The sequence below is a fragment of the Plectropomus leopardus genome, chromosome 3 (genome assembly GCF_026936395.1).
Source record: "Plectropomus leopardus strain MGB_pleo_1.0 chromosome 3, ASM2693639v1, whole genome shotgun sequence".
Lineage (NCBI taxonomy): Eukaryota > Metazoa > Chordata > Actinopteri > Perciformes > Serranidae > Plectropomus > Plectropomus leopardus.
Window position 1 is genome coordinate 13,027,686 of NC_142178.1, and position 1,153,433 is coordinate 14,181,118.

Consider the following 1,153,433-nt stretch of genomic DNA (forward strand, 5'->3'; position numbering starts at 1 on the left):
TTAATCTGGTAAGGTCTTTTGCAACGATGCCATTCTGTGAAAGAAGGTAGAGAAGAGTCTTCATTACAACAGCATGCTGCTATCAGTGCTTTCAGTGCATCTTCATGACAACTAGAAAACCCACTGCTTTGGAAAAAGCTGGCAGATGTTTGCTTGGTGTGATCTTATTTATCATGTCACTTCCAAATATCTCTAGGCAAGATCTAAATCCATTACCATCCTGATATTTAAAGCTGCACTAAACAAGTGTGAATATCTAAAACAAGTTGAATTATCTAGATGATGTCCTTACAGTTTCTATGTTGCTCTTATAATGTCATTTCTGTGGGTGGATCTGCTGCCTGATACTGCACGTGACAGCAGAATCTGGTAAAATATGGTGAATCTTCAGGGTCTTTGTGGTGACTAGTGAGGCATTGTCTATTGCAGACACATTTTATGATTCAAAACTGACAGTGGTGGATATTTCCTTAAAAGATGAAGGCTTCACTTAACAAAAGGCCATAATATAGATTCTTGTTTTTTTTCTCACCCTTCTGAGGAGCAGATATGGATGTTCTTTCGATAAAGCATTAAAATATATCGTGCAGTCAAGTCAATAAAAACTTTTCAGTTCCAGCTGAATGACCGCTGTGCCTTTTTTATTTTTATCCTTCAGGGTATTATTCCCTTAAGCAACATAAAAATATGCAGTAGGGCCAATTTTTCATTTATTATTTCCCCTACTCTATATGAGCACATCTACGTGAAAAACAGCAGAGTATCTCTAGTTTGGTTTTTAGATCCATATACAGGTCTGATTTGAGTCACCTGATAAGTTTATAACAAGCTCAAAAAAAAAAAAGAAAAATACATTCAACTTTAAATTAACTGTCACTCGTTGACCGTTTAGATCTACAGAACACAGTTGGCAGTTGGCTAGATCCTAATAGATGTGTATGAAATGACAACACACTTTCATGACGCTCCACAGGATAGCTCAGCTCCACAGCGTGGAGCGCCAGCACCACACAGGGCCAAGATGAAGAGGCAACCAAATAAGAAAAGAAGAGCTTTCTGCCTCTTCTAGTGTTCCCAATCTGATTCTCAAATATCTGTATTTGTATAATACATACTGTGCTGTGTACGGTGCAAGAGGGAAAAAAAACAGTTTAGCAGAACACTTTTATCCATACTTTTTCCCCCCACAAAATGGATGGTATAACTTTACAAAACCTGGGTTAAAGTTAAAATGCAAATAAGAGGGGAGGAGTTAAGGGAACACTAAGAATGGAAGGCTTCAAATGATAGGGAATAAAAAAGGACAGAAGTCAAAGGAGGAAAGATAATCAGCCCAAGCTGTGTCAGAATAATGTTTGTTTTTGTGTGACTAAAAAAAAAAACAGATAGAGACCTGCATAGCAAACAGGATTGTCCCCAATTGCATAAAATGTTGGATGACCTTGGGGCCAAACTCAACCTTTGAATACGTGTGTAGCGTGTGTGTGTAGTGTGCGTGTAGTGTGTGTGTTGCAGTGGGCAGGAAGTGGTTGCAGGCAGGAGAGGAGCAGAGCTGGGGGAGGCACCTTGGCAGCAAAATGCATGTTGATGTATGAAGACAGCGGTTAGGATAAGCAAAGGCAGGGAGAAGTCAAACGGGAGGAAAAAGTGGGAAAGTGACCCTCTGCCTGTCTGCTACATCCACAAAGTAACACTGTAATATGCATAGCATGTTTTTCAATCCAGAATAAGCCTTGCAGAACACTGACTGTTTATCAATACTAATTCAATCCACTGCTGAAAATAAACTTTTCGGATTAATCTGAAAACAGCTTTGAATCTGTTTTTTTTTTTTACACGTCATGTGTCTCGTCTATTTCACAAAACCACAATGACTATCATAATCATTAAGCACACTATATCTGATGCCATCCATGCCCCGAAAACATCCAGGACAATATGACCTAAACAGGCACAATATTTAAGCCTATTATAATCTAATTACATTCATATTTAGGTTGACTGTGTCTATGCATGCACACACTGGGTCTGTGAATGAAAACAATGTTTTGTTTTGTTGGGATTTCCTTGTTGCAACAGTAGGTGTTGTATGAACTATGGTGTGTGGGGGAAGTAGTAGTCACTCTGCAGGTGTGCTGCTTACCGGGGGGAAGCACACAGTTTTTTGACCGTTGTCGTGTAGTGGCCGAACTTTGAGCATTTTTGTTTGTTTTGCATGCAAGTTATTAATGGAAGTAAGTGTGTGTAGAGTATGACTGCATGGACGTTTGTGAAATCTAAGCTATTTATTGGATCTACACGGAAGATGACGCGTCAATTAGGCAAGTACCAGTATAGCAGCCCCTCAGTGGCTTGTAGGTTTTTTGTTTTGGTGAAATCAAGTCACTATACATTGTATACATTGTCAATTAATCATACCATTGGCTCTCCATACAAGGCTTTAGAGAGGATGCTGGCCACCTCCTGCAGGCTGCCATCCAACAGCATGGAGCGCAAGCTGGCCTGAAGCGAACCATCTCCCCTGGCAATCTCTTCTGCCAGTACTAGGACAGGATGAAGAATACACAGGGAACAGGTAGGCAGAGAAAAAAATTCAGTACATTCAGTTAGGTTTTCCTCCATTACACTGCAGTAATGAAGCAATGATATCAATGCAAGACAATAAAACAAGTAAATAGCTTGTATTCTGCAAAGAAATGAGCCTAAATTCAAGATTTCTTCAGCTACACTGAGACCAATGCATGTTGAACTTGGTGCTTCCCTGACACTTGCAGACACGCACACATTTTGTCTGCCACTAGGTGAAAAAACAACTACTGTATACACTATCAGCAGATGGTTTCAATTTAAATTGCAACTCACCATGTTTACAGTCTTCATCTGCTTCATCATAGTTTTTCTGTCAGAAGAAGGAGAGAGGAAAAAAAAAGTGGTCACCATAACAAATGGGAATACTTTGTGTTTGAGGGTCAGAGCTTCACATAAGCTCCAAGAATGGCTATCTTTGCCTCACAGCGGAGTCCCTCACACTATCATTATAGACTTAAGACGTTTCCATAATCTTAGGGCTTAAGTAACTGGTGTAATTTTAGTGCTCCAGGGTGATAACATAACAGTACCGTGGAGGAAGAAAGTAGGGTTTATTGTTCTCATTTCTAACATTCTCTTCATGGTAATTTACCAAGTGATTACAGCGGATTTAAAAGCACAATGATAGGCCTACGTCATTTTTTGTAATGCCTTAATTCAGGGATAGGAGAAAATTCTATCTGGTGAGGTGACCGCTCAAGTTCTGTCTCAAAGTCATTGGGTTTGGGTGTCCGCCCCTTTGTGGAGAGGGGAAGCAACAGGGGAGGAGGGGAAAGAGTGATTGTCTTAAGACTATAGGTTGTATACTGTAGCAACAATGCTTGAACAGTTGCTTTCCTCACCAGCTGCAAGAAGGCAGCAATTCGGTAGAGCAGGGCACGGCTTCGGAGGGGTCCGGCGGCAGCAACAAGGGCTGGTGGGCTCGGCGGGACAGGGGCACCGGATGATGGGGCTTGGGGTGCAAGGACCACCAGGGCGTCCGTGCTGTGGCTGACAGCCGCCTCGTACTCCCGCCTGGCTAACGATCTGCTGGCTTCTTCACATGACTTCTCCGCTCTCCTGTCCGCCATGACTCAGGGACAAAACGTCTGGAATCAGAAAATGAGGGAAGACATATTATAAGGAGGAGGGACCAGCATTTATTTTTATTTATTTACAAATCTCTTCTTCAAAAAACTCCCTTCCTACCTCTCAACCATGCTATCATACTGAACATGTATCATTGTACTTGTTCTCAATCATTGCTCACCCTGCAGGTGCCAAAAATTCGCACTGAGCTAGGAAGATAAGCCTTTTCCTACTATGCCCAACATACTTGGAATGTGCTTCAGCTAAAATTTAAGCTGTCCTCATTTATAACACTGAGAGAATTCAAAAGGTTTAATTTGTGATTTGATCTCATTAATTGTGACTGTCATTGTTTTCCAGATTTGTTTGTTTATTTTTTATTTTTTTATATATTGTAAAAGCCTTTTTCTGTTTTGATAACTGTTGTATGTACCTCAGCAACATTGAAAGTAAGGTTTCACTCTCAGTGTGTTTAAATAAAATAAATGATGATGATGAACATCTTTTCTGAAGCAGAAATGGGCAATAAGACACAAAAATCCTCTATTTTTTTCTATCAGCCACTCTCACCCTGATTTAGGTGACCAAGTCTGGCTATAGCTTATGTATTGGGTAAAGAAAGGGGGACTTGTCATATCTCCAAAGTTACAGTATAACAATGAAATAGAAATGCTGAAATGAATTTTGTAACAGACAGGAAATGTACATCCATTTGTCAACACTGCTTGATTTGACTGTAATAAACATATATACAAATATACAAAGTTTAATGAAATGTGAACTAGTTGACTAAATTGTTAATAAGTCTGATATAGACATGCTTTGTGTTGAAAAATCTGTCCTTTTACTTCCAGTTCAGCACCATTTTGCAGGTGCTCCTCGGCTTAAAAGTCCTGTCACTGGTTATAAACAGAAAACGTTTTATATATACTGAAAACAAAGAGAGGCTTTCCACACTCCCTGCAACAGTTGACTGACACTCCTCTCACCAGGGATTGTGCACAAAATTTGAGGACTCTGCACAACAGAAAACATAACACAAGCCTAAGGACTGAAATAACCATCAACAACCATCAACCTAAGCACAGATAAAGTGTTAACATGTGATATATGAATCTAAAACTGAGATGTTGTTGTCTCATTTTCAAAAAAAACCTTTTCTTGATCTTTAGGGCATTGGGCAGTGAGCGTTTTACATCAATCAGAGACAGAATCTGGTTTATCCAAGTAAGTTTTCACATACAAGGATATTGGTTTGCTGCACTGATAAGCATATAAGCATGTTCAGTGGCTGTATGTTAGGCACTACTGTAAGCACGGACATACAAATAGGTCAGACCATCACACTGACTATTTCTCAGTGCATATCAGGTTATACAATCTGAGAAAATAAAACCTACAGTACTCCCACACTCACCTATTGGTGAAACAAATGCCATTTGTTTTCTTCACTTTCCAACTCAAACTTGACACATATAGACCAAGGTTGACTGTTCAGAAAATTGTAAATACTTTAATGCTTTGAGTCTAATTTTTTTTTCACGCCTCTTAGCACAAGGACATTCAGTACAAATCATTCTATGAATTCCCCAAGGAGGAATTTACAGGAAATTAACTTATAATAACTTATAATTTCCACATTTTCCCCCAGCGGGAAGAGAGAGAAGGGGAAACGTTAAGAGAAGAGGAAATCAGACAAATCAAGAGAGGAATCCACTCTTTTTCTCTTGGGAGTGGTGGATCATTTATTGACGCTTGCTCTCCCCATTTTAAACATCAAAGTTGTACAGCTTCCAGCAAAACCCAATTCATCTACTCTATAATAATAATAATTTAAATTTACAGATGGACAAAAGTAAATGAATATGAATGGAATATGTCACAGCATGGATATAAAGCTACACATTTTTCCATCCTTGCAAGGGCAAGAATTTACTAAAGCCCTTCTTACACAGAGATCCAGCGATAGGGCCACAATGAAGACCCTTAATTATGCCAGCTTTGCTTTTTTTATACAGAAATACTTCTTGTTAACTTGTCAATACTTCTTGAGAGAGTCCCTTGATACTCTTTAGGAACACAATCAGCAGAATCTGCCACATGAACAGTGACTGTCAACATGATCAACTGCTGATTAAATCTTTATTTAAAAAGGGATTTTACTCCCTGCTGGCGGTAACTTACGAGCTATCACATGAGACTCTCTGCGACATATTTCAAAGAATTTTAAAAAATGTGATGTTACTGATTTTTCCTCTGTACCTTTCTATAAAATGTGGCATTTTAAAACTTTAATAGGTATACAATAAAATACTCAACACTATACAAAATTTTGCAATTAGTAATTATTTATCTAAAACTAAGCAAGCAGCATTATATTGTACATGAGATATGCAATGAAGAAAACTATAGAAATAAGAACATTTGATTATTCAAGCACAATGTGACCATTTGCAGCATGTAACTGTCTGCGTTTTTAACTATTGGTGGAACAGAATAAGCAATCTGCAGACGTCATCTTGAGATCTGAGAGAGAGAGAGCCCTTATTTCTAGGAAATTGTGTTTAGCACGCAGTGTGGATGTCTGCTCACCGAGGGTCATGTCCTCATGTGGTTCATCTGCGTTATTAATCAACAGGAAGAGAAGATCTCTCCTACATACCATTTATTTTGGGCTTCTGATCACACAGTGTATATTCAGATACATTTGCTGTGAATTGGCTGGGAAAGCAGTGATCACATGAGAAGCCTGAAGCATTATGTGAGACATATTTTTTTCATATCATTTCAAGCTCCAAAGCTGGCAACAATAGAGTCAACTGTCTGGCGTCATATGACTGCTTAGACTAAGGGCATTATCATAATTGATAATGCAGAATGTGAAGCCTTTATTGAGACTAGACAGTATGATGTGCGTGCTGGACAGTATGCAGAAGAAAATGGGTGGGTTGTGATACTTCATAGCTACAGAGCCAAACGGTCAACACCAAGTATGTACAACACCAAATACAATGAGAATACGCAGAGTGAATCTCTACAGTAAACTGTAAATCAAGGAATCTCCTTTAGGCTCTGTAGTTTAGAGCAGTGGTTCCCAATCTTTTTCCTGAAGGGACCCCTTTCTTATCATTAAGTAAACTGACGACCCCTGGCTAAGTGACACATTCTTAAAATATTTCTTAGTATATCAATGACTATCAATAATAAGCGCACACAACACATATGCAATTACTGCAGGAAGTTAGTGTAAAATGAGCAATTTGGATTATTGCATCCCAGATTAGTTTGCCTGGTATTTGTAGTAACTTTTTACAAGATTCTCTGTATGTATGTGGGGTTTTTTAACAATCATACATATTTAGTAGACTTTGTTTTTGACAAATTTGATGTTTTCTTTTCCCTGACACTTGGCCATTGTTCCATTATCACTTGGGTTGTTTTAATTGTGTACTTTTCTAATTCACAAAGTAATTTAGCACAGCAAGAGCTTTGTGAATATAGCTTATGTTCATGCGTGTAGCGTGCCATTATCCCAAGATTTTCTTTTTAAAGTCTAATCTGAACTTTATAAACATTTTAATTTCATTTTATTCACAGAAATGAATGAAAAGCTGAGATATAAGCCTTGTGTAAGGTTTCTCACACATCTTAAAATCAAGCAGGCCTCACAACCCCCTGTGAAGCTTTAGAGACTTCAAATAAGGGTCAGGACCCCCAGTTTGAGAATCAGTGGTTTAAAAAATGTATTATGCTCACTGGCTGAAATTCTTCCATTTTTTCTATCCACACAGTGGTGTGTATTACCGCCTTAAATAGCAAGATTATTCTCATGCTTTCTTCTTAAAATGTCCACTTAATTCAGTGCATTCTGCACAATACACAGATTCTAAATGGGTACACTTAGTCAAGTAATGACATTTACAGTCAATTACTGTCAAAAAATAGAGCAAAGGCAGAACTTCTAACAGCTTGGCTAAAGACAAACAGCACAAATCATTCTCAGTTTAGTGGGTGGTCAATCACAACATGTTTTGACAATCAATGTTTTCAAAGCCAACAACAGGCTATATTGAACCAGCAGCATACTCTGTTGTGCACTTGCTCTCATCTTCTTTTAATTGCAGGAGCATGTGTGTCACTAATAAGTTTATATCTAAACATACACTCATACTGAAGTGTAGGAAGGCTTACTCTTTGAATCTGTGCGGACAAGGCTGTGTGTGGTTGTAGGTGGCTACAGCTACTTTTCTGCACATTAGGCTAACACAAGTACAAAGAACTAAAATGAATTCCTAGAAACCAATGTGATTGATATTTAACATGTAAAAATAGTTTTTGCAGCTTTTCACCAACACGAAGTCAACAGAGAGAAAGCTCCACTGAAACTCTTGGGAAGTTGAGAATTAGCATCCAATAAGCACAATTACTTCTAAGCTCTGACAGGACCACAAACGCCATGGAAGAATCTAATTAACCTTACCACAGCAATCAAATAAATTGCAATGAAAAGCAAAGTATGCCCTAATAGGTACAGAGAAATCCAGCAAACTAAGCATTACATTGTATGTTTAGTTCAGTAGTTACTGCAGACACCTGCATTCACCCTTACATACCAAAGCCAAGTAGGTGTCTGATTCACATTAAAACTTGTTTGGAAGAATAATCATGAGTAGTTATCATTTGTTAACCAAAAAGTCTGACAGGGGATGCTTTCCCGTTTCTTTAACCAACCTATAGCTAATACAAGAGAACTACAATAGCAACATCCTGTACAATGCTCGAGTCTCTGTGGAACCAGCAACATTTCTTTAATGCCTAGCCAAGCAACAAAAAAAGCAGCAGGGCTACAGCATGAGAATCTAAACCCCAGTCTGAGATTACAAGAAGCGATGTGCCCTCCTCCACACCAGTCAGCACAGATCTGGATAGGGATGGTACACCATGACCTGCTGGGAACACCAGGGCAACAAATGCTCAACCTTGGCCAAAAGCCTAGTAACTTTTGGTACCATTTCCACCTTACTGGTTTCACCATTGGCATTGCAGCTTATCTCAGGCTGGCAGAAAAAAAACACTTTTTATCACAAAATGCTGCCCCAAAAGCTTCATTATAGTAATTATGTGCAAAGATGGCTGGCAAAACAAACTTTTGGTCGCTAATTAAAATTCCAAAACAATTAGCTGATGCTGGATTTCCATCCTGGCCCTCACCACAGCCTGGAATTCAGCTTTTGATTATGACTGGCTCAAAAGGAGCCGTGAATTTGTGGCCTGTGGCCCAGTAATTTTGGGCATGTTTGTGACAGCTAGTCCTTGAAAGTGAGACAGCTACTGTATGTCAAAGCTGCATTAGCAGTATGAAGAAAACATCAGATAACAGATAATATCACATCCTGGTCGGCAATATCACATCCTGGCTTTTCGTGAAAGAACATTGATTGGGCATTTCATGTGCCGCAAGGGGAGGGGGGTGAGTACATCTAGCTTTTTGGCGTAATTTTGAAATTAAGAGCATATTAACCCTGCAGTAAGTATTTCAGATAGTTACTTCTTAAATACCCAGCAACAGGCAACTATGCTTGTAGCAGCTGCTGTAATTCAACTGGCAGTGCCTTTGAGTCAGTCTGTTTTTGTCTCTTGGGACCATGGACAGATTCTCAAGCTGATGTACAGTACATTTTGGGTTCACACATGACACACGCTAAATCTGACGTTAGTGTTAATGTGTTGCATTTATTATAGCTTTTAACTGCTCTTCTTCCACACAGGATTAACACTGAAGTCAACAAAGGGAAAATGCAATACGTGCACCACATGCAATATTTTCCCCCCGAAACCAATGTTGCTGAAGACAGCACACCCGTCTCTCAGACAGACACTACATAAGTTTGTGCAGACTAAGCATGAACAAATGCATGCCCTAAAAAGTTAACATGTCAGTCTTCTATGTCTAGTATCTGACAAAATATAACAGCTCTCTCCACAATCCCTTTTTTTAACCACAAAAAAAAAGTGAACTGCTGCTGAGTTCACTTCCTCTAAAAAAATTCAAACATTTAGATGAGGAACAATATTATAACTCATGACAAGGCTGTAAGACAATGTATGCTTGGATAATATGCACATAATGGCAACTGGCCAATTATGACGAATATTTAGTACACATACTGAAACAACATAAACATCCTCTCTGGAACATCTTAAACAAGAAACACTGGCCCAGCCTCCATTCCCACAAGACAGGTGCATTAAGGGACGTGTACATAGATTGTACTTGAAACTTAAAACCATAGTTAAAACATATGCACCACGTCAAGAGGCACTCATGTTATGCATTATTGTCATAGTTGCATACTCTAAGGTTTCTATTACAACACTGAGGGACAACATATAATAGGGCTGGGGGATATGGAAAAAAATATATAATATCACAATAATTTTGACCAAATACCTCAATATCAATATTGCAGCCTTATTGTGGAGTTGACTATTGGTGCTTTGACAAAATGTTTTCACAGGGTGTCCAGTAGCTCACCTGGTAGAGCGGGCGCACCATGTACAAAGGCCCTTTGCTGCATGTCATCCCCTCTCTCTCTCCCTTTCACACTATAAGTTATTCTATCAAAATTACATATGTTTTCACAGTGATATTTTTGACAAATAACCTTAAGGTGAATATAATGACTAAGGGAGTAAAGGTAAATTATAGAACAGCTAGAACAGTCTGCTAAGTTCAGAAAGGTCATTGGGGCTAATTGCCGATGCCAGTACCGATATATGCACAAATGTTTTTTCACTTAATTGCTGATAACATCAGGTCTCTCCTGTAGTGAATTAACATATTGCACCTAAGAACGAAAGATGCAGAAATAAAATACAATGCTTTCCAAAATATACACATTGCAAAACAAGAATGCTACTTTAATTTTTGTTACATGTTAAAACATGCCATAATTATTCTTATGTGATAAGTTTTCAACAAAACTATGAAATTCATCCCGCTTCAATAGGCTTGGATGTTGCTCTCCCTGAGAAAATCCTGCAATAGCCAAAACCAGGGCAAATTTGTCCTATTTAAGCTAATTAAAGCAGCATAATTTAAAGTGTCCCCATATCGGCCTGTCATATCATCAGAAATTATTTCAGTCCGTGCCGATATTTCATTTTAAAGCCGTTATCTGTCGATCCCAATGACATGTCGATATTATCGTGCATCCCCCATTTAAAACCTTTATAACCATCAGAATCTAGTAAGAAAAAGCTGTACAGTATGAGGCATGCAAATAAGGATTGAAAGTTGCCTGGGCTAGCAGACAAGATCTGTTACTGGCAAATATAAAAGAGGGTCAGAGATGAAACATAGGACGGGTCTTAACGCAGCACCTTCTCCAATCATGAGAGGTTATTTTGAAACCTATGCAGCGTTTTACACTTCTATGTGTAACAGTATGAATAGCTGTTGCCTAATGTTGCAAGCCAGCCACTTCACAGGGGGAACAACAAATAGTTTGGCGGGATACAGTGGGTGGACGCCTGCCTTGTTTTTAGTGTCCAGTCGTGGGATCCTGCTATCGAGACTACATCTTCGTCTGCAGTACAGCGGAGGACAAAGTTGATTTTACAGCTGGTGATAGTTGTAAAAGAACATCGTCTTGTTTCATTCTGAAATAACGTTATTTGGACTGACAGTATCGTTAGCAATACGTAGAAAACACGGCAATAAACCTTGCAAAAATATCAAAGTCGGATTAACGAGGTGGATATCAAGAGAGCATGCAGTAATGAACACAAACACTGTGAATGATTTGTTTCGTCTTTTAGGGGATAGAGTTATAGCTGTTGTTTGTCTTGTGAACTTGTCATGACTGTTACAAGTCAGAGCGATGACGGCAGCGTTACAAAGCCCCGAAAAATGTCCCCATAAATGTTCGTTAACTTGCCATTTACGTTTGCAAAGGGTAAATAGTGTTGCCACTAACCAGAGTATTTGTAGCTCACCGTTAGCTTGCTAGCCCAAACACGGCCTTTCTTGGCACCAAACTGGCAAGCTCACAACAAGAATAGCTGGCTGGTTTGTTAATGTTAGCAGGCTAGCTAGCTAGCTTTGCTAGGTTCGCCGAAACAAAACGGGCTCGGGCCTGTAATTTTGCCACGGCGTTTAGGCGCATATAATTGATGTGACACCGTGTTGTTATCCTTGCGTGAACTCAAAGCATTCGTCAGTGTCTTAATTGCTAAAGGTGGGGATTCACGGCAGTGCCTTTGCGATGAAAAAGACTACTGGAAGGGCTGAAAATGGGAAGTCAACACTTACCTAGCTTTACTTTCTACGCCATCTTGGATCCACTTGTCAGACCATCGCAAAGCATAGTGGGATGTACTGATCTGAAGGTTGAGAGGACTGATGTGTGTGTGTGCGCGTGAGTGTGTGTGTACGTGTAGTGTGGCCTCTGATGGCAGGGGTCTTCCTTGTCTAATGCGTTTGTCTTCAGATGCCTTCAATTTAATTCCTTTCAAACCTATACATTGAAGTTGCTAGTTACTGTTCATTCCTATAAAAAATAACAATAAATTAGAAGTTAAAAGGTGAAATGTAAGTATTGCCTATACTCTGTACAACTGGGACACAAAAAACATTTGACTTGTACTTATTATGTCTATTTTGCATAACAGACATAAAAAGCAAAACAAACAAAAAAAAGTACAAATATGACATTTTGCTCTAAACACACATTGGCACCAATGCAACCAAGAACTAAAACAAAAATTAAAAAATTTAAAAAGGAGTGAGAGAGAGAGAGAATATATCCAGGGACCAAACCTTGTTTATGTGTCTGATTCAAAACATGCCGAGCAACTAAGGGAATGATACTGTTGACTGTCTTTGCTGTTTATTATCAGGGGAATCTAATCTATCCAGTTATTATCACAATTATTAACTCTATATGGGATGTCATCAGTAGAAAAAGTTTGTATTTTAGCCCAACTGGGAGGTCTCTGGTAGAGCCACTCAAATGCTGACACTAATAATGCTCCACGTTATTGAAAAAGTACGAAAATATACTAATAACAAACAACTTGTGAAGAACAAATGTCAGAGCAAAGAGGGAGGAGAATCAGTAAGGTTGAAACAAAAGTTAAGCAAAGTACAGTCAATTAAACCATAAAAACTCAATAAGAATGAACTTTAGTAACTGTAGTATGTGTATGAAGGGTTAAAGCACGTAAGGGATTAAAAATTAAAAACAATGAAGACTCAAGCTGCATGTTAGATTTACACATTCATGGAAAAATTTGGGGGAAAAAAGGAATGCCTGTAAAATATATACACCATTTAAAACTTTGACGGTCAGATCACATCAGTGAAGCATGAGACTCTCATATTGATGTAGTCGAGACTGACCAGTTACAGACACTGTGAAACAATTGGTTTCCAAATGAAAAAAAAATTGCAAGGTTCTGTCAAGTAGTTTTCACATGGAAATAAAATTGTTTGATTTTGTGTGTCTTTTGTTTCAGTTTATATTGTGTATTAATGAAGCAAAATGCAGTAAATCACCACTGTATCTAGTTTGTAGTTTCAACCTTGTGTTATCCATTCTACATAACAGCATGTTATCACTGATTACAGGCGGTGCATCACCTTGGGGAGTGAGTCATTCTGCCCTCAAACTGTGAGAGGACACATCAGTCAGGCGTGAGGTTAAGCATCGTGTAGAGCTGTACCAGCGTAAATGTGCAGCTGGGTGCCGAATGAAAGGAAAAACCAACACCTACAGTAAGGTGATGGACCAGCCTCAGTGCACCTTGAAATTAACTTAACACGCGAAAGCATCTGCATTTCCTCACAGTCCCACAAAGTCCACGTTAAATTTCACCACCATGAAAATTTTACTACCATGGCTGAGCTAGAGTCTACTTTAAAATTACAAGACAATATATAGTCTGACATTTTAGAATAGCTGGCATACACAATCAGTGGTAGTGTCAGTTTTGTTGCTGTGAACTTGCAGTACTTGTATTGTTGCTCCGGTGTTTTAACCTTTGTAAAGGCATTATGATAGCAGGGGCATTTCTATGCTGGATTAGGGAATATTTATTAGTTTATAAAGGTAAGTAGTATATAAGTGGTCCCATGAAGAGGTAAGTTTTAGAAGTATGGTTATTAATGTAAGTTAAGTTTTTCTTCATTTTTCCACAAGGTACGAGCAAAGTAAAAGCAAAGCTTTAGATTCAGTGGTAGGTTAAAAAAATGACTAAAAAAAACATCCAAATTGTGGACTTTCACACAAAAGAGCATGACTCATTTTGAGAAAAAGAAAAGATGGATGCGTTCAGTTGGATCAGGTGTTTGTGGCAAGTTAGGCCTCACAAATTCAAACTGAAGACTAATGACTTTTCAGGCATACTATTTATAAAATTTAATTTAGGACATTTTAAGACCTGCAGACACCCTGGTTACTTGACCAAAAAAAAAATAAAAATAAAAAAACATTTCTAAAAAGACAGATGGGAGTTTACTTTCCATAGTATGAAAATGACCACAGTAACAAGATGGGCTATATTGGTCAAGATTAGTCAGAGCATTCATGTAGAAATCGGATTATAAATATTCTTGAACTAGACTGTACTATATTAAAACTTTTGCATGGACCTGACCTCTTGTTTCACTAGGACAGGTGATTCTTGATTAAAGCAGTTGAAATATAGCATTTTTTCCCAATTTCTTTTTGCCAGATCTATTATACATGATTTAAGATATACCAAGTTACATCACAGAAGTGCAATTTTGAAACCGCTCTTAAATGTATCATAGTAGGGTCACATTAAATACTGTGTAATACAACTGTTCACTAAATAAGGAACAATTGTTTGCATTGCTAAAGATAAATCAAATTCTCAGTCTTCTTTAATTCAGCAAAAAAAATTATGAAATATTGTATATAATTAGATGGCAATGGGGAGCATATGTGGAGATCCACTTAGTGACAGAGAGAAGCAATGATGGGAGGTGCTCATGTGTTTATTGTTGAGGTTTTTACTGGATAGTAAAAAAAAATGAACAAAGTTGAAGTTCTGTGCATGTGCTGCAGATTTATCTCCAATTGTATGACATTGTAATAACGCTGCATTCACAGTCCGCCAATATACTGTATATTCAAAAACATTTTTTTTCAACAGAGGGAAAAACAAACAAATATGAACCAAGACGTAAAATAAAGCACTGCGTTCTTGTCTCACTGCAGGTTGTGGATCATCTCCTCCTTGGCGATGAGATGCGTGGTCTTGTTGACCAGAGACATGAGAGAGTTGAGTTTGTGTGACCAGTCGTTGAGCAGGTCGTTGGGGTCTTTTGGCCTCTGAAAGTTGATGATGCCGGCCAGCCGGTCGACCTTGGCGTAGATGGTCTTGTTTACAACTAGGCTGGAGAGGAACTCCTCGGATTCCTGGAGAAATGTTTGAGTAGATATGTTAGTCTTTCAAAATTATTTTCCAGCGGGACCAAATCCTGATACGTAGTTTCCTTAGTATCCCAAAGCAGCTTCGAACTAGAGGTCATATTGACTGAATTAAAAAAAGATAATTAGTAAAACTGCTGCTTACGTCAATAGAGAGGTCAAGGAGTCCAGCCATCCTCTTCATTGTGATTCTGGTGTAATATTTGGCCATTATTCTGATGTTCTGGGTGGAAAAGGGAGAATATCATTATTTTACATATCTGCAGCAGAAGATATGATAGGATAATATTTCAGGTTAGAACAGGGGTCCTTTCTGGTCACATTAACAGTCATAGCTGAAAAAAATATATTAATGAGCAATATCCAACCAATCTAATTTGAGTGTGCTTTAATATTGCACATAACAGTCTAACATTTTACCTGCTGGATCTGCACAGCTTCAATAACACATCCATCACATCAGTTGTTCCTATGTTTGTCTGCGTTGCACTTTTACTGCTTTCTGGTATTTTTACCCCAATGTCTCCACTTTGATTCATTTTCCACTTAAATAAATCAAACATTCCTACTTTGACGGTCATTGAATATTATTACATGCATAAAATATTCAGTTTTTTTTGTCCTAATTCTGAAAAACACAATACTCCTGCTAAGCTGTTTACATGGCTAATGAAAATGAAAGTTAATATACCAATTTACATGCAACCACGCATACTCACTCGAATAATGTGTCCTAAAATGTTGCTTATTACGTTAAAATACACTAAAATACACTGTCTGGGCCACTTGTGCTGTTTTGCTTCTTAACATTAAATGGGATCTTTTCAGAGTTTATCCACTGACTTGTTCAACTTTGCAAGCACAACAATATTTGAGTGTATCAAAAAACCCTGTTGATACAAGTCCTTTATAATGTTTAAAAGTAGGTGTGTTTGTAGGTGTTGTTTAAAATGTAGGCTTTTCTTTTGGGCATGCATCTCTACCCTAACTCTGTCGGCTGGCTGATGCGTGTACAAAGTATCCATGCCAACGCACAGAGCAGCCCGTTAACAGACAAGAGGCTGTGTGTCCCAAATTGCGTTAAAATCCCTGATCAAGATGCATATTCTGGATGCGCTGTATAGGTGTCCAAAGAATGCTTCTGAAACACTAATAATACCTGCATATCCCACATATCTTAAGCCAGGCTCAGACTACAGGATTTTCGAGCTGATTTATCCCCAGTTTATCCCCCTGGATTTTCTGGATTTCTGCATCAGAGCAGAAATCCAGTTTGGGACCACGGTCAGTGTTGATTATATGGTAATGTGATAGTTTTACAGATCCAGTGTTTAACAGCTCAGACTCATCAGGGCCCTCCTGAAAATGATAGACTTGTTTGATATTTAAGATTAAAAATATGGATGATTACAGTTATCAAGCAACAGTAAACACTCCAGCCCTTAAAGCTACAGCTATTTTACATGCTACTGTCGTCAGATATTAAAACTGACAGTTGAAATCTCACCTCCAGTTCTCACTGAGGAATAGACAACCTGAGTTGATAATGTTCTCATGCAGACTCCATTAGCCTTCTGCTTTGGGTTATCTCAGTGCAAAACATTGCTCACATGACACTTCATTGCACAACATCAGTTTCTGTGGGTATTACAACTGCGTCCCCATGACATCACATGAAGTGGTGCATTCCTGCTACCGTTAACACGATAATTTTGAGAATATCCTGTAATGTGTGCACGAGGTTGAGATTTAAGAGAAGAACATCTGTGATGTTTTCCCTTATTTGCATTGTGCGACCCAAATTCATCTGTATTTTAAAACTCCTGTGGTTGAGCTCAGCTTGAATCGGAAAATGCTACGTAAAGAATGAGGCTTTATTCAGAATATCCAAACAGAACATGCTATTTACATGAAATTTAAGCGTGCATGTAAATGCAGTCTCAAGATTTTTATGTGACATACGGCTTCACTTTTCACTAGAAATGCTAATTAGTCTAATCCGCAACATCCACACCTTTTTGTCCAGCTAAATTAAAAAAAAAAAAAAAAGAATGATTCACAGCAGCTAGTGCAACGTCTATGGACAATATTTATCACCATAAGATACTTATTTAATATTAATTAACGGTTTGAATACGCCAGCCAAGTTTGGGACAGCTAAAATGCCGTTAAAAGCTCTTAGAAAATGTATTTGATTAGATATCTCTCTGCTGCCAAGAGTCAACAACTTCTCACCAAACTAATCTGAATATGTACGCATCAGTTACACATGAGGAGAGCTTGTGGGACTTACATGCTCCACCACCCTGTTCTTCAGGTCCTTCCACCTCTTCTCCCCTTCTTCTGTATACGAGAAGACGTCTGTGGCAGGGCTGTCAGTTGAGCCCTCTCTCAGCTCCTTCCCATAATCCTCCACCAGGGAGGCCCAGCGCATCAGCTCCATAGTGGTGAACTGTTTCAGGAGGTCCCTAGAAATGGAGGAAGAATGGAGTGAAAATTACCCTGTGTTCATACCTTCCTGTAGAATGTAAGCACATTTTAGAAGTACGCAGTGCTATGATCATTCCCCCGAGTAGGAAACACACAACAACCTCGGGCATCTTGCATTCCCATGGTAAAAAAAAAACAAACAAACAAGTTAGTTCAGTTTGTCTGACGGTGCTGTATGTGTCAAGACGTTCCTTTTCTGACCACAATTCAGCAACAGCACACACTAACTGGTATATTGCACGGTTAATTAAAATAGCCCATACTTTTAAAGACTTTTTTTCCTGGTATCACACCTCTGCCCATTAAAAGTAAAAAAATGCTACATCATTTACAAATATGCCGTGAATGCATAAGAAGAAACTGGACCCACATCACATTAAGTCTGGGGACTGTTTTTTGTATTTATGGTGAAGCCAGCAGGCAGAGGAGCACAAACTATGTCTTACTTGTATTTAGGGATTTCTTCCAGTTTCTTGTCCGCACTGATTCTGTGCACGAGGTCCGACTGCTCGTTGTCGTAAGGGGCAAGAATCACATACAGCACGACACTCTTCAGGGCCTGAAATACAAATACATTCATGGCTTCTCAAGCGACGTTTAAAGGACAAGAAGCAAAATAAAGTCATGGAACAGATACACAGTGTTGTTTTGTTGTCTGTATTGTAAACTGTGCTGTGATTGTCACTATTCATTGAGAAGAAGAGCATTGATCAAAAGGATGTTCACATCCTGGATATGTGCCCAGGAGTGACACACGGATCAGCTCTGACGTCATCCGAAACCACATACACGCATGAATTATCCAACTGTCACACAACCGAATATGTTTTCTCTGATTTAGAGACACGCACCCACAGGCTATGTTGACTTTAAATCCAGTATTGTATTGATGTATGAGTATTTTCTTTAACAATTTACTTTGATGATAAGTAAAGCTGCTTTGAGTGACGGTAAACATTTCAATGCGTGCATATACAGTACAGTTCCAATTATCCTGAGACATTTAAGCAGCAAAACAAATAAACTGTAGTTAGAAACTTGACAGAACTAAACTTAAATTTGACAGAGGAAATAGGGCTTAACTCAAACTTTAAACAGTAGCAGAATTTTGGTTCATATTTGATCAGCACTGCTTAGTTTTAAATGTTTGAAATCAATATTTTTAGCCTCCTATTTTACAATATAGCAAACAGTATATCGCCCACTTCCTGTTCACAAACTTGTATTACAGCCAGGCAGTGCACTACAATGCGTTTCTGAAGACACTTTCAGCGAGACAATACACAATACAGTCACAAAATCTTGGTTTATATTTGATCAGCAGTGCCTAGTTTTACCGTTTGGTCTGACTATGGTTCGAGTTTGAGAGACAATTAGTGTGTGAGAGAGAGTAGGAAAGAGAAAGAGACGGGTCTCTCTCCTGATCTGCTCCTATACTCTTTGTGTCCGTGGTGGCGGCAGGCGTACAAATATGTGGAAGTACAATCCGTAGTTTTAGCAACAGTCCAAAAGAAAAAAATCAGGAATGTATCTCTGTAATTAAGTCAATATCATTACTAAATGTGATGATATGGTAACAGATTACATGTTGGTAAAATAAAAATGGCAGCAAGAATTTATCATTCTACCCGCCCGCTATTATTCAATATGTTAATGTTTATGACCTGACCTACCCAATCTGCAGATTAACTGACAATGCTCTTGGATATATCTGCAATGTGTGCAAAACTAGTGTTTGTGCTCATTAAGTCAGGGTTGGTACAGTAATTTATTGTGTTTACAAACATATTGTTCTTCTGTAACCATGATACTGTGCACCAGCACTAAGGCAGAAAAACAGACAGCAGTAGCACAGCAGTGAATTGGAAACACCAGTAGAAGAATCATACATTCTCATTGATTATGGGAAAAAAATACAAATGCATATGTTTAATATTACATCATGATATAATTTGGCTTTGAGAAGAAGTCCACCTACCTGTTGCCACTTGCTGCTGTCCTCCAAGATGCAGGGTGTGTCATAAATGGCCCGGTAGTGTTTGCAGATAGACAGGTAGGAGCCCTCGTGCTGGTCTACCTGAATCATCAGGTTGTAGTACTTCAGCTTCGACTCCTGAGTTGTTCAATAGACAACAGGAAAAAATTAGTGTTCCGGTACATCGACCTGCTCGGTTCAGATCCACTAAAAATACATACCAGCTTTCAAAGAGAACAAAGAGTGTCAGGGAGTGTTTGTCAAGCCAACAACACATTGCTGTATTTTGTTAGCGCTCATTTCCTGGCTTCTTTCTCTTACCTCAGTGCCCTCCTCTTGGAAGAACTTGGTGTTTATCTTCTTGCTGATGATCTGGGTGCGAATGTAATCCTTGACAGCGATGCAAAGCCTCATCTGTTCCAAGATGAACTCCACCTTCTCTTTTTTCTCCATGGAGCCATAGGTCTCCACCTGTGCCAGAAAAAGTATTTTAGGGACTTCTAACAAAACTCTAACACTCCAATTTTTTTCATACCTCTTAAAGCATTAGCCACCACAACTACTGGGAAGATTTTTCTCCACCCTAAAAGGAAGAAAATAAAGAACATTAGCCTCTTACCTGCAGCTCCTGAAGAATTGAAGCTGCCTCTTTGACCTCTCCACTCTGCTCCTTGATATTGGCCAAAGTCTTTGTCAGCCTGGCACGCTCAATCTCTACATAGATCTATGAGGAGGACATGTTTAGTGTATTAGCGAGGAGAAGCAGGGTTATGTCTTTAGTGGAATGGTAATCCATTCATCCCCACAACCAACCAACCTATTATATAACTAAACACATTTTAATGCAATTCTCAGAGGAAGAGAATTTTTCATGAAAATAAGACCCTCAAAAATTGCATAAAACCTTAGTAAATGTCATTGTTTCCCCACTCAGAAGATATAAACAAACAATACATTTACATTGGTATGCCTGTTGATACACAAATCTCTGGGTGCTTCCAACATAGTTACCATGTCATTCTCAGGTTCCCTCCACAGAGTGGCCTGCAGGTACTTAATGTAGCTTTCATGTTGTCTATAGCTACATCTCTATTTTAATACACATAAAAACATTCCAGACCTTGCCAGCAGTCACGGTGCGAAGTGTGTCGATGAGCCTCAGCTTGATGGGCAGATCAGTCACATTATCAACATACTTGTAACATTCTTGCACCATCTTGGCAACAGCCTGATAAGACAGAGAGCAAAACAAAAAATGATACATACCTCATTAGAGCTTGACAAACAATGACTGCAAGGTATTAATTAAATCAAGTTTGTTATAAGTCCTGCAAATGTAGTTACATGTCTAATTTCAGCTCAATAGGACTTTCCAAAAAGATTATAATAAACAGGAATCCAAGTCTTTAAAATATATGTTGGTGTGAATATTGCAGAGTTCACAAAATATGCTCGATGTCTCTCTGAACTGCAATGCTCATTGTTGGGTAATTTGATTGGTCAGTGGTGCTGTTCACAAGATTTCTTGTTAGGGTACAAGAAAAATGTTGAATTCAAAAGAATATGTTCTGGACATAACAGACCATCAGGGAGGAAGAAATATCCCACCTGTTTGAGCTGACTCCTCCTTTTGGAGAGCAACATGATGTTTTCATTCAGGGCATCCCAGTCCTTGGCTTCATAACACATCTGGACCACGGCCACAAGGATTCTGGAAGTGGACACCATGTCTGATGCCTGAGGGGTTAGAGGCAGATCAGTAAAACAAGGACTAAAGCATACACACACAGCTACTTAGGAAATTTTCCTGTACTTGTAAATGTTTGATGCTGAGGACACAACCACCCAAATATATATAATAGGGTTCAAAGAAACTTGTTTTCCGGGACATTTTGGTTAATTTGGTGATTTCTTTTTTTTTTCTTTGGCATGAAAGCAGAAAGCTGTTACTGTTCTGGGTGACATTACAAGCTTGTTTTTCTAACTGAAGACTATATCCACTGCTTAAATCAGGTCCAAAAGAAAGCACAGTTAAGTATCTTCTGTGATTTGGACATTTTAATTAAGATATATAGCCTGACAATGAGGAAGGTCCAGCAAATCACTATGTTTTGGGGTGGGCTGAGAAATAATGTTCAGCCTTATCATAAACAGTCAGTGTATTTATGGCATCACATTCGGGGATTGACCTCCCAGAGGTTGAACCTTTCATAGCTTAATGAATAGGAAAGTAAACAAGTTGCAGTTGTAAAGATCCACTAACCGTTCTTGTTTGCTTCTCCAATGACAACAAGTTCTCAATGGCCTCCTGCAGCTTGCCCTCCTGCAATAAAAAAAATACAAAACTCGTATTAACACTTACTACATTCGACATATGTTAAAAGTTTCTGTGGACATAACGTATACAAAATAAAAGTCTTCCGCCTAGCAAGCAGGTTAGCTTATAATATTTTTCCAACGACTAGACCGCTAAAATTACTAGCTTGCTAGCGAGCCTAAAAACAAAAGCATATATGTCTCTCTGCGACAACAAAAGGGCAACTTTAATGTGAGAAGGTTATAACACACATCAACATTCATGTTTAATTTACGCTCAATACATGGGTTGTATGAGGTTCTCGGGTGCTGCTAAAACGCCGATGTTAGCTTGGATGCTAACACACTGATGCCGTCGCACCATGACTCAGCCGGCGCTGGCCTCTTTCACACTTACTTTGGCCATTTTCTCGCACTCCGGGAGTCGCTGGTCTACAGTTGAACTGTAGTCGATCTCCATCTTCACAATCTTCCCATCGGATCTTTCAGACCGTTCCTCAGACATCTTTGCGGTGTTCAAGTAGAGATAATATACGGCGCTTTTCTTCACTTGCCACCAAACTCAGCCTGGCTATATTTTGCTTGTCAGAAGAACGAAGCGGGAGGCGACCAATCAGAGGACAGAACAAAACAGCAGCTCGATGCGCCTGAAGGACCCAGCGTGGACCCTTCAAAATATTCCAGGCAGGCGTTATAAAGCCCACTTTTTTATTGAACGTTGATTTGCTGTGACTGCTGGTGAGACTTTGAAACATTAGCACTACGACAGTGTCTCATAATCGTATGTCTCTGAGCAGGTATACGACAAAACACGGAAAAACCCATGGATCTATTATAAATCCACACGGCTAGTATATTTCATACGTAGTGCGGTCTCTATATTTAATATTATACAACAAATTAATGATTTTACCATTATTAGGGACTGTCCGTAGTTGTTGTTAATGGAAAGGGGTGCAAAGTGGAGGCACGTCAAATATTTTTTTTAAGCATAAGGGGTTATTTTTTTTATTTGTCTTAGGGGAGGGACACTCAACTTTAAATGGCTGTATATTGTATTTATTGTCCTGTATCCTGCGACATCGTTGGAGTTGAACGATGAGTTGATTAAAATAAACAGCAGCAGTGAAATATGGTTATTTATGGTGGAGGAAGGGTCATGTATAAAATATCTGTAGCTCAGGGGAGGGAAATGACAATCAAAGACAAAAAAAAAAAACATGCACTAGGCACCCTCTACTCTGATATCTGATAAATAAAGAACAGTTCCTTCTGAGGTTATTTTATATGTAGGTTACACAATGAATGCCACGTAATGATGATAAGTGTATTAAAAATAACTGATTTAAGATGCTGTGCAGTTTGAATTTGTTTGAATGAATAGTTTTGCATTTTTGGTTATCCTGTTTCATGTTATCTCTAAGCTGTCACAACTGGTCTTAGTAACATTTGGCACCCCTCCCTGAGGAGACACTTTAATCCGTCTATTAAGGAAATTGTTTTAATTTGGGGAGGTGCTATTTTAAATTAAGGTTTTTTTTCAGTTTTGTATCAAACCAAATGAGTCTATTTTTAGCTGAATGTGACAAGAGGTACCTTTTTATTCTTAAAGAGGGACACACAATACTATTTGACATAATGTTTTTTATGCAAGTATATAAATGACAGGAAAATATAAAAGAAGTCAAAATATCATGAGATTTAAGAGGATCATGCGCTCCTTATAGCATCAAAAACTAAATCTGATTGAGGTGATTATGATGACGAGGTGGAGGATGATGTTCATTGTGTCATTTGGTGAATGCTTTTTTGTCAAATTGAGTTTACGACTCCACTGAAGTCAAAACCCAAATTTTAGTCATGTTGGCAATGTTGATAGTGATGATGAGAGAGGAGGACAATGATAATAGAAATAGAATGGTGACAATAATAACACAAACTTATTTTGAAAGTTTAATGCCTGTCCTCATCTATCAAATGTTCAGAGTGAATGAAGAACTTTGTGAATGGACTTGATTATACTGTATGAATGGACACAAGGTGCAATGGCCACAGTCCACCAGTAGGTGTCCCTTTAATAACTACATTGTGCATTCCTGTCCTCACTCAGTTCACCACTTTGAAGGCTCCAATGCCCCCATAAATGAAGCTAATGTGGGTCAGTGATTTTCCTGCACGTGGCAGAGAAAGCCCGTAAGACCTGAGCTAAAATCAGTTTGATCCCAGTGTAGGCTCAGCACAGACCTCTGAGGCCTAATAACTGAGCATGACTCAGATCCACTGAGGGGAAGAGCCAATATGGAACAAGGACTCTGATTGCAAAAACATCAGAAAGAGCTCAGCTTAAGGGGACTGACTGAAGCATCAAATGACCACCATGATCATCAGTATCATCCTTACTATGACATGACAATAACAGGCATATATATATACATATAGTATACACATATACACATACAAAGTATATTTGAGATTCTTATCTCAAATAACTAAGATAACTTATTATTTTTAGCTCAGTTTATGCATGCAAACCATCACTCCTAACACAGCTCACACTTCCTATTTTAATGCAGCATTCTTTGCAAAAAGTGGGACATTTGGCTATTTCAAAGCTTACAGATTTGCTTGGTATTATTGATGTGACACAGCAGCTCAGATGACATCATACTCTAATCTCCTTTCTAATCAACACAGGCCTTATTGAAATAGTTAGGTCATCATAAGGTCATAGTTAGTTGGTTCAGACATTCCACTCACATGAAGGCCCATCACTGTCCCATGACGTCTAAGCTCCAGGGTTTAATGTTAATATAAACTCAGACTGTCAGAAATTAAATATGGGTCTGGTATTTTTTAAAAAGCTCTTTCTTGTGTTATGCGGCAGATCAAACAAAGACTTTGATTGTACTCCTAGCTGTCATTTCTTGAGATATCTCAGGACATCTTGAGGAACGTCTCATACTATGACATGTCAATAAAACTAATAGACTGCTGTTAGTTATAGGATGTCTTTGTAATACTGATGATGTCAAATGACCTCACAGCTGCCTGGGTTTTCACCTTTATGTCTCTACCTTGACTGTTTACTTGAAGAATCTGCAGCGCTCAGCTTTTTATAAGGTCACACAAACGTCACACAAATGCAGCACCGGACTTTCAGCGCCTGGCAAACTCACCCCCCCCACCACCACCCCCACCCCATCCTCAAAACAAACTTTATTGTAATTGCTTTTAATCTCTTACATTTATTGGATTTGTTATTAACAATAACACAAGTAAACAACTTAGCAATCAAAAAATACTAATAAATAACAATCAGTAAGAGAACATGGTATGTTCAAATGAACAAATTTCACATTCTTCCTGTTTTTGTGCAGTGCCCCAGATGACTTTTGCCATTTCATTTTCTCTTATTCTAATGTTCTCCATGTGCTCTATTTTTCTGAAAGGCTAAATAAAAATAAAATAAAATAAATATAATTGTTGCCTCTGGCTGGCACCCTAGATGGCTGCCCACATCACCTTTAGGAAGATCCATCACTGCTTATGTGTGCTGTGTTTTTTGCAGAATACCTTCACTATACAATAACCAGAGGTGTGGATTTGAGTCACATGACTTGGGCTCAAGTCATAACTCGACCAACAAATTCAAAAATACTTGCAATTCATCAAAGACACCAATGACACTTGACTTCACTTGGATTCCAGCCTTTACTTAATAAGGTCACCCAAGTCAATTTGGGAAGATAATGTTAAAGACATTTTTTCCAATATGAGATGAGTTAAAAACAAGACAGGACAGAAACATACAAAATTCATTCTATTGTGGTATTGGTTAACAGTGCTATGAAATTACAATACTGGCAGTACTTTTTTTATAATTAGGTTTAGTCACACTTGTTCTAAGAAATTAATACATTTTTAAAGAGCATTCATAATTTGTTATAAATTTAATGCATTATTATTATGTTGTTAAAATAGCTTTACATTGGCTGAAAAAGACTTAATTAGAACTCAAAATGCAATGTTAAGGACTTGGGACTTGACTTGGGATTGGTCAGCCTTGACTTGTGTCGAGACTTGCCTTTGTTGACATCGGTCTTGGCTGTCTTGACCTAGGACTTGCCTGTCTTGACTTAATTGGGACTTGCTTGTCTGGCCCTGGATCTCGACTCTGGATTTGCCTGTCATGGCTCGGGACTTGAAATGGAACTTGAGTGCAAAGACTTGAGACTTACACATGACTTGAAAAACAATAACTTGGTCCCACCTCTGACAATGACTGAAGTAAATCTGATGTAGTCTAGAACACCGTATGCTGGCCTATCTACACACATATGTAGTGCGGTCGCTATATGTAATATGACAGCATAACTCAATAATACATTTGTATTGAGCTTGTTGGCTCATACACTAACAAGCACGTACAGCTATATTAGTCAGAGGTTTTTATTGTTTCTATTTTAAAGCACGCTAATTGATTGGAAGCCAAATGAGTGAATATATTTAAAGAGGATAATAATATGTTTTAGGTGCATTTATCTTCAGTGAGCTCTGGTGAAACGTAGCAGCAATATGTGGCACTTGCTTTATTACTGTGGCAGTGGAGCGCTATTATGTAAATTCTCTCATTGTGAATATGACTCATTTAATTCATAATGCCCATTTAATGTGCTACTACACATTGTTAGATCATTTACAAGAACACAAATGAGAAAGCCTTAATAAAAGACTGATGTGCAGTTAACACAACTAAGGAAGCAGTTTGCCTGAAGACATACAAGAAGTAAATGTATTTTTGTTTAAGACACACAGTCTTTTATCAGTCTTGTGGTTCACCACAAGTGATACGAATACAATAAATTATCTTTAGACATATTTCCATTGCATCCATTATACTGTAAATAATTTCTACATGTAAAGGCTGTATATACCCCATAGTTTCAGTAAAGCATGTTGGTGACATTGCTTTAAGGTGCTGTCCACACATTAGTTCTGGGATTAAGCATAAGGGCTTAAATTCAAATGCTGTTTCAGATGGTTCACAACCCTGCACAAATATATTTCTGGAGAAAACGCTGAATGTGTGCTGACAGCGCAAAACGCTGTTTGTCAGCATCTTCAATACAGAATTACGAGCATGAATTTTGCTGAGTATATACCAAAATGAATCACAGGTGTCAATGAAGCCAGCAACACAACTCCTCCCTTGATTAAAAGTGACGGTTTATTAATGTGTTTACCTTGTTTGTTTCTGCTTTCCTTTAGACAAGCATGGCTCGAAAGGGGCAAGTGTGACTCATTTTATTCACAAGAGTGCTGCCATCAGAGAGTCAGAGCTGGCTCATTTGTTACTTTGGCCTGGCAGGCAAGTATTTTTTTTATGCTTGGACAGGATCATCATTGTCACTTACTTACCCTTGTTTAACTGGGGAAATCCCAAACTACAGAAAACAAACTGCTGAAGAGCAGACCTGAGAACAACAGGTGAAAAAAAAGGCATGGGTGAATTATAAGACAATGGGCCCTTGGGCACAGATATGAAAAGAGCCAAACCACCTCCCCTTACTAAGTAGCAAGGCACAGAGACTTTATGGTGGTTTTGCATCTCTTGCATGTTTTTGAGGATTTACGTCTCTTTATGGCATTTTCTCTCGTTTCTCGGTTGTTTTGTGTAAAGCTCCGATACCGTAAAAAAAAAAAAAAAATCATGTCCGATCCTAAATGAACCTGCACAGTTTCTGTCCAAGCCTGAACCATGGCAACAGTTTTGGGCCTGAGACCAATTAAAAAACACAGGGCATCTAATCAGAGCTCTTTTGTGTCACTTTAAAATAATTGTGTGTCCTTTTTGTCATTTTGTGTATACTTGTGGTCATTTTCAGTCTGTTCTTTTTTGGTACTATTAATTTGACATTTGACATTTTGCAAGTGAAAGTTAGGGGCGCCCCTAAAACTCTGGGCCCCTGGGCCTGCCCATTCAGTAACACATCCATGGAAATTATTAGGGACATTTGCAAAAAAAATATGCAGACATTATGATCATTTGTTTATAACTGCATAATATCTACATATGGTGGTGCATTAGCATGCAGTAATACACGTGTTACTGTTGTACTGCATGCTCCACATGTCATGGCCCACTAGACTTGAAATGAAACATATGACATGAAAGAGCATCTTAAGACTCAGTGATGGCTAATAGGCTGACATCTAACAAACCATGAATTTTCACCCTGCAACATTGCCGATATATTTCAAATGAGCGATAATAAACCAAATGTGATTATCAAAATTTGTTTGCAGAGCTTTCCCGTTCAATAAAACTAGACATTTACAGGCTTGCCATTCATCATCTTGCTAGTTTTGCTTCTTTCCTTCTCTCTGATCTTCAGTATGGCCTAAGGTCAGCTCAGGTGACTGAGTGAGATAGTGAGAAACATTTCACGATCTAGCCATAAAAACAACAAAGCGGGATTAACAAAAGCCTCCTTGTTTCCATGTTACATGCATGTTTGGGATACTGCATTCACCTAACACTGACTACTGTGTGTTTGAAAAGGTCACTATACTGCATGTCAAACCGGTTGTCAGGAAAGCATTCTGCTTTACTTTTACAGCCAGCGCCCTGACTGTGAAGGCTACATGTGCATGTGAGAAAGCAGGGTGAGACAGATGCAGTGTGAAGCAGTGGGCTGATGTTTCCTGAGCTGTGGTTGAGTCGACCGATGTTTCCATTAAGCACCGCGTCGTATTTCAGCGAGGGGGGCTGGGGCTGCTGTGAACCGCTTTATTTTCCGATGCCTCTGCAAGCTGCTTTTACAAGTAAAGACAGGACCGGATAAGGCAGAGAACCTCCTTTTCCGCCGACTCAAGACTTTGCTCACCATTTTAACTTTGAAGACAAGAATCGTAAATTGTGTAAAAATGGAGTGTGGTTTTTGAGGAGGTTTTGAAAAGCACATATTTTCTTTATTACCAATTTGGGCATTTACTTCTAGCGGTCTCCAGAATGAACCCGTGTGCAGCTAGCCGGCACAAGGCAATGTCACATCCGGTCAGACATTTTTCAAAATATTGGTCTCATTGGACTAAGATACTGGAAATGTACTTAATGGTAAACTTAAAAGTAAAAATGCAAGGGGTTGTGGGGGGTGGTATATACCTGTATATGTAGCTACAAATATTTCCCCTTGAGCCTCCTTGAGTGACTGGGGGGAAATGCATGACCCTTCCCTTTCCATAAATAATTAACCATATTTTAAGGTTTTTCAAGAAAAACCCACTTGCAGGTATTGGGGTTCTGAGGGTATTTAAAATAAATACAAATTACAACCATTTAAAGTTGAATGCCCCTCCCCTAAGTTAAATTCAAAACATAACCCTCTCTCTAGTGCTTAAAAATGATTTGAAATGCCCCAGCACTACCTCCTATGACTTTTTTCTTCACTCATCTGTTACTTTGCACCCAGAGTTTGGCTCTTAATTAATTTTGTTCTCTCTGAATTTTTCTATGTTTTGTTTTATTATAAAGCACTTTGCTACTGTGTTATAAAGGTGCTATATGAATAACGTTTATTATTAATATCATTATCATAAAAACAAAAGACAACTGAGATCAACCAATCAATCAGACTTTATTTGTATAGCAGTTTTCATACAAATAAAACACAAAGTGCTTTATACAATAAAACAAGAATCCCCTCCAACACACACACACACACACACACACACACACACACACACACACACACACACACACACAGAGGCACATGGGTAAAAAAGTAAGACTTTGATGAGTTCTTATTAATAACAGAAACTGAGGAAACGCTACCAAAAGTGAGAAAAGACCAGAGGCAGGATAAAACCTATAAATAAAAGATAAACATAAATAAATAAATATAATATGGATAATAAATAAAATAAATAAATAAATAAAATGTAACGAATAGCTGATAAAAAGTAAATAAGAGGATAACAGAACAAATAATAATAGACAAAGAATATAAAAATAATACACCATCTAGTAAAACAGTTAAACAGACTAAAATGTATAAAGTCAATTAAAAGCCGAACTAAAAAATGTAGGTCTTAAGTTTGCTCTTACAAGCTAAAAATGATATCTGCAGTTGTTTATTCTTACTTTTATTCATTTATTTACTTTTATCAACGTAACAAATGTCACAGTCTTATTTTGAAGGCTCGATTCTTACGTTTTCCGGTCGCGCTCTGCAGTGTTTTCTCAAAACTTGACTCGTCAGCGTGATAGGAGGGGACGATCCTGAAGCGAGCTCGTTTCTGTCCTGACGTTCCCCGCCGGAGAAAGTCCTCTGGTTCCGATGAAAGAACTCAGCCGTAACTCGGGGTGTATTTCATAACCCGGGCCAACCATCCTCCCACATGCGCTGACACGTCTCCAGATATTACACACATCCCGTCGGGTGACGGAGGGAGCGTTTACTCGGCTGGTTTGACATATTGTGAATACATACAAGAGACGCGCGGAAGGGGGAAGATGTTGCTGAAGGAGTACAGGATATGCATGCCCCTCACAGTCGAAGAGGTGAGTTTTTTTTACTCCAATTTTAACTTATATGAGACATTTTCCACCACGACTGAGGTTCACTGTTGTTCAGACAACTCTCACAGTTAAAGCGTTGGCTTTGCTGTCCCAGACATGTGGCAGGAGGCTACACGGAGTGTGTGAGAAACATTTAAGCGATTCACATGAACTTTAAGCATGGACCATACTTTCGTGTTTTGCCTTCCTCTTCCTCTGTCAATTGTAAACAATCCCGCTGTTACACCAGATTGTGTGATCCGTGAACCAGACCCTAACCCCCCCCCAGCGACTTAGAAAAATCAACCATTTTTTTAAGCGTGTCTGGTACTGAGCCGATATGAACATGTAATTACCTTTTTTTGTTTGCTCACAAGCGCAACGCTGGACTTCAAGAATCCTACTTATGACTTTTTTAGGATTTAGATTGGTACACTTTACACTCCACCCTACGAATCATTGTAGTCAGTTAAAATCGATTACAAATTGATTAGTTTCTATTATCTGCTGCCAGAGTGATAAAATAAAGTGGTATCACCAATACCTCACTGATAAGCACCCTAGAAGTCACACTTTATGGCCATATGCTGTGGTTCCAACACTGCTCCTCTTTCACCTAAATTGCATTCCATTAAATTCATTGGTTGCACATGATGGCACCAACACACTGCAGAGCAGGGGTCTCTGCACTTAATGGTGTTTTGTACGACTGACAGTTGCAATCATGCTGCGCTGATTGATATCAGAAAGAAAGGACCATTGTCTGTATTCAGCCAATTTGGTGTCACGACCCAGTCTAAAATTAGAAGGTGAAGATGATTGCTTCCTCGCCCTGACATGCATGCTATATGCAGTATGACAGCACCTTTTTCAATTATCACCCAGGTCATTGTTGTCTTACTCATGGTTTGTTGTGTTGTTGGGATGTGTGTGTGTTTTGTGTTTTTGTGGCTGAGAGTTGGTAGTCAGGTGGAATAATGATCTGGCTGCAGCGCACTGTCTCCACTGATGTCTTGTCAATTCAGATGCTAAGATGAAAACCCAGGAGTGATTTACTGTTGTCTGGAGAAACATCACAAATAAAGCCTAACAAGCAGGGCCTTGGCCAAATAATCAAGGCATTTTTATATTCACACAAAGTTATTTTTTAGGAAGGGAAAAGAGAGAGCAGATAAAAGACAGCAAGACTTCAATTGCTCGGTCTTACAACTGTCTCCACCAATATGTATCCTGCAGCTAACTGCATCGGATTTATGCTCATTTTCCCTGCTTTGTGACGGAGTAGCGCCACATTTAATGAAACTCTTGCCAAGTGGAGATTGAAAGAACAAAAAGTTTATTTATGCCTTTTGGGCACCAGTGCTACAAGCAGTGAAAAGGCGTTCCACCACTGACTCATGCAAAAACCTGTGGTCAAAGGGAAACTTCATCTTCTAATACATGGGTGTCTAGCTCGTCTTCTTAAATACCTTTGCAGTGTGTGTGTGTGTGTGTGTGAGAGAGAGAGAGACACACACCATGTGTGTGTGAGACGTGTGTGTTATGTGGGTATTTGCATTCACACATGCATTTTCTGTTAAGTAAATCAACCTCGAACATTCACCATGTGTGTGTGTTTCAAGTCCAGAGGAGTAGTGAGGAGCTTTCTCGTCACGTCCGTTGAACTTGTGAACAGATGGTTGTCATGAGAGGCAAGAACAGTGAGATTAAAGGCTCAGTCTGAAATCAGATTTGGACAAAAGAATTATCCCACCACCAAAATTCAAAATACAGGATTAAATTCCACAATGAATTACTTTCCACAGATGTTGCATGTTGGTTCGTACTTGGACTTAGTTTGTTTCATTATTTGTTTTTTAGTTTATTTTCTTCACCATCTGATATATGTATGTGTGCAACTTCCTGTTACTATGGATTGCTACAGAGAAAAAAACACTTCCTTCACAATACAGGCCAAACCTGTGTGATGTGCTTGTCCAACTTCTAATTAACCCAAAGAACCAGATCAAGCTGCATTCAATTATCTGTTTATCAGCTGATGTAGGTAGTTTTACTGGTTGTGTCTGTGTGTGTGTGTGTGTGTGTGTGTCCCTTTTTTTATCATTCACTTTGTCTTTAACTGAGCCGAGCATTCTGCTGCTCCGTCAGTGCCCAGAGTACACCCTGCGCTCCTAGAGTGTGGTGCAATTATTAAGTGAACACTCTATATACATTCATACATATATAAACAAGTTTTTATATGTATGTATGTATATATACCATTTGCTTATTATAATCTTGGCGTGCTGCCACTTATAATGAATTTGTGGGAAACCCTTGCATTACATTTGGGGAATAGCGCACTATGACTTGTTCAAGACTCAAAACTTACCTCTGCTGGTTATTTCCAAGCTGTAAGCCATGATGACGGTTCATAAGAACACATATAATAAAGCAAAACAGGATGCTCCTTTGAATTCTTTTGAAATACAATATAATTAGAAGTGAGTTGCGACAAGCTTTTACACGGTACTTTTATCATCCAAAAAGGGGAAGGATGCATTGGTCTCACATTTTAGCAAACGAAGCAGAATGGCCATCTGCTCAGATAAACACTGCACTTTGCTTCCATTTATTTATTTATTATTTTTTAACATTGATAAAGCCCTGTTTGTATCAGTCCCAGGAAGCAGGGCGTCCATTGTTTGTTGACAGTCCCAACTTAGAAAAGAAGCGTCCTTAATGGTCTGGAGGGGTAAACATAGAGGAGGTTCCATTTTTTCTTATCATGGCTGCACACATTGAGCCGAATGTCATCCCTAATCTCCTAAAAGTGGAGTCAAAGTTTCCTGTCTGTCCAATGGGAGAGGAAGGAGGGAATGAAAGGAAGAGTTGATGGATGGAGAGTAAGGATAAGCTACTTGGTGCCAACTGCTGAGGGGTTCAGGGGACAGGGGCAGAGAGGACGGAAAGAGAGGAGGGCAGGAGTGCGGCAGCAGCGGGGAGTTCTGGGAGATTTCTTTTCTGTGAAACTCTCCAGGGTTCATGCGCCAATAGTCTCTGTATGTGTGTGCGCGCTTAGATTTGAAGTCAGGGGGACATGCAAGGTCACGTCTGTCTGTGTATTGTCTTTGAGAAGAGATTGCTGTCTGCTGCTCGGCTGTGCTGCGTCATCACAGACTTACTACCGCAGTTGTTGGCTTGGCTATCCAGGCAGTGTTTATACAAGTTTAACAAACACTACACACACTGAAGAAATCATTTAGTAATACCAGAGAGTATGAGCTGTTCTCTGAGCCGCGATTTTCTGTCCTGTTAAACATTTCTTGCCTGTTTGGGTGTGTGCCTGGCATATTACTGCTGCCTTTTCTCCTCCTGGTTTATCCCCCATTTATACTGCCAACAAATAATTAGAAGTGATTACTTTCGGATGAAACCTTATAAAGGAACAGCCATCAATGGTTTCTGTTTGTGACTGAACAAAAAACAAACAAGTTGTGGTTCTATGCCGTTTACTGTCATTTGGAGTCTTGTTACTGTGAGGTTTCAGTCAGCAGCGGAGACACCGGGAAGTCTCTGCTCGGGGCCAGGAAGTTGTCTTGGATATTACCAGGCTTGCCATTTCCCTGTTGTCAGTCTTTGTGCTATGATAAACTAACTGCTGGCTTCTGGTTGTAGTTTTATATTTAATGGACACATATGAGAATGGTATCAATCTTGGCACCCAACTCTCCGCAAGAAAACAAATAAATGTTTTTCCCAAAGAGCGAAATTATAAGCTTAATTAGTTAACAATGTGAAAGCTAAGAAAATTCAAAGCCAGGTGTGGAAATTATAGTTTTCAAGCCACAGCACAAGACTTTACATGGCTGATTGTTTCTGTCAGCATTACTGACTTGGTCATTCATTTTGTGGTACTTTTCATTTAAATTTGTCCACCCTGGAACACCTGAAATGTAGAAAAATAGGCATCCTCTGATGGGGAGTCCTGCATGAGTTCAGTTTTTCAAACCCACACCTGCAAAGGTCACTGCCAGAACCGATCCCAGGTTTCCTCACGAATATTTGTTATTGTTATTTGTTATTGTTATATCATTATGTTATTTGTTGTGGCCCATCGTGATTAAAACATCTGCCGTCACTTATTGATTTTACATTTTTTTGGAGCTGGACCATTCATCAGGAGCACTGTTTTGGAATACACATTACTGTTATGTTATTGAATGCACCACACTTTCAAAGCACAGCGTGCACTCTGGGCACAGAGGGAGCAGCAGAAAGGCAGGAGCAGTGAAAGTGAAATTTAACCATTCATGTGGTTGGTCTTATGTCTGCATCAGCTGCTCCTCTCATCCATCGATCTGATCAGCTCTGACTGGATTGGCAGCTCAATTAGCCACCATGCGCCTCAAACTGCTGCAGAGGGAAAAAACAGTTTGTCTGCACTGCGTTCACAGACCTTCAAAAATGAATTTAGAGAGCGGCACAGAGACACAGCTGCTGCTACACACATATTCTTATTCTGTGGGAAACACTGGCCCCCTTACATGCAGTTATATCCAGGTCAAATCCAGACCCACCCTGACAACTTGATATAAGTCCCACATCCTGATCTGTGATTCAACACACACGCTACACACTTTTCACTCACTTTAAATATTTTGTTTTTACTATATTAACTGCGAGATTGGAACATGCAACATAAATTTAAATCACAGTTATTCTGTAGCCGTTTTGGCAGTATCAATCACCATCTCTGTTGCTTTTCACTATGCTCAGGTTGCTTTGCAGAAAAAGAATGTCATCCATAGTCCCTGGTTTAGGATGAAATAACAAATGCAGCTGAGGAAAAGGTTTTTTACTGACTGCAACTTGATGCCAGGATGGCGAACACAGGCTGTGTCATAGCACTTAACAAATAAATTAAGTCTTGGCAGCTGACTAGGCTAATTGATATAAGCTGATTTTGATGTTGGAAATACTTCGCAATTATTTTCATTTCTGATTTCTCTTGAAAAAAAAAACAAATAATATTTTTGTTCTGGCCTGCTGCCTGCCCTTTTTACCTGTTCTGCAACTTTTTTTGCCGGCACCCCGAAGTGACCAGGTGCAGGACTATGTGGTGAATAGGTTTTGAAATTGCAAAAACAATTAAAAACATTACAGATGAAATCACATGCTGCTATTAAGTTAAATGGTCGTTGTGTAATAAGAAAGGCCAGGATGAGTCAGAATAACCAAATCAAGAAATTCAGGTCTGGATAAAGTCTGTAACTTTGAAGCAGTTCAGTCGCAGTGTAGCTTCTGTGTTTGAGTATTAGTTTAAAGCTCCATCTCAGACAAGATTTACTTGTAACTCCATCCAGAACCACTTAGCTAAGAAATAATCATTTTCCCTTTGCAGTCCCTTGGGTATAACGCTGTTCTGTTCTCCTCCTGTGAGCGGGGCCATTCATCAGCCACCGTGCCCATTTTTTTTCCTGGAGAGGATAGAGAGGTGATGCATCACAGGAGACACAGATAGATGTGTTCCTTGTCTTGCTTGCTGTATCTGTTATGTCTTTCACTGCTGCAGTAGCTCTAACATGCACCTCCCTGTCTCTGGCTGGTGTGCCCTTTTTTCAAGCTCACAGGAAAAACGCTGACATCAGCCAACCTTTGGCTGACCTGAGTCACTGTGCATCTCCAGCAGCACAACCTGTTTTCAGAACCGGTATTCATCCTTAACATGGTCTTGGTTCATGAATCAAGTTTTCTTCACTTCAACTTCACACTCAAATAGCCTCATCTATGAGGAGAAAAAAGCACCGGAGACCACTATAGACTGTGCTCAGACTCACAAAAACCCAGAGGGTATCAACTGAATAAGGTTTTCACAGGGAAAAACAAAACTGACGCAGGTCTTCACTGCAGAAGGCCACACTTTTTCTCTCCCATTAACGGCAGTGACTTGGAGCATAATGACATTCAGGGAAGGCCAGTGAAAAGACACCCATTGAAAGCTGAATAGACTGAACATCCATGTGTTTTGAGTCTGTCAGATGCAGTCAATAGACGGTCTTTCCCATCGGCTGAGGGTCCTGTTAATGGGGTGTCAGCTGGGGCAATAACTGAAGGATTATGGCACCATCTGATTATGAGAGACTCTTACCTGTTCTGCTCTTGTTGGGAACATAGGCTGTCTTGTGCATGGAAAACGTTGTACACTTTTGTGTACTTTTGCAGACCTCAGAACAGTTGGTTCAACCCCAGAATTAAAGTTAGCTCCTCTATTCCCACATTGCGTATTTATGAGCATGTGTGTAGTTTTTGAATGAATGCTAAAAAGGTAGCATGTGTTAAATCGCCTTTGAGATCCTTAAATGACTCTTGCAAAAGGGAAGTTGCTCACATGGTGCTGTTGACAGGCTGAAAGGATAGATGGTCTGAGATGGGGATGGATGACTGTACAAATGGGAGGATGTGGAGATGGTTGCCTGATTGAATGGCTGGATGGGTGGCTAGAAGGACACTTGAGTTGCTGGCTCACGCCAGCATCTTTTAAGGTATAAGCATCTCTGTGAGTGACAGTCCCGCCAGAATTCATTATAGAGAATGGATTACCTTATGATGTATTGTTTCCCACATTTGCCAAAAATGACATATAGAATTCATGCACATTAGCAAAACCTCATGTGGGCTCACATGGTGGTTTGATGCACACCTGCAGAGTTTCCCACAGAGGGTGGTGCAATTAATAACTGAATGGTATATATATATTAATAGCGCTCTCAATGAACAACCCAGCTCCAAAAATATAAAATGAATACATGGCGGCACATGTTTTAATCCTGGCAGGCTGCCACTAATAAATAAAACCGTGAGAAACCCTGCACCTGCATCTGCACAGGTCGAATGACACAGTGCACCATTTGTCGAAAAGCAGCTGGCAGAAGCTCAGTCAGCCTGATGTAGTGGTATTGTATTGTAGTGGACCCATGAAGTAGTGTAATAGGATTAGAACTGCTGTGTCATATTATGCTTTAGCCCACAAGAGATTATGTAGGAAAGATGTACGCAGAAGTGTTCATGTTGTACAGACTTTGTCTCAGTCCTCAAGCATGACATTGACAATATGATCCATTTCACGCAACATTACCTTCGCACTATTGGGGCATAAAAACAGTTCGTTATTTGAGTGAAATTTGCACAAAAGGCAGTAGAAGGTTTCATTAGTGTTTACAGTATGGTCTTACATGTATGGTTAATTTATTCATGTAAGAGAGAGAGAGAGAATTTTTTTTTTTTTTCGGAATGACTGCTTTGAATACGGGCTATTTAACAAGATTGGTTTCCTTTGTTCAATCCTGGAGCATGTTTCCATGACACCAGCACTTCATTTTATGTATCCACAGGATGGTGGAGCTGAAAAGCAGTGAGAACAAACGTGCTGTAACTCAGCGAGGACAGCAAGGTTTCTCTCCGGACAAATCAAACTGGGTTTTTTTAGGCAATGTAATTAAAGAAGACAGTCCTAGGAGGACTTGGTGTTCCTGCATTTACAAGGTGTGATGTAATGAAATGTTACACAAAGTTGTGTAAAGTGAGACTTAACTGACCCCAAGGGGAAATTCTTCTCTCTTGTCGGTGTCCACAGTGGGAGGTTGGGGATTTCGGTCAATTAGGTGGATGTTTGCCAACACTGGGAATTCACCCTTGGATTTCGAGTCTAACTCTAAGCACATTGATGGCTTATTATACTGTCGTGTTGCCCTCTATAGGGCAAAAAGATATGCCTTAATATGACAAATCAAATCTCTAGAGTATCCAAGCTGGTACCATGACTTTCATTACAATTGGGAAAAAACAAACAAACTGATTCTTAGACTACATTCACACAAATACATTTTCATTTGAAAACATATAACTAGAGACCTTTTGAAAATGCAGCTGACCCTGTTTTAGTTTGGAAACCCCAGGGTTTCATTTTAGTCTGGATGGGTGAAAACTGAATTTTTTTTTAAACAATGCCGTAGACACCCACATTTGTTTGAAATTGGGGTTGTATCAGTTTAACAGCTCCCAATCTTGTTTTCTGCTGCTTTGACCATCATTCTCATGTTAATTTCATTAACAGATCTACCTAGTCTTGGTTTAAGCAAAGAAATATCTGGTCTTACTTTTGTGCTCTCCATAGTATTTTCTGTGGACAGTCGGCATCCTTTTTACACAAACATGCGCATGCCCAGTTTATGGGGATATGGGATATGTATATTTTTGCAGGTCCAGGTATGCGGTGCTGGAGGAACTCTTCATGAGTTCTTTTATCTCTAAGCAGAAGTTTGTAGAGTTTGAGTTCCAGGGTGGATAATTCCTCTATAGTTCCAGTCAGAGGTGAGCACATCAGATTGATTGCTGAGAGCAGCGGCTGCGACAGAGGCGGTGAATGCTAACTTCTAGACCCAGCGTGAAAAACCAAAACAAAAAAAATGGATAAGTTTCACTTTCACAGCCTGCTGCTCCGTCTGTGCCCAGAGTATGCTCTACGCCCTGCCAGTGTGGTGCAATGCATAACTGAACAGTATATATTCCAATAACATTAATAATTAACGGTCTAGCTTACAAAAATAGAAAATCAATTGGTGGCGGCAGATGTTTTGATTGTGGCGAGCTGCCACAAATAAATAAATATGTGGGAAACCCTGATCAAGATGCATGGATAATTGCTTTATAATGGCATTGTAGCCCTCTGAATGGGAATCAGATTGAATCATGAGGTGCTCACGGATTCCCATCCCTAACGTCCATATCATTTATCCCAAGCGCTGCTACCCATTCATTCAGAATATTGTTTTCTCTCTTCATGTTTACACCCCTCCCATCCACTCCAGGGTTTGTTGGGAATCAGGAACTGTTAGATGCTGTTTATTTTTATTTTGTGGCATGGGAAGGTGCAAGGACCTTTTTGCCATCTGGTACACATGACAATGCTGTGATTCAATCAACATCCCATTTACTGCCATTTACTCTTCTAGAGGAAACCATCATGGGCTGTGATGGACCATTATCCACGGATGAGGCCCATTCTCATTTCCTAGATGGCTGTGTGTGTGTGCGTTTATGTGTTCGTGCACTTGTGTGTGTACTATCGCATCCCCAGAAAGGCTGTTTCATAACACGAGAGCTACATGAGATCGTCACACTGTTTGTGACAATCGTACTGGAACAAATTTCTGTTTGTTTCTCTCTCTCTCTCTCTCTCGTACACACTCACACTTTGAGTTGAAGTGTGCTTGTTTGTATTATTTAACAGGGTCACATCATTATTGTCTCTATCCTGTAATCTGTTAAGCGAACTGAACCTCAATAGCAGCATCCAACACTCCAGTACTGAGCTGCTCAGATGAGGCTGATGGATGAGCCCAGTGTGCTGGTGAAGTGCGACAATGTTTCAAAGAGAGAAAGAGAGAGTAAGAGCCTGATGATTGCTTTTTTTCTTCTTTTTAAATAACCAGTCACTTTCATTGGAAGTGTTGCCGGGTCGTTGTGCTCTATTGCATGTTTTCTCATAAAACATTGATTCTGTACAACTGCTTGTCTTGTCACATTTAGCCTATTCATTTTGAAATAATACATCCGTTCTGACAGCTACAGCAAGCGTGACGTTATTTGCATTATTAATTGTTCATTGGCCGTCTTGACGAGCAAATTACCCAGGTTTTTCCAATGTGGATTATAGCACAGATTTTCCAAAGTTAATTATCATTTTATTATTTTAATTTCAACTTGTTCTGGTGGGAAACTGTCTGGTGTCACCATGGAGAGAAAATTTCTCCCACCATCCCTCCACTGCACCAGCAAATCACAGGAGGGATCAGAGCCGCTTTCTACCAGCAACCACAGTCTGAAGGCGGCTGCTAAATCCGTAACATGTGGCTGAAAATAGAAACAAAGAAGCTGATTCTTTAGACCAAAGCCACGTCTTGTCTTGCTGTGTTTAATGCGGGCATCTTCACTGAAACTGCTTACTATTGCTGCTGTGGGTTCATGTGCTTACACTGTCTTAGGAATGGCTGCAACAGCATGCTGAGATTAGAGTAAAACCTCTCTCTTTCATTTGTTGCACATCATCATTGGAAGAATTCATCTCATATTCAGTCTAATTTCTGAATAGACTTTTTTTTTTTGAAAAATAGGGAATGTCACCCAAATTATGTGCAAATATGGTAAAACGCTGAGAGGCTGGATAGAGATGAGGGCTGTTAATGGAATTATGTGAGAGATGAAGCTTCACAGCCTCTTTTACAGCACTTGACATTACAGACATTCATTTGCTGCACTCAGCCAAGCACCTACAAGTGGACTCACACATTTCTTTGTTGTTTATCAGAGGAGATTTCACAGGCTGTGGTTGAGCAACTCTGACATGAAAGATGACAGGAATTACATGAAATAGTTTGTCCTTCAGTTTATTTTTTTTTCTTTAGTAGTGACGCATGGATTGGAATGAGGAGTCAGTGCCAACGGCAACAACGTTGTTCCTGAGCTTCCAGGGAAGTAATACAACGTCATAAGTGTAATTATACTCACGTTCTGTATTAATCATCACTTGGTAGGAGAAAACACTACTCGTAATGTGGTATATAATATATTATGAATGTTCACTGTTACTGTTTAGTTTAATTTATATAAAACAAAACAAAAAACTTGTGTGTTCTGTTCTGCTGCATGCCAGCTAAGTCACATGTTTAATATTAGCATTTTTATAACAGGTTTATCGTTGGTTTACATGCTAACATCCAACTGTCAGCAAAGCTTCAACTGATAAATTGATCTAATTTTGACAATGTAGAGCTTAGTCCACAAAATGGGAAATACTGCTAAATCTTCTATCTCGGTATATGCAATATAATATCGAGGTAACTGTGTCATGACACACAGATAAAAGACTTAAAGCTAAAATTTCTCAGAACAATTATTTCAAATATTACAGGTTTCTGCATTTACACCTTAACTTTCTTCCTCCATGTCTGCTCAAATCATGTTCATTTACAAGGCAGCTGGAGTTGTGAGATCATGTGAAAATCAAGGGAGAGTCCAGCCCTGAATTGCAACATACGATGCCCCAAATAGGTCCTGTGGTAGAAACACTATTACCAAATCTGGACACATTTCTACCATCTCATTGAATATACATTAATTACTGGGGCCAACCTCAGGCCAGACTTGACATTTTACCGTACTTGGTAAAGATACTGAGTTATCTTCATTTTTCATCCATCCATCTTCATCCCTGTAGCCTGCTGGGGCACCATGCTGAGTAACGTATTCCAGTCGTCCCTCTCCTCAGCAGCAATTTCCAGCTTTTGGGGATTCCGTAGCATTCCCAGGCCAGATGAAATATGTAGTCCCCCCAGCTTGTTCTGGGTTTCCCCTGATGCAGAGAAATGGTTGAGAAAGATATGAAAGTGGAATTGTACAAGTTCCTTATTGTTTTATGTAACAATAAACATTTGGCCAAAATTGTCCTTAATCATAAGTGAAAAAAATGTTTTTTTTTTTTTTAAATTTGTAGATTGGTCTTAAATGTCATCCTGGGTGGTTTTAAAAAGGTTGAAGTATTAGGTCAAACTTGCCGTAAGTTGTGGTAACCCTGGGAGAACAGCGCACTTACTGTCTTCTACTTATGTTGTAATGGTGACTACAATGCAGCCAGATCCACACACCTCACACCTGACATGCTCCAATTTTGATTTATTAATTATTATAATATTGTTCCCTCTTTGTTTTGTCTTCCAACCTTTTTACACTTTTTGTCCTCAAGCTGTTTACTTTTCTATTTGCAAAGGTGAACCAGGACTATTGGCCTTTAATGGCTTTTAATTTGTTCAAGGTCGTCTGAATATAAAAACACACCACCAATTTAAATGTAGACATTGTAATTCTACAGCGACCTTGTGAATAAAAACCTATATTTACATTTAACAGTCTTGGTGTTGCTTTAAGCATTTAGGTGACCAAACAGTGCAAACTCTGGCATTGGACAGCAAATAAATGCAGCACACCACGAAAATAATGCACCAAGACACAATGAAGTGTGTGAATTTTATTTTTGTTTTAAATCATCAAGCTTCTCCTATTTCACTGTAATCCATCAGTCAGCCCACAATGTGACCCTCTTGTGAAGAGGCTTAACATTATCACAAGATACACATAAACACGTTGTAGTGCTCAGGGCATGATTTAGACGTACAATATCTCTATTACTTCAGCAAATGTTGCATCGATAATGCTATGACTTGAGCGTGAAAATGGCTTTAAAGTTGGCCTTGTGTTTATTTGGCTAAACTATCAGCAGCCAGCCATGTCGAGTGTGTGCTCTGACATCATTAGGGCTGTATTGTTCACTGTTTGCATTTATTTCGGACTATAGCTTTTAGCAGTGGAGGCTATGAATTCGTCATCTCATCAAATGTAATTTTATGTTATGGTGGTCCTTTCTCACTGTCTGTAGTTTCACTTGTGTGTATTTTTGTATGCGTACGTGTTCGCAGGCACAGAGCTGAGGTTTTTTTACAACCTGTCCTCTACACAAGCTGCTAGTCCCCGCATTACCTCCACAGTGAGACTCAGAGGGTACGTGCAGCAGAAGGGGAGGCCGAGGAGGAAATTGGAGGCTTTTTCTCCCTACTTTCCCTGCTTCATTTTTTTGTGATTAGTCTGTAGAGAGATGAGAAGGAAAGATTTACTAGAGATTTACCAAGAGAGGACGAGGGCAGATGGAGATGGAGATGAAGAGAAGAGGTTCGGCAGATGCTTTCATGGGAGTTACTTGCTGTAAATTACATGCAAATGGAAAGAGGAAGAGTTGAAAAGAGGTAGACAGAGGTGGAGAGAAGCCTGAGTAGTCGCATGAAATATGAAAAAGGTGGGGAGAGCTTCATCTTTGGTTTAATGCAGCTACTGGCTTCTGAGCAACTCTTGAGTATTGTATCAGGGAGATTGTGGCTTCCTTACACATTAAAGTGATGTTACCAGTTGCTAAACTGCTATACAAGAGAATAAATGTATAACTGTAGGTTTTTTTTAGATTTCCAAAGCTCTTTGGATTATTTGGGCTTTTCAATTGGGCATAACCTGTAGGATTTGAGCACATTTTAGAAATGCTGTTGTGTAATTCCAACTCACACTGATGAGTAAATCATCTGCGATATAAAGCCAAAGCTCAAGATTTATGCACTCACACTGTGCGTTCCAATTGTCAGCCCACGACGTGAGTGCTCACACTGTACCTGTAAAATAGACAATAAAAGGGTCCAAGGACTGGTAAAGAGAACTGGAGACAACGTTGGAGGTGGTACCCCATTCATTCCTATGAAAGTTGCTCAGTGGTGCATGAGGCCAAAAGTGTTGAACTGGTGCGTATAAAATTACCCAGGTGATCGACTCTGCTTCTGCATCATTGGTACTCAAAGAGCGAGCACATCAGAGACTGCAGAAACTTCTGGTTTAGTGCTCTGCTACACTAAAATGATTGAATCTCAAGGTTCCAAATGTTATTGTATCGAATGGATCAAATTCTGATAGTGAAACAAATTATTTTGCAGGGGTTTGGTGCCCCAAAAATGTATCCACTTCTTTTTAAAGATGTCTTTTTCATAATGGAAGTTTATGGGAAGAAGTGTTTTGGGAAAAATGTCATCAAGTGATAGACTTGGAAGTTGTAATTTCACTGTATGGCCACCACAAAAATTGTTTTCATGTCCTGACACACTTCCTGGGGGCCTCCTGTGGACTGTTCTGGCCATTGAAAGTTGTCAGTAAATATTCATTTGAAAGCTCTATGGCTGCAGGCACGTAGAGGTTTGCTTGCTCGTCGAGATTCAGTTCACAATAATGTAAAGACAGAAGTCCCAAAAAAAGCTTAAAAGTCAATTTCTACAAGAACAGGTCAGTCCACGTTTTGATTTTGTCTCTTGGTTTCCCTCTCTGTCACACTTGTTAGCAAGTTGGCAGCACCAATAAACTTGCCAGGTATGCACTGTACAATTGAATGAGTGAGAAAAAAAGAAAGGACTGATTTCTGGGAATTGAGTTGTAATTGTGCTTCAACTGTGTGAGAGTCTGACAACAGCTGAACAGAAATTCATCAAAACATCTGATGGGCGGTCGTAAGCAGCTGAACAGAAATTCATCAAAACATCTGATGGGCGGTCGTAAGCAGCTGATCAGGCCATGGTCAGTTCTGGCTCCCAACTGATCGCTGCTTGGCAAATGACGCCTGAGGGGGCTGAAATTCAGTCCAACTTCAAAATGAGCTTTGATGTGTTGTTACTTAAACACATATGTGTAGATTTAGGGATGCAGGGGACATATCCCAATTGTACATGGACACATGTCCCACCCAATAAAAACATGAAAGAAGCAGAGAATTTATATTTTGACAAAATAAAAGAGATTTACACCATAAATTAACACAAAAATGCCCTAATTTGTGTGTAAAAATTCCTCAGAATGCAGGAAATATTTTTGCAGAGAACTCCTAAACCCACAGTTTCATATGTGTTAAAACAAAACCTATCCCCTTGCTTATCCAAGTGCACAAAATGCAGCCCGCTCTATAATCTATTATATAATCTATTTTGTACTGGCTGTCAAAGTTTTCGAAAGCTTTGCTTTCACTGTGCGTTCTGGAGGATACTTTTACACTCGGGATAAGAATACACCCGGCACACTGGTCATCATGCTGTTCTGCTATGCCTTCAGCCCACACACAGGTGCAACGCATCTTTGGAGGAACTATCAGTTCAGCCCACACATGCACACACTTGCATGCACCCACACACACATGTACACACAAATTAGACAGGCTATAGATAGCTATATGCTGACACACTTCATTATCATTGCTCGTTTCTATGGTAACCAGTGCCATCCATCCCTACCATTACCCCCATAGCGGAGTGGATTATAGTGATTATAGTGTAAGACCATCCCTAGGATAACTGTCAAATAATGAGGCAGATGATGGAGTCTTACCTTCCCTCAAGCCTCGGCTTTAACACCAAGCGCTTCCTTCCTTGCCGTATGTTTTCAGCTTAGACATAATGATGTGAGGGGCTATGTCGGTATTCAAGGTAAACAAAAAATTACTAATCTGTTGCTTTCAGGTGGTCGGATGTTGCTCGGAGCGTTTATTTGCAAGAGTTTACTTTCAGGAGGCTGTTTATGCCTGTAAGACATTAGGTTTAAATACTGAGGAATTGCAGCACATATGACCAAATGCGGCAAATTAGAATGACCTGTGCTTATCAAATGCCACAGAGGATGGTTTGTTTCTTTTCTCACACCAGCAATATAGGATTATGTTTTGTGCTCTTTAACAAGACTGAAGCTCACTCACACAAGACTAGTATTACCAGGGGACCCTATGTGATTCCTAATTAGCAGTAAACATAAAGTACAACTGAGGTTAATGGAAAAGACCAGTGTTATTTAAATTTGAGGGAACATGGATGTCTGCACCGGATGTCATGGCAATCAATCCAATAGTTATTGAATAGTTATTGTGGCACCAGAGGAAAAGTAAGGCATCACCTTAAACAAGAGGAGGTATCCTCTGGTAACCATCAATGCGTGCAGCAAATTTTAGGTTGATCCATCTGGTGGATGTTGAGATATTTGACAGGATAAATTGAAAAGTTTGACCTGCTGGTGACGCTAGAGGAAAAGTCTGTGCATCACCAAAGCCAGTATGATAAATCCTCTAGGAATCATGAATAGCTGAGCAAAATTGCATGCCATTGCATCTAATAGATGTTGAGTTATGGACCAAAGCTGCCAAAACAGACAGACCATCATTACCAGCTCTGCAGGTTTGCTACTACCACGGCAAAAAAAATGTTCTTCCCGATGTGAAACATTTTGAAAACACAATAGAAATAATCTTCTAGCATAAAAAGGTGCATAAGGAAGTCCAGTGTGTTTCTTACCACTGAGAAACAAGGAATAGTCATTCTTTTTTCAATCCCTTGATGGCTCTCCTCCCGCTGTGTAGCAATAAGCCTCCCACCAGCAGCAAATGTATTTAAGTCAGAAGAACAAAGATGCCAAGGAGCCGTGCTACACACATCGTTGATCATTTCATCATTTGAACAAGGTTGTTTTAACTTGAAGTATTCTAGCTGACAGATCCTGTATTCTGACCCCAGGAGATCTTGATAAATGTATTTGTTGCTCCTGGAAAGGATTCCATCACAAAAGCTGAATTAAATGCTTCCTTCGGTCAGTCCTTTACTGCCGTCACTCAGGTGTTTCTTAGCTTTCACCTGCATTTGACATGACGTCACATTCCAGTGACTTTGATGACAGGTTTGATATTTTTACCTCGCATCCTGTATTTGCTAAAGGAATCTGCTCAAGTGCAGTTTTTTTCTCAGGTAGAAGTATCCGCCACACAAATACAGAATAACTCCCATGACAGCAATTCAAGGGCAATTGCACAGATTCAGAACTGCACTGGTGTCAGCTGGAAAATGAGCCAGTTTATCTCAGTTCCCATTGGGCTGAATTCTTAGTAGGAACAAGGTTTTCAAGGGACAGCGGGGCTCTACGAGCCTGGGGAAAGATGCGAGGTCAATATTTCCTCTGTCACTTTCACACGAGGGAATTGTTACGAAGGAACACCGAGATCATCAACTGAATGCCGGCTGAAATGAACCTAATAAACCCTGCGTCTTATCTTAATGGCTTCACAGTGAAGGCTGATGTTCTGGGAGTCTCGGCCACTGGCAGTCGACAGATAGGACGTGTGTGTGTGTGTGTGTGTGTGTGTGTGTGTGCGTGTGTGTGTGTGTGTGTGTGTTAGAGAGTGTGTGTTTTACTTTCCCTCACATGAATTTAAACTAAAGATAGGTCACCTTCTCATGACTCTTCTTTGAAAAATAAGAGTGACGATTGATTTTCTTCGTCTTAGGCGCATGTGTGTATTAGCCTGGATGTGTGTGTGTTGTGTGTAAGTGTATTTTCCCTTATTTTAGTGTCCTCTTCAACTGAGTCAGCCCTGACCACGGCTGATTTGTAGTGTGATTTAGAGGATTAGGGAGCGAAAATGCCGGCTAAGATGTATTGACTGGCGGAAGTGTGTATCTATGTGTGTGTGTGTGTGTGTGTGTGTGTGTGTGTGTGTGTGTGTGTGGGTGTACAGGCCAGCAGAGGGGAGGAGACGAATAATGTTTGGAGGAGCAAGAAGAAAGATGTTCTTATCTATTCATTTAGATAACACGGGCGTTAATCATGTTGAAGGTTCCAGGCACTCAGTTTATGTGAGAGGATTAAAAGAAAAATCCATGTTGTATTAATGAGACAACAATGACTTTTGTATTTTGTGTGTTTTTAGCTGTGTCTACATAAGTCACACTTAATAATTTGAAGCATGTGCTTTTATGAAGCAGGCCATTTCCAGTAAGCGGTAAAATGTTTTTTTCTACTATTACTTTTGTGTTCCTCTTATTGTGAGGTTTTTTTTTTTTGTTTTTTTTTACAGTTTATAAAACTTTTTCCTGCCTTGTGACTGTGATTGTGTTCACTGCGAATAAAGAGAGGTGGCTAAAGCTATGAAAGCTTATTTTCCATGGTATAAAATGAACCTGATATTCGGCACTGTTTAGGCCATAGAGCGAGCCACTAGAGACTTTAACCCTCCGCTAACTTCAACGGGGATCAAATGATTTAATCACACTGCTCTTTTAGACTTTAGAAATGTTAACGGTCCTATTGAATCGAATTCTGATAGTGAAATGAGTCATTTTGCAGGGGTTTTGAGGCTCAAAAAATGTCGACATCTCTTGCGCAATGTAAGATAAAGTCTTTTTTGGCCCCAGGACATCCCTTGATGGACCTGGAAGTTGTAACTCTACTTTTGGCCTGTATGTAAAATTGGCTTTAAAACCTGGCGCTCTTCCATGGGAGTTAGCGTTCACAAGCAGCGGTCCCCCAATATGGATTGTTTTTTAAAGGGCCAGTGGCTTTCAAAGAAGACATGGCAGATTTAGGACAGACTTGTGATGTGCTGTAATGGTAAAATAACCTGACTATACAACAAGGAATGCACATCACATAGCTGTAGCAGGCTTACTATAAGGGACCCCCTCCTCAGCCTCTCAACCCCCAGTGATTTTAGTTAAACACATAATTATTATTGGATTTTTTTTGTCATGAGGTAAAGAGGTCAATTTGGCCCACTTGCTATTTTAGATACCTTTATTTTTTTCAGGGTACATTCTTTTAGGTCCTTATTCTCATAATCTCACTACTACTTTGGAAACGGATCAGCTGTTCTCATTTAGAATCGCTTGTGAACAGACAGAAGTTCATTCTCTGACAGAAGCCTTTGAGTCGATCTGTCTCAGCAGTCTCATGAGTGCAGCCTCTGTGGTCCCCTTTCCGTCTGCCACTCCAGCGCGACTTAGCCAGATAGCACAATGGTGAGAGTTTAACTCTTGACTTCTGTGCCCTCCTTGACATCTGGTGGGCGGAGGACAGTCGGCATTTGAGCTATGATTATCAAAGCTGTGAGTTTGATGCCAAAGTTTTCAAAGTTAACACAGAGAGGAACCAGAGGAAATTCTAAGCAGACACTTAGATGTGTGACATGAGGAAACAAGAATTTTACTTGGCGATGGCAGACTTCCAACTACAGAGCGATTTTAGTTATATGCGATGTGGTGGTTTCCTCTTGCGTCATTAAAAGCCCAGAAATGGAGACAATTCAGCATGTGAATGCCGTAAGGATTTTTTTAACTTTTAACCAGAAAGAATCACAGTGCCTAAGGGCGTTTTCATATTAGGTATGATTAATTTGTACTGTGCCCCTCTCTGTGTAGCCTTTTGTCATCATTTTCTCGACATTTTTTTGTGCTACAGTGTGGAAAAGGGTGCTGAACACGGACAATGCTACCCAGGGAACCGTTATCAGTGATGCTCTGCTCCTGTTCAGAAGAACCACGACTGTTGGGCGCGGAGCTCTATGCCAGAGTTCTAGGTCTGTCCATAGTAGGCTGCACTGCTGTCTGATAAAGAGGCATCAGTTAAAAACTCCTTGTTGTCACCTTAAATAGCAGCCCACCTCCATGTTTTGGTACAACTGGTGTTTAGACCTGATGCGTAACACACTGGAGTACACATGAACTGTACTCAGGGCCACAGTTTCAAGTGGACTCAAGTATGTCTTGGCATACCATGCCCAGGTAGGATACACAGTGTTCACACGAATAAAAAAAAAAAAAAACTAAACTTGACTTGGGGATTAAGTGCACCCAGATCTGGGCCCAGGTCCCTGATGTGAAACCCCACTGAAATAATATACCAAGCTTTAGAACAACCATTAGATAAGAAGCTGAACTAAGTCTGACACAGAAAGTATTAATACGTAACATATTGTACATTAGTAGGGGAGGTTTCAGTTCAGCATTTTCATTTCACTTTGGAGATCAAATATTGTGATCATAGGAACTCATGTCATATATATAAAAACATATTTCATCCACCTCTTTAAATTTAACATCAGGTTTACTGCAAGGTAGATACTTCAATTTTTTGTGGTTTTTTTTTTTTTTTTTAGTTTGTCTTCATAAACTTTTCTCTTTTTTGGTATCCTCCATACCAGTAAGTATACCATAAGCACCAGTGTGGTTGTTGAAGACGAGTGTGCAGTCGCCTCATGTTGTGCTATAGAAGATTTCTGGGTATCAAAGTCCTCAAATTTCAAACTGTTGCTATTTGGAGCCCCCAGATATGTGAAAATTGCATAATACATCTTTAAGATGCTTACAGTGTGTGCCTCACTTTCGTAGGGTTTCCATAACAGCAGTGTAATGTTTCTTGACAGCCATCTTAAGTGTACCGGCTATGGAAAGAATAAAAAAAAAAAAGCACTTGAGAGGGTTGATTTGTATACACAAGTCCCATTCTGTTCATTTAAAGTCTGTGGTGCAAACAGTCTAAGTGTGTGTCTCATAAAGACTATCTCCCCTCTCTTTTATCACAGTTCACTGTCCTTTCACTTTCCAGGTTTTACAGCCCTGGAAAGGCAAACAGGGGGCAGATGTGCCGGCTCTTTAAATAGACCTAAAGAGGTCTTAACAAGCAGCCGACTCAGCTCTAGTTAAAGTCCGGCTGCCCATCATAGCCCCTCAGAAATTCCAGAAATCACATACAATTACTGAAATATATCTGTGTTTATTTTATTTTCCCTTTTTATGTGAGGTTTTCTCTGTTACACCTGTTGTTCATAAGCTGTAGAACTTTTGCTGCCATTGCTAAGGAAACATTTGTACTATAGGACATTTTTTTCACGTGAGGGGTGCAGGGTCTGAAAGATGTTTGGCTTGTACGCACAAATGAGCACAGGTTTGGACTTGAGTCACATGACTTGGACGTGAGTCAGGCTCATAAATTTAATTACTTTTGATTTGGTTTGACAAAAAAAAAGAGGTGGAACTTGATTTGAACTCTAGTACCATTGACTCATGACTTCACTTGAACTTGAGCCTTTTGATTTGATAAAACTTGATACCCTACGTCAGCCCCATGATCAATTCAATTCTCCACATACCCTGAGTCAAGTCATGCTAAGGATTTTCATTCCTAGCAGGTTAAGAGAGAACTCGTGTTACCAAAAGTTTTTATTTTTCACAAACAAAAACTATGCGTTGGTCATGAAAAATGAATGAATTGCAGTATGCAAGCTATTCGTGTTGAAAATTACATACAAAAACACAACTAACTTCGTTAGACATTTGCAAGTTGCATAAAGAACAGTAAGTCAAGGTTAATATTAACGTAATCAGCTACTGCTGAGCAGACGTTAGCTTAACAGCTAAGTTACTTCTTGACAAACTTGTTTTAGGACTTTAGGACTGCAAACAAACATATATGTAATGCTTACATGTACATGTCAAACAGTGGTTTGGGGAAAAAATTGATACAGCATAGTATTGCAATATTTTTGCATGGCAATATTGTATCAATGCACTGACGGCATTATTGATTTCTGTTGTGTTATAAAAATTATTCAAATCAAATTTATCAAATCAAATTAAACATTTCATAGCCTATTAATATAATAAAATCAGTTGCTTTTTAAGTCCAAACTTATTGGATAAAAAAGATGTTGAAAAGGTGGCCTTTTGTGGAAATACTTAACAATTGAAAAAAGGTAATAAAACACAATTTATCACAACATATGTTATCACAACATTTAAAATCCGAATAATATAGTATTGTTACTCAAGTATTGTTATGATATTGACTTGCGGAGCTTCTGGTGCTTCCTACCTCTACCAAACAGCTGTGTACTCTAAACATTAATTGAAGTCAGGTGCAGCATGAAAAGGCTCAAGATTCTGACAAAATTAGTACTGAAGCAGAATCTGGATTATATGTTAGGCTTTGTATCTTGTGGCATAAGCTATAGCACCTGTTTGTTTTTGCACAGCCAGCCTGTTGTTGATGATTGAAGTCCCTGTGATTTAGGTAGAGTATTTTTCCGTAGCATCTACACGCCGCGTGGAGTCGCTGACATGATTCATCCCATATTGATCACCCTGTGCTTATTTTCTTACTCTCACTCACTTGTTCTGGCCCAAAATGTTCTGTTTGTTTGGTGCTCACACACTGCCGATCACTTCCTACACATTTCTTTTCTCGGTATGCAGGCTTGAATGTTTTTTGTGAGCGTATGAATCACTTTCATCCCACATCCTTCTCTCCTGAGGATGACCCTTTTCAGAGCCCTGTGCCACAATCCCAGAATTCAGCTGGGGGGAGGCAGGGAAGGGGTGTTGAATCCTTCTCTTGTATGTATAATGCCTTTTGTGAGAAGTATTGCATAAAACTAGTCAATACTGTGTGGAGACCCACACACTGTTGTGTAAACACGAGCAAATGCAGACATGTACAAGATCCATTTACAGTAACACGTACGCACAGTAAAGTGCAGAATATACATCCTCTCCTTGACTAATAATTATCTTTTCCTCTCATCTTGACCTCTCGGTGCATAGGCCCTGCTCTGCGTGTTTGTGTGGGCATGTGTTTGAACGTGCTTTGCAATTGAGAAAGTTCGATGTTACAGAAGAGAACACAAGATGCAACAGTGAGAGATAAGTCAGAAAACTCAAAAACAAACCTCATGATGGTTGCTGGGTCTTACTAGTGCAGCCAGTTTTGATAATTTTCCTCCTTTGTGTCTTCTTCAGAGATCATCGCCAGCATCTGTTCAGTTTTTTGTTCAGCTAAGACCCTCAAAAGACCTGCAAACTGCTCATGCGTTTTTTTGCTCTTCTGTTTTTGCAGTCGCTTCACACTGAAGATTTTGACTCCCTATTTGTAATTCAAAAAGGCTCATTAACAACCAAGATGCAGCAAACTTAATGTTGGGTAACTGACAGAAAGGACGCAGCAGTGTCGCAATACAACTGGGAGAATGAAACAGATGAAAATTGTTAAGCTTGAGTGTTGTGGTGAGATGGACAAATGGAAATGTTGATGGTTTTCTTGGCAAAGCCCATTAAAAAACATGGATCAATATTTATTACAAAATAACTAGTTAATGCAACTGTTGTTTGGTTACTTAATAGAGAACTCCAGGAATGATTCCTAAACCACATCCATAAACATTTCAGCAGTTTCAATTTCCTTGTCTAAAAGTCGATTATTTTGATATAATCGAAAATTTTCGGTTAGAAGCCTTTAAGAAGGTCTGCCGTTAACACAAGTCAAAGAGACATTTATGTTTTGTTTTACAACATAAAATATGTCAGTAAGTACTCCACTCGCAAAAGTTGAAGCTTTTGTGTGTCTTAAAAAGAACGGTTGCTAAATGAGACTACAGAACGTCAACGTTAACCTGGACCGTGCCGAACATGACTTTACAGCCTCCGAGCTGTGGCAACTCCACTTTTGTGTAGTTTGTGTTAGCCTAGCAATAGCTTTTTACTTCTGGCGATTACATTTAGGCTTCAAAAATCCTGAAAGTGGTGTTCATTTGTGAAGATTATCTTGCTGAACAAAAAAAAAGTATCATGAACCTTTGTTTACCACAGAGCTTTTTTTCTGCAGTATCCAATAGAAAAATCCCATAGGCTTGTTGACAAGGGAACCAGCGTGCATTAGCTTCTGGGCTAGCCTATAGAAAAACATCATCCCTGGACACTCTGTTGGTCACAGCTGAAACAAAAACTAATGCTGCACACATGTAGATGTTATAAAGGTGAGGCAATGTTACTTTTGAATGAAGTAATAACAGATTCTGACTTAGACACTTTAGAGCCATATTGCTGTGTAACTGACATTACTCAGTTTTCTGACCTAATGACTGTTCTTTTGTTGCACTGTTTTACTGTTTAACATTATCCTGTTATTAGTACCACAGTGGTTCTTGTTCAGGAAACGTTACAAAGTCTTATAGCTCCTGTACCAGAAACTAGCACGCTATCCTGTTAGCTAGCACTACATCACTCCCTATTAAGCTAGTTTGCCCACAGAGTAAAAAACACTGATGTAAACAGAACTGGATACAGCGTTGAAGACGGGGGCTTCATTTCTAGGAAGCCAAAAACATTTGACCTCCCAGGTATAAAATTGAAACACATACATCTACTTCTCATTGAGCAAGCACAGTAGAGGCTTCGCCGGCCGAGCACCTATCATCATGTTTAGCTCTCTGCTAACCTGAATGGGGAAAAAAAAAGATTTAATTGTAATACTCTGCAAGACTCGTCCACTTGACTGGAATGTTATCGAACCCGAATGGATCAATTCCCGATAATGAAATGAGTCATTTTTGCATAGGTTATGACGCTGAAAACTCAGAAAATATACTGATTTATTTATTTATTTATGGTTGATTTATTTATGCAAGTCTGTATGGAAAAACGAGTGTTTTTGGGCCCAATGGCATCACATGAAGAACCCAAAAGTTGTAGTCACACGGTAACGTCAAAACTGGCTTCACATGCTGGCCCACTTCTGGGGCCTTGGTGAAAAACTGTAATTAAAAACTGTCTTTTGCATGACAATTTTAACTCAAAGAAGAAATGCCACAGGCTAAAAGTACAGCTTCTGGTATGTCCGTGGCCAACCATTCTGTCATATTATAATTCAAAAGACTCTTTTTATTTTAATTTGAAAGCCACATTTGTTTTTTGTTTACAAAAGTTGAACCGGATCCTAATACATTTCACTACTACGAGCAAATTCACTGGTTGTGACAACTTCAAACACATGCAACAATTCAGTGTGAAGTCAGCTGTCATGAATGCATCCGGGTCCTTATTACTGTAACAGAAGTTGGTGATACACGCCCTGCTTTGAACTCTGTGGTCCTGAATGGAATGAACAAGTTGAAAGTCATTTTTTCCAGGGCCTTTCCCTTGCTCTGTCATCTCTTAATGTTACAAACTTGTTTTTGCTGAAGTCAGAGGAACAGCTGCCTTTTCCTGTTTTTGTTTTATGTTTTTTGTCGTCTTGTCATAAAACAGTTTTACTTGTGCTTTGTTGATAGCAGTTCAGCCAATTTCCTGCTGATTCTGACCTCCTGGACTGCAATGTGAAAAATAACGTACTTTACTTTTTAGGTTGATGGCTTTTTAATTTTTAAAAAAAATTTCATCTGGTTATGTTGAGATTGAAACATTACACATATGTCGTGCCTCTGTCCGTTTGACACAGGAATGGAAAAAGCGAGACGGTAGTAAAACTGAGCCAAGCCAGCATTTAACCTTTCTCCAAGGCTGGAATGTTTTTGCAGGGTAATTAATAAGATATGGCTCTGTCTTGTCTTTGTCTAACTCCAAACATGTTCTCCTTCCAACTTCCTTCCCCTCTGCACCCCTAGTGATGTCATCACACACAGCTACACACTCGCACACATACACACACGCACACGCACACACACAGACATCCCGATCCACGCTCACTCAAGCTGGCCAAGAATCAACAGAGCAGATATTTTGGAAAAAGCTGGGTGATTTCCTTGAAATAAAAGGGGCAAGAGAGGCATTGCTGCTGGGCTGATTTGGCCTTAATAGGGCTTTGACGTCAGTGGGAGGCAAAATTGGACCGTGGCGCATATTTCCGAAAGCTCCACTAGAGAGAGGCCTTAACAGAGGACCTTTTGCATTCTGTTACTATGAAGTCGACCACACTTGGCACTTTATCTGGGGCTCTTATAGGTTGGGAGAATTTCAGACCTTTTCCCCTAATTTAAAAAATCCTTTGTGTGTCCCTTTTTTTAAATTAATTTTGTGCCCGCTCTCTAAATTTGGACATTTTTGTGCAAAAGGGACTTTTCTGAGTTTTTTTCCCCCTCTGCAGCAGTTAGAGTCTCGGCTGGATAATTGATCAGTTGATCCGGAGAGAGCTGATCATATTGATGTATGAGAGAAGCAGCTCATGAAAAAGCAAACTTTTAAATCTAGTGAACTGCTAGGTTTCAGTTTTACTGTGCCTGGCGTTCTGCTTCTCCGTCTGTGCCCAGAGCATACTGTGTGGTCCGAGAGTGTGGTGTGTATGATGCGCGCCCAATACGAGGTGGCAGATGTTTAAATCATGACGGGCTGCCACGAATTGTTGAATATTTGGGGAAACCCTTAATTCCTTTTTTTCTTTTTTAGGAAACATTAAAAAAATGTGTTCAAAAATTGTTTACTGTTATGTCAGTCAGTCACTTTGCATTGATGTGATTGATTTATATATATATATATATATATATAAAAGGGTTTCCAAAGGGTTTCCTTTGCTTTGTGCCCTCACTGAGACTTTTGGATTCTTTTCTGACCAATTTACATAATAACGTGTGTTAACGTTATTAACGTTGTTTGTATTAACCTTGTTGCTGTCAGTATGCATTAACTTACTATATCTGTCTCTTGGATTGACCCTGTTCATGGGTGTGTGTATGTGAAAAGCACATATGCAGATGGATGACGCAAGCAGCCTGTCAGGGGAGTGGGACTCAGTCCAGAGGGTTGGACTGTGTGCTCAGGCTTAACATCAAGTTCCCTTTTCTGTATGTTTACCTTCCCTCCCCTTTCGTTACTGGGTGGTTTCACAGCTCCCAGTGAAGACATGTGGAGAAGGAAAGTAAAGGAGGAGAAGAGGAGGAAGAAAGATGTGGGTGTGGGGGGATAAGAGAAATGGGAGTAAAAAAAAGAGTTACAGTCGCTCTGACAATGTTGACAGCTGGGAGGAAGTAATTTGCAGAAAGCAGAGGTGGTGCCAAAAAGAAAGTTGGCCTCAATTACAGTATATAGCACAGTACACATGGAGTATGTTTCTACTTAAGAATGTTGGTATGTCCAGCTGACATGAAACAATCTTGTGTTTGTGGGTAGAGGGTTTTGAGAAAGGGAAGTTCAGCACAATAATGTTAATCAGTTGGCTTATAGTCTGCTGAAACACTCAAGAGATTTTATGCACCACATCAGTAGCTCCTTTCATTACACAAAAAACAAATGAAGATTGAATAAGTGGCTCTTAGCAATTCATTTGTGTGGCTTGTTTTAGGCTTGCAGTCATGCAGCGTAAAAGTAAGGAGTTTTAGAGGCAGGCTGATCGGTCAGTCCGATCACAGCTGATCAGATCGATGGATGAGAGGAGCAGCTCCCGCAAAAGCAAACTTTTAGACCCAGCACAATGAACAGTTCACTGCAGCTGGCATTCTGCTGCTCTGTCTGTGCCCAGAGTACACTTTGTGCTACGAGAATGTGGTGCAGTCAACAATATAACTGTACTACAGATATGAATATATATATATATATATATATATATATATATATATATATATATATATATATATATATATATATATATATATATATATATATATATATATATATATAAAGCACTGTATATAATAGTGCTTCTAGTGAATGGTCCTGCTCCAAAAATCTAAAATCAATACGTGGCGGCATTTTTTTAATCATGGCGGGCTGCCACAAATATATGCATGTGTTGTAAACTGCGGCGTGTGAGAGAGAGAGCGAGAGGGGCCATTGTTTTATTCATTCACTTATTTTAACATGATCAGCTGTTATTTGGAACTAAAGTAGTTACTTGCAATTAATAATTATGAGTAATAATCTGATCTTGTTTAATAAAGAAAAAGATGCGTTTATATACCATATGAATGATTTGCAAAATGATTACAGCAGAACAAAGATACATCATTAGCAGCACAGTCTTTGATTATAGACTGCACGATGACATCATTAAATATTGTGGCCTGCACTGCTATATTTGTGCTTGAACCAGTCTTGTTCAAAAAAAACTCATGCAACACCATTCATGCATATCCTGCGACAAACCTTTTCATCAAACCACGGGAAATCACACTGTCAAACATTCATGTATACGCAGTGGAGTCTTGGTGTCTGTTGTTTACTGTCCGGAAAAGTTGAGGCGAAATGAGGGACATTGCACTCTGTGTCTGTGGAAAAAACTGATTGTCTTTCACATCACTGTCTTTTGTTTTAGCCCAAATGGAGATGGCATGACATGCCCATATTTTTCAGGGTGTTTGTGGATAAACAGCAGTGCGTGCGAGTGGCCTTTGTAGGTCAGTGTTCATAGTGTGTTGAAGACTGTGAGCTTGCTGTGTTGCATTGAGTGAAAACCATCACGAGGTAATCTGAACACTAGGCTTTGTGACACAAAGTCCATATTCCACCTGCTTAGTCTGTTCCATCTCCTTTTTATATTGTTTTGACTACTGACCCGATGGGCCTCCTTTCTGCTATGTGTCTGGCCTTGGATCGATGGTCCCTGTTAGCAACACTGTTATGGAAACATGTTCTCTTCAGCTACAGAAACACAGACAGAAGGTCAAGGACATTCAAGCAGAAGCCTCTTTTAGTCAATCGGCATATTGTACCATCGGATGTTGGTTTAACATTTTGGCTGCTGAAGAGTCACCTTCTTAATGCTTGTTGAGAAAACAAAAGAGAGACAGCTGGCTGATATAGGTGTATTCTTTGGGTATTTACCACTTTCTGTGAACATAGACTAGAAAGACATTGTTTTTTTTTGTCTTTTATTGTCTCGTTGTTGTGACGGAAAAAAATCTTTACTTCTTCAACATTCGATCACCGGCTGCACAAACTGTGAGTCAAAGTCTGGCGAAGCATCTGGGCTAGCTGCTAGTTAAGCAATAGTAATGCAATATCACAATAAGTTTCTTACACGTATGCACATATACACACACAATATATCATAATAACTCTTTAACTCTGTATTTAATCTTCTTTTTTTTGTTTTGGAGTTGCATATTTTGATTTTGTATTTTTTTTTTTGTTCAGTCTCTGAAACTTATATTGCTGCCTGTCTTGGCTAGGGCACGCTTGAAAAATAATTTTTTAATCTGAAGAGGTTTTTTATGGTTAAATTAAGGTTTAACCTCACCGTCAGCTACTGCCACACTGCAGTCTTATCTAATCGCTTGCTTCTCAGCTAGCTTCAGTCTGTCAATGATGTTAAATCTGTTAGTCTTGGACCCTTGGTAAGTTTGGCAAATGTTTCTAAATGTAGATTTCTAAATACCAATTTACTGTATCTACAGATAAGTCTGGAAAGTGAGTAATTTGCTTCTTCTTGACATTTGTTTGGAATGAGAATTTCTTACTCCTGTTATGATATAATCTTAAAGTTCCTGTTTGTCACTGTCTTCATGTTAATCAATATTGTATCTCGATTCTCACTCAACATGCAGCTATTCTTTGTAAGTAATGTCATTGTTTCCAAATTCCTCCAAGACCTAAGCAATTGACTGCAATGCAGCATGAATAAAATTACATTCATGGGTAAATATTTTTACTGTGAATTGCTGAATCCCACCAGTAGGAACTACCAGCTGAACAGGCTGGCTTTTACTGGGCTCGTATTGTACATACTTGTTTGAAAGGGTCATAAAAAAGCCCCACATCTCCAGAGATATATTTTCTTTAAAATGTCAAAGCCTTTTTTTCCACTTGGGACTGACCAAGCCAATGTTTCCCTTATGTAGACGTGATCCTAGGCTACCGCTGGCTTTGAACGGAGAGCCAGCCATTAAGTAATAAATGTCTCTCAAGTGATTTACAAGGACAGAACTGTCTTGTCTTGGCTGCCTTGCTGGCCTGACCACCTCATGCCTCCATCTCTCTCTGCTGCTTTCTCTAGACCTCTCTTCTTTCTGACACACACAAATGGTTCGCATGTACTGACTTACCCTCCTTCAGAAAAAAACACACTTCTGCGAAACTGTAATGCAGTTCTCTTTAGCTGTGGAAGTCCATTGCAGTCCATTTTAATCCATTTATTCCAGTAGCTGTCTGCTCTGTGGCCTTTCTCTGTCTGTCTGTCTGCCAGGGTATATACGGGCCATATCACAGCGGGACTGTTAGCTCTTCATACCTGTAGTTGATGAAATGTCTTTCTCTGTGGTCACTCTCTGTGGTGGGTAACACTGCAGCAGATGTCTGCCCTTAGAGAACAAAGTTGATGCATTAGTTGAGTTTTGGCTGATAGGGCAGCAAAACATCAGCACAAGATGATGCTGCTACCATCCTACCGCCATAGAAAGTTTATATTGCAAGTGCAAATTTCCTAATTTTACATCTTGCAGATATAGAACAAAATTAGCATTTTTGTGTTTCAGGCCATATTGGTAATATAAGTCCATTATTCATGATCTTAATGGCACAGTTTGGCATTAGCCTAACTTTGCAGTTCTTTTGTGTTAGCTTAACTTTGGTGTTGTTTTGCATTCATTTCTTTTTTTTTGGTGTTTCGTGAACTTTGTCATTATTTGGCATTATTTTATCTTTATCATTGTTTGGCATTAGCTTAGCTTTGTTGTTGTTTGGCTTAAGCTTAATTTTGTTTGGCATAAACTCACTGTTGTTGTTAATTGATTGTTGGCATTATTTTGCATTGTTTGTTGTTAGCTTAGCTTTGTCAGTGTTTTGACTCTGCTTAACTTTGTTGTTGTTTGGCATTAGCTTAATTTTGTGGGTGCTTGGTCAACTTTGTTGTTGTTTGTTAGCTTGACTTTGTTGTTATTTTGTGTTAGCTTAATGTGTTGTTGTTTGGCATATACATTGTCTTTGTCATTGTTTGTTTTTTTCTTGACTCTGTCGTACTTTACCGTTAACTTAATGACATTATCCTATCTTTGTCTTCATTTGGTATTAGCTCTTGCCTTTACTTCACTTTTGTTTCACGTTAGCTTGATTTTGTCTGTCTGTTGTTCCATTCAGGGAGTTAGCTTACAGTTGGTGTGTCAAGCTTTTTTTGCTCGGTTTATGGATTAATGATAGTGATGCAACTTAAAGATAAATTAAATACAAACAATTAATGTAAAGGCTAAAATATGTTAAAAAAAATGAATAAATTCACATAAATCAGAGTTGATGTTAGTGTTGATTAATGTAAAGGTTTAAGGAGTTTGTCTATTGGTACATACTGATATTTGAAAGCTACCTTGTGTTTGGAGAAGTTTGGACATGGTCTTTATGTAGTTTCAGTGGGTAACTGAAAATCCACTGTATCACTAGCCTATTTATTATCTATTCAGCAGTATGTCAGAGGGGCTCTATACTCAGCAATGTCCCGCTGTGCCTTGACGGAAATGTCTTACATTCTTGACACATCAGTTTTCACTCCAAGACAGCTGAGAGAAACGTGTACTAAACATCTGAATCGCACACACGAAACACTCAAAAAAGTCTCTCATTCTCAGTCACACACGTTCGCAGTCATCTCCCCTCAGGGAGCCACTGCAATGGACACTCAATAAAGAGAGCTCTATTGATCTACCCGCGGGTGGCGAGGTAAAGGGGAGCCCATTACTGCTTTAATAACACACTTTGCTGTGTGTCTGCCTGCCATACGGCCTCTACGGCTCTCAGCCCGTCCCGTCAAACAGCCTGTGGGGTGCACACACACTGCATGTGACTGACACTGAAACTGTGTTCATGACACAGTGGCTTACTCCTTCAGCTCACAGTTATATGCACATCTGCTGGTACTGTAGATCAACATCCTATTAAATTCCAAGTTGGCCTCAAGCCAGTTGTAGCACTTTTTTTCCCCACTTTTTTTCCCATGTAGTTCTTAAACTTCAAACATTTCAGTTGTCTTGGCTATCAGAGAATATTTTGGCAATTTTCTGCATAATGTCAATGTGACCAAAGGTTGGAATGACATTTTTTTTTAATATAAAACTCATTTTCTGTGTTATTGTTGAGGTGTGAAACATTAAAATGGCTACAGTGAACTGCCATGAAAGAGATCAATATATGTTTGCTAAACTTGCCAAATACTGAAAGCTTTTCTGCTTAATCTTGATTTGGACATTCAGTATAACTTTTTGCCAGCGACATTTCAAATGTCAGTTGTTAAATGGAAAAAAGGTTTTGTGTGACTAACTGTGAATGGAAGCCAACAAGCTGCTCTGATCCATTAAAGGTTTCTCGAATGCTAATCGATGATGAGAAAGAAAGCGTAAAGAAATTAGTACGGTCATTCATTTATCAAACTGAATGAATACACCTGGGAGCCATGATCGCTGCTCTGTGATGGAAATGGCTATGGAAATATCTGGTTAAAACACAGAGACCAGAGTATTTTCACATAAAACGGATCATGGGATTAATGTAGTTTAACTCAAAACATAGAAACAAACACTTATGTATAAGTGGCCTATAATAGTCAAGGCCAGTAACAATAAACCTAGTCAGAACTGTGGAATCTAGAAAACAGGGAAAGAAGTGAAGAATTGTGTTAACTTGACAAAATGACCGTGTTTCTCAGCATTCCTAACATACTGTAGCCCTTCTGACTGACAATAATATTGTTGGCCTTTGTGTGTGTGCTTACAGTATTGTGCATATGTTTAGGTGTCATTGTTGTTTTTATTTCTGATTTTAACTGTTCAAGGTAATGATCTTGGAAAGATTTAAAAAGTCCATTGTCACATTTTTCTGCATCCTCATTGTTTAGTACAGACATGCTTTGCCTCTCCTCACCTCTGAACTTCATCCATCACCATCACCATGGCAGCTGCCATCAACCTCCAATTATCCAGTTCCTGGAAACTCAAGGCCATTCTTTGCTTTCTGGAAAGCTCTGTGGTGTTCCGAAAGAAAGAAAGGAAGAAAGAAAGGGGCGATTTGGAAAAGCTTTGGTTCCCATGTTGAAACATTGCCAGCTGAGCTCATTTCTATGCTTCCACTGTTGGTCGGACTTCAGCCCTTTTTTTGTGTTATTTCCTCTTTGGTTGTTTTGTTTGTGCTGTCTAATGTGTTTGTGGCTCCGTTACCCAGGCAGTGGGTCAAAGGGTCTGTAGCTTAAAAGTTTTGTAATGGATCTGGTTGGTTGTCTGTGGAAGTGTAGGCGTTGGAGAAGAACAACTAATCCAAAAAGTACCCTCGAGTTGGATCATTCTCTGCTCCTTTTTTCTCTGTTTCTTTCTGTGTGGTTCCCTCCATAGGGAAAGAATGGGCAGTAGTTAAAAAACAGAAATGAACAGGGGGCTCAAGAGAAATTCTGAAGTCAAGCAATTGTTAATATGCATGAATAGAAATTTCTAACAATAAACAGAGCAGTCCTGTTTCAGTCTTGGATGGGCAGCTAATGCTATTTTGTCATGATGTAATAATATTAGATTATTAATGTCTGAGTTCTCTGGGTTCTTTCAGTTCTCTGATTTTAGCAGCAGTGTGTTTGGTTGAAGATTTATGAATGGATAGAAAAGTTGATTTTGGTTTTTCACAAATTTATATATTTATGGAGGCCCGCCATGATTAAAACATCTGTTACCGCGTATTGATTTTATGTTTTTGGAGCTGGACCATTAATTGATTGATTTGATTTATTTACTCATAACAATACAGTATTTTATTTAACTTTATTATATGGCAGTAGGTACTTAATTTAACTTTATTGTAACTCAAATGAATTTAATAATTTTGTATTGTAGTAGTCTACAGCAGTTTACAGAGATGGCAAAAATCCCGAAGTATACAGTACGTATTGCTACATAGCCCAAAAGTATTGCAGGATTGTTTTCAAATCCATTTCGCCTAGCCCTACTCTGGGTAAACACTGAGCAGCAGAATGTCAGGCGCAGTAAAAAATGAAACTTAACCATTCATTGTGCTGAGTCTAAAAGTTTGCTTTCACTCCCCTCTGCAGCAGCTGCTCCTCTTTACCACTGATCTGATCATCTGTGAATGGAAATAAAGGAACTAATTACAAGTTCCACCTGCATTGTGTTCACGGACCCGCAAAAACATCCACATTTAGAGGAAAGAAAGGGACACACACACACACACACACATACAGATAGAAGAAACATGAAGGGTTCCTGACACCCCCTTGTCATCAGCTAACACCACATATAGACTGGCATTGGTTTTTACTCGTAGATTAATTTAGAGCTGAAACAGCTCTATTTTTATTTGCGATTTTATTTCATTTAATGAACTGTTTCCCCTGGCAAATATAATAACCTTGGTTTCAGCATTTTAATAGTTCAGTGCTGGGATGAGACTGTCTGCCAGGTTTTTATTGTTCCTGTTAATCCGTCAGAAAGTTCTCACAGATAAGTGTGGATTAGGGAAGACACGGGCCTAATTAGAACACCTTTAGTGGTTTAACAAAATGTATGAGCCTGAGTCTGTACTGTGCTGTTCTTTGCCCTTCTGTGCGTCCTTCAGTCTGTTTTTGCCTATGTGAACTTTACCTTCATATTGGTCCAGCTGCCTCCCTGAGTCCCCACCTGTCCCATATTTTTCAGACTCTCTTTTTCCTCTCTCAACGCCGACGGCTGCTGACATTTCCTCACTAAATTCCGCAGCGAACTTCTAAGTGTAAGAACGTGTAGCTAAAGAAAGACGTACTGTGTTGTCATGTGGACCTATTTTTAAACACCCTCCTGCTCTTTACACACAACTCAGACTCTGTGCCCACGCTGACAAAGATGCTCTCGATGGAAGCTTAATATCTCAGATGTGTGTGAGATCACACAGAGAAACTGGCATTTGATTTCGTTTTCTCACAGATACTCATACATTTTAAGAGACCTTCCATCTGCTTGTGTCTATTCAGTGTATTTTGGGACTTAGTTTAATGGTAAAGGGTTTAATATTCTTTATGTTGTAAAGGGGTTAATGTTCTTTATGTTGTAGAGTGCTGCAATGCTCGTTTGCACTGAGGAATAATCCAATTATTTTTTAATTAAGTAAGAAGTCGCTTAGTTTGTAAAATGACAATAAATTGTCTTCAAATTGCCTGGTTTGTGCAACCAACACATTTTCCGTCAATTATTATTTTTACATTTTCCCATAATGATTTTCCATCACCGTGTTCTCATGTGTGCATTCAGCAGTGGTTAATATATGTAAATGAAAGGAGAAATAACAGCAGCATATCAAACTAGGAAGGGCTTTTTACAAGTAAAGTGAGAGCACCATTAGTCTTATGGCTGCAGTGCATTCTGCTCCCATGAGGATACTGAAAATCGATACATTTAATGGGGAATCCACAACATCCGTTTATGCATTCTCATATTCTAGTTTACAATCCATTTACTCATTTAATCCGTTATTCAAACTGCATAGCTGCGCTTTGCCCAGCATATGTGCAACCATTCTGCAAGCCTGAGGATTCATGTGTCCACTTTTTTTTTTTTGCCAGCAGCTGTTTCGCTGCTCTGCGCCCATCAGGAGACCGTCAGGCTTGAGTCCAATTTAAACAGGATTAAACTCACAGTGGCGGGCTCTGTAATTCTAATTATTATCAATCCATCCTCAACTGTAATCCACTGTGCATCTGTCCTGTCAACTGTAGAGCAAATTACCTGCTGGTTTTGTAGTGAACTCAGAGGTCCACAGGTATTAACAGTGCAATCAAACTGACCTCTCTCTAATGCAAAAATGTGTTGGATTTATGGTACAACATATTGTGCCATCAGTATGTGTGTATACATAAAAGTGTAGGGTTCATATTAGAATATTGTAGATTTACCTCTTATAAGTAATGCCTGGTGATGCAGGTTTGTTTGAAGAATGCTTCTTTATATCTCTTTATATGCAGGTAAGAAGAAGTTAATATAATGTCAACTCAGGTTATAAGTAAGCGACTGCACCTACTTTCCCTGTGTGAGGAAACTGTAGCTGTCCAAGGTACTGAAGTGTGTTTACAGCCCAAGTGGTTAGCCTTGGCATGCTGCAAACACATACACACACACACACACACACACACACACACACACACACACACACACACACACACACACTACTTGCTTCCTAGGAAATGCTGACATCTACATTCCAGTGAGCCTCCAGCTAAACAACTGTGTCTTATGAGGTGCGTCATTCCTTTTTTTTTATATCTTTTTTTTCATCAATTACTGCAGCCAGAGGTTAATGATGTGTGTGTGTGTGTGTGTGTGTGTGTGTGTGTGTGTGTGTTTAAGAGTGCTTGGGTGCAGTTTTCTTGTGCCTGCACATGTGTGTATAGGATTGGTTTTGCTAGTTTGCTTTCAGTATCTTAAACCAGCAATATCAATAAGTCTTACCTCAATAATACATTGTCAATGTCTTGTATAGATTTTGTAAAGAATTCACCATTTGTATATCAGTTACTCAGCCTGTGTTACCTTGAATTCATGAGGGAAACTTAATTCTTCTTCACATGCCTGTGAACAAAGAATCCCAAAATGGCAAACCTTCTTGATGAATTATAGTAAAGAGGGGCCCCTTTTAACAACAGCAGCTCTATATCAAAACCTTCATCTACAAACTGAGACACGAGTCATGCAGTATAATTCAAGGCTCATGTATCCAGTCATATGATATGATCAGTCCTTCCGAAAGGCATGCATTTTCACTAAAACCTTACCATTTGAAACATTTCCACATGGAAAGGTTCACGCACACAGTACACACTTGCATGCTCCTCATATGTGAAAGGTAACACAAGGTAAGTAGTTGATTCACAAATAGTGATTTTGTGGGTGAAGTATTGCTTTAAACTGTGTCTGTCTATGATGTTAATGTGCATGGTGTTTTGAGATGCTGGAGATGAGAATCAGTTTGGCAGCGCTACCTTTCTGCTTTTCTTCGCCTGCAGTGGATTTATAGATGCTAGAAACTGTTCCAAGGTAGATAACTTATCAAGATGAGTGACAAGTGCTGTGTTGCATACCTGACCAACTGAGGCAGAGGAGTACAAACAGTGTATGTCCTGGCTCAAGGCAAAACGTTTCAAATTGTGTTTTTTTAATTTCAAGGGGAATATTTTATAGCACATATTGCTGCTAAGACTTTAAAGGTGAAAAAAGATAGAATTTTCTAAAGTGGGTAGAGATTAATAAGAAGTTACACAGAGGTACATAGAAAAGGTCAATCCATTGATTTAGATTTGTCGAGATGTGAATATGGAAGGCAGGGAGAAAAAGAGTTTATTTATAGATTTGTGTCTGCCAATGTTTATCTTTTAAAAGCTAGATTATCTATAGTGAGGCAGAGTGCAGGAATTTGCAGCTGATAAGACATGCAAGAGTGTTTCCTTTTTGCAACAGAATAGCTAATTATATATTTAATCTTTGCTTTCAGCTTCTTTTCCGTCCTTTCTTCTCTGCGGCGGGCTTCAGACCACAAACCACTGAGCAGCATGATTGTTGGCGCAACACCCAAGGGAATACTCGTGTGAATTCAGCAGCAGAAGCCTGATTATTGAAATCTTTTACAGAGAGTGCTGTTTGTTCAGTCAGTTGGGCGGTTTAATGTGCGCTCTATATCCTCCAGCATATTTTGAAACATCGGCTTCCTCACACACTGATATCTGCAGAAAGCCTCGACATATGTTTACATTATTCCTCTTTTAATAGAGGAGGGGCAGCCGCGATATTTTTTTTTTTTGTGGTGGTATTGTGAGAAAATAGGTTACACACCCTGATTCCCCAGCAGTAACAGGAACTTGTTTATTTAAATAATAATAATTTGACTGTTCACTGAAATAAAATGGCATTGGCATCGTCCTCCAGGGCAGGCTTCGTTCGACAATTCTAGTGAATATTTCGAAGTAGCAGAGTGTTGGGGAATGTTTTCTATTGGATCACAAACAAGAGCAAAAATGGAGATGACATTTTGAAGAAGTATGATTACACTTCTATTTATAGGAACCCACCGCAAGCAGTAAAAGTTTGAGCTTCTTATTCTTGTTCTGTGTCTCAATATTGACAACAGTGAAAAACTTCACTTTACTTCTTTGCTTCCAGTTTGTAGCTGGGCTTCTGCGGTGTGAGATGACAGGTGGCACTAACAATAAATATGTTTTTTTTCTAGAAGTTTTATGACAAAACACTTTAGTATGACAACCCACGTATAAGTTTTCTAATAGGTCCAACAACATCCCTGCATTACAAAAATGTATTGGTTGGCTTGTTGTGCCAGGTCATGATAAGCCATGAAGCACAATCCATGATGGACAGTTTGAGTCACACATCTATGGGTTTGAAGGTTTATGCCAAAACACTGTACAGCACTTTATAACATAATGGGGAGGCGTTACATTTCGAGAAAGTTATTAGATTATAGCAATTATTTAATCTTTTGTCAAGATAACTGTGAGACAATCTGTTTATCTGGCTATCTGTCTGGTGACGATAAGCCTCTGGGGCCGAGGGCCAACAGTTCTGGCTGACCCAGTGAAGCTGGCAGACGCTCAAGCCAACTTTATTTACACTAATATCTATAAAGAAATTTTTGACCCAATGCCTATATAGTGACGGTTTAGTAGGATTGACGATTGGTGCTTTAAAAAAAATTTTTACTCACTGACATTTTTGATAAATAATCATCAGTACTGTGGATGGCTATAATGATTAAGTGGGTAAAGGCAAATAATAGATCATCTAGAGCAGTCTGGTAAGTTAAGAAAATTACAAAATTTTACTTTAATGGAGCCTTTAAAACCAGGAAAAAGACAACACTTACGATGTTATGATATCCAAAATCTAAGAAGATATCTAGTCTCATATCACGATATTGATGTTATACCGAAATATAGCCAGCCTTAAAACAGATATCTGCGTATGAATGCAGATACATTAAAAAAATTGTCAATTTAATGCTTGAGACGACAGCCGATGGCTTCTGAGATTGCAGACATCGTATGCATTGCGTTCCGCTTCTCCACATGGACTGTTCACCTGCTGTTTTAACGTGATTGGTCAATATTACACAGAATACAAACAGAAACCAAAACATTTATGAAATCTTGTCCGGTCACTTACAGATTCTGTTTACATGTGCAGAATGTGTTTATAGAGATGAACTTTGACACAAACAGTAGAAACAGTGGCCTTCTCGTTACAAAGTAATCAGCTACGAATGTGCGCTTGCATGTATTTGATTTGTTTACACAGCTGGCGACAATCGTATCATTGGACTTGCTTTGTTCTGCTTTTGGGGGCTGCATTTTTTTCCTGACTTTTAGTGACCCATTTCTGGAAAAAAATGCTTACATTTGATTATTTTGTATTATTAAGAAAGAAACACAACTTTTAACATATTTTCACTGTATAATTTTGGTCACAGACTACATGTAAATAGCAGACGTCCCCACAGATAGTTATAACTTGAGCTCAGTCTTACTTCATTTCGGCACAATTTCTTTTCATTCATTGCAAGGGCTCTTATTGAATTTTGTGAATATATAACATACTTTATTGGAATAGTGAAAACAATGTTTTATTTTCTCTTTGCACCAGAAGCATGATGCTCAGGGAGGACCTGAAGTTCTGGTTGAGTGACTAGTTTCAAATGATATCTAAAAATTGAAACTATCAGCACCTGTTCCAGCTGTATGTGTTACATGACGGAGACAGATGTGGGCAAATGTGTACGGAAAGAAAAACATATGGGGAGGCATACTTTTACTCCTTCATACATACAATCATTAAAATGGCCCCCAACACAAACACACACGCATGCACACACGTCGACATAGCATCAGATTGAGCAGGTGGGTTAATTTTTTACCTAAGCATCATGTCCGTTGAGACAGAACCCATGAGGATGTGGATTCATTGACAGTTCATTGAAAATAAATTACCCTGCTGCTCTGTGTGTTTGCCCATGTGAGTGTGCCGGAGTATGAGATTGTGTCCCAGAGTCTACAGCTATAACTATAATTAGCTCTTGTGTTTTCGTTGCCTTGGTAGCGCCACAAAGTCCTCGTGACTGTGGCTGTGTGTGTGTGTATGTGTGAATGTGTAAGTGAATTTGACTTAACAAGTGCACAGTGGCATTTTTCCCTTATCGGTCAACTGCATAGTCACATAGATGTAGCATCAGGGGACACATTTAGGCAAAGTTACACAAGCTTAAAATGCACAGAGGGCTGCTGTCAGAGCAGCACATGTCGCTTGTTCCAACAAGGAAGCACAAAATTAAGACTGAATAGGTCCGAAGAGAATTGTTTTCAGGCGCTAAATCAGCAATAGTAAAACTGACAGCGCGTTCACATCAGTGATTTTTGCAGCAGCTTATTTGAACTTTGGAGCAGTTAGTGCTTTATTTCAGTGGGAGCTGTGCCATTTAAACTCAGGTGGCATTTCATAGCAACAAAGCGCATCAAAATGTACTCCCGAGTTCTCATCCAAGAGAACCATATTTGCATTCATCACGATTTAAACCTGCAGCCAGCAGTTCCTCAACACAATAAAAATGAGGGTAAATGGCACTCTGGTCTGATGCTTCGTTATTTATTTGCATTCCTGCCTGGTATGAACACCAAAATGATATAAATAAGAGCACAGACAAAATAGAACATTGTGTTTAGTTAAAGTTAGAAAATTGGAGGCAGATTTGTTTCAATGCCATGGCAGGGTGACAGGTTTGGTGCTCCTTAAAATGCCTCATTTGACATTGCACCACATGTTATATTATAAGGAAGTCTGTTTCCAAGATTTCAGTTCAATGTGCAGTTATAGGTGGCTTAGTAGTTGTGTAAGCTATTGTTAGCTGATAACAGCAAATATTTTAATTAAAAAAAAATCTATTTGGGGAAATGGGAAGTTTCCACATTTCTTTAAAGGGTTTCAGCTCTTCAGAATCTGTTTGTTTTGGTCTCATGCACACATACTTGCAGAGCTCTGGAAAAATAACCAGGTCAGGTGTGAAAGGTCAGTGCAAGTGTAAGCATACCTCCTATTTTCATTTATAGAAGTGCAGCACTGTATGCATCAAGGGTCAGTTGTGTACTTTGTGCTGGGTACAGAAATATCAAAAGTCACTGTGCATTTCAAAGTCAGGAAAATACCCACATCTCGGTTGCTTTTTCGGTAGTCTTTGTTCATCGTTTTATTCGTGGCAGAATAGCCTCACTGGAGCATTTGAGGATTAGATCCCCATATTTCAAGAACACTTGGACGTTAGGATGCATTTCAATCATCTCCATGTGTTCACACAGCTTAGCATTTGTGATACAGCTTCAGTACACCTGCGGCCACCAAACGCTGCCTGTTTCACAGAACTCTGGGAAAACTGACTATGATGGGGAACAGATGAATTAATTTAAGCGTAGCTGCAACTGCCGCTTGCTGTGATGAGGATGCATAATCAGCTGAATGTTGCTTTTCTCCATAGAGATTAGTTGTTGTGACTCCTTAGTGTTTTTTTCTGTATATGTGTTATCATCCTCAGCTTTTACCTTTGGTTTTGGGGTGAAATAAGACAGATTCAGTCTCAGGTTTCTTGGGCAAAAAGTCATAAAATTTAAATCTTACAGTTTTTTTTTTGTTTCTTTTTATCTCTTTGAGGGACTTTGTCTAAGTGGGATGTGTTGTGGTCATAATTGTGAAAATTTCAATATGGTGTCAGCCTGATTGACATGGAGTAGATAATGATTAAATTACAGTGTAATTATTAATCTATTCAAATAAAGTAGTTTTAGTGAATCAATAATTAACCTCAGCTACATAGTAGAATTTGTATTGATTTTCTTTAAGGCATACCCCCCCCATGCCAGCACTGGCGATCCTTGTGGGGGTTTATACAGTGTGAATATATATTGCATTATATGTTGCCCGAGCTTAGTATCCATTAGGCTTCTGCTGTCCCAATAATACAATATTGATTTCTCTCAGCTTATCAATTAGACAACCTTTTGTTGTAAACAAGCCAGTTTCTCACCAGGGTTCATTAAGTTCAAAACCTCAAACAAATCCCTTTTGTATTATTGGATATCAATGAAGTGCTATGTCACTGCTTTTCTGCATTAAACCATGTAGACAAAGTGCTTATATCTAGGGTTTTACATAGTCGTTCTTAAGACCTTCATCAGCTTTGCTGAAATAATGTGCTTGATGCCAGAGGAGTGATCGTGAGCACGGCTGGCGAGAAGGCGTCCTCAGCTGACCGGACGGTGCTGTCGCGTTACATCGAGAATCATTAGTGCGTGTAGAATTACACCACCGTGGACAGTAACGCTATCTGAACAGTCATTATGCAATAGCCCAGCGTGCCACCCACAAAGTGCATTGCATCAGTAATGCACAGGTTGTGAGAGGGTGATATAGACGGCAAGGAGTGAAGCGTGACAGAGATGGGGAGGGGACGGGAGAAAAATGGAAATTTGTAAAAGGAGGAGAAAAGTATATGTATGGTCATTACAGCGGTGTTTATTTTTGAGAAAGGCACGTGGGTTGGAGGAGGGTTAAAGTATGGGTCAGAAATGGTGGAGGGGAAGCTATTTTTTCATGATTCTCCATAGCTTATGCTGTGCTCACATCTGATGGTGACCTGTTTATGACCTATAAATACTTGTCATCCAGGTAATACTAACAAATACTAATCATAGGTTGTTTTTTGATTTGCTGCAAACTTTTATTTATCTGTCCTAGACTTAAATTATTTCCAGTTTGGAGCTGTCAGAAGGCATGGACATTGCTACCCTCTGTCCAACAAGATGTAAATGCAATAGTTTGTTTCCAAAGGGATGGACCTTCTTTTTTTTCATTTCACCGGGGCTGAAAGTGGTTAGACGCTACAGTGGTTTCCTACTAAGTCCAAAAATAACCCTGTCCTCCTGCAGGTGTTTGCACAGCTGGTCCAATTAGATACTGCACTGGGTGCGTCTCTGACTGCTCCTTAGTCAGTGTAGTCAGGAGTTAATGGCTATACTCTGCTAATTAACATCGGGACACTTATGAGACCTGTGGCATGATCCAAGGTGTGACATCTAATGAAAATCTCATTAAAAGTGGATGAACTGTTCTGTAAAGCAAAAGAAAAGGCTGAACTGACCTTTTCACAGAGGTGCCGTCGTATGGAAGACGAATTTAATAAAATTGATCTGGGGCCAGATAATCAGAAGTTTTGTGATTTACTAACTGACACACCCTAATCAAACTTGCCGAGCACTACAAATACATTTCAGCTGTGTTCATCTGGCTGTTACATCTTAGTATAAAGAGCATGTACATCAGGGCTGCAGCTAACAAATATTTTTATTGTCGAATAATCTACTGATTATCAAAACAAATTATTGACGAAACAGAAACACTAGAATTGTATTTATTATGATTTTATATACTTTTATATGTATTGTATTGTTTACTTCACTTCGGTAAGCAGCATCACAATTCTTATCAGGTCCCTACCTACATTGAAGCTGATGACTATTAAATTTGTTGGCAACTAATTTGTTCATCAATATATATTTTTTACTACATCAGTTATTCCTTGCTGTCCTTGTGTAACTACCCCGAAATGCAAGGTAATTGCTGAGCGCAGAAACAGCACAGGTGTATTAAACAACATTAATGATGGCTGTGGTATTGTGTATGCTGCCTCACTGACATGGCTGACTGGGACAGATCCATCAATAATGTTAATAATTACCTCTTCCTTGCTGCAATACATGACACTCTCTGCTCTTACAAAGGCCTGTTATGATTATTAGTGGATTTAAAAAGCCCCATTCAAGTACAGCTATCAATTGACGTAATATAATTTATAAATATCAAACAAGTAGTCTTATCAGGTTCAGTTTGTAATGACTCGTTTGGAGAGTGAAATCCTTGAACTTCTTAAGATGTGGTTTCCTGACTGTCAACAGCAACTGGTAACAGAGGAAACAGGCAGACATTGTTTAAAGAACACAAGGACATGAGGACACAAAGAGAGCAGAGGAAGACAGAAAGACAGGAAAGAGGAGGAGGCAGGGAAATTGACTGTCCTTAGTCCCTGATGATGAAGTCAAACTTCAACCAGCACAGCTAAAAATAGCACAGTAGTGGCCCTGCTGCTACCACACACACACACACACACACACACACACACACACACACACACACAAACACAAACACAAACACACACACACACACACACACACACACACACACACACAAACACAAACACAAACACACACACTCCCAGTAGGGATTCCCATCAAAGCTGTCATCACCCAGCCTGACCTTTTCATTTAAGTTATGCTCACTCACTCTCTCACTCCACCATTCACAAGCTCCCTGTGCGGTATAAACCATTCACCTGCACTCCTCCGCTGAGCACTCACATTCATAAACACTAACACACAGGTGCACACGCGCACACTCAGACACTTAGTATATATTAAACTCCCATTCTCACACACTCATTTCAGCACAGATCACACACAACCTGTCTTTGTAGTCTGATTTACTCCGTGTCAAGCTGCTTTGATTTTTCTTCACATTTAACATGAGTTCCTTAACATGCATTATAAAGCTACAACAACTGGGCAATTAGGGGAAGGAAAAGCACAGCAGTAAAGAACACATACTTTGCATTGTGTGAGCACACAGCAGACTGAGTGATGTGCTGCCAAGGAAAAAACACAGAAGAAACAGGCGGGCATAAAGCGGGTCATTGACATTTAAAAGCTTGTCAGTTATTTATCTTAAACTGAATAACGGCCTTTTGCAAAAACATAATCCGCAGCATAAAGTTATGTGTTGTAGTGGGAATTAAAGGAGCCTTATACGTTCAGAGCATATCTGTGATTCAGGGGTTAAACAGGTGTGTTTAAGACCAAATACTAGCACAACTGACTAAAGGTAACGTTGGCAATGACCTTTATTGCGTCGTTTGGGCAGGTGAAAATCAGCAAAGTTCAAAATGTTCTGGGGTTTGGGGCACTGCAGGAATACAGTTAATCACAGGGGAATCTTCACACTCTTTAAGTCCAACCTACAAGAAAACAGGGAAACCCAGACAGAGGATCAGTGCAGGTGAAAACACGGCAGTCTTTCACAAGAGGGATGAAACAAGTGAACTCGCGCAGAAACATCGAGGTAGGATAATGCCAAACAGCCACAGAAGCAGGCAACGAGAAACCACAAGGGACAAAGACAGAACTCGCCGTCAGGGACGGAAGGCTGTGGCATTTACTGGGTATCTGACGAGAGAAGTGAGTTGAAGGCAGGCGGGGTCAGCAATAGGTGAAAGAAGGTGCTGGAAAGTCTTGCATGAAGGCAGAGGTACAATGTGGCAGTGAATGAGCGGAGAGCAGAGGCTTAAGTAGTAGTGAGACCAGGTGTGAGCCTATTGACCTAATTACTGAGGCGCTGAGCAGTGCAGCAGGTGTGTGTGATTGTCTCAAGGAGAGTGAGGCTGAGTGAGAGCTGCGTTCAGGAATGCAAACTGTTACACAGGGTTTAATTCAGGTTCGACTGAACAGTTCTCAACACAGAGGCGGCTGAGCTGGCGGCCAACTGCCTGGGGTGGGAATCAGCAGAGGCCCCAAGATGTGATAATATCACAATACTGTTGTCACAATACAGTATTATTGCAATTTGAAATGTTTTATCTCTGCAATTTCTTACCTGTTTTTTTCACTTCAGATTATTTCCCCCAAAGGAAAAAAATTGCAAACAACTGTTTTATCTAATAAGATAAAGTTTTAAAGAGGCAGTTTATCACTGAAGTTATTTTTGTTGCAGTTGAATGAAAAAGCAATTGATTTTGTTATTTTAGTAAGCTTACGAAGGTTTAATTTGTATTTGAGCATTGAAAAGGGCAAAAATGGCTCAATTTGAACCATTTAAGGAGAGATTAGCAGTAAAAAGATATGCTCAGTGTGTTGCTACTTGACGGGTGGACGTGGTGTACAGAGCCAGTGGCCCGCCGTGTGCTGGGACAAGTGGCTGGATGTGGACATATATAATGTGTCTCTGTCCCATTTACGAAAAGGGCAGAGTAGCAATGAGCGACTCTGTAGAGGTGAATGTATTCAGAGCACTTGCATTAACACTGTCCTTGGTGTGTGTGTGTGTGCGTGTGTGTGTGTGTGTGTGTGTGCGCTTTCTCTTGGGGGGCATGCACACTGGTTTACATGTGTGTACCACCAAGGTGAGCATGTCTGCACGTTCACACCTGTTTGCATGTGTGCCAGGGCACAATGCTCCTGTGTGTGTGTGTGTGTAGGATGGTTTTCCCTGCGGTAGAACAGGGCTAATGGTTTGTTTACGTGCTCTCAAGTTTCGTGGGGATTTACAGTCCCTGTGTTGGCCAGCAAGGACAAGGAGGCAGGCTCTACTGAGTCAGGAGCCATCCCCCTTTCCTTCTCCTTGGTTCAGTTCTCTTGTCACATCCCCCTTCATGCTTTATTCAGTCTGCCTCTTGCTCTGTCCCACTCCTTGTCTTGACTCTCCATCATTTTCTGCCTTTCCCCCTTTTTATTGTCTCATTCTCTTCCCACAAAGTAGTTACCTTTCTCAACCTGTTTGCCACATTAATGTAGTATGCTTCTCTTGATCATTCTCTCCACCTTTATTTTTTTTCCTTTTAGTGTGTCTTTCAAATTGCTTTTTGCTCCATCACTCCTGTCATCTGTGGTGATGCAGGCTTTTTCTCTCACTTATTCTCCCCTCCATTGTCTCCCTCTCTTCTTCTCCTGTCTCTGTTTTGGCTGCTTCTTCCTCTTCATATTACCACCTGTCTCCCTCTCTCCTCCTATTCATTTTTCTTTTTAATGTGCTCAGGGCTGTGCTTCCCCTTTGTTCTCTCTCTCTCTCTCTTTTTTCTTTTTTTTTTTGCTTTATGTCTCCCTACAATATTAAAAATCAAGCCCTGTAACAAATTTGTTATACCAAAGCCCTGCTTTAAAGTTTTTAGCCTATTACCCATTCTCATATTCCTCTTGAATCATATTGAATCATAATTCAGAGGCTGTACCCGAGCCTAAATTATAACCAGGCGTTCTCGTTATCGCTCTTCCACTAAGATTTCAATTCAAAATGTTTTCATGAAATGTAGATGAGCCCGTTTGAGAGCTTTCATCATGAGATGATTTTCAGGAATAAGCTCTGAGTTTGATGGCTGCAGTGATGACTGTACTTTGTAGGGCAGATTGTAATATTATAAAATATTGTTGTCTATTGTTTGTTTAACCAATAATGTGTTCAGAATTTTTTTTTTCCACAATGTGTTACTGTCTGAATATGTAGGTTTGTACTACACTGCGATGCAGTATATATTAAGGCTTGCGGGATGGTATGGATTTTCATTAACACAGTGCAAAAACCAATGTATAACTGCAGTACATTATCAGTTAACCTGGCATGCTACTGCTATGTATGTGTTAGTATGCTCTGTGAGTGTGGTGAATTAATAATCAAACACTATACAGCATATTCCAATAGCACTCCTAATGAATGGTTTAGCTCCAAAAATGTAAAATCAGTACGTGGTGGCAGACTTTTAATCATGGCAGGCCGCCACAAATAAATGGATGCGTGGGAAACCCTGAGCTAATATTTTAAACCTGTTAATAACGGATAGTTAATGTTAGCCATGTGATGCTAACAGTTAGCCTCATCACTGAGTGTGTGTATGTGTGTGTGCAGGCGGGCTGTCAGACTCCTGCAGCAGTAACAGATGCAGCAGGGCACACAGCTCTACAATGAAATAGAATTTTAACCATTTAAAATGGTGAATTATATGGCTAGGACTAGGCAGCCTTCAGTGTTGTCCTTGTGACATGTAACCTGCACACAGAGGTGCTATAATACAATATAATAATTTGTTGTGGTACCCAAACTTTTTTTGGATTCTGGACAGTGGAATAGAGGCAGTCTTTTCATATAACCCCTTGTCTTTCTTTTGACCAGTTCAAATATAAACTGATTCCCCGGAAAGTTTGTACAGTCCTGAAGATATAAAATTATCCAGTAATCTGTAAGACAAACCCTTATGTTGCAAAGTACTGATGTATAGATTATTTCACATCTAAAAGGGCAGTAGTTTTGAAAGACAGAAGTACAGTACTCCTCTATATTTTTCCACTGTGACATTGTTCCATAGTAATTAAAAAGGCATTAATTGACCTACACTGTCTACACTGTTTACACTGTTTACACTGTTTATATTCCATTTTTCCCAAATTACTGTTTTGTTTTTTTTTACCTTTCCTCCCATCACTAATAATAATCTGTGTTTAACTGGAGCTCCTGATAATAAAACATGGTGACACTGTTGATTAGGAAAAAACTAGTGTTATGAATAAACAGTAAAAATTTAGATGTCATGTAAAAGCAAACCCTCTCAGCTTGATGTCATTTTTTCATCACCAGGCTCAGACTGACTGATTTTCTGAATTTAAAACATCAAAACTGTAAGAAATGTAATTACGCCACGACAACTCTATAATATTCATTTCATTTCAGCACTAAAATGGAAACCCACATGAAATTTGATAGCAGTAGGCTATTAATTACACCGCTCTGACCTACCGCTTACCTCCATTCATGTTTCTCCCAATGGCTTGCCACATCCATCTCTTTTTTTCAGCAAATGTGGGTTGGCATTAATTAATTGTTCTGAACGCAGACTTGGCGATCGGTTAATGAATTCAGTCAATTAGATAATCACTCAAACTGTGAAAATGACAGTGCTGAATTCTGTGGCACTGAGCGCTGCTAGAGAAAAAGTGTAGCGAAAGCTGAGGATAAGTGATTATTTTAGTGCTACTGCCGTTTGGAGGTGGATAAAGAAAAAGGTGTTGAGTGTTTCAAGTGTGTGTGTTTGAGGGCATGCAGTGTGTAGAATAACCTCATCCCCTTTATCCACCCACCCACACACACACACACACACAAATATACATGTATGTTCACGACATCATCTTCACACTTTGAAAAGACAGAGCCGATGACACACAGAGCGCTGAACATATGTTCTGCCCCCGTTCACCCTGCTCCAAACACCACACACACTCACACAATCACACACACACAACATGGTGGCATGTTGCAGAGTGCTCTTCACACCACTCTCTTGTGACACACACACATGGGCTGCAGCAGCTGTGGGCGCCGCTCTGCAATTCATAGCACACTACCATGACCTTCACCTCAATGCCAACAGCTAACTGGGTTTTAGCCCAGCTCTGCACAGGCCGGGAGGATTTGACTCGATTTGTTTCGAGCATTTTTCAGTCCAGACAGGTGTAACATTATCCTGACAAGCCTGGCATTTAAATAGGCTGTTGAGGAAAATTTTAATGTGGAAATATTAGCCAAATTGTTTGGCGTGTCTTTAATGCTTCAACTTGTGCTCCTGGGACAGTAAGTTTCCAGTAATAGATTACCTTTTGTACTCCATGTAGATCTGCCAATCTGCCTGTGCAATAATTAAGAGTGATGATCTGGATGCTGCGTCAGAGCAGTGCAGTTATCTAAAATCTTGTGGCCGGTCGGAACCATGTATTTTCTATGGTTATGGTTAAAAGAAAAAAATGCTTCCTTTCCAGTATTTTTATTTATTTGATTCAACATCAGGATGATTTTTTTAAATAATTGTAAAGATTGTTCTTTATTTGTAAGTATTACAGTTTTTCAGACCTGGTAAAATCTTTGATAAAACACTCACCTATCTAAGTCAGTTAAAACATTGCTCTTTCCAGTACCTTCTTTACCTCACCTCTCCTGACCAACATCTTAGTGACAGGAAAGCATCCATTGAACTGTCTCTGGCATTGGATTTGTACATATAAATGTGTAGTGTGCATCATCTGTGTGCGCACAGGCCTGTCTGCATTTGTGATGAAATGATGAATAATAATCATTGTGTCCGAGGGGAGGCGTGTGTGGCGGGCGTATGCCTCAGCTGGCTGGCACTTTGTCCCATGTAAGCAGCAACTTGAAGCTGACAGGTATCAGGTTGAGTCACAGGTGGACACCTCAGCGCAGTTTGTTTCACTTAAAGGTCAAGGGAGCAGCCGTCAAAATCAATACACAACAGTTGAAACAGGTTTTTAGAAATCTGTTTCCGTTTAAATGTATTTCACTGTTTGCTTGGCCTTAAAATATTGTCATGCATGTATACTGACATTGACAAGGGGTCAATAATTGGTGGGATTAAACAGAATTCATTCAGTTTTTATGTCACTCACCTGTTTGCATTTTATTAAAGCTTAAAATTGTCTGAGTATGGTTGCCTCTGGCTCCAAAAAAACCCCAAAACCCAACAACATAGAAACAAAATTACATAGCTACGTCCATTATCTCATACAGTCTGTGATGCTAACACACCAAACTAAGGCAGTCACCATGGTAAGATTTTGTTGCTAAACTTTAGCATGTTAATTCATTTTATGCTGAGCATTCTGATGTAAGTGTTAAGCTCAAAGTGCCCCTTTGCAAAAGTACAGCCTCACAGGGCAGCAAGCAAGGCTGTCTTCACATGTAGAGGAATGTTATTCCCCACTAATGGAATAAGAAGTTCATTCTGTCAGATACAAATGTCTATCAGAACAGACTACTACCTTTATAGTCATAGTTAAATGAGAAATTCTGTCAGGAAAAAACATCTATCAGACTGGACTACTTCCTGTATACATCTGGAGAAGGTCATTCTGTCAGGTACAAATAAGTATCAGAATAGACATCTGCCTGTGTAAATGTAGTAAAATGTTCATCGTCGGTTATTCTTTCAGGTAAAACTATATCAGAATGAACTACTACTTGTAAAGATGCTTGCTGTTGTTGATTTAGTGAAGCAAAAAGATCTGAACGGGATGTTTTATTTTGAAAATTGATCGGATTTGCTGCCGTTGTGTCTTCCTGCATGACTTGCTTTGCAGCTTGAAGCAGCGAGCCTTTCCGTCGTTGCGGCTTCAATCTATAATCGCTGTGCTAAAACGGTGGATTAATGGTTTTGAGTGTCACACAACCGACGCGAAATGACTCACTCACTCAATGAGTTCACTATCGGTGTTTAATCCATGCACTTCTTAAGTCTAGAGAAGCCTCATGATTAAATTACTTTATCCACAGTTAAGTTAGCAGAGCGCTAACCAGGAAGTACATGAGCTCTACTTAGTCTTGAGAAGCAGCAGCATTTATTTACTGAAAACTGTGACTTACACTGCACATTTACTGCTGAGCTGACCACTTTCACTGACAGGCGAAGACCCGTTCCTCTGCTCTGCTCAGTGTGCTATGATGCATTCACTGACGCGCGTATGCTCACACATACACACACTGCCTTGTCTCTAAAGGAGCCACACCACTTACAACGCAATCTTACCAACAGATGCACAGAGTACTAGCCAGTCAGAGGCAGAGTAGGGCAGGTCATGACTTTTACCTCCTAAGGGGGAAAAATACAGTGTACTTTACCATCCTACACAAAGGCCTGGTGGGAGATCTCATTGGCCTGGAGGTACTCCGGGCCTGTAACACTGTAGGAGAAACAGTGGTAGTGTGAAAATGTACAGTCCTGCGGATTAAATTAGTCACCACAATAAAAGCACCAAAGTTTTGACATGCATATACAGAGCACGTTCCTTGTAACAGGTTGACTTTCCGTTCAGGAAAGGCATGAACGAAGGTGGAATAGATGTGAAGTTTGTTGAGGCGGATAGGACAGAAACGTACTACAGATGTTTCCCTGTCCTGCGTGTTGCTTTCTTGTGTTTCTGTTGCTCAGATTGTACATGCTGGGCAACACAAACAACTTGTCTCTGTCTTTTTCTATCTCACTAACTCAACCACTATCTTAACCATCTTTTTTATGTCTCGTTCATTTGCCCTTTTTGTCTCCTCCCTCTTGCCCTCATAGACACACACACACACACACACACACACACACACACACACACACACACACACACACACACACACACACACACACTAATTACACTCCTGGTCCACCTATTGACTGTCAGGCCTACAGCTGAATGATAATCTTATCTGGAGAGAGCAGCCCAGCGTGCTGCACACTGCCGCACAGTTGATTAAATGTGCAAAGAACACAGTTAGAAGATGGATGTGTGTGTGTGTGTGTGTGTGTGTGTGTGTCTTTGCCATCATAGGTAATGAAACTGCAAAGTAATGGGCCCATAGCTGTGCCAGCAGTATGGGATTGTGTATGTATGCATCTACATGTGTTTGATAGATGGATTCAGGACCGTCTGTGAGCCAGTGCAGTCCCACATGCTTTATAGAGCAGAGGTTAGATTGAATTTTTTTTTTCTTCAAATATGCATTTCATGGTGTTTATGGCCTGTATCCAATGAAATCTCCAAATTTAGTGAAATTTTCAGAAAAACTGAAGAATTAAGTTACTTTTATGGGTTGTGAGAATTCTTATACTTATAGTACTTTGGGCGATTCAGAGGTACAGATCTTAACCTCAAGGCTATCTCAATGCTCCATTTGATGTATTAATGACCATGGAAACATAGTTAATTGTAATTGAACAGCAAATTGATACTTTAGCCCACCCCACCCCCAATCCCCATATTGGGATAAGAATTGTTTTTTTTTAGCAGCAGTCCAAAAACGAAGGATGAATAAAACAAAATTGATCTATATATCTTTGTTTTTGCTTGATAAATGACAATTTATGGTAATTCTCCAGTGAATTAACTAATTTGAGTGATAAATGCAAAACTTATTGTGACAGGAAAAATATTCTCAATTATGCGTGGCAAGGTAGGGTACAACAACGATACAATTCAAAAGGCTTTTACAAAAGACATTTAGATATGAGGATATGATATGATATTAGATATAAAGGAAACTATACAATATAAAGAGACACATAAATAGTATTTAAAAAGAGCAAAGTTAAGTAGAAAATACAAATGAGACGACATGAAATAAGACATTTTAAGCAGGATAAAAAAGACTAGAGTCACTCAAAGACACTCATTTATTGGTAACTAAATAGTTAAGTTTACAGAAAAAAAAAACATGAAATACAAAACAGCCTTGACCTGTTTTTATTACGAAAGATGAAGCAACACATATTTTCTTACTAAAGACAAAAGTAGTGAGAGAAATACTAGATGTGTTAAGTGTAGGTGTGTTGTGAATATTGGTAGAAAAAGCATGTGTTGGACTACAGGCTGATTTTTAGGTAAGATATTCCTCCAGCTTGTCGCCTTTAAATAGATCACATAGTTTTCAGCCACACTTCGGGGATAGATATCAACAACATTCTCAGGTAAAGCATGAAATGGGTGGAATGGTTGAACAAACGACTGCTTTGTGTAGCCTGCAACGTTACGCACTCTCCGGGTTTACTCATGGATCACCTGTTCGTGCCACTGAGGTCACAAGGGAAAAATCAGCTGGTAAATAAAGCATGCTGTTTTCTGTTTTGAGTCATTTCTCTGGTCATTTACAGGCAGCAGAAGTAAACAGCCAACAAACTGCAAAAAAACATTTAAAAATCAATCATTTTAGTCTGCGTGAAAAGCAGTGTTTAAATGCCAGAAATAATCATAAAGAGATGTTGGTGTGTTTCATCAGGGAACATCTTAATTCATCTCACGTCCCTTGTTGTTCCCTGATATTGGTCAACTGAGTCTGGTCCAATTTTGCACCTCTGTCCACACTCCCTCCACCGTCGTTCATTTCTCAAGCCACTATTGCCTTGCTAATGCAGCCATCCATCAGTGTTAAAGGCTGAGTGTTTCTGGGGGTGAGAGGGGGCAAAAGCTGATTAGGTGAGAGCAGTAATAAAGCACCGGGGTTTTTTTCCTATTTGATGTACAAGATTTCCCTGAAATTTTGCTTGCTCATTTGTTTTCGTTAATGGTTACCACGACCTGCGCATGCACCATGACATCTATGGGAGATGGATCTCATCTTACTACTGTGATGCACCTTTAGGACGAGGAGGTTCTGTTCTTTTAGGTGACACTTCCCATTGTTACAATTTTATTCATACCAGTACTGCTTATCTGGGCTTATAGGCAGTCATTTAGACGTATAACTAGTTGTTAAAGGAGATATTGCAGCTACAGTTATTATTGCTATTGCAGTAATACCTTTTCCATTGCTGTAGACTGTGGCTTTTTTATTTGCATTTTGCATCATTTTTATGCCTCCGCGCCAGCGACAGCCATAGCTGGACGTATTATGTTCTGCTATTCTAATGGACTCAATAACACAGGATTTCCTTTAGAAATTTCCCCAAATTTGGCACAAATGTCCACTTGGACTCGAATGAACTGAAAGATTTTATGTCACCGTGATCTTGAGTCTATCTTATTCTTGTGAACGCGATATCTCAAGAAGGCCTTTGAGGGAATTTCCTCAAATGTGGCACAAACGTCCTCTTGGATTTAAGGATGAACTGATTAGAGTTTAATGGTCCAAGGTCAAAATCACGATGACACTATGTCCGTTTCATTTTCAACCCAGTATATCAGGAACATCTTGAGGGGCTTTCATTACATCTGGCACAAACATCTACTTGGACTCATGGATAAGCTGTTTTTAATTTTCATGGTCAAAGGTCACTGTGACCTCAAAACCACATTTTTGGCTGAAATTCAAGAATTCAGATGCTATTTATGACGGCTAAATCCCACCTGATACGTTAATGCGTTACACCACGGCACGACCTCTGGAGATGATCGCAAATGTTCTAGACAATGCTCATTATTCCAAAAATAGTACCAAAGTAGTACCAAAGTACCAGTTTATTTGACCCCCCTTCCTAATACCTTATATAAATAAATAAATACATAAATAAATAAATACTGATTATAAAAAGTAAAGAATATCTTCAAAGCAGAATAGAAGGGAGTCCTCTGGTGTTTTTATCAATGGTCTACAATATTCCTGGGCTGTCTTCCAGATAAAACATCTCCGCAGGTAATTCTTATAAAATTGCTATTAATAAAAACCATAGACCACCTTTCTGCCTGCGTTACCACAGGTCCTCAGCGTGTGATCGTGATAGCACTTGGTACATACGCGCTGCCCACACAGACTTATTCACAGGGTAAAGCAAGGAAAGCACTCTGAGCTCATTTATAGAAGCTGTGAGTCGAGGATTATTTTGATTCTTTTACCGTCATCTCCATAGCTGTTTCACTCTTTCAGGTGGAAAATAAGCAAGTAAAATCACATGAGCCCTTGGGCAAGAAAGGTCTCTTTTTTTCCCTCCAAAGTTGCTCTAATACGTTGTCCGTGTTTTAGTACCTGCCAAGCACAAAATGGTCTCTGTGTAGGGCTGCCATGGTGCTCCCGCAGGGCATTAGTGTGGCCCTTCTACAAGTGGAACACAGTGATTAGAAGAGCTATTAGTGTAGCTATTACTTCACAGTGACATTCAAACAGTGAGGTGTGCTGACCTGGGTGCTGAGGAGCAGTGCTGTTTGACTGTCGGCTAATCATGTCCTCACCGACTTTTGTTGCTCCTAAGAGTTTTCATGCAGAAGGTCATTTATTTTGCCAAAGTTACATTTAAAACAAAATATAAAATAGATTACTGGAATATAAAATGTAGCTAGTTTCTTGGCGCATCACTGCCTCCCTCTGGTGTGAACATCTATTTTGCATTAACTTGTCTAATTCATGTCTTACTCATCCCATGATGAATTGCAGTATGGGTCATTTGTGAATGCAGATTTCATTCCAACCCATGAAACATAATTTGCACACAGTCAAATGAGCCAATTAGCTTAGTTTGTGAAATAAATGTGTATAATGAGCTATTAAACGTGTGGCTTAATTTAATAATGGCTTTCATATGAATAACTTTTTACTTTAAAATGTGCATGAGATTTCATCTTGTTTTTACTGTCTTATTTGTCAGATGCTAACATCCACTTAAAGATTATGTGCAAAACCAGCATAGATTGGTTTTTCAGACTCTAGAAAATCAGTTTAACAAGTCACCTTGCTAAATGAAAATTAGATCTGAGTGGCTAAACCTGTTGATATCAGTTTTTTATTTTAACTGGTCACCAGTATAGTCAGAGTTGTTATCTGGTGGAGCGGCAAACAAAGAACAACTTGACTTGTAAATGTCACATATTGTAAAGGCAGTTTTGGGTGAACCTACAGTTTTGATTACTGTTAAAAATAAAATGAGGAGAAAGAACAATGAAGTGTTACCGGTGGTCATTTGACCAGTACATAAGGTAATGGCGATTTTTGTTGCCAGGAACTTTTGGCCCATCATTGTCCTTATTTTTCTAGTTAAACAAAGGTTTAAATCGTACACCATCTCTTCTCTGGACTAAGACAAACGTTTGCTTACTTACTTGCATGTTGACTCATAATAAAACACACCTAATTCAAATTGACTTAAACAAAAAATTAAACTCACCAAAACCGTCTTAGTTAGTCTCATTACAGGGATATTTTATAAGGAACTAATTACTTATTTGGAAACATAATGCAACATCATTAGTGATTTTGCAACAACTTTTGCTTATACGGAAGTTAGCTCACGAAACGGTTGCAGTGGTAATTGTATAATAAAAATGGCTGCCACTCTGATCATCCCGTTATGTTGATCACCATGGGGATTTCAGTCCTATTCTCATTTTATTTCTATGGTTTGCCACCTTCATAGAAACTCAAATGGAAACAGAGCAGGGATTCTTGATATGAAATACTTGGATGCTGAATAGAAACATTCATTTGTGATGGCACCATTGATCAAAGTTGAACAGTATCATACTATCCACTAATGCCTTGCAGATGTCTGAAACCAAACTGGCATAATGCTGGTTTGTGCTGGAGGGGTGTGGTTTTCTCTTCATTTCAACATTTGACAGTGTTTTACTATCATGTGTTCATGCCTGTTTCCAGTTCATCTTATTGGAACTCTTCCTCAACAACGATGAACTGAACTCAGACTTCTCTTGCTTAAACTGTTCCAGTGGTTGCAAACTGGGAAAAGCATTTGGCTCCTGTCCAACTTCCACCTCCACTTATGTTTAGAAGCCAAATTGAAATGCTTCCATCACCGTGTTTGTCCTACTGTACCAGTGAAGACAGAGTACTTTTAGGACTCCATATCTTTGACGAGTGATGTTGTCCCACAGAATAACGAGAGAGATTATCTCTCAATGGAGGGAAAATTATTCTACTCTTCACTCCATCCATCCTCGCCTGTCTGGGTTTATTGCTCTCATTCATTTGAGTTCCTGCTCCCCGTCCTTTGTGCACTGAGGCCGGAGGATGTAGTGATATATGGCCGTGTTCAGTCTGCTAATCGGTTCTCCTCCTCTCGCCGTCCTCTGTTTCATTTATTCCTCCATTCTTCCCCTATCCTTTCTTCTCTCTCTGCTGATTTACCAGTTCTGTGTCATCTGCTTATTGTGTTTTGGTCTCTTACCTCATTTTCTTCCTTTTTTTCTCCAGTCTCATCCCCCTCAACAACAACTACTGCAGCTTTACTGACAATAAAATGATGCCAGCTCTCCTCTTTCTTCGCCCTCTACTCCACTTTCTTGATGATGGTGCTGTAGAAATATCGACAGCACAGAAATGCTGAGGGAGTCCAGATGGACCACATATTGATTGATACAGCTTAACGCTGCAATATTGTTTATTCATATTGTGTTTCTCCAGTCCAGCAGTACGTCTGGATGTCTAACAGTCAGTCTAGACCTCTTTAAGTACTTAGAAATGTGAACAACACTTTTCTTTTCCCTCTTTTTTTAGTTCATGAATGGAACTACTTGTGCTTAAGGGCTTGTTAAGATTGCATTGAATTAACCACTTTTTCCCAGATGGGCTAGGCCTATGCTATTTAATAGAAACACTTCAGGGGTGCAGAAATAAATGAAATTAAATTGAACTGGATTGAAAAATTGATGTGTGAATAATTTATATTACGTCAGACGCAACTGATTTAAAGTATCGTTGCCAGACATGTTGAATGCAAATAAATAATTGTATTAATTTACTTAATTGAAAACTATCCAGATATATTATGGATTGGAGGTCATAAAGTAGGAGTTATGCGACAGTTTTTCCGATCCTGGCAGTTTTTGCTGTCATGTTTTACTGAGCGGTGTATTTGAAATCTGAAACATAACTTTATTCAGTGATCTGGAGACATAAGAATATTGTGCTTCATGCAAAGGTATCTTTGTCTTTACTGGACGGATTGCAGGGAAGAGATTGACAAGGAATGGGAGAGAGGTTAAAGTTTGCATGGAAAGAAGAAATATTCCAACTATTTTCTGCAAAAAGCTTTTTTATGAGGACAAACTGTAACATCTAGGACAACTTGGAAACCCTGTAGCATATAGAATGAACCAAAGCCATTTTTTTTTTTATTAACGTGTACTTAATGTGTAATTTAATGTGTAACTTTCCCATGTTTTGTGTTCAAGGACCTTTTGGCAACACCAATTTTTGAAACTGGTCCAGCCTTGAGCTAGAGGGCTGCATCCGGCTGCAATGTAACCACTCTGGGCACATGCAGTGTCAATGTACGTTGAGTCTGGTGTAGCAGTGGGGACTTTGGGGCTGCTTCTGTTTAAACTAAAGGGGTTTTTTTAAGAAAAATGTCTATCTCAGTTGGGATCTTTTCCATAATGTTATCAAACACTCTCAATAATCTGAGCAAGTGGACATAAATAGTAAGTTTAAGAAACTGAAATTCAGATTGTTTTGACTGTGCAGATAAAAATCTCTAACCTGGCGGGATAACACGCTGTCAAAACAGCAACTAGAGAGTCTGTGTCCCTTCTGTTTATATGTCCTCAGTTGTATTTGTGCATGAGAATACACTAAGGGAAAAGATACAGAAAATTAATATTTTCCGCAGTGGGCCCAATTAAAAAAATGTGTTTGTGATCAAACACTGAGATCAGTCAAATCAGTGGCTCACACTATATTATATATTATAGTTTTAAGTTTGGAAATGATAAGTAGTTCAGATGCTGTATGCAGACACTCAAGCAGGACACGGTTGTAGGTTGTGATTTCACACCCGTCAGACCACCAGTGGATTTTGGGGATGAACGACCTACACCAGAACCCTGTAATAGGGGTTGATGATGACAACACACTCTAGTTTATTGGCACTGATTAATGAGCAACAACAAACCAGAGTGGCTCGTCATTAGACAAATCGAATAAGGACGAGGCAAGTACTGGCCTCTTTGTGCCGGCTACATCATGTAGCTAAATGATTGATCATGCTGTGAGGATTTCAGAAAAGAGACAGAGTGAGTAGTGCTTCAGCGCTGCGGTGTTCTCAGAAGTGATTGCCTGTTTTGCTTCAAGGGTGTCGGGGGGGGGGGGCAGGCTTTTATTTGTTGTTGTGAAAATCTTCACTATTGTGCCGCAGCCTGGTTTGACTTGTTCATGGTCGAGTGCATTTATCATAGTATCCTCAAATGTTTCAAATAATTGCACCGGCCCCTCAGGCCGAGATAACGTATGCACGTCGTCGATATTTTAAGAAGTTGATGACCGAGGCTCGATAACGGAGTAAACAGAAAAGGCCCTTTCTTGTCTAAATGGACGTTAAATCAGACTGATGTCAGACTTAACTACCACAGTAACCCTGTCCAACTGTACCTGTGTCGTTTTATGTACAAGTTTGTCCTCATTCATCAGCCAAAAAACCCTCTCGTCCTCTTTTCAGTCCCCTTCCTCAGCTTGTCCTCTGTCTCAGTGTCTGTAAATTCACCCCATTGACCTCCCTCATTTTGTATGTGGCATGAAGAAGAGTGAGAGTGCCTGCATTATTTACAGTAGCTCTTAAACCAGCAAGCTCACCACAGCCTCGAGCTGTTTATAGAAACGCCGCCTTTTCTTTCGAGACTTCAGTGATATGGTGAACTTTTTATTAATGGAGCTGATGTGCACACGATTGAGGGGAGAAGAGACTGAATCTACAGAAGGTAATGCAAAAAGAACATATTATGCAATTTGTTCTGGCTGTTAGGGTACACGCAGTGAGGGATAAGAGTGCTAATGTAATAACTTCAGCTCATATATGCTGCATTATTAAATGAACACACAAGTGGGCAGAGGGCTTTTTTCCATTTTAAACAGTGAATTACATAACACAGCTCTACCAGGATTTGTATTTGAAAACATGCTCATTTTAAGTGCTGATCTTTTTGACATTCTCTATGATTAATTTATTTCGACTGACTGAAGTGTCTCAAGAGCAAGCACATTAATGACAGACAGTATTATACTACAAAGCCGCCCAAATGGGATCATTAAAACGAACCAACTACCAGTATCAGTATCAGTATTAGGTAACAAATGGAAGCTGGTCATTAATTTCAGAACTGCGGTACAGGGTGTAGTGGGAATTCGAATTTGAACGTACATAGGCACATAAGATGTCATACAAACAAGTAGATAATAACAAACATAGCTAGATTTGTGCAGGAGAGGTAAAAAACCCGAAGGGGCTCATAGTGATAACCCCCCCTCTAAAATGTACAATTTCTCTCTCTAATATGACAATATAACAGAAAAACAAGTAGTTATAATAATCATAAATGGAACAAACACTTTATACACACAACACATCAACACAGTTAATACATTGCCGACAGCATAGGTGTTTTTTTCATGTTAGACCTAAATGAGAAAAATGATGGATACGTTTAAATGAAGTGAGCAGTGTGCAGAGCCTTCACACTGTGTACGGGTCAATTCAGGGCTGATCTTACTGACACTTAAAATGTCCTTTAGGTGTGCCGTGACTGCTAAAAATGTCCTTTTGCTTGATGCATTTCATAATCTTTCAACATGACAGCCCTCCACCACACCGCACTTACTGAACTGAACTTTTAGTGGCTGCTTGATTCTGCGTCACTGCTGTTCAAGTTGGTTTAGGACATTTTAAGCACAAGTTATATAATATAAAGAACCATAATTAATAGTTTTATATTAACAATGGATGACATGACTACTTGAATGTGAAAGGGATTGCTTTTAGTAATGAATGAACCCTCAGGGAATTAATGCTTGACTCTCTGGTTCCGCTACGAAGCTTTACAGAGTCTCTTTAAGCTCATAGTTTTGGTTTTTTGTATACTGTTTTCAGGGGAAAAAGTGGTGAAAACCTTCTGTGCACTTTTTGCCTGGCTCCAATCTGTGCACTTTTTTTCCTGGCAACAAATGAACACACTTATCAATTGGCTGTATGAACATTTTGGAAATTTTAGCATCTAAAGAGACATATTTATCTCAGGAGTTGGTGGAGACAAAAAGCTGAAAGAAGAGTAAATATTGGACCTATAATCATCAGGTGAGCAGAAAATAACTCCAAATTGTAGACTGTTAAAATAATGGTGATGGGCTGCAGTTTTTTTGCACCTCAGTATTGGCTGTCATTTTTAAAAATGAAAGCTGTCCGCTGAATTTCAAAATATGCAAATGTTTGCTAACAAGTCGTCAATATCAATTTAATTGATGGAGTAATAATAATATATCAGTGGTGTATTTACAGCTTGTTCCTCGTGTCCCAAGTAGTCAACAAAGGAAGGAATAGTTTGACATTTTGGAAATTCACTTGTTCTGTGTCTCTCCAGGTAGTTGGATAAGAAGATTGATGAGTGGTAGGTATGGAACTGAAACCAAAGATTTAGTCTAGTTTAGCAGAAAGACTTCAGGCAAGAGGAAACCGCTACAGTAGTTACATCCAGAGATCAAAAATAGGCATACCAGCACATGTAAACTCTGAGATAAAAAGTATATTTCCTAAATATTGGCCCCTGCCTTTAATAAATGATGAATTGGAATTTTAGAAGTCTTAACCCAGACAGGATGTTTTCAGTTGAGGTCAGCTAAATCTAGGACGTATACTTTTGATATGTTAGGGTTATTTGCTTGAAAAACTGAAAAATGACAATTAATCATAATCATTATAGTATAGTAGCAGATTTACTGTTGATTTTATGAATCAGTCAATCAATTCAGGTGAAAGCCAAATCAAACTTTAAAATTTCTCTTACTGTACTGTGGCTCTTCATTGCTGTCACCGTGTAAACAGTGTACAACAGTAGACACACAAAAATGCCCAATAACACGTTTCTGGCTGCGGCAGAGGTCAGCCAAACGCTGTATGTCTTAATGTTCGTGTCTGATCTTAACCTGCTGCCGTGTCTGGCTTTCCAGTCGGGGAATGTTGTGCTCAGACAAACTACTCCAGGTCTTTCATTCTTTGTATGTATCTTTTCTTAATATCTGTGTCCTTTTTGGACACCACTATCTTACACGTATACCGTTGTTTAGAGTAGATAGAGAGAAAGTGGAAGTGAGTCATTGCGTCGTTGCCCTTTTAAAGTTTCATAGTCAAATTATTCTGCAGCACCACAGAGGACACAGAACCAAGGTGCTGCAGCTACGTTTTTGACCTTTAACGCATAGATTGTGTGCATAATGTGGAAGGAGTTTGGTGTCCAAAGGCATTGCATTCATCACTGGTTCCTTTGTGTGTGAGAGAGTTAATGTACATAATAGTGTGTTTGTGTGCACACCTGTGTGTCTTTGTACTGCAGATTTAATGTGTTTATCTTGCTGCTGTACTTAAATTAAATTACTGCAAACTTTGAAATCTTTTTTTTCGTTAAATGGAAGGATTAAACCCACAGGAAAGGGTTGTGTGAAATGCAATAAAGGGTGATTTTTCTGCACCACACCTGAATTAATCAGAATTAATCAAATCTATTCTAATTCATCACCCTTGTCCTACAGCAGGTTAAAGCCTCTTTCCTCTGGTGGGTGTGTCTATTTTTCAGATGATTACACTCTTGTCTCTGGGGCAGAATTGTCCATTGAAAGCTCTGCTGAGCATAAAAATGACCGCCTCAGTGAAACACTGAGACTTATTTGATACAGAGGGTAGAGTTAAGTCTAACCCTAGCTATTAGCTTAGTTAGCACAGTAAATTTACAGCAATGGTTAGCTGTGATAATGTTATTGCTAATTCCCTCTAGTGAAAATAAAAGGCTTTAAAAAAAATAACTTAAGTGGTCTTTAAATATAACCAAATGCTGTGCAAAACTTTTTTTAGGCAGTCAGATTGTTTTCGGTAACTTTGATCAACTAAAAAGACAAAGGAATAGCGACAGCTATGGCTACTATATCCTGAGAATCTTTAGTAACGTCATGGCTGTGTTACCTCACCAGTATTTTTGTGTGGAAGTGACTTGTTAATGGATTACATCCACCTGTCACTCAAAACGGCCACACCCTTAATTATGTGTAACTTAATGACTTAATAACATCTAAAACTGCATGTTAAATAAAAATCCACCCACGTATAGTTTTCATGAATGGTAAAATTAGCTATAGAGTTCGAAACCAGGCTTGAAGCATGTAAACACATTGGGCATTTTAACATTGGGGTCTATGGGGATTGACGTGCTTTCGTAGCCAGCCTCTAGTGGCTATTTAAGGAACTGTGTTAATGATTGTTTTAATTTAATTTTTTTTTTTAAATTGTATTTCTAATAAATTTCATGAAGCATCACACATTATCATGCAAGTGTTAAAATCTGGAAGCCACAGATGCCCTCACTATGCAAATCTCCAATGAGGCAGTTTTCCACCCTTCCACTAGGCCCGCTGTAATGACTTGCACGGCTTTACATAATTGTTTCATTTATTTAAGCACACATCTGTAAAATCTGCATATCCATCAGAGGTTTTCACCAGCAGCTTACACCATTTTTAGCCCCTTCCCCTCCTGGGAATTATTTTGGGTGAGCACCTTACATTTTCTCCCCTGACAGCATTTCACAGTTCAGCCAACAGCCGTGACAGGTGAAGGTCGGGGAGAGAGGGAATGTGGAATCCAGGGGAATAAGGTTGATGTAGCGCTCCTTCATTACCAGTGCCTTATACTTTCACTTGTGAGATTTCTTTTTAAACTGAAGCACATGTGTGTAGCAGAGGGAAGAGAGGACATATGGTTCGTGAGCAGCAGTGCAGCTTTACTTGTTCACAGCCTGTAACAAATAAAAGGATTATCATCACTGGCCATCATCAAACCCTCTTTTTCTTGCCATTTGTGCCTGATTTTTTTCTTATATTTCCTTCTGTCTTACTTACAATCTGTCAAATATTCAGTTGTATCTCTTTTCTCTGCCTTTGATTGAATTTCAGCTCCGCCTTCTCATTAAAAATCCTCAAGTTTCCCTCCTTTGATGCTCCTCAGTCTCTCTCTCAGCTCCTTTTCTCCCTCTTTGAAATCCTTCATTTATTTCCATATCGCTCCCACTTCTTTCCCGGGTCTTTTGTCACCAACAGAAGCTTTGGATCGAGAACGTGAAGATTGCAGATCAAAAGCAGACAGACATGCTGTCTTCAAATCAGTCAATCCACAGTTTATTGCTTGAATAAAGTGAACATGCTTCAGGGCATCTAATACTAAAAGTTGTTATTGCATGGCCGGAGTATTTAATTAGCTGAATGTAGTCCAATGTGTACAAATGCCACAGAGTCACAGCCATTAAGAAAAAAAGTAGCTTAGCCAGAAACCAGCTCTAAGCCTGGCCTTTCATTGAAGAAGCGTTGCTGCTACAGAGGCTGACGTGACTTTGCTTTGTTATACTGAGCTCTTTCTCCACTATGTCTTGAAAATAAGGTAATGAATAAACAATGAGTGTTGACTCAGGGCCAAGTGGACAGATGATTCATGGCCAAACACATCCAAACATCTGCTTTTCACCTTGTCGAGGAGTACAGTTTCTCACTTTCTGTCAGCGTCAGGGAAGAAATAAAGAACAGTGGAAGTAGTTTATTATTTCAAGGTAATACTGAACCCTGAAGTTCAATTTATTGTTTAAATACTGCAACATTTCTACTTTCCAATAGTTTTGATTTAATTTCCAAGATGATTTCATACACAATAGTGGCACCGCAATATTTTCTGATTATGAGTCCTTTATCATTATCAGTGTTTGTATTGTTGTTCCTGTCCCGGCTTCCTGTTCCTGTCATCATTTTGCTTGATGACAAATTAGCGAATGTTGGTATAATGAAAAATGAAAAGATCCAGGTGGGATATGTTTTATGATTGATAGACAATGGCTGTGTTTCACTGCATCAGCCGTGTGTGTGACTCATGTATTGTATCTATTTTAGAACACAGTGGTGCAGGAATTAATCCTAAAACCTGCAAATGAGTTACTATTTTTGCACTCGCAGTTCCCTTGTCTCAAAGTCAATGGGTTTTTTGAATGGGTTTTTGGTTGGCTGAAATAAGGTCTGTTGTTAACACAAGCTTACATGATTTTTACTTCTTTTTTTTTTACCAAGACATAAAATATGTCACGTAAATACCCCACTCCTAAACACTGAAGCTTTTATGTGTCTTAAAAAGGACCGTTGCTTACAGCTGAATAAATTACATGATGGGACGTTATCACACAGAACACAGCTTTACAGCCTTGTCATGGTGGCGACGTTTAAGTCACATGACCTTGGTGTAGTTTGTTTATAGTCTAATGTTGGCATTTTACTTTTGGCAATTGCATTTATGTGTCAGAAATTTTAAAAGTAGTGTTCATTTGTTAAGATTATCTTGATGACCAAAATGTGATAGAATGAAATGTTTCTTTGCTACAAAGCTTAGTTTTCGGCAATAATCCAAAATGCAATGGAGAAAAAAATGGGATACAAACAAAGTGGCTTGGACTGAGCCAAACAGTACTGTTCCAGCCAATCATCAGCTTTTATATCAAGAACATGTGTTATGATCAAGAGCTCCAGAACAGCTACTAAGTGGATGTTATGGTGATTTGACCTATAAGCATTTTGGCTGTCAAAATATTTGTAAATCTTTGACTGCAGTCCCAACGTACTAATGTTTCCAAGCTAGATTCCCAAAGCAGTTGTTGTCAGACAATAGTATGTAAACTTATCCTGTTTGTGTGTTTTTGTCTTCCAGTACCGGATTGGGCAGCTGTACATGATCAGTAAACACAGCCATGAGCAGAGTGATAGAGGAGAGGGAGTGGAGGTAGTCCAGAATGAACCGTTTGAAGACCCGGCACACGGCCAAGGACAGTTCACAGAGAAACGAGTCTACCTCAACAGGTCAGTGGAGCCCATCTTTTTCAGTTTATGGTCAAACTTTATTAATTTATGTGTATGGACTACTCTTAAACTCTGGCTGTTCACACATTGTTGCTTGAAGTGGAAACAGATACCCTTCACACACAATGTTTCCAAGTGGTTATTATTATTTAACGCTTTCTGCTCTCAGCCATTTCGGCTACTAGGGAAAGTAACTGCAATAACTTACACTGATACTCTTAAGTAACTAGCTATGGATATCTACCAGAGAAAACTAAATCTTGTCCAATCCTCATCCTGTTTTGGTTGCACAATAGTTGACACACTTTCCTTGTGATATAAATTCAGCCAATTGAGGTTGTACTTGGTGGCAGACAGACCTGTACAGTAAAAGCGAAGCTTATAGGGGACCAGTCTAAATGCTGATGGTGTCATTATTCTAAAGCTATTACATCGTGCAGTCAGCATTTAGTAAGCCTGGGAAGGTTTTCAAACACACATATACACGTGTTGGTCACTGCAAGTTGTTACTGGCAGGGTGTCCCAAGATACTTATCCATCACTGATATATATCACCCCACAGTGATGCATTTCACTGCATCTCATGTGGACTGATAGGTGTGTTTGGGCATGAAGATGCACATTGATCCTTACACACACACACACACATACACAAACACACACACACACACACACACACACGCACACATTAGACCCACGTGAATCAATGAGAGATGACAGAGAAAAGGATGGAAAATGTATGAGTAAAAGAAAATGACAGAGAAAGAAAGAGAAGAATAAGGGCCAGAGAGGGAGAATAGAGAGGTGGGGACAGAGATGCTGTAGGCCATTTATTTAAGCACAAATACCCGAGTCAGCGTTCGCTATGCCGGGGAGGTAATTATGCTGAGTCAGCACAGCTCTGCTCTTCAGAGGAAAGGAGAGGGAGAAGGCAGCGATAATTTGGGCCTCCATTCAAGTATTTGCATGCCATGCGCGGCGTATTTAATGAAAGAACTAAGAATAAAAATAAAACATTATAGACACAATTTCACCAGTTTTACAGTGGCCAAAGGTTTTGTTTGGTTCGTAAGGGAATCCTGGTTTGGACAGCAAACGAAGGGAAGTTGTTGCATTAATAACCCCCGGGACATTATCAAGCCATTGCACCTTTTATTTTTAAACTCCATTGTGTTTTACAGTGCTTCAAGCCAGTTTATTTGTCAATACAATTGATTTTTTAATGTTTCATAATAAGACTTTGACCCATGGAAGGAATTTTAATCGAGATTTTATCAAGAAAGAATCAAGCTTAGATGGAGAAAGACAAAACACTGACCTTTTCGGTGGAGCTGACATTTTGTTAAGGTAAAATGTTCATTTCCGGGGGTGAGCAGGAGATGAGAATCCCATGGAAAGCTGTGGCTCCCTCTTTCACACATGCATTCACAGTAACGCTTCAGTCCTGTCATGAAAGGAGAAGAGGTGATTTGTTAAAGAGAAGATTTTTTCGTATTCTGTCATGGAAGCAAACTAATCATGTTAATGCTGATGACCACATCACAGACAATCTCATAATCTGTGTATATCCATGTGTGCTATGAATGAAAAGTGCTCACTAATGAAATGAATGAAAAAGGAAGAAACGCTCAAAAGGACAGAGGAAGTCTGCAGTGTAAGATCCAAAAATAACCAAACCACAAGATGAATTTCAGTGAATTAAACTAATTCCTGTGACATTACTTATTAAGTTATGTAAAATCAAGTCAATGTTTTATTAAATGAATATGATTTTCCCACAACCGACCACTGTTTTATCTCATTTCCTGTTTATTTGTATAGGGACAAGTATAAAGCATAAAACTGATGCCATATACTACAACATTTATAGCCTAAGCTAATTTGCAATGCCTGTCCCTAGATGGGCCTTTAAAAACCCCATTCAACTGGCCATCCATCCGGCTCTGCAGAAACTAAACATTTAGCTCTGGTGCACCAGCAGGGAAGTCAATCTGGACTTGTTCTGTCACGCTTCAGCCACCCCATTAGCCCCCGCAATCTGCCTCGCACCCTGCTTCACTATTTGGCCTCATCCCAATCCGGCCTGAACATCAATTCCATGCTTGTTCTGTCAATAAAATCATTAAGACCAAAAAGGGGATGGTTGATGCTATGATTGAATAAAGTATTGCCGTTCCTTGAATGTGTTCAACTAAACTGGGGCGTTTTTTATTTTTTAAATTTTTTTTCTAAATACAAACGCCGGCTTTGGCACGTAAAAACTCCGAGCAGCCATCCACCATGCTTGCACGCTTGGCAAACATGGGCCCCCGTCGCAGCAGCTATTGGCATAGATCTTTAAAAGAACAAGCAGGGAATGGGAGAAATCAACAGATGGAGGTGTAGGAGGAGTGTCAGTCTCTTTTGTTGAGGGAGAGAGGGAGTGAGGGAGTGAGCAAGCCTGCCAACATTCACACAATGTCATCGTCGATGGCTGTTTTTATTCACGGCCATCACGATGCGGTGGGCGCCATTTTTGTCCTCCTTGAGAAACAGTTTTTCATGTCAATCAAAGGGAGCAGGGATGAAGGCAGGCTACATGAAAGCCTGTGCACTTCTGCATTTGACACGTGTCATGAAGAAGTTCTCAATGCAACCTTCAATTACAGTCTCACCAGAGTTCAGAGTTCAAGAGCAGAGAATGTCAAGCAACACGCGCAAAGTCACCTGAGTGCACATGTTGCCAGTCTACTGTAACTCTATGAACACATGGTCGATGATACTGAGAGGTTTAGGGTGCCAAAAGGGGCTGAGATAGAGCTGAGAGAACTCTGAAATTTATGACTGCAACTAAAAGAATAGTTAAGCACTTGGGGAAATTTGCTGATGTGCTTTCCTGCCAAAAGTATAAGAAAACTGGGAATGAGTCACACAAACTAAGGACTTTCACCCAGGAGACCTCTGTTCATGAAGATAAGATAAGATAAGATATATGTGACAAATGTTGCGTGCCATTAAGTAACTTTGTAACAAGGGGACTTATTTTGAGCTGAACATGATGTTTTTTTTTTTTTTTCTAACCCTCGACGTGCTTTTGTTGCCTAAACCTATGGGAGTAAACCCCAAAACAATTTTTATTTATTTATTTTTTTTACCAGCATTCTAAATTTATTATGAAATGACACTGCATGCATTTAGCAAGCATAATATGAACTGTGAAAATGGAAGTTTTTTTTGAAAAGACACAATGCATGTAACAAGCGAAAGGCAGGGCGACAGTGCAAGCGTCGGTACTTTTGAAGAGTTTAGAGTGAGAATATGTTGGTTTAAAACTGCAGCAGTTAATGCATACGCCTGTAGCTGGCTCTCTTCAGTGGTCATATGTTATTTTGGGATGGTCAGAAATGTTCTCAGGGTCATTGGAAAACACCTATTCGGTCTTTTAGGTAGGAGGATGTGTTACTAAAGTTCACTGATGAACACACTACATCTTGTTTGGCAAGGCGCAGCCTGGAGTCTCATCCAGCATAGATTCCAGTAAGTTACTGCATCCAGCCAAGAAATGCTCCAGCACATAATACCACCCCACCAACCACCCTTGTGTTGGGTTTTTGACCTTTTAGTTGAAGTAGATTCAAAAAGCTTTTAAAAGTCTTCATGTGCCATGAAGATAACCTGGTATGCAGAGAAATATGTGTGGCCTCCTGCTGCATCTCCTCTGATTTAATGTGTTTTGAAGTGTTCTTTTCACACCATCATCAGTTTCAGTATCCTTATACTGTGAACAGATTTCCCTTTCACATGTCGAACAAGTTTTTTATGATTGCTGCGATAACGGAAGCAATTTCATTCCCGTCCCTGCTCCGCTGCAACATGCTCACGGTCTCCTCATCTGTCTCTGTCCGTCTCAATGTCTCTCCGCAGTAAATTACCCAGCTGGGCTCGAGCAGTGGTTCCTAAAATCTTCTATGTGACAGAGAAAGCATGGAACTACTATCCTTACACCATAACAGGTGAGTGTACAGAGTCAGTGTCTTTGTTGGATTGTCTTTTTTAGATGGCCAATTCTACACAAGACAAAACTCGCAAAAAATCAATTCCAGTTATCTGCTGTAACAATAAGGGAATAAGGGAACAATAAGGCTCATCTTCATTATAACACTCTACCACTCTAATTTGTGTCGTGTGTAGAAATAGAGCCTTAAATATCTCAGGCTTGAATAGTTTAATACTGCAGTCATATGAACCATTATGTAAAGGTCAGCTTTCTTAACTGGTTTTCAGTGGGCTTGTAGTTCTTTTTTTTCAGTGAAAGCAATTTACTCAGCACTCATCACTTGGTACAAGCACTGTACTGGATGTTTTTGTAGAGTTGGAATAGTGTGCACAAAGAAATTATGACCTTTCAAAATGCATTTCTAGCACATGGTCAAAGATCACTAATCTGCATTGCATTTGTTATCACATATTTTGAAAAGAAAGGAAAGAGCTTTTCTACTTTAAGTCCCTGTGCAACCTCAAACACGTACTTTATGATTAAGGATACTCACTTTTCACCTTCTCCATACGTCATGTTTGAAGGACATGTGAGGGTTGTATCACATGCTTCCTGAGCTGGATAAAGCTGGAGCATTCTAAGCAAAATGTAAATGAAATGTGACCTCTGAAGACAAAAGAAAGAGGATTTTGCAACATGGATCAATAAAGTTTAACCTTAATCTCTAAGAGGTGATAGTATTGACAAGGAGCATCTGCTCTAGACAGAAAAAAAACAACCCACTCTGTAAGATTCATGTTTCAGATAAATGCTGATGCACGGATTCATCATTTGCACCATTGCAGCTTTCTGTTTGTCACTTTCAGTTTACCAGGAGTACATGGTGTGAGAAAGCACGGACATGTTGACATAACGTGTTAAAACTGACATGTATTTACATGTATTTACAAGTTTGCAGTTTTGCAGTGAAGAGAATGCTTTTTATCCACACTGACTTAAAATGAGTGCAGCACTGGAACACGCTTTGCTTCGTGAATCAGCGACTTTACAAGCAGCCATTAGTCAGGAGAAAGATCAGAGCTGTGGTGTGAAAAACATATTTCTGTGATGCTTTAATGATGCTGATCTGAGGGAGAAGCGTTACAAGCTGAGGAGTACGGATAAAAGGGGATTTCTTTTGGATGAGAGCAAATATGAGAAAGTAGCTAAGGAGGGAATGATATGAGGTATCAGATATGTTGACAACCATGATGCAGTTCCTGTATGTCTCACACATTTTTTGGTACATTCTGGCCTTCTAATTTTCTTTCATGCTGTGGGAAATTTCACACGGCTATGTAACTAACTGTGTGTCTCCTGTATTCTGTCTCTGCACTGACCTGATGTCTGTGTCACCCTGCGCCACGGTCTGTAGAATACACAGTAAGTATCCCCTGTGTGACATTCCATGTTTTATGATTGCACTATGGTACACCAGTGGCAATATTATGTGCAAAACACCAAAGGAAACCAAATTGCTGCTCATCAGATGTGTCCATAAAATTAAGTCTTGCACCTTAACTTCTGACTCAGTGTACATAAACAAAAACTGGTCCAAAATCTCTCTTTTCTTCACCATTTCCTCCTTACAGTAACAGAACCTTAATATTTTACTCTAAGTGGAGATTTCATACTTCACACTTATGTATCATCATGATAGCTCTTTGGACTGGAGGCTATGGACAAAACTTTTTCTCTATCATTGTGGATTTTTTTATATTTACATTTACTTAAAATCAGACAAAATAAGTCTGAATAAAGGAAGTAAATCTTGTGTAAAAGTGTCAAATTAATTTATGAGTGCTGAATTGAAATAATTTATTTTTGGCTACTTGATGACAAAATTGGCAATTATTGACTTTAATGTTGTTATGGCAAATGCACCAGCAAACAGTTGCCTTTTTACACATCCAGAAGACACAGTGCTACATTAGCATTCTGTGGTCACCTGCCAAATGTATGTCACACGTTTATACTCTTTTTAGCTCTATTTTGATCTCAGACAACTTCTGAGAGAAATATCTGCTTCTTTAGCTGCTAAATTCTTCACTGTCTTAAGTTAGGTGCTAACTTGCCATTAGGTTTGGGTTTATCTGGGGTTTTTTGTTGAAAACAGCTGGTTGTTGCAACTCAAAATAAGGTGGGAGTAAGCAGAACAGTAAAGTTGTGGTCAGTAAAATCAAAACAACCAAGATGCTAGATTTTAAAATATGATTGCTGATTTAAAAATAATGAGAAGTGGAATTTTAAAGGAGCGTAGGGTCGAATGGCATCTAGAGGTGAGGTTGCAGATTGCGACCCAATATATAACTCTACCCTCATAGGAGAACCAGCGGTGGCCTTCACTTTAACTTTAAAACATTAGTGGCTCTGTATAGAGCCAGGGTTTGCTTTGTCCATTCAGGGCTACTGTATATTTATGGCAGTGCAACATGGTGGACTCTGTGAATGAGGACCCACTCCCTATGAAGATATAAACAGCTAATTCAAAGCAAACAAAAAGCAGGTGTTTATACAACATGAATTTATACCCTTGCTGCCTATAGATCCCCGTGAAATCATACACACTACTCCTTTAATAACCAAATTGTCATCCCAATTAGCTTATTGATTGGATTAAGCTATATTTCGTATATTTTATATATATATATGTATTATAAATTATATATTTAATTTAACGTTGGGGATTTAGGATTTTAATAAACGTGTCTTTAGTTGGGAGCTTTATGGGAGTGATACAAAAATACAAACATTTCATATTAAAGCATTTGTGCTATACCCATTTAAGAGGCCATAATGACTGTTTACAGAAGTGAATGAATTCCCAGTAGCCCCAGTATCTTGCTGTTTCAAAAGTTTTGTTTGGTTTGTTCGTTAAAATCTTCATCTTCCATGTCTGCAGTGATCAAAACAACTCAGTCACACACCAGTGGGTGCATCTTTGCTAACAAGCAGAACCGCATATGTGACCCATGATTAACCCTTGAAAACATGTGAAGCGTTGGCAGAATAGGAGGACACATTTTTAAGACACACATGCACACGATTACGCTGTAGCTATAGGGCTCCTGTTGTACGGCGCGAGAAATGTCAGCAGCGTGATTCATGCCACATCAGAGCGGGGGGGGGAAGAGGGGAAAGAAAACAATGTTTCAGCGACAGAATGCTTGATATGATGTGGGTGCGTCATGTATGAGTCAGTTTAGATACACCCATGCCAATGTTAATTTTTAGGCAAAAGACAAAAGTCTTAAGAATTTTCTTGGCTTTTGTGATTTTGACAAGTACATAAAAATTGACATTGTGTAGAATCACACAGCCTGGATTTTGGTTTTACACTATACAATGAGAAAGGACAGAAAGAGCGAGACAGAGAGAAGCTTTGGCAGTCAGTGTTAACATATTAGAAGTACTCTGAAAATCTACTTTTGCCACTGAAAGGAGTTAAAGCCAGGCGTACTTCTGTACTTAGTGGCCACTTTTAAACAGCTGTTTGCCATAAACTAGAATTAGGACATAAATCCAAACTTAGCGGTTTCACATCTTTCTTTCTTTATCCCCAGTGCTCATTCCTGCCCAAGTTCTCCATTCACATAGAGACAAAATATGAGGACAACAAAGGATGCAATGACAATGTGAGTATACTAGACGTGTATGTGTGATGGAATTTTAAACAGTGATTTGGAGTGGGACTGGTACACACTGACTAGGAGTGTAGTATGAGTGCTCTGTTAGTTCGACTGCATCACAGGCGTAATTCATGTGGACATAGGTCCCTATCACTTTTCTGCATACCCACAATTGTCCCCACCACTGAGTTGATATTGATTGCATATGCATTTGAATCAAACAGAATTTCCATCAGCTTAATGAAGGGTCAACCAACTCTTCTGTCCACTACATAAGAAATAGTTTTTATTGGTGTTTGTTTGTTTTGTTCCCGCCTCCTTTACATCCAGCAATATGATTGCTGAATTGCATTTTGGATGTAACAGAGACAGTGCTGTGTGCTCAGACAGAGGAGAGAATAATACAATATTAATGCCGAACCTAGCTGAAACTCAGAATGAATTATGGCCCAGAATCGGGCCAAATAAACTTGCCTGGTTCTGGCTGACGACACTGTAATCACTGGGCCTTTATAAAAAATGACCTGTCCCAGCAGTGGCCCAAACTCGGCATGCTGGGAGAAATCATTTGGGCTATGTCTTTCTCATCTTACAGATAAAAAGCACACCAAAACATGTTTCTGAAAACATTTGAGGCAAAAAATAGGCAAAGTGGTAGAGTTTTGATTCACAATTGACTGGCCTAGTCAGTAGACCACAGTTCGCAAGCAGTGATTGACATGATTTACACGTTAGAGACGTCTCAGCTCTGGTTAGTTGTTTTCATTCACGTGTGGGGAGGTCATTAGAAGATGCAACAGAGAAGGAAGAGGAGTATGTTTTGGTTTTTTTTTAACAGATTATCTGTCTCATTTAATGTGTGAATATGGTGACATTTCCAGCGAATCTGACATTTAGTTATTTTTTTTTTAAAGTTACCATTTACAGATTTAAAGTTAAATGATCATTCATGTCACTGTGTGTGTCAAAGGGGCAGCAGCAATATCGCAAATACTTAACATGATGTTTGTCAGCTACAAAAAAAAAAAGAGTTTCTGAATGGCTAAACTGAAAAATACCTACCTGATTAACGAATACCCGAATAGCCGAATATTTGGGTACAGCCCTGAAAATATTCAATCCGTAAAAAATAATTTCATCGCATCCATTCATCATTTAATTTGTTCAAATGTTTAATGCACACTTACTTCTGACCGAGGCTGCAGGGTTTGTGGAGCCAGCTTAGTTGAAGAGAGCTTCAACTGAGCAGCACACCTGGGCAGAGCTGCAGGAGCGAAAAGGGACAACAGCAAATAAAACACAGCCGTAACACATCTTTCTCTTGTTTGGAAGCAGAAGGAAGTGACAAAGAACAAAAAATACACAAAACACCTAATTGTGCTCTGTCTCTATAAGCTTATATCATCCCATAGGATCAGTTAATTAATCAGTCAAGCTCTAACTCCCATATAAATCTCTCAGCTTAATATACATCTGCTGCCTGTAAATAGGCAGATTTAAAAGGCAAAATATTTCATAGCAGACATATGGTCGAAAACAAGACCTCTGCAAAGAATACATGAGAAAAAAAACCATGCAGGCAGATTTGGCAACTCTCAAACCCCCCTTTGCAATCCTGTTGTATCATAATGGCAACTATACTATGCACCTTGAGAGCCTGCCAAAAACCACCTCGCTTGTTGGACGGCTAATTTCATTTGGGCTGTTGGCGTCCTCACCTCTTTCTCTTTATATTTTAACTCCACTCTCCAGTTTATAGGAGCGTTAGTCATCAAATGAAAGGCTGCCACTGCTTGGACAGTGAGCAAGAGGAATGGTAGGGTAGTGTGCCACGGACAAATTGCTTGAAATAAATCACAGTGGGTGGCAAGCAGGTTAATGTTTCTGTGTCTTCATATTTGGCTTCTAAATTTGAAAAGGGATTTGGTGATTGTGTAAGGCAGGAATGGCTCCCGACTTCACTCACGTGACTCGATGTTAGTTTAGGCTGTCAGTGTGCATTAAACATGGAGGGGTTTTCAGAGTGATGCTTGTTTGGTTTGACATGACAAGGCAACATATCAGTGACTTTATTTATTAAATATTAAATGTAACAGAAATTATGTACATCAATGCACTCACTGAATAAAAAAACCCAAAGATAATCACAACCCTGTTGCATAAATGTGTGTGTGCGCACGCGTGTGTGTCAGTGTTTAGACATTTCGAGTGTGCACATGAGCTGAGATATAAGAGCAGCACAAAGATTAGATAGTCAACACACACACTCAAGTCAATGATTCGATGATACAGCTGCTCGGCTCTGTCTCACATCTTCAGGGCAAACAAACAAGGAGCTTTGCATGTTTTATGACATTGTATAACCACTTCATGGTTATGTGAGGTGTATTTGCTATGAAGGATGTTGCGAATATGAATGCAGCTGTGCTTTGCATAACAACAGCCTCTCTGAACAAGTGTCATGTTTTCCCATGTGTGGATTCTGATGGCATAACATACATCTGTCCTCTCAGGGTGTCTTGACACTGTGTGTAAAAGACAGAACAACCGGAAAAACAAGGAGTGGAAATTATTTAAAGAAGTAGTAACAAAAACGGTGCAAGTGAGGGAGGATGTGTGCACAGGAAATGAGTGGGTGTGTGAGTAGACATCATGCATCGTTTGAATGGAGGCTGCAGTAACAGTGGCCGACATGCAAAATTCCACAGTACTATCCAGTGTTAGAGACACACATACGCACACTCACACACTCACACACTCACACATTAAGCTTTAACATGTGTCCTCCGGCACATGTTTCTCTTGTAATTTCTCCAAAGACTCCTGAACGACACAGCGGGCAGAATGAGAAAACACATGCTTCATTCTTTCTCTCTTTTGCCATGTTCTACTTTTCTGACCTTTCTGTATCATTTACTTTTTCATTGTTCCTTCTTTTTTTTTTTTGGTCACATGAGAAAACAAATGGCTGGTCAGTAGAGGAGTCATGAACATTCAGAGTCACGCCCAAATTAGACAGTTATGAGCTGTTAATTACAAAAGACTGCCATGTCCAAGCCTTGCACCTGCACAAAGTACACTTAAATCCAATATTACTGTCCTTGGAATTACCTGCAAAGGAAACATATTCTTCATTATAAGAATATGCTACATTCCTCTAGTTAGGCAGAATCTGGATCTATCCCTTCAATTACTTCCAAATCCACAGTGAAAATATTTTCAACCTCATTTTATTCAGTTAATGAATATGTCTTATGCATGCCTTTGATTATACTGTTGTGTTTTGTGTGTCTATTCCCTTTTGAGGATAATGAGTTGTGGTCCAATCCGTTTTTTTGTTTAGACAGTGATTGCTATGACTCCTGGGAGACAAGCTGCAGGAGAAATGTCCTGCTGTGAACTGAAATGACCATCTACTGTCTGCCCCGTGCTTTGACTTTGTAGTGTATTCATATTGGAAAACATGATGAAATGAAGCGTATCAACAAATGCTGCCAAACACTGTGAAATGAGCATAGTAGGGGAGGTTCTTTGGACAAAAATACAATATTTACTGATAACACAAAGTCTGCCAAAATATGATTTTTATTCAATTCAATTCAGGGGCCTTGCAATTGGTATGAGACAATATCAGTAAATATGCTCATAATCCTTTTTTATACCTCGACGCTGGCATTAGACATGGCAGGAGGCATTATGTTTCCGGGTCGTACGTACATAAATATGTCTGCTTGTTTTTTTTTTTTTTGTTAGCACCATTTCTCAAAAAAACTTTGACAACTTTGTCTGCCTGGCAGTAGGCTACTAGCACTGTTTTAATAAGGAAGGAGGTGTGCTTGAACGGAAATTGTGACACAGACGTGCCATGGGAGTTTTTTTTTTTTTAAAAAGGTGTATCTTTTAGTTGACAGTATCTATCAATGTTTTTATTCTACATCGACAAAATGGATCTTTGATCAACAGATCTATGTACTATTACACCCCGAGTGCATAGTGTTAGCTTATAGCATCATATTGGGCGGCAGGTCAGGGTATTTTGATTTTAGGACTGCTCAGATTAATATTTTAGCAGTGACACTAAGAGTTTTTTTTTAATATAGGAGAAGCAGGAACAGAACTATGGTTAGTTTGAGGGTAAATGAGGACTTTTTTTGGGTCGTGTGATTCTGGCATTTTCACTATGACCCTGAAAGGCCTCGAGGGGGGCTACATTTACAGGTCAAAACAAGGTTGCATGTTACTAATTGGCGCTGGGAAAAAGGGAACACTTTTCCTTCTCTTTTTTTCTCATTATCTCTTTTTAACTCTATCACTCTGCCAGCCACTTTCTCTCGATGTCTTTCTCTCTCGCTCTGTCTTCAAACAATTTGGCATCACATTGGTGTGCCTAAAAAAATCATTGGAAACAGTATTGTATTTTTTTTTTCTGAATACAAACATAACTTGCTTCTATTTAAGTGTATTTCGATTGTAAGTTCATTTTTATTGAAGATTTTTTCAGTTGTTGTGAAGTATGATCTTCTGATTAAATCTTTGATTTACATCAAATTCGGTTTAACTGTAAAAATGCCTCAGTAAACCAAAGACTGTTCCAAATAATTAGTAAAAACATGTGTATTTAGATATTTTTAGATATTTTTTCTTTCCTTTTCATCTCTCGTTAAAGAATCCCATGATTCCTCTCTCATTTGATAAACGTTCCTCCTTGTTGTTCCCTCCCTCCTCCTTCCTTCTCCTTGCCACTCTCTGCATACATTCCTTCTGCTTCTCCACTCCCTCTCCCTCCCTGTGACTGCATCCTTCTCCTCTTATTACACACTACCTTGCTCCTGCCCTCCCCCTCTACCATTGCCGCATCTCTTTTTCATTGTTTACCTCCTCTGTTTCTCCTCTCATTCACCTCTGCCTCTCTCCCTCTCTCTCTTCATCCCAGTTCTCCATCCCTGTCGCTTGGCTGCACTCACGCATGCTGACATATCACCCTTATTGTGCCAGCAGCGCTCATCCACGCTGGAAATGACAGAATGCACCCTTGGAGAGGAGGAGGAGGAGGAGGAGGAGGAAAGAAAGGGAAAAGAGAGAGAGAAACAGAGTTAGAATGGGGGAGTGGGGGCTGGAGTTCACATTCAGCCGAGAAACAAAGTTCACAAAAAAAAGTAAAAAAACAATGCGTCATTATCCAAGATGTTTATGTGGTAAAATCTATACATTTAAAATGAAGTACACTTATAAACCCTATATTGCAATAATTAATTTCCACTCAAACTTTTAGGGGCCAGTGTGAGAGGTTATTGTGTATATACACTAATCAGCTAAAGCATTTAAACCAACCAACCAATGCGGGACTCAGACCCCCCCCAAAAAAATCTGCCGACAAATGCAAGATATTTCCCCCAAAATGTTTTTTGTTACAATAAACTTCTGGGCAAAATTATCCATAACCCTAAATAACTGATTTTAGTTTTTCTCTATGGTTCAAGTTATTGTTAAATAAGTCTTGAATTTTTGCATTTCATCAACAAAGTCCTTAAAAGCCCCTAAATCTAACTTGCCTTAAACTGTAGAAACCCTGTTCCAGCGTTCTGGCCATTCTTAAATTAAAAATAAATCCCTTAAATGACGTCTGCAGCCCCTACCCTCGCTTTAAAGACACACACACACACACACACACACACACACACACACACACACACACACACACACACAGACTTTCCCTTGTAGCTAAATGGCACTCTAGTGAGAGCTCTGATCGAGGATGCTCGTGTGTGTGTGTGTGTGTGTGTGTGTTAGTATATAAATAGACTGCATGTCCAGACAGAATTTATGAATTCAGAAACATCATCTCTATCAATCATAAATACTAAGACGGAAATAAGAAGCTTGCTCACTTCTCTGTAAAACATATGACACAGTAATTGCTTTCAGCACTGTGTCATTTGGCACAGAACAAATGTAAGACATGCGAACAGAGCACCACCTGATGGATGTGCGAGCAAGTACAACGTGAGTTGCGAGCATGCGGCTGAGCGATGAGGGGACACAGAGTGACAAGAAGCACAGCTGAGTGTTCGTAACAGCATGAATAATTTCCTACTTTTGAGTTGAGCAGGAAGGCAGCCACATGTGCGGTGATGTAACCTGTGAAGACACATTTTCTTATTTGTGAGGAGGAGGCCTCTCTGATTGGCAGGCTGCAGCGAGAGTTGGCAAACCAATGTGTTCTGCTTTCAGATCTTTGACACCGAGCTGAAGGAGCAGGAGAGGGAGGTGTGTTTCATCGACATCGCCTACGATGAGATCCCTGAGCGCTACTATAAAGAGTCGGAGGTGAGCTTGTGGAGGTGTGAGTGTGTAGATGCTCACCGCTAATCGGAGTTAACACTATTGGAGAGGCGTAAGTGCAGTGTTACATCTAGTAAAACAATGTGATATAAAAGATAGCATCATCTCATTTTCTGTCATGTTGTGATCTTCACTCAAATGGTTTTCTCTATCTAAATTGTTTTATATCCAGTCATTTCCAGTGAGGAAGTTCTGCCATCTCCACGAGGATCTTCACAAGGAAATTTGTAGTATACTTTATATAATAACTATAATTTTTGTCATTGAATATTGAGGTCCAAACAGTCGCTCTGATACAAACTTAATGGACTTTAGACCACCACGTACTTGCCCAGCAGCTGCATTTACTGCTTTTTATGCCTCTCCCATCTCACACACCATTCATCAGGAGTCTCAAAGCCTTTCATTCTTCAGAGTCTGTGAAGTGTGAGAGCTTGTAATTGTCTCCATAGCCATTTGATAATAGATTGCCTCAGCTCAAATGAGCCTAGATAGAGATCCTCTGAGGACCAGAGGGGTTAATGTGAATGGTATTTAATACTTGCATTTAGTCATGCAACTTATTTTGGGCTCTCCCTTTCGTCTCCGCCGGCGTGCAGGAAACAACGATGCCTGAAGGTTCAGTTTAATCATTGTGATATTAAATACGTGTGTGTTCACTTTTTCCCCATCACAGGACTTGCGATATTTCAAGTCGGATAAGACGTCGCGGGGGATTCTTCAGGAGGGCTGGAGGGACACCCAGGATCCCATCATGTGCTCGTACAAGCTGGTCACTGTCAAGTTTGAGGTGTGGGGTCTGCAGACACGTGTGGAGCAGTTTGTACACAAGGTGAGGGGTTAGATTTTTAATGGTAGTCATAGTGAAATCTTGGCTTTAATTTGCAGAAATAAAACTTTGCATCTACCTAGCCCAAACCATTTGGTGCTTATTATTATTAAAGCAATTGTCTGTTGTTGTTCTGAGGAAGCAGGTTAAAGTACTTGTACCACTGAACTAAATTCTAATTTAAAAGTCAAAAGACTAGGAAGTCAGGTACCTTTGTCTATCTGGCCATATTTCTACAGCCTTGAATTTTTTGCATAAACATAATAACGTTGATCACTAAAAACGTAAAAAGATGTTGCATGAATAACTAATTTCTGTCATTTTGTTGTGTTGTAGGTGGTTCGGGACGTGCTGCTGCTGGGACATAGACAGGCGTTTGCCTGGGTGGATGAGTGGATTGGTAGGTCTATCAGCCCTTTCCTACCCTCCAGTTAATTTCCAGTACATTCGCACATTTCAGCCTTTCGGTCATTTCAGTCCACTATTTATTTCCATTTCATTTTTAAGTTTTCATAAATGCATATCCTTAACAATAGAATTTAGATTTCTTATACAGTGGAAACCGCTCATACTGATCATGTTTTTCCCAATCAAATTAATCACTCAAATGATTAGTATAACTGATTTTTTGTCTGTTTTCCTTATTTTTTATGCAGATTGCCATTTAATTAACATTTGTATATTTATTACATGAATATAAAGAATGAAATGGCTTTACTTTTCATAGAATTTTATTAACCTTTTCAAAGTAGAACTGTTTCATTATGTGGGCATTACATGACTGGGCATTATCACTCCACGTGGTAAGGGTGACTTCAATCACAGGTGCTTTCTCCATGCACATTTGCTGTCTGTCTCCTTCACTGGCAGCAATAAGCTTTGACGAAAATGAAATTAAAAGAAAATGACTTATTTTTTCTATCATGATTTCAGCGTGCGCACAGCACCAGCCTCAGGTAGCCAGCTGGAAGCAGACGGGTTACCGCAAGGCAAAGTAAAATTAGAATGAACGTAGTTTTCTTTTCTTTTTTTTTTTTCATTTGGTGTCATGTATGAAAAAAACACTGTTATGTAAATTATTTAATCAGTGTTGGAATGATTCTGCCCAAAGCTTTATGATCCATATGAGGAGCTGATCACTGTAAGGGCTCATTTGTACTCCCCTTATGTACAGAAATAGGTCTGTCAGTTTCCAACGTTGATAACAACAAATGAGGCAATAGTGCAGGAGGTCATAATAATGTATCTTTTAATGGAGGCAGCGTTGTAGACGGCGGTGATCTGTGAGGCCATTTAGTAAATCACGCCACATGGACAGTAAATTCTTCTCACTATATTACCAATTTGTTTCGTATCACTACTTTAGAAATGTCCTTGTTGTCTCCTGTGGTTGTGTCTCGCCCACAATCTCCGGTGGCATTGCTCTGTTTCATCTATGTCCAAAAGCTCCATAAAAACGTGTGTATGGATGAAATGAAAGCTGAGTACAGACGGAAGGCACCATCGGTGTTTGCCGTGGTTTCCATTGTATAAATAATATATACAGCTCAATTTGAATTCATAGATACAACTTTTCAGTGTTGTATATTGTGACTGCTTACGTTAACCTTTAAAGAATACATAAATAGTTTAGAAGACCTTAACATTTTCCATATTATATTTGTATGTGCTTAGATTTGTAACCCTTCTTGAAGTTTTATAATAGCACTTTCATAGTTAAATGACATAAATCACTGTTGTATAATATGTTGTTTATTTACCAGTGTGCATGATAAATCACTTCACCTGCATCTAACCTTGTCACTGCCAGACCCACTCATTCTCCCACAGCATGGATCCTCCTCTTGGTATCACCACTAACCCACTAATGACAAACACTGTACTGTTGTGTCCAGGCACGGTCAGTGTTTGTTTCAAATGAAACCTGCACGATAAAAATTACTCTTCTTGAACCGCACTTTCATGTTTCATTGTTGGAGAAATTTCTAAATATCAGTTTATTTAGAAACAAGAGTAGAAATGATACTGGTATAGGCCGAAAACCTGTGTTCAGCACAATATTTTATATTAAATCAAAAGATTGATTAGCATGAAAAATGCCTACCAAAACTATGTGTATGGGTGGAAACCTTGCCACCAAATTGGCTGCAGTTTTCTGAAGGCATAGTTGAAAATTTGCATCAGTAAAGAATGATGCGTTTACTGAAACATGAAAGCTACCTCTGTATGTTTCTCTGAGAGTCTGGTTGCACAAGAGCAGCCCTGGTTGCTGCCATAAGTGGCTGCAACACATGCACTCACTCTCAGCTGTTGAGCTTTTTCCATAGCTGCAGGGTACAAAGATAACAAGCTCATTATCTTTGCCATGAAACATACTGATCTCCTCTCCTTTCTATGACCACTAACCTTTAGACCACAACTCCCTACAACCTGGATGCTTGAAATACTCCCTAAATCTTTTCACATGGTAAATGATTTTGCCTGGGGAATAAGGTGTTGCTTTCTTTTGCTTCTAATGACCCAACCTTCTCTTGGGTGTGGATTGTTCATGCTTTTTCATAATCTTGAAACATCCTTGACATTCCCTTTTCCCTCCTACCTGGTGCAGCTTGGATTGACTAGACATCTTCTGTAAACTCTCTGAGTAATGGGAAGCTCGCACTTTCACCTCTAACTCTAAAAAGCGCTAATCACTGGTTAAAAATGCTAAACCCACCCATGGAATGCACCTTTGCCACCTAACCTAATCCCTTCCCCCACCTGCTCGTCAAGTAGAGTGCCATTACAGAGGTGTAAACAACATTTCGACCCTGGTTCCACCCTTCCCCCCCTTCTTCCAGATATGACTTTGGATGACGTGCGGAATTACGAGAGACAAATGCATGAGAAAACCAACATTAAAGTTTGCCATGAGCAGCAAGAGCATTCCACAACAAACCCATCTTCACTGGATGACATAGAGATCCATGACAAAGCAAGCGTATGTGTTTTTTTCATTGCCTCTTTACACCATTGTCCCAGCTGTCATACTTGAAGTCTGTGAATGAAGTTGTCACAGTTCCATTTAACTGTCCACATACATCTACTCATTCCGTCCTACCTTGAGTCAAACAACGCTTACATGAACTATTGAGTATGTAAAAAACATGATTAAAGTCTGCCAAGCTTTTCTATAGGTTTGAAAAAGGTATGAAGGAAATATAAGGCAACATAACTGAACCCTGAAAACATATTGGTGATTAAAATAACACAATTTTAGCTGACAAAAAGTGCTACTTTCTTGGTTTGAATCCGTTTTTTGTTTTTCAGCATTGTACTGACTTTGATGAGTTTGAGTTTGAGTTTGAGTTTGATGACTTAATGCTACAGTTCCAGCCTTTTTGGTCATACTTGATCTTTTCCCAATCCAGACATGACGATGGATGAGGTGAGAGAGTTTGAGCGCACCATCCAGGAGGCCACCAACCAGAAGATCGGGATGTTTCCGCCATCGATTTCCATCAGCGAGACGCCCCTGTCCTCCTGTTCCCTCACCGGCCCTGCCAGCGCCCCCTCCACCCCCATGTGCACTGATGCGCCCGAGTCCCTCTCTGTCCCCAAGGACAGACCCCGCAAAAAGTCTGCTCCAGAAACCCTCACTCTTCCTGACCCTGCCCCAAGTGGCACCCCCCAGGGCTCTACCCAAAGCCCAGTTTCAAACCACCTCCAGTCATCTACACCACCCTCCTCCAACTCTGATCTTGCTGAGATGGACGAGCAGTAAATAGACCTTGGGATGTCTTCCCGCACCCGTGCTTTACTTAATTCTCCCAAACCCATTGTCTTAGTAGCCCACGAGACTAGCCTAACCTCCAAACACCAGTTGCCACAAGTTTGTTAGCCATATTCAATGATTTGCCATAATCCTGGACTCACAACAGTCACAGTCACAATAGAAATCTCCATCAGTGTCACTGATACCATCCAGGCAGCTGTAGGCCTAGCCACCCTGACAGACTTCCTCTTCCTGTGAGTCTAGCCAGCAACACGTCTCATCTATTATAACAACCACATGATGTCTAATCAAAACAAAGAGCAACCCTAATTATTTTTGTTGAGCGGCAGTTCCTTATGTTATATGAATAAATTATTCTTAGTGTTTCCTTAGTTTTGTTGTCTTCAATCAGACAAGCTGATTGCTTTCAAGCTGTTGAATTATGAAGTAGTTGCCTTAGCACCGCAGAGCCAGTGGTGTATATTAGTTTTGACAATGTGCGCAAATGAATGCCTGATATTTATCATCCTTTTTCAGTCTGTGACATGGCTGTATGTTACAAATTAGAAATTAAATCAATGACACAAACTAGAGTAGCACAGTGGACCTAGTATGTTAGGATAACATTCACCAGAAACACAGCAGAGCACCCTCATTACAAAACCACTTAGCTGTTTTCCTGAGCCGTTCCAAACTGGCCTTACTGATCAGATTGCATCCATCCCTCCCATCCCAAACTGCAGTTATACAACAGATGCAAGAACAGTACAATCATAGAGTTTACACCTCAGGTCTCCCCGACTTTAACTGGCTCACACTCCAAAGGCAGGGATATTACTGTACCTTTCTCTCCCTGCTTATTGCCAAACAGCCACATTTTATACCTCCACAGAAAATACAATACAGCAACTATTGTATGTACTATACTTGTCTACTTAACCCTTGGAATGTTTACACGTCAGAAACGTTGAAGCATTTGCATATTAGCAGTAAGCTGATGTTTTATCTACATTTGCAGTTCTAGCATGACAGTTGACTCTGAAATTGAATTTGTAAGTTTATTGCTGCGTATGTCATACTCAAGTTGACCGAGAGGTCAGTACAACAAACAAAAAAAGTTAAATGTTGCTTGAAACTAATGCTGGACATCTCATGTGACACTAACGTGATCCAATTTTATCAAATCAGCAAATCACTTTATTGTCATATGTAGGAACAAGGCCATTTTAGGGGAGTTTTTAAGCATCGACTGATCTTTGTGCGCAGTGGAGGTAACAACAACTTAAAGCTTGATTTGAGGAGAGGGGCACATGCATCAAGCTGACTTGAGTATGTGCCTCATTAGCTTATTAGCACCTGGGAAGTGCTGGCTTTTTCCTTCGCCAGTGCTGGTTGGATAATATTGAGCAAGTGCTTTGGTGGGCACGGAAAATGATTTTTAAAACAGAAACATCCTTTGTAGTGCCCCCTATTTCATGCTGGGCTTTAACTGCTCCAGTAGTTACCATCTTAAACAAAACTAATACCGAAAGACAGCAAGTTATTCTTTGAACCCCATTTTCCTACACAATATTACTCAAAGAAAGGGTTTTTATATGCTGCATGGAATGTTCACAACATATATACGTATTATATGAAGTATATATGTATATACTGTAAAGGAATGGACTGGCACAGTATATTTGGTGATGCAACTGTATAGGGAAAAAAGTGAATGCCAACTTTGGAAGCTAATTGTGTATAATATAAAAAGCAGATGATTTTGAGTGAAGCATGCCCAGAGAATATAGGCCTACAAACTCTTTCAACTCAGTGCCTCTGCATGCAACTATTGTATCATCACCTACATGTGAGTAAACCAAAATCTCTTATATGTCACTGGTAGAAACACAACATTTTATTGCATTTGTTTGCCTTTTTAAAAAAAAAAAAAAAAATCTCAAATGTTGCATTTAACCAGTGATAGCAAATGGGCTACAGCCCCCACAATACAGTAGCTGAACTTCAAGATAAACAGATCATTTTTAAACTACATTGTCAAACCATCAAGTTACAGGGCTAACTTGTTATATTTTAGGAAATAAGTAATTTTTTGTTCCCCTAGTCATACCAGTTACTTATAACTTTAAAGCGCAAATGCATTTTGCACTTTACAGTCTTTGACACCTTATTTGACAATGAAAAAATGTGCTACATGACAGTCTTATTTGGGTTCGTCGGACCAAAGTCCTAGACTACAGCATAGGGACTTTGAAGAAAGCAGTTTCGAGGAAAGAGTCCTCGTTGGTCTTGCCATAAAATATTGTTAATATTATGTACAGTTTCTCACTTGCTTTTGTTAAAAAACAAAACAACTGTAGCTATTTATCTGTAACTGTAGCTTTTGTCTTTGCCTTTTAAGGATAAAAAAATGTTATATACCAGTTACTGGCCCACTGTATTGATCTATTATGTATAGATTATACATACTTACAACTCTGGTATTGACCATCTCTCTTGTCAGGAACACAGAGATCCAGGGATGTGTTTGATCTACCACGGGCTATTAAAAATAATGCAAAGTACTATTCAGTTGTGTAACATTAAGCTCTGCTCTGTTTAAAAGAGTAACATAGTAGGTATTGTAAATACTGTTGTTAATGACTGATATAGTAGGTTTCTTACATTGAATCTGTTGCAAGTTGCATTTCTGATGTGACATGAATGTGCTCAAGGATTTCAAATAGACAAGAGAAGGATATTCTTTAGTATTTGTGCGATGAGGATGACATCTGCACAGACATGAGTTCAAAATTTGCTTTAATCTAGGAGTAATATGTGTCTTTATCTATGAAGTCATTGTCATCTATTGAGGATGCTGAATTCCATTAAGTTTACTCTTCTCGGTCGAGTATCAAGATTCCTCATTGTAGTGGTGCACTTTTGACTCTCCAGTTGCTTTTGGGTGAAATTTCTGTGTACGAGTTGTAAAACAAAATGAAGCTTTTCTTTTTTTGTGGGTTGGCTGCTTTGACGTTTATGGTAATTGAGAGGTGATTGGCTTTTCTGTTGTTTCTTTTTTTGATAGTAAACCTGCTGTACTTTGAATTTGTGGTTGCTGTATTGTTTGAAGGAAAAATCTAAATTAGTTTCTCATTATTATTATTTTTTTTGATTAAAGGACCAAGCTTTTCACTCCTGCTCCCCTCATCCTGATGCAGTTTGCATTTGGCCAGGCTGTTGTGCTGTCTCCTAATGAACTGGGGCCTGTCTCACCAACCAGGATCAGTGAGTTAGCTGTACTGTCCTGCATCAGGGACAGCATAGTGTACTTCACAGGTGTGGTTCTGGCCTCTCCAGCTGTTGACATTATTCCTGCTTTGTGAAACAGGTCCCAAAAGTGCCATTCGTGTTCGGCTGCTGGAAGTCGCTCTTAGTTCTTCCACTTTAACTATTATTGTATTTGTTATATTTTTACTTACCTTTGAGGTTCATTCGGTTCTTTGTTGTAATTATTGTTTTACTTTTTTCTGAAATAGACAAATAAACTTTACAAGCTATTGCAACAATGTTATTATCCTTTCTGTTCACTGTGCATGTTTCACTTGACCTCACCCTTATGTATGGATCATCAATGATAACTGTACTGTGTAGCTTGCAAGTTGTCAGTATCTTACAATTGTATTGGCCCTGGTGAAAACCTAGATCAGCTGATGGTGATCCTCACTCAGCATACATTTGGTTCAACCATTTAAAGAAAAAAAAAATTTAAAAACACTTGCTCTAGATAGAACTTTTCATGTTTTTGCGCCTGCCACCTTCGTTCTGTTATGCTCTAGCAGTTCTTAGGACCTACAATGCAGATGCAGGACAAAGGTGGAGATACAATAATATAATATGATATAATGGGTAGCCACAGGATCGACAAGGTTGGACAGGGTTGGACAAAGAAAAATCAGGTTTAGCAGGTTTTCAAGATATAAGGCAAAAATCTCTACAATCTTCACAGAGAATGGACTGATCAGAGGCCAAGGTGTTACTACAGAGAGGTTTCACAACAAACGAAAATTGTAGAGGAGAGCCGGGTTTATATCAGATTGCTTGCAATCAGAGTGGATGACTAGCAGGTGTGTGATGAGCTGCAGGTGAGTGAAGAGTTCAGCTTTAGCAGAATGTAGGTCCGCCACGCCCAGCCTAAGACATACAGACAGGGGAAACAAACTGGGGACAAAAATTCAACAAGGAGGGGAAACACTGGAGAAACAAGGGGAAACAAGACAAGAGCTGCAAATCCCAACAAGTTCTCCTTTATGCTCGATACATTGGAGGAGTTTCAGTTATGCACCGTCAATGCTAGATGCCCCTAAATCTTACACACTATGACTGAAACTTTAAGAGTTAAATGCATAAAAACATAGTTGCTTGATCAGGACTGTGTGGCTGTGGATTGATCAGCTTTGACTGACAGTGGTATGGCAACATTAGCAAATAATGCCACAACTGCCATCAGGTTATAACTGAAATGTTGCAAAACTTTTGAAAGTGCATGAGTACACACCACCTCACCTTTTCACAATACAGCCACACCTAATTCAAATCAGTGCTGTAAGTGTACAGATAAAAAACACGAAATACTGAAATCTCACATAAGAAATAACCAAAACTGAACATTTCACTCTTATATAACTCATCTCTTATGAGAAGAAGCAGAGAAAACAGATTTTCAGGGTCTTTAATTGACAGAAAACTGAAATTCCACCATATCATCACAAAATATTTCCTTCAATACTGTGGACTTCACAGAACCATAAATGACAACAGAGTTAAGGTATCGCTGTAACTGTCAATTGCAACTGCAAATATATGTGGTAAATATTCATTATGATTTGTAAGAGAGCCGTTGGAGGATCCATTGAGTTTAGTCTGGCTTCTTGCAGTCATTGCAGTAAAAGCAGCTTCAGGCACTTGTACATTGACATCACCACTGCAGCAAATCTACACACCACCAGGAATGTAAATAAATCATTCAAAGTAACTCTTCAAATTTTTTTTTATATATGAAGAAAACAAAGCAAAACAAAATAAATTTTAAAAAACTGCATTAGTTATAGAAATTCATATTATTTAGAGAGAGAGATTATTTAAGAGAATTAGATTGAAAGGAAAAAAACATCTATTTCCTTCAAGCAGTGGTAATTTAATGTAAACGCACATAATATTTATATAAAAGGCTCACTGAGGGACTATTTGATTCATGCTTCCATCCTTACAGGGTGATTTCAATGTACCCCTTTTATTTCCAAAGAAGAGAAACTGCAACACTGACCCAGAGACAGTATGACATGCTCAAAGTGTGTCCTCCAGTGGATGTTGTGTTAACTGCACTTGTAGTCACAGGGGCAGCTGTGGTGAGTGCTCGAGCCTGCCCCACACATGTCCCCACATTTCCTACTTTGTCCACAGCAGCCAGCTCTACACTCTGGGAACAGCAGGAGGCGCTGTAGGTTGCCACGGTGATGTTCTCCCCCCCTGCTCCAGCCTCTGTGCTGATATTTAGGGTACCGTTCCCTTGGCGGATGGAAACGCTGTCAATGCCAGTTCCATTGATGCCATCAGTGAGATTAGCGATGAATACCCACTGAGAGGCAGCACAGAGCGATGAAGAGGACGGACAGCTGGTTGATGAACTGACTACCTGGCACACTGGACGTGTAATATCTGTCACCTAGAGACACAAGAAGCAGAACAGGAATGAGGCATGTAAATCATCAGAAAAAAGGTAAAAAACATTTTAACTTCAGTAATTGTAATGACAGTCTTTGACACAGCCCCACTAACACTGTTAAAACAAAGAGTTAAATGACCAAAGAAAGGAAAGACATCAAACATGAGCTAAAACTATCACCTAGCAGTTCTATGCCTATGTGATCCAGTCACGTGGCACTTATAGTTTACATTATGATGTCACAATGAAGTTGACATTTGTGTGAAATTTTGTCGGCCAAAAACAAGTTTTGTGAGGTCAAAGTGACCTTAACCTCTGACTACCAAATTCTAATCAGGTCACTCTTGAGTCCTGTTTGAGGAAATTCCCCTACAATATTCTTGAGATATCACATTCACAAGATTGCGATGTACAAGGTCTCAGTGACCTTTGACCACTAAAATCTAATCCGTTCCTCTTTCAGTCCAAGTGGATGTTTGTGCCAAATTTGAGGAAACTCCCTTGAGGTGTTCTTGAGATATCGCATTTCCAAGAATGAGAAAGACAAGGTTACAGTTTACTTGAACTTTGACCTACGACCGCCAAATTCTAATCACTACCTTGTTGAGTCCAAGATGTTTGTGCCAAATTTCAAAGTAATTTCCTAAAGGTATTCTTGTGAATGGTATGCACGGACAATCCAAAAACATCATGCCTCCAGCCACTGCTCTGGCTAGCAGGCAACTCTACTTGATTGCAGTTGGCGTATATTATGTGTTGGACGATTTTTCATTGTAAGTGATTTAACAGTGGTTTATTTATCATGAAAAATGTTGCACATACAGTACTGCTTGTGACCAAACTCTTCACTGACTCCACTTTAGCCTACAGGTCATGTGTTTTTCCTCTCACCTTGGCAGTCACAGACAACCTGAGTACAACGTAGTTGATGTCGTCGGCAGCTGCATTTTCTGCCTCAATGGTGAGGGTCACGTCTGTTCCTGATACAGCACTGGCTGGTACTGTTAAGGTCACGGTGCCGTTGGCTTTGCCTCCACTGTCCGCCTCTACTGTGACAGTGCTGGGTGAAGTCAAAGTATAGCTGCGGTCGTTGTTGGCTCTCACTGTGAACGTTCCAGTTGCAGAATCGTTAATAACTCCATTGGTGGTTGTGGCGACTGTGAAAGGGATGGAAATGGTGGAGCCTGGTTCGATATTGGTGTTGTTGGATTGAGCCTGAACAAGTGAGGGTAAAGTGAAGAAAGAAACGTAGTCAAACATTTATGCATAGTGAGGATAGAGAAACAATAGCACTGCAGAACAATTATGAATCATGATTAGGTTAATGCACTTCTGTGTGTGGTCAAGTTTGGCTTCAATTTCAACAAACAATAATCTGAAAATATCATATTATAAGATGCACTTGCCAACAAATAGAGATGGAATAAGAACTGTGTCACTGAGAGAGAAAACCGAAGGTGATTGTGCTCACTGTCACAGAGATGCTGGATGTCTTCATCTGTGTGGAGGCTTGTCTCTGGAAGCTGCTTGATGATGTTGACCTGGAAGCAGAACTGCTGTCCTCTCCTTTTAGGCGAACGACAAAGTTACCTGCTGGGACTCCAGTGAATGTCACCAGAAAGTTACCACCTCCCATCATCTGTGGAGGACAGGAAGAGAAAGAGTAAGTGTATGGCTTTGTTCACATTTGGCATTAACATGCATCTTGGACGATCTGTTTCCAAGGGGACAGTTCTAAGCATGTCAGTTCACACGTAGCATTGGAATGCATCTCCACACGCATCTTGAGTGACCACTTGTGATTGGATCGCTGTTGCCCACTCTATATGTTTCTAAACACATAGATCATTTTCGTTTGCAAAGACGAAATGTAATGCTGCTTTTAAATAGGGGCAGCATTGCACTTCTTGTACCTTGTCTGCCATATTTTAAAGAAAGAAGAAATCAAAACATTACAGACTGAAACTGTTCCTTGGCATCTTTCGGGCAAATCAAATCAACCGAGTTACGCACTTGTAATATTGTCTTGGATGCACCGACTACTAGCTAATTTTTTTAGTACTGTTTGCCAGCAATCAGGCTGCTTTGCATTCGTTTTTGATACCAGCTACAACTTATGACTTCTCTGCATGTAGAAAATAGTCTTTTAAAAGGAAAGTTGTGACGTGCCTGCAGTGATCCGTTGACCTCTGTTGGCCCTGAGCTGTCAAACAGAGTGACCTCTGTGACCTTTACTGTGTCACTTCCTGTCACAGTGACCATGAGACTGGCATTACCACCTAAAAGTCAGGACAAGAGAGAAAGAGAAACTAGATTGTTGTGACAGCTATTGAGACGTGAACAGTAGGTACATAACTGAAAACAGTTGAGAGGCTCTGGAAGAGAGAGAATAGTTTAAGGGTTGATGGGTTGGACTACTAACATTTTTGGGAGACTATAAAAGAGGATATTTAAGGCAGATGAGAATTCTTCAAAGATGTTGTTGAGGACAATAAGAACAAAACGACTGTAAAAATGAAGACGACAATAATTATAGTGAAGTGAACCGACCTGAAAGTGGACGTCCCTCCTTTAGACTGAAGTCCCCGTGCGCTCCCTCATGAGCTTCCACAAGGTTATAGATAAAGTTCACTGAACTTTGACCTGATGTAACAACACAAAACAGATTGGTAGGGCTAAGGCAAACTCAACTGGAAACCAAGACCTGCTAAATAAAATCCGTAACTCACCGGCTGTGGGTGATCTCTAACATATGACTGACCTGTGACCTTAACGGAGTAAGCGCTAGTAGAGTTAACACTGATTTTCCATGATCCCGTTTGATTGTCGGTGTTGAGGCTTAAACGTCGTAGGTTTCCTGCTGTGGTGAAGGATGCCAGAGGGCCACTGGACTGACTGGAACTCTGAGATACACCTGGAGAGAGAAACATGCTGTCTAGCACAAACAGAGCTAAATATTCAAATGGCAGCAGATGGAAGGAGTGAAAGGCAAATGGAACAGCCAAAGCTAGACTTAATATGAAGGACATTAGCAACCTGTGGGGCTGGTGAGATCAAAGGTGAGAGATGAGGCTCCGGTAATGTAGGCAGTCATGTTTATGAGTGATCCATCAACTGTAAATGTAAAATTATCAGGCTTCCCAGGATTCCTCATTCCCTGAAAAACTGTCACCTGACAGAAGAAGAAAAAGATAAAGCATATTTATACTGTACAGTACCATCTTTAGTCAGATAAGATGTTCTTGTTCGACGTCTCACCACAGCAATGGCTGATGAATCCTCTATTATACTTGTTGCCAGAGAGAGGTCATCCTTGGTGACCTCAATGGCTTGACCTCCAGAAGCTTGGGCGAGGTCACGGTAAAACTGTGCATCTGATTGGCTCATTGAGCGATGACCCGACTTGCCCTGAAAGCTGCTGCGGCGCCGTCGACTGACCAGAGTATCCGTCAGCATGAAAGTTACCTAAAGTATAAGGATAGAAATAAAAATAGTATAATCAAAGGTTATATTTGATTTGGATTCCACAGTTGTTTAAATACCATTATATCATTTCTTTATTGAATGTATTGACCTTTAAAGTGAAAGAAAAAAGAGAAAAAAAAGCTGTATCTTACCACAGACTTGGTGCTCTCTATGAGCGCAATGATGGTGCTTTTCAGATGAGCATCTTTAGCAGGTGCATCAGTGAAGACAAAGATCTCAGATGAGGGCGGAGCAGCAGTCAGGGCAAGCTGTCAGTTATAAATTGGACAGAAAAAGATATTGTTTATAAAAATTGGTCGAGAGTAGAAAACATTGGTTTAAATGAAAAGATTATTGTTGTTATTATTAATATTATTAAGATAAGAGATAAGATACAATAATTCTTTATTAGTCCCACAGTGGGTAAATTCAATATTATTAAGGAGAGACACCAAAGCTTAAGTGTTTTAGGCTGTTTGCTTTCATAACAAGCCTTCTTTAGACTAATGGAAGGAAAGCATCCGAGTAAAATTTAGTTCAGATTCTGTTCTGGAAATGTATGTAATGAGTTCTTTATATATTTCAAGATATCATTTAAGAAAATGTAAAATATAAAAAATTAATCTTTTTTTTTCTCATACTTTGAGCCAAAAATCTCCACTGCAGTAGCACTTACAGAAACAACACCTTCCAGTTTTATTCCTATTGATATTCTCAAGGTTTTTACGGTGGGTTTTATTCATATATCATTCATATCCTGATTAATGTAATGCTGTATTCCTAAGATAGCCCAAAACAGATGCTTTTTATGGCTGCTGGCAGTATGATCTGATTCACGGAGCGGTGAAGAATCATCTCATGAAATGGTGACTTCATTTTCTTGCTTTACAAAACTTTACTGTCTAAATTACAACAAAAGTGTTGTTATTGCATAACAGTGAGAAACACCTGCAGTCCAGACAAGCACAACTCTGGGATGTCTCCTCCTCCACTTGCCGACAACTTGTTGATGTGGTCTTTGAAGACGTCTGCATTGGTTGTCATAAACAGTGGGCCATAATCTGGATGCAGAATAGTTGTTATACATGTCACTTAATATACTGGAGCCAACACATGCAAAGTTTAAAAAGGAAGAAAAACAGTTTTACATTACTTTTTCCTAATGGTTACACTAGAATGACACCTGCTTTATTTAGAAGCTGTCAGAAGCACATGCCATTAAATTCTGCTTAAAAAATATTTACTCATGAATTAAATATAATAAAAAACTTTACCTGGGTCATTGAATGGTACCAATATGTAGGCGGAGGGCTCCTGCTGGGTTCCCCTTTTACTGTCTATGATGTCAAAGGAAACTCTCTTAGCCTCAGCTATGTCTTTGCTCATACTGCCTGTGGTGTCAATGACAAAACACAGCACAGACGACTGCGAGAGGCCCATCAATCTGTGGGAACATGAGAGAGATAAAACATAAGTATCTTACACAGCTGATCATGGGTAATCCATCTGTTAGTGATCAGTGATTATCATTTGACCTTGTGCACAGCAACTGTGGCTTTAGAGGTGGCCCAGTTAACTTTTTTTTATTTGCATCTAGTGATCCTGGTTAAAGCTGAGCTATTTTTGAAAAGTGCAAACTTTTCATAAAGGTCAAGGATACTTGTAACGCTATATCAGTGACTTGATTTGAATGTGAAGCATTATCTTTGTTTTTATTTGGTGTTAAAGCCTCATCTACCCTTCATTTATCCTACAATTGCCATGTTTTTATTTCTCTTGTGTCATAAAATGACTCTGGTGAAGGCGACCCATACCGCAGGAAGTTCTTGTCCCCAACAGCTACTCTGATGTCCTCCAGTAGCTCCATAGTGGCATTCACAGCCAAATCGGCTGCTTTGTGGTGAAATGAGCCATGACTGGACCCAGTGTCATCCTTACTAATCCCCCCCACTGGGTCCCGCCTGCTTGTCCGATCAAATGATCCCCCATGGCTGCATTTACCTTGGAGCAGACAGAATAACTTTGTTGTTTTACATACACAAAATATGAATTGTGAAACACAACAACAATAAAGATGATTTCTTTAGTCACCTGCAGGTTTTGCAGAGGAGAAGACGTTGAAGTAGCCTGAAGTGAGAAGCCCCTGCTGCAGCAGGTCAGGCAGAAGGTTGTTCTCACAGTTCCCTCCCGTGCAGTTTCTACATGTTGGAGTATTTACGTCTGCAATAAATTAAAAAAACTGAATAAAAATACTGAGAAATGGCCATTGACCTTTTGGATATAAGATATCATTACTTCATTAATTTATATTGTTAGGAACTAGTGTGAATTTTGATAAAACATAATTAGCATATGAATTCTTGAGTGTTAGTCAGAAACATGTTTGTGACCTTTGTTTGCCAAGATTTAATCAGTCTGCCAATATGCCAACATGCAGGCATAAACTAAGCTCGGTGGCAGATATTCCCACCAAGCAGCTGCCAAGGGTACCATCCTGGGGGTTAAAAAAAAAATATTTTTTTGTCTTTTGAACAAAAGGGAAAAAGTGACCCAAAGATCTTATGCCTATGGGTATCACCTCTGGGGTAAGCAGGATAAGCTTGCTAAGTTTGGGACTGACTAAGCTGGAGGATTGTGTTTGTTGAGTGAAACACTGAGTAACAATTTATTCATTTCCATATGTGGATTTTAGTGCACGTGCATGCCATGGCAGGGTGGGTATTCGTTAACAGGTGACAGATTGACAAAATTGCCTTGTGTGATTTGATAACAATGTCCTACCTGCCAGGTTCTCAAGAGGTTGGTCTGGTCTGATCAGAGTACTATAAGGGGCAGTGTTCCCCAGCTCCACCCAGTTACTGTGACTGTAGAAGTCCTTAAAATACAGAATATAAAAACAGCATGTCACAACACCACTGAGGCTTGTTGTTCTGATCGGGCCTCCATCACCAAAATGACACCACCACCCCCTCAACAACCTGTAAAAACCTCACCTGTATGGTGTGACAGACTCGTCCGAGCATCCACCTCCCTGCAACAAATTCCTCCAGCTTCACACTGGCCTTCACAGCAGACACACCTCAGCAGCAGAATAGAAAACACAGAGTTAGGTGTAACATGTGAAATTATACTTATATAATCATGCCTTTAGGGGGCTCTAAAAATCTCATTTTAAAATTCTAAATGTTGGCTTCAATAGACCACAAGCTCACATATCTGCAGTAACAGAACATTACATCTGAAGCTCTGTACACTACCATTTCTGAGATGTATGATTAAATGTGTTTGTTTTTACACATATGTCTTGGCTAGGACAGCAGCGTTTGATGTGTACCTGCTGTGATGACATCCCGTCCTCCCTGGAAGGTCTCATCATCAAAATGGTGCTTCTCACTCAGCGCATAAATCACATCCACCTTTGCGTTGCTGAAGTACATATTTGCAATGGACGTGTGGAACATGACAGTTGAGAGGAGAGAGGTGGAGGTACCTATAGAGGAACAGGCTCTCTGCACCCTGTCAGCTGACAGGCTGTCATCAATCTGGAGACAAAGAAATGATAAATAATTAACTGCGTGTTTGAAAAACTATAGTTAAATCACTATTCTCTTGTGTTCATGCTTCATGGAGTTTTACAGTGAGCACTGACTTCCTAGAGGAAGATCTCCATTAATTATTAACAATCATATATTTCTTTGAAACAATGTTTTTGTTTCAAAATTCATAGAACATATATAACATCTGGATATTTGAATGCATCACAGATTCTTTGTTTCTCTTTTCCAACTCACAGTCAGGTGGAATTCTTGTCCCTCAGAGGCAGCAATGTCTCTGCAGACCTCAGCTGTCTTTCTGAGGACCGCCCTTTGTGTGATGTCACGGTGAGTGGTGGAATTCCCAAATGAGACGAGGGGCTGGAAGCTGTGAATGAGGCCTGACAGGGAGAGGACCAACGCCAACAGGAACATGACTCTCTGTCTGGCAGGCATGATGAAGCACGAGCAGGAGGAGGATGAAAATTGAGGAAGAAATTTGGATGGATTCTGTCTCTAAACCTGTCTCAACTCGACCAACTCCTTCTTTTGTGTTGGTGTTGCTATTGGCCACACCAAAAATCAACTGAGGTGAATCAGGGGAATTTTGGTAATCTTTCTCCCCCACTGTGTGCAGTATTTCCACAATGGGTCGCCACACACAGAAACAGAATGCACAGAGAGATTACTGGCAGTGAACCAGGTGTGATGAAGCAAGTGAAAACACCTGAGGAAGAAAGGGACGACAAAGTCAGCACAGAGCAGAAAGGAGGGGAAGTAAAACTGGCTAAAGTTTAAAATTTAACAACTTATAACAAATAAGTCATTATAAGACTCGTGTTTTTCTGCAAAAATGGAAAAAAAATGAGTTTGAATCTTTGGGACTTAAATATAATCCATACAGATAAAATCTGTGAACAAATATTAACATATTTTAAGTGTACAAATATTAACATATTTTTACACTTAACATATTTTGTCATGATTTGTACGCTTACTTCTTGAAGAAAATAGAAATTAACAACAAATAATTATATAGCATTAGTGCTTCATGGTATTATGAGATTACAGTTTTTTTAAGAGAATAGTATTATGTTATAGGAATTTTAAATTCTTGTACTTTTACTTGTGCAATTTCAGTATGAAGAATTTTGTCCAGTCAAATATGATACTATATACTTCTAAAGTTCCACATAATTCCCAAGAAAAAAAGAAAAGAAAACATTTTATGTGCTATTTTAACATTTTTGAATCATAGTTTGACCTTATGTTAGAAACTATAACTCTTACTAAAATTTTTTTAAAAAAAGATAAAATTACTGTAAACATTTATAATGGCTATTTTCATCCTAAAATAATATTTATACAATTAAAAGTAACTACACAAAGGTAATGATTTACAAAAGGCACCCATTAATTAGACACACTCTTACCTGTGTGCACTCTCTTTGGCAGTCCAGCCTTATTCAGATGTTGCTTCAGTCGTCCTGTGTCAGCATTCCATATTTACACTCATGAAGACTCTATTGTGCGTGGACCCTATGTGTTTGCTGCGTTATCTGAAAACTTTGAGAGTATGTGAGTGTGTGTGCTGAGGGAGTGAGTATGGGTGTGTGTCCTCATTCCTTCCTCTTATAGCTTTGTCTGTCTTGGGTGACTGAGCTGATGACATGATTTCCATAGATGGAGAACTCCCACACACCTTGCTTGTTTTTGCATGTCTTCATGCATTTGAGTGACAACATAGGTGTGATTCACATGTGTCCAACTAATTTATCCAACTGTTCCTATCAGAGCAACATACCTTGAACAGGTTTCCAGTTTATCAGTCTATGATCAAGTTGTTGAATCTTATTGATTTACACCATACAAAAAAAAAAAAAAAAGAAGAAGAAAAATTACAAATTGTAGTATGAATGGGATTTGAGGTTAGCACTGTTGCCTCACAGTGACAGGGTTACAGGTTTGTGTCCAAAGACATGCAAATTAGATTAACTGGTGACCCTAAATTGCCCTAAGCAGTGAATGTGATGGTGAATGATTGTCTGTCACTATGTGTCAGCCCTGTGATAGTCTGGTGACCTGTGTAACCCACCTTTCACTTAATGTCAGGTGGGATAGACTCCAGCTCCCCCATGCCCCCTAACAGGATAAGCAATAATGGATAATGAATGAAAAGACATGGGACTTAAAGCTGGAGTATGGAATTTTTGTCTCCCCTTTTTGATGGAAAGATGGAAGATACACATGCTCACAAAGACTGTATCAAGTGCAAATGAATTGAATGGAAATAGAAACGGTGTTGTGTTACACAACACAAACGCTAAAGAAAACACTAATTGAAGTAGAAATACATGCAAAGCAGCAGAATGTGCCAAAATGTGCTTATGAGAGTGTGTGGATTCTGTTCTTATCTAAGAACAAATTCCAAATGAGAAATGAATGTCAGAATCTTTGTGAAAACTGCCTGAGTGGATTTTTAGAGAAAAGTTCTTAAAATCGCAGGTTGTATTAGGATGACTGGTAGTGTTGCGCCTGTGGAATACCTTCATAATAGTTCAGCAGGCCACAGGAATTGACCTCTTATAAGAACCCAAAAGGGATAAAGCCTTCATAAAATAAGATATCTATGTTAATTTATATAGAAATTTCACAACAAATGCTAGGCGTGCTGACCTTTTACTTCCCTCTTTTTTTGTTCTTCCATTGAAGTGCACCCACATGCTGTGCTCCTATGTTGCTTTGTATGAATTGTTGTGACAAGTCTGATACTCTCAATGCTATGATATTTTGATGAAAACACATTTGTCATGATTAGGAAATCAGTCCATTTTTTTTCATTTGATTTGTCAACTTCAAAGAATATTTCACAAGATCCTTGTCAGGGTAATCCCCTCTCTCAGTGGAAAAAGGTCACTGAATTATGAAGCAATCACAGCCACTGTTGGGCAAGAAACTGATCCTTATTAAGACAGACAGAACTAACACAAAGTGAGTTTCCTCCACAAACCCTAACCCTAACCTGTCTGTAATCTGCTTTGGTTATTTTTTAACAGCTGTAGTTTAGCTAGATATATCTTCCAAAAGCAACTGGAGCAGAAGAAAATTGATGACAACATGAGCTTGAGTGATATACAATAAAATTTTGTTGTCATTCCTGTGTTCATCGTATAAGTGCACCTTAACATGCTGGTGGATTGCAGCTAAGGACCTTGTCCTTATTGTGTCAGAAAATCTTGCTTAACAACATAGTTTGAGCTGAACGCTTGTTTGATATATACAGTGAGTGTGAGTCACTGTTCACAAACTGTAACAACAAAGTTAAGAGGATAAATGTTCCTCTGTTCATTGCAGACACTGAAGTAGCTAACATACTTTCACCTCCCTCCTTCAACAAGTGATGGTAAAATAATGGAGAAGAATGTGTGTTTACTTTTGGGACAAAGACTAGCTTGTCAAATAACATTCCTCAGTCATCTATACACAGTAAAATATGGGAAAACATTCTCGGGGATGCCTGGTATACATGTTGCATGATGTGTTATGGGACATCAGGCTGTGCCATCAAAAATAAGTACTCCAATCACTTGCCATTCAGATATGGATGATCTGGAGGCACAGGATAACACAGGTGGGTAACACAAAAAATACAAGTACTATTGCCACAAGGGAAAAAAAGTCAGCCTTGATGTGTAGCTGCTGTAGAGGTTGGCTACTGCTTTTTTTTTTTTTAGAGTGAAGCACAAAGACAGCTGATATTAGAATCTTGGTGAAGCAGAGTTTTGTGAATGAAAAGAAAGTGTAAAGAGTCTTTATGAAATGATGTCATAGTATAGTTGTCTATGTCTTTAAAAAATCATTAAAAAAAATCATAGTATAGTATGTTATCCAAAGGAGCATACAAATGGCATAGTATAGCATGGTGTCTGTCTGCAAAAAAGTCAAATTAGAGAATGTTGTCCAAAATAACATAAAAAATGTCAAAGTATATTGTCCAAAATACCATAAAAAGGGCATAAAACAGAATGCCATCCAAAACAGCATAAAAAAAATCATAGATCCATGTGCCATCCACAATAGCATAAAAAGTCATATTACAGTATGTCGTCCAAAATAACATAACAAAATCAGAGTAAAGTATGTCATTAAAAATATTTTAAAAACCTGTCACAGTATAGTATGGCAAAAAAATATAATGTAAAAAAGACACAGAATAGTATGTTGTGAAAAATATGGTAAAAAAAGAAGTCATAATATAGTATGTCATCTAAAATATAACAGTGTCTAAAAGTCTTCAGTCTAAAAAACAGTTGAAAACCACATAGTATAGCATGTCGAAAAAACCTCCAAAAACATCATAATATAGTATGTTGTGCGCCGGAAAACGCATATTATAGCAGGGCAAAACAAGTATGGTAATAGTATGGTGAGAAATGTCAAAATATGGCATGCACGAAAAACAACTGAATAACACATAAAATAGCATGTTGAGACACGTCATAGTATAGAATCGTGAAAAAATGACCGAAAACTATGTATGTCATCAAAGGCATCATGAAAATATCATGGTAAAATATGTCATCCAAAATATCATTAAAATAGCAAAGTATACTATTTCATCAACAATATCTTCAAAATTTCACAGTATATTATGATGTCAAAAACATCATTCAGAGTATAGTATTTTGGCTAAAGTATCATCAATATGTCATAGTATAGTATGCTATCCACAATATCATCAAAAATATAGTAACGTATGTCGTCCAAAATATCATCAAAATGTTATAGTATGGTATGTTGTCCTGAAGTATCATTAAAATGTAATAGCATAATGTCATCCAAAGTATTATGAAATGTCACAGAATAGTTTGTTGTCCAAAATACCATGAAAAATTCACAGGATAGTATGTCCTCCAAAATAGTATGAAAAATTCATAGTTTAGTATGTTGTCAAAAAAACAACACAAAAAAAAAACCATGAAATAGTCATACAATAGTGTATTGTCCAAAATAGTATAAAAAAAATAATGGAATAGAATGTTATTCAGAAATGTGTAAAAAGAGCAAAAACAAAATAAAAACAACAAAAACAAAACGACATAAAACACTTAGAGTATGGCATTTTGTCCAAAGTACCATGAAAAAGTTATGAAAACATAAATATGACAATTTCCATCATTCATCAGTTGTTTTTTTTTTTTTTTTAACAAAGAATGATTGATCCATTAGTCATAAAACCATGCTTGAATGTGTTATTTGCTCTTGGCTACAGTAGAATTCAAAGTGCTGTGAAAAATTCAAATTTGGCATACAATTCTGAAATCAAACACACTTTTCTACCCTTACACCAAAATTATTTATTGTAACTTTTTCATGAACATGTGCACTTTATTTAGTGAATCTAGTAATTTAGTGAATTAGTATTTAGAAAAAAATGCGGGAGGGATAGGTTTAATATGTTTTTACAGTTTTTGACAAAAACAGGGTAATGGACTTCATAAATTGCACTTGGTTGTAATTTACAACTTAGTCTTCATAATTGGGCCTAGTTCAGTGAAATTTGCGAAACTGTAGGTCCTGCAGGTGAACTTTGAACTTTGCTGTTGTATTTGTTAGACTGAATGGGTTACAACAGGCTTGAAATACTCAATAGTTATGAACTAAATAACAGAGAACTTTATTGCAACATGGGAAGTAAGTCTCAAATGACAATCATCAATAGTTATGAACTAAATAGCAGAGAACTTTATTGCAACATGGGAAGTAAGTCTCAAATGACAATCATTTAGAAATATCCTATCATGAAATAATGAAAATTGTGCATGTAATATTATGTGCAACAAACGCTGTAACCACATTTTCCTCTTTTTCTACGCATGAAGTTTTAAAACAGTCTACTCCTGGCTACAATGTGATTGCTACCAGTTATAAAGTTCAGACGACCACCTTTACTTCAGATTAAACCCTGCCCTTTAAATGACAACACTATCAGTGTTGTAGGTGCTGTTAGACAATCATAAGAAAACTAATATTTATAGTGTCCCATCTTTGGGTAACACCTTCATAATGGCAAAGGGTAGCAAAAGAGACACGATAATTATACAAGTGATGGCAAAAATGAGCCAAAATCCATCCACCGGTAATGCAGATATTGGGTGCAACATATTGCTCTTTCTATCATAAACACAGTTCAGGTTGCTCTTCAATGTGTAGACAACTTTACACTTTTGTGTGTCTGTCTCTGTGTCTGTGACTTTAAAAACCTCGTAAGGAGGAATCAGCACCTGGCTGTTTAGTTTCAAGGCTGAGTAATGCGTTATATCAGCACCGAAACATGTGTATACTTCAAAACATGAAGTGTCCCTTGTAAAGTTCCTCCTATCAGAACCTAATATAAAGGTGCTGAACCGAACCAGCTTGTCAGAGATGTTCAGATGTAAAAGTGCTTCCGTTCTGTAATTTGTGCTGAGACATGTTACCTGACTGTGCTTCAGAATCTGAATGGCTTCACTCAGAGAGAAATAAAGGGAGGGGGACTCAAATGTCTCCTCTGGTGGTTTTCCACCTCTTCCTGCAGTCATGACAGGATGCAGCATATTTGTGTACATGTATATGGCCATGGAATGATGTTTCTCCATATACTGGTGTACAGGCTTTTTAGCTTTTTGCCCTGCGTTGCTCCAGGCTTGACTGAAGTTTTTACTGGTGTACCAGCTCTGCGTTATGGCTGCATCAGTCACAAGTGTAGCTTTGGATCTGCAGTCATCATTCAGGTCAGAGGTCAGATCCTGAAGAGAGTGCTGAAATGAAGAGAAACATGTTGTTCAGTATTTAACCAGTAGATGGCAATACACAATAAATAAACAGAAACCTTAGTACAGTATGAGGATGATGTTTTCAAAGACTAGTTTTTATTAGAGAAACTAATGTAATTATATGTTGTCTAAAATGATTTTGTTTTATGTTCAATATATAGTGTGAAATAATACTGTATGTGTGAAATACCTCTTCAGTGATATCCTGCCAGCTGAGTGTCACATATACAACAACAAACAGCAGCAGTCCCACCAGAAGAACAAGAGAAGCAGTGGCACATGCAGATAAAGCCTTTCTCTGACATACTTGCTTCTCCCAGGAAGGCATCGTGTATCTGGAAAAGAGAAAAATCTGAGGAACTGAAGTCACAGTAAATGTGATTCCATGTAAAGTGTTTTTCATTTTGTCTTTTGATGGAATTAAATAAAATGCCCTCATCCAACAATACCTGGATGAGGGCATTAATATATCCATATTATGAGGCTCCATAGGTCAGACACCACAGGTGTGCAATGGAAAGGAAACCTGTAAACTGATGCATACATAAAGAATTAAAACTTTGTCAGTTTTTATACCTTAATTGTCTATTCATTTACAGTGGGCCTCACTTCTTGCAAGCTCCACATTTCATCACCAGGAGGCTCCCAAACAAAAAGGACTCAATGAAATGAATACAAATATATGAAGCACCGTAAGATGCTGGAATTTTTCATTCTGTATCCATCTACCTGAGCAGGTGTGTTCCTTTGATACTGAAACTAAGCACTATTCTGTTATTTAGCATTTTATCAAAATATTTAATCAAAGCTGAATTTACTTACTTAAAAGAGTATTTCACTGCTGAAAAGATGGTCTTTTCATAAAACTGTGTTCTAAATGTGTAGAAAACACAAATACATTTGAAATTGGTGCTATATCACCAGAGAAAACAGAAACAAGATGGAGAGAGACTGCTCTCTCTCTCAATCCACTTCTCTTTATGTCGATAGTGGCTGGCATTCAAGAATTTAGAAGTGCAAACTGTAGTTTGGATTGCAGCCCTGGACTCAGTGAAAATCTGCATCAGATTTAGCTAGGAGATGAGCGAGGAGGTCTGAGCGCTAGTACGTTGCAAGGAAGTTTACCAAAGTTCACTTACATACACTACGCACATTGTTTTGGTACATAGTTGGTTGAAAATTGGCAAAGTATCTCTTTATAAGGATTGTGTCTGTCCCCTGTAAAATCCATCTGCATATCAAACTCTATTGTACATCCAGTGAATTACAAATATTGTACAGTTATGGCACTACATATACTGCATATTCTGCATAAGTTATTTGGTGCTTAGCTATTGACTCTTCACAAACACTCATTCTGCCAAATGTAAGAAGTTGAAATGTATAGGTGTGCATTAGCAAGAAAGCAAATTACACTTTGGAAAAAAAAAAAGTTTAAAAACATCACTGTTTTTATTACTTACCACATCCTAAGCAGCACTATGGTGACATTTTTGTCTTTTATGTAATAAGATGAGCTGTGACCAACCTTTTTCAGGTGTTAACATGTCTTCTGTGTGTGCTTTTCAGCGTTTTGTAGCACGTCGACACACCTTTGTTTTAACTTGAGCAAGCTACCAAACAGGTTTTACTTGTGTTGCCACACACAGAACCTCCCTCCACCAGTGTGAGTAGTGAAATGACAGAGCCAGTGGAGAGCAAAGGTTTCATTTACACTCTGCAAATACAAAAGTACACATGACATGAGAATATGCTGCAAACTAGGGAAGAGATAAGAAAAAAAAACAGCAGTAAAAAAAAGGGAAAACAGTTTCTTTTGTTAAGTGGTTTGTCATTAAACGCCAAAAATGATTTGAACGCCACATGCATAGATAAATATTTGCTGTGTTGCCTGTGAGCAAAGGCGCAAAAGAATGTCCGTGCTGGTTGTACCTGTAAATCCCGTGAGCCGGAACTTCTTTGCTGGCAAACAACAATGCACCCACACTGTCTCAGAGGAATAACATGCTGCTGCTGAAAACTATTGGTGCTGAAAAGGTAAGCCAATCAGATGTCATATATTTTGGTGGAGAATATGAGGATGTTTACTGATGGAACAAGCAGTCAGGAAATGTGTGGGTCCTGATTATGGTTCATCTCTTATATGTCAGCCATATGGGCTGGTACTTTTACTTGCAGATTTGAGAATACAAACTGAGTCAATGTGCCTGCAAATACAATATTAATACAAAGTCTGATGCACAGGGGTGGACAGATGGGACTACTGGAAATCTTGGGGTGGCACACCAAAACCAAAAGCCATACTCGAATTCCAGGAAATTCATTATCATGAATTGTATAGGCTAGTTGAAAAAAAAAGTCAATATGGAAAGTTAAGAAATCACATACTGATATACTTTGGTTTCCCATTTTGTGGTAATAATTATCTGATCTAAATAGACTTAACATCAGTTAACATGTTAGGTGAGTAATTTTTCTTTCAATAGGTTGGTTGTCTTTTTCCTTAAAAAGACACATATACAGCTTTATTTGAAGGATTACATTGATTGTAAGGAAAAAAAACATAGAACCCATTTTCATTCAGATATCTTGAGGTGAGAGTTCAAGGGACCCCTTTGAAAATGCCAGTTGCCATGAACAATGCCAATTGTTCCCATGCCTAAATTTAGCCTAAATTTAGCCTAAATTTGGGGTATTATTTAGCCTCCTTCCTGACAAGCTTTGCCAATGTCGTTGGTACCTATGGATCCCATAGGTTGTCTAGTTAGAAACTGCTACCTTCGCACTACCTAAAAAAGAAAAGAAAAAAAAGATGCACTATAGCATCTACAAGACATTAAAGTTTCCTTCAACTACTTTCACCCAGGGGAGCCAGTCGGGGGCCAGCAATTACATTAGGGTAGTCGTGGCCCCCTCGTCTCTACCAACCAACCTCATCCCCACCTTACAACCCAGTATTTTCATCTGTTTTAAGAACCATTTAATGAGTAAGATTTATTTTTCATTCAGATATGATGTTCTGCAAAGGAGCAGTGTGTGAGCTAAAGTCACTGAGAAACTGTGCAAGCCTTTGTGTGCTTTTGGCCGTGGCACTTCTATTGTATCATGACCCATACCTACTTCTGTGGTGGCCTCAAAAATCTGTTGAGGTGGGTTGAAAACTCCTTCTTTCGCATGCATCAACAACATGCGCAGTTTACCCATTACTTGTGTCGGCAAATTTACACTGAACATTCCAAATCTTATGTAATTTTGCTCACTGTAGCTGTTTCTTCTCCGTCACTGCAGAAAACTGAGACTGGTGGTTTACCTCTGGACATGGCGACAGCTTCCATTGATGACATGTATGACGGTTGCCGGTCTGAAACAGCCTATGTGATCGACCTGTTTGGCGTGTTTGAGTGGCACTACAACAGGAACTTCAGTATTGCCTGGGCTTTGGCTGAAAGCAGTGCAAGGACACCTGTGCACAGGAACCTGACAGAAGAACATGCCACAGTTATTTACATGTACACCAAAGTAAAAGACATCCAACAAGTTTTCAACCATGCTGTAAAAACAGGGAAACACAAGTACAGCACATATGGATTTATGTTCCACTATTTCTACTTCTACCTGACTGATGCCATTCAAGTTCTGCGTCACAATCAGACATCATGCAGAACTACCTATCACAGGACGCCAAAGCACTTTGACCAAAATGTTGTCAACACAAACATGCGTTTTGGTGCTTTTACGTGGTCAGCTTCAAGCAGGCAGTCATTTGCATTTAATGGCAATGTGTCTTGTTTTGAGATATATTCATGCTTTGGTGCTGATATAACTTATTACTCTGCCACAAACCAAAAGGGGCAGGTGCTGATTCCTCCCTATGAAGTCTTTAAAGTAACTGATGTCCTGAGAAATGACCCATGGTGCAGTGTGGTCTACAAGCTACAGAGTACAAAAGTACCAAGAGGAGATTTAAATTGCAAATTGCATCAAAGGCAAATAAAATCATATTTTGAAGCTGTTTTAACACACTGGCACATGAACAGTGTTAGGGCGATGTCAGCATGTATAGTGCTGTTGATTTTGATTTCATTTGTCCTAATAAAACGCAGGCAGAGGCGTTTTGTGGCTAAAGTGCTGGGTGCTCTGCTGATGCTGACGATCTTTCTGGTGATACTGAGAGTTAGCCAGTGATCACAGAGAGGTGATGTCCAGACACCTATGTGTTTGTCATAGGTAAATTGTCATCGTAAATTATGTTCTTCAAAGTTATTAGGGAATAAAAATGCTCCTTTTTTTGCTAAGTTTTTCAGATGCCACTCTCTTGCCAAGGGAAGCTGTGATAGGGCTAAAAGTGCAACTGAATACCCAGGTCCACAATTTGAAGGGTAGCCCATGAAAAGCCTGGAGTCTGGTTTTGTTTGCAATTTTTCATTTCTTAGTAATGAGTGCACTGACTAAATTAAAAGTGACTGAACTTTGTAAAAAAAAAAAAAAATAGTGGGTGCTCTCTAAGGGCCTTCTCACACTAGAAAGATGCAAAACAGTCTAGTCCTCCCCTGCACTAAGATTCATCTCTAAATGCAGCTAGATCCAAGTGAGTGACTGCCCATGCAGCTAGAGCACCCACTTACACTTTTATGTCTTTATCAAGAGAGGGAAACTGGGATTCAAAAATAAAAATAGAAAAAAGATTTGTTTTATTGTATTTACTTTTATGTATTTTTTAAAATGTTTTTATTTTCTATTTCTCATTATTATTTGTTTTCTCTCTGTACTCGCATGGTTTTGCATTGTCTCTCTTGTCTATATTTTACCTAAAGTTTGTCTTGCTTTGGTTCAGAATTACTGTTTGGATTTCTACTGCCTCTGGGGTATCTCATTTCTGCTTTGCTTTGTTTGTCAAAGCACTCTGTAAACTTCTTTATGCTGCTATATAAATAAAGTAATTGTTATAATTGTGCTGTGCATAATAAATTCCAAACAACTCACACATTCTTGTTGCTTATTGACATACATATATCTAGTACATTTTTTTCCTGTCATTTATCCTATGTCTCTGTATTGCACAGTATGTGAAGTCTGTTGTTACTGGACTATGAAAAAAAATCATGCTTGTGATGACATAAAAATTACCCTCACTGTCAACCTTTGAAACATATCTAACAGCGATAAAGAAACTGATACAGGTAAATTTAAACATTTCATTCCATATAAACTGATTATTTCCTTGCAGCTTGAATGTTTGTGAGCCATACATTTTCTAAAAACATCTTTGGCTAGAATGGAAATTTATGAGTTACTTACACAGCACTGAAACACTATTAAAGTATTCTTGTCTTAGGTGGGCCACAACAGCATGGTTCCCAGATGCACAGATCCATCTCAGTCATTACAAAGAAGAAGGAGTTGTCTGTAGTCCTCACAGGTCCCGCCCCCCTGATTGGAATAGCCTGCAGCTGGTTAAGGACCAACAAGAGCTCCAGCTAACAACCCACTAGTCACCAAAGAAGTAAAACACTATGTGAGAAACTGAGGTAAGTGAAAAAAAAAGTTTTATTTTTTTCCCCCACAAATACTTCCAGATTTAAATAAGACAACTGAACATTTAACAATATACACAGAAAATGCCCCCAAATAGTGTTTACTAAAAGAAATATTTTTTGTGTGCAGGTTTATATGCTGGTGGAAGAAGGCAATGAGGATGGTTTGGGCAACAGTGGTAATGATGTATGGAGTCTCCATAGGAATTGCAAAGGTAGTGTATGAGCTGGGTGGTGGCTTGTTTAAGTGTGACAGCTGGCATCTGTAGGAAAGATGATCTTACTTTTAATATCTCTGATTTTTCAGATTGCTGCAGAACCTGGCTTAAAAGGTCGAATTCCACTGGATTTGGCTCTAAATGCTGTTGATGATATGTACACTGGATGCAAAGACAAGATGGAGTACAGAGTGAGGAAGGAGTACCTGGAGAATGAGAAAAACAAAGACAAGAATTTGACTTTGGCCTGGGGTGAAGCAGAAAAATACTACAACAAAAAATGGAAGCCTAAAAAGGGAAAGCGACCTTCCACCTCCCTGGGAAAGGAACAGATCATGACTATTTATATTTATACCCTTGACAAGCCACAGGTCTATCTTGATTTCAATGATGCGGTTCGAACCCAGAAATCTAAGTACAGGTCCTCATTCAGATATCACACCCTTCACTTTTTCCTGACTGACGCCCTCCAAACTCTCAACGCTCGCAAACCTGAACAGGAAAGATGTCTCACCGGCTTCCGCAGAGTCAACAGCTACTTTAGCCAAGATGTTCTCAACAAAGTGATTCGCTTTGGCTCTTTTACCTCCAGCTCAATGGGTTGGTACCCCAGTGCGGGAAGATTTGGGGACAAGTCATGCTTTGAAATTGTCACATGCTTCGGAGCAGACATCTCTCTGTACTCTAAGCTCGGGGAGTCAGAGAGAGAAGCCCTCATTCCTCCGTATGAGGTCTTTAAAGTCACAAAGATTGAGAGGAGATCTGACAAGAAGAGTCTTCCATGTGAGGTGGTCTATAGAGTGAGAAGCACAGGAACAAGTCTTTCCAATTTAAATTGTGCTCTTCTCAAGCAGACTCATGCATTTAACATATAATATTCAATGTTCACAAAACATGCAAAATAATATACTGGGCTGCATTGAGTTAGCAATTTCACATTCTCAAAATGCATTTGGATATTACTGAAATAAAGGCATGATGTCATTTTTACTAGTCTCTTAGTCACGCAGGAAAGGATAAAAAAGGAATAGTTTGGATTTTTTGAAGTGGGGTTTATGGGGTACATATCCATAGTCAGTGTATTACATACAGTAGATGTCAGTCAGCATGCCTTCAGTTTAGAGAAACAAGGTGAAGTCTGACACAGAAGGCAAGAAATGCATTGCTTTGGATGGGGGTCTGCAACTAAATGTATTTTAGCCACCTAAAAAAATGCCCATATATATATATATATATATATATATATATATATATATATATACATATATATAATATAAAAATCACTCAGTTTAAGTGTTTGCCAATAATAACAATTAACAATAATTTTATCCTGCTAAACACAGGAGCTGCTGGTCCACTGCTGCGTAGATGAGTTTGTGTTATTGAATGACTTAGGTAAATCTGAACAAACCTTTTTTATGCATCAAAGTCACACAATAACACAAACGAAATAACTGTTGAAACCAGTGTTAGACTAGCAGCTCCTGTGTTCAGCCAAGGTAAATCACTTTTTCTCAGTGGAGTCTAGCTTTTAAAACAGTGACATATCTGCTTCATTTTTTCTGTGGGAAATCACTGTCTGACATTAAGGTAAATCAGTGAAAAGACTCTATAGCGATCACTTAAACTGACTTTTTTTAGTTGGCTAAGATACATTTTGTTGCTGACCCCCATTCACAGCAGTACATTGCTTAGCTTTTACTCCAGCCTGCCTTCCAAACAGGGGGCGTGCTGTCTGACATCTACTGTAAGTAACACACTGAGTGTGGACAAGTACCCCATAGAACCCAGTTTCAAAACATCTGAATGATCCCTTTAACATTTGAATGAGAATTTAAAAAAAACAAATGTAAGGAGGGAAAACTTTTTGATGTCTGTAACTATTGAAATGCATTTTTTTCCCTGTTGTGCATGAAAGGAGAAACAAGTAAACTCTTGTCAAACTTTAAAATGGAATAAAATAACCTTGTGTTTCAGAAAATATGCCTGTTTGTCAAAACATTTTTTGCATACATAATTGTAATTCATGGACATATGCTGTAATAATTAATGACAAAGAAAATTGACATTAATGCGTAGAGCGCTCAGCTGTAATAAGAAAGGCCTGCAGCTGTTGATCAGACATGAGCCAACCCTGGGGATGAATGAGCTCATGTAAATAACTTATCACACAAGTCACCAGTATTAGCCTGTAAGATGTAGATTTTATTCATTAATTTTTTAACTTAACTGTGTTAAGTTTTTAAACCTGATCAAAGAAAGTATTCGAGATATTATGATGTTATGGGTCTATTCTGATCTGCTATATGTTTTATTAAGCAATGCTGGAGGAAGACAACAGAGTCAAACATCTTTATCGAAATTCTAATGATTCATAAAGAAAATTGCAATTTTTTGTAATGGAAGAATAACTTTATAGAAAAATGTGTTAACTGTGTCCCCAGACTTTATAACTCACCCTCTTTACATATACCATTTATATAACTGAAAGCAAAGTTAATATCAGTTAACTTTTTATTTTATAGAATATTAAAGCACCAAATTCCAAAGTCACTGCATTAGGGAACACGCATAACTCAAAAATATTCAAATTGCTTAGATTTGTGAAATTAGTCTATCAACAACAATGAAGAAAACATTCTATGGTTCTTTTAGATGTCTGGAACAAGGCAGACACTTCCCCAAAATCAGCTAAAACAGAGAAAGGATGAGGTTCTCTCAGAAAATACCACAGTATGCTCTTTCTGCATACTTCTACACTTTTCTATGGTTGATGCGTGCAGCTCTGTATTTTAATCTCCACTTACCAAAAAAGCTGATAAACACCAGACTCTCTTTAGTCAAATTAATAGCACAGATCTACGGGCTTTGCATGCCAGCAGATTACTTATGGACATTATTTGGTTACTGATCATCAGAGAAATACAGGTGTTTTCTGGATGATGTGTTCAAAACTGGAGTTCCTGTTGTTCACTTGGGAACGTTAACAAACTCAGAGAAAGACGAGGTTAGTGCTTTCAGATTTCTAGACTCTTGCTACCTCTCGAGTCATGATGTGAAATGGTAAATAAATGAAATAAATCATTTTCTCCAGTTATATTTTGTCACCGAAGTAGTCAGTTAATGTACATCTCTGTTCGTGGCTCTTTTCACTGCTGCTTTTTTTCATATTCATATTTTGTGAATTATAGATTTAGTAATAATCATTCTTAACTGTTTCAGAGCTTTTTTTTTCATTTTTATGCCTTGTACTAATTTCAAGGAAACATGCAAAACCTCACTTCAAGAGAATCAAACGACACGCGGGGAGTGTGGTCTCTGTGTGGACTCTCCCATCATTCTTCCCACAGTTCTGCCTTATATCCTGATGTCTCTGCCTGCTAATGCCTGGGTGCTGTGGCTCATGATATCATCTCCCATCTTCTGGACAGACAGGATGGAAGTGTCCGAGTTCCACTTGTTCCTCACAGAGCTACTTTTCGGATTCCTGGGGCCGCCTTTACTGACCATATCACATTTTTCCAGCATTAAAATAGCAGACAAATTGTTTAAATTCATCGACATAATGTTCGCAGCCAGGATTCAGTTCCAGAGCTCTGTGTGTGTCGAACGCTACCTTGCGGTTGTACACCCAGTGCTGTTTCTCAGGTTTAAACCCCTGCGATACAGGATGACCCTTTGTTGTGTCATCTGGATGCATACCGTCCTCTTTGCTATAGCCCACATATTCTTTTGCCGTGAAGATCCAGAATCAGTGGGCATGTCCACAGCCCCTGTTTTTTGTGTCTTCGTTGTCAACTCTTTTTGTTGCTTATCAGTTCTCCGGGCACTGAAACAGCCCTCGCCAGGGGAAGGAGAGAGAGGGGTATCCAACTTGATCAAGAAAAGGGCTTTTAACATGGTCCTGATCTTCCAGGTGACTACATTTTTCAGTTATGTACCCCTGGTCACGATATCCGTCATGTTTAGGAAAATAAAGCAGGAAACATTTTGTATCTTGCAACCATTAGCTTACAGCATGATGATTTGGCTTGGAGCTATCTATCCTCTTCTATACCTGCGCAGGGCTGTGAAACGCCAAATAAGAAATGATTTATGTGTACACTGTTTTCAGAAGTAACTGTACGTAAAGTTTGTTATTTACGCTGTTATGTTGTACAGAATAATGTAACACAGTTAATATATCTGTTCTTCAGTTTGCTAAGAAGCCCTCCCTAAGAAGCTTTGAGCAGTTCAAGATCGCATGATAATGTGCTCATACAATAACATAATGTCTGAGACATAGTTGCTAGGCATGCAGTTTCACTTATTTATGATATTTATGTAACCATTTAGTATCAGATAAGCAAATGGATGGGCAATGTATTTTGTTCTTAAATCAAGCAATATTATTTGTCTTTAGTAGTCTTTTTTCTATTGCGTTCCCATAAGCCACCTTCTTAACTCAAGACATAAATGAATTCTTAACTCAAAGTTTCTTATTTTAAGTTTACTCCATTGAAAGTTTAAGTTTTCTCAGATTTTTCTGTCTCTCTTTTGTACTTTTGTTTGTTTGTTTTTTTAATTTTACGGTGTAACTGGCAATTTTGGACAGTATGGGTAATTTTAGTCAATTTTAATCTTACTGCGTAACCATCTGAGTGTATTCTGAGCCTTCTGTGAGACAGTGACAGGACATCACTCATCAATTGTACAAACAAACAGCAATGGCAATGGGTAATTATGTTATTTGAGCAAAATCGCTTTAAATAAACTTTCACGCTCAGGATGTTTTACATGACTCATGTGTCTGTTGGACTAGAGATACAACAATTTACCATATATGTAAATACATTCCAAAATGTAATACAGTAAAGACTCAGGATTTATAATTTAAATGAAGATGATAGGAAGTCTGACCCCTTGGTCTGCTTTTCTTCTTTTTAAGACAATGGTCTAATTTGCTTTATTTATTAGTAATTTTGCTATATATCACTCAATGGGAGACATCTTCAGTATTCTGTTTATGCTATCATGAATTTACCCCTGTTGAAAAATGAAGACCTTTGAGTAACAGTATTGTTCCCAGTGGTCAGAAATGAACATCCATACATAGGCTAAGAAAGCTCACCCTATGCACATCCTCACATAGCTTTACTGCAAGGCAATTTTCCAGTCTTTTGTAGGTAAAGGAGCGACTGAACAAATCCATTGATACAAGTAATGGAAGTGCAAGTTCTTACTATCATTCTCCTACCATATGTATACCAAGTTCTTAGATTAGCGAGAATAGCAACACACCAAGGAGATATGTTCTCACAAATGACACAATGATCAGTAAGATGGTGAAAGAAGCTCTTCTCTTCATATTGTTGTGTCTGTCCCTTTGCCCTCCCCTGGCCGAGGTCTCTTTGGAGCCACCGGGACTGCAAAGTAGCAGAACAGCATCACCAACATTAAGATTACACATTAACTTACAAAAACAACAATCTTCACCGTGGGAAAGATTGTGTAAAATAAAGATAAGCCCATGATAATTGCCCAAGCCACCACAGAGGGGGGCATCTTGTACCTCAGTGGTTTGAGGCACAGCACAGGGTGAACCACAGCTAGAAACTGCTCTACACAGATACAGCACCGCAGAGTTGTATTATCAAAACCAAGAATACAACTGAGCTGAATATAGTTATAAACTTTGTATGATATAATTCTATCAATAATAATATTAACAATGTAGGATAAATCAGTTATTTAACAGAAATTGACACAAACCACATTTTTTTCTGACCTGTCTGGGCAGGATTACGAATGCTCCCCTCAGATGTGAAGTCCTGGTGTTTGTAATGCATCACCTGCTCAACCTCAGTTCTCTCAGTGAATATGGAAATTATAAGCAAATGCAAAGTTAGTTCAAAACCTAAATTTACAGGTAGTAATTGATGTGTTAAATTCTTTCAGGTACAATGAGTATCCATGAGTCAAAAGAAGTTTTCTTCCAAGTTTCTAAAGTCAACAGATACACTAGTGTAATGTTTTGTTCACTTTTTAACTTTTTAGAATGAAAACCTCCTCTTTCCCTCCCGAAACAGGAACAACATGGTTTTAGTTTAATCACATACCATCATAGAATGTATAAATAATGGATGCAGCAACCGTGATGTCACCCACTGGCATGTGGGCTGCTCCTTACAAGCCTGAGTTCGGCGTGTTGGCTGTCGTCATCTTTTCTTTTGTTTTGAGCCAGAAGTGGCGATTTTTGGACAAGAGGTTGGTGCTGTGGAAGAGCGGATCAGACTGGAAGCTGAAGACACTCTAAGCAAACCCAACTCTTAAATTCTGAGTCTTAATAAAATGTATACAGGTGAGTTAGCCTTCACAAAATATGTGTTGTATAGGTTGTTCTTCATGCATGTAAATATACAGACCAAAGTTTCTCAACTAAAATTAATGGCTACAGCAAGTGTCTAATGTTTAAAAATTTTCATTTCTTATTTACATTCCTCCTCAAAATGATCAGCCTTGACTCACTGCTTTACAGCAGCTATAATAATGGTTGTGTTGCAGAATCTCAAATTCATCATCCCTAACAAATTTTTTATCAAATATAAAAAAATCAATAAATGAGCCACATAAATCTGAATGAAGTAATGTACAATGCACATTTATTGTACAGTTTATGTGTCAAAACCAACGAAAAATTACATAATTGAGGTAAAGGATGTCACCGTGAGAGCAAGCAGAATCAAGTTAGGAAGAATACCAGCGGTTTTTGAGCACAGACTGGCATTACAGCAATTTCATTAATATATTACATTTTAATAATAGTCTTGCAAATGTGTGCTTTGTCAAGCAAATGTTATAATTGTTATGATATAAACCAAATGCACCAGGAACTAGTAAACACTGCAAAACATATGTTACAGAAGTATATTGACAGTGATAATTAGAGCCTCTTGAAGCAGAGAAGTTTTTCAGTCCTGTGGAGGTAAAGGACAGGCTGTAGAAACCCAGTTATTAAAACAACAGATGTGCAAATAGTTAAGGCTTTGCTATACTCCAGCCATGTCAAGCAATATTGGAAAGGGATAAGAGCCATGTACAAAAGGAAATTAACGACCAAGGAAATCACAATAAGCAAAATGATGTTATAGGCCCTTCTCTTCATTGCATTGCTCTTCTTCTTCTCTGTTATTTTTTCTCCTGGCCCAGGGCGTTTCAGAACCCTCAGAGCTGAGAAGCAACAGAAGAGCATTACTGAGAGGTATAGAATATTCTGGACTAAAAACCCATACAGAAACTGTAAATGTAAATAGGTGCACCAAGAGTAGATGCAGGAAACCAAGGTAGTCAACCACACAGCACGACAACAGGCCACCCTGTACCTCATTGGTTTAAATCGGAGAAATAACACAGGGTGGACGATCCCAAGATAGTAATCGCCACAGATGCAACACAGAAAAAGAGGACGGGCTGTAAAGAGAAGGCCACGTGAGAAAATGAAGACTTTAAACCCAAGGAGTGATCCAAACTGTACATGTGCTATGAGGCACACACAGGATAAAGAGAAAAGGATCTCAGACATAGCCAGGTTGAGGGAGAAGATTTCTGAGGCCAAAGTCTCTCTGGGCCCTGTCAATATCAGCCACATGACATAAATATTCAAAGGGAGACCCACGATGTCATTGAATGCAGCTGAAGCCATGGTCAAAGCTTTAAAATGAAGGTGAAAACCATATGAGGTGCTGTTCATGTCGTCTCTGTGAAGGAGAAAAAGAGACATATTTAGAGGTTCTGAAATTGAACATCTACGGCTTGTGAATATGAGGTAAAAAATTCACAACAAATCTTCATTCAGCAAACCTTTACAACAAATTTCAAGGCACACCGATAGCATACTATTCCAACAAATTTGCCTCCAAAATCTAAAGCTTCTGGACCTTGATACAAACCTGGTATAGAGTTGAGCAGAGTCTGGACTTCTGGTCAGGCAGCAGGGAGGTTAATATTAGCACTGACAGACAAATAGCCTTGCAGGCTGTTACTACTTGGTTCAGGGCTGGCATAATCAAATACAATACAAAAACAACAATGAGTCAACAGGCTGCAAAATGAAAATTTTATTTAAAACAAGATAAGATAGGGAACGGTGTCCTGTCACACCTTTTGCCATATGTCTATTAGGATATATAGTTGTCACTGTGATCCTATACAGGTATAAAAAATGAATGTGATGAATGTTTGATAATTATTTGACAGCAAGTTACTGTAGTATATGCACCTGGGTTACAGAACATGTCAATGATTTTACATGTCATCAAATGCTCATATAACAGCTTGATGATACCTTGTAATTTGCACCCCGTGAATGACGTTTTGTACTTAGTGTAAAATTACGTAACCAATGCACTAACATCTTTACGTCTTAATGTCTAAAGTACAGATGTAAAGACTGATGATATAGGTGCAGATGCTTCCAGTTGCCTCTTTGTCAGCTCTAGCAAATTTGTGCTAAATTTAGGCACTTGTGTCTATCCTGGAGTCATTGTGGTTGACTTTGGACGGTAGTGGTATGTGGCTTAGAATCAGTCATTTGGCTTATGGTCACATGGAATATATAAAGATTTTGGTGAATTGCTTTTTGTAGAAAAATGTATGAAATGTATGAGAACAGACTGGATACTATTCCTCTGGTGTACAGATGGCTGTAACAATGCAGAGAAAACTATTGCTAGATAGTAGAAATGGATGTAAACAATGCAAGATTCAGAATATTTTAAAACATCAGTTTCATGTTTTATGTGGAAGGAAATGCATACAACACATTTCTCAGAGCTCAAGGATACACACTTTGAGTTCTGGTGCAGGTGAATGTAAGTATATAAGTATATAGTGTTTGTATGTTTACAAGAAAACTTCATGTTCACCTTAAAGTTTTGGTTTACAAACACAACAGTACTGCTGCTTTAATATTTTTCATTCTGTATGCTAACTTTTACACACACTGTAGAGGGTAGAATAGAATAGCACATGCAATGAAAACATTACTATACAATAATAAATAGCTCCATGCATATTTAGAATGTTACCTCCACCCTATAACATATATTCTTAGGTATATATGCCACATAAATAAATGTAAACTGGCTCTTGTGTATTTACTTTTAGCAACAACGAGAGATGTCGTAATACATACTAGTACTATTGCACTGTGAGCAGTATTGCATTTCTGAATTTCTGTAGCAGTTTGCTGCTTGACTGCTTCCTTCACCTGTGAGTTTGCATAGGGCCACGCTTGGTGTCTGTTACATGGCAAACATGTAAAGCAGTGTTGTACAAACCTTTAGATAATTTCTTTTTCAAATCATGTGAGCTAAAAGAAGATACCAAAGCAAATTCCTTGTATGTGAAAGCCTACTTTACAATCCAAATTCTGATTCTTCAGTCAATGACATTTTATAAATTTGAAGATATTGATACTGCTTTACACTTGTTCAGTAGGCATTTTTTTGGTGCAGCCTGTTGAAGGTCATGTTGAGTGTTTAGGGTTCAGCAGTGTACATGTTTAAGTTTACATTCAGTGTGTTTATGTAAAGTGTTTGAACATGTACAGCATATGCATCCACCCTGATGCTGAAGTATCAAAAGTGGTTGAGAACTTACAACCTGCAGGAAGGATAGATGTTATTTTACAATGTTAAAATGTAACATCATACAAACAATTTCTAATAGAAGAGAAAGTTTATTAAACATCACTCTAAACTCATTACGATAAGGTCTATTACATAGGATGTGAGAAAATTAAAAGAAGAAAAGAAGCCACATCAAGAAAAAGCCTATGGTATTTTATTTCACACTTTTAAAATCAGAAAATACATAATGCATGGTGCAGAATAAATGCTTTTCTACAAATGATCAAATTGGGCTTCTTTTAATGTCATGTAAAGGAAGTAAAGAATTACTGATTATTTTTTTTGTGTGTGTTTTGAAGTACATAGTTATTGTGTCCACTTTTGCTTATGTTATTTATTGACAAATTATGACATCAACAGTCTGTACATTACCATTATATACATCCACAACAATAATACATGTAGCGCCTAGTGCTGATTACTGTGTTTATTATCAGGATAAAAATGTTTGCATTTGCATTGCGTTTCAGTGTTTGCATTATCAACAATAAATGATATACATGACTAACTAAACACATTTCAGTTATTTACAATCATTAAATCAATTGCAATCATTAAATCAATAACATCTTATCACTTCTTTTTTTTAAAAGAATATTTTGTTATAGATATCTTTTTATCTACTGTTTTTGTTCTATTTTACATGTTCAAAATAAATACATTGATGAATCAATCAATTATATAAATATTAATCAATATATTATATTATAAAACATTTAAAGGTCCAGTGTATTGGATATACTGCCATCTAGTGGTGAGGTTGCAGATGTGAAACCAGACATTTAAGAGAATTATGGTGGCCAACACAAAAGCTTGAATGGTCCATTGTAGAGCCAGTTTTTGATATGTCCATACTATGCTACTACAGAACAACATAGCGAATGTCTTGTTATCAAGGCATTTTCAGTGTTTAATATAATTGCTTTACACCTTAACCGTGAAAGTTACTTGCTGTAATTCAAAGCATCTAAATTTCTGTTTTTACTGTATACAAAAACAATATTTTTGTTGTCTGTCTGCAAATGAATTTAGCCACAGCATGCCAATGCTTCTAGGAACAGCACTATTGAATTTAAGCTTTCTGTTATTTGCATTAGAGGATTCATTACTTGCAGTGTTTCTATTAAATCACAATGTACTTCTACAAAGAGAAATTTGCCTTGGAATTACATTCACTGAGGCATTATCATTAGTAAGGATTGTGATTCTGCTTCAGCTGGCAGAGGGTAACAGAGGAGCCCACACCAAAACCAGCATACAAGGGCTCACTGAACTGAGCTTTAAATCTGTGGATAAGCTCCATATTCTCTGATATTGAGTAAAAGGCCACAGTGTTTCCTGCATAATCCAGGTAGACCCCAATTCGTGTGGCCCGGCGGGCTTCAGGAAGGTCTCTGTCTACTTTGTTGTGCCAGGCAGAGTAGCCTGAGTCTGAGCAGAGGAGACTCCAAGACTTGTCGTTGTAGCCAAGCAGGCTGTGCGAATTCTTTCCCTTGCGACTGATGCTCTTGTAGGCCACCCCAATGGAAAACTCCCCGTTCCACTCAGCCTCCCAATAAAATCTGAAACCAGTCATAGGCTCTTTGCACAGCACCTGGGAGAAGCCATCGAAGCGCTCTGGATGATCTGGGTAAAACTGAACTGTTTTCTTCCGTGTGACTCTCTGGTTTCCATCTGATAGGACCAACTCTTTATAGACTGTGTTTGGATCGAAGGACATCTTGCAGAGGTCTGAGCAAAGACAGCATTATGCAAATGTATTTATTATTTATGATTCGATGTGGAGCATCACATTGATCAAGAAAGGAGCAGTCATTCATTCATTCATTCCTTTTCCCTCACTCTGATTATCACTCACAACAACTTAATATCTAAAAGTACTACATAATCAAATATAAATGCTTATTCCTGTTGTCAGCTAAGTTAAATCAGTCACAGCTTTGATTCTGACAACAGTGATAGGCTCTGTATGAAATGAACAATGGTTACAATACTGTAACCCTAGTGTAGTTCTAATAGCACAGTCTCCACTCTACTGGACTCTTTTGTTATTACTATACTTCCTATCACCAGCATTAATTTACACACTGAGATCTGAATAAAAGTAGCCGGCCAATCAGGACGTGCGTACCTGAATGCCTGAACTAATGACGTGGCTTGCACGCTGTCAGACATCCACCGTCTTCAGAAAGCAGCACTGAAGCAACAGGGCCCCCAGGTAGAGGGCTGTGCTAATAGAACAGTGGATGGAGCCTGTTGAATGAGCACCTGTCGTGACATGACATTGACCAAGCCACACTATTCCTGACTAGTCCAATGTTAGTTCCATTGCCTGCCCAACCCAACATCTGAACTGGGAGGAGCTTTGGCCTAACCCTGCAGGGGTCAAAAGACAAGCAGTGTACAAATCGCAGTTGCTAAACAGAACAGGTGAAATGCAGGTAAGCTGCCACCTTATATACTGTGGGGTCTGCACATAATCAGGTAAGCACGTTCCAATTGGCTGGGTTTATTCAGATCTCAGTGTGTGAACACATGCTAGTGATTAAAGTACTAATATTACCAAAAGAGTTCAGTAGCGGGTGGAGCCTGTGTAAGAAAGAACTGTAAATCATTTACTCACATCTTAAGAAGTCTGTCCTCGTTTTTGGCTCCTGGAAATCAACCCTGGAAGGAACTATTTGGATATGGACACACATTATTTTGTGACACATTTTATCTTATTGTTTATGTTTTAGTAAATCTGAGTTGAACTACATAATTACATAAATCCAGTTCCTTGTTCTCTAAACCAAAATAAAAAAAATATATTTAATCTATTATACATATTTCAGTAAACACACACTTACCTTTCAGCCGTTTGTCTCCATTTCTTGGCAAAAGTATGTACACAGGGGTTTCACTAACTGTTAAGATAATACAGCAGAATGTTCACCTGTTAGTGACACACTTTAAAGTTTTCACAGTATGAAGATATTTTGTAAATGTCATTAACTAGGCTCAAACCTGTCTTGGAGATTTTGCTCAGTTCCTTCTTACATATGTCATCCAGATGTTCCTTCATCTCTGTGGCCGTCTTGCTCATCTCTCCAAAGGAGAACTGAGGGTTGATGAGCACTTTGGGCACCATGGCTTCAGGAGGAACGCACAGGGTCGGAAAATTCTATTCAACCAGTATTTATATGTTAGATACAATGAAACTCTTCTCTGTCTAACAAAAGATAACTCTGAGAGTTCACACAACACACAGATTCAAGTGTTGAATGTGTAAACATCTCTGCCCACAGTGTACTATCGAGTCAAAGTTCACTGTCTCTAATAGCAGTGAGTGTACAACCTTCATCCAAAAAATGGAGCATTCCATCAATATTACATTACACAATAAGGATGAAGACATGTTAGTATTTCTTGCAGCCCTTATATGACCTTTCAGCACCTGCAGAAAGTGAATGTTGTCCTCTGTTTCCAGGATCTGCCGTAGCTCTGCATCTCTGCGCTGTAGCTCCAGTATCTCCTGCTCCAGACGTTCCACATAACCCTCAGCCTGCGACATTGCTGCCTGCATGTTGGCCGTTATCATCTGATGGATTTCAGCTTTCCAGCGTTCTACTGCTTGCAGCATTTCATGGAAGGTCTTGTCACTTTCTGCCTGTGCTCGCTGGGCATTACTCTAAAAGGGAAAACCAGTTTGTTGTGAGGTCTTAGGAGAGTTTGGGATGTGATATTTGATAACACAATCAGATAATGCCTTAAAAAAATAAGATTGGCTATATTATCCATAGTTAGTGTTTTGCCTTCAGTGGTGAAAATATTTACTAATGGTTTAAGGAGGCTAAAATACTTTTTGGTGCTGACCCCATAGACAGCAGAATACTGTGACAACTTCAATGGCAGTACTCCTGTCTGCATCTCCAACGTGGCTGACCGCCATTTACTGTGGGTAATACACTGACTATGGAAAAGTACCTCATACAACCCCAATGCAATAAATACAATTTTTATCTCAGGTCATATTATATTTTCCCTGATATACTTAATGTCAGTTTAAATATTAACATTCATTTTTTCAATGTTTTTTGCATAGGCAATGCAAGCATAGCATAGCAATCTTACTTTGAGAACATCAACATTATGCTTAAGCTCCTGCAGCTCCTTCATCCTTTCTTGAATGATGTGCTGGACTTCAGACTGGGTGACCACCAGGACTTTCTGTTGGAGGAACATGACAATAAGAGGGCAGGTTTCTGTCAATCACAGTCACAAAAGAGAACAAAACATAAACAAGGTCATATGTCAGGCAAGTCATACATGTTCACTCAAAATCCATTCAAACTCACTTGTTTTTCGATGCGCTCTTCTTCTGCTGAGGCAATGTTGTGACCGCGGTGTTCTCTTACAGTACAGAGCACACAGATACACATCTGATCAGAACGACAGAACAGCTCTAAGCCTTTCTCATGCTGAGGGCAGATCTTCCTGTCCAGATGGCCTGTCTCATCCACCAGCTTGTGTCTCTTGAAGGTGGAAGACTCATAATGTGGCTTGACATGCGTCTCGCAGTAGTAGGCCAGGCACATCAGGCACGACTTCACTGCCTTGTTACGACGACCAACGCAGAAATCGCAGAAGGATTCTCTGTGCATGTAGGGGAATGGAGTGAGCTCCAGAGGCTGGCGCCGTGGCTCATGGTGCACGTCCGGCAGATTACGTCTCAGCACGGGTCGTGGTGTGAAGGTTGCGCGGCACTGCGGGCAGCTGTACACGCCCATGTGGTCAAACTGGTCCCAGTAGATTTTGATGCACTCCAGGCAGTAGGTGTCACCACAGGGGATGGTTACTGGGTCTCTCAGTGCGTCCACACACAGTTGACAATAATCATCTGGTGGTAAAGGGAAACCAGACTCCGCCATGATGATGCTGGTTCAGACAAATATGTTACGAAATCAGAATCAGAATAGTTAATTTGTGACCTGTCTGAATCTCTGAACTGTTAAAAGTAAGTCTTCAAGTAAGTCTTCAAAGTTCTGTTTCAGTCAAGAGAGAGGCGAAACATACACTCCTGTGATCCTACAACTCCTTGTCAAACCAGAGTCAAAGCTGATCTCTATTGATATTTAAAGGGAATGCTTTGTTTCTATTGTAAACACATGGTGAAGTCCTCCCACAGAATCTCTTTCCCAGCATGTCAGTGAAAGTACCGAGGCATGCAACCGTGACGGATTCTGCTTAACAAGCTGGAATATCAAGTGAACTCACACAGTGAGGTCAAGTTGTCAGCAAAATTAAAACCAATATAGGCAGGAGTGCACCCCAAAAAATTGGAAAAAGGGACCTTCGATGGTCACTCATATCTGCATACCTTACAATGAAGACTAAACCCTCTTAATATACTATTAAGATATACTATATATATACTGGATATCCTTAATTAGGACAGAGCCACAATGGGCTTCTTTACCTGGAGCCCCTGGAGTCTAGGACTGCAGCTGAATATATAGGCGACTAAGAGCATGAATGATTAAATCTCATTCAGATAAATACATACTAGCATTGGTATTGGTAATTAAGTGATAATGAGTTGATATCTTGACACTGTGGTTTGCTTAAGTATTAACATTTTTTATATTTACAAAACAAGGTTCATCATTACACACGATGTCAGCACATTGTGCAAGTGATGAAAAATAGACACCGCTCAGAAACCAGTCAATTATTCCATTACAGATTAGTTTAACTGTCTACTATTGTTTTACTTCAATTTCCCCCAAAATACAACATTACTGGGTGGGGTATTACTATGTTTTTTTTCAATGAGGAGACACTTGGTCCCACACCCCTAAGCTCTCCATGAATGACTGGGCCGTGAGTTTCATGATGGTGCATGATGTCAAAACAACTTGTTCTGTTTGTCCTGTGAACAAAACAGAGAGCATCAGTATCATTATGTGGGTACCCATAGGAGTACATCCTGAAAAACAACTCAAGGTAAAAACACTGCAGTACCAGTGGCAAGACATAATCTGTTATTTGAAAGTGGGTAATAAGATATTAAAAACTGACTGACAGCTGATTACGCAGACTAAAACTGCACAACATAAACTCAGTTATTATATGTTTCCTGTTTTTCAGTTACTGTAAACTACTTATCAATAATAATTTGGTAAATGCTAGATTGAAAATGCTTTAAAGCTTGAGATGGGTTAGGGTTAGAACAGATCTTAAAATCACTGATTATATTTTTTGATTATGCATATACTTTTAGTACTGTCTGTTTTTGCATCCAGCAAAGAGTTTCCTCCATAGGGTGTGATTGATAGAGTTTACCCCAACAGTGATTTCCTTTGATTTTTATTAGCTCAACAAACGGTCCGTTTAATACTGAAGTGTAAAAGTGCTGTATTGACCCACTCAGAGAAAATGAAATTACAGATAATACTACCATAAGATATTCAATTATTTCTTTACTTATTTTTGATCTGCTAAATGAAGAGAAAACAAAAGTTTAAGGCAGTATTGTTTATCAACTGCTAAAGGACATGCTTATTCCTGTGAACCAAACATTTTAAATCAACTCAGCTCTCAAATTGCTTTATTCTCCTCATATACTACTATTTGTGAATAATTCTTGTGTCGAAAACTAGTTCACCGTCAGTGACAACCATATTTATTTGTACATAGCCATTCATTTCTAAAAGAACTGCACAAAAGAACAGTGACTGCTCCATCACTGGTGGTTGAGCCTGAGCATGATAACAAATACATACTGATGCTGAGACAGGGGAAATACTGATTATGTTTTGATATTTAATCTATAATTGCTGCATTTTTTGGTGTCATTTTACCTTCAAGTACTAGTTCCAGGCTTCCCCTTCTTGCAAATCTCAGTTTAATGCCTGTTTGCAAACTAACTATCTCCATAGACAGAACAATGTGATGGAAAGTAATATCTCTTTTAGAGATGCATGTTCAAAATTGTTCAATGTTACCTACTGTACTACTACTACTACTATACAAGTATATATACTGGTAATATATTGAATATACTGTAGATGGAAACAATGGCTAAATGGCGTTCAGCAAAACAGTTGCAGTAGAGTATTGCAGTTTTACAGTTTACATGATACATGACCACAAAAGTGATCCCACTGTTATCAGTGTGAAAAGAGGCCCGCTGTGTTTTGCTGGTCTGATATTTAGTTGGCTTGATATGAAGCTGTGAGATGGGATAATCTTTCCTGTAATGTGTCAGCTGTCAGTACTCTTTGTCCTTTGAAGGGCAGCTCTTATCTTTGTCCAGACAAAAGGGCTCTTGTGACAATGACAGTGAAAGAGAAAAAAAGAGAGAGAGAAAGCAAGTGGCTGGGCGAGCAACAGAGAGCAGCATGGAAGATAGCTGTGAGTTGAGCTAACTGTTATAAAGGGGGGACACTAATTTTTAGTGATGTTGCTCCAAAACATGTATTACAGAAGAAATATCAGAAGAAATATAACGCAAAATTAATATACTAATGAAGTGAAATGAACACAAAGTGACAAATCCTTTCACAAAAGGAGCTATGTCTGTGTATAGAGGCAGGGAGCTAATGAGAGTGAATAGACACAAGAGAGGCTGAGTGCCTATGATGTCACTGACTGTGCTGGTCGGTACTCTCTCCCTCCTCCCTTCTTTCTTCCTCTCTCTCTGTATCTCTCCATCTCTGTCGTCATTGTGAGACGGGAGTGGCAGGAAGGAGGAGAGGCAGAGGAGACAGAAGACGAAAAAAGGAGGAGGAAGACAAAGAAGTCGGGCAGCTGTACACAAATCAGGATTTCAACAGCATCCTTTTATTTACGGCAGCAGGTACACTTTACTCTCTTTCTCAGCACCACCATGTCATGCACTAGCACCTACTACAACATAGAGGGCAAAGCAAAGCAGCAGCAGAGAACGAGGACTAGCTATTTGACGGTTACTATATATAGATGTCTTTCATCGACAACAATCAACAATTTCTAATATTATTGTGGACATTTTTAGATGCAACAATATTTTGGTATCAGATTTCTCAAAACTACTTAACCTCATTTCCCAAAGTTTATGTAGCCACACAGAACTGCATAATTGGATCTATAATGTTAATAATGCATTTGATTTATGTTTTGGTTAAATGCCTTCAACAATTATCAGCTGTTTTGTTTTCTAGATACCCACTTATAAATTGTCCTACCAAAAAAAAATCCATGAAAAGTGTATACGTGCTTTTTTATGCTATGTAAAAGGAAATAAATAAAAGAGTAATTTTCTTTAATATATATATATATATATATATATATATATATATATAAATATATATATATAAAAGATTGAGTAGAGGAGAAAAAGAGAAAGAGAAAGGACATGTTTGTCCACTCACTGCAGATTGGAAAGCAGAGCAGCCGTTTGGAAATTGAGCTGATTGAATTAAATTGGCCTGAGAGCGGCTTGAGTAACACAAACATAATGATGGATGTCAAAGTGTGTATATGCGTGAGTGTGTGTGGACTGGCCATAATGGCAGCCATTTCTTGGCAAGCCCAACTCAATCAGCTAATAGAGTCATTATGAATTTGAGCTGTTGAATTTCACAAAATATCCTCGCAAGGGTAGAAAGTAAATGAACATCAACCAAAGTGAACCCATTCTGTCATCACTTTTTGAAGGGATTCTGGGAAATTGCAGCCATATGTGACTATTAAGCTGATATGTTGAACATAATCAGTTTAATACTGTGTTCATGTGTTTCCTTCAGTATGGCTGAAGGCTCAGTGTCTCTAGCAGAGGTGGAGACCTCCTTCCAGAAGTTTGCAGTCCATGGAGACACTAAAGCCAGCGGAAAGGAGCTGAATGGCAAGAACTTTGCTAAGCTCTGCAAGGACTGCAACATCATTGACGGCAAGAACGTCACAACTACAGATGTTGACATAGTTTTCAGCAAGGTCAAGTAAGATTTTACCAAGGCTCATCTTTCCATAGCAAACAGCCAAGAGAAGTGGATGCAAATATCAACTAAAAATACATGGGACAGTGCCAGAACTAGCATATTCAGTGTCCTTTTTACCAATGTTTATTAAGACTGTTATACCCGTTGTACACCCTCCTTTTGCTAACATCACAGCATCATTTTAATATAAAAATAGGTGCAAGGCATTATTTGGATAATATTTTACTTTCCTCAGAAAACATGCGCCAATACTGTTTGTTTCCTTAGGGCAAAGTCGGCTCGTGTAATCACATTTGAGCAGTTCAACCAGGCCTTGACAGAACTGGCTCCCAAACGCTTTAAAGGCAAAAGCAAAGAAGAGTCCCTTCAGCAGCTTTATGGTCTCATTGTTGGTAAGGAGCCTGCCAACATCGGAGTCACTGTGAGTATTTCATCAGTTATAAACGTACTCACTTTTTACTACTCAAAGACATGCAATGTTCTCTGACTACACTTAGTGCTGACAGTGACTGACCAGCAGAAAATACTCTTAAGATTTTGATAAGTGTCAGGGTTTCCCATAAGAAATGTAATAGAAATCTACTAAACAAAAAACTGGAATCAGGGTTTGGGTTAGTTTTTAAGTTTGGGGCAATAAGCCAGAGGGACTTCTGATCAAGATTTATAACAATTTATTTGCATATCTTAGTGTTATGAATAAATGTGGTTCATGTGCCATGGCCAAATTATTAAAAAGCATTATTTTCTGTATGCGTTGTTCTTGTACCACCGGATGGTGCTATTTTTTTTTTTTATTTTACATTTTTTATTTATCTGTTTTTACAATAGAAATCAGTTCATTTACTGGGATAACTTATATAAGTGCTGGAAAGCTAAAGAGCTGAGAGCTGAAGAAAAATTAATGATAGAAGACAGGATGAAATTTGCATGTTTGTGTGCGTGTTTATAAAAATGCACATTTACAGTAATATTGTGAAAGAAGACCTACATATTCAATGCTATTTCTGTTTGAAAATGACCACAAACAGACGTCTACACTTTAGATAAGGTAGCACGACAGTCCCCTGTTGGTAATATTGGAGTGTATATGTATATGTGTGTGTGTGTGTGTGTGTGTGTGTGTGTATTCTTACCTGAGGGATTGAAATGACTGCTTTTGTAAATGTATTGTTTTTAGAAAGTGGCAAAGGCTGCAGCAGTGGACAGACTAACCGATGCTACCAAGTACACTGGAGCGCACAAGGAGCGGTTCGACGAGTCAGGCAAAGGAAAAGGAAGGGCCGGGCGCGAGGACATTCCTGACAACAGTGGCTATGTGGGAGCTTACAAGGGCAGTGGCACTTATGATCAAAAAGTGAAAGAAGCATAATTCTATCAGAGGGTGAAACTTTGTTTCAATAACTTAAAAAAGGAGTGTTAAAAAAACAACACGATTAACTGGCTACTCAAGACAATTTTTTATTTTTCAAGACAAAACCAATACTCTGTATAGGTATGTCTTGTGGGCCTTGTTTTCATAACACTTGTTGGATCCATGAGAAAAAATGAAATAAAGGAAAAATATATATAATTGGACTTTTAAGTATTCCAACCAGAATGAACATTTAAAAGAAACCTATTCTTGAAAATATTCCAAAGATAATGCAAATGCTCAGCTGCACTGAGTGCAGAGAATTATGGGTCATAGCATGAACAACTGATTGTGCTCTGTATGTTTTCTGTGATTTTAAACAGACAAAAAGATAAAACTATGCTTGTGGCCATGGTAGCTTATAAACACTAACTCTGCTTGTACTACAGCTTGACACTGTGCCTTAGTATACTATATAGCCACTAGCATGAATGCTGTACATCATTGTGCTTTTATTCTCACTAATCTTCATGCAATGGATGACACTTTAGGTGATTTTAAGAACTAACACTCCTCCTCCCTTGCTAAGCTTTAGAGTTCAGTGCCTTTTGCTACATGACCAATCAGTGGCCATTATTATTCTCATGGAATTCATTCATATCAGTAAATTGCATTTATATTTTCAAGAGAAAAACATAACAAGCCGTGAAGAACACAAACATATATTGCAATGATGAAGCTACAGTGCAAGATCTAGTCTTTTCCACTTTTTTTTAAACTTACTGTCATTATGCTGCTATTCCTTATGCTCATAAAATGCATCTTTTTGCTGTTTTAGTTCTGAGGGTAAATCAGTTAAGAATGTATCATCAATATGATGGTTTCATGTGGTTACATATTATTATATTATACTATTTTATATTTCAGTGACCCACATGGGATGCTGCAATGTATGACAGTATACATTATAATCCCCTCAAGACCAAATTCTAGTCCCTGACACTAACTTTAACAAATACAGTGCTGGGTTGTAGCTAAGATATTGTACAATTTAACCACCATGTGCTATGATACATATTGTGCATACTTTTCTGTTGCAGCCTTGCTACCCATATCTTGAGATGAGATGTTCAAAACTGAATTGTATTTTATTTTTTTTGTTTTTTATTCTCACAACAATCTGCATTGACTTTATGTAACAGGTTACATGAAAACATGGTCACATTTTAATTAGCAGAAAATAAAAGGAAATAATTTCTTAAGCATGTGTTATGAATAATAGTTTAAAACACTGAAGATTAAAGCCAATAACCCTCACCTGAGATCTGCTGATTTCCAGAAATAGCTAGGATACAGTTTCCAACATAAAGGGCCCTGGTAGAACAATAAACAATCTGTATACACTCATCCTTCTTCCTGGACCCTCCTTGTAATATGACACTGATGGCATTTATGGGGGATTCATAGGACCAGTTTTAACAATGCTCATTGTATGGTGCACATGTCTAAAGATAGCTTACCTCCTCTATATCTCACACTATAGGCCTGAGCTGATAAGAATCACCTGGGTTTTGTGTGGATAGTGCCATTGAATTTCATAATAGCCTGTATTCTCTGCATTGCTCAACTCATGATTCACTATAATCACTGAGATCGCAAAACATATCACAAAACATAAAGAAGTAATCCAATAAATTAATTCAATAAAACCGAACCTTTGTGGAGTAATCTTTTTTTTTCTCACCTCGAAAAAACAAAAAGCACCAGTCATCCGAAAAAAAAAAATAGACCATGAAATAATTATTCTGTAAAGAGTAATCATCAGAATACTTTGAGAACAAATGCATTTATTTTGTCTGGTGAGGGTCTGAATCACAATTCAAACCCTGTTAAGGGAAGACACTACAGGTGGGCGAGGCTGGACATGGCTGCACAGGGCTGGACAGGGCTGGTGAGTTTGGCATATCTGAAGCATAGAGAAGAAGAGATGTGTTACCACAGAAAGGTTCACAACAAAGTGACACAAACAGGCAAGGAAAGCTGGGCTCAAATCAGGTAGCTTGCAATCAGAGTAAATGATCAGCAGGTGTGTGAGGAGTTCAGCTGGAGAGCAGAGTGTATGTAAGCCACGCCCCGCCCCGCCTAAGGGACACACATACAGGGGAAACAAACTGGGGACAAACATTTAACAAGAGGGGATGGGAGAACACTGGAGAAACAAGGGGAAAAAGACAAAGTACTGCAGATCCCAACAATCATAACCTGATTTATCATTTTATTTCTAATAACATGAAAAAATATGTTTTTAATGACTTTAATGTTCTCTGATTGAAGTAGGGATAAAGGGGGATATCCAAAATTCCCTCTTGCAAAAACCCCTTACTCTTTTATGCCAACAAAATGAATGCAGAAAAAACAGAACCTGGCTGTATCCAATGCTCAGAATTATTATTTTGTTAAAGTTATGCAAATTACCATATATTTGATTAGGTAAGGCATTTTTTTCATGTTTAGACACAATTTAAGACAATTTGTAATACAGAAATAATACAATGTAAGTTACCAAATATGGAAGTTTCAAAGTGACCAGCTGAAGTGTGAAACAAGTGAGGCCAAGGTCCACAGCTCTCACACTAAATAGTGCAGTATTACATAAGTGTGTGTGTAGTATGTAATGTGGTAATTTTAGGTAAGAAAGTATGTTAAAGGTCATTTAGCTACAATGAACTATAAGTGAAGTAAAACTTAAATAATACTTATGTCAACATTTAACTCAATTCCCTCCATTTCAAACTTCCTCCAGTCCAACTGATTAACAGAAAGACCCACACAATATAAGGAAAGCCCAGCCTGAGGTGCAGAGGGATAATGCAGCGAGTTCATCATAGACAACAAACTGAGCCAACCTGAAACCTCTGACCTCATAACCTCATAACTAACCTCAACCTATACACACAGGCTCTGTGAGATACAATCTTTGGCAGATTTCAATATACACTGGGGAGCTTATCGGGATGATCCCTGCTGAAAGCTGCCCTCACAGGTCACACCTATAGCCTGTGGAGCACAGGGATAAAAGTGTGTATGGGAGGGAAATGAATTAGGAAAATAGACCAGTGGGCTGCCAGTTGCCTTAACAGTGGACACAGAGATCTCTCCACCCACTTGAAAATAAAACTGATGTAAAAAGGAGCTTCACTGACAAGCTGGCATTGTGCATACTACCACAAGACCCGCAGCTCCTCAGTATTGAATTTTTACTTTTTACTGTTTATCAGGATTACTGGTGCTGTAAACACTGGAAGTTAAGATTTTACCTGGATACAGTTTGAAGAGGACATTCTCTGTTGGACTGCAGTGAGTCAACACATTAGTTTGTAAAATGAGACAGATACAAAACTACATCTTTTTTGATACAAGCTATCAGTGTGTTAGTTTATACAAACAGCACTTTTAACATTAAAACATTTTTGTTTTGGTGCTTCCAAAAATTTTTTACAAAGCTGAATACAATTCATCCTGAAAACATTTATTTTAAATTTTCTGGTATTTGCTGAATTAAAATCCCAGCAGTGTAATTAAAGCTATAATCTTAAAGCTAAATCTCATTAAAGAGTAGAGGCATATCTGCTAAAGGAAAAATTTTACCTGACAATTAGGCTAATGGACCAAATGTTTTTTAAGTACCTGTGAAATGACTTTGTCAGATAACCCAATTTTGTTCAAAGACAAAAACAATAATAAAAATAAAAATGACAGCTCATACTTATTACTTGATAAAACATTGTTTTCTTTTATTGTGTTTTCATTTACTTACATTGTCTTAGGTGTTACATCATCTAATCCAGCGTGAGCAAATACTTTCAGTGATGTTCATTCTCTCAAACATCTCTGTCTACAGAAGTTCTTGCGTTGTGAAATGAGAGCTATAACATGCACTCTGCTCATCCTGAGCCTGCTGTGTGACAGTGTGAACACTGAAGTCACTATCAACAGCCTACGAGCGGCCGCAGGTAAACTAAACTGTTATTCAGCTATTGTTTTGACAACAACTTTACATGGTAACAAACATTTGAGAGGAACATGTTCGTTAGGAGGGATTTTGCTACATGTTGTGAGTAGGTGATGAAGATGATTAATCAGAGGTGAGCCGGACTGTCATTGTGGAAAAAATAGTGAAGGATCATCATACTAGCTGTTTTTACAAAGAGATCTGATCACTGAGCTGCTTTCTAGTCCCTTCTTTACACCTCCTTTGCATTTTTACATCAATCCAAACAACGGTGGGATTATGCTTCTCCAGTATAATTTTAGAAAGCATGTCAGCATTGCTAAAACAAAAGAGGTGTGATGGGTGTGACGTTTAACACAACAGCCTCTGCCTCTAATGTGATGGATAACATACTTGTTGGCAGCCATGTGTACACAATTATTTACAATCATCGTCCTCTACTCGGAGGGTAAGGAGCTCCCGAATGTCTTAGCTGCTAACTGCTGCTAGTGTTAGCTAAACAGCTTAGCTGACAAACATGGTATGGGGGAATTTACAAATTTTGTCTTCCTCTTGTACGTACAAATAGCTTTTGCTTTTTGAGTAGTGCCCTTGCCCATGTCCCCTATAGAAAGTTGGTATATCATTATTTGCCCATCACTCTCTTTAAACACACCCATTAATCTTCTTCTGTGTCAATGGATTAAATGTGTTGATGTGTAAATTTTAATGAAATGTGTCTTGCTCTGAAGAGACCAAGTATTGACATATTTCAGCACTTCAGTGTTTGGTGTTTGGTGTTTGTCTTGAAATGTCATGGCAAGAGTCTGACCGTACTACATATGTGCATCGCATGTCAGTGGAATGTGAGGTGTCAATGTTGATTCTAACTGCAAAGAAAACAGCAGCTGATTCCAAGATTGATAAGACTCTTTTCGTTTCATTCCTCCACATCTGCAGAAGCGTGGGAGGGGGAGCTGCCGTGTGGCAAGTGGGACTGTGAGTGTGCAGTCAAGCACCTGCGAGGTTGCTGCTGTGTTGCCCGTGAGCTGCAAGAAGTGGAGGATCAAATCTTTGTTAGAGTGATGGACCTGTTGACGAGGGTGTCTCAACTAGGTCACAGCCTTATTGATGTCATAGGTACCTTGAAAAACAATCCACACTTTTAATTTTGGAGGTAGTTTTCTCACATTGATGACAGAAATACGTCAATTTAAAAGATGTTATCTCTAAAGGAAAACTTCAACGGCAAAATAACTATGTATATATCAATAACTCAACAGCTGTTAATTCACGAAGACAACTTTGTTTTACTCGTATGCTTCTGAAGAACATGGAGAATCTAAAAACAGGCAAACTTTCAGCATGAATAAAAGAAAACAGGGACCTCATTTAACAACAGTAAAAACTAAATGAAACATCCTTTTTAAAAATGTGTACACCTGCAATGATTTCATATACAGTTGTTGCCATTTTTCTGACTAAAAATGTAGCTATGTTCATGTAATAGGGAGATGATGCCCCCATTCTTAATCCTATCTACTAAAATCTGATTGGTCAACAGTTTCTCTAAATAATCAATTATGGGCACAACACCAGATCTATTTGTATCGGTCAACAGATCTGAGATACAAGCGTGTGTTTGGTGGTTCACAGGTCTGGAACCAGGGTTGAGCAGATCTTAGCATACTCAGATAAAACGATTTATGTTGATGTTGTCACATAACATGTTTTTCCTTCCCTTTTGGCTTGTCTCTGACTTAGGGAGGATGAGGGTTGCATTCACAGCCTCCCTAAACGCTAGAACAAACTGCTTTGGACCGTTCACCAGAAATAGCCCAATCCCTTATGATGTTGTCACCCTCAACCATGGACATGGATATAATCCCACCCTGGGTAAGTGCATGCAGGAGAGTATAGTATATTCATTCTTAGTTTTTGATTATAAGAAACCTTTAACACAGATAAGTTGTAAACTTAGCTGCTCTACTGTTTGGCCAGATTCAAGGAAAATATGAACTCATCATCATAACTTTTCTTTCCACAACTGGCATTTGTATCATCATCATCATCACTTTTTTTTAATAAAAATGTTATTTGTTCCAGGTATATTTACGGCTCCTTGTTCCGGACTGTACTCCTTCTCCTTCTCGGTCTATTCCAAGGTGGGCCTGGAAGGCGAGAGGATTTACCACAAGGTAAATCTCATGAGAAACGGTGTGGTGGAGGCATCCACTTGGGAGGACAACAGAGAAGACTCAGAAGACAGCAGCTCTCAGACAGTACTGCTGCAACTGCAACAGGGAGGCCAGGTCTACATAGAGCTGCTGAGCGGCAGGAAGCTATGTGGGAATGTCATGGGCCTAAACACCTTCTCTGGCTCCTTGGTCTACCCCATGCTGGCCTAACACTGATATATTTTACTGTGATCCCACATGGCCCCCTAATCTGAAGCTTAAATGCTTTCCCCATTTTGTTTGTTGAAAATGTAAAGCTGTAATTATCACATGCTAATGCCTTATTTGTAAATGCACTGAGTGGGCTTTTTAAAGAACTTTAATAAAAATATAATCTGCCTGTCAGCTGTTTTACTCTACTGCTACTGTCTGAAGATAGCTGGGAGGGTTGTCTACTCTGCGTAGGATCTCAAATGTCTCTCTTTTGGTACCATCTGATGGTCATGTCAAGAATTACACTGTAGTACACATCAGCTGGAAAAGGGTTTTTTCCTTTATAATACCTTATCTATATAAAGGTTGGCAAAAATGTTGCTCTTTGTTCATTCCTAGCCCCTATTTATCTTTCTTAAGGGATTAAGGGAGGAGGATCAAATCTTATGTATCATTTTATCAATCTATCTATCTGTTTAAGCATCGGTTCAAATGAAATGTGTTAGAGTGCAGTATATACTGTGCCTTTAGTCTGCATGTTTAGGCAAGCTTGTCGGTGTGTGCTCAAGTTGGAAGATTTTGCTAAGAGTGTTCTGTGGCTGCTACAGGAAATAAGGTGGGTTTTTACCACAGAAATGACACTTACAACCATTTGGTTTCATGTGTAACTGCTGGAATGGATGCATTAACCATTGTATTAAAACTACATCTAAGCAGAACCACTTCACCCACTAGATAAAAGCAGTAACATATTAAATGCAACATGTAGAATTTCTGTACAATTGTAGGCCTCAAGCTTACAACTCTTAATGATCTCGAAACGATCAGATTTCAGGTGCAAGTATCAATAACACTCACATAATTCTTTTGATTGATATCTCAACTGCGATGCATTTTCAAGAAATACAATTGTGATTTTGTATACTGCAGGCCATGAACTTAAAATCAACCTCACTGTCATCAGATGCTTATTTTCAGGACACCTCGACACGTTCTACACTGCATCCACCACAGTGAACATCTTGTCACCTTTGAAAAAATAAATACATCAAGAAGTTATGTAATTGTAAACCAGTAAGGCTGTTTTAACATGTAATAGTTTATATAGTGACTTTGAATCAGTCTGAATGTTGGAAAATTCTGGTATTTGATGGTCACAAAATTACCGAAAGGGTGGTCCTGGATGTCCCAGGAATGTCCCAATTCACTTCAAGTAAAGCCCAATTCCTTACTCATCTCTTGACAATTCTAAATGTAACACAGTACTATGAAGTGTTAACCTAAATTTTCATTAGATCCAGAACTGTGCATATTATCTACTGCTATTCACCAAGGAAAACAAAATAAAAGTTGATGTTGAAAATGTGTTTATTTCATTCAGAAAAACAATATTTGTTTCACATAACAATGATGACAAATGCAAAAACCATCAAAATGCCTTTTTAAAAATTGTAAAAAAAAAAAATGTTGCTCATGTAGAGAAGTATGAAAACTTAAATCTGCAATAGAGAACCCCCGAGGCTGATTTAGGGGTTGAGAATGAACTGACATATTGTAATGATCTTGGAACAATTGTGGGGTGTTTGCTTAACAACACTAAACTCTCAACTTAGTTTCCACTTTGCTCCACCAGTTGAAGAAAAACAGCTTCACTTTCTTCATGACTGGTCTGTCGTTTAGTATGCAGCATGGCAGTCAAGATTGCTTTGAAGCCCTGCATTTTCTAGGTTATACACAACCTCACAGTCCATCAGATCTCTTGCAGATTTATTCTCTATTTTTTTAGTTATCCTGAACTTCTCATAGGGAGGGATGATCACCTCTTGCTCACGATCTTTAAGATGTGGGTAGTTTTTCAGGGAAGCACCTGAACAGGTTTTAATTTTAAAGCAAGTCTTCTTACCAAAACGGGTTAGGTCTGATTTGTAAGAGCTTGAGGCAAAGAAACCAACTTAGTTTTTGATTATAAGAAACCTTTAACACAGATAAGTTGTAAACTTAGCTGCTCTACTGTTTGGCCAGATTCAAGGAAAATATGAACTTTTCTTTCCACAACTGGCATTTGTATCATCATCATCATCACTTTTTTTTAATAAAAATGTTATTTGTTCCAGGTATATTTACGGCTCCTTGTTCCGGACTGTACTCCTTCTCCTTCTCGGTCTATTCCAAGGTGGGCCTGGAAGGCGAGAGGATTTACCACAAGGTAAATCTCATGAGAAACGGTGTGGTGGAGGCATCCACTTGGGAGGACAACAGAGAAGACTCAGAAGACAGCAGCTCTCAGACAGTACTGCTGCAACTGCAACAGGGAGGCCAGGTCTACATAGAGCTGCTGAGCGGCAGGAAGCTATGTGGGAATGTCATGGGCCTAAACACCTTCTCTGGCTCCTTGGTCTACCCCATGCTGGCCTAACACTGATATATTTTACTGTGATCCCACATGGCCCCCTAATCTGAAGCTTAAATGCTTTCCCCATTTTGTTTGTTGAAAATGTAAAGCTGTAATTATCACATGCTAATGCCTTATTTGTAAATGCACTGAGTGGGCTTTTTAAAGAACTTTAATAAAAATATAATCTGCCTGTCAGTTGTTTTACTCTACTGCTAGTGTCTGCAAATAGCTGGGAGGGTTGTCTACTCTGTGTAGGATCTCAAATGTCTCTCTTTTGGTACCATCTGATGGTCATGTCAAGAATTACACTGTAGTACACATCAGCTGGAAAAGGGTTTTTCCTTTATAATACCTTATCTATATAAAGGTCGGCAAAAATGTTGCTCTTTGTTCATTCCTAGCCCCTATTTATCTTTCTTAAGGGATTAAGGGAGGAGGATCAAATCTTATGTATCATTTTATCAATCTATCTATCTGTTTAAGCATCGGTTCAAATGAAATGTGTTAGAGTGCAGTATATACTGTGCCTTTAGTCTGCATGTTTAGGCAAGCTTGTCGGTGTGTGCTCAAGTTGGAAGATTTTGCTAAGAGTGTTCTGTGGCTGCTACAGGAAATAAGGTGGGTTTTTACCACAGAAATGACACTTACAACCATTTGGTTTCATGTGTAACTGCTGGAATGGATGCATTAACCATTGTATTAAAACTACATCTAAGCAGAACCACTTCACCCACTAGATAAAAGCAGTAACATATTAAATGCAACATGTAGAATTTCTGTACAATTGTAGGCCTCAAGCATACAACTCTTAATGATCTCGAAATGATCAGATTTCAGGTGCAAGTATCAATAACACTCACATAATTCTTTCAAAATATCTCAACTGGGATATATTGTGATTTTGTATACTGCAGGCCATGAACTTAAAATCAACCTCACTGTCATCAGATGCTTATTTTCAGGACACCTCGACACGTTCTACACTGCATCCACCACAGTGAACATCTTGTCACCTTTGAAAAAATGAATACATCAAGAAGTTATGTAATTGTAAACCAGTAAGGCTGCTTTAACATGTAATAGTTTATATAGTGACTTTGAATCAGTCTGAATGTTGGAAAATTCTGGTATTTGATGGTCACAAAATTACCGAAAGGGTGGTCCTGGATGTCCCAGGAATGTCCCAATTCACTTCAAGTAAAGCCCAATTCCTTACTCATCTCTTGACAATTCTAAATGTAACACAGTACTATGAAGTGTTAACCTAAATTTTCATTAGATCCAGAACTGTGCATATTATCTACTGCTATTCACCAAGGAAAACAAAATAAAAGTTGATGTTGAAAATGTGTTTATTTCATTCAGAAAAACAATATTTGTTTCACATAACAATGATGACAAATGCAAAAACCATCAAAATGCCTTTTTAAAAATTGTAAAAAAAAAAATGTTGCTCATGTAGAGAAGTATGAAAACTTAAATCTGCAATAGAGAACCCCCGAGGCTGATTTAGGGGTTGAGAATGAACTGACATATTGTAATGATCTTGGAACAATTGTGGGGTGTTTGCTTAACAACACTAAACTCTCAACTTAGTTTCCACTTTGCTCCACCAGTTGAAGAAAAACAGCTTCACTTTCTTCATGACTGGTCTGTCGTTTAGTATGCAGCATGGCAGTCAAGATTGCTTTGAAGCCCTGCATTTTCTAGGTTATACACAACCTCACAGTCCATCAGATCTCTTGCAGATTTATTCTCTATTTTTTTAGTTATCCTGAACTTCTCATAGGGAGGGATGATCACCTCTTGCTCACGATCTTTAAGATGTGGGTAGTTTTTCAGGGAAGCACCTGAACAGGTTTTAATTTTAAAGCAAGTCTTCTTACCAAAACGGGTTAGGTCTGATTTGTAAGAGCTTGAGGCAAAAGAAACCAACTTAGTTTTTGATTATAAGAAACCTTTAACACAGATAAGTTGTAAACTTAGCTGCTCTACTGTTTGGCCAGATTCAAGGAAAATATGAACTTTTCTTTCCACAACTGGCATTTGTATCATCATCATCATCACTTTTTTTTAATAAAAATGTTATTTGTTCCAGGTATATTTACGGCTCCTTGTTCCGGACTGTACTCCTTCTCCTTCTCGGTCTATTCCAAGGTGGGCCTGGAAGGCGAGAGGATTTACCACAAGGTAAATCTCATGAGAAACGGTGTGGTGGAGGCATCCACTTGGGAGGACAACAGAGAAGACTCAGAAGACAGCAGCTCTCAGACAGTACTGCTGCAACTGCAACAGGGAGGCCAGGTCTACATAGAGCTGCTGAGCGGCAGGAAGCTATGTGGGAATGTCATGGGCCTAAACACCTTCTCTGGCTCCTTGGTCTACCCCATGCTGGCCTAACACTGATATATTTTACTGTGATCCCACATGGCCCCCTAATCTGAAGCTTAAATGCTTTCCCCATTTTGTTTGTTGAAAATGTAAAGCTGTAATTATCACATGCTAATGCCTTATTTGTAAAATGCACTGAGTGGGCTTTTTAAAGAACTTTAATAAAAATATAATCTGCCTGTCAGTTGTTTTACTCTACTGCTAGTGTCTGCAAATAGCTGGGAGGGTTGTCTACTCTGTGTAGGATCTCAAATGTCTCTCTTTTGGTACCATCTGATGGTCATGTCAAGAATTACACTGTAGTACACATCAGCTGGAAAAGGGTTTTTCCTTTATAATACCTTATCTATATAAAGGTCGGCAAAAATGTTGCTCTTTGTTCATTCCTAGCCCCTATTTATCTTTCTTAAGGGATTAAGGGAGGAGGATCAAATCTTATGTATCATTTTATCAATCTATCTATCTGTTTAAGCATCGGTTCAAATGAAATGTGTTAGAGTGCAGTATATACTGTGCCTTTAGTCTGCATGTTTAGGCAAGCTTGTCGGTGTGTGCTCAAGTTGGAAGATTTTGCTAAGAGTGTTCTGTGGCTGCTACAGGAAATAAGGTGGGTTTTTACCACAGAAATGACACTTACAACCATTTGGTTTCATGTGTAACTGCTGGAATGGATGCATTAACCATTGTATTAAAACTACATCTAAGCAGAACCACTTCACCCACTAGATAAAAGCAGTAACATATTAAATGCCACATGTAGAATTTCTGTACAATTGTAGGCCTCAAGCATACAACTCTTAATGATCTCGAAATGATCAGATTTCAGGTGCAAGTATCAATAACACTCACATAATTCTTTCAAAATATCTCAACTGGGATATATTGTGATTTTGTATACTGCAGGCCATGAACTTAAAATCAACCTCACTGTCATCAGATGCTTATTTTCAGGACACCTCGACACGTTCTACACTGCATCCACCACAGTGAACATCTTGTCACCTTTGAAAAAATGAATACATCAAGAAGTTATGTAATTGTAAACCAGTAAGGCTGCTTTAACATGTAATAGTTTATATAGTGACTTTGAATCAGTCTGAATGTTGGAAAATTCTGGTATTTGATGGTCACAAAATTACCGAAAGGGTGGTCCTGGATGTCCCAGGAATGTCCCAATTCACTTCAAGTAAAGCCCAATTCCTTACTCATCTCTTGACAATTCTAAATGTAACACAGTACTATGAAGTGTTAACCTAAATTTTCATTAGATCCAGAACTGTGCATATTATCTACTGCTATTCACCAAGGAAAACAAAATAAAAGTTGATGTTGAAAATGTGTTTATTTCATTCAGAAAAACAATATTTGTTTCACATAACAATGATGACAAATGCAAAACCATCAAAATGCCTTTTTAAAATTGTAAAAAAAAATGTTGCTCATGTAGAGAAGTATGAAAACTTAAATCTGCAATAGAGAACCCCCGAGGCTGATTTAGGGGTTGAGAATGAACTGACATATTGTAATGATCTTGGAACAATTGTGGGGTGTTTGCTTAACAACACTAAACTCTCAACTTAGTTTCCACTTTGCTCCACCAGTTGAAGAAAAACAGCTTCACTTTCTTCATGACTGGTCTGTCGTTTAGTATGCAGCATGGCAGTCAAGATTGCTTTGAAGCCCTGCATTTTCTAGGTTATACACAACCTCACAGTCCATCAGATCTCTTGCAGATTTATTCTCTATTTTTTTAGTTATCCTGAACTTCTCATAGGGAGGGATGATCACCTCTTGCTCACGATCTTTAAGATGTGGGTAGTTTTTCAGGGAAGCACCTGAACAGGTTTTAATTTTAAAGCAAGTCTTCTTACCAAAACGGGTTAGGTCTGATTTGTAAGAGCTTGAGGCAAAGAAACCAACTTAGTTTTTGATTATAAGAAACCTTTAACACAGATAAGTTGTAAACTTAGCTGCTCTACTGTTTGGCCAGATTCAAGGAAAATATGAACTTTTCTTTCCACAACTGGCATTTGTATCATCATCATCATCACTTTTTTTTAATAAAAATGTTATTTGTTCCAGGTATATTCTACGGCTCCTTGTTCCGGACTGTACTCCTTCTCCTTCTCGGTCTATTCCAAGGTGGGCCTGAAGGCGAGAGGATTTACCACAAGGTAAATCTCATGAGAAACGGTGTGGTGGAGGCATCCACTTGGGAGGACAACAGAGAAGACTCAGAAGACAGCAGCTCTCAGACAGTACTGCTGCAACTGCAACAGGGAGGCCAGGTCTACATAGAGCTGCTGAGCGGCAGGAAGCTATGTGGGAATGTCATGGGCCTAAACACCTTCTCTGGCTCCTTGGTCTACCCCATGCTGGCCTAACACTGATATATTTTACTGTGATCCCACATGGCCCCCTAATCTGAAGCTTAAATGCTTTCCCCATTTTGTTTGTTGAAAATGTAAAGCTGTAATTATCACATGCTAATGCCTTATTTGTAAATGCACTGAGTGGGCTTTTAAAGAACTTTAATAAAAATATAATCTGCCTGTCAGTTGTTTTACTCTACTGCTAGTGTCTGCAAATAGCTGGGAGGGTTGTCTACTCTGTGTAGGATCTCAAATGTCTCTCTTTTGGTACCATCTGATGGTCATGTCAAGAATTACACTGTAGTACACATCAGCTGGAAAAGGGTTTTCCTTTATAATACCTTATCTATATAAAGGTCGGCAAAATGTTGCTCTTTGTTCATTCCTAGCCCTATTTATCTTTCTTAAGGGATTAAGGGAGGAGGATCAAATCTTATGTATCATTTTATCAATCTATCTATCTGTTTAAGCATCGGTTCAAATGAAATGTGTTAGAGTGCAGTATATACTGTGCCTTTAGTCTGCATGTTTAGGCAAGCTTGTCGGTGTGTGCTCAAGTTGGAAGATTTTGCTAAGAGTGTTCTGTGGCTGCTACAGGAAATAAGGTGGGTTTTTACCACAGAAATGACACTTACAACCATTTGGTTTCATGTGTAACTGCTGGAATGGATGCATTAACCATTGTATTAAAACTACATCTAAGCAGAACCACTTCACCCACTAGATAAAAGCAGTAACATATTAAATGCAACATGTAGAATTTCTGTACAATTGTAGGCCTCAAGCATACAACTCTTAATGATCTCGAAATGATCAGATTTCAGGTGCAAGTATCAATAACACTCACATAATTCTTTCAAAATATCTCAACTGGGATATATTGTGATTTTGTATACTGCAGGCCATGAACTTAAAATCAACCTCACTGTCATCAGATGCTTATTTTCAGGACACCTCGACACGTTCTACACTGCATCCACCACAGTGAACATCTTGTCACCTTTGAAAAAATAAATACATCAAGAAGTTATGTAATTGTAAACCAGTAAGGCTGCTTTAACATGTAATAGTTTATATAGTGACTTTGAATCAGTCTGAATGTTGGAAAATTCTGGTATTTGATGGTCACAAAATTACCGAAAGGGTGGTCCTGGATGTCCCAGGAATGTCCCAATTCACTTCAAGTAAAGCCCAATTCCTTACTCATCTCTTGACAATTCTAAATGTAACACAGTACTATGAAGTGTTAACCTAAATTTTCATTAGATCCAGAACTGTGCATATTATCTACTGCTATTCACCAAGGAAAACAAAATAAAAGTTGATGTTGAAAATGTGTTTATTTCATTCAGAAAAACAATATTTGTTTCACATAACAATGATGACAAATGCAAAAACCATCAAAATGCCTTTTTAAAAATTGTAAAAAAAAAAAATGTTGCTCATGTAGAGAAGTATGAAAACTTAAATCTGCAATAGAGAACCCCCGAGGCTGATTTAGGGGTTGAGAATGAACTGACATATTGTAATGATCTTGGAACAATTGTGGGGTGTTTGCTTAACAACACTAAACTCTCAACTTAGTTTCCACTTTGCTCCACCAGTTGAAGAAAAACAGCTTCACTTTCTTCATGACTGGTCTGTCGTTTAGTATGCAGCATGGCAGTCGAGATTGCTTTGAAGCCCTGCATTTTCTAGGTTATACACAACCTCACAGTCCATCAGATCTCTTGCAGATTTATTCTCTATTTTTTTAGTTATCCTGAACTTCTCATAGGGAGGGATGATCACCTCTTGCTCATGATCTTTAAGATGTGGGTAGTTTTTCAGGGAAGCACCTGAACAGGTTTTAATTTTAAAGCAAGTCTTCTTACCAAAATGGGTTAGGTCTGATTTGTAAGAGCTTGAGGCAAAGAAACCAAATCGAATTATTTGGTTGACATAGCCAGCATAAACAGCATTTGTTCTGCGGTATGTAATGTGACAGTCTTTATTTTTACTGAGGATCTTTATAGCAGATGTCAGCCAGAACTGTAGGGAGTGAAAGGGAAAGGAGGTGCCATAGTTTGTTCTGTTAGTCTGAACTGCATCATTGAACATTGCATGAAACCTTAGATAACTAGATGTATAAGCACAGATTGCTTGCATGTGATCCTTAGTTAAACCCTCATCCCCTTTGTTTCTATGTTGGAGATTATGGTATGCACATTTTTCTGAAGCTTTCCAGACTTTTTCAAATATTCCTTTGCTCTCGTCTTTGAAGTAGTTGTCCTTGACCTTTTGCGCCATCCTTTTGCTGCAGCCAAAGTACATGTCATCAACAGCATCTTCAGCCATGCTCATTTGGATGTCCGAGTTTCTCTTTGGTAGATTGATGATAAAACTGATCTACAGGGGAGGGTATAAAAAGATGGGAGGAAAGGTCATGAATTTGATGCAGGCTAAGTTAACTTTAAATAGATTGATTTGCATTGTTTCCAAAGGGAAAACTTGTTTCTACAGAGCCTATGATTTACATACCACAACATTCAGTATAGAAAATATGCATGGGACAAAGTTTAGCTTACTTAATGATGACTGATGTTTCTGCTGCATAGACATTGAGTTCTACTGAAAACCAATAGCTCCCATATATAAAAAATCATTGTCCTCAACACTACCTGTATGTACCATACTGCTACCCATAGATACTAAAGATGCTGCTTTAGGGCCTTGAAGCACGCCGTGTATTCTTTATGTACTTGATCGAAAAAAAATTAGAACATTTCATGTTGAACCTTCTACTGATTTTAAGTTTTCAAACCAGCATCCTGGGTGAGAGACATGTTCAAAGTATGTTTTGACACTGTGTTAATATTTTTCTGTAGTCTTCTATTATTATAATTATTTATTACTATTATTATTTTCTATAGTTTTTCACATGGTTTAAATCCAGCTGCGTGGAATGTACCACTCACCTTCTTGGAGCCTACAGGCAGCATCCAGCAAAGGAGCAAACACAGTGGAGCACAGATCAGCACGATACCCCTCATCACTGCAGGTTGGCAAGTAGCTTCTGAGTTAACACACACAGCACTTATATATATATATATAAAAGAAACCAAATGATAAATTCTATTTCAAATCTTGTTTTTTTCATACTGAAAATGTGTGGTTTTAACTCACCAGTCTTTCAGAGAAGAATGTGTTGACCACCCCTTAGATTAAAAGCTCTGACCATACAATCACTCAACAGCAAATTTCCAAGACTTATATATAGCCTTATATATATAGCCTTGTGTCATGCACATCACTAAATGCTTGCACGCACGCAAACACACATACACATGCATGCACTAACACACCCACACACACACACGCACGCGTGCGCACACACACACACACACACACACACACACACACACGTGGTTTGCTCTTTTACTAGACAAAGGAATGACATGTTCAGGGTGTCATTGCCGGCTCAAATGCACTCAGTAACCACACAATACACAATAAATTAGTCAAGCCAGTGCACTCAGACAAGCATACTGTTATGTTAATAACAATGCCAAGTAGCAGTATCTGTCACCATCTAAGAGAGTAGTATATTCTCATATTTTCAAAGCAAGCAACAGTCTGAGCCTGAAATAGAGATGCATCTGGCAAAAGTAAACAATCTTATCATAGCCAAGCGAAACTCTAATTCTAAATATATCAAGATTCTTAAACAATATCTGCTAGAAGATTGGGAATTCGAGATATCAATGTTGAAACACAACATAAGCAAAAATAATACATAATCACAAAGCTTGTATAGAGTGTGTTAAAGTCATTCAGAACCCACTTGTACCAACTGTCAAAACATCAGCTACTTTGCAACTGAGCTATAAATTACAGTCTAAACGATATATTACAATCTACAGAAATTTTACCTGCACTGGATTTCAACAACTTCATACTTTTTTAAGAGTTAACTGCAATAATGATATAATGTAATCCTTCAACAGTACTCTTTCCAATTTCTTCAAAACAATTTATTTTATGTAATAAACAAATGAAACATGGAGGCACAGAAGAGGGATCAGAAAGTTATTCTGCACTGGTAAAACTTCTTAAGTAAGGATAACAGAAAGTGTTTGTCCTTTTGATGATGGGCTACCTAAATTTGATTAGGACAGTCCTTCAAGTTTGTGATAAGAGATGCAACCTCTTATATGTGAAATGTTCTGAACAGATATGTGAACAAATCTCTTACAAAAAGAACCACAATGGTTGTGCCCTCAGCCAACTCATGTGTAATGGATTATTTGGTGAGTAGTTATCATCAAAGATCGGCCAGTTTTACATTTCATGGGGCTCCACAATAAAATGTATGTTGCAGCAATAGTTGAACCTGAGTGACAGACATCAAGATTTGCAACTACCACAAAGTTTGCATCATTTGTCCTCATCATTTCCTCTTAAAGGCCACAAGCAGCAAAACCTACATGTGAAATGTGTGAACTCACAATAGTGCTTGTGAAATGAGCTACATGAAGACCCTGTCTTGAAGAAAAGCTACAGTATCTGCTTTCTGCAATTAAAGTATGATTACTGTTATGGTTTTAAGGCATGACAGGGGATCTTTTGACAGTGCAGCACAGTGGCACATGTGAAGTAACTAGGGTACACTAGTTATGCCCATACAGCTTCTTCTGATTACACTTTATTAGATACATATGGAAAAAAGGTGGTATGAATACATAATGTGTGCCTCTGACCATTGGGATAAACCAACTTAGTCATTTTCTTACAGTTTTATTCTTCTATGAATGGTTGAAAGTAAGGAAAACAGAGCTGCCAGGAGGTATTAATGAGAATTCTATTCCTGAAGGCACAGTCAGCTACAGTCAGACACAGTGAGGAATTAGATGGTGAAGAAAGTGAAGCATTTAACAGACAAACAGATATTTTCCCCGGCAGTTAGCTGAGATTAAAGCAGAGCTACAAGAGAGTGACTAAAAGCGAAGTTCATCAAATGAGCACAAACATCAATCCAAAGTTGTCTGTATTTGCTTAATGTTATTTATTTAATTACTTGTATAAGGCAACTGTTAACAAACAAATGCTAACTAACGGAACTATGCCTTCAACTTAAAAAGTTACAATATGATGACGTTACTGCCCCCAAGTGTCCAAAAAAAAATTAATACAGGTCTAAGTTTAGCCTACATAATAAGTCTACTCAATAATGAAACCACAGTTTTTTTGTTCATTGCTTACACATGTATGTGGATGAAAACATACAGATATAGAGCTGGGAGGCATCACAGTGCTCAGAGTACAGATTGTCATGAATATCCTGTCAAAAAGGTTAATAGAGGCTTTTTGCATGCCCTCTCCATTATTGTGTATATGGTGTGTGGTGGTGCTAATATGTCTTAGTGCAGATATCAGCAGTGTCAACAGAGTCAAAAGATCAAATATGTAGAGCACTGACCAATGTGGACAAAAAACTAAACTTTAACTATGAGGACATCCACTCAGTAAAAATATCAGCATGCAGCAGCTAGTTTGTTACAGAAAGAATTTGAGTCTCTGAGACTATGCAATATTAACATTATTGCTCAGTTTGCGTGAGGGGGTCCGAAGAGGTAAATACTGCACCAACCGATGCACAGTGCAAGATTCCTGAAACAAACTGTAGCCTACTGTGAAGACACCCTATGTCTGTAATCTGATGGTATACAAGTAGGCACAGATTATAACAGAATGTTCCTTTGCTGTATTTCACTTACATCCATCAAATCATGTGGCCATTTTGAAACAAACACCATTCTTCAGTAGAATGCTACAGCAATTTTCTTATATCTACTGTGGTGAGAGTGGCACCACTATTTACAGACATTACATTGAATTCTTTCTACCTGTGCTTCTCCTACTGGGACATTTCAAAAAATTTCTGTGAAAAAAAGGCCTATTGACAGGTATGCTGTCAATACATATCCAGCAGATGGCAGCATTGTCCAATTATTTGACCCACCCATCATTAACTTGACCGAGGTTTTCTCAACACCATGCGCCCTGTTTCTGAGTGCATGTGTTTGTGTGTTTTCATGCATGAGCAAATCATGTGTTGGTATGCCCTACCCCTTGGGCATTTTGATTATTTTTTAATTCAATCCTCAGTAGACGTAAAGCAGTAAGAAGGGGTTCCAAATGCGGGTGAGGCAGGTCATGTTAGAGAGATCCGGAGAGGAGAGCAGGGAGGACTGAATGGGAGGGAGACAAGATACAACATGCTCAGAGAACTGATAAAAAGAAAAGATGGGGGCAAAGGTTGGTTGGTTTTTCAGGAGGAGAAGATAAAAAGCAGGCTTGGCAGAGAGACAGGAGAAAGACAGGAAAAGTCAGGTATGAAAAATTGTGAGAAGACGGGAGCAAAGAGTGAAGTAAAAGTGCAAGTAAACAGGGAACGTCAAGCCAGCAAGAGTATCAGAGGGATTGGTGGAGAGCAGATATTTGGTTTACTTGTGCCATACCTGGAAGAGCAAGAGAGGAACACAGTGATACAGCAAAGACAGAGAGGTAGAATAAGAATAGACCCAGCAGAGAATGAGCCCTCTACAAAGCATACACAGCAAGGTAAGAGTGTGTACATGTTTATGTGTATGGGTAGGGAGGGTGTATTGTGAATTATCTCAAGCATTCCCAGCATAGAAGAAAGAAATGAATGTGGTTAAAAATACAGAAGGAAAGGTTAGAATGGATGGAGAGGAAGGGACTGGAAAGTCAGAATGAAGGGTACTGCATTTCTGATACAGCTCAAGAAGAAAGAGAGAAAGAGATGGTTAGGAAAGGCAACGGTAGCAAGAGAGAGATTGAAAGAGTTGGAAACCCAAATATGTGAAAAAGTGAATTAATAAGTGAAAAAAGGAAGAGGGATGCAAGGAAAGAAAAAACTAGTAAGGGAGGGATAGTGCGGAATGGATGTGAAGGGATTACAGACAGGTGAAGTGATTTAGGAAAGTGGGGTTTGAAAGAAATTATGAAAGTAAGAGTGTAGGAAGAGAGGAGTGAGACTGTAGAGGAAAGAGAAAGTAAGTCAAGGAATAAGGACAGGTATGGAACAAGGGTAAGAATTAAAAATTAAAGTGGGAAGAAAAGAAAGAAGACTTTAGGAATAATAACCCCAAAAGAACTATAGGGAAATGTAGGAATGCCTACGAAAAGAAGCAGGGTGGGACAAGGGACCAGAAGGTAAGGAATGGGGCTTGAGGACAGGGTACAAGGATAAAGAAGGAAACAAGGAGGAAATGTGAAAAGAAGCATGGGGAAATAAATCACTAGGGCAGACTTTTGTGAGTCCTAGCAGGGAGAGAAGGAAATATATCAGATTCTTGGTAAGTAAAAGAATACTAAAGATCTAAAGAGTAGACAGGTCAGAAAAAGGGGAAGGTGTCGAAATATATGGATGGTGACAGGGAGCAGAGACGCATTCCCTCCTGCTTGATGTGTATGATGAGAGGGTTGAAGGAAAGAATGAAGTGGAGGCTAAGTTGAGAGTAAAATATTTAACTTTTCTACAGGTTACTGAGGCAAGTATCAGAGGATACATTACAAAAAGGGAAAATGCTACAGTGTATGGAAATTTACACTAAATGATTGGAGGAACTTGAGGCAGGTTTACTATATTGTCGCTTATGACAGACAAGCAACCTGCCCAGGGTGTAGCAGGCCTCAATGTGAGCTGGGATAGGCTCTAAGTTAGGTGTCTAAAATAATTTATGGGTTATGGACAGATCACAGTTACAGTAAAAAAAAAAAAAAAAAAAAGCTGGAAGTTTATTAAGAATCTGTGATGCAATGCAAGATTCTGTCTCCAGTATGAAAGTGAGACATGTTAAACCTTTACTTTCTGCCTCACTAGATAAGGCCCTGCTACCTGCATTGGCAGTGAACTAGACGAAATTGTGAGATGTGGCTGAAGTCCATGCAGGACTGTAAAAGTCTTCAAATTCTCTAAATTGATTTTTTCCAAGGAAGATATTTCGTTGAATTAGCTCTGGTGGATGAAGTAGGAATGAGAAAAAAATATTCTGTCCTAGAAAGTTATACTCAAAGTCAAGACCAGTCATACACAAGAGAGTTGTGGACAGTAGTGATATAAGCAATCATCATCATGACTGAAAGTCCTGATAGTATACTGATTGAGAGAGATGGATGGAGAGGCACATGGGAGGGGAAGAGGTGATTTAAGGAAGGATTTTAGTTTTAGTGAAGGGATGCAAAGAGGAGGATGTAGATAAGGTGGAGGGACACAGTGCTGGACGGATAAGAATGAGTGAAAGCAAGCCAACAAGTTACAGAGCAGAGGTGTATATAAAAGATGAATCAACGAATTGTCATCATGCTGAGGATTGATATCGATAAAGATGAAAGGAAGACATGACAGGAAGAGAGAGACTGGAAATACGAGACAGGCGTATGTGGAAGTGAAAAGGCAAAATGGTTCAGTTTATAGATACACTAAAATGGCTTCTCTTTAGGGAAAATATGTTTTGCTATAAGGCCATTGTTGTGTTGGGGTTTCAGTGTGTTGAAACTAACTTAGAAGTAACTGTAGAAGGAATAGTTTAAATTTTCCCAACTTTCTACAAGCTAACTTGGCAAGGTATCTTTGTATAACTATTTGTATATCTTACAAAAATGCCCACTCAACGGTTGTATCGTATCTAATAAATATACCACTGTCACGTAACATACATAATGCAAAGTTATGTACTTAACATGTACTTACAGAGGTTAGGTTTAAGAACAGAAACAGGGTTGGGCATTATCACACAGTGTACCGTGAAATAACATACATAATGTAAAATTATGTAGGTTAGCTTTAGGCAAGTAAAGTTAAATATGTTAGGTTTAGGCAAGAGAAGTTACAAATAAGTTTAAAGTTATGTATGATTGGTTCAGGAATGGAAACATGGTTGGGTGTTATAATGCTGCACACTTGATATAAAGTTATAGAGGTTAACTATAAATAGAAACATGTTTAGGCAATGTCATGTTCTTTATGTATTGTTAGGAAAAGAAACATGGTTGGACGTCATCCCATTACGTAATTAACATAAAGGTCTGTATTTAGCATGAAGTTATTTAGGTTTGGTTTAGGCAAGTAACATTAAGAAGGTTAAGTTTAAGAAAAGAAACATGATGATGACATACTTTAAAATAACTCAAAGTTTCACATGGGAGACAAACACTGGTGTCCTGGGGGCAAGTCCTGTGTTTGTTTGACTCTTCCACCACCCCAACCCAACTTGTCATGCAGACTTAAGCTCTTAATACTACTTACTTCTTTACTCCCGTCGCACATTGTTTACGTGATCACAGCTTCCCTGATTACATGGGTTATATACAAATGCACCATTTATGGCTCATGATAACATGGGTTATACAAAAATTCTGGTGCAGTACTTTGAGAATAGCCCAAACTCAGTAACAATGCAATAACAGACATGAAGATAAAGGGTTGAAGCAAGAAGAAAAAAAGATAAGGATTGATGTTCTGAGGACTGATGACGGAGGGAGAAAAACTGTCAAAACAAAGTTAAAGGGGGTATGTTACTTTCAGTAAATCAGATCCGGCAGATACCTGGAGAAGAGCGGGATGAGTAGGGGGAGAGAAAGAGAAGTGGAGAAAAGAGGCAACAAAAGAGGAGGGAAAGGAGATGTATAGGTAATATGTTTCACTGAGTGAGTGCCAGTAGACGCAGTAGAAGGGATCCTGTTCAAGTAGGTCATTGAGGCTGCAAAAACAGACATTCATCATACATGACAGCACAGTGTCGAGTATATGTGTGCTGGTGTGTGTAGATCTCTCCATTGTTTCACTTGCTTTTACATACAGTTTTGAAAGGGGTGTGTATGTGTGTGCATGCATATTATAGTAAGTCAAGCAGCTCTGACAGGGCACAGATGCTGCAGCAGGTGAGGAGAGACTGTTCTTCTCTCATGCTTCTCGCTCCTCTATTTCTCTTTTTTTTCTATTCATCAGTTTTACCATCTCCATCTTTCTCCTCTCCTAATTTTACCACTTTACTTCATCTCCCTCTTTTGATTTTTTTTCCCAAATGTTCTTTCTTCCTACCCACCCACCCTCTTGTAGTCTCTATTTGAATATGACCTCGACTATAAATTGGATTAACCCCACATAAAAAAACAACAAAAAAAACTGCACTCCACTGTATTCACTGTCAAGGTGCAACTTTATTGGCCAAGTTCTTACTTGCCTCCTGTTAAAGATAAAGATTTGTGTATCATAAATAGAAAATGAGAGATAGCACTGGTAAATGTAATAGAAACCACAAAAACTAACCAAAAGTTATCACTTTTCAGCATTTTAGGAAATTATCAATGTCAGCAGTAGATCATATTGGCCAAATTGCTACAAAGTTTAATAGTACTATATGTAGCCCTATCTGGATTTAGATGTTGTCCTTCAGCAATATTGAGTTTTTTGTCTTCTCTTTTTTTGACTTTGACTTGTCTTTCCACAAAGTTCTATTTATCTTTTTCTTTGGGGATATCTTTCAAGAGGACAAACAAACAAACCAAGTAGGGCAGATCCATAATCTCAAACCAGGAGCAGAGGCTACTATAAGAAATATGGTAGGCACTGGATACTGGATTTTTTTTCTTTTCTTGAAAGGATTACTTAAAGTATTGTAATCTCTAATCCCTATAACAATTACAAAGCATAGAAAATATGCAGGCCATACTTCTCCTATTTGAACATGAATTTTGTAGAGCAGGAAACTGATTTTTTCTCTTTCATGTTCTCTCCTCCATATATTTCTCTTAAAGTTTATTCAAATAAGGCACTCAGTTGAGCATTCTTGTGTAATGAATAACCCTCCAAATGACCCTCCGATATTTCTGCTTCTTGAAATCTATAAAGGATTCTGAAACATGCTGTCACATTTGTTGAGAGCAGTGTGTTACATCTTGACTGAGTACAGAAAACTTGAAATCGGCAGCAAAATATTCAAATATAAAAGAATTATGTTTTGTTTCTTGACTGGAGAGGGGATGGTAAAGAAAATAATATAGTTAAAATAAACTGGTGGTTTTGGTTGTTGGATTTGTATTGTGTATGCCATCACTAACTACCTTTATCTTCTGCGTATTTGTTGTCTCGCTTACTCATCCTTTCACATTATCTTTCTTTCTTTGGATCCCCATAAGCACCAGCAAAGCACTGTGCAAAGCATATTTCTAGGTACATCTCACGTGCATATGCTGGGGGCAGCCTTTTAAGTTGTATCTTGATGCAGAAGGCACAACAAAACTACTTGGTTATGATTAGGAAAAGATTGTGATGTCGCTAAAAAGCAGCTGCCTTACTGTGGCACAACGCTGCAGCAGAAGTTGTTTGTTGGTCTTGAACACCACTGTCCTGGGTAAACGTTTAGTGTTTGTTGGACCTATCCATCTCTCCTTCACCATCCTTAAGAGTACATTCGTGCTCTTTAAACTACATCTGTTGCTCTGACTGTGAAACTGTGACTGTTAACACTGTTTGGTTAACACTGAAGTTTGCCTTTCACACAGATGCTAAATGGTGCCAAATTGTGCTTGAATGGTCCCCATCACTATAATGACGCTAGGGATGCTGCCCAAGTGATATATTTTGACAATCTTGGAGACTGGGTTAAGGCACTGGTTAGACATGAAATACAATCCAGGAAGTCCTGTTTGAGTAATAGATCCATCAGCTTTAAGACTTTTGAGACTTTGAATCACTGCACAGTGGTTTATAGAAAGGGTTTCATAAGAATTTTCATCAAAGTGGGCCTGCATGTATTTCATTAGCAACTGCATCACCTTAACTTAATAACCTTGCAGTCAGATGGTTGCAGTTAAACCAGGCTCAACTTTTTTGCTTGATGACCCTGACTTTTTTTTTTCCCAGAGCTCTCTGTATTGGCACCTCTGCAAACAAACTGCTTTAAAGTTAGAAGTAGAGTTTTTAAAAGTCAAAGTAGCTGACTTTGAAATCCCACTCCCTAAGACACACACCATGCCATCCAAGCACCTTGCAGACTTGTTACAAATCAGTGGATGTCCCAAGGTAATGCTAATCCCAAGGGACTGGGACTTTTGTGTAACACTAATGCTCACCCTCTATCTTCCTTTTTCTCCTCTTCTTCATGACTTCTTTCCCTCTGTCTCTCCGCCCTTCTTTTTTCTTCTCTCTAGTTGACTATCAGGTAACATACAGTGTCAGCAGCAGCGGCAGTAGTCCCCAGTGCCGTGCTATCACTCTCACTTCCTGCTGTACTTCAAATGAACTGCTCTGAAGGTAACGGTGGTCGGGAGTCAGGAGTCACGCTGAAGTTTCCAGAAAAAATAATGAAGACACTGTGCGCGCAAGTGTGTGTGTGTACCTGTGCACTTGTGTATTTGCTTGTGTTTATTTTTCCAAACAGACTGGTATAGACTGATAGAGCTGCAAGTGGAAACAGAAGCATACAGGCTTTGCAACTGATGAAAAGGGACATGAGGACACGCCACAGTCAGGTGGAGAAAACACGGATGGCGACTGACAGACAGAACGAATGGATGGGACATGCTGACAATCACTTTCAAAACAGATGGCTTCTGAATGCAATGTCTAGCTCCAAAATATACAAGCTTTAGATGTTGAAAAATGAAATATGACATAAGGTGTAGTTAGAGCTGCAGTAGGCAAGAGTTTTATGTGAAAGTAGCTCCCATCCTATAATCTAAAGGGTGAGATTCAGCAGACAACAGCATCTCATCCCCACTAATGGAGACCCAGTAGATTTGCCCTATTTACCCAAATTAAATTCCATAGGCTACTCTGTTGGGAAATGTTCTGAGCCAGCAGGAAGTGACAAATCGAAACTTAACAGGCCTGACTCCTAGCGGTGAGTGAGCAATCTGTCCCAAGAAAGCTGAACTGAATATCTCTCCTCCCTGTGGTATCTTTTGGTATTCAGTAAATCATCACTGACCAGCTGGGCTGATGTGGCTGAGTGCCATTATAGTATGAGTTTACATGGACATCACCTCACCTCACCGGGTTTTTGGAGTCATCAACTTTCAAATTGCCTGGTGTCCCTTAAAAACATACACACGTTTACGAATATAGACTGTGTCTATTGCACTGACTGTGTTCAACTGCTGCCCAGTAGTATAACATGAAAACACTAAATGGTAATAGGAAAATGTTACAGATCGGGCCTAGATGTAGTCTTAGTTCTGGTTTCATGAGTTGTTTGCAAAAACAAAGACTAAAGTAAATAGACTGTGAGGGCGACTGGCAGAATGTTATTTTGGACTAACCTCAAAGTAGCATCAGCAGTTAGCTCAAGTGGATGCAAACCCAAATGGTATTTGTGCTTGATCCAAAAAGGGAAACAAATCTGGAAATGGTTGGCTTAATAGTTCTCAGTAAAATACAAGAAGGCAAACAATGTGAATGTGCTAACTAAACTATCCTGTAGATCTTCTGGTTTCCCTTTTTGCAAGAGGTATACAGACTACTGCCCTCTCTCTTCTCCTGGTATGTAATTTCCTCTCATGGAGACCCAGAGCAAACATACCAACTGGCTTTAGTCTTTGGGATGCATTCAAGTGCGACTTTTGGCCGAGACACAGAGGATGTGAGGCAACATTTGTCTTTCGTTACTGTATCAATTTTGGGACTTTTTTGTTGATTGTGATTCTAAAAATTGTATAGTGCAATGCTAAATAGATGGAGTCTTCTTTTAGATAAATGATTCTAACTGATACTTAACCTAACAGTCACCCAGTCCAGGTTTGAATTAAAACCAAATTTTGTGCTTGATTTGGAACCAGTTGGCTAGGTACATGAGTCTGCCCAAGGTATCAACAATGGTTCAAACACATGCATTATTTTATTTACATTTGAGTACTTCAGAGTTCTTACAATAGATGTGTTTAAGGGCAACTCAGAGAACTTGCAGTTTTAAGTTTGTTCAACATTTCCACCATTAGCAAATCAGCTAAACCCATTTAAGCATCATGGCCCTTTTATAGTACATTACCACCTTACTCTTTCTGTTTGTTTATAGCTCCAGAAATGTTATCTGCCATGCTCCATCAAAAACAGCTTGGTTTAATCAGCTTCTCCTCTTTACTTTGGTTTATAAATAGCACTAAGCTCAAATTTTATTTTAAAATGTGACTTTCTGAAACGAGCACTTACCCTGATATAACACTTTGTCTGCATGTTTACATGTATGCAGACGTAATATATGTGCATCTGTGTGTTAATGTACTGTACCTATGACACCCTTTGGTTTTTACTTGTACTGAACTGGAAGCTGTCCTAACACATTATCACCCTCTCAGAGGAGTGTCTTGCAGGCTTGTGGCCAGCAGGAAGTAGATTCTGACCACGTACAACAACAGCAGAGCCAAAATATTTATGCTCTTCTTATTGACGTCTGTTTAAATCTTTTAAGTTTTACTACTAAATTAGTTTTTGGTTGTGCCTAGAGCAATATGCTTTTGTTAATAGATAGATTGCACTAAGAGCTTTAAGCAGATGTACTATATAAAAGCTGATTTTGATTGATAGAACTAAAAATTCTCCTCACAGCCTCTTGGCTCCAAGCCTGTGGGTTTTGGTTTAGTCTAGAGCCAAGCTGAGTAACATGATGAGTGGGGTAGTTTCTTTTCAGTTAGTTAGGTGGTTACCTCAATTGTATACATTTAGTACTACTAGGATTGCCTGTTTTGATTTTCAATGAATGAATGCATATATCTGTCTATCTATCAATTATTTATTCGTCACATGGAATTATACAAGGTACAGCTTAATTAAAATGTGAACCCATAAGCTCCTTTAACTTGTACACTGCAATTCTGTCCTTTTTTACGTCTTTTTACATAACGGGCTGCTGCTTTATAATTGTACATGTTTCCAGATGGTTCTGGTTATCCTCAGTTTCTGGTTGTGGAATGATTTAACTGTTTACATATCCTCGACAGCCATATGGTTGCTTCACCTAAACAAGGACATTGACTCCCTATGGCACTGCAGCCATCTCTGCACAGCATACAGCAGTGATCCACAGCAGGAACAGGACAGCACTTCACATTCTGACAGTCATATCAGTCCCTATTCACTGTATAGCACATGCCTCCTCTCCTTCTCTCAGAGCTCTCCTTCAGAGTCCTCTGCTCTGATGAATTGGCCAAAAGAAAAAGAGCCTCCTGGTTAAATGGCGCTGCCCACAATTTGGTTAGGTTTCTGATATTACAATTCCTGATATCCTTTTGGAAACTGATGTGGCACTGAGGTCATCCAGTCTATTATCAAACGCTTGTACAATGCTAGCAGGATGCTGGTTTGGTGGTGCCCAATTCTTCTCCATCTGTTACTTGATATTAACTGATGTTTGCATTTGATAATCTTGACCTGGCTAGCTAGTAGCTAGCTAGCTAGAAGTCTGCAGAGGGTGAGTTTACAGACTGGTGATCTGATTTTCTCATCCTGATTAGTGGACACACTGCTAAAAGCAAACCACAAAAAGCACCACCAAGACTTGCAACACACATATGAGCCTAACTTTGCACAAATTTAGCAGAGCCGTGAGAGAGGCGACCGGAAGGGTCTGCGCCTATGCCACAAAAAAGTTTTGATTTTGCAAGGTCTGCCATTTGTATTGTGCCAGAATGTTATTTTATTGCCATCAGGATAAATGTGGCAAGTGATCTGGATGGCACTCATAGATTAAAGAAATAAGTTGGTCAAAAATGAAAAACTTTCATTATTTACTGACAGGCATGTCAGTTGATTGTACCACATTGTTGCTTGTCTTGTGACTGCTTAGAAAAAAAGTGGCACAGAGCTTTTTTTTTTTTTAAATGACAAGGACGTTTTGAGAGTGATATTTAAATAAGCTAATTAAATATGCATGGTTAAGTTAAACAGAGAGCGAGACAAACATCCTGAAATGTAAAATCTGCCTGCCTCATGTGTATTTAGCACCATGGCTTTTGAAGCATGCTCTACCTGTAATTAGGATGTTTTGAAAACCACTTGAAGGCAGCACATTATGCTAATACTGTAATGACTGGTAGCGCAGTTAACAATAGCTGAAAAGGCCAAAATAACAAGGTAAACACTGGTTTTATTGTCAGTGATTTCATTATGTGATTGGGATATATTTGGAGGATTGTGATTAAATTCAAAACCTCAAAATATCTGCCCAAGTTGTCATTGAGCAGTGAAAGCAAATTAAAAGCATATTATGTCATCATACAAATTGATAGTTTGACTGAGGGTGAGCATGTCATGACATAGCTTAAGCTTTTCTGTGCAATGTTCCTTTAAATCATCACTGAACTGGACAGGACCCTTGTTGACAGGATATTTTTCTAGTCTTTAAGTAAGAGATGAATCCTAACCAGTTCAAGTGACCCTGAACTCTGGCCACCTTGAGAGTGACCATAGTTTTTATAATAGTTTAACCGAACTTGTTTAGTTGGTTTGGCTTGTAAATTCCCATGGATTGTTAGGAGTTTGCAGTGCATCATAGTGGAGGAAACAGGGTATGCTGTTGGTGTGGCTGGAGCTTTGTAAAGAATTCTACTTTCAAGAGGCAAAGTGTTTTTTGTTGGGCTGTATTGACTCGTTTTTAATTTGAAATGTGTCTCACAGTCAGCACACTTTTCTCGACGGTGACTTCCACTGGGATTTGCAGTTTCATTTCAAGAGTCCAGGGGATTTATTTGGGGTTTCTGTTTAGTTTGAAGTGTGTTCCACAGCCCATATTCTCCACTGGACTGATCCAGTTCTGCAGGGAATACTGCTTTTGATTTGTTGTTTGGCATGCATCTGCCACACCCCACTGAGAGAAAGAGGGGGATTAATTAAGTTCCTTCACAGGAACAAGTACAAAAAGAGTTGTCTTGATAAGCAGAGATATGTATGGTGAAAATCAATGTTTTCTTTTTGGTTCTTTTTTGAGATGTCCATATTGCAAACTAGTGGTGTCACAATGCCAAAAGTTTGACTTTGACACCAATAACAAGTTTATTATCACAATACTTGATACTGACACAATAATTAAAACTGAGGCAATACTGATTTGATAGCGCGGTAGATCAGACTCAGAATGTCCACAACGGTTGATCACATTTTGTTTTTAATGGTGGTTTTTAATAGCTGTGGTGTCCTCCCTTGAGAGAGTGTGATGCTAGGTTTGGAACGTGTCCCATTGTGTTTAAAAAATGCTGACTGACATCCTGTACAGTGCCAAGGATTCGTGCAAAGCCTCTAATATCAACTCTCATCTCTTCCACCCTGTTCCTTTCTCTTTTACTGCATCTCCTTTTTCCAAACATCTATTTTTTCTCTTTTCTACACACAGTCTCTCTTTCTGCCACACAAATACAAATGTATATACTGCGCATATAGACTACAAAAATGTGTCATATTGCAGACAAACTGTCTTTCTGATGCTGAAGTTTTCATGGCAGAGACAATACCTACATTTAAAATCCAAGTGATGATCCTCTGTCTAGCCACAGTAAGGCAGGGGTGAGCAATGCAGTGGTGTGAAAGAAAAACGATGACAACCAAACTGTGAGGCATCTGATCAAAAACAGAGTGCTGATAATCGAACACCCATATACCTCAGTATCTACATACTGATCTTTTTTTCTAAGCAGGAAAAATCTAAGTACTAATAATAACATTACAAAAGAATTGCTGAACTGCTGCTATTCTCCCTATACAATGAAAAAAAAAAACATATTCAAAAGGGAAATAGCTATTCAATCAGCTATCAATGTCTCATAAGCCAGCCTGATTCTCGCTCACTCATTGTCAAAGTTCTTTCAAGCACTACTGCCACTTTGTCATATCACTTGGCATGTGATAGATGCCAAAGGCAGCATTTAATGTCTTTATGAGACCCACCGGACTTTCAGCGCACTCCACTGTAAATCATAAATGCAAATACTTGATGCTTAGAGCAACTGACGTATAAAGAGCAAAAAAAGTCCAGGGTGGGTTGGAGGGGAGGTCGATGTGTTAAAACAAACCTGGACTTTCATCAAGGAGTCCAGAGTTCATGTCCTGTGTGAAACCCAAAGTCAGAATTGTTTTAATGTGATGACTGCAAAATCCATTTTGTTGTTGCACACTGATGTCACTCAAATGATATATATACTCCAAATTATGTATTGTATCTTCTTCTGAAGATGGTTGTTACCTAGCACCTGCAAAGATCTTATGCATGTTTGTGTGTGAGTGTTTTTGTGAGTGTGTGCGCATCGTGATTATTACAAATAAACCCTGGCTAAGAACACTGGCACATGCCTTAGGGAGTGCTACTGGCAGCCTCAGTGTTGATCAGCTCCATGGATACCGTCCATGAGGAGGTTTGTGTGTGTGCTTTTGCCAAATAAAGCCACAAAAAAATGCAGGCTTGCATTTGTGACAAGTGGTTGTCAACGTCAGACTAAAATCAATAGCAAAAAAGCACTAAAGCGGTGAGATTGCAGGTGTAGTCACAGTCATTACCTCCTGCACTTTTTCAGTGTGTTAAAGGGTGTGCGTCTGTGTTCTTAGCACATGCAGTTGTGAAAAGTAGATGCCAATGTCATACTAAAATCTGCCCCATCTGAGCTTCATAAACTCAATGTCAGGTGAGCCACTCCATCTACATTGGTGCAAGGGGGTTTCTTTGGTGCCAGGAAGTTACCAAACAAGCACAAGAACAAATCATGACAAAAAACATTTTGTCTTAAATAAGTAGAATTACCGTTCTGTAAACCAGTCATGTAGCAAATACAGTTTACACTAATGTCTGCAAAAACATACACCCTGGAATCAACATCCGTCTCTACCACGGAAGATTTCAAAGTCATATGAGCATTACTTTTGCTCATGTCATGTCCACTTCTCCTATGTTTTCACTTATGTCCTTTCTACTTTACTTTCCATTCTATTGCCTTGCACCATCCTTTAAATGAATTGTTCAACATATTGCTACTACCCTTGGGGGAAAAAAAGGTCACTCATAGGGCAGAAGTAATTTTTATTATTCCGGCAACTAGCTAAACATTAGAAAAAGCACCAAGGATCAATGCTGCATCTGTGCTCACCTCCTACGTACATGTTAGACAGGTAATAAACCTCTTACCTTGATTTGCACGTGCGCCCACACATGCAGCATGGAAAAGTGAAAGGAATAGTATTACACATTAACATATTGCCCAATATGGGTGGGGACTATCCGACATCACACATCTGATCTTTAATAACTTTAATCAGATGTAATGTGATATGATGGCAACATCCAGAGGGAAAGATCATATACAGTATTCTCTGTGCGTATGTGTGGGACTGCCTTCAAGGCCCTATAAAGTGGTGTGATTGCAGGTGTAGTCATAGCAATCATCTCCTACACTTTGTGTGTGTGTGTGTGTGTGTGTGTGTGAGTGTGTGCACGCGTGTCTTCTGCCCCTAGATTATTACACTTTGTGGACTGTGAAATGGCAGGTTAATGGGAGGCGTTGTGCCCACCTCATCTATTCACATAAAGAAAAGCACACACATAGACACATATGCACATGTGCACGCACGCACACAACCGCACAAAATCACACATGCAGACACATAATCTCTAGTTGGGTAGAGATAGACAAGGTAAATAAGGATCAGGATAAAATAAAGACATTTTAATGATGCAGGGAAGAAAAGGAAATCGTACCACTACTACTACTACTATTACTACTACTGCACGCACACATGCACACACACACACACACACACACACACACACACACACACACACACACACACACACACACACACACACACACACACACACACACACACACACACACACACACACACACACACACACACACACACACACACACACAACCAGGAAGACCTCAGGTAAGTGTTTATAATGCTGGATTTCTATATTGCACAATTCCATGATTTTTATACTAATACGATAATTCTAAGGCTATGTTTACATTACAGGGCTTAGTGCTCAATTTCAATCTTATCCCCAGATCCAGACTTTCTGCCAAGACTGTTCATAATCATGGCTAGGAAGGTCCTGTGATGTCATTCTGCATAGTATAATAAACCACGTGTTTCTGTTTGGGAGAGTGTGTTGTGAATGTTTGAAGAAACTGCCCTTCAGAGTAATACGCATTTGTTTTTAGGATAATTGAATAACCTTAAGATGTCCACAGCTACATTCAAATATCTCTTTCTGTGCCTCAAGACAATGCTGACATGACAAACTGTCCCTATCATAAAGTATTTGGAAGTTGGGACCTTTTGGCTAGCAACTGGGACAGCCTGCCTGATACAGAACATCTTTATAAGTAAGTATTTAAGGAGCTACATCTGCATATAAATCTAGTATTATAGGATGGTGACTTGTGGTTGACTGTAAATTCTGGTGGATTCTTAAGCAATATTGAAACTAATCATATATGCAGATGATTTGGTTAGTGTTGCTTGTAGATTTGGCACTAGTTGTTTGGTATTAGATTTAAGGCCAAAAAATAATCACATAGAGAAAAACATAGAGTTGTGATGTTTTGTCAAGTTTCTGTTCATATGTTTGTGTCCACTTCCTGTTGTATTTATGAAATGTGTTCTCATTGTGTTAAGTACTTTTACTTCCTGCATTTTCCAGCCTTTTTTGATTACCTCATGTGTTTCACCAGTGTCTTGTTTCACTCACGTGTGTGTAGTTAGTAATCAGCTGTTGTGTATTTAAAGCCCACCCAGTGTTTCCTCTATTCAGTTGCCAGATTGTCATTGTTGCGCTAGTGTGTTCATGCTTTCCAGCCTTTTCCTTGTGTTTGCTTACCTGGATTTTGACTCTGCTTGGAACTGGACTTTGTTACTGTGAGTTTCCTGGGTGAATTTTTCTGCCTTTGCTGATTGCTTACATGTGTATGACTCATGATCATTTAAGTAAAGATTTAAATTTGACAAACTGTTTTTGGTGTTTGTTGCTTTTCTCTGCTCCCTGTTCTGTACTAAATTGTTACGACAGTAGAAAGGGCACAATTGCAGACATATGTAAAAAAAAAAACATATAAACTCTAAAAATCAGTATTTTCTTTACCAATCGATGATGGATGATTAGCGATATCAATAATAAAAATGATATGTATTTAGGTATGTGCTTGTGTTTGTGTGTGACTAGCCATGTGCAGTATGTATAACTTTTTCATTCTGCTATGCTTGGGTCTCTCTCACATAAGAGCTCTTGATCTCACTGACATTCTGCAGCTAAGTAAAGGTTAGAAAATATGCTCTGGGCACTGGGCACTATGTAAATTTCATGTGTCCGAGATGTCACGGTCTCTCTTTTGGAGACCTACCATATGCCCATCTACTGCTTATTTATGGTGTAGGTATTAATAAAGCAGAAGAGACTTGCAGATGCCATGAAAATGTTACCATGTATGCAATGATTTAAAAATGCAGGAGCTTCAAAGTCTGTTTGTGCCTTTGATGCTGATGATGTGATAGGATTTGATTGACAGTTTTTTTTCATATTTTAATTGTCTTTTTTTTAATGGTTTTATATTTTTCTTTCGTGCATTACAGTGTTGGTATGGAAATTAGAGTCCTTGTTATTATCGGTTATCTGAATAGGCTGTGACAGGACCATGCAGTGGGAAAACAATTATTTCTCAAATTCTGATGCTATTAGTTTCTGTTTAAATAAATCTTGATAAATCTCTATTTGGTAATGTTTCTAGTGTATGATAATCCCCCTTCCTTCACCAGAGAAGCCTGGGATCCCCTCTTTTATAACACCTTATTCTTATATTGCTGGGGCTCATCATAGTCCATCAAATGCATATTCAAACTCAAATGCATTCAGCATATGTAACTTTAATTTAAAGACGAAACCTAAATCAATATTGGATAGAATAAAGGTTTTTTAATGAGACAATGTAGAAAAGAATAATAATACGACTGAGTAGGATGTCTTTTATGATCTTGAATTTTCCCAGTTGAATTATTAAGTTAAATTAAATCAAATTAAATTAAATTAATTATAAATTTAATGATTTAGCCTTGAAAGTTTAACATACAATATTACCATTACACAACTGACTGCAAAAGAGGCTATATAATAACTTTTTTTTTCTAATTTGACTAAATCAAAATTCAATGTTATTATGTAAATGGTAAAATATTAAATAAGTATGAATGTAAATAAATATAAACACATTGCAGAAAACTGCATTTCTTATGACTTTTTTTTCTTTTTAAGGTGTAGTCTCAAGATATTCACTTAATTCCTTCTCTCCTCCCTTCCTATGTCACCTGTCTTCCCCTCCATCCATCACTCCATCTCTCTGTTCTTCTTTCTTTGTCCTTCGATTGTATTGGCTCTCTCTGATTACTGTCCTTGCTCTCTCCCTTGTCCTCAGTTTGTGAGTGATCAGTTAGACAGCGGTCCTGCTGGCTGTTGGTCTTGCTATCCTTGGATCCCAGAGAGAGACATGATCAGTAGAGAGAAGTTGTCCTTTGGTGTTGTTGTGCTGTTGTGTGTGTCTTGTATACTAGTATATGCATGTGTGTGGGCAGACAGCGGCAGCATGAGGCATGCTGCTTGTAATGAAAACAGTAGGACCAGAGAAGAGGTGCAGAGGAGGTCAAGTAGACCACAGTGAAACACACACATATAGACACACAATAGCACGATAATGCATTGTGAATCTGCATAGCATAGCAAATACAACGTCTCTCTTGCATACACACACCTATCCACCCACCCTACCACACACAAATACACACCTTTTTTGCACCACCCTGCTGACTTAGAGGACAATGTAAATTCAGTCAGGGATGAGTAATAACTCTGCAGATACGCACATTCTTCTACACATGCACATGTGTGCATGGACACACACATACACACAACCACATTTTCCTCCACACATTTCCCTGGTTCTAATTTCTGACAAAGCCACACCAGCGTAGACCTCGGGCTCATAATAAGCAACATATAAAAATAGAAGCACTGGGTATGCACAAAGCCCAGATGCTTGGATTCCAGAAAATGCTAATTCTGTTATAGGGCCATGCAGTAATGCATGGGATACAGCTGTTTTCTTGAAAAGCAGAAAACTGCAAGGATATGGCTTCTATGAAATGAAAACATAAGGAATATAAATTTCAGCACTAAACAGAGGTCTCATTTGCATAAGAGTGGCATACTGTGAGTTGATTTAAAGTTATCTGAAAAAAAAAAGAACTTTTTTCCTTTTTTTAACACCAAACATTGCGTCAGATTACACAGAGAAAAATCTGAAGGTAACAAATGTAGCATGTAAAGTAATTTAAATGATCACAAAATAATTGAAAAGTAGTAAGTGCTTAAATTGTCATGTAGTCAATACCAGCAGAGTAATATGTTTGTCCTTGAGTGATTTCTTTACTGTGCTCCTATGACTTTCAAAACACTGTCACGCAGACCGACCGGATTATTCTATTGCAATGACTTAAAAGTCTTATTGAAATTAAACCCATTGACCAAGAAATTACCACAATTCCAATTCAATCCATGACAACAGAAAAAAATGTTTTTCACAGTTACTGAAAGTTCTGACTATATTTTTAGAGCATGTTAAATCCTCCTGAAATTCTTTGGAATAAGTATGCAACATTTGTTACTGAAACTATCTAACTTCTTTCTTAATTGTTTCATATCTTACGATATTTATATAATCTAAAACAGCTTCCCTTCATCTTTCATTTTCTTCACTGTTTACAAGTACCAGTACAAATTATAACAAATTAGGGTGAAGGCTGGTTGGATCTTAGGTTGGATGAGTAAGTAGCAATCATATATACATCTTAGTGTGATGGGTAGATTTGTCTGTAAAACAAATTCCCCATGACTCTCTCAATTTGTTTTGGCATTTTTATCTTTATATGACAGTGAAAGGTGAAATGAAATAATCGGAGAGAGAAGAAAATGACGTGATGTCAGCACATTTTCTCCCCAAACTGTTCCTGTGTTTGAGCAGATACTACAGTTACTAATCTTTAAATACGTGTTTTTTAAAGCAATTTAGTAATTGATTTCAACTTGTTTATCTTATCTCTTTCTCTTTTATTGTAAATCTGTATATTTTATGATGTTTTTATATTTTATTACTCTGTAAAGCACTTTGAATTGCCCTATGTATGAAATGTGATATACAAATAAACCTGCCTTGCCTTGCCTTAAAGGTACACTCTGCAGGATTGTTCGTTACCATTTGTAAACGAGTTTCTTTCGTAATTTTTTTCATTTTTCATCTCTTTAGACCTGAGACTTATGGTCTTGCACACGGTCATTACCTTATAATAAAGCCACAACCTCACCTGCTATGGGGGTACACATCCATAGAGGGCCCAAGCACAGAAAATAAAAATAAAATAAGGAAATTCAGGCAGAGGGCAGTGTCTCTGCAGATACATACACCGCCAAATTTTTAGTGGGTCATAAGTGATGATTGAGAGGGATTGCTTTTGTGTAAGTCAATACTTTTGTATGAGTCTATATTATTTTTCTTTCAAAAAGAAAAAAACAAGCATAATATATCTTTATTTGCCACCAATATACATGCTAAGCAGAGATTTGAAAAAAAAATGTATGAATAAAAATAAAATAATAATAATAATAAAAACTTTATATAGGCAAAGAGGCTTTCCCTGACTGGGGAGTCGGCGAATAGCAGTGTTTGCAGTCAACCATCAGTTGATCATGGCTTTACTTGAGGATTTACTGTTTGCAATACCATTTCCATCACATCTATGTTTACCTTTGATCTTTAAATTTAGCATTGAACTGTTGTAATTAATTAAGCAATCTATTCCATAACATGGAGCATCTTTATCTTATGTAGATATATATTATATTATGTTGAAATATTTAGCAACTGGAATTGAGTTGAAGTTGGGAGCACATGAATAAAAAATGACTTTCCAGTGGCTCGAGAAGAATTCAAAACAATATGCCTTGTTAAAGAACCCATGAAATGGAGATTGGAGCTGACTTTATGACAAGTGGACCTGATAAAAAGGAAATAGGCAGGGGTTTTGCAAGCTGATGAGCAGCGGAGCACATCGCATCAGAACTTCACAGCACATTTACCATGCGGTTGAAGAAAATGATCTGGGTCGCTTTTTTTCTTTTTTTTTTTTTGAGTGCAAATTTCTAACAGGTAAACTTTTTGTGAAACTTTCAGTCTGCATCATCTCCTTGGAGAACCTTAGGGTGAGGTGCATTGCTGAAAACCACCAGAAGTCATTTTCACTTCATGGGCTCTTTTTAAGTCAATGCTCATCACATTATAATGACATTAGAGTTGGCTGTTTTCTGTGCCCCAGATTTGCCTGTGTGGGAGTAAGGGACCTAGAGGGAATTTTGTCTGTGAGAAAAAGTGCAAACTTCTAACTAAGTTTCTCACGTACATAATGATGCACCTGTCCATTATGGCCAAATGAGAACATAAAGTCATACATAACACTCAAGCACACGTTTAAAAAAAAACCTAAAAAAACCAACCACGTACTTAGACATGCTCATTTGTAAGGTATGCTCGTTTACCCATCCCTTGTTCCTTCACCTCCCCTCAGCTCTCTCCTCGTTGACTTAATTAGTTTGTGCATTCATCACACCTGGTAGAGTGAGAAAGACAGTGAGAGAAACCCTTTGTAAATTATGAATAAATTCAGCTCAGCATGCATGTCTCTTTTGTGTAGTTCATCATTTGCAGGGTTTTTTTCCCCTTGAGGACTCAGATGTTTAATTATGTCCCCTCCCCTGCATAGATTGCAGCTTTAGATAAAAAATAAGTCAGCCAGTCATTTTAGACAGCAATTTTACATCTACATACATTCATCATCATATAATTTATGATTTATAGTTGTCAAGGCTCTGATATAGTAACATAGAGTTGATTTGTGCTTAATTAGGAAGCTACTTAAGTACTTGGAAAATTAGGCTTTAATTAAGAAACCAAAGTGTAATTACACAATAACAAAGATGTAACGACCACCGAGCATTATGGCGCTAGGTTGACAGGATGCAAGTGTGTGGGTGCCCATATGTGCCTTGTTTTCAGCCTGACTGTACTGTGAGTTAATGAGAGTGACTGCTGAGTGGCTCCAACGTTGTGGACATCTGCCCTTCCCTCTCTTTTTCTGTCTCCATCTTTCTCTCCCCCTTTTTAACTCTCAGCCACACCGAGTAATAACCTTGGAGTGCCTTTTTTATCTCAGCCGGCAAGTTCAGTGTTGGCGGACATTGGGTAATGTCTAATAAAGTACAGTAGTGTTACAGGCTTTCATTGAGGGTGAGAGATCTAAGAAAAAAAAAATGCTGACAACATCATTGCCTTGATTCTGTCCTGCAACCTTCATCCCTTCTGTCAGTTCCTGCTGGGTATCTATGGACATTAACTTTAACAAGAAGGAAGATTACAGGGTCAGAAGCATGCCACTTGCACCAGTCCGTGCCACACTACTTTGACATTGTGCTGAGGCCTGTTGTACACAGCCAGTTGAACAGATGGGAAAATTAACACCTGGGTCTCACTCTTAGTTGATCGTGCAAACAATTGGTACACAGCCTCAAACTGAAAAACCAAAAAAAAAAATCTATCTCAGTGATTGTTTTTGTGATGTGTTTGTTCTCTTTGAGACAAGTTGGGAAGATCGTTCCTTACAAGTATTGACTGGACATTCTCAGACATTCAGCTGAAGTCTTGGTTCAGGTTAGGAAGCCCAAAAAATCGGTTATTTTACCCTGCAACTTTGTCCCGCATATCCTCTAAGAGGATGAAACAAAAGGCAGTTCTTTCACATAACTGATAAAGATGTTGTCCAGCCAGGCATTTACTGCAGTTTTTACTTCAGCCTTACTCCAGCTACCTAGAGGTATCTTTTCTTTGAGTATTATTAAATTGGGAACCAGTGCTGTACGCACTGAGGGGGACCTGTTCCCTGCGCCCACCTCCAAAATCTACATCCATGTATATACACACAAAAACTATGTAAACAGCATTTCTCTGGTTCTACCATGCTTGTCATGAAGAGTGCACAGCCATGACTGACCAGCTTACATTCATTGAATTTAGTTGTAATCAAAGGTGTACTTATCTGTAACCCTGTCACGAGGCATGTTGACATGCCTGCAATTTCATGCAACACTTTGTTATAATCTCGACCTTGAAATTGGCTTTGCCCATCCATGTGGTATTTCGGCACCCAGCACAGAGTGCACAGTGCACAGGTGGGAGGAAAGGCATAAACAGGTGGGAGGTTTGTACAAATGAGGCAGAGCAAAGAGAGTTGTTGGAATTTTAGTAGAAGCTGGGTTTTAGACCATGTGCTCAGAACAGACATCTCTGCTGATATTATCAACAAGACAACATTTGCAGGAAACGCGCATAAATCATGGGATAGTGTTTAAAATTAAAAAAACACTCTCCAACCAGCAGATTTGTTTAGGAAAAACTTGATTGAATTGGACAGAAGGAAAAATACTGGTAATCTGACTGCACTGATCTCATAATTTATTTTAGGTCATTATTGCTGTTGGTCATCCATAGAGCTTCATACTGTATTACTACCTTCCTCATATCATTAAAACTTTGCAGCTTTCTGAAGAAATCAGGACAGCTATGCCAATAAATCTGCAGTATCTGATTTGATAGTAATAGCACTGTCAGAGTACAGAGCTATTACAGAGACTGTGCTTCTCCAAAATACGACCAAATAGGTTTTTGTACAAGCAGCTTATTAAGACCCATAGTAATGTTATTGTTAGGCAGCGACTCCTCGTGGCTGTAGTAATAAGTAGCAAGTCCGGTGACATAGTATAAAGAGCAACAAAGTCTGAACAGGGAGGATGTTGGGGTGGATGTGTCAAAAACACTGGACTTTCCTCCAGGAGACTACTGTTTGTGTCCCCTGTGCAACCAAAAGTCAACAGTTATTTTAACTGCGTGACAAAGTATGACATGTGACGTATATGTTGTATGTCATGTGTAATATGTCACACAATATCCCATAAGTAACTTATTTAACCCAAATCATTTTCTCTCTGAACCTAACCAAGTTGTTTTATCACAGCTGTAACTGTTTCACAACATTAAGTGCAACTGTTAACAGTCATTTAGAAAAGAAAGACTGAATATCTTTATTAGTCTCAGTTAACACAAACAGCCCCAAAATACAAACATGTGCACAAACAGGACCTATACATATGCATTACTGGAGAGATATTAGAGGGACTGGACTGCCTATGGATAGGTGCCCCAAGCAGTTTAGGGTTCAGTGCCTTGCTCAGTGACACTTCAGCATTGCCCAGGAACATGAACTGGCACTTCTCCAGCTACCAGTCCATACACCGGGTTTGGTCCATGCGAGGACTCGATCCATTTCACAAAGCAAGTCCCCATGTACCAAGCTACTGCCTCTCCAATTTACAACCTTTTCTGTTATGTAGGTATGACACTGGTAGGGGCACTATTCAGGTAGCGCTCCCATGGGTTGTGTTAGAGGACAGAACACATGACCTATGTGGTCATATGAGTTGGAATACCAGTTAGTCTTCTGCACTACCCTGCACTGATTAAATAACATGAAAAACGGCACTAGGCCAATCTATGGTAGATTTTACTGATGATGATGGTTTATGGGTACATGCGATGAATAACAATAATATTGATGCTATAAATAGCCCCGAGTCTGTAATTGTTGTAACCAAGGACAACTTCTCCAGCATTAAGACTAGGACTTTGCCAGTGTGACATGGATAATCTGTAAAATGGTCCTTCTCTCCTTTGTTGTATGTTGGAACATAACAAGGTTTTAATATGATTAAGGGTGTTTCTGCGTCCATATATAGTTTACTCTGGGAGTAGAAATCAGATTTGAGTATTCACAGCTTGATATATCTGACAAAAAATGCCATTTATTTTGAACCTGCACAAGAAATATACGTCCCAGGACAAAGAAAAAAATGCAACTGGAAACCTATTAGAAGGTTTTGTAGGTTGTATTAGAATACAATAAAATCCTAAAAGATGACTTCTTTGTGCTTGGCTAAAATGAAAAATAGTTAACTTTTTCTCTCTCATTCTTTTGTCACACATGCTGTACTCTAGCGAACACAGTGCCTGATTCCATATTGGTGAGGTGCAGCTGCTGTCAGTCAAGCTGTCCATGGCAACAGTCATCATAGAGATAGCTCTATGCCAGGCCACACGCTCATATGCAGACACCTGCATGCATCCAAGAACACATCCAAATGGCTAAATGACAAGGGCACTTGCTCAGCAGGGATGTATTCATTGGCCTGCTACCTGTCACATTATGGAGTGACTCACACGCATACACACAAAGGTTGTAGAGGACATAGTGTTCATCATAGAGAGCACTCCCTGTTTGCCATTTATATATTCATGGCAGTGGCACACATTCGACGAACAGCGAGGCTGCTCTTTTGGAACAGTGAATGGCTCACAGATGCTCAGAAGGAGATGAGGGTGAAAGATTAATTAAAAGGACATCTCTGATTTTGTTATTGTGCTCAAAGATGGCCCCAAATCCCCAACTTCTTTCCAAACAGTTGATGAGTTGAAATTATATTTTGCTTAAAATTGTTGACAAAAATGTCTGCTCTGCATAATGTGGCAAAACAGATTACGAAGAAGGGCAGTAAGTCTCACCATAACTTTGATAGGATAAGGGAGAGCTGGGAAATGATCATGAATAATTACAAATAAGGTATGCGTAGCTGGATCTGAAGAGGAAGACTCGGAATGGGCCACCAAATGAAGAAGAAACTTGATGTAAGATAGGACATGCATATCAGCCACATTGGACCGTAAAGTTGTAGCATCAGCGCCACGATTATGGAACACTTATTACGCTGGGAACCTATGAGCCCTGAGGTTTACTGCACAGAAACAGTGGAGTGAGCTGTTCTGGAAATAAATATTTTTGGTGAAATTATGAGATACATTATTTTTTCCTCACAAGCCAAGTGCGGATACTCCCTGGGCTACTACAGTCCAAGGAGTACAAAGGTCCATTTGCCGTGAAAGAAATGTGCTGAGCAGAACAGCTCTCGTAACTCTGAAGAAGAGAAGGAGAGTCTCAGCTGTGCCATACTATGTTATTAATAAAAACCCTGTGACGTCAAAGACAAGAAACAGATTCAGGCAACTAATCATTTGACCATATACAGTAGCTCTTGTTTTCATGTGTTTATTGGAGCAGGGTGGTTTGGGAATATATCGGAGTGTCAATGAAACTTGGTGCTCTGTCATCCTGAAAAGACAGTCTTTTCATAAAACTGGACTGTCTATGCAGTAAAAAGGGTCAAATACTTTTAAAATTGTTGCCACATGTCCAGAGAAAACAAAGGAAAAAACATGTGCTCATCCCAACTTTGTCATGGTTTTAGGTTTTGAGTTACATTGTGGACGTTGTTTTTGAGTATTGTTATGGTTTAATGTTACTCGTGTTCTGTTTCTTGTTTTATTTTTGTAGTATATATCCTCATGTGTCGTGTGGTTTTACTTCCTGTCTCTGTGCTTCCCTGATTTGGTTCACCTGTCTTTTGTCAGTCTTGTCTGTCTTTCTGTTGTGGTCTGAAAACCAAAGGAGGTGGATGGACCAAGAAGCAAACACACAGACAGAGGAGATGATTGAAAAAAGGTTTTAATGGCCATGGATGGGGAAGGATTGGGGAATGTGGGGAAGGGGAGTCCAAGAAGCCGAGCAGATGAAGAGAGCTGGCAGGGCTGGTGAGGCTGGTGAGGCTGGTAAGGCGGGAAGATGGTGGAGTCCAGAGTGGAGGGGGAAAACGGGTGCTGCTACACAGAGGTGAGAGGCTGGGTCATGAGGCACTGGAGCTTGCAGGTAGAGACACTGCAGAAACACACGAAAAAAAAAACCCCACGAGCACAAGAGATAGCCAAAAATTCAAAGAGCCAACACTAGTTATGATAAGGATCACAAAGAGTAAAGCGGTCGATCTAACCATGGGTAGCAGGTAACAATCTGGCCCATGAGTCGAGTGGAGCAGCAGGCTTTATGCTGGGGTTGATTACTGACGAGGTGCAGGTGAGGAAGTGCCCGTGAGCTCCTGCACCCAGAAGCCACGCCCAGCCCCTGCAACACAACCACAAAAGGGAACAAACCACCGCCGCACACACAAAAAACACAGTCCCAAGAATTCCACCCAAAAATGTAATCCACCCAAAAAACCCAAAAAACCAAAACCACCACACTTTGCCTGTTAGTCCTCCCTGCACACTTGCACTGCTTTAATGTCCTGCCACACCTTCATTTGTAAGCCTATCCCTGTGTTTCCCTCCTGTTCCCTCCCGCATGTAAGTCAGTTGTTTGTGGGACCCGTCCACCTCTCTTCCTAATATTACATCGTTACCGGCAATGTTATTACCCGACACTGTCCTTCAGCGTTTCATGCAAATGCAACCAGTTCCATCCTGTTATACTCTTTGTGTCCATGGTGGCGGGTAAATAAAAATGAGGATGTACAAACTGTAGTTGGAGTAACAGCCCCAGAGTCAGCAAAAATCTCACTGGATTTGTGCTAAGAGATGAGCAGGAAAATCTGGGTGCTGCAGAGATGGAGGGAAGTTTACCACAGTTCATTTGCACAACCTACCCACATGATGTAAAGCTGGTTGAAAACTGGCAAAGTATCCCTTTAAGTGAGAAGCTCTTAGTAATCAACCAAACTCCCCATATTAATCCTCAAGGGAGGTCAGCTATTGTTATTAGAGTGAAGATTGCAAGAATGCAGCAGAAATTCTTTTTCTGTTCAGGAGGCCTTGCTTTTTGATATCGCCAACAGTCACAAACCAAGCACAATTATGTCCCCAGTGTCAAGACTTATTCATAAAGTATAGATATTACTAAGTACCCCTCTAGTTCTTTGTCTTTAAAAAATTATAAATTATTTAGGTATTTTATGCCATTATTAGTTGGCAAAGATCACAGGAAGTGGGGAATTTTGATCATGGTTGCCATTGTGTGTAGACAAGTAAATTGATTAAATTTTAACCTGTTCTATCAAAAGCATTGTGAGACAGACGACTGAAAACATGTTCCTTGTCCATATCCTGTTAATGCATACAGCTAATATCAGGTGCATCTGGTCAGTAAGCCCTGATTGGTTTAACACGTAGCACATGCATTATTAAGGGACTTGATCCACAAAAAGAGTGGACAAGAGCCTATTATTAGGTCTAGCTTGTGTGAAATAGTACTTGGAATGACAAAGTTGAGAAAATAGAGCAGCATTGATTTTTATAGAAAGGCAGGAGCATGTTGCATGACTCTGGATCTGGAGCAAGAGCTTATGGAGAAGCCAGTCTGAAGAGATAATTTTCCTCAAAGCTGGAGATAGACGATAAGAAATTACAAAGCCTCTACCAATATGCTGGCTCATGTTGCCTTTATGGACTAAAAAATCCATTCACACACACTCAACATAGTAGCTCACACACAGTAACAGAGAGACAATAACACACAGCAGCAGACATTAATGCGCTGACTGGAGCACAGGCTCGCTCTCCCTCTAATTGTCTTTGAGATGACTCTGCCACTCTGTGCTCAAATCTCCAAGAGGATGAATGATGATGATGGGGCTGCTGAGCATCACTTTTGAAATGCAACACTCACATGAGTGCATTCATTCACACACTTTCACACGCAAATGCCCTTGTGCACCCACCTACACCCACATGCAAACCTATTTTCATAAACCTTCCAAGCCTGCTCACACAAACATTACACACAACTGCAGACAAAATGCGTTTTCATGCTATTTGCATGGGGGGCAATGCTGATTAAAATGTGTAAAGTGATATTACAGAGCAGAAAACATCTTTCCCTGGAAAGCGCAGCTTGGCAAAAAAAGAAAAAACGAAAAAGAAAACAGCAAGTCCCCTGCATACATCTTTTCTCATTACCTTTAAAGTGTGAGACTTCATTATTCCAAAAATATCAATTACCAGGTTTAAATAGTTTAATATTAATATAATAATAATAAAAAACTAGAAATATCAGCTGGATAGATACTCCAACTCCAACAGATTGAGATACAGGAAGAAATAGAGTAAAGGCAGACAGAAACCATGATGAAATGTTTTGGATGAAATGACTAAATGAAAAAAAAAAAGGTAGGGAATCAATGGTGAAAATTTCATATGGGAGAAAATGTGGGCGAGAGATAAAGAGCCAGGGACAGAGTAGCTATTCATGAGATATGTGCAATGGAGACAGCACTGAAGTAATGACCAACATCTACTATGAGTCTTGTTAACAGTCATGCTGCGTGTGTGTGTCACCGACTATAAATGTGTTTATTGTGCCTGTTCATTTCAGATAAGTATGTGCGACCAGAAGTGCGATATTACAATATTTATTCATATGACGGGCGCATAAATATGAACCAGAAGTGTTTATGTGTATGTGCTCTGATGAATGTTATTTGTAACCCAGGTTAAAACCCCAGTAGCCTCGTAGACATTCGTCGACCACTCCCATGTCATAAAAATCAAGGTGAGGCCAGATCACTTCCTCTTTTCCCTGATCTCATCTGGCTGTTTGTGTTGTGTCTGTTAGTATCCGATCTGTTCTGCCTGCCCGTTCCATTTTGCTCATAAAAGCAAACATCCCAGTGGCTAACTTGCAGATAGCCTGTTTGATATGGAGACACTGTTTAGCTAGCTATCTACATGATATTTCATACTCACTGCAGATTTCAAGGGCTGCAACAGTTTCTGTCCACCTCTGACACTGCAAGATCCCCAATCTTTGTGAAATCTAATTCTGTGGCTAAAACACATTGTCAGAATTCAGTCTTCTAAATACATTTTCAAAGTATTCTAGTGTATAGTATGCAGTAAACACATATGATGTGGCATACATTCTTAATAATGCATGAAAATAATTACACTTTACTTAATACCTACAATGAAACATTATGATGAAGCTTACATTATTATAAAAGCATCTATATGTAATGCATTATAGATGTGGTCATAGAAAGTGTTACCGAACTTTCTTTTAACATGCTCTTCAACAGTGCAAACAACCACAGTGCAAATCCGTGCAAACAATAGTATTGTCATTCTTTTGAATAAGTAAAATAAAACAAATCTTATTAAAGAACTTTCTTTTAAAGGATCAGTCATTCTGACATGTGGTTTCCAAATCATTCTTGCCTTGATACAAAAGTCACTGTCATTATTTTTCATAATCTTTCACCATGGGTGAACTATGTGTTAGTTATTCTCTGCTGAATCACCACTGCCATTGACTTCAGATATGTTTTAAAATGTGTAGAGTAACTTTTATGGGGAAAAACAAAAACTGTTTAGCAAAATAAATGCACCACAGATGTGTAAAGGTGACTTTCAAGGGTTTATGTGACACATTTTCAGATACAATGGAAGTCAATGGCAGTGATGAATTAGCAGAATATATCTATCACATTTTCCCCTAATGGTAAAAGATAATGAAAAAAGAATGACACAGTGACTTTTGTATCTAGGCAAGAATTAATTCTCCTTGATCAAAGATAAGCACATTCCAGACAGAAATAGAAAGTAAAAGTGATGTTTCAATGATAATATTGATTCGATACCATTTTTTACTGCAGTTTTAAAGTGTCTTTGTCACAGAGATGACAGAGAGAAATGTCTGCTTTACTCCAACTTCCCTGCTTCCCTTTCAAAACAAAAGACCTCTGACAATGCCTCTGTGGATAGAATCCCTTCAGTTTCTGATAGAAGACATTTCATTTTGAAACATTTACAGGAACGTGTCGTCGGCAATACAGGAGCTTGCGCGACTTCATAAATGAGTGGAATTTGTGGTTATATGAAATGGAAATAGAGGGTGCTCATAGCTGCTGGCAGCGACTTTGCAACAGCGCTGCATGTGTGAACTCCACAAGCATGAAGCAGGCTGTAGTTCGGCGAGACTGCTGACGCGTGCTGTGTGAAACGAGACAGAAAAAGAGAGAGAGACACTGTAGCAGCAGCAGCAGTCATATGCAGAGCTAATTGGTTCTGCACATTTTGATAGAAAACAAATCCATGATTTTCCAAAATACGGAACAAAGTGCGTTTCGTATCAGTTCATCACCGGACACGTCTCCGAGGTCCCAAATACGGGATGATTCCATATTTTAAGAAACAGTTGGCAACTCTAGTTGACATTGCATTGATTTGTGTGTGAGTGACTAGCCACTGTTAGCTGCACAGTAGGCCATATTTCAGTGTGGATATTAGCAATTCTATTCAACCTGTGAATGAATATATTTTGAGTTATTTCACTATAACCTGAGTAAATGCATATTTTGATGTTAATCTTAACTTAAAGGGCCCTTTGCTTTAGATGAACATGATTTTGATATTACTATTTTGATGTTGTACAACAAGAATTGAGATATTGATAGATTAATTATTCCTCATGATCTTGACTGTTGATGATGGTGAGCTACCCATCCAAAACCGGCGTCACCTCCTCCCACAAAGTGTGATAGGAACATGTACTCTGGAACCTGAATGAACAGAACCTAACTTAACTGAACTTGAATGAAACTTAAAATTGTGATAATTTATAATATATATAATTTGAACTTACCTTGCCTCCTGTCTCTGTATTCACACACCTTGGGCTCTTAGCTACATACCAGTTATCTTCTGTGTGGTCCTTGCTAGTCAACCTTGTATCATGCATGATATACAAGTTTCACACACACGCACACACACACACACACACACACACACACACACACACACAAGCATCAGTATGAAATACTGTAGTCCTTCTGCTGACGACGCACTGTTATGAAGTTTCCTCCTCTTTCTGCCCTCCCTCATTCTTTCTCACTCTTTCTTTTAGTCTGTCTTCTTCTGTTCCTACTAAGTTTAAAGCAGTTTCGCACTCTGTGAGGTTCAAAAGTGCAGGCGATTCATAATGCATTTTTATCACCTTGCTTATAAGAATTGCATTAATTTATGGGTTCAAAAACTCCAAGAAAAGAGAGAGAAATTGAGGAAGGAGAGAGGAAAAGAAAGTAAGAATTTCCAAAATACCTGGCAAAGAGGGAAACAGAGCACCCCATCAACAGCCTTTTTAAAATGGGCTGTCCATTATTTAAAGGAATAACTCTTACATTCCTGAAATTACAAATTAAGAAATAAGACCCATGGCATTTAAGTGCCATTAACTAAGTCCAATATTTTATGGGCATTTTCATATAAATTAGCAATCTGCATAAAATATGACTTGAATAAATTCTTCCTATCAAGGATAAAGTCAATGATTTTGCTTTGAATGTTCTATGGTCCTTGATCAATTCATTTCATATGCATTACATTTTCTCTGTCAAGTATTCATCAAATTGATACCAATTTGAAAAATCTCTCAAGCAGTTAGGGCTCTGAAATGAAATTGGCCTTGCATTCATACTTCAAAAGTTTAAAAAGTACACTGGAATAATGGTTGAAAGGTTTTACTGACGTGTGGTCGGGTTGAGACCAAAGGATTATCAACAAATTTTCAGAAACAGAATTCAGCTCAAAGTTAAGTTTTATTTGACACTCATTCCCTTCAAGTCTATAAGTGTGGGTCATGTCAGCTATGCACTTAATCAACTTAGAAACATCCCTTTATAAAGCATTCAATCATTATACCTCTATAGCTTCTATATTTACCGAGCCACCATTGAGAAACGTGAGAAAAAAAATAGATGGGTGAAAAAAACATACAAAAATGTTCACCTTTTTTTAATCCATCCATGTTTTTCTTCCCCTCCATTAGGGCTCCATATATAATTGGCTATAGTAGTAGATCTTGATTCTCCAGTATGTCAACCTGTTTTCATTCATAGGTTATCAAAAACTCATGTCTTGTCATGCAGAGGGGAATGTGAGTACTTGTGAGTACTGCTTGGTCTGAATTTACACTTAAAGTTATTATTTCTGCATCATTTTACAGACGAATGGATACTTTGCAAGACAAGCCAGTTTTGGAGTGACCTTCTTCGTCCTTTTATCGGGAAGAATCAGCGGTGATGAGATCTGCAGTGGGTATTTTGAATAAGGTAACATTAGCCTGTATACTTTACTACCTTTGTGAAAAGGGGAAAATGTGGGAGACAGCTAATGCCAGTGAGTTTTTGGAGTTATTTTTGCATTCTAGTGTGGACAGAGGAGATACTTGTAAAATGAGGGGTGTGAAGAAAGATGTAGAAAACATCTGTATACTGTATATGAAGGCCTAAATTTGATCATGTAAATGTAATAATGTTTTATATATATGGATGAGAGACAAACATGTTGATTGCAGATACTGAAAGAAAGGTGATTTTCATATTTTTTTGAGAAACAATTTGGGTGGCATCCTTCTGCAAGAGATCAGCTACTAGAGAGTGGACTAGTCTAGATGATGGTGAGATTTATACAATTTCGCTCATGGGATTAAAAAAGTATTTCTATTCTATTCTATTCTAGAAAATGGTGGCAGATGACCAGTGATAAATGAGACCAAACTTACCAAAAGCCAAAGGAGCTGAAGGTACTGCACTTGTATATTCTAAAAAAGATATTCATGCATTATTAAATATTACCATACACCTGTGTATGAAAACAAAACAAAGCAAAACAAAAATTACATGGCCATTTATATTGACAAACAAACAAGTGGCAATAATACAATTTACAACCTGTAGTGTATATCATAATCACCTCACGACAGATCAAAACATACTGTGAGAGTTTAAGGCACCTCTTAAATGCATCCCCTGAGCCCGAGTACATTTTCTTGTGTGGCTCCTGCAGCGGCTATCAAAGAGTACCCAAGGTGCTTTCCTTTTGAGTGCATAAGGGTGGATGTTACACAAGTGATAGTCCATCTTGTTTTAAGAGTTAGGGATAAGTACCTCTGTAAGGCTGTGCATTTATTCAGCACTTTAAATGGACAGTGAGATACAGTGGTTATGTGTTCTTATGTGAAGCCCTATAAATCCTATGTATTATGGAATTGAAAGTCTGTAATACAAACACCAGCATGCACAAGTGTGGGATGTTTTCCACAACGCACCTTCACAGGTAATTCTAAAATACTCTTACTGCAGTGGACACAACATGAATTTGTAATTCAACCATTACTTTGCCCCCTTAAAATTTGTTGGTCGATCTTTAAAGGTATATTATGCAGGTTTTTCATGAAAACCACTTATACACTCATACTAGAGTGATCTCTCTCAGTCATCACTCATGATCCACAATAAGTGTGTGGTGGTAAATTTATCTGCAGAGACATTGCCCTCTGCCTGTGTTTTCTTCTTATTTTACTATGTTTTGGACGTCCCTTGGTGTGTAGCCAAAGCCAATAACAGCCTACAGGTGGCAACCAAGTTGCAGCATCCAAAAAGAAAGCTTCAAGAATCACAGACACAGCGCCAAACCCCCATCCCCCGCAAATATGGCAAAGCATGCCAAGCCCATAAAGCTCATTCCAAAACAAGGCTGAATCCAGCCCATTATTTCAGACAAAACAAACAAACAGATAAAAACAAAAAATGACCACATAGGACGACTGTGCAACATGCTTAAGGGCCCATACCTTTAATGTTAGACAGTGCCCCCTAGATGTTGTGGTAATTTTTACAGAAACAGTGGAGGAAGTGCAAATATCAAACACTCCCTATAGGGTGGCCAGGAATGGTGGTGAATGGGTCAAAGAAACACAGGACTTTCACCTAAGTGACTGGTGTTCATGTCCCAATGTCAATGTTGACTTCTTTTATTAAACACATGGTGTAGTACTTCCTGTTCCCACTTCATCCCAAACTCACACTTTTTATATCTTTAAATGCCCCAGCATCTAAAGATCTATAGCCCTTGGTGAAAAGTACTGCAGGGGCTGCTTTATTTAGTAGGGTGCGCTACTCAAACATTTTCTCCCACCTGCGCATGAGACCATTAAAATATCACATTCTTCACCAGACCTGATAAGTCTGCAATATTGTATGAGTTTTTGAAAATGAGACAAGCTCTAAAAAAGGCAGTTCATTTGAGAAAGTAATAATAACAATAATAACAATAATAATTCCTTCAGTTCTGTGGACCTGTGGTCGGTGCTCAGGCCCTAATTATATGCTACTATAAACCAATGTCATAGAACTAGAAAATACATATATGAAAATCCATTTTCCACCACCAAAATCACATTTTCCCACATCAAATAAAGTGCAAATAACTAGCACTTCTGTTTAACATAAGGAAATATAGGAATTTTGTATTCAAGGAATGTTAAATTTTAAAATTTTAGTTAACAGGTGTTTTTAACACTTTTATATAAGTACCACATTATGAATTTTAACAGGTGTTTTTAACATATTTTTATAAATATTAATTTAAGAATTCTATCTTTAACAGCATCATTATTAACTAACTGTGTACAAGTCTCTGCATTGTCCAGATTCCTTACTCTACATATTTACAACCAACGTGAATCAAGAACATGCCTGCAGCAGCTAATGACCTCCGCTGCGCTTCAACTCACTTCAGCGATTGTTAAATAACTATTTTATAACAAACAGATGACATTAGCGGTAAACACTTCTGTAGAGTCTATGACGGGTCAGCGAGCCGTGGCATAACGCAAGCGCTCATTCAACTGGGTTGCGTCAGTAATCTTTGGAGGTGAAACAGGCGCTTTAAAACTCCAGCGGTTTTTCCGGCTGCCTCTCTGGCTCCGCAAAGTCTTATTGCAGGCCACAGCCAGTGAAAACCGTTTGGTCGCCTGGCGTGTTTGATGACAGCATTCTGCTGTTAGCTTTTACTAGCTATCTTTACGTACGTCTCCTTTATCGCTCCAGGCAGCGCTTGTAAGTCCAGGGTTCCGGTCCCCTCACTGGATCCCTTTCCTCCTTCATGAAGTTTCAGCAATATCAGTTTGACTTGACAATGTTAAGTGCTGTTTTAAGGAGATAGCACAATTATTTGGCAGCTGCTGGCTCAGCTACACTCTAAATTTTGCATAGGGCACCTTTAAGTCTTGGAAACCTGAGCAAATTTGCTTAATTTCTTTCCAAAAAAAAGTACCAAGCAGCCAAAGAAGAAATGACCCCAAAAATAAGAAAAAATATTAGCTGAAAATTAGTATATAAAAAAACTAATGATAAAGGCAAGCAAATCTTGGGAAAAGTGCTTTAAAACATTCTAATAATTTTGCAACATTATTTCAAATTATGTAATTATTATAATTATAAATACATGTTCCCTAGGTTTTTAAAATAAATAATTAAAGTAATTAATTTAAAAAGATTTTTTTAAATCCACTAATTTCTTGCAATTTGTAGGAACAAGTTAAAGTAAAGGCATCTAAAAGCATTACAAGCAAAGAAATGTCCCTCCAGGTTTCAAATGGTTAATATCTTTTTCATAAAGAATCCAAAAAGATTTTAGTTATAAACCTTGATTGAGCATTAAAGTAAATCACAAGCACAGTTGGATATGGCAGAACAGGCTCTGCCACCTAAAATTATCCAAACATGATGCGAGGGAGTGTGGTAAAGACCCCACAGGAGGATAGAGAACAGACAGAAGACACTTATTGCTGGAATATGAAAACTTCATGATGTAAAAAGCAAGAAATGCTATCAAAAATGATTCATAAGAAATTTCAATAAGAGGGAGCTGTGATGATTTGGGGAAAAGTGAAAGAGCGAGCACATCACTTTTTTTTTGGTATAATTAGTGCCAGTAAGAGTCAGCTGATACCACTCGGCTGATGGGCTTAGTTTTCTACCTTTGTAATGAGGTATTCCATTTGTGGTATTTTTGATGAAAGGAAAATACCTGTGTGATGCATGGGCAGGTACATGCAGTTTATAGTGTGTGTGTGTGTGTGTGTTTTTTAATGCAAATCAGTGCATTTATTCAGTGATTATACTCTATCTGAGAGTTCAAATATATGGAACGAAAATATGTTCACCACAGATGTTTGTGGGTATGTGTGTGCAACTAGTGTTAGCCAGTCCACTGCATATTAATTTATGCTGTGGTTATGTTTGTCAATTTTCTATTTAGCAGCACATGCATCAACAGTAAAGAATCTCTCTCTCTCTCTCTCTCTCTCTCTCCCTTTCACACCCACACACACACACACACACACACACACACACACACACTCACATCAGGAGATTTGTTGCACATTTGAATCAGACAAAGCATTTACACCCTGCAGAGTAATAGATCGGGGTGGGAAATTACGTTTGCATATTTGTGTGTGTGTGTGTGTGTGTGAGTTATCATGCATGTACAGTGCTTAGCTTCCCTCCAAAATCTGCACAGGGAAACTTTTCGTAGCAGCAGTTACTATGCCTAGAAGGCTGCTAAAGATTCATCAAAGTCCAGAGGACTCACTGGTTATGTAGAACTAGAGAGAAAAGGCAGCTGCGGAGATCAAACTGGAAAGAGAGAGAGAGCGAGAGAAAGAGAGAGAGAGGGAAAGAGAGATCCAAAGTCAGTGATAGATCTACCTGAATCAATGACAGAGATGAAATGAAACGTTTCATCTTCTTTGAATTTAAAAAAAAAGAAAAAGGGAATGAACTCATGTCTGTTTCTGTTTTGAACACCCACCAAGACCAGATAGTGCCGGTGGATTCAGGGCAGGACGGGTTGTTCTGTCTACCTGTTTGCATCATGACAGTGTTCTGCTTGGCTGCATTACATTTTTTTCTACAGTATGTTGGTTTTTGTGTGTGTGTGTGTGTGTGTGTGTGTGTGTGTGTGTGTGTGTGTGTGTGTGTGTGTGCATGTGTGTGCTGCAAGTAGAGGGGTAGGGCTGAGGGTGAGCCATATGCCAGGCCATATGGGTCTTTGGGGGTTCTGCTCTGTCTGCCTGGGGAAAAAGTAAACATGTCTGAAACACACAAACACATGAGTACACAGCGTGCCAAGATGCTGCTGTCAGTGACACCATTTGATAAATCCTCTCTACCTCTTGAGGCAGGGAGGGAAGATAAAGCCAGAAGCAACAGCAATTACAAGTATGCTGTGCCACAGTGTATAAACAATCACCCCTCTGTACACAGAAAAGCACCTTAAAACACATATTTTACATTCAAAAATGGAATCAATAGTACACAACCATCAACAGCAGGATTTCAGAAAATTAAATCATTAGGCATTACTTTGGAAGAGTTTGGAAATTCCTGATTGGGATTGACTATCAAAGAATTAATTAAGCAAAGCAGGCATAGTTTGTGCTTGTTTCTCATTTTCCCTAATAATTCAGTCATTTTTATCAACAAGCTGAAATGTAACAGAACAAATTGCAGCAATCAGTTCTGGGTAAGAATTGTTCCTCATCAAACCATGAATATTTTTCAGCAGTAATAAATTTTTTGGCCGCTTTGGGAAAGCCGAGGAAACTGTTTAATAATATTACCAACTTATAAATATGTTTTGGCAAATGTGTCAGTAAACCGTTGTCCTATCCAGCAGACACGGAGTGACATTAGCATTGATATGCAGTTTTGTTTTGTTTTATAATCTGGCTGTTATCAGACTATTAAATGGCCTTTATCGGTGGTTGTAACCATCATATATATATACATTGGAAAAGGCCAGCCACACCTGCTATTAGGTTTGGAAGGCCATTTATCAAACCATGAAATGGCCATGTACATTTATTGTTGGGTCGCAACCTCCCGTGGCCATAATAAATACGACAGGAGCAAACGAGGAAGTGTGGTGACATAGTATAAATACCAAAAAAAAAAAAAAAAGTGATTGTCAGAAAGGAGGGAGGGGCTGTGGATTGGTCAAACAAATATAGGACTTTCATTCAGGAGAGATCTTCATTAACTCAGGGAATGTCTTATTCTTTGGCTGCTTTAATTCTTTACTATCTTCACTACTTATTCTCCAACTTAATCTGCATGTCATCTGGTGCTGGGCATGTAGCACAGTATAGATTAAGTTGAGCTTTTTGGCATAAGATTGTTGACAGCATTGTTTGAAATAAGAGTGATAAGAGCAGTGACAACCAAAATGGTAAAATTGCTGGGGAACTGCAGATTTGGGGGATTGTGTGTGTTTCACGTTATAAGTTACCCCTTAAACATGACATGTAGTCATTGGATCAATTGCTAATATAAAAATATAAATTAGTGCAGCTTTCATAATCTTTGTTTCATTGTTATTTGGAAACCAAGTCTGTCATTTATACAAATGCATGAGCACCACCACATACCTATACCATACCCCCTTCATACCACAAATAAAATAGGGAAACCTTGGATAGACAATTTCACAACAGTCCTCTATTACTTGGTGTTTTACTCCTTTGCCTAGTGTAGTCCTGGGTTTCTGCTGAGTGAAGTGGAATTTCTGCAAGAATCTTGGCTGCTTACCATATTTCTGTCAGGGCACGACAAGCTGCAGATTCCTTCATGGCTGTTTTATAACCAATGTTGTGCTGGTCTGCCAGCTGACATCTGTTGCTTGGCAAAATTTGTGCCAGCTTCCTTTTGCCTCTTTCATCAGTGGGCTGTTTCCAGTCTTTGGCTTGTCAGAGTCCGTTGGGGGATGAATTATTCTTATAAAAATCATGCCGCTCTTGTGACACTCCAACCTGCTTTACCAATTTACAATAACTTGATGTCACACCCCCCATCTGTGACAATGATCTGGCAGTGCTTAAAGAGGGTGGATGTTGGCTGATACATGCAGGTCTTAAGGTCGACGGTTGGTATCTTTAAACACTGGGCCACCCTGCTCAGCCTTTAATGAGGCTTAAAATATGCTCATCAGTATCCAAATGGCTCTATCATTCATACTCAATGGGCAATTTGTTCACATGTAGCATCTGAAATGAAGTGCAGGTGATTTCTCTCAAATTTTTTCCTCTAAATTCTCTGTTACCATGGCCAGTGTATTCTCTAATTAATGTTTACTTGAGCAAATGTCAGCTCTTTCACCCCCTTAAATCACATTTTTCTGAGACGCTTCAGCATAGGCATCTTTATGTTCTCCAGTCCTGGCTTAGGGAGAAAGTGAATGACTTTGTGATAATGCAAACACTGCAAGGGCCCAAGGTCATATCTCTGCATGAAATAAATGGCACCCAGAGAAATAACACCAGTTACCAATCAGAGCCTTCCATTCAAGACCATGTGATTTGTAATATTAGTTTGCAGAGTGGTGTGCCACAATATGGTGATTGATTGCAATGTGTATGCGGCATAGTTTTCATGTTTGTGGTGTGTTTGTTTGCACATGAATGCATAGACAAATATTCACATTTGCAAGGTTTCACAACAAATCCATCTTTATTTGACTTTAGCTCAGAGACTTCTGCTGTAGCTTCTAAAGCATATGTGGGTGTGCATTCCAGCACATTCATGCATAACGTATGTATACGTGCATAACAGTAAGTGTGGCTATGTATTGGATGTACAGATAGTCATCGATTGCGTCAGGCCCATTGTTGTTAAGGTTTCATTATAATTTATCAGATTTACAGAAATGAAAATGGAATAGAAAGTGTTTCCTCTGGAATGAAAATATCATGATGGGGCTTTTGGGGCAAATTCTGCATTTGTGTCAATGTGTGAATCATGTGAATCATGTGAATTAGTGTGTGCATGCTGACAAGGCGGAGCAAGACATTGTACACATTGGGGGTGTCCAGGGGCATGTTCCCGTGGGGATATTTTTTCCCACTTGTGGCAGCTATGTGAGCTATTCTTCGAGCCATTTAAGATAATTGAATGCCTACAAACTGTATATCATTTGGGAAAATCATAACAGTTGCAAGAGAAAAAAAACAGTCTACATCCTGTTTTGTATCAAAATGTTCTTTGTATCATTCTGAAACCATTATACAACACGTTGAGGTCTAAAAAGAGGCAAAGATTGTCTGAAATTACTATTTTAAAATTACAGAACTAACCATAAAATCTACTTTTGTTCACAGAATAAAGGTTTAGATGACAAATCATTCCTTTTTTGAAAGCATTCACGGCTGGAGCACCAGAAACCAACCCCTCATTCCACCTCTGTTGTGTAGTCTTTTCCCCTACTGAACCTCTGTATCAAAACATTTGGGTGCGGCGCTCATTTTAACACATACCTCTCGAACCATTTTCTTCCTCCTGGCATGTAACATCCAATCATCTCATCATTTCTCTTCACATATCACCAACCAGACACTTCTCTGTTCCTGATTTTTTAATGCCTGCTGCATCCCTCTACTTGTCCATTCTCCTTTAGGGTTTCTCTAATATCAAACCCTCATTCACATCCCCTGACAACAATATCACATCCCCATTTTTCTCTGGTTATGGCAGATACATTCTGCTGGGGGTGCTTCAGAGCAACTTTGATTTGAGATTTAATGCTGACTCTAGTCTGCCACACAAGGGCAAAAGAAGTGTCAGTGTTCTGTTTCGCTGCCTCATATTCTTCTTTCACTTTTGGAGGCACAACTGCTTTAGAGAAAGCATTAATATCAGTCATTGGATTTAACCTCAATGGGTGGAGAAAAAGACACCTTTTTTTAATAGCACTGACATGCTGTAAATGGGAAATGGAGTTCACTGTATCATTAACCTACCTATAGAACTGGAGTATTCTGAGGTTTCAGAAGCCAGCGACATCTATTTTTCATCCACAGAAGATCAAGGGATACACAATCTCAGCGTGTCTGCAGGCTAGCTAGCTCACTGGCACATTTGTATGGTAGATGTGAACCTGTCAAGCCAGCTAGGCTAACTAGCTCTTCTGACTCAAACCAACTCCCCAAACAACACAATTTCAGCTTTCAGAGTAGCTCTCCTTCTAAAAGCAGTTTGTATAACTTGTTTCTCACATTCTCAATATTAATGGTGATCTCAACAAGTAAAAAGATATTCAGAAGACAGAACAATATTCGGGTTTCCAAGGGGGCAGAAAGGACTGGAGCACACTGATTTGCAGCCCTTAATTGTGCTAATTTTTCAACACCACTGGGCCACCTGCATCCTACAAGTACTACTCTGTTAAGATTAATAGACTCTCCGCCCCTACTGCCCCTATTACTTTTGGAGAACCTCAAGGTTCCATCTCAGGGCCAGCTTTATTTGTTATGTATATGCTAAGTTTAGGCTCTGTCTTATACAAGCACAATAGCTCATATAACATTCAAATATCATTCAGACTCCATACCATTCATTCTGCTGAATGCCAAAAACTTTGAACAATAAGAAGAAAGAAGTCATTGTCTTTGATCCCCCCAACACCACAGGGAGCATGGCCAGCCACTGACATCGAACCCTCAGGCCCATGCCAGGAATCTCAGTGTCATCTTTGACTTGGCACTGAAACTTGGCAAAAACATTAATTCTGTGGTAAAATGCTACTATCTTCAGCTAAGTAACAATGCAAAACTGAAGGCCAGCCTCTCTAGGGCATGAACAAAGCCGTATTTATCTCCTAAAAACTAGACCCCAACTCACTGTACCTAGGTGTTGGCCAGTCCTCTGTGACTTTGTTTACACTGTGAACCCAAGTGGCCTGAATCAGATTTTTTCCCCCCTATGTAACCCAGATGTGATTGTTTAATGACAGTGAGGACATCTTAGTCTGACCAATAGCCTATTGATAATAATAACCAAGAGCCTATTGATAATAATAATAATAATAATAATCAGTTACAATAACCAACTGCGGACTTACAGAGGTGAGTAAGCTTCATGTGATGCTCAATTGAGTTTCTGATTGCCAAACTTATGGTGAACTACTGTCAGTGTGGGGGAAGTATTTATTTTGTCCTATCCTGTGCTTGAATTTGAAGTGTCTGATTACGTATGAGATTTACCAACCTGACCTTGTAATGTGTGAGATTTAAAGACTTACAATATATTACTCCTCAGTTAGCCTCTTACTAGTAACTTTATATAAGGTTGGTTATGATGAGTCAAGTTAAATCCTTTGTAACTAAGGTTTTTGTTATTTCCTTAATTTTGTTTTTTGGTTTGGTTTGTTTTTTTTGTCCTTGAAACAAAAGGATTTAATTTGTTTCATCAGATTCAAAGACAATTAAGAAAAAAAAGGCAAACACATAAATCAATACACAACTGATGAGTAATTTGCATTGGATAATTGGTTGAAAAGGATTTCAAACCTATTGAATACTGGATCCAAAAGTGAGAGCTGCTGTTGTCAACATCCAAGTGCCAAACCCAATGCACAAAGATCACACCAAGAGAAAACAGAGTACAAAATACAAAAGTACTGCATCCATCAAGTTCAAGGAGGAGCTAAAAAGAGGCTAGGGTTAGGGTAGAGCATAGGACTAGGAAGTTACACACTACACACTATCTTTAATCCATTATTTATACAGAAATATGCACTGTTGCAGCTTTAACGTTACACATAAAAATTCCACAAAACCAGAACAGAGACTATAAAGTGTCAGACTGTGTCAGGTGAGCACTGCACTTCAGAGGCCAGATCCCACTTCAACCTGCTGAGGGAATTCAGCGTTGACATAAACCTGTACATGAAAACACAACCACTGCCTTTTAGAAGATATTGCATCATACTGTTTGCTTTCCAGTATTACAGTGTGTGTGTGTGGGTGTGTGTGTGTGTGTGTGTGTGTGTGTGTGTGTGTGTGTGTGTGTGTGTGTGTGTGAGAGAGACCATCTTGTCTGTCTGAGCATCCAGAAATGCAGAGAAATCAGTGATCAGGCGCAAGGTAATTCAAACCCATTTTGATCTTCTCTCCTGAAGCATAGATTAGGTCTTTGCAGCTGTTTTACACATACACACACCCACATGCACACGCACATATTCACATGCACACGCACACACAAACACACGTTTGCATTTGTCAAAAAGCTCCACATCAATGCTTGACAACATTTCACACAGTCACACACATGCTCGCATACACGTTGCTATTACAGTGATGGGATTCCAGGCTGTCAAGCAGATGAATGATGACAAATCCTTCTGGAAGACAACCCCGTTCATTGTCTACCTAAAACCTTATGCTGTGAAGGGAGAGTTCAGAGCTGGTCCGTGGCTGATGCCTGGGGTGATGGTAAGCCATGTGGATCATTTTTGCAGTATTATCTAGAGTGCTGGGACATTACACCTCCTGATTTAATAGATTTTTTTCTTGGTTAGGGTAAAAGAGGGCGCAGAGATACAGTGTGTGCAAGCAGAAAAGGCTATCCAGGGTGAACAAAAAATATCTTATGCATGTGTTCATCAGCCTTGCCCCTCATTTCAGCCCACTTTTCCCCTCAGGGTTACAGTCAGGGACAAGTCCTCTGTTCCCAAGGGTCCAGAATCCTTGCCTTGGCCATGTTTCCTGCAGTCATTAGCACTAATCATATTAACAACGGTGTTATTTAAAGACCTACACTCAGTCACACAGAACAGTTAGGGGATTCTTGATGCATTTATCCCAGACATTTTTTATCACATAAAAGAACAAGGAGGCAGTGGAAATTGGAGAGAACTAAATACAGTTGTTTATTTATGTTGGACCATCTTTTCCATGTTCGAGACACAAAACAGATGTGGCTTACCAGATTTGTTTGAGCCAGCAGGCAGATGAGTAAAGTACACCTATATGTTCATCACCATGGCTCAGTGTATATGTTTCTTTTTTTTCTGGAGATAAATGATTTGCTCACAATAAACCCAACAAAACCCTAGAAAGGAGGTGAGAATGTAAGGTTGGCCTTGATTCTATTTGATGAAAAGGTCGGTGCCTGATTTGCTTAATTTGCTCCGACCAAGTGGCTGTTCTGAAAGAATTTAATACTAGAGGGCACTATAAAACCTGGTAATAGCAGGGGATATGAGAAATGACTGAGCAACAGTGACAAAGGTAACAGGTTAATCGCAGCACTGAATTGCTTTTAAAATGCAAGCACTTTTATTCATAGATATCAGATGTCTGTCAAAAGAAAAAAAAAAAGGAATCCTACAACATTCTTTTAATGGAACACTGTGTACAATTTATTGGCGTCTAGCAATGAGAATTACAGATGGCAACCATCTGAAACTTCTCCCTATTAGAATTCCTTCAGTGTTCAATGGTATATAATTAGGGCCGGGACTCGATTCAAAAAATTAATCTAATTAATCAGAGGCTTTGTAATTAATTAATCGAAATTAATCGCATTTTAATCGCATATGTCTACGCTACCATCCGCCTGCTTTTTAAAACAAAATTTCCCATCCATGGGGCCAACCAAAGCGGTCTCATCTGCTTCTTCGTTCATTGTTGTTGTCTGTAGCATGGATGGTCTGAAGTCATGAACGGTAGGTGGTGCGCTAGTATAATCAGTCCCCCGGAAACTCATCAAGTGAGAAAGGTTCCGCGGTGCAAAAATTGGTGTGATTAAAATACGTTAATTTTTTTAACGCATTAATTTTTGTGTAATTAATTAATCGTGATTAACGCGTTAAAGTCCCGGCCCTATATATAATATTATATTATATACAGTGTCTCTGTCATTCAATCATTACAGCTTTTTTGGATGACATTAGATTGCACACTATCTTGATGTGGTGATACATTTAACAAGTATAAACCTGACTCTAGTAAGAACTCTTCTTATGGCCACATCAGAAGAAAAGTCTGGGTTGGGTGAGCTGAGCTAAGTTTTGTTTGATTTGGGTGGGGTACTCCTTGCACTTTGTTAAATATTTGTTAGATAGCCAGAGAGATGAAATTTGGGGACATGTTAAGCTATTCAGTGTATTGGATGCTGCAAGTCTCAGACTGCAATACAAACAGAGGTAAGGTCAGTCGATTTGAAACTTTCTGGTGCCTCAAGGACCTTTTCCAGAGACCTGAGGACACTAACACATATAAGACTGGCATTGCAGACTTGTGTTTACAAAGTTAGTGCCAACATGAAAAAAACAGATTTTATAAAAGGTGTGTTGGATCAGTGAACTAGAACCGGTTACAATTGCGCACTCACATTTGTAAAAGTCCTTGTGTTTGAAAAAGCAGCTTTGCTGAAAATCTCTCTGGTATGCTGTGCATGTTCTCACTGTGCCACCATTGCTACTGGAATTTAAAGTACCAAAATAGAAACAAACCTGACTTTATTAAGTTATACTTGTCAATTACACTAAAGTACCTGTGGCACCTTACTTCCCTTGCCAAAGAAGCTAATTTTTTTTGTTCGTTGTGATTCACTGAAATTAGATTTTGACGGCAATGTGAATATGAATTCGCCTGCAGACACTGTTGTTGTTCAAACAGTAGCAAATAAATTGCAATCAATGTGGAACACAACGTGCTATATTTTCACTTAACATGTTTATTGCAATAACATGAGAGCAATACAAAGTAGTAATAGTACTGTTATATTAATACTGATAGGCCAGTGAGTCAAAACAAATGAGATTATTTAAATAACTGAAAATGCTGTATAGAGAACATGCATTAATAAGTGTATGACTTAACATTGTGTGTATAAATTAATGACTGATTGGTCTTGTGGTGTGGACAGCAGGCCATCCTGGTGCTGCTGCAAGATGATTAACAGGATTGTAGCTAAAGCAATAAATAAATAATGAAAAATAGAAACAGTTATGCTGCAAGATAATGTACTATGTACTTTTTTCTTAGATGTCTACGACCTATTTTTTCACCAACATTAGCGTGGTGTACACAAGTACAACCTGCTAAAAATAGGCTATAAACACCTTTCCGGTTGCCAGCAGAAAAAGAATGCCTTTGTTTAAGAGACCAAAAAACAGGTTAGCAAACAGTAAAAACAGATTGGATAGAGGCACATGAAAACTTAAAGGTGGTTACTTTATTTTTCTTGGATAGAGACGGACAGTATTTAGTGGTGACACATGAAAAAAAAGTCAAACAAATTCACTCAGGTGTTGTGTTTGCATCAATGCTGATCAGCGCTGGAGGTGACTGATACTACTGTGGAGTCATCTGACGCGAGTGTGAATGCTGATTGTCACCTTTCCTATAACATTAAGAAAACAGATGATTGCATCTGTGTTAGCATTTTTGTTTGTTTTTGTTTCAGTGAAAAAGGGGCTTTATATGGGAATTTTTACATTACCTCCTCAAGACTTCATAGCCTATAGACATATGGAACCAAATATGATGGGTCACAACTTGATTTGCTTTATGTTAAAGAGTTACAAGCCAAAAGAGATGGAAACACAGGTATGTGCATAGTTTTGGGTTACCCAGACAGTGAGCACTCTCTGAAGCCACCCACAGGGAGTCCATAATTTTATATATGACTATATAAACAACCTGTTCATACTCAATACTAATCACTGTTGGAGCCTGACATATTTCGCAGAAGCACTGCAACTCCAGCGCTGCTTGATAGTAAATAAGACTTCCACCATTACCCACTTCATATGTGGGGGCAGCCCAAACTTGACCTCAAAACCTCATCATTAGTGCACCTATAGAGAGCAGACTACCCAGTCAACATCAGAGGAGAGCCAGCGAAACAAGCTGAGGCTTTGAAGTACCTAGGCATCACACACCAACACTACAACCATTACATTTAACATCCATTAATACATTCATGTATTTATTTCAGTGTCTTATAACAGTTTAAAGGCTGTTAGAGAAGGTTTTCCATGCTGACAAGTTAAACAGGGGCAACACTTATATTATTTGTGAAAGGTTGTGTATGCAACATTCAGAGCATTAATATAGGAGCAAACCAGTATTTTCTATGTAACAATAATGATGTAACACTGTCCTGAGCAGAGACTGAAGTCACGCTTCATCTCTGTGTGTTGTAATTGGAGCTTCTCTGTGATTTATTGTGGTGAACTGTTCTGGCCACACGTGCATGTTAGAGCATGTCTGTATCATGGCGAGCGCATCGCTGCTGTTTAGCACTGCACTCATTTGGTGGTTATGCTGATATTGGCATGGCATTGTTGTGGAAGGGTCACGCCCACCCTCCAGTACCTCAGTGGTTAATGACATAAGATCTGATGGCACTGCTGCTGTTGTTTCATGCCATTTATTGACTTGGCACTCTCCCCATATCCTATATCTGCCATTAACATCAGCATGACACATCAACTCTGTACTCTGTTTTTCAGGGCTGTGGAGGCAACTATAAATCTATTATAGAAAATGGCCAGAAAAGCCCACTTAAACAGTACTTCAAGCAATAAAAAGAACGTTGTCTTAAAACTGCTTCTGTCTATTACTGTGCAATAGAAGCTAAATTGTTTTCTTGGTTGTGAGTTGCTCATGTCCTCTTTGTCTGACCCCTTGTATAAAGAAAGGAGAGCAAAATCATACAGCGACTGATTGACTGGAACGCTCAGACAGCAACAGAGATGGAGACAGAGACGACACAGGCGGGGATCTTTTACAGCTCATTACAGACTGGAGTCCTGGAGTTTCTTATGTAACTCCCCATCCATGTTTCTGTTGCTCTGTTTATGTGTATCTTGTTTGGGAGATAGACAGAAACAGAGAGAAACAAAAAGTGAAATATCTAGCACTGAGAACAACAATGAATCATCTAGCCAATTAAGCTTGCTATTTTTTTCCCCTAAAGCTTTATTTAATCTATAATGTTTTTTTTCTTACCAACGTTTCCCCCCTTTGATTTACCTGTTTACCCTTTGAAACTCCATTAAAAGGAAAGCGGGAAAAAAAGTAACCTGTTTGTAGCTCATTGCCATGACTGCGCCTTGCAGAGAGTGGCTTAAAATCAATGCAGTCCTGTTTAGTCTCTCACCACGAAGCTTAGGAGGCTTTCTACATTCTCTCAGACATACATCTCTCTTATTCCCCCTTTTGCTGGGTAAAAGCACTGTGTTTTATTTTTTCTTGATAAAGTAAAAGGTTATGTAGTCCTCGGAGAGTGAAGTGGCGCTGGGTACGGTCTATGACCCCAGGACCCTTGTGACGCCCACAAACGATGTTAGGATTGCAAGTGCGCTCGGCTGGTTTTATTTCACTCCTGAAAAGTTTATTTCTCATTGTAGATTTAAGGTGGTCAGCTCACAGGAGTGTTCCTATCTCCCATTTACCTTTCTTGCACTTTCCTTACTTGCCTCCAAAACCTCATTACTCTGAGAAACTTCTTGCTGATAAACTAATGGGAGAAACAACAAACAGAGGAAATGAGTAAAACTTATTCTCCCTCACTTTGCATTTAAGCGGAGATTTGAATACTATTTAACCAGCAGATTTAAAGAACAACCACCTCATTTAGCATGCCTTTAGAAGACATCCATTAGGATCGCTTGAATAAGCTCCACTGATGAATGAGAGGTTTATAAACATTCAGTTATGCTCAGCTTAGGTCATTAAGCTTAAAAGGCCATTAGTAGAGCACCCTTGAGTGCACTGGCTGGGCCTTGATGCGATACACATCAGTTGGCATTAAGTTTGGGTTGCTTACTTTTTGTAAAAAAATCAACATGAATTTCCACAAAGATCACAAAAAAAACAGTTGGCATAATGTTAAGGTCAAACTAAAAATGACAAAGTGTTGTTTTCAATCTATAAATGTTAATTCAATAATCAGTTAGTCATTTCAGTGCTGTTTCATAATCAGGCCAATTATTCCGATTTGTAAGTATAGGAGAGATTTATAAAAGCACATTTGTGGGATATATAAAACTGGTGTTTTTTATATCTCTAAATGATTAGATATACAGTTAAGATATAACTGTTTGTTGGATCTGACTGCGTTTTTTATTTTCTAAAAGTTCAAATCTGTACATATCGTGACAACGCAACTTGGGTTGGCGAATTTGGGTTCAACACACATAACTGGGTCAAGATTACATAGGATATGTACACATTTTTCTGCATTACTTTTTGTGGGGAAAAATAAGAAAGGTGCATGAGAACAACCTGCCGGAGTGGACATTATATTATGTCTGCCCATGCCATCATTATAGCAATTCTGGTGACACTATCCAAGCAGTGTATTGTGACGCTCTGGCACGGAGACCTGGCTGCATCGCACCTTTTCTCTACATATTTTTCTAATGTACAACTGTTGGATCTGACAGATGTACTTTCTTGTTCTATAAGCTTAAATATGGATTTTTTTCATGGTCTGTTTTTTGTCCTTCACACACACTGGAGACATACAGTTGATTTTAAATATACATTTGTATTTAGCATAATGCTTTTATTCACTGGCTTCTGCACACTGTTCAGAGTAGCAAAACATTTTTTTGTGACTCAAAGCAATCACTGCCTCGTTAATTGAGAAAGAGTTTGCGTGATGGCAGTTATTTCAGTGCGAATGGTGTAAGCTGAGAACACAAGTTTACCTTGTTCAGGTCCAGGTGCTGCACAATACAGTGAGTGAATGAAGAACTGCACTTGGTTGACTACTTTTAAAGCATGTTTGCATGTACTAGCCTTGGGTAACACTTCTTTGCATAAGCACATAATATAATCATTTATGTGTATGGTGTCTTTAGAATGCATATAAACACTTCTGTTAGTTCATCCTGACATACTGTAAGGTTATTTTTTCACTGAGCACAATAACTAATAAATCCTTAAGTGTTAAGTGTTTGACTGTGGTGAGAATTCTGACTGGTATTATGCAGAAGCTTTTTAACTCAATCTTTTGTTTTTATGGCACACAACTTCATTGTTTTTCTTCAGTCTCAGTGCTCTCATCATTTTGAGGTGCAGCAGGCAGTGAAAAGGCTCTAATAAACCCATTGTACCATACCAGTCTAGCACCAAATGGCAGACAGACAGCCAGCAACTACATGAACAAAGTAGTGCATTTAGCAGCTATGAGGCAGATATTTTCCTCAAATGTTGGTAAAGACAAAAACAAAACTAAAAGATTGTCAGAAGAAAAGCCTACCTTTGACTCTGATGTGTCATCCACTTTTAACTGAACATAACATAAACCAAGTGTAATCACATGCTGAAGTATGAACATCACATACACAACCACACAAACTGACTCACAAAGAGCTATTATGCATCTAAGAAACATCATGAGTGTGTGATCTTAGATAAAAAGATATTGAGCTGGGATGACTCCGATCAACTGTCCAGAGGCAATTACACCTCAATAAAAGTGTTCATGTGTCTGTGTGTCTGTGTGTGTGTGTGTGTGTGTGTCCTTGGATAAGTGTGTTTGAGTATGTCTTGCCTGTGTGTGTGTGATTGCTCTCACGACGTCATGCGTGATTATGATAATTAGTAAATTACAGGATAAGATCAGGATTACTATTCCACACACAGCTGTTGAGGGAAACGATGGTAACACACACACATATACAAACAGGCCAAATGAAGGAGTAAGAGGATGTAAGTGCAATATATCAATGCAAATGCCAATGTCCATCTCCTAAATGTCCCCATGAATTTGAGGCAGTGGGTTGGAACCATCCATACACAGTGTATAAATCAGCACTTAACGAGCCCTAACAAGCCTTAACGATCCTATAAGCCCTTGATTAGAGGTTGATTATCAGGACGGCGGGCCAATGCAAATGGCTGTTTACCACTGGCCTTTGGGCTGTTTGTGTGGAACAAAAGTAGGAAGAGTGTGAGTAAAGAAGGGAGTCAAGTGAATATGTGTGTGTGCCTGTGTGTGTTTTGCTTTGTGCTCATATGTGTGGATCTCAGCCCGTGCTTGTGTGTGTGTGGGTATGTGTGAGCCTTCAGGGATGAGGTGCAGACTTTGGGTGAAAATGCGTTTCCAATCCACCAGGCTTTGAGCAGGAAACAAAAGGGGAATTGCAGTCACCCGTGAAGCAAAACAGACACTTTCTCTCTCTCTGGTTCTCCACCTTGCTGCTATTTGCTAAAAAAAACCCACAAAAAAAACAGTGATCCATTGCCTTGTCTGAGATTAGGGTGCATAGGTTCAGTAGGTGTTTATGGCACTCCCAGCAAGCAAACAAACACACACTGCATTGGTCCTTTTTTTTTTTAGTATTACTGTCATTGTTGAATTCAAATGCATCTTTTGACAGAAAATTCGACTGCCAGCTACACTGGATTAAAATTTGATGTAGCAGTTAGTGTTCTTTGGATGGGGATCATATTTGTCTGGTTTGATAGTCTCAATATGGTAATTGACATGAATTTGGTGCTTGAGACTAAAAGAAAAAATAGTAAAAAGCTGACAGGAAGGTATAATTTGGCTCCATTTTCTAGCTGCAGCTGAATTGAAAATTTGAGTGTATTATGTTAGATTCAAGGTGAGTATTGTTCATTTACATGGCATAGTGGTTGTCGAGGCAAGTCTGCAAGTCTGCAGTAAAGATCTATGGGGGACTGTTTTCTTAATCCCATTCCTGCTGTATTTCTGATCATTAACGCCTGCTCCCACAGTTTGTGTGTTTGCACGGCCCGAAGGAGGTTTGGGGTGAAGAGGTGGTTGGTGAAGACTGATTACACATGTATAACACTTTGTTACAATGTCGAACATAACCGACATAAAAAATGCAAAGTTTATTACATTTTTTGTCACATTTTAGGGTAAATAACACTCCACAAATTGTCATTGTTACTCATTGTCTTTTCTTTTATGTAAAACCTTAGCAAAGTTTACTTTACTTGCTTGTGATTGGCCAGTGAGGCTGAGTCTCATGTGTGCTCCCAATGACATGCAGACAGTCAGGGCTGGTAAACGGATAGACTTTTAATGCACTGATCAGGATAGGGCTCCTAATTTTATCATATTTATTGTATTTTATTGTGCACAGGAACCGTATTTTTTGACTACACACTCCCTCCGGCACCTATTTAAAGTTTCCTGACCTCCAGCATCGCAATGCAGTCCTCTAGTCTACAGCCATGGTAAGAGTTCTGTGAGGCACAGTGCTGCTTTGAGATAAATGCTAATGTAAGCAGGCTACTTCATGGGCAACATCAAATTGCAATATGACATAATACCAGTTTACAAACCTGCGTGCATGGCTTTTGAATCTGAATGAACAATTTACAAATCCGTTTGCACTGGTTTACCCAAGAGGGGCTCCATGCAGACCACTAGTGCAGCTTAAAACAGATACATTTATACAAGACGAATGAGTTATCAAATCCTCCATGCTTTAAATCAAACAGATGGGCTACAGGAAGGATCACTACAAGAAATGCAGATTAAAAAAATGCTCACAGTCAACACCAAATTTTTGATAGCAACATTTTAACCTCCAAAGGCTTTTGCTTGCTTGAAAGTTCAATAAAGGATTGGAAACCTGGATACTGATGTCTTAGTTTCATCCAAGCAGATTACTATGATAGAGCTATGTGGTCTAAAGGTGAAATAGTCACTGCACATAAGACAACTCAACAGAAACATATGAAATGAATCACATGGTTATACTAAGAGTTTTAAATAAGTAGCAGCAATGCCATATTGTACAGTATAAACCCAGCAAACACTGAGACATTAAATAACTATTGATTGGACATCCAATCAAGAAAATGGTCCAAAAATAGTTCCAAGTTGTGGCATCATTACAGGGCTATCAGCTGATGTCCTTCAAATACAACATCAACATTCGGACATTCAATTACATAGGAATTGAGCCTCAGTCTCCAGAGTGAAAGGCCTGGGCTGTGTCAGTTCATCCACCACAACATCTTATTGCTGTGACCTCTGTTGCTCTTTATACTTCGCCAAATGACTTTCTTACAAAAAGCCCCAAATTCTACTTTTACCCATGTGCAGTCAAAGATAGCTTGGATAATAGTATTAACACAATGAGAAATGGATATCATTTTCATCAAGAAATATACATGAATGGCATAAACATCTTTTCTATATTTTCGAAAAAGTTGGCATACTACTCGTACTTGTCTTTGGACATGTAGTAGGCTTCACACTGTGGCCATCTGATCACAACCAAGTAAAAATTTGTAAATTAGAAATAACAACAACAACAAAAACAAAAACAAAAACAAAAAACAACACAGTAATCATATGATCAATATTTCTTGGATTGTAAGATAGGGTCTGAATGGACCATTACTGAACGTAGAAACAACATCACCATCTGGCCTTCTGCCTCATAACCCTGTTTCAGTTTTTGGCATTGAACCAGGGCCATTTTTGGCCTGGGACACGACATTGGTGTTTGAACAATGTTTGATGGGAATGGATGTAACACAATTATCCTAAAAACAATCAGACATTTTAGGAAACATGACTGAATAATTGTAAAACACATAGTAGGGTAATTTCTCAGAACATTCATAGAAAACATGATCATTTTATGCCCTCATTTAGTCCATATGGCTCAGCTGTGTTCAGTGTTTAAATCCAGTAGCTTTCTCTGTGGAACAGCAACTATTTCCCTCCCCCAAGAGATGAAGAAATCTTTTCAGTTCCCCAGAATTACAGCATAGAGGCTGATCCATGATTTGCATTCACATAATGACATGCCATTGCATTCTCAAGCTTTTAAGCTTTGTGCTGTTATTTTGCTTCTTTAGCTGGGTCACAACTACAGATACCCAAACCTCGTCCAGGTTGTTTGTGCAACTAACCAACTGGCACTGCAACCTAGAAGTAATCATAAAAGCCCACATACTTATTAAAAGCTTATAGCTTCCCTGTGGTCCATAAGCTAGTTTTGCACATCATTAAATCCTGAAACAACCAAATGTTTTTTTTTTTTCTCTTTGATCATAATTGGTTCAATAAATTCATAACACAACCTTGTTTTCTCTAATTAAATATATTTTGTCAATGGATTTTCTGTAATTCTCAACAGCTCTTAAACCCGTGTTCAATCACTGAGTCAACATGGTATTTGTGATTGGAGGCACGTGGAAATGTGTGTTGGTGGAAAGAGAGCATGCAGTCCATCTGCAGAATTAATCCTGTTATCAGCAATATTCTGCAGTAGTGAACACAGCATGATGTTGCTTTTTAGAATTGAACCTCTTGCAGTTCAAACTATTCTTTAATTGATCCTAAAGTCAAATGTGGCAGCATATAGTCAGTCATGTTTTCTTCCTCATAAATATCGGTGCCTTATAGGCAAATTTATGTACAAAATAAACCAAAATTGTGCCATCATTAATGATGATTTCTATCATAAAGTCATACGGTCAAATACCATGTTTCTTTGCGTTTGTATGAAAAGAAGATATCATTTGTTTTTGTGATTGCATTGAAAGGTGCATATTTCCCCCTGACCTATTTCTAGTTGCCAGTCTAACAACATTTGTGCCTCCAGCAGCGACAAATGTATAAATCCATGATTTGCTCCACTGGGGGATATATTTACCTGCAGCATCTGGCAAAGACAATTGAGAACCACAAGTGTGTTGATGAGGTGAGACCCCGCCAGAAAGCAGACGTCCAAAAACACGTCAAACAAAAGCACTGAGCACAAACACAAAAGAGCTATTGAAGTACATCAGATCCAAATCAAACCCCTGCCCGGCCACTGTTTTGGGACTTTGTGACAGGAAGTGGCCTGCAGAGAGAGGAAAATTCATTTCTGCTAATCTTATGGGAGAAAAAAGAATTGACAGCTAATTGTGCTTCTGCAGTGTGTACATGCCACATGTCTTTGTACGTACGACAAAGAAGAGGATAAAAGTTGGAAAGAAAGAGGCAGAGAGCAATATTTTCAGAACCACACATAAAAAAATGTATGTAATTTCAGTAAAAATGGTGAGGTATTTTTTAACTATGTGTTGTGTCAGGTGTTGGTTTAGTTTGTGTCCAATACCAATTTTGGAAGATGCATCTGGTCCTTCTTGAATTCCATTTCCACCAGAGTTATGAAAAAGAGATCCTGTAAGTCATTTTAATGAGAAACTTTGAAAAACTTCTGAGGTACTAAGTAATCATTTTAAGAAAGTTTGTGCAATTACTTACAGGATCTTTTTCATCCCAACGGAGACAATAAACTTCTCTAGGCCCCTGTCCCACCCTCTTGCTGTATGCAAAAATACGTGACAATGTCATTTTTGGCTTGTGCACCCTCAAGCCGGGGACACAATGGTGAGCATAAACCTAGCATAGTAAAGAGGAGTGTTGTTGAGACATTTTCGAAAAACATCAAGATGGCTGAAGCTGATGCGGAACTTTCTGCTTAATTACTATTTTCTAATTCTGATGGCAAAAAATGCAAGAATCCAATACAGACATATTGATGTTACACCACCACAGCTCATCTCTGCAAGCTGCAGTCTGTTTATCTTTAAACATCGCTTGGCGCTACAACACATTTTGTTGCTTGGATCAGTTGTCCAATTGCCTATGGCCATTAATAATGCCAATTGGAAATCATAATAATTTGAGAGGTTCCAGACTAACTTTGAATTTTAATTTTGTCTGGCTTCTTTATTTGCACTTTAACTGAAAGAAACAACAATTCAGGAGAACACACAAAAAAAGTGCCAGAAACCTTTTTTTTCATTACACAGATTTGGACAATCTGTACTTTTGGGCATGGGGCAGTGGATGGGTTACAAAACATAGTACTTTTGTTCATGACACAGGTGTTTGGAAGTCATTTTAAGGTATCATATTACCACATTTCTTTTCCCCCAAACCTTATCTAACTTTAATTGCCTTAACCACACCTGGAACTCCAGGGCGTTAACAGGTATGATATTATACAAATTCTTCTGAGTGTAATTTTGCAGGATATCATACATACTGTTGCATGAGAAAACATTGCTCATTACTATTAGCTGCGGGACTAAATTAAAGAAGTGATCTGGCTATCTAGTTTCATATCTGGTGTTGCTCGCTGTGTATACACCTATCTGTTTTTGCAATGTTAGCATTGGAGCTGAAAGATTTGCAACGTTGTTCCCCTGTTTGTCAAAAGGTTAGGTGACAGTTATGTCCACTTAAGATTTTCTCTAAAGTTATTGTTAGGTCAAATGTTTTCCTCGATGAACACAAGTTGCAGTCTCAAAAAAAAAAAAAAAAAAAAAAAAATAAATAAATAAATAAAATCCTTAAAATAAAAAGGGTGATGATTGATATTCATGATCTTTATAGGATCACGCATGTCCAAAAGGTTTTGATGATATCTGATCTTTCCCTTAGCACCACTACAGGGCTCTACACTACCAGGCCAACATTTCCTGTTTAACATAGAAACAGAAGAAGAGAAGAAGTCGTTTTTCCACAGCCAACCCCTTTGTAAGGTGATCAAAGGATTCCAGCCTCTGTGACCAACAGCCTGGTATAGTCTGGTTTCCCCTTCCTTAATATGTCTGTCTTTGCTGGCTGCGATAAACAACCTCACTTATTATCTGTGTGTTGGCCTTTAAACTCCAACAATTTGTTGCCACATTCTCCTTACAGTCTAAGAGCCTTATCTCACAGGCCGGACAAGCTTAAATTGATGTAGTGGGCGGTCAAGCTGCCCTATTTAATTTTTCTTGGTAATGAGATGTCATATCCACACAATTTGATGTGCAATTACATTGTAAAGAGCAGTGCACGGGAAAGGTCATGGGAACACAATAAAAGGGGAGGAGAGGAAATAATATTAGTTTATTGTTTTTATCAAATTAGCCTGATATAATAGGTTTTGTTGTATGGCACACTGTGGAAGCATCTGTAGACCTATTGTGTGTCATTAAAATATTCATTACACCAGATAGGATGGATCTATAAATTCATGTTTATACCAACTGCTCATTCAGCTCAACACAAAGGAAACTTAGTCTAGGTGAGGGCGAGTATCCTTGGGAAAGATACTGGACATGTTCCACTGGTGTGTGTGTGTGTACGTGTAAATGGTTAAGCTAAGTAGCAAGTGGCACCTTTTGTGGTAGCCTTGGCTACTAATCTATAATTGTGTGTGGATAAGTGAATGTGTCATTTCAAGTAAAAGTGCTTTGAGTGAAGACTAGAAAAGCAGCATACAAATGCATGTCTATTTATTAATATATTATTTTTTATAGCTGAAAAGAACAGATCTCAGACTGCTGTTTTGCTTTCCGTTCAACACAGAGTGAGTTGTGTGCTTTGAGAAGACCTTCAGAGCATCACTTTTGTATAGAGCTGTTGTTTGAATAATTGCAGAACACTTTTTCATCAAACAAGTCTCTCCATTCTCTTCTGACCTCTGCCGGAGATGCATGTTGGTCTTCAGGGCTGCTTCTATGTCTGAATTATTCTAATTTAACCCAAGACACTGCAGAATGGTCACTTCTGCAATGCTGAAATGGATCTATGTGCCACCACTGATCTGAAAATTAACCAACCTAATGAGTGTTTACTGAGGATGACACAATTCTTTTTTTGAATATGCGGAGGGAGTGAATGCAGGTGGAGCAGCGGCAGTGACAGGTAGAAATGAGCAAATAGACTGAGATGTAGACAGATTAATGGCCCACAAAAGGCCCAACACAAAACACTGTCAGCAAAAGGAACCCAAACACCTGTGACTGACTGTGTCTGACATCATTTGACAGCCCAACAGGGGAAATCATGACAGTCACAACACAAATGACTGATCAGCTATTCCATAGAAGTGGGAGACTAATTCATGTGTGCGCACATACACACACACACACACACACACACACAAACACACAAACACAATGCAAAGCCCTGACATGGCCGTGTCATAATTGGTAATGATGCTTTGGTAATGTGACTATAATAATACTAATGCTGCCTCACCTCCTATAAACACAAACACACTCGAGAAGACATTAAAATGACATGACACTCCTGCTAACGGAGCTGGCAGCGATGTCTCTGTAGTTACGTTGCCATAGCAGTTATTGACAGATCCATGTGTATGTGCGAATGCCTGCATGTCTATCTTAGTGTGTGTGAAGCTGTGAATGTGGAGGACTGTCTGAACAATCGATCGCCTCCCAGTTCCAGAAACCAAGAGTGGAAAAGTTGCTGACAGAAAGAAAAACAAGATGTATAAAAGTTATTACACTTCAATTGGCTGTCCCTCCTCCTTTATTCCTCCACCCCTCCCTCCCTTTAGTTTTAGTTTTTAGCCGTTAGATTATTCTCACCATCTCCTCCCCCGCCATCTTCCCACTTCAGAAAATAAATGAGGGAAAACAAGCACATTTAGTGGTTATTGTCTTTCTCATTCTCCACTTCAAGCAATTCAACGGGCTAGTGGCAAGATACACACACACACACAAGCAGAGATGCTCCGTCACACTCCAGCACATACTTCTTCACATAACCGCACCCTTTCATACACATCGGCACGTGCATGCTCACACAAGACCTGCAACTGAGATGGCGCTATAAACACATTGATAAAACCATTTCTATAATAAGCTGTGTTTGTCAAAGTGTCATCCCCTGGCCCCACAGCCATTATCACTGCTGCAACGTTTATAGTGGCTCTTTAAATAAACGGCCCAGGCCTTCATGGCCTACAGTGATACCCATCTCAACGCCCACATACACACACACAGATGCACACACGCTCTCTCTACCCACTACATCTGCGAGCCTTAAACTGCAAGACTTGAAGGGTATATCCTCTTAGATGTGACTGAGGCTTTTGTGTTCTCTCTTTCCATTTTGGTTTTCTTTGTCAAAGAGTAGCTATAATTGACTGTCAGTCAGTTTCTCAGACCATGCATCATGAAAAGCGTGGAAAAAATAGCTATTTTTTAGGATTAGCACAAGATGGATGGTGTGAATTATTATGTTTTCATTTGAATGAATTTGTTATCTGGTAATCACTGGTGGCAAAAAGAAATGGTCCACTTTAAGATGCACTAATTGATATTTCTATATCAACACTGGGTCAAATAATATCTAGTGTCAAAGCTTTAAGAATTAGCGTTGTGACCAGCCAGGTGACTGCTGCACAACAGTTAACATATTGGGGCAATTCTGTACCCAACGTGAATCTGGCATTAGACTAACATTTCTCGGATGGACCAAAATACTCAATGGCTTGAAACATGACTCCAATTTGTAAGCAGTAAGTTAGCTATCATATTCATCATACACACTATATTACAAGTGGCTAAAAAGAATCATCATCTATCAGTTTACCATGAAAAATCACTCTTCCATGCAATCCACTAAAGCCCAACCAGTCATCTGTTGCATCACGTATCTTCCTTTATTCTTGTAACCATAGCAGTTAGAGCTTATCATACAGCTGCTTTTTACAAAGGATACTGACAAGATACATAAATAAAGAAGCCCTTTAAATTTGAATCATGTGGTCAATATTTTTTGGTTGTTATATCTCGGGACCCACCAGGCAGATGAGACAAGCTGATCATCTCAGCAGCTAGCAGCCAGGTTGGTCAGTATCCATTATTATCTAAATTCTAATCTCAGCAAGACCTTTGGTAATTTTCACTGGCTCTGATGACTCCATAGTGCTTGACATATGATGTAATTGATTTTTGAGATTCTTAAGTTCTTGCTGATATATTAGCTTTACGTTAATTATTTTATTTAATTCTATTTATTAGCTACAGATTTTAGTTAAAGCTACAAGTGGTAATTTTAACAATAGTAATAACTGTTTTGTTGGTGTGTTCGTGCAATGTCACTGACAGGCTGGCCAGGTAGACAATATTACTTAATTACTCATTAAGTCTCTGTCAAATTTGGTACAGACTAATATTATCCATGTTATAGCGCTGTTTATGTTATGGTCTGAAAACCCAGGGGGGTTGAAGGACCCAGGAGCGAACACGCAGACAGAGGAGATGAATGAAAAAAAGGTTTTAATGGTCGTAGATAGGGAAGGGTTGGGGAATGTGGGGAAGGGAAGTCCAAGAAGCCGAGCAGATGAAGAGAGCCGGTGGGGCTGGCGAGGCTGGTAGAGACACTAGAGAAACACACGAAAAAACCACAAGCACAAGAGATATCCAAAAATTCAAAGAACCAACACTAGTTATGATAAGGATCACAAAGAGTAAAGCGGTCGATCTAACCATGGGTAGCAGATAACAATCTGGCCCATGAGTCGAGTGGAGCAGCAGGCTTTATGCTGGGGTTGATTACTGACGAGGTGCAGGTGAGGAAGTGCCCGTGAGCTCCAGCACCCAGAAGCCACGCCCAGCCCCTGCAACACAACCACAAAAGAGAACAAACCAGCGCTGCACACACAAAAAACACAGTCCCAAGAATTCCACCCAAAAAAGTAATCCACCAAAAAACTCCAAAAGCCAAAACCACCGCAGTTTAGGAAGAGATGGGCGGTAATTAGTGATGGGACGTCATTGCACCTCGCCAGTTAAGGAGCTGAAAATACCGCGTTTATCAGTTGTGTTCACATCAATGCTGATCGGAGCCGGTGGCAATAAACACCCTTGTCTACTGCAGAGTCATTGACCCAGGTCTGAATGCCGATCACAAACATTTCCATTGCTTTCAAAAGCCAGAAATAGCAGGTGTTACCAGATTTTTTTGTGCAATGGGAATAAGGCTTTAGAGACTCCTCAGCTCTGATTGGTTGTTGCTTCCATCTGATTCTAGTGAATGCCATTTGAAGCAGTAGGAAAAGGAGGAGGGACATGATTTTCACATACTGTCTCTCTCATGTACTTCATTCAAAATATAGTGTTAGTTTTAGCAAATATAACACAGAATTATTTTCATAGAAGTTACTAACTGTAGCTGTATGTACAAAACATTCTCACTCCAAACTCGTCACATGGTGATGCTTGGACAGTGACCTTCCACATCAACCTATGACGTTTTAGGTATTCTCGCCGTGGTTGGACCCATCCAACTCCCCACCTGCCCGCCTTATATGTGCACTCGCACTTCTTTCATTACATGGTTACCCGATCTCACTCCGAACTCGGAACGTCACAGCTTGTCATGGTAAGGATACTTAGAACGTCCCAGGTTGATGTGGTGGGTCACTGCCTGACTGAGTGCAGTTCATAGAGTTTGGCCTACTCTCTATTTAAAAAGGCTAAAGATAAATGACCAAAATGCACACACATTTGATCCATCTTATTCACTACTTCACAAAATACAAAACACATTACACTAGTTTTGAAATCTTCATGAGCCATGTAAAGTTAAATTATTGTAAGTATATATATATATAGTATGATATGATAATATGGTCATGTAGATATTGATGATTGAATTATCCCTTCATGTTTAGTTTGGGAATTATGAATCCCGCAGGCTAAACTGGCTTAGTAACCTGGCAACACCACAGCCTGATAATTGAGAGCTATCAAGAAACACTGCTTTAATCTAGGCCAGTAATTTCTTGCAACAGCCTTCAACAGCAACACCTATGCTTCCTGTGTCATCGCAGAAACGTACTGACAAGCACATGCATTTTATTGATTGTAAGTGATGAACAGACTGCATTTATAAAGTGTTTTTTAATCTTAACAACCACTCAACGTGCATCATTCACCCTGTCACATTCATACACCAGTGGCAGAGGCTACCATACTGTTGATTAACTGCTCATCAAGAGCGATAACCAAGGAAACTTACACTTCACATGTTAATTCAATAGAAAAGGTGTTATATATGTATATTGTTGTTATAATTATACAATTACAATTTACACATATTGGATTTTAAACAAGTACATACTGAGAGCATAGTCAGCATACAGCGTATAGAGAGAAAACACATTTGTATGCAGGAATGGATGTCTTAAGGAGAACTGTGACGACAGAAACTCAGAGGGAAACATTCATCTTGTCTGAAGTCATTGTTTTTTATTCCTCATATAGGCCAACCCGACCCAGCAGGACAAAGTAATGGATAATAGCTTTCTTAAAAATCATCTCCTGCAATACTCCCTCTTTTATTGTTTAATAAATTCTATCAAGTGCCAGCAACCATGCATTGCATTTTCTGTAAAGAGATCAGTTTATTGCCTTTGATGTTAAAGGGATTTACCATATTCATTTACAGGCTAAGGCTCCAAGTGGTTAAAGATGATGAATATGTGTGTATGTGTTAACATGTTTGCTTGTATTTTGTTGTATGTGTATGGTGGGTGTGCCTGCAATAGTTTTTTTTTATTACCGGCCCTGCTTTACAACCTTATGAGGGCATTATTGGTACCTCCTAGTCAAAATGAGATATTTTCCGAGGCTTGCCCTGAGGTCAAACCTGACGGGATCTTCAGAATATTAACAAAGAGAGACCACAATGAGAGGCCATAGGGCTGGAGGAAAGGTGAGGAAAACCAAATGGGAGAAAAAGTGAATGTTTGAAAAAGAAATTCAAAGAGGAAAAAGTTAGAGAAAAAAAAACACTGACACTGACAAAATAGGAGGTCCATTATTATCATAGCTCAGAGGTGGTGGGAAAGGTTGGCTGTGGCATCAAATTGAACTGAGTCAAATTTAAGTCTGTCAAAGGCATAGCTTGTACTTTAGGAAGAGGGGTTGTATGAGGTACTTATCTCTATTTATTGTACATATAGTTAATGTTGACACAGACCCAACATGGAAGCTAGGTAAAATAATGCTGTGGGTTGGTGCAGCAGCACAGAGATTTTAGCCACCTAAAATAAGTTTGAACAAAAAAAACAAACAAACAGTTTCTGTGTATACTGCCGATGATTTTCATTTGCCAAACTTATTTATGGTTTGGGGCTGATATTTGTGGTTTAGATTCAGATTTACAGACTTAGTTTTTTTTTTAAATCTATGATATGTTTTTGATGGTATGGTTAGAGTCCCCATAATTAGTTCCCTCACTGTCAAAAATGTCTGCAATAAATCACTGAACTAATAGCATAACATGCTCTGGGAGGTAAGAAAAATAGTAGTTAAACTTCATAGAAATATGAATCTGTTTATGTTTTCCTTTGCCAGGTTTTTAAAAATGTTGACGTCTGCACTACATTTGGAAGGAAGTATGCCTATGGTCTTTCCTGCATCATGCCAACTTCTTGAAGGTCAGACAACGAGACAATGAGATTTCAATCAGGAGTGACTTTAAGAGCGATCAAATAAATCAATTGACAAAGTGCAAAATAAAGCTTAGGAATCTTAAGAGTCTTTGGCTATTAGACACCATCATGATATCATCATTTTAGGGGGGTTGACACGACGCAGAGACATAGGACTCAGATGCATGTCTCAGCTCAGAGCGAAGTTCCAAAAACAACAAATATTTATTATGACAGTCCAAACTCGGAGTCAGGCAGGCCAGGGTCAAAATACCAGGAAGACAGTCACAGTAGCAAAGGTGCCAGAAGGGCTTAGGCAAAGGCAAGTCAAAAATCAGGCTAGGACAAAAAAAACACTAGGACAATAACTCACAAGGGAAAAGGCTGGAACTCTTGACGTGAAGCACAAGACGAAAAGGCAAAGACTAACACTAAGCACAAGACTTAAATACACAAAGCAACAAAGAGACACAGGTGAAAACAATCAGGGCAGGGCTGCTGTAATCAGCACACAGAGGAGAACAAGAGGGCAGGAAGTCAAGACACCTAAAACGAGATGAGAAGGTAAGCACACACAAAATAAAACAGGAAGACAAAAATGTGCAGTAACAAAAACATGACCTAAACCCACATGAATCTTGACAGGGGTAGTGATACTATGAATAGTACAGGAACATATCACCTGACAGAGTCTACACCCTGGTGGTGGTTAAGAGGTGAGCTAAAAGATCTGAATGGATAGGATGTGGAGCAGAACCTCTGAAAGAAACCCTGAATCTGCTCCCATGGAGCTTTAATGTGCACAGGTGCAAGTCACCCTGTGTACAGATTAATGTCATTGGTTGTATGTTTTTATGTCATATTATTTGTGCTTTATTTGTTTTCATTATTATGCTTAATTAACACTTGCTGAAACACAAATTGCCCTTTTGGGACAAATAATACTGAATTGAATTGAATTGAATTGAATTGAATTGAATTGAATTGAACTGAATTGAATTGAATTGAACTGAGTTGAATCGAATCAAATCGAATCAAATCGAATCAAATTGAATTGAATTGAATTGAATTGAATTGAATTGAACTGAGTTGAATGTGATGTGATGTGATGTGATGTGAAGTGATGTGAACTGGAGGTTAATAAAGGAGGGTATCATTGAATGGTACCTAAATGACAACTGACAGCAGCAGAGAGGAGATTAAAATCTGACAGCAACAATATGATTGATTCAGGGCAATGTATTAAAATCTGATTGGTGTAACTGAATGAGGGAACACCCATTATCAGCTGATTGAGAGAGAGAGAATGAACAGGAGCATAAAATGTACTCCCAAATGCACTTTCACCAGGCCTTATGTGGCAGCAAGGATCTGGTTTAAACAAAGCTACTGACAAGCAAGTGAGTTTACTTTTAATCATTTAATTAAAGCACCAACTTCACAATTTTATCTTTTAATCAAATGTCACTATCAAAGATCATGGAAATGATTTCCTCCTGAGGGACATTTATTTAAACCCCCTGTGGATACCCTTTAACTAAAACACTGAAGGTGTAGCGGAAAGAGTGAGTCATTTAACAAATTTCCTCAACCTTAAAAGGTGCTATAAATGGGCTCAATGAGAACACAAAGACAAGTGTGTCATCTCTTAGATTATTTGAGGTTGGTTGCATCTAGAAGTTTCCTCCAGTTTCTTTTCCTTCTCTGGGAGGTGAAGTAATCCTTCATGAAAAGGCAGTTGCTAGGTGTAACTTTACTTTGTGTAAGGCAGAGCAAATGATGGTGTCATAACAGCAATGTGTGTAAAAACTCTTAATCTCAGTCCCAAATTAACAGTGTTATCCAAGTACACCAGAGAGAATACCTGCTAAACCTGATTATACCAGAAAATCCCATTACTCATTTAAATGCCAGGCAGTGTAGCATGCTTTAGGCTCCCAAAGAGCATTTCAAAGAAATTCACCACAGCTTCAGAAAATCTTTTTGAGGCAACAAATGCACTCAAAACAAAATACACCAATTTAGGAAAACTTAATGAGACTCCATTCCAATAATTAGGCACTTTCTGGAAAATAGGGTTTACCGCGCAGTAAACATGTCACCCCAAGGTAAAAAGTCTTTACATTTTTAGATATTGTGTAGTTGGAGCCATGTTCAAAACATGATTGCGATCTATAGTTGTACCTACTGCAGTATTTGCACTACGTAGTGTTTGCACTATACTACTTATGTTGGCTAGAGAACAGTGAATCATGTGTTGAAATGTTCAAGTTTCAATGGCTCTGCACCAACAACAAATAGGCTATCTGTTCACCAAGTTTAACATTAACATTAATTGTAAAATGAGAAACCGATGTTTGCAATTCCATAACTCTCACACTGATATAGTTTTTTCATCCTGCCTATACACTTAGGCAGCAAAAGAGGATTCCTGAAATTCAGCTATGGATTTTGGTTTTGATGTTCCATCCCAAAATTTCTGTGGTGCCACTGTTTGTTCTGCCAACAGGTCGATGGGGTTGATGCTAACCAGCTTTACTTTATCCAGCAGTTGAGACTACAAGATGCGATAACTTTACTTGGGTCTTCAAGAGCTGTAGCATTTATTCACGGACAAACTAAAACCTATATTATGCATTTACCACTTGACAACTGCACTGTTATCTTCTTTCTGACCGTCAGCACCTGTCTGCTATTAGTGCATAGCATCACTGTCTCTCTCTCTCTTGCACCCTCCCACACACTTACTATGCACACACTACACACTGAGCTCAATGAGGTGGGGGAGAGGAAAGACAACAAGAGTCTCTCTGCATGAACTACAGTGACTGTTCACTTTGCTGTCACATCTCCTGACCGCATGGCCTATTTGCAGAAACAAATAGCTGAAGTAAAGGTGCTGTCACAAAACGTTGTTGTCATTTATCCTTGAGCATTTTTAAGTGGGTGTACAGAACTCCTGAAGCTTTCCAAGAAGGTATACAGTTGTGTGTGTAACTTCCTAAGATCTATATTTTTTGCATTTATCTTGCACTGACTTCATCAATGCATGAAAGAAGTAAGTGTACGCTATAAAAGTGGATGGGTCAGTAGCTAGGTGGGCAATCTGGTAACCATCGGCTATCAATCTGACAACGATTAGGCCTCTGAGGGCGAGGGCCAATATTTTTGGCAAGACTTCTTCCTACATGTGCTGGTCATTTCAGCTTATCTCTATAAATAAAATATCTACATATGGATGCAGATACATTTTAGGAAAAGCGCCTTTAAAGCTGACACATCATCTGACAATAGCCAGTGGACTAAAAATGGAAACCAAAACATTTCTGATACCAAATCTTTTCCTTTTGTCTACAGATTCTGCAGACATATACAGATACCTGCATATAGAGAATAGTAGGTAGGTAGTTGGGTAATGGGTAGTTGTAGGTAGGTATTTGAATAGATAGACACACGGACAGACAGACTGACTGATAGATCAAAGTGTGCTTTTGTTTTTCCATTTTTTTCCACTAACATGAAATGGCAGGTTTTAGGAAACAGGCCCTCTGCTGCCTGTGGGTAATTGTGAAATTGTCCAATATTGCGTGAACTGAGTTATTAGGCATTGAGAATACACTGTAAGAAATTGCATTAAATATATCATCGAAACATTACCTATCCAGGTACGACCTGACATTTCCTCAACACAGAATCACTTGTAAGATATGAGGTCCTTGTTAATAAATACAGCACAGCACTCATGTCCACCATGTCTACATTAATTGAAGTTTTTGTGAGGACATCCAATTAATTGGCTATGTTTAGCAATGCAACAAGCCCTTTCTCAGCCATCCTTGTCCAGGAATACGGCTGCCAACAGGTGTTAAATCACCAGCAGGGGCCATTTTCTTCACTTCGTCTTCCCTCTCGAGGCCCCTTCACCCTTTACCTTCCCGCTTTCCTCTCATCTGACATTCACCTCCTTGCTCGATCCTCCATTACCATTCTGTTCGCTGAACTGATATTTGAACTAATGAGAAGGATATAAAGTCAGACGATGAGACAGTATTCGCTCTGTAATGAGTCTGCATGTATATGCTTTGTGTGTGTGAAATGTGTGTGGGTTTGGACGTTTCTGAGTGTATGTATGTATCTTTATGTATTTGTGGGCCGGTGTCAAGATTATCATATCAAAAGTTTTTATTTATTTATTTAATATTTAATATATATCCTTTAGTTTGAGCTGGATGTTCTTGGCCTTTGTATATAACTGTGTATGCTTGTGTGTGGGTGGACAGTTCTTAAAGCAGCGTAAACTGAGATTGTATCCCTCAGGTTTCTTGTTGTTTCTCTTGTTTTTATGTGTAATTTTAATGTCATGGCTAGCATTCATGGCATCTGTCTTTCAAACAAACACAGACAGACAGCAGCCTGGCCATTCCTGTCTATTAATGATGCTCTCTAATCATGCATGCACTGTGTGCTGTTAATGCTCACTCAATGAGGAGTTACAATGAATCACACAAACACAAATCACCACAAGATTAAAACAAAATGTCAGATTTTCTCCACTGCAGTCTACTTTTATTTTTTTTACACTTTTTTTTTTCCTGGAATGTTAGTCATTTATTTTGAGTGACAGCTACCATGGTGAGATTGTTTGTCACTATAGAAAGCAGATAACAAGGTGGGCTGCATATGTAATCAGCTTTTAAGTAGCACAAATGGCACAAACACACTCATTCATGCTGAACACACTCATAAAACACAGTATACAAGCATCTTTCGATAAGTCTTGGGCTGGAATCCAAGCACACAGATTATACTCCAAATAGATAGTACTGCTGGGGCCGTATTCACAAAGTTTCCTATCACAAAGAATGACTCGTAGTGATGGAATTTTAAGAAAATGCTTTGAATTGTGACATTTTCTGGAAGTGCTGGAAATGCTCTTTTATGAAACACTGGAATTAAGTGCTTCCCAGTGCCCTGCCACTGTTTTTTTTTTTTGCTGAGGAAAACTGTTGGGTGGACACAGGCCCTCTTGTCTCCAGGCCCATGCAATAACGATATAAGGCCGGAAATAAAATGATCACAACACTAAAACATTTTGTAAGTGGAGAAAGGTTACAGTACAGTACAGTGTTGCAGCAGTGTGATGACACAAAAAGCGCTTTCACAAACTCGTACTGTGCTGCAGTTTATTTCATTTCCATAGCTTGCAGGCACACAAACAATCAAACACACCTGTTCAAAGAATGCATCACATGTAGCAATGGAGTAAGTCACACTTCTTTACTAAGATAAAAGTTTCTGTCCCTTCTTTGCTCAGAGTTGCTCTGAGACCTGTCCTAATTCGCCAATAAGCTAGGACTCCTTGCGAGGCTAAGTTGGGAGCCCTCTGAGAGTATTCTCAATGTTCGTGAATATGGCCCCTAGTCCACTAAAGGGTAACTATTACATTTTAGGGTAAAGACTAAAGGCTGGGTTGGGTTATAATTAGGGTAAGCATTAGGCAAGGAAAGAAACAGAGGTTGGGTTTAGGCAATGAAATTTACTATGGTTAGGTTTATTAAAAGAATCATGGTTGGGTGTCTTTAGGTTTACACTGTGTCCTGACCAGAAGAGAGCCAGCCTCTGCAGCTAAATCTGTTTGATTCCATCATTTCCTATTGGACTGTCTTAACTGCCCGCAAGTGACACAGGCAGTGCTCTGTTTTGAGCATCTCTTTTGTTGTATGCCCCATTTCTATTTCAATAAATAAACTTCTATTGACAATAAATAAATAAGTAAGATATTGAATACAACAAGCCTCATCAATTAATTTAGTTAAGTTCACTGACAAAGCTATTATTTATGTCACAGCATCTCTGCATAAATGTTAATCAGTAAAGAAAAAGTATGAACACTGAAATTTCTCAGACAGAATCACAAAATTAAGGGTCAAAAAGCATAAGAAAGACTCAGTTAAGGAGTTGAGTTTAAGCAAAGACGATTCTTTTGTAACATGAATACCTGCAGAAGTTTTTCATTTTTGAAACTGACAACTTGCACTGTTAGTTTGCGTTTTCCATCCCTACTGTGTATGGGACACTTATAATTTAAAGAATGTACAGAGGATACAGAAAGTAACCAGCTTTACTTTTCAGCTCTTCACCAAACAACATCCCAAACCTGCCAAGAAACAGCAGTCAACTTCCTCAGCAAATCAAACTTTCCTCTTGCAGAGATCTGAAGAGCTGTTGTCAATCGAGGGCTTCCACCCGATAGCACCGCAACATTGTCTCCATGGCGACAAGTATAGACGAAGTATAGATGAAGTGCACTAGATCATTGCAACAGCATGTGAGAGTAAATGTGTCTGTATCTTCTTTAAGTGATGTGAGAGACGCGGGGAAAAGTTAGATGATAAACAAGGCAGTTACACAAGCTGCCCGACCAAAACACCATTTGCATTTTCCTCTCATGTTTGCTAAATATAACTTTTACAGCTTTTAATTATGTTGTGTTTAAACAAGATTTCTCTACATGTTTTTTTTTCTTTATCTTTTTAACAGCTAATTTTTCTTTGCAGCCTCAGACTTGCAGAGGGTTAGTCAAAAATTTCTCTCTGGCGTTATGCTTCTCGCTAAGGCTTCTAATTGCACTTTGTAACGCACATGCATACAGATAGAAGCACACACACACACACACACACCTACACATTCAGTATGCTCACACACACGCTGCACCATGCAGACTGTAATTACATGCTGTTACAGTGACGGCCTTAGGACCTGTCAGGCTGCCGTTTGGTGCAATACCTCAAGTATTGCTCAGAAATACAAGTCACACAATAACACAATCACACCGCTAAACAGCTGAGGAAGAAAAGTTTGGATTCCAACTGTTGGCTCTTGAAAGACCTGATTCATTTCCAGTGAAGTATACTTGTCACATAGCAACATGTAATACACAGTAATTGTCACTCCTTACTCCTCTTCCTAACTCACTCACTGATCCATTGGCACTACACTATCACCATGTCTCAATCTTTCTCCACTTCCCCTTTGCCTCCCTCAAAAATCGCAGAAGATGACAACAATCACAACTCATCAAATCACCATCAGCTCCTAATTAACTGCATAATTGTGGCTAATTGATAAATTGATTAAAGTGTCTGGGAAGAGACCAAACAGACCCCACCCTTTGTCTCTCAGGGGGGCTGACAGCAGTGAAGCCACCCACCCTGCCCCCCCGCACACAAACAAACGCCTCTCCCCATGACTTCAAAGGGAAGAAATTAGATAAGTCAGTGGCTGTCCTGTGAGGGAGCAACGAGCTAATTTTCTCACAAACAAACTGTCAAAACACACATTTCATACGACGACCGGAGGGTTCCGAGATCATCATCAACGTTACGACTTTAAAGAGAAGTGCTTTTTTAGCCGCACAGTGGCTGGGTGCTGAGAAAAGAGCCCTTCAAAGGGTAGCCTTCAAAGGGGGTTTTAATTATTACATGGAGACTCTTAGTCTCTGTTGTCATCTCTCTTTCCCTCGCTCCTTCTCTCTATATATGCTTTGCCGTCTCTCCCTAAGCAACAACCTGCCAGATATAGATGAAATCAGGTGAAAAAGCAATAAACCTCAAAATTAGTTTTCAATTATATCAGCACTCTGTATCTCTTGTCACCCGCCACCACCTCCTTGTTCCACACTTGCCAGATTCACTAACAAGACGGAAAAAGTATAGTGGCACTTAAATATATCAAGTTGCTCACACAAGTCTCGGTCTCCATTGTTCAATCACCCTTCGTAAAAACTAGCCACATGCAACGGCTGCAATTCAGCTGATTCTGATGGGTGATGGCTGTATTTAAACTCAGTAAAAAATCAAATGCAACACTTTTGTTTTTTCCCCATTTTTTGACTTTCCATGCACTCAATAGATATATTTGTCTACGATTTTGGTAACACATTTTTAAAATGCCTGTTAGTGAGGACTCATTTTTTTCAACATAATCCATCCACCTGACAGGAGTGGCATATCAACATGCTAATTAAACAGCATTATTAGTACACAGGTGTGCCTTGGGATGATCACAATAAAAGGTTGCTCTAAAATATGCAGTTTGATCACACAACACAAAGCCACGGACATCCTAGGTTTTGAGGGAGCGTGCCACTGGCATGTTGACTGCAGAAATGTCCACCATAGTTGTTGCTTGTGAACCAAGACATCTCCAATGTTGTTTCCCTGAATTTGGCAGTGTATCCAACCAGCCTCACAACAGCACAATTCAGTTATGTTGACAAACTGCTGTCAGGTCAAAACCCTAGTGATGGCGATAAGCATACAGATAAACTTCCTTTAGAAGGTTTCTGACAGTTTGTACAGAAATTCTTCAGTTTTGCAAACCAGTTGTTGCATCATCTGTTCAGGTGGCTGGTCTCTTGCAGGAAAAGTTGGTGTGGCTACATGTGGTCTACAGTTATGAGGCTGGTTGGATGTAATGCCAAAGTAATGGAAACGCCATTGGAGACAGCTTATGGTTGTGAAATAAACGTTCAGGTCATGGGCAACAGCTCTGGTATACTTTCTCACTCCCTCAAGCTTGGGACATCTAAAGCAATGTGATGTGTGATAAAACTGCACATACTTATTGGAGTTGCTCGTAATTGTGACCATCCCAAAGCACATCCGTGTAGTAATGAGCCGCACCTGTCTACTGAAGTACTGTATATTTATTTATTCAATTAAAAATGAACATGTAAAACATAAATGTATGTAAGATCAGTTTTTCGCTGCATGGGAAAACAACTCAGAACAAGGGCTTCCTGAAAGGCAGTAGATCTTGTGATATACTTGTAAAAGTGATTAATGATCGGGACATGAAATTTGCATTTAATAGGACAAAACATACAAATGGACTTTTATGATTTTTTTAAAGGCTCTGTTTGCAACATTGAGAGCATCAATAAAGCAGCAAACAGCTAGGATATTGTGGCGTAATGGCATCCTGAGCAGAGAATGATGTCACACTACCTTTAGCTTTTCTGTGGTTTATTTTGGTAAGCTTGTCTTACAGCATGTGCATCACACTAGCTGGCTCATCATTCCATCATTCATTCATCATTGCCACTTTGCACTGTATTCATGTGACGGTTATTGCTGATATTGCCCTCCCTAGTTAAAACTGTAGACTTAGCCACCTCCATGTTGGCAGCCGTGTAGAGATTTATCATATTCCCTGAATTTTGCCTACAGCCCCTTTCATCAATTTCAGAGTTATCACAAACAATTTTCTACATTGCCAATAATAGCAGCCATACTGGTACATTAACAATGTGATTTAGTATATAAAGTGATTAATTAATTGATAGAACATAGCTGTTCCTTTAGAATAAAGACCTCTGCTTGCGGTGCTGATTTCACAGCAGATTTAACACTGATCGCTATGAAATATTTAACACATTGTCAGGATCTCCTAGACTCTTCTGTAACTATTTATAACCAACACCAAACAATGTCTCCATTCTGCCTCTCCAGTGTCTTCCTCGAGTCTTCTCCCTGTCTATTCCACTTTTAGAAAGCATCTCTGAACTCTCAGAGACCCTACCCTCCCTCCTTCCCAGCTCCTTCCTCTGGTTTCCCTGGAGACGCTTCCTTAACAACCCCCTGAGGCCCTGGTAACCAAGACAGCTGCGTTTGCAGAGACAGTGCTGGGACAGTTGCCGTGCACCTACAGCGAGATGCTGAGCAAAAATAGTCACCGTGCCAAAAAAGTCAAATCTGGTTGAGGCCTTACACCCACCCACACACTCACACACACAAATGAAGTAACACTCATGATGTGTGCCTGGTGACCAGTGCTTAAAAAAGAAAGTTGTCTCATAGGTTACCGTAGTTACAGGAACTCCTGGGTAAACCATGGGGCTTCATTTGCATATTTGTGATTTGCACATCACCTTTGTCATTTGTTTTTGATGCTGATGAGTAGGGAACTGTGCATGACTTGCTTCTGCTGCTTGACTGACACACACACACACACACACACACACACACACACACACACACACACACACACACACACACACACACACACACACACACACACACACACACACACACACACACACACACACACACACACACACTTTCTTAGAAGGACTTTGCAGTGACTTATGTGCTGGGATATAAGCCCAACCACAACCCTACCCTAACCCTCCACCTTAACCACCGTAAGTGTATGCTAATTGTGTGACTGTAATTTAAGGAGGTAACATAATCTGTGCGGCACTAATACGAATGATATCATATTTCCTGTTGTGCATGCATTTTTGAAGGATATTATGCAAACTGTTCTATGAGAATAAATTCATTATATATACACTTCAATTGTATTGTTTATTTGTATAAATCATGATATATTACAAGGTACACTGAAGTATCCAAGGTGTTGGATTATGTACCCTCCAACAATACAACAATGAAGAAAGGAAATATGCTTTTATCAGTTATTATCATAGTTATTAGATTCAATCAGTCAAGAGATTAATAAATTTGGCAGTGTATTAAAATATAACAGTTGTCGAAAAACATCAAGTGAGTATGTTGTATTTTTTGAAGTTATGGTGGGTTGTTTTTTATTTATTTTTTTTACATTATTAATTTTTTTCATCCTATATGTGTTTGATGTGTCCTGTGTATTTTGTTTGTTCTTTTTTTTAAGATATGTTTTTGGGGCATTTTCCCTTTATTTATAGGACAGTGTGAGTGAAACAGGAAAGGTGGGAGAGAGAAGGGGTAATGACACGCAGCACAGGGTCACGGGCCGTACTCAAACCCGGGCCGACGCAGAAGCCGCAGGCACATGGGGCGCACACTCGACCCCGTGAGCTAGAGGTCACCCCTTGTTTGTTCTTCTTATTCAAAGTGTATACATGCTGTATGATGGGTCAATATATATTTAGAAAATAAAAATAAAACTTTACAAAAAGGTACGTATGAACTTAACCTATGTTTCAGGAACAAAAATAAACCACTGGTGTTCTTATCTTGCTATATTGTACATTTCAGAATATAAAGGTCCCTGTTGCCTGATGACAGTGGAAATGGGTTAAAAGAACTTTCGAGAAGTACAAAGTTTTATTAAGTTTCAATGTAATATACAGATGTTGTGCAAAAAAGATAATGAAAGTTTCACAAAATTGATAACACTACATCTCCTCTTCCCTCGATTTACATCCACAACCACATGCACATTTGCAGATTCTTTCTAAAGATTTTTTCTTTGCTGTTTGTGATTATGTATTTTTCATCAGAAAAATAGATCTGAGCTGAAATCTCTCTTTAAAATGAGTTCCCCTGCAAATAGAAGTGGTAATATCATATGTGGTGGATGGTACTTCTGAAACTTGCACTTCACAAGCTGTCACCCCACAGCATTATCCATATAATCAGTAAACTCATCATTTGATTTATGCTTTTTCGTCATTTCCCTTAACAGAGCCCTCTCTCAGGTTTTGCTGCTGTGATTGCTGTAAATCTAAGTGATTATGTTTCGGGGCAAACCCTGACTTATCCAAAGGCATTATCTGTTTGCAATCGTGATGGTGGCGTCAGCGGCGGGGGTATGTTGGAGGGTGGAATCAAGAAAATACTTTGTCGAATCATCCTTTCCGCAATAAGGCACCTGAAGTACCTTTCCTCATCAGTGGTGTGATTATTGTAAGACGTTGTAGAGGGTGTTTGCATGCTCTTGAAGATGTTTCAGAGACTGGAAGTGAAAATAAATGAGTTCTCACACACACTGGGGATTGATGTTGTACAGGACATATGTTGCTGTTTTGTATTAGTTAATGCAACGCCTCACATGCATTTAAACAAAGTTGTTGGGTTTTAAGGCTCCTGAGGGCCCTGCATCACATTTATTCCATTTTAAGAGCACCCTAAGGGGCTCTTCATCATGTTTTCTTCCACAATGCGTCATCATAGATGACATCCACATATGTTTAGAAAGTAACTGCTCAACAGAGGCACCCAGGGATTACTGCATGATGTTTTCTCCACAGGAAGGGGTACCCTTGAGGGCACTTCATCATGTTTTCATTCACACTGAGCCCCTGTAGACGACATCTACATATGTTGAGAAAGGGACTGCTGAGCAGAGCAACCTATTTTCATGGAACTGGTTTTATGATATCGGACAAAAATGCACGCACAGCAGTTTATTATACAAATTAGTGCCACATAAATGACGTTTTGTCCTTAATGTGCTGTTACATAATTAATGTACAGTTATGGAGGTTAGGTTTAGGCAATAAAAGTTATTATGGTTAGGTTTAGGAAAAGAAACATGGTTGGGTGTCTTCAGGTGTAAGCAAGTACAATCACTGTGGTTAGTTTTAAGAAAAGGACTATGACAAGGATGTACCCTAAAATGACTAATTGAATGCGCTGTTCCAAACATACAGCTCCAGGAAAAGTCCCCAGGGATTTTCCAGATTTTTGTGACATATCCATCACCCCAACCTGCCTCTTTGGGACTGCTTCCTTGTTTACTCCCATCTGCACATTGGTCATGTGATTGCAGCCTTTCAAAATTTACGATATGTACGAATTTGGATGCGTTCCTTTTCATAGGAAAATGTGTGGACAGTTTGTGAGAAAAATCTGAACAGAGGCACCAAAGGATGAATGAATCATATTTTCTCCACAAGATATGTACTCTAGAGGTCACTGTATCCTGTTTTCTTCATTGGAGAGGCATCCAGGAGGGCATTTTTATCACAGCTTCTTTCTCATTTGGCCACAGTAAATGGGAAGATGGGAACCACAGATGTTGTGAAAGAAACTGCACAACATAGGCAAAAAGGGATCACTGCATCATGTTTTCTCCACTAGAAGGGTTAGGGTTAGGGGTTAGTGTTAGAGACCAGTTCAGCAAGTTTTCTCCACTGAAAGGGTACGCTCAATGGCACTTTATCACATTTTCTTCCACACTGGGCCACAACAGATGGCACCCACACATAATGGGAGAGGAACTGTTGAACAGAGGCACCCAGTGATCACTGCATTGTGTTTTCTCCACTGAAAGAGCACGCTAGAAGGCATTTTAGCATGTTTCCTCCACTGGAGGAGAACCCTAGAGGGCATTTTATCACATTTTCTCTACTGGAGGAGCACCCTAGAAGTCACTTCATCACATTCTCTTCACTAGAGAGGCGCCCTAGTGGGAAAAACAACAGTTGATGGCAACCACATATCTGAGAAAGGAACTGCTGAACAGAGGCATCAAGGGATTACTGCATTACATTTTCTCCACTGCAAGGGAGCCCTAGAAGGGGTTTAATCATGTTTTCTCCACTGGGTGGGCACCCTAGAGGGCACTTTAACACATTTTCTCCCACACTGGGTCATCATACACAGCATCCACATATGTTGAAAAAGGAACTGCTGAACAGAGGCAGCCAGGGATCATCAGAGAACGAGAAAAAAGATAAAGAGTAAGTAATCTTCATTTTAACAAGATAGGAAACAGTTGTTCAAGAAAGATGAGACAGAGAGTTGTAACCATGTTGTCTTACTCTCTTATCTAATGTGACTACAACTCTAAAATCACATGCACACGCCAACTTACACAACCAAGTCAAAACAACATGCATGTACTCAAGGACACGTGCACACACTTTGATCAGTGTACACATATACAAACACATTGAAGCCCAAATGTGCACACGCACATGCAGACACTGATGCAACAAAACAGCAACAACTGAAGCAGCACTCTGATGATAATTACTGTAGCTGTGGTGTGGATGCCTGGAGAAAGTGTTTGTGGACTGCAGATGAGAGGAGAGTTTGGTCCACAGTGAGGTGCCCTGAACAGACAGACAGCCGAAGAGTTTCTATAAGGTTTGTGGTGGCGCAGCAGGATGCTGACACATATGCGGGGTAAGACAGGAACATCTGACATTGGAGTCGAATCAGACCAGACGGCAGGTTGCAGCACCACTGCTGAGAAAGAACGCACCAGTAGCTATGATTTATCCAAGATTAACTGTAATATATCAAGTTAAAGAAGGTGGATGAAAATTGAAAAGTTCAATAAAACTGCAAGAGACATTTTAAAAGTCACTCAAAGCTTTTTTGTTTTTCCTGAAGTTACACAAGAATTGGCCCAATGATACGAACAACCTAATTGCACAGCAACTCCTGAATGGCAGTGCTTTGAGAAAGTGAAAGGCTACTGAACTTGTAAAGGTCGCAAAGTGGTGGTCAGAGCACACACCTTTATGTATAGCATGTTACAGTGAGGATATAAGAGAGTGAGGAATAAGTGTTGTGGCAGTGCAAAACAACCTCAGCTGGAGTGCCTATTCAAAGGTTACAACTAAGCTGAAAGCACAGGTGTACAGAAAAAGAAAAGCGAATAGAACATTCAAAAGAACAGTAAAAGATATAGAATTGTCAATAATCTGCAGCCAACTTTAGATCTATGAACGGATAGCAAGAAGAGTGTCTCGCCCGTCTATAAATCAGACTGTAAACAAGCAGCTCTTCAACAGTTTATCAGAAATGAGAGAGCTGCACATGAAAAAGTAGTCTGAAAAATATATATCCACCATGACTACCACAAATGTCAGTCCTGCTGTCACCATCCAAATACCAATTGCATGTCTTTGATTTTCTTTATTTAAATGGAAGCGTGGCAATAAACATTAGCGAGTACAAAGGAGCAATAACAACTTGGCATACAGTACTAATGTATTGTCGAAAGGTTCCCTTCTGAAAATGCGTTCTTTTGTTGTTCTGAAAGCCTTTTTTGTTTTTATTTTGCCCTGTTGATTTAATTTACACATACCGAGGGACAGGTAATGCTTCTAAATTGTACAGCAACAGATTTTTATCATATCTATGAATGTGCTTTTGTCTCAGCATGCAAGGGACTGAAAGCAAACTGAATAGGTTGCTACACTTAATTTAATAAATGGTGACAATAGTGTGCTCCTTTATAGAATGTGGTTTTAAACAGCCCTAATGCTTTGTTTGATACCTCATGACTTTTCTTAATTTTCTGACAAATGTAGCCTCGATAAAGACAATTTTAACTGATGACATGCTTTATAGGTCCACTGCAGAAAACGAAAAATTACTTCCGTTTGGGATTTCAGACCTTGGCTGTAAGACATAGTTAAATACTATAGATTTTCATATGTTCTACATGTGAGATTGGGTTTAGTAATAGGCTGCATTCAAGAAGTGAATAAGGCCACCATTTTGAAGCCTCAAGTTTGGCATTTTAACCACTGCCATCTTGATTTTTTTGGAGCTATATATATGAAATATATATATATCCAAAAAGAGGGTGGCGTTATGGAGGAGCGAGGGGTGGATCTGACTGAGAATCCAAGGATACCGATGGTAACGGCCTGCCAATCGCTAGGTAGCCACGCACTAAAGGACACCCTAATTTATCGTCTATTTTACTCTAAATGAGACCATGATTCACAAAATGAATGTCATGCAGTATGAGAAAAGACTTGAGACTATCAACCAATTAGGGAAATCTTTGCTGAGGTCATAAATCAAGTGAACATTAGAATCATCTTCTTACAGCTCCATACAATAACACTTTTTTTTCCCTTTTTTGCATTCAGTGGAGTGGTCCCCTATTGGTCATTAGAAAAGATGCAGGTTTAAGGAACTTCCACCTTTTTTACACAGAAATTGCACTGTAGGGCTGCTATGAACTCCTTATTTTATGCTGCCTTTGCATTTATTCTGGAGCCAAACTAGTAAAAATCACTAGGGCTAAAATAATGTATTAATATTTTTAATTGTGTTAATTGCTGGCGGACATTCCCTTCTTTAAGGGACTGTACCGTGCTTAGTATTAAAGCTAGAGTGATGATTCAATATCATGCTATCTTCTCGGTTAGGGGGCTGAATAATGCTTCAGATTTTGGTGAGCCCAAAATTCCACCCATAACTTTTTTCCTGCCCTCCGGCAACTCAAGAGGGACACACAAAATGCAATCTATGTTACACTACAATCTACGGTAATAACAATAACTACCGACCATTTACACCGACAGTTTAGGACAGCTGTAAAGCGGAGTGATACACGCATAGTTAAAAGTCGCAGTGATGTTGTACTGTATATCAGCTATAGAAATTTTGCGATTAATCATGAAAAAAAAAACAAAAACAAAAAAAAACGCCTCACGGGGTAAATTTTTAGACAGGACAAAACAACGGCGTCATCATTCTGCTCCAGTGTGTGATTTCAAACAGCAAGTCGGCACTGCAGAAGTAAAAGAGTTGGTTAACACAACCGTGTCTGCCTCTAATGTGACATACGACACAGCGTCAGCAGCATTTTCTAAACAATAAGAATGAAATGACATGGCAATAATAATCATTTGCGGTCTCTGTTATGAGGCAGCTGATCTTGTCCTCTGCTTAAAGGGTAAGGAGCTCAAGAACCTCAATGTTTCCCCAATTTGTGGACATATTCAGCGGCTGCTGAATTTCTTCTTTGAGTAGACCACTACCTGCTGCTAGCTGCTATTTAAATCTCATGCAGTAGGTTGCACGCATGAAATATCTTCAAAATGTCACAACCGTCCTGCCCATGGTCCCATCCTGTCGACTGTCCCTTTTAAACAGATGCCAAACTGCCGCTGTCACTACTTCCTTTGCTGGCTTAAAGGCCAATCCGCTCCGTTTCCCCATTCCACAATCGTACCTTTTATACAGAACAACGATGCAGCATAATGGCTTGATATTGCTGTGTTGAACAGGTAGCATTGAGGGGCTACTGGCTTCACTTTATGGACTTGGAGAAAACTGACTGGGTTTGACATTAAGTTTTAGTATAGCACCAAGTTTCCCAAATCCTAAATAAACCTATGTGGATTGGTGGTTTTCATCGGTCAAAGGGAGTTTGATCTTTCTGTGATCTGAGTCAGCACACACAAAAGAAGCACCACCCTCTTCAAATGTGCAAGTTTAGGTTGTCGCAAAGAGAAGGGCTATAATGTAAATTAGGGGATTTTTTTTCTTGTATTTTTACACAAACAACAGAGGGGTCTATGGGACCCTGAGCAATGGAAAATGTAATATCAAGGGTAAATCTAACATAAAAGTAAGTATATTTGCTGTGATTGGTGTTCATGCTACTCTCATGTATCAGCTTTCTCAGATTGCATCTGTTTAACCCTGTCATCCCATTTCATCACTTCAATAAGTAAAATATTTCCATTCATGTTACCCATTTGCTCTTTGAGTATCAATATTTTTTTCTTAACTGCAAAATTAAGCCATATCAACGCAACTGTAAATTAATCCACAATTCCAGTCTGCTCTAAGGCTCCAGACTACAAAGGCTAAAATTTGCACATTAGTGATGACAAGCAGTCTAATTCAAACCTTCAATTAACACACAGTAATTTTAAAAGATCTGTGGCTAATTTTAGCATGCGATGTGTGACTTTTTCGAAGCAGTAGAGAGATTATTCTATATGTCATTATGTATTTTGTTCTACAGCTGCCCTCTATCTAACATTCACATTGATTTCGCTCCATTTGCCAATACTTATCCCTTCCTGAAGGTGACATTTGTTCTGCTTATTTCCTCCACACCGTAAAGGCCAACAGATGGGAAATTCTGCTCCCGGTCCTGACGTCCCTCTGTTTTATTCAAATATTGATGTCACAGCTCGGTCCTTATACATTCTGGAAACAAAAAAATGATCTTACTCTGGGTCCATCAATAAGCTCACGTTGGTTATTATGATAATTACTCTACTCAGTCTAAGTAAGAAAGTTATTTACAAGCATTGCGAAGGCAGGTGTTATTTGCTATAATTACTTTCTCATTAAAGGCAGTCATTCTTATTATCTCTCTGCAGAAAATAGGAAGCTCTAAGTAACCTTTGAGTTACCTCCGTTGCCTTCATGTGGCGGCAAATTCAAACACTCTATTTAAAAAGTCAACTGAAAGTGATGGAGGCAAATTCAGTATATTGCAGTTCTCCACTAAATAAAAAAGGGAAAGAAATGATGCAAAACTGAATGTGCTATGCAATTCCAAAACAGTGACCACCTTAGTTTACAGAGTCTTCAGCTCTTTCAACAGCTTGTGTTTTGGTAGATCAGCCTGCACACACGTGCACAATGGTTCACTCTTCCAACAATCTGAAACAAAAATAGACAAGAATGGGAAGTCTGAAAGGGAATATTTTTATTACATTTTTCAAAACTGGTCCATGTGCTGCACCGTTCCTCTGTCTGCCCACGCATAGAGGGGTTACATAAATGGTTTCAATGCTCCAGCCCACTCAGTGTTTTAGTGGGCAGTCTGCAAGTGAAAAGAATTAGAAATGTATGTATTCTCTAAATGACCTATGCTTCTCACATTGAGCAAGAAAAGTTACAGCACCCGCAGCCTGCCTTCGGTAAACTAGGTTCATGTACTACTATTTTTCATTTTTATTTTTAAAATCGACTTCAGTGCGGGGAGAAGTGAATGTTCATTTAGTGCAGCAAAAAGTAAAACTGGAGTTTTTGTTTAACACTCACATCCTATCATACTGGTCAGTGTGGATTATTTATTTACTAATATGACCACAATCTTTGCATAACTGCACCCAAGTAGTTTTAGATGCCTAACAAACTATCTTTTGTTGTCGTTGTTTGAACACTGTAATTGAAAATATAATATATACATCCAGTTGAAAGATACTGGCAATGGACATTTTGCAGACACATAATTATGAACATGCTGTGAGATTACAGGGAAGGAGAGTAAAAGAATATATTGTGGTCTTCATCCAAGCAAACTGAAAGCAACCACCACTGAGTCTGGCACCAGAAGGTGTAAACATGCAGTGTAAGAGAAAAAAAGCCCTCTGACCTGTGATAAATGACTGCATTTATTCCATATGTGTTTGTGTAAATCTGCACACTATTCATTGTTTGAGCCATTCATATTTTAGCTAAGTCATTTAAAAACTGGTGGCACAATGAAACTGAGTCTGACTGAGCTCCAAATCTACATTAGAGGCTGAAGGAGCCATCTTGGGATTAACATGTTTATCTTCGACAGCTGCATGTGTTGCCACCATGAGAAAGTGAAAAAAGAGATAGACAATGTGAAAAGCACTTGGAAAGTTAGAATTTATAAAGATTTTACACCTGGCTAATATGCTTTCCTAGTAACTAATTAAGAAACGTTAGTCCTCTGGCTTTGTGTTTGACTTCTACTACTTTAACCATCTGTCTAACCTGCTGCTTCACCTCCCGTCCTCTCACATCTCTGTGACTTTCGATGTCTCTTACTCTCCTTTCACCTGCAACACAATTTTCAAAAATGAGATCCAATACATGGATTTAAAAAAAAACAACAACATAATTCCACAGTCACAGGTCTAAACATATCTAAACAGAATATTCAACCTTTAAAAGGAACCATAAAAAATGACAAAAATGCATGCTCAATACCTTTATTTCCAGTGTAAGAAGGAATAATTTATTTTCTATTCAGTTTGCAGAGTTTAAGAAGGGAGTTGATAAAAAACAACAGACACACAAAAGAAACCCCACTATGCACTCTCAACTCAATAGTGATGCTGCCTACTCCTCTTCAAGTATCTTCTTGACACCTCTTCTTCTCACCTACTGCCGCTTCGCCTTCCTCTGACCTCCTCTTCTGTCTCTTTTCACTTAATAAGGAAGCTGAGAGACGGAGGATTAAAGAGAGTAGAGAGGGAGGCAAAAAAGAGAATAGGGAAAGAGGAGAAAAGGGCTATAAATAAAGTGTTTTTTTTGGCTTGTGTTGCACAACAACACAAAACATTTATAGCAAAGGGTACATAAAAAAACAACTAAAAACCTGTGGCTACTGTTGATGATCTTGTTAGATACTGCAGATTCAAGCAGTTTCTTGAGGCATGTTAACAGGCAAAATTGCTCAAATGCTTGCTGGATATGCATCTGCCTACAGACCTGTGGGACAGTACCGACCACTTCCTTTATACACTTTGTTTTTGTCCTGAACAGACCAAATGTTTATAAGTGTAATATAAAACAGCATACAGTAAAATGACCTATAGGCTTTAGGAATTAAGACTGCAATTACTGCTTGGTTGTATACCAGTCGAGTTGCAGTCACAGTTTACATCTGTAAAAATATAAATGCTTCAAAAACATCTTTTCCTGGCAGCACAGATGATCGATACGATTTGCAAAGTTTTAATGGAGACACCAAAATTAGTGCCATTAATTCCGTATTTGACCAGTTTTTTTCAGGAAACTGGGAAATTGGGGAAATATTCTGTAATAAGAGACCTGTGAAATAAAGCATTGCCACTGCCATACCACAACTAAACTCTCCATCAAAGTCAGCAATCATTGGACTTTAAACCCCTCCACTGAGCTGGCTTTGATCCTATTTCAAATCACAGGTCACAACAGGGTCCAAGCTCCCATGATACTAAATTGTCCACCCTGGTGAAGTGCTCCCCACATCATGAATCCCTTTTAGCTCCAGAGGTGACTGCAGCTGGAGGTGTTCTAGTGTTGTGCTGTAATATCATCTGCTCCAGAGGCAATGATTGGACCCAGACTCCTAGGACTTGTGGAGTGTTTTCTGTCACACATTAAATCTTTTTTTATGTAGTGGTGACCTTTAGCTCAAAGTGGGACCAAATTGCTGCAGTTCTGGCTCACTAAGCTGAAGGGTTTTAGTGTCCAAACACATTTACCATATAATGACCTACAGACAACATCCATGATAGAGCCATGACTTCTAATATTCAGGGTAAAGAAGAAAATGTGTGTGAATATTACATATATATCAGAGTGCTCTGAACCAACAGATTACAAATCTCTGTTGAAGTTTTAGCTGTCAGATTGGCCTCTGGAGAAAGAACATTGATGCTACGGCTTGTACATTTTGGAGGGACTGTTTCCAATCGAACAGCTGTCTTAGGATCAATGAAATAATGGGAATGGATGGATCCTTTTCTGGCCTGGATTTCTGCATTGTGTCTGCAATAACTCTGCAGCGATTTTATGTCAACTTCAGTGATTTTAAGATTCATTGTATATTGTGTTTGAATAACTGTTGAGTAAGCTAGATGAAACTTGTGTGAGCATCTGAACAGAAGTATTGTGCTGTTGCTATAGTTACCTGTAGGGGTATCCATGGTACTTGGACCTGAAAATGGAGAGCAGGAAGCTGAAGAAAAACACCACCAGGCCGAGGCCAACCAGGCAGATGACTGGAAAGAAAAACACACATAGATTTGAATTTTTTACTTTTGAATTTCTGTATTTTCCACATTTCTGCAGGTCCTGCAGACACTCCGATACATGCATGATAATTATTAGACAATGGCATGTAAGAACATTTGATTCTTGGCTTAAGGAAACCATTTAATTCATTTCACGCACATTATAACCGCTGATGCAACTCTCTGTTTGATCTCCGCTCAAATTGAATGTGCTTGCAGGGTTTATGGGTTTAGGTCTTTATGTTGGTAGTTCAAACACACAACACACATATGAAAGGATCAACACAGACCTACCTAAACACAACCAAATGAAATAAATTAATATTCAACATTAGCTATATGCTGGTAGATGGGACCTCTAAAAACATCACCTGGGGCTCTTCATCATGCCGAAACCTTGAAATATTACCTTTATTTGGAAAATCCCTTAACCACATATATGGTTGCCTCTTCCTCATCATCAACTCTGCTGTGCTGCAGAAAATTGTGTCTGAATCCATTATCATCTTATTTCCTCAGTGGCTACTCTAAAGTGAAATATACATAAGCATGATCTTTAATCTGCAGGGGAATTGTGAGTGTCTGTGTGGGTGTATGAGTGTGTGCACACACACCCTCATGTAGCGGCTAATCCTTGAGAGGCACTGTGTTAAATTAAACTGTCACCACCGACTGATATTGTTAATCAGGGATTAGGATGAGGACCTCTCCAGGGGCCTCATTTAAAAAAAAACTGTGCATGGAATTCACGTCAAAGGTTGCTGGCGTACGCAACGTCAAAATTCATACGCCCCAAAATATTCAAAACGTGTATGCCAATTTTCTTTCACCTATGACAATCAACTTGAAATTTGGTGCAGGTGAGCATCTTGCCACACCCTTTTAAAACCCATACTTGCCTAGACACAGTCGGTGAAACACCTGTAATAAATAAAGATTGATACTGACCACATGCAGAAAATAATAGGGAATTCAGAGAAAAGGGCTACAATCATAAATTTCTTTTAGTGTGAGCTTGAACTACTTTTTTCGGAGGTAGAGGCAAGAAATAATATATTGTTTGGTAGACACAGTGTGCGTATTATAAATGCCAACAAGACTACAGATTTACAGCATGTGACAGAGGCAGTGGATGCTGCAAGCTCAGAAGGTCGGACCCTCTCAAAATTAAAATAGAAGTGGTTCGACAAAAAGTCCAAGCCAAAAGGCCAAAACTATTCACACACAGAGTGTAAATCACGGGCGAGGATGAAGGGACACCTGAGCTAAACCCCATCAATGAGTGACTTGCTGCAGTAATTGAAGAATCTCTCTTGAGTGGGGTAGAGACAGGATTGGAAGAAGTTATTTACACAAGAAATAAATGAGATATTTCCTTTTTTTGTAGTTGCATCCAATGAAATATTACTACTGATTAAACTGTAAAAATATTTATAAAATCTCAGAGGTAATACTTTAATTAATTTTACATAATCATTAAATTCATACAATTTTTCAAGTTTCATTCTTCTACTATCGAAGTCGCAGTTTATCATTTCTCCAGTTTATGCAGGTAAGTATGGGTCAGAATTACCCTGGAGATAAGAGCAATGTTCTGTCAAGTCTGTCTTTTATTAATCCCAAAGTTTGCTTTGAAAGCAGTGTACGCCTTCTTTTGTGCCAGCGCAAGGTTTAAAAATGAGACCCCAAGAGACTAAGTAATAAGATGTGTTTTAAGTTATGTTTCTATATGTGCGTGTGTGTGTTTGAGAGAGAGACCGTGAGTGAGAGAGAGCAACATCAGTATGGACCCCCTCTGGGGTCACATTGTGAAAAATTAAGAAAACAAAACAAAAAAACCTCATCGTGTATATCCATGCAAAACCATTCAGTGAACCTGTGAGTGTCACAGACATTTGTCCATATAAAAAAAAAAAAAAAAAAAACCACTGCAACATACATATAATAATAGGCATTGACATCTAAACCAAATTCATCCAGGGATTTTGGACCTTTTAGAAACATCAAATACACATATTTTGGTATTTCTGGGAAGGTCTTTTTTCCAACCCATTTCCCTTAGATGAACATGTGTGTCACTGGATCTCTTGGAATGGAACCTTTCCCACTCCCTCACCAAAACTATGAGTTCTGTGTTTACTGTGAGCCTAATAAAAAAAAAAAAAAAAAAAAAAAGTCCAACTGTGATGCTTTAAGCATTCTACTATCCATTAGGTAAAATAGGAGAATGTAGTAACATGCTAGAGGTGAGCTTAATTTTTTAATATGATTTTAAATCATTTTCATTTGGACCTATTTTTATGGTAAGTAATCAGAATTCAACAGACACAATGATAAAGGACACTAACTCTGCTAACATCTTGGTTATATTCCATAAAATCCACTTCTATATAGGAAACATCAATTTTTCATTATGAAATAAAATTGTATTACAAAACCATATGCACAGAATGAGAATCTAAGGGCTTGGTTTACAAATCAGTTCACCAAGATTATGAATCCAAGGGCATGGATTACCGATCTGTGCCCTCGGACTGTGAATGCCAGGGCATGGTTAACAAATCTGTAGCAATCCGGGGGATCGGTTTACAAATCCGTTAGCACAGATTTACACATCAAGATCGTTTTCTACTATGTGACCCCAGAGAGGCGCTGTACGTCAGAACAAAAGACTTGGCTTGGAAAATGTATGACAGACTCTCAGTGTAAATTTGTGTGTGCTGTCATTCATCTTCAGGGCTCCAGTGGTTTGCATGTTTTTTGTGTGTGTGTTCTCTAATCTATAGTGCTTGTGTGTGTATAACTATATTTGTTGTCATTGCTCAGTGTCAGCTCCAACATCTCCTTTCTTCTTTCACTTTGTACACAAATCCTACATTAACAATTCAACTTAGGACTCATTGAACATACATGCGCGCGCGCACACACACACACACACACACACACACACACACACACAATTTGCAGGGGCTGTATTATGCTATGTGTGTGAGAGGAAGCGATAGCTATTGATGTTATTTAGGTCCTAATGCATCTACCGCAGGCACACACACTTATATACACAAACAAACAGCACTGGGAGAGTGTATTCTTGTGAGGATCAAAGGGCATCAGTGAAAAGGGTGAATTTTTTTAAAACACTGCCATTTTTAACTGAGAAAATTTTTTTTGAGAGGTGAGAGGACAGATCTGAGGTTAAATAAAGGTTACACTGATGACAAATACTGTAATACAAACCTGTGTGTATGTGACATTGACTGAGTGACTTGACGGAGAGCACTGCATAGTTGAGCGTGTCTCCAGGAAGAGCCCCTATGGCCCGTGTCCCCTGAGTTGCTGAATTTACTTATGCGCCTGCGATTGTATGAGCGACAGAACGTCTGTGTGTCTTCATTAAGTATAGTGGGATGTATTTCCCATAGCTCATCAATTATGACTGAGAGGTATCTTAGTATGCTTCCATGGATAATGACACTCCGGTACACACACGCACTAAGCATGCTAATGAAAGTGATTTATGACCTTGGCGAAATGACAAGTTGTTTAAGCTGAATGATTTCCCTCAATGACAAAGGTGGTAATCCCTCTTTTGACTGTACGACTTGGCTCAATTTAAATCATGATATATTGGCACGGTAAAAATAAATGTACCTTTCCCCAGCATGAGGGAGCCAATAAACATATTAAGTTAAGCCTACCTCATTAGGAGGACAAATATGAATAGATATTGGGATGCTAAATGGTTCTTCACAGTTTATTCTTTGATTAGCAGCCGGCTTCAAGAGACATTAACTGACGCTGGATACAACCACCAGAACTGTTCTTTTTATGTCAAACTGTAACAGAAAAGCTTGCAGTTTTTTTATGTTTGGATTGTTAACTTTCCCACTGGCCATTTCCAAGTAAACAAGGGCCTGTAGATACGTTTAACAGAACGTTTAACAGAAAATCCTATCCTATTGCTATCACAATACATAAGTCACAAACAATATTACTGCAATTTTAGCAATGTTGCGATATGATGAGTATTGCATTAAAATACATTGTGTTATAGATGGATGTATTATCTATCTTTAACTGCCAATTTTATCCCCAAAGGAAAACTTTGTCAACATCTTTACTATCTAGTAAAATAAAGTTTTTCATCTGTTTATCTAACTTTGGTCATTTTTGCTGGAGCAAAATGTGTCTAGTGAATTGAAAAAGCAATTAGTTATATTATTCCATTGGCTCCCAGAAGTTTTATTTGTATTTGTAATATATATATATATATATATATATATATATATATATATATATATATATATATATATATATATATATAGGGCGGCACAGTGGCGTCCTGGTTAGCACTGTTGCAGGGGCCCTTTTGTCTGGAGTTTGCATTTTCTCCCTGTGTCTGCATGGGTTCTCTCCGGGGTCTCCAGCCGGGGTCTCTGGCTTCCTCCCACAGTCCAAAGACATGCAGGTCAGGTTGATTGGTGACTCTAAATTGCCCTTAGGTGTGACTGTGAGTGTGAAAGTCGGAGTGTGATAGTCTGGCGACCTGTCCAGGGTGTACCCTGCCTTCCGCCGGATGACAGCTGGGATAGGCTCCATATATATATATATATATACAAGGAGTCCATGGTACAATAAAATATTGCTACACAATAATATTGCATTACTATGCTGAGCTGATTTTTTATCCAACCCGTAGGATTTTCAAGTGAAGCATGTACATGGAAGGCTGAGAAGGGATGTCTGGATCTATTCTCAAAGATCAGTATAAGGGCCAATCAAGGTATTTTTTAACAGATTGTGAGCCCAATTTAGTCATTTGTTTTATGTCAGCTGATGTTTTTGCTCACGAGGCTTTCAGCAACGCAACAATTGTTGTCGTCAACTCTTCACTCTCCGTTTCGCCTCTGTTCAACTGAGCTCTCATTTCATGGGGAAACATTACACACCAAAAATGATAGCAAAACGCAGAATTGTTTCATTTCAGCTCAGTGCAAGAAAGCATGTTGCATTTTGCTGTCATCAATGGCACATGGTGTTTCACCACCCTGCTCAGAGCAGACAGACAGTATTGGAGAACCAATGACAATTACACTCACCATGCCAATGCAACAAGAGTGCTGTGAGCGAAAAAAAAAAAAAAAAAAGATTAATGTAGCCTTATCTTTGCAAAAGAAGTATAGATGACTAAATAAACACTCAGTGGAGCACATATTCTCTTGAAGGGACAAAGAAATCCCTCAAGACAGCATTAAGGCCAAATAGATTACAGAGAAGGTTACTTTTTTATACCTTGTTGTTAAATTAAATAAATAGATGAATAAATACAAAGGAGCAGCTGGGAAGCAGGGAACTTTCTTAAGAAAATGCACTGCAGACCTATCCAACTGTCAAGTGTGAGTGTGTACTGTACAACTGTATTATCCAGGGAAAAACAAGTATTTCATTGGGACTCGGTTTTGGCAAATACTCAACGGTAAATGACTCATTTTTAACTACTACTACTTTATTTTCACTTTTTAAAAAACATATGTCAACATCAACTTTTTATACCTTGGTTCTTCATGGAACTGCGAGAGGAATAGGGATGCTGCACTATCACAAAATAAGGAGGATAAGTCTTTGCATTTTGAGGTCATGTCCTACATTTGGCTTGATTTCAAGTTTGACTCCTGTAAGTTTCCATTGTCGTGACATCTGGTGCTGCTTTACAGCACATTGCCACTTCACCAGGGAGAGGCGTGATAATTTTTGGGTTGCAGTCCTGCTTTAAAAGTTGTCTCTACTGTATTTTGTTCCTTCACAGACCCATCTCACTTTTTCCTGACTCTTCATTTTCCTTTCTCATTCCCTCCTCCCCCTCCTTGATGTTTCACTCCCCCCTACATCCACTGATATTGCATATGTAGTGATTTTGTAACTCCATTTACTAGTTCAGTAACTCCCTTGCTGGGAAACAGTGTGTGCGCTGTGATTTCTGGTGCAGATGCCCATGGAGGCAGCAGATAACTTCCTGTAGCTGCACTCAGCAGTATGGAAGCTATATGCCAGGGATTTAACACCCTCCCATCCAGTGATTACACTACCATTCAAGCCTAATCCTCTCTCTATTACTGACAGACGACTATTCGCTATGCTGCTTTATAATGCACTTATTTAATTTGTGCGTGTGTGTGTCAACCCAATGACAGCGCTGTGTGGGATATAAAACTGTTTATTCTATGCAAGCGTGTGTGTGCTTTACGTAACAGGTTTCTGTAAGCATTAGTATGCTTGCGTTGCGGTAAAATGTAATCTGTGTGTGTTTGCTTCAGTTTATTTAAATTAGCAGGTGATGATTATACAAAGAAAGAGATTAATTTCAAGTGGCTGTTATAATAAAAGAAACTACACATTTCTGCACATGGAAGAGAAGGAAAGAAAAGGCTGGGTGAGATGAAGAATTAAGGGAGAAAAAAAGAGGGAGAAAAAAGAGACAGACTTGTTGGAAATGAAGGAGCAGAGAAAGAATTGATAAAAGAGTCATCTGCTCTGTACACGTGACATGTCAGCCTTACACAGGTGAGAGTGAGGTGAGCATGTGTGTCTACGTATGTATGCAGATGTCTTGAGAGTGTTCTTGTTCAGTCCGACACTGAGAAATGAGTCTTGAGGTAGTTAAAAAGTCATTATCATTTTAATTGCCAAGCTTTAACATCTAAAGGGGAACTCATGGGTAAAGTAGAACAAAAAGTTGATAATCTTTAGATTTTTTGTGTGTGTGCATGAGTGTATGGCCTCACAGAGGCAATTGAAAGGCTTCTTGAATTGCTTTTTCATCACACTCCCTCTAATTAAAATCCACTTGTGTGTGGCTGTGTCTCTGAGTTTGAGGTAATTATCAGTACGGGCCATCTAATATCTAACTCCCCTTCTCATAATCTAGAGATTATGCAGAAACTCTGCTTGGCCAGTAAAAGAAAAGGTTGAAAGCAAGAATGTCATTAGAATAGTTAAGTGACCGCCTCCCAATTAAAGTGATGAACTGTGCGCAACAAGCCCATACAAGACTCACGAGGAGGTGTTGTGGACCAGCTGTCATGCAATCAAAAGATGTGTCAGTTCTTTTCATTGGTGTTTCTTGTTGGAACAGAACACACTTGTATTTCCTTTTGACCAAAAAAAAGCCCATCAATGGTCCTACAGGTAGCATTGAAAAGCTGGGCTCAGTTATTTCCACTTTCTTTATTGTAATTATATATAATAAAATCCACAACATGAGGCCATTAGCAATCACACTAGGAAAACGAATGGGGGGCTCCCTCAGCTCGCCTTTTTTATAGTAACTTTAAACCTCTTTGCATTGGAGAGAGTGAATTTCACAGAAACTCCACATGACAGCTTTGACATCAATTAATCATCCCCTCTGTGCCCTCCATGCTGTATTTTACATTGTGTGCCACCTGCTCAGACTTTTGAGGAAAACTGCTTGACTGCTTTGAGCAGGAAACTCGACAAAAGTCTTCACAGCATGTTACAGTAAAGCATAACCAAGGGCTACTGTTAGGGACATGTACAAACATCTTCTTTGGTAATTGAGGTAACAGTTTCTAGAATATCTGGTTTTAATTTTGCAAAGCTACTGGGAAAAAAATATTCATACAACTCCCACAGCCAGAAATTAAACAACATCTCTGCAGTTCAGGGGCCCCTTTAATCTTGATTAACTAACTCTACTTTTTCTCTAGAAGACAGGAAAAGCGTGGGCTCTGGCATGCACGATACATTCAGATACATTCTGTACCCAGAGACACACTGGCCTTCAAGTCTGATTGTCATCTGAGATTCACCTTCATTGTAATCAGTGAAGTGCAAATCTGCCACCTGCCGTTCCTGTGGCTGATTATGCATTTTGCTGGACTGACTAAGCCTTTGGTAAAGGGTCAGGCTTGCATAGAAAATTCTTTGCCTTTTTAAGAGCAGGTGGAAATACACAGAGCTATATACTGTGAGTAGATGGGAAGGAATTTAATCAAGACTTTGACATAGAAAAAAGAGAGGTAAATTAAAAAAAGAACTGCTTCTTAAAGAAAAAAATTGCAAGAATTGTCTTTGAGTGTTTGTGAACAGTATAGACAGTATAAAGTAAGAGCCAACCCCAGATTTGCTCCCAGTCTGGAATGAGCTTTGCCAGCGTAGCCCTTCACCTCCTGGTTTCTACAAAAAAAAACAAAAAAAAAAAACATCCCTGATACACTTCTAATGGGTCATAAGCAAGCGGCAACCTCCAGGGCTTAAAGATGAAGCCAAAATGTAAGTGCAAAAAACAGTTCTTTGAATGGCCACTTGAGGCTGGCTCCAGAAGCCTGGCAATCCCCATATGTAGCCATGTTAAAATGCTCAACTTCATAGCAGAAATAAACATGTTTACAGTCTGGTACAAAAAAAACATTTCTTAAACTAATTTCCCTACTAATGACAACTGTATACCAGGGGTAGACTTTCCATATGACTCACCCTCTTACATTTAATCAAGTCATTTTACATTTTTACATTTAACTTATGCATAATTGAGGTTTGGCTGCTCTGATTAACAGGCTGTCTGCCCATAGTGCCCTCAGTTTCTCAGTCAAATCCATCTCTCGCTCCCTCACAGGGCCAGCCTCTCACTTAAATATTGTAACTTCTGGCACCGATGCCGAACTCGAGACTTCAAAACGGGAGTCCATGGGTCAATGGTTGACATCACTGTAACTAAGCTCATTATTTTTAAAGTCTATGGTCACAGGTGATGATTGAGAGGGGTCACTTTTGTATGAGTCACTACACTGTTATTTGAGAAAGTCCCACATACCTTTCAGAAAGAAATAATGAATAAGCAGAAGAATTATTTCATGACAAATGAAATAGAGAGGAGACATGGATAAATGTGTTAACAGAGCTGCAAATGCACAGGTATGGTTTAACGAGACATTTACAAATGTACACTTAATTGATGGTACTGTGGGAATCTGGGGGGGTATCAGCCATATTTATTATATCTTCCCTGAGCACTAGTATTAGTGGTATTTGAACTCAGATGAGCTGGTCTGCTGCCTCTTCTGTGGTGGTCCACCACCAGTTGAGATGATTTGTACCTTTAATTTGTTCTGAGTGTGATTTTGTGTCATTCCATTTATAAACTATTATGATTAGATTCATCTTACTGTATAATTAAAGTAGTTAATGTTTTAAATATAATGTTCCCCACAGTGGTTATTTTACCATTAATCAATTAATCTAATAATTTTGTGAGTAATAGTCACATACTTTATTTTTTAAGACTTCAGTTGATGTGCAGCCTTGGTTAATGCTTCAATGCTTCAGAATCTCTTCATTAAGAAGTAGCCTGCTGGTCTGAAATTTACTGTCCTAAAGCTCTCCACTCAAACTGTGACTAGTTGGTGACTGCATTATTAGTCGTTGCTGTAGTAAATCAGAGGCAGAAATAGAAGTGAGATAGGTGGAACACTTAAGTGAGGTCTTAAATAGACCACCAACAGCAGAGGCCGAGGTACAAGAAGCAGAGGCTGTCTTTTTTGTTAATACTGCACCACCAAATTAAGAGGAAATCATTTTGGCTATCAGATTCCTCAAGAGTAGAACAGCCCCCAAAAGAGGCTAACCTGAACACCGAGCTTATCACGGCACACTTTCAGAGCTTTCAGCCAAACTGTTCAGCCACTCCTCACAGTCATATGGGAGAGGCTGAAAAAGTATGCTTTGTGGAACAGTGGCAACTGTGGACAATGCCAAGCAAAATCTTTGCAATAGCCATTATATGCATGACACAGTAGACAAACAATTTAGGGAAAAAACGATAAGGTTTTCAGAGAAGAAGGTGTGCTGATCAATTTTTCACTGAACAACATCATAAAGCAGTTGACAGACTGGCAATGACAAATCAACATCAACTTTGTGGATTTTAGGAAGGTCTTTGACAGCATTCACAGGAACTGTTTAATGGCATATTTTATGCCTATAGGGATTTCACAACAGATCATCCTCATTGCAAGAGTTTTTACACAATGCCAAGTAGGAAACATCAACCACATTTTTTGAAGTGACAGTGAGAAAAGGATGCATGGTGTTAGCATTACTTTTTTCCATATTGTCATTGCACAGAACAACTAAAGACCAATCTAGACAGTAACAGATGGTTGCTCTTTTCCCACACCTGAAGATGTCAGCTTTGCAGATGACTTCGCAATGGTCTCCCACGACACCACCATATGCAAGAAAAACATCTTGTCTTAGCACCCTCACCAACCAAGTAAGACTGGAAATCAGCCTGAAGAAACAGGGGACATGACCCTCACTGCATCAAACCCCCAACCAAAGTGACAAAGGGAAATTGTATACCTTGGGAGTACTGTTAGATATGATTAAGAAGCAGGCAGTGACATCAAAAGCAAACCTAGCAAGGTAAGAAGGATTTTCTGAATGCCACACAAAGTGTGAAAGCACCCTTTCTGCCCAGTACAGCATCAAAACCAAGCTAAAACTGTACCATACCTGTGTTCTTTCTACCCTGCTATGTGATTTTAGAATATTAGAGAATGACAGTAAGCAACCTCTCCAACCTCCCACATAAAGAACCTCAGAAAGCTCCTTTGTGTCCTCTGGCCTCACACCTTCAACCTACAATCACTTGCTCAGTGCAATCAGAAGATCAAAGAGACCATCATCATGAGAAGGCAGTGGAAATGGATTGGACACATCATGTGGAAATTAACAGGAAGACATCACAAGATCAGCCCTCCACTGGAGTCTAGTCATTCACCCACGTTTGTGACGGTTTGCACAGACCCCTATGCGAACATCTGCAAGCAGGCTGTTCTGCCCCTTTTTTAAGGCCAAGCCATTTTTTGCGACCGCACAGACTGTACACATAGCAAGCACACTGGCTACACAAGCTCCAATCTCTTGTTCCAAACTCCAGTCCAGTCCAAAACACTGCTGTCAAGCCAGCTGCAGCTGCCTCTGCATGGTGAAGTTAGGTTTAAGTTGGATATTCAGACCAAGGACCTAGAAGTTTCAGTTCCAGTCCTCGCATTTACTGTGGGGGGCTGACAGGGGACCCTAAATTGTACCATGAATAGAACAATGTCAACATCCATGTGACCACAGACATTCAATGCAGAAATTGTGAAAAAGGAAGACCCGAGGAAACCTGAAATTGAGCAGAACTGCAAAGTCTGAGGCAGACCTGGGAAACCATCCAAAAGTTTTCCCTAAAAAGACTGAGGAGGAAATCCTTTGTTGCTGCCCTACATGCCAGCAGGCACACAGGGCAGTAAGGATAATTGTTAATAGTTAATGTTAATTTCAAGTAGATTCTGAGCACAATTTGAGTTTGACTTGCACTCACAAATATGGTTTTTGCATTTTTTGCTGTTTTTTTGATGGATCATAGACAGATCCAGCTGGACTCCCGCTGCAATTTTGTTGCATGTGGTATTTGTATAGAATAAGAATAACTTTGACTCTTACATGAATGTGGAGATAATAGCATTAGATCTATTAGTGAAAAAAGGAGAAGCTCTGCTCTAAATGCTGGTGCTGTCAGTTTGAGAGCATGCGATAACCAACTTTTAATTGTCAAAAGATTAACTTGAGTAATTACAAGCAAACTTAATCATTTTTTTGACAAGCCAAATCAGGTTCATTATGATAATGCCACATAAATCCACCTGCTACTCAAAGTGCATCAACCATCAAGCATTCATTGGGCATATCTTAATACTGGGGTTGTGTATTCAGAGGCAGGTTTGGGGCAGGTGAGGGGTCATCTCAGTGATTAACAGGAAAGTGAAACAAGTGCCTCTCATTTTTTGAGCTGCTCCAGCTAATTGACAGTTATGCATATAGACAGCACACTAATGAAAGTACTGCGATAATGGTTCATTTACACATAGAGTGTGTGAGTATGTGAGTACGTCTCAATCTTACTCACCAGAGTTGCTGTTATAAATATAGCACATGGAAAAAAATGTCATCTCTTCTTTGTCAAACAATTTCTAATTATTCTTATATTTTTGTATATACACATATAAACATTCAGTTTGTCTCTTGTAAGAATCAATTAACCACCTCAAGAACAATATGCAGTACATTGACTTGGCAGGCAATTCTTCATTAAAGCTGCTGGCCTCAAGAATTGGTCAAGATTTCACTCATGATAATTTAATATAAATATAACAATAACTCAAATAACTAATTTGAAAATAATCAACATAAATGTGTCTTTTTTTATCAGAAAGAAATATCCTTAATAGAAAGTACTCTTTATATTTACAATAGCAACCTTGTATCTGCACAGTTATATCTGCTGTTTAATATCAAATAAAAACCAAATAACATTTCACGTAGCCTGTAGAATTTTCAACAGCACTTTGGAGCAGTTTTTCTAGGAGTGGTACCGTATTGTGTCTCATGCATGAGGCTGTAAAAAAAGAAGACTGATAGCTAGAACACATGGATGTAAACAGTGCAGAAAAAAATTACCTTTCAAATGTTTTATGAGAAAGCATGCTTTCAATATGTTTGTTTAGACCTCAGGTGAGGGACAAAGTCCAGTTATCACAACTGAAGCAAAGCATGTATATTTTCTAAACAAGTTTGTGTACACACAAAGAAACTGCATATTGTAATGTTCTTAAATTTACCTGTAACAAGGTCAAGTTGTTAATTACAGAATGCTCAAGAAAAAGACCTGTATTTGAACAAAACATAAGCTAGTGAGCAAAAACCATAAGGAGGCTCAAAACTCATTTGTCCTGCTCTGTGTAGCCTTGAGTGGTTGGGAAGCCAAGTAATGAACTGTTATTTTCCAGTTATCGAGAGTAGTGTCAAGAGGCCTTGCAAATAAATAACTGATTATGAAGTTGGCAAGTTTATGTCCAATTTTAAAGAATGAGAATCCTCTCAGCACTCAGTGTAAGTCAGACAAGATTCTGAGTGGTAAAAGAATTTCCCTGATGTTAATGTTGCAGTAACGGGATGACCTTTTCTAAGAGATCAAGCAGTCCAAACTGCAAACAGCAGCCAGGATAATTTCTTGTTAATAACTGAACCTGTGGTTTGCCTTTGGCTATATGAAAGTTTAATTAGTTTACACACTTATGGCTGAACAATATCTGCGGGTGAATAGGTATGTGTAACTTATTAAAATGTTTAACTTTTTACTGTGTTGCTATGTATTTTTTCAATCAAGAACACTTAAGTATAATGTTTTGCAGGATGTGTTTCATACACAAAGCTGAACCTCTCCAGCAGTGCCACCTCTTGTAACATTGATATCAGGGCATACACATTAGATAAAGCACCTACTGGTAGTTACAAGGTGCCACTCACGCACATGTACTCTCACAAACACATACACAGACACAGACACACAACTTGCTTACATCCCTGACAATTGTTTAACTGGAAGCTTGGAGCTTGGAAAGAGAAAGAAAAAGAAAAAGAAGAATGAACAAAAAGCTGAAAATCTTCACTACTTACTTCTCCTCTTGCCAACGTCTCCCTTGGAGGTGGCAGCCTCATTTAGCAGCACCATCCCCATGGTGATTGCAGCATCTGGGAAAAGGTTGTCAAGGAAACAACACACTTGCATACAGGAGAGGGAGAGGCTGGAAGTACACACTGCCCCAGGAAGAACTGCCAGACACGCATATGCACTGACAAATATGCTCATATGTACCCAGAAGCACTCAAACAGATTGGTGAGAACATCAGTCACTGGTACTTTAACAGCACAACGTACTGTATATATCAATGACTCAATTTAAAGATGGACGGCATGACAGCTCCCCAAAAGTGAAACCAAAACATCTTGATTGCCCCCCGGTGGCTGGTTGCAGTATAGGTCATAAAACCTGCCTCCTCTATGTTAACGGATGGGACGTGGGCCAAATGAAAACCTCAAAGCACACATCAAATATATCTTTCCAAAGATGTTTTTGTCGTTTTTGGTAGTTCTTAATGTATGTTTAAGTGGTCATATTTCTGATGAGTTTGACTTTAGTCAGTTATTTAATGCTACAAAAAGGGGAGGTGGCTTCATGACCGAAAGTTGTGTGCGTCAATCAGTGTGCTTGTGATCAAAAGCACTGCTTGTAATTGGGTTGGCAATAATGCAGCTCCACTTCCAAGCTCAAAATCATGTCCCCAGCGCAACATGGCATTGCCCTATGTGGGATGTTTTGGCTTCATCTTTGAACATGGGAAGTGGCGATATATTGCTCATCTTTATATACAGTGTATATTTATAAAGGTTGTGGACAGAGTAAGATGGATAATATAAAGGGAATCAAATATAACAGCCCTACAATAAATACTATTTAATTAAGGCTCATAACCGTCATAGTTTTTTGAGACCAGTTAAGAGATGAGGTCATCAAACTGCTAATTTTGGGGACAATGGTTTATGGTGCATTGCATTTCATTTTATTCTGTAACAGAAAATTACTTTGCTGATAGGTCACTCTCTCTATTAGTAGTGTACCAAATATAGCATACTCACTCATTCACAGTTTTACTAAGTAACACTAAGTAAAGCGTTACTAAGTAATGCTGTTACTTTTGGCGGGAACGTGTAAGGTAATTTATTACTTTCTGATATTCAGTAACAGCATTACAATGACTTAAATACAAATAGGTTCGTTACTCGTTACTCCATGAAATGAGCAGACAACTAGGCCAGTTTCACACAGCTGTGCATCAGCAGCGCGTAACATGTTGTTTTGAATTTCGGTGCCCATGTTATCAAGTGAGAGCATCCAGCAGCGATAGTCAGGAACGCCTCAGCTTCGCGTCAGCTGCAGCACGTCTACAGAAATGGTGTCTTGCCGAGTTTTGAGCGTGCCGCGTGCCTTTCTCAGCAGAACCTATGACCCTCTTGCTGTGTCATTATGAATAGGAAAAAAGATGTTTTCGAATTAATCACAGACACGGTTGTGTTATTTTTGTCCAAGAGAGGTGAAGAGATCACAAAGCAACATATGGCAACATATTACTAACAAAGAGGGCTTTTTAAAACTGAATTGAATTTGTAGTGGTACAGCTTTATCCAAGGAAAGAAAAAAAAACACACTGGACTCGCAATTCAACAGATTCTTTTTTGAGTCCACACAGTATGGTGGTGATGAAGACAACTGGACAAACATAATACACTATTACAGGAGCAGAGAACACGTATTCTTAAATGGTGTGAAACTGATGCATTACAATCGCACACACTTGTAAAAAGGTCAAAGATGCCAATCAGCCAAGATTTTGTGACAGTAACTCACTTTTTGTGTTGGTGGGATCTGTTGTTTGCTGTGCAGATACTATTTACATTTTGTAATTGCTATTTCCAATCTGCAATGTCTTTTACAGATCCATCTGACCATGGCGAGGCAGAGGTCGTATTTTGAGATTCCTCTGCAACGATTTCTGGTATTTAACTCAGCCAAGGCCATCATGCATTTGGCTTGGTTTGTGACTTTGTCTGTCTGTTTGTCAGTTGGATTACAAAAAAAAACTACTGACCTTGTTTGCATGAAACTTGGTGGATGAAGGATGAAGGATGAAGACTGGGCCAGGGAAGAACCCATTAAATTTTGGAGCAATTTAAAATCATGGGGCACATACACAAATTATTTTTTTCACTTTGCAATATACAACATTCATAGTCTGGGCTGGGGCTGCACATGGCTCTCATCTCAGATGTCACAAGCCAACATGGAGGCGTTTGAGCCAAAATGGTATCTGGTAGCAGTGCACTGCCACAACTAACTTTGTTCAAAAAATGACCAATAAATCTACCTTCTATCTCTAACAACTGACACAGTGAGGACAGAGCCAACAGTAGCTGTTGTTACACAGACATTGCCCTATAGGGCCACCACAAAGTCCTCTCTTTATGCCTGCTTTGCATTTTTGGCATCATGTGGCATCATGCTGCTCAAGTGTGTGATTTGAGACAGCATGCCGGCATCCTAGAAGTGTGATGAACATGACATGTGACACAACTGCGTCTGCCTCTAGTGTGACATATACCATATATATCAGCAGGGCTTTATAAGCAGTTACAAAGGCATAACATTGCAATAAGAATCATTTATTTTTCCTGTAGTACGACGGCTGATCTTGTCCTCTGCAAGGAGGATAAGGAGCTCCCGGACCTCATTGTTTCCTCAATTTGTGGACATTTACTGGTGCTGTTCTTCTTAAGTTAGCCACTATTTGCTACCAATCGAAAGGGGGCTAGTGTTAACGGAGTCAGCTCACAGTCACAACAGAGCATCCTCGGTAGGTTTCCGAAGTTGCTGTTGTCATGCTTCCACGGTGAGGGCGCATTATCAGTGGTACTAACAGCCTAGCAACAGTACTAATAACCGCAACAGTTCTGACAGAGCTAACTGTGTGATAATATGTTGGTGCCTTGAACAACCAGCCCGGGTAGTGTGCAGTGCAGAGAGGCAGCAATTAGCTGACCATTGGAGGCATGATTAATAATAGTTTGCTGATACATTAATGTTCTGAATGTCTTATATTACACCATTTTTTCCAGACTGACTGATCTACATTGGTACTATATACGTCTACTGTAGTATTTAGCTATTGTTCAACTTATATGACCTGTTGACATAATGACCTAAACATTCAATTATGAATAGTTCATGCAATATTGTGAACATCTCTATTTTACATGCAGGGCAGGGCTCCATTAAACATTTGAGCTGTTCTGAAATCACTGCAAAGCACAGCCTCAGGTGGCTTATAATTACAGATTCTCGTCTTCAGCATGCTCCGCATACAAATCCACATATAAGACAACCTGATGGGGTGCACAAACAAAGGCTGCCACATGGGGAGATACAAAGCGGAAACTGAGGCTCCTCCTTATGATATGGTTACAGACATAATATGCTGCCGTGACACAAGATATCTCCACATACAGCCATAGAACTGAACCATGGAAGCTGGCAGTTTGGGTGGTTGTAGGAAGCTTTGCAACAGTGTGATAATGAAGTCATAATAACAAATAGATATCAATGTGTAGAATAAGACCATGCAACTGCAAACAGAGTTTTTTACCCTGGGCCTGCAGGCATCCTCACCCACATCTGTCTACAGCAGCAGAACATCAGAAATGTGTGAAGCTTAAATAGACTGCCGTGTATTGCCACCATGGCAAGAGTCCAATCTCGCCTTCCTATTGCCAGTTCTGCCATCTGCATTTATTGTATCTGTCATGGTGCACCCTAATCATTCTGGAAAATATTCAATTTACACATTCACATGCATATCATTACAATAAAAAAATGTATTATTATTATTTTATTCCTGCTTAACTGATTGATATTTAAGTCAAAACTGGAATATTTATACAACAGTTTGAAGGCCTGCAAGTTACAGATAAAAGCTTTAGGCATTCTCCAGTTGGGTCGCAGGGATTTTTACCATGGTGCAAATGAATTGCATTGCTTGATGTTTCGTTACCACAATTCATTGATGTTGCCCCATCTGATTATTGTGAAACATACAGTAGATCATTCCCACTTGGCGAGATTGTCTGAATGCATCTGTCAGTCCATATGTCAGAATGGGAGAAATGCTACATCCCTGTTTCTACGTCAACCTAAAATGGTTCATATGCAACTACATGTGGCACCTGGTTATGTGTACGGCTGTGTATGAAGAATTAAAAAAGGTTACATCCATAGGGAAACTGCATCTATGACAGTTGTGTGTGTTTACACCACCTGTACAGATAACAAGGGTAGGTGTGTTTTAGCAGTGTGTGTGTGTGTGTGTGTGTTTCATTTAGATGTAATCAGATGGGCAGAAAATAAAAAAAAATAAACTGCATTAGTGTGGACAAACAAATATTGCTCTGCAGCAGGTGCGACCTTGGACCTGCTATTTCCCAGAGGGGCAAACACAACAGCTAGGGATGAACGGTATCATTACCCACACACATACAAAAGCACCGGCGCAAGTGCACACAGGCATACAAGCAGAGAAGAAGACAAACACAAACAGAAACAGCTATCCTGCCAAAAGTACGCAAACACACACACACACACACACACACACACACACACACACACACACACACACACACACACAGGCACAGCCTATCATCAGGGGTTGAATTTGGAACAAATCAGGCAAGGAGGTGAAGTTAAAAGAGGACAATCTCTCGTCTCTGTATTGTCTGTTTGTTCAGTCCAGCAGGCAGCCTCCCTATGGAGAATGCTACAGATGACAAAGCATTCGTGTTGGGAAAATAAATGTAGCAGCAAGAGAAACTGGATGCTTTTTTTAGACATGAACGGTAGCTTCCTGGGTTGTAATCAACCAAAGAAAATCTCGGTAGACTGAAATTCTACCAACTCTTCAATCATACAATTGATGGATGGAAGGAAAAAAATCTGCATGTTATCTCCAGATTGGCTAAATTGCAGGTTAACTCTGTCTTCAGGCAAATGGAATGTCTTAAGTGAAAAATGTATGTAATATTATCTGAAAATAAACCGTATCGCTGCACTGTATCGCTTTTCCACCTGAGCTGCGTGTGCAAGTCCGCCTTACCACTGAGCATTAAACAGGACTGAAGAAAAATCTGACATACTGGACACTTTAGAAGGCAACTCTGGGGTTGACAATGTCTTATACAATGATGCTTATGTTAAATATCTCTGTAACGCTTAATGCTCGAGAGAGACTTACAATTTCTAGCCCAGAAGCTAATGTTAACTTTCCTGCTGTCCCAACAAGGGCTGCAGTGAGATCGTATTCTTCTCAGAAGCTTTGTAACCCAGCCTTGAACTTGGAGACTTAGTAGAATAAAACCATATTACTGATCTGACACTGAATGTCTTTTTTATCTAAATTCAAAATGTTTCAATTTGGGTAAAATGCTGCACTCATCGCTGTCACCAGTGGTCTAATCACAGTGGAGCAGAGGCCGGAAAAATACCACAAAGACCAACCATCACAAAGTGAAAAAATATGAGTGCTGGACAACAACAACTATTGTCTACCAATCTAACCAATTGTTGACTAACCAATCGACTGTTCGGCCACAAGTTTACAGTCTTAGCAGATTCCCATGCACTTTGTTTAAGCAAATGGAGAACTGAAGGAATTTGTCGCTGAGCAGAGCTGTTGGTCATTTCACAGAGAGCTAAACTATTATGGATGATTTGGATTTTGTAGCCCTGTGTCTTAATTTAATAAATGTATACAACACATGAAACATACAAACCCAAATGCTTTAGTGAAAGGATACTCAGTAGAAGGATGATATGAGACTCGGCCACAAACTGAGCCTGACTGCTGCCATGGATATAACTCTGTCAGGGAGAGAAACACAGAATAAAAGACGTAATTACTTTAAGATTGTTCATTACACTTGAAAAAAGGTCACACTGGATTACATCCTCAGTAAAATTTCAAATTGAAAAAATAAATAAAAATGCAGTAAATAAATAAAGGGTTAAGTTATGAATGTTGAAAAGCAGGGCTGTCCGGTAAGCAAAATCAAACGGAAAAGTTGGAAGCAATGAATAAAAGACAGTTTGGAAAATCATTCATAAAAAAGGCCATAACCTTTGTGAAAAATGTTTAAGTTACAGAGAGAGTAAAAGTCTACCATTCCGAGAGAAAAACTTCTAATTGCTTAAGAAGCTGGCTTAAAATGATGCCCAACATCTCTTTATCTTTTGAGTACTATAACTGTCCCCAATATAAGTAAAGTGGGCTTGGCTGTCGCCAAAATGGTGCCCAGTTCCAGCTCCTGTTTTGCTTCATCATGATGGACACATGGGATCTAGAACAAAGTGGCAAGTAATTTTTCCTCCCAGGGCAGGTTTTAACAGCAGCAATTTGCTTTTGTGTGTATGATGCAACCATACATGATTTTGCCAAACTTACAAACACCATTTGTGTTTCTGTTTGTGTTTGCAGAACAATTTGAAAATGCATGTGTGTTTATGTGTGTAGTGTGAGTCATAAAGAGTTCTCCCGTGTAGTGTGTAGGCGAATAGAGGTGCTACCTTTTCACTGAGTTGGCAGAGAGGTCAACCTAACCGTGCAGTAACATTTACACATACAGACACACAAAATATTGAATAAACTTGCATTCACTGCCCAAACTCTAAATGGAGAATATCAGTGTCCACTGTCATCAGTATTCTATGTCAAATTGGTGTTTGCATTAGCAGTCCTGAAACAGAATTTTTTGTTAAAACTGATTGGCCATGGTTCTGATGAAAAAAAAAACTTATCTGAACTTCTACTGTTTAGAGGCACATCCAAGTAATGGAAGACAATTCATTTCTTCTTAGGTAAAAATGAAATTCACAAGTAGCCAAGCCCTTTTGTAACACTCATGTACAGATAGGGCACAGTACTGGAACGCATTTCCTTATATGGCAATTTTAATGGTGACTGATGATTATCAAATCCCATGAACGTGCATAAGGACATTCATTTAGCCTTTGCAAAGTCTTTACATTTAGCATTGTTATTTAACTCTGACAATGCATTTGTATGTAAATGTATTCCATCTCGCCAACCACTCTGACACATCACTTCAACGTGTCATTTTTCTCTGTATAGATCACAGCCTGTTACAGTCAGCAGCCATTGTCTCAACCATTGAAAAAAGTCTCCCACACAGCACAATGCTTAAGGCTGAAACTCTGCACAAGCAAGCGTCTCTGATAAGATGTCAGAGGCCCAATTCGACTGGCATGTGTCTGTGTGTGATGGGAGCAAAGCTGAGAAACAGACAAAGGAAGACAATGTGGAAGTCGTGTGGAAATGACACAAATGGAAGAGTGATAGGAAGGAAGTCTTTCAGCGTGTTTCGCATTGTTTGAATCCCAGCAGATTATTAGCGTCTGGGTTTACGGCACATCTAGGATCTGTTTTTCCACTTGACTGCCCTGGTGTTCACTTCTTTCCCTATCAGACAGGAATAAGGATGGGAAGATGAATATAAAATGACAAAGGAGGAGGAGTAAAGGGTGGACAGCTTTTTCTTGCTTCAGTGGAGATAAATGAAGAATTTTTGCACTTGAAAGCAGACATGAAGACGACAAAGGCTCAAGGCTGAAACGGATCCTTTTGTCTTCAACACAGACCTGTTGTTCTGCATTAAGTGGGAGTTTTGAATTGTTATCAAGCTGCTTTCTTTATTGACTGACAAACCAAGGATTCTTTATTACTACCATGAAAAGAGTTTGCCTTAGTTGCGCTGCACTTTTTGGAAGTTGGTGAGAGATTGCTTTTTGCATTCCTAATCACTATGTGAGAGAATGCCAGTTCAATTCGGTCCTGCATGAGGAAATCTTTATCTTTAATTTCTTAAATTAAATCAAGAAACAAGTATAGAAAACCACAAACATCTTTTATTTTTATCTTGCTGACACAACATTCTTAGTGGCTTTTGGATTTTGGATAAGCATGTAGGAGATTGACTTGGGAGGTGATTAACCAACATTCTTGTGAAGCACTATGCTATTGTGTATGTGGTCTAGTTGTGCACTCAAATTGCCTTGTATGTTGAACATTTGAAAATGAAACATGGCAGGTGTTTTACAGGTCCTCCTTTATACTCTGGTCCAGCAATCATTTAAAATGAGAGCCTTCCCTTTCTTTATCTGGGCCTATACATTCACTCAGTTACCAGTTTATAAGGTACACCGAGCCACATCCAATACACTCAAATACAACAGCTCTGCAATAAATCCTACCTTTATGAAACTTTATAGGGGTAGACAGTCTTACAAACACTGACACTGACAACACCACAAACTACAGCTATTCATAAAGACTTAAACGCAAGAGCAACATTGAAAGAGTGTGGCAAAATAAACACAGCTGAATAAACTCTCCTCTGTGAAGCTAAATTTAATATAACATAAAGGCATTGGATTGCACCAGATTTAATTTGTGTACAGTATGTTGTAGCAAACTACTGATTTATAGCAGCAATCTCATGCACACAAATGCACTTACTTCAGAGATTTTGTACAAAACAAGTGTAAATATGATTACTTTTTAAGGATTGCTGCTAATATTATTGGAGAGCCTTTAACTTTTTTAACCTGACTTTAGAAAGTTTGGAAGACGGCACATTTTGTCCCATTTTTGAAGGGCAGAGATCTATCTAATCCTAACAACTATATTTCCATATCTAAACTTTCTGTTTTAGCTAAGGTCTTGAAAGGACTTAAATGTAATCAGTTCAAGGGATTTTTTTATTAAGACATGGAATTATCCATGACTTACAGTCTGATTTCAGGAAAAAAAAAAACACACCACAGTCACTTCCACAATGAAGGTTTTAAATAACTTCATAGATGCAATTGACACAAAAGAATACTGTGCTGCAATATAGCAGCACAAAAGCTCTTGACACAGTTGACCTCTCTGTTTTGTTACAAAGGCTTGTTTACATAGGACTCTCTTCCAAAATGGTTCAGTGGTTTGAAAACTACTTGAGTGGTAGAATGCAAAGTGTCCAAGCTGATGGTGTGTTTTCTAGCTTTTTGAATGTACAAAATGGTGTCCCACAAGAGTCCATATTGGGTCTTATTTTATCCACTATTTATATAAATAATTGTGCTGCAGTGTTAGCAATACAAAATTATGTTTTTATGCAGACGTCACTATTTTGTATAGTTATGCCTCATCTTTAGCAAGTGTGGTTAAGGAGCTGCAATCTGCTTGTTATGTAGTTCAGAGTAATATTTGTGAATTGAGACTTGAACTTAACCCTGACAAATCCAAAATGATGTGCTTTTAAAGGCGATGATGTAAAGCAGATTGTTACTTCATGTAATCAGGTGACTGAACGAGTCTCAACTTAAAAATACCTGTTTTTTTTTTTCTTTGAAGACAATCTGTCTTTTCAACATCATAACAAGTGTCTTACAAAAAAAGCCCAGGGTGAAGTTGGGTTTCTGTTACAGAAACAAATGCTGTTTCTCTTTTTGATTGATTGAAAAAATTGATCCTTGATTTTATCAGAGATTCAATGAGCAAGGGCATGAGCGAAAAGTAAAGTAAAGTAAAGTAAATATGAGGCATTGAAATAGAGGTACTTTGAGAGAATGGCACAGCTGTGCCATGTCATAAAATGCCAAGTAACTATCCCATTTGCAAACCTTAATTGAATGAGAGAAGTTCAGTCGCCTTTTTGGGAGACTGTTGAACAGTCACTCAGGGAAATGACTGCTAAATCAAGTACACCGCGAGTATATGAGAAAGATTAAAGGGAATAGGGTAGAGAACAAAATAATTACAAAAAACATCACGCAAGAACTGAAAAGCCTGGAAAAAACAAATTAATGAGACACAACTGCATCAGTATCCTGGGGTGGAAAATCTCTTCAAAACTAAACAAACATTACTTCATACTATTTTTCAAGACACCGCTCTCAGCATGTTGCCTCCTCAACATAAACAGAAACTGAAGATAGTGGCTATGAGCAAGAGCAGTGCTCGGGGGATGAAAAATTCCTCAATCCATGGCCAGGCACTTCCAATTAATCTGATGGATTAGAATGCAGGAGTTCCATTCATTAGTGTGCAGAGCCGAGAGTGTGTGTGTTTCAGTGTATGTAGCTGTGCATGTGTATACTGAAAACCAGTGAGTAAATGCAGGTTTGTGAATGACACTATTTAGGAAGAATTTGTCTGTGTGTGTGTGTGTGTGTGCGTGTGTGAGTCCCTGTGGCCGTGTGTATTAGAAATACGTAAAACAACATGGTGGTCTGGAAGAAAAAGTAGCCACAGCTCATTGTGCTAACATGGAGATGTAGAAAAGCTTACTTCAGTGTCACGCTCTCTAACTTGTTCATTCTCTCTCTTACTTAATCAGACACGTTACCAACGCAGGCCACATACTTGTTTGGAACATGGAGCCTTTGAAATGTGTTTTGGTGCTGAATATAGCCAGGTATTATTCAAAAAATGACCTGTTTTACATATATTTAAATAACAATGGACTGAGATAAATGAATCACCTACAGTATATTACATATAGATGAAGACAGCTTCAGGTGCTTCTGCCACCAGTTTACTACTACATATGTGTTGAAAGCATAAGGCAAGAGAACTTAGTCCCTTCAACAAAAGCTTATCTGGAGAATCAAAAAAGAACCTTCACCAATGTACATCAAAAAGAAACAAAAGCTTTTATGTGTTAAGTGTATAAAGCTTTAAACATACAAATCACCCCTATCTGTAAGTGATGCAACAGAATGTGTCAATGCTTGAATTTTATTAGCGCCTGTCTCACATCTAATCTGAGCCACAATGCCTGACCACCTGTCAAGGGCATGGGCAAGCACCTGATTGCAGCCATTTAAAGTTTCTCAGTACTTCACAACTTATTCATGCAGTCTTAAAAGTACATTTTCAAGATGTTTAAAAAAAGAAAGCAATTACCTAGAACAGCTGGGCACTGTTGATTTTAAGCAAATGGTTCTTAGGCAGGAGTAAATATTGTTTATGCAGTGAACTACTCTAAGCTTTGCATTTATGCACACCTGGTGCACGAATGAGTATGGCTATAATGGTTTGAACATTTGTGCCAAACCAACATGGTGAACCAAAGTTCCTCTTTTAGCTGTATGCAATTGGAAATTTGTGCTGAGGTCAGCACAATATCATGATTGGCATATGAGTCAGTAAAACTATGGCGAGCCCAGATGAAAGGAGGGAGCCGGAAGACCTGGACAGGTACAACAGTAATGGAGAGAGAATTATGTATCAGATAAGGATCATGTGTCAGCATGGGTCTACTGGTACAGGGGAATACATCAAACATGCTAAAACACATTTGACAGCATCCCCCCTGGAATGTGTCAATCAAGGAAAAGAAAACCCTATTTTAACTTTTTAATTTAAAAGTATGAAACATGCTTTTCAGTTTTATAGTCTATTTTGACTTGTTAAATTTGTGGATAAGGTTTGCTCATTGTTCGTACTGTGTAAAGCAGAAATGTTTCTTATTTCAAAAATAAAGAATAGTTTACCAAAGTTGTCAAAATGCTTCCCCAGTCAGGATTTTGTCTGTCCTTGACTCTTGTATTAATGCCTGTTCAAAACAAATTTAAAAAAAAGTGAAACTGAAAGTTGCACTGAACAGTGACTCCAAAACTGGGGTATGAACCAAATCGTGACATTTGTGTACAGTTACACTCCCACTAGTGAGTACTTATGACAGTGTATCGGGGATCTACTAAAAATAGTGATCAGGTTCAACTGAATGGAGAAACATGTCACCAAGAGATACTTTTTGGCTCACTGATATATAATAATACTTTCTGGTAAACAATAGGAGTATGAGATGGAGATTAGGATTTGCATACAGGAAATACTTGTTAGTAGGACTGATTTATTGTTTTTGGTCTTCTCATTGAGTTTGTGTGCAATAAGAAAAATATAAAATATCAGCACTAAAATCTCTCACTTAGTAGTCAGTGTTGTCCAAACCAAGCCATCTTCACATTTAGTTCTGTAACAGAACTATTACATGCTGTTACATGTCAATGTCGTTTTAACTGTTGTTTTAACACACAGCATGCTGACACATACCATTTTTTTTTAAATAGCTTCACTATGGCTCACCTTCATAAAATTAGGCAGGTTCACGCTGTGGAGCTGTCTGGTACAACTTTAATCTGCTGCTGCTCCAATTAATCTGATGGATTAGTTTCTTAAGAGACCCACTTCTGCGAATGAGCTCGAAACATCAAGTCTGTTTGTCTTTAAATAACATGGAACAATGTAGTGTAAGTGAAAGAATCAGGCTGACAAGTAAAACGAGTAAAATTGTCCTCTATAGTTTGGGATGTAATGGTCAAAGACAGTTTACTCAATTAATTGACCCATCTGTTAAAGCCAACATTAATTATTATGTTGTGAATTTTTCAGCATTAATCATTGCATAATTGCTTTGCATGCCTAGGAAAAACAATGTTTATTGTAGGTTGTCTAAGGCAAATGAGAAGACAATTAGTATTCTACCCACCTTTTTATTTACCATATCCTTTGGTATAATAAACACTTAAAATGCACTGAATAATTTGAACACAAAGAGAGGTCTATGCAAAATATAAACTCAGTGATGAGATTATTCCTCCAGAGAGTCACGAGATAATAAATGGTAAAAGGTTAGCTCAATCAAAAATCTATATCAACGTTAGAAGTCTAAAATATGTCTAGACCTTTTCAACCACCTCCCCTGAGGATAATTTACTAAAGTATGTTTTTTTTTTTTTACATTAGCATGCTCTTAGATCAAGATCTCAGGTCCATACGTGTTTACGTTCTTTCTAATACAAGCACCAAGATGTGAACAGCACTGAGTGTGTCTGTGTTCATGCACTCATTTGAATACATTGACATTAAAAAGCCTTGTTTATATAAGAACTGCATAACACAGCCCATTTGTCAGACTTCGAGGCAAATTAGGTGTCTGCACCAATGCAGGCGTATAATATGCATTTACATATACACCCGCACACACACAGAGAAAGGCCATATGCATCTCACATGTTTATTGTTGTATTAAAATAAGGTTGAGAACAGACTTTCACAAAAGGCTGTCAATAATTTTCTTAATGTGTCACATCTTAGTGTGCTTAATGTCATAGAAAATATACTTGACAGGAACCTAAGCACCAATAAAAAAATGTAATAGTTGGCATCAGTGGCAAGTTATGTCAACACTGATAACACAATGTATGAGCAATGAGTTTAACGCCTTCTCTTGACTTGACCATTCTCTCTCTAACACCAAACTGCTGTAGTGTTAGCTGTTAATAGCTGTGGGCCAGATAACCTTTACAAATAGCTATATTCATCCTTTTTCATCCCGTATCATGTATTTGTGTGTATAGTGTGTGTGAGTGTGTGTGTGTGTTTTGTTTGGTAAAGGTCAGGAGGCACTCAGACAGGAAGAGGGATAAATGAAAAGTCAACAAAGCAGAAAGAACAGAGAGGAGAAAGAGTAAGTAACAGAGAAGAAGAGAGATGGAGTGGAAATATGTGCTTCATTTATATAAACAAAAGATAGGTATGACTCTGTGCATTGTTGCGAATGGGTATAACGATAGGCAATCAAGGAAGTGAACCTTGTGAGGTACACTGAGTAAGAGTGCCGGCTAAATACGTGCAACATAAAATGAAAACCAGAGCATGAAAGAGAAACCCAATGGAATGACTGTTTGCAGGATGATAACCCTGAACTGAATCAGACCTGTAAACTAAAAAAAAAATAAAAAAGATTTTTTTTTTTCAAAAATAGAAATAAGTCCTAGAAAGTTTAACAGTTGGCAAAAAAGCAATTCAAGATTTTTGTTTGATTGTAAGAATTTAAATATTTCCTTATTAAACAAGACACAAGCTGCAGCACATCAATGATTAAATGTCTAACTAACCAGATCTGAGAGCATATGGGGGGATTTATCCAGTACAGCTGAGGGACTGTGGGCAGGTTCACTGAACACTTCATTTGAACAAATATGGTAGTCGATTTTAGGGATTCAGGTGATGCTTTAAAATCTCATTATCTACTCACTGTTTATGCAGTTCAATGTTTACACACTCCGTGGAGAGTTCAGTTTAATTACCCAAGAGTCAATTAAAGCCATTTAAAAACTGCTTTTTTATATATTTATTTTTTTAAAAACATGTCAATCAGGAAAATGAGGTGACTTCTTATTTCCTCAAAGGACTATGTTTAATTTGTGTTTCGTTTTTCAGGTATATATGGGGGGGATTTCATCTGGTGGCAATGAGCTGTAAAACAAAAAGAAAAAAAAAAAAAGGAGCACACACGCAGGCTTGCGGCTAAGTAAACTGATGGCTCAATCCACAGGCTGTCCAAATAAAGCTGAACAAGAGAAAAAAAAACTTTGCACTTTCACTTACTATTTACCACTGCTGAGTTGCCCTTGAGCAAGGCAGTTAACCCCCTACTGCTTCAATGCATTATCTTGGTGGCAAATAGCTGAAGCATCCCATGTGTGGGTGTGTTAGACAGTGAGTGTGAGTCTGATGATTTTCAATGTAATGGCTCAGTCACTCTAGCATCGAAAACAAACATCGAGGCTGAAAAATGAAGCCAACAAAAAAACGGGAGTTCCTCAATTGCCCACTTGAGAACAGAGATGAACATGTTTACAGCCTATTGAAAAAAAACGATGTTGGTCTCTATAGTTAAGGAGGGTTATTTCAATATAACTCACTCCTTTACATATAATTAAAGTGAGTGACAGGCGGTTTGCAATATGTCACTATGAGCATATGGAAAGTGTCTATGAGTCAGATCCACCCCTTGCTCATCTACAGCTATGCAATGAACGAATCACCTGCTGCTCCATTATGAATCGTCAAAGTCAACACTGAACCCCAAATTGGCATTGTTGGCAAGTTGTCTTAACAGTGCTGACCTTTAAAACCTGCTCTGTTCCAGTAAATAAATGTGCCACAAAACAGGGATGGTTTACAGGCAGTTATGACATAAGAGTCAATGATTCATGTTTTTTATTATTTAATAATAAATGTGAACTTATTACCCAATTAGCAACGGAGATATCTAGCTTGCTACCAAAAATCAGCTAACACAAAGAGCTTCTCTCTCTCTGTAGCACCTCTTTATTAAAAAAAAAACATGTACAATCCTAAACACAAAATGCCAGATTAAAAAAAGGTCCAGTACAACAAAAATAGAAGATTTGAGGATTATTGTGACTGACTGGTGCTAACCTGGCTGTCTGGTGTGATAGCTCGCCAGCAAGTCCTCTATCTTTCCTTGTACACCAATTTCCTCTCTACTTTTCTCTTTCTTTCTCTCTCTCTCACCTTCAGGACATTTGTGTTGAATAAATGGTTCTTATTTACAGTTTTCTGTGAAATACAATGGCTCCAATCATTTTGTGTGTGGCTGTGCAGGTTCTTGGGTGAAGGCGACCAAGTGTGGGGACAGAGAGAGAGATGGTCAATGTCTTCTGGTCTGAACAAATATCCAGCCTAAAGGACCATTTATTTCACTGCTTCACTACACTGTTCAATTCTCTCCATATCGGCTCAAAACACCCAGATAAACTCACAAGTATTCCCTTACTCAATCAAATGCACGCACACACGCACACGCACACACACGTGCAGGTAATAAAAAAATAAAGCAGCACTCATTCACTAACACACACTTTGATGCCCTCTGCAAGCTAAAAGTCAACTATTTGCAGAGAGCCAATAAAAGTGACGGCAGTGTTTCTTTAAAATATGAACGGTTAGCAGTAATGTAGAGAATGCTGCTGCCAACAGCCATCAACCAATCCTGTGAAATCAGCTGGAAATATGAAAATGTCATCAGCCAATAGTGTGGAAGTAATGAAGTGGTTGGTGATAGTGAAAATCAAGAAAGAAACACTGGCTTAAATGCTTCACAAATGTACCCTTTGCTTCTCTGAGATCCCCCCTCCTTCAAGGCTGAGACAGGTTACAGTTTGTTAATATTTTAACTTCGTCAAGACAATTTTCAATACAAAACTTTACAATGAAAAACTCAAATAAGGCACTTCTACCCTTTCCTTCTTTTCCTGACCTCTACTCCTTTCTCACAAGGCTCAAAAGCAGTTCAGCTGTGAGACTTTTTGATGTACATGACTGTTTGTAGTTTTTTTGAGTGGGTTGCTATACTTTGTGTGAGTTTGTGTGCATTTCTGCAGTAGTACCTGTTTGTATGTGAGCTTTGGTTATGCCCCATGTAGGTGTGTGTATACAATTGTTGAAGCCTAACTGCGTCTATGTCCTGTGTGTGTGCGTGTGTGCGTGTGTGTGTCTGTCTGAGCTAGCAGTATTTTCTTGGCTGCACAGTGAGACGCTCACTACAATTTCATCTGCTTGGTTGTGCCATTCGTCAGTTGACAAATCCTTTCAATATAGTCTACCTGGCCTTGCTCGCTCATCATTTTAAAGGAATTACACTGTCTAGGGAGGGGGTGGGGGGATGGGGAGTGGAAGATTAGAGAGGAAGGTGTGAGGAAGTAACACGAAAAGAGAAGGAAAGTAGAACAGGCACGATAAGGCAGGTATCAGTTCAATATCATCTGCCCATTTCAAGCTGTTCACTTTTGGCAGACAGGGTAAGAAGAAAAGAGGCATTTAAAGAGAGCATAGGTGGGGGGGTGAAGGTGGAAAAGGTGTGATGGGGGAGGGAATTAAAAGAGAGATAAAGGCCATTTACACAAGATCTAATGACACTATCTCTGCAGCTCTTTAGATTGGGTGGCTCCAAAATAGCAATCTGGCCTAGAAGCCAAAGAAAATGTGGTTGGGTTAAAGCAAGTCACTAGGGTTATCAATGACGCTAGAGCTGTTTAAGAAGTATGATTAAGGGTAGGCTATGAGGCTAGGCCTATGGGGGGCTTAACGAGAGGTTAGAGCACAGCAGAGCCTCCTCTCAACAGGTTCACATACTGTAATTTCACATTAAATTCAGATACACTCCATGGTCCCTTTAAAAAGTACTTGTGTGCAATATAATGCAATCCAATGTAAAAGCTCTTGACAGAGCTAACATTTTTGAAATGTGTAATATACTGTAAGCATTTGACTCCATTATACGGCACCTTATATTTTAGCAGCATTTGGGAGTTTACCTCATATAAGCATTGGTGAGAAGAATATGGAAGGATCATCTTAAAATGAGCACACACTTAACGGTCCAGTGTGTAGGATTTAGAGGTATCTCATGATGCTTGCAGAAGTGAAACTTATCACAGGTGCCAAAAATACTGTTATTCGTACAAGGCTGTAAACAAGTTTAGTTCTGCTGTAAAGTTGGGCATTTTAACATGGGAGTCTCTAGGGATTTACTCTGTTTTGGAACCAGCCTCAAGAGGCCATTCGATTAACTACAGTTTTTGGCCCTCTGTATTGGCTTCATTTTCAGGCTTGGAAGTTGACATTTGATGTAGAACAACATGGAAGAGGACCCGCTTCTTTTGCAGATATAAACTGCTCATTGTAAGGTAACTTAAGCACATAGATTGTTTTCAGGTAATTATAATCTCATGAAAACATAGTTATGAATATAATATTCAATATTTGCCCATAAATGTCCCTGTATCCTACACACTGGACCTTTGAGATGTATTATGCATCCTCCTTGGGTTAATTTAATTTACAAAAATAAACAAAAAGTTTCTTATTTTTAATATGTTTGCTAATACTGTAGAATTCATGAAACTAAATAATTCCTAAGCTTTTAAGGAGTTAAGCTTGGCTGTTCTCTCTACAAACACCAAAAGCTGAAGTGGCTATCTAACAAGCCACAGGCGGCCGTAATACAAGATTGTGAATAACATATTAAAAAGCTTCTACTACACAGTGTTGCAAAGGTGGCTCTTCATACCATCCATTTTGTTGTTTAATAACAGTATGACATATTATAATGCATTGAATGTCATGGCAGGTACTTAGCTTTTTACCTACATTCCCATTTTTATCTTGCACTTACCTAAATTGCATAGTATCAGGACAAAAAAATATTCAAATGAGCAATAACATACTGAATATATAAAAGGGGGTGCGGGTGTTAAGTGGTGTGGGTTTAAAATATACTGTATAGGCAGCTGATTAGTACTGACTGTGGTAACTCGTTATTTTGACAATGACATGTCATGTCATGTGATTCTTTGAAAGTACTTCCCTGGAAGTTAGTCTCTAAGATAGCAAACCCCTTTCATTAAGAATACAGCATGCATTGTTAGTTGCACACAGAAAAAGCAAGATTAACTTAATTATTGTTACACATTTTCATCATTCTTTGAACACTTTCATTTAACTCTTTTCAATTGTTTCAGAAGCTGCCTTTGCAGTATGCTAAAATCCCAAACCATAAAACCCTGAACTTTCTTGGTAAACTTGTAGCCCATCTCCAGCAGGGCACACAATGGGCCCTCCGCCAGCTCTTCAGCCTTTCTGCTCCTAACTGGTATAATTTGTTTTCTGCATGCTCAGTAATAAATCTTTTATGACCTGCTCACCTTTGCATTTGAATCAGGTGCCTATGGCTACTGCTTCCCACAGTTAGGGAATTAATTTCTGTCTCTATCTAAAATGCTGTTTCAACACTTCACTACGTCAAAAGCTTTAATGGCGCCCTCATCGCTCTGCTCAGCTCATACAAAGCCAAGAGAACGAGAGGACAGCAGCAGCAGCAGGCAGGTAGGACTGTTTCAAAGTAGCTGACTGCACTTCATTCTTATGAAGACTATGCCAGGGTATGAGGACATACGGAGATGTGAAAGAGAGAGGGAGAAGATTTCACTGATGAGCAGAGAGGAAAGATACAGTGAAAATAAAAGTGGAGAATGGAGAAAGAGGCAAATGGAAAAGGGAGTCATTATGAATACTGAAATTCAAGGGCATGAAGAGAGCTTAGACTTAAAAGAATAAAACAAAGGGAAAAATGTTGCACGTCTGCAGTCGCACCAGTCCTAAAGAAGATCCTCAGCTGATTGCAGAAAAAATGTACTAAATTGACACATCGATGACTAAAGGTTGTGACTGAGCTGGTCAATATAGCCAAAAATGTTACTAAATAAAGTTTATTTTTCCTTTTAATCAATATCAATCAATTATCACAATAAATGTGTCAAATTATTATTTTCTTTACGATTAAAACTGATTCTTGCTCATGAGTGAAAGCGACCAGATGGTTAACTGTTGTTTAAACTAATATTTATTCTTTAGAGCATGAAAAATATTTGCCAAGTAGCTAAAGTTTTTATTAATCTGAAGTAGATTCAAGACAATTACAATCCAAACTATGTCTGTTAATAAAACATGTAAAAGACAAATAAATCTTAATTCTAAACAAAACCAAATGGCAAGCAACGGCAGGATGTCAACAAACATGTTGTCACGAATGGTTACAAGGGCATGGGTTGTTAGGAGTAAGGAAAGGAGACATATGGTAAGGTGTAGAAAAAAACCTATCATGATCAGATGGGAAGCAAACACCGGACTCCTACATGAAAGTCTGAGGTTGTTGGACCGCCCCTCCCACTCCCACCCTCCCTGAAGGCACCCTCGCACTCCTTGCATTACGTCGTTACCAGCAGCGCTTCAACCTGATGCTATCCTGTTGTGTATCATGAGGACATGGCAGGTTTTGTCCGACTGTATTCTCAAGTGACGCTGACCTTCCATGTATCATGCGGACACAATGCCATCTGGTCGTCTGCTGCCATATAAAAACGCCAAGACCTGTACTGTCTGGCCTTGTTTTTTACCTGACACCGTCCAGAGGCGTATCAGGCGGACACATAAGTTGATTTTTGGTGTCTGGATCTTACATCCAAAGCACTGTCAAGTGTTGATATTTGCATCCCAAACACGTTTCTATCATTATCGAGACGACTGGATACCACCAGTCTTTAGCCCTGCCTTTTAACCTGCGCACAACTAATGTGCAAAACAGAAAAACATGGGCCACTGCCATACTTGAAGGTCATCTTATTTGTTGATAGAATGACCGTCAACAAGGCAAATATCAGCTGAATCTAACGTGTGGCCAATACATTGGTCCATCCTTGAACTGCAAGCCTCTTGCCATGGGTGCAATGCCAATCGTTTTTAGAATCAATTAGGATTTCAATAGTTTTACTTTCTATCTCAAATAATAGTAGCATCTTTGCCTATAGATGCTTGTCCTGGCAGAATAAAAGTGCTTCAGAGGCAAAGTAAGTGGCAAAGAGAGTGGAGTGGCGAGATAGGGAAATAACAGGGGATGAGAAAGATGGGGTGACGGCTGGGAGCTACTGTTGAGAGCTACACATAGGATGAGGGTGTAACCTATTTGTTGTCAAACAGACTGAAAAATGACACAGAGCCAACAGAGCCTGACAAATAGAGTGCCTTTTACACTGAACAAGAGAAAAGGGAGCGTACCGTATGGAATAGAAGATGGGAAGGGGCAAGAGGGAAGTTGTGATACTTTTTTTTCTTTAGTTATTTTCTTTTCTTTTGACTTTACGAGTGTGTGTTTGTGCCCTCCCCTCTGTTGTGTGTTTGTGTGTATTCTCTAGGAGTGCTTGCTGTAGGGAATACCAATCCCTTTCAGTCTCTGCATGAGCTGAATTGACTTTTTCATAAAACAACAACACTGCTTTGTATTCTTGGGTTCTGGCTTACTGTGGAAGGCTTTGTGTGCATGTGTGTGTGTATGAAGCAGACAACAAAATATTGTAAATACATAAGTATGTATTTAAAGCAAATTTACCTCATTCGTTTGCTCTGGAAAGAAAGAATGCTAGAAAGAAAAAAACGGAAAAACTTTCTATGCCCCCTCTGTCTTTCTTTCTGCTTGGTCCAAGTTGACTCTGACATGCCTCCAAGGTGATATTAACACACAATGACTGCTACCAGCTGTCCACTAAAACACACACTGTCCCAGTGCTGACCTGTTAGCAGGTGGTAATGGCACTGAGTGCGTCTTACTTGGGGCCAAAAGCCCTACAGATGTTCCTATAGTTTATCTAATACAGCCTCACTAATCACGCCATAAAACTGATTAATCTTAACCCTTACTGTACATTTTTTGCTCAAAACATGACAAAACAAAAAATGATAGCAAAAGAGAAGGAAGCATGGCAGAAAACAAGGTACAAGCAAAGAAAGGCAAGGAAGAAGGAAAACAAGAGGAGAGGCAACAAGACGATGGAATGTTAAATGAGATGGATAGAAAAAAAAATGACTCATACCACTTGTCCATTCTGGGGGTTTTTGTGGGCGTAGGGAGGACCTCTGATATGATTCCACATCTGACCAGATGTCATCGCAAAAACCACACACTAGAGAAAGAAAGAGTGAGAGAGGGACAAAGACAGACAGGAGAGAGAGTGAATGAAACATCATTAGCATGGAAATACTTGTATTATTATCATGAATTTTAAAAGAGTCTGTGTGAAATTTTCTCTTCTCAACATATGACTCTGAGACATAAAATTAAAGTGTTGTTAAAACGGGCAGAAAATTCCACTAATGAGGTGAGATTACTGCACTCAATTTATTTCCAGAGCAGTTTCACTTGACTTACAGTGTGTTCCTGGCTTATGAAGGCAGATATTTTTGGCTGAGCATATATTTAACTTCTCAGAGTGGATTAAAAGGTTCCCACCTAAAACCCAATGTGCGTATGTGTGTGTGTGTATTTGTGCGTCATACCAATGCAGCCATAGCCCATCCAGTCTTGTTGTATATGAATTCCAAGTTGTTCCTCCTCAGATACAGCAGACCTCCAACCAGCGATACCAACAGAGCCAGAGCGATAGTCCCCGAATAATTAGGAGGACGGAAGACACGAATCTGGAGAGATAGATAGATAGAGAGATAGAGAGAGAGAGAGAGAGAGAGAGAGAGAGAGAGAGAGAGAGAGAGATGAAGCATAGATTTTACATCACTGTACAGCTGTAGCTTGGAATCCAGATGAGTATACGAGCTCATGTTTCATTTGCTCTGGCAGATAAGTTTAGCCCTAATCCTTATCAAACAGACTTCCGGTCAACATGGCCAGTGTCAGGCCAATCACAACGTTTTATCTAATATGGAGCTGTTTCAGACAATGACTGACAAATTGTGGAGTCTTCACACTTTATGCAAAATATGTGATGATGCCATTTTTGGCTCCCACATCCAAGATGACTGCAGCACTTGTACATAGACACATTCAAGCTACACCATCACAGCTCGTCTCTGGACACTGTAGTCATGTAGCTCAGCACTATGTCACGTTTTGCTGCTTTGATTGGTTGTAGGTCTATCAGATTGTGTCACTGATAACAAGACGTTAGAGACTAATTTGCATTCATGATTTGGTCTGGCAATCTCAGGTTAGTGCAACTGTATAACGGTCTAATTATACTGAGATTATCTCAGTGCAGTGATACTGTTTTTTAAACATCCTTCATATTTGGCTTTAAGACAAGTGAATTAATATAATAAAATAATACACTCATCCATTCATTTTTATGTCTATAATTGCTGTTTATGGTTGCAGAGGGGTTGAACCTATGAAATACATTGTAAATGAACACACACAAGCTATTTATACGTGTTTTGTTATTGCATATTGAGTGGGTCAATGTCAATGTCAAAGTTGTTTTAAAATTCCAATTCACGTTCATCCTTCATGTTCAACAAAAGGCCTAACCTTGAATTCGTGAAATAATTTCAAATATAACTTGTAGTAGCGGAAAATATAGCAAACATTTGAGTACAGCCTCAGAGCGGAAAATTCTGTGAAAATTGTGTGTGTGAGTGTGTGGGAGAAATTTTCTAAAAAAAAAAAAGGGTGGAAAAAACATGCATCTGTGATTGAAAGTCATGGTTTAGCAATTAGGATACTATCCACACCATAAACACCCAGGTCCGTTTTCTTTTATGTCACTGTGTGCCAATTGTGAGCATAAGAGCAAATGCAGTACAATTTTATCTTTAGGCTGCCAATACAGGTGTCATTAAAGGGTTTTTTTTTCATGTTTAATTTTTTCCACACTCTTCTGGAAGGAAGATATTCAAAAGACAGTTAAAAAAAAGTATAAATCTGTTCCATTTTTAAACAATAAAAAAAAAGATTCCTTGGTTCATGTCCTTCTCCCAAAGCCTGGAAGTGGTCATTATAACTTTCAAGCAAATTGTTATTGAAAAAAAAGATACTACATGACATGATGAAAGGCATGTTTAATAGTCCTTTTTAGGAAGTTGCATACACTTCCTGTTTTCAAAAGTAGGATTTGTCAAATGTTTTCAAACTGTAAACTAGTTCCCAATTGGAATGAGTGTCATCAGCGGTAAGCTGCAGCATAATGGGTTTGCTCTCAAAAGGTAAAAAATAAAAACTCAGGAACAGCTCAGATTACACAGAATTGTGTGAACTTTAACAACCACAGTCCAGGTTAGTACATGAAGGTCAGTACTCTTCTGTTACTTCTGGATGTTTCTCACTCATTTTCTCTTTCTCTCTCTCTCTTTGTGTGTGTGTGTGTGTGTGTGTGTGTGTGTGTGTGTGTGTGTGTGTGTGTGTGGCCATAAAGCCAAAATGACAACATGCTGTGTTTGCTATTAACAGATGCAAGGGTAAAATGTTCCAATCGACAGAACGCGTACGTGTCACCAACTCTGATTATATCACCAATGAAAATGTGGGTGCCATCTGCTGCTGCTAAGTGTTATTGAATTAAAACCTTCGTGTGCATAATTCAGGGAGAACGAGAGAAAAAAAAAGAAAGATAGTTCAAGGCTCAGCTAAACTGCACGAGTCTCCAGCCAAGCCTACAACCAAGTATATGTGTGTCTGAGAGAAAAAAAATACATGATGAAACAAAGAAAAAATATGCGTGTTTTATAAATAATCAATAACAGCACTATCTACTTTTAGTTATTATTATGTTTTAAACAAGGCAGAGAAAATATTTTAAAAAACTTTAATCTTTAATGAGTGTGACAGTGTATGTAATACATATAGTCTTTCAGAGTTTTATTTCTATAAAACTGAAAACAACAGAAAAGTACAGCAAGAACTAATGTGATATGTTTGCACAACAGTATAAGCCCCTCCACATTCCCCATTCTTCTCTAACTCACTTCATTTGAGCTCCTGCATCCCACAGATGTATTGATCTCACTTTTTTTGTTTTTTTAACACAAAAACCCCCTTCCTTGCTTTTTTCCATTTCTGTTCTGTTTTAATTCATGTGAAAAAGTCACATTGAAGTGCCTGAAAGCTAGCACTTAGTGTAAGTGCTCCCCATCGCCTTCACTGAAAGGCAGCTTTTTGAATCCAGATCCATCAACAGGATGTCAGCAGTTTGCTTGGACTCTGTCTGCCGGCACTTGGCTGACAGGTTGTTCAGGGAAGAAGAAACTGTAGTCAGAGGGTCAGAGATTTGATCTCTTAGGTGCCAACAACTTAAGTGCCTCCAAGCCAAGGGCATCCAACGCCCACTGCATGTGTAACATCCGTTCCAACGACACAGTCAACACTGAACCAACTTTAGCAAAAACGAAGCATGCACAGACAGACATAACCTGTTTAGTGCAAAAAAAGCTGTTTCACTGTTCAGATCGGTTTGTTAAAAGTGAGCTCCACCTATTCAGCATTGCACATACAGCAGTGCTCTTCATGGCCTATAAACAGACTTGCGCATAATATTGGTGAAGTTCCTCTTTGAGGGTGATGAAAGCTGCCAATCAAGGCTATTATGGACTATCCAATCCTACAAGACCTCCTTAAAAAGTTGGTCTCACACCATCCAGAAAGAAAATTTGATGTGTAAAAGCAAAGCAACCTATTTCAAAAGTATTTATTTTTATGGTTATAGTATTAAAATATATTTAGCAAAAAGCTTTTTAAAACCTATTGGTAAATCCATCTACCAGAACCAGAAATGTCAGACCTCACAACAAACTATGAACAACAGAACACCACACTGAATTGTCTGCTATACCGGGGTTCTATGTACCACTTGTGCGTTTTTTGCAAATGTGCTCACACGTCTGTGTGTGTGTGTGTGTGTGTGTGTGTGTGTGTGTGTGTGTGTGTGTGTGTGTGTGTGTGTGTGTGTGTGTGTGTGTGTGTGTGTGTGTGTGTGTAGTACCTGAACATCTGTGCGGTCTGCAATCCACTTGGCCAGCTGCTCTGAAGCAAAGCCAATCCTTTGCAGGTCAAATGTATCAGCTCTCTTGGGCTTACCCTTGGCGGGGAAATGCATGAAGGTTGGAGCGCTGTTCATGTTCAACTAGAGGGTAAGAGGAAAATGAGGATGGGGGGGTGTCAAGTTAATGTCATCTGTGACTTGTCAAGCATACTAAGTAACATATCAAAAGATAAAGACACATCATCAGTCATAATGTTTTATAAGTTGATGTTGGGACTAGTATAACAGGTTCACCTCTTGACTGCTTAGCACAGGGGTCTACAACCATTACTATCAAAAGAGCTGTTTTTGGCTAAAATCTGCACAGTATTTTCTCAATAAATGGATTAACAATTTTTTTGGTAAAACAGCACAAGATGTCCCATGTAATTTTTAGGGCTGCCCCCGGAAAGATTCACATCATCAGTCAGACCCCTCAGTTGACTAAGACTGCTTCAAGTCAAGCACTTAGTGCTTTTTCAGGGTTTTTCCTGCATAGCAATTTTGGTGGTGGCTGCCATCGCCTATTTCCAGGATGCCACCAATTAAAATGGTCAATGTTGGCAAGAGCTAACGCAATATAATCATTCCACATTTTCATTGTTTTTTTTGTTTTTTTTTTTAATGCATCGACCGCAGTTGTCCATCGCGGCGCTGTCAGGGTGCCTGGCTATGTCCGCATCACAGACTGGAAGCAGGGGAACAAAGTAAACTTCACCATTTTCTACCCTCCAATAAACTTTAATTTTCCTCTGAGAAATTTCTTCAAGTCCAAAAACTGTCAGTTACAGGCATTGTCCTGATAAATAAAAATAAATTTATCAGGTCTAAAAATAATGCTGCTCAACCTCAAGAAACGGGAGGGGCTGGTGGCAGAGAGGAGCAGCAGAGCGCAGGGAGAAATGAGGAGGAGTCCAGGCGAGAAATAGATTCAGCTGCAGTGTCATTAGGCATGTATTAACTGAAAACCGACTTTTCCATGATTTTGGTCATGGCAGTCATTTCGACCGTTTTCACATTTATATGTCATATAAAGAAAGGAATAATGCCAGCCTTCATCAGAGATGGATAATCTAGATCCGCTCCGGCTTATAGTGAGATCTGCTCAGCTGCGCTGCTGTGAGGGACAAAGAGTAGGGGAGACTAGGGACAGTTGTAACACTGTGAAAATGTGTATTATAGCTATCAAATGTTTACACCAAGTGCTTTGATGGGGGCTTCCAACAATAGCAATGTTTACAACCTTTTTTCTTTTTTTCTTTATTTCTTGCAATATTAAAAAAAACAAAAAAAAAAAAAAACAAGAATGACAAAGACATGCACTGCAGGGAAAGAGAAAACCCACTAGGCTTATTCCGAGCCTCCACCTAAATAATGTAAAAAAAATAGTAGGTATGGAATTCTGGCCCCTCTAGTGTTAACATCACTTTTTATTCATCTTCCCAGATCAAATAAACACAATGGGTGGAAAAATGCTTCTGGCTCTGACACAATGAGGAGGGAATGAAGAAGAATAGATGGCTGAAATGTTCTGCCTCTGGTTGTGAATTGTGTTCACAAAAACAAACTTTAATGCAACTACCCTGTAATGGGGCCACATTTTAGTGATGTTTAAAGGCTTAATTTGTATCCTGTGAACTATTTTTTCTGTTTTTCTTTAAAAAGGGATAGTTTACTTATTTGTGTCACTTTAAGTGTCAATTAGTACATTTTTATTTCTGTTATATTTATTTAAATATCACGAGAACACACTTAAATAAAATATACTTACTGAAAGGATGCATTTCGCCATATTTTTGAGTTGTTATAAACTTAAGTGATTATCCTAAAGTATCTGAATTTGAGGTTAATTGGCATGAAATTAAAATGTTATGAAAATGACCAATCAAAAAAAATCCCCATTTGGTGCCAGGAAAACTCTGTTTTTGTTTGTTTGGTTTTGATAGTCATGCACTGTGCTGTGTACTTCTGGATATGTTTTGGTCCCCAGATTTTGCTGGGGAGTGAACACTAATGTGAACACACACAGCGGCACAGGGGAGGAGTGAAGAGAAAACATAATCTTTTCTCTTCTGCTTAGAGGTGGTGCATTTACCGCCCGCAGTAACTTTTGTTTGATTTCTAGTGTCTGCAAAATATGTTGCCCATTTCCAATCCATTGTTACTGCAGTTAGCTTGTTTACTACATTAAGTGAATGCTGCTGTCACATTGAATGAACCCACTGAGCCCATTCAAACTTTAAATCTCCATATAGAAAAAAAAAAATCATATTGTACGGCCAAATCTGATTTGCCTGGCTTAGTTCTGAGTCAGGTATGGCCCTGGTGATTTCTCAGAGCCCAAGTTGACATTTAATTTAGTTTAGTTGCATACAACAACGTCTTTAAATTGTATTTTGTATCTGATTAGCAGTCCAAAAACCAACAAGTATTCAGCTTATTGTCATGTACAACGGAGTCAATTATTTAATTTTCTGAGAAGCACAAAACCCAACTGACTGAAAAAAAAATAAGTAAAGATAAGCTGACTTGCAGGAATCTCAGCTGAATGCATGGTCTCCTACTGATGATCTGAATCATCAACTTTCAGGGGAAAGCCCTAATTTAATACAAAAAAAAAATTATTATGCAGAGTTCTGAACGTTCTGACTTGCTTTACAGTTGTGCCAAGCAGATGTATTTTGTAGGAAAATATGGTATTGGGTCCTGACTCTGTATTAGGCAGATACGCAATAACAACTGACTTGGCACAAGAGTAGTGACAAGAAATAACCCTCGAAGATCATTAGATATCAGAAACTACACCAGTGCATTGTATTTCTGTCATGTTATATGCATTTCTGTTTACTGACCTAATTGCAAGGCAGTGAGTGGGTGTGTGTTGGCTATCACAGCTAATAACTGGAAACAGAGAACATATGCAATAATTCAATATTTTCATAACTATATTTTTCTGTACACATGCATTACCCTGTTCCCTGTTTCCTGCACGCACGCACGCACGCACGCACGCACGCACAAACACACGCACGCACACGCGGCTTAATAAAGGCACACACAGCTAAATAAAGACAACTGGAAGAACTTTCTGATTCTTCCTCTCTCCCTTCCTCCATGCTCTACACCTATTTAACTCCAAATCCCAGGACTCCCTTCAATTATCAGCAACAATAAGTCAACTGATTTACTTTCTCCTGTTTTCCCCAAGACACCTGGAGAAAAATAGAGAGGAGGGGAAAAGGAAGGAAATGAGCAGAGGAAAATAGAGAAGGAAGAAGATGAAATAAACGCAGAATTGCTATGCAGGTTGTTTCTCTTTGTTAGCCTTGAGCTTTGTTATATTGCACTCACTCTTTAAGTGTTTAAGTTAAATTATGAATTAAATAAATGTCCCATATGCATACAGAGAACATACATGTACAAATGCCCATAAACACAAATAAAAAAGCATGCATTCATGCAAGGATATATACCAACAGACATCCAAAAACTTAGAAGAATAGAATAGAAAGAGCAAAAGGATGTGAATGTAATTAACTTTCAATTAAACTGCAATAGGTTTTATTTTTTATTAGAAGAACAAATGTGGATGTGGAGGGCAAAAATTCTGGAGGAAGAGTGTGAAAGAACTCGCAAGAAAGCCAGAGGACATGAATTAACAATTAAATCAAGAAGGAAAAAAGATTCACTGACTAGCAAAATAGCAAGTAGGAAGAAAAGGAAAAAAAAAAAAACATTTTAAGGACCATGTAGGAACATGTTTTAGTGCTATCTTAACTGGATGAATTGGTCTAAAATAAATCGAGATAAAGGACAAAGAAGCAAAACCAGGCTATTTCTAACTGAGCACAGCTATTTAAAGTTATAAAAGAAGAAAGTGTAGAATAAAAAAGGACAACTGGGAATTTACCTCTGTATTTTGTAGCGTTGTCTGTATTAAGGTAAAAGTGCTTGCAGACAGCAGTCATTTGCTAGTGTTGAAGACTTTTTAAATATCTGGCATTTCTGACATCACAGAAGCCACACCAGAGAAAAAAACACAGAGGAACAAAGGTTTGTTGTTACAAAAATATCTCTAAAGTGAATAATGCTTTAATACCAGAGTGCAAAGACATGAGTGTTTTTTTCTTTCTTATCAAATCCTTTATTTTTGTCTCTGGTTTGTGGGAGAGCCCAGATACTGTCTCTGTTTTTTGTTTTACTAGTACAGGGAAAATGCAAATGTATATATATCTACAACAACTGTGGCTTCTTGTCAAAACCTCCTGTAGATCCGCTACTGTCTATGTACAACAGAGCTTGTAAAAACAAATACTCTATGTACTACATGTATGTTTTGGTATATACTACATGTATGTTTGTGTTTGTACCTGACCTTTCTCTATGTGTCTTTGTTTGCCAGTTTTGACTTTGCAGTATGTTGTGTTTCACTGTATGAATCCTTGTTTGTTTCCTTCCCTTTCTCCAAGGTTTTCTTTCAATTTATTTGCTAAACTGCTGCATAGGCGACCCCATACTATCAGAAATCAGCGAGTGGGTATATGGAACGAAGGAGGGGAGCGAGGGAAAGAATGGTTGGAAAGGGAAGAGCAACAGGATTTGAGAAGATGTGAAGAGGAGGTAGGAGGTCTGTATAATGGAAACAAAAGAAGGGTCGAAGGTGTAAGGAGGCAGGGATGGAGGGAGCAGAGGTACAAAAAGCTGTGGGCCATCTGTGGCAGCAAACATTCACAAGTATTAACGTAACCCCTTTGCCCGACAATAGCACTTTCCTTTTACAATGAGTTTCATTTTTTTCCCCAGCCATAATAGAGTTTTACTACCTACTGTCTGCAGCTATTAATTTAGCAAAGCACACTACCTTCAGAATTTTGGTAAATCTTGTATTGAAAATGATCCTATGAAAACACAATTAGCCCTTGGTGTCAAAATTGTTTTTCTGGGTCTTTTAGCTTTGCCACATGAACATATAAAATGCATCTTCTCAAAGGGAGAAAGTTTTGATTTACAAAATCAGAAGCCAACAGATTTTAAACTTAAGCTACTACAGTTGCAACGTGTGGCAGTGGTCTTTTCTATGACTTTAATACTACCAGCAACATAAGAGTGGATGTCTGTAGCTTTTGCTGTTTGTTTTTTGTCTTTGGAAATGGAGGCACAGTAGTGCTCCAATCATTTAAGACTGGGATGATGCACTTTTTTACAATAGCTAAACTTAATAAAAATAATTGATATGAATATAGGCTCTATAGGCTGTTTTTTAACTGTGTGATTTTTAAAGTGTCCCTTTAAATAACTATTAATAAATATAGCAACAAGTGGCAAAAAAGGTCTTTCACAATACTGCATGTGTGTTGCATTAAAATCATGGGTTGGTTGATGATCAAGGACCTTCACTGAGGAAAAAGCGTGATGTGTGCAAGTTGACAAAAGAGGAAGAGGTGTCGGGTGAAAAAATATATAAAAGGTGAAACTTGCAGTAAGTTTGGGTGAATGCATTTTCGAATTGATAGTACTTTAAATAACCAGTTACCTGTTGGAAAACATCTGCTCCCTCGTCATAGTCCACTACTGTGAAGAACAGCTTGTTGGAAAACGCAGATGAGTAACGCCATGAGTTTGCCAGGACCTGGTACTCCTCATTTGCCTGCCTGTGAGATGGCAACAAGACAGACAGAAGGGATGAGAAACAAAACTAAGAAAAATGGCAAACCAAACACACACATTACATGTAAGCAAAATGGGACAGGCTTAACACTCTGAGACACATCATTTCGATATTTATTTTTTTAATTCACAAACGTTGTTGAATTGTCTTTTGCAAACCGAGAGGCACAGGGGGAAGTATTGCTATCAGAATGGAGGCAATATGTGGCATCAAAAAGAGAAAATGTGTACTAAAGACGTCTAGTTCACGTTGCTGTCAAAACTACCCTGCCCTAAGTATGTTTAAACAAATACCTAGTTAAACTTTGGCAATTTCAATCTTTTCCATTTCTTAACCTCCCTTTTTTAAAATCCTGTCTAAGGTCCTACTTAAATTCTGTCAAGCCATGGGTACAGACAATGCACAAGGGATAAATGAATGCATTTATCCCTTTTAAACCACATGAATGGTGGTTTAAAAAGGGGAGGGGGGGGTGGGGGGCAATATCACCAGAAAAATCACAACAAGTGACCTTAAAAACAGAAAGTGAAGACAACAATGAAGTAAGCAAGGGGGACAAAGAGGTGCTATCTTTAAAAAGATCAGACAATAGGGAGACAAAAAGAGAGGAGATGATGGGAGTAAGAAAAGGAGTGTGTCTCTCCCATCCCATAGTTGTCCTCATGTAAAGATACATTTCCATTTTTCTTCCCTCGTTTCCCATTTTATTTTTCTTTTGTTCAAATAAAGCCTAATAAAGGTGTTATTTTAGCCAGCCATGATCAGTCCAGTCTATCACCTTCCTACGTGACCATATAAACGCTGAGTCTCCTATTTCTCTTATCTCTCACTCCCTCCCCCTTGTCTCTGACATTAGCTGTATGTCTCTTTCCTTCTGCTAAACTTCACTTTGACATTGTGTCTTATGTCAACTGCCTCTTGTGTTGGCTTTAATTAGTGGGAAATTGTCTGTCAGGATGCGTTATGTGCAGTGATGTTACATTGTTATCTGTGCAGCTAATGTTAGGATGGTCGCTTTGAAGTGTCTACGGTTTGGAAAAGTCAGCAGAGATGAAGTTGAAACTCAGGCCAGCAGCCTGTCAGGGATTACAGTGGTGCTCAGCTCAGCTCTGTCTGTAAACACCACATTGCTGGAGTTGTCAAGGTGTCACTAAGATATGGTTTAACTGTCCTGTGTCCATGTTATTCATTCTTTATTTAGTATCTGACAACTGTCCGTATAATAAAAGATTATTTTTACTAAAGGGGGTTTCAGAAGTATTTTTTTCCACTCAGAAATGTCATGTTGCAAATATTAAACAATCTGATACAAAATATTGATGTGAGAATATAATATGTTAAATTAATTTTGCATCCATGTTTCAGCATGAGGCACTTTAATCATATAAATCCATGTAATCCATGGTATTATTTCTATTATTTATATTGGACATTAGCTGATAATTTCAAAGGACATAAAAGATGGGTAACTGTAAACATTGATTTATTTATTTAAATTCATACATTAAGAGTCCTGCTGCATCAATTGAGCTTAAACTGATGTCAGGCTCTTACCTTTAACTAATCTACATTTAACGAAGTATTTCACTGCTAGAAAGATCATTTCATAAAAACAGGCTGTCTATGCAGTAAAAAGACGCAAATACTTTTGAAATTAGTGCTACGTGACCAGCAAAAACAGGAAAAGGGCTGTGCCGTAAGATTTTACTCAAGAGGCAGAAGCAACCAGAATGCACTGCGCCGCACCAGACAAAGATGGCAGCTGGCTGAAACAAATGACCATGAATTAAAGAATCTCGGTTCTTATCTGATCAGCAGCTTGGTCTACGTTTGTGAGAGCAAGAGTGGAGCGTGTCTCTATCTTGAGCTGCTTCTAAACTATCTGTGCTCCTGGTGGTGAGCATGCAAAAATGCAGAAGTACTATGTGTAGTTCGAGCAACAGCCCTAGAGCTAACGAAAATCTAGAAACACATCATTCAATGGATTTGAGGTGGGAGACAGAAGCAAGATCTGGGCACTGGTAAGATGGAAGGAAGTTTACCACAGTTCATTTACACACACTATCCATCAGCAAAGTATCCCCTTAATACAGCATTTTTTTTTAGTTTTGCTTATCTCTTATCTTATATTCCTTGGTCTCAAACCATCTCTAATTTCATATATTTGAATGGATCTTCACATCCATATGGAATGGTAAAATGCTTTAAAAGAATATGTGATGTAAAAAGTCGTCAGTCTGTTAGTTCGTGTCCCATCTTATCTACAGTACATGATCATGTCAACCAACCATTTAAGTCTAATGCTAGCCTCCATATCTGTCACACCAAGGCAACATAAATTAACCAACACAACAAGCTAAGGACTTGAATTATTTAAAAATTACAAAAACTTTTTTCCATTATTTATTTTTCAAAGTCTGGTAGTGAAAACACTGTGAACTCTGTCATGAATACTTTATAGTTTGGTATGACATTTTTGTTCTACCATAAATAATATATCGACAATATGTATTGTTGCACAGAAGCTATACTGTTAGCACCGTGTTTCTTGTCTTTACTTTATTACTGATTCTTTGTATTTCTTTTCTCTGTTTGTGTAATGTATTTTTGTGCAGAGTGTATAATCATATATGTGTATATATATATATATATATATATACATATATATTTATATATTAGTATTACAGGTTTATTCATTTCATATCGTGTAACGAGGAAGCAGGATGCATCTGTGAAAATTCTTGTGTATGACTGAAGCTTGTACATGTGGGCGTGTAGTTAGGCGTATGGTCGATACTTGTTGGTTTTATCCCTAATCATGTAGCCAATATAACAAAGGCTTTTTACCTTTTGTATCTCAACAGGTGGTCTGCCTTGACTTCCTTTTTTCTCCCTTTTTGAAGACATTTTTATGCCTGTGATATGCCCACTTGACATAAAAATACAAAACTTAGATGTGAATACACAAAGTAAAATAAAAAAGAGAAATAAAAAAGAAAGTGAAAAATCAAACAAGCAAAGGGAGATGGGAAGACTACTCCCGTTCACATGCCTTTAACACATAAAATGAAAACACACCCAGGCAAAGAAACAAAACCAAGAAAATCTGAGTGAGGTCAACATTCTTCGGTGTTATCAAGGTTTCTACCCCAACTCTAGCCTTCCTTGTTAGCAGTTACTAAGCAACAATGATAGAAAATCACATTAGTCAAAACATTTTGACGCCAAAAACACCTGCTAAATGTAACCTAGAATGCAAAGGAATATGTACAGTAGCTTCCTCTGTTAAAGACAAGCTAAGTTTTCTGAGTTTCATCCAACATTGAACTCTCTCTGTTTTTGGACTGGAGTTTAGCCTAAGGTGTCTCTGAACTGTTGCATAATGTCTAACGGTGCGTACCCACCAAACGCGATTAAAAATGATCGCGCCTCAAGTTACATACAAAGTCAATGCAAAGACGCGATTTGACACCTCATTTTGCCGGGCGACGCGATGGACGCGATTGCGCGGCGCGTTGGACGCGAAATTCGTGTCGCGTCCAACGCCTCGCGTCCAACGCTCGAGTTGAAATAATTGAACTTTTGCGGCGGCGGCGCGTGAAGCCGCGACAGCCTATCAGCGTTGAGATCGTCATCGACGTGCTGACGTATGGACGTCCTGGTGTTCCCTCGCAAAATCTAATCAAACCGCCAGAAACAATGGAGGAGCAGCTTATCGTCGCCGTCACCGCTCACCCAGAGCTGTACGACAGTTCCTGTCCCTTGTTGCAGGAGACGGTGGAACTCGCCGAGCTCACGCCGCCTCCGTAGGGTAGCATGCACCCAGAACCGACGTCGGCACCTAGCCCGCAGACGACGCTGGGAACTTCTCCAGAGCAGGTGCAGTGCAGCGATCGTCAACGAGAGAATGAAATGGCGGAAGAAATGTTGTTGTTTGGGCGGGCTCGACACGATTTCGTCGCGCGTCGAGTCCCATTTTGGGGTTTTTGTACGAGCGTCAAAACTGGAGCGTCCGGCGCAACGCGATTTCATTTGAGGCGCGATGAAATAATTTTCATCGCGTTTGGTGGGTACACATGGTAAGTCTTTCTTTCTTTTTTTTTTTTTTGCAGCCCTGGGTCACTTGACGATTATGTATGGTGCATCGTGAAAGTACTGTCCATTGATGATATGCTTATAAATTGCCATGTTAGATTTGCAATGCGGTATGGGACTGGACAACCACAACAAAGCTTAAGAGTGATGTCAATTTGAGGACCTCAGTAATTAGCTGTCATTCTCACTGCATGATAGTCCTCTTAACGCAGACGCTCAGGTCACCCCCTAACATCAATCAATCCCTTACTCTAACTCTTGCTTTTTTTTCTATTAATGTGACACTGTTGTGATGTTAATAAGAGAATGCCTGGGGAGATGCAGAAAGAGAGAGAGGGAGAGGGACACGGCAAGAGAGAGAGGAAGAAAAAAACAAACAAACTGGTGGACTTAATGAGAAGTAGAAGCAGACAGATGGAATACTGTAGAAAAGGAATAAAAATAAAGGAATAAGGGTGACTGAGGGTGGGTTGACATTAATGACTGCATCTGGCAATTAAATAAAAATAAGCAGCGTAGTTTACTGTTAAGGGAGAAAAATGCTTCTCAGATAAATGGATAAACTACAAAGGGTTGTGGTAATGATTTAGAGTGTGTGCGTGTGCGTGTGCGTGTCAAGGGTTAGCTCATAGCATATGGTAAAAAGATGTAAGAATGCGTGTGTAAGTAACATTGTGAACCTGTACAACCCGCTTCGGCAGTCATGTCGGTAATTATAGTTATACCAATAAAGCAAATTTTAATTTTAATTGTAGAGCACGGCAGTGACAGAGAAACAAAAAAGAGACCACTTTTGTCTGAGTCTGATACTGTGATGATAATGTGTGTTCTTTCGGTCTTCAATAAAAAAGATATTTAATGAAGGAAAAAAAAAGAGAAAGAGGGAGGATGCTGAGTGGTGCTGACATGAATGATAAATAACATATCTAATCAAGTGGCTGATGAAGTAGAAGAATGGCTGATAAAAGGAAAAGTGGATGATAATAGGGTCAAGATGATTTCATCATCTAGCTGGACGTACACTGAGACACGAGGACATGGGTCAACTTTCTGGTTTATACAAACAAAAGGTGGCTTGATTTACCATACAACATCAAGCAGTCATTAATCTCTCAAGAGCCAACTGCAGAAAAGATATCTATGCATGTCAAACGTGATGAATGTCAATTAAGCAACATGTAAACAGTAAGTCACAAGCTTGGTTTCCAGACTATTTTTTGATACAGGAATAAACCATGGAAACCTGTGTAAGACTCTTTTGTTTGCAACTGTTATTATTCTTCCAGGGTTTCCCAAACATTCCTTTTGTGATCACCCGTGATGACTAAAAGAACTGCCTTCACATATTAATTTTATATTTTTGAAGTTAGACAACAAAAAAAAATAAATTTATCACTTTGCACAGCATCGTCCAGTCCAACAAGGAACGCCAGCATAAATCAGTTTAAGAACCAATTAAAAAGATTTAATCTTTTTAACAGGTACTTGGGACTTGGCATTTTGGTGTCTGATCTAATATGTAACCGAGTTTTAGTCTCCAATCATAAGTTAATATGACTGTAAAAAGCACATTAACATTAATAATGCATTTAAAACAACGAAAGCAGACCAGACAAATAAAACCGTAAAAGATAGTGCTGACTGCAATACACATGACCCTGAGAAAAGCATTACAAATAAAGTTTCTCTGTACAGCATACCAGCATATAGAATACAGTTTTCACCATTGTATGAGGTAGAGTTTTGTGTATAGGTACAGAACAATAAAATATAAGTACATCTAAATTACAATTTTGTATTTACACCTTTGTTTATTACATCATCATCATGCTGTCTTTTCATGCTGCCTCTTTTTGTTTTGTTTTTCCAGCGGGTTTTACAATGGTTTCATTTAGAATAGGAAGAAAACAGTGTAATAAACGTATTAATCTGGTGTTTAAGACATGATGATCCAAGAGAACCTGTATACCTGATAGTGGTTATCATGACTGCACTGCACTGACAAACGTTTAGGAGCTTTTAGGACCACGGACAGCTCTAGAGTCCTCTAGACATTAAAAACTAGTGTTGTGTGCTGAGCTGTCCATGGTGCTGAAATACTTGGGTCATCAGTAAGTTAAAAAGGTTTAATTCAAAAGGGAATTCATTTGAGCTCTAAACTAATAAATAAAATCAAACCTCTAATCTTGTATTAGCATTCAGAGGAAGTGTTTGACCCTGCCGCGTTGCATTACAATTCTGCTGCAAACATGATGCAATTCTGGTTTTGTAAATAAAAAATCCAATTTAAAGCTTGCTATTGGGATTTTTGGAAATTCTCCTCATTTATTAAATGCGTTGAGTTCGCAAGTGGGTAAGTAGGTCTTGTTGGCCTTGTTCTGAGAAATTTATTCATTCCCCTTTGGTAGTACGGCTGGCTGGGGTCCCTTTGATCCAAATGTCAACCTGACCCACAGGTTTTTGTTATATAATGCTGTTTTTTGTGTTTCCCAAGGTGTCCAAGTCTATATGTGTATCTGGAAGGAGGGTACGTGAAATATCATTTGAGTTCTAGGACATTTGTGCTGTGTGTGTGTGTGTGTGTGTGTGTGTGTGTGTGTGTGTGTGTGTGTGACTTGAGGGCTCATCGTCTCTTCCACTGTAGGTGAACTTCATTGCACAAAGTAAACTTCCAGCGGTACAGACACGTTGAGGTAGGAGCTATTGTGATTGTGGCCTACGCTGAGTGCACTGGTCTCGACTGTGTCTGTGTGTGTACGTACCTGCAAACAGAACACTGCCTTTGAGGCTGCAGGGCAGTGAACATGACGATGACAGAGTAGTTCCTGGGTGGGGCCTTGACGAAGCGACGGAACTTGTCCCCATTCATCCGGACGACCGAACGCCGAGAGGACCACTCCATCATCTGGTCAACCTTCTCTGACAGCAGATTCTGGACACACAGACAAGGAAAAGGACAATGAGGACAATGCATCCTATTAGGATTTTTCAAATTCAAACAGGAACATAAATCCTGTGAGTCTCACAAAGCAAAAGCAGATTCAGATTACAGGCATTTAAAAATGTCAAATGTTAAAACATTCCTTTTCAAAAGAAGATGTATCTAAGTACATTTATTCAGTTACTGCACTTCAGTGCAATTTGGAGGTACTTCATTGTACTTCATACATTGCTTAAGTATTCCAATTTTATGCTATTTTATACTTCAACTGCATTATTTTTTTTCTGAGGGGAAACACATTTTTTAACACATTACATTTATCTGACATGGTAATTGTAGTTACTAGTGACTTTTCAGATTGAGATTTTATTAACAAAAAATAAATAAATACAATAGTATTAAAGATAAATATAACACTCTTTATGATCCCCTTTGGCATTATGAGTACTTTTACTTTTAATACTTTAAGAAGAATTTGCTGCTAATACTTTTATTTAAATTCACCACTTTTACAGTATTTTCATACCGTCGTATTGCTGCTTTTAATTTTATTAATTTAATGAATTGTTTATTTTTACAGGGACAGTGCACAGTTATGAGTAATTGCACCAGAGTTAGCTAGCAGCTAATTTGCAACTGTTCTCCCTGGTCAGATAAACAAAAAACAACAACAACAACAAAAAAATATATCAACAACAAAAACTAAAATATAACTTTTCAACTTTTAAAAACATACTTTTACGTTATTGAAAGACTGCAGTAATTCTTCTACCACTGCTCCTTTCATAAGAGGGGGAAAAAAAACTTTGTTGCAAAGTCATTCTGGCATACTCTAACAAAATGACCCATTTGTACAATCCCCTAATATCACCCAGCTCCCCCAGAGAATACATAAAAGCCCTTGAGTTTTCTTGCCTTAAAAACAGGCAATGTCTCTTAAATTCTATGACGTTCCAACTATTCAATGGCCAGCCAGGAGCTGCTCTGTGTATGCTGGCTGCTTTGAAAGTCCAACACTGATACACAGCAAGGTGTAGCTGAATGCCAGTTACTAAATCTAAATTTTAATAGGTTTGACTCCTGGCCTGTTTTGACTAATGGTATCCACACAAAGAATATGGAATACAACAAACCTAACCATTATTTACAGAAAAGGAGCCCTGACTTGGCAGTCTAAGTGTGTGTGTGTGTGTGTGTGTGTGTGTGTGTGTGTGTGTGTGTGTGTGTGTAGAAAAGCCACAGTTCTTGGTTGTGTTTGTATGTGTTTTGTAGGAGTCTGCTGCTGATTAAATCCGGTCCGGCTTCGCTAAAAGGTCACAACAGAATCTGCGCCGGAACACAGCGCTGATGGTAAACAACACACAGCATACATGCACACACAAACACACCGGCTAGTGTCTTTGTAAGGTCTCTAAAGCTGAAAAGCCTATAATAGCAAACTCATACGGTGGGCATGGTAATGATTCTGTGTGTGTGTGTGTGTGTGTGTGTGTGTGTGTGTGTGTGTGTGTGTGTGTGTCTGTGGCTATATCTACTCAGTGTAAGTTCTCAGCAGGACACTGCTTAGTACCTACCAACATCATCTTTACCAGACTTGAGCTCTGAACTGATGAAATACTGAGACTGCTGATGAAACACTTGTTGTTTTCCAACCTCTGCTGATCAAACTATACAGCAAGAAATCTGTAAGACAGGCATATTTCAATTTATGAAATATATTTATTGTTCAATTTTTTTACTTGACTGCACTAAATCTAGGCTGTTTTTCATGATTTTTTTTTATACTAAAGTAATCTGTCCACCATCTCTTTAACAGATACAGAGACACTAATAGATTCTTTTACATCCTTTTTCTTGACCAATTTCTTCAAAACAACTACCTTACTTAAAAGAGGAATAGGTAATGTAGGGTATATCTTGGTTTGTTTGTTTTAATTGTTTTGTGCTTTTTTTTGTCTGTTTTTGACTCAAAGAATATCATTGTAGTCTGATATTCATTTAAGGGAAGACACCCTAGGTAAATGAATTTTTAACTTACAGATACCACCATGCAACTCTCCCAGTTAATTACTTACAATAAGACGTAAGTATGTGTTACATTACAAGTTTTTTTTAATATTATGTTTAAATATGCAAATGATGTATTAGGTAATATAATATGTACGTATGTATCATACATTTCCAGAGCAAGAATCCAAAGAGTTTGGTGTATGTAAGTACTACTGAAGTGGAGATTGTTAGCTCAGAGTGTGAGAAAAAAAATGATTTTGAGAAAACAGCCTTTAAAGTTATGCACTGTAAAACTCCATATATGTTTTTATAATCACATATGTGCTTTTTGCATAAAATACAGAACAGAACTCTGAACTAAATTTAACACGTAAATGTGCATTTTGGCCATTTTCCTTTCACTGGTCTGAAAGAAGATATGTTATGGAAGCAAAATCACCCAAAATTACCAGGGAATACAAATTGTGTTTTCACCTGGGGTGTTCCAGCTCAATGCTTTAGGTTGCTTTTATCAGTCTACTTATAGTTTACAAGTAATTTAGTTGACCAAGGAGCTTTCCAAACCAATCAAAAATGAAGCTCATCTTGGAAACCAAGGATTAACATCCGGAGTGAAATGATTAATGAAGCAAGCCTTCCTGCCTGTTTAACATTAGCTAATGGTGCGTGACGCTGCCTAAATGTCAAAGCATATGTATTTTCTCAATGTTTTAAAATGTGCATTTTGTGGAGTTCTTCTCTGCTAAAATACTACTTCAAATATAGAAAAGGCTTGATGCTGAGTTTGCTATAGTTTGCCCAACAAGTAACGAACTTTGCTGTTAGCCTATTTTATTGTTTACTTCTAAATGTATTATTAAAACGTATGGCTGACTAAGCAAGTCAAATGTGTTGACTTTCTCAACAAGAGTACGACACAATTTATACATCTCGCTCTCGGCAGCCAGCCAACATAATGCATGCAAGTCTCGTTCGGGCAGAGGGGCATTTGACGCAGTGCTAAAGTGCAGCAGAAGGAGAGAAGCTTATTGTGGCTGTACTCTTTCAAAAATATCTCCCCAATCTGGACTGAATTTACAGTAGTATACAGTTTACAGTGGTTATAAGGCATGACGCATGATGGTGGCAGCATCCTGGGCAACTCCATGTACAGCAACTTTCTGAATCTGCCTCTCCACCCCCCTCCAGTAGTTCGCTAGTATTGGATCAAGTAGACAGTAGCTAAATAATTTAGCACTGCGTCTCACTCCTACTCTTAATCGGGCACAAAATCTCTCTCTCTCTCTCCCTCTCTCCCTCTCTTTCTTTCTCTCTCTCTCTCTCTCTCACACAAACACTCACACACACACATCAGGTCAAATGCATGGCTTCTGACACGAAGCATAACTGTAGACTTAATCTCTCATGTAAACTAACTGCCTGGAGACAAGATCGACAAAGACAAACAAACAAACAAAAAAAAAAAAACATGTGTGAGATAAAGAAAAGAGTGAGACAGAGGTAGAAAGACACACAGTAGTATGTAACATGTTTCTGCTGTACAGCTTGCTCACTTCAGACAATATGCACTAGAGCATTAACGGGCCATGTATAATGAGACACAAGATTTGCTAAGAAAAACAGCACAAAGGAGAACAATACACAAATGCATACACATACACATAGGTGTGCATGTCCAGAGGATAAACAAAGTACTTTTTGTACACCTTTGCTTTTTTGTCTCTTTAATTTATCTGGCAGGTTTGTGCCCGTGTGCATTCAGCCCCAAAAGGAGAGCTGTCAGTCCTGGATGCCAATCATACTGGCAGTAATGATGCACTGCCTCACACACATTCTGCACACGTGCACGTGCGCGCGCACACACACACACACACACAGAGTGAAACAACAGTGCTGAAAACATACAGGAGGACAACTTGTGAGGGAATTGTAAGAGATGATAAAGGTGCTGAAAAACAATGGAGAGCAGGGCATCTGCAAAGAGAGAATACTTATTCTGTAGTGCATGTTTTAGGAGCTGTAGTTTTGTATGGGCCATGTTCTGGAAGTATATCAGGAGCAATGACATTATTAAAGAAATAAAGGGCGGGAGATTGAAAACTAGCCACTAGACATACCATTGTTTATCTCAGTTTGGGATTTTCATTTTGCATTATGCTACATCATTATATAAAATTGCATGAGAGTATGCATTTATCACCCTTTTTTTTGTAAGTGTAATAATGCTTCTACTGTTGAGTTTCATTAGTGCCGCTGTTACATTATTTAACAGAAGCTGTAATACCACCAATATCAGTAACCCATTTTTTCATCTCTCTCTGAAGAGTTGTTTAAACTAGCGCCAACACCAAAAACACTGCTCAAACTAACATTTTTGCCACAGGTATTCTTTGTTTTAAAAAACGGCACGTCCTAAACTTGTTCTGTCTCCCGATTAACAAGAATCAGCTTGTGTAGTCAAAGGAGTGAGCTCATGAGCCATATGGTTGGTGTGGCATCATATCTAGTTTTCTTTACTTTTTTTTTTATTTTGCAAATGTTTCCAAAGTACTTTTAAACTGTTTTAAGCACTTTTCTATCAAATAAAAATATGCATAATGTCCAACAAGTTGCATAAGTTAGGTTTAGGAAAATAAATAGTTGGGCATTGTCGTGTTAACCGTTCAATGTAAAAAAAAAAAGTTACATTTAGAAAGTTATGTACTTAATGTGAAGTTGAATAAATAATGTAAAGGTATGTAGGTTAAGTTTAGGGAAATGAAACTTTAAATATCTCAAAGTTCACTTGGATTTCCAAAGGACATAAACACTGGTCTCCTTAGGGGAAAGTCCTGTGATTGTTTGACCAATCCACCTTCCCAGTCTCTTCACAGTGCATTGGTCATGTGATCGTAGCCTTTCCAGTTGCTAGGGTTGTATACAAATTATGGGCTCATGATTACAGGGGTTACATACAAATTCTGGTGTATTAGTTTTAGTAGGTAAAGTATATGGACGCACAGATCTTTGTTTACTTTTTGTATTGTTATCGTCAGTGTCTTTTAAGCCCATGTGGGCTGGGCACAATTATGTGCATTACACTTAAATAAACAAATCAATAAATCATTCAATCAATGTACAAACAGCGTGTGACAACAGCGAAATGCTTTGATTTAAAATCATCTCTTATAGACTGGTACAGATGGGATTATAATGTAAAACACATTCAGAAAATATAAGTTTAATAAATAGTAGCTTCATATGGAGAGAAAGAATGGCAAAATAGAACCTATTGGGCCTGATTAGTTGATGTGAGAAACAAAGTGGTGAAAATAGCAGTATTGGAAAAAAGCTGTATCAGTTTATACATTCTGCTGAATTTACTATGAGAACAGGTAGACACGAAAACAGTGTAGACTTTGCATTACCAGCAAATTGCAATTTAACACAGCAAACAGAAACCACGAAAACAGAAAAACAAAACAAAAAAAAGAACAAAAAAAAGCCTGACCTCATCAAACAGAGGGAATTAGAAATAAAAGACCTGTCACTAAAAATAATAGACTGTCTGAAATAAAAGGTCTGGTTCACTCTTCGGGTTGAGGTAAACAGCCGCTCCTTGAGAGCTCACAGTAATAATTATTGTCTGTATTAAGACAAAATGATGCCAGTAAACTACAAAGTTGTTAAAAACACTTCTAAGGAGCAATTCATGCACAGAGCTATTTAAATACCTTATGTTAGACCTTCAGATGACTCCCACACATCAGTGTTATGGCTCCCTGCTTTACCTGAGCCACACACACAAACATGTCCACTACATAAGCACTCCAAACAGTCCAGGACCATTAAAAACATTTATTTTCTACCCCACTGAGCATAGAGGGCACTAAAATGAATCACATCTAAGGCGTGTGTGCTTGTGTGTGTGAATAAAATGCAGAAAGGGTCTGCAGATACCCTGCTTTATCCATCTGACTTTCTGTTACTCACTCAATGAATGTCATGACCTCTACTGAACTGTGGTCTAAATTTCTCTCTAGTTCCACGCTTTCTGCTTTTCCTGTTCTTGTCTCATTGTATCAATTTCTAATTACTCTTTGAAAGTCTATTTTACTTTACTCCTTCTTTCCCTATGAAATTATTTCAAGACACTCCATGTCCTTTCTGTATTTCTTGTAATGCAACATCACTAAGGCAAGCTAAGAACTGCATACCATGTCTAAATAAAGAAAAAAAGGCGAAACGGATATAAATTCCTTTAAAAAAAAAAAAAAAACAACATTATCTTTCAGAGCATCTGCAAACGGAGAGAAGATACAAAGAGAGCTAACGACTGGAGGAAAAAGTAATGCAAGGACGGGAAACGAAAAAAAAACAGAAACAGATAGGGAGGAAAATAAATGGTGAGGGGAGAGAGAAAATAGGAGACAGGAAGAGGATGACACATGAAGTGTGAGGCAGAACTGACTCATGCACTGATGACCACACAGGAAGAGGTTATGGAGGGCATGATAGACGGTTAGTTTATCAGCAAGCCCGTGCTTCAATCCAACAGTCGTGCTGCCAGCCAGAGAGCCAATCAGTCTGTTAATTTATTGAGTTAGCAAATCAGTATAAAATCAGTAAGTTAATGTCAGGCAGTCAATCAAAGAATCAGTTAATGATTTCAGCAGGCAGTCAAGTGCTTAGTTAGCCTGTCAATCAGCTGAGTTGCTCAACCAAGTAATTACTCAACTAAGTATTTTAAAAGCAGACCTGCAATGCAGCCAGAGCAGAGACGAAAGGCACTGACACATTCCAATCCTCACCATTGTTATAGCCTTTTTATTCTGCATATATATGCAGAATCTGTATGTGACAGGAAGAGATTTTTGGTATGGGAAGTGTTCCAGTGTCAGTTTTAGTCCATTTGTAGTCCGAGTACTATTGACCAATCACGTTTGAACAGCAGGTAAATGGTCCATGTGGAGAGACGGAAAGCATTGGCCAAAATGCAACCTCAGAAGCGACAAGTTAGCAACTGACGACAAGTTAACTTTACTGTGGTTAAATAGGTCATTCTGATAGGTAGAGAAGTCAGGAACAAATATCTATAAGAATGAACTACTTACTTTATAAATGTAATTGAATGTGGAATAGGTCATTCTGTCAGGTACAAATATCTATTAGAACAGACCACATCCAGATATCTGCTTCAAGAGATTAGCCTAAATGACCTTCCCACAGAAGCGGAAGTCCCGTCATGGTTATCCGCTGGCTACACCAGATCAGCACTAAAAACCGGCCCTTCACCCCAAGAGGCTTTATTGTTGTCAGACCAAAAGCCGATGGGCTCTGAGAATGACCTGGCTGCATTTGAACATCACTGAACATAAACAATTTTCAACAACAACGCATCAACTATGGCACATAAACAAATACCAATACATGTGCCCCAGTTTGGCATCCTAACACATTTACATTGACACTTTTAACACAGAAAAAAATAACCAAAAAAAACCTCATACACCACTGTGAAAGAAGTCACTTTAAAATGAAGGGATTTCTTGTAGTGGTGAGAGAGATGGTGTGATTGTGGCAGCCGGTCACCAAGACTAGGCTGGTTAAATCACTTCTGAAAATTCAAGTCACTTTGAATGGGAGTGTTTGACCTCTCAGTTCAAACTGTGTGATCTACACTTGAGAGAAACCACCACTGGTATCAAGAAAATCTCTCTTTTTCCCTCTTGTGCCATTTAAATTCCTTGCATTTTTTCTTCTGCTGACTGTATAAAGAAAATACAAAAGATGAAATGCTCTGTCATCTCCAACACACGGGAGAGGAAACTGACATTTACTATATCAACATTTCCTAGAGAGCCATCTGAAAAGTTCAGAAGATATTGTTTCATGTCATGATCATTATATGTTACACTCTCCCATGATAGGGCACAACAAGGGGAGAGGAGATTAACACTGCCCCCCCCAGATGAAGGTGTTTGTAAAAATGAACTGTGACATAACACAATAAGAACTGGAGACCTTCTTATTGTAATATGGCTGCCATTAGCGTTGAAAACCACTGCCCACGGGGTACCTTTAAGTGCCTTGTAGTTACTGGATGGGGATGGCCATGATTTCCCCAGCCAGCCAGAGGTTTGATCTGCGAACCTTCCTCATGAAAAGCTGACAGTGTTTGTTCAATCCACAATCCTTTGCTCTGAACAGCCCAAACAGAGGTCTATTGTAAGTGAATGGGTCCTGGCTTTGGCCATTACGCGCCTATACAGTTTCCTCCAATTCTCCTATTGAAAGGAGGATTACTGGAAATTGGCTTCGTATAACAAGGAACAAAGACTTATCTCTCAGCTGCTCTCTCTTTCACACACACACACACACACACACACACACACACACACACACACAGAGAGAGAAATACATTGCCCTTTGTAAAAACCAACAAAAACATATATTACATCAATTTCTGGTAATCATAGTGTCTCTATGACGACTTTCTGTGTTGAGTTAAACTAAAAACACTTTAAACACATGCACACACAGTCATATGCACATGTACAAAGGGAGCTCAGGAGGGCAGAACAAATGAGAGGGGGAAAAAAAAGCAACATTACTCAGAATCTGGATGCGTTTTGTGTTTTTTTTACAGAAATAAATGGGAAGGATTACATTTTAAGCAGAGGGGAAGAAGGTAACCCAGAGGTCAAAGGAAGAGCCATAGTGGTAGAAGAATAAACAGTTTTACATATTGTATGACAGGGATCTGAGGAATCAGAGAAGGAAAGCAAATGAAGCAGAAGAAAAGAGGAAATGAGAGATGTATGGAGACGGAAGACGTTCAAGAGCAAGAGGGGAAATGAAGATGACAGAGAGCGGTGATGAAGATGAACAAGTGAGACAAGGACCAGAATAAGCAACGTAGTTCTTTCCACACTAACAATCTCAATACAAATATGCTTTTTGCCCCAATTTGTTTGTTTGCTAGTAGACCACACACACATACACACACCCACCCACCCCCACCCACACACACACACACACACACACACACACACACACACCCACACACACACACACACACACACACACCCACACACACACACACACACACACACACACACACACACACACACACAAGAGCAGTTAATATGCTCTGATGTAAGCACATATACCATCACAAATTTGGATAGTGTGTCTGTTTGAGTCAGTTTGCCTGTCAGAGCTATTGTTTCCATCTCTCACCTCCATTGAATCAAATCAACATATTTGTCAGCCCATAATCTGCGATTCCCAGAAATATCATGACTTGTGGGTGGAGGGGTTTGGGGTGGGGATTTGTCAGCTTATCTGCCTAATAACAATTACTTGAAATAAATGCATTTTTCCTCTGCCATTGTCCATGCGTCTTCCCTTCCGTCACCCTCTACTGATTTTATTTTATTTTTTATCTTTCACCCATTAGCGCCAGCGGTTGTGTCTCCTCCCGTGATGCTTATAGAATACCTAAAGATGTGTCTGCCTTTTTTTTATGCCTTACAGATTACAGTTTCTCTCTAAACCTCCCAGGCACATGGTGTGACATTTTAAATCTTCTGTCATTTCCTTTCCCTCAGGCGCCTGTCTAAGTCTTTTGTGTTTGTTGGTTTGGGGTGTCTGCGAGTTTCATCAAGTTAACTTTTTTAGATGGTTTAAATGCCAGTTATAAGAAGATATAAGAGTTACAGTAATGCTGAGATAAAATGTGAAAATGGTATAAATGCAATATTCTTTGGGTGTGGGTTGCTAGGTTAAACTCTGACATTTATCACATTATAATACAAATCAATCAAGTCCACAAACTAAGTTTGTGGGAGGTATCCAGATTTGCATTTTAAAAATTCATCCGGAACCACAAATTCAAATTAATTGATAAAATCGATTTAAGCCCACCCCTAAAATGCAACATAACTTGGCTAGTTAATTGTATTATGCAAATGTCACTGTCACCATGAACATAATACCAAACTCGAACCTATATGGAAAAAAGGACAGAATAGTTGAATATTTGTAGTCAACAGCCAAATCTGATTGCAGATTGCTGATTTTTTCTTCACTATTGGAATCTTTTAAAGGTTTTTACTGGTTATTTCCAGTAAAGTTTCTGTAAAGTCTGAACAAGACAGTTGTTGTGGAGGAAGGGAAGGGCATTGCTCATTCACCTTTCCCAGTGAAACATATGGGAGAATATTCTGACAAACACTTCATGGAGTGACCAAACTACACCCACAGCAGTGATCCCAGTCGTTCGAATCATCAACAATCTAGTGAGCATAATATGTACTTGCATTTATCAGTCACAGAGTTCGGAGTAGAATACCATGGGTAAATGTTTATTCACTCTGCGTGACCTCTCCTTCTTTCCCCTTTATTTATCTTTTCCCTGTCTTTGCAGATATCATTTCTCTGAGGAAGCACAGTGCTCCAATTGGGTTATGGGGCATCAGTGCAGTTTGATTTTGTTATAAAGGCATCCCAATAAAAACTGGGGATGGACACACAGGGCAAGGGGGCAGTCCTGCCGTAAAAAACAATAGTGAGTCAATGCAAGCACTCAGGGAGCATGTGGTCACAATAGTATTCCCCACAATAAAGCCAAGAGATGAGGGGGATGGAGAGAGGAGAGGAAGGTAAATCAAAAACAAAATGGGAGGAAAACGGGGCTAAGAAGGAAAAGAAAGATGAAAAATTGCCTGGGCAAGTAACAAGTAGAGAAAGAGAGGGAGAAATAAAAAAAAATGCATCACAGAAAGAAACAAAGACACAAAAGGAACAGCAGTTATTTAACAAATAAAGATATGGACAAGACAGAGAAAGACAGAAATTAAAAGAGCACAATATGGTGACAGAGTACTGACATACAGCTAATATTGTTGTTACAGGTTGGAGATTTTACAATTTATGCTGGTAACACTGTGTGCGACAAAACATGATTATGCGGCAAACAGGTTTAAGAAATCATGTCAAAACTGAGTTGATGCTAGTTTTCGCCAGTGGCTCCTGGGCAAATACGATATTAATGTGTGACAGTTTAAGACTTCAACGTCTTTTCCTCGCTCCAAGCTCCAGATCAGTCCACACCATACTAGCATTTCAAACATTGTTACCAATGCACATGGTCTTCATGCTTGTTGTATTGAGGGCTGATTAACGTAATACACGGTGTGAAGTGTGTCTATAGCCTCAGTGCTGTCACATACTGAATGTTTGCTTTGGCACCAACAACTGTTTGAACCACTATGATCCCCAAACTAACTAACAAACAAAATTGTGCCTCAACTTTTCCTTTCTTAGTAGCCAAAAGCATGTAATAAAGGGAGTGCATGACTATAGTAAAATGCAGGGCAAAACTAATTTCTCTGTAATTTAGTTTCTTCAAGGATTTACATTTGTTGGGGGGATTTTATGAAAGCTTACAGCAGTCAACATCAGGTAAAAATTTAATAAAAAAAAAAGTGCATCACAGGATTTAAAAAAGTAATTCAAGTTCCTTGAGGGGCTAGGCAGAAAAATCCATGCATGGTAGGAAAGTAAGAGTGGCCTTTCTGTCTCATACAGCAAAATCCTGGATACCCTTGAGCAAGCCATGTTTCTACTGCACAAGGCTGTCGCTGTGGATACACATTTACTGGATTAGCAGACTTCAAACCCAGAGAAGGTTGTGGCATTAAATGCACCGTCTAGGGATGGATACCAAGAGTCGGTATTAGTTGGTACCGGTACGTGATTGGGTCGGTACTTAAGTACAGATAAGCTACAAATGGCGCTGCTATTGGTAACGTTCATTATATACTATAAACTTGGTAACGTTCATTAATTCTAACTTGATTCTAACATATCTGGCAACCTGCCCCTCATGATGATAAAGCTCATATTTATTGTTGTGCCGTGGCTCGCTGCTCTGCTCGTAGTAGTGTTAGTAAAGCACATAAACGAGGGAAGATGACACAAGAAAAACAGCACAATGTCAAAGGGCTGCTGCCAAGTTTGTCCTGAAAGACAGCTCTTCAGATTCAGACTTCAGTGGAGTGAAGTTAGTTTTGGTTTGCTTGATAAGTGCTGATCAGTATGCTGAGCATAAAGTTTAAGCTGCCCTAAGCTGCTTACCGATAAGCAGTACCGGTATCTGTAACGATAAAATCCAAACGATACCCATTCCTAGCTCCATCCTTCAAAATCAAAGTCCTTCAAAATAAAAGCATAATGGGTCCCACTTTGGCTTATTTAATTATAAAAATACAAAATATCATTATAAATGTACTTTAACTCCCTTATAACTGTATTCTATTAAATGTCCTTATAACGGCAGTGCATTCAACTTCATTATATGACAGTAGATACTTTAACTTTATTTTAAAAGCAGTTCACTCAATATTTTTTTATTTATTTTTTAGTTAGCATTAGTTTAAATGACATTGAAAAATATTTTGATATATAGTGTATCGCGATATAGCCTTAAAATATTGAGATAATAATTTAGAGCCATATCGCACATCCCTAATTGGTATCATAGTTTTTTAAATGATACCCAGTTCTAACACTTTTGAAAGCACCGAAAGCATAGTCAATATTCTCTGTCTGTGCCCTTAGTAAAAGGAAGGACCAATTGGAAAACTAATGTGGATCTTAAAAAAAAAAAGAGGACATATATGGAGCCCTGGAGATGTGTTGGTCGCAGCAGAGAGCTATTCTCTTGAATCTGAAAGAATACAAAGCCATTATGAGAGCTCCTTCGTCTCACCAAAACATGGCTAATTCATCACAATGTAGGGAACAAGTTACCATCAAGTCTTTCCTGCCTTAATATCTGTACTTCAGCTCACTCCTCTGCTACTCTGAATAAAGTAAAAAAACAACTTTTATCGACTTGAGTGCTTACAAAAATTCAAGGCCCTGTATGTTTCGGGTCGCACCTTCACCGTGGTTGAGTCTGCAAAGTGTTCATTTGCCTGCATTAAGTATTCAGCTTCAGACATTTATGTTTGTGTATTTATGTATGCATGTATTTATGTTATGTGAGCAAAGCATTCAGGCATAAAGAGTTTTATAGAATTTTGCATTCAGCTTGCTGATTTTGGGAGCATGGGTCAACTGTGGGTGGTCTCAGGGTTTAATTAAGCACTGCAGAGAAAAAAGGAAAAAAAGAAGCACAGCTTGATATGCAGCCACATCCTTTTTAATCCATCTTACATCAAATTAGAGAGAAAAATATACTCAAGGACTTCAGTCAAGGATGTCGGGGGGCCATGAAAGGCTGTGTGTGTGCGAGTGTGTGTGTGTATGAAAAACTGAAAGGGTGTGTTTAAAAGGTTTTTGATCAATTAAGGGATATCATTAGCATATGACCCCCTTAAAGTGTACAACAGAGAGATGGAGACAAGATAGAGAGACTAATAGGAGTTTGTTAAAACGGCACAGTTTTGACGTGAGCATTACCTCAAAGCTGCAGTAAATTGACACACAATAAGGTTTGAGTTTAATTAGAGGGCTAAACTTTGTACCCATCTAATCCTCACCATCCAGCCACTTATCTCTATGAATAACCAGATAGCAGAGTCAATTTTCACTCTTACCTTAAGTTAGGTTTTTGTTAGTAAAAATATTGTAAGTCCTGTCACTACTTTGCAAGCTTTGCACCAGCCATGGTCATTGTTAGGATTTAATCATTAGGGATCCCAAGATTCCGCCACTTAAGATTCCGCTGTTCATTATAGAAGCTCAGTTTGCTTTTACTCGCCTCTACAGCAGCTACTCCTCTCACTCATTAATCTGATCTGATCAGCTCTGCTAGGATCAACTGATGAATTTTCCACCCCGCAACTCAAATTCCATAAACCGTGCGGAGGGAAAAAGAAGTAAAGCAGAGTTTGACCTGTGCTGCATTTATGGACCCACAAAATACCAGAATTTAGAGGGGACACAGAATGATACAAGGGTACACCCTTGAGTGAGCTTGTTAGATAAAAAAGGGGACATGACAAATGTTAGGGGAAACATCAGACTTCGAAATCTGTCTCACAGATTAGGTATATCGTTTGCCCTGTCATCCCTTGCTTACAATGCCACAGGTATCCAAACGTAAGACTGTTTCACATATTAGAGGCTTACCCTGTAAAAATATATTTCATCACAAAAGCAAACACAATACTAATTCTATCACTTTTCATTTTAAACAATCATCCTTGCCTAACTGCTGGGGAGCACGGTCTAATAATAAAATAAATTTGAAAAAGTCTTTATATGGTCACATCCTTGTTTCCAGGTGCAGAGGTTGGACTGACTGCCACACTAATGTAACAACAATAAAATTGGTGTTGAAAAAAAAAACAAGGGGGGGGTTTGGGTTGAGTAAAGGTCATGAAAGTGAGAGCCTGTTTGACTACCAGGTCAGTTGCCTTCCTCTTTTCTGCTTCCCAGGTGTGCTGTGTGTGTGTGTGACCTTTAGCTCTGAACCCTCCATTTACACTCCTCGGTCTCCATGTCTTTTAGCTTTGTGCACCTGTCTGGCATAAAGACTGTGCCAATCTGCCTGCAGTAATCATTTCCAATGGTCATCGACAAGCCCACAATGCACATATAAGTATAGAAATACAAGTGCAATTGGCCTTGTATGCTACCTCATTAGCCTTTGGAAGCTAACACTAGCATTAGTGCCTAATAACTGTGAGCTTAATGCGCTCCTAATTAGGGTTATAAGCAATTCACATTTATTATTTGCTTCTGCTTAGGTGAGCATTCAGTCTCACTAGACCTATTACACACTAAAGAATTGCAGCTTTTGAATGCACTTCTGAGCAGAATCTCCAAAAATATCAGACGTATACAGTACCTTACTTTATTGTGCAAAGGAAATGCTTATTACTCACATGGGTAAACTTAAAATAGAAATTCAACCCAGATTAATATGCTGCCTACAAGTATGAGCGGAGTGCAGTTTGTGGGATAAGCCATTTCTTATGAAAAAATTATGTTACAACATTAGGTTTAAAGGGACAACTTGAGGACAGCTGCTATAAAAACTACAGAGAGTTTTGTTCATAAGTGCAAGATCAAAATGTGCTTTTTGACAAGTACCATGAATAATAGGCTAATCTTACTTAAAGTTTGGGCAGTATTTCTGTTTCACATAGTCTAGTATGTGTCTTTCTTTTTTTTGTGTGTGTCTCTGTAAAGCTTTATGTCTTAAAAATGTTCATAACATATGTGAATGCATGAATAAATTCTATTTAATATATGGTACAATTTATTCTACTCGCATGCAAACTAATATTTAGTGGCCACGTCTTTTGGTCTAACACGAAGTGCTAGATTAGTTCAATGACTCACAGAGCTAAGTTTTTCTTTCCTACACACAGAGAAAGTATTACTAATTTCAATACCAAGAAGAAACACTTATTACTCACATAGATGGAATTTTACCTTAGCTACATGCTGCTAAAAAATATAAGTGGTATGCATTTTGTGACAGTAGGCCTGTCAAGCATACATTTTCTTTGAGTAATAAATTGAACATAGAGGATATGAATGCTGCCATGTGAGGGATATCTCTATTGATTGCTTGTTAAGATTTCTGTTCAAACATTTTGTAAACCTGAGAGCTGAGAAAAGACACTAAACAACATCCTGCAAACATCTTGCATAATGACCACTAGACACTGGCATTTTATCACAACCTTAGTTTGATAAGCATTCAGACCTGAATGGGCTGGCACACTGACTAAAGAGTTCATCCCAGAATGAGCCAGCAATAAAGCGACTACAGAAAGGCTGCTGTCCAGAACCTTTCTTGCTTTATTGCCTGGAAAGAAATGCATGCATTAAAGCTCTACCTCCCTGTCCAAGCACTCTGAATGCAGGCTTACAGGCTGTGATGACAGTAATGTAACTTCTTCTAGCCCGGCAAGCTACAGCTGTCTTACTGCCAACAGCAAAGTGGTGTCAGTCTCACAAGGGAAACGGTGAGCTAGTTGCACTAATCATATCGTGCTCTGAGCTCGACTGGTGAGACTAATTGGCTGGTCAATAATCTGAACAGCTGGAAAGGGGAGTGACCACCAGTTGCTCAGTTGAAACAATGGGTGCAACAATCATCACAAATCAAGCTCCTCATTAAAGACATGATCTGTCAGCCATAGTTCAAAGAGACTTCACTTACTCTCCTTGTTTATTTCTAACCACAGGAGAATCAGGCTAGGCTTATACTGCATTCCAGCTGGAGGCTTGTCAACTAAAAATCTCAATTTAAACACATTTAGCCACGATTTTACATAACCACACTCTATATCCAAAATGTGTATTCTTTCCGGCTCTAAGACGACAGCATAGCCCAAAAGACTGCTGAGAATATGCCTGATGTAAAAGAAAGTTAAGAGAGAAATAGAAGGAAAATGCAAGAGGGCTACTTCCAGGCTAATTATGTGTGATTTTTCTTAAAACTGTCTGCATGGTGTGGGAGCCCCCTTTTTAATGACTCAATTGATGACAAATGCCAGATCATATACACTTGGATTTCACTTGTTTGATGTGAAATGACATTCCCAAAGCACAAGATTAGAAATGTCTAAAATCAGTCATCCATTTGTTTGATCAACTGTACATCAACACAGAATGATTCACTTCCTTTCATTACTTAACATCCCCCACTCCTCCGCTGGATGATGAGTGAAGTGATGATGGGCTTGTTGGAGGTGTTAAAAACAACTTTGCCTCCCCATTTGATACTTTAAGCATCCTTACTGAGGTGATGATGTGAGTATGTGCCTGACGATTATCTGTTGATTATGCTGAAGTTTGCAGTGATACCAAAGATGATTTTGGCTATTGTCAGGACTGTCTTAGGGAGAAAATCATGCACACCTGTTAAGGTAGGATAAAATGTGTCAAATAATAATGAATATGACATGTTTTACATGCAACCTAGGTTAAAAAATGTATACAAAATCAAATATGTCCTTTGCAAAATAAATACTAATGCTATACTGTCCGTTGTGGTTACTATAACGCCAGTGACACCAAGACACTTTCCAAAAGAGCCAAAACAGTAAAGACAAAACAGGCATTAAGAAAAGAGTGGGAGTGAAAGTGAGAAATTGAGAGGGAGAGAGAAAAAGACCAGGTCTGACATAAAATGGCATTTAGCATTTATCCTGACTACAGCTTTATGCTAAACTGCTTCAGTTCATCATGTTGCTCTGTGTGTGAGTGTGAGTGTGTGTGTGTGTGTGTGTGTGTGTGTGTGTGTGTGTGTGTGTGTGTGTGTGCATGTGTGTGCATGTGTGTGTGCGTGCACACATATGTGTGCTTATTAACTTATTTCTGGGCTATAAATAACTTGTCAGTTAGACAGGCAACCTTAGACAGAGTTGCAATTCCAAATACATCTCAAGGTAATCAGGCAGAGTTGGATGAGCACTTTTCTGACTTTTTTCTTCAGGACTTTCACTTTTGCAAGAATTTGTATACCTTAGTAAACAACCAAGCCTAGAGGTACAGTTGCCAGCCCTTCACAACAACCACACCATACCCTCCTCCAGCTGCATTTATAATACCGCTCTGTGGTCCAGCATCTCCCAGTTGTTACCGTGTTTGACTGAGCGAATAAGAAGCCGGTGATGAGCCAGAGAGACCACGGTGTTTACTTAACATTTTCTGGACAAATAAATGCTTTCAAAATGTTATGTTAACATAATTCAATAATTCATAACCAGTTTGAATATTTCTAGGTGCAGCTTACCTAACAAGGAATCGCTCTAGCCACTGTCCATGAGTCAAACAGGGCTATCAAAACTCTGAGTAAAGGAAATCTTCTCTCACTTTCTCTCTCCCCCTTTTCTCGTCTGTACTTACCCTCTCATGACAAGTGTTTTCAATAAGGCCATCTTAAGACAGCCTCTCTACAATGCAGGAAAACACAAAGGAACACGCAGGCATGCACGCACCCAGACACACACACACACTGACACTCACATTCACTGTCTTCAGCTCTGTGCAGAGTGTTAACAGGCTTTCTGCCAGTGAAGCAGAAAGACTAAGGGGTTTAATAAGACAGAATCATCAGATATCTGTGACAGGCAACATGTACACACAGCTCCGCTATATGACTTTCAATCTAATAAACGAGTGCAAGACTGTGTATGTATGTGCATATTAACGCGTGTGTCTGTATGCATGCGTCTCTGTGGGAAGCTGTGTGTATGTATGGGAGTTTTTGTGTGGCCTGTGAACCGTCACAGCGACACAGGTCTGTCTGGGAGGATAAGAGTGAGACGTCTTATCAGCCACAAGCCAGACAGACACACACTCTCAGACACACACACACAGTGGGATAATATGCCACCTCATATCAGCTATACAGCTAGGTCTGTCACTGTGTGTGTGTGTTGGGGGGGGGGTTAGGAGGAGAGAGAGCAGAGAGGAGTGAAGAGGGAAGGGAGTAGAGGCATGGAGGACGAAGGGGTAAAGTTGAGGGATAAAGAAAGAAAATGGAAACTGGAATGGGATAAGAAGAGAAATGACAGACAAAAGAAAGATAAACAGAAGGGGTGGCAAAGCAGAGAGAGCTTACTGTTATGACAACATTTCCTTCTGGAGATAAGGGTGATGAAATGAGGCAGGGATGAAAGATCAGACAAGAGGTATTCTAGCCATTAGCTGTTAAACAGATTGTCCAAAACCCAAAAGAAATTACTATCTCCACATTTGCTGTCCTGATACAACTGTCAGACAACACTGAGATTTTGGAATGATTTAATTCAGTCACACAGAAGTCAATGAGTGATTTAATGACTGACTGAGAGACTTATGACATGTTCATGACAAATGAGACTGTGTCGGCGAAAATGAACAAACAAATCTTTTTGAATGACTGTTGTTAGTGTCTGGTATGTTCCTGGTCAGTCTCTCGAATGTCCGTGGGCTCATGGATACTCAACTTTAATCATAAAGTTGTTGTTATTACTGTTACGCAGGGTAGCAGCACTGAATGAACAAGCAAGGACCGGTTTACATCGAACACAAGTCGACACCTCCGCGGGCCAAGGCCAATGGTGCATTGACTACAAATATGATGTGCTGTATTTTATTGAACCAATGCATTAAAATGAGTATTTTGTCTTTAATAATGCAATTTTATACATGATGATTGTTAATGCATTAAAGGGAAGTTTTTTTAAGGTGGGCTGCACTACCTTTTAATCATGCATGTACAATAATGGAAATCATATTGGTTGAACAGTCAATACATTTACACGTGTCAACTCAAAGGAACCAATACTGTGAAGAGATTCAGTCTGCCCATCACTAATATGAGATGGCTAGTAGAAATTAGAAGGATCCCCACTTTACCTGCACAGGTGAACGTGATTTGACAACTCAAGACAGTTGTGGGTCATGTGAGGGTTAAAATATTTTGCATTGATGATATTACCAAAATTTGGTTGCTTAAATAGGCTTAAATTACTATTAAGTTTATTGAAACATTTTGTTGCATCAGTTGTGCACACTGGTGGCAGCATGCAGCATATGACCATCAGAAATTGCATCGCATTTTGATAGACCCTCACTGTAGATCATAGTTACATCTTGGTACTGGTAATCAAGCTGGGTACTACAGAGGAGAGCTTAATGCTAACCAAAAAAGAGTCTGCAAGTGTGTGGTGGCACATTGCCAGAGTAGATTAACATAAAAGGAAAAATAAAGAGCATGATAGAAGTGCGATTGAATTGAAAAAATTGTGACAAAAACAGTGAGCGACCAGATTAATTACTTGTCAACAGTTGCTAACAAATATACAAATGACTAAGAAAACTGTACACTGACATTGAGGGATATTATCACAGTGATATAGAGACAGCGTCAATAGTGGTTAATCGAGTGAATGAATCATTTATTGAATAGCGTAACTGAATGGTTTATTGAGTAAGTAACTGAATATCTGAGTATGTGAAGGTCTGACTCAATGGCTAACTACGCAAAAGAGAGAAACACATTTCAGAAGAAGCAAGTGCCTACACCTCTGATGAATGGCATTTAGAGCCCAATGTTCATAACAACAGGGAAACACCCTGCACTCCTCTCAGATTTAATAGGGCTGGCCCAAAAAATAGCCTCCAAAATGTCAAGAAAATGGCTAGAGTTAGGAGAGAGGAGAAAAGGGGAGGAAATAAGAAAGAAAAGAGAACAAGGAAAGGTCCCTGATAGAGTAGGGAACTAGGTAAAAGAAAAAAGAGAAATCCTTCCATGATATGACATAATTATTGAAATGTCAAAGGAGTGCAGAGAAGGGAAAAAAATGCAGGGGAGGTGACACAGGAGGGTGGACAGGGGGACGGAAAGCGAGAGATGGAAATCCTTCTGCCACTCAGAAAATTTGTTATAAAAGTGTTGGGGGGGGTGGGGGGATAACAGAGGAGGAAAATGACTTGGGAACACAGGCCATCAGTCATTGCGAAAGCAGGCCTGACACTACTGCATCAATAATTCAGATGACTACGGCTAATGAGCGAGATCCAAACAAATCACCCCTGAATTCACTGGGAGAACACTGAAACATTTCACTGCGCAAAATATGGCACCACTATAGCGGCAGTTTGGGCTGTATTGGCAACACACAAGGGAGTGGGGGTTGGATACAATATTCATCTCTCTTGAACCCCTGAATCATTCGCATTTATTTTCATGAGGAAAAAGGGACGGTGGGAATCAACCAAGACTGAACATTGACATGCACAAAAGAGGAAAACCAAAAGGAAAAACCAATTTGGGAAAAGAAAAAACCATAACAAGAAATTTCAAATAAGACTGTGATAAAGTAGGCGGAAAAAGAAAAAACAGGAAAACAAGCAATGAAAGGGAAATTTGTCATCTCTGTGAGAACATTGACAGTGGAAACTGCTGGAGTGCAGAAGACAGAAAGACAATCCCAGATAGTGCTATTTGGTAGCACTAAGCCTAGATCAAACCCAGTATGGTGTCTGGCATCGGACAGATGACTGTAACTAACATGCACTCACACCTCAAGCAGCCACGCACTGTCAACAACTTCCTCCCTCCAAACTCCACGTCCTGACAAAAGCACCAACACAGCATGGAACAATATTGAAACTGCAATCCATGGTTCCCACACAGTATGATAACAGGCACTCATTGATAGCCTGGTTGTTTAAAATCACACTAAAGTGGAGTGTTTGGTGATCATGCAGTTAGTATAACTTAGTGCATGATCAACAGTCACACTATGTTAGCTCCAGTCTGAGAGGATTAGTCTAAATACAAACATGGCACAAACTTAAGCTTATGTGAGCTATTTGTGAATGTTAAAACTCAAAAGCTAGCCATGAGGTTACCGTACTTACCTCTGATGAAAATACATCCTATAAACAGCACTCCTATGACATCAAATAAGCATATGTTAAAATAGGCTATCCCAAGAACAAGAGACCAGGGACAAATATATGGTGTCAGTAAGAAAGGGCTTGAGTACTCGAGTACTTCATTTGGATTTCTGCATTTGTTCAACATATAGTGTAAACCAAACCCAACCTCCCACTTGTGAACATGACTTTTCTAGTTTTATTTTGGAGCAGCATATTGCTTCATTTGGTGCTACTATGACACACTATTAGAACTATAGCTGCAGGAGTGTGAGCTCTGCACTTAGGTCCAGCTGCTGAGAGTCCGCCCATTCACACAAAAACAGTGACAGAGCTAACTTTTAGGCTAACATTACCTTATGGTTATTATTTACAAGTTTAACAACAGAGTTGAGCCCTTTCAGTGTGATTGGTTGGGAACTTTAAATAGCTCTGTTTCGATTGTTAGCTGCTGCTGTATTAGCTCATGGTAAACGTGTAGTAGTTGAACTGAGTGGGAGGAGAGCAGCTCCAAACACTAAAGACGGGCCTCCAGTGCGGCATCTCACCGATGTAACAGCAACAGAAAGTTTAACAGGCTATTTGAATCTTTATTGTTTGTTTATTTGTTTGTTTATTTTTGCAAGTACTCAACTACTCTATAATAATTTAAAGGAGTTTTGAATTATGGAAGTTACTTAAAATTCTTAATAAAAAGATGTTGTGGAGAAGATAACATGGATGTGCATGTGCAAACAATATGGCACCAGTTACACCACGTATCCTAACACACATGTTTTTCTCCAAATAATTGTTTTGTCGCACAGTAAGTCATTATTTTCTACTTTGGAAAAAGATTAATCTGATAAAACAGATAATTTCAACATGTTTAAAACTTTTGAATTAATGGCAAAAAATAAGTGGGAGGACCATCTTTTCTAACACAGCACAGGTATACTACAAAATCCATGTGCAAAGGCCACGTAAATTGTCAGCTACGGTTTATTCTCTGATGAGCTGGTCAGAGAAAACCAAGAGCCAATAGTGCTTACACAGTGTTTAGCTTCACAAGCCCCAGTCTAAACTCAGCAAGTGGCTTGGGTTATGCCCTGAAGGGCCTACCCGGCAGTTTATTGCGTCTCTGTGTGCAGAGGTAGCAGGCTCTTATTATTCCGATCCACTTATTAGACTGGTCCCTGGGTGTGGTAGCAAGCCCACTACTTTAAAATCTCTATCTCTGTAGATATATAACTCTCCAGATGTATAATTCTCCTTGCCTCAGACCTGCTGCCCTGGACTTTTTCTCTCTCTTTACCTCCCCTGACTCCATAGGCCTAGGTATAGGAAGTGCTTACATTGGTCCTTTCTTTGTGCTGTAGTCAGCCTAAAGACAGAAACACAACACAAGCTAGATATAATATCTAGCAGAGCTGGGGTGATGAACGAGGGAGTATTGAAGGGATATAAATATTCTCTCTCCCTCCATGACTATTTCTTCCACTCCCTGAAGGGCATATAGCAGGATTTTTTTAAGGGCAGGGGTCCGCAATTGCACTGCCCTAACTTATTTTTTATTTAATTTTCTTAAAACTTATTTTATTTATTTTTTCCCCTATGTCTGACACAATCTCAGTCAATTCAACTTTTCCCTTAACTTCTCCTTTTTCTAACCAGACTCTGTTTTTATCTTTATCTATCCACCCACCTGTACCTTGTACCGATTAGGAAAATAAGGAAAATGTCCTGTGCTTTCTTCAACATTATGCTTTCTAGGGCATATGAAAAAAAATGTCCAAAAACTGCCGCTATCAGTGCTCAGGGGTTTGGTCCTGACAGTAATATTTTTTTCCATTGGTATGATGCACCACATCTTTGCTGCAAAGAGTTTTGCTGTACTGTCCTGATGTAAAATTTCACTGCAAAGTTATGCAGCAAGATTACCAAGCCAGCATACTGTGCCCTCTATACAGAGCTAAAGTGCACCTGTGCCCATCCTCAACTGAACCTCGCTGTCAGTCAAATGATTTGCCAAAGATGAGATTTCATGCAGACAAAGATATGCAAGTCAGATTATGCTTAATGTGCAGGGTTAAGATGAGTCTCCACATAACTACGATGCAGGTTTTGATTTACAGATTCCCCCGCTGATGTATCCATGTATGTATCCACAGCGACACTAAACAGTTATCGTACACGAATCAGACATGAGACCTTCCGTGCAGTCACCATCAAGTTGTGTCATTCATGAGCTGGCTGAGACCCAACGTGTTGTTACATTTTTGAAGTCCGTTACCTACAGTAGTGTGTAGCTTCAGAGTACGACTCAAGCTTTACGCACGTCCTGTGTAATATCTGTTGTTGAGAGTTTTCTTTCCTACATTTCTGCTCTTTAAAGATAGAAACATCAGTGCTTCTGATCCACCCCCTCCTACCATGCCTTTAGAGTTGTAATGAAGTCTATATTCCTTCTTCCCACTGTTAATGCCAAGTTGCTAAATCAATTTTTTTTTATCTCCTGTTTTTCCTGTATAAGACTAATAGTGGTGTGTTTTTACTTTTGTGTCTTTACTCTATATCTTTGTTAGACTTCACTAGATTCCCAGCAGTGGCCTGGTGCCATTTGATTTTTGGGTATGACAAAAAAATCTGAATTAACATAGTGCTGCCCCTTGAAAGCCAGAGACTCAAATCATCAGTGGGAGACCCTCAGTTGACTGAGATAGCTTCAAGTCAAGCAGTCTTTTTTCTCTGTGTAGTGCAGCTCGGATGTTTTGGTCCCCAAATTTTGCTGCAGAGTGAGTGTTTCAGGACAGCCCTAATCAATATAACATTTAGCCCTTTACCAGCCCTACAGTTTTGAGCTGAAGCTTGTGGTGGCCTCGGCGAGATGAAGTGAGGGAGACTAGAAGTTGGTAGGATGAATACAAAAAGCTGCTTCACCATTTTGTCCATTTCATGCTAAAGAAAATCTTCCTCCACCTCCTCTGCCTTGGCCCTAGGCAGGCAACTGGGAAAGAACATTTCTCACATTATAACCCCTCAATATCTCTCCTGTGGCTCATTGTAAGTTTTTCTGTCTGTGTCTGTGTCTGTGTGTGTGTGTGTGTGTGTGTGTGTGTGTGTGTGTGTGTGTGTGTGTGTGTGTCCGTGAGTACGCGTGCGCGTCAATGCGTGCTAGTGTAGCACACGTGGCTATCTACTGTCTGCTAGTCACACTCAGATCTTTCAGACGGGACGGACCAAAGGTAAATGTTTGTGGACAAAATACTGAAGTCACTGGTTTTAAGGTAGAAGCAATGTCAATGGTAAGAGAAGCAAACTAATAATATCCAGATACATTTCAGCGAGGTAAGTGATTGAGAAATGGTCTCTCTCTGTCGCTCATTAGATAATGCAGAGGTGTCCTTCAGCCGGTCAATGCCTAACAGCAGACTGTGGCTATAATGGGCAGCTCCCTGGTGTAATTTTGTGAATGTGAATCAAGGCATTTCTGAAAATAAGCACTGTCGTCAGCAGACTGTCCCTGGGTAAAATAGTTAAAAATAGGGGATATTCGTTAATAACTGTAAAAGTTTTCAACTCTTAATTGCAACTACTAAAGATATTATAATTTGGTTTTATCCATCCACACACTACTATAAGCCTTTTCCTTTGAAGCTTTGAATTTAAGACAGAATGCTGCTCAAATGAATGAGGAACTGATGATGAGTTTTTCTCCAATGTTGAAACGCAAACAAATATCGCACTAAGAATATGTCTTAAAGTACACTCTAAGGTTTGTGAAGTAATGAAACAAAGAGATTATCTTCATCTGTAAAAATAATGCATAATTTTTCCCCCAGCTTGTCAGATTAGTTACTGTATATGCAGTATAGCGGAGACCAGGTTTGGTTGGCATTCATATTTTGTCATCTTTTGAAGGTCACAGAAACAAAATGTGACATCATAATGTTTGCTTTTTAGACTTGCCCTCATCTACTGTGTTTAAACATCTGAAAGTCAAAAACTTTTTGGTGAGGGTACATTTTTTTAGTTTTATAGTATCAAAAGTAAAAATGTGTTCTGCACTAAGAGTGCTATAAACAAGACATAGGAAAAGTGCAACTTCTGGTTTATAGACAAAGGAATCAGCTACATTTTGATATAGGATTTCAAAGTCTGTGATGAGTTATGAAAGCTGGCTGGCATAATTTCACTACAAAGCTGGGTCGAAAGTAAGGCGCATTGGCTGGCACACCGATTTGGGGGTTGGTTGGCATAAAATTATGAGTTGTAACTGTAACTGCATTTTGATGGATATTTTGAAAGATTAAAATCTGTTTTTGAAATGGGCCGATATTCAATTAAATTTTTATGTTTTCCGGTTCTTATTTAAATTAAATGTCAAGATTGTTTCTATTGGTTGCTTAATTTTTTGTAACTATATCATTTTAACATTGTGCCAGCTACAGCTGGGGTGATTCATCGACGTACACAGGAGCACACCTGCTCTGCACAAAGCAAAACTATCCAGGTCCAGGTCCAGACAGAGCAGACAGCACAGTCATGTTACCTGTTTGTCCGCACCCAGGCATGATACATGAGGATTATCAACACATGGAACGTGTCTCTGTTTGTAGTAGTTACTTAAACTTTCTGCACTGCTACTAATGTGCCACTGTGTATCCAACGTTGTTATTTGGCCATTTTTTGTTTTCTGTTTAGTTTAACAGCCATGCATGAGCAATGAAACGGCTTAAATGTATGCTAAACAACGCTGTTACAGTCTGTGATGTTTGTAACAGTCTGTATAATTTCAGTACTTTTCCTAACCCCCACACTGATGCAAAAATACATTTGCCTGTTATTATCTTAACTGCACATTACTGAAGTGATGAAATATTCTCCAGTTCAGGGAAAGGGCTGCTGTAACATACAGTGATTAAATGAATGTATGTGTCACAGCAATGCTTTTGAGTTTGAGGTCCACAATTTTTCTGATCAGGCATCTGACAAATAGGGTCTATAATAATAACAAATGTTATCATTAATATGATAACACAGCAGTAATGTGGAAAAAAGACTAAATTAAATTATACTAAACTTTTACTACTCTACCTTTTAGAGAACATCATTTAAAAAAGTGTGAATATTAACAAGGCACTATTTTTGTTTAAATTAATTATAATATTAACTGATTGACAAACCTTATATTAATCAAGAAATTTGTAGTTAGATTAATCGACTGGCCCTTGGGCCAACCAATCACATAAAATGTTCCAAGCAACCTCCTGATGGGGCTTGCTGGCACAAATGCACAACATGACTTAAATCACAAATCACTTAATTTTAGAAAATAGATTTGTACATTAAAATACATTTATCTTCATTTCCTGCTGGTTAGAATATTCAAACATAAATCTGAAATAAAACAGAGAGTGAAAAGAGGGCCAACCATCCCCGGTCTCCCCTAAACATGTTGCATCTTCATAACTAAAGTGATTCAAATGAATCATGGCTCATATTATCATTCATACTGTCTCTATAGCTCACACAGTATTGACAAAATGAATAAGATGAGGTCATATTAGTCTTATGTTAACTTTACAATTAGTTGTAAATGTGTGCACAATTTGACACAGCTTCACTCCAGTGGTCGTGGCACATTCATTATACATACACCTTGCAAGACATCAACATTAGCAACAGAAAGAAATGAAGTGTTTACAGCGAACTGGAGGGCAAATATGTCAGTCTCAATTATTAATTCAATCTTTCTCTTATTCAAATGTGTTTTCAGTAGTTAATCTGTCCATTTATTCATCAGTTTATTCTTCCATTACATCAGCTCTTTCTTCAGCCATTTGTGGACATGTTCAATTCTTTATTCATTCATTCAACTATGTGTTCACTCATCATGTATTTGTCCATGCATTCCATCGTTTATTAATTCCGCTGTTTGTCCCCTCAATCAATTTTCTATTCATATGCTAAGCAATCGGCAGGGAAGGTGCAGGTGATGTGGTGCAACAGTAATACTACAACAGTGCTGTGACTTGGTTTAGTTCTGATAACTTCCCAGAGTTATAAAATTCTGCAAAATACTGTGCAATGTTTTGGAGCCTGATGAGCCTTTACGCACATTATTTTGTAACACCAACTGGACTTCCTGGGGTAATTCATTTTCTCATCGGCAACAAAACTGCATATATCATCAACACAGTCCCCTGCGTTGCTTTATCAGAGGGCTGTTTTTTGGTCTGAATCCCTAGCAATAGTGCTGGCAGGAGCCATGTGAAAGAGGTGCCCCACAGTTTGGACTTTATTCCCAATCTATAATGAGGACGAAAACTGATTTATTTTTACTTTTGACTGTGTAAAAGTCACAAATGGTGCTCATGTTAGATGCCAGCAAAGGCACAAAATGAAAGTCAAACAGATAAAACCTGTGACTTAATGTGTAAGCTGTTTAGTGTGAGAAAAGTGCCCTGCGGGTGAGCTTGACTGTGGTGAAATTGGACAGAGGCCATAAATAATATAGTCTGACAAACAAATATCACAGTCTACATGAGATGGTTGAAAACACCAGAAAAGCTAATAAGTGGAACTGAATATTTTCAGACGACAATTCCCAAGGTCAACCGATTAGTATCTATCATAACTCTAGGTGATAAAAGTGTAATGGTAATGATTTTTTTGTTTGTTTCTTTTGTTTTGTTTTTAGAAAAATATCACTAAAAGCATAAGCTTAGCACATAACTAAACAAACATAGACACTGCTTTATGTCATCCTATAAACATACACAAGGTATTACCTTGTGAAAATAGTGGGTTTGATTTCAATATAAAAGCTTGCATGACCACATGCATAAATTTGAGGAAAAATCATACAGAACCCTGCTCAACAATCATAGGTTGCACAATTGGACTTCCACTGTCAGGGTTTCATTGTCTTTTAGGCTTTAAATACAACATTTTACACTCATGTTGCTGTAAAACATCTAGAAGCCAACCTATCATCAATATGAAACATATGTGTGTGCTATACTACGGTAATATAAAAGAGCAACATACTGAGATAACCAACGCCATGTTTATAAATACATTCATCACAAAGCAGGTTAACAAACACGGTATGTTAGCTGGTCGCTCGTGCAGCACAGTGACAAATGTCAGCTCATGCAAAGCAGACACGAGCTTCCGCCTCACTTCCCCTTCAAGTGAAAGATAACGACTCTCACTTCAGAGAATTAACAACACATAGGTCTCGTCCACCAGCAGTGGTTATGTGCTGTTCCTGTGCAATACAACAGTCGAATGCAGCTAGCATAAAGCTATCTAGTGTGGTTACTGTGAGATTATTGCCAGCATCGTCTAAAAGCACGTCAAGCCCTCGAGAAGTAACATAGCACTTCCTGCACTTACGGATTTCAAAATAAAATAATTGTTGGCAACAATGCAGAAATGTATATGTATTAGCGTCAGTAAAGCGAAAATGTTATTTATATGTCAATGGAAACACGTAGGGTATTTTAGTGGTGTCCCCAAACAAAATGAACTTTATGTATGTTATTGCACACTACACATTGGCTAGCTACTTTAGCTTGCTATGACAAGCACTGCACGCTTGACGTATTATGCAGAAAGCTAACACACAAGAAAAACTCCACCCCAAAATGTAAAAAGACAACCTCTAACTAGTGTGTTTATACAATTTATATCAAAGGTGTGATGTTTATACGCTCCAAAGAGTAGATAACCAGAGCGTCGCTCCGACACAACTTCCTGTATACCCTCACTATGCTGCTAGCTTAACGTACAACTGCAAACCCAACCCGAACACTCATTTCATGAAACAGCACAACAGTACTCGCTGAAATTGTTATCTAAGCGGGTGCGGCATTACCTCCTTCTTCTTTTGTCCTCCCCCGGGTGGCAGACATAGCAGCAAGAGGCAGAAAACAGACAGGACCGGCAGGTGAACGGAGGATTTAACCCAAACAGACGCCATGACGGAAGGATGCTCTGACTGCGAGACACGTCTCCGATAAGTGATTGGATGTTGAGTCAACCAATCAACGGAAAGAGGTATAAAGCGCGGAGGCTTCTGGGTCTTGTAGTTGTTTTTTTAAACTGACAGATTTATTAACACACTACTTTAGATTTACATCACGAGATGTTTATCATTTCAACTTTCCCGGAGGTATCTATTAGTAAAATTATTTACTAATTGCATTAAGTATGGCCTGGTAATTAGACTTATTTTAATTGTAATACACTGTTTATATACCTATATAACTTAACACTTAACATGGCAGCCTGATCTGAACAGTGCATATAAATACTGATTTATGCAGTAGCAGGATGACAAGAAAAAATAAAAGACAATGGACATCTATTAAAAGAAAAAAGGGTTTTGTCATTGATGATTAATTAAACTGATTTTGATAAATAAACCATCAAATAAAATAAAATAAAATTAGGCATTGCCTCCACCAAAACAAGTAATTTCACAGATAGGTTATAGGCTGCATTAAAAGTGCTAAAATCATTCAAACTCGCATAATCAGGTTGCAGGTTGACTAAACCTATTTATCAACCAGGGTTTTATGGCTTTCCAAAGCACATCAGTTTTTGGAGAAAGAATTATATTATATATATATGTGTGTGTGTGTGTGTGTGTGTGTGTTATTATTTCAATGTACATACTGTCATCTGTAGTTTACTTCCTTCTTTAACTTTCCCCATTGGAAATTTGTGTTTCACTCCTAGAACACAAGAAATGTATCAGATGTGTGAGTGAACATCCCCCCCAATTAACTTACTGGTCTGTAGCTTGGCTTGCCATTTGTCAAAACTGTGAACGAATGTGACATCTGAACCAGGGACCGCAGAATTTCTCTCTCTGTTTCTCTTTCATATGTTCTGGGAGTGGTGAGATTGTCTCAGACACTCATAGAGTTAATTGAGGGGGACAAATGATTAATGTGAAATCATTGGGGGTGACGTGTCTCCCTGTCTCGCCATGAAATTACACCTCAGCACTTTGTGACTAATGTAATGCAGTACATTAGCCTTACAATAAACATTACTTTTACCGGTGTAAAACTTCTCATAGTCAGAGCAGTGGTGACTTTTTTGGAGGTAGAGGGTGTATGCAGATACACATTTTAATATAATGCACTAATGCAACACTACAGAAGACCAAAGATTCATTATCTTGACACATTCTCAGCAGAGATGTCTTTATGGCCTTACAAGGTTCAAGGTTCTGCTTTATTGTCATTATGCAATACAGGACTGCACAATGAAATGTAGTTGTATCCCCACTCCATGCTAAACACAGATTTTCAAATGTTTAAATTAGAATTAAACAATACAATAGTTGTTGTTTTTTGTTTTGTTTTTTGTTTAAATAAAACAACATATATAAAAGTGGTGCTGAAGAAAAAACATTAAAAGACATTTAAATGTAATGGTATGTAAAAAAAAAAAAAAAAGATATACACTTACATGGGAAAATATAAAATACAATACAAGACAAATTATATTGTACTTGGATTGCACCACACTGGACATAGGTCTGTACCTTTCCAGCCACTCGGTGTAATTACCTGGCTCTCACCCAAAGGCAAGGCAGAGGAAGTGGCTAATCTAGTTTACTTTGTTTCATTCACTCTCTGTAGTGCAAAATAGCTTTCAGTCTGTCTTTTAGATTGCATGCCTACTCAGGAGGTACAACCTCTATTGACAAAAGCCAGCTCTTAAGTAGCCACATAATTTTACTTTCAGCTGGTGAACAGTGTTGAAAATGCGCTGATAGGCCTTTTCATCTTAAATGAAAAGAAAAACATATGAACAAAAAAGGTCTTTCTTTGAAGGGTGAAGTGGAAGGTGTTAATGGCCTGATGCCTAAGTGGCTCGTACAAGGTTTATAGGAAAACAATGCTCTGGAATCTTCTGCTATATGGTAGTGAGGGCAACAATTGTGATGTGAAACTGAATGGCACATTAATAAGACAAGCACCCAATTAACAGAAAAAAATGTCAATTACCAAGGAATGAGGTAAATATTTAATGTATGAAAGTAGGAAGTCTAGTCTAGTCTCAAACTCTCTCTCTCTCTCTCTCTCTCTCTCACACACATACACACACACACACACACACACACACACTGCTGAAATGAAACGCATGTTGGAATATTAAAGCCAATGCACCGTGAAACAATCAGTACGTGTTGCAGTCTTGTTAAACCACAGTTCATTCGCTCTATAGCAGGTCAATCATGGAAACATCCAGACTGGTTGGGCTTGGTTGCAGAATTTGTCAAATGACTCCCTTGAAATTGCCACACATGGTCATTCCAAAGAACTGAAATTGCTGAACTTTTTAATGTAAAGGTCACATAAGTTAATAAACTATACAGCAGATTGCACCTGGTAAACATTTTGTTTGAGGGATGGCTATTCAGACTAGTTTCTTCCCCTTTTCTCAAGAAGAATTTGGTTTGTGAGAAAATAAAAAAAAAAAAATGCCCAGCACTAGTTAGGCATTTTAAAACGTTCCCTTTATTTTTCACTTTATTTTCTTTGGGAAATATAAATAGTTTGTTTTGCCCCAAAGCCAAAAGTATTAATTTCACAATCATAAAGGACTAAATCAAATAGTATCTGTTAACATTCAAGAGGAAATGACTGGTGAAGTTTTGAAAGTTTTGCTGAAGAAATGACTTAAATGAATCAGTCCTTAAAATTGACTTAGATTAATTGTATGTTAATCAGTCTCCGGCTTCCTCCCACGGTCCAAAAACATGCAGGTCAGGTTTATTGGTGACTCTAAATCGCCCTTAGGTGTGACTGTGAGTGTGAAAGGTTGTCTGTCTATATGTGTCGGCCCTACGATAGTCTGGCGACCTGTCCAGGGTGTTTCTCGCCTTCCACCCGATGACAGCTGGGATTGGCTCCAGCACCCCCCAAGAGGACAAGCGGTTACAGAAAATGAATGAATGAATGAATGTATGTTAATCAGCAAATCATGTAATAGAATGATTGTTTCAGAACCGTAACTGCTTTGAGAATTTTGCTGTCATGGAGAGATAACAATAAGAAGACATGCACAGATGTCACAAAGATTTGTATCACTCATCCAACCACCCTTTGATCAAATACATGTTGCACATCTGTTTTAAGATGTGACAGAGAGAAAGACAGAAGCCTGTCAGTTGCTGCTGCTGCACAGCTGCATCATGGTTCTGTAGAGTGTTAGGGCGGGTAAAATCGTAGTAGTCGGGATGGATACTTCAATATAAAGTCACTGAAAAATCAGGAGACGTACACAGAAAGGAGAGCAGCTGTGAAATGTGAAAACCACACGTGCATAAGTGAAAAATATCCCATGAGAAAGTTGGAGTTTCATGTGAGCTACATTCATGTGCCTTTTCATTCATAAGGTAAATTACATTTAGTACTTATCTTTGGTTTTGATGAGCAGTTGTGGTAATACAGTCGTAAGTGAGAGGGATTCTGTGCATTTGCATTTGAACAAGCAGCAGATATATTAAGTGGAGAGATGGGTGATGTCATATCCAGCTGGCACAGGACTGGGTGCCCGTATGTGATGTCAGCCGCTCCCTTATAAAAAATAACGAGTCCTCGGAAAAATGATTAATTGCCCGACAGCACAAAGTTTATAGAAAAGAAAGAGAGATGGTGGTGGGGAGGTGGAGGTGGTGGGGGTGGGGTGGGGGTCCCCGAGTTACAGAGGAGCAGAAAATAGCAAAACAGCTCGAGTGAGAGAGAGGTTGAAAGAGTGCAACATCAAAAGAGAAACAGAGAAAGAGAGAGAGAGAGAGAGAGAGAGAGAGAGAGAGAGAGAGAGAGAGAGATATGCTGAGGTAGAGTGGGGTTGGAGGGAGAGCTGCAACAGAGAGACAGTGAGGGGGATGAAGAGGGGAAGTGAGAGAGAGCGGAGAAAGAAAAGCAGCAAAGAAGAGAGTCAGACAAACAGAGAGGGAGGAGTGGAGAGAAGGAGTGAGGCATTCATTAATATGATGTTCGTTATCTCTGACCGACTCCCTCAACAAATGTTCCTCTGTGTTCTCTAGTGTGCTATTCAATAGGCCTATAGCTGTGTGTGTGTGTGTGTGTGTGTGTGTGTGTGTGTGTGTGTATTTCAGAAAGTGTCTGAGCTCTGTACAGCACAAATGTGTGAACGCATGCATGACCACTCTCATAGGCAAATCTATGAAATTGAAGACAAGCTTATTACACTTGGAGTCTGTAGGTTGTCCCACTAATGTAAAGTGGAAAGGACTTGAAACAGTCCTTAATACAGAGGCTTTGAAGTTGAGCAGATATCATGTGGCCAAGGATGATGCAATCTTGAAGGAGTCACTGAGGTTGTGCATCAACAACATAATGTTGAAACTAAAGAAATACTGTACAATTGTCCCTAAATGCTGATTCTGTCTATTTTACAAACACACATCCATGTGTTTTGGGTTATCCTGTTGTCCATTCACTTCACACTGAACTAAGAAACATGTGCTGACGTACTGATTATGTTCTTTTAATTATATAGTATACCAGTCCAGTTGCCAGAGCACAATGCATCAGTAGGAGGAGGGAATGGTGGATAACGTGATACCCATGTGAGACGGCTATTAAGCAACAGACAGCGGCCGACCACTGTTCAAAACCAACAGATGTACACATTTTTGACATCAGACTGGGACATTTCCAGATAGTGACCAAAGCAGGTATTCTAAAGGTCCCATATTATGCTCATTTTCAGGTTCTTATTTGTATATTTGGATTCTGGGTTTCTACTGGAACATGTTCACATATGCTTAAATCAAAGAGCACATTATTTTTCTCATACTGTCTGCCTGAATCTGGATTTACCCTCTTTCTTTTTATCTACAATGCAAAACATCCAACAGGAAATGCAAAGTAAGCCATCTTGAATGGTGTTTGTGACATCACAAATTCATAGAAATCTTGATGGCTTGTTTGTATTTCTCTGTGGATTGAGTGTTTTGACACTTTCACAGTATTTATATAGCACCTGTACCTGCTTTTCTTTATAAAAAGACATACTTTTTACAATATGTGATCATCTAGCCAAAACATGTTTTCCTAACTCTCTAACCAAGTGTTTTTGTGTCTAAACCTAATCACATGCTAACCACAGCATTATCACAACATACACTTTACAATATCTGTGTTTATACAATATCTGTTGTTTGCAGAAATGTGCAATGCCAACATTTACTCTGGGGAATGGGTTTTGGATATATATTGTTTTGGGGTAAAAATGGTTATGCAGCTAAACACACTGAGTCTAAACTTCACAGGCTTTCAGAATATTGATAAATTATAAAATAGATAATAATTGTGTGGTTTACATCCTCAGCAGAGTGATTGGGAGAAATGATAGTCATATCCGTTCTTGTTGCAGTGTGGCAAGGTGTTTTCCGCTTGGCTGGCAGAGGAGGTCTGAGTCTATGAGGGAACATTATTCAGCATATCCTACCTGTCTTGCCTTGCATGCAGTCATCATATCTAATACTATGGGTTATAGGACAGTAGTAAAACTGTATTTGAGTGAAATGTAACTGAAGTTAGCACAGTGTATGTAATGTAAATGGTAAGTTACTCAATGATTCAAGGAAATAATTTACTGCGTGTTCTTTTACACAAAATTTTACATTTTATAATTAATAGACAATTATATTGTAAATAGACATTAAGAGAACCTCTCTCCTCTCCCCTCTTCTCCTGTTTTTTTCATCCTACCATGTCTCTTTGTTTCCTCTCCTTTCCTCTGCTCTGCTCTCCTGTTTATCAGCATCTTTTCTCTCCCTTTTGTCATAACATTGGATTAATCCCCCTGCATTTTCCTTCTCTCCTTTCTCCTGCTCTCTTCCCTTTGTCTCACTTTCCTCCTTTAGGCAGCACACCTCCTCTCCTCCTTCTTCTCTTCTTTCCTTTCTTCCTTCTCTCATCTTCACCATCCTTTCACTTTTCCTTCTCTCTCATCTCCACTGCTCCCTTCTCCTACTTGTCTCCAATCCTCCTTCCAACATCACACCTTGAATTTTCTCCTCTCCACTGCTCCTCTCTCTTCATTTGTCTCATTTCCTCTCCTCTCCTCTCCTCTTTTCTCCTCTCCTCTCCTCTCCACTGCTCTGCTCTTCTCCTTATTCAGAAGGTGTATGACAGATAATAAAAAGCCCTAGTGGTCGGCAGGCGGCGACACCTTATTATGCAGGAGAGGGATGAAGACCATTTGCACCATAAGACAGAAAGAAAGAAAAAAAGAAAGAAAGAAGGAAAGAAAGAAAGTAAGAAAGAAAAAAACAAGGTTCTTTTCAGCTGACCCCAATATATATAATCTACTTATCTATTTTTTTGTACTCACAGTCACAATATGATGCTTTTTCTGCAATATTCATATACATACTGTATTCTGTGCCTCTGTTTGTACACACACACACATACACACACACACACACACACACACACACACACACTAAGGCAGCAACCAGCCAGACTTTCTGCTACAGCCTTCCAACAGCCTCTGCATTTAAATCTCTCTCTTGTCTTCAGTGGCAAAGCAGCATTTTCGATTCATCTACTTGATTAGAAGGAGCCTTTACCTCTCCCCTTGCTCCCTCCTCTCCCTCTCTGTCTCACATACACACACGCACGCACGCACGCACACACACACACACACACACACACACACCACACTGGTGCGTCAGTCATTGGAATAATATACAGCATAAACCTTCCTTCCTTCTCTCCTCTCGTCTCAACTCTCGCAGCTCTCCTCATCTCCTCTCTTCAGCATTTCTCCCACCATCTCTCTCTCTCTCTCACTCTCTCTGACCCCCCTCTCTCACCCTCTTTCCCTTTTCTTTCGGGGAGAGCTGATATCTCTGGCGGTTTGCCGCATGGAAGTCGCCCAGGCACGGCAGAATATCATCTGTCTTATCCGGACTCCTTCTCTCCAGTTGCCGACCACTGCACGAGCAGACACCAACATCACACTCACATTTCCTGGGATTCAACGGGATATAACTGCATTTATCCGCTGACCGACTGACAGGAGAGTCTAAACCCCGGCTTCATTCCTGCAGTGTGGGGGAATATTTTCTCACTCAGATGTAACAACAACAATAACAAAAAAAAGCCGTACCGGATCGTCAAGTGCGCAAAAGCCGCAGCTTGAAACATTACGCACAGACAAATATTTTCTATTTATTTATTCTCTATCCCCTGCACGGACAAATCGGGGACCGGAGGTCGGGGGGTGGGGGGGACTTCCACGGTATGGAGTCCTGATTTAACCAAGCCACCCACCGGGAGGAATGAAACTGAGAAAATCCGTCGCCGTGGTGGAATATTAATAACCTCATCCTGACAATAATTCAAGGGATGTTGCGGCAGAGTTTGGGACTCTAGAGAGCATTTCAACTTTTCTTTACAGAAAAAAACCCCTCTCATCTTCCTCGCCTGTGGGACTTCTATTTTCGTGACTGATTTGCAGCACTTCACTTCTCGATCATGGACCGGTCGACGTCTTTGGATATAGAGGCGCTCAAGGTAAGACGCCGGTGCGCCGCGCACTTATTTCCTGGGGGAGAGTTGCAGTCCCCCGTTTGGTGGTGGGTGGATGACTGGGTGGCCTGTCGGGTGACTGGGTACGATGGGTGGCTGGTCGGATGGCTGTTATCACTGGGTGGCAGGTTGGACTAATCCGCAGCAGAGTGCCTGGTGATGAAGGGTAAAACTGCTTTCCTTGGTTGGCTGGGTGGCTGGATGGGTGAACGGGTGGCTGTTTGGGCTAGTTGGGTGACCCAACAGCTATAAGATGCTATAGGAGCCGGATGTTAAACGTCTCGAGGTGCAATAACAGGTTTACCACTGTCGGCTCTGGGTTGTTGCATCACGATCCAAGATCATCTCTGGCGCTCTGTCTCTTCATCACACACACATGTACACATCCACACTATTTCTATGTCGGTTCGGGAATAAAGAGAGAGGGAGAGAGGGGCAGTGTGTATGTCAGTATTCGGAGCGTGGGGTGAATTTCAATATGCTTTGCTTGCACAGAGAGTTGTTGCAGGGAGCTGCTGTGGGCGTCGGTGGGACGCGGGGAAGGATTTTCCCGACGGGGCTGCATCTTTGTGCAGAAGGTAGAAAATTAAGAGACAGAGCAGTGGGGTGAAGGGGCACATCTGACGCTGTTTGGATATCTCCTCAATTTATTTCAATTTCAGTGTAATGTGCATTACCTGTTTAAAAGTGAAGTCTCTTTTCTAACTGTCCAGACAAAAATAAATATTGGAACTCTGTGCGCTTGTGCAGGCGGACTTGTGTGCAGGCTACGTGCCAGTGTGCCTAGTCCTGAATGTGTGTGTGGACTGTGGGGGGATCTGGGTCGCTGTTATTACAGCTCTTTCCTCTCTATCTGGGAAAGAGTTTTGTCCCAACCTCCTAATACCTCCATCATGTGGATGTCATGTCAATGGGAAGAGGTAAATTGAGCATCAATGATATAGGCAGGCAAATGATGTTCAGATAAAGATATAGCCTATACAGGTGTGTGTATAATGGAATAGGTTATCTTGCATGAACACTGAAAAATCCATTTGGGGAGCCAGGGGAGCATTCCGCACCTGTTCCCGCTCTACCAATAGTTTGGAAATGTACTCAAATCACTCATTCCTTAAACATTCATTCATCACTCAAATTTTATTTGTAGAATAAAGCTATATAAGATGTTTGAATGTTTTTGTATTTATGTGTGGTTGCATTAGTGTCCGTGCACTTCTAGTATATTGCCACATAAAGCCACGGAAAGCCTGGATAACGTTGTTTATTTCAGCACTGTAATAAAACCTGTTACCAACAGAAAAAAACATGAGTCCCTCAAAGGAATTGTTAAGAATAAAGAGCACACATTGTAGAAGTATTTTAGTGATACCATTAGCAATAATAAGCCAAAAGGTTCGTGCAGGTCACTATCAGTACAGACATTAAATGCCACATGCTGTACTGTAATAATGTCACACTTTCATCAGGGAACAGGAAATGTGGGTGGAAATGTCCGTTTCCTATGTATCGCCGCTGTAACAGATAACCAGCTATTGGATAAATCAGCAAATCGATGAGATTCCCCAGGGGTTTGACATTTCAAGTAGCATTTTATGTGATCACATTTCTGAGAGGGAGACCTCTATACTGCCCTAATGCAGCGCTCCAAATATACTTTGACTCAGCTGGCCGGTCACAGATTTCAAAGATGGAAATTGACATTCCGATTTTAAAAAATGACCTTAACTGTAAGCCAATGAACTTGACCTGCAGAGCTGTGAGTATTGGTGTTTTGTTCCATGTATGAGCTGTCTGATCTTTTCTGATGTCATGTTTGTATGTGTTTAAATTTGTGATTAAATTTATAATTGCAGCATATTATATCAAAGAGTTTAACATGCACCAAAATGAGAGTAAATAGAGTACATATCTTGCATTTAGTTTAACATAATTTATCTCGTCATTAATAATGTACTGTGAGTTTAAAATAAGGCTCTGGACCTTTTCAAAATTAGAGTTGAGTTACCCATTTGTCATCTTTAAAAGCTCTTCATGCTTGTGTCATATTTGAGTGGACTACACAAGGAAACGTTAGGAACACTAAGTTTTGCTGCAGTATCTTTTTGGCTTGTTTTTGGCAGTTTGTAATAAGCTTTAAGGAAAATGTGTTTTTCATTGACAGAAAGGGACTGTCTATTTCCTGTCATGATTTCAATGTGCATGCAACACCAGCCTCAGGTAGCCAGCTGGAAGCAGATAGGTAACTGTGGGGCACAGGAGACTATTATGGGAGCAATGTAAAAAATAAAATAAAAATAGAATTCCCGTAGTTTTAAATTATTTTTTCCATAATTTGTCACACATGAAAAGACCCAAATGAACACAGTAAGCAGACTGTTTGATAACTGTATGCAGATTATTTAAACAGTGTTTTGAATGATTCTGTCAAAGCCTTTTGCATCATATAAGCGGCTGATAACTGTAACCATGAGCACTGTGGTTTCCACTGTGTGTATAGTTTAACAGGATGCATTGCCAAACAAAACCTTACAACTCCAACATTATGATATGTTAAAGCAAAATTCCAGAAATGTTCAACCTGTGTTCGTGTTCTCATATTTTTGGCCACAATGCTAACTTTGCACTCGTCGCTTCTATTGCAGAGATTTGGGAAAGGCTCTCGAAAAAAAGTTCAGGTAAAGCAACACATGACTCTTAAAGCCTTCCAAGTATAGACACTTGCCTTTGAGTACGAATAAAAGTAAACATACAAATTAGCCCCTGGCTTAGCTATTGATGCTAACTGCAGGACTTTTCCAAAGTCTGTATTTTCTGAATCCCTACAATGAAGGCAGTGAGTGAAAACAAATGATGCCCCATAGCCATAGCAGCTATAAGTACTTAATTAACATCCAAGATGAAAAACTTTGCTTTAAAATACAATGAAAGCATGTTACGGTTTGATGAGTGATTGCACATTAAGTGTTGTTGGGTTATACCTCCAAATTTGAAGAATATTGCCATTCTACATTTTTGAACAAGTAAAAAGTCAACATTATTGTTGAAATACCCTCAGCTGTGGACCCCAATAACGGCCTTTCAACCCCAAAGTATCACTGGGTGGCCAACAGTCAGATCTCAACCTTGGCAGTATTAATCCATCACTTTGACCAACGAGTTTAAAGAATTTCCATCCACTTCCACCAGTCCATCTATCTGTCCATCTGCTGGTTGTTTTTTGCAGAGCTGCTGTCAAATCCTTGGCAAAGCTGACGATCCCAGAGTCCTAGTTCATTGGTAGTTGGCACGCAAATGTGCACACACACACACAAACACACACACACACACACACACACACACAGTCTCCTTCAGCGCTCTTCATTTGAAGTGAAGGTTGAAAATGCGTGTGTTTATTTGTGTTGGTATAGCCATGTTTATCTATGCTTGTAAGTGTCAGTCCTTCACAACCCAACATACTTTTAAGTACACTGTATGTGGGGATTAATGTAAATCAATACAGTGTCCTCTCAAGTATAGCAGAACTGTGTGTTTGTGTGTGAGAAAGCGTACAGGTTCCGGTTTGCTGGCCAGCTGGCCTCTCGAACTTTTGAAAGTAAACTGGAGACAAACAGACACACACACACACAGCAATCCAATCTAATGGAAAGCCAAGGTTTTTTTCAGTTAGTCAAGTGTATGCGTCTGAGTGTGTGTGCCTCCAAGAGCAATCACAGGAAATGAACAGCGAACAAGGACAACACTGGGACATTGGGAAGTCACTGCATTATATCAAATATACAAGTGGTATAAGTGTGTGTGTGTGTGTGTGTGTGTGTGAGTGTGAGTGTGTGTGTGTGTGTGTGTGTCTGGATTTGACCAAAGACCTATCTGCTTGTAAATCAGTGCAGGTTTCAATATCAATGGAGCAGTTTAAGTGCTATTGATCTTTAGTAATAGCTGCACCATAAATTATATGCAGTATAATAAAGGCAGTCAGATTGAATTTGACCCACTAGATCAGAGGCTCTCAACTTGTAACAGGAACGGGTACTGAAAAGCCTGGAGTAGTTCAATTTTGGGAGTGCTACATCAAAAGTATAATTTAACCCTGATGTAAACAGACAAGATCAAGCAGAAGAAATCCATACTTTATGGCATTATCGTGCCATAGCAAGACACAAGATATTGAGTTGACTGGTCACCCTGATAGGCAAAAACCTCACAACATTTAAGGCCCTTTGACAATTTTCTAGCCAAATAAAAATTAAAGACCCATAAATAGAATAAGTCCTCTAAATTGTGGTTGGCTGGCTGACAATGTGGCAGCTAGTCCAGACATATTTTTCAGATCCTTTCACTTATTCACGAGCCAACTAGATTTTCAAAATAGAGCACAACCTCCGATTGATGGTTAGTTACCTGCCAAAGTGGCTGGCAAAGTAAACCAACTTATGGTACTAGCTTCAGCCAGAATGAACCAGCATTTGCATGGTGGCTGCTTTCCCACCCTGGTTGCACTCTTTCACACAACCCCATTTGGTAACCACCCAGTGCAGCCACAGTTTTGCATTTCTGGCCACTGAGCAGCTCAATTGGAGCAATTGGGGGTTCAGTGCCTCTTCCAAGGGCACTTCAACAGTAGCTGCTGAGGGATGGGAGAACATTACTCATTCATTTAAGCCAGCCAGCCCCCAAGCCTGCCTCTCTAACCTTCAGGCAAGCACAATTCCTCATCTGTGTATTAGCAGGCACCAGTTCAGTTTAACCATCTCACGCACAAACATAAACCATGCATGAACTGATGACTTAGTGAGCTGCAGTGTTAAATACATTATATTTTGGTGACAGTTATGTTTGTTAAAGCTTCCAGTGTGGCAGCTGCACAAATTGAAAAGTGGCCGCCTCGCTCCAAGCCAAACAGACTCCATTTCTGTTACAGTGGCACCTTCCCAAACATCTGCATGTGAAAACCATAGCAGATAGGCTATGATGTATTAGGTTTACCGAGGGTGATGTCTCATTAATAACAAAGCCTTTACAGTGCCAAATGATTGCACAGCTGTCTTTTGATAGACAGCCACATGAGTTTAACTACTTGGCAGTTTCTCAGCCTTTGGGATGCGACACCATATGGGTTTACCTAATATGCAGATAAACCGTAGAAAACTTTAAGACTCATATATTTATATAATGTATATCTGTGTTGATTATTATTTAAAGTGAATAGATTGAACAGGTTGGAGACGATCTACCTTAATAAATCTTTTGGATGTCCCTCAATACTAATTGCAAAATGTTAAATAAATAATGCCATTTCAAAGTAATGGCATTTTAAGAACCAAATATGTATTGCCGTGGTCAGGACAATATTGGAACTTAATAAGCTATCTTAGACCAACATCATGCCTAATGTGGTTCATTGACATATACAGCAGTCCACAGCAATCTGAAGATCAGTGTGATACAGGCTCCTGGCCAGTGTATAAAGTTACAATATGTTTTCATTCAAGGTGACAATGCTATTGCAGTAGCAGTTGTAGCACAGGAGGAACTGTTAAGCTTAGTTCACAATGCACAACTTTCATAGTCAACAGATTGTGTTCACACAACATACTGTAATCTGTAGTCTTAAAGTCTTTGCAGGTTTCACACTACTTGACTGACCGGAGGTCTGGTCACCCACTACAACATCTTTCACTAGGAGGAATCCCGGACCAGTTTGTTATGTGATGCATGAGGAAAATCATGCATCTTGTCGAATATCAGGGCTTAAGTTGTGAGGTGTGAACTAAGCATTAGTCACCAGCATATAAGGGTGATTTAGTTTGTTATTCATCTACATACTTACAATGAAACAAACATTTCAGACTGATAAATGTTCTTCCTTTCCTTTCAACAGCTTTCAGCTGATACCCTCTTTTTCATTTATATTGATCATTCAAATTGAAAATCTTTTGGTTGCTGTTCTCCAAAGAAAAGAAAAATGAAGAGACTTAACATATTCCTTCCCAAGCAGCACTTGTTACTGCCACAACTGTATTTATCATGGGCACTAGTGGCAGGCATCTGTAACTCTGAAAGCTGGTCCTTCGATTTGTCATGCAGAAGTGCATCCTTGTCCAGATGGTGAGACTGAACAAATGTAACATTCAGGGGGTTTACTATGCTGAAGGAGCACGGCAAGACACTGAGAATGTTTGATCTTGTGTTGATCATACCCCCTTAAGAGCTGCAGAACAGCCTGAACCCAATTTTGAACAAGTTAAGGACAGTCTGTGCAGTCTTGAAACTTTGAGTTGAAGTGGTCAGACAAAATGCCCTTATAGTAAGGGCAAGGTTGAATGGGAAGCTGTCCTTTCCTCTAGGCTTTCTTACACTTTCTTTAATCGCTCAACCCTTTGATTCACTCTGTCTTATACACACACACACACACACACACACACAGGCACACAGCCTGGAGCATGTGCATATAATACTCAAGGTAAGTTGCCAAGTCCAGTAGTCAGTCACCTTCTTTGTCCACATCAGTCCATTTTTCAGGTAATTAGCTGCTCCTTGCAGAAAGGCCACCTCCATTACACAGTTAGTATATGTGTGTGTGTACGTGTGCACACACGCGCATGCATGCATGCTTGTATTAAATGAGAAAAACAAGCGTAAGTTTCCTTCTTCAAAATATATCCTGTATTTATGTGTGTGTGTTTTGTGTGTGCGTGTGTGTCAAGTAGCATTGTTGAAAGGTCTAATAGCTAGCGGGCTACTGTTGGCCTTCTAAAGGTTAACTTACAGTATTTAGACTGTGTGTGTGCATGCATAAATATGTGTGTGATAGCAATTTTGTCATGTTTGCTGAGCAACAGAATGAAGTAATTCACACTGTGGGACCCCTCACCTCCGCACTGCTTGAAAGAGTGTGTTTTCTGTCTGTGTGTGAGCTCCCTACCACTCCAAATAATGAAGTAGCTAAAGGTAAATCTAACCACAACATTTTGGGAATTAATATCATTTGCTCTCTTCGTGGAGTTAGATGGAAAGTTTGGGATCAGTTTACTCTCTGTGTGTTGGCTCTGTGAGTTTCTCTGTGACATGTTTAGCTTAGTTTAGCCTAAAGAATAGAAACAGAGGGAAAATGCCAGCCTGGCTCCATCAAAAGAGCCCGCTAACAACTTCACCATGTATGCGTTAAAACATGTGGCAATACAAATGAGACCTTTAAGTGCCTTAAAAATGAAAAATTATCATAATTTCACTTAAGTATTCACCAACAAACAACAGATTGGCCTGGTGACCTAATGCAGCATCTAAGAAGTCCTGTCCTGGTTTTGCAGTCACCAGTTTTTCCCATTTTCCCATTTTATAACTTAACCCAGGTGATTCTAAGATGTTTTTGCTGGCTTGCTGACTTACAAGCTATATCATGTAACAAGTACATTTTGGACCTGTTTGAAACCTCGTGTTTTGTGGCAGAGGCTATTATTTTTCTCCATTTCCAAACTGAAGTAAACTGAAATATGGCCTTGACCTGCTGTAAACTCTCTGTGTACTGAAAGAACAAGTCAGTCATCCAACTCAAGTCAGTCATCCAACTCTTGGTAAGGTGTATTTCCCAAAATGTTCCAAATAGCCGGTAAAGGCTTGTGACAGACAAACAGACAAACATGCACACAAGCACACATGCACACAAGCAGCTTGTTCTCATTCCCAGGGTGTCAAATACCAATGCTCTATCAGACCTCTTAATGAGACGCACTAGACTTTTAACTAACGCTGAGAGCAACTGACTTGGAATAAAGAGCGAGAAAGTCTACGGAAGTTGGAAGGGAGGAGAGGTGCATTGATTGCTCTGTGCGTCACTACAAGATGCCAAGGGGTACGACAAAGAGTCCGTATTTGATGACTCTGGAAAAACAACAGATGGCTTTTAATAATTTTTGACAAGCACACATGGCAGAACTAAAATGATAATGACAGTAAATTAGAAAACAGTTAATTGTTAGAAGGATGCATTAACATCCTTCCATATGTCAGTCATTAATTTACAAAAAAAATGTGCAATCCAACAAAGAGCATTTTCAATTATTGCTCTTTGTTTTTAGGACCTCCGCATCCATGGAATTAATTTCTTGAAACTTGCTGTAGGCTACTTACAATATTAAATGTGAGTCTAAGAGTGTGTGTGTTAGAGATGCACTGAATATTTTATATGTGGTATCCGTATTGTACAGCGTTTGTTTTTTTCCCACAACTGATAGTGGTTGTCTTTAATTGGTTTACTTTCTAATTACTTTAGAAAGGAACGTGGGTGGTGGTGATCTTGATGGACATTTCGATATAATTTGCAAAGGGTAAGTACCGTCCTGAATTTTGTTTTTATACAGACTTTTGCAAAAATAGAGATTGGCATGTTGATGCTTATCAACCCAGGTCCTTGAAGAACTAGGTGGGCAATCGTGTTATTATTGGGGGCTGGATAGCCTACAGTTAGTTTGGCTTAAGTCACCACCCACAGAACAGATGCCTAATGTGACATCAGCTGGTTTAGTCTTTAAAACAATATAACAGCATGTATCATCCATTACTAGTGGATTTACAACTCTTTAAATCCTAAAGGTCAAAATTTATTTGGTGAAATTTGATGGTGACTGGCAAAAAAATGCAGATTCCCAGCTAACTTGGTCGAATGGATTATATACCAGATGGGTGCCGTGAAAATCCTATGGGCGCAGGCAGGTGGTGCATTAAGCAGCAGGTGTGAGAGGGGGTTGTGATGTTGAGAAAACAGGCCTGTGCAGACCACTAACCTACATGCCATCTATTACCATTATTAGTATAATGTCTAAAAGACTTGGGGAGTCAAAGCGAAGGTTAATGAGCTGCGGGCTGAATAGGGCAAATTGAATTATTTTCAAGGAATACTGGCACTGCCAGGCCGATGTTTTACAGAAACCAGCAAGTGCTGCCAGTTAGGCTGTGTGCTCCGCAAGTAAATGGTGTTGGAAGATAAACACACTTTGCATGAAATTACATGGTGGACACTGGCTACATTCAAGTAGAATTTAATCATGCATCTGAGATGTTTCAGGGACAGGGGCAGAATCCTCTGAGTCACTATTACTAATATAGAGACCTTTATTATTAAATTATAGCAAGGGAAGGTGCGTGTGTGTGTGTGTGTGTGTGTGTGTGTGTGTGTGTGTGAGTGCGTGTGGGTGCACTGGTCCACAGTACCTGGGGACATGGAGGCAGAGTGGACTGTAGAGGTGTTTTGTAAGCGGAGAGAAAACAGGATGGTGTTGAACTTGGCCCTGGGGGAGCTTCAGGGTCCACATCACTGTACAGTGGTTATAGTTACATACACACACATAGTCCTGCAGACCATCACTAAATGCTAATAATACCTTGCGGGGAAAAATATGTGTGGATGCATTAACATATAACCCTCTGCGTCCACACACAGATAGAGGAAAAAGCACAAACACATGTTTGCCTCAGGCATATTTACTTTGCACCTTGGCCCCAGATTGCCACTCATGGCAGTAATCGCACACACATGCACGCGCGCACACACACACACACACACACGTTCCCGGTCTTCGCATTGACTGATGCTTCACCTCTCTACCTGCCACTCAACATTTCCTCTGTAAGCCTCAGGGTGTGTGTGACCAGTGTTCATGTGTTTTTTATGCATGTTAGCCTTTCATTTCCCATGTTAGCCAACCTTGACTCGAAGAAATGCTTTGTCCATTCTGACATACAGTTGCAGCTCCATAGTCCCTCTTGCACTGATGTCATTTTGATGCATATAGTCGGTGAGAGCAAGCAAATGTGTTTCCAGAGCTACTGTATGAGTAACTCCACTTATATATACAGTAATTCAGTAGCAAATCATATAGCACTATACTGTCTTTATGGCAAATTAGAGCCTATATAATGCATCTAGTGTTGCAGAGTATGCTCCTGCTACATTTTCACATTATGATTGTTCTACTTGTTATCCCCACAGTCTTGGTTTGAGTTTCCCTGCTGTCACTCAGTATGCTAGTTTTTCCAGTTCCGACAGTGTATGTGGGTGGGCTCAGCTCCAGCCCTTTAAGTGGCATCTCCATACTCTCTGTCCCAGCAGAAGCAAAATAGCTACAACTACAACAATAATAATAAACCACTGTACACTTTTGGAGAGGATATGAGTTTCCTTTTGTGACCTGGTTGAAATGTTTGCTGAAGTGCCGGCTGGAGGTGTGTGTATTATTGCTTTAATAAACCAGTTACCCAAATCTGTCATTTCAGCTTGGCATTTGGAGGAAATGTGGATTAAGTTGGCCTATAGTTACAGCTGCGGTAGGCAAGATTTTGATATGCAATTACAGCCACCCTGCTCGCCTAAATCACAACGTAGTGCTGCAGCGGAGAATAGCTGAATGAATAAAAACTTGAGAGTAAAATACAAGCCGTCACAGTGCTCACAGCAGTGAGCGAGCTCTCCAAACAGAGGGAGGGTGGCTTAGCAGCACTATATCTGTTTTCTCAATTATTTGGTATTCTGGGTTTGGTGAAGTTAACCTAAATCATACAGCAATCCTAGGTATAGTTAGACCGCCATTTGGAGCTTTAAGTTATCCAGTTAAAATCCAGATAGAGTATGCAGACAGTATCATTCATCTGTCACTTTTCCTGCACATCACTTTATCTTGTCACAAGAAGAAGTAATGTATGTGCTAAATCTGTTGGACTGCTTATAAAAAAATTTATCACCAGAATCATATTAAATGCCATCTTAGATGTCAGTATTTCTCTATGAGTCTACAGGGATGCTTGGCTACTAAATGCTAACATCAGCATGACAGCATGGAATGTGAATGTCATAATTTTTTCATCCTGAAGGTTGCATGAAAGTCTGTACATTTCATGGCAAGTCATCCAGTTGTTGAGGTATTTCATCCAAAACCACAACCTCATGGTGGGGCTAGAAGTAAAGTTAGGGAACCACTTAAGTCAATAGGACTCATTCCCTGGGCTTTGTGGAGATCTGGGACTCCCAAAAAAAAAAAGATTTTTCAGCTGGGAGCATTGCCTTACGTCTGGCGTTGTGTGGCCATTGTGGATCCTTATCGGCTCACACTGGGTCGTCTCATCAGTTTTTCACTAGCAAAGGTTGCTTATTTGCCTAATCTTTGCCTTAACCCCAAGATTCAACCTACCACATTCAGTTTCTGAAGAAACACTTACAAGGCATACTATCGTTATCCATGTCCTTAGGTGAGAAAATATATGAAGTATAGCACAACATCAGCAATATATTCTGTATGCCTTCACACTAGACATGCATCACATATATTGATCTGTTGTTTGTGTGCATTATTCACTCCAGTTTGCCTAATTTCCCCAACTTTAGAAGTAAAATTAGTCCATATGTTGGCACTCAGTCCAACTTCTCATTTTCCTCCAACCAAATAATTTAGGAGTTTTGTTCTGCTTTCCAAAAAAGGTGCAGAGAGGTTATGATATAAAGTATGAACATGCATTCTTGGCTGAGATAGTCACATAGCTTGCTGAAGTGTGTACTGCTGTGTCACGCAACATCCATCCAAGTGAAAGGATTACAAAAGTCAGTATCCCACTGGGAACATGGATGTCTGTGCAAACTTGTCATTGTCAATGTCAATCCATCCAATAGCTGTTGAGTCATTTCAGTCTGGACCAAAGTGGTGGACAGACCAACCCGACACTGCCAACTCTAATGACATGCCCCTAGGTTGGCTAAAAAACCTTATCTACAAGAATCGATACAGCTGTAAATGTGATCATATATGGTGATACTGATAAGGTGTAGCAACAGGTTGTCATGAACAAGTGGGTGAGATATTTCAATATTTTTGTGCCAATTCAGGACGTCTGCATTGGAATGGTGCATGAACTTGATTTCAATATTCGTGATCAAGGCTCATGGCTACAATCATCCTCGATTTTTCAAATTGGTTGATTGCTTGCATGTAACAACGGTATGATCTATTGCACCGCGTCTGACAATCAAATGCTTATATCAGCTGGCCTGCTGACATGCTGCATAAATTGTAAATATTGCAACTTCAAACTATATTTGCTAGCAGTCAGTCTATACCTTCTGTATGACAGTTCCTTGAAAGATTGCAGCTGCAACTTTTGGGTTTCATCTATATGAGCCTTTCCTTCTGCTTTTCCTCTAAGTCCCTTTGAGACAAGGTAATAATTTTGTCCCTGACCATAAGACTTCATTTCATTCGCAGCCCAAATCCATGCCCCTGCCACAAGCCTTTTCACTATATATGGAGTATTAGACTTTAATATGCGGTGTATCCCACCATGAAGGGACATTTACATTTGTCATTATGTGCACTGCCGCAGGCTATGTCCCCCTGTCCAGCAATGACAAGTTAATAGACTGCTTTGCCCCGGGGCTAAACAGGGACTTACATCCATTATTAATCTCAGTCATTTAACTCTCCTCAAATTGCCATGATCATTTGGAGATTATTGCAATATGACTCAATTTGTCAACAACATTATAGTTTGAAATTGAATTATGCTATAATGACAAGGTAATCATGATGTTGTAATTATTACCTGATCCTGCGATGACAGGTTAATGATCACCTGTGTTTTTGTCACTTACACAAATCAATGCCTCCTTATTGTGGCTATATTGCAAACAGAGGCTGATTAAGCAGGGTTATTTAAAACACGGATTATAAATGAAGCTGAATGTTTTTAGCTGCAGGGGCACATTTACCATCCTTTCCATTGATATGTACAGTCTATAAACTGAAATATATTTAATGACCGTAGTGTAATATTGAATTTGGGAAGTTTTATTATAAACCAAATTAAATTAGAATAATTTTGCGTTGTTGTAATCTGACTAAGCACACTATTTTACTTATTTCCAACCAAAGATTTTGAAGGAAAAGTCCAAAGAGTTCACCCTTAATCTATGTTAATGACATGTGATATGCACATAACTCAAGGCAGTGTCGAACCATTTTCACCCCCCTGTTTCCTCAACCTCCAACTCACACACGTGGCACTTTATTCCCCCAATAACATTTAGTTTGTCATTTCCCTGCAGCAAGCCAGCTATCATGTGCCCCCAGCCCGGCTATCAGTTACAGAGACTGTGGAAGTGACACTGGAATGACAGGCTAATATTCGTCTTTTCAGCCGCCATCTTGTCCTGTCTGTCACTATGCAAGCCGCAGCCTCTGCTGCCACTCATGACATGAAGTCAGCTCAAGATCACAGTCAAAGGAAATATTAGGTGGGAGTACATTTTTTTTGCCTTGGTGATAATTTACCATGATTCCACTGTCAACGAGGGGGAGAAGCCAATCCAATCTAGTTCAGTACAGTAGTGTTCATTTCAGAACAAAACTCTACTACAGCACATATTCAGATGGATTCACTCAGTGCTGGACCGAGCTCATTTGGCACCCTTTTGGCAAACATTCCCTTGGAGGGGGAACCGATGTAAAACACTTCCTTTTCTGGTTTACTTCCTTAAGTTTATGCAACAAAAGTCAGTGGTATAGGTTTAGAAAGAAATATCAGGACTTGGCTTTGAATTAGTATGGTCTTTAATCACATCATAACAGTAATCCAAGAATTAAGGGAATCTTAAATCTTGAATCAAGTGACATTGGTCCATTGACTTTTGGAATGAACAGAGGGCTCCTTGGTGAATGTCCAGAGTTTGTTTGACCACCATCACTTTCACCTGCTCTATATTGACTTTCTCGAAATGATAGTAGCTGGCAGTGTCACAAACTGCCGCTGGCTGGTGCATATCATACTGTCACTAAGGGTGCCTCTGTGTGTCTTTCCTGATGCTGACATCCACTGACAAATTGGCGGTAATTGAGGAGTTGGGCTGTTGCCTGCTGCGAAAGTTGCCTTTTTGTGCGGTATATCCGATGCAGAGATAACTGACACAACAGTGGTATTTTACATGATGGAAGTGAAACAGGCTGGCTTTTTCACTCACATTTCATCTAGTTTAGTTTCATTTCAAAGGAATTGTAATGAGTTCCCTTGAAAAAAAAAAAAAAGATCTGTTTTTCTGAAATAAAAATTTTCATCTCAGAATTAAGAGAAATATTTTCATGGTAAAAATTCCACTCTTGCTTTTCAAAATGACTGTAATAATAATCTCACTACAGTCCAGTCGAGGCAAGGTTAGATCAGGCCAAGCCATATAGGTCATCATAGTAGTCCATTCCAGTTTAGTTTTAATAGTGCTTCAGCTTTAGTTGACATTGTTCAATGGGTACTTTAAGCCAAGTATCATACCACATGATCGCTTGAGAAAACCTCTCCAGGGAGGAGAGTGAAATACAGTCAGAAATACCTGAGAGACAGGGGGGGTGACATGTGAGTCCTAATCAAACAAACGTGCCCGAGTTCACTCTACATCAATGGTCCGTCACGCTATACCGTATATGTCCCTGCAGTGTACCTGGCATCTTTACATTATCCAACCAGCAGTGCAGTGCATTTATCTGTACGCTGTATCTGCCTTTCTGTCCCTCAGCCCCCTGACAAGTAAATCATCTCTTCTCCTGCTGTGACAGCACAATCCTGATGTCTGTCACTTCCACCAGCCAGGCTGGGCCACACACATACTGAACATACACATATACAGCGCCGCACAGGAACAGGCAATCACTTTTACACACACGCCGGCTTTCGCATGCACACACAAACACTTTTTCGTCAGAGGGGATTCTCGCCCACTCAAGGGCAGAGCGGTGACACCTCATCATGAGCCAAATGAAGCAAGAGTGGCAAGGAGAGGAGGAGGAGAAGAGGAGAGATGGAGGGATGGATGGAGCGGAACGACGGAGCAATATGGAGGAGGGATGAGTGGAGCTATATGCCGGCGAGGCGACTGGCGCCAGGCGGCAGATTTCAGGGGCATGAAATAGGCTCTGGAAGACATGGAGGGACAGACATGAAGGAGGCAAGAGGATGTGAGGGTGGAGCGCTGGGAGGGGTGGGCGATGTATCGTGGTGAAAAGTGAAGAATGAAAACCCTTCGTAAAATGTGAATTATAGTAAACTAATTATACCTTTCCTCAAATGTAGTAGGCAATTGTTAACCTGCCATCATTTAAGTATATTCTAATAGGGTTGCAGATGCTTAAAAATACAGGCCAAAGTATCAACCCCAACCTCTTTGTTGGGTATAAATAACATGAAGCAAGATGCACTATTGTCTCTTTCACTGAAAATTAATTTATTAAGTGCTCATCTAGTGTGACATTTCTGAACCGTTCTGCTTTTATCGTGATACTGTTGCCGACTATCTAGTTTAATCATCTGTCGTTTGTTTGTTTCTTTTTTTTTTTTTTTTACAGTGATTCAAGTAGATTTCATGCTGGCAAACTATAGTTGACTTTAATCAAGAAAGAGGGTAAAAAAGAAAAAAAAGAAAAAGAAAATAGAGGATAAAATCATTTCATATGTGTGTTTGCCAGACAACCAGACTGTGAGAGGAGAAAAATATAGGCTGGTCTCTCTTCAGCTCACATTAACATACTTTCCACAGCATGCTTCTCCTTTAATTTACTTGGATTACATTCACACCTGACATTAAAATATGCTTCTTGTATACACAATGAATTGGAATTTCTATTTCCTTCACTAAAATGCAGATGTCACTTCCTTTATAGTATTCCCATTATGTAAGAGTGATTATAAGCACATCTCATTCTGTTCGTGCACGTACCAATATCCTGACAATCTATTCTGACAAGTGGGCTGCCGGACGCCTGTCTGAATTGCATTAGTGATTTGATTGAATATGTGCATAAAGATTGATATTTTTCACACACAGTCTAGACGCGGAGTGGGTTTTTAATGTGGCGAAATGGACTTGTAATTACAGCCAAATGTTTGGATCTTAAATACATTTTAGAAGCATTTATATTTGCATTTCGGGTGATGACACTTTGATTTCCCAGAGCTTATATAATGAAAAAGGGAGACACAGAGGTGTAACTGAAAATGTAAATTGTCAAAATGAAGAGCAAAAAGACAAAAATCCCTAAAAAGAGGCAAAGTAAATGTGCAAGAGAAGTGAAGCAGAATGAGACAAGGTCCTTGTCACCGCCTGTCCCCATCATTTAGAAAAAAGAGAGTGAAGGATTGAGAGAGATGGAGTGATGGAGAGGAGGACAGGGCAGTGTTGCGCCTCAGAGAGCCACAGATGGAGAGTGATGATATTGCAGCAATAGACAGAGGACAGAGAGAAGAGGAGAGAGGGGTGAGCAGAAGGGGGAAGAGGAAAAGAAAAAGGTGAGCATGCAAAGGCTTAGATCGTGCAGATAGAGACAGAGTTAAGTTCAAGGTAAGTGAAAAAGTCAAGGCCAGAATGAATAGAAAGAGCAGAAGTCCAAAACTGTGAAACAGAACAAAGACAAAAGAACCTGTAAAAGTGAAACACACACAAACATAAAAAATCACAGGTATCACAATAATCAATGAATATTTGGAAAAACTTACTGTGTTGCTTGCCAAATTTAAGCCTGACTGTATCAAATGTATCAGCAAATTGACAGAGACATTGGAGACTGACTTGCACAAGCATTTGTCTCATATCTAATTTGATATCAGATTTATTGCTCTTATGAAAATACAATCTGTTTTCACATGTTATTTGGATAATGATCAGTCCAGTCTTTACCTTTGCACTGGAAGCTGATGTTTATTTGCATTATTTCACTGTGACTGAGTGATGTGAGTTTGTGATTCTAGTCTGATACACTTAGTCAAATTCAGCAAACATCTCCTCATCGGCTGCCAGCTCTCTGTTCTGTTAGTGCACTAAAGAATAAAATGCAGTGTTCATATACAACAAACAAACTATTGTGCTGTGCTGTGCTGGTGAGCAAAACAGAGTAAAGGTCGTGGATTTATGAAGAGAAAGGCAATGGTAGTGAGAGGGACAGCAAAATGGAGCCCCTGAAGGAGCAGGAGGGGTGTGCTTGTTTGATTTGATCACAAAGGGCCCCAATGAGAGAGGGTCCCTCAAAAAGCCTGGAATACATTTAGTTTTGTGCGCTTTTTTTAGAGTGATAAGTAGAATAACTAAAACTGGCTGAATATTTTGGTTTAAAGACTGAACTAAAAAAAATGTGGATTGCTCTCTTGGCCCCTCTCACCCCTTGAAGGTGCTACACCCCTGGCTGTCTGGCTTACATCTTATGCCATCCACCATCATCTCTTCATCCTGATGAGAAACTTAGTTTATATACATTTTGTTTAAACTATTTCACTTTCAAAACTGTGATATGAAATGCACAAATGTAACAAAGTCCTTGTTTGCAGAATCATATAATGCAAACATTTTATTCTGGTGAGGAATTAGGTTGAATGAAGGCACTCTGATCAGTAATGAACACGGCTGGTGTAGGGTGCAGAGACAGCAGATTAAAGCCTGGATTAAATCTTCATTTGAAATGGTCAGAGTCATGTTTTATCACTCTTTTGAAGGAGGCAACAGAAATGATGAACACAGCTACACTTTCCCCATTGAGGATGACTGAAATGAGTAATGACTGATGGGAACAGATCGTGCAGGAGCTCTTCAGTGAGTGGCTGGCAAACTTCAGAGTGAGGCTTCTACCCAGAGGGCAGGACTCTCTCGCAAATGAGAACATCGAGTACTGAGTGCACACGCTCCTGGCTGAGATCTGACCACCCACAGAGGTGGTCTGGCATCACATCCCTTCACATGTTGATTGTGGATGGAGCTGTGTGTGTGTGTGTGTGTGTGTGTGTGTGTGTGTGTGTTCTTCTTTATCAAGTTTAGATAACCAGATACATTTGCTGCATATTTATATAGCATGTTTAGTATTGTGGATGGATTTACATGAACATATTTATTTTTTCCTAACTTTTTAATTTTTACAAATTTAAACATCTTATTTAATCCCACAACAGCCTAACAACTGCAATGATTAGCTTGTAAAAGCTAAAAAAAAGAGGTACCAAAATACCAACAAAAAAAGTCCATGACAAATAATATACCTGCATTCAAAAATTACCTAGTGTTATCACCAAATAGATGTCAAAGTAAAAGTACGTAATGCAGAAAAATGTCCCATATAAGAGTTACATTATTCATTAATATTAAAGATGCATTATATGTATGCATTATAAGTTGTAGTTGGATCCAGATGGAGTAAATTTTGTATAATTTATAAACTGATTAATCAGTAGATTATTTGTTTAATGTGTGTTTTGTTTGTAAAATCTAAAGTAACCAGTACCTGTGGTTATTACAGTCAATGAAGTGGAGTTAAATGTACAATATTTCCATCTCACATGCAGTAGAGTATAAAGTATAAATGGAATGGAATCGCCAGTGCATGAGCAAATTAATTTAACAGTTATGTTCCACCACTGTCAATAACAGCATTTTTGTTTTGGGTTGATATATGTATTTTTAATTGTTTTTCATATTTACAGTATTTTTAATTTAAAAAAAAAAAAATGAAAAGATGAAGAAGCTTAGTGCAAAGTGTGGGTCTCCAGACCCAAATGTTTTCTCAAGAGCCCTGAAAGTTTTAGGCTTTTAAAAAACCTTCAGCTTGTAATTCAGATGCCCATGTTGTTTATTCTGTCATGTAATTCCCTAAAGAAATCAAATATAATTGAGTAAATGTTCCTCTGTTGGCCTAAAATTCAATTCAGAGTATTGAGGACCACATTTACTTGGCATTGCTGATTTGCAATTAGAGCAGCCCAGATTATTATGGCATGGATTCAAATGCAGCAGATTGTCAGCTAAACATTCATTCTGTGAACTCTACGCCAGCATAGTATAACAAAAAATAGCTTTCGAGATTAGTAATGCTGTTTACTTATAATAGTACCATCAGACAATTTTTGCCACTATGTGAAAATTAGTCATCCTCAACATTTGGTGTGTTAAGGTTGTTAAAGAAAGATGGATGAAGATGAAGACAGCTGGTAAACAATTAGTTACAAAACAGAATATAGGCTCTACAGGATGATTCTGTTCTCTCAAATGGTTTGAAAAAAAGTGTATACAGTTACTGTAAATAGGGAAGAAAATCAGGGGCTTGCCCCTTGACCCCTCAGGGTTTGGGCTTGAATTTCTAAAATGTCTGACTCCACCCCAGCTACAAAATAAATGTATAGTGAGGAAAAAAGAACCCCAAGCATCTTTGTTAATAACTGGACTCTTAGCCCATAAAAGTATATGATGAAAAGACTTTTATTACTAATGATGTGATGTTCACATGAAGAAGCTCCCATGTTTGATGTCCTGCATAACCCTAAAAGCAGCAGTGCCCACCCAGCCCCAGAGATGCTTTCATGTTGCTCCCATTGTGTCACTGTGTGTACAATATCTGTGCATTTGGTGTGTGTGTTCCAAGGAGTTGGAGGATTAATCTTCCCTTTGGAGATCAATTGTGTTTCATGTAAAGAAAAAAAAAAATAACACAGCACTTACACATAAAGAACCAAGGAACCATCATTGTGATCGTGGTGTTAGATTTGAGTTTGATCCGTGTGCTGCTGCTCCATCTTATTACTTCTGCACTTGTTTGCTCTAAAATAGCTCTACATATTGTTAGTGCCACAAAAGAGGTTGGGCAGCTCATGCGCCTTTCATTCTTGAAATTGAAAAGTGCATTGTGGGAAAATAACTTATTCCCTTTTCTTCTTGACATGAAAGAGACTTATTTTGATATTGTGTTGTTGAAGTTATTTTTTTATGCTGAGATTCTCTTGATCTTGTCCTCATACCTGCTTTTGATGCTTTGTGTGCATTTGTCTGCTCAGTGTGTGTGTGTGTTTATGTATTTGCGGGTATATGCCTGTATTTGAATGGTTTGATGTCAGTTGTGTGTTCTGTTTGTATGGGTTGAGCTTTTTCTATCCCTTCAACCCTTTCCATCCCTTCCCAGCATGCTGCAAACAAATGTGAACTTGTAAAGACCGCAGGCATTCTCAAATCAAAATCTCCAATCATCTTTGAGTGTAAAGCACTGCAGCCTACCTCTCTGTCCCAAAGTCACCCCCGACTTCTCTACAAAGAAAGCTCCTTAACAAGAGGATTGTTCCCTCTCAGCGGCAAACAACCACCACTTGGAATAACAAGGCTCGATCAAGATTTACAGCTGAACAATACCTCCTCTTGCAGGTTGGGATTGTGCTGACAAACGGCACCATTGCAGAAAAAAGCATAAATATATATTTATACATATCTTTCTCCTATTTTCCTTCCAATTACAAGCCATCACATAGACATGAGTGTGGGATGGCGCTTATGGATTTCACACATTAGCCAAGTGTCAGTTTCCATCTTCCTTATAACACTGGATTCCAAATGTGGATAATAATGATTTTCTAAAAGGCTGGACTGGAAAATAAAAAAAAAAAAATCCGTACAGAATCTGTTAGTAAATGTGGGCTCAGTCTGTCTATCAAGCTGAGAGAGAAAGAAAGAAAGTGGCGACACAGACACACATAGTTTGAAAGGACAGCATCCTCTTGCTGTGTTGTCTGCTGCTTTATATTGTTCATGTTTCAGGATGGTTCTGGTAATCCATGTTTCTGTTCTGGAATTATTTAACTGTCTACTGTACATTCTGACCTCAACAAGACGACTGCGTGATTGCTCCTCACGAACACAGGCAATGCGGCTTTGCAGCTGCTTCTGAACTTTGTACTGCAGTGATCTACAGGAGGAACAGGGCAGCAACTCACATTCCCACCAACACACCAGCTCTTATTTTTGGTAATCCACATGCCTCCTTTCCTTCTCTTACCAGAGTCCTCTGCTCTGTCGGATTGGCATGTAGAGAAAAAGAATCCTGGTTGAATGGCACTGCTCAGCATTTAGCCAAGTTTCAATGAATCAAAGTATATTAAATCTCCTGATATCCCATTGGAAACTTATGCAGCAAGGAGGTTGTCCAGTTTATTTCCAATGCCTGTAGAAAGGCTAGCAGGCTGCTAGTTCAGCTGGTACCCATTTCTCTCCAGCTTTTTCTCAATGTTTACTGACATTTACATTTGAAAGCCTCCACCTGGCAACCTATCAGCTAGCTACAAGTCACCAGGAGGAGATTTTACAGACTGGTGAGCTGATGTCCTCATCCTGAAAACAGACCCACAGCCACATGCCCCAACCGTCCAACACCACCCACAAAAAGCACCAACCAGACTTGCAAAATAGACCTACACAAGAGCCTAAATTTAGCACACATTTATCGGATCTGACAGGGAGGCAACTGAATGTGTCTGCGCCTATGTCTAAATCCTTATTTAAAGTCTGCAATACGACACAGTTCCCAAGGTTTTTTCTTAAGGAAAGAGCATGTAAGGTTGATTATATTATGCTTATATGTCTGTGTTCATGCCCCCAGAGCTGCATGTGTTCAAGCCTATTTATGTCCATGCTAGACTTAACATGCCAGAGAGAGAATCCATCAGAGTTGTAAGTGCATCACTGTGTGTCTGTTCCCACCATGACTCTCCGCCCCCCCTCCTTTTATTCCTTTCATTGCCAGTTTCAAACCTATTCTCTTTATTGGAGGCAAACAGAGCAAAGAGAGAGAAAAGATGGTGAAATGGCTTTGATGTGTAATAGATACTCTACTATTCCTTTTGAGGGGCAGCTCCTTAGAAATGGGGCTTTTTTCATTCTTCCTTCCTTCCGTTCTTTCTTTCTGTCCTTCTATCCTCTTGCATACTTTTTGTCTGTATTGATTTTTCCTCAGACATGAAAGCGGTGCAGATAGCGTCTGTATTGGATGGGTTTGATGTGTGTGTGTGCCTATACGTGTGTGTGTGTTTGACTTTCACTTTACATCTGTGTGTATGTGTGTCTTGCATCCCTACACTTCTGCCAGTTTCTTTTCAAGGGCATTATGCATACAACGTTTGTAATTTTACCAAGAGGAGGCAGTCTTTACTGTCTTCCTTCCATTTGAAAGTGATGCTACAAGAAAGGAAGTGGCTTCTTTGAAAAAGCCTAAAGAGTTTTCCCTTTTTTTAACCTTTGCAGTCATGAAGGGCCATTCATTCAGCAGTACACTTTTACTCGCCTCTCTGAGGCCGAGGTTTGGGAACAAAATAGTGCTGATGACTTTAGATGTGTCTGGGTGAATAGTGGAGGGGGGCTGCCTCAGAACAAAATAAAAGCAGCATATTGGAGTGGTCTGCCCTGCTTGTATTGGTTGAAAAGGAACTTGTGATTTCTGCTGTCTATCGATCTGTCTTTGTAGAAGCAAAGCTCACACACAAAAACCACAAGCACAAACACAAAGATATGTACAAACCAGACACACCATCCTGTTCATACAGACCTATTTCTCTCAGTTGTTCAAGGATCCTAAGTAGCGTGTAAGCTATTATTTCAAAACAGGTAGCATTCATATAAATGAAAACTACACCTCACACAATCATGTATGAATATTTGGAGGTGGCATGCCATTAATCATGTGGTCCAAAATTCCAAAGCCCAATTAATCTGAAACATGTCCCAGTGGACCAAAGCCCATTTCTCCAACAGCCTGTTATTCCCAAAAGAAACCCATTGCTCTGAAAATACATACTCTCCACAGTTAGTTTCAGTCTCCTTGTGATGTTTGAGCCACCAATCCCGTGTGTTTTTACTAACCCTTTGTGGCATCTCCCAGCGGTGTTTGAAGCACTGGACCCAGGTGTTTTTCATCAACCATCCCTACTATTCTAAATGCTTTTGTTCCACCAAAAGAGGGTATTTTAAGCCAAAAAAGGGATTCTTTTCCCTAACTCTAACCATGTGGTTTTGGTGCCTAGACCTAACCACACATTAACCAAAGCTTTGCTATGAAATGTTAAATTTGAATATGTCCACTACAAAGTATTTTTTTCTGTGGTTTTCAAAAATGGTACAATGCAAAAATTTAGTCTGGGTACTGGGTTGTCTAACTGCTGAGAGTGTGTACTCTCAGAGAAACAGAACTTTGGAGTAATGGCCATTTGTTTTGGGGATAATGGGCTGTCAGAGAAATGGGCTTTTGGTGTAATTGGATATCATTTGGACTAACTGGGCTTCAGATTTTTGGGCTGTAGGAACAATGGGCAGTCTCCTATTTGTACATTACTTTGATGCAATGAGACTTCCGTATTAAGCATACACATGCAAACACATGCACAAGACGCTAAGTTTGGAGCATATTACACTGACACAGAAATTCATGCGAAAACACATAGAAACAACAATGCCAGGGAAGAAGCAAAGATGGAGAGCTAGAGGAGGGCAGGTACAGGTTAAGATGAGAAGAGAGAGGAAGAAAAAGCCCAGTATGGGAGCAAGGGAGGGGTGTATGTGAGACATGAAACAGTGACACATTTCTGTGGGATATACATAAAGTGTATATGTGTGTGTGTGTGTGTGTGTGTGTGTGTGTGTGTGTGCATGCGTGCGTGCGTGCGTGCGTGCGTGTGTGTGTGTGTGTGGAGGTGGTCAGGCAGTCATGAACAGTGTCATCCTGTTGCTATGAGACAGCTGGTCTCACCAGAGGGGGCGAGAGAGAGAGAGTGAGAGATAGCAAGAGAAACAATAGCAGGGAGAGAGAGGGAGGTTTGGCAGGACCAGCTGTACACTTTTAGAGCCCCTGAGCACGATTTTCTTTGGAGGCTAACTTTGGGTTAGAACTTAACAATTACCAAACAGTAAACATGGTGTTTAAAGCATTCTGTTTGTACAATGACAGATTTAGAGAACAAACAGGCACATTTGAAACCTGACTGTCATATTTGCTGCAGTGCTCTGACACAAATGTGTCATTTTTTTCTTTCTGTCACAGTCACTGCCAGCTTTTTTTAAAACTCCAATATATATTCTCCGTGGCATATACTGTATATGTTTCATAACTTAGTGCTATGACCCAAATACTATTTCTTCTCGTCAACGCAGCAGAAAGGATTGAGATTTCACACAACAAAGTTTTAGAAAATGAATGTTAAATTACGCGTCACAAGGTAATGTGATAAAGATGGATGCGATTTGATCATTTGCAGGCACCATGCATCAACAAAAGCATTTGGCATTAACTTATTATGATGCATTGATGGGCGACTATCTATCAAATACAATGATAATAACCTATAGTGCTGAAAAATGGAGCCAACATAGAAGTGCCAAAAACTGCAGTTCCTTGAGGCTGGCTCCTAAAGTGAGTCAGTCTCCATAGATCCCCATGTTAAAATGTCCAACTTTACAGTAGAGATAAACATGTCAGCAGATGGTGCAAAAGCAGTTTCAGTCTCTTGAATTAATTTTCCTAACAAAATTTGTTTCAATGTTTTTTATTTTATTTATTATTATTATTATTATTATTATTATTATTATTATTTTAAGTTTTAAGTTACATATAATTGAAAGTGTACTTGGGGTTTGGTTTCACAATTTGCTACCACAGTGACAGTGTTGGTTAGGTAATGCAATCATGGCATAACCCTAGATTCAGCTGTGGCACTTGCTATTTTAATTTGCTTTTATGAAAGTTAATTAAAATATGTTGGTCAGCTAAAAATGTTTTATTTAGTGTTTGGTTGTACTAAAATACTCTATAAGAATATTAGATGTTCAGTTTTTTGGGTTTTGTTTGGTTTTTGTTTTTTTATGGTTTGCATTAGCATTATCCCAGTTATCCACAGAGGTGTGCGCACCATGCAAATCAAGCTAGCAGCTAGTGTTAGGGTTAGCTCCCCTCTGTTGTCCAAATATGGTCACTTCTGCCTCCAGAAATTGAGGATGGCAACGGCTAAAATGCCAAACAGAGGGCTGTCCACAAAGTACTAGGTGACATCACAGTGGCTACGTCATTTAAAAAAAAAAAATGTATACAGTCTATGATACATAACTGATAAATTAGTGCATTTAATTGTGTACTGATCATAGTATTACAAATGAAATCAATTATGTTTTCATGATTATATTCCAGTAAAGCTCACTAAAGTCACTGTTTTTTTAATATAACCAACAAGAAATAAGACAAACATGGGAGCCAGTCCCTTGTTCTTCTCAACCATGCGCCACCCACCTCCTGCTCTGTGTCGAGCCCCGCTGTCATCAGTTGTTGATACTGTAGTTCTTGTGAATGTCTGAAGTGGGTGGGTTGAATATGAGTTCAAATTCTTGAAGGGACTGATAATAAAAGTTCAAATTTAAAGTGGGCGATAAAAAAAAAAAAGAAAGCAGAGAAAAGTTGGATGGGGAGACAAAATTATGAAAGCAGAGAAAAGACGAGATGGGAGGAGGGAGAAGGAGACGGCAAGTAAATGGGAAGTGAATTTCAGGATTTAAGGCAGAGAGAGTGTGCATGCATGCGTGCATGTGTGTGTGTGCGTGGTTGTACTTGGGGGAGAGAGAGAGGGAGAGAGAGGGAGTTAAACTGTTATGTTCATATCTCCCTCTCTCTTTCATCTCGAGCTGAAGGCAATAATATGATGATTGGGATATGATCTATATAGGTTTGGCCTTGAGCGGGGATTGCTGTCTGGTTAGACTGTACACACACACACACACACATGCACGCACACACAGAAGGTCCCGCTTTAATCTAGCATGCATTTAGACGAGACAGACGATTTTGTCTTGTCCTGTAAATATGTCAGCTGGCACTTCTCTCTCCTCCCTTTCTCTCATTTACTTTTCTGTCCATTCTTGCTCTCCACCTCACATTCCTCTCTCCCTCCATCTTTCACTGACTTTTTTTCACTTCCTCTCTTGCCTGGCTCACCCTTGTGACTCCTTTGCACCCACGCCATCTTCACCTTCTCTCCCTCCCTTCCACTTCTTCCTTTTTCCATCTAATCTTTTCTTCTCCCCTTCCACCACCTTTCTGCCACCCTGTCGTCCATCTATCTTCTTACACCTACTGTGCACCCACACATACACACACACATGGATGTGACGAGAAGGCCAAGCGTGCGTGTGTGTGTGCGTGTGTGTATAAGCGTGTGTGAGCCAAGATTCTGTCACAGCTTGAGTGGTCTGACTTTTCTTGCTGTGGATCAATGAACACAAAGAATGGTGTCCCACTGCCCCTAGGAATCTGTGTGTATGTGTGTGGGTGTGCACGCACGTTTGCTTCTTGTTTGGATTGAACTCCCCAAACAAGTATATCTAACATATTTCCTGTCAACACTGCTGTAGTTAGAATTGCCATTGTGGTTCTTTTAGTGTGTTTGTGCCCATATGTTTGTGTGTGTTTGTGTGACCAGTGACCTATGTGGTTTGAGGCCTGTAACAGTAATCCATGCCGAGGGCTGGAGGAAGAAGTGGGAGGGTGGTCACTATATGGATCGATATGTCAGCAGTGCACAGTTGTTGCCTCTCTCCTTCTTTCCGTCATGTCTGCCTCAGTACGACTTTCCCTTCTCCTTCTCTATCGCCATCGCCATCTTTTCTTTCTCCGCATCCTACCTATTCCCTCATTTAAATCCTTTCACTCTTATTTCTTTCTACTCCTCCTCCCTCCTTTCATTTTTCAAATCCTGCTGTCCGTCTGTAAATCACTCCCCTCCTTCTTTTCCCCCCCTTTTACTTATCTTTCTCTGGTGCCAGCTTCCTTCCCCACATTCCTCTCCCATGGCCACTTGCCATTCCATAAATCTATTTATCTCACTCTAAATCACTGTCTTCATCACCTCTCGCCATCCTCCATCTCTCCTTCTTTCTTCTGAGCATAGCCAGCCTCCGTCTTTCCTCCTCGCTCTCTCTCTCCTTCGAAGGCGTGAGTCTATTTCTGTGCATTACCAATCTGTCATTGCTGTCCTCCGACAAAAAGACATATCCTACTTCTCTCTCTCTCTCTCTCTCTCTCTCTCTCTCTCTTTTTCTGTCTCTTATTTCACTTTTGTAACTTCATTGGCACGACTGTTAAGCTGAGTACAAAATGCAAATCTCTGCTCATCTTCTCTCTCTCTCTCTCATCTTCATTAAACTGATTCAACAATGTCACTACAGAATTTCTAAAATGTCTCTTATGGGACTTCAGGTGTGTCTTTGGTTCTCATGGTAAGCTATGATCACTATGGCATAGTTTATCTCCTCCTAGTAAAGCACGACCTTACAAGGGCACACCTGATAAAGTACTGTTATAGCTGTTAGAAATATGACTGCTGTGTGCCAGAAGAATGTGCCATAATGGTACATTGCCCTAAAGCCAATTCAATATGTTAAAGAGGTTAACAATAAAAGCCTTTAACCTTGACACGGGGAGGTGGGGGCAGGCATGGCCACCACGATACCATCACTCTACAATCCCCACTAATCGCAAATAATTTGAGGCCTATGTGTGGTTTTTTTTAAACTTGTTTCAAGAAACCACTGTTATTTTCTTGTTATAAATAGTCAGTGTTGCTCTTGTGTTTTTTTTGCTTGTTTTTTTTTTAAGATGGCCAAATCTCAACAAAGTAGTTATTTTAACCTAACTTGATAGGAGAGGTTGAGAAGCGAATGTACAGTGGACTTTCCCAAATAAAAATAAATAAATAAATAAATACAATTTAGTGATAATAGTAATAAACTATTGGAAAAACATAATTCAATGAAAACGAAATACGTTAAATTAAGGAAGGGAAGGAGAAAGAGAAAAAAAACAAACAACCCAAAAACCAATGACTCTTTCCTTTGGCACCATGAAAACTAGGCATGTCTGACTTTAGGGGAAATAATAAGAACATGGTCACTCTAGGGAAATGAATTTGAAAATTTCTTTGATCTTGAAGAAATTACCAAAATGCAATAGAATACAAAGTGGCAGAAATATATAATTAAATATAAACACATATGTGACTGAAATGTATGTGTTGTGACATCTTGGTACATTCATAGCCTTCAACAAGACTGGCTTTGCATCGTACAAAAACCTCACATACCTCAACTAATATTCCCTCTGTTATTTTCACCTCATTCTCTCTCTCTATCCCTCCTTCACTCCTCACTCTTCCCTTTGCTGCAGTCCTTCAGTTTAAAGTGCTTTTGAGGAAAGAGTGAAAAAGAAAATATGTTTGATCAAAGGAATATTTTGGATAAGACATGACAACCCAAATCACTAATGATTGGTGCATGCACACAAGGGCCAGGTGCATATGAACAAGTGTAATGCACCCACATACACTTTCACGTTTCACATTCTCTCTTTTTTTGTTGGAAGAAGATTCAAAGATTCGCCCGAGGCACTTTCTCTCCTTCAATACCCCTAGCCTCTAGTCCTCTCTCTCTTTCTCGTCCTGTCTCACTCTCTGAGACTAAGATAGTTATTATTTAATTCCCTGCTCTGAGAATCTGACACTCACATCTGTGACTCATAAACGTGCTCACAAACGCACACACATTCCTTGAGACGCAGTGTGAGTATATATGTCATATGACACTATATGATCATGCAGTCTGAGATCTGGCATCTCTGGGGCTAGACTCATCTTTTTTTTTGGCTTCTATCTCCCTCCTTTGCTTTTTCTCCTCTCTCGCTTCTTTTGTTCCCAAAGGACGAAGCTGCTTATGCTTTTTTAATTCCAGTATGCCCCGAGCAATGTTTTCTGAATTAATTACTCTTTCTGACATGTAACACGAAGACAAGTGTCCCTTAAAGAGACATACTTTTCTTCAATATATATTTTTAGTTTGGTTTTGATTTTAAAAAATGAATTTTTATGTCATTTTTAATGTATGTATGTGTTTGCCTTTTGAAAATCACATTTCCACCATATATGAACATCTTGAGGTCTTGTGTGGATTTCTGTGCCTTTGGGCTCTATGTTAAAAAGCAACAGAAAGAAGTAATAAATCCAGGTCTATCCATCATCTTGGTCTTGTCTCCAGTCCTCCATTCCAATTACTATTCTGCTCACTTCAGCTATGAAAACACACACAGTAGCCTCCACTCACAGCATAGATGCTCCAAATACCAACAAGATCAGCTAGTTGGCTGCACAGCATACACCCCACAGAAAGATCCTGTCTGGTTTATCTGGGCTAGCTGCTAAACTACTAGCTTCTGTGAGTTTCACATTAGAATGATCTTCCTTTCTCTTTTACTTTCTGTATTCTAAAATGAATGAGCATGTGTTACAGCACATGCTAGCAAAAGATGAAATTGTAATTTTTTTCAACTTTTACTGTGCTCTATCTGTCCTGCTTTTGTTCCATCCATGACTAAACTAGCCACAGGCTGACTAAACTCCTATATATATATATATATATATATATATATATATATATATATATATATATATATATATATATATATATATGGCCTCTTTCTCATGCAGATTACCATATAATTGACATTTCTATATTTATAACATGTATATAAAATAATTATACAGCTTTGCTATTTACATAAGTTTATTAACTCTTTCAAAATACAGTACAGTTGTTTCATTATGTGACCAGCATTATCAAATCATTGACAAGTGTTTCTTGATGCATGAGTAGACTACACAAGGTAACCAGAAGTAGAGAAGAAGTTAAACTGCTCTGTCTCATTGACCCATTTTTGGCAGTTTTTCATACATTTCAAGTACAATGTGTTTTTCATTGAGAGAAAATGACTTTCCTTTTCCTGTCATGATTTGAATGTGCACACAGCACCAGCCTCAGGTAGCCAGTTGGAAGCAGATGGGTTTCCGCGAGGCAAAGTATCATGGGAGTGGAGGAAAAAAATGGAATAAAAATAGTTTTTATTTATTTTTCCATATGTTGTCATGTATAAAAGTACTGAAAATGAATGTAAATTGACAAATTGATTACTATATTTGTGATTTGTTTAAACAGAAATTGTACAGGAATGATTCTGTTCTAAGCTTTTTGATCCATATAAGCATTTGATCACTGTAACTGTAATCACTGTAAGTGGTTTCTACTATAGATATCACCATTGTCTAGACAAATTAAATGAAAGGCATGAGCGAGGCCAGTTCCATGGCAGGATGTTTAGTCATGTGTGTAATTATACATGCCACTGTGAATTTTAATGAGGTTTTCATTCTTCTGGAAGAGATCTGTATGTGGGTCTACATGGCAGGTGTTTAGGCAGCCAGTAACTCAGCAGCACAGGTAGATGTGATTGGACCATTTCTAGATTAACCTGGGCCTCATACTGAGAATCTGTGTCTCACTGCTAATTCTGAAGTAGGACATGCATGTTTAAAACAAATGCTACGAAAGATATTATTCATTTTGATATGTTGAACTACTTTGTACCAACAGCAGAATGTACTCCAACTTGATGTTCATTAGGGAGCCTAAGTTGACATGGCAGATGTTGCATCCTCTCTGGCCTTCACCCGATTAAGACAGCTGAGTCTGTGGTGTAAAAAAGGGACACGAGGGAACAGTGTAACTCAGCTGCTGACTAAGGTCTTCGGATACAAGGAGCTCTTTTAGAAGACACATTAATTCAGACTCCTTCAGCTGTAGTTCATGAGGAGGTGAGTACATTTATAATGAAATGCTTTCTTTTTAATTAGCTGTACAAACTGCGCGTCAGCATGCCTTTGTTTCCGGTTGCTATAGCTTATCAAGTGCCGCCCGAGCTTTGTCCTGTTTTGTCACAGAAAATGGAAGCCAGGCAACGACCCTGTCGCTTTTTTCTTTCTTTCTTTCTTTTTTTTGCATTGTCAAAATAATTTCAAGCATTTGATGACAAAAAGGATCAACTTGTTTGTGAGAATTGGCTCACCGCTGTCAGCAGGGTGCTTTTTTTGGGGTAATGAAGAAGGCTTCGACCTCCGATGATAAAGCGAATCGTCCTCTCGTTAAAACGGCATCTCTCTATACTGGAAGGAAGTAGTCTCTCTGCACACTTCATAGACGGTTGGGATTGGGGGAAACATGCAGTAAAGCTTGGCTGGATTAAAATCAATCACAAAACTCACACTGCTGTTCCTTAGCTCCCTTAGATTTGTTTCCCCCTATTTGTAAAGCACCCTCTGTCCCTCCATTGCTATCTCCATCTTCCATCTCTCCATCCCTCCATCCCTCCCACTCTCTGGCCTGGTTTACAGTCCCTCTCGCCATCTCCCTGTGAAAACAGTAGCAAGGCCTTCCTCCCACACACTCTTTCACTCACACATATGTTCCTTTGGAGAGAGAAGAGGAAGAGAGAAATGAAAATGAAGAAAGGGAATTGTGAAGAGGCAGCACAGCTTTATGTATCTGCGCAGGTAGATAAAGTTTTGCAGTTTCCATCACCTGTCAATCAAATCACATTTTAGTGCTGTGATGTCTTTTTATAGTGTTTATCTGTGGATGGTATCTGAGTTGCCGCAGGTGGCCCTCTTTTCTTTGTCTGTTCAGCCATGATGAGCGTCGCCGCTGAATACCCAGCTCTTCTTTTATTCATTCCAAACAAACCAAAAAATAGAAACACATCACTACCTTCATACTCGACTCCCAGACACGAGGCACTTCTCAGTAATGGAAAGGTGTTGCGTCGAGAGGACCAGTCAACTTACAGTTCTGGCTGAAACAGAAATAATGTTTTGGGTTGATTTTTGGGGATTTGAGGAAGTATTTATGCAAGCATGGTATTGTGTGTTTACAAAAAGTGAGGCAAAATGTTCACTTAGGGTTGTGAAAAGCAGTTGAATATGACATGATACATCTGCATGGTTGATATTATTGGATGGACAGTAACAAGAAATTGCAGTTCAGAAACACCAAAGACATTGTATATTTTGTGTGCCCTGGCATGTAACACACATAACACATGCAAGGTAAAATCGATAGAAAGATGTGGGTGAGAATTACAATGCTGCAACTATTGAAAAGATTTTTAATAAAAGACCATAAATACTTTCTTTGTGAAAACAAACATTAAATTTACAGTATATCAGCTGCCATCCTTTTTAACGTACCCATAAAGTTCCGCAGGTCCAGCACATTCAAGGCTAAAAATTGTGCAGCCAAAGAGCAGAGACCACCCCTTTATTTCTAGTACTGTGTACTCTAACCCTCCAAAATCGAAGCTCCAGGTACATTGCGCATTTGTCATGCCTCATAGCAAAGGAATGGCCTGACTTACTCTGCCTTACTCCACCTCTGACTAACTTGCCCTGACATTGTTACCCTAACCCTAACCCAAGTTGGGAGCTGGGCTCAAACCCAGGGCTCTCTTGCTATAACGCAGTAGTGCCACCATCGCACCACAGTGATGCCACCGACAGCATCATCTTTTCTTTTAGATCTTAAATTGGTGATATAGTAGATATTTTCCAGTATTGGTGTCATCTTTTAAAAATCCATATTGGCCAGGCCCTACAAAACAGTCATTAAAAAAAATGTATTTTAAAGCCAAATGGGTTTCAATCACCTGTAACTGTAAAGGCTGTCAAGACCTGCCAGGCTAATTCACATTTATGCACTCCCCCATTTACTAACATCTCATGCAAATAACAATATTGGACTCACAATTGACATTTAAAAAAAATCAAAATAGATACAGCTGAACCAGTGCTATCATCCTTTTTAATGCTTGTTTAATGCATTATTTGTTTTTGTCAAAACCTGGTGCCTACCCACAATGCATCGGTTTGTTTGAAGGTTTGAGTGTGCTATGGTAGTAGTAACACTAATGTAGCCTTGAGCCTCTAGCCTTAAGCAGGGATGAGGAGCGGGCTAGAGAGGACCATAAATCATGTTGTTGTCTGATGTGAGCGTTTTAGGTTTGAGATTGTTCATGTGTGCACTTGAATATTGTGTGCACAAATGTGAGTGTTACTAAAATTATGTATGTGTGCGTGTGTGTGAGTGTGGCAGATAATAGTTTTTCACCCATCTCTGAGAACACTGTACCCGTGGGCGCAGTTACTCATCCTGGTTCTTTCCCCAGTTTAGCTGGTAACGCACCACAGTTGCCAGTTCTGTCAATACTTATCTTACAGTAGCAAAACCTGCCAATCACACACACTCATTCCTATCTCTCACAAATGTTGCCACATAAATTGTTCTTTCTTTTTCATTACAACACACTCAGGATTGCATCCTATTTTGGCTGTGAGTCAGTTTCCAGTCTCAGGTGCAGAATCTACAACCCATAAGCTGAATATACAAATGTGATAGTAATCTTGTCAATTCAAAAATACATTCCTCAGACATAATGTTACCGGCTTTGTGCAGCTCTGTGACCAACAGTAGCTATTTAGGTGCATTAAAGAGCTCACAGAGGTCTGTCATGTTACAATTTAAATTGCCTGACCTGCAGAGTTTAAAACACAGGATCAAATCCTGGCATACATCTCAAGCACTAGACAACTGCCTTATTATTTGTAAAAAAAAAAAAAAAAAAAAATATTATAGTTTTGAAGCAGAACATATTTCCAGTTATAATATATGGCAAACAAAAGCTGATCGTTAATGACTCTTATGCGAATACAGCTTATAAAAACTAATATGTGTTTTAACTGTCTTTCATTTTACTGAAAAGGGCAGCATAAATGAGCTGCTGTTCAATAAATCTTTCTAGAATATATAAACTTATTAGAATACATTTTGTGTCAGACCATTTAATCTCAGTCACTTGTGTGACACAACAAGCATCAACAAAGCTGAGTTTGTGTTCTAACGTATGCTGAAATGACTTCATTACAGTAAATTATTCTCATTTCAACAAATGCCCATTAAATGTGTGAATGTAGTGCCCAAATTCATAACCTGAATCACCGGTTCACAGTACATACAGAGTAACTCATTAAGTTGCCTTTGTTGATCTAATTTAACGGGTAAACATTCTAACATTAAAGCATCTAAAACAATAACATCAAAAGGTCAGCCTTGTTTCACAGAAATACGTGAGGTGACCATGACCTCTTCACACCCCATTAGGTGGTGATGGTAGGTAATGTGTTGGAATTATGTGCTGGAACCACAGAAATAATGCCTTTGGAAAGTCAATTAGGATCCTTTGTCATGGTGGACATGTGATTTTCTAACGACGTCATGCAATGAGCAGTGGTTAATGTTAGGAGCCCTTTATAGTATAAAGGGCTCCTAAAAGGTGAGAAAGTCTGCGTAGGAAGGACCTTGAGGCAGATGGGTTAAACAAACATTGTACTTCCTCCCAGGAGACACGTGTTTGTGTCCCATGTGAAACCAAAGGTCAAAGGTGAGCTTTTTAACTTTATGTAATTATGTCCTTTACGTAGTTGAATCACATAACGTGAAAGACTTACCAAATCCAATACATGGCAAATGTTCTTTATCCGAAACCATGATTTTAACCCGAACCTAACCATGCAGTATAGTGACCTAAACCCAACCATACCACCTTCATGTAATTTAAAACATGGCATGCCAACACCATGTAATGCTTGTTAAGAGGTTGTGTTGATTTCTCATATATCTGTAAGATCAGTTTGCAAATGGTAGACTCTCCCCTCTAACAGACACATTAGGGTGATCGGCATGGTTGTCTTCACATTACATCTGGACACATTTAAAGAACAAGAGGTGGGAGGAATAAAAAAAAGGGAAAAATAAGGTTGCCAGACTAAGTCCTCCAAATAAAATGTCATAATATGTTGTCTGTCCATGCACTTCAGAACAACAAATAGGATGTTTACTGATTTAACACAACCCTATCAGTAGAATGACATAATTTGTTGTCCCTTTCAAAACTAAAAATGCTGAACATGAAAAATAAATCAGTTTGGTTGTGTTGAGGCACAAAAATGCCTTGGTTAGGTTTGTGTTAAAGTCAATAAAGCAAATAGTTGGACGAAAATGGCCAACTAAAAGGTCAATCAATGGAACAAATTAAGATTATTTGAGTTAATATCCCAATCAAACCATTTTTAAGCAGAATAAATTGGATGAAACTCCATACATAGATCATATGATAACAATGAAACTATCACCTTGATGACTGAACAACTCCATCCATTGAGGAAGGCAGTGAGATATGGCTTATTGTTTCAGAAATGACAATATGTTGTTGAGAGTTCCTTTGTCAAGCTGATGTTTCCAAGGTCAAGAATGAACATTCAAGCCTGGTGTATCCTATTTGTGTTTATTAGACTCCATATCAGGCAATTCAAAGACATCAGAGAAGGCTGTGGAGTCATTTGTTAAAAGGTCTTTGTGAGTTGAAACACACACACACACACACACACATACACATATATGCAAACATAAATAATAGGGGACTATAATTCTTTACTATCCAAGTGGGAACCTTTATTAGCAGTCATTTTAAAAATACAAAACTAGAATTGAAAATTTACTTTTGAGGTCTTCTTTCACAATATCACTGCAAATGTGATTTTTATAATTTTTTAAAGAAATTGCCAAGAGGGGACCTGAAGCCTCTCACACACACACACACACACACACACACACACACACACACACATGCACACACACACAGCATACACTAAACGAGGAGGTAGGACCAGTCTAAGGTGATGTTTAACAAAACTCAAATACATGACTTGATAAATTACAGTCATACCCAGCATAATATATTATCAAGACACATTTATTTATGAATGTAATCAGTTTCTGGTTGCACTTTAAATTGATTTTCATTTTTAAATTGATTGAATTGACCTCCAGACCTGGTGGAGACAGACACTGACTTGATGATGTAAGCAGGGGTCCAAATAGCAATCAGTCAGTGTCTATCTCAATCAGACCATATTCTGCCCTAACGCTGACTCCAGGAACTTCTCTTTTCAACTTATCTTTTCGCTTCCCCTTGTCTGCCTGCCAGACTGGAAGAAAGAGCAGTGGACTGGGCAAATGCCTCAGCTTCTAGAGGGTATTCAGAAGTACAGTACACAAACACACACACATGGGCAAACACGCACCCACACACACAGCCGTACATTTTTTGGAAACGGTTTCATCTCCAGCCTATTATTTACAGTCTGCTGGTGACAGCTCGCTACACTGTATACAGATCTAGAGTGTGTGTGTGTGTGTGTGTGTGTGATGTGGCACTCAGCATCTTGACTCTATGACTCTAGGAGTATTGATATAAGATTTCTATCTCTTTCTACACCAGAGACTGAGGAAAGTGCTCTTGGTTAAAAACTTTTCCTTACAAACACGCAGAGCTGTGTGTGTGTGTGTGTGTGTGTGTGTGTGTGTGTAAGTGTGTGCATGCACAACAGTTAATATGATATCATACAAATTAGCACGCCACAAATGATATTACTAACCCTTGTCCTTAACTTACAGTTACGGAGGTTAAGGTGGAGGGTAAGGGTAGGGTTGGGGTTGGGCTTATATCACAGTACATCAGTCACTACAATGTCCTCCTAAGTGAAAACATGTGTGTGTGTGTATGTGTGTGTGTAGAAGCTAAGCTGTTTGTCTCTACTGTATGGATTAGTTTGTTGTGAATGTGTGTGTGTGTGCGCGCGCGTGTCCCCACAAGCATATGAAACCTGTTGAACCCGCTTAGTATTTTAAAATAGATTATGACTTATGTAAGTGGATTACTGTAAAGAACACTGGAAAAATGTTGCTTGAAAAATTACAATATATATTGGAGAAAAGAAAAGAACAAAACACAAAATGGATGTTTTTCTATCGATTTCTGCACGAAGGGCTCTAATAGATATTTTTCATTTTCTTAAGCAATTTACTTCCAGTGTTCCCTTTGATTATGTTCTGCGTGGTGCCTTTTGAAGCCCTGCTTTTTCCACTGTATGTTTCATGCTTACTTTAGTGGATCAAAACAAGCTATATGCACACACATTACACAAGTGATGATAGTAGCTCCACCGGGAGATGTTCAGGGCTAGTGACTTGTTATGAAGCAATGCAGCTGTCATTATCTAAGCAAGGAGCAACTCATGTCTCTTTGAATTTAATGTAATTCCCTCAACAGAATTCAAACAGCCTTCGGCGACCTTTTTGACACAAAGTGCCATTTTTAAATGTTACTGTTAAGCAGTGTGCCATATCAATATCTTGTCAATCCTTTACTCCTCAAATCATTTCATAAAAACTATGGCTATGCCCTCATCTTTTAAGCAGCAGATCTCCTCCTTTACAGTCAAATTACAGTATCTTGCCATGACTGCTAAATGTGGTATGTCGTTCATATCCATGCTCTCATTATCTCATCTCATTACTGTCTGCTTACAGTAATAAAAAATAAGAATAGCAGCATTTGTTGTGTTTTTGTCTCTGTGGTAAGATGTACTTGTGTTAGTGCCCTTAAAAAAATCCCTGGGCTTGATTTTAAAATTTGAACTGGCCAGCATACAGTCATATCTCAATATTTTGAGGTTGCACACTTCTCTATTTTTAATAGCGTTAGCTTAAACATGGTGCCTATTTAACAGATCCAAATGTGCTTGTCTTGCCATGAAGTAGAATGTTTTGGTGTCAAGTAATGTTAATTATTGAATTAACAGGTAAATGTGTGAATGTGTTAGCTTGTTGAAGCTGGAGTCAACTATCCCAGTTGTTGGAGAGTAACTGACAGGCAGTGAAGTCAAAACCAGATTATACAAATATGGTAACTAGTGTCTAAACCCTGACTACAAGCTGCACTAGATCAGCCGTACCTAGCCAACACTTGTATGTGGGGCCCATGCGGGGAGTAAATGGGTGGAAAAATTGGCTCTTTATGGGATCATCCAGGGGTACCATAATGGCTCCATGCCAATGGTCTACATGGGTGGGCTTACCCAAGCGACCCCAGATAAAAATGTCCATTTTAGGCCCATACCCTCTTGGTACCCAGGTAGCTCCAGCATAAACCATGTGGAGTCCACTTGGGTAAACTAACCCATATGGGCAACTAGCATTGGGCCAGTATGGATCCCATGAACAATCCCATATAGGGCCCATTTTTCAGCCCATCAACTGCCCACATGGGCCCCACATACAAATGTTGGCTTGATCCCACTCTGGACCAACTGTTTTTAACTGGTGACCTAATTCAGCTCTTTCAAGTATTGCTCAAGTGCACACTTAAAACACGCCTTTGCCTTAACAAGTGTCCAGCCGATGCACCCCAATGCAGCCTCATCTGTTCATGTATTAGGCTGCCCTACAGTCAAGGGGTCATGAAACTGTTTTTTTAAGTGCAACTGTGAAAATGTAAATGTAATGTCCCTTTAAGGTTCATGCAGTCTGCCAGGATAGTGACTATAATGTAAATGGTAGACCTATCATTCTGCTTAATTAGGATTATACAACATTTCTATCCATTTGATTTCTATCACTGACTTAATGTTACTGGGCTCTTTGGCCGTCATCTTTCTACATCATCTCCATTAGTCCAGCGTCAGAGACACATGAGTGCACTATATTTGCCTCTTCTGACTCTTGCAGCCAATTAGAAACTTTCATCCTGGCCTCTGTGCAGTATCGTTTTCAGTCAATAGTGTATAAAAATGTAACTCAGGGTACTGCAGACAGTTTGTTAAGCTATTTTATTGAAACCAAGTACTGAATGTGCTGAAGTAAACATGGAGCTTGTAGAGAGAGTTTCTCTCTCTCTCTCTTCTCACTATCATTGTTTCTATTGATGAGCGAAGTGAGTCTTAGTACGTCAATAAGATCTCCAGTAAGAACTCTTCTATCGATTATACCGCCTGGATGAGAGGGTTGCTGAACAAGAGCAATGATGGAGGGAAGCGGTTAGACAGAGAAGGAAAGAGACAGGAGGGCAGTCTGAGGCTGGCAGAGCTCAAAGCTCGACTTCTCTGAAGAGAGCAGCAACCAAGTAATAACTCCACTCCCTCTAGTTGTCACTCCCTGTCCTCCCTTCCATTTTTTATTTTGAGAGGGGAAGACAGACCTGGCCAAGTACATCAAAGGCCATCCAGGATTTTGCCTTTTTCGCTGTCCTTTAATTAAAGTAAATGAGGAGAGAGGAGAACACGTGATGAAGAGACAAAAAAAATGAGATGGGAGGAGGACGTAAGATCAGAGGGAGGGGGAGAAGGAATGGGAAGAAGGGAGAGGAAGGGGTGGGCGATAAGATGACAAGAAGGGTGAGGATACAAGACTGAAGAATGACAAGGGATTTATTTTGCACCGAGACTGTATATGCATCTGTTATCAGATGTTATCAGCCCATTAAATGGCTGCTATCTGTAGTTTTTAGCCTCTTAGATTAGAGTAAAAAGGAGCTTGCCACACCTGCTGTTGGGTTTAGAGGCATAATTATTACCAGTCATAATTATTACGACTAGAAGAGGTCATCGTCTAACAATAAATGTAACTAACCATTGAATAGATCCTGATAATGGCCTTCTGAACCCAATATAAGGGTTTCCCATCTTAAACCATGTCTATGAAGCTCATAACCATTAAAAACTCCCATTTAATAGCTGGATAACAGCCGAGCCAGCTAGTAAATCTATCCACAATAAATCTTGTTTATTTATTTGCATGCTAGGTTTACACTTAAAGGTGATTCATTCCAAATAAATGTAAAGTAAAAACTTTTTTTGCAAGGCTTAGACTATAGGTTTTAACACTGTGAGACCTACCTCCTTAGGGTAGTGCAGGAGAGTTGGAAGTGAGGCACAGAGACAGAGATGCGAGACAAAGATTCTGCATGAGGTGAATTTCTCAATTTGAGTCAAAAATAGAGCTCCTCTCTGAATTATAAGTCAGTCAAATCTAAACTTACCCCAAAAATGCTCTGTATAACTTCAGAACTTGCCTGAGTATCAAAACATTTTCTTTTTTTCCAGTGTTAAAGAAATCCCGTTTTAGTTGTCTATCCCCATGGGTAAAATATGTCTAATGGTGCCAGTTTTCAAAATATTTTAACAAATATAGGCTACAAAATACAGGTCTCAAGTTAAGGCCCAAGGCTAACTATCTAAATCTATGGCAGAATTATTCTGCTTGTTTATGTCCCCCAAAGCATAATGGGAACTGTAGATCCAAAACATGATTATCTCTCAAGAACAAAGATAAAGACATATGAGGAGTAAGAAAAGTTGTCTCCCTGGCTTACACCATAACTCTTAAAAATGAAAATAATAAACTCCTACTCTCATTTTGGAAGTGTACTTTAAGGCTGACCAAGTAAAAGTTAGAAATAAAAACAGCAACAACAAATACTTGTGGGGATCACTAGCCTCTTCTCCCTCTGAGGTCTTTATACTGAAGTACATCCTCAAAGACCACTAAAACAATAGAGCTACCAGCCTATATCGTTGTATCATGTTGTTTATGTGAATACACTGTATGTATTGTGTGTGTGTGTGTGTGTGTGTGTGTGTGTGTTTGTGTGTGTGTGTGTGTGTAATCCTTGAGATACAGTATATATCTCTTATTAACTTGCTTCCACTCACTGGCCTTCATAACAGTATTATGAAATTATGATTGTGCAGTCAGAGACCTTACTCTGACTATTCGGGGTCTATTCATAATGCTGCTGCTGTCCATTATGTATCTTATTTTTTTTTGTTTATTTGGTGAATTTGCTATGTATCTCATATAATTTGCAGCTGACATCATCTGTCATGTCTGCAGAATTCTTCAGCACCCTGGGAGACCGAGACAAATCATCAGTAATGTATTGTGGATGCCAGAAATGTAGCACTGCAGGGAACATTCACCAGATTTTCTGAACATTACATTGTCTAGTTAACTGTGATACCTTGGTATAATTACTTCCAACAAATGAGACCACTGCGAAGACAATATGTAGCTTCTCTCAAAAGCATTAGCATTGCTGCAGCAGAGATAATTGACAAATTTGCAAAATTTAAATGAGCGTGCTTTGTGGTTCTCTTCCTCCTGTTCTTGCAAGTGATTAGGTTTAGAGCTCTTCAAACAACACAGTTGCCTAAGTAAATGTTGCATTGTATGTTTCTGCAAACCAGAGATATATGACATTTGTACTTTATTATGTAGTGGATTAAAATGTCTTACTTTCAACAACGCTGTGTTAATATGCGGCTTAGTGCTACTAATATGGTATGTTTAGGAAAGAGAATGTTTGATGACACATATGTCATCCGGTGTTACTGTTTGTTGGTCTTGAATAAAAATGTAAAGTATTCTGGCGCGCCTGGTGGCTCAGTGGATAGAGTGGCGCCCCATATACAGAGGTTGTATCCTCACCGCAGGTTCGATTCCGGCTTCAACCCTTTGCTGCATGTCACCCCCTCTTTCCCCCATTCACACTTAAACTGTCCTGTCCATTGAAGGCAATAAAAGCCCCAAAAAACAATCTATTAAAAAAAAAGTCTTCATGCTTAATGGAAACATACAAGGCAAACATTTCCTTGTGGTGATATTTCAAGGCTGTTTCCAATAGCAATGAAGTCATAGAGTGATGGTTGCCTGATTGTTGATTAAAAACTCAATGTCACTGTAAAACCTTTATTCACACATTAATCCATTGTAATGAAAAGCTGGAAACGCTTTGTTCATTCTCAACCAGCGGACTTATTAGTAAACAGTGTTAGGAGCTTGACCTGATCTGTAAATAAATTGCCTTTATTGATTTCATTTAAAAGGTGTATGAAAAGTTGACAAGATCAGGCAGCAGAAGTAGGGGATGGTGGCAAAATGCTCTGGTCAAGTTGGACAGTTTCCAGCAGCGTTGAGTCTGTACAAGAAGTCACAGAAACTCAAATCTTCTTAGATCTGATTGCAAGTCATTTAAATCTTATTGGACTCATATATCAGCTTTTTTGCAGTCTCCAATTGTTTTAATTATGAGAAAATAACTGATTGAAATGCTTTGCAGTTGATCTGCAATATCTGTTTATGCTTCAACCTCCTCTTTACATTAATTTTCATGTGAGCATCATATCAGTTTTCTACTGTATTTAAATCACCCGAGCAGACCTGTCACACTCTATCACAAATAAGTCTATGGGTAGACTCTCCCAGCCAGCAGAGACAAGCGAAAGTAATCAGTTTGTTTTCCTGCTACACCAGGACACATTTAAAGAACAAATAATGGGAGGAATAAGTAAGATGTAGGTTGCCTAACAAATTGAAGTGGCAAAAACGTGTTTGTCTATGCACAGCAGAACAACACATAAATGGGTTTCCTGATTTGATGCAACCTATTAGTAGAATTACATCATTTGTCTGTGCCTTTAAAAATTTCTAAACATCTGTTCAGTTGGATTAAGTCACAAAAACAACTTTGTTTGGGTTAAAATCAGTGAATCAAATGGATGGACTTAAAAACACGAGATAAATGACCAACTAAAAGGTCAATTAATGAAAAGAATTAGGATTGTATGAGCATATCAGAATCAATCACACATGATTTTTTTTTTTATTAAATGGAAGTCCATACATAGATCACGTGATAACAATGAAACCATCAACATGATAACTGAGCTACTCTATCTGCCAAGGCTGGCCGTGAGATGGCTAAATGCTTCAGAAGTTTCCCTGTCAAGCTCTTGTTTCAAGTCAAGAATGTTCATTCAAGTTTGAGGTATGATCACTCTGTTCTCTAAGAGGAAATTTCTATACAGTAAATTCCATGTAGTACTCTACAACTGGCAATTCATACGTATGAAGACATCATAGGAACACAGATATAATGTACCTTCCTTTTTTACCAACATGGAAAAGTTTCATTTAGGTTTCCAGACCTAATTTTAGTCATTTGGGGAGTTGAGAATAAAAAAGCAGTGGTGGGCACCTCATATTCTTCAGGTTGAAAACCAAGAACGGAGAAGACATTAATAGCAACATGTGGTAAGAGATCATCAGGAAAGAAAGAGCATGCTGTTTTCAGTGGTAATAGTTGGTCTATGCTTGTTTTTGAGTAATATCTTTAAATACACAACTAAAGTGTTCAGGTAATCTGTCCGATCTTGCTTGACTGTTTACTTATATCGTGGATTGTGTGATGCACTCTGTTCATGACACATCCTTGATTATAATGGCACTGCACAAAGGTAGGGGAAACAAAGGCTGGTTCACTAGATAGCACTATGTTTCCAAGATTCCTAAATGGAACCAGTTCAAGAACCAGAGCTAATATGGTGGAAAAGGGATAACACTTAACAGGTTGAGTTCTGTTCATACACAATCTGTGATGATAGTAACAAAAAACAAAGATCTACCATACAGTAATAATGGACACTTGGTTGCCAACAAAGTCCTCCAAATTAGGAGTGTTTCTAGAACTTGTCTGTCCTTGCTAAAAATGAATTATTATTATTATTTATGTATTTATTTATTTTTAACCAAAACATACTAGATGGAGCACTGCACTTCCACCATTAAAATGCTGTCAAATCATAAATGAAATGTATTGAACTGTTTCAGGAAATGTAGATTGACCAACTCCTACAAATAATAACTTTTGTTCCCCATGCTGTTTTCCAAAGTTTGAATGTTGACAAAAACCTTGCCCATGTGTTTTGGATGAAGTTGTCACAACCGCAGCTGCCTGTGTGTTTGTTTCTTTTCTCATAATTGCCACATTTGAAAGACGAAATCCCAACAAAGGCTAATCAGGCTGCAGGAGCATAAAGTAAAATAACTGACTCTTTCCTTTGCTGCGTTTCTGCTTAGTTGTGTTTTACTGTTCATCAAGCATGATAGCAATCTTGCTTTGTGTGACTAATAGATGTTTGAAACCCCGGTTAATACATCAGCTCCAAAAAACGATGACGTACAAGAAAAGAAAGCTGATTGCTTTTCATTTTTGCGTAATTGTACACTTATTGTTCAATAAGCACAGCAGCATTTTTGTTGATTTTTTTTTCTACATATGCAAATGAAGCTATTCAGCAAAGCCATCATATTTGTATTGCTGCTGTAGTTCATATAAAATAACAAATATATTTTTTTCATCTCAGCTTAATTCTACTTGATTGTTCACAAAGCGTGACAGTGCATTCACTTAAAAACAAACACAAGCCTCACTAGCTGCTGTAAAGGCGTAGTAGATATGTTGCTGTGACGTCGTCACGAGAAAGTCATATGTTTCATCTCCGCTTAATTGCTTGGTATTTATTTTTCATGATGCCTGATGGGGCTCCTACTGATCTAATAACACTTTTTTTGACACATTAATTAACACATCTGTCTTTCCAGTGTGACCACAGGGATGCTTCAGACTCAACAGTAAAGATTCTGATTTTTTTTTTGTTTTTGTTTTATGTAATTACTTGTTCTTCATGGTTCACAAAGCCTGATACACAAGCTGGCTGATTGATACCATTCATGACCTTTACTGTTCTATTACTTGAGTCTGAAGTGTGTCACATTTCTTATGAACAATTACTAGCTGTTTGTAGACAAGAAAATGGTAATGATTAATATGCAGATGTAAATTAAATACCCACGTCCTTTCTTCTGTTCCTTCAGCGTTCTTGCTGATCATCTCCTACATGGCTGTATTCATTATCCAGCAGTCACACTCATTGTGATTACTTTGTCATTATTGCACATCTGTTAGCAACAGAAGACATAATTCCATCTAATGTTTCTTGATACGTTTTAATTATTAATGCAGCTTGTTGTGGGGTGCTTCAGGTAGCATTGCACTGAACAGCAACAGCACAGATTTTTGTCACGTTTGGGACTAAGGACGCAAAATGCAGACAGACTAAAGCGTTTTATTTATTTTTCTTTATTACAATAAGTGAACTGTGCAGCAGAATGATGGGCAAGTTGATCCGCTGAGGTGAGGGGTGATTCATGTACCTGTGGCTTTTGTTGGGAGTAGGTGGGGACAAGATGACTGGCAGGGGATCCTGGCAGAGATCACAAAATAGGTCGCAGAAAAAAAAAATTCAGGCAAGTGGGCAAAACAAACCATGTTCAGCAACAGTCCAGCAGTGAATGATTGTTGAGCTAGTTCCTTTGTAGGCTTGATTGTAGGCAGGTGTGTAGACTGATGAGTGCCATCAGGTGTGTAGAGCAAAGGAGTGCAGACCAGGGGTGGGGGGAGAGCAAAGACAAACAGTCACACACCAAACACACAAAAGTGAGTGGAAAAAATAAACAAAAATCACACTCACAAAGATACACAGGAGTCACTTGGGGCCGGTTGTGACATTTTTATTACTGGGAAGACTGCAGGAACATATGTTTTCAGGGCATAAATTCCCTCTTTATGACTGACAAGCACATCGTCTAGATAAAGATTTGGGTTGATTCTCAGCACATTAGGATGCTTAAAGTCTTCAACATCAGTTACGAAGTAAATACATAGAGCTCAGGTCTTTTGACTCAGACATCAGACATTAAGTTAAAAATGCAGAAATCAAAGTCTTGAATTGTAATATTGAATGCATGACAATTAGATTGAGAACAAGAGAACAAGATGGGAAGGAATAGTCGGGTAGTGCGTCTACTGAGAATCCACTTAAAGTACTTATAAATGCAGTGAAACACATCCTTTGGGGCGCAGAACCTCAACCAATGAAACTACATAACTACCACTGAGTACCATTGAATCTGACTGCATGTCCTTTTGACCTGATTATAACAGCAATAATGATTGCTTTTAGGAAGCGAGTAGTAATAATGGAAGCTCTTGGAAGTCAAGGCACTGCATCAAACTACTAATAAGGTGGTATTCATTCTGGCAGCCATTTTTGGTTTCATTTGTCTAAAATGTTGGAAGCTTTGGGTTACATCCAGTTTCATCCACTTTAGTTTTACGATTTATGGGGATGGTCTGCAGCCTATGGACTTAAAAGTCCTCTTTTCTTGATAATAATAAATATGACTAGAGTCAAGGACAAAGTCTACCTTTAATAGATGTAGAACTTCACATGGATGCATGGGATCCATCAAAATTTAGTTTACCCTCCTCTTCATATGCAAATTAAGAGTTCCATAACCTTTCTGCCTTCATAATTCCACATTGAATAAAATATAAGTTATGTAAAAATATGGATTTTCTATGAAACAGAAACATAATGCTATGCTTTTCTGTAACTGTAATTGTCTTTTTTGTTTGCCTTGTTTACTTTAGGATTTTACTTTTTCTTTTATTCAGTGTGATGTGATTTCACAGACTTTGTCAAAGTCTTTGAAAGCATCATCATGCAGCTTTTTTAACCTTAAAATGAGGACACACAATCAGCTAGCTTTATAGAGCTAGCTCAGTTTTTTCTTTTTCATTAGACTCCCTATCATGTTTATCACTGTAGACTCCAGTTGTATGCACAAAGTGTTGTAATGTTGCTCTATAATTGTCTCAATAAAATTGATTAAAGAAGCTAATGTTAACTCAATCAGCTTGACATAAGTACGGACATCTTGGCTGAGGCAAAGAGACCAAAGAGGTCATTGATGAAAGAACCATTGCTGTGAAAATCCAAGCCTCATACACTCTCAAGAATGCATGAATTAGGCCTATACATTGTGTTAAGTAATGCAGAGTTGCAAACTGTTTGCTGTCCTGACCAAAGATGTCACTTGCCTAACAAGAAAACAACATCAAGCTGTCAACACAGTGTATGTTCATGCCAATGTTTTGTTTTTTTTTTCATGAAAGAGAGCAATGTAGGATGTAACTTTAATAGTGTCATCCCCGTCACAAGAAGTTGTGCAGTTTATCTGGATGCCAAAAGTCACATTCAAATGTGTATACGTGCTGAAAATGCTAGAAGCCTTTCAGCAAAAATAAAATAAAACTAAAATAAAATGTACTGTTATCATTATTTTTTTCCCCATTTGGAGTCAATCTCCGATGTCACAATAAATAAAACTGTGCAGTCATATATGTGCAAATCCCTGTAATATTTCTGTACTGACACAGATAAGGTTACAGCCTACATTGCAATCTTTCATGTGTAAAATTGGCAGAAATGTACACTCTGCTATGAGACTGTTATTGTTTTCCTGTTAGCTGTGAGACAGATCACCACAGCTTAAGTCAGGACAATATATCCAGACTGCAACCTGCAGGTACAATTTGTATTCACGACAGTGATGTACCACTCTGAAACTGTGGGGGTGTCGAATTGCAAAAACACCAAATCTTGCGGAATGTTTCTTTAAGAGAAACTTAAAAGCCACCACAGCAAATATTAGATTTCACTGAGGAATCAGACAGCTTTGAAGTAATACTGGACTTCACCCAAGGATTTCTGCACTTTTTCTCTTTTACTTCAGATTTGAGAGTGGATGCATGTATCACACAGACATGCTCACACTCATTCTTGCACATGCACTTAGACTAACCCTCAGGGTAGTGGAGTCCTAGAGGGTGTAGAGCGATGACAGTCAGAGGATGAATGACCCAGCGGAGTATCACTGAGCTGACACTCTGATAATTACATGCCAATCTCACACACTCTCATTTCCGCCATCGACACACACAAACATGCACAAACGCACCATGTAGGCCTGGATTCACAGATGAAGCACGTGCACATGTACGCTGATCCCAGACAGCCACGGCGGCATGTAACAAACATGCACTCAATCCACACTAACCAACAAATAGCATTCAGTGAGTTTTTTTGGTAGGAGCAAATTTTGACAGCATGGGAGACACACACACACACACACACACACACATACACACAGACTTGATGTATTTTCCGCATTGCGTCTCTCTCCAAATTCCTAACTGTGTTCATTTACTAGCAGAGGTCTCATCAAACTTTAACCAGGCAGCATAAACAGCTTCAAATGGAATAAAACACCACAGCTGGTTACACTGGGACTATGGACACGCACATTACACACAGACGCACATACTGTACAACACACAAAATTTAGAATTACACACATAAATAAAATGAAATGCACAAAAAATATGAAGCAAACACGCAAACACACACACACACACAAATATGCACAGACTTGCATAAGGAAAGGAAATGCAAGAGAATGCAGATTGTTGATATTCAGAGTAGTAACGCTTATATCAGCTGTCAGTGAGTGTGTGTGTGTGTGTGTGTGCATGCGTGTGCATTATTGAGAGATGAAGTGAAGCAGCGGAGAGGACGTCTCTCATCAGCTTGTGTGCATTTGAATTGTTTCATTTCCAGCATTTCTCGCTATTATTTGGTGCCACACTCACAGCTCAAGCTCTTATTGTTTCTGTCTCTTTCTCTTATTTTCTCCCAAAAATGCCTCAGTTTTGTTCTTCCTATCTCCCCCACTCTATCTTTCTGACTCACCCGCGTCTTATCAGGGGAGGAGTTGAGACTGAGTACCCACAATCCTGTGCTGCAATTGGTGGTTTCCTGTCTGACGCTCAGCCAATGACGTGCCGGCATAACCATTAAGGGGCTATCTCATTAATCATAGCTAAACTCATTTGCCCAGAGCCCCCCACCCCGTGACTTTATTGATGCCTGGCTCTTCAGAAGCCCATTGCCCCCCCTTTGTGACTCAGAGGAGAACATATGATTGGTTGTCCCAGAGGTGAAGGTGGACATCCATTGGCTGCCATGATCAATGCAGGGTGTCTCCAAAAATGAATGACTGCCCTCACCTGTCAAATCACTCTTGCTCACTTGTTTTGAAGCACCTGCTGAAAACGTGACATACCAGTTGGGAGTGGTTTGCAGTTATAGTAATGCTTCGGTTCACGTGGTGCAAACCACACACTGCATGATAATAATGGATGTAGCCACCGTGACGCCACCCATTGGTTTGTGGATTCATGTTTTGAAGCTTTAAGTTCGACATTTTGATGGTGACAATTTTGGATTGTTGGAGCCAAAAGTGACCATATTTGGATGAGAGTGGGGAGCTGTGTAGGAGGGAGGGGATCTGTCTAAAAGGTGAGAACTATTACTCAAAGCACTCACGCCCTAAATTATGTGTAACTTTAGGCCCTAATAAATAATTAAAATTAATGGATGGGAAAATTAGCTATAGAGACCTAAACCTTTTTGTACCAGGCTGTGAACATGTTTATTTCTGCTATAAGGTTAGACATTTTAAATTTCTCCTTAAAATATTAAAATATCTCTTTCTCTCCTGTTAGCGATCTTGTTTTACCTCTATGGTGGACAATTATGTTCAAGGTTTTAGGACAGCAATTGCCAAAATGCTCATGGGGATGTTAATCAGAAGTGTGGTGTTGCTTTTCATTCAGTGCGGTCTGGGCAATCCATTCAATCCATTTTTTAGCCGATGTTTGTTTAATGGCAATTGAAATTCCGAATTTTCTTTTTTCACTTCCTGTCTGCAGTGTATCCATGGCTGTACAAATACTTTCACTGAATAAATTTAAAAGAGAACTTTTAAACATCAGATTTTTGGGCAAAATTTGATTACAAATTTTGTATCACCGAAAACTGCTGGTCACAAGTATGATTTTTAAGGATTTTATGAACGTGTTATGACTCAGAATGTACATGTTTTGATGCAAACTGTGGCATTTGGGAGCTTAAGGAGTAAAAGTACCATAAATTCCACTATTAGTTGTGTGCCACAGTCACTGCTGCTGCTTTCACTGCTGACTGTGTTGGTAAATGAGCCAAATTAGTTGTCTAAACTACAATCACTAATGATGCATTGATTTTAAAAAACCAATGTGCCCCTGTCAGTTCAACCTCTCACAATATCTTTGCTTCTCATCTATCTCTTCCTCACCCATCAACTCTCCCACGCATCCCTGGGGATGTAGGCCTTATAGCTTAAAAACCTCTCATCTAGCAGTGGTTCTCAAATAGGGTGCTATGACACCCTCTGATGCCTTGAGGACAAGCAGAAAGTGCCGCAAGATTTGCTCTGTTCATTAATTTTACATTCCTAAAAGTGTTTCACCACTTTAAAAAACAAAGTGATATTCACATTAACTGCATACATATCCTACATATCAAAACCACTGAATTAAAAACCCTGTTAAATGTGCAGTTATACCCCAGTTACAACCTGACAGCTCACGGTTGCCAGTTGTCATAGTAACGCAACAGGCTTTGCGCTTGGATCGAATGTGAATCAGCCAAAAGAACTGAAATTAGACGGCGCAGTGAAACAAATTCCTGTGAAGGGATGCCGTGGTTTAAAATAGTTTGGGAACCACCGATCTACAGTATGTGCTGCCTCACACAGTACATAAACATAACATTATATACCACACTGATTACTGAATTCATTCTCTGCTCACTGAGTTGCTTTATTAAATGACTGTAAGCGAGTGCGTTATTATTTTAGGCTGACACGAAATTCTTTTTTACCAAACTATCTTTTTGAATGATTAAAATGGCTAATGACAACCAGCTGCTGGCAGCTCCACTTTAGTTTAGCATATTGTCTTTAATGTTATATTAATACAACTGCTTCCATTCTGATCATTTGTCATCTTTAACAGTGGCCTCATATTGCAGGTTTATTGGACTGGATTACTGCCACTGCTAGAGTCAGGCCAGTCTTGTAACAGGGGAAACTGCTCTCTTTCTTTGGTGACTTGAGGCTCTGCAGTGTGGCAGGACATGTAAAGGTTACTGGACAAATGTCTGATATTGTGCAAGGAGAAAGTGTTTTGATCTGCTGAGGTAATTTAAAATAAAAAGAAAATAGGTATCATTATGGAGCCATGCTGAGAAGGGGTATCTTCTTCTTTTGTGTCCCCAGTTTGAGTCTCAAGTTTCAAAGGACCAAATGACAATGTCAAAAAACTGCAAAACACGTTCCTGTTTTTGCCATTGTTACCTCAAATCACTATGTTCAGTACAACACTGAACATGTTTGTCTTTTTTCTTATGTAATAGGCATATGACCAAATATGACCAAGCATAGTGTGAATGTCTCCACTGCTTCTTAAATGGTGACTGTTTAATCCATTCACTTCCTGAGCTTGAAATGTGTTGTATAATTCAGTTTATCATTTGGCAGAGTACCACAGTATGAAGTCAGCGTTTGTTTTCAGTCCAGCTGGCGCACTTGGTTTGGCTTACCTGTATGATGTAACTCATTGTAACCACTGACTTCACTGTGCCACCATATGGCACTCAGGTGTGTGTGTGTGTGTGTGTGTGTGTGTGTGTGTGTGTGTGTGTGTGTGCGTGTGTGTGTGTAAGTGACGTAATGAAATTTTCACTTTTGCCAAAACTAAATGTGAGCAGCTAACTGAGTATGACTCATAACAGTAAGTAAGTAGAATTTTCTTGGTCTTTTAGCTGTTGTGACCCTGTGGCTGGCTACAAACTTACTTCCTGTGTTTGTTTGGAACAGTGCTCAGAGTGAAGTCTGGAGAAAAGGTCAGGGGAGCTGGTTTGCGTGTGAAGAAATCTGTTAAAGCAGACATGAATCCATTTCTACACTATCACTTTGGCATATGAGGTAAAGAGGCAGCCTTGCCCATAGAGAGAAGGTAAGCTGCAGTGTTTTGTCAAGCAGCAAATTTGTTGAAATCTCAGGGTTAGTGCTGTGTGACTCAGCTGGGCCCTGAGGAGGAAAGTATGAGGGCCAGTACACCCATGCAGATTTTATCTTCTGTCTCCAGCAGCTTGGAGAAAAAGAATTATTTTGAAACAAAGTAAGTACTCTTTCACTGTTGTTGTTCCTTTTATGTGTCGTCTCCTAACATAATGTTCTCCCTCCCAACTCGTCATGTACATGCAACATTGTCAGTGGCCCTACGATTATAACCATGACACTCAAGGTACCACTATAGGATCATTTTTGGAAGTATCAGTTTCCGCTCATTATATGCATACAGAATCTTTTCAAAATAAACTTCTGTGTTCATACCAAACTTAGGTTTCATCAACAAAGCCTAGCGCATCAGACAATAAAGGGTGCTTTATTTGAATGTCGAGGACAGGATGCCGCATTTAAAGACTTCGGGATGAGCGGACTGAAGCGGACCAGATGGCCGAGGATGCTTTGTTAATGTGGGTGACCCAAGGTGACACCATGCTCACTGAACGAGTGAAGTCTTTTGATGATGTACAGTTTATCCTTATTCTGAATGAGCCTATTTTCATTCATCATAATTTCTCATTCATAATGGTAAATTAAATCTCATTCACACACATGCAAGATTTTGCCAGTCAGGAGCAACCTGTTCAGTGTCTTGTCCTTGCTCAAGGATTCTTGGACAAACGGACAGCATAAGCTAAGGATTTAATGGTCGACCCTGCAATCAAGGGACAACCTCGCTCTACTTTCACGAGCCGCAGACGCTGCTGCTAATGCAACTTTGAATTTCAATGATGTCCTCCTTGGAAATGCTTTGTTTTACACATGAAAGAGTTCACCAATTCTGGGTGTATGTCGTGGAAACCAATGAACACACTCTGCATTTGCATTATTTACCAGCCCATTAGTTAGAAACCTCACATGTCTAAGCACATCACAGCCGTGGAAAGTGATGGATGAAATCGCTGCTGTCTTCAGCCACTTAATGTAATGCTTTTGTTTCTTCTTTTATAAACGTCCCAAAATAGACACTAATCTATTAAAAATCCCAGATTGTGTGGTGGTTAATTTTATGCTGCCTGTGTGGAAGAAATATTTCACTTGTAGTTTTGAGGTATTTCCATTTAGTTCTCACCTCCAGCTCAAATATCACATTTGTAAATGTGCAAATACTTGTCTGCAGTATGTGTTGCAGTAAGATTGCAAGTGTGTGTCTGTTTGCCTGCAGACACATGCACTCCCCTCGATCCCCCCTGTATCAAATGTCACATCTGCCTGTTTAAATGGCACTGACTTCACTTAACACAGAGACACTGCTGGGTCCCACTTCTACTTTAATACGATTGGTGCTGTGTGTCGGAAGGAAAGCACACACATGCTCAAATGTACTGACACGCACATATACGACAGGAGCCACTGATAGCCTCATTTTTTTTTCTTTTTCTCTCCTTTTGTCTTTTTCTTGACACACACACACACACATATGGCGAGGCTCAGCATGTCTCTCTCTGTTAAAGCTTAGGTCCACTTGGTCTAAAGTGAGTCTTTCTCAGCAGCCGCTCAGGTCTCCATCAAAATCAATACAGAGAATTGGTCTCCTGAATCCTCTGGGAAAAGTTACAATATGGGAGTATTTCTAGGTGTATGTGTGTGTGTGTGTGTGTATGTGCGTGTGTGCGTGTGTGCGTGTATCCGAAGACATGGTATTGAGTCCAGGAGGCAGGAGTAAAGAGAGTAAGCTTACTGGATGCCATAATGGATTCCTGTTCACACTCTCCCTCCCCCTTACTCTTTCTCACACACACTTTTTTTTCCATCTCCCCTCTCTCACCATGCAACTCTTGAGATGACCTCACCTCCTCAGACTCCAGTCTTAAGACCTTAAGCTGTCTAATCTCCTCCTCTCCTCACTCTCATCTTCCTCCTCTTCTCTCGTCACCATCCTCCTTGCTCTTACTCTACTCCCCGTACTCCCTCCTCTTGTACCTCTCTCCACGTCTGACCTCCTGCAGATGTCAAATGCAAAGTACCAGAGATGGCTTTATCCTGTGTTGAGAGACCTACGTCCTCCTTTGAGGCTCCTTTTGTGTCTGGATAGGCAATTCAAGTGCATCACAAGTGGTTCATTTATTAAGAACTACTATAGGTGTTCCCAGGACAAAGAGTAAAGCATGTCATTACGAGCCTCTTTTAAGAAAATAAGCCTGTAATTCATCATTCCATATGGGCCTCATTAGGTTCCCTCCTAGGACTGACACTAATCTGATGGTACTTACAGGATTCCAGTGGGAGAAGAGTGTTATTGCAGCAATGGCAAGAACATAGCATAAGAAACAAACACATGAAGAGTGTTTAAGTTTGCATTATAGGTAGTTAATTTGATGGCTAATAAGCAATAACGAAAAGCATTCTTTTTTTGACACTTGTAACTGTTAAAGGCCCTGAAAAAAAAAATCTCATTTGTTTTTGGACCTTTTCACCTTGGGCTATTTTCAAACAGAAATGTCCAGACAGAGTTCTCTCTTCAAACTACATTTGTATGCTCACAAAGGAGAGAACCTGATGTAGAAACTGCATTGGTGTCCACTTTTTGTGCCGAAACAATCAATCTATGCAGTGAGGAACAAACATTTATTACAATAGGGCATCAATACCTTGATGCAAAAAGCCCTTCACATTTCAATAAATAGATTGTGTTGTTTTTAGTGTTGAGTCAATGTTACACTGTACCACAGCAATATAGCATTAAAGGTTTAGTACGTAGGACTTAGTTGCACCTAGCGGCTGAGGTTGCAACACAAACTCCTACTGTGTACCAAGAATTTAGGAGAACTATGGTAGCTAATATAAAAACATGAATAGCCATTTCTACAGCCAGTATTTTGTTTGTCCATTCTTGGCTACTGTATGAACAACATGGTGGACGTCATGGAAGAGGACCCACTCAATATGTACATATAAATGACTCATTCTCAGACAACCAAAATAGTCCTTATTTTCTGGTGATTATACATTTAAAAAAAGAACATACTTACCAATTATCTTTTATTCAGTTTCTGCCAATATATCCCCCTACATCTTACACAGTGGACCTCTAAAAGATGAATTGCATGAAAATATGTCCAGAATATATTCCTCAGTCTAATAAGGTAATCCTTTTCAGTGTGAGCAAATGTAAGGAAAAAGCTTAACTCAAACAGACTTCAGTACACCACAATCTACAGACACACTCCAGAGCTGTCTGTTATAATCATCTACATTATGGAAAATGCTTGAAAATGTTAAAAAAATATGTTCTGATTTTTTAATTAAACGACATTTGTTTTCTCTCAGGTTCATATTGATTGTGCGAACCAATGCACTTGAGAAAAAAACAATATCAACTTAATTATTTCTACCAAAGAGGTTATGTTTTCAAATAACCTTTATTAATATTTCTGTCTGTGGGTATTAATGGATTTCCAAACCCTCTCTTGGGCAGGCCAAAACACAACTGATTACATTTTAATGCTGATATGGATTTGGGATTTTACCATCATCAACTTTTATTAGAGATTATGAATCTAATGAGATAGCAACTTTGTAGTAAATATTTGAGCTATATTGTCAGTGGAGGGAATAAAATGTGTGTTAAAATCTAGTTTTCTTGAATGCACCAACTTGGAGAACTATTTGCTGGTCTGTTTACTGAGGTTTGTGTTCTCTGAGCACTTCTAATTTCACACTAATTAAATGCACTACATGAGAAAGAGCATCTGTGTCAACCATCGGGAATTCAAACCTGGCAAAATTTGAGCTTGGACGCTTCCATCGAACACGGTGCAATGGGCAGTGCAACAGCTTTTATGGATTTCACAGTGAGCATGTCCTCAGTGGCTGTAGAGGAATTTGTGGTTAATGTTCTGACTGTCCTCCAGGTTTGCCTTCCAGAAAGTGCTCGTGCTGGTTTCAATACGTCAAGACTTACTGGAAGGGAGCTTAAGATATAGCTTCCCAGAAGCGAGTTCAGATGTCTTAATGTGGCGCCTGAAGTTTATGTGGTGAGGTGTAAATGGTGGATGGGCCATTTGTGGGCAGTAAATGTACAGTTCTTTTCTGCAGTAGGTGTCGTAAATTTGTCATTATCATTCTCTGTCTCTTCGGCTGCTCCTTCTCCCACTTGAATTTCTCTCTTTTTTTCTTTCTCCTTCTAAAATACACCCAAAGGATGCTATTTGCCCATGAAAAGGCCCAAGTACCAATTAGCATTACTCAGCTCGAGTGATGTTTTGATGAACGCACTAATGAGCATTCTCCACATGCTAGACCAAGAGCATTCACCTAATGTTGTGGTTCTGGGTATCTAGTGGTGATGAAAGAAGAGGGTGGCATCACTGCTTGTGTTGCTATCACAGCTTTACATGGACTGCCCTTCACCATCACACTGGCCGAACACATCTTCTTTCTGAGGTCTATGTTCAAGGCCATTGCCCTCGCAATCCTGACCCGTACTGCCATGTTGCCCCAGCGACCCAGCTCCAGATGTCTGTCTCTGTTGGACACCGTAGTAACCAGCCGTCATAGCTGGCAACAAACATGGCCAATGCTAATCACTGACAACATGGACGCTGTGGGGTGGCTCGACTGTCAGCAGGGTGGGCTGAAAGGTCCATGAACTATTTGACTGAGTCTTTATCTGCAGGCGCAACTTGTTGGCTAACATGGGATGAGCCATCTTTGAGCCCTGCCATCATTTAGGAATGTTGCCAGATCTTTTTTTTTTCAAATTTTCTTGCTAAAAAATCTCAAAATAATGAGTAACATCTATTAAAGATAAATAATAAATAAATACATAAATAAATAAATAAAAATAAATAGATAATGAATGCCTCTTGCAATAATGTCATGCAGATAGCCAAACCAGCAACCCTCATATTTGGTCTCCGGACGAAGGCTCAGAGCAGGGGATCCACTGTCTGCTAAATTGTCAAAGTACCTTAGACGACATTAAAAGTGCAGAAATTTGATGCAGAGAGAAAAACACAAAATCACCAAGAAACCCACCAACCGATGCCAAGTATTTCTATCTTTTGTTTTAAATATCTGCTACGAGACAAAAACATTGCTTTTTGTCATAATAAACAATGCAAGGACATACTTGTCCCTGACCCTAAGTAATTAATGCCAGCTTCTGTTTTTTTTTTCTTGAATTTTACAAGATACAGCATCGGTCTTGAATTCAATTCTAATTGGCATTAAAAGGTCCTTAAAAGTTTTAAATCAAACTTGCTTTAAACTGTAGGGACCCTGTTCTTATATGAGTCTACCATCTCACAGGGAGACACAAGTAAACTCAACTAACTGCCATTTTCCAAGGCATTTAGCATTTTAACAGTCTGACTAATGGACATTCTTATGAGGTTACTGGTCACTTCAAATGCTCCTCTTTAAAGCTTTTTGAAAGCTAATTTTCTCTTGTAGCATTTTAAGACTGTGTCTTTGGGCTTGCAATCTTCTATCATCAGATATTTTGTGACACCTTTTCTGCCACTTAGTTACATGACTCATTGATTGTGTGATCTTCAAATAACTGTCATAGCTGTCTTCAGCCGTTGATGATGCAGGTGATTGCATAATAGCTTAATTGGATCTGCAGTATTATATAATTATCTGCTTTTTGTTCTTACAACATGAAATAGTTGCACGTTTGTTATTTCTTAATTGTTTTCTATTGTATTATTATTTTCCAATAGTCATTTTTGTGTGTCCACATGTGTTTATTTTTCAAAAAAGGATAAAGTTGTTAACAAATACCATAGCTGCAGTTGTTTACATACTAAAATTGTAAGCTCAGATTTCATAATACGGTGTGTCATCACCACAAATGGAGCTTGAAAATGAAACAGAAAGGAATGTGCTGTAATTGTCAAACAAACTTGATGATTCAGTGATTTGCCATTCAGTCAACTGAATCACATCCTTCTAAATAAATTGCATGTCATGTGTTTCAGTCCTCTGATTGTTAAACTGTTCCACGTGTGTCCTTGAAAAGTTTAAAAAGACGGCAATAAAAATTAAATAAAAGTCCTCAAATGGTGCCCAAATTTATTGCTGCATACGCTGGGTGCAATAAAAAGTTGCACCCATTAAACTGCAACACCTGTGCACAGAGAGGAGAACATGTGTGTCGGTTTTATTGTTAACTAATTTGCTAATGGGGATTATAAAGATTGAAATACTTAGTGCTGACACCATTCGACATTGAGACTGCGCAATGAATTTGATTCTTTAAGATGCCCTATAAGTCATTTATTAAGCATATACTGTTTTCACTTACATTCCTCAGCAAGAAGGTCAAAGGTTGAGCTGGACTACAGAGCAGTACCCACTTGCTCAGTGTTGTACTCGATGAGTGCATGCTTGCTAAAAAATGAGATTGAATCTGGATCCTCTTGAACCTGCCTGATGCACAAACATATACAAGCACTGTGAGGTGTTTTTCAGTGGCGTCGATCCTTATGACATAGTGGGCCCCACCAAAGGCCCCACCACCTCTCCTACACACAGACTTTGTGGTGGTTTATCCACTTTTTGTTGATTTACTTTTTGTTTCATTGTAGTTATTTGGTGTCTCTTTGTGCTTGTTTTGCTGCTTTTCATGGTAGTTGTAAATCTTTTTGTCTCTTTGCAGCTTCTTTGCATCCCTTTGTAGTCATTTTGTGTCTCTGAGTTTCTTTTGCCTCTTTTCATACTCACTTTCGTGAGTTTTATTGTATCTCTTTGAGTGATGTTTTGCAGGTGAAGGCCAGGCAGGTACCAGACACATTGGGCCCCTGGGCTTGCACCCAGTCGGTTTGTCCAGTAATCCGTAAGCCACATCATGCGACAAAAGAGGAACCAATCCAAATTAACTTAATTTAGGTTTGGTGACAGAAGCCCCAGTCAGATCGGCCCCAATCTAGCATTCAGTTTAAGTGCAATTACTGCGTTTCTCACAAAGAGCACAGGTTGTACACTGAGATAGCACTGATATCTTTCGTGCTAGCCGTTAAAACAAACTCAGTAAGCAGCAAACACGCACACACATCCACACGCTACGAGGCAGCTCGAGGCCTTTCTGTGGTTTTGACATGGGCTCTTGTGATGTGTAACAGTATGCCAGCTAGCTGGGTGGGAAGATAGAGATGTGTTCTTCTACGCCTCAGTAAGGCTGTAATCCATGACTCACACTGTGTGTGTGCACGCGTGTGTCGTGAGATAAACAATAAAGCAGCAGTTTGTGTGAAGGTAAACTTATCTCTTATCACTTATGTGTGTGCCTAAATGCTCACTGGAGGGTGATAAAGTGTGGAGCAATGACAACAGTAATGAAATGGTAGCTCTGCTTTTCTACTATTGTTGATGGTGTTACGTTGTTTATAGCATTTTTCCAAACTTCCATCTTCATTTAGTGAACATGTCATTCTAGTTGGCAGAAACATATATTTAGCTCCATGTATCCATCATTTGCACATGTTCCTGCTAGCACTACTACAGTCTGTATCTGTCAGACCAAATATGTCAGTGCGGTTTGGTTTGGTAAGTGATGTAAAAACACAAGAGAGAGCAAGATAAAAATGTATTATTTTTACCATGCTTGTGTTTCTTATTATCAAGGGATAGTCAACTATGCCTGCATTTTTTTAAACAGTGCTGCTTCAAATTCAAACAACCAAACACCCACTCACCTTGAAGCCGCCCAACACAACAGCAGGTCTGTATTTGTTGGCCTCTGTTGCTGGGTGGTCTTGCTCAAGGGCACCCACGCAGTTTTTATAAGGAATAAGTGAGTTCCTTAAATTTCTCTGTTGAGAATTTGAGCTGGATATCTTCTTACACAAGCTTGCTCATCTTCTACCTTTAATTATTTGACTTAATCAACATTAAAGAGGCTCTATAATCAGACACAATAGCGTGCATAAAGTTCAATACATGTGGGCTGATGAATGTTATCATCACACATATTTGAAGGTTCAGAAATAAACTGTGATTTTATCTTGCCAGCAGAAAGAATAAAACCTGCGAACAAAGAGTCTTGACCTCCACCTCCGTATAAACAGATAAAAGAAACAGAGATGATGAAGAGAATAGAGTGGAATGGATTGAATGAGGGAAGGTGGGACAGTGGGAAACATAATGGATTAAAGCAACAAGAAATTACCAGTTGACTTCTTTAGTATCCAAAGATAAATATGCAAAGGAAGCAAACGAGCTGCAGAAAGGCAAAGAGGGTGATAGGATCAATTAAACGGAAGATGTGATGTTGGTGCGCTGTCCAGACGGAGAACATGCATCTCAGGAGCAAAGACTCGCAAAAGATTACACAAATGCCTATGATTTGCACTTATTTCAACTGTTCTAACTGATCAAATTGGAAAAAACAAGGACCACTTTAATTTCTGAAAATAGTAGGACATAAAGGAGAGAAATACATTTAAAAAACCTAACTGAAAAACAACACACAGTGTCAGTTGTGGAGGCGGATGGATCCAACAAACACCAGACTTTCACTTAAGAGCCCGTTGTCTGCCTCCTGTAAGAATAATGAGCCAAACCATGATTTTTTTTAATACCCAACTGTGTGCTTTTGTTATTTAAACCTAACCATGTCCTTTGGTCTTTTTGAAAAAGATTGCACGCATCCAATTAGCAGAAACTGTACATTTCCTGTAAAAAATAGAAGTGTATTTTGAAAAGACACAATGCATTTAAGAGATGTAAATCGAGATGGCGCACTGGAACATCAGCAACAGATGCACGCGAGGATACCTCGTAGGTCATAAATAAATGTGAAAGTCTACTGACCAAATGCCAGTATTTGACGAGTTGGGATGAGAATGTAATGCATGCGCCATGTATTTAGCCACAGCCTAGATTTTAAAAGGCATTTATTCAGACCTCTGGGAATGATTAACCCAGTAGGTAGAAATAGCTAAAATTAACTTACATTAGCTAATACTGTAACTAGTAACATCAACAGCCTAACAGCAGTGATAGATATACGAAGATGAAAGTTATACTCAAGCACATTTACTCACCCAACCAAAACAAGATGGAAGCCATTTTAGTCGTAGACCCGATCTTTCACAAATACGTTGTAGTTCAATTGAGTGTTGGACACTTCCATTAGAGGGTCTGAAAAACAAGTTCATTTGTAAGAACAATTATGTCCTTACCATGCAAATCAGTCAAGTATGGATCATATGTGTCCAGCCATGGAAAAACCAGGAACAAGTCGCCAGAGGGGCATTTTGAGTTATATATATATTCTGAAGTTGTAGCTTTTCCAACACATCCTCAAAGTTTCTGAAAGATGCTCACCTACCTAGGGAGCCAGGTAACAGTGACTGCTGATTTGCATAACATTTACATAAATCCAACCTCCTACTGGTCTAGCTATCAGTGACATCTGTTAGCCCACAGGACAGCCAATACTTTATTCATGCACCCATGGGTATGTTATTCACACAAAATTCAAGCACATTATCAGGTTGGTGTGTTTTTCAAATTAATAACAGATGCTCACAGTTTTGATGTGTGTATCATTGCATTTTAAAACGATAATACTGAGCTAGTTAACTAGATAACTTGGACATTAATGGAACTCAAAGTGAAACTGAAAAGTATTCCTGCAGACTTCATTGCCTCCAATCAGATAACAAATTCAGGGGTGCTTTCTTTTCATCACAGGCTTCTTGGTGGATGTAGTCTTCTCAGAAGTAACTGCTGTACACCTGTTTGCCTCAAAGTGTCTATTTATTCTCATGTCCTGTCACTCTCTTTCGGCCGCTAAAGAATCCATCCGTATGTTGTACATAAGCTCTGGAGAAAGTTTGCTGCTACACGACTGTATCCCGAGGAGAGAATTCTCCTTTCTTCTTCCGTAGCATTTTGCTGTTGTCGATTTCTTCAGTTTCATCTTCCAGTTTGGGTTCAGAATCAGAAGTGAGATCAGTGTCAGTATGACCAGAAGCATCTGGCTTCTTGAAGAAGTACTGCCAAAGATCTGCACTGTAACAGCCCTGATTTAGTTCTTCTGAAAAGCGTTTTTCCTGCTCCATCTTCATTCAAAGATGAAAACACACACAGCTTCCAGAACTAGCAGTAACAGTTACTAGCCTACTTTAAATGCAGGAGCGGCTGCTCAAGTAGCCATGTGGTTCCTCTTTAATGTGCAGCTGATTGGCTGAAAAAAGGAACAAAGGCACATGAATAGCCAAAGAAAACCAGTATACTAATTTACTATGGTATCACCACACCCCGAACTAGGAGCTGGCTTTTACCATAAAACAACCCAAATTCAAATACAAGTTTTATGGTTTTAAGGCCCCCAATGCTGTTATTTGAAACATGGAATGGCTTCTTTGTGATTTTAGTTCACATATTCTGCAAAAAAAAAAAAAGTTTTCTTTGTTTGCACGACTTGCTGGTTTTCTGGTGGCGGGTCACATATTCAACATGATTTGCAGTTTTCCGATGATACTTGCTGCCTGCAGGTTCATTCAACCCTATCAATCCAACACGTTCTGTCGTCTTCAATTTATGCAGTATGTGGATTTCTCACCTCAAACCTCCATCTCAATTTCACACTTACATCATGGCTGGCCCTATAGAAAAAGTTCTCACATAACTGGTGCGAGAAAGGAATAAGACAGATGGATAATGTAAAATACTGAATGTAAAAGAACCATTAAAATTTGGAGACTACTTCCAATAAAACTGCATTGCTTAATCCTACAGTATGGTTCCAGTCAGTGCTGTATAACACTAGTTATAACATTCTTATTTTATTTGCAGTTTTTGACTCACTTTTTTGGTATGTTTCATAATTTATCATGCTTATATTTTTTCCCTCTCTGCCGGTTTGTGAGTTTACAGCACAGTCAATGCATGATGACTAAATGTAGGATTTAGAGGTATTTCTTTGAACCACTTAATCAAAATGACTATGCTTTAAATGTAAGATTCATAAAACAATGCCATTAGTCCACCTGCATGTTGAAAAAACAGACGTGACAAAGGTCGAACACTGATGAGGATGGCCGATAGTGTTAAAGCTATGATTCAGAGGACCAAAAGGAAATAGAAAGTAATAAAACCAAAATAAAAAGTAGAAAAGGAATTGCTGCACAAAGATCAGAAGCACACAGAAGCTTCAGGGTGTGACTTGAATAGTAATAGTCCTTGAGGCAAAAGGCAGAGTGAGGGGACAGAGGGATGAGAATAGTTTGACGCTGGCCCTTAGTAACAGACAAAGGCAGAGAAAGGGGAGAAACAGTAACATTTGTTAAAAGACATATTATCCAATATCTGTGCTCTCTCTTCCTGCATAGTATTCATATAAGGTGTTGAATCTACTGCAGCGAACATTATCTGACTAACTTCCCCTAGCTGTTGATAATATTACAATATCACTTCAGTGTGTTAATCATACACTGTAATTGCATTTCCACTAGTTTTTAGACTAAAATTCTGTGCTGAAGTGAGCTGAAATTGCACACATTCAGAAAATGAATGAACGTACAACAACGCATATGCAACACGGGCACTGAAGCGGCTGCCATTCATTTCAAAAGAAGTATTCCCTATGGGGAGAGAGACTGACGGATGGAGAGACAGAGACACACACACACTGAAGGGAGAGAAACTCATCCGTAACTTTGCAGTATTCCCGCGCAGCTGATCTTTTTTTTCTCTCTCTCTCTCTCTCTTTTTATTGTCAATAAATTCTATTAAAATCCAGCTCAGGGTGTCTGATCTGCTGATTCCACTTCTCCAGAGACTGTTCACATTTTTTTTGTTTCCACCAAAGGCTCAAGTGATTGGACATTGATAATTAATTATAAAAGTGAGATTGGTGGCTCTCATTTAGTTATTTCATTTAACTTGTTAAAATTTCATTTAATGAACTCATAGTCAGCGGTTTCCCTCCCTGCTGATGTCGTTTTGGCAGTCCATCAGCACAGCTTCTCTTGTATGGCCACAGACATATTAGTGTTAGCACTTTTTAGGCATTTCATTTGGCTTCTTGTTGAATGAAATCTGTTAAAGGCAGGGATAGACAGGGCACACCTGTATGGAAGGCCCACAAAGATCTTAAAATCAATAGTCATGCATGCAGCAAGGGGGCCATAGAGAATGCCTGGGTACAGGGTCCAGAATGTTGTGCTACACCCCTGCAGTCTCTAAATAGCTAGGGCCCTGCCTTCTCACACACAGTGAGAAGTATAGGAAGCCCTTGGTGGAACTGTCTGGTGCGTTGAGTAATGACACTCAGCCAGTAATGTTTACTGTAGGAGGGTAATTTTTATCAGTGACATGCTGAGGTTTGACTCTGTAGCAACAACAAAATGTCTCGTTTAATCAATGTCATATCGTTTTCTATTGCATTCATTTAATGCAAACACTGTGCATACATTGTGGTGGTGCTTTTATTCAGAGTGACTGCGGAAGGAATGTGTGTGTGCGTGTGTGTGTGTGTGTGTGTGTGCTTGGTTTTTTTTTTTGTTTTCACGGCCATGCTCTCTAGTCTACCATGATGCCTCCCTGACCTCATCCATACATGTAGAAGACAAAAGTCATCTTTCTTTTATCCGTTCAGCCGGCCTGAAAAGAAAGAAAGAATCTGATTTCCATAGTCTTTACAGTCCAGTGGACAAGAGGAAAGGCATTTATATTGGAGGTGTTTTCCCATTTTCTCATGCAGATGAGGAATTTGACACACCTGAAGATTTCTGACAGGTGTGTGTATGATTGCGTGTGTTTGCGTTTGTGTGTGTATATGTGTGTGCGTCTCTGTGACGGGGCTCCATCTGTGTGCGGACACACATCATTCATCGTGCCACCAGCTGAAGCAGAACATGGAGGAAATTTTAATCAAGGCTCTCAGCGAGCCTGGTGGGCCAGTAGAGGTGAGTATGTGTGTGTGTGTGTGTGTGTGTGTGGGTGGGCGGAAGTATATTGGAAATTGTGTCTGGGGTATTGTGATGAAACATTAGGACTACTCCCACCAATGATAAAGAAGCAAATAGTCCATTGTGACCCCAGAGTGACTTCTTGTTAAAATAAAGAATAGACTCTAGCTCAGTTATAGTAGTTACAAGATATATATGCACATTGGGGGACTTCTGCCATGACCACCACAGTGGATCACATTCGAATTTTAGTTTGACAAGCTCTCTCTAACCTTGCGATAAAATCCTGTCACCTCTCCCAGGGTGCTTTTAATTCTCCTTTTCCTTTTCAAAAAACTCTCAATTTAACAGGAATCTTGTCAGGGCACACTGGCTCTGACTCTTACATTATTGATTTTTACAGGGATACTTATCTTTTACAGGATTTAGTTATTTAAAATTATAGTTTTTTTGTTTTTTTTTAACTAACTTTGCAGTCACTTCAAGAAAACATGGGGGGAAGTGTGTAAAGAAATTGGCTTTCTTGAGGTCAAACAGTCATGCAGGTTACATGAGGAGACACATTCATATTCTGTAGGCCAAAGTAATGTTAGGGTCTAGCTAGTTTTCGTAAGTTTTAGTAAGGAACTAGTAAGTTTACTAATACCAGTGCCAAACCTAGCACATTTGAGGCCCTAGGCAACCTGGCCCCCAGCCCCCACTCCCCTGAAATAAGAATAGAAATATTATTCTTATCATCATTATTATTATTAGATACAAGAGCTAACAGGAAATCAACACAAATAGGCTAACAAACAATTAGTAACATATTAAAAGCCTTTTCACTTTCTTCCTTTTCTTTTCTTTTTTCTTTTATTTGTGTATTTTTTTGTCATGTCAGTCTGTCTTACTTCAGTGCTTTCCCAATATACCATGCTAACATACCAATACATGGTTTAGCATGTATTGACTGTGATGATCTCTAACTGATGAACTATATTAACTACAGTTGGTACCAGCTACAGACTGATTGTTTGATTGATGTAAGAGATTTTTTTAATGTACAAATACTTATTATTTTTGTATTTTAAACTTTTTATATATTTTTTGAAAATTTTAATTTATATTTTTCATTATTTATGATCTGTGTTACCTATAGGAATAACCACTGGTTGCTGCTGTAGAAATCCCCACTGCACTTACGAAAAAGATGATACAGAGGCCAAAGCTTCACTCAGTATCCAGCCATGTTTAAAGATGTACTAGCCTTTACACTCCTTACGATTACTTTCATATAGATCTGAGGATACCACTTTTTTGCATTAGAATACAGAGAGCACATCCTGGTGTTTCATGTCCTTTTCCATTCAGCTCCAATAAAATGCTCTCACCTTGACTTTTGTGCTCTGTAGCATCTTTTATCTGACTCTTAGCTGATGTGGGCCAACTCACTGAAGTAGAGATGTCAGCCATCGTCATTGAAGAATGTGTCAAGGTCAACACTACTGGGAAGGGTTTTTTTCTCTACTTATCAGATTTATTTTAGTCCTTTTTAATCTCTCTCTGGGGAGTGAAGAGCACAGTGCTTTTACTCAAGGGCTTCGAGTCTTACAATGTAGTGCTCATCAAGTCAAAGTTTACATCACACCAGTGTGTCCAAAGAAAGCGGAGAGGACTGACAAAACACACAAAACCATGGTTTTAAAGAAAGAGGGTACTGATATAAGGAGTTCCTTGCTTTTCTTTATGATTTAATCATCAGTTCACAATGACGTGGCAGTTGACTTTCAAACTGTGGATGTTAGAGAGTCCTTGAAGGTCTCTACTTACTGCTGCTTTACAGCTAAACAACAATGGAGCTTGACAAAAAATATAAATAATTATATAAATGAATAAAGGATCAAAATATCTCAAATCTCTGCTTACTATTGATCAAAACTAAAATAAAATATTCTAACGGTTCTTTCAAGGTTAGAGATCAATTTAAAACGTGTGTATGTCAGTTAACAATTGGCAACAACTTAACTGCAGAATATTCCATTTGTATTCAAAAGGCTAAAAATGCAAAATCAACAGCATGGTCGGTTAAATGGCATCAAATGCCAGTTAACACAAATTACTTTTTTTTTAAATTCTCATGCACTTGGGCATACACGAGCAGAACTCTCCAAACATATGCACACACATACACAAAATACAATTATTTCTCCATCATCTTTGCCAAGAGGAATAATTTGCAAGCTGTGCTATTTTTTTAACCACTTTGGTTTTGTGCAATTAACATTTTGAGATGGCCCCGTTCCACGCTCTGGTTCATCCCAGTCGGCTGCACGAGGAGACAAGTTGCTATTCCCTTGGACTTCGTGCTGGACCTGTCACCTAAAAATAAGCTTTCGAAAGTTACATTTTCCAATTCACCCTTATATGTATTTATGTATTCTTCTTTTTTTTCTTAATGGCAGTATTTAAGGATTTCTATGTTTAATCACCAAAAATGGAAAAGACACATTTTGGAGTTAGGACAGTTTCACACCTCTTTCACTCCCTACTTATTAACTCATGCTTGGTCGACGCTAACCTCCTACCCCCTGCCGTCTGTATTAATTATGCTCCCGTGTGGATCAGGGAGGATTTATTAGATAGAAGAAGGCTTAGGGTTGCTGGCATTTTGCTTATTAATGATGATCATGATAATCCCCTTTTCTACTAGACTGGGATTTAGTGTCTGAGGACATGGCGCCTGTTTTCACACTGTTAAAGGTAAACCAATTTCTGTTTGCAAGTCCCAGTGTTTTGTGATTTTGTGTTCCTGTTTCTCTGTCCACTTACAAATGTCTCTGTGAGCGCCACTAAATTTGTGCTAAATTTAGGCTCTTGTGTCAATTTTGCAAGTCTTGGCGGTGCATTTTGTGGTTGGCATTGGCTGTTTTCTGCATGTGGCTGCAAGTCATTCATCGGAATGAGGAAATAATCTCACCATTCTGTAAACTCTTCCTCTGTAGACTTCTAGTTAGTTAGCAGCTAGTTTGTAGTAAACAGATTAAGATTGAGGTTTTCAAGTGTAAACATAAAGTAAAAGATAGAGAAGAATGAACAACAGCTGAACTCGCATCCGGCTCGTTGGAAATAAACTTGACGATCTCCATGCTACATAATTTTTGCAACAGGATGTCAGGAACTGTAATATCCTTTGATTCATCAAAGTTTGGCCAAATCCTGGACAGCACCATTCAGCCAGGAGGCTCTTTCTTTAGTATATGCCGATCCAACAGTTCAGAGGCTCTGACAAGAGAAGGAGAGGAGTGCATTAGGGTCAGCTGGACGGTTGTCAGCTGGAGCCAACTAAACTGATGTTTCACCCCCTTCCCAATCTTCAGATGGGTAGGCAGTGGCTACATGGGGACGTCACCCCCTGCAGTTGCCTTCATTGGGGTGTTAAATCCCAGGAACTGTCCCTCCTCCAGAGCCACAACTAGTAGCATACTTACTCTGCCTCCTCTGACAGCAGAGGCAAACCTGATGAGGACTATCAAAGAGCTGACATAGCCACATAGAGGAGCTCGATAGCCAATCTTCCAACGAATCCCCTGTACCCAACTTCCACTGAGTGGATGGTTGTGACCCAGCCCACCTCTTTATTTTGCTGCCAATTCAGTATACCTGAGCTGCTTGATCTCATGTGCCACTGGTATTTCCTCCTTCCAGGTGACAGTGAGTTCAATGATAAGGACCCCGTTGGCAACTGTTGACCACATTACAACATCTGGTCTGAGTGTTGTCTGTGTGATCTCAGTTGGTAAGACTAACTGCTTGCCCAGGTCACCGCGCATTTCTCCTTCTTTTTCAGGTGTGCTCAGAGATGTTGATTTTCCTGCAGTTGACTTCTGCAGTTTCTCTCCTGGTTTGACAAAGGGGATGAGCATCCCATTGTGACCCAAGGAACTGACTAAATTAGAGTGACAAAGAAATGATTGATTGATTGTTTTATTACTTAGTATGGACACTGCTGATTCATCCTTTTCTTTCCTCCTCTTACTTCAATCATTCTATCCATCTTTCCTGCCACCCCTTCTTCTTCCATTATTTCTTTTGTCTTTGCATTATATCATCCCACTGAGCTCCTTCTTTGCTTATTTTCTCAACCTCTACATCCTTGAGGCACCTGTATTATACTTCCTTCCGTTATTCCTTCCTTCCTTTTTTCTCTCTCCCACCTCTCTGCAGTCCTCTTTTCTCCCCATTATCTTTGACAGGTGAAGCTTTACAGCTTATTCCTTCACTCCTTCCTTCACTGTCTCCTTCCTCCCCTTCATACAGACATGTTTTGTCATTCTTTCCAGCCCCATATGGTCTAACACATAGATACAGAATAGTTAAAGCTCCATGCCTCTTACTTTCTCTCAATTCATCCATCCTTCCTAGATGGAAGCATTCGTACCTGCACTCTCTCCTTGCAGTTCTCTGTTTGCTCGTTTCACAATGTCAACCCCCCCCCCCCAACCCCCCACCTATGCCCTCACTCATCCTCACACTTGCTCCCACTGTCCCGATCCCTCCTTTCGTCTTTCGTTCATTGATTTCTTCATTCTCTCAATGTCAGCCCTTCTGCTTCCCACTCCCCTTGTCACCCCCACATCTATCTACACCGTCTCCTCTTCTTCTTCTACGCCCTCCCTTCATTTACCCTTCTCCTCCTCCATTCTTCTCTCTTTTCCCTCCCTTCTCTTCCTTTCTTCCTCCTTACCAGAAGTCCTTGCCACCGAGCCAAGTCTGCCTATTTACATTGGAATAAATCTACCTCATCACACAGCCGCTTCTCAGTTGTTGGTTTTTTTTTTTTCAACCACTGCAATCCTTTTAGCCACCAGCCTGAAGAATTAATAAAACACAGCTATAAACTCTCCCTCCTCCCTCCTTTCTCCACCCTCTCCTTCCCCTTCCTCTCTCTGCCTCAATGTCAAATGATGGATGGCTGGTAGAAGTGGGTGCCAGCTGTGATGTAATGACACTACAGCTATGTCCTTATTTTAACTCTGGCCTCCATCAGCGTATTTGTCAACATGGGGCTCCTTCAAAGACACAAATAACAATGAGAGCTTATAAAGGGGGGGGTGAAATAGTAAAATTATACAGTGATTGTAATAAGTAATCAAAAATGACAGTTAATTGGATGAGGCTCTAAGGTCTCCTGCAGGGACACAATGAAAAAGAAAATGAATGTAATCTAAGAAGAAGTGAACAATGTTGCTAAACAGGCAAAGGATTTCCCAACAGCCCCTGCTTCACTGCAGCTGAAGTTTTAGTGGCACAATGTTGTGTTAAAGCTGTACTCTGCTGAAAAAAATTCTGAAAGAAAAGTCAGGGCTATTGTTGTTTCTCTATAACAAAAAGTGCCCCAATCCTCTGTTGTTAATGTTTCCTTGTATAGTTTTCATCAGTTTGCAACACTGAATCAATGGGGGATTGAATGTGTCTTTTGGGGTACTGATGAACAGAAAAAGAAACAGTAATGTCAAATTGAAAAAGACAGTTGCACCTCCAGGAAGGAGCTAAGGACGTTGCTGCCTACCTTTGGCCATAAATAATTTGAGGCTGACATTACTGGGGTGCTTATTTTTTTAAGCTCGGAAACTAGACAATAAGGCATCTATGGGTACCAACCATGTGGGCATTGCTTGATGGTAAAGGGGCTAAATAATACTCAGTTTACTCAGTTTAGGCTAAAATTTGGCAAGAGAGCAACTGGCATTTTTAAAAGTCGCCTCAACTCTCACCTAGAGATATCTGAATGAACACGGGTTCTATCTGCAACGAGTCTCCTTTAAACTTCAGATGATTTGCTCTAAGTCAATGCATTGTTCCCCATAACCGATGTTTTCCTTTAAATCAAAGTTGTAAATTTATATTTGTTAAAAAAAGGAAAACCACCCTATTTTATGAAAAATGGAGCAATATGTATACATAACATGTTAAAACAGGATTGTTGCAGAACTCAAAATGGTAACCGTAATGGTATTTGGTACTATAATGCACCTACTGGTGCCACTTGGATGCATCTTCAGTGATGAACTTAGGTCATCAGGTGTTTTGGGTCTTAAATCATCAGACATTCTCACCCAGCCGGAGGTGATCAGTCCCTGACTCATGTACATGTGGTGCACTACTCCACAGATCACCCCTTCGAAACCACAGCCACCAGGAGGGATTTTTAGCAGCCTCCAGAATGATTTTGGTGGCTCTTCTATACTTCAGTCCATTCACTCCAAGGAGTTTGAGGGTTCGTAACATGACAGCCTAGCAAAAGCTCCTTGACTGTTTTACACTGGGCTCCCCAGCCATGGCTCCTGCACTCTACAATAAGCTCTTTTTTGTACTTGGCCCTTTTTTGCTTGCTGGCTTCTCCCAACTGGTCCTCCCAGAAGACAGTGAGTTCCAGCAGGTTCCACTTGCTTTGTCGACTCTGATGGTAACGCCATGTCTGGGCAGAGTGACATGGTTGTGATGTTTCCTTGGATCTTGAGCTGTCTTCCCTAGGTCGACTATGAGCTGCCAGTCCCATGCATATTAGCTGAAGCACATCAGAAACAAGAGAAATAAAAGGTATATTAGTATGCAATCTTTAACGCTTCATATTGACAAAGATTTCAAATAGTTCAATAGCTTAATCAAATTCCTAAAATCCATTAATGGCTTTTCGTTCAGGTTTGTCACCCCAAGATTTTCAGTGGCCCCGTCTGGCCACACCTCTGACTGGGGTTTCTGGGGGCGCAACTGAAAACAAATCTCTACAAAGTTCTAAATGTATTACATCGATATAATATTAAACACATGTTTGTACAAGTGTTCACCCCATCATCACTGGTGCAGCTAAATGGTTGTAGAAGTCACATAATTAGTTAAATAGAGATCACCTGTTTGTACTTTCAATGGGGTTTCAGTTGATTGCACTATAATTACACCTGCATCTGGAAGGACCAATTTTTAGTGAGTCTGTATCATAACAAAATCTGCGGCATACGCCACCAAATACGCACCTGAAAAACGTTCAACTAAAATTGGACCAGTCCTCAAAAGGGAAAGGTGCTAAAGTTAAGTATCAACAGAGGAAACTGTTTGGTCAGGTTTTGTGTCCCATCTCCCGCAGGCGACAGACCTTTTTCACCGCAGACATTTCACTTGTCATAGCCGGAGAAACACAGGTGAAACCAATTTTGTTAATGATAACTCACCTCCATCAAGTGTCCCACTAAAATATGACAGCGAGCCAGTGTGGACAATACCAGGAGCCTAAAACCAGTTCACATGAATAGAATGCAGTCATTTTTAATGTGTCAATCAGTCCTCTTTTTCCTGCTATGACATGCTAAGATGTCTGTTGTGGGAAACAAAGGTCTTCTAATGTTGGCTTTTCTCAATAGTTTATCATGAATCATGACAAAAATATTATATACAGCAACAATCAGGCAGAAAAGTGCACACACAGTATATTAATGCTATCTCACATTCAAAAACACATATCCACAGAAATCGGATGGAAAATTGCAGTAGCCACACCCTGTCGTGACAGGAAGGTGCACACCTCCAGACAATCATGCACACCCACACACACACACACACACATACAATAACTACTCTGTGCCTAGTTCTTCGCCTCATTAGTCATGTACAGCAGAAGCAGTTGACACTTTATACTCTTGTAATAAAGGAATGGGAGTGTGTGTGTGTGTGTGTGTGTGTGTGTGTAACCTATGGAGTAATTAGATTTAAGAAACACCAGCAAGTCTTATCTCTCCAACATGCACTTGCAAACATATGCACATGCACAAAGAGAATAAGAGTGACAGAGACCCTGAAAAGTAAACAGCACAGCATTTGTGTGTTTCTTGTGACACGTGACGATCGACACGGACCAAATGTCAATACGACCCACTAATGATTTGAGCAAATGAGCCAACATCATCTGTAGCTTTCATCTAACGTTTTGCACAGTTACGTAAGGAGCCGACCTTGTTAATGCAGAGAGCGAACGACGCGGTCGGCCTGTACGTCTGGTGCAGACGTTATGGAAGACGGCGGAGGCTTTGGTATTCAAATGACAGATGATACAGAATTCACAAGCAGGAGACGAGCGAAGCAGCCCTGTACTTGAGGTAGATGAGACGGGGCGACCTTTTCAAACCGCTGTGACTCCGCTGCCATTGAATGCTCATTTGTCATACTTTGCTGACTCTACTTTGAAATGACACGGATCAGCATCAGGCTGGGAAAGGGTACCGCTGAGTTTCACATTTGTAATGTCTTACTATTCTGCTCTCAGACAGTTTGTATGTGTAGGGCTTTTTCATCTTGATTCTTATCCACTTATTACTGCACTTCAAAAGGGGTGCTTCACTCACATTTTTTTTTGCAATTGCCCCTGTTACCGTGTAACAAAAACAAGACTTTTATGTGGAGTCTATTTCTTCAGTAGCAAGTAGTTCCAATGAAAACTCATCATAGTAAAGTAGGAAACAAACTTAAGTTTGGCGAAATTGTCCTTTAAAGGAGCCGTATGCAGGATTTAGTGGCATCTAGCATTGAGGATTGCAGATGGCAAGGGGACCTACTTCAATCCAGTTGCCTACAATATAACACTTAGAAGTACCATGACCTGGATGAGTGAGATCTTCACCAACATTTTGTGTTCATTGTTCAGGAGGCTTTTATCAGGAGCCAGATTATCTGCAGAGTTCTCACCCTCTTCAAAGCAACAAACATGTGATTAAAACCAGTAAAAACACGGAATTGTAACTGTAATTGACAGAGCATCTTTTTTTCTGTTTATTTATGATTTGAGAAGGGGCGGGTAAAATAAGAAAATTGTTGTGCATTAACATGAACAGAACAAATGTAATGAAATGAATGAAGCAGTTTCACTTTAGAAATTGTTTCTCCAACGTCGTTCAGATCATCGTATGACTTGAAACGTATGACGTTCAGAAAGTTTTTACCGGTGTCTGAATTTTCCATAGACGTCTTTTCTTCTCCAATACGCCTGGTAACTAAAACCAATAAGAACACTGTATAAAGCAGTTTTATATGACAAATTACATTGAATTCCTCCAGTATTGTTTGGCTCATCACAGTCGGGCTGCTTGCCTAGCAAGTGTAAATGTGTGCTAATTTCCTTTTTTTTCCTGATAACTTAATGAGTGCTGCATTGGTTTCTCTAATAACTACATAGATAATTTGCTGGGAGACGAATTCTGCGTGGCCTTGGACCTAGTGTTTTACACCCATGAAAACACTGATTAAAGTTAAAAATCAGTGTTTCTCCAATGCTGTTCGGCTCATGGCGGTGGGGCTGCTAGCTACACTGACTGATGCCAATATGCAAATGGCCCTGTCCAAAGCCATTGTTTGGTTTGTTGGTTTTTGGCTACTGTAGAATCATGGCGGTGCAACATGGTGGACTCTGTAGACAAAGACCCACTTTCCACGTAGATATAAACAGCTCATTCTAAAGTGAGAAAAACACAAGGATTCTTATTTTCAGGTGATTATACCCTAAAGAAAACAACCTATTGCCAATATATCCACTTAAATCCTACACATTGGTCCACACTACACCCATTCCATGATAATGATAAAGTCTAGACTTTATACCTCTTGTCTACCATCTCTTGCTCTGTCTCTCTCTCTCTCTCTCTCTCTCTCTTTCACTCTCTTTCTGTCATCAGGGACAACAAATTGAATATGCTGAATGGGTTTGCTTGACCCTGTAAATGGAGACCTGTCAGGCCAATCCAATTTGTACACACACAAACCCATATGCACACACACAAATGTACACGCACTGAATAGAAGATGTATTTTATTGAGCAGGGAGTGTCTGTGTGAGTCTCTGAGTGCTTCTCTCTGTGCATGTGACCTTGAGAGAGTGCCTGGATTCTGTGGAGAGATGTGTGCATGGTTGTGTTACCATAGCCGTTAACCCCACCGTATGTTGACGCGCAGAGTCAGATTAAAGGGGATTATGGGAGCTCAAATGCAGCACCCCGACACCCCGCCTTTGCTGCTTCCAACCCAGGCCATTCATCATAGATTCCTGTGTGTGATCTTGTGATTACCCAGTGGAGACTGCTTGGTGATGGGCATGTCTAGATTCCAGACATTCACCAAACAAGGCAGACAGGTTACATTCACGAAACAAAGCAGATGTGATTCACTCATCAAATAAAGTAGGCGGGTGACATTCACTTAACAAAGCCTTTGGGTAAGATTCAGCAATGGGATGAGCGGGTTGCATTCACTAAAGAGACAGGTGTGCCACATTTATTAAAAAGGATGCTTGTATTGTCTTTAACAAACAAGATTGCTGTGTGATGTTCATGAAGTGCAAGTGAAAATGAGACACAAGGAATACTCATAGACCCCATTTACACTTGTCATTTCATGTGTCCAGTATCTATGCAAAATGCAAATGTGTTTTACTACACATTTATTTACACTTAGCCACATATTGTGGATGTGTCTCCACATCACACTTCTTGATTGCAATCTGTCTTGGGTCTTCCTGAGCCAGGTTAAGTTGCATCCCAGCCTAATGGGTTGATGGTAATGCACCTTAAGCTGTTTGAACGAAGGAATATAAATTGTGTTTGGTTACATCGATAACAGTTTAGCCATCAAAAAAGTACTTGTGGGCAAACAAAAACACTTGGATGATTTAAGGGCTAATTTCATCATCACAAAAGAGGCTATTACTACAAGAGTTATAGTTTCCAGAACCAAGTATATATTACAAGTCTTGATAAACAACACCCATCCATTCGTATTCCATAGCTTCTCAGTCTTTGTGGGGCTGGTAGTTAGGGATACATGTTTGATAAGTTGCCAGTTCATAACAGGGTTAAAGCCACAGACTGTATAAAAACAATAGACCTGGCCACCATGACGTTACCTACTGGTTTATGGACTCCCATTTTTAAGCCTCGGGTTCTACATTTTTGCTGTTGTTATGTCAGATTTTTTGGGCCAAAAGTGGACATATTTGGGTCAGGAGTCCATTTTTTACTTCATGGCTGAATATTAAGCCAAACCATAATGTTTTTCTTTTTTTTTCTTAATCTATCTATGTGCTTTTGTTGCGTTAGGAAATATATGTAAGACATGTTTTACCTAGGCTGTAAGTATTTTGTAAAAGACCATATACATGTAACAAGCGGAAATGCCTGTGAAAATTCAAGTGTATTTCTGGTGTAAAGTTGAGCATTTAAACATCGGGGTCTATGGGCATAGACTTGCTTTGGGAGCCAGCCTCAATTGGCCATCTTGGGAACTACAGTTTTTGGCACTGCCATGTTGACTTCATTTTTCAGCCCCAGTTGCAACTTGCTTTAGCTTTTTTCAGATTTGATAGCTATTTGCATGACGGCGTTTGAAACTGTGTAAATGCTGTGATGATGAACTAACTCTAGCTCTGGTGTATACCTTCCTTTCACAGTGATATGCTTGTCATGCTTGCTGAAAGTAAAGAAGGGTGGTCTTATCTCAGAGAGTAAAATGCTGATCTGTTTTAGAAACCGCAGAGGGCATTTAATGCATCTCCTTTTCCCTCAGGTAAGATTCAAACACTTTATTCTTCTTCGGACTGAAAGGAATAGCACTTAGTATATGCTTAAGCTTGTGAGTGGCTGGTAAGAGTAGCTGCAAGGCTGAGTGTTCATTCCCTACATGTGAAAAATCTTCACTCTAGTACTACTACTAGAGCTGTGACACCAGCCACGTGACATCAAAAGTGACTTCTGTGGTTTCTCACCTTATGGTTTTGATCCACTGTTTGAAAAGCCGAGTGGTGCCAAAGTGCAATAGGATAATATTTCTTTCATTCTAAAAATGTAAAGTATAGTGGATTATATTTATACTTTGCATAAGAGTGGGTCAACTTTACTAGCCGCTTTTCTAAAGTAGTTTATTATGGTGAAATGTTGTGACTGTAATTAATGAGCTCATTTTAATATTGCAGTGACCTTGCTTTAGGTCCCAGTGCAGACTGGTGGTAAATATATACATTTTTGAAAAAAGCATGCTGATGCTGTTCTGTTTAGCTGGTCAGAGCTGCTGCTGGTGATTAATTACACCAAAGACAACATGGATGGCATTGTGCAAATTACACATGCTCAAACATGTGCACACACAAAAACATGCTGCCACTTGTCCATGTTGGCTCTCAAGTGGACACACACGTTCCATCATCATTCTTTTCCTGTGGATGTTTGTATGTTCATTTATCTGTGTGTGTGTGTGTGTGTGTGTGTGTATATGTGTGTGTGTGTGTGTGTGTGTGTGCGCGCGTGTGTGTGGGGGGGTGACATTTCCTGTATCACGTACCACCGCTTGTTTGATCTTCCCCCTTTCATCTTCTCAGCAAAGAAACCTGACATTACAGGGTCTCTCTCTACTCTCCTCTCGCTCCATTTGAAGTCTTAAGTGTAGTTGACCGCGTGTGTGTGTGTGTGTGTGTGTTTGAAAGCTAAGCAGAGAGATAAATAACTGTGTCCTCTCCACCTTAAGGTGAGTAGGAGTAAAGTACATATTCCCTCCTTCTTCACACAACCTACATTAGTAAAGGTAGGGCATGCATCGGTGTGTGTGTTGCGTGTGATCGCTCTTTGCAGTCGTTACAGCCACTTTGCAATTGTGTGTGTGCATTTGTACTGGATGTGTGTTATCAGTAGTTATAGTAATTAATCTGATTCCATTGCTGATTGTCTAATCTTATGATGATGGAGGCTTAGTGAAATTCAAGGAAATTCAGGTGACTCACCAGGAAAAGAAAAAAATAGTCTCCTAACCTTTTCTGAGAAGGAAGAGTTAGAACGCAAAACTGTAACCTTGAAATTCCTTAACAATGGAGTGAAACCGACATTTGTAAACAGCTCCTCATTATTATAGTAATTGCTTAGTGTGCTGGGGCTCTTATATCAGTTGGACAAGATAAATACAAGGTAGCATATGCAACAGAGCAGAGAATTGTTCTGCAGAGCTGAATATGCAGCCATCGAGCTGCTTCATTAGCAGTAGCTTGGGAGGATGCTTGTGTTTTCCTTCAGAAATAAAAGGGCCCTGACATGAAACCTCTCTCTCAGTGTAGTGATTCAGAAATTGCCTTTTCACCAAAGGACACAGCTTTAAGTCCCCATGTCAGCAGCCATCCACCTTTCTTTAATGTCTGTTAGTTTGACATTGAAACGCTGCCAGCTGCAGTGGTGCTATTCAGGAAATGATACTGACCTCTGAACTCCATGTGGACACGGCTGAGAAAAAAAAAAGAATTTCCCAACAGGGAGCAATGAAGTATGTAAGCAGTAAATGCAATGGGGAGGAGGTTTGAATAGTATAATGACCTCAGTATAAATACACCTGTGGTCTTCATTATGCTTAGTATAAAACATTTTGCTTTTCTTTTTTTTCTTTTTACATTGGTGAGGAAGCAGCATGTTTTATGAATTTTATTGAAATCAAATCCGACCAAGGGTTCTGTACTTTTGCTCAGTGTGAGCAGCCACTGGTGGCAGGTTAATTGATCTGCACACTGTGAGCATAAAAGCAGTTATGGCTGTGCAGAAAGGCTGATTAAAATGTGTAGTGAGAAGAAATACAACATACAGGATCAATAAAAACTCCGCCCAGCTTTATGTTAATTGGTTAATGTGTTAGACTTTGGGAGCTCCAATCTAATACTTGGACTGAGTACTGAGTAATCTGCCTATGAGAAGTCCCAATACAATATGTATATTATTCTGCTCCCCAAAGGAACCTACATGCATCACATACATCCCATTTATAAAAACCAATTATATTTGGTGAAAGTGTATTTTGTGTGAGATTTGCTTGATTATTGAATACTTTGAATCTCTGCAGTTTTCAATATATATATATATATATATATATATATATATATATATATATATATATATATATATATATATATATATATATATATATATATATATATATATATATATTAATCTCTTTTACAAATGATATCCTTACAAAGTATGAGGCAAATAGAATCTCAAAAATAGCTTTATGAATTGGTTGTATCGAAAGCCATCTGTTAATGCCTTTGGCAGTGGCATCACAGACGTTGCAGGTGGCTATTTAGGCTGATTTAATTTTCCAAATTAGACCAATTCCATGCTGCAGAGACCAGTATGGAATTTAGCAGCTTATTAACTTTCAAAAACACATGTCTAAGTGTTGCATGAACACTGTCAGTTTATAACACGCATGACAGCTAGAACTAACTGAAGACAATGGGATGAAATAAATCTAGAAAAGGATCATAATTTGATCACTCTCACACACATCAGTTGAAATATGGCTTCTTCTGTTGGTTCTGATACCAGTCTTTTATGGCATCCCGTAACAGTTACAAGGTAAGAGGGGCTACTAGTCCTGGAAGTGGTTTTTCTCCTGTCTGTATTTCTTTCTTCTTCTTTTTTTCTTTACACAATATGCTATCTAATAACACTGGGCTCAGTTTAATAAAACAGTCATATATGTTTACATTTGGACCACTCTTTTTAATTATTTTTACTCAGTGTATGAGATATGTTTTCTTCATTAAGCCATGGCAGATGGTTCTTATTATATACTTACTACAATAATACTACAAAAAAAAAAAAGATCATCCACTGTTGCCATGGAGCAGAAAACATTTAGAGGCAAGAATTAGATCAGTAGCAAATTTAAACACTTTGCTGAGAAAGTTTTTAACAAAATGAGGTGCCACAGTTGCAAAAGTGAACCAATTTAAACTGTAAAACCAGTCTGATGTTTCTTGCAGAAACACCTTGGACCTTGCACCTTGGGAATTGTAGTTCACTTCACACCCATTTTTGTCTTTACAGATGACTTACCTATGACTATGACTTAAAATAGAGAAGATATGCAGTTGTTACTATTGGACAGGTTTTTAATTCAGTTTTGTCGAATCTGGATACTGTCTTCTAGATTCTAATTTTATCATACTCATCTCTTGTTCCGGGTACAGTAATATATATATATATATATATATATATATATATACTTATATAAAAAGATCTCAGAGAAATAATGAAACACAATCATGTGATGTTTCTGGATTAGTATATCTTATGATAGCAGACTACTGCAGTTCTTTTACATTGACTATATTTTCCAATTTCTCAACCCTCTCAATACTAATAGTCTCTCTTCTCCCTCAGAATATATTGTAGAAAAGAAAGACACTCTATAACACACAGACATATGAAAAAACATCCCTGCAGGCATCTTCTTCAAAAAAAAACCTCCAAAAAATGATGTTAATATTTTGTGTGTTCAGTGTGTAGTCATGGAAGTGAAAGACAAACTTGATTGCATGAACACGCAGAAACTGTAAAACACATGCACACGCACACACACACACACACACACACACACACACACACACAGTATGAAGCAGACGCACAGCTATCACGCTGTGAAAGGCTGTTGTCAAGGTGTTGTTAGTGTCATAATGCTGTTTGTATCTCTGCACATGATGCAGAATGAAAACACTACTTAGCTGACAAGGCCTCTGTTTCTTTATCTCTATCCCTCTTTCTCTCTAACCTTCACTGTTTCACCCTGTACTCTTCTCTTCTCTCTGTGCCCCGTCAGTCTCTTATTACACCTTGCCTGTCATTCTTTACTTGTCTCAACCCCCCCTCCTCCCTTTGTCCCAGTTGAATATCATTTTGTCATCCAGTTGTCATTTCTGCCTGCTGCCTCTGTCTCGCCCTCTTTCTCTTTTTGCAACCCCACTGAAAGACTAATGAGTGACTGCATGCAGAGCGATGGAAGGTTAAAACGGGAGAGAGAGGGTAAGCAGAGGTAAGCTGTGAACAGGGACCGAAGGAGGGAAGTTGCTGAAAGATGAATTGAATGAAAATGAAAGCCAAAATGAGTAAGGTATGAAAAAAACATTACAATTAGAGGAGCTAGACCATCATCTCTTGCTCATTTTGGCAGGTTTTGGCAGACATGGAGTAACAGTAGCATTCATTTGGAGTTGTTTTTCTACCACTGTGATGGATGTAAATTCAACATTAACTCAGGTTTTAGTTCTAATTTTGGTCTCCACCAACCCCTGAGAAAAAATAACTGTTTCTCTGGCTGCTAAATGCTTCACTATGTTTGCCAATAAGTCGCATACGATGCATCTCTGCAGTCTGGTGCTGGCCAGATAATGCACCATAGATTTTAAAGAAATGCTTCACCCACAAAATGATCATTTCAGTATCAGTCCCTCAACCGTGTTACATTGAATTTGACCAAAAAACTTTGTTTTTTCTTGCATGCCTCTGCAGTGAACTAAGAACTCAAAAACATATTAAAAATTAATAATGGGGTCCATATTTAATTTGACTCTCACTTAACTCAGTGCACTGGTGTCATGTATTCAGTCATATACACAATACTTTTCAAACACGTGCATTTTTACCAAAACCTTAAACACTTTCAGGCAAACCCTCTCACTGATGGATGAGTAGTGCACCTGGGCAAGCACGTGTGTTTGAACTCTACCCAATAAAATGCATGAGCAGAGTTCAACAAAGAAATCCCGGACTTTCATGCAGGAGTACGGTGTTTGCTTACTGTCTGAATGTCATGTTTAATTTCCTACACCTTACCATGTGCCCTTTTTGCCTAAACCTAACCATCCATGCTTTTGTAGACTAATCCCACCTTGTGCATTTATTGACATTCCAGCATCAGTAGCGGCATCCCAGAATGTCAACAGCAGACGCAGAAAGATACTTAGAGCATAGTATGTAGACAGGGAAGTCCAATGACAAAGCAGAAATATGTGACAATTTGGGATGAGAACATGTCAGGTACTTGAAGTGTTTTGAATAATACGATTAAGGATACCTAATTAAGGATATTTGATGTGCTGTTGTTAAATGTGACCCCTCTTTGCGCCAGTTCATCAAGAACTTTGTGCAAATTATCATTTTGCGGGTGAAGTATTCCTTTAAGACATTTTCACTAAAAACAGCTGCCTGCTGTAGATGAAAACATGCAGCCCCTTTTTCAACTATATATATGTGAATTGATAATGTAAAAGTATTTGTCATACCCCCTCAAAGATGTAACAATCACTAACTAGGTGAACTCTGTGAAGAACCTCCACCATGTGAGAGGTAAAGACTTCCTTAATCACATCCAATTAGTAATAAATTACCAGTATTGGTTTGGTTGTTTTCCAAATGTAAACACCTTTCCAAAGAGTAATGGGGAAGCCGTCTTCTTTTTATATCCAGCCTGTATATTAATGAGTGTGTGTATAAGTCAGGAAGTACAATAGCTGTAATCCAGCGCTTAGCTACCTCATTTTATTCAATTTATTGTTTATTGGCAGCCAAAATGTTGCTTTTCTCTGCATTGCTAAAGCCATAACATTGGCATTAAAAACCCATTTTACACACACAGGCATTGTCACACAAAAAGCACTTGCCCTCTTACTCATTCTGCTGTCTCTGTCTCATACTCGTAAACACACTCACACACACACACACACTCTCCAGGGAGTGTGTTGGCATTTCACTACAGCTCATTCTGTCATGACGGCGTTACGGAGCCTTCCAGACACCTCTCAGACAGATTGGCTTCTCATCTTTAAGACAGCTGATAATGAATTTAAAGCACGGCCCTTGGCTTTGGCATACCTGTGGAAAAGCACAATCCCAGACGATGAAAGAGGCAGACAGACACTATGTGCCTTGGCAAGACATCATAGCGGAAATGAAAATAACTTGTGCTGGTGTGAGGGTAAATTGGCAGGTTTCATAAAAGGCAGCCTTTTCTCCGTTGCAAAGTGCTCCAAGGAATGAATGAGATTTGCCTTTCAGTGTTGTCCTGCAGAAACCTGGAATCTGTGAAATGACAGCTCGGTTAGAAAACACAATATCTGGTTGACTTTTCCATCCAGCATGTGTGTGTTTTGACAATCTCCAATGAGATTCAGTTATTTGGCTTGGTTCGGTCACAAAGCTTTTCATATGTGAGACAAAATCAGCAGTCAATTACACTACAAGAGAAATGGAAACACTTACAGCTTTATATTTGACTTTTGCAGAAATGTGTTGACAAGGCACAGTCTCAATGAAGAGCCAGTGAAATGCAATAAGTTTATCAAATTGTACTTCAGAGAATGGAAAGATGTGAGTAGGGCAGTGGTGACCAATATAATGAAAATTTCTAAAAATCAGCACACAGGCAGCAATACACTGTAACTTATGCAAATGAAAGTCTAACTGTTTATTTAATGTGCTATTATGATGATTGTGATTGCATGGGGTTTGTGACTCTGTGCACAGCCTTGACCAGCAATTTCAATCATGACTACTTGCAAGCTTTTAAATCCCCTTTGGTTATTTATGTTGCACTTGTACAGCATTATTTTTCATTTTTTTTCTCCAGGAAGAGCATTAACTTTTGTATCCAGGTCAGCAACATGCAGGTGTGATCCGCTTTACACCCCAATCATTGTGTTGTTGTGCATATTTGGCTGCCTCTAAATATTTAAAACCAAGAAAATACTTCACACAAAAAGCAACACATTTCTTTAGCATTTGCCCAAGCACTGTTGGAGTTAGAGGATATTTTCTCTCTGATTTAATGAATCTTAATTCAACCAAGTGTGTCAGCTGAGAACAAATGATTATTAACAACAGCTGCGTCTTAGCATCAACAACAAGAGGCTGTTCCAACCCTCGGTTTACCTAGGATTTTATAACTGGATCTTAAATGGCTAGTAATTAATTTATCAAACACGTCATGGCATCTAAACTAACTGATCATTGGGGAAAGAGTGAACCTAATCCCCTAATATAGGTCTTTTTTTAAAGACAATGGATGAGAGTAATAAATACCTCCCAGTAGGCGCGTGTATTTGGTAAATGAGTGAGCATTAGTACAGATTGTGTAATGAAGCTGCCTGCTACTGTAGAGGGAGGACATTAATAAAATGCAGTTGGGTGTAGGAAGTACTAGCCATGATTAGCCATAGTATTTGCACATTCATTTACTTTAAAACAGCACAACCACTCCATCATTGTTGGCAGCCACTTCATGCATCTCACAGAAATACATGGAATGGACCTCTTCACAACATTAATGTGGTGGTGGGCACAGAATGGGTTAAAATTATTTGGGATGCCAAAAACAATCCAAATGCAAAGATTATTGCCAATGTTTACAGTTTCAAGCACATATAATGTGGAGAATGTAGTTTAGTTTAGATTTAAAGATTATAAAAATAAATAAAAATGCTTAAGTATTAAGTAGTTTAGGAGAAGATTGTGGTTTGGGTTACCTATGGGACATGCAAGGCAGAAACTCACATAATTTGCATAGTTACCTTAAGCAGCTGCATAGAATTCTTTTTAAGGTTTATAAGTCCATAAAGTCATGCAACTACAATGACTTTTGGTTTCACACAGGACACAAGCAGCAGTCTTCCAGTTGAGAGTCCATGCTTCTTGGACCAACCCACACAACATGAACTTTCTCGCTCTTCATATTAAGTCAGTCTGTCCACCACAACAAAGGATTCTTATTTACATTGCATCAACATTGTTTTTGTGTTGCCAACATGTCAATTTATGACAAATTTGTATCCACCACCACATAATATTTTTCATAATATTAAGAGTTTGATTCTATTTCACATATTTCTATGAGCAGCAGCTGCTTAATGATGGATGGTGAAAAGGACGGTGAAAAGTATGGTCAGTGAAAAGTATGGTCCATTGTAGCTGGTTTGAGAATTAAATCACCCTCCAGGTCAAGAGTCTAATGAATGATTGGTTATCAATAGCTCCCCATCCACCTTAAAGCCAAATATTAGCTGAGGATTGAGAGACTACAACACATCTACTATCCCGCTCTAAGTAGTTAATATCACATCGATGACAGTCAGTCGTTGGTAAGTGTTCCTTATACAATGAGTCTACCCTTTTTAATGACTTTTTTTCATTTTTATGAACATTGGATAGCCTAAGAGGAGCTTAAGTCAAATCGGGAGTCTCATGAGAAGTAGCTTAAATTAAGTCACCTAATGCTAACATATTTTGCAGTAGCAAATGTAAAAGAGATAGGAATAGACTTTCAAACTTGACGAGACACACATTCTAACTGGGACCATTGTATTTTCAGTCTGAATGTTTTCAGTAGATGTGAATGACATCAGTTAAAAAGATGTAAACATGGACCCAAGCTTTTGCCTAGCAACGCAATTCTAGTGAAACAGTTCTGGTTACTCTTTTACTTTTGGTCAAAAACTCACTGGTTGATGACTGTTTGTGTTTTTGTTTGTTTTTTTCATTAGGTAAGTTCGAAAGGTTCCATCCACTGAGATTTCACTAAGCTGCTGATGTTATTTCAACCTCTGTCAAATGGTTGTGCAGAAAAAACTCTGCTCGTACTACAAAGCAGTGACATTTTTTAATGTATGCAGCCTATTTTTTCAGAATAAATTACGGAAGAGAATTGTGGATGAGGGCGAATATTTTAAGATGTAACAAAAAGTTATTTCCTCATAGCTCAACTTTTACTACCTTTAATTAGTTTGATTCAGCTCTATGAAGAATAGACATGATTTATAGAATAATGTTTTGAGTGCTCCAAGTAATATAAGGTACAGAGAAGTGAATTGTCGTAACTCTGGCCTGGAATTTCCAGGAAATTGTTAGTTAATTTGCTGATTAATTAGCTAAAACTGCAATAACTTTGCTGCATTTATCCTACTTTAAATCTAAAAGCATACTGTGTGTTCTGCTTATGATAGAGAGACCAGGGGGAAATCAGAAATGGGTTGAGTGAGAATCACAGACAGAGAGAATGCGATACTTACTGAGTCGAAGAAAGGAAAAAAAATTACATCGATATACTGGAGTAGAGAGAGTCAGAGAGAGATTTAAATGAGATTTCCATGGGATGAAAGGCAGCTTGCAGATAATGAAGTGCCCTCTTTGACCAGTGGCCAAAATAAAAAGGGACACAAAAGCACATGTACACACTCTCTGACACACACACACACACACACACACACACACACATGCACACACAGGCACACACACACATGCACACACACATGCACATACACTGTAACAGGACTAGAACCATAAACAAGCATACACCATTATCAAGTGGATACTGGCTTTTACACACTAATCCCAGGCAAATCCCCTTGGAAAGCTATGAGACTGGCACCATCACACAGCCATGCATGTGTGTGTTTGTGTGTGTCTGTGTGGGATAAAGCGTCAAAGTGATCATGCAGAGTGTAAATCCCGGAGTTGAGTGTTAACCATCCCCGAGGTTGTGTTAGTCTGTTGGAACAGCATTTCTCAAACTCCTGGGAACCAAAAGCAGTAAATTTAGTCTGTCCCCAGGGGTGATGAACAAGGAAGGTGAGGGAGGGGAGGAGCATGTGGTGGCGGGGGTTTGTGAGCCTCTGAAAGCATACAGCTCAATTGTGAAGTGAGGAGACACTAGAAAATAGCCTGCCACACACACTTCATCGGCGCTGAGCCATTTTGGAACAGGGTGTCTCGAACAACCCTTTTAGCCTGAGAGCAAAGTGGAGCAAAACATGGGTAATTTAATCTGGTCTGAAAACATACAGTATGTGTGCTTATTTCTGGATACATCAGCAAGATTCTCAACAGACATGACAGGTTCTAAAAACTGAGGGATGAAATAGATGCTATCGCCAAAAACACTGTTGAAGCAACAAATAGAGTGCTCCAGGGATAACGTTTTTCTATAGGCAGACACGGAAGTTAATGTCAACCTGGTTCCTTTGTCAAAAAATCCTTCAATTGACTTTGCAGTACTGCAGAAAAAAAAGGTCTGTGGCAAACAAATGATTATGATTCTAACAGGTTTTGTTCAGCACCAGCAGCAAACTACCAGGATAGGAACGAAGCCAACAAATAAGTGCCAAAAACTACAATTCCTTCAATGGTTGCTTGAAGCTAGCTCCAAAACACAGAAAATGATACAAAGTTTACATAGTGGCCACAAGTGGGATTTCACTCTCCAGGTCGGTCAAGTGACGCTTACTGATGTTTGTAAATCGGTCAATAATTTTTTGTGAACGTTAAAATCCCCACAAAACAACTCATTTCATTTTCTAGATTTAAGCCATCCAGTTCTATAACATTTGGAAAGTCTAAAAGAGCCAAAATATTAAAAGCAGCTCTCATAGGAATGAACAGCCTTTTTTTGTAAGGCCCAGTGTTGCTCCTCCACAGCTCCGCAACTATTTGTCCAAATATGATCACTTCTGGGTCCAAAAAAACAACAACCAAATGACGAACACAAGGCTTTAAAATGGCAGTCCACAAACCAGTGGTTGATGTCACGGTGGCTACATCCATTATTTGTAGTCTACGGTTCAGCAAGATAATAATCTCAAATTAGCACCACTTTTAGGAAGTTTGAAGCCCAAATGCAATTGCCACAAGTAAAAACTACATCACAGTCCAATGACTTAATGTTACCACCACAACAAGGCTGCAAAGGTGTGTTTGGCATGATGACGTTCTGTAGTCTCAATTAGCAACCTGTCAGCAACTGCCTTTTTCAAGACACAAGTGGGGTAAGTACTTACATGACAATCTCTAAAATGTGTGTTAACCAAAGACATTTTTTCAGGCCTCTAACCAAAAATCCCAAGTGACCTGGGAGTGCTATAAGGCTATCTCATTTTCTGATTTTAAGGAGTGATACTAATAAGCTGTTAATAATAACATAAAAAAGTATTTATAGCAACCAATCATGTTAAAAAAAAATACAGCACATACAGTAAGTAAATACATTGTACCTTTCTTCTCTCAAGCTGACTAGGACTTGGATAAAATGATAAGAAACTGAAATGAGAATAAAAAGGAGGAGGGGAAAAGGAGAGCAAAGTTAATGCAAGTGGATAACTTGGGGGGGGAAACCAAAGAAAGATGAAGTAAAAAAAATATTTTAAGTTTTCAGGTCAAAAAGGGCTAACGGTGCTAACGGAAACTTGCATAGGAAAGGAAAATGAGAAGGAGGAGAGGAACAAGGGAGGAGATGGATGTATAAAAAGCCAGTCCTGTCTGCTTGTGCCGCTCCCCTTTGCCCTCCCCCCAGAGGATGGTGTGATGGGGTGGAGATGAAAGACAGACTTTGAAGAAGGAATGATCCTTCCCTCGCTCCCTCGAAGGAGGAGGAGAGGGATCAGAGCAGAGGCCCCTGACACAGCGAGAGATGTCAAGATACACACACACACACAGTACTTTTCGCATTATGCACTTGACTTCTTTCAGAAGCGCTTTCGAAGGTGACTTTACAGTCCATTTTATTTTGCTTTGCGCACAGCTTTCTGAAACTGACCATATGGGCTACCTTTTTTCACGCTTTCTCAGTGCTGACAGCACTTAACGGCTCACTAAAGTCATCCCTACTTGCGGCTGGATGGCAACTAGAGCTGAGATCCTTTTGCTAAAGTTGCAATATTCTTTTTTTCCCTATCTGAGTTTGAAAATACTTGACACTGACGAAAGTTTGCTTGACTACATTCTTTGTCATAAATAACCTGCTTCATCTAATTTGGACAGTCACACATCAAGGCTACATTGTGCAACCACAGTCTTTGAACAGAGGTGACTCTTTCACCGGGGATGAGTGTGAAAAAGAATGATTAGCCTTGAGCTTTTCTGTACAATCAGCTTCTGGCAGCCTGTGGGGCATGTTGAATAAGTTGACAAGACAAGAGAACTTGGAGAAGCACAAGACAAAGAGCTCTATTGTACTGCAAACACAGTGAGCTCGACTGGTTATGAGGCTAGACAGGGCTGGATGGTGGCTGGTGAGTTTGGATCACAGAAGGGTTCACAACGAACTGGCAATGTGTGGAGAGGAAGGCCGGGCCTAAATTAGGTATCTGGCAAAGATCAGCAGGTGTGTGTGGAGCAGCAGGTGTATGAGGCGTTCAGCTGGAGAGCATAATGTAGGTCAGCCACGCCCGGCCTGAGATACAAACACACACATACAGACAGAGGAAACAAAGTTCTGCATATCTTAAGAGCAATATTATCCTCGAAACACAGCTGCTTGTCTAAATTTCCATCCTTTCATCCACATTCATCTGTAATTTCACTTTGTCAAGTCTTGGATGATAATCACTGCTTTATCTAAAACATGTATCCTTTATGAATACAAACAGAATACAATTAAAGGGTTGCAGAAGAACAAAGGCTGTTTCCTGGGTAGTCCATTCCGACAACTCCAAACACAATAAATACTTTCAAATCCCTGTTTGTGTCCTCACATTTTTACACATTTCCTCTAAATAGCTCAATCATGTCATGTTTCCTCCATCAGAAATGTCCTTTTCAATCTTACCGGCAGTTTGACTGTCAGCATGTGAAACCCTCCAATCATCCAGCCACCCATCCAAAAATCTCACTATTGATTTAATTTTCAAGTCATCCCTTTTTATGCCTGGCTCTCTTAATGTCTCTGTCATTTTGTGCTGTCAGCATGCAGTTTCATTTAATCTAACTCTCTTCTATTGATTTGGCTGTGTGTGGCCTTTCTCTGGTGCTGTCACCGAGAAAATTCCATGTTCTATGATTTTATCCTTAACTCATAGTCAACGATGAGTCAGTCCAAGACCCCATGCCCATCTATTAAAACAAATTCTCTTTTCATGATATGCAGTCATTTCAATCTCGCCTTAATTGCTCAGCCTTTTCACGTTTCACTTGAATACCTTAGTATGCACACTCACACTATTCACAGCAGCAATCAGCCTGTCTGATGTGCTCACAGCAGTGACGGTGTGCTAAGTTGTAAAATACTAAGGTAAGCCAAATTTTTAATTGCTCTGAAGTGTCACAGAAAAAAAGGACAAGGAAAAAAAAAACCCTGTGGGATCATCCAAGAGGGTCGGCTAACACAAAGGGTTGATGGATAAGGCTGAAATTATGGGAAAATATGATTTTAAGCACATTTAATTAAATCTGAATATAATTAAATTGGATTTTTAGTGTTAAATGGGATTTGATGTCCCCGTTGCTACAAGAGGCTGGGTGGCCCAGTGATGAGGGAGATTGTCTTTAAAGGATTTGTGGTCAAGGTCCTGTGCTAAAGGACATCAACCGCTTTGCAGTCTTTGTCAACAAGACTGAGAGCTCTGGTCTGTAGCTGACAATGATCTCTGACCTTTTAGTGAAGGAAAGCAGATTAACTCCCATAAAGGAGTAATAACCATTGGAGGTGTTCCATGGAGACAAAAAAAAAAAATGAATGATTATCTCATAAACTCTAGTACATTTCCTGTAATAGAAGTTTACATTATGAAGTACATACTCAAGCTTTCTTGCAAAGCAACTGAATTGCTTTGCAGCACAGGCCACATAGTCCAAAAAAATAACAATTACCATTACCATTTAAATTACCTTTGAATTACCATTTAAAGAATCCAGGTAGTTATGCTTTTGTGAGTGTTGGTGTGACACATGCTGTTTTATTTTGTCTTCTTTTTTGAGAAAAAAAACCCAAAACAAATATATATATATATATATATATATATACATGCATACACTGTATATATCAGTTTTACCTCATCTACTTGTATTATTCCTGAACATGAATGAATAAAAGAAAAAAATCTTGAATGAGTGGTAGACTTTCTGTGTTAAAATACAACATAACGCTTAAGAGAGTAACGCTTAAGTATGTAGTTTTTCTCAGTAATGAACAGAGTCAGGGATTACAATGGGAAATGTAATAAATACCAGGCTAGGTTTGTTTATCTGTTTGTCAGCAGAAATTACACAAAAACTATTGGCCTGATTTTCATGAAACTCGCTGGAGGGGTGTAGCATGACCTAGGGAAGAACCCAATAAATTTTGGGGTGTATCTGAATCACTGGGTGGATTCACAAATTAGTTCTCCACTTTAGTTAACATTGTGAGATAAGGTGTTTGGCCTTGGCAGAGGTCTGCACTCTCAAGGTGATTTTCTAATTACATTAAAGGTCTTTATCCCTGTAATGCTCGTTCCTTTAAAATACTGGGTTGCTGTTTGTTTGCTATATTATGTTCTTCCTATGTTGTACTGAAGGACATCCAGTGTAACCAACAGAAATGTGTTTATATGGATCCCTGTTTTCTAACTGTCTCACATTCTATTAATAGCCGCAGGCTTTGTTTAGTATCAGTGAGGTCCCTTCAAGGCTCGTCTTTCGGTTTTTCAGTTTCAGATGGTTTCCCCATAAAAAATCTCTGCTCTCGAGTTGGTGAGAAGATGGCATGGGTACAAATATTGTCTGGTGGTTGAACACATTCTGCATTCGTACAATTACACCAATGCTGGTTCTGTCATTAAGATTGTGATAAGCCTGCTAACACCATTACCTCATTTGGTAATTATTGTATGATAATTAACATTTAAGAAGCAAGTCATGTCAAAATTCCAGCCCCTTCCATGTTAAGTGTCCCACTGCCTATTGATAACCCCACAAAGCCTCTGAATCCCAATCAAGGGTGCTTTTACTCAAATACACACACACATTGATATATTACCATGCCATATGTATCCTTCCTGACCTGAATGAATAATTGTGTGCATGATGACACGTGTAGATCTGTGTGTGTGTGTGTGTGTGTGTGTGTGTGTGTGTGTGTGTGTGTGTGTGGGTGTCTGTGCATGCGGGTGTGCGTATTTGCATTGGCTATCAAATGTGATTAGCTGGCTGTTAGATAGTGCATGTTGATAAATCACCATGAAAACTAAACCTAAACTGACCTGATATGCAGTACACTTTGATTCATAAACACAGCTCACAGTTGACTGATGAAGGTTTGTGACTCCTTCCATGATAAAAGACAGCATACACAGCAGGTAGCGAGGACAGATAACTGCCTTGCTTTTATTATTTTGCAGACACACACACAAGCGTGCTTGGGGAATAGATCAATAGGGTGTCAGTAACAGGGGTCAATAAGTCTACAGATAATCACAGCTGGGGTTGTTATGTATTGGTGTGTTGGGGTGGATTGAGATTGAAGGGGACTATGGATGGTTGCATTTTAGGAAGAAGATTATGTTTTGCTCCAATTGGGATGTTACATGTCTGTGTGGGTATGTGAGTATGTGTGTGTGTGTGTGTGTGTGTGTGTGTGTGTGTGTGTGTGTGTGTGAGTGTGAGTGTGTGAGTGTTGAGCACATGGTTCAGTTGGGTTCCATGGAAAGGCAGGTGTGAATAATGAATTCAGGGGAGCAGAGAGGTTGTAGATTAAAAAATCGAAAACCTGCTCTTCTCTCCTGTCTTCCCTTCTTTCTCCTCTTTTACTTATCCCTCTCTTTTGCCTACTTTACTGTCCCAGCATTTCTGAAGTCTTAGTGATTTTGGACATGTGTGTAGGAACATCTTTTCGCTGGAGGGTACACATAGTAAAAATGTGCAGGCATGTATACAGTGCAAGCACTTACACAGGAGCTTCAAAAAAAAATTCCTCACATGCACTTACATTTCTGGTTTCATCAGTCCAAAGAATGTGTGCTCCCTCGCCTCTGACACAATGTCTCTCAGGACTGCATGTGGCAAAATCTCTAACGTTTAATTTAAATGGTGCTGGACATCATGTTGTCTTTTTGCTGAAGCCACTCACGTGCCCTGGGTAAATTATATGCCTGCTCATTGTCTGCTCCATTAATACTGGCTATAAAACTCCATCCCAATGGCTATGTTCCCGCAGTGGAAGTCCCTTGCGTCCAAGGAATTTTATGGATCTAAAAAGCAGCTCCAAAACTGAGCCTAGTCTCAGCCTAGTCAGCCTATCTGCACTATTGATTGACTCCTAAAATAAATCCCTCCCCAAGTTATGCTGACCCCAACCTTTCGACTTTGAGCTGAAATGATTAGGTTGTACGTTGTGAGATTGGTGGAATGATTTAAATTCACACATTTTCAACTTTTTTTCTTAAATATATTTCCTATCAAGCACCTTACTATTTGCAGTTCACCATTTAGCACAGATCGTCAGATAGCCCATGAGCTTTGGTAGAATAGCCAACTATTGACATACTATGTTGTTCCACCCCTTGTCAATAGGGGTTGCTGCTGCACCCTCAGCACCCACCTTCCCGTGCCAATGTTAAAAGATATATTTTTTGTGGGTGACTAAGGAAATATCACTGGACAGCATTAGATAGAAGTAGTTTGATGACTAAAAAGCTTTAATTGAAAAAAAAAAAATAATTACTATCAAAAAGCCCTGGCAAATAAGAATATACAAAGCCAGAAAAATGATACCACTTTTTATAAAAGATAAACTTGTGATTCTGATTTTCTGACTTTGTTGGGCCATTTCAAATATGTCCACCCACTTCTTTGGATGTTTTCATGTGGATTTGAAGGCAGCACACTGACCTTTAGGAGAGATCGTTAATGGACCAATGCTCTATCAGTATAAAGAAAAATCCATTATCTCTATGGAAGTCAATTACGTTTTTCATTTAAATATCTTTATATGTCATGCTCATTCTACTATGGTGCACACTGTGAGTAACACTGAAGTTTTACATCAGCCTAAATTGCCGATTTCACTGACAGATATCTGCAGGCCTGTGTTTTTTTGTAGCTCTGTATATGTGTATATTTATTGTATATTTATGAATGGATGGACTAAAGACATGAATAGAAAAACTGAATAATAAAAATAAACAACAAACCTTTTGACAAGAAACTGAACTTCAACTAAAACCAAGGACCACACATGAATGCGTACAAAATTTGTGCCCAGTGATATTCTGTACTTGGTTAGTGCAAGTACAGAAAAAACTGCATATCGTCACGTACCAATATGGCAAGGTGCTTCTTTCAAATTGTATAGATGAGTACTGGGAGTATCTAGATACATGCATGCATGTCCAGGTCTATAATATTCGATAATAATGGTATAATAAATAATAATAGTATAAACAAGAACAAAATAAAGGAACATCACATAATTGGCAACTGAGTGGGGGAAAAGTGCATCTTTTAACATTTTTGTCTGATTTATTAATAATGTGACATGTGCAGTTACAGTTTGTATATACACAAGAACATTCATTCACCACACGAGCCTGCATGCTGCACATGTATGCAATCTGAGTCTGAGCAAGGGCTTGTTCTCTGTTTTGCTTTGTGTGTGTGTGCGAACATACTGAATACATCCAAACTGAGGGAGAGAGAGAGAGAGACAGAGAGAGAGAGAGAGAGAGCTGATTTATTCAGTGGAACAGCAGGAGGTAGGGAGTGTGAAAGTCAATAATTTCAAAGTTTATTTGCTCATTCAACAGCTCCACACTCTGATCTTCATCATCCTTCAAACTTGGTTCAGTAGGAAATCTACAGACTGCGGGCCTGTACGTTTTGTTGTGTGAATGTTATGTTGTTGTGGTTCTTGCCCAAGTGTGTCTTTTTGTATGCGTTCCAGTATATGTGCTCTGTTGTGGTGTGTGCATATGTATGTGTGTGTGTCTTTGAGGTGAATAATAACTTTTTTCTTATTACCCTGGATACGGCACGGTGCTTCCAAGCTCCGCTCACTGGAGTTCAATTACTGGGTTCCCTCTGGCTCGCCTTTTATCACTGAATAAGTAGCTCCTCGATACTGTGTGTGTATGTGTGTGTGTGTGTGTGTGTGTGTGTGTGGTCAAAGTCACACAGTTGCATAAGAAAGTGTGAAAACACACAGCATATACCAAAACAGTCAGGCATGCTTGGCACACACAGGTTTGTGAAGAGGTTGTCAAGGTACACTGACACATTCATGCAGACTAGCACAGATTCTTGGAGTCACATGTATACAAAACACAGGTGCACACTCATTATTTTTTTTTCTCCCTAGATAAAAAGCACTAAGTTTCCACCCCTGCAGTTTAAAAGCACTGTGACTCTCCTTCTCTCTCTCTCTCTCTCTCTCTCTCTCTCTCTCTCTCACACACACACACACACACACACACACACACACACGCACACACACACACAAAGCGCTGCAATGCCTCTGAACTACAGGGACTTAGATTTGGGTCATCAGCTCCACAATGAATGCCTGCAAAAGAGAGATAAATAGTGTCTTACTTGTTTTCACCTATTGTGATACTGGTACACCGATTTTCCTGTTAAAACAAATCAAGCAGTTTCACCAAGCAACCTGGTGGGTAGAAGTAATGAGCAGAGACAGATGTGTGAATGGGGAGAAAAAACACTACACTTTGCTTTTAGTCGGGTGACATTTAGTACATTTGTCTGAATAGTCTGAAGTGTTGCTGCCGTAAGTACAGTATATTTGTCTTGTAAAGTACCTGTAAGATGTGACACTTGAAGGGATTTACTCTTTATGAGTGACATTTATTGAAAATTCCACAGTCTGAATAAATGTCAAGCAATTGAGAGATAAGGTTGGGCAGCTGCATTGAGAAAAAAAAAGCTTTTACACTTTATCTTTCTCTTCAAACACACTTACATATAACCTTGTAGCTATATTTAATATGATTGGCTGGCTAGATATCTAAACAGTGATTTTCATTTAAAATGGTAGCTTTTAAAGTCTAAATGAATGATAATTCCCTTTTAAGAGCCTGAGGTAATTTGACTGGCAATTTTCAATTCACATAGGCCTACATAAATAAATAAACATAGCCTATATTAGGAGATAACAAAAAGCTCAAAATGGTTGATATACTGTTTTCCATACAAGCACATGCAGTCTACTTTATTATTTTTAAATGAATCCATTTGTATTATCTGGCCTATTTTATTATGCACTCCACGTTCCCTTACTGTACTTAAGGCACTGAGCGGCACAGCTGCACTCAATAACTCAGTAATTAGCACAGACCCTGTTGCCATGAGGATTTCAGACAGGGGGCTAACAAAACCTGAGTTGATGATAGCATGCTACAGATTTGACAAATGTACAGTAAAACAGAGGGAAATGAAGAAATGGACTATTGAAACAACGGCGATAAACTGGAGTTTGGTGGAAAGACATACTTTTGGGAAAACTACAAGGCACTTGGAGTGAAGTTGTGTACTCTACAACTCTGACATTTATGCGGTTTTATGCTGTAACTGGAGGCTATGTGTGCTCTGGTTGTCTGTGCAACTTGTGAATGCGGTATATTTTTAAAAAACAATTTGAGAAACATTCATTTCGCTTTTATTAAATTCTTCAGTCGTCATGGACAGACATGGATGCAAACTGCAACTTGACCGGTTGGCGAAGGTTTACATCTACAAGGCACGTGGTAATTCCAGTTTTAAGCTAACATTCGCCCTGCCTTTGACAGCAGCTGCACCTCAACCGACCTTAGCAACCCAGCTAGCTTTTTCCAAGCCTCTGCACACAAAGCTACAAAAACACACCCTGTTCAAGGTAAGACTGCTCACTTTGTGTGCATATATTCAACACTGTTGCTTTTTTAACATTTAATGCGGTTAGCTAACTCAGGTGTGATAATGTTGTTTGCATATGGATGGATTTTGATGGAAAATATATTATTTTGTCATAATTTATTAGAGAACAGCACCAACACATCTACTGTGAGGGATTCACTGGTGAGGATGGAGCAGGTCTTTTATTATGTAACAGTTGCCAGTAATTTTACTAATTAGTAATATGGAGCATACAGGTGATCGACATTTAAGAAGTATTTCACTGATACAAAGAACATAAAACAAAGCTATCAGTGCAGTAGAAAGATGAAATTGATACTACATGACCAGAGAAATCTGAAAAAAAGGACATTTTTGCTCAAGAAAACCTACAACTACCAGCATTACACTGTACCAGACCAATAAATACTCCCACTGATGGGTGACATAATGTGGACTGGTCCATGTGAAATCACAGTTAAACGGTAAGCTAAACACTTTTTTTAAAAAAAAAACAATTAATGCAGAGACAGAATCTTGGCTGATTTTTGATCAGCCATGCTTATTTTAGATTTCAGTATTTTTAGCCTTCATTTTCACTGTGCAGAAAGCAGTATGAATTCCTGTTCAAAAAATGTTTTTCTAAAAACATATTAAGAGAGAAATTTGCAGTACAGCATAATCTTGATTTATATTTGGTCAGCACTGCATAGTTTAAAAGTTTGGCTGGATTTTGGTCTGAGTTAAAGTGTTTTGATCTAGGTTAGATTGAGGAACGTTTACTACAGTTTAACTATACATTCTACCCCCATTGTTTTGCTACAAAGCTGGTTGAAAATCAGCAAAGCATCCTTTTAAAGCTTTTCATATATACAACGAAGTCATCTAGACATTTGATAGTTATGTTTTCTTGTCAGTAAACGGCATGAATTTTTTTCTTGGTGGTCTGCACTTTTTGTTGACCCACAGGAAACTCTTGATCTGTGGTTGATGGCAATCATATCTAACTCAGCGATAAACAATGCTGGGAAGAAGTGAAAGTAGAAGCTGGATCTTGTGTTTTTCTCTGTGTCTGTGATAGTCAATAGTCGTGAGTGAAAACATATTTTTCACATGTTTATATTGCATCAAAATTATTCATATTTCTTGCCATGTATATATTCAAGCAGTTGCAGTTATTTGTGTTTCAAAGGACTGTTGGTATTTAGATTGTGTAGGCACTCTCTGGGGTTGTATTTTCATTTTACGGTAAATAATTCAACAGAGGCAATGATAGCCCAACTCAAAGTTACTCTTAAACTTCCCCAAAGCAGTCACAACCACCCAACACATCTTCTGTATTAAAGAATCCTATAGGGGAAAAAAAGAGGATGTGGCCAAATAGAAAGAGAAAAACACAGAGGGAACAATCTGTGGTAAGGGAAGAAGTTGTGTTTCAGTCAGTTGATGGGCTTTTTGCTACAACATATCCAGCTCGCCTAACACATAACACACCTAACACATAAATATTACATAAAAGTGTAAAAGTCTTAATAGGCTAAGTAAAAGAAGGATATTAGTCATTGACAAATAAATAGTAAGAAGGAACAAAGGAACTATAAGAGAGAAGGGATCAAGATGAATAAAGATAAACAACAAAAGGAAAGAAGGACAGAGGCTGATAGAGGAGTGGATATTAGAGTAATAAGGAAAAGTAGGAGAGCTGAGGAGAGGAGGAAGAGGAGCCGGAAAGGGATGAGCAGGAGGACAGGAGTAGAAAGGGGAGAGACAAACGACAGGGAATAGCTAAGAAAAGAGAGGCTGTGATTCATGTCAGTCGGGCTACTCTGCATCATCCTGTATTCACCGGCTCATAATCTACCACTGCCTTAGACAAGTGTGTATACATGTGTGTGTGTGTGTCTGTGTGTGTGTTTGTGAGAGTGTGCACACACTTTATATTGTGTCAACTCTCTGAGGAAAATGGTGCCAAGGTTTGGATAAGGATACAGATAAAGACAGGGGAGATGGGGTTGTAAATCACACAGACACATACACTTACACACAGACACCACACGCAGTTCGACCTTGACTTTGGCTGCTACCCTCCACCTCTCATGAACATGTTGTGTATTATTCCCCCTTCCCGGCTGCTGCTGGAAACCGATGTTTATCTACTTTACAGAAGATAACAGCGAGCACACGCGAGAGAGAAGGGAAGAGAGAGATTGAAAAAGACGAGGAGATATGGAATGTGTGTGTATGTGTGTGTGTGAGAGAGAGAGCATGAGAGAGAGAGAGAAATGAAGAGGGAGGAATGAGAGAGGTCATAGCAAGAGAGCGAGAGAAGAGGGGTGATAGAGGAATGAAACAGAGACGGGTCTGAATAATAGATAATATTCCCAAATAATAGATAGAGAGACAGGCAAAACTGATGTGCTGCTGAGTGTGTCCTACATTTGTTCATTTGCTGAAGGAAACTCACAGATCAAAATCAAGTGTGTGCATGTGTCTTGTGTGCATTTGTGTGTGTTTCCTTGTGAGGTCACGTAAGCATAAAATGGGAAAAATCCATAGCAGGGCTGGGTGTCCAATCTCACTATCACTGGTATCAATAGGAATGTGCCCATAGCGATGACTATCAAAAGCAGTCAAATATGGAAAGTTGACATCGCATGACTGGTCAGATTCATAATCCTGTTTAGTTATTCTTTGATGGGTCAGATTTAAAGCACCACAATTTTACACTTAAAGTTCAGCCACAAGGAGTATTACTCAGCATTGGAAAAAAAAAGTTGTATTATATTTTCTGTGGTTCTGGAGGCAGTTTTTCAAAGTTGGAAAAAAATAACACTGATGGTATCATTTTAGGTTTAAGAGCTGAGAATTTTTAACAAAATACCTAAATCATAAAGTGCAGGTAAGGAGTGTGAATGATGGGTGGCAGTGGGCTGTGAAAGTCATCTTGGCTTCTGCAATTGCTGCATTCCTTGAGAGACTGTTTTATTTCCTGTTTTATTTGTCGTGAGTTGTTTTTTTTTGTCAGCATCAGTTTGAGGACAGTGTGGATAACTGATCTGTCAAACCGATTAGAGCTGATCAGATCGATGGATATGAGCAGCAGCTGATGCAGAGGCGAGTGAAAGCCAACTTTAAGACCCAAAAGTATTAACTGTTAAGTTTATACTTCCCTGTGCCAGGTGGTCTGCTGCCCAGTCTGTGTCCAAGGTGTGTGCTGCGCTCCGAGAGTGTGGTGATATGAATCACTAAACAGCATTTATATGCCATTGTGCAATTAATAAATGACCCAGCTCAAAAATACAAAAAATCAGTGCATGGCTGCAGATGTTTTAATCATGGCAGGCTGCCACAGTTAATAAATATGAGGGAAACCCTAAATACATTTTACTTTTATTGTAAATCTAAAAGACTGTTTTAATAGAAAAATATTGGTTGTATCTCAGATATTGCAATTTTTTTTATTGATTGGCAATATCGTTAAATGATTTCAAGCCATAACCAGTCCAGAGTGATAAAATTTAACTTGCCCACTGACTGTTATCCATGATACATAAAAAAGTTCCCACAAGGTGTATGTCCTCTCTTTGTCCTCTCTAGGCTAATGCCATGAGCAACCCTTGGCTTTTTACCTTCTGCTCTATTCATCATTGTTGGAGAGATCCCACAGCCATGTTTTTGCCAGCCCCGATGATAGCACATTAGTGTGAAGTACAGTATGTCCTGATTAAAAGTCAGTGTGTCCTTGAGCAAGGCCCTGGAGCAGCATGCAGTGTTTGTGATGCATACTTTACTGCAGGTCTCTAGCACTGTTGCATTCTTGTTGGAAAGACATTTGGAATTAAATTTCTTCATGCCCGTTGTCCTCCACTGTGGAGTGTCTAAATAGGTTATCACATTCACTGCAGTGTTACATCAGTGCTGTGCTGTACACAGCTGGAAGCATTCTAGTGCTCAATTATGTAAAATGTACAAAATTGCTAACAATGCTGAAATGATACGGCAATCAAATATACTTTAATTGCATTTGCACTGCTGTGTATGCATGTGTGTGCATATGTATGTGACCAACTGCCTCCTACACTAGCTCTATTAATAAAAGTATTATCCATTGTGACTCATTCTAACGCCAACTCTGCCATGCTGACTCACACATATACTCCACGAGCACAAGTTGCTCCTCACCTTCAAACATTACTAACTTCTTTTGACCTTGTGCAACAGTCCCCTTCTAAAGGTACTCTGGGTTTTCTTAAAGTGAAGTGAGAATAATTAATCAGCAAGTCAATAGTCCCTTGGCTAAGGTAAACCTGGGCTTTCTTAGAATAGTGCTAATTTGTTAGGAGTTCAACAGTCCCTTGGTCTTCTCAAGATAAAATAGTGCAACTCATTAGGACTTCAATAGTCCCCTGGCTAGTGGCTTCCTTGTGATAAAATGAGACAAATTTGTTCAGACTTGAGAGTGTTCCCTTGACCAAAGGGGTATTATTTCTTCAATTAAAATGCTACGTATTCATTAAGATTTCAATAGTTCCAAGATCTGTCTTTTGTTGGAATGAAGTGGCACTGATTTATGACAACATAGCTGAAGCCAAGCTGTTTTAGTGCAATAAAAATAAATTAAATTGCTACTAATGGTGGCTCAAGTAAAGGCTTCATTTGAAACTTCAAATTCATTAATATAGCCACTAAATACTTAGGAAAGATAGGGTGAACAGCCCGCTTTTAGCAAGAAGAAAACATTTATATCTACTGCATCTTTCTATTATAAAAGAAGCATGGCAAAATTTAAACTATGTATGATTTCAGACAGTTATTAAATGGTGTCTTCTGAGTTTATGTTCACCCTGGTTAGATTAGGTCAAAGTTCAAGGTCACTGTGACCTTATCTGTCTTATTCTTGTGAAGGCAATATTTCGGGAATACCTTGAAGGATTTTTATTTTTTTATTTTTTTTCAGATTTGCCCCAAACATTTTTTTAGACTCAACGATGAACTGTTTTGATTTTGGTGGTCATGGGTCAAAGATCAAGGTCACAGTGACCTCATCTGTCTCATTCTTATGAAACTGATATATCAGGATCAACTTGGGGTAATTCCTTTAAAGTTGGCACAAAAATTCACTTGGGGTCAACAATAAACTGATTAAACTTAGGTAGTCAAAGTGGTCAAAAGTAAATGTCCCTGTATTGCTAGTTTTAAACCTTATATCCCATAATAACCATGACCACAATTACTCATTTCAGTGTCTTCAGTTATTTCTAACTTCTCATGCTGACAAACATCCGTTATTCAAAGCTATGAATGCTCATCCTTTACCTAAAAATACTCCCATTGTTTATGTCTTCTCTATTTAATGTTTCATAGTCTTTCAAGGTGAAAACAGAATATAATCACAAAATAAACAGGCATGAGTGCACAGAAATATACACAGACACTACTTAAATGAAGACACACATACACACAGGCGGTGTGGTGCTGACTCATTGAGATTAGAGGAGAATAATAATCCTATTATCCTGTTGTCTTTCCCCCATGTCTTCTATTACACTTGACAAGAGCAGAATGGATGTGTTTGTGTATGTGATAGGCAAGGAGGGAAAGCATGGTGTGTGAGTGTCTTTGTGAATGTTTGCTGCCTTTGTATATGCACATGGTATGCCTGTGCATTTAGAGTGTGAGTGATTTGGACCTTCCTGTTTGTGCAGATGCTGCTGCAAGTACACTCAGAACGGACTGAAAGGGATACAAACTGATGCAAAATAACAACAGTATTTTATTCTGCTTCTCACTGAGTTAACTTTGAATGCTGGGGTGTGTGTGTGTGTGTGTGAAGCCCAGTAGCTAATGGTTTAATGGTTATAGATTAATATATAGGGCCCATAATGTCCATTAGAGTCAATGGAAAATCAATAGTTGTCATATGATGGACTTTAATGTGGGCTCTAAAAGCATCCAACTCTTTTGTTCTCTCTTTCTATACATATTCTCTATTCTGTCTCTCTCTCTCTCTGTCCATGTCTTAGCTTCTCTTACCTTCCTCCCTCTATATCTTCCTCATGTCTCACCCTCCCCCTTTTCACTCTGTCAATCTCTCCCTCTCTTTGATTTAGGTAGCCAGCCTTCCTCCATACTCCTTGCTTCATTGTCAAGTCAATAGTTTGTAATTCTATGGCCGCCTCTTAACACCCATCCTCACTCTTCTCCTTTACAAAATCATCTTCTCCATTTCTTTCCCCATCCCTCTCACTCTTTCCTCTACCATCGTTAAGTATGCATTTATCTCCAGCCACTGCTGGCTGTCGAAAAGCTAAATATTGTCAATAGCCCTTTAAAACATATGGCTGAGGATCGGCCACAATGGTTCCAAATTGCTTCATTTTACACTCAGACACACACACACACACACACATGCAGAACAATTACCCAGGAAGGTGCAGGTGGTGATAGCTAACTACTTGACGCTTGCAGTTAAGTGCTGACCTGTTGACCCCGAGCTTCTTGGTATAGCTGCTTTCAAATAACTTTGTCTTCCTGTCTCTCTCTCCCACTCTCCCCCATTCAATCTGTCAATATCACTCTCTTTCTCTCTCTCTCTGTCTATCAATTCTGACCTCTGTCTTCCTTTATCTCTCTCTTCGGTTTGTCCAGACAGCAGTATCAGTCTTTTTCCACCTACCTTCCTACCACTGAGGCAAACAGTCATTGAATCTATATCAGTGTATGTACGTACACATACACAGGATCACGTTAACAACTACTGTAACTGCTACATTAGGTGGAAAAACTTTTACTATTGTAAATCTTTATTTTGATGAATAATGAAATAAACTTAATGAACCTCAGTTTTTCTTGCTTGAATATGCCCATGTGCATGGATAGGGATATACCACAACTTACAGTGTTTGTCTCACGTCATTCAGATCCTTGTATTATGACGTCTCCAGACAAGAGTCAGACAAAATGTGTGTGTGTTACTTGGGAGCATCAGCAAGGGTGACCACGATTGACTGAGGTCAACTACACGGTAATGCACTAATTAAGAATTCTTATGAGACACAGAATTGAACATTTTTGTAGTGTCCAAAAATTTCATACCATATTCAAAAACACTCCCATCTGCAAATCCACCTATTAGCTCCCGGTCAGGTGAAATTTGGACATGCTCTCAGAGGATTTAAAAAGATGCACACAGAGTTGAAAGAAGGATGTTATCCACTGAACCAGACAAATCACTGTGTTTCCTGTGTTTTGCATCAATGCAGTCTTTTTTCATTTGGTCCCTGTGATATTATGCCTTTGATGGAAATGGTTGCTATAGTAATCCTATACAGTCAGTTGTAACTGTAGCAATTTAGTACTGATCCTTCATCTCATGTCTGTGTCTTTTTTCTTTTCCTGCACATAATCTTTTTATCTGTGTCAATTTCATCCCCTTAGTCAGATTCAGATTTCAGTTTGTACAGACCAGGTTTTGTGTTCATTGCCTCTGTGTTCATGTAATTGAACAAAATGTATTTTCCTTTGTAATTTCCTTTGTCCTTATTTTTATGTACAACATACAGTAGATGCTCAGTGGTGTAGGTGCTTAGTGATGCAGTGAGCTAAAAACCCTTGAAATGATAGTTGGCTTTACAGAAAGCAGTTGTGAAACTGAATTAGATGAAACACACCGAATTTAATGACAGTGATCACAGACAATATAAAGCTCCTCAAACAACAGTTAGACCGCAAATATCATTAAAAATACCTAATGCAGTAACAACAAAACTGTAAACACAAAAGTGAGTATAGATTAGCTGTCTAATTAGTTACATTGTTCTTACCATGAAAAACAAATGAATTATAGGTTAAAAGATAGCCTCGAGTCACCATAAGAAGGGTGACACAGTGATTTGTCTCATAAACATAAACAGAGTCCACAAGGGAAAAGTAAGAAGGTAAAACTACAGTAACTTCATTTGTTATTATTATTATTATTATTATTATTATTATTATTATTATTATTATTATGAGGCTTCTCTCTGTCTTGGTTAGCAATAAACTGATCACAGAAGTATATCTATTAAAAAAAGACTCAGTTTTTCTGAAATAACAAGATTATTAACTCAACAATTTAAGATAAGTACTGATCCGAAAAATGGAAATATTTTCTTCTTGTAATACTTTTAACAGAATTTTAAGATAATTAGAAAAAAAATGGGCAGTTTATTTTTCTCAGTGACGTTCATTATGCTTCTGTAAAAATCAACAATAGCAACACCGTTATAATAAAGGGATCAAGAGATCTTTTGTACATGCAATTGAATAACTGAGCAGACAAAAGATAGTCGTCATTTTTTTCCTGATCATAGATCTGTCAAATGATTGGATGTTAGTTAAACGGCTACTGCTGTGGATCTGTGTCAATAGGGGTTGCTCGTGGCAGAAAACTGCTGGTGGCAGAACATATCCATTCAATTAATCATTTAGCATACTCACTCACAGTTAGACTGTAGAAAAGACAACAGATGACCAGGATTATTTATTCTCTTCCTCTGCAATACTGCTGAGCTGTGTAAAGTGAACATCTCTGAGCGTGTGTAACTTGATGTTTCAGAACATTTATCATCTGTGTTCAGGTATCTGTTGATTCATCCTTACACTTGCCATCACTGAATATACCTGTTTACTTTTGTCTGCGTATTCTTGCGGATGTATTATAGTATAAGAGTGTTTAGCAAACAACAAATGGTGAGCTGTCCCAAATAAGAGAGCCTGAGTGTTGCTTTGCCCCAGTTGCTTCATGCTACAGATCCAATAGGCTAACACACATGTGGGATATGGCGGGTTAGGGGGTTTGGACCAGGGCAGAAGGGAAAAGCTGATAACAGCCTCCCCTGCTGCCCTCCATGGCAAAGAGTCTAGACATTGCAAATGGTTTGAACATGGCTTGAAGGAGTTACAAGGTTTTATGGACCACCCTGCTTGTGTGCATGAGGGTGTATGAGTGTGTATGAGTGTTTAGTACAAGGTAAGATTTTATAGTACCATCTAGTGCTTGTAAAAGGAGGCAGTTTTATCTTCACACCTTCTTGGAACGTGTTTACACCGTCTCCTTCGTCCTATCTGTGTGTCCTTCCTCCTCCTCCTCCTCCTCTCTCTGATCCCATACTTAGTTTTTTTCACTAACTCACCCTTCTGTGTTTCACTGGATATCGTCAAAGTGCTATCTACTTAAAGGTGTTGAAATTGTAATGTTTTGCCATGTAAACTTCTTGCCTCATATTTTATTTTCTGTTGCCTTTGCTGACCAGACAGTCGGTCAGCTATGTTAACTTGTTAAAATATGCCCACCGCCCAACCTCCACTCTCCACTGGTTCCTCGGCTGCTCTGCATTGCGTGCCATCCGGATTGGGTGGGCGATAATGTTTGCCAGCTAGCTGCGCAGTTCTTGGTGAATACAGATGAAAACGCCATCCTAAATGCTGAATGAGCATCTCTGCTATCTAGTTAGCTCCTACCGACTCAGGTGAGAAGCAGTGCAGTAAACTGAAGAGCAGCAAAATCAAAGACAAAAATATCTTATGTGGTTAACCTGTTAACCGATGAATGGTAAAATGGCATTGTATTAACCCTTCATAGCCACCAATAAAAGAGCTGAAAATTTTTAATTTATCCTTTAAATTAGACTTATTATGCTCAGTATAAGAAAGTTGAGGAGTGTCTACAATCTTTTTGACACAAGCTCCTTCAGCAGATGAAGTTAGAAGTGGTTAACTGAATTAATAATACCAGTACCAATACCAGTAACCTTGAAGTGATTCCAATTCAGATAGAGTTAATAATTTGATAGCTTTTTTGTACTTCATTCGAATAATACCTCTCATACGAACTGAAGCATTCAAATATATAAAATGCCGCCAGACGGCACAAGTAATATAACCATACTTAGGAACGTTTTGGCAGCATCTCAGCTTGCTAAACTGCCATCTCCAACAAATACATCACACTTGACTTCACCACACCACAGCTGATGCGGTAGAGGGCTAATCATATATATTTATGTGGAAGAATGCTTGTGGTGATTGGTTTTGAGCAAAGCCATACAAGTAGTCAATTTTTTCTAGATCTGAGTACAAAAAGTATGGAATGCAGGTATCATTTGACTGGAGTAGTTTCAAAACTACTTGGTTCTGGTATTAAGTGGGGCACAGTCATAATTACAGCTTAGCTTTATGAAAATATGTCCACAGGCTTTTATTTTGAGTATACTATGAAGTGGTTGCATAGAAACAGCCTTCTCTGAGATAATTGGTGGTTATACTTTGTCTACTTTTATATTTACCATTATGCCAGAGGAGGAGAAGATGTTGGAAAAAGATAAACAAGTTAAGATTTAAAATCAGTCAAACCAGCCGTATGATGAATTCTGTGAAGGCCTGTATTCACTGCATGTATTATAGATCGAATCTGTTATATAGAAAACACCAGGTGGGCCGGTATCATTACCTACCTCAGAGGCAGACAGCAAACATGTATCTGCTGAGTAAATATTAGGCTGCTTGGACGGGCATACAGTGGTTGTCATGGTTACTGACCCATATGGGATGTTGGAAACTGGATGCCATATTTAGAGTTGCGAGCCAGACATTTTTGTCTGCTGTAGCGGGTGACTGAGAAATTGATGGAACCACTGAGCAACTCCTAGGTGTGTGTGTGTGTGTGTGTGTGTACTTCTACGTCTGTTCACCATGCATAAATGCACCTGAGTTCATGTTGGAATAATATGGGTTTGTGCTGACATTTTGGTATTTTAGTATTGTTGCGTCATGTGAACACAGTGCATTTTGTGTGTGTGTGTGTGTGTGTGTGTGTTTGGTGTGTGTTTGATGTGTTTTTAAAGGAGAACTGTGTATAAACTGCAGGTCTGCTGATTCTCTCTTTCTCTCCTCCATACTGTAAAAACAGTGCAGAAACTGGGCCAGGGCTACAGGGGCAGAGCAGATGGACTGTCAAGGCTCTTTTCTCAAATCACTCTCCTTTATTAGCATGCATGTTAAATAAGCACTAATGACAAAGCATGTAAATGCTCTCAGGCAAAGCGGTAAACTTGTATAGCAGTAAACTGTGCTAAAATAATGTTTTATATCTCTGTTTACACAGCGAGTAAAACACAATGCATACAATTAGTGTATCTACTCCAAAATGCAGAGTCAGACATGTGTAAAGAGAGAGACCAAGGGAGGCTAAGATTGCAAGACTGCCGGAGAGAAAGGGATGGGAGGGAAGTAGTATTGTGAAGGTTGGAAACCAATTATCTACTAACAGTGGATTCTCCTTAGGGACCACTCGAAGACCAGCATGAGAAGCTTTGTGTGTATGTGCGCATGTGTCTGTGTGGGTCTTGTTCTGAATCGGTGTCTGGACAGGGCAGCTGAGGCAATTATAAGTTGAAAGTTCCCATTCAGGGCTGTTGTTTAAGATCATGTCGGGAGAGAGAGAGAGAGAGAGAGAGAGAGAGAGATGAAGTGAGTCTGCATGAAGGGATAAGGGTGGTGATTTTCTATACTTTTCTAATAGTCAATTAATCCCATGAAAAGATCAAAATGCAGACCACCAGAAACCCTCCAACTCTCCCTCCTTTCCCCATCACCTGTCAGCCCCACCCATTTACACACTTGTCTCTACTTTACCTATCCGCTCTGCTGCTCAATCTCACCTTCTCCGCCACCTCCATCTCAAACTTTCCGTTTCTTTTTTTTTCCTGCGTATGTGTTCCTATAATGATTATTATTTTTATTTTCATTATTATTATTGTTATTATTATTTTGTTTCCCCTCTCTAAATATGGGGGTTTTGAGGGTGTGTAAACACAGAGCAGGTAGAGCTCTTCATGAGTTTATTTTTAGAACCAGCATAATAAATGCTTTACTTTCATTGTATTTGGTGTTCTGCTGCTCTACCTGTGCCCAAAGTACGCTCGATATTGTGATATTGTGACAGAGCCTTATTTTCATCTTCATGCATTTTGCTCATTGCCCAAATACTTGTAGATACAAAGCACCTTATGATGAAAATACCTAAAGCGCACTTCACAGTTGCTTCAGAGTGGTATGAGGAGAGGGTGTTTACAGAGATTTTACAATCATATTGACAATCTGGAGTTGTGAGTAGAGGACACAGTGTACCAGACACAGTCAGCCATATTGACTATATAAAACGCGTTTATGAGCCCTGTAAACGTACTTCAAAAATAATAGTAGGGGTTGATGGAGAAGGTTTGAGTCTGCATGTGAATGGAGGGTGGGCTCTTTGTGTGTATGGGAAACAGAAGGTGGCTTTATTTGTTTGTGCACTCGGGCAGTTAGCTGCAGTTGTATGTGTTGAAGATTATGTCTTTGTTTATATGTGTATGTGGCTGTGTGAAACTGTAAAATTAGAAAGAGAGCTGTGTGTGTGTGTGTGTGTTTGTGTGTGTGTGTGTGTGTGTGTGTGTGTGTGTGTGCAGATGAGCATGAAGCACAGGTAGTAAAGTCTGTATCTCCGCAACCACCCTCTGTTGCAGACAAGGGGGTGGGGTGCAATGCTGACAGACAGAAAGCAAGATGTTTTTGCTGAATGAGAAATGCTTTTGCAGTGAAGTGCAGTCATGTACTCATAATGCACAACAGTCATTTGACTTTGAGCTTTGTTTTGCTAAAGTATTGTGATGCAGGCCTACATTCCTGTCAGTCAGATGTTGAGGGTTTCCGCCAAAGAAGTTGCTCCACCAGGTGGCAGGTATCTTTTTATGGGGCTGATGGCGCAGGGACAGATGTTATTTTTGATGGGGGCCAGCAACAGACTTTATTTTGATTTGGAAGTTGACAAAGCAGCTTAGTTAAATTTTTCTGTTTTATTTGTAAAAAGCAGCATTTGCTCTCATATGGAGGTGGAATATGGTGCAGATTTGGGTGTCTCTATGAATAATTAAAATAGGAGGTCAAAATAAGATTTTGTAAAGGGCCCCTAAAAAGTAAGACATCTCCCTGCTTGCTGGTGTGGCTACTGGACAAGATGCACTTACTATTGGGAGAGATGCAGCATGCTGCCATTGACAAAAGTTGATGGAGAGATTTCATTGCAGCCTTAAGTACCATTTAAGATTCATGTAAGTAAGTCAGTGGTAAATCTTAATAGATGATTTGTTGCAGAATTTTGACTCCTCATAGTTAATGTAACACTAACAATATTGTCAGCTCACTTACTGTAAATGAAAATTTTGCTACTGAGTTGTTATTATTAGGTTTTACCTTACGGTTAACATCATGTCTAATGTTAGCCAAAATTGTAACTTTAAAACCATAGATTGTATATAAAGCTGGACGACTCATCTCCACTTACCCCCACTATACAAAAATAAAGCCAAAATATCCAGGATATGGCCGCTGCCAGTTTTTACTGTCTAAATCATTCTGCGCAGTAGCAATCTCAGTGGCGTGGAGTTCCCACCCAAACACCCGTATGATTAATCAGAACCATTCATTGTGTAATTTATTATTTCATTTGTTTATTAATGTGCTTAGTCATTCATTCATGGAGGACACTATTTATGCTGAGTTCATTAGTTATCATTGTGATTCAGCTTACTGATAGTCATGCAGCATCCAGCCAGCTTGTCAATTATATTTAAAAGAGTGTGTGTGCAAACACGTGTATGCATGAATTCCTGTTTTTCTAATTTTTAAGTTTTTCTGTATGCAACTGTCTGTTGTGTCTATGTGTGTAGCAGATCCTATGCAAGTGTGCATCTGCAGTGTGTCAGTCTCTGACTGTGGAGCTGCATGTTTACCTAAAGAAGAAGTGGTAATCAGGCCATGCATATGTATGAGGGTTTGCGAAAGCTCCTCTAAACGTTGCAGAGGCGTTACCAAGACATTGTGGATCAGGGTCTCTGAGTGTTATGCCTCGCTGCCTCATCACTGGCATGCTAATGTTTAGAAACGAGGTTACACTGTATGGGGTGCATTTGTGTGCATGCGTGCTGGTCACCAGCGGGAGCTCTATTTTATTTCAATGGCTGTAAACAGGCACATGAGCGGGTTAATTGACTTGCAGGTTGATCAGGAGGAAGCCAAAGAGAGACAGAGAGAGAAAGGCTGTGAGAGCAATGTGTTCTTGAGTGGAAGAAAACGACAGATAAGATGTGAGTCGGGATAATGGCTTTGTCTGTGTGTGTGTATATATGTGTGTGTGTGTGTGTGTGTGTGTGTGTGTGTGTGAGAGTATAGACTTGGAGAGGTCTGATTATCATTGTCAAGTTAATAATACCTCATTTTCCTCTGTTTAAATTTCATTCTGGCTACAGGCAACATGGCCAGGTTGGAATAAATGACTGTCACCCACACATATACATAATAATGCAGAAATTAAGTGAGAATCGTTGGTGGTTGATATAATGAAAAGCTAATACTTGAATACCCCCTTTTTTTCAGAGGGCGAGATGGGAGGTGATTCGTCTGCTTCACAGCTTCTCAGCATTGGTTTACTTCTTCCATTTTTTAGTACGATAGAGTTCATTAAGAAATGTGTAGAACAGATGAAAAGAAAGAAAAAAAGAAGAAAGAAAGCACTCTGCTCTGTTGGACAAAACAAAATAGTCACTATTCATTTGTTTGAGCCGATTTTGTTTTCAAGATACTTTTAGGATCTTTCAGATTACTTCTTTTAGTTACTCTTATGTTGTCAAAAAGGCACAATTTAAAATTCTCGTTTGAAATTTGCTAGTTTGGTGTTTCACAAATTATATTTCTGGTGTTCCCAAGCAGTATATACATTTTTTGGGGAAATAATTCCAGAACAAAATACTGAGGATGCAAAAGTGAATCTATTTGCCACTATATAAAGATGGAACACATAACAGCTCCCCAAAGGTAAAGCCAGGACATCACCACCCGTTTTTCAAAAGATGGTTTCTGTCATTTTAGGAAGGTCTTATCATGCTGATGTTTGCTCAAGTGTTGTTTTTCTTTTTCTTTTTTGACAACTTTGGTTTTAACTAGTTACTTGATGCTAATAAAAGGGGGTTTGACATCATGATTGACAGCAGTGTGTGTCAATCAATGTGCTTGGGATCTATGGTGCAGTCTGCGATTGCTTTGAAGAGGGGAACGGACAAAAACTCAACACTCCGGAGATTTCTTGTGCCTAGACTCTTGTTCCAAATAGAATTGGCAGCTGCTCCAGGATATTTTGGCCTCACTTTTGTACAGTGGAAGTAAGTGGATGAGCGTCGTCCATCACACAGTATATGTTAGTGACTAAAAGTTAAGTGCTTGAGCTCTGAACACTGATATTAGATGAGCTGACCAGAAAAATCTAGAGAAACAACTGCTGCTTTTAGGGTTTCCCAGAGGTAAGGGAGGGAGGCGCATTCCTGGAGAGAGTGCTCCTTAAGTAAATAAGAATGCTCTCCAAGTAATATCATCAAGAGCCCATGTTTCTGAACTCCTATGATGCTCAATGCATTTTGGCTGCTGACGGGGAGAAGAGGGTGTATACACATTTTTTGGGCCTTTATCAAAGCAGTGGAGACGGTGTGTCAAAATCTCAAAAAGTGCAAGAACGAACTTCATAAATGAGGAAGTAAGTTTCCCCTGGGTCATCCTGCTGTTCTGCAGATGTTAACAGAGGAAGGGGGTAAAAATGAAACAGCAATGCAATTAATTTCCTCCCTGTGACAATCTGGATAGGATACCATGGAGGTATAATTGAGCATACTATAAGACATTTGGAATGACTTGAAATTAAATTTTGCTGCCCCTTATTAAATGCTCATCCTATAACCGTGTGCTCTAGATCTTATCTTTCCTTATCCTGACCTGAAATGTTCTCTTAATGCGGATCTTTGGGCCTAATAGGAGCATAATAATACTCTTTCACACCAAGCAAACTATAGACTGCATGTGGGTCTTAATGCAATTGTCCCTAGAAATGGGCTAGGGCGACTTTAGATGTGAATTTTAACTACCTTTTTGTTTAGACTGAATGGAATATAAATGCTGTCTTTTGTTTAACAAATCAATTATATGGACTATATGCCAGTTAAATAGACTTTTTATGTTTAGTTAGTTTAAGGCAGTACCACCAGCTGGGGCCAGGAAGATGGAGTTTTCTCCTCTAATAATTTAAGACTTTGGTCATTTGTGAAAAACTTTCATGGAAAGTGGGGATATATGGAAGTGTCTTTTACCAAAACACTGCTTTCTTACATTGGCTGCATTGATCTGCTGTTGACCTTGACCTCTACAGGGATCAATATATTGCACATTATTCAAACCAACCGTGTGTCACTAAAGTGAAAATTGCCCAAATGATCTCTTATCTAATGTCTCGGTCTGTCTCTACCAAAAGAACAACTCATACAGACATTTTGGTCCCTAACTAACAGAACTCCAATGTTGTGTTTTTTTTTCTTCTCTTCTCTTGTGCTTTTTCTTTTATCTGACAACAAAGTTACTTCTAAAAGGAGCAAACCTTCTCCTCATTTTCCTTGACTTAATTTCTAAACAGGGAGTGTGGGACCTAGATGTGTCTGTCTGGTGTATTTGAGTGGAAACTTCAGCTTTCCTACAATGTGTCAGTTCTCTTCTCATTTACCACAGTTAAGTGCTGTTAATACTGACCATTGTTTCTATGGTTACAGAAGTCCTGCCTTTGTTTGCAGCATCTGCAGTGCATTTGGAGGGGGGGCAAGTTATGGAAACAAATGCCTTTCTTATTAATATAAACTACAAATCCTGCACATGATGAGGACATATTTTGCAGTGTGTCTATGTGTCTGTGAATTGACTGTGAGGAATATTGTTGATGTTGTTGTTCCGTAGTACCCAACAGCAAGCTTAGACTATCACATTACATAACATCGGACTGTCCACACAGAATAAGTTAAAAATGCACTTATTCTACGTCATGTTAACAAACCATGTAACTTTCTGCTGTGTGCTCCAGATCAGATTGGAGACAAAAGTATTGAAAAGATGGGTGAGTAGTGGAGAGCTGGGTTAGTTGGGACACCTTTGTAATTGACACGATATAACCTTCCATTAATCACAACTACTTGGACAGTCAGTATTTCCCACAGATTGGCTGTGTATCTGTGGTGATAGCAGGCAACGGGGTTGGGGGGGCAAGAGGCTTTCTGTGGTCTTCTGTGGTTTTTTGCAGGTCCATGAATGCAGTGCAGCATGTGGAGTTCTTTTTATCTCCTTCGCAGCTGAATGTCACTCGTGGGGTGGAAAATTGATCTGTAGATACATTCACAGCTGATCAGATTGATAGATAAAAGAAGATTATGCAGAATTTTGTAAGTGAAAGTTTGAGGCCCAGTGGAATGAACAGTTTAGTTTCACTTTTAATGCACCTTACATTCTGTTGCTCCTCTTTGCTGCTACTGTGCTATAAATAACCCAACAGTGTTTTACCACCATGCCTAATTAACAGTCCAGCTCCATTCATTGAGACTATGGTGGGACTAATTTGACTATGGCAGCCCACCATAGTCTTGGTTATTAATGGGAAACACCAACAGTAGTGAAAATAATTTGATCCCTGAACAGACAGGTTGCTTGCTATCTTCAAACATTTGTACTTTTAAAACAAAAAACACATTTTACATTCAATGTTTACTGAAAATGACAAAGTATAGCCAACGGCAAGTGCTTTTCCATTAACAACCATCAATAGAAACTTTCAGCTCCCTGGCGATCATTCCAGCCAGGTGCCACTTTATTTCAAATTTTGTTGTGGAATGAGGAGTTATTTTATGTATAACTCCTCATTTCAGCTTCTGTACAGGGCTGCATTACTTGTGGCCAATTAGGACATTTGTATAGAATAACAATGTAGTCAAATAGATTTTGTTGCTGACAACAACTCACATCACAATTATGACACAGTATAAGACAGCTGCTATTGTCTCCTCTTACCTAATACTGATGTTTAACAGTAGCTGTGTTTCTTTGCTTGTCCCAAGAGATTTGACTTGTGATATAATCCTCTGTTGTTGAAGAAATCATCAAAGACATCAGCATCAAAAATATAAATATATTGTGATGATCTACTGGTCAGTGTAGATTTGTGTTTACTCAGTGGATAACTCATCTCATCAAGAGATGTCATATTGTTTTCATGTAAAATTAACATCTTCTCTTTGGTCATCTTAGATTATGTAAATTGATCACCTTGTTTAATATAAAACTGATGATTTTGACCAAAAACCTGAGCTAAATTTAAAGTGCTAGTGTTGGGCAGACTGTGCTGTTTTTGTTTTCTCCTTTCAAATCAGTTACATTTTCATTAGTTCTTATACTACAACCACTACAAACAACATTATCCCAATAATTCTATAAAAAAATACTCCCCTGACAGAAGCAACAACATAGTTTAAGCCGACAAGTCCCAGTTAAATCTTTGTGCACAGTATATTCTGCAATAATATTAGTTTGAGTTGTGAATTTAACAGAGCATAATGATATGCTGGACTTTCAATGCCACAAATTCAACCAGAGTTTGTTTTTCACTGCGTGATGTATAATGAGCTTTTAATGTTTATCAAAGTTATTGTACTATATTGTGTTACAGACCTCAGACAATAACATAAATTGCATTATACACTCAGTATAAGTGAATTATACTTTATTTTCCCTTTTGGAAATGGGCTTCAGCTATGTTGTATCATAGAAAGAAATAACAAAAACCCAATAAGTCACCATCACAAGGAATTTAATCTCATTCTACATTTGAACTGGAGCACTTAAAATGCTCTCTTTTTTTCAGCTTGGGGAAAGGAATTGAGCAAATTAATCCTCTCCTGAGACCCACACACTTTAAATCATGTTAATACCTTTTGTCAAGTGGATACCCATCAGAAAAAAGCCTCTGCTTAGTTAGGTTCTATTAAACTATGTGCTGAATTTGATAATAGAGGGAGGCAAGTAGTTCAGAATGTTTTGATGATGACGCACTGAACTTCAATGTACTTTAGGAATTAAAAAAAAAAACCCAAACTCCAATCCAGCTTCTTATTTTGTGGTCCGGTTCCATTTAAGAAACACATTACAAGGCAGCTTTTTTAGAGGGCAAATACAGAAGGTCTGCAGTTACTTCTTAATCGCTGGTTACACAGCATTCCTTATTGATAACTTCTCTCTTTAAATTGTTCTCCTGGGTCTGGCTTATCATCCTGTTATGTAAGCCATTATGGCTTCTTCAACAATTCAGTTGTGTGGGTGCAGCACTGCTAATCAATAGCCAATAAAGCCAGATCAATTGAGCTTACAGAGCAATCTAGCACTCCGGAGGCCTTGTCCAAATCATTACTGTGAGAAACCAAGGTTGCCTATTTTTAGGACATGGCTACACCCTAAAGTTTAGGGAGGTTGTGTTTGTCTCTGGTTTGCTGGCCAGGTGAACCTGCAGACTGACTTAAGAAAAAGTGGTCAAGGGATTCACAGCCCTACGCTGAGCAAGGTTTTGAATTCACTGACTGTGATTTGAATATTTAAGCAGGATCACCCTAGTTTTGGCTTGTAGATATTCAGTAATGACTGTGGTCACTGCAGCTTACGAGCTCTATGGCATCCAACTACAAGCATTTAAGCTGACAATGATGACTATTTCTGATTACACTGTATTGATTATATTCAATGAGCATGGAGGTGAGTTATCTACTTGGCAAGTGGTTAAGTAATGACCGTGGCAATTAAAGTCAACGGGTTAAGATCAATGACTCCTCATCGGAGAGGCCATACTTCAGTGTGCCTATTACTGAGCATGGATGAAGAATTAAAGAAATACAGATGTTCAAGGGGTGGGATGGGACCTCAAGCAGCTGGATGCAAAATGATTCAATATCAAACTATTAATGGTAATGCTTAAAAAACAATGATTTACCCTGATGATGACACTCTTTTATTGTTTTGTTACTAAGTCTAGGGATTTAATCACCACAAAGCCTTATTGCCACACCAGCTACTAAGAGGCTACAACATACTTTGAGTCCCTTTGGTTGCCTGCAGCAAAAAACAGGATACAGGGTATACCTGAAGTGGACTCAACTAGCTTTCCACCACTCATTTCCTGCATGTTGATCTCTTGACTTGGTGGTCTGGCTGGGCCACTCTCATCCTCTTTCCCCATCAACAACTTTGCACTGAGCTTGGTGTTGGGTCTAGTTCATTTATGTCAACCAATAGACACTGATGGAAACTAAACCAAATACTTCACAGATGAGGATTATCATTTATGGTCAGTCATGGTCTCAATAAAAAAACACACACACACAAAAAAAATACTTTGAGTTCCTCTGCTGCACACCAGTCTCCATACTACACAATATGTGTTAGGTAAGATGGACAATAATTCTTGTAACCTTGATGTTTACAGTGATGAATTATACCACTCAAGCATTAACCAGTGAGTGATTTTCCTATTATATATAAATATATCATCTACTATAATTTGTTGTTTAGGAGCTTAAACTGGCAGACATATTGGCACAAGCATTTGAAATTTGAAATATCTGATTTCCTCCTAGCGTACTGACTAAAACAATTGTCCAAGGATATAATGCAAAAGTAAAGTGACTATCACCTCATTATGTAATAAGAAAGGCAATTATACTCTGAATAAAACTAACAATATGTTTTTTGTTCACTGACTGATCCCAGTGGTCCCACCTATACCATTGGTCTTATCTATGTTATTACACATGAGCACAGTCACAGCAGCCAGCTTTTATCTCCTGTTAGTGCTTTGATCATTTCAAATATGTCCACTAACCATGTAGCATGTTCTTGGCTTGTCTCTGACATTGATGTCTATTTGCTTTTATCTTTGACATTATTTAGCAGACTTCACATACTGGGAATAATTATTTCCATCCATTCTCCACTTGCTCAACCATCTGCCATTAACAGAAACTCTTAAAGCTCTGTTAGTGCCTTGAGGACAGCACTCTGTTCCTATGTTGTGGTGTAAAGCAATCAGGTTCCCCAGTCATTTTATTATTGTCATCAAACAAATGTCTCAGAATGAATGTTGCAACGATTGCTTGATTTTAAAATTCCACATGAAGCATCTGTAAAGTAATACAGCAGATTGTTTGGCAATGTAGTGTGTGCATGTTAATGTTGTACAATGAAAGAAGGAGCTTTGGTCCCGGCTTTGGGATAATTACTGACAAATATAAAGATTAAAACTTCAAAACTATACTCCTTTTAAGCTTTTGGGAACTAGTCTGTATATTGCGTTTTTGCAGGCCTTCAATACAATCCTAATTGGTGAGTTGCAAAGTAGTCTTAAAAAACGTGGTAAAACAGGTCAGCTCACTATAATTTAGGTTAGACTATGTGGAGAGCAGAACCTTTTTGAGTCGTGACCCCTCAGAATCACATTCAAGTGGCTGTTTGTGCATTAGTGGATGTGCATGTAATCTATTGAACCTGGCGACATCAGCAGGCATGTGATATTCTACAGGTTGGAGCGAGAGGTTGGAGAAAACAACAATGGAGAAGTCAAGTGTAAAAATTATTAGACAATAAAGAGTGTGCAGTGTTCCCATTGGTTAGTTGATTGGTTCATGCTTGGTTTTTAAGTATGAACAAATATTAACAGAACAAAAGTCAGCAGGTAATCCATGAAATCTGCAATTCTGCCAAGACTGTTTACTTCTCTTGTATAACACCTTCTGTTGATGAGACATCCTTGATTAAGATGGCTTCACACAAAACTGGTGGAAATGCAGGGTGGTTTGCTACATAGCACCAAGGTTCCAAGAATCTTTAACAGAACCACCACTGATTTGGTGGAAATTGGGTACTTAAGACACTTGCTTTTGCTAAATTACTTTTTTGGAAGGCAATCGCTCCATAGTCATTCCATGTGATAGCTAGCAAAACTGACTGTCAATGCTTGGTTAAACATGACAGTGTGGGACAAATGAAGCACCAAAATGAAATTAGTTTGTTTTGTTGTAGTGCTGTAGTGTTGTGTGTGTGTGTGTGTGTGTGTGTGTGTGTGTGTGTTGTGTGTGTGTGAGAGAGAGAGAGAAAGAGAGAGAGTTTATGTGCTCAATCAGGAATTCATGTGCATGCACACTTTGATTCTCACAGACACAGTTACAGTCTTCTTCAAGGCAAAGTGTATAACTGGCACAGGTGATGTCATGTAAAAAATATTCCCCAGTCTAAAATGTGTAATTTTATTTTTTCCCCTGGCAACCCCCGGAAATGATCACCACCCCCAGGTTGAAAACCACTGGCTTAAAAAGAAACAAAGAGTGATATTAAATACACATTTTGAGGTATTGATGTATTGATGTCTGTAATGAGCCTGCATCTATTTGTGGTCTGTGTGTGTTTGTGTGTGTGTGTGTGTGTGTGTGTGTGTGTGTGTGTGTGTGCGTGTGTGTGTGTGATTGTGTGGAGTCTGAGACAATGACAAACACATGCTTGTTAGCATACAGTACACCCACACGTATATGTGCAGAGACAGTGAGAGACTGATTCACCCACCCACAGACACACACACTCAGCATCATACAAAGATCTGCTTCGAGTCTCCCAATAATGGCAGATGGTCTTTTTGCTCCACCATCTTTCTCTCTCTAGGTCTCTCTGTTGCTCACTCACCCAATCTCTTTCCTGTCTTTCTCCCTCTCTGCTTTCCTCTCTCTGTCCATCTGTTGCTATATTGCTCTCTCTACCAGTCTTTTTGCTGTCCTTCTCCCTTGCCCGTCCTCTCGCTTTGTTGCTCTTGTCTACTTACTCCCTGCTTCTCTTTTACTTCCTCAGTCTCTATGTCTCTCATTCCCACCACAAAATTCAGTCTGCCTCTTCTTTCTTCTCCCTCTCTTGCATATGATCTGTGCTTTTGAGGCTGTGTGTCTGTGTGTTTCCTGTGGGAGGTTACTTGAGTTGACAAGGCCACTAGCAGTGCCTTGCCATGCCACCTTGATGATGTGCCAGTGCGTGTGTTTGTGTGTATGTGTGTGCCCTCCGGACTAAGGAAACATCAGAAGTGTGTGTGTGTGTGTGTGTGTGTGTCTATGTGTGTGAGTGTAGTGTGTGTGTAATCCGGTTGACAGGGTTGGCAGTAGGCCCTTGCCACCTTGTCTACATGCCAGTGTGGCTCAGCCTTTTTCTGAGTATTATTATCAGGCTGCATTTGATGAATCTGAATTTAATATAAAGACTGATTTATCTATCTGCCTATCTGTCCATATATCTGTGTATCTGTCTGTGACCCTAATTTTTTAATAAATGTGTAATTATTCACAAAATTACATCACATGGTATTCTGGTAATGAGATTTTCGATAAACTGCCGACTCTTGCTCAATACACTGGTGATGCAGTGTCAGCCTCACCTCAGTTTACTTTATTGTTTAGCAGTCTTCATACTATAGTCGACCAATTTCAACACTCTCACAGCAGAAATTACCGCAATTGTTCTAAATGCCTAAAAAATAGAGGCACAGCAGCAGAAAATATTGGAAAATGAGGTGTTAAATGCCGGAGCTGGTATTCACACTGCTGTAATGTCAAACTGCATTTTCTCTGCTCTCACATTCTGTCTCGTCACGCTTTCCTAAAATATAGCACAAGGAGTGAACCAACCAAAATTGCTTGGAGCTAAGAAGAAGGAAAAAAAAACTCTAAGGCTTCCTCTTTTCCTCTGCCACTTTATTCCCCATCAGCGTCTCTCCCTCTACTTATTCATCTTTCCATTCCTCCCCTCTGCTCTCTATCTACCCCCCTTTTCTTGTCCCCCTATCTTTGTCTCCTCCTTTGCCTCCCACCTGGCATCTTTTCTCTCTATCTGCCTCCTTTACTCTTTTCATCCCTCTCCCTCTGAATCATTAATGCCTGCCATGTCATGATCTGTGTGGATGTGAGCTGCGTTCAGAATGATGATTATTCCTTCTTACTGTGTTCACTTGATCTCCCACTTGCTGCTGCACACAGGCAGCAAACTCCCGACTTCTAACACAGCTTATCATCAAATATTCACTAAAAGGCTGAAATTAACATAAAATGACATAAACGTGCAGATGTAGTTGCATACAAGCCCATGCTGCATCTCGCTTTCATCGTTAACTTACTGCTTAGTATCATTTCATATGTATTTTGTTAGAGGAAATGCAAAGATTTCACAAGTTTAGTCACTGAACAGCCTTATCTGACAGTAACTACACCATAACTTCACATTGTTCTAGTTTTTGTGTGCGTGTCATTAAGCCTCGCCTCAAGTGAGCCATTTTCAGATTTTACTGCAGCACGTTATGCAACAGCCTACATTATCTGAACTCACTTTTTCAATCAGATGCTCTCTCTTTTCTCATTTTCTTGCTCAGTCTTGGTCACAATACTTCTACTACATACAGTATCTGGTCAATTATACAGTATGGGAATTTATGTATATAACATACTTAACTCTAGTGACCTCGGCAAGCATAAAAAAGGACACGTCTTATTGTGACAATAAATCAGTCAATGTAATCTAAACTTCTATGCTTTTGTTCAATGTCTGACCCTCATCTAAACACCACATTTCACTGTCCCATTGCATCCCAAAGTGCACGACGATATTCTAAAAGCTAGCTTAGAGTCAGTTAACTATGCTAAATAACACCAGAACATTTCCACAGCTAGAAACAAAAACATATGAGTGGTTGATTCTTCACTGCATCAAAAAGGTTGGGGCAAGGTCAACTTTGGTTTGTAGTGCGTCATACTCATCAGCAGTGACAGGATCAGCGGGCAGTTAGTAGCTTCATGTCACTGGCTTCTAATGTTGCTTTGTCACTCATAATGTAAGCACAGCATTACAAAAAGTTCTTAAATAAGCACAGAAATAAAAGGTATAAGTCAGTAAACTGGATAAACACTATATGAACATTTCCAAGGGTTGCATTTGGGCTATGACTATTTCCTGCTTTGGTATTGAATATGACCTAAGCCCCCATGAAGTGTGGCGGGCTTGGAAGCCAGTTAAATGTATTGGCCAAACCATGAAATTACAACATCCGTCCCTGTCACGTGATGCCATGGGGCCCAAAAAGACTTTTCCCACAGACTTACATTGTAAGGCAGAGGTCTGTAAATCAATGTCTAAATTATTTTACACATTTCAACCCCAAGCAAAATAAAGAACCTTTAAAAAGTTTAGAAGTGCCTTAATTCATTTTATTCCAGTTTAAGTTGGTGGAGGGCTAAACTACAAGTTAGCCTTTCAAGCTGGCAAAGTCGTCAGTGTACTTGCATTATCGGCCCTATGATGTAGAAAATCCAGGTAATTGTATGGCTAGGATGTCAAACTTTTTGGCTTCATCAAACTCCTGCCTCCAGTGCTATATCCTGCTCTCTTTATACATCCATGATGTGAAAATAGGCTATTAGAAGAGTCTTATATTTAAGAAGTGCTTTATAAACTACAGCGAAAAATAAGTAAATAAATAAACCATTAATATAATATGTGACTCCTCTGATTCCATGCAGTACATTCCTGCACTGATTTTCAGCGGCTAATCATCATATTTAATTATCATTTCATAAAACCATGATAAATATGAACCATAATTAAAAGAATAAAAATGATCTGTAAATTATATTTAGTTAGTTTCACACAGGGTTTATTGCAGACTTTGGTAACAAGGTTAGGGTTAAACTAATAACTAATACGGAATACATATATATTTAATTTCTGATGATGAAAATTGCCTGTCATAAATTCAGAAATGGGGTTTGATAAAAATTAAAACATTAAACACAATTTACCACAGTCATATGGCCTGGTTCAAGAAAAGATGTGGTACCTTTATAGGTAATAATTTCATGCAACAATAACCTTATATTTACTGTTAGCTAGTTGCAAGAGTGTCTATATTCAAATCAGCTGTTGCACACATTCACACCAGAACTCGTACAATATGCAGAGTCAGGTTGAGCTGCAGTCTTATATAAGAGCTAAAACATCTAAAAAAAACCTGTGCTGCTCTGCCAGTATGAGTGGCTGGGGAAGGAAGACGGACAGAATTAGGGGGGCAAGGGAGATACATGAAACAAGAGGCAGAAAGGGAAGGAAATAACAGAGGGGTAATCAGTAAGAAGAGCAGGAAGTATTTTGGCAGGAAAGAAAAAAAGAAAAGAAGAGGACTTATGAGGGAGGTATTCTAGAGGGAGGTGGTCTGCAATATGCTGCTAGATTGTGACTGAACTGCAATAACAAACTAATAGTTTGGATAAACGAGAAGACTGACCAGGTCATTCATAACAAATATTATTTTTATGGTGGCTCAACATGTCTATTACAGGTTATACAGTATTTTAGGAGGAAGCAAATATTTAAAATCAAATCAGAATTTTTTAGTAACTTATGCTCTCCCAGACCCCAGTGCTCATTCATAGAGTCAGATGCTCATTCCTCATTTTGTCCTTAACTTTAATGAAGGAGCAGCGCCAAGATGAAATTGAAAATTGAAAGCAAAGTTAGAAAAAACTAATTTTTAGCGTTTGCAGATGCAGTAGGCGTCACTTTACAGCAGCACTGATTGATTTACTGCACCTCTGCTGCTGACAACGGTGAGCATCAGGTAAACTTTCCACTATCTACAAACACAATGTCAACGAAACACTGGTGAGAGTCATAAATAAGATGGATGGGGATCCAGGGGTAATGAAGGAGGAGGAGAGGACGAGAGAGAGGAGGTGGGAGACAAAGATGATAAAATGATCACTTCCAAAGTTAGGAAACAGAGGAAGAAAGAGGTAGAAGGCTAGCTGCAAAAGGAGAAAAATAAGGTGGAAGAAAGTGACAAAGGGTGAGGAGTCTATAGAGTAGAAGAAAAACAAAGAGGAGAAGGGGTGCAGAGGTGAAAGGTGTTGGACAGTAGGAGGGATGATGTGCAGGGAATGAAGAAGGTAGAGGACAGGAGGCAGAACAGAAATAAAAGAATAAAATAAAAAAAGAAAGAGTTAACATTAGTAACAATAACTTGAAAGAACAATTTGTCCTCTCTTTTATCAGTCAGCTGAAGGAGAGCACTATTGATCACTTCAAATCAGAAAGAACACCTTGTCCTCTTTGCATTAATAAGAATCCATTGTTGTTTTTTTATACATAGCCCGATAGTGCTTGACTGATCATTTATATGTAAGAATCTTTAGAATTGATATCATTCTTCAAAAGAGGAAAGTTGTGCTGTGTGTGTCTTTGTGCTTGTTGCTGAAACTCCTTCAAAGATGATTTTTTAGTCTTCTGAAAACTTGTGCTCAGTGATTTCACAGCCCTTGTCAGTGTCTTTTGTTGAAAAGTCAGCTGAATGTCAGCTTAATGTGTTACTTTTTTGAGATGAATGAAGAAAAAAATCGCTTTAACAGCAGTAGCATTTTAAGGTGCCATATGCATGTGTGCCTGTGTGCTTGTGTTTGTGTGTGTGTGTGTGTGTGTGTGTGTGTGTGTGTGTGTGTGCGTGTGCGTGAATGTGTGTTTCTCTCTGCCTGGCTCGCTGTCTGTCTGCCCAATTAAGCGGCTGTGTTTTTTTCTATACTCTGGTTTTAAGGCACACTTTGTTGTCAAACTTCCTATAATCCCTTTTAGGCTGCATCTCATGACAGCAGCTGACCAGAAATCTCTCTCTTTTTCTCTCCAGCTTTCTTTTTGATCCCCTCATCACTCTCAAATTCCTACACCCTCCTCTTCCACTCACACATCCCCACCACACACACACTCTCCCTTTCCACTGCCTAAACCACTTGCTGTGTTTTTATCTGTTACACAGTAAAACAGCACTTTGTGTTGTTTCCTTTCCCTTTCATTGCTTTTCATATCTCCTGAGTGGACAATTAATGTCTGGGAAGTTATGATCGGTCTTGACACAGGAAGTGAACCAGTGAGAACATCATCATTTATTGAAGAGGCTGCCTCCCCCCGACCTTTTGTTTGCGTTTGAAAACAACTTGTCGCAAACTACTTCACCTGAAATCATTCTTTACACCCTAATGTGAAAATGGGTCTTGATGCAGAAAATGAGCCACATTCAAAATAATTTATAGCAGCGCAGCTCCTTTGACCTCCTGTTTGGTTATTATTACAACAACTCAGCTTGAAATAAAGTGTTTTATCTGAGCACTCTCTTCCCTCTTTATCTCTCTCTTGAGATGATGACACATGGATGGCAATTTTCTGCATCCTACACATCAGCATGTGTAAAAAATTACCAAATGACCTCACTGTGAACAGTGCAGCAATAAGAAATCAAAGCAGAAATAGAGTGAATACATTCATTTGGGATGCAGTTTATAGTGATTTGTATTATGGATTAATGTGTTGATTATTTTTCAGGTAATCGGCAAATTGTCCAGCCTATAAAACATCACAAAAAGTCACATATTCACTGAAGACAAAGGGATCTTTTGTTATTGCTTCTTTCCTCTGTTTAACAGTACAGAGATATTAAATTTACAATAATATAAAACAAACAGCAAATCCTCCCATAAGTGAGGTGTAAGCCGTCTAGGGGATTCAATCAACATTTGTGTAAAAGGAACTGGCAGGAGGGGACCTTGGACCCAAAGGGTGTGATGTTTGAAGTGTTATATGTACAACCCAACACGGAAGTTTTAACCAAAGTTAGCTAACGCAAAGAAGGACAGCGGCAATAAATGTCCTTACCCTCTGAGCACAGGACAGAATCAATCGCCATACAACGAGAATGATACATGATTGTTATTGCCATCTAACATCCTTGTTACTTTTTTAAAAAGTGATGCTTACCATGAGTTTCATAAGTCACTAGAGGCCAAAACTGTCGTCTTACACATCACACCTCTTTTGCTCGCGAAACACCTGGCTAATAGTAAAATAGTAAAACAGCTAAAGCATTCTGGGAAGTTCAGAAAATTACATCACTTTATTGTAATACAGCCTTTTAAACCAGGAAAAGGCACTTATGATCTTATGATATCCAAAATCTAAGACAACATCAGTCACAGAAGTCACATGTGACTTCAAACACCGGTGTTTGCGTAACAACACCTCTGACACAGTCACAAGTGACCCTTTTCTCCCTCCTCTTACTCATGCTTGCTCTGAGTACATCTCTCAGCCGATATGTACTAACACAATTGCACAATTATTGTGATTCCCATTCATTGCCTGTCTCAGCTCACTCACCCTTCCACTAGAAAGGCTAATGTATGGCTTTAGTTCCATCTCCTAAAATTAACTTCCTCTTTCATTGCTGTTGCCTTCCTCCTACCTGACATTTTCATCGTTTCCTTTCATATTCTCTCCCTCTTGTCATCTAATTGTTGTGTATTTATGTGACAGGGTAGTACTCTCAGAGTTGTGGCTACTCACCCTTACAATATGGAAGATAATGTGCAGGTTTGAATCTTTCAACCAGGATTTACTTCTCTTCCTCTTCACCCCTCTGACTCATTCGTTCACTTTTTTTCTCATGGGCCCCTCACTGTGTTTCTCTCTTTCTCAGTCATAGTGCCTGGAGGTTCCCTTTCCTCCTTTGACTCTACTGTGGTCATTTTATTACTGAATTGTTTAGAGCTTTCAATATATATATATATTTTCATTGTTGCTTGTGATAAAGAAATTCCCAGTCACTTAACAGCCTAATTCAACCTAGAAAAGTCCCAAATGAGAATCTTCGGGGCTAGAGTTGCAAACACAGACAGTTTGCCACTACTTTAATGTGTCACTCGTCGTAATTTCACAGTGATTTATAAATGAGGAATATCTACAGATAGCATTTTTAATGTGACAGTAACATCCCATGTGCTGTGTGGCAACCCGCCCATTTTCTTACAGTTTAATGGGGATTTTGAATTCTTCCCTCCACTGCATTTACTCCTTTTCCTTTCGACCCCTTTAAAATATTCTTATTCTTTCATTCCCTTGTCTCTTTTCTCTGTTCCACGTCTTATATACTAATGTGCTGAGGGTGTTGCTGTTTTGTGTCTGATCACTCGTGTAAAAAAGGGACGAATGGAGTTCAGCGACTTAATAGAGTTTTTTTTTTTTCATCTCAACTAAGTTTAACTCATAATGAATATACAGTTTTCCAACAAAACTTTTATCCACTTTAGTGTTAAATATTTTAGATACTTAACTTTCTTGTCACATGTCAACAACCATCAAATGGACTGGATTAGGGCATAATCATTTGATGGGAAACTGATTCTAAGATCAGAATTATTTAGACCACAGTCTCTACATTCACACCTGTAAACAGGTGGTAGGGACCCAAAATTCTGCATTTGCATGTGCCTGGGCTGGTTGTGGCAATGCTGATGTGGGTGCATTTTGAATATTGTACCTGCAGTTTTCAATCCCACATTTCAGATAAGCACCTTTGATAATTTACTTGAACTAAAAATACTTTACCTTTTTGAGAGAATCTGCACAGGATGCACAGACTGGCTTATTATGATGTTATATATCATTAGGGCTGCAGCTAAGGTTATACCAAACTCAGAATTGTGTCAGTCCATCAGTCCATTTTGTAAATTGAGCCCACGACAACCCCTCCCCCTCCTGTACACACACAAATCCACCAGAACACTTTTTTTGTCCTTCATTTTAAGCTCTATGTTTTCTTCTGTTTTTCTTTGCCATTGTTCAGCAGAAAAAGGGCCTTCTACACAATGTGCCTAAGGCTGTACTATCAGCACTTAAGGACAGGAAAAGGCTTTTATGTTTGTTTTTTTAGCCCTACATATAACACAGTGATAGGATCAGAGCTCCTTGTGTATTGCCATTAAATCTGAGAATACAGTCGACCGAGGTTTGCTTATGTTGCTGTAACATGCTGTGGATAAAAATAAAAGGTTTTCATTTTTTTCATGACAAAGCCATGATCACAAATTGACTTTTTCATCAAATAATAATATGTGTTGTATTTATTGTATGGATTTATGTTGTGCCAGGTAATTGATGCTCAGAAGAGATGGAAAACAGAAACAGACTACAGTTTGATAAAACAACAACCTCACGTTTTATGCCTCCAATGCTGGTGATAGCCATGGCTTAAGGCATTATGTTATATTATTATATTATTGTATTATTGTTTTTGGGTTGTACATCCGATTCTTGTGAAACTGATATTACAAGAATGCCTTGAGAGAATTTCCTTAAATTAGGCACACATTTCCACCTCAACTTACTTGTCAGCATAAGATTTGTGTGAAGCATCCGTGTTTTCATAGACATTTATGTAGACTGTCAGTGTAACTCAACATGTGCAATGAGGCATGCAACCACGATATGGCAATTCTAGTTTTCCCATGTTTTTAGTGGAGCTAAGTTGCAGATATCAAATCAAACAGACATGCGCGCGCACGCACGCACGCGCACACACACAAACACACACACACTGATGTCTTACAACCCTGTGCATACTGACAAACCAACACACATGCATATGCCCTTAGTGCATAAGATATACAAATGCACGTACGCGCACACACAGACACACACACACACACACACACACACAAACACACACACACACACACACACACACACACATTATTCAAATCAGCTCCAGTTGATTAAACCTGTCACATCAGACCTGTCTAAACAGAGAAAGGATGAAGGGAGTGGAAAAAAAGAGGTGAAACATAATCAAAGAGAGAAAGAATGAAAAATATGACAAGCTGTCCTTCACATCAGTTGGTGATTGAACAGATCAGAGAAGCAAAGGCCATGCACAAACACCCACCCCAGCTCACTTTTGCTTTTAAACCTTGAAGGTAATTGCTACGTTTTGAAAAATTAAGGTATGAATAGCCAAGGTTGAAACATTTAATTTGTGAGCAGACCATGTCAGTGGTTTTTTTGTATGCATGCATAGCTCAGTGTCATTAATAAACCTGTGAATAACAAACGCAATAGTTGTAGCAACTAAATTAACTATTTGAATTGAAGGCAATACTTTCACGCACTTCCAAGCCATTTCACAAGAAATGGCTAGGAAGTGGGTAAACTGTAGAGCACATCTACTCATTCTCTTTTGCTTTGCCTTTCTGTCATATCAACACAGCCACACACTCAAGTAAACAGCAACAGGCAGGCCAGGGCAAGGACACTGAGTAAGAAATATTAGCTTTGTGGTCCCCATCCTTTGTGGAGTCAATATACATTGTTCTTTGGCCCCAGTCTTGGGACACATTTGTCATCTGTTACCTCTAACTTTGTCAAACAATGTTATATTTCTTTTTCCCTGCTTCTCCAAGTGTCTACAAATCCCAAAGAGAGTTTGTAAGGTGAAGTGCAGAATCTAGTTTCATGCGTGTCATTTTTGCTGCTATCTTCTGAGGGCCATGTGTCAGCATAATGGAAAGAAAAATACTAGGAAAAATGTGTGTGTGTGTGTGTGTGTGTGTGTGTGTGTGTGTGTGTGTGTGTTTTGAGAGGCAAAAGCCCCAACAGACAAGCGGACTGACCAAGAGTTAAACAGGATACAGTTTGGAAGATAAACCAGAAAGTCTGAGGGCAGATATAGACTGAGATCAAAATGCGCTGACATTTGATAACAGATCCAAGGATGATGGCGTTTGACCCTGACTGACAGAGTTGCTCTTATTATTCTTCATTAGACAACTGAGGAGTGAATGACAGACAAGTTAGAAACTCAGTAGACCAGAACAGAAGCTCTGACACAGGTTATATGCACTTTAAAATGAATTATATAGTTACAGTTCTCTGTAGCTCATTGGGTGAAATCAACTTTGTTACCCTGAACATGTTTTCCACTCAGAATCTTGTCCAAATAAGACTGACTGAATATGGCAAAGAAGATAAACGTTTCTGCATCAGACATAGAAACACTGACATCGCAGGTGCAATTTAGCCAATTTGTACCAAAAGTGGAATCAAGGGAAGTCATAAAAAACACAGTATACAAAGGAATCACTGCTGCAGTCAACAAATGGACAATGGACAAATGAACACGAGGCTGAAATATTTAAACTGTACATCCATGAAATGTTCTGACTTAAAGCATTAATATACAAATCATTTTATCCTTAATATTATTTAATATTGATATTGTTATAATTGTCATAAAAAAGCCAATAATTGACCCAGACTGTGCAGTGTATGGCTGCTTGTCTGCTTCTATTTCAGGCAAAACAAGTGGTGGAGGAGACACAGATTTAACATCACTGTCTGAGCCGGACAAGGGTAAAAATATAATTGCTTAGGCTAATACTATTTAAATAATTAAACTGTTGCATGGGTTATATATACTTATTTCCAATAATTAATGATAAATGCTATGCAAATGCTTTGTGTTTGTCGGATTAAAATTTCAGATTAGAGCTGGGCACCAGTGTTGTCTAGCCTTCGGTCAGCCTGGAGTCAGTCCCACAAAGCCAGGTAACAAGCATGTTGAGGTTATACACTTTTTAGTGATCGATATGTGGCAGTATGTGTTCTCAGATGTCAGTCAGAATGTGGTCTTATAACAATTCTCGGACTCAGTCAGATTTACTCTGCTGCACCAAAAGTCCATACAGACTAAAACTTTCATACCCGTGTTGAGACCTGACATGAGATTTGATCGTAGTCTCACATCCACATCGCTAAGCTATGCATGGAAATTACAGTACACCTAGTTATCGTTGTACATTTGTCTGGTAAATGAGGGCCAGTGTGCTGGTGTGGCACATATTTGACTGGCCAGTGCAGTGCAATGTGATGTTGCCGCAAAGTTCAGTGTATTCAAGTTTAAAACCCCATCTGCTCCTTAAAGGGAAAATATTTGGCAGCACCAGCCACTTCATTTGATTGACAAGAGATGTCTGGGAAGGTGCAAAAAACAGTAATAAGTGTTTGCACCAAAGACAAACAAACAAACAAAAAAAAAAAACCAAAACTAAAACAACCACTTTAACATTGTGTTACGATATTTTCACTTTGACACAGGGAGCCTTTGCACTGAGAAGCCTAAAGTTATTGCAGTCCATTTCTATACTTGCATAAATAGTTTAATCCAAAGCCACAAGGTACGTTCTTCTTAAATATATGGGCTCACTCTATTTCTGTCTATTTCTCTGGGCTGTTTGTAAAGCGACAACTTATTTTTGACCAATTCCTGAATGTGTCTGAGACAATAAATTGAGCCTTGGGGGCATTTTCCGCCATTCTGCTGTGCTGCTTCTTGTCCATATTTGACTAAGGGGATTCAGTAATGGCTTCTCCCCGTGTCCCAGAACCAAATACAGTTTCCAACAGTGGCTGGCACATAGCATGACTGGGTATGCAACCGAGACACTGTTATGGCCTTAACACAATGCCATTATCGCTGTAACACAGTGCTAATGCTCTCGCTTACTTGTTCTCTCACTCTCTCTCTCACACACACACACACATACACTACACACTAAAGCTGTGTCTCTCCGGAAACTAATGGGTTGTGCTCCTAGAAAGACACGGATACTTAAGAGCTGGTTAGGGGCTGAACACAGATGGTGTGTGTGTCTGCATGTGTGTGAAAGAGAGAGAGGAAAACATATTTAAGTCCTGTTGTTTGTTTGTTTGTGTCTTTACCATGTGTGCATTGTCCTTCGGTGTGTCTAAATGCATGTGCACGTTTATGACTACTCGCACTTTGGTTTGTGCGTGTTTGTGTGTGTGTGTGTGTGTGCGTGTGTGGCTAAAAAAACACTATGATCTTACAACTGTTTATAGTTATAATGATATTATAACAATTAACAGACACAAGTCTTGTGTTAATTGTTATTTCTTACTGCTTGTGTGCGTCCATGTTTCCTTGTGTGTGTCCTAAACTGTTTCTCCACCCTTGTTGCTCCCCACAACAGTGTGCCAGTGTGTGTGTGCTTTCTACGTAAATAGATGTTTCCAAGTTATGTGCTTTGGCATGAAATGCACACATGAGTCCAGACACACAATCAGGCCCAGTTGACATCAGTGCAGTCATCCATTCATTCTAAACACTGGGCTCAGGGCAGCATAGGGACCCTTACTAGAGATGATAAAGCACAGACACACACAGGCAGAAACAGTTACAAGTGTAAGTGCACGAAATGTAGATGCATAAACACACAGAGGCAGCTTATTATGTCCTCACTATACATCCCTATTCCACAGTTTGCATTAGTATAAATGGACCCCAGTGTGCATTTAATGTTTAAATACAGAACTGGGACAAGGCACCACAAAACCTATCCTCTTCCCTGCTCTTATGACTGTACTTAGCCCTCTTCATCACTGGTGGTTAAATGAACAAAAAAACAATGACATGAGAGAGAGGAATGAAGAAATGCTCAGAGAGTGAGTGCTGTTTTTGCCACCATCTCACCAGTGCTTTTACAAATGGCTCAGCCTTAGTCCAGCCCTGGGCAATGTACAGTATCGTATGTCCTTGTAGAACAGTAATTCAGTGATGGGAATCTAATTTGCATGTTGCAGCTGCCATCTGTTTGCAGTCTGTATGTGCGTTCTGATACCGATTTCACATAAATTGCGGTTGCTTGGGAACTTGAGCAAATTTAACTGAGTGTTTCATTGCTAATCTTGTTCTTTGCACCGACGGCTCCACATTTGGCTTTCCAACAGAATAATTTGGCACTTGTGGCTCACCTCCCGCTATAGCTAGAAGGCCTGTGGTTCAGTGGGTTGCTATATTCTCCCCATGTTCACGTGGCTTTCCTTTGGGTGATCTGGATTCCACACACAGCCCAAAGACTTTCAAGTGAAAAAGGATTTGAGGAAATGAATTGCCCATAGGTGTGACTGGGAGCGAGAGTGCTTTTCTGTCCATTGGTGTTACCTGTGACAGTAGACAGGCGACCTGTCCTGAGTGTATTTGTGTCTTCTACTCAGGGCATGCTTGAATACACTCCAAATCCTTGTGAGCCTGAATCAGAAAAGGCAAGAAGAAGAAGAGCAACTGAATTCATGAATTACTTTTGGTTCTTCTTTTGCCTAATGTTTATTTGGGGAGTTTGACATTATTAGTCAATCTATATACCAGTATGTCAGTAAAATCCCAACAGATTCAGGCTAAAATTCCACAGTACTGTAAGCCAATATGACCAGATAATGAGGAGAAACAGCAGCTGCTAGTCGACCAGATTTAGCATTAAAGACCAACTGTCATGCACTGAGGAAGAAATAAGCATGCAATGCTTTGGATATTTGTGAGTGCATAGAGAAAATAGGCAGACTATGAAAACAGAATGAATAGACAGGACAAAATGTCTGTTTTTTGACATTTGACTCCTTCAAAAGAAAATTAGGATTATTATAAGTTGTTACAGAGTCAACACATTAATAGAACTGAGTGTGTCACACTCGCTATTTTTAGAACTCTACAAAGTCCTGTTCTTACACCTGTTTTCCTTGTTAATCAGAAATATATGATAGTTCACCAATCCAGGTTTGTGACATTTGCCCAATTGACTTAATAACTCATTGTAAAAACACACTTTAGTCAAACCCAACAGAAACAAAATAAAACTTGCCAAAACTATTTTGGTTAATGTTAGACAACAATCACCATTCTGGCTTTGTAAAAATACACCCATGATTCAACAAGCTGGGTGTGAAAATATGCTAGATCTACACACAGTTTATCCCCGCAGGCTTTCACTTATTCTCTGGAGGCAGCTACAATAATATTACATCATGTTTCAACAGACATGCAACCATTGGCAACAAAACAGGGAAATATGGTGATATTTTAAAAGTAATGGAATGCATATTTAAACAGGTGTGATTTTTCTGATTTCATTGTGACTGCAAAACCTCACCTTAGTGAGTTCTTGATTTGCTGCAAGTTGGTTTATTTATACATCAGTCAGCCCACTACAACAGACACAGAGCCAACGGTAAACATGAAAATGACTGCCACTCTGACCATCTTGCTATGCTGATTTGAATGCTAATGTCTGTTCTATCCTTATTCTATCTCTATGGAGCAGACACAATAATACATCATTGTTGGTTGTATACTATTTTGAGAGGCATCACTACTACTTGCCACTCTTTGCCTGATGGGTGAATGAAAGAGAGACAGAGGATGGTTGGGGATTTGTCAATGATGCCATTTGCCTTCAACTAATGCTTAATTTTGTGGGGGATGTTGACAGTTTTTTGTGTTAGTAAATAGGAGGAGTGGATGATGACAGAGCGATGAGAGGACTCTATAGAGCTGGAATGACAGAGAGAGATGAGATCCATGGAAAAGAGTGGTTGGATGAAAAAATAACAATAAATAACTGTTATATAGAAACATCTGTGGCTAGACTTTCCTTTATAATAATAACATATTTTACTACCGTGCAGTGTCACATGTTATAATCTAGTCTAGCAGTACAGTCTAATAATATCTACAGTGTAAAAAAGCATGGTCTGGCAAATTTATGCGTATATGAAAGTCAAGGTAATTCAGTGTGCAGAGGCAAAATGTCAAATTTTGAACAGACAGTAATTTAGGCAAAGGCCAAAATCTGCAAATTGTCTTTATGAAAGAAATAGAGATTATTTTATGGTGCAAAACTATGGAATGTGCCCTTTTCAGCATAAACATAGCTTAAGTTTTTAGAGATGTTGTTGATGGCAGATGGTGGAGGTGAATTGAGAGTATTTATCCTAATCCTTCAAGACACAGAAAATGAATGCACCCGGAGATGTCAGTAGGAACATCCTGTTTGCTTCAGGATGTAACAGGATTTATGGGAAATGTGAAACTAATTTTCATGAGCCTTTGCAGCACTTCTGTGAGTTCTAGCCTGCCAGTTTTACCCACCATTGTTTTATTTGTTGGAAATACGGCAATAGTTTGCAAATAATGTATCTTGGTAAATAGTACAGTATATTGGCAGTAAATATTGATCAGGGTGTGTTAAGAATTGTACTATAGCAGCCCTTTCTGATTCAGATTCTTCCAGTGAGTATGCAAGTGAGCAGTTTTGGGTTTTTTTGGGGCTAGGTTTAACGCTTGTGTTTTCTGATTTTTGATTGTGTCCCTTTTTTATCATTCTGTGTCCTGTACTGCATTGAACATTCTTGTGGGTCTAAAAAACATTTTTCTCCTCAGCAGCAGTTTGAGGAGTTTTAGTCGCAGGGTGGATAATTGATTTGTTGATCCAGTCAAAGCTGATCAGATTTGGCATTCTGCTTCTCCATCCATGCCCAGAATATGTTCTGCGTTCAGTAAGAGTAGTGAATGACTAACCAAACTGTATATCCAACTGTATATCCAACAGTACAACTAATTAATGGTTGAGATCAAAAAATATAAAATCCAAACATGGCGGAAGATGTTTTAATCATGGCAGGCCACCATATATACTAAATTAATGTCTGGAAAACCCTGGACTAATCATCAGAGCTCTAGACCATAGCATGTAATTCATATCATTTTTAATCAAACTATTCCCTTAACCCTTCTGTAATTTGTTTACGTTTTTGTCTTTAATTTGTCACCTAATGTATGTGCAACCCTCGATCTTGACAGCTATTTGTCTGCTTCTGCAGTACTGTGCGCCAATAAAGCCTCCCATGGTTAATAGTACTTAGAGCTAATTTTCAAGTTCAAGAGTTATTGCAATTGTGAAAGAATATTAAGAACTTGAGGAGTAAAACAAATTTCATCCACTGCTGTGAATGATTTAGGGTATGAGGGGAATGGTATCTCTTTCAATGTAAAAAAAATAAAAAAGAGAGACGTGCAGCTCCTTGTTAACTCAAGACCTTTGAAGCCAAAATGTGTTAAGAAATGATAATTAACCTCCTCCCTGTCCTCCTTATTAAATTTCAACAAAGCATCTACTGGTAATATCCCAGAGTTCACTGGGGGAGGGACAGAATGGTTGATGGGATACGAAAGAGGGAAGCACATCTGGTGTTAGAATACACCCGCTGAGATGCTGAGAGGTTTATGGGGCTACACTGATTAGGAGACACACACACTCACACATGCACAGAGAGTTACACACATACACACGCTATCAAATTTTAACCCAGATGCCGGGAGGAAGGGTGTACATCATAAATAACTGTGTGTATGTGTATCGACTTACTGGTGTACTGTGTCTGCAAGTATATGCACTTTACTGTGCAGTGTGTAGGTGGGTGAATGATTGGACTGACACGTGCATGATTATGTTTTTCTACCATTGTGCATAGACTGTGCATGTACAGACGAGTGACAAAAAAGGAAAAAACTTTTCAATCCCTTTAATAGGAACAGTGACTAAAGTGGCTCTTTTGTGATGTGGGGGCATTTTGCTGACACAGTTTGGGTCCACTTGTCCCTGAAGGGTCACTGCAAATCAATGCAACGATGTTCTGAGTGATCACCTATTTATCATGATGGAATATTTCTATCCTGATGGGAGTAGTCTCTTCTAGGATGACAATGGCCCCATCCGTAGGGTTCAGGGGATCACTAAATGGTTTGATGAGTATGAAAATGATGTCAAGCAAATACTATGGCTTTCACAATCACCTGATCTCAACCCAGTATCCAATATAATTTGGAAAAATGGTGTCAATCCCTCCTGTAGAGTTCGAGAGACTTGTAAATTCAGTACCATAGCACATTGAGGCTGTTCTAGTGGCCCAACACCTCACCATGACATTTTATGTTGTTTTTTTTGTTTGATTTCCTATTCATCTGTATAGGTTAAAATATACGGTATGTGTATACTGTATATGCACGCATGAATTTGCATGTGTGTGCAAGTGTATATGAGGGTGAAGATGGCTACTCCTGCAATTCTGATTACAAAAGCAGAGTGCAGATAATGAAATTTCCTCTTGTCTCAATCATGCACTAATTAAACACTGAAAGATAACTGTAGAATGCTGCTTGTGTGTGTGTGTGTGTGTGTGTGTGTGTGTGTGTGTGTGCATGTGTGTATGTGTGTATGTGTGTCTGTGTGTGTGGTCTACACCTCAGAGATTTTTTTTCAGATCTTTTCAATTGGGGTTGTATGAGGCACTTATCCATAGTCAGTTTATGACTATGGACCTGCGACCCTACCCCGGATAAGCGGAAGAAAATGGATGGATGGTTTATTACACACAGTAGGTTGTTGGCTCGCCCTCAGTTTGGGTGTGTAGGCATTACCACCATGGAATCTAAGCAATGTACTGCTAAAATCAATATCAGTTTAAGTGTATGCTATAGTGAGAGTATTTTCACTGATTTAACCAACCTGGGCACCCTGTTCTGTGAGGGAAGCTGTTAACGCCTTCAGTTCCCCATCAATACTCTCCCCAAAGCCACCAGACATAATTTAAAATAACAGTAATTTTAGCTCACTGAGCACGAGAGCTGCTGCTCCACCAGTGCTTTGATTAGTTAGTTTGCTTGTGTTATTGTGTGACTTTGGGTAATCCAAACTCACCCTTTCAACCGTCAAAGTCACACAATAACACAAACAGACTATTTAAGGCAGCGGGTGACTTTTTTTAAGTTGAGACATTATTAGGTTGCTGAAATACATTTTGGTTTGTGGTTTAGTTGCTGACCTGTCCACAGCAGTACATTCCTTACATTCCTGCCAGCACCTCCAAACCGTGGGCATGCCAACAGACATCAACTGTATGTAACAATGGATAACCCCATTTCAAAACATCCAAGATGTCTCCCCAATAGAATATACAGTTCTGATATGTGTGTCAGAGTGGGTCTGATGAAGCGTTCCTCATATCTGACCAGCTTTAAATTTAAACCATTTAAATCATGCATGTACCATTGCATTTCCAATCTCGCTCCAGCAGACATTTGTGTATTCCCACGTTATAGCATGACTGGGATCAGTGAGCTCAAGCGAATGTGCTGTTGTGCTTTGTCAGGTTAAATAATTTAGATAGCTCGACATAAAGACAATGAGTCACCAAGATCAGATGCCTGCCACACGTTACTTGCGCTTCATAATCATTTGTTACAGCCATATTTCAGTGAGTCAACTTCAGGGACTGTGTTGAGCCCCCTGTCCCAATTCTTTAACTTTTGACTGCAGCTGGGAAACACTCCCAGGGTAGCCATTAGTGGCTAGAGAGGCTGTAATGAAAAGCTGGAGGGGGTCCCAAAAAGTCTAGATGAAGCACTTGCCACTTTACACTGCATAGGCGTGAAATAATAGCTTCCTGTAATTGCCCTGGATACTTTATGAGGGTGTGGTATGAGGTTTGAGAGCTTTAATGATACAGCTGAAGTATTGAATCCATTGCTGGTCTTCACTAGGTTTGCCTTGGGACATTTTTTTCATGTTTGTGTAAGGTTATGCAAAATTGAAATTCTTCAAAGATTCCTTTGAGGTTGAAGTAGATGATGCTTGTTAAACTTTTAGGTTATCCAGGGAAAGTCAACTGAGTGCACTTTGTCTCAGAACACTTCCTGCTGTTTCACATTTAAACACATTCACACTTGGTATCTGTAGTGATCTCTTTCTTTTTTATGCCTCCACACCAGCAATAGCAGTGGCCCGAGACATTATGTTTCTGGGTTGAATGTCCATGTGTGTTCATTAGCTTTTCCCATTCGTGTCACACCTTGAGGGAATATTTTTAATTGTGGCACAATCATTCCCTCAGACTCAACAATGAATTGATTAGAATTTGGTGTTCAAAGGTCAAGGCTGACTGTGACCTTGCATCCATCTCATTCTTGTGAATGCAAAATATCAAGAACCTTGAGGGAGTTCCCTCAAAATTGGCAGAATGTCCACTTGGACTCAATAATGTTGGACTCAATAATGAACTGAATAAATTTGATGGATGGAGGTCAAAGGTCAAGGTCACTGTGACTGCATAAAACATGTTTTTGGCAATATCCCAACAAATCTTAAGGTAAATGTGTTATTATACATTATGATGCAGCAATAACAATTTCTATCAATAATGTCAAAGGTCAACTTCACTGTGATATTGTAATATTCTGCAAAAACTCTTTTCTTCCCATTACTAAACATCATATCTCAGGAACAGAGGGGAAGATATTGGTCACTTACTGAATTGGTGACACTAATCTTGAGTTCCCACCTTGACACTTCACTGAGTGTATAGATCTGCTGTGCTACCTGGAGGATAGACGTATGTGAAGCATCCAGGTTTTCACAGACATGGATGTAAACTGTAAGTGCAACTTGAGTTGTTTTTAGGGGCATACAAACACAATGTGGTGATTCTAGTTTTTAAAAATGGATAGTCTCACTTTCGCTCTTCTCAACACACATTTTCACATTTTGGTCTTGCCTTGGCGATCTTGCCACCACCAGTTTCACAGTATGTTGGTAAAATCTGCTGGGAAAAAAGTGTCGTGTTCACAATTTGAACTTGATAAGTCACAATACAGGCAAACACATTCAGTAGTTATATAAGTTGTGTTAATGCCTCATCCTACAGAACAACAGGCTGCCAAATAATGATCTGGAGTTGCAGTTTGCGTGGGAGTATATGCATAATGTGTTTGTGCCTTACTCACTTTTTTGATCTTAAACACACACACAAATAACACCAGATTATGTAAAAATGAGCTCAAAAGGCAGTATAAGACGAACAGCCCAATTAATGAGGTCTATTAATGACCTTTAAGAAATGGAGACAGAGACAAAATTGATCATGTTTATCGTTTGATTCCCCGAGGACACTGATTTTTTTTTTTTTTATATCCATTCTTTTTTAATTTTTGCATTTGCTACTTGGAGGTTACTCTGTCTCTGAGTCACTGCCTGTTTGTCTCTTTGTGTTCCTTTCTTGTTTCACCTGTCTTATCTTATCTGTCTTTTGCTCACTCTGTTGTTGCATAAATTATATTAGCGCTTTGTGCTTTGTTCTCTAGCAGATACCAGATGAGAAAAGATGCAGCGTATCCTCCACAAGCCTCCAAAAGCTTCACAAAGCTATAGCTATACAGCAACTCTGGTCTTGTAAACCCAAAGAGGTCCAGATAACAAACTAAGGCTTTAATAAAATTGATCCTTTTGGTTTGCTTTTATTCCCAGGACCCATTAGTTTACCCATGGCTTCTGACATTAATTCCAGTTAATTGAGTACTTCGAAATTTCTAGAAATTCAGCATTTCCAAAGTGCAGTCCCCTGAACTAGTAGTTGCTATTTTCTGTTGCTGACATTAGCTTATTCTATCTCTACACCAGTAAAGGTTGCAATGTACTTTTTTGTGTGTGTGCAGGAAGACTATGCAGCAGATTTCTGACACAACATTTAAAATATTAATTTCTGCATAAATCAATCAACACATAAATAGAAAATATAAATGTACAGGCAATGGAAAGCCTGGAAGTCATGACATTTGGTTTATTTTGTGTATATTGAAATTATTTGTTCCTGGGATAACCTTCCATGTAATGAATCAAAACTGCAAATTTATTTTCTGTTAGAAATTTCATCATGTGTCCTTTAAGTCCTTTAAAAGATTTTGTCATTGATAATAACTGGGAGTCCTGAATGTAGTATAAATCCTTCACTTGATCAAAGAGCTATAAATAAGACCTTTGCGTGAATTGCTAGGGAAATCAAATCATACAGGTAGGTGTGTTGTTTTCTGGAGAATGCCAGAAAAGCAATTTAAAATGTAACATACATCAATGTCCATCTACTGTATAGAGAAAAACAAAGTGATGAAATGCTGCAATCTATTTTTCATGAAGACTGACAAGTATGGACAGCCACTGACTTTTTTATGCATCAGGTTCTCAGTTGAATTTCACAAAACAGTACATTCTTGATATGACAGGGGGCGTGATAAAATATTGAAGTGTTCATCTGGATGGGTTGTCTGTTTGAGCGGGACAGACAGTCATGCAGATAGACAGATCTGCGGAGCCAAGGATCTGTGATGAGGGATTTCTGCGGATATGGTGACAGTGATATAAAGTGATGCGCTAACACATTGAAATGTCATAGAAAGCCACAACAAAGTGATATACTAAATTACAAAAGCTGCTCAGACGTTGGAATGCCAATTTTCCTGCATGAACAACTTTATTTATGACTTGTAAGCGAAAAACTCTGAGAGCTCACTCCCTGTGTATTGTCAGTACCTCAAGAAAAAAACACTGGATTTCCAGTTTTGTGTTTTAATTGTATTTGATAGCAGACACTGTCTAACATGTCTAAAAGCATGTAATATGAGACCAGACAAAGCAATCACAGAAAAAAAGAAACCCACATGATCATAAGTAGGGTAATCTTTGTGCTTTTTAATGTACTGTACATTTAAAATCAATTCATGTATCAAAGCTACAGCAGTGGCTGCCAAAGACAAAGCATACATTATTAACTTGCTGGAGGTACAGAGTGAATATTGGATTACTATTGGACATGAGAGAAGTTGGGAATATGCTGAGGTGTTGTAAAATGTTAATGTTTGCCAGGACAAAAAGACACTCCATTGTTCAACACATCAGACTTATGCACCCTGGTGTAAGTGTCCTTTAGAAACTTTTATATCCATGTATTGCTTTGTTTCACTTTCTGAAGAAGAGAAATTATATAAAGTCCTGTGTTTCAAAGATGTTTGAAGCAATTGGAGCAAAGTAGTGATCCCGTGGTGTGAAGTGATTATTTAAAAATGAGTCTTTGAAATTCTAGGCAAGAGAATTTAGATGAAAAAGTATTATAAGGCCCCTCATTTGTTACCAAATAGGATTGGGCAGTTTTTTTCAATACCATCCTGATATTTCACAGAGGATTACGGTTTGGGATGTTATTTGTGCGCGAAGCTACCTACCCTTACTGGTTTTGCAAGTTCTCTTCGAATTTTAAGTTTAAAAAAATAAACGATATAAACTCCAAAAATGTCTAAAAAGACGATTTACTACAAGTAGATAGTAGTTCGACCAATGTTCCAACAATCGCCAAGTCTGCTTTGGTCAAAATAACGCATTAATTTAAAAAGTTAGATTTGAAAATATGCTTTCTCCCCTTGCTGTTCACAGTCCTGTAACTTTATCCACATCACTCAAAGCTACCATCTGTCAGCTCAGCGAGACTGACCTCTGGTGGTCTCTGGTTTGCATTATATACATTATATCCCGAATTAAGCTCCTCTGTATAGGTTTGATAGAAAGATGAGCATCTCTGTTTTTGATCATACTTAAATTCATACTGTCTGGAAGTCTAATTATCTTGGTCTTCTGCAATACCTTGAAAACGTCCAAGTCTATAAACAAATGCTGATTTTGATAACTGGAACAGACATCAGCAACTGGTTACACTCAGGCTGGATTTCTCTTTCTGTAGGCAGCATTCAGGTGGTTGTTTTGTCCACATCTGACTTTGAAAAGACAATATTCTGGACAACTTAAACAAAATGGACCACACAGTAATAATGTGTCAAGCTGTGCATGAACTGCACCAAAAGTTTAGGCGCAACACAGCCTGAGTCCAAATAAATGGAGACTGCAACCTTCAGGGTCAGTGGGCAGGTAACTTTATATAATTTAAGAAAGTTGCAGGTAGTGTTCAGCATAGGATTATGACTAAAAAAAGAAGCTGGTAACACTGAGTTGTTTGTTGAACTGCCACCAGTTTGAACAGAAACAAGGCAGACGTGCACAGCATAATTTGTCCCGTCTAACCAGGCACAGTCGCACAGTGGGATGGCAATGTCAAAATGCAGATGACTTTGTTATCAAAGTGTTGACATGAAGTGATGCAGTGCGACTGTCAGTGAACTGTGGCTGTGTCTGGGCAAAAATGAATCACAGCTGGAGACAGACGCAGTGGTTGGTCTCAGCAGATGTAGTGTGGACGGCACTTAATGACTGTATTGTATGTATTATTTACAGGTGGTGGACAAAATAACAGCAGCTGCCTAAACTCTCAGGCGATGTTTTTTTAGTGTAAAAGAGCAGCTACAGCTTTTCCATCAAGACAAGAACAAGAAACAAAATCAGCTTTTATTGGGGCCTGATCGATCAAGCTGACTGTAGGAGGTTTGTCAGTTAAGGCATCATCTTTATCAAGTTTTTGGATTTAGGTCTGTCATGATATTGTACTGTAAATTAGTGTTCGAGTTGTGACGATACATCAGTCTGGATTGATATGATAATATCATCATCAGTTTCCGTCAAAGCACACCTCCTCCCCAAACATTCAAACAGCACTAGTGGCAATCAAAAAAAATTTGTGGCAGACTTTGTGATATCAAAAAATGTTACATCATGGTCCAAAAAAACAATAAATACTGTTTTGTGATTACACTTGTGATCAACACCCCCATTTGCGAAGTATTTGTCTGTGTAGTACTGTATTGAAAACTAGAGAAATAAACACATGAATAAAAGTGTTACCAACAAATACCCATTAAGAATAACAGCCCTCCAACCATCTGGAATAAGTTTGATGTAGGGTTGGAGGATAGGGCTGAAATCTTCTATTGCAGTAGGTCAAATTTTAAATCACCATAATGGTAGTTCCTATATTTCATAACAGAGTGATTGTTTTGCAAATGCAATTAAGAAATGGGTTAAAATAACGACACCAAACATGATCACATTTGATTTTTTTATTCTTCTATTTGAGGCTTCTATTCAAACAAAGAACAACTGCCTCACATGAGGCAAAACTAAAACAAAAGACTTAAAACACTAAAACTGACATTCATTCAAAATGGTTTGATAGAGTTCAGATTTACTGAGAAAAAAGAATTGTAAGTGTCAGAGGTTTCTGTAGTTACAACTTTACTCTACCCCTAGTGTCTGCCCAAAGCACAATACCTTGCAGGGCAGCTGAATTCTTGAGATCACTTGATCACACAAAAATCACAAGATCACACAAAAATACAGCCCTAATTTGCTACATTGCCTGCCCCAAATGCAATTTGCATTTCCGAGGATATAAAAACATCACCCACCTTATTCTGCCTCTGCCTCTGCCTCTTGACTCACTTTAATATTCGTACCCCTTACCTTAGATTTTAAACTGGTTTCTCATCATGCTACGCCTGGGGCTAAAACAGGCACATAGGACACACACCTAAATCATTTAAGTAAGGCATTGATTAAGTTTAACAATCAGTGTGGACAGCGCAAAATAGATGAATGTATCATGTCTGCCATTTCCCAAGGCTGGCTATGTGCTGGGTATCCAGTAATGTGCACGCACACACACACACACACACACACACACACACACACACAGAAACAGCCAATTTATATGCTAACCAACTTGTAATATGACTCCTCCCATCATAACTTTCATAAGGATTAGCACAAAGTGTTGTTAAACTACTGTGCGTGAGCTTGTGTGTTTTTCTGTATGTGTGTGTCTACTACTTCACTATAAATAACTGCCAAAGACAGCTTGGAGCACACGGACAGATCAATGAACACAGGATTTTACACACCTGTAAACACATCTCTATCATAACTTTAACACAGCAGTGAAAGCAGGCAGGGCTGTGCTCCTATTCCCTAAGTTGTCGATTTTATGATTATTAGGGTGCTGATGGAAAAGCAGGGGAAGGAGAGAGAGGGGCAAATAGATGGATGTGAAACCACTTGAGATTTGCTTTTGAAACTGTGCTGTCACATTGAAGACATAACACATTTGTATTGTTGCAACAGGATTAAGAGGCATGGAGACAGAGTTTTTAACAACATTATTCACTTTATTTTCAGGTCTTGACCCAAACTGTGACCCCTACATCAGCCTTACTTATTTTAACCTGAAGTAAATTATTTGTAGGTTTAGTTGAGAGCAATGCAAATCCTGAGGTGCAGACTATACTAGATGAATAGATGAATTCTGCACAAACACTTACACAATTTCAATTCTATAAAACACATCATAGGGAAAAAGATTAAAAGTGAAAGTTTGTGTGTGTTTCCAGATTGGTACATCTCCCTTCAATGTGCTTTGCCTGCAATGTTCACCATGCCTACAATATATTTTGTTTACCGTATCAGACTCTTGGTTATAAGGCAGAATGGGTTAAAACAATAATAAGGACATAATGATGACATTATGGAATAATTATGAGATTTCTGTTTTTGTTTTTTTTCAGGTGTAAACAAACACCTTAGAGGCTGCACCAACAAAGCTACTTCGAAAATAAATCTATAATCTTAAAGCCATCTCATTATTCTGCATGTGTGTAGGTGTGAAAGAGAGAGATCAACACAGTCAGACAAAGCCATTTAAATGGGATTATTCAGCATGTAATGGAGAGCTTTATCACAGCCCTTCCTCTTGTCTGTTCATTTTTTAACACACACAGTATATTCAATATGTGCATGTCTGTATTCTGGGAACGGAAAGCAGTGATGGATAAACAAGTCAAGTTTATATGTTTAAAAGAAAAATATTAATGAAATATGCTTTTGGATATATATATATATATATAATACACTAATACACACATGCACACAGAATTATGACATGTGACATTAATTCAGGGAGAGGATTTATTATACTGTGACACACAGTGTGCTTCTGATCTACTTAAACAACCATGTTAAGTCTTTAACTCAGCAGTCTGATATTGCTTAGAGTTAAATACAAGTTAAAGCATCTAAAAGCCATCAGATAAGAACAGTTTTAATTGATAAAAGTGCATGGAATTCTGTTTTAGAGAGAGGGAGGTAAAAAGTGGGATTTTTTAGTGGGATTCTGAATGCTTGCAAAAGTTCTATGCATCTCTATAGGTCCCTTTATTGTGCTTTAAATGTTGATGTCTATTGTTTCATTTCATTCTCTCATGATTCTCTGTGTATTTCACAGAAGCTGATTCTTTACTTTTTGTATATAACCCTATGTTTACTTATTCTGCAGTGGAAAATCCCCAGCTGGATTTAAAAGATACCGTATAGACTTTGGAGCTGTTCAGCAGTTATATGCATTTAAATAGTTCATGCATTTAAATACACTTAAACTGGTTTTGACAAGCAGTTCATGCATTTAAAAAAGAACAGTTTTATGGTGTCAGTGGTTCACTGGGGCTTCGAGCTTCCACCCAAGGCCATTTCAAACAATATCCAGCAAACAGATAGCTGGCAGGATCATAATAACCATTCATTGCCGCAGTAACCTTGACGCCGCTTTTCACGCTGCTCACTGTTATTTCCCAACTTTATTATTCACCTACTGACATATATATGTTTAGATAAACATAGGCTTACATGTTTGAATGATACAACTTAACTATTGCCAATTTGACAAGCCACATGCTCACACGCGTCAGGCTGGATGCCACTGCTCAAAAAGGAAACAGTATAAATAGTCCCCAGACGTAAAATGTAAGCCTTACTTCTAAAGCTTGCACTGTGAAGCAGTTTAAACTCTAAAATATGCCAGTCTCCATTACCAGCTGTCTGCACAGGCATCTCACACATCTCTGACAATTTCTCTAAATGTCACTCTTTAAGCTATCAGTGCGCCTATCAGTAAACTGGGCTGATAACCAGATGGGCAATCAGTCTTTTTTGTCTACCCCTGTTTCTGTCTCAATCAGTCTTAAAGTTGTAAAGCCAAGTAAGTCATGGTACACAAGACAATTAGTGCCTTTTTGTATTTCCCTGCAACTGAGCATCATGGCTGGTAAACCCATAGATCACCTCCAAAACAGCAGCTGTCTTTCTTAATTAGCGGTTAGAGAAAACAAATTCACCAGCCATCCCGTACCAATATTTGGCTGCAGAGACTGTCGCTCTTGTTGGAAGGTAAACATTGCCAGGATCTGTTGTCATTTGCAGTGCTGTGTTGCCTATTGAAATCACTTTTGCCTTGTGTATTTTGTATCTTTCTCTGAAGCGATTCAGTCTGATTCCTATGAGGATGCAAGATGGCATTAACGAACAGTCCTGTTAGGCGAGCAGAGCAGACACCAGCTACTAAAACAGTCCAAAGACAGTTGGCAGAAAGAAATATATATCCATAATAAAAATAGGATCTCCAAAAGCAGTGGCAGTTGCAGTTTGCTGACGTCAAATACTGCAGATCATATCAGATGATGCCACATTACTGTCTCAAACCAATACACACACACCGCAGCTCATAACCAGTGCACACACCTGCTTAATGTAAGCTGTTGTGAGAGGCAGATCACTTCTTTTGCTGTTGCCTATCCTTTAAACAGAAGGGCAAACAGCTTTATCCTTGTTAAACTGGAACAAATCACCCCATGACCAGTCCTCATCAGTATGGATCCACACAGTTAAACTTCCTCTTCCGACCCTTTGGCACTGTGCTTTGTCAGTTCAATTCTTTAGCAAGACAGTTGGCAGCGGTGCCTAAATTCAGGATGGGACTGCTTGTTCTCCATCAGGTTTTTCACATATTCCTATTGATCGTAATTCCTGTGACTCCAGCTGTGGAGAATTAGCATAAATATATTCCAAAACATTTCTCTCTTGCCTGAAACAGTGCCAATAAAGAGAGAGTGAATGTTTGAAGTATTTTGGGGATTTGGCTCGGGTACAGAATTGGGAGAAGGGGGGATTTCTCAGAGGAATGACTCTGTTTTAATGATTTTTGCATCTTCCCAGAATACTCACTCATACACAGTCATGCATGGCATAGTGTTGCGGGTATACACATGTCTACATAATGTATGAATGCTCTCACCCTTCTGTGCTCACTACATCCACGATGAACTACTTAACACTCAAAGGTACTAAATCTTAATATGCAGTTACCATTCAGCAGTACACACATTTGTGTACTCTGTTGTACACTGTAGTGACAACAATTTTAAAGGTTCTAAATCATTTGCATAGTTGTTTTAAAGAAGGTTACATCCAGAAAATGACCATACATTAAATTTAGTTTCAGTGTCACCATATGTACTGGAAAAAAACAGAGGTGAAATCAACACTGCTTTAACACTGAACTGAAGATGCTGCAAGGGCCATGGACCCCCAACACAGCCAACTAATGAGAGCAGTGGCTCATGTTCTTTCCTTTGAATTATTGAAAATAATCTAAAACATTTATACTGAAGCAAAAATCTCACCAAATGTTTCACAGATGCTAAAAAATTATATGATATTGTTGAAAAAAAAAAGAAAAATCTTTAAAACCTTTGAACTCTGAAGCTTGTACATGCACTACAGTATTCTCACCAGTTATACAAGCCTTAGCCTGAATGTGCTTGCCCCAAAATCAAAAATACACATTTTTCTTCTTATCTGTAGTACTATATTCAATCAAGAATACTTTGGTATGAGTTGCAGAGTGTTGGAGATATTGGCTGTAGACTTTGCGGCTGTCTCTTGAATAGAATGGAACTAGATGGAATTTGTCGTCAGGTTCTCAAAGTGCCTAAAATACATTTGAAAAACTCAACAGCAATGTCTCTTTCCAAAAATCACAACCCCGTTACTCAAGATAATCCACAGACCTTGTTGTGAGCAGTTTCATGTTAGAAGTATTTTCCTTCTACCAAATGAAACCCACCAATCATATCATTGCACAGAAGAAGCCATGCATCTACTGTTAGTTCACTTAGCATCACCAAACTAGCCAACATAACTGCTCAGCCGAAGAGGACGCCATTAATCTGTACATCTCTAGCTGTCATGAGCACGAGCGTCTCATCCATGATGCACACTTCCTTCTGCAGTTTCATGTAGGAACTATTTTCTTTCTACTGAAGTACAACCAATCGTTTTATTATGCAAAAAAAATGTGAATGTATTTCTAACTCACCTAGCACCACCAAGCTAGCTAACAGTACTGCTATAACCAGGATGAATGACAGTAATGTTTACATCTCCAGCTATCATGAGCATGAGCCTCTCATTTATAAGCAGATCCACACTTCTATATGTGCAGCTTCATGTCGAAGTTTCTTTCTGCGCAGTGAGACTGTTGGCATGTCTAGTTTTGTAGAAGGGATCACTTGTCAACTCACATCAAAGCAATCTAGATTGATAGGTAGCACTACAGGCAAGAGGAAAAATATGTGTGGAAATTTCACCTATATCCAAAACCAGAACCCTCCCATAAAATGCCTCCCATTCTAATTGCAGAGTTTAAACACAATCACAGTAATACAAATCCAAATAAATGCATGGACACACAGTTATTTAAGAAGGATTTATGTTTTATCATAATGTGCCTTTGTTAAGGATTATTAAATGCAACTTACATTATTGTTACTGCAGACTGATCTCTGAGCCATCCATTTGTTCTGACTTTTTTTTTTAATATTGTCATCTTCATGTGCAAACATGCATATGTGTACACCCACACACACATCACTCATACATTAAATATCCATGCAGACAGACTTGACATGCATTGGTTTTTTATGCTGTTACACGTGGATGGTTGTTAGATAGATTGCAGTAACTGGGAGAATGAGGGGATGTCACGGCTCCTCAGCACTTTAGCACCTCTTGCGCATCGATGAATAAAACATAACATGCGTTGCTACACACTCAGACAAACTAGCAAGCACACACACATAAAAGGATTAATAAAACATTAATCAATCTATTACGTCCTCATTGTAGTTAGCTGGATCAGCATGTACAGTATATGGTTTCGGAGACTAATGAAGAGACAAGTGCAGCTGTGTGTTGCTGTGTTGCAGTTTCAGAGGGAGAAAGTGTGTGTTTGTGTGGTATTTGGAGACAGGCCTTAGAATTGAAAAATTGATGAACTTAACCTGCTAATTGCAGCCAGTGCCTTTAGGCATGCACTTCAAATTGCACCTTCTTCCCTCTTCATCTGTCTTTTTTTCTTCTCTATCCTTGCTGACTTTTTACTCTTGTCTCCACGTCTGTCTTTGTATCCATCAGATACACTGACTTTGTATGCACATATCTCATTTACAAGTGTACACAACAACAAATGGCTTTACAAGGTTTTGGGCATTCATGATTTGTTCTCTGCTCTCAGTGGTCTGATGGATACAAGGTGTAGCCTCAAGTGCTGCTTTGCAAATTGTGCTTTACAAACACAGGATAAACAAGAGGCGGAGTGGAGCCAGTTTACTTTTGAAGGACAGAATTTGAGATTGTGCTGTTCTTCGCATCATCTTGTTTGAGTAGGGTTACATGTCTTATTAAAGAACCCACTATTACAAAACCAGTCTTCATTTCACGTCATTTGAGCTCTGGAGGCAGAGTGGCCAAGGCCCAGAGATAATAAAATCGAAAGAGCACTTGTGTTGCTGCAACAAATCCCTGGTCTGATGTTGCAGTTACAGCTGTTATGGGGTAGCTTAAATGACCTCAATGCAATCTATCTTCTTTTACTTGCATTCAGAGTCTGAGCATGTTTTGATTGCCTTTGCACTTTCATGGGATGCAATAATTGAGCGAGGATCAAGGTGTGACTGTGGCAGTGGATTTGACTTCTCACCACTGGACTGTTTGTTATTCTCCCTGAAAAACACATCTTGAGTCAAATTAGCCTCAATAAATCAATAAGGAGGAGCTGTTATGAGTAATAATTATTCTAGTATGACTTAAAAGAATGCCTTTGTGGTCTGGTGATTTGGTTTTGAAGTGGGCGCAGTTAATTGGACAAACAGGAATTTTAAAGAAAAGAAAAAGAAGTGAAGGCAGCAAACATTTCAGCTTTGTATTCAGTTAGAGAAATAAGCATGACTGTCTTCAGTGCGGTGAAAGCATCTACTTTATGTTTTCATGACTGTACTCTATATAGTAGGCTAACCTTTGTGAATTAATAAGTCAAAGGCTCAATGAATTTTACATTCACTTCAATAACGGCTGAAGATTTTCAAGGGTTGGTTAGATTCCTTGCCCCTGACCTCTCAATGTCCTCTTTTATGTGTGAAATTCTGCAGTTCCATTTTACATTTTTCATGAAAAGAGAAGTGCCCTGTAGAGATAACTTTCTCACTTGATCACCTTCTTCACTTACCATTTCTATTTTCTTTTCTTAAACCCTGGGTACTTTATACACTTTACATTTGTGTTAGTGTTAAATTCTGTACATCTTTGGATATCAGCTCAGCTATATACTGAGATAACATACATTCTTAAAAAAAAATACAACTTTCCACTAGCTTTTGCTGTATTTTTATACATCTACATTGGCAATAGCCATGGCCAGAGGCCGTGGCCATACAATATGTTTTCTTTCATATTGTCTGTCCATACGTCCCTCTGTCCATACCATTCATGTGAACATAATATCTCAAGAACAACTTGTATGAATTTATTAAAATTTGGCACAAACGTCCACTGGAAAACAGCAAACAAACAACTGTTTAGATTTTGGTGGTCAAAGGTCAAAGATCAATATCATTGTGACCTTGTCTGTCTCATCCTTGTAAACACAATATCTCAAGAGCAACTCAAGGGAATATTCTAGAATTTGGTACAAACATTTACTGGGATTCAATGGTGAATTGATTTGATTTTGGTGGTCAAAGGTCACTGTGCACTTTCATTCATTACATTCTCATGAATGAGCTATCTCAAGAACACCTTGAAGAATTAACTGATTAAAATATGGTGGAGAGTTAAGGTCACTGTGACCTCACAAAACCCTTTTATGGCCATGACAAAATACCACACAAATGTTTTTTGTTTTTTTTTGGTAAGGATACAGGGATAACATTTTATATCTAAAAGGTCTAAGTTAAAACTCACTGTGAAATCATAATGTTCAGTGGAAACAATTTAGTGGCCGTTATTCAACATCATAACTCAGGAAGACATTTGGTCGGATGCTAAATTGGTGACAAAAATCCTACGTGCCTGCCTTGAAACTGTGCTGATTGTGTAAATCTTCTGTGCTGCCGGGGGGGAGATGTGTGTAAAGCATCCATGTTTTCACAGACTTAAACGTAAAGTGTTGGTGACACTGGAGTGGTTCACAGAGGCATACGACCATGAGGCAGTAATTCCAGTTTCAACCACATCTTGCTGTTTACTTCAGCAGATGGAGTTTGCTCAGCCGTCATGGGAATAACTCAGCTGTCACGAATGCTATAAAATATGATATAGATCTGGCTTTGAACATCAGGTACTTACTTTGTAGCAGCACTATACACATACATAGAGGAGTATTAGAAGCTGCATAAACACATAAACGTGACACACACACACGCACACACACAGGCTAGTGCTTAACAACTCCACAGGTGAGTTTAGTCTCCAGGGTCAGTGCACACACACACTGGCAGTTGTACTGACAATGCCCATTAGCAGCAGATGAACTCCCGTGGCAAGAGAGGACAGGGCAAGCACGGTAGGGGAAAAGTTAAGAGTCGCACGGGAGAGAGAGAGAGTGAGCGAGAGAGAGAGAGAGAAAGAGAGAGAGAGGGGCTTTATCTGAATGGTTGATGCTGATCCCTCATGTGTCATCCATAGCTGGTAGTTGGCAGATGCACACACACACACATGCATGATTCACTTGTGCCACTCTCATTTTCAAACACACTACCACATTCACTCACTCATTCATTCTGCCCCTCTGCAGTGTACACACACACACACACACACACACACACACACACACACACACACAGCTGGTGTCAGCACGGTTTTAGGCTGATTGGCAGTTATTTCTCAGGCTGTATCTAATGGCTAATTAGCATGCAGTTAATGATCTCCAGCTCTCAGTAGTTCCCTCTTTCTCTCCTTCTCTTCTCTGTAGAAGATGGAGGGAGGGTTTCCTCCAAAGGGCAGGAGGGGGTCAGGAAGCTAACCAAGACTTCCACTCTGTCTTTCTCTCAGAAACAGATGGGTAGACAAAGATAGAAGGAAATTGCAGCTGCTCTGAATTCTCTTTACTTTGAAGGTTGAGGGATGAATAGATAGAGTGGCACTGTTTGGAAAGATGTTCCACCTGGCAACTGTTTGGGCAGTTGAGAGTGTAGCTTTTTAGAGAGGTGCTCATGTTATATAGATCATTGTCATGGCTCATTCTTCCATATCACAGAGGAAGTCTGATGCTATACAGACACTCTTCTCCTTTTCAAAAAACCCAAACATGCAGAAGGCAATATGTGAATAAACTGTCAGTTTATATCTTACTTGTGTCTGACAATTTAAAGAAAACTGCCTCGCAGTAGCACCAGAAAAAAAAGTCTGTTTTATTACTTACTTTTTTATGGTAGTTCCTTGTAATAACATCCAGGCAGTTTTCATTTGCCAAAAAAAAGAGAAATATGTGAACAAGCCGGTATTGTTTAGCTGCACTATGCTTCAAACATAAATGCAGAATAATGTGAATTGGATCTTACTTCTCCCCTGTGACTCGCTCCCTCCTGTAGATTCTAAAAGAGCAGCAGAGAGGTTAAGAGCAAAGCTGAAAATGGAGTTTAACTCATTTATTCCAGACTTTACCACAAGCTTTTATGATCTATTTTTCGAGTTTACTTCGGATAATGGCCACAACATCATATCTTAAAGAAATTAAATGGTGAATTTATTGTAGCATTAGTTGTAAAAAAGCAGCATCAGTAGTTATACACACAGTTACAGTAGCCATAGCTTGGTTGGTTGAGCATACATGCACTTTTAAACGGAAAACCAGACATGAGGACACATTCACTGCTTCTTTTTTTTTCTGCAAATCACTAACGCGTTATATTTGTACATTTTATACATATCATTTGCAATGGGACATGAGCTGCAGGGTTTCCAACACATTCATTTATTTGTGGCAGCATTGATTAAAACATTTGCTGCCATGTATTGATTTTATATTTTTGAAGTTAGACCATTCCTAAGGAGCTGATTGGGATATATATATCATTCGGCTATTTATTGCACCACTCTGACAGGGCGCAGAGCGTACTCTGGGCACAGACAGAGCAGCAGAATGCCTGGGGCAGTAAAAATGAAACTTAATTATTGATTGCACTGGGCCTAAAAGTTTGCATTCCCTCGTCTCTGTAGCAGCTGCTACTCTCATCCATCAATCTGATCAGCTGTAATTGGATTGACTGATCAAGTATTCACAACTCAATCTCCACAAACAGCTGCAGAGGAATAAAAAAGAACTTATGAGCATATCCACCTGTGCTCCATTCCTGGACCAGTGAAAATGTCTGAATTTCGAGAGGGGACACAGAATGATGCACACATACAAAAAAAGTAGGTATGGGTTTTAAATCAGCATCTAATTTGAGGCCCATTTTGGTAAACCCACCCATGTAAGCATTTGGCATTGGCATTATGAAACCCCCAGACAATTCCATAAATGGCATATTTTTCACCCCATTTAGTACCCGCATAGGTCCCACATACAAATGTTGGTCAGGAATGTCACATTTTCCCTGTGACACTGAAAAAAAATTGATGTTTTTCACGGTACTGTATCAAAGTTAGAAATTCTATTATTGTAAAAATACTATAAGCTGGGCTCCTCTGATTTCCTTGCAGAGAAAAAGACAAATTGACTTACTGAGTGGACTATATTCTGTCTTTATACAGTAAAGAAATCTGTAAAGACAAAAATAGCAATAAAAGAAAGAGAAAGCAGTAAATTGAAACTGGAGAGACCAGGCCTTGCCAGGAGATAGTGATTAAGAAAATAACAGTCGACCAAGATGTGAATCACTTTTTGTCTGGCATGAGATCCTCTGACTGGATCACTGACACATAAAATTGCTGCTATTCGCCTTAAAAAGTTAAACCGAGACAATCCTTTTATCTCACTGGCAGAACTCTCTATGTCTTACTGTACTCTTCATATCAATCTTCTCCTCAGAACTCTTTTTCCTGCCTCCATCCTCCCCTGCTTGTGTGTGTCCCTCTTCATCACTTTCTGCCACAATCTACCAATCTTTCTCAGCCTTTCAACCCCCAAATGCTTCACTGTCTTTTTGTGAATAAAAGCTTGTCATCTTTGAGGTGAGAAAGGTGCAGGAGGGAACTTAAAAAGAGCCCCCCGAAGTCCAGCTGCCTGGGGATAAAGGGTGATAAGGTGGGAGGTGAGGAAAGGAACTGGCAAGGGAGAGAGAAAGAGATAGTGAGAGAGAGGTGAGGACTCAGGAGGTCCTGAAGGACGGCAAGAGAAGTGTTGGAACAATTGGCTGAGTTTCTGAGAGCCGAAATCTTGGATTGACTCATCCTCACATCGTTCTTTCTCACACTTGCTGACACTGTCCATATGTGGACATTAATGATATTCTCAGCATTTTATGGGGCACCTGCGGGAAAGGTTTGACTTTTTGATTGTATCAAGTTCTGGCAGCTCCCAGAACTAATTTTGCTTTTTGCATGAACCACCAGGTGCAGTGCATATGGTTGAATCCCAGTGCATTTAATTTGGCTTTCAATCAGAACTCAAAACAGCTTTCTGTGATGTTATTTTTACACATAAAATTGTCACAGGTGTGAGTTTGTGCGTTTGTGTGTTTGTGTTTAAATGTATGCGTGCATGCTGGTAAGCTGTCAGTTTGATGCAGGGGTGATCAGCCTGGCTAATGGAGTCCTCGGGCAATTAATGAGTGTCTTAACTCTAAGATGGAGACATACCAAACACACCCACACACACACACACACACAAACAAGTGTAAACACACATACACTAATCACACAGGAATGTCTACACACACAATAACCTCCGCACTAATGCAGTAAACTTCTCAAACCACCCAAGTCAGCATTTCCATTTAAAACCAATTACTGAAGCCATATTTCATTTTCTAGTAGATCTCCACTTGCTACACAGAACAAGAAAACAACTCATTGCAGCCATCAGTTATCAATGACAATTAATCAATACAATAATGCAACCCGGTATAGGGCGTTGGTGAACGCACCCATGGGGAACAGGCAGGGACACATACACAAACACACTGATACGCACATGGACACACACACATGGATTAATGAACACACATACAGTGTATAGACAAAACCTAATGAGATTCTCACAGACACACACACACACGCTCATGCTTTTAGTATGTGAAGTGCATCAAAGCATGTTCCAAATACACTTAATTATGTCCCCTAAGCGTGACCTCTTTGGTAATCCTTACTATCTTTCCTCCTACCTCCTCTTCCTCTCCCTCCTCATCTCAGAATTGATAGCAGATACGTTTTTAATTACTTCCCCTGACAGTTTGACAATAAGACATGTACATTCTGTCAGTTGCCTCTGCTGCCTCTTACTTTTACTCTCTTCAATTACGGATTCACCTCAGTTCATTTCAACACTCTGCTTCTTCACAGTGCTGTTGTCATTTCCTTTTTTTATTGGCAGTGGGATACTGCAGGACTTTTAAGGTCAACATCTTCACAGTTGCCTTTTTTCAAATGAATGCAAATTTTTGCAATTGTGTCATATTGTTTTATTAAAGTTGGTATTCACAACGGAATCGCAAATTATTTTTTATTGAGGGCCATCTTATAGTACAAAAAAAAGGAACCTGACAAAAAGCCACAGAAGCCTGTTAAAATGTAAAAAAGGAAAGAATTTATTTTAAATCCACTCTGTGAAAACCTGAAATAATAGCAGAGTTTCCCATTCATTCATTTATTTGTGGCACCCGGCCACAACAAAAACATATGCCAACACTTTTTTTATATATCTAGAGGTGGACCGTTCATTTGAAATGCAGATGGAATATATATACCATTCATTATTCATGTGCACTACACTTGCAGAGCGCAGAGCGTAGGCTACTCTGAGCACAGACAGAGCAGCAGAGCATCAGGCGAGGTTAAAGTGTAACTCAACCGTCCATTTCACTGAGTCTAAAAGCACTCGCCACTGTAGCAGCCACTCTTCTCATTTGTCAATCTGATCAGCTCTGATGGATCTCATGATGAGTTCTGCCTGTGCATGGACCCACAAAAATGTCTAAATTTAGAGAAGGGACACAGAATGATAAAAAAAGGGACATGCAAATGTTTTTGAAAAAAGGGGGAATGTGCTAGCTTAAAAATTGTAACTGTGGGTCACATCATGAGAAATAGCTCCAATTTAATGAAAATACAGTGAACAAACAAGAGCTTTAATTTTATCATGAACAATATACAGTAACATGAAGCTCATACGACAGAGTCATCAGATGTTCCAGAACAATGAGAGTGACTTCCACAGAGAGCTCTGAGAAGATGACAAGATAATCTCCAAGTGCTTTAGTGATGTTTCAGATCACACAAAATGAAAGTGCTCTTTGGGTCAAACTCATTTGTTCATGCACATTTCTGTGTGTAAATTGTACTTTTCAAGACCCCGTTTAAACTTTACTGCAAGTTGAAAATGCATTCTCGACAGCCTGAGATGAGAGTTGCACCTAGTTCTTCTGAAAAATATTCCTTTGGATGAGCGAGATTTCCATCTGATAGCAGAGAAAGTGTGTCCTGAATCAAAATCCAATGAGACCTGTTTATTCTATCAGTCATTCCTTTTGCCTTTCACTTTCCCTCAGACCAACTACAGATAAAAACGTGCTTTGTATGCTTTGTGTCTTGCTGTGAATCTCTAAAGTCACTGTCATAGTCACTGCCTTGATGTTTCTGTCATGTCAGTGATTGAACTGAATGAACCTTACATTAACCCATGTATTTTTGATATGCTCAGTTCACAATAAAGTGTAGAATTAACAATCTGTAATCTGGTTTGGTTTTCAGGCCATCTCATATTTTAAATTGTATGAGAAATTCTCATTCATACAACAGTTGAAGTGGCAAACTAGAATCTGGCAAACACGTTTTGATGTCTTCAAAGCCTCAAACACCATTTTTCACCCATTAGAGTCACACAGTGACTGCACAAAGTAAAAAGTACTGGATCCAGCATACGCCCAGATGAAAACACTGTATGCATGAGTTTCAGCATGTAAGAAGATCAGCACATTATACAGTCAAACATCAACTGAGGGAACTCTTTTTATGCCTCCCGAGGAGCACAAAGATGAGCCGATTGTGCTGTAAACATTATTTGTATGTATGCTGATGCAGTGTTGTTTTTTTCTGACACTTCACAAACACACACTGTCACATTACCTTTGCTCTGTACGCAAGCTGTCACGACACACACTCACACACAGCCTGTTACACCCTGTCTTTGCGCACTGAGGCAGTCATTCGCTCTTTCACGTTAACTCATGCCGACACATGCCTTTGGTTATTATTTTTGACAGGACTCAGATTAACAGAAAGCATACGTGATATTTTTGTTTATAGATTCACTGTCAGACAGATACCGTACACTTGACTGCATATGCTTTGTTACAATGCTGTAAGTTGACTTTGTGTGTCTAAAGGTTAGGGTTAATGCTAAAGCTTTGACATTGATCAGAGTATGTTTACAGAGAGCTCGACATCTACCGTGCAGCATTATTACTCTGCCAATGGGTGATGAACAAATGTGGATACGTCCAATTTTGTATTCTTTTAATGCATTTATTGCTCAGAGTAAAACAAAGTATTAACACTGCCAGTGTTAGAAGGTCAGCTTCCACTGGGAGCCAACCATATTGAAACATATGCTTTATTTGAATACAAATGACCAGTAAATTGATACTTCTGTACAAGGTTTCCAGTTTTTAGACCAGCTGGGAAAATGCAATTGTGAAGAAGGAATAAGTATCAGTCTCTTCTCTCAAAATACTCTTTTTAAGTGCTGGCAGCTGTAACATTCCATTTCCCAGATTAAATGTTGGTATTGTACATTTGAGCAAACCACAGATACAATACATTTGTACATTGTACACTATATGGCAGATATGGTGAAATCTTACATTATAACAGTGCTGTGGTTAACATGTGGTCAAGTTTAGTAACAAAAAACACTTGAATATGGTTAGGGAAAAAAAACGCATTCTGCTAAGAATTCCTGATTTTAGTGCAACAACCCTGTATGGAAATACAGTAATGTCTGGAAATGTAAAAAAAAAAAAAAGTATTTCTAGCACTGTACCAGTAGGAAATGCAACAATGTCTCAGTTCAAAGCAACTTCTTTTTGTGGCATTATACCTGGTGGAAACATAGTAACCAGTTACTAAAAAATACCCATGATTGCCTTAAAAGCTGCTGGAAGATGCAGCAGTGACTAAAAAACAACTGGTTTTATTATGTTCCCTTTCCAGCAACAGCCCCAGCTTGACATTCATAGGGTTTTCCATCCATTTATATGTTCATTCTTGAGAATGCAATCTCAAGAGTGCCTTGAGAAAATTTCTTCACATTTAGCACCAACATCCATCTGGATTCAAGGATGAACTCATTAGAAGTTGATGGTCAGGGGTCAAAGGTCAATAATTAGCAGACAAGGTCTTTATGACCTGACAAAACAAGTTTTTGGCCGTAACTCAAGAATTGTTTGAAATTTTACACAAATGTCTAATAGGATAAAATGGTAGGATAATGATATTTTATTTCCAAAAAGTCAGAAGTCAACTGTGATATCATAATGCTACACAGAGAACACATTTCTTGCCATTACTCAACATCAGAATTCAGGAAGTGCAGGAGAAATATTTGGTCAGATACTGAATTGCAAACACAAATATTGGGTGTCCACTTGGTAACTGTACTGGTTATATAGATGGTAATTACAATCTGACTGATCTTCGAAGGTATACAACCCCAAGGCGGCAAATATAGTTTTTTGTTGGTCTTGGACAGTGGTCTATAGTTTGGCAGGCATCTTGCCTTGTGTCATGCCATCCACCTTCTTCTCCAACTCCAACTGACAAAGTCAGCTCATATACAACGTCACTTTGGAAACCTTGATATGATCTGCGTGAAACTCAGAATGTAAGGCATCTGTAGTTTTCAGGAAAATACAATGCCAATGTTTTTTTCTGGCAACTGGACTGATTATACTGGAGCAGCTGTGGAAAAGTGTTCTAAACTGCAATTGCAGATGTGTGTAACAGTGTGCATATGAGGCAAGGCTTTCCTACAAACACCAACCTTAGTAAATCTCCTAGGCTAAATTAAATTCACTAATATTCTCTGCCTGTGCTTTGAATGATGTTATGTATAGTTTACTTACTTGCAAGATGCTATCACAAAGTGATGTTAATGCCGGCGCTGAAGATTATCTTCTGCATATGTTTCCGTATTCAGCTGAATATTATGGATCCTTACACCCTTATTACTTTCTATTGTGAGCAATGGCCTCATCATCAAGCAAGTGGTGTGTATTTACCAAGAGCTATTATCCACCCTACTAGAGTGTGAATTTTACACCAGCCGTGTGACTTGTACACTGGTGGAGTAATTACTCATCGTGCTCACCGTGAACTGAAGAGGATAATGAGATTTGTAAACAAAAGGCAGCCATTTTGGCAGCAGCCGACTCACTTACCATCCTCAATGGTCTCCTTTGACAGGTGTGTGTGAGTGGATATGTGTTAGCGTCCGCAGGCGTTACGTGTCTGTGTGCTTTGAGCTCCCCTCAAAGCAACAATGAAAGGAGATAAAGAGCAAGTTAGCAATAGGGAGTTGCCATTAATCCTCTCTTGCTCATTTACTCCCTCCCTGTCTTTCCTCTTCTCTCTGACCAGATTAACTCTCACCAAGGGGGTTTCAATAATCATCTAACAAATAGGTGTGGTGGATAGAGGCCAGGGCCACAGGTGTGCTTTTAGGTATCTGTGTTACCTTTCCACATGTTAAAACCATTCACAATTATTTCCTCCTCTGAACCTACATGTGTGAGTGCATTTTTTGTGAGTCTATTCTTGCTAACTAAACATTCTGTGTTAAAAAATTTACCACATATTAGGTGACATTTACTTGTAATCATCTGCTTAACTCTGCATGTGTCATCCTGACCATACAGTCTCTTTCTACCCAGCTGTCTTCATCCTCCCTCTCTCTCTCACTCCCCCTCACCCCACGCTGGGTTACTCCATTGTCAGAAACTGCCTGAGTAAAAAGGGTGACTATGGAATCAAAAAAAAGAAAGGAGAAAAAATTAGCCTAAAAATAGGGCCTCCATTTATGGATGATGAGGTGTCCTGTGAAGTGTCTGACTGTAATCAGCACTTTGGAGAGGGAGAAAAATCATCTGGCATCAGAGAGGACGGCTATGGATAATAGGAGAGAGGGGCTTCAGATTAATGGGACATTTTAGTGTCATGAGATTCTACTGACAAGATTAGTATAGACAAACTCTGTGCTCTCTATGCATTTAGATACAGTCACTCTTATTGCCGTGTTTTCATTAGATAAGTTAAAAGTCCTGGGTATTCAGCAGACCTTGCTGTTACTGTAGTCTGAGGAAGTATATGTACCACATGGTCAGCTGGATTTGAAGTAAATTTACCAGATGATGTTTGCGAGCAGAGTAACATGATAAAAATGTTTAGTAGCCCACTGCAGGAAAGACAAGTGATGATCTCCTTCTCCTAAATGTTTTAATCAGTGTATTGTCTTCAGTAATTCTTGAGGTTCTGTCATGTTTACTCTGAAATTTGAAAAGTTTTGTTCGCTGGTTAAAGCTTATTCTTGGAAAATAATTACATTGGCCGTATTTGTGATTTCATAAACGGCTTACTTGGACTCTTTTATTTGTCATAGTTAGGTCTTGGGTGGTTTTGTCACGTATTTGCAGTTAGCAAAACTTGCTAAACTTTGTTATTTTTTATCCATCAGCAGCAGTTTGAGTTACGATTCGGATAACTGCTGCGTTGATCCAGTCAGAGCTGATCAGATTAATGGATGAGAGGAGAAGCGAAGTGCAAAGTGAGTGAATGCAAACTTTTAGATTCACCACAATTAACAGGTACGTTTCAAAACACAACCAGACATATTCCAATAGGAATATGACAAAAATTGTGGAGAAATGTACAAAATAGGCAACAAAGTTTAAGTGTTTTCCTGACATTAGCATGTAGCTTCATGTAACAGTGGTGCAGTTGTGTGCCTGGAGAAGATGACCATATAAGGGAATCCGCTGTGGCATTATATTTACCCAAAGCAGAGAAGGGTGTTGGAAACGTAATGTTCAGAATATTAGGAAGCGTGAGGTTTTTGCTCAAAGGAATTACTTCTGCATAAGTTAACTTTATTATTTGAAACTTTGTTTCATATGATCTTCCTTCATAGAAACACTTTATGTAAGACACAAAATACAGAAAAGCATAATTGATCTCCTTTAAAGGGGTCTAATTAGATTTGATTTCAAAGTGTGCTGATACCCGGTCAAAGCTCTGTAAAGCCAGAGGGAGCTGCACATTCAAGTGATGATTGTGTGTAGGTTAATTGTTATGAGTGACCCCTTTCACATTGCCACATTTGATACATCATAATTATAAAAATATTGATTATAGACTTTAAAGGAACCAATGTTGACAGTAGGAGACAGGCTTCAAACCACAGTCAGGTTTAGGTGACATGCTTTACACAATCCAACATTCACCCCCAACCACGTCCTCAAGTCATGTCACTCCCACCTTTGCAACTCAGACTGGGCAGTCATTATTCACACAATCACAAGATGTTGCTTTTCGGGAGAAGATAAGCTCATTTTTCTTGCAAAGGAATTCTCTAGTGTGTGTTGTGGGACCAGTCGTGGCTCATTTGCCATCATGTTACCCTCGGAGAGTTTCTGTCCTCTGGAATTCACCTGACCTGATCACCTGCCCTCTCAGCCGTCTCTCATTCCTTCTTCCAGCCTTCTATTCTGGACAGTTTTCACCAATAGTTTACCAGCTTGCCTATTGTTTGTTGCAAAGTATTGTATTGTTCAAGACTTTTTGTTACCTTCAACAGTTTGCCTGTTTCCTGCCTGTGATCTGTTTCCTGTTTATCTACTGGTTGCCAACATCCAACCGGCAGACTGATTACCTGCCTGCCTCAGTCATGTGAATTCTTTTGCCTTATTTTATTGTCGGCACTTGGCCATGTTATTCTTTTCATGGGTTAGTTTGAAACTTTAGAATTAAGTATCCATTTGGGTCCTTGTTGGATTTGGGTCAGGTCAGGGGTTTGGGTTACTTGTTGCCATGCACCAACCAAAAGGGTGACAAGCGAGCTATTGATCAAAGCATTCTCAGTCATTTTTCAATCAGAGCCCAGGCAAAGATGATGGGCAGAACATGTATTTGTTGTTTTTAGCAATATACTGTGTAAATATATTCACTCTGTTTCTATGAAAACAGTGGGATGCCTTAGGTGTGGTAACAGAAGAAAGCTTAGAGAGGATACAAGGGTGTCCTTGCTTTGTGCTTTAGTAACTTCTTCTTTTTTTTTTTTAGTTGCTCATGAAAACATTAAAAAAAAAACAGCTCAGATTTACACTTAGAGTCTGTTGAAAGCAGTCTTCATCAGGAGTAACTGCTCACTATGCCTCTTTCTGTTTATTGAAGGATGGGTTCATACTTTTTTTTTGCCAGTTGGTGTTTTCACAAATGAAATTCAGGTCCAATGCTTTACTCCAGAAACTTGTTTGAAAGTTGTGCAACTTTGAAAAGAAAACTTCAGGATATTCCCGGTCGTCTCTGCCTCATGCTGTCACATTAAGTGTGTACACAGATCTTCAGAATGTTTACAGACAGGATCAAAAAGTACAAAGAAGCATATGTCCAAATACCAGCTGCCATGGCTACCCGATTATGTGTTCATCCTTCTTTCTGTCGGCCTTCTTTCTTTCTGCTTGAGCTTTTGATTCCTGAACAGTACATTCAGTCCATTTTTACCTTTTTTCCAACTCATTGGGCCAATTTCTCTTATTTTTCTTTAAAAGCTTTTTCTCTGAAGCTTTTACGTTGTATTATGTGGTGCATGGCAAACGGGAAGTCTGTTTCCAGTGTGATGATCAACTTTTCTGATACTACTCCGGAATTTGGTCGCTGATTTGCAAATGCAAATCACAAGTTGAAGTTTTGCAAATTTCAGAATTGAAACTACTGCTTTAGTTTAAATGCAGTAAAATCAAATGGATCAAAAAGGGTGGATCAAAAAAAAAAATTTTTTCTTCAAAACAAGTGAATAAAACCTACACTGAGCTGATTAATTCAAGTTCATAACAGAGACTGTATATAAAGATGGAAGATGCATCTCCACTAAATTCCTTCCCCACAAAAATGAAGCAAAAACATCTTGGATACAGCCACTGCCATATTAAGCTGGTGACGTGATTTGTCACTATCTGTCTGACCAATTGTTAGCAGCGCCACTGATCGTGAGCAACACTAATTGGCACACAGAGCTGTCAATCATGACTTTGCACCCTTTCTCTGTAGCATCAAATAACTGATTAAAACCAAACTCATTAGGAAAAATAACACTTGAATAAACATCACCATGGCTTTACAACCTGCACTGCAGCCAGACACCAGGAGGAAATCAAGATGTTTTAGCTTTACTTTTATCAAATTGGCATGTCAGCCATCTTTTTTATACACTCTTTGGTCCAGAGACTTAACCATCAGACAAGACTTTGCTGAATTATTCAAATTTCCTGGATACGTTCCTTTCCATCACCCAGCATATTGGACTAATTTAAAATCATACCAAGTTAAACTTCTAGTTAAAGTCTTCTGTCCAACATTTTCCTAAGACAGCCCATGCATTTTCATTTGATTGCATCTTGTTGCCAAGAAACATTTGAAGGGACTTTTATACTATCTCCGACTCTGAGCTATCTTTACTTTGTTGTCCAGCTAACTGTGAAAATCTTCTTGTTGCCAAGGTGATTTTGGCTAATTTAATCACCTTATGACCATGACTACAATTAACAATTATACGCTCAATTACACTTATTTCTGCATGAAGTGCAGTCTCTAATAGATGTGATCCTTTTGACACATACAGTATTTTATTTCATTACTCTTGACTGCATGTTGCATGTGTTTGAGATGCATATAGTGGAACCGCAAAGAATTCTGTAGTGTAAAATCTTGTATCAAACCTTTATGAAACTAAGAATTAACAGTCAGACATTGGTCAGTCATATAGAGAACAGAAACTGAACATTTTACTAGTCGTTTCCTTTCATTCACTCTTTCTATCTCCTACTTTTTAATTATATAAATTTCCCTTACGTCATTCGTCTTGTTTTGATCTCTTTGCCTGTCTTCTGTTTCTATTCTCTCCCCATCATCCCTTTTTTTTCATAACTTTAGTTCCTGCACTGGGATTTTCTCTGCCCTATTTTTCTTCCCCTCTCTCTCTCTCTCTCTTTCCCTTTTCCTTTTTCCTCTCCTTTCCACATCATAAGCTTTAAGTGCACTTCAGTATAATAATGTGAAATCTTGTCTGTGATCAATACCAGACCAAGAGAAAGAAAAAACAGAAAACTGAAATGGTCATTTGTATGAAGGATGCCTACTGGTTAGTAAGTGATGCTGATGAATGAACTCTCTTTTTGGGGTTGTTTTTCTTACGGTCACGATGAAAGCCAGACCAGTGTTTATTTGCTCATCCTCCCATGGGATTTTCTCTTTCAGCTGGCATGTTAAACTCTGGTGAACCCCAAAACAGGTCAGCTGTAGTCAGCCATCTTGACTCAACCTCTCCAGAGAACGGGCACTATTATTTATCAAGTATGCTCCAGATTCTTGCCGGCTAAAAAACACACCCATCCACACACCAACCACCCACATACAGTATATATAGACAGGTATGTTATTTCTCTCTCCGTCCCCCTCATTTTTAATGCTGTTCAGTCCTAAATGGTGTTTTAAAAATAATATTTTTGTTGTAGTTTGTTTACCGTCCAGTCCTGATGATTCAGGTGATGAGTCATCATGGTAATGGATCTGGGCACAGTTTCCTGAAAAGAACCAATCATAGAAGCCAAGTGGTTTCTAAAGATGTTTGGGCAAATGCTCCTAAATTTTTATACTGCTTTCCCAAAACGGCGCTTAAACTGAGAGTGTGTGCACAAGAGTTAAGAGCATCTTAACATTGACTGTGGTGGGGCTGATGTTCCTAAATGTGTCCAACTGCCTGTAAGCCACATTACATATTGGAAATACAAATACAAATCATACAGTTCATGGCTGAACCAAATCCCCCGGTGAGGCAAAGCTCTGTCTGCTTTAGTATGTGATTTGTACGTGTGTTGTTTGGGACAAATTACATTCCTATCTGGTAAGGTCTAGTATAAATTAACTCAGTGTCCATAATGGTCACTGTATTTGGGGTTAAAGCATATACTGTATAAATAATTGACATATAACACTTTTGTCACTCATTGGTTTGTAGACTGCTGTTTTGAAGCCTCGAGTTTAGCATTTAGGCCATCGCAATGTTGAGGTTTTTTGGAACCAGAAGTGACCATTTAGATGAAGGGCTGGCACTGTGAAGGAGGGAGGGTTGGATCAGACTCACAGACTGCAGTGCTCAGTAGGGACGACTCCCAAATGGCCTGTCACTCAAGCAGCCCCGCCCTTAAACGTGTGAAAGTTTGGGCCCTTAATAAAATGAAAACAGGTGAGTTAAAAGAAAATATCCCCCGCCCCTATACAGTTGTAATGAATATTTAAATGAGCTATAGAGACCAAAATTGTTTTTGTGCCAAGCTAGAAACATGTTTATTTCTGCTGTTAAGTTGGGCATTTTAACATGACTGTCTATGGTGATTTACTCTGTTTTGGAGCCAGCCTCTAATGTTTAGTTGATTAACGGCAGTTTTTGGCACTTCTGTATTGGCTTTATTTTTCAGTTTTAGATGTTGCCGCTTGGGTATACACATGGTGTAACAGTTTCAAGGGGACGTTTCTGAGGCTCAGATCAATTTATGAATTCGTTAAAAGTAAGCTAATATCTTTTATGTAATGTAAAACATTATACAGGACACAAGCATGAATCAGATGCAATTGTGTAATTGCATCTGATTGTGTTATATATGCCCAGCAGTGTATTGTTATTTGTTTGTGCCGACTTAAATTCACATGCATGGTTAAGTTGTGGCTTGTTTAAAAGGTTACATAACCACTGTTTCTTACATACATAAGTCAGCTCTAACTTTAAAATGAAAAGATATTTTGCTGCCTTTACATCTTTACTAGTTAATGGTTAGTGAGCTACAGACTGTGGATAAAAAAAATTGACTTTACTCCTCAAAGGCTACTAGCAGCTACACACAGCTTTTATGGTGAAATGATTTGTTGCATGTTACTCAATGCCTACGGTGAATCAATCAATATACCTTCAATGTCAATATGATAGCTTTGACCATTAATTTTTTTATTGTCTCTCTTGCATGGCATATGCTTGAGTGATAATTGGATCTTCAAGCACTTACAACATTTATATGAATTTCGATCAATTTATGCAACTCTGAATATTCCTTTATCCTGACTTGGAAGGGGAATAAAAGTGGCCAAGCATTGTTCTGGTACACTCTGGCAGCATTAAATTCCTGCATGGTCCTTGAGAGGGCTGTCTAAATAAAGAGGTCAATTCATACTGCTGCCTGCTCACCCTCATTCATACCTACATGATATAGAGAGGTAGAATATTAAGAGGAGAAAAGTAAAGTGCTGTTGTGTTTGCAAGAGAAATGGGGAGGCAGAGAATGAGACAGAAAGTCAGTAAGTAAGTGAGATAGTGCTGAAAAATGTTCAGGGCTGTACATTTTTTTTGCTGCAGTTCACAGTTACTGAAACGTATCTGCATATCTGGGCTCTTTACAGGCAAAGAGAAATAGACTTAGGCAGATGGAGAGTAAGCTGGAAAGGGGGAGAGAGAAACAAAGAGAGATAAGAGAGGTTAGTGTGCATTTAAAGTGATTCAAATAAGTTATTTTGTCCTTTAGAACAACACAAGCTCAGTAAGTTCAGTTTAAAGACCTTAATCTAAAAGTTTCTGTTGCTCCTCTGAACCTGCTGATGGTTACTGTTCTATCATTCGTTCAGCCACGCTCTAATTTTAGTTCCTCTGTTTTTGCCTCTCCACATTCACCTTGTTATACACCTTCTTCTTGCCGAACTTGGTCCTTTTTTAAAACCTGAAGCGTGTCCTTTCCCTCTGTGCTCGCACTGAGGTGAGACAGCTGCAAAGCTGTGTGTTGCCTGTGTGTGTCTTTTCATGGCACAGGTGGAGTTGACAGCAGGCACTGGCAGAAAAACAAGGTTTAACAGTTGGCAGGAATTCTGTACCAAATACACCCGCCATGCTCTTAAAACACACACACACACACACACACACACACACACACACGCACACACACACACACACACACACACGCACACACACACTGGTTTACACATGCTCATTGATGCACTGCTGCTCGGCCCATTTTTTAAAATACACACTCGCATGCACAACATGCCTACTTGTAAGTACACGCTCTTAAACACTGCCAGAGCTGTGCCCACACACATTGTTCAGGTCGGCAGAGGCTGTGTCATAAGGATCTGATTTTTGATTCTTATATAAGACTGTGGACTGAATATACTTCATATTATTTGTGGCAACATTTTAGTATGATTCCATTATTAAAACATGTCTGCACTCTTAACTCATTTTGCGATGTTCCTGTTTGTATATTTTGTTAGAGCATGACTATAAATCTCCTTGTAGCACTGGGGCAGCATTAGGTTTGTCTTACCTGTGCATTTCCTGTGATGTATGGGCCTGAGCTTCTCTCACACACTCCCACACAGCAACTTGAGATTCCTATTTATTCTCCCTCTGTCCCTCTGCCTTTTTATTGTGGTGAAATAATGAGAGATGACATGATTACAATATCAGTCACACATTATATTTGTTGTTGTTTCGCACTGGAGTGGTTATTATGTCGGTCGTTAAAATGGCTGAATGACTAAGTTAAATTGCTGTCCATCAGTTAATGATCTCTTGTCTTATCAAAAGACAGTGCAGTGTATGCACATTTTGTATACTCAGGCAGGTCAAGTGCTTTGGGGACATTACCTCATTGGTTATGTACCAAAACTTGACTCACTTTTTTTTTCTTTTCTTATTCACAGTTTGTTCTTTTTTTTCTACCCCTGATTTCTGGGATTCACCAGTGTTTTCTTGTTTTTGCTCTTTTTTAGGTAAGAGAACATTTTTACTAGTGGTCGACAGCACTCTTACCAGGATAAGAGAGCAGTCAAAAAAATCATGAATATCATATGATTACGTTTAAATTATCATATTTTTATATCATATTTTAGAGTAATTAAAAGTATCCATTACATTGATGATCCATTTCATTGATCAAAGTTAGGAATCTAGAAACTCTTTGGGTGACATTGCATTGGTTTAGCTTCTGAGCTGTTTATCTGCTGCTCCTGCTCTGGCCGTCAAGGCCTTATGCTTCTGGAGATCATACAGATCTATTTGATGAGATGGATGAAAAAGTACTGAGCCATTTCAGAGCACTGCTTTTAAAATCATTTATGCTTGAGTTTCAGTTACTGTATATTCCTCTACTGAGTCTGACTCAGCATTTAGTCCACCACAAATGTTTTGCCGTTTCTATTTCTATACGATTTTCCTGTAACACCAGTACTGATACTCTTGAAAATCATGTTCACTTCAAGTTTATTTAACAGTATGCCAGTTCAACGACTGCAGAAGTTTTTAGGCTATTTACAGTATTATAAATATTTTTCTAATTTTTTTTTTCATTTAATTCCCATCTTTAGGTCTTATCTAAGCAAGTTGGTAGATTAGCTATTTAAATACTAATCTAATAAGTGTGAGTGGTAGTATGTATGCCATTTACAGAATGTGTTTCTTCAAAAAATATACTCCAATTGAACATTGTTACATGATGTGTCGACTGCCTTTAATGCAGATTTAACATATGGAGACATGCTAAGGATTTGAGTTATTTCTAAATCTACCGAAAATGCATTTCTACATTTTTCATCTTTCTTGTATCTCACTTTCTGAATTTTTATTTGTGACTGCACTGTCTCTTTAATGAATTGAATTGAGCATTTTCCTCTTCAACATCCTCCTCCTTCCTTTCCTATGGAATAAGTATATATTATAATCATAACTAAATATGGATCCTTGTGTTTTTCTTTTCCCAGCAGACCTCAGTGGATTAATAAGTTAGAATTGATTTCCTGTGCGATATTTTACAATGTTTTATTAGTATTTTCTGCTGTAATTTTGACATTAACTGATGAGACACAGATGTTCATTTCTTATATGTGCCAGATATGTATGTCAGTGTCTGTATGCATCATTGTGTTTGTTAATGAATAAGCATGACTTACAGAGATTGAATCCACTGCGTGTGCACATACATGTTATTCCATCTTGATGAGGATGTATGACAGCAAGCTCTCCAGGGAGTGTGTGTTGATGTCTGCAATCTAAGGCTTGTTAGCCTCTGATTGCTACCTAATCTCAACACTGACATTGTGGTGCAGCATATTACCTACACACAAACACACACACATGCACAAAGACATGCTGATGGAAGAAACATACACACACTCACATGCACACAGCGGGTCTCACATACACATAGGCAGCTGCATGCACTTACATAGACACAATTGCTCACTCATCCACTTCCTCACACTCATATGCCTCATGTGGAAGCTGCCATTATGCCATATTACAGGTAATGAACCAGTCCATATGTCTCCAGTCAGTTTGAAAGTGAGCAAGCGAGAAGGAGCAAGAGAGCGAGAGAGAGAGAGTACTGCAGCATTGCTGCTGCTCTGCTGAGGCTGTACTACTTTGTCTGCTTATACATCCATTTTTTTCATTTTTTTTAATCTTATGCAGCAACTTGCTGTATTAAGGAATTTGGGACTGTCCTGTCTTCAAAGCATTTTTTCTTTTTTTTTTCACCATCATTAAATATGTAATCTATGGCCTAAGGCTGTGTGTTCTTAAAGGGGTACTGCACCCATTTTCAAAATTCATACATGTTATTCCTAAGGTTTGAGACAGTCCAACAGTATAAGTAATCATGAACAACTCTTTCTGAAATCCATAGAGTGCTAAAACTCAAATTTGTGATGTCATGGGGCATAAAGTCTGGAACTGCCCCAGGATGTTAAAAATGACACTGAGAGCACCCAGAGGAGTGTTCTGAGTATTTGGGTGATAGACTGTATAAATAATGGAAGTAGCTACCGTGGCATCACCCATTGTTTGTGTATTGCTGTTCTGAAGCCTGAGTCCAGCATTTCAGCCCATCGCCATCTTGGTTTTTTGGAGCCAGAAATGAACATACTTAGACAAGAGGTTGGAACTGTAGAGGAGTGAGGGTTAGAGCAGAATCTGACAGACCGTAGCAATGCCTCACAGAAAGCCTATCACTCAAGTGGCCCCGCCATAGGCCTAAGTTGGGCCTTAAAGAAATGTGGGCATTTTAACATGGGGATTCATCTTTTTTTTGAGCCTGTCACAAGTGGACATTTTATGAACAGCAGTGTTTAAGTTGAGCAACCACCCACAAAAAAAAATTCACATTTTCAGAAAATCACACATATCCAATACATATCTCTCAATGATGCATTAGCAAAATGTGATAAAGTTTACTGGACCTGAAACACAAGTATAAGAGCCCCAAGACTAAATTTAGAAGCACTTACTGAATAAAGGCAGAAATAAAGTGAGAGTTAATTGAACTTTGCTTTCTAGTTTGTAAAGTTTTACTTGGAGAGTTTTGTTAAAATGTTGAACATTAAATTGGAAACAATTTTTCCTTTACCTTGATAAAATGACAAGACTGCAAAATTAGACTGCATCATTAATTATAGATCATTACCTGACTAGACTCTGCAATAGGGATACAAAGCTGTACTCTTTCTCTCTCTCTCTCTCTCTCTCTCTCTCTCTCTCTCACACACACACACACACACACACACACGTACATCAACATGCTATGTGAGAAACCCCGGGAGCCCTGAACACCACCAGTGCTTGTTAGGTATAGGTAATTAATCATGTAAATTACCTCCTCCTCGCTCACCCCAGGGACATATGGAGGGTCCTATGTTTGCATTTAAGTAGGTGTTCAGCATTGCATTCCTGGTGATTAGCATATAGCTTGGCATATTAAAATCCAGTATATCCTAGATTAGTCAAGCATAGGTTAGTTTAACTGCGCAATGATGTTTTCACCTTGGGGGGGAGAAAAAGTATGACTAGTGAGAGTTTCAGTGTAGGAGGGTGGAATGAACTGGGGAAGCTAAGGATGCAAACAGAGTACTAAACAGCAAGACTATACAGAGAACACATTTTTCTTATGAAAACATACCATTTTTGCCCTCATGGAAATAGATTATAGGCATTAGTCAGGGGAAAATAATTAAACACCAATTCTGTTCTGTTTCTTGCTAAAATCCCAAGGTGGTGACCACACTGCATTTTTTTTTTTGGCCTGAAATGTCTTCCATCAAAACTGTGAACATATGGAAGTGAACATATGGCAGGGAGTCATACAACATTTTGTTTACAGTGCACCACTTTGAATATGTTCACACAGGTTTGTAAAGATAATGAAATGATTTTTGAAACATCTGAGAATGTGATTGAGATTCCAGTTTTAAATTTGCTTTCATTGTGGTTTAGAAACAGCAAAGTGAACTTTACGGCCTCCAAACATTTCTTGACAGAAAATGATTACTGCTCTTTTTCACTTAAATTGACATATTCATCCTCAAGCTTGCTTTCATCCAGCCTTTCATCAAAGTTCACGTCTTGCAACAAAACCATCAGTATCAGAAATCTTTTCAATCCAAGGATTCACCAAACAAATCACTCCACAAATATCTGCATTTATCTCACTTTAAATATGCTTTTGTAGTTTTATCGCTGCTGCCAACTTAAGAGAGATTCTCTGCCATTTCATTCATTTGCTATTGTACAGCATGACACACTCATATTGTGCCACATTTGTTGTCACATTTGTCATTTTCGAGAAGAAAGTAGTAATTTCATCCTCTCTCCCTTCTCTGCTAAGTGAGCATTTGGCAACAATGTCTCTGTCTCTCTTCTGTGAGGACAGAATAAAGCTAAATCCTTATGGTGGCTGGGCATGTTGCCCTCTTTGCCTCAATTCATGGTTTTGATGCTTTGTGCTACAACCTGTCCCACCACCCAAACATTTGGCAGAAAGGTCTTCATGTAATTATCATTTTTCCAGCAACAAACCATGTACCAATTCAGTGTGGGTAATCTGGAAAAAAAAAAAAAAACAGAAAAAAAGATGAGTGTCAAGCAAGCGGCAACCTCTGAGGCTGAAAAATGAAGCCGATGCGGAAGTGCCAAAAACTGCCGTTCATCGAATGGCCATTTGAGGCTGGCTCTAAAACAGAGTCAATCCCCAAAGACCCCTATATTAAAATACCCAACTCTACAAAAATAAACATGTTTACAAGGTTAAAAAAAAAAAGAAAGAAAAAGCTTTTTGAATGAGCTACAGCTTTCTGTCCGCTTTTGTAAAGGGTCTTGAGAATTGCATCACTTTAGCCTAAAAAGACATGTTCTTTCTTATGTGTTTTATTGGCATGAATTCTACAGTTTTGCAACACTGTACAACAGCAACAGGCTTGTTTTCTTATTATTATTCTGCTGCTAGAACTTTTTTAAAGTTCAAAATCTACAACTGCGCAAAGTTTTTTATGTTGAGTTTTAGCCTTGGCGAGCCGAGCTGAGCAGTGACTTTCAGCCTTTTCATTCCTATAACAACAAAAATTAATTCTCAGCTCAGTCTTCATTAAATGAAGGGAGAGATAATTTAGCACATCTTGTCATTTTTCTCATAGACCACAAAAGGTCCAATGTTGAAGGAGTAGTTTTTATAATTGCAATGCAACACAAAAATCTATGAGGAGACCTTCACAAATCACTTCCAAAAAAAAAGTGGAGTAATTTTTACCTTAGAGTTTAGAGAACTGACGCCCTTGGTAAAAACAATAATAATTGCTACCCATTATACTTTTGAAGCCTATTTATAAAGTCTGATTCTTACACACCTTTGCAGTTTCAGCCTCCTTCTGGGAATCTCCCTTTTTTGGAATGACTTCTACTTCCTTTTGTTTTAAATGTTAAATCCCAACAGATTCAGTGTTTAGCATGAATAATACTCTAACTTTTAACTACTGTGCTTCATACACGTTGTCATGAGTCTCATAGCAATAGCAGGGAATACTGCTGTACCTGCAATCTCCCTGAGCATCTGTTTAGTGCTGCTGGCTGAAAAGACTTACCTGGTGGGTACACAGGTTATGCACCAATACACCAAAGCAAATTCCTTGTGTGTGAAAACCTGCTTGGCAACAAACTCTGGTTATGGTTATCTACCACAACCATCTCAAAACATGAGGAAATATGGAAAATATTGATTTAATGTGGTGTTTCACAAGGAAGGACAAGCAAGGGAGGTAAGATACGACGTGTATGCCATCACGCAATCAGGAAGCGGTGAAGGAAGGAAGGAAGGAAAAGAGGATATAAAGGACATGTCTCAAGGCTTGCATCAGCATCCATGAGGGTGTTTTCCCCTTGCTGTCTTTACAGCGCCAGATGGCCTTGGTCTTTAATCACTGTGTGTGTGTGTGTGTGTGTGTGTGTGTGTGTGTGTGTGTGTGTGTGTGTGTGTGTGTTAGGTAGAGAAGTGCAAGAGTGTGCCTGATGCATCTCAGTATCTGAATGTGTGTGTGTCTTACCATGGTGCTAATTACGAGCATGTGTTTGTGTGTCAGGGCATGGTTTTATGTTGTTTTCATTTAGGACGTAAAAGAATCCTTTCTCAACAGTAATGGTACCAATGGAGCTGTTAACACGGTTCTGCTTTAAAAAAAATAAAAATAAATAAATTCAGGGTTGGGTTCAAAACTGGGAGTTAGATTAAAAGTGTTAACAGCTATTTTTTATTGGTTTGACTCTCGTAACCATTTAGTGGTTTAACGTGTGTTTGATTGTGTCTGGACTGTTACGGTCACCGTGGTAGTAGGAGTGTTCCTGGTCTGTTGTGATTGTCATGGTCGGAATACCAGCAATGCACAATAAAGACCTGGAAAAATAAGCAACTTATATTGTGCTTTATCAGATGCATGCTCAAGGGCAATATAATGCCAGTGAATGATGTACTAATGGACCATTGTCCGTGGAAGTCAATAGAAATACTGAAGCGCGTGATAATGACAGTGGTACTAACACACAATGAGTCAAATATGAGAACACTCAGATGTGGGAAACAAGTATGGCCTACCATGTTCTGTGAGATTTCAGGAGTGTAGGCAAAAGTAAATATTTTACAACTTATTACAAAGTCCCAGAAAGTATCAGCCTTAAAAAAAAAAAACAAAACACTTTAATATAGTCATGTACTTGTACCTGTCCAGCCAAATGTACAAACAATGACAGTAAAATGTTTTATTTTAATTTTAATACTGTTAAAAGATTTGTGGTAAAAGATTTGTGCTTTACCTCCTCTGTCCCCTCTTTTAAGTGCACAACCCCGAAAAGACATATCCCAAATAAGATCCTGTCTCCTTTTGTGTTCATCTACCAAAAGGGATGCTACAAAATTTGAACCAAACTTTTGTTTATATGTTATTGTGAAGGTTGTGATCACATGACTAATGTGCTGTTTGGAGTAAAGAAGGAAGTAGTATAAAGAGCAAAAATCCACTTAAGTAAAAAGGTTAAAAGCTTTTCCTAAATCGAACCCAAGCCTAGCCTATGTAAATTTAGTTCCCTACACCTAACTTACCTAAATGTACTTTCCTACACCTAACCTACATAACAACGAAAGGGGTAAACTTTAGGTTACAAGTACATAATGTGACAATGCCCAACCATGATTCTTTTCCCAAACCTATCCTAACTGGCAGAGGTGCTAATTTGTAAGATATCATACAATCTGTTGTATGATATCATATATTATTTGCAGTGGTAGATTATAAATACAACCAGTTGCCAATACTTTGAATGCATATCCCACCTAATTTTGGGAATCATTTTTAACCTGCAGAAAATAAACCTCGCTCCATGGCTCTACTAAAAAAACCACAAGGTATATTGAATGGTCAAGCAAATAGGAAAAATGTAGTCCTCGTATACACATTTACAGTATACAGTATTGCGCACACAGAAGCAATACACAATACACCAACACACACACACACACACACACACACACACACACACACACACACACACACACACATGCAGTGCCCCCACAGCTGGTTAACTGGCATCTCTCATATGTTATGTGACATTTTTATATAAAACTGATACAGGAATTGCATACACATATAGTACAGATGTCAACTGTGTAATGAAGCAACCGCCTCCACACTGCACACACACACACACACACACACACACCTGCCAGACGAGTAGATGCCAGCATGTTTTAACCCTGGGGCTCTGCTGGCGAGTAGACAGAACAGAAGGAGAGGGAGAGAGAGATGGAGTAAAGCAAGAGAAGGGGAGAGGGAAGCCAATACAGGTAGAGTGAGGGAAAGAACAAGAGGGCAAGAAACACATGGCAAACCATAAGGGATGATAGTGCAAAACAAAAAAAATAAATAAATAAATAAAGATAAGAGATGGAGAGCAGGAGAGAAGTGAGTCAGAGAGACAGACAGGGAGGAGAGCATGCAGCTGACCCTGAGCTGGGCTGCATTTGTAGTCAGAGATACAGAAAGGAGGAGACAGTGGCTGGGAAAGACAGATGGAGGAAGAGCGAGGGCTGGTGGAGCACAGAGAGAGAGACAGAGAGAGGTTTATGATGTATTGTATGTTGCTGACCCTGGGCTGAGCTGAGCTGGTCCAGTCTGGCACATTTTGACCACAGAAAGACAGATGTCTGGGATGACTGCCAACTACGTACATCTGATAGGAGAGTTTGTGTGTGTGCGTGTGTGTGTGAATGTGAAGGGAGACTGAGGTGTAGACAGGCAAGGTCTTACCTGAGAAAAATCCTCTGCTGGACCGAAAGTTTAATGTTCACTTTTTTTGCTTGGAATAAATGTACTACAACTACCATCATACTCGTAATACAGCACTGCATGAAATAAGGAACTTCTGACAAAGAGTGCCTTTGTAGTGACTAGGACTGATCTCGCAACCAAAATCCCACTTCAAAAATCACACAAAATAAAGCCGCTGTATTCAATAGTTTCACATAAGCAATGGATTAAATAGCACAGGCAATGTTGAAACCACAGAGAATATGGTCTGACTCTGCAGTTCTCCTCAGCTCTGCAGAGTGTCTCAGCATCTTTCAGCTCACCCCTTTGCTTTTACAGCAAGCAAGTTCACTGTTTTCACTCTCAAGGTGAGTGTAAATACTCCTGCGTTATACCGCTATGCAGCACCTATAGTCGGGGCTCATAGCTCACATACACCTCCTCGATGATTTAACTACATGTCAGGGCTGCGGTATTGACAGAGATTGTGAGTGACAATACAAAAAAAGAAAGAGAGACTCTCAGTTTTCTCGGTAATGCACATCCAGCAAGTGATTATTGTGAAAACTTTCTTTTTAGTGTGGTTGCATTCTTTATCTTAATAATTGAAAGCATTGATTCCAAGGCCTCTCCTATTCGTGAGACACAGCAAAACAAAGTCATTATTTACTTGGATAATTTTACACTTCTATGAATTTATGAGTTAACCAAACAGTGCCCCTTTATCACAGTATATTTAAAGGATGTAAACACAGTTACTGTCAGAAATATAAAACATGGTACAACCTGTTTATACGCAACAAATTCATCTATTGTTGCATTTTAATAGGGGAAATTTCTCGATGAATTCAGTTGATGTACATAGTTTAGCCATTATCAGCTAAAGAGCCAGATGTTTAGCTCATTAAAGGGAGAGTGAATCCTGGATTTCCGTTCGCAAGCTGGCCAGAGACATGACCAGTGGTAAATTAAATACCTGAAAGCTACTTGAGTAAAAGTACAGATATGTTTCCAGAAAATGACTTTGGAAGAGGTTAAAGTCAACTAATAGATTATTACTTAAGTAAAGGTCTTAAAGTATCTGATATTTACTAAACTCATGTATCAAAAGTAATATTATGATATTAAATAAACTTCAGTATTGAAAGTAAAATGTTCACCTGAAAAATGAAGCGTCCATTACACTTGAAGACAAAAAAAGTGGTCTTTCTCACAACTGTCCCTTGATACATTTTATTTAGGAAATATAATGGAGTAAAAGTGAAAACTGACAGTAATATAAAAAGTTAAGTGAAGTATAGATACTGCACAAAAACAAAACAAAACAAAACAAAACAAAACAAAACAAAAAAACTTAAGAACTGTAACACAGTGTTATTACCTCGTTACATTACACCACTCGACACACTTCAATCGACATACTTAAATATTTACCAAAACAACTTAATGAGGTGATAATATGTTAATATAGTGTTCAGCACTTGTTGTGCTGCTCCCAAGTGGCCAAAAATTCAAGTAATACAGGTTTAAGCTATGATGCCATTGTAAAAAGTCTCAAAAGCGACAACACAAGTCTTATCTGAGAAACTGTCCCCAAATGTTCCACCATATTGTTTCATGTGATTGTTAGATGAGGACAGGGTAGAGACAGTCGGGGGCTGGACGGTGGGGTGAGACAGGCTGTTTAGTTTTGAATGGTTCCAAAAGAATCAGAGAGAATGAGAGATAACAAAGGTGCACAATTATTGCCTTCTGCCTCCTGACTTTGTCCATCTTTGCATCTTTTGTGCCTAAGACTCCTTCTTTGATAAAAAAAAAACGAGTGGTCAGCAGAGAGTAACAGGGGTGTACCCATCTGCTGCCCATCCCCTCTATCCATCTCTCTTTCTCTCTCCCTCTTTTCACCCTCCATAACTCTTTCAGCCCAATCACTTTCACTTTTATCCAGCCAATAGCTTCATTCTGCCCAGCTGAAGTCTCATCATCGTTATCCCTTTCTCTTCCTCCCTCCAGCCCTGTATTTCATTTTACCCTCCATCTGTCCATCTCCTATTTTCTGTTCTTTCTCAATCTCCCCTTTTCTCTGCTCTTTTTTTGTTTCATGCCAGGTCCTCATCCAGGGTACCAGCTGCGACCCCTGCAGCCCTACCTCCTCTCCCCTCTGCCAAGCTTTGGGTCCTTTTTCTAACGAGAGATGGAACAGCAGGAAGAGAGGAGGGATGGCTGAAAGAGGAGAGGAGGCAAATGAATCAAAGATCACATTTCCATTTGGCGACACCAAATACTGTTTGAAAATCTCTGTGGTCACACTAGGGGGAACAAGCAGTAGTCGAATTGTGATTTGGAGTTATGATTCAAATACCTGTCTGCTCTGTCTGTACTCTTGAGAACTGAGAACTGAAAAAATGCAGGAGTGATAAAGGGAGATGACAAAAACTATGTTCATTTGAATAAAAAGGGACAAAAGGGCATAGCATACTGTTTTACCAACACATGGAGTGAGAATGGTTTTACTTGCTAAACTTACCTGCTTGCTACCTTTTATCAATAACAACTTTATTTTTATAGCACCGTATATGTCAAAACTAATTTTGCAACATTAAATGTACATAAGTATTGAAAGTAAAAGTGCAAGCAATGCTGTTGACAAAAAGCAGTTGGTCCAAATGTTGAGAAGTTTATCTTTTCGGTAAATGTTCACAACTTTAAAAACATAGCTTATAATTCACTTGAAGAAAAATTTTTTTTTTTTTATTTGTATTATTTATATATTTATTTATTTACAACTTGAAGGATTAAAATAACCAAATCCAGGTTTTCCTTCACTTCTATTGCTTCATTTGTCTGTCCCTTTCTTACACTCTTCTTCCCTCCTTCCTTCTCTCTTTTGTTGTAAGTAACTAAGATGTGTAGGTCAATGTAGTGGAGCAAAAGTATACATTTTATTTAGTATATGTAGTGAGGTAATGAATAGAGAATGTAGACAGCATCATAGATCAATAAGAGCAAAAGCATAAATCATAAAATCAGAAGATCAATATGATACAAGACTGCAAAAGAATTGCAGCATTGTGCAGCAGTGTGAAGTGTAAAAAAAAAAATCTAACGAAAGGCTGATGTGGAGATAAGTTTTCTGCATATATACCATGAAGATATCAGTGACATGGTGAAGAAAGAAACATGGTGAAGAAATTCAAATGTCTGTGATATAGCCTAGTCCTACTGGAATTATATTGAATCATACCTTCATTTTTTATATTAAAAATATGACAATTTTAGTGTGTTTTAATAGCCTAGTTTTATTCTTAAAAGGAAGAAAAGGGGTCTTTGGGGGAAATATCAGAAATAGTACTTTTTTTTGTCTCATCTGGCCGGGGGGCGTGTCTGTGTTTAATTGACAGCTGGGAGGCTGCACGAGGTGCTGCCCCACAGTGAGTGACAGGCCGAGTAAGTGAAATTACACAGTAGCTGTCATGGCATGGGAAGGTGTACTGCAAGAACTGCTCCAGCATGTAACCACAGTGACACTCTCAGTTATGTTTAAATGTGATTTACTGTACTGCAGCTGAGCAGCTAACGAGCTATTCAGCCTACAAACTGCAGCGCACTTTTCATGTTTGTTTGGTGACTTGTTGGACAAACTGGTACGCGAGACTTGATTAGAGATTTGAGCAGGGAGTGGTTGTTGTCTAGAGTCTTTTGCTCTGGTGTATTAGGTTGCTGTTTGGCTCAGGTTGACTGTCTACTCTATGAACACGAATTTCAGCCTGATCAAAATAAGGTTTCCTAAGAAAGATAGCCTTAGCCTATTCTATCAAATTAATGCAAAACTAGGAGGCGACACAATGGAACAAAACACACACAAAGATAGCTGAAGTCCTTTCTTAAAAGACACTATACATGTTATTAAGTTTTGAATCCCACTGTAGTCTCTACAATTTCAGTTTACAACATATGCCTTGTATAGCTACCACAGACAGATAACAATATACTATATTAATGCATCATATGTGATTAGGCTACTAATTGCACTCTCACTACAAAGTATTTCTATTTATCAGAGAGTGTTGTGTTTGTGATTTAACTGAGGCAGTCACAGCGGGAGGCTACACTTGTAGGCAGGAAATATGTAGAATGTTGTTGACATTAAAATGCTCAATTCATTTTTGAAACAATAACCCTTTACACTCCCACTTTTCACATTTTCACTAGGGGTGTAAATCTTTCATTATCTAACGATTCGATTCGATTTCGATTCTGGGTGTCATGATTCAATTCAGAATCGATTTTCTATTCAAAACGATTTCCAATTCAAAATCGATTCCCGATTCAAAATACAGGAGGTGTAATTTTTAGGATGTACTCCAGTCTGTTTTGCCAGTGGCATATTATGTTATGAAAGCAAAGTGTGCACGAAATTATGGAGGTTTTATTATGTACAAGCTTTTTTGTTGTAGAACCTTTCTCCTAAGTGTTAGGAATCAGAAAGTGAAAAAATAAACATTGTAATTAATATAGTTTAAAAAATGGACACACTTTTCCCAAAAAAGTCCCATCATCCCATTTTCTGTGCTATTCTCCAAAGCAGCTCCTATCTGTGATGCTGCAGAGGGCCACATCACACTCCTGACACTTCAGAGAGGGGCCTGGTTTTCCTGCCTGCTCTGCCTGCAGTGAACACAGAGTTTACATCCATATGAGGCCCTGCTGCTTGTTAGACTGTCTCCTGATTTACCCTTGTCTCATTATTATTAGTGTAATAATAATAGTATCATGATGATTATTATTATGATGATTATTATTAGTATCATCATCATCATCATCATCATCATCATCATTATTATTATTATTATTATTATTATTATTATTATTATTATTATTATTATTATTATTATTATTATTATTATTATGGGGGTTACCAGTGTTTATTCTAATGCACGAGGCGCTACCAATAACACAGAGCGATAGATACGGTAGGATTTGGCCAATCACAGTGCAGTTTGCTCCAGATGACGTATGGCTACGTAAGCGGATACAAAGCGCAGGGCCGTCTTCCGATTGGTGGACAAGACCGAAACAAACCTCTGACCTCGCTCTAAAGGAACTATGGGAAATCAATATGGCGTTTAGCATCGATGCTAATGTACTTTTATCATCGAAATATGGATAAAATATATACGGAAGACACCCAATATCGGATCTATCATTATGGATCTATTGAACAAGCTCCCTTAAAAACACCTGAATTCCCAGGCTGGATACTGAGGCTTCTGAAAGAGCTACGATGCGGATCCCTCTGAACGGCACAGCCGGCAGCTTTCACCGGGAGAAACAAGTAAGACGATCCGACAAACGGTCTCAAAATCATTAAGACTCTTCTAAATGGTAAACATTTAAGAGGGTTGAGAATAGACTCTATTTAGTAAATATAGTCTATAATCGATGTTCAGGATTTTTTAATGGATTACGAATCCGTATTCTTATGTGAATCATTATTTCCCCCACCCCTAATTCTCACAGCTCTATGCTGATTCATTGACTGTTAATTGTCACATTAATGTGTAATACAGCAGAAATTTGTAAGTCAATTTCAACTTTAAAGAACGTTGTCAGAGGAGCAGATAACACTGAACAGATCCATGTCCACAGAGGATCTGGCTTTTTGATAAGCACCAAGTAGCTGAGAACTGATCCATCACGCCAAAATCAACTGTGGAAGTCAACAATGTAAACAACAGCGAGAACAATTCTGACTGAACACAAGTTACATTCTTACAAAAGCATTATGCTTTATGCTTTATGCTATTACTGTTACTGATAAGGACCCCTGGGTGACAGACCAAAACATTGTTGCTCCTGAAAACAAACATTTAATGATGTAGAGGAGCAGCCTTAGGGGCAGAGTACTCCAGCAAATCTGAAAAAAAAAGGAATTTTAACATGGTAAACAAGGTTTTAGCTGTGGCACAAGGAAAAAAATCCAACAGTAGAATCCCGTATGAGTGAATTTGGGTTGTGGAGGCAGTTTGCTAGCCATGGGGTTAAAGAATATGCAGCTGAAAAAAAACCCCACATATTGCAGTAAGGTTTCAAAACTATTAATTAAGTAGACAGACTCTTTGCAAAAAAAATGCTGAAACTTTAATGTCACTTCCAGTTGCAGTCCCTTCTGTAGATGCGCTCGCTGAAAATTGGCACTCATGAAATTTCTTTGGATAAATGCATCCGTAAAATTATGTGTGCCAAATTATGTGCATACACAAAAAATACATTAGAGGCAAATTAGAGCTGATGGACCATGCATGTCTCCGCTGACCGGGTAAGAGGTCATTGCTTTGATTATGGCCCGGCTGTCTCGTTCTCTCCTTTGCACACAGAGGAAAGTTTGTGTTTGGGGCCAGAGTTGCAAGAAAATTGGCTTTTTGATTTTGTTTCCCATGGCTGTGAAACCAGTATGAGACCAGACACTTCTGAAGCTTCTCTGTTGTCGGATGATGTTGTGCTGAAATGAGCTGGAACATTGGACTACTTTGTGTGTGTGTGTATGTTTGTGTGTGTGTGTGTGTGTGTGTGTGTGTTTGCCATGCATTCTACGTCTCTGTCCTGATCCAGCCCTCATCCCCTCCCCTCCCAGCCTTCATTTTATATTCTCATATCTTTCAAAGCCCTCCTTGTTGTTCTGCACTGCAATAACCATCTATTGCAGTGTAGCCTTCCCTGTGCCATGCTTGTGTCTGACGCGAGAGAGACCAGCTAAAATAGGCTGACACTGTCCCCCAGCATGTCACTTTGTTTGGGAAAGCAGCCATTTTGCCTCCAAAGTAATAATTCATTTTGAGTTAAAGAGAGGGTGTTTCAAGGCAAATAGACGCCAGGACAATGGCACCATGTTTAACCTCATTAATTACAATGTTTATGTGGATCAGGGCACGCGGGCAGTGGGACTGGACATTATCTTTCTTATTCACAGCCAAGAAGCTGCTGTTGCTTGTGAGTAATTATATGAGGGTATTTCTGTTTAGTCAGGTGTCTCAAAGCAAAGCTGGTCTACAGTGATAGCAGTGCAATCCAGTACAGTGTTTCTCACAGAGTTAGAATCTAATTTACGTGTAGATGTTTTTGTGGGTTCGTGTACAGAGCTCTTTATGAGTTCTTTTTCCGCTCAGCAGCAGTTTGAGAAATCATGGGGTCGATAATTGATCTGTTGATCGGGTCAGAGCTGATCAGGTCGATGGATGAGAGCAGCAGCCTCTGTAGAGGTGAGTCAGAGCCGACTTTTAGTCTCAGCCCAACTTTGACTGTGTCAGCCATTCTGCTGCTCCGTCTTTGCTCAAATTGGGGATGCATGGTACTGGATTTTTTTTTTCAATATCTGATATGATATGTTTATAACAATGATATATATATATAAACAACTCATTTGGCTGCGAACCGACATTGTTATTGATATATATCCACTTTTTCACCATCTAATTTTAGTGATCATCAAGTCTCTACTGTAGTAAAATTATGCATACTCTTATCATGATGGCCCACTAGCAGATGGAGATATAAAATACAATGCTTTTCAGTGTATGTAATATTTATTCATTGTGCGAAATAAGAAAAGACTTTATTGTTGAGTTGATGTTTTGCGCATGTTCACTTTGTCAATGAAAAAAAAAAATCAGTTTGTGATATCAGCAGAAATCAGCACATTGTCTGATTCTGATATTTTATTTTCAAAGTGCTCGTCAGAATAAGTTTGGCACTTCAGGGATCTCAGGGACTGGCAGGGAAAATTATTTTCATTACAGCCATCTCACCCATGTTAATTAAGCCAATAACTTGGGTGATTATGGCCTTTAGGCGGCGTGCTGCTGAGCCCTGCGTATTATGAACCTTTAAGTAAACCTGTCCGTCCAGTAAAGGTATCTCATGGAGCTTGTTATGCTGCATTTGGTCAACATACCAAATAAACACACCTTATAATTACATACGTTGGTAATCATTAGGAGGGCAAAAATAAATATTGTAATAAATAATGTAACACAAGGTAATATTCAGTGTCAGACTCTTAACATCAATATCTCTAATCAGCGAGGGCATGCCAGAAGGTTCCCTGCTGCCATAAAATTATAAGGGGACTGAACTAGTAATCTTCATAATCATTATCAGTGCATTAGTTTTTATTAGTGAAAATCCCTATGACTCATCATGAAATTATTTAGAAAGAAAAGATACATAGCAAGTCTCTGTGATGTAGGTTTAGTCAAACTAGAAGAGGAAAAGTTGACCATGGAGTGTAAATGTGGCATTGTATTATTAGCTCTGGATACTGGACCTCCACATAGCATTTGTCATGTTGTTGTTGATGTTGTTGCAAAAAGCTAGCTTCCTTGCTGATTCTTTCACCAAAAAACCACTGCTGTATGTCAAAGTCACCGTGCCCTTGCATCTGTCTCATTCTTGTGAACGTAATATTTCAAGAACACCACGAGGGGATTTCTTCAAATTTAGCACAGACGTTGACCTGGACTCAACAATAAATTGATAATGTTATCTCAAGAACACCTAGAAGAGATCTCTTTCAATTCGGCACAAACGTCCACTTTGAGTCAAGGATGAAATTATTAGAATTTGCTGGTCAGAGGTCAGGACCCCGTCTGTCACATTCTTCTAAATGCAATATATTAAGAACACCTTCATTCTTGTTATAGCTGTAAACATGGACACATATCCTTTGTTCTGGCATTGTTGAATAGACACAGTCAGAAATGTCCACCAGGGAAAATATTCTGACTAATGTAACGTTGGCAGCCGGTTTGCAGGTCAGACAGTCTGCAGCTGTGAAGAGCTGAAATAGCCTGCACAGATAGATTGCACAGATCTATTGCAAAATGGATGTGGTCTTTTCAGTAGTACTGCTAACATCACGCTGTCTGTTCCTTGTCTTGTAAACCCCACTTAGAGTGAGTGTCTTTATGTTGTATGTCCATTCCCCTGCTGGCTCAGCTGTCAGTCAAACACATACACCAGCCTGATGCCTTCAGAGGCCCAGCAGCTGAAGGGACAACTCTAATTATATCTTCATACATACCAACATACCTCTGTCTTTCTTCCAAGAACTTAACTTTGGTATAATTTTGATTGCAAAGAATATCTAAATTTTGATAGCTCCTCCACTGTAGCTGTGTAATACACACAGTATCAGGATTAAATTTGGTTTTGTGCGTGTGTGCTTGTGTGTGTAAGTTGTGTGATAAATGCCCCTTCTAAGGACAGAGAATCCCTGCTTCCTCCCTTTGGTTTCTCCGTCGCTCTGTTCTTGTCTCTAGTGTTGTGCCAACAGCCCTCTCAGCACTCAATCAGTTCTGTGTGTTTGTGTGTTTACTGTACGTATGAATGTTGTTGGTCCTTACCAGCGCTCTCTCAGTTTTTTATTCTTTTTGTCTAACCCAGATTTGTTGATAATTGCTGCTGCTTTGGGAACAGATATCTCAAAACGCATTCTAACCGTCTCACACATGCAAGAACACTAAAGCATATACTTATGGAAAAGCACTCATGAATGCACACTGATGGAGGCATATTTGTTTTCACTAAATAACATGAACATGAAAGGGACATAATTAACACAATCATAACAGATGCACACTGAGGCAAAACAGCAGATTTTGTGTTGGATCACATTTAGTCACATTATTTTCTCTGCACTGACTTGTTGGCTGTTGCAGTGCATTTGCTCATGAAAATAGCACTTACAGGAAATGTTCTGTTTAGTGGTAGAGCTCGCTGCAGTCTGCTGTGTTTTGAATTGACTTTAACAACAAAATTTTTTCCCAGGGTGAAATTGTCTGATTTTGTATCCTAGAATTCAAAGTGACAACAAATAACCGCGACCCTTGCGAGGACAAGCGGTTACAGACAATAAATGAACGAATGAATGAATACAGATGATAACAAAAGTTATATCTAATTAAAATCCCCCAAATAAATTATAACATTTAAATTAATTTTGCTGTCTCAGATCTCGCAATGTAATAGCGTAGAAGCTACATACTGGATTTTTCATTTGTTAAAAGCTGTAACATTTGGTTTTCTGTACAGAATGTCTCACTAAGCAGATATCTCTAAACTGTGTAACTGCACATCTAACCCTGAATCTCAAAACTACTCATTTGTAGTAGTCATTTTGGGTAACCTAAAATTAAGCTCAAAATCTTAACAAAATGTATGCTGTTTTTTTTTTTTTTTTTTTTACTGAAAAGTAATTCTGACAGTTATACCAATATGATCTGAGGGTAGCATCAGTGCTGGAAAACAAAATGCCTCAGATGCACTTGAGAATTAAAATTTGGACTTAACTAAAAAGCTAAAGCTATCTCTCTTAATTGTCAACGACATGATAAACAACAGTTTTATGTGGATAAATGAAAACAGGCCAAACCTGTGAAACCATTACTCAGACAGATACTACTATTCTAATAAATGTTTTCCACAGAAATGCTCGTTTGGATAAAAGCCTGTTACCATGAGGACACAGGAAGCTGCTATATCCGTCCACATTGTGCACTGGGAACATGTAATTATCTCAATGTGACCCGTGGTACTCAAAGGTCCTTAAAATTGTGGGGTTGCTGCATCCTTAATCATCCAAAGACCAATGTGTTCCAATTATTAGTCTCCTAAACATTTTATAATGCACGTAAAGCTCACCAGGTTCATGAGTTCTCTCCAGTTTTTTTTACTTGCCTTAAACATTGTAAAAGGGTCCTGCTTTTAATTAAAAGGTGGTGATCTTTGCGTTATTGAGAGCGCTTCAAATGGGTTTGCATAACCGGTGTTTGGACTGAACTAGAGTGACCTACACATAAGAGGAGATCTATTTAGCAATTTATTTACTCTAGCTCTGACAACTGAGTCCTTTTTTTAACACATGCAAAAAAAAGTTTAAAGATCCTTTGTTCTGCTGCAATTTAAAGATTTTACCCTAACAAACTCATAACACCCTAACCCTGATTTAATAGAGCTATCTGTGCTGTAGTCTTATTGTGTAGCAGTAATAAAAGTAGCAGCTTTTAACGACAGAGTTACCCACCACAGCTTAACATCAAGGGTCAAACGATCAAGGTCAGTATTGATTTTTAATACTTAATGAGACCGATAACAGATATTTGGAACCGATAAGCATTTACAATAAAAATGAAATGTCATGCAACAAAATCCCACAAAAACAGAAACTTTCAACATCACGAACAGCAAGTTCCCAGCAACTTTTACTATAAAGTTCAGTGGAAATTTCAATTAAAAAATGAATGAATTAACATAGCTCCCTGAGGTTTCACAAAGTAAAAGTTAGTCCCATATTGACACTTTCTTTGCATGTATTGCAGACTGCCTTCCTCTGTGTCGGTGGAGGTAATACACACTTCTTTATCAATTTATTTTACTTGCAATCATTAAAATAAAACGCCGATACAGATAATCAGCAAAGTACCAAATGTCGGCCCCTATAATTGGCCAGGCCGATAATCTGTCGACCCCTACTGAACATTTCCTTTCTTTTCCATTTCCTCCCCTGTAGGATCAGGCTGTGGTGGTTAAGTTAAGGGCTGAGTGCAGTTGTACCCTTCTGCAAGTGGCTGTATCATCTGAGAGCTGACACTTGAGTTTTCTACTCGTTACTTCCGTCAGGTTTCGAAGTAGAGGTAACAGGACAAACCCAGTGGAGCTTCTCTTTACAGTAGCTTCAGCTTCTCATTCGCCAGGGTCAAGTTCCTTTCACCTCGGCCAACTCGGAGCTCCTCTTTTTCTCTTCCTCTAATACCAGCTCCCCTTTGGATACCTACTCTCACTTTGGCTTCCTCTGAGATCGGTGCAGGTTCAGGCAGTACCCTACGTGGTGGTTCATATTGACATGTTGATCACACTCTTGATTTCCCTGTTAGTGCTCTGAGAGGTGTGGACTTTCCCGAATTTCAACTCTGGCTTCATGCTCACTTACAGCTTAGCAGTCTTTCCCAGGGAAACAGTGATCTTTGTCTTCTTTTCACACATGCAGTGCTGCATATTTGGTGTTTGAGACAAGCTCACTGTCACTGCACACCATTTCTCTTGTGCTGTAGACAAGGGACTTGCTTTCCCCCACTTAAATCAGGTCAAAGCCATGGAGGAGTCTTCCCTTTTCCCGCAATAGTGTCTAAGGAGAAAACACTATTTGTGGTTACTTGTTGTTGACTTTCTTGGAGATATTTACTTTGCACTTGGGACGGGCGATATATTGAATTTACTAGATGTGTTGCAGCTTGTACCAAAACTGTTGTGTTGTTTTTTTTAAGTCACCAGCATGAGATTCACTTCTGCGTTTCTGCTCTCTCGCTCCCTAATGGCTCTCTCCCTCTCATAGATGACAGGTCACACACACCTTTGCCCATGCGGACCACTTCCTCCTCTTGAGTGATGGTGTTTGAGCAGGTGAAAATATCATTTTTGTATCTGCAGGGGTCCAGAGCACTAACGCTGCTATTTTGTTGCTTATTGCGTCCATGAAGTACCAGCGCAACTTGCAATTACTGTTAATAATTTAACAGGAGAGCTGCTTGTTTATTTCCTGCTCACAGTGAATAAATCTTCAAGTTTAAAGGCGCCGCAGTAACAGATTAACTTTTTGCTAACTGCTAACAGCTAAATGTTGACTTCAAGTTTACAATAAAAACATCAACACTTCCTGCCTGAGATGAGCTGGGTGCTTCAAAAAAAGAGCACCAGTGCTTCTTCTTTGATTTATGTAATTGAAACATTTCATTGAACTTTAGCATAAATGTACTTTATTTAACCTTATCATAACGCTAGCTACTTTATTTAGTTTTATTGTAGTGTAGGTAATTTTAATCAGTTTGTATTGCAGTAGTCGACGGTAGTTTAAAGATTTAAAAATATCAAGAAATATATTATGAAAGACTATATAGCCTAAAAATATGGTGCCATATTTTAAGCCATATTGCGCAGCCCTACATAGTAATTTATTACATTTTATGTTGGCCAGAAAGCAATGTGTGTCGTGCTTGTGCAGTGTATGAATTTGCTCATGTGGTAATGTATGTTGTGCTCTGTCATGAGATTATTGATTATTGAATGGATTGAGCTTGATGGAGTAAAGGAGACCAGAGAGAATCAAAATAAGAGACGGGAGGGACAGGAAGTGAAACAAGACAAACAAACAAAAACAATTATCAAAGGCTGGTTGGAGGGACAGAGGGCACAAAGGTAGTGAGGAGCCGACACATTCAGGATGTAGTTTGTGTGTGTTTGTCTGTGCATGCATGCGTGTGATTGCATGTGTGTGTGCGTGCATGCGTGTGTGTTGTTACAAGGGCACCAGATGCTCAGATGATGAATGGGTTGCTATCACAGCACAGGCAGTGTAGTGACACTGAAGACCTCAGATCACATTGCTGTTACGCACACACATAGACACACACACACAGTTTGTGCCCTAACAGTGCAGAGGTAGAGATGAAGTTAGTGCTCATCTTTCATCTCGCAGGCTGTTTTCACTCCTCAATCTTCCTTTTTTTTGTTTTTCCCATTTTGTTTTCTCCTCCAGCTCCTTAGCTCCGGTATGTTCTTTCCTCTTGTGTACTCTCCTTTAGTCTTCTCCTTCCAACTTGACTTCTTTCCTTTCCTACCGTCTCTATCCTTATCTCCATACATCCTTGGTACTTTGCCCCCTTATAGTTCATCCCCTACCTGCCACTTACTTCCCCTGTTCCTTATCCTTTGTTTTTCCATTTCTCTTCAGCGTATCACAACTTCTTCTGTCTCTTCTTCTTTTCTCATTGTGCCTCTTTCCTCCCTGCTTTTGTTTTACCCTCAACTGTTTTTGCCTTGTCTCTTCCTCCTTCTCGCTTTCTCCTCTCAGTTGGGGACCACTTTAATTAAAAGACCTGACAATAAGCCTTGCCAGATATAACTCTCATGCACATTATTATTTATTTATTTATTATTTATTCTGCAACACATTCACACAACCTCCTGGGCTGCACACATTCAAAGAGAGATGCACAAAAATGCACAAATACACCCTCGAAAGGTTATTTGTGTACCCTAACACGTACACCGAGCCATTGTATCTGGTCAATGGCTGGCACACATAAAGTTTATTTACACTCGCCTACACACAAACCACACATTCTCACAGTGGGAGCCTGGGAGAAAAAAAAACATGTCAGAGGTTGTTTTTATTTATTTATTTATTTATTTATTTGTTTGTTTTTGACAAATCCCAAAATGTCTTTATGGCCACTAGAGAAAGAGGCAAAAAGCAAAATAAAAAAAAAACTCCAAGAAAAAAAAATCTATTAAGATTCAACAGCCATTCAATGAAATCACCATTTCTTAGGCTGTTTGATACTCAAAGGGCAGCGAGGGGATTCACATTTTGAGTGTCTGTATGTATTTTTTATGTATTATGCATGTGTATGAGGCAAAGAGAATGCTTTTGTATGTATCAGGCAATGAAGAAAAATATAAGTCTTTATGCTGTTTGAGGAGGTCAAAGAGAAGGAAGTAGATGCATGATGATGAATAGAGGAGCCTAACCTTCACCTCATTGCTCATCTCCAACTTTGTATTCAAACACCATAAGAATGAGAAAAAACAGTATAAGAAGATAAAGGTTTTTTTGACACTTTATAGAAATAGGATGATCTAATCATATCAGCTATCAACAAAATGAAATGGACTGATTTGGGGTGTATATCTTTCAGCCCTTTCAAATGCCCCATGGACTTGATTTTGATATCTGAAATTGCAAATGTGGTGTGAAGTGAATCACTTCCAGTGCCTTTGCTCAGTTTTGAACAGAAGTCATTGTCAACCACCACAGATTCCTTTGTTCAAACACGGCAATTTACGACCCTTCCATCACACAAATGATTAAGATTAAGAAACAACAGTAACACCAGTTTGATATGCATGCTATATTGTAAGGTCACAATGTCACTAAAATCCCAAATTCTCACTGCATATTTTTGCTATCCAGTGTAAACTATGTGAATAAAAAATTGGAGATTCATTCTTTTGAAAATACTGGACTGGACTAGAGTAGTACATGTTCCTTTGTGGCTGAAGAAAACCACCCTACTTCTTAAGCAAAATAAACCATGCAAAATGTAAAATTTAATTCTGTGTTCTCGGTAAGGTTTAGAATAAAAGGACATGGCTTGGGTTAAAGTGACGTTGACTTCTGGTTTCACATGCTACACAAACAGCACGCTCCTGGTTGAAAGTCCTATGCTTGTTTGACCCATCCATCCTGAGCATTTCATAGTGCTAAGGGTGTATTAAGATTAGAGTTAGCTGAAAGTCTGGTACACTAAAGGCTGCATTGTGCATTTATTTGATTTTTCCAGTCACTATAGCTGCAACATAACAAATCAGCATTTTCCTTGATGCTACTCTCTCTATTTTTAATGCTTAAAATTCCCAAGAAAGAGACTGCAATGCCTTAAAAAAGTCAGTTTTTGCATAATTCTTCATGAGTAGGTATCATTGTTTATGCAACAGTGCAGTTAACCATCTTCCTCAGCCAACTGTTGCTGTTTAATTATTTCTAAACTGTTTGCCTGACTGGGCCAAATCATGTTGTAGATACATACCTGGGGCCTGCTGCGACCCCACAGCTGAAATGGAAACATCTTGGCCTGGTTCAGGGTCAACAGTGTTTGACTGGAATATTAAATCAGTGTTGCATGTTGGTGCGCGCGTGTGTGTGTATGTGTGTGTTTATTCATACACGGGTACCCTAATCTATGTGTGTATTTGTGGGGTTACTGGCTGCAGTGATAAATCACTTCCACCTCTCTCATCTACAAGTACCTCATTAGATTTGTCCTTTAACAAGCCAATCAAACAACAGACTAATTAATAAATCATATCACCACAGTAACAGCAGGCACAGGTCAACGCTGCATGCTGAGAAAGAGGCATCTGTGTGTTGTTTTTAGAAACAGGTGTATTTGTGTACACGTGTGTGTGGTGTGTGTGTATCTTTTTGGGTATTTATTGTAGGTGAAAATAGAGACCCAAAATATGTTATTTAAATACAGTTTTTGGGACGTTGCCCTGGTATCACCTGTAGTGTGCAGTGGAGTTACCAAAAACAAATTATATGTCATTTATGGCCCTTGTGCTACAAATTGCAATTAGATAAGTAATGATGGGCTCTAACAATCAGCAAATATGCTCATAATTAATTCATCATTTAAGTAATTTTCACTGGAAAAGGCCCAAAGTTTGATGGTCCAAGTTTCAGAACCCTGAGTATGTGCTTCTCTTAATATTTTGGGATTTTTGACAAAAAGGCACAGAATACATTCAATCTTGTAATTCCAGTAAGTTTTTTCCTACATTGCACACGCTAAAGACCTGGTATGGCACATTGACAACAATCTGTGAGGATATTATTGTCCCCCGAATTTAAAGTTGAATATTGTGCTAAATGCTTCTGCTCTTTATAGTGCAATTACCTAGTAATCACTGGACTCTGAAGGTGTATGTCTGAATATGTTTATAACCTTATAACGAAGGAAATGGCACAGTACACAAGCTTCTATCTACACTTGCTTTCTCCTGACCTCTGTTTTAGCTAATTTATTTCCGTCCATCTGGCCATACGCCCGTGTCAGCTTTTAAACCAGCAACTCAGCTCTGACTGCTTTGCTGACACACACACTAGCAACCCATGTAATGTGTGCATGCGGCAATTGAGTTTTCAGCAATGCCATTCATCAGTATATGTGTGTGTGCATGTGTGTATGTAACACCCATGTCCTTCTCACCTGATGTACTATTCCTATACACTGTCAGTATGCAAGATGCAGCGGAACGAAAAAAGCTTTAAGTCAAGTGGCTGAAAGCCAATACAGCGGTAGAGGCCAGGGTGTCCTTGAAGAAGACAGTATATATGGGGTGGTTACACACATGTTGTTGACAAAAACACACATACTCAAAGCTGCGCACATGCCACAACATATGTGTGTGCTCCTTTTTATTTCAAAGACAGAAAGAAATAAAGAAAGAGAAATTACATCAGACAGAACGGGGAAGATGAGTGATAAAATGAGGGAACGGCTTCTGAACACCAACAATTTTTTGCATTTCCACACCTTCACAGAACCAACTGAACTGATAAAAAAGGGGAAAGATGTGGAGAGAGCGAGCGTCCAACAGAGACAATTAATAATTTAATCTTTACTGTGTATCCACATTTGTAGGGTTGCCTTGGTCGTGGAAAAGCTGGAAGATTCATGTACTTTTACATCCTCATTTGTTAGGCCTATTATCTAATCAGGGAATTCGTAAGGTTGTTGAAAGCTTTGGAAAGGTCATGGAATTTTGCTTTGCATAATGACAGTAATTGTTACTGTATAGTGAGCGATATGTCGAATATAAACAAGGTATCACGGCTTTTCCATGTGCAGTATATAAAATTGACTATATTACGAACATCCAGTAAACTGTCATGTCGTTTTCATAACCCACCAGGATTTCAGTTCTCTTGCTTTCTTCTATGGCTCTCTGCCTCTCACAGACCTTCACACACACAGAGCAGTGCTTTTGCAGGGCTCCAGACAGTGACTTTTAATTTTTTTTTTTTACCATAAAAGTACTTAATTAAACTCCCTTATTACTGTATTTTCTGACATTTTATAATAACAGTAGTGTATTCAACTTTAGTATAGGACAGTAGCTAATTTATTTAACTATATTGTAACTGCAGTACATTCAATATATTTTTTATTTTATTTTAGCAGTTAACATTAGTTTAAAGGGCATTAACAATATAGAGATATATATTGTGTATCGTGATATAGCCTAAAAAAATCGCAATATTATTTTGAAGCCATATTACCCAGCCCTACATAAGAGCTTTTTTTTCTATAGCCGTTGACATGATCTATCTCTAATATGAGCCAATGTGTGACTATATTTTGTTTATTGTCACTTACATTTCTTTATTTTAGACTATTTTAGCCGCACCATAGACTGTATAAGTAATGGATGTAGCTACTTTAAAATCAAACATTGGGTTTGTGGATTGCCATTTTGGGGACTAGAGTTCAGCATTTTGGCTGTATCTATGTTGAATTTTTTGGAGCCCAAGGTGATCAAATTCTGATCAGAATCATTGTGATTCTGATTCTACCTGGTGCACATCTAACTGTAGTGACAAATAGGGTCTACTTGCAGACAGCCTCTCACTCAAATGCCCCCAACCTAAAATATATGCAACTTTAAGTCTTAATAACATGTAAATAGGTGAGTTATAAAAACATTCACCCCCTGTACAGTTATCATGAATCTTGACATTAGCTACAGAGACCAAAGCATTTTTTGTACCAGGCACCAAACATTTTTTTCAGTTTATTTCTGCTGTGAAGTTGGATATTTTTAACATGGGGGTCTACGGGGATCAGCTCCATTTTGGAGTCAGCCTCAAATGGCCAGTTGATGAACTGCAATTTTTGGCATTACTGCATTGGCTTCATTTTTCTGCCTTGGAGGCTGCCACTTGTTCCCACAACTGCTTGCATTCCATTAGTGACATGGAGCATTGATTGTGGTAGACATTGTAAATGGTCAATGACATTTTGATATGGGTCCTTGAAAATGCATTGAAAAGTTTGACAGTTTTGTCCATAAAAATGTGTTGGAACCCTGTGCTAAGATTTTATTGTTGTTTGCTTTAACATAGATTTACATTTACATGTTGATGAAGAATTACAGTGTCTGTCTGTGATGTTGGTTGGAGATTGGATAGGAGACAACCTGTGCTGTAAGCTAGAATTTTTTTAGAGTTTAATGTTGCATTTTAGTACTGAGCATTTTGATTAGTATGATGCATAACTCTCCTAGAGGAAAATATTTCAATTTGCAAAGCACATATTACTACTGTGTTTGTTTTGGCCCTAATTTTGAAGGTAAACTGGTCATTAATTTTTATTCGAACTGTCATTAAAGCTCGATGAAAAGCCTCAGATTTAAAATTAGATTCCCGTAGAAAGGAGAGTGAAAAACAGAGAGGTAGAGGAAGAGAGACCATTTTCAAAAGCAAGTCAGTGTGGGATTGAAAAGGTAAACAGCAAGTTAAAAAAATTGGAGTTCAGCCACAGTCAAAGCGTCAGATCACTCTAAAGGTTCTATGAGTGAGAAGAATTTTAAGTTTGTATGTATCGAGGGTTTTTCTCTGAATGGAAGGACGTAATTGTCATAATGGCGAGAACTGCATTAAACAAAAGTGGTTGGAAAAGCCATTTCAGGGGACAAAAGCATTTCAGAAAGGAGCTGGGCGTTCCTTTTTGGATGGAATGAGGGAGATTACAACTGCAGAGAGAAAGATGAATGAAGTAGAGGAGGACGTGAATACCTCGAGTCACATGCAATCATTTGGCTGTCTCACTGTCACTAATTTCCTTATCTCCCAGCACTTTCCCCCTTTCTCTCTTTCATCCCTTCTTTGTCAGCCAGCCTCTGCTCATTCCATTACATTGTGCAGGGCTCAGGGGTTGATATATGAGTGCTCCATAGAGGGACTTGGACATGAGCGACTGCTGGACATACATCACACACATCACTCACACATACACTCTTTAGTCAAAGCCATGAAAGGGAGCTTTGAGTAGGGCTGCTGGGCTGACAACACACAACTCAATTAGAAGTCAGAAAGAAATGCAAGTAGAGTGAGTGATGCCAACAGAGATAAAGGGAAGAGGGAGGGGAGGAGAAATTGAGTGAGAGGAAGGGAGAGGTGTAGGTAATACTAAAGATGGATAAATTAGAAGTGCGGCGTAGGATGGTGGGTGTCTACTGTTAACACTTAAGAATACTGCGTGTTGAAATATAGGCTCTGTGCTAGCGATCTATTGTAGAAAGTGACTCATGCCTTTGCATTGACTTTTAGTGCAAATTTTGCTGTTGTGGGCAGTATGCATAACTTAACACTGTACTGTACATTTCAGTGCAGTAGTGTAGTTTAGTAATGGCTGGGCTTCTCAGACCTCACTTAAACTGTGTTCTGTGTGATCAGACTGCAGTCACATTAAAGCACAGGTGTAAATGCACCCAAAATGCATTGAGGACAGATTGTGATTTGATCTGCCAAACCAATGCTGAAGGTGGTCAGACTCACACTGTGACCACAGTTAAAACAAATGTAAATGCGAGTTTTCAATCCACATACAACAACTACGTGGGCGGAAAGATATAATAGCTCAACTGTTCCAAACTAGCAAGGTAGCAGCCTTTAGCCATTTAGCAAGCTAAGCTGCTTGTAAGAGAGCTTATGGATATTCAAGACATTAATGAAACCAAGAGTCTGCTTTTATTTGGTCAGATGAAAGTATACAAGCAAAACTTGGAAATTCATATTGCAACTGAGCCTTTTTTTTAAGCAATGACTAGTTAAATGGGGGAGAACAGCAACAACTATTGTTTGAGATTAACAGAGCAGTTAATTGTCAATCAGCTCTCACTTTGGACACAGCAGAAGCACCAGGTGTAAATCTAATCAGAGTAATTCATATCTACATACAACACGGGTATGAGATCTGTTTTAAATAGTATGTGAAGGGCGTTATATTGAGTAATTTCACAAAAACTTGAAAAACTAGAAAAAGGCTTAAATTACGTTAGAGAACCATTAGAGGGGTAGGGTGGGTACCAAAATCTGGTGCCATTATGGCACCAGAGTCCATGAGTCCATTTTGGTACCAGACTATGAGTGTAGTGAGTTTATGTGGTAAGTAAGGTAAACAACAGTAAAGGTAAAGGCATGAGAAGACTACAAAATTAAGCAGCATCATGAAAAATAATAATATTAAAAAAGAATAGATTGAAGTGGCATGATATGGTGCAAAATTTTAGAAATGTTGCATGTTTGTGGGTGTCTTTGTGTCAACCGTTTGTGGAGGGCAGCTGCAAGTGAGGTTCATTTTTAACACACAGGCTTTTTTGTATTGTTAACTCATTTTGATAAGATTATTTGGGGTATTTTTTCTTTTACTTGATGGTGGCAGTAGATACAAGGACATGAATAATGGGAGGAGAGATAGGTGCATGAGTTCTATTGCCATAATCCAGTATATATGACAGGTGTTTTAACCACTATGACACCAGGTAGACTTCCTTTAACTGCCAGTGTTAAAGAAGTAGTAGTAGTCATGTTTTTAGCAAGCGTGGGTGCATATGAAAACATGGTGTAATACTCAGATAAAGTTCATCCAGTATTTATGTTCTGTTTGGTGTTAAAGATAAGAAGATACTGTAAAACAAACTTTTAAAGTTAATATATTTCAAGAGTGAAAGATGTTGAAAGAGTAAGCACAAAAAAAGACTTGGAAAAATAAGGCAAATGCACTGTATGCGTGGGTGTGGGGTGTGTGTGTGTATGTGCGCGTGTGTGTTAATGTGTGCTGGGGGGTGGTGGTGATGATGGAGGAGGCCAGCTCACTGAGCAGGGTCATAAAGCCTGTGTGCTGATTCTGTCACCAGGAAAGATTTACACACACACACACACACACACACACACACACACACACACACACACACACACACACATACACACACGAGCATGTGACGCACTTACAGCAGGCGTCCATCACATTTCTCACAGCGTGTCTGCCCTTGGAAATCGTCCCCCCCCTCCATGTGATTCCTTGCTGCATTTCCCTCTCTTAAGTGTCACTATCTCCTACACACACATAAACACAGGCGTCTATACCATTGTTCCACCCCCTCTAAGAAATAACACAGTAGGAGAGAGAGACAGATATTTTCTCGTCCTTTTTTCAAAGTCACAGCGCTTATCGTCTCTACTGTAACAACCCTCACACACACACACGCACACACACACACACAAAAATTCCTCAGTATAACTTCTGTTCCCACTCTCACTTTCCGTGCTTTCTGCCGATCTTCTTGTTCCCAGGTCTGTAACTGAAGTATGACGTCCCTTGTTGAATCAGTGTCACCACATCACTAGCTTTATTTACACAGTGATTTAGCAGAGTGAAGACTTCCTCTGTGCGCCAAACATTTTGTAATAGGCTTTCAATACAAGAGTTGACTGCGTGTGACAGTGGAGATAGGAGTTGACATGTTTTTGTGGTTGAAAATGGGTTGCATAACTTAAAGGCCCGTATTTCTCAAGGATCTTTCCAAGCAGGTTACGTGTAAATAAAGTAGTAGATGACAGCATACGTCAGCCCTCAAAAGATGAATTTATTTAATGTGATTTATTTCTGTTGTTTTTGAGGTTCTACGTCACCTTTACAATAACGTGAGAGGGACTGTTATGTTAATCAGCGTTAACTGACTCCCACAGCGATAATGAAATGAACACTTCCTTTTTTCCCATTTACTATAATTGGGAACTATTATATGCACTCAACTGAAAACTTCCAATTGTTTATTGAATCAAGCATTGATGTTTAATTGGGAAATATGTATTTCATGAATGATGAATCCCCTTTATGTTGTGTAATATTATGCAATACCACCTACATGCCACACCAGGAAACGGCACACTCACTCATCAGCTTTTGTTGTGAGTTTCAAAGAGCTGTAAAAACAAGGAAGGCTGCATCGCCAGCAAACTCTCTTTCCACAATGCTTTCCATCTATCTCTTCAGGAGGAGAAAAAACCCATGCTCGAGTCTTCTGTTGTTGTTGTTGGCTGTGTTAAACAGTGGCGGCTTTTTGATTGACAGATACTGACTCAGCGGGAGGCAGCATGCCAGAGAGAAGGAGAGGCAGGGAGGGTTGCTAGGAAAAAGAAGTCAATGATATTGGAAGAACAAGAATGGGACTGAAACAGAATTCAAGGGGAGAGAGAGAAACAAACATAATGACGGAGGGAGAGACAGAGAGAGGAGAGAAAGAAACTGCTAACCCCAGGAAGGTTTTACATCTATTTGAGGCAGCACTAAACAGCAGTGTTACTTTGCAGATCTTACTCACACAGAGCCACACATGATGACAAGCAATCTATTATCAGTTTGCCTTTTTATTTTATAGAGTCTCACTGCACTGCATACATGAATGTATATGACTCTGCTGATACTGTGCTAAAACATTTCAACCATTGTGTTGTTTCATGCCTAAGTGTAATACAGCATGAATTAGTATATGGTAGCAACAGGAGACTTGGATTGTTATTTTAATCAAATACTAACTAACTTTTATTCTTAGTCACCCACAGAACTAGAATCTTCATGTGGGGTTAGCTATTTCCCCTCTCTAAATTCTAATGTTTTTGAATGTCCATGAAATGGAACAGAGCAGCAGGTGATGTAGAGGCAAGTGAAAGCAAACTTTTCAACCAAGTGCATTAAAAGGTTAAATTCACTTTCACTGTCCCTTATGTTCAGCTACTCTGTCTGCGCCAAGAGTTCCCTCTGGGCTCTGAGAGTGTGGTGTAATTAATTAACCAAACAACATATATATCTCCCCATACCACTCTGAATGAATGGTCCAGCTCCAGAAATATAAAATCAATATTTGTGGCAGGCAGCCACAGATTAATGAATCTGTGGGAAACCCTGAAGTACGACACAATTATGTAAGGTTTTCACACCTATAGTGTGCGTATTTTGTGTACACAAGAAATATCTGGATGCAAAAGCTGCTAAATTAGCAAGAATTCTGAGTGTGAGATGAGAGCTTAGTAGACATACTGAATTGCCCCACGGTGAACTGTATCTCTTCAGATTGTGCACCGGCTTGCCACAGTGGAGATGTTAATTCAGGCAAAAAGTTGTGAATATGCCACTTTATTAGGTTTTTATGTTTTTTCAGTTAAGAAAGTAACTATTTAGATTCCCAATATGTGGTCAGTTTGTAAATTTGCTACAACCTTTTTGGAGATGTAACAGCCGCTGGCTGGCTGTCAACAAATGATACAGTTAGGCTGCTTGAGTATGATTTAGTGTGATCTATTAATGATGGTTCATTTAGTTGGCAGTATGCAGGACAAGTTGAATATGTAGTAGGCAGTGTGTTTGTATCAAAACACAGTCTCAGTGTGACTGTTCCAAACTGCATAGCTGCAGTAAACAGAGGCTGGACCACAATACACCAGTGCACATCTAAGAAGCACATTTACAGGTTATGGTGTGCATTTTCTGTCACCTTGAGAAACAGTGTTGACAACAACCACATCCTCACAATATAAGACCAGTAGTTGCTGCTTCAGCACCATGGAGAGCTCCTTACTGTCTAGCACTGTGTTACAATAGAGCTGTCCATGGTCCTGAAACACTGCTACAAACCAGCACTGGTTATGGTTACATACAGAATTTATCATTTTGACTTAGTGCACCATTCAAACTAGTACTGCAATTTAATATTAACCAAAGCAAAGTATCCATAATGAACATTTAGTTTTTGAAAAAAAGACATAATGTTAAAATATTTTCTGCCTATTTTATTTACAATCAACCACACCATCCTACCCCCCTTTTTACTAGCAGTATATTTCAGTATATTTGGTTACAAAAATAGACGACATACAAACAGAAAATAATATTATGAATGTTCAGCTGTTGAAATGTCACAGTATGTCATGATGAATAGGCCATAGCATGTGGGGAACCAGTAAGTCTTTTCCAACTACAAATGAACAAGAGAGAAGCATGATGAATGTCAAGCCACCGTAACTAGAATTCATAGCTACGGCTCATCCAGGTACTGTACTGCTGAGTCCAGCCATCAGTCTCACTTTGTTCCTGCTAGCATTACAAAACTGTCATTCCTTAATAATTTACAGGCAGGTGGCAGCAGATATTGCAGAACAGACTGTATAAACTGGGATTGTAGGCTGTAGGTGTAGTGATATCATCATTTTGACAGGCAGGTAGAGACAAAGTACTTTATATCCTTTCAAATATTTAAAAAAAGATGTACTTTCAAATGTGATGATGAGTTAGCGGGTACCTCAGTTTTTAAGAACACTATCGCTCAAAGCCTACACAGATTTGCGGGTAGGGATGTGTTTTTAGGTTAGATTTACCACTATACTGAGACTAAACTGACAGTAGGTGTAAGCATGTGCTTGCCAAGATGCAGCCAGACCTGCTGCTAGAAAGTGGCAAAAGATAGCAGTTTTCAACCATCAATTTTCAACCAATTTTGAGCAACCGAGCAATTCAAAAGCTCTTTCATCCTTCAGCCACCTACAAAGCCAAATGTCATTTACAACAGCATGTGATTGGATAATGCCATGAAATGACAACTTGCCCATGGTGGGGAAGCTTCCCTGCTCACCACATCTGGGACCAGTGCGTGCAGCGAACCTGCCAATCAAACATCAGCATCATGCTTCTATTTTTCCTTTGCTCTACCTACTTCCCCCCAGTCTTTATTGTGTATCTGTCTCTCGTCTGGCCTCTCCTGTCTTCCCTCTCCATTTCCATCATCCACTAATTAGTCTCGTGGGTCCTGGAAAAACGAAAGACATCATTGGACGGAGATAAATCTTGATGAAGACAAATGAGAACAACTTTTCACTCACGAGCCTCTATAAATAGAGACAGTAGTAGAACGCAGCACCATAGCAGACTTCCAACAAATGAGATGAACAGGAGAGCACACTGATGAAGGAGACTGCACTCTTTAGAAAGACCGCAGTGTAGCTTGTTTGTTAAACAGCTTAAAAACATCCTGTCTTTAGTCAGGTGCCAAAGCATGAAGCCAGAAGTGTGTGGAAGTAGGGGTGGATGAATGGCTGTACAAAGCATCAAACTTCAGGAGAACTCAGGGCCTCCTTGCAACTCACCAACAGGCAACTTGCTTTACTTGAAACATGAAAGCAGTCGTCACTGGCCTTAACAAAGAAGCACCAGCATCTTTATACTTCCTGTGTTGAGTGGACGCTGGAGCGGTTTGCTGCCGCGACTCACCAGTAACTCATCTTTGTAAAGTGTCCTTGAGTGTTGAGAAAGGCACACAAAATGTATTCTTTTTTATTATTATTATAAGCTTACTGTATCTGCTTTTTCTAGAAATTGGATTTTAAGTTTTATTATAAGGAGCATTAATGGCCTGTGTGAAAATATAGTCAAATTATGGCGTATGACCAGAAGGGAAGTTATGCTCGCTCTGTTAGTGGTGGTGTTATGTGATTTTCTTTGCAGTTTGTTGTGTTAAGCTGGTCTGGCAGTGGAGCCTACGCATGCGTGCATGTGTTAATCCCACTGGATAGCTCACTGCGTTCATATGGCGATAACTACTGATATCGGGTCGGCTAGGATGTGGAAGCATAACACCCACCCTTCACTTCTCGCCTTGTTATCACTGTTTATGGAGTTAGCACCTCTAGCTGCTAGCTGTCAACTCAGCCACCTTCATGTTGAGAGCCATGTGCAGACAATTCATTTGTTCTGAATTTTAAATAGAGCCCCTTATAAAAGCAAAACAAAACAAAAATTATATGAAATATGGAACATGTGATAGGAATAGATAACAACAACAATAGTAATAATAATAATACCAATAATAAAGATATAATGATAATAATAGTAATAATAATAATAGTAATTGTCACCAAAACGTGTGATAGGAATGAATAATAATAATAATAATAATAATAATAATAATAATAATAATAATAATAATATAATAATGATAGAAAGACATTACATGTACCAAATGCTTCTCATGAAAAGTCATAAAAGACATAAAGACATAATAAAACTGGCATGTAAAAAAACCCTACTAATTACTGCTTTTATTTTTGATATTTATTAATATATTTTATAGTTATAGTAGTCTAAAAAAACTGTCTGTCTGTTATTTTACTAGCCTGTTAATCCTTTTAGTATTGGGATAAGTATTAAGTCAAGTTGATTTTCAAGTCAATTTTATTCATAAAGCCTATTATCACAAATCACAATTTGCCTCAGAAGGATTTACAGCAACCCTTGTAACTGTGGTGTTTGGCCAGTGGCTGTCTCTGTAGTGTTTGTTGTCCTGCTGAAGGTCTTTTAGGCACAAAAGCCACCACACCCCATCCCAAAATACAGCGCCACAGGTCACAAGTAGACTTTTCCTTCATCAATTATCATACCTTTCTTCACTTTTTAAAAAATAATCCCTGTGTTTCTTTGTTTACCGTCTCCTCTAATGCTGCTATCCTTTTGTTCTCACTGTCTGTTTGTTGCAGGTTGTTTTATGGTAACAGCTGTTGTATTTTTGGCTTAGTTATAGGTTTGGCCTGTGTGTGTGTGTGTGTGTGTGTGTGTGTGTGTGTGTGTGTGTGAGAGAGAGAGAGCAAGAGGGAGAGAGAGAGTGAGCAAGAGTTATCCTTTTAAGTCTTCTCTTTTTACACTAGGCCTGCAGCAGAACCTCGTAAATCTGTTGGAATAGTGAACGCCTCACCGCACAGGAGCCCTGTTTGTGTGTGCGTGCACCCGTGTGTGTTCAAGTGTGTACACTTGCTTTGTTTGTCGATGTTCCTGTGTGTTTGCTGGTGCATGTAGCTGCAGTGTGATTTTTCCTGTATATACGTGAGTTTGCTTGTTGCTTGTGTGTTTTTTGTTTTTTTTTTGTGTTCATATGCGTTCAAATTTCTCGGACTGTGTGCATGAGTATGAGTGTAAGTGTGTGAGTGTGTGTGATCCATCCACTGGCTGAACACCTGAGTGCCCACAGTGACAGAGAGGGATGGCATGCTGTCCAAACCAACAACCTACAGCCAATACAGAGCTCTCCCATTTCGGTTGGCTTAGTGTTTTATCACACTGGCATACACACACACACACACACACACACACACACACACACACTCACACAAGCATGCACACACATGAAAAACAAATGTACATGTGTGGAAACACCAGCACTTTGCTGCATGTGTAAGTATTTGACATGAAATCCCTTGTTGAGTTTCCCGTCACGCAGACGCACACCTGCCTGTGTTTTGATTGTTGTTTTTCTTTGCGTACCTTAACATTTATCTGACCAAGGAATAGACTTTCTGAACATAGAAATATATGGTATGACACATTTTAATGTGGAACTTCCTGAAATATGATTTTTAAAGCAATGGAATATAGGGTCATGAAGGGATATTTGTCTCTGAGAAACACTGAGGTGATTGTTATGTCACAGCCTGCTCTGAAGATTGGTGAGATTTTTACACCTCTCTGCTGGCAATTTGCTGAACTTTTCTTTTGCAAGCACTTCTCTCAGACTTGCTTTTTTTTCAACTGCTGTTTTCAGATTGCTTCACATGTGTTCAACTAAATTCAGATCTGGACTTATTGCCGGCCACTTTGGAAGGGTCCAGTGTTGTTAGTGTTCTGAGTACTCGGTACCTTTAATGTATCGATGGGAACAACTTGGTACCAAATGGAAATTTCTCCAGTCAAACAATACCTGCATTCGATCCTCTTTGCGTCTGGAGGCTGATCGTGGTCCATCCCAACCCGAGCCGCTACCGAGCTGCTACCGAGCTAGCTACACAGCAGCAGCAGCAGCTCACATCCAACACCATGCCAACAAACTCACACCATACCATCATACCATAACAGCCTGACTGTGTTGTTAATGAAAAAGCAGTGTGATACAAACAGTTAGTCCTGTCCTTGTGTGTGTGGCCAGGTGGACTCACAACTTTCCCCTGTGCAAAGCTCACACTTTGCAGCAGCATCAGTTTTGTCCCTTTGCAAACCAATGTGCAGTAGGCGATTTGTTATTTTGTAAAGGGAGGACATTACTAAATATAATAATACAGCAACAGCTATTTCTTAAAGTTGTAGTGGAGTTTTCGAAAGTTTATGAAGTTGAGTGGAGGTATATCTAAAAAAAAAAGCAAAACCTAATTATCTTGAAAATATTTTAGGAGCCTTAAGTAGCATTTAATTATGTACTGAAATGATGGGAAAACCGTTGTAATTTAGGTTTGTTGTTGAGCATTTAGTTTTTCATTTGTTATAATCGGAGCACAGCAGGAGAATTACGTGAAATTTATGGAATAGAGATGAGTGCCAGAAAGAGAACACCGGTTGTTTCTTTGAATATCTGGGAGAGTCCTTGATCTTTAGGTAATATTTCAACACAATAATGTTTTAACAAATATGTGGAGATAAAAAAGAAGCTGGGCCTTTGAGCCTGTGGATTTTTCACCAAACTATTTCCAACCAGTTAATAAGTATATAAAGGGAACATCCAACACTCATTACTCAAAGAAAATAAGCAACATTGCTTTCTTTAGAACCAGTGCTCCCAAGGTGCAGTGATTTGTCACATCATTTATTACATTGCTTTTTCAATTGCTAAATTTTTTGTCTACATTCTGTTTGCCCTTAAAAATGTAAGACTGATTTCTCTGCTGTGATTGCTCCCTGTCTGTTTAATATAATATATCCTATCTGTCCCACGTTTGGAAGTAGTGTCACATAACAGCCTGAGTGAATAAAACCGCAGGATTCACTTAATATTACCTGCATTTTCTATAATATGCTGAAAAAAAAGGTCAGATTTGAAGAAAGTATCGAATATCGATGCAAAGTGCTAGCTTCCTCCACCTTAAATCTGCAAATATCATGTTAACTCTTAAAAAAACCCCACTGTGGTTGATCTTTACCACTCAGCTATGTATAGTAAATGCTCTCCTTGGGAGCTCGCATTAAAGAGGGCGATAGAAAGAGAAACACAGAGAGAATGTCAAGGCCATCAGACGTGGAGCGATATTGAAGTGGTGGTATTGATTGAGTATAAGCAGATGAGAGGAGAGCCGGACCGTGTGATGCTGGCTGACAGATACATTGGATCGCCCCCAGCGCTGCACATATAGCAGCAGCACCAATCGGCCGTGCGCGCATACTGATTACACTTTGATACGCATTTCAGCTATGAAGTGCAATCTTAAACTGTCTGACTTTATGTCTACAGGTCCGTCCATCCATCCTGTTATTCATTATCCACCCATGCGTCCATGTCAAATTCATCCACATCCACCCGTCTGTCATTTTTTCAGGCTTTCACATAGATTATCCAGCAGCGCAAGTGTAGACTATCTCTGTTCCCACTCTTCTCGCCTCCCGCCTTTATTTGCAGCGTCCTCTGAGCTGAATCTGACTTGACACATACTTCACATCCCACATGCATTAACAGTCATTTAGTTACATAATTTGGGAGGATGACACTGCATCGGTGTGTGATCTTTATGAAATGTCTATCTATGTCTATGTCTGTCTATCAAAAGACGGAAATGACCATGGAAATGAAATCACAGCAGGTGGCTGAAACACTATTTATTATGAAGTTTTACATTGCCCTCACTATAATGATGTCCAGAGTCATATTGCTTCCAGCTCGAACCAAATCACCATCTCTTATCCATTGCAAAGAATCCATCTGACTCAACATATTAGAGGAAATGTGTGATTGATTTCTCCCAATGAATTTGAATTTTTTTTTTTTTATTTATGTAAAGTGGAGCTGCTTGGATGATAAAAGACAATTTCAAGTTATATTTCCAGTGCTTTTATTAAAGCAATGCTATTTATTTTATGCCTCTTTTTGATGACTTGCAGTGGATAAGTCACATGCAAGGTCATATGTTTTTCTCCCTTCTTCTCTTTTCCCATTTGCCTCTTCCGTCTTCCCCCTGCACTTCTTCTTCTCCTCTCATCTTCTCGCCATCTGATCCTCAAAGTAAAGGGCTGAGCTTCAGTGTGGTGTGATGTGGGGATACCGTGTGCGAGCGTGATAGCGTCTACTTATCTGGGTTTGTCGTACAGATGCATGTTCACTTCCTCACGTTGGAAGACATTTTGGTCTTAAATGTGATTTCAGGGGCTTTTTTGTATGTGCTAACCCAAACCCTAACCCTAACATTTTAGAGTTTCACATAGACAGGCAAATTATTGTGGGGGGTAAAAAAAAAAAAAAATACCGTAAGTTATTATTTTGTATTTGTGGTTATTTGTCGTTTGATCTGGAGGTCACAGTTTACCAACCTCTACGTATCACCAAAAAAGAGAACTCATGCCACCTGTATATAATTTGACCACGGCCGATGGTGTGCTGTAGAGGTTACCATGGTGGTGTGGCTGTCGAAGCTGTTGTTTTTACGGCCGTCAAGACATTATGATGTTAATAAAGTTGGGTCATGCTGTGCAGGGCCTCCAGGCTGTGGTGCGCCATGGGATTGATTGATGACTCTTTTGTCAGTTCAATCTAAGAAATGCATTGGGGGGGCGGTAGGACAGAGTAGGGAGGGAGGGAAAGGAGGACAACAAAATGGCTAAAGAAAAGAGAGCAGAAAGAAGGAAAGACATAAGGCGAGCGAGGGAAGCAGGAGCAGAAGAAATGAGAGAAAAAGGAGAGAAGTTAAGATAGAGAAAAACGATGGATGGTTAATGGGTACCGGGGAGAGGGCAAGGACAGAAAGATGCTTTAGATCTGAATTAAGAGGGAGGGAAATGACTGAAGAGTTTGAGAAATGACAAAGTTTGAAGAAAAGAAGAATGAAGGGAAAGGAAGAGTGAAAGGATAAAGGCCAGGGAAAGAGTGCTATACAAGCAAAGGGTGACAGAGGGCATGAAGTGGGGCATTTTCTGTGACAAAAGGCTGTGAAAAAGTATGACGAACACACGATTGGGGAACTATGGGGGTGGAAAAAATTCTATTTTGTCAAGACGCTGAGTTGGATTGATAACCATGCATAGCTGTGAGTGAAATGAGACACAAGGCACAAATATACACGCTAGGCAGCAATGAATGAGTCAGTGACAGCATGAGTGGAGCTGCAAATCACTGAGTAATTGAGTTATTGAAAAAGTCACAAAAGTGACCAAATTCTAGAAGTCACACTGAATTATGTAATCCAGTTAAATTTGTAGATATTTATTAATATTTAACAATTTCCCTTCCAGGGTATTATTTTTAAGTTGTCAGCCACCGCCAGCATTTTTTACCATATTCACAAATCGTTCCCCTCAGACCTCCAGAATATTTTGTTCTTGGAATATGTAAACAATGAATATATCAAAATAAAGAACACATTTTCTGTTTTTACACACACACACACATATATATATTTTGGGCTCTTCCATTCTTTTTTTTTACCACTTGAATTTGTGCATTTTCCTGGAAAAAAATCTTGGACAAAAAGCTAAGAAAAATGCATTTGTGTCAAAAACAGTCATTTTCAAGCACAAAATCGATTTTATACTTAGTTTGTCTCTCACTTCCTTATGTCAACTTTAATTGTATAGAAATGACAACAGTAATAATGAAACTGATGTTCTGTTGAAAGTGTTGTGGAACATTCCCCAAAATGTTAGGGGGCATCACAACCATTACAATAGCCCATAAGGAATGGCTTTTTTTTTTTTTTTACAAACTTTGCATATCAACATATCTTTCTGTTTTTTTGGAAGCTTGCAGGAATCATACATTCAGATATCAATTCATGTTTTCAACACAACCATAGAAATTCACTACGAATGAACTCCTCCTGCCTGTCACACCGTCTGCACAGGGGACAGGAGGAGAGAGACCCTGGGCTTGAGGGAGGAAGAGCCGTGCACTGCGGTAACTCTGAGTGGGGAATATATTACAATATAATTCTCTCTTTTACCCCAATGATATGAATACGTTGCTACATTTGTCCCTCGTTGCTTTTGAAAAATTAGGTTGATGAGAGCATCTGAAAATTCTGTAAACGTAGCAAGAAAGTTGCCAAATTATGTCTGCTCATTGCATTTTCCAGCTTCTTTGCCTGGTTTTGATCATTCTTATTCTCGGGAGAAAAATTAAATGAAACAACAACGTATAGGTTTTTGTGTACATTGGTTCCTTGGCTGTTTCACATTCTTGTCCTTGAGAAACACCACACACACACACACACACACACACACAGACATATGCATACACCTATTGATTCATGCTGTTAATACATGCAGGAAAAAAATGATTAGCATTCTGGGGCACTACAGAAAACTCCAGGACGCACCGCAAACATGACAGCACACAGGTACACACACACACACACACACACACTCTCCTATTGATTCACGCTGAATGCTGAGATACAATTATCACCAGCCCATTCCAATGCTCTATGCCTAGGCAATACTATTGATTCATATGCATTGTATCTGCACAGACTGAACAGATGCACCCAAAAAGTGCAACAGATGAACCAGCTGAGAATATTGCAGACGGATTTTCTGTGTTAAAAGCGAAAACAACATCAATACATTTTCCCACATTAAGCCCTTTCCAGTTGGCATTAATATGGGTGTCATATCCAGCTTTTGCCTCGATAAAATTAATTGGATTGCATTGAGACCAAATATGAAATACATATTTAGTATGCACATTAAAAGCAGCTTCATCTTTTCTTTGCCAAAAAAGCAGATTGCGATATATCCATCATATCCTTTCATCACCTCCTTCAGATTCAATATGAAATGCTGTCTTGTCCTCCAGCACTTTAAAAGTTTGAACAAATGCTCCACATAGACTCATTGAATCCACTCTTCAAAGTTAATGCAGCCAAACGTGTTTCTGTGTATATGCAGAGATGTTTTGGCTGATTGAGTCTTCATTGCATCCTGGGTGGATTTTCCCTTGGATTTTAATGTGTTTTTGCTCTGTCTTATCAAAGTTCAGTCACGCAGTATCTCTTGTTGATTCAGGTGGAAAATGGCTCCTGAAGTGTAAAAGAAAACACACCACTGAGACTGCTGTTAATGTAGTGAGAACACAAGCTTTTAGTTAATTATTCTTGGTCTCAGTTTGCCTAAAAAGTTTTTTGCAAAGTAAAATGCTGTTAATGTAATCAAAGATATTGAGTTTTTACTTGTTGTTTTTTAAGATAGGGCCATGAAGTAAGTCAAAGTGATACATTTATAATGTCACTTAAGATGGGCAAAACTTTAGTATCTGCTCTCATGTTACATACTGAACAAAAAACACAACACTTGTTTTTTTCTCCCATTTTCACAGACTTTTTTCATGCACTCAACAGATATAATCCTCAAATTTTGATTGCAAAGTTGTTAAAATATGAGCTGTTCTCCTTTTCTCAAATAATCCATTTACCTCAGAAGTGTGGCAAATCAAGATGCTGATTAAACAGCGTCATTACTACAGAGGTCACATCACACAACACAAGGCTAAATATGTTTAAAGTTTTGAGGGAGCATGCCATTGGCATGCTGGCTGCAAAATGTCCACCAAAGCTGTTGCCCATGAACTGAATGTTCATTTCACTACCCTAAGCCATCTCCCATGTTGTGCCCTTGAATTTGGCAGTACATCCAACCAACCTCACAGCCACAGACGACATGTAGCCACACCAGCTCTGGACCTCCACATCTAGCATCTTTACCTTTAAGATCAGTTGAGACCAGTAACTTTCAGAGCTGAGACAACAATTGGTTTGTACAGCTGAAGAAATTCTGCACAAACTGTCTCAGCAAAGCTCATCTAAATGCTCATTGTCCTCACCGGGGTCATGATGTGACATCAATTCATCATCATAATCGACTTGTGCAGTTGTGAGGCTGGTTGGATGTACTGCCAAATTAACAGAAATGACATTAGAGACATATTATGGTAGTGAAATAATCAGAGTTCAATCAAGTTCATGTGTAACAGCTGTAGTGGACATTCCTGTGGTTAGCATGCCAATGGCATTCTCCCTCAAAACTTTGGACATCTCAGGCATTGTGTTGTGTGATCAAACTGCGCATTTAAGAGTAGCTCGGAGAGAAATCTATCTGAAAAATGGGTGCCAAAACAAAAGTATTGTGTTTAAATTTTTGTTCAGTGTATATTACCACAATCTCTATATACATCAATCTCAAAACTCCTTACATCAGTGAATTTTTCAAGGTTTTGAAGGTGTTTATGTGTTGTCATAACATCAATATCTCAATAAGACCTTTGGCTTTGCGTTCTGTGTATGAGAAACAGGACCCATGTGGAGGCAGAGATTACAGATTGATATTTGCTTCTGAGACTCTTCCACTGAAAAGCCAACAAAAGTTGAACAGGCCAAGTCTGCATTTTCTTTTCTGTTTTTTTTTTCTGCAGGCAAAGCAGGAGTCAGCATTTTTGTTTCCCATCAAGGCTTGTTGGTATCATCATGTGAGACTATATGGAGAAAAAAGCATTGCAGGAGGGAAAAAAAATCAACAGTCAGTGAGGTGTTAAGGTCATGCAGCCTCAGCAAATAAAGACATAATGTGTGTGTGAGAGAGAGACTGATAAAAAGGGAGAGAGGTGCAGAAGCAAGATAGGAAGTGAATTAGGGAGAGAGAGAGGGAGAATTTGAGGTAGAGAGAGCAAGCTGAAGAGACTGAGAGAGAGTTAGAAAGTCAGAGATGGACAGAGATAGTAGTGCCTTGCAGCTAGTGTCCATATCTCTTGCCACCAATGACTCCTCCTGCTGCACTACAACTAATGGACTCTGTCCTCCTCTGCTGTCTTATCTGCCCCTTCTCACTCTTTCTCTCTCTCGCTCTCCATCCTCCCATTCTATCTCTTACTACTCGATGCTGTGCTATCTCTGCACTTTACCGTTCCACCACTATCTCATTTTTATCATGCTTCGGTCTTTCTCTCTTTTACGCTCTGCCCTGCTCTCTTACTTCCAAACTCTGTCTCTTTCCCTCTCCTTTTCTATGTTGTTGTGCTCCCCCGCTTTATTTTTACCTGTATATTTTCACCTGGTTAATGCTGCTTCCATCTGCCCCACCACCATGACCAAAAGCCCAAAAAGTTCACTCTCTGCTCTCTCTGCCTTATCGTTGTCTGCACTGCTCGGATGAAAAAGGGGAGGAATAAACATGGCATTTCTATCTTCTTTCTCTCTTTTAGGCCTCGAAATCATGTGATGCTTGTCTAGTATCTGCACCCAGCAGATTTTCGCTCAAGTATCAAGTGAGAAATGAAAAGAGAGAAGAGATGTTTTTGGTTGAAGCCACTGTGTAGCTTCATTTGACAAGTGGCAACAATTCAGATGACTCCAGCCTCTGTTTTCAGAATCAATCAATTATTTCAGCAAAAGTATTCCCTTAAAACTTAAGTACAGATAAAATTCTATGAGAAATAAAAAGTTGAAACCAACATATATTCTTCATATTTGTGTCCTTTTCAGATGACCCAGGAGCAGTATATCCTTGCAGCACAGCCCAACCCACTCCACCAGCGGGGGGCGTCAGTGTGCGGTGCCCAGGTTTACCCAGCGGTGGGAATCTATGGTTGGAGGAAGAGATGCTTGTACTTCTTCATTCTCCTCCTCCTCGTCACCATGATCGTCAACCTGGCACTGACCATCTGGATCCTCAAAGTCATGAACTTCACTCCGGTAAGAGCCATGTTTGCGTGTGTGTGTGTGTATGTGTATGTTATTGAAATGTCACAGTGTTATATGGTTTTTCTGTTTATGTGGGAGTTTTATATGAAAGCTATAAGAGGTGGTTTAAAAGGATGGCTGTAATGTAATGCAACATGAGAGGGACGATAAAATCAACAAAGGTTCAACCAAAGTGCATGTGTGTGCGTCATCACACACCTACAATACACATATGCATGTGTGTATACTATAGTTGAACTAATATATCAAGTGGTTGACCTTTTTATTTAAAACAGTTTCATTGGAATAGTGATTTATCCATTTGCATGTTTGCAGTAGTACTGTCAGTACACTGATGCGTCATTCAGTAGATTTTTTCCAAAGACTGGGCGGGGAGCTCTGAGCTGTAACACCACACTGCGATGACAGAGCTGGTTGACACAGAGCAAAGTTTCCCTTTTATATTTTAATGCTTATGTTTTTTAACATAAACCCTCTCTATAATGTTGTGAATCTTGTCCGATTTAGGACTTGACTTCCATGACAAGATTTGTCTAAAGTTATTTGTTCAACAAGGTGAGGTTGCAGTTGATACTGCCACGCCTCTTTGCCCCACCACTAAAGGTCTTTTGTTTAGGTTTAAATGATAAGAACCTTGAGCGGATGTGTGAATTATTCCCCTTTCTGTCAAGAGGAAAAACGTAGAAATAATGTAACATATATTAGAGCCTCATAACTTCAGACGGTAGCTGTTGATTTTCTGTTTCCTACTGACAGTTGAGAATTTGTCTTTTTAAAACATCTGTTTTTAATTAAGTGACATCTTTTGTCTATTCAACATAATTGAACTTCAACATCTGCAGTGCCGGCAGTGACAAAGCATCAGACTCTTTTTCTTTTTTTTGGTATTATGTCATACAATTAACTTTTGTAACAATGTGTATCACACAGTATGTGTTGCTTTGAAAGGCAGATAAAGGACATATTGGTTGTGTAGTTTGATGGTCTTGGCTCAGACAGGTGGATAAAGGACATTTGCGGTGGCACTAAAATGAGCTGAATCACTCCAAATATACCAAACTTATCTCAAACCTCTCTTAATTCTTTGGCCTTTAATGTGGCTGACATGGGTTTTTATGCTCTAGTGCTCTAATTTTGTGATTTTAACTGTGTCCTTATTTTCATTATGTTTTGCTATTGCTTTTGATGTCCAGGCTGTGCCTCCCCTCTCTGTGCCAGCAGCTTTTTGGGAAGCACTTTGAGATACAGTGATTTTTAGCTTTCAGCATGCCAATTAAGTACATTTGACATGACTGATTGGGGGTACAGCCAGTGAAGCAGCAAGAGCCACTGTAGGAAATACTAAATAGGTGTTGTGATAGTCATACTGAACACTAGAACAAAATAGAAACAACAGGCACGTTTGGGCCAAAATATGTCTAGTAAGTGCTAGCCTCTGTATGTGTTTATACGTCTCTTTTCAACCTAGACATTCTGAGCATGTCATCCAGGGGTAACAGCGCCGATCGTCCAATATCCCATATTGCCTTGGGGCTGAAGGAACTACACTGTGATAGTATATATGCAAATGAGACAGAATCTGACCCCAGCGAACCTCTGGTAAAGCCTCCCCACATCATGCCTTATGTTTCAATAAGGGGCTTCACAATATAAGAGAGGTGGGGGGAAAGGAGGAGGAAGACAGCTAAATATGCCTGAGGGGAGGCAGCCAGCACTGAGCATGAAAGAGCAGAAGATATTTCAAAGGCTTTATACTGTGTGTGAAAAGCAGAGACTGTGTGAGGGACCAGGAGACAGGATGAGTTATAAAGGCAGGGATGGAGTTAAAAAAATATAAAAGTGCATAGAAGTACCGTATTAAAGTAAACTGTTTTTGTTTTAAGTGAGTATGTGTGATACATGAAACAGAAATAATTAAAAGCTACCAAAAAGAATAAGACCCATGCATTATTATGCCCCTGTACAGATAATTTAGTTTTTAGCAAGAAACTTGAATAATACAGTTGTTTGTGTGAGAAATTTGTTTCTCAGTAAAAAAAAAAAAAGGGATAATAGAGATGGAATTACGACCTATTTTAATGTCCTGTCATGAGCTCTAATCATTATATAATACATAATTAAAACTACTGAATTCAATATTTTTCAAAGTAAATATTAAAATTAAAATAAAATAATAAAATAATTTATTTCCTAATCACTAAAAACATGACTGAAAGTGACTGTAAAATCAGTTCTGTTAGAAACGTATTGTTGCCTCGTCTTTCCACCAAATAATAGATCGAATAAAGTATCGATAGTGGTATCGATAATGAATCGGATTGTTAAGGAGTCTCGATAATGGTATCAGTATCTATAAAAATGAACGATTCCCGTCCCTAGTCAAAGGTCAAGGTTACTGTGACTGTGTGTCATTCTCATTTTTGTAGACGTAGTATCTTGAGAAGGGAGTTTCCTCAAATTTCACCCACATGTCTACATTTGTCAGGAATGGACTGATTAGAATTTGGAGGTCAAAGGTCAAAAACTAAGGTCACTGTGAAATCACAAAACATTTTTTGGCCACAACTCTAGAATTCATACACTAATTGTTACAAAATTTCACACAAATAACTAATAGGGTAATATGATGAATTGATAATATTATATATCTAATACATCTATAAAACATCACCTTCCCTGTAACATAGTTTTATTCTGCAAAAACACTTTTCTGGCCGTTATTCAGCCTATTAATTCAGGAACAGAGGGGGGACATTTGATCAGATACTGAATTGGTGACACTAATCTTGGGTGCTCCGCTTGAAACTGTGTTGATTGTATAGATCTTCTGTGCTGCCAGGGGAGAGTTGTGTGTGAAGCATCCGTGTTTTCACAGACATAATTGTAAACTGTTAGTGCAGCTTTACCGGTTTGCAGGGGCATAAAACCACAAGGCGGAAATTCCTTTTCATAAATGCACCAATCTTGCAATCTCAAAAAACATAAACTTTGCTAGATGAAGAATTTAATGATAAGCACTTCTGTCTCTTCCTTGGATTCATCAGAATTCATCGTCGGTGAAAAGTAAGGGAGTGGAGGCCAGAGTGATTGATGGGTTTATAAGTGTGCGCATCCCATCTCATACTGGTAATCATCTTTAATATTTCTATGATTTAATCTTGAAAACAACTTTTTCTAATCTGAATAAAGTGGTTTTCATCACATGAAAAATGATTTCAAATGCAGGAAGGACTTAACGTATAATAATACAGCAGTGAGAGCTGGTTGATTATTTAATGAGTAACAAAATATGAGAAGCACTGTATTTCCATGGAAATACACACGTTTGTTCATTTTAGTTGCAATAAGTGAAATATGAGCGTTTGAAAAAGAATCAAATAACGATAGTATCCATTAAGCCTGCAAATGTGAAAATTGACTTCTGCAATGGCAAAAAGAGCAGAGTCGTGATGTTGTAGTTTTTTTGACACACATATAGAACAACATAAAGTCCAAAGGGAAAGGGAAAAGGGAAAAAAAGAAATGTGTCAGGGCAGGTAGAGGAGCCTTGGGCTAATAAAGTAGACCTCCCCTAAACTTGAGGGGAAAAAAAACAAACAATAAAAAAGAGTAATATAAAAATAATAATAAACTGACATAATTTTGAAAAAAAAAAAATAGATAATGACAACAAAAGGCATGCTGAGCGCAAAAACTGTCCAATCAGTGGACTACAATCTACAAAAAAAACAGAAATACAGAAAACACAATGCACGATAAAAGGCACTGTTTGTGATGCTGAAGAAAATATTGAAAACAATGCAAAATGACCTCTCTCTTGGCTCTCTTGTCAGCTCACAGACTTTAAACTGGAAACTTGAAATAAGTTTTGCACAGATTAATATCCTGTGTGTTATCCTGCAACACCTTCTCTTCTGTCGCCCAGCTTAATCTAGTTCCCAGCAGCGGCACATGGCGATGTCCGATAGAGAGTAGCTGGTGGAGCAGAGATCAATATGGTCGACATAGAGGGGAAAAACAAAGTAAAACTACTACTAAAAAAGCAGCAGGATGAGCAGAGAAGGATTAAGAAAGTCTGAATTGCCAGGGAGGCCTGGAAAAAGGAACGACATGGTGTGGGGATGATGTGTTGAAGAAGAGAGTAATGAGATTAGGAAAGAACAGAGAGGGTTGACAGTGTTGAGTAAGTGTGGGTCTATATGAGTTTTAGATAGTATCTGAACATCCATGCTGAGCTTCTCCCTCCTGTCCTCCACCGATTAGGTCCTCAGAGACCTGAAGAGGTGGCTATTTCACCGTCTCATGGAGGGGGAGTCAGTAGATGTAGTTGTAGTTGTGTGAGTGCCTATCACCAAAAAAAAAAAAAGTTTCCTCTACAAAAAAACCTGTAGACTGCATTTGTAGGCAACATGAGATAGAAAATATACAGTATTTACGAGAGCAACACTATCCCTTTATAGCTCAGAGTAAGTGTCCCAAATACCCAAAGTAAAAATAAAAGTGGAAAAGACTGTTAGGTGCTCTGTATGTCATATGACAGTGATGCAAGTGGTCATTTAAGCTTCTATCAGAGTTTTTGAACCCACTTTGACCCCACACTGGCTGCTACGCATGTTAAACAGGCATGCAGTACATTTTCAGTATACACATATGGTGATTTTTGATGGAAACTTCATTGAAAATGTCACATAGCACCTATATTAGCATTTCAAAGAGTGTTTACAGTTTGTGTTTGACTGCATTAAACTGAGAAAAACGAAGAAAAGATCACAAGATTGAGAATAGCGGTGTTGCTTAAAATACTCCCATTACAGAGTTTTTCCTAATAATTCAGCAGCTGACATAATTAGGATTTCTGGTGGATAGTAAGCAATGAATCCGTGGTGATCTTTATTAAACTAGCGCTGATCTTGAAAATTAAATCTTAAAAATTGTGGCTTCATTGGTGTGTAATCTGTCAGCCACATAACCATCAGCTAACAAAACAAACAGTAACGTCGGCCTTAAGACCAAATGTCATGGTAGCTTTCCTGGTTGACAAACAGTTGCACGGACAGGAACGTTCACAATGTGATTTCATTCAAGCCTGAATGACATTCATCAGTTCTCTGTCTTATCAATCTCCCTCGGCTTGTTTGCGTTTGTATGGCCCGTGTGATCATGGTGATGTATACACCTCTCTTGATGCTGAAATCTAGCAGCGGATCAGGCATATCTGCCGGCTACAATAACTGTCAAATGGTTTGCAGACTGCGCTTTTTCTGGTGCACCACAGGCGTATGCCGGCGTGCTAATGGTTCGAACCCACTCAGGCAGATACGTTGATCGCTAGTGATTGGTTGGGGAAAATCAAATTTCCCTCCGCCACAGAAATCAGTCAGGGTGGAGGCAATGTCAGACTGTAGATGGAAGCAGAGTGAAACAAGTCGACAATTCTCACTCTGATATCAGGCAAAATAATTGCTGGAACAGAGCCAACATTCATTTTTATTAGTTCCAACTGTGTGCTCTGATGATAGCAAAGTTATCAAAATTCAGGTTGGTAAGATTTATCCTGAAGGCAAAACAACATGAAAAGCAGAAGATTGGTGGATTTTGACAAGCAGCAACAAATAAAACAATCCGATAAAAAAACAAAACAAAACAGGTGATGCTCATCAAGCACGTCAGTTAAATCCGAAATATAAAGAAGGCTTGTGTTTGTCATTTAAACAGCAGAACCCGAAGAGTGATCATGTTCGGGATAACATTATTGCAATATTCAACTTGGCCCCGTTGTCCTTTTCCCTCGTTACATTATGATTCTGTATCTTTTAAGATGAGTAGGGGCAAAGCATACTTTTATCTGGAGACTTATGATGTGCACAGTGCAGAGCAAACTACTGCAGACTGAAAGCATCAGTCTTGTTATCATGTATTGAACATCATGATTAATTGACCGAAGTTCCTTGGAGACATCTAATTGAGCATTCACACACGAATACAAAAAAGGCAGGCTGTCTCTCGCCTTTCACTCTCACTATCTGCATCTTTTGGGCATGTTTGTGCTCAGCACATAATTAACATATTCAGATCAAATTGCACAATTGGGCTCTCATTTGCACTTCGCTGCACGTTTGTTTTGCGCTGCAATCAACGCAAGTATATTTGTTTAATCTGAGGTGTTAGTCTTCTCAATTTCCTGTTGCTGTGCTGCTTGTGCCGCTTTGCATCTTCACGCCTCTGATGCACGGGCCTTGCATTGTACATTTCCATCAGAAACGTACACGTGAACACAACTATATCTCATTGTTATCAGTCTTAACTTGAAGGCAAAAAGCATCAAAAAAGAGAATCTCTCACTCCTACAAACACACACTTCTTCATCATTTTCTCATTTCAAATCTGGTGATAGGGAGTTGCAGCTTCTGCGGCTCCAAGATTGTCATTTCCATTTATCGTCATTCAAATCACGTCGAAGTGGCTGCAGCATAATGAAGGCCTTTCTCAAACTTTTTGTTTTGTTTGGAGTTGCCAGATGCGATTCTCATTGTGATGGTGTGGGGAGAAAAAGAGATTTGCTTTTGAAGCGACAGCTTTGGCAGTAAATTGGAGAGGAGGGACTTGTGGGGATAGGAGTTTACGTGTGTGTGACAGACAAAAATAGAGGGAAACAGAGAGAAAGTATACCTGTACAGTATGTGCCAGCAATTATTCAGCAATTGCTCATGCTGATTCGTGTGTGTGTGTCTGTGTTCCGATGTGTGTACCTTTCCAACTTCTGTGTACCCACATTTGTGCTTTTGTGTGCGTGCCCCCTCCCGTGAGTCCTTTGGGCTTTCACTGCAGAGAAATTCAATTTCAGTTGTCACTCACCAATCAGCCTGCCTAATTCCTGGTCTGGACTAGACTCTGGTGTGTGGGTACGTGTGTTTGTGTGTGTGTGTGTGTGTGTGTGTGTGTGTGTGTGTGTTTGTGTGTGTGTGTGTGTGTGTGTGTGTGTGTGTCATAGTGTGCAATTTGTTCAGTGTGTGTTTCTCATCTCAGTACCTGGTTAATCCGTAAGGTTGTGTCTCTTCATAACACGGTTTGTAGTGCGCTGCTCTGCATGCCGGCATAATGGCCTCTTCCAAAATTTGCATAACATTTTTTGAAAGCTGCTCTTGTACACTGAAGTCATAAACCAGATGTGATTTATCAACATTCAGAATTTTATTTCCACCACAATGAACTCTGCCTTCACGAACACAATATGGGTGTCAAAATGTCCTCAGTGCTTATGATGGTAAAAAAGCAGTTTCAGTCTTTATAGCACTATTTAAAAACTCCAATGAGGAGACGTGTTTAACTTTGCACACTTTTAATTTTTAACCACATCAAACTGATAAATACCACATCAAAGAGATTAATGGTAGAAGAACAACAATAAAGCTGCCATTTGTCCTCAGCATTCGCACACAAAGATGACGACTGTAAACTTTTACTGGCAGTCAGTGATTGTGCTTTCTTTAATTTTTCAGTCCTGATTGGCTGCCAATCAGAGGGGGCATAAAGTAAAGCTTTATTTTTTGGTACTTTTGAGATGTTGTTAAAACAGCAATCAGAAAATCAATAAAAATGACCGACATTAATTAGAGATGGGGTTATGGCTGCATAAAATAGGGTTGCAACAGGGGAATGCAACAGGAATAAAAACAAAACAGCTTATGAGTAGCTCATAAAACAGAGGCAAGACAAACAATTAGAGTTTGTGCTAATTACTACAGGTCAGTGTTTTCTTGTGGTTTCTCATAGGTTTCTATAAAAATGAGCAAAAGCTCTTTAATCCACTAATCCACTTTGAATTTTAGAATATATATATATATATATATATATATATATATGTATGTATGTATGTATATATGTATATATGTATATATATAATTAACTTTTTATGGGCTTCATACCACACCTACAGTAATTTAAAACAATCTCAAACTTACTGTGTGCCAAAAATTCTTACATTACTGAGCTGGCGGGTAGCAGCAAACAGTGCTAATTCCAAAAACAGCTATGATCAACACAGACAGCTCCTATATATACAGTGTTAACCATGGAGAAAGCCGATATCAGTGGTGACTGCAGCAATAGCGTGGTGCAAAGCGGCGGGTGCTAGTCAGTAGGATACACGCATGTATTAGCATGCACATGCATACCACAACAAACCACAGAAAAACTTGGATTAAAACATACACAGAGGAAATATGCCTTCATTCTTCATTCTCAGGATGCCATTTCTCCACTATATCTTTACAAAGTGATTTGCTGCTGTATTAAAGCTCTGAATGTCACAAACAGAACCTTTAAGCCTCACATGCTGGAGTCATATAGGTTTATTGAGATATAGCATAAATATGTGCAAACGTGTACTTGATTGCTGTGGGAAGAAGGGAAGACAAGACACAGAGTGAGTAGGATTGTAAGCATGCTCGCAGGCTAACATCAATATACTTCAAGCTTCAAATTATACAGCCTCTTATCAAACACTCTACTTTCATTAACCTCTCTTTCTGTTCTTACTCTCACTGCACCCAAGAAACAGTTCTCTCTCTCCTGTGTTTAGTATTTCACCACACAGTTACATGAATGAGTAGAAGAGCACTCGGAGAGCGTAGACCTCGACCAAGGCCAGAAGTCCAGGATTCTGTACTATGCAGATCTGCAAGCGTGACCGCTATATATGTATGAATGTGGATTTTGACATAGAATCATCATATTTCTACAATTGACTGTTTTGTCGCTATTTAACTGTACTACCATACTGGATTTTAAGATGTATTAAGATTTCTTTACAGGGCCAAATGCCCTATCTCGCAATGTTAATGAAAGTGAAAAATAATGTGTATATGTGGCTTCTGATTTGGATTAACTCCAAATTGTAGCGGCCCATGCTTCACCCTTCCACCAGGTTTTCTGAATATTGGGCCAGCATTTCTTCCATAATCCTGCTGACCAACAAACAGACAAACAAACCTTTCCTGAAGGCATAACCTCCTTGGTAAAGGTAAAGGTAAATATATAATTCAGTCAGATTGAACAAGGACAGCACCTTCACCCAGCCGCCTGCCTGCTCCCTACGAGCTCATCTTTATGTATGAATACCCAGTTTTCTTGGATAATTTGCTAGATTCTCTGCTTAACTTTGCTGGCTCCATTTCCTGTCAGTACTCTGTTTTAAGATTCTGCTGCCAGCCAGCCTACAAAGTGGAACGTGTTTTCATGCAGGTGAACATACGTGGGAATCTTCATGTGGCTGTTACTTTAATACTTTTGGGTTTTGTGCTTTGAGTACAACCTTTCCTTTTTATTCTTGTTTTCTATGTTTCATACCCACCTACTAACAGCAGTTGGATGAACCAAGTAGCCTTCTTGATGCTCAGCTCCCTCCGGTACCTTGTTGAGCTGAGGGAGATGTGTACATGAGCTCAAGCCTATGGTTGCCAATAACACAGTCCTTCATAGACTTTTACATAGAAATCAGGCCTAACTTTTTGTCGTCTTCTCAGCTGCCCAACTTTTTGTCTTTGCCATCAAATTTGCATGTTTGCCCCCATGTGTGCCTTTTGTTTGACTTAATATTTATGGGTTTGAATTGAATTGTACAGTAAACAGAAGTAAGCATTCCACAGGAATAAAATGTGCATTATGAAAATCTGCAGAGAAGCAAGTTATTGTAGAAATAATTTATGTTGAATCATACAATACTGCAGGTAACTCGCTGCAAATTCACCAAAACTTCAACATGTTATTACATTCATTCATAATAAACTTTATGTGCATTTGAAAGTCTGTTACTGGCAAACATATCTGAAAATGTCACCAAATAAAAATGTCAACGTGATTTCATTAATTACGTTTCCTACCAGAAAAATAAATGTTAATAAAAGTACTGTGATGTTTTATGCCAAAGGATTTTAAAGGGAAGCGAGAGGGGAGAGAGACCCCGCTTTTCCTGCGTTTAGCATTTACTCACTGCTATTTAGCAGACAATTTAAAATTTGTCATTTCCTTCAGGCAAACAGGGCAATAGGTACATGATCTCAATTAGCAGACGGGGTGCTCTTTGCTGTCACTGCTTTTCTTGTGATTTATTTTTAAAAGATATGTGTGTGCATGTGTTTTTGTTTTTTTTTCTCTTTTTTTACAAATGAGCTAATCTGAGAGATCAGTGTGTTAAAGAGAGAAGGTGAGATCGGAAAACAGAGAGAGTGGAGTGAAGGCGAGTGTAGGCGTGCTGGCAGGATGGTGAATGATGCATGGAAGAAGACAGATAGGAAAAAGGAGGGAGTGATGGGAGCAAGTGTGTGTGTGTGTGTGTGTGTGTGTGTGTGGTTTAAATAGAGTGTCCCATCATCCATGCTCAGCTTCTCCCTCCTGTCCTCTGCCTCTGGGGTCCTTAGGGACTTGGAGAGGTGTCTGTTTCACTGCCTCATGGAGTGGAAGTGAGTGGATGAAGGGCTGGCAGAGACAGGCGGAGTGTGGAGTTTGATGTGCGGCAGAGTGTTATAGTGTTCATCAAGGTACCGTCACCTCCACTATCTTCTAGTTCAGGGCCCCTTCAAACTAAGATCTGTGAGCTCATTTTCTATTGTGGCCATACATTGGTTTACGTATGTTTGAAATTGTCTCATTTTAACTTTGAACCATAATTTATCAACCATTTAAAACAAATTTTAAGGCTTCCCACACATTCATTTATTTGTGGAAGGACACCATAATTTAGACATCTGCTGCCACAAATAGATTTTTGGAACTGGATCATTCATTAGGAGTGCTGATGGAATATACTTACTGTCTGGTTGTAGTGCATTTGGGGAAGAGATGGTGCAGCAGAATACCAGGTGTACTGAAAGTGAAATTTAACAGTTACATTCTGCTGGTTCTAAAAGTTTATTTTCACTTACAAACAACCGCTCCTCTCATTTATCGCTGTGATCTTATCAGCTGTGAATGGAGTGCAGATCAATTATCCACAGTGACAAACTGCTGGGGAGGAAGAAAAATAAGTCATGGAGAACTCCACCTCAGGACGCAGAGTGATTTAAAGGGACATGTGCATTTAAAAGCTACAGCCACACATTAGAGCTCTGGTCGAGCGCAAAAAATCAGGCCCGTATAAGTCGTATAGGTATAGGTATATTCCATTTTATATATTGTAAAATATATATATATATATTTTTAATATTAAAACATCTTTAACAAGCTAAGGGCTTGTGTGTTTCTTCGCACCAGTTCTCCTTCTTCTCTTCCTTCTGTTAGACTGTCATCTCATGCATGACAGGTTCGACAAAGCAGGTTTCGCCGAACTCTAACACACATACACTTTCATTCTGAGGGAAACACTGCATTTGTTTTATTTATTTTTTTAAAGATGAACAACAAAGATTATAAATTTTAGTTCGTTTAGTCAATCTGACCTCTGACTATCCAAAAATTAATGTAAGTGTGAGGTCAGTGATTAATTTTAGGTAATTGACCAAAAGTGCAAGAGAATAAAAAAACGACAAAAAACGCTGTTGTAATCTAAAGGCTTTAAAGTGTAGTTTACAGCAACTCACTGTTTGTGTTAAAATAGAATCCATCAGGATAACAGATCCCATAAAGCCAAGCATGTGACCGCTGCTTGCATCTGGTTAAAGGGCATGACGGTAATAATGTGACAGGTCACAGTCACTGATTTTTCAGAGCGTATGTGTTTGTTTGTTTGTGTGTGTGTGTATGCTGGTGTGCAAGAGTTGGTGTGTGTGAGAGGGTAAAATGTGCTGTTGAAGACAGTATGAGCTCCCAAACCTGCTGTACTCAGCTCCTCGTCTAGACCAGCCACCGTCATTATGGCTGTTCACACCTGCACTGTGTAATTTATCCCTCTCACACACACACACACACACACACACACACACACACACACACACATTTTTCTCACTTTGTCAGTAACAGTGCTGACCTCAGGTAATGGGAGAGTCCAGCGTGAAATACTCTGTCCTCCTGTGTCACACACGCACCCCCACACACGCTCAAACACACACACACACACACGCAACACAGTGGAGATGGGTTAATGTGACGTATCCATCAGACTTAGAGTGCTGACACACCTGATGTTAATCGCTTGAATGGTCATTGCACACACACACACACACACACACACACACACACACACACACATACACATACACTTACGTGTGCATGCACATACGCACACACAAAGACACACACACACACACAGAATAAAAAGACAATAGAAAAAAAGAAAATGTTTTCAGAATTTGGAATGTTGTTTTTTGGTGTGAATGAAAGTAATACCTGATTGAGTTTATCTCTTTCTCATGAATAAAGCTTTATTTTCTCACCCATATAGACAAGGGAAATGTAACAAAATGCCAATTTTCTTAGTTTAGTTGCTGGCTTTATGATGCCTGGATTATATTATTATAGGCAAAGTATTATGATACCTTAGAGATGATAGATGGAAATGCAAGTCATTAAACATGTTACAGATCTCTTAAGCTGCTTATATTTCAATTAAATGTCAACTATCTCACTATAGGGGGTGACTATAAGATTCAATTTGAAACAGATTAACATACTAATATGTCAGACCACATGCTGGATGGTCATGTGGGTTTTACTGATTCTTATACTGTAGGTAATTGATTGTGTTTTTGCAAGACAGTACAGTTCGTTTTATGCAACCCATGGGAGCATTAGATTTTCACCCAATGCCCATTGTCCCATACATTAAACCACTGAGCTCAGTGAATTTCCCCTTACCTCCTGACGGAGTAAGCGTGTTTAATGTAATTTGCTTGACAGGTTGAATAATTAACATGTTCTTTCACTCCTCAACGGACTCTGACCCTGGTATGGCTGTAATTATTACCATCCCTGCAATGGTGTTGGACAAATGAGAGGTATTACATTTTGAAACTGAATATCTATCCTGTCTTGTTAGTGGGTTTCAGATGAAGTTGTGACCTGGGAAGAATAATATTATTATTATTGTGGCCAAAAACTGTTTGGTAATAATGTTGGCATGAGGCAGATGTGGTGAGCATCTTGATATTGATATGCACAGTGTCGCTGCTTTCCTTCTGCTGTTAAAGCATTAACCCCTGGAGCTTAAGAGTTGAGCTAAAGAGCATTGTTTTATTGAGTTAAACTAAGTCCCAGCCACACTGCCTGCATGAGCAGCATGTAACGGCTACCTCACTTGAACTGCTGCATCTCACACACGTGCAGTGTTCACACAGACAGTGTTACATTATAAATAAAAATGTATTTCATTTCTGTGACAGGTTTAGACATTTAAACTGTAGTGAAAGGGAGGGTTGGGTACTAAAACCTGTATAACCTGTACCTACTGGACAGAATCATAACGCAGACTTCGGTGCCTTATTTTGGCGCCAGATGTGTGAGATGCAAGACAGACAGTGAGCGATAAAGATAGAGTGAGCAAGTGAACGAGCATGTGTGTGTGCTGGTGATGATGAGGCTGCAGCAGCAGGAGCAGAGAGAATGAAGTTAAACGAAGCAGCATAAATTCTACAATTCTTCAGGATCTGAGCCAAGCTCTCAATTTTTACTTGTCACCTGCTGATTAAAATGTAGGGTTTTTGCACAGAAGTTAGCAGGCTAAGTTAGCCTCCCAGGCTCCCTTAAGGGGGACTGTTAAGGTAGACCAGCTGTTGTTTTTGTAGTGACAGTCTCAGCTGCTCCCAGACAGATAATGGAAAAATGTTTCCCCTTATTTACTAAAGCAATTACAGAGCCCTCGAAAATGTATTTTGCTGTTAGTCCTGTAACTGTTTTTAAGTTTTGAATGATTGTGGTTGGAGTCGGTTTTATTTATAAGGTGAATTTGTAAATAATGATTTGTATTTATCCATATTTATATGTTTAAGTATATTTAAAACTGTATAGCATACTGTGACAGTTTCAAGTTTAAATTTGCCTTTGCAAAAAATTTTAAAAAAGCTTCTTTAGTGTCATTAACAGTTTTGTGCTTTAGTTTTTTTTTTTAAAAGTATTGGTTCAGGCATCGTTTAGGCACCGTATCCATTTTAAAAGTATTCTTTTAGCACCAGTATAACAAAAAAAAGAAACACCAATACCCAAGCCTAGTGAAAGTGAAAGTTTATATGATATCAACATTATTTATCTATTTGCAGAGAACAACAACAACAAAAAAAAAAAAAACAGAACAGGCTTAATTCCGAATCTCTAGATGTTCTGCAGCTGAGCTGCTCCGCTCACACAAGCAGTGTGGTGACTCTAATGTGTTGACAAAGACGTAGAAAAAAAAACAACAAAAATACCCAAAGGGTATTCAATGTGCAAGTGCTGCTGAGGCAGGGAGTGTGGCCCGGGCATATTGTTTGTATTTTGTCACACATATACGTGCCAGAAGCATGAAGGCGACGAAATAGGCATTTTTTCTGTCTGCAGAGTGCAGCGGTCGGCTTACATTTTTGTAAAGCCCCATTTTTGTTAAGAGATGTAATGTTTGAAATGTTAATAAAACCGAATTGTTTTCAGTGAAAAACCCAAGGTTTACCTAAAAGCTTAAACGTCCTCCAAGCCAGGCCTAATCCACCTCAATGATGAACGTACATCAACAAAGAGAATAGATATGAAAAAAGGAGAACAAAAGGAAAAAAAAGCCCTGCAATCACCGCTTTAAATCTCTGTCTGCACAGAACAAATATGTCTGTTTATAGAATGAGCAGCTTTTTTAGTTTAAACTCACAAAGAGAGGCAAGAATTTTAACACTTAAAAACTTTGATGTGTACTTTCATGCATCAACCCAAAGGCATTTTTGTGTGTGTGTGTGTGTGTGTGTGTGTGTGTGTGTGTGTAAAACACAACCAAATAGTGTCTGGATTAATATGTGAGACCTAAATCTGAATCAGTCAGCACTTTAGTCCCATTATTTCCAGTGGCAATATGTCAGACAATGATAAATAAGGAACACACACACACACAGACACACACACAGCTGACCCTTTGCCTGTTTGTACAGCTCTATAAGCTCGGTGCACATGTGCGTTTGTGTGTGTGTGCGTGTGTGTGTGTGTGTGTGTGTGTGTGTGTGTGTAAGGGGGTGTTCTATGGAGCATGTAAGTGTGTCTGCACTGTATATGTGTGAAGGTAAAATATCCATCAGTCAGCAGTTTTAGCCTTGTTATCTCCGCTGGCACTCTATCAAAGATATAAACAATGATAAATAATGAACACACACTCATCTTAATGGAGTCAGTGTGTGTGTGTGTGTGTGTGTGTGTGTGTGTGTGTGTGTGTGTGTGTGTGTGTGTGCCTGTTGGATAGAGAGTATATGCTGTATGTGCTTAGACAATCAAATGGGACATTCCTCTGTGCCCTCAGGGATATGGGGGTGTGTTTTTGCTGTGATTCTCATGCTCGCTTTTGTACATGTGTATGTGTGTGTGTTGGTCCATGTATGTTCTGAGGTTTCATGAGACATGAAGCTTTAAAGAAACTTACTTACAAACCAAACCCAATCCCTGCTGCGTGGGTATCTTTGCATGATTACCCACATTTACATTACATGTTAACATTTTTGCATAAGTCTTGTTCATTACACACATTACAAATTCCATGTTTGCTCGCTTCTTTTGAAATAAAAAGGACTGAAAGAGTGTTTGCTGGTGCAAATGAAGCAAGGGCGGTCACGCATTAGAGGAGAAAAGTGGATGAGATGATCTTGTGCTGAACTTATCTCTCTCACACAAGCAATCTCTCTGCATTTACTGTAGTATTGATGTGGATAATGATTGCAGTTAGGACTAGGGCTGCCTGAACACACAGCTACATACATGCTCTATTGGCCTTTTGACTGACGTTGTACAGAGAGAAGCGACCATATGTTTTTACACATGATGACCCATAGTTTAAAGCATTTATCTGTTGCTCTTATTCTGCTCCTATGCCCACGTGAGTAGTTCAGCTAGAGAAACCCTTGTCTTGAACTTCGTTAAGCTTCCATTCTGCTACAACCTACAAATTAGTGACTCTTACATGTCGTGTTCAAGTATAATGGGAAAGCATGAAAAGCTTTCACATACACAAACTTACAGTGAAGACTGTCTTTATGTGAGTTTGCTAATGGACTTTGAAGGTCGAAATTGAAGTTTTTTTTTTTTTTTAATTGACATACCAGGACTGTTTATCAGGTTTTTCTTTTTTTTTTACATAACCTTTAAGTGGTGATAAAATGCTGTGTTTATATTTAATCAAAATAACAGTTTCAGGGTACTACTATCTATTTACACATTCAGTTACTGCCATTTCCCAAAGCATACTGCCATCTCTTGGTTTGTGTAATATTTTGGCAGTCGTTATCATAATGAAATTTTCAGGTTGAATTGGCCGATGCCTACTATGGAGGCATTTCAAAAATTTGTGTTAGTCACCCGCCTGAGCCGATCCCAACCTGTAAACTGCTCATTTTATGCATTGCAGCAGCATAATTTTCAAGACTGAGAAAAGAATAGAGACAATTTGAACAGAGGGCTCTTAACTGTGTGTGTTTGGCTCCAACAGCACTTTCAAAATGTCCCGTTCACAGTGGCAAAACTGTTGCATGTGTTACAACTCAGCCACCTGCTGCTGTCTGTTGGTTGTCTGCTGCGTTTTGGTTGATCTGATGATATAGTGGCAGTGTCCCCTATGCACTGTAGTATCTGCACCTCATCGGTATTGGCTGATAAAGACCTTAAAATGAAATGTCCCATTGGCCCAGGAGCAACATTTCTGCTGATCTGACAGGCCAATGAGATACTCTCACCATGCAACTTTAACAAGTCACAATAGGCGGAGAAGAGGCTTGTTGTTCTCTGCATAGGTGGAAAAAATATGTGCATATATTGTCATCAGCATTAGCAACTGGCCAAAAATGAGTTGTTCAATAACGGCATTTTGGTTATTGTTATCATATTATCAATCATTGGTTATGTAATGATTGTTCCACGTCAAGATGTCTGACATCTTCTTGCAATTGTGTCACTACTTTGCAGACTTACTTCTTTACTAACGTATTGTTTTTTACTAAGTATTACATGGGTCTTCCATTATCCAGTGACAGCAGAAAATTGGGCTGATGTAAGTGATCCGTGCATTTATTTACTCTTATGAAGCTAGAACTGTTCCTCCTTGGAAATGTACTGAAATGTATTATAAAAGTAATTTTGTGGACTCCAGAGTGAAGGAAAGGCAGGTTTATTAAACATAAACCTGCCTTTCCTTCACTCTGGAGTCCACAAAATTACTTTTATAATAAATTTGATACAGACATGCATTGTCAGAGTCTTGACGATTTCCATGTCTGATAAATATTTGTATTACCTGTTGAGTTTCCAAACCTGATTGGCAGATATCTCTGTTGTCAGACCTTCACTTCAGCATATGAATGAGCCACATATAAGAATTTACTGACCACCCTGCGATTTTAACACAATTTGAACTCTAAAATTAAGTCACTTTAATGAAAAACAGTCGAGACGTGTGTTCCATTATAATATCTTAGTGATACGCGCAAGTTGAAAGGCTCTGTGAGTGGATTTTAATAGGGAACTAAAGTTAATTGAAACCCGTGGGCCCCTGGAATGTAGGGAAATGTATCCAAAAATTACAGCATCATTTGCATGAATTGGGAAATGGTTGTTAGTAATGCAAGCTGTAAGCACATGGGATTTACTTGGCTGTCCAAAGTCACTGGTATGGTACTTTCACAGATGTCTACATTTTGCACAAGGGCACAACAGCAGACTGGATGCTACCTGACAAGTAAGCTGCAGCCTGGTTCTCTCTTGGCAGTAAACTCTTTAACCACGAGTCCACTCCAACATTGTATGTCTTTCTCTACACATTAGCAGCATATAAATACTGGAAAAGTGGTTAGCCCCTACGGCTTTAGATTAAGCCAGCTGGAAGCCACAGTGAGCTCAAGTCCTTTTATTGTTTGGACAGCCATTACACATCAGATGTATTCCACAAAGAGTTAAAAGATCCATTCTCTGTTCCATTGTGCATTAAATGATTTCTAGTGGAGATGAAACTCTAATGATCCCCGTGGGGAAATTGGATCGTTGCAGCGGCAAATAAGATACAGCGAAGAAAAAGACCAGGTTATAAAAAAAATAGAGTGAATGAGGTAATATCAGACATAACAAAGCAGACAGTTGCAACACGCCAACATATTCAGTGCAGTCAAATGTATCATGGGATGTGTGTAACATAACAGCATAATGCAAAGAAAATTAATAACACTTTATTGAAATATATGAAAAAAAAAATGGAGTAGGAAAGAAACATCATGGTATCCCCCATACAGTATGCATCAGGCAAGTAGCTTGAATTTAGAGAATACATACATAATAAACAAATGCAAGGCTGCAGATCCTCTAAAATACATGAATCAATTTGTGCTGAAGGGATGAAAGAATTCAGCAACAGTAATGGACCAAGCTTTAATGTTACAAATCAGTGCTTTTCCACTGTAATAGCCTTCATCCCGTCTACTGAATTGCTTGCATAGTCAAAAAAAAACAACATATTCTTTAGTTGTGTTGTAAGACTAGTGTATGGGCCCTGAGGTGACTATTTTAGATGTCATAGTACATATTTTAAAGTCAGCTGTGCATGCAGTACTGTAATAAAGGCATTTAAAGCAGAGACACTGACGCTTGCTCTATTTTATGGGAGCAGCATGATTTTTTTTCTTCCAGTCTTAAGTGTAAATTATTTATGAAATTGGCAATGTGAAATCAGTGTCATGTCATTTACATTATGTATGCATTATGCATACTGAGTGCCAACCTATAGACTGCATACAATTTGTGTTTCTACACTCTAACCCCAACCAGATGCTTAACCTAAAATTATTGTAACCCCAACCAGTTAGCTCTGCTATGGCCAGCCATAATCTAACCTAAGCCCCAACCCTGACTGTGGAGGGTGGCACTATGAGAAACATTAATTCTGATTTAATGGAAACTCTGTTTGGGGGTGGACAGACCTCAACATAACACCTGTGTGTGTCTATACTCTTACTGAATTGGATTAAGTGCTGCTGTACTTCTCAAACAAAAGAGTGATACGTCTTTTTTCTATTGCATCAATTTCAGGATTGACATTTTTCCCAGTTTAATTTTCCTTCATATCAATCAGTTAAGCTAATAAATGTTACAGCCAAACCTATCGTCATGCAGAGTTTCTTGTAATATCTTTAAAAAAATGCAAAAACAATGGTTCTTATAAAGCACAGAAAGAGGCATATTCTGAAAACGGCATTTTACTTTCAAGAGATCCAGCATAGCATTTTCTTTAATTTTTCATTATGTCATGAAGAGTATTCATTTTCTCTTCTCTATAATCTATTTGGGAGTTCACCTGTAGCATAAAAAGCTTGTTGCTAAAATTGAGCTGTGATAGGATTCATTACTTGTTGACCCTGAGGCTCATAAAAGCAATAAATGTAACCAATGTTGTTGTTTGTTTCAAGTGAACATTTTCATCAGTAATATCAGGAACCATTGTGATTCTCCAGTGCTGAAAGTCTGGAAAACTGTTTTAAACTTTGAAATGTGCTTTGTTGTACTCTCTGTGGTGTTGGTACTGCTGCAAATTTGGGACTTAGGGGTTAGTAAGATCAGTGACTGCGTCAACACACTTGCAGACCTGTAAGGGGACTTACAGGCTGATCCTTGGGAAAAAAAGGTTGGACTTTTAACAAGTTTATGACTAACTGTAATATTTTCTTTCTTTCTTCCCATTTTCTTTGATTTAGGAAAATAAGAGGTTTGCGTCTTTGCACCTTGGGTGGTGTCATAATGCCGTGATACATGAAGGCTATCCTTACCGAATGTGTCGAGCCAAGTTGGCAAATACACCCAACAGTCCTGTTTGTCTTAGTAATACTGTACCTTCCAGATCCCTCTGCTGTGTTTTAAAGGACACTTCTATTTAAAAGTACCATGTGAAAGTTTTAGAAACCATAAAGGCCTACAGTGTAGTTTTATGAGTTTAAAAGTTCTAAAACAAAATGCAACCCTAATGTGCCATTGTTGTGCTACTGAGTTGGATAAAAGGAAAATGCTGACACTTCCTTAAGAAAAATAGATAAAATGTTTTAATTTTGTAGAGAAGACTTAAGATCACATCTGCTCTTATGCAACTCAGTTACCAATCTGACTTTTTAATACATTTTTTATTTTTGTTTTCATGGGCAAATTAGGGGAAGGAAAGACATTGTTTGCACAGGTTTTAACAGGTTTTGCAGAATACGTAGATAACACCAAGAAATGGTTTCATGGAATGGCACAAATGTAATGTAGTGTCCAGCAGTTTGTTGAGAAATATTGCAGGAAAAATTGCTGCTGGCTTTGGATCTCACGATCAATCTATGGCCCTGTTTACACCCAGAATTAACATGCCTCTTGAGTTATTCAGCCACAAGTGGACAGCAATATATACAAGTGTAAACCACCACAAAGTCGCTTTGTGATCTAATCACTTAAACCACTTGCCACGCTGGTCTGGGACGCATATGACCACATATGTTTTTGTTGTAAAAATGCTAATTTGTTCTTATGTATCCATAGCAAAGATTATGTCATTAATGCCGGACATTGTGGTTCTTTTGGTGACATGGCGGCTAACTATAACTTTCTCGTATTACAACCAGTTAGACAAAGTGTTGCATGACCAGCCGTCATTTTGACCTATTGAAGGAGACGTGTTGAATTATGCTAACAGCGATGTCTCCAGCTGTGCAGACACAACTGCAAACGTGACTAGCAAGCATGCTAGGGAGAATCTGGATGTGATAACTGCATCTGGGGCCGTTTGACCTTGTGGCGTAAGTGATGTAGGCAGCAATGAAACCTGAACGCAAGTGGTCAGCGGGAAAAACATACAAGTCACAAATGGAAACACTGATTTTTGTCTTGTCTGTCCACTTTTGTTTAGATCACCAAAATTTGGGTTAATATAAGATATAAAGAGGCTCTTTCTTTTTCATCCTCAACTAATGATTAACCTCAAGGAGATGTAGTAGTCATGTTCATCACAACTCACACACGCGCACAGAAATCTCCATTAAATTTGAGAAGTAGAGTGTCTTCTTTAGCCTCTCTTTTTATTCACACAGGAGTCATTCTGCTTTCAAACAAACACTGGGGCTGGGCGATATGGTGGAAATCAAATATCACAAAGTTTGGACCAAACACCGCTATAAATAACCTCAAACAATAGAACATCTGGAACAGTCTGGTATATTCAGAAAATGTCATCACTTTACTGTAACTTAAAAAAAAAAAACAGAAGACAATGTCATGATACCAAGATATCCTAAATCCAAGACAATAGCTTGTGTCATCGTGATATTGATATAGTATCGATATATTCCCGAGCCACACAAAGAGGAGTGGTGTCTGTGCGCAATGGACCTTTTGGTCCAGTGCAATCTCAGGCCTCATAATCTGAACTGATTTTGATTCACACCCCACTGCTGTGAAATGTTTGGGAAGGAGGAACATGGGTTGGTGTGTTAGTGTGTGTGTGTGTGTGTGTGTGTGTGTGTGTGTGTGTGTGTGTGTGTGTGTGTGTGTGTGCGCACACGCGCATTTGGTAGGGGGGGGGGGTTATACTGTGCAAGTATCATCTGTGTAACAGTGGGCTGGTGTTTCTTGGTACACTATGCATGTCCATCTGTGTACGTGTGTTGTCACACACACACACACACACACACACACACACACACACACAGACACAGACAGGCCCACCGAGCTTGTCTCACACACCATGTCACCAGCTGTGACAGTTTGACGGCTGACAGTCTCCTGCACTGTCCTCACCTTTCTCACCAGTGTGTGTGTTTGTGTGTGTAGGTGTGTGTAGCACTGAACTCTCCACCCTTCATGCAGCAGTGATGTTCTTCTGAGTCCAGTAATCTTTATGTCAGGAGCAATTGAAAAATTTCATTCAAAAAGCTGTGCATTCATTTTTGAAAAAAGAATATTGCCTGATTTTCATTCCCAATATTTCATCGAGGTGAGTAATTGCATTCCTCCAAAAGTCATTACAGAGCAAGGGTCTTAAGAAAGAAAATAACTTAACACTTTTCCTCAGAGTGTTTTCTGACAGCTTGCACTCTGTCACATTCCAATATCTGAGCACAGATACTATACAGCAGGAGTGTCAAACTCATTTTAGTTCATGGGCCACATACAGCCCTGTTTGATCTCTAGTGGGCTGGACCAGGAAGGCCAATGCATAATAACTTAAATATAACAACACCCCCAAATGTTTTCCTTTCTTTCAGTGTGAATAAGCGCATATATATTCTGCAAATGTTCATTCTTTTGAAAAAAACCAACAACAGATCAGCAGTCTGTGATTTCCTAAGAAAAGTGCAATTTTACCAATATGTATCAGTTTTTCTGCTCAGTGTGACTTCATGTATATTTTCCATGCATTTTCTCTGCTCCCATCACAACACCAGACTTAACTGGAAGCTATTGAGAAGGCAGATTAAGTTATCGCCTTCCTTATAGACAATTTACACATCAAAAGTTTGGGCAGTGCCTTAGCGATAGTGTTCCTCAAATACTGTTTGAAGGTAGAAGTCTGATTTTGAGTGTTTTGCACTGAAGCTTCTGATTGACAACAGTGCTTAATGTATTTAAATATGACCACAGTAAGTGTTCATTGCCTTTTCAGAGAACAGGTTTTTCACTCAGGGTGGAAAACCCTCTGAAGCAGTGTTTGACATGAATTAGGCGACTCACTGTTAAGGTCACTGTTGAAGCAGCTTCTCTGCTGTGTGACAGTGTTTAACATTAGGTGTACTGTTCTCCATTTAAACATGTATTTAGGCTACACAAATAAATTATGGGCTGGTCCACAACAACATATTTCATGCACAGATAACTAAATGCAATTGTATTTTTTGTACTAAGTTTTTAAAATAAAGTTGTTTTTTTTTCTCACAAGACACAGTGAGGACCTGAACACAAGCTGTATTCACAGAGCCTTTACTCTCTGCTAAACATCCTCGTCCTAGAATACTATCATCATAGAAAAGATGCTCAAGCAAAAGGAATTTTTCAAAAGAAAAGCCTTCAAAGAATGTATGATTGTAGGTATATAGAATCCTATAATAAGTGTCAACCAAAATCAGGAAAACTCATCTCTGATGCAATATTCACAGGAAATAATCAGCTGTGAATGCATCATAATTGCTAATCTAAAATCAACTTCCTGCAGTTAGGCATTTGAGTTCACTGTACGGTTTATCAGTTGTTTTTCTACAGTCACAAATCCAAAATGTTGATTAAAATATGACAATTTTTAGTTCTCACCATTCATTCATTCAAATTTTGCTTTCACTGGGCTTTTAATTTCCAAATAAACAAAAAATAGGTAATCCCAGTCAACTTTAAAGCATTTGTTTACTTTCATTAAAAAAAAAGAAGATTCATTACTTTTGAGGGACCTTCAAGAGGCAAACAAAAGTGTTTTTTCATTATTGTACTTTAGGTTTTATAGTTTGAGGGAGGCACGACAACAATTAAGTGAAAAAACAGAAAAAAAAGAAAAACATTGTGACATCCACAACACTGACAACAGTTTTATTTGTCCCCTCACAAAACCTTTCTATTGAAAAATATAATTAGAAGCATGGCTAAGTAGGGTGACTTGGTTGTAAAGATGCACGGTAGTGATTTTCAACACAGAACACATAATAGTTAATCTAGCTTTGCACAATAGGGCCTGCTTTGACATTGTTGCTGTAGCATATTAAACTGGAAGAAAATGTGCTGTTGCCATGCGTGGGATAACAACCATTTATATATTCATAAAAGTATATGGAGAAATACACACAACGCTTGAACAAAGATGTTTTCTCCCTTTTGTGTGTAAGACAAAAGCATCTGCTGTGGTCATGATCACTTTGTATTGTGTATGATTACATGCTTTCACTGTCCTTTGTCTCTTCTATCATCCTATTGCACTTGGAAACTTTACTCCCGCTCTTTTGCCTCATCTCACCCCCTCATTTGTCCTCCTCTCCTTCTGCCTCTTCTCTTCCCTATTTCTCTTCTTCTCCTGCTTCCTTCCCCTCCAGGGCCCTCATGGCAGATTTCCCTCATCTTCCTTTCATGCTTAATCTTTTCTTGTCTTTTATCCTGTATCCCTTCGCTTTTTCTCCCCACTACATTCTTGTCTTTGGAGGCTACCCAGCCTCTGTGGAAAATCTGTGTGAGAGTGAGTGTGTGTGTGTGTGTGTGTGTGATAGATTGCCAGACTTCCTGCCTGAGAACAGAGGGGATCAAAATAGATCAGTTTGATTTCCCGGTCCTCCTCCTGTTTTTCCTCCTCCATTCTCTACGTGGTAGAAGAGGAGGAGACAAGAGTGTTTCCCAGTGAGATGCCCTCTTCTGGTGGAGGAGAAGACTGAAAGTGAGGGGGACATAAAGGTGAGGGGGTGATGTATAAGAGGGGAATGAGGAAAAGAGAAAGAAGCAGGGTTTTGCTAAAGAGAAAGTAGCTGGAGAGAGTGATGGAATAGAAGAAAAAACATGATTGGAGGTGAGATGAGAAAGAGAGGACGAAAGGCAGCAGAAGATGATACAGACAGAATGGAGCATGCAGGAAGCGGAGAGAACAAATGATGATTGTGGATGAGGGGAAAAGAGAGAAGATGATGATACAGTGTATAAGATGAAGTGATAAGGGAAGAGTAAAAAAAGTTCTAAATGTGATGATCTGATTGCATCTATTGTATCAATGGAACAAACCCGGTGAGAGGATTACAGAGCATTTTGATTTCAAACATCTCTGTAGTCAATTTCCTCCCAGCTTCCTTTGTTTTGCTCACAAAACACACACACACACACATACAACACACACACTCTCTCAGGTCCCCATTATTGCTGATCAGCAGCATATTATTGCCATTATTATGTTCCCCACATTGCGTGACATTAATTTTTAAAAGGGAAGTTGTCCTGTGTTGGCTACTGTGTAAATCCAATAAAGAATTGATCGTGGTGCAGGGCCCTGTTTTACTTGGCAATTTTTGTACAAAGCTGAAAAAGCTTTAAAAAAGCTGAAGCTTTAGAAAAGAGGCAAAACAACAGCCTGTACACAATTTAAATTATTCTTATTAAGAGGTTCTCCTGTGTGTTTGTCTTTGATTATAAATGTGTTTCTTTGAAAACAAGAGTATGAACTGTATTTTGCCTGCAATTACAATTTGATGAAACCAGAGAGCCTTTGGGGAACAAGCCGGTACACTGACACTTACACGCAGACACAAACACTGACCTCCACTTTCAATATTGGCAATTTAATATTTAATTTTCTTTTTTTCTTAAATTCCTTTCCTTGTTTGCCTTTTCTTAGTTCTGGTCATTGGCCATTTCAAACAATCCCAAACATTATATTATGTTTATTAAAGACAAAAAACAGACAGAGACCTAGAGACAGACATGAGACAGATTAAGGGTTGGGTAGAAAGGATAAAGGGAATGATGATGAAGTGCTGTTCACAATTTCGTCCCACAAAGTCCACCTTTAAAATTTGCTTTAAGCTTCTCTAGCCCAGTTTCGAGTTTAGAGGACACTTTTTTTGGTAGGTCCCAATTTATAATTAATTGCCCAGCATAACTGACTGATAAGCAGTAGGTTATTCTAAATTTTAACAAAATCTCTTTAACATCTTCACTTGAGAGCTACCTGTTCATCACGTGGCTTTTGAATATAGTGAAAGACCAACTAACATGTAGAAATTCCCCAAAATATAGCCCACAAGAAAAGCACAGAGCTTGTCTTTTTTTAACATTTTGATGCTTGGTGCATATGAATGTTAAGTAATTTACACTTCAGCCTTGAGCTGACAGGTTTCCCAAATAATTTAGCACAATGTCTGCATGTAAACAATTAGCAATAGGTGAAAGAAGAAGTGGTAAATGAGTGTCAGAAGTGGAATTAACACATTAACACAAAACAAGAGCTAAGTTCATTTTCATTCACATCTTTCCATTGGCATAACTCATTAAAGTAATATAAACATTATTAGATATCACCGAAACGGTTTGTGAGGTTGTTATATGATGTAAGGACACACAAAGGGTAGAAAGTAGAGGGGGAGAAATGCATTAAGCCATTAGGCCCACTAACAAATCAAAAATAATACTTAAATTATCAGTGAGTTGATCTTCAGCATGACAGTGTAAATTTGTTCTATAATGGAACAAAAAAAAAAAAAAAAATAGACAGATGCAGGGACTTTACCGTGGTCTAGAAGTTACCACTGATTTATTTGTAGATTGTGACATTTTACAAGGCATGTTTAATGTTTTTCGATTAGATGTGGTGGTTGTATAAAACACTTTTGTAGAGGTGGTGGACAAATATATTTACTTGACATTTAAAAGGAAGAAAAAGGAAAAACAACATAATTGCAGAAGACAGGATATTTCTTGATACAGATAAATGATGATAGATGCTGAGAAGAATTAAGGCATGGTGTTATCGAGGGGAATTCCTCTTCTTCTTTTGTCTTCTTATAGGATAGTAGGTTGACATTTATTGTCTATTGCTGTCTAATGGGGATACCCTTCATTTGTTGGGAAGCTGTATTCAATCACAGTCGCTGTGGCATAAAGGGAAGGGAGGTTATGCCCCATGGACCGTATGTGAGCGCATTAATCTTCCAATCTCCTTATGATTTATTCCATTTTAGGTTTACTCAGTCTCCAATCCTGCATATTTAAGTTTTGAGGACATGCTCCTCACATATCCTTACACAACAGCAGAATTACTGTCACAGTAAAGAGCTGCATGTGACATTCAGAGCATTAACGCAGCAGCAAACCACTATTTGTTATGTAAAGATATAGCATTGAATTGGTTATGTTTAGGCAAGAGTAGTGGGACTGGTGAGTGTCAGCGTAAGCCAAACAGAGGCAGAGTAAGGCAGTGTAAGGCGGGCTGTTCCTTTTCTATCCCAGGAAATGCTAATTTTTGCTTGAGCAGAGAATTAAGTCATACTCCTTTGTGTGTTGAGATTGGAGCATCTTTGGTCTTTCTTGTGGTAGTCTGTCCGGCAGCATGTGTGTGTTATTGCATGTGAGTCCCTATGTGTGTAGCCTATCACATTAGCTAGGTAATTGCTGCCGCTCTGCATTGTGGCTTGTTCCAGGAGCAATGTATAAAATGACTTTGTCGCAAACATTGAGTAAAATTGTTATGTCGTTTTCATAAGCCACCAGTGTTTCAATTCTCTGGCTCTCTTCTATGGCTCTCTGCCTCTCACAGACATACACACAAAGCGTGGCTTTTGCAAGGCTCCAGACCGTGACTGTTTAGTCACATTTTGCTACCACTGAGCACTACTGCAGTTTGTAAATACCATTCAAAATATTCAGTTAATTATACGACAGTAGCTTATTTATGTAACTTTATTGTAACTACAATTCATTCAATAATGTTGTGTTTTAGGAGTTAATATTAGTTTAAAGGACATTTAAAAATAACAATATATATATCCTGTATGACAATATAGCCTTAGAATATCGCTATATTATTTTAAAGCCATCACGCCCTAGGTGAGCTTAATCAAGTTGCAGCAATACCAATAAAGACATTGTGCAGTCTGAGTTTATGGATATGGTTGTGACATAATGCATACGTTTTCTAATGTTTTTAGTGACATTTCCATTCAAAAAGGAAAACATAACTGATCACTGAATTCCATAGCAACAAAAAAAAACCACAGCAAACTATAAATTATTAGTTATTGGAACATGTATCACCAATCAGATGGCTTGTGTCGAACTACCTGATTTAGAACACAAGTTAGATGCTTTTTTAAAGATCTCTTACCGCGAAATGTATGATGTGGTAAAGGATGCAGAGGGTTAAAATGGAAATGACTGTTTACCAAGGAGCAGCTTGTGTCATTAATATGAGAATCCATTTCTCTGTCTCTAATTCATCTTATTTTCACATTGCCACAGAGAATGGGTGGCAAATTTCAAGGTAAAATTGCTCTAACCTTTACAATGCAAACTTAGTACAGCAAACTTTGAAAGCAAAGCGGAGACAATACAGGGGAAATCAGGATAATGAGGCCAAATGGCCCTCTTTGAAATGGAAATGGGAAATATAAACCAGCCTAATGAGTAGTCTTTATTTTTGATCTGTTATTGGGAACCAATCTATTCTAGTATGGTCCTGTATTGGAAAAAGATGAGACCCTTTTCATCTTCTGTGGAAACCAGACAATGAGTAGCCCTGTTTAATTCTGCAGCGCAGAACTTGTTAACTCTGTCCTCAAGTGACACCTGTCCTGCTCTTTCGCTCCAGCCATGTTCTTACACATCAGACTAAATTTAGGGCTACACAGTCCAATGGTTACAGACAACTGGGTGTAGAAACACTGTAATGAAAAGCAGGCTCAACCTGTGTGGAAGCCAGGCTAGTTCTATTTGTATCTACTTTGGAAAAAATGCATGCTTGTCTTGCTTGTGTGGACCAAACAAAGGGTAGTTCTGCTTGGTCCATTACTGAAAACCAGACAGAAATATCACCATAAAGCCTGAATGACTGTTGAGGTTTCAGCAGTTCAGCCCCACTGACTCAGGAGTCTCCAACAGGTAGCTTCCAGTGACTAAAGTTTTTAAACTGTCCCTGCTTCTAAAATAGCCTGCACCGGTCTGACTTTGCTGCAAAACAATACAGTATAGGGCAAACAGCATATTCGCCATTTGGAAAGGACCTTGGAGACCAGACATTTTCATTTGACAGATACAGATGATAAAAATACTCCCCTCTGATGCCCAACAGGGAGCAACTTGCCATCCAATTTCTTACCATTTCAGACAGAGAGAGAGAGGAAGGAGGATGCCTCTTGACACCTGCTGGCATCATATTTATTTTCTTTTATGTCAGATAGAGAGGGATACTGTCAGAGTAAGGGATTGATGGAGGTTACGGGGGAAAAAAAGATGGGAATCGACACAAACTTTGCAAGGTCACACAAAAAAGAAACCCAAAAAAAACAGCTTTGCAACAGACACAGCAGGAGGGCTTTGTACATGGATCCATTGCTGACGGAGTTCCTGAGTTAGGGAGCTGACTTTGACTATGTCAGAGGACCAATAGTGCTGAGATAAACTACAAGGATTATTCATGTGTACTTCATGACTAAAATTCAGAGTTAAACTTTTATAAATGTCTTTAAAATCAGTTAGATCTGATAAAGTCAATGGGTGTGTAGCAAAATTGAAATTACAATAAGACAGTTAAATACAGTTTTTCCATCAGAATTAAAATAATTTCATGACAGGAGCTGGCAACAAACTTCCTGTTTTTTAAAAATCTGTTTTTATCGTATCATTTGTGTGGCGCTTTTTGTAAAATTCTCTAAAATTGTTTTTGTGGGAACATGAACGCAGCAAAGTTGAAACTCGTCAGGAGCAGCTTCTGTAGACGACGGAAAGCGAACTTTTAGACCCAGCAATGAATGGTTAAGTGTCACTTTCACTGTGCCTGAGGTTCTGCTGCTCCATCTGTGCCTATAGTGTGTTCTGCACCCCTACAGAGGGGCAGCGGCCGATGTTTTAATGGTGGCAGGTCTGCTCACCACAAATAGATTAATGTGTGGGAAAACCTTGAAGTGATAGATGAGGATGTTTTAATAGGTTGCTATTAAAGTTAATTCAATAATGAAAGTAACATTAGTTGTGCATACGTTGCCTTTCTTTCCAGATTGACAGCATTATTAACTTATTCTGTGTCTCTCGATAGAAGTTGCTGTTCTGAACACCTGTGTTACAGACACCTCCCGTTTGGTATTTATATGTCAGACACCTGTTGTTTGCCTGTGTGGACAGAGTCACAGCTGAATACCATCAGAGAGAATCTCGACTGAGAACAGTTAACAGCTTTAGATTGTCTTTTCAACACGAAGGGCAGAAATTCCCATGGTAAAAGAAAGAAAATGCTATTGTTGGCCCACAAGAGGAGAGACTAGATATCTCCATCGACCACATAGTTCTTTATGCCGGGTTTGAATATGAATCTTCTTGGTATCATTTTATTTTCACAGCCATTCTTCAGTAGCCAGTGAAGAGTGACAGGGAAAGTGGGAAAAGAGGGATGTTATGCTGCAGAAGTCATGAACTGCTTTATAAACTTTGGTGTCATCAATCTGTATTATGTGCCTTTTAGGGAAGTCACAGCAGCAGAATTGGAAAAAAAAGAGAAGCCATCCTGCTCAGTCTGGCATCACATTCTGCTAAGCCTGCAAGGCTGCACATTTTTACACAGCACACATTTTAACCAGCATTGCTTTAATTCAGTATGATTATTAGTTTTCTTATAGCCATCATAAGACTGCTCTGGAAGTTAAAGATTACACTACATTATTATGTCAAAGATATTTTCTTAAATTGTCAGACAGCTGCAGTCAAAGAGATAGCACATTTTTTTAAACGAAGAGCTGGGTTTTAATAGAGACATATCAGAGGTGGGGCACCGGAAACATATTTTACTAGCAGAACATGCAGCCCCCTTATCTTCTGCAGTCAGTATCATTTTACTCTGATATAAAATTGAAAGTAAATATTTCTTGATTTCCTGGCCGCAATTTTATGCTCCAGCCTGAAAAATCAAAGGTTAGCTTATGAAATATTTTATGAGTAAGCACATAGCATAACATCGGATAATGCATTTGACTTATTTTGAGCCCTTTCATGAAGCTTCCCAAACTGTCGTAAAAAACACACCTATAATGAGCCTAACTTTTAACTTTTTTTTTTAGGTTACTGCTAAATCATATCCTTATAATCAGGCTGAATTGCCATTTCATCTTACCTTACTTGACTCATCCATTTGTCTTAATGTAGCCAACTTTTTTGTCATATTTCTGAAGCAAATGATGTCTCAAAATAACATAATAATTCAAAAGCACATGCCTTGCAGTAGCTGTTAACTTAAAGAGACAGTTCACACCTGAACCAAAAATTTACATTTTTACTTGTACCTGCAATGCCTTTTATCAGTCTAGATTGTTTTGGTGAGAGATGCCAAGTGTTTGCGTTATCGGCTGTAGAGATGTCTGCCTTCTCTCAGATGGCACTCAGTTCGTGGTGCTTAAAGTGGCAAAAGAAGACATTTGAAAAACTCAACAGCAATGTCTCCTGCCAGAAATCATGACCCAGCTTACTCAATAATGCACAGGCCTTGTTGTGAGCAGCTTCATGCAGGAACTATTTTCTTGCTACCAAACTACATACCCCAACCATATCACTGCACAGAAGGAAGTGTGCATCTAAAAACAGACAAGAGGCGTGTGCATGTGACAGTGCAGGATGTAAACATGAATGGCTTCCTCCTTGGTAGAGCTGTATGCAAATATGTGAATCCGAGGATAGCAAATGAATAACAAGCTCTATTCTGTCTGTTATTAAATTATGTTTTATTCCTTTTAATTTGTTGCTTGTCTGTACTTGTAAAGTGTCTTTGAGTATTTTGAAAAAAGCTTTATAAATAAAATGAGTTATCATTATTATTATTATTATTATTATTATTATTATTATTATTATTATTATTGTTATTGTTATTATTAGCTAGTGCTCATTTCCACCATTGATTGGGAAGAGGAAAGAGAAGTGGAGATTTAGGGTAAGAATGTCAGCGTAAGCCATTTAGAGGCAGAGTAAGATGTGCCATTTCTTCACTAGCCTAGGATTTACAAATTTGCCTATTGGACTCTATAGGTAAATATAATTTTTGACGGATAACCTGTAGCTACATAGCTATCTGAATAGATAAATAAAATGCAAAAAGGTTGCAAATTGGCATCCAAGGTAGAAAAAATATTGTGATGATGGTACTTTAAAGGTGCAATTACTTTCTTTGCAGTGGAAACATTATTTTGTTCGTCCGCGTATATTTTTTTTTTACTGCTGAGTCACAGGACACGTGAATCTATTTCTTTTTCACTCAAACATCAAAAGACTGCAAAAGTAATCTCTCAATTTGCAGTAATAGACATCCAGCCTTCAGCGTGTTCCATCAGTCTAGAGGGATTACTGCAGGTTAATTGAACATGTTAAGGTCAGATGAAGCTTATACGTCTGCCCAAAGTTTGCTGATAACAGTCATCACTCAATCTGCATGTGTATGCAAGCTTGTGTGTGTGTGAAGGACAGAGATAAAGTGATAAAGAGAGAGCGAGAGAGAGAAAGAGAGAGAAAGAAAGAGAATGTGACATGTCTTACCTCCTCTATGAACAACCTCCTCATTATTGCTCTAAAGGTCCTCCTGGTTGTTTTTTTGGTTCATTGTCACAGAAACAGACTCCAGGCTGGATTACACCACCCACCGCCTCCAAGAGGAAAATTACATGCCGCCACTGTTTTGTTATACAATCAAACTGAGGGGACAAAATAGATACAGCTAGAAATTTAATACCAGCCTCCAATTGTTTTCCATTTGTCGGATGAATCTCTTTTAAGTGTCCACAAGACTGTGCCTTCCAATAGATTTGCCCATTCTACAGAATTCCTTTTATTGCCATCTGGGCCTAACGAGCGGAGGAAAAAATGAGTTTTGTTTTCTCTGTGACAAGTAATGCAATTGATTTTAGTTTTCAGCAAGTAGACATTGTGTTATGGGATATGAGAGGTGTTTGATCTGTATTTATTTGTAAGTAAGACAAGAGTCCAGCTGTGAAAAAAACTTCTGTGCCTTTTAGGGAGGTGACATACTTTATAATATGCCATTTCCTCAGTGTGATGAGTGTTTTGTTGGAATATGTCTGTCATCTCAAGCTGTTGTTACAAGTGAAATTAAGTAGAGACTCATATCCACTGTTAATCTGTCTTGGGAATCAGCTTTTGATGTAAGGCCAGCAGTTTGTTCAAGGGCAATGGCAGTACAGTGTGATCCTTGCATGCATAACAGTGCTGGGAAAAAAACAAACAAAAATATAGTTAACATGAAATCTATGAACCAGGGCTTTCTTGTTATGAGCTACTGTGGCAGTAACAGCTCAGCCAGCGATATCTTCTTTTTTTTCCTAAATTAAGAAGAAATATACCAGTCCATACCTGGGAATATGTGCACCACAACTACATACAGACTTCTGCCACAACCTTGTGCAGACCAAAGACCAATATATTTGTGCAGTCTTTGCCAAAAATGCAAATTAGCAGGCTAAAAAAATCTGATTTGTCAGTCACGGCCTTACAATAATAGGTTAAAACCTGTTTGTTTTACAATGGATGAGAGGATAAATGAATTGCAAACAGAGGAAAAAATATGTCTTCAACTTATTGCAAAGAGGTTAACTTCTGGGGAACATTAATGGTGTGTACTGTTTTCCTTTGTGACAACAACATAGGTTTTATACTTCTTGAAATAATGAAAAAAACAGTGCTTTATTTTTGCCATTTAAGCTGCAATTCCACCTCTGAGTTTTTAAAGTAGTATATAGTATAGTTTTATAGTAACATGAGAGTCTACAAGACAAGAAGTCTACAAGAAGAGCTGTCAGCTTTAAGCATGCAGTTCCCTTATTTCAGTGGTGTAACATAAAAGGTCATAAAGTTACAAGCCGATATAAACAGCATTAAACAGAAACCAGAGGGACATATTGATATGTTGAACTGCTAATGATTAGTTGACAATTTATTGATGACATTTTGGGCAATATATTTGTGAGGTTGGGCTTTAAGTGCATCACGACTTAATGAGGTATGGCTCTCTTAATTATTGCTAAATTACAGTTAACCAAGTCTGTGGTTATCTTGACTTTTTTGTTATAAAAGAAAAAAAAATCAGCATCAACCAATCTGCTCTCTGACATTCCTTTCGTTGTTGGCGTATGGTTGCTCTGTATTCATGTGCTGTACTCAGATGCAGATGGCATTTTATTCAGTTATTGTATATTCTGCAAAAAGCCTTGAGTTAGGTACAATTTTTTTCGGCTACTGGCTGACTTGTACGAGCTTATGTGACAGCTTTACACTGAAGCACACCTCTTGTAAAGAGACAAGTAGACCTTGGGGATAGAGGCTTATAGCGCCAAGGTGACTCTATATAAGCGTGTGTGTATGTGCATGGGTCTTCACTACTCATGACTCATCCTTCATAATGTACGGAGCCTGCACCCTTGAGAAACCCCCCACCCCCACCTCCGACACACACACACACACACACACACACGCACACGCACCATGTCTCTCTCTCTCTTTTTTAAGTTCCTGCCATTGTTGCCCTTTCTTCCTCTCTTTCTGTCTCTTGCAGCTCTCTCTATCTGTCTCCAACTTCCTTTGTCTCAGTTTTTTTTCTTCCTCCTTTCTCCCAAGTGTATATCTCCCTGCTTTCTTTCATCTCCTCTTCCTTCCTACCACTTCTCTCTCCATCTCTCAATACTTCTCTCTCCTGTTGTTTAGCCAATGGCTGTCTGCAGTGACTGACAGCATACAAACAAGACTCTTGGGTTGTAGGCTAGAGGCGTACACATATACACAAACACACACACACACACACACACACACACACACACACACACACTCACTTAGTCTCGCTTACAAAGATGATTATACAAGTCATATAGGAAATTTGAACACACAAAGGCACTCACACGCACTTAAATTCACAAGGGGAATTTAGTACACCTGCCACGTTGGGGCCGTGCATTGGCAAATGCTCTTTCACACACACACACACACACACACACACACACACACACACACACACACACACACACACACACACACAGACGTACACCGCATACACATTTCCCCATCTGTCTACACACTGCCATGTACACACTGCACTGATGGATTGCCCAGAGGCACACACACACACAAACACACACACGTAAACAAACACACTCCCAAAAACAGCCACCACCTAAAAGAGACTCATACATAAGTCACATAAACACTTTTTGTATTTAGACAAGCACACATATACACACACACAATCACACACATACATACTCTCCCTATCTGCACATACTGCTGCCACATAGACTTCCGCTGATGGATAGACATGGATCTGATACCCTCATCACCTGATGTCACTCAACTCATGGTTTTTTACACATACACTCTACTTCACTACACTACAGAGAAATTCCTTTTCACTTGCTAGTCTGCCTCTTATAGTTAACCCTTTGTATTGCATGTCTAACAACTCAGCTTATCTTGTACCAACAGGTTTAACATGCTTAAGAGGTCATTGTAGTTAATTTGTTTTTGCTTCATATCTGAGAAGTGCTCATTCAAAACGACATCCCAACCACACTGTGATAGAAGACTTGAAGATCTAATCCAATGTTATGACTGACATTCACATGCTTCAATTCATTATTGAAGTCTATTTTAAATGTCTCACAAACAGACAAAAAAAAAAAGAATTGAAAGGCCCAGATCTTACTTTGATTCTGTATAAAATCTTTTTAATTCAGCCTCGGACCCTCAAATTAAGGGTAAATGGTAATGAACTGTGTTTATATTGTGCTTTTACACTACATGTCACATTCACCCATTTACACTCATACATACACTGATGGCCAAGGCTACCATACATGGTGCCACCTGCTACTCAGTAACCAATCACACACATTCACACACCAGTGAAACAGCCATCAGGAGCAATTTGGGGTTTTAGTATCTTCCCCAAGGATACTTCAACAACAAGAGGAATTGGGGATCGAAGCACTGATCTGCATATTTAACACAACACAACACAACACAACACAACACAACACAAGTCAACACTAAACAAAACAACCACATGCATCCATAAAGGGCACGTGGCATCACCAAGTGATTTGTTGATCATGAAAATAGTGGTCTGGCCTACATGGTCACAAAATCTCAAACCAACTGACAAATAATTTCATTAGTGGACACTTTACTCTAACAAATTCAGTCTAAACATTTTTCAAGACTTACCAGGTTGATAATGTTGATTTCTTTACTTTTGTGTCATGCATGGAGACATGTACCCAACCCTAATAGATTTATAAGACACCATAAAAGTATTAATGCAGTTATCAATTCAAACCACATGCTATCTTGCTGATCAGTCCCTAACAAAATACAAAAAGGTTTCCTTTATGAATCACAGCTCATTTTTTTTCATGGTCATCTGCTTAAGAAAAAAAAAGTCAACATACTCATCTCTAAGGCTAATGTTTCTGAGTATAACTGTACCCATAACAATCTTTGTCTTTTGTGTAGATTTTACTTTACATAACATTCTACAGTGTAGTTATATTTTAACAGACAGTAAGTTTGTAATTTTGGTTTATACTATATATCAATATACTATTGTTCTTTATGCATGGAATATTGTTTTTCATCTTGAATATCATCAAGTAACCTGTTCTGGAAGATGAATGTCAAATTGTTATATCTCAACTCATTGGCCCAAGGATGACCATTAAAAATGTCCCAATCATTTAGAATTTTAGTTAGTCTCTGATCACACATCTTCACAAGTCTATTGCCAAATATTTAAACATTCCCCAGTTCCCAATTTTATCTTTATGTTCCTTCAAAACATATGCAATTTAGTTAAATATAAATGTAATTTCTGACAGACAGGACTGGCCATCTCATCACCATATCTGTATCCCTATCAAAGGACCTTCATCCACAAAATGTCAGTTTATGTGTGTTCTCATCCGTTGATGACAGACAATGAAGGACACATGCACAGAAAAATTATGCGCCCTGATATTAACATGGACAGGCACACCAGAACATCTACCGTAACTTGTCCGTCAGCAGTGTAGCCAGTCATGATATTTTCCACTCTGTTTGATATTCAGGTCGTATCAGTTCCAAGCAGACAAGTGACCAAGTAGTTGGCATAGGATTTAAAAAACAGAAGCAGTCACTTGTCCTTTAAGAGGGCCACTGTCACAAAATATGCTTGTTATAATGTATTACCTTTAGGGTAATAGCAAAAGCTAGCATTATTTAGCATATATGGAACACATAGACGTTCATGCAATTACAGAATTTATCATTAATTCTTATGTGATTACATATGTGTATATGTATATATATATATATAACATGTTCTTCTGTTAACAGTTTCTCATCTTCTTAATACCTCTTATGTATGTAGCATTCGTGTGCAATTTCAGCTTAGACAGACAGGAAAAAAAATCACATTTTTGGCAGTACCAAACAGTGTGCAGAAATGACTGGCAGAAATAAATACATGGTGGATGAAGCCAGACACGTTTTGTCACTTGTTACTCAGTGTGTCACTCAAAAATTTTGAAACATCACAGACACTTAAGACAGTTAATGCAGCTCCTTTATTTTCTCCCTGTTTTCTGGGGATGGATCAATATAGACCCTATAGATGAAAGCAGATGTATTTTTGTTATGCTTGTCACTCAGAAACAGCCCCAGTGTTGGAAGAAGACATGCTCTCTGTGTGGGTGCTCTTTGGATGCGAGTGATTGGCAGCCAGGGGAGCTGGTGGCCACAGAATCCAGCAGTGATGATCCTGTCACCCACAACCCATTATACTAGTCATCTGGTAGCAGGGACAGGATGGGTGCTGGGTCACCTGGTTTATTTTTCTGCTCTGTGAATGAGCGATGCAGACAGACACACACGGGCTCAGGGTGCATAAGTCAGGTATCATGACATGTCAGTTTCTAATGATATACCCAATGTGTTGGGGCAGATAAAATGCAGCAGTATACGAACACAATTAAAATGTGGTAAAAATATTTAAAGTTATGTCATAATATCAAATGCACAAAAGGATTTTTGTTGTATTTCTATTTGCCCTGTTGTGGTTGTGCGCTTGCAATGCTTCTCACAATATTATGACTAATATTATCATATTATCATATCATATTATTATTACACTTTATTTAATCAGAAAGTCACATTGAGGTGGAGATCTTATTTACAAGTGAGACCTATGTAGTATCATTAAAAAAAGAGATCTCATATTAACAAGATGAGAATAAAGATTTGAAAATACACTCCAAAATATCCTAAGCGTAGGTCTGAAAATCATCTAAAATACGAGCATATAATTAAAAAAAATGTCCATTTGAAAAAAAAAATATATTCTTAAGGAAAACAAGAATGACATATTATAAATAACTACCTTCTAAAATATGCTTGAGGTAGGAATAAAATGGGATAAAACGCAAGACTATTATATAACAGTCAAACCTGAAATCAGAACCAAATATTTGAATTGCCATATCAACATCAGCATGTTCTGTATACTCTGTAAATTATTCCAGACAAATGGTGCAATAAATATCTGAAATCTGTTTTCTCCAAGACTAATATTTAATTCAGAAACATTTTAGTGTAAAGGCTCAGACATACTTTCCATAATGAATGTCCGTGGACAGCTACAGTCACATGGACGCATCCACAGTTCTATTCATAGTACAACTGACGGTCCGTATAAGCCTCCGGCAGTGAATGGGATGGCAGAGAGGTGAGCTTACCGTTCCCTTACTGCGGACAATCGGTGAAAGTGAAAAAAAAACTGTTGGGTCTGGAGGCAATGTCTTATCAAATTTCCACCTTAAAACTTACTTCACCATAATGAGGTGGCTGTGGCGAGCTTAACAGCAGTGTTTTGGCCCTGAGTTTGGAGGGAGAGATTTGAGCATGCGCAGTATGAACAATCACAAAAATGTGGCTGCACGTGGATGTCCACAAAGGATATGTGTGGATGATGACATTCATGTCACACCGTCCAAAACAAACCCTTGTGGACACACGGCTGCTGATACTATAAATTGGCCTTCAGCCACAGAAACAAACCACAGTGTTGTTCTGCATTTTCAACAGCAAGTATGTAAGAGACTTGATTGGGTATGACACAGGGGTTGAGTAGAGGAAGTCTTTGCAGCACCAGAGGGATTGTTAAAATGCATGGCATGTAGCAAAGCATCACACAGGGGTGTTAGCAAGCCAGCACATAGTCACCTGTTCCCTAGCCAACACTGACTCTATATTGATCTGTATTATTAGTCTCCACAGGTGATGGTGGAGAGGGATTAAGGTCATGGCAACAGATTTGGGAGTAGACTTTGCCCCCGCCTGGCCCAATCATTGAAGCTTGCTCTCTTGACTGTGACAGAGAAAAAATAATCAGCATCCAGTCGTTTGATTTAAAGACAGAACAACACAGAAAAAAGCTGTCAGAAAGCAGTTACAGTGTAACAATTATGGTTCCTGAAATTGTTGATAAAAATCAGAGACGTCCAGCTGCTAGCATTGGATCACAGTTGAATATATCACTCTCTGAAAAATGCAATATTTTTTTTCCAATGACAAAAGCATTACTGTTCTATTGTTTTGTCATTAATGTATTGTTGTGATGTAGTATACAGTTACAGTTGGCTTTCCATGTCGCAGTGCATTGAAAATACATAATTATAGTAGCATCACCTGATTTGAATGACATGTTTGTAGTGAAAACATTTGACCCCAGTGAGATTCTATGTTGTTAAACTGCGGAAATGTTACATGTGAGTTGAGTATTAATACGCCTGTGCTGCAGAATCACTGTGTAGCACATTGCACGCAATTTTCTGTGACATGAATGCATTATGGATTTAATGTGATCCTTGTGTTAGGAAGGCATATAAATGACTGCAGCGGAACTGAATATCAACAAGTCAATATTAGCGCTCTCACTTATCACCTTTTAAATAGTCCCTGTTCAGACTGTTTAGATAATGCTGAACATGACTGTGTGGGCTGAATTGCTGTTGGGATTTGTGTGTTGCTTTCATAATTTCTACCCTTGAAACTTTGAAAGAGTCGCTATGGGTTCAGACAGTAGGTGCCTCTGACACTTGTTTTGCTTGCCATTGAATAAATAAATAAACTGGCTTCATAGTAACACAAAGTAATCATATTCTTTTCATTCTGGCATCACTCAGTTTGTGCCTTCAACCTTAAATCTAACTCTAGCTCCCTATATATTTGTCTATTTTAAAACGTATCACTCCTTTCACCTTAATGTATTTTTTTTTGTTTTGTTTTTTTTTACATTATAGAGGTGTCCATCCACAGATATGTCACTTTCAAAAATGAGCAATTACTGATTAATCAAGTTTGATCCAAGAGACATTAAACTGTTCTGTCTCTCCTTCTGACAGTGTTTCAACCCGTTTCCAATTTTTTTTTTTTCGTAGCTCAGATGGGCTGAAGAGGAAGCGCTGAGGCGAGGAGACAGACAGATACTGACAGAGAACCTGTCACTGTTTCCTGAGCATGGCCATGTCAGTCTTAAATTCACTTACAGCAGGGATAGGCCGAGGACATCCAAGCTCTTTCTCTATCTTTGGAAAGATTTATGTCATCAAGCTACTACAGGCAGCAATGTTTTCTCAGTGAGTGAACAATGGCTATCAAGGGTAGATATATAAGGTACAAGGTAAATTTATTAGTCACAAATTAAAATTTGTATGTTTGCATGTTTCAGACATCTGAAATAAAACCAAATTAAAGGTTACTTGTAGGGTTGGGTAGTGAACTCAGTGTATTCAAGGGTGCCACATTACTTCCGCACAACTAAATATTGATTCACATTATATCCATCAATGCCAAATTTATGTACCTGAGAGAGTAGTGTGTAATGTGTGTGTGGTAGCTTGTGTGTGTTTGTGCGTGCGAGAGAGAATGACAGTGGCTGCGCTCAAGGCAGACAGATGTTGGCATTGGAGCAGGGGAAAGGTTTGCAGTGAAGTTGTCTAGCAGCAGTTAATGTAAAGTGTAAAGCCCCATTAGCATTGTTGTCTGTGTCATCAGTGTTAGCTCTAGTAATATAAGCAGCGTGTACTAAAGGAAAGACCTTGTATTTTACTTTTTTTTTCTTACCAGTTAACTGGTGAGTTACTTGTTAAAGTTGGCCTACTGAAAGCAAAACTAACTGGATTTAACATCCCTCATTGAGCATCAACCTCACTGACACTTATATTGTGAAAAAAGGTCAAAAAAGTGTCAGCAGTTGGCACTCTCTTTCCAAACATTATACTTGGGTAACAATAGCTAACACCAGCTCAGAGGAACGTTTGCGATGTGGAAGTCAAGTATGCTGGCATCATTTGTATTTTCAGATTTCCAGCAAGACAAGAATTAGCTATGCGTCATTCTTGCCTGTGTAAAATGTGCGAGTGAACAACACGTCTGATATGCCTCCATTCCTGACAAAAGAATTCAGTGGCGATCCGACGGAGCTCACAATTGTGGTTACACCTTTTTAAAACTTGCCAAAGACAAAGCTTGCTGCGACATTTGTAATACAAAAAGATGGCCAGTACAACATGTCTAACCAGAATAAAATGTTCTGCATAAATAGCAATTTTGAAATTCAGAAGTTTGGACTTATTTTTTTAATAATTGAAATAACATTTTTGTTATTACAAAGGGTGTAAACTACAGGTCAAAGGTACCAGTGGGTACTGGTGCCAAATTGAAGATATCAGTATCAGTTCAAATAGGAGTAGTACACTATCATAACACTTAAACCTGAGTCAGTGACGTAATTCTAAAGATATCTTTCGGAAAATATAAGGATTACTCCGAGATAAAATTAGTATCAGTTTGTGCTTTAATATGTTCTCCCAATATTTTAAAGGTTCTGAATTATCTTCACACCAGTGTGGAAACCCTCATCCAACCACTGAGCCGAGCAGGATTACTTCCTTACTCTCCCGAATGATCTAACATTTTAGATTTATTTTATGTTTTTTACGACAAGAGAAAGGTAGAGGGGTGACAGCACTGAGGGAAGCAGACAAACACCAGTGTGAAGAGACATTAGACCTTTGCTGTCATTTGTCACTCAGACTGTCTGTGCGGTTGTAGAGGTGAAGTGGGACGCAGCTGTTGGTGAAAGCAAGGTGATGTTAACTGCACTTGTCAACTTGTTCCTTTGTGATTTTGTGCACGATTTGTGTGGTTGAGAGGTTTGTGGAGAACGAGCAAAGCAGCGGGAATCTCTCTGCTGTCATTTGTCAGTCAGAGGTGATGCGGGACGCAGGTGCAGGTCTCGCACATCGCAGACAAGTGTGTGTTTGTGGACACTGAGGACTGTCTGTTCATGTGTAGCCACGGTCAAACACAAAGCACAGCAGAGTGCTTTAGAAAGGTTAATATCCGTCCTCCTGGGAGAGCTGACGCATCATGTAGTCTCTCCCCTGTAGCTACATCATTTTCACTGGAACTGGAAATAGAGACATCAGTGAGAAAATCATATCCTTTTAGCTGTACATCAAAATTGGGTTTAGATTAGAGAAAATCCTAAATGAGCCCATTAGTTACATAAAAGATGTTACATGTTAATGTACACATATTGCAATTCAGTGTTTTAACAAAAGTCCTCATTGCTGGCCCATGCCAAGGTGTTCTCATCCCACATCATCACATTTCACTGCTTTTTCAGTGGACTTTTGCATCTACATATTATTCTCTAGATATCCTCCTGCATCTGACATTCTGGGATGTAGCAACCAATGCTAGGATGTTAACAAAAAGCATATGGTTCGGTTTAGGCAACAAAAGAGAGGAAAAAAAAACAAACAATAAGACAGCATGGTTTAGCTCTACGTTCATATGGGAAGCAAACACCAGGTTCACAGGTGAAAGTCCAGGGTTTGTGTGACCCATCCAACACCCACTCCTGCCAGCTCCTTGGATTATATTGCACTAGCAGCATCTCAACCTGGCACCGTCCAGCCATGTATCATATGGCTGCAACAAGTTCTGCCCAGCCATATTATCAACTTACAGCACCTGTAGGTGTGTCGTACTGCAGCGCCAGGTGCTGTTCAGCCCACCGGTCGCATATCATAACACTATGAAAGTTTCCGTCTCGCAGTGTTATTAACTGACAACAACTGGCAGGGCATCATACTGCCACAATATAGATGGCTTTTGGCGACACAAATTGTTAGCACTTTCTGTTTTATTTGCTCAGTATTCTACTGTCCAAAGGCAAAGGGCCTTTACTTTATTTTGGTCAAAATTAAGTTTTGGAATAATGCAGACCTGCTCTTTGATGTGAATACAAATCCCATGTCTCTGTTTTTTTATTTTTTATTTTTTATTAATAGTGGGTTGTATTTACCTCAACATCAAAATGAGAAATCAAATTGAAGTTAATGTATTTGGCCTTGGCATGCAATGGCAGAGCACCTAACTACCAAATAAGGGTCGAAGGTTAAATTTTAACTCATTACATGTAGGTTAAAAACTAGGAGTTGCTACTTTTTCATTATTATGTTTCCAGTTCATGTAGATGGACTCATTCTTCTCTATTTCAGGTGAGTGAAGGTACTTCGCCTTTGTGGTAGAATTGATCTGGAACCTTGAGCTATAACGAGGAACTTTTTAGTGTAGGTGAAAAAATCAGTACTGCCTATTTAAAATATCTTTCTCAGTGATCAGTCAGATTCAGTCCAGCTCCATCCTTTGCTACCAACCCTATATTGTAAGAATGACATTTTTTATATTCACCATTAAAACATCTGAATACATCAACCTCGTAGATTATGTTGAGAGCTTGCAAGAATAGCAGCGTGTAATCAGCACATATCTAAGGGGATGGGATCGGCATCTTGGATAATGCTTGTTACAGATGATTTAGTTTTAACTTAATCCATAGTATTTTCTCATTCCCAGTTTATTTAACCTACTTAACGTAGAGGATAAGTAGAAATTGTATTCACTTAATATGACAAGAAATTTTTCCAGTGTTTTCACATTGTCTGCCTTAGTGTACAGAATGTCTGTCAAATTACTGTTAACCTTATCTGGTTATTTGTCTGCTTTTGCTACTTTAGCTGTCCTTTCATAAAAAGCTCCAGATGGACATACCATGTGTACAGAAAAGTGACTGTTATAAAAAAAAACATATAGTTTCCTCACTGTTTTTACTTTTGCTATAATTATAAGAGCATATTTTTAAATCACAGGGAAAGAAAAACATATAGAAAATAACCCTCAATATGTGCAAACCCAAGGCAAAACAAGTCATTAGGTATTTTTAGTGCAGATACTATGCAAACAACTGTGAGCAGTGGCAACACTCATCACACACAAAGACACACACACAAAAATTGGTATCCTTGCTATAACAAAGCATCAGCGACATGGTACATTAGTCTATGCTGCTGGTACATAAGTGTATGCTGTTGTAGTCAGTTAATGTTGCAAAGGTCGAGATTTGTCACACACAACTTTCTGTTGAAAAGACTATATAATTGCAACATTAATGAATAAACTCAATGTGATATGAAATAGGTGTCACAGTGTAGTTACACTGTATTCAAAGCTTGAACATGCACATGGAGTCTTCTACGCAGGAAATGTGCTGACAGTCCTGCCCTGCTCCCACTCAGTAGGTCAAGTTTTCCCCTCAGCACTTTCCAGTCATCTCAATGAGACATCTACCTTATATGATACCATGTGATACCAAAAAAAAAAAACAGTCTGTGGTCACAGCAGACCTCTTAACTGCTGTTGGCTCTATTTTTGACTTGTGTTGATTATTGGGAATATAATTTTGCCATCTTATTCTCTTTTTTGTCTACTCTCTACTGTTGCTGCTATCGTTCCTGCTTAAGGCAACTACCTTAATCTATTTAGTCATTAGTATTTCAATGCTGGTCCAATCAGTATAACACACCTACATCTATATTATATACTTAACATGTCAAAATAAGGATTAAGGCATACATGAACATTTATTTTTTATTTTAAAGGGACCGTGTACAAACACAATCAGCTTTTAGCTTTTTTTTTCAAGGTGGTTTTGAAAGTACTGATAGAGCTGCAGTTCCTCTTACATGAATGAATGGGGGAAAAAAAAACAAAAAAACAAAACATGCAAAATAAATGTGTAGTCCCACAGCATGAGTGCACATCAGTGCTAGTTTTCTTTTCTGTCTTCTTAAAACAGGGCTATTGATCTCATCTCTTTAAGCTGCAGTTAATATACCTGAAAACTTCCTTGTTGATGTTTCTTAAAAAAAGGGCCTCACAGGGAGGTGGAGGATTTCTACCCCCTGAACTGCTGGAAGTGTTTTAATGTGAAACAGATGGAGGAAGTGCTGAGTTTGCTTTAACAGCAAATGGCAGCAAAAGCAAATTAACACAGCTTATAGGAGCAGATCAACAATGTCTACTTTTAAATTAAAACGGAGAGAACTAGAATTGAAGGCCAGTCTCTTACAAATTCAGGCCCACTCTCTATGTATAAAATTTAAGGTATAACAGGTTTACTCCTGCTCACTTCGAGATCAGATTTTTTTTTTTTTCTTACTTACCTTAAACTCTCAGTACAGGAGATGACTTTGGCTACATGACATGCCACAGCATACCACACTTACTTTAATTTTTAACATGGTTTAGCAGAGTTAGAATCCATTCCTTAATCCAACTCTCACAGCATCAGTGCCATGCCAAAGCACCAGAAGATCGAGAAAGTTGAGCAATTTGAGGAAAGAGCAAGGAGGAAAGATAAGAGGTGAAGTTGCAGAGGGAGAGAGGTGGAGAGGAGAAAGATAAAGAAAAAGATGCTATACATGCACTGGCTGTTGGCATATAGCCCTGAGGGAACGGTTAAGGTAGCTTGACTTTCTGAGCAAACTGCCTCCTGTGAAGCAGTCAATAATTTCAATAAAGGGGTTTCCTCTAAAATGGATTTGGGGGACTTGCAGTAGGAGGTCCATCCTACATACATCAAATTACATTCTCTTTAGTAAGTGATACAGCAAATATTTCAAAATAGAGCCTGTATTATGACAAATAACTAAACCTTTTTTATAACAAAGACAAACTAAAGGTTATTGAAACATGAAAAAAATCATAAAGAAAAGGTTGGTTTAGTGTGCTGTAGATTTTGTCTTACCTTTGTACGCGCAAAAGAACTCTCACACAACTTGCGCACTATAATCCAAGTTTCATTATCAAGTGCATGTTCATTACCTTTCAGACACATGAATTATTGCTAAAACCCTAAACTAAAATGAAAGTGAGACTTATCTAAGCTCTCCTTAAAGCTGACTTCATTGCTGAACACAGGAGCTTCCAGTCTACCGCTACGCTGATTTGTTAGGGTTGTTTTTTTTTTTAATGTCTAAATGTGTGACTTTAGTGTTTTAAAAGGTTTGTTCCAACTCACCATATACACACAATAAGACAAACAGATAGTGGTGATAGACCAGCAGCTCCAGTGTTCAGTGATGCAAAATTACAGTTTTTGTCAATGGAGTCTAGCTTTAAAGAAACCATAGATAAGTCTCACTTTCAGTACAATTCCCCATCAGAAGGGCTGTCTGTTTGGGAAATACTGAAAATATGACTGGATAAATGAGACTTGGATTATACTGCACGACTTGTGTGAGAGTTTGTAATAGGATGTTTTGACATAGTTTTGCTGACCCACACAGACCCAAATTACATTAAGTTATTAAACCTTTCTTATAGTTTTTAGATTCTTCGTTCATCAAATGCATGAGACACTAAAATTCCAAATAGCACAGGGTGAGTAGTTCCTAAACAAATGGCCATTTTGGGGGTAAAGTGTTCGTTCAGTTGTGTACAACTTCATCCACTAATAATATAACATGAGATTGGCTTCAAGGACAAAGTTAAATATACTATCTTAAAGCAAAGTTGTAAAAAGATGCCCAAAGTCATTTTCTCAACCAGGACCGCCATATACAGTAGTGTCTCCAAATGGTCAGAAAGGCAAAGGACGACCAAAGCACTTTTTGAGTTTTCTAATTTGTGCATCCCCTCAGCCATTCCCTCACCTGTTTTCCCCAGACAAAGGTGACACTGCTCTCTCTCTCTCTCTCTCTCTCTCTCTCTCTCTCTCTCTTTTTTTTTTCTTTCTTTCCTCTCTCTCTTTTGCTGGCTGACATTAAAGGTTGTGTGAAAAATTACAACAGTCCTGAATATTAGAAATGCCTGCAAAATACTTTCCCAGCCAATCCATCACCACAGGGACACATGGGTTTATTGTGTGTGTGTGTGTGCGTGCGTGCATGCGTGCGTGCATACGTGTGTGTGTGTGTGTGTGTGTGCGCGTGTGTTTATGTACATCTGTGTGTATGCATGTGGACACCTAGAAGTCATGGTGACTGGTATTTTGTGTATGACTGGTGTGTGTTTTCTCTGTATGCACATTTTCATATGTTATGCTTTCACATAATTTAACAGTTTACCAGTTGACCTCGCCATAATGCAGAAATCTGTTGTTATCTCTACCACTACTGCATCAAAGAGGACTTTTTTTTTTTTTACAAAATTCCCTCTTTGATGTGATAGTATTATAGAAATGACTGTTGGTATTTTGAAAAAATATGAACACAATTCAATTTTTTGTGTTTTGGCTAAAGGCAAGTATGAAAACTACAACTGCCTGATAAGTTGAGAAAAGTACATGACTTTACTGTATTGCAACCTTTAAAATCAGAAAAACATAACAATAATTTATTCCATAACATTACATAAAAATAACCAATATCTAAGTCTCATATCTATAGTCTCGTATCTGAACACGATATAATATCTTTATATTATATCTTTATATTTTCCAGCCCTAGCTGCCATTCATATGTTTTTGTTTGGAACAGTCTAGATATGAGCTACATTAACAATTCTTCGGTGGGCATGATATGGTATTTAACTCACCATGCAGGTCAAATCCTGGTTTTTTTTTTTTTTTTTTTTTACAATACTTGAAATACCTCATCATGCTTGTTTCTCTTGTTTCTCCAGAATTTCTTTCTGGAAACATACTTTGCCACTGGGTAAAAAACGTGCTGCTCCTTCATATTTGTCATTGGCTTGTTTTTTGGTCCTAAACCATTCAAAACCAACAGTTGTCTTTTAAAATCAATTCTTTTGTGAATTTCAAACAGCTAATGCAGTGTCAAGAAAATGTGAATAAATGTGATCTGTAGGGTTAAATTTTTATGCGGTAGTATTCCTTTTAATATCCTTCTATTTGCCTGTCATCGTTCCCTCTCTTGCTCTGTACTTAGTGGTATAAGTGTGCTCAAACTCAACCCTGAGGTCCTTTGTATGTCAGGGTTTATTGTTTCTGAAAATATGGGTTGAGAGATGTGAGTGAGGCTAATGACAGAAGGTTAAAGAAAAAATGGCTACTACCTATGGAGAAAAATGAACATGGTCAATAATTTAGGCTGCATGGAATTTGTTCCCGTTAATTAGTTTGTTCTACATCTGTCTACAGGTACTAGAACAGGTCTCTGTAGGTGTCCCGTTGTGTGTGAGGGGGAGGGTTCACAATGTATCTGCATGCTCAGTGTTCACATTAGAGAGGTGTGTATGCGTTTCTGTATGCATCTGAGTTTTCTCTTAGATGCAGTTTTATGTGTGCCTGCATCCAGTGCACCAGACTGGCCTTTCTTCCTTTCTTTCTTTATTTTTAATATTGTGTACAAATATCAACTTATTAAGACTGTAAATTGTATTACACTTTTAATACACTGTCAGTTTAAGTACAACTCAGACCCAATGTACACGCATCACAAAGTGGAACAAATGAGGAACAAACCATTACAGTAATTTATTGGCTTACAGAAAAGACAAAATAATGGTTATTAAAACTTTGTGAAACAGGGCGATCTACCAGCCAAAAATTATGACTCTTTTGACCCACTTCCAAACTCTCTAGAAGGCAAGTTCTGTATCCAATTCATCAAGTGTTTGCAGAAATGCCCGTCTTGATCATCCCAATTCAATTCAGATTTGACAGTTTCTAATTGTTTTTTCCTTTGTGTTTGTTTTTACATTATTTGCTTCAGTGCTGATAAATGGGGGACCAGTGTTCTATGGGAGAAGACTTTGACACTTACTGTGACGTACAGGTCCACAAAGTTAAACAAGTAATAAGTGCCATAAACACAAAATATTGTATATCTTACTTGTTCAACTATGGACGTACAAAATCAAAGCAACATATGCACCGTTAAATAATTATGCAGAAGGTTGTAGTATGTAAAACTGCACAGTTTAAGTCTCACTGTGCTGCAAGTCGTTGATTTTTCTTTTGCAAACACTTTAGATGTTGTAGCAGTGAGGCCCATTTCAGTTGGCAGAGGAAGAGAAACAGACATACTGTGCAGACAAAGCCAAGCAGAAGATTGTTTGTTCTCTGATTAGTTGTTGTTATAGTTGCCAAACTGACTGATTTGCCAGCATTATGCTGATTATTTTTATTTGTTGATTTTGATTTATCACCAAAAGTATGTAAAACTGTATCCAGTGCCAGTGGAGCCAAAATGGTGTAAGAACAGCACAGGAAAAAAATAGGAATAGTGTTTGTGTGTGTGTGTGTGTGTGTGTGTGTGTGTGTGTGTGTTTGTGTGTTTGTGCAGACTTTCTGTGTTGTATTTCATCTTCTCATCTAACAAGGCCCATCAACACAGCCCCCTGTTTGTTTGTTTTTGGTACACACACTGTTGCATGTACAGTCAGACAATATATCACCATAAAGCCCCGCCAGGCACAGGCAAGCCTCTTTTTTGCCAAAATGCAAGCCTTGTTTCTCATACACCAACTCAACTTCAGGCTCACAATAAAGAGCAGCCCTGACCACTAATGAAAAATCACACTCAACTTAACAGCAGAGTTTGTTATAAAAAAAACATCATCAGTTACATTTTGACCTTGACAGTTTAGAAGAGGTCTTACGACTGATCCCAGCAGCACACCAATGATAGTATCAGGGAATGGTTTATGCTGTCGGTTTGTATGCACTCTGCTTGATATTTGAAACTGAAACTTATTTTTGTCACAAACCAGTACTGAGCAGTGTATATTTCATAATTGTATAGTTATTGACTCACAAGTTAAAAGCTGCTCAGTGAAGCCCAACATCTAAATGCTGAACCTAATCATTAACTACTTTAAAGGCAGCTGTACTAGTTGTGTTTTCCCCCTCCTAAAACCGATTGATAACCAGATAAAAAATAAAATAAAATAAAAATAATATAGTGAATAGAAAATGCTTTTAGCTGCTCACAAAGGATTTGAGATTTAAGACAGGGATGACAGTTTGAAAATGGGCCTATTATGTTTTAACAATGTGGAGTCTCCAGCTTTTAGTAATGGCGGGACAAAAACAGACTTCCAGATAAGAGGGATGTCATTTGAGGCTGAATATGAATTAAAAATGATATGCCAGTGGAGGTGCAACATCACCTGCTAATTTAATAAGTAAGGTTAAGGATTGTAAAGACTCGCCAGTTTGCCAGAGTCTAAAAGCATAAGTGCTTTTTGTACCTTCAGGGCTGTAACACTACTAAATTAAAGGCTGCAAAATAGTAATAAGGGAACATGGCTGATGGTTGGGCTGGTTAAAGTGGAAAAGCTAAATCACTCAAACAAGGAAATAGAGTCAATGAAATGAATGTTAAAGTACTGATAAAGCTTATAACTGTTATCTTTGTATATTTGAGTCTACATGGTGGGAGCACTGAATAAATTGTGAGTATTTTAATTCAGGGCCTTTCTCAAATTTGATGATTGACACTATAAATATGTGAAAATATAATAACTGTTCAGTACAATGGACTGTATATATCTACAAAGATAGCATGGGACCTCTTTTTGCAAAAAATAGCCACATCACAGTACGTGTCCAAAAATAACCCACCACAGCCAGTCTCCCAAAGACAATATTATAAGGCGAGACAGGTACTAACGACAGCAAACCAAGTAGTGTGATACAGGCACAAATGTGGACTGACCACAAGCCCACCAGGCTGCAGTAGTTTAGCAGGGAAGTAGAACAGCCTCTAGTGATCTAAGTAAGATAAAACATGTGCTGACATTTAAATGGGAAAAACCTGGGGAGGAAATAGACAGTAAGTCTGTCACTTAGGAACGGTAGTCGATATTTATAAGAGAAGAAACAGACAAAAGTAAAAACACTCTAAACGTGCTTTCAAAGAAAATAAATGAACTAATTTTCAGACGTGAAAATGGGCCCGATGTTATAATATGAATGCACTTATAGATATTCAACAATATTAAGCATTTTATTGAGGCATTTTTTTTTAAATATCACCACAGAGTTGACAGTCCCAAAAATGATGAGATCATCTTTGTCTGGGTCAAGTCTTTTGCAGCGGCATGCTCAGTGTGATGTTCAAAGGGCCAGCTGGCTTCCAATCTTCCCACCTTGTAACTACAGTTTGAAAATATTAAAATTCAATCACCTTTTAAATGTTGCTGTATTTATTTTATCCTGCGCTTGCCCTGAATTCCAGATGGCTGAAATGAATTAAAGTCAGTGTTTGTAACTTTTAATAAAGACTAATCAAAAGGTTTATTACCAATTAGAAATGTCTTTCCACATGATTACCAGAGTGTGCTTTTAATTCAAAAAGAGCGCAGCCTCACTAAAAGGTGCATTACAACCCTCAATCTGTTTTCCAAAACAAATTTAACATTGATAAAGAGAGCTGAAGAGATGGGTGGAGGGAAGCAGGAAAAAGAAAAGCCTCAACAAACAGATTCAAGGAGAGAGAGAGAGAGAGAAGTGAACAATGAATGGAAAGATTTCCTCATTTTCTTCTGTTTGTTGATGAATTCCCATTGTATTCTAGGCTTTGGCAATAATGTTCATGTACCATTCATGCCAATGATGCATACTGGATTGAAAATGAAACAAAAAGATGAGCAGTGTGTGAGATGCAGAGAAAGAGGGAGAGCTGTCATGTTCTATCAGAATGTGGCTTCAGCGTTGGACAGTGGAGCAGTGAGGTGGAATAAAAACCACCTGATTAATTTTAACATCAGCGTCTTCGTGTTTTTGGAATTGAGAGACAGAGAGTGTGACGTAGAGAGGGAGGGTTTAGAAAGACATTGCAGGGAATGTAGTGGGTGTGATTTCAAACGGCACTGATTCTGAATGTACGCCATTGTCCATCTGTGTGTGTGTGTGTTCCTTAATAGTATCTGTGTTTCTACATATGAAGGTATATATACATTGGTGTTTGTGTGTAAATTGTATGTACTGAAATGTGTATTTTTATATTCCAGTGAGAGAATGAGTTTGTGATTCCTAAGGCCTGCTGTGTTATGGCTTATTGAATAAGCTCCACGCTCCACTGTATATTCAGTGTAATGACTATAGATCCAATGACAACGCAGGAAACCTCTGGCTGGTTTAACTTATCGATCTAACACTCTTATCGCTTTGCTATGCTCCCATTTGTACATTTGAGGTGTGAGTGGATTACATATGGGCAAATATATGATGTTAGGATTGGTCTTTTGTTAGAAATCATAAATAAATGTCAAGGGTGCCCACCACATGACGTTTGTATGATTACAGACTTACATAAAATGGATCAATGCTGACCACATGTGGGGAAACCATCACCCTGAAGAGAGTGTAACTCAAACTTTTATCTGATTTCCCATAAATGCCCATAAATGAGAATTATTTTTTTTTCCCCATTAAAGCTGCAGTGGGTAACTTTAAGTAAAAAAGAAATCACATTCCTCTGCCTAAATCAGAGCCAAAGAGTCTTACACGTAGTTGTATATCATTGCTTTTGTACTGTGGATAAACTGTTAAACTAGGCAGCAGTGATCAAATATGACTGAAGATTCTGCTAATGTGTTGCCTATGTCGTGCCTCAAGTGTATTCAGAAACATATTTTAGTGTACTGTTGAGCTGTAAAATCAGAAAGTTGGTCTGGATGGTGCTTAACTGCATGGGGGTCTGGTTACAAACTTTCTTATTTTGCAGCTAAACAGTGCACTGAAATTAGTTTCTGGAACATTTGAGGGAAGAAATAGGCAATGCAGCTGCATTATTTTGATTCATATTTGAAGTGCTGCCTAATTTGACAGAGCGACTGAAGATTTAGAGTAGAACTACCTTTAACATTCTTGTCTTAGAATTCAGACGTTTGTTGTTATTGTTAATGTTAAGGTCTGAACCTCTGGTTTACCTTTAGAAACAGCTATTAGTTTTGGATTCATCAAGTGTAGCTTATAGTATTATACTAAACATTTATAGCGATAATGTGTTTGTTGTGTGCAATTAATCCAGACAAATGAAGCTGTTCTGTTTTGGATTTATTCAAATTCAAGTAGTAAACTCCTGCATACTGCCAGAGATCATTAGTATAGTATTAGAATGGCAATCTAAAATACATCTCTATATTAAAGCCTCAGGCTGCGACCGTCAATCATACAGGAGTGAAATTACAAGCAACTGTGACACAGTATGAGTCCCATCAATAATTGATAAGACTCATAAAATGAGATGAGCAATCAATCTCAAGATTGATATTCATGAAAGAAACCAGGAAATAGAAAGACATTATTTACAGTAGCTGAAGTATTTTTTAAAAATATTTTTTATTGTTACATTTCTCCAAAAAAAAAGGGAAATACAAAAGTGACACATCACAAATCATCCAAGTGCAATGTAATATCAAGAGCAGCAGAAGGAAAATGCATCAGCTTACTTTTTAGTGTTGTGTTTATCTTGTTCCTGCTTTCTCATTTTGGACTTAGACCCTTTACAAGATGATGTTTTTATGGCATAATGCCTCTGCAAAGGAGGCATAAGAGTAGAGGAATTTAGCACTGTTGTTGGTGTGAGAGTTGCAATTTGCTCCTCTTTGAGTTTCTTTAGCTGTACTTCTTCTCTCTTATCCTCCATCTCCTCCTCTGCTCACCACATTGTCTTTCTCTCCCTCCCCATCTCTCCCCTCTCGTTCCTTGAGTACATTTCTAATTTGAAAGGCTTTGTTGGTTTGTTGCACCTAACAATTAATGATAATCCGCTGCAGCGCTTCGAACAGAATTCCTATCTTCATGGACAGTTTCATCAATATTTGCGAACATGAAAAGAAAGCTGGGGAGCAGGGAAGCAAGACTAATTTGCTGTCATCGAGCAACGCATTCTGTGGGAGAGTTACTCCAATTGAAAACCGAATTGGTTCAATCCACATAGTTTGTTTGAGGTTTTGCCCCCCAGAAAAACTTTATTCCACAATGGTGAGCCAGGCAAATGTTTGGCCAGAGGAAAGTTATTTCAGAATGACCAGGAATACACCTGTAGTGCTTGTTTTTATTAATATCTCAATATTCTAAAAAGGAAAATAATTAAAAAAATTCTATATATATATATATATATATTTCGATATTGTCAATATTATCCTGACATTGTGCAATGTTGTGACCTATATTCCAGCACTTTTTTTTTTATAAAATGAAACATAAAACTGGCTTACTGTCATGTTTTTTGTCATGGCTTTCCCCTTGGACGTTAACTGTCCAGCTCACACTAATCTCTTATCTGCCCGGCTAATTATACAAACAAGGCAATAATATCAGTGTCTATGGAACGTATGTTGAAGAATTTGCTTTATCAACAGACATATGTCTTCTTTCCCATAAGCCTCATCAAGCTCTGACCAAGCACATGATCAGAGCAGCTGTTGCACTGCTGCCTCCACCGTCACTCTCCTAAGCACAGATTTGACATGGTACAGTAGCTGCCTTTTTGCTCTGTAAAAGCCCCCACTATCCTAATACCCTGCATGGCTGTTTGAGAGGAATCTTATCTTACCATGTAAGTCTGATCCAACCATCTTTCAAGCATCCACTCATGTGGAATCTGAAAAATGCGACATAATTGATCACAAACCGGCACAAAGCCATTTTTAGCTGCATAGGAAACGGTGCTGTGATGTAAAACACACAATGTAAATGTCTTTACAGGGCTCACTGTCTCATGCTGACAGTTTTAGGCCATGGTGGGGATAGCCATGGACTGAGGCATTATGTTTTTGGGTTATCTGCCCTTTCGTTTTTCCATTGATAACTGAATCTTGACATAATGTCTTTGAATTTAGCACAAACGTCCACTTGGACTCAAGGATAAACTGATTAGATTTTAGTGGTCAAAGGTCACTGTGATTGTGACGTCTGTCCCATTCTTGTGATTCTCAAGAATCCTGGAGAGAATTTCCTCAAATATGTCACAAAGGTCCACTTGGACTCGAGGATGAACCATAAAGCAACCTCATGGGCTAAAGAAACATAGAAGTGCCAAAAAGTGCAGTTCTTTGCACGGCCACTTGAGGCTGCCTACAAAAGCCAGTCAATCCCTGTAGACCCCCATATTAAATGCCCAACATAGCAGCAGAAATAAACATGATTACAGCCTAAAACAAAAAACAATTTTGGTCTTTAAATCAGACTCTTACATTTCCCCTCTTTAAGGGTGTGGCTACTTTTAGAGACAGGCTGTCTGCCAATGGTGTCCTCTGCTTCTCAGTCAGATCCACCCCTCGCTCCTCCACAGCGCCACCCTCTCGCTGAAATCGAGTCGTCAAAACAGGAGTCCACAAACGAATAGCTGACATTATTGTTATAGTTTATGGGATAAACTTATATTTTTGTCACTCTGACCTCAAGTCTGTCCCATGACAGTTACATTATTAAATAAAAGTTAGGGGAAGTTAGAGATTAAATCTATTTAAGTCCTCACTATCACACTTTTTTTTTTAATTTGAGTTACTTGTACTGTCAATAAATAAAAAGATACAAGCTTTTTTTTTTTAATAATTAAAAGTCATGCAAAGTGAAACCAAAGCTTCAAGAAATAAAGCCAAATGTATTCTTATGTAAACCTGTAAGAGCTTCTGATTTTTTTTTCTGATGTAACTTAGACTTTTATTTAAATTGTGTAATTTGTGATTTTAGTGCAGTGACCTCTGTTTGAAAAGGCTCCCCATGGAGTGCCAAATCACCCCAAAATTCCTTACCAACCCTGTTCCCCTCTCTTCTGTAACTCAACGGGGTGTCTCACATCTGTCTTTCTAACAAGCTGAATTTTGTTCTTGGGGTTTTCTGTCTGCATGGTAAGCTTAGTGGTTATCTAAAATTTCAGCGCCTTTTCATTTTGACAAAGAAAAAAAACCCAATAATTTTGTTAACATTTCAAAACGACAGCGATTTGAGAGTGCGCCAATGGCTAAGACTCGGGAACATGTAGCTAACAAAGCAAGCGCAACATGTACCAAGTGTAACTTATAATTTCCCCTCCTGTTGCCCACCCTTTGAGTGTTTTTTGGATGTAATGGTTGTTGTATGATGCTCTTTGATGTTGAACATATATATTAATAATCACATGCGTACATTAAACATATATTAGTAGACTGTTAAAAATGTTCTCTGTAAAACAGGATCTGACTGTGCATGAAGCAGACCTGTGTGAATACATGATACTCCCATCTCTCATCAATAATACACTGCTCATCAATGACTAATTTTAAGTACTGCTGGGTATCTGGAGATCCTTAAAAGCTCTGAACACAGCTTAAATTGTCTGAACCTAAGACATTAAATAGTGTAGATGTCTTAAATACTGACATTTTTGGTGATGTTTTGTCAAGGCAAATTTGCAAGATAAATCAAATGAAACAAGAGGAAGACTATAACTGTCATAAGTCTACAAATGTATGTAAGATATCAAGGACAGAAAGCAATACAATTGTTCCTGAATTAAATGTTCTGAAACAAAGCCACTTTGAAGGGTGAATACCACTGAGTTTTGACAAGTTTGTGAGTTTACTCTGGTTATTCACTTTTCGATACAAGCTCTGACAACTTGAAGTCGTAAAGTCACAGCTGAGATACAGAGCTGTGAGGGACTACAATCACATGAAGTAAATCAGTAAATTAGGCCATATATATATATATATATATATATATATATATATATATATATATATATATATATATATATATATATCAGATCAAGAGGGGATAAGATGGATAAAGAGGGGTATTTTGTTATAAAAACAACCAAACATCATGTTTAGCATTTATCTGGCATATGTACTTAAACATAACTGTGTTTTTACTGGTTTATATCCTGAGGTTCATTTGTTTTGAAGATTAATCAACCTATGCAGATAATTTCGCTTCCAGTAAAAACCTCCTGAATGCCTGGATCTTAAGGGGAAAAATGTGAGCACATATTGTGCTGGGCTAGCAGCCCTCTCCAACATGCCTAACAGCATATGAGAAACACCAATCTGTAATGCGAAACAGCGTTATTCAGTGATTTTACCACGTTTAATCATCTCTTTCATTTATTTAGGAGATGAGGAGACACCTTTGGATATTTCAGCTTCCAGTCAAAACTTCTGAACAGTGAACAGTGAAGGAATCCTAACCAGAAGTTTCAGCTGGTTGCAATGCGTATTATCTACCACTAGATGCCACCAAATCTTTCTAAATCGGCTCCTTTAATATATTTTTGCATCATTTATAAATATGACTCACTGAAAACTCATCATACTATAGGCTAGATGAGCAAAGCAAATCAGTGCGTTCTCTGACTGTGGAAATGACAAAACTATTCATGATCAAAATAATTGCTTTCACTCGACCTATGATTTATTCTCTGAATAACCGCAAATGTTCTCTCTGTCTCTTTGTCTGTATGTGGCTCTGCCTTTTTAGGATGGAATGGGGAATCTGCGGGTGACCAAGGAAGGTGTCAGATTGGAGGGAGTGTCCGAATTCTTATTGCCTCTATATGTCAAAGAGATCCAGTCTCGCAGGGTAAGATGATCAGCGTGTGTGTACAACTGAAATATAGAACAAAAGCCCATGCATTATGTGACTATTCACTGTGAGTTTGTGCGTTTGATATGTGTTTTTTGACAAAATTATAGTCATCCTTCAGGTTCAACTGCTGTCATAATTATATCTCAGGATATGTTATATTGTGTATTGCATGTCTTCTATTAAGTTGTGTGTGCATGTGTGTGTGTGTGCATGTGTTTGTGTATGTGTGTGCACGCCCTTATGTTCCAATCCTTATAATGAGCAGAAATCAGATGACGTCCCCATCATTCAGGGTCTATTTTTCATGTATGTGACACATTATAACGCTGCAAATGATCCAGCACGCTTCCATATCTCCATTCATCACACAGAAGCATCATCGATCCTGTCAGCTGAGGCAGCATAGACACTATGTCACTCTATATAGGACAATCCTTGTGACTCTGTGTGGTTGTGCACCCGAGCATGTGCATGTGTGTGTTCATATGTATAAGCAGTAAGCAGGAGGGAATTGACTGTACTAATATCATGCTCTCACACACTGTATGTGTGTCTGTGTGTGTGTGTGTATGGAGGTGGGGAGTGGAATTTCAATTGCACAGCAAGAGATGAATGGTGTGATAGAGCAGGAAAAAAGATATAGACAGACAGCGAATTTATGGAAGGTGTTAAACTCGTAAAACAGGCGTGGTTTATTTTTTCATTACTCTAAAACAAAGAAAAAAGTGAAGATAAACGCGTCTAATTCTAAATCTGACATTGCTTGGAAAAGTCTCTGCCTTTTGGGCGATGCTGTTTAGATAGTTTACTTAATAGCACGTTCTTCCTCTTGCACTTTATGTTTTTATGAGGCACATAGAGAGACCCAAAACACCATTTACACTGATGTTTGTGTTTTTCACAGCAGATTAATTCAGTAAGAAGTGCACAAAAGCATTACCCACAGCTTTAAACTTAAAACATACCATATTGTTGCTGTGAGCTTAATGTTCTTTCTTTGAGTAGATTTCAATCATTTCACAACAGAAGTCATGTCAATCATGTGCCAATGACATGAAAAGTCATGCGTTGAAGTTAGTAGTGACATAGTATGCAATATACTTTCACTACACTATCAGGAAAATTCCCTTTTTATTTTGTGTGTGTACCTTTTTATCATTCTGTGTCCCCTCTCCAAATTCTGGCATTTTTGTGCGGGGTTGAGAAGCACAGGCAGAACTCATCATGAGTCCTTTTTTCCCTCAGAAGTAGTTTGAGAAGTTTGAGTAGTGGGGAGGGGTAGTTCATCTGTCAATCTAGTCAGAGCTGACAGATGGATGAGAGGAGCAGCTGCTGCAGAAGCAAGTGAAAGCAAACTTTTAGACCCAGCAATTAACGGCTACTTTCACTTAAACTGCGCCTGGTGTTCTTCTGCTCTATATTCCACCGTGGTGGAAAATGATATTTATACTCCAACACTTCATTGGTTCAGAACAGTTCAGCTCAAAGAATAGAAAATCTATAAGTAGCGGCAGATGTTTCAAACATAGCAGGTAGCCACAAATAAATGAATGTGCGGTAGACCAGTATTTTACATAATGCCTAACATAGGGTAAGGATGTACTTGTATCTACATGGGCATGTTTCAGAGGATGGAAGAACATACTCAAGCATAGAAGGACATGAGGCTTGTGAAGATTAAGACAAACCAGGAGAAAGAAAGGATGGTGGATATAAATGATATGAGAGAATTAAGGATACGAATGGAGAGAGATGATGAGCAATGATGAATGACGATGAGGAGATGAAGTGAAACAAGAGATGTAGAATGAGTGAAGGCTGATGAGGAGAAACAAGTAATTGGGGAAGAGATGGAAGAGGGGAGAGGATGATCGCAAACACCTGTTTAGACACGCTTATGAGTGGAATAGATAAGTGCTTCAAACTCAGATGTCTAAGATGTCACTATCAAGTATTTCTTCTTTACTGGACAGTGCAAAGCAATGAAAAAGGCTTAGATGTTGGTTTTCAGCATACATTTTCAGCAAAATGTTGCAAGTGTATAGCATGATAACCCTGAGAGCTATCAAGACAACCTATTTAGAGTAATACTATAGCTCAGCTCTTTCTGTTTTTCAAGTGTATCATAAATCAGGTTTTCACTTTTTCAGCTGTTGCTGCTTTATTATTTCCACCCACTGTTTGGTTTACTTTTGCCACATTTTGTGCATTTGTCTCCAAGGATGTATGAGTCAAGTTCCTGTAAACAGCCTCACAAATCATAAGTATCATAAGTAAATAACGGTTCTGTGTGGGACAAAAATCTAACATTAAGAATAGATGAGCCCTTACACCGCCATGACTTTAGACTTTGCCAAATTTATAGTTCATACATTTGCAGATGTCATGCATACTGCAAATGTTATACTGTTGTAATAATAAAATGTCAATTTCAACCTAAAAGCCAAGTTAGTTTCATTTACGCAACCCAAAATCACAAACTATTCTCAAAGGCTAGAACAGTCTGAGCAGCATATGACACCTTCTATCCTTAAAACTAAACTAATAAATGAATTTGAATCTATCTGAGGGCTTCACAATTCTAGCAAAAATTATAATCATGATTGTTTTGATCAATAATGGGATCTCATTTTTTTTCTAAATATTAAATGATATTAGGTACACTATAATTTTATTGAAATGTTACATTTATGTGTGTTGTTCTCCTAAATCTGAAATATTTGCAAACAATGAGTGATGATTGTTGATGAACAGAGGATTTTCATTTTGCCTGTCTGCCGTGGTGACATTCAGTAATGTTTTTCACTTGCTGCAGAGGTTGGCTCTTTGAAGTGCTTGATTTGATATGCAGAAGATTGTTCCATAACCAGAGCACGCATTTTAAACATCAGCATTGCAGTCCACCATGTTCATTTAATTGTGGGAAGTGAAATTGTGATTAATATTCGATTAATTGTGCAGCCCTAATCTATCCTGCAATAACAGGTTACAGTGATTGAAAGATATTTTCATGTCAGTGAAATTGGAGTCAATACCCTTGTTTCCATCTTACTATCCATCATCTGAAAGTGGACTTTAATGGTATTCCCATGAAGGAGGTGCCCATCACTTTACAGGTATTTCCAGGGGGACATAAATGCAGAATCACACTCAAATCAGCATGATTAAACATGAATCAGTTGCATCACAGTGAATTTCTTCTCCGATTACAGTGAATTATATGGTACTGCCTGACTTTGAACCTTGAATTATTTAACTGAGAAAATGACAAAGCAGCTGGGTTGTGTGAATGTGCATCAGATCTGATCACTGAGAGCTGTCTTCAGAAGTTTTGGTTTTTGTCATGTGAATTGTCTCTTCCCAGCTCATCTGAAAAAGCAAACTGACAGAATGAAACCATTGCTTCAAACAACTTAAAATAGCCAAAGCCTATTAAATATAAGATAGAAGTGAGTATCAATTAAGATCAACCATAAATCATTTTTCTAATTAAGCTGTGATTAATAAAACCTGTGTTCTTGATAGCAGTAATAGTAATGTTTGAACTAAATGTTAGAGCCAATACAAGAAAAATAAAGAAATGAGACAGTGACACACAAAATGGTGAGAAACTACTGCACTCATGTGCTTTTACATTGTATGATAACAGTTTGCTTATGTGTGCCTGCCTATCTTTGTGTACTGTATGTGTGTATTTAGCAAGTGTGTGATTGTCAACCATTGTGTTTATGACTGTGTGCAATAATGTACGTGAGGATTGTATGCTCCTGTCTGAGTATCAATTGATATTTTAGTCTCTCGAAACTTTTTTTTAACTTTATTTTGAGCATATATTAATGTTTTGTGCCTGTTTGGCAGCCAGTGCATATTTGTATATGTGCATGCATGAGTGTATTTGAGTGTGTGTGAGAGGCAGAGAGTATCTTCTTACATGAAAGCAAACAGCAGGTCGCCCTCACATTTTCTAAACAGCAGGCGTGCTCTTATTTTGATATTGACAGTTGCTGCGCTTTTACTGTGAAGTGTGGTTGAATTGGGGTGGGAGCATGCAGAATCAGAAGTATCCACTGAACTCCTCGAGGACACAGCAGTCTACAGCTTATTTTGTGAGTAGACATACTGTAGAGAGATGGAGCGACAAAAGACAGAGCCATACAGTGGATGAGGGGGGAACAAAGGAAATGGTGCAAGAGGATGATGTAGAAAAAGTAGGGATGTGTAATGGAAAATCAGTCAGAGCTGGGTTGATTCACTCAAATACAAATGTCTGTGCTACCTAGTGGACAAGACGTAATTTTATTTATCACAATTTAGAACACCAACCTAAGCACAGCGAGGGCTCTCACAGGAACATGGGGAGCACAGAGCAATAACTCTGCACCTGGCCAAAGTTACAGCTGCAGTTAGTCATGATCAGGGCCAGTGTCTCATGCTCCTGGATGGCTGCTTGAGTGAAGCACCCTTTTCCATATTTTATGCTCCTTAAAGTTTCTCAGCAAAGTCTGCCACCACGTGTTGTTTTTGTATTTTTGGAGCTGGACTGGTTTTTTGAAGTGCTGTTGGAATATGTGAACCATTTGGAGATTCATTGTAGCACACTCTCAGACCACAGGGCATAGCCGTCTCTGGGCACAGAGCAGCAGAACACCAGTTAGACTGAAAGTGAAACATAACCATTTATTGCCTTTGGTCTAGAAGTCTGCATTTACTAGCATCTGCATTAGCTGCTTCTTACGTCCATCAAGCTAATCTGATCAGATCAGCACTGATTGGATCTACTCAACCCCCTTGTGTCCAACTATACAAACTGCTGTAGAGGAAAAAGTAGTTCATGAAGAATTCTGCCTGCACTGCATTCATGGACCTGCGAAAGCCTCTGGATTTAAAGAGGGAGCACAGGGACACACACACAAAAGGAGAGTTTGCTGAGCCCCATGACATTTTGAACATTAACATAGCAGCGAAAAAATAATTACAATGTAAAAATATAATGCCGTAATTCCTTTGTGAGAAGATAATAAAGTCCCACTCGCTCTGTATGTGTTGTAATCCAAACATGCATGTTAGTGCATGTGAGTCCCTCCCTTCATGTTCCACCAGCTAGCTGAAAGCTGCTCTGCAGTCCGCATATATGGCAGTTACTGCTAATAATGTTGTCCAACCCACAGTGGCGAGACAGCCTTGTGGTGGATAACGCCAACTCTCTGGTTCTCACTGTTAGCTCTGCTTTGTTGTCGTTGTTTATACTGCAAGCACTGTTTTCAGAGATGAGAGCAATGTGCGGGCAATCCTGGCCCAAACTCTGAATGTCATACATAGCACCTCTTAATTCTGCCTTGGCTTAGTTGACCACGAAACTGGTTGCAAAGCTACTGAATGCCAATCAAGATCAATGCAAAGAAGACATATTTATGCCTTTGGTTTTGGCTTGAATTTATCCTCAAACCCTGTCCTGTTTTTAAATGACGCATGTGCTTGTTGTGCTTACAGTAACAAGATCTACAAGTATTAGTGATGTTCATAGGAAAAAAACAAACAGAAATAGGGACATATGATTAAAAAAAACTGCATGTTGCTTCCAAGAGCTTGCGGCAAAGTGTCCTGGACTGTGGTTGTTAAAGACTTACAGTTTAACCAGAAACCTAGCTGCATGAAGTCACACACATGCGCACACACACACACACACACACACACACACACACACACACACACACACACACACACACACACACACACACACACACATACACCAAGAACCCATTGAAATGATACCATGTCATTAGCCAAGACAGAGCTGAAAAAAAAGAGACTCAAACATACTCACCAATCTAAAAACGAAATCTTGGGCCTAGGTAACTGGAGAAGATAAGAGTACTTCAGCATGGAGAGTGATGGTGACAGAACATTGCAAGAGGAAGAGAAATCTACAACAGCAAGAAGCAACAAGGGACAGACTATCAGAATGAATAGAGAGAAGAGGAAATGCACATTATGTTGATACACATTTGAGGCATCAGTTCAGACATGCACAGCAGTTTGCACTTCACTTACTGGTCAAACTGAGGCACAACAAGGGGGATGAAACGCTTTTTTATGGGGCCTTATGGGACTGTCCCCCCATGCAGGTGAGTATCAAACGGGGCTACCTAACATTATATGCAGCTTCTAAAATCTCCTATCAGCCTGTTCTCATTCCCAGGGCATCAAATACGCTTGATCAGTGACCTCTGGGTCTGATTCCTTCACACAAGGCACCCTTGAGCGCTTGAATGAGACATACCAGGCGCTTTAAACTAACTCAAATGTAAACCCATCCATGACAGTGATGTATAATGAGTGGAAAAATCTGAGTAGGATGGGAAAGAGTAGTGGTGGACATTTGCTATTTCCTGCTATCTGAAAAGATCCCACCTGCAATGGAGCTTTCCTCAGTTCCATGCTGCTTACTATGATTGAAAGCTGTTAAGATTTCCAAAAGGCGGTAAACATTGCTATGCAGATGGAAAGGGCGCTGAGCATGAGTTAGATTGGTTTACCTACCTGACCAGGGTCCTTGCCATAAACCTGCTTATTTGGGATGATGGGTTGCTGTCACCAGTAGCAAGAGTGCACTTTAAAAATCACAAACATCAGGGTGCAAAAAAAGATTTAAGCTCTCTTTAATCAAAATTTTGAGAAAAAAAAAATTGAGATGTAGGAGAGCGGAGGAGAAGATGAAGATGACATCCCTCCCACGCAGCTGTATTATGCCTTATTCAAAAATATCACATACATACACGTTCACATTTTGCATAATCGGGGCCATCCCCCAGCAGTACATTGTGGTAGAGGTAAATGGAACATTGTGACTCCCAGAGAGAGCTAAATACAGAACTCTGCACACAAACCACACACTAACAACAACAACGACACACTGAGAAATTAGATTGGCTGGGTGGGAGGCAAAAAGACAGGGTGCAGGAGAGAGGAAGATTACTGTGGAGACGAAGGGAAGGAAAAAAGAAAAGCGAAGGAGGGCAGAAGGAAATAAAAGTATCAGAGGGAGGCAAACAGACCTGAAAAAGGTGGAGAAAAGGTCTGAATACCTGATAAGTGAGAGCGAAAAGAGAAACGAAGGAAAACAAGAGGGATGAAAAGCAAAGATATAGAAAAACTGACAGGTTTAACACCCCAGTGTGCCCTGCCAATATGGGCATTTTTATGTTCTTCTAGTCAGTTTGTTTCTCTTTTTTCGTGGTGGCCTTAATTACCTTATCTGCTGGATGGGTCATATGGTTTAATTATGGCCTTGTTTTGTTTTGTTTACCTTCACCTGCCTTGCAGGTATATAGATATTACTGTGAAGTGTGCAAGTGAGGTCAATTACATCAACATTTGCTAGTAAACCTTACCACACAACTGTTTGGATTTGTTTTTGAAACAAGTTCTAAAAATGTGCTCTGATTTTTTATTTTTTATTTTATTTGTATTCAATGCGTAGTATCTGTGAATGCATGTACTCTGCTGCTTGCGATTCATAATCAACACAGATTTCTCTTAATTTTTCAGGAGGCACGGGTGACAGATAAATAGCCTCCCAGTGTAGACAAACACAGCAGATGCAGCAGTTTGTTAAATATCCAGGAACTGGAACAATCTCCACACATCCCAGTGTACCTGACACATGCTATTTAAAAACAAAGAGAGAGAAAAAAAGGAGAAAACACCACAGAATATTTATTTGATCATTTGATTTGGACTTATTGTGTCAAAAATAGGAAGCAGATCTGAGTCAGATGAGCAAGAACAAAATCAGTCAACAGGCAGGACATCAGCAAAAGATAGAAAGTGACATTTTTCAGGCAAGCATCAAACAAACACATAACAGGTAGCAAGCAGGAGTATAGCTTGTGCTCTTGGCGGCGAGGCAACATATATGATATGGCAAGGAACTACTGCTAGCCACTGGGCAGGGACAGGAAGGTAGTGGAGAAGCACAGCAAAGTACTCAGCAGGCATTTGGAGGCACCAGGGAGGCTTTGATAGATACAGGACCTGGAGCTATGACTGTGTGGTCACAGAGTAAAGCCAAGCCAAAAATCTCTGCCAGCCCTGGAGGAAACATCACAAGCCAGTGCTTGGAGGATACCATACACAGCACACTACATGCGTTCTGACAATTCGTGTGGCACTGGACAAGATCAGTCACATTCACTATGGAAAATCCAGGGTACACAGTGTGGACGGATCAACAACAAAGGTGTGGCTGTAGGCATAAAAGGCTGGGTGAAAGATGCTTTACTGATAGACCTTACAGATATCATCTTTAGGTAATTATTACTACTTAGTTCAGTTCATCATGTTTACAGTAATAAATATGTTTAAGGTTAGGGGTTGGTTGTTATCGTGCTTTGATTAAGACAAAGACTGATGGTTGAAAATGAGAAACGATCTTCCGTATTAAAGTCAGGATGAATAGATGTTGACCCATCCATTCATCCTGACCTCCTGTGTGGACTTTTTTCATTGTGTGACAACATTCCCTGACTTCCTCTTTTGATCCTGTCATAACTCATAAGCCCGCTAAAAGGCTTAGTGACTTGAATGTAAACATATGTCATTCAGGGGCACTTGCCAAAATGACTGATGCTGTTGTTTTCTTAGGAGGACATTTTCCTTTGGCAGAAAGACAACACAACAAATCTGCCAAATATTAAAAATAAGCTGGGCATTTTTGGGATCCCAAACTGTAGGTAGATTTTTTTGTTTGTTTTTTTTATACGTCCATGCAGCAGCGACCTTGGCCACGGGCAATGTGTTTTCTTCGTTCGTTGCATCTGTACGTCTGCGACCTGTCAAGAAGGGTGTGAAATGTAGGAATCTAACACAATACCCCAAGACGGCCTTGAGGAAAAATTTTTAAAATTTGATGCAAACATTCACTATGACTCAAGGAAAAACTGATTAGCTTTTGGTAAAAAGGTTATTGTGGCCTTGCGTCTGATTCATACTTGTTAACACAATATCTCAGGAATGCCTTAAGGAAAATTCTTCAATTTGGCACAAATGGCCAGTAGGACTGAAGGATAAACTTATTAGATTGTGATGGTCATTGGTCAAGTTCATCTGTCCCTTTATCCTGAATGCGACAAGACAGTTCTTAAAAACTGATAAGCCTTTAGTGGTCAAAGGTCACCGTGACCTTGTGTTCATTTCGTTCTTTTGAATGTAATATCGTAAAAACACCTTTAGGGAATTTCCTCAAATTTGGCACAAACCTCCACTTGGACTCAACAGGAACTCAAGGGGAGACATTTGGTTGGATACTAAACTGGTAATACTAATTTTGGGTGTCCACCTTAAAACTGTGGTGTTTGTATAGATCTGCTGTACTGCGGGGTTGAAGATGTATATGAAATTGTAGCATGTTTGCAGCATCATGCAGCATCAGCTGTCATGGCTACATATGAGTCTTAACAAACACGGATGTAAACTGTAACTGCAGCTTGACTGGTTTGCAGAGGCATACAACTGCAAGGCGATAATTCTAGATTTTTGTAGTCGGTATATATAAGGGGTTTATATAGTATATGTACCGTATGTAAAAGTATGCATTTACTTGGAACATGATTCCACTGTAAAAGACTGGGATTATCTTCAGAGCAGTAGTTTTTGTAGGGTATTTCAAACTATGTTTTTTTTTTTTTTTTTTAAGCACACTATGAATGCAATGTTTTTTCTGTGTCTCGCCCTTGCTGCTCTTTTCCCACAAAGGGCTGTCTTTAGTGACACACACACACACACAAACACTGACTCTTGCCACTAGGCCCTGTAATTGTCCCCATAGGGACCCCATGACGACCTATCACCACAGCAGGAGGCGCAAAGAAAACTTCATTTATTCCGCTCTCTTGCTGTCTCTCTCCATCTTTTTTGATTTGACTTTTCTTTTTATGTGGCTTTTTTCCCTTTTATTAGGCCTTTTCTTCCTCTACCCCCTGTCTATGACATTTTTTTTCTCACACTCTGTATTGCCTTTATTCTGCGTTGTTTTTGTTCCGTCTTTCTCTCTCACCCCTGTAGTGATACTGGCTCCCTGGAGACAGGCCTAGTTATGTGCAGTAGACTGCCTGGATAAGGGTTTCACTTCCTGGGGAGAGAAAATAAAATCAGTGGCACACACAGAGGAGATGGGGTAAATGTATGCATGTAAAGGGAGAGAGTTGATGTATAAAATAAGACATGTCTTAGGTTGTGAAGCCCCGCAAAAGAATAATTAAAACTGCAAAAAAGAGTGAGATTGAAACGCAATAGCGGATGTAGGAGATGCAATGAAAAAGTGAAAGGCAACAATAATTGAAGAACTCTCATCCATACCGCAGCTTAAAGACGGAAAAATACAGGGGGGTGGGTGCAGGTGGGAGGATGCCATAACTTTATTTTTGCTGTTTGTCAGTTTTAGATTTATTGCTTTCTCTGTCTGCCTCATACTTTCTCTGTGTTTCTCCTCTGGGGACCTGAGCTAGCTGAAACTTCTCCAACTCTGGAGCTGTAATTGAATAGCAGAGAGTTCTAATGGAACATTAGGCTGTTCCCGTCTTGGCAGGCCCTATTGATTTTGACTTTGCAGCATTGTAAACAATCCGGGGTAAATGTAACTGAACGGATGCAGACCTTGGTATAGGCTATAATTCCAGGGCTATTGCTGTGGAACTGTTGCGCTGTGGCAAGTAACTGTTACAGTGTGCTTTTGTTTTACTATAATAGCATGTTACCCGGGGTGGCTTTGCGACTGCGACTTTCTCTCAAGAAGAATAGCAGATAATTTTTGTTTGTTTGACTCTCCACTCAGGCCTTTTGTTTGTGATAAAGAAAAGGATGCCTCAAAGTCCAACTGTCAAGCACACTTGATTTTAATTGTGTGTCACCTGGGGTGCGTGATGCTGGTGGGTTTCTTCTCAGAATATATTTTTTTTTATGTTATTTTCTTTTGTTTGTGGGATGTGTCTCGGGTAGAGTGGCATGTTTTTATGTCCACGGCACTTTCTCATCTTTGTGAAGGCGATACCTTTCATGTAAAGAAATTCCAAGCTATTTTTGGGACATACTGTCAACAGGAGGTCCAATCGCTGGAAGCGTTTGATTGGAATCACATGTCACCCTCTGCGGGTGTGATTTGCCACATGAAGAGTCTCTAGTGGTGATGGACTTGGATGCAGTTTAATTGATATTACATATTGTGTGTATCAGTTTGTGTAGTGAATTATCGTACACAAATGAAGACACTGCTTTATTGAGATGTATAAAGAGAAATGCTGCTTGGTGCGTTTGGCAGCACTTGATCGGGGTAATAATGCCAATGAAGTCTGATCAAAACAAGGCTGGCAAAGTCACAGTAACACATTTCACAGCATGCCTTGATGTTTTTCTTTTGCATCTCTTGTGAACATCATTTGCCTGCGTTAGTTAGTTGTACTCTGCCACAGATTTCTCTAAGACTACACTTAATACAAATAGATCTGATGTAATGCAGTGAATTTCTATGGGATAAATTTAATGTCATATTTCAAAACTGAAAAAAGGGATGTTAAGGTTAAAACTCCAGTTGAAATTTATTTTTTAAAGGGTCTGCCGATTGAAAGTAAGTTTCGAAGATTTAATGTTTTGGTAGGCTCAAGAAAAAAAATAATAAAATCGGCAAATATTGTTTTGTATTTGAGTTTTCCTTCACCACAACTACAGAACTCTTTTTTACACTGTTTATAGTTTCACATTTGTCACTGGTCAGCTATTGTATTTAGTTTGTTATCCATGGTTGATACATTGCAAATGGTGAGCAGACTGCTGTGCGTCCATTCGTAAAATGACAAGAAAGAAAAGTTTAGCAACATCGAAACTTGAGTTTTGACAGTGCAGTTTTTAATTTTAAAAATTTGCAAATGTAAATTTGCACTCAACTTGCAGACTGCTCTTTTAGAGTTTACAGCAGCCACTTTCAGAGATCTTTCAGAGACCTGTTTTTTTTTTTTTTTACACATTTCAAAACTTCTTTTTTTCCAAACATATGCAGTTTTTACATCACCATTTATAAGGTTTCAAATCTGAAAAACAAAACTAACAAAAACTTAGAATATTTATTAGGGAAACACAATAAAAATTTCTTTTAATTTCAAGCTTTCAAACACTGAGTTTTAACCTCTTGAAGCTTTTTTTTTCAGTTTAATATGACATTATGTTCCATTGGTTATAGGCTGTGGGGAATATATGCTCATTGTACAACAATCCATTATAGCACTTTAAAAACACATAAATGTCACAGGTTATCCACATATTGCTGACACCAAATAATTAGTAATGGCTTAGTCCTTTGTGAGCTATAATGTGACATAGCTGCAACTGTTGATTTTTCCTCCAGTCGTCTCTTTTTTGTTCTTCTTTTTCAGAAAGTTACCCTTGACTTTTTACATGCTCACCCAGCTTCTATTCACCAGCTTACAGTGCTTTAAGATAATTTGAGCTGCTGCTTTCTTTCACTATATTTTATTATTCCCCTACCCTATTGCTCAGAAAGTGTAACTCACCAGTCTACCATAAAAGAACATTCAATGTGTGGCACATCCGCGTCCAGCTAATGTAAAGTGTATTGATTTAAACAGCATGTCACCTTTGGTGGGTGGTGCTCACTACATGAGAATTTCTCCAGCCTTCAGCCCGCGGAAAGGAATGACTTAGACACGCTGTCGATGATAATAAGTGTCGACGTCAGAAGATGAGAGCTCCACCAAGCAGACACATGCAGAGGGCTTGTCAGATGACGCTTTTTCCTTGTCCCCCACAACATTAAACAAGATATCAAATAAGAAGTCACCGCTGCCAGTGAAGTTAAATTGAAGGTAATAGAAAAAAAGAAGAAAGAAAAGTTTGACTGAGAGAGGTTTGCAGAGATGAGCAGGGCCAGGGGAAGAGCTGGTTATTTGATCATTTTTCCAGAGGAAAAAATACAGTCATATTTTTTTTTTTTTTTATTAAAGATTAAGCTCGAGAATGGTGGGTAGTTGAGCATGTGGGTGTGTACCTGCATGAGTGTGCGACCACTGCATATTTGTCTGTCTGCGTGGGCAAATGTCCAAAATTACTGTGCGTCCAGTTTTGGAGTGTCCGGACATGTGGGTGTGTGTTCCAGACATGGTCGTGACCCATGTAAAAATAGTCTCCATTAACATTTAACAACATTTTTCAGAATGTCAGGAGAATGAAAGTCACACTGGCCCTGGAAGGGAGATAGGAAACAAGACAAAATGAATGAGAATATTAATCCCTTGTTCCAAAAGATCATTCCATCCCTCCCTCCAGCTGCTGTCTCGGAGGTCACGTCATCCAAAAAGCCACAACAAATCCCCTCATCACAAAACTTGACTGGGGAAAAAGGGCACATCATGCAGCACTGTGTTAAATGTAAGACTTTTGATAATTCTGTCACTAAAATGGATATTGCTGCTTCCTTGTGAAGCCAAATTGCATCTCTGCCTTTGAGAGTTTCAGGCACCAAACTAAAAGTACAGTCACAGACCAACTATGCTGCTGAGTATGTCTCTGTCAAAAAGTATGGACTTGAGTCCAAGTCACAAATGTGATGACTTTAGACTCGACTTGACAAAATCAAAAAAAGACTTGCAACTCAATTTGGACTTAAATGCCAGTGACTCATGACTTCACCTGGACTTTTGACTTGAAAATAATTGAGACCTTCCAAGCCCAAGGCCAAAGATTAAAAATAATGTTATTATTATAAAGTGTCACGACTCTGTTCTTTTTCACCTCCTCTCCTGAATCAACAAATAATAACGCTAGTAGAATAGGGTGAGTTTTTCCTTATCTGCTGTGAGGGTCCAAGGACAAAGGGATGGCTTATGCCGTAAAGCCCTCGAGGCTAATTGTGATTTGTGATATTGTACTTTATAGATCAAATTGAAATTGAAATCACTATTTGCACAGCCATTTGAGGCATGCTTTGAGACTGGTCTATGATGAACTTTGACTCGACTAATCTGTAAAGCACCTTTGGTTGCCCTTGGGTATGAAATGTGCTCTTTAAATAAATTTGCCTTGCCTTGCTTGCTTGCTATCTGACAGTATCCAGTCAAGTTGCAAGTGAGAACCATAATGAACTAATGTTGCATTCCTGAGCACCAATTAGGAAAAAAAATGACACCCAAACTAATATTGTTTGCAAACAAATGTAAGTGTTAGTCAACAAAAAGCAAAATGCAGTATTGAGAACATGTGGGTTAAAAGTTACAGACAGATAAGAAACAACACCAGCCAAGTGGTTTCAACCCTAAACCTGAGCAAAGTGGCTTGAAAATATGGGAAGACAACAATGAGCAACTTAAGAAATAGCCCAAAAAAGAACTAAAAAGTAAAAAGTAAATTACCTTATAATAAAAAAGGAGAAGAAAAATAAGGGAAACAACAAACAAACAAACAGGAAAATAACCATGTAAAGTTTTAAAATTTAAATCAAATGAAATAACTTGTATTTAAATGTATTAAATTATCTTTATAGTTTTCTCAACATTCTGTCTTTATTTTAAGCAAAATTTCAGGTTATTTTATTTCCCCCTTTACTTATTTCTTGCAGTTTTTAGGACATGCCTTGCCAAGTTGCTCACTACCTTTTTTCTATCATTTTTCTAAAGAAATCAACCCTTTTTTGCAGGTTTCAAAGGTTTATATGCTTGAAAGACGTCTGAATGCAGCAAAAGGAAAACTGATGTCGATCCAGGTTTCAAATGGTTATTAAATGTATACACATTTTTAAAAAGCAGTCTTTTTTTGTAAATTTGCTGTATTATTTATTGTTTCTTACAATGACATAATAGTAAAGAGCAATATGTCTTCTTTAGGACTTGAAAGTTTAGGACGTGGGACTTGTCTGTCTTGATCTGGAACTTGACTCAGGACTTGCCTGTCTTGACTTGGGACATGATTTGGGACTTGAGTGCAAAGACTTCAGACACACTCATGATTTGCTAAACAATGGCTTGGTCCTACCTCCGTTTTCTGTATATTCTTGGGTGGACAACCTTAGAATAGATTAAACCCCATCAACCCATGTGATGTAACTTTTCTTCGAAGTTTCTCCAAAATAGTGCACTGTACTCCTTTTTAACAGGAGGTAATATGTTACACTTGAGCTATTTTCTCAACCACAGAAGCTGTCAGGACGAATTTCATCTGAAAGAAAATACTGGTACATAATTCATTACTTAACACTTGTAAAGTAAAGTTTCTTTGCTTTATGTTATTCAGCTTCTTTTTTTTTAAATCTGTACTAAAAGAAATAAAATGTGTAATCATTTATTTTTCAAACATTTTTCTCCTCCGTGCTTACACCACCCCGCGAGGGAAGCCCATGAAACGATATGTCTTCTTTAATAAACTAGTTTTTAGAAAAAGCAGTACCTGTTCTTGAAAACCTTACCTTATCCGTAACTAATCCTGGCTCTAGGCAGTATATATCCCTCCACATCCATAAATGCTGCATTGCTGGCATAAAGACAGTAGTAACCATTGAGCACAAGGCCATCAGCTGTGTGCCAACACTCCATTTAACATTTGATTTAGTGAACTACACACACTCAGGGTCGTTGATAGTTGGCTGGGTTTCTGCTTGAGTGCAGTTTTATTTTAGACTTTATTACCTTAACCCAAAGTTACCCTATACTTTTAGCTCTAAATAGCACCGTGTTTGCGCTATTCTTCTGTAGCAAAGCTGGCTTCAGCATTAATATGACAGCCACCATTTAAAGCAAAAAGGATTGTGATGCTTCACTTTAAAGCGTGCAGGGCTGAGTCTCCTCTGTATATTCAAGTTTGAACACCCCCCCAAATCCTGGTTTCTGTGCAGTAATTGGCATAATGATCAGGCGAGCAGATAGCTTTGTACAGACAAATTTATCTTTTAGCCCACAGCTAGTTTCAGTAATAGCATCAGTGGGAAAATGAGGGCCTATATTAGGTAAAGGGACAGTCAAGACAGAGATGTTTCATTCCACAGCCAGAGCTATGGTGAAGTGCGTTAAAGCATTTGTTCAGTGTAATCACTGTGTCAAATTAAGTGTGTAGAATGTATGCTCTAACAGAAAGGGATTCATGTTTACTACTTTGGCTTATAACCATAACATGAATCCCAGCATAATTGAAGATACGCTTTAGAAAAAGTGTTGTATGACCAAAGCCGGTCTAGCGTAACCTCTCATTTGCGTATATCCCTCTTACTGTCCTGTCCGTTTCACAGACATACACTTATACAGACACAGCTCTGGATGACAGTACAAAGTAATATGTAAATCAATATAATACCTGTAAGAGCTTATTCTATTAATACCCATTTTTCACATAGTTACAGACATATTTATAGACAAATGTCTGCCTACACACACAATTGACATGACAAGATGCACCCACTCCTTGTACTGCACACATACAGTGAATTCTGTCCTTTTTTTAATACACACATTAATACAGAAATAAACCCCTTATGCATTGAAGAAACATATAAATTTTTTTATTTAAATGCATGAAACTGATGAATTATGTTGTTGCTAAAAACACACTCTCACTTACATGTAAAAATACACCAAACTGACATTGACAGTGCATTTTTACACACCCTGGCTCACACCTCGTCCCTGCCGGTATTATGTATTCACAGGTTGTTTCCAGGGGAACGGTCACAATCCTCTGTGTGAAATTAATTAAGGGTGGACATTTGAATTAATTAACTGGACGGGAGTGTGGCATTACACTTCTCTGACCTTGTGACATTAAACACACACTCATACACACACCCATGCAAAGACACACACGTCTGCACCAGGGAAGACACACAGATTAGATTTAATTACCAGTGTGTAGCTCATTGGTACAATGTGGTTCAGCCTTAATTACATATTGTACTGTTACCCTCTCTATGTGTGTGTGTATGAGAGGATGTGCCTGACAAAATAGAGACAAAAAGTGGATCAGTTGCATTTCAGTTACATGAACTTGAATGCAAAGTAAGCAAGCTTCATTTTTCTGCTGCTCCAGTGTAACATCAACGTACTGGCAATTGTTACTTCTTATGCTAACTCAGCTGGAAAGGCGAGCCTTCACAATTGCAATGCTGGTCTCTACTGAACCTTACAAATTCCCTAAGGGGATATTCTACCAAACACCTGTGTTTTGAGAGGAATACTCTCACCCCCTGTAGGCTTAAAAGGTGGCACTAAAAAAGTTGGTAGTTTGCTGCTTCACAAAGGATGGCAGCTGGAGTCCATTGGGATTCACAGCAGTTACAATACATGGATATTGTGAGCTAGTTTCACAGCCAAAACATGTATCTAAATGTACATAGAAATCTCTCAGCCACTTCTGTAGCATTACCCACTATAATCCACTTCCACTTGGATTGCTCAAAACACATCGCTTGATAATCAAACTGAATCACCATTTGCCACATGCAGCAGTTAATGAGACAACATGACAATGTCAGAGCGATACAGTTAGTAGTTTGCAAACTTGAACTAGTTGTATATACTCCAATAGATAGAAGGAACAACCAGAGATAACAATGAAAAAAAGGTTGTGGCATTTGCTTTTGCTCAAAATGAAGAAAACCTACTCCTGCTGGTGGGTGACGTGTTGCGAGTTGATTGTCCAAAAATCATTATGGTGGCCAGCTAGTAACAAACAATCTTGTATTGCAGTTAAATGGTAAGCTAAAATATGTTTCTGAAAACATTTTATGTAAGAAATAGGCATTGCAGTAACTGAACCTTATTTCATATTTGATCAGCGCTGCTTAGTTTTCTTGTTTGATCTGAGTTTTGTCTGAGTTTGAGAGTGACAGTGTCTACATTTGTGTCTGTGGTGGCAGCAGGCATACAAAAGTGAGGAAGCGCAATTAACCAACAGAGCCAGTGACAATTCACAGAATAAAAATGCATCCTCCGACAGATTTGATTAGGGAGATCTGGGTGCTGGTTGACAATCGGTAAAGTATCACTTTAACAAGTGCAAATATACAATAGCTGCAACCTTGGATTTTGAGTGCATCCATGTGTTACCCCTATTGCCAAATGGCATGAACAGTTAATTAGCTGTCCTTTGGCTTATTGCCATTTTTTCCTCAATACTGGGCAAGTCCGTAAATCCATTCGGAAGTTTTGCAACTTTTTGTGATATTTTACTGACATTTCCATTGTCAGTTCCCCTTAAATCCAGTTGGCATGGGACACAAACACACACCTTCACATACCCAGCTCTTGATCTCCAAGCCTATTTGAGCCTTTAGGCCACCAAATTGAGGGACAATTTGTAGACCAATCAATCAACCAAACAATAGAGCAAGCTACAGTGCCACAGCTAAAGAGCTAGGTCACAACTAAAAAGCAATTGTCTGTCATTTTATAGCTTAGTGTAGGGCAGGAAGTATATGATACGATTTTGATGAGCCCTTGTTCAGAGTACAGTCTGCATTGGTAAAAAATATAACCTTAGGATGAGTATCCTTGTGCATTTATAATCTGCATTTTAATCCCAGAGCAGAACTCCTGTAGTAAATTGAAGGGACAACACCCAGTGGTTAAGTGCTCCAGGTCTGGTGAATAATTTGAGTAAAGTACTGTGACAGCAGTGCACTAGATTTGTAAATCAAGTAGAACACTTTTCCGCTCTGGTGGTGGCTCACATGTGGCTTCTTCCTACTGAACCTGCCAAAACGGTGAAACTGCTGTTTCTGGAGTGTTGGGTTGTGGCCATTTTTCTCTACAAACAGTGGGCAGATGAAGCAGTGTGTGTCTGCGCAGCTCACTTGGCTTGTAGTCTGTGGACACGTATCTAACCATACTGTCCATAAAAGCTTTAGCAATAGTCTTGATGCATTCAACCATTACTTTTCTCTTCATTTATTAGAAGAAATCTGCAAAACTTATTGGAGCTCCAGAGACACAACCAAAGAGGAGAAAAATAAAAGTGGGTTGAGCAGTGGATGGGAAAATGATAGACCAGGCAGATATGCATGAGCAAGGTTCATGCAATCCCTGGAGAGGCAACGGTCGTGCTCTTCCACCCTGCCAGCCCCAGTACTCTTAGATGAGGGTGAATTTCTTAACATGATTCGCTAGAATTCAAGAAGCTTCTGCCCTTTATTAAAAACTGGAAGAGAGTTACTGAGTAGGTTTTTCTCTGTTGTAGTTTTAATTAAACTATTTGTTTTATTCTTATTCATCAATACAACTACATATATATATGTATATATATATATATATGTATGTGTGTGTGTGTGTGTGTGTGTGTGTGTGTGTGTGTTAATATTTTTTTTTAATTGGTTAATGGTTTTGAATATGTGAAATGAAGTCAGGCATTTGGTTTTGTATTCATGTGAAGTGGGTCACTGATTTTTGTTTCTTCTTCGTAATGAATGGCTCTTAATATAGCATACAGTTTGGCAGACTGAAGACATATGTTGTCAAGGCATGGCTCTCTTTGCATGAAGGTACTTGTATGAAAAAAATGCCTCCAGGACTCAGACAGCCTCTTTTTTCTTCTTAAAGCACTAAGTACAGCAATATCCAGACATGTTTCCCCCCTTGATGTCTTTTATGAGGTGCTGTTTCTGGTAAAATAATAGAGGCTTAAGGTTGCCTTGAGTTAGAGGCCCACCTTCTCCGGGGCTAGAACAATAACATAGCAATAGATCTGCCACTGGGAGAATCCCAAGGCTGTACTCAAATATCAGCCTGGCACAGCTCAGGTGAAAACTGAAGGTCCCCTTGTCCCTTAAGATGTTGGAGTCTGGCGCAATTGTAGAAGTATTATTCCAAAACATTGGGAAGCTTCCATGATGCCTTGCTCAAAGATGATGCCTGGGAAATCTGGCATTCCACCCAAAAGGCTCCGGCCCGAATTGAAACTGGCAAGCAGTTGCTTTGGGCATTGGTCCTTCCATATGCATCAGCATACACATTTTTAAACCAGTGTATCGGGGAAATCAGGGAACACAAGGAAATAATTGAAAACATCTCTTGAAACTGTAACTCTAAAGCCAGAGATGTCGCAACCATAGACTGTAAAAATAATGTATGTAGCTACATCACTAATTGGTTTGTGAATTTTAAAGCCTTGAGCTGGGCATTATGGTTGTTGCAATCTTGTTTTTTTTGGACCCAGAAGTGACCATACTTGGGAGTAAAGCTGGCACTGTGAGGAATGATGAGTGGATCTGACTAAGAACTGAGGACACTATACGCAGCCTGTCCCTTAACGCGTCTCACCCTTAATTATTTGTAACTTAATTAAATGTAAATGGGTACACACAAAGTTACCCTTACAGTTTTCATGAGGGTGGCACTTGTCTTTAGAGACCAAAACCATTTTTTGCATCAGGCTGTAAACGTGTTTTTTTTCTGCTGTAACGTTGGGGATTTTTGGCTTCATTTTTCAGCCCCATAGGTTGCCCATTTGTGGCAATCCTTGATGATCAAATGCATCCTGTCAAACTCTGCAAGTCAAATGGCAAATTTAAGTCATTGGTTGATTTGGGTATTATCAATTAAGTTAAATGCACCATTCGGTCAAACGCACGAATGGTTTTCTTGCCAGCTCAAAAGTTAGGAGATGTATATGACATTGAGAGCAAAGACAATTAGAAAACAGTATCTAAAATGCAGCAAAAAGGACTAAACTGCAATGCACACGTCGATGGAGATGATGGGATCACAACTAAGTGGAGTACCTTTCTGATTTCATGTAATGACGTCAGGGGTCGGGGCTATGTTATTAGCTGTAATTGGTATTGATTAGGAAGCCAATAGGATACACACATGGGGTTACATGCACTAACACCCTCAGGCTGATGGACCGTCCACCACAAACAGAAACTTGGATTAAAACACACACAAGAAGAATCTTCATTCACTAGCAGGAACCTGTTAATCCACTATATCTTCGTATGGCAAATGGATGTTGCTGCTTTATTAATCCTCTGAATGCCATATACAGATCCTTTAAGTTCAGTTATTTAGCCCCAAATCACAAATCTGTTCCAAAGGCCTTTTCGGTATGCATAGTCCAGAAGACCTTTCAAGATGATGTCCATGAACAGAAGTGCTCAGAGAAGAATGCAATGTAAAGATACAGAATTACAAGATGCAATGAAAAACATCCATTCAATATAGTACTAAGAAAGTAATACATCCATAATATGTCTATCACTGCAAACTTTTAAGTGTATGAAGTTGCATACGATATGTACTTGTCTATGATGTGAAGAATTTGTAAGGTAGTGCTGCTTATGCTGGCACTTCATAAAGCTTGTGTAACTATGAATACATAAATAGCTACATTACACATAGGAATGGACAGAGGATAGACACAAAACACATATAAGAGGTAAACTCAATGATATATTGTTCACATTGAGGGAGAACAAAGAGACAATAGGTACTAAGAGTGGATGCGGCAGTTTGTCGTTAACAACACACAATGCAAAAACAGCCACGAAGAAAGACCAAAAAGAGCAAACGCTGAGTCTTGAGGAGGATAAAGACTTAGAGATCAAAGGACAGTAGATGAAACATAGACAGAAACCAAGAACCAAGACAGAGGGGCAGTCCTGAGAAAAAAGAGCAGAGAAAGTGAAAAGGGGATAGAGGGAGAGGGAGGACTTGAAATCCCAAGACAACAGGCCGTCCAACTATTCACAGCTAAAACAAATTGCTGCAAAGGAGTCCCCCAGTTGGAGTTCTCTATAATTGAGAAGCACATAAAAACTAAATTCTCACAAATAGCCACTACCCTGACATCCCAAAAAGTCTGACAATGTACTTCAGACAGCAAATATGATCTACATTAATGTTTATACAGAGGGCATCACTTTGAGATGCTTTTGGTGTCCAAGATCCTACTTTAAGAAAAAGTGACTGACTGGCAGATCTCTCAAGGGGAGTGCAAATATGTAAAAGAAAAGTACAAGAAGGTAAGTAACACAGCAGAGGGAACGAAGATTAAGGACTAAGCGCTGGATCGAGATCAAAGGAAGATATAACAAGAATGTAAATAAGCAGGGGGTCTTCAGTTGCCTGGAAACTTCAGCGTTGGAAATTAATTGAAGACAGTCAAAAGATACATCAAGGAAAAAGTAAAAAGAAAAAGTGACTTAAAAGAGAGATGAAAGAAGTGATTTTGCACTTCATCCTGAGAGAAAATCTCACATGCTTTTCCTGTCCCATCCTGGTCCCATCTTTGGACACTTTTTACTTCCTGTAGAACTGGCACCTGTGTTTAACTATCACTCTATCATATAGGCGTTAGTGGTGGTTATGATGCAATACATATAAGTTAGAAGGCTCCTGCTACTCAGATGAGTATGTGCAGGTTGGCACTGTCATATTATTAAGCCGTTGTTGGCAAAACTTTTGTGTTACGTTTCGTGGCACAAACATTGCTGGAAACCTGCAACAGCTCACTACAAAAAAACACACATTTGGGTGCAGAGAGACCACTTGAGACATCTCAATATCTCAATAATGAACAACTTATGTTGTTCTTTGGTCTTTGACGGTGGCCTGCAGTGTGGCAGCCCTATTGCCTTGTTAACATGCTCTCTTCCATGTTTGCTTCATTTTTCAGGCCTGAAGATTGCTGCTTGATCTGGCGATCATTGTTTAGCTGCATGACCCACAACTTAACTCATGTGGTTCATTCTCACCACTCTCACAGCATCATTGTCAGCTGCAGCAGGCATTTGTTTTTTCAGCAAATTAAGCTGTAAAACCCACTCTACACTTCATAAAGTGGATCATTTAGCAGCTAAAAGGAGATACTGGCTTTAGGAGTTGGCATAGGTGGCCAAAAGATTAGTTATTGCAGGTTTTTGGTCATGAGTGATCAGTTTTAAATCCTTTGCTTTTGTATTCGGAGCAAGTCGACAAAAATAAGTATATGGCCTCTTGTGGTTCTTGCCGTAAGTCTGCTGATGACCTCAAATTCCATCAGTTCTTTTTTTTTCTTTTCATAGAAAAATGGTGTGTTTCCAAGGTGTATTATTTTTGATGCTTGAAAACCATTTCTAGCTCACTCATGTGTCTCTTTTTTTGCATTATTCTACTCAGTTTCTCAAGGACCATTTTAAGAAGTAATTCCAAGACCTCTTCTTGGCCTTTGCCCCATGTTTTTTTTTCAGATTGTTTACAACAAGTTGAACCTTTCTATTTGGAATCAAAATGTAAATCTTGCAAATGAATACTTTAGTTGATGTTTTGTACATATGCAGACAGAGAATCTGGGGCCAGATGCATCAGAATTGGTGTAGATTCATGAGTAAAACTGTATGCACAAAGACAGAAAAATGCATTGTTTTCAATAGATTTATAAAGCATTGCATATGCCTTATTCTGTTTTACAAATCTAAATCATAACACAATCAGTGGAATTGAACAATGTTATTTGTCTCTCAACTCATCTTATATTTAATCCTCTCCCTATCATCTCACCCACAGCTATCTCAGCTTAAACCGTTAAGGCCTGGCCTGAAGAATGCTGAGGTGCGCGCATTCTCACCGCACATTATTTATGAACAAAACAGTTTGAGGGAGAAGGCGTAAACATGGTTTATGCATCTGACCCCTAGACTTTATCATTTCAGTGTCTTTAACATCGTACTGTACCACTCAAACCTATCACCATGGATGAATGGTGACAAAGTCATCTCTCTTGTGTCTCTAGTCCCTCAGCTGCTGTTTTGTGTTGTCAAACAGAAACTCAGTTGCGGCTAACCTTTTCATGCTGACAAACGATGACACCATAGTCACTGCATAGAAAATGAATACATTTCAACACTTCCGTTTAGCTCCATGGGTTGGAACCACTCTCTGTCCCTTCTATCTCCATCATGTCTTATCTCTCACATCGATTCCCAGCTGTCTTTCCCACACTCTCCTCTCATCTCTGTCAACCATTCCCATGTCCCATTTTATGCAACGTTTCCCCATCAAGAGAACCCACTTCATCTCTCTCACGTCCCGTCCTTGTAAACCATTCCCAGTAATTATGGAGGCAAGCTACTCGACTGGGGATTTCATCACATGCCTGAGAGCTCTGCAGAGATGCCAACATCAGGAAATCCCTGTCACAGCAATGAGACACTAACAGACCGCAAGACATACTGAACTACTAGAAAATGAGCTAAAAGACCCAGAGGACCTTTGATTAAAGCCCCAGTTCGGAAATCCAAATGCAAACACAAAGGTTCCCCTGCTAAAGAATGTTAGAGATGAGGTTTGAAAAAAAAAAAACAACCCAAAAAATAAAAACAAACCCTCAAATAATTACCCCCCACCACCACCACCTTGATTGTCTTCATGCAAATGGTGATAAAATTGCATGAAATTTGCACGGCTAAACAAGCTTAGTGATTTATCATCTCACAGCAAACGAGCTAATTGTTACACTTGATTGGCTTTTGGCATGAATTCTCAAGGATCCTGAACGACAAACACTCTAAAACTTTTAGTCCATCTGAAAAAGTTGTGCAAAATCTGCCCAATTTCCTCTTCAAAGTGTTTCTAAGTAGACAAAGAATTGTGTAGCGTTTTTTTCTTGTACTATTTAACAAGATTGGGTCTTAATAGAAAATAAGAACGTGAAAACTCCCACCAGCCTCAAGCCCCCAGTGAATCACAGTATTCAGTTTGAAGCAGCCGCATCCCTTCCAACAGTGCTCCTTTGGGGTGGGGAGAGAGAGGCCCAGCATACATTATTCAATAGCTATGACTATGGGATAACAAGCTGGTGAGGCTGAGCTGGATAAAAGACACATAAGTAAGTGTCGAGAGAGAGAGAGAGAGAGAGAGAGAGAGAGAGATCTTTTTAATTGACTGGTCACTTACGGAGCATATTTTGGTACATTTAGGTACTCGACACGACATACCCTCTCTACTCTATGCATCAATAACTGGTAAAACGTGTTGAAAGCCATGTCCTTGTCTGTTTTTTTCTTCTCTTCTATTTGTTTTCCTTTTACCATAGCTGCACTGTCTATGTCATAGATCAGGTTTGAATCCGATAACCTTGAGGCAAAAGATAAGCCAGTGCATCTCTGTGTTATATTTCCCGTAGCCATGATAAGTGTGATCTAGATTAGCTCTGGAACCTGCAGCATTTAGGCTCGTAATAGACCAGTAATGTGTTATTTATCTCTGCTCGCTATGATAGTTTTTTGATCTGTCTTGCTTTGATTGTCCTGACTTTGTAGAGGTGACAGGGTTAAAGAGAAAAGTCTGTATCGCCATTAAAGGAAAAAAAGGGGCTATAAACACACACATATACACACACTAGTGCCCATATACGGCTGGGTTTAGTACAAATGAAAAAGGATGTGTCATGATCCCCTAGAGAATTGGATAGAACAGAGACAGGAAGGAAACTACAGGACAAAAGAGGGATACCAGAGCAGTACAACACATGTAAGAATGTATCAGGTTTAAAATGAATTTTGAAATACAAGAAATCATTCCAAAGATTGTTATTTGGCAATGACACTGCAGCACCTGTCTCAAAGCTGATGTGCCACTCATGTAAGAGAGATAAGGAAGAAAGAAAGAAACATGAAGTCATTTTAGAAGTAGTTGTCTAAAGTTGTTTTCAATAATGGTATTTATGAGACTGCACCCTGTGTGTGTGTGTGTGTGTGTGTGTGTGTGTGTGTGTGTGTGTGTGTGTGTGTGTGTGTCAGTCAGCCAGCACAGGGTCTGGGATACTGACCCTGGTCAATAATCTATTAACAGCAAGGCATGTCTGCTTGGGCAGGCATAAATACACACGCATAACACCTGCACACGCACATTAAAACACACACAGGTGAACAAGGTCAACTATTGTCTCATTTGTAATGTACACATACATTACCTGCACGTATTGTCTCAGACAAAGGGCAGTCTTCTTCCATCGTTGCACACTTACCCACACAAACTCTCTCTCATTCACACATACACAAACTTCTCCGAAGTTAACTTATTCCTCTTTCACCTCAAGTATTTGTACCACGGGGGAATATTTCATGGCAAATGGAGCATTGCAACTTTATCTACTCCGCTCTGCTCTCCTCCTCCGTCCTCTCCACTTATCTTGTCTCTTCTCCTCTCCTCAAGCATGCCACAGGACACAGGACTTGAGGGAAAATGTGCTCCTATAGAGACAAATACGACCATCATGTAGCCGTAGACGTTTTTCCATGTTGATGTTGCTCTTCTGTGTTTGTGCCTTGATTAGATTTCTGTCGAACACAAACTGCATACTTAATAATGTTGTATGTTTAATGGCCTTGAGTCTGCTCTGCACGTTAGTGGCTGCACTTTCTTGTGTGTGAGCGTACATACATGCATATATTTTTCACATGACGGATAAGTTCTGCTGGTTTTTACTGCAGCCCCACAGTGCAGGATCAATATTCAACACCTCACTGCTACATTGCCATAACAACAGAGTTGAGCTCACTTTGCCTCCATGCAAGGATTTATAGCGTGTACAATGAGTCACATACATGTGCTGCCACTTTAATGGCTGGATCTGCTGTGTGTGTGCAGGGGTTAATGCACGCAAAAACATCGGCTTCAGCAAAGTATGTAAGCTGCTGATGTAAGTCCCCTTAGGCAAGCAACCTATCTTTGCTGAAAAAAGAATCACGTTACTGTGTTTTGTTTTGTTTTTGTTTTTTTTAAAAATTTTATTTAAAAGGGACCATGTGCAGTTTAAAATATAAATATTACAATTTGATGCACCAGATTATAGCTTAAAGCTAATTTGCATCTGTAATGCCTTGGCAGGTCAGAAAAAAAGACACAAAACAATAACATAATAGAAAGTTGTACACAAAAAAAGACTAAAAAGAAAAGAAAACACACAAGACAAACAACACACACTATAGTATGTTATAAAGTGATACAAAAAAGAAGACACGAGACAGACAATACAACATAAAACTACATCACACAGAACACACAATAAAATGCTGCACACAACTGTGCATCACAAGTGAATGCTTGTCAAATTAAAAACAAGTCATAAAGTCCAGATTGCGAGGACAGTGAGTACAGGGCTAAGCAGCTTTTAACCCTTTTCATGGTGGTTTTGAAAGTACTGATAGAGCTGCAGCTCCTCAAGTCGTCAGGCAGTGTTCCACTGATATGTAGCTTTTACAGAATAAAAAACGGATTGCCGAAATGCAGAGTAACACAGTTTTGTTGTAATATGTTTGTTGAGATGGTGGTTCAGCATTTCAGTTGTGAGCCTCGATTGCCTTACAGCATGAAGAATGCGAAAGGTTCGAACCTGCTAGTCAGCTGGATCCTTTCTGTGCTAAGTGTGCATGCTTCCCCCTTAGGGTGTCTTTGGGGTTTCTTCATCTTGCAGAACTACCCATAAAAGGTTGTTTTTAAATAATTAAGATACAACCTCTAGGGCTGAAAAATGAAGCCAATGTGGCAGTGCCAAAAACTGAAGCTCTATGAGAGGCCACTTGAGGCTGGCTTCAAAAGCAAGTCAATCCCCATAGAACCCCAAGTTAAAGTGACAAACTTTACAGCAGAAATAAACATATTTACATCCTGGTACAAAGAAACACTTTCTGTCTCTGTAACTTATTTCCCCATCTCAAACAACTGGGGTGGTAATTTTTTTTTGTAGAATCAACCATTTAAATGTGTCCAAATGTGGTCAAGTCAGGTCACTACTGGTTCCAAAAATGCAAGATGTTGACAGCCAAAATGCTAACTTGAGGCTTCAAAACAGAAGTCCACAAACCAACAGGTGATGTCATTGAGGCTATCTCCATTATTTTACAGTGTATGACTTTAACCCTGTGATCAACCGCTGACTTGTCAAACCAGCACCGGCACTGAATGAGGATAAGTAAAATGAATGGATATTTGGTTGTTCATTAAGATTTTTAAGATATACCTGACTCTTGAATGTCATTTTTAAAAACAAAAATTGTTTTAAATTGCTAATTATTTAAGTTTATCGTATTAATATTCACAAGACTAAAAAAATCCTTAAGTTTAGGAGCAAAGACTGTGTAAAGTAGTGAATGTAGCTTCTGTGAAGTCACCTATTGGTGTATGGACTCCTCTTTTGAATAAAATGGAAACAAGGGAGTTATATAAGAATTCATCCCCAATTACGTGTCATAAATGTTGAAATTAGACAAAAACTGTGTTATTACCAGGCTATAAACATGTTTAATTCTGCTGAAAAGTTGGGCTTTTTAACATGACTGTCTGCGTACATTGACTCACTTCTAGAGCCAGCTTTAAGTGGCCATTAGAGGAAATGCAGTTTGTGGTGTTTCTGCATGGCTTCATTTTTCAGCCCTGGAGGTTGTTACTTGATTTGAAATACATTTTGGGTTTAGTACTAAACACAAACATCTCATCCATGTGTATAGTGGATAGCAGAACACCAAACAATGCATTAAGAAGTGAATCCAAGAAGGAAGGGCAGTAAACAAAAAGAACAAATACTACCTAAGTTGAATACATTTGCTAGTGTGCATATAAATCTGTCCTTTTTTTGCCTACTCTTATCATATTCTGTCCTGACAGGTTTTGTTCAGCCTCGACAGAAATTCACAAAAATATTTGAGTAATGCCACAACGGGACTAACAGTATCCTTAGATTGTGTGCTTAAGACCATTGTATGGAGATGTTTCCCTGAGCGCTCATCTGAAATGTTATGTAAAAATCCCTCAGATGTATTTTATCTCTAAGCCCTCAGGTTGGAAGGTATCATTTATAAAACCTCACTTGCAGGATAGTTTTTGCAAAGCTCTGGAATATAAAATACATGGGTAGAAAGTCTGTAAGCGCTTTTACCAGAGGCTACAGCGGAATACTGCTTTCACCACAGATTAGATGTACTGCATTTAAAACCTCTGGGAACGTGGCTTGAAATGCTAAGGATGAACATATCATATGTAAGGTGAGTGTCTCATTAAGTATCTACAGAAAAAAAATGTTCCCAACTATTAGAAAACCTGGTTTAGAACAGCTAATTTTGAGGATAATAGCATTTCTCAACACTGTGTGGGCGTGGCAGATAATGTTTTGAGTGACACCTCCTTGGATCCCACCTTGGTCAACTGTCTTTTGTCTCCACAACAGCCATGTGGCAAAACAGAATTGGCATGGGGCAGCCCTATCTGTTCCAGCTCTCTGACTCTGGCTGCATACGTAAATCCAATCTGACACTCTACACTAAAATGTTTTTGTTTTTTGTTTTTTGTTTTGTTTTTGTTCGAAGTCATGGGGCTCACTATTTTTTATGACTTAACGAACAGTTGAGTTCATGACACCTTCACTCCATTTAGCACTTTGCCTGCTCCTTCTCCCCAGACAGAGTGCGCTTTGACACTCCCAGAGTTCGGTGCTCTGGATACCCGAAGGTCACATTCCAACAAGCATGCCACAGGCACTCAGAGTAAGTGTTTCTGAACGCACTCTCTGAACCTTCAGAGTCATAAGATTTGTTAATTAATACATTTCACTCGCCTCACTTGCCTTGTCTGGTAACATTACATCTACAGCATTGAAAGGAACTTTAAGGGATTTCAATTTGGCATGTTTAAGTAACACCAACTGACTTGGCTTTATCCATATTACATAATATAATGCCCAAATCAACCCAGCTTCAGGAAACTGTCAGTATTTCAAATTTGGATTGAAGGTAATGTCTAATAATATTCTGAGCTTTTTATTATGCTTTTAAGACCCTAAATTACATATTATGGAAGTGTTTTTGTGATTTTGGTTCTCAGAGGATTTATAGAATTTAATTAATGTATTTAGATATAATTTTATTCAGATCATTTGGTAAGAGCAGCCACACCCTGTATTAGGTAACCATGCACAAATCACAGATTTAGCAAGGGCAGCTGAATTATCCATAGTAATAAATATTTGACACAAATAACCTCCAATTTGTGGTGCGATAGAACAAAGGCGGTGTATCTAACTTCAGTCTCCTCGAGTATTTCTTTCCAGCTGGCATTTTTTCCTCGAGCTGTGTGACTTTGTTGACTGCTCCCCTAAGCACCATACATTATCGTGGAGAAGCAGAAAGTAGAGGGCTGACGTAGCGGCTTCTGTTTATAGATCTATTTGGTGTGTCTATCTCTAAAACAAATGTTCTGCGGTTTACCCTCCTCTGCCTTCTATCTCTATCTTGCTCTCCCCTGCTTTTTTCCTCTCTCCTCATTTCAAGATTTATCGCTCTGCAATCCTGAAGCCGGGAGGTCCCTGCTTATACCTACGCTTTTCTTTCCCACCCTCCAACTCTCTCTTTATGTACCTCTTTTTCTACATTCTTCCTCTCCACTCCATCTCTATCACTCTTTCTATCTTTCTGTATCCATTTCCACCCCCACCCCTCTCTGGTAAAGAACAATCTATTCTTTGGGTATTGGTCTGGCAGAAAGAGCAATGCCCCCCCCCCCAAAAAAAAAAAACAAAAAACACTGCTAGTTGACCCATTAAATTGATTTGTCAGTGTCTTGCCAAAAACCCATATGTCTGCTCAGTAAACTTTTCAAAAGCAGCAATTTCTGCTATCTTTGTTGGACATACTGTTGGATTATAGTAAAAAAAAAAAGTGTTTCTGCAGGATTTTAGTGCAAGTCTATGAATATTTAGATAAATCATGAGGAGATCGCCTGAAACCTATGAAAAGACAGGAAATTATTTATCATCTAGCTGGAGAGCGGGATTAATGGTTTCAATTGTTTTATGTTGGCGTCTGGAGAGTTGCAAATAGCACACACCTGTGCTTGTTGTGGCGAAATAGAAGCTTACTGTGCTGTATATGTAAATATAAAAAGCAGAAGCATGTGTTGGCAGAAATGTACACCACACACGCAAGTTAATGAGTGTTTGTTTGAAGATGCTGTTAAACTCCAACAAACTATGTCCTCATAAAAAAGCAAGATGCTGAAGTACACAAAGTACAATGTTAGTTTATTTCTGACATGTTTTCACAAAAAAAAGGTGTTTCAGGGGGTTAGCTTTCCACCAAAATGGTTTCCGAATGCACTAGACACACCTTTTGTAACATTTTGTGGTGCCTTAATTCTTTAAATGTGGATCACTGTTGGTGGTCTACCTCAGGGTTTAAACTTTATAGTTTAACAGTAATAACTCACAACTGTGTCAATGAGACAACAGTGTAACTATGAAATGAATGTGACCAATATTGTAGTTGAATTTGGAAAGGGCAATATTTAGATGATACGTCAATATTGGGAAATGACATTAGCTATCATCCTATATATTTCCGATATAAAATCCTATGTGTTGTCTTGTCCTGATTTCTCCAATAAAGTCATTACATTTTTTTTTTTAACTCACCAGACAATGTGTTGTCATAGAACAGGTTGTATGATATTCTACAAAAATGAACACAACAGTTGATATAATATGAATTGGTCATCCTGCAAATGACGTTATGTCCTAAATGTACAGTCATGTAATTAACATATGGTTACGGGGGTTAGGTTTAGGTTGTAAAAGTTACTATGGTTAGGTTTAGGAAAAGAAACATGGTTGGGTGTCTTAAGGTTTGGCAAGTATGGTCACCGTTGTTATGTTTAGGAAAAGAAACATGGCAAGGACTTACCTTAAAATGACTCAAAGTTCACACAGTTCTGAACACATGACTCCAGGGGAAGGTCGTGAAAGTCACAAGTTTTGTGACCTATCCACCACTCTAGCCTGCCTCCTAACAGACCACTTGGAGCTGCTTCCTTGTTAACAACTGTCAACACATTGGTCACATGATCACAACCTTTAAAAAATATGTGGGATATGTATGGATTTGGGTGCATTACTTTCTGTTAGAAAAATATATGAAAGGTTTATGAGAACATCCTGAGGCAGACTCTTCTAGCTGTTATATTATTTGCCTGTACCTTTACCCACTTAACCATTGTTTCACCATTACTAATGGTTATTAATCAAAGATCTCATTGTGTAAATATTTTGTGAAAGCTCAAAACCTACAATATCATTGCAATACCAACACCGAGGTTGGGGAAAAAGTTGTGATATTTGATCGTATCCATATTGTCCGGCATTAATTTGGATATACAACAAGGAAGGCTTATCACCTCTCAGTATGTGTTGAGTTCTGGATTTAGACCTTGGCAATCCCGAGACAGCACCACCCAAAGTACCAAACCTTCTGACCTAAATATTCTTGGCTGTAATGCAGCCATTGACGTGGTTAATTACACAATCACCTTGACGGTTCAGAAAATCTTTCTGCAGTGCTACGCTTATCTCATTTCCTTTTATGTCTGCCCAACTATTTGATTCAAGGTGAAATGGAGTCTTGTTATTTATATAATCACTCATCCCCAAATGAACCAAAAAGAGTTTATAGAAGAATTCCCCACCAGAACCACTGTAATGTTACTTATAAGATAGTGACTCATAAATGCTCAACACCTAACACTGCAGTCCTGGAGGGCCCCAGGTGTAGAAGGGTCCCAGAATTAGCTCAGCTCATTCTTTTTTTTTTGTTTTTTTTTAGCTAGCAATATGCATGACAAGTCCCCAGCAACTCTGAATTAAGCCAGCCATCTGCCTTGCTGACCACTTTTAAGGCTGTAACCACAGTTTCCAGCAGGAGCTTTGAGATGAGCCAGTTGGAGCCAGTCTAGTTGCTGAACGAGATTAATTAATTCAATTTTAGATAAAATCATACTGTGACACTGGAGACAACAATATTAGACAATTTGGCCATGGAATACTAATTAATGCTGGATTACATATTATGATATCAATTGCACAATTTAACATGACGGATCCATATAACTTAGTTTCGTGTAGTTTTGTGAAGAAAGCATGAATTGACTTTATATTCAGTAGTTCAATCAGGCACTACCGTGACTGGTGTTTATTGTTTTTGACATAGAGGTCCACAGTAATTGCAGTAATTTACAGAGGGCCATGACCTTCAATCTTATGCTTGGGCCTGGAAAATTTGAAATATGCAAATCCCCTCAAACACTCTCTCTCTCTCTCACACACACAGACACTTATGCAGATAAACAATGATCTGATATGTCTTGACCAGCTCCGTCTCATGCCAGCTGTCACTTTGATACTTAAATGGATTAAAATGTATCTCAGAATTGTTGACTCAAGGCTTGTACAGGGCACGGGTGACATGTTAAATAGATGATAATGCCCATAAGTGCACAGTAAGACCCTTGAACATATTAAATTCAAGTACCCAGAGAGTAAGATTGTGAGAAACTCTAGTTTATTTTCTGTTGTTACATGGCCGTAGGGACTGAAAACAACAAATTAGTACCGCACACCAACAAACACATCACTTATTTAATAGTCCTTGCTAATTAGCTGAATTAAAGTCGAAAGAGGAATGGAGGGACACCACAGGCACTTTATCACACACTGTTTGATTGGTATTCTGTTTTAGCTTGGACCATATACTATGAACTGGCCCCTTATTGATTAATTAAAACAACTTTCCCTGTCTGTTTTACTGACTCATTCACTACTTTTTTGTACATTTCTTATCACTGTCGCTCCATTATCGCTGTCTTTCCAATGTTGTTCAGAGCACCCTTTGAGTACTAGATGCCTATCACTATGATGGGATCCTTCACAGATTAAAATAGATAGACAAATAGACTGACAAGCATAATCTTATGCAGTCTATAGTTATAGTGGCAGCAGATCAGTCTGTGGGCTCTTGGCTTGGGAACCTGGGGCTCACGTGTCCAAGACCTTATATACATCAAGAACAGACTGTACAATGGTAGCTGGAGAAGGTGCCAGTTTGCCTCCGGGGCACTGCTGAGGTGCCCTTCAGCAATGCACTGAACCCCAAACCTCTAACTCTGTCATCTGTGCATTAAATGCATGTGTTTCAGAGCTGTTTGGATAGCTGTGTTTATAATGTGTTAAAATAACAACAGAGTGAAAAGATTTCCCCTCCAGAGACTTTCTTAGGTATCTGAAGTTCTGCTGTTCACTTTAAATAAGATTTTAATCCCCTCTTAAACAGCCTCCAGTTTAAATGTCAGTTGAGTCACGACACTGGCCTTTTATCGAAGTCTGTGCGTCATGGTTTTATAAAAGCTTCGGGCTACGAAGCCAAGGTTTCCCTCTTTTGAAGTAGCTAGTGATACTTTTCAATATTTGTATGTTATGAAAATCACGTTGTGGAGACTTAAAGTAGCCATAATCAATATATTTATAATAATGTATCAAATGACCATGTGAAAGCAATGTGACAGTATGAAATGGGTCACTACAACCTACAGAGGATTCTAACTTTAATCACCAGCTCCTCTCAGCTTTACAGAGCATTGTTTGTTGTGTTTCAGATCATGTCCAATGCAAATTCACTTATTTTCACATTCTTCTTCACTGTTTTTGGTTCAATCTCATCGCTTTCATAATGTCAGTGAAAAAAATCGGATAAAAACTATCTGCCCAAACAGTAGACTGGCACCATTAGAGATGGTGGCCAGAAACACAAATCCAAATGGCTGATAAATTCGGAACAGGTTGCTAAAAGTTTGTCATCTTAAAAGGCTGCCTCCAAGTCGCCCAAAAACAAACTGTTACATAAGGAATTAGGGATAAGTAATCAATCACAGAGAACATGTAACCACCTTAATTTCTGCCTTTGTTTTTTTTTTTTTTCAAGAAAAAAAAGGCTGTAACCAAGGAGCGATACCAGTTCTCTTCATTTGTTTGGGCGTGTTCACATGCCTGAGAGGAGGTTCGAAGATTATATGTGTTACAGGATTTAAAAACCAATGTGCTGTATAAATGCCATTGTGCCAACTGTTTTTCAGCATTAGCAGCCACACCAAACCCAAACATAATTGTACACAGTGACATACAGGGTGTCTCTTGGTCATTGTCTGATAGGTAGTCATGTAGAGTGGAGGGGTACCCACTGCTGAGAGAGAAAGAAGACAAAAAAGAATGAAAAAAATCATTTTGATATGAACTTTTTTTTTTTTTTAATAACAGGTGACCCCATCCTGTGGTATACTGCCCCCTGAGGTGCTGCAGATCCATTGAGTGACAGCACAAGACTTTGAACCAGAACAGATCTTGCCTATAGCGCTCCAAAAATGCTTGAGCTGGCCCTGATGTCATGTTTGATTTTTGAACTGACTGTAACCAGAGAGAGTTAGGCTGGCAGAGCTGACAGACAGATAAACTGGCTGAAGAGGTGGTGGATTTTTGGACAGTCAGTGAGACAAGCGGGGGATAAGACAGACAAGGAGAGTTGAAAGCTTTTTTTTTTTTTAAATTGATATCAACTGCAGATGCCTTTAGATAGACAGTCAGTAAGACATGCAAACGCAGCGATATAGTCAGGTGAAGTAAAAGCAATTATTAGGCTGATGGCGAAAATGAATCAACCAAATGTATCTCGTATGAGGCTTGGGTACTTTGCTGTCAAGATGGGTATGAAGTTAGACAGCTAGTGAGATAGACAGGAGAGCTGAAAGCTGTTATTAGAATGATGACTAAACACAAATAACCAATCAGATCACATATGAACCACCAGTCCAGATCTGTTTAGGCTGACAGACAGGCGGTCAGCAAAGTGAGACAGCCAGTGAGACAGGCGAGCTGTAAGCTGTTATTAGGACCCATCTGTACTGGTGGCTAGAGGCTGTGATGATGAGCTACCAGTCCACAGCTTATTATTACCTGACTAATTACACTGGCTACCTCAGGCTGGCAGCCCTGTGCCTGTATTTATAATCAAAGTGAAATTAAATTATTAACTGATTTAATGGCACTGTGGTGTATGTTGTGTCAGCTCACAAGAGAGAGCATGATGCGTGAGCCTTTCGTGTATTTATTTGTGCCTCTCTGCACATTTCAAACGATGAGGGGAGATTTATGAGCAAGACTCTAAACACAAAAGCCAGAGGGACAATGCAGAGAGGGGGAGCAGGAGATAAAGAGAGAAGTGAACTGAGCACAAAGTAAACATCAGCTTTGATATATTATACATGTGAGGAAATGCTACATGTGCTCACCAAGCCATATTTTGACATTTTTTTAATGCCTCAGCACACGCAATAGCCATGGCCGGAGGCATTATGTTTTCAGGTTGTCCATCAGTCTGTCTGCCTGTCCATTGCATTCTTGTGAAGGCGGTATCTCAAGAGACCTTAAAGGAATTTCTTCAAATTTGGCACAAACTTTCACGTGGACTCAACAATGAACTGATTAGAGTTTGGTGATCATAGGTCAAAGGTCAAGGTCACTGTGACTTCATCTCGTTCATTCTTGTGAACCCAATATTTCAAGAACACCTTAAAAGAATTTCTTCAAATTTGGCATGTTCACATGGACTTGAGGATAAACTGTAAAAATTTTGGTGGTAGAAGGTCGAGGTAGGAGTAGGCCTTGAGGGAGTTTTCTCAATTTGGCACCAATGTCAACTCAAACTAACAATGAACTGATTAGAACATGGTGATTGAAGGTTAAAGCTCAATGTGACTTCACACCATAACTCAAGAATTCTAAGGCAAACCTTGACAAAATTTCACACAAATGTAAATCCAAAAGGTCAAAGGTCAACTTCACTATGTCATCAGAATGTTCCACAAAAACACTTACGCTGCAATTATTCAACACCATCACTTAGAAATCAAAGGGGAGACTATCTGATACCAAATTGGTAACACTAATCGAGGCTGCTTAGACCTGAAACTGTGCAGATTGTATAGTTCTTCTGTGAAAGAAGCCAGGGTTCAAAATTCTTTTTCAGGCTCTGATTATTCTTTGTTTAACTCCTTTTTCTGTCACTTTTCATGTGCACAACTGAGTGCAACACTGGGAAAATCTAGGAAAGGGAAATCACTGTATTCAAAAGTTTCAGAGCTTTTCGCCCCTTTCAATAACGGCCAAGCTTTTCACTCCATCTTTAAATGAGGGCTTTTGGAACAACTTGAACTAATTTTCTCTTCTAATGTCATATGAACTTAAAACCTTAAAATTTTCTCTCAATTGTGCTTGACTGTCCTGCAGCCAATTAAACTGCTGGCCTAATCTAATCTAATTGTATCACTAATCTTGACAAATGAACCCAAAATAAATAGTTCTGAATGTGATTTGAATATAGTTTTGAATATAGTTTACTGTTGCTCATTGTTATTCCATTGTTAAACTTTAATTGTTTTCTCTAAATTTGTAAATGGGCTTGTTTTAATCATTTCCCTGTGGCTGCCCGAGGATGTTTACCAGCTGCAGCAGGGCCTGTGTTGTTTTCACCTTGTGAGTCTGTCTGTGTGTGTGTGTGTGTGTTAGCACTTGCAAATATACATAATAGTGGACCTCCGTGTCGTTACACAGTCACCAACAGGGGATGGAAAAACTAACAGGGGACATTTTTAGGTCCCCACTTGGTCGTGCTCTATATCATCAGAAAATCGTGTGCTAAGGCTTCTGATGAAATTTTTCAATATTTGCCAAGAGGGGACCTAAACGTGTGTGAGTGTTAATATCCATACTCAGTGATGTCCCTGCTGGCTGGAGCAGGTATTTGAATGACCCATTCACACACTGGCTTCTAACATTCCTTTCCAGGTTGAATGGCTTGCAGTCCCCAGCAGCCTTTCAGACTGTAGATGGGCTGTTAAACAGGCTTCAGTAATGTTAATGTAGATGGCATGGCATGGCAAAAACAACCAAAAAAATAAATAAATGAATAAAAATAATGAAAGCTAAGTTCTGGGATGCCCACACTTCTTTGAATGGGGTCTAGATTAGAAAATTCTAAAATACACTTACAAACACAGCTGTTTCATTCATCACTGAAAAACTATTCATTGTGAATACAATGGAATACATTCCAAAAACAAGATGTTTGGTGTTCAGACCCATTAACTATCTACAATAATAGCATCAAAAGATTCAGAGAATCTTGAGGAATCTCTACTTGAAAAGAACAAGGCAAAAAAAACAAAAATGAATGGCCACAACCTTTGACCCATAAAGCTGCATTGCATTAAATACCAACATGACTGTAGGATATTACAAAATGAGCTTCGGGACACTGAAAACCACTGACAGTATGCACAAGTCATCACTGCATCTATATGTTAAGTTTCTACCATGCAAAGTGAAAGCCAGATATCAACAAAATCCAATAACAGCGCTGACTTCTCGGGACCTGAGATGATCTGTCATGTCACAGTGGGAAACATGCTCCTTTGCCAGATTTCTTGAGGTGTTGCAGGCATCAAATTCTGAATGAGAGTATATCTACAAAATACTACAGTTTATCAGTTTAGAAATTAAATATTGTTATGGTTAAACACAGCATAACAACTTTTTTTTTCTGGAATTGGGGCTGTATATTGTGACTGACTTAATGTCAATGTCTGTAATAGTTCTTAAGTATTTTTGTTACTATAGTGAATATTATTACTGGTTGTAATTGTGTTTACCCTAACCCTGTCACACATCTTATCCAGGGAAAGATCAACACTGTTAGTCTTCCATGATATTAGAACAGTGTCACAGTTGTCAATGATCTCCAAAATAATGCTAATATTAAAAATAATCCTAAACTCATCAGTGTTAAGGGTCACATGATTTTTCTTGCATAAAATTATTGTTTAATACAGAGCCAGCCCTTGTTTTTTTTCCAACACCAAAAAAATCATTTTGAACATCTTAAATCACTGATCATTTAATTGATCAGCTTTAGTGTTGTTTAAACCAAAACCTAATACCAGCTTTTCAGCTTTTTAGCCACCACTATGACATAGAATTGTATTCATACTGTATATTTTTTTCCAGAGGTGAGAACACTGAACATATATTTGATTGTTTATTTGATTTTTTAAAATATTTATTTATTTAATTATTTATTTATTGTTTTTTTTTTTTTTTTTTTTTGATCGGGTGAACCTGATCACCAGAGAATACCCGTACAAAAAAAATATATATATTTATATTAAATTATATGGGAGAAAACCTGATCACCAGGAGAATATATATAAAAGAAATCTAATTGAATATGAGGGAACCTGATCACCAGGAGAAAACCCTCCAGGAATATGATTGTATGTGGATAATTTAGAGTTTCCAATTAGCCTAAAGTGCATATTTTTGGGATTGTGGGAGGAAACCTGAGCACCAGGAGAAAACCCACGCAGACACAGGGAGAATATACAAACTCGACACAGTAAGACAGGTGGGGGTCTCTCTGTGAGGCTACAGTGCTAATCACTGAGCCACTGTGCTGCCCTTCATTTGTCAGGAAAGGTAAAGGGTGGCAGGGTTGAGGGTGAGGCTGGGGGAGAAAGGGGGAGGAGGTAGAGGGAGGAAGGTGAATAGGAGGGGCTGAGGTAGCAACACGTTCTCATCCCAAGTTGTCACATATTGCCGCTTTGCAGTGGACTTCCATGTCTACATATATGCGTTCCGAGATGCCATGATGTCAACACAAGCACATGGTGGTTTAACGCTGCACTTGGTTATATTAAGGCAACAAAAGCACATGGCACATGATAATTGAGTGCCGAACGCAGTCAAAGCGGCAGTATATGACAACATCAAAATGAGAATGGGCTGGAGGTTGATGAAAGAGGGGATGGAGGATAGAGAGGTGGAGGAAGAGGGACTTACTGTTGTTCAACCTGGGCTGAACAACAAGGAGCCTCTTCCACCTTATTGTTGCTGTCAGAAGTGTTTTTCTTCTGAATTCGGCGACGGAAAAAAACCTTTTCTGTCTCCGTCTTCTCCTCCTCATTGTTCTCCAATTTCTCCTCCTCCCCTCTCTTTTTCTTCTGCTTTTTACACATCTTGGCTTTCATTTTTTGAAGCTCTGTCTCTCTATCCTCCATCGGCCTAGTGAAAAAGCAGAAACCTCTCCTCTTCTTCTTCATGTATAGACAGAGGTCCTCGAGCGCCGATATCTCGTCCTCCATCTGTTTGACTTGGGTCTCTAAGCTCTGGTGTTCCTCTGACAGATTTCTAAACTCCTCCTGCAGATCATTGTGTTCCGCCTGCCGTTGTTCCTTGTTGTGGAGTTCGGAAGCTATTTTGCTCTCCAGACGGTTTCTAGTCTCTTCCATCATCCGAGAGAGACCTTCATTTTCTTTGGAGAGCTCCAGGATCACAGTATCCTTCTGGGAGACCTGTTCTTCCATCTGGTGGCACTTATCCTGGTATTCTGTTTGCAGCACTTCCCAGCTCTGTTGTTTGTTGGCCAGGTCATTTTTGAGCCTCTCCTCCAGAGCGCTGAAGTTGGCCTCCCTCTGGTGCATCTGGTCCATCCTCTTCTGTTGCTTCTCCAACTTCTCTTCCAGTTCCCTTTTCTCATTCTCTATCATTTCTACTTTTTCCCCCCAGCTCTGTTTTTCCATAGCCAGGTCATTTTTGAGCCTCTTCTCCAGAGCGCTGAAGTTTGTCTCGTTCTGGAGGAGTTTGGCTGTTTTATTGGACAGCTGGCTTGAGGTCATTGTCAGCATTAGGGAGAGAGTGTCATTCTTTCTGGTTGTATGAGAAATCACATCGTCCTTCTGCTGAATTTCTTTGAACATCTGGTCCATCCTCTTCTGTTGCCTCTCCAACTTCTCCTCCAGTTCCCTTTTCTCATTCTCTACCAGTTGTACTTTTTCCACCCAGCTCTGTTTTTCTACAGCCAGGTCCATTTTGAACTTTTTCTCAAGTTCAGCCTGCACATCCTCCATGTTCTCGGTGGTCTCATTTATAATTTTCTGTCGCAACTGGAGTTGAAGACCTCTTTTGAGAAAAGAGATTTCTGCCTCATACTTTGAGATGGTCTTAGACTGTTGAGCGTTGACCTCTCTTAGCCTGACCTGCTCTTTTGTGGCTTCTTTTTTGAAGTCCGTCAGGCTGCGCATCTCTTTGTTTAAGCCGTCAATCTGCTCGCAAGCGAGTGATAGAGCATTCTGGAGTTGGCGGTAGCTGGGTGCAGGTACTTGATAGCCCTGAGGACCAGCAGCTGATCTTCCCCTGTTTCCCTGGTTGCTCCTTCTTTCCATGGCACTGACTGCACTAGACTAGTACTGTGTGTAGAATAACGTAGACAGAAGTTGTCTGTAGAGTTATTCGTTGGTGATCGTCTCTTTCCTAGCTCAGACACAACACTTGTCTGGATGATTAAAATCAGTGACTAGACAAGATCAGATAAGCAGCCTTCTAGAGCCTTCTAGGGTTCATTCTTTGTGATGTCATAAAGCATAAACATTTTTTTCTATGACAACACATTCCAAAGAGAGAGTTGCTAAGCAACCGTTTGGGACATCTTTACTTCCTGTCAGGTGATATCGTGAGGTCACTGCAAAACATTCTAACAGGAAGTACAAATGGACCCATTTAGAATTTGTGTTTGAAACATTTTTTTTTTTAAATTAAATGCCCAATACAAAACACAAACAAGTTATCTTAATCACTATGAAAACAAATACAGAAATTTTCATTTTCAAATGCAAATGTGTATGTATCAAGTTTTAAATGGTCTGTATTGTTGTGGCATCACAACTTTTTGGAAGTCATATTTTCACAGTTTCTGTTTTCTGAAACATTTTTTTTGTGTACTGTCTAGCTATGAAATGAGAGCAATCAGTTGGGATAGGGGGTGGGGTTTAGATTTAAACTCCGACTTTATTGCTGAAAAGTACATAAACTGAACTGGGGAAGGCATATGCATGTTTTGGCCATCTGGCCCCTGCACCCAGTCAGCACTACAATGGGTTAAAATTAATACTTATTACTTATTACAAATATAAATGAGCTATAACTGGTCAAATATAACAAGGTTTAAGAAAGGGCCTCCTCTATTTCTGTTTCTCTAATTGCATGCATTGTGCAGTCTATATAGCCTATAACTGCCAGTAGGCCAGAAGTAAAGCCATAATTTGGAAGGTTATTTGCCTTTTCCCTAATGGTATTTATCTTACTGTGACTATGTAACAGCTTTTATAAACCATGTGACATCATCTACAATGACAGTGTTTTCCTCCTTGAACATGATAAACGTGTGTGTTTGTGTGTGTGTCTGCGCGTGTCTGTGTGTGTGTGTGCGTGCGTTAGTGTGTGTGTCATCATGGTAAAATGTGATCCTGAGGACACCTTTTATAGCAGGAACGGCCACAGAAGTGACTTTGAGTACTTTGCCAGCTTTATAGGTATGTCTTTTTGTCTGTCTGTCTGTCAGACAGCTTTTATCATCACAGTAGTGTTGCAAACATGTAAGATGCAGTCACAAACTTTAAATGGGGTGCGGTTAAGATCACAATGAAAGCCGACTTGGAAAATGGGTCTCGTCTGAGCAAGAGGGACAAAGGTAGGGGAGTAAGAAGTACCTCCCTACAAACACACACATACACAAAGACTTCATGCTGCTGGCTCATATCCAGTTTAAGACGTGGTGGTGGTGTGATCCCATTACCAGATGGTCCCTTTCTCTGTCTGTTTACATAATATAAATTATATGATGCATATAGCTGGTGTAGAAATGTGTGATGTGTTTAATGCTGTAGGGTGCTTTCACATTGTACTATTTAATTACTGCTCTTATGCATACTTATTGTATGTGAGTATGGTGTTGGATGGTGTTGAGGCTTTTCTGATTTATCTGTAATTATTGTTAGCCTGCCACAAATTGGCCACAGAAAGATTTTTTGGCAGTCAGTATAAGCGTGTGTGTATGTGTTCATCACTGGCATGGAGGGCCGACTACAGCTGTAGTCTGCAACTGGCATAAGTAACAGTGCCACATTGTCATTTATCAGCAGGATATGTCAATTTCAGTGCAAATGAGCAAGAAAATTAAACACGCAGTGAAAACTTTGCCTACGTTCAAACACTTCACAGTGTTGTGTTATTCTATCACAGATTGGATTTTGAACATCAAACAATGTTAGATGATGTGTGCCTCACCTGATGGATTCATGTCAAAGACATGAAATGATTACAGTACCATACTGCAGTGCAAAAACTTTTTCAGTAAAACTCCAAAAGGGTGAACATCAAACTAATATTAAAATGAGAAAACATCAAACCATCATCAAACATCATGCAAACCTCACTGAAGATCAGAGAGCTCATGGATGGAAATGATCCTTTAATGTCACAGAAAACTAATGGTATAGTTATTTATAAACAGTTGCTCTTTGACAAGTCAGTTTTCACAAATATGTATCTATACATTGTCAGAGTACATTTTTGATATGATGAAGCTATTTCCTAGGGCTGATTCTTCAAACAGTGTGAATGAGTCCTTATAACTAATTGCACAGTGGCAACCATCTTATCTGTGCACAGTGCCTGTTGATTGAAGCAGAGTAAGCTTCACAAAAGCTCTCCACGTCTTTATTTTCCACAATCACACTGAAGACTGCACACTTGAGAATGATGGATTTTACAACTGAGTTACCAACAGTATATGCAATGTCTGAATGGATTTCATCAGGGTATTGTGTGCCAGTAAACAAACACAGAAGCCGTCCATTCTTCAGCATATGTATGCAATGACATAGTTACCTCTGACAGCAGTGTATTGTATATGTTGCTTATGTTAAAAATGGTAACCGTAGTGATGGGAAGCCACGGGGAAGGAACAACAATTTCCTCATCAAAAAGGACAAGCTATTATGGGTACCTGCTCCTACATTTCACTGAAGCACCACCAGTCAGATTGTTTGTCTTCAATCAGCTGTTGTATAAAAAGACATTAGCTGCTTTTTAATATGCAGCACTTATTTACAGTGCTTATTTCCATGCATTTGCATATGAGTGCTTAATCAAATATGATTTTTCCCATCTATGGCTGCACTTCTAAATGACAGAGTCCTGCACTAAATGAATGGGATCAGGCCTGTTCATGTATGCTGCCCATTGAGCTGGAATGATGCGAAGCACATTACATCCGCCATGCCTTACAGAGCGCCCATTGCTTTAAACAGACTGGAAAGATAATATAGTGAAGCCTATCACACGCCCCTTTGACAAGGATTCATCCAGTATACATGCGTTAGGAAGCAGATGAGAGAGGCAATGCACAATAAACTCATGTGGAGAACTCATTTGTTGTTTGGTAAATTTGTTACCTGATGGTTTGAGTGGGTGGTGTGTGTGTGTCCATGCACAGAGGCTGGCGTGTATATGACTTTGCACCTGAGCACTCATTTGGAATATGTGTCTGTGTTTACATTACCCACATGTAGTTACAGAGTCTGGGTTCTAAAGTTGGTTATCACAGCTTTTGTTGTGTTTGTATCTGTTTTTTTTTTTTTGTATGTTTTCTGTGCGTCCCTCATGTTTGTGCACCGATTCGTGTTTGTGTTTTTGATCAGCTTGTCCCCGGGAGTCCTGGATGCTCCCAAATAGAGCACAGACAGGTGTGACATATTAGAAATTTGGTCACGACTCGTGCAACCAGACCACAAAACAATGAACATCCATCCATTACAAATAGCAAAGGAGAGAGAGTGGTATGAGAGAGTGAGGGGAAGGAGGGAGGAAGGGGGGGTGGAAAAAAAGAGGATTTTTCCATTTCAACGGATCAACGACTTTCCAATTTTAACACAATTCTCATTTGGAATTCAGACTGGAATGCAGCAAGATATTAATTTGGGGAAATCAACAGAGAAATTGGGTCACCTGTGAGCCATTCATTTCACGCCGCAAAAACAAATAAGCAATTTAAAAGAGAGAGGGAGAAAACTGAAGGGAAAGAGAGAAAAAAAAGATGTAAGAGTAGACGTATAATGAAAGAGGGAAGGAAAGTTGGTTAAGACTGTGAGCAGGATAATGTACCTCAGTCGGAGCATGGTGGAACAGAGACAGACACAGTGAGATGTTAGATTGAGTTTTGAACTTAATGAAAATGGCAGACACCGGGTTAGCATTCACAGCAACACACATCCACAGAGTGTTAGCCGATGTGGTCAGCGTGTGGCTCAATCAGACTAAAGAGGAGAGCAGAGGTCAGGGTCACAGTTGCATTTAGCTAATTTATGTTGGGAATAATTGCCTTTTTGTGCACACAGACACACAACTGGAAACAAGCAAACACTCCCACAGCCAGGATGCTGTCTGAAATAGATTATGCAAACTAGATGTAGTATTTGTTAGGCTGGCAGAAGATAGAGAGTTAAGTTCAAAGTGAAAGTTGATAAAGGGTAGAGCAACATTGGTTATACAGATAAAAAGGATATTTTTTGAAGTGGGGTTGTCTTGGGTACTTACCCACTGATGATATATGACATACAGTAGATGTCAGTCGGCATGCCACCAGTTTAGAGAGGCACAGTGGAGTCCTACATGTAAGCTAAGCAGTGTACTGCTGTGGTGGGGTCAGCAACAAAATGTATTTTAGCAACCTAAAAAAGTCCCATTAAAACATTAACATCAAATTATGTGTACACTATATTGAGGGTATTTTCACTGCTTTATCATAATGTCAGACAGTGATTTCCAATGGGAACACTAATCATTTCTATCACTGTCTTCAAAGCTAGATTCCACTGAGAAAAAGTGATTAAGCATCACAAATACAGGAGCCATTGATTTACCACTGCCTGGATCTGGTATTTTGTTAGTGTTTTTGTGTGACTTTGGCATTTAAAGGGTTAGTTTATTTTCACCAAAGTCACACATGATCACAAACTCACTGATAGAGGTAATGGTAGACTAGCAACTCCCATGTTTGGCAAACTAAGATTACTGTTTTTTGTCACTGAGGTCTGGTGGCATACTATAGATCTTTTTATGTGTGATTTTTTTTAGGTGGCTAAAATATGTTTTGTTGCTGACACCCATCCATAGCGGTACACTGCTAAGCTTTCGTGTTGGACCCCAGCCTGCTTCTCCAAACCTGGGGCATGCTGACTGATATGTACTGTATGTAATACACTGACTAACTATGGATAAGTATCCCATATAACCCCACCTCAAAAATCAGAGCTAGCTCCTAAATGCCCAGAGGTCTGAGTGTAGGGGCTACAGGGAAGATAAAGAAAGCAGTAGGCATGTGTGTGAGTATATCAGTATGCATAGTGTAGTTTGTGAGTGTGTAATAAATGGACAACTTCCTGTAATCTTTATCATCTTTCCTCCTTTTCATGTCTCTTCAGGACAGTCCATTGATCCTCCAGTCGGACCGAAATGTGACTGTCAATGCAAGGAATGATCAGGGGCAACTGACCGGTCAGCTAACCGTTGGTAAGACACACACACACACACACACACACACACACACACACACACTACAAAGACACATCCACATAAACTACATTGACAGTAAACATTTTCTTTTACAAAAACACCCAAACCAGATCATTTTTTTCCAAGACAGTCAGTCATATTGCTTTGTTTGTGCTTGAATTCCATAATGCATTTTACCTCCTTCTGTTTACCAAACTAAATGCTATCTTTTTCCATTAGTGTATCTCACTGACGCTGATAGCCGTGCAGTTTTTTTGACAAAATCATTTTTTCCAGGCTCTTATTGGATTAGTGAGGGCCCAGTGTCTCACAGAAGACATCATTTAGAGGACATAGGACTTATGTAACATTACATACTCTTATAGGATGCATGAGCTAGAAAAAAAAAACAAGTTTAAAAACATGAGTGAAAAGATTTCTTACAAATCAAATTGTGTAAAATTTGCACAAGGAAATCCTTAGTGAAATGTACGTGCAGAAATATAGGGTGTACAGTATGGCTTTATTACTTTTTCTCTGTCGTGTCTATGGTTAACCAGTGAAGAGGGGTCTGGGTCAGTGTGATGTGTTGAAATCTATCGGTTCTACTTATGATTATAGCAGCAGTGTTGTCATCCAGTTTTAGGTTTTTAGCGAATGCGACAAATATGCAGTGCCTTTCCATGTACTTAAGTACCCACCGTACTCAGAGAAAACAGGTGACACAGGTCGTCTGAGAATTCATTTACATGAAAGCAGCTCACTGGAAAAAAAGCTGGCTGTAGTATGGTTACTAAAGTGCATGTTAATGCTCTTAAGAAGAGGAGAACCGTACCCACAATAGTACCTTGATGAACACCGCACTGGAGAGTTGTGCCACATTGTATTGTTTTACACAGACTGATCAACGAATCTGTCACTGTGATCAAAGAGGAATAGATAATAAAGATCAGACTCAGTAGCAATAAAAATATTGTCATCCTGGAATTCATTAGTAGGATGACAGCAAATAACAACAGGAAATGTGTTGGGGTCATACTTTTTAGAGTATAGACTCTAAGTTATCATTGTAAACATCACAATGTGTCTATCTCTCGCTCTCTCTTTATTTTTTCATACCTTATAAAGACTTTAATGCAGGTGTGTGCCATTTGTGTTTGAGTCTTCCACAACCATGGCAGAGATTGTTGTAGAGAAGTCGTCAGTTGTGCTGAACACAATATTAACGTTATTAAGGGTATCAAGTGTGCAGATATAACCAGTAAGAGTGGAAAGACTTACCAGCAGTTGCTCAGGGAGAGAAATGATGGCGGTAGTAATATGTATGCCGGTGTAGTTGTCATGCGAAACAAGATAATAACTTAATTTTACTAATAACAGGATGACTGAGTGCTCATTTAGAGATGGTGGACTTGAAAAGATAGTAAAGCCATAGTTAAATCAAGACAGTTAAAGTTAAATCATAATACAACTGAACATGAAAGCATTTATTATTTTTGCTGCATTCACAAAGCCAAAAAACACAAAACCCATGCTTAATTAATTCTGATAAAACTAAATTTAAGTGCCAAACACAGAGGACAGCTACAGACGTAGGGATAGTGTGTACTAAAAACTGTGGCGTTTAGTGCCTCACAGTGAGGCAAGTTGCAGAGATAAAGGGTTAGTGACCCAGGCACTAAGATTACGATGGCAATGGTTAGAGTTCAGAGCAGGTTAAATATAAAATGGAGTTAGCTGTGAACTTTTGTCCCTGTCTTGTTGGGATTTCATATTTTCTCTTTTTTCACATCTTTATCACAGTTCAGTAGCCACCGGTCAGCACTAAAAAGCCCTCTGAACGTTTCCCCGGGGTTGGAACAAAAAGATTTGGATTTTCTCTTATGTATCACAGTGACGACTTGTAGCAGCCAGGCTGTGATTTCATTAACTCCCTCAGAATATGACTGGACTTGTGCATGGGACTCACAATTTCACTTGGTAATACATTAAAGTAGTTCAAGGAAACCAGACACTGTAATGTCAGAAGTGAAAGATCCACTTTTAAAGGCCAGTCTGACATAGTTGGAATTCCTGCTGTTATCTTCTTTCATAATCATAATCTTGCTCATAAGTGCTTGTCACATAACTGCCCAGTGCTTTAATTATGTCATGAGGTATTTGCAGACTACAAAGATGGTTATTGTCACTGTGACTTAAAAAGAAGTTTACCCTTCCTACTGGTGATTTTATCCAATAACAATAAATCAAATGGTTAGTTATCTTTCTCTTTTGTCTATGATTAGGTCTCTTAAGTTTCGATGCTGTTGAGCTCTGGATGCTTATCAATGTTGTCAGAAAGATTTTCAGGCATGATTTGACAAGGCATGAAATGTTACCAATGTGTGACTGGCTGCTGGAATGTGTGGTTGCATTAGGGAAATAAAAATGACATGCATCACATTACCTCTCAGTGTATTTCAGCCTTTCCCTACTTTCTTATTGAAAAAAACTGCATATTTAGCAATGAGTATTTGCTTCCCATTTTACTCCCTGAATAATTGTTTTACAAAAGTAAAAGACTTTAAATCATAAATGAAAACCAAATCCATTATTGTTGGTGGATCCAGCCCTGTCTCCTAGAAATTTTGTTTATATAAAACTGATTTGAAACAGCAGATATGTTTTCAAGGAAAATATAATAATGGGTGAATTACATTCTCTATTAACATAGTAACCTTCCTACTCATCTACACATTGTGAATATACTGATACTTAATGTTTTATACCTCAGCCAAAAAGGACACCGTTATTTGTACTTATCTTGCACTGTCACGGGCTCAAGCCTATTAGTACAAGATGCAGGCTTCCTTCTGTGCAGTGATACAGGGCCGCCGCAGATTCAAATCAACAGTTAGAGACCGCTCATACGACTGAGGCTGCTACAAGTCGAGCAGTCAGCTTTATGTATTATTTCTTTTATGCTGGGGACGTGCTGCAGCGGCACAGAGGAGGAAGAGACTCTGAACTGTAAGGCCTTGAGAAAGCGTTATCTTCTCCCTTCTGCTTAGAAGCGGCAAATTTACAGCTCACAGCAACTTAATACGATACAGTGTCTGGCTTTTGTTTGATATCTAAGCATTGGCAAAAAAATGTTGTCACACATTGCTGATCTGTCATTAGCACTGTTAGCTTGTTTACTATATTACATGAATACCACTGTCACACTTAACGTCCTGTTAAGCCCCATTCAAACGTTAAAACTTTATTCAGAGAGAGTGAGAGAAAAAAGAATCGCCAAATAATCATATTTAACGGCCAAATCTGATTGGACTGACATAATTCTGAGTCATGTACAGCCCTGGTGATGCAGTTTGCAGGTGTCGGGTAGAAAGAAAATATGTGAAGCTGCTCACAACAAGGTCTGTGGATTATCGTGAGTAACTGGGTCATTATTTCTGGAAAGAGACATTGCTGTTGAGTTTTTTAAAAATGCCTTTTTTGGGCTCTTTGGACACAACAAGTTGTGTTCCATCGAGACAACAGGCATCTCTATGCCTCATCTTCCCAATACTCGGCAACTTGCACCAAAACAGATCAGGGGTCTTCATTACTTCTCAAGTCAAGAACTCCTTACCTCAAAGTGAAAGAATATGTTTTAGGAGTACATAAATGTTAGCCAACCTTCACCTCGCTGTTATGGATAGGTGTTGCACAGTTTTTTTGTCTGAGCTTATCTGCTAATGACATGTTGGATTCATGTAACTTTTTGCATTTTTGCATAAATAAATAAATTGATATATAAATAAACAAATAATCAAACTATAATTTGGTGGCTCCCTCTGCAGTAATTGTGGGGACCCCCTTGGAATCGATCCCCTTACCCAGAATCTAGATTGATAAATAGCAGAGAAATCTTACTAAACCTTTACCAAGGCCTGAACCTAACCACAGATAGGAGTCTGGACACAAGTATTGGGTTCTGAAGTCACATTCTTGCACTCTGTTTATACGCCATCCACCCCAAACCACCGTCATGTGAAACCATCATGGTACATAACTGCAGTGTTTCAAAGTGTCAAAGTAACATTAGCTAACATTGGCAGCAATTACAGTGTCACCACAATGCAAATATCAATGCAGTATAAAAATGATTTCATGGAGACAGGGCAAATTGACTTGTGTCAGTCATTTGATCTTTTGTAAATTGCCATCATTAAATGAGCAAACTAATTTTGGCTTTGGTAGAAACGACTATCTCATTCCCTAGGCCAGACTTTATGTGCTTGATGGCTGACGTCAGCTTTCAGGATGTTTTTCAGAGACAGAAGATCATTGCCAAGTAGCATTTACAACCTGGCAGGTGAGGCAAATGATATTTTCAGGTAGAAGGCTTCTCTTCACTGTCTATCTCGTTTGATGCAAATGCAGCATCTAGATATTCATCACCTGTAGGCTGGCCAGGCACTTGTAGTGTCTTTATACGCACACACAGTCTCTCCCTTTCTGACACTTTGAAGGTTGGAAATCCCTGACAGCTCACCTCCTGCCATTAAAACTCCCTAAAGCCGCTTTCCTCACCAAGAAAAGCACTTTAATGCTTACGTTTGTCTGGATGAGTGTGTTTCTGCCTGCCTATCTCGCAGTCAGCTGAATCAGTCTGTTTTAAAAGTCGACAGCCAGACAGCGAACTGCAGCCAACTTAGTCAGGCTCCTACAGGATGACATGAAGAGTGCTGTGTGAACTCGCTTGTGCAGTCAGACAAGTCATGCTCTAGTGACTGCACGCATGTTAAAGTTGCTCTCGCACATAAATACCAAATTCTCTCACTGATATTCCCTTCCTGTCACACTGGCACATAAACACAAATTACACACAAACACTTATTCTGTCACAAACTCTCACACAGCAGCTACAACTTTGGGCCGAAATTCCCCAGACACAGGGAAACCTGCCAAGCAAGTAGGAGCTCCATCAATAACCACTTTGTGACATACAAACACACAAACACACACACACTAAAGACCTGAGGGGCTGGGTGATGGGATGGAATGGGACAGAATGAATCCTCCTGAGGAGATTCTTCTATTGGGCTCCGGAAATCCCTTGGTCTCTCCGTGCTGCTGCTTCTTGTTGCCTCTGCGCTGACTCAGCAGCACATTTAACACACACACCCAAAGAAAAACACACACACACACACACTCTCTTCACTCTCTTTCTTCAGTATCCTCATGGGAATACTCTGAAATCCTGAAAGTAAGACGGTTATTTCTCCTCACCAGACACTTGCCACATCGGAAGCAGAAAAGTTCCACCTCAGTAAACCCGTCATTAGTATTCACCACTGGAACTCACCAGAGGAACAGCTCGTTCAGCTTGTAGCTTGTACAAGAGGTACAGGATCATCACAGTCAGTGGTATGGAAAGGTGAAATGCCCGCCAACGTTTGGACTACTACGTTAACGTAGAATACCAAGACACAGGTGTACTGACACCTAATTACACACTGGACTGTAAGATAGGTATGAATTTAAGTGCATATAAATGAAGCAGAGGAAGGAGAGAAGGACCAAATTGCTGCGCATCAAGGGACAAAATGAAGAGATGATACTATCTTTAAGTTTTTCATGAGGTCAGTGAGATTTATTGATCAATATAAATGATAAGAAATAGGTCATCAAAATATCAGCTTGGAGGGAAGATTGGTTCTAATTGATCTTTTTTGTTAGGTGCTTGACATTTCTTTTACATGACAGCATCAAAAGGGAACAGATTAAAGTGGAATTTTTATGCCTCTGCTGGTGACAGCCATTGCCAGAGGTTTTATGTTTTTCGGGTTGTTCATCCGTCCTTCCGTTTGTCCTTCTGTCCTTCCATTTATCCATCCGTCTATCTGTCCATCTAGTTCTTGTAAATGCAATATCTTAAGAGCATCTTGAGGAAATGTCTTCAAATTTGGCACAGGTGTCCACTTTGACTGAATAATGAACTGATTTGATTTTCGTGGTCAAAGGTCAGGGTCATTGTGACACTGTCTGTCTCATTCTCATGGACGTGATATCTCAAGAAAGCCTTAAGGGAGTGTCCTCAAATTTGACACAAACATCCACTTAGACTGAAGAATGAATTAGAATTTAGTGGTCCGAGGTCAAAGTCACTGTGACCTTACAAAACATGTTTTTGGACAAAATGAAGAATTCACATGTAATTATGACAAAATTTCCCACAAATTTCTAAATATGAAGTGATGACATTTCATATCCAAAAGGTCAAAGGTCACCTTCACTGTGAAATGTTCTTCAAAAATGCTTCCTGTTGTTTTTGCCATTAAACACACTAACTGGGGAACAGAGGGGGATATTTGATCAGATACTGATTTGGTGACGGTAATCTTGGGTACCCATCTTAAAAAATGTGCTGATTATATATGTAGCTCTTCCATGTTTTCACAGATGTGGATGTAAATTGTAAGTGCAACTCGACCGGTGTGTGGAGGCACACCACTGCAAGGCTGTAATTGTAGTTAGTGCAGGGTGATGCGCTTCATTGTGACCGTTAAAATGACTTGTTCAGGGTATGTTTCACATCTTTCTACACTCAATTGAATGTCATAAGACAGACAGAATTAAACACACATATACTCCTCTATATTTACCCGGTGTCCTCCTGAGGGCCCATCTTTCCATAGAGTACATGTGTTAGCCTTGGGCCTCCTATCTCCGTTTTATTGCTCTCTCTCTCTTTCTTTCATTCCCCCCATCCCTTCTCTTCCTCTCCATCCTCTGTCGCCGTCAGCTCATTAAAGTGAGTGAGAACCTGTCATCTTTGTCTTCTGAATGGCCCACTATAAAGATGATGAGTGAACTTGGGAGTTTTGAAGCCATACCCTTTCACCCGCCTAGGTGATGATGTCTCAGCATTAGAGGCAGTGCAGTGGTGGTGAATTTGCATCTGCCAGAGGAGAACGCAGCATGCATTGGGACTATTATCATGACAGGACCAGAGATGTTCCTCATTCAGCTCTGAATGGCAGAGCAAACTTTAAAAACTAAAAACTAAAATACTGATGTTAGTTAACACGAACCTTGTTCACAAGTCAAAGTGCTAATTATAGTTGTCCTTTTCTGTTACCTCACTTTGAAAAAGTTGTTAAAGAACCTACTGCTACATTATGCAAGCTATAGTACAGCTATGTGTTAGACTAGCAACTAATCTTCAGCCCAACTGCTGAAATTCTTGAAACCACAGATATATTACATTTGTACATTAATTTCGGATATGCTGAAACTTTATGTTTTGAAACAACAGCGCTGTGGTTAACATATGGTTAGGTTTAGGCACAAACAAGTCCTTGGTTGTGGTTTCAAAAAGACCAAATTTTGGCTCAGAATATTTGGTTTTGATGGCACAATCCTGCCTGTAGATGCATCGATGTCTCTGTAAAACATAGACACTTTACATGGCGCTATCCTGGCAGGAACAGCAGCAATGTCTGTTAAAAAAGGACCACTTTCCATGGCACTATCCTTGGTGTTAACATGATGATGGGTCACTAAAGATGACTTACTATTAAAACAATGGGTTTTCTTATTTGTTGTTCTCAAACTGTTGTCTGCAGCTTGGCATGTGTATCGCGTAGGTGTCATGCCATCTACCAGAACCTTCACCTCCAGATGATTAAGTCAGTTAATGCTACATCACTTAAATAAACACTAAGATATGTATGGACTGTGCAAGTATCCGTGGTTTGCAGAAAAACACAAAGCCAACATTCTCTCCTTGTGACTGGGCTGAAATTTTTCTTAGTAAAGTTATAAATGCCTGCTTTCACTTAAAGCAAAAAAAAAAAAAGAAAGCAAAAGTGCAGTTATAACAGGTGAAGATAGTTTTATGTTTGATGTTTGAACAGGAATAAAGCTGTGCACTCAGAATACCACAGAGTATAATATTGACAAGTGCTTAAACTGGCCAGCTCAATTACTGCTCACTGTTTGTTTCCCATTCCCAGTCTCCTCACCTGTGCATCTGTCTCTTGGTGAAAGCTGGCAGTCATTACAGCCTGTGCGAGTGTGTGTTTATTTTCTGGCTGTCTTATTGACTTTTCATTTTTCTAAGTGCATGGTGCTGATAATGAATGCTCTTTCTCCCCAAGCAAGAGAAATATTGGTAGCACTCATTACCCTTGTGTACGGGTGTGTGTTATTTTATGGGGTTATTTCTAAAAAATAAAAGTGTTACCGCAGAAGCCAAATGCACTTTTGGAAGAGTGAGGGAAAGTGCTTGTGGGTGTGTCCGCCTATGCATGTGTGTTTGAAAAGTTGGATTTTGGGGAAGTGAGAAACAGAGGGTCATTCACTTATCCAGTACCTGTCATTAAAACAACCCCACCAACTTTAAAAGTGACTTTCAGCACTCAAAGTTCTCCCTTTTTCATCTGTCATTCAACGCACTTTCTCTTGCCCTTTACGTTATATTTTTTGTCTTTGCTGTCTTTCTCATCCTTTCTTCCTTTATTCTGTTGTGTCATTTTTACCTTTAACTCCCCCTTTTTTAATCATGCATGGACCTCATCTCTTATTAAACCAGTGAATTCCCCGTTGACCTTGTTACCTTCTCCTAAACTCAGGATTACATTTATCACTTCATTATCTTTACCTTCTTACACTAATTACGTTCCCTTTTATCTTAGTGGAATCAGTCACCTCATTTCTGTGGCATTCAGCTGATGTAGCTCAAAAAGTGGGTTATCAAAAGCTGCGACATTAGGGGACTGAAGGGAAAGGCCATGAAGAGTAAAAGATGGTTAATGATTTGTGGTGGAATTTCTCAAGAGGAAGTCTGTCATGTGTTCTTCTAGTTAAAACTGTTTTTGGCTGGATTTGGGGACCTATAGCTGCGGGAATGTAAGAATATACAGAATTGAATCATATTTTGTTTTCACTCATTCTCGGAAACATGGCGTCACTCTGGCAGTTAAACAGCTGAATGTCTGCTAAAATTGGTTTCTGATTAGTGTGCAGAGTGAGCACTCGCAAAGCCTTGCATAAAATTCAATTGTTCCATTACACACAGCCTAATTATGAATCTACATCTTTGCAAATCCCCCTCTGAGAAACAAATGATGTACATAACAATCATATTTCGCCGTGATCACATTTTCAGCTAGAGCGAGATCTTTCTGGCTTGATTTGGCTGGCTGAGAAACACAGACGCTAAGTAGTCTAATTTTATCTCCTCCCTTATCCAATCAGCGGAGTTCAGACTGCACGTCTTCCTCATTTTATACTGCCTCTCTATGATCAAATCAATGCTTTTAATGAGGCAATTAAAAATACATAGAGCTAAGCATTAACAAACTGGGATACACTTAAGGGGCCATCAAGGACTCAATAAAGGCATAGATTTACTGCCATTGTTGTCAGTTATCCTTATGATTGCACTTTAATTACACAAAGGCTAATTGTCTTCATACTGTTTTGGCTGCAATATGGCAAACATTGTTTTCATTGCTTTGTTCATATGTGTGGGTATGTTTGCGGTAAGGAGCAGATTTAACGGACCATATGAAGTCATCCTTCTGCACCAGTGAACAATAAGCTTCATACTGTTTGCTGGTGGTTGGACACAATAATAAAATGACAGATATGTCGTACTTCAAGCATGAGAGCCCTCTCCTTGCCTCTGGTATTGTAGGCATTTACAAGAAAGGATGTTTGGCATAGGTTGTGATGGATTTCATTGTAATAAAGTAGAGACTTTTTTTTTTCCTTTTAAATAAAGCAGCTTCGTACTCAAAACCACTTTATACTGCATTACAAGTATCCATTAGTTGAAGTGCACTAAAGATACCTCACTTACTCTCTGTTTTATATGTTCACACACTTGATGGCACAAGATTGAGGCATGAACGAAATAACAGACGATACAACAAGGTTTAAATGAATACCGTAGCTCATAATGTTTGGCTTCCCTAGATTGTGCCCCAATCCCAGTTCTTATTCTAACCCCTACACATCATTTTCAAGTGCCCCTTTGCCCGTTGGCACAGAGTTAGTCAGGATGCTGGCTGAATAAATCATCAGTAGTTGTGGATGGCATTCGATAAAGAGACACAACGAGTTTGTTGACGGACATTCGGTATATGCCGTCTTCAGCTGTTGTGATTTCTCTTGTGTGAAAATGCAAGACTATCGTGCAAAAATCAGCAATAACAATGTAACATTAGCTGTTTTGTCATGCTTGTTATAAAGAAAAGGACCATAATACATTGATTCAACATTAAACCAGATTAGATGATACGTATTATCATTTCTAAATCTTTATTACCAAAGAAAGTACATTTAAGGGTTTCTTTTGTTGCTTGTCAAGCCAGTTTGTGGATGTTTCTCACTCTACCTCTGAAAACCTCTTTTGGAGGACCATGTAGCACATAACACTTTGCCCTACCCCTTTACAACAAGAATTCAACACCCTACCACTAGTCATTAACGTGCAAACCAGAGGGGTTAGGGCTAATGGGCGAGGGGTGTATCGGGATTGAGTTTTTGTCCTACAGGCGTTGATTCAATATTGCATGGTGTTGTTTGTGGTTTTGTTTTTATTGTATTGTATTTTGTCTAAGGTCTGTGTCTGCATTACATTATGGGCACTGGAAAATGTTTTATCTGTTGATAAAGCATGTCTTGAATAGAACACTGTAAAAGCTACAAGATTATTTTACTGTTTATGCAATGGAGGGAGTTATATGACCGTGAACAATAACCATCTGTTTTTTCTGTGTTTAATAAAAGGACATTAAAACTTCAGAAAATGCTGCTCGGTGACGCAAGGCAAATAAGAACACTGTCGCCTTCAGGCAATAAGGAAGACTTTATGTGTCTTTATGAGAGTGGAATGTTTATTGCAAGCATAGCAGAAAACGTCACGTTTATTGTTTGTCATAAAGCAACAATGTACTGTCAGTCTCTCTTACTGTCCAGCCTCACATCTGCACAAAATTACACTGTCAGGGAGTGAGAAACATGTTCTGTCCATATAGCTAAATGCTCAACCATCCAACTACCCCAACCAACTTGCCCCAGAGGCCAAGTGTTAAAGTCAAGCTTGATTACCAAACAGAAATTAACAGCGTATAACAACAATGTTGCAAGCTGGCAAGAGATTTTCAGGGGAAAATACTAATAATGTGAAATAGCATTTTATTTTTCTGCATTGTCTGTGTTAAAACATGAATAATGCAGAGCACTGTGGTTGAAGAATCTGCCACAAGGTCAGAGCAATGACTCAGTATTCCTTTAGGCATGGTTTGAAAGCAAACATTTATAACTGTGTGCATTTTAGATAAAAGGATTGAATGCCCAAGCTCCCTTCTAGACTTGCATTCAATTTTGCACACCACCACGGCCCCTTAGGCACCATTGCCATGTCACATTTACATTGTAGGCACAAGGCTGATATCCAGGGGGGCTTTCAATAACTGCAAATAGTGGAATATGTTAAATCAATCTTTGTAATTGCAAGTTGCAGAAGTTGCAGAGTAATAAAAGAGTGCAAGGGACGTTCATGTAGTGAGTTAAGTCAGACATCATCTATGCTCTGCAAAAACCATTTAATGTGAGCACCGCGCTGCCTAAAAGCAGGTACTGTAAGTTGGCACTAGGCTTTTATTGCAAATGTAAAAGGTCAATTAATAAATTGTCTGTTAGGGCTCACTAACTCATATTTAAATGCAAGAGTATTATCTCTTGCAGCTTGCATTTGCCATGACTTCAGGATATTAATGTAATTATGTTCACGGAGGCATGTAAGTCACTACAAAGCATCAGATATACTCAAGGCTACAAGTTATCAACTTTTCCAACAAGGGAAACAACTCCAGATTCTCTACCGTGCATGTGAAACTTTTTTTTTCTTTGATGTCTTATTCTTAACTCAGGTGTTATACTAGAAGATGATTGAGTCTGGGACTGGGTCTTACCTAAAGGATTGAGTGGCACACAGATTAACTGGAAAAGTGATTGAGGAACATTCTTTCTTGCACCGTTACCCACCCAGCAACTGTTTACATTTATTTATTCTATTACTATTACATGCATCTTTGTGCAAATAAAAGTACCACATTGGTTAAACACCTTGCATTTACATCAATTTCTCACAGTAACAAAAGCACATGGTTATGTTTAGGCAACAAAAGCATGTTGTTAGGTTTATAAATAAAAGAAAGAAAAAGAAACATCCTTATATGTTGTTACTGGCACCGTTTTAAACTGACGACATCTGGCAGTGTTACAAACTTCTGCTGCTTGTTGTAGTTGAAGACTATTATGTGCAAGACACCATCCTCTCTTTCCAACCTGTAGCACATGACATGTCCATCTGTGTTGCCATGGTTCAGACTACAGATCAGAGAAAACCTATTATTTTTTGGTTTCAGCAGGGATCCAACGTGTTGGGTTCTAAATCATTTTTTTTTTCCTTTTTTGTCATAATGCCCCAAGCATTTCATCTGTCTGTAGAAATACTTTCCACAACATTGTCAGATAAATATACTAACAATCTGAGCATGTCAGTAGCAAAAACGAGCACTTTTATTTGGACTTACATGACAGTACGCCATTTCCCAAAGCTGTGATATTGTAGCCTGTTTGGCAGCTGCTGGCTGTAGTACTTTTTCTCAATACTGGACCAATTTTAAAAAAATGGTCTCTGCAACTGCAACTCATGTCAGATTTATCAATATGAGTTGCAGTTATTCCTTGCTAAAATACAGGACTCAGAACTGCACTGGGTTGAAGTACAGTGTGTGCTCAGTATTCACAGAAGTCAACATCTCTGCTTTTAAATGTGCTAGAAAAATGCATCCTCTTGCTATGGGCCACTTGAGTGTATTATTCATCGTGTGCTTTAACCCACGATGACACAATTTCAAGGTGAGAACTGCAAAAACCTGAGATACATGCGGCAGGGGAGTTCAGCAGCATTGGAGATCAACTCTTCCTGTGTTGAACTGAGTCTACTATATTCTCACTGGAGATCTCTAATGTACTGCCAAAGGTTCTCCTTGCTTCTGCTTATGTTTTGTTGGGCTTTAGTTTGATGTTTTCTTCTCCATTCTATACGTTAAGTATGTGCTGCTCTGTACCCATGAACATCTTACCTCTCTTATTCATTATTTTATTCATGGTGAATTGATAGATCAGATCATTAATAGATCAGACTAAATTTAATCTAATGACACTTGGAGGTTTACTCAGGAAGACTCTCTGTACGCTCACATTCATTCACAAATCTCTCTATCTCACTCTTCAGTGGTCTCTCTAAGCCGATCATGTCATCGCTGTTAAATTTTAAAACAGTTCTCCTCTCTGCTGCTGCTGTCAGTTGACATTTCAGGGCAAACAGATGCAACCTTACTTCACCCCATTCACCTCCAGTCTACATCACAACCAGTGTTCAGTCCTCCTTCACATCCCAGCATCCAGACCATCAGCCAACTCCATTCACTTCCACCATTAGTCTAACTTCATCTGGGGAATATTCTTAACTAACCATGACATGTCTACCCCATAAATATTCACATCTCCATGGGGTCTAATTGCAAGAGAACTTTTCATCATTAATCTTTTTCCTGCGCTTTGTAATAAAGTATTGTTATATCTCAATTATGTCTTTCCTAGTTGAAATGACAATAGCTCCGATTTGTCCGAATTGAACAGCTGCAGACAGGTGTATAGCACCAAATTCTGTTGGTGTCAGCATTGGCAGGCAATATGAAAATACAGAGGTACAGTCTGTAATTCAACCAACAAGCCCAAGATCCAGGGAAACCAAAATGGAAACCAAAACCAACTAAAATTTCAAATGGCATAAAGTCATATAAAGCTGTCTGAAAATTGGTGAAGTATCCCTTTATGGGGTGAGAGGGACCACAGAGAGCTTTGACCTTTTTGATACAAAGATCAATCTTTCAAGCAATTGTAATATTGTTATGACACTTTTTACTTATAAAAAAGAAATTACAAGTAAAACTCTTTTCACTTGTACAAAAATGTCTCAAAACTAGAATAAGGCTTTTCTTGCTTTCTCACAGGATATGACAATTACTTCAGCAAGCACGTAAACAGAAAACATCAAACAACTGATCACAATTATGTGCATGCAGACATATTCACTGGGATGGCTACGCCTCACATCATCATTGTCTATACAAAGGACACATGCGAGGCAAAGAATCGCGACAGGCTAATTATGTACAGGATGCACAACACAAGACTGATTTGAGTAACCAACTATTTTATTAAGATTTCCTTTTAAAGGAAAAACATCCTTTGATCTTGAGCATTAAATTGTAAAGACGGAAAGAAAATTAAATTAAATTACATTTACTTCACCGAATACAGTTTTCAGTGAAAGTAGGCCCAAAGCTAGCAATATTTTCAATTGTGTTGATGCTGACAGTAGAAGTTTGGTTGTGTTTGGGGCTTTTAGATTTCATAGGAATATGTAGAGCTGCACGGAACAACCTTTGCCTGTCTTTTCATCTCCACCTCCCACCATTTCATCTTCCCTCCATCCCACAGCCATGACTCCAGAGATCAGCTTGATTAATGTAGATGACAAACAGCACTCATTTATCTCTCCCTCTGTCTCTTTCTCTCCTCCCTTACTATATTAATGACTGTAATCAACTCTAAATAAATAATTTGTGTCCCTCAGTGCATGAATCTCACCCTCCCACCTGTGGCAAATTCAAAAAGTTGAATTCAAAAGTGCGTTGCAGTGCAGTTTTTATTCCACTCTCCTTCCTTTTCCCATCTTTTCCCTCATTTATCTTTGTCTGGTTCTTTTGAGAGACACCTTGAGGAGATTAAAGGTGTGCTGTGGCGCAGCAGAGGGCCTGTCTCTCTCTTTGACGGGTGGAAACACAACAACACGGTGACCCTCTTGTTTCCTGCTGTTGCATCATGGCCACATTGCATGCTGTTTACTTTCAAAGGGCCAAAATAATACAGTTGCTTTCTCCCTTCATCCTCCTCTCTCCCTCTTTTATTCTTTTGCTCCTTGAACACTGCCGGGTAGCACTTTCCTCTCAAAGTTACAGTGGCTCACTTTTAACTCTAGTCAACTCTTTTTGCACAAGGTTAGCTCATAACTTGACCCTTAACGAAGGCCCGTTGTGATTCTTTATGCTAAAGGAAGGACGATTGTTGAGTGGCTAAGACTTCCAACAGGGACTGTGGGACATTCCTTACTGTGATTGTATAGATACCCCTGTGAATGCATGATCACAGAGTGAGCATTTAACAAATAAGAACTAATAACTGGAAACTCATTCAAATAAAGATTCCAACAAATTTATTGAAGAAAAGAACACATTGTAAAATAAAAGTCAACTTCCCTTGTAAAGACATAAAAAACAGACATGTTCTGGCACTTTTGTAGTGCGACAGAATTTAATTGATGAAATTGCCAGCAAAGACACTTTGAGGAAACTGCAGTGTGGCTCATCAAGTGATCTCAAGTGATTTTATATAAAACAAGTCCGAGAGATAAGCATAGCCTATATCAGCATTTAGAAATGTCATGTTGTAACAAATATGGTAATAGTGCAGGGCCACTACTCAGTAAATATACAGCTATCTGTATCTGTTATCCACACAAGTTGACTCACCTAAGTGCTAGGTGGTTATGTTAAGGCCCAAAAACATTACTTGCTTATGATCAGGAAAGGATTGCACATGTGCTAAAGGCAGCAGTGTGTTGAGAAAAAAACACTTGGCACAAACATCACAACTGATGCTGGTTTTTGATTTTGAACACAAGTCTCCTGGGTCAAGGGGAGGGGAGCAGCTGCCGAAAAGGTAAATAAAAGCATACTTTTTCACTTAGCTCAATCAGTGGTTGAGTTTTGCTTCCACTATGTTCTGCTCCTCCATCTTTCTCCAGAGTATGCCTTTGGCTTCGAGAGTGTGGTACAATGAATAACTCAACAATAAAAAATATCCTTAGTTCTCCTAATGATACTTCAACTACAAAAAAGAAAATCAATATGTGGCAGTTGATGTTTCCATCATGGCAGACCACCATGAATAAATGAATTTGTCGGGAATCTACGACCTATCCACCTCTCTTCTTGCCAAAGCAATTTTTCATGTTGTTTCAATCACGTCCATTGACATCTAATTATGATACAGATAAGGTTACATAGGAGTTTCTGGAAAGCCAACAATGTCCAACAATGCCCAAATGGCACATGTTGATGATTTTAAATAAAACCAGCATGCTATATTAGCACAAAATAACTTATTTCACCAGAGCCAGAGACCTTTGTGTATGACATCTCAGTTTTTCCCCGTGTTTCCTGTCTATCTGTACACTGGCATCTATCAAATGAAGACAAAAAATTACATTGCAACACTTTTAACAACATGAGATGTGACTAAAAAAGCAATCTTTGCTCAAGTTAACAGCAATTGAATACCATATCTCTAGTTCAGTTGACTCTCCTCCCCTGCTGATAGGACTTAAGTGTAGAAGTCTATGATGGTAGTAACCAGATGTTTTGGAAATAATGAAGTCTCACAGTTGGGCAAACTCAAAGCTCTGGTACTAAACACGGCCTATGTGGAGTAAGTAAAAACTGCTGACTGTTGCTGTCTGGAACATTTAGAGATAACAGTATACATTTCTGTTTATGTGTAGCATTTATTTACATTCAGGGGCCCATAACAAGTAAAGCACCAATACAATAAAACGCAAAGGTGCATTTATGCATCTAGCAAAGGGGAACTGTTTCATAAGAGTTCACATAATAAATTCATTGAGCATTTTAGACATTCCGCATTACGTCTTTCCTTCTGCACATTTTTTTTTTAACATTGATAGCACAACACTTTAATTGTTAATTATCGATCCCTTGCCCTTATATCCACGCTAAGAACCACAAGGACTCACTTGCTAATGTGGAACTAAATGCACCCAATCATTTGCTCAGTGGAAATTAAGCATTTTTGCGTTTTTTTTTGTTTTGTTTTTTTTCTAAAAAGGACAGGGGAGCATTTTACTCAACATGTCATTAAATATTTCTACACATGTGCAGTTCGTTGCATAATGGTGTTTTGTACAAATTCCTCTTAGGAACATTTTCCCTCGCAGAACATACAAAGAGCCAAGCGGGCTTTGAATATTCATTAAATTTGACATTCTAGACAGGACGGAAACTGACAAGCATATCAGCCTGACTCGCTCAGTAGAATGCTCATCTTAATCCACTGATAAGCCCCGTCATGTTTGAATAACTAATCAGGAAGTTTAGAGAGTGAAATCCAGTCAAAGACAAAATTATTCACCTGACTTAGAAAGTTATTTGGCAATGTTTTGTATGTTTTAACTGTAGATATTAAACAAAAACACAAAAATGTGTTTTCTCCAATATTCACGCTATATATTTTGTTGTATGTTGCAATTACTATTTCTGATAAAACTATGTCAAATTATTATCATATATGACACAGCTTGGTCAGCTTGGAAATACAGTGAAACATGCAATAGCTGTATTAATGTTTCTGCTTCATCTGGTTCATTTCTCTGTCTCTGTGATTACTAATAAACATACAGATAATATGCTCATCCACATTTAATTTGTTTGCATACATGAATAGGAGCTGTCTTTGTGGTCACATCTCTAAAGAGTAGAGTGAGTTTGGCAAGTATGTTTGGGCAGTTTGTGCATGCGCGAGTTGATGATCATTGGAGCATAGCCAGAGAGGGGCTTAATGCCAGTAGTATCTAAGGGGAGAGTTTGCTGCTTGTGTTAAGAGACAACATTCAAAAACACAGCTAACAAAGTTTCTTTTCAAGGCAGCAAACACATGTTCGTGCCTGCCAGAAGTCTTTCAGTGTCGGTGGATTTTGGTGTCAGGAAAGATTTTGGTTAGTGCATGTCAGAGGGAAGTTTCTAAGAGCTAATACTATATCTTCAGCTTTAAATGTGTGTGTTTGCATGCTAGCATGAATGTGTGAGCACAGACACCCAGACACTTGCACCCTAGGCTGCATTTCTGGATGCTGTAGCATATTGTCTGTTAAACTTGTTGATTATTAATTTATGCCCAACAGCGCTCAACACATTTTGCAGTCTAACTCTCAGAAGCACACACATTAACACCCATATACATGAACAGATAATGAAAAAGTAATTAATTCTCTGTTTCTGTTTGTTTCTCTGTGCTGGCAATAGCCATTGCCTGGAGCGTTGTGTTTTCGGATCGTCTGTCTGTCCATCCCACCTATTCTCTGGAATGTGATATCTCAAATGCTCTAAATTTGGCAGAAATGTCAGGGCAAAGATGTGTTTGAAGAATCCATGTTTTCACAGACATGGGCCAAAACTTTAACTGCAATTTGACTTGTTGACAGAGGTATACAACCACAAGACGGTAAATGGAGAAGTGCCCAACATAACTGCTACCATGTAATATCGCTATAGTCATACAGATGGGCAGTGGTGTCGTGGTAGCCAGTGAGGTGGGTGGACTACTAGGTAGATGAGTAGGTTAGAAGGAGGAAAGTGGGTATACTGTCCTTTCTATTCCAATGGATTTTTGACTAATAGGTGTGTATATTGTTAAAAAAAAAAAAAAAGAAAAAAGAAGTGGGTATGCTCCATAAACATGAGTGTACCCTCCACTACAGCACTGAGTGTAGGACAGAGTAAGTCACAGTAAAGTTATAAAGATGCCCTAGCATTCTCTTTTATTGGAGAAATCCTGTCAGGCCAGATAATATGACTCCAGTTGTAGAAAGTAGATTTTGCTGTTGCTCCTGCTGAGAGGCCTGAAGTCCCCCTAACCTTTTTTGTCTAGACTGTATAGCTCATGAATTGGCCCTGCCCGGAGATCCCAGGCTCTACTCCAATTCATAAAAGGTGAAAAGTGATTTAGCCAATGGCCAGACCCAGCCAAGCATTAAAAGCAGCCAGAGAAATCTTTAAAAAAGCCATAAAATCCACATCTAACAGAGCAAGGACACCCAAAGTTTGAGTTATATAACCCTATCTTTCACATAAAAGCCTTAATGCTACATTTAGCATATTGCCAGAGTTTTGACCTAAGGAAAACTATAGAGTGATTTAAATGAGACAAAATATGGTCGACTTTCTCTACATAGCCAAAGGACAAAAAGCGGCCTAATTTTAGAAGTGTTTCTAAGCTGGAGAATATATTAGCATTTACATTATGCAAATACACATGGCCATGGATGTACAGGAAAACTTTGCAAGGCCGGACACACACATAGAGAACAAATATTTACATGAATGTCACAAACTGTTTCACCCACTCGTCTGATCTCTCATCTCCAGAAGTGTGAGAGAAGGATGCTGAGGGGAAAGAAAGGTGGAGGGGGGGGTAGGAAGGCATAATCACAAAGCGCATTGAAGCTGATTTTAATTAAAATTCATCTTGACCTGTTTGGGAAAATCAACCATGCATGCGGTGTTTACTTGGCTTAGCCACAGTCTTCTTTGTACCTATCCCCCAATCCTTTTACAGTGTCTTCTTGCGTCATATCCCATCATTGCTAGAAGCCCTAATTTAAAGCCTTGAATTAAAACTCCAGGATAGCAAACCCATATAATTTTATTATGGCCTCAAAGCTTTAATGGGAAGTAGTAAAAAAGTTACACAGGCGCCATTTTAATGCCCTCTTTTTCATTAATTACAGAATACAAATTAGGGAACTTAGAATCCCATAGAAGTACATGAAAAGTTTATTCATTTTTTTCTTTTGTTTCACCCTGTTCAGAACTTGGGTTGCTAGGATGAGAGAAGGATCTACAGCACAAGTGTCCAAACTTTTTTGAACAGGGGCCAGATAAGATATTGTGTGCTTGGGGGCCAGCTGCTTCTCACATCATAGGATTTTTTTTTTTTAAATCACACACAAATGAGACAAATGCAACTGTTTTGCTGAGAATATTCAACTTTCCACTACTTGTGAAAGCAGCATCCTTCACTGTCAGCTTCATATTCTAGATTTAAGCAGATTGTAGAATATCCATTTTTGCAGTAACTACACATAAGATCATCAAATAAAACAAACATAAGTTTCACACAATGTTATACATCAGTTCAAATGTCGACCAAACTGTTACTCATGACCCCAGCATCGACAAATGTTTGTTTCAACAAGTTCTGGTTTAACCGCATTGTTAAGCAGGGATGTGTGTGGAGTTGTAGATGCCAGCAGGGGTTTCGTGTGAACCATGACAACCAGAAATTAACATGTGACAGCAGGCTGGTATGAATAGGCAAAAGTGAGTGGAGCATGCATTCATTATCCCGAATTAAATACAGTGTTTGTATTTGAAAGGGATGATAAACAGAGCACGGGGCTCTAGCACCATGGTTAAAACATTAAAATGCCTGTGATATCTGCAGGGCACCCTAATGGCTCAGCAGACTGGAGCTCATGTCGCACGCTCGAGATGCTCAGTTCAGATCTGACTCAAGACCTCAGCCACATGCACTGTACTGTAATGCTTCATTCTCGAGCACCTCTCTTCATCAGTGAGATATTCGAAAAGCTTTATTATAACTGAAGGATCCTGCTGAGGGAGGCTCTTGTGACAACAGAGGAGATCCTGTCAGGAAGTGATTATTTAAATCAGTGCATCAATTAACATGTCTGCCTAACGAGGAGTCCTGTTGTTATTGGTGACAGCAGAATTACTTTAGTGTTATCAGCGGATGAGACATTTGCAGGAGCAAATTAATTGACCAAAACCTCTTAATTTACACAGAATTAACATTAGCTACTTTCAGATTGCTAACAAGATAAAGCCAAAAAGATCAAGTATTATTACTGGACTAACCTCTTCTCGTGATGTCGATAACTTAATGTATAAATTGTGTACAGTGACAGGAGACATATAATGCAACAGAGTCACGTCTTTTCAAAGTGTCTAAATTTCATCCGGTTTGCTGCAGAGAGACTTGATTTTCCATGCTTTGTGTTCTTTATTCTTTTCAATGTTGTCAGTGTTAACAGACATTCAGAACAAACATTTCAAAAGTGACTACAGCAATAATAAACCTTTCTTCCATTTCACAGTTTTAAAGGGGTTACTGACTGACACATCAATTAAAACTAAACTCAAAAAAAGTTTAAGAGCATTTTTTAAAAAAACTACATAAAATGAACACATCCACTGTTTATTTTTTTCCTTCATTGCTACACCTCATCAGTGTTCCTTTGCCTAAAGAAAAAACGACTCAGCAGAGACATTTCCACCTGCCATTGCTCCACTATCTGTCAGTCTCTGTCTCGAAGCGATCATTTGAGAAAAATCACTTCCAGCTACGTTGTCTCATCTAGCTGCTGCTGGTGTGAGCGCACACATATATGGCACCAAATTGCTATTTGTTCATCACATAATCCTTTTTTTTTTCCTTCACAGGTTCATTTCCATTTAGTGTTAAAGCCATTGGCACAATTTGTATGTATGCACACTTTACAGCCCTTTTGCAAAGACAAGATAGAGTCGTAATACTTGAGTTAAAGACCAGATCATTTTACTGGTGGTTGTCTCCTATCTGTAAATAAGCAAGAAATAATGAACAGTTAAATATTGCTTTTTATAACCCATTTGTCTGATGTTGCTGCTCTTCGTCTATAGTTGGTGTGTAAATGTGCCTAATATTTAGGAAAGCTTTGTTTCCCAAGTTCTCACATCAGTGAAGCTCTCCATCTTCTGCTGTTTCTGTATCTTTTATACACCCATATTGGGAAGACAAGAAGCAGAAATTTTGTGAATAAACCACAAATCTTTGGAAATATGCTGACCTGCACCCATGTTGGAAATCTGCACTACGAGCTATATTATAGGACGAGAGCTGAACAGTCAAAGAGAACCAGCTAGATGTCTGAGACAGCAACTAGCACAGCACATCTCCAATTTAAACCAGCTTCACTTTCTCTTTATTGCTCCCTCTCAAACTTAAACCCCTTATTTTTTCTTTCTTTCATTCCCCTCTCCGTCTCTAACTGTCAAACCCCCACCTACCCCCTAAGTCTTTGCATACATTTGTAACACACATACACACGCTGTGCTTTAGGGCAAGCCTTTCACAACACAAATCTCAATTGCTTTTTCACACAGTCGGTGGAGGAGTGAGAGGCTTAAGGAGGGATAGATAGACAGGATAAAGACAGTGTGAGAGAGATGAGAAAAAGAGCTTAATCCCAGATTGATGGCTGCTAATAAAGTTTGATTATTACTGACAAGGCACTCTGGGTTTCTAATTGACACTTGTAATAGCCTGGGAGACCAGACAGTGGAGAAAAGGGGATAGAAAGAGAGGGAGAGCAAGACTTTTTATTTAGGCTCAGCGGGGTTGGCATGGAAGTACATCACAGTCCAAATCACAAAATGAAGGGAAACATGGATGAACAAGATGAACAAAAGGAAAACTGCCACTGTGACCACTGTTGGTAATTTGGCAGATTTCTCAGCAGATTTATCAACTTTTATCAATTTCACTGCCAATGTTTTCTTGACAAGGCACCAGCTACGTGTTTTGTCGGTTGCAGCAATTGGCAACAAATAATAGGTGACTTTGCTTTTAGATAACCATAGACAATACTACCCCTAAGAATGGAAATAATAGCAAATACAACCATGTGCAAATTCTGGTAATTTAACCATTCTGACATACATAGTTGCTTCCCAAAGAGAAGCATGACTAAAAGTGGTCTGAATCCATGTTCAGGTTTTTTACCCATTTTGAATATCATCAGCCTATTCAATGGCTGTTATCGAATGTCATGTTACAACCATTTGAATGCTTCAGATGGGGCAAACTGCACCTACAAGTTGGCCAGAAGGTGCACATCCAATGTTGTGAGATGGTTTCATTTTCTATAGGTTTCATTTTTGTTAGGTTTAAGTGCCAGAAATACTTGATTAGATTTAAAGAAAAAAAGATCAAAATAAGTACGGTATGTAACTTAAATTAGGTTACGTGCATTTTGTAACTGAAAATAAGTCGAATTTTGGTTTCACATGGGACACAAACAGCCATCTCCTTGGAGAAAGTCCTGTGTTTGACCCATCCATCTAACCCAACCTGAGTGGACTTTGTCATTCTTTATAGTAAGTCACCTGGCTTCCTCCCTTGCTCCATTTACAATTAGTACAGCCACTAGACTTTGCAACCTATAAACCTGAATATAAGCTGTAGAGTCATAAATCTATGCTCCTGGTGACTACTGACACTGGCCATTTCAAGGGCTGATAACATTTGAACCAGGTTTTATTTCATCATGTGTTGATGAAACATGGCTTGGATGGTAGTTTTGCTCTGTGTGTCCTGTGTTAGAAGGCAATTGCTTGGTAACCAAAACAGTGTTTTTGTTTCATTTGGTCTAAAAAAGGCATCAAAAACATAGAAGCAACTTTTTAAACGGGCAAAACTTCTAGAAAAAAATTACCTTTGTTGTGGACTTAACTATCCATTAAATCATTATCACTCAAGTTATAGTGGAGAACTTTTTTTTAAGGAGTAGGGTTTTAAAATTACCCTTTATTTTCCTTTTTTTCCCTTTTCTACTGTCAACCCCACACCCCCGTTTGTAGAACAAACGCTTTTCAAATTGATCACTTTTCACTTCTTTTCGACAGAAACTTGGCAACCAAAATACAACTTTCTTAATGTTTGTTTAGAGTGCACACTTCCACATGAGGTGGAAACTGTATAATTTGTCAAAATATTGTCTTCACCATTTTCTAAATTTGCTTTTCACACCCTGCCTCCCTTCAAATGGTATATTTTGTCCTAAAGGCAAAATCATAAAGGGAAATGCTATTTTGTGTTAAAAGTACATTTCTCAAGTTTTACAGGGACTTTACGAACTCCAAACACAAGGCAGTCGTGTCTGACTGCTGATTTTTGTTTTTAACACTTCACCTCTGAGGTCCCAGCTTACAATTCATCCTCACTGTGACAGTGTGGGTACAATACCACTTCCATATTCACTACTTTGCTTCCATAAATAAGAGTAATTTACAGTCATCTATGGAATAATAATATTTCATGTTTTTTATATTATTTTAAAGTTGTTTTGAGGGTGGCTACACCTAAGTAATAAAAAAAAATTAAAAAACTGTCTCACCAGTAGTAGTATCTAGCCACATACATTAAGGTGTTGGTGCTAAGGTTTTTAGATGTTCCCTCTATTATGTATGCTCCCACCCCAGCACAACTGCAATAAATGGAATTCAGTGTTTGGCACCCAAAGCTTTGGAAATATATCTCTCCAGACAGAGTCCCCATTTTACTTTGAATAATCCCCAGATCATACTGTCAACAGTTTTTTGACTGTGCCTTTAGTAGAAAGTAGTTCTGTTACCAGTATTAACACAGCTTGTTCTGTAGTTTATCCAGATTTAGGTAGGACATTGTTCCAGTATTTGTCTATATGCTCCTACTCGTTTTATATCACAACAACTTGGATCATGTTAGTGTCCCTTGTGTCTGTTCTGATGTTGTCTTGTCACAGCAAGACAACACTTAGAGATGCTGGAGTTCAGAGTTCAAATCCCTCTGTTGTTGTTCAAGAAAAACCTCCCATGCACCAATGGTTCTGTAAGGAGCTTTGGATAAAAACATCTACTGGATGGCCTGTTTTATGTGCCTTGAATATTCTGAAATTTTAACCTCTCTCTTTCTTTCTCTTTCTCTCAGGTTCAGAAATGGTAGAGGCTCAGTGTCAGAGATTTGAGGTGAGAGGTACAGACGGAGAGAGAGTTCTGTTCTCTGCAGATGAAGAGGAGATCAGCATCGGCACCGAGAAACTTAGAGTCACAGGTATGGGCACACACAAAAAGTTCACACAACAAAGGACTGAGCCCATAACCGAACCTGCAGCCGCTGCAGCGAGGATGCAGCCTCTGCACTCGGGGTGTCCATTCCACCAACTGAGCAGCTGGGTGCCCCAATTCTTTTTTTTTTTTTTTTTTTGTAACGTGCCTTGTGGAGTTTTCAATAACTAGTAACGCTGTGAAGCATTTTTGTTAAATGTTTTCAGTCTTTGCTTAGGAAACGCATTTAGGATATTTGTTTAAGAACACACTCAATGCATTTTGGTGAGCCACACTGAATATAGACATACCTTTTGTTTGTTTACAACAACAAAAAAAAACTCCACAGGGCACCTTCAATATTTGATATCTTTTAATTCAGGCAATTTCCATGTTCCCTAAATTTTGTGCAGTACAGATTAATTGCTTTGGAATTCCATAAAACAGAGTGAGACAGGTCCATTGTCTGACACCCAGAATGCTCTACCAAATGGAAATTAATTTTGCATCCAGATATCTGACACATAATCATAACATCATCATCTTGACTTGTTGCTGTCTGAACTGTAATTAAAAGGGCACTATCAATCACATCAGTACAAGGTAAAGCTATAAACAAATGCAAATCATGCTATATACATGTACTGTATATATCACTGCAGAGGTCACAGTTCTGCCTAGCTCCCACACTTATTTCCTGCACTCATGAGGGACTCATGCGAATATTTTTCATGATTCATGAGGGGGCAGACACAGCGGTGGACGAAGAGTGGCCTCAGACTAATTTGTGTAACAAGGTTACTTGAGGACACACAAGGTTTACAGTGCATACACACACTGTAAGCTGTTAAACAGAGTGCTCTTGATGAGTGCAGCCAAACATGACTTGGGTCAGCAAGCAGAGCAATTTTATGCAGAATTGAAAAAAAGAGGCCAGAACAAAAGAGAGATACAGTAGGAACAGAGAGAAAGAGAAAGGAAGGGAAGAAGATACGAACGGATGAGCAGTCCAAGCAAAGCCAGGTGCGCTGAATCGCAGAAAAAAAGCAATTTATATGAGATGTAAAGAAAGAAGAGAAGAGTGAGAGGGAAATAGCATTTTAGTGCAATCCAGTATCTATTTTTCTTTCTTTTCATTTACTCATTGTCTCTCATTAAATGTGAGCGAGGAAATCCATTGGAAGTGTGTGTGTTGTGTGTATGTGTGTGTGCTCGCGCGCAGCTATATTTGCTGGCGTGTTTGAATATGTCAGTAATTCAATTTATTTTCCAGGAACATACATAATATGCATTTCCATAAAAGCACAATTTCAACTTTCAAGGTGAACTACACAAATACAAAAGCCCGGGTAATTGGGAAGATGTGTCCATTAGAGGCGCTCTGAAAGAATGCTGCCATAATTCACTGTTTGATGGAGGTCAGAGATAAAAAAAACAACTAAACAGTGGACAGAATACAAATATGAAGACATCCATACAGCATATGCACTGAGGTCCAGTGCATGCTCTGACACTGTTTATTTATTATGTAGTTATGATTTTAATATTTAAGATTAACAGTGTTTCCATACATTGCTGCCCTCTGCAGTGGCAGGAAGCATACAGCAAAGACCACATAGCTTATGTGGAAGGCTGCATGTAAGCCTATTGTTTGTGAGAACCAGCCAATGCAAGCCAGTGCCATGGCAGCAGCTTGTGAGGTGAGATGCTGGTGGGCTTATGCTTGATTTCCATTTGTAAAAATACAAACCCAGTGTGAATTGTGTTGGTTCCAATGTACTGGCTTTGAAAACGCTTCATGGGTGTTGTGTACCACGACAGGTGGCACCCAAAAAGGCTATGAGAAGCTCACGAACATTTGAAGTACACAGCAGAGCACTCAGGAGAGTATTTCATGCAAATGTAAATATAGAGGTGAACCAAAAAGTAACACAGTCAGAAGCTGGAACAGACATGGCTTGTGGTTGACAAAGTGAGAAACGTCATTGTATAGAGTAGCAATCAAACATAACATGCAAACCTTTAACTGCTATTTTGACCATTGTTTAGAGAACTGGGAGCGTTTTCTCTTTTCTTGTTTCCTCCTGTTGGCAGTTGCACAAACAGACATTTGTACGGTGTTCAGTGGGCCTTGGAATAAACCTCAGAAAACATGTGTCTCAACTGAAACAAAAGCAACAGTTCCCTCCAAGTTTTTGGTCCCTTTATAGGTACAGCTGCACCTTTATGGAGATGTGGTCCTCAGTTTGAAACAACGTTTCAAGTAGCCTTTTGTTATCGGTGGGCCTGGTCAAAGTTGCCTTGTGTGGTAGAAGATTTGTAGCAGCGCAGAGTTTCCAACATGCTTCCTATAGCCTCAGCAGGAGCTGTGGCCAGTGCTCCCCCCAAGCATCTGTTCAGGGGCTGCAGGCCAAAGCAGAGGTGCTTGCTGCACACGGGGGGTTAAACACTGCATTATGTCAGAGCCAACCTTTTCTACCAATAATTATGTCCATACTGCATGCAACTGGCATTACTAAAATATGTTTTGGGTGAAATGTAATACCACTGAGGAAAAATCAAACAGAATTAGCAAAAAATTATGACTGAAGTGTGTTTAAGTACTTAAAAAGAACTTTTTTAACATTAGGGAAAGATTATACCTTTGATGTATTATTTTAAAAATCAAGAGGAGACACTACAGATGAAAACTATGGACTATTTTGCTTCCATAACATGTCTTCTTTTCAGACTCACATATTTTTCACATATAATTCATAGCCTAAATGACTTAGAATTGTATTCCTAAAAAACATAGTAAAAATTAATGTTGAATTACTTTTGACAAGATTTTCTGATTGACGGAGTGACAAAAAGAGATTTCCCAAATTTCTTCTGTGAAAATGTTTGACTCTAATATGTCAACCAAATGAAACAATATTTTTGAGCGTGGCTTTATCCAGTGTTCAGATTTCTGTTCCAGAAATGTTGGCGAAAAAGTGCATACTTTACAATAAGCCTCATGTTGCACATTAAAACATTTCAGGAAACTTGTAATACAAAAAGAGAATTGCATTTTTTATATGGTAATATCTGTCAGTAGAGATTTAAAGATTACACCACTTACCTGGAGGTTCTTATTTTTAATCTAAAAACATATGAAATTTTACATTACATTTCTTTTAAGGCACTTTTTTTCAAAATTCCATTGTTTTTTGTGAGGGGGGGGGGGTTCTTCTCATATTCAGAGCCAGAAATCTCCGATAGCACTTACATACAACAAACTTTCCACTTTTATTCCTTTCTATATTCTGATGGTTTTCAAAGAGGGGTTTGCTCATAAGTCATTCAAAGCCTGATTTATTTAATATTTTATTCCTAAAAACATGGTGAAATTGATGTTTTATGGTTGTTGACAGTATTTTCTGATTTATTGAGTAATAAAAAGATATTTCCCTCTGTAAAAACGTTTGCCTCCAATATGTCAACAAGATGAAACACGATTTTTTTTAGCCTGGCTTTATCCAGTGTTCAGATTTATGTACTGGAAATGTGGGCAATTCATTGCATATTTAGTTAGCTATTGTTTCATTTGCATATTTAAGTGTACAGTTTTAGAAAACTAAAATAATTGCCTCAAAGTAAAAAATAAATTAGGAAAGTTTCATAGTGATATAGTAAAAAAATTTGTAACCTTCTCACCTCTAGTGTCTCCCATCAAGTCAAAACTGATTTAAATTGTGGGACAAGATATTACCTGTGGGACAGGATGTTGAAGTCCAACACCACCTAGCTCCCCATCTTTTTCATCTTCATGACATTGTTACTACCTGCTACCTGTGAAATGGGTAGGCATTAGGGTTAGTATATGGGATTAGTATATATTGCTTTACTGAAATACTGTCATATTTGAAGATGATTTGCATGCCACAGATCTTTGCAGCATGCCGTGCATTTTAAATGTCTGCCTCCGCTCCAAGAACAGAGGTGTGATGCAATAGAGTGCAGGCTTTCACACAAAAGATGGATGTGTTTTCTTATTCCTCCTTTCATCCACTCTTATCCTCTCTACAGGGAATGAAGGTGTGGTGTTCAGCCATTCTGTAGAGACATCACATGTAAGGGCAGAACCCTTCCAGGACCTAAAGTAAGTCCCCTAAATTATTCTCTAAGTATGCATAGATAGAGATGTGTGTATGTGTATGTGTGTGTGTGTGTGTGTGTGTGTGTGTGTGTGTGTGTGTGTGTGTGTGTGTGTGTGTGTGTGTGTAAGACAAGCATTCTGGCACACTGACTCATTTTACAAGTTCCCCTTGCCGTTAATATTTTAGTTGTGGTTGAATATTTATGAAATGTCTGTTCTTGTGAATAATTACTGAGATAGTAACACCACAAATAACAATTTTGGGAAAAATCTGTAAAAATTTAAGCTGCTGAGTTTGCTAACAAGTCAGACCTGTGGCACCAGTGTGCTCATGACTTCTAATCAGCTCTCTGCAGAGAGAGGTGTGCTGCTGAGTGGCAGTCTGACAGGCCCGACAGAGGGAACAAAAGTCCTCTGGGCTGCAGTGTTCAAGGGTCAGGCTGTCACCGAGTGGAGCCGTCCACTGATACATGCACTTGAACACATGTCGTACAAGGTTTGTGCTCAGTTTCTTACTAGGATAGTTTATGAGCTTTTTAGGTGGTGCTTGAATTCTATGAAGACACAGTTTGCATCAGACTCATCTCAAACTGATGTGAGCTAATGAGGGCTAGATCTTGTTTATCTTTTGTTTCTACAAATAGCATAAAAGACAATAAAAAACATTAAAAAAAAAAAAAAAACATCTGTAGGGTTGCCCTCCAGTAGTCATCCATAAGACTATACAATAAGCGACCATATGCCCCTCCAACAAACACTGTTATGTGAGAAACACATTCACATCATAGACATCACACATTCAGAGAAACCCCTGTCCAGTCACAGTATACATGTAGGTTGTAATTTCAGTTCATTCACATATAAATCCAGAACTGAGAACAGACATCTTCCTGTAGTTATAGTCTACAATCTCAAGATTGCGTGTTGTTGTCTGTTCTTAGTGCACAAGCTGGGAAGCCGTTATATGCTCTACTGCTCTCACTTGGTATAGCCTCCAAAAATAACTGAAATAAGAGAATTGGTCCATCAATAAAGGAATATTCTATTCTATTCTATCTGCCTAATTTTAAAGCTCTCAGAAGTACAGAGGTGAATGAATCGGTTGGTACTTTTATTATGCATAGGCATTTTACTATTTCTGCATGTTTACTATCTTTTATGTTTCTATTGTGGTATTGTGTATCTGCATCCCCTCTCCTGAGGTGTGTTTTGTGTCTTTCAGGCACATATGAGGTTCTTTCATTACAGATGTCTCAGCTTCATTTGGGCAGTGTCAGACAAGATTTAGCTGGAGTGGCTTTAAGCCAGGGAGGAAAATACAAACAGCAGGGAAAGAAGGGAAAAAGCAATGGTGGAAACCAAGATGCATAGAATGCTTTGTACAAGGAAAAGGTGAAAAGGGGAGGGTGCGATATAATTGACTGGACATAGAGAGAGGAAGCAGGGCTGGAGTAGGGGTGATGAAGAGGACAATCAAAAGATAGAAGAAAAATAAGACAGAGGGCAGATGAGGGTGACAGGGGGAAAGGGTTCAGGAGAAGGGGATGGAAGTTGGTGTATAGTGGAATAGATTAAATCGAACTGGCTCCTGCAGGGAGATTGAGTCGTAGCTGCAGCAGCACATAATGGGAAATAACAAAAAATATGATGGCATTCAGGGTCTCCAAAATCGCCTTTCTTTGTGGAAAAAAATGGAGATGTTTGAGATATTGAGCCAGAGTATAAAACGACTTGTCAACTGAAAAAGTTGCATGATTAGTGTGTTTTTCATCGGCTTGCTTTTAAAAGAAGCAGAGAATTTGGCAAGGCGATGTTCGGGTAGGCTGATGACACCACAAGACATGCCAGCCGTTATGAATTTTTAAATGTGAGGAATTGTAGGACAATGCCAGTTGCTTGATACTCTCCTAAAGCATTTCATTTCTTTATTCAATCAAGCATTTAATCAGCTTGCATTGAGCTTGGCAGCAGCACCATCAATGGCTTATCCCTCTCTAAAACATTTACAAGCACCTTAATGGAGTCTCTGTTGAAGCTAATATTCTTTTTCACTTTATAGCACTGAGTAAATTGCCTGCTCAAGTAGATGTTGAATTTCAGCTCAGTCAAGCGGTTGTTGGACTTTGTTAGCATTGCCTGAACCAAGACTATCTACCTCCCTTTATGTTGTACTTCTAGTTTGCATGTATTCTCACTCTGCCCTGGACCTTATTTCCTTGTTTTGTATGTAGTTGACTTAATGAAGTGTACAAGATGAGTATGGATAGTAAGACTAAGCAGTGCCTTGGATGCTCATAGATCCTAGATATGTGATTACCAAATCACATATGCAAGATTAACCAAAACTGTTACTACAGTCTAGTATTCTCATTCTTTCTCTTACCACAATATTCCCCTTTCTGTACTCACAGTATAATTCAAATAACCTTAAAAAAAGTTAAAAAAAAAAATAAAAACCCGTCAGACATGAAATAGATTCAGAAACAGAGAGAAATTGAATGATTTGACACAGAGGTATTTGGGTGGACAGAGAGAGACAAAAGAATGAAGCAAAGCAAAATGGGTAGGGTAGGAAATAGGACCCCATACGTGCTGAGGGATCAAAGGAGAGGAGAGGAAGGAGGCTTTTCAAGGGGTGGGTAAACTAGACAGAGTTAGATTAGGTGAAGGGAACTGAGAAGAGCAAGAGGGGAGGTGTGGAGTTAGGTGAGGATGGAAAACATACAGAGAGGAGGAGGAGCAAGAACATTGGGTCAATGTACGGGTCAGTGCAGATAAGCAAGCCGTTGAAATCTGCGGTGAAGGTAAAGAAAGAAGAAAGAAATATCTCCAGTGAGTGTGGTTGTAAACATATGGGCTGTTATATTTTTCATTAGGTTTAACTAATTTTATGAAATTAATGCTCCTATGGAGTTACATGAAAGAAATTATGCAGTTTAAAAGAACTCAGTGGATCGGTTTTGCCTGAATTGCCCTTGTCATCAACAGTGTCAAGCCAAACAAGAATGGCACCATTTAAAGAGAACTACACCCACTGTCAGTGTTCATACATGTAATTCCTATGGTCTAAAACAGTCCAAATGTTTTAGTAAACATGAACAAGTCTACCAGAAATCCACAAAAAAGAGTTCTAATGTCATAGGGTATACAGTCTGTAGCTGCTCCACAGACAATAAATGAGAAACATGTTATAGATGACACCAAGAGCATCCAGGGGGATCTTCTGACTTTAAGGATTCATTTTCTGTTTCATAACTGACAACACTACAGTAAGGAATGGAAATTATGAAGCCTTCTGGGTGCTGCCATCTTGGAAGGATAAACATCTGTAGCTATCATAGCTGCTGCTCAAAACCTTATTTTAATCATTAAACATCTGAAATGTACAAGTTTGTGCAAAAAAAGCATGGCCATTAAAAAGAAAAAAAGGCAAAGGAGTAAATTAGTAGAAACTTGAGTTATTTAATTATATCACTTGTTACATTAACATTAACGTTGTGGTCCCTTTCTGGTGTTTGACATTAGTGCCCCCAGCTGTGAGTAATGCAAAACCTTAAAATATTTTAAGGCCCACATCTAATTTGCAAACGCATAGGTACAAGACCCTCAGAGCTACAGCCAGATACCATATACACAATCACATGTAGAAAGATTAGCTAGCCAATGCTATGCTAACTAAAGGCTACAAACCAAAGGCTAAACATTAACCTTCCAGTATCTAGCAAAATGAAACTCAATGTTAGCCTGCCTTTGTGTCTGGCTATATATAGTTTATGTTTTGTGTTAGTTTAGCAGTTCTTTTCTATATTTACAGTAAACAACCAGCTAATGGCACTCGTACCCTTACCTTTTCAAAATGGCCGACTCGCCGATGATGGTAATACATTCCCATTCCCATAGAATAAACCTATTTTGGGAATAAAACTGAATGCAAACATCCTTAAGGGGTCCACAAAATAAATCTCCCATTCATCGTGCATGTAGCAGCCTTTATACCAGATGATATCATGTTTATCAAGTTTGAGACTCGTCTGTTTTTTTGGCTTTGAGAGGGAGTAGCTCATGTTCACAAATATTGACTGAACATTCCTCTGCCATGGAAATAACATAATGGAATTCTCGATTTAGGTGATATTCCCCTTTAACAACATTGACATATACATATATTAACATAAAATTAACCACGCACGCATAAAAAAATAAAGACACACGTTAATGAAACAAATGCAAACCATCTATTGAAAACACAACATAAATGTACTATCGCACCTTGTGCACATGAAGTTCAACCAACCAATTAAGTGGCACAAGCTGACACACAAAGAATCCTGGATTAAAACCCACATTAAGACACAAATTTATGGCATGCATGAGGTGAAACCACTAATCACCCCACACACAGCTCTGCTAGTGTAACTGTATGAATATATCAAGAACAGCAAGTGATGTGCATAAAGTGAAACATTCACACACACACAAACACACACACACATTGGGTTGACCTCTCTACTGCATCACCTACTGCAGGGTTAATGAAAACCATAGAAAAATAACACTGATAAAAAGGTGATTACATGCTTCACATACTCCCCCCTCTCTGTCGTCAGTCATTAGCTGTTAAATGGTAAGGAAAGAAACAACAGACTCAAGCGTAGTTATTAGAACGAAAATTATTTTCGTTTTTTAATTGAGGTATATATGAATAGATATTTCACGCCACTAGTAGAGATTGTATCAGCACAAAATAGAAAGTGCAGGTTCTCTTCTCTTTTTCTGATTCACAGGCCTTTTTTTTACACTCAAGATTTTAATCCCTCTCTGTTTGAAACGTTCTATCTTTCTATCTGCCTTTTTCTTCATGGTATCTTTGTCCTCATCTCTCTGCTTCCCAACTCTCTCTTGTTGACTAACTCTCTTACACCACTTTTGTCTTTGTCGTTCTCATTCTGTCTAGATCTTCCCACGTGTGCATTCCCTTCTTTCTGCCACCATCTCCCCCTCTTTTTCTGTCTCTTTATGAAAAGTAGAGCGTTGTGCAGTGAAGGTAAATGGGACATGTAATGAGCGGATTGAAGTCCATTTAAAGCTAATGATCTATCTTACAGTTTAACAGTGAGCGAGGGGGGAGAAGAAAAGAGGGAAACAGAAAGATAGATGGCGCACACTTTACATGATAACTTATATAGGTCAAGAAATCCAAATCAGGAAAGATAAAGTCTGGGTCAATCTGCATCTTGCATACTACACTGCATATTTCTTTAGTGTTGCACAGTCATTTGTAAGTAATTTGGTCTTATTGTAGGCTGGGAAAAGAATGACCAATGCAACAGGCTGAAAGGAGTGGATGAAAGATTGGATCAGACACTTTACGTCAAGTTATATTTAGGCAAACAAAAACCTGATGGCAAGTTGAACAAGCACTTGACAAGCTGAGAATCAAACACTACTCCAGTGTTGTGTTAGGTCAATGCCACAATCCTATAAGAATAAAAGCACTTGCACTAAAACAAACTTTCAGCAAAAACACACATTTAAGCATTTGTTTTTGCCTTTGTGATTGAGTCAGAGTAGAAGTAAGACTTGAAGTCATGCAATATGCCAGTCAAAGTGACCAAAGAGGTATGCAGTTAAGACTTCGATTGTTGTTGGTTAAAAAGCTACAGGAGTCTTGCCGTGGCTAGCAGATGTGAGTAAAACTAAAGAGGCATGAATGCACAACACAGCACTGGAACTGGGTTATGCTAGCAGCACAGAAACAAAATGCTCAGCAGTTGGCTTTCCAGAGAACACTCCAGGAACACGATGTCGTGCGTTCTAAAAGCCTGCAGTGTGATCGCCACTGTGAGTCGTGTTCACACTATTGCGCTTTTTTTTTTCTTTCTTTTTTTTCCAAACTGCTTTTTCCACTTTAAAGTGAACTGGGAGCGGCCGGGAGGCAGACAGAAAGCAGTCACTTTGGAGAAAAATGCTGTGCCTGGCATCTTTTTAAAGCAGCACAGTTCAAAACCTTAAAGAAGCATTCACGATAGTGACTGACTAAATAACATGAAAAAAGACACGCGGATCGACAAATCGCAGGCAGCCAACAACAACAACAACAACACCAAACAGACTGAAAATGGAGGAAGTAGCTGTGGAAAAGTTGCTAGTGGATGTTTCTTTGACTAGAGCACATTGGCTGTTGTAGCTGGTACATTTTACTGATAGAGGCAGCGACTCCAGAGAGTCTCTGTGATAACAAAATGTGCTTTTCATTATCAGTACAACTTGTGGCTGAATGCAGCCTTAGATAGCCGAGAAAAGTTCCCACATGCAAAGGTAACAATACTTACTGGACATACTATATAACTGGAATAACTTGACACAACTCATCTCAGATGATAAATGATCACTCTTTTTTCGGTGAGCTTTGGATACATGACTGAATTGCTAAAAAACAGACAGCGCGAAGTTGGACTATGCACCATGCCACAATTTAAAAACTGCTCAGAAATGGCCGGGCAATGTGACAAAGAGCTCAAGGAATGGTCCTAGTCCTAGTCTCTAAATTCCCCAGATGTCAACCTGATCGAGCATTGGTGGGACATGCTGGTACCCCGGATCTATGGTGGGGCCTGCTTGGATTGGCTCTGACATGTCAAAGCATGGACACAGGACCTCTGGGGGGTGTCCTGTGGTGTCTGGCACCAGGTTGTTGATGGCAGATCATGTGAGTCCCATGGTTTTTAGGTTTTTAGGTTGGGCACCAGCACACCCCATGGATGCTCAGTCAGATTGGCTCGTGCATTTAAATACGTATACTAATACCTTTTTTTTACTTTTCATAATGTCACCCACACGTTTGCCTCAGTGCAAACATCCATGTATTGACAGTATGTTTTGATTACTGGCTAAAAAGATCAATCAGTGTCAAGAAAGTTCACTGGATTCAACATTGACACATTTGCTACGGGAGTGTATCTTTGCTCCCATGATCCTCTCTTCCCAAGTTCAATATTTTGCCAACACTCATAACCCCTCCATCTTTTCCATGCCACATTCTTTTTCACTCTCTGTCCCTTATCTAGCTTTGATAAACTCAGCATGTTGATACATAAAACATATCAGATTTTATAAGATAAAAATTGGTGAATAAGAGTGCCTGTGAAGGTTTTAGATCCCTTGGGAATAGTCACTTGTTATGGATATCTGCCCTTAACCCGACCTACTTCCTAACCATCACCTGTGTAGAAATGGGAAAGAAACCTGACCCTAGACCTCTTTTAGAACATTACTTTCCCTTAATTTATTGGTTAGTTGCCATTTCTTAAATATATTTATTCTTTTTGGCTGCAAATCATTTCAGAACTGCTGTCCTGACAGAAAGACCAACTACGTTTAGACTAAGACCTGCGTCAGTACAATTTACCTAACAAATCCTGTTATATCACATATCAGTAATGTCTGTTAGGCCGGAGATATACTTGCATTCATGTACGAGTCCAGGTGCATCCAGCTGTATCATGAGCGTTCTTGTATACATACTTGCCTTTAGGCGATGCATGTTACTGGAGGATATCTCTAGAGGGCACACAAGAGAGCTCACGCCATATACAACCATTGGATGTGTGGGATGTCAACAACAGTCATGGCAACACTCGAGGAGGTTACTATCATGGTAATGCTGAGATCAAGGCAGAAAAGGCGACAGTGGCAACAATTTGGTCGGACGTAAGGTCTCTAAATCAAGCCTGTCAGGACAATGGGGAGTACATGTCTCTTGTGTTGTGTCTACACAGTTACATCGGCTTAGCCTATTCACTGTCCCTGCAGTTTATACATACCATACATACTGCATCTCATGTGCGCACAGCCAATGCAGCCAAGCGACGCAGGGGGACACGTGACAGCCATCATGCTTACGTTTATCTCCAGCCTAACTTCTTCTCAGTTACTGATATTGCATTACCATCCACAGAAGATGCCTATTGCATCAACAACAACAATGCTAAGGGCATCTGGCATCAGGATGCTGGTGAAAGCATGGAATAAAAACCAAGGAATTTAGTGTTAATCAGATGCAAACATGGGAGTGTGTACTCATTTGAGCTTCCACAGTGGCAACACAGTTGTTGTTGTTTGAAATGAATTAGTCATAAGTGTTTTCCCATGCTGTACTATTTTCATGACCTTAATCAAACCATACCTCAGCCCTGAGTGACATCAGTCAAATCCCAAGTCATCTTTATGGTGCATTTTGAGCAAATCAAAGACAAATCAAGTCATAAATAGACTTTCAAACAAGTTTCCTGTTATCTTAAGTGTTTCCATGATTGAGTGTGTGTGTGTGTGTATCGACTGTGATTTAAGGCTTCAACTTCAGGCTTTCTTCAATATTTAGTCTTAACTCACAAATATACCCCAGTTTCTGTTGTTTCCTGCATTTTCTCACAATTGTTGTTTTCTTTAACCCTTTTTTTCTCTCTCTCTCTCCCTCTCCTAACATATTTGCATTTGAACCACCTATGATGTAACTTGCTCATGATGCAACTAACTCATGACATTGATTGATTAAAATAAAAAAAACAATATTTTAAACATTTTTCACTTTTTTGATAAACTACAGTATCTGTTGGTCAACTACCGTATAGCTCCCTTTTCCTTCATATCATATGCTCTGCTAACAATATTTTACTTGCATGTGACTATTTTATAGTGATGACAACGTCAAACTTGAGAGTGTTGTACTCGTTGTTGTTGGGGTGTATGTCACTCTATGTAATACACTTGTGATGTGGTTAGAAAAGGAGGAAGTGTTAACATTTGAAAAATTCAAGCAATATTTATGGAAAAGTGAATGACATGAGCCATGAAATCACTCAATAAACACTGACAGCAAGTTGCAAAGGTGTAGACAGAGATTAAGGTAAAGAGGGAAGGACTTTAATCAGTCTGTAAAAAAATGAAGGACAGCTAAACAGACAGATGAGTGGCTGGAAAGCTAGATTGACAACTCGGCAGGCAGACAGCCTTGATGGAGCTGTAATCTGCATATTTTAATTTAAATCCTATTTTAGTTTTTTCTTTTTTTTTTTCAATACCTATTTTTGGTGTTAAGCTGTGGTTTTTGGTACCACATTCCCCAGTGATCACTTGTCCAAAAAGCAGTATAGGTGGCCACAACATATTTCTCTTAAGAATTTTTGATGGTGAAATTTTAGGTTCTGGATATTGTTGTCTTTTCCTGAGAAAAAGCTGTAACTGGCAAAAATGACAATATTTGTACATATGGCATTATTGTTAAAAATATGTTAGAAACTACTATTGAGCCTACAGTACCCATACATGGACATATAGACTAGATAGGTGGACAATCTTACAGCATGTTTAGGTCATCAACAGGTCATCAACAGATGCATTGCATCACATTTACCAGAGCGCAGAGCATATTCTGGGCACAAATGGAACAGCAGAATACTAGGCGCACATGAAGTGAAACTCAAAGAAATGTTTGCATTCCCTTTGCCTATGCAGCAGCTGCTCATCTCATCCAGTTATCGGATCTGACCAGCTCTGACTGAATCACCAGATCAATTATCCATCTCGTGACTCAAACTTCAAAAACTGCTGCTGAGGAAAAAAAAAAGAACTCATGAGGAATTCCACCTGCTCTGCGCACCCAGACCTGCAACATTGTCAGTTTAAAGTCGAGAGAGGGGACGCAATATGATAAAAAAGGGACACACATTTCATTCTTATTTTGTGGGAAACCTTGCACAGGTATTGACTCAAAATAAGGGGGAAATAGAACACCAACCTCAACTAATCTTCAAGTTTATAGTGCAGCGGTCACCTTCACAACAACATGCGTAACAAAGCATAATCCAGTGGATGACTCCCATTGGGGCAGCACCACAGCAAAGCACAACCACATGGAAGAGAACTACTTTGACAGAAACACAAAAATCAATCAACAATTAACTGACCCGAAAGGTTTGAGGACTCTCACCCAGCAGCATCGCTGCCCTGATGCTCGTGACAGTGGGTTACCTCAGGTCTCTAACTTCATCTGATGCTTGGCTCCACAGCAGAGAAAAACAAGCTGCCGCACAGTCAATATCTCCCTGTTTCTATCCACTCTTTCATCCTCTTATCCCTCCCTCGGTGCCTTCTTCTCCTCTATCCAAGTCCTGGGGTCATGAGAAGGCTCCCTGGGGAGAGTTAGCCCCAACACAGGCAAGGGCATCGGAGGAGGATTTGTGCTGTGTGCCCCTTCCCCCACATGCCTCGCTCTATTTCCATGCATCTATCTATCCTTCCATCCGAGAAAGTTAAAGAGGACTGCGGAAGAACTCGGAGCCCTATCAGAATCAGGGGCATGGGAAAGGATTTTATTAAGAATGGGCTGAATACTTTGGGGTAATGGTTTGAAAAGTGGGCTCGGGACAATAAGTTCCTTAGATACAGAACCAGATATAAAATAATTTGTCTTTATAGAAAGAGCACACGCACACACACACACACACACACACACACACACACACACACACACACACACACACCATTTTCCACACAAAAGACAGTTATTAAAAACTTCTTTACATGATTTACACTACAGATTGGTGTTCGTGATGTGGCAAAGAAAAGGAAAATCTCAACTTACTTGACCTTTTATCTGCAGCATCAATCTTTGTTATCCACTTTAGTTTCATACTAAGTCTGAAAAGAGTTTAATAAAAATCAGCGGCCATTCTGATGCTGAAGATGTTAGAGGATGTTACTGATACAAATTTGCCTCTCATTTATTTCTATGTGGGACAGCGAAAGACACATTTGCCTTCTAAATTGACCCACCTCCTTTGCTTTGCTCCAAAGTTCAATCAGATTGAATTTGGACGCACGGAATCGTGACGCTCCCCAGTGTCCAGTAGAGAGAGGGGGTGGGATTGATACCTCATGCAGGAAATATTGATTGTTTATCTTCTTCTTTTATAACTGCACTACAAAATAATCCAATCAGAGTAGAGAGGATGCAGCTTGGATACAGTGAGTGTAAGAAAGTGACTATAGCAGTTACAGCTTTGTGGACTGCTGGTGTTAACACACCATGCTGTCTTCTGCATTTTATGCTCACAACCCTGCCAGTGCTATTTCCTGTCCACTCCTGATTCTGGCCACACAATCATTGATGGTTCACATATATCAAGGCAAGGTTGAAGCTGCTGGCTAGGACATACGGAGCCTTAAAATAGCAGCAAACAGCTATTGCTATGTTAAGATTTAATGGATTAATGGCGTCCCGAGCAGAGAATGAAGTCATGCTATGTATGCCGTTATCCAAGTTTCTCTATTCTTTGTTGTGGTAGCTGGTCTGGCTGTGCGTGCATGTGAGCCCCTGTCAGTCCATGTGAGCCCCTGTCAGTCCATGTGTGTGTATTCTACTGACTAGCAAAACACTCTGCGCTGCACTCATAAAGTGTTTACTAGGGCTGTACCCAATTCAGAATTATGCCAATACAGATATTCAGATATTGTTTTCCATATAAAGTTTTAAAGTTTGAACAGGGCTCAGCATCATATAGTAAACAAGCTAATAGGACTAATGACGGATCACACATTTTTGCGATCACGGCGGTCTCTCTCTCCCTCCCTGCCCCTGTCTGCACATCTGCAACTGCAAAGTAGCGTAATATATATATAAAATAGCGGGAAAGTCAAGAGCGCTTACTCTGAGGCAACATCAGTGGACCAAAATGTCTGTGGACCAGAAGTACACTACACAGGAAAATGACTGCGCGACTTTAAGCAATCTTAGCCGACTGAGCGTCTCTGACTGATGATTCGTGTGGATTTGAGTTTTTTTGGACACCTTCCCTTGTGCCTCTTTTGCCTAAACCTAACCATCCGTTACTTTGGTACCTAATACTAACCATTGTTGGTTTCCTTGTGCTGTTGTGTAGACATAAGGACTGTGCTGCATCATCCCACCATATGCATTTGTTGACATCATGGTAACCACATCCCAGAGCATAAACAGCTGACAATTACATTTTCCCTTGTTTTGGGAGCCATAAGCTACACTCATACTTTAAGATGTGCATTTAAAACATCTTATTCAAAAGGAGCATCTTATTTTACACTTTGAAGATCACTTCACAAGTTTATCAGTTTGCTATTAGAAAACTAAAATAGTTGATATCCGATGCCATAATACTAGATTATTTGTATAGCAAATAAATTTACTTCTTCCTTTTATAATTAACCGTCCTCAGGAGGGTAACACGCTCTTTTGACACACTTTCCTCTCTCACTTCTCTCTGCAAACACACACCCTCAAATAACAAACACTTCACTTCCATATGTCACGCTTTGCCTTAGTTTTCAACGCTGTTTTTTTTAAAAATATATATTATTATTAATTTTTAGCATAACAACTTGTATCCATTTATTTATTTCCCCTGGAATTCTTAATTGTATTCTTATTCTTAGGTATACTTCAATTCTAGGTTACACTATTAGCACATTATTGTTCTGTGTGTAATTTTTGCACTTTGGGTGCAAATCATTACCCTGACCACTGGTGCCTAATATCTGGTCTATACAGCATTTTAGTCAACCTTCTTTCGTTTAAAATATCAGTGAAATGGAGGAGTGTCTAATTTCTTTGGGGTTTAGAAATCCACAGTTCAAGCAATGATGATACCGAAACTCCAGTGTGACCACCACTACTTAAAGCCCCATAGCTGACTGCTTTATTCATCCATCATTTCCCAAGTGGGAAACCCCCAAAACAGAGCAATTTATGAGACTAGGATTTTGTTTAACCCTCCCCTCCACAACTACTCCCCGAGGGTGTTACTCTTAATGAGAATGTTTCTTTCACCCTTGTGATTTTTATTTCATACTCTTGGAGGTTATATTTTTTATTTTTTATATCCCAAACCAACTGTGCTCAGTAAGCTTTGCGTTGGGAGATCAAACCCTCACGGAGTCAAAGGTGGATTTGTTCTTGTTCTCTATCAATCCCTCTACAGTATGTTTCTGTCTAAATTAAGCCAGATCCCACAGTGAGGTCAACCCCTGAAAGTAGCTTGGTGGAGTCGGTTGGTCCCTTTGTTCTGTCCTTCTCATTGTCTAATCCAGTGGTTTTTAATCCCGGTTCTCGGGAGAGCTGCTGGTTTCTCTTAGTGGGCAGGTTACTGCTGTCAATTGCATTAACCTGGTGTAAAACTGCAGCTGATTGAATAACAAGAATGATAGCCAGCAGGGCTCTGAGTCCTGAACACCAAGAGAGATCCATTGTTTCAAACAAAATAAGGTACTCTGTCCTCATGTCTGCCATTCATCTCTCCATCCCAGCAAGTAAGATACTGACCTCTACGTGTCGATGAAAAAATTTAGAGAGAAGAATCTCTGTTTCCTCCACTTCCTCCAGTTTACTCTATGTCTTTTTCTTCCTAGCCTTCCATATCATGAATGCACAGCTGTAGTTTGCTAATTCTTAGTTGGGGCCAAAAGTTGTTTTACATGTTTCTCTGTAGTAGGTCCCTAAATGACATGGGTGCTAATGTGGCTTAATTACCCTGAGTTCTAGGGGTATGTCCAATTTAACCCAATTACAGACTATAAAGTTTTAGAGTCCTTGAATTGTGGAAATGATTCACCCTATGGCCTCCATTTCCTCTCCTTTCTCACCCACGCATGCAACAGTTCACTCAAATCTGAATACGGTTCCAAACAACTAAAGTTGATGTTTGGTCAGAAAATTTATTGTATCATTTTAACCACTTTCCCACACTGACACCACTAACACCCGCTAACATGTAGCTTTTATATGTAATCGAAGCAAGGATACAATCAGCCCTAACACCTGGATCACTGTCTCTGTATTTGTGAGTATCCATTGTTTCCAACTCTGTTCGGCTCTGATCAACCATAATGGAAATACAACAATCAGGTTTTGTTGATTTTACACACTGATTTTAGCCCGTTTAGCGGCGAGATGCAATGACGGGCCACCATGCAGTGCTCGAACACGAATTCAAATTAAATTGGCAGTGAGTAGAGGAATAATCACTAAAACATTTTGACTGGTATCCATGCTGCTTAATTGTTCACTAACCTGTTTCCCAACCAATGTTGTACTTAACACACCAGTAAAAAAAAATGACAAGAAGGCAAACTCGTCTACTAAACAGCAGTAAATAAGTTCTGGTCTAATGGGAAAGCAATCTATCACCTATTTCTAGTGAGTGTCCTCATGCATTTGTGTCCTAAAGTGTGGATTTTTGCTTTTTTTTTTTTTTTGAAGTCAGGGTCAGGGAGACCACTGAACTATATATATATATATATATATATATATATATATATATATATATATATATATATATATATATATATATATATATATATATATATATAGCAGAAGAGTCCATTAAGTTATCATATATATATGATAACTTAATGGACTCTTCTGCTCAAACTTGTATGGCGTCTGCAGTAATTTTAAGTGCATTGATTGCATTTCGCTTTTTCCATTGATTTTTAGAACAGGTGAGTAACTTGTAGTTCAGTGTCTTTGTTTGCTTATTACACTGGCTATATTTTAAAATGTGTGTTGTATTATAGTATGGTAATTCTTCAAACAAAATGCAAATTACATGGATGGAATAAAGGAAGTGACTGTTTGTCCACCCACAATGTGTAACTGGGAAAAGCATGGTGTTTATAAGTCCAACCATGTTTATTTCACTGCAATATTTTGCTCAACAATTTGGCCAGTCTTATTTGTCATCAAGATTACATAATTGTGTGATTTCCTGCTCTGAATCTGCAGTTTCTATGACATTTTCATTCACAAAGATCAAACGTGTCTCTGTGTGCGTTCCAGGACAATACAACGTTCGTGTGCATTTTGAAGTTGCTGTTCACAGGTGGAAAAGTAAGCAAAATGTAGTTTTTGTATGGCTTTGTTTGCCCTAATTCAGTAGATATATAGAAAATCTTTTTGGTCCCTGCATTATCTTTTGTCGCTTTCCGTTGTTTTTGTACACATCTGGCTTTGAAAAAATAATCTTGCCATCAAGAAAAAAAGACTAAAACCAGTGGATACAGACAAGAAGAATAAAAAAAATATGTGATTCTAAGCACACAGCATGTTCATTATCTTGAATATTTAAATGGGCCAAAGTCAGAGGTTTAACAAATAGCCCACAGTGCCTTGAACCTTCACATTACAGAAGTATACTTCACATTTGTGTCTTGATTGAGGTTACAGTCCTCAAGTGCCTGGTAGAAACAACAATGTGATATGAATTAGGCTCTCTTCCCATGCAACATTTTGAGGGAGTCTCAGAGCAGAGTTGATTTAACCAGGTTTTCTTCTCTGAAGCAGCCAGATGGAGGGGCATGGTGTGGGATGGCAAAGTACAGCACCTAATTAGCTCCACAAAAACTCAGAGAGTAAGCCCGCCCCTAGCTGTTTTTTGATTAAAAAGTTGGGGTTTGTGTCAAAGTAATTGGAAATCATTAAAATTTAGAAAGAGCCACATTCTCTTTGAACTGTGCCTTTGGGAAAAGCTTCTCTTCACACTAGAGTTCCCATTAAAGAATAGCAGTTCACACACATGATGGTTTTTGAACAATGCCTGTTTTTTATGCTTAGGGTCAACTTGATACAAGGATCGATTGCAAGTTTGGCAGAAGAAAAAAAAAATCTTAGGCTTTGATTTGATCTTTTGTACCTCTCTCCATTCTTTTCACATTTTCAGCAGGGATCACCACAAGCAATGCTGTTTTACAAATTTGGACTGTTGGTCTCCCAAAATGATTATGCTGAGAGTTGATCAAAATCTTTACATAACAGCTAAATTCACCACCTATTCACTTTTTTTTTTTTACAACTTTTTCCATAAAACATTTGAGTTGTCAACAGGTGGGTAAACCAAAACCACATTTGAGCCCCTTAAAAAGACACATTAACTTTCCACTAATTTGCTGTCTTGCGATTGGATTTTGGATGCATCTAACACCTCCCTTTTTCCTTGGTACAACAAGGACAATCAGCCCGGCCCTGCTCTGTTCTGTCTCCCATCGATTAGACACACAGGGAAATCATTGAAAACAAAGAGAGACGGAAGGCTGGCCGAATAACAAGCGAGCTCAGTTATGGGAACGATCCATAATGTATCTGAATTTCTGTGTGTTTTTGTGTGTTTGTTAGATTGCCATGTTCTACAAATTTAAAGTAGTACTTTTTTCTCCCAGATGTCAACATTTGGAAATAAGTGTCCTACATTTTAGGGAGCTGATGTGATAACGTTGCAGCCATTGGGGATATCCTGATCAAATTCCTCGTCCCCTTTCCTGATGGTGGTTGGTTATTACTTCTTATTTGATATTTTTATTTTCCCATATAATACAGCTATGCCGTACATCAGTGGGATATACGTTAATAAATCCAATTTAACTGAGGTAAGATATACTTGACAATTTAATATCTGCATAGCCTGCAGATATTAGATATTTTCTTTAATGACCATGACTGTCTGGAACTTTTTGCAGGGCGTTTGAGTTTAAAACATTGCAAGGTCGAAACTGATTGTATCTCAGACAAAGCAAGAAAGAGCACATTTGAAACTAAATTATATCTTGTGATGAGCAAGTAACTTTTAGCAACTGGATTAAAAACACAACAAAGGAGCTATCTAGTCATACAGTTAAGTTCTGGTTTGTGAGCAAAAAGAAGAAAAAGATGAAGCCACACATTGTTGAAGTGGTAAGATGAAGAGATGCAGGAGCTTTTTACAGTTTGGGCAAATTTCCAACATTAAGATTAGTGAAGCCTTTTCCAATTATGGAACTGTCCAGAGGACAAACCAACCCTGTCTCCTAGAAATCAATGTATGTAGTACTTATTTGTTTTTGTCAAATTATGTTTTTGGGAAACAGAACTGTTGACTGCATTATGTTCACTGGCATTTTTTTTTCTAGCGTAGGAAGTGCTGCCTTTTAGTACAGTAAACAAGTCTGAGGTAGGTGGCCAGGGTGGGTGGTAGGCTCACAATGCTCATGACTTTGATGCTAGAAATTGGGATTTACCTTTTTTTAGTTTCTCCTGAGCAATTGTGCTTTTGGTTTAATGCTAAAAAAAAGTACACATATCCCCTCTAATGCTTTAATGTGACTGTTAATGTATTTATATTTAGCCAAAAATCACAGTATTCTCTTAACCTTTAACAAGTACTAAGTTTTCAAGCATGCCCTGCAGAGGGAATCCTCTTGAATGTTGATGTAACACCAACAACAGAATAAGGTGTGTTAAACAAGGTTCCAGTGACCATGGAAAACCTGAAAAAGTCATTGAATGTCACAATCTTGTTGTTCAGGTCTGGAAAGTCATTGAATTAGTACAGTTATTGGAAATTTTGTGTAATAAATTTGTTAATAAGTTGTTTCTTCCATGGATAACCTTCCATGTAATGTAACATGACAGCAAATTAATTTTTTGTAGCTGTTGACAAAGTGTAGCTTTAACATGCGCCAATGCGTGACAACATTTTGCTTACCATCATGAATGTATCTTCAACCACCCCCCACCCACCCACCCCCACAGTCCAGCAAGCTGGAATTAACATGTAGGGTCATAAATCAAAAGTTTCCATATCTATGTGCACCACTACAAGAAATTGTATTGAGATGGAGCAAAGTTTGTGTTATGCATTATTAATGGTAATAGAAATTTTGTCATAGGTCCTTAAAAAGTCATGGAAAAGTTTTGAAATTGGGTCCATCCAAATGTGGGGGAACCCTTGTTCACAATGCTTGCTGTAAATATGTACAGCACTCACCATGTTAGTGTTGATGTCTCCTGTCCTAACTTACTGCCCTCACAAGTCATTGGGTGATTACAATGATTTTTTTTTTTGTGTGTGTGTGTGTGTGTGTGATTTTTTTAATTAGTTCACAGAGCTTTCAAACTGCGCCTCAGTAAACTGTATTGTTGTTTCATCTCTGTTTGTCTTTGTTGATTGTTGTTTATCTTTGTCAGTTATTGTTTATCAACTGCTGTTTATCATTGGATGCTGTTGTACACATCTTGAGGGGGAATATGTGAAAACAACAACAGCCAGTTAATATTCAACAGTCTAGCCATATTGCCACACATCTGTTCCTTGTGTGAATGTAAGCACTGTGTCAGTGTGTGTGTGTGTGTGTGTGTGTGTGTGTGTGTGTGTGTGTGTGTGTGTGTGAGCTCAGCTGTTGGGTGGATCTGTGTGTGGGTTGCAAAGATAGACGGCTGTTAATATCAGATTTTGCGACAGAGCCAAATGTTCCACTGTGGATAAAGACTATTACAAATGGCTAGAGGCTGTTTTGGCGAGACACTGAAATCACAGCAGATAAATAACATTAGGAAAACAACAGAATTCACTTGCTCTCTCATACACACACACACACACACACACACACACACACACATACACATAGATACTAAGACACACTCGCAAATATCCAAACACCTTGTATATATGCACGCACATGCTCCTAATCCAAACACAGTGCCAAGCAGCTGTATTGTGTCTCAGACTATTATGAGAAAATCTGACTTCATGGTAGAAATTCAAAGCAGGGAAGTAAAAAGAGACATGGAGAATATGCAGTAAAACATATTGAGACTAGCCTCGGGGTTTTTACTCGAAAAAGCCACCATCACTCTTTTATTTCATTTGGAAACAGGAAATGTACCTCTGACTGGTAGCTATGTTACACAACTTGTTATTGGTAATAAATTGTGTTACTAGCCGTGGTAATAGTGATAAAGTATGCTACTGTTCCCAAAGGATACTGCAAAGCTTTGCACCTGCTGACTTGGGGTAATACTGTATCTAGGGAAAAATGTGACTGACTAATAAGGACATAAAGACTTTGGATCAGGCCCTTTATGGCCTGCTGCACCAGTGTGCATTTCTAACTATTATTAACTACTGTCAAATTATCGAACTTTGACATTTTGAAAATGTCTTTGCATGAAATATGCAAAACATGAAACAAATAACTGTCTCTTTGGACAGATAGAACAATTTGGAACAAAATTTGGATATTTTTTTCTGGATGGAATCTTAACTTCTCCCAGCAGCAGAGTAATTGTCAAAATCAAAATTATTTACGAAATAATTTGATGAAAATAGTGCATATTTCTGACAGCAGTTAAAGAACATCATTTGAATGAAATATGTCTCTAGTGACAGAGAGGTAGAGGAAATATCGTTGATGTGTTTTCAATAGATGATGGTTAGACAATCTTTGGCTGACTTGAAGCAGCTTCGGACCGGAACTTTTCCATAGTAGTAAAACCCCTCTTGTTAGTGTATAAGCTCAACAAGAAAAAAGGAACAATCATAGTTCTTGTGGCAACACTTTTATGTATGTATTGAAGTGTGTAGCTTTTGGTACATAGGTGGAGCTCCCCAGTGGGTAGTTCCTCTCAGGGAGTCCCCAGAACTGTTTGGTCCTTGTCTTGCTAGTGATCAGGTGTCACTGGAAAACCCTCAGTTTCTCTGCTCAGGCTCAAGGTCGGGATTAGGCTCAGAGTTTGTTGAGCCTGCTTTCTGAAATAGGGCTCAGATGATAACAAAACAACAACAACAGAACACTGTATGTTGTTTTCGGTTCCAGAACAGCGAATCAGAATAAGATCAGTCAACTCTGAGTATGTTCAGCCTGAGGGAGGCGCGTTCACGGTAAGCAGAGAAAGCCATCATCAGTGGAGCACAGATAACACGATTCACAATAGCAAGAAGCGGAATTCAGAGCAGAGCTACTTATTTCACCCCAACTAAATTAGAGATTTTAATAACCACGTATGCGGAATATGAACACATTTTCAAAAAAAAAAAAAAAATCTAATACAGAAGCTGTAAGTAAACAGTGTGAGATGGCGGGAAAAGATTGCAGAGCATGTTAATGCATAACTTTTAAATAAGGTGATGAACTCCACTCTCATTCATCAATCACTTTCACAAAATGATCGCAAGTCGGTGACATGTGTGTCTAATCTCCCAGTAAGAACCGAGACACGACTTTCTAGTTGAAAAGTGGCCGATATTAAGAATGAATATTCAGTATATCTAGGCCTATATTAATTCAGTATGAATATAGACCTCTATCCACCCTCTTTTCAACCACCCAAAATGCGATCACAACATCATTTTGCTGATTCTTTCGATTTAAGGTTGAAAGAGAGCAAGATACTGACCGGTATATATTTCCTCAGTTATTAGGCTACACAAAAGCATAATTTCAACACATGTAATGTTTCTTAATATGTGATTAAAAGAGAGCTCTACATGTTGTCAGCTGCCAAAAAGAAGTATAAGTAGTAGTAGTAGTAGTAGTAGTAGTAGTAGTAGTAGTAGAAGTACGCACCATAAATTATGATAGACGCTGATATCAATGGAAAAATGCTAACTGCATTGTGTTTAATATACAGAAAATGTAGAAACTTTTTAATATATTAACAATGTTCATATATTGTAAGTATAATTTGCTACATCCTCTTATGCTGAAGCAAATCCACAATGTGTAATATTTGATAAATGTGGGCGGAGAAGATCGCACAGATAAATGACAGACGGTGAAGTGACATGCTATCTTTCATATACATACTCCTCCAGGAAGGATGTGACATCCAAACAGGGTCTGACCCCCCCTCTCCTGACGCAACAGCCTTTAATTAATCTGTGCCTCAACAAAAATTTCATTGAGAAAAGTACATGCTGTGTCTCTACTTCCTGCTCCTCACTGGTCATCAGTCCCAGGCTTAGAGGAGGCAATCCTGCCTGCGAGCAGGTTTGCTTCACTGAGCATGTTACCATAGTAACTGACTCAGGGTGACGCTGAGCTGGCTTTGTGAAACGGAAAACTCAGAGTTACCCGTTTCCCTCATTTCAGGCTCAACATACTCAGAGTTTTCACTTATCCTGCTTTCTGAAATAGGGCCCAGGTTTTACAGGATTTTGATGAGCTTCACTGTGTTTACTTGTATTCTACACTAACTTACATTATTTTTGATATTTTAGACTTAAATCGGTTTTAATCATTACGAAATTTTCTTATGTATAATCTGTTACATCACAACAATACATTTTCTGAACAGACTGTAGTCACACAAGTAGAATAAAGAAAAGGGTATTTCCTGTTACCCCTCAATAATTATAGTTTATGTTTAAAATTTGTAATAAAAACAGAGCTTATTTGAGTTTAAATGGATCTTTAAGGCTTTGGTTTTAAAACTTGGCTAGGTTTAAAACTTCATTAGGAGAATCTTTTGAACTCAGTATTCAGCTAACCTCGTCAAAGGTCACATTTTGAAGTGATGAGACTAAAGCTAAAGACAGAGTGAAATGGAGAGAGTTAGACTAAAAAATAGCTCTAATCAATTATGTCAGGGAGTGGGGAGAGAGAGGCAGAGGGGAGATGGGGTGAAAAAGAAAATGTAAAAGAAAAGGAGGGGAAGATAGGAGAGAGAGAGAAAGAGCAACACAGACAGAATCCAGCCAGGAGGTGAGGGCCGAGGAGGAGGAACGAGAGAAACGCTAATAGGATGACTGCAGGAGGGCAGGCAATGAGACAGAGAAGGAGAGTAAAGCACAGAGTTGATCTTATGATTGTGTTTGTCTCTGCTTAGGCTTTTCTCCCGCATTCTCAACACACACTCTCTCTGCTTCCCCTCTTTTTCTCCTCATCCTCCGTTCCGTCACTTCATAACTCCTCTTTCTTTTCTTCTTTGTGTCCACTAGGGGGAGGGTATGAACTATATTATCTGTCTTTGTATCTACTACGCATGTATTGCTCTTCCTCTCCTGTATTATGTTTTTCAAGGATTCGTGTTATTATTATGTTAGTATAACACATCTTTTCTAATGACATCCACTGCAGTTAAAGCTCAGAATTAAATAGTCACATCTGCCTGCACCTCATGTTTGAAAGATGCAGGAGACGAAGTTTCTTGAAACACACTTTTCGCCTCACTAATTAAACTTGAGCCTGTCCTCACTTGCCCTAAAAATAAATCACAGATTTATTCATTTGCATGCTCAGCTCACACTCATACAAAGTAGAAATTTAACTACTTTGCTCACAAATATGTCTGAATTGTAAGGTCTTTTTTTAACCCAAATACTTACTGTGTAAGGTGCCATAAATGCCAAAAGAGCAGAGGCAGGCAATTGTTTGTTCTTTCTTTGTGTTTTCAGTGCTCTCGATATCATGGGAAATATATATTTGGAATGACTTACTGGTACTCACGCCTATTTTCCACCAAAATAAGTTCTGGTTCTTGAACTGGTTCTGTTCAGGATTTTTGGAACCTTGATGCTGTCTAGTGAGGCAGTTTGCGTTTCCACCAATTTTGAATGGAACCATTGTGATCAAAGATGCCACAGAAGGCATTATACCATGCACAATGGAGGCAAACAGTAGTACCAAAATCATAGATTAAAGAGTTTGCCTGCAAAATTTTGTTCTAGCAGTATTATTTGTTTTTACCCCAAAAACATACATGGGCCATTTTACGATCCTCAATTTCCAGCCTGTAGAATATGAAGCGCCCATTGATTTTGTCACTGTTTAACGACTGAAAACGAAAACGATTTAGGTTAAGAAAAACAGAGCGGAACCATTTCAGTGTTGGTCATAAAGGGGTAGGTTATAGGAGGAGTTGAGGTTTCATGTATTAAAGGTCAGAAAATAATGGAAAAACAAGGGCTGGCACAGACTATTTTATCTGCCTTGGTTACAAAAATGAATAAATTGGAAATCCTCAAATAATACGAGTGTAATAAGTGAAACTAAAACCTAATCCCAGATTCAGTCTTGGTGTTTTGCCTTGCTGTATTTGTGCTTCTACAGTGCTGTGTCTCTTGGATGCTCCCACTTACAATCTTGCACCAGGTCACTATCTTTTGATAAAGCCCCAACCTCACCTGAGTGCTGTGGAAGTACACGCCCATTAACATCCTGAACACAGAAAAAACAAGAAAATAAGAAAATACAGGCAGAGGGCAGAGTTTTTGCAGAGGAAGCGGCTTACATATTGTGGGCCAGAAGTGATGATTGAGGGGGATTAGTATGAGTCCATATATAGTTTTTTAGGAAAATCCTGCATAGTACATCTTAGAGGTGGGAATCACCAGAGATCCAGCGATACATTATTATCACGATACTTTAGTCAGGATACAATATTGTTGCGATTTTAATTGTTTTGAAATATGCTATATGAGTATCTCGAAAACTGATGATGATATATTGCAATTTTTTACCTGTTACTTCTATTACCTGTAAATTATGTCCTCAAAGAAGAAGAGTAGATCAACATATCTTTTATATAAAAGTTTTAAAGATTTAGTCTTTTTCACTTCAATTATTTGTATTGCAGCAATATGAATCTATTGGACTGAAGAAACAAACAATTGTATTGTTCTGTCAGGCTAACAGAAGTCTAATTTGTATTTGCAGTAATAATAAATTATATGATACCGATACATGGTGCCAGTGTATTGACACAATATTGCCAAAACACACAACATTACAATACTATCATCAATAAATTCAATTCAATATTGATTTTTGGCCAATCCCAAGTATATCTTTAAGTTGCACTGTATAAAATTTCACATTTACTCTGTTTCTCTTTGCTTTATCATTCCTATTGTTGATTCATGTTGCCTGTTTTTCTTTTTTTCTTGCACTTTGTGCAATGAGCTTTTTTCATATAATCAGCACAAAATGCAGTCTACGCAGTGGTTTCTATACATTAAAGTGGAATAGTGAGGTTAGGTGCCTTTCCCAGGGGTACTTTATCAGTTTTTATGGGAGCATAGTGACATTCACAATCTCATTTCCCAACATATGTTCTTCCATCTGTGTAACCAATAATGGGAACATCTAAAGTTGCACACTTGCAGATATGTTCTTCGAACCTGTAAATCTCTGTTGTGAGGACATGCTGTCTTTTTATTTTTTATCTGTTATGTTAATCCCGGTATGTTCTGCTGTGGAAATTACTTATCAAATTATCTTCAGTACTCTGAATTTGGTCTATTCTTATCTATTTCCTTCTCTCTTCTGCTGCAAATACCCATCTTCCCCACAGGGATCATTAAAGTTTCATCCAATCTCTCGAAAATACAAGATAGCACTGCATTTGCAAGGCATATTAAATGACAAGGAGTGTATTACAGTTGATACAGATGTCGTTAATGCGGTGGGGGCCTGTTGCTGCCTCTTAAGATGATGTCTCTTTCCGGTGTCACACTGAGACTCAAGTTTGCCAGAGTGATTGATCGCTAGGCAAGCAACTGTTCAAAGGTATACTTTTGAGTTAGCTGGATATTATTTCTGTTGAATTAATATCTTCATATCTGACTTCTTACACCCGGATAAAGGTTAGTTTCTTAGTTTTCTTAGTTTGAAGACTGCCTGCTCCTTATCACATCATTAAAAAAGCTGTGTAGCATTACAGAAGGCGGGAGCCGCTGATGGGTAAAGGCAACGCACACTTCACAGACTAAACACAGTAGTCTTTTTATTGTCTTTGTGACGGAGCTCTAATGTTTCTTTGCTCAGATGTGTTTTCTGTCAAGCTCTGCTATATAGAATACTGACACAATGTTAATGAAGCAAAGCATAGACTGTCCCGCTGTTTTTCTGACCTTGTATCTACAATTGGGAGGAAAGCAAACACACATATATACCTTTCTCTGTTTGCCTGTGTTTTTTCATGTGTCAAAGAAAAACAAGAAATTTTGTTTCTTCTTTGGTCCTTCATCTTTCTCTTCTGTTTGAAAGCAGCAAGCAACCCTGTGTCTTGATGTTGAAACAGTTCAGTAGTATAACTCTTTCCCTCATGGGGCAAATTAGTTTATGGCCTTCAGAATATGTGGATAGCACTGTAACAGTTACACAAGAAAATAAAGTTTTGCTTCAGTTGTTAAAAGTTGAGTTGAAGTGAGAGATCAGTGTGCAGACAGTTAAATATAGGTGTTTACGGAGAAATAATTTAAACACAACGCTTGTTTTTGCACCTGTTTTCACTGGCTTATGTGAAAGATCTAAGACTTTTTTTCACATTCAATAGATTATTCTTTCAAATTTGGTTGTAAAAAATGGTTGTCAAAATCCATGTTAGTGAGCTGGTGGCTGTGACTCAGGTGGCAGAGAGCAGGTTGGTATTTTGATCCACAGCCACTCTAGTCCACATGTCAGAGTATTCTTGTGAGAATGCGTTTGATTGGTTAAAAACTGAGTAGTAGCCTTTATGGGTAAATGTGACTCGTAATGTGAAACCGCTTTGAGTGGTCGCACAACCAGAATAAGCCTATACAAGCACAGATCCATATACTTCTTTTCAAAGATAATCCACTTGGTGGGTGTGGCAAACGAGGATGCTGATTTTACAGCATCATTACTACACAGGTGTGCTTTGGGATGGTCAAAGTAAAAGGCCACTCTAAAAAGTTCAGTTTGATCACACAACATATTGCCACAGATATCCCAAGTTTTTAGGGAGCATTTCACTGGCATGCTGACTGCAGAAATGTCCACCAGAGCTGTTGCCTCTGAACTGCAGTTCATGCCGCTACCATAAGATATATCCAATTAGTACGGTGGAAAAGCTCCCAAAATTGCGAAAATCATGCACTTTTTAAGAAAAGCATTACATTTTTAACATAGTTAGGGCATGACATAATGTTTATTTTCAGATGTGGAAGAAGGTCAGATTTGACCTCTGGGGACCATCAGTAAATAAATCGCTGTACTTGGGCCTATTTAACGGTTAACCATAGACCTTTTCATGTCAGATCTCTTCAGTGTGTCACTTAATGTACCTTTAAAATTGTAATAAGCAGAAAACAGATCTAGATGGTTACTTTGTTACCCAGTACGCTGGTCCAAGAAAGGTGTATCACCATTATACCAGTTGACTAGACACAATACTGAAAACTTTTACATTTTTTTTCCCTCTTATCCATCCATTCTCTAGCCACCCTCGTCTTTCTTTCCTGTCTAAATTGTGGTCTCCAACTTTATCTCTTTTCAAGCAAAAACAAGCCAATGAACATTGGATGAAGTAGCTGAAGTTGTGGAGGAGTGAAGCTTTCTAGTCTTTCACTACTGATTAAATTATCAGCTTGGCGCCCCATCGGAGGCACAAAGGCATGAAATTACTTGACATTTTTTCTCCTTACGCGCTCCTCCATTAGCCATTTCCTCGGCTACATTTCACAGCGAGGAGGACAGCGAGAGCCTCCGCAAGTCATTTTAGAGTAACTCAAGGATTTGTCAAGCAGTGTGTTGTGTAAAGGTGAACAGTCATTGAACATTAAAGGGAGACACAAACACACAGATTTTCAAGGAGAGTGCGATAAAAGTAGTGCTTGTGACCATGCTGTCTATGCTATCTGAAAACTTCAAATATTATATCTTTGATATTTTAATATCTAAGGCTACATCTTTGTGTATACACTCACATGCACACACACACACAGTCACACACATATACACGCGCACTATGATCCTTGCACATGCATACAGCACATAAGCACACACACATCCCTTGTTTGAAATTCAAATTTAAGCACCCAGAGTTGCTGAGGTACAACATTTACTCTTCAGTGGTCATAACCTCATCTTTAACACCTGCATACACACGTATACACACACACACACACACACACCTAAGTCTCTTGCTCTTTCTGGCACACACAAACATACACACACGTTCTTTCCACAAAGACAAACCTCTAATGTACCTTGACTCTCTCCTGTCCCACCTCAGTAACTCAGTAGGGACTTTTATAACTTTTTAAAACAGCCCAAGGCTTTCTCTTTTTATTCTTTTTTTTTTTTTTTACACACCTGCAGGATTCATGGGGCGATTTAAACACCCTCCCTCACCCAGACAGTCACCGCAAAAGTCAGGAAGCTTGAGAAATGCCATTTTTCTGCATTCTGTCTTGATTTAACTCTCTAAAAGTCAAAGGCTGTCACTTCTCCCTTCTTCAGTCTTATTTTAATGCATCACTCAGCATCACTTTTTGAAATTGAAAAAGTTGTTAAAGTGCCTCTTGGATGGGGTTGGCCAGTGACGGCAGAGGGCACTGAGGCAGATGACGGAGCATTTAGTGTGAAAAGGTTAAAGGTTTGCGTCCCAAATGGCAAGGTGGCGATAAGGTGGTGTGGCTTTCAATGGCTCTGAAGAGGGAAAGGGCAAGATGAATGTCAGCCAAGTCTTCTGGGAAATACAAATCACACTAAAAAGCGCCAATTTGAACATTTCCAGATAGATTTTTTGCACAACTTCCCACACTTCTTTCAGAAATACTCAGAATGAAATCATTTCTTTTGAAAGAATGCAGTTTCATCTCACAGCACGAGAAATAAGCTTGTAGGATGTATGACCTCAAGGGAAATTCGATCGAGTCAGCCTTCATGCGCTAATGATATGCACATTTTCTGTTTCTTCCTTTTGACATTTAGAAATTCTCAAGTCAAAATTGAATATTCCTGATATTACTGAAATGCTGATATGAGTGTAAGTTTTACCCATAACAGCATTCATGGATATCTTTGAAAAGTCTAGAAAATGTTATCGAGGAGATTTGTGCAGGTTACCACCCGTGTGTTACACAAGAGAAATTCACTGCTATGCTTCACTTGTAATTAAGGCAATCACTGTACAAACACAGACACACACACACACACACACAAACACACACACACACACAAATCTCAAAATGAAAAGGGTCTTATATTATACTTATATTTCAGGTTTTATACTTGTATTTTGGGTTTCTGCTACTTGTTAACATGGTCAAGAAATACGTAATGTTTTGTGCTGGAGCACCTTTCATTATGTTCTATGTGAAATGCTTTGTTTTAGCACCTGTCTCTTTAAACCCCTACTCTATTGGTCAGCATATAGCAGCACTTTCTACCCTGAAAATCCCCAATAAAAGCTTTGCAACCAAAATTGTTTCACACTTACATGCTCCAGCAGGAATATGTTCTGAAATTTTAGAGAAATTAACAACACCGGCAACTAAGATTACACTGATACGTCACTGATATTAGCATGTAGCTTATGTAGAGGTGTATGTAATGTAAAGACTTGCAGTAGCGTGCCTGGAGCAGATGGCCAATAAAAATGCATCACGATCTGACATCAGAAACAGAATATTGAAAGTATTTTGAAAAGCCTGAGGATTTTGCTTGTATATATATGTGGCAGAAAGTTCAGACTGTGAAAGGGAGACACTGCATCAAATACTTCCTTCTAATTCTAAGCTGACTTTGAAACCACAAGAAGCAAGCTGATGTTTGGGTCATGCACTATTTATTTAGAATGTCACAAGCCACTATTTTCAAAATTTATACTTGGCCTTTACAGCCAAAATGCCACATAGGAAGCTGGAAAATAACACTGTAAATACAAAGAGCCTTGAAATGCAGTTTGCGAAAAAAAAGTTCCTCCAAATTTTGGGTGAGATTATGAGTTATGAGTGCTCAGGATGCGAGAAAACAGCTAAACAACTGTGTTTTAGTATGCATTGGGAAAAGCACAGGTGTAAATAATAAAATATGACAGGTGAATTTTATTTAGCTGCTTGGCTTTCAGGGTCCTGATATTGTTGCATGCTGGCTTGTTGTCACACGGTCATGGTCTACTGGGACACTCGAGTATAATGGAGTCATTGTTAATGTTTTAAGTAACACCTCTCTAATCGCTGTTTAGAAAAAGGCCTGTGGTAGTTTGAGCTAGGAGAACTGGTTCTGTGAGCTGATGTCAGACAATGGACTTCTGAGATATGTTTTCTTTTTTTTTAAAGAATCCTCAGGTAAATGCATTTTGAACAAGCATTATTAATGCTGAGTCTGGAGTCACTGCTTAAATTGAAACAAGTTTATTTCAGGGCCTCTACATGTATCCTCTACAAGCGTCTGTCAATTATTGGACCCAAGATACCATTTCTCACAGTAAAGACACAGTCAGTTTTATAAACATAATGGGAATTAGGAATACATTCACTTAATAGGCAGTGGTGGACTGGACAGATTTAAAGTAAGATATAAAATGTTAACATGGAAATATACAAATGGGATTGCTGATTGTTCTGTAGCTCCGTATTTATATTTCTGACAGATTCTTATCTGAGGATTCTTAGATAACATATTTCTTAAAACATGCATAAATTAGTCTCTTTTTATCTTTTCTGTCTTTCTTTTTGAATATCTAAGACCCAACTCTCCACTTCACCCTCTGTTTTCCCCCAGAAATGAATTAGGAACCATTTCATTTTGATGTATTTCAGTCCTGCTTATCTTGTCAGGTTGGACAAATATGGCACTGCATAAAATGGCCTTGTTGCAACTGAAGGTCAAAACCGATCTATGAGAGAGAGGAGGGCATAAGGGATGTTCGGCGTGAGAAAGAGAGAGAGAGAGAGCGAGGAATAATGTACAAATTGGGAGCAGAGAGGGAGGGAAGACAGTTTTCTCTAATAATGAATTGCAAAGATAACAGCTTAACTGCAGACTCCCGCTATCTTCACCATGAAAAAACACAACCATGCAGAAACCTGACCAGAAACTTTATGGAGCTGTGTGTGTGTCTACTATGTTAGTCAATAATTTATCTGAGGGACTTGGAAAGACTGTAGACAAGGGCTTTTTTTTTAGTGTAAGATAATATTTTTTATTTATGGAGGGCATTCAGTTAAAAAAACAAACACTTAAATCAGTGGTTAGACCTTTTTTTGAATGAGAAAAAAGCATTAAAATGTTTATAGAACAAAACTCAGGTTTTAAAAAAATAATACTTGACCTCATATTTTGTCTGCATCCCCATTTACACTGTTTACATTCATGTATTTAGTGTAAATCATGTTGCATTAAAGTATAGTAGAGACTTAGAGTGAACAGCCATGCCATTGGCTCTGTGAAGCTGTGCTTTGATAGGCGCTTATAGCTGAGCGCTAATATGAGCATAGCAACATGTTTACAATGGCAATTATACCATCCTGATGTCCAGCAGGCATGGTTTTCCCCCCTTATGTCAGCCTTTCACCAAACAACTTTTCAAGTGTATTCACTGTTGCTAAGTCTTGGTTCTCTTGTACTGTGGAAAAGGAAGAAGAGAGTGGTTGAGTTGTGGAGTGTGTCTGATCCACCAAATGGCACCTTTGTGAGAAATCTTAGTTTTTCAAACTCATTCCCACGGTCTCTTCCCCCTAAAAAAAGCACAGTGGACCAAAGCAGTAAGTTGAGGCAAAAAAAAATCCCAAATTTAAAGTTTGTATGCAAAAACAGTTTATCTTTATGTTTTGTTTTGATGCAGAATTGACTATTATAAGGCATATTTTATCAGATTTTTCTGGAGTTAAGTGGATTTTTTTTGTGTACACATTAATATGTCATATTTGTTTAAGGGAGTTTGATGTAATATTTTCCACTGGGAGCATGTTAAAAAAAAAAAGATCTCAAAAGGAATCAAGTTGTAGTTTTCTGAATAGTGACCCTCCAAGTTCCCCTGTCTTTGCAAAAGCTTATAGTGTGTGACTAAAGCTCACATTATCTTAAGATATGAGGATGTCAGACTGTAGTCTTTTAATATTATATTATTTTCAAACTCGTTGAGTGTTGTTGGTGTGCATTGCTTTCAAATTAGAAACACAAAACACACAAAATGTTTATAGCTGAAGCTTTGTCAGAACCATTTTTAAGATATTATTTCCTCAAATTCACAACTTAACAAGTAACTCTAAGGTTCATATGAGATTGCTAACACTGTACCTCAAGTGCATGAGCACTAGACACTTTCATAAATTAAGAACATCATCATTCACAGAACAGCAATAAAATACACAGCATTAACGCTGGCCTCCAGACTGTCCTCTAACACATAAATTATCCAAAGTTAATCAAGTTGAAACTTGTATGAAACCTCAAACCCAATTTTTCAGCTGTTAATCGATGTTCATGGCAATTTTATTATGGAACCCATTCATCCTGGTCACACTCACTATAATGCATCACACAGCAGCTTTTTCAGGGGTTTCCTGTTGCCAGCCACTGACAGTGACAGAATTGATTTGTTCTTGTGGTTTAAGAATTGAACACATTATCATACAAGTTACAGAATCTCCCACTTGGACACTTGTACATTTCCCTCTTCATTACATTTTTCCTTAAGTGTCAGTGCTGTGCCACTTTATGGCAAATTGAAATTTTAAAAAGTTTGTGTTGGTCAAACTGTGTTACTGAATGGATGACATCCTGGAGATATGAGCTTTTCATGTGGTAAACGTACAGCTTTGAAACATTATGTCTATATGGGCAATTTAAAAAAGAGAAAAAGAGAGATAAAGAAAGTAATGAATGGCATGTTTGTGAAGGAAACAGACAGGTGAGTTAAAACAGACGTGAAAGCAAACAGAGAGCGAGAGGGGCGAGGGACATAGAGTGATAGATAGTCAGTATGTATGTGTGTGCCTGCCCATCAAGAGCTGGTTTTAGCCTGCAGCAGCATCACTGTAATTGCCTCAACTGTCAGACCAGCCAAAGATCCTCACATCACCGCTGTTGACTAGTCTCTCTCTCTCTCTCTCACACACACACACACACACACACACACACACAATTTTTTCCAATTCAAACTGTTTTATTGGCATGGACAAAATATATATAATTGCCAAAAAATTTCATAAAACAAACAAAAAATCATTTCCAGATATTTTATACATTCTCTCTGTCTCTCTATCTCTCTATCTATTTATCTATATATATATATATATATATATATATATATATATATATAAACAAACATTCATATGTATCCACAAAGAAACAATATAAAACAATATATTTATTCAAAATCAGTAATAAAGTAAGTAAAGTAAGTAATAAATGAAAAGGCAGTGTGTTCTGTGTGGAGATGAACTCCAGCTGTTGTGTGTTGTTACGTCAGTTGTCTTAGGCTGTGCACTGACACATCTCGCTGCTTCTATAGGTCTTTCTCTTTCTGTCTCTCTTTCTCTCTCTCTCTCTCTACTACAGATGCAAAATAATAGCATAAAGAATAAGAATAGCAAGAATAGCAGGGTACGTTTTCCTATTTTCCTTTTCTCAAACTCTCTTTTAATCTCTTGTCTGTTTGTTTGTCTCTCTCTCTCTTTGTTTCTCTTGGTCTTAACCTCTGACTGCTGCAGCACACACTCTGTTTTTACAGATCAATAAGTCAAGGCCCAATGTGAAGCGCCTGCTTCCAACACTTATTATATCACTCGGATGCTCAGCACTGCACAGCGGCGAACCTTCCCTCACCTTTAATCCACCTCACCATTCCTCTACCCTGCCAATGCCTTTACCTTCAACCTAAAATAAATACTGCAGTTAGCTCTGACAAACAGCAAACCCAGACTTGCTGACAGAGGAAATGGTTTGATTTGTAAAGGTCTTTCCATTACACCAAACAAAGCACATGGCACATCGTATGTCATTTAGTGTGATACGCACTCAAAAACTCCCATTTTCATTGAAATAAGAGTAGCAATTTGGCGAGGTGAGATGACTTCATTTTGATGTAAACCAGCCTGCTTGAAGCGATTTTTTAAATCAAGTGACATATTAACTCGAGTAATCTGCTGCACTTCAGCTTGTTGCAATTAAATGAAAGAATAGGCTAAAATCCAATGCGTTTTGAATTAATGGAATTAACCCAGTCAATTAGTTGCTGTTTTTATTTTCTCTAAAATTACGCATTTTAAAAATGCAACACTACTAAATGGCTTCTCGAGTTGAATCGTATTTTGCAATAGAATGAAACAACCATCTAATAAAGGGTAAACATCCTGAAAGTGAAAACAGCTAAAAGGAGTGAAATTTAGCTAGAAATGTCTTTTAAAGGGCATGTTCATTACATGGGTGCAAGAAAACAACTGCTTAAAGGAGCTTTTTTTGTCTGATAATGTTTATTCCTTCAAATAAAAACCCTGAAATGTAGAATTATTCCTCACCAACAGGCCTGTGAGGAGACTGTATATTTTCTCCATCCTGGAGACTCTAGTGAAGTGAAGGACATTTACAAAGGAAGTCTGGTACGATCACTACCAGCCAAAGTGCCTTTGGCCAAGGCACTGATGCTTGTTTATGTCTCTCTGTTGTTTGGCCACAGACTGGACGCACGTCATAAGTTCAGTTAATCTACCCTTTGGCTTAAATGCTTTATCCCTTCAACCTTTCAGTAGGGATTGGGAAACCAACCTTCTGAAGTGCCCTTGAGCAAAGCTCGCCTGGGAAAGTGCCCTCATAGCAAAGCATTTTTTTCTCATTTAATCTTTGTTGTGAGCGTGCTGTTTAATTTGTTATGCTCGCACTTCATAAATTGTAATTCTCTCTGCTTTGCCGAAAGCGCTCTTTATTTAATTTCACTTGCCAACATGCCCTTGAGCGAAGCACTGTGCTTATCTAACACCACCACGCTGTTTAATCATCTCATATTGTTTTCAACTTTGAGTCGCAGACTTAGCTACTGACCCCTTACGCTCCAAGGGGAGTGACACCAACCATAGCCACAGCACTTTGAAGCGGTACAGTATAACACTTCTTTATTCTTCATATTCATTCTTGTAGGTTTTCTCAAAGACGAAATAAAGAGTTACCGCACAGTTAGAAGTGAAACAAAAACTCAGCAATTCTCAAAGAAAGTGAGCATTTCAGGTCACTCCACATTGCAACACAGTGATCGGAAGTTGAAGTGTTGCTTTCTTTTAAAATCTCAGCTTCAGTTCTCACTGAAGAATAGACAATCCTTGTTGACCATTTCCTTCACCATCACAAGATTACACAGGGCGGTGCATTCATGCTCCCTCCAGCATGACAATCCTACTAATATTCTGTTGTGTGCAGAGCACCTCTGTTTACAAATCTTGTAGCGAGTCTGTATTTGAGATTTGAGAAAAGAACAGCTGTGGATGTTCTTCTTTTGTGGGTGATGCAACCCAATTTCAAAATTGGTTAGGATTTTAAAACTCCTGTTGTCTGAGCCCGCCAAAACTGGCTTTCTATCCAACATTTCACTGCATGATTATACGCATGTCCTTTGTTGATTTTTGTGAAAGCTGCAGCGATTATGACAAACAGTGTTCACAGATGTCTTCATCGTCAACCGTCCAAAACCAATCTTATTGAGGAATTTCAAGATGTACAATGTAAGAAAACAGCTCTCTTCAGAGATAAGTTGTGTATTCAAGGATCAGCATGTCCTTTAATGTTTTACTTTATGTAACTCCAGGGAGTTGTACACCACAGAGGTCTTAAATCAAGACTAACATTGAATTAGGGAGTCTTGATTTTTTTCTTTGTCTTATTAGCTCTACCAGAACAACCACTATCCTGTGCTGCTTTTGATTAAGCAGCTGGGGGATTGAGAACCTTTCTCATACTCAACTCATTATTGATCCTGTGCTAATAGTCTAATCGTAGCTGAAGCATCAGGCTAAAGCCACTCTTTTTGTTCATACTGTATGTCTCTGCAGGTGTGTTTCCACAGCTTCCAGCATAACTTAAGTGTGTTTTTCATTCGCAGGCTGGAGTCGCCGACTCGGACTCTGACCCTGGAGGCCCCCAGAGGGGTGGAGGTCAATGCTGGAGTGGGAGACTTTACAGCGTCCTGTAGGAAAGACCTCCTCTTGCAGTCCTCAGAGGGAGAGGTGAGTGCATTTTTGTCTCAGAGAGTCTCTGTGTGAAAATGTGTGTGAGGATGAAGTGATCGGTGTGTTTTTGTATGTCTGAAAATACAATTCATGTATGTGTGTGTTTGTGCTGTGATGTGTTTATGAGAAAAATAGACAAAAATAGCTATGTTTATGTGTAAATACAAGGGACAACAAACACTGGCAAAACCACTGAGGTGTGTGTGTGTGTGTGTGTGTGTGTGTGTGTGTGTGTGTGTGTGTGTGTGTGTGTGTGTGTGTGTGTGTGTGTGTGTCTTTAGACTCGACGGCACTCTATAGTGTTGGGCCCGCTTCATTAAAGTACCTTATTAGGCTAATGAGCGTCATCAATCCAGGCGACCTTGTCCTCCTTTTCTCTCCTCTTCCTCTCATCCCTCCTTTTTTCCCCTCTTCTATTTGGGAGAAGTGACTTCATTAAAGCAGGTTTGATGAGGTTCCCTGTCAGTTGCTGCTGCTGTGTGTGTTTTTGTGTGTGTGTGTATCATTGTTAGCCTGCTATCTCACTGTCAAGCTCTTTGCATAGCAGTCTGCCACGTTGCGTGAGCACAGAAGCAGACTTAGCCATTATCCTTGTGTGTGTGTTTGTGTATGTGTGTGTGTCTGCGTGTGTGTGTGTATGTGTGTGCACACACGCATATCAGCCTGCCATGTTGCATGTTCGCTGGAGCATAGTGTGTCATTAACTCAGTAATTAACAGAAGAATGGCCCCCTCTCGTTCGTTGATCTCACTGTCATTGTCAGTCACACACATAAACACACACACACACCGTCTTCTATCACAAAGCCCAACATGCATACACACACACACACACACACACACACACACACACACACACACACACACACACACACACACACACAGATACCAGAGGTCTCTGAAAACAACAGTAAAAGTTTGGTGCTCCTCTTCTAAACTAATTTCTCATTTCCTCCCCTTTATCGCATTCTTTTTTTTCCCTCCTCTCTGTCCCTGTTTCCCTCCTCCCTTCCTCTTCCCTCTCATTTCCTTATCTTGTTCCCGTCCACTGGACCTCACTTTTGAAAAGTACACAACTTGATCCATATGGCCAGACACTGGAGGTCTGAGTTAAAGCAAACAGAGGTTGCCAAACTCATGGGGCATGTCTGGCATATTGGTAACAAAATAATAAGACAGAGTGTCAGATATACAAAGATGCTGGACTTTTCAGATATATAATTAATATGTGCTGCCAGGCATAGTGGCAGTGGCAATATATTACAGAAAGTTTTGTAGAAAGCTTGGAAAAGTTTGATCCATGGAGATTCTTGTTTTAAATAAAATCAAATGTCTAGACAAAATCTAACCTCAAAAGATTACAAAAAATGTCTCCCTCAAGTCAAAGCAATTTTTATTGTGCAAAATATCAACTCATGTTCGATGAATCACTAGAGTTTATTTTTCTTTTACTCTGCCTACAGTGTGCTTTCATTACATATTACCGAATATCAAACTAGCTCAGATACAAATAATATGTCAGGTAAACAGATGGTGCAAGGGATCAGTCAGAGTTTTTTAGAGTTAGTAAACCTTAGACTCACATGCTTGGTAAAGTCAGTCTAACACATGATACATGCTAAAAAATTATTTGCAGAAGACGTGACAAGATTGGGGTCAGTACTATACTGAACTATGGAAATAGAAGCCATCCTTGTCATAACCTCCCCCACTTTCTATAAACACTAGAGCTACAACACGCATAGTACCACATCCTACACTTTGCTAGCTAGCTAGTAGTAATTAGTAATACCGTACTAACCTCATCTGTTAGGACCAAACTGCAAAAATGAGTTAAACCACCTGAACGAGACCCCATCAGCAACCAGCCTATTGTTTGCATTATAGTAGCAAAATTGTCAGGGCAGACAGCTAAGATGGACAGAGACAACGGCTCAGTGCCACAGCTTGTGCATATTTGAGAGAGATGAAAAGAGGGAAAGAGAAGGTGGAAGGTGGAATATTGCATGCAGTGTTTCTGTAAGTTAATAATAACTTACTCCAAACACTGCTCTGGCACTTTGTCACACATGAATGCCACAAGCACAGCCTCAGCTTGTTACTACAATACTTCAACATTGCTTCCAGTGTTTCAGAGTTTATTTTTTTATTTCTTCAAATCAAATTTTATGTACTTGGGGATTTTTTTAATCATATGAATTTGGCTGGAAAGTTTATAAAACATATTTCAATGGTACGACAAACTCAGAATATATATACTGTTGTTTACCTTGACTTTAAGGTCTTATTTAGATATTTTTTACCATGAGGTTAATATTAAATGCAAAACCGTGATAGCATTTGAGTAAAAGCAAAAAGACTCACCACTGAAATAGTAATAAGATCTTTCTTTTTCTTCCATCTTTTGCAAGGAAGTACTCCAGGGCCTTGAGGCTGTGTTTTTTTTTTTAATTAACTGGATGATATCCACAGTTTTATGGTTTTAAAAGCACAACAGTCTCTCATCCGGTAAATACATTTGAGGGATGTCAAAGATAGCCAAAAGGTCAGCATATCTCAGTCTAACATCAAAATATACCTGCAGTCCAAGCAGTCTGTCAAAGACTGCCAACGGGACTATGACTAAGGGAATAAAATGAATAATTTGAGAGAGCAATTTTGAGGGGGCAATTTACTAAATTGAGGCAACAAATCTTCTAACCTAGTGCAATGGGATAGACTCCTGCTCACTGCAGCTATTGACAAGATAAACCATGGAGAAAATTAATAAATTGATGAGTTTATAATTTAAAGGTACAAATTACTGAGTAATTGAGTTTTCCCCCTGACAGCAACAGACTCTGTGTCAACCATAGCTTCATTACTGGTAGTGGGCTAGGTGGTTAACCCTTTAAAACCTGGATCAACATCACTTTTGTTGTGCTACTTTCAGAGACCTTTAGCAAATATTTCAATCCTGAGTTAATTGGTGTAATTTCTTTCACAGCAAGAGGGAAAACAAATTTTCCGCAAATTGCCAGAAATTAGTAGATTTATAAAACTACTATTAGAAGAAAACTAGGGGAATGTGTCATGGGAAAAAAGAAAAAAAAGCTAGGGGAAATCTATAAAAAAAATAATAATAATAATAATGAAAAGCATGACATATAAAAGTGAAATGAAAAGGAAATTGCTTTTTGAGTTATTCTAGATTTGTTTTCTTTTTTCAGGTCATTTCCATGTTTTTGTGTTGTTGCTTTTTTTCTTTCTTTCCCTTTAACCTTTGTCTTTTTGCTAATTTATAGGCGATTTCCTTGTACTTATCACTAATTTCTTGCTAATGTTTGGGCCATTTCTTCGTAAGTTGTCTTTTTCCAATGTCTCTAAAGGAAATCAAGCCAATTTTCTCAGGTTTCAAAGGGTTAAATAGCATTCAAAAGTATAACATTTCCAAGGCTAGTCATTGAATGGGCACTGACTTCCAGTAAAACAATTTTGAAGGCAGATAGATGTGACTGTTCTGATGCCAGTTGTTTTAACATCCTCTTCTTTTGGGGGATGTCATGCACTTCCCTGATGGAGGGCAGCCACGCAGTCACCTGCTCAGCAGTGCATACGACATGTTAGAGTGTGTCCTTGAGCCGAGCACACCGGGTGCCATTGTCAGAGAGGGACTGAGGCAGTTGTAATAATTTATGTTGTGGATTTTAACCTTCTTACATTGTGGCATGTGTGTGTCATATTGTTATGGCTGTATTTGAGTGTCAAGGCGCAAGGCTCAAGGCTCTAGCCCACCATGTCCCTCATTCTCCAACGTTCCCCTATTACCTGTCTTCTTGTCATATCTCTCTCCCATGTTTCCCTATTTTCTACTTTCTTCCCTGACTCGTCTCACTCACTCACATCTGTCACCATCATCCTTTGTATTCTTCTCTTTGTTCATTTGTTTTTTTGTTGTTTTTTTTTACTTTCTTCTTCTACATCTTCTTCTCATCCTCCACCTCCCTCCTTTCCCTCTCAGCCTCTCAGTCCTTCATCTCTAAGTAACCCAGCCTATCTAATTAACTTTCCACTGCCAGGGTTATACATCACTGTGGCTGTCACTTCCCTGGGAAAGGGGAGGGGAGGGAGGATTATAATTTTTACCTCTTTTCTGTCTTCTCTTCTTTCTCTCTCACTCATATATTCTTTTGTCTCTTTCTGTTATTTGTTCATCCATTATCTTTGTCTCTTACCCTCTCTCACGCTCTCTCTTTCTGTCATCCCTGCATAAATAGATGTCTCCTTATTGATGGTGAACAATAGCATGAAGCAGGGTGTAACAAGGATTGTGGTGTGGGTCCTTGGCTAGGCTTGAAAAAATGAAAGAACAACCTTGTCAGTATATACTATGGTACCCGTTTGCCAGATATCCAGATAAAAACAGCTCACTCAGCTCACTGAGGTAAAGCTTAGTGAGTGCCACAGAAAGCCCTATCAGTGTGTGTAAATGTGTTCAGAAAGGCTCAAATTCTCCAAATAATTAGAGTGTCCCAGAAAGAAAAAGTGTGTGAGCTCAAGAATTCTATTGATGTGATTAACTAATCAAACCAGCAGATTCAATTAAGACTTGATGTGAAACTTTCTCCTAAACAGCAAAGAGTGAGAGCTCTGTCAAGCTGCACCAACCAATAAAAGCCTTTTAAGACACCCAACAAAAAAAAGTGCACTCAGCGTGCAGATAACCACCAGTCGCCCGCCTGAGCTGATCATGGCCACTCTAGACAATTCAGTTCCACAGCACCTTTCAGAAACATCTCGGAAGTTAATAAAAATCTGAGCCTTTTCAGTTTTGATGGAGCTGCAGCACGTTGCACAGAGCCGATCAAGTTCTCCTGCTAACAGGCACTGTATGTGAGATATAGATACAATGTAATCATGAGAATAAATACGTTTTTAATAACTCCATGCTCCAAGCCAAATCATCATTGATGATTACATCATTTATAACTGGACTTTAAATAGTATTACTTTGTCTCGTTGCCTGTAGGCTACAGCACAACAAAGTAGGAAATGGGGTTGCAAATTGTAAGCACTGTCCTTGACTGATTATTGGTAAACTATCAATCGATCAATCATTATTTGAAAAAAAAACAACATAAAAACTTTCCTTATTTTGATCAATACCAACTGGATTTTTTTCTTAAATCAAAGCTCACAGCAACATATTGCTTACAATTTGATTTGACGGCATTGCATATCTTATCAGTTGATTGATTAAATCTCACATGTTCAATTAAATTCTTAACAACTGATTAATTGATTGTCAATTAATTGTTATATCCCTAGTAGGAAATGTCAATAAACACAACTAAAATAAACAAAAAAAAAATAAAAAAATTAACCATTTAACTACATACCTCCGTTACTTATAGGAGTAGCACAAATGTCAAGGTAAAATGACCAAATCAACAAAATATGCAAGTCTAGAAATTTGCCAAGCAAAACGATCCACTGCAGAAATGCTCCTGGTGTGGTTTTACACTGCATGGTGGACGGAACAATACCACATCACAACTGCAACTCTTGGAATTGTCCCACCCAGCTCCCTTACAGTAAAGAATGCAGCAAGAAAATAATCAAAAAAACCCTTTTAGTGTATCATAATTTATTGGCTATAGACTTAATCTGCAGATCCAGCAACTTAAAAAAAAGACCAAACTTTTTCATGGAGGTCAGTTTTTGAGCAACAGCAAAGATCAAAATGTGACCTGCCACGGACATCAAGGGTTGTTGTTGTAAGTCAGACTGATTTCCAGAAAACTCTGGCCAGTTAGGAGGAGTCAGGAGTCAGCAGTGGATGATGGTACAAAACAATTTTAAAAAACTTTTAAAAATTGTGAATCATTGCAGCCAAAAAAGGGCCTTGAGCATATCAACAATCATAAATGCATGCAATGTTAGTGTGATTGGTCCAGTTATGTTTGATTAGCTGCAGACAGACAGATACACACACTCACTTAAACGCACACACACACACTACCAAACTCATGATCCCATAGGCTCACGCCTGGCAGAGATAATAAGAGGAATATATTTACTTTGTTTGGCAACACCTCAAATGAATATTGAAAACATAAAAGTTTTCTAAATTAAGTGATAAATCATTGCCAGTTGGATGAACTGCTATTCAAAACTTTTATTGAGAGTTGCATTTAAACATATAATTCAACCAGAACATATTCTCTCGCACTTTAAAGATCACTTCAGAATTCATCAGTTTGTCATTAGAAACTAAAATAATTGATATCTTCTCACCTTTTGAAAGAACACTAAGTGACTCAAAGGTTGTTCTCAGGAGTTTGACTTTCCTCTCTCACTTTTCTATGCAAAAAACACCCATAAATTGCAAACTCATTTAACTTTAACTGTTTTTTCATCAATTTTTTGTCAAGACCTTGATTTTCTGCCCCTGCAACCATTCTTATTCATATGCTTACTTATGGGTATAGCAGAATTTCTAAAATACCAAGAAGATGCTGTGTCCACACAAACAGCAGCTCCAGGTTACACTATTTGCATATTATGTTTATGGCTGTAATTGTGCACTTTATGTGCAGATTATTGTCATCAAAATTGTTGCTTATGTCTGTTAAATATACTGTATATCTATATTAAAACAATTGAATAGATTTGTTTTTATATGCCCTAATGAAGACTGTAAGTTTCAGTCTAACCACTCACTCTTTTGGGGTCGTTTTCTGTCCTTGGATCCACAGAGCACCTGTTTTTGAAACTTCTAAGGGAGGTAAAGACAGTCAGAAAGGTAAAGAGACAGACAGACATGAAGAGACAGGAGAAGAAGCAACTTGAAGGGCAGATACTGTAAATCAGTGCAACAAATACAAACTGGCAGACATAAAGTCAAAACTTTTGAATTATGTTTCTACTTTATTCATTTTTTCTCCCATCCGTCTACAGACCCTGTCTCTTTGTTGGCTCTTCTTTAGAAATCTCAATATATCCCAAAACCATTTTATGACAGTAGTGCCTAATGACGCAATGTCTAGCACAGTCTCGTCATCAGGCAGTCCATTTTATCAGGGTCCATTTTATATGAGGACACGTTTTATCTGCTAGCTTAGAGACACACATTTGATTGCTGCCATTTTCGTGGATTTAACTCCAAGGCAAATTTTTCTCCTGACATTTATAAAAAAAATGTATTATAGTAATCTGAGACAAATTTCTACAGATTTCTATATATTATTTGCCCCTTGCAAATTTAAAGACTGGTTTAGACTATATGTTGAAGAGCTGGGAAAATGAACCCACAGTTTACTTATTGCTCAGATCTGCATGCATCACATGCTAGTTCATTTCCCTGCACAGTTCATTATACTTTCTAATGAATAACATTTTTTTTTAGGCGGGAATTGTGAACATTCAGTTTCAAGTTGTTGTGTTTATAATTCAAAGACAATGTCAAAGATTATTTTGTGGTTTAATTGTCCAGCAGCAACTTCTCTCATCTAATATTATATTTTTAGCTGGTAAAGATTTTAAAACTATTGGCTGATCATCATACAGTCTAGAGCATCATCCTGCCAACTTTTCCAGCTTAAGCGGATGATTTATAAAGTTTGTTGTGATGGCTGTCCAGGTCATAAAGGTTGTGGGAGCTATCCAATGGTGCTTGCTTTTGTCAAACACTTCAAAGGTGGGCAGAAATACCACTGCTAACTCTAAAGTAAGTGTTGTTGTTGCCTAATTGCAAAACATTTTCTTATTATCTTTAATATCTGATGATTTGCCAACTTCTGATTACTTTAAATGGCTGTCGTGTTCATCAAAATTACCAGGCGATACATACCATTCCCAGCAAGGGTATATGCCGTCTGTCCACTGCAAGTTTATACTTCTTTTGCCTGTCAAAGTCAACATTTAGTGTGAAATTGAGTATATTGAATTGGTTGGTCATAAACACATAAAAATAATGCGATCTTGTAAAACTTATCACCCACAGTCTGCAAGGAAGTATCACATCTCCATCTACCAACCCAGCCTGTTAATAAACGGCACAAAAATACCTACCCGCATCCCTAAAAAGGCCAGCTTAGCCAAATAGTGCTCCTTTTCATCCATTCTCATACAAGCTTTCCCCCGACCGCTGACACCATCAAATGAACAGAGGAGAGCGGATGAAGGGAGGATCGGATGAGTAGGAGGTGGAGGAGGATGGCAGAAAATAGATGTTTCTGTCGATTTTGCGGGAGAAAATAAAGGCGTGCAGGACAGCGAGGCTTAAAGCCAAATCAATGTTGTCAGCAGCTGGCACTTAAGAAGGGGCCATTAAAGTTTAAAAAGTTTGGAAAGCAGCGCTGGAATTAGGGCCAAATGGGTTAGAGGTAGGGGAGTGCTGGCTTCCATTAAAATCAAAGCCAACGAGAGCTGACAGATCCTCTCAGGATTCCTGCAGTCCTCCTGGCTTTTTTTTTTTTTTATCAACTCCCTTCCTCTCTTTCTCCATCTCTCTTTCTATCCTACATTAATTTACCATCTTTCTTTCTTGTCCATCCATTTTCTTCTCTCTCCAAGTTTGTTCGCCCTCTCCCTTGCCTCTGTACTCGTCCCTTTGTTGATTATTTCTACGTTAACTTTCCATCAATCTATCGCTTCTCCTACTTGTCTCATGATATGCGCTTTATGCAACCGCAGCTCTAGTCAGCAACTTTTTGTGCATCACTCATTCTCATCCTCTCTCTGTTTGTATACTGGAGACATTTGGCCTAGCTCACCATTCATTTCAATAGACAACTCCTTAGAGAATAGACGCCCCCGCAAAACTTAAACATTGGAACCTACATTTACTAAACATGAGACATGTTCAAGTTGGCTGACTAAATTCACTAAAGTAAACTTTTATTTCCACTGACAGCTCTGAGTAACTGTTGGATTGTAGCCTTATTATTAAACAGGATCCTTGTCATAGGGTTAGAAATCTAACAATCTGCTCCTTAATACACTTATAGTGTCAGAAAGACTACATGTGCAGTCAAGCAGAAAGGTCCAATGCAGCAGGATAAACTAGAGCACCAATTAGCGTGCAAAATGCTTACATTTTGATGTTTGTTTGCTGTTTGTTGAGGAGCAGACAGCACAGAAATGCTCTCTGGGGAGTGATACACAACACATTCAGCAAATACTGTCTAAATGCCCTTGAGTAGGGCACATAAGTTGCATTTTTTTCTGGTTTTAAAGGGAAGCTCCTGCGTGCAACTGTAAATCATGAGTATTTATGCAGGCCAGCGATGATTCTGTCACTTTTTGATGACACCACATGTCTGGAGGATACTAGTTAATACTTTGGTTGACAGTGATGGGGAAATCCACTGCTAACAGAGCTATATACAGTCAAAAACATGCATTTTCCCCAAATGCACATGTGCAGAATTTTTTGGTAGCTTTCCTCAAGGTGGTATTATGGCATACAGAGGTATTTATAAATCCCAGAGTTATGATTTTCAATACCATCAACGACACAGACGCCCCTTTCTATGAAAGTTATACAGAGATGCTGTATCAAGACAATGTATTGTAGTACACAGCATGCACCACTAGAGGTAAGAAAGGACTAGTAAAAAATGCCTCTGTCCCTGTTTGGGATATTGGCACACATCACTTTATGTTAAGATGACTTCTTTCAACAACAATACAGTTTATTGGCCACATGATTTTATTCAACACATCATCTCAGTTCAGCTCACTGAAGTGTTGGTATCTGCCATGGCAAAAAGTGTCATTGTGCCCTCTTCCAAGAAGGATGCTTATTTCCTATCAATTCATTATTCTATCCACCATAAGAGTTTAAATCCAGAAAGACTTCACCAAGTAGGGTAATGGCATATTAGTATTGTAGATTAGACAATGACATCTTCGTCATATACCATACACCTCGATTAATGTCAGGAAGGTATAAGGAATGAAAAAATAGATAATGTCAGGAAGGTATAAGGTATGAAGAAAATAGATACTACCCAAGCCTAGTACTGGGTGTTGATTCATCTATACTTCCTTGATATTCAAAATTAGATATGCCAGTTTCAAAGGTTATAAACATCATTGCGGTTATGCGTCTCTAATGTTGGCATAGATACAGTTAATAGATGGCACTATAGGGCAGACTCAAAACACTAACAAATGGGGTAACTATGGAGGTCAGAATAATGTACCTTTTAATGGAGGCTGTGTTGTAGAGGCCATTAAATAATTTGTGACGTGGATGGAGAATTCTTTTCACTATATAACCAATTTTTGTTGCATTTTGCCATTTTTTTGAATGTCTTTATTGTTTCCTATAGTCACATCTCACTTGAAATACAGTACACTTTCCAGCGGCATCTGTTCATATTCATAAGATCAAAAAAAAAATTTTAAAAAAAAACCGGGCACAAATATGGACGAGTGTACAGACAGAAGCCTCCATTCATGTCCTTACACATAACTAACTATGCACATAAATGGCCCCTTGGCTGTTAAGGGGCCTGTTGAACAAAAACAAGAGGTGTAGGTGCTCATGTGTAACCCATGTGACTTTTCCCTCTTTCTCTCTCTCTGCACTGTGTTCTGGGTTGGTATATCAATGCAACAGGCTCAGGAAACAACTGGCTCTTTACTGTGGTACAACAGAATGACATCAATGAGCTGTGTGTGTACATTGAGGGCAGTTGAGCTCACACCTCCTGCAGCCATTCAGGAAGAGCTTTTTTTTTCAATTTACATTTCATAAACATGTCGCAAATCTTATAATTAACCAGAAAACCCAAATTTGTTTTCTCATTTTTTCATGAAGAAAATAGAATTTTATATTTAACATGTGAAATTGATTCTCTAAAAATAAATAACAAACATTTCTTAACATTTAACAGCTAAAATAGCTTAACTTTTACTACAATATATTATAACAACAACACCATTAATCATAAAAATATCTCCATACCTGTGGTACAACAGAAAGACATCACTGAGCTGTGTGTGTACATTGATGGCAGTTGAGCTCATACCTCCTGATAAGAAACAAAATGGCAACATCAAACAGCGAAAGCGAAAAACCATGTCAGGTTATGTAAGCTAACTTAGCATGCTAGCGTTAGCTTTCTCTTCACGACACTAAACTCATTATAACTTAAATTAAAGAACACAAAACTCAACAGGACTCAACGACAAAAAAGGGGGTTTTGTCAATATTCATCGGCTACACATGCATAGGTTATAAAAAAGAAGTTTATCACCTTAGTACAGGCATGCCACCCCGTAGCCAATTTTTAAGTCAGCTATAAAGAAAATACAATTTTCATAAAACTGTGACTAAATATCTTTTGAAAAGATTAGATTATTTCCTGTTTCCTGTTTTTAGAAATGAGATGATACATTTATACTACTGTCAATATTAATCTCGGAAAATGGTGCCCATCATTTGACACCACTTCCATCAACAGGAAGTAGTGCAGCACATCAACAGTGATATCTTATATATAGTACAGATTGCTGCTATGGCCTCAAGAGTGTTTTTTTGGGTTTGATTCCACTTGACAATGCACCTGAAGAGCCAGCCTCTCCAGATATATCTCACCAGTCTCTGTTAATAAATCCATTATTTCTTGAAGTGCAGGTTATACAGGTGCAAGTATTTTCTCGCCTTACAAATAACAAAGAAGACCCATCGCTACACAAGAGAAGAATGGATGGTATGGCAGTCAGAATGTGCCAATCAAAGCAGTGAGTGTAAATACAGTGCAGAATTACAGTATTTTTTTTAAAAAAAAGAACAATGTGAGTTCTCAACAGCTTTTTAAGCAAAGTATCAGCGTTACCTCTAACTCTCTTCAGACACGTAAAGAAACCTTGAATGCCCTGCATGGCACATCTTTGTGTAAATGATTTACTCAGAAGTGATCATTTGCTTCACACTGCTGCTGACTTCAGTGAGGTGAAATTGGGTTAACTACAGGAACTTTTAACAAAGTTAGGTTACCATGGAGTTTTATTGTTTGTTGACACAATGCTGGGGTTTATTAAGAAGCTGTAGCCTGGAGGTGTTATTGGGCTGGTACACTGGGACTGACTTTTTTTTTTTTTTTCCACTGCTTGTTGTTTTACCTGCGGGTAAGGCAGGATGGCGAGTGAATTAGAATGCTGGCAGGGGGTAACTCCCTATCGTACCCACTGATGCTATGGAAGGCTCGCAAATATATAAATGCAAACGTATTTGAAAAAACACACAAAATAATCACTTAGAAATGCACACACTCAAACAAATTTATGTAATACAGTACACTGGATGTTCACACACATTCATATACATAGCATTAAACCGCATGTGCACACATACCAACTCAAACACGTATCCATACACACACAAAGTGCAGGCACAGCACGCTGCCACAGCTGTCCCATCCTCACTCAGTCTCTAGAGCCTCTCTGTTTACTTCCAAAACTTGTTTTCATCATCCAACTCCGCTCTTTGAGAGTCTGCATCTACCATACGCGTGCGCGTGTGTGTGCATGCGTGCATGTGTGTGTGTGTGTGTGTCTGAAAGAGAGATAACAGATTAACAGATACCTGCCAATATCTGGGAGAAGTGGATGTTTTTCAAAAGGTGTGATTAACGTCGGAAAATTCATTAGCCTATACTTCACACTGCCCGAGGCGATCATCATAGTGTGTGTGTGTGTGTGTGTGTGTGTGTTTGTGATTCCTTCAGTCTGATGTAACTCCACCTCAGTCTCTCAATGTGTGTGGGAGTTTTTAATCTGTTTTTCTCTCTCTCTTATTTGTGTCATCGTCTATCACAGCGCGTGTTTGCGCCCATTTTATTCTGCGGCTGTGTCTGTGTGTTGTTGTGTGTATAAGTGTGTTCCTGCTACTTTCTCTATTCCTTTCTACCTGTGGATGTTTGCGTAAATGCATTCGTCTGTTTCTGCAGTTGTGTGTGTGTGTGTGTGTGTGTGGTACAGTAGAGCAGACGTATATCGCTTCATGTCCCCGCTACATCTGGGTTACTACACTCTCAGTCTCTCTCCAGCCTCTGTCATTTAGTCCATTGTCAGCTCCCATTCCAGCGTCTGTCCATTCAACACACCTAATGGTCTGTGTAATACACTCAGATAGCTTCACAACCTCCCACCTATTTGTGTTGTTGGAGTGTGTGTGTGTGTGTGTGTGTGTGTGTGTGTGTGTGCGTGTGTGTGTGTGCGCGCGCGCACGTGCATGTGTTCCATGTGTGAGTGCAGTGGGAGCAAGAGAGAGAAAGAAACGAAGAATGGGAGGAAAGGTGAGTTGAAGCTAGGCGGACATAGAGGTGGAAGTGAGTGTGTTTGTGTGTGCAAAGTTCTTTGTGTTACTGAGTGTGTGTGTGTGTGTGCTGGTGAGATTGTACTGTTATTGTCCTTTCAACCTCTGTCACACCCCTCTCCCTGCACTCCTCTACACCTCCATCCTCTCAGTTATAGGCCTTAAAGTTGACACTTTCTAGTCCACTTGGTTCCAGGTCAGTATAATATAAAAGGCTGTGGGCCTCAAGTTTGATAGAAGAGTCTGATGTGTGCTTGTGACTATGATTGTCTCTTGTGAGCATTATATTTGAGTTGATTTAGATTATTTCACTCAGCCTCGGCTTTATCCTTTTCAAAAGTAATACTATTGATGAGCAGGGGTGGGCTGGCCATCAGGTGGTCTGGGGACCCTCTAATTCCACTCCATTCCAAACTTGCCAGTGGTCATAGAGATTTTATTTTTTCAATTTTCTGAATTAAATGGTTACTTCATGGTGTCTTTTGATTTTCTGAATTTTCATCTAAGCAAAGCATTTGCAGCTATTTGAAGTTTTGTGATTAATGTAATGAGTGAAAATGACAAAAAGAAAGAAGATGGGAGATGAGGAAAAAGGTGGTGCAGAAAAACACACACACAAAAAAAACCCAATAATACCAGCTTACATCTGGCTTAGCATGTAATGGTAAAGGACACAATTGGCATTCAAACGCCGGTCAAATAACTCAGCAGAAGTTATAAGAATTTACTGGCTCCAGCTGTAAATGGCAGTGATGGAAATACAATTCCTGGGTGAACATGATAATTTTAGTCCCTTTACCTGTGAGATGCAATGACACACCACCATAAAATACCGGCTGTCTCCATCTAAGTAGCACTCAAACATGGATCAAAAACTTGACACTGCAGTAAAAAAAAACAAAAAAAAACAGGAGAGCAAACTTGTCTGCTATAGAGCCGTGTACATGGCTCTAGTCTACTGGCAATGGGAAAGGACTTATGTTCTATTGTCTGACTACACACATTTTAGTATAGATGTTAGCAGTAGTTGGCAGTATATTGTGACTTAGTGCTCCAGTTCACAAAGGCCTGCCTCCCCATGTCTTATTTTGATTCAGTGCAGTGGTGATATACTTTTACAAACTGAGGAGGCATGAGTCAACAAGACCTCCTAAAGTGTCTTCAAGGTCTTCAGCATCATTAGATCCTCTTTATACCAAGAAAACTGTATTACTGTTAAAATCACTGCCAAAAAATTTTCTGTTTGTGCTCTTTGGGTGCTAGCATAAAAGACCTCTCCATCTCAAAGCCCCGGGCTGAATTTCAGTCCCAGTACATCCTTTATTTTTTATGTCAGTTTAGTATCATCAAACACATACTGGCTCATGATTTGTTTATACAGTGCTATTGACACATGTATGTAGAAAAAAGAAAGGTAGAGAGCTGCAATAAAGTCAAAGCTCAAGCTAAACCACAAATAAAGTTTTGTGCCCTATTTGTACTTTTTCACCCACATTTTTGAGCCCTTTTTATCCTTCACACCTCTCTTCTTCTCTTGTCCACTCAGAATGGACTCCTTCTTTGTCCCAGTCTTCCCCTAAACACATTCATACACTTCAGCCTCCTCCTACACTACTCATCTGCTCACTCCCAACACTCTTCCTCCTGAACTCCCCCGAAGACCCTTTAACCCTCATATCTCCTCTGCTGTCTTTCTCTTCACCTCCCTACCCCCTTTCATTAGACAAAAAAATTGTCCTTTCATTGCCGCCTTTCCTCCTCTCTCACAGCACATTTGCCTCCCACCCTGTTTTGCCTGTTCCTCAGCTGTGCCAAAGGAAATCATCCATGAAAAATGTTTTGACCCTCTATAATTGCTGCTTCCCGCATGTTTCCCTTCTCCTTGACGCCAGGGCCACGTGCTTGCTAAACTGATGTCGGAAAGAGATGGGCTCAGACACACATACACTCATGCTGCATGCACATACCCAGCCACCCACACAGACATGCAAATGCATGAGGGACACATACACATAGAGACAGACACAGGCATTTCCTCTTTCTATATGTTTGCAGGGAGTGGAAAATAGAATATGAACATCCCCACAGCCTTGAAGTTAAGTGTCACTGTGAGGTTTAGATTCACCTCCGTGATCATGCTAGTTTGTGTCTTTTTTCTATTGTACGGTGTTCCTAATATTTTGAACACTGCCAGTATCTTTGTAAATGTACATGCTGCTGCATGTGCACATTTGGACTAGCAGACTCAATGGATAAAAAATGAGCATTGCCTTACATACACATTAAATGAAAATCATCAATAAAAGGATGTTTTTTAGGTTTCACTTTAAATAAAATATTACATTTCTCTTTCAAAAATCATCTGATAGAATGTGATAACATGGTAGGATGACAATAAACAACGCTCCTTTTCTTAGGTCCTCTAAGGGTTGACAGATATCTTGCAAAGGCAAAGTTTCTTCTTTTAATTCAATAATTAGCAGCAATCTGATGTTTACGGCTTTGCCTTCCTCAAAATGTGCCTACCAGGTTTCTGGTGCAAATATCAGGGAGTATATTGACCCTTAAACTTTGGCTGTGCTGCATGAAGATTTGGCAGCCTTCCATGAACTTTTCTACTTTTTTGTTTGAACTTGTTTTTTCGCATTTGGAAGAAGGAAGCACACGGTATGGATTAAGTGCTGAGGACCTTGAGATGATCTATACTCAAGGAATCTTCTAACCACCTAGCAAGACAAGCAACAAGCCGAACCAAGTGTCTCGGCAGGCAAGAGAAGGACAGAGAGGCAGGATACGAAGTAGTCTGACCCTGTTTCTGGCTGTTATTCGGTTGCAGGAAAGTGGAATTAATGAAAAGGACTACTGGCTGGCCCAGTATTGAGAGATACTGTTTGCCCCCATCTTTACAGAGACCTCGTTCCTTTGTTGCTGTTGCACCTTGCGGGCGGGCCGTGTTCCGAGCCAACAGAGCACAGGAGTCCAGAGGGACAAGGGGAGGCAGACTCTGTGTTTGCATTGTTGATGGACATTGTCTCCCTGATGTGGGATGCTGCTGTCCATATTATCCAGCCATAGAATTCTGCAGCTGGCCGATGGTTGCCAGATGAAAGTCACTGGTCCACATTCGGAAGATTCAGTGTCATATATTTCACTGCAGTAAGTGGCTGTAATTGTGTCCAGTCTACTCCATTTATTGCATTACACCAGGGTCATGAAACTTAGATCAAACTTTCAAACTAGGGAGTGATATCAGATATGAATCAAGATTCCGTTACCGCACCGCCTGTATCCTGCCTCAAATGTTTTCAGAAACATATTTTAGTGTACTGTTTAGCTGTAATTTGAGAAAATTTGTGACCAGACCTCGTCTTGCTTTTTGTCCTGCTTGAAAATGAACCAAGCACTGCCCCAACTTGCATGTGTCATGCAGCATTATGTCACACTGGTTATTGCTCTGAATCTTTACAGCTGTGTCCAGAGGCATTTTGGCTGACGCCTGCTAAGTACACCTTGGGAATCGTAAAAGAGTCAGGCTCCAGGATTTCAATACTGTTTTTATGTTGTTGTTTTTCATTTTTTCTTGTGTACCATAAATGCAGTCCAGCTGCATTTCGTTGTGCAACACCGTTTTGTACAATGACAACAAATCAACCTTGAAAAAAAAAATGTTTTTGTTCATATATTTCTGTTATTTTTTAAAATGATTACTTGTTAAGGTTTTATCAATGGTTGAGGCACGTAGTCGTGGTCAATACAATAACTGGTAATAGACTTTTGCTTAACACACTTATGCTGAAGAAGGCAGAGTCCAGAACATCTGTGTGTGTAGTGCTGCTAATGATTTAAAAGTAAGAAAAACATCAGAAGAGAGCTTTTTTGGTGGACTTTTGCTCTTGGCTTGGTAGCACCATAAAGGAAACATAACAAAAAGGCTACAATAGAGCCAGCTCCTTCACTCCTTTACTCATACACTGGGAGACACAGGGGAACATACCACAGGTGAATCAGTCTAATTATACATACATAAAATGCAGGCATGTCACTGAATATAAGTAGCACAATGCACTTGACTACAAGCACTCCTTTGTACCTTTTCACAAACAGTATTATATTCACAGACACATGTCCCAGACTCACACATGCATTCACATGTACATACCTCACAGACTGCTAACAACGGGCCAACCTAATACTTACAGACACTTTCATTTGGGATGAATGTCAGCGCTAATCCGACCTTAAGCTACAACAAATGACTTCCACTCCCCTTCCTCTACTTCCCCTCCCTCTTTCCATCCATCCATCTATCTGTCCATCTACCGCACATCTCTCTTTCCATCTGCCTTCGTCTCACCCCTCACCTCTCAGCTCCTTTCTATTGATCTCTTCCTCACTCCATACCGCCTTGTAAGTCTCTCATCTCAAATAATCGCCTCTCTTTTCAATCTCATAAGCATCCTCTCCCTCCCTCCTTGTTTATTTCTCCATCCATTCCTACTCTCCACATCCTCATCATCTGTCTTTACTCTTTCCTCAACCCTCCCTCCCTCCTTCCTCTGTTACTCCTTCTCTCAGTTTGTTTTTGTGATGTTTCCAATGTTATGGAAGGGAAAGCAGTAATTTCATTGGCACTTCCTCACATAAACATGTGCCCATCTCTCCTCATTCCCCCATCCCCGTCTCCATGCCCAAGTTCATTTTGGGTTTTCATTGCTGTAGCAAGTAGGCTGTTGGAATTAGATTTGGGTTATGTTGCCAACCGTGACTGAGTCCTTTCCTCTGTAAGTCTGTAACTGAACCCTGGCAGCTTTTATTGGGGAGTCAAAGGGAAGATGACAGGTGTGCACCAGGGACCTGTTAACGGCATACCTTGACATTTAGAGTTGTAGTGTGGTATTTTCCTTTGTCCGGCACATGGGGAGGAAAGTGCACATATTCGTTTTTCACTGGCTCCTAAAGAGACTTGTTGTCATTGTTACTATGTCTTATTAAAACCAATGAGGCATGGCAGGCTAATGAGATATCTGTACACAGCAGCTTCAAAGAGGCTCACTATTCTGCCTCTTGGAATTTATATTTATTTATTTATTATTAAAGAACTCTTTAAAAAAAACAACTAAAACTTAACTTTTTTTCAAATTTTGGAAATTATGATGATAATACACAGGGAGTTTTTTCTTGTTTGTTTGTTTGTTTTGTATTGTTTTGGGGTTTTTTATATTTAAAGTAACATGAGCTCCATGGTGTTTACACTTATAAGCTGACAGGTCCACAATCATTTTTTATATTTTTGTAACGACGAAAGGATTTTCTTTACATATTTCTTTTTTGCCTGGCAGGAATTTTTCATTTGTAGGGTTAAAGGTATGGCCAAAAATATATGACTAATTTTCTTAAAGAAAATTTACAGTATTTTGTCAATGTGGGTCTTACTCTTATTGGTAATTGTGGCCAAACAGACTTCTGATCATGTTTCCTTTGCACCTAACAACCTTTTCCCTAATAAGATTTGAAAATGCAGACCCCGGAAAATCACTGCAATAGATGTGTGGCACCTAAAGCTTCCCAAATAAACCTGGGTCTGGGTCCACAGCTGTCTGTAATGGAGAGTGAGGGAAAGCGATCAGCACTTACTCTGCAGCTATATCTTTAAACCCAAAAATATCCCCCAGAAGCAGACTTTAAAAAAACTGCTTAATTTGACAGAATCTCACTCAACTGAGGGCTCTCAGACTGATAATTTGAATCTTTGACTTTCAGGAGGCAGCCCCGGTTGAAAATGTTTCAAAATTTACCAAATTCTTAAAAACATGAGGTGATCATTTTTACCACTAGAGCTGTTGTGCCAAGAAATTTGAAGTAATGTGTCTTTAAGACGCTTTGAGTAGGATTTATTTCCCTTTGGGAGGTTGAGTGATTCCAATTTTGCATGCTCTGTTTGGTGACATTAATCCTGTCTGGGAAGCATATGTAGACACCAACATTCAAAACACAGGATTAGCACCTGATATCACACCCCATGTCAACCTCCTCAATTGCACTGTACAAATCATCATACTTTTAATTGACAGGGTGAGATAAGTGTGGATCAGACATTCAGATCGTTCAAAAACACTCCGGGTGCCAGAGTGCACTCTGGCACAAACTGGGCCGTACGTAAATTCGGAGCGCTGTTGGAATGTACTGTTCCGTTATCCAGAGAACCAAACTCTGGCACTCTGTCTGGGGAGAAGGAGCAGCAAAGCGCCGAATGCAGTTAATGTGTAATGAACCTAATGGTTCGTTGATTGATGAAGAAATAGAACGCTCTGTGGCATCGAACAACAGCTCTCTCATTTCTAGTGTAGTTCATCAGATTGAATTTACAAACGCAGCCAGAGTCAGAGGGATGAACAGATAAGGGCTGTACCCCGCCGACTCTGCTTTGCCACATGGCTGTTGTGGAGACGAGAGACAGTTGACCAAGGTGGGATTGAAGGAGGTGTCAATCTAAATGTGACTGGCCACGCCCACACAGTCTTGAGAAATGCTATTATCCTCGAAACTGTTTGTTTTCATGAGCTGTTTTGAACTCGGTTTTCTAACTGTTAGGAACATTTATTTTTACTCAGATTTTGTAGATATTTAATGAGACACTAAACTTTAATATACACATTTCCAGAGGCTTTTAAACTCCAAGGAACCTTTAGGTGGAAGAATGGAAATTAATGATACAGGAGATCTTGTGGAGTTTGAGTACATCACTGAGTGAAGACCTTCAGGCGATTTTGGATGACACCATCTTTAACTCAGTCTGTTATATGCCTATCTATCTCCAGGCTAATGGCTAATAGATGTACTGCTTTTAGCTGTGCAGATATTCAAAGGCAACATGAGTATACCTCGTCTTTGCTCCATCATGCAGGTGTATGTGTGTGTGTGTATTTGTGTGCGTGCTGTATGTGCGGATGTTGTTTGTACAGATTGAGATGTGCCCTGTCAGCCAATGTGAAATCATTAGTTATACTAATTGGTTCCTAGCTGTTGGGATATCCGAATCCCTCTCCTCTCCTTTTTTCTTTCTTTCGTTCATCTTATCTCCCTCTCTTTGTGTCCCCCATCTTCTTCCAGCCACTTCTGATGTGACATTTTTACTTTGTCATCCTTTCATCTGCCTCTCATCCCCCTCTTTTGCTGTTTCCCCTCTGTCTTTTTGCACTCATAGCTATTTTCTGCACACTTTTTCCACTTCTCCTCTCCTCATTTCTAAAATGAAGAATATGAATAATGGGGATGCAGATGTCTGTTGAGATTATCGCCCTAGCCTTGGTTTGTGTGTGTGTGTGTGTGTGTGTGTGTGTGTGTGTGTGAGTGTGAGTGTGAGAGAGAGAGAGAGAGAGAGAGAGAAGAAAGCAAGAGAGCAGTGGTTCCTTGAACATCGAAGATTGCAGAGTAAATAAATAAGCAGGCGTAGCAGTCAATAGAAACCAAGATTGTGTAATGATTCACATCTGAAACTTGTCTTGTATCAATCTGAAGATAAGAGGAGTGGACTGAAGGAATGCAGAAAGAAGTAAGGGTCAGGAGGGATGGAAGCCGATGGGGGATAAGGAGGAGGATGGGGGCAAGGAAGAGAGAGGATTGTGAGTGAGAGGAAAAGAGAAGTTCTTGTCTTTGCAGAAAAAGAAAATCACTTCTGTCTCTCGGGGTCTCCATCCGTGTCTTTCTTCTTCTCTTTCTTTTATTTAGTTGTCCATCGTTTTATCAGACAGTCTCTTATTCTCATTGACAGTTGTCTTTCTTTCCTCTCTGGAACAGATGTGCTACAGCTGGTGGTGCTTCTCTCATATTTGTTCTCCTCTGAATATGTCTCATCTTCTCATGACTGGATTAACCCAAAGGAGGGATAATGAGCTGTGGGCCCCCACTGAACCCCGCTCCTCCTGCTCTCTTTGCATTGTGTATCCAAACAGTCATGTGGTTACTACTCTATATTCTGCCATTGTAGCCAAGAGAAATCTTGGATATATAAAATTAAAAAAAAAGAAAAGCCATAGCCTTACCCGGAGGCTTTATGTTTGCTTGTTGTTGTACAGTATGTATGGCTGTCCCTTCTTGTATGGACGGCTGTCCATCCTTCCGTCTGTCTGTCCATCTGGCCCATTCTTGTGAATGCAATATCTCCCAAGAACACCTTCAAATTTAGTACAAATGTCCACTTGGACTCAGGAATGTATTGGTTATATTTTGGTGGTCTAAGGTCAAATGCGAAGGTCACTATGACCTTGTCAGTCTCATTCCTCTGAATGCAGTATCTCAAGTACACCACTGGAGCCTTCACTCCAGCCCAACTGATGAGAAGCTGTGACTCCGCTGTGCCCAGATAGAGGGAGGGGGTCACTGATGTTTTGGACTTTTGGAGCCCCAGACCTCAAGTTGTTTTGAGGCAGTTCCAGGCACTGGAGTTTGGGTGTTGACGGTCCATAGCAAAGTTGTATCATTGTTTGTGGACGTGATCTGTTTATCATAGCCATAGGATCTCAGAATTGTGATGTGTTTAACCTGAGTGGAGGCTGCAGCTCAGCTTCTTTCTCTAAATCTTCAGATTCACGAGTCCAATGTCTGTTAAAAAAAATACATCATAAAACAACCTATGTCTAAAACATAGTACATATAAAGAGGCTAAAACTTTTAAAAACTAGATTAAAAAGTCAACTTGTGTTAGTGTTCCTGGCAGCAGCAGAAGGTGACGCATGCGCAGTGTACTTTTCTGTATGTATTCTGGTATGAGAAAGCATTGCAAGTACAGTGCACACAGAAGACTACACATGCCAGCTTCATTATATGTTGCCTAAATATAATCACTTCAATGCCCTTCAGTGGGACTTTACATTTAATGGCACCTTTTCCCAAACAAATTTGCATTTGGTCAGATTAACGCAAGCCATCGGACATACAGTAAACTAGTTATCAAGATCGGGGAGCATAGGTCAGTTTTCCACTTTGCCCACTCCACTTGGTAGCCTTGCATCCTCCAATCTATCCTCATTGCTGCAAAGTAAGAGTGAGCGCAGCTTTTTGTATCTTCTTCAGCGAGTGACCTTTTCTCATTGTTTGTGTATTGCTGGTGTTTTCTTGCAATAATTTAAGATAAGCTTGACAGGGCACATGATCTGCTAAATCCATTGGCCTCCACCAAGAAGCAAACCCCCTGACCTACACTTCAGCACAAACTGATTGAAACTCCTCCAAGTCAAGGTCTACTTGCATTGGAAATCATTTAAAAACCCTCTTTGTAGTTTTTGTTTTTTTCCAATATTTTTGCACCAAGCCTTTGAAAGCTGAGCTCAGACATTTAAGTCCAAACACTGCAGAAATGACCAAAGCGATAACAATGCAGATAAACTAACCATGTCTTCTGTCAAGTGTATTTATCTTTAAACTTGTTTTATTTTAATACTAATAAGCTGCTTGATTTTATCTGGAGGACGATGTCTTCTTTGTGTCTTTTTCTTAGAAGCGGCCACTTGTTTTTAGGAAATATCCAAAGAAACTGGCACAGCTTTTTCAAATCTGTCTAGTGATCTTGTTTGTTTGGCAGTGTTTTTTTCATTTGTTTGGAAAAATACATAATAGTAAATGTGATATCGCAGCAAATTAGCTTGTGTAAAAGTTTTCTTTGTTTGAAGTGTGGATTTTTTCTTGACTCATGCTTTCCCTTGTGTCTGTCTTTCCCCGTCTCTTTTGTCTTCCCCTCACTCCTCTCCCACTGATTCCCTTGCCTTTCTCTTCACGTATCTTGCCCTCTGCCTAGTTCACTCCCACTCTACCACTTCATCAAAAGAAACCCGTTCTAAATAGAAATTCCCACTCTGTCTCCAAAGATCTTTCTTGATGACAACCCCGGTCGACCACAGACAGTATAGTCATCCCCGACGGCAAATTGCTCTCTCTTGCTCTGTATCCACAACCCCAGTTTCTTTTTTTTTCTAAAAACATAACTTTTTACCCTTCTATATTTCTATGTGGTATTTTAAGCAAGACAGTCCATGTGAGCTCAGTCCCCTGCAGCAGTATCATCACATTTTGTGCATCTCTTTCCATGTTTTATATATAATTTTTCTATCCTTTCCTTTTGTAGTCTTTGTTCTTTCTTTTCTTCTCCATCCATTGTCCCCAAATCAGAATTCTCTAAATTATTTCTCTTTTGTCTCCACAGATCTTTTTAGACGCCAACTCCATCAGGCTGGGCAACATTCCCCTCGGCAGTGCTGTGGATCCCCTGGAGGGGGCACCACCAGGTACCACCTACACTAAACAGACTGTGTACGAGCTTTGTGCCTGCGCTAACGGCAAGCTCTACCTGTCCCCGGCTGAGAAAGGTTCTACCTGCCAAACCACCAGTAACTTTTGTCTCTGGAGCTGAAAGTGGGAGGTTGACAGAAACCCAGGACATACGAACTATTAGTTTGAAGCTAATGCTAGCCAACTGACTGAAACACTGCGGATAACGGCTTGGTGGGAAGCTAATGCCTGCTTATGGGCCGAATCAATATGGACTGTAGCATGGCGAGAATTTCATGTCTGTCAAACAATGGAATTATATGGATTACAGCTTGGCAGGAAGCTAGTGCTCGCTGACAGACCAAATTCACAAGGACTGTGGCTTGGTGTGAAGCTAATATGCCAGCAAAAGGACTGAGCCAACATGGACCAGAGCTTGGTGAAAAGGTATTGCCAGCTTGCCGACCAAATAACTATGGATTGGTCAGTTGCTAATGCTAGTCAAGAGGATGGATGATGCGGCCGGAGCTGAAGCCAGGGTTAGCTGGTGGATATGATGCTACGACAACTCATGGACATGGATGGACGTTCTTAATCCAAGGCTCTCGTTGGCTGTCTTTGCCATTGTTCAATTGTTGCTACAATGGTTTATGAAAGTCATAAGGATTACATTTGGAGGTTTCCTGTGAACAGCAAACTCTCTTACAAGAAAAGTGAGTTGTGTGTTCACTGTATGACCAAAATGTGCTGGAAAACTGATACAGATATGGTGATGGACTTCAAACTCGCCAGCAGGGACTTCGAGAACGACTCAAGTTGGCTAAGAGACATCAGTGTGGTCAAGCCCTGCGGGTCGCTAACAAATAAATCAGACAACGGTTTAGTCTAGTGGGAAGCTAAGGCTAGCTAACGGACCAATCTATACCAGAAAGGCCTTCCCCCTCCACCCCCTCTAGTCTTTCAACCCAAATGTTGATGTGTGACCCATCTGCATTAATCTGCACCTGATAGTGAATATGCTCTTAAACCCCTCTTTTCATTGGATAACTAATGCAAATAATTGTGCTTTAGCCTTGCATTCACCATCTTCTCCCCCCATCTATTTTAAAATATTTCACTTGTTACCGCTATGTACCCTATTGTTTTCCCTACCTTGTAATTCTTTATCTTTCCATATTTTGTTGCTGCTCTCCTTTATCTTTCCTCCATGCTCTAGTTATTTTGTTCTGTTTATGCGCCTACATGCACTGGACTGGTAAAGAAAACGTAATTTTTCCTATCCTCTCTAATCCACTGGTCTGGTTAAAAAACAGAAACATTGCTCTATCTGCTTTCCTCAGCTGGATTGGTTAAATACCCATTTTTAGTATCCATGAGTACCAGATGCAGGGTTTCTCCCTCTCATCGTATGTTTCCACATCTTCTGGTTTCCGTCTCTCCGGAGTCATCTGGGCTTACAATGTTTTCTCATCAGAGACAGAAAGCTAATAGAAAAAGAGGAAAGTGAGTTAAGTCTTACGTTAAATTAAGGCTTAGGTAGATGCTATAGCAGACCAGCCAAACCTCCAGTCTGGCAGAGGCAGCAATCGGGCGACAGCCAGACCAATTTTGTCCTTGTTACGGAGCATTATACATCATCCTGCGTTCCTTGTCTGTCAGAATTTTTTTGCTCTTTTTGCATGACCTTTCTGCTCTCCTTGCCGAGCTCTCTTCTTTCTCAGTCATGTCACTTTTCTGTGTCATTGAAAAAGGTTCTACTCTTTGGTCTCACTCTCCTTTGTGTTCCCTCTAACGCTTCTCTCTGCTGCAGTAGTTTTACCTCTCATTACTCCTCTATTTTCACTCTCTTTTCTATTCAGCAGTTGAATTTCTAAATATTGTCTTTGCTTGCCTTTTGTCTCCTACCCATCACTCACCAAATGACGTCTTGATGTTTTCTCCACATATTATTTGTTATTTCTGAGCTCTTTAATCTCGCTTGGCCATCCCAAACTCAAATATCAGGAAAACTGTCCCTTCAATCTCACACTATACCCCCTTTCCAAAAGTTCTGCAACCTAAGCAAGAAATGTCAAAAAGGTCCAAAATATGATTTAAGAGGTTATTTTTGATGTATTCAATCAGTCTCAGAAGGGGTGATCAGTGTGAATGGCCTTGAGCTTGCTAACCTGGTGCCCCACCTTCATGATTGCTGAGTATCAGCAGATTTGTGTGGCAGAAATCCCCCTGGAAGAAATTGTGTATGGATTTGGTTGTATGTGTATGAACTCATCTGGATTAAGGCCCTGAGGCGTACTTTCTTTTTTTAAAACAAAGTGATACACAGGTGCCTTTGCTGCTGTTGGTAAAAGCACATCACAGTCTGAACGTTCACACTACCCTCAGTGGACCATCTGCAAGTGTCTCTGGAAAAAACTATATATTTATCAATCTACCTATCTATCTATTTAGTTTCCTGTCTTTTTTCCTCCCCTTCTCTCCTGATTTTGTAGAACTCTCAGTATATCCAGCGGAAAAAAGAACGGTTCAATCCTGGTTTAAAGTTTAATTTTCTGATGTGTTCCCTTATGGTTTTATTCTTGATATTAAAAAAAGCACAAATTATGCCATGTATATAACAATACCAATAAAATACAAAATAAAATAGTATTGTTTTTAAAAAGAATCTCTTGAGTGGTCAGTGCTGTGAAATTTGTAATCAGAGCTTTTATGTTTCCTCCAAAGAGAAAGGAAATGTGTCTCTTGACAGGCAATAGCCGCAGCTGGAGGCATTACATTTTCAGGTTGTCCGTCTCAAGAATGCCTTAAAGGAATTCCTTCAGATTTGGTACTCTCGCCAACTATGACTCAATAATGAACTGATTAGAATTTGGCGTTTTGAAGGTCAAATGCCAATGCCAATGTCAATGATGTTGACCTTTGACCTTCAAAACGCGATAAGTAATGCACTCACAAGGTAAATATGAAAACATTTTGCAAATACATCTGATGGGCTGAAACAAAGTGATGTAATTTTGTGTCTAAGAAGTCAAGGGTCAAAGGTCAACTTCACTGTGACATCGTGTAAACTCTGCGTGCAACTTGACTGGATAGCTCAGTAGTAATTCTAATTATATATTTGCCATAGACCTTGGTTTTTTGGAGGATAGTTGGCTTATTGACAAACAAAGAAAAAGTTGTCACTTGAAGCAGACTTATCACAAACTGTTACAGACTTTTTCCAATAAATGCAGAATTGTAATCCTCACCCATATCTGTATTTTTTATACAAAGATATTCCATCCCAAGGCCGACTGCTGACAAATGAATCACCCCTATGTTCTACTATAGTGCACCAGCTATTGAGCCTTTTGGCAACTACAGACCACATTCACTGCAAATATGTGGTGCCCTGTTTATATAACATAATATGATGCTGTGGCTTCTCCTCATTTTAAACTCCTTGAATCCAGCACATTATTAGGCTTTTACAACAAAAGCATTTTTTTTTTAAAGGCGGGGGAAAAATTGTGGTTTCTTAAAAAAGTAGGCTAAAGAAGAGTCAACATGATGAGTTTATACAGGGGTTATGCAACACCTTTATACAGTAATATGGCTCTCTGAGTAGGCCGGTTTATTCCGATCAAGGTATTCTTAATAACCGGCTTCAGCTCAGCAAATGGTTATGTTGATATTTTGGGGTGCAGCAGTCTTAACCTAATAAAAAAAACCCCAAAAAAACAAAAAAAAAAACCAGATGACTCACAGCAGTATGCAGCCTCCTACTTTTTCTTTCACTGTTTCTCTTTTCTTATAAGTTTAGATGTTCATCTCCTCCTTACTTGTTTCTTGCCTTTTATTGTCAATCCGCTTTTGATACTCTTATTATCTACTACTGATCTTATAATTACATTTATGTATGCAGCATTACAGTAATTAAATTTTCTTTTAGGGGTGGAGGTTTAGATAAGTATTAATCCATCTTGCTTAATCATTTTGTTTGTTAATTTGGCATGTTTTCTCCTCCTCCATTGTATCTTTATCTTTCGCCCCCACTCATTCTTCTCTAACATAAAGTCCTCTGTTTTGTTTCTCCCTCTGTCTTCTCCCTCCTCTGCCTTTCTTCTCTGTCACTGCTTCTAAGTGGTAGTTATGAAATGATGTGTTGAAGCATTGCGAGTTCAGGAATCAACCATGAAATGGAACATCTTTTAGAAACACACACACAAAGATAACTGAAATACACAAGTGCATGATTTCCTATCAGGATGCAAAGCACTCAGTGGCCAGCACTTTATTTTATTGTCGTTTCAGATGTGCCCATTGACCCATGAGCCTGTTGACAGTAATGGGATAACTTTATGAAAGTGAGAGCTGGCTGCAATTCTCACCTTCACTATAACATGCAGACCACCTGAATCCTCCTCATCACCCGTGCTCATTTCATTTTACATCATTTTCTTTTATAGTGTTGTTATTCTTATACTTTGCCAATTGTTGTCTCTTTATGCATTTCCAGGTTGAGTAATTTCTTTTTTCTCACACTGCAGCTGCACTTTGAGATACAGAGAGATAGTCAGAAGAAACACATGTAAAGTACAAGTTGCTTTTGAGGTGCGCATGCCTGATGTGCTGAAGCCTCCAGAAAAGACAATTTTACATGTCACACTATTGCACTGGTGTAAATAATGCACCATGACATACTGAGATACAAAACAGAGCCATTACTTACTTTACATCATTATTAACACCTTTCCCAACTTTCCCTGCCATGACAAATTAAATTGTCAGCTGTGGAAATTTGGGGCAGAATCATGGAGATATTCAGGGTCAATCAATCAAAGGTAATACAGGCAAACTTCCACATGGTGGGCACACCTGTGGGCATATGTAATATCCACACATAAAGAATGAGGGCTGGGGGCATGGACTAACAACCACATGTTCTTGTTTTGCAGCAGTGCTTTTGTGGTGTTGTTACAATATTATTAGTCCTCATCAAAAGTCAGTATTGTCTATTTACGTGACAAAGTAAAACCCATATTCCTTCTAACTACAGAGAACACTGGGAACACTAATTCTATCTATGAAATCTTATTTGCACATTCAATCTTACAAATTTTGAAGCCAATGAATTGGCAAATTGGATAACAAAAACAGCATCCATTTGTAATTTCTTAAAGGTTTTTGCTGCAAAATCCATAGAAGGCTCATCCATCATGGCAGCTCAAAATAATGAGACCTAACCTTTCTTGTGAGTTAGCAAACATGAGGCCTAATTTCTTATACAATGAAGCTATAATCCTAATATGAGAACTTGAAAACCCTCTGAAGCAAAGCTTTTCTTAAAAGCTTATTGGGTAGCAGGAGGGTTTGTAATGAGAAAGTAGCTGGTGAGAATTCAGCTGCATAACAGTAAAAAAGTGAGATGGCTTGTTAAAGTAGTTTACCTTTTCCTTCTTATATGTTCAGCATTTTTCTAGGTGGTCATTGTATTGTTGATTAATGTCAATTATTTCAGACCATGCTGATAACAAGGAGGTGTTCAGTGGATTATCCATAGAATAAAGGAAGCAAGTATATTAAGGCATGTATCTTTAATGAACATGATAGGTAAAATTACCACTAGTGGTAAACAGCATAGGCAGATAAATAAGGAAGCTCAGAGTCCTGACTGGCTGCTGATCATCACAAATGGCAGTGCTATTGCCTTTTCACAATCTGTAAACTTGTTCACGTGGTCGCTGATTCTTATCTGAAAAAAAAAAATAGTCCTTCGGGTGGATACAGTACAAATGAGACATTATTGATAGATACATTGTCCCTTTACTTGTATGACAGTATTACAGTGGTTGACTCATTGTGTAGCAGTGTCAAATGGCAGCATTCACATGAGCTGCCCTGACAAACCTCTCCTTATCTATGACCCGACTACACACACATGCACAGACAGCAAAAGCCCAGCATTGTCAGTGGATGATGAAAGTGTGTATTTGAACGACGAGCGCCGTCAAAGCCAGTGGAGGACAGAGATAATATTCTCTCATTTCCTCCTTGCCTGTTGAGACACATTACCGAGGAGAGGAGAATGGTTTGCTTAATCACTACGTATGAGAGAAGAAAGGAGGGGAGATGAAATGGAAAGAGGAGGAATGACAGTGGAGAGGTAGAGGTGAGATAAGGTGCTCCATGAATGGCCAACACATTTTTAGGCCATTTCATAACCAGAGGCACAATTGTGAAATGGGCTGAAGTAAGAGGAATGAGTTATCAGTAAGTGCTGTTACTGCTGGCGTCAGTCATGGCCACTTCAACCTGCTTCTCTCATCCTTCATAAATATACCTACCTGCACAGCATACGGACTCATCAGAAGAGCATAGTACAAACTGGCGGGCCTAAGAGATAAAGTAAAAGGAAAATGTGTCCCAAACTGGCCTGGGAAATGCAAAGAAGACTGTGATTGTATGGCTTTCCAAGCATGCCCCAAAGGGCTGTTTATGTTAATTTGAAAACACTTCTGAGTTTTAAAAAGCCAGAACACAGTGTTCCCTGTGTGTAATGACATGCAGAAATGTATGCAACAATCTATTTTAGTTACAGTTCTGTGTATGTTAAATGTTTAACTAAGTTTGATGTTAGTAAGCATGCACTAATGGTATAATAATGCTACTTAATAAGAATCATCCACTTATGAAAACATAAACCCATGTCCTCCAGAAATACTTCTGTTTACATGACTGGGGCACTGATATTGTTTAATTATACAGAAAAATCTGTTTTTTGGTTCTGAAAATAAAATCTCCAGAAATCTGGCCGTGTAGATTAGGATAGCACAAAGTGGAATATGGGAGAGAATGCAGTGATGTGGAGAGGAAATAAAAGTTTGAAATGTCCGGATAATCTGTGTGATCTACTGCTGCAACCCCAGGATGTTACAGTCTGTGTCCTTAACATTGATTTGTGTGGAATATCTGCTGGTTAGCCTGACATCACCAGACCAATCGCGAAAATGAGAATTAGTCTAGAACCTCCAAAATCAGTTTTGATTTCCAGGGGGCCTTGTCCATTGGTTATCAACATGTGATATGTTGCTGAGCTACCAGTGACAGGTCCAACCCCTTAGGCTTGTTGCGCTTATGCACTGTTTATTTCCCTATGACAAGTAATGCACCAAAATCTTTACATAATAATCATGCTTGAGTATGTTGGTGAAGATTCTCACTCATCTATGTCACAGTATTTCTAAATGCTATCTCACTACAAGGGTCCAGTTTTTTGAAGACCAGAGCCTCTCGGAATGAGAGGTGAAACATCTTCAAGAAACTCAAACAATACCAGCTGCCCATGATATAAAATCGAGAACATGAGCCAGTAATTTGTGAATGACATTTTTGGGCAGGAAGCAGTCCCTGTAAGGAGATAACACAGGGCTTTCCAGAATTTCCCCTGGGGACAAAAAAAAAAGAGACGTTCCTCCTCTTAAATCTAACTTCAATTTACTTGCCTAAACCCAACCTTTGTAACTTAAATTTAAGCATGAACTGTCATTAATGGAGCGTTGTGTGTGTATTTTCATAAAATATATTATGAACCCTTGTATGAGGATCCAAATCACAGGACTTTCTTGTAGGACTTTCCCCATGTGATGGGTGTTTGGAGCCATGTACATTTTGAGCGAACTTTGAGTCATTTTAAGGTAAGGCATCGCTATTCTTTTCCTAAACCCAACCACAGTAACTTTACTTGCCTGAAGATAACCACTGTAACTTTTTGTTAAGTGTATAACTTAAGTCAAGTGTGTCAATCAATTCAAGTCAAGTCAAGTCAATTTTATTTATGAAGCCCATTATCACAAATCATAGTTTCCCTCAGAGGCCTTTAGAGCAGATAACTGCATTTTTGGATGTGTTTTCAACACTGTATGCTATAACATGCCTCTATGTCCTATACTAAGTGGATTGCAGCTGTATTTTGGACATGTTAAATTTTGACATTTTTGCCTTACTATAGCCTTACCTTTTCTGTCATTTCTTCAACATGCTATTATATGTTTTTTTGTCCATTTTTGGATGTTTTTTCAATATTGTATACTATAGTACGCCTCTAGGTGCTATATTGAGTGTTTTTCTGCTGTTTTTGGGACATGTCAAATTTTGACATTTTTGCCATACTATAGCCTTGCTTTTTTAGTCTTTTTTTTTTTTTTAGATGCTATGTTATGGTGTTTTGGGCTGTTGTGATAATGTTTGTTATATTGGTATGACATGTCTCAGCATGCTATTTTATGCTGTTCTGAGGTCTTTTCAGCTATTTTTGGGACATGCAAAATTTTGACATTTTTTGCCATGCTATATAGCCTTGCTTTTTCAGTCATTTTTTTCCACATGCTAAATTAGGGTGTTTTTGATCAGATTTGCACTTTTAAATGCAATGACATGTCTCAGCAAGATAATTTATGCCATTTTGAGGTGTTTTCATCTGTTTTTCAGACATGTCAGATTTTGACTTTTTTGCCTTACTATAGCCTTGCTTTTTTGGTCATTTTTTCCACATGCTATATCATGGTGTTTTAGGCCATGTTTTCAGGGTTTAATGCTATGGCAGGTCTCAGCACACTATTTTGTGCTGTTTTGAAGGGTTTTCAGCTGTTTTAAGGACATGTCAAATTTTGACTTTTTGCCATACTAAAGCCTAGCTTATTTGGTGATTTTTGAGATGACAATGATGAAGTTTTTGATGTTTTGGCTTCAAATTTTGACATTTTTGCAAAATTATGGGGTTTTTGACCATATTTGCACATTTAAATGCAATGGCGTGTCTCAGCACGATATTTTATGACATTTTAAAGTGTTTTCAGCTGTTTTTGGGACATGTCAAATTTTGACTTTTTTGCCATACTATAGCCTTGCTTTTTGGTCATTTTCTTTGACATGCGAAATTATGGTGTTTTTGATCATTTTTGCACATTTAAATGCTATGGCTTGTCTCAGCACGCTATTTTATACTGTTTTGAAGTTTTTTCAGCTGTTTTTGAAACATGTCAAATTTTGAAATTTTTGCCATACTATAGCCTTGGTTTTTGGTCATTTTTTCCACATGCTAAATTCGGGTGTTTTTGACCATATTTGCACATTTAAATGCAATGGCGTGTCTCAGCACGATATTTTATGACATTTTAAAGTGTTTTCAGCTGTTTTTGAAACATGTCAAATTTTGACTTTTTTGCCATACTATAGCCTTGCTTGTTGGTCATTTTCTTTGACATGCGAAATGATGGTGTTTTTGATCATATTTGCACATTTAAATGCTATGGCTTGTCTCAGCATGCTATTTTACGCTGTTTTGAAGTGTTTTCAGCTGTTTTTGAGACATGTCAAATTTTGACATTTTTGCCATACTATAGCCTTGCTTTTTTAGTCATTTTTTCCACATGCTAAATTAAGGTGTTTTTGATCATATTTGCACCTTTCAATGCTATGGCTTGTCTCAGCACGCTATTTTATACTGTTTTGAAGTGTTTTCAGCTCTTTTTGGGACATGTGAAATTTTGACTTTTTTGCCATACTATAGCCTTGCTTTTTTAGTCATTTTTTCCACATGCTAAATTAAGGTGTTTTTGACCATATTTGCACATTTAAATGCAATGGCGTGTCTCAGCACGCTATTTTATACTGTTTTGAAGTGTTTTCAGCTGTTTTTGAGACATGTCAAATTTTGACATTTTTGCCATACTATAGCCTTGCTTTTTTTGTCATTTTTTCCACATGCCAAATTAGGGTGTTTTTGACCGAATTTGCACGTTTAAATGCTATGGCTTGTCTCAGCACGCTATTTTATACTGTTTTGAAGTGTTTTCAGCTGTTTTTGAAACATGTCAAATTTTGACTTTTTTGCCATACTATAGCCTTGCTTGTTGGTAATTTTCTTTGACATGCGAAATTATGGTGTTTTTGATCATATTTGCACATTTAAATGCTATGGCGTGTCTCAGCACGCTATTTTATACTGTTTTGAAGTGTTTTCAGCTCTTTTTGAGACATGTCAAATTTTGACATTTTTGCCATACTATAGCCTTGCTTTTTGGTCATTTTTTTCACATGCCAAATTAGGGTGTTTTTGACCATATTTGCACTTTTAAATGCAATGGCGTGTCTCAGCACGATATTTTATGACATTTTAAAGTGTTTTCATTTGTTTTTGGGACATGTCAAATTTTGACTTTTTTGCCATACTATAGCCTTGCTTTTTGGTCATTTTCTTTGACGTGCAAAATGATGGTGTTTTTGACCGAATTTGCACCTTTAAATGCTATGGCTTGTCTCAGCACGCTATTTTATACTGTTTTGAAGTGTTTTCAGCTGTTTTTGAGACATGTCAAATTTTGACCTTTTTGCCTTACTATAGCCTTGCTTTTGTAGTGATTTTTTCCACATGCGAAATTAGGGTGTTTTTGACCATATTTGCACGTTTAAATGCAATGGCGTGTCTCAGCACGCTATTTTATACTGTTTTGAAGTGTTTTCAGCTGTTTTTGAGACATGTCAAATTTTGACTTTTTTGCCATACTATAGCCTTGCTTTTTTAGTCATTTTTTCCACATGCCAAATTATGGTGTTTTTGACCGAATTTGCACGTTTAAATGCAATGGCTTGTCTCAGCACGCTATTTTATACTGTTTTGAAGTGTTTTCAGCTGTTTTTGAGACATGTCAAATTTTGACATTTTTGCCATACTATAGCCTTGCTTTTTGGTCATTTTCTTTGACATGCAACATGATGGTGGTTTTGATCATATTTGCACATTTAAATGCTATGGCGTGTGTCAGCACGCTATTTTATACTGTTTTGAAGTGTTTTCAGCTCTTTTTGAGACATGTCCAATTTTGACATTTTTGCCTTACTATAGCCTTGCTTTTTTAGTCATTTTTTCCACATGCTAAATTAAGGTGTTTTTGACCATATTTGCACATTTAAATGCAATGGCGTGTCTCAGCACGATATTTTATGACATTTTAAAGTGTTTTCATTTGTTTTTGGGACATGTCAAATTTTGACTTTTTTGCCATACTATAGCCTTGCTTTTTGGTCATTTTCTTTGACATGCAAAATGATGGTGTTTTTGACCGAATTTGCACCTTTAAATGCTATGGCTTGTCTCAGCACGCTATTTTACACTGTTTTGAAGTGTTTTCAGCTGTTTTTGAGACATGTCAAATTTTGAAATTTTTGCCATACTATAGCCTTGCTTTTTAGTCATTTTTTCCACATGCCAAATTAGGGTGTTTTTGACCAAATTTGCACATTTAAATGCAATGGCTTGTCTCAGCACGCTATTTTATACTGTTTTGAAGTGTTTTCAGCTGTTTTTGAAACATGTCAAATTTTGACTTTTTTGCCATACTATAGCCTTGCTTTTTGGTCATTTTCTTTGACATGCAAAATGATGGTGGTTTTGACCATATTTGCACATTTAAATGCTATGGCGTGTGTCAGCACGCTATTTTATACTGTTTTGAAGTGTTTTCAGCTATTTTTGAGACATGTCAAATTTTGAAATTTTTGCCATACTATAGCCTTGCTTTTTTAGTCATTTTTTCCACATGCTAAATTAAGGTGTTTTTGACCATATTTGCACATTTAAATGCAATGGCGTGTCTCAGCACGATATTTTATGACATTTTAAAGTGTTTTCAGCTGTTTTTGGGACATGTCAAATTTTGACTTTTTTGCCATACTATAGCCTTGCTTTTTTAGTCATTTTTTCCACATGCCAAATTAGGGTGTTTTTGACCGAATTTGCACCTTTAAATGCTATGGCTTGTCTCAGCACGCTATTTTATACTGTTTTGAAGTGTTTTCAGCTGTTTTTGAAACATGTCAAATTTTGACCTTTTTGCCATACTATAGCCTTGCTTTTGTAGTCATTTTTTCCACATGCGAAATTATGGTGTTTTTGCACATATTTGCACTTTTAAATGCAATGGCTTGTCTCAGCACACTATTTTATACTGTGTTGAAGTGTTTTCAGCTGTTTTTGAGACATGTCAAATTTTGAAATTTTTGCCATACTATAGCCTTGCTTTTGTAGTGATTTTTTCCACATGCGAAATTAGGGTGTTTTTGACCATATTTGCACGTTTAAATGCAATGGCGTGTCTCAGCACGCTATTTTATACTGTTTTGAAGTTTTTTCAGATGTTTTTGAAACATGTCAAATTTTGACTTTTTTGCTGTACTATAGCCTTGCTTTTTGGTCATTTTCTTTGACATGCAAAATGATGGTGTTTTTGATCATATTTGCACATTTAAATGCAATGGCGTGTCTCAGCACGCTATTTTATACTGTTTTGAAGTGTTTTCAGCTGTTTTTGAGACATGTCAAATTTTGACTTTTTTGCCATACTATAGCCTTGCTTTTTGGTCATTTTCTTTGACATGCAAAATGATGGTGTTTTTGACCGAATTTGCACTTTTAAATGCAATGGCGTGTCTCAGCACGATATTTTATGACATTTTAAAGTGTTTTCATTTGTTTTTGGGACATGTCAGATTTTGACTTTTTTGCCATACTATAGCTTTGCTTTTTTAGTCATTTTTTCCACATGCCAAATTAGGGTGTTTTTGACCATATTTGCACATTTAAATGCAATGGCTTGTCTCAGCACGCTATTTTATACTGTTTTGAAGTGTTTTCAGCTGTTTTTGAGACATGTCAAATTTTGACTTTTTTGCCATACTATAGCCTTGCTTTTGTAGTCATTTTTTCCACATGCGAAATTATGGTGTTTTTGACCATATTTGCACTTTTAAATGCAATGGCTTGTCTCAGCACGCTATTTTATACTGTTTTGAAGTGTTTTCAGCTGTTTTTGAAACATGTCAAATTTTGACTTTTTTGCCATACTATAGCCTTGCTTTTTGGTCATTTTCTTTGACATGCAACATGATGGTGGTTTTGATCATATTTGCACATTTAAATGCTATGGCGTGTGTCAGCACGCTATTTTATACTGTTTTGAAGTGTTTTCATCTCTTTTTGGGACATGTCAAATTTTGACTTTTTTGCTGTACTATAGCCTTGCTTTTTGGTCATTTTCTTTGACATGCAAAATGATGGTGGTTTTGATCATATTTGCACATTTAAATGCTATGGCGTGTGTCAGCACGCTATTTTATACTGTTTTGAAGTGTTTTCAGCTCTTTTTGAGACATGTCCAATTTTGACTTTTTTGCCATACTATAGCCTTGCTTTTGTAGTCATTTTTTCCACATGCCAAATTAGGGTGTTTTTGACCATATTTGCACTTTTAAATGCAATGGCGTGTCTCAGCACGATATTTTATGACATTTTAAAGTGTTTTCATTTGTTTTTGGGACATGTCAAATTTTGACTTTTTTGCCATACTATAGCCTTGCTTTTTAGTCAATTTCTTTGACATGCCAAATTAGGGTGTTTTTGACCGAATTTGCACGTTTAAATGCAATGGCTTGTCTCAGCACGCTATTTTATACTGTTTTGAAGTGTTTTCAGCTGTTTTTGAAACATGTCAAATTTTGACCTTTTTGCCTTACTATAGCCTTGCTTTTGTAGTCATTTTTTCCACATGCGAAATTAGGGTGTTTTTGACCATATTTGCACTTTTAAATGCAATGGCTTGTCTCAGCACGCTATTTTATACTGTTTTGAAGTGTTTTCAGCTGTTTTTGAGACATGTCAAATTTTGAAATTTTTGCCATACTATAGCCTTGCTTTTTTAGTCATTTTTTCCACATGCCAAATTAGGGTGTTTTTGACCGAATTTGCACATTTAAATGCAATGGCTTGTCTCAGCACGCTATTTTATACTGTTTTGAAGTTTTTTCAGCTGTTTTTGAAACATGTCAAATTTTGACTTTTTTGCCATACTATAGCCTTGCTTTTTGGTCATTTTCTTTGACATGCAAAATGATGGTGTTTTTGATCATATTTGCACATTTAAATGCTATGGCGTGTGTCAGCACGCTATTTTATACTGTTTTGAAGTGTTTTCAGCTATTTTTGAGACATGTCAAATTTTGAAATTTTTGCCATACTATAGCCTTGCTTTTTTAGTCATTTTTTCCACATGCTAAATTAAGGTGTTTTTGACCATATTTGCACATTTAAATGCAATGGCGTGTCTCAGCACGATATTTTATGACATTTTAAAGTGTTTTCAGCTGTTTTTGGGACATGTGAAATTTTGACTTTTTTGCCATACTATAGCCTTGCTTTTTTAGTCATTTTTTCCACATGCCAAATTAGGGTGTTTTTGACCATATTTGCACATTTAAATGCAATGGCTTGTCTCAGCACGCTATTTTATACTGTTTTGAGGTGTTTTCAGCTGTTTTTGAGACATGTGAAATTTTGACTTTTTTGCCATACTATAGCCTTGCTTTTTTAGTCATTTTTTCCACATGCTAAATTAAGGTGTTTTTGACCATATTTGCACATTTAAATGCAATGGCGTGTCTCAGCACGCTATTTTATACTGTTTTGAAGTGTTTTCAGCTGTTTTTGAGACATGTCAAATTTTGACATTTTTGCCATACTATAGCCTTGCTTTTTTAGTCATTTTTTCCACATGCCAAATTAGGGTGTTTTTGACCATATTTGCACATTTAAATGCAATGGCTTGTCTCAGCACGCTATTTTATACTGTTTTGAAGTGTTTTCAGCTGTTTTTGAAACATGTCAAATTTTGACTTTTTTGCCATACTATAGCCTTGCTTTTTGGTCATTTTCTTTGACATGCAACATGATGGTGGTTTTGATCATATTTGCACATTTAAATGCTATGGCGTGTGTCAGCACGCTATTTTATACTGTTTTGAAGTGTTTTCAGCTCTTTTTGGGACATGTCAAATTTTGACTTTTTTGCTGTACTATAGCCTTGCTTTTTGGTCATTTTCTTTGACATGCAAAATGATGGTGGTTTTGATCATATTTGCACATTTAAATGCTATGGCTTGTCTCAGCACGCTATTTTATACTGTTTTGAAGTGTTTTCAGCTGTTTTTGAGACATGTCAAATTTTGAAATTTTTGCCATACTATAGCCTTGCTTTTTTAGTCATTTTTTCCACATGCCAAATTAGGGTGTTTTTGACCGAATTTGCACTTTTAAATGCAATGGCTTGTCTCAGCACGCTATTTTATACTGTTTTGAAGTGTTTTCAGCTGTTTTTGAAACATGTCAAATTTTGACTTTTTTGCCATACTATAGCCTTGCTTTTTGGTCATTTTCTTTGACATGCAAAATGATGGTGGTTTTGATCATATTTGCACATTTAAATGCTATGGCGTGTGTCAGCACGCTATTTTATACTGTTTTGAAGTGTTTTCAGCTCTTTTTGAGACATGTGAAATTTTGACTTTTTTGCCTTACTATAGCCTTGCTTTTTTAGTCATTTTTTCCACATGCTAAATTAAGGTGTTTTTGACCATATTTGCACATTTAAATGCAATGGCGTGTCTCAGCACGATATTTTATGACATTTTAAAGTGTTTTCAGCTGTTTTTGAGACATGTCAAATTTTGACTTTTTTGCCATACTATAGCCTTGCTTTTGTAGTCATTTTTTCCACATGCCAAATTATGGTGTTTTTGACCATATTTGCACTTTTAAATGCAATGGCTTGTCTCAGCACGCTATTTTATACTGTTTTGAAGTGTTTTCAGCTGTTTTTGAGACATGTGAAATTTTGACTTTTTTGCCATACTATAGCCTTGCTTTTTTAGTCATTTTTTCCACATGCCAAATTAGGGTGTTTTTGACCATATTTGCACATTTAAATGCAATGGCTTGTCTCAGCACGCTATTTTATACTGTTTTGAAGTGTTTTCAGCTGTTTTTGAGACATGTCAAATTTTGACTTTTTTGCCATACTATAGCCTTGCTTTTTTAGTCATTTTTTCCACATGCCAAATTAGGGTGTTTTTGACCGAATTTGCACTTTTAAATGCAATGGCTTGTCTCAGCACGCTATTTTATACTGTTTTGAAGTGTTTTCAGCTGTTTTTGAAACATGTCAAATTTTGACTTTTTTGCCATACTATAGCCTTGCTTTTTGGTCATTTTCTTTGACATGCAAAATGATGGTGTTTTTGATCATATTTGCACATTTAAATGCTATGGCGTGTCTCACCACGCTATTTTATACTGTTTTGAAGTGTTTTCAGCTGTTTTTGAGACATGTCAAATTTTGACTTTTTTGCCATATTATAGCCTTGCTTTTTGGTCATTTTCTTTGACATGCAAAATGATGGTGGTTTTGATCATATTTGCACATTTAAATGCTATGGCGTGTGTCAGCACGCTATTTTATACTGTTTTGAAGTGTTTTCAGCTCTTTTTGAGACATGTCCAATTTTGACATTTTTGCCTTACTATAGCCTTGCTTTTGTAGTCATTTTTTCCACATGCCAAATTAGGGTGTTTTTGACCATATTTGCACTTTTAAATGCAATGGCGTGTCTCAGCACGATATTTTATGACATTTTAAAGTGTTTTCAGCTGTTTTTGGGACATGTCAAATTTTGACATTTTTGCCTTACTATAGCCTTGCTTTTTGGTCATTTTCTTTGACATGCAAAATGATGGTGTTTTTGACCGAATTTGCACCTTTAAATGCTATGGCTTGTCTCAGCACGCTATTTTATACTGTTTTGAAGTGTTTTCAGCTGTTTTTGAAACATGTCAAATTTTGACCTTTTTGCCATACTATAGCCTTGCTTTTTAGTCATTTTTTTTCCACATGCGAAATTAGGGTGTTTTTGACCATATTTGCACTTTTAAATGCAATGGCTTGTCTCAGCACGCTATTTTATACTGTTTTGAAGTGTTTTCAGCTGTTTTTGAGACATGTCAAATTTTGAAATTTTTGCCATACTATAGCCTTGCTTTTTTAGTCATTTTTTCCACATGCCAAATTAGGGTGTTTTTGACCGAATTTGCACATTTAAATGCAATGGCTTGTCTCAGCACGCTATTTTATACTGTTTTGAAGTTTTTTCAGCTGTTTTTGAAACATGTCAAATTTTGACTTTTTTGCCATACTATAGCCTTGCTTTTTGGTCATTTTCTTTGACATGCAAAATGATGGTGGTTTTGACCATATTTGCACATTTAAATGCTATGGCGTGTGTCAGCACGCTATTTTATACTGTTTTGAAGTGTTTTCAGCTCTTTTTGGGACATGTGAAATTTTGAAATTTTTGCCATACTATAGCCTTGCTTTTTTAGTCATTTTTTCCACATGCTAAATTAAGGTGTTTTTGACCATATTTGCACATTTAAATGCAATGGCGTGTCTCAGCACGATATTTTATGACATTTTAAAGTGTTTTCAGCTGTTTTTGGGACATGTGAAATTTTGACTTTTTTGCCATACTATAGCCTTGCTTTTTTAGTCATTTTTTCCACATGCCAAATTAGGGTGTTTTTGACCGAATTTGCACCTTTAAATGCTATGGCTTGTCTCAGCACGCTATTTTATACTGTTTTGAAGTGTTTTCAGCTGTTTTTGAAACATGTCAAATTTTGACCTTTTTGCCATACTATAGCCTTGCTTTTGTAGTCATTTTTTCCACATGCGAAATTATGGTGTTTTTGCACATATTTGCACTTTTAAATGCAATGGCTTGTCTCAGCACACTATTTTATACTGTTTTGAAGTGTTTTCAGCTGTTTTTGAGACATGTCAAATTTTGACTTTTGCCATACTATAGCCTTGCTTTTTAGTCATTTTTTCCACATGCGAAATTATGGTGTTTTTGACCATATTTGCACTTTTAAATGCAATGGCTTGTCTCAGCACGCTATTTTATACTGTTTTGAAGTGTTTTCAGCTGTTTTTGAAACATGTCAAATTTTGACTTTTTTGCCATACTATAGCCTTGCTTTTTGGTCATTTTCTTTGACATGCAAAATGATGGTGTTTTTGATCATATTTGCACATTTAAATGCAATGGCGTGTCTCAGCACGCTATTTTATACTGTTTTGAAGTGTTTTCAGCTGTTTTTGAGACATGTCAAATTTTGACTTTTTTGCCATACTATAGCCTTGCTTTTTGGTCATTTTCTTTGACATGCAAAATGATGGTGTTTTTGACCGAATTTGCACCTTTAAATGCTATGGCTTGTCTCAGCACGCTATTTTATACTGTTTTGAAGTGTTTTCAGCTATTTTTGAGACATGTCAAATTTTGAAATTTTTGCCATACTATAGCCTTGCTTTTTTAGTCATTTTTTCCACATGCTAAATTAAGGTGTTTTTTACCATATTTGCACATTTAAATGCAATGGCGTGTCTCAGCACGCTATTTTATACTGTTTTGAAGTGTTTTCAGCTGTTTTTGAAACATGTCAAATTTTGACCTTTTTGCCATACTATAGCCTTGCTTTTGTAGTCATTTCTTCCACATGCGAAATTATGGTGTTTTTGACCATATTTGCACTTTTAAATGCAATGGCTTGTCTCAGCACGCTATTTTATACTGTTTTGAAGTGTTTTCAGCTGTTTTTGAGACATGTCAAATTTTGAGTTTTTTGCCATACTATAGCCTTGCTTTTTTTGTCATTTTTTCCACATGCCAAATTAGGGTGTTTTTGACCGAATTTGCACCTTTAAATGCTATGGCTTGTCTCAGCACGCTATTTTATACTGTTTTGAAGTGTTTTCAGCTGTTTTTGAGACATGTCAAATTTTGACTTTTTTGCCATACTATAGCCTTGCTTTTTTAGTCATTTTTTCCACATGCTAAATTAAGGTGTTTTTGACCATATTTGCACATTTAAATGCAATGGCGTGTCTCAGCACGATATTTTAAGACATTTTAAAGTGTTTTCAGCTGTTTTTGAGACATGTCAAATTTTGACATTTTTGCCATACTATAGCCTTGCTTTTTGGTCATTTTCTTTGACATGCAACATGATGGTGTTTTTGACCGAATTTGCACTTTTAAATGCAATGGCTTGTCTCAGCACGCTATTTTATACTGTTTTGAAGTGTTTTCAGCTGTTTTTGAAACATGTCAAATTTTGACTTTTTTGCCATACTATAGCCTTGCTTTTTGGTCATTTTCTTTGACATGCAAAATGATGGTGTTTTTGACCGAATTTGCACTTTTAAATGCAATGGCTTGTCTCAGCACGCTATTTTATACTGTTTTGAAGTGTTTTCAGCTGTTTTTGAGACATGTCAAATTTTGACATTTTTGCCATACTATAGCCTTGCTTTTGTAGTCATTTTTTCCACATGCCAAATTAGGGTGTTTTTGACCGAATTTGCACTTTTAAATGCAATGGCTTGTCTCAGCACGCTATTTTATACTGTTTTGAAGTTTTTTCAGATGTTTTTGAAACATGTCAAATTTTGACTTTTTTGCTGTACTATAGCCTTGCTTTTTGGTCATTTTCTTTGACATGCAAAATGATGGTGTTTTTGATCATATTTGCACATTTAAATGCTATGGCGTGTGTCAGCACGCTATTTTATACTGTTTTGAAGTGTTTTCAGCTCTTTTTGGGACATGTGAAATTTTGAAATTTTTGCCATACTATAGCCTTGCTTTTTTAGTCATTTTTTCCACATGCTAAATTAAGGTGTTTTTGACCATATTTGCACATTTAAATGCAATGGCGTGTCTCAGCACGATATTTTATGACATTTTAAAGTGTTTTCAGCTCTTTTTGGGACATGTGAAATTTTGACATTTTTGCCTTACTATAGCCTTGCTTTTGTAGTCATTTTTTCCACATGCTAAATTAAGGTGTTTTTGACCATATTTGCACATTTAAATGCAATGGCGTGTCTCAGCACGATTTTTTAAGACATTTTGAAGTGTTTTCAGCTGTTTTTGAGACATGTCAAATTTTGACTTTTTTGCCATACTATAGCCTTGCTTTTTTAGTCATTTTTTCCACATGCTAAATTAAGGTGTTTTTGACCATATTTGCACATTTAAATGCAATGGCTTGTCTCAGCACGCTATTTTACACTGTTTTGAAGTGTTTTCAGCTCTTTTTGAGACATGTCAAATTTTGACTTTTTTACCTTACTATAGCCTTGCTTTTGTAGTCATTTTTTCCACATGCCAAATTATGGTGTTTTTGACCATATTTGCACTTTTAAATGCAATGGCTTGTCTCAGCACGCTATTTTACACTGTTTTGAAGTGTTTACAGCTCTTTTTGAAACATGTGAAATTTTGACTTTTTTGCCATACTATAGCCTTGCTTTTTGGTCATTTTCTTTGACATGCAAAATGATGGTGGTTTTGACCATATTTGCACTTTTAAATGCAATGGCTTGTCTCAGCACGCTATTTTACACTGTTTTGAAGTGTTTTCAGCTGTTTTTGAAACATGTCAAATTTTGACTTTTTTGCCATACTATAGCCTTGCTTTTTGGTCATTTTCTTTGACATGCAAAATTAGGGTGTTTTTGACCATATTTGCACATTTAAATGCTATGGCGTGTGTCAGCACGCTATTTTATACTGTTTTGAAGTGTTTTCAGCTGTTTTTGGGACATGTGAAATTTTGAAATTTTTGCCATACTATAGCCTTGCTTTTTTAGTCATTTTTTCCACATGCTAAATTAAGGTGTTTTTGACCATATTTGCACATTTAAATGCAATGGCGTGTCTCAGCACGATATTTTATGACATTTTAAAGTGTTTTCAGCTGTTTTTGGGACATGTGAAATTTTGACTTTTTTGCCATACTATAGCCTTGCTTTTTTAGTCATTTTTTCCACATGCCAAATTAGGGTGTTTTTGACCGAATTTGCACCTTTAAATGCTATGGCTTGTCTCAGCACGCTATTTTATACTGTTTTGAAGTGTTTTCAGCTGTTTTTAAAATATGTCAAATTTTGACCTTTTTGCCATACTATAGCCTTGCTTTTTTAGTCATTTTTTCCACATGCTAAATTAAGGTGTTTTTTACCATATTTGCACATTTAAATGCAATGGCGTGTCTCAGCACGCTATTTTATACTGTTTTGAAGTGTTTTCAGCTGTTTTTGAGACATGTCAAATTTTGACTTTTTTGCCATACTATAGCCTTGCTTTTTTTGTCATTTTTTCCACATGCTAAATTAAGGTGTTTTTGACCATATTTGCACCTTTAAATGCAATGGCGTGTCTCAGCACGATATTTTATGACATTTTAAAGTGTTTTCAGCTGTTTTTGGGACATGTCAAATTTTGACATTTTTGCCTTACTATAGCCTTGCTTTTTTAGTCATTTTTTCCACATGCCAAATTAGGGTGTTTTTGACCGAATTTGCACGTTTAAATGCAATGGCTTGTCTCAGCACGCTATTTTATACTGTTTTGAAGTGTTTTCAGCTGTTTTTGAAACATGTCAAATTTTGACTTTTTTGCCATACTATAGCCTTGCTTTTTGGTCATTTTCTTTGACATGCAACATGATGGTGGTTTTGATCATATTTGCACATTTAAATGCTATGGCGTGTGTCAGCACGCTATTTTATACTGTTTTGAAGTGTTTTCAGCTCTTTCTGGGACATGTGAAATTTTGACTTTTTTGCCTTACTATAGCCTTGCTTTTTTAGTCATTTTTTCCACATGCTAAATTAAGGTGTTTTTGACCATATTTGCACATTTAAATGCAATGGCGTGTCTCAGCACGGTACTTTAAGACATTTTAAAGTGTTTTCAGCTGTTTTTGAGACATGTCAAATTTTGACATTTTTGCCTTACTATAGCCTTGCTTTTGTAGTCATTTTTTCCACATGCCAAATTATGGTGTTTTTGACCATATTTGCACTTTTAAATGCAATGGCTTGTCTCAGCACGCTATTTTATACTGTTTTGAAGTGTTTTCAGCTGTTTTTGAGACATGTCAAATTTTGCCATTTTTGCCATACTATAGCCTTGCTTTTGTAGTCATTTTTTCCACATGCCAAATTAGGGTGTTTTTGACCGAATTTGCACGTTTAAATGCAATGGCTTGTCTCAGCACGCTATTTTATACTGTTTTGAAGTGTTTTCAGCTGTTTTTGAAACATGTCAAATTTTGACTTTTTTGCCTTACTATAGCCTTGCTTTTTGGTCATTTTCTTTGACATGCAAAATGATGGTGGTTTTGATCATATTTGCACATTTAAATGCTATGGCGTGTGTCAGCACGCTATTTTATACTGTTTTGAAGTGTTTTCAGCTCTTTTTGAGACATGTCCAATTTTGACATTTTTGCCATACTATAGCCTTGCTTTTGTAGTCATTTTTTCCACATGCCAAATTAGGGTGTTTTTGACCATATTTGCACTTTTAAATGCAATGGCGTGTCTCAGCACGATATTTTAAGACATTTTAAAGTGTTTTCAGCTGTTTTTGAGACATGTCAAATTTTGACTTTTTTGCCATACTATAGCCTTGCTTTTTGGTCATTTTCTTTGACATGCAAAATGATGGTGTTTTTGACCGAATTTGCACCTTTAAATGCTATGGCTTGTCTCAGCACGCTATTTTATACTGTTTTGAAGTGTTTTCAGCTGTTTTTGAAACATGTCAAATTTTGACCTTTTTGCCTTACTATAGCCTTGCTTTTGTAGTGATTTTTTCCACATGCGAAATTAGGGTGTTTTTGACCATATTTGCACTTTTAAATGCAATGGCTTGTCTCAGCACGCTATTTTATACTGTTTTGAAGTGTTTTCAGCTGTTTTTGAGACATGTCAAATTTTGAAATTTTTGCCATACTATAGCCTTGCTTTTTTAGTCATTTTTTCCACATGCCAAATTAGGGTGTTTTTGACCATATTTGCACTTTTAAATGCAATGGCTTGTCTCAGCACGCTATTTTATACTGTTTTGAAGTTTTTTCAGCTGTTTTTGAAACATGTCAAATTTTGACATTTTTGCCATACTATAGCCTTGCTTTTTTAGTCATTTTTTCCACATGCCAAATTAGGGTGTTTTTGACCATATTTGCACTTTTAAATGCAATGGCTTGTCTCAGCACGCTATTTTATACTGTTTTGAAGTTTTTTCAGCTGTTTTTGAGACATGTCAAATTTTGACTTTTTTGCCATACTATAGCCTTGCTTTTTTGTTCTTTTCTTTGACATGCGAAATTATGGTGTTTTTGACCATATTTGCACTTTTAAATGCAATGGCTTGTCTCAGCACGCTATTTTATACTGTTTTGAAGTGTTTTCAGCTGTTTTTGAAACATGTCAAATTTTGACCTTTTTGCCTTACTATAGCCTTGCTTTTTTAGTCATTTTTTCCACATGCGAAATTATGGTGTTTTTGACCATATTTGCACTTTTAAATGCAATGGCTTGTCTCAGCACGCTATTTTATACTGTTTTGAAGTGTTTTCAGCTGTTTTTGAGACATGTCAAATTTTGACTTTTTTGCCATACTATAGCCTTGCTTTTTTTGTCATTTTTTCCACATGCCAAATTATGGTGTTTTTGACCATATTTGCACATTTAAATGCAATGGCTTGTCTCAGCACGCTATTTTATACTGTTTTGAAGTGTTTTCAGCTGTTTTTGAAACATGTCAAATTTTGACTTTTTTGCCATACTATAGCCTTGCTTTTTGGTCATTTTCTTTGACATGCAAAATGATGGTGGTTTTGACCATATTTGCACATTTAAATGCTATGGCGTGTGTCAGCACGCTATTTTATACTGTTTTGAAGTGTTTTCAGCTCTTTTTGGGACATGTGAAATTTTGACTTTTTTGCCTTACTATAGCCTTGGTTTTTAGTCATTTTTTCCACATGCTAAATTAAGGTGTTTTTGACCATATTTGCACATTTAAATGCAATGGCGTGTCTCAGCACGATATTTTATGACATTTTAAAGTGTTTTCAGCTGTTTTTGAGACATGTCAAATTTTGACGTTTTTGCCTTACTATAGCCTTGCTTTTGTAGTCATTATTTCCACATGCCAAATTATGGTGTTTTTGACCGAATTTGCACCTTTAAATGCTATCTTGTCTCAGCACGCTATTTTATACTGTTTTGAAGTGTTTTCAGCTGTTTTTGAAACATGTCAAATTTTGACTTTTTGCCTTTCTATAGCCTTGCTTTTTTAGTCATTTTTTCCACATGCCAAATTATGGTGTTTTTGACCGAATTTGCACGTTTAAATGCAATGGCTTGTCTCAGCACGCTATTTTACACTGTTTTGAAGTGTTTTCAGCTCTTTTTGAGACATGTCAAATTTTGACTTTTTTGCCATACTATAGCCTTGCTTTTGTAGTCATTTCTTCCACATGCGAAATTATGGTGTTTTTGACCATATTTGCACTTTTAAATGCAATGGCTTGTCTCAGCACGCTATTTTATACTGTTTTGAAGTTTTTTCAGCTGTTTTTGAAACATGTCAAATTTTGACTTTTTTGCCATACTATAGCCTTGCTTTTTGGTCATTTTCTTTGACATGCAAAATGATGGTGTTTTTGATCATATTTGCACATTTAAATGCTATGGCGTGTCTCACCACGCTATTTTATACTGTTTTGAAGTGTTTTCAGCTGTTTTTGAGACATGTCAAATTTTGACTTTTTTGCCATATTATAGCCTTGCTTTTTGGTCATTTTCTTTGACATGCAAAATGATGGTGTTTTTGACCGAATTTGCACCTTTAAATGCTATGGCTTGTCTCAGCACGCTATTTTATACTGTTTTGAAGTGTTTTCAGCTCTTTTTGAGACATGTCAAATTTTGACTTTTTGCCATACTATAGCCTTGCTTTTTTAGTCATTTTTTCCACATGCTAAATTAAGGTGTTTTTTACCATATTTGCACATTTAAATGCAATGGCGTGTCTCAGCACGCTATTTTATACTGTTTTGAAGTGTTTTCAGCTGTTTTTGAGACATGTCAAATTTTGACTTTTTTGCCATACTATAGCCTTGCTTTTTTTGTCATTTTTTCCACATGCTAAATTAAGGTGTTTTTGACCATATTTGCACCTTTAAATGCAATGGCGTGTCTCAGCACGATATTTTATGACATTTTAAAGTGTTTTCAGCTGTTTTTGGGACATGTCAAATTTTGACATTTTTGCCTTACTATAGCCTTGCTTTTTTAGTCATTTTTTCCACATGCCAAATTAGGGTGTTTTTGACTGAATTTGCACCTTTAAATGCAATGGCTTGTCTCAGCACGCTATTTTATACTGTTTTGAAGTGTTTTCAGCTGTTTTTGAAACATGTCAAATTTTGACTTTTTTGCCATACTATAGCCTTGCTTTTTTAGTCATTTTTTCCACATGCTAAATTAAGGTGTTTTTGACCATATTTGCACATTTAAATGCAATGGCGTGTCTCAGCACGATATTTTAAGACATTTTAAAGTGTTTTCAGCTGTTTTTGAGACATGTCAAATTTTGACTTTTTTGCCTTACTATAGCCTTGCTTTTTTAGTCATTTTTTCCACATGCTAAATTAAGGTGTTTTTGACCATATTTGCACATTTAAATGCAATGGCTTGTCTCAGCACGCTATTTTATACTGTTTTGAAGTGTTTTCAGCTGTTTTTGAAACATGTCAAATTTTGACCTTTTTGCCTTACTATAGCCTTGCTTTTGTAGTCATTTTTTCCACATGCCAAATTAGGGTGTTTTTGACCGAATTTGCACGTTTAAATGCAATGGCTTGTCTCAGCACGCTATTTTATACTGTTTTGAAGTGTTTTCAGCTGTTTTTGAAACATGTCAAATTTTGACTTTTTTGCCATACTATAGCCTTGCTTTTTGGTCATTTTCTTTGACATGCAAAATGATGGTGTTTTTGATCATATTTGCACATTTAAATGCTATGGCGTGTGTCAGCACGCTATTTTATACTGTTTTGAAGTGTTTTCAGCTCTTTTTGAGACATGTGAAATTTTGACTTTTTTGCCTTACTATAGCCTTGCTTTTGTAGTCATTTTTTCCACATGCGAAATTATGGTGTTTTTGACCGAATTTGCACGTTTAAATGCAATGGCTTGTCTCAGCACGCTATTTTAAGACATTTTAAAGTGTTTTCAGCTGTTTTTGAGACATGTCAAATTTTGACTTTTTTGCCATACTATAGCCTTGCTTTTGTAGTCATTTCTTCCACATGCGAAATTATGGTGTTTTTGACCATATTTGCACATTTAAATGCTATGGCGTGTCTCAGCACGCTATTTTATACTGTTTTGAAGTGTTTTCAGCTGTTTTTGAGACATGTCAAATTTTGACTTTTTTGCCATACTATAGCCTTGCTTTTTTAGTCATTTTTTCCACATGCCAAATTATGGTGTTTTTGACCGAATTTGCACGTTTAAATGCAATGGCTTGTCTCAGCACGCTATTTTATACTGTTTTGAAGTGTTTTCAGCTGTTTTTGAAACATGTCAAATTTTGACTTTTTTGCCATACTATAGCCTTGCTTTTTGGTCATTTTCTTTGACATGCAAAATGATGGTGGTTTTGATCATATTTGCACATTTAAATGCTATGGCGTGTGTCAGCACGCTATTTTATACTGTTTTGAAGTGTTTTCAGCTCTTTCTGGGACATGTGAAATTTTGACTTTTTTGCCTTACTATAGCCTTGCTTTTTTAGTCATTTTTTCCACATGCTAAATTAAGGTGTTTTTGACCATATTTGCACATTTAAATGCAATGGCGTGTCTCAGCACGCTATTTTATACATTTTAAAGTGTTTTCAGCTGTTTTTGAGACATGTCAAATTTTGACTTTTTTGCCATACTATAGCCTTGCTTTTTGGTCATTTTCTTTGACATGCAAAATGATGGTGTTTTTGATCATATTTGCACATTTAAATGCTATGGCGTGTCTCACCACGCTATTTTATACTGTTTTGAAGTGTTTTCAGCTGTTTTTGAAACTTGTCAAATTTTGACTTTTTTGCCTTACTATAGCCTTGCTTTTTTAGTCATTTTTTCCACATGCTAAATTAAGGTGTTTTTGACCATATTTGCACATTTAAATGCAATGGCTTGTCTCAGCACGATATTTTAAGACATTTTAAAGTGTTTTCAGCTGTTTTTGAGACATGTCAAATTTTGACTTTTTTGCCATACTATAGCCTTGCTTTTGTAGTCATTTTTTCCACATGCGAAATTATGGTGTTTTTGACCATATTTGCACTTTTAAATGCAATGGCTTGTCTCAGCACGCTATTTTATACTGTTTTGAAGTGTTTTCAGCTGTTTTTGAAACATGTCAAATTTTGACTTTTTTGCCATACTATAGCCTTGCTTTTTTAGTCATTTTTTCCACATGCGAAATTATGGTGTTTTTGACCATATTTGCACTTTTAAATGCAATGGCTTGTCTCAGCACGCTATTTTATACTGTTTTGAAGTGTTTTCAGCTGTTTTTGAAACATGTCAAATTTTGACTTTTTTGCCATACTATAGCCTTGCTTTTTTAGTCATTTTTTCCACATGCTAAATTAAGGTGTTTTTGACCATATTTGCACATTTAAATGCAATGGCTTGTCTCAGCACGCTATTTTATACTGTTTTGAAGTGTTTTCAGCTGTTTTTGAGACATGTCAAATTTTGACTTTTTTGCCATACTATAGCCTTGCTTTTGTAGTCATTTTTTCCACATGCCAAATTATGGTGTTTTTGACCATATTTGCACATTTAAATGCAATGGCTTGTCTCAGCACGCTATTTTATACTGTTTTGAAGTGTTTTCAGCTGTTTTTGAAACATGTCAAATTTTGACTTTTTTGCCATACTATAGCCTTGCTTTTTGGTCATTTTCTTTGACATGCAAAATGATGGTGTTTTTGACCGAATTTGCACCTTTAAATGCTATGGCTTGTCTCAGCACGCTATTTTATACTGTTTTGAAGTGTTTTCAGCTGTTTTTGAAACATGTGAAATTTTGACTTTTTTGCCTTACTATAGCCTTGCTTTTTGGTCATTTTCTTTGACATGCAAAATGATGGTGGTTTTGATCATATTTGCACATTTAAATGCTATGGCGTGTCTCACCACGCTATTTTATACTGTTTTGAAGTGTTTTCAGCTGTTTTTGAAACATGTCAAATTTTGACCTTTTTGCCTTACTATAGCCTTGCTTTTTTAGTCATTTTTTCCACATGCCAAATTAGGGTGTTTTTGACCGAATTTGCACATTTAAATGCAATGGCTTGTCTCAGCACGCTATTTTATACTGTTTTGAAGTGTTTTCAGCTGTTTTTGAGACATGTCAAATTTTGACTTTTTTGCCATACTATAGCCTTGCTTTTTTAATCATTTTTTCCACATGCGAAATTATGGTGTTTTTGACCATATTTGCACTTTTAAATGCAATGGCTTGTCTCAGCACGCTATTTTATACTGTTTTGAAGTGTTTTCAGCTGTTTTTGAAACATGTCAAATTTTGACTTTTTTGCCATACTATAGCCTTGCTTTTTTAGTCATTTTTTCCACATGCGAAATTATGGTGTTTTTGACCATATTTGCACTTTTAAATGCAATGGCTTGTCTCAGCACGCTATTTTATACTGTTTTGAAGTGTTTTCAGCTGTTTTTGAGACATGTCAAATTTTGACATTTTTGCCATACTATAGCCTTGCTTTTTTAGTCATTTTTTCCACATGCCAAATTATGGTGTTTTTGATCATATTTGCACATTTAAATGCTATGGCGTGTCTCAGCACGCTATTTTATACTGTTTTGAAGTGTTTTCAGCTGTTTTTGAAACATGTGAAATTTTGACTTTTTTGCCTTACTATAGCCTTGCTTTTTTAGTCATTTTTTCCACATGCTAAATTAAGGTGTTTTTGACCATATTTGCACATTTAAATGCAATGGCTTGTCTCAGCACGCTATTTTATACTGTTTTGAAGTGTTTTCAGCTGTTTTTGAGACATGTCAAATTTTGACATTTTTGCCATACTATAGCCTTGCTTTTTTAGTCATTTTTTCCACATGCCAAATTATGGTGTTTTTGACCGAATTTGCACGTTTAAATGCAATGGCTTGTCTCAGCACGCTATTTTATACTGTTTTGAAGTGTTTTCAGCTGTTTTTGAAACATGTCAAATTTTGACTTTTTTGCCATACTATAGCCTTGCTTTTTGGTCATTTTCTTTGACATGCAAAATGATGGTGGTTTTGATCATATTTGCACATTTAAATGCTATGGCGTGTGTCAGCACGCTATTTTATACTGTTTTGAAGTGTTTTCAGCTCTTTCTGGGACATGTGAAATTTTGACTTTTTTGCCTTACTATAGCCTTGCTTTTTTAGTCATTTTTTCCACATGCTAAATTAAGGTGTTTTTGACCATATTTGCACATTTAAATGCAATGGTGTGTCTCAGCACGATATTTTAAGACATTTTAAAGTGTTTTCAGCTGTTTTTGAGACATGTCAAATTTTGACTTTTTTGCCATACTATAGCCTTGCTTTTGTAGTCATTTCTTCCACATGCGAAATTATGGTGTTTTTGACCATATTTGCACTTTTAAATGCAATGGCTTGTCTCAGCACGCTATTTTATACTGTTTTGAAGTGTTTTCAGCTGTTTTTGAAACATGTCAAATTTTGACATTTTTGCCATACTATAGCCTTGCTTTTTGGTCATTTTCCACATGCCAAATTATGGGGTTTTTGACCATATTTGCACATTTAAATGCAATGGCTTGTCTCAGCACGCTATTTTATACTGTTTTGAAGTGTTTTCAGCTGTTTTTGAAACATGTGAAATTTTGACTTTTTTGCCATACTATAGCCTTGCTTTTTGGTCATTTTTTTCCACATGCGAAATTAAGGTGTTTTTGACCATATTTGCACATTTAAATGCTATGGCGTGTCTCAGCACGCTATTTTATACTGTTTTGAAGTGTTTTCAGCTCTTTCTGGGACATGTGAAATTTTGACTTTTTTGCCTTACTATAGCCTTGCTTTTTTAGTCATTTTTTCCACATGCTAAATTAAGGTGTTTTTGACCATATTTGCACATTTAAATGCAATGGTGTGTCTCAGCACGATATTTTAAGACATTTTAAAGTGTTTTCAGCTGTTTTTGAGACATGTCAAATTTTGACTTTTTTGCCATACTATAGCCTTGCTTTTTGGTCATTATTTCCACATGCCAAATTATGGTGTTTTTGACCGAATTTGCACCTTTAAATGCTATGGCTTGTCTCAGCACGCTATTTTATACTGTTTTGAAGTGTTTTCAGCTGTTTTTGAAACTTGTCAAATTTTGACATTTTTGCCTTACTATAGCCTTGCTTTTGTAGTCATTTTTTCCACATGCGAAATTATGGTGTTTTTGACCATATTTGCACATTTAAATGCTATGGCGTGTCTCAGCACGCTATTTTATACTGTTTTGAAGTGTTTTCAGCTCTTTTTGAGACATGTGAAATTTTGACTTTTTTGCCTTACTATAGCCTTGCTTTTTTAGTCATTTTTTCCACATGCGAAATTATGGTGTTTTTGACCATATTTGCACTTTTAAATGCAATGGCTTGTCTCAGCACGCTATTTTATACTGTTTTGAAGTGTTTTCAGCTGTTTTTGAGACATGTCAAATTTTGACATTTTTGCCATACTATAGCCTTGCTTTTTTAGTCATTTTTTCCACATGCCAAATTATGGTGTTTTTGACCGAATTTGCACGTTTAAATGCAATGGCTTGTCTCAGCACGCTATTTTATACTGTTTTGAAGTGTTTTCAGCTGTTTTTGAAACATGTGAAATTTTGACTTTTTTGCCTTACTATAGCCTTGCTTTTTGGTCATTTTCTTTGACATGCAAAATGATGGTGGTTTTGATCATATTTGCACATTTAAATGCTATGGCGTGTGTCAGCACGCTATTTTATACTGTTTTGAAGTGTTTTCAGCTCTTTCTGGGACATGTGAAATTTTGACTTTTTTGCCTTACTATAGCCTTGCTTTTTTAGTCATTTTTTCCACATGCTAAATTAAGGTGTTTTTGACCATATTTGCACATTTAAATGCAATGGTGTGTCTCAGCACGATATTTTAAGACATTTTAAAGTGTTTTCAGCTGTTTTTGAGACATGTCAAATTTTGACATTTTTGCCATACTATAGCCTTGCTTTTTTAGTCATTTTTTCCACATGCCAAATTATGGTGTTTTTGACCGAATTTGCACGTTTAAATGCAATGGCTTGTCTCAGCACGCTATTTTATACTGTTTTGAAGTGTTTTCAGCTGTTTTTGAAACATGTGAAATTTTGACTTTTTTGCCTTACTATAGCCTTGCTTTTTGGTCATTTTCTTTGACATGCAAAATGATGGTGGTTTTGATCATATTTGCACATTTAAATGCTATGGCGTGTGTCAGCACGCTATTTTATACTGTTTTGAAGTGTTTTCATCTCTTTTTGGGACATGTGAAATTTTGACTTTTTTGCCTTACTATAGCCTTGCTTTTTTAGTCATTTTTTCCACATGCTAAATTAAGGTGTTTTTGACCATATTTGCACATTTAAATGCAATGGTGTGTCTCAGCACGATATTTTAAGACATTTTAAAGTGTTTTCAGCTGTTTTTGAGACATGTCAAATTTTGACTTTTTTGCCATACTATAGCCTTGCTTTTTTAGTCATTTTTTCCACATGCCAAATTATGGTGTTTTTGACCGAATTTGCACGTTTAAATGCAATGGCTTGTCTCAGCACGCTATTTTATACTGTTTTGAAGTTTTTTCAGCTGTTTTTGAAACATGTCAAATTTTGACTTTTTTGCCATACTATAGCCTTGCTTTTTGGTCATTTTCTTTGACATGCAAAATGATGGTGGTTTTGATCATATTTGCACATTTAAATGCTATGGCGTGTGTCAGCACGCTATTTTATACTGTTTTGAAGTGTTTTCAGCTCTTTTTGAGACATGTGAAATTTTGACTTTTTTGCCTTACTATAGCCTTGCTTTTGTAGTCATTTTTTCCACATGCGAAATTATGGTGTTTTTGACCATATTTGCACTTTTAAATGCAATGGTGTGTCTCAGCACGATATTTTATGACATTTTAAAGTGTTTTCAGCTGTTTTTGAGACATGTCAAATTTTGACTTTTTTGCCATACTATAGCCTTGCTTTTTGGTCATTTTCTTTGACATGCAAAATGATGGTGTTTTTGACCGAATTTGCACCTTTAAATGCTATGGCTTGTCTCAGCACGCTATTTTATACTGTTTTGAAGTGTTTTCAGCTGTTTTTGAAACTTGTCAAATTTTGACATTTTTGCCATACTATAGCCTTGCTTTTTTAGTCATTTTTTCCACATGCCAAATTATGGTGTTTTTGACCGAATTTGCACGTTTAAATGCAATGGCTTGTCTCAGCACGCTATTTTATACTGTTTTGAAGTGTTTTCAGCTGTTTTTGAAACATGTCAAATTTTGACTTTTTTGCCATACTATAGCCTTGCTTTTTGGTCATTTTCTTTGACATGCAAAATGATGGTGTTTTTGATCATATTTGCACATTTAAATGCTATGGCGTGTCTCAGCACGCTATTTTATACTGTTTTGAAGTGTTTTCAGCTCTTTTTGAGACATGTGAAATTTTGACTTTTTTGCCTTACTATAGCCTTGCTTTTGTAGTCATTTTTTCCACATGCGAAATTATGGTGTTTTTGATCATATTTGCACATTTAAATGCTATGGCGTGTCTCAGCACGCTATTTTATACTGTTTTGAAGTGTTTTCAGCTGTTTTTGAAACATGTCAAATTTTGACTTTTTTGCCATACTATAGCCTTGCTTTTTGGTCATTTTCTTTGACATGCAAAATGATGGTGTTTTTGACCGAATTTGCACCTTTAAATGCTATGGCTTGTCTCAGCACGCTATTTTATACTGTTTTGAAGTGTTTTCAGCTGTTTTTGAAACTTGTCAAATTTTGACATTTTTGCCATACTATAGCCTTGCTTTTTTAGTCATTTTTTCCACATGCCAAATTATGGTGTTTTTGACCATATTTGCACTTTTAAATGCAATGGCTTGTCTCAGCACGCTATTTTATACTGTTTTGAAGTGTTTTCAGCTGTTTTTGAAACATGTCAAATTTTGACTTTTTTGCCATACTATAGCCTTGCTTTTTAGTCATTTTCTTTGACATGCAAAATGATGGTGTTTTTGATCATATTTGCACATTTAAATGCTATGGCGTGTCTCAGCATGCTATTTTATACTGTTTTGAAGTGTTTTCAGCTCTTTTTGAGACATGTGAAATTTTGACTTTTTTGCCTTACTATAGCCTTGCTTTTGTAGTCATTTTTTCCACATGCGAAATTATGGTGTTTTTGACCATATTTGCACATTTAAATGCAATGGTGTGTCTCAGCACGATATTTTAAGACATTTTAAAGTGTTTTCAGCTGTTTTTGAGACATGTCAAATTTTGACTTTTTTGCCTTACTATAGCCTTGCTTTTTGGTCATTTTCTTTGACATGCAAAATGATGGTGTTTTTGACCATATTTGCACCTTTAAATGCTATGGCTTGTCTCAGCACGCTATTTTATACTGTTTTGAAGTGTTTTCAGCTGTTTTTGAAACTTGTCAAATTTTGACATTTTTGCCATACTATAGCCTTGCTTTTTTAGTCATTTTTTCCACATGCCAAATTAGGGTGTTTTTGACCGAATTTGCACGTTTAAATGCAATGGCTTGTCTCAGCACGCTATTTTATACTGTTTTGAAGTGTTTTCAGCTGTTTTTGAAACATGTCAAATTTTGACTTTTTTGCCATACTATAGCCTTGCTTTTTAGTCATTTTCTTTGACATGCAAAATGATGGTGTTTTTGATCATATTTGCACATTTAAATGCTATGGCGTGTCTCAGCATGCTATTTTATACTGTTTTGAAGTGTTTTCAGCTCTTTTTGAGACATGTGAAATTTTGACTTTTTTGCCTTACTATAGCCTTGCTTTTGTAGTCATTTTTTCCACATGCGAAATTATGGTGTTTTTGATCATATTTTCACCTTTAAATGCTATGGCGTGTCTCAGCATGCTATTTTATACTGTTTTGAAGTGTTTTCAGCTGTTTTTGAAACATGTCAAATTTTGACTTTTTTGCCATACTATAGCCTTGCTTTTTGGTCATTTTCTTTGACATGCAAAATGATGGTGTTTTTGACCGAATTTGCACCTTTAAATGCTATGGCTTGTCTCAGCACGCTATTTTATACTGTTTTGAAGTGTTTTCAGCTGTTTTTGAAACTTGTCAAATTTTGACATTTTTGCCTTACTATAGCCTTGCTTTTGTAGTCATTTTTTCCACATGCGAAATTATGGTGTTTTTGACCATATTTGCACTTTTAAATGCAATGGCTTGTCTCAGCACGCTATTTTATACTGTTTTGAAGTGTTTTCAGCTGTTTTTGGGACATGTCAAATTTTGACATTTTTGCCATGCTATAGCCTTGCTTGTTGGTCATTTTCTTTGACATGCGAAATTATGGTGTTTTTGATCATATTTGCACCTTTAAATGCTATGGCTTGTCTCAGCACGCTATTTTATACTGTTTTGAAGGGTTTTCAGCTGTTTTTGAAACATGTCAAATTTTGACATTTTTGCCATACTATAGCCTTGCTTTTTGGTTATTTTTTTCAAAATGCGAAATTAGGGTGTTTTTGATCATATTTGCACTTTTAAATGCAATGGCGTGTCTCAGCACGATATTTTATGACATTTTAAAGTGTTTTCAGCTGTTTTTGAGACATGTCAAATTTTGACTTTTTTGCCATACTATAGCCTTGCTTTTTGGTCATTTTCTTTGACATGCAAAATGATGGTGTTTTTGATCATATTTGCACATTTAAATGCTATGGCGTGTCTCACCACGCTATTTTATACTGTTTTGAAGGGTTTTCAGCTCTGTTTGGGACATGTGAAATTTTGACTTTTTTGCCATACTATAGCCTTGCTTTTCTAGTCATTTTTTCCACATGCTAAATTAAGGTGTTTTTGACCATATTTGTACATTTAAATGCAATGGCGTGTCTCAGCACGATATTTTATGACATTTTAAAGTGTTTTCAGCTCTTTTTGGGACATGTCAAATTTTGACGTTTTTGCCATACTATAGCCTTGCTTTTTGGTCATTTTGTTTGACATGCAAAATGATGGTATTTTGGGAAATTTTTACAGGTTTGAAGGCTATGGCGTCTCTAAGCTCGCTATTTTATGCTGTTTTTTGGTGTTTTCAGCTGTTTTTTGGACATGTCAAATTTTGACTTTTTTGCCATACTATAGCCTTGCTTTTTTAGTCATTTTTTCCACATGCTAAATTAAGGTGTTTTTGACCATATTTGCACGTTTAAATGCAATGGCGTGTCTCAGCACGCTATTTTATGACATTTTAAAGTGTTTTCAGCTCTTTTTGGGACATGTGAAATTTTGACTTTTTTGCCATACTATAGCCTTGCCTTTTGGTCATTTTCTTTGACATGTGAAATTATGGTGTTTTTGATCATATTTGCACCTTTAAATGCAATGGCTTGTCTCAGCATGCTATTTTATGCTGTTTTGAAGTGTTTTCAGCTGTTTTTGAAACATGTCAAATTTTGACATTTTTGCCATACTATAGCCTTGCTTTTTTAGTCATTTTTTCCACATGCCAAATTAGGGTGTTTTTGACCGAATTTGCACGTTTAAATGCTATGGCTTGTCTCAGCACGCTATTTTATACTGTTTTGAAGTGTTTTCAGCTGTTTTTGAAACATGTCAAATTTTGACATTTTTGCCATACTATAGCCTTGCTTGTTGGTCATTTTCTTTGACATGCGAAATTATGGTGTTTTTGATCATATTTGCACTTTTAAATGCAATGGCGTGTCTCAGCACGATATTTTATGACATTTTAAAGTGTTTTCAGCTCTTTTTGGGACATGTGAAATTTTGACTTTTTTGCCATACTATAGCCTTGCCTTTTGGTCATTTTCTTTGACATGTGAAATTATGGTGTTTTTGATCATATTTGCACCTTTAAATGCAATGGCTTGTCTCAGCATGCTATTTTATGCTGTTTTGAAGTGTTTTCAGCTGTTTTTGAAACATGTCAAATTTTGACATTTTTGCCATACTATAGCCTTGCTTTTTTAGTCATTTTTTCCACATGCCAAATTAGGGTGTTTTTGACCGAATTTGCAATTTAAATGCAATGGCTTGTCTCAGCACGCTATTTTATACTGTTTTGAAGTGTTTTCAGCTGTTTTTGAAACATGTCAAATTTTGACATTTTTGCCATACTATAGCCTTGCTTGTTGGTCATTTTCTTTGACATGCGAAATTATGGTGTTTTTGATCATATTTGCACTTTTAAATGCAATGGCGTGTCTCAGCACGATATTTTATGACATTTTAAAGTGTTTTCAGCTGTTTTTGAGACATGTCAAATTTTGACTTTTTTGCCATACTATAGCCTTGCCTTTTGGTCATTTTCTTTGACATGTGAAATTATGGTGTTTTTGATCATATTTGCACCTTTAAATGCAATGGCTTGTCTCAGCATGCTATTTTATGACATTTTAAAGTGTTTTCATTTGTTTTTGAGACATGTCAAATTTTGACTTTTTTGCCATACTATAGCCTTGCTTTTTGGTCATTTTGTTTGACATGCAAAATGATGGTATTTTGGGAAATTTTTACAGGTTTGAAGGCTATGGCGTCTCTAAGCTCGCTATTTTATGCTGTTTTTTGGTGTTTTCAGCTGTTTTTTGGACATGTCAAATTTTGACTTTTTTGCCATACTATAGCCTTGGTTTTTGGTTATTTTTTTCAAAATGCGAAATTAGGGTGTTTTTGATCATATTTGCACTTTTAAATGCAATGGCGTGTCTCAGCACGATATTTTATGACATTTTAAAGTGTTTTCAGCTGTTTTTGAGACATGTCAAATTTTGACTTTTTTGCCATACTATAGCCTTGCCTTTTGGTCATTTTCTTTGACATGTGAAATTATGGTGTTTTTGATCATATTTGCACCTTTAAATGCAATGGCGTGTCTCAGCACGATATTTTATGACATTTTAAAGTGTTTTCATTTGTTTTTGAGACATGTCAAATTTTGACTTTTTTGCCATACTATAGCCTTGCTTTTTGGTCATTTTCTTTGACATGCAAAATGATGGTGTTTTTGATCATATTTGCACATTTAAATGCTATGGCGTGTCTCACCACGCTATTTTATACTGTTTTGAAGGGTTTTCAGTTCTTTTTGGGACATGTGAAATTTTGACTTTTTTGCCATACTATAGCCTTGCTTTTTTGGTCATTTTTTCAACATGCTTTTTTATGTGGTTTTCGACCATTTTTTGGATGTTTTTTCAACACTGCATGATATAGCATGCCTCTGCATTTTATAATAAGTTGTTTTCAGCTGTTTTTTGGACTTTTGACCTGTGACTTTTTGACATTGACGCCATGCTATAGCCTTGCTTTTTTAGTTATTTTTTCAGCATGTTATTTTATGGGTTTTTGGGTCGTTTTTTGATGTTTTTTTCAACACTGTATACTATAACATGCCTGTGCATGCTGTCTTAAGTGGTTTTGAGTTTTTTTTGGACATGTGAAATTTTGACATTTCTCTGTAGTCTTGTTTTTTTATGTCTTGTTTTCAACATCCTATTTTATGTTTTGGGTTTTTTTTGCCTTTTTGGCATGTCTTTTCTCAACTTTATACTATTACATGCCTCTATATGCTAGTCTTAGTGTTATTTAGATATGTCAATTTTTGAAAATTTTGCTATATTGTAGCCGTACTTTTTTGCTGTTGTTTTCAACATGCTATTTTAATTGTTTTGGGGCCTTTTGGGATTGTTTTTTAACACTGTATACCATAACCTGCCTTTATATGCTATACCAAGTGTTATACGCTGTTTTTTGGGACTTTACTGTACTTAAAAATAGAAAACAACGCAGACATTAAACAATTTTAAAAAATTGGATGAAATAAAACAGGTATAAACACTAAGAGAATTGTTTCATTGTTTAAAAAACAATTTAAAGACAGTAAAAACAATAACTAAAAACAAACCATAAAACACAAACAGAAGCAGAGTCTCATCCAGGGTTTAAAGCCAAGAAATAAAAATAGGCTTCAAGATGAGTTTTAAAAATGGACAGTGAGGAGGCTTGTCTAATGTGAAGGGGAAGCTCATTCCAGAATTTAGGAGCAGCAACAGAAAAAGGTCTATCACCTCTGAGCTTCCGTTTTGACCCTCGGTACCTCCACGAGCAGCACATCAGCTTATCTGAGGCACCAAGCAGTGGTGTAGGGGTGAAGGAGCTCAGAGAGGTAAGATGGGGCCAGACCATATAAAGATTTAAAAACAAATAAAAGAATCTTAAAATGGACTCTAAAGTGCACAGGCAGCCAGTGGAGGGAGGCCAGGATGGGAGTCCCTCTTACATACTCCAGTTAATAGGCGCGTGGCTGCGTTTTGCATGTGATGAAGGTATAAATTACTGTTTCAAAGTGCTGTTGTGCGAGGAAAGGCTTCACCTTTGCCAGCCGCCTAATTTGAAAAAAGCTGGACTTCACTACAGAACAAATTTGCCGATCCAATTGGACAAGACAAAGATGGACAGTAATTTTAGCTGTCCATCTTAAAACCCAAGTTTTAGACTGTTGGCTTTAAATAATCTGCCAAAGGGCCCAAGTCAACAGGAAGGGGTCCACAAGGGCTTCTGGGACCAAACACCATCACTTCTGTTTTTTTTCTCAGTGAAATTTAAAAAGTTCAAAGCCAGCCAGGCTTTGATGTCTTTAAGACATGCGAGAAGTAGTGTGAGAGAGAAAGCATTTTTTCTTTTTCTGTGGCACATATATGACTGTCGTCAGCATAACAGTGGAAAGAGATGCCATGCTTTCTCAGGATGGAGCCCAGGGGCAGTAAATACAAAGAGAAAAGGAGGGGCTCTAAAATCGACCCCTGTGGAACCCCATACGGCAATGGAGCAGAGTTGGACTCTGAATTTCCAAGGCTTATTCTCATACTTCTGTCAGCCAGATACGATTTGAACCACTCTAGTGCAGTACCACAGAAACCCACTAGGTGGCGAGGTCCACATTGTCAAAGGCTGCAGTTAGCGGGGGCAAAGTATTCCGTCCATCTTGATCAAAGGCACCTAAATCTCTGACCTTCTGCCGGAGAGACAAAAGAGACTGGTGATCACACACCAACAGATACTCAATTTGTCCCAAAAAACAGCTGAAAACTGCCTAAAATAGTGTGCTGAGACATGCAATAGCATAGAATGCTTCAAAAACATCCATAAACACCATGATATAGCATGTTGAAAAAATGACCAACAATGCAGTATGGCAAAAAATGTCAAAATATGACATATTCCAAAAACAGCTGAAAACTGCATAAAATAGTGTGCCTAGACACGCCATAGCATAGAATGCTGCAAAAACAGCCAAAAACACAATAAGTTAGCATGTCAACAACCGTAAATGCCATACGCCAAAAAGAGTCAAAATATGACAATTTCCCAAAACATCTGAAAACAGCTGAAAACTGCTTAAAATAGCATGTTGAGACAAGCAATAGCATAGAATGCTGCAAAAACAGCCAAATAAACAATAATTTAGCTTGTCGAAAAAATGACTGAAAATGCCATACTATTTTTTTCTTCATTTTTTCAGAAAACATACTATAAAATGACTTTATTATCATATTTTGGATGACATGCTATACAATGAGTTTTGACATATGTTGGATATCATACTATATTATGACTTTTTTGTCATATTTTGGACGACATGCTTTAGTATGATTCTTTTGTTATATTTTGGTTAACATATGATACTATGACTTTTTTGCCATATTTTGGATGACATACCATACAAAAACTTTTTTGCCATGTTTTTGACAGCATACTTTAATACAATTTCTTTGCCATACTTTGGATGTCATACTATAGTATGACTATTATGTCATGTTTTTGACAACATACCATGGTATGACTTCTTTACCATATTTTGGACAACATACTGTCGTGTTACTTTTTTTTAATCGTGTTTTGGACAACATATAATAGTAATACTTGTCATATTTTTGATGTAATACTATAGTTGGAAGTATTTTTTATACAATGAACAATATTCTATAGTATTACTTTTGTTTATCATATTTTGCACTACATACTATACTATGACATTTTTGGCTTTGGCTTTTTTTTTTTTTTTGGCTTTTTGTCATATTTTTGACATCATACTATTGTATGCCGTTTTTGTTATATTTTGAACAACATACTACATTATTACTTTTTCTTCATTTTTTGGACAAAATACTACAAAATGAATTTTTTATCATATTTTGGACTACACACTATACTATAACATTTTGTCACATTCTTGATGACGTACTATACAATGACTTGTTTAATGATATTTTTGACAACATACTTTAGTATGACTTTTTTGGGTCTGTTGAAGGTGGCAGTGCTGTTCGGGCTGTGATAGCCACATGGTAGTTTAGCGTTGTATCTGTGATAGCCATGTGGTAGCTCGGCCTTCTATCTGTGATAGCCATGTGGTAGCTTGGCTGTGTCCCTGTGATAGCCATGTGGTAGCTTGGCCTTGTACCTGTGATAGCCATGTGGTAGCTTGGCCTTGTGTCTGTGATAGCCATGTGGTGGCTTAGCCTTGTATATGTGATAGCCATGTGATAGCTTAGCCTTGTGTCTAGTAGTATCGGCATTGTAACTATCTCAGGCTTGCATAAATGGAGCCTGCGTCTGTGGAAGCTGGCGATGCTGTTTAGGCTGTGATAAGCCATGTGGTAAGAGAGGTAAGGTAAGATATGTAGCAGTTGCTAGGGAAGGTAGCATTGGCACTGTCGCTGCCTGGAGCTTGCATAAATGGAGCCTGGGTCTGTTGAAGGTGGCAGTGCTGTTTGGGCTGCATAGGAGCAGTGAGGGATGGCACTAGGGGAGTGGCTCTGGGATGCCAGAGTTCACTGCCTAGCCTCCTTGAGGTGTTGTGGGACTAACTAGGTGAAACACAGATGGAAGGAGGTTCCCACCTGATAACCCCAAAGAATTGTTAGTTATCACTGCTCACTGGCCTTTATATTTAGGCCATAATAGCTGGCTAGTGATCCTAGGTTCTTCGTTGAGTGCTTATCCTTTTTCTGGAGCACAAGTTTCTTGTGTTTAAGTTGAATTTTTGTCATATTTTAGATGTCATATGAAAGTATGACTTTTTGTCATATTGATGACATTCTATAGTGGGACTTTGTTATAGATTTTGGATGACATACTATAGTATGATGTGTCTGCCATATTTTGGATGACATACTGTAGTATGACTTTTTGTCATGGCTTGGATGACATACTATACTCTTTTACCATACCTTAGATGACATACCATGTTGGATGGTATACATTATGATGTATTTTTTTGTCATTTTTGGATGACATACAATACTATGATGTTGTTGTCTTATTTTGGAAGAAAAACTATACTATGACTATTTTACTATATTTTAGATAGTATACTATACTATGACCTTTTTGTCATATTTTGGATGACATATTATACAATTACTTTTTTGTCATGTTTTTGACTAAATACCATACTATTACAGTTGGACAACATACTTTACAATGACTCTTTTGTGATATTTTGGATGACATACTACTAAAACTACTTTTTTTTAACCAAAGTTTGGACAATATATTATAGTGTGACACTTCTGATGACTGGTGGTGGTCAAAGGTCAAAGGTCTAGGTCACAGTGACCTCACATTACATGTTTTTGGCGATTCCTCAAGAATTCATACACACTTTTATATAAATATCTTATGGGATATAGTGATGAAGTTCTGCCAAGAGGTCAAAGATCAACTGTGATATACTTTTTTGCAAAAAAAAAAAAAAAGCAACTTGTCACTTTTCTGGCCATTTTTCATATACAAAAGTCAAACTGATGGGGAGATATTTGGTCAAGTACTGAACTGGTGCTACTAACCCTATGTACCCACCTTGAAATTTTGCTGATTTTGCAGATCTTTGGGGCTGCCAGGGCTTAAGATGTGAGTCAGGCATCCATGTTTTCACAGACACAGATGTGAATTGTTACTGCACCTTGACTGGTACACAGAGGCATACAACTGCAAGGCGATAAATCTAGTTGAAAATGACTCAATGACGCTCCTCTTCATAGTCTTCATCTCAGATACACCCCATGTAGATTAACAATTGCGATTGGCTAGGCATATCTCAGGCCACTTGAAGATCTGCCAGAGAAAATAAACAGGAGCTTGCAGATTTGTCCGGTTCCCAGGCAATCTGTTTATGGCCACCACCCTGAGTAAACAAAGAAAACACAATCAGCTGCTCTGGCCTAAGGAAGTCAGTGGGCAGATCACAAGGCAGTGGACTCATTCTCTGATGATCCCCGGTGGGTTACTGGATCATCAGCAGGATAACCAAAAATAACTTGCATGTTCCATTGGCAATGTTTAATATCATGTCCGTGCCTTCCAAAGGTCATAGCAACTCAAAGCCTAGTCTTTCATATTCATGTGTCAAGTCAGTGAAGCACTGTATATCCTAAGGAAGAGTTCTCTCACTTCTTTTCTATTCCAGTTCTGGGGATAATTTCTCCTCGAACTGATGTTGTTCTTAATATTTCTCCTTCGGGGAGTGTTAGAAAAAAACAATTCAGAATTCAATACACTAAAAGTCAATTTGTCAGAATATTTGGTCTATTTAAGAAAGTGATGATCCGCATCATATCCAAGCGCAAGAAAATTTTTATTTACTCTTGTCTTCTCTTCGGTGAGTTATTTCTTAGTGTCTGTGCCCACACCTACTGTAGCCTGTATACAACTGCAAGCAGATGATACCTGGATCCTTAAAAGCAAACTGGAACACATTGGCACTATTGTCAAAAAGAATGGGCAAGGCATTAGCTGTAAAAGGTGATAAAGAAAATTCTTTACAGCTGATATAACTAAACGCTCCATTTTCTGCTTTTCTATTTTCGATTACTGCTGCATAATATGGGTGAATACTACCAAAAGCAAAAAAAAACCAAAAAAAACCAAAACAAATTAAACTCCAGCTAATGCAAAACAAAGTGGCACACCTTGCTTTCCACTGTCCACATATCACTAACATAAATAACATGCACCTCAATTTCACTGGCCAAAAGTTTAAGACAGGATGAACACTGCATTTCTGACATGGAATGTTTTACAATCATATCAGCACAGTCATTTTAACACAGTTTAGTGTAATTTAATGCCACCAGACAGGCAACAGAAGGTTGATTCTTAATTTAGTGTGGATTTTTTTACTTCTATTACTGACTACATTAACACAGAAATGGATGTTAAAAAAGCAAATAAGGAAACACGTTTAAAAAAAAAATCAAATTTGAAAGATGCTGTGTGTCTGTGTATTTTTTTTTCTTTTCTGCAAACTATATTGAGTGTCACAAACACTGCACCACAGGCTTGGTCCCAAATTGAGACACAGACACCATGTGGAAAGAATAAACTGTTAGTCCTTTAATAGCCAGAAAACAGGTTGTTACACAAAAGATCCAAACAAAGCTCAGGCAGGGGTAAAAATTGTCTGGCAAAGGACAGATTGCAAAAACAGAAATCGGGTCAAAAAGGCTCACAAAACTCACACAAGGACAGCTGGGACGCTGACAGAAAATCAAGATGAACTGGCACAGAAGGAAGGGGACACAGAGACTACACTAAAGGGAGAGGGGAGACAACTGGACACAGGTGCAACACATTAAGGCTAGGCAGGTAATCACACAGGAGCAGGAAGTGAGACAAGATGTGAGTTTCAGAATAAAACAGGAAGTACAAAACAATAAAACACAAGGAGAACAAAAAAGACAATTAAACCATAAGGATGAGGCATGACATTGAGAGAGTTAATAATTTTTTCTTTTCATACATGTATATATTCATTAATCACATATCACATTGTTTTTTCTCAATCCTATGTTTGCTATTTGTGTTTATAGTCATGTCAAATGTATCTTTTTAAATGTGTTATTTTGTGTACTGAAATGTTTAATATGTGTTTTAAAATGTGGACCCTTGGAAGATTAGCTGTGCTCTAAGGCACAGCTGATGGGGATCCCAACAAATAAACAAATGTTGCCACTCTAAACTGCATTTTATACTGTTAATGCACAAGGTACTCTTATTGTCTGTATGAGGTATAACCTATCTGCAGATGTAGTACACTGAGTGAGAAAGACCACAGCAGACATAAGGAGCAGTGCACAGGTCAAACAAACATATCATTTTCTATGTGCATATATAGTATGTCAGTATGTTTAAAGTCATCCAGAGATGATGAAAAGTTTGCAGTGCCTATGCAACGATGTTAATGTTCTGTCATCATGTATTTTCTGAATCCATCACACTTAACCACAATCATCTTTTATTATTATTAGTATTATTGTTATTATTATTATTATTATTGTTATTATTATTACTACAACAATAATAATAATATTTGGAATTAACGCTCATGTTTTTTTATACCAAAATTGAAAGTGGATGGAAAATGTCCCTTTTGACAATACATTAATGTGTGAAAATGGGACCTCTGTTTTTACTTACTTTATAGATTATTGAATTATTTTCTAAAGCGGTTCTTCCTCATATGCTGGCAGTCATTCTTTGCTTTCTTTGTCAAGTGCTTTTAATGTGGTCACTGAGGTTTTAAAAGTGTCAGATACAGAGCCTGTTTGCTGTTCAGCTGACACATGTCAGACTAAACCTTTACATTGAAATGATGCAATGGGAATTTAAATACTTTAACATACTCAAAAACTCTGGCTGGACTGACCTGTTTCTAGTACATTTTATTTTTTTTCTTTGATCATCTTTTTCACTATGATAAAAATCTTTGCATACTCTTATCTTCTTTCTGGTAAGTTACTTTTTTTCTGCATTCTCTGTAATTTCTGTGTGTATAAATACCACAACATGTATGCTCTGTTGATTGTCTATAAATGCTGTAACTGTTAGATGATGCATAATTTGCATTTTGTTTGTTTTGTTAAATCATAATAGTTATTTACCTTAAAAAGTTTAAAAAGTTTCAGTCAGCTTGGTGTGTTCATGTTATCTGGCAAACAATAACATGGATCATATTAAAAGAAATTATTGCAGACCTACAGTATGCTTTTTTTGTTTTTATTTAAAAAAAAATACCACTTTTTTGACAAACATGTATGCCTGTGTTGATGGATTACTATAAAGTGTGTGTTATTTCAAGCTATTTTGCAAAAACAGTCGTTGTTGGTTTCACTTTCATATGCAGTCACAAAAAGCATCACTATTTCTCCAAGCTGCTCAGATATTATTACTGCTACATCAATCACAACCTTTAATACAACAATGCTTTCTGCGTCAGCAACACATGGAGTCTGTAAGAAGTTCACTGATCTGAACTGGCCTTGTAGTATTTATAAGTTTCATTTTTAATTGAACTTGAGATGCAGAACATCAATAATGTGTCCAATGTTACTTACTTAATGATTATCTAGCTCTAAAGGCATAACCTAAAGAAAAGTATGCAGTAAAGTGATGAATGAAAAAAGTTTTAGAAGTCTCCAATGAAAAAGGTTTTTTTTGCTTTTGAATGAAAAGAATCATGCCATAAATATTTTTGAAACAATGATCAAATACACCTACATTAAAAGAATAAGAATAAAATGTTGTCATTGTACATTTCTGCAAGCCATGGAAAAGTTCCATTTGTACATTTCATATGTATGACATAGTCTAGACTACAAGCTCTAAGGTACAAAGTAGATTTATTATTTAAACAAAGTTTAAAAAATGAAATTACAATTTGTCTTTGATCCTGCTACATCTTTGGAGTTAATTAAAACGACCAGCTACTATTCCATTCTTTTGCTTGGGCATGTTGCTGCTGATGGCATCATACAATATCTGCAGTGCATTTTTTGAATTTGCATCAGAGTCTTGAGTCCTGTCAGCTCTGAGCAAGGCCACCCATTCAGTGCAACAGCAATCCAGGGTTTGTTAGGAGTTAACTGTGTCTCTGTGAAGATGTGCACAGAGCAGTCTCTGATTCCCCATTGCTGAGTGAGCCCCAATTGCATCTAATCCACTTTATTCTCCTGCAACTAGACATTAGCCAGAAGAAGGCTTGGTAGAGGAACAGCTCTCAGTCCAAATCCAGTCAGCCTCGCCCTGATGCTGGCTCTCCTCCTTCACTTCATCCGTCACTTTCAGTTTCGTCTCTCCCCTCTGGTCTGACTGGCCACTTGGCATATACCTTTGGTGGGGATCCTCTTGCAGTCTGCTGCATTCAGTTCAGTCAAACCCCACAGAACTTCTCTGGTGATGATAAGTGCTTCTTTATTGTAGAAAAGTCATGAAGTCAAGAAAATAGAAAAATATGGCAAACAAATAGCAAAGATTTGAGGAGCTACTGGCTATCTACATGTGTATCAGCTGAGCTTTTTTATCAAAATGAGGACAGGATGGTGGATGTTGTGATACCCATAATGAAGATGGCTGCTAACAAGTATTTTAAGCCTGACAGTGGATGAAGACAAAGTTTACAGCACTATCACACCTATTGAAATGGTATGGCACTCCACACAGCTAATTTACAACTTGGAATAATGATTGCAGAAGGAGCTCTTATATCTCTATTATATATACGTTTTTCACTTTGGTAGGCAACTTCTAAACTTTATTCCACTTTGGTTCCTTTTACAAAGATACAGTATGTGGCACCTTTGTAAATTCAGTATGTTGCAAAAATGTCAGTTAAATGTATTTTTGATTTTAGTCTGATAACATACAGCTCGTTATGTAAGTGCTTGTCCAAATGTATCAAACTCTCCACCCATCCACAGGGTTATGTCACAACTTTGATTTATTTATTTGCTGAGTTATCTAAACTGTCCCACATTTTTTGATATGATGTGCATATGATGAATGCCACTATATGTGTAGCTTCCATTTCCACATGGTAATCTCTCTGTATTCTTCAACATTAGACTTTTCTTTGTTTTCCCAGAATTCTGCTCTTGAGTCAGCAGCCTTGGATACAAACAGTGGCGCATAAATTTGGATCCACTCAAATTATCAATATTTATCAATAAGCATGCATACATGTTTTGAACTTTGAACATTGAAAATGTATGCAATGGTCAAAATTCTGATAAAACTGTGACAATTTGGGGGCTTATCACACATTTGAGATAAAGAGATGGTCTCCACAAAGGAACTTATTAAATTTTTATGTTTCTGCACATGGTCGGCAGCATTATGGTTGTCTATTCATCCCATTCTTGTGAAAACAACATCTCAAGAACAACTTGAGGAAATTTCTTTAAAATTTTGGCAAACAACTACTTGGACTTTTGTCCACTGTTTTTTTGCCTTTTGTCATGCAGGCTTTATTTGTATGTCGCCAAGGATACTTAGGCTTGTGGTTTCTAAGTGTCAAATTTGTGCATATATAAACCTTTGCACTTTGCTGTTTCCTGTTTTTAATGGTTTGCTCTTTTACTCTGTTTGCAAATGTGTGCGTGTGTGCGTGTGTACGCACTCGTGTATTCAAAAGAAAGGGAGGAAATGCATGCTTTGAAAGGGTGAGGTGAGAGAGAGGGGAGGTGAAGGGGAACTCTTCAGACTATGGGTGGACTGACTTGACCTCTACATTTGCTTTCTTGCTTGTTGCCCATCATTTCCACTATGTTTCAAATCTCTACATGCTTTTGTAGAGATTTGAAACTTTTCTGGTGAGTTTGGTGATATGCTTTTTTGAAATTTTGCTTCATAGTCCCACATGGTAGAATAAAGTTGCACATGATATATTGATATGTTTTGCAGGATAAACAAAAACTTTTCTTTCTGGTGGCACCCTGAAAAATCAAAGGATCACAAAAGTCATGTGGCTTTATCCTCTAAGGTCCATTAATACTGTATCTGTACCACATGCCATGGCAGTCCTTCCAATAGCTGATCATTATAACAGCCTGGGCCATAGTGTTGAACCAATCGATCAACCTCAGCACCCAACTCCTCTTTAAATGGCCTTACAAGGTTGGCTTTGGAAGTAAGTCAATCCCCATAGACCACAAAGTTAAAATGTGCAACTTTACAAGAAATCCATGTTTACAGCATACATAAAAACAAATAGTTTTGGAATTTATAGCTAATTTCATCCTTCCTTTTTTTACTATCTAAATTAGAATTTTAAGAGGACAAAAACCCACATGCATTCATAGTGACATTTAAGCTCCTTGTTGCATCTGTTTTTCAAAAGTATCATTATCGTATAATGCTCCTATTCCTTACATTTCTTTTTTTCCTCATAGCTTGTGCTAACTTTATGGCATTTAAGGTCACTTAAATGCCATAAAGTTAAAAAATGGGTCTTTTGTAGACATGCTGCACGTATGCATTGTCTTTCAACTAAATAAAATTCGAATTAAGGTGTAAGAGTAGGACACCTAAACCTTCTACATCATATATATATATATATATATATATATATATATATATATATATATATATATATATATATATATATATATATATATATTTTTTATATATTTATATATATATATATATATATATATATATATTTTTTTCCTCCAGCCTGCAGCTACTAACTCGATTTGAGGTCATTTTGCAATTACATTCAGGTTACTCTGTGGGTTGTCCTGTTTTTTATCTGTGTGGTTTGTTGTTTTGCACGTGTGTGTGTGTGTGTGTGTGTGTGTGTGTGTGTGTGTGTGCGTGTGTGTGTGTGTGTGGTCTGTTGTTCTAAGGAAAGGGGGTGGGGGGCTTCAAACCTTTGAAATGATGTGAGAAAGGAGAAGTCAGGAGAAACTGTTAGGACTGGTTGGACTGACCTGATCCTCCACACTTGCTTTCTCCTTTGTTGCCTGTCACTTTCACTATGATTAAACTTTCAGTGTACTTTTGTCTTCTTTCTGGTAAGTTATTTTTTCTCTGTATTCTGTATTTGTATCTTCTGTAGGTTGTGTATAAAAGCTGTAGTTGTTAAATGCTTATTCTTTTATTTTGCTAAATGAGTTGTTGAGTTTTGCCAACTAAAAGAATCAGTATACAAATGTGCAGTCAGTTATGCATTAACATTCAGACAATGACAAAAATGTTTCCTTTATTTCCACTTGTAGCTCTGAGTGTTGTGGCTATGAAGCCTCTCAACATAACTGGCCGTGCTGGGAAAAATGTGACAATCAAATGCTCAGACTGGAACGTTTGGACAGGTGTAAAACATAATGTTAAGTACTTTTGTGTCAGTCCATGCAAAAAAGAGGAACACATCCTCAACCAAGCAGCACCTGGAAAGACTACATATGAAAACAGAATAGAGTTAAACAACACAGGAGAATTTTTATTTGTGACCTTCACTGATCTCAAGATGTCAGACTCTAAGACATATTATTGTGGAGTGAAGAGATATGTTGGTGATTCATTATTGGCGGTGAATCTCACAGTTACGAATGGTAGGTTTATGCTCCTCATTTTTTTTTTAATTTGAAAAATACCTCTTCTTTGGCAAAAAAAATAATAATTGTTCCACATGTTGATACATTAACTCTGTGTCTGTTATTTTCAGCTGAGTCTTCCAGTCCCACGACAACTCCAAAAACAGTCATTGTTGGTTCCACTCTCTCATTTACAGTTACAAACAGCTCCACCAGGTCTTCAGACAGCTCCGATTTTATTACTGATATGTCTACTTCACACACGACCCTTAATACAACATTACCAAATGTGTCAGCAACACAAGGAACCAGTATGTGCACTTTTCTGAACTTGCATACATATTACTTATACTATGTAGACATTTACATTTTAATACGAGTAAAGATGCAATTGATTAATTGATTTAATGTACCCATGGCATCAAGCACAGACATGAAGGTGGTGATATTAAACATTGTGAAAAAACCTGCATGCTTAATTGATGAATGAAATTATAATCTGTTTAACCCATAAATTGCAATTATAGCAAATAAACAAAGGCATAGTGTCCTGTCTGCTTTAAAAATGTAAATGTCTCTTTAGATTATTAAAAGATTTATTCATTGCAAAAAGTATATGGGGAGAAAGCTGTGCTTTATGCGACAAGGGAGTGCAATCAAGCTATTTTATTTGTCTTTCTCTTTGTCTTTGTCCAGGAAATGTACCATATTTGATTGCAGGTGTGATCGCCATAACAGCCATGCTGATGGTCTTACTGATGCTTGTGTACAAGTTGATGAAACAACTGAGTAAAACCCACAAACCACTACACACGTTGCAAATATGTGCCTACATTAATGAAGCCACCAGACAAATTAACAAATCTTGTCCTATGATTTTACAGAAGTTAAGTCAAGGGCCGGTAAGCCACAAGAAGACACACGAGAGGTGAGTTTTCTTTATGTTGGTTCTGAAACCATGTTAAGGGGTGTTAGTTTCTGTTGGCTCTCCCTCAGAAACTGACTGGATACTAAGTACCTACAAAAACAAGCCCTCAGCTTGTGCAAGCAGCCTTTTTCTCAAACAGCTCTGGTAGTCTTTTCTTATTTATTACTTTAATGCAATTTAGGACACCTTTACAATGCTGAGCTCACAATTTATGAACTCAAAGAACACTTAGAATATCTTTGAAAAACACTTCTGTTTTTTTACAGTTGCAATGGAGACAGAAACTTATACTGGACAAAATCATTTTAGCTGGGTGATCTACGTGCACCTTTTAGGTTAATTTGGGAGTACCAGACAGGCCATTAAGGTCTGAAACTAATGTCCCATTTCTTATTCAACCCCAGCGACCATTTGCCATCACTGTGATTCTGCTCAATATCACAGTCAAAAGATGAAAACGGTAATATTTGACCATTATTGGGAAAAGAGTTGGATTAATTTTGTTACATTTGTAAGTCAAACCCAATAATATTACTGTACTATTTGTATGGTACATAACTTTTGAATTGTTTTCATTTCAATTACAAAAGAAAGAAGAACCTTAAATGTTGTGGGATGAAGGCTTGTATCATCACTCTGACACAAAGCTAAATTCTCTGTTCACACAGCAGCATTTTTGAAAATCATAATTTGGAAATTGTCATGGCCTGCATAGCTACAGAGTATGCACAGAAAAATGATGTGCAAAGAATCAAGAGGATCAGGTCTGTTTTCAGCATATGACAGTCTATAATTACATTTATTCCAGTAGCATGTAAATGTTGAAGCCCAGGTTTGCACTTTGTTTGTCATTTCAAGGCAACTTTGTGGTGACCAACTTTGTTAACTGTACACCATATAATATTTAATCACTATGGCAATGACACACTGCTGTGTCCCTCTATTGACCTCAGCAAGACTGTCTATTTTGATAACCCACACAACTCTCTTTCTGACATTCAACACTAGATGTCACTTAAATAGCCAGCTAAATCCAGACAAATCTGAAGATTTTAGTATCAGCCCAGACACTGCAGACACATGGGTCAAAATAAAACTTGTCTCTATATTTTCCGATATCACTTTAGAAACAGCAGAAATCTTGGGATGATCATCAATAAGAAAATAGTAAGAAGGAAGCATCAATAGGTTAGCTGTGCTTTTACTTTGAAGGCTCTAAGATCAGGAATTCTGTTCAATAAAAAGTAACTTTATATGTCATGTCTGTCCATCAGTCTGTGACCTGTCTGTCTCATTCCCATGAACCTGATATCCTCAACCTTACAAAACATAATTTGTTTTTACATGTTAATTATGATAACATTTTACAGAAATGTTCCAGAATGAAATGATGAAGTGATTACATTTTATATCCAAAAGGTCAAAGGTCACTGTGACAGCATAATGTTGTGCAAGAACTTTTCTGGACATTGCTCAATGCTATATCTGAGTGAGATATTTAATTGGACACTGAATTTGTGAAATAAGTCTTGTGTCCTGTCTTGTGTTTTATTCTTATTTATTTTTTTATTTAACCTTTATTTAACCAGGTAAAGCTTATTGAGATATAAAATCTCTTTTTCAAAAGCAACCTGGCCAAGAGACAGCAGAACCTTGAAACTGGTGATTGTATAAATCCTCTCTGCTAGTGAGTTGAATATGTGTGTGCAGCATCTATGTTTTAGAAGATGTGGCATATTTTCTGTGCCGAGCATTGGCATTAATGATGTTACAAAATGTTGGTGACCTTTTTGTGTGCTTGCCACATTGTTTTAGTTTTGCTTAACTCTGTGTTTCAGTCAGTGTTTCTTACAACTGCTTTTTCTCACTGTTTTCTACTTCAAGGCTGGTGACTATGATGAAATCAGACGTGTCGACCAGACTGATCCAGGCTGTCTGTATGTTAATTATTTTCGCCACCAACACACCGAATTAACAACTGAGAGCTGTTCAAAAGATGATTCTTCAAATTCAGCTTCCAGGTCTGGGGTCAATTTAAAGGGGGCGTGTGCAGACAGCAGAGTCCCAGATCCCCAGTGTGACTTGGTGTACTCTGTTGCTCAGCGACCCAAAGAGCAAATTGAACCCACTGGGCAATCTGAGTCAAATCAATGTGAAATTGAAAATGACTCGTTCTGTTCCCTGGCTAAGTTACCACAGGCAACCTGAGGGAGGCTACCATGGTCAAAATGGATGGAAAGGAACTGTCTTGATGTAAATTTAAAGATAAAGTAATGTGAAAATGTATTATGAGATTAGCAGGGATAGGGAAGAGAAAACAAGGAACAAATTAGCATCTGCACACATGGTCCAGCCTCTCCTCTATTATATACTCAGACGCAATAATACTTCTCTCTCTCATGTCACTAAGTCTGATTATCATTGTCTGCTTTGTAACTCCATTTACTTTATGAAATTGGAATCATGTTAGCCACAGGCACCCAGACAAAAGAGTGCACAAAGATTCGTTCTCACTGAAATGTTGCTCATAAGGCTGAAATCTGCTTGTGACATTGCTGGGGATGTAGTGTGCAGTACAAAGCTTGAATAAATACAAGAGCTGTTTTATGAAATGAAATATCCTAGACACTGTGTAGTTGACCTTGAAAATTCTTTTTCTGATTATCTTCCTCATTAGTACTTTACATTCCTGTCTAATTATACAGTTACACATATTTTATTCTTTCTATTTTTTTAATGTGTCTGTAGCTGCTTTTACTTGCACACAAAACCTTGTACTTCTACACCTTCATTGCCATAATGCCTTCCCTAACCCTACACCTAACCCCACCCACTACTAGTAAAAGCCTAACTCCAATCTTAATCTTCTTTTTATCTAACCTAAACCTATTTCTAACTTGAACCTTGAAACCAATTTTGAATCCTCAAGCTGGCCCTTTGTGTGTGAGGACTGGTCAAAATGTCCCCACTTTCCAAAAATGTCCAAATTCTCAAGGTCTAAAACAAAGATTAGTTCTCAAAAAGCCAAAACATTAAAATGAATGCTTGACACTGGCTAATACTTTCATTAGGGTGAACAGGAAATACAGCCATCCCAAAATAGTTGTGATGCATCTGCCTTTGCTATTATCGTGTATGAAATAGATAAGCAGTGGAGCTTCCTCTATATCAGAATACTCAGAGGAAGCCCCCCAAAGCCACATTATGCAGCCCACAACTGTTCCACTTTTGCAACTCACACTGGACCTCTAAATGGAAATCTATTACTATTCAAATGTGAGGCACTGTCAGCCCACTTGTTTCACTTGTATTCTAATGTAAATATAAAGTTATTTATTTTTGTTATTTGTATCTAAACTTTTAGTAATGCATCACTTGAAAGCTCATATTTCTATATTTAGTCACTGAAGCAGTAATGTTGCTTTTAATCCCTTTTTTTGAGAAACACTTTGCATTTTTTTAATTTAGTTGTACATTTATTCTAATAAATCTATGTTGATCTGAGTTTTTTAATGTCATCCACTGTCATGTTTTGTATTATGCACATTGTGAACATCACTAATGCTGACAGTCCCATATTAAAACAGAATTACATGTAAAGTTCCTTCATTCATTCATTAAAAATTTTGTGGAAAAAAAGGATTTTTTCACTTTCTTCAGTGTTAGATGAAGGGATCAATAACATTTTTCATATCTCTTTGTTAAGTTTGAAGCACGAGACAGGAAACTGTTAACTTCGCGTAGCACACAGCCTGTAGAAACATACATTCTAGACAACTGAATAAAACATATCACTCTGATTACACATTAGCAGGTAAGCTGAATGTCACGTTGGTTCTTTTTAACTTGTTTACTTCCACAAAGTTGACCTAGTTTTAGTGTAACTGTCAGCTTTCACTGTGACTCGCTTCATCTGTCATGGTTTGTAAATCTTGAGTTGCAGCGAGTATATTAGACTCCAGTGGTATTTTGCTCAGTTTAGGGTATAAGAGTGGAGTCTGAACACAGGGAGTTAGAGTTAACAAGCCTAGAAATGACAAAAATCTGAACCAAGAGAGTGGTTCACTGAGGAGGACATGTTAACAGGATCCCACTAAGGTTTTTAGCACATGTATGTCTTGATTAAATTTTGTAAATGCTGTTAGGGACATCTTGTAGGGATAAGATGAGAAGCAGCTCTACATTTTTCCAGACTGAGCTTGGTGGACAGAGGACACCTCCTTGTCTGCCTCAACCATTCTGACCATTTATGTTTGGAAATGACAGATAAGTGGATAGGTCCAAATATTATCTGATGTTCCTGACAACAGGAGATAGAGGAAAGACAAAGCAAAAACATAATCTTTTCATCAGTCTACCCACAGCATATTGTAGGTATAACTCTGTGTGTTGGAGCTAAAACTGTGATGTAAATTAAATTGTGCAGACCTATCAAAATATAGTTATGCAAAGTAAATATAGCTAAATTAACAAACAAAAATCTCCCGTAGGTGGTTTCAAAACGGTTAATTATGTAGAATACAGCAACATGTTCTCATCTCATGTCATCACATATCGCCACTTTGTCAGTGGACTTCCGTCTCTACATATTTGGCTCTCGGTATCCTTTTGTGCTCCGTGATGCCGATACCAACACCAGGGATCCATCCACCACCCCTGCTGCCCTATAGGGACCTTTGTGCTCCTTATATTACGTCATCACTAGAGGCATTTCAACCTGACACTGTCTAGTGGCTGGTTTGGCAGGTGCCGTCCAGCTGTGTATCATAATCCTGCAAATAGATTTCAGCTGACACTGTCCAGTAGCGTATCATAAAGCCGTAAAAGGTGACTTTTGATGACAGGAACTTACACAGAAATCACTGCAAAAGCATTGGTATTTGATGACTTTGAAATGAGAACAGGATGGATGTAGGGCGATATACTGTATTTGCAGAAATGGAACATAGTATGTTTTCTGTTGTGTATAATCACCTAAAAATAAGAATTGTTGTTTTTTCAATTTCTTAGAATGAGCCAGACGTAAATTTGACAGTTAAAGCCTAATGTTTTTCTTTTTCTTTTCATTTAAAGCATAAAGTTTAGTCAAGGTTCACTGAGTAACTTAAAATAAAGCAAAAGTCTGAAACATAATTAAATTCTTCTGAGAAATGTCACTCACAAGTCATTATATCCCTGCTAAATTAAAGCATCATCATTTATTTGAGAGTGCATTTAGAGAACAAAAAGCCATTCCTTCCAATAGTTATTACATTAATTATAAGTAAATGCGGTAATAGTTCTACTGCTACACCTTGCAGTGTGACACATTTTGCCAACTGGGCCTACTGCAAAAATTATCAATATGCATGCATGGTGATTAGACTGATGGCCTGAGTACTGGACAGAAAAATAAGTAATAAAAAATAGATAAATAAGAGTGTTGCACCAATGAATTGTAATGGAAAAAACACAGTAACTTGTAGATAGAGGTTATTTCTTTTTCTGTCAATATTTTTCTCTTTCTATCTCTTTTTTCACATTCCCTTTTTTAAATTTGTCATGAACACACAGTAAGTAGTGCAAGCTAAACGCATTATAAAGCATGCTTGGCAGTGGATAATGAGTTTCTGGGCTCAACAGAAAATTGATGCAGCCATCCATTATTACTTGTGGTGTGTCTGTCCTTTGGTACCATCATCATGTAGATCAGCAATGGAGCTTCTTCTATATCAGAACACTCAGAGGAAGACTCACTTACCCGAAACCACATTATTCAGCCCACAACTGTTCTGACACACTCATACTCCATCACACACACACACACACACACACACACACACACACACACACACACACATCCAGCAGAAGTCACCTTGGCAGCGGGAATGCCCTCCAGTAGCTGTTCTTGTCAGGCTCAGAGAGTGAGAGCAGCTTGATGTCGTTGTTATTGTTGTTAAAGTTGTTGTGTACATCAGCCACCAGGGGAAGAGCATGGTGGCCTGGGGTATCTGCTCTGTTGTCAATGACAGTCAATGACACTCTGCTGCTAAGTGAAAAGGATTAGCCAGCTCCCTCTCTGTCTCTCTCTCTCACACACATGCAGAAATACATTCGCTGCACTGTTTTTGCTTGTAGAACATTTTTGGAAAAGAGGTTGAAAAATTATGTAAATGGGAAATTGAGCAGATGATGGAAAGAGTGAGATGGAAACAGCTTGTGGGCATATGTTCTGAGTTCAGCCTTTTGAACATATGGTCTTTACTTCATTCAGGTCTCAGAACACACACATAAACTCACACTTACACCCATACACACACAGATTACAGCACAGATTTCTGACAGTAGTCGTAGGCTTATTTTGTCAAAAGTCTCACACACCTTCATGGGTGTTTTCACTTATAGTAGTTTACTAGGCCTCTGTGAGGACACGGTAACACATGACTGAAATTTACATTGGCAAATTTTTGCCTTTTGTTCACTGCCATTCAATGTGAGTGATAGGACAAATAAAACACGTTTCTTCCAGTGGCAAAGCAAATTCACATCTTTAACTTTAACTTTAGTGAACTTTGACCAGCAAAGTCATTGCCTCAACTGATAGCAGAAAAGTATGTGCAGCTGACCTCACATGACTGTCATTGACTATAATCTTCTGAGTGAGCCAAGATTGGGAATACATCGATTGTTACCGTTTCTAACCAAACAATTCTTTTAAGCTACTGGGTATGAAAAATACTGGCCTACATGAGAGATGCTGCCTGGCTGGCAAGAGTTGGGAGAAAGGAATTAAACATAAAAAATTGGTAAATTTACAAATTAAATCATATTTAGCAGTATTTTTTTATTTATTATTTTATTTGGCTAGATAGCTAAACTGTTATTGACATCACCTGTCAATGTAACATCCGACACTGCCCAAATTTAGCATAAATATTGCTCTGGCAAGTGATGGTCACTGATTGGCATGTGCTCATCATTTGCTTATACTGGGAAAAACTATGATCACTGAGTAAATGGAATTGTGTGACTAATAAGATTCAGAAAGGTGTAAAGTGTCCTAAAATAACAGGTGCAGAAAAACTGACAAGAGATTATCTACTCACCCACACAGTCCAGAGCAAAGGTCTAATCAGACCACATAAGTGAAACACCTGTGTAGGTAAATTATGGGTTTATAAAGGGCTTGTAGAATGCATGTGACCATCCCTAAACTTTTACAAATGAAGAATCTGATCTTTGTTTGTATGAAGCTGTATGAAAAATTAAAGATCAAACTGCTTTTTGCATATTTGGTGTAAAATGATGAGGCAACAACTTCTGTGGACAGATGCTTAAGCAGAAAGTAAACAATTTTACAATTTGATATTTGACATTTTACAACAGGTGATAATCTGAGTGAGCACATACCTGTTTTCCTCATATGACAAGACTAGTTCTCAGCGATGGGAGCTCAAGTACATAAATCAGGAGACAAGTTCAGAGGAGAATCCAAAATCTTAACTATCACATATAGTTTGGTACACAGGCAGTCAGACAGGAACACAATCCAAAAAAGGCTAGGGAAAAGGTTAAGTTAAAAAAACACGAGTGAGGCTCTAAATAACCAGGAAAACTGGAAGGAAGTGTACAGGAACACTAGACACAAGGTACTAAGACAATACGGCACAGAGAACAGGGAGCACACTGACTGAATACACCAGGGAGTCCGGAATAATTGGGCATAGGTGAAACACATTAGGGCGGGGCAGACAATCACAGAAGGGCAAGAAGTGGAGATCTGAAAACGTGGGGAGAGGTGACTAATAAAAATGAAACAGGAAGTGCAACTAAAATATTACTGACTTATGTTAAAAAAATAAACTAGGTAACTTGACCAGACATGACATCAATTTGCAGTTATACTGGTCAATTTCCGTTTGAATGTACTATCAGTTTGTGTTGCTATGCTACGCATGCTCTGCCAAGGAAGTTTTTTTTTTTTTTTTTTTTTCATCTTTCTGCTGTGTTCATGTTTGGTAATCCTCATGGAAAGATGCTTGAGATATTGAGAGTCTGTTGTTGACAAGGTTCCATCTCCTCTGAATAAAATACAAGCAACAGGTGTCTCCTCTGGCGAGCTTACAGTTAGCATTTTATGTCAGGGAGAATACCTCTGTTACATCTAACTATTTCTCCCAGCAGTTTGGCTTAGAACAATGCCAACTATGTGCAAATGTTGACAATCAAATGTCAGTGGGCCAACAAGCAATCAGCCACACATGACATTAAATGTGTGGCATTTGCTTTCATTGCCAGAGGCATCCACATTGTTAGTTTCCTACACTTGCAGTACTTGACATTGCAAGAACAGGGACATCCCTGAGTGTCTTCTTGAGTGAAGTGTAAATTAAAAACATTTGCACTATTCTATCCAGTGACTGACTTTGAATTGTAGAACAATTATAAACTGCAGCAACCCAGGGTTTTTTATGCTATGTATTCATCCAGAATTATGATTATTATTAAATTAGCCAGTGCCACTACAACAACACTTTTTTTTTGTTTGTTTTTTTGCTAAAAGCAACTGGGGCTTCTGCTTAAATGGCCAGTTTCCTATGCTTTACTGTTTTGGTGTACCTGTCAGCATCTCAAAATGTCAGTGCCTCTCCAGTGTCATAGATGGTCAAATACTTTATACTGTAAATTCAATGTTGCTCTTCCCTGAGCAGCATGTTCGATGTGTGATTGACAGGTTCATTCATTAGCTAGTTAGACCATGGGGATTGAGGGCTCGCCAACTTCTGTGTAGAGAGGAGGAGGAATATACAGTACCAGGATCATTGCTGGATTAGTCATCACAAGAAATCCAGAGTGCTCAGAGCAGAGACTATTAGCTACTCCAATATCCAAGCTTAAAACTAAGGGGTGATCTTGACTTTGCCGTCATTGCTCCTCGACTTTGGAACAGCCTGACTCATTAATTTACAAGTCACTACACACTTTCACTTTTCCTTTTTTATAAATTAGGTTTTCTTACAATGTAATAACTATCCCTAAGTTCCATAGTGCATATACAGTATCTGGGGAGAAGCACATATGTTTGCTATATTGAGGCAATTGCACATTGGAAAACAAATTATTGTCTTTCTATTGAACTCTAGTAGTAGCAGAGAAAATGAATATTCATGAGCACAGCACTGGTGAAGAAGTACAAGTATCCTAAATGTTATTAGAAAAGACATTTGCTGTAAGCTTATAATGATATATGTTTCACTAATTGAAAATCATATACCTCCTACGCATGTGTCAGGAGAATTTGTCTGAAAACATCCATTGGAAGAACTCATTTTGAGCGTGTCGCTCCCCTTCAAGCCTATCACACAGTATGAATTCTCAGCTTGCTTTTCTCAAGTAATAACGCAGAAACACTTCAAAACATAAACACAGATAGCCATTTGATACACAGCCTAAGGGCGATCATTGTGATCATCAGGAGGCCATAGCTTTTACGATGGAGCACAGTGTGGAATTTAGAGTCAGGTCGGGTATTAAGATCCTCCTAACTCAAACACTTCACAACTCTGCGGGGAAAGTTTGTTTAACAGTCTTAAATATATGGAGTGTTAGCACTCTTGCTCTGTAGGTGTATGTATCTTTTAATGCAGGCAATCTCCATGGATTTGAGCCACAAAGTGCTATAGGGACTTTAACAACATTAACCTTACATGCACCCACTTTATATTATAACTTTTCCATATTTCCCTGAAGAGAGCGAGTAAGAATTCAATCCTTTCCTCACAGGATACTGGTAACATAGTCTATTCCATCAAAAATGTTCCAAAAAATATAAAAATATACACAAAATACATCAATCTTAAGTTGTAAAAAACATTAGCCAGGGAGGTGACATAGTTCAGTTTGGTTGCAAAGTTGACTGGCACTGGCACACAAGGAAAACTGCAGTTTATTTTAGGTTTAAATGTCAGAGCTTCAGCTATCAGTGCTGTCGCCAATGATTATAATGTATTAACCAAGGTAATAATTGGGGTACCAGATCATGTGTGTCATTGAGGTTGTCAACAAACAACCAAACCAAACAAACTCAATGAACTGTAAGAAATTTTTCACAATAGCAAACAACTTCCTGGATAATTTGATAATTTGTGCACACTCACTGCTCCTGTCCAATAAAGCATTTTGAGTCTCATTATGAATGTGCTCATTTTTGGTTTTACCTCCAAACATTGGTTTAGATAATCTCACTGAACCATTGGCTTGTTTTCATGCACATCTGATCACTTGAATTTCTTGCCCTGCTGAGCTTATTTTTTAGAAATGTTGCCATGTTCTGAGATCTCAGCACAACACAATTGGCAGAGGGAAATGTTAGCATTGTACATTTCTGCAAACCACAAATATGTCACATCATATCACCATTTGTAAACTGATGTAATATATAAGCCAACTTTGTCATCTGAATGGTGGATGGCCTGTCTTGTGGGTGAAATGCCTGCCAAGCCGCAGACTTCTGCAGACCACTGTTCAAGACCTAAAAAGAAAAAAAAACCAAAACAATTATAGCAAGTCATTGCTGCATTCCCAGCAGCTTACTGTGAACCAAATTTGGGTGCTTTGACCGTGACCTGTCATGGTTTTATCCAGCTGTTTTTTAAGCAGGGAAAATAGTTGTTTGTTTTTTCTTTTTTTTACCAAGATATGGGGTATTTTATGCCAAAATTAAATTTTTTAATTTTTCCTTACAGCCCACCACCACTTACCACAAATTAACCACAGTGTTGTTTAAACACAAAGATTGAATGTATCCGCTACTTAACAGAGTACAAATGTAATGTATCCATGGTTTACAGAAATGTTAAATGGCAAAATGTTTGTAGCAATTGGGTTGCTTGATGTATAGCTATCATAACTAACAGAACTGATGTTCATTGTTGCAGAATTCATCTCCCAGTTGTAATAAACTAAAGCTCTTTAAGTTCAGGCAAATTAATTAGATTTCTTTACAAATATGCGAAAAAAATACATCATTTACAAATCTATTAAAGTAAACTAAACAAAATGACTCTACATTTACTGTTTAATCAGGTTGAGCAATGCATTTTATCTTTCATCCAGCTATTATACTGGCATTGTTTTTGTACTTTAGTGAACACTTGAAACCAAGTTTAGGTAAAAAACAACCCTCCTCTGAAAGTGGCAGGCCTACTGAGCCTAATGGGACACACTATCAATGTAATAATGGACAAGAAAGGTTCCTACCTACATTCATCAGGAATGGTCGATATTGTCATACTATAATTGGAATGGAACAGGACTTTAGCCAATTAAAAACCTTTCCAATCTCCTTTCCCATCTCTCTTCTGAAATCAAATTGACCAGGTTACGAGCACACCTAGGGCTCTGAAGTGACTTAGGCTTATTAGTTTTTACCCCCTGCCCATGCCTCTAAAGTCAAAGCTAACAATTACAATCCAGAAGACCTGAGTAGCATTTCTGATGTTAGCCAATTACAGCTACTTCTAAAGTCATATCATCCAATTACCTTTCCTTGCCACCATTGATACTCCAAACCCATTAGCCAATTATACATTTCACACAATGGGTCTCTCTGGCACGCACAAGCAGCTCCTGAAATCTGCAAATTGACATCATGAAAACACATCACTCCCTCAATCTTTTCTTCAAGTTGAAATCCTGTTATTATCAGCCCAAATGGGGTTTCCTTCAACTCCAGCTAAGGTGAAGCGTGCCCCTGTGCACCTTCTCTCTCATGATAATATGGCACTTTAAACTCACCTTCTGTGGAGCAAGATAATGATAACACAGAGAGATGTCTGTGGTGGGCACTGCTTAGCTTCCAGGTGTCTGGAGTAGTAATGGAGAGTTTTTGAGTTGCGCATGTATGTCTTTGACTCATTGAACTGGCATAAAATTAACTGCCTGGTCTCAGGCATCTTTGTGAAATGAACACCGTGTTTGAAATTCAAATAACATACTCTGTGCAGTAAAGGGAAGGCTTACATGAGAGACATGACTAGAAACAAGCCGTGGTTTTACGCAGTGCAGTGTTTGTAAGTAGTGTTGCAGTTTGGAGGGTAGACTGGATGATAATACCCTACACATCCATCCACCACTTTGACCTCCACATCTTTACTTTCTGCCTCATCATACAAATGGTGAACTACTTCCTGCTTTGGTGCTGACCTTTGGCATCGACGTAAATTGTGAGGTGCGGATTCCCCCATGTGGCTGTTATTCCTTGAGACAGTGTGTTTACATAGACTGAAGCAGCACCACACCCAGTCAGAAATTTACACTGTAGATCTATGATGATACATAATATACAAGTGTGCACTTCCTCGTGCCTTCAGATTGTGTTGTTAAAGAAACGCAAGCAAAAGTCATTGTCAGTTGTTTCCCATTGTGCAGTGTAAACCTAATGTATTTTTGTGTGATTCTGATGGAAATTGAGTACCCAGTTTCACTTAATCCTGCATTAATAATGAAATGTAATGAGTTGGCTTTAATAGTATGACGATAATTACTGAGAGACGTCCTTATAATAAGAGAACATGATAAGCGATGTATGTCTGCCCATCATTCTCCTTCATCCTTAAAGGGGACCTGTTGTGTTTTTCCATATTTTCTGTCATATATGTGACAATATCGGATGTTTAAACATGACTGAAGTTTCAAATAAAGAAGTAAATGTATGTAAAAGTAACCTCTGTGAGTAATAACACAAGACATCAAATCATTCTAAATATAGCCAACATTGCTTTATGTAGCTAAATGCTAACGTCAGGGAAACATTTAAACTTTGTTGCCTATTTTGTTAATTTATCCCACCAAATTTGTGTGTGCCAAGAGCACAATTCGGGAGACCCCAGAAACACAGACCAATCATTGAAGACTGGACTTTTTTGGGAGAGGGGCTTAAGGCACGTAAACAGAGCATTCAGCCAGAGAATGAATAAAGATTTTCCAGCACAGACTGTATGAGATGTTTTTTTTTAGAACATTACAGCATGTAAACATGGTCTACTAGAAACACAAATATGAAGAAACAGTTCAACCTATTATGCAACCTATTATGACAGTAATAATAATAAGTTGCCGTCTTGTTGTCTAGATTCTGGTTATAGTTTTGTAAGAAACATACCTGCCTCAGTTTGAAACTTCAGTCATATAGTTGCTAAAAAATAATGTTATTATCCTATATTAAGGACTTTGAGAGGCACCTTTCATCCAAAGAAGCAGTCAAAAGTGCTTCACAGCATAGGTAATATTATTCTATGAACAATTTTGTGCACTATATTTTATCACTGTCACAACAAAACTTTTTTACAAGTCAGTAGTTACCGCTTTCAGCTCATGTGAGCCTGTTACTAAAATGATGATTCACAGAAAAGCTGCTACTGGTGGATGAAAAATGCTGACAGAATAGTACTGAGATATCAGAGAAAACAGCAGGGGGTTCTCTAAAGCTTTCACACAAAATAAATGTACTGACTGGAGATACTGGAGAGAATGCACCGCTGGAGTTTTTGTAAATGATGGCTGTCTTATATCGCCTTGAGTTGATTTTACCAGTGAAATATCACAAATCTAAAACTAATAAGTCAAGTAGGTTTCTGTTAATGCGTGAGAGAAACTGCGTGAACAGCTGATGTTGTCAGTATGCTGCTGTGCCTGTGAGTAGTTTGATCAATAAAGGATATGAAACTCAGGGAGCTTCTGTTAATTTTTAATGACTTTGACTGTTGCTTCTTAATTGTATGTGTTGTTTGTAGTAATAAATTATTCCTGTAACACAAGCTGTTATGAGTTGCAAAGACTACAACAATGAGTTGCAAAGCAACAACAGAAAAACATACAGGCTGCGGCATTATGACAGCATTCAGTATGATTTGCATATATGTGAGAAAGTATTCACTGCAACCATTTTGGTGGGCCTTATTAGTTCCATAAAATAAATCGCCTGATTTCCAATAACACAATCCTGTCTGATGTTCTTTATTGTTGTTCTTTGATGTTTTGATCCCGATATTGCCATAGCAAAATTCTTCCAAAGAATTATCATTAATTTCTTGTAGAAACAGAACAATTTGTTTCTTTGAACAACACAGTCTCATTTTGGCGTGGAGCATCAGATTGGATTTACCAACAATCCCATAATCAAGCTGTGGGGATCTCTGTGATCATGGTTACAATAATAAATATGTGACTACGGTTGGGTAATGATTGAGCTTTAAAAAAAAATCAATATTAAGTTCAATGTTTTATTGACCCACCCATCCACCTCAAACCCCTCTATGTGCAGACTTGTCGCTCTATGATGCTGTCAGCTGACATCTAGTTACTGCGGTCACAAGTTTGTTCAGCTGCTGAAAGCCTCTTCTTGGAGGGACAGGCTCCTTGTGTTCTATCTACTAGTCCCACCAGAGTAATGGATATTTTTATCCAAAAAGCGCTTGAGATGACGATAATTGCGATGCTCCTGAATAATAAGACATCTGTGCATAGTTTAGTTCATATTATATCTATAAAGTCTGTAAAATAATTTTGACTCTACCAGCTTCAGCATAAAGAAATTTCAATAATTTGTTCATTTCAATTTTGTAGCCATCAGTGTTTTGTTTGAATTTCTTTTCTAATGTGGCTTTCAGTGCCTGCAGTATGGTGTTCATTTCTGTGAAGTCATTCTGAAGCTGCTCTCTGACTAGTTCAATTTCAAATTGTTTGCTATGGTTGTGCCTTTGAGTTAAAAGCCATATAAGCTTCTGTTATTAAATCAGTGGATACTGGAGGCTATGTAATTATTACGTTATGTAAGGTCAGAAACAATGTGGGTTTTCTTAAACATTTGTCAGGTATTTCTACTTGGTAAGTCATCACACTAAATCATTATGTTAAAAGATTTTTTTAAAAAAAGGGAAAAAAATGAAGGCCATACACATACGCTTATTCCATTGGCTAACAAGTTGTTGTGTTAAGTATCATGTATAGTTTGCACACGTTGTACAAACTATACTTACACACATGCCTTACTTGTTCCATGCAAATCAAATATTGTTTTTCTTTTCCAAACATTAGCACACTTGCATGCAACAATGTTTACCTGGTGAAAGAAAATTAAATATATATATATATATATATATATATATAAATTATGCAATACTGCAACTTTTTGTCTTGATTCTTTGTTGCATTTATCTAATTTAGATTATTAAAACCAAAGTACCCGGTTGTAAAATGTGACTGGTAGGAAAATATAATTATCTGTCCACTCTGCCACTGAATTGCCACTTTCTTTTTAAAAAACCTGCAACTACATGGTCCTGGGCTTGCCCCATGACTCACCCTAGGAGTGGCAGGGTAAATTACGATGCCAACTTTTATATCCTCTACCTTTATCATTTCTTTATCCAGGAGTTCATATGAAAGACAATAACAACCAGCCTTCACAGTGCCTGCGTTTTGTAGGAGTATAGTCCCTTTGTCTGAAGAATCAAAGCAGCAGAGGAATAAAGGTAATATTAAAATGGTTTCTTCTTATTCAATCACTCGCCTTCCATGGGGTTTGTTTGTGCCTCTGTTCATGGGTTTTAATGCAGTTATGATTTGCTCTGTGGCTCTTGTAACTCAGTTACTAGTTATTGCAATTGAATACCGATTGGCTGCATGTGTACGGGTGAGTAATGCATTTAAGGTATATCCTGTGGAGTTTGAATCATTTTTGTTGACCACATAACAGGGTTTGTGATGCATGTGGTACATTCTCTGGTGATTGTATAGTCATTTGTGGTTTCATCTTTGGTTCATTAGCAGTCGTCTTGCTTTTGATCAATACTATCGACCACAGGCACACTGAGAACATCCTCTGCAATAAAGACACAAATGTTTGCTTTTATCCGTGTGCATCCTTTATCCTGTAAAGCATGCTTTAAATCCTTTCTTTTTAAATACAAGCGCAACCACTGTGTCCACCTGAAATATACATAAATGAGTGAAAAGTTTTGCAACATTTTGAAAATGTGTTTAACTATTCGTATTCATTTTGAGATTCAAGCACAAATGTCATTACTTTTGAATTTGTTTTATTTTATTTTTTTTTAGCATGACAACATTCCTGAACCAGAAAATGGAAACACATTGCCAAAAAATCCTGGTAAGTAGTTACAACCTCTCAAGGCAACCCACTTCAGTAAATGTGCCACTGATTTTCTTCAAATGTTCTTAATGTGCTTGAGTAATTTTATGAGAACTCATCTTCTCTTTCAGCAGTTATGTAGATGGGAATGTGGCTTGTTCAGGTTTTAAAACACTTCTACTAACTCTCCAAAAAGAGTGAGCTGGCTACTGTGTTCCAGTGTGTTCTTCATCACGTAAAAAAATTCTAGGTAGAGCAATGAGTGATCTGAAATGCTTTAATTGTGCTTCAGAACATGTTTGCACAAATCAGTTTCATTTTGGGTTAAGTTAGAGAAGCATTTACCTTGATGTGCATTGTCTTGCTTATGCTGATCTATATCCCAAAGCTAAGATTGTTTCATTAGTTCATCACTGTATAAGGATATATTGAATTGTGCACTGCTGGACACATTTTCACCCAACATGTTCTCATCCCAACTCATCATACTGCGGTATGCTACTGCCGTGATGTCTCAAGCTCATGGTGGGATTATGCTGCACGTGGTTATGTTTAGACAACAAAAGCCCCAACGCCGGGATGTCAACAAATGCCCATGCTGACACAGATGTTTAAGATTAGGGGAAAGGGGCATATGGTAACATATAGAAAAAAAAAACATATAACATTCAGACAAGAAGAGAACACCTATTCCCACATCAAAGTCCGAAGTTTGATGGAACCACCGCAACCGGTCTTATTTTCCGTGTGGCTGTGTTCTCAGCTGATGCTGTCCAGGGGCGTATCAGTCAGATTCAAAGCTGAAAAGCACTTTCAAAGTGGTAGTATTTGACGACTTCTGATTGAGAATGGGCTGGTAGGTTACAATGGAGTAAGGAGCAGGAGTAAAAAGAAACAAGGATTCAACCTGATAAATGCTGTAACAGAGGCAAGAAGTGACAGAGAAATGACAATAATGGAAAGCATTGCTACACCAAGAGCACTCATTAACCTGTCCCCTCCTATCCAACCCTGAGCGTTCAGCTTTTTACAATGAAGGAAAACGATGGGCCAGAAAAAGGGAAGAAAAGAAAGAAAAAGCCCTTAATTTAGTCCCCCATCCTGATCTCATGAGGAGAAATTGGAAACAGATACACAGCTCTTGGGACCTTGAGGAAATTAAATACTGAATTCAATGGGCAGACCGACTCAATCACAGCACGCTTTTGTAAAATGATTCGGGAATTGAATCCCTTGCCGCTTAGCTGGGGATGTTATTGCTCTTGTAGCTATTTCTGTTTAACTAGGCCCGGGCACAGGCTGGGTCACACGCACGCATGCACGCACGCGCGCACACACACACACACACACACACACACACACACAGACATACATGCATATCCATCTAGACAGATACATTTAATATCACACACATGCATCAGCACACACATATACACATATCTGCAAACACACATGCAGATCTGCGGTGTTTAATACAGAAAATGTAGAATCTGTCACAAAAAACACGCAGGTTGAATCACCTTTGTTTTTCACGAATGAGAAATAGCAAGTAGGAAAGCAAACATAATATGAAAATGAAAAGATCAGTACTTAATTAACAGATATTAAACATAATGGATGCCTGTATAAATTTGAAAATAATAGCGAGTGTCATCACAAGTATTTTTTCATAAGGAAACTCAAATACATCCAATGTGTGCATCGTTAGTCATAACTTTTACACAAGGGAATATAAAGAAATCCGAGTTAAAATATTTTGAAGTTTCGATTTAGATTTACTTCCCTCTCACCATCATCAGTCACTGGAACGATAAAATCCAAGGTGAGTGAAGTTATAATGATGCTTTACTGTTTTTTGTTTTGTTTTGTTTTTGCCTTTTTAATTAAGGATAAATGTGTCCTTGAAAATTCCAACATTTTGTTGAAAGATATATCTGAAATATGGAAAAACTTATTGAGTTAAGTGATTCAGGCATTGCTAAGTTATGAATATTTCAATGACAATATGCAGATTTGTGTTTCACACTCATGTCCGCCACATCTGATTGGTAAACAACTATTTGCCCAACTTACTTCTTCCTCTCCTAGGACACCAAGGACACAGAGACTTTTATAGTTTATAGGTTCATAACAACATATGCAGCAAAAGCCTGTCAGTTGGTGACTTTTCAAAGTAAACATATTGCACAAAAAAATATGATACATAATTATATTGTTAGAGTAATATTAAAATACTGAGGAGAATACAGAAAAATACTATGTAGAGGATGTAAATAAAGACCATAGATTTATTTGCCTGCACTTACAATGAGACTGAACATAAGTCTTGTGGTCAAAGTGGCACATTAAAGAGTAATTTCAATGCAAATACGGCAACATATTAGAGCAGTACCCACCAGGTGCATTATTCAGTGCCAGATAAAGCCATGGCTATGATAAAGGAGTGCCCACATTAGAAGGATAAATTTACAGTAGGAACAAATGTGGATGTCTGACTTATTTTTACCAAAAGTCTGAGTTTTTGATGAGTTTTTTATGAGTAAAATGCAACCCTGAAGGTTTCATTTTTGAATGGGGTTTTTAAATGTCCTCATTTCCAAAATGCAGAAGTAGTGTGAACACTCAGCATAAGCTTAAAAGAACATACTGTATATCGGTGTTGCTGAAGCAGGATGATGTATTTTACGATGTCGAGTGTAAAAGAGAAGGAACATTTTCACATTTTTATGGCAACTTTTACAGCAAAGCTCTCTGTTTGGCTGAACAAAAATGATTGTTACAGTATGTACTGTTCAAAGTTTTGTGTGCTCATATGGGTATATAATCTGTGTGTCTGATGGAATGAAACAAGATGTGGTGCTGCAGGTAAATCCACCTTTTTTTTATTTTCTGCGTGTATTTGTCATTACAACATGTGGTGTTGGCCCTCACCAAAGCTCCATTGGCAATTACACCTTGTCTAAAACAGCACAACACTAGCCAAACAGCTGCAGTCCTCTGTCATGCATCATCCCTTGCTATCAGTGGCCGCACAGAACTGACACAGTTAGTTGTGTTCCAAGGGGAATAATTCGTGGACCTGAAGCTACTGGTTAGTGGTCATAGTTACGTGCATAAAGCAGGAGTCCAGCACAAGACTCTTTAGCAGCCACGTAACAGATTATATGAGAATTTACCTTTCCTTTTCCATGATACTTTGATTGACCTCATCTTCTGCTGTGATGCAATTTGTTTTCTGTTATGTTTTTTGTTTTCTATTGTTCTTATTGTGCCCTGCGATAGTCTGGTGACCTATCCAGGATGTACCCCCCCACGCCAAATGTCATCTAGGATTAACTCCAGTCCCCCAAAACCCTTGCGAGGACAAGCGCTTATGGACTAATGAATGAATGAATTATTGTATTTATCTGTTTATGTGCCCATTCAGCTATTTGATCAAATGGAGTTGTTTTTAAATGTGCTCTACAAATGCATTTTTACTTGACTTGACTTAATATGTTTCTTTTGCTTTTTTATGGTAAAGAGAAGCTTAGAAATGATATTTTCACTATGAGGAGTAGACATATCTAACAGTGGACTTTGTACATAAATTACCATACACTGCAAACAACTAAACACCACAAAAAGTTTCATCAAAAGAATGTGCATTGGCAGTTTGAAAAACGATTTCCTTGTCATACTGAGGCCTACTGCCCAAGACCTTGTCTTTTTCTTCCCTCTGCAAAAGTTTTTTAACTGCTGTGTCATACCAAATATTTTAGGAGAATTCATGGCATTCAGCTTTCAGCTTCCAGCCAATGTTATCGAAACGAAGTTGTAGAAATCAGCCTCTATTCAGACAGAGGCAAAAAGAGACTATCTCGAAGGTTATGAATTCATGAACAAAAGACAGTGTGTTTAAGGACACCTGCCAAGGGTGAGATTAAGAGATGTACGTGACACACACCTGTGTGTATAAGCACCTTTTCTAGCATTATATTATATAGGAATTGTTTATTGTTTAATTTATTTGACCTTTATTTAAAATATTAATACTTCTACAACCTACAACCTTCATCTTTCTGTGTTTTACAATTTACTTTTTTATTTATTTATTTTTTTATCTGCATTGGTCAAATGTCATCACAGTGACAGAGAACGCAAATGCAGTTTTAAGTGAGTAATGGAAATCAGTTCTACTTTATTCCCTTTCTTGTTTCCAACTGTTGGCAATGGGAACGGAGTATCTGCCTACAAACTCTAATCCAAAGGTGGCAGTGAGGAGAATTTGTGTTATAGATTGAGTTTCTTGTTGGGCTTTAGGATTCAATAAGGTCACCTGTGCGTGTGTGTGTGTGTGTGTGTGTGTGTGTTCTCTTTCCAGAGTAAGGTGCCCTGCCTATCAGGGAAGTTTGATCACATGGACACGATATGGTGAAGCTAATGATTAATGTTCATCTGGTGATCAATGCACACACACGGATCTCAGCACACATGAATGCAAATACCACCAGACACTGAAGCTTACACCCTGGAACATACATCTACGTGTTCATGGGCACCAGCATATACAAATCCCCTCCCTACTTGCAGCGTCCAGTAAACAGAATCCATCTCAAACAGGATTTTATTCAGTTTGTGTTGGTGAGTGAAATGCTGACTCCAGACTGAGAACATAATGCAAAAATACTGTCATACTGAGCCATTCTCTGTTGATGTACTGTGGGCTGGAAAACGCTTTTGAAGGAAAAGTCTGGGGTTATTCGCTACATTTTAGAATATCTTTGATTATACCAGCAGCCACTGCAGGAGTTTGTTTATCCAGCACATTTTAATACTTATACCACATCACATTCTCCACAACCAGCATACACACTTTGATTCTTTTGCACAGAGTTTGCTTTTTATTCCTGCGTTCACCTTGGTTTCCTCATATGGAGTAGAGACAAGTGAGTTGGACAAGAGACTCTAATTAGCTAGTACTTGTGAAATGGGATTGAGGTTGTTAGTAATGTTATGACTGGCAAACAGTCAAGGCTGTCTTCCAATCTGCTGGGAAAGGCTTCAGCGCTCTTGTCAGTTTGGAAAGGAATTAATGAAGGCTGATAGTTAAAAAAATAATAATGGCATAGAAGTGCACACAATCAATGGCTTAGTCTGTGATTTTCAACAAAGATGTCAAAGTAGAGAGTCCAGTCCAGCTTGAAAGAGATGAAAAAATGTGTCATCAGTAAAAAACTTCTTACTGTTCTTCTTACCCAAATGTGCTCTTTGTAGTACCTCAAAGGGATTTTTTTGTCTATTCACACCTGAACATCTGCCTGCTTTCTTCATGGCCTTGGCACAAATATTTTGTAACATGTTAGCAGTGCGTGCAAAATGTTGACCCCACTGACTTCAAGAGCGCACACATCGTCAGTCCATGTTATTTAAGAAAGGCATTGTATCATTCTCCATTCTGCTTTTTTGCAATTTTAAAGCTAAAATGGCTGACCTTCTTAACCTTATCCACCACCTCGCTCACACTCCTTCATTTCTACCTGACTTGCAACGTTACAAAACGCACACACCCACATGCTCGCACACATTCTCATATTGAGGGCGAAGAGAGGTTGCCTTCCATTTGCATGTGTTTTATGCTAAGCTGAAAATTGCATTTGTTGATGTTCCGGGATTAGCTTATTCAGGATTTACTGGAAAGCAGTGGGTTTTCTAAACAAGCCAGAGAGGATTTGGGCTGTGGAGGGACTCTGTGTGTGTGTGTGTGTGTGTGTGTGTGTGTGTGTGTGTGTGTGTGTGTGTGTGTGTGTGTGTGTGTGTGTGTGAGCGTGTGGGTGCACATGCGTTTCCAGCTACATGTTCAATGGTGTGGACATGTTTACCTTCCTAAATTTGCTCATTTTGAGTTTATCTTTGTGTGCCTTTGTTTGTGTGAAAGTGCATTTATGTACATAAACATGTGCATGTAATTGTTAATGTGTGTGTGTGTGTGAGAGAGAGAGAGAGAGAGAGAGAAAGAGAAAAAGAGAATTAAAGTGGATATTGTGTGTCTAAGAGTGTGTGTGCCAGCATATCTTTTCGTATGTGTTGGCAAATGACATAAACAAACAACAGCAGTAGAGAATTTGGCCTCGTCACGCAACAATTTCCCCAGTGTCGGCACACTTCGAACTCCCATAATCCTCCGTTAACATTCCCTAACACTGTCAGCAGGGGCTGTGAAGGCATTGGTTTTAAATCCAGTGAGTTATAGCGATTGCTTTAGTGGTCACAGCACAGAAGATTGTACATTCCTCCCTAAATTTATAATTTATTTGGCTGTCTATATTCTTATCGGCATTGTCACCTTTACAAAGGTTTGACCTTTGTTTTCCCCCTTTTAAATCATCCTTTACAAATTCAGCTTTTACTGCTAAAAAAAACAGACATCATCTGTCTAATGTTTTCTTTCTATCTTTCTATCTGGCTTGATAGATATGTAGCTAGATAACCAAACCAAACTGTACACAGAAAATGTAAGTACATGTACACAGAGTAACTGTCTTTGATGGCAATCTCACTGAGACGCATTGTGCCAGGTGCGACTGCTCCAAAAATGCCTTGGAAGTGCATCTGAAAAAACAGTTGGGAACACCTGTGGAGCGGGGCTGTGTGTGTGTCACCCAAAATGACATTGATGAGTAGTGGGACCGCCAGAAAACATGTTGTACAGCAGCAAGAGAGGGGTGCTGTACCAGAGGGAAACAATGGTTTTGCTTGCAATGCTTATCTTGGGATGTGTTTCGGTATGACCGGACCCCTAGGCCTTAACCACCTGTTAGCGTGGTTTTAATTCAGCCAAGTCACCAGAAGAAAATGGTTGCATTATACATATTCTTAAACCATGCTTATCATACCAACATTTCTAAAGTGACCTGGTAAATGAGCTGACTTTGTCATCAGTGGATGAAGGTGAATGATGGCATGTCACCTGAGTGAGATGCATGCCAAGCTACAGATCACTGTTTGAGCCTAACAAACAACAGCAGTTGTTTTTAGCAAGTCATCGCTGTGTTCCAGCTGCTTTTCATCTACCCAACATGGGTGTTTTTTTGCAAACCATCACTGTGTTTTCACAAACAGCAGTTATTTTTAGACAAAATATGACGTTTCTCTAACCATAACCTATTGGCTTTTTTTCTAAAACCTAACCATATGATAGCCTCAAAGTTGTTGAAATGAGAAACATAAAGTTTCAACATGCAAATGTAAAGTGTCCGTGGTTTGCAGAAATACACAATGCTTATATTTATTTTGGCAACTGAGCGGTGTAGTTGTGCATAGTAGAATCAAACTGTGTATGCTGGCTGTAGAAAGCTGGGAAAGTATCATTTGGCTTAACATTCATGTAGCAGATTTATTCAACTTTACTTTGTAACACCAGCACAAAAAATAGCTCATGTTTCCAGTGCTATATTGTCAATTTTTTCTAAATCTATGGAGCGCATCTCTATGTCAGGGGACTTGGTCATGATTCACACACACACACACACACACACACACACACACACACACACACACACAGAGTGAATGTGAAATAATGTAAAATATGATCAGATCCATGCTGCTAGTTTGGTTCAAATGTATGCATGATTTATTCACACAGCTCCCTCTTGCTTTTGACAGAGTTATGTAAGGTGAGACTTTGTTTCTCCAGCCAAGATGAGGAGGATGAACTGGCAGCAGGAGAAAACAAGTAAAGTAGAGAAGAGGAGGTGGGAAATGCAGGGATAGAGGACAGACAAGAGTCTCTCAATTACAGTACTCTCCTCTGGAGGACCTGAAAAAAACGTCCCCAGGAATAGAAATTTAGCATGAGACCAAACTAGACCCGAAAACATTTCACCTCCACAGATAGACAGACTCATATGCTTAACAATTTGATATTTATCTGATAGAATCCTGTCTTGACACTGTGTTCCACCATGCAAAGTAGAAATAAATAGATCCTCACCCCAAGTGGCTCCTGTTAGAAGGACTTAAATGCTGTATAACATTCAAGCCAGCAGCTCTTGCTCAAACTGTTCCATCAACAAGTTCTCATCCTAAATCGCCCCATATATGGCTGCTCTGCGGTGGACTTCTGCATCTACATATAATGCTCTAGGTATCGTTCTGCATCTGCTATTTACATTACAGGATGCTCGGCTTGTTACCACAAGCACATGGTGGGTGCATGTGGTCGTGTTTAGGCAACAAGAGCACAGGACTACAAAAGCAAATACCGACAGAGACGGTTAGAATTAGGCTTCAAAGGCACAGATCATTAGGTCAAAAAGGCACATGGTAAGGTGTAGAAGAAAAAAAAAACACTGTTTGAAAGACCATGGAATGGGGGTAAAGTGCTGGTTTCATTATCAATATGCAGGTGGCAGGTGCAATTTTAAGAACTGGTACACCACTGGTAGATGCCAAACTTCATATATGGCTGCCATTTGGACTGTTACCTTTATGCTGATAAGCTAGGAAGCAATCCTTAACCAAAAGCCAGCCATTTTAAAGGCTGTCCTGGCCTAACATTTAATGCAGCAGCACGGCCACTTTCACATTTAAGTTTCTGACATTTGTACTTCTTCTCCCCCCCCTTTTTTTGGGCCACTCCTTTTCACGACACAGTAAAAACATAAGCTCATGGCGCAAAAGTGATTGCTCTCTCATATTGTTTCCTTGATTTATAAATAGGGTTTGACTTTGAAGTGAGAATTTATTGCTCAAATTGCCCAAGTTTCTAAAATTAACACCTCAGCCTGTCCTTTAAACTTGCCTTATGGGATGTAAAAAATAATTTTCATAAGTTTTTCTGTCAAACAGATAAGAATTGGGGACAGAACTGCACATTATCTAGGGAATATGTAGAGATAAAGCATGTTCTGTATTACAAAAATTCAATAGTGTCTGTGACTTATTGGCACTATCTGTATGGCGGATGTGTGTGTGTGTGTGTGTGTGTGTGTGTGTGTGTGTGTTTGTCTGGGTGTGTGTATACACCTGCATTGATTATCAGTGCAAATGATTGACAGTCAGCTGCTGGTAGAGGACGATAAGACACACTTCTTACTCTTGCCATCTCTCTTTTTCAGTCTTCATCATTTTTTCTGTCTATACTTCAACTTTTTTGTCCTTTTCTTCCATTTTCTGCCTCTCTTGCTCTGCAGACACAACACCCATGTAGTACCCTCAGTCTGATGATAACATTGAATAACTTGAATATAATCTGATAAAATATGTGGATTGCTGCACCAGCACTGGTAATTGTTTTTTATCACAGCTGTAAAACTTTTAAAAATTGTGTTTTTATCAGCTGCTGTAAGGATAAAGAGGGGACTGATATCCAACAAGGATCCTCAGCCACAATGGAGACATTACAGTTACGCACTGTGTGCATCGAAGAGCTCGTCTGGAGGAGAAGAGGCAGCAGGATTACATGCACCCATTTTATGGTTTCCAGTTTGATTTCTACAGTCTGCTGGCTGGTTACTGCATGACTAATGTTGTACTGATTTTTTTCCATCAGTGTGCTACCAACTGATACTTGAGCCTTTAACCTTAAGCCATGGGTGTTTTGACCCCTCCATAGAAAATCAGTTTGATGAATATGAATAAAATCATGAGCATGAAATCAATGTGAAGATGCACCTAAGACTTTTTCTGTTCCTTACAAGAGGCATACAGTTACACAAGTACAGTAGTATATGTGTTTGAGATTCAGCTGGATAATATGCGGTCTTTGCAAATAAGGACAAGTATTTTAGAAATTAGCTTCACTTGTGTTCCTTTTTAAATGTTTATACAGATGGTTTGCTCACTGTTAGGTGTTCTGTAGATGGGTGTCTGGTTGATTGTAACAGTTACTGAGATATGTCTATCTTGCTGCCTTATCTTTTTAGCCATGCTAGCAGCTAGTCAGTCCACCACTTTGGGCGGGACTGAAAAATATCAGAAACTATTGGATGAGTTGCCATTTAATGTGGTACAGATATGCATGGTGCCCAGAGGACAGTTTCTAATGACTTTTTGGTGACTTTTTCATCTGGTGCTATCAGCAGGTCAAATTTTTCATTTGTACACACATGGCACTAACTGTAGAGCCATTTAGACATAGCTGCTCAAGTAAGCTGGCCTCTAGCAGTGAAGTTTGCTTGTTTTTTTTTCATTCATCATTTCTCTTGGTAGCTCTTCAAATGTGGATGGTTTTGGCATTTTAGTTAACAAAATGTTTCCTTTTAGATATTTTATAATAGTACAATATTTGTTCTCTCATTTGAATTGGGTCAAGAAGACAGAAATAGCAACAAAGTTTATCGGACATTAAAAAGCATCACAGCAAATATTTTGTGTACATTTTATAATCATTTAAATGAAATTATTACTCTGATTTCACTATTCTGTGGTATCACTACAACACATAGGATCATCTCTGATAAATTTGTCAATTTGTACAAGTGTTGACATCAACACATTTTCATTTCTACTCATTGCATGTCGCCACTTTGCACCGGACTCCTGTGTCTACATAATACGAGTCAGGTATCCTTCTGTGTCTGCTATTAACGTTCCCAGATGCCACTACCGTTACATCAACAAATGCACATGGTGGGCTGATGCAGCACATGGTCATGTTTAGGCAACAACAGCACATGGCAACCAACACTGGGACGCTGAGTGGAGTTAAAGCACATCCTGGCACGGATGGTTCAGTTTAGGCAACAAGGGCATGGAGAGTTAGGTTAAGGGGAAAGAGACACATGGTGAGGTATAGACAAAAAACAGTATGTTTACATGGGAAGCGGGTTAGGGTTAGGGTTAGGGTTAGGGTTACCTGCCCTATCAGTGCCCTTGTGCTCTTTTTATTATGTTGTTATTGGCAGAGATTCAACCTACCGCCATCCTGGTACGTTCTTAACGGATGCTGCCCATGCACTTATGTGGATGTGCCAGGTACCTTTTGGTGTCACACACTCACCCCTAAATTCCACCGGGTCAGCAGCAAGTTACGGCCAAGGCACGGCCTTCAGAGCCGATCGTGGACGTTCTAGTCAATACTCATTATTCCACCGGGCGATGTGGAACGTCTCAGCAGCATCCCAGAAGCAGCTCGCCACTCTGTGTAATACGCAGCGAGTCTATTTTCGACAGAGCAGATTGTATCAGGCAGAAAGTCGGCAGCACTGCATCCGGTCAATTCTCAATTTTCACCTTGCACGGACTTGAGATCCCTTTAACCTCCTCACCAAAAAAAGCAAAAGGAAATTTCTTTCTTTGCATTTTTTATGTCCTTGGCTATAATAACAAGAATCCATGTTTGTTTTATTTTTCTTTTCTCTTTCTTTCAGTCATTCTTTTTGGCCTCATCTGCTATGAAATGCAGTGAGAGTGATTTTCAGTGCTAGACAAAATGCTGCCCATTCCCCTGAGACACCTTCTTTATAAATGAACAATGGCAGCCTGCACATTTAAAGGCATACATGAGTGCAAATGCACATTTCAAGCACCCATCAGTGTAATAGAAGCAAGGCAGATGGCATTTGTCATGATCCTTACATGCACAGGTATTTCAGTTAGTGCACATTTGTCCATCACCAGCTTGTGCATTGTGTAAAACCATGACATACCCAGTCTGAGTTTCATGTTGCAGATCTGTTTTTCCTGTCTTTGGAGCACAAGAAGAGGAAACAAGAGTCACTTTGTCCCCTGAAAGAAAAATAGCAATAATTAATCTGTGTGCAGTAGAAGTTTGTGCCAACCCTTCCACAGTTCATGTTGCCGCTGCAAAACTGTCTTATTAAGGTTTTAAACTTGCCTGTGACTTCTACAAATTATTTTGGGTTTCGTTTTCTTTTCTTTTTTCTTGGGTACATGGAGTAACTATATTTGGGTATTGAACAATCTATAGTGTGTATAAGAGAAAGCATCTGGCATGTTGTTTTCATAGTACTACAGACAGACATAACAAGGATAGATTACAGCAGTAGCAGAGACAAATAGCCACTTCAGAGATGTACACTTAAAAACAGTTTCAATGAGGCTTTTAGTTGGAGATGCATTTTCACACTTTACCCCTCTTTTTCAACATGATTTTTTGAACAAGACATGGCATCCTAATGTAAATGAGATTGATGAGAACTGTTTTAAAGATGGATTATGGAAAAGGATTACTGTGCTCACAATTACATTCCTCCGGCGGGATGTAGGCAGATGGTGAAATTCAGTAAAAAGCAGTATACCTCTGGTTTGTCCATAAGTAAGATGAAAAGGGGTAGTTGGAGAGACCACCATACTACTACTACTACTACTACCACTACTACTACTAACAATAATAATTAATAACAATAATAATAATGATGATTAAATCTCGATGACCCTCTCTTAGATTTTGTCCTCACCAAACTCAAAGTTTGGGGAAGTATTGGAGATGGATTCTTTTCACTGGCATCGGAGTGGAAAGCAAGTTAAATCTCTATTTACAAAATCCCAGTGTGTCAAGTTTACTTTGTCTCCTTTGGCGTTGATGTCCGAAACAAAAACAGCTGAACTGGTCCCAGCAAGAGGAAGTCCCACATTACATCATCTCTGTGTTGCTGTCAGAGAAAATGCATTTTCGTTTTCATTGTCTTCATTTTTCTCTATGTGAAACTCTTATCGCTTCTCTGTTTTGATAACCACACTGACTGCAACTTCTTTCAAGGTTTGTGAAACCACAACTTAATGTCTTATCTGTATATTGTATGCTATAATCTATATTGGTGATTCCAACATGTTCTCATCCTAAGTGGTCACATACTGCCACTTTGTCAGTAGATTTTCGCATCTACATATTACACTTCAGGTATCCTCCTGCATCTGCTGCTGACATTCCTGAATGGAGCAATCATCACGGTCATGTAAACAAAGGCACATGGTTAGGATTATTAGGCAACAAAAGCAGGTGATTATGTTTAGGCAACAAAAGCCTGTAGTTAGGGTGAGGAAAAACTGTCATGGTTTGACTCTACAGTCATATGAGAAGCGATCACCAAGCTCCCAAGAGAAAGTTCTGTGTTAGTTGGACCAATCGACCATCTCTCCTTCCCACCCTATAGGGACCTTCCAGGTCCCTTTATTATGTCATTACCAGCAGCATTTCTACCTGATGCCATCAGTGGCATATAGTACGGATGGACTGACTGTGTTATAAGCTGATACTGCTTGACCATGTATCATACCACTGCACCAGGTGCCATCCAACCAAGTGGTCTGTCGCATTTTATCCTCCAACTGTGACAACAGATAAAATGCACCTGAATTGGAAGGCATGGATGAGGTGCAGTAGCCAGTTAATGATGGTGAGTAGCATATTTGAGTGGTTTTACTGGTCGCCATTAAGAGAGCTGTACTGTGTCTCTGTCTGGGAAAGTGTTTTTTCATATGTCCTCATGCGATCTTCAAAGGTCTGGAGGTAGATGGTAAGGCCTGATCTTTTATAAAGCCTTTTCAGCAGACAGCCAGCAGACTTTGGTAGTGAATCAGTTGGCAAGAAAACACAATTCCAAATCAAACATTTGTGATGAGTCTCTTGTTGGACACTTATGCGTCAACTCGTACTCAGGTATGTATGAGAAACAAAATGCACAATGCTGCTTACATGAATAGTCAAAACCCACTGCGTCAATTTTAATTATAGTATTCATTTGTGCAAGCGCCAGGGACATATTGTGTGCAATTTATCACAAAAAATGGATAAACATATCCGTCAAATTAAAAAGGATTGTAGGAGGAGGTGTAAGCAGTGCCTTTGTAGAGGTGAATCCTCTCGAAAAACCTCCCCACTGTAATGCAGTGGATTTAGGTTTAATTACAACCTTGTTCACACATGCAAACACACACATACATACACACACACAAGAAATACATGGTTCATGCACACACACACTGTAGATAGAAAAACAAACTCCCCTTTTGCACTGAAGTAAACACAGACACACAAAAAGCAAATTTTGCCTCTATTTGCAAAGCAAGAGACATGAGGACGTGCAAACAGAAGGACACACACGAACCATTTGGGCACATAAACATAAAGATTGTAGGTGTATATAATAAATACTGAGATTCTTGCAGACTTCTTCACCATAGATCATTTAATGGCAAGAAAGATAACACTTTTTCTATGTACTGTGCAGCTGATGAAATAGGTAAAAAAGGAAAGGAAAAAAAAAACATTGGTATTACTTTTATTCTAAAATATTTTTTTTCACAGTGATATGGAATAACTTTTTATAGCTCTGTATAGAAAGTGGTTATATAACAAGGGTTTTCCATCAATCTGTGGTCTGGGTCTGTGATAGAACACCTCAGATTGTCAGCAGCCCTACAGAGAGTGAGTGACTCTGAATCTTACACCCAGCAGTCAGTGAGGGATCATTAGAGGTGGAGAAATTCTTTATTCCAGTGTCTGCCCTAACTGAAATTAAGTCAGAGAAAATACATGATTTAAGGACATACTAATTTGAACTGCTAACTCCTACTTACCAGTAGAGAAGCCCTTTGTGGCCTAACTTACAGTGAGAGAGATGAGAAGGACATAATAATGTTATTCTTGTTGTGTTTACCAGCTAGAATGTTATACTGTATTTGTCTGTGATTGACAGTCCACTCCATTAAAGTTTGCTAGTGTGAAGGGTGAGCTGTATGAAAGTCACCAGAGACCAGGGTTCACACCCAGAGTCCCATTTCTAGTTACATTTAGGCAACAAAGCCATTTTGGTCAAGGAAAAACATAATTTTGTTCACATAATAAATCAACCAACTCCTCTTGTCTCATGCCTCAAGTCAATATCGACTTTTCAAGATTTAATTAAGACCAAAATCTTTCCCTAATCTTTACCTTTAATGGTGCTGTGAGCTCCTAAACATAACTATTAAAATGTTTGACCATGCTTTCCTTGCTACAAGTAGAAAATGTTACTGTATGCTGTAAGGAAAACAAAAAAAAATTTCAGCGATTTGCTACACATATTCGGTATTAACATTTTGCAACTTGGCAGATATGTTAATTAATTATGTTTCACTATTTTATTAATAAGAAAAAATAAAACATAATTGCTTTAGTAAATTAGTGTGTAAATGTAATACAGACACTAGTGTACAAAACAAATTTATGCCAACATACACAAATCCAGTGTTGTTTTGTTTTTGTTTTTTGTTTTTTGTTGTTTTTTTTGGGGGGGGGGGTCTTGCAGCTGATGAAAGGTCCCTCCTAAGAGCTGTGCTTGTGCTAACTAAAGCAGCTAATGTGTTAACTTGTAGTAGGGGATTGTAGTAGAGAGCAACCGATAGCTGGAATCAAGTTGTTACCCTTTACTGCAGTGTTAAACTGGACCCAAGGGCAAGACCACAAGACAAGGTGAAAAGGGGTAAAAAGGAGTTTATTGTAGAATTTTTGCAGGTGAATGAAGTAGGCAGATTGAAGTGAGGCTGAGGCTGGTGGTGAGGCTGGAGTTGAAGTTATTGAGGTGTGGCTGAAGCTGGGCAGCTGTGTGGCTTATGGCTCTGTTTTTTTTAGGCTGAGGCAAGGAGGCAGTGTGGCTTACAGCACAGAAGGATCTGTGGCTTACATAACAGGTGGCAAAAGACGGGGCGGCGTGTGTCTGAGGCACTTAAGTTCGGAGGAGAGAGGCAACCAATCAACAGTGGAGAATCAAACTGGAAGAATGTTAACCAAAAACAACACTGGAGATGAGCCAAGTGTACCACTATGAAGAGCGGAAACAATCTGGCAGCATGGAATGAGTAACAGGTGTGCATGCAGAGCTCCAGGACCAGGAAGCCACGCCCAGCCTCAGAAAGCATACAGAAACTCAGCAGCAGAAAGCAGCAAAAAAGGAAGGAAAAATATATGAAAAAAAACCCACAAAACCCACACCACCAAACAAGTGATGTGAACACAGATGCTTCGTGCATTGAGCCAGCATGAGCCAAGATGTCAATTGTGTTGCCCAGCACAAATTCCTGTCTTTGCATCGACTTTGTATGCAGTTGTGCTGCACAATAAATTACTTGCATTTGGTGTGAACGCATCATAGTACTGCTACTGGACTGACACTAATCCAGCTTGAAGGTATTAACATTAAGACATACTGTAAGTAATTTTAGGATGAGGTTAGCCATTCATGTGCCCATTTGCTCTTATGTGAATGCTGTTCCACATATCACTCACTGTGTCATTGTTTAGGTCTTTTTGGAATATCCCTTTTGCTATGTGTAAGTTAGACCAAGGTTGAGTTAGGGCAATGAACATGTTTTAAGCAAAGATTCTAGCAAAGAGTTAATATTCACTTAAGAAAAATGTCAATATTCATTTTAATGTTCATTTGGTATCTCACCCTTTGTTATCTGGTGTTTTTTTAATTGTTTTTCTGTTTTATTTTTTTTCCTTTTTGCTGCATACGTTTAGTGCGTCATTTTCTTTGTGAATGTTTTTGCAAACCTAAATAATGACTTGCAAATGTTTTTGATGACAAGATTTTTATCTGCATGTGCTCTGACTCCTGAGTCTACATCTGCAGTGTGCAGGTTAAAGTTTGGTTTAAGTAAAGATAACCACCATAGAAGTAGTATACCAGGGATTTCCGAGAAAGTTTTCACCTTTTGGGAGACAGTATTGGCATTTTTGTGTGAGTGTGAGTCTTGCAATGATGAGGGAAAATGTATTTTTTCTACAGGTTCAAGGTTTGGAATCTAACAGTATAACATAGTGTGTTGTACAGTAGGAGATTCAAACCTTTCCTTCTGGGATCCACAGGGATGTTTCCATACCAAAACACATTCTCAGCTAACACAGTTTACACTGTTTTTTGGAGGCCATTAAAGAGGGAGCGTATGGTCTGATAATGAGGTAAACATTTGCAGATGGACACATTTCTGTCCATATGCTCCCCCATATGTATAGCACCAGGGCCCATTTCAAGATCCTGCACGCACACCGCAGATTGTACATCTGTAAATCCCTGTCGACCTTTAAATCTGTTAACAAAGACAATGAATCTTTATTGATTGCCGATGCGCGCGGTTGTTGTAATAACTTGTTGCAACTTCAGGACTCCATTTGCTCACTTCTCGCTTATATTCTGCTGTTGGCCCGAGGGGATCATTATGGTTTCATCTCATTTGAAAGCTCACACCATTTAATTTATCCTGCCTAGTATGCAGGGAGTTGAGGAGGCACTGGCAACATGCCATACACAGGGAGTTAAGATATAGATTTGTCTGTAATATTGTATTATTATTTTATTTTGATCCCAGCTATGAGGTTAACCACAAATTCAATCCTTTTCTTTGTGATGGCCTTTTTCCCTATCAGTTTATACCATTTCCTCTTCTCAGATTTTTTGTCCATAGGTGTTGTTGACATGAGAGTAGGGCTCAAAAATTTTTGGACAAATATTTTTGGATGTATAGAGCCTAAGCTTTTCTTTGTTGTTTTTTGTTTCCGTTGTTGTTGTTGTTGTTGTTGTTGTTGTTGTTGTTGTCAATAAATCAGAGCACCGTCCATCTTTCAATACTTTCTGACTCTGCTACCCTGTCTGTGACACTCATCCCCAAACACAGTAGTATCCACTAAAGACATAAACTTTTTCCCAAGAAAGGATCAGTGATCTACTCAAACACTTTATTTTTTAGCCGACATTACTAATGCAGGTGCAACAGTTTTTGAAACTATTTTTTGTGGTTTAATACAGATTTGGTGCTTGAATGAGTAACAGCAGCAGAACACTGCATGTAGCAAAATAAAGTAGAGTTTGAGACCACACACGAGCAGTGCCACTTGAGAACGCAGATGGATGGAACCGGTCATGTGCACATAAAATGTGGAGGGACGATTTCAGGTTGTAACGCTGCCAGTGACAATGTAACATAAGGAGCAAAAGTGCGCTTATAGGATGGACAGGAGGGAAGGTGGATGAGTCCAACAAACAACAGACATTCATGCAGGAGTCCTGTGTTCACTTTCCGTTTGAATGAGATGGAGTTTTTTCTACACCTTACCATGTGCCTTTTTTTGCCTAAACCTAACCCTCTGTGACTTTGTTGCCTAATGACGGTCGTCGTTAGTTGCCATGTATTCATGTTGTGTAAATTCAACAACATGCTGCATCATCCCAACATGTGCATTTGTTGACATCATGGTAAAGGCATTCCAGAGCAGGAGCATAAACAGCTGAAGCAGAAGGATACCTAAATGTCATAAGCCTATTCTCTGGCCTAGTTGGTGGTAGTGTTAGCTGTCTCAATTTTTGTTGGTTGCTTGCAGAGGAGTCCAAATTGTGTGTGCTTTCCTTGAAACAGTTAATACACTTATCTAGGGGCTGCTGGGACAGTAATAATCCTACCTTGTTACAAAATTTTAAAAAGTAGGCAAAAACCACACAAAGGCTTTTTAACTCTTAAGTCACTGTGTCAGTGTTTCCTGCGCAAACTTTATATAGGCCTACAATCCAACCCCTGAGCCTATTTTGAGTGTGCAGAATTAAACCATTAAACTTTTTTAAATTCCCAAGTTGTTGCTTTACTTTTGTTATGTTTTTTTTTTTTCAAATGAAACAAAGACAAAACAAAAGCCTTTATAAACATATAGGCTACATCTATGGTAACCACTGAAATGGAGACATGGAAGATAGCAAAATTCTATATCTCAGTACTGCATTTAGGTGTCTCAATTTACCCCTCTTTCTGTACAAACCATCCTGGAGAGGAAGAAAATGCACTCCTAGTATATCGATCAAAATTGTGCTTCTTACATTTTGGTTGGGCTCTAAAAAACTTGATAAATTGTTAGCAGACACTCATATCTGTTCCGGGATCAAATTATTTTTATGACTTCTGTGAGTAATGGAAGGTAATTTCACGTTGATATAAAAGTCTCCCAACTGACCCTGGTCTCCATGATGGAACAGGACACCCAGTGTAACAGTGGGCCTCAGTTTGTGAATGTCTTTTGACAACTATGAACACCAAGAACACAGAAAATTGCCTTATCCTTTAAATTTGACATTCACAGCATTCATACTAAAAGTAAAAAATAAAAATGAAAAAGAAATCTGTAACACATATACAGAAAGCTTGGGTTGAAACACGTTTTGCCGATTTCGAGAGATGAACAGAGGTGTGCCTAATTCATCTTTCCTAAGAGATGGAGTTTACCCCTGGGGTTGTTCCACTCTTCCCCGATGTAGATGACAAGGTAGATGAAGCAAACCTCCCCCAAAGTTTTTTTTTCCTTTCTTTCACTTCCCCTTTTTCTGTTTTCTTTGGCTTAAAGAAACAGAAACAAAAGCTTTCTGATGTGGTTATTCCCTCTACATTCAGCATTGTTCTTTGTTTGAGGAAGCTCCTTCAGAAATACCTGCAGGCGGGACTGAAAAGACAGAGGCTGAAAAGAAAGAACGCCAGGAGAGCCTTATATAACAGGCTCAGACGGTATATCCAAACAAATCAAAAAGGCAGAAGGGGGCTTTTATTGTGAAGCTGACGGCTGTGTTCCCCAAAGTGAGAGATGATGTTACAACCTGATGGCGTGAGATTGGACACAGGGGACAATGACGCACACATGCGAGTTTGCAGGTGTGCACATATGTGCTAAAACACACACACACACACACACACACACAAATAGAGATTAGTTTCCCTTTCCCTCTCTTGTAGACACACTTGAAAAATCACAGCCACAAGAGAGAAAGAGATGAGACAATGAGTTGATTCTGTCAGTCTCAATGTGTGTATCCATGCATATGTGTGTCTGCGTTGTATGTGTGTATGTAAATACATGGGTTTCCCTTGTCAGCTGCCCTGCGCTATGTGTCACAACATATCCTGATCTGGATCCATCACTGAGAACGCTTTCCCATCATCCGTCACAGTCTGTGCCTCCTCCAGGTTTACACTGCGGGGTGTCATTTGAAAGGCTGAGAGGGTCATCCGCTGCTGGCTGCCCTCTATCAAAGACCGAGCATGAAACAGGGAAAAGGAAAAGAGAATGGCTGCCAGTTTGCTACATGATAGGATAAAATCACACCTTTGCTTTGTTGAATCATGGTGTTTGATTTGTTCACTTTCAAACGGCCCTATTTTAAAACAAACTTACTTACAAACTTATAAAAAATGGTCGCATGGACTGTTGACATCATACTGCCAAAGTCAAAGTATACAGATTTAGCTAAGTATGACAGTCTTCACTGAGCTCTTCTCAGGTATTTGTGGAAGGCAAGAACAAAATAAGACAATACTGAATATGAAAGGTTCTTCAACGACTAAGGTGTGATCTGTGCACTCTTCGATATTAAATAAGTGCCAGCGGTAGCTATAAGACATTAAAACAATTATTAAAAAAAACATGTAAAATCGCACTAGAAGAAATCCAACCTAATTGCCACAAAAAGGTTCACATTGCATATTTCAGCAAAGAATAGACGTATTACATTTGTAAATTAGTTCGTAAAATGCTTTTCTCAACAATGCTGCGCTGAAGGTGTAGTTAGCTTTAGGCACAAGACCGCTTGGTTATGATTAGGAAAAGATCATATTTTGGTTTAAAACACAATTGTTGGCACAAAAAGCAGCTGCGATTGGTTGTTGTGGATCAAGTGGAAGAGCGGGTCATCCTCTAATCGGAAGGTTGGCAATCCCATACTCCTTAAGTCAACATGAAGAAGTATCCTTGGGCAAGTTACTGAACCCCAAATTGTTCTCGATGGCTGTCTCACTGGTGTTTGAATGTATATGAAAAGTTAAAAACTGAGTAGCAGGAGGCACCTTATATGGTCGCCTCAGCCACCAGTGTATGAATGTATGTGTGAAGGATGAATGTGACTCGAAGCGTGGATGCGCTTTGACTGATCAACTAGAACAAATGGAAAGAAACGGCTGTGCAAGTTCTGGTACATTTACTAACAGGTCGGTGAGATACATCCAGGTTTGATGCCACAAATGCCCCTGGGAAATGCTGCAATGTGCCACTAAAAACGGTCTGGGTGTTGTTTGTTTCAAACAGTAGTCTGCAGCTTGGCAGCTGTTTCGCTTAGGTGTCACGCCATCCACCTTCCCTGACAAATCATGATAAAAAAAATCATCTTATTTACTATGTCAGAAAAATTGTTATGGGATGGAAATGTAGGAACTGTTCAAATGTAACTTATCTGTGGTTTGCAGAAACATACCATTTGAACATTTTCTAACTGGGCTGAGAAAAAAGAAAACATAAAGAAGAGCTATAAAGAGTAAGGTGGGAGACATAGTAGTATATACAATGCAGGCAATCAATTCAAAACTTTTCTCTATGTCCTGTTGGCGTGGGTGGAAATCTTAATTCAAATCACAAGATGACCAAGACTTTTCAGGCTTTTTAGAAGTAATTTAGTGCCTGATTCAAACACCTGTAGCATCGATTTCATTCGCTCAAACTAAACAAACTGGCAGAGTAAAACCACCAGAGTTTGAGTAAAGCACTACAGTTTGTGTGCCTCAAGAGCAGGCACTCTTACTTGTAGAAACACTGCTCTCAGGAACACACCCAAACTAATAGCTCATTTTCAAAGAAAAGACCCAATTGTAAAAGCACTCTCTCTTGAAATCCACTACCTCAAGTAGACCCTGCAATATAAAGGCTCATAAAAACTCACAAGAAAAGGCTAGAAAGCTAGAAATATTAGGTCCAATGGATTTCGTGAAGAATAGGGAAAATATGGCCCATTTCTCACCAAGAGAAATCACATCTTTTACAGAGATTTAACAGCAGATCTGGAGACAATCTGCCGGTCATGTAGATGCCATGAGCTCATTGTAACACTCAAAATTTGAATCCTGTTTTTCTTAAATAATGTCAGTCTAATGTTTCCTGTTTAAGAAAGCGCATATAAAACTGTAATGACTGTAATGAAAAATAATTTTGAAACTAAAACAAATGAAACAGTAGTCAAAGCCTAAGTATTTGCAGAATTTAAGAGGGCCAGTCAGTCTACTTCCACAGACTTAGAAATAGTCACAAAATTAATGGGTTGCACTGCCTGTAGTAATGTATGGGCCTGCTTAACAAAAATGTAAAGGTGATACTTTTTTATTTCCCACTTTTTACAGGTACAAGTTAGAGGTCTAAGACTTCTTTTATGCTCTCAATAGATATATTTCTCTAAAATTTCTGCTGCAAATTTGTCGAAATCTATGTTAAAGAGCACTTTTCCTTCTCGAAGATAATCCATCCACCCGACAGGTATGATAAATCAAGATACTGATAAAACAATGTCGTTACTACACAGCTGTACTTTGGGATGGTCACAATAAAAGGTCACTAAAATGTCCACCAGAGCTGTTGCTCCTGGACAGAATGTTTATTTCAGTCATCTCCAATGTAGTTTCTGTTAATTTCAGTACATTCAACCAGCCTCACAACCATAGACCATATGTGACCACACCAGCTCAGGACCTCAACATCAATATCTTTGCTTGCAAGATCAGCTGAGACTAGCCACTTGAACAGCTGATGCAACCACTGATTTGCACATCAATTTCAGCATATACTACCAGAGACTGTCTTAGGTAGAGTTTATCTGCGTGCTCGTCATCCTCATCAGGGTCTTGACGTGATAGAGGTTTGTCATCATAACCGACTTGTGCAGTTGTTAGGCCATTTAGATGTACTACCAAATAAACATAAGACAACATTGGAGTTGTGAGTGAAATAAACATAAATTTCAAGTGAAACAGCTCTGGTAGATGTTTCTGTAGTCAGCAAGCCAATGGTATGCTACTCAAAACTTGGGAATCTGTGGCATTGTGTTGTGTGATCAAACTGAACATTTTAAAAAAGGCCTTTTTTATTGTAACCATCCCAAAGCACACCTGTGTAGTAATCAATCTATTTGCTTAGTGTCTTGATATGCCCTGCACCTGTCAGGTGGGTTATTTTTGGAAAAGGGGAAGTGATCACTGACATGGATTTTAACAATTTTGCCACCAAGATTTAAGAAAAATATACCTATTAAGTGCATAAAACTTAAACTTGTGAAAAATGTATCTATCCTGTAGATACTGGATGTCCCAAGAGAATTAACAATAAGCTGCTTTACACATTTTTCAGTGTTAGAGCTCTTTGTTCCACAACATTATACCACCCCATGTTCCCCTTTAGCATGAATCAAAAAACTTGCTCCTCAAAAGAAGAAAAAAATATGTACTGTATTAATATATACGGTATATTTGTATATATTTCTCAGCCCTCTCTGTACATGAGAAAAAGTATTCAGACCAAGCATATCTGATACACTAACCCTTTAGGTCATTCCTTAAAATTATGTAAATTGAGCCACTATTTTTCTTTATCCACTTCAGCCATTTAAAAGTGCCCTGTCACCTCCACCTCTCCTTTGCACTCATTTAAAACGGAGCGGATAAAAACACAATTTTTCTCATCCACTAAGAAGTTTTTGACACATGGATCAAGTGGGTCTTGTATCTTCGAGGTGCTTGTTAAAACCCATTGTAAATAATTCTCAAAATCCCTGCACAGGCACAGTTACGGTGTAATTACACTGAAATGCACCACATAAAGGATGTCTTCTCACTCTCTGAACTCATTTGGAAGGTGTAAAGCCAAATTAGGGCAGCCTTGTTTGATATCAGCGAGGTTAAAAATAAGTCTGATCTTATTTCTCTCTCCATCTAACAAACAGACTGGGGCTGTCAGACTGAAAGGGAGGAAAAGGGATATTTGTGCGTGCTTGTGTGCGTTCGTTCCTGCGTGCGTGCGTTCGTGCATGCGTGTGTTGGGCGATGTGAAGAATGATGATTGTCTGCTCTCCCACAGCTGTCTCTCAGAAAATACAAAAAGACTGTAAGTCACCAAAGTCCTTAATTCAGCAGTTTGAAACTAGGCCATTAGTGTGTGTGTGTGTGTGTGTGTGAGAGAGAGAGAAAGAGGGAGAGAAAGAGAGAGAGAGAGGAAGACAGGGAAAATAAAGACATGCAGGTCCGTGTATGTCTGCCTGTACGTCTGAATGATATTGTGTGTGTGTGTGTGTGTGTGTGTGTGTGTGTGTGTGTGCGCGTGCGTGTGTGTGTGTGTGTGTGGGTGTGTCTAGCCGGCAGCTGACAAAGAGGTGGCTGAGATATAGCCTCATGGTTACATTATCTCCTGTCTTATAACAACTGCTATTTTAATATATGTACACACATATGCAGATGTGTGTGCAATAAGTAAAGGAAGAAGAGAGTTAGGATATGTTATAAAAGTGGGTATGTTGCTGTGGTGATTTCTTCCCTGTGTGTGTGTATGCACATGTGCCTTTCTCATCTTTCCTCTCTTCCTGTATGCGGCATGTAATCCCCTGGATTGCTGTTTAATTTAGTGTATTGATCGTCGACAAAGAGGCGAGTGTGTGTCTGTCACTGTGGTCCGTCAGTCAGCAGGACTGTGTGCAGGTGTTTGCTTTTTGTGTGTTTGTCTAAACAAAGGGGTGACACATCCAGTAAACAACTTGAATTTGACTTGCATAGAATATTTAGTAAATACAAATAGAATTGGTGATGCAGTTTGACGGCGGTGAGTTCAGCGTGTCTGCAGTAATTTGTATACAGGTGGTATTTTAGCTACAGCAGCTAAAATAGAAGGTGCCCAAAATATTTAAAAATATAACTCTGAAAATGGAGGCACACATTAAATACCCAAAATAGACTGAAATCATATAGCTGTATTGAAAGCACATAATGTGTCTCTCATTCATACACACACTGGTACCGGCGGCCTACAATGCAAAACATCGGGAACAGTTTGGTGTTCAGCGGACAGGAGGAGCTGGGGATCAAAACATTGACCCCTACCTTTTGAGGCACAGCCAAAATGGTCACACAATTCAGGAGGATTTCTAAACCTCAAACAACCTTTGCATCCATTTAGAAGGGATGGTTAAATAAGAATTAACCTCAGTAAGCCACTGACAGAATTTTTGAAGTGGGGGAACTGAAGTGTTTGCCTGCAGCGCTTATTTTCTGACAGAAAATCTTCTCCTGCTCTGTCAGGCTGGAGAGTGCCAGCATCCAAACAAAGCATCAGATTACAGTACTTTAAGTCATTTGAAGCAAGACCTTCTTGGATGGTAGTCCTCTCTGGTGACTGTTTTGTAAGGATTTACCCCCATAAACTGGAATTTCAAGCAAGGAAAAGAAAAATAGTAAATGTTACAGTTTGCATAGTGACAAAACTCCAATTTTTTTGTAAAAAAAAAAAAAACACTATAAAATCTATAAACTATAAAATTTACTTTTAAAAAGTCTAGTAAGCTGATTGGCTTGAAAAATGTAAGTGACAAAACCAAACTTGGAGCTGAACCCAAATGCACGACACACGAGAGCAAAGTATCAAATAATCAGTTTATTAAATGCAGCAAAAAGTCTTTCACAAATGAAGGCAAAATCAAAATCACTCTGAAGAGGCTGGAAAAAGTAACAACAAAAAATCACTCTGATGAGGAATATACTACTAGCAAAGAAAACAAAAGTGCAACAAAGTAACAAACAAAACAAGGTACTTGACCTGAACAACAAACAGGAGCGAGCAAGAAACAAAACATGACTCGAACATGGAAACAGCGCTGCTTCTCTGGCTGACAAGACAAGACAAACTGGCACAGGACAAAGGGAGACGCTGACTATATATACACAAGGTAAGGGGAAACAGATGGAGACAATCAGGGCGGGCCAGCAATCACACTGTTGGGAAAACACACAAAGGGAGGAAGTAAGTGACCTGAAACGAGAGGAGAGTTAGAATTTCAAAATAAAACAGGAAATCACAAGACAACATAGACACAAGACAAAAAGCAAATCAACATAACTTCCTAGACATGACAGTAAGTTTATATAACTATTAGTCGTAATTTATGTTTACTGTATGTTCAAGTGTTATATTTACCTGATTTTGTGAAGTTGTTGCGACTTAAAAATAAAAAGTTGAATTAAATTAATCTTTACTGTTTACTGTTTTATATATATCTGTTTTCTACTGGTTGCAAACCAGTCAGTCATATTTGTATTTTCTTAAACATGTAAACAAAACAGAACGTGCAGATCTCTTAAATTCATCATTGGCTAACTCCTCTTTGTCATGATCGAGCTAAGTCAAACTAACTTGGTTTACTGAAGTTGCTAACAATTAGAAAAAAACTTTTTAAATTGCGACAACTCCGAAAAATTAACTAAATGCGGTTAAATTAGGTAAACCTAATTTAGATTAATAGTTATACTAACTTTCCCTTTTCAAGGCAATCAGTTTCTGAGATTATTTTGAGTAAGACCAATTTGTCAGATTTTACAGTGGTGGAATGTAACTGAGCACATTTGCTCAACATTGTGCTACAATTTTGAGGTATTTACGTGAGTATCTTCAATTTATGTTCATTTAAATTTTTACTCCTCTATATTTCAGAGGGAAATATAATTGGGTTTTTGGAAACTACATTTATTTGATGGATTTTCCTTTTTTTGTTTCAAACTTATTTAAAAGGATTCTGGGAAATTAGAGCTTATGAGTTGCCTGCACACGGTTCTCAAAATGGTGGCTGAGCTAGCAGCTAACAGTGCTGAACAATGGCAATAATGCTAACAGTGTTTATCAGAGGGGAACTTTACTGTTAGCACATAGCCGGTGGGACACATGCATTAACATGCACATACGGACAGACTGGTTTACCACAACAAACCAAAGAGAAGCTCGAGTTGGAACACACACAGACGTAACATGACTTTATCCTCTGCTTAAGATGCCATTACTCCGCAATATCTTTGCAAAGCAATTTGTGGTTTTCAGCCTTATTAATGCTCTGAGTGTCTCATACAGAACTTTTAATTTAAAGCTCCACCAGCACAAGGTTTAATCAGCAACCTAAGCAGCTACACAGGCTCCTTTGCACATGGCATTGTGTTAGTTAACCAATACATTCAACTCCCTATCATTAATAAACACATTACTGTGGATGACACCTGTTCCGCTTACACCCTCAAAGATTAAAATTGTCTTGCTTGTTGTCCATCCATCAGAAATCCATTTACTTGTCTGTTCTGCCTGATTGTGTTTCCACAGAGGAACACCAGGCCGGTATCCAAGGAATTCAGTTCATATTGGATGACTCTGCACCTCAAGATTTCCATCCAAGGCCAATGTTCTGCACCAATGAAGGAAGTAGTGTGTCCTATATGTAGTGAGGCAGATTGACATTTTTTACTAACCCTAATTACATTCTTTCTCTAACTTTAATCAAGTAGACTTGAAACTCCAACTATGACTATTCTAACCTTTACCAAATTGTTTATATACACAAAACCAGCCAAATCTGGCCAGGGCAGATGAGAAAATGGTTGTGATTTTTGCCATGGATTTGCAACCCATTGGAACAGCAGTGAAATGTTTTCTTGCAGTAAGGGGCGACAGAAAACCAGGGAACCAAAAAAACATTTTTAACTGTTCATGCAGAATGATGACAGACAAACCAAGTAGGAAAAAAATGGTTATACGCACATCGTGTAGGTGCAAAACTTTTGCAAAACTGAAGAAAGAAGGTAACGTCTGCACACTTACTCAATGCCACACAAATTTATTCAAGACAACGTTTCAATCCCACTTGGATCTTCGTCAGGTCAAATGTTTGAAAGGATGAATCCACACCAATATTTATACATAATGCACATCAATTGACTGACAAGCTCTATGGTTGCAGGTGTGGTTAACCATCCCTGCAACCATAGAGGTCGTCAGTCAATTGATGTCATTACTGTTTGGTTTGTCTACTCTGGGCTACTGTAGAACAAAATGGCAGACTCTGCAAGAGGACCCACTCCATATGTGGATATAAACATCTCACTCTAAGGCAACAAGAACACAACAATTCTTAGTTCAAGTGATTTTAAACTAATGAAAACAAATTATATATAATTTCTGCAAATATATATCCCGCCTAAATCCTACACAATGGGCATTTAACTCATTGAGTGCCAGCCCCATTATATAATGGAAAGTGGTGCTTGTGCCAGCTTTTCTGGCCATTTTGAGTTATCTTTCAAGACCCACAGAATATTTTGTACAATGACTCTGAAAACACAGAATAGCTCAAATGAAAGAAGAAACTCTCTTTTTCATCATGACAAAAATGTTTGTTTGCACCTTGTTCCATTCTTGATTTATCTGATGTTGAATAGAGGCTACTTTCATCAAAAAGACCACTTTTTTTCTAGAAAGCTGAGAAAAATGCATTTTTGTGAAAGGGAGTCTGTCAAGCAAAACAGTGATTTGAATGTTATAATTTTGCCTTCAATTACATAAATTCCTACCTGCAGAATTCAGGCAACCAGGCTTTCTCTGAACACTCTAATTTTTTCAAAGTAAATGCTTTGGACCCCGCGGGGGACACTCAGTCAAGAGCATGGGGGGGGGTCGAGATCCATGAGATTTTTTTCCAGCGTCCACTGGCGAAACTGTCCACTTGACCCTCTCTGTTTATTGGGGGACATTTTATGCCAATATTGAATTGATGTAGCTTTGTTGCTGTAGTTTCGAATCACCTCCGTACAGATCCCTCTGCTCTCTGATACCGGCTACTCCGCTTCATGTTTTGATCTACCGTCTTTTGTGCTACAACTACGAATCCCAGCAGCCCCAAAATTACACACAGGGAGCGTGAGAGCGCCCCCTTGTGCCAGCCGCTGAAATCACACTTTGACGTATATATACGTCAATGGCACTCAAGCGTTGGCTTTTGAATGACATATATATACGTCTATGGCACTCAGTGAGTTAAGAAGGGAAATTTGATCATATAGCCAGAAGCACTTTCCATCATCAGCTATCCATATAGCTAAACGGAGAAAATCAGACTGAGAGGCAGGCTAATGTGATAAACTGTACTCACCTCCCACTCATAGATCCAATCAAAGGGTGTATTTTAAGGCTGAGCACAAATCTAAACATATATTTAAGCAATAAGCTGCTCAACACACATACAGTGATTTAAGAGGACCTTAGACACATTGCTGTAGAGCACACAGAATAAAACTGTGGCCTTGAATGGCTTATTGCTCTTAAAAAGGCAGTAAAACACCACAGTTTGAAAACAGAGAGAACATAAATTTTGAATACATATTTTATTTTTAATGAGAGATATCAAAAAATGGTCGCTAAGCAACACAGTCTGTTTGACATTCCTACTATGATTCCAGAAAATTTGCCCCTCAATTATTTCTTTGCTCTTCTCTTTTTCTGTTTTTCTTTTCTTCTTCAAAAATGTAACACAAAGCGCTGCACTCTGATGTTTCTCATTCTCAATTATTCTTACATTTTAAGCAGTCCAAACAGTGCTGTGAGTTTTCCTTTTGAATTGGTCTTTCCCTGCCGTGGTATTAGGTCCTCAAAACTGATATTTGTGTGTGTTTATCATTCTGGGTCAAGTGAATAAAGTGGCAAAACAAAGAAATAGAAAGAATAGCAGACTTAGGGCCCTATTTAGATGATCTATAGCGCATGGTCTAAAGCACATGGCGCTAATGCGTTTAGGGCATGCCAAAGTTCATTCTGCTAGTTAGTCAATCGGTGTGTTTTGGGCGAACATGAATTAACCAATCTGCCAGGTGCGCCAGGAATTGGCGGATTGCAATCTAAATGACGGATTTGGCAAATTACAGATGTGAGAGGTGTTCTGCTGAAATAACTGATCTGCTCGTGCGCGAGTTGAAGACACGTGAGCAGATAATTTGCAGAAGCAGCAGATAGCCACCAAAAGCAGCAGAGGTAAAGCAGGCATGAGAGGACATGGCGATGCAGGTTCCATAATTTTTTGGAACCTCCACAATGACCTTACAATGTGGAAAATGTACAATGATGTGAGGAGGACGGGTAAACAAAGCTCGCTGCGCAGCGTAAAAATCTAGCAGGAGCGGGAGTGCTGCTGCTGGCATATTTTGGGTTAACTGGCATCGGCACACACAGTTGAGCCCCACGCCTTCCTGTGTCCTGTAATGTGCCTCATTTATGTCAAAGAGACATCCATGACACATATCAGTGTTGTGCAACACACAACAAAGAATGCTCTGACTTTAAGGGCTGTATTGTGATGTTCCATCTGACTTATCCAAACATCTTAACCTCATGCAGGCGCATTTTGGTATATGAATAATCCGCCCTTTAAATAGCAGGAAACAGACTGTGCCTTTGACTTAAGAGCAGCTTTCAGTTGGTCAATGACGTATTCGCTTTCTTTTGCTTCAAAATAGCAATCCGCCAACAGTGTGCCTGACCAAACCTCACTTTAAGACCGGCACGCCCAGGGGCGCACAGATGGGCGCAAGTACATTTGTTATTTAAAGGACGTGGGCGGCCGCCGAGAAAATAACAACTGCGCCGGTCTGACACTAGCAATGACACTCGCTATGCGCCGTGCACCAAGCATAAGATAGAGCCCTTAATGTAAGAAGTGTAATATGACTAACTCATTATCTGATATGTACTGTATGTGTATTTAGCACAAATACAAATATGGAAGAAAAAGAAAGCAAGTGAATGGACAGAGTTGTTTGTGTCTGTATCTTATGTTGAATAATGAACAATTTTGCACCTAAAGCACTGAGTTAATGTTCGGGAAAGATCATGACTGTAAGAAAAAGTTGGATACGGTAAAAACTACAGAAAGCCATCCATGTACCTCAACCTTCTCCGTACAGAATTTCAAGCTACTTTCTGTCAGGTTTGAGGCAAGGTGAGGACCCAAAAAGCAGAAACACAAAAAGGGAGCCAGAAATACCAATAAAAAGTGAGCTTAAATGCTGAAGAAAATCCACAAAAAAAACAACAGGTGACCAAAAATACAAAGTACAAATTAAAACATAAGCAAAAACTAAACTGACACAAACCAGGTTGATGAAAAGCACTCAGGTGAAACACAGGGCAGGAACACGGCAGGAAGACAGCAGGGAGAACAGGAACAAAGCGGCAGGGACAACAGGAACACAGGCAGGAAAACAGATGAACTGACAAAGGACAAAGGGAAACACAGGTATATATACAGAAAAGAACTAATCAAGACATTGACACACAGCTGGGTAGGTGGACACAGGAGCAGGAGGGCAACACAGGGATTGGTTAACTAAAGAAGGTATGACTGCAACACTAGGCTGGAGCAAATGACTAATTTCTGCCATCTGCTTAACAAGCATTGGTTGCTACAGAAATTGCAGCAGCGTTATTAATACAAGGGTCATCATTTTTATTCACTGCATCAGTTCAAACAAGAACATAGCATGAACAGTTTGTTAAGTTGATAGTGTAAAAGGGCTCTAAAGGATTTGACCTAGTTTAATAATCCCCATATTATCATCATGCCTGGTTGCTTTGTAATAAAAGAAGAAAAAAAAAAGTTTTGCACCAACACTAAAGCGTTTTCGACCTGGTTATTTTGTTGTCATGACACTAGGAGAGGAGAGGTCTGGAAAAGAGCAATTGCTAGCTGCTGGTGGTGAACAGAAAGACAAAACAGAACATTTTCATATAGTCAGGGAAATGCACCAAAATACATCTGCCACACAGATTCACAGATAGAGAGACTCTCTGAATGCTATTAAAAGTTAAGAGTGGCAGACAGAATGAAACAATCCAGAAATGAGAATTTAATGAAGACACTTGGCACTTGTCATCCTTATCTCTTTTCATCTCTCTCACACATTTCTATTCATCTCTCTTATCTATCTTGTATCCCATTCACTCTGCTTCACAAAAACATGTATTCGCTTGAAACACAAGTAGCACACTTAAGCTATTCACTTAAAAACAAACAGGCAATGCAAAATGGAAATAATGTGCAAACACAAGTTAAGAATTTGTGTTTTTATGCTAACACATACAGTCCTCAAGCATGCAAACACACATTAATGGACATTTTTAACAGTAATGCAAATACTATAACCTACATATATAAATGTATACATGCAAGTTTACACATACATATGCAAACTAACACAAGAGTTCCCAGAGAGGGCAGGGGAGTTTTTTGTTTTGTTTTTTTTTTTCAGTTTAATTAACTCAAAGTTCTTTGAATCATTCTCAAAAGTGCGATAATGAGACTATCTCACAAACACACCCACATGCAGAGAGGGAGAGAAACATACACTAACACAATTTTCATTCATTTCATCAGTCTTAGTGTTTGGTGAGGTAATAAGAGCCTGTTTATATGAAAAACACCCCGCAGAGATGTAACAGTAACAGAACAATCTTTCACATATAAACAGGTGTACAGAAACACACACGTGCCATATACAGTGCTAATATTGTTAACACACACACACACACACACACACACACACAGAAAACACATTCAACACACTGCAGTAAAAATGATCAAAAAGGTGTTTCACTCCTGCTGAGATTTGTAATGAAGGGAACATGGATATGAACACAGTGTCTCTGAGGGAGACAGAGGGGGGCAAAAAGAGGAAAATCTGTGAGACTTAAAAAAATAAAATAGAAATAGCTGAAAGAAAGACAGGCCAAACATGCTGTCTGTTTTGTTTTTAGTTTGTTTGTTTTTGGTTATCCAATGACACATTTTGCAGGCTTTCTTGAAACTTTTAATTGCGGTCCTATAACTGATGTGCACAAACATGTCTATAGCTAATTATCCACCAATGGACATACTGTGTATCACCTGACATACTTTCCTATGTTCTAAAAACAACTGAGGGTTTCGCATGGGACACAAACATCGTCCTCCCTCTCAATACGGACTTTGTTGCTCTATGTTTTGGCAATTGCTCAGAGCGACAAAGAATGGCATGGCCATGCTGTGAGGTTGGTGTGCTTTCTGTCACACTGTCATAACTTACTCAGTCACATGAATATGAGTGGTCCAAAAGGCCTATTAGCATGAGGTGAAAGCTCTTATAATACTGTACCTCCATTACAGTCATCACTGCTTCATCTTCCTCCTCTTAAAGTTCAACATGATTAATTCAAAACAGCCTGAAAAGCAACATGCGATAATAGGGGGTCATTGAATTGACCATATCATTGACTGTGTGAAAACTGCAGCATTATTGATGGCTCCACAAAGCACAGGGCTTGTTATATGCACTCAATCACTTGTAGTGTTATATTAATGAGAACAGAGGTCGCCCTGCCAAAGTTTGGATTATTTCCCTTGTCCACGATTGTGCTGGTATGGAATTGATGATATTTCTTATAGATGCTTCACAGTGGCTCTGAGTGCTGTCAAAAACTGTTACTTTCCTTTACAGTGTGTGAGTGTATGAGTGTGTGTGTGCTGCCTGTTCTGTCATGCAGAGACAGAGAAAGTAGTCAAACAATCTAAATTTACAGAATTTTTCGTGGTCATCTATATTCTATATATATATATTTGAGCTGCATAAGTGCAAGCATCCTCCAGGAGATTCAGCCTGCTGTGAAAAATGATTTTAGAAGCACACATATTAAACAATAGTTTTTGAGATTTTAAAATTAATATGTAGAAAGATTACTACTTTAACAAGCATTATGGATTATGACAAAGTCAAAGGTGTCTGCCAATTATGATCGGGGAAGAATATATGTTGCAAAGACAGGTTGAAGAAAATGTGACTGCACAATAAGTCTCAAAGATTTAATTCACACAGCACACACATAGCAAAACCTCGCCTTAAAAATTAGGCAAAAACTACTTACTTTCACTGTCCTTCCTCCATGTATCCATGTGTTTATGTCCCTTTTCTTAATGTTGAATTTAATATTTCAAACAATGGGAAGCTCATTTTTTAAGATGTATCCATACACAGCCGACCCTTCAGCCTTGGCAACCAGATTGTAGGCTGGGCGTTGTTGCCCCTCAGCTCAAGGATCCTGAGTTTCCATTATTTAACGAACTGAAAAACAACACGTCATTATGTTTTACAATAACCCGTTATGTCTGTACTAACCAATAACAATAAAACTTGTTTGACATCTAATTTTGTGTTGTTAAGCCCCAGTATACCTGTGATATACCCACAGAGGTGTTTTCACTTATTCCCCTTGATTAGAGCTCTTCAGGGGGGAGAGTGACTGTGGTGGATTGAGTGGCATTACCCTAACCCTCATGTTGGTTCTTTACACTTGCTAAGGCAGGAAACTATTAAAGGTCCTTTTTAATGGTAGACATTATTGACATATGATAGCAGGAGCATTAATGACATTAATAATGGCTGCAGTCTTTTTAAATGTTCAGTTCTAGTTATATTGTGCATGCTGGGTCATTACCCCTAATGTAATTCATGACAACAATAACCATCACAATCATACATATAAATGCTAACAATTGTTATTTTTCATTCATGCCCTGTATAAACCTTTTTTTTCACAGACTGGCAGGTGTTTTGACACATCATGGCAACAAAAGCACAGTTGTAATTATTTCATTAATAATGGCTATTTAGGTGTTCCAGTTCTGGGGCCCTGTTGTTTTACATCTTGTCTCATTGCTATGGCTTTAATGGGACACTTAAATGGAACAGAGCTATCAGTTACACCCGGGCTGTTTTCTGCTGTGTCTGACAAGAAAAAATTCTGTTGCACTGTATTGCTGCGGTTCACTATGGCATTTGTTCATGTCTGCGGTGGTTACTCCTTTTTCTCAGGTCCTGCACATCCACAGGTGAATTCATGATCAATCAAGCACAGTCTGTACACACCCACAAAGAAGTAGAGTCTAATCAAGCCGACTGAATTAAAACACCTGTGGCAAAGCATGAGTTTACTTTGTGTAGGTCCATGTGCAGCCCCTTAAGAGGGTCCCTAAAGTGAGCAGAACTGCAGCAGAGGACACTTTAAGGAGACTCTCAGTGAAAGACAGCCGACAGGATATTTTCTAAAGCTTTCCCAAATATATATTCTACATCTAGTGAGCTAGTTGTCTTAAGTGTCTTTTTGTGCCATCGGCAGTCATGTTCTCAGTGCTAGTCTTAGAGACATTTAGAGTCTTAATGACATTTAATACTGATATAACAATTAACCATGAAAGGTTTACTATGCAGGAATTCTTGGTTACTGTTTGTACATAGTATCACAAGCAAACGTGAGAGTTATGGCAAAACCCAGATTCATTCTCATTTTGGAATGAGCTTTTTCCAATTAGCATTTCCCCTTGCTATATTGCTATATATCACTATGTTATATTTTTTTTGGCACTGTGTCCAATATTTCCGTTGCCTTCTCTTTGATGTGTGCTACTTATGGTCTGGCAGCTGTTCACTACCTTTTTATAAAGTCCCAACTTAACCTGCATGCTGTGCCCAGGAATGTTCCAAACACAACAAAACAAAAAATAAAATACAGGCATAGGGCAGAGTCTCTGCAGATAAAGACACAGCAACACACTTCTAGTGGGTCATAATTGAAGACTGAGAGGTAATACTTCTATGTATAGTCTATAATCTATATATTGGCTTTTGCCTTTTCTGCCTAGTATACCATTAACTGCAAGATGTAACCTCAAAAACCAGCAACAGTTTATTGACTCCAAACCAATCAAAGTCAGTGTTTACTACCTCTTTGTAACCAAAGGGCTCATTTATGCTGAACGTTTGATATATATACGGACACAGATGGAGCCTTCCGTCCAAACTATGTCATTTCATTTCGTCTCTATATGTGTGTCTTTTTCTGAAACCTTACGAACTCTGAGCGGTACCAGCAGAGATCATGGGAGCAGTGTAGCATAGTTTAAGCCAGGTACAAGACCACAAAGACACTTAAAATTTGGCAGAAGAAAAATAATCTATGATATTGTGAAAAAAAACTCCCTGTCCATATGTCAAAATGTTTTAAGAGCTGCCTTGTTTGTTATGTGTGAAACTTTTTTTTTTTTGACTCTGCCCTCTAGTGCCATCCATTGGCTGTATATATGCTATCATAAAGGACATATAGACGTTTCAGGGCACTGACATTTACAACGTTTGAAACTGAGGTATATATTTGATGCACGTAGAGGAGGAATAAATAAGCCTTAAGCCATGTAGCTCTATTAACTCATGTTTAGCATGTTAAGTTAAGGGCATTAATAATTTAAATTTATTTTAGGCTTGGAGAGCAGTGGATCTTTCTGTGACAATAATAGTTACGATACTAGAACTGTATCATACAATATAACTTAAACTATGTATTTTTCTTTTTTTTTTATGTGTAGCAGTTCCTACAGTTGAAATACAGTGTGAAGAGATTCCCTTTCACCCCCTTTAAGAAAATATGTTCCCCCCAGTACTCCCTCTCATATGCAGCTTGTCAAAGTAGCCATTTTTATTTATATATTCATATATAATGAATAATATTCCAAACCAGTTCACTGGTTCCCCCTGCTAGCTGAGCCATATATCAACTGTTTCTGTGCAGTAACAGGATGCAGTTCTTGAAGAAACAGAACAACAAAATGCCCATCTGGAAAAATGAGTATGAATATCTGTATATATTGAGGCCCTTCAGCATGGATAAAGCATAAAGCACACTGTTCCACTTAGGCTTTATTTTACTCTCTTGCAAGAGCATTTTTCTGTTGAATTAAGTCCTGTTGACAATAAATACAACCCTGGGAGTCTAATGGATTCCACCACTGCAGCGAAAATGTAAAAACACGTCTTGTTTGGAAAAGCTTATCTGTGTGTTGTATCCCGGTTAGTTACTGTCATAAATATAAGTCATAGTTACTTTTTTATTCAGCATCCATATTACTCTGAAGAATACATATTTGGTTTGTCAGGTGCAATTGTTTGAAAAACACGCATGGGACTGTGCGCGCGTTATTCACTAAAGAAATGTCAATCAAAATATTCCTCAAATTTATATACCAAGATTAAAGCTTCAGGCGGTGAAATGTTTGTTATGAAACAAACAATATCGGGCAGAATTAAACTTCTTCACTGCAGATTCGTTATGGTGTACACCAGTCATCAGTGGTATTCAACAGATGCCTAATAGGCCAAGTGGAAAGCTGACACTGCAGCTCACGGAAAGTTTCAGTGCCATTAACTCCCCTGCTGCTCAACTGAGCTGGCAAAATTTCTCAGCAACCGGCTTCAAAGAAAGGATGGACCCTGGCAAATTTGGTGGTCACAGCAGTCACATGACACTCAACATGTCAGTAATGTCATCTGAAGAAGCTAGAGTAGGATTTTTCTTTTTTCTTCATCTAAATCTCTGTAAGGTTATGTATTTGGGCCTCTTTTGTATTTTGTCTCTTTTTGTCTCTGATTCCAAAAAATCATTTTATCATACAAGATAATGTTTATTACATGTCATAAACATCAACAATAATAAAACTTTTATTTAAAATTTGTCATAACTAAATAATTCTTGTCTTGACTGTAATGTTGTCTTTTGTTGAATTTGACGTCAGTTTTTATGTGATTTCAATAATGAGCACCCTAGTACTAATGTTATCTTCTTAAATTTCATAATAACACTGCTGTTATTCCATACACAGCTCACTGGATTTTGTTAAAAAAGAAACATAAATCAGTGGCAGAGGGAGACACAGATGCAGGAGAGGGCAACAGGAGAAGGGGGTTGGACAGAGCAGCCCTGATAATAAGATGGAGGAGCTTGATATCCGGGTTTGTGTTGCCACCTCATGGCCATGAGGGGTAAAACAACATGACAAGGCATATGCGTCATGGGCACTTGGGCTATTTGTGACTGAAAATGAGGGCAGAAAATAATGGGCTCATAACGTGCTATAACAAGTGCCCTCATCACCCAAATCACTTTAGGAGACAGTTGAGCAGAGAAGCACTGCTGTTGTTGCAGATGGACAAAAGTGAACTTGCCAAACTGTACCCACTGGATGTTTAGTTCAAATCACTGGTGTGTGCTTGTTTTATTCTGAAGGCAGCAAAGAAAATCCACAAAGTAGCTTCTGAACAATTTTGGCTTCTCAAAACTATCAACAGAAAAACAAAGAATACAAATGCCTCACTTTGGTGAAACTTCTGGTTTAACAAATGTGACTGTAAAGTAATGTGTTTATCAGATTGCAAATTTGCTATAGCAAAAAACATGAAATGTTACATGTAAAACATCAATAAAAAGAGAAAAAAAAGACAATTCCAAATGTTACAGATCTTAAAGATGACTTTACACTTGGATCGAGACATTACCAGCTACTATACACTCTTCTTCTTGGACTCCTCAGCTTAGTGTTGTTGAAGGACATCTTAACACTCATTTATGCTCCCTTTAGGTATGAAAAAAGATACATCTGTTTCAAGTGTGGTAAATGTCCTATCATGAGACTTCCATGCATCCTTTACGATAGCATAGATACTACCAATAAATGGCACCAGAGGGCAGAGTCAAAAGTTTCACACAACAACAGACAAGGTGATGGTGGAGGAGGTCATCATATTGTACCTTAAAAATGATGCTGCGTTGTGGATGGTGGAGGTCTGTGCAGCTATTATATAGATCACAACACGTGAATGGTAACTGCTTTTTACTACTTTCACAATAGTCTAATTTATTACGTTCGTTGTTATTATTCATAACAGAGCGACAAGTGCTAACAACAGCAACGGTGCTGATAGAGCTCATGGTGTTATCATAAGAACCGTGAATCGGAGGGTTTCATGATGAGCTTAGCATAATTTAGCTTAGTACAGCATCTATTAAGTAGCCAATGACATACACACAGGGGGACTCAAATGCAATATGCACTCTTTGCCGAACCATTTACCAAAACAAAGAACAGAGAAGCTCGAGTTACAACACACAGAGAGGGTGTGTGACTTCATTTTCTTCTCAGGATTTCTCCACTCCAACTTTACATAGTAAATAGCTGTTTGCTGTAATATTAATGTTCTGAATGTTGCATATAGAACTTTTTAAAGATCCATCTCAACATTTGTTTTATGATATACTGAAATACTCTGTTTTTGTGTATAATATGGTTGTCCATAAAATTTTTTAAAGGTTCTGTTAACTGGTTAACAATTTTTATAAGCACATTTACTCCTTCTCCCTTACTGAAAAATCCAGGTGGACCTTCATTCAAATGCACTTGAGGTTCCAAGTTTCCACATTACACCTGTGCAAGTTACATATTGGATCGCGATTGGCTTCCAAACTAGTTGTTTGAAAGTCATCTTGTACGTACAAGCCTTCAACTCAGATTGAAAGTGAGCACTGTGAAACTTTTCCCCTGCAGCAGATGAATATGAAAACAGCCTTCTAGTGTCAAACTCTGCATATACATAATTCAAGGTCAAACATCTAAGTGAAGTAACTATATGTATATTAATAATAATAACACATTTTTTTAGGGTAGAGGGGGGATTTAAAGTTAGCACAAGCATCAACTTGAACAAAGCAAAAAATAATAATTTCCACCCACAGTAGTCCCTACTTTTAATTTATTTTTGACACATCGAGGATGTAGACTGTGTGTGGACAGTTCAGCCATTTACTAAAGTGATGTCAGGTTGATGTCTGCATTACAAGTACTGCAGTAATTTGAACTCCAATAGGCTTTCTCTTGCCTTTCTACCTCCACAATTCCTGCTGCATGCTTTAGGTTATCTCTGAGCTAAAAAGAGATCCATCAGAGATAATGGCAAACCTGGAGAGGATCGGTTTCTCCTCCATTATGTTATTTTTCTTTTACCTGATGAAACAGATGAGAGTTGGATGGGGATGCTTTATGAGGAGACGTCAATCAAATAGACACTCCATTTGTGAACATTTGATCCAGACGCCTAAAAATTTGCATAATGGTAACTCAAGCTCCACTTTTGACACCTCTCTCCCACTGCTACGTTTGCAATTTTTCTACACTTAACTTCTCTCAATCCTGCAGAAAATGTCTCTGTCTGCCTTGTAACACTTACAGTGAAGAACTTCATATGCAGTGCATCAAAAGTCTTCTCCTATCTTTCCATGGCTTTATGTTACTTAGCCAGAAAAATCCTCATTGAGGTTTAACTCAATGAGCTAGCTTCTGCAATCTGGAGCAGCTCCCTCCTCCTACAAATGTTTGTTGAATTAAACCTGCTTTTTTAAAGATTAGGCTTGGAGACACTTATAATAAATGGGCAGTCACAGTCTTTTAGCTCAAAGGTGGGACAGCTAATGCCCCTGCAGTTCAGCTCATAAAAAAAGTGCACACACACGCACGCACGCACACACGCACGCACACACACACACACACACACACACACACACACACACACACACACACACACCAAACCGGATGGATAGACCATCAAAGTGAGGTTAGACTCTCAGGTGCTCCATGTCCTTTGAGTCCTTAATTATTGCATGCCTGCAATTTGTTACCCTGAAGGAAAAGGCTCACCAAGTCCTCGTCCTTGTGCATGCAATGTACTCAGTGACTCATGATGTATTAGTACTTCTGTCTCCTGCTGATTCAATCTTGGCCGTGACAGTTTGGGAGGCAAAGTGTTGACACAGAGATAATAAAACCTTAAAAAGAGCTCTTTTGGAATTAAATTAACTTTTTTTCAGTGATGATTTTCTCTTATCTACATGCTGACATGTCTTTTTAACAGCCACACAAAAAGAAGAGGAAAAAAACCACCCCTCACAGGAGTGTTATTTGAAAAAGAATTAAAATGTGTGTCATGTCAGGTGGTCTGTGAGTTGGCCCAAGCTGTCAGCTCTAAGAGGAGACTATGTGATTTCAAGTCATGGACAAAAGGACGACAGGTTGGCTGTTAACTGATGGACAGCATTCATAAGAAAAGATATCAAGGAGAGAACCTGCTTTTCATATTGCAAGCTGCAATCAAGTTTAAAGTCTTTGCTTTTTTTCTCGCCAAGGGAAGCAGAGTTAATATATACAGTCTGCTCACTGATGTTCAGAAATAATCAAAGGGCCTGTCTAAAATGATGGACAGACTAGCTTTTGCCCCACATAAACAGGTTGACAATTGACAAGGTCTTTATGTGGCTGCTGCTCGAGTGTGATCAATGTAAGCCATGTGTGATGAATATTTGCAAGCCCCTTAAATCCTCTGTGATCTTGAAACAATTTTGTGATTGCAGTGTTTGAAACAGGAATATTAAATTTAAAAAAAAAAAAAACTTCAAGAACTTCAAGAACTTGCACTCAAGGTATCCTCATCAAGGTATCCAAGTTTTTTTTTTTTTCACTTTATGTGTTTCTGTTTTACTGTTCATAACCAACCACCGACACCCTACTATTGTCAGCCCACACACATACACACAAACACACACACACACATGCACACACACACACACTTTTTTCTGTCCCTTCTCTCCATGGTTGAGGTGCTCATCAGCATGTTTAGCACAAAGCTTTGTCCCTTTATTTGTGCGTGTGTTTTTGTGTATGTGTGCGTGTGTGTGTGTGTGTGTGTGTGTGTGTGTGTGTTCTCTGTGTGAATGTGTTTGCCGCCTGCGATGAATAATTAGTTTTGCCTTCACACTGTGTTTGTCACACTGTGTTTGTGTGTGCCTCTGTTTGCGTAGGCGTGGTGGCGGAAGAGTTCATTTTCATTTCTTTATATAGAAACACATCAAGCAGACAGTTGGATATTTTGTAAAAAAAAAAAAGGCTCTGATGTTCTGATTCAGCATAAAGTACTGATATAAATATAGTGTGTGTGTGTGTGTGTGTGTGTGTGTGTGTATGTGTCTATGGCTTAATGTAGGACAGTTACATTTGTTCTGGCTTCCCTTGTGGATATCATGGCATTTCAAGCACACACAATCACACACAGGTGCAAACACACACATACACACAGACACACACACACAAACACACATATGCACGTACATTAAACATAAACACACACACAATTACCAAGTTCCTTTTTTCCCAGGACACTCCCCCACAAGCTCCACTTAACTACCTTTTGCATTTTGCCAGCAGTTTAAAAAGCTGATTAGCAACTAATCAATTATTGATTGTCATTTCACACCACAAAGAATATGCCAGAAATAATCTGCCCTCCTCTTCTTGTGTCTCAGGAGAAGAACGTGTCTTTGTGGGGGCATCTTTATTGAGATAAATGATCCTGTACTCACTATTTAGACATATTATCAAATCCAGGACACAGGACCAATTCTAGCATTGGCCCTGGGCCATATTCAACTCAGCTCTGCAAATGTCACCTTGATGAAGCCATCTTGAAGAACGTGATACACATTGAGTTTTTTTTTTTTTAACGCAGCACAGGCTTTTGGGGGAACGAGTATTGGCCATAATGTCTGTGTCATAGTGAGTGGTAAACAAAATTAAGAGATAGTAGCCTTTAAGTAAACTGTTGGACTATGGAGCTTTAAATCCATTAACTGATAATGAATTGCTCCACCCAAACCTTGAAAACAAGGAAAACAATGGATCTATGATAATGGAGAGTTCTTCAGACAATGGAAAAAGATAGTTTTGAACAACTAATATTACAGCTATGTGCTCATGGGAGAGTTTTGGTAACACCTTCTGCATGCATGAGAGTAAAACAAAGATAAAACAAAGAGAGCTTGCAGTGACCTGTGCAATGATCATACATCATGACTGATCAGTTGTTTATTGGTTTCTATTGTGCTTAACTGCTTTTTACCTTTTATGGAAACACCAACTTTTCTACCTCCCCCCTCATAACATCTTTTTTTTTTTTTTTTTGCAATATGTGGAGATTTCTTCAAATTTTTGGCATTTCAGATTTCTTTATGTGCACATTTATGGAAACGCATGCTGTTTACCCATTGAGTCATATCGGATACACCAGCTTTAATAAGTGCTTTATAGGAAATAACACTATACAAACACATACAAATAAACATGCCCAGCAAAAGCCTGATCACCAGTAATCGCAAACGGACCATATTAAAACCAGCATAGAAGTGATCATAGCCATTGCTTTGGCACATCAGTTTAACAGCTCAAAACATAGTTTAAAGTAAAGGTCATACAGTGTCTTGAAAATGTATCTCTTATCAAGAGGTTGACAGGATGGATGGATGGAGGGCTCCAGAAAGAAAGAACTATGATCCCGTGTGATATTTATTGGGGCGTAAACTCCATTAATTGTAGATTGCTAGATTTCTTAAATTAGACAGAGACGGGCACAGAAAGACGGAGTGGCATATGAAATATAGCGTCAACCCATCAATGTAATCATAGACTATTAGCCCTGTGGGCTAGCTCAATAAAGGCCTCAAAATGATATGCTATTAGAGATGGTGGCAACTGGGTACAAGGGTGGTGGAGAACTGAGACGAAGCAAAGAAAGGAAAGAGTGAGAAGAAGGGAAAGAGACGACAGGGAAGAATGAGGAGATAAGTTTGAGAGAGAGGAGGTATGGGGAAAACATAGAAAAAGTGGAGAAGAGAGATGAGGGAGACTGAAGAGAAGATAAGTGGGAGAAGGGGCAGGAGTAAAGAAAAGGGGCAAAGAGACAGATGAGAAATGGAGCAGAGAAGGAGAAGAGGAGTTTGGGAGTTCATTATGGTAGGCTGTAGATGCCTGCTCTCCATAGCAATTATCTACATATGGTGTACGGGGGGTAGAGTTTACTGTGCCTCTCAGGGGGTTGGCAGATAGCTGATGCTGTTGTCCTCCCCACTGCACCCCACCGACAGCCAATGCATGTGTGTGTATGTGTGTGTGTGTGTGTGTGTGTGTGTGTGTGTGTGTGTGTGCACCTGCCCACATGTGTGCACGCTAACAGAGTTTTACTGGACTCTCTACAGCACTGCAGTCAGCACTAATTGTCTAAAGTAGATGTAGTGTTGGAGAGCGTGAGAGAGTGATTGAAGAAGAAGAGAGAGTACAGGGGGGAGGAAAAAACAATTAAGAGACTGAGATAGATTAAGTGCAAGTGTGTCTGTGTGTGTGTGTGTGTGTGTGTGTGTGGTATCTTTACAAGCCCAAAATGGCTTCAAAAGGTTAGCTAAGTATCAGATTTTATAAGAGGCTCCTTAGCGTCAGGGTTCAGAAAAAGGGTGAATAAAAGATTCTGGTTTCAGGAAATTCGGCTTACCAGTCTTGGAAGATCACAATACTGACAAAAATATTTTCTTGGAAAAGTTCTGGATATACAGCAAAGTCAGAGTCAAGGTTGTTTGAGAACGGATGAATAAGCATTTTAGGTGTGGGGCCGTGGCCAAAGGAAATATTTGTTTCTATGGTCATTAAAACTGTATATCAGGACCTCTCAGACATTTTCATGAGCAACAGTTTTATGTCCTAATCTGACATTTACTGCATTTGTGATCAAAGCAACACTACACTTTACAATTTACAGTTTTACCTTTGGGTATGTAACAGTCACTGTAAAACTAAATAAAAGGTTGTACAAGCCATAACTAGGAAATTAGCCAAAACCATTAACAGGACTTGTCCATTATTTTCTGATATCATGATTCCAAACCTAATCAACGGAAAAAATGTTGGTATTATACTTTTCTGCAAACCACAGACATGTAATATTTCTATATTATTATGATGCTGATATGTTAAAACTCTAAAAGGTCTATACAACACTATGGTAAATGTGTGGTTATTTTTAGTCACAAAAACCACTTGAAAAGATTATGTTTTGGCTTAAAATATCCAGTTTTGTGGCACAATCAGGGCTGTAAATTGCTTAAGTCTCAATAAAGCCAAACATGGCAAACAACAGAAATCATTTGCCATCCCAGCTATACATCGATTGATCTCCTCTGCTTGGAGGGTGAGGAGCTCATGGACCTCACTGTTTACCCACTTTGCAGACATTTTCGGGTGCTATTCTTTGTGTTAGCTGCTAACTGTCGCTCGCTGCTTTTCAAATCTCTGCAAAGGGTTGCACACATAATGGAGCTCCGTTGTTTGTTGGTCTCAAACAGTGGTCTGCAGCTTGGCAGCCATTTCGGCATGGTGTAAGACCATCCATCATCTCCACCAACTCGCAATGACAAAGTCAGCTTGGTGACTAGGCTGGTGTATCTTATCCTTTATTAGTAAATGTAGCAGAGAGAAAAGGCAGCAATGTATCACTTTTTTGTATCTTTTTCTCAACATAAAGAAATGATGAATATTGCACTCTGACAAATGTTTGCCCTCAACAGTCTTCATTTGAGACACTACCCTCGGGCATGCATTTTAAAATGCCACTGGCTAATAAAAACCTCCACAAGTCCCTTTGGTCTTCACATCATCTACTTTACAAACAGCTAAATGAACTGTACTTGAACTCCCTGTTGTTTTTATCTTTGCCTGTCTTTGTCATCAGTGCATTTCAAAGGGCCAGTGGTTTCATTTCAAAAATAGATGATATTTTCTGGTCATCATTTTTTTGTGTTTTTATAAGGGCTTGTTTTTCCACTATATTATTATTATTGTTCTCATAACAGTACTGTACAACTTCTTTCTGTCCAACTCTATCCTGTTTTACAGCTACGCAAGTGATCAGGGTTAATGATATACAGAAACAAGGGAGTGTGTGCGACCAGGAGAGAAAGGATAGTAAATAAATCCAAGTTTATGTTGAATGTGCTGTACAGAAAATGGAAATGTGACAAGACATTAAAGAGAGGAATGACAATATGAAGATGCTGAAATAGAGATAAAGTCCTAATGATAATGATGCTGTTTTCCATGTCTTTTATTTATGCTGCAAAGACTCATCTCCTCTGTACGCACATCCACTCGAGTATTCTCGAGCCATATGGAACTATGCATATTAAAGAATGAATATTCTCAGGGTGTGAATATGAAAATGATGGTGCTAAATTTAGTGTTGTTTATCTACATTATGTTTCCCACCACTGTGACCAGTTATGCACTGTGAACTGCATTTTTAAAGTGCTACAAAGTAAATAACCATTTGACAATATTATTATATGTTTGACTGATCAGGCCAGTCAGTTATAGCTGAAATACCATGCAAATCAGGTTTTTCAGATTTTTAATTTACTTAAATGCCAGAAATCCTGGTAAAAGCAGTTCAAGTTTATAGTGGGCACAAGCAAAGACAGCACATTTAACTGAACAAAAAATTCACTTTGGCTTCTGTTGGAAGATTTTTCCCTCATGACAAATCCCAACTGCATGTTATTATTCACCCACACTTTAATTCCCATTTCATTTCTACTTCTGACAAATGAAAGGAAAATTTAAATTATTTTTCCAGAACAAATGCACTTGGGGACGAGCAAAAGAGCAACATTTACTTGCTGCGGGAACAAGAGTGATTTGAATTTTGGCTCTGTCTGAAGTCTCAAGCCCCCCATTGAGAGTAGCTTTCGGTTCAGTTTCTGGAGTTACCACTGCTATGGCATTTATTATGATTAAAAAGGTACAGTAATGCAGGCTTAAGATTTATGCTCCATCAAGGAGAAAGAGACAGAGTGAGATAGATATGGGAAGAATGAGAGTCTTGCATTGGATTGAAAGTAAAAAGTCAAGTTAGGGGTCACCGAGATTACCTTGAAGCAAGAGAAGCTATAGCAGGAGAAAAATATGCTCATAAAAAAGTGCCAGTCAGGGCAAAGGGCCCTTCAGCAAGACACTTTATCCGAGAGATCACTGCCTGGGGCAGGATGATTGGGTTTACAACCCCTGGCAAACACAATGCTGTGCAAAAAAAAAAAAAAAAGTCCCCAGCATCCAAAGATTCAAACAAGCTCTGAATATTTACACAAATATTTAAAGGAACAATTTTCAGCCTTGAGGTGGAAAATTTATCGTCAGTCCAACCATGGATTCGGTCCAAGTACCAGCATGAACTTTTAAAATAGCAACTAATCTGAAGTAAGTAATTCAGTTTTGTCAAGGAGACTGATTCATGAAAACATGTGATCTCAGTTACTGTTGGTTCTGACTATTTGTACCAGCTCATTTCTGTGCCATACCACTGGAGTAAAGTTATCAAAACATGGCAGGGAGTTTATATAACCCAAGGTCTTCTCCCTGCTGAAATTGAGAGGAAATTGAATTGTGTTTGTCATACAAGATGTTGGCATTCTCCAGTGTTTGAATGGCAGATGGCAAGTGATTTATACAAGGCAGCTGTTGAGAATATGCAGTATGTTTCTGCAGATGTGATGGAATATTGGAAGAAAAAAAATGGAACAAACTTTTTTTTTTCTTAAGAAATATCAAATCAAAGTTAATAAGACAAAATTTTGATCAAGCATTTGATTTCATTTTCATTTTCATTTCTGGCCAGTTTTTGATACTTAATGCAAGAGACATATTTTGATCGGTGCTCAGCAAGCATCAGAATCAGAATCAGAATCAGAATCAGAAGCAGAAATACTTTATTGATGCCCGAGGGGAAATTGCCTTTAGTTACAGATGCTCCCATTCAAAAGTCTTAAAAGAAGTAGGAAAGTGTAGAATATATCAATAAAATTTAAACATAAGTACTAATATAAAGCACGGTAATATTGTAACAACAAGCTAATAACTAATACTAATATAGTCACTAATAATCAGTTAGTTAGCAGGTACCTATGGAAGATTAAACATGCAAATTAAAACAAACAAAAGAAAAAAATAATATAAAATACAACAAATGCGATTAATAACATGAAAATGAAAATGTGTTTGAAGAAACATGATTCAGGTAGTTATTCAGGTAGTTATTAAATGACTTGATTCTTTGCCATTTTCCATCCTGCATTAAATCAAATCACAATGCTGAAAACAAAATTAAGAGGTCTTTCGTTGTCCAGCAGATGACAGCACAGAAGTTGGGCATTAAAAGTAAAAAAATGATAAAATGCCCAACTTTACAGCAGAAATAAACATGTTTACAGCCTGGAACAAAAAAAATGTTTTTGTTCTCAAGAGCTAATTTCTAAATCCATAAAACCTGTGCCGGTGCTGATTTTTCATATGATTTACCCATTGATATTTTTTTAACACTGTCTACGCAATTCTGTGTTTGATCTGCTTTACAGCATTTTAAAAGTTCCATAAATACTATCTCACTAACAACCTACTAATAACAGGCTGTTACGTTAGTTGCTCCTTTCTGAGCCACATTCTACCATTTATTCACTCCCACGTTTGCAGTGGGAATGTAGAATAGATGGACGAGCCCTGCATATTTCTGCAGGATAGGAGAGGAGAGAGGGCAGGAGTGGGGAGATAAGACAAGAAAAAAATATTCAAAACCTTTCTCTCTAAAGGTCCCTTTGACAGCTCAACCCAGAGGCAACCTCTCTCACACTCTCTCACTCTCTACCCTTCTCGTAATCGACTTCATATCCAGGTCCTGTACAGTGACTCAAGTTACATTTCTCTGATGCAGCTTCAGGATATCTCCCCAGACGATCCAAATGTCAGCCAGGCAGACCAGTGACACAATGTAGCCATCTGATTCACCCAGACTGTTTATTGTTGCCAAGTGGGTGTGTATATATATATATATATATATATATATATATATATATATATATATACTTTCTCTGCACCCAGACAGTACATATACTAACACACCCATCAGTGCACACACACACACACACACACACACACACAGTCATGCTCAGGCATACACGCAAGTGCTATCGTGGCAGACAGAGAGTCAATGACCTTTGGCTTTTGTTAGTTGAGAAGGTGAGTCACGCACACAGACATATACACACACACAAACACACACACACAAACACGTGGTACACATACATTCCTAGTGTATATGCTTGCAACAGCTAACATGCATACAGAAATGAGAGAGCCAATAAAGGAAATATATTTTATCAGGGCTGGGCGTGTTGCATTTTTGCTTATTACTCAACAGAAAAAGTTATTGGTTGCATTACATGTTACATGAGCCTTACCTTTACGTAAGACCTGTGCTACTTAAAACCAAACAGCCACTCAACAGATGAAAAATAAAACCAATATGGAAGTTCCAAAAACTGCAGTTTTGCTAATGACCACTTGAGGCTGGCTCCAGCAGCAAGTCCATCCCCATAGATGCCCATGTTAAAATGCCCAACTTTACAGCTTAAATAAACATGTTAACTGCCTGGTACAAAGAAAAAGCAATTGGTCTCTTGCTGATTTCTCCATTTACAACAACTGCACAGGAGGTGAAGTTTTAGTGACAGGCTGTTTGTGAGGCACCACCTCGGACTATCGGTCAGATTTCTGGCAATTCCGGCTCAAAAAAAAAGGATGGTGATAGCTGACACGCTGAACTCAAAACTCTAAAACGGGAGTCCACAAACCAATTGGTGAAGTCACAGTGGCTATCTCCAACTATGCCCAACTCAGCACCTTTAGCCAATGCGCCAAGCTAACAAGTCCAGCACCACCAAGTTGGCATTTGATATCAATATGACAACATAGATACATACAACTCTTACAGTGGATGGATGTTACATTTTGGTTGAAATGAAAATCAGGTTCAAGATATTTTAAATGTCTAACACTGTTACAATTTCACATTGTGTGGATGTTAACCCTATGATGTTTTGCAGACATTGGGTTTTGGTCTCCATACCACATGACCATATGCTGTCATTCTGCGTTTTGAAAACGTTGCTATAAAACATTTGAAGACATTGGATTTTGGTTACTTATTATAACAATTTAAAACCAACAGAATACTTATGTCATCTGTCGTCACTATTCAATATCAAATTGATGTTGGTATTAGACACTGTCAACAAACTTCACAATCTATTCAACCAAATATTTACATCTAGCAATTTTGTTCACTGGCTGGGCAGTGTCTCTAATGAACCTATAACACCAAATTGATACCAGTTATTTTCCCTGATTCCCATCATCAGGAAACAAGATGGCCACAAAAACTGTTTCAGTTATAATGCATTATTGGGATTAGTAACTGCAACCTTTACATTTAACATTAATAAAAAAAAAAAGTGATTCTATTACACAAATGCCACAGTAAAAAAATAATTATTACCCAACACTAATATTAATAGTCATGCATACATGCATTAGCAGTCCGCCAGAGTTTTATGTTACCGATAGTGTTTCATGATATTCATGGACAGGATCTCAAGATGCAGACAAAAGGAGTAAGGGGTCCAGTTTGGTAACCTCTGGACTGCAGCTCTTGCAGATGATGTGGTTCTGTGGGCTTCATCACACCGTGACCTCCAGCATGCACTCGGGCAGTTTGCAGCCAAGTATGAAGCAGTCGGGATGAGAGTCAGCACCTCCAAGTCTGAGGCCATGGTTCTCTGCTGGAAAATGATGGATTGCCCCCTCTGTGTGGGGACAGAGTTGCTGCCCCAAGCAAAGGAGTTCAAGTATCTCAGGGTCTAATTCATAAGTGATGGAAAAATGGAGCATGAGATGGACCGTCAGTTTGGCATTGTGTCTGCAGTGATGTACATGCTGCACTGGACTGTCATGGTCAAGAGGGAGCTGAGCTACAAGACAAAGCTTTCAATTAACCAGTCCATCGACATCCCAAACCTCACCTATGGTCATGAGCTTTGGGTATTGACCGAATGAATGAAATCACAGATACAAGCAGCCAAAATGAGTTTACTCCAGAGGGTGGCTGGACTCAACATTAGAGAAAGGGTGAGGAGTCTGACATTCAGGGACATTCAGAAGTAGAGCTGCTGCTCCTTTGCACCAAAGGGGCCAGTTGAGGTGGTTCGGGTATCTGATTAGGATGCCTCCTGGATGTCTCCTGTAAGAGGTGTTCCAGGCACGTCCAACTGGTAGGAGGCCAAACGGCAGGCCCAGAACACGCCAGAGGGATTATACATCTCATCTAGACTAGGAATGCCTGAGGGACACCTGGAGTACTTTGCTCAACCTGCTACCCCCTGTGACCCAGCCCAAGATAACCACATGAAAATGGATGGATGGATGGGCATACATTAGATCAAATATATATTCTCTATTCCCTTCTTTGGGTCAATGCAACTGTAGAAACAAACACAAAACTCACAGAGTAAACACAACCTCAAGACATTATGAAGCAAAAAAGAAAGTGTAGACTAAAAATGAAGAAAATCTGAGCGAGAAATAAATGACAGCAAGGATGGAAAGAGCAATAAAAGATAAAAGTCAGAAAAAGCAAAATGTTACTGTAACAGAAGAGAGGGAGAGGGGAAGTGGGGAGAAACAGAGAGAAAAAAGTAACTCCCAGCAGACTTCGGCAATTAAGAGCACCTCGTTAAGGAAGCTCTCAGTGACTAATGGATGAGACACACAGGCGTACACACACACCGCAGGGGATGAGTGATGGGCAGATGTAGACATTTAACAGCTTCTGTAGTGCGGTCTTTGCATCTTTTTCCTTAATTTTCCTCCCCTCTCACCTTCTCTCATCCCCAGCTTACGTATAACATCTGAAAAAATTACTTTCCCATCTATGCAATATACTGTTTCCCTGCCTGTGGCTTACACCTCCCTCAATAATTTAACACAAGCGAGGTTTGCACTTTGCCCCAAGTGGCACTCCATGATAATTGGCTGGAGGTTTTGAAGGTCATCGTCACTACCAAGAAACCTGAAAGATGTTGTCAGTATGTTATGTCTTCCTCGCAGTGTTCTGAGAAAACAGTGTCATTGCTTTTTGTGTGCAGAGATAAGTATTTGTTGACCATGACCATGCTCTGTATCAGAGTTGCATTTGCATAACTAGGCTGACTCTGCAGTGTCTCAATTAGCAGGAGCGGGATATTTTACTACAGCACGCAGCCCCACTTTGTGATTTAGGCTGATTAGATGAGTGTGTTTTTACTTAACTTCAACATCACAGCAATGGGTGGTCACTGAATCTAGATTTCTGTTTTCTCTTTGCAATGTTGCAATGCTGAACTGTAATGAATGTAACATAAGTGTGTCGGGCTGGAGTCCTTGAACATGATAACTCCCTGTATCCTCAGAATTAAATCAAAGTAAGGTTCAATGTTGTCCAGCTCTGTCTGCTTTACCCTCTGAGTCCTGAGTGCACCAGCAGCTGTCCCATGATGTTACGATTAATCCACCGCACACACTGCAACATGGCTTGTAGTATCTATATTTAGCCACAAGTCCTGCGGCTCACAGCAAGGGCCTAGACACGTTGTTTGTAGTCTGGAGATTAGAAAAGCCCACTTGTGTTTGGAAGGTCACAAGTCACAAGTTTGAATTACAGTTTAGCCTGAGAAGATGTTGATGTTGGAAGGTAAAAGTACTGTTGATAGAATATAGCTCTTTAGTAACATCTAGTGGTATCTGTTGGGTACGATAACAAAACTGCAGATGCATGTCCTCCATTACCCCCTCTTCTTCCTCATCTTCTGCTTAGTCCAAAAAACGGTTACAGCCACTAGTAGGCTAACAATATGTGTTAGCTGTTTGTGTGACACAAGTAAAATCTAAAATTTAAATGCATTTTAATGAATTAAGATATAAAAGTATGAAATATAACATCAAAATGGATAAACATCCACCCAAAGAAATCTACATGTATTGAGATAATAGCAAGAATACAAACCCATTGTTAATTGAGATTTATTTTATCAATGCCCATTTAAAGTTATAACTTCCCCTCTCTGGCAACAAGTCCTCAAACCCATATAACCACATATGTTGCTTTTTCCTACACTCTTACATGACCTACAGGAACATTTCTTAAATTAGCGACCCTACTAGTTTAGAAAAAGAGACTTGGTTAGGCATTGTTATACGGAAGCACTATAGGGCCCTAGCCCTAGAGTTGTCTTTTCTTTACTTAAAATGATTACCTCAAATTAACTTAACATTGGCACGGCACAAGGGCAGTGACCTCTTGAATCGAAGTCCTGTGTTTGTTCAACTCATCATTCCGCCCTCACCATCTTAGTATGCAGACTTGTTGCTCTTATACTGCATCACCATAAGTTAATATGGGTCACAATATGCTTCATGTATGATCAGTGATGTTATTCTATGAGGGATGACAGTCTACTCTCTGGAGTCAACGTGAGGTGAAAAATTCATGAAAATATATGACACAAAGGGGGTTCTAAGCATATTGGGGCACTGACCCTCCTTTGCCATCTCCACCCGCCTGAGTAGAGAGAACACTTTTAGTTAGTTTAAGAGAGATTCAGTATTTCAGGGAGTAAAGAGCTGGACAGCTTGTGCCTGTTGAAAAAGCTTTTAAAACTCAGCAGCTACTATCAGAGAAGTGACTGGCACTGATCAGCAGCACTTACAAACAGTCTCAGATAAATTACCGTCACTGCGTTCAAAGGAAAATTACAGATTGCACCTTAAATTGGGTAACATTCTCCCTGAACAACCTCTGCAGCACTGATTGTACCGAGCTGCCACCATTGGTGATTGCACTTCCCAGGTGTGAACATGCCGAAATGAAGCAAACTCTAACTTTTAACGGGCCTAAGAAAGCAACTGGGAGCTGTAAGCTGTGCTTTACAAACCCTCTTTTGCAAAGATAACAAAGCTATTTCTTTTTTGTTCAACCAATTTTGCTCCCATACACTATTTGATATGACTTAATAATGTCTGTCGATACATAACGATGAGAATAATGATTGGCTAAAGAAAAAAATAACACATTAGCTTGGAGAGACTGAGTTAGGGAACCTGCAATGGCATGATAATGAGCATAAAAAAATCTACTCTCCATACTCCAAATACTAGGAACAAGGCTATAATTTCTTTCATATCATTTTAATTTTGATTTTCAAGTTTTTATTTAATGATTGTCTCATCTGGTGGCGCAATTACATTTTTAATGGGAAACCAAATTGAGTTGAAATTGTTCCCTGCATTTAAAAAACCTGAACCGCCCGCTGCTTTGATTGAAGGATAAAGTCACATTTTCCTGCCCACGTTTTCCCCTCTCTTTTTCATGTTCACTCCACCTGTCTTTAGGGATTCATCTTATCTTGACTGCTGCTGTTTATTTCCACACAATCCTTTGTCAGCCATGGCAGCTTTTGAAGTGGCAGACCGAAATGAATGCATGCACTTTGCCATGCCCAACTGATTAATCACTTCATTTCTGTGTTTGTGCTGTCGGTAAAGTTTCACTTTACTTTATAAACACCCAAGTTCTTATCATCAATAACGCTCGATATTGTTTTATCGCTCCACTTTACTATATCTTTTTGAAACATGCTTATACGCCACGGTCACAATTCACTACCAGCGCCACCCACAGTGATAGATGATGATGATATATTGTGATAAGATAGATGATGATATTCTGCCTGAACAGACCAAACAGGAGACATAGTCAGAGTGAGGAAAAACAAAGGTAATATTTGATAAATGGGAGGGAGGGTGGGGTGGCTCTAAAAAACACAATAAGAGACAGTCACAAAGAGAAAAAATGGACAAAAAAGTATGTGCGAAGATGAAGAAAGAGCTGAGATACTTAGATAAATCATACACTTTAAAAATTATTACCATTTTCACTGTAGTTATTATGGGTCTTATTTTTCCCACTGTGCAACAGTTTTTTTTTTGTGCCTCGAGACTGCTCTTATTAATAGAAAAAAGGTGCAAAATGAATAGTAGCCGCCTCAATGAGCACTATTGGACTCCACGCCTCCTAATAATTAATATCCAAATGTCCTGTGTTTGTATTGTGCTCATTTTTACTTTTTGAATTTTCATCAGCTACTTCAATGAGAAATCACTACAATTAGTTTTGTATTAAAAAGGACTTAAAATCTTGAATCTGTCTCCATCTGACACACTGAAAAAGGAGACAGAGGAAGAGTTAAAGGATTAATTAGTGAGAGAGACCAAATGTAACTGTGTGTGTGTGTGTGTGTGTGTGTGTGTGTGTCAGAGAGAGTTACACAGAAAATAAAGAGACAGAGAGTGGTAATATCCTTGTGAGACCTCTGTATTTACTGCACTGTTAAGCAGCATTCATTTATCTTGTGAAAAACCTGCTACACACACACACATGCGTATACACATATGGCCCAGTGTGGGACTTCTCCCCAGACAGTTCCTCTAATTAGCTCCTTTTAAATGAATGGGTTAAGCAGAGCTCTTTTTACAGTATGTGCTGGCACTATAATGCAGCTTATTTCACAGCCACACACAGACACAAACACAAACTCACACGTACACTCCCAGAGGAGAGTATACATTTAAATATAAAGTATAATTTCCTCCTTCTTTTTTTCAAACAAATCTAAAAGAAGCATCCTGGTTACTTCATGTCGATTTCTCAGTAGAAGAAGAAATGCTGGCAGGGCTGTCGAGATGGAACTGCTGTTTACGTATGAAACACTCAGGATTTATCTTGCATGAAGTCAATTCAAGTCAAGTCAATTTTATGTATAAAGTTCATTATCACAAATCACAGTTTGCCTCAAAAGTTCAAAAAAACTAAACATCACTAAGTCATATGTCAAGGCATACAGTAACATAGATACCAATGTTGTTACAGCAAGGCAGTGGAGGAGCAAGATCCCAGGCTGTTTGTGTACATACCTACACAAAGTAATGCACTAGAATTTGTATATAACCCATGCAATCAGGAGAGCTGCAATTATGTGACCAGTGTGCCGAAGTGAGTAAAAAAGGGAATAGTATACAGAGCAAAAGTCTGCATGAGGACGTAAGTTGCAGTGGTGGATGGGTCAAACAAACACTGGACTTTCCTGCTGAAGACCGGTGTTCAGGACCATTTAAAAACAAATAAACTTAGAGTTATTTAAGATATGTCATCAACATGTTTCTTTTTCTAAACCTTTATTTAATCAATTACGTAACTTTATGTTAAGTATATAACATTTACGCAGGGAAATGTGCACCCCAACTACATGCAGACTTCTGGGGATGTGCGTGCCACAAGCTTGTGCAGACCACAGACCTGTATAGTGGTTTTAGACTTTAGACTAGAATAAAACATCTGGAGGAGGTTAATAGAGTTGAATTGAGTGCATCATGTTAGAAGCAAAAAGGGATACTGGAGTAAAGAAGGTTGGGAAAAACGAAGCGAGAGGAGACAAAACGGGGAGGGAAGTGCTTTATGCTCGAGGAGTAAGATGAGATAGTAGGACATATAAGGGAGCAGAGACAATGGAGGGAAAGAAAGAGAAGGACATAAAAGAAGAGGGCGGAAAGCAAGAGAAGCAAAAAACGAAGAAAAATTAAATGGATAGATGGTCCTTGTGGAATCAGCTGCTAGTGCTATACACATTCACACACACCAGATGGTGGGGATGTTTTATATGTCATATTTATAAGAAATACCCATGTATAATTCGTGTGGTACCTCTCCACCCCTTCTTTTTCCTTCTTTTGTTTTCTCTTTAGGTGCTATTTAAAAGAAGTCTATTCTGGATGAATATAGATTTTGTTTTAATTCGTACCCTCTAAACATCCAGGGGGCTTTGCAGTCACAGGGACATAAAAGTACAGTTGTGTAGCCTGTATTCTACAAAGGTACTGTATATAAACTCTATTTAAAATACAAAAAAAACGATTAAAAATCGTATAGAACATGGACAAACTCCCACAGCAACCTTTTCTTCAGGCTCAAACTCCCCCAGATCTGGCACTGTTATAATAACTACCCATCTCCTGCAGCCACTCCTCTGTCCAAAACTATATTTAATATGTTTTATTGCCAGCTTAAGTGTCTTAACAGCTGCCCTGACCCTCACTAGAGTGACAAGAATACTGCTGAGAAGACACAAACTTAATTCTTTCACACTTATGGTCATAAACTATACACCCATAGACCTTGAAAGTGTCGAGGTGGGCGCACTTCTTCAGCAATGCAAAACAATACAAGGGGCTTCCACCCCCTATCAGCTATTTTAGATAGCGAGTAGTCATCAGAAAGTTAAGGCTATATAATTGTAACATCCCTGGCTTGATTCCCTTCTCTTCCTCCCACATTTCCTGTCTGCAGAGTATCTCTACTGTCACTATCCACTAGAGGCAAAATGCCCAAAAAATAAACCTTAAAAGAATCTGAATAAACTTGTCCAAGAAACAACAGCGTCCAAGAAATGTATGTCCTGTATGTGCACACAAACGTGGCACAATAAACGGAACAAAAACTGCCACAATCCAATGCTTTTAATGGTAATCTGAAAAATGAAACCAATGCAAAAGTGCCAAAAATCACAGTTCATTGAATGGCCACTTGAGGCTGACTCCAAAACCAAGTAAATCCCCATAGACCCCCATATCAAAATAATGGACATTAAAGCACAAATAAACATGGTTACAGTCTGGTACAAAAACAATTTTGGTCTCTACAGCTCATTTTAACATTCATGACAACTACAAAAGGTGATTTTTTATATAACTCATCCATTTTATTAAGGCCCAAATTTACGCATATTTATGTACGGGGCCACTGAGTGGCTGGCTGTCTACCGATAATGTCCTCAAGTGTCGATCAGATCCAGCCCTCGCTCCTCCACAGCTCCAGCCAGTCAACTAAATATGGTCACATTTGGCTCCAAAAGGCCAAGATGGCAACGAATGAAATGATGAACTTGGGCTTCAGAAGGGCAGTCCAGAAACCAATGAGTAACGTCACAGTAGCCACTTCAATTATTTATACAGTAGGATTTGAACCCAGAAAAATATGAAATTCTATGATCATAGAATCTAAAACTGTTCTGCAAAGTCCTGGAAAGTTTAAGTCTGAGCTGTGGGGGAATATGGATACAAACAAACAAAGAGAAAACAATCCTGAGGAATGTTCCTCTTAATCAAACATTCCTTTGTTTATCCCAAATAAATAGGACAGATTTATACAACAAAAATGAGAAATAAAGTGACAAATGTGTAGAAATTATGCACAAAAGCAAGAGATACCCGAGAGATAAATTCTGTGTGTAAGAAAGTCCTTAAATCCTGAATGAAGTTTACTGCTGTTTATTGAAGTAACTTGAGGACTTGAATCAAACTCATCAAAAACTTTTAAAGAAATTATCTTACAGTAATGAGCACACTGGAACAAACTCACACACAATTCATCATTTACAAGTCTCCTCTTCATAATGAGCGCAAATTCTTTTTATTTCCTTCTATCATTCATCGTTTGACATCCTTCTCTGTGGCATTAATAAGTCATGGATGTGCTTTTTGTGCATAACACCTCCCAGTATGGCGGCAGGGGAGGCGGGCTGGTGAGAGAATGCGTGTACACCCTAAAATATTTAACAGCCCTATGTTCTGCAGCTGTTGACCTGCATGCACTGTGTGGAGACAGACCGTGTGTGTGTGTGTGTGTGTGTGTGTGTGTGTGTGTGTGTGCAGCATATAACCTGATTACAGCTCTGATTACCTGTTGGGATGGTATGAATATTTTAAATCCCCCAAAATCAGGTCTGAAAATAAATGATGATGTTGATGTTAATAAGGATGATGGTGGAGATAATGATGATGATATTTGAGTTATAATCGTTTAATTATTTATTAAGGCCCGAGCACTGAACGGTGCCAGGACCCTCTTGGAATGTAAGGAATTATTATGAATTTTCTGCCAAATGAATCGCATTTTTGGAGGTGTTACCATGCTCAAAAACTCATGAAGGTTGGTATGCTCGTCCGACCTGGTAAAAAATTTCGTATTTTTGGGGTTTCAGAAATTGGCGTGGCAAAATGGCTCCACAGCATCCCCTAATGGTATTTTTTGAACCGCTCTTAGTCTGGCCCCTCCCCTGGGACTACTTGGGAGATCCTACCAGGGTCTAACTAGCCCTGGACAACACAGCTCCCAGGATCACAGGGACACGCAAACCCCTCCACCACGTTAAGGTAGCGATTCTCGGAGGGGATACTAAATTACATTAATTACATTAAATTATATTTTGTTATATTATGTGATATTATATAAAATTATATTATATTATATTATATTATATTATATTATATTATATTTTAACAGATAATATTACATCATATTATATTTTAACAGATTATATTACATTATATTAAATTAAATTGTATTATATTATATTATATTTCATTACATCACATTATATTACATAAAATTATATTGTATTATATTATATTATATTACGTTATATTGTATTATATTGCATTATATTATCATTAAAGTATTATTCTTATTCTTTTTATTATTATTATTATTTTGTAGAAATGTATATGTTATGTATTTCATTGTTTATTTACATTTATACTTTTCCTTTTGTTTATTATTAATATTTTGGCTGTGAGCTTCTAAAATGTAAATTGAGGTCTAAAATATAATATATTTATTATTATTATTATTATTATTATTATTATTATTAATATTAATATTATTATGTAGAAATGTATATACTGTCTTTTTTGTTTATTATCTTACTTATATTATATTATATTATATTATATTATATTATATTATATTATAGTAGTGGTAATAAAAGTATAACTGGTATTTGTATTATCATTATAAAGTTCTCCTTATTATTATTATTATTATTATTATTATTGGAAGTGGCTGCAGATTGCTGGCAGAGGCTGTAGGTGGAGGTCTGGCGCCAACTGTTGCCAAGAATCTGCAGGTGGAGGCGGCAGCTGCAGGCTGCTGGGAGAAGTTGTAGGTGGAGGTTTGGTGGGAGCTGTCTGCCAGAATCTGCAGTTGGGGTGGTTTCAGATTGCTGGCAGAGGCTGTAGGTGGAGGTTTGGTGCCAGTTTTCTGCCAGAAACTACAGATGGAGTCAGCATGTGCAGGTTGCTGGGAGAAGCTGTAGGTTGAGGTTTGGTGCCAGCTGTCTGCCAGAAACTACAGGTGGAGGTGGGCGCAGATTGCTGGCAGAGGTTGTAGGTGGAGGTCTGGTGCCAACTGTTGCCAAGAATCTGCCATTGGAAGTGGCTGCAGATTGCTGGCAGAAGCTGTGGGTGTAGGTTTGGCAGCAGTTGTCTGCCAGAACTACAGGTGAAGTCGGCATCTGCAGGTTGCTGGGAGAAGCTGTGGGTGGAAGTTTGTTGGCAGCTTTCTACCAGAATCAGCAGTTGGGGAAAGCTGCAGATTGCTGACAGAGGCTGTAGGTGGAGGTTTGGTGGCAGCTGTCTGCCAGAAACTGCAATTGGAGGCGGCAGCTGCAAGTTGCTGGTAGAAGCTATAGATGGAGGTTTGGTTGTAGCAGTCTGCCAGAATCTGAAGGTGGAGGAGGCTGCAGATTGCTGGCAGAGGCTGTAGGCAGAGATTTGGTTGTAGCAGTCTGCCAGAATCAGCAGTTGGGGTGGCTGCAGATTGCTGGCAGAAGCTGTGGATGTAGGTGTGGCAGCAGCTGTCTGCCAGAAACTACAGGTGGAGTCGGCATCTGCAGGTTGCTGGGAGAAGCTGTTGGTGGAGATTTATTGGCAGCTTCCTACCAGAATCAGCAGTTGGAGGAGGCTGCAGATTGCTGGCAGAGGCTGTAGGTGGAGGTTTGGTGGCAGCTGTCTGCCAGAAACTGCAGTTGGAGGAGGCAGGTGCAGGTTGCTGGCAGAGACTGTAGATGGAGGTTTGGTTGTAGCAGTCTGCAAGAATCTGCAGGTGGAGGCGGTTGCAAGTTGCTGGCAGAGGCTACAGGTGGAGATTTGGTGGCAGCTGTCTACCAGAATCTGCAGGTGGAGGGAGCTGCAGATTGCTGGCAGAGGCTGTAGGTGGAGGTTTGGCAGCAGCGGTCTGCCAGAATCTGCAGGTGGAGGCGGCTGCATATTGCTGGCAGAGGCTGTTGGAGGAGGTTTGAAGATGGCACTATTTAAAAAATGAAGGTGGCTGTCAGAGGCTCTTTGTTTCAGGTGGAGCAGGACACTTTAGAGGTGGTAGACGGAGGTTTGGTGGCAGTGGTCTGCCAGAATCTGCAGGTGGAGGCAGCGGCTGCAAGTTGCTGGCAGAGGCTATAGGTGGAGGTTTGGTGGCAGCTGTCTGCCAGAAACTGCAGTTGTAGGAGGCAGGTGCAGGTTGCTGGCAGAGACTGTAGATGGAGGTTTGGTTGTAGCAGTCTGCAAGAATCTGCAGGTGGAGGCGGTTGCAAGTTGCTGGCAGAGGCTACAGGTGGAGATTTGGTGGAAGCTGTCTACCAGAATCTGCAGGTGGAGGGAGCTGCAGATTGCTGGCAGAGGCTGTAGGTGGAGGTTTGGCAGCAGCAGTCTGGCAGAATCTGCAGGTGGAGGCGGCTGCATATTGCTGGCAGAGGCTGTTGGAGGAGGTTTGAAGATGGCACTATTTAAAAAATGAAGGTGGCTGTCAGAGGCTCTTTGTTTCGGGTGGAGCAGGACACTTTACAGGTGGTAGACGGAGGTTTGGTGGCAGCGGTCTGCCAGAATCTGCAGGTGGAGGTGGCGGCTGCAGTTTGCTGGCAGAGGCTGTAGGTGGCAGAGTGTAAACCTGAAGGTGGCTGTCAGAGGCTGTTGTGGAGCAGGAGAGCAAAGACTGCAGGTAGATGCTCAGGCAGCAGTTGGGTGGCTGCAGGCAGAGGGTGGAGGCAGTAGATGATCTGGAAGAAGCTAATTCTGCAGTAGAGTGACAAAAGTGGAGAGGTCTTGCAGCACACAGCTGCTACTTAACTTAAAACTATAACACTTAACACTATAGTACTTAACTTATCCCTATACAACTTAACACTATTAACTTCACACTATAATATGTAACTTAAGACTATAAGACTTAACACTATAATGCTTAACTTAAAACTATAATGCTTAACATGACAATACTATTTACATATTTACATATTTGAGCTTAGGTAAGAAACATTTATTTCTTAGCTCTTTTCTGAGGTGGTGTTTGGGGCTGGGGTTCACCTAAAACGTCCACGTCATACTGGGGAGGGAGGTCCCCAACCCCGTATGACACGCCCACACGAACCAGTCCGTCCTCATTGACCGATTCGGTGAACGTTGGACGCTCCAGACGCTCCCACAGCTGCTGCTTGATGCGACGACCCAACGCCAGACTGTAAGGGCGCAGCCGGCCATCCTTGAACCTGACAGGACCAGAGGAAACACCAATGAAGTCATCAAGATACATGTGACTAAAAAGAATAATAATTATTGAGGCAGATGATCTGATTGAAAAAGTCATGATCTTGACAGCATACCTCAGCATGCCATCCACGACTTCGTGGTAGATCCTCTGGTACTCCTCAACAGACCGGTTGTGGATCATCAGAGGGGCATCGTCAGGCGGCGCAGCAGTGGAGGGCTGGGGGCTGGGGGCCACAACAGAGCAGGCTGGCAGGTCCTCGGGCGGGATGGTGGCAGATGGCCTGGGGACAAAATTCAAAGGAGAAGCAAAGTCACCAGCTGAGGTGGAGGGCTCAAGAATGGCTACTGAACTGACCACCTCAGGAGTCTCAGAAGATTCGGAAGGACGAGCCGCTGAGGTCCGCTTCCTCTTCTGGGGAGGGGGGCCAGCAGAAGCAAAGGGCTGGTGCTTCAGCTCAGAAGTCCACACCTGAAGGTCAAAAAGACACGAGAGGATGTTATTTAACAACATGCTTTTATACTCTCACGTTCACATTGGATGCAGAAACAACTTCACAGACATTACAAAGTCACAGATTCTGAATACAGACTGTGTGCATTTCTATGTGGATTAAGCCTTTTCATACTTTCACAGTATTTTTACATCACCTATACCTGCTTTTTAATCAAATTAAATACATGGACATCTGACTTTATGTTATATGGGACCTCTAAGATATAGGTCAATAAACATTCATTTGAATTTGAAATTTGAAACCAAAGTACAACAGACAAAACGTTCAATATTCACTATATAGTCTGCCATGTGCAGCCAATCAGATGTCTGAGATGTCTTACCTGGTCGCCGCTGCAGCATGGACACTGTCTGCGGGCCGCAGGCCGCCTGGGTCTCTCAGACCTGCGTGCAGACACTCTGCAGTAGTCGTGTTCCCGAAGGAAGACCGGCACAGCAAACGACTGTAACACACACTCATGTTAGAATAACACATCACAGGTAAAGTACACTATAAAAACCCATGCCACTATTTGGGATACCAATCACATTTAAGAGGAATGAGCTCCTGTTTCTCATTTTACTCACAACATCTACAAATATAAAAACCCAATACTTATTTGAAATACTCAGTTTAGCGGCTAGAAAAGCAGTTACAAGAAATTAGCTCCAGTCAGATGCCCCATCTGCAGAGAACTGGTATGATATCATTTATGAAATGTTTGTAATGGATTAATTACCATTTCAATTAGGCTTTAGGAAACTAAAAGCACTTATTCATTCCCTCTGCATAATTTCTACATGTATAACCCAATCATAAAATACTCAATTTGAAACAAAAAATATAGAAAATTGTTTTGTCTAAAGAAAGTTTTTTTTTTAAAAAAGTGGACATACTTAAAACATTGAAGTTGAAGTTATCTAGTTGTGACACCAATTTAATTAACTGGTACTTACATTAAGTGAATACACCGAAATATGTAAATTTGTGCTCATTCTATGAAGCCTAAAATGTATGCACAGGGGCCCTCTTCATGACAGGACATCAGCGTCAGGTAATGCAGCAGGACTCACCTTCAGTCTCTCATAATGTTAGTTTTTATTGCATGTTACTAAACAATCTGTTTAATGACCACAAACTACCAAGTTCACATATCTGATGTGAATTATTTACTGAGTTAACTTCAAAGTTGTGCTCATGCCTACACTCAAATTCACAATATCACTTTGTAGATAAACTGAGATACATGAAAAGATGAAATTATTATCATTATGGGGAAGTTTGAAACCATATTAATATAAACATAGATGCCACATTGACTGTGTCAGCCTGTTGCTGCGATCGTCACCATGTCCGCCATATTGGTTGTGGCAGGTCTGCTCTGTAATCAAATACAAGTAAGTGTGAAAACTGTGGGTTTTCTCAATAAAAGGTACCTACATTTAACTGATTTTGATGAATTGTTTTTATATTCAATGATTTATATTTATTTAAGTACTAATAATGACAATCAGTGATACAAAAAAATGAACAAGTCTGCAAATTAAAAAAAGACACTGTAGCTGTCAGTGAGTCTGCTTTGATTTCTTTTAGCAAGTGATAAAATCCATGACAGAAATGTATATACCCTTATTTTATTGTATGCAATAACTTTTCATGGTATAAAAAAAGTAGGGGTGCAGTAGGCTACTATTATAATATATAAGTATGCACATGATGCAAGTCAGTTATCAATATTTAGTTTGATATTGTATGAGGACAAAGTGTCGATTAACTTGATTTGCAAGACAGCAGATGCTAAATGAAACATTTTTTTTTCTCGCATGTGTTATGTATCTTCTACATTATTTTATTTTATTTTTTCTATCTGAGTCAAACTTTTTGTTACTGTTTTATATTGCACCTGCTGTCTTGCAAATCAAGTTTAATAACCAAAAACAAAAAAACACTCAGTCCTTACATGATATCAAACAAAATATGGACGACTGCATGATTGCATAATTTATTGTGCATATTTATAATAGTAGCCTACTGCAAGTTTACTTTTCTTTTTTTAAAAAAAAAACAAACATGAAATGTTGTGTACAATAAAATAAGGATGCATAAGATTCCGTCATTTTTTCATTTTAACTGCTAAAAGTCTTATTTTGATTTGCAAACATTTTTTGTATCACTGATTGTCATTATAAGTACTTCTATGATCATAAATCATTGAATATGAAAAGTTTCATCAAAATCAGTTAAATGTAAATGTTACTGCTCTGTATTCAGGAAACCCGCAATTTTTATGTTTAAATGTATTTGTTTACAGGGCAGACCTGCCACATGACACACATGCTGATGTTTGGCCAGCACAGTCAATGCAGCGTCAATGTTTATATGTCTGTGTTCGAAACCGTCTGAACCTGACTGTAAAAGGCAGCTTTTTTGATTGTTTATGTTAACGTTTTTTTATTGAGGCAAATTTATTTCCCCACAGATTCTAAATATTATTATAAGATGAGTCTTCATTGTCACTGAGTCAGTGTCAGTAGCATGTATTATGCATACTATATGACAGTGGGAGTGCAGGAAGTTTATGAAAGCAACTACACAGAAAAAAAGGAAACCATTTTAATTTAAACAGCCGTTTCATACTTGATGTTGAAATGCAAGCATCACTAAATTCATAGCTTTATATTTTTTCTTTTGAAAATCATGTTTCTTATTTTTTTAATTTGAATTCACCTCTTTGAAATTAAAATATATCATTACTTGATTTTTACTTTCAAAAACTGAATTTTTGAAACTGCAATTTAAGAAATCTTTATGCAAATCAAGAAATTTCATATTTTAATTTTAAATAGGTGAATCCAACTCTGAAACATGATTTTCAAAATCAAAAATGTAATGCTATGGATTCAGTGCTGTTTAAATGTTGATATTGATATCAAGTGGCTGTTAAAATGAAAATTAATTTGTCTTTTGTTTGCTAGCCTGTTAGCATTGTTTCAGGCGACGGTTAAACATATAAAAAAGACCTTCAAAGTGTTTGAATCTTACAGTTTCCATCATGGAAGTGAGTTGAGTAGCTTTCAGTGAGTTTCTGAGTCTTTACTCCTGTCGGGATGCAGTTTTTCGGCAGAAATCGTCGAGTGAAAGTGGTTGTTGTCAAAGTTGAAATTTTTTCTGGAATAATCTAACAGTTCTGTTTTGTTATGAAATAACAAATAAAGATGCACTCAGCATAGCAACCATGGAATCCTTTACGTCACCGCGCACTGTGTGCACGTGCCTCCTGATACTTATCTCTGTGATTTAAAGTTTTATGTAATTAACTTGCAAACACCAGAGATCACGTCCATATAGAGCTAATGTAGAAATGCAGGCTGCGCACCTGACTGCGTCCTCACTCATAGATAGAGGTTTGCTGTCAGTCTTGCGACAGCGAGGCCTAAATGTGGGTTTTTGTTTTTGTGTTTGCAAATATCTGAGTAATATTGACTAAATGCAACCTCATGTAAGTCTGCTTTATCACAAACCGTACATAAAATATTTCTTAGTTTACCGATCTCAGAGCTGCCAACATCTAATTTAAGATTAGTCTCTTTTATTTTGCTCCAGGAAACTTTAGAATACACACCAAAATTTAATTTTAATGATAAATAGGCAGATTCTGTAATTGCTAAGTTTTACCATCACTGAGCATCGTGTGTTTGTTCACTGCAGCTGTGTGTATGTGTGTTTGTTAAATATTTGCAGTCATGACACCGCAGCTTGATCGATATGTGCGTCTTCACATTGACGGGCGTGCTGTGCGCATTTTACGCACGTGGCTCAGCGCCGGTACCTCCATCAGTTAGACCTATCTACATCGCCAGCATGATCAGTGAGGATCTAACTGTAATTGACCTTCAGAGATTTCTACATATCAACCTGTTTTGCTTCCAAACTCATAGATTCCTGCTTTATTTAGTAAAAACATCTGGAACACAGCAGGGGTCATCAGGATGAGTCCAGCTCCATCACAGTTGTCGGAACATTTATATTTTGATTAAGAACAAAGTGTATTTTCCCAGATTTTTTTTTTCTGTACCATTAAGACAATAATAATATAGAGCGTTTAATTGTGTTGCTTAAACAGAACTTGCGCATGGAACTGCACCATCCACGATGTGTGTTAGCAGAGATAACATCAAATGAGAATAGTTGATCTCAAGTATAATAAATATTTTAATAGAAATAGCATAATACAGAATGCCTTAGAGTCTTACTGCATTATTTTCTATTTCATTTTGAATCGTCATACTGCTTATTTTTTGTGTTTTCCTTGAAATAAATAAAGATATTTCCAAACTAAATTAATGCAGAAAACTTCAATGCAAAAAAAATAAGTTTGATACACAAAATTTCCTGGGGGAGGACCCCCATAACCCCTGCCTAATATATGCCCATCCTCATTATTAAAACAAAATGACGCCCTGTTTCTCCCTGTTTCCTGGCTGTTTTCACAGCTGTCCTGCATCAGCCTCCTTAGTCTTAGTCTTTCTGCTCCTCAGTTTCTCTCAGCCAATCAGCTCTCTGCCTGTTCCTCTGTCTTATCATCTTATTCCCCTCACCTGAGGTTCTCCACCCTTTTTCTCCACCTGCATTTCATCTCCTCATCAGTTTAGTTAGTATTTAAGTCCTGCTTTTCACTGCAGTCTTGATTTGTTCATGTGATGTTCCATTTCTGTTTCCATGTAGTCCTGGTGTTTTTGAGTTTCTCTTGCCTCCTGGGTCCACCTGTTCCTCATTATCTATACATCACGCCCTAAATAGGTGCAGCAAATAAACACAGACTGCACATTAAACCAGAATTTGCACTTTCTTTTTAGTCCTTTAGAAGAAAACAGTAAATCAAATACGTAAATGTATCGAAGTAGCTATCGCTGCCAACTAGTCACTACAAAACAACCACAAATCGACTGCAAAACACCAACATTTTTTTCCCAAAAAGCTGGTAAAGCAGGCAGGTCTCCACAAAACACCAACATTTGGAACCTACAACACCAACTGAAAACGCACTAACAGGTCACTAAAAAACACCCATGTCTGGAACTTAAAAAGTCAGTGGGAACACTGTTTTTTTTTATAAAACACCTAGGTTTGTAGCAATAAAAAGCCAATGAAAACACACAGACAGGTAGCTATAAAACCAGCGTTTTAAGCATAAAAAGCCACCTGAAGTAAACAGACGAGTCACTACAAAACACCCCCCCCCAAACACCACACACAGGCACACACCGGTCAGGGTGTGCAGGAGGTAATTTGTTAGGACCGCAAATAGAAAGCATAGGAGGAAAAGGAGCACAAAAAATGTCCAAATGAAATGTGACAATCTAGGTGAAAAAAAAAAAAAAAAAACTTATAACCTAATCAGCTGAATCTATTCAGAGGTTTCTTCTTTCTTACTTTAAGTGAGAATATAATTTTGTCTATGTATAAATAACTAAAAGATGCCTCTGTGTGGACACAATAGGCCAGTCACTCTACCCATACTTGTCAGATCAAATCAGAAACAAGAGGTTTACAGTCAAAATGCTCAAGGCTCTATGATGCAGAGCTTCTAGGGCAAATACATGATGCCTGAGGAGAAAAGAAGTTTTTCTTCAGCTTCAAATAAAAAAAAACGCAAGTTGTTCTTCCTCTTAGTCATTTGAGCCCACTGAAACTATGTGAAATCGCATTTGTTGCAAAGTAAAATGTTGCTTTGAAAGGAGGACAGGCAGCAAGAGAATGGAGAAAAACTATTGAGGAGAGATGGGAAGAACAAGAGAGGCAAACTAATTAAGGGGGAAGCGGCAGAGGGAGAGACGAGGAAGAGAAGAAATTGAGTCAGACGGCTTTATTTGTCGGATGCGTGTGTGTTTGGACATGCTTGTCTAACTTCTAAATCCTCTGCAAAGTCAGAGGAGTCTTTCATTCCCAAGATGAGTAAACATTGGCCCACGTTCTGTCATCACGACTGCTGCACCTTCAACCAAAAACAGCCTGTTTGTTTCTTTTTCTCTCCCCTTGCCAAGAGCCCATTTCATAAAGAACAGATAGCAATAGAAAAGGAGTGTTGCCAAAAAATAACACTTTATAAAAATTTAAATATTGTTCCTTGCCCATCTCATCTGCCCAATGAGAAAATAGAGAAGGAGGCAAGGAGATAACACATAGAGGCCATAATGCTTATGCTCCCTCACACGCAGCTCTCACTGTATGGTATACATGAATAATTCATGTTCCAGATGTGGTCATTATTAAGGCCATGGTTATGATTTCTCATATTCTTATGATTCATTTGCAAACTTGGTGTTTGGTTAGCTAGTAGGAGATCCTTTTCCATTTTATGTTGCCTAGCGGGGTGAGTTTATCACCCCTTCTCCCTCTGTCTTATCTTCTCATTTGCTCTCCAGCACCCAGTGGAATCTGTTGCAATGCTGCAATTATATCAGGAAACACATGCACCTTGTATGTCGTTATTAGCTACTGTATTTACCAGTGCAGCATGATACAGGAAACCCTAGAGGATGTAACTCTCAATACACTATAAACATCTTATCTTCTATAGCCCTGTATCCATCAAAGCTGCACTGAAAGTTTATGGGACTGACAACCACAGTGTTATTCCTCATGACCTTAGCTCTCTACAGTCCTCTGGTGGATTGCCTGCTGCTATTGGTTTGCAGGCCACCAGAGCGCAGGAGATACTGAGGTAAATATTGGCCTGCTGGACCCTCAGGGCAGTTGTTTATCCATAAAACACAGCTCATGCTGCACAAGCTGTTTGGAAAAATTTGATGGAAATTGGATGCATTTTGTGGAGCTGTAAAAAAAAATGGCTGTAATATACTGGAGGTCGCCTTGTTTATAGAGGACTATTCGAGAATCAAAAGAGGACTTCATGCTTTACCAAGCCACTATCTTGGCCTCAAACACAACAAATACCCGTGTGCATCAGTGTTCGTATCCCTGTAATGATATCAGAAAAAAACAAAGGCCAGAGGTTCACTGTGTGTAGTTTGTGGCCGGCTGAAAAGGTAAGGACCTTAAGGTGAACCTAATCCTGAAGATTTGTGGAGAAGCTGTGTGTCAGAACGTATAGCTTGAATATATAAAAATGTATTTTTAATCCAATTTAATACATAATAACACATGATAACATTTTTTATTAAAATTTGCATGAGGCATGCTATTTTTGTTTATAGTTTGTGGTTACTACCACTAATACCTGTCTAGTTTTAATATCAGTTTAATATCAACTTTTAGACGTCATGTTTTTTGGGTTGTCTGCCCGTCCGTTCTATTCATGTGAATTTAATCTAAATTAAATATTTTAAGTTAAATTTAAATGTAATTCAAAATTTTGATTTAAATATTAAGTTTAATTTTAAAACATAACAAATATCTTTAATCACTTTTAATTCATAACAATAAATGATAATTAATATGTTATTAACATTGGCATGAGGTATGCAATTCTGCTGAGTTTGTGGTCACTACCACTAGTACCTCATAGAAGGTTTAGTTTTAATGTCAGTTTATTATTATGTTTTCAAGTTGTCCATCTGATAGTTCCATTCTTCTGAACACGAAACCTCAAGAACTCCTTCAGGGAATTTCTTCGAATTTGACACAAATTTCCACTTGGACTCGACAATGAATGATTTGATGTTGGTGCTCAAAGGGCAAAGGTCATTATGACTTTGCATCCATCTCTACAAACGGATTTGGACAGACATGACAGTAAACTGTAACTTTACTGGTTTGCAAAGGCATACAACCTGCATGGCCGTTATTCTGCTTTAGTTGATTTTATGTTTACATGGAGGACACTCTGATGTAACTTTGTACTAAATGAAACCGTAAGCTGAGAACGGTGAACAGAGCTGTCACCATTTGAGCAACATGAAGAGCAAAAACAGAGAATGACTGAAAGAGAAAGAAATGTGGTAAAGAGAAATAAATATATAAATAAAATTTTAAAAAATGGTAGACTGTCACTAATTAAATAAGTAAGTTTTTCATTCAATAGTCATGATTAACTTCAAATGTTTTACTCATTCATGACAGTTTTTCCTTCGACTGAGTGATGCAACTGGGACTTGTTAATCAATCATCCTCCTCAGTGCAAATCTGGACACATTACCATACATTCTATATACCGTAAATTATGCATGACCTTATTTCAATGCAGAAACTCGTGTTTCAAAGCAGTGATTGCTTCTTCACACATCACATCAAGAGTAAATTCATGTGTGATGAAGCAATTACGACTATTTGTTGATTGTGTTTTCAGCACAACACAGACTCTTCAGGCTCACAATATCTGATTCATGTCTGGACAACAGTGGAAAAAAATCCCCATTAATCCGCAGGGAAGTTGTCAGGTTTGTGTGTGTACACAGTTTCTCTGATGATGAATGTATAACACAGTGAATACATGTTTGTAATTTTTACACATCCATCAGATGAAACACTGAGACATGCTGTTTATTTTCCCTTAACTTCACTGTCTTCAGTGAAACAACAATGAAACATAACAAATGAATGCCAACATCTGCTCAGAATTGGGATGCAGATTCATTACCACAGATGAATGTTGTTTTTCACAATTTTTTCTTTTACACCAAATAAAACCAATTTCAGTTTAATGACCTGTAGTATAAACACTGTTTTTATTCTATTTTTTAGAAACAGAGGATAATTGTGGCTGTAAAACAGCTTCTGTCTGCACAGATTAGTTTTTGAAACTCTTAATTATCCAGCAGTATGCTAATGATGAAAAGGGTTGTTTATTTTATTTTTTAGGAACAGGGTGTTTCACATTTACAGATCCATAAGCGTGGAATACCACAGTTGACTAATGAGCAGCAGTGTGGTGCTGGCACAGCAGGACTTTAAGGGAATCAACACACACTGCCATGGATTCCTTTGCTTGATATCTCATTCATTCCTCCAGCCGAAGATAACCACAGAAACACGAATCACCCCTCCCCTCAGCCAGTCATCCTGTCCATCATTCTCCTGCACAATTCGATGTTGTAATAAAGAACTTTTTATAACATCCGTTTGTCTGTCTGCTTTTGGGTCCTTAGTCCCAAGCGTGACAGTTTATCTCTGCAAATGTCATTCTGACTGATGGATTACCATTTGGCATTCTCCAAATTGGGCAAAGAAATCTGCAAGTCCAGGCTGCAATTTTAGGCATTTCTGATATTGGACAACAGGCTAGGAACTTATGATGCACAGTAATTGGGACAGTTGCATCTCACTGAAATCGGTGACCGTGTTTTTCCACAGAACTTGAAGAACCATAAAAGTTTTGATACTTAAGCTTAAACTCTGAAACCAGTGACCGTTTTCAAAGGTTGCACAACAACACCAGCCTAACATTTAGTACATATTATCAAGTCTCAAAACCTCTCATTACTATGAGTAACTCCTAGCACTGATTTGTATCCCAATTTATTCCTCTGCCTTTTCCCAAACTGTTTATGTTAAAGGTCTTGTGATCATCCTTGGCGATCTCCATGTTATTATACAATTACTTCACTAGAGGTCACTGTGACACATCTGCGATTTTCATGAGAGATGGTCTCCTCTGTTGTGATAAAGAAAATCCAACATGTCATTCGGGTTTTTTTGTTTTGTTTTGTCACATTACAGAAACCTTAGTTGTTAGTGCTGTATTATTCAGAGTACTTCATAAATACGTCCATATCATATTTGCATCTGCATTGTTTTAAAATGGAACTGTCTTTTTAAAAGGAACTCAGTGACTGCATGTCGTAAAGTTTGTTGTTGTTGTTGTTGTATTTTAAAGGAAATTATAACATTTTGTAAAGGGGTCACTTGCTGCAATGTATATAAACCAAAGTGTAATATTTTTGTCCTGACTGCCTGATTAAAGAGCCTATGCAGACTCGTGTTAGGAAATGGTTCTTCTTTGTGCATCATTTTTTTCGCAGTCAAACATGCAGTAGTAACTTATAGTATATGTCAACATATGAAACATTATATTAACCTGTAAGCTATTAAGGAAGCAGGTGTTGTTATCCTCTTCCTTACAAAACATTAACAAATTAAAAGGTTTGCAGTACCCTAGCAATAGTGTTCCCTCAGTATAGTTTAAAGATAGAGGTCTCATGCAGATTCTTTTGTGCAGAAGCTGCTGTTTGACAATATTTTTACACTCTGATCAATATCTTACCAATACTAATACCACAATTAATATTCTTCTTTTCAGAGAACTGTATTGTGTTCAGGGTGTAAACGCATCAGACATAGCATTTTACATGAAATAGACTACTCACTGTTAAACTTGCTCCTAAAACCCAGCATCTCTTAGCCCTCACATGTGCATCAGTAGCCCTATTAAGTGCACAAAGTCATCAAGTGAGCCAGATTGGTGAGCCACCCCTGGAGGAAGAATGTTCTTTTTATTAAACCTTCCCACAACGTAACATAAAAACATTTTCAAAGCAACATTCAGAATATGTTATTGAGATTGCAGACCATTTTTTTATTGAAAATGTAATATCATGTGACATGTTGACAAAAAGAAAACATTTTTAACATTTTTTATGTCTATAGAGAATGTTACCCTAACTTTAAGAAGAAAGTTGTAGGAACTAAAAGAAAACTTACAGCTGGAAAGGTTACTAAACCATTGCATGGGTTGCATTCTACCATTTTAAGAACGTTTTTAGTACTAATAGCGGACACTGCTGTCGATGTTGTCCGTTTTAAAACATTAAGCTTTGTTTCGTGGTATGTTTCTGGAGGAAATAGCCTGAAATAAAATAAAATAAAATAAATATCATATTTCCTTCTGAATGGGATGAATGGGAATATCGCCTCAGTTTGGGGTGCGTCCGGAAACACTCACTCTGAGTGCCGGAGCGCACTGTGGCACAGACCCGACCGTTTCTCCGAACTTCAGCTCTCTCTTATTTTTATGTAGTTTCAGATCAGATTTTCGATTTTCATCACCTGTGATAAAATTCAACGATATGATAGTGGCCTCTGCTGAGAGGAAAAAATACTGCAGTAAGACTTGACAGCTGCGATGCCTGCCCTTTTCTTTGTTCTTCAACACCTGGAACACAAAATATGGCCAGGTCGGTGTGATTTGGTCACTATGGACATAAAGTTTGGGCTCAGAGCATCAGGACAGGTTAGTGTGATTGGTCACTATGGACATAATAAAGTTTGAGCTCAGAGTACCATCCAGGCTATAAAAAGGTAAACAGGGCCATAAAAAGATAAGATATGGAGTAACCGCCGTGGCAGGAAGAAGTTTGATGTGAGAGCCCAGCGACTGACGTGCAGCATAAATAGTAAGTGTTCGCTTTTCTTTCCGCAAATCTAATGTGATGTTTTGATCATCATCTGTGGACTCAAAATTTAAGGGACACTAATTATCCCTCACAGCTGTTATGCATGGCAGTCCATGTTTTGTATTTTATGATATTAAACATCATAAAAATGAAAGTAAAATAGTCAAACGCACATTCACACCATTAATATGTTTAATGATTACAAGGGATTTTTGATTTGTTTTTGTTGTTGGTTCAAATAAACAGGAAATAGCTTATAAATGGAATGAGTAAGTTTAAATATTAACATGATATGCGCAGTGTGTTTTCAGCTTATGACCTGCTTAAAAATATTCATTGATGTATCTTAAGAAAATAGTAGAGCAGTATAAGCAAGTATGACCAGTAAAACTTAATGGATAAGAAAAGAAAAGAAACCAGTCTAAGACAAAAAAATAAAAACACCTCTGGAAAACTTTGAATTTTAAAACCTTTAAAAAATATCACTATAAAGATGGATTTTCTTCATCTGCATCCTAGTTAGCAATTTCCCATTCTCTGGGTTCAAAGTATACTGACAAGGTTTTTTTGAATATTCAGTTACTGAAGAAAAAAAATATTTATTTTGCAAATGTAATTCCCTGAGAGGAAATATCTCACTGATGGAGTTAAGCACGTAGGAGAGGTCAACAGATGTCTCCCTTGTGGTGATTAAAACAGCATTTTAAAAAGGAAAAAGAATAATTACCATTTGCTGTGACCATAATTTATAAACAGAGTGGTTTTCGTGTGCATAATTTCAATAATTTTCTGCAAACAGTTTTAATTAAACATGATCTTACAAAAACATCAAAACTGATCATGGCAAATTTGCATTATTTAAACTTGCAGTCTCAAGGGAAGGTTATGTGTCTTTTCACTTAACAACCACATACATTTCTTAATATATCTTTAAATATACTTAAACTTAAAATGCTAGAATCTATAAGAATGTATATTTTAAAACTTTTTTTAAAACTAATATTATATGCTTAATTTTCTTTACTTTTGAAGAAGTGTTTTACACATCGGCATGTGTTGCTAAAATGTATACTATTCATTGTATATGTCTAAGACTGCACAACTGGATCACAGTTATAAAGTTGGATGTCTTTGCCCTCTGGTTTCAAGTTCAAAGATAATCTTTATGACTTCATTTATCTTGTCTTTTTGTATGTGGCAACATTTTCTGGATTGGATACCATTTTTGCAACCGAGATTGTTATTTTCATTATTTTTTTTCCGACATTAAAAGTTAAAGTAACACTTGCATTAACCTGTTAATTTTTTTATTATTGTTATTTAGAGTCTGCCTCTGATATTGACTCTTAATTAGGCAGCTATGGAGACTGATTGATGTGGAGCTCTTTTCATTCTTCAATACAAAAGGCAAGGTATGTTTTGGGTGAAGGAAAGTGTTACACAAGTTATGTTTGTTCATCCATTTAATTCTTCCTCTTTTCATGAGATGATCTTTTCAGTTCCCCACCATGATGCTTCAAACAGAAGAGAGACAGAGGTGGCAGCTGCTGGTCAAACGAGTCACTGTGGTTAGCCTCTTCATCAGTATAACTCTGCTCTACACTCTGTCAACAGTACACACCAACCTCAGTCTACCAGAGTAAGACTTTTAGACAAAATGTCTTAAAATGTAACAGTCCCCGCTACAACTTCAGAAAGTGTTAAAAAAAATACAGTACATTGACAATTATTCAGGAAAAAACAGTATATTAAGGCTTAACTAGCATAACTAGCAACCAGTTAACAGATGCAGAATAGATCCTGAGGTGAAACATGCAAAGAAATAACACACACATTTAAAACTATTTTGCTAATTTTCTCAAACTGGCTTTAACCTTTTTGACCTTTTACCTATAACGGATAGACCTTATCTTTTAACTTCAGCACCTTTACGAATAATAAATACAGGCAGGTATCTTTATTTATAATATTTAACCCATGCATGGGCCTCTGACCTCTGGAAATAATGTGTTCAACTGAAAGTGTTTGTGTCTCTATTATCAGTCACTTTACTGACTATGTGAGCCTTGAACCAGTATATTAACTTCTTTTGGATAAGTGTAGCTTTGAATATTCTTCTTTTTTAGAATTCACTGTGTTTGTTTGAATTTAATGACTCACAAGCTACAATTTTATTATAAGCACTCAAACAATTTTTTTCTGCCTGAACTTTCCTCAGCATCATCCATTGATCTTAAGAGGAAGGTTCCTCTTAATAACAGTTGGTTTGTTTTTTTGTTTTGTTTTTTCATTTTTCAAACAGTTTTTTCAAAAATAAATCACTTGTTTCATAAACATAATTCAGAAATTTAGAAATTTAGAAAATGGATCACAATTGTTTTTTTCTCACTTGCCTCTTAGGGGTTCCACATAAACCTCAAAAAGGCTTAATTACTTTTATTAAACTGATTATATAAAAAAAAGTATAAGGCATGCTGACGCTTAAAGGATTATCTACCTCATATTTTAATTTCCTTTTAACTTTGTTTGCAAATATAAAACATGGTGAGTTAGCCAGTGCCATTTCATTTGACCATTTTCACAACAAATATGTTGACTATCAAAATATAGTGTATTGAAAGATAATGAGCTCACCTCAAGCACCATATTAGTAACAGTATTATAAATTGTCAGCTGGGTCGTAAATGATAAACTCTGGAATCAAAGTCCAATACACCCGGTTATTCATTACAGGTTTTGACCAACTAACAAAATTGTAGTTGCACAGGAGCAGTCTGAAGATGAATTGTTCTTCTTGTGCTCTCTGTTTTATTTTTTTTAATATTAATTATCTTTTTTATACTTATATATTTATTGTTGCTATTAATACTGATTGCTAATTCTGCAAATGCAAGTAAAGAAGAGAGTATATGAATGTGTAAAATTATATTCATTTACTGGCTCAAGATTTGTATGGCTACTAAAGGTCTGACATAATGAAAAGTGATGAATAACAGTGAAAATAACATAATCTTGGCTCATTTAGTCATGTATTTATAACTTTTGAGTCGTTGTCGGTTACAATTGGCTCCATTACATCTTAGCCAGCATATCTTTATTATTGTAGTGACAGTTGATATGGTGCAGAATAAGAGATGCAACAGTCTTTTTGATTTTAATAATGTTTTAGTGACATTATGCTTGTCTTACATAGCTTCAGGCTTTCACAACACATTTTAAACTTGGCATTTTGGCAAAAGATAAGAAATATTATCTTCTGTCTTCTGAATACCAGTACACAATATACTTGTTTGTGCAGAACTGTAAATGTGCTATTATAAATGATGGTGACAGTTAATAATTTGCCTATGTTAACTTCTTCTAGGTTTCCAGTACCTCACTCCTGCGCTCCCCAACCAGGCCAACACAACACCCAGCCACCCACGAACAGCTCACAGCAAAACAATAACACCTGCGTTCCTAAAGTGGACATCATGTTTATGAAGACCCATAAAACTGCCAGCAGCACCTTCCTCAACATTCTGTTCCGCTTTGGAGAGAAGCACAAACTCAAATTTGCCTTCCCCAACAGCCGGAACGACTTCTTCTACCCCGCATCTTTCCAGCGCACGCACGTTAAAGGCTACAAATCTGGAATGTGTTTTAACATCATGTGTAACCACATGCGATTCAATGCACCCGAAGTGGCCAAAGTGCTGCCTCGAGACACTTTCTACATCACGATCCTGAGAGATCCAGCAGAGCTCTTTGAGTCGTCCTTTCATTATTTCGGTCATGTTGTTCCTCTGACCTGGAGGATACCAGGCGAGGACACAATGGCTGAGTTCCTGCGTGATCCTAACCAGTACTTCAGCCCAGACGGAATAAACTCCTTTTACCTGAAGAACCTGCTGTTCTTTGACTTGGGGCAGGACAATACTCTGGATCCAGACGACCCGCGTGTAGAGGAGAACATCAAGGTCATCGCTGAGCGTTTTCATTTAGTCATGCTAATGGAGCATTTTGAAGAATCACTCATCCTGCTTAAAGATGCTCTCTGTTGGGAGATGGACGACCTCCTCTTCTTCAAGCTCAACTCCCGTAAGGAATCCACTGTTTCTAAACTGACTCTTGAGCTGAGGGCGAAGGCCCTGCAGTGGAATGCCATTGACTGGAAGCTTTACACACATTTTAACTTGACGTTTTGGAAGAAGGTGAAGGCTTATGGTAGGACACGTATGGCACAGGATGTCGCAGAGCTCAGGAGGAGGAACAGAGAACTGGTGGAGATCTGCATTGAGGGAGGTCACGCTGTCGAGGCTGGAAGCATTCATGATGCGGACATGCAGCCGTGGCAGCCCATCGGAGAGAAGTCTATCGAAGGATACAATCTGAAAAAAAATGTAGACAAGTCCTATCAGGAGTTGTGCCGAAAGATGTTAACTCCGGAAATTCAGTATCTGACAGACTTGGGGGTTAACCTGTGGCTCACTAAGCTGTGGGGACACGTAAGGAGTATCATTAACTTGTGATGAAATGTATGAGACATAAGAGCTGAATACATTTGTTGTTGATGTTTTCATATGACCTAACATAAAAGTGATGTTTGCTATTACTATTCTTGTATGATGTATTTATGATATACTGTATGAGAAACATTGCTATATTTTTAGTTGCTTTTAGTCAACAAACGTGGATGTTTTTTTAACAAGTTGCTGGGATCATGCTACAAAAAGTGGTTGTTTTATTACAAAGACATTGCAGCATTTCAAAGCAAGTGGATTTTGTGCCTAAGCTTAACCATATGTTAACCACAGCGTTGTTGAAAGATAACAAAATGTTAAGTTACAACAGGTCTGCCACATAATCACATACAAATGGTAAACGGGCTTGCATTTGTGAGTGCTTTTACACTACAGGGCCAAATTCACAAATACATTTATACACTGGTGCGGAGGCCACAATATAAGGCACAACCTGCTCACCTAAACATTCACAGGCCATTCACTTCACTCATACACCAATGGCAAAGCCATCAGGAGCAATTTGGGGTTCAGTGTATTACCCAAGGATGCTTTTGACTGGAGCCAGGGATTGAACCACAGGTTTTGTGATTAGTGGACGACCCACTCTACCCTCTGAGCCACAGCCACCATATGTAACATGTCATTGGTTTGCAGAAACATACAATCCCAGCATTCATTCAAGTGGTTGGGTTGAAAAATAGCAATTTAGAAAATGGATTTGATGTTTTTAAGTTTGTCTTTATTTTTGTGTCTTTGCATGCATACATGCATGCATGCATATATATGAGTGTGTGTGTGTGCGTGTGTGTGTGTTAGAGAGAGTGTGTACTGGGAAAAATGGAATCCTCCTTTTCATATTTTTTTTTTTTTTTTTGGATTATCTTTATTTACCAAAACTCAAGGAAAGCTTTAAATTCCATTCTTTGTCTTTCAACGTCTCAATGTCTAACTAGATGGCTGCCTGTTCATGTGTTCAGTTTGTTTTGTTTTTTTTAATCTGGGTAAAAGTACCATTATTTATGCTTAAGCATGGATAGATATACAAAACTGAATTAAACTAGACATATAAACCAGACATACAGGTTCATTAAATGTTTCTTAAAGATCTGATAACCTCATACAATTGTAAGGTAAAGGAAGCCAGGGACCAGTATTTCTCACAGCTTATCTCAATCAATCAGCATAACCCCAGAGTCCTGTTTAATACCATCAATCAATCCTTATCCTTTAAACCCTCTGACACAAGCAAATTAGCTTCTCTTCATCAAAAGCTGAATGTCCCAAAACCTCCTAAAATTTAAATCTGACAAAACAGAAATCCTAATCATTGGCCCTGAACACATTGCAAAACAAATTCAGCCACTCCTAGGCTTTCTCACTCCTAACATAACTTCAGTTACCAAAAACCTGGGTATCATTATGGACAATAACCTGGACCTTGAGCAACATGTAAAAAAAAAAAAAAATCCAATCCTGTTTTTACTACCTAAGGAATATATCCAAAATTAGACCACTATCATTTAGCAACACCGAAAAAATAATACACATGGTTATATCATCTTGTCTCCATTATTGTAATGCCTTGTTTACCAGCCTTAACAACATAGCTACAGAAAAGCTCTGATTTGTTCAAAATTCAGCAGCTAGACTTTTAACCAAAACAAAACGTTCCTCACATATCACACCTGTTCTGGCTTCATTGCATTGGCTTCCAGTCTATTTTAGAATTCATTTTAATATACTTTTAATCACATACAAGGCTCTGAATGATCTGGCACTGGATAATATCACTGAGTTCCTCACACCGTACTAGCCAAACAGGCCCTTCAGATCTGCTAGTCTGGGTCCTCTTACTATTTCTGAGTCCAGACTAAAAACTAAACGTGATCGAGCTTTTGCAGTCCTGGCTCCTTGGCAGGTGCTCCACAAATAAAGTTTATTATCATAACCTGCTGTCTGAATTCCAATTAAAAGTGTGTATCTGCTTCAATCTCTGACAATCACTGCTTTTAAAGGGATGTTTACAAGGCAGGGAATGACAGCTTATCAAAAAACAAAGAGACAGAGCTGCTGGCATATCAGTCGTAAACACTACAAAATTTGGCAAAGCAACAAGGACATGTTCCTTGTTCTCTAAAGGGGTTCACACAAATTTGACATTGACAGACAGGAAGACAGCAAATCTTGACAACAGAAAATTCTACAACAAGATTCTCACAGTTCCAACTTGTCATAAGCACATAAAAGCAAAAGTGTACCAAAGAAAACAAACTTCTCCGAAAGTGTGCCATAACACAATAACTGGAGGATAAGTTGGCAACCTCTTTCACGAGTAAGACAATAGCACAATTTATGCTTTGAGGCATGAAGTCCAGTAGAAACATGGTTTGACTGGATCAAAACTCTGTTTCCAGGTTGTTAGTTTTACTGGTTCACTCCTGCAGTGTATTGTGCTAGGCAAAAAATAATGTACTTAACTCCAAAACAGCCTTGAGCTCCTTTCCATAATCCCTGTTAACTTGTCATTTTCACTACTTCTTAGAAAGCAGACCCCCTCTTACTGCTTTGTTATTTGCACAGCTCACAATACAACACGTGTCATGAACTTGACTGCTTAATCTGGAAAGGCCCCAAATGGTGCACTGCTCATGGTGTCCTTCCTTTAAAAAAAAGTGAGTGATCTAAATAATGATTATCCTACCACCATCCATCATTAGCTCAGGAAATGTCAGGGCCAGCACTAGACTTTTGGGGCCCCCAAGAAGGAGTTTGTTTTGGGGAGCCCTTATTGTAACATCGTGCCACTTTACTTGGCACTAAACCAACATATTTATTGTAAATATTGGTTTAAGAACATGTAATATACAAAGATTAAAATGAGATACTGCTGCTCATGTCCTGTGCTTAATTTTGTTTAACTTATTATTATTATCTACAATATGATAGCCCCAGATCCTGTCAGTGCTCCTCTTGCTGTTTTTTGCTTTCTTCTGTGCAGGTTGCCTGCAGGCTGAGATGGGCGGAGCCATCAGCTTGATCATTTCCACCTGGGCATCTTGACTCTACATTATTTGGGCTGGCTCCTCACTCTGTCCCTTTGTTTCTCAACGTCACCATCTACCCTTCTGGTTTGATTTCCTTATTTGGTTTGCGTTCAAAACACAACACACACATTCCACATTACAAACACAGCTGATCTATAGACTACAGATTCATGTAACATCCATTTGCTTAAATTTCAAAATAAGGAATTGTTTTAATTACTGCAATCTTATGATTTCCCTCTTTGGCAAGCTCAATGAGCCTGGCCTATGACAACAAAAATAGTATTTTCTTAACCACTGAAACGTGGGAGTGTTTGTTTTATAGGGGACAGTAATTTACTTAATTTAGCTTACCTTAATTGTCCATTGTGTCCATATGAGCCATCTGTAAAAATGGCTCAAATGTCAGATTTTGTTTGGGAAATTCTTTTTTTTATGTCACTATTGTCTCTTGTTCATTAAAAAATATATGTATTGTAGACCAGAGGCCCTTAGCAGCTGCTTACATTGCTTAATGGGTAGGGTCGGCCCTGGCAAGACTTGCACACCAATAGTTGATCATTGACAGTCCTTTGTAAATGATTGACTGATGGTGTATCCTATTTAAAGACTCATCAGTCTGGTTTCAAGATTAATCATGTTGCATAGTTACTGCCATTTCTGTCCTCATTATGACTGTGTCGTCTGTGACTCTCTCATATAACTCACAGCCCTTTTTTTCTAACTGTGGATTAGACTCTGCCTCATATATGAAAGTAAAAATGGGTCATGTTCTCCCCACCACGGCAAAGGGTGTTATCAAGAGCCTCAAGGAAATTGACTGATTTATGTACATGATGTAATCAAAATTCCTGTGTTTGTCCTTCAAGTCATCCTCTTTTTCTGAAGCCTGTTTATGTATATGGCACTTTGAATTAATACTTCCAACATCAACTTCAAAGGCTAGTTGTGAGTTTTGCAGTGTTGTATGGATTTCATTACATTGCATTTGCACCTAATACACTGGAAACTGTGTTAATAACACAAATGTATTTTCTTTGTCCAACAACTGATATTTTGGATTTCCTAGAGGAGTGCTCTTGGCTTGCCAAAGCACAAATCTAAAGACATTTTCAAAACCGGTAAAGTGAGCTTTTCTTATCTATATTTAGTTCTTGGCACATGGGATTTGGCATTTTTTCTGTATATTTCATTACATTTTAGGGAACAGTAGTTTAATATGCCAAAGCCTAAAAATAGTATGAAAGGACAATGGCTGTATCTTAACGACAGGGAGCGTAATCAAGTATTTGGTATGATTGAACTCATATCAAGTTGAATATAAAAGATATTCACACATACGCAGTATCCCATTTTTTGCTCTTGCTTTGCTTGTCAAAGCACTTTTTAAACTATGTTTCAAGAGGTGCTATATAAATAAAGTTATTATTTATTTATTTTTACAGAGACTTGACAGAAAATGTAAGCAGAAATTTTAGAGTTTAAGGGGTCAAATATGTCTGTAATTTTTACTAATTCAAACATTTTTTAAAGTACCACCATGCATCACTTCAACTCAGCATGTCCATCATTTAGTTTTGAGAACATTTTAATAGTAATATTGAATGGGCCGAGCATTACACATCCAGTTTCCTAATGGGATTTTCCCATATCGAATCCAATGTCCTGTCAATTGTCCCCTCATACTTTGAGGTACATGGGGAACCTTGATATACGGGGGACACATGTATACAGCTGGAAAAAAAAGAAAATGAATAATTATGAAAATAAACAAATAATTAAATGAGAAAATAAGCTAAAGAAAAACAACTCAAACAGATGTACTGTCCTGTGGAAGTGCTTTTCCATAATCTCTACAGTAGATGGCGCTGGTGTCCAGCTTTTCTGCTGCCATTGCTTCTGTCCAAGGGCAAGAAGATGAGTCACTCCACAGTTGGAGACCTTCTGGTGACATAAAAACGTGATTATGTAACAATCATAGAGACTGGCATAAACAGTAATACACACTTATGCTGAAGCCTACACTAACAAATGAAATAAAAGACACACGTGTTGGCTCACATGGAAGACCGCAAACTAAAACACATGCAGCCTCTTACACACACTTGCACTGTGATACTGTCCTTCACACAAAGAGGATATAATGCACCTCAGAGACTGAAGTGGCTCAGATGGACCAGACTAGACCATGATACTGTGGCCTTCATAAGTAAACAGTAATTATGGGAGGTGCTGCAAGTGCCGGGAAAAAAGATGCAGTTGAAGTAAGCAGTGCAGAGAGAGAGGAGGGCAGAAGAGGTGAGGTACAAGAGGAGAAAAAGAGGATGTGAATATCGTTGCATGGGAAATCGTTTGAATTAGACATAGTCAAAGTTCAGTTGCGATGAGGTTTCACTTGTGTCAAGAGTTTTGTCAGAAATAAGAATCAGTTCCTTAAATCAATGCAGAGTAGTCAAGAGACAACAAGAGAAATCAAGACATTTCTTCAAACAAGTTGATTTACATCAAACATCTCACAGTAGGACAATCAGAGGTACAAATAATAAAATAAATGATGGCTGAGTTCCATTTAGCTGCTTCAGTTTCAGGTTCTCAGTATTGTATGCGCTCCCTGTACAGGGAAAATTGACCGCAACAGCGCCATCAGTTCAGCATCATACCTCATCTCTTTGCTTGCCAAGGACTGCAGTGGTGGAAAGCCACATTCTTGTTTTGATTTTGTTTACATCACATATTTTATTAGACAGCAAGCATGGTTTCTTATTAGCAGCAGATGGTTGGGACGGTAATAATGGTCACAATGAAGTTATGAATCACAATGAAGTCCCTGCTCGTTCTTTTTAAAGTTGCTTAACGGCACATGAAGCCAAAAAAGCTTGACTTCCATGTATAAAATTACTCAGATCTTCCGCTCTGCTTCTGCATCTTTGAGCGCACAGAGCAGGCGCAATAGAGACTCTCTCCAGCCAAGCTGATAATCTAAACTTTAGTCCTCTGCTAACTTGAATTTGAATATAATGACTGAATCATGCAGGTCTTTGAGACTTTCAAAAGGTTAATGGGCCAAATGGATTAGACCCTGATAGTGAAAAGAAACATTTTGAAGAGGATGTTGCACTCAAAAAATGTATCCACTGATTTTCAAGTGTCCATTTTCACAATGTCAGTTTACTGGAACAAGTCTTTTTTAAGGAAGTTGTAGTCCCATGGTCTGGCATTACATCAAATTGGCTTTAAAGCTTGGTGTTGTTCATGGGGGCTTGCACCAATCAGAGGTTGTACTCTTGTCCTCTGATGCTGGAGACCAGACTGGAGGCTACAGGTGACTCACTTTCATCTCTTGAGGTATAAGTCTTATTATAAAATATGATGGGCTTGAGTTTCCTGGTTAACGTGCTCATGTCAGTACATATCGCTGTAACAAAGTACATAGCCGTCCGACAGTATCTCCTTCACTTTTTGTTGATAATATTACTTCATTATTTGAATGTTTGAAACTAAAATTCTGGCCACAATGCACATTTAAATGGTTTTGAAATGAGACATTGACCACTTCCTTGAAGCAAAAAGGCCTACTCATACAAAAGAATTGCTCATATCCTGAGAATATGAGTCATTGTAACACTGCTGCTTACCGTTCAATTTCCAAATAAGAAACATGGATTCAGTTAGGGTCACATTCCTATATAAGATGAGTTAATTTGACTTTACCTTTGAACACAACACGTGAGAATATGAAAGCAAAATTATTTCTTTTGCTCTAGACGCACAATACATTGAATTCCATCTACATCTATTTTTAGGATAAACCAGCTACGTGATGTGGATGCACAAGGATGAATGATCCCTCCAGGTTTTCTGACTAAATGATGATGGAATACTGTAGTCGATTTTCCCATTCCCCCAGCCAAAAGCACCACATAGCAGATTTATTTCTATCCCCAACTCATTAGACCAGAAAATCAGCAAACCAGCTTACTCTGAGTCCAAACACGTGCGCTTCTGTATGTTCATGTGTACATCTGCAAAGCTCATTCGTGTGCCACTTTAGATTGATGATTTCCTAATAGTATGTATTTATTCTTCCTTCTGTTTCAGGAAAAGTATATTTCATGACAGACTCATGTCCTAGATACTCGTGGAAATTTGTTTTTTAATGATTTCTTATCAAATGCTTGTGAAATTAATTGATGGTCTACATTTTTAATTATCTTTTTGTGTCTTTTCCTTGTTTTATTTGATTTTTTTGCCCATTCTAAATGTTTTAATTGTGTTTAAGATGTTTCAATACAAGTAATTCTTATAATAATAACAGCAATAGTAATATTAAATGCTGTTTTTCATCTCCTGGGGCCTTCCTTTCACTTGCTTTTGAGGAAATTAAAATTTGCATCTAAATATTTAACCAGAAACTGGTGAAGCTGTATTTTTTTTTGGGTCAAAAGATGGAGCAGAATTGCCATGCAGCAGTGTTCATCAATTCTGATCCCCTTCCTCCTACTGATTTCCCTGCCTCCTCCCTCCTTCCCCTCCTCTCTCACGTGGATGCGGCGAGAGCAGCATGAGGGGAAACGAAAAAGAAGCTCATGTGTTCCTTACTGGGGCAGCTGTGCTTCTCTGCTCTCCCCTCATTCTTTCCTCCCTCCTCACCTGTTCTATACACATCCGCTCTTTCCTCTCCTTATTTTGTCGCACTTTTCTCCTTTGTTGTGACCTTATTTGTTTTAAATATCTTTCTTTGCTGTGTCCCTTTCTCATTGTCTTTTTCTCTGCTGTTCTTGATCAATTTCTCCTTCGTTTATCTTATTTTCATCGTCCTGCTTTTTTTGAGTTGCTTTTTAAGGTCACTGTCAGGCAGCTCACCTTTGGCGATGTGCTTGCATGTGAATACCGTTGCAGTGCTCTCATTGCCAGAGCATTCTTTCATCTCTCAGATAAATGGTTTCTCCTCTTATCCACAGTCCAATAATAGATCCAGCTGCGCAGAGTGCCGCTGGACCAAATTAAAGCATTAACATTGCAGGGGCTGCTGAAACATATTATTATGAAAAAGCACAGGCTACAATAAAACTGAATCGTGCAGTTCTGACAGTTGGACACTGCTTCCCACAGAGGACATCTTAAGCCAACTGGGAGCAAGAAAGAAGACTTTGAACTATTCAGTTTAATGTTCATGAGCACAGAATTGTAATTTGTGGTATAATTTCATCTAACTTTGACCCTGTGAAATTACCCAAAGATTTGTAACAAATTAGTAAAAAAAAAAACAACAGGAGAATAACCTTAAAATTAGCAACAAAAAAAGGAAAGGAAAGGGGGAAACCAATACACACAAGGACGTGACCTGAATAAAAGTGCTTTTTAAAAAAAAATCAAATGTACTCTGTAACTTATTTGGAATAGATCATTCTAATGATCCCTTTTTTGATAATTCTCTCACACACACACACAGACACACACATACACACACATACCATTATTTTGCTATTTACTCATTACCTTTTCCCATTTTTGGAGATAAGTAAACCTTTTTGCTCAGGTTTCAAAGGTTTAAATACTTGTGAAAGGTGTTTAAATGCAGCACAGAAAAAAAAACTGATATCCATCCAGGTTTCAAAGGGTTAAAGGAATAGTTCGACATTTTGGGATAGTCATTTGCTTTATCTGTGGAAGTTGAGTGAGCAGATCGATACCACTTTTGCTACTCTATGTTATATCTTGTTTGTTCTCACACTTTTGTACAGATTAAACAAACAAGATATAAGAGAGAAGTGCTAGTCGAAGGGTTTTATTTACCTTCAGACAGAGCTGAGCCAGCCATTTTCCTGCACTGCAAATCTTTAAGCCTATCAGCTGCCAGCTGTAGCTGCAAATGTGTACACATACATGAGAGTGGCATTGATTTTGCCACCAAACTCTTTGCCAAAAAAAAAGTAAATGTGTATTCCAAATTCTCAAACTGTTGCTTTAAATTTCTGATTTGTTTTGCCATGTCATCATGCCAATGAGCATACCAGCCATAATCCTGGCTCTCCTTCAGTCTACAGCGGATCACCTATGTTATTCAATCCCCTCTATAAACTCTCTCTCTCTCTCGCTCACTGAGTATTAAGTCCTCCACACTGCCGAAAATAGCCATGGGTTCTCCTTTGGGAACTACAGCAGAGCTCTGCGGTAATCATCTGCGTGTGTGTGCGTGTGTCCGTGCGTGTGTGTGTGTGTGTGTGTGTGTGTGTGTGTGTGTGTGTGTGTGTGTGTGTGTGTGTGTGTGAAAGTACAACAATTCATGAGGGGAAAAAAATGCCTTCATTATCATGTATCTATACACATTATTTTTTATATTGCCTGTTTTAATGTAATGCCCAACCTGAGCCCAATGCTCCAGTTTCAACATTCATTGACACTTTCACACATTTGGTGGAACAATCCTTTAAGGTTGAGAGACAAACAACTGTCAACAGACTTTCACAAACTACAGAATGTGTTTCATATTTCCATCTATAATATAACCTGTTAGCAAAGGATTCATTTCAGCACATTTAGATTTCCTAAATGCTTGCAGAAGTCTGTGAGCAACATCTGACCTCTTGTGTGCGTATGTGTGTGTGTGTGTGTGTGTGTGTGTGTGTGTGTGTGTGTGTGTGTGTGTGTGTGTGTGTGTGTGTGTGTGTGTGTGTGTGTGTGTGTGTGTGTACATGAATAACTTGCATGGGACATAAAATGTCGCTTAATCAGCAGAGTCAGACAGAGGCCCTGACAGGAGAAAACAACCACGGCAGCAGAAAGAGAGAAAGAAAAATATGGGACAACTATTCCATATGGTGGGGCAAGAGAGGCAGAGAGAGAGTGGACAAACACACAAACACAGCCACCATTACCTCTCTCCAAACACAGACAAGAATGTCCAAAAATAACAGGCAGATTACAGATTCGTTATGGAATTGGCAGATGTATAGCCATAAACAGAAAAAAAAAATACAGGAACAAAAAAAAAAACAGTAGAGTGGAGTAAGAAGAGATAAATGACCTAAAGACTTATATTTGAATTTCTAAAACTTTTTGTTAAACATCATTTGCATGCAAATTTACTGTAGAGATGACCAACTTAATGCTCTAAAAGTCTGCACAAAGATACTGTTTAAAACAACCTTTAAAGGAGTACTTCACCCACAAAATGGCCGTTCATATATGAATCAGTCATATCATGTTACTTTAAATTTGAATTATCTAGTGCCTTCACAGAACAAGGCTTATTGATTTATCAGTTGAAAGGCTGGGGACCACAATAGGACTTCTATATCAAATCATCCATTTTAAAACTCTCACACAACTCGGCACTATAATCCAAGTCTTATTTATTTAACTGTATGCTCCTTACTTCCCAAAGGTGCATTTTCTTGTTAACATTGTGATTTGCATTCCTGATGATTACAACATTCCTATGTCTAAAACTGGAACTGATTAATGCTGTCTTTAAAGCTAGATTCCAATACAAAGGTATTTTAGCAAAGATGCATGTGTTTTGGTAGTACTGAGCATACCACAGAATAAAAGAGACTTGGATTATACTGCACGAGTTGTATGAGAGTTTGTAAACTTGTTTTGCTGGTGAATGTGGACCGCACTCAATCAAAAAATCAATGTGTTCCATTTTCCATGGAGGCATGCGAGAAAAACGTTTTCTTCATGAATTCAATGTAACATGGCATTACTAATTGATTTTCAAATGGTTATTTTGTGGGTCATGTATTCCTTTAAGGCTTTGTGCACTAGAGCGTCATTATGAAAACAGTACAAAATCTAGGAGACAGGGTTGCATGCACACACACGATGTGATAATGTAATGACCCCTCTATCCACAGTCTCCCACCCTCCTCAGTCTCTTCCTGCAGAGCTGGTGCCAGTCAGCAAACTGGTGCAGTTTCTTTCCAAAACATGGGAAAAGTGAATGAGCAACTAGGTAAGAAATGTTCAACAAACTAAAACAAAACAAATGTTAGATGTTAGATGAATCTGAATCTCTACCATGAAATTGAAAAACATATGAGTTATAAATACTCAGTTACCTGATGTTCTATATTAGCTTCACCAGAAACTACATGTGAATCTTCTGGTCATCTCATGGATTAGTTGTGACATAAATGTGTGAACTTATTTTTAAACAAAGTGATTATTGCATTACACTACACATGTGAGAAATACAGAACACAAACTTTGAGTTCCTGACATAAAAGGCCACAAGTGCCCTGCGAACGTAATGAATGGAAGTGGTTCACCAACACATTCGAAGGCTGATGTTTTCTTAATTCTTCTTTTTCACACATGATGGACAGAAAACGATGATATCTGTCATATTATCTGAAATTCCTAACATTCAGATTCTGGGAAACCTCGTAATATTGCAGGGATTCCACATGCAGTGAGAGACCTGAATAATCAGACTGAGAGAGGGACAGCAGACAGACAGACAGACAGACAGACAAAGTGACAGAGAATAGACAGGGGTCAGTGTGGCCGCCAGCTGTTAGGGATGAATAGACCATTATATAGAACAGAGGGCGGCAGATGGTTAGTCAGCACACTGATACACTCACACACACACACACGCAGAGTCAATTTTAGAGAGGCTAACGAAAACACTCAGATGACCAGAAACCTCAAAACCAAACTGTAGTTGACATGCAATCATCAGTACTTTTTTACATCTGTTTAGCAGAGAATCTTGGTGTAGTTGTTATCTGGAGATGGGGTACAGTCCACATGGCAACCTCTGCAGCTTAAAAATGAATCAACATGAAGTGCTGCCATGTCTGCTCAGGTAACCCTACCCAGTTTATGTTTTTTCATAGTTTTCATTATTTAGTTTCATTTCCTGTTTTATTTTGTTACTCATCTCTCCTCTCATTTCAGATCCCCACTTCCTGCCCTCATATGTTTCCGGCTTCTGTGATCATCTGCCCCGCCCTAATGTGTGTCACCTGTGCCTAATAATTGTAGCATTCCAGCATACTTCTTGTGTAATTGTCCCTGCTCATGTCTTTTGGCCTCACCTTTTGCCTAGCCTTTTTTTGGATTGTTTGCCTGCCTGTGCACTAAACTATTTTTGAAAGGAAATACTTTTGATTTTTGTGCTGAACCTGTCTTCAAAGTCATGGTCTTGAGTCCTCATCTCCGTTGAGTGCCAAAAACTGCAGTTTCTCAAATGGCCACTTGAGGCTGGCTCCAAGAGCGAGTCAGCCTCCATAGACATCCATGTGAAACTGCTCAACTTTACAGGAGAAATAAACATGTTTACAGCCGGGTACAAAAAATGGTTTTGGCCTCTATAGCTATTTTCAACATTCAGGACAAGTGTGCGGGGAGTGGATTTTTACATGAGTCACTCGTCCAAGATGGTGAACGTCAAACTCAAGGCTTCAGATCAGGAGTCTACATACCAATGGGTGATGGCTCGGTAGCTACATCCATTATTTTGTTAAGAATAAATAAAAGATCAAATCATCTAATGCTCAGCAAGTAATGCACTTTTTCTACATTACTGATGTGTTTGGAATCAATAGAAAAAGAATTGGGTAATTAGTATGACTGGGAAAATGTCATCACAGTGAATTCATCAATAGGAAATCTACGCACACAACATTTGACGCTGAACATGTCTGAAAAAAAGCCCTCTTCAACCAAGACAGACTTGACGGAGATAAAACAAAAACAGAGCATGCAAAGTGATTTCCTGTGTATCTAAACTGATAAATGAGATTAATAACCTTTTGTAACCCTGAAGAACATTTTTTTTAAAGCATGTTTACTCAATAACCTTTTAACATGCACTTGATTAAATCACACTCAAGGCACTCTGAAACTCCAGCTCATGTACATACACATAAAGATGTGAGTTGATGCAAAGTAACTAAACATTGAATCCTCTCATATACAAACACTGACAGGTGATACACACACACACACACATACACACACAGTGCTGAAGTCAGTTAAGTGTGAAGTTCACCATGGTCGCCCACTGACGGCACAGTCTGAACGCATTATGCAACATGCTGCATTTAACAAATACCTTTCACCTACACTAAACCCTGCAGTGCCTGTTGCACTTGGCCACTTCCCTTGAGTCTTTATATATATGTTTATTAGTTTATCTTTATAGATAAACAGGGTATAAAAGGTCATGCTGTCATTAATATGATATAAAATAATATTTGTTGTGAATTAAACCATGTAATATGTTGAAATCTTTATAAATCCAGGCAAGGGTTCGCTGAGCATTTTAAAATGTGATGTCCTGTTTGTACCAGCAGGCTTCTCATTCAACTGCCAGTGTAAACACAGTCCTGTTCTGCTGGTCACTGAGGTGCTGTGGGCTAGCAATTTTAACATGACATTACCCATATTCCATCCATCCATCCATCCATCCATCCATCCATCCATCCATCATTAATATTCAGACTTTGTTCCATGCTCATCTGGAAATCTGAAGGATCTGTTCCTATCTGACAAAAGGAAATACTATCAACCGATCGGTCAAGATTACATTAACGTCATTAAAAATTCAGCAACACTGACTCCTCAGCACACTGAGGTCAGCCTCTCTCTCAAAATACTTTTTAAATTCAAAACGCATGGCATGTGAGAGATGAGATCACCCAAGGAATATAAATAATGCTATAAAACATTTCAACTGTATAAAGGATTTAAGAGAATTTTAAATCAGTGGAAACTATAGTGATTCATTCAACACACCATTTACATAGCTTTTTATATTTTCACTGATATTTTCACACTTCTTATTGTTAGCCAAGTGCCATCTAGTCTAGTCTTCAAAAAAAGGCTGTGTAAAATCCAATTTTTTATTGAGATCCAAATTTCTTTGCTATGTCATGTAGTGATCCAGTAATCCCAGTGTGGATTAACAAGAATTTACACAACAGATTATCTTGGCATGTCAAAGCAGGAAAAGCGCAGGTAATTAATAACATTTAGAAGGACTGCATTCAATTTAGTACTGCAGTTTAGGGATCTGCTAATGTGCGTGATGCCTCACTGATAGGGCTTAATAAGGGTGCAAATGGAATGGAGCTGTCGTTAATTACGTTAGTTCCACCTGGGCTTTTCCTGACAAGTCAAAATGTCTGCAGTTAAAATGGTCTATTAATGTTTCTACTAATCCAGAATCATTATACATTTGTAATATTTATACCTTGAAGATTTTTTTTAAGAAAATCTATAAGTGCACAAGATGTAGATTGTTAACTTAAAAGGTCTTTTCTTGTAAGAAAACAGTTAATACGTCCCTAGCTGCTCTGTGTTCAGTCACTGGGGTAATTTAGCATTAACCCACTCAACATGACTGTCTTGGAGACTTTGCACTTGACACATATTGCTTAAGAGGATGTTTGCTGATGTCAACATGGCCTGCGGTAACACCTTGGAGACTCTCTAAACCAGCACGATATGCACACACACACACACACACACTCATGAGTCATACCTACAGTCAGATGCAAGAGCAGGCATCATGTGAGTATGTGTTTGAGGAAAAGAAAATTAATATACACTGTGTGTGCCCAAACAAATCTGAAACAAACTGCTGGCCTCGACACAGCAGTTATATCTTTGAAGGGTTTTTAAGGGTCAGACTAAATTACTGCTCGGTGTCATCTGTGAAAATAAAGCGCTTGGGGCGCCGGTGGGTCACAAAGAAACAGCACATAAGAGTATTCACAACTTCAACTATGGTCCTCTGTGTCCTCACTGTTTTAATAAGGACAGAACTAAATGTGCCCACGAAATGTTCAGAGCAATGTGTCACATCAAAATGGTGTCAGGAACAGAACTGATGCATTTATTTTATTCATTTAAATTGTACATCAGCGTGCCTGTGAATAATTGTAGCCATATCCCCTGAAGAAGAGCAGCCTGGACAATGTGATCTGCTGTGGGTGTCATCCATGGAATGAAAAATGCATTAAAGAGCAAAAGTCCTGGACAACCAAAGGTCAGCAATTAGACTCAGCCAAGGGACAGTGTTTTTAAGTATTGTTTATGAGAGGGCACCAAGATTTGCCCTCGCGCTGGAGACATGCAGCTCAGACCTTCAATTTAGCCCAAAAGGAAGATGCTGAGAGATCAGAATTTTATTATGTCCGCCCTTAAAAGGTTTCTCCTGCAAGCCAGTTACCAGACGAAAATGTTGGCATCGTACATTTCTGCAAACCCCATACACATTAAATTTGTACATTTCATTCATGTCATATCAACATTTCTAAAGTGACACAGTTCCAATAACATGTATAGAGGCGATGGTGGATAGTAAGACACCTCGGCGAGATGCCTGCCAAGCTGAACACCACAATTTGAGAACAACAAATCTGGATGTTTTTAAGCAAGTCACTGCTGTGTTTCCAGAAGCTTTTTTGCAACCAAATGTTGGTATTTTTAGGGACTCATCATCAGGGCCGTGTCTAGGGAGTAGTCTGGGAGGGCGCAGAAGACCCCTGAAATCTGATGGGCTACCCCAGGTGCCACCCCATTCTGACTGGCTATCTGCTTAGTCAGTTTGAACCATAGATTGTATATAAAGATGGACGTTGCGTCCCCACTTACCCCATCTATGCTTAAGTGAAGCCAAAGTATCGGGGATACGACTGCTGCTATCTTTTATCCTGTATGCCGTCTGTGTTGTCTGACAACTGTGTTGAATGGATGCCTTGCACTTTATACTGCAAACCAAATCTACCCACAGGTACACTGGTGACCCTAACCTTTTTTCTCCAGCAGAGATAGTGTCACAAAAGAAAGGTATTTTAAGCCAAAACCTGATCTTTTCCAAACCATAACCAAGTTTTTGTTCTGCCTAAACCTAACCACATGTTGAACAAAGCACAGTTGAAGTTTCAACATATCTGCGACATCATAACTTACAAGTGTAATGTATCCCTGGCTTGCAACATGCAATGCCAAGACTTTTTCCAAAATGTTTCATATTATTTTGCATTGTACTTCTGCAACAACATCAGAATCATGACAGAAAGTCTGAAAAACAACCAGCTGATGCAAGTGACATCATTTGAGGCAATGTTTCAGATTCTGTGTGCCTCTCCAGTTGCCACCTTCTCTCCTCCTCACCTCACAGAGAGTGATTGAACACACCTGTGCTTTATCTGCTCATCAGGAGCATGGAGCAAATATATGGACTGAAGAAGCCAAATGTTGGTGTTTGTGGGACAGTATGGTAGCATGGGTGCTGTGTGTTTGACTGAAGACTTGAGCAACTAGTTGTAGTGCACTGGAATCTGTGATCTTTACTTGCTTTTTGAGGGAGGATATTTAACTTTTGGTTGAATTGTTTATTGTTGTTAAATTTAGTGTTGCTTTCTTTTAAATGAAGTAATTTTATGTTATGTTTTTGAAAACTTTTTTTGTCTATGTCCTTAGCGTTTTTTGTACATAAATCACAGCTTTTGTTTATGCACTTACTCCACTTGTCATTTTCATGTCTCCCCGTTTCTCTATTCATTGTTACTCCCCTCATCCCCTGAGCCTAACCAGGGAATGTAACGTCTATATATTTTAAGTTGCGGGCTATCTACATGACAACACAGCATCAAAAGGCAGGGATGACCGTGAGATGCAGTTAAGATTTTTTTTATCGTCAAATCTCTCTTTCTGAGGTCAAAAAATAAATAACTTCTTACTCAACACCACCAATAAATTTGGCCTCTAACAACTTGTAAACAAAGAGTGGATATTAATAACCACATAAACAACAAAGGCCATTTGTTTCAAAGCTATTATGTGAGCCGAACTTGTAATGCAGTGTGTGTGAACTCTGGAACTGTATAGGGGCTTGTTTGTGTTGCCTCACACAAACACTGAAGCATTTAATCTACAATAGTCCCATTTAGAAGAGAAAAATGAAATGGTACACAGTGCTCACATAACATTTCAGAAATTGGTCGGGGTTATGAATCCCAAGAATTAAATCTTTTGAGACAGGACATAGACAGATATGTCCGAAACACAGCACTGCAACAATGGCCTCATTCAACAACTGTGTGTAAGTAGGACACTTTCTAAGGGAGCTTATGAGCGCCATTACAGCTGCATGGATAATCATTATTAAAAATGAGCTACAAACACAGTATACAGGGCGACATGGGCAGTTTGTTTACATTATGTATATAGGACAAACATCAGAACATTTATATTAATTGTTTAACAAATTACGGGGCTAGGGGATTCATGTAAAATCATAGATTGTTGATAATATCCACTTTGAGGTCACTTACGTTCTTATCTTAATTATTTCCTTGATGATAAAAAAAAGGAACCCATATTGCAAAGAGGCCATATATCTCTTGAACCGCACTTTGTAATGGGGTCATGCATGCAATGATCCTTTGTTGAGATAGAAATGCCACAAACCTCTGAGAATTACTTGCCATGTCAAAGCAAAGAGAAGCTGATTTATTTCTTATGAAGCATTCAGTTCTGAAGAGACTAATCCTCCAAGCCTCCTACGAGGTATAACATATAATCCATCTTTGACATAAATTCAGCACTGTATCTTATTGGAATTCTTGCGGGTCATCTTTCAGACAGATTTCTCTGTGTTCCTTGGATAACTCTTTCACTTGCTGCCCTGATCCATAGTCTGTAAAAGCTTGTAAATGGAGCTGCAGGAACTCTTTCTTTTTACTCTAGAATTATCAAGAAATGCATAAAAAATCCGCCTGTGTTTTTAATTTGCAATAAATTACTAAAGACACAGCAAACATCTAGTTGTTTTAGGATGACATGATAAAAAATATTCTGATATAATGCAGCATTGAAAATCCATAGACATACTACTGACAGATATAAAACATTCCCAAGATAATAAACCCACATTAATCAGCTGCTTTGCTGCTCTATTTCTGCCCAGTAACCATTTCCAGTAGCCCCATAGCCTTTATTGTTCTCCTCAGCCGTCCTCAGTCAGGCAGTGACATCATTCCCCTTTCACCCAGTTCTCTGATGGCTGCAGTACGAGGTAACCAGCGGTCAAACCACGATACGTTCACTGACTTTTCTAGAGCTCGTAAATCCAAAATCTCAGGGTAAAATGTTTAAAAGAATTGGATTTCTCGTAGCCAAAATCACTAATAAGAATAGCAGAGACATAGTAAGACTATTTTTTAATGGATATCACACAAAAAGTAGCAGGGAGGGCGGTCTGAAGTGAGTTGGATTGTGATGTATTGGGGAATGCATTGACTTTTTTGTGCAACCAAAAAATCTGTGAACAACAATAGCTTGAGAAAGCCAGTAATTATCTTTGTCCATGTGAATTAACAGACTTTATCAGTTCATAATTATTCTAATGAAATTTTGTTGTGTGCTTTTGCCCTTCCACTGCATAAAGATGGAGATGCATCAGGCAAGTCATTCAAATTTTAATGTACTATATTTTTCAAAAACAAATTGATACAGATTAGACAATATTAGATTCCTCCTTATTTCTATTTATGAGGATATTATGTTGTACATTGTCGAATAATGCAGATATTTTTATTTTTCTAAAACTTTAGAAACTGACTTTATACATTGTACTGTAGCATATGGCACATATTTTATATTTTATATTTTGATGCAATATTTGCATACTCAACATATACTTTTTTATATTTTAAAATATTTTCTCGACTAGTGTGAAAATTGAAGCACAATGCACTTTTTTGTTGTTTTACTTGCTTCTTACTATAATACCTATTATTTCTACTTTCTACAATTATCTATGCTTTACTTGAAAGTGATTGTAACATATTAGGTTTCGCTGTAACATAATACCAAGGCCATTTTCCTAATAAAGTAATATATGAATACACTTCAAAAACTGCCTGACGACTCAAAGTCAGAAAGTCACCATCAGTGATCAACATGAAATGCCACACAAACAGTCTACCATACAAACCCAGCCTACGGGTCATTGAGTTCAACTAAAGCATAGCATGATGCTACAGAAATCAATACATGGCTGATTAATTACTGTTGTCTTGATCTATGGTCGTTCTTTGGCATTTCCGATATTTCCGACCGCACCTGAAGGCCACATGAGTGCCAACGTTGCGCGCAGGAGGAGAAACCCAAAACAATATTTATCTAACACAGAATTCCTGCTGCCGAGGTGGATTTTGTGTGTATAACGTATCACCATCATTTTCGAGATTTTTCTCTCATCATTTATTCAGTTCATTTAATGTTTTTTGCTGCAACGTCACGTGTTGGAAAATAAAATTAAAATATATTCATGTGTCTCGCGGTTCTTTCCGCACGCGGCTTCGCCTGAAAAACTGGCGTTGTATAAATGTCAAAAACATGCACTTTAAAGACAAGCAGTCATTTTTCAGTCTATCATGCAGATGTGACACATTGCTCCAGTACAGAGATAAATATAGTCAGTCCGTGCACCACCCCCCTCCTATCCTGCTTCCCTTCATCAAAGTCTGTGCTGGGGTTACTATCGGACAAACCTCCTCTGTTCCTTCATTCTCTGTGCTGGGGTTACTATCGGACAAACCTGCCATCCTCCTCCTCCTCTTCGTCATCTCATCCTGCTTGTCTGCACCCGCATCATACAGACATGCCTTTATTTTGTCTGTGTTTTAAAACCAGAACTAGGTTGATATGTTTGCACACCGTTTAATAAGCGCGACAGGAAATCACAAGGTGGAAACTGAGACATGCTGCAGTTTAATTTATTCCCACAATGAACACCGGTAGAACAGCCTCAGCTCTATCTCGGGTTACTATCGGTCAAAGAGAAAATGAGGAAGCTGATGCGCTTTTCTGTGTTTCCTTTATTAAATGAAATGAGAAATATTTCAGTCATTCGAAACAAGTATCCCCCCACCAAAAAAAAGGATGGAGCGATCATTAACTGAATAAGACAAGTGAATCAACAGGGTGTTTCATTTCAGTGCAAAACAGGCGTTTTTATGCTGAGCCTAAATTCCAAAACCTCAAAATACAAACTGTCAGTCGAAGTTCTTGTAATTCTCAGATGCATAGAAACTTTGTTTGTGAGAAAGAGATCACAGCTTCTTTGCCTTATTCTCTCTGCTTAAATCTTGATATGAAAATACCACTGTGTGCCCTTTCCTAATTTCCTGTGGTTATAAGTCTCTTAGTTAACAACATTATATATATTATATATCATATGTTTACATGTCACCCTGGAGGTGTTAAAAAGTCATGATATGTGATTATGTTCAAAACAAGAATTTGTCTGGTATTAAAAGCAAAGCAGCTCTTTTGTTTCATGTCTACACTGTAAAATCTGACATGTTGTTTTTTTATTTTTTAAAAAAATCTAGAAAAACCAATTGCCTTGAAAAGTATAACAAATATAATCATTAGTCTTATTTTATGTTTACCTTATATCTATTTGTTAGATTTACTAAAATTTAGTGATATTTACTTGATTTTGTGAAGTTGTTCCATCTTAAAAATGACACGTTCAGTTAAATCAGTCTCAGTTAAAGTGCTAGCAACTTCAGTAAACCAAATTTACTTTGCTATATCTGTATTCAGCTGGTTGCAAATTAGTTTATCAAATTTGTACTTTCCTAAACAAAACAGAATTTGCAGAGCCCTTAACCTCATCACTGGCAAAGTTATCTTCGTCTTGATCAAGTTAAGTCAGACATACTCGATGTACTCAAGTTGCTAACACTTATTAAGAACAAGGTCAATTCACCTGTCACTTTTAAGTTGCAACCACTTCGCAAAATTAAGTAAACACAGGTCAATTTTGAATAAACTCTACCATAAGATATAAAGTAGACATAAAGTGGGGAAAATAGAATATTTACTTTCCCTTTTCAAGGCAATTAGTTTCCAAGATTTTTTTAGGAGGATCAACTTGTCGGGTTTTACAGTGTACCAGTACTTTTGTAATTCCTACCAGCTCTGCACTGTAGAGACTTTTTGTAAGTATACAGCCTTGTTTAAATGTTAAGTAATAGTTTTGTTGGCTCAGTCAACTGAAGGTAGCAGACTCAAACACTGGAATCCATCTTTCGCTCTCAGATATAAGAAGCCTGGTTTGTAGGCCTTGACCAAGCGTGGTTTTCTGCAGAAACTGTGAGCAACCATGATCACTCATGAATGGTCGAATGGTCTATCTTGTGATAAAGCAAATAGGCCTATATGTAAAGGTTGTAAGGTTGTGAAGCGGTTACATGGTTGATGATGTCTTGATGTCAATACTGGACCATCCCCATTTTTTAAAATAAGAGTTATAGGGATCCTTCTATATGAACATACATGAATTTATTCTTACACTTGGATATAAACCTGAATGTACAACAGTTTTATTGGTGAAAGACAATAATGGCTCATACTGTTACACAATGTTCTGAACAAATCCTCCCTTCAGCTTTCGCTGCCGTAGTTTTCTGCATTTTTCTCCATAGTTTTGTCATGTGTACAAAAGCAGTTTTGTCTCCCTAATAGACCTGCAGCCCAAATGGTTGAGCGTTGCGTAACTTTGTGTGTTGATACACATCGATACAATTTTTTCTTGATTCTCATCCTACCAACATATTTAACATAGAGCAACTACTGACTGGGATCCGTGGGGACCCCAGTAAGAAACAACCATTATGACAAAATGGAAATTTCATTGCTCTTAAACTTTATTATGTAACTGATTTCATCTTACAAAAAGGAAAGTAACAGTTAACTTTGCATAATAGGAAAATAAAAACAGAACACTCCATCTTGTATTTAAAAGATAATTTGCCATCCTTTGATTCTGGTATCCTTTTGTTTGTAGTAATTTTTTAGAAAACACTTTGTGTTTTATTTATATATTTAAACCAACCGCAGTCATTTTGATCAAATGACTGAAACAAGCCCAAAGTCATTCAAAGTTTAACACTTTTTCATTTTATTAGTCTTTCGATACAAAAGTAGAAAAAGATTTTCTTCTTTGTTCTCAAAATAAAGTAAATGTTATTTAAATTTAGATTTTTCCAATTACATAATGTAAAATAAATGTTTATATAGAACTATGAACACCACACACTCCAGGCAGTTATAGTACACGTTTAATGCTGTGCTCGGGGCATACCCGCATGTGACAAGATGAGCAAACATTTCCTGTCCTGTTGTCTGTGTTTCAGAAGACACCTTTTTTGTGTCAAGAACTGGTGGCTTTTGACTGGGGTCACCCAGGCACCTAGTACATCGGTACTTGTAAAAAGCAAGTATTAAAACAGATGCAGAAAACGATGACACAAATTTATAGGACCAAATTTATGATTAAGTCCTGAAAATAAAGGAACTAAGAGAGATGACAAACAGTATAACTCTGGGCTACGCAGGTACCCCAGTTGGTAGGATTGTCATACACTTTTGCAGCCACAACTTAAAGACATCCCAGAAGCATTTTAACATCCTAAGTGGGTTATAGTCCGGTGATCCCATCAGTCCTGACTGAGTGTAGAAGCTACCCCATGCTGTGACAGCCACAACAAACCATTGTTCTTGGGCTAGTGGGAATAACTGCGCGTGACAGCTTACTACATAATCACAATGAATGAGATGTGAACTGCTGAACTCCTAATAAAACGGAGAGAGAATTTTCTCCATTTCAACACAACTGACTTTATAGCCACACATGTTTCTCTTTCCCTCAAGTATAATCTTATAAAAATGGGCTATTGCTGCCTTTGTTCTCCATTTCTGACTTTTGTACTGGACTGAAGAGGAAAACCTTGTACTTGTGCATATTTGAAGTTTATCAAGATTTTCAGTAAATTTCATTTTTGAAGTTTAATGTCCTCAGAAATCCTGGAACAGGACAATGAATGCTTGTTAGCAACATCTAACACTTCTGAAAGAGGTGTTAATATTAAAAAGCTATTTTCTCTCTAGAAATCGATATATTATTTTACTCTTAATTTTTTGTTATCATTTGAAATAATCCATACATTTATCAAATACAAAAAAAAAACAAAAATACAAAATGATGAAACATAAATGCTGAATGGCATGTTTAATGGTAACTTCATTGGTTTTTACACTCTTTTGAATTGTATATAAGAGAAAATTCAATCAGTCTCTCGATAAAGACTTATGTAAATAAACCACTTAACTAGCTGATTAGATTTAACCACCTAGGAGGTCTGTAATTATTCTGGAATATAAAAAATATTTATTTAGAGTCAACAAAAGGTAAAACCTCTCAGAAAAGAACATAAACTCATAACATGTAACTGGTAATCTTTCCAAAGTCAGTGTGTCATGAGTGCAGCTCAACACTTAAAAATGGCAACAGCTTCAGTTTCCCTCAGTTACCCTGACTTCCTCTGATTGATATGAGCTATTGTATGACTCAGTCATCTTGAATGATTATCATCCATCTTCATCCGTGCTGACTCTTCTGGAGCTTCTTTGATGGATTAAATGACTAATCATTCTGATTGAGGATCCTGTTTTAATGAGACCTCATACTGGGAGAGCTCACTGTACCCCTCATCCACAAGTGAAGGAGGAAACGTTTCTAAATGACCCACATTTGCCTTTTATTACACTCTGTTTCAGCTTTCAGCTTTCAGCTGCCAGAGCTACATTGGACTGACTGAACCAAACATAGTGAGAGAGATAGTAAGAGTGAAGGTTTTCTGTCAATATTACGGGGGACACACATATGGAAATGGGTGTTTCGAGAGTCCTATGCAAGATCATTTCTAATTCAACTTTGAAGCCATCAAACACTTAATTTCCTGCATTCTGGTGATTTTTTGTGCACTGATTTGTGCATCAATTTATGGTTTAAATGCTTTTAATTTTGTCAAAATGAAATTACTTTAATATTTTTTTTTTTTTTTGGTGGCATATATTAGAACAGAGTAGACTAAAACAGGAACAGGTGGGATGTTTTTTGTTTTGTATTGAATTTAGGCACCTTGCTTTTTTATACACCATATCCTCACTTGGTAACTACAGATTTTTGGGGAAAAGAAAGAAGAAGGATTTAACTGTCCACCATTGCCTGTGTTATATTTAAACTAATTGCACGCTTAAGCAACGAGAGCAGACTAAAAGACAGAGGAGGCACACAAGGTCAGATAATCACTGCCAGATGGCTGCTGTGTTCTTTGTACATTAGTTAGCTTGGACTGTACATCAGGCTCCTGCAGCTTCTCTCAAACATCAACATAAACTCACCAGCAAACAAACAGGATTAGTGTTAAAGGGAAATGCTACTTTATTCTGCGGATTTGTCAACAGGGCAATCAAAACGTCTCTTATGGTGGTTATGGGTGGATTATAAGACGGTGGGCCCCTGGGTTCAGACACGTAAAGGGCTCTACCACCTTTCCTACGTAGGAGGAAGACATCAGATTTTATGGTTGTTTAGCCTCTTTTTGTTGTTCTTTTGTGTCTCGTAGTCATTTTGTGTCTCCTCGTGATTGTTTTGCCCCTTTCCACAGTTGTTGTAAGTCTCCTGGCAGCTGTTTTGTATCTTTGCTTTGTGTCTGAGGTCTTTTTGAGTGTCGTTGTCGTCATTTAAGACAAAGATTGCGCTACAAGGCGGCTACTAAGTTCCACCTTTATGCCACCCGATGGTGGTAGTGTGGGAGTCGGCTGGAGTTGATTCATTTTTTCTCCCTAAAATACGCAGTGGAGGCACACAATGTGCCGCATGTAACACGGTGGAGAGCAGTATGACATGTTCCAGTTAATGCACCACTGAGTTGTTTGGACTTAAAGCATGCATGACAATCAGCAGGTGCTGTTAAAGTGTAACACAATGGATGCTATTTGTGCAGTTTGTCACTCTTGACCCCCACTTTATCATTATGCCTATTACAGTTCTTGGAACTTCCTTAGACCACCTTTTAGTTGTGTTAAATCTAATGTGGGTGGCAGGCAGCCATGCAGTCAGACAAACATAAACCAGCCAGACATTGGTATCTGATGACATGTGAAGTGTTCACAGTTGCTCCTGAAGAAAACGCTGCTGGGTAGAGCGCTCCAGTTACCCAGCGGCCAGTGGTCATGCTCAGCAGTCTGTCATTGTTTAGCCACACTCAGTGAGATGGAAATGTTTTTGGGACACACTCAAGCAAGCAACAAGACAGATGAGAACAGAGTATATTTGACTTCAGGAGAATGTGTTGCAGTGCTGGTTATATGAATTCCTCTTAATTCATGGAAAATTGTTGTGAATATTCATGTTTCAGACAGAGCCTAATCTTAAAGGGGCATTCATTTTTGTAATCTATTAAGACCTTTACAAAAGGAAAACTATAAGAGGCTACATTTAGTTAACCAAAGTCTTTACGTTTATGCAGCCAATTAGCATATAAGTTCTGTGCCTGCATGAGAGGAAATAACTCTCAATATTAGTAGGTGGTGGTAGTATGTACTTGGTTTTCAAAAAGGGAAACCAGAAGACCGGCAGGACAGATTCAAGACGTGATATAGCCAGTTAGCCCATTAACAGCACATCCCGATGTTAAAAGAGCAAAGCATATTTACTGTCCACTAGTGAGGAATAACACAAATAATTATGGATAATTTATGCTAAAGAGCTCAATGGCTAAAAACAGAATCAGAATTAGAAATACTTTATTGTTTCCAAGGGGAAATTGTGGAGTTGTCTTATCTAATATAACAAGATTGTTTTGATCTCACACCGCCTTGACTTTAGCCCTTTGTTTACTTTCCTCACTTCCTTTTCTTTTGTCATGCACCAAGCTGAATTTCAATCACAGTGACTTCATTCACCTACAGGCTCCACCATGTCCCACAGATTCAATATACTGAATCGACGAAAAATAGCCAACAAGGGTTAACTAGGGTCAACTGGTGCCAATGGTGGGGGACACACTGCCAAAACTGGGCAACAGACAATTACTGACAACCTGACCAGTGCCCAGCCTTCAGCTTGGTATGTCAAGGCCCCTATGGATTCCTGGGAGAAAGGTTTTTTTTTTTTTTTTTTGGGGGGGGGGTCCATTTAATTATTCTGAAAATGGGTGGAAAACTCAAATCAAACATCCTAGCTTTATAAAAATCATTTCAGAAATTATGGAAACAGATGCAGATTTTCAGCTTGCTTATAAACTTACATAGATGTGAGGAGGAAAGTTTTATCTCTGGGTGCACACAGCAGAAACAGCGACTTAAAGCCGAGTTATATTTCAAAAGGAAATGATACAGAACTGCAGGTTCAATTATATTGTGCTTTGCTTCAAGCATCACTGCAAGTGGCCTGCTGTCCTTGCTCTGCTGTGATCTGAGTCCAGGTTTGATGGATGAAAGCAGCAAGTGCAAATGAAGGATTGGCAAGTTAACATTCATCCCTCCATTTTCAAAGCTGCTTATCCTGCTCAGGGTCATGGAGGTCTGGAGCATATCCCAGCAGACATTAGGCAAGAGGCAGAGTACAACAGGGTTGCCAGTCTGTCACGAGACCAACACGCACATACAAACAGACAAACCACGTTCACACTTACCCAGGGGAGTGCTTTTTAGGAAGAAGAAAGAGGAGAAGGATGTCAGCGGATGACATTTGATTCCAGACTGAAAGCCCAGATGTTTTTCTGCAGGTTACCCCAGAGATTCCCTCTTTATTTAAACAGAAACTATGTTCTATGGCTCACGTATGGTCGATATTACATTGTGCTCTTTGACATAAATTTAACCGGCAAATAATTTGAAGCTCTTCATATAAACCACAAATGCCTGAACAAAAATCTCAGCATACTGTATCTAAGTATTTTTATTGAACCTTATTGTAAAATGCTGTCTTGCATACACTTCAAAAATTTACAGACCCACATTACAAAAAATGTCATACTTTCCTTTGTATTATTTTATGTTTGAAAATGTCCACAATTAGTGTTGGGATTGTTACTTTTGAAATGTCAAAGGTTACAAATTACTGGTTACGCTGTTAAAATGCAATAGTATTGTAACTATTTTTATCATTTCATCAAAGTAATATAACATATTACTTTTTGATTACTCAAATGTTTACACTGGGCAATAAAGTTAAATAGTCCTTAAACTATAAGTGTTGGCCTTAAATTTTTCCCATTGGCTTTGCTGACAAGCGCTGCCTGGAAATATACCAAAAGAAGGCATTCCTGCATGACGAAAACATGCAAGCAACAGAATTAATCATACTCTATATATAAACTTTTTACCAAAAACAATATATATTCTGATGTAAACCTTTTGTGACCACCAATGTCTCAGTGACTTACCTTAATTAAATTACATATTTTTCCCCAGTTATTTTGTAATTTAATTCCATGTAATTAAATGCATTTACTCCCAATGTTTTATATGAGGAATGCATCCCTTGTGCTCTTTTTCAATACTTCGTCATTTATACTTGATAATATATTTTTAAACCATTTGGTCTCATAAACCAATGAAACTGTAACAATATTAGATCTGAAGATTATGGTCAGTTCATTTTTTATCTAATGTGATTTGGCTTTTCATTGTATTTTTTCATACCTTTCTCTTTATCGTTGTGTTTTATTTGATACGATTACTATAATACTGCAATTTCCTTAAATTAATAAAGGATTGATAAAGTACTCTATCCACCAATCAATGTTTATACATTGAATGATGTATAATGTATGTATTTTTTATCCTGAAATCCTGTATAATTAGCCTATACTCTGCTGTCTTGGTTTTGTGAGTATTTCGGTTTTTTATAGATTTATAATGATAATCATGAATAATGTTTGTTAAATAGTGGTAGTTCTACTCTAGCCTATGGGTAGTATTAGTAGTAATTTCATGTTTTCCTGCAACCTTCTTGAGCTTTAACCCTAATTTAAAAAAGCGCCACAGTGCATTAATGAGGTGTTGAGGTGCTGCTGGCCCTTTAAGAGATGTTTTGACTCCGCACGTGCTTGCCTTATATGGGAGCAGCATCAACAATGACCGTTAGTTACCTCTGCTGCCGCGCTCATCTGCTCCGCTCCGCATCGAGCAGCGCTATAAAACCCTGCCGGAGGAGAAAAAAACAGTTTTGTCAGACACTGAGACACACAGCAGCGGAGTAACAGTTGAGGAGTACACTTTATTAATCTTTTATAAGTTGTTCTGGACGAAGGTTTTCAATATATGAGAAGAAAAAGAGTGGAAATTAACACCGTTCAGGACCAAGGTTGGTGAGTTTTGAGGTTTTTTTTTCGGGGGGATGGGAGTTTTGGGGGGGTATGAGTTTCTTTGTTGGGTCAACAAAGAGATGTATGCTACCTTGTTGTCGTTAAAACTGATTTTCATATCATTGTTACTTCATACACTGTCAGTTCAGTGTCCTCTATTGCTTTGAGTAATTAAACGTTGAGAAGACAAAAAAATAATTTGGCGTTGAATGCTACCTAATTGCTGGTCGGTGTTTTTCCCCATTTTAACTTTGCAAAATGATACAGGAATGATTAGAATAATGTGTTGAATGGAAGTTTATTGTGTGAGTCAATACTGTTGTTTTGGTGAAATGACAAGTATTGTCATTGCTGTTTTTTTGCACTTTTGTCATCTAGTTAAGTATCATCTTCAACCGTGAGCGAGGACCAGTGTCAAATTAGCTATAGTCAAACACAGAGCTTCCGTTTAGGTATTAAAAAATAAAAGCCTCGGCGTGTTGACCGCTTTATGTGATATAATTTATGACGATTACAGTTGAAAATGATAAGTGGAAAGTTAATGTTTACATTCTTTTTTACACTTCTTTAATTTAAATTCATGGTAAAACTATTTTTAAAGTTACAGGCGAGCAATTAGCAGTTCTTCAAAGCAAGTATTTTCAAGTAACATTTGTTGCACCTTAATGCTGAAAGCACATCCACCTCCATTGTAGTCCCATTTTGGCTGACTTGACGCTGCTTTGGATCAGCATCGCGAAGCTGAATGACCGACAGTAACCTCATTTCATTAGAACAATGAAACACAAGTAACATAAGTATAAAAGCCAGTCAGACATATGATGAATTTTGACATCCTATAATAGTGTTGACATTGCATCGCTGTGGGGGAAAATGCCTGTCAATGGCCATTAACAGTAACCTGTTTTTCATTTCTTACATGTGTCAATGCTGATTCTTACAATAAATGCGGGTTCAGTAATTTTAAGTGTTTTTATGAATGTGCATGCATGCAGTGATGGTGCAGCGTCGACGACATGCGTTTGTTTTTGTTTTCAGTCCTTGTTTGAAGAAGCTGCTTTTTTTTTCCTTTCATGTAAAGAATGGACGGTCTTCGTCGTCTTTTTTGTCACTTGAAAACGCACACTGTTATTCTTTTGATAGGTTTTGCATTTTAAATTATTTTTCAAGTATGTTCGTAGTATATTGAAGACAATGGAGTTGAGACAAAAATCCTGTATGAATGCGATATGACACGTGAGCGCGGATTAATGGTAAACAAGTATAAAAATGAATATTTCTGTGGGTGCCACTAGAGGCGCCCTGGCTCTGCACCATTTGGGCTGCTCAACAGTCAGCGGAGTCCCTCTTATTCTGCATAGTACGACGTGTTTTCACCACAGTATTTTATCGAAATCAGATGATACATGGAGGGTGAACTCGTCAAAGAAACTTCTTAAGCTTCTCAGATTTAATGATTGCGGAAAACATCTGTAGGATCGAGCTGATACAAGTTAGATGAAAATCGGGTCTTTTCATTGGTAATAAACATGTAAACATGGTGTCGTGTTAAGATACCAATCCACAAAGGAAGGTGGATTGGTATATATAACGTACATGGATTGCCAAACATTGTGGTATAAGTAGGATGAAAGAAGACAAAAATATATTAATTGTGTTTTAAATGTGTATGTTGTTGTCAACCACGTGTACAGTAACATTACAGACCGCATTAAGACAATGTAGGTGGTGTTTTTTTTTGTTTGTTTCCATAATCGTTCAAGAGGGACATACTGTATGCTTGTTACATCACCTGATCTGTTTTAATAATTTATTTTATCAAATGGATAGGTGATTATTTAGTAAATATCTGTTTGTTTAAATTGTGTAATTTAGTAAGTCCACAGCAGGTATTTTACATTCTTTGTCAATGAAACTGTGGAAGGTATGCTGTGACTGCTGCTATTTAATCAAGCGACTCATGGAGAAAACAGATGCACTAGTACAGCAGATTTTGTACACGGATCACTGTGTTGTTTGTTCATCCCAAAGGTCCTGTTGGTTTTTATTGCAACATGACATACATTCCATTGGGTCTTGTTTTGATAATCACCCTGTTGTCTTTTTGGCAGTCCCCATTGGCAGTTATTCAGTGTTTGTAAAGCATATATTCTGACGTGATGTTATAGATTAGTTTCACCCTGCCAGTAAGTGAAGACTCCTGGGGAAGTGGTTAGATTTCACTATGGTGTCAGTATGATTGCATTAGAGATGGTGTAAAACCAAAGATAACTTGCTAAATGATTCGATTTGATCAGGGCTGGGCTTTTTTTTTTAAACCCATAAGCAAATGATCAGAAGAGAGCATCATGTCTGAACATCACCAGATCCTTGACATTGTTGTGCTGATGGCATCCAATCAGCTTCAATGTATAGAGGGCATTCAGTATATTAAACAAGATGGCCTTGTCCCTTTGTTTGAAGATTACTTAACCACCAAACTCAAGGCAACAGCATTAAAAATAGTAACTCTTGTTGTAAAATACTGTATGGACTTTACACAAGGATGTAAGCAAAATTTTCCTCATGTTCTATAAAGCATGACGACCTTAATAAAGGAGTGAAGGGTCTCAGTCTTGAGTGGCTGACCTGATTTTAGCTCTTGATGGCCAGGTGTCCTTTCTCAGAAAACAGGATTAAAAAAAATTAGCTTGAAAACTCACAATTTCTGATTTGTGGGTTTTATTTAGCATCCAGAAAACAAAGTAATTCTTGTTTGGGAAAAAGACATACAAAATTGCAGAAAACGTGTGTGTTTAGGCTTTCATTCTGGAGTCTAAACAAGTCTGAGCGCAAATCCAAGGACTTATGTATCTAGACATCAACAGAATAAACAAATGAAAAAATGTGCGCCCTTAAACATTATCATACAAGATGAATCATGTACCATTTTGTAAAAGAAAACAACAAAGCCCTGTGTCTAGCAAATCACTGTAAAGGTATATCTGCTTATTAGATTACTTAAAGTAAGTCCACTAATGCTGTTTAATCAGGGGGTCGTTTTGTTTAGATCTAACAATGGGGGGTAGGGATTTTTTTGGTAAAATAGACATCAAATGTACTACTGCATGTGAAACTGAGGTGCTAACATGGTGAAAATTGCTTGTGAAGAAAGGATTAGCACAACTTTGACCACGAATCTGCCCACCACCCACTCGTCCTCCCAGTTAGTTTATCTTGACCTTTGGACAGATGAGTGTGCATCAAGTGGACCTGAGGCTGCAGTATTTTCCTCAGTCATCAGGCGACTTCATTTGCTGAGTGTTGCTGCACTTTTATCTGTGTTTCAGAACAGTTTTGTTCAACAGGTAAATCCTTTGTTGTCACTTTTTTCTGCTAGTCATGATTCTTTGTTTTTAATGGCACTTTTCTGTATTTTAATTTTTAACAGTTTTTCACGCCTTATTGTGGCACAGTCAGCTGGAGGTTACAGCCACATTTGGTACAGTTGCACACATTTGGCTATAGTTTGTTGATGTAACGATTTTCGGTTCTGTTTTTACGTCAGTTTTGTGTGTCAGTGTTTGTGGGATTTTATTTACTTATTTGTTTATTTATTTTTGGAAGCCATGTCTTTTTCCACAGTAACAAAGCTGCAGTTTGTTGACGATGTTTAATCTGTTTTTACACTGTGGAAAGTGTCTGCTGACTTTGTGTACTAGTAATGCCTGTTGTTCATGTACAAGTTTGCAGAGGCTGACCTATTATTGTGTCTTTTGGGGTCCACAGTGAGGAGCTGGAGCGGGCTCAGTGAGGTTGGGAAGACGTCAACATGTCCGTCTCCACTCAACTGGGTTTACTGCTTTGGAAGAATTTCACCTACCGACGGAGACAGACTGTAAGTAGGAATGCCTGAAATTACCGACTCATAAGAACAACAGACTGGATGAAACAGTCAAATATTTATTTTGTTATTTGTTTTATCTGTTGTTGTTTTTTAATTCATTTAAAAAATATATATTCCAATACTAATGATTGTTTCCCAGAACAGCTGTATTATTTTCGTTTATTTGATATTTTTTAATAATCAATAAAAATATAAATCTTTATTGTATGTTTTCTCTCTTACAAGTCTCAGTATCCCATACTCATGTATGCTGCCAGGAAGACTTATTAGCTTACATTTGGATTGTCCTCACGTTAGAAGTTTGCTGTGCTAATATTGCAATCAAGCACATTTTTGATGAGTTCACAAAATAAGACTTAGAAAGTAAAACAGAGGGGTTCTTGTTCATTTGTATAATTTTTCACAACATTTTCTTAAAATCAGATTTTTTTTCCAGTACCACATGACTGGTGATAAGAGCATTACAAAGACTTATGTCTTCTCTCCTAAATATGCATTTTCTAATGCGTATGCAGCCCACAAATGATGAAAATGATGTAATTCTCCTGTGAGCCACTTGCACTGAAAAGCCTTTCAGTTAACAGATCAGTGAGTAGTCAAAGATGTGATGATGACACATGTACATGTCAGGCCCATGATTGTCCAGTTACCGTCTTGTGCTGGTTGATGCCCACACACTCCAAGTTATGTAAATTAAATTCATTTCCGAGTTGTAGCATAAGGGCTCTTTATAAGGTAGGAGGCTCATTTGCATTCAATTATGCCATTTGCCCATCCAGCAGAAACCCTTCCTTAAAGTGACCGCTGTGGCTGCTTGACTTTAAGTCCAATTACTTCCAACAAAAGAATACAGTGGGTTTTCTAAGACAGTGTCTTTATTCTTTATCCCTCTGCTGAATGTCTGCCATGTGGGGTAAGGCTAAGACACAGGCAGCTGAAATAGAGGGACCATATGGAACAGATGGACATAGTCCTCTAAACCCTGCAGACCTCTCCCTCTGTCTCGCTGTCTCCCCCTATTAACCCATATACTTTACCCAGACTCGTTGTGGGATTAATGTTTATAAAGGACAGCAGCTGACAGACCCCTCCTCAGACACACACACACATACACAAACACAAACAAGCAGAACTCATTTTACATGTTTTTTTGGGTTTTTTTGTCCATACCAGTGTAGATGACCTCAGTTGAACTGAAAATATACCCAAAAAACTGCAAAGCACAAAGGAAAACTGATTTTGTAACTCATGTCTTTCACCGGTTTTTGTTTCCCAAGAGTGTAAAGCCTTGTTTAATTTGCATGATTAACTTCTGTCATCATGTTTGTCTTCCTTTCTTAGATCCAGCTGCTGATTGAGATCATCTGGCCCCTATTCATCTTCTTCATCCTGATCTCAGTCCGAATACATTATCCACCCTACGAGCAACATGAATGTAAGCAGACAGGGAGATAGTGAGGGAGGGTGGGACTTGACAGATTTTTTTTTTCACTTCATTCACTTCTAATTCAAGAATTCAGTTTCAGTGATGGCTTTCTGACTTCAACCAATTGTCGTTTAAAAAAGATGTGTAAATGTAATATCAAAAGTTGACAGCTGAGTTCTTCAAAACAGCAACATCATACACCAGAAAATTTGTGATTTTTCTTGCAAATTTATAGCCATTTCATATTTACCTCAAACACAATGGATAATGTTTGTAAATGCTTCATATAAGTCTGTTTTTCAACTTTTCTAAGAAATAGTCTATTTTTAGCCATTATTTTTTTGCCTTTTGGATCAATCAACATGTTTGTCATCCAAGGTTCATTGCCATGATAGGATCAGTAAGATTTGTCAACTTTTGTTTGCACTGTGTGAACATGCCACAGGACCTTTTACTCCTGAAAAAAGTTGGTGTCGCAATTTTGACAAAGTTTCAGCTCATTAACATTATCACAGCTCAAAAGCATGTAAAATGTCATGTGTATTTCATATTTGTTTTTTTTGTTGTTGTTTTTTTTTTTACATTTGGGAAGAAAAACAGTTACTTTAGTTCCCCAAGAAATATTTTTGAAGAACTTTTTGAAATCCTACTGGTATTGTGATGTGTAGTTGATTATCCAGATGGATTTAATGCCTTCATTCTGTGATTTTAGACAGGTTGGTGCAGATTCGTGTTTGTACACAAATATAGACTTACATGCACCTGCTTTTGAATAAATCAAATTTAGTTATGTAATCATTACAAGTTTGCATGTCACCGTTTTGCTGTCAGCCAAACCAGTTCCCTATTTGGAACAAAATCATTGATATCAAATGTCACGTCACATGTAAGTCACAACCCAGTTAACCCAGTAAACTCCAAAGAAGTGGGTCAGCCTCCTGACCCCCTTCTCTCCTTTTACACTTATCTTTTCAGTATTATAGCCAGTTAAACTCAGAGGATTGCAGCAGTAGTCGTTAAGTTAGCAGATAAGAGTGTATACACTTGTAAAGATAATGTCAATGCTTGAGACAGCTGGGTAATTATTTACACACAGTGGGATTCTTTTTAGGAGTTAAGGTTTGTTTGCTGGAGAGTAAATCGGAAAAGCTAGTGGTTAAAGTGGAAAAAGAGAATCTAGTGTTTCCATGTGGTATTACTGTTAGCGCCGCTGTTGCAAACACAACCGGATCAGTTTTCGTTTTCCTCAGAGGCTATATTCATGCTAATTTCTGGGTTTCAATTGTATATACCAACCCGCATTTGCGCACAGCAAAAACAAAAGAAGTATATGTGAACAACGAAAAAACTGGACATGAAAAACATTTTTTATTTAGTATCAATTACAACAAATGACATTGAAACTAAACCTCACACTTGTTAAAGCAGCAATGACAAATATCCTTCTGGTTACCAGTTTACTCCAATGTGGCCTAATTATGTCTGTAAATTTAGAAGAAAATTTTCCTTTTTACTGATATTTAAGTCCAAATTTAAAACTTTTTATAAAAACAGTATGTCCTTCCTTTCCTTTCCAGGCCATTTCCCTAACAAGGCTATGCCCTCAGCGGGTACCCTGCCCTGGGTACAAGGCATCATCTGTAACGCCAACAACCCCTGCTTCCGTAATCCTACGCCTGGTGAGAGTCCTGCGGTCGTTGGAAACTTCAACGATTCTATGTGAGTAACATGAGCCTCTTGCTGATTCATAGTTGATGATTCAAGGTAGTCACATTGAGATTTGTGGATTTGAATTAATATTACTCAATCTTTTCAGCAACGAAACAGTTCAGTAGCAACATTAATTCTCTAAAAATTGAGAAAAGATCCTCTCATGATTTCAGTTTTTAAGAGTGTGTCTGATTTTGTCTCTCTGCGAACATCACCAGAATCTCTCGTCTGTTCATCGATGCCAAGAAGATCCTGCTCTACTCTCAGAATGATAAAAGCTACGAGGGCTACAGGGGACTGTTGAGGGCCCTCAAGCAGATGCAGAAGAACACTGCTCGTAAGGACTTACCTTTGATTTTTTTGTGTTTTTTTTTTTTCATGTGAAGTGTTTGGATGACCAACTGATCGATCACTTCAGTCACTTGCCCATTCACATCAATCAGCCATTCATCCATTTTTCTTGCCTGTATGCACATTTAAATAGAAAAGAACACTCCTACACAACTGCACATGCAGATATGATTTAACCGTGTCAGTGACTCACACCTACAGTTTATTAACACACTGCTGTTGATGCTTCTGAGATTCAGCTCAGGGAAAATTTCATGAAAACATATTGCTTTCCAAAAAAGTAAAAGTAATTTTTGTCAAGATATTTCATCTTGATCTCGTAATCATTTTATTGAAAACAAAGACTGTTAGTTGAGCCCACTGATCATTCAGTTATGTGGTGTTCTCAAAATGAGGGCCCTATCACCACTCTACACTAGTCTTATTTGCTGAATTATTCCAAGACATTATTTTTGCAACAATGCCAATGTTAATTTGTTAAGTGACAGATACTTGTTTCCAGTGTTATTTCAGTCATTAGGATTTACGTTACAAATGATAGTAATGCATGTCACTCAATTAGTACAAAGTACATGAAGCTTGAATCCTTGTAGGTCAATTAATCAACATAAAACTAATAAGCAACATGCAAAAACTAATAAGCAACATGCTAAAACTAGATAAAGTGACTGCTCACGGCTTTGCAGTATAGCTGCTTTCAGAGCTGATGTTAGCCAGATCGCTTCAGAGCACTTTTCAGAGTACAGTGTGTCCTGTCCTTATCGCTGCCTGCCAGCCGTAGTTGGCCCCCTCTCCCAGAAGCCAGTGGGTGTTGCACTTTTCTGTCATGACATGCAAGCAGAGGTTGTACAAAAAAATTCTGCACCACCCTGACAATCATTTTACAATCACTGCAAGGATCTGGTAGAAAATACCAAGTTGTACCAACTGAAATGTTGTTGCTTCCTGTCTACGAGGAGTGTCTGTCACAGTCGTGCTCCTACAGTCTCTGTTGCCAGTTTTACCCAGACATTTCAACGTAATCTTAAATATTGTTGCTAAGGTTTGACAAAAAACATTTTGAAAAATAAATAGGGAGAGATATTCATACCCTGACCTTGGCTGTTTCTGAGCAGAGAAAGGTCATCCTTCTAAAATAACATCTTGTTGATGACTCCGCTGCGCTGACTCGGTCAAAGCAACCTGAAAATAGGAAAGAAGGTCGTGTTGATCTCTGCACTTGCTTTACTTTGCTTAAATAGAAGTCACACAAACGGTGACTTTGCGCAGTGAAAAAAAAGATTTTTCATTTCGACTCAGTACCCCATGCTGGGAACAGTTTTTCCATGTGTACAACAACAACCAGGGCAAAAACAAAATGGAGAACATGTAGCGACATTGTGAAAAAAAGAACATTAACACTGTTTGAAGTGGAGGATAAAAAAAAAACAAAGGATACCACATGACCAAGTGTAAGAACAGTAAACAGCAGTGATGTAACTACTGGCCTCAGTTAATTGCTTTGGTTGAATGAGGGTTTCTAATTAGACTGGGTGTCCATTAGTGTTTCTTTGCTACAGCAATATGTCTCTGATAGTTTCTATAAATAAAGCTGTATGAGCTTGGTTTCACATCGGACCTTAATGTTAGGCTGAATTGAGCAGCATGTTCCATCAGAAATTGTGCAGCAAAGCAGAACAATCAAGGTTCTTGTTGTTTTGGCTACAGTCTGGTTTGCTAGCCCAGAGGTAAACTATGTTATGCAACAGCCTTACAAAGCATAGCATGGCCTGGAAAAGGAGAGACTGTACATCAGAGCAAATGAGAAAAAAATAAGGTCTGTTCATTTTAATTGTAAAAGTCTCTCAGTTTATGTGGTCTGGGTTGTCCTCCTCCCTATTTGTGTCTCTCCTGTTCATCTTGTTAGCAGCATACATCAGAGCCCAGCAATACAAAAAGTACACCACATCTGAGTACAATTGATTTCTAAATGCACAGCTCAATCCCATATTCCACTCTGTGTCTATAATCCACGTGAGGGAATGCACTGATGTAGTGAGGGGACAGTCATGTATGATGCAGGAGAAGGTAAACAGCGCTGCAGCTGCAGAGAGACACTTTAGGAATAACAGGATGGATCAAAGACTTGAGAGTGGAGACCCTCACGTGTCTGTTAATAATTCAGCAAAGCAAAGGGGGTCAGCGAGTGAGATTTACACTGACAGGAAAGAGGCACAGGGAAGGGTCAGGGAGAGGGATGAGCTTTTTTCCCCATAGGATAACAAAATAAATCACACAGCACTTGCTTATTTAGATGATGTCTAATACATCCCTGCTTCATGAGATGGGAAACATGCAACATTTTTTAGATGAGAACGTTGTTTTTAATGGCACATAGATAAATGACTGAGAGGTTAGTATGGTCTGATTGTCAGTGTTGAGCTTTTTCATATGCCACAGCATTTTTTTTTTTTTTTCTTATCTTCCCACCTGTCTTCACAAAAGTGACGGTGAAACTGGATTTGCATAATAGAAGAGAACATCCTACCATTTAGGTATTTATCTGGCTGGCTGCTTTACAAAGCTCCGTTTGATTCAAAGGCTCCATGTGTCTGAGTCTGATCTTATAAAATGGAGGCTGTGCCACCTTTTTTCTTTGTATTACTTGAGCTTGCAAACAGAAGAAATTAATGCAATACACATATGCATTGCATTAACTTCTTAGCGTCTTAACTGTAAACATCAGCTCGACATCGAGAAGCTCAACCCTACCTTTAACCTTTAACCTAATTTCTATATCCTGAGTGGTAAAACCATGTCCTGCACTTAAAATAGCTCATAGAGAAAGTGAGAAACAACATCACCTTACAGAAATATCCTGATTTTGGACAGCTCACACAGACATGCTCAGATACAGTCCAAGAGTTAGCGCTTCTCCAGCTGTCTACATGAAAACAGAACTTGACACTGCTATTTGTGGTTTGATTTTACTGCAATCAGAGTTCAATCCTTCCATTTTTTCTTGATCAGAGGTCACTTGGCATTCAGAAAGGTTACCTTGGTAGATTTAGGAATAACAGCATGCCTGAAGACCAGTTTGACCAGCAAAGCCACTGGTTACTCAGTGTGTCATGTGAGTTTTGTCAAAAATAAAACAAAGTAGGCACTGCCAGGAGCAAGCACAGACATGTATTAGTGTTGATGTAGGGCTCGCCCTTGGTTCCAATGTAGGAAAAACAAACACAAACAATGATTGTTACTCCTTTTGTTGTCTTACTCCAGTAACCCTTTCTACTCCTGATAACTCAGGAGATTAAAACCACATAGGCACTACAAACAGAGACACACTGATAAGATAAAACAAGGAAATTTAATACAAACATGCAAGCACCTTTGCTGACTGCACAGCATTCTGCTAGACTTTCCATCAGGTCTGGTCTATGCTCAAGGGCCTGTGGATGCAATGCACCATGGGAGCTATGATGTCCTACTGGGACACTGATTAAACCTTATTAGCACTCCCTGGTTGTTCACCCCCGAGAACTGAGGTCACACACTTGCATGTGCGGGCACAGGTGCATAATTACACACACACATGCACAGAGGCACATGGCGAGCAGGGGTGGGAAGGATTGAACACACACACACTCACACCTCAAAACTCAAATAACACACACTTTGGTGCACAGCCACGGAGGCAGTAAGGGAGAGCGACAGCACACATATGCCCCCTGAACACACAGAAACACACTGTTCTCTTTCACTTCCTCTCAGGGGAAGTTCAGTCCAGTTCAGTAGAGGCAAAGTGTTTCCTGTTTGTGTGTGTGTGTGTGTAGATGTGTGCGTGTGTTTGTGTGTGTGTAGAATAAGATTTGCTGAAGATGAAGGTATGGGAAGAGAAGTGGGAGAGGAAGGGAGATACTTTTAAGATAAGCAATAAAAATTAAACTTAGCATTATTATGTTGTAAACAGAATTGAAGACAGCAGGGCTGTAATCATTCATTCTTTGTTATTTTTTTTATCCTGATAACCCAGGGTAGTAAAAAATGTGTAAACGTCTGGGTGATAAATAATCATTCATGTTTATGCTAACATAAAAGTGAACAGTTACACAACAGACAGAAGCAGCGCCGTTAATAACCTAAACAATAACCTGCGGGCTGCAGCAGCTATTCCTGTTGATTTATCTTAGTGTCACCCAAAGTTTAGGACAAGTTCAGGTACAACTTCTGAGAAGCTGGAGAGAAAATGGGTAAGAAGTGGCTCAGAGTACAGAAATGTAGGTGAAAGGTAGAGGGAGAAATTTAGAAAGTGAGAGACGGGAAGACTGCAGGCAGGATCTGGACCAAAGTGGAATGCCCTGTAGTAACCCTGGTGTACAAAACTCAGAGCTGTCAAGAAAAGAGCAGTGTGTGTGTGTGTGTCTGTGTGTGTGTGTGTGTGTGTGTGCGCGCATAAAACCGCATAGCTGACTCAGGCCAGTTTCAGAAATGGTTTGACTTCTTTGGAATGCAGTAAAAGTACAAAACGCTCTCAGTGTGAATCAACTGTCTCAAATTTTATGTATTTTCTGGATAACTCAGAATATTGAGGAATTTTATAAACAGTCACTGTACAAGTATACACAAGGATGCATTTTATAACTTGTTTCACATAATCATTGCATGAGAAAGTTGTCTGCCAGATGTTACACAGGTATATAAATAGTTTGATTGTATTTTATTTCGTGATCACTGCTGGGTGTTGGTATTATCAACCACTGAAGAAAGATGTCTAATGTTTTTATTGAAAGAGGGTTTTGTTTTACACAGTTTGTTCACTTACTGCTTCTGTTTTCTAGGGTTCAAGCTGAAGGACTTTTTGCGAGACAATGAGACTCTTTCCCACTTCCTGCACCACAACGCCTCGCTTCCTCGTCACGCGCTGAAGCAGATAGTGGAGGCTGACGTCAATCTGGAGAAGGTAGAATATCACAGATTTATTTATTCTTATTAAACCCTTTCCAGTATCATCAAGGTTTTTTTGTTACTGAGATGCCATTTTTAAATCCACATGTTCTAAAATTTATCTCCTATCATTCAACATTTCCCCACCAGAAAATGGCAATAATTCACTTATTGGCGTGAGATTTTCTAATGCAGTAAGTGGTTCTAAATTAAATTATTGGATCACATGGGAGAGTTTTGATTGCCACAGGCTTCCACCATTATCAGCTGCCAATAGCAGACAACAGTAGAGTAATATTTTGTGAGCAGCCTTTTTGTTCTGCCCTTTTTACATGAGATAATCATGCTCCCCTGGTCACAGCGCGTGTGCATAAGTACAATGACCTTGTCTCGACAGCATCTGGTGGGCCACAGGATTCTGCTGTGGCACAGCTAAGCCCTTAATACCCAGCAGAAAAATCACCGTGGGTGAGGGGGTTAGTCGGGTGAAGAGACTGTTGGGCACCAGAAGCCCCCCTCCTGTCTGTCTCTTCCTTATATTGTTTCCCCATAAAAAGAAAATGTAATTCTCTTTAGGATATGACTCTGTAAGTTGATTAATTTTCCTGGTGTCTTTCCAGTTGAATTTTTCTGGTTTCCATATTTCTCCCTCAAGTCTCCTCTTTCTGAGTTATTGCTCACTCCGTCATTCAGTTTCATTACTCTCTTCATGTGCATCATTTTTTTTTCTAGCTGATGTGATGATCTATTTCACAGCAGCCACACACACCTCTCCCATTCAATAGAAGTGTGTTTGTATAACTCAACATCACGCACAGACGTCGACAAATTCCGCTACTTGTGTCCATCTCAACAACAGCCCCCAACCCCGCCCACCACATCATCCCCGCTTTGCAATAGGAGGACTGGCGACACATGACTGCCCCTCTCTCCTCTCCCCTTCCCCCGCATTTCTCCTCACGTGCAGAGACAGAGGCTCAAAGACAAACTCACGTTACACCATCTCATTCCCTTTCGAGCCATCCCTTTTTCCCAGACATCTATCGATCAGAGAAGATGACCATCCATTAGTCTGTGAAGGTCATTCAGATCATTACTTAAAGAGAGGGGGGACAATTAGGGGAACGTGTTACTGCTGTGTACCTAATGAGTCATTTTTTCAGTTGTTGGAGCTACAATGAGATGCACAAGAGCATGAATGGATGATCATAAAAATCTCTGAAAGGAAATGTATGTTTTGAGTTCTCCATCAATTAATGTGATTCCCACTCCACCAAACTTACTGCTGTAAGCCCTGATGTTTTTCTAGTGAAAAGATTACCAGCTGTGACTGTGTGTGTGTGTGTGTGTGTGTGTGTGTGTGTGTGTGTAGTTTGTAGTCTGATAGACATGAAGGCATAACACAGACTGGTCAAGGACATTCAGATGATAAGTCAGTGTGCTCTCCTCTCACTCTGTCTCTCACACTCACACAGAGACATACACTCGTATACAAACATCTTGACTCTGAGAGAGAAAACAGATCCTCTGTTCAGCCCTTGGATGCTCTGATGTCCCAGAAAGAGGATGTTCTGTTACTCCACCTGCACGGGTGCAGCTGTGCCTCCTCTTCCAAATAATGTGGGAAATCATTTTGGAGGGTGGTGAAAAGCATTTTTAAAAGGCATTTTTAAAATGACAAAGATGGTTTGATCTAAAACAAATATGTGTCAATTATTTATCACCAGATGAGTCTTTTAAAGTAAAGTTTTATTTGGATGGCGTTTCTTGTCAAAAAGTCCTTGGCAAGCCCAACCATTGACATTCATAACATTTTGAGCCTCACAGTTGCTCAGCAACGTCTTTCAGTGAGCATCATTGTTTTGTTCTCATACAAAGCCTACATAACGATCTGTAAAATGTCAAAACAAACCACCAAGGACACTCTGTTTAAACATAAACAGCCGCACTCATCACATATTAATGCAACATTACTTGTGAATGAAAAGTGTCCCAAGCATGATGTAAAAATACTTCTCTATATCTTTGATTTGCTTTTTTTTTTCTTTAGAGTTTTTTATGTATCTGGAAATTAATTTTGAAAATAATTTTGTGGATCATCTCTAAACTCTTTATTGTCCGGACGCTCGGCTCTTTTGTTTAAAGTTTCCAAGTAAAACAATTATTGTGTAGTACTTGTTAAAACTAAATCCAACTTGAGCAAGATTAGTCCCTTGTGCCTTCATGACCACACATTAACATTTGTCCCAAAATAAATCAGACTGTATAGATATTTATTTTTTGGATATATTTACCTCCACCTCTGTCCTCTCTTAGTATCTAGCCCTCGTGATTTCATAATTCTCAACTTTTTTTGAACCACTCTGTCTTTTTTTCTCTGTCTAGGTGCTGACGAAAGGTTTCGGCTTCCATCTCAGAGACCTCTGTAACACCACGCCCCTGGAGGAGTTTGTCCACATTGCTGACCACAATGTTTCCCGTATGACCCAAGAAATTATCTGCATGTCCTCCAGTGACTGGCTGAACAAGGCTCAGAGCCACTTCTTGTCCAACTTGGACTTCTTCAAACCCATTCGGGTGAGTTTAGCCATTGAGAAAATACATCGACCAGTTGTAGCTTTGCAGTGGATTTTCATTTTAACATAACATTGAAAACCAAAAAACAAAATGAAAAGATAATGAACAATTCTGAACATCATATTTTGTTATTAGAATGTTTTGCAGCTTCATAACAGAGAGACGAGCATTAAGACAAGACAGTAAAATGCTCTCAGTTGCACACATCAGTAATGACCAAAACAGCAAAATAATACCCTACCACTATCAGGTAGGCTGTCAGTAATGTTGACATATTTCACTAAGTCATGGCATTTCCCCCACTGTTGACCAAGAAGACATTCCCTTTCCACTTTAACTGGAAAATACATAATGTCATCACTGACCTGTGGTGTTACACCACTCAATAGTTGAGTGTCCTCCAACATAAGCAAGATTAGGGTGAATTAGTATCGATATTCTCGGAAAATGTGATATTCTTAAGTCAGCTGTGAGTCATAAATTGTTTGGGAACAACAGATTGTCTCCCCTGTTTTACAAGCAGAAATATTTTGTTTTTCCATTCAACAACTTGGGTGTTTACTCAATATGAACTGGGACATCATGAACAAGAACACACACAGATTCAAACACACCCCTCAGAGACTGATTGTAATTGCTTTTTGAGGTCGTTTTACTGTCACTTCTAAATAGGGGCCATTGATTGTGACACTAATATGATGTGACAGCTGAAATCACTGTTTGTATAGGTCTGGCGTGGAATCAGCCAGACCCCCTTAATCACCCATCCGTGTTCCCCTCATCTTTTTGCTTACGAAGAAACTTTGGGCTTTTTGCTTATTTTTCTTTACTCATTTTCTCGTCAGCCTCTTACCCTCCCTCTTGGAGTGGCCTGCCCCCTTCCCATAAAACCCGTGACCCAAATGTGACTCACGATGGTGAAGAAAACGTTGTGTTCTGTAGTTGCTGATCTTTACAGGGAGAAGCAGACAAAGGAAAAGATCATTATTGAGTCAGCAGTTCTCATTAGCTGAGACCTTTGCTGTGTTTGCCGTGCTGTTGAACAGATTACAGAAGTTGATCTCTTGTCCCTTGATACAAGAGTGAAATCATTTCCTGGCTCAGTGCGGACCTGTTTCAACCAAAAAACACATTTTTTTGGTCTTCTTTAGAGGAACTCAGTGTCCAAAATTCTGATGCAAGAATGTCAATTCCTTTTCAAAAGGAACAAAATTGTGCAAAAGTGAGTAAGGACTCCCATTAGTTGCTCAGTATGTGGGTGTATGTGTGTGTTTAAGAGAGACAGAGGGATAGAAATCGATAGGTAAAGAGAAAACATGAAAGAAGATTAAATGAATAAGAGAGAACATACTAGAAAGCTACAGTAACTTTCTCTTCCTAGATGGCTAGAACCTTGTGCTCTATCGAGTGTCAGGCGCTCCGGCAGCTGACAGTTTAGTGTGATAGATGAGAACACACACTCAGACACACTCACACACACACACACACGGTTTGATGGACGGGAACATACGAGGTCAGAGTCAAGCTGACCTGTTGTTTTTTCTTGGCTCCCCTCTCCCTTAACCTTTGACCCCTCTCCCTACTCTTGTTTACTAAAGCTTTTTTTCCCTCTCACCTTCATATTTAATACTAAAGTGGATAAGTGAATAAAATATGGAAGGTAATATAGATGTCAATAAAGTAATTCAAGATAAATAACACATACTACATAGTAAAGAAAATAAAGACAATAGGTGCTTGAATTATATGTAAAGCACACAAATTTTAGCATAAATGACATTTGTATGTTTATAAAATTGCAGGTTATTATTACATTTCATTGTTAGTGTTTTTTCAGGATGTATTGATTGTGCACAGAAAACAAAATACAATATAAAAGTTTTGCCACATAGTAAATGTGCTCTTTCTCTCCAACAGAGGGATGTGAGGTCGGACCCCAAAGTTGTTCAGGAAGTGTCTGCTGCAACCGACAACCTTCTAGAGAGCCTGGGAGCACTGGCCGTGGAGGTAGATACATCGCACTCACACGCACAGAGAACACAACCCACGCATGTTACAACAGGCAGAAACTGAAATATTTACTTCCAAAGTTCATTTTTCAGTAGGTAATGTTTAAAATCAATTCTTTCCGAGAATCAGCGCAAGGTCAAGTTATTTAATTACACACACAGAGAGAGAGAGAGAGAGAGAGTCACATCTGGTAGTAGTGGTAGTAATAGTACAAGTTTGGGCAGTTGGTCAGGGCCATATTGTCAGTATTATCACATATATGCCTACAAACAGTGATTCATGGAGTTTCATCGAGTCATACAAAGGGGGAAAAGGGTTAGGAGAAGGTTAGCAGGTGAAAAGAGCAAAGCAGAGACAAACTGATTCTTAGAGAACTTGCTAATGTGGTTGCATGATTAAAAACAATGCTGGTGCATATAAACTGTACTCCGCTACTCCTCAAGGTCAGCCAGTCATTGTGTGTCGATTATGGGTCTTGAGTTGCAACTTTCAGCCATGTTAATAGAGGCTTTGTGCTAGCACAGTGGGCTTTGACTTTCTGTGGATCCCATTTGCTCTTTTTTTGACGCTACAGTGGATTCCACCTCAGATGATTTTTTTGCATAACGATGACTTATTACAGCAGATTGTAAAAGTTCTGCAAAAAAGTGTTTCTCAAGCTTAAATAAGAACAAGCAGTGTGAAATGTGTGTGAAAAGAGCCTTACCCGGCCAATATGCAGGTGCACTGTCTTCATATTCTTGCATACACACACAGTAGGATCACGTGCAAGCACACACACTCTCACGCTATAGACCTGAGCTTATGTAACCAAGTCGGAGCTGCAGTCGAGGTGCAAAGACGTGCACAAAACAATACCCTTTCTCTCAGGATACGTCTCTGCTGAGTTGACAAAACTTTAAGACCCAGCTGGTAGTGCACAATCTTGCATGCACACTTTTGCGGGTGTGATAGCACCTCCTGTCTAAGCAGCTGTAAGAACATCACTAAGCTTTTATTCGCACAAATCCCTTTTATCCGCTTTCTACCATATCAAGTTATTTTTTTGCATGGCACTGTGTGAGAGGGAAATGATTAACATACACGAACTCATGAAGAATGTTTACCAAAATCATTCTTGCAAAACTTCCTCCTGGGTTAGCTGTTGGAACTAGGTCTTGTTGATCTTTTGTACCCCTGTGGAAACCTTGTGCTTATTTTATGCAGCTAAGTATGGCATGTTAACACACAGTGGCTTACTCACTGAAAGAGCATCTATTAAATCACTCATTATATCAATGCTAACACAAACCATTCCTCTTCAGAATGTATTATTTAGTTTTAGGCAGATTATATGAGGTAAGAAGGCTGGCAGAATGGAGACATGCACTCATGTAACCTCTACTTCCTAACCAGTAATCATCTGCAGCCTGTGTTTCAATCCGGGGGCTTATCACTGTTGGAAGGCAAAAAGAACCACAGTGATAATGTATTTTCAAAATGTCTTTTCAGTGGGCAAGAAAAAACCCATTTTCACATTTTCAGCCATGTGACAGGCCACATGAAAATTCTGCCAGCGGAGCAAATATGTAAAAATACAATTTTGTATGCCCTTTGACAGGCCGTTTTTTTTTTTTTTCAGAACTAGTGTCAAGGAAATGTTGGTCTAAGAAAGTCTGAAACAAATTCAATCACATTTGAAAAAGGGACAGATTATCCTTCTTTTCTGTTGTTAAATATTGATTAAATTAGATGTTCATCTCAACGTTTTTCTCTGTTTGTAAGTAGCTTATTTTGTGTTGCTCAGAAGACTGGCACTGCAGAGATTTGAACTCCCAATAATCTGGACTCCTACTTATTCTCTGTATAAATTCTTGTCATAATCTAAGCATTTCATTATGAAAGTGGGCAGTTAAAGAAAAAGGGTAATTAAAACCCCCCATGACAAGTGTAACAAATGCATACTCTTTCAAATAATTTATTCAAACATCAACATGCTTCATGGAAACATTTGTGACATTTATCTTCTTCGTATTGTTTACCCTGAGTAGTTCAAGCAGTTTCTTAGCAAAGTGGTCGAGAGTTTGTAAATAAACTCCAGTAACCTTTCCATTCTAAAACCTGATCACTGTCACCATGGAGATCTGATATCTGATCGATCAGAGTCTCTAAGCTCAACTGAACCTCTTAGAGAGTTGATTGTTGATTTGGTCGGATTGCACAGGTGTGTTATTTTACCAAAGTCATCACACAGATGATCATCAATATTTTTTCATCCATTTGCTTTTTGTTGCTTTACATGGAGCAGCGTAATGGTACTTTTAATTTTTAATTTGTGATATAAATCATTGGTGGACTTAGCTCTAAAATCTGTAATTTTCAGGTCACAACCTTGATTTAGATGTACAGTATTTAAAATGTATCATTTCATGTTAAAAATTAAGTTATGCTTGTCCCCCGTGCTGCTTTAGCTGTGTGCTGGAGTGGAAATTTGAACTTTAGTAACCTCACACATACTCGGCTACGAGGTTACTCCGGGACGATCCTCCTCTGCTGCCTGCCCATCTGTGTGTGTGTGTGTGTTTCTCACCTAGTCACCCAAGTTAACATGGACATCATCCCTCTAGGGAAATGGCACACATACTTAGTCACACAAAAGCGTGTTCAGCCCAGGCAAATGAGTACTCTCTCGCCCAGACTGACACAAACTTTTGGCAGGCACAGTCGCACATACACACAAACACACACAGTAGTAACACAAAAACTTACTTTAGATAGTGGTCTATGTGTGTGCATGTGTGAGCAGTTGACACCAGAAAAGGAGGAACAAAAATGAAGGCTGAGGTTTTTGACAGTCATTGCACCATTTTTGCTTCTCCTGTAGCCTCTGGCAACCGAGAGACAGACTCATATTTTAGTGTACATGTGCAACACACACGCCGAGACCTTTTTAATGTATAAACACACACAGACAGCCACACAAGAAAACCGCTGAAGACCCAGAAATGCAATAACAACACAAAGCGCTCTTTGCGCGTTAAAGAGCAGGAAGGAGATGGTTTGATGTGGCTGCAGGCTCAGCTGCAGAGCAACCGCATACAGAACGTTCTCAGGGAGGGCTTGTATGTCTGTGTGTGTGTGTGTGTGTGTGTGTGTGTGTGCGCGCGCACATCGGTGATCCGAGACCCAACAGTTCTCTCAGTCTCACTTTCGCTTTGTTGGAAAGCAGTGTTGAATATCTTGTTGACGGGCAGAATACAAATTACATGCTGTAGATTGGACAACAGTCGAAACACAGTTGACACAGAAAACAGCATTATTTGTTCTGAAACAGCCATGCATGGCTGCCTGTTAATGTGTTTGTGCGTGTCTGTGTGTGTTTTTATGTCAGTGAGTGTGTATTCAGTGACAATTGTCAGTGTAATAACTTGTGGAGCCTGCTGAGGTTTGCCTATTAGGAGAACGACCGATAGTAACCTCTCTTTGTTCTTAACCATCCTGGATTCTGTGCCCACTTCTACATCCTGCTCTGCTGCTACCTCATATTATTATTTTCTTTCTGTCTTTCTTTCTTTCTTTCTTTCTTTCTTTGTCTCTCTCTTTTTTATATTTCTGAACTCTTCCCATTTTCATCTCAGGAAAATGTGTTATGTCCTCAGTTTCCACCACTCGCACAGGGAGTTTGAGCTTATCATAAGCCTGAGTAACCTCCTGCGGTTCACGCTTAGGAAACAAAAGATCCCCTCTTCTTTCGCCCATTCTTTGTTTTACTTGCACGAAATACACACAACCCCTCCGTTCATTCCTTTCCCATCACGAGTTGGTGACATAATTGCATGTGCAGTTGACCAGTTTGGAGGGGAACTTGTGGCGACTTGTCTTTTGACCTTTAATAACCCCAGTATGAACCAAAATGAACTCCTTGCTCCCAAGTCTTGCGTAACACGGACTTTATTGCTGATGTTGACAGAATATTAAGCGTAGTTTCTCTGTAGACTAGAGAAATAAGTTTTGTAGTCATGATGAATATGGCCTCAGAATCTTGTGTCAAAGTTTGTGCCAATGTCTAGCAGGAAAATGAAACAGATATTAGGTCTGTTTATACTTAGCTTTGTAGACATCAATAAGGCCTGAACAGCAGAAAAAAGGAGAAAAATGCCTGTCTTGTTCTTTTAACTGACAAAATTGAACTCCCCTTATGTAAGCATACTTTTTGCAATAACACTGTCAAATTCCTTTTAAATAATGGGTTAACATCGGATTCTAATTACCATATTTATGAACACATTTTTAAGTGGATTCCTCATAAAAAATAAAGTTTTTCATTTTATTTAAAAGGATGTTTTTAAGGGTTATGTACTGTTACCATAATTATGAACATACATTTTCAAGTTGATTACTAATAGAATTGAAATTAATTAAAAATTAAATTGCTGCAACAACCTTTTCGACATTATTTAAAAGGAAATTTAAAGTGTTAAGAAAGACTATAATTGAAACTTAAGTAGTCAAGCTCACCTTATTTTACCTAAAATACCTAACTTATGCTGGTGGCTGAGGAGTAGCAGTACTGCACTGCCCCAAAGCCTTCTGCATTCAGAGTTTTTTGATCGAGAAGCAGCTGCACAGTGGAGATGAAAACCTAATAACATCTGTGAATGCAGGAAAATACATGCATACAATCAGAAACTCCATGAACATACACCAAAGTAGCTTTTATGCAAGAAACAGTTTGATAACATCTAAGTTACACTCCATACGACGTGATTATGCTATCAGACCTCTCCTCCAGTGAGAAACACACACGCACACACACACGCACACACACACACACACACAGGGAGAAAGATATGACTTCGAACAGCAGTTAAATTTATCTCAGTCCAGCAGACAGCTAAGTGCTAAGTGTCTCCACCCCGCAGTGCAGCACTTGACTCCCATGTCTAGAATACCACTCATAGTGCAGATGATAACCTTCAATAACAGTGTCACGCACACACACACATACACAGGGAGGGTTCATATAAGCTGCCTCTGTTGTGACAGGTGATAGCCTTTCAAAGGTAAATGTAAGCATATTCATTTCACTTCTCGCACTGTGAGTTACAGTATGTGTGACATGTGGTATTCCCTGAAGGCAGAAGCATGTACACAACAAGGTTGGACGCAGCTGTGGTGACATATGGAGCAAATATGACGTGTAATGAATTTTGCGAAGTCATGAACAGCACAGAGACCTTGTTCTATTGCTGGAGGCTGATTTCACAGACATGGATCAATAATATTCCTAAAATAAAATCATTTTCAAGAGTTCTACTTAGTTAAAAAGCGCATTTTTTTTGTAATCCGTGTGGTTTAAATTACCAGCCAAGTGTGACTGTAATAGAAACCCCCAGCCACATATCCCAGAATATTTGTCAATATTTGTCATCTGAAATGGGCTCTATGGGTCTGGGAGGTGTGTCTGGATGTATTTGTGTACCTTTTGACTGATATATTCTATATATGTATGTATGTATTTACATTGCACACTTTTGACTGGCCATCATCACGTTAATGTTTCTGTGTTGGTCTCTCCCTCCAGCTTGCCGGTATGAAAAGTTGGAAGGACATGCGTAAGGAGATCCTGTATCTAACTGCCAATGCCACAGGCTCTCCAAACCAGATGTACCAGGCTGTGTCACGTATCGTCTGCGGACATCCGGAGGGAGGCGGTCTCAAAATCAAATCTCTCAATTGGTATGAAGACAACAACTACAAGGCACTGTTTGGAAACCATGGCAACGACAGTGACAGTGAACCTCTCTCTGCTTATGACAACTCTTCCAGTAAGTGTCCAAACTACCTAAAACATCCTTTTATTAAGTCCAGAGTTGTTTTTTCCTTGGTCGATCATCATCATCAAGGACACAGACTCAGTTCAAGACTCAAAATGTATCTGCGTTTATTTTCCAGCTCCCTACTGTAACAATATGATGCGGAGCCTGGAGTCCAGTCCCATTTCCAGGATGATCTGGAGAGCTCTGAAGCCTCTGCTCATGGGGAAGATCCTCTACACCCCAGATACTCCGGCCACACAGAGAATCATCCACGAGGTACAAAAGGCCCCTCTCATCTTTTCTAATCCCCATCTGAATCATGAATGAAGCCCCATTGAGTGTGTTTGTGTGTGTTGCAGGTTAACAAGACCTTCCAGGAGCTTGGCGTTTTGAGGGACCTCGGAGGGATGTGGGAGGAGATGAGGCCCAAAATTTGGAACTTTATGGAGAACGGCGAGGAGATGGACATGGTCAGGGTGAGTGGGATGCACTGCCAACACACACGTACACGCACATCAGAGCAGTCTTCTTCCTGTTTACATGAGGACTTTAAAGATTGTAATCTGGCACCTCTGTGCCAAACATAATTATGTGGCATACAATGGAAAGACTATACAACTTCTGAAGCTCCTGTACAGGTCACCACCCAGACTGCTGCAGTATGGGTCCAGTATCTGTCACAAAATGTGTTAATTCTCTCCTGGGTTCTTCGTAAGGGTTCTGTGGAGAAAGAGGACAGAGGCTACGACATGTAAATTTTTTTCAAACTCGCGGGTGTCTTTTGAAATGCAAGTGTGAGAAAAACAAATATACAGACAGAAAATTTACCCGAAAGGGCCAAAGAGTTAAGGTCAACCATGAAACTAAGCAAATCTAATCTAAACAAAGCATGGAGGAATATTCAGCATGGTAACAGAATGCAGGTCTGGCCACAGTCTGAAATCATAAACTTGGTCTCATTTAAACCATTTGTTATCTGCTCACATCAAACAGGGACTCTGAATGTTTCCTGTCTACATGATCTGTGTAGATAAATGGATATGAAATTACAGTCACTCCACCAGAATGAGTCATTCACTGTCATGTTCTGAAGGAAAATCTCAGTATCAGATGACATACAGTTCATAGCATCTGCTGGCTGGAAATGTGCTTGTTTTTTTGCATTGCAAGTACTGCATAAGCACCACTTCCACCTAGTGGCAAAAGATAATACTGTAGAATCACTTCACGTTGAAGATATTCACCTAGATCATTAACTGTATATTAAGAATCCCAGACATCTAAATAACAATTAAATTAATTATGAAACATGAATTTAGAACATTTGAAATCACCTGTTTCTGTCAGATTATCCAGAGTTTTTATGTATGAATATTTAAAATCCCATTTGTGTAGTATTTGACAGATGATTGTCTCTGCTATTTTAGACTATGGAAACAGGAAAATGGCTGTGGTTATAAAGATGATTAATTGGAGCAAATCCTGGAACAGGGCTCACAAAAAAAAAATCCAGTCAGAGCAAAATAGGTCATAAGCCACAACGAGATGCACAAACACACAGTAGTAGTAAAGGTCTCAAAACCAAACAACCTAAAGGCATACAGTGATTATTCACTCTTTATTCTTTCTCTTTTGTTTGGCCTTTGTTTTTTAGCTTAAGAAGAAGTAGGTTAATGAGCAAAGTCTTGTGACAGGAAGAACTGTAGATGTGTAACTGCATCCTCTTTCTTGTTTTAGGTTCTCCTTATTGTAAAAGGTTTTTGGACATTAGCTCTCTATAATTAACAGTATAAATGTTTTTACAGACCCTGCTCCAGAATAACGCCAGTGCCGCGTTCCTTAACGCCCAGCTCAGTGGGACTGAGTGGCGAGTGTCAGACGTGTCGGCCTTCCTGTCTAAAGTCTCAGAAGACCAAAGACCCGCAGGATCTGCTTATACGTGGAGAGAAGTCTTTAACGAAACTGACCAGGCCATACAGACCATCTCACGCTTTATGGAGGTTAGTGTCTCAGAGAAGGGTGCATCACACCAAAACACATAACATGAAAAAAAAAAAAAAAAAGAGTGTGTACTGACACTGTTTGTCTGTTTTTTTTCCAGGAAACTTATTCAGTGCATAAAAAATTATTTTGATTTCAAAGAAAAAGAAATTAGAGCGTGCTATGATCTTTTCACATGGGTGGTTCAGTCTGCATCAACAGTCATGTGACATATCATTGTGTAACCATTCTTGTTTACAGGTACAGTGACAATAAATCCACATTTTTGTGGGTCTTAAATTGTGTGTGTAAAATAGCTGTTATCCAATATCTTGTATTTTAGGTCAAGATAAAAAGAAGTGGGGAAATAGGTTAAATAACAATCGCCCAAATAGGTTATTGCATTACCATATCTGAATTGTTTTTTAAAGCACTTTGAACCGCATCTAGTTCCCGACAGGACTATTAAAAGCCTGAAATCAAATGTTCTTTTTCCTTTCTTCCTTCACTAAATCGAATTATTGCCCTGTTGTGTGTGTCACTGCCCGCTTCTCTGTGTTATGGGTCAGTATGACGAACAAAGCCTTAGCGATAAACAACCTCTGGCCAAATGTTAATCGATGTTTGTGCCCCAGTGAATTGTTGTCTTACTTATTTGTGTCAGGGACATTTTTCATCGAGACGCCTATAAAATAAACATTGAGGTTTAGTGGCAAATGTAATCTGATAGCCCTCTGATGGACCTCAGATATATAATGATGTGATCTATAATGATCAGATTCCCCAGATAAGTAATGATGTTTTGCATTCCATAGAGTGGCGATGTGGATAACTGATAAACTGATTTTCCAACTCTTTGAGACTCCCCTCAGTCTCCTCTTACTAATGTGGATAATTCAATGAAAGGCACACAGTTCTAATCATTCAAAAGAAGGCATTTTGAACCACAACTTGAGGGCAATGAAACTGAACCACCATGAAACACCATGACATTTCTTAGACCGTGTAGCAATGCTGTAAACAACCTAGTGCCCTACTGACTGTGTCTCACCCTTTAAGGAGATCATATAATGTCTGTAAACTGACATACCTTAATTTAAAAACTATGTCAAGGCCTCACAACACCATGAAGGTCTGTCATGCCTGCAGCATTAGGAATGCTGCTGCTGTGTTTTCATTGTACTTCCTGAACTCACTGGCTTCTCACATAGTGTGAGACAAGGAGTTATATTAAGTCAGCTTATGTCAACTATGTAAGAGGCTAATCTGTTGGAGGTCTCAACAAATCAGCTAAACAACTCTATCGTGGTTACTCGGTGTTCACACAAGGCACATGAGTCTGTGTAATGGGGATATAGAGTTCATTGTTATTATCAGCTTCTGAACAATTTGTGAGGAACACGTGTGATTGGAATTTTTATGATGAATTTTTATGATTTAAAGTTTGTTTGGAGCAAATAAAGTCTCAATTATAAAGACAAGATTGTCATTAAAACCATTTATATATACATTTTAAGTAGTTAAAAGATGTTCTGATTCAGAAAAAATTGGATGTTGGTTATTCAGCTGTTGTGGAGACAAAGCTTGAGACTGTGTCTTTCTACAGACAGATGTTAATACACATCTTGTTTTCTTTTTCCATCCTTCCCTAACTGGTTAACACAGACCTTCATGCACCGTTTAGACCACTCAACACACGTGCAAACGCAATTTCAATGAGGTAAAATGTCCTCTCTCTTTTTCTTTCAGTGTGTGAACCTAGACAAGCTGGAGCCAGTAGCTAATGAGGAGAGACTGGTGAACAAGTCCATGGGTCTTCTCAACAACCAGAAGTTCTGGGCTGGAATCGTTTTTCCTGACATCACACATAGCAACAGCACTGACTTGCCTCCCAACGTCAATTATAAGATCCGCATGGACATTGATAATGTGGAGAGGACAAACAAGATTAAAGATGGGTAAGGAGCTTCGCCCAATTATCATTTAATTGCAGCTTTTTTATGTTTTTATGTGCATACTGATTTTCATCTTTCTTTGCAGCTATTGGGACCCCGGTCCCAGGGCAGACCCCTTTGAGGACCTTCGGTACGTCTGGGGTGGTTTTTCTTATCTGCAGGACGTCATTGAGCAGGGAATCATTAGAGCTGTCACAGGCAGCAAGGAGAAGACAGGCATCTACATTCAGCAGATGCCCTACCCTTGCTATGTTGATGACATGTAAGTGACCGCTGTGCAAAATCTGAGACTAATTGCACCTCTCTCCATCCAATTAGTTAAAAACGTGTTAAAACGGTTTTTCTTTGTTTTGTTTATTTCCAGTTTCCTGCGGGTGATGAGTCGGTCCATGCCTCTCTTCATGACCTTGGCGTGGATGTACTCAGTAGCCATCATCATCAAGGGTGTGGTATACGAGAAGGAGGCCCGGCTGAAAGAGACCATGAGGATCATGGGACTGAACAACGGCATCTTGTGGCTCAGCTGGTTCATCAGTAGTTTAATCCCCCTCCTGATCAGCGCTGGCTTGTTAGTGTTGTTACTGAAGGTATGTGCACACACACATACATGTGAATACACTTTGTCATCATGCAGGAATGTCAGCAAATGAAAGAAAACAAGAGATAATACTCAACATTTAACTCAATAGTCACTGTTTTTCCATGATCACAACACTTCATTGTCCAGTAATGTCATCATATTGTGGAAAACAAGTGAGATCATTCCGCGGTAACCTGGAAACTATTTAATTTTTGTTCTTTTTTTCCCCCTTGTCACCCTTTTCAGATGGGAAACCTGCTGCCTTACAGTGACCCAGGCGTGGTATTTCTTTTCTTGGGATCCTTCGGCGTTGTGACAATCATGCAGTGTTTCCTCATCAGCACCCTGTTTTCTCGTGCCAACTTGGCAGCTGCCTGCGGTGGCATCATATACTTCACGCTCTACCTGCCTTATGTGTTGTGTGTTGCCTGGCAAGACTACGTGGGTTTTGGAGCAAAAATTGTAGTGGTGTGTACAAGAAATTTAATATAGACAGTATTTTGTGTTGAGTGCTGAATCCAGAGTTGCTTTTGTTTCTTTCTCCTAAACTCTGTCTTCTCTGTTTTTCTCACAGAGTCTGCTGTCTCCCGTGGCTTTTGGTTTTGGCTGCGAGTACTTTGCTCTTTTTGAGGAGCAAGGTGTGGGCATCCAGTGGTCAAACCTGCTGGCCAGCCCTCTGGAGGAAGACAGCTACAACCTGACCACATCCATCTGCCTCATGCTGTTTGATGCCGTACTCTATGGAATAATGACCTGGTACATTGAAGCTGTGTTCCCTGGTGAGTCGTGAATATGGTTTACAACTTTTTTCTGCTAAATTAGTGATGTACGGCTAAATAATTAGTGTTTTTTAATGGGTATTATTGTTAACAAAACATTTCACTCTATTCCAGGTCAGTATGGGATCCCCAGGCCTTGGTATTTCCCTTTTACTCGGACGTACTGGTGTGGAGAGAAAGAAAACACCAACATCTCCACCCCTCTGTCAAAGAAGGGCAACGCTGATGGTAAAAGTCATAAGCATCCTTATTACTATATTTCTGTGTAAAGAGGAATTTTCAGATATAAAACCATTAGGGAAATATTATTTCAAGTTTATATTGCAACTTGATGTGCCCTCACTTTACATTTTATTTTTAAACATCAGCAAAAATGTTTATTTATGGTTTTTCTTTTCTTAATTTTATCCACAGCTGTGTGTATTGAGGAGGAGCCGAGCCACATCGAGCCAGGTGTTTACATTGAAAATCTGGTGAAGGTCTACAGCCATGGAAACAAGCTGGCCGTAGACGGACTTTCCCTGAGGTTCTATAAGGGACAGATAACCTCCTTCCTCGGCCACAATGGAGCCGGCAAGACCACAACTATGTAAGACAATACACGCATTATCTCAATGACATCTGAACGCATCTGAAACTAGTTGAAAGATTTTTTAAATCTGGCAATTAAATGGTGACTCCTGTGTTCCTGCCTGCTTCCTGATAGGTCGATCCTGACGGGGCTGTTTCCACCCACATCCGGTACAGCCTACATCCACGGCAAGGACATCCGCAGTGAACTCAGCACCATCCGACAGAATCTGGGCGTCTGTCCTCAGCACAACGTACTCTTCAGCATGTACGTATAAAGCATCGAGAATGGATTTTTTTTTTGCTCACTTGTGGCCTCTTGTGTTTTCGATTGATGCATGACCTGTGTGTTTTCTGTAATCCAGGCTGACAGTGGAGGAGCACATCTGGTTCTACGCACGTCTGAAGGGTCTACCAGAGGAGAAGGTGAAGTCCGAGATGGAGCAAATTGTGAACGATGTCGGGTTGCCACACAAACGGCGTTCCCGCACCAGCACACTATCCGGTCAGTTTGATTATTTTAAATTTCTTTACCTTTTTCACAAGTAGTGTTTTAAAGAGGGATTTCTATATGGATAGTAGTTTTTAAAACGGTCTTGTCTTCCTGTTGTCTTTGTAGGAGGGATGCAGAGGAAGCTGTCAGTGGCTCTGGCTTTTGTTGGGGGCTCAAAGGTTGTCATCCTGGATGAACCCACTGCTGGGGTCGATCCCTACGCACGCAGGGGCATCTGGGACCTGCTGCTTAAATACAGACAAGGTAATTACAACTGATAGCCAGTTAGTAACAGTACTTATTCATTATTTTCAATATTTGATGTATTTAAATCTGTTTTGTTTGTAACCTATATGTGTTTGCCCCTTTGTTTCTCTGTCAGGCCGCACCATCATCCTGTCCACTCATCACATGGATGAGGCCGACATCCTGGGTGACCGCATCGCCATAATCTCCCACGGCAAGCTGTGCTGCGTAGGCTCCTCGCTCTTTTTGAAGACCCACCTGGGCACAGGCTACTACCTGACCCTGGTCAAGAGAGACTATGACTTGACACTTCAGTCCTGCAGGAATTCAGCCAGCACCGTCTCCTACAGCAAGAAGACAGAGAAGGTAAGAGAGGTGTCACAGAGTACAAGTTGTGTTACTGCCAGTGTTGTTAAAGAGATAAAAATATGTTTACCATCTTTGTCTTTGGTTCAGGAGGACAGTGTATCGGAGAGCAGTTCAGATGCTGGTCTTGGTAGTGAACCAGAGAGTGAAACCACCACTATTGGTAAGAACTGAAACGCAGTTGGCAACTTTAAAGGTGGACATGTTTATTGCTTTAAAAAGTCACAGAAGACATTTTATTATTCCTGCTCAACTTCTGCTGATTTCTTCCCCACAGATGTGTCCCTCATCTCCAATGTGATATTCAAGCATGTCCCCGAGGCTCGTCTGGTTGAGGACCTTGGCCACGAAATCACCTACGTTTTGCCCTACCAGTCGGCTAAAGACGGAGCCTTTGTGGAGCTCTTCCACGAGCTGGATGACCGACTCACCGACCTGGGAATATCCAGTTACGGAATATCTGATACCAGCCTGGAGGAGGTAAGGAGCAGGGAAAGCTCACCTCTTTGTCTGGTCTAACATAGTAAAATGATCAAAAGTAGGATGAAACTGATGTAAAATATACTTCATGTGGACTGACTTTGCTTCTGCCAATGTTTAATCCAATGTCTTCTAACCCGGCAGATTTTCTTGAAAGTGGCTGAGGACAGTGGAGTGGACTCTGTTGAGCTCTCAGGTGAGATTTTTGTTGCAATTTCAATATGCACAACATTCAAAAATCATTGCTACACCCCTGTTTTGGACATTAGTTGAAACATTTCTTGTAGGTTACTGGATTATTGCAGTTATCTTTAAACAAAACAGAAGACTTGAACCTCAAATAGCTTAAATTTACATGTCTATTCTCGTGTTGCTACAGATGGAGTCGTGCCAACCAGGACTCGTCGTCATCATGCATTTGGAGACCACCAGAGCTGCCTGAAGCCCTTCACTGAGGACGACTTTGATTTCAACGACTCTGAAGGTGACCCAGGTAGAACTGCACTACCCAGCATGCAGTGCAGTGATAGCAACAGTCTTATTGCTATCATCGCTTTCACTCTTTGTTTGTACCCAAAGCTGTATTTCACCAAAGTATAGAAATCAGTTGTTTTGTGCCAAATTGCAGCTGCAAGCTTTTAGTTTAAACTTAGCAGCAATATTACAAAATCAGGACACAGGCAAGACAAGTTCACTCATCTGTCGTGTCGCCTGTTTCCAGAATCCCGTGAGACCGACTGGCTCAGTGGAACAGATGGCAAAGGCTCATACCAGGTCAAAGGCTGGAGTCTGAAGAGACAGCAGTTTGTTGCACTTCTCTGGAAACGATTCCTCTACGCCCGGCGCTCCAGGAAAGGCTTCTTTGCTCAGGTATATTGCTGCTATTTTCATAAACATGTACGGTAAATACATATGTAGTAAATCAAGGTTGTTCTGCCTTGCATCAACCATGCAGGACTTTCATAACAATGTCATGCCTCTTTTTAGATTGTCCTTCCGGCTGTGTTTGTGTGTATTGCCCTGGTGTTCAGTCTGATCGTCCCTCCATTTGGAAAGTACCCCAGTCTGGCTCTGGATCCCGGCATGTATGGAGAACAGTTTACGTTCATCAGGTAAGATATCATTCTTTCTGTCTTAAAAAAACGTGTGTTTTCAATCATTTGTATCTAATTCTTGTACAAAAAAGATATTTCTGAATTCTTGACATTTATCCACCCAAACACTTTTTCAGCTCAATTAAATTGTTCTCTTTTTCAGTCCCAAAATTAAAAAGGAAATAAAAAAAGTAAATCCTCTTTAAAAAAAAATGTGTTATTCCCATCCACAAAGTGCATAACTCATTAAATATGTAAAAGATTACCTAACTGCACTAAGGTTTGCATGTTACCTAAGGGATGTATTTTAAGCTCTCTGGCTTAGCAAAGTACCAGTGCTGACATCTGCACTGAACACAGATGTTAAACTTTTGTGAATTACCAAACTCAAAATCCATGTTTCAAAGAATTTTGTTGCCAGAAAATAATGACAAAGCCATTTTAAATGTCAGTCTGTTTTAAGTAGACATATCCAGATTATGCACCTGTCTTCATCCTTAATACAATGATAGCAGTTGAACATGTTACATAATCATGTTTATGATTTGTGTATTTCAACTTAAAGGCGGTTATTAAATGTTATGTGATATTAATGGAAAATGGTTTTATGTGTCTTTTTAGTAATGATATGCCCGAGGACTCTCACACCAACAAACTCCTGGGAGCTCTGACAGATAACCCAGGGTTTGGAACTCGCTGCATGGAAGGAAAACCCATACCGTGAGTTTTGAAGATAAAAGTTAACATATATTTTGGATAATTAAAAAAAAAAAAATCTATATATATATGCAGTTTAAGTTAAAACACAATAAAGTCATCTACACATAAATAAACTTGTCTTTCTCTGTGCTCTCTGCAGGGACGCTCCTTGCACAGCAGTTAAGGATGAGTGGTTGATCCCGAAAGTCTCTCAGAGTGTGAAGGACATGTTCGATAAAGGCAACTGGTCCATGGAGAATCCCTCTCCCCTGTGTGAGTGCAGCTGCGAAGGACGCAAGAGGATGCTTCCAGAGTGTCCCGCTGGTGCTGGAGGACTCCCACCACCGCAGGTCGGTGACACCAAATAATAAGAAAATCAAATGTTCACCAATCCAAAATAACAAAGATAAAACACAAAAACACATACCAAAAAATAGAACTAAATGCTAATGATCTGTTTTGTCTGTTTGTCTATCCAGATGAAAATCAGTGACAAGGACACTCTTCAGAATTTGACCAGCAGAAACATCTCAGATTATCTGGTTAAAACCTATGCTCAGATCATTGGAAAGAGGTAACACTCATCTTGCATACGTGTAACACACTTAGATCATAATCTTGTTTCATTGTATTATGTTTTATTCAAGGATGCATTCAGCATTGAATCATTTTTTCTTCTTCTCTTTTAGCCTGAAGAACAAGATTTGGGTCAATGAGTTCAGGTACATCTTCAGACATGATCCATCTTGATCTTATTTGTCCATGATAATGTCCATAATTCTCTCTGCCATGTCCTCCGCCGGTATTAAAATGCCTGTGCTCTTCACAGATACGGTGGATTTTCGCTAGGCGCCAGGAGTTCTCAGCTTGTGTCCCAGGCAGATGAAGTTGATGATGCGATTGCTCAACTGAAGAGACGTTTCCATCTGGAGAGAGTAAGAGACTACATTAAATTATTATTTTACAAACCGCACAAGAAAGCTTCCTAATGTGGTCAGTTTAACAACTGTTGTTTCAGTCAGTCAGGGTAAAACAGTAACTGCAGCATTTTATATTGTTATAATTACAGCGGTAGTGGAAGTGGACAGAATAGACTTATATCACTGCTGGTTTGAAAGTGTCAGTTTATCCGTGTGCTGAAGCCCACTTTCTCTCTGCCTCTCTCTGCCTCTCCCACCCTCCAGGGTACTGCAGCAGATCGTTTCTTTCACAGTCTCTCCAGTTTTATCCAAGGATTGGACACCAAGAATAACGTCAAGGTTAGCGCACACACACACACACACACACACACACACACACACACACGTGCGCACGCACACCCACACACATACTGGTTATACAACAGCACGTGGCTCAGTAGGTTACCTTCAAGCTTTCCTCACCAAATTCTTCAACAATGCTGCTGAGTAGTCACAATATGCTTCACACACTCTATTCAAAGTGTGTGTTTGATTGCATAAGGATTGATTTCTGCAGTGTGGCAGATTAAACAATGCAAAGCTTCAACTCAACACTGCTGGTGCATTTTTTTGCTCTTTGGGTTTTTTTCCGTCATTCATCAACTACCAGTGTGGTGTTTCTCTTCATTTGTATCAAATCGTATATGCTGAGGAGAATGTTAGTCATAAAGTTTAAATTTGCACAACTTTTTCACATTTTAGGCATGTAGGCAATGATTTTATGAAGAAACTAAAGAGGCTTTAATTTCATTACAAAGATAATTCGCAATGAAAAGAGATAATAGCCTGATTACTCTTGAAATAGTCTTGTTAATTCAGAAAATAAGCCAAATTAAGGTAACAAGTAGAGGGAATTAAGCAAAAAGTTGTCTTAGACACTTAGCAACAACACGCTGTAATTTTTACTCTCATGCAGACATATTGCGCTTAGTTGATAACCAAGCTGCTAATGTACTTCCAGGCAGCTTTGTATTTCCTTCGGGGTTACAGAAACTAAAATGTCTCTCTATCTCCAGATCTGGTTCAACAACAAGGGCTGGCACAGCATCGGTTCTTTCCTCAATGTCATGAACAACGGCATCCTGCGGGCGAGTCTGAAAGCCGACCAAGACCCCACCAAGTTTGGCATCACAGCCTATAATCACCCGCTCAACCTCACCAAGGAGCAGCTGTCACAGGTCGCACTGTGAGTATTACTGTTGACACAGTGGTAAACTTTAAAATGATAACATCTCTTTGACCTTTAAGAGACGTCACTTGTCATTCTCACTTCTTTCTTTACTGTGTTCTCTCCTCTCTCAGGATGACGACATCAGTAGATGTGCTGGTTTCCATCTGCGTGATCTTCGCCATGTCCTTCGTCCCTGCCAGTTTTGTGGTCTTCCTCATCCAGGAGAGAGTGAACAAGGCCAAACACATGCAGTTCATCAGTGGAGTGCAGCCTTTCCTCTATTGGCTGGCCAACTTTGTCTGGGATATGGTGAGATTTTTCAGTCACGCTCAACCTTTGGCCTCACTGGCTCCCCAAACTGTATTAAATATTATGAATACAATTCCAAATATATATCTGGACATAACGCAGTGTTTGCCTCTGTGAAACCTTCATAGAAATGTAGTGAAATGAAACTCTTGTTTTCTCCCTCTCTTGCAGTGTAACTATATCGTTCCAGCCACTCTGGTCATCATCATCTTTGTGTGTTTCCAACAAGACGCCTATGTCTCCTCCACCAATCTGCCGGTCCTGGCGCTGCTGCTGCTGCTCTACGGGTAATTTTGACACACACAGTCAATTCTTTTTGGCTCTTCTTTCATTATTTTCTCCATCTCTCTAACCTCATCTCATCCAAAATGATCTTTGCGTCTCCTCTCCAGATGGTCGATCACCCCTCTGATGTACCCAGCTTCCTTCTTCTTTAAGATCCCCAGCACGGCCTATGTGGTTCTAACCAGCGTGAACATACTGATAGGAATCAACGGCAGTGTTTCCACATTCGTGCTGGAGCTGTTTGGAAGCAATGTAAATATTTTCTTTCAGTCATTTTGATTGATATAGCAGTAGATTGATTGATGTTGATTGAAAAATGTGTAAAAAGGCTTACAAATGATTGAGATTTAGTCCTCATGATTGAATACTAACTGTCACTTTATTCTTCTTTAAGGAAATCGGTGGCATCAACGACATCCTGAAGAACGTGTTCCTCATCTTCCCTCACTTCTGTCTGGGCAGAGGACTGATTGACATGGTGAAGAATCAGGCAATGGCCGACGCTTTGGAGAGATTCGGTAATTACAGCAGACCTCTTTTATCAACTGCTGCAAGTGTTGCCTCATTTGTTTTGATAAGAGAAGTGAATATACATTTTATCAACATTTCAAATGTTCCCTTGTTTGTTTTGTTTTTAGGTGAAAACCGGTTCCGCTCCCCTCTGGCCTGGGACATGGTGGGAAAGAACCTGTTTGCAATGGCCATAGAGGGCGTGATCTTCTTCTTCATCACAGTCCTCATTCAGTACCACTTCTGTTTCAAGGCCAGGTGAGTGAAACTTTTAACACACGTGTTATCTGTCACGTGACTCACTGACAGCAACTTAAATTAGATAAAAAAATACTTTGTGACTCAAAACAATTGGGGGATTTGGATTTGGAGTCCCTCTGGGTGAAGGATTCAAATAAGCCTGTCCTGATTGTGACCTCTTCTTTCTCTGTTGCCCTGTAACATTTCAGGTCATCCACCAGTCATCTGAAGCCCATTGGTGAGGAAGATGAGGATGTGGCCAGAGAGCGACAGAGGATCCTGAGCGGAGGAGGACAGTCTGACATCCTGGAACTTCGACAGCTCACCAAGATTTACAAGAGGAAACAGAAGCCGGCAGTAGACCGGCTGTGTGTTGGCATCCCCCCTGGAGAGGTACGACACTAACAACATTCACCTGTTACACATGTGATTCTGGATCAGACCAGGAAAAGAGTTTATGAATTGTTACAATCATTTTTGTAAGAGGACTATACACAACCAGCAGCTGTGCAAGATATAGTCAACAATCCCTGTATTGCTTTAAAAAGTTAATGTACGTTGTTCCTCTTCGCCTGCAGTGCTTTGGTTTGCTGGGGGTTAATGGAGCAGGCAAAACCAGCACCTTTAAAATGCTGACAGGAGACTCTATGGTCACCAGTGGAGAGGCCTACCTAGCTGGCAAGAGGTAAGATAAATTATACCTCAAAATATACACTATATCCAATGATTTATATTAGAATTAATATGTTATTATTAATATATTCTTAGCATCAGTTATGCGCGTAGAGGTACTTGAAATAAATACTGAATCAACACAGAATAATGCAAGTCTGTCCCACCCCTGTTGAGATAATGACTTGAAGCAAATCCTTCAAAGAATATAAACGGCACTGTAAATGAAATTAGTTTTCATTCATTCGAAAGAAAACGTGGCTAAATTTTGTTTAAAATATGTATTTTTTGCTTTCTGTAGAAAGTAATTCAACCATTCTTTATGTGTTTTTTCTTATTCCAGTGTAACTACAGAGATAGATGAGGTGCATCAGAACATGGGCTACTGTCCTCAGTTTGACGCCATCAATGACTTGCTGACCGGCAGAGAGCACCTCGAGTTTTACGCCATCCTGAGAGGAGTGCCTGAGAAGGAAGTCTGTGAGGTCAGCAACAAACAAAATACATACATTTATTACACTGTATTGCACTTATTTTATTGTTTTATGTATGTAAATTTGTCTTATAATTCAATTTCTTTTAGTCTTGATTTTCTAATTTTTGTTGTCCACTCAGGCATTATGTGGGATATTGGTTGATACAAATGTACCAACAGACTCCATCATTCAGCAGTCATTACTTAGGAACCTAAGAAAAAGAAGATGGTTGACACTCATGAAAACGTTTATTTTGTCCACTAGGTGGCAGAGTGGGGCATCCGAAAGCTGGGCTTAGTCAAATATGTGGACAAGGCAGCAGGCAGCTACAGTGGAGGAAACATGAGGAAGCTGTCTACTGCCATCGCTCTCATCGGAGGACCGCCTGTAGTGTTTCTGGTAAGTGGAACATCTTCAAACATACACAAAATATTTTTGAAATGGTGACCTAAAAATTTATAAAAAAGACAGTAGATCTGTCTGTTCATTAGTACATTGTAGCAGCAGCTGAGAATCTGTTGTTTCCTGTTTACAGGATGAACCAACAACAGGCATGGATCCTAAGGCACGTCGTGCTCTGTGGAACGCCATCCTCAGTATCATCAAGGAGGGACGATCTGTAGTCCTGACCTCACACAGGTTAGACTTGACATCTGAATTACACTTATTCAGTTAACTGAGCTATGTATTTTTAATGTCATATTTGCATATTTTTGTCAACATGACTAACCTCATCCTGGTGTGTTCCTGTGTGTTTGGCAGCATGGAGGAGTGTGAAGCACTTTGCACCAGAATGGCCATCATGGTCAACGGCAGGTTCCGCTGTCTGGGCAGCGTGCAGCATTTAAAAAACAGGTAGGAATAAAATGCAAAATAGTGTTTCACAAAAGCTGACACACAAGAGATGAAAGAATGAGTTTTCCAGATTATCGCTTTAATAGTTCACCTGGATTTAATTGAATTGAATTAAATTAAATTAAACTGAATTGTATTGAATTGAACATTATATAAACATTATATATAAACTTCAACTATACAGACCTTATAGAAATATATGTAAACATATCCACATTTTTTTACAGAGAGGAAAGATAGAAAAAGGAAAAAGGAAATAATACAAAACAGTACAAAATAAACCATTACACAGTAATACCTGTTAACACCTGGTGACTGACAAACTTCTTTGCCCATGTACCTCATAAAAATCCGGTCCTTGTACATCTTAAATCTGAATTACTGAATTAAACGTGCTTTGTCGTGTTCTCTCAGGTTTGGTGATGGCTACACCATCATCCTGCGTGTGGCGGGCCCAGACCCAGACCTTCGGCAAGTGATGGAGTTCATCGAGCGGGAGTTGCCTGGCAGCACGCTGAAAGAGAAACACCGCAACATGCTGCAGTACCAGCTGCCCACCTCCCTCACATCCCTCGCCCGCATCTTCTCACTGCTCTCTAAGAACAAGGACACCCTCAGCATAGAGGACTATTCCGTCTCACAGACAACTTTAGACCAAGTAAGCACCCAAAGGCTCTAACTGCAAATGGATCATGACTTTACTGTCGGCTGAGTCTAATTTCTCCTTCCTCTTCTTCTCCCTCCTGCAGGTGTTTGTAAATTTTGCCAAGGACCAAAGTGACGAGGACCATTTGAAAGACGTCCATCTAAACAAACGGGACGCTGTGGTCGTGGACATTTCCCAGCTAAACTCTTTCCTCACAGACAGCAAGACCAGGGAGAGCTGTGTCTGATTCCACAACATACCATCAGAGGGGGTAGCTAAGCTTCACCCCAACCCTGAAACCATGGACCACTAACCTGCACGGGTGGGGAGACGAACTATGTGCATTTTTTTTTCTATTTTTTAGTCTTTTTTAATTGTTATCATTTCTCAGTGGACCTGCACTTCAGCGCACAGCCTCTTGAAAAAGGCAAAGACTGCAGGTATTGTGACAGACACTGAAACAATGAAAACTCAATGCAAATCAATGCAAAAATTATATATATAAAGATATTTAAGATGAGAAGATATTCCTGTGAGGGCTGGAGACCGGTGCTTCTCCTTCACGAGACGGACGGAAAGAGAGAAAAGACTTAAAACACTTGAAGCGACAGCAGAATTATAATGCTGCGCTAGTCTGGAAAGCTTGTAGCCCTGCTACTCACCCAATGGACACAGCATCGGGGACAACGGAAGGAAATATATCTAGTTTTTAATCCCTGTTCCTAAAAGTAGTTAGCAGTAGTCAGTGGGACTTTATATGTGCTGCTCTGTATCGTGAAATCACGACAATGTCAAAAAAAAAAAAAATCAGATCATTCACTGCCAACTGCTGAAAGACGGTCTGACTATTTTTTTATTCAGGGTCTCTCGGTCTCTCTTCATTACCAAGCGCAGTTGTTTTATCATGAAAACGATGGTAAAACGGCATTTACAATCCAGTTGATTTCAGTCGCTATAATTCAACATGTTTATTTTTACTAATTTGGTTTTTATTTAAAGATAATTTCATTCTAATAGACTTTTTCCTTTCTTTGAATGATAATTAAGATTGATAACCAAGTTGTCTTTTTTTTTTGTTGTTCTTCTGTGTCCTTGACATTGTCCAGCACAGTGCCTATACTGTATCATGGTGGAGAGAGAAATCTGAGCACTCCATTAAAAACAACAACAACAATGTATGTAGGCTGCCCAGGAATGTATATGACAGACACCAACAGGAATCAAAGCACAACAAAAGCGGCTTTTTTGTGAAGATAATGAATGAAACTTGAGTGTTTTTCTAAAAAAAAAAAAAAAAAGACAATGTGTCCTTCATTGTCAAAAACATCGAAGAAAATCTTGTGGTTGCTTGATGTCTGTACAAAAGGCGCAGTCTGCTACACTGGCTTGTTTTTACTCGGCCAGCTGCTCTCTTTAATTGAACTGAAGGCGAAATGAGGCAAGGTGACCATCGCAGGCTTGTGACTTCAAGAGAAAGATCGTTGAAGAATTTGGACTGTTTTTTTTTTCTTGGAAGTGCATTGGAAATATATACTGCATGCTTTCCACTGGGCCACACACCTGGACTATCAGCACTTCTGTGTGTGTGCCGAAGCATGCCGACAGCTTGTTAAAGGACTGGAAGTGACGGCATTGTGCTTCATTGATGTGAGATTATTGGCACATACAGTATGTATATGTGGAATCCAAAGTTCTGTTGTGAGAAAAAAAAGAGGAAAATCTGTATCTATCTGTGATTTTTGGCAATGAGACGAATGAGAAATGTTACTGCAGGTAAAATTCTAGCTTTCGTACCAGGCGATGTAAAGATGCTGGCTTTTCCAGTTTCTTTTCTACGTGCCTGTGTGAGGGCTGGATGGGAGCGTTTAAGACCTGAGCAGGCATCGATGTGGATATTATGTACAGTTGCAACTTTGTGATGTCAAAAAAAAAAAAAACAGTGGAGTGAACAAACAGTATCTGTGCCAAATGGAGCTGAATATATATCTTTGATCCACCAGCATAACATAGAGGAGGCAACTGTTTTTGTAAAGCTTTGAGTTTTAGTTCTCAATCCATCGTATAAGCAGCTGGACACAAAAAGCTCACACTATGTAAAATGTGCGCTCCCTCATTCAGTCTCCATCAGACTGCCAGTTTTTTCTTCTTCTAGTCATGTTGCCAAATTCTGATCTCTCTGTTTGTTATCAAGCTGCCACACTGAAGTTAACTGTACTGTTACTAACTCAAATCTTTAGACGTGAGGTTGAGATGCTTCACTCAGAATTTTTCCAGAGCTAGTCGACAGGCCAGATTACGCATAAACACGGGACCACGGCAATTAGAGTTGTGCTTGTAATGCTTTATAGTCCAAATAAAACCTTGTATCCAGGGTTTAAATTAATGACAGATTGTCATTACGGGTGTCATATCAAATCTTGGAAACCCTTCAGCTAAATGTGAGCACTTTATAGACTTCATAGCCTGTTGTCTCAAAGATGTATGTGTAGGGATTTGGGTAAATTAGACAATTTAAAAAACAAATCTCTGCACTGGAAAACAGGTGTATTTCAGACAAAATGAAGCTGCATCATTGCATTGCATCTAACTTGAAATCGAAGGCGAAGGCTTCCAATGCAATGAGAGAAGTGAGTCAAATAATGAAAAGCAGAAACCGATAAAGAGAGACTTGCAGGACAGAACTACGGTGGTGATTTTTCTCTTCTCGTGCTCAATATTATTATTTGTTTACATTTTTAAGTATTAAACAGCTGTTTGAGTCTGTTACGCATTGTGTATAGTTACTCTTTACATTATTAATAAATAAAAAATTCATACATTTTGAAAAAAAACTTGATTATTTTGCATTTTGTTTGTCTAGTTGTGACGTAGAAAGCTTGTTGTCAGATGGAAGTTTGTAGCCAATGATTGAACAAAAGATATGTTTACTGTATGTTTGGGTGGGTGTGAGTTAATGTGTGCTGATGACTTTCTAGAGTTTGCATGTGTTTGTGTGTCCAGTTTCACCTGCTGTGTTCCCACACACACACACACACCCACACACTCACACAATCACATTGCCAGAGGTTTCTGTCACTTTTAGTTATTCATTCACCGACATCATGATCGGAAGAGCTGTTTTTCTGGGACTCCTGCTCATCTGTGTGGCTGCAGGTAACAAAGAAAAACACTTTATTAAAGAGCTCTAATAGATTTGTGTTCAAGGATTCATTTTTAAAGAGAGAGAGATTTTTTGTTTAGATGCCATAGAATTAAACATTCAGTGCCTGTTAAAAGTTTTCACAGCTATTGGAAGCTTTCATTTTTCAAATCTAACAAAATTCTGTCAAAGGGGGTTTGATGTGGATTGATGTTGAATTTAAGTGGAATTGGGAGAAATCTGCAAATATAAAATATAGAATATAAAATAGGCGTTTGGATGCTTTTTTATATTATTTTTACTATATTGTTTTTTATATTATATATAGGGACAATACATTTTGTAAAATTATATGTATAACAGTGCCACATAGCAATATACTCTACCTTATAGTGTAATAACACTAAGAGAAGAGAGAAAATAGGAGGAATTTATGGTGCATGGAGTCAATTATTTATACATTTATGGGTTCAAAAGTCGTCTGATTTCTTTACAGAAGCCACGGAGAACTCTGGACTCCTGAGAAAGGTGTGTTGTGTGCATGTCGGGGGGTGTTTTGTGTGGACTGTGTATAAGAGAAAGAAAAGTAAAACAAGTGTGTGTTATGTGTTATTGTATGAAATTTATTTGTGAATCATGATGATTGAGCCAAGGGCGTAAGTATGTTTCAACATTGGGGGCCACACCTAAATTCCTGCATTCTGGTAAATATCTATGCAACAATTTGTGCCTTGTTCTGCATCAAATTATTTTTCTAAATTTGCTCAATTTTGTCAAAAAGTCCCCTGCTATTTTCAGGTTTTTATTGGGTCATGTTCTTATTGGGGAGGATAAATGTGAATGTTCAAAATATTGATAGTGAAGTGACAACTCCTCCCTAAAAGTCTTTCTCATGAGGTAAGGCAAGAAGGGAGTGACAGCTGCTCCTGTGTGTCTCTCCCGGCAGCCCTCCTGCCCTGATGTGGAGGAGATTATGGCGTGCCCTCTGAACCTCGCCCCTGTGTGTGGCAGCGATGGAAACACCTATGCCAACGAGTGTACCCTGTGTGTGGAGAGACAGTGAGTACACACAGCTGCTCCCCTCTCAGGACATTCAAATGTTAGCTCATCATCACCCATGTTGACTGTATGGAGGAGTAAGTGTTGAAGTCGCCCTCTCGTGGTGGATGAATTTAAAGTCAACAGTCACTATGCTAAACCCTGCAGACAGCTGACTGAAATGACTGGAAGCTTATTCAGTCTCTTATTCATCTCTTTGTTTTTAAAGTAAATGAGGTGGTGATCATAAGTCATGACTTTATCATTTAGATGACCAAATCTTGAAAAAGTATAACAGATATGTAAACAGATAAGTTTACACTGCTGCTTTGATACGTCAGTGACAAAAATACTGGCAAAATATATTTGCAGATTTTTTGCAGATTTTCACCAGATTTACATAGATGGTTTGAAAAGAGCAACTGAACAACAGGAAAATTGTGATCTCTTTTGGGGGGGGGGGTGACCCTTTTTAGCAGTGTAACACACAAAATTGCTGCAATAAAACCCCTCATCAATAGCTTTTACAGTTTATCTCTGCTGTTGCTTGACTTCACTCCCACAGTCAGAGACAAAAAGGTGAAATATCCCAGAAAAAAATCTTTCGATTGGAATCATTTTCACCCCAAGTACAAACATTGAGATAAAGTTGAACTAAACTCAGCTAAACAGAATGAATCGCAGTCTTGTCATGTTGTGATCCTCTCTGCAGAACAACCAAGATGGACATTTTGATTGCCAAAGAGGAGAGCTGCTGAGCTGCACAGAGGATGAAGTCACTGCTAAGGATCAGGATCTGATTCTGACCCGATCCGATCTGATTCCGATCTGACTCATCATGGATCGGTAGAATGACATGTCCTGAATGTTTGTGTCATCGCAATGAGTAATAAACGCCTATCAGCACTAAAAAAAACTGTCTGATATTCTCTTTCACGTCTTTAATCAATAATGTACAAATACAATAACAGGCATAATATAAGTCTGGATCGTGTTTATGCTGTGGAGATGAAACAGTAAACGGGAACACAAGAAAGGAAATTGATTTAGGAAAGATAATCTTATAAGCACTCCTTTGTAAAGTAAAGGCAGGAGGTGAATGATCGGTTGGTTATCTCGGTTGGAGAGACAAATGTTTACACTGTCTACTGAGTAACACAGTGGTCAATAATGTTCAAGTTTGTGTTTGTGTGTGTGCGATTAAGACAAATAGAGAGAGTATGAGCAAATGCAGAAGCACAGAGAAACACACCGGGAGCGAGGACTTAAAAAAAAGAGAGAGAGAGAAATAAAGTGTTGAATCTGGAGGTCAAAGGTCAATGTGTGAGTCACATGATTGAAACCAGGAAATGGAGAAGTGGTCATAATCCAGTCACTTCCTTTAGGTTGACAGCAGAGCAGGAACACAACTTTTCAGACTTCGGTAAATGGATTTATCAATGATGATAAGAACCCAAGAGGAATATGGGTAAGTACAGACTGCAGATACTGCTGCTAATTTGACAATACACCGCTCTTTACTCTGTGACTATCAGTTGTTCGTCATCATGGTGTTATGCTTAGTTTAAGATTAACAGCCTGTTTCTTGCTTAATTGAATCAAAATAGTACAACAGAAAACCTGAACCTCGGCTTATTTATGCTTTGTGAATTCATATTATGAACTATTAACAATTTTTTCTGACCTTGTTTATCTGTTTAGTTTCACGTTGTTTTCCCTAAAGTTAAGATCTGTTTTTCCAGAGTCTTTAAAATTGAAGACTGTCAAAGTGGAATCTCTATGGACCTCTTCCTGCACCTTTCACTCATACCTGCAGTAAGTTTACCATCAGAGGCGGATTCCAATCCCACGTTTTCTCTAAAGCCTCAGATCTTTCAGATTTCAAAATACCTTCAAAATACCCTGGAGTAAATGTTCCTTTGATTGAGTAGTATTCAATTCAAATATTGAAGACCACATTCATTTGGCATTGAGGGGGATCCTTGCAATTCGAGCAGCCCAAACCACTACAGCATGGATTTAAACATAGAAGATTGTGAACGTGACTCCAGCATAGTGTAATAAAATAGTTACAAGATTAGTGATGCTGTTTATGCCAAATTCCTGCCTTACTTATGTCATGGAATTTGAAAACAATTTGATACAAAATAGGATGTAGGCTCTTTCATGTTCTATTATGATGATAATGATTTTTTTTTCTCTCGGCTACTATCATGTTTTTTCCAAAATGATGCACTGACTTTTAAGCTGTTATCTATTATAATAGCTATTTTCTTTTATCTAAAATGGCTTTAAAAATAGTCCATATAGCTGCTGTAAATAGAAAGAAAAAATCTCCCAAATGTCTTGTAAAAAGCATATATCTGTATTACAGAAACTTGCTCTGATATATATGACATTACAAATCTCAAATTAAAAAATTTCATTTTTTAAAAATTTACAACTCTATGCAACCCTGATGCAAATAGAGCATTTCTTCTGTAAGTCGTGTTTCTTTGTGAATAATTTACTGATTATTTGTCCTGCAGGTGTTGATCTCAGTGGTGCTCTCATTCCTCCAGAGGAGAGTCAAGAGATTGGCCATCGACCACAGACTGCCCTTCCTTGGGGGACGTTTTGCAATTGTGGTGTAAGTCAACATAATAACAACTATGAATGTCAAAATTAAAAGCAACACCAGTATCTATCTGTTTTAATATCACAAGTAAAGGCTCCTTAAATATCTAAAATTCAGTGCTGAGGTTGTCAACAGTTTTAATTATGGGACATCTGCGTATACTCTTTTGATCAGGCGACTGAAAACAGCTGCATCAGCAGCATGTCTTCTCTGTCTTAATGATTTTACTGTGTCCCAGGCCTTTGGACACCATAGGCAGCCTCAGTAACCGTTGGTCCTATGGGTTTGCGTTTGGTGCCGTCTCCTCCAGCGTCCTGCTGCTTTTCTCTGAACGTTACATCCCCTTCACTGTCCCATCCTGGGCCAGAGGTACTGCCACTGTGTGTTACTGTTACCCAAGCTCTAAATTCAGACCTGTTTCCATTGCAGATCTAAGATATAAACACAATGTTTGCTGATTGTTCTCCGCAGCTATAGTGTATCTGGTTGGAGCATTAGAGGTGGGCCTGGTCTATTTCCCGTTCTTTGCCTGTCTGTCCACACCTTTCAGAGCGGCTGGGGCAGTGCTGGGAATATTCTACTCTCTGGCCTGGTAAACAATCATTAAATGATCAGACACACTATGTCTAAAAATGCAGGTCACTACAGCAACATTTTTCTAATGTGTGTCTTTTTAAAAACACATTTTAAACACTTTATCACATTTTTATAGCCTTAGAACACAGATGTCTCCATGCTTGTCTTTTAGGATCATCGTTACAGTCTGGGATACATTCACATGTCCCAATGGTAAGGTAGGTGAGTACTAAACCCATCATGAATCTAAATGTGTCTTCAACCGTGGAAACAGCCTATTCCCAAACCTAAAAAATTACAATTATTTAATTGTAACAATTAATTACTTATTTAACAAGAGTTGCCTTTTGAATTTGGTTGTAATATCACTATAATAATAATAATAATAATAATAATAATAATAATAATAATAATAATGCTTGTTTGGTTTTAAAGATTCTGGGTAAATACCAGAAGGTGATTGTCCAGTGGCCCTGCATCCTCTCCCTCATCTTCCTCTTGGGACGATTCATCTACATCCTGGTTAAAGCTATCCGAATACATCTGCAGTTGGAACAGGAGGTCAGCATGCCCAATGCATAACATTCTTGCTGTGTATTTACTCAATTCGTAAAACCAAATTATTTACAAGATTTGATGTCACATTTTTTTGAGACATGTATAGAAAACATTGTACTCTGTTACTTTTTTAAATTTTCCCTCTCAGAAGGGTCTGTAGTAACTACATATTAGGTTTTTCAGCGGGGGGTTCTGAATAATCTAAACTATGTAAGACTATTAACATGCTGAATCTGTTGCCAGGACCCTGAGGAGCTGATTGAGCTACACCAGGTGCAGCATGTCAAGAGACTGCTGAGGAAAACACCTGCACACAGGTAGAATGCACACACCTGCACTAATGCTGCTTTCAAGTGTTTCTATTGCTTGTTGAGGGATCCACTATTTCTGCATGGTTTTGCCAGTTAACCAAAAAAAGTTAGCACACTTTGATGTCAACAGTTTCCAAAAACACAACCTACAGTAGATCTATTGATCTTTTTGACAAGGTTTCTGGTTTATTTCACTAAAATAGGCCTATAAGAATCAACCTGCAGAGCTGAACATTGAGATTTTCTCAGTGAGATGAGTATTTGCAGAAACTGGGTTGGAAATGGATCCATTGGAGTGAAAATTATATTTGTTACATCATATCTATTTGTTGTCTAAGTTATGTTATTGTTAATGCATTTCAGAGTTTACTGACATCAAATCCAGTGGTGTGTTCAGGTGCTGCTGTTAGGGTCCAACATCCAAGATTTGGGAGTCAGCTCCACAACTGTATTATTATCATGAGTGTCAGAATTTGAAATTTGTAATGTCAAGATTCAGAACCAGGGCCCGCAAAAGTGGTTAGAGTATCATAATACAGATAGTATTTGTTGGCAGCAACACACAGTCATAGAAACACTCGCACTTACATTCTGTATACACACACACACAGGTTATGACCCTCCTTTCTCTGTTACAGTAAGCCCCTCAGCTGGTTTCAGAGAAAAGTGTATGAGTGGGACCCCCACTTCAAGTTCCCCAACAGGATCATCGGCACAGTCATTATATCCCTTATAGGCCTTTATACGGTACAACGAGACATCTCTTATTTTTTATCATGTCTCAGTACACCTCATTTTGAAAACGTGTTGCACAGAACACCTTGTCTGTGCATCTTAATTTGTATTTTTTTTATTTCTGTAGATGACCCTGGCAGACTACAGTCTCAGTAATGTGACTTTTGACAAAGTGGACAGATGGAAGAATACACTCAAACAGCTGGTTACCTCTTGTAACCAGACTGAGGCTCTGGGAGTCATGATACCACAACTGGAAGAATTTATCCACGTGGCTAGGAGTGAGTGGGTCTGCTGCCCCCTAATAGTCCTGATTTGTGTGATTAGTGCTCATATGTATGGTGGACATCAGACAAGTTTTAGGAACCTTCAAACCACACTTGCACAGCTTCCTTGATTATGAACAGTTCCTTTAGGTTAAAGCTAAAAAAAAATAATTCAACACTCTGAGGCCTGATAAATCAAACTAAGTAAAGTTGTTGTTCTTTTTTTTTCTCCCAGAGTCTTGGCTAGCAACCACAATCTTTGCTAGTCTCAACTCTGTAGCCTACTGCTTCCATGTCTTAGCATGTTACAGGTAAGAAACCCCAAATAATTTGATCTATACAAAATGCATTGAAAATGTGTGAAAATTGTCCAAAAAGAAGTATATAAACTGATTTATTTAATGAAAAGTTAGATTCAATTATTTCACAACCTGTTATCACAAAGAGCCCAAAGCTGAGTGACATTGTGTACTGTCGCCATAGAAAACACTTGAAGAGGCTGTGGAGGGGCCAGAAGGGTTTTCTTCCTGAGAAGTTTCACAACCCTAACTCTGCTGTTAGCGTAGTAAGTAACACACACACACACATACACACACACACACACACACACACACAAAAAAACACAGCAGGCGGTAGACAACTCCAGGGCGAATCAGATTTCAGCTTAAAGACCAAAATCAGCATTCATGTGTGACACAGTGTATATCATCTCCATATTTTTTCTTAAATGTGCTCCTTTGAGTGTTTCAGATATGCAGAGCATGCGGGTACTCTGCATGTGCAAATGTTTGTATCTCATTTTGGCCTCTTTTTTAATTAGATTGCATTTGAAACAAGTTTTCTCTTTTGGTTTTCACAGGCTTCCATTGCAAGATACTCAGGTTGGCAAATCGCGTTTACACTGTGGGGTAAGCTTTTTATCTCCTGAAATACACAAAGATCTTACATGTAGTAAACAGCAGCTGAGCAGCAGTGGTATAGGCATAGGCACATCCTATGTTATGAGACTGAACGCATAATTTGTTGCTCTGCTGTTTCTCAAAAGCAAGACTTTTTTTAAGAGTCTGGAGGAGAAGAGGGAGGGAAATATCAGCTAGGTCAGATAGGGAGCTCTAAGCAACAACTCGTTTTTCAGTGATCAAGTCCATATAATGGATGCAATTAAGTAAGTTACCCTGATTTTAGGGGTATTGGTCAGTAAAACTTGTGGTAAAACCAGCCTCATGGTGCCGGCCCACTATACATGACAAGAAATTCGCTCCCATTATTGTGTATTAAAAGCAACTGATTCCCTACACAATGCATGCTGTGCAACGTGTGATGCAGACCAACGAGAGGGCGTGACAATTTGAAAAATTTAAACAGTGCTCACATCATGACAGCCTATCAAGCTGCAGCCACAGGTAACCAAAGGGGGAAGGTGGACTCGAGTTTAGGAACATTGGTTGTGTATATTGGGCATGCACTGTCACACTGCAAACTTACAGGTAAAGACTAGGGGCCCCTGACTCTTTGGGCCCCTGGGCCTGTGCCCGGTAAGCAAATTTGCAAATCCTAGGATAGCAAAAGAATAACCCGCCCTACTTTCCCTATAATTGGCGAGTACTTGTTGCCTTTGTTGGTTTGGTTGGTTAGGTTTAGGCAAGAGGAGTGAGATTGGTTAGGGTAAGAATGTCAGGGGAAGCACACCAGGAAACGTTAGTTTGCGCCTGGTAGACCTGATCAGTAATCCATCCATTCGTCCAGTGGATCTGCATATGTCTCATTGTCCTATCACACAAAAAATAATATTAAGAGGTCCCTTCTGTGTTTTCTCTTTAGGCTACCTGATTGTCCATTTTGTCCACTTCCTGTTTGCGTTGCTGTTGGTCTATCTGCTGGTTCTCCCCATACAGCACGGAAGAGTACTGAGCATGCTCAGCAACCTGGGGATTATACTGTAAGACTGCTATACATGTAGTTACGGATTTATGGATGGTTAGATTGACAGATAGACACATTGGTTGATTGATTTCTCCTGTGTCTCTCAGGCTGACCATCGGTCTGGTCGTCGCCCTGGTGATTCTCCAGGTAGCTCTGGTTCAGATTTTCTTTCTTCAAGACAAAATGTCTCCGACTGATAAACACAAACCTCTGGCTCTCAACAACAGGTATGTCAATATCGATACTGCAAAAGTTAAGACCATAATTAAACCACCAGAGGGACGTAATACTAAAACCTAGGTCCTCTATTTACCAGCAAACATTAACTTTTGAAAGGGGAAGTGCTGGTGATAACAGATGTAGACTGTTGAGGACATAACGTTATGGTAATCCACTTTCTCAGTTGTGAAGTAGCTTCAGTGACTTGCTAAAACAAGCAGATTTGAAGTATATGATAGTGTTTTACAAGAGTGGAAAATACTTTCATCACCCAGAAGTCAAATGATAATATGACAAGTGAATATAAATCAGAGTAATTCTGCAGCGGTAAATCATAGTTTCTCTTCTCCCTCATCAGGAAGGCGTTCCACTGCTTTAACTACTTCTTCTTTTTCTACAACGTGGTGATGGGGATCAGCAACTGCATATTGAGGTTGCTGTTCAGCATTGTGACGGGAACATGGCTCGTGTCCCGCATAGACCGCACCATTATGCAGAGAGGATATGAAACCATGGATGCCGGTGAGTTTAACTTCAACCAAGATGTTTGTGAGTCAAAAGTGGATTATAAATTCAAGGATTTAAGTCTCCATACCACCATAACATGTCCCAGCCAAACCTCTTCCTTGTTTTTAAATAGTCTGGTGAAGATTATTTTTTTCCAGGAGATGGCAGCATTTCACACAACATCAGGGGAATTTTTCAGTTGTGCATCCTCCGTAAACGCATATAGTTTTCATATCAATATCATTATTGAGTAAGACTAAGACTAAGGTCTTTACAGCAGTACAGGTTTGAATCCAACCTGTGGCCCTTTGCTGTATGCTATTTTCTCTCTCTCCCCCCTCTTACCTGTCTCTCTACAGGCAATAATATATATATTTTTAATTACTACAAATTTAGTGGTACTTCTCATATATAGTGCATGACTCTAACAGTATTTCTTGCATGTTCCAGGTTACAGCACTTGGATTGGTATGATTTTTGCTGACCACTATCATAACAATCCGGTCATGGTGTGTTTCTGCCAGCTGCTGGTCTCCAACTTGCTGGAGAGACACACTCCATCCGCATACTTCACATTCAGCAACGAGCAATCTGGTCAGTACTCTGTGTGTGTGTGTGTGTGTGTGTGCGCACGTGTGTGCGGTACTACTGCTTGTACCTGTCCACTAAAATGCATGAAGAGACCAAACTAGCATTTTTTTAACTAATGCACTTTGTTGCATGTATGTAGTTTTCTTTGATGATGCACACATATGTTTTATTATATTTTTTTTTAATCTTTTTTTTTGATTGTTTGTACATTTTCAGTTTATTAACGTTTAACTTTTTTCCAGAGTCCCCTTTGAACAGCCGGGCGAGGAGGCGCTGGATGTTGTATTATTCCTTACTAAGGAACCCTTATCTGATCCTGCTCAGGAAGCACCACCTCTGCTCTCGTTCATTAGTACAGTCAGACACAGTGGTGCACACTTGTGTCATGGTTTCTCAAACAGAGAGCCTCCAAATAGAGTCACTACCAGAGATTATCATCACACCAGCAGAGGACTGTTAAAGAAACATTTCCATACTTTGTGATAATGTGATGTTTTCAATGAGTCTTTTTCAGAGGCTGTCTAGCTCAAACATCTGACTGACACGTTATAATCCAGTTCATGTGATCAATTATTAGGTCTCCTTTGTATCGGCTCAGTAACAGCATTCATCCACAGGGAATTTGACTTAAAAAAAACGTGTGAACTTATACCATAGATTGATTGTATTAGTGTTTAAATTATGTTAAGTTTTGAACTGCTGTACAGTATAAAGACACAGTCAATAAACTGTGAACCTTTTGTACATAGTCACAATATCCTCTGTGGCACATACTAATGGATGTGGTGCACTACAGCTGGCCTTTTTTTTTGTCTAATAATGTGTTTATTAAAATCACGTGAGGTACACCACACAACCATTTGGCTTGTCATTCTAGGTTTTGTTACAAATGTAAATGGTTATAAATGTTTATGCAATGGTGCTGTATATTCTCAATACACATATGATTTGTGTTCTGCATAGCCTACAATGGGACTGAACACAAGTGTAAGCTTCTAGTTTGTATTGGGGAGTTGTAAATGTGTTGTTTCTGCACAAACAAATGCTGTCAGTTGAAAATAAAAAACACACTGCTAAAAGCTGTATTGGTGTGATTGACTCCACAGATGTTATGGTGATTATTATTAATGCTGAATAAATTATTAGCTGTAATTAACATGAAATACTGAAATTTCCAACAGCATTCAAAAACAGCATATTTTCCCCAAAGCTAAATGGAAAAATAACGAGCGACCGTTTTCTGAAATTTGATGAGCATGTTCAATGTTATAAAACATGCCAATTGTGACTGAAATAGAACAAACCGGTAGTGACCTTTGAACTTGTGGGCGTAAACGTGCGCGAGCTGAATGCGGCGACACTGAAGACACCACGAGGTTTGGCTAGCGATATTGGTTAAAAAAAAATACAGGTAATGTAAACATAGAAACATATTTGACTGTGGTAAAACTTGAGTAAACATATTTGCGAATCGCAAATAACTCTGTCTAGTTTGTAAAAACGTCCATTGAAGGCGTAAATGACAGACTATTTTGCTGCTAGCTGCAAATGAACAGTTAGCCGTTAGCTAACGTTGACGCTGCATTGTCCCGTTAGCAGCCAGCCGACATTCAAATTAACGGCAGGGATGCTTTGTCGGACCAAACCTCCGTATCTCCGTGAAGATTAGGCTTCGCACAGGGAAATAGACATAAACATAACTTTGCTTTGTGGTTTCAGACACACTCAGTCTGGTTATCTAATTGCTGCATAAATTCAGTTAGTTGCTTGAGAACCTGAAGTTTAGCATGAAACAACATAACTGCCTATTAGCGGCCACTGACCTAGTTTGCCTCCCCGCATTTGGAAGACCTCGCCTTATGTTGTTGTGAGATAGAAAAGTGGTGTTAAATATTTGCTTTTGCAAATATAGTTAACAAGAATGTATCGTAAATAAATGACGTGAACGCGAATGTTTTATATCAACATTAAATTGCCCATGCGGGATCAACGTTTGATTAAAATGTCACATTAAAAAAGTTGTTTTTGTTTGAGCTCAAAATCCGGAGTCTCTCCCCCAAAATCCATGTATACATGAGGGAGTTTGCAAGTCCTTAAAAAGTCTTAAAGTGTCTTAAATTCAATCTTATAAACAGTGGGCCTTAGATGTCATTAGTCCTAAAGTTGAACATTAGAGTTCTCAATTGCCACAAACGTCTAATTTCATATATAATTTCTTGGTTATTTTTTGTCATAATGAGTCAAGTTCTTATTCATAAAAGTCCATGTTTCTCATATTACATTTTTTAAACCTACCCTTGTACTTGTACCTGCCTCTTTACCTTGTACTTGCATTAACCTTTGGCAAATGAGTGTGATTACACTGACATGGTTAACTCGTTTAACATATAGCAGTTACGATCATATTCCAGATGTGTTTTCTTTACATAAGCACAGAGAAATGGGGTTATTCATATTCCCTGCATGCATTCTGGTTTCTTTCCAAGTACTCCAACTGGCATATTTGGTTTTCTCATAAATGGAATATGGTGTTCACATGCCTAAACACTTAAACTGTATACTGCAAAAAAATGGCATACTCCGAAAACCCAATCACAAAAGGATTATTCACAGATAACGCACAGATTAACAACCATTTTTCTTTTTACAAAACCTACCTCTGCACGGGACTATATATATGTACTACTTAGCTTTATACTTAAATGCCATGCTTTAATAAGAAAAAAATGTTTTGTCTCAAAATCTCTCTTAAATGTGTTTAAAAATATCATCTTGAAAAGGTCTTAAAAGCATTGAATTTTAGTGTGGGATACCTGTAGACACTCTGTAAATGTGTTTTAACTGCTGCCGCACTTTTGCTTGAGCATCTCTAGCTCCACTTTCCATGTTGTTTCTTTTTTCAGTGTGAATTCAGCAGTATGTCAGACAGCGAGTCAATAAAGAAAATGTTGCGGTCTGTACTCCAGTCCAGCAAGCTCGGCGTGTCTATAAACTCCCTTCAGTCAGAGTACAGGTCACTGTGCGGAGAGAGCATCCCGTTGAGGAAGCTGGGCTTCTTAAATCTGGAGGATTACCTCAGGAGCATCCCCTCTGTGGTGCGTCTGGAGCACCGCATGGGTGAGGTGAGTGCTGTCCTTTTTATTTCCCCATGTTTAAGGCCATTGTCACCACTGCATCCATCTACTACTACCACTACCACCCTATAGGTCAGCTAGCATCAGTTCAGAGTAGATAAACACCACAAAAACTTGCCGTTCAGCAAATCAATAAATGTTCTCCCGTAGATAAGGTGCTTTGCTGCGGTGTGTAAAGAGACAGCCCATATTGCTGAGCTGGTGGCCAAGCAGAAGAGTGCCAAGAAATCTGGCCGCTCCAAGTTTGTCAACTGCAAGATGAGATTCAAGCCTTCTAATCCATACATGCTCAATGGTAGGCAACACTTGTTACTTGTGTTTTTGTTTTTTTTTTTCATCAGGTTTCAATCTCTGCAAAGGCTTTCATATTAAAAGAGTAGCAACAAATTCTTCAGAGCCTTCACCCATAAATTAAAGTTGTTTTTTTTAATTCATGAAGACAAGGGATGTCATACATTAAACCTTTCTTTGTCCCATTTCATTTATTTACCCTAACCTGACCTAGTGTCACCCTTTCCATGCTTTTAGTGAGGCCAAGGTCGTCTCTCCGTCAACCCTCAGTTGGCGATGCCTTTCACTGGACACCAAACCGCCCTCGGCCCTGTAGCGGCTACAGAGGAGGCTGCAGCGCCTCAGGAGACTACAGGTAAAAAAAAAATAACAGCTTTTATCAGGAAATGATGAGTCGTAGCTGTATTTTTAACTTGGTTGGACAACATTGTCCAGAGAAATAATAGCCCAGCCAACACACAGCAGCCTTATTAATCAGTTGTTGTCATGTTAAACTGTTTTTTTTCCACATACCGGTTTGTGATAACCCAAGTAAGTGTTTGCTTTCTGTAAATTGCCATTTTATGTCATTCATAATTGTAGAATTTAGCGGAATTTAAGTTTTTCGTCTGTGCTTCATCTCAAGAGAATTCCATAAGAATGTAACAACATTTTTGCTCTTGCTCTTTCTAAATAACAGGCAGTTGGACCAAAGGTTAAGCTCAGTCACCCCTGTCCAACACAGACAACCAGCTCCTCAGCCCGCTGTAAAACAGGGTTTGAGCTCTAACAGGTAAACATACCCATGTGGACAAACAATATGCAGCAGCTGTTTGAACAAGTAGCAGTGGTTTAGTAAAACAAAACTGATGTTAGTCGAGTCTCAAAATATGGTAGTCTAAAAATATGGACTCCAAGAGCAACCTGCTGCTTATTGTGTCAGGAACAGCAGCAGAATGCTTGTTTTGAATAGAAGCTTGTTGCTTTGAAAAGCATATTATGCTTAACAGACTGCTATGTTGCCAGCAGGAACGAGAAGAGCTTTGCAAACTGCCAGAAGCCTCGAGGTAGGTGGGACCTTCTTGGTGTGTTCTTACCAATTTCACAACATTTTAATTGGTTCCCCTTAGAAGAAAAATCAGGTTCAGAATTAGGTTATTTTAGATGTTACATATTGTTTGACCCACTTCTTGTTTGTACCCTTTTTTTATACACATGGCATGCGGTTGGGGCCAGGAACCAGCTATAAATTCATGACCAACAATTGCATATTAATGCTCCTGTCAGGCAGATGGGTCAATCAGTCCAAAACCAAAAATCAGTTTACACTGCAGACTGTTTACTGATGTCAGCACCTCTTAACCTCTCTTTCTTCCTTTGCACAATTTTTCACAGAGAAACCTTTTGAACATATCTCCAGACTCAGCCAATCTCAGGTACAGAACTTTCTAATCTTGTACTGTGTCTAATTTCTACCTGAAATGTCCTTTACTTACAAATATTAATTTTACATGTTGCTGTTCACAAAAACATTTGTTAGTGTTTATCTTATACGTGAATAATTTGTTTTATGTATCTAGCAGTTTGTGCACCCTGGTCAGTGATGTCACAGCATTGGTTTACCTTCAGTTCTTTCAACAAGTTTATTTGGTATCAGTTAATCTCTGTTTATATAATTTATTTGATTTTATGCCCATGCAGTCTTGTCTGTATGACGTGGAGCTCGTGCAGAGTAGAATGACTCAGATCCTGGAGAAATACTGCAGCGGATTTTGGTTGTCGAAACTACCAGTTGTCTACACTGAAATGTTCGGTCAGAAGCTCCACCCTCAGGTGCTCATAGATCTGAAGAAGTGGACAGACATCGTAATGGTTAGTCAAAAACCTTTATTTGAATAAGAACAAATAATAATGCCCCCAAACAAACAAACAAACAAAGTAGGTACCGTGAAGCCTTGTGAGTCGAAAGTTTGAGGACTATACAAACTTGTCCATCTGGTCTTATGGGGGTAAATTATATTTAAACAGGGATTTGAAATCTTTATCCACAGGTGGAGCAAACGCCGAGCACCAACAGAGCCGACCGACTAATCTACCCTCCTCTGCCTCCTAAGCCTTGTGTTTTACCTAGAAGTAGCACCACCAGCACACTTCAAGCATCACCCTCTGATACAAGAAGTATAAACACACCCATTTCTTCACACCCCTCAACACCTGAACAGCCCTCCAGCCCCGTCACTTCCTTCCCTGTCCCTAAACCAAGAGTTTCCCCCTTGGCTAAGCCCACCTTCATCTTTTCTTCAAAACTTGCCCACAACCCAGCTCCTGCTCCACAGCTGCCCTCCCTTGTTAGTCTTGCAGTCAATGCCAGTGGTGGATGTAAAGATCATCACAACTTGCCTACAACTACCTTCAACCACAGTGGAAACACCCAGCCAGCGGCTGTCCAACCTGGCCCTGAAATTTTACCCCTTTTGAAGGTCACCTTCTCCCCATCCTCTGATGCTGCCCCTCCTTGTCCCCCCAAATCCTCCGCTGTCGTCGTGTCAGCTGAGGTGCGTGAGAGAATGAAGGAGCTTCTGTCCAAGTACAGTCAGGGTCTGTGGGCCCATGCTTTGCCCAAACTCTTTATGGACACATACAAGACACCATTCCCCGAACATGTTCTGGACAACTTGTCTCTTTTGCTGGATTTCTGCAGTGTGGAGTACCCGATACCGCATGACAAAAAGAAGGCAAGTAAATGAAGCTCTTAAGAGTAATGTGAAGTTGTCTTATTCTCTGAGGTAATGCATACGCACTTAAGATATTCCCAAGAATGGTAATAACTTCTTTTTTACTGTCACCATTCATTCTTTTGGGAGCTTAGAGACATGTTTCCTTCTTATCTGCTATTAAAATATTTCTATTTACTAATATTTTTGTTGTTTATGTACTTTCCTGTGGTCAGGCCATTCTGTATATATCCAGCAGAGCAGACATGGAAGCCACAGACAGCCAAGACAGCCAGCGATGCAAAAGCCATCCCCTTCCCTCTGGTCTAGAGGTCCTGGGACCTTTGGTGCCTTCCAGTCTGGTTCTTCCCTTTGAGCAGTACCCCTCTGTTTTGATTACTGATGCCAAGAGCAGCAATGCTGTTACCATAAGGTGAAATACGTCTTATTCTTGCAGACATGATTGTAATTTTGTAATTAGTTGCTCGCGAAGGTAAAAACAGCATCATGTTTCAAAAAGGTACGGAAGAGTGGTTCATCTAAAAGCCAAATTAATAATTTAAAGCTTTAGGATTTTTTCCTAGAAAATGAGAAAATACAGGCCGAGGGCAGAGTCTCTGCAAAAAAAGATATAAGTGATGATTGAAAGGGATTCATTCTGTATGGGTCTATGCATTGTAGGAATATCACAGTGTATCTTCAGGAGAAAAACAGAAAAAAAGGAGCAGCCACTCTACTAGTAAGCTACTAAAACTGCGATGCACAGATTGAGAAAACTTTATCTCTCTGTCCAGGTATGTCGGTGAGAACTACTCGAATGCCCAGGAGGCCATGGAGGAGGCCATGTGCTCCTTCTACAGCCAAAGCTCCACTCAGCACCCTCTGTCTAAACCCGTTGTTGGTCAGCTTGTAGCAGTCAGAGGGGAGGATGGAGATGAGATGGCAAGGGCACAAGTCATGGAGGTTACGGCCCCTGACAAAGTCAAGGTAATGAGTTTAGTGTAGTTGTCAAGTTGTTTTGACTTGAAATATATTTGATGTTAATTTATGTCAAAAAGCTGAATCTCATTCACTGTGAATCATGACATAAAACAAACAAAAAAGCCTCCAGAATATGTCATGGTGTGAAAACTTTTTCAACACTTCATCATGTATTCGAATCAGAAATTTAGACTTTGAGCCGCTGACCTGGCACATAGCTTGTGGTGATATTTGGTTTGTTGGAGGCAGACATGCTGTAGCTACAAGGTGGGGTCAGTGTTTCTGCAGCAAAAGAGCTTTTGTCTGTCTGTCTGTTTGCCAGGTATACTATGTGGACTATGGCTTCTCTGTGGAAACCAGTGGGACTAATCTGCTGGAGCTGCACCAGGACTTCCTCTCCCTGCCGTTCCAGGCTATCAATGTCAGACTTGCAGGTATATAGACGATACGGGAAATGTTTTTGGGACTTGTTTTTGTGTAACTGATGAACAGGTGGCCACAATAGAATGGACAAAATGTTTACATTGGCCAACGGATGTATGACTATTCTGGTTCCTCTTCTTCCCATCCCTCTCTACAGGTCTTGAGGCATTCAGCACCCATGTAGTGGTGCTGTCTTCTCTGGACAAGTTTGCAGTGGGAAAGATCCTGCTCATGGAGACATTACAGCCGTGTCCACAGAATGAGACGCCTATGGCAGTGCTCTTCGACACCTCGCAGGATGATGACATCAACATCAACTCCACCTGCCTGAAGGCTCTCCAAGATGTGACCATGAACAACCCTCTGACTGTAAGAGTGGTGGTGCTAACTACAACTATAGTGTGATGCATGAGTCAGAGGAGAGCCCCCTGTTAGAATATCAGTTTTTAAAAAAACACATGCATGTATAAAGGCAGTTAAATGGTTTCTCATATTTTTAATTTCACTTAACATCACAGCTAAGCTCTGCCAGTAAGTGGTGCTTCTGTACTGTTCTCACATTCGTCTTGTTGTGTTATGGGAATTTATAGGGGTTTTATTCAGTTAGAATTAAAAACTGGCTGCTGGTCAGCCATGATAGTGAGACACTCAGTGTAATCAGTCTTCCCTGTGTTATCTAATATTAATATTTCTGTTGCCTGTAGGTAAATGCTACCTACCAAGACGTGTGTGTCACAAATGTATGTGCGGATGGTATCATCTACTGCCAGCTGCCCTCCAGAGGAACCACAAGACTCTGCAAGTTGCTGGAAGAGACGGAGTCCTTCTTCCTCTCCCAGGTAGAAGAGACCTGCATTTGCTTTTGCACTTGATGGAAAGCATTTCTTGTTTTTCCAGTGTAGTTACAGTTGTATGTTCAGCAGGCTGCTTTGCTGCAGAGAGAGGCTGTTTTCATCTCAAAATTATACACAAAGTCAATAAACTGTTTTAACAAACTGTTCAGTCACTGTTATCATAACCACAGTAAGTTCACTCAATCACACAGCTGGTTTCAAAGCTCAAAGTGCTTCATGAAAACAGGTCTGTTAGATCAGATCTGCACTTTGTTTTTGTTAAGTGCTGTTTGTGCTAACAGAGGCAGGCAAGTAAGGATTTGCAGTCATTGAGAGGTGATGTGAGAAAGTGGGAGGGTTGACTTTATCCAAATATTTAGAGCAAGCATAAACCCACAGTGAATCACAAACACAATACTGTTGCCACACATCTTTGAAGCAGTCTGTTGTATGATGCTACATCCAAATCTGTGATGACAAAATAGACTTTTTGCCTTTCATTTCTGATGATCTGTCATGTAAAACCCATGAATTTGGTGTGGCTTTATAAAATTTAAGTTGTGATTCCTAATGCATGCAAAGCTGAATTCTTTATTGGCTAGAATGAAATCCATATCTGGTGAGGGTGATAGGAGCCCTTCTTCATGGATGGTCTTCAGCATTTGGATGAGAATGGCTTTATTGATCTCTGTGGTTGATTTTGGTGTGGTTTTCACAGTTAGTTGTTGTTAATTACCAGTGTTAATTTAGGATTTTTGCTGTTTCATAATTGCAGTGTTTTTCCCAGCTGCTGCATTAGATTTTGTGCACAACTCCCCCCAAAAAACTCCCAAGGATAGGTAGAGCGTCTTTATAATGGTGTGCTTGTAAATGTTCCTACCAGATGTCATCTGAGTCCCTGGTTTCCAGACCTTTCAATGGCAAGCTCTGTCTAGCCCGCCACAAAGGAATCTGGTCCAGAGTGGAGGTAAGAACAGAATCATCAAAAGGTATCTACTCAAAAATCTTTAAATTTAAAAGCTTAGAATCATTTTGAACGCTCAGAGTATGGGATATGTTGTTTAAGTGTTGTTGCTCTTGTTTTCAGGTCACAACCATGTACGGCAACAGAGTGATTGAGATCTTCTTCATTGACTTGGGTGTCTCAGCCACTGTGGAGGTCACTGATCTCCGAGAGATCCCCCCTCTTTTCTTAAAAAGCTTCACCATCATCCCACCACTGGTCAGTGTTTTGCGTGTCTGTTGTGTGAGTAGTTTCAATATAGTCCTCAACCAATCCAATGGCTGGAAATGCATCCTTTTCTCTTGACATTGATTTGAAGCTTCTGTTTGTAGTTTATGTTTATAGGACTTTGTCAAATATTTTTTTTTCTTTCGAAAAGAGGTACTTATTTTGACAAAAGTCAGACTGTCCTTGTGCTTGCATTGGTGTTTATTCAACCTTAATATTAAAAAAAATCCTCAAAATAAAACTACAGATTGACATCAGTGGACACTATAAAAGTTAGACTATGGTAGAAAAATATTTTTGATATTTTAATGTGAATTGCTGTTTTGTTTAACATGCCTGTCATTGGCTTGCACATCAACCAACATTGTGTACAAAGGCGATAATGTTGTGAATCTCTCTTAAAGTGGTTGATGAAGTTGTAACACACATTAAGGTGCATCGTTTTCTTCTGTATCTCTTCAGGCTATCAAATGCCGCCTGGCTGACGTTACAGTTCCAGAGGGGGACTGGTGCCCAGAGGCCGTTCAGTGGGTGAAAGAGGCTGTCCTGGGTTCTGAAGACTGCAAAATGAAGGTAACGTATACCCCTTTTACACCAAAATCAGTGTGTGCAAGTGGATTTTTCAAGCACACGTGTGTTTGTTTGTTTTCTTTCCTGTTTGTCACATTTGGTGAAATGAAGGCACTGGAAAACATTTCAATATACAGTAGAAAGCAGCTCGGAGGTAAGTGAAAATGTCATGGTGGTCTCTCTAACTTTGTGGTCTCTCATTTCAGATTTTAAAATTAGACCAGCACAAAGGGAACACGCTGGTCTATATGTATCTCTTCATCGGTGCTGACAGTCAGGACCTGGACAAGAGCATCAACCATCAGCTGGCCAAGTCAGAGCTGTGGCAGAAACTCACCACACAGAACAACAACACAATCAACAGCAACAACAGCAGTGTGGATACAGGTAATAATGTACGACATCAGGCACTCAGTCCATTCTGGGTCTGTGATGACCCCCATTAACAGTCTGCATTTGTACATAAATGTGTCCAACATGTGAAGTCAAGGTATTAGGACAGTGAACAGTGACTTCTTTTCTTATTGTTGGATTTGCATTCAAGCACATTGACTTTAGGATGAATTTGGGCTATGAGATTTCAGCACTGACTGGGCTTTAATTTTAGGGTGCTTTGCATGTACATGTTTTTGTCCAAATTTGTAGGTCTTAGTGCTCTAGTGGAGAAGTTGTCTCTGAGCAGCCCTGTCCCAAACCCCATCGTCAAGGCCTCAACCGGACTTCTTCATGGAGCAGAAAACTCCATTTCTACAGAGACAGCCACCAAAGCTGAGTTGCAGCCACTTTCACTGCCTCCCCCACTGGAGCTCCCCCAGGTGAGCTGAGATAGACTAACTTTTTGCTTACTTATCATGAGGGGTAGATGTAAAGTATGTATGTCATGGCTTGTCTCCAGGCTCATGGCAGTCCTTAGTATTATTTATGATTCGTCATTTATCTGTTTATAAACCTCTATTTAAAAAAGTCCTTAAAGGTATACTATGCAGGACTTTCCTGAAAGATAATATCTCGACTCATACACTAAACTGGCAGTTCATTTGTCTACCAGTGGGCTGAATGGTATTAAAGTTGCTTTTGTGAGGTGTATCAGCAATTTAAGAAGCAATTTACCGTTGGTGTAAAAAAAAAAAAAAAACAGCCTCGACATAGTTCTTTCTGGAAACCTCATTCTGCGAATCTCAGTTTGCTTTCATCAGCCATATAGAAACAAATATTCAACAAAGCATTGAATTAACCCTTTTAACACCTGAATCAACATCAGTTTTCTTGTGCTACATTCACAAGCATTTAAGCCTCTGAAACTTGAGAAAATTGGTTTGATGTCTCTCAGAAACATGGGGGGAAAATGATGACATTATAGGAAAACTTCCTGGCAAGAAATGTCCTACAAATGGCAAAATATTACTAATAATTTACTAAATTACCTGAAAATTTGAGAAAAATGTCCAGAAAAAGGATATGTTTCATTCTTATAATTAAATATTTGAAATTATGTTACAGAAAAAAAACCATATACTCTTTCTTGAGGTATTTTTCTTGTTTCTATTTCATATTTTTGAAAGAAATCAAGGCAATTTGCTCAGGTATCAAAGGGTTGATATGCACTTCATTCTCCTCCCTGTCTTCTTTCAGCCTGGTCAGAACATGGATGTGTTTGTGCCAGTGGCCTGCCACCCTGGTTACTTTGTGATGCAGCTATGGCAGGACCTGCATAAGCTGGTGGTGCTGATGGGTGAGATGATCCTCTATTATAACCAGACATGGAAGACCAACTTGCCCCCACCCATCCAAAAAGGAGAGATCTATGCTGCCAAAATAGACAAGAAGTAGGTGATTCATGTTTTTGCACCTGGTGCAAACTGGACATGTCAGAGTTGTTGTGTTTCTTCATCATGGACAGTATGTCCTTATGTTGTCATTTGGGGTGGAGGAATAAAATCTATACAGCATAGTATACCAATGTTATTTACTTGGCATTTTTTTATCATTATTTAATTAGATGAATTGTAGATATAATATAATCATCAACTGTTAAGGCCACGTGATACAGTTCACTGCAATAGAAACTACTAAAATGAGATGAACAGAAAATTATCTTATTAGATAAAGCGGATGTTGAAAAAGTTTGGTGACATAATTTGCAGTTGAAAAAAGCTAATAAATCACAATATATCATGATATATATTTTTTTGCAAAAACTCCACTTAAGTGTCATAATTATATCCTATCACCTGGGCTCTGGTGATTCCCACTCCCAGTTGTCATGGTGACATCTTTTTGTAAAGTCATCACGATGACCGTAAATCAGGACTGACACATGATAGAAATCACACAGTTAAACTGCATGGGCTCCTTAAGCAATTAATGATAGCATAAGATTTTGTCGCACTTTGGGATATGGATTTCATATTAATAGCTGTCCTGTGTGCTGAAAATCAAAGACGTCGCGCTCGCTCACAATATAACGAGTTGAAAGTGGGTGCTGAATCCTCAAAATGGATATCAAAGCAGTCAAAATGAAGCGTCTTTTATTAGTGCCACACGGGCGTTTCGGGCCAGACGCCCTTCTTCAGTGTGTGCAGTGGCAATGATTCAATGAAATTCTCACAGGTGTGATTAAATACAGTATATCCACAAGTGCAAGCAACACCAGTACATCCCAGCAGGGGGAGCCAAAAATTGATTACAACATTTTTACCAGAGGCAGAATCACAGTAATATTATGAAAAATTAACAACTAGATAAATGCAATGAAGAGGCACTAGAAAATAACAGTGATAATGATCATTTGTGAGCATTTGTGGATATAATCAATCACACCTGTGAGAATTTAATTGTGTTATTGCCATTGCACATGCTGAAGAAGGGAGTCTGGCCCGAAATGTCCATGTGGCAATAAAAAAAGATGTTTTCTTGGAGTGCTGTCCTATTTTCACAGAAAAATAAAGTGATTTGAATTGAATATAAGGATAAATATATAATGACAAAACAAATGCTGTAAATAAATACATTATCTAGATTACTGCCCTTGTCCTGGTTCTGTATATTTCATTAGTTTTGACAGAATAAAAATAGACAGCTGATCTTCAGCTGTCTATTTTGTGCCACTGTGAGGAAGTGATGAAGAAAATATAAAAATCACACATTGCTTTTGTCGATGGTGGAGGGCTTAACTGATGCCGTCTCTATGCAGCTGGCACCGTGTGCAGGTGAAGGGGATTCTGTCCAATGGGCTGGTTTCTGTCTTCGAGTTGGACCACGGCAAACATGAGCTGATCCGCAGCTCTCTCCTGCGGCCTCTGATAGAGGAGTTCAGACAGCTGCCCTTCCAGGCCATCACTGCTCAACTGGCAGGTGAGTCTGGTCAGCACTCTCTCAGTGGCTTAACTGCTCCATATGCATGAAAGCTATGTTGCCTTATTTGTAACAGAAAGTTTAGCAACATTAAGTTTCTAAATTCAATACTTTCAGTGCTCATATTAAAAGTCTGGTTACTTATAATAATTTTCCACCCATCTCAAAGCTTATTGATGTCCTCATTTGATGTGAGCAATCTTGTGATCCTTCTGCGGTTCCAAGCTAATTCCAAACTAGTTGTAAAGATGCATCACTATAAAGCTGATTAGGGTTGCCACTAACAATTGTTTTCATTATCAGTTTACAGTCAGTTCTCGCCTTGATAACACACGGTGGAGCAGCTTGACTTATTAGTCGGATTACTAATACCCTGTACGTCCTGCAGGTGTGACGCAGCACCAGTGGTCAGAGGAGGCCTCCATGTTATTCAGGAACCACGTGGAGGATCGAGCGCTGGTTGCTCAGGTGGAGACTGGGCCAGAGGTGGATGAGAAAGGTGAGCTGTGGGAACGCAGGTTGACAGTTTACCTGGTGGACACTACATTGGAGGACAGAGACCTTTGGATTCATACCATCATGGCCGACATCGGTGGTGAGATGTCTTCGGCAGCCTAGGATGTCTTCTCACGCATGTTGGTAAATTAACTGGCAAGCTGACTGGGTGAGTGAGAGACTAACAACACTTCTTTCCCTGGTTCTTTTCATTTTCTAAAAATGGTGAAAGTGCTTGGTAAACTTTAAGCCAAGTCACTTTCTCTGCCCTCAGTTCGTTTTCAGCGTTATGAGTCTTTCTCACAGACTTTAAAGAAGCACTTTTCATTTTGGAGTCGTAGTAAAAAACCATTTCAGCTTGAGTTGGGAGATGTGTTGTTGAGTTCATGGTCTTTTGAATATAAAGATTGTAAAATTGTTATGTGTCTTAGAGTGCAGCTGCACTAAAAATTATTGAGGAAAATGATGGAAAACATCCCAGACCAACAAATGTTACTCTTGCCAGTCTGACAGGTAAACCCAACTCGCTTCATTCATCAGACTTTTCCTTCAAGTTATGTCACCTGCATGTTGCATGTTTTTGGATTATTTCTTTATTCCCCCATCTAATTTGTTTTTGTATGCTGTGCCTTTGTGCATGAAAATGTGTGGCTCATTTTGCACTTGATTTTGTGTGTATATATACTTTGACATTAATCCAACTTAAATAACTTAGCTGCATTAATCTACGTAGATGTTAAAACTTCACTAACGGGACCCTCTTGCTTAGTTATATCCTGTGGCCGAAAAGAGTAAGTTGTAATAATTCTAGTGTTGTTTCAACATGAAAAGCTGTTCACTTCACACTGATTTGTTCTATTAAAACATGTAGCCAATGAGGGTGTACTTCGACTATAAGCTTTTTTTAAGTGTGCAGAAATGAGCTAGTGTTCTGACAATGTGAGCTGCTATCTCAGGATGAACTGCCATTGAAGAAGAGTTTTTAAGTATCTTCTGTCAAAATGGATGACAGATTGTTATATTCCATTTGGTGGGTTAAGAAAGCTTTAAAGTTGGATTGAAAGATTAAGTGGCTTTAAAATGCTATAGCTCCTTCTGCCTAGTAGGAAATATTCAAATGGTAAGACCTACCAGTTAAGTAGTAAATGTGTTTTAATTCGGTCAGAGGATATGATCCACTTTTAAAATGTCTTCAAAAATAAGGCTGATCATTTTCAGTTTTCCATACCTTTACATGAAGGGCTCCTGATAGAATGAGCTATCCTCACTCGACAGTCTGAACTTCCTCCTTTTTAAGTACATTTTAATTTCATTTTGATAGATATTTCCCACCCGGCAGGATAACAATGGCTATCTCACTTCAAACACTATTTCACTGGTCTCTCATCATGACAGAGCAGCTCAAATTGTCAGAAAGATTAAATGTGAAATCTAACTTGAGTATATCTGTTTCTAACCCAAATTCACACAGACAGAAGGTCATATTTGCGACATCTATTTGCACCCCCCTCTGGTGGTATTCACAACCTCATAAGTGGAAATTTTCTGAGAGCTCCGGCTTCACTACTTTGTCTACACAACTTCCCATGTGATCTGTCAGAGCATGTATTTTAAAATGTCTTGAGTTCACGTGTATCATCTCCCATTTACCTTGGCTTTATTTTTGCATTTTGTGTCACAATGTATGTCGTTTGAAACACATTTGCAGCACAATATTTTTATACGAGAATCCTTTTCATATGTGGGAGACCTAAGATAATATGAAAGACACTGTGCTTCTCAGAAGATAAAGCACAGTCAAGGGTCATTCCTCTGGCTTACATGTAGCCTAATGGAGCATTTTACATCATCTGTGTCAGTGCCGTTAGGATCTAAATATAAAGGCTATAACAATCAAGCTCCAGAGGCCCAAGCTTAAGTTAAAAGTTGTTCAACGTTTTCACTCGACAATAGAGAACCAACGTGTCCGATGCTGGGCGCAGTCCCACTTCATGACATCACGGGAGTGACAGGGCAGCCGTGTCGGGGGGGGAGGAGGGAGAGGAGGAGAGGGAGGAGGAGGATCTCTCCCCATAAGTTTACTTTGCCCTTTGCGGGAGATGAGATTCAGCCTCCGCAAACCCGCCGAGAGACGACCAGGGACGGGGGAGGAAACGTTGAGAGCACGCTGTGAAATCTGCTGAATTGAGGATTATCTGCGGGTCATGGCCGGTTTGGTGTAGTCGCAGTTTTCTGTGGATTCCCGGGTAGTGCGCGTGCAGCAGAGCGGACCGCGCGGTGCGACTCCAGGCGGCTCTGAAGGAAACCATATCTGGTCAAAGTATTCGTTGCTGTCACACAGCGGGACTGTCCGGCTATAAATAGCGCTGGAGGAGGTACGGAAATAAATGCAAAAATGATACTGCACACTGTTAAACTGGAAAATGAATGCATAAAATGATGTGCAGTACAATCTGTTTAAAACTACTAACATAAGGCGACTGGGAATAAAGAGGGCTTCCCAAGTTACACTGAGGAATATATATTTTCTGTATTTTGTTGGAGAATGTTTAATTGGCTCTTGTAGGCTTCCCTCTTAAAGTATCGGCGCTCTGCAAGTCCTAACACCAAAACTCCTACACAGAAAGTCTTTCTTGTAAGCTGGGGGGTCCTTGATGCAAGAAAAATGTGACATTTGAATTGTGACTAATTTTGATGATGTATAATAACGTCTTTTTGCAAGGTTTAGTTTGGATTCATAACCAAAAGAAAATAGTTTGAAAGGAAGGTCATCATCTAAAATGTGTCAGCTTAACATGATAACATTAATATCCATATAAAATCGCATAAATAAATGCAGAAAATGTAAAACCTTCTTGCATAATCAGGACTTCTGTCAACAAGTGCCATGAGATGCAACAGTTGTTGGCTGACATGTTGGTCTTCATTTCTTCTGTGACCTACATACATCACTGCAGAGTAAATGGAGACTTGTAACCTTTGCTACTTGGTAACTTATGGCGTTCGTTTTGATTAGCATAGCTGTGCTTACTGTGTTGGTCAAACTGGGACAAATAGCATCTTTGGTCACCTCTCTACAGGAGCTGTTTTTCACTGTTTGCCATGAGCTTGTTGTTGCACAGTGTTTCACCATCTAAAACATGCATACATGAATTCTTAAGTCTGTTCTTCATCTCTTGGATTAGTAATGTATCATATTAGCAGCTAGCTTGACACACACTCTGATTAGTGAAGTGACACAGGCACACATGACTTTTTGATCTCTTCAGAATGCAAAAACGGTCAGACCTCAGGTCCTCTAGGCCCCTCATTATACACTTCATGATACACGACTCCACACTGGTCCCAAAGTGGAGACTAAAGACACATCCGATGGGTTTAGTGTCCTCAGCACAAGAGAGAATCACCAAACACGACTGTTAGATCACGGCCTTCACTCTCTCTACTGTTATCTCGACTTAAATAAATATATAATAGTATAATAATAAATGAATAGGAACAACTTCACGTGAAGAAGAATCTTTCTGGAGTGCACTATTCTGTTTTGGTATGCTTCTTTGCATTTTATCAGTGCTCACCAATATGTAAGTGGACACCCTTGTTACTCTCACAGCAGAAAACACACAGTCCTGCAGCTTGTCTCTGCCAGAGGAAAGCTGACCAGTTGCCTCTCAGCTGTTTTCTACTGGACACATTCACAGATTAACAACTGCAATCTTGCAAAAAGTTTAGACCGACACCAAACAAATGTCACAATAAAGTTTTGAGTCCTACAGAAGGTAAATAGCATAAAGTATGATGGAGTCTCTTAATATACTTAATCGTGATAGAATATTGTGGTATTGTAGTATTTAATTTTCTTTTTTTTTTACCAAGTCCATTAGTCCACCTTCAAACCTGCAGTTAGCATGTCGTTAGACTTTTCAGGTTTATCAGATTAGGACATGTAACCTGTTTGGGCATTAAATTTGTTAATTGCAGCCTCCTTTGCTTTTTTTTTTTTTTTTTTAAAGCAGGGATAACCAACTTGCTCTGCCCAGGGGCCACTTTTGCAAAATGACAAGAGACCAGGGGCCAGTTTATAAACCACCATTAATATTTATCAGTACATATGATAAATGAATTTCCTCTTTTTAATCTTTTGACATTTGATGCCCTCACTCAACTTTTCCAAAAAAAGAAACATCTAGTCACAGCAACCACACACTAGTGCGCCCTGTAGCAAGAAAGATTTGGCTCATGTGTTGTAAATTTAGTGTCTCTGACCTAGGGGTTATCTTGAGTTTGCAGCATTGATTATGTTTCAATTTGTATATAGAAAAAAAGTATGTACAAATATGTGGAGGATAGTGCCTCCTAGTTTAAGTTCCTATGTTTAGAAATGACAGTGATACATCTTCCCCAAACTGAAGAAATTGAAATTGAAATACCCACATGCCACTCACCGTACATTCATGGACAGAGTATAAGACAGTGGCCCCTAATGCACAGATATTCATGTTTTTGGTCATTTGTGTGCCTCTTTGGAGTTTCTTTGAATGTCTCTGTGGTCTTTTTGTGTCTCTTTATGGTCATTTTGTGCCTCTTCCTGGTCGGCATGTGTTAATTTGAGTGTCATTTTTCAGATGACGGTCAGACCAGGGGAGCCTCTGACACTTGGGGCCCGTGGGCCTTTGCCCAGTAGGCCCGCTCAGCAATCCATCCATGTGTACGTGTGATTCTTTTGTCGTGACAGCTGTAAGCTGTTTGACGACATTAAGCAGGAAGTGGTCTGCTGTAGCATCTAAAGGTCCACCGCTCTGCTGCTTTCAACTGTGTTTTGTGTGCTGATTTATTGGCTCTAAGAGTTTTTGGCCACTCTGAGAGCATGTGTGAGTTTTACAAGGATTTATGTGTATTTCACAGCTGAAAAAACCTCTGCAGGGTTTATGTTTAAAATTAAACTGAAAGATTTACAAAGAATTTGCTGTTAAAGCAGAAATGTTACAGGAGTAGCTGAACTCGTGTTTTTACTGTGAAAAAGGTTCTACTCCTGCAAGATGAGTTATCATTTAACATCATTACGAAGGTTTTACACACATTTTCAGCTGATTAATGATCCTGTATGAGTGCTGCTATTCTTAGAAGCCTGAGGACTGAACAGGCTTTGTCTGGAGGTCAAAGGTGAAGTCAAGTGTTTATGACTACAGGGTACATACTGGCTTGGGTTGCTCTTATTTGCCTCTTCTTTGTCCACTGAATATTCTCCAGTGAAGCAGAAGCTTATAGAAACGTTACAAAAACAGGCACGGGTCTGTTTGATATCATCAGGGCACGTCAGCCTCTTCCAGCAGACTTGAAGCGTTATTTGGAGCTCAGCCCAGTTCTTCATCTTTGGTTTTGGAAACTTGTCTTGTCGTGGAGCTTAGAGAAAGCAGAAGAAGAAAACGGCACGCTTGACTCCACCTGTTAGGAGGTTAGCCAAAACACACTTGCTGACATACTTAAGATCAAAAAGAGAGGTTTGCAGTCACATTTTCTGCACCTTGGTTGGGTTTCTAAGCTACATCACAACCTTTTCTGCCTAATTTGAGATCAGTGTCATCCTTTGATGCCAGGTTCAGTAAAGTTATTATTAGTGTTACCATGTGGACATCTATCAGCAGCAGCTCACAGCACATTTCAAACCCTGACCCGCAGTTTTAAGAAACCGCATACGCCAAGTGTTTAGTGCTGTGACCCACAAATGTTCCGCTGCAGTTCATCCGTCATCAGTCATCTCGTCCCACAGCCAACACTGAAATGAAGAGAGTGAGAGAGAGGAGGACAGTCTGTCCACACTGCCAGTGGAGAAGGAAAGCACAAAAACACCCCACTTTTCCGGACAAGACATTTGGTTTATCCCGGGTTGACTTTTACATTTTCCTGCTGAGTGCTTTTGAGAAAAAAAGCAGAACAGCACTAAAGTGACAGATGGGTCAGCAACAGGATATAATTCTGGGAGGAAACAAAGTGCGAGGAGACAGTCAAAATCTCAAGTGAATAGGTGAAAACTTGTAGTGCTATAGCTAAAGGCCTGTCCTCTGTTACAATCACACAAAAATGATATATTCATATACATGTTCAAATACTTTAGCTGATGCAGCAAGTCACACCTTAGCAGTCTGTAGTTGAACTTAAGTTAAAAGTTAAGTTAGATCAATGTTTTCTTCTGTTAGTCATCTATCTTATAGCAGCTGATTTGTAAAGTTGCTGCCTTCAGCGACTTCAGATGATTCAAGCCTGTTTTTTTTTTCTGCCAGACACATTTTCATGACACCGTCTACATTACCCAGTAGATTAACCAACTCACTATCACTTTTCAAAGTAAGTTCTAGTTGAGACAAACATCATTACTTCTTTTATTACATTGAGAATTTGGGACCGAAAATAATTTTGTTATGGCATCTAAATCAGTGTTTATTGTCATAAGCTAAGGTCACATGCACAGCCTCGTCTTAGGTTTGGGCAATATGGAGAAAATAAGATATCCAATATTTTTTACCAATTCCCTCAATATGGATATTGAGCCAATATTGTGGGGTTGACTAATTGTGCTTTCATAGAATATTTACACAATCAGATTTTTGACTATAATTACGTTGGATTTAAAGGCCAAGTGGGTAAAGACAAATAAGTTAGGGAAATTACATCAGATTAATGTAATACAGCCTTTAAAACTAGGAAAACACTATACAACACTACAACACTATATTACAATATTCAAGATCTAGGACAGTTTTTACCATCACATGATGATATCAGTATAATATCAATATACCTTGTACCTTCTATTCCTCAGCTCTTCCATGTCATATCCATAACTTTTTTTCACCATAAATAAATGGCCAGGTCACTTGGACATTGATATTTCCAGGTAAATTAGCTTACATCCTGTTGTAATTTATGGACAAATCCCAAATGTTACAACTCCGCCAAAGTATTATAACTTGATGTTAGGGAATTGTGCTTATTGGAGATCAGTGGCACTTTTATATCACTTAAATATAAAGGAAAGTAACAGTCAGGAAGCTTAGCTTAGCACAAACACTAGAAACGGGGGGCAGCAGCTAGCCTGGCTCTGTCCAAAGGTAACAAATCTACCAACCAGCACCCCTAAATCTCACTGGATAACATATGGTGTAAAACTGTAAAAATAACATTGGCTGTCTCATGGGGTCTGAAGCTGTGAACTATCTTCTTGACTGGGTTTGCAGGGCAACATGCGCAGATATCAAAAGTTAACACTCCCAGCCACAAAATAGTCCAACACAAAACCCTGCTAGGTGGATTTTGCTAACTGTGGATGCCGCCAAGCTAGCTGTTTCCCATGTTTACCGTCTTAATGCTAAGCTAGCTGGCTGTAGCTTCATATTAGTCATTTATGAGACTTATAAGTTTTCTGATCTAATTCCAAGTAAGAAAGTAAAAAATTTATCATTCTTTCCCAAATATGTCAAACTCTTCTTTTAAGACCAGTTACCCTGAAGAAATCCAGCTAACAAAATCTGTTTATCTAAAACAAAAAAAAAAAAAAACTGTGAAAACGGCATGAGTTGCCTTATCAGGAAACATGGAACTTGAAATTAAGTCTTCTACTAGCTAGCCAAACTCTTCTACAATCAATTTCAATAGAGGAATGTGAAATTTAAACAAATAACTTTAAGTTTATCTGCAGTGAAAACAGCATCAGATGGTCTGTAAATGTGACGCTCTTACACAAGTATTTCAGACATGCTGGTTCAGTAAAGAGCAACCAAAATCTGCAGTTTTACAACATGGCTTAAAAAAGGAAAAACTGTACAAAACAAGAGTTCACTCTCCCAGCTTTCTGTAGCTGCTCTGTCAGTTACTTTAGGAAGAAATGAAGATGGCAAAATTAGAAGAAAAAGAAAAGCAAGCGGCGGAATATGAAGCTTAATATCTTTCCCCACGGATGACTTAAGTGTATCTGTTGTTTTCAAATTTTGAGAGTTATCCATCTCTCTACTTACTTTTCTGTTTCTGCCCCTTCCAGGTCTCTCTCTTTCCCAGCAGCGCAGCAGGCACTTGGCCGCCTTTGCTGTTTCTTTACCCCTGAGCTGAGCTGGGGGTCATTGAGGTGAGTGCACTCAAGTTTTTACAGCAAATAGCAACATCAAGTGACACTCACTAAAGCATGCATTTTTTTTCTCTTGGCAATTCCTTCTGACACTTTTATTTTACCATCAATTTTCTCACTGCTTTCCCTGCTGTTCCTATCCACAGATACAGATTTTTTTTCTCAAACTTCCAGGGTCTTGAAGGCTCCTGATCTTCTTTTTCTCATTTGGAGGGGCGATTGAGGTGAGGAAACCATTGAAATATCTCCAAGATCCCTTTGTGTATTTTCACAGTAAATATATGTATTTATATTCTTGCAGCAGTGAATCTCACATCTCATACACGTCAGTAAATCTTAATCTGGCAAAAGAGAATTTGAAACGAGATGACGATGATTGAAATAAAAGTTTGCATTGCTACTTGTGTCACCTCAAGCAATTTCGAAGGACAATAACTTTAAGTGTCAGCTGAAAATTCATAGTTACTATTCACATGTTTATTTTATGGGATAAAATCATTCTATTACAGTCAGTGTTGTGGATATTTGAAGCCATGTCATCCTCTCAAACAGACAATCCAACCAACATCTAACGTTTCGATTTTGTCTATGAGCTCTTTTGTATGTGTGCCATGTTAAAGTAACTTTATCCACATTTCCAGGTGTGCTGTCCATCATGTCGGTGTTGAGGAAGGAGATGGAGAAGTACAGGGACATAGACGAGGACGAGCTGCTAAAGAAACTGTCCGAGGAGGAGCTGCAGCGATTAGAGGATGAATTAGAGGAGCTGGATCCTGATGTAAGTTTATAATATATCGTCTATGAGGAGGAGTTTGTGTCACTGTGTTGGTGTCAGAGGAGAGTTATGGGGTCGTGCGGGCTTTAAGAGGCCCCTGATATATCATACTGCAGTGTGCAGTCACCACGTGTCCCTGTTACTTCGTCAATTGTTGATAGCTAATGTATGTTAGAATGAATGGCTGTAATGTAAATATTGGTGTCCACATTATACAATGTGGCCTGATGGACTGTGTATTGAATGCGGTGTAAAACCAGCCAATCCATAATCAACCAACAGGCAGTTAGTGTTACTGCACAACGTAACCATTGGGCATTATGGGCAAAGCAGAGTTTATATTATCTGACTGACTTGTATTAAACTAAAGAGGATGTGTGTAATCTATGATAAAATGGGTGAGACAATGGGAGAAAAGTTCTCTAGTGTGTTGAATGTTAATATAATAGAATATTACAAGGAAGAGGTTGTTATAGTGCATACAGGTTAATATATTTTAGTGCAAAAAAAAATCCTGTTCATTAATCACTTAGTTGATTGACAGAAAATCTATCAGAGTTTTCACATATTTGTGTAGTTTATTCATCCATGAAGCAAAAATACCAAACATTTGAGGGGTTTTTCTTTTGCTATTTGTGTGACCTTTTTCATCCAGTTTATTAAAAAGTAGTTAACTAATCCAGATTGATCTAAAATGAAATTTTTTAAATGCATGAATTTGAACATTGTTTGTTATTTAAGACTTAAGTGAAAAAAAGAGATGCATTTTTGAAAATACTCTACCTTTTATGTTATTGTAATCATGCCACTTTCAAGCTTAGTTGCCTTCTTCCCTCGCGTGGAGTGCAGACTACAGGAGGCCAACATGTTCCCATTCCTAGGTTATTGAATTTGACATTTTATCAAGCCCCTCTACAATGCACAGGGTACCCTTTAGCATCTCTATGTGATGCACAACTGAAAAATTGTGTCACATGGATAATGTTGTGAAACGATCAATGTTGGGTTTCAGCAATAAAACTGTTTGGTTAGGTATAGAAAAAAGATCATGTTTTGGATTAAAATAAGTCCTTATGTTACATAATGTGTAAATACATCACATGATGGACCATTTCACAACAAGCATACTTAAATTGCACAAATTCACTTATTTTAATGTCTGGTGCATCTTATAAAGATGCAAAAGGGTTTCCTTAGGTGTTCATATCACAGGTTGGAGAGGCAGGGTAGGGTACCATGTTGTTAAGATGGAGTACAACACACCCTCACCCCTATAAACAAAGTCAATTCACTATGAAATTAAAACGAAATTGGATGTAAGAACAGCAATTGCAAGATGATAATGCATAAACCAACACCAAGAAATAAATTGGTGGAGTAACTAATTACACACATATCTGCGCAAAAATAGTGTTTACTATGCAAGCTTTCGGTCAGAGATCCTCAAGGCATAGGCAATAAGGCAAGGCAAGGTAATGCCATGAAGAAGGTCTCTGACTGGAAGCTTGCATAGTATACATGATTTTTGCACGCATTTGAGTGTGTGTAATAGTATGAAAAAGATGATCTTGTAAAGGGGCTTCTCACTCCACCTAACCGGGACAAGAAGCCCTAACCCTAACTAAGACAAACTAAAATTTCAACCATTACTCATTAAATGATGATCTACAAGTGTTAAGCATGAAGTGCAGTGTAAGGGAAACAGGGTGGTGTGCCATGTTGCTTATTATTATGATACAGTAGGTACAGTACACCAGTTATACTTCTGTTTAGTTTTTGTTGCTTTTTCAGACATGTTTATCCCTGCATTTGATGCATCCGCCGCCAGCTTCGTACCCTCAGTGATGTATTGAGGGTCGAGGTGGTGACAGCAGCTGTAATAGCTTTCTGATGAATGTTTAACTGCTCTTAAAGAAGCTGGATTCCCCCTCAATGCCAAGGGGATGACTGGAAGGGTATCATGTGCAGGACTCTGTGTGTGTGTATGTGCGTATTAACAAGACTGATGCCAGCAGTAACTGGCTGGAGGGAGTTCATGACGTAAACAGAGGAAGCAGTGAGAGGCAGTGCGTGCGTGCTTACCTTGTTTGTGCCTGTTTATGAGGGTAACCCGTTATACAACAGTAAAGTGCCCATTTTCTCTGAAACACACTGTTACCCTCCCAGCAAGGTTCCCACATCAGTACCAGTAAGCCATTGAAAATGACTCAACATGTTTGGACATAACAACATGTCTGCCAGCTGTACTGTGATTGTAGAAAGATAAATGTATTTATAGTCATCTAGAGAACATTTTGTGTTTTTCGTTCAGTACTGCTACTACTCACAGTCATTAACTGACACACTACAGTGTGAACTGGTACATGCTGTTTACTTTTTCTAACCATAACACTAGTGTCAGATCCTTGTGACTGTAGCTTTAACTCTAGATTTGTGAAATTTTTGTTTGAAAGCTTTTCTTTTATAAATCTGGAGTAGGTTAATACAGATCTCTTGTACCTGCTTGTAGATTAAAAATGACATTTCTCAAATCAGTTAAAACGGAGGTGAACTTCTTTTTTTTTCACCTAACTTAAAGCTGCACAAATTCATATTTTACATTTCAACTTCTTTAAGCTGATTGTTTTTGTTTTTACAACCCATATATTTACTGTTTTGGCTGACCAACTCAAGGCTGCTATTTTCAACTGAAAATGCTCGAGTATACCAACTATATGCTGCCCAGCACCAAATAGCTAACAAACCAAGTTAGCATCTTGCTAGTGAAGAGTATTTAGCAGCTAAAGAGCCAGATATTTTTCCCCAAAAATTGGTGGAGACCAACATTGGATCTAAAAGGAAAGTGAATATAGTTTTCACATTTGTTAGGTGACCAGAAAGCATGACTCCAAGTAATGCCGCTGTTGCTTTTTGTTAGCTGAATGTGTGAATATGAATCCACTGTTTGCTACACTAGTTCGCCTTTTCTGCTTTGAAGATGATAAAATGCCCTTGTTCCCTGTTCCTGAGTAGCCAGGAGACACAGACAAAGAATCTCAGGCTAGTTAAAAATAACATCCTGGTAGCATGCCTGTTATCTACAGCTGATACAATGTGTGACATAAAAAGCCTGGCAGTGGTCGTGTGATATAGCCTTCTCTCCGCTTCACTATAAATACTACTGTAAGTCACGCGAGATTTACAGACCACTCTTGGAAAAACTGAATGAGAGAGAGGAAGAGGGATTATTCTTTTACTTCTATGAGTTTATTGCAAACCAAATAATAATGTAAGTGTGGCCTGACAAACTGCATTTTTTTTTGAAAATTCTTTGCTGGCAGAGCAGTAACGGAGAGACAAAGAAAAAGTGAGAGAGACACGGCGTCATGAAGAGACAGAGGCCTCTAAGTGCTAAAAGGACTGATAAGATATGAGGTTATAAGTAGCACTTGTAAGAGCTTGTTTTGAATGTCGCTTTAGGTTGACAATAACGTGTTGAGCAGTAGCAAAGCTCTGGGAAATGTCTTGGTTCTGTGCTGGGCTGGAGAGAAAAGGACCAGTGTGGGAGTTACATTATCCAGATCAAAGATACTGTACTTCTGTATCGACATCTGTCTCACTTTTATACTTAAATTTTGTCATTGTTTTGTTGTCTCCCTCCTGAAATTATCCTCATAATTGTTTTAAAAAAATGTAATGCCAATTATATCAATTCAGTCTGGGGAAAAGATTGATATTGTTAATGAATACCTGCATAATGTATAAAAGTGACCATGAAGTCTGCTTCTGGGATTTTCTATTTTTAACAAGTTTCTTTTAAATCTGCAAAATGTATCCTGCATTTCCTGGTCTGTTTTATTCATTTGGTGAATTATAATATTAACTATATTCCATTAGATAACTGGCAACATGAAAGAAACATCATAAATGTGCTGTGTGTAGCTATAGCCAAAAGAAGTTAAAGGTGCCTTTATTTTCAGGCATCTTTAACTGTTAATTCCTCACAATAAAAGACAGAGGTTAGAGAGTTTCTCTGACATTTAAATCACCACAGACCTTGTATTGGATTTGTTTCTGACCCCTGATTGGAGTGCACAAGGAGCACAAGAGGAGTGCACTCAGAGGTGTCTGTATGGAAGATAAATAATGGAGAGAAGGGTTTGATTCAGTAGTACCACTGTAGGACAGCCGGTGCCAGCCCTTTAAATTTGATTAAATTTAAATTAAATTTTCCTTCTTGTCTAGAATGCATTGTTGCCAGCTGGGATGCGGCAGAAGGACCAGACCAAAAAGGCTCCGACAGGAACGTTTCAGAGAGACAACCTGCTGGCTCATCTGGAGAAACAGGCCAAAGAGCATCCTGACAAAGAGGACCTGGTGCCTTTCACAGGGGAGAAGAGAGGTAAAAACTTCTCATTGTAAACCTAATTAGATGAAAATTCGTTTTTAAGCAAATAGATGACAAGAACATTTGATGTCAACACTATTTGGTTTCACTAAATATAAGAGATGAAAGAGAAGGTCAGCTCTACAGTCTTCTATTTAGATTCAGATTAAAGTGTAAGATTGGTATTTTTTTAACCTGGCCCATTTTTTTGTCTCTAAGGGGTACAGCAAGTTTTAAAATTGGTCCAATACTGAGCAGGAGCACAGCAGCTGACAGTGACAAAACTGACTGCAATGTAACCACTAGGGGCATATGCACACCATCAGTGTTTGTCCATAGAAAGAGTAAGATTCTTTTGTTTAACCAGAAACAGCCCAAAATTGCCATCACCAAACCTACCAGACTCCATCTAAATGGTGATTTTAGCATATATAGAGTCAGCATATTTTCATATCTAACTTGATGAATTACTGGTGTATTTAAACGAAACCAGAGGTGACTGTTGGAACAGTGGAAAGCTTTTTTGAAGAGTTTGTTTTGTTTCTGTTGACTTTGATGAAGTGTGTTTTACGATGATAATACTGTTTGAAAAACACCAAACTTACACCTTAACTCTTAAATAATTGCTGCCTAAACTAAGTGACATGCCTCAATCCTTTGACAATCCTTTAAAATCGTCTTGATTTCTTTTGAAAACATAGAAGGAAGGCAATGAGCAAGGAAAGAAGAAATGGCCCAAAAATTAGCAAGAAATTAGTTTAAAAAAAAACCAACACAAAATACCTGCAAAATTAGTTTTAAAAAAATGACTAAAAAAAATTATTAGAATTCTGTAGTGTAATTTTAATTATAATTACAGCTTTTCAGTATCTTTTTTCATTTTTCCTTAGACAATTTACCCCAGCTTTGAAAGTAAATAAATGAATAAAAATTACATTTTTTTTTGCAATTTGTAGAACATTTCTTACAAAGTTGCTCATTGCCTTTTCTCATATGTTTTTGAAAAAATATAGCACCAACTTACTCAGGGCGCAGTGGTTAAATACTTGTGAGAGGCCTCTTAAAGCAGCACAAGAAATTATATATTTTGCACCAGGTTTAAAATGTGTCACAGGAAACCCTGAAGAAGGTTTTGATTCCCTAAAATGTGATTGGTACCACAAGACCACACTTCACCTCCCCAGGCCTCGTGAGGCCTTATAAGCCAGCATCGGCCTAGTGCGGACACAGAGGTGTGTGATGGATGGTGAGAGATACCAGACATCTCTCTGTGAAACTCTAGAAGGTCTCTCTGTTGTCACTTTCGTCATGTTCTCATTTGCTGGTGTCGTTGCATTAGTGAACTTGTGTTCAAGAGGAAGTGCATTTCAATTTAATCTCACAGACCAGCTGTAAAACTGCAGGAAATAAATGAAAAACAATCTCCACTCCCTCAGCGACTACAGTCAAGGTACCATCGAGGAAGGCTTTTAACCTGTAGTTTGTCCTGCGGAAGAGTCGGTCAGCTGTGAAAGAGAGCATGAGAGGGGAGTGGAGGGACGGCAGTTTCCACACCCTGTTCAGAGCTGTCTGTCATCACTGCACCGCATTGTTTCTTTTTACCACTCCCCTTTCGCTCACCCTCAGCTCTCATAGCTGGGCTTGAAACAGGTTGATTTTCACTTGCCACAACTTTGCACACAGCGGTGTGATTGTGACTGAGAAAGGACACGGGTGACTTTCAGAGGAGCTGCTAAGCACTCTGGGTAACATCTTGCCACCTCATTTATGTGGGGGTCAAAAAATGTCTGGCTGAAATTTGAGGAGCTGACCACACAGACAGACATAGCAGACCTGTCAGTGAAGACACAAATCTCTGAGTCTTTACAGTGACGACAGCCTGCGGTCAGGTGTGACGCGATGAAGGGAGACGCACTGCAGACGGCTCAGCTGTTATATAAGTTATTAACGTCTGCTAACAAACAACACAAAAACACACAAAAGCTGGTTTGTGCTGGGAAGCACTTCAGACATGATAAAAATCTATAACAACATTTTTATAAGCTGTTGAACAGAAAAACTGAACTTTTTAAGCAATAATGTGAGACATCAGCAGGAAGATATGGGAAAACTGGGATCCTGACACTCAATGTGCGGGCGTGCAAGCAAATATTTTGCTGATTTAGTCAGACAAACTGTAAAAGTTATAGCTTAATAACCATATAGTGCCTGGTTTTGTTTTTTATTAGCTTAAATGCGGATCTTACCTGGTGATTTGATCAAAAAGTTATACATTTCAAACTCTGTCACTCCTTGCCATTCAGTGGATCATTCCTCACAGATAAGCATGTAAGGGTGAGGGCCACTGAAGTATACTGACAATATTCAGTTTTACAAAGTAACTTTTCTTCTCTGGTAGACTAAATGTGCCAAAATAATCCTTTGACATGCTGGTATCTGATGTTTTTTAGGTAGCTACAGGCACATTGTTTGCATTTCAGCCCAGGACATACATTACAAGTTTGTTTTTTGTATTAAATCTAATCATTTGTGTTGTAGGGAAAGCCTGGGTGCCTAAAAAGAGGGTGGACCCCATCATGGAAAATGTGACTCTGGAGCCGGAGCTAGAAGAAGCCCTGGCGAGCGCTACTGATGCTGAACTCTGTGACATCGCAGGTAACACGCTCACATCTCCTCACAGTCACATGTGCTTTACAAATAAGGATTATAGGTTTTATTTTACTCTTCTTTTTCACCAAATTGACACAGAGTTGTTGTTTTTTATGTTTCCTCATGAAAAATGCCTATTTCCTAATTCAAGATTACTTTTACTACATTTTTACAGTTAAGGGAGTCATGGTGAAGGCAGTTCAGAACATGCACATAATGGTAGACTAAATAGAACAATATGGGGGAATTTAACTGATTGTCATCCAGAAAAATACAGAAATATTTTTGGATTTCCTGTGAAAACTAACACACCCACATACTGTTGATATATAAAAGCATCTGAATGAATGATATTAATAGACTGGGTCCCATCTCTTGAATGTGCTGAAGTGCAAGTGTCTGATTATTCTTCATCTTCATCTTCTCTCACTAATCAGTGGCCTCAACTTCCCCTCATTCATTTACTTTTTTCTTTAATCCAGATCTTCTCCATTTCCTCTAGCGCTCCTTCCATCTTCCCTCCACCTTTCCCCTTCATCCCTCCATCAGTCCCTCCATCTCCTCCATCCCTGCTGGATAACTCTGTTCGCTAACTCAACACCATCCAGGGTATCTGTAGACTGCACACGGTGTTTGCATGGAACAGTTCTGGTCCTCTTGTCATGTCCATGTTGCCTGCTTGTGTTAAGCAGACATTTAGCAAAAACCTTGCAGCTTGTTTCAGTGCCACAGATCATCACGTTTGTACTGTACATGCATCACACAGGGACTTTCAATGATTCTGTGTGATGGATGGCAAAAAACTTTAAACATATTTGTTTTAAATATGAATGAAAACATTCATTTTAGAAAAAGTAATCAAGATGTATCCCTCCATGTTTCAGACACTGCAGTTAAAGGGACAGTTCACCCCAAAATCAAACTATATATCATTCCTCTTACCTGTGGTGGTTTTTTTTAATCAGTCTGTTGTTTGGTTTGAGGTGCTGTGTGTTGGAGATATTGGCTGTAAAGATGTCTGCACTCTCTCAGATGGAATCTGAAAAACTCAACAGCAATGTCTCTTTACAGAAATCATGACGCGGTTACTCAAGGTTATCCACAGACCTTGTTGTGTGTTAATGGCGGCAGCCTTGGCTGAGCTGTAAGGTCAGCTAGCTCAGTACTACTCGGAAAACTAGCTGTAGACGCACACTTCCTTCTGTGCAGTGATTCAGTTGGCGGATGTAGTTCAGTAGAAGGAAAATAGCTCCTACATGAAACAGCTCACAACAAAGTCTCTGTAAGTAACTGTGTCGTGATTTCTAAAAACAAGACATTATTGTGGAGTTTTCAGATGTTTCTGTTTGTTGTTTTAGCACTTTGAGAGCCAAAATCCAAGGCCTATCTAGTTCCATTATATAAGAGAGAAGGCAGACATCTCTAAAGCTCATATCTCCGACATTCTGCAACTAATAATAATAATATTAATAATAATAAACTTTATTTATAAAGCGCTTTTTCGAAACAAAGTTATAAAGCGCTTTACAAGGTTGATCCCTGATTTAAAACAATGCAGGATTTAAGCAAAATAAAGAAAAACAAAGAAACAGCAACCCCAACAATAACGTCAATACCATATGCGAAGCAGATAAGCAAAGTTTACAGCTCAGTGTGCAAAAGATTTCACTGGGGCAACAAAATTAAAATAATGCAACACCTAATGACAGTATAAGTTGTCAACAGTTATGATAATGAAATAATCACAGTTTAAAACAGTATGCTAAAATTAATAAAAGACTTTTTTTTAAAACTGATGTGTTTTAAGAAATGATTTAAAAGAAGTTACTGATTCTCCAAAATCACACCAAAACAATGTAGATTGATTAATAGCACTGTAAATCATTTGTTGAACTCTGTCTTAAAAACTGTATATTTCTGAACAACAAGTATTTGTTACAAATAGATTAAATAGCAGCAGAGGGCCAACATTTTTATTTCTTAAGCATAAGCATGACTGAAATTTATAATCACACAGCACTGCATCAGAAACATTTTAAGAGCACAACACGTCTCTGGAGTTGCTGAACGTAACATGTCTGTCATTTGCTCCACAAGAGCAGCTTGATAGCTTGTGTTCCCTAACTGTTTATGTTTTTGCAAACTGTCGTGCTCTCGCTCTCTCTGATGAACAGATGAGGTGATAATTCTTTCAAAATTTGGTTTTCACTATGGTGTCCTTGGAGTAGCTGCTCGATTATATATTCCACACTGCTAGGACGCTAGTAGGATTCCTTAAGTTGAAATACTTCACAAGCTATTACCTGGACATCCTTGAACATGCAGATGGTGGAGTTGCACATTTACGTGTAGTCGGTCAGCAGTGGGCAGGACCTCAGCTTTGGTCGCAGAAACCAAAGCCAGTGCGTGTTAACTGTGAAACCTCACAGAATACAACAGCTCGATCGTTGAAGCTGACAGTGTCAGGTTTGACTTGCTTGTGATGCTGCAAGTGCTGATGTGCTGTCTGTATTAGCATGGTGGTCCACTGTACGGCCGTGACTGGATAGTCGAACTCTTTTTCAGCATTCCTCTCCCTCTCTCTTTCTCTCTCTTTCTTTCTTCCTCTGACCGTCTGCTCATTCCCTTCATTCTTTCCTTCCTCATTCAGTCTTCTTGCTGTCTTTCCAGCTATCCTGGGTATGCACACCCTGATGAGCAACCAGCAGTACTATGAAGCCCTGGCCAGCAGCACCATAGTCAACAAGCAAGGCCTGAACAGTACGTAAAACACACACACACACGCACACATATATGCTCCTACACATGGACTCAAACTTACGTAACTGAGTCTTTTATTTGTTGAAATCTGCCAGTTGCATGAGCCGTCGTCACTCAGTTCAATCACAGATACATTTTGTGCAGGCATTTCCAAGAAACAAGAAAAAGTATCCTAAAATAAAGCAGATCGCTCAACAAGTTTGTAGAAGAAAAAAAAATCACCTCATTCAAGAAAAATGTTGAAAAAAGTTCACTTGGACTGGAATCAAGTCAAATGATCTCATGTTGGCAGAATGCTGATTTATTTTACCAAAGATGACTAGCTCTGTCTTATTGATTTTATTTTTTGCACTCCATGCACAAATATAGTGACACTCCTTAAAACTAAATCATTAATACAGACCCTCATACACTGTCCTATAGGTCCTCCAGAAATAACGGATGATTTATCTGTTTTTCCTTCATCTTGCACGACACGGTTGTATTCTTATATTACTTCACACACAGAGACACACACATGTTAATAAGCCATTGTTTATGTTGCATGGAGGCTCGTCCTATAGATTCTCCTCCAGATCTAAACACAGACGGGGCCGAGCAATCCCACTTCCAAATATGACCGGCTCTCATAAAGAGAGCCAGCTGTAGACTTCTGATTCGACAGTAGAAATTGTCACTTGCTTTGATTTCAGTGACATAAAGTGTTTGAACAAAGAGTCTTTTTCTGATTTTGTCTGAGCATTGTTTCACATGAAGATCTCTATTAAAACCGAACATCAGGACCTTCGGTTTTTTGCCAAATTTGATACTGTGTGTTTGTGTTTGAAATCCATAACATTCCATGAATTGGACCATTTATCAAAAGGAATTCAGTCTAGTTTTACAGAAATAATATTTACTGCTCAAAACATTGGTACAAGCAGATTTTTTAAATAATAAAATAACTATATTTACTGAAACATGAAATAAAACACACATTTATTGCTCCAGAAAACCCAACTAATACTTTTTAGTACAGGTCGCTGCCAAGCATCTTCCAAAGTAAACTGTTCTGGTTTATCTTCATTTCACTGCTGTGTGAAATAAATATTAAGTGAGTTAAAACTTGTTTGAGTTACTCAACATATCATCTGCTGCTGTCTCTATAAAAGTTACAGTGCACCTGTGTGACAAATAGTTTCATGTGCAGATTGATGTACAAGTCTGTGCTGCAACTTATGCAAAATAATTGCAATAATGATAATAATAAATGAATTATAATAAAATGCCTTGACTGTGATGAATTACCTGTTTTTTTTGAGGGGTGGGGGGTTAATTTCAAAAATGTATTTTCATAACACATTGAACTTTTTGGTAACTGACTGCTTGTATAAACAAATAAATATATATGCTGTGGTATCTGTTAGAAAATGGTGAGCGTACACTGTATGTAAAAAAAATACGGAACATGACTTGTTGAAAATGAGTTAAAATATCCAAAAAAATAGTGTGGTGTGCTATGTTTTGTTTTCCTCAAGTACTCTTGAAATTCAGTTTAATTTAATTCAGTCTCATTCAAGAATCCCAATATCACAAATCACAATTTGCCTCATAAGGGCTTTACTGCATATGACATCCTCCTGTCACATCCCTCACAGCGGATCAGGAAAAACAAACGACAAAGAACAAAATATACAATATACATAAACTTAAGTAAAGTAATAAAAAGAAGCAAAAATGTTTGTTGTAAAAATGTTTTCTTGTCAGTTGATGGATGACACGCTCCTCTGTAAATTAAGAAAGTTCACTTTATAACCAGCAGAGAGCCCCATAATCAAGAGTAATATTTAACATGATCTCAGACTGTGAGAAAATGATGTACTTTCATGAACAGTATCAGTATCAGCTGTCCAGTTAAAACTGCTCACAGTGTTTGGTGTAGAATATTTCGATACTGTCAGTCTTCAGCTCTTAACGAAGACGCGTGGGGAGTCTCCTGCTGTACGTGACAGTGTGTACTGTGAATGTGTTGTAGGTGTGATCCAGTGCACCCAGTATAAACCAGTCCCTGATGAAGAGCCCAACTCCACTGATGTGGAAGACACCTTGTTGAGAGTGAAGAGGAACGACCCTGACCTGGTGGAGGTCAACCTCAACAATATCAAAGTAAGCGTGTGTGTTAGTGTGTGTGAGGATACGAGTTTAATTCTGAATTTTTCAACTTAAAAACAAGGTTTTATTTAGATTTGTTTTGGATTTGGACGTTCTGAAACTTACATGAAAGTGGTGAGTGTTTTCTAGTAATTACAGTACCATTAAAAAAAAAAAAAAAAAAAAACTTTCCTACGCAAAAGATACACGTCTGATTTTGTTCCAAAAGCTCCAGCACAAAATTTTATTTAGCATAACATTTTAGGTATTTCACAAACAAACTAGAGTAATGTTTCTGTATTACTGCAAATTTGGGGTTTTGTGTGAAGAACATCTATTTAACGGCACAAACTCAGTTTTGTGAGAATAATAAATGAATGAAATATGTAGCATTTACTGATCTGTAATGTTTTTTGTACGCAGAACATCCCCATCAAGACTCTGAGGGCGTACGCTGAGGCTCTGATGAAGAACACTGTGGTGGAGAGGTTTAGTATTGTAGGAACCAGGAGCAACGACCCTGTAGCATTTGTGAGTCACAACTAATGTTTGATACAAAATGCTGCACAGAATCCATTTCAGCTGGTTTATTGCTCTCTTAAAAAAAAAAAAAAATCCAGGCCACCCATTGTTATATCTGTTATTTGAAAGTAGGGGAAAAGTGTTGCACACTCTATTAGTCTTTTGATCATTCTGTTAATCTTTTACGAATCTATATAATATTTGTTGCGTTTTGGACCTTTATAAATATATGTCAGTAAAAAATGGTATGTAAAATTTAAATCTCTATGTATGGTAGGAAACATAGTGGCTCTTGCCATTTTGTTTGGAGTAATTTGATTTTGTTAGCCTAATGGCTTCTGTAACATCAGTGCCTGTGTTGGAATATGATTGTTGATCTTGAAGAATTGAAGAAGGCCCAAGGGCCGAAACATCATCTTAAAGTAAGAGAAATGCATATAATTGTGATTATGGCACTAATAACAGCCTAAACTATATTTTAATACTCAAGAGCTTCCTAATAACGTGTTTTATATCATCTGTCTACCATGTTTCACTTTTTTCCCACCTAATCAGATGCATAAAGCAGTCTTACAAACACATTTTGTTTTCATATGTACCTCATGTGGCACGTGGCTGCACAGCAGTGAGTGACAATGTGTGTTGTGTGTGTTTTCAGGCTTTAGCAGAGATGTTGAAGGTGAACACGACATTGAAAAGCCTGAACGTTGAGTCCAACTTCATCACAGGGGCTGGAATCGTGGGCCTCATAGAGTCACTGCAGTTTAACACCACACTACAGGAGCTCAAGATAGACAATCAGGTACCAACACACGCACACACACAGACTCATACACACTTACCATGCGTAAAATTGTAAGTGTATGTGTGTGTGATTGGGTATGTGTGTCAGGCCACAAGCCATCTTTGCCACTCCAGTTTAATGCTCCCTGATTACATTGTCGTGAGTCACGCTGCAGAGTCTGACTCACCGCTCGCTCATTAGCTCCACTTGTTGAATGATTCTGGCTTCCTTTGCCATCTGGCTCTTCTGACTGACTGACTGATTGAAATGATACAAAAAAGAAATTGAAAAAGTACGTCACCAGCTGCCACTTCATCCTCTGTTGCCATGGATACCACCTGCCACCTCATGGATAGTGGCACAGTTTGCCGAGAGGATGGCAGTCATTTTGTTTACCGCTTTTAATTCATCTCTCTATATTGCTTTTCCTCCTCCGTCTCTCCCCGTACTCTCTCCAAACTCCAGAGTCAGCCATTAGGCAACAAGGTGGAGATGGAGATAGCCAGCATGCTGGAGAAAAACAGCACGCTGTTGAAGTTTGGATATCATTTTACCCAGCAGGGCCCGCGCCTCCGAGGCTCCAACGCCATGATGAACAACAACGACCTGGGTGGGTTACTGATGGACACACACGCACACACACACACACAGACTCGATCTATGCCTCCTCTGACAGACTGACAAAGTTCATGAGCTTGTCTTAAACTGATAACATTTTTTGAACATATTGTGTTATATGACTGATTCACCTCCCAGTGCTCCAGTCAGTTATGTAACTCGTACTTTTAGTAGTATTGCATTTGGCAGTGTTGGTCGTTCAGTGCGTCAGTGCTGACACTTTATCTTCACTATATCTGCTTTAATCAGAGAGAAGTACCAGAGTGATATCATCGGCCGGTAACTCAGTAGTACGGCCAGAAAGCCTCAGCCAATCAAAACAGTGGCTTCCTGAGTTATGACATCAGCACTAAGAAAAGAGTTTGTGCATACAGGAACAAAATGAAAGTGGTGGAAGAAATGCTTCTTGGTATGCACATGCACAAATTAGTATGGTCATTTTAGTTGCTATTTATGTACCAAAGAGTTTAGTCAACCCCTCTTTGACAGTCTTAGTGCTTGTTAAGTTTGTGTGCGAGTGCTCTTTAACGTAACGTGAGGATAAGTGTGATGCTACAAATTTAGATGAGGTTCAGAATTCTGATTACATTTGGATATGTTTAATGGGCTCTTTTGATTCAGATGGTTTTATAATCCTGCTTATGTCACAAACCACTTGAAGTTAATTGTATGTGTCATAATCTTGTCATAACATTTCATTGTCATCTTGAAGCTCGTGTTGTCAGGTCAGAGTCGGACGGCTCCTTCACCCTCACTCTGTCAGTCCCTGAGCTGGAGAGAGCCTTCGGGAAAAAGTTCAAGTCCAAGACTAAGTAAAAAAAAAAAAAGAAAAGAATCACAAACACTGCACCGTTTGACCGCTCAGCCTTGTCTTTCTTCTGCCAATGTCACCTGGTTCTTTTTCCAGACCTCTGGAAACCTCTGCCACTGTCATTCTTCTCTGAGAGTCTCTGTTACTTCTCCACAGCACCTGTCATCACTTCGCTTTTTTTCATCTTTCAGTCATCTCTGGTTTTATTTCCATCACGTAAAAACAAAACACACAAATAAAAGCAACAAAAACAAAATACAAACAAACAGCCTATACATTAATCTCAATAACAAATGCTCAAGCCACTTAAACTTAAATATCACATGTTCAAAAAGGACTAGGAAGAAGTACACACTTATTTAGTCCTACCCCATATATACATTCACATTTCCCAAATTGTATATACAACCTGATATGATATGAACAACTATCCCTTTATTATATTCAGCCCAATACAACTATCCCAGTTTATTATACAACTTATTACAATATAAACAGCTATCCTCTGTTTTTATACACAGTGCAATACAATATACAATATGAACACCCACACTTGCAAATAATACCATTAGCAATTAAGTGACCACTTTTTATCAGTTAGCTAGCCAAAGTGTCTCCCAAATCTAGCTGTTGTTGCTCTCCAGTCACTCCACTCAGCTCACCATAGTCAGAATGTATTTTTATGTTGCCATGATTTCTTGATATTTCTCAAAGCAAGCGTAAGAACCTCTGCTCGTGTCCGGAAATAGGACTTGTACAACACCTAAACAAAATCAGAACAATCAGAGAGAACTAAACTTTTGCTCAACCGAGGTAACAGAATGAATTGTAAACTTCCCTATGAAATATTACTGATGTTATTGCAAGACTAGAATAACTGTAATTTTTTTTAAATAAAGAAGAACAAACAGCAGATAAGATTAATTCCCCAATATGGACAACATGCAGAAGAGAAGGGCTTGAACTCTGCTTCTGTCATATGTCATGAGACAAGGCGCTGATCCCCCAACTTACTGGACAACAGTATTCACTGTATATCTCCTTCCATCTTCTTTTGGCTGTACTGTGAAGCTGCAGAAACCTTCATGATCATCTGTTCACTCCATCTCTTTCCCAGTGATACATAAGTGCTGTATTCTATTCTTTGGCCACTTTCTTTATGTTTCTCTTTGGCCTTTTTACTCATCTGATCATTGTCTTCTCCTGACATGCTGTTCCGACTGTTCGTGCATTGTCTGGAGCCATATGGCCTCCTCTGCTCGACCTGTTTTTTCTCTTCTTTTCCTGCTCCTATTCAGTGTTGGATTGTTTTGGCAAAAGGGGTAACTGTCCCTGATCTCCAAACCCTCTGTGCCCCCCAAAGTCTTTAGGTTCACTGTGCAGCAATATTTTTCTGATAATAATAAATTGCATATTTGTTTGTTTATACATATCGCACCACTAAATTCCAGTGTAAACTGAAAGGATAGGGGCCATAAAGGGCAACTGCACTGAATTTACAGACCGAACTCTGTCTAAAGGTTTTCGGGAGTGCTACTGCATACTTTAAAAAAAGTTGTATGAAGCCTTTGGTAGCACTAAAGAGCTGTTCATTATCTGGAAACTGATGTCACTTATGGAATTGTTAGCTAGGGGTTAAAACTGCAGTTGAGTTTGTGGGTAATGTAGGCAGTAGCTTTTGACAAGGAAGGTTGTTTTAAATAAAAAAAGACAATTATTCTGGCTGTTGTAGATTAATTCTGATACCTTTTATGAGTTCCAGTACTCTGTAAAGGCAACCCATGTAGGTTAAAATCTAGTTTATTTTCCCTTATTGTTTCAGTATATAATGTCATTATAGAGTGCCCTAGGTATGACGGTTTTTCTGTAGACCAACCCAGAAGCTAATGTCGCCCTGGTTCCCTCTTCAAAAAACCTATGGGATTTCTCCATTGGATTTTGGTTTATGGCAGAAATTAAGCTCTATGGAAAGGAAACGTTTGTGATACTTCCACACTTTGTTCAGCCAGATAATCTCCACAAATGAACACCACTTTGATTATTTTTGAAGCCTGAATTTAATCGGCAGAGGTAAAAAGCTATTGCTAGGCAACAGTCAACTACAATACAGTTTTGTCGCCACTGCTAAGACACATTAAAGCTTCAGCGTTTGCGAGTTAGTGGTATTTCCTTGCATTTTTATGTTGTAGAACAAAATGTGAAAGTTTCTTCAGCTTATGTTAACCACGGTTTTGATTTAAGCCTTCTCTCAGAAAACCTGTTCAAAAACCCCATGGACTTTGAGACGGGGGAACCAGAGCTTCCGTGTTTTAGGACTAATTATGCTGAATTTTGCTAAAATCAAGTTACCACGAACCAATTAATGATGATCACTAACAGAAGGGGCCTTCACCGCATTTTGGCCTTCGGGCCATAGTGGGATATTTCAAACTTGCTCTTATCAATGTCTTACCTTACTTTCCTACAAGAGCTCATGCTAAAGCTATTTGCATCCTGTTAAAGACAAAGTGCTGTTACTTGAATCTTGCTGTCCTGCTTTTTGAAGCATTTCACCTTCTTTCAGTTGCCTCTTTGCTTTACTCATATAAAGCAGGCCCACTTTGCTTTGCTTTGCTTTAGCTGAAGTTGCAGTTGATATTCTGTTATTTCTAATTTTTGTCCTCATCCCCCCCACCCCCCATCCTTTCACCTCTGTTTTCTCCACCTGTCATTCTCTCTCTTCTTCTCATCCCACCATCTCTTCTCCATCTACAGTAAGAAAGAGAAGGCTTGAGGGAGGACCCATCTACCCAAAGTGTCGAACAAATGTGTAGAAACCAGGGCCGCCCTCAACTCTCTGTTACTCCCCAAGCTTTACCATCTTTCCAAACTCAGTCCTGTAACCCTCTCCAGCCTCACACCTCCTATGGCCTACCCGGAAGACCACGGCCATCACATCAGGTTCAGTTGTCTCTTCTTTGTACTTTCCAGACCTTTTTTAGTAGATATTAAAGGATCCAATGGGATTAATCAGCAGTGTCCTTCTGAACTTTCAGTGCACGCAAAGGGTAAGATTGTAAGTTTATTTTTGCGCTCTGAAGTTTTGACTCCAGGTCCAGGCATGAACATTTGCTGTAGCTTTGCACAAACTTATCAGTCAAGGCTTACTTTGTCATCATGAATCCTTTAACATCTCCTAAAGTGTCTAGATTCTTTAATAAAGAGGGCTGGAGGTCTGGATTTGAATGGGGCCCCATTGTAGGGTGACAGGACACTTTTAGAAATCCCTGTTTCTATTGATGAGTTGAATGAATTCTAATAATTATTATTATGCTGTAAATGAATTGTACTGTCATTATTGTTGTTCCCAAAACTTTTGATGTTGCTTCAAGGTCGACATACAAGGTATTTTCTTCTAATTATACATAAAAGCCAATGCCCCCATTTGAATTTTCTTGACCTAGAAAAAAAAACTAAACTAAGAAATACTGCAGTATTGGATTTTGATGCAAATATGATAATCTGACATTACAACCTTCTCCTTATTCGGTCTAAAAGGGTTTTTTAGTGACTCACAGTCCTCAGATACTATTGTAAGTCATGCAGATTTTTCAGAAATGGAGAGATTCACAAACCTGGCTACTGTGAGATTTGATGCTATATTCAGAATATATTTATTTGTGACAGACCTGGGAAAGAGTAAGAAGCCATTCAAATACTTAATATCTTGGGTTTGGTTGTGCTGGATAGTGTAATTACTTGTATAAAAATGTTTCTGTAAATGAAAATGTACACTCTAATTACATTGTTATATTACCCAGCAGCCCCTGCAGAGCATTCCTGCTAGCTGGGAATGGCAACTTTTTATTGATATTACATATTCTATGAACCCCACTGTAAAATATCTGTGTTGTTACATAGAATTTATTGTCTACAAACCATTTTGTAAGTCAGACTATATAATAACCTAAAGTAACTGCAAGTATTTGTATGGATTTCTGTTACACTTTCAACCAGGTCTGGTTTGTGGATTGTTTGTGTTTATTTTTATTTACTGGAGCTAAAATGTGTGGTTTAATACAAAATGGTTGGTACTGTTGACTTAATGTTCATTACAGGTTTCACATTAATGCCTCAATTCAGGTTGGGATAATTTCAGTAATGGATGGTAGGATTATGAGGCAATGGGTCCCTGGGTGCAGATATGCAAAACGCCTCATCACCTTTGCTACATAGGAGACACAGTTTTTGTGTCTTTTTGTGTCTCTCCGATGTAATTTTGTGTCTTCATTTGGATGTTTTGTGTGGCTTTGTAGTTATTTTGTGTCTCTTTGCAGTTCCTTTGCTTGGTCTTTTGTGTCTCTGTGGTCAGTTTGTGTCTCCTTGCGGTTGTTTTGTGTCTCTTTTCTTGTGACTCCCTGTGGTTATTTTGGCTATTTTTGTAGTTATTTTGTGTGTATTTGCTGTTCCTCTACACATCTTTGTGGTTTCTTTGTAATCTTTCTGGGGGTTTTGGGGTCATTAACCAACTGCTTGTGTTTTGGTTTTTTTTGCCTGTTTCTGTAGTTGCTTTTTGTCTCCTTGCAGTTCCTTTGCATCTCTGTGTGGTCTTTTTGAATCATTTGTGATCTTTTTGTGTCTTACGGTTATTTTATGTCTTGTGGTTGTTTTGTGTTGGTTTGAGGTCGTTTTTTAAAAAAAAATTGTGTCATTTTGTGATGCTGTGTGGTCATTTTGTGAGTTTTGTGAGTTATTTTTTGTCTCTTTGCTGTTCCTCTGCATCTCTCTGTGATCTTTTTTTGTCTCTTTGTGGTCATTTTGAGTCTCGTCCTGTTCAGTATATGTTATTGTAGGTGACATTTTGCAGGTGATGTCCTGGTTGGCTTCTGACACTTTGGGCCCCTGGGCCTGTGCCCAGTAGTCCTGTTCAGTAATCCATCCATGTAGAGACAGCTTTAAAAACACAGGAAACCTCTAACGTCTTTACAGCTGTCAGATTACACAAATTCCATCCATTTTATTTATATACAGCAAATGTTAACAGTCTCAAGATGCGTGTTAGCTGCGACGGGTCTTAACTCGAACACCGAGCATGAAATTACACTCTCATACTGGACGGATCCTTTTAGAGTTCACGATGGAAATGTTCTTTTCATCTACGGCAAAACATGTCTGTGGATACATTTTTATGTCCTTGTTAACAACTCCCAACTACACAATTTCATGCTTGTAATGATGAACTCTGCTGTATTTTTCAAATTATCAGCACAATGAGGGAAAAGGAGGGTTAGCTGCTATGTAACCAGGAACTAGAGCTAATATGTTACTGTCTGAAAATAAAACGGCTCCAGTAAAAATCACCAAAAAATGGTCTGCACTCTTGTTGTTTGAATGGCTCAAGACAAAATCAGTATTTTTCTGCTTAAAGATTTAGAGTTCTTGACTTCCGACTGTACCATCCGTTCATGTTTTCTTGATGTCAACAACTGTACCTGATACTGACAGCATGTTTAAGGTTTAGATAACCCGTTCAATGTTATTTAATATCACTGCTTTGTTGTTTTCTCGTCAGTGGTGTGGGTGTTGTTCAACAAATGGTAATTATGGATGTAAACATTTGTAAAACAAGAAGTAATTGAAAGTTTAAGGCAAAAAAGGACATTTTTTTCAGACTTGTGCCGCTCACAGTCTGTGTGTGTCCAGTTCTTTAACTGTGTCTAGTGTTTTGTGATATTTTACTGCTTGACTCTGTTTTGTTAGATAGTTCACCTTTTGGGATTGAAATTTTGTTTAATAAATAAATAAAGCTTGAAAATATTTCTTTGTTCTTAAATGATTATTGCATTTGGTTGGACATGTACAGAAGTTGTAAAGACAACAGTGACACACTGTGGCAAAATGGAAGAAATACACCTAGTCAGTTAGATTGTGTGTATCTCCCTACGTCGCCCTCCTCAGATCAACAATAGTGTTGCACTTCTGTTAACTGTAGTACAATGTCCTTAGATTTCCACTTGCCATGTCTTAGCGTTTTAAGACTTTTTTTAAAGACAAGGCAAACAATTTATACTCATTTTATTATAGCAATTGGTCAAGAGACATAACAATATTTTAGTAATATGTAAAGCTTGGGACTTTTACTTGAAAATGTACTGAGATAATCTCAAGTAAATATTAAACAGTCAGCATGTGTCGTGAATTATATTGTAGTTTATAATTTTATAAAAGTATTTCAACAAACAGTGTTTACTGAGGATAGGACACTTAATTGCACAACTATACAACTCCACTGATTTGAATAATTCTCACTTCATTTCTCAACACAGATTATTAAATATCATACAAAGCCACTTTTCATTTTGGAATAAAAGCTTTAGCTTAATATAATTTACCTGTTCTGACCTGTTAAGAAAAATAATAGGTACATTTAGCACAAACAGTCTGAATATTTCTGACATTGAGAAATGGCTGCACCATGAAAACTGGACTGGACTTTGAGAGGTGTTATCGAAATGTAGAGCAGAAAATCAAGCAATGTGATAATATTTATATGCTGTCCATGGGTGGAATCTAAAGTACAGTGTAGGGAGGAAACAAAACCTAAAAAACTGTTAAAAGTGTCGAATAGAGTGGATGCTGGATCAAAACACTTTGAACATACAAAATAGACCAATACAATATAGTCTACAAAATGTTTCTAACTGATGACATGACACTGTAACAAAAAATCGTTATTACTAATATAGATAGTTATCATTTGCTCTTTCTCTCTTTTTACACTTGTCCCTCTTATTTTGACTTCTTGAACGACATTGTCATGAGACAAAAAACAAGCTGGCTACTGTATCTTTGCCTGTTTCGGGTCTGTTTTGAAGCCAACTAAACATCGCATAGAACAGAAGATGACACATTTTTAATGTCTGTGAACAAGGTTTTAAATTTTTATTGAATCTCAGGCAGAAACATACATGATAATCCTTTATTGCTCAATGGCATTCCACACCGCACTCAGTGGCTCATTCTCACATCCAAACCAACAATAAGAAGAACTGAATCAAGCATCACTTCCTGTCTGGTTTTGCTGTGGAGCGAAATCAGGAGCTAAATTCACTGTATGTGTGTGTGTTTGTATGCGTGTGTGTGTGTGTGTGTGTGTTTGTGTTGAGGAAGAGCGGTATCTTTCTTGCAAATCTCAACATGATGCAAAATCCAGACTTAGAGTCCATTTTCAAGTTTATACTGCTTATAATAAATACATATTTATTCTTTATTCGTACAACATCATTCAGTACTCTCTCCCTAGTAGTAGATCCTGATAGTAATAGTATATATACTGTAAGTTCTGGTTTTATGGCTGAAAGCTTAAGGTTTTGGCTGTTGTATGAACGGCTACACGGTCATTCCTCATCGAAACATGAGCCAACAAAAGAAAAACAACAAAACCCTGTAAATGAAATTTCCTGAATGCATACATATCATTTTTTCATTACTGATACTAATAACGGTTATATCGACATGGTCGTGAAAACACACTCAAACTTAGGATTTATTGCCTTAATATTTTTTGCATGACAAAGAAGAGAGGATAAAAGGGCGGGGCGGGTTGAGTTTGTACATATTCACACAACAAACGTGTTCAGACAAATGGCATGCAAGACATGAGAAGGAGACGCACTGAACGAGGGGAATAGAAACATTTTTTAAACACTACACTACATGAATGTTATCACACTGATGTGTCAGGGAGACAGACAATAGGTCTGACAGAGAGAATGTGTAACACTGTGTGCAAAAGTTTTACATAAGTTTCAGACATGGTCGAACACAAAACATTAGCTTTAGGAGCTCACAACAGTAGTCTTTAAATTTCCTTTTTAAAATATGGCTTATCAAGTTATCACATCTTTTTTTTTTATTTTAGAGACAGACACACAGTAAGTATAATAATTTCATATAGTATTTTATGATTGTTTGCCCACCTTGAGGCTTGTAATATTCATTTATGTACAAATTGAGTGAACAGCGTGGTGGACACGGATATTATTTTTCAGTGCTGCAAGAGAGCTCTGCAGAGGAGAGAAAAAGGAGTTTAAAATGTCTCAGACTAGAAGGATAAACCGTCTAACATTGTGTTTTTTTAGCCCCTCTGCTCACTGTTAGCGTCATTAATGTAACGCTAACTTCACGTCAGCTAACGTTCACCTGGCCGTCTAATGGCTGCAATTCACACTGCTGGTTCACATCTGGTTTCGTTTCCCCACCAGAAAACTTGGTCCGAACACCAAAACTGCCACGCGGGATTAAATTTCACATAAACGTCTGTCATGTGGGTGAAAAAACCTCCAGATGTAATCCAACCCTGTGAATGTAGCCTATGAATGAACCTAGAGAACGTTAGCCTTAGCTTGCAAGCTAGCCTACTTCTTCAGCATGTCTTGCAGCGGGCCTGGCAGGTATTTCATCACTGTGTCCATGATGCTCTCCTCTTCCTCCTCGTCGCCACAGCCAGCCGGCACGGCCTTCTTAGGTCGAGTCAAGCTGCCTTCTGCGGGCTCCTCTGCAGCAGCTGCCGCCTCGGCTTCAGCCTCTTCACGCTTTTTCAAACCATACTGTTGATTGAACACGGAAAAAGAAATATGCGTAAGTCTGAAGAGTCAAGTGTGCAAAACTGCTGCAGATTATTATCAAGAGGCAGCCTCCAGAGCTGAAAAATGAAGCCAGCGCCCAAATGTTGAAAACTGCAGTTCCTCTAATGGCCACTTGAGGCTGGCTCCAGAGGCCCGGTACAAAAAAACGGCCCTCAAAAGCCAACTACCCCGTTAATGACAACTGTATGAGGGTCTGTTTTTTATATATTAACTCACCTGTTTGAATGGTATTAATGCTTAAAGTTACGCCAAATTTAGGGTGTGGCAGTTTAGAGCGACAGGAGACGTGAGGCATCATCACAGTCTACCCACCCATAGATATTAGACACGCAGATACCTCACTGGCCGCTGCTTTGAGCTCACCACATGTATGTTTGCGAGCGCCATATTGGGGAGGTCAAGACCGGCTATCAAACAAATACATTGAGAGATGCAGATTTCACTACAAACTCGACCATGACTCGTTTGATTCTGAATCGATTTTAATGAAATTTGTTGTGTTATAAACATCAGAAAGTGAACATGATAGTGGTTACTTTTTTTAATTAAAGTTACTGAAGGCAATCTAATCAGCTCTATGACAAAACAGAAATTGTCTAAATAGCCAAAAAACTGGGACATGCAGGCTCCGACTTAAAAATAAGCAACATCCAGTGATGAGTTTAACAAAGGACATTTATTCAATTACAGTACTTAAGTGCAACTTACTGGCACTTTAGGTTGCACTGTAGTCTGTAGTCTCATTTGGCCACTTGTTAGCAACCACCTTTTTTAAGACAACCAAACACTTCAAATTCATTAAGTGGGGGATTTTCCGATATATTATGTGTGGGGAAAAAACAACTTGAAAATCTCTTAAGCTTATTTGAGGCATCTAACTGTCAAGACACACTGTCCTTTTCCTTGGCGGTTCTGCATGGCTGTCAGGCTGGGTGGATGGGGCCTGTGTGAGTCTGAAAGGGGGCAGGTGGAAGTATTTAGGAGAGATTCAGACCAGGTGTGAGGCCCCGGTTAAGAAGAGATGTTTTCTGAGTGCTGCAAGGAAGACGGATGGTGGAGTTTCCTACTTTTTTGTTTGTCTATTGCCTATTTTAACATCTACAAATTAACTGTTAAATGAGTGCTGAAGCAAAGCAATGCTGGATCGCAGAGAGCGAGCTGTCCGAGTGACCGCAACAGCTCCGGGTCCAAGACAGCAAGACAACAGGTAGGCCCACGTCCCTCACTCCCTCAGCTGAATGCTCACTCTTTGGCAATATATCTACAGGCAGCCAAGCCCTGGAAGATTGCGTGTTTACAGAGCGTTATAGTATCAAGTGACCAGTGTTGTGTTTGCTAAAAATACAAACTCATTTCCAGGTTTAAGGACAGCAGCTCTCTATGTATCAGGGGTTTCTGGAAAGTCTGTATTTTCCAGTTCTGCTGCTACTCATCCATCCAAACAGCTGCTAACCCTTCATCTTTGCCTACGTCTTCATTTTCTTCCTGTCGCTGTCTTGCAGCAAAGCTTTGTAAGATGTCAAACACAGAGTAGATGTCTTGGCTGTTGCTTTTCAGTGTTCACACACTATGACAGCACATGTCAAAACCTTGCAGAGTGTATTTGTTTGAAAGCCACACAACAAAAATCACACCAGCTTTCAAAACTGTTGCCACCAAAACAGATAAAAATGGCATTACATTTCTTATCAACTGGATGAAACAGATTTACACATGACACTCTTTGCTCTGTCATAGTCTGAGCAGGAGTAAAAAATACAGACTCCTGCTGTAATATGGACGTTTCTCGCAGTATCTGGCACAAAGCTGTGGATAAAGCTGTGGAGGAAGCTGACAGAAACCCGTCAGTAACGAGCACTTTGGGAGTTGTTCCTCGCTCCTTGTTCTCCTGCGGGAGAACTTAAGATGAGTAGAGGAGGTGAGGAGCCAGGGGAGGAGTGGCGCTTTTCTTCCGCTGATTCACAGTATTCCCCTCAGACCTGCCCCACCCACACACTGGCTGCCTTTCACACTGCCACTGCAGTGAGGTGGGCACACTGCAGCCCTCACCAGCACCGCAGCCCCACAGCCTATAACGTCTGTGGAGAGGGGGACTTAATGCAAATACTGTCTGAGTTTGGACCTAAATGTAGACATTAAAATACACATTCAATCATCACTGAATATTAAACATCCTGTCGCTGAGCCTTCGGCATTGAAACAATGTACTGAGCAAGGATTTGGATCGCAGTTTGCATTTCTTAAGTAATTCTCTTTGACCCTCCTGTTTCTGTCTAAAAATTCAAATTTATTCTTATTAATCATCATCGCTCCTCATTTCGCTCATCTGTTTCCCTCTTCTCTCAGTTCTGCACACCTCCTTCCTGATCCTCCACTGATCTATTTAAAAATTACATAAAAGCCAACAAAAATAGTCTGATGATAGTCGGTTTCAAACACCGGTGTGTTATTAAAAGGGTTTAGCTGTCACTCAGCCAAGATAAGAAGCCTTAAAAAGCTGCTTAAACATGAAAATACAGGACGGCATCCAAAATCATCAAACTTCTTACATGGATGTGATGATATTTTAGCGTGATTTGTGCTTCTGTTTTCCTTCTCTCCAGTGTAGTGTTCACGTTTTTTGTTAAATTGGTGGCTTTCTTTCCCGTCACTGGTTCCTTGTGTTGGATTATTGACAACTTATTTTACTCTGCACAGTCATCGTACCTTATCTCTGATGCCTTGCCTCATGCGTTCCCTCTCAGCCTCCATCTTGGCATATTTGGCCTTCCTCTCCTCCTCCTGCTGCCTCAGCGCCTCCTGTCTCTCCTCCTCTTTCTTGGCTGCATCGGGGTCCTCCTCCTTCTCCTCCCCACCCAGCATCTTGCCCACATCAGGAGGACCTCCTGATAGAGAGAGACAAATACAAATAAATTAGACACAATGGCAGCTCCAACAGGCCTCCCGGACTGAGATGTCTAACTATTAAATTAGTGTGTGAGATGTAGAAAAGAAGGCAAAAGACAAGTAGTTTAATGAAGATGATTTTTTAATTTTTTTTAATAAAAAAGCACACCCAGGAAAATAGCAGGAAAACTGCTGTAGCTCTATTTGTATCAACAAAAGCCAATAGTGTTTGATGTCAAGATTAAAGACTTTGCCCATTTTTCTTTCCAAAGTCACCGTAAGATTTGTTGTTTCCCACAACACTGTATTTTTGTCAGGGTGGAGAAGCCTTTTAATCTACCATTTAGACCATCAAGGGACAGAATAACTCATTTCCTTTCTGCATATTCCAAATTGCTATTTTGCACATGTTGGTTAAATCACTCAGTTGCCTCATTCAAATATACAATGAGATATTACTTACATGTCTACTTAGTAGAATATGTGTTTTGTATCTTGCAAAAACCCTCACAGCTTGATTATATTAAAGTATGTTTTAGTCTTTATTGGTAAAAATTAAAACATTGCTATCCTGGTAGTGGACAGATCTCCTGTGCTCATTTGCAAGTAAAAAAAAAACTACAGATTATGTGATTTTCACTGGCTCTTGCTCAAACTACAGAATAAAGAAAAGTACAAAAGCAGATCAAGAGAGACCACCCTCCCCTATCTCTTTCGTAAAATCTGACCAAACTTGATTGATCTCTACCAAACTGCAGAATTAAGCAGTGCTGATCAAAATAAACCAAGATCTGCATTATTAAAAATGTATTCTGTAACATATTGTGTTTTAGTGCACTATCTGGCTATAATACAAGAGTTTGAGAACAGGAAGTGAAAATGTTGAAAAATGGAGGCTAAAAAATCAAACTGAGAGAACTGTGAGATCAAACTGTAAAACAAAGCAGTACTGATCAAATATGAACCAAGATTTGTCACTACGTTTAATATTTCTTACCTCATCTGTTTTAAGAAACATTTTTTAGCTTACTGTTTAACTGTAAACAGGATTGTTTGTTACCAGCCGGCCGCCAAATAGTTATTCAGACAAGCAACTTGCATTACACCACTCATAGCAGGGCCATTTATTGGTTCAGTGCAGCACTGTGCATTCTGGTAGTTGTAGGTTTTCTACCTCTTGAGCAATAGCAAATGCCACAGCCCTTTTTCTGTTTTCTCTGCTCATGTAACATCCATTTCAAAGGCATTTCATTCTGTCCACTGTACAGACAAACTATGAAAGCACCATCTTTACAGCAATGACAATAAGCTGAGGGGCTGCTTACATGGTAACAGTTCTTGCATGAAACGTTAAACTTTTGTTGTAGTTCAGCCTTTCATTCACACAACAACAGGAAACCTTCCTGTTGCTTTGTAAACTGGCAATGCACGGATCCTGTGAGAACGTTGATGTCATGGTCACACTTTTCACGTGTGTGGTGTTCTTCTGTGGTGTGTCATTGTAAAGTTACACCACCAATTACTGCCCTGGCATGTATACTACAGCGTTTTTGGTTGTGTTGCAGATCAGTGTAGGTACACAAGGATCGTTTTCACAATGTTATATGAACATGGATTTTTTAAAAAACCTTTTCCATTTTTAGTAGGGTCGTTCTCGTGGTTGTGCTTTCTTGGTTCTGGGTTATAGTTTACTGTATTTTTCCCCTCCTGTGTTCCTGTGCTGCCTTTCCCTCATTTGCCAGTGCATACACCTGCTCTGCATCAGCCTCATTAGTCCTTCCTGCTCCTCAATCAGCTCCCTGCCTGTTCTTCTACCTCATCATCTTATTCCCATCACCTGAGCTTCTCAGCCCTTTTTCTCCACCTGCACTTCATCCCCTTATCAGTAGATTGTGTTTAAGTCCAGGTTTCAGTTCAGTCTTTGCTAGATCCTTGATTCGGTTGTGTGATTTTCTATTTACTGTTTTCATGTTTTGACCTAGAATAGAGTTATCTGTTTGATTTTGAGTTGTCTGCCTTCTCTGAATTTCATGATACCACCTTGTTGAAGGCTGATTTGAGACACTTGATACTAGGTTCATGCCTACTGTCCCTTTCTATGAAAAATATTGACTGTCATGAGGGTGCAGAACTGAGTACAGGGCGCAACTAAGAAAGTTTTGACAAGCAACCAAAATGTTGGAGGTTTTTTTTTGTTTGTTCTTTAAGAATGTATTTGTTTTCTGTCAATTGTGTTTCTACATGACCTAAATGCTGTTTTAATTCCTTAACACATAGATCGACATTAGTTTTCTTGTGCTGCGTTCAGAGGCCTTTCAAAAGCATTTAACCCTCTGAAACATGAGAAAATGGATTAGATTACTTTTGAAAACATGGGAACAACATAATGATCAACTAAGCAAGAAATGTCCAGCAAAATACTTGGCAAGAAATTAGTACAACGTGACCAATACAATGTCCAGAAAATTAGCGAGGGGTGGTTATTTGATATTATCCAAAAACAGGAATAATACCCAGAAAACTATATATTAGATACTATAACTATATATATATAACTATATATCATTTTTGTTTCTGATTTTAATATTTTTGCAACTTTTAACTAATTTCTTGCAAATGCTGTTTGACTTACTTTATTTAGATGATTTTCTTGTAACTTTTTAATTTCTTGCAAATTTTTGGCAGTTGCTTGTCTCTTCTCCCCGTTTTTTGACAGAGAGCAAGCCGATTTGCTTTGTATTCAAAGGGTTAAAGACTTCTCTGCATAAACTTCTGATGGAAAAATAACACCTTTGCATAATTAGCATATGTATTTTATGTAGATATTTACTTCCAATTTGCATTTGTACTTATTAGATATTCTACTTCTGTTTGCATTTTTTTTTTAATCTAACCTGTATTTTATATTTCCCAGCATTCCTTATTGCGCACTGTTTCTGCACCTTCTGATCATTTATTTATATTCAAGTTGCATTGTATATTATCTACCCTTAGCATAGTATCCATAATTCCTGCACTGCTCCTTCACTTAAATTTAACCATTTACAGTGAAAAACCACCTAAATCTGCACTACCCTCATAGGCATATCTACAGCTCTCTGTATTAGCTCTGGGACTAAACTATAGTTTGACTGCTGTGTCTTTTTGTTATATTCTTATGTTAAATTCTCTATCCCCTTGTGTATTTTTTTGTAAGTGTTATGTAATAAGCTACTCATGCGTAAATTTCCCTCAGGATTAATAACATATATCCATCTTATTTCAGTTTTTAATTTGTCCCCATGTGTAACTTGTGCTATTGTAGTAGAATATAAACTCATTCTTTCATCGTGAAACCCCAAAATGTCTGTAAACAACAGTGAGGATGTGACCTTGGTGTCCTCAGTGGCAGCTGCAGCCCTGATGGTTTTCTAACTGGAGGTCAGGGGATGTGGGAGAAAACGGCAGGAAAATGACTTTCGCCTCTTACACAACAAGGCATCAGCCCCGGAATATGTCTTACGCAAGCCTTCTTACTGTCGCTATAGGAGTCGTACATCCCATGAAATAATGCTTTGTGATACCGGAGCGGAAAAATGCTGAGCTTTGCAAACAAGAATAAGCTGTCAAAAAGCATCAACGGAAAAGAAAGAGATGAGGAGAAAAGCCAAAGGTCTGACGGATTTGGGCAAACACAGGAGCACATAAGTATTGTGGAGGAGGAGGGGAAAAAGGAGAGGAAGAGACAAGGGTAGGAGAGATAAGGAGACAGTGTATTGCTGAATTTTGTGACAAAACAAGACATATTTAGGAAAAACAAGGAGCGCATGAGGAGAGGAAGAGAATCCATCAGAAACTATTGAGTCAAATTAGATGAGCTGTTCCAGTTAGTGGGATTACCCAGCAATTTCTGTGGGAGCAAACAGAGAGGGGGAGTGTGACAGTTAACAAGATGGAGGGAGGGGAAAAAAGAGGGATGAAGAAAGAGAAAAATGAACTGGAGAGTTAAATTGGGACAACAAGGAGGAGGAGGGGGAAAGGTTGAGAGGCAGACAGGGGGCATCTGAGGAGAGAAAGAAAGAGACTACTCCTTCAGTCTGCAGCTGCCCCCGGTATCATTTGTATTTTTGACTCATCAGCACAAAAAGAACGAACTGCAGCAAAATGCAGAGAGAAAAAAAGACAGGAGGGACAGAGGAGAGGATGAAGTGGGAAGGGATGAGTGCAAGAGCAGTGAAGGAGAAAAAGAAAGGGTAGAAGAAGAAATAAAAACATCAAGAAAACTGCAGGCTATAAAAAAGCAAATGAGGTTAACAAATTATTTCGCTGACCCGGAAATTTGGTTCAAAATTAAGCTGCATTTATGCAAATATGGTTTAGAATGAAGAGATTTAATTGGCTGTGCACGTCCAATGACAGGACACTCACAGTATTTTTGAATTATGCAAAGATAGGGGGCACTATTGTGACACATTTCAGCTGGACTACAACATACACGGCAAAAATCATAATCACAATTATTTTGTTAAATATTGAGATCACGATTATTTATCACGATTATTCATTGACTTTGGAAACATCATGCATTTACTGAACTTTTTTTTTTTTTTTTTAATTTGAAGGCCTTAACAGTGAACCTTCTGGAACTTTATATATGATTCGACTGAAAAAAAAAACATTAATTTTTTTTTTAAATTAGATATATAAACAAAATGTATAATATATAAATATAAATAAGGCACAAGAGGAGTGGGACAGACCCTACACTGTTGGCAGGAGAGCCATCAACTGCAACTACTCTGAATAATAAAATAAAAAATAATAAAATGGTAATGAATTACAATGTAATGTATCTGAAAAAATCATTAAATTTGTCGCCTGTCGCTTTATCTCGATTATATTGTTTTCATAACAGTTGAAGCCAAAATTGCCATTGAAAACTAATTGTATTAATCTCCCAGCCCGAGTAAAGGCAAATAACTGACAGCAAGAACATTCTGGTAAGTTCAGAAAATGACATCACTTTACTGTAATGCAGCCTTTAAAACCAGGAAAAGACAACACTTCCTGATCATAAGCGTCTTCTCGGTTTTAAAGGCTGTTTTACAAAGTGATGTCATTGACTGAACTTACCAGACTTCTCTATTATTAGCATATACCCACTTATAGTCAGTAGTAATATCATTATTAGTCCACAGTACTGATGGTAATTTATCAAAAATCTCATTGTGTAAATATTTTGTGAAAGTACCAATAGCCGATATACACTGCCAGTGAACTGGGAAAGTGTAATAGTCAAAATGGCTGAGGAGACAAAGACGAAGACCACCAGCAAAGACTTGATGTATTAACACTTAGTACAGACAGACCTCGTTGTTTGATGGACACGGGCTTTCTGGAAGTTCTGGAAGAACACACAACAGCAAATACGGCTCAGCACCAAAGATGGAAACTGGATAAAAAATAAGTAAATAAAAAAACCAATAGATCAGTCTCATTAATGAGCCACTTGCTTTTAAGTGAGACAGATGAGGCAGAAATTCAGGGAAAACAAGATATCCAAAGTAAACTTAAGGTATTGCTGTATCAGCATTTGATGATCAGCAAAGAGAAGCTGACACTGCAATATTTGCTGGACTATGATACGCTATCTTCATCACTATCTTTGCTCTCCTACACATGTGCGTGAGAGAAAGACAGTGAGGAAGAGAGGGATAAGCTAAAGAGCATATATAGTGTCCCTATATGCACATGTGTGGATATGAATAATTGCTTAGTTCCATTTTAGGCTCTCATGCATTAGCTATGTGTGGTTGAGCAATTGCTGTCCGTGTGTGAATGTGTAGATATGTGCACGTCCATGTAAAAGCATGCCTGGATTTATGTATGCACAATGTGTGGTGTGACTTTGCATTACTAATAAATATTACAATGCAACCACTATGTGAGATAGTGTCTCGTATTCCAATTAAAGTCTTACTCTGACTTTAATCACCAACATACACACTTACGTTTTATCTTAATTGCATTGCTAGGAAACAACTTGCATCCAGTTTCTTTCCTGTCAGCTGCTGATATAAGCAAACACTGCAACAGGGATTTAAATTGGACCAATTAAGAAAGTGTGCTTGCTGCTGATAAACTGTATCCATTGCATGGGTGTGTTTTGAGACAATGGGCCCCTGGGCTCAGAAATACAGACGGCCCCAGCTGTTTTGCATCTCTTCATAGTTGTTTTGTTTATCTTTGAGGTCATTTTGACTCTCTATGTAGTTTTGTAGTTGTCTCCTCAAGTTTTGCAGATGAAAGTCAGAGGGGCCTCTGACACTTTGGGCTCCTTGGCCTGCTCCCCGCACATACTAAGCTTGCACATACTGTGAAAATTTAATATTAACGTAATTTTTCCATGCGTCAATATCCTCAGTAATGTCAGAATATATCTCTGAAAATCCCTGATGTATTTCAGATCTCTAAAAGCCAGCATCAGAGCTTATCTGACAAACTGCAAAGCGGATTCAGGATCAGTTTATGATCCGAGTACCTGAATATCTTCAATAGAGTCTTAGTAAACACTGCTATTGAATCCCATAAGTGGAGCAATGACTCACAACCGTTGTGAAAAGATTCCCTTCCCATGCACAGCCCAGAAAAAGCCCTCATCTAACTACACACCACCAAACCAAAACAAACTCGGTCTGGTTTCACAAAATCTTATTAGCACATTTGGATCGTCTTTGTTCAAATGTTAAAAAAAGGAGGATCCTGAGAGACAAAGCCCTGAGTTATATTGAGCTATGATCCCAGCTCATGCTTTGTGAGCCATTACAGAGATACAGCAATGTCCTTTCTAACCAGAATAATTCTATTAAGCTCTCAGGCATCACATAAGCTGTGTCGAGCTATGTTTTTTGATTAAAGTGTCTCTACACTTTACCCCTGCATACTCTATAAGGTTATGGTAGTTGTCAGAATGACATTCAGTGTATAAGCTAATAAGAGCCTGTAATTGGAAAGATGACAAGTTGGCCTTTAGCCTTCTTTCATAATTTTTGTATAATCTGAATTATATGAGATGAGTCAACATAAGCAAGAACAAAAAGGCACTTAGTCAAGAATTTTTACCATCATGGCTATCAAAAGTAAGTAAATGTGTTTATGTGTATGGAATTCAACTTGAATGCAAAATTAATAATGTTGTTTACAAGAGATTTTTCAACACTGGATAACAGAGGTTGGACCAAGTCATTAGCATTACAGCGTTATTAAATAGTACCACAACTGAATGAATTTTGTATATTTATGTCCCGTCTTGTATTTATCTCATCTGACACTGGAAAAATGTCTTTAACTTTCTCTTCCCAAATTGGCTTGAGGGGAAGGTATTAAGTATTTTCAAGTCGAATGGCTTAAGTCCAAGTGAAGTCACAAGTCATTGGTGGCAAAGTCCAAGATGAGTTGCAAGTCTTTTTTGATTTTGTCAGGTCAGGTCTAAAGTCATCCAACTTATGACTTGAGTCTGACTCTAAATTTAAGTCATGTATCTTGAGACCACACCTCTGTTGGATAATAGGACATGATAACCCCTTTCAAACATACAGATCAACTTAGGTGGGATCCTTGGGTTGACATTTTTTGGTTTCATGGCAAAAATAAACTTGAAAAGACATTTTTCAGCTTTCCCAGCAGAGTTCAAGTTATACCATGATTCTGTCTCGATTCTTGGACATTGCTTCACCGCTTAGATAAAAGGTGTCATCTCTCTAATCCTTTCCTTCTCAAAGTTCTTTGCTAAATCTTTGCTAAATCCAAAGTATCGAGGGAGAGACGGAAAGAAGACTAACCTTAGCTAACTCTCCCAGAGCTTGAACTTTTCAACAGCATCAGATAAACAGTACTTATCCACTCTTTTCCCACTCCAGGTTCTCAAGGCAAATCCCTTCTCTGAGTCCAAACTGTGGTGGGAAAGCGGATGAGTGTAAAAGATCTAGGTTTGGCCTCCAGGACAGAAACCCATTGTCGCAACAGAGCTTATTAAACAGCAGAAAAAAAAATGTGAGGAATTGGTGGAAAAGGAGGAGAAAGTGTGCTCAGTGTTGTTCCGCTGTATAATTGGTGGCAGTTATGCTTTGAGTCAGCTTAGATTTCCCTCAGGTGGAGCAGCTTGGCACAATGTGTTAAGCAGGACAGAGTGAGACAGCTTTATATGGCACTGGGACTTCAGTGCACAAATGCAAACACAACCTCTTGACCCACAGTTTAAGAAATATTGGTTTCTGTTTTTAAGTTAAAGTAAGGGTGTGTACATGTATTTAATTTTCCCTGCCACCTGCAATCATAAATGTCTCTCTAGAAAAGTCTGTTTTCAATAGAAGTAATATTAAAGGCATGTTTGACTGTTATTAGATGATATATTGTTTTCTAAAATATATAACGGTGATTATTTTGAAAATTAACTGACTTAAAAAGATACTAATACAACTAATTTAAAGATGCGTGATACTAAACCATATGAATAAGTTGCTGTGATTTCTTCAGATTTGATTTGCAACAATAAGGGTTAAAGGGTAAGGGTTTCCAACTGGTCCAATCACAGGTTCCAGATTTCTCCTTAGTCATTAGGTAAAGGTCCGCATATTATAAATTACCACATATGTATAACAAAATTGGCTTAGAACAAAAACAAACATATTTCAAGAATAAATAGGCAAATCAATTGCAGTCCATTTCAAAATAAAAGCTCTGTGCCAGAAATAAACTGTACTTAAAAATAAAGTATGTTTTTTTTACAAACTTGACATGTTCACAAGTAAAGAAGACACAAGACAGGTGACCCACTTTTGGGCCATGACCCACCAGTTGGGAACCACTGTTCCATAGTATGTTATATTTATGCATTGATACGTTAAGTAAACCTAATTAAACTTCATAAGGCATTTAAATGGATTTGAATTAAACCCTCCTACAGTTCTTGTTGAGAGTGGAAAAATAGCATTATCATCTGCATACAACAAATGATGATGGATGTGGACATACTGTCCAACACACATGCGTAGACATACACCCTTTGTGCTGAAGGAGGAGCTCAAGGTCAGTCTGATGAACTGAATTTAATTTGTTTAAGTAACGCACAGAAAGAAGATGGGGAAGTGTGTCTGTGTCAGCGATAGAGACCTGACTCCCTCAGCCAATCATATTAGAGTGCTGCCAAATGTGATTATCTGCATTTTGAGGAGACGAGGCGAGGGAAGAACATCTCAAGGTGTCTTCTGTTTTCATTTTACCTCGAATCACACAGCCTTGTCTCACTTAACTGCTGAGAATGTCACCTGTTAGTGGGAACTGATGTACTCCCCGGCACATTGTTAAGGCTACATGTCGACATATGATCACATTCATGTGAATTTAGGTTAATAAACTGATAAATGATGATTAAAAAAGGGAAACGGTTTTGACAGCACAAGTATGTAAAAACAAAAATACAGATATTATATTCTAAACATCATTTTATCAGCAAAAACAGTAGAAGCATCTCTATTGTCTGTACAATGTATAGAATATATAAAATTTCGTTTTCTTCTTTTAATCCTTTTAAACCTGGGGAAATTAGCTTGATTTTTTTTTCCAAAAACATGGAGAGAAGGCAATGAGCAAAAAATTAGCGAAAAATAGTTTTTAAAAAATACAAGAAAATTACCTGAAACTGGTTTTAAAAAAAGACAGAAAAGAAAAAAAAAGAAAATATAAAACAAAAAATGAATAAAAGAGAAATTATCTGAAAAGTGCTTAAAAATATAAGAGCTAAATATAATATATAAGTTTCATTGACTATACATTAGTCAATACATACTATACATTTTAAATATTTGTGAAAGGCATCTGGAAGCAGCATAAGAATAGGGATGCCACTCTTGGTTTCAAAGGGCTAAAAAGGCCACATAATTTCAAACAGCTGGGCACTGTAGTTTTTACAAAATGTTTCTATAAGCAGGAGTAAATTGTATTATTTGGGAACTATTTTCAGTGGTGGATTAATACACATATGATGCACTACTGAGTACTGCGGCAGGACTGTGGGGGATTGGCCCCAGAAAAATACAGCATCCTGTCCTGCTTTTGTGTCAGGTCATGTTTTTGTTTATTCTTCATTTTTGGCAATTTCCTGTTTTACTTTATTTTGTTAACCTCTGTCTCGTATCATTTCATGTCCCCATATCCTGTCAGGTTTCCCTCCTGTGTGATTACCTGCCCTGCCTTAATGTGTTTCACCTGTGTCTGATTGACACACCTGTGTCTCGTTATTGTTCCCTCCCCTTGTGTATATAAGCAGGCTGCTCCGTTTCTTTTCTGCCAGTTTGACTTTGTCTCTAGTTGCAAGTGTTCCTGCATTATTTTCCTCATGTTAGCTTTCTCGTGCCTGTTATAAGACAGTTTTTTTGGCTCAGCCTTTACCTTGCCCTTTCTGGATTTGTTTGCCTCACTGACTGATCACTTGTGTACCGCTCCTGTTTTGGTGATAAATTGATTTTCATGTGCCTGATCATGCATTTGGGTCTACTCCCTGTGAGCCTGATACAGTTATGATTGCAATGAAGACATGTTGCCTAGGGCGATAGTGTGGTTCACCGATATGTTTTAATTATATAATATTTTTTGGATAACACTGGAGGTCTGTTGCATAAAGGATATATCAGTTGGAAGATATAAGATTTTGTATAAACAGTCTTTTTATGGAATTTGGCAGCAGTAAGTAAATAATAGTAATAAAAGTTCATTTATATAGCACATATCAACACCAATGTTACAAAGTGCTTTGAACATAAAACACACACACACACACACACACACACACACACACACACACACACAGGAAAATAAAATAAAAAATACAACACGAGAAAAATCTAAAAGACAAAGACTTAGGTGCAATGTCAGGAGTTAGGTACACTGAAAGTCCTTGAGCACAAAGCACACTAAAAATACACTGTAGTTTTTACAAAATGTTTCTATAAGCAGGAGTAAATCATATTATTTGGGACGTATTTTCAGTGGTGGATTAATACACATATGATGCATTAAGAATGAAAATGGACCTAAAAAATCTAACAGAAAATTACAGGAATACCTTTCATTAAAAATATGTCTTCAACAGTGATTTAAAAGAAGTTAGAGCCGCAGCAAGCCAGAGTTCCTGAGGCAGGTCATTCTTGAACCGAGGGGCCCTGACAGGCCGCCTGTAGTGTTTAGGTGTAAGGCGGGAACAGTCAGCAGGCTCCTGCCTGAGGATCTTGGGTTAAGCACTGGTATATGAGGACAGCAGTTCTGATATAGGGCAAGGCCATGAAGGGCTTTAAAAGTAATGAGTGCAATCTTAAAATCAATTCTAAAACAAATGGGCAGCCAGTGTCAGTTCATTAAAATTGCGAGCAATGTGTTCCCATTTATTGATTTTTGTTAGAAGTCTCACTGTTAAAAAATATATAGAATAACATTAGGCTTGTTGTTTAATACTGTGTGAAAAAAAAAGAAAAGACCCACTATACACACAAAAACTACAGTTCAGTGATTCAGCTGCCTTCTACTATCATAGCGTTAGCATGGTTGCAGATTTTCCATGGTGAGCAGTTATTGAAAATAATGCAAAACACTGAGCATGGTGGGGTCAACTCTTCTGCTTTTTCTCTGCAGCTGTGACAAGCTTTTCAAAAACGCTTTTTACAAGCACATCATTTCTACATCGTTCACAAAACTAAAAAAAACAAAAAACATTTGCAATTGCCAAAAAGCTGTAGTCAGAACAAGGTCACTCCCAGTCATAAGCTATTTTAAGTATCCACAGCACATTACTAACAAGCCAAGCATCTTATCCACAGAGCACATACCACTTCAGGTGTCAGATCAGAGAGAATGAGTAAATGATCCTATTCACATCTGCATCTTCATTTAGCTATTAAAATAAAAAATGTCTCCCTTCTTCATTAAGACTTTACTTATATGGTCCAAAACACAAAACACTAATTTGCCTGAAAGGACTATTATAGTCTGGACAACACCCTCTATCCTTACACCCACCTGGATTAACAGCCTGTTCTCATTACCAGGTTGTCAAATACTGCCATTTGGTCAGTGATTTTGGTGTAAGACACTGATGCCAATAGGCACTTTTGTGGTAGTATGATAAACTGCCAGGTGGCATCAGTTTATAATATGACCGGATGGCACCTTTCACGGCAGTATGATAAGCTGCCAGGTGGGGTCACTTTCAAAGGCCACTGGTAACAGCGTAATACAAGGAGCTGGAAAGTTCCTATAGGGCAGGCGGGAAGGCAGATGGATGGGTCAAACAAACCCCAGACTTTTACCCAGGAACCCTCTGTTTGTTTTCCGTATGAATGTTAAGTCAAACCATGTTTTTTTCTAAACCTAACCATGTTGCTTGTGTTAAGAACATTGTGAGTTTATTTTGAAAAAGACTATATGCATGTAGCGTGCAGAGGCTATACATTTCCTGTGAAAACTGAAGTATATTTCCAAAGGACACAACGCATTTAACAAGAATAAATTGACACGACATCCTGGAACATCAACAGCTAATGCAGAAGGATACCACGTCATTTGTATACTGGAACGACCACTGACCAAGGAGTGATATTTGACAAATTGGGATTAGAATTTGTCGGGATTAGGAGCTCTAAAATAATACCAGCTACCTGGATTGTCTAATTCAATGTTCCAAATTTGTATAACTCTTGAACAGAAAACACAGCCATCATCTCACACCAATGAAATTTTTCATACTGAAAAATGCTCGAAATTTAAATTATGGCATTCTTTGAGCTACAGAGCCCAACAGACATCAGATTGGCACAGAGCGACAAAAATCTAAACTCCACTTGACACATATTTTTCCTGTTATTAAACTTACTAGTGTGTCACTATATGAATCTGCTATTGATTAATTGATGTAAAAATGTTAAAGTTAATATTTGCGCCACTCTCTTTAATCTTGTAGCAGATTTTAATTTGGCAAGCTACACATGTATCATTAAGACGATGCAAAAGTTAAATGTTTCTTAATGTTGTTTAATTAAACCACCTTTCACTTATTGGCTGTGTAGCACTGACTTTTCTGGTGATATTGTCGAGGTCTGACTGCTGCCTGAGGCCTTCAGAGTTTGATTGAGCTTCATACCATGGGACTAATGTCTACCTCACTTAACAGCTCCCTATTCTGTCAAAATAACTTCAGCTTTCTCAAGTTAGAAAGTGCTGAGTCAGCATGGAAGCTCTCAGGAGCAGAAGCAATCAATGCACAAGGAAAGCACAGTGAGAATTTAAGGTGAGGTGCAAAAGCTTTGTGGGGGTGTGATTTAGAACTCCCAAATAACAACAGCTCTGGACTGGTTAATAATAATAATAATAATCTTGACTGTAGTAATAAGAACAACTTAACAACTTTGACTGCGAACTTTTAAGAGCTTGTGGGCTACAGTGGTGACTCACAAAGTTGTATCAATATTATTAAATAGTTACGTAAGAAAGACATTAGTTGCATCAGCAGTAATAAGTCTAGATCCCTTTGTGTTTGTGGGCTGGATGAGATTCATTACAATAAAATATTAGCCTACTTACAACACCTGCTGTTCAAAAAGTCAAACTGTTAATGAAATTAGCTAGGTGCACCAAAATACTTTATGTTGACTTATTTGATCAGAATCACAGGGAGAAAATCTGGCAAAGAAATCGTTTTTAAGTCAAAAAGGGCACATTCAAGTCCCATTTAGAAAATACCTCAAATAAATATAAATAAATATTGCAAAAAATGTTAAGCTTAGGGTTGCACGAGAAAATCGTCACAAATATATATATATATATATATATATATATATATATGTATATAACTCCATACAAAGTGAACAAGTGTCCAAAACATCAATTCTAAGTTATTTATTTTGCACACTACAGAAGAGAACTGATGATCACTAAAATTAGGTAGGGGAAAAGGTGGATTTATCAATATCGGTTATCTGCCAAATGAGTTGTTGTGTATTGGGATATCGGATATCAGCAAAAATGTCCAATATCATGCAGCCACAACAGCGTACCTTAGCATCACATTTGGGATCCAATTAGTTGTTATAACATTCTCTGTATGGATATATTTTTGTTGTATGGAGTGTACACAGGCTTTTTTTTTTTTTGATGAAAATGGAGCATGGCAAAATAAATCATTTGCACCGCACCTTTTGTGCACAGTTGTTATGCTGAAGATGTGCTTGCTGATTTTCCATATTCCCAGTCCGCATATGGGGAGTACTAAGAGTTGATATTAAGAAGTTGATACATGTGCCAAGATGACGCATATATTCTTGCATGCATACTTGTCTCGTCTCCAAGTTTTTTGGCTCATGTACTGTAAGTTAAAGGCTTTCTCTGGATGAGCCGGTCAACTGAGGATACACAAGATATGTAATGCCTTCGCTGACTTAAAATACATTCACGTCCACTGACCTACAGTAAGAAAGAAAAACGTCTATGCAAGAAGATCATGTTATCCTGACTATTTGGTATGTGAATGTGTGACTTTACAAAAGTCAGTGGTTCAGGACTGTGGAGCTAACATGGCTACTGCAAAAAAGAACATCCAGCAAACATCTGAACCCTGTAGATGTGTGGCTCTCTGGATTTGTGTCCTGCTGAATCATTGCAGTTTTACATTGCTCTGTTTTCATCCAAGTATCTGTAACCAAAGAAGCCTTGGAGGATTAGTTAATGCACTGGCAGCATCCTCTCTTTCACGGTGACTTGTCCACACTCTCATCACCTAACATACTCAGCAAAACACTCAGTGACAGACAGTGAAGCAAATCCACAACCAAACTGAGGCAAAACAAGAGCAAGGTAACAGTAGGCCGTAACAGCGGATCTTTAGTTTCAGAGTGAAAATACGTGGCTTGATTTATTCAATTTCTAATCTCTTACGAAGGTTGTATAAATTAATTTAAGTTGTTTTAAGAGGTTAATTTTTAAAAACAGATTTGCAACAAGACAGCAGATACACATGCAGTTTGATTTATAGCAGATGTGTTGCATAATTAACCTCAATAATACAGCCATGTCTGTGACTCTAAACCACAGACTGTCTGTAATGATGGACGACATCACAGCCAAAACATCTCCATTGCCACCTGATGGCTGGCTGCAGTTTAAGTCATAAACCCCGCCCCCTTCATGTGAGCATGGGCAAACATCACAGTACTCGTCCAATAAAATTTCCATCATCACCCTGATATATGTTCAACAGTTTGTTTCTCTGATCAATTTGCTAAAAAAAAAAGAAGTTGTGACACATTGATTGATAGCTGTGTTTTTTTAATCTGTGTGCTTGCAAATTGTGCTGCTCTCAAATGGGTTGGACGTGTGTATGGGAGGGAATTCAATATTCTGGCTCCAAATGTCATCACCAGCGCAAGATGACAGCACCTATATCCCAAATATCCTGGCTTGATTTTTGTACTATCGGAGGAAGTGGAGACACATTACCCATCTTTGTGTACAGTCTATGGGCTAAACCCAGCTAGCACCTGACGTCAACATGACATCAGAAAGACATTGGACTTACGTCAGACAGACATCAAATTTTAGTTGGAATGGAAATCAGGTTGACGACATTTTCATTTAGAATTTCACGTTGTGTGAACATTAACATTGTTATGTTTTGCAGACGTTGAGTTTTGTCCTCGTACCTTATGACAAAATGTTATTCTACATCAAGATTACATTAGCATAAGACATTTGGAAGACAGTGGCTTTTGGCTAGTTAATAAGTTTTTCTGACAAAATATCAAGATCATCTGTCATTGGTATTTTACGTCAAATTGACGTTGGCATTAAATGTCCTGACATTGACTTTTGGGCACCCAATGTCACAACTTAAATTCAACCAAATATCTATGTCTAACGGCGTTGGTGGCCAGATGGCTGGGGGCAGCAGTTCTTTGAGCTACATGCTAATGCCAGTCTGCTAACATTCTCACAATGACAAAGCTAACACACTGATGTTTCGCAGGTATAGTAGTTTACCATGTTTACCATGTTAACCATCTACCTTTAATGCATGATCACTCATTTGCTGATTAGCCCTAAACACAACAATGTTGAGACTGATAGGATTGTTATTATTTTGTAGAAATGTTGCTGCCGGATGAAATATCAGGTGATCACCAAAGTAAGTGAGATCCATCCGCTGAAAACCACGAATGTCCATGAAAAGTTTCATGACAAATTCATCTGATAGTTTTTTGGGGAAATATCCATAGACCAAAGCAGTGGACCGATCAACCGACATTGCTATCCCAATGGCTACACTGCAAACATGCCTTATGAAAGTGATGTTATCTCTCCCACGGGAACCATATAATGTATCTTTATTTTTTTGCCTTTAGTGGATAGATGACTGGGCCAGGCAGAAAATGTGGAAAGGCAAAGTCAGAAAGTAACATATGTCCTAGCCAGAATCAGACTGAGAAGTTATGGTCTCATGGTATGCAGCTTAAACCACTGAACCACAGGCACATCCAATAATGCAGCCCAACTGAGACTAAAAGCAATTGATTTGTGCAAATATTTCACTAATATTGATATATTGACTACCTGGCGCCAACCGTCAGATTGATAGCTTAGCTGGATTAATTAGCTGGCTAATTGGTTTGTTTCATTATCTGATTTTTTATCCCCACAGGGAGTTTTAAAGGTCCAGTGCCCTGTCAGCAGTTTTGTAGATGTATCTGTGGAAAGAGGTCACTGTGTCCCTGTCAGTAAATATGGACCAGCACCAAAGACAGCTTGCACTGACAGCAGAATAATCACCCTGACAGGCATATTGATTAGCACACTCAAACACACACACACACACACACACACACACACACACTATCAAACTTTCCCTTTCTTTCTTCCTTTCTCATTCTCATCTTACAAAAATCTATACCCTACAGTAGGTTTGTGCAGCCTCCATAATTCATCTTGCCTGGAAGATGCAGATGCACTCAGTCCTATATAGTATCTATAGGACATCTCTCCGACATAGTCAGGGTACAGACGTATGCGCAGGCAAACACCCACACTGTCAAATCTATTCCCAAAGTCCGCAGGCGGAGTGCAGCCCAGCTTCTGCGGACTAAAAACCGGCGTCCAATGCAATGCAGTTGATTTAAGAATTCATAGCGCAGACACGAGGCACAGCAGTTATGCAGAACGAGGCAGTGCCGGCATCCTCTGCATCCCAATGAGGGGCAGGGGCTCGGCTTCAACTCCACATCCCAACTGTAACTGCCTGACACCTCAGTAACCTGGACGACAACAGCTCAGCACCCTTCACAACTGACCATCATGAGTGCGACTGCTGCATTACAACTAGTGTCTGCCTTTCCCCTTGAAGCTATAGCTGACAAGGAGGATGAATTACAGGGCCATAATGAGGACTAATTAGGGGGCAAATAATAGCTAAGATAATATTCTAAAGGATAATACCTGAAGGCTTTAGAGGACAAAAGTCTCAAGAAAAAAATGTTAGTCATAGTTCTTGGCAAAATAGACCTTCTCTGTTTCTCTTGCCTGAAAAGACACCAACAGTTGGCTTGAAAAGCAAAGTATGCCTAGTTGCAAAAGACAAGTGAAAACCTCATAACTCTCACATTATCAAAACAGTATAAGGATAAGTGGAAATTTACACCTTCTTTGTACTTACAACTCATTTTCAAATCCCACTTAGTAAATTCAAAAATGCACAAGGATCAATGTAAAAAATAAGGCTGCTGCTGTCCTGAGAAGGTTATATTTTGGGCATACAACGTTTTCACTTGGCAGGTACTAGCCTATTTCATCTGCAGCAGCCTCAATCACAGCGACTTGATAGGCTTTTAGGAAATCACTGCACACAAAGACACTTTTTCCATAAAAGCAGAGCATAAAAGGCAGGAACAGGTTTCCATAATCCCATTCATGTCAGGTTAGAACAGTCTGGAGTTGGCAAGGACTTGACCGAGTAGATGTTACGCCCTGCCCTGAGAGGTTTTTAAAAGATGGATGCAAGAAAGAAAGATGGAGCGAGAGAGAGAGAGAGAGAGAGAGAGAAGTACAGAGAGAGAGGGTGGGAATGCATTGCTGTCTGAAGTCAAGAGTTTGGTGCAGGATGGATTATCTCAGCCCAGCATCCCCACAACTATCACGGGCCAGTATGAGTACAGTGGTGCTGCTATTGCTGCTGAACAACCCTTTAAATCCACCACACTGCAGTGCCGTTAAATCAACCTCTAGCCTGGCAGACTACTCACCTCCCAGCGCAGCTTTCATTACAAAATTCATGATGAAGCAGTTCGGTGTTCTCTTCCTTCACTGGTCACGTTATTGGGGACAGACCTGCAGCCAAGGGGACAGAACAGACAAGCTGCGTGAACACCACTGTTGGGACGCACAGATTCACTCCAGTGGTTTTCATATACAAAGTGTTTGATGGGATGGGGGGGAGCAGCGATGATGATGAGGCTTGATGCGGACAAGGAACGACCTCCAGACAGAGATCCCTGTTTGGCAAAGGACAAAGGATCTCGTCCACTTTTAAAATAGGCACAATATCTTTATATACATTAGATCACTAGCTCCTTAAGTGTGAATTTACTTCTTAGACAGCTCAAAATTTGATCAATTCTAAAAAGGGTGACTAAAGTAGGTTAACATGGCTTTACCCTCCAGTGCAACACCATGTCCCCAGTTTCGTCGAGGCACCTGCGCCCTCGATTTACTACCAAAACTCCATCTTGTGTGGATTTATGCTGACACTGCCTGGCTGCCTGTGATGTATACTCATGGTAATAACTCCCAGAATAAAAAAAAAAAAAAAAGGGCGAACAAAGGCAGGGTCAAAGATGAGCAAATGGAGGCACGGTTTATGTCAGTGCACGGGCCTTAGAGAGCATCTCTGCAAGGGCATTATAAGACAGAGAAAAAAAGGACTTTTCTTTTAAAGATGCTATACAAAATTCTCACTTGTGAGTATATATTGAGCATTATAGTAATTCATTATGTCTATTCCATGTAATATAGCTATTACAGTGCTTGTTTTGGGGATTTAAAGTGACTCAGTAGTCAGTAATTTTACAAAAGAAATGCCATGTTTATATGTGCCTTCTGTGCTGATAGGACTTTGAGTCTGGCGCACTTCATTTTGAGTTTGCTACTTAACTGATTTTAAAAATCTCCATCTGTTAACACAAGAGTAATTACAAAAGAAGAGATTACATAGAATAACATATTTCTATGTAATTTCTAACGGCGCTGCAGAGCTCCATCCCGAGTTTATAGCGACCTTGTTACACTTTCTGCTAATATTTGTACAATCTTTTTTACGACATGACAACCCATCTTAGTTTCGCTGCATTTTACAGCATCACCCTGCCATTGCGGCACAGCGTATCAGAGAGGGGGGAAAAACATCGTCCTGAAAACTTGCTGCACTCATTACATCGCGGTTTCATCCTCGAGTCATTTTCATTCGCCCCAAAGTCAAATCTGCAGCAGCTGAGCGTCCTTTTCTTATTTCCTGGTTTCCTTCATCATCATCATCTTGCAGCAGCATCAGCATTAGTTTCCCCTCGCATGAACCCTTACAGTATTCACTCACTGCTCCTGGTGCGGTGCAGCATTTCGGCACAATTACAGCACCGTACTGTATGTACCTCCTGTTAAATTACTGCACCCATACGCTTACATACGCTACACGCACACACGCAAATATGCACAGCGTGGAGGTGTATGTATCTTTAACCAGAGCGCACGAGCTTATCGCCATCCGGTCCCGTACAGTAAAATCACAAAAAATCCCTTGTCTTTTCGGGCATTGTTTACCTTGTTTTGATCCTCCTCCAAGTCTTTAACCCTCCAAAAAAATAAGCCTCGTCGCAGTGTTGTAACCACCTTCCGTCTTGTGCTTCAGCGAGAGGGAAAGAAAACACAAGTTGTGCGTCTTAAAAGGTGGGGATTGCGCCTCGATGTGTGTCTTCCTGTGCGGCTCTCAGTTTGCAGACATGCCGGTTGTGTCAGAGTCAGGCTGCAGCGGCGGAGGAAGAGAGTCTATCCCTGCAGGACGAGATGAGAGCATGCAGAGGGAGAGAGGGGGAGGGAGGGAACCCAACACATGAATGTACTGGCACTCCGAGCACAGGGTGCATAATATTTTTCACAATTTTAGCATTAAAAAGTACTTCAAATGTGATCAAATGCTTGGAATCATAACAGAAGACAGTATGTGAGATTAACATCCAGTCAGCATTCTCATAAGATTTGTCTTCAAGTTCTCACAGGTCTTAATTTATTAGTTCTTGGTTCATTAAGCCATGCCTTTAAGGTGCAAGGTTGCTTTTACAGTCTCATTAAAGAGAAATGTATCTTAGTACTGGAATACTGTTGCATAGGGAACAGATGTATCAGAGAAAAGAACTCACTAGATAAATAAAAATGCACTTGAAAGCACTCCCCTATACATAAAAAACACTACGCACAAAATATGCACTGTTTATTACTGATGTTTTCAGCATAGAAAATTGTGGCAAAATGTCAGCCGGTTGCCCATTTACACATGCGGAAGAAACGACACAACATTGTGTTCACGTGGCAGACAAGCATAAGTCTCCTTTTAGCTCTGTTGTTGGTCTCCACCTACTCCCAAGGTAAATATCTGGCTCTTTAGCTGCTAAATGCTCCACGATGCTAAGCTGAGTCTGTCTGCTGCTTGGTGCAGAGCAAGTTATGTACAGTGGGTTGATCAGAGCTTTTTTTTTTTTTGCTGAGTTGCCTGCTGCTGCTGGACACAAGGTTGATGGGAGCGATGAGACTAAACCAAAATCTCAAAGGCATAGGTAGAGCTGTGTGCAGGTCTGTTTTCTTAATCCTGCTCCCGCTGGATTTCTGACCACTACCACCCTGTCCTGTGTGTGTTCCAGACTGCCAGATGTTTGTTGCCTACTTGGCTAAATGATTGTCCATGTTTAGTCTTTATGACCCCCCTATATAGCATGTGTATCCATGGTAGTGCCAGTGAGTGTGCTCAGGTTCAGTTACAGGACTTGCTAAATGTTTGACCTCTTAACGTGGTGTTTGTTCTTAATGAAACAGAAATAATATCAGGGCAGTGTAAACACTGATTTACACTTAAAGGAAATAATTTCTACAATTTTCATCCTCTAAAAATCCTGAAGGTCCTGTTTTGACTACCCACCTCTGCCTGCAGCAAAGTTTAAAGCGTTTGCTGTCATAAGATTTGCGTTGGGTCCTGAAGGACCCCAATACCTATGCTGTTTCATCTGTAAGACCCAAACAATGAGCTGACAGATGCTAAAATAGTCTGTAGAGCTGAGTTGGGTAATATAATTATGGGTTTATCTAAACAAGTACCTTTTACATCGTCATTTGATAAAAACTACAGATAAAGAACACCTTAAACAACTGATTGGTGGAGACCTCTGGAAGCAGCTGCTACCTTTATTCTGTTCTACTTTTTGATACAGTCCGTACTCTATTTGGTGTCACTGATAAAACAAAGATATATGGATAGTTATGTCAGCCAGGGAATGATGGTAAGTAACATTATCTCACTGATAGATCATCATCTTCATCCTCAAGTCCTCTCACTGAAACCAAAATTGGCAATGACAAGGCTCTAAGGTTAAAATAATAAAAGGCTTGAGGAGACACTGTTCAAGTTTCTGGCAGGTATAACCGGGTCCTTAAGATATTTGAAACCTTTATATTTCATTTTCCGGCGGCAGGAATTTACTGTGGTGTAATGTCAGCTCAACAGTCCCTTTAAAATATTTTCTTGGCAAGCTGGAGAAGACTCTGCAGCAGCACATAATGTGATGCTACAGCTTCCCACAGAAGTCAGTATTAGATTTTCCTCTTTCTTTCACATAAATAGATGCATCACCTGTCGGTCTTTTTTTTTACTTTACAGGGCCATTGTGTAGGATTTAGGGAGACCTATTGGCGGAAATGGATAACATTTATCAGTGTGTTTTAATTAGTGTATAACCACCTGAAAATAAAAACTGCATCATCATCTTTCTTCAGTACCCCACAGAGGACAAACCAAAGGACTCTAGAGAGGACTTTTTTGGTTTTTATGTTACCTGAAGGTCATTGTAGGTTCCCTGTCCTCTTGGACAGCACAACTTGCTGGCAAAACTTCAGTAACTATAATTTGTAATGGTGCTAAAGTACATTTCCATTTGCACAGGAAGGTCAGAATTTCTGAGTTACTCAGTAAGAAATTGCCACTGAAATGCCCCCAAAAGCCAGATTTCTGAATCAGAGAGTCAGGAGAAACCTCACCAACCCCGACCTCAAAATCCAAAATGGCTCATCAACCGCATCCGCAGTAGCAAAAGCTGTAGCAACATACTGTTCACTAGCATTTCTGTCTTATTTGTGTCTCATTAAAACAGTTTTATACACATTACAGTCCAACTTCTATCCATAGTCATGGTGCTACAGTGTTTGAAAGCCCAAAATACAGTGCAATGTGTTGTTATCAACTAGTATTTCTAGTATTTCATTTTGGTTTTCTGGCTTGTTGTACTAGAGAGTGATCACCTGAGCGTGACATCATTCCTAGCTCTGACTTTGAACTTCCAAGGTAAATGGAAAACAGCATTAGTCTAATGACTCTACCCCCAACCCCTCTTTTGGTCCCCGCAGGACTTCAGTTTGTTAATTTTGTGGTGATTTTGTAACATAGCAGGTGCTTGTGGTAGCAGGTGCAGACATTGCAATAGTGTCAAGGCAACCTATATTTCTAGCACTTTCTAGCACAAAAATAAACAAATTTTAAATATTTTTATTTTTTTTTTACATTTTGGGTCACTTTAGGAAAAGCCATCAAATTTTAGGTTAAAAGTGTGGCATTCTGGGTGCTTTTTCTACAGTCAAACACCAAAATGGGTCAATGACCCATACAATATGTAAGGGTTCACATATTTCTTGAAGATTATTGGGAAAAATGGTTAAAGTGGAAGTTCACAGTCTGTGTGGTCATCTGATTGCTTGGGTTGCTTACCCTACTGATAAATGCCACTGCTATCTCCAAATAGACAGCTGAAGTGCCAAACTCAAGGCTTCAAAATGGGAATCAACAAACCAATGGGAGATGTCACATTAGTTATGTCTATTATTTCATACAAATTGTGACCAAAGTGTTGGATGAGTAAAATGTTAACTAATAATAATGATGAAAAAAAACAACCGAAATGTTTGAAATGAATCGTCAAAGCTCGAATAAACGATTATCAGCCTGTAGGGGGCAGAAATATTCCAAAACAATGTCACACTGAGACAATCCTGATATGATAAGGAGATGTTAGAGCCAATTATATGTTGCTATGGTAATATGCAATTGCCTTGTTACACACCCAGCAAAACCCAGATAGAAGAGCAAAGAATGTGATGTTTATGATTTTAACCTTACCTTGTTTTTGAGGCTCGACTAAACCGTCGGCTCTAAAATAAGCCTCACTTGCCCCTGAAAGTGCTTCTGATGCCCTTCCTTTTTCCCCTCATCTAAACACTGCAACGGTTTACACACGTGGTGAGGCAGACAGGCAGAGAGCACAAAGAGGACCAAGGGGAGCTTAAACTGCTGTATCTCCCATCAATTAATCAAGACACAGGAGGCTGTGTCCAGTCAACACACTCTGGCACAAGCATCCATCACCTTGTTTATAGCCTAGAAACGTTCAGAAACAACGTCAGAGTGCACGCTCACACACACATACAGTTACATTTTTTTGTCCTCCACCATCACTACAGTATAGTGTGGCATTTTTTTATGTACCTTTGATTTATCGTCTCTTGGTTTTATGGTCAGAGGTTGGCTACTTTTGCTCTTGACCCATATCCACTGTACTTTTGTTTCAAGGCTTAGGATGACCAAAGAAAATATGTCTTCACACCTTTCTCCACAGTTATCCCACACAGACAGCACATACGTGAAATAAGGAAGGAGCAAGATGCCACGGCATCATGCACAGTGCATTTTGTGACCACCCTGGAAAGCTTTGCAGTAAGAATGGTGCATTTTCCAAATGTGTTTTATTGTAAACTATTATGATTTTAGCAGCATTTCAATCCAGGCGTCTGTGGACACTTTGCACAACATCCAAACAGCCAGGTGGTCATCTGGCACCCGGTACTGCACTGTCTCTTTATGTAACATGATATATCTATGTTACTCTTGTTTGTTGAGCCTTTATTCCTCTCCAAGTGGGAATTCAGATCACTATATATTGTTTCCAGGTAATGAGTCACCGTGAATATGTGCCAAAGCACTTGTAGAAAAAGTTTCCAATCTTTGCCTGGGCTATACTGGAATGACAACACAGTGAATCACAATGAATGCCATTTGAAAACTGCATTAGCATTTTATACCCAAAATATGTATGGCAGAGCTCCACAGGGACTGTATGCCATTCAAAAAAGGGCAAATTAACATAGCACTGCTGTCACATGAAAACGCAGCTGTAGTGTTGCTTTTCTAGTTTCCAAAATCCACTCAGTCATTCTGAATATTTTGAGGTGCATACCACATATTGTCTAAGGCATTTGAAAATTATAATTTACTGAATGGATCAAGGTTTTAGAGCTGGAAATCTTCAGCCAAGGGCAAGAAAAGTTTGAAAACAGTGATGGGCAGCAGGGCACTAAAATAAACATATGTATAAGTATATGTGAAAGCCTTGAGAAAAAAGTAAATGTTAAGGATGATGGAGTATGACCTGTAGTTATAATAGACTATTCTACGAACTAGCTAGAACTATGAATATTTTTACTGCTTTGCCATGGCGTCAGACAGTGATTTCTAAATGAAAATCGAAGCCACTGTATCGCTCTCCTCAAAGTCAGACTCCATTGAGAAAAACATTGATTTAGTTGCTGGTCAACTGCTGCCTCAATAAGTTATTTTGTGGTTATATTGTATGACTTTAGCATTAAAACTGGTTAATTCGGATCCACCAATGTCGCACAAAACACAAACTGACTAACTGATTGAAGCAGCGGTAGACCAGCAACTCCCATGTTTAGCAAACTAAAATGATAGTTTTTGTCAATAGAGTATGATGAGAGAAAAGATGGGGAATTGAGGCCACTTACTGCTTCTCAGTTGGAACAGGCTGTCTGATGAAAAGGTAAAGTAGTAAAAATACTTTAAACATAGCATGCACTTAAACAGATAGTGTTTTTGTTGTTGTTGTTGTTGTTGTTTTCTTCTTCTTCTTCTTCTTCTTCTTCTTCTTCTTCTTCTTCTTCTTCTTCTTCTTCTTTGTTTTTTGGTGGGACATTTCTGGGTGGTTGAAATGTGTTAGTTTCTGACCCCCATACACAGCAGTACATTGTTTGGCCTCCATGTCAGACTTCGGCCTGCTTCTCCAAACAGGGGGCATGCTGACTGAAATTAACTTTATGTGACACACTGACTGTGGATAAGTACCCAATACTTCAAAAAATCTGTACTATCCCTTTAAATCCCTTTAAATTAGAACAATACCACTCATGTGCAATACAACCTTTTTATGTCTAGTCTCCCTCCCTCTATATGCGCATAATGGCCATTTTGGAAGTACTTAGCCTGCATCTGATCTGCTGAAGCTTTTGCCCTGGGACAAAAAGGAGCTGATATTGAAATACAGCACGCTCTTGGATGCTGAACTTCTGCCTCTCGGCACCGCTGCAGTCAAATGAAAGGTGGATTATGTCTCAGGACAGCAACTTAGTGCCGCTGTGCCATTTCTCGAGGCAGGATGTAGCAAAAAGGCAGCGATTTAGGCATCTGCATCAGTAGATCCTCTGTGAATGGCCTTTAGAAATCCTTTCAAGATCCTTTTGAATGCATTCATTCTTAGTTACCTGCCATTAGCCGCATAACATCAAACCTATTTGCTGGACTCGTACATCTGTGTGCTTATGTTGTCAGTGATATATCAGCCAACATTAGTCTTTTTAATCATATTTCTCCCACAAACAGAGGATAAAAAGAGCCTGACATGTGGTTCCTGCACTCATTATTTCAGTTTCTCATGTGACCTCTCCATATAGGGGACAGTTTTGCTGACAAAGATCCAGCTGTCTTACCTTATGGCCTCCATATCATCTCTGATTCATTAAGTATCAACAACAGAGGCATGTGGTAGAATATATAAGCACTCTGTATCAAATCTCATTCATTATGATATAATATGCAAGCCAGCAGAATGTCAGCTGAATGCCACGGGGACACGGCCACTTTGAAGCTCTGAACTGTCTGAAGTACACTGATGCAACCCGAGACAGATTATTCAGAGGATGAACCTTGTATGCAGCGGCAGCCAAAAACATCTGTGACAAAAGGTTTTGGGATGATGCCAGTGGGCATGACAGTAATTGTGTTAATATGGAGACTGTTTGAACAAGAGTCCAGTCAGAATAATAATAAAAAGTAAATACCTTAATTATATATCATTTTAAAGGTGTTGTTACGTAAACATTTTGTCCAATTGTGCATGTTAACATGTTGTTTAATAACGGGAGATACATTTTGTAGCTGAAAGTGGTAAATCAACAGTAAACTAAAAAGATTGCAAAGCAAAGAAAGTAGCTTTATCTTTTCCAAAGGTTTGTTTGTGGTGAAGCATTTGATTTAGTCTTGATTTAGTCTTTTGTCTGTGCACATTAGACAAGCTGTTTAATTCACTATTCATACTTATACCTATGAAAAGCAATGCCCTGTTAATCATATGTAACATTGTAATCCTGTAGTCGAGGAGACTGTGATCATATGACCTATATGCAGGTTGTCATTCCTCAAATTACGGGAGCAAAGGAGGAAGTCAGGTGACATGGTATAAAGAGCTACAAACTCCGGGTAGGGATGTGGTCGTGGTGGTGTATCGGGTCCGACAAACACAGGACTTTCATTTAGGAGACAGAATTTTGTATCCCATGGAAAATCAAAAGTTAATGTTGAGTTATTTAAGTTATGTATGGCATGTTGTCACGTCAGTCTAAGTATGCACATGACAACGCACAACCATGATTATTTTCCTAAACCTAACTTAACTGGTGGGGGCACTAATTCCTAAATATGAAAAAGAATTTTACCCTTGAGATCAGGGTTCATATCTTGTGTGAAACCAAAACTCAGTGTTGAGATATTTTGAGTAACGTATGTCACGGCATCAAGAATCCTTGTTGGTACGTATAACATAATGTGATGATGCCCAACCTTTATTCTTTTCAAACTTAACCTGACTTGTGGGGGCACTAATTTGCATGATATTATATGAAATGTTGGTTTAGGGTACGATGCGTGAGGCTGAGACTGCTGTTTTAGAACACTGAGTGTGAGATGGCTCCGGATATTTTTCATTCACCATTTACAAAACTTTCCACAACTGCAATTATATGTAAGTCTTTTGCTCTATGCTTGTCATGCATCTTTCAAATAATTCTATCCACATGTATTTGTTGTGTTTCCTTTGTTGTTTTATTATAGAGTATATCTTTTTTTCTGTTGTGAGGGTTGACTACAGGCTGCAAGAAATTCCTGCTGACACTTTGTGAGTCCAATTCAACAATAAAACTGTAACAGGAGGTGCCTCCTTAATAATGCTTATTGCATCCCTGCTCTTGCCCTTGCAGACCCAAGCAAGTTTCTTCAAATTAGTAGATTTGATTTGGTTTTTTTATGTAGGGAAAATGTCTAGTGAGCAAAAAAGTAAAAAGCTAGGGGAAGAAAAAATATGTTTATATTTAGCATAATTACATATTTAAACTGGACTTTGTCCAAGCCTTGTTTTTTTTGTTGTTGTTGTTGGTTTTTTTTAAAACTAATTTTCAGGTAATTTTCTTGTACTTTTTTTTCCTTTAATTTCCTGATTTGCTCTGGGTTCAAAGTGTTACATGTATATGGTGTATGTGATTTATTATTCCCTCCCCGTTTGAAAATGACTGGTCCTCTCTGTACTTAGACGAACTGAAACTCACTGAATCAGTTCATGTTGAGGTGAACAAATTGTGATGTCTGTGTGATGCCTTTGGTGACTATAAATTTCAAATCTCACCGCTTTGAATGCAGCACAGTATTTATATTTAATGATTTTACAGCATAATGTCTCCTTTTTGCACACACTTTTTAGCTGTATTGTCGTCGACATTTCCTCTATACTGTATTGGGTCATATTCTTGCATGTGAAGGGCGCAGTGGCCTCTGTCAGGCCACTCTGTGAATTCAGAGGGGAGGAGTCGTTAGCTTTGGATATTAGTCTGCTGTCCATCATCCCTGCTGCACTCTGAGGTCCCCAGAGATGCTGAGCGAGGGAAAGGAGGAGGGGAAGGAAGAGGAAGGAGGAGGCAGAGGGATTGCATGTAATTGTGTGTGTTGTGTGTGTGTGTGTGTATGTGTGTGTCCATCAACCCATAGAGGACCTCTGAAGTCCCAGACAGAGGGAGGTGTGTACTGCTGCAATGCGTAAAGGCATCACAGCTTCATGCCTTCATGCAGCGAGCAGACTGACTGACTGACTGACTAGTTGACTGACTGCTTTCAGGATTTACAGCATGCCTTGTAAAATGGCCTTATGAAATAAATTGCTCGCAGAATCGCTGACTACCTAGCTGTCTTTACAGGCTTTTCAGGTACATCACATATGTCCAAACACGCACAAGTGACGCCACTGTGCAGATCCACTGGGAATTAGCTGCTCACAAAAAAAGCTAAATATAAATAGTATAGTTCTTCTGCTGCTCTTAGACATTTCAGTGCATCATTTAGTATCATTGCTTAACCATAACAGTTGGAAAACACCTTCTCAAAAAAATAAATAAATAAATACTAAAAAAAACACTGTAAAACTGAAGACAGAAATAATGCAATTTATTTTAAATTGGATGTTATTTTCCAGTAAGCTACAGAAAACTGGGTTAACGGTAAGAAGAGGGGGAAAAAATAAACCTGAAGCTTGTGGACACAAAATTGTCAATTTTATCAATTGTGCAAGAGTAGTTAGAGCTTTGCAAAATCTGTTCTATAACTTTCTCGTGATTACCTTTTATGTCATTCTTAGAATAAGAACCAAGTATTGCACATTCACTAATGTAGTGACACAACAGTAGCCTGCACAGTTCTACTTTGTGCTGTTTCCTTTCAATTACTGGAACTAGCAAAATGTATTTAGGAAGGAAACTGACAAGGTGTCCTCTCAGTGTAGTCATTATTTTAATAATATTCTTAAACAATGGAGGAGATGTGTTCACATCTAAGTCAGCCATTACCTCCAGTTTTGCTCATGATATTTGTTACATTATATATATATTTTTTTTTCATTTCTGAGCTCGTAAAACCAATTGAGTTATAAATTCATTTAACATTTGTTTAATGGTATGAGTGAAGAATTCTCATATGTGTATGTGTTAACAGTAAACAGTGACAGTTCACCCCAAAATAAAAAATACATGTTTTTACTCTTACCTGTTGTGCTGTTTATCAGCCTTGATTGTTTTGATGTGAGGACCTATTGACCTATTTTCTTTCTACCAAACTACACCCACCAACCACATCACTGCTCAGAAGGACACGTGCATCTTCTCATGGACGTGAGGCTAATGCTAGTGCCAGCATGAAATGTAAACATTAATAGCGTCCTCCTCGGCTGAGCTCTAACATTGGCTCAGTGGTGCTAGGTGAGCTAGCAGTATATGCACATTTCCTTCTGTGCGTTGATACAGTTGCAAATGCATTTGTTTGTCACTCTGAGCACTACAAGCCGAGTGCCATCTAGTTCCGTTTTATTCAAGAGAAGATGGACATCTCTAGGGCCAATATCTCCAACACTCTGCAACACACATCAAAAATTTCTACACTGATAAATAGCACCACAGGTAAGAGGAATAATATGCATTTTTAGTTTTGGTACGAACTATCGCCGTAAAAGACAGCACAGAACGCGAACATACCTGCTTATGTTCGGTTGTTAGTAATAGCAACAAAAAAAAAGAAATTAAAGTAAAAGTAAACAGACTTTTTGTTCCATTCAACATCAAAACCACCAAAATTGGAGTTACAAGGTTTTCACTAAGGTGTGGCATCAGAACTCGCCATATTGTGGTGTCAAAGATCATTCGCTCCCTAAGGTCCAACAGCAGGCTGAAGGAGTGGTGAAGGAAGCAGCTCTGTGTGACAACTGGAAACTCTCCAGTGTAAGACATGACACTCGCTTGTGTCGAAAACATGAAGAATTACACAAGCAAGTCTAAAACTGTGAGGATGCTGTATATGCTTAACCGGATTTCCTCGGTGGGCCTTGAAAAGTGGGACAAAAGGAAAGGAAGGGTGCAGCTTAGAGACTGAGTCATAGCATGGTGACAGTGTAGCAGGTTTCATTTGTGCTGTCGATGGAAAAACCAGGACCAGAACTCTCCAGCAAAGTGACTTTGTGTCCCCTCTGTGCCACGGTGGCCCAGACGCTGGACTGTTTGTCTGTATTGTCCACACACTTTGACTGCTGGGTGTGGGCAGTGCAAATCATCGTGCTGCCTTCACTCTCCCCTGTATCTTCCCCTGTACCTGTCTGAAATAGGAATAAAATACTGCAGGAGGCTGGGCCCCCCACTCTTCTCTACAAAAAACACTTGGAAAGCATCCAGAGTGGAGTGCATCGTGCCCTAGAAAGCTAGTGCAGTAGAACTGTCACGGAGCAATGCAGGGAAGAGAAGGAACGTGACAGGACGGTGGGAGCTGGATTTACGCCCACCACACAGCCAAATATGAGCAGGAAGGTAGTGCAGTGGACAACAAGAGATGAGATTTGGATTTCTCTGAGTTGATTTAAGATGCTGTTTTTTATTCAAAACCTGTAATAGGTGTGAGATAATGTTATGCAGATGGGACTGCCCTGACCCAGAAGCCCTCATTAGGGTCAAAGACAATTACGGCAGCCAAAACAGATTAAACTTGTCCCCTTTACCCTTTTGAAGGAGGACTTAAGAATTGTGTTTCATAAATTGAGTGTTAATATCCAGGATATACATTTATTTCTCTGAAAAGCACTAATGATTATTTTACAGAAACTATGGCGATTTTTTTTATTGGATACTATAAAATGGAATGTAAGTGTAAAAAATATATATATATTTATTTTTAACAATCAATAGCGCAGACATAAATTATTGATAGGAATGGCAAGATGGGGACACAGAAAACCCCAGGGTGGCTCACTAAAACCAAAAAGCATAACTAGTTGAAAACAATTGTCAATATGACCATTAGTATCACATACTTATATACTTTGGTTTCTTATTTTACAGTTAATGTTACTAATTATATAATGTGCATAGACTACTATTACATTTTGAGTTCCACAACAGTCCTGTTTTAATATGTTATGTAGCTACACATGCAGGCTGTTCTCACAAACTCGAAACAAGGAAGGAGTCATGAGCGTCTTGTAAGGAGGGAGGTTGGGGTGGTGGATAGGTCAAAAAACCCAGACTTTCCCCTGAAGAGGTGGAACCGTGTGAACTTTAAGTAATTTTAAGATATATCCTCACCATGTTTTTTTTCCTGCACCTAACCGTCATAGCTTTACGTTAATTAAGCAAGTGTATGTTGAGGATGTAAGATTATTCCTGTAGTGCTAATTTGTAGGATATCATACAAACTGTTGTGTGTGCATTTTTGTAGGATATCAAATACAGCGATTCATTGTTCTTTAGGCTGTTTGTCCTTTTCCTTCTGAAGATAAATATACAGATTTAATTTGAAGGAGTAAATTGATTGTAAGGAAAAAACATTTACTGGGAACAAGTCCTCTCAAGTTTAGGGGGGACTCTGTGGGTCCTCATAGAACTCATTTTCATTCAGATATCTTAGGATGAAAGTTCAAGGGACTCATTTGCAAATGGTCAAGACAGTTTTTGCACTTCTAAAATTTAAGCCTTACATTGCAGCATTATTTAGCCAAGTTCCAGCAAGATAGCATGGATTCCTTAGGTCTTCTAGTCCGCCCTTTTGGGGTGCCACTATTGACATCATTAGTGTTTGGTCACTTTACAGTAACTCATCAGCTTTAAATCAGCTCAAATTACATCTGAGGAGGTAGTACAAATATAAAGCTCACAGACTGAATGCTTACATTAGCTTATCGGTCTAAAGTGATACTGCACCTCTCATCCTTCCCAAAGAGAAACAAAGGAAGCGTGGAGAGTTGGTTCGAGACCAAAGTGTCGTGTTCGCCCGAGGAGACAAACTGCATTGGAGGCAGTTTCCTGCAGAGTGCCTCTGACAGGTCGTCCCTGACTAAACAGATGCTCCTTTTTGGGTAAATGAGAGGAGGTGACTGTCTGCAATCATTTAAACAAAAGGTGCTGAACAGGTAAAGGTTGACTTAAATGGATGAGATTTATTGTCTGTACTTTCACTTCGCAAAAAGAAACATTTTTGTCAAAAGTGTGCAACTAAGACACTATCAGGCTTTGTTTACAGTAAAACCTAGACCTGTAGGGAATGTATGGTTTTCTGTAAGCAAACAACAATTTTGGCACCAAAAGGAAATATTACCTTTTTCAGCTCATATCTAATCTTTTCATGGCTATTCAGTGGAAACAAATCAGACAGGACATCAAAACATAAATTGTTTGTACCTGCTTAAAAGCATACTTTAAGTGTCCAACCTGGTATTGTTTGAACTGATGATAGAGCAGAAAAGCTGGACCGCCTGCAGAGCTGAACAGACTTCAGATTCAGGTGAGAAAAGTAAACAAGAAGACAAAGAAGAGCCAGCATGGAGAGTGATGCATGAGATATGAGACTCACCACCCCCAGCTTTTAGAGTGCCTTCTTGTGTGTGTGTGTGTGTGTGTGTGTGTGTGTGAGAGAGAGAGAGAGAGAGAGAGAGAGAGAAAGACGATGTGTGAGTGTGTGGGTATGTGTTAGCGTGTGTATGTTTGTGTGTGTGCATCTTACCGTGTACAAATATGTGTGAGCCCTCTTCTGAGCATGATGGGAGCATCAAAGAGAAAAAGCACAAAAAAGTGAGAAAAAGCACAAAAAAGAGACAGAGGAAAGTGTGTTCCTGTGCGTGTGTGTGCCAGACCTGTACACACTGTGTGTGTGTGTGTGTGTGTGTGTGTGTGTGCGTGTGCGTGTGCGTGTGCGTGTGTGCGTGTGTGTGTGTGTGTGTTGGCTGTTCTGTAAAGTCATCCTAATTAATAGCCGAGAGTGTTTGGCTGAAAGCGATGTTCCTTAAATTAGAAAACCTTCTGTTGTCCAACTTGGCAGAATAAACTAGCCACATTAGCACCCATGTTCCTCAGAGTCACAATAATGATATGTTAAATATCTCTGGAAAGCACTTTACTAAACAAAATGCTTCAAAGTACTATTGTGAACAAAAGAAGCCATAATGAAAATGTTGTGTTTTCAACAAAATTAAGCCATCAATTACAGGAAGCAGAACATAACAAAGAATTTTCTCTTTCTTTCATTCATTCATTCTTTCTTTCTGTCTGTCTGTTCGTCCTTCCATCCATCCATCAATGCCCTTATTAAACGAGAGTCTTTAAATAAAAGTGAACATCAACCACACCAAAGGAGACTGCATCAGCAATACTGGGTTGGGCTCTGTGTGTGTGTGTGTGTGTGTGTGTGTGTGTGTGTGTGCGTGTGCGGTTGGGTGCTGATTAAAGTAGACCTCGGTGCACTGATCAATACTCAGCATGTCATAGTTAGTAACTTTATGAGCTGCATTTGTACCATGGCCTTTTATTTTATGTGTCAGTCACCTCAATCCTTCTGCGCCACTCTGACCATCTCTCATGGTCTCACACACACACACACACACACACACACACACACACACACACACACACACACACACACACACACACACGCATACTCCATCCATCCCTTCTGTGATAAAGATTGCGCTGACAGAGCAGTAACGACCCATGGCTCATGACCAGTTGGAAAGGGTGTGTCCGTGTGTGTCTGTCTGTCTGTGTGTGTGTGTGTGTGTGTGTGTGTGTGTGTGTGTTGTGTGCATTTCCCCCATATGTCCATTGCCATAGGATGACTGAGAAGGGATGGCCAAAACAAGAAACAAACCAAAACCAGAACAAAGGAAAGCATCTGAAGTATTCCCATGTTGAAAACACTGTTTGCAGTTTTAGGTTTTAAATTTTTCACTCTGCATTTTCACATTAAAACACCAGGCGTTTAAAATCTATCCCTCCTCCATTTCACGATAATGGTGGATGGCACACAAAAGATAAGCAGTGTGATTGGGTGCATGCAGTTTTACTGCAATAAACATTCTCATTTTAAAACATAAAGGTGGTGCCGTTAGTTGGGTTTTCATCTAAAAGTAATACTTATTAAATTTAATGTTCAGAAAATTGGCAAAATAAAATGCAAATGCATGTGCTTCGCCACCCACTATAGTTATGTGAATAAAGGAAGTTGGTTCATTGAGATAAGCAGTAGGTGGCACCAATTCTCCAGTCAGGTGCCATTAAGAGGAGGGCGCAATAAAATGATATCATCAAAAGAACGCCAGTCAATCCCTTAGATGAAGGAAAGCAAAGGATACATGGGTGTAGATTTCGGGGGGCACAAATTTGTGCATAAAAATTCACCAGAATGCAGAGAAGTCAGCTTTTGATGCTCAAAATTCTCAGGTGGAGGACTTCCATATGGTTTCCCCAATTTTGCAACAAAGCTTACACCCTTGAAGAGAAGTATAATATTGGAGAGCAGTCTGGACCAATGAAATATAGAGTTTTGAAGAAGCTAATATTACAGCTCTGTGGTCTTTAGGGACTTCTGGTAACAGCCCGTGTGCATACATAAGCATGTTAAAATACCTCCAGAAACAGTGAAGAGAGTCTGCAGTAACCTCTGCAATTATGAGAAGTCATGACTGTATGACATCGTTTATTTGCTAAATCTATTTCCGTTATACTTTTTTTTTTTTTTTTTTAATTTTTGGCATTTCCACTCAGGTTGTGCGTGAATTGAAAATTGTTGCAGCTAGAGTCAGCACTTGCAGGGTTTTAAAAGTTTGATATTGGCGTCCCTCCTGCTTTGTCACTTATTAAAGTAAAACATAAAGTTTTAGTGTGGGCCTGCTATTCGTTCATTTCAATTATTATGATTGTGACTGTGATTCAGATGCTCTTGCAAAGTACCAATTACATGAGCACTACTATCCTGTTTTCCTTGCAAACACATGGGCCTGTAAAGCCCGTTCAGATGACATACTGTGATTTGAGGCATTAGCTACATAATAACATGAATTTGAATTAGCCGCAGCTTTGAGCCTTTGGCTGGAGTTAGCAGAAGGCTAAACTATGAGCCGCATTTTTTCTCCATCCCTGAAACACTTTGCTAATAATGACGTGTTTATTTTTTGTATTGTCAGAGTCCCTCTCTTTTTGATTAGCTGGCTAACATTTTTGGGGTTACATTGCGGTGTAGCAAGTTGTTGCCAGTGCTGGAATAGTGACTAATGATTTTCTGCCACTGAATCAGGCTTTAACCATCTGAAGGGATGTCTGTGCACATCGGCACTTGTAAAAAAGCCAATAGCAATGCTCTGTCAAACGCTCAATTTTTTTAATCCTGAAAACAGATCCAAGTGAAGGTGCAGAAGTTTAGTTTTCTCTCAGATCACTTAAATTACAATATGCTCAAAGTTAATTGTGAAATTTTTGCCTGATGATAAAAACCCTGTTAATCCAGCTTTAATATTTCTTTAATGAGATAGTAATTCACAAAAAAATAATCAACATTTTAGAGTTCTTGTTCAACAAAATTTGGACTTGGTATTTGAAGAGACATTTTGGATTACTCTTGGGCCAGTTTAACAATAATAAAGACAATAGAGTTTTGTTTTATTTGAGCTTCGGCTACTTGTAGTCACCTGAAGCATTTTGGCTTTTTTTGTAGCAAGCAACTCATATAGCCTAATGATATTACGCTCCCTGCCAGCAATACTAATAAACAATGACCTCGATCCGTGCTGTCTTTGCTTACAATAATGATGCCGAGGTACAGTATTTTCTGAAAAGAGCCTGTTATAACATTTTGTTTTTTAATGTAAAATAGTTACATTCTACTACATTGTTCGCAGATACAGAACATGCCACCCAGTGACTCTCTGTGTCTCTCCTTCATAACCTCTTTCTTCCCGAAGACTATGAATCAGTGTTTATTGATTATGTTTTGTTTCTTGTCCTGGAGACACACACGCACACGCACACGCACACGCATGCACACACACACACACACACACACACACACACACACACACAAACTGCTGATAGTGAGCTTTCCAGTGCAGCGGAAATCAGTGAATACATTATATGTACCCTCAGATGGACCATGCATATTTGATGGCTATAAAAAGGTAAGGCTGGGGGGTTGGGGTGGAGTTATGGCTCTCCTGCTCATTCTCTAAGTACAACACACTCTCTACCTTAGAAAGCTGTGCATCACTGTACAAACGGCACAGAGAGAATATTGCCATTACCCTTTTGGGAAACCATATTTATGACAAAAGAAGTAGCAGCCGTTACGCCGAAGCAAACAATAAAACAAAGTCTGTCATGACAGCTGTCTTGCTAAACACCCTGAAGCTGCACTTGTCTGTGCTGATCACTTCTGTTTGCTCTTATTTAAAGTTTCAATATTTGCAACTACAGCAAGGTGTGAACAGTTTTTTTAAGATCCATCTAACTAAGGCTAAAAGCATTTTCTCCAACACCGTTTTGCTCTGTTTGCTCAAACCGAAAAACGCCCATACTGCCTCCTCCTACTTTACATGTGACTTTGCAGATATGATGTGTGCCCTTGAAAGAGACCTTGGCTTGCATTGCAGTCATGATGATGGCTATGAGAACAGCACTCTGGTTATGCTGCTGCCCCTCTGTGGACAACATGGAGAAGTGCATCAGCAGAAATCTGCATGGTTTGAATTATAGTCCAGTCATAAGGGTTGAGGGAATTCCCTGAGTGACTGTGATGTTTTCTGAGTTGTGAATTATTACTCATCAGTTATTTGCTGTGGTTCAGAGGCTGTTTAAAATGTCAACTCTGCAGTGAAAAATGGCTCTGTATGAGGACATGTTTTAATGAAAAACACAGATGGGATTTGTGTGACAAAAACAATGAAGAAGTGAAACACAATCTGTAGGAATCAGTTTTTAAATTCTTGTTTTAGCCCACTTTCAGATCATAGTGAACATGCTGTTCTGACACATGAACCAGAAAACCCTGCAGGCAGTGTAAGACTGAACACTTACATAAAATCATCAGCGCACTGTAGTCTTTTGATTGTCTTTTTCATTACGAGGTCTAGTTCTCAGACCCACTCTGCATTACAGAAGCAAAAAACAGACCACTAAATGACAACAGGATCTATATTTTGTGGTTGCATGGTTACAATTGTGAGTCATACATGTTTTCATGCTATGCTTTGTGCTCCATTTCGGTTAAATCTGACTAATTCCATGCCAAAATGTTCTTCTTTAAAGTAGCAATGATTCATGTAAACAGCATCTGAAGCACCTCAACAGCAAATCTCCTCACTGATAAATCGGTTATTGAAAGCCTTTTGTGTAACATCATTTCCTAATTCCAGCACCTGCACTCAGCCAGATACCAACCTGACACAAAAACAAACTGCCTCTGTGGGAAGGAAAAGATTGTGCAGCTGAAATAAGTTTGCTGAGGTTTCTTTTCTAATCTAAATGTATTTGATCTGATAAAGGAAGCAGTGCCAGTGTGTTGATTTGGAGCAGCTATTCACCTCCTAAAATGTCTGATAGTATTACTGAGTTATCAGTTATTTAAGAGTTTACCCATTTGACAATCAAATGTGATAAGAACCATGTTGTTAATATTATTGGCGGCCAGCAAAAGAGGCGTGTCATTCATTTGTGGTTGTCAAAATCCAGTTTAATACCACTGTGGAAATACCATGCCAAATTCTCCTTTCAAAGAAATAAGAAAAAGAGACTGTATGAACTGCAGTGTGTCCTCGTATTGGCAGTTCCTTTCAGTGAGACACTCCCTGTATTACCTCCTAATCAATAATGCAGCAGGAACAGTGTTTAAAAAGTGGTGACCAGAGAAACAGATAAGGGCAGTAAAAGGATGACAGATAAAGCAATGCGGAGTTGTAGAAAATAGGGAAGAAAGAGAGATAAAAAAAAAGAGAGAGATGCTTTGTGTGTTGTGTGCAGTATATTTACCTTTACAGAGGAGGTTATGGTTTTTGTTTACAGAAAAAGTGCTGGCCCGATTTTGATTAAATTTAGGGCAGTATGTGGCACAGGTCAGGGAGGAACCCATTACATTTTGGAGAGGATCCAAATCACATGATGGATACAAAAAAATATTTTTCACTTTCATTAAAATTGCAAGACATGGCCTTTGGTTGTGGAGGAAGTCTCTGCTCTTCAAATGCTCTTTTACTTGGTATCACTTTGGCACTGAGATGAAGTATTTGATGGACCTTTTTCTGCATGGGTTTGAATTTGAATTTGGAGATTTAAAAAGAAATAGGAGATGCATAAGGGTCAATGTTCCCTTTAGGCTGATAATTTTGTGTTTCCTGTTTCATTACACTACAAAAGTAACTCGGAAATCTTCACGTGTAATGTTTTTTCCCATAAAATACAGTAAACTACTGGCAGCTGTAGTTGCCTGCATAATGCTGTTATTTTGGGGTGTCATTACCGTGTTTACTTTTAGCAGTCTGTTACTATTAAATGTATTACAGTATTCTACAGCAGAATGTGAGGTTTGAAGTGTTACACTCTAATTAACCTACATATAGCATCTATCACTCAGGCCACTTTTGGTAAAATGAGAAATAATGCATAAAGCTGTAAAATAATACAGGAGCCTCAGGTTTATGTTAACTATGTTTCTAGATCCCAAAATATTTAAGATTTACAGTGCTTCACTGTATTTTGGAAAACAGTGCATTACTGATAGTATTAGGCCATATTATTACAGCAATGTGTTGGTTTGCTGACTTCAGCCTAGATTTTTTTAGTGCAACAAATTAATCATCAGAGTAACTTTGAAACTGCACAGATTTAATATAAGTGACATTTCACACTTTCTCTTGAGATAAATTAAGTTCTATATTTTTTTGTTGCATGAATTCCAGAGAACAGAAAAGTCACCAAACACCTTCAAGACATGGGCTATAAAAATGGCACTATAACCTGAATGGCAGCTTCCTGCCTGCTTCTGAACTCAAAGCCACATGACTCAGTCACAAGCTGTGGACTCATGAGGCCTGTGCATACAAGTCACACATTTTCAAACCCTTTTTTCATTCCTCTCTCTTTCATCACTTTTTCTGCATGTATTGTTCAATATTCAGTGGTTATATAAAAAACATTGCAAAATATATCCCATAGGAAGCATCATTTTTTGTTATTTATTAGGCTATAGTAAACATGTGGGTTACACAAGTTTTGCCACATGTTGTTTCAATTTATCAGCTGCTAAACAGTGACGGCAACCTAGAAACTGTGACTGCAGTGGTGTGCAGCCCCTTTCAGTGCAGCCAAGCCCTCTGGATACATTTTCTGTTTTCTGTTTCAGTGCATCAAAATGGCTCAGTTCCTTCTCTGTTCCTGCACAGCTGCGGCGAAACTGATTCTGTGGATGTTAAGGGAAGGGGAGCCGTGTTTCATTATGTAGATTACTTTGTAGAGCACCTTAAGAAGGAGAAATTTGCCGTTTAACTCAATGCAGGGTAGAATAATGTATTCAAGTGGTAGAAATAAATTGATAAAGGCACCAGAGATTTTTTTCATAACAGGGTTGGGCCACTGAAAATCTTGGGGTGGCACACCAAAAGCAAAATCCATAACTGAATTTTGGGGATTTTTCTATGCTGTTGAGGTATAGGCAAGAAACTATGTCAATATGTGAGTAAGGAGAGGCACACAAACATGTTGGTTAATTGTCTGATGAGCATAGTCTAATACCAGTTAAGTTAATTTTTAAGTTCCACAACAATCATAAATCAATGTGTTAGGTATCTATACATGTTAGGCGATTTGTTATCCTTCAGATAGGTTGGTGGTATTTTCCTTAAAAAGACAAGCTTTTTTATTTATGACACTTCTTGACCTTCCCAAGCTAATATGAAATGATTGGTTTTATTGGATGCATGCGTTAGTGTCAGAGGATATCACTGTCTTCGGGACTGGAGGTAGTAACAGCGCCAAAACAAGGTCTCTGTAAAATGTAAAGCTGGAAAGACATGACCATAGGTTGGGAAGTGTCATGTTTTGATTACATATTATGTTGGCAACCACACCATGGGAAATTTACAAAGCAGTTGTTAGCAATTAGCAGCTAATTCAAAAAAGAATAACAGTGGTTGTAAATGTCCACAAACTGCGAAAAAATGTGATTCAGCAGCTCCTTACGCTCTTAGCAGAGGACGAGGTCAACCACCATAAAACAGAGTAGGTAAATGATTGTTACTTACATCTTAAGACTTTATTATTGTGTAGGAAGCGCTGACAGCGAATATATTTTCTGTCACACTAGAGGCCAACACTGTTGTGCTATATGTCACGCCTGTCACGCAGTGTATAGTCACACATTGGAGGAGAATGATGCCGCTGTTGTTTGATTCTGTGTAAAAATGCAAAGAAGGTATAAAGAAGGGACATCATTGCGGCCCTATACCTCAATCTCTGTGTAAAAGCAGCCTGCCCCAGTTGTATCAGGGGGGCCACTGCCCCCTCTGGCCCCCACTTGTGGGTGCCACTGAATAAAGGACAGTAGGCCTTATAGCACAGAACCTTCAAGTAATAGCTTACGCCAAGTGACTGATAAGAAGACGGTAGGAAAGTTAATTGTCTATGCACAGAATTATGTCATGACTGAAGCCATAAGAACTCAAATCAGTACAAAAAGCCGGCAGCAAACTTCAGGACAGGCATAACCGGTCATGCTTGTCAGGGTGTTAATTAGGAAATGGTTTTGTTCTCACTTAATGCACGGTTGCTATTATTGTAATATGCTATTTTTAAGGACAAGGGAGTGTCTATTTGAAGCATTTGCTTCAAAAATCATTTAACAATTATTTTACAGTCATTTCATGGAGTTAAGTTTTACAAAATCCAATCAGATCATCATATTATGGGGAAAAAGCATTATGAATGTAATAAAAAAAAAGAACTGACACGGATTAAGAAAGTAAGATACCATGATTTAGGGTTCAGAAAGTTCATAGACAGCTGAAAATAATTCTGGTCATATCTTACACAGTATGCTGGTTTGTTGCAGGAATAAAAGCAGGTGTGCCGTATATTATGTACATTTGTGCAAGTAGCAAGTCAGCAGCCAGTCCTGCAGAGCAACTTTGATGTTAAAAGCTGTGACCTAGAGCAATGAAGGCTGAGAGTATCCCTCCAAATTTACAAACACACACACAGAGAGAAAGAGAGTAATTTATAGCACCGTTTTTGTGATTTCTCAGGGTTGAGTGGAAGGAGGAGGAGCGCAGAGGGGGAGATAAAGTAAGTGCATTTGAGTCTCTGTGCACGTCCTACTGCGTCACACACGCACACATACACAGTTATACACACACTCCTTCACTGTGACTCATCCCCCAGGCCACCCCCCCCTTACCCCATCTCCACTCAACCTCCACACACACCCCACAATCAATCTGTCAACACCGCTGCAATCTGCTGCTCTTCTCTCTCTTTCTTTCTTCCTTTATTTCTGTCTTTCTTTGCTTCACCCTTCACCTCAGCCCTTAAGGCCACCACAAATTGGCCCATTCTTTCTTAACTTTTTCTGTGTCTTCAGGCAAAACCCACCCAAGTCTCCTCCACCCATTTCCCTCCCAGGGCTCCTCCAAACCACCACGATGCCGTCAGTTCTTATGCAACCGCAGCCATGGTTGTGGGGGAAATAGCCCTGCAATGCAGCACAGTTATAAAATAGCAGCAGCCGCTATGGGGGCTGCAGCTGAGACAAAACGCTGCCACTTCATCCGCTGCTGTGTGTTTAGTGCTCTGCACTGGTGTTGCTGTTAAACTCTCTTTTTAATCTTTCATTTGTGAGCATTTTTCTCTGTGCAGGCTGGACTCACGCCCAAAAGAAGGAATGGGTGTTTTCATTGATTTTCTTCAAGGTCAGTTAAGGGCAACCTGGTGGCAGGACTGTTTATAGATACATCCAACAGACGTGGTTTATACATTCAGATTCACTGAGATTACTCATCTATATTAAACACATATATCAAGTTTCAACACCTCAGTGACTGAGAACATCTGGTCATTTATAATGTAACATTTTAGGGTTGATTGAGATATGTCTATGTCTATGTGTGTGTGTGTGGGGGGGGGGTAATAATAGCAGAGGACTTTTATTTTGATGAAATGTAAGACATGCATAAAAGGTAAATATGTGTAGTGTACTGTGTTCACTACTCACAAATTTCTGAGGGAGGACCTCAAACCCCAAGTGTCATATGTGCCCCCCTCCCAATATTACAACAAACCCTATTTTCAGAAGCATCATATTTTATGTATTGATGTTTTGTGCTTAAAATCATAATCTGCAAAAATGCCAACTTTCTATACCTGTACAATAGATGCAGAGGAGTGGAAAAAAACATTGTTTGCATCCAAAATGTTATGTAGTACAAGTAGAAAGTACATCAAATGTAAATATGCAATGCAAATACTTCAATATACTACACCCTGGTAAAAGGTTAAATCTGTACTAGTAAATCACAATGTTAGCTGACATGTTTAAAGACTGCAGGTGTGTCCCTGTGTCCTGATTTGTTTTGGTTGTGTCTCGAAGATGGATACTGTGTCTACTTTTTAGAGGTTCACTATTTCATTTGGCATTGTGTTTCATGCATTGTGCATACTGCTAAATATTTCCTCAGTTCCTTTGTGTTTAGCCTGTGTTTTTATTTAGAAGGTTTTATTATGAAGGTCCAAATCACGCACATCCGGTATTGGTCAGTCGGTCCGCCCAGATTTTGACGAACCCAATGAGATGCCCTGTTCCGTTTGCTAGGAACTGCTGGATACGCAAAGCAGAAGGGAAATAAGTCAAAGTATCCGCGGGGGGTTTAACATGAGATGAAGACAGCGTCCCTGGATAATTCAAGGTATCTGCCATTAGGCGGGAATCCGCTACAGTGTGATAAAATGACAGATAAAGGGGGGTTGATAACTTTTGCTAACTGTGCGGTGGGGTTCACCAGCTAACGTCAGCTAGCTTTAACTGCTACGCCACTGCAAAACGTTCAGTCGATACGTGAGGGTGATTTGGGCTACAAGCAGTAGCAACAAAAAACGACATTGATGTTCATATGATGATATCAGCTATGTGTGCTTTGTTGGCTTGTCAGCTGGCTAACAGACGCTAACATAACTTTGTAGCTAAAGTCAGACGGTAGTTAGTAACGGCAAAGACCCACGCGACGCGACGCGAGGACGAGACCATTCATTTGGGACACGAGTGAATCGTTTCGCAAGGTTTTGTGGGTTTATAGGTAAACTCAGTTTGAATTAACATTTCCAACTCCATGTAAACACGGGAGAATTTCGTCTGGAAACGATGTTATTTCGATGAGAAACCGTTAAAAAGGCGAATTGGTGGTAGGACAGGAAGTTTGGTGATTACGTGCAGTGGGATAATGTCTGTGGAGGACAAAGATGCCCATTTCCGTTATGTCTCTGCCTCCAGGGTTATTCCCCAAAGCATTAATAAAGTGCTGCTTGGCACAACTCCATGTAAAAGGTGGCACAAGGTGATCGTGGCTTTTTTTTTTACACTGTAAATCTTAAATTTCTGACCGCATGCTTTAATTTGATTACCAACATTTGCTTGTACTTTTACTATCATTATTTAAGTACATTTAATATCCTGAGATAACTTTTGATACTAAGATACAGTAAATATTAGATACTTAAGACTTTTGAGATATCTGTACTCTGAACTCAAGTATGGCTTTCAGGTACTTCACCACTGAAAATGTGCGGTCTTTAATCTTTGTGTAAAATAACTTTACATTGAACCAATAGTCGACTAAGTTGTACTAAAGCACTTCGTCCTTGCACCTTGAGCATAACTGCTTCATTTCTCATTGGTTATACTCACATACATAATGTATGCTGCTGTTCCACAAGTTCATCAAGTTAATCCAGTATACTTTTTTTCCCATGATCAGGGACTTGAGGTAATTTGAGGTTATGGGTGTGTTCAAAGAGATCCAGGTGGTGCGTCCTGTCAAAATTTAAATTATGCGAACACACCTACAGGATACCAGTCACTGGAAATACCCAAAGTTTTGCTTCCTTATAAAGGACATTAGATGGCAGTGTCTCATTAAAAGCAATATGACATACCTTCATTTGTAACCTGCCATTTAAAGAGCCACATTTGTAGCACCTATAGGAAGATTATTTTTATAGTGCTCGATTGTTATCTTAGAGCCATGTCTTCATAAGATTAGTTAAGACGATTTGATGGAAGTCAGATATAACAGGGGATTTTGTTTTAAAGACTAATTATGTATTGGGAAGTCATTTGTTATCAGACAGTTTTGGGGGGAAGGATGTTGTTTTAATGATAATCCTGGTTGAGGAAACAGGTTAAGGGCACAGCTCATTGCCCATTGGTTTGTTTGCTCTCGGTTTCATCAGAGTGACTCAACGTGGAGCCTGCTGTGTGAGTGATCAGTGTTTGGTCTAGCTTGATGTGGTTTTATCCCTGTCATTTGGGTACCAGGATGTCCCAACTGTGTCAACACTGAGGGTAGTTTACTCAGGCCACGTTCATATTTGCAGCCAGTTTGTTATTGATGCCAGCATTGCCATTCCCTCATGTCAAATACAGAGGCACAATATGTGTGTGTGCTGATACTCACTTTAAGTTTTGTGACAGTCATTCTGTACTGAAGTAGATTTTTCATTGCCTTCATTCATTTAGGCTGGCAACTAATCATTATTTTCATTTCTGATTAAACTGGTTATTATTTTCTTAGTTAAATGTTTAGTCTATCAAATGCCAGGGAAGTAACAAACAGTTTTCCAAAGAGGACTTTTACAGATTATTTATTTTGTCCTTCAAAGTGTAAATGTCAAGGCCTGAGGGCGGACTTTAAAGGTTTTACATGCCGATTTTAGAGGGTTAAGCCAAAAGAATTTCCCTCAGGACATGGAAATGACATTCATGCTTTTAGCACCTTCAGGGTTGCTTTATTTGGTTTGTTTAGGGTTTTTTGTTACTTGAATCACTACAGATATAAGTGTGATTTGCCATTTTAATTGATTTTGCAGCACGTAGGCCGCAGTAATTCAGTCCATGTGTCTACAGAGTTTTTGAGCACTATCTTATACCCAGTGCAAAGCGGCACACAGCACAGCTATCATTTCTAGTTTTAGATTGGCACATTTGTCAATTTCACGTTCAGTCTGTGTGGCAATGGACGATCAGCTCTTAGATGAAGTGTGGTTAGGTTTATTGTTCCCGCTTGTTTAAAATGTGAACATAGCAGAGAGCAGAGCAGACGATTTAGAAGCTGAAAATTACATTTCTGCTAACTTTCAAACTACAGTTTTATTTTTGCTGCTTAGATGTTCCACAATATTTGCTGCAGTGACATTAATGCTCTTACTGAGGTGCTTATCATTTAAATGCACCTGCACCATGCTCACAAGACCACAAGCTATTCAGCTTTCAGTTAAACCTTTTTGTGTTTGTTTTTAATTTGTTTCCCTCAAGTAAAAGAATATTGCAAAGTTACCTTGAACTTTTTTTGTAAATTGAGGTGAGCAGAAGCATGCAGGTCCCTGAACTCCTTAAATAAACAGAGAACACCAGTAATAGTGAGTCAGCAAACACGCCAGTGTATCAGACACGTGGCAGGCTGCATCGTTTTTATGGCTTTGTCATAACTTAACCTCTGACCGCAGCTGTGTCTGATGAAGGTAGACAATTTAGGGTCCCTAAAGACCGACCAGTGAGACGAAGCCATGCAATTGGTGGAGTCTGTTGGAGTCTGGTTCGGCTTATATGTTGGGAGTGTGCTGGTCTGGGCAGAGACTGATTGTAACTGAGATGATGAACAAAATTAAAGGGATGGTTGGGGCAAGTAAGAAAAGAGTTAATTTGCTATAATGGAACCAATGTGTTTTAAACCAAACAAGTAATCAGTACAGAGTACAGAAACATCAACATCCATGTCAATCTCTGTATAAGAAAACACGAACACTGTCACAATACACAAACAATATTTAAGTGGGACACAATCATTAAATTCATGAATAGAGTTTAAAACAGAAAGAAAAACGAGAGAGAAAAGCAGAAGGAAATATAAAATCATAAATACAAGATGTTATTTTAGGCTACTATTCAAAGAAAAACCCACATCTATTCTTCACACTTCTGCATTGCATATTTACAGAGCCAATAGATCCTCAATGATAAAACATAGGACTGTCTATATTCAGTTTGTCCAACCTCTGTATGGAACACCAGATTTTTCAACCATGTTGGCTATTAATTCAAGACCAGAAGATAAGTAATGAATCTTTAATGATCCAGGAACCCTGCTGCTATTTCAACAAACGTTAAGATACAACCAACACAGAATTCAATTTGCTTTAACTAGCAGAGCAAAAGACGGCCATACTGAGGGACACACATTTTACAGAGGTGTCTTAGAAGATAGACTAGCTGGAATTTTGACAAGACTCATTAGTCTTAATTGTCTAACAGTGAAGTTATTTATTTAAGAGGAAACAGACCCAACACACAGCAGTTGCATTGAGTTTGCATAAAGAAACAATCTTTCTAATCTAAAGTATTCCCAGTCAACAAGGTCACAGAGGGCGTGCGCCTCTTCTTCGCTATCTAGCCTAAACAACGTAATGCTCGTCTCTAGCCTCCGTCAAGAAAGTGAGGCATAACTTCTTATAACCTTTCTGATTAGAGGGACTAGAAGTCGGGGCATCTATATTTGCTGACAAAGTAAGGAAAAGAACAGGGTGAGTTAACCCAAACACTGCACACTTTTACCTAAAAGTGTTTCTTACCACTACACACTGTATTTAACCGTTGAGCAGTATTTTGGTGCTTGATAAGCCTTCACACTGATAAAAGATCAGTTACATGAGCTGGACTTGGAGATTGTCTTGTCCATACCTAAAGCAAGCATGCACTTTACTTAAAACAAAAGCTGATGAAACTAAGTTTCCTTTATGGTACAGAAATGTGTGAATTTGTGTATATGTGTTAATTAAAGCAGGGGTAGGCAGTTTAATTTTGGCTTCATTGGGCAAAATTCCTAATGTAAACTTATTGTAATTAAAGTGGCCTGAGAGAAGAGGTCTGCACCTCCTCTTGGCTCTGTGTTTTAGTAGAGGCTGACCGATATTGGTTTTTCAGGGCCGATACTGATTATTAATAGTTAATGAGACTGATAACAGATATTTGGAACCAATATGCATTTACAATAAGAATGAAAACCTTTCTGTCAAAATTTAAAATTTGGAATATAACAAACTCCAAAACAAAACTCTGTTTAAATGGCTTTGGCAAATGTTTAATCAAAACTTTCAACGTCAAATACAGCAAGTTTTTTAGAGTCAAGTAAAAATTTAAATGAAAAAAATGAAAAGATAAAAACATAAAATTAACTTGTCAATATGGGCAAAGTGTTTCAGAGATGGAATGGAAATGTTGCTAATAGTTAAACCCTCTGTTCCCAAAGCTGAGAGCTCATGGCTGTGGATTCAAGGTCACGGTTATGTAGCTAACCTTGGCTAGAACCTCGAGTCACAGTGCGTCCTTGGCCTCAGTCTACGCTGCTGCAGACCTCCTCGTCTGTAGTGGATGCAGCACCCTGAACCCAGCCAGTGCAAACCCCAATGCAAGGCTAGCAGACAGCCCCGCCAGATCTGCAAACTTTCTATGACTGCCCCTACAGCAGCCCACTGGGGGGTTTATGCTGGCCAAATTTGAGTCTTATATCAGGAGCGAGGCAGAGAGGTCGTGTGATGGCCAGCTACCTAATTCTTGTCCCGTTTATGGTCTGATAAACAGAGATAGAGTGGAGCAAATAAGGGCTAAATAAATGAGCTGTGTTCAACTGTACAACAAAGCAAGATTTAATAAACCAAAATATGGAAAACACATGGTTACTGTATGAAGTGGTCATCCTGTAGTAGGGGGCTTAGGACAGTAAGGGGAGAGCTGCAGGAGTAGGATGTCTTTTCAAATTCTGCCATTATTTTTTATTTGTGTGCCTTTTCCAGATTTTTACCTGCCTCAGCTTTAAGAGGTATCTCTCAGAAGTGTCATCCGTTATTGTAAATTACACCCACGTTGTTTCTCTACCTGCTTTTTTTGTTTGTTTTTTACATTCATTTCCTGGTTGGCACAGTTTTGTGAAAGGATCCTGTTAAGGACTTCCTGATTTCTGTGAAGCGTTGAATGACGCAAGACTGGTGACAAAGGTTTATGGAGTGAATTTCAGTAGAACTGGATTCACATACACTGAGCTGCATTTCCACAGCATGACATTATTATTTGAGGTGTTCTTAAAGTCTAGACTTTACCGAGAAAAATCATAAAAAACAGTGGTTAATTTGAGTAGTTATTTAATGTTTTCCATTACCTCAGTTGCTTTGTGCTGTACATGTAGTACACGTAGTGATTCACAGAGATGTGAACAATTTCCTGTAACTTTAAGGGTCTTTGTCATTTTAAAACTGAACGTAGGTGGGGCACTAAAGCAAAACCCTCACTAGAAATAACACTGGAAATTTCACAAATGACTTTCTGGATATCTGCAGATTCATCTGAAATATATGGTGTCTGACACTGTAATTTCATAAGTAGTCAGTGGTGATATATGGAGACAATCTCGTGCGCTGGATGTCTGGCAGGATGCCATGTTTTTTCTTCCTTCCGCTCAGCCAATCACGAACTTTAATTCAAATCAACCCAACCCAGATCTCACACGGCCCCTCCCCCAGCTTTATGTCTGTGTCACCCTATCCCCCTCTCTCCTCCTTTCTCTCTTCCTCTGCCGCTTGCTGGCTTGCGCATGCCCTCCCATCGTAGCTTATTGCGGCTGTGCTAAAGGGAGAAATTAAAACGATAGAGGGATTGAAAAAAAAGAGCAGACAGTGATCTTAGCTGAGAATCCAAAGAGGATGGAAAAGCACACGGGTCCTGTGCGCAAAAACCCACATGTAAGTCAGATGGCCTTTTTTTTTTCCTTTCGTCACTCTCTTGTATTTTTTTTTTTGCCTTTATCTTCACATCCTTCCTTCCTGTATCACCATGTATCATTACCTCTCTTTGATTGTGTGTGTAATGTATCTCTGTCTGCCTCAATCGCTGTGTCATCCCTGCCTTTGCTCCCTGCATGCATCCCTGCCCCCATACCATAACACTGGCTGCTAATGCTGTCTTGTGATGCTTGAGTTGAAGTCACCGGCGTGCTGAATGACACTGGGGGGTAAATCGTAGTATTTGGTCCAAGAGGGTTTTTGTGTGTCTTGATACATGACAATTATAGACAGCCACAACAACAATGAAGGGATCTCGCATGCGTGAAGCTTTAACTACGTCACAAATACTGAACCAACTTGTCAAGTTGCCATTTAGTCACTGGCGTCGAAAGGCGTGGTACCATTGTTGAATTTGGACTGCATCTGAACACTGCTTAAACAGAACTGTCCAAACACTGTCTTAACCTTTCTGTAGCTCATCTGTGACAATTAACAAAGTCATGTTTTAACAGAAGGAAAACTAAATACCTGTTTGTTCTCAAGGCATTTTATAGGGAAACACAAGCCCTCATTATTTTTTAATTGCTGAACGGAAGTGAAATTATTTGAGGACAAGTGAGCATTGGTACTCTGGTGTTGGCTGGCAGCTGAGGTTGGCCAGTGAAATAAGCTTGCTCTGTTAATTCTACCTCAGCCAAGGACAGTGATTTGTTAGCAAACTTTAACTTGACGAATCCAGTTTGACGGATTGGGGCACACCATTACTGCTGCGGTGGAGTTTGGAAACCAGCAAAATAGATCTCGAATTTTATGTGTAAAAGGAATTTGTTTATTTTGCAATTATGCTGTGGCCTATTTAACATTTAGTAATTGCAATGCCATATATTCAATAATAATAATAATAATGATAATACTAAATAAAATATTTTTTTTAAAAAATCTAAGCATTTTTACCCATTTTAATGGACAAATGTCACCTCCAAATGCCAAAAACCTTAAACTTGTGGTAAAGCTTTTTGCTTATTTTGTTAAAAGAAGAAAAAAAAATTTGCACACATCTATCCCAGGAAATTTTCTTTTTACCAGACAGCATGTTTGCTAGCTGAGCTGGATACATTCTGCGTTCCCTGGCGAAATTTCACTTTTACAACAAGAAATTCTTTAGTCATAGGATGACCAGTAATGCCAGCTAGCTTTTTGACATCTATAAAACTGAGGTCACACAAAAACATTGATATAGAGCACAGCACACAAATCTGCTGGCTGTATTGGTCTATTGCACACCTGCTGGTGGCACTTTTAAGCACCAGCTGGTCACAACCTTGTTATCTAATGTAGGGCTGAAACTGATAATTATTGGCATCAAAGTTTAATTACTTTATTGTTTTTTCAATAAATAATATTGTTAATATTAAACCAAAACCATAATGATCATGGGTCTCGCAAGCTTTGAGAGCACAGCATCTTCTTATGTTTAGTTTGATCTGATTAACCAACCAAGAAACCGATAATTGACTAATCGATTAATTGACTGTGCTGTTATTTTGATGCTCAGTCCTGCTGACAGAAAACTCTATGGTGGCATTGTCTCACCAAGAGATGTGTCAGCATTACAGGTTAATATCTCAAAACATAAAAAAAAAAAAAAAGCGATGATTATGCTTAAAATGATCGTCGAGCCTTTGAAAATGCACAGTGTTTCGGTGAGAAACATTAAATGGAAATATAACTCTGTTTTAAAGAAGATTCCACAGAGTACATCTGTGAACTGTTCAGTGGGCTTCAGCTGACGAGCAAATTGGCAATAAAGGCCTGTAAAATGACGTTAGCAGTGCAATTTACAAACTATGAATGCTTGTTTGTAACTCTTTCAGCAACTGGAGTTGGAACACAAGACATTATGTGAGTCCAAACTTGTAGGAAGAAAAGGAGCCTTAAGCCAGACAGCAAATGTGGGTTTTAGTTCAAGGTGTGTGGCTCTTTTGTTTTGCATTGTAGTTTCTGTCAGTTAGTGTCACAACAAGCCTGTGACAAACGATGACGCCACTCCTTTTACACAAATGAAGTGCAAAATGAAATGACTTGAATAGCTAATGTGCAAAGAATTCCTTTGTTTACATGGACAGAAAACGGTGGCATCCTGACTAGACTATACACAGATGAGGGGTGTTGTCAAATGTCCATTCTTCCTCTGTGATTTCGGAGTTCTCAGTTCTGAAACAGAAAATGTTCCCATATACTCAGGACATTCCTCTTGCTGCTCTTCAGGCATGTCAAACCGGTCCACAGGGGGGCCGGTGTGGCTGCAGGTTTTGTTTCCAACCAAGTAGCAGCACACCAGACTTGACTCATTTAATCAACTGATCTCCGTCTTCAGACAGTTGATTGGTCAAACTGTGTGCTCTTGGTTGGTTGGCACAAAAACCTGCAGCCACACCGGCCCCCCCTGTGGACCAGTTTGACATGCCTGATCTAGAACATCTTTCACCAGTCATTGTGTATGGAGCATCTCCAAACTCCATACCATGTGACATCACACATTTGATATTTTTAACGGTCTTAGACTATAGGAATAACATGTATGAAAATGAATATGAAATGGCCGTAGTTCCCCTATAAGACTTTCCTTTTTTTTATTGGCACGTAATAAAACCTGCATGTGGTTGGTAAATAGAAACCAGATGTTCTCACACAACATTGAATATACAATGGAATCCAATTCAGTGTCATTTTTCAGGTGCGTCACGCCACCTTCGTGGCACCTCCCTGTCTTCCTTGCTTGTACTGACACACCTTTGACAGATACACAGATATCATGTACTCCCTACAGTGATATAGGGAAACATTAAAGGAAAGCTGTGATTTGACATTAAAAAGTGGACGAAAGTTTAATTAACCTTTGATTTAAATATACACCAGAAAACATATATAAGAAATATGATAATATATAAAAAATCTATCTATCTAATATCTATCAGAATATGATTAAAGTATTTTAGTAATGTTGCATGTCAGTACATGTAGTTTGCACAATGTGATCGGCTCTAATCTAGGCAGGGCTCCTATGAGCAAGTTCTCTATTAAGTGGACCTGATTGTTATTCTGATGGAGTAATATAGGGCCATCATTTGTGGTAGCAATATTCATAGGGCTGTTGATCCTGCGGTCTTTTAATTCTCCAGCCTGTACACTCAGAGGAAAATATGTATTATTATGTATTATGTAAATGTGTACTTTGCAGCATGTTATGAAGAAACAATCTGCTGGGGCAGTTGTGAAATCGGATATTCAACCCTTTAGAAAAGAGTGATAATAATATGCAGCTGAATCGGGTGCTTTATAGATTAAGGACAGCAGATTCCTACTCCTGCTTACCTTAAGCAGTCAGTTATAACAGTCAAGTCTGAAAGCGGTGAATAGCATCCAGGTGTTGTCATTGTCCTCGTGATAACATTTTCCCACTCGACAGGTCTCATTGTTTTCGATGAGGTGGTACAACCTGTTCATGACTATCTAGATGCCACGCTTCCCAGACAGTAAGTCTCATAGCTCTATGACTCAGGGCAGGTACTATGACATGAGCAAAACTGGATTACTGTGGTGTGATTTTTTTAGACTGATAGAGAAACAGAGTGCTAAGTTAGGCCATGAATGAAATGAAAACGTGTATGGTTGCGTAAGACTGTGATGTGGATTTTTTTTTTTTTTACCACAATGAAAAAGCAATGCGTCACTGTGGTTAGGCGAGTCTCCAGCCCTTTTTTCAAACAGAGATCGCACTATAAGGCCACAGCTATGTCCCTTTGTTATGCCTCTCTTGTATTAAATTGATGGAGTGTGATTTGAAATGGCATGCCGGCATCGCAGAATCAAAAGTGGTGTGATATGGCGAGAGACATTTATGGCCACTGTTCTTCATCTTTGAGTTAGCTGCTAACTGCTACTACCGGCTTTTTAAACCTCGGATGCTGAGGCTTAGTAAGGCACGCTGCATAAAATACCGTTAAAACGTCACACTTGACCTGCCCATGGTCCCATCCTGCTGGCTGTCCCATTGACACATACCGTTTTGGAGCTGTCGCTACCTCCCATGTTGGCTTAACAGTGAGAAAACTCTGTCCCCCATTCCCTGATTGTGCCTTTTATACAGAAAAACAAGGCAGCATAACGGCGTGATAGTCCCACCTTTAACAGGCAGCGTAAAGGGGCCTCCGTCTTTGCCTTCTGTGGCATGGCAGCCTTCATTGTTGATAAGCTATTACTTGTGACATGCAACCATTCAGATTGTTCTGCGGGCGGACATTGAGCGAGGTCACAGAGGGGCTGCCTCCAAGCCAATGTATTACATTTTTTCAATTATATGGGCTCAAAAATTAAAAGAAAGAGACAGACCCAAGTCTGTCTGTAAGTGGCTGCACAGACATGACATAGCAAGGTCCTAATAAAAGACTTTTCATTTGAAGAATTGAGGTGTTCTTTGGTCCTTTTTGAGCTTGATATTTTTCATGTTGATGAATCCACAAAGGCTAATTTTACATTTACCATTCATCTACATTGCATATGTACCAGCCAATTGGGTTTTTAGAATATGAAATGCAAACACAGGAAACATGAAGGTTTTTGGTGTGGCCTTCATAACCCCATTTTTTAAGTAGGGATGGACTCTGTTAGCACAGCATAGCCTGTGGTAAGCAGTGGATGACTCCATGGAAAACATGGTGGGATTTAACATTCATGCCCCAGTGGGAACCCTGTTTTTTATTTTTTTTTATCTTTGTTTGCTTGTTCTGATGTCAATGACCCCTCCCTTTCTTTTCCCAGAAGTGCAAAAGAGTGAAATGCAGCTCAGCCAGTGTCTAAATCTAACCTCGGGAGTTTGTAAATTCCAAGCTCCCAATCCGCTCTGGAATTTGAGGTCCTGGTGATTTGCCGCAGGGGCTCGAGTACATACAGTAACTGTATGTTTCTTTAAATGTCACCTGTTGTTGTTTTATATTTAAGAACTAAGCTTTGCAAACTTAATTTGGAAACTGTTGTAATGCATTCACGGCTGTAGATGGCAGCAGGAAGCCATCACCACTGAAAACCTCAGCACCAGTTGCAGTTAAACATATGTGGATGAGCTATAGAGGGTATGACATATTGTGACATCTGCCATTGGGGTGCACATTTGACAGCTGAGGAAATGGGAAGCAGTAAAGTATTTTTCACAGGAGACATTTTGAGATGTCACAGCAGGTGTTCATAAAATGAATGTCTGTTCTATCTGTTTTTTTCATCAGGGTCAGGATCCTGGAATGTGCATGCTGGCTCACTGTCACACTTTCATGGCTTAATAGGACTTCTTAATAGAACAGAACCATCATTAATGTTATTATCAACACCTGCTTTATTGTATAACAAGTCAAAAGGTCTGCTGTGAAACAGATCTAAGCATGGGGCTGAAACTAGGTTGTTGTAGTTTGGTGTCAGGTGTATAACATCATCTGCCAAAATCATCATACAAAAGGTTATGATAGGACGAACTAGTGATTAATCTTGATCACTTTACTAATGTCTCGGTATGACCTCAGTTGGCTCCAGGATAATGGGAAAGTTGTTAACATATCCTGGACAGCAAGGGATTCACCCAAGTGTGATTTACTCATCATGTCTTGTGGACAGTCTTGCCCCTTCTCGACTTAAAAGCCAACAAGCATAGAGAAAGAACGTTTGCGCACTTTACTGTTTGCTGCTGATGAGCTCTGATATGCTGTGTGGTCCAGTTTCCATACAACCACACTGTATGGAATGCCAGAAAAAAAGATTTTGTATGTCAGATGCAGTATGGCAAAAACAACAGGATGTTCTATTGCATCCAGTCGGACTTTGCAGAACGCAAGCAAGCACACTTTTCTGTCTCTTCTGTCGCACAGTCCTCTGCATAGTGGGGTCACATCATCTGAGCCGCAAACAGATGACAGCTGATTGACAGCTGACAGAAGCCACAATTAGGCATGACATTAAAGTGACGGACGACGAGGAGTCGAATAGTAAAATCATTTGATCGTATATTAATTGCTTAAGCGAACGCAGTAATCAGAGATTATCAACAAAGAAAAAAAAATCCAAAATATTAGAGACAATGCATATATAGGCTAATTTATATAATGTAGAATGTTTAAATCCACAGTGTATGCAGTTCTAACTTTGGGATTAAACTCCATACATTGCCAAATAATGACAGCAGAGCTCTTCCGGTTGATCTCCGCCTCTGGCGAGCTCTGCAAATGGCTTTTTTTGTCTAATCTCCATGTTAATAGATATATGAGCAAGAGGGTTAAAGTTCAGGACCCCGTGTGATGAAGAAGTAGAATGTCCCGATTGTGTGCATACTGCATGTAACAGTAAGCCAATATACTATGTAAGGGTAGCTATAGTAACACTAAAAACTGGTATGCGATTCTGAACGCACCCTTTGTCACACTCCTTTAGGAGCTCCTATCCTTTAAGACCATTTTCCTCCTGTGAGGTGATCAGAGTTTACCAGGTGTGAATGTGACCTTCACCCTGCCATGCAAAGCACTTTCCTACAGCATGTCTCCCACCTCTGAAAAAACTGTCAGCATGTGTTCTTTGTGTAAAATTTTTAGTGTAGTTTTGTTGTGTTTCCATGTTACAGCTTCTGAATAATCGGAAGGCCCCAGTGAGTATGACCTCTGGGTGTTGAAAATAATGGTTAATATTATTATGCTTTACAGACCCATTACTCGATCTCACCCTCTCTTCTGTCCCTTGTTTTCTAGGAGGCTTACTATCTGAGAATGCAGAGAAGCAGAGAAAAGATGGAGAGGAGAAAGACAGATGAACAGAATCAGGTATGGCTTTGCGTCTTCGGATCCTTATGAAAATGATGATTTATTAAGAAAACTAAATTTTTCAAGTTGCTGTCAATGCAGAAATAAAGGCAAGAGGACTGGAATATTCTTGCAAATTTCATAAGTGTAATGATTATTTTCAGTTACTTGTGTCGGAGAGAGAGAGGTGTGTTTCTGTGTGTCGTGCAAACTTAATTCAAATCAATTAATGGTTTCTGTGTGTGTGTGTGTTCATACCTCCATTCATTGTAGTGTAAGAGGAAGTTGAGAGTTTGTGTGGCAACATGCAACAGAGCCGACTACTCCAAGCTGGCTCCCATCATGTTTGGAATCAAAAGCCACCCTGACGAGTTTGAACTGGAAGTTGTGGTTCTTGGCTCACATCTCATTGATGACTACGGGTATGACCAACACAAAGGCATCTTTCTGTTGAAGCTTGTTACAGATGTTCTAAAACAGTAAAGTAGTGTCTAAATTGTGATGCACAAGCCAACACTAATTGCCCACAGCTGTTCACTTGGGTTCATGTCATTGTGAAACTCCCTTTTTATTTCTGCTCTGCAGAAACACTTTCCGTATGATTGAGCAGGATGACTTTGACATCGGCTCCAAGCTCCACACCATCGTGAGAGGAGAAGATGAGGCAGCCATGGTCGAAAGCGTTGGGCTGGCACTTGTGAAACTCCCTGATGTCCTACAAAGGCTGTGCCCTGATATTCTGGTTGTCCACGGTGACCGTTTTGACGCACTTGCCCTAGCAACTGCTGCAGCGCTGATGAACATCAGAATACTTCACGTGGAGGGAGGAGAGGTGAGGAGGCAGGGCTCAAAAATACAACGATAAACTAAAGAGACTTTGGTGGTCAAAGATCAAGGTCACGGTTGTGTTGTCCACCTCATTTTCATAAACGTGATATCTCTAGAACACCTTGGTAATTTCTTACAAGTCCACTTGGACTAAACAATGAGCTGATTAAAATTTTGCGGTAGAAGGTCAAGGTCACTATGATATGGTGTCTGTCTAATTCTCGTGAATGCAATATCTCAAGAGGCCTTATCGGCATTTCATCAAATTTGGCACAAACATTCACTTGGACTAAATAAAGAACTGATTTGAATATGGTGGTCAAGAAAATATGTTTTTTGACAGAACAAAATTTCACCCAAATGTCTAATGGGATGAAATGATGGCATTTTATATCCAAAAGGTCAAAGGTCAGCATCACTGTGACATCACAGTGTTCTGCAAAAACACTTATAGACCTTCTGTGCTGCCGGGGCGCGATGTGTGTGAAGGATCCATGTTTTCACAGACATGGATGCAAAACATGACTGGTTTGCAAAGGCATACAACCACAGAACTACATTTTTTTTTCTCTTGCTGCCAGTTTTTGATCCGACGCACATGTCTGTAAGACTTTCTGCTGTGGAAGAACCTTTTAGTTATTGTTTACAAATTACATTTAGCATAAAACATCTCTCTCTTTTCCCCCAGGTGAGTGGTACAATTGATGACTCAATCCGCCACGCCATCAGTAAGTTAGCCCATTACCATGCCTGCTGCACACGCATGGCAGAGCAGCACCTCATCGCCATGTGCGAGGACCACTCTCGCATCCTGCTGACAGGCTGCCCGTCATATGATAAGCTGCTTTCAACTAATCACAGAGACGACTACATGGATATCATCAAGAGCTGGCTGGGTACGTGGAGATATCGTCACGGGACAGAAACATAGCGTGAGACATTAGAGAATGTTTGTACGTCATGTGCGGTGTGTTTATTCATGCCGCAGGCGATAAGGTGCAGGAGCGAGACTACATCGTGGCTTTGCAGCACCCAGTTACCACAGACATCCAGCACTCCATTAAGATCTACGGGCTGATGCTTGATGCCTTGCTGTCCTTCAACAAAAAGACCCTCATCCTCTTCCCTAACATTGATGCCGGTTAGTTTCACTTACTGCTTCCTTTAGGTCCTTTTTGTTAATCCACGCTGTTCTATGTTATCTGACTCACCCCTTTCTATGTAAACAGGAAGTAAGGAGATGGTACGTGTGATGCGAAAGAAGGGCATCGAACAGCACCCCAACTTCAGGGCAGTGAAGCACATTCCCTTTGAGCAGTTCATCCAGCTGGTGTGTCACGCTGGCTGCATGATTGGAAACAGCAGCTGTGGGGTACGAGAGGCCGGGGCCTTCGGCACGCCCGTCATTAACCTGGGAACACGGCAAACTGGAAGAGAAACGGGTATGTATGAACAAATACTCTTTGATATTGTCTCTGCCATAATTGTAATCCTGATTTGCTCTCTGACTGAGAGATGGATTAAATCACAAAAAAAGAATCACACATGCTGAAGTAAGGTGCAGCTCTGAAAGAAATGTTTCTACATTTTTTACAATTGTGTTCATAAACACAGCCTGTCATCTTCAGCAGGTTATTGCTCTGTCAGTTAATCTGCATCAGGCCTAAAGGGTCAGTCTGGACACTATTTTCTTTTCTTTTTTTGTGTGTGTTTCTGCACAACAAATTGGTACACTAATTTTTGAAACTGGTCCAGTAATGAAGAGACCGCTGTTAGTGATGGCAGCAAAACAGGCTGCACTGTCTCAAGGCATTTGTGCAGCATCAGTTTACAATAAAAGTGCTTGTTTTTGCCACTGATGGGCCCAGGTTGTTATTCTAAATGTCTGACAACATTAAGGAATAAGATCCTTTTTGTTTAACCAGAAACAGCCCCAAAATTGCCAGCGCTACACCCAACAGACTCCATCTAAATAAAGCCATTTCGCATGTCATTTTAGCACGTATGAAGCCAACTTATTTTTTACATCTAGCTGAGTGAATTAAGGGTGTTCGACCAAACTGGGGTTGGTGATTGTTGGAACAGTATCACAGTGAACCAAGGCGGCTTTTGTGAGTTTTATTTTGTTTCTGTGACTTGGAGTGAAGTGTTTTTTATCATAATAGAATTACTGTTGATTTAAATGGAGTCTTTTGGGTGTGGTGGTAGACATTTTGGGGCTGTTTTTGCATAACTAAATTCATCTTACTCTTTAACAAAAAGATCTATCTCTTCACGGATTCTTTCCATAATGTCAAACATGTAGAATAATAATCTGCCCTATCAGTGGCCAAAACAAGCACTTTCAGTGGACCTGCACTGATGATGCCAAATGCCCCATTGCAGCATTTTTCACTGACTGCAGTGGTCTCCCTTAATATTGGACCACTTTCAAAAATAATTGAAATAAGTCACTTAGACACAAAACATGGGAAAAATAGGGTTCAGGTTGAACAATACTGAAGTTCCCTTTAATAACTGTGTTCATGATTTTTCCCTCTCCGCCAGGTGAAAATGTTCTACATGTCAGAGATGCCGACACTCAGAATAAGATCTACCACGCTCTGGAGCTGCAGTTTGGAAAGAGATACCCCTGGTATGACCAATGCGCTGCCTTTCTCCCTCATTGGGTCTTTGTTTGTCTCTTGTAAATCATCTTTTCCCTTTTCCCTCTTGTTGTAAAAGCACTGATTCTTGAGTCTAAGCTTACATGTTGTTGAATTGTTGACTTGAAGTGCGGGATTAATGCCCTCTATCATATATATATATATATATATATATATATATATATATATATATATATATATATATATATATATATTTGTTTCGTTTTATGGTTTTTTTTTTAAAGAAGATAAATCACAATCAGAAAAAAGAAAGAATTTGCTTGGGTGTATTGGTGAATTATAAATAAACATAGTAAGACATTTTTTCTCAAAAAGCAAGCACTGCAAAAGTAAAGAATACAGAGTATAAATATAATAATGATAATAAATATAGAAAATGTATTAATCATTTTTAAAATAATAATTCATGAACACAAGTACCTCTCTGTTTCTCATCAGCTCTAAAATTTACGGTGATGGCAACGCAGTAGCTCGTATTCTTAAGTTTTTACGGACCATTGACCTGAACGAGCCCCTCCAGAAGACTTTCTGTTTCCCCCCTGTCAAAGACTGCAACTCCCAGGACATCGATCACATCCTGGAGACACAGAGCGCTCTGGCTGTTGACCTGGGAGGAACCAATCTCAGGGTGGCGATCATCAGCATGAGGGTATGATGCATTTACTTTGCAATCCCTTCAACGTAAACTGCCAGGTGCCGCTACTCATGAAGATATTTTTTTCTCTTTCATTATGAAGGATGTTTTCCCTGTTAAATGGTTTTCAGCGTAGTGTTTGCATAATGTAAAATTCACCAGAAATAGTATTCAGTTTATATACTGTTGGTTACATACTAAGTTTTCAGACATACTAAACAATCTCACATAATATGTGTAGCCTACCAAGAGCATGTTAGTGGGGAATTTCAGACACAATCTGAGTCTTAATAGTGACCCAGTTTGGGCCTCAGTTTTGCTATCTGCTATAAAACCTGCTACATGCTCTTCTTCTCTTTTCTTTTCCTGCCACCACTCGGTTTCTCTCTCTTCCTGTCCAGGGTAAGATAGTGAAGAAATATACTCAGTCCAATCCAAAGACCATCGAGGCCAGGATGCAGCTCATATTAAAGATGTGTGCAGATGCCATGCGGGACGCTGTCAGCCTCAACTGTAGAATACTCGGTGTTGGTATGAAAAATCAGTCACATTCCTTAATGAAAATGTGTTTGTGATGCTGACACACAAACACATAAAACTACCACCTTGTAGCTCCTCTAAAATATATCATCTATGTTTTAGGAATATCCACGGGTGGACGTGTAAACCCACAAGAAGGCGTGGTCTTACACTCCACAAAGCTGATCCAGGAGTGGTCCTCAGTGGACCTCAGAACACCCATCTCCGACGCCCTGCACCTACCCGTCTGGGTCGACAATGATGGCAACTGTGCTGCGTTGGCTGAGAGGAAGTTTGGTCATGGCAAGGGGGTGGAAAACTTTGTCACTCTCATCACAGGAACTGGTGAGTCAGGATCTTCATCCATTCAAACATCCATCATCAGTTTACGCAGGGCTGGTGTAAGTAATTACATTTGATGAAATCGTCATAATCCTGTTTTAAAAAATAAGTAACTCAAAAATTTTGAGATGTACTTATTGTACTTTTGTACATTTTAAATTTATTTTTATTTTATTATTTTTTAAATTCTTTTGTTTAATGCCTTAGAAGAAAAAAAGGAAGTGCCTGCTGTCAGTATTTTGTCAGATAAACGTGTTATGTGTGTATCAAACTGTGAGCCCTGTTTCATGAAGCTAATTTTGATCATAGCCTTATTTCATAGAAACTGATGAGCTGATTGCACCGACTTCCTTCAAATTAGTTGCTGAATTGCACTGACAATTAGATCTGAGTCTTTTGCTAGTCCAGTCTGGTGTATGAGCTAAAACCAGTTCGAATTAATGCAAACCGCCTGAACTGGCATTTATCATAACAAGTTCTGGCAATTTTAAAAAGTAGCCAATGTCAGCAAACTGTGGCGATGGCATCACAGTTCTAACTCATATTATATTGCCTTATAAGCCATATGACAAAGTGATCTACATATTAAAATGTTTGCTTATAAACTGAATAACGGATACACTGTGTGATATTTACTGCCAATCAGAGCACCGGCAACATCAAGATCAAATTTCTTTAGATGTAGGAGGGGCAGAGCGGTGCAAGCTGTCTTTTTTTATTCGACAAGTTTTGTTTTTTAGGGTAAGAGGAGTTGACATGGCAGAGTTAGTGACCTAACTGGCTGCAAACGAGGTGTTGCTCTGTTTTAATTGAACTCTAATCAGACGCCAGGTTTCATTTTAGTGGCTGCTGAGTCAACACCTAGAGAAAAAAATCTGTGCACTGCTACAGTCCAATCTGGGTCTTGATATCAGACGGTTTTAAAAATGTTTATACACGCCCAAGCCTACTGACACTCTGACAAAGTAAACATCTTGCCTCTGTGTGCAGGTATTGGAGGAGGAATTATCCATCACAATGAGCTGGTCCATGGCAGCACCTTCTGCGCTGCAGAGCTGGGCCACATCATGGTCTCGCTAGAAGGCCCAGAGTGTGCGTGTGGCAGCAGAGGATGCATAGAGGCCTACGCGTCCGGCATGGCCCTGCAGAGGGAGGCCAAAAGGCTGCATGACGGTGAGTGTTCGACCATTCTTAGAGTGTTCTGGGAAAATACAGGAGCAAGCGGAAAAAGGTGTGTCGTTCAAACATGGTGTGTGTGTGCGCAGTCTGAAAACAACTTTTAGTTCTGTTCTGTCACCCTCTGGAAATGTATGTGCATAAAAGAATAATTCACCCAAAAATAGTATAATGCCACCTAACACACACAGCTGGCTGGAAAAATTTGAAATTCATTATTTGCCTTATTTGCCTTTACACTAGTGAAGTATTTTTTTGTTATTTTTCTAACTGCTGGTCTTAGAATCTGTGACTTTGTTGAAATGTAGCAGGATAAAGACAACTTGGTGCAGTGTTTTTGTCACGTTTATTTAATGCAGTTCCTCACCACGCATATCTAATGACTTCATGAAAATCATTCATCATTTACATGCACATCTGACCTGTGTGTCGGTGTGTCTCTCAGAGGACCTGCTGAAGGTGGATGGGATGGATATGAAGCTCACGGAGCAAATCACTGCCGCCCACCTCATCAACGCAGCCCGACTGGGGAACAGCAAAGCTGAGGCAGTGCTGAACAAAGGTCAGAGCACAAAGCCAAAAAGCATACAAAACCAAAAAAAAACAAAAAACGAAAATAGTCCTTTGTCACAGACAGGAATTATCCGTGATTTCATAAGTTCATAATTTTATAAAATCTGCAATCAAAACAAAAGTAAAAATCAAATTTCAATCTGACTTTGTTTTCCCCTCTCCAGCCTCCACAGCACTAGGTGTGGGCATCATTAACATCCTCCACATTATGAATCCCTCGCTGGTGATTCTGTCCGGCGTCCTGGCCTCTTACTACACGGCCCCAGTGCAGCACATCATCTCTGAGAGAGCCCTCGTCTCCGCACAGAACATCAAGGTCGTTGCATCAGACTTGGAGGAACCTGCTTTACTCGGAGCAGCTAGCATGGTGTTAGACTATGCGACCAGAAGGATATATTAAAGGATATTATTGTCATTTACTAAGGACTGCTAATAACAAGAGGATTGCAAAACTGACAGTAAAACCTGTACTGCCCAGATAGATATATAAAGATATATAAGGGGTACATTGAAAGGTCAGACAATGATAAGTTCAAACCATTGTGCCTGTGTTTAGCACAGGTTATACATTTTTAAAATGTATATATAATATACATTTTCTTGTTGATAACCTCGATGAAGGCGATTTGTCTTGTGGTTTCCACAAAAACGCTAATTATAAACTGTTTTTATAATAATGCCATCACCAGGCCAGATGTTGGTCAGTTCCAGTCTGGATATGTTATGTGTTAAGTGGGTCCATTGCACAGTCCTGATATCTCGCCGCTCTTTCTTATCAAGTTCCAGAAGGTTTAATGAAGCTAAGGTTTAAGCATCAGCTTTTGAGTTATCGTTAACTCCATCTTCAAGCGAAAATTACACATAAAGGGCAGGATGAACCCACTCTGCTTGTAATAAGATGTGGGTGGATGGAAATGTCATTATTGAAAGCTTTTATCGAAATACTGTGACCAAAATATTGCTAAAACATTCTCCTGCAACTTCCTCTTAATTCTCCTTTAATTGCTTGCCGTCTCACTTGTCGATAAATCTTTTATGTTTTTTTTTTTTTATTTGAATCTGTTTTTTTTTAAATAACAGTCAAGTTATTATGTTACATTTCCATGTTTTATCTCAAATTTAATTATTTAAGGTGTGGGGAAATAATTTTAGTACTTCAACATGTTTGTTATTATAGTTGGTGATCTTGAAGGCTTCTGTAAGAAATGGTCAATGACAAATCTGTTGAAATACTTCAATGAAATGCTAAGGTAGTAACTGCTTGAGCCTGTTAGCTGCTATGATATAAGGAGGGTGAGTGTGAAGCTTTTGCCTGAATCTCATGTTTTCAGTGTTTTGTTAGTTTTACATTTCATCACCACAGACCTTATGAAGATTTGAACTAATTTTGGAATTTTCTTCATGCCTTTCTAAGATATATTTAATCTTAAAGACATTTACATGGTTTGTATGTATTTACATACTGTATTGTACATTATATGTTAATTGAATTTCTTGAATTAATTTCTTTCTATTTTGGGGGGGATATTTCCAAATATATATATATATATACTGTCTTGTTTTAAATATAAACAAGAAATAAACTTTATTTAAGTGAAGAAAGCAAGGAAGATATGGATTTTCTGTTGAGTGCAAATCCTGCTGACACTGCAAAAATCCGGGACGCAATTTTGGCATCCTCAGTGGGTGTTTAGGCAGCCTCTTAGTTTACTGAAGATTAGCAACAGTTACAATGCACAGCAATTCAAAAACGCATCATTTTTCTGTAGCATTTATAGCCTTGAAATAAATTTATAACATGTTTTGTCATAAATGGAAGAAAAAAAAATATGCAGATTAAAGAAGAGATTCATCAAATCTGAAATTGGAGCGATGTGTTCCTGAAGGTCCAGAGGAGAAGAAGAAGATGCTGTTCCAAAAGTAGTTTTCGCTTTGTGACTTTTACTTTTACATTTCTCAGGGAACAATCATCTGAGACTCCTGAATATTTTAACTGAGTGAAACAACCAGCCATGCAAGTCCTGTAAATAAGACTTTTTAAAAGTGGCCACCCAGTATAACCTTAATGACTTCTTCACTCTGTATCCCATATCTGTACCATAATGAAACTCCTACAGAGCTGCAGTATCTGAATCTTCCACTATAGTCCTGACTGCTCAGTTTTGAAGTCAGTCCAGTCCATTTAAAACTGCATATTGTACTATTTCCTCATGCAATTTATTAGAGTGTCCTGTCAGTCATAATCAGTTTTGTTCCTCGGTTATAACAAAAAAAGAAAAGCATTTTCACAAGTTCTTTTTAGCATTTAATTCCCATTAATTAGTAATCTGGAGTGTAAATTGCAACATATTGGGAGCCAGGTCACAATCCAGTCCTGCATCATCATTTAAATAGGACCTTAAATATAGAGAACTGAGATGATACAGTTCTGTACTTGGAAAAAAATGCTCACCTGGATGAGACCCACCTTTATTGTTTTTACATACAGCATCAAATTCAGAGCAAAAGGCGATAGTTTCTTTTTTTATTTTATTTATAATTTGGGTGTGACAGCCTGTAACACGGCGTCCCTTTAACAATCTGTTTTAAAACCAATACATGTGTTGCATGCCATGAGTCAGGTGAGTGCCTGCTCGTCACCTGAGCCTTTTGAGACTTTTCAGAGCTGTTAATAATTAACCACCAGGACACTGTGCTTGGGTTGGACCCAACAAACGTTGCCAAGGTGCTTTTCAAGGAAGACAATGTGTAGGACATGTAGAACAATGCTCTATGATCTGATAAGACCAAAATAGAAAAATAAGACCAAGAAAAGATTTTTAGTACATAGTAAACTCAAGATAAAAAGTATAATAAAATGGGATTTATGGATCGTGTTCAAATGTTTTTTTTATGACAAATGAACTGAATTGAGATAGTGAATGACATATACTATGTATAATTAGGTATAATTAAGGAAAGAAACATAATATGGGTTTGCATATTATGATATGCATATTACAGTACATCAAATATAAAATGCATACAGAAACAATATTGCCCTGACCAAGATATCATGTTAAATATGTAGCAGTTGCCTAATCTCACACTGCGGATTTTTCTCACCGCTCTGACAGCACGTAGCAGGTCATGGGACCCGTATGCAGGAGCGTTTACAGATGTGATTGGTTCAATTTTGAGGCAGCTGATAAGTGATTGGTTCTTTGCATTGTCACTCACGCATGGTGGTTTGTGATTGGTTGATCGTCTGTTTCCGCTTCGCCAGTTTTTTCTTTTTTTCTTTTTCTTTGGTCGTCCTTCTTCCCGTTGAGCTAATCGATTACGGTCAACCGCTACACCTGCTCACCGTTTGTCATATTTATCTGTCCACAACCACTCATATCATGGATGATTTTGACATGCTGAACGCGCCCGCCGCTGGAAACGGTGTCGGCTCGGAGGAGGACCCAGCTGCCGCCTTTTTAGCCCAGCAGGAGAGCGAAATCGCGGGGATTGAAAACGACGAAGGCTTCAGCATCCTGGACAGCGGAGACGTCCCCTCGTCGCTCGCAGACTCCACCGGTGGGTGACTGTGGTGGTTAAGCGACGGTGTTTTGCTTCGTTTAACGTTGACATGCTCTGTCTAGTTAGTTTTAATCTTAGGGCGCTGTGTGTTTTGTCAAAGTATAGCTTCAGCTAAACCTTAATTTGGTCACAAATGGACACTGGAGTCGATGGTCAGCTTGCTAACGTTAGCCTAGCTAGCGAATTAGCCCAGTTGGTTTAACTGCCGTTCACTTGTCACTACTCTGTAAAAGTGACAAATGAACATGAATACGTAAACGGAAGTAGCAGTATTTACATATAACCAATGTTTGTTATGGGAAGATCCAACGTCTTTTAAGATGAATAAAGCTGTCTGATAACATCAGCTCTGCCGTTCTTGGTCTTGTCATTCATTGCTCCCTATGACTAACGTTACTTGCTGGCAGCCCGACATGTTGCTACAGTCGTGTGTGCCAGCAAACCTTGCAGCCAAAAGAGGAAATTATTGGATCTTAACGACCTTTGGACATGCCTGCCTCATTTCCTTGAGGCTGTAGCTTCGTTGTGGTTTAGCAATTGTAGCAGGGCAGAAGTGCTGACATATCATATTATGAAATGTGTGTGTTTGCCAATCTTGAGGATTCAGCAGTAGTAAAGGGTTTTGATATAATAGAGTATTGTTTTCATCCTATACGTGTTTTCATGTCTGCTGTTTTATTTTTGTTGCTTGATTTCTAACAGCTTTTTTTATTGTATTTTTTCAGATGGTGCTGTCAACGGGGAGCTCCATGGGGTAATATTTCACTCTTAAACTGTCAAATTGCAAATCTTCTGTTGTCATTATTGTTTCTCTGTATTTTTAAGTAGACTTTGACAACCATGCTCACACAGCACGCACGTCACAACGTGCAAACCAAACGTCTTCAGTCTTTTTGACTTTCAACGAGAGTTGTCTCACAGAGATGTGTGTTTTTGACCCTGTTAACCCCTCAAGGGATTATTGTGAGGACTGCAATGTTATTGTGTTAGTAAATGACCAATTCATGGTGCTGAAGTGTCATTTGTCTCCGTAATGTTGCAGTGAAGAAAAAACTTAACATTGCCATGTGGAAAAGGTCTCGTGCTGTAGTTATTAACAAGGGTTGCAACAGTATGACATTTTCAAGGTAGAGTAACCATCTCAGAAAATGTCATGGTTTAACAGTGTCACGGTATTACAGAATTATTATTATCAGTCAGAATCAACCTTACCAAAAGTTTAATCTTGATAATTAAGACTTCAAACCATTTTAAAAAAATGTAAGTATGTGTTGAAAAGTCTTCTGTTTTAAATTAACTAAAATAAAGGTGAGACTCTCCGTCCATCTTTAATTTTCATATCCAGGTATACCCTAAAAACATTATATCACTGTAACCCTAGTGTTAGCCCTGCCTGCTTTAAGGGTTTGATGGCTTTGTGAACGGCCGTTAAAGAATCCTTTGGTTTATTATAGCTTATTTTGACAGTTTTGTCCCTTGTCAGTAATTGGTACGTTGTGCTGACTCGTCATCTTGTGGCGGCATTGCTAAAAAAGGAGTGCGATGGGTAAAGAAACAAGAGCTGTCAAGTGATCGGGTAGGTTGTAAATGAGCCATCACTATCCAGGATTGTCAGTTAGTGTTTTTAAACATCCGTGCAGAGAAAGTGAAATTAAAAGCCAACCCCAGATTCACTCTCATTTGGCATTTTACCTCACTATATTTGCATATTTTCAAGGTCTTTTACCTGGTCACTGCCTTTACATAAAGCCCTGACCTCACCTGTAGGCTTAGGGGGTACACACCAAGGTATTTCTTGGTTGAGGTTGGGGGCCGGAAGCGAAGTTTGGGTTTTGGGTTAAAATGAATAGATTAAGCCAGAAAGAACAAGCTTCTGCCATGTGACGTGCACACTTGTTTTGTTTTAGCTCTGTAGCAGAGTGATTTCAATGCTGACCTCAGAGGTTCTAATATCTGGCTGTTAGAATCCCTCCAACTTCCGCTTCCTCTGCTGTCGTTGCAACATTGCTGCCTTTTGCACCGTCAGGACTTTTTCTGGCAGTGAGAGTAGCTAAGCTGATAAAACCCAAAGTAGACCAAATGTAGTTTTACTAACTCCTCACAGCATATAACAACATTTTAAAAACAGATATAGTCTGGGGATATTGTTATTAGGGTAAGAAATGGGCTACTATAGAAAATGTAACTTACAGCTTTCAGATAATAGTTGTAAAGATGAATAATTCTGAATGAGAGACTGTTTCCTCACTATTTCTCTGTAACTGTCATTGATGAAATGATGTTCTGTGAAGTAACACAGTTATCTGCATATCATTACGCCCGCTGTTTCTCAGGAAAGCAATGGTCCATCAGACGCCTATGCAGCAATTTCCAATGCAGACCGGCTGCAGGCCGAACCTGAAAGCTTACGCAAGTGGAGGGAGGAGCAAAGTGAACGGCTGGAGTTGCTAGGTACGCACAGAGCTGAGTATTTTCATAAGTTAATAGAAGAGTCCACTTCTGTCTGAGAAGTAAAGGTTGATATCATGAGATCTATTCCAAGTGCTGGAAATTCAGACCTGGCAGGTGTTTTTGTCGCAGTATTTGGGGCTGTGTGTCAAATGTCAGTTGAAGAAAGAACATGTTCAGCACTCACCAATTACAGTAATGATACATTGTTCCTCCCTTAATTTCTAATGGTCCTCCAGTGAGTTCTTTCCTCATATTATTGTCCTGTGCTGTTGTGCTTCCTCTTTACTAATCTGTCACCCCAATCCTCACTCATCTCCCTCCCCAGATGAAAACTCTCGCAAGCAGGAGTCAGAGTGGAAGGAGAAAGCCAAGGTGGAGCTGGAAGAGTGGCATGCTAGGCAGAACGAGCAGCTGGAGAAAACAAAAAGCAACAACAGGTACTGGCTTGATAGAGGGGTTGATAGAGGATAAAAGGAACAAGGAAAATAAGGGAGGATTGATATTACCATGAATAAGAACACAATTAGATTTGTTTTTGGACAAAAAAACAAACAGCCAAGATGATTATATGAAGGATCGGCAAAGAGTTGAATTATTTAAAAAGAATGATAACAGTGCTTAAATAATAGCAGCAGTCTTGGATTCAGCCACAGGGGAGCATATAACTGCATACTAAGGTTTGGCTTGGTTTATAGAGTCTCCAGCAAGAAAAGAAATGGGTCCACCTTAGCCTTGAGGCTCCAGGAAGACAATGTGCTCGCTCACTCTTCTGTAGATCCACAACAAACACCACTGTGTGGTGGTCTGTGTCTCCTTATAGACATATGGCTTCAGTTATGTTCTATATATATATATCTTTGTTAACCAGCAGGTAAATTTCAATATCATAGACCTCTGCTAAGGGTTAGGTTCAAGGTAAAGATGGAGTTTGCGGTTCTGGAGAATGATTGTTGCTCTTTTAACTCGACAATGTTCCACCTTACTGTTCCTCTTGCTCCCACTGCCGTTCAATTTATACATCCACGGCCTTCCCCCTTCTGCACAATAGTCCCTTTTTTCCCCATTTACAGAGCCAGAGCTGTGTATGAACACTTTTTTCAGTCCGCACGCAGAGCGGACAGCTCATGGACTGTGAGGAGCTATCTGCTGAATTTGACAAAAAAGTGTATTGGATTAGATTGTCACACTCCACCTTAAATTTAACAGCTTGGTTGGTAACGTTTGGTCTGTACTGTACAGTCATGGATGCTTAAAGCAACAACTGTATTGTGTTTATGTTATTATCTTAGATTTTCTTCACCTGGTCATAAATTGGCAGAGGTGGATGACTTCGGAGAGTAAGAGATTGAGGGATTGTAAGATTCATTGTTGGTTTGGCTTCCCTTACTTCAGTGTAGCACAGTGGCTCCAGACAATTATCTAAGAATTGCTCTGTGTAAAAAAAACTCATCAGACAAATAAATCTGAAATATGAATTTTTCTAATGTAGTAAAAGTCAAATTGAAATGTGATTTTAAGATTTTTTACAAATCTATAATCTCTTGATGATATTTTGAATGTTATAAATGTGAATTTAGTTAATTGGTTTTAAGTGTATAGTAACGCTTCAAAAGACCAGTGTTTCTTGTATGGTTGTCAGACATGTGCTGCTATTTTAAGGATTTGTAATATGCCCCCTGGCTGGCTTATTTGTTCCCTCAACCAACCACCAGGTAACTCGTCGTTTTGCAGAGTTGAATCAGCAAAGTTTCTGTCTCAGCTTTCCCCTCCATTGTAAACTTAGCCCTGCTGCCCTATTAATTATAAACTACCTGCAACCATGACTCCCTGCTCATCTGGCAGCCCTGTTTGGTGGAAAAGTGCAATTGATGGATAATCCTTTCACATGAACGGTCTTTAGAGTTATGGCTGCAGATAACAATTACTTTCGTTACTAATCTGTTTTTTCTTTGCCAAAATAATCACTTAATCACTTAGTTTTTACCTCAAAATGCAAACAGAAAAGACAGATCCCTATGCTCCCTATTATATCTTTTATTTTTAACCAGTCAAAAAAAAGCCAGAAGGACCAGTGTGTAGGATTTATGGGAATCTATCGGCAGAAATGGAATATAATAGTCACAATTTTGTTTTCATTAGTGTATAACCTGAAACTTAAATTGTTATGTTTTTTGTTATCTTAGAAGGAGCCCTTCATATCTACATAAGGAGTGGGTCCTCTTTCACTGAGATTTCCATGTTTCTACAGTAACCCAGAATGGATAAACCAAAACGCTCTAGTTTTTTAAAATTAAAGTGGCAACTTATTTAGTTGGCAACAAACTGCAACTTCTCTACTAGATGCCAGCATGGCGACATCCACAGTACTTTTTTTGTCATTTTAAAGCAGAGTTTAAATCATAAAAAATCTCCATTTGCATGTGCATTTTAGCACCATTGAAGAAATAATCTCTGTCTATGCTTACATATATCACACGTGTTAACATGTAGGGCTGGTAAGGTCACCGGACACGGGGCTTGTTGAAAATTGCTCAAATAGCAGCTGGCCTCCTGCGCATGTCGGCAGTAGTAGCTTTACTAAATACAGAATTTAGGTCAGAAAGAAGGGCAGGTCGTGACTGATGAGACTCAGTCAAGAGGTGAACATGGTTTTGTTGTTGTCAGAAGTCTCCAATTCTGCCTAAAACGACAATCCTGGAGTTTTCAGACTAAAACGTGGTCAGCAGCGTTTTTTAAAAGTTGCCTTTTTTTTTTGCGAGTTCAGAAACACAGCAGTAGTGTGCACACAAGGTGTAAACACAGCTGAAGTTGTTGGTTTTAAAGCAAAAAATCTGTAACTAAATCCTAAACACTGCTCCTTTTAGCAATGTGAACTAAAGATTAACATCAGAGAAGCTGTAGTGAGTACATTTCTCAAGTCTTCTGTTGATTGCTCACATTCATTAGCTACGTATATTCACAATGTATTGTCAGGATTTAATGAATTCACTAACAAGTTCATGAGGTGGAACAAATAGAAGTTGATAGTGTTTTGAAGTTACTGTCTCATTTCTGGAATTGGTTTTGAATGTAAAGAGCTGATGGTGTGTGGCGAATCACACAGACAGATTTCCGGAGGTGGAAACCATCATCTGACAGCCTCCCCGAGCCTTTGAAACACCCCCGACAGTGTCCTGCTTCCTTGAGCCTCTGATGATATGCCTATGATAGCTTCTTGTTATGTGGTAACCTATAATGCTTGTGTTTCCATCCTCTTCTCCCTTTTATCGCTGTCTCTCTTCTCTCCTGCCTTCTTGCTGCTCTGTCGTTTGGGCGGATGTTTGTCCAGGGTGCTGGATGAAGACTTCTACAAGCAGCCCTTCTCTGAGCTCATTGGTTATGTGTATGTTGCTCCAACTAACATCCTCCCTTCTCATTCTTTTGCTTTTTCTTTTCTCCATTGTCATCACTTCCCGGCATCCAACCATCGACACCATCTCATTAGTCAGCGCATTGGTTAACTCCCCATGTGTTGCCATGTTTTAGTTCCATCTTTTGTTTTTTTAGTTTTTAACTATTTGTATTTTGAATTCTTACACCTCATCTAGCATTTTTTTTCCTCTCCTAAATGTAAATTTTAGTGATGGTTTCACACCATATGTGTGCATGTCATCAGTGAGTGGATGCCTGTCAGGATTTATCAGTACAGAGAACGACTGCATGCCACTGCACACACACTGTCACGCTTCTCAGTCAAATCCATGGAAATCAAATGAATTCTTTCATAACTGTGCCTCCTCCATTATTAACCCCCATACGTATCCTTCATTTCAACAAAACATCTTGCAGATACATTACATGAATTTCCAACATTTAACACTTGCTTACATTAATTGTATAAAGTCTTTTAGGAAATGTTTTGTTTCTACTTAACACCTACTTTATAAACGTGTTTTTTCCTGCCTAAATTAATCTAAGAAATATTCAGGAGTTGAATGCGTGTAGATATGTTTGAAGCAGTTGTGTGTTTAGAGTCGGACTGTTTGGGTGAACTTGGCATCAACCAAACTCTCCTCTTTTTAATCTGTCCACTGAACAATGTGAGTTGACATTGTTCTTGGTGATGGCTCCTTCCTCTGAATCTCTATAAGTCAAACTTCCTTAGTAGTCACTCTAACTTCCCATATTTCCAGTTTAGCCACGCACTTACATAAACACTAGGGGTGTATGCAGAACATACATGAAGTAAGCTATGCTACATGTGAAGCAGAATTAGAAGTCGCTGTAGTTTAAAGAAAATGTGTAAAGGTCAAGTTGTAGACTTTTATTTGGACTTTGAGCTGTCTGTAGAATTCAGAAACTCCAATTGGTACATTGTTTTGCATTTGAGGATATATATATATATATATAGTGTTGTTTTTTTTATAGGCTGCAGAAAGGTCAGTCATAGTCTTCAGAAATATGGTTTTATTTACATCATGCTGGTTCTTCAGTTAATTCCCAGTTAGAAATTAATAGTTAAGAAAATATGTTTTTTTTATTCTGCAGATGTCCTGACTTGTGATTTTGAGACCAGCGCTCACTATTTCTCTACACTCCGTATTGGTGCTAAAAAAATGCACAGCAAAAATTTAATTGAGAACACAATTGGTCATATCATGATTACACAACTGCTTCAAACTGAACTGTGTTCATGCTTTATTAGAATGTTAGCTGCTCTGTAGCTACTGCTGTCCGACACAATGACATGCTAATTTGCCCAGCTAGCTATCCAGTAGGCTGAGCAGTGCAGCCTTTGCTTTTGCTGTCAAATGACTATGGAGAGCCCACTAACCTGCATTGCGGTGTGCGCATGTTTTTTCATCACAAAACATTTTTCCTCTTACCTGTAGCATTATTTATCAACCTAGATTGTTTTGGTGTGAGCTGCAGAGTGTTGGAGATATAGGCTGTAAAGATGTCTGCCTTTTCTTGAATCTAATAGAAATACATGGCACTCTGCTTGTGGTGCTCAAAGTGTAAAAAAAAAACATTACATTTGAAAACTCAATAACTACGGAGCTGGGCAGACACCGTACGCAGAGACACCATGCGCCCGCAGCCGACCACAAACTGTTTCAGCCTCAGAAGAGAGCCGCCTTGCACCTCGGAGCTTTACCACCAGGTTAGGGAGAGACCAGGATCGCGACCCCTACAGTGTCGGCGTCGAGGTGTTGGGTTCACTGTCCTCTATGCAAACACAAGCAAAGCACACTAACTCCAGCAACTCACACCAAAACAATCTAGATTGATAGATCGCTCTACAGGTAAGAGGGAAGGTATGAATTTTTGATTCTGGGGTGAACTGCACCTTTAAACTTGTCATCAGTTATTACTTAAAAAAGATGTTTTAATGTAAAGTTTAGCTATTATGTTTGGTAAGATTTATTGCACAAAAATCTGTATTTTTGGTTCTTTCATCAAGTTAGTAGTTGAGCTGTAATTTTGAAAAACTGGCATTACAGTTCCATTGTATTTGTCACTCAGTATTGAACTATTCTTGCACCAGGGTACAAAGATTTTGTCTCATGATCAGGGAAAGAGCTATTGTCTAGGTTTTGTTTAAATGTGCACACCTCAATGCAGTTCATGCAGCGTGTTGTGATCTGTGGGACTGAGTCTCAGCAGTGGATTACATCTCCTCCATCTTGTTGGTGTGAGACTCAGTAGGACACCAGGGGCCTCATTTATAAGTATTTCGTAAGAACAAATGAGCTCGAATGATATGAATAATACACCTCCCACACAAAAGTTAAGTTTTCAAAAAATGTGTCATGAAAATGCATCTCTGTACAATCTCTGAAGATGCCTATTAAGATGTGGAGAGAGTGGGAGCTGCAAATGTAGTGAAATGAATCTAGTTAATGTCTTGTGATGAGATGTTGTGCCCACGTTTGATCCAACCCATTAGAAAATAAACCACAGAGTTTTATAAATGAGACCCCAGGCCACAGTGTACTCGTGTACAGCTGACAGAAATATGGCACAAAGCAGTTTTCACAGAGTAATCTTACTTTCTGCTCACCAAACCAAAGGCTGCACACTCATCACTTTGAACACTTTTGAAGAAAAAAAAAAAGAATGAAATTTTAAAAAGAAATGTTGCTTTTGCATGCTGGCTCTCAACATCTGCATTTAGCTCATTTTTGTTGTCTTTCATTTCGTCCCCTTTCTCTCTCTCTTCTAAATTCTGACTTGTGAAACTGTTTCTCCCTGTTTTCTTTTCCTATGCACCTTAAAGCACACACATTAACCATCCTTGCTACCGCCTAGACCAGTTAAGTAAAAATATGAAACCCCAGAACCTCCAAATACTTTACATTTCTGACCGGGGATAGATTACAGTTCTGTGTGTATGTTAGATAATTATAATGCGATGCACAGATACCCAGTTTAATGTCCCGACAGTTATATCCACTGCCTAGATAGCGGTTTGTTATAATGTCCCCTCTGTGATGTCGTGGTCCTTCTAGTTCCTTTTGTGTATTTGTAGTTGGTTGTGACAGTGAATGTTCATTGGCTTCTCATCCCCATTTTGCTTTGTGTAATGTGTCGTAGTTAGAAGCTGAGTCTGTGCTTGCAGGTTGGGTGGGGAATATAATAGAAAAAAAAATCCTTGTAAGTAGAAAATGGCAGTGGAATTATTACTTTATTTGTGGGTGGGGTGTTATGAGGGCTTACATTTGTTTAGCCATAATCTGTGGCTTGCATCTCAAAATGTCTTGTGATAGTGGCACTGATCCATTTTCAGATTTAAGTTTTGTATTTTCTTTTAACTTTTGTTATTAATTTCAAATGCTGATAACACCTGTAGTGTAAATCTCCATTTTTCTGTTTGATAGATGGTTTAAAAACGCCAAACCTTCACCAAGAAGACAGTAATTGGTCTGCCCCACAATTACAACACATAAGATCAGAGTATACACATTCTTTGCCACACCTCCAGATAGCCTGCTTTTCAGCCGCAGCACAATGCATGGCTAAAGCCCAGCAGTGCTTCCAGTTCTTTTGGGCTTGGTTAAAAAAAAAAGAAGAGAAAAAAGAGCTTGCCATTAGTATTCCCTCTAATCAAGGACAAGTATATAGATGATCATCCCTATACTTGCGTCTTGCTGAGGAAAGTTGTAAATATGCAACCACGGGGCAAGTTGATGTGTAAGGGTGTGGGCAAACTCCCCGCCCCCAGTTCTGTACAGAACTGAATTTTTAACCAACCAAAGATGCTTATCAGACCTTACGGTTACTTTGTTTAGCTTTGGTTTGTTTTCTTTGGATTTCTCATCACTGTTTTATATGTACCTCCCTTCACTGTTGTGGAGAGTCAAAAACCCAGGTGACTGTACTGTAATGTGTAAGCAGAGTTGGGGGCATGCCACAAGTAATGAAACGGTCGTAGCTTGTTTCTCTTTGTGGGCCTAAAGACAGATGGATGTGGATTTCTGTGTGGTGATTGCACTGTCCTGCACTGAGGTAGACTCTGCTGAAGCGTCAAAGTTCCACCGAGCCATGGAAGGCAAACTTGGTTGTCGTTATTTTGGTTGTAGAGATTTACGTTCAAAAGATTTAGCTGAAGAAGTTGGGTTTTTTTTTATACTAATGTCAGACTGGAATTTTAACTTTAATTATACGAAGGGTACATTTGCGTTTTCCATTGGCTTGTGTGTGTTGGTGATCAGCAGAGGACTTCCTCAGAGCTGTAGGTGTACTTGCTGTATCTTATGTCTTCCTCCACTGATTGTTTTCTGTCCCATGTCCTTCCCTTCTCCTCTTCCTGTTGCGTGTAGGGCGGCCGAGGAGGCCATGATCTCAGATCTGGACGAGAACAACCCCGGCACGGAGTGGGAGCGGGTGGCTCGGCTCTGCGACTTCAACCCCAAGTCCAGCAAGCAGGCCAAAGACGTGTCCCGCATGCGCTCAGTCCTCATCTCCCTGAAGCAGTCTCCGCTAGTCCGCTAGGCAGCCAAGGCTGCTCAGGGCATCATTCCATATCATCCTCTGTCACCACACACCAACCAATTCAACAACCACTGTATTCTGAAGACAAGGGGGCGTACACCCCCTCTGTGCATGTGTTTGCCATGCGCAGCCCTGTCCCCCCCCCTACCCCAGTGGAAGGATTTAGCCAGTGGCCCTACCTTCATCTGTCTTCACCTGGCAGGGCTGTAGAGATTAACCTTGAAGCACTGGCTCATTTTCTCCCTCCTCACCTGTGTTCACCTCTTTCACAGACCAGTCAAGACCTCTTAACGTGTCTTCCTTGTTGTCTAACATGTGGAGATCAAGACCTTTTAGATCGAGATCAGGTCTCGTGGTTTGTGGTCCTGTGCAACACTTGTGTAAGGGTGGTGAGCTGGGACACTAAAAGGGAAGGGTTGATGTTTGTTTGGGCCTACAGCTACACTACATTCTGCTTCACATGGACCCCAAACAATATCATTCCCATGATGCTGTACTCTAACTCCTAACCTGTCAATCTCATGAATCCTTCTCCGACCCGCGAGGGTTGATTGATGTTATATGGATTTGTTTGTTTTCCCATTCATGAAAAAAAGAAGTATCTTCAGAATTTTTCTTTATTGTTGTTTTTTTTTAAGGACCAAACTCTAAGACAGAACTCCAAATTCAGTGTGTGTACTTTGAACTGTGTGTGTAGAGCCTGCTTGTGGCATATTGTGTTAACTTTTTCCAATCTATGCATTTCCTTTTGAAAAGCCTCTCCCCTCTGCAGTCAGGAACTGAACAAAGTCCAGTCATTACAATGAATATGACCTGTTTGTGTGTGTGTTAAAACCTCAACAGTGTGTGTGTGTATGTACTCTATGCGTGTACCTATGTACATATACAAAAGGCAATATATATACAGTATATAGAACGTTTATGTCACTGAAATTAAACAGTTGTGGTTTTAAAGAGAATTAGATATTAGCCAGCTGTTGCTTGACCATGCGTGTTCATTGTCCATTTGATTTCAATATCAGTAAAAAGTGAATGAAAGCTGTCATCCTGTCATTCTTCAGCTGGATATTAAATGTTAGTTTGCGGTTTAGGAACGTGGCTGCAGCTGGAGGCATCACAGTGCCCACCGATCCTGGAGAGAGCTAATAGAATACTAAACAGCACAGCTCAGTCCATCTGTAGCCTAATTTTTTTTTTCTCCATGAGGTGTCTCCTGGGATACTTACCCCCCCCCCATTTTTTTTAAGAAAACTGCTAAAAAAGAAAAAAAAAAAAGTTTGCTAAAAATTACTCCTTACCTGAATATACGTCATGGGTTGTCAAAGGAAAGTCGATGTGGGGGTTTGCAAGCTGTTTTGTTTTCCTGCAAAATGCTGGGTTTTTCCCCGTCCGCTCCCTTTTGATAGCGCTGGCTCGATATTTGGAGAGTGCTTTCATGCAAATTTTTTCATATTTGACCGTGCCTACGTTAGAGGTGAAACAGACTTGAAAATTTCTATCACAGGTGGTTGGTCAAAACAAAACAATTCGTCTCTAATACTGACATTGACTTGATTTGAAAGTTTAAAAGTAGGTAGGACTGAAAAATGCAAAGATGCTGATATTCACTTACTTTACAGGCTATAGGTAATGCTAAAGGTGGAAAAAGTTCTGAAGCGATTTTTCGTGGTCTTTGCATTTAAACAGGGGTGTGTAGACTTTTTATTATCAACTGTAGGCATTTACCTGCTCCAGCAGGGAATACAAGTTGGTGTAGTTGATCCAGGTTCACCCAGGCTGGTGTAGTTGAGTAAAAGGATGCCACTTGATGCCCTCCATCCATCCAAACACTACTGCAAACAAGTACACCCTCTCATGGCAACAGCACTTCCCGATGGCAGTTGCAACCCAGCAGACATTGCACCACGCCACACTGCAGAAACTGCTCTAAATGGCCTGAGGAACATGACAAAGAGCGTCAATGCGTCCACTTGGCCTCTAAATTCCCATGCTGGTACCCTTAACTCATCATAACCCACAGGACTCAAAGGATCCTCTAGTGCCCTGGTGACAGACACCACGTGATACCCCTGGAGGTCCTGTGTCCACAGGTCAACAGATCAGAGCTAAGTCCAATTCAAGGAGGCCCCGGTATGAATCTGGGGTAGCTGTGGAGTATCGGCCCCTCCCATGAATGCTCAGTCAGATTGGTGTATTTTGTGTTTAAATCCTAGAACTTATAATGTTGGGATGTAGAGCATCCTTTATAAAACATGAGTAGTTTCAGAAGAGACTAAAATCTTAATAAAACATTTATTTTGTACTAGACAGATCAACCTCGACCACATCTGGGGGCCTATGACACAACTCTTGAGGTAGGATTGGGCCAGAGATGAAGACATGTTTAACATAGGACGTAACATATAATTCAGCATGTCAGTTCAGACAAAATGCACAATTACATCATGTGGCATCATACATTTGGCAATTCTGTTTTGTTTACGCAAGTAGTCAAGGACCATCTCTAACCTGAAACAGATCACACACCCTAAACACGCTCAACAATGTCTCACCATTGGTATTATATTGATATTACAGTACTATTACTGATGTTGCAGTATTACATAACACCTGAACAAAGCCTTGAAAGCTCCGTTGTCAGGAAACAAGCACCGGTCAACACAAAATGCACAAAAACAATGCCAATGCTTTGACAGTATGGCACATTTAATTAACCTTCACATTATGTATTTTCATCTTATTCTACATCGGTTTGGGGGAGTATCCAAGAAAACTGGTTAGATTGGAAATGGCACCCTTTTGCAAACAGCGTGACTCCGTCCTTGATTCCTTCGACACACCCTAGAAAACGATAAATGAGGAGTATTTGTGATGCGTGTGTGCTGTTTTCTAAAGTCAATCAATATCAGCTGCCAACATAGCTAAGCAAGTGAGCTTGCTTCTTTGTGTGTGAGTGTGTTTTGGACTGAAAGTTGATCACAGGCCACGAATGTCACAGTATTATTTTCGGCATGCTATCTCAGGCAAGCCTCTGAGCTTACATTACCACAGTTATGTCATGTCATGATGCTGATACTATTATTAATATTAATATTATGGATATTATTACTACTGTTATTACTATTATTACTACTATTATTAATACTATCACTACTATTATGTGTGCGATGTCTTCAAACTGATGTTATTACCATTATTAGTATTATATGTACACCTCTACATATTCCCCTTATTCTGCTGTCATCATTACCATGCTCATGTGTATCCTTACCATCATCAGATTGCACCTTACCACTGCATTTGCACTACCTCAGCATTCTATTTATTCTATTTTTATATATTTATGTTTATTTCTATCTTCTATTATTCTTCTTATTTTTCTATGTATGTCTCTGTATGTCTTAGGTGCCAAGCTGCTGTGACAACTAAATTTCCCTCCGGGGATCAATAAAGTCGTCTAAGTCTAAGTCTAAGTTACAATATATTCACCCAACTGCTATCTACCATGAAGTCTGTCTTTTAAATCTTAATGGGGTTTTTTTTTTGTGACATAATGTCCAAGAAGTCCAACTGTAATATCCATTTTCTATTATTACACCAAACCTTTCCACAGTCCATTTGACAACAGTATCATTCCTGTGGTACAGTGGTACGTTCCTGTATGAACTTGTTCCACTGGAATTCTTTTTGTTTGATATTATTTTCTTTACCTTTTGTTAACCTGTCAGTCATTTTCTTTCTTTAACCTATCAGTCTTTTCTTTGTTTTGCTCCTGTTGGGCAAGTTGTCGGTAGCTAAGGTGGCCACCCCCAAAGGCATGGTCTTGAGCCTGCACATATTTGCAGTGAAGATCAAGAAATTTAAGCGTATCCCTCCAGAGAAAATGCAGAGGCTGGTGGGCAAGAAGGTCACAGTGGGAGTGGAGGATGCTGACTGCATCTTGGCGGACATGGTAGAATAAAGGATCCTCCACAAATGTTTGAAGAGAGACAGACAGTTTTGGAGTGTGTAACCAAAAAGAAGCACACTGAGGAGAATGAGAGTGAATAAAGTAGAGGGACAGAAGTTTTGAGTGAAAGAATGACAAGATAGCTGAAGCAAAGAGGGGTGTTGGTGTGAAATGTGATTAAAAACAGCCTGTAATTGCAGGGTTTGGTGTTATGCACCTCAATCCAGAAATGTGTCAACAATCAAATATGGGATGTAAAACCCAAAGTGCATTCTTCTATACTCCACAAGCCTGTCAAGGGGATATATTTGGACCACCAACCCTGTCCAAGCTGAGTTATGTACCCTGGCTGGCTTGTAATATTTCCTCATTCAATGGGAGTACTTCTCATACGTAAGTGATATAAACATTATTTGAAAAGATCTTTCCCTGCCAAATTTTACATCAGATAATACCAATAAAATGTGACTTCTGGTTTCATATGTGAATGAAGCTGCGTTGTATTAATATACTGTACATATACTGTATTTATGGGGGATGTTTTGGTGTTGGTATTTCACCAACAATTTCTCTCTCATTTCAAAGGTGCCACATGTAGCCATTTTATACTCACCCATCTGTGTTCCTGAAATGTTAATTTGGGGAATAAAAATGGCGTAAAAACTCTGTATTGTGGTCTTATTTTCTCATTTGAGAATTAAGAAATAGCAGTGAAAAACATGGGTGTAATAGAGCTGGATAATTAACTCATTTGGGGGTTTTCTCCATTTAGTTACCACAGAACCACTTAATGAGTGTTTTGTCTATTTTATATTTAGAAACTCCAACTCAAATGTTCATGACTGGTCCTGAAATGCTTAGAATACTGACTCATTTGAGGCATCTTGTCTGTCTTTTCAGATTTGATTTGGGGTAAGTAAATGAGAGAGTTAAGAATATGTTTACCCAAAATATTGTTGCCCCACACCTTTATTATTATAAGAGTTGCCATACAATCCTAATTATTGTTTTTGGTTAGTTTTATTATATAATTTGATGTTTATATGATACATGTGGCATTTAAGAAGACAATTAATCTGCTAACAGCTTTTTTTTCTTCAGCCACTCCGTCTGCATTTCAAACAAATGCATAAATTAAATTCATGCTTTTATTTTTAAAGGAAATCCGGCTTTGACGTAAACACGGATGTCCCTCCCACATCCGGGCTGTGCAGCACATGAACCGCTCCGGTCGGTTTTTCCAGACACAGCCGCCGCTTCCCCCTCGTCCACACCTCAGCGACATTACCACTTTTACTACTTGTTTTTGATTCAGTTTTGTGTGGACAAAATGTCTTTGCAGTTTGAGCTGTGTCCCGGCAGAATGATCGGCGGAAACAACCCGTGCTTTATCATCGCTGAAATTGGGCAAAACCACCAGGGAGACATTGAGATTGCCAAGAAAATGATCAAAATGGCAAAGGTAAGTAAATGGACATGCGTCGCCTTATTTTGACTGTGAATATGTTTGTCTTCTGTTGCTCTGATCTAATTTGATATCCTGGTCATCGTCCTCGTCTGAATCGTCATTTTGAACAGACATTAACTCAATTCGACCTTAATGTTAGAATTAATAGTTTTAGATGATAATGTGCTGATGTATGAGCCATCTGTGTGTGAGTGCTGCGGAGAGAATTTAAAGAAAAGTGTGACGCCATCATGTAGAAAGTTAGATTACCTGATTTATATTTTTTTTCTTCCTTATAATACATCCATGGATTTATGAGTTCGCTCTGTCTGTCCAAGGCTGACACATACTGGCCATACAAGGTTACTGCATTTTTTTTCTGTCATTTTAAACTTTTTTTTTCTCGATGTTATAACATAACTATTTAAACACTTTTTCCAGCATTTTTGACACACTACATGAAATATTTTCAACGTTTTTTAAAACAATATTGCATAATTTAAATATTTCATTTGCACATTAAATTAAATGTAAAGGAAAATATCAAAGCAATTAAAAAATTGAAACCTTTTGGGGTCCGCTATGAAAATGGAATTGAATTCAAATGTCTAAATAATGTAATTGCTTTTGTCCATTTAAAATAGATTTGGGCCAGATCATTTATTGTACGTAATATTTTGCCAAAATGATAAGAAATTTAATTACGTACTAATTTCATCAGAAGAGATTGGGGATTTTTTTTTTAAATGTGCAAAATATCTCCCACATTTATTTTCAGTGGGAGATGTTTTTTGAAATGTTTTGATAAGTCCCTTAGTAAATCAAACCACAAAAAGGTGACATAAAAACAGTCCACAGAAACATGTTCATTAGTTTCTCCTTCATAATAGTTTACTGTATCTTTACTGAAACTGCTGTACATGTTGGTTATTAGTTTATTCAGTTCAGGGAGTGAAATTTAAAACTAATGCACACTATAAACATATACAATTACTCACCTTTTCAGGAAAAAAGCTTTGGCTGCCGCATATACTGTCCTTTTAACAGAGCTTTATTTTACAGGTATGTAATACCTTAATGGATATTTCCGTAAAGAACCATGTATTTTTTGGTACCAGGTTTGTTGAGTTTATAAGTTAGGGGCAAATTAATTGAACATTGACTCCCTCTAAATAGTACCGAATTACAAATGCCTCTATAGGAAGCTCCCTGTGAATTTTCAGCAACATTTGTGTTCCTATCTCAAGCATCAGGTGAATCTAGAACTCCTAAAATAAATCATTACTGCTAAATATGTTTTCCAAGCGTCCTTTTTTTGTTGCTAATTTACTTCCACCTCCACAGGACTGTGGTGCCGACTGTGCCAAATTCCAGAAGAGTGAATTAGAGTACAAATTCAACAAGCAAGCCTTGGATCGCCCGTACAAATCTCCTCACTCCTGGGGAGCAACTTACGGTGAACACAAGCGTCATCTGGAGTTCAGCCATGAGCAGTACAGGGAGCTTCAGAAATATGCTGAGGAGGTTGAGATCTACTTCACTGCTTCGGGGATGGATGAGGTAAGAACGAGGCTTCTGATGAAGGGTTGTGACATTTTAATCGGGCTTAAGTTTAACTGCGTCTTTTTCTGTCGTTCTGTCAGATGGCTGTGGAGTTCCTCCATGAGCTCAATGTGCCTTTCTTCAAAGTGGGCTCTGGGGACACCAACAACTTCCCCTATCTGGAGAAGACTGCCAAGAAAGGTGGGAAATGTATGAGATGTCATAACAAACCGACATCCTTTAGGAGGGTGAAATCATCACGTGTAGTTTATTTTGAAAAAGCAAGTGCTAAACAGTGCATTTGATCAGAGGTGGGACCAAATTGCTTTGCAAGTAACAACTAAGTCTGAAGTCCCAGGTCCTAAACTTTGAGTTTTGAGTCCTAAACAAGTCAACAAATGTAATGCCATTTGAACAAAAGTATAGTAAGGAAGTTGTTGCGTCTCCATCTCTAATTTGGGAAGCCGTGCGTTTTGCATATTGCAGTTTGTGGCTGAACAAAATGATCATATGGGTTCCAATAGCGTAATGTTTTATTCCTTATGGTTCCCCTCTAAACTTTATTGAACACGGTCGGATTGGTTCAGTCAAAATCACTGCAGAAATTTGAGTGTCGACTTGCAGGTTATGAACAGCGTTGATGTTAGTTCGTTCAGGAAATGAACTGATTTGTGGCACTTTATAAATGACAAACCTTTTAATCTGTGGGTTTAGGGGAAGGTTATAAGTGTTTTCAATTTAAAAGGCTCAAGTCCAAGTCATTGGTGTTAAAGTTCAGGTTGTCAAGTCAAATCTAAAGTAATCAAAATTTTAACTCCAGTCTAAAAGTCATGTGACACGAGTCCACACCTCTGCATTTTCTAACTTATAAAAACTGCACACAGTCATACATGCACGGTGGACAACTCACGCACACGGTACAAAACTCAAATAAGAGCAAGATGGAGTGTTGTTCTTTTAGGTGTGGACTGTTTTTACTGTCACACACACACGGCGCACAGTGTAGAAAGGGGAGTGCTTTTATTGCTGTCATCTGTAATATCAACGGATATGTCTCAAGTTAGAACTCTGAGCATTAAAATGAGTTTAGAGAGTGAATTTGCAATGTTGCCATTTGCTACATATACCAAAGAAAAGGCAAACTTATCTCCCTCAGTGTTTTTCTTTTTTCTTTTTTTTTCCTTTTTTGTATAAAATAGTCAGTAGCAATCCGCAACATAACGTGCAAAAAATATATGGTTGTTCTGCATAAAGTAGAAATAAACAATAAAAAACAATGCATTTAAATAAATAATTCCTTTTTTTTTTGTATTTTTGTCATTAACATCTATGCGATGATGATTTCTTGGCAATATTTATGTTGGTGTTACAAGAAATCCTTCATTCCCTCTGCAACAACAACCCCAAACAAATTAAAATTGACAGTGCGCCTGCTTTTGTCACTTGTTTTAACACACACTTTGTGTGTGCTTGTACCATGTGTTTTAAATGTGTTGTGTGTCTGTCTGCCCATTATAACTACCTTACACCACTGCCTCTGCTCATGTTAGACAAACTCTTTATCAGGCTGTTGCCCTCTTGTCTGTGTCAGGACGTCCCATGGTGGTGTCCAGCGGGATGCAGAGCATGGAGACGATGCGTCAGGTCTACAAAATAGTGAAGGCGCACAACCAGAACTTTGCCATCCTGCAGTGCACCAGCGCTTACCCTCTGGAAGCTGAAGACGTCAACCTCCGAGTGATTACGGTAGGAAGAGCAGATGAATGTATTATTCCTTTATCAAAAGATTGACACAAAACAAAATACTTCTCAAAGATTTCTCAATCTATCTTTAAAAAAAAAAACATTTTTAGCAGCATTATAATTAGTTTCAGGAGCCTTTAAAATATTACACTTATTTTCTGCATTTAGTGTTAGTGTATGACATACAGTGTATTTCCCCAAGTTGCACTTACAGCGATGGGCTTAAACTTTCTGTTTTATAGCCCTGTGAGTTTACACATTTTTATGAGGTTCTTTCAGTGTTTATTTTCTAAGTTACTTGATAAATTGGTTTCCTTTCTAGGTTCCTTTTATATAGGTATATTTCAGAATAAAACAGGAGGGAGGTGTCTTAAGACTGAACTTGTTTTTCTTCTTAGACCTTTACTTTAAAATCCATAATTTAACTACATCATGCTTATATTTAATGAATTAGAATCTATCCAACCTTAAATCTGTTAAAGGAATAATAAGACTTTTTGGGAAATATGCTTACTTGCTACTTTCTCTGCAATTTGGATGCCTCACAGCCACTCAACAGAGAGTCAACAGTGAGCTTTAGAGGCACCAGCAGGTAGATTTTGTTACTTTTGGACAAAACCAGGATAACAGTTTCCCTGTTTTTTGTCTGTAATGCTAAGCTTAGCAAACCGGCTGCTTGCAGTTTCATTATTATGCCTTTGCGTCAGCGATAGTTGAGGCCGGAGGCATTGTGTTTTCGGGTTGTCCATTCGTCCTTATGGCACATTCTTGTAAATGCAATATCTCAGCAACCCCTTGAAGGAATTTCTTCAAATTTTGCACAAATATTGTACTTGGACTCAATGATGAGCTGATGAGAATATTGTTGTCAAAGGTCAAGGTCACCATGACCTCATCAGTCTCATTCTTTTGAGCATGATATCTCAATAATACCTTGATGGAATTTCTTCAAATTTGACACAAACGTTGACTTGGACTCAACAATGTGCTGAGTAGAATTTAGTTTTCACAGTTAAAGGTCACTGTGACCTTGCATCCATCTCATTTTCGTGAACACAATATCTGAAGATGGTCTAGAGGGCGTTTCGAGTTGGACTCAAGAATGAACAGATAAGAATCTGGTGGTCGAAGGTCAAAGATCAACCTTGAAACTGTGCTGCTTGTATAGACCCTCGGTGTTTTTCACAGACATAGATTTAAACTGTAAGTTCAACATACTTGTTTAAAGAGGCATACAACCAAGTGGCGGTATATCTAGTTAACTTTATTTTAGTTTTAGCAACCCCTATAATAAAAATAAATAGAATTTAGTTTTTTGATTTTAAGTGCATTTCAAATCAATGTATGTGTATCAGGTAAAAGCATGTCCTTTTATTTTAAGATTTTGTGATTTTTTTTCACAACCTTGGGAAAAAACAATTTATGTATGTCCTCAGTGTCTCTCTTAAAGTTAAAAACTAAAACTAACATACGACATTTCGGGAGTTGCTGCCACATGAATTTTGTCACTGTCAGATGGAGCCGGTCCATTTCCAAACTTTATGCTAGGCTGGCTCAAGCTTCAGATCTGACAGTGGTATCTTCTCTGCGAGAGATTTAGGAGTAACACTCGCCCACCTGTCAACTACAGGAATACCAGAAGGAATTCACAGATATTCCCATTGGGTATTCTGGCCATGAATCTGGGATCGCTATTTCAGTCGGGGCCGTCGCTCTGGGGGCAAAAGTTGTTGAGCGCCACGTAACCTTGGACAAGACGTGGAAAGGAAGCGACCACGCAGCCTCGCTGTTGCCCTCTGAGCTAGCAGAACTGGTTCGCTCCATCCGACTTGTGGAGCGGGCACTGGGGGGCGGCGTCAAACGGATGTTACCTTGTGAGAAGGCGTGCCATGATAAGGTGAGATATTCTCTCTCTGCAAAAAAATACACAAACATGCCAGTCTGTTTATGATGAAAGGTCAGGAACTTTTTAAGGAATTTAAGCCGATATTTTTCCTCACTCTTTTTCCTTTTCTTTCCAGCTGGGTAAATCCTTGGTGGCCAAGGTGCGAATTTCCAAAGGAACCGTCCTGACTCTGGACATGATGACGGTGAAGGTGGCCGAACCCCAGGGCGTCCCACCGGAGGACATCTTCGAGCTTGTCGGTAAGACCGTGATGAAGGACGTGGAGGAGGACGAGAGCATCTTGCCAGAGGCGGTGGATAGGTACAGCAAGAAGAGGAAGTGCTGAGGTTGGCGGAGTTTTGAAATGGGCGAAAAAGGCACTTAATTTGAGAGGAAATATAATCGATCAGTGGATTCAGAGGGAGCTTAATGTGACACACAGGAGTGTGATGGTAACTTTGTTTGGTGCTGCTGGGATTTCTGACATTGAAGTCAAGGACGATCAGTAATGATCTGTATAATTTGAGTATATCACGGCTGGTGTTTAAACAGATAACTCTTTGCCAAAGCATTTTAATTTTCTAAAAGCCGCCTTAATACAATACACTAACTTCTTGGCAAACAGGCTCTTTGATAAACCCTCTATCATCTCACGCTCAGTAGTAGTTTCAGTGCATTGCTGTCTGAGGTGGCACAAAAGCCTCTTGTTACTGTTGACTACATATACTTTGCACTATAGTCTTGAATTAATATTGAACACATGAAGCTGCTACTAGCCGTCTCATCACACAACAGTGAGATCAAAGAGCCCATTTGCCAAACAGTCATTGTATTCTCAATGTACATGCGCATTCATGTAAGTTTGTGGTATCAGGCAAAGTTTGTATTTGTACAGCTTCTTTACGAGATGAAAAAAAGGACTACTGGAGCAGGATGCTTTCCTAAACTAAAAGAAGAAATATTCATTTGTTGTCAGCATCAGATTAGGTACACAGCATAATGTCCACTGTTTACTGTTTATCTTGTTTTGGTCATGAATACAACGTCCTCTAATCTTGAGTGTAAGATGAAGGATGTTAATATACATGTAACAAGTCGAAATCTGTCGGGACTTTGTTGAGCTCTGTGATGTTATGAAAAGATGAAGCATCCAATTAAAATGTTGCCTGAATTCCTTTCTTGTTGTTTTTTTCTGTGCTTGTAACTTTTCTTTTGACGCTCAAATCAATTCACTCTGTGTATGCCACATTTGCGGTGTACAAATACTTTCGTCGCCATGGTAGGTTTGTTATTTAAAGACGTTTCTGTGAAATAAAGTACTAAGAGATTTTTAGTGTGCCCATTGCTTTAGATAAGGAAGTATTTAAGTTTGATAAATTAGGTGATCTGTGTAAATCTATACACAGAATTAAAAAAAAATTTAATTTAAAAAAATCATTTCTTAAGGATGCAGCAGAAGAGGCTCCTGTGAAGCATCATTGTGGTCAATGAAACTGAAATAGTTAGGCTATAGAAAAAATTAAAATCATGGGCTGCAACAAATGATTCATTTTATTATTAATTAACCTGCCAATTATTTTCTTGATTAATCGTATTGCCAAAATAGTGAAACATGCTCTTTGTAATTTCCCAGAGGCCAGTGTGACATATTACAATCACCCGACCAACAACAGTCCAAAAATCCAACGCTGTTCAGTTTCTCATGTATGAAAAGAATCCAATTCTCACATTTAGGAAGCATGAAACCAGCAAATGTGTTTTGTTTTTTTTTTGCTTCAGAAAACTAAATCAATTGTTTGATTCTCAAAATATTTGCTAATTACTTTTTCTCAAGTAACAAAGGGATCAATTAACTAATTGTTGCAGTTCTAGCCTAAATCCATAGATATAAACCAAATCGATTTTGCATCCTACAGCTATATTTTTTTAATTTATGTACTTTTCAAAGCCTTCAAAACTATAAATTCTTTTACACCAGAGGCCCCACAATTAAAAGAATGAAAAAACAGAAAAAAGTCCAGCCAGTCTCCAGCTGATTTGGCGTAAACACCTGCGGATGAAGAACACGTTTGTTATTGCAGGTGTTAATGTTACATGGATCAGGTTAAGACTGTACGCAGAGAACTGAGTGAAATATGATCAAACCAAATCATATTATAACATGGAGAAGATCTGCAAGATGCTTTTATTTCATTTACCACAGCTCAGTTTAGTTAAGACTGAGAACAGAGAGGTCTTTAAAGATGACAAAATACTTCTTAGACACTAGAATAACAAAACGCTCGATGATAATGCTGCATTTTTCAGCACCCTGCCAGGAAGTGTTCATATGTGATGGGATTTGATATGTTATTAAAAGAAAAACTGAAGATTTCTGCTAAATTTTTGCATCACGAATAGAAGTAATGTTGGATTTAAACCACAAGATGGAGCTATGTCTCTGTTGAAATGCCAGGTTTACAGAAGTCAGATTTAACCGTCTGACTGAATCCAGTCAGGGATGTTCTGTAAGTCCGTCCAGCCAGTATTGTAGAGAACTGTGACTAACATTTGTTAATTGAATTAACATCCAAGGCATGAAAATCTCCAAATCTTTCACATACCATAACAGATTGCTGAGTAAAGCTCTTAGACTGAATTGGTCGTTGTTAATTTGCCACCATGCTCCTTAGCGGGGTGTGAAACTCTTGTCTGCAACAGGGGCTGCAGGTCTTAATGTATTACATTAAATTATTACACTTAATGTATTTGACTCTCTTGTGAATCCTTGTGATGCCATCTGTATTGAGCCTTCTTCTTCTCTGTGTGAGGATTTTTCTGCAGTTCTTTATGATTAAGATTTCTTCTCTTAGGTCCCCGCTCCTTCAGTCTGCTCAGGACCCTTCAGTTCCCACAACAAGCTCAGCTGCTTTTCATCAGATTGAGCCTGTTTCTCTTTCTACACTGGTTGAAATAGTGGAACACCTACGTCCTGCTAACTGCCCATCCGGCAGCATTCAATCCCGTTTGTTTAAAGAGGTTTTTAGCTCAGTTGAATCTTTTATTTTGTTTCTTATAAATCAGTGTTTCAGCTCTGGTCGTGTTCCATCCTCCTTCAAACATGCCATGGTGCAGCCTCTTTTGAAAAAGAAACATTTGGATCCTTTGGTTTTGTCTAGTTTTAGGCCAATTTCCAACTCTAATTTATCTCAAAGGTTTTAGAGAACGTCATTCTTAACCAACTCCAAGAATTCCTACAAAGGGCCAATGTCTGTGAATCGTTTCAGTCTGGTTTTAAGTCTCTTCGCGGCACTTAAACTGCTCTTTTAAAAGTTTTTCATGATCTTTTGTTAAACCTTGTTTCTGGTAACTGTGCCCTCTTAATTCTTCTTGACCTGACAGCAGCGTTTGACACAGTGGATCATACAATTCTCTTATCACGCCTTGAACACTGTGTAGGCATAAGAGGCACTGCTTTGAGTTGGTTTAAATTGTACCTCTCTGAGAGATCGTTCTCTGTGCACATGGGCCAGTTTTCCTCCACAGTGGCCCCTCAGAACCTCGGACCCCCTGGGGTCAGTTCTGGGCCCTCTACTGTTCTCCCTTTATATGCTACCCCTTGGGTCGATTTTTAGGAAGCATGGCATTCCTTTTCACTGCTTTGCTGGTGATGTGCAGGTGTATTTGCCGTTAAAGGTCCCTACCAAAGATTCTCTTCAGACCATGCTTGACTGTATGAGTGACATGGATGGATTTAAATGAAAACAAAACAGAGGTTGTCCTGTTCAGTCGCCCTGACCTTGTTCAGGTCCTTGCTGGCTCCCTTGGCCCACTAGCGCCTCACATAGGATCCTAAACCAGGAATCTTGGTGTGATTATTGATGGTGCTTTTAAATTAGTCAAACAGGTCAGCTCAGTGGTCAAGTCCAGCTTTTTTTCAGCTGAGGCTTCTAGCCAAAGCCAGGTCCTATCTCAGCCAGAAAGACCTGGAAAAAGTTATCCATGCTTTTATCACATCTCGCTTCAATTATTGTAACTCCCTGTATGTCAGCATTGACCAATCAGAGCTTAACCGCCTGCAGCTTGTTCAGAATGCAGCAGCTCGTCTCCTAACTGGGACGAAGAAACGCGAGCACATAACTCCTGTGCTCTCTTCACTTCATTGGCTTCCAGTTAGGTACAGGACCGATTTTAAGATTCTTTTATTTGTTTTTAAGTCTCTGAATGGGCTGGCACCTGAATACCTGTCTGACCTTATTTAACTGCATCTGCCCTCCAGAGCCCTTAGCTCAGCTAATCAGGTGGTGTTGGACATTCCTCGATCCTTTTTAAAAACTAGAGGAGATCGAGCCCTCGCAGTTGCAGCTCCCACTCTGTGGAACGCATTACCTCTCACTGTGAGGACTGCGAATAGCCTCTCCACTATATAAACTATATAAATAAACTATGTGCTATATAAATAAAGTTGACATTGACATTGCCATTGAGAGTAATCCTGCTCTCTGTATCTGAGGATCAGAGGATTTCCCGAAGATTATGAAAAAAGTCAGGTCTTAGCCTCTAGTTTCAAGGTGGTATGAGTGGCACAGGTTGTCTTTAGACCAGCCATCTCAGCTACTGATATTATGACCCTCACCACAGATTAACAGAGCTTTGTCTGTAAAACTTCTCGAAACACTGAAATACTTCAGCCAGACAAATTAACACCTAACTCCAGCTGCTGCTGGAGAAACACCCGTGCATCTTAAAATATAAAATGTGTCAACTGCGGTTCATATGAGGAAACAGGTGCACTGAATTTCAGTTGGCTGCTCTGCCTCGAAAAAAAAAATGCCAACAAAGTCTGTTTGTTAGCTGTCACTTTATTATTTCCTTTAAGGGACAGTCAACCACCAAATCAAAAAATCATATTTTCCCCCTAACCTGTAGCGTTCTTTGTCAGTTTGGTTTGTTTTGGTGTGAGCTGCTGAGTCTTGGAGATATCAGCCATAGAGATGTCCGCTTTCTCTTGAATAGAATGGTACTAGATGGCACTTGACTTGTGGTGCTTAAAACACACAAAAAAAATACATTTGAAAAACTCAACAACAATGTCTATTTCCAGAAATCATGACCCCCTTACACAAGATAATTCACAGACGTGAATTGGGCAGTTTCATGTAGGCACTACTTTCTTTCTACCAAACTACACCCGCCAACCATATCACTGTGCAGAAAGAAGTGTGCATTTACTGCTTTACTGGTCACCTAGCATCACTGAGTTAGCAAATGTTACAGCTATTTAATCCAGTGCTCATTTTCCAAACACATGCATTTTTGCCAAAACCTCAGTGTTTAAAAACACAACCAAGACATGTCACTCATCCCTGCCTGAGACTGTTTATGTGGAAGTGTTTTTAAACAGTTAGGTTTAATTACGTTTGGGAACTGAGCATACAACTGGATTAATAAGACTTGGATTATAATGCATGAGTTTGTGACAGTTTGTTTTGATATAGCTCTGCTGTGTAATGTGGCCTGCTTTTAGACCAATTCATCAAGAATATTCTCCGCTTTTGTATTATTCATTCACCATGGAGACGTGCAAGAAAAACTGTTTTCTTCACAAATTTAATTTAACACAGGTTGAGTAATGTGATGTACAGATTATCATTTTGAGCGGTGAAGTATGTTTTGGGGGTGACATACTTTATTGCATGAACAATAAAGCATTAATTTCTACAAACACTAAGAATCAAGGCCAACTGGTTGGATTACTGTGTAAAAACCATAGGTCGCAGCATTCCTCTCTCCATCTGTATGTCTGCGAGGGGATCTCTCCTCAGTTGAACCCCCAATGAAGCATGAAAAACCCACACTGGTCACCTTGAAGCTATGCAGCAAAACAGATTTTTGTCAGAACAACATAAGTGCCTCATTTTACATTTTTCTTTATCGTACCTAAAACTTGAAGCCTAACTAGCTCTACGGTGCAATACAAAAACAAAGCTGTTCCTTTATTTTCATATTTCCGTCATCGATCATCAGCCGGTGCGAATGCTGACTTTTTTGCCTGGTGCATGTAGCTTACCCTCGGCGTTATGGCATAATGTCAGGAAGCTTTGAGTCAGGCAGCGACAGTGTTTCCAAACAACCAGTGAAGCTAACATTAGCTTAATTAGCAAGCAACAGGGAGGGCAGGGCCTCCCGTAAAGGTAAGTTAGGTAAATTCTTTTGTTCTATTTTATTTATAGGCTCATTATATAGATCTCTCAGATTACCTGGACCGTCCCTGCATGCAGATAGAGGGTCTCTATCTAACTTACATAACTTTGCAGCTATTTTAGGCACAAGCTTTAGCCAATAAGCTGCTGCTGAGCCCAGCTTCACACAGGAACATGGATATCTCTCACTTTTCACCGCCTGGCCCACCAATGACTTAACAAGTGGGCCACTTCTCACTTTGATGTAAAAACAGGCAAAAAATGTATTGGATTGTGCACATTGTCTGTTAAATCTGTCTTGCCCAAGGTTGTTCTAATATTTGTGTTCAATTAGGCAACATCTTTGCATGGTGACTCCAGCTGTTGTAAAGATGGCACTACCACATCTTGTTTTTATAAGAGAAGAGCATAAACTTTACCTGCAACAGCTACCAAAGGTATGCTGAGGTTGTTTCCCGCATGCCAAGAGTCTTATTTTTATTTCAAGTCCTGCAGGCGATGTACCTGGCTACCTAGAAGGAGGTTAGGTTAGATTGGTTGGTTATGTAACAAGTTTAGCCCTGCCAGGACTTTACATAGCCCTAAATACAACAGCTATGGTCCAAATGCTGAATCCTTACTGAGGTCAAACACCTCTGCATCAAAGCAAGTGTCACCTCAAGCTGTGGCATTGCTGTGTGTAACACCCACAAACATCATAATTTCTGCACATCATATATAGATGTCTTTTCTGGACATTTGCAGGACATTTCAAATAATGTTTGTAGGAGGCAACTGCTATATTTGTGGGATTATTACATTAAAAGCTGCAGGTTTGTATTACGTTTGTGGTTCATTATTATGTTACAGGTGTGTTGTTTTACAGTGTAGAATTATGTAGACTGTCCTTAATATGGAAAGGATGCTGTGCAGACTCATTGAAAAAGCATGCTCATGTTCCTAGAGGGTGATGGAGCTTGACAGCTGAGGACACAGACCGACTGTAAGCCACAGAGAGCAACATTTTGCTTGCGAGGGAAAGTTAGTGGCCCACTCCATTAAGTATGCTCCTGTTTAATTGGATAAGAACAGTGGGAGGTGAGAGACAATACTGTTGATAGGTATTGTTGGATTTATTCCCAGCAGGGTTATGTGGTGTGTATGGTCAAAAAGATCCCTCTTTACAATAATTTTTCTCTTTATTCCTGAATTCAATACTCCTATCATATTATTAATGTTTTTTAAAATTAATTTCTAATCTGCCAGTGGAATGGATTTTTTTCTTTTATTTTACATGTTGTGGCCATACAAGAAGATCATTTCATTTTTTTTGTATTTTCTTCTTCTCTCTTTCTCTCTCTCTCTCTCACACACACACACTCACTGCTCACACAGCACCTGTAGAGCTGGGGCTATGTTAGGGACACGCTACGTAACAGAATAGATCACATCATCTGAACTCACCTTCAGCTGGCTTCTGAGGCTTACAGTTCTCTTGTGTAAAGCCTGACTTGACCTAAAGTGTGCACACGCACCCCACACACACATACACAGAAAGAGACACAACCACACACTTCTTTATCAAAATTTGATTTTAATTTGCATTTTTAAATTATTTTATTCATTATTTTATGACATTTTTGTACACATGACTAATATGATTCTGTAAGTAAAATGACAAGTGAGAGTTAATATCATAACTATATAGTCTCATATACAGTATAGGGTATTGAGTATGGTCTCATTTAGTCTCACTCCCGGGGACCCACATATTCGACTAAGGGTTTTGGGATTGTCTCTTAAAAAACAAACGTTGCATCCAAAGCCTATTAAAGACATGTAGGAAAGGAAGGACAGAAGACATGGTGATGTCACTTCCCAAATCTGACTGTTCAGGACTGAAACATGAGCAAACCTACATTCTCTTCTGCAATTTGGGAAACATTTTTTTAAGAAAATTACACAGTGATATAAAGAATTGGAAGGGAGTAGCAAAATATAGTATGTCTGTGAATTTTGTGAAACTGCAATTAATCACTGAATTTGAATAGTTAATCATGATTTTTTAATCACGTTTTCAATTCAATTATTTTGCACTACAAAACAAATATGAACTCTGTATTGACAGGGTAAAGCGATTCTTACCAGATTGTCTTGATTAGGATCAAATAACTGCATGGGAAGAACATAACGTGTGCATGTCTGTAAAGACTCATGGGTACCCAGAAAACCCATTTTCATTCCGATATCCCTAAGTCTGGGGTCAGGGGACCCCCGCCATGCAATTTTTTCATTGCCAAAATTTAGCCTAGATTTGAAGTGTTATGCAGCCCCTTTACTGGGAAACTAGATTCCTCAGGTCTTCTAGTATCATATAATACTAGTAATATTACTCTGGTTTTAAAACTCAGCCAGATACGGCCTCTTAAAGACAGGAATATCGGCTGGTGATTAAACGATTAATAATTTTTTTTTAAAAAATGTTATGTATGGACCTTGAGCAATTAGTGCATTAAGCCCTTATTTAAAAAACTAAATAAAAAAAAACTACACAGTGATATCAAGAATTTGAAGGAAGTAGCAAAATAAAGTAATAAAAACTTTCTGACAAAAAGTGCGTATTAGCACTCATAGTAGTCAAAACCTGAACAAAAGTATCAGTACAACCAGATTATTGTATTTAAAAATGCCTTTCAGGCGGCTTTTGACACTCTGAGTTTAAAGTTCTGTTATGACAAAACCAACAAATCTCATGCAGCACCTCCCTGAATGTTGCGGTGTGTTGCACCAGAGCAATCGGGATAGTTTTCAAAGACTGTGTGCACAGTGCTATGATCTGATAGGACTGCAGTCTTCATCACCATCAGGCTGTAAACTCGTTGTGTAAGGCCCACTTGCTTGGGTGTGGGGATTGGAAGAAATGATACATGACACTGGTAGAGGTGGGAACAGGAGGTGAGGGTGGGGATGGAGAGAGATGGACAGTTATAGATGACATGGAGAGGGAGAAGGAGGGGAAAGGTAAAGGAGGACATACACTGAGGCAGAAGGGAGGGGGGAAGGCAGTATCAAAGGAGGGAGGAACATTAAGATTGAGGGAGGAGCCCTTGGTCCTCAGCTTCTGACCTGGCGAGTTGGAGCTCCACCTCGGCTGAGGAAGGAAAATCTCATTGAGGATTTACCGTTGGGACCTTCAGACTGAAGTCTGAGCTTGCAGGACTTTTCTCGTTTAGGATTCAATTTACTGGAATATTCATTCAGAGACTCGGAGACCTGACTACCTGCTGGAGTCCTTCCTGCTGTACAAGAGATTTCATAGCATGGTATGATAAAATGTATATTTGTGTGCATTTTGTGTGTGTAGATGTAGTATGTCTTTGCTCTAATGTCCTCATAGTGTCCAGTTTGATTCTTAAATGCTTCTCTTGAAGCATGCTAGGTTTTAAACATGTTAAATTTAAGTTAATTTCTATTATAAGAAATTGGTATGTTATATAGATTAGGAATGGGCACTGTGTAGGACTTGTGAGATGAAGTTTCAGCATTGCTGTTTGCCCCAGCAAATTGTTTGTTTCTGAGTTAAACACTAATGTTCAGCAGTTCTAATTTGTTCCTCAATTCCACTAATCATTTCATTGGTGTCTACTTTTTGACTTTGTGCAGCAGCATCAGTGTGCAGGGCCTGAGGCTAATCTAAGTATATCTTCTCAGGGATTAAATAGCTCCCTAATGAGCTTTCACTAATGTCCAAGCTTCACTTAAGGGAGAAATCTCACTGCAGGTTCTCAGCACAATGTCAAGGAGGCCACTGCACTTAAAACAGAAATGCTGCTATTATAACCGCTACTTCCAACAGTATTTAACAATTCAGCACAGAATTGAACTCCAGCTACAAGGAAATGAAAAGATTTAAGCTCTAATAAGTACAATTTTGACTCTCATATAAGATTCTGTAATACATCCTAACATATAAGTAATTTCAGCATGTCACAGAAACAGACTGCAAGAAAATGTTTTTTTTTATTAATCAATTTCATAATTTTCCAGCAAATATTATATTATTGTTATGTATGATAATCCACATAAATATGTCAAATCCTGGAATTTGTCAGCAGCAGACCCCAATACAGACCTTATAGTTCATATAAGCTCTGTTTCAATCATATTAAGACATTATAAAGACACTTCAAAGAATTAAACCATGATTCCAGAAATGTTGGCACGCTGTGTAAAACGTAAATAAAAATGTTAAAAATTATGCAATTTTTTGCAAATCCTTTCCAACATATAGTCAACTGAGCACAGTACAAAGACAAGATGTTCAATGATCAAACTGATAAACTTTATTATTTTTTGTAAATATACACTCAATCTGAATTTTAGATCTGCAACACATTCCAAAAAAGTTGTGACATGTGACGTCACCTTTCAGCAGCTCTTAGTTAGCATTTGGGAACTGAGGACACTAATTCGTTCGTTTTAAGATTTCTTTCTCAAGATTCAATGAATTTTGAATACATATTTCCCCCACGGTACATTTTACAAAGTGTCCCAACTTTTATGTTATTATTGGGTTATTGTCGCCGATAAAATAAAGTAAGCAGTACAAAACTTTCTTTTGAGCTGTAGTAAACTATCAGTAGTAGAGAGCAGCAGAAAACAGAAATGCTAAAAATATATACAAGAATCTCAAAATTAAACCTGTAACTGAGTAAATGTACCATTAGTAACAAGGTCTGTAAACATGGGTGGATTATGAGACATTTGGCCCCAGGGCACAGATATGGAAAGGGCCCCACCACCTCTCCCACACAGGAGCAAGATACAAAGACTTTGTCTTGGTTTTGCATGTCTTTGTAGTCATTATGTATCTATTTGTTGGTTTTTGTCTCTGCATGGTCATTTTAAGTCTCTTCCTCAACGTGTTATGTGTTAATTTGGCATTTGACATTTTGCAAGTGAAGTCCACCAACCAGCATTTGTATGTGGAAACCATGTGTATAGTAAATGGGCTGAAAAATAGGCTTGATATGGGATTGTGAACAGGTTAATAATGCCCCAATTCCAATTGCCCACTTGGGTGGGTTTACCCGAGAGGGCCCCAGATAAGATGCCGTTTTGGGCCCATACCCACTTGGTATCCAGGTAGTCCTAGCATTACCAATGTGGGGCCCTCTTGGGTAAACCCACCCATGAGGGCAGATGGCATGGGGCCATTATGGAGCCCATGGACAATCCCACATATTTCAGCCCATTTACTATCCACAAGGGCCCCAGACTTGTTCAGTAATCTATCCATGGCTGTAAGTGGATGGATATCAGGAGTGGAAAAAGTTAGAACGACAACAACATATTCATCACCATTAAGAAGCGTATCCTTATGTATTCACCTATAATTTAATATGCAGACATTATAGTTATTTTTCAGCTACCTTGCATTTAAACTATTTTTTTTTCTTTGTCTTGCAGTGAGTAATATGAGGAAGCCTTTGAATGGGCTAGATCCTGGAATCAGACTGCAGGGCTCCCATTGTGCTTAGACCCGGGAAGCAGCATGCAAACAAATCGGTGAGTCAAACCCCCGCCCTCGTAGCCATCAGCACCACCAACCCAGCACTGGGGGGATTCCAGACTGTTCCACCCTGCCTGACAACCTACGCCAAACGCCATGGATTTCCTGCTACCCATAAGAAGTCCAGACAGGATGGCTTCCTCCAGCTCCGAGCCTCTTCTGGGCCCTCACAGCAGCTGCACCAGGCACCACTATCATGGCGTCAGAAGAAAGCTGCGGCCAGGACGGATTCTAGGCTTCATCATCAGTATGGTGGCGGTCTGCACATTCTGTTCATGGAGTGCCTTGTCGCTGGTCACATCTGTGGCCAAGGAGTTGGAATCGTCTGCTGAGGGCTCAGCAGAGGAGGCAGTGCCCCAGAGAACTCTTCTACAGTACCACAATCTCACAGCTGCGCCAGAGGACACGCCGGTAGCTATGAAATCATCTGACGTGGAGATGAATCACGGGGACTACCCAACGGACTACTTCAGCGTGGAGGAGAGACGCCAGGGCTATGTGGTTTTTCATATGTTTGGCATGTTGTACATGTTCATAGCCTTAGCCATAGTCTGTGATGAGTTCTTTGTACCTGCGCTCACAGTCATCACAGAGAGGCTGCAGATCTCTGATGATGTAGCAGGAGCCACCTTCATGGCGGCAGGTGGCTCAGCCCCAGAGCTCTTCACTTCTGTCATAGGAGTCTTTGTTTCCCACAGTAACGTGGGTATTGGTACCATTGTGGGCTCTGCTGTCTTCAACATCCTGTTTGTGATCGGGATGTGCGCCCTGTTCTCCAAAGAGGTGTTGCACCTCACCTGGTGGCCTCTGTTCAGAGACGTCTCATTCTATATCATCGGCCTGCTCATGCTCATCTATTTCTTTCTGGATAATCAAATCACATTGTCGGAAAGTATCAGCCTGCTGATGTGCTACAGCTTCTATGTGACGTTCATGAAGTTTAACGCCAGTGTAGAACAGGTCATCAAATCCTGCCTGGGCAGCAACCAGGTGGACGAGCTGGAGACCGCACCAAAGGTGAGCACGTCCATCCATCCATCCATCACCATTAATCCATCCATCCATCCATCCATCCATCCATCCATCCATCCATCCATCCATCTCTCTCTTAAACCATCAGTCCATCTGTCCGTTCATCCATCTCACCCTCTTCTCCCTCTTTTCATACCCACTCTACTCTGTCAGTTTATGGCAACAGCTAATCCGTACATTCATCCATCCACCCATACATTTATCTCGATGTTATTAGTCACTGAATGACCCTCCGTCCATTGAAGGAACATCCCCATCACAAACAACTATCAACAAGTGTCCAACTCTAATACAGGGAAAAATAATGTGAAAATCTTCTAAAAGTAGAAAAATGCAAGGTTCTAAATGTGGAAGTACAGCTCTTCTTTTCTTTAAGTGACCATTCGTCATTTTTGGCCTGAGTCTCTGATGAGTGGATGAGGTTATATTTCTTGGAAAAAAATCCTGACTTGTGTTACTGGTCATCTCTTAAGGACTGATCTAAGAAAGCATGTGTATGAGCAATGAATGAGGTCCCAGAGGGAACCTGTCATTGCCACTGACTCCAAGAATTGTAGTGTTCCTGTTCTGGGAAGCAGATAGGGCGTTGAACAAACAGCGTCCTACCAGACAGCCAAACCATCTAGACTTCACCTGACTGGAGGGATATAGATAGAGATTTGTCTTAACTTGCCACCTGTGCAGCTTGGACTGCGCCAGACCGCAGAACCAGACTGCAGACTCCCGGTGCTGACTAATTCTTGAAGCAGGCCTTAACTTCTGTCACTACTTTGAGTAACCAAGTCCAGGCCACAGTCTAGCAAGACTCTCAGAATAGTACTAATTAAAATGCAAAAGACTTTATGATAGATTTTATGTTAGAATATCAATGAAAGTGAAATACATTTATATACCTTTGATTTAATTTACCGTACTTCATTACAAGGTTTTGATCAAGTTTTCAGTGTTATTCTCACCCACCATCATGTTTAGGGGAGATGGTCAATAGAGTCAGTCAATATAATGCCACACTTATCACAGAAAACTTTTGATAGTGTTGAGCATTTTAGCCAGTAATGTCCCCAGGAAAAAACAAGAACATGGAAACAACATGACCCCAGGGGTAATTACATAGCCATATTAGCCTGATGTATGGTCCAAACTACACGGGGCTGAATTTATAAAAATCTGCTTTCAATCAAAATTCTACAGAAGTGAATTATTAAGAGTGACAACGGAAGCATGTTAGTGTTCTTACACATATAGCCAGTCAGAAAATTGCAAAATATCACATACTGATATGTAGTTTTGTTTTCAAACACCATGCCAGGACTAAGTCATATTCAGATATTCATAAGCATTCTGTATGCCAAAAACTGAGGCAATAGAAAGAGCAAAATTACTCCAGCAATCCTCGTAGCATCTACTTAACCTCACCAGCACGCTCCCTCTTTAAGCGCTCCTCGTCTTTGTCCTGACATTGCAAAAAGTGGTCTCTTGTCTCTGAGGGAAGGTCATACCTTCGAGTGTTTTAGTGTGTTTTTGTAACAGCTGGTTACAATCTGAATAAGTCATACAAAGGATGTTTACCAAGTGACAACACTGTGGTACCAACCACTTCACATTCACTTAACAAATCACTTTGTATCAGCTGAAAGAAGATGATGGGGAAGAGATTAGCTTGGAGTGCTCTTTGTGCTGCACACTGCTGTGTTCAAGACAGAGGGGGGGAGAAATGATGATGATGATGATGATGATGATGATGATGATGCTGCTGCAGTGCAAACACATACTCACGTATGTCTCTTCGTCTTTTTCTGTCTGTGTGCAGTTGGAGTCAGATCTGTTACTCTCTGATGTTGTAATCTCATACGGCGCTCAGGTGACAAACATTAAAAAGTACTGTAGGCTGATCTTAGAGCAGCTAGCCTGTAGCCTAGACAGACAACACCCATCACCAGTTCTTCAGGGGCGCATGCAGTGCACATGATCTGATTTTTGTTTGTCCCCAAATATAAATCACAGATTATGGTGCATTTTCTTTGTATTATAGGCTAATGCAGTGAGATCTTGTGCTCAGAAACAAATTGTTAAAGATGCAGTATCTAAATCTAGAGAAATAGTTGTTTTTTCATTCACAGGACATCAGATTGGTCCGAGTACCTATCCAAAAAAATAGTATTTCAGGATCTAGTATTGAGACTCAACGATCAATTTTCAATTTCCAAAATTGCTTTCTGAGCATTTTAGATTCTACCGGTGGTTGAAAACACTTCTTAGAAGGACGCAGATATTCTTATGGCAATGATTCAGGTCAGGAGGAGTTCTCACGTTTTCGGGAACAGGTGAGCTCATGATCACCAGGCTCTAATGTGGACTGATTTAATGCTCCTCCCCTTAAAAGCTTAGTTAACTGTAAACAAGAAGAAAAAAAACTGTTTCCCAGGAAGCATGACTTGCTTTTTCTTAGTTTTATCAAAGTATGAGCTAAATTCTTGGCACAGCAATCACTTTTATATAAAATCTTTATCGTTTTGCCTCTGTCATCTTGTGTTTTTCTTTTCTCCTGACACTGAATTGGTCATTTAGTACTTTTAGTGTCTTTCATGATCTTCAGGCCAAAACTATTTTTAACAATTTTGTATTTCATGTAATTTCATTCACCAACAATCAGTTACTGACAATAAGATTTTTTTTTTCTTAGTCCCAAATGAATCATCAGACTTGTCTGTATCTTATCCACTTCTGTATATTTCATACTCTCTCTGTTTTAACCTGTGAGCACATGTAGTATATCTGGGCGCTCCTCAGTGTTGTTGCAGAAGCTCTATTTGACATTTGTGCCCTTCTGGGAATCAGCTGTTCGTCAGGCTGTCTCACCTCAACCCAAGAACAGCTTTTCTCTTTCTGTCGTCCAGCACTTGATGTCCAACTGCCTTGCCCTCATGTGTCAGTAGCTGCTTGATAATCCCTGGGGTTAATGCTCCCCAATCCCATTAGAGCCGCTAATAATAGCCAGATGCTCCTTGGGGGAGCAAGAATCAGTAGATCACTAAGAAATAAAAGGCTGCTCCATCCTCAGCCTGCACTTGTGCTCATAACTGTGATTTGGTTTTTGTTTTGTGGCTGGTTGTGGATGTTTCAGGTGTTTTTTGCACTATGCATAGAGTGTTTGTGTAGAGAGGGACACGAGAGATCTGATGGTTTTCTTGCTGATGGCACTAAAGACGACAATCCTCTCTGATCCCCTTATCAACTGCTTACCTGTGGTGACGACAGCAAACATACAGCCCAATACTCTGTCACCCAGCTGCTGCAGAGCTCCAATGAAATGTTCAAATTCAGTGGATATCAGACACGGATACAATGCAGCAGTGTTGTGCATCTGCATTCTCATTAAGTTTTTATCCTACAATCACAGACTTAAACGATAAAACTTTTATTTAACAACAGCAACGTTCCGTTCAGTCTTGCTGGCTCTGGGGTCAGCACAAAGCTGACTGATATTACACTTGCACCACACTTTGCAATTTGGAAATTTCAGATCATTGTGATTATGATCAAAATCTGCTGTCCAGAAATGCAGCTAAATGATGAGAAGTTTTGTTGAGCAAGGCACTGAATGCTGACTTATTGCAATGGAAACTGCAGATAAAATGAACAGTTTTGCAGCTGAAAAGAATAAATAAAAAGTTGCTGACAGATGAAAGAGGAATGTTTGACAGCACGGTGACCTGTGAAGGTTGCTGCGGGACTTCACACGCAGGCTTGAACAGCACCAGTCTAAAAGTGGTGATTAATCCTGGCTAAGTCCCACAGCTCGGATGGTCAGGTGGACAGAGGGAGAGAGAGAGAGAGAGAGAGAGAGAGAAGGGAAATGAAAATGTGCAGACATTTTTTGAAGGTAATCAGGTTGTGCCTCGGTGATAACAGTGATAATGATGATAAGTGGGAAAGGGGAGGGAGGTTTGGTGTAAATCTGCATGGATTTTAGGATTTGGGTGTCTTTCAGCATCTGTAGCTTCTTGTCTGGAGTAGGGATGAGACCACTGAACTGAAACGGCAGCTCAATCAAAAGTGACAAAATCATTTAAGCCTGAGGCCTTCTTCTTCTTATCAGATCACCTTTGACTCTTAAACAGCTCTTACAAGAACAAGCTGTGATCTGCTTGTCGTCACACATTACTTCCTAAGGGAGACAGATTTTGATGGAGGACTACCATTCAAGTTTATTCCAAAGTAAACGTTTTTAAAGACCTGATCTTAAATTATGCTCCGTGATTTACGGCTGTTCAAAATGGCCTAAGTTTAGCTGTTCTGTTTAAGTCAGTAAAAACAGATGCATACTATGAACCAGTGAGCTGCAGCTGAGCTCAGTAATTTTCTGTAACTAAAAAAAAAATGCATAAAATTTTGAACTCAGGCAATAGTAAGACCTGAATGACAACATGCTGCTTCTTAATAAATGTCATTTGTATGTACAATATATATTATCTGTGTAGCGGCAACACTTTATACATTTGCTCATGCTTTCATTTACAGTTTTTGTATTTTTAAATGTATTTATTATATCAAAATAGAAATTGTTGTAGGTGTCATTCTCAACAAAGAAGCGTCACATTTTATTATGTTATTCTCTGACAGTCCTCTTCAGGTCTGGCTAATTTAGCATCTACAACTTAGTTATAAAGTGCACCATATCTTACATTTTATTTGTATTCCTGCTCGAATGACAAGGAAAAAAGATTAGGGGGGTGTTCTTGTTTCTGGTCCAAATGGCTTAACTTGCTGGAATTGATTTGACTCAGATTTTTTTGGATATTAGCTGTTGGTGATTCATATAAAAACCCGATGGGGAGGTTTAACCTCAAAAATACACCAAAGAGGAAATGAGGTGGGAGAGAAATAGGGGCAAAGGGGACGACAATTAGCAGATTTTCAAAGTAACTTACAGCATATCATGCCCAACAAAATACAACAAATATGCAAGTATACTGTGGTACAATTAAACTCCAATTTCAGTCCCAGCAGGTTCTACAGCAGGTCGTGTCTTTTGTCATCCAGCAGCTATCAGGAGCCATGTGAGCACGAACAAACATGAACTAATGCCAAGCTGGCCTCTGCCATCAGAGCTGCTCAGCAATCACATGGATTGCACAGACAGGTGTCCATACCTTCTTCTGTTTTTTTGTTACCTGACCATTTGAAACCTGATCAAATTGGCTTGATTTTTTTTTTCAGAAACATGGGAAGACGGCCTTCAGCAATGACAGAAAAAATAACCAAAAAAATTGTCAAAAGTACAAGACAATTACCTGAAAATTTGTTCAAAAATAAAATACAGTTTTAAAAAATAAAGAAGTAACCAACGTTACTTAAAACATTATATTTTTGTGACAAAATAAGGAATATGTAATTATGATGATTATAAATATAGCATTTCCCCCTCTCTTTAGGTCAACAGAAGCAATAAAAGCTCAATAAACACGAAGAATGATGGACTGGACAAACAAGTTAACAAATGTAGAAGTAAAACAGAAAGAATCCCCCTATATTTATCCATCCTTTAGCTGCCATAACAGCAGCAGGTGTCTTGTCAGATTCAAGCTAAAGGGATTATCTGCTCAAACTCTGGGGCCTGCATCATGAAAACGTGTCAACAACAAAACCCCCACCTCTCTGTTTAGTAATGATTAGTCAGATCCAATAGACTACTCAACTCAACTCAACTTTATTTATTTAGCACCTTTCATACATTTCATGCAGCCTAAAATGCTTCACATGGCAAAGTTAATAACACAGACACAATTTTAAAAAAAACACAAACAACTATACATAAAGTTTTGCAAGACTACAAAATTGCAATATCCTCGAGGATGAGTAGAATGAGTAGAAAAAGGCAGTTTGACATCATTGTCTGTGTAAGCTAACTCTGTATTAAGTTTAGCACTACAAAAGAGAAGTTTACCTCAGGCAAAATAGTGCTATTCCAGCTCTAAGCTAAAGTTAAGGGCGACTGTGAATCTGTTATGACAATGCAAGTGAGTGACTGAGTGTGTGAGTTTATTTTATATTATCTGGCATTTCACACAAACAATTTGCTGTTTGGAATTTGATGTATTTGTTTCTACAATTATTGCTAGGAATTACAGAAGTGCAAAGCATGTTCCTGAACCTATTTTTGTACATAAACCTCAGATCATTACTACATATAAGATTGATTCATCAAATTGTGCAGTGGTTTACAAGGATTGGTGAAAAATGGATCTTAAATTATTTGTTAGACCATGACAGATTTTGAAAAAGTGGTTTTGGTCCTCCGTTATGTTGCGTCTTAGCTGCTGAGATTCATCATTGGACTCGACCATCAGTTTAATTAAAGTTCCAGTGTGTAGGATTTAAAGGCATTTATTTGCAGCAATGGTATACAGTGTATTATTCAGGACTATGTTTTCATTAGTCTTTTATTGACCTGAAAATAAGAATTATTGTGTTTTTGTTTCCTTAGATAAGCCATTTCTATCTACATATGGAGTGGGTCCTGTCCCACGGAGTCTGGCATCTTTCTACATTACATACCCCTTGAAGGGGCAATGGCTTTAGATAGGGCCATTTAAGGCTGTTTTTGCATTTTTGTGTTTTCACATTTTCACGTTTTCATTTTTTCATGTCAGCCACCATTGTTCTCCTGTCTGCAACTTCAACTCTAGATGCCAGTAAATTTTACATACCGGACCTTTAATTTCTAACCAAACAGAAATATCTAAATTCCTTGTGTTAAAAGTTTATTTTATTCTTGCCCAGATTTCATGGACAAACTTGGATCTGATTAATGCTTTCTAAACATTAAATTCAAAGCTTCCTTTCTGTTGCTTTTTCCTGAGCTTGTCCTAAAAGCATCTTGAGATTTTCTTTTCCAGATCAATATTGTATAACGCGATGACTCTTGGTGTGCAAAAACCCACCTATGGATAGCTACAGAGACGAATACCATCTAATATAGTGGAGAGTTTGGTGAACAACTGAATGAAAACTGAAATTATCATTACAGTCATAACGTTAGCACATCAAATAAAAGTTCAGTAAATGAGAACAGCTTGTGCAAACATCCTTTATTAACTTGTGGTCTGTACCAACAACAACAACAAAAATGTACATTTGATAATCTATCCACAACACGCCATGTTCCCATCTGTTTTCTTGAACATCTCCAAACCCCTGATTCCCACCAAACCCTCCCGACTTCTGACATTACCCAACACCACTACAGACTCTATCTGTCCCAGCCAGTGCTCTCTACATGTGTGTGTGTGTGTGTGTGTGTGTGTGTGTGAGAGAGAGAGAGAGAGAGCGATCACACCGCTGTGCTGAACATGTCCTCTGAAGAAATGGTTGGGGTTGACATTAGTGCGAGTCCTCCTCTGTCTCTCGTTTGTGTCCTTCGTGCTAATATACTTTATGTAGTGTGCTGAATAAAGTATATTAGATGCAAAGATTGAGGGTGTTCTTCCTATTTGAGAAAGAGAGTTTTCATTGTTTATTCATTGTTTACAAAACATTTGTTCAAGTAAATGTCAGGGGTTGACATGTCGTCATTGTGAATGAGAAGTGGTTCTCAATAGACTTTTATCGTTAAAGAAGGCAAAATAAATCAATAAATTAAGACTTTTTTCTGTTGTAGTCTGTAAGCTATAATATTTGCTTTGCCTATTTTCTTCCCACCACTGTAGTAATGTAATATAACACCACATGGTCTGAATAAATATTGAAGATTATGAAATTATGTAGTATTTCCTGCAGATATTGAATTGCATATAGATCATATGTTTATGTCACTGTCTCTAAACCTCACGTGTAACTATAAGGAAGTTTATACTGTAAAAATATAGATTGTTTTCTCTTTCTGTGTTTTTAAAGGTTAACGCACCTGGAGATGATGAGAACAAGCTGACGGTGAGTTTCGCTTTTTTTCTCTATGCAACTTGGAGGGTCTGGAACATGTCATGTAAAAAGAAAGTGGTTTATGTGCAAGCATACGTTTACAGAATAATGTTTGTATCAAAGTCGTAACGCATTTTAAAGAAAAGGTGTTTCTAGATATGTTTTTAATTTTTTTTAAATACGCTTTGGGGTCTTTTTTTCTCTCCACCAATGTTATTTGGCATAGTTTCAGGATTTGATAATAAAATTGATGGAAATGGTATTGTATGCACTTATTCATTTTTTCTTTCATATAAACATTGTGGTATTCTTGCTACTGTTTTTATAGGCCAAACCGAGGCTGCAGAGGGAAGGCAGCTGCGCCTCTCTACACAACTCACTGATGAGAAACAGCATCTTCCAGCTCATGATACACACTCTCGACCCCCTCAGTGATGAAGGTAAGGATACGCAAAAAAAAAAAAAAAAAGCAAACCCACACTCAAACATGCACTTAAATGCAACAGAATCTGTTAAACATGATAGAATGCTAAAATCCATCAAACTATAAAACACAAGATGTGCGGGGGAACATTATATAGCTTATATTAGACTATGTGGCAGCATGGACAATTAAATGTTTTTTTTTCATGGTTAATATGTTAAAGAAGGTAAAACAGCTTTGGTGAAGATTATGTTTAAGTTTACGAAATGTGTGTGCTTGAGAGACTTAGAGTCTTTGCTTGAGGTAATATTTTGTAAGATTCATTTAACTACTCTCTCCCTGTAAAATGTTTTCAAAGGACAGTGGGAAACCATATTTTGCTCTATTTGCAAAGAGCATGTACATGTGCGAATTAATCACAAATGTTCAGGAGACGATGCTGAACTGACTGAGCTTCTTCTGTTTTTAGCACGTTTCAAAGAGAAGGCATCAATCCTGCACAAAATGGCCAAGCAGAAATGTAAAGAAGACGGTACCAGTGCCAATGGTGTAGGTGAGTGACAGTGATGGGTCAAACTTTGGGAGTCCGAATAAATCAAGTGATGGATCATCAATCAAGAACTGTGGATATTGATACATGAATGGCAGAAAGAAAAACATGTTAATCAAATAGTAAAACTGAAACAACACATTCAGTGACTCAATGAGAAGACTGTTTTGATTTGTGATTTATGAAGTTACAATTTTGTCTTTATATTCCCCTTTGTTGTTATTTGTTTTCTTATTCATGTTTTATCTGTTAGTTGTGAATGTATGTATCTATTGCATTTCACATGTATCCAGTCATTTGATTTATCTGATTTGCCCATTTAATAATTAGTGCAGGAACTGACAGTAGATGTATTTGTCAGCAGACTGACGGATTTGTCAACTACTCCATTGTAAGACCAATCATCATTGAGGGGAAGACATGTTATACTGTGTTACACTTGTTAGGATGACCTCCTAACAAGGAAATTAACAAATATATTTTGTTTCTCAACGTAGGACCTGCCTCCCAGACACAACCTGCGAGAAATGCAAATTGTACTAAGTTTCTGCTCCTCTCTTAATGTCATTCGACAACATTTTGATTTCAAATTAATACTTTTGAATACTTTCTTTTGAACAAGGTCCTTAAACTGTGCTCTCGTCTCTCTTCTTTTTCTTTCCTCAAGCTGATAAAAACATCCCCAACAGTTCAAATGTTGCAGTGGAGGTCACACCACCCATGAATGGCGTTGCAGGAGGAGAAGAGGTGTGGGTTTTACTGTGTATTTTTGCATTCCTCCAAGTTTCCATGTAAAAGGAGCTGTATTTGACATTCAGAGCCTGTCTGTGATTTATAGTCTGAGCCTGGGTTGCCTGCATGTGGCTCTCAACATGGAGGTGGCTGAGCTTGTGGCTAGCAGATAACGGTGTTTGCTTACAGTGCGAACAGTGCTTACAACAACAACAGTGCTGACAGAGCTAACTGGGGGAAAACCGGAGGGTGGGCGCCACACTTCCAACTTTCAATGTTGTTCCAATACCATGGTATGGGATGGCATTATCAATGGTAATATGAGCACAGTGCAGGGCGTCAGCACATAGCTAGTCAATGGGATATACACACACAGGGATTCACATGCACGTGCAGCCAGACCGTCTGCTGCAACAAAAAACAGAGAAGCTTGGATTGTAACGCACACAGAGGGAGCATGACTTCATTCTCTGCTCATTATACCATTACTCCACTATATCTTTACATAGCAAATAATGGTTTGCTGCTCTGAATGTCACATACAAAGACTTTTAATCATGGCAGTTTTATAAATGTTATATACATATATATCAATGAATTCCTTTTCCAGGATGGCGAGGAAGAGGAGGATGAAGACCAGCCTCTGAGCCTTGCCTGGCCAGACACCACCAGGAAACAGCTCACTTACCTCCTCGTCATGCCCATCGTCTTCCCTCTGTGGCTAACACTTCCTGACGTCAGGAGAGAGGTAAAAACACACACACACACACACACACACACACACACACACACACACACACACACAGTGCGCAAAGCATTTTTTGTGTTTTGTGTGTACAAATGATTACAAGCAATTATGAGTTACCAATGCATAAGTATATAAGTACATATTCACATACTTACATGAAGAGTTTCTGTTTATCACCTGATATTAATTAAAAATACAGGCCTTTTTCACTGCTGTTTTTACAATCTTACTTACCTGAAATATTTTAGATAACAAATTTCTCTATTTTCATTTATTTATTACATGACTTGCTTTATAATTTTGGGAGAAACAGCAGGTTTCAGTCTTGGTGTTTTCAAATCTACCAACTGGCCTATACATTTGGATCAAAGTACTGTATTAGACATTGACACTGCCCCTCAGGTAAGGTAGACCATTGATAGGTTGGTTGTTTGGTTGTTTGGTTGGTTGGTTGGTCAACTGTGTGGTCCAACTAAATTTTCTTTTTATTTTTTTTTTTTACAGACCTCAGAAAAGTACTTTCCTATCACTTTCATCGGCGCCATTACTTGGATTGCTTTCTTCTCATACCTGATGGTGTGGTGGGCTCACCAGGTACTTCATACACACACACACACACACACACACACACTGTTTGTATCTGTCTCCTGCACCTTTTCTATTGTCTAGTCTCTTCTATTTCCAAGGCCTGTCCTATGAGTCAGTGCAGCAGTGAGGGTGTTGAATGTGTGACCACAGCAGCTAATCCCAACTAATCTGCATTGATCCACAGCCAGATGAACCTGTAACACTCTATTTTAACGGCGCAAATGCAACGACAGACAGGCCTGAAGCAGGAGGGCATGTGTGCAAGGTCAAATAGGAGATTTGCCTGCCTTTTATTTCACCATAAGTGTAGAGCGCTGTGTGCACAATGTGTTGGATGTGTGATGGTCAATTAATATTGTCTCATCCTGTCACAGTCCTGTTCTCATACCATTTTAAATTACTGGACCAAATACAGTCTCTATTTGCATCCTGGTGAAAAAAGTCACACTGCAGCTATTTGACTTTTTGCATCCGTCTCTACAGCGCATCACTGTGGATCCCACTGCACTGAGGTCAGAAGCAGTAAATGTTAGGACAAAGAGGCCATGGTTAGGGCTAGTACTAGCCAATTGCAGATATTGTCTGAAATTAAAGTAGCAAATCTACAAGAAAAAAAGCAAATATACTGACAGAGAGTCAGGTATGAAAAGCAACACAGTCCATGGTGGGAGCAATGTGGTGAATGGATGAGTCAAGCACAGGACTTTCATCCAGAAGACTGGGGTGTGAGTCCTGTGTGGGCTGATACTGACTTATTATTTTTAGGTGGTTGATTTATCATTTTTAGTTTTTCTAATGTATGAAGCTGCTGGTGGAATAGCCAAATAGACGTTTGACGTTGCAAGAATGTCCAAGAATATCACCATTCGGTATTATTATAAAATATTGCATTTAATCAGATTTGCCTAATAAACAAAAATGCGACTGACTCCATATGAGCTAGCATGGATACACAAACACCAAAAGCAAGACAAAAATGCTTTTCAGATGGTGAACAGGTAGGAGCACTGCTTGCACTGGTGCATATACTGCATTATAAATGATGTCAAACAATGTTTGGAGCAATGTGAAAACAATTTCAGCGTTTCTGATGCAGTTTTCTATAAGCTGTTCAACATTAAGCAACTTGTTCTTTCTTTTTCAGGTTGGAGAAACGTTCTGGATCACAGAGGAGATAATGGGTCTGACCATATTAGCCGCTGGCACTTCAATCCCTGACTTGATCACCAGTGTGATCGTAGCACGAAAAGGCCTCGGTGACATGGCCGTGTCGAGCTCTGTGGGCTCCAACATCTTTGATATCACTGTGGGGTGAGTGCAGCAAACTACAAAAAACACACTGTTTTTTCTCTCACAACTGAGCTCAGAAATAAAATACTGACATAAAACTGTTCTCTGTTTTGCTTCCTCATCCTCCCTCCAGTCTGCCGTTCCCCTGGCTCCTCTACAACATCATCAACGACTTCAAGCCGGTGGAGGTGAGCAGCAACGGCCTCTTCTGCGCCATTGTCCTTCTCTTCCTCATGCTCCTCTTCGTCATCATCTCCATCGCGGCTTGCAAGTGGAAAATGAGCAAAATCCTGGGCTTTCTCATGTTCCTGCTTTACTTCATCTTCCTCATTGTCAGCGTCATGCTGGAGGACAGAGTCATTGTCTGCCCCGTCACCATCTGAGAGAGAGCGACTCCCGCTGAAGCGGAAATTAAGCATAAATGTGCTCACATGTACCATGATTTTCTGTAGGATTGGAAAAAAATGCTTGCACAGACACAAACTCTCTCTTACCTGTTTCACTTACATACACAATAAAAGACGCATACACACATAATCAAGTGACAGGTCTCAAACACACACACACACACACACACACACGCGCGTAATCAAGCACTGATTTAAATCAATGCTTAAAATTCAGACCGGTGCATCACAGCTGTTCAGCAGTGGCATTAAACAAGTCTGTGCATCATTTATGGACTCAATGCCGCCCTGTAGGAGGGACCTCTCTCTCCTTTTACCATGTGACTACATTCAGTAGTATTGGTTGAAATCTGATGGACAAGTTATGTGAACACTACCTGGGATGGAGATTTCAACTGAAGATCACCAGAGATTGTTGTTTTTTCCAACTAAAGGTATGAGTGGCAGTATAAGGAGAACCTCCACTACTCATGCGAGCAGCCAAGTTACGCACATAAACTGAATACGGGGACTTAAAGAGACGTTATTTTGTTTTGTTTTAAAAAGCTCTGAAAAGATCTGGTGTGTCATGGGGAGAAACAAAGAATTGTGATAGCTGCTTTACATACCTTTAGATTTCAACTATGTTCATTCCACTTCCTGTATGGCTTTGCAATCAGCGAAAGGGAAATATCCAGTGTTATTAACTCTATTATGTTCATATTCAGTATATTTGAGGACATATTTGGCAGAAATGGTTCCCATGTGGGACACATTAAATAGTTACAAGAGAGCATACACAGATAGAATGGACCTAAGGTGTTTTATCATGCTCAGTATATCCCAAACATCATGTTTCAGGTTTTTCATATGACATGCTTGTGACTTTTTCTGTTGTGTCTGCCTTTACACGCACCACCTTAGAGAGAGATTACTTCACTACAACTGGACAATATTTTATGCATGGAAATATATGAAACAGGTCGGTGTCATATTTCCTATTAGATGATGCAGTAGTTCACCACTCAGTCTCTTCTGTAATGTTTTGATGTGAAACAACTCAAACAACTCATGTACTGTAAAAATTGTTGCACCGCTACGTTCACATACTGCTTTCTTGTGGTCAGCGTGTGACATAGAGGCTGAAATCTTTGAATGAAATTATTTTATGAAACATCAAGTAGGCCCATGTTTTTGACTGGAAAACAAAAAAATGGACTGTTGCAAAGATTCAGTTTGTGACATTCATATATTTTGGCGTTTTGGTTTTCCCCTTATACCTCTCTCTCTATTAGATCTAACACTGAGCAAAAACCAAGTAACTTCACATCCTACTGTAGCGATAAAATGACATATATATACCTGATGTCAATTTATCGCTACAGCAGGATGTAAAGTCACTTGGTTTTTATCGCTATTGTGTTTGTTTTCATCTACTAACCAAATGCAAATATTCTGAAGGGGCTGTAAAAAAGATTAAACAACTCAAAGAGTAACACAATAAAGAAGTGTCGTAACTCAGTGAAACATTTCCCATTACTGTTATTACATTTTTTTCTCTTTTTGTGTGAAATTCAGGTGGATTTTGGTGGGGTCTCCTTTTTTATTGTAATTAGTAAAGTCAAACTGTCCTTAAAAGAGACAAATATATAACAAATATATATACGTGACCCATGTAAAGGTGCAGTCCAATGCAATACACTTTTTTGTCAAATTAAGCAAATATTTAAATGTGGTCTTTTAGCTGTTTATTCTGTGTGCGTTGAAAAATAATTTCAATGTTCATACACAGCCCCAGCTCTGTAAATGGGAAAAAATGCAAAGTGACTCAGACCAAGCAACACAACGCAATTGTGTTGTGCTCGTGCACAAGATATGAGAAATGCTGTGGACGTAAAAAGAGAAAGGCAGCAAGAGGGAGGCTGAATGGAAGTGTATTTGTTTGGGTGTCGACGTCAAATTGCAGTGATCTTTTTCCAGAATTGCTGACTCATCACTACAATCTCACTGTCCCACTAAATGTGCTCTCAGTTTCATTCATCTTTTTCAGTTGAACTGCCAGTGCATGATGAACTGCACAGCTGGCTTTATATGTCAAATATGTGAAGCACAGCTTAATGTGGGTTGACATTTTATATTTTTTTTATCCAAGCAATTTTCAACATGCTCCATCAGTCTTGGAGGAATACTCGATAAAAGTACAAGCCATCTCTAAATAACACTCTCCTTTGCTTTTTATCTTAAGTAGTAATGCAGTAAATAAATGTAAAAGACGGTGACATGCTTAAACATTTTTGAAACTTTTACATTTTGTTTCCCAAAAACACTCAGGTATGAATTTGCATTTGCTTTTCTCTTAATTTAACTTCTAGACATAATCCATTTTGGATAAATGGATTTGATTTTTCTGATCAGATTGCCATTGCAGTATCAGTTTAACACTCCCAAAGGGTTAAAAATCATATTTTGTCATTATGTTGACTAAATTCCTCTTTTTTTAATTTGTATGTTTTCATAAATTTCAAAAGCTGTTTTTTTGTCATTGTCCATAAAATGTACCCAAATTATTCCCCATATCTGACAAAGTTGAAACTGTGTTTTATTGTGTGTTTATGTGTATAAAAACTGTAATGTAAGACTGTATATAAGCACCTGTGTGTTATCATAGTCAGCTCATAGTTTAACTCAGCACAATGTCTACTCTCAGACTCCAGACTTAGACTGTCTACGTAGCATCATTTCTAAACCGTTCCTGCTTTGATGGATCATGTGACTGTGAAGAATGTGTGCATGAGTGAATGCATTTAGAAACATCTATAAGATTTCATCCTTGACCAGTTTGAATGCCATGACAAATGGTAAAATGCTTTTGTATTTCCGTTGTATGTTATGCAAGTATGGAATCATATTCATGTACTACTTGAACCGTGTATTATACTGTAAAAAACATATATCATTCAACTCTGTATAAAGTGTTATATGACCAAATAAATGAAACCTCAAGTTTTCATTTTTGGTGTTTGGAGTTGATGGGAAATTTGGGTTTAGGTATAGAACCTTTTTTTGGATCTTACAAAATGGTTTGAAACATGTCGTCATTTCCATATAATTTAGATCAGCCTCCGAGTGTTTTTAATATTTTGACGTTTGCGCAGAATAATTAAGTAACTGTGTAACTGCTTGGGTCACAGGACGTTTTAAAGCTGACAAACTACTTTAACAGTCAGGTCACTTTACCGCTCAAGCTCCCGATCAGATTTGCAGTGTCATCTATCAGGATGTGATCTGCTTTACTTTGACACAAGCCTCTTACAGCAGCATGCGTGGCCCGCTGCCACGACCGGAGTGATGCAACAGGGATTCAGTGGACACCTGTGGATGCCAATAAAGGACATGGTCACCTGTCTGTGCTCTATCCCTGTTTCTACTAACTGAGGACATTCACTCACTGCACTGTATGGCACTATTTGATGACAGACTTCCTTGTGTGTGTGCTGTTATCTCATATGAAGATGTCACAGTTGTGGTTTAGTCCACTACCCTCCAGTGTCACATAAAAGAAAGAACAACTTGGTAAATCCATTCAAGACATCATATCAGTCGAAACTCAGTCTGCAAATCCATTGGCTATTGATTATTTTGGGAGATCTGGTGTAGCCAGTGGACCAGTTGACTTCTTCTTCTATGCATCACTCACCGTTAACAGTTTTGATTTGCAACTTTATTTTTGTTTTTACAATAAGTTCTGCATCTTATTCTCTCCTTGTGAACTGTTCAACTGCAGGCAACCAAGCCTGCTCAGACATGACCACAAACAGACGGAAACCAGAATGCTTCCAATTGCTCATTCTTGCCATTGCCTACAGATTCTGCATACATATGCATAGATCATCTTGTCTTATAATTTTGCATATCTTTAGTAGAGGTACAAAATTTATCTGCATGCTTTGGTTCAAAATGACCTCAAACTTTTTATGAATGTCTGTTCCTCATCCACGACAAAGGCCAGAGCAAAAGAGACAAATTAATGGCTGCATTCCTGGCTGTCTTTTTCTATGTGATTTTTTTTAGGACTTGTGGCCACGACTGCCTATTTAAGAAGAGTTAGAAGTCATTGTTCAGAGATTGTGTAAAATAACCAACAAAACAGGTTTTATAATAATAATAATAAAAATAATAATATATTAAAATAATAATAATAATAATAATAATAATAATTTAAGCATGAATTTAAGTTTTCAATGTGAAGAGACAGTGATGAACTTGTCAGGTGGCAGATGCAGGAGACTTTGACTGTATTAACCACTAATGTAGCACTAATGAGTAGGTGAAGTCTCCGGTCCTTCACATTTACAAACAGAGGGTGGCGGTAATGCGCCTAATATTCAAAATTAAGAAAGAGAAGAAGAAAAGCAACCGGAAGCGTTCAGCTGTATATTTTGTAACAACAGTCCAATGGGAAAAGACACTGCTGGAGTGATTTCATTCACTGTTTTGTGGTGATCTCTGTCTGAGGGAGCAGCATGGAGCCTCCACAGTCACAGGGAGAGGACTCAGCCGCTCCCAAAGCCCAGCTCTCTGCAGCGATGCGGGCGAAGATCGAGCGGAACCGGCAGCGGGCGTTGATGCTCCGACAAGCCCGACTGGCGAGCCGCTCTCTGTCCGCTATCGAGGGCGCAACGTCGGCCAAAGTCTCCAAGACCATCGACTCCGGTGCGGGTTTCTTCATCGAGGAGGACGAGGACGGAGAGGAGGAGCAGAGGATCAAGAGGGTTGTGCACCAGCCAGGTGTGTATGTGTGTGTTTGGTGACTTTAGTGTCTGCATGCATCATGCTTATTGACATGTGTGCTGAGTGTGTGTGTGTGTGTGTGTTTTTCTCTCCAGCTCCGGTGATCGAGCCAGACTACCTGGTGTGTGAAGACTGTCAAAAACCCTTCATGGACTCGTTCCTCAGCAACAGCTTTGACCTGCCTGTGTGTGATAAATACAGGCACACACACACACACACACACACACACACGCAAAAACTGCAGGTGTTTGATGTTTGTTTAATGGCTTTTTTGAGCATGACACAAAAACGTGCACACCAGAGGTTGCACCTGGTAGGCTAATTTCTCTTTTCACTCTTCACTATTAAGTCTCAACTCTTTGCCCTCAAGTCCCAAATTGGTTATAATAACTTTATATATATATATATATATATATATATATATATATATATATATATATATATATATATATATATATATATGAAGTGTTTTTCTGAAGTTATTATTCAGCTCTGGCCAGAATTCCTGTATAATGTGATACAGTCACATTAAAGAATATCATGCCAACAGTGTTTCTGAATTATAAAAGATAGAGTCATGGATGTCACGGTATGCTTGCCAAAAATATGAGTCTTTCATCACATTCTCAAATGTCTGCTTTGATAGATATTCAGCTTACTGTCAAAGAAAGCAGAAATATTCATATATAAGAAGCTTGAATCAGAGAATTCTGATGTTTTCTTTTACTTAAAAATCACTTGAAATTATTAATTGATATTCAGGTTAGTTTGCAATTACTTAAATAGTTGAAAAGTAACAAATTATTAGATCAGTGGTTGCAGATTTACTCAGATCATAACTTTTTTTTTTTTTTTTTACAATCACATTGACTGAAAATCAATTAAATGAAAGCCGTTCGTCCCTCAGAGACAATGACGAGAAGCATAAGCTGATCTCCAGAACGGAGGCCAAACAGCAGTACCTGCTGAAGGACTGTGACCTGGACAAGAGAGAGCCTCCGCTCAGGTTCATACTGAAGAAGAACCCTCATAACCCACGCTGGGGAGACATGAAACTCTACCTCAAACTACAGGTACTGACACTGTGTGTGTGTCTGTGTGTGTGTGTGTGTGTGTGTGTGTGTGTGTGTGTGTGTGTGTGTGTGTGTGAGCAGATGGTGTGGTTGTGGGCAAAATGTCAAAATCAGTTTTTTTCCATATATACTTTTATCAACGTTTAGCAGGAGTAATGGTTTGGTTACTCTAAAATAAGTGCAGCATGCTATAACTGCTCTAAAAAGTACATTTAACTGAAATGTAAAAAGTATTACATAGTGATGTTACAGTATACATAAATTAACATTTAAAGGGGCCCCATGGCAAATTTAAAAGTATATGAATTTTCAACCTGGAGGTGGCTGAAACGGCAGCCAGCAGCTAACGGTGCTAACTCCAACACTGTTAAATAACGGTAACAGTTCTGACAGTGTTAACCGGGGCAGAGCTGGAGGGTGGGCGCTACATTTTTCAGTCTTTTTCATTTATTTATTTATTTCTAACATGTAAAAGAAAATAGAGAAATGATTATACAAACAAGTATTTACAGACAGTGAATACATAAAGCAAAAGAAACGGTCAAACACACGATGACTTGGTTCACATATATGAAAAGGAGTGAGAAGTACAAATTTATTTAATTCCACCCCTTCTCCATAAGTCACAGAATTTTAATAAACTGCCTTATTAATTAATAGAATTACTTTATTTTTAATTTAAACTTATACTCTAATTAACTAAACATACATGCAAACACCTGCATGCCTTAGATCAAACATGAGTCCTGCAGAACCCTAAAATACTGTGAGGATGCCATCCTAATATCAGCAGGGACAGCCACATGAGCACAGCGCAAAGCGGCGACAATAAGCGAGCTAGAGGGATACGCACAAACATGTACAGCGAGACCGGTTTACCACAACAAACAGAGAAGCTCAGATTACAAAACACACAGAGGAAGCATGACCTCATTCTCTGCCCGGGACGCCATATTTCCACTGTGTCTTAACAGAGCAATAGTGGATTGCTGCAGTATTACTGCTCTGAATGTGGTATACAGAACCTTTATATACACGCACGGTTTCCAAAGCTCGTAACTGATGTAGTTTGGGAAAAATGTTTTCCTCATGAAGTTATTGACACTTTCTTTGTCTTTTTCTAGACTTTCATCTATTTTGTCCTTCTCTTTGCTATCTCCATTATAAATTTCGCAGGGATCGTCAGGGACCATGTCAGTAAAAATGAACATAAAGCATGCTTTTATTGCAGTTTAATTTTTTTTGTGACACAAAGCACACCACAGATATCACAATCCCCAAAAGAACACCAGACAAAAGAGAGAGAAAAGAAAAGAGAAGAAATAAGGATTGAATAACACCAAAAGACAGAACAAAAACAAATAGACAAGAGCACTAGTGAATGATAGACTAAAAGTAAATCAGGATTTAAGCACTGACAAAAAAAAAAAAAAGTGTTCGCACCACTGCCACAAGTCTCCACACTTTGTCCCTAGTATATGAGTGTTTAAATATTGTCCATGTGAGAGTGTCCATATAGATATCTCCTTCTGATATGCCATCGCCTCCCCTTCTGTATTCATGAAAATTCTTTGGTCAGCAGATGAGTGGGAATTGCATAGAATGTCCAAAAAGCATTGAAAGATTATATATATATATATATATATATATTATTAAGCTGCAAACAAACCAGTCAGTCAGTCATCTTTTTGATGTCATTGTGATTTAAATCAAATTTGCTTTTGAACCGTGCTCTGACAAAATAATAAAAAAATATGTTAATGAATAATTAATTGAATTGTTGTTTTAAATCAAAGCCACAAACAAATGTCAAATGCTTATTCTGTATGTGACATTGAGTCCATGTGAACTGTGTGTCTGTGTCTGTTTGGGAACGCAGGTGGTGAAGAGATGTATGGAGGTGTGGGGTTCAGAGGAGGCCCTGGAGGAGGCCAAAGAGACCAGGGAAGAGAACAAAGAGGTGCAGAAACAGAAACGCTTCAACAAGAAGGTCAAAGGTCAGTTTCCTGTTTGAGCCCAAAGTCAGTTACATTAACAGATAAAATGTAGGACGAGCGTCAGGTGGATAGCACCTGTATGCAAGGTTCCCGCCGGTCCTTAAAAAGTCTTAAAATGCGTTGAATTCATTAATATAAAAATAAGGCATTAATTGGTATTAAAATGTCAGTATCAGCATTTCAAAAGTCTTAAAAATGCTCTGGCATGGCAAGTGTTAGTTTATGTGTCTTTTTTGTTGTGATGTTGCATTGTGAACTTTCAAAATAAATGGTAACTTCTAATTATTTAAATTAAAAATCACAAAGAAATCTCCCCAACAAAAGCCAAGTATTTCCCAGTTCTAATCAGTTCTAACTTTTTCACTGGACTGGAATATTTTATGCAACAATTAACATTTGGACAAAAGTTCAAATTTTTAAAAAAAAAGGTGTTTGTTTTTATTTTGTTGATTTTTTTTCAGTTTTGGTTATTGGAAAAATGGTGACATTTAAAAAAGTCTTAAATATAACTTTCCTTAAGCTGTAGGAGTGTGTAAGTGAGGGTGTTTCATGTAGAGTGTGTTTGTGTGTCAGAGCTGCGCAGGGCGGTGAGGAGCAGCATGTGGACCAAAGACACCAGCGTTCACCAGCATCAGTACGGACCAGAGGAGGTGGTGGATCCAGAGGAGGACCTCTACAAGAAAACCTGCACCACCTGCGGACATGAACTCACCTACGAGAAGATGTAGATACACACACACACACACACACACACGCACGCACACACTGACAGGTACAGGTTCAGTCTGAGGAGAAATTTGGTGCTTCTGTGGGGAACCACGCCTCTCAAAAACCTTTCAGCTGTATTCTTTTTATGTCTGTTTTTCTACGGGTATTTGTTAACAAAACACTCCATCTCGATCACGAACAAGGGGCCAAAATCAGTCCTGTGGGACACACACAGGCTGTTATTGGTCCGTATTAATTTCTATTTAAAACAACAGTTACTGACCTCAGCTTGAACTTGGTATATTTTTAGCAGATTGTCTTTCCAGTCCGCTGCCTCATGCTGCACTTCCTGTTTTTTGTCATGCATAGAGATTCCCTCTAGCAGTGGGCAAATAAAGGAAGGCACGATACTGAAACTTGAATATACCGTCTTGCGTAAAAAAAAAAAAAGAATTGTAGTTGCTGCTTTATGACTGAAACCAGAATGACCAGCGAGAATAAAAACTGCTTCCATGGACAAAAACGTGAATTTAACTACACTCCCTCTCAGCTTTGTGGCAACAGGTCAAATTTGTTATTGTTGCTTAATGCAGATGCATTCTGGTGATAGATTTAAAACATTTTGTTATTGGGGATGTCCTCCTTGCTCAATTTCCTCTCACTGTTCACTTCATGACATCACTTTCCAATTATAATTGAAGACATTGGTCTTTCACCTATTCTTGGACAAAGATGCACTTGTGCGTAGACCTCAGTCCGCTCTGAAGTTGCTGGAAAATTATTCAGACGAGATATCTGCTGAGAAATACTTCTGTGGACTCATGTTTCATACTTCAGCATCAGCTGTAAAGAGACAGGCTGTCACCATCCAGATACTACCAAACACTGCATAAAATACTGGACTTGGCCACTTTGACGTCACCCATTGGTTTGTGGACTACCGTTGTGAAGCCTCAAGTTTGGCATTTTGGCCATTACCATCTTGCGTTTTTTTTTTTTTGTTTTTTTTTTTGGAGACACAAAGGACTGTATTTGGACGAGAGGCTGGAGCAGTGGAGGAGTGAGATCTGTGTGAGAGCCAGAGGACACTATGCACGCCTGATTTGTCATTCACAAGGAAGCCAAGCATCAAAGCAAACCTTCATGCATCGCCCGTTTCATTCTAAATGGGGCTATAATTTACAAAATGAACATCATGCTGTACTGAAGAAGACTTAAAACTGGTGATTTAGACCATAAAACTCATGAGTAAAATGTTTACTGAAGCAATAAGTTAAGTGACAAGTGAGATAATCCTCTCATTGACGTCTGTACAGCTGGAGCTCTTGTTTTTTGGACTTCTGGTGGAGTCGCCCCCTGCTGGCCTTTAGATAGAATGCAGGTTTACGCACCTCTGCATTGACTTTACTTATCAAACCCAGAGATGACCAATAAATTACTTCTAATACTACAGTGACATTAAAAATGTGAAAATTGCGTTTATGTCTTTGTAAAAGATTTTTTTATGTTATGTAGAAGTTGTTATGAAACATTCAGTCATTTTTTTATTTAGCTTTATTTCACTTTTATTCAGACATTTCCATTAAAATTATTGAGATTAATTTGTTCGTATTTTCAACTTTTGAGACTTACTAGGAAGTCTTAACATTCTTAAAACAGTCCAGGCCACGTTTGCATCTGTTTTTTTTTTTTTTTTCTTTGTTTGTTTGTGTTTTTGCACAAGCTGCAGTCATGTCTCTGTCCTAGTAATATGGAGAAAGTCAAATATGACTTCTTTTTTTTTTACCAATTACCTGGATATCAGTATTGCTACAGCATTATAGGGTTGACTATTAGTGCTTTTACATAATAAATAAACAATGAGATTTCTGATAAATAATTATCATCATCATGTGAATATAATGGGTAAAGGCAAATAATAGAACATCTAGAAAAGTCTGGTGAGTCCAGAAAATCACATCACTGTGCTGAAATGCAGCCTTTAAATCCAGGGAAAAAAACACAAGACCTACAATATCCAAAATCTAAAGCTCATCAGGAAATCATTCAGATAGATATAATATTGTGATATATTGCCCTGACCAACACTTTCCCAATTGTAATCTTATTCATGGTGTGAGTCCGGGGACCAATTCAGCTGCAGGGACATCAGGGGTCTAGGGACATTAACGTTAGTTGAGCCGTGCTCTGCTGGGGAACGGCTATTTGTAATGTTAATTTTTGTTTATGGTTACATTTACTGAGCAGTATTTTGTAAGTGGTATTTTGTTGTTCCTGAAGTGGTTAGCATTTATAGATTTTATCAATACATTGATAATATATTTATATATAATCAGACTCAAGTTTTTATGGTCTTTTAAGCTTGCTTTTTTTGGACAATATTCCATAGTTAATTTCTTTATGTATCTTACTGTTAAGGACACTTTTTCTAAATTAAATGTAGGATTGTGTTTGTTTCTCGAATTTAATAGAATTTTCATTAAAAATTGCAACTTCCTTCCTCACTGTTTTATAAGTAGGAGAAGTCCTTGAAGTGCTACAACTGCAGTGAACAGCTGGGCTAACTCCACCTTCTGTGGAAGATCATATTATACTACCTTAAGCTCCAGAACAGCAACTTACTGGAAATTATGTGGTGAGAACATTTTGCTTCCAAAGTCAAGAATGAACACTCAATTAAAAAAAATAATAATTTTAATAAATCCAATACAGTAAATAAAAATATAGCTAAGAGGAGGGTTCGGATGCGATTAAAATCATTAGTCTGATGTATTAAAACAATACAGTGTTATAATTAAACACTCCTGCTTTTAAAATGCTCTACAGCCTGACAGTTGAGGCTGCTGTAAACTCCAGCAGTCTCCAGCTTGTAGAAAACATCACACTGTAAATCGTTCCCTCCTGACAAGTCCACAGAGACAATATTAAACATCTCATACGGAGGTATCAGTACTTCGTCCTCGTCTGAGTCAAACTCCGAATAAGACTTGAGGTAGGCGCCGTAGCACGTGTAGATCTCAAAGCAGGTTCTCCTTCCAAACTGACGCAGGCCCTTGTTGAGGGAGCTGGAGGCGAAGGAGCCGAAGCGGATGGTTTGACCAGATTCGCCGCTGAAGAGCAGTTTGCTTCTGCGGTAGGTGGTGTAGCAGCTTCTTTGGTTGAGTTTGAGGAGCCGGATGGCGTCAGACAGCAAGAAGTGGAGGGCATGGAATCCAAACGATGTCTTGTAGAAAGCTTTCTCACTGCGGACTGCGCGGTTCAGGTCGTCATATGACCCTGCTGTGTAGGTGCACAGAGCCCTGAAGTGATTCCAGGACAGCGGGTCATAGATGTCCTTATTCTTCATGGCTTTGAGGGCGCAGAGTTTAGTGTACGTGGTGTGGAGACCTTCCCTGGTGCTCCTGGGGAGGTAGTAACGCTTCACTTTGATCAGCATCTTTTGGGAGCAGCCGTAGTACATGTCATCGACAGAGTCCGGAGACAAGCTCAGAGGGATTCTGAGGAGACGTGACAGGCTGCGTGCTGAGGTAGTCGAGGACTTCAGTGTGGCATTTGTGGAGGCGTTGTGAACATTTACAGGTTCTGCAGAAGCTAAAGATGGTTTCACTGTAGCGTCCTGTGGAGACGATGTCACAAAATCCACCTTTTGGACATCAGAGCTTTTCAAAAGAGGATTTTCAGCATCCTGTTCTGGCAACTGTAGAAACATAAAACACGTAGTTTTATAAAGATAATGGATTTTACACAATAATAACACTAACCATGTGAGTTTAAACAGTTTTAATTAAATCAGTAATGTAAGTGTTTTCAAAACACTCAAGGTCACCTTACAAGGCTGAGTAAATAAAATACAGTGTGACAACAGATCAATTAAATTAGGGGGACAAATTTACAGTGTATAAAATCATTATGCACAAAGGTTTAGTGTGGCCAGATCAAGCTGAATAAGGATCAAACGGAATAAGTTTAAAAATGGGGTGTGTTGTTAAGGATGTCATAAAGGTACAGAGGAGCGAAGTTTTGGATAGCCTTAAAGGTGAGGATCAATGTCTCATAATTAATGCAGTATTTGAGCCAATGAAGATGGGGGTGTTGTGATTAATGGAGGGGGTTTTGCTGATGATGCAAGCGACAGAGTTCTTGGCCGGCTGAAGTTTACGGAGGGATGTGAGAGGTAGACCAAAAAGAAGGGAGTTACAATAATCATAATGTTCTTTACTTAACTATTCAGGATACAAAAATATTATTTTACAAGATGGTGAAACATTATAGCATCAGTAGATATTAGTGGCATGTTACTGTATGTATGTGTTATCTTACCATATTTGCAGAGAGAGGTCTTATCCTTACACAGAGGAAGCAGAGGGCGATAAACATTAACACACTGTCTTTCAACATTATTGAAGATACCTAAAGAACAAAAAAAAAGTATGCATTTACTCCTCCTGTCTTACACAGTATATAAACCACAGGGCCTTCTTTAATCGAACAGTAATCCATTAGTCAGAATAAATATCTATTAGCGCCGGAGACATTTTGATGTCTCTGTGCTGGCAATAGAATCGACCAGAGACATTATGTTTTCTGGTTATCCATCCCTATCCTGTGAGAGTGATGTCTCAAGAGCACCTTGAGGGACACAAATGTCCACTTGGACTCAAAAAAGAACAGATTCGATTTTGATAGTTAAAGATCTAAGGTCACTGTGACCTCGAAAAAAATAACAGGTTTTTGGCCATAACTTAAGAATTAACTCTATACACTAATTCTGAAAAAAAAAAAAAATTTAATATTATTATTATTATTTTTCATAACTCTGGATCAGAAAGGGAGTGATTTGTTCAGACACTGAATTGGTGACACTAATCTTGGGGGTTCATCTCGAAACTGACTGCATAGATCTGAGCTGCCGGTTTGAATGTGTGTGAAGCATCAGTGTTTTAGAAATTGTAGCTTCTTTGCAGCAGCATCCATATTTGAAGTATTGTGTACTGTTATGGCTGTATTTTTAAAATACCTTTCTAATCATTTTTTAAATTACTTTCAGTATCTCCCAAAAATCAAGGCTACATTTTAACTTATGTCATGTGGCAATTGTAATATCTACTCATGACATATTCATAATGCAGGAAATACAAACCAAACAGTTTGAAAAAGAATCATTTCATTTGATCTTACCAGGTGATGATGCAGATGGTGCTGTGACCGTCTGAGTCAATGAGCTCCTAAATCTGTATGATGCCAGTCATCTTTTCTTATACTGTGTCAGATCAGGGGCGGGGTCAGCCAACACATCTACTCATGTATTTACCAAGAATTTTCCCAGATATTTTTAGATCAGCTCCAAAAGATGAAAGTTGCAAGGTTAATGGGTCAGCTCACCCAAATTACAAACTTACTTCACATTGGATTCTCCCATGTAGTTAGTTTTGGTTTTACTT

General features: G+C 38.8%; 29 protein-coding genes and 2 long non-coding RNA genes across 49 annotated transcripts in view; 19 read left to right on the top strand and 12 right to left on the bottom strand.

Annotated features, from left to right (window-relative positions):
• Nucleotides 1-12,099, bottom strand: part of helz (helicase with zinc finger) — a 70,459-nt gene extending 58,360 nt beyond the window's left edge. Inside the window, exons 1-5 of the mRNA XM_042484739.2 lie at nucleotides 11,972-12,099; nucleotides 3,432-3,677; nucleotides 2,863-2,899; nucleotides 2,419-2,543; nucleotides 1-34 (exon numbers count right to left, since the gene is read on the bottom strand). The exon at nucleotides 1-34 is cut by the window's left edge and continues 23 nt beyond it. Coding sequence (XP_042340673.2) covers nucleotides 1-34; nucleotides 2,419-2,543; nucleotides 2,863-2,899; nucleotides 3,432-3,659 — 424 coding nt within the window. The 5' untranslated portion in view covers nucleotides 3,660-3,677; nucleotides 11,972-12,099. The remainder of the gene's footprint in view (nucleotides 35-2,418; nucleotides 2,544-2,862; nucleotides 2,900-3,431; nucleotides 3,678-11,971) is intronic.
• A 2,565-nt stretch (nucleotides 12,100-14,664) lies between these two features.
• Nucleotides 14,665-22,508, bottom strand: psmd12 (proteasome 26S subunit, non-ATPase 12). Its single transcript, XM_042485794.2, has 11 exons — nucleotides 22,295-22,508; nucleotides 21,845-21,904; nucleotides 21,190-21,318; nucleotides 20,702-20,809; nucleotides 20,201-20,305; nucleotides 19,903-20,052; nucleotides 19,585-19,719; nucleotides 18,053-18,165; nucleotides 17,410-17,584; nucleotides 15,262-15,339; nucleotides 14,665-15,104 (listed from the first exon to the last, which is right to left on the bottom strand). Exons 1-11 carry the CDS (start codon nucleotides 22,400-22,402, stop codon nucleotides 14,895-14,897), a joined length of 1,371 nt encoding a protein of 456 aa, XP_042341728.1. The 5' UTR covers nucleotides 22,403-22,508; the 3' UTR covers nucleotides 14,665-14,894.
• Nucleotides 22,509-30,120: 7,612 nt separating this feature from the next.
• LOC121941918 (cytoplasmic phosphatidylinositol transfer protein 1-like) lies at nucleotides 30,121-117,906 on the top strand. Its single transcript, XM_042484903.2, has 9 exons — nucleotides 30,121-30,460; nucleotides 95,641-95,789; nucleotides 99,693-99,781; nucleotides 101,180-101,187; nucleotides 103,368-103,439; nucleotides 109,665-109,760; nucleotides 110,452-110,607; nucleotides 110,941-111,004; nucleotides 114,015-117,906. The coding sequence occupies exons 1-9, from the start codon at nucleotides 30,413-30,415 to the stop codon at nucleotides 114,365-114,367; spliced, it is 1,035 nt and encodes a 344-aa protein (XP_042340837.2). The 5' UTR covers nucleotides 30,121-30,412; the 3' UTR covers nucleotides 114,368-117,906.
• A 1,147-nt stretch (nucleotides 117,907-119,053) lies between these two features.
• Nucleotides 119,054-128,671, bottom strand: vwa10.2 (von Willebrand factor A domain containing 10, tandem duplicate 2). The gene is made up of 18 exons (XM_042484255.2): nucleotides 128,494-128,671; nucleotides 127,319-127,787; nucleotides 126,862-127,069; nucleotides 126,521-126,606; nucleotides 126,309-126,402; nucleotides 125,619-125,747; nucleotides 125,342-125,528; nucleotides 124,802-124,971; nucleotides 124,476-124,588; nucleotides 123,680-123,796; nucleotides 123,321-123,527; nucleotides 123,099-123,234; nucleotides 122,824-122,976; nucleotides 122,613-122,705; nucleotides 122,232-122,341; nucleotides 121,534-121,701; nucleotides 120,954-121,277; nucleotides 119,054-120,062 (listed from the first exon to the last, which is right to left on the bottom strand). The coding sequence occupies exons 2-18, from the start codon at nucleotides 127,514-127,516 to the stop codon at nucleotides 119,631-119,633; spliced, it is 2,925 nt and encodes a 974-aa protein (XP_042340189.2). The 5' UTR covers nucleotides 127,517-127,787; nucleotides 128,494-128,671; the 3' UTR covers nucleotides 119,054-119,630.
• Nucleotides 128,672-132,392: 3,721 nt separating this feature from the next.
• Nucleotides 132,393-139,305, bottom strand: LOC121941475 (ecto-ADP-ribosyltransferase 5-like). Of its 3 annotated transcripts, XM_088075659.1 has the most exons (5): nucleotides 139,174-139,305; nucleotides 137,186-137,352; nucleotides 134,325-134,408; nucleotides 134,066-134,210; nucleotides 132,393-133,860 (listed from the first exon to the last, which is right to left on the bottom strand). In XM_088075659.1, exons 3-5 carry the CDS (start codon nucleotides 134,363-134,365, stop codon nucleotides 133,093-133,095), a joined length of 954 nt encoding a protein of 317 aa, XP_087931785.1. In that variant the 5' UTR covers nucleotides 134,366-134,408; nucleotides 137,186-137,352; nucleotides 139,174-139,305; the 3' UTR covers nucleotides 132,393-133,092. The 3 variants fall into 3 exon arrangements, with proteins under 3 accessions (XP_087931785.1, XP_042340203.2, XP_042340204.2); XM_042484269.2 differs by lacking the exon at nucleotides 134,325-134,408; XM_042484270.2 differs by lacking the exons at nucleotides 134,325-134,408; nucleotides 137,186-137,352; nucleotides 139,174-139,305 and adding an exon at nucleotides 135,339-135,477.
• Nucleotides 135,612-138,826, top strand: LOC148189928 (ecto-ADP-ribosyltransferase 4-like). The gene is made up of 3 exons (XM_088075658.1): nucleotides 135,612-135,912; nucleotides 136,885-137,024; nucleotides 137,164-138,826. Exons 2-3 carry the CDS (start codon nucleotides 136,887-136,889, stop codon nucleotides 138,058-138,060), a joined length of 1,035 nt encoding a protein of 344 aa, XP_087931784.1. The 5' UTR covers nucleotides 135,612-135,912; nucleotides 136,885-136,886; the 3' UTR covers nucleotides 138,061-138,826.
• Nucleotides 139,273-141,608, top strand: LOC121941476 (NAD(P)(+)--arginine ADP-ribosyltransferase 1-like). The gene is made up of 3 exons (XM_042484271.2): nucleotides 139,273-139,403; nucleotides 139,540-139,624; nucleotides 139,717-141,608. The coding sequence occupies exons 2-3, from the start codon at nucleotides 139,565-139,567 to the stop codon at nucleotides 140,500-140,502; spliced, it is 846 nt and encodes a 281-aa protein (XP_042340205.2). The 5' UTR covers nucleotides 139,273-139,403; nucleotides 139,540-139,564; the 3' UTR covers nucleotides 140,503-141,608.
• Nucleotides 141,609-149,434: 7,826 nt separating this feature from the next.
• On the bottom strand, nucleotides 149,435-154,369 carry ftr84 (finTRIM family, member 84). Its single transcript, XM_042485557.2, has 7 exons — nucleotides 153,633-154,369; nucleotides 153,409-153,504; nucleotides 152,732-152,965; nucleotides 152,302-152,458; nucleotides 152,145-152,201; nucleotides 151,919-151,972; nucleotides 149,435-151,026 (listed from the first exon to the last, which is right to left on the bottom strand). The coding sequence occupies exons 1-7, from the start codon at nucleotides 154,203-154,205 to the stop codon at nucleotides 150,485-150,487; spliced, it is 1,713 nt and encodes a 570-aa protein (XP_042341491.1). The 5' UTR covers nucleotides 154,206-154,369; the 3' UTR covers nucleotides 149,435-150,484.
• A 2,631-nt stretch (nucleotides 154,370-157,000) lies between these two features.
• tppp2 (tubulin polymerization-promoting protein family member 2) lies at nucleotides 157,001-161,320 on the top strand. The gene is made up of 4 exons (XM_042485536.2): nucleotides 157,001-157,135; nucleotides 158,064-158,255; nucleotides 158,523-158,676; nucleotides 159,433-161,320. The coding sequence occupies exons 2-4, from the start codon at nucleotides 158,065-158,067 to the stop codon at nucleotides 159,622-159,624; spliced, it is 537 nt and encodes a 178-aa protein (XP_042341470.1). The 5' UTR covers nucleotides 157,001-157,135; nucleotide 158,064; the 3' UTR covers nucleotides 159,625-161,320.
• A 463-nt stretch (nucleotides 161,321-161,783) lies between these two features.
• LOC121941680 (cerebellin-1-like) lies at nucleotides 161,784-166,139 on the top strand. The gene is made up of 5 exons (XM_088075266.1): nucleotides 161,784-162,963; nucleotides 163,508-163,619; nucleotides 164,558-164,737; nucleotides 165,362-165,493; nucleotides 165,704-166,139. Exons 2-5 carry the CDS (start codon nucleotides 163,526-163,528, stop codon nucleotides 166,003-166,005), a joined length of 708 nt encoding a protein of 235 aa, XP_087931392.1. The 5' UTR covers nucleotides 161,784-162,963; nucleotides 163,508-163,525; the 3' UTR covers nucleotides 166,006-166,139.
• Nucleotides 166,140-168,085: 1,946 nt separating this feature from the next.
• LOC148189929 (complement C1q-like protein 4) lies at nucleotides 168,086-168,403 on the top strand. The gene has a single exon (XM_088075120.1). It carries the CDS (start codon nucleotides 168,086-168,088, stop codon nucleotides 168,401-168,403), a length of 318 nt encoding a protein of 105 aa, XP_087931246.1.
• A 6,063-nt stretch (nucleotides 168,404-174,466) lies between these two features.
• LOC121942572 (erythroblast NAD(P)(+)--arginine ADP-ribosyltransferase-like) lies at nucleotides 174,467-176,359 on the bottom strand. Its single transcript, XM_088075267.1, has 3 exons — nucleotides 176,311-176,359; nucleotides 176,103-176,200; nucleotides 174,467-175,533 (listed from the first exon to the last, which is right to left on the bottom strand). The coding sequence occupies exons 2-3, from the start codon at nucleotides 176,175-176,177 to the stop codon at nucleotides 174,793-174,795; spliced, it is 816 nt and encodes a 271-aa protein (XP_087931393.1). The 5' UTR covers nucleotides 176,178-176,200; nucleotides 176,311-176,359; the 3' UTR covers nucleotides 174,467-174,792.
• Nucleotides 176,360-230,573: 54,214 nt separating this feature from the next.
• On the bottom strand, nucleotides 230,574-259,265 carry LOC148189930 (uncharacterized). The gene is made up of 3 exons (XR_015776216.1): nucleotides 259,171-259,265; nucleotides 238,145-258,800; nucleotides 230,574-238,038 (listed from the first exon to the last, which is right to left on the bottom strand). It is a non-coding gene; the product is annotated as an uncharacterized LOC148189930 (long non-coding RNA).
• Nucleotides 259,266-260,555: 1,290 nt separating this feature from the next.
• tusc3 (tumor suppressor candidate 3) lies at nucleotides 260,556-343,204 on the bottom strand. The gene is made up of 10 exons (XM_042485169.2): nucleotides 343,072-343,204; nucleotides 313,633-313,802; nucleotides 306,641-306,758; nucleotides 301,069-301,209; nucleotides 297,638-297,778; nucleotides 297,175-297,264; nucleotides 281,667-281,730; nucleotides 275,885-275,959; nucleotides 262,258-262,348; nucleotides 260,556-260,801 (listed from the first exon to the last, which is right to left on the bottom strand). The coding sequence occupies exons 1-10, from the start codon at nucleotides 343,174-343,176 to the stop codon at nucleotides 260,786-260,788; spliced, it is 1,011 nt and encodes a 336-aa protein (XP_042341103.2). The 5' UTR covers nucleotides 343,177-343,204; the 3' UTR covers nucleotides 260,556-260,785.
• A 6,675-nt stretch (nucleotides 343,205-349,879) lies between these two features.
• On the top strand, nucleotides 349,880-757,127 carry sgcz (sarcoglycan zeta). 2 transcript variants are annotated; one of them, XM_042485586.2, is made up of 8 exons: nucleotides 349,880-350,773; nucleotides 562,372-562,581; nucleotides 620,213-620,314; nucleotides 666,520-666,607; nucleotides 691,313-691,435; nucleotides 695,482-695,554; nucleotides 730,176-730,299; nucleotides 753,812-757,127. In XM_042485586.2, the coding sequence occupies exons 1-8, from the start codon at nucleotides 350,735-350,737 to the stop codon at nucleotides 754,016-754,018; spliced, it is 966 nt and encodes a 321-aa protein (XP_042341520.1). In that variant the 5' UTR covers nucleotides 349,880-350,734; the 3' UTR covers nucleotides 754,019-757,127. The 2 variants fall into 2 exon arrangements, with proteins under 2 accessions (XP_042341520.1, XP_042341519.2); XM_042485585.2 differs by lacking the exon at nucleotides 349,880-350,773 and adding an exon at nucleotides 531,300-531,546.
• Nucleotides 757,128-759,454: 2,327 nt separating this feature from the next.
• LOC121941857 (uncharacterized) lies at nucleotides 759,455-797,652 on the bottom strand. The gene is made up of 3 exons (XR_015776129.1): nucleotides 797,530-797,652; nucleotides 795,872-796,196; nucleotides 759,455-759,610 (listed from the first exon to the last, which is right to left on the bottom strand). It is a non-coding gene; the product is annotated as an uncharacterized LOC121941857 (long non-coding RNA).
• A 5,073-nt stretch (nucleotides 797,653-802,725) lies between these two features.
• On the top strand, nucleotides 802,726-807,811 carry LOC121942390 (uncharacterized). 2 transcript variants are annotated; one of them, XM_042485582.2, is made up of 6 exons: nucleotides 802,726-802,860; nucleotides 803,065-803,397; nucleotides 803,511-803,690; nucleotides 804,076-804,168; nucleotides 804,264-804,307; nucleotides 806,192-807,811. In XM_042485582.2, the coding sequence occupies exons 1-6, from the start codon at nucleotides 802,824-802,826 to the stop codon at nucleotides 806,513-806,515; spliced, it is 1,011 nt and encodes a 336-aa protein (XP_042341516.2). In that variant the 5' UTR covers nucleotides 802,726-802,823; the 3' UTR covers nucleotides 806,516-807,811. The 2 variants fall into 2 exon arrangements, with proteins under 2 accessions (XP_042341516.2, XP_042341517.2); XM_042485583.2 differs by having other exon boundaries at nucleotides 803,577-803,690.
• A 73,327-nt stretch (nucleotides 807,812-881,138) lies between these two features.
• LOC148189931 (uncharacterized) lies at nucleotides 881,139-884,200 on the bottom strand. The gene is made up of 6 exons (XM_088075121.1): nucleotides 884,189-884,200; nucleotides 883,184-883,303; nucleotides 882,460-882,815; nucleotides 882,129-882,345; nucleotides 881,646-881,825; nucleotides 881,139-881,408 (listed from the first exon to the last, which is right to left on the bottom strand). Exons 1-6 carry the CDS (start codon nucleotides 884,198-884,200, stop codon nucleotides 881,139-881,141), a joined length of 1,155 nt encoding a protein of 384 aa, XP_087931247.1.
• A 9,575-nt stretch (nucleotides 884,201-893,775) lies between these two features.
• Nucleotides 893,776-901,585, top strand: LOC121941677 (galactosylceramide sulfotransferase-like). Of its 4 annotated transcripts, none has more exons than XM_088075661.1 (4): nucleotides 893,776-894,191; nucleotides 895,546-895,603; nucleotides 895,691-895,830; nucleotides 897,556-901,585. In XM_088075661.1, the coding sequence occupies exons 3-4, from the start codon at nucleotides 895,700-895,702 to the stop codon at nucleotides 898,700-898,702; spliced, it is 1,278 nt and encodes a 425-aa protein (XP_087931787.1). In that variant the 5' UTR covers nucleotides 893,776-894,191; nucleotides 895,546-895,603; nucleotides 895,691-895,699; the 3' UTR covers nucleotides 898,703-901,585. The 4 variants fall into 4 exon arrangements, with proteins under 4 accessions (XP_087931787.1, XP_087931786.1, XP_042340442.1 ...); XM_042484508.2 differs by having other exon boundaries at nucleotides 893,777-894,191; nucleotides 895,516-895,603; XM_088075660.1 differs by having other exon boundaries at nucleotides 895,546-895,830.
• Nucleotides 901,586-926,777: 25,192 nt separating this feature from the next.
• Nucleotides 926,778-966,294, top strand: LOC121941839 (phospholipid-transporting ATPase ABCA1-like). 2 transcript variants are annotated; one of them, XM_042484734.2, is made up of 49 exons: nucleotides 926,778-926,941; nucleotides 930,711-930,819; nucleotides 932,170-932,263; nucleotides 933,832-933,973; nucleotides 934,183-934,301; nucleotides 939,136-939,257; nucleotides 941,627-941,818; nucleotides 943,736-943,825; nucleotides 949,392-949,635; nucleotides 949,763-949,902; nucleotides 949,986-950,102; nucleotides 951,432-951,626; nucleotides 953,356-953,564; nucleotides 953,647-953,823; nucleotides 953,926-954,148; nucleotides 954,388-954,609; nucleotides 954,716-954,920; nucleotides 955,035-955,148; nucleotides 955,335-955,509; nucleotides 955,627-955,758; nucleotides 955,856-955,995; nucleotides 956,110-956,247; nucleotides 956,366-956,595; nucleotides 956,686-956,758; nucleotides 956,873-957,075; nucleotides 957,220-957,271; nucleotides 957,455-957,568; nucleotides 957,797-957,945; nucleotides 958,063-958,187; nucleotides 958,791-958,889; nucleotides 959,029-959,218; nucleotides 959,348-959,442; nucleotides 959,558-959,590; nucleotides 959,698-959,803; nucleotides 960,053-960,127; nucleotides 960,844-961,013; nucleotides 961,130-961,307; nucleotides 961,479-961,594; nucleotides 961,700-961,844; nucleotides 961,987-962,110; nucleotides 962,231-962,360; nucleotides 962,552-962,735; nucleotides 962,921-963,027; nucleotides 963,358-963,499; nucleotides 963,755-963,889; nucleotides 964,026-964,129; nucleotides 964,253-964,345; nucleotides 964,760-965,003; nucleotides 965,095-966,294. In XM_042484734.2, the coding sequence occupies exons 2-49, from the start codon at nucleotides 930,754-930,756 to the stop codon at nucleotides 965,236-965,238; spliced, it is 6,816 nt and encodes a 2,271-aa protein (XP_042340668.1). In that variant the 5' UTR covers nucleotides 926,778-926,941; nucleotides 930,711-930,753; the 3' UTR covers nucleotides 965,239-966,294. The 2 variants fall into 2 exon arrangements, with proteins under 2 accessions (XP_042340668.1, XP_042340671.1); XM_042484737.2 differs by having other exon boundaries at nucleotides 957,455-957,559.
• A 1,690-nt stretch (nucleotides 966,295-967,984) lies between these two features.
• spink4 (serine peptidase inhibitor, Kazal type 4) lies at nucleotides 967,985-970,084 on the top strand. The gene is made up of 4 exons (XM_042484732.2): nucleotides 967,985-968,144; nucleotides 968,627-968,658; nucleotides 969,077-969,189; nucleotides 969,881-970,084. Exons 1-4 carry the CDS (start codon nucleotides 968,093-968,095, stop codon nucleotides 969,924-969,926), a joined length of 243 nt encoding a protein of 80 aa, XP_042340666.1. The 5' UTR covers nucleotides 967,985-968,092; the 3' UTR covers nucleotides 969,927-970,084.
• A 354-nt stretch (nucleotides 970,085-970,438) lies between these two features.
• Nucleotides 970,439-978,550, top strand: stra6l (STRA6-like). The gene is made up of 18 exons (XM_042484730.2): nucleotides 970,439-970,636; nucleotides 970,911-970,983; nucleotides 971,697-971,797; nucleotides 972,024-972,154; nucleotides 972,257-972,377; nucleotides 972,534-972,579; nucleotides 972,797-972,922; nucleotides 973,163-973,236; nucleotides 973,869-973,977; nucleotides 974,093-974,246; nucleotides 974,467-974,542; nucleotides 974,715-974,796; nucleotides 975,091-975,139; nucleotides 976,053-976,170; nucleotides 976,262-976,381; nucleotides 976,732-976,895; nucleotides 977,331-977,474; nucleotides 977,714-978,550. The coding sequence occupies exons 1-18, from the start codon at nucleotides 970,596-970,598 to the stop codon at nucleotides 977,929-977,931; spliced, it is 1,947 nt and encodes a 648-aa protein (XP_042340664.2). The 5' UTR covers nucleotides 970,439-970,595; the 3' UTR covers nucleotides 977,932-978,550.
• Nucleotides 978,551-978,780: 230 nt separating this feature from the next.
• Nucleotides 978,781-993,396, top strand: tdrd7a (tudor domain containing 7 a). Of its 3 annotated transcripts, none has more exons than XM_042484728.2 (22): nucleotides 978,781-978,882; nucleotides 980,375-980,593; nucleotides 980,756-980,900; nucleotides 981,134-981,251; nucleotides 981,576-981,668; nucleotides 981,902-981,942; nucleotides 982,271-982,311; nucleotides 982,577-982,747; nucleotides 982,927-983,610; nucleotides 983,826-984,022; nucleotides 984,384-984,576; nucleotides 984,893-985,004; nucleotides 985,151-985,362; nucleotides 985,698-985,832; nucleotides 986,710-986,793; nucleotides 986,914-987,048; nucleotides 987,520-987,630; nucleotides 987,834-988,014; nucleotides 988,273-988,442; nucleotides 989,260-989,453; nucleotides 990,821-990,981; nucleotides 991,370-993,395. In XM_042484728.2, exons 2-22 carry the CDS (start codon nucleotides 980,390-980,392, stop codon nucleotides 991,597-991,599), a joined length of 3,612 nt encoding a protein of 1,203 aa, XP_042340662.2. In that variant the 5' UTR covers nucleotides 978,781-978,882; nucleotides 980,375-980,389; the 3' UTR covers nucleotides 991,600-993,395. The 3 variants fall into 3 exon arrangements, with proteins under 3 accessions (XP_042340662.2, XP_042340663.2, XP_087931789.1); XM_042484729.2 differs by having other exon boundaries at nucleotides 981,905-981,942; nucleotides 991,370-993,388; XM_088075663.1 differs by having other exon boundaries at nucleotides 978,782-978,875; nucleotides 980,370-980,593; nucleotides 991,370-993,396.
• Nucleotides 993,397-993,532: 136 nt separating this feature from the next.
• Nucleotides 993,533-1,020,806, top strand: tmod1 (tropomodulin 1). Of its 2 annotated transcripts, XM_042484733.2 has the most exons (13): nucleotides 993,533-993,851; nucleotides 999,512-999,595; nucleotides 999,742-999,819; nucleotides 1,000,237-1,000,373; nucleotides 1,004,595-1,004,751; nucleotides 1,007,275-1,007,391; nucleotides 1,010,056-1,010,145; nucleotides 1,012,160-1,012,290; nucleotides 1,012,699-1,012,806; nucleotides 1,013,456-1,013,599; nucleotides 1,014,047-1,014,191; nucleotides 1,014,912-1,015,011; nucleotides 1,017,765-1,020,806. In XM_042484733.2, the coding sequence occupies exons 4-13, from the start codon at nucleotides 1,000,251-1,000,253 to the stop codon at nucleotides 1,017,781-1,017,783; spliced, it is 1,134 nt and encodes a 377-aa protein (XP_042340667.2). In that variant the 5' UTR covers nucleotides 993,533-993,851; nucleotides 999,512-999,595; nucleotides 999,742-999,819; nucleotides 1,000,237-1,000,250; the 3' UTR covers nucleotides 1,017,784-1,020,806. The 2 variants fall into 2 exon arrangements, with proteins under 2 accessions (XP_042340667.2, XP_087931790.1); XM_088075664.1 differs by lacking the exon at nucleotides 1,014,912-1,015,011.
• A 1,093-nt stretch (nucleotides 1,020,807-1,021,899) lies between these two features.
• Nucleotides 1,021,900-1,046,649, bottom strand: cplx2a (complexin 2a). The gene is made up of 4 exons (XM_042485407.2): nucleotides 1,046,405-1,046,649; nucleotides 1,044,835-1,044,919; nucleotides 1,026,344-1,026,522; nucleotides 1,021,900-1,023,598 (listed from the first exon to the last, which is right to left on the bottom strand). The coding sequence occupies exons 2-4, from the start codon at nucleotides 1,044,863-1,044,865 to the stop codon at nucleotides 1,023,407-1,023,409; spliced, it is 402 nt and encodes a 133-aa protein (XP_042341341.1). The 5' UTR covers nucleotides 1,044,866-1,044,919; nucleotides 1,046,405-1,046,649; the 3' UTR covers nucleotides 1,021,900-1,023,406.
• Nucleotides 1,046,650-1,069,613: 22,964 nt separating this feature from the next.
• On the top strand, nucleotides 1,069,614-1,091,067 carry gne (glucosamine (UDP-N-acetyl)-2-epimerase/N-acetylmannosamine kinase). Of its 3 annotated transcripts, XM_088075665.1 has the most exons (15): nucleotides 1,075,526-1,075,849; nucleotides 1,082,553-1,082,576; nucleotides 1,082,677-1,082,748; nucleotides 1,083,001-1,083,149; nucleotides 1,083,313-1,083,559; nucleotides 1,084,244-1,084,451; nucleotides 1,084,544-1,084,696; nucleotides 1,084,785-1,084,997; nucleotides 1,086,103-1,086,190; nucleotides 1,086,660-1,086,870; nucleotides 1,087,257-1,087,386; nucleotides 1,087,498-1,087,719; nucleotides 1,088,707-1,088,889; nucleotides 1,089,338-1,089,454; nucleotides 1,089,630-1,091,067. In XM_088075665.1, the coding sequence occupies exons 1-15, from the start codon at nucleotides 1,075,811-1,075,813 to the stop codon at nucleotides 1,089,863-1,089,865; spliced, it is 2,292 nt and encodes a 763-aa protein (XP_087931791.1). In that variant the 5' UTR covers nucleotides 1,075,526-1,075,810; the 3' UTR covers nucleotides 1,089,866-1,091,067. The 3 variants fall into 3 exon arrangements, with proteins under 3 accessions (XP_042340968.2, XP_087931791.1, XP_042340967.2); XM_042485034.2 differs by lacking the exons at nucleotides 1,075,526-1,075,849; nucleotides 1,082,553-1,082,576 and adding an exon at nucleotides 1,069,614-1,069,752; XM_042485033.2 differs by lacking the exon at nucleotides 1,082,553-1,082,576 and having other exon boundaries at nucleotides 1,075,543-1,075,849.
• Nucleotides 1,091,068-1,092,751: 1,684 nt separating this feature from the next.
• Nucleotides 1,092,752-1,104,492, top strand: clta (clathrin, light chain A). Of its 3 annotated transcripts, XM_042484727.2 has the most exons (7): nucleotides 1,092,752-1,093,026; nucleotides 1,093,755-1,093,783; nucleotides 1,095,363-1,095,480; nucleotides 1,095,806-1,095,917; nucleotides 1,098,809-1,098,862; nucleotides 1,101,740-1,101,775; nucleotides 1,103,283-1,104,492. In XM_042484727.2, exons 1-7 carry the CDS (start codon nucleotides 1,092,849-1,092,851, stop codon nucleotides 1,103,452-1,103,454), a joined length of 699 nt encoding a protein of 232 aa, XP_042340661.1. In that variant the 5' UTR covers nucleotides 1,092,752-1,092,848; the 3' UTR covers nucleotides 1,103,455-1,104,492. The 3 variants fall into 3 exon arrangements, with proteins under 3 accessions (XP_042340661.1, XP_087931792.1, XP_042340660.1); XM_088075666.1 differs by lacking the exon at nucleotides 1,101,740-1,101,775; XM_042484726.2 differs by lacking the exons at nucleotides 1,098,809-1,098,862; nucleotides 1,101,740-1,101,775 and having other exon boundaries at nucleotides 1,092,756-1,093,026.
• A 4,123-nt stretch (nucleotides 1,104,493-1,108,615) lies between these two features.
• nansa (N-acetylneuraminic acid synthase a) lies at nucleotides 1,108,616-1,115,191 on the top strand. The gene is made up of 6 exons (XM_042485834.2): nucleotides 1,108,616-1,108,865; nucleotides 1,110,195-1,110,410; nucleotides 1,110,494-1,110,593; nucleotides 1,111,984-1,112,138; nucleotides 1,113,766-1,114,032; nucleotides 1,114,157-1,115,191. The coding sequence occupies exons 1-6, from the start codon at nucleotides 1,108,734-1,108,736 to the stop codon at nucleotides 1,114,364-1,114,366; spliced, it is 1,080 nt and encodes a 359-aa protein (XP_042341768.2). The 5' UTR covers nucleotides 1,108,616-1,108,733; the 3' UTR covers nucleotides 1,114,367-1,115,191.
• Nucleotides 1,115,192-1,123,246: 8,055 nt separating this feature from the next.
• On the top strand, nucleotides 1,123,247-1,142,433 carry slc24a2b (solute carrier family 24 member 2b). Of its 4 annotated transcripts, XM_088075667.1 has the most exons (12): nucleotides 1,123,247-1,123,504; nucleotides 1,125,651-1,126,770; nucleotides 1,128,596-1,128,646; nucleotides 1,134,682-1,134,717; nucleotides 1,135,034-1,135,145; nucleotides 1,135,599-1,135,682; nucleotides 1,136,177-1,136,215; nucleotides 1,136,347-1,136,426; nucleotides 1,137,022-1,137,159; nucleotides 1,137,664-1,137,753; nucleotides 1,138,892-1,139,058; nucleotides 1,139,171-1,142,433. In XM_088075667.1, the coding sequence occupies exons 2-12, from the start codon at nucleotides 1,125,850-1,125,852 to the stop codon at nucleotides 1,139,418-1,139,420; spliced, it is 1,968 nt and encodes a 655-aa protein (XP_087931793.1). In that variant the 5' UTR covers nucleotides 1,123,247-1,123,504; nucleotides 1,125,651-1,125,849; the 3' UTR covers nucleotides 1,139,421-1,142,433. The 4 variants fall into 4 exon arrangements, with proteins under 4 accessions (XP_087931793.1, XP_087931794.1, XP_042341533.2 ...); XM_088075668.1 differs by lacking the exon at nucleotides 1,136,177-1,136,215; XM_042485599.2 differs by lacking the exon at nucleotides 1,128,596-1,128,646 and having other exon boundaries at nucleotides 1,123,248-1,123,504.
• A 1,399-nt stretch (nucleotides 1,142,434-1,143,832) lies between these two features.
• xpa (xeroderma pigmentosum, complementation group A) lies at nucleotides 1,143,833-1,149,468 on the top strand. Its single transcript, XM_042485524.2, has 5 exons — nucleotides 1,143,833-1,144,211; nucleotides 1,144,310-1,144,415; nucleotides 1,145,122-1,145,287; nucleotides 1,147,167-1,147,284; nucleotides 1,147,858-1,149,468. Exons 1-5 carry the CDS (start codon nucleotides 1,143,947-1,143,949, stop codon nucleotides 1,148,010-1,148,012), a joined length of 810 nt encoding a protein of 269 aa, XP_042341458.2. The 5' UTR covers nucleotides 1,143,833-1,143,946; the 3' UTR covers nucleotides 1,148,013-1,149,468.
• A 1,202-nt stretch (nucleotides 1,149,469-1,150,670) lies between these two features.
• LOC121942636 (ecto-ADP-ribosyltransferase 4-like) lies at nucleotides 1,150,671-1,153,231 on the bottom strand. The gene is made up of 3 exons (XM_042485898.2): nucleotides 1,153,171-1,153,231; nucleotides 1,152,313-1,152,402; nucleotides 1,150,671-1,151,689 (listed from the first exon to the last, which is right to left on the bottom strand). The coding sequence occupies exons 2-3, from the start codon at nucleotides 1,152,388-1,152,390 to the stop codon at nucleotides 1,150,787-1,150,789; spliced, it is 981 nt and encodes a 326-aa protein (XP_042341832.2). The 5' UTR covers nucleotides 1,152,391-1,152,402; nucleotides 1,153,171-1,153,231; the 3' UTR covers nucleotides 1,150,671-1,150,786.
• Between the last annotated feature and the right edge of the window lie 202 nt (nucleotides 1,153,232-1,153,433).

Bases quoted from the DNA above. Each gene is read 5' to 3' on its own strand.
- LOC148189931 (XM_088075121.1), bottom strand. The intron at 882,816-883,183 runs GTAAGACATCTC...TTTGACCTTCAG, and splicing joins CATGCTGCAGCGGCGACCAG to GTGTGGACTTCTGAGCTGAA. The intron at 882,346-882,459 runs GTATGCTGTCAA...TGGTCCTGTCAG, and splicing joins GTCGTGGATGGCATGCTGAG to GTTCAAGGATGGCCGGCTGC.
- cplx2a (XM_042485407.2), bottom strand. From the start codon at position 1,044,865: ATGAATTTTGTAATGAAAGCTGCGCTGGGAG. The intron at 1,026,523-1,044,834 runs GTGAGTAGTCTG...TCTCTCTATCAG, and splicing joins AATGAAAGCTGCGCTGGGAG to GAGGTCCTCCTGATGTGGGC. The intron at 1,023,599-1,026,343 runs GTACGATGACTG...TTCAATCAACAG, and splicing joins GGCAAGGCATCAGAGATAAG to TATGGTTTGAAAAAGCGTGA.
- vwa10.2 (XM_042484255.2), bottom strand. From the start codon at position 127,516: ATGCCTGCCAGACAGAGAGTCATGTTCCTGTTGGCGTTGGTCCTCTCC. The intron at 126,607-126,861 runs GTACACATCAAA...TCTGCTGCTGAG, and splicing joins ACGGGATGTCATCACAGCAG to GTGTGTCTGCTGTGAAGGCC. The intron at 124,589-124,801 runs GTAAAGTTTTTT...TTCTGCATCCAG, and splicing joins GGTACCATTCAATGACCCAG to ATTATGGCCCACTGTTTATG.
- LOC121941475 (XM_088075659.1), bottom strand. From the start codon at position 134,365: ATGGAGCCTCATAATATGGATATATTAATGCCCTCATCCAG. The intron at 134,211-134,324 runs GTATTGTTGGAT...TCTCTTTTCCAG, and splicing joins ATATTAATGCCCTCATCCAG to ATACACGATGCCTTCCTGGG. The intron at 133,861-134,065 runs GTATTTCACACA...TCTTCATTTCAG, and splicing joins GGCAGGATATCACTGAAGAG to CACTCTCTTCAGGATCTGAC.
- LOC121941476 (XM_042484271.2), top strand. From the start codon at position 139,565: ATGAGGATGGTTTGGGCAACAGTGGTAATGATGTATGGAGTCTCCATA. The intron at 139,625-139,716 runs GTAGTGTATGAG...CTGATTTTTCAG, and splicing joins TCTCCATAGGAATTGCAAAG to ATTGCTGCAGAACCTGGCTT.
- gne (XM_088075665.1), top strand. From the start codon at position 1,075,811: ATGGAAAAGCACACGGGTCCTGTGCGCAAAAACCCACAT. The intron at 1,086,871-1,087,256 runs GTATGATGCATT...CTTCCTGTCCAG, and splicing joins TGGCGATCATCAGCATGAGG to GGTAAGATAGTGAAGAAATA. The intron at 1,087,387-1,087,497 runs GTATGAAAAATC...TCTATGTTTTAG, and splicing joins CTGTAGAATACTCGGTGTTG to GAATATCCACGGGTGGACGT.
- LOC148189929 (XM_088075120.1), top strand. From the start codon at position 168,086: ATGTTATTTGTTCCAGGTATATTTACGGCTCCTTGTTCCGGACTGTAC.
- slc24a2b (XM_088075667.1), top strand. From the start codon at position 1,125,850: ATGGATTTCCTGCTACCCATAAGAAGTCCAGACAGGATGGCTTCCTCC. The intron at 1,128,647-1,134,681 runs GTGACAAACATT...GTGTTTTTAAAG, and splicing joins TAATCTCATACGGCGCTCAG to GTTAACGCACCTGGAGATGA. The intron at 1,136,427-1,137,021 runs GTGTGGGTTTTA...TTCCTTTTCCAG, and splicing joins GCGTTGCAGGAGGAGAAGAG to GATGGCGAGGAAGAGGAGGA.
- xpa (XM_042485524.2), top strand. From the start codon at position 1,143,947: ATGGAGCCTCCACAGTCACAGGGAGAGGACTCAGCCGCTCCCAAAGCC. The intron at 1,144,212-1,144,309 runs GTGTGTATGTGT...TTTTCTCTCCAG, and splicing joins GAGGGTTGTGCACCAGCCAG to CTCCGGTGATCGAGCCAGAC. The intron at 1,147,285-1,147,857 runs GTCAGTTTCCTG...TTTGTGTGTCAG, and splicing joins CTTCAACAAGAAGGTCAAAG to AGCTGCGCAGGGCGGTGAGG.
- LOC121942572 (XM_088075267.1), bottom strand. From the start codon at position 176,177: ATGAGGGGTATCGTGCTGATCTGTGCTCCACTGTGTTTGCTCCTTTGC. The intron at 175,534-176,102 runs GTGAGTGGTACA...CCTCCCCTGTAG, and splicing joins TGCCTGTAGGCTCCAAGAAG to ATCAGTTTTATCATCAATCT.
- tppp2 (XM_042485536.2), top strand. From the start codon at position 158,065: ATGGCTGAAGGCTCAGTGTCTCTAGCAGAGGTGGAGACCTCCTTCCAG. The intron at 158,256-158,522 runs GTAAGATTTTAC...TTGTTTCCTTAG, and splicing joins ATAGTTTTCAGCAAGGTCAA to GGCAAAGTCGGCTCGTGTAA. The intron at 158,677-159,432 runs GTGAGTATTTCA...TATTGTTTTTAG, and splicing joins CTGCCAACATCGGAGTCACT to AAAGTGGCAAAGGCTGCAGC.
- tusc3 (XM_042485169.2), bottom strand. From the start codon at position 343,176: ATGGCGTCTGTTTGGGTTAAATCCTCCGTTCACCTGCCGGTCCTGTCT. The intron at 313,803-343,071 runs GTAATGCCGCAC...CTGTGTGTCCAG, and splicing joins GAGGACAAAAGAAGAAGGAG to AATCTGCTGTCAGAGAAGGT. The intron at 297,779-301,068 runs GTACTACACACA...CTATCTCTCCAG, and splicing joins CAGACCGCACAGATGTTCAG to ATTCGTGTCTTCCGTCCTCC.
- clta (XM_042484727.2), top strand. From the start codon at position 1,092,849: ATGGATGATTTTGACATGCTGAACGCGCCCGCCGCTGGAAACGGTGTC. The intron at 1,093,027-1,093,754 runs GTGGGTGACTGT...GTATTTTTTCAG, and splicing joins GTCGCTCGCAGACTCCACCG to ATGGTGCTGTCAACGGGGAG. The intron at 1,093,784-1,095,362 runs GTAATATTTCAC...GCTGTTTCTCAG, and splicing joins TCAACGGGGAGCTCCATGGG to GAAAGCAATGGTCCATCAGA.
- LOC148189928 (XM_088075658.1), top strand. From the start codon at position 136,887: ATGATGTTCTGCAAAGGAGCAGTGTGTGAGCTAAAGTCACTGAGAAAC. The intron at 137,025-137,163 runs GTGGGTTGAAAA...CCGTCACTGCAG, and splicing joins GGCCTCAAAAATCTGTTGAG to AAAACTGAGACTGGTGGTTT.
- ftr84 (XM_042485557.2), bottom strand. From the start codon at position 154,205: ATGGCGGAGTCTGGTTTCCCTTTACCACCAGATGATTATTGTCAACTG. The intron at 153,505-153,632 runs GTGAGTTTGAAT...TTCCTCCAACAG, and splicing joins AAGAGCGCATCGAAAAACAA to AAAGTCCTGGTGGTCACCCA. The intron at 151,027-151,918 runs GTGAGTAAATGA...GTCTTTGCTCAG, and splicing joins GAGGACAGACTTCTTAAGAT to ACCTCTGCAAGATGTCCTTC.
- LOC121942390 (XM_042485582.2), top strand. From the start codon at position 802,824: ATGATTAAACTTTCAGTGTACTTTTGTCTTCTTTCTG. The intron at 803,398-803,510 runs GTAGGTTTATGC...TGTTATTTTCAG, and splicing joins GAATCTCACAGTTACGAATG to CTGAGTCTTCCAGTCCCACG. The intron at 803,691-804,075 runs GTATGTGCACTT...GTCTTTGTCCAG, and splicing joins GTCAGCAACACAAGGAACCA to GAAATGTACCATATTTGATT.
- stra6l (XM_042484730.2), top strand. From the start codon at position 970,596: ATGGATTTATCAATGATGATAAGAACCCAAGAGGAATATGG. The intron at 970,637-970,910 runs GTAAGTACAGAC...CTGTTTTTCCAG, and splicing joins AGAACCCAAGAGGAATATGG to AGTCTTTAAAATTGAAGACT. The intron at 972,580-972,796 runs GTAGGTGAGTAC...TTGGTTTTAAAG, and splicing joins TCACATGTCCCAATGGTAAG to ATTCTGGGTAAATACCAGAA.
- tmod1 (XM_042484733.2), top strand. From the start codon at position 1,000,251: ATGTCGGTGTTGAGGAAGGAGATGGAGAAGTACAGGGACATAGACGAG. The intron at 1,004,752-1,007,274 runs GTAAAAACTTCT...TTTGTGTTGTAG, and splicing joins TTTCACAGGGGAGAAGAGAG to GGAAAGCCTGGGTGCCTAAA. The intron at 1,014,192-1,014,911 runs GTGGGTTACTGA...GTCATCTTGAAG, and splicing joins GATGAACAACAACGACCTGG to CTCGTGTTGTCAGGTCAGAG.
- LOC121941918 (XM_042484903.2), top strand. From the start codon at position 30,413: ATGTTGCTGAAGGAGTACAGGATATGCATGCCCCTCACAGTCGAAGAG. The intron at 103,440-109,664 runs GTGAGTATACTA...TTCTGCTTTCAG, and splicing joins ACAAAGGATGCAATGACAAT to ATCTTTGACACCGAGCTGAA. The intron at 111,005-114,014 runs GTAGGTCTATCA...TTCCCAATCCAG, and splicing joins CTGGGTGGATGAGTGGATTG to ACATGACGATGGATGAGGTG.
- sgcz (XM_042485585.2), top strand. From the start codon at position 531,496: ATGCGGATCCCTCTGAACGGCACAGCCGGCAGCTTTCACCGGGAGAAA. The intron at 666,608-691,312 runs GTAAGACACACA...TCTTTCTCTCAG, and splicing joins GACCGGTCAGCTAACCGTTG to GTTCAGAAATGGTAGAGGCT. The intron at 730,300-753,811 runs GTGAGTGCATTT...TTGTCTCCACAG, and splicing joins TGCAGTCCTCAGAGGGAGAG to ATCTTTTTAGACGCCAACTC.
- psmd12 (XM_042485794.2), bottom strand. From the start codon at position 22,402: ATGTCTGAGGAACGGTCTGAAAGATCCGATGGGAAGATTGTGAAGATG. The intron at 20,053-20,200 runs GTAAGAGGCTAA...TTTCTGGCACAG, and splicing joins CAATTCTTCAGGAGCTGCAG to GTGGAGACCTATGGCTCCAT. The intron at 18,166-19,584 runs GTAGGTGGACTT...TTTGTATTTCAG, and splicing joins ACAGCAGCAAGTGGCAACAG to GCCCTGAAGAGTGTCGTGCT.
- LOC121941839 (XM_042484734.2), top strand. From the start codon at position 930,754: ATGTCCGTCTCCACTCAACTGGGTTTACTGCTTTGGAAGAATTTCACC. The intron at 957,076-957,219 runs GTAAGGAGCAGG...CTAACCCGGCAG, and splicing joins CTGATACCAGCCTGGAGGAG to ATTTTCTTGAAAGTGGCTGA. The intron at 959,804-960,052 runs GTAAGAGACTAC...CCCACCCTCCAG, and splicing joins GACGTTTCCATCTGGAGAGA to GGTACTGCAGCAGATCGTTT.
- tdrd7a (XM_042484728.2), top strand. From the start codon at position 980,390: ATGTCAGACAGCGAGTCAATAAAGAAAATGTTGCGGTCTGTACTCCAG. The intron at 985,005-985,150 runs GTATATAGACGA...CCCTCTCTACAG, and splicing joins TATCAATGTCAGACTTGCAG to GTCTTGAGGCATTCAGCACC. The intron at 987,049-987,519 runs GTCAGTGTTTTG...GTATCTCTTCAG, and splicing joins TCACCATCATCCCACCACTG to GCTATCAAATGCCGCCTGGC.
- LOC121941677 (XM_088075660.1), top strand. From the start codon at position 895,700: ATGATGCTTCAAACAGAAGAGAGACAGAGGTGGCAGCTGCTGGTCAAA. The intron at 895,831-897,555 runs GTAAGACTTTTA...AACTTCTTCTAG, and splicing joins ACCAACCTCAGTCTACCAGA to GTTTCCAGTACCTCACTCCT.
- nansa (XM_042485834.2), top strand. From the start codon at position 1,108,734: ATGTCTTTGCAGTTTGAGCTGTGTCCCGGCAGAATGATCGGCGGAAAC. The intron at 1,108,866-1,110,194 runs GTAAGTAAATGG...CCACCTCCACAG, and splicing joins AAATGATCAAAATGGCAAAG to GACTGTGGTGCCGACTGTGC. The intron at 1,112,139-1,113,765 runs GTAGGAAGAGCA...TGTCAACTACAG, and splicing joins TCAACCTCCGAGTGATTACG to GAATACCAGAAGGAATTCAC.
- LOC121942636 (XM_042485898.2), bottom strand. From the start codon at position 1,152,390: ATGTTGAAAGACAGTGTGTTAATGTTTATCGCCCTCTGCTTCCTCTGT. The intron at 1,151,690-1,152,312 runs GTAAGATAACAC...ATGTTTCTACAG, and splicing joins GACCTCTCTCTGCAAATATG to TTGCCAGAACAGGATGCTGA.
- spink4 (XM_042484732.2), top strand. From the start codon at position 968,093: ATGATCGGAAGAGCTGTTTTTCTGGGACTCCTGCTCATCTGTGTGGCT. The intron at 968,145-968,626 runs GTAACAAAGAAA...ATTTCTTTACAG, and splicing joins GCTCATCTGTGTGGCTGCAG to AAGCCACGGAGAACTCTGGA. The intron at 969,190-969,880 runs GTGAGTACACAC...TCCTCTCTGCAG, and splicing joins ACCCTGTGTGTGGAGAGACA to AACAACCAAGATGGACATTT.
- LOC121941680 (XM_088075266.1), top strand. From the start codon at position 163,526: ATGAGAGCTATAACATGCACTCTGCTCATCCTGAGCCTGCTGTGTGAC. The intron at 163,620-164,557 runs GTAAACTAAACT...CCACATCTGCAG, and splicing joins CAGCCTACGAGCGGCCGCAG to AAGCGTGGGAGGGGGAGCTG. The intron at 164,738-165,361 runs GTACCTTGAAAA...TCTCTGACTTAG, and splicing joins CAGCCTTATTGATGTCATAG to GGAGGATGAGGGTTGCATTC.